This window comes from Chelonia mydas, chromosome 2 (genome assembly GCF_015237465.2).
Source record: "Chelonia mydas isolate rCheMyd1 chromosome 2, rCheMyd1.pri.v2, whole genome shotgun sequence".
NCBI lineage: Eukaryota > Metazoa > Chordata > Testudines > Cheloniidae > Chelonia > Chelonia mydas.
In genome coordinates, this window is record NC_057850.1 from 48175049 (window position 1) to 49328481 (window position 1153433).

Genomic DNA, 1153433 nt, shown 5'->3' on the forward strand with positions numbered 1-1153433 from the left:
AGACCTTGACTCCCCTTTCTCCCTCGCCTTCTTTCCACCTCACCCATTCCACTGTTACCACTGCTCAGATAATACAGAAGACAGGAGCCAAGGATAAGAGGTCATATGCAGGGATGTAGGAAAGTGCCACTCTTCTCATCAGTGTCTCTTCTGTCTTACCTGGATTAAATTTGAGTCAGCAGCTTCTTCATCTAGATGCTTATCTATCGCAGGAACTCTGGCATCTGGGAATTGCTGTTATTTGTGCCTGCTGAAAAGGAGATGTAAACTGGGTGTCATCAGTATATTGGTGGCACTGGAGCCCATGGCATCTCCTAACCTCTTCAAGAAGCCTCATATGTATATTGAAAAAAGAGAGGAGCCAGGATTGAGCCCCGCAGGATTCCCCATGATAGGGTTCTTGGTGTAGAGGAGTGGTGGCCCACCACAATTTTCTGGGTTCCATCTGAGAGGAATAACTGAAGCTAGTTTAATGCTTCCTCTCCAGTCCTGCCAGGTGGCGTACGCCATCAGCAGCACATTATGACTGATGTATGAAATTTCAGAGTGCTGGACAGAACAAAAAGAAAAGGAGTACTTGTGGCACCTTAAGACTTCATCTGATGAAGTGAGCTGTAGCTCACGAAAGCTTATGCTCAAATAAATTGGTTAGTCTCTAAGGTGCCACAAGTACTCCTTTTCTTTTTGCAAATACAGACTAACACGGCTGTTACTCTGAAACCGGACAGAACAAAATGGGTGCCATTTAAGGTTTTCACAACACACACCATCTTCCTAGAATGGTTAGACTGTGCCAAAACTGTGATTAGAATTATATTAGCTACAACTGCATTTAAACTATTGTTGGTACCAGGGATTTTAGCGTGGTTCCCCTGATTAATATGTAACCCTTTTGCCAGGTGGAGCCGGCAGTAACCAGGTCCAGGTTCAATATCTAGGGATTCCTTTTCAACAATACAACATAGAACCAGCTCAAACCCCCACCCGGTGGCCTGGGACAATTACACACCATCCCTGGGCGCCTCTGAGAGGCAATACTTCTCCACTCGCAAGCACAGAGTCCGAGTGTAGAAAAAAAAACTTTTAATGAAAGGAGAGAAGCAGGGCTGGCTCTAGGATTTTTGCCGCCCCAAGCAAAAAAATTTTTGGCGGCCCCCGCTTTTTTTTCTGCCCCAACTCCACCCCTTCCCAACCTTTTCCCCAAATCCCCAGCCCCGCCACCACTCAACTTCTCCTCCCTCCCAGGCTTGACGCACGAAATAGCTGTTTTGCAACAAGCCTGGGAGGGAGCGGGGAGAAGCAGAGCGGTTGCGGTGCGCTCAGGGGAACAGGTGGAGGCGGAGCAGAGGCGAGCTGGGGCACACTTCTAGGGGCCGCATGGTCGGCGCCGGAATGCTGCCCCTAGAAATGTGCCGCCCCAAGCACCTGCTTGTTTTGCTGGTGCCTAGAGCCGGCCCTGGAGAGAAGTCACCTGACATTAATTAGGGGAAATGCCACAAGCAGGATACATAAACCTAAAACTGTGAGTAGGACACCCACCCCAGAGAGTGTGGGGCAGTGTCTTCTGCCTCCTGGCCTTGAGTTCTACAACCAAAAGTTTCGTTACTGTGTCCCCCTCTGCTCCCTCACCATATCCCACACACAATGGTTGTCCTTGGTCAGTGAGGACCCAGGGTCCAGAGGTGCATCTGTGTGAGTTCACATCCCACCCAGGGAAGAAGGCACCTGGCTTGCTCCACCATCTGAGCACATGCTCTGCCTGGCTGCCTCGCCAGCCACTGTTCCTCGCTGGCTGGCCACCCTGCCAGCCAACGGCTCACCACTTTCACCGGCTGCTCCTGCCAGCCAACGGCTCGCCACTTGCGCCAGCCACTCCCACGGCTGCCCATCAGTCACCTTCTGCTGCCACCTGCTTCTCCACTGTGACCTCTGTAGGTCAGTCTCTTAGTGATTTTCTTAGCTCTCAGCAGGCTGGGCAGAAACACTGCCGCCACCACTAGTTATTTCAGCTCTTATTGAGTACTTAAAATAACAAAAGGCTCCTAATGAAGCCTCTTTAGCTCTATTTTTGAACAGTGGGTAGGAACAGGTTAAACCAGACCCGGGACCCTTAGGGAGAGTCCACACCTCCTTGCTGGGATATCTGTCCCCACCCCTCTTACTTTCACAGGGGTCTGGCTTTCGAGCCCCTGGCTTAACAAGGTCCTCTCAGCTGAGGGTGACCCCCTCATTTGGGACAGGCTAAGCACAGTTCTGTTCCCCTTTATTCATACAATAAAGACAACAACATTGATAACAACATTTCACTACCCCTGCATTCAGGAGTAAAGTGATTAGTAACCCAACACCAGCCAAAGTTGATCACTTTGAGCAACACCACTCTATCTGCTGGATATTTTGGCAGAATAGGTGCTTTCATGTAAATACAGTTTGCTCCTGAAGTCTCTCCCGCTCCCAGCTAGCTGTCAGGGGAAAACTCATTCAGACCCTGCTTACAAGTAGGGACAAGGATTTTTTTTCTGAGAGCCATGCTTTCCAAACCATCATATAGACCACATATTAGTTTACAGCACAGTCTTGTAATAGGGTTCTAACAAAGCTTTCAGCCAAAATTACTTGCTAGACTATGGTTTTAGCGAGCACAGTTCCGATGGTGATGGCTATTGCTTATCTGTCTCATCACAGTGCCTAGGAGCCCTGTCATAAATCAGGACTTCTCTGTGCTAGGTGCTGTACAAACACAGAACAAAAAGATTGTAAGATGTTTGGGGGCAGAGACAATCAAAGTATAAGGAAACAGACAACAGATGGCTACAGACAAACAGAGAATTACAAGGAAACAATGAGACAGTATTGGCCAGCGTGATAGCAGTGGTATCAGTGCACCAGTAGCCCAACTGTTGTCAATTTTTTTTTGTGGGGATCAGAGCAAAGGTGAGTTTTGAGGAACATTTTGAAGGGGGATAATGAGTTAGTTTCATGGATGTTTATGGCGAGCTCCTCCCACACATGTGGGCAGCATGGGAGAAAGCACAAAGGTGCTTGTTTGAAAATTAACAAGTAGACAACAGAGGCTAGTATTGAGCCAATTGGAGCAAATGAGAGATGATAGGCAGGGTGGGGATAGGCCATGAAAGGGCAGCTTATGTTTGATGAGCTGGAGAAGGGGAAGACAATGGAAGCATACAAAGGCAGGGCAAAGTGATGGCTAAGAACATGATCTTTGTAGCGGCATTGTGAATGGACATGAGTGGGGCACAATTGCATTTGTCAAGGCCAAAGAGAAGGATTATACCACAATAGAGACACAAGATGATCAGAGCTTGGATGAGTGTTTTAGCTGAGTGGATGGATAAGGAAGGCTATATCTTAGAGGTGTTATGCAGAAAGAATCAACAAGATTTAGACCTAGCCTGGAGGTGAGGATCCAGAGAGATGTCCAAGTTGAAGATGATGCTCAGGATATGGGCCTGATTTACAGGCAAGATGGTGGTGTTGTTTACAGTGACAGAGAAAGGAGACGTGGAGGAGGAGGTCGGGGGATGGACTGGGCTGCAGAGATTGCTGGGCCCTGGTGACAGACCCCATGGTATAGGAACAGTCCAACACCCAGGCACTGGCAGGAGGCAGCTCCCAGCCTGTGGGGCCCCAGTTAATGGAAAGCACAGAACCCCTGCCACGCATGAAGCCACCTGGGCTGGGACTGCTGATCCCCCTCACACAGGGGGCAGTGGGTTCCTTTTCACTGAACAGAATCAGAGTTTCCTCACCTTGGCCCCTAAAACTCCAGCCTGGCCCTGCCTCACACCTTGCCACGCCTTCCCCCCCCCCACTGCCAGTCCCCAGCCTCGCTTCCTGTATTCCACATCCCCAATCCCTCCCAGCCTGTACCACTCGCCCAGCCACCCTCACTCCACACCCCCACCTCCGCCTGTATCCTCCCACTAGTCCACACACACACACTCTGCACCCTCAGTGTGCACCCCTCACCCACAGCCCAGCCCACACCCCCACATTCCACATCTCCAGCCTGCACCCCCCACCTGGCACCCTCTGTAACCCCTGCACCTTTCTGAATGCACTCTTCACTATCGGACTCACAGTATTCCCAGTGGTAGCACCTTCAGAGCCTGGACATAGTGGAGTGAAGTGGCAGCCAGGGCTGACGTGGAGCTGGGTGGGTTGCTGCACTTGTGGCCAAAGCCCCTGCAGCACTCACAGTGCCACTAGGAGTAGCTCTGAGTTGCTGAGTGCTGAGTCATGGCCATGGCAGTGAACTTACCTGTGATGGGGGTGGGGAGTAGAGGCGCTTCCCTAGCACCCCGGGTGGGGGCTGATTCCTGCTCCTTGGAGCCCTGGGTGGTAGCTGCCCTCTCCTCCAGGCAGTTCCGCCAGCATCATCCCTTGCCACCGCCACTGCCACCCTGGGCAACTGCCTAGTCTGCCTTTAGCTAGAGCAGCCTTCACTCATCCCTCTGCCCCTTTCCCAAACTATGGTTCTATTTTAGAACTTCATCCTGCACTTTTCGTAGATTCACAGATTCCAAGGCCAGAAGGGACCATTCTGATCATCTAGCCTGTCCTTCTCTACAGCACAGGCCACGGAACTTCTCCAAAACAATTCCTAGAGCAGATCTATTAGAAAGACAGCTACTCTTGATTTAAAACTTGTCAATGATGGAGAATCCACCACACCCTTCATACATTATCCCATTGGTTAGTGCCTGCTTTTTCTGTGGGTAAAGGCTGCAGGATCTGACCCAGAGAAAGTGATCTCCTTGATCGGGCCATTTAGGCAGAGCCTCTTAAAGGGCTTTGGGAAGATGCATTGCCCCTAGAGGAGTACTGAGAAGCATTCTACTAGAGTGGGCATGCTCCTGGGCACAAAGAAGCTGCCATCTAATAGGCTACAGCTTACTTTCCCATATGTTCCTACGCAGCTGGGCAGCTCTACTGGCTGGTGCATTGTGCATGGAGCTGTGGCCATGCCTCCCTCCCATGCTCAGTGGGGCACCGTGCACGCAAGAGAATAAAAGGAAGCAGAACCTGTATTCCCATGAGCTCAGGGACTTGAATTCTGCATGGTCCATACAAAAGGAGAGAGAGACGTTGTGACTCGACCCTCTCCCTCCCCTCCGCACATTACAGAAAAGCAAGAGCCCTACAAAAACATGAGGCCAGATTCTGCCTGGCACCGTTGCAGCTGCAGAGCCAGAGGAAGGGAAGGTGCTAGGGGTCTTCACCACTTTGTGCAGCCCGCATAGGTACCAAGCCAAACTGCGGACCCTATGCTCCCCAGAGCCCAGGAACTGCTCCCCCACCTACCTTCCCTGCAGGAGCACAGTGCCCCAAAGGGGCTGGGAGGCAGTGGAGTTCCCCTGCCCCCCCATCAGCAAGCAGCAGAGCTGACTGGCTGCAAGATGGGTAATAGGACGCAACCCACAAAAGGGTGCGGTAGTGGCACAGTTGCGCTCCAAGTGCTATTTTACCATTCTGTTAAATAAAAACTGTGGGCTAGATTCTGGCCCCCGCTGTGCACCACCAGTGTGGTAAAGAGAGGTTAAAGGGGCTTTCAAGCCAGTTTAATCAGATTCTGGGGATTCCCTCCGTGTAACTGCTGAAGTTTTGGCCCAGCTAACTCCACATCAGCAGTCTCACAGGCCCCAACATGGAGGCACGTTAGGGGAAGGACTGGTGGAAAAGGAAGGTGGCTGGACTGCATTCTTGATCCAGTATCTCCAGCTGCTGGAACAACTCCTTGGAGGTTGGGGCAGCCAGGCACAAGTAACAACAGTCTTGAGGCTGCTCTAAATTGTGCTGGCGTTGGAACTGCCCTGAGAATCATAAAGTTCCACAGCCTCACTCAGGTCCTGGAGCCAAGGGTCTGTTTAATTCTGAAAATAAAAGTCTTGTGACAACCAGCCATCCAGCTACGCATCATTCCTGACAGCTCCAGTTCTCAGCAAATGCCCTTCATCTTTCGGCTGACTGCACATTTCATACTTCTCGGTATCAAGTCCCAAACACAGAAGGAGGCCAGCACAATCAATATATCGAACAAAGCCACTGCAGAGGAGGCAGAGGAGGTCTATGTTTTAGCACTGCCTGCTCAGTTGCAGTATGTCTCAGCAACTAATAGGGCACCACAATAGTTTAGATGCATTGTACTAAAATAAAGAGTGCCAACTATTGGATGACCTAAGATTGCCCAAGACATTTCACTTAGATCCTGTTAACAATATCTACTCCAGACTTCGTTTCAACTACTTTGTCTTCAGATCCATCACAAACTAGAGCTGAAAAGCAAATGCTGCATCTGAACCACAAGCTTGGCTGTGGGCATCTAGGCAAATCTGTAGACTGTCGGCAAACTCCAGTCTATTCAGTGGAAAGTACAAGACACGTTGACAACATCTGTTTTTATTTGATAAAATCCTTACAAATATCAAACCACTGTATCGACTCCACTATTTATTTTCAATGCAGGAAAAACAGCTAAAATTTTTTTATTTCTAATATGAACACACACAGCAGTAGCCTCATTATTCCTGTCCTCAGGCAAATCAGTTCTTTAGCGCCCTTTACACAATGTGTAAACTTCATTCATGACATTCTGCAGCTACTCGCACGACAGGGAAACAGACCAGATGCAACATCAGGTCAAAAAAGAAAGGGAAAAAACACACGCGCCAGCAATTATACTCTACACACATACTTGTCATTTGAACAAGACCACACTCACTTTTTTTATATCTACCTGGGTCCTCCTGCCTATCCTGGTTAGCGGGGACTGAAAAAAAAGTGCCTGCAGGTTTTACATTTGGCCATTCTTGTCCACAGCTCCTGTTGCTGCATTGCCTCTATTGCTTCTTCCATGGACAGTTTTCTTTTTCTCACTGCTCAAAATACTGTATTGCAATGAGAGGATCTGCAGTAACAGAAGCAACTTAAGCTCCCCCTGAGAAGAAGCACTCTACTGGAGTGGAGGAGAGGACAATAAGACTTACTTTATCTATCTATCTATCTATCTATCTATCTATCTATCTATCTATCTATCTATCTATCTATCATCTAAACTAAGCTAAACAATCTATTTACTTATAGAAGAATATGAGGGACTCGGGAATCTCTGCAAGGTTGGCCTTGCTTGTATGGTATCCCCTCAATTTTTCCCTCCTGGAGGATGGGTCACCGTACCAATGGAGAAGGCAAGAGGTGCAGCCTACAAAACCAACAGTCCTAGGCATCCTGGAGAAAGAAATACTCAGTTGCATGGAAGGGTGGCTTTCCCTCCATGTGGCTGCTCTGATACTTCCTCCCACTCCTGCACGAGTTGTGTGGCCACTAGCTGATTCTCCCTTGGCTTCACGGTTACAGCCCCAGAGAGAGTCAGGGGGAGTTACTACCACTTCATGTGGCATTAAATCCTGATTGGATTTTTGAGCAGAAATCCACAGGCTCAACAGGGAAGTTGCTGTAGAGAGTGGCTGGTCCTTTGCTCCACTCCCATCAACATCCAGCTCTGTTCTCAAAACAAGGCATGGCACCAGCTCCGCAGAAGACCAGTGGAGAAGTGCTGAAGGAAAAAGATTGAGAGGAAAGAGCTACTGAGATTTCAGTTCCCTTTGCTTGCAGAAGCAGAAGGGAGAGTTTGGGTCATAATTTTCATATTTTGAGGGCTACAGCTAGTTCATTAAAAAAAAAAGAAGAAAATTGGCTAACTCCATGAGTGCTCCAGGGCCACAACACCCATGGAAAATAATTAGTGGGTGCACTGCACCCACCAGCAGCCAGCTCCCTCCCTTCCCCCCAGTGCCTCCCATCTGCTGGTGTTCCACTGATCAACTCCAGGCCCTTCCTCCCAGCGCCTCCCACCTGCCGCAATCAGCTGTTCCACAGCATGCAGGAGGTGCTGGAGGAGCAGGGAAGAGCGGGGATGGGGCACAGTCAATGGAGGGGGCAGAACTGAGTGGGAAGAGGTGGAGCGGGGACGGGGAGAGGCAGGACAAGGCTTGGGGGAAGGGGTGAGGTGGGGGTGGGGAGGGCCCTGCAGGAAGTCGACGCCTGTGAATACATTTGTATACTTTATGGGTTAAATGTCATTAGTGGATACTATGTTTTTTGGTAAATCTATCATGGCGTCCCAGCTTAAACAGGATCCCTTTGCTTATGATCAGTAATGGAATCCTACCAGCTTTAAAATACTAAGTTCTCCTTGAAAATTAAAGGAAGAAGCCAGTCTAGTCCCTAAAGAAAGATTTATGGTGTTAAAAAAATGGGCTTAGCCCTTTAGGGGGCTATGTAGCCTCAACTGCAACTGACATGAAAGGGAGTTGCGGGTGCCCAGTACCTTGCAGGAGTTGCTCAGCGCTTTGCAGGATCAGACTCAATATAAATGATTGTATTCACGTGCACAGACTGAAACGAAGTTGTTCAGAAAGCTCTGCTGCAAACACTAACACCACAATGCACACGTACCAGTTGGGGCAAAACCCATTCAAACCAGTTAAAATCGGCCCAAGTGCTACAAGTCAGGACATCTTTGTCTTGATGAAATTACTGCATTGAAACTGAATAATAAAATAATACCTATTCGTTAGGCACAAAGCATATTATTATTAAAAAACTAATTCAGCCTCCTAAGTGGTCTCAGCAGTGGCTGATTCTTGCTTTACTCCTTAATTCCTTCTGACTTCCCGTCCCTTTAAAGGCTGTGGTGGCCGGTAGTTTCTCAGCATGCAGCAGGCTGCCTCTCCCTCAGCAGTACACAGAAGGCTGCGGAATTTGGCTAGCTGCAGATGAAAAGAGGTATATAGAGTTCAGCAGAGAATTGTCATGCTAAGGCTAAATGAAGAATTCTAAGTAATAAACATGAACATACTTGTCACCTTTATTTCACCAAGAAGTATGGGGATCGTATTTTCTAGAGCACACCTGGAATGGCCATTTGGCCATTTCAGCCCTTATTCCTGTTAGCTTTTATTTTTCATTTACATTTTGTGAGTGTTGTTTCAGACATTGTCTGGGTATAGTATGGTATTCACACTTGATCTTTCCTAACCTGAAGCCTAAAAAGAATTCTCTTTTAAGATTTCTGCACTCTATTTTGCAGTCCAAAGGCCAGCATAATTCCGACTAATTTTTTTGTCCCATACAGATTGCCTGGGAGCCAACATGAGCAAGCAAACAAAATCTGATTGTATGCCGTCATGGTGCAGAAGTATCACCATCAGTGAAGAATGATGGATGCTGTGCTACAAAACACTTCTCTACTTACCATTTTTACATCATCCACCTGGCACACAATACAAAGCAAATAATAATTACTAGAGATGAGCCCAAACTGAAATATCTGATCCAAACTTTCTCTCTCACACACACTGACAATTAGGAAATGTTTAAATCTTTATCCAAACTTCGCAATTTGGATTTATCTCAACAATAAGGCAAACTGGAATGCCCAGCACAAATAATTATGAACTGTGAGGGCATTTAGATCTGGATTTGATTCCAGATCTGAACCTTGCTAATCTGACCTATTGTGAAAAGTTATTAGTTTTATACACTAGCTTGCTTCAGACTGATTTCCTTTATTTAGTTAACATTAGTAGGGCAGCACAAAAGTCATGATTCTGATAGTGGATATATAGTACGTTATGGCAGGGTCACTGTCCCGGGGGGGAAAGGGAGGGGGGAACAAACTTCCTTCAGAAAACAAGCATCAAAAATAAAGTGGTTATTAAGATAGTTATCTGGGAGAGGCAGCAGAGGGTAGAAGATAGCTGATGACCAGATTCTCTCACTTCCTCACACTGAGTAGAACCTTACTCCTCAGGTACTCCCATTGATTTCAGTAGGTCACTGTCTTTTGCTTTGGGCTGTGCCACAGAAGTACTGTTTAGCCCTAAGAGAGTAGAGAATCAAGCCCACAGTTAGAGCCCAGAAGGCTTTAGGACTGGCCAGGAGAGTCCCATTCTTAGGGTATTTCTACACTTCAGAGACTATACCAGCATAGCCATGTTTTCAAAGCTATGTTGGCATAATCTCTTAGCGTAGACACAGCCTACACAAAACAAAGAGATTTTTCCATTGCTATAGGAACCCCACCTCCTCAAATGATGGGAGCAAGGTTGACTGAAATATTCTTCTGTCAACACAGATATGTCTACACTGTGGGGTAGGAGGGCGTAGCTAAGGTTTTATTTCCATACCCATGACTGCCATAGCTATGTCCATCTAACTTTTTAGTGTGGACCAGGTCTTATTGTCCCCTCTTAGGCTCCTGAGCTCCACGCTCCCAAGTAGGAAAGAGAGAGAGGCATGCTAGGCTCCTTCTCCATAGTTACAGTCTGGATTCTAAGCATAGAGAACCAGGTGCAGGTGCACCCTTACCACAGAGCTCCCTAGAATCAGGCTGCCTGTCTGTGAGCCTAGAAATATGGCTAGAACAGCAGCACTGGGAGGGGATATATAGAGTAAGGGTCACTCTACCCACAGCTTTAGGCACAGACTGGGCACAGACCATACTCTGGGGGGTGGGAGAAGCTCCAGATACAGGGGAGAATCAAAGGGGGTTACATCAGGGAAACTCAAAGTGGGGTTAGGGGCAGAAGGTGATCTTGGGAGGGGAAAGGAAGAGAAGTGGAGGAATTCAAGAGGGAAGCTAGCCCAGGAGGTGGAGGTGGGGATGGAAAGCTAGGGAAAACTTGAACCGAAGTAGATGGAAATGATGGATGGCAAGGGAGGGAAAAGTATGTAAATGGGGTGGTGATACTTATGTATTACTTATGCAAATCAGTAAAATTTGCATAATACATCCAGATTTCCAAACTCACAGCCTTATGATGTATGTCAGTGTCTCAGTCGACAGAATAAAAACAGAAACTACTGACTCATACTTCTTTAATCACGGTTTCATTGGCAGGACACTTCAAAACCCAAAATTAAGAACATGCACCACTATGTAAATTAAAGTATTTAAATAACTAATAACATGGCACGCTCAATTAAGAAAATGTATCTGAGAATAAATTAATTTTCATTAAGCAATTAATTAACAAAAAGTAAAAAATAAAACAACTCTCCCTTTGAAGTTACTATTCAAAAAATTAAGGCATTTTTTCCATAATGATGTTTCTGGTAAATCACTGGAAGCTTCAAACTGACATTTGTTTCTTTATTTTTAAAATATTTCCCAAGTGGAAAAGAATAAAATCAATAGAGGAAGAAACTGTATTTTAAGCTTCTAAGAAAAAAATATAAAAATGAAGAGTTAATAAGCAAATTGCAAAGTAGTACCAGTCAAGGCATGAACTGTGATTTCCTTTATGTTTGTACAGCACATGGCACGGTGGGCGCAACTGGAAACAAATAATATGTAATAACAAACCATTTTTTGTATTTAATTATAGAGCATATAAAATATCACACACTGAACAGGATAGATCGAATTTGAAATAATAGATAGTAAGAAATGAAGTAATGTTTTGCATCAGATACTGATACTTCATTCCCTAAAAATGGTATACACGTTCCCTGTTCCATGCAACACTGCACTTTTAAAGTATCTTAACTAGAGACTATGCCCAATCAAATTTGGGTTTGGGAAGTTCAGGGCTGGATGTAAACTTTGGACAGAAGTAATAATCATCGTATAGCACCTTTTCATCTTTAAGAGCTTTACCAAGCCCAGTAAGCATTATACCTATTTTACAGATGGGGAAGGTGAAACACTGAGTGGGTAAGTGACTTGTTCAAGGCCAGCTGCTCCCAGAGCTCAACGTCTCTTGATTCCCTCACAGGTGTCCTATCCACTGAAACATCTGGTTTGCATTTTGATCAAAGATTCAGGCCAGTTCTTATTTCTTCTGAACTGGTTCTTTCATTCTTAGTAAAATGCTACTCAAAGAAAATGCTACACATAAAAAGAAGGCTACTCTTCATGTGACCTTTAAACTTCCTAGCTCTTCTTTTGAGTATTTGAACTCTCTTGAGAGATAATGCTTCTAGGTTGAGATCCTGGCCCACTGAAGTCAATGGGAGTTTTCTTTCTGATTTCAGCAGGGCCAGGATTTCACCTCTAGAATCCGCCAGCAAAGAGATACCAGTAAAACCACACCATTTAAAACTTAGCAGCTACTGGGCCATGCCACATTCTACCAATCTTAATCACACTGAGTAGCATCGCTCAGTGGGACAATCTTATTCCTCTTAATTATAGTCCTGCTAGGGGATTAGTCTGAGCTACAGGATGGCTCAGCAAGGCTGTTCATTGGCAAATTTGGAAGTGGCATTATCTGGCACAGAACAATTAATGTTACTGAGTGAGTTATCTATAACACAGAACAGGTAAATACTGAGGTGTGATAAGCCACAAGTTTGTAATGTGCCAACTGGAGTAATGATACCCACCAACAGCAGCACTGGTTACCAATTCCTAATAGTAGAAACCCATACTCCCTTTAGCATCTTCACTGCATAAGAATATTAACCTCAGTAACCACTGGATGTCACTGTTGGTCTACAAATATACAGCTGGAAGGTCAATTTTACAGCTGCAAGTAACCTGAGAAATACAAAGGGCAGTTCCAAGTGGTGTGCTCATCCCTCTCCTACATTCATTTAGCCTGACTGTTAGGAACTAGTTATTAGTAGTAACCACAGTATTCAGATCAACCAAATTTCATACTCTTGGTATCTAGGAAAGGCTCTGTATTTATTTGGCCATTTGCTGAACTGGAATTCTATAATGAATGAGTTAAATACAAATAAATAAATGGATAGTGGCGTTTTGGAGACGGTAAAGTATACAAAATTAAACTCAAGTGGAGTTAAATACCCTCAAATGAAATTAACTATCAGTTTCTTTCTTGCATTTTTCCCAATTTGTAGCTCCCGAACAATTTTTTTAAATTTCAAAACATTTTAATAATAATACTTGATCATTCTGATGCCTAAAGGACATCAACAAAAATTCATGTTAATTTCAAATTTATCTAGAAACTCAAGACAAAAATGTAAAGCACAAAATTTGGTAGGGTAAGAAATGTCATAATTAATTAAATATCTAAAGCTATAAATAAAATAGTCTTGTGAGTATCACTTTAAACCATAATTCAGTTTAAAAAACATTATATTTGAAGGGTTGGGGGGATCAAAGTGTACCTGCTCAGAGGAAACACTTATAGGCTCTCTGAGAATTATCCAGATGACACTTTCAAGAAGAGGTGGAACAGTAAGAGAGCCAAGATAAGTCCAGTAGTCCAGAGAGTGAGGAAGCAAACAGGAAGGGTCAAAGTTTGTGAACAGTGCTTGTTTACCCTGGAAAAAGAAGCATGCACATTCTAACCCAGAACCACCACATTTAGCAACCACTTATTATGCAGTCTAGTTAATTTCTTTATGGTGTCATAACATTTTGTTTATTTAAAAGTGACAAGCAGGATCTCCCCCACTGGTCATGCCAAAGGAGAATTATGGAGAGAAAAACTGTAAGAGATTGTTCCATTGGTGGGGGCCAGGTTTGCATGGCTCTGGAGGATCACAGAGGTACATCTACACAGCTCACGGCAATGAGCCTCCCAACCGAGCTCCACAGACTTGGGCTTGCGCTACTGTGCTAAAAATAGCTGTGTAGATGTTGCATCTTAGGCTCTGAAACCTAGGGAGGGGAGTGGGCCAAAGCTACCCCTGTGGAGGTCCTGTGCCTCTACAGCAGATCTGCCCCTAGTGTTCCTTCTGGTGACAGCAGGGTTCCACTGAAGCCATGCTACCAGGCACCCCTGTGGACTATGAATAGCCTAGTGATGGGGGTCTGATGTAAAAGTAATACAACATCGGGATATATTATCCTTTGCTTGGAATGTCTGTAGAGCTGATGGGATGGCAATCTGTGTCTTCTGCAGTCTGACACCAGCCCATTCATGCCTCCCTGGCCCACCCATCCACGCCCTCCCTCCTCATGTGGATTTTTGGATTAAGAGAGAGGCTTCTGCAGGGTTTGATGTCACAGAGATAACTGCCCCCCTCCCAGTCACAAATGAAGGGCCAATTAATGCATGCAAGGCCACTCCATGTGCTGATCAAAGGGGACACGATCCTCTTCTCCCCCCATAAAACAAGTGAGAAAATATATCTCGACTCTCCATATTCTTGAAAAAAAAATCCCACAAAAATAAAATGTGCAGTTATCCAACATCAGGGATCTTGATGATAATGTTATTTGTCAGGGATTAAGTTGTTATAGCTAATTAATGATCTTCTCCCCTCCCCCCGCATTGTACAACAAAATAATTACAATGTGCTGGTTTGCGTCTGACTTTATCCAGCAAAAGTGCCCCTAAACTGCCCCAAATCAGAGCTAATCCTTGTTTACCGGCTGTAAATACCTAAGGAATGTGAATGTGAAGCATGGAAGAAAAAGAACAGCAGCAAGAAGTACTGGAGAATTTTAGGAGAATTACTTTACCTTGGCTCTAATGGTATCCAAACGGTCAGTAATTTTCTTCAGCTGAGAGTTACATTCACCAATCTGTAAGGCAAATAGCCAAAGATCAAACTCTCGAGGGAAGAATATGCATTCACTTTCCACTTATTAATGTTTAATTTTAAAGTTTTTCACACAGGGCCTGATCCTTCACCCAGTGAAGTTAATGGTAAAACTCTGATAAACATCAATGGATGCAGTATCAGGCCATTATTAATTAAAACAACCTGGAACAAATGCTGATTATTCAGAAAAAGGGATGTCGTTCACTTTGCTGAGGCTATTTTTTCATTAGCTATATCAGTCTGGGGAGTTGATTTTATTTTTAGTTCACTTTTTGTAGCAGTAGAATAAAAGCTGTTTTTCTTAATAGTGTTTTACAGAGGAACTGTAAGAACCTCAGGCTGTATACATGATGTGAATAAATTAGTCTATACCCTTTTTAAGCTTAAGTTTTTTAAAGCACACTGGAAAATTCACGAACATGACTCTTCTGTGTGACTCGTGCAAAATCAGGTTTCTCAGCAATGTGCATTGGGTCAGGAGGGTGTACACTGGGAAGGTGACAACACGTATAAAGGAGTGGCTCATGAAAAGAGTACTTTGTAATTAGTTGGCAAGAATGGGATAGGTTCAACATGAACAAGCAGCACAAACCATGTCAAGGATCCCTGATGACACTGATCTCTGCAGCATGACAGCTGTAATATAGTCACAGAGGTGAAATTCACCAGTCAGCACAGGGACAGAAGGCTCCAGATGAAGCAGAACCATTGCAGTTACACAGTATGGGAGGAAAGTGGGCAGAAGGCAGCTTTGCAGCAGCCCTCCATATCACTGATATCAAGCAAAGCTTGGTTTGCATTTGCTTTGCAAAGACAGGGTGTGTGCCTGTTGTGTAGCCAGGAGTCCTGCAATTATGTGGATGCAAAGGCCACAAAATCCTGTCGACAGCAAGGGTCATAAGCACTGCTCCAACCCAGGCCATTAGCATTTCCAAAGTGGCAGTGGCCATCACCGTATTAACCTGACACTGAAGTAGGGGCTACAGAGCTGCTCGGCACCCTGTCCTCTAATCACAGGTTAAGTTTTTTGTGTCCTTTCTGGGGTTCCTTGCACAAAGTCAGTGAGGCTGTGGGATGGGGTGATTTTTTTATCCTAGAATGAGCAGGTTATCAAGTGTATGAGGCACGATTTTGTTCAGAGATTTTAAGGAAACCCTCTAATGTTTGTTTTCCTCTTTAGACAGAAAAGAAGCAATTCACCATTGGAACAAATGGCTAAGGGAAGTGGTGAATTCTCCATCTCTTGATATCTTCAAATCAAGACTAGTGCTTTCTGGAAGATATGCTTTAGAAAAACACAAGTTATTGGGTCATACGGAAGTGCCTGGGTGAATTTAAATGGCCTACAATATACAGAAGGTCAGACTAGAGGATCTAATGGTCCCTTCTGGTCTTAAACTCTATGAATTATGGTGTCTTACAGGTGATGCAGCAATCTACTATTACAAACACATTAAAAATTAGGCATGTGTTTTCTGCCTTCATATTTTTGCTGCTGCAGAATTATGGGTAAAGAGATATTTGCTACAGAATAACAGTTTTGTTGTCTAAACTTATAACACAGATTTATTAAAAGGGATAAAGCAATCGTTGCTTACCTTTAGAAATACTGCCATGACAGCTAATCCATCCCGCTGCCGAGCAGCCTCAACAAAAGTGGAATATTTGTCCGAGTTCCAGTGAACCACATGAAGCTGAAAGGCAAAAGCACAAATACTGTCAATTCCCACAGAACTGGTGCAATTACAATTAACATTCAATTGTACTAGTGTTGAGGTTTCTACTTCACCTGTTTATATTCAGACGCATTCAATTTTCCAGCTGCAAATATTTATGTTTATTGAAATCTGGAAATATATAATCATACAAAGGGCAACAACAAGCACTGATGTGGCTGGATAGATATGAGAATGGCACAATTAACAGTATTTTTACATTTCAGGTACAGCAGTTACTATTAAAAGTCAAAATTTAGCAAGTTACCACCACCACAGTATCTATGGATACTCACTGTTCTAAATATGGGGAAACACTGCAATTTCGTAGGCCAAAATTTTCAAACATTGAAGGCTAAAGTTAGGCTCTTAAATCCACATTTAGTAGAGCTGGTAAAAATAAGTGGTAGAATAAAATCATGCAAATTTCATCAGCATTTTCCCCTCCCTGCCCCCATTTCCTCAGTCAAAATTTCAGCAAAACATTGATCAGCCTTACAGCTGGTCATGAAATGAGGAGGGGGATGGGAAAATGAAATTTTCACAAAAAAATCTCCCTCCCCCCTCTTTTTTCTCAAATTTAAATTTTGCATGAAAAATTTTCAAAGAAAACTTGAAGTTTGGAAAAAAAATTACCAGTTTTTGTATTTAGGCGTCTAAATAAAAGTGGCCTGATCTTCAGAGGTGCTGAGCACCTGCATTTCCAATTGATTTCTGAACTGGGAATGTTTTGTGGTAGATTTGTAATGAGCAACTCAACAACACCTCTCTTGTTTGATGTGTAATTGCTTGGAAGCTTCACGCAGACTGGTCCAAAATTCAGAAGATCCACTCTGGCTAGTCCTAGCATTGCCAGGATTTGGCGAGGTAAAAAGCAAAGTGATCTTTGCCCCAGTGTCCTCCAACCCCTCCCACCAAGCCATGCTCCCTAAAGTCATGTTCGTACTCCCCTGTCAGGAGCCTTCAAGTCTCTGCGGAAGGCACTAAGTCAGAGTCAGATGTCTCTCCTCCCTTGTGCAGAGTACTGCTGTTCTCTGCACTGCCATGCTGTTGAGTGTACGTAAGTGCTATATAAAAATTAATTTATTATTTTCCAAGTACTGTACAAACACTATCTAATAAATCTCATAAGACTTACTAACTCACCCAGAGTCTATCTTCTCTATTCTTCAGAGAAGGAAACTCAGAGTAGTTGAAGATCACATTTTTCAAAAGAGGCTTTTAATTTTGGGTCCATTTTTGGATTTTCAGAACCTGATTTGAGAGGTGCTGAGAATCTGTTGCTCCCAGTGACTTCACTTGGAAGACTTCACATGCTTGTTGAGCTCCAGACGGACACACAAAAACTGGGGACCCCAAAAGTAAAGGCTTCCTTAGAAAACATGGGTCTTAATGGCTTGCCTGAATGAACTGCATGGGAGGCTGTGTGGTCTTGTGGATAAAACAGGGATCTTGGAGATCTTGATTCTAGATCCTGCCTCAGACATGGACTTGGCCTTTGGCAAACTGCTTAATCTCTATGGCCTTAAGGTTTCCCTACCTGTAAAATGGGTAATACTTGGTGTTGTGAGGCATAATTAATGTTTGTTAAGCTCTTAGGCCCAAACCAACAAAGTACATAAGTATATGTTTACCTTTAAGCACATGAAAAGTCCCATTTAAGTCAATGGAAATACCCTCATGCTTACAGTTAAACACATGCTTAAGTGTGTCGCCGGATTGTGGCCTTACGACTTGTCTACATGGGGAAATAGCCCAGAATAGCTATCACAGAATAGCTCCTGTGTGGACAATCTTATTTCGCATGAAGGTGTCTGAGTGTGGTGTAGCTTAACACGTTTTGGAAGTGAAGCTAAATTGCACCCAGGTACTTTCTGTGCAGAGTAAGAGTGTCCAGTTGGGGAGTTAGTACAGAATAGCTATTACTCTTTAAATTCATACCCTAGCTTATTTAGCAATAGCTTCCCTACATAGACAAGCCCTGAGATATCCTTGCAGGAAAGCTACCACAGAAGTCCAAAGTAGTATTATTAAGACCAGAAATAGAATATAGGAATTCATACCTCACTTCTCAGTCCAATAGACCATTCTGTGTGCACATGTATACATGTTAGTATGCTGGAGCTTACAATGTCTCCATCGGATCATTCACGATTTTAGATTCACAAAAGCTAGATTGAATAACTTTTAAAATGTTACATTTTGCATACACAAACAGGAAACAGATACTTTCAGTCGGAATGACTTTTATTGTGAATTAAAAAACAACAAACAAGAAAGGACAAAAAGTAAAATCCCTACAGCTAAATAAACCACACTACTCCCTTTAATTTTTCAAAAAGACAAAAAACCAACAAAACAAACAAGAGCTGTGAAACATTTTGGGGTAGAGCCCCATTCTCAATGGCTTGTGACTTCTCTTTTAAGGTATGTATCCCATCTTACCACCGCTCCTGCACTGCAGCTTGTTGAAGAGAACTTGGTCTGGCCAATGCGATGCCACAACTCAACAGGACCGGGGAGCCCTCTTGTTTCCTGATGTCCTCTGACATGGGGCAAGCCACGTAGTCTTCTTTGCTTGTGAACTCTCTCTTTCTTCTAGCATGTGCCAATTTGGCAGAGGTGCTTTCTTGATTTGTTAGAGCATTTTCTTCAGGGAGTTCGGCACTGAAACTGCATTCTCATCTCCTGGGGTATTTCTTCTGCATGACCAGTGCTCAGCAGCCTCACTCTTTCTTCTGGTTTCCTTATCCCAAAACCAAAACGATGTCTAACGTGCTTCTTGGAGAAAGTTACCAAAATGACAAGCAGTGGGAAGCTTTTTAGACTGGCTAGAAATTCAGAGAGATTTTCTCCTTCCATTTGGTTTCTGAGATGGAACTTATTTTTTTTTCAGCTAGAAATTTGGTTTTGGTACATAATGTTTTTAAGCACCTCTATTAATTCTTTATACTCCATCTCACCTGGTTCCTGTGGAAAACATAAGCCTTTAAACACTGCAAATGTCACTTTTCCCACCAGTGGTAGAAAAATTGATTTTTTTTCTTACCACTGTCTTCTATAGCATTTCCAATAAAATACTGATCAGAACTTTGTACATATATTTCAAATTGTTCCTCTTTTGCATTATAGTGAAAATCTGCCATATTTCCATAAAAATTTATTTTTACCTTTTCTATTTTCCTTTTTTACCCAGGAAAACTCTCACTTTCTCTGAGCTATTTGTTGTTTGAGATCCCATTTTCCTCACTAAAATACTTGTTTTATTTTTCCCATACGCAAAGAGGAAACAGATACTTTCAGTCTGAATTACTTTTATTGTAGAATAATCAAAAGCAAGGAACAAGAAAGAGCATAAGTAAAGACTCCATGAGAGAGCACACTGTGCGTTTCTCCTCTGTGACATTCTGCACTAAATGGAACACTCACAATGGCTGCCTGTCTCTGTAGGCAGCATAGTCCTTAGAGATTTAAAGGTGCAGTACACAGAAAACAAAGGCATAACTGTCACATTGCTACATACACCACAAAAATAACCACCCAACTCTTCTGCAAATAGTAAAATGAACATATCCTCAGTAAGGCCGATTAAAAAAACAAATCTGCAGTTTCTATTTCAGGCTTATTTTGAGATATAAACGATTCCAAAGGAAAAGTTAAAAATTAAAAACAAAAAAGATTAAAACAACTCTCAAACAATAAAAATCCTCTAAATTTTCCACTTATAATATTTCATGTACTTCTTGTCTTATCCTTTGCCAAGGTCTCCAAATATATTCTCCTTTGGCAGAGGATCACACACGAAAAATTTTAGGCACATTGCTCATGTTTTGAAAAGTTACGGAGGCAAAATCTGTCTTATAATGGAACGCTAGTTCAACCTTAACTACAGAGAGACTATGGCCTCTATATAATTCAATACAATGCCTTACCTCCGCTGCATACTTCTTTCCATCCACTGCATGCTCAGAGCCAATGTCATCGCTGGCCCCCCAATGAAAGTGAATTTGGCGCAGCCTATAGCTTCCAGTGAGTGGTCCCCCTCTCAGCACTATAAACCAGATAATAAGAGATTTTTAGCCAAGGCAACACGCATTATAATAAAATCTTCTGACCTATACTTTCATGCATACAGCATTATTTCGGGATCCAGGCATCTCAAATAGATTCTCAAAGCATATGTATTAATAGGATACCACTACTGCACAACAACAATAGAAAGGAGAGAATATGCCCTTCAAAACTTAAGTTATATATGTAAATTAGCTAATTAATACTACTAGGGGATGAACTGAAATCACCCAATGTGTCTTACTATAGGCAGGAAGCAGTACTTGTTGGTTGTTTTTTTTAAATTCTTCTGAGAAATTGAATTATTATTATGCTATCTATTTGGCGGCTACATTCTTATCAACACATTTCAAAGTGACACTGACAACCAAATTAGGCCTAAAGATTATGCCATAAAAAGGTAGATTCTTTAATAAAATTGGAGGAAAATAGGTCAGTTGGTTTAAAATTTATTTCAACATTCCTTGGCATTGTTTGAAACCTAGATGAAACTGTACTGTACCAAAGCATGAAAACCAGGCAGTGAAAATGACTATAAACAAAGTGAAGCTAATAATGCATCTGTTTTGTCCAAGTTCAAAATTAGTGAATGTAAAATGTAAATAAATGGCACATTAACCACACATGTAAGGCGTGTGTGTGTTTTATTTGTGTAAATATGTCTCTCTTTAAAAAAACAAACAAACTAGAGATGGATCCAAACCAAAATTCAAGATCAGAACTGTAGATCCGATCTCACCTGCAGTCTCTCTCTGTAATTCCCTGACGCTGAATTCCCTGCCTCTTAAAAAAGCTTCATCTGATTTCAGCTCTTCCCTCCCCTACACACACACACCCGAAAAAAGTACTGTTGTGCTCTGGGGTTCTGGCTAGACCCATTATAGAGATATAGAAAAGGGGATCCAGTCGTCTAAGGCACAGGATGGTAGGGCGTACACCAACAACAAAAGTGGAGGGTGAAAAGGAGAAATAAATTGAAGCTATCAAGAACAAAAATCCACCAAAGGATGAGAAGAGAAGAATTTCTTTATTTGCCTATACACTAATGCTAGGAGTCTGGGTAACAAACAAGAGGATCTGAAACTGCACATTTATGAGCATGCATTCAACCTAGTTAGTATCGCTGAAATCTGGTGGGAACATTTGCATTATTAGAATGTTAAAATCATTGGGTATAACCTATTTAGGAAGGTTTGAGTAGACAAAGGAGGAGGGGGAGTGGCACTGTCAAAAATGGCATTACTTGTTTCTGAGTCACTGACAACTCAGAAGTAAATGACCTTGAATGCTTATGGATCAATGTTCTAACAGATAAAGTACACAATAGGATACAAGTTGGTGTAAGCTAAAAAACCCACACCAAATCAGAGTGGAGAACAGGATGACCGGCTCCTTAAATAGGAAAAAAATATAGATGACAATTTCTTAACTCAAGAAGCATTGCATCCAACATGGTGGAATTCTACATTAGACCTCATCTTGACATATAAAGAGGAACTGATCACAGAACAAAAAGTTACTTAGATACAATTTATCATGTTTTGATTACATTTCTGTTCAAAGAGAATAAAATCCCAGCCAATTACACACACGCTTGTGTGATCACATACACACACACACACACACACTGCTTTAAAAAAGCCAGTGTCACAAAGTTTAAAACAATAAATCATCACTGATAAATTTGCAGATGACACAAAGATTGGGGAAGGGTAAATAACGAAGAGGACCAGTCACTGATACAGAGCAATCTTGACTGCTTGGTAAGCTGGTTAAATCAAACAATATGCATTTCAATACAGTGAAATGTAAGGTCATACATCTAGAAACAGGGAATGTAAGCCATTCTTACGGAATGGGGGACTCTTTCCTGGAACACAGGAAAATTTTTTGGAGATCGTGATGATCAGCTGAACATGAGCTCCCAGTGAAACATGGCTAAAAGGGCTAATCCTTGGACACATAAACAGGAATGTCAAGTAGGAGTCATGAGGGTATATTACCTCTGCATTTGCCACTGGTGCGGCCACTACTGGAATGCTGCGTCCAGTTCTTGTGTCCACACTTCAAGAAGAATGTTGAAAAACTGGAAAGGGTTCAGAGAAGAGCCACAAGAATGACTGAAAGATTGGAAAACATGGCTGATAGTGAGAGAATTATGGAGCTCAATTATTTAGCTTAACAAAGAGAAGGTTAAGGGGTGATTTGATCACCGTCGGCAAGTACCTATTGGGGAATAGAAATTTGATAATAAAAGGCTCTTCAATCTAGCAGACAAAGACAAAGATCCAATGGCTGGAAGTTGAAGCTATTCAGACTAGAAAAAACAGATTAGACAAATTCAGACTAGAAATAAAGCACTTTTTTTTAAACAGTGAGGATAATTAACCATTGGAACAATTTACCAAGGGTTGTGCTAGATTCTCCGTTGCTGGAAATTTTTAAATCAAGTTTGGATTTTTTAAAAAAATATATGCTCTCGTTCAAGCACAACTATTGTGTTTGAATCAGGAATTAACTCAGGGAAGTTCTATGGCCTGTGTTATGCAGGAGATCTGACTAGATGATCACAATTGTATCATCTGGCCTTAAGATCTATGAATCTATGAATATGGGCCTTGATCCTCAGCTGTGCTGCATATATGTTGGGGTGGGGGGAGTCAAAGGAGAAGTCCCAAAGAAGCCATTTGCAGCTTCCAGACGCAGGGCTGTTTCTATGCCAGGTCAGTCTCTGACCTAATTTGAAATAGCCTCAGGGTTGATCTAAACTATGCCAAGTGGCTGTGGCCCCAAGTGGCTGGTATGCCAGGTGGAGGGGATCACCAACGCACAGTTGCACTTCAGCCATGCCTCTTTCTAATAGGCTATATCAGCTCCACTTCTAGGATTCCCACACTGAGGGGATTCCCAGCTGCTTGGATTAGCTGACTTGGATTGAGGCCACAATATAGGAGAAAACCTAGCCAATGAAGTCTGAATATAGGTTCAGATCTGAAGTTACAGTTGGGCCCATTTCTAACTTTTTGTCATGACACTGTCACTTTAAATATGAAACATATTATGTATATAAATAAATTGGGTCAAGAGAATCCAGCAGAAGTATTCCTTACAGAAGTATAGGCAACACCGAACATGTTGAGATATCATAGAATCACAGGACTGGAAGGGACTTGAGAGGTCATCTAGTCCAATCCTCTGCACTCATGGCAGGACCAAGTATTATCTAGACCAGTGGTTCTCAAAGCTGGTCTGCCGCTTGTTCAGCGAAAGCCCCTGGCGGGCTGGACCGGTTTGTTTACCTGACGCGTCCACAGGTTCGGCCGATCGCGGCTCCCACTGGCCGCGGTTTGCCACTCCAGGCCAATGGGGGCTGCGGGAAGGGTGGTCAGCATGTCCCTTGGCCTGCGCTGCTTCCCGCCTCCCCCATTGGCCTGGAGTGGCAAACCATGGCCAGTGGGAGCCGCAATCGGCCGAATCTGGGGATGCAGCAGGTAAACAAACTGGTCTGGCGTGCCAGGGGCTTTCTCTGAACAAGCGGCGGACCGGCTTTGAGAAGCACTGATCTAGACCATCCCTGACAGGTGTTTGTCTAACCTGCTCTTAAAAATCTCCAATGATGAAGATTCCAAAATTTCCCTAGGCAATTTATTCCAGTGCTTAACCACCCTGACAGTTAGGAATTTTTTCCTAATGTCCAACCTAAACCTCCTTTGCTGAAATTTAAGCACATTGCTTCTTAGCCTATCCTCAGAGGTTAAGAAGAACAACTTTTCTCCCTCCTCTTTGTAACAATCTTTTATGTACTTGAAAACTGTTATCATGTCCCCTCTCAGTCTTCTCTTTTCCAGACTAAACAAATCCAGTTTTTTCAATCTTCCCTCTTGGATCATGTTTTCTAGACCTTTAATAATTTTTGTTTGCTTTCTCTGGACTTTTTCCAATTTGTGCACATATTTCCTGAAATGTAGCACCCAGAACTGGACACAATACTCCAGCTGAGGCCTAAACAGCGAGAAGTAGAGCGGAAGAATTACTTCTCATGTCTTGCTTACAACACTCCTGTTAATACATCCCAAAATGATGTTCACTTTTTTTGCAACAGTGTTACACTGTTGACTCATATTTAGCTTGTGGTCCACTATGATCCCCAGATCCCTTTCCGCAGTACTTCTTCCTAGGCAGTCATTTCCCATTTTGTATGTGTGCAACTGATTGTTCCTTCCTAAGTGGAGTACTTTGCATTGGTACTTATTGAATTTCATCCTATTTATTTCAGACCATTTCTCCAGTTTGTCCAGATCATTTTGAATTATAATCCTATCCTCCAAAGCACTTGCAACCCCTCCCAGCTTGGTATCATCCACAAACTTTATAAGTGTACTCTCTATGCCATTATCTAAGTAATTGATGAAGATACTGAACAGAACCGGACCCAGAATTGATCCCTGTGGTACCCCACTCATTATGCCTTTCCAGCACGACTGTGAACCACTGATAATTACACTCTGGGAACGGTTTTCCAACCAGTTGTGCACCCACTTTCTAGTAGCTCCATCTAGGTTGTATTTCCCTAGTTTGGTTATGAGGTCATGCAAGACGTATCAAAAGCCATACTAAAGTCAAGATATACCACATCTACTGCTTCCCCCCTATCCACGAGGTTTGTTATCCTGTCAAAGAAAGCTATCAGGTTGATTTGACACAATTTGTTCTTGACAAATCTATGCTGACTGTTAATTATCACCTTATGATGTTCTAGATGTTTGCAAATTGGTTGCTTAATTATTTGCTCCATTATCTTTCTGGGTACAGAAGTTAAGCTGACTGATCTGTAATTCCCCTGGTTGTCCTTATTTCCCTTTTTATAGATGGGCACTATATTTGCCTATTCCAGTCCTCTGGAATTTCTCCCATCTTCCATGACTTTTCAATGATAATCACTAATGGCTCAAATATCTCCTCAGTCAGCTCCTTGAGTATTCTAGGATGCATTTCATCAGGCCCTGGTGACTTGAAGACATCTAACTTGACTAAGTAATTTTTAACTTGTTCTTTCCTTATTTTAGCCCCTGATCCTATCTCATTTTCACTGGCATTCACTATGTTAGAAATCCAATCTCCACCAACCTTCTTGGTGAAAACTGAAACAAAGAAATCATTAAGCACCTCTGCCATTTCCACATTTTCTGTTATTGTTTTCCCCCCTCATTGAGTAACAGGACTACCCTGTCCTTGGTCTTCCTCTTGCTTCTAATGCATTTGTAGAATGTTTTCTTGTTATCCTTTATGTCTCTAGCTTGTTTGATCTCATTTTGTGCCTTGGCCTTTCTAATTTTGTCCCTCATACTTGTGTTATTTGTTTATATTCATCCTTTGTAATTTGACTTAGTTTCCACTTTTTGTAGGACTCTTTTTTGACTTTTAGATCATTGAAGATCTCCTGGTTAAGCCAGGGTGGTCTCTTGCCCTACTTCCTGTCTTTCCTATGCAGTGGGATAGTTTGTTCTTGTGCCCTTCATAATTTCTCTTTGAAAAACTGCCAGTTGTCTTCAATTGTTTTCCCCCTTAGACTTGCTTCTCATGGGATCTTACCTACCAACTCCCTGAGTTTGCTAAGGTCTGCCTTCTGGAAATACATTGTCTTTATTTTGCTGTTCTCCCTCCTACCATTCCTTAGAATCATGAATTCTATCATTTCATCATCACTTTCACCCAAGCTGCCTCCCACTTTCAAATTCTTAACCAGTTCCTCCCTATTTTTCAAAATCAAACCTAGAACAGCCTCTCCCCGAGTAGCTTTCTCCACCTTCTGAAATAAAAAATTGTCTCCAATACATTCCAAGAACTTGTTGGATAATCTGTGCCCTGCTGTGTTATTTTCCCAACAGATGTCTGAGTAGTTGAAATCTTTTGCTTTGGATGATTTTTATATCTCTGAACACACACTTATTTGAATATTGTTTGAACACACACTTGTAAGCTACCAAAACACAGTATTTAAACCAAATAAGTAGGGTTGTCAAGTGATTTTAAAAAATAAAACGTGATTAATCGTGTGATTAAAAAAATTAATCGTGATTCATCGTGCATTTAATTGTGCTGTTAAACAGTAATAGAATACCATTTATTTAAATTTTTTGGATGTTTTCTACATTTTCAAATATATTGAAAGCAGACTACAAAGTTACAAAGCAGACTACAAAGCGTACAGTGCTCTCTTTATATTTCTTTTTTATTACAAATATTTGCAATGTAAAAATGATAAAAGAAATAGTATTTTTCAATTCCCCCATTACATGTACTGCAGTGCAACCTCTTTATCATGAAAGTTGAATTTACAAATGTAGAATTATGTACAAAAATAATTGCATTCAAAAACAAAACAATGTCAAACTGTAGAGCCTACAAGTCCACTCAGTCCTACTTCTTGTTCAGCTAATTGCTCAGACAAACAAGTGTGTTCGCATTTGTGGGAGATAATGCTGCCCACTTCTTGTTCATAGTGTCACCTGAAAGTCAGAACAGGTATTTGCATGTCACTGTTGTAGCCAGCGTCACAAGATATTTTCGTGCCAGGTGTGCCAAAGATTCATATATCCCTTCATGCTTCAACCACCATTCCAGAGGACATGTGTCCATGCTGATGATGGGTTCTGCTTGATAATGATCCAGAGCAGATCATTTTCATCTTCTGAGTCAGATGCCATCAGCAGACAGTTGATTTTCTTTTTTGGTGGTTCGGGTTCTGTAGTTTCTGCATCAGAGTGTTGCTCTTTTAAGACTTCTGAAAGCATACTCTACACCTTGTCCCTCTCAGATTTTGGAAGACACTTCAGATTCTTAAATCTTGGGTCCAGTGCTGTAGCTATTTTTAGAAATCTCACATTAGTAACTTCTTTGCATTTTGTCAAATCAGCAGCAAAAGTGTTCTTAAAATGAACAACATGCTCTGGGTCATCATCCGAGACTGCTATAACATGAAATATATGGCAGAATGCGGGTAAAACAGAGCAGGAGACATACAATTCTCCCCCAAGGAGTTCAGTCACAAATTTAATTAACACATTTTTTTAACGAGCATCATCAGCATGGAAGCATGTCCTCTGGAATGGTGGCCAAAGCATGAAGGGGCATACAAATGTTTAGCATATCTCACAAGTAAATACCTTGCAATGCCGGCTACAAAAGTACGTTTGTTCTCACTTTCAGGTAACATTTTAAATAAGAAGTGGGCAGCATTATCTCCCATAAATGTAAACAAATTTGTTTGTCTTAGTGATTGGTTGAACAAGAAGTAGGACTCAGTGGACTTGTAAGCTCTAAGTTTTACGTGGTTTTGTTTTTGAGTGCAGTTATGTAACAAGAAAAAATCAACATTTGTAAGTTGCACTTTCATGAGAAAGAGAATGCACTACAGTACTTGTATGAGGTGAATTGAAAAATACTATTTCTTTTATCATTTTTACAGTGCAAATATTTGTACTAAAAATAATATAAAGTGGGCATTGTACACTTTGTGTTCTATGTTGTAACTGAAATCAATATATTTGAAAATGTAGAAAAACATCCAAAAAGATTTAATAAATTTCATTTGGTATCTATTGTTTAACAGTGGGATTAAAGCTGGGATTAATCATGATTAATTTATTTTAGTTAGTCATGTGAGTTAACTGCAATTAATCGACGGCCCTACAAATAAGCAAACTGAAAAAAATGCTTTGTTCAAGGAAATATTCAATAATTCATCACAAAGTTCCCAATAAAATTATCTGTAACTCTTTTTCAGAACATATCACAGTTTCATTTTCTGTTTACAAACATTTCATTCAAAATAATGTCTGCTGTGCCAGAATCTTCATATGATTACAGCTTCTGCATTTGTAATGTGGCAATGTGGCATATACTGCCTTGCGAATATATTGCACAATAGGGTAAAGTGTAACAATGTTACAGGAAGTTTACAGAAGTTTAGAAGTTTCAACAATCTGGAAGATATAGTAAATGGAAGGAAAAGAAACTGTTGCCTAAAGCAGTTCCTCATTCCTCTGTAATGTGGGAAGGCAGGATTCTCGTGCTCAGCTTTCTTTGTAAATCTTATTTTGTCCATGCTCACTTTCCTAACTATCCTAAACTTGGTAAAACATACAAACAACCTTTGATCTTACAGCACCTGCTAATGAAACTGGATTAGTTACAAAGAAGGGTTTGAGAATATTTACGCATACATCCTGACATCCTGTAAATGTCAAACAGCAAACAGAAAAATCAAAACAGTTCCGTACTAATTTGGGTTTATTTTCTCACTTGCCTTTATAACAAAGGCTTCTCTTGCTAACCTTCTCCAAGTAGTGAGGCAGTATCTGAAATTAACAGATCAACCATAAGAGGCTTCTCTCGCTTGTGAAGGGCTTACACTTTTATTGTTTGAAAAAGAGCTTTCTGTAGATGCAAGCTTGCCTCTCTGCTATGCAAAGGAAGCATTCTGAAAACCCATACGAAGTCAGTAAATATAACAGAATGTTTTTTGGACAGGACAACCTCTGAGCCTCCATAGTTGTTTGCAAAAGGAGAGTCAATGGGTGTTAAAAAAAATGGGACAATGACATTTCTTAGAGAGAAAAAGGATCCTTTGACATATAATTTCTTTGTTCTTTATTGATCAACTCTTGGCATGAGTTCAGAGCAAGAACATAAATCATGCAATACCTGTATTTAAACACAGATAAGAGACTTGAGTGGACCTTATTCATTTGAATGGACCTGCAATGAGACACAAAGGCTCCATCTATGCTGTGGAGAGCAGTGTTTGAAAAATGTGTTATAAAACAATTCAAACTGGGGGTTGGACACCGTATGGATGATACTATACCATGTGGGGAAAAATTAACAGAATGTGAACCTGAGCATTTTCTGAGAAACTGTGATTTAGCATTTCTTTAAGAAATCATCTCAATATTGCAACAAACTGAACATCAGGAAAAAGTATTTCTTTTGGACTCAGAGAACTACAGGGTTGCTGTTCATATGCCATGATATAATCTCCAGTGCAACATACCCAGACTGTACTCCATTCAAGAGACAGGGAAAGAAAGAAAGTACAATTAAATATGAACAGAAACAAACCTGATTTATTTTCTGTGTCATCAAATTCTACACTGGTGGAGTGTCCATTGTTGAGGATGACTTTAGCAGAAGTTGGATCATAGTTGGGGCTAATAGGAGGTAGAGCAGGGTCATATTTGGTTTCTTCAGTTTTGATGTCAATGGGGGATTGACGGTCTCCATTAGCGACAGGGAAAACCTCTTTCCAGCGAGCAGGTCCTAAAATGTATTGGAAGGAAGTGGGGAAGAAGGTGTTTTTAATTAATTAAGTAAGTAAGTAATTTCACTGTGTTTGCTATTTTCATAGAAAAGAGGAATTGACAAATGAGAAAATGAATCACAAGAACTCACCTGGATTATTTTAATTAATTTTATTTATTTATTTTAAATTAAAAACAGAAAGATTCACCAAAGAATGGAATTCAATATATCATACGGCTGTCTTTTGCCAGGTCATCAGACAGCTCTCTGCTCTCAACACAGATCCTTCTCCAGTCTAATTGATCAAACACAAATTAGAACATTAGTTTGGCACTTTTTGCCTCTTCCCAGGTTCTTCTAGCCAATAGGAATGCAACAGGCACCTGTACATTCAGTAAGCTCAGAGATACTTAACTCTTCATCTGCGCAACACCAATATTTAACAAGTTTTCCTTCCAGTCCCGTATCCTGCCTTTAGCATACTGTGTGCCTCAACTGAATTTTCAGGCCTTCAAAGACCTTGCTTTAATCCAACAGTGTCTCATCTAGACCTCACTACATTATCTTTCCTCAAGGCCCCCCTCTTTAAGGGGTTCCTTCATGGTATCCCTGGAGGCAGAAGCTCTGACAGTGTGGGGATGCTGGGGTTTGTGCATAGACAAGTGAAGTACTTCCATTCTCATCCTGCAGGACCTCTCTTCAGCATTTGTTACCACTGATCAAATTCTCCTGTCCCACTAGCCGCAGGGGTGGATGGAGTTTCCTTGAAATGGCTCAAGTCATACTTCTGTGATCAGGGGCATTCTGGACAACTGTATCTCCATCTTCACAGCCCGCACCATTGGAGTTCCATAAGGATCAGTCCTTTTCCCCTTCTCCCCCACACCTCCATTTTATTCAGTGAGGAGCCAATGGATGAGATGGCGAGGGTAAATAGGTGGAGGTGTCAACAATATACAGATGACACCTAACTCTATATCTCCTTTATGACAAATGGAAACAGCACCATCTCTCGGCATTCTCAGTGTTTAGCCAAAATCCGCATATGGAAGGAGTGCAAATGGCTAAAAATGGATCCAGGCAAGACTAAGGTGATGCTACTGGGAGGAGGAAATAATTTTGAAGAACTTGTTTCCTCTATGACCTCCTCCTCCTCCCATTATTAAGGGCATCTGCTTTCAAAAGTGTTAAGTCCGTCTGTAGCTTGGGGTCCTTTAGGACTCCTCAGTGCTACCATAAACCCAAACAGAGATTGAGGGGTAGTCAGGGGGACAGGCAGGGGGAATGCACACAAACAAATAAGGACCAGAAGTTTATATCCCATCCTGTCACTCTCAGAATTAGGGCACAGTAATCCAGTCATTTATAACCTTTTGATTATTACAATTTGTTATACATAGGCTTGACAGAATTTCATGTTATATAATTTTGATGGATACTATCAATGTTTATTTTTAAGCTTTTTCCATTTTTATTTATTTAAATTTTCACTGTTGCATAAAACTATGGGGTGAGGAAGGGGTCAACATCACATGTAAAAATTTACAAAATAAACATCCTTACATCAAATAAATTCACAATTAGCATTTTTCGTACTGTGCCTATCTGTAAATTTTAATTATTATGGATGAATATATTTTTTCATCAGTTTGTGTGTGTGTGACATTTACTGACATTTAGCGATAAAAATATAATTCTTCCCAAACTAGTTACATATAGGAATAAAGCCACACACACTGAACAAGCTCTAGCTGGTTTAAAATGCAGCAGCCCACCTATTTAATAACACAGGTTATGATACGCTTTCTGCACTGGTTGCCTATTGAATACGGAGTCCAGTATGAGATCTCTGTCCCAATCAAGGTTCTCTTCAAGACTGGCCCTAGCTACTAGAAACACCCTCCTTCCTTCAGTCATCAAAACCTGCCACGACAGCAACATTCCATTAAGACAACAAAATGGTTTATCAGTAGGGACAGATTCATGCATGCAGGAGACAGTATGTTCCCAGGAGCTGGGTATGGACAGCGGAGTTTGTTCCTGTGTATAATAAAACTAACCATGGATCTCACAGCGTTCATAACTAAATGTCAAGCTCATCTTTTTGATTTGTCTTTTCTTTAATAACATCTTCACACATCCCAATAAAAAACAAACAAAACTATTTCTCTTACAGATTGGAAACAAATGCTGCTTTAAATGATTCTTCTAGCTCTTGTTGATCTGGTGGACTCAGATATGGGCATCTGACTTTTGATGTATTTAAACAAGTTCTACTGATTTGTCTCAATATCCTTGGCTGTCTGGTCTACATATTCCCTGGCTTCCCATACGAATAATAATAATCACAGCAATAATTTGTGCTTCCTTTGTAAGACTGAATGGATTTCCATTTTATTTTGTTCATACAAAGTTAGAAAATAATGCCAAGCAAAATAGAGAATTTTGCTATAAATCTGTGATAATCAGGAAACAACAATACAAGAGATATACTAAACTGCGTATAGGATTATCACTTTTAAGGAGACACAAAAGAGATATTCTTGGTATTGAGCAAAATGTATTGGTGACGAGTTAGCTATGTAGGGCCAGATTCTGATATTTTGTTTTTTGAGTAGCCCCATTAGTACTTAATATAAGTAAAAGTATCAGAATCTGGCTACATAGATTTCAGGGTATAAACTAAAAGCAGGAACAATATTAGAAGCAATGGTAAATCAGATGCTGAGTAGTGTCTCACTGTGCAAGTAGTCCCACTGAAATCAATGGGATTACTCAAGGAGTAAAGAAGTATGAGAATCTAGCCCATGGTAACTTGTGTTGGCACTGCCATTATCCTCTAATACAAGTGCAATTGATTTGTCTTCTCAGTACTAGAAATGTACTAGTATCACAGTGTTTGCCCACTATTGCACTGCTAAATGCATGCTGGGGATGCTATTAAATACTCTTGAAATGTCAGCTTCATTCACACCAAGCTTGCTTGTCTCCATCATTCAAACTAGTTGTGCCCTATCCTCATCCATTTTGGCTCCATCTTTCCCTAGCACATTCAGTGCTTTTAAACTAATGGCCTAAATCTGAGAGGTGTTGAGTACCTTTCACACTCATTGATTTTAAATGGAGTGCTTAGCACTCAGCACCTCACAGGCCCTAAAATAGCATCAATGTATCATGTCAGGGCTAGTCTACACTGGCAACACTAAAGCACTTTAACGTGCCTTGTGTGGTCGCGGCACAGTGACCCACCTCAACAAGGGGCGTAGCTCCCAGCGCTGGGGCACTGTTTACACTGGCGCTTTACAGCACTGAAACTTGTTGCACTTAGGGGGGTGTTTTTTCACACCCCCGAGGAAGAAAGTTGCAGTCCTGTTAATTGCCAGTGTAGGCAAGCCCTCAGTGTGTCGCAGAAAGCTTACATGAGTTTTAGGAAAGCAGGTCTCTTAGAAATCTCTTTCTCCTCTAATCACTTTCATAAAGAGAGTACAGCTCTCCTAAACAACAGAGGGAAAATGCACAGAATAGGTCTCAGAGAAGAGCAATTATTTGCATGTCAGAAAAAAGGCTGACTGCACGCAGCATAGAGGTAGAGGCTTTCGGTCTGGGATGTGTCTGAGGGTAATTTTTAGTCACTAAGATGGAAACTCAAAATCTATTAACTAAATAGCAGAATTTACAAAACACATCTTACTTGCTTGAAATGGCAGATCAAGAAGTCATCATAGCTTTTTACTTCAAACCCAACTGTTTTAAAAGTCATAAATTGACAGCCAAAAAACCGAACGTTACCAATCTAATGTTAACAATTTGTAACCATCACTAAATATTTTGTAATCGAATGCCTAAAACACAACAAAACCAGATTAATAATTTATTTTCAAATTCTTACTGGCAACTACTTCATCCTTAAGTGGGACAGAATTTTCTTGTGAATTACTGTAACAAAGACAATTTTAGCTTCTCTAGACTTGTGACAGAAAAAGTATGTGTAGGGAGGTCATATTACCTCTGTATTTGGCACTGTGCAATCACTTGTGGAAAACTGTGTCCAGCTCTGGTGTCCACAATTCAAGAACGATGTTGATAAATTGGAGAGGGTTCAGAGAAGAGCCATGAAATGTTTGAGAGATTGGAAAGCCAAGTCCTGTAGTGACAGGAGCTCAATCTATTTAGCTTAACAAAGAGAAGGTTCAGAGGTGACTAGTTCACAATCTGTAGGTACATTATGGGGAACAGAATTCTGATAATTGGCTCTTTAATCTAGCAGACAAATATAAAACAAAATCCAATAGCTGAAAGTTGAAGCTAGACAAATGGAGATTGGAAATAAGGCATAAATTTTTGGAACAACTCACCAAAGATTGTGGTGGACTCTCCATCACTGGCAATCAAGATTGGATGCTTGTCTAAAAGATAGGGTGTAGTTCAAAAAGTAATTATTTCAGGTAAATCCTATGGCCTGGACTATGCAGGAGGCCTGACTAGATGTCACAATGATCCCTTCAGGCTTCAGAATATATGAAAAGGCCTGATTCTGCAATTCTGGTTGGAAACTGTTTGGTACATAAAATAAATGTAACATTACAAGTCATTAGCTAGTTGTGCACCCAAAAGTTTACTTTGGTTTAAAAAAGAAATTGCAGAAATATGTAACAGAGATGAGCATCTGCTTTCCTACTTTTCATAAGTTAAGAGGGTCAGATTCACTTGTTTACTTCAGCTGCTTTGCACCACTCTAGTGACACAAAGCATCCATAAACTTTGGCTTTTCAGTAAATCTGGCCAGAAGGTCAAAATGTTTTAGTCTTTAACTTTTATTTATACAATTTTGTTAAAATATGGTTTACAATATACCACTATATTTAATCTGATACTGTTGCCACTCTGGGACCTCTGTTACATAACTGGTTATTATAGTTCACATACCAAGCACAGATATTGTGTCTGATTGGCTAAAACGGAATCATTCTAATTGGTGGAATATATACATTATGGCCAAATTCAGTGCTGACCTACACTCTGTGCAACCCTATTTAAAATCAATGGGATTTAATGAATTGTTAATCACTGCTGAATTTGATCTGTGACCTATATGCCTCCACTGAGCCAGGAAAATGTTGTTTGCTTCCCCCATTCTAATGTTGAATGCACTTACTTAAAGGAAAGTTGATACACACTTTCACAAAATGCCCACATGACTTGCCTAAGAAACTCAAAGCAATCTGTAACTGATATACTAATTTATTTTGTTACATTTCTGGTTATACTGAGAGAACTTTGCTCCAAAACCTGTTCTTTGGACACATGCCTTTTCTTTCTGGTGAAAGTTAGCAGGAAAATACTGTATCCTTTGCTGGTGGAGATTGTCTATACTTAAGGAAGGGCCAAATGTTGAGTGCTCTAAAGGAAAAATGTGTAACAGTGGCTCAAGAAACTATCACTTGACACTGACAGTCTAGCCAGATATTGCACAGTATCTAATTTTCCATTTTTGGTTAAGATTATGGATAAGGTTGTAATGAGACAATTCTCAGAGTACGCGAGGAGGACTCAGATTTCCTTGACTCTTGTCAATCTGACTTCAGACCTTGTTACGGTAATGGGACTGCACTACTAGCATTGATCACTGATCTCTTACCAATGTAAAAAATATGAGGTGATATCCTGTCTCTATTAAAGTAAGTGTCAACTCCCATTAACTTCACTGGGGCCAGAAATTCATCGCAGGTGTCATGATGATATTACTGGATCTATCAGATATGTTCAAAACCATGCAGCCCCGAGTGCAAGTAGATGGGACTACCTTGCAGTTATTTCATTCTTTTCTGAAGCTTGGGCATGGTCAACACAAGGAACTTATGTAGGTATAACTATGTTGCTCAGGGATGTGGAAAATCTGCACCCCGAGTGACGCAGTTATACTGACCTAATCCCCAGTGTAGACAGCGCTATGTCGACAGGTGGGCTTCTCCCATCGACATAGCTACTGCCTCTCAGGGAGGTGGATTAACTACGGCAATGGGAGAAGCTCTCATGTTGGCGTAGCTAGCATCTTCTCTAAGTGCTACAGCAGTGCAGCTGCACCAGTGCAGCACTGTAAGTGTAGACAAGCCCTGCCAGAGAGATCGGAGAAAGTATTTTGTTAAGAATCCCAGGGACAGTTAAATGATCATATAGCAACAGTGAGCAAAATATTTTTCCCTCCATCTGAAGATTGCATTCCTTTATCTTGGAGGCAGAGCTCACTATACGTCACTAATGTGTTTGTCACTTCAAGATTAGGCTATTGCAATCCATTCCACAGAGGGCTACACCCTGTATCAACTTGGAAACTGATTCTCGTGAAGAGAACAGCTTGTCATGATGAGCACATGATACCAGTCCTCCAAAATCTCCTCTGGCTGGCTGCTGATTTTCAGGTGGCATTAAAAGTAGTGGCTTTCACCTATAAAACCCTAAATAGCTTGGGATCTGACTATCAGAGATACCATATGCATTTGGGGGTCAGGGTTCAGGTGAGGGTGTAGATTTATATTTGTAGACATGAATTAGTGTTTTGCAGGAGCTGAGTTGAGGATATTCAGTTTGTGGACTGGCTTCTTTTATACGGAGTAAGGTTGTTGGTTTGTTGTTCGATTACATCTTTGATTATTTATAAAGAGCAACTATAGCATGGATTTTCCCACACAAAAAATTTAAATTGAAGTTAAGGTCACTAGCACATCACAGTGCTCTAAGAAAATATTATTTCACAAGAATGCTAGCGCTAAATAAAATAATCATTGGAAATGCAGAGTTCAGTGTGTACTTCTCAAACAAGACACTGAAATTAACCTACCTATGGGGGCAGAGGTATGCCCTGAGAAACTCCAACACTCTTATTACTTTATCCACAACAGTTTCATTTTTATCAGTGACCACAAAAACACTTTAATCCTAAAGTAGTTGCAACAGCTTTATAATTTCTTTACAGTCATACACAGTACACATACAAGCATTTTTCAAATTCCTTATTAGAGAAATAGCATACTAAAGGTAACCATTCCCCATTTGTCATTAAGGGCCCAATCCTGTCAAGTGCTGAGAGCACCCATCTCTTCATAGGAGGTGCTAAGCACCTTATAGGACTGAGCCCTATTCCACATAGCGGCCAATTCTCAAAGTGTCACTGCTGTGCCTCCCTATATCAGATGCCTATATCATGTGAAATAGGAGCACTTACAAGAACAAAACAAAGATTAGTGTGGTGACAAAGTAACACACTTAGTACTGGTGATATAAATGCATTGGACAATCTGCACTGATCATTTCATCCAGTTGGAACCAGTGAATATAGTGTATATCTGTAGCTATATAGCATACCAATGAGTATAGTGTATCTCTATATCTATCTATTTATACACAGGGACATACACACACAAATGTAGTGTAATGCTTTAAAAAATTCACTTGCTCTCTTACCAGTGACAAGCAGAAAGCAGAAAGCTTTCTCTGGCAGGTGGCACCTAAATCATCAATTTGTGCGGACATAAACTTTCATTAAAAAAAAAAAAGCTTTCATCTTTATGGTTGCAAAGATAACATTGAAAATGTGAACTGAATATAAAGTATTGCAGTTTTACCTTCCTGAATCTGCAGGGAGTCAGCTTTAGTATCTTTACTGCTCTTCAAGTAGCAGCTTTGCCAAGAGCAGCACACTGCTATTTGAAGAGCAGCAAAGACACTAAAGCTGTCTCTCTGCAGAATCAGAAAGACACAACTGCATTGGCAGAATGAAATTAAGACTAGTCCGTTTATAGAACATACTGGGAATCATGTAGAGCAGTGAAAGTGTCAAGAATCACATCAATTTCATACTTCTGCTGCTTGACAAAGCTCTGAGCAAGAGCAGAGACAGGCAATGGAGAATCATAAAAACATGAGGAACAAAAAAGAAATGTTGCTAGGGAGGAGTAGAGAGTAGATACCACCTCCACCGAGGCTGAATGGATTGACTAATGAAGATCTGCCTGTCTAGCAACAGCTGGGGGCTCTCAAGGGGGAGAAGAGAGAGAATATTGGTGGGATTAAGGGGTGTGTGGAGTTTCAAGTTTATCAGTCACCAAGCAGAGCCTGATATGAGAGATTGGGGCCTCCACAGGGTCCAGGGGCAGAAAACTGATAGAAATTCCAACACCCTCCCCTTTCCCAGAAACTGGGAGGGTGGAGAGGAAGGAGAGGGAGGGTATCTTATCTGGACCTGCAGGTGGGGCCCAGAATCCTTGTTTTTCAGGTGTTGTGCTCCACCAAAAAGGTGTCGTCATACATTATTCAATCTGGGGAGGGGAGAGGGACAGGATAGAGTATAATGTATAACAATAGAGAACAAATCTAATCATTTCAGCATTGCCACATTTCAACATCATCCAACCATTCTGAAAAGTATATCCTCACAAGTACAGTGAAAACAGAGAGGTAGAGAAAGAAGGCAGAGACTTGCATAGCTATTCCTCCTGACTCCCAATCTATAAAAGACGTAGTCACCATATAGCTACACGTTTACATTTCTCATTTAGCTACCTGTGTAGCAATGGAACAATTTCAGATTTTTTAAGTTTTATTTTATTAGGGCTGCCTCTCTTCATGAACCCATTGAAAATAAAATCTTGAATTCTCCTTTCACCTACACTTGTGTTAATCAGGAGTAACTCCACTGAAGTTGTTTGCCATTATAGATGAGAAGAAAATCATCCCCCAACACTAAGAACAAATAAATAATCCTGAGAGTTCAAAAAAGAATGAGAAGATTGAGGGAAATCTGAAAATGTTTGACAAAAATCACTTGCCCACTCACCAGTGGTGAGTAGAAATAGGTCAAATTCTGCTCTTACTTACAAAGGTGTAAATCCTGAGTAACTCTGACTTCAATGGAAGTATTTGGGATTTACATCTGTGTAACTGGGAGAGCAGAACTTAGCTGAAGTCAGTAAGAAATTCCTTAATACAATAGCTACCATTAACTCAACCATTTAAAAATACAGCTGATGTTGACTGTCCATATGCAAATTAAACAAGCATCATTCTAACAGGAATATGCTTGAATAGTTTTGTAGGAACAATTATATTACTTAGCCATTAACCAATACAACTTTCTCATGGATCACAGTGTACACTAAAACACAGCTCTCCAACTTTCAATGTTCTATAATTTATCTACAGATGCAGCTCAGTCTGCTGTATATTCCTTTGAGTTATACTCCCTCCAGCTAAACTGTCTTACAAACACAGCAGCTGCCAAAGTCATTTTCCAAGTTTAAAGTCCTCTAAAAGCACAAGTACATTTTCACTGTCCCTGTATCTACTTTTGACAACCAGCAGCCACCCACAATCTGGCAGTGCATCATCTGGGTAACTCTTCTTATATGAAAGAAATAGTTACTGTCACTGAATCACTGTACATGGTAGTTTTTTCTTTTTATAATGTAAGGCCATATTCTGCTATGCCTCCTCAAGTAGTCCCATTGATTATAGTGGAGATATTCAGAGAGTAAGGCATGGCTCAACTCCAGACAAGATGGCAGATTCTGGCTCTTAGAATTTTGGTGCTTTGATACCACGCTCATTACAAATATGATTGATTGACTGATTGATAGATGTAGAAGCAAAAACAGGCTGTGGGGAGCTAACATTTCTTTTACAAGCACTCGCTTAGCCGTGCTAAACAGAAGAAAACAAAAATTAACGCTGCAAAAATAAAAGGAGGGGGAATCAAATTCTTACAGAATAGTTATTAAATTGTTTACCATTTAGCTGATAAATATATACTTCCAAGTGCAAACACATTGCCATTAGCAAGAAGAACTATTCTAATTAAAGCCGGTTGGTATATTTCCACTAACAGCTATTACAGAGCTTGATAATAGGACAATATTTCTTATCCGGGGATAAAACCCTTATCTCCCAAGAGCAAAAATGTTCTAATGGGGAACTATTTGGCTGTGCTAAGAAAAAAATAACCTGCCTAAGTCCCACTTCAAAGCCTAATCTTTGACCCAAAGGTTCTGCTGCAGTGTTGACCCTGCCTGGCACTAGGATGCCCCCTCTGTGGAAATGGGCAGGGTCCACCTCACACACTTGGGGTGAAAGAGACTCTCCCAGGTTGAGTTGCCTCCTGCAGGGGCTCCCTAGCGTGACACCCGGTTTGCTCAGGTCGGTGCTAATAACCAGAAGAGTGAAGGACGCTAGGACCATTCCTGGGGCAGTACCAGCTCCAGCGGGGAAAAGCTGTTCAACCTGCTAACTCAGCTCGGGCGCCAAATCTCCCCTGCTCTCAACCGCAGCCTCGCCCCCTTCAGCTCCCAGCGCCCGCACTCCGCCTCCTGCACCCGGCGGGCAGCCCCCTCACTGGAGAGGGCGAAAAGTTGGAGCAAACTCTGGGGCAACCCTTGCTGCTGCTGAGCCAAGGTTGTGCTCCTCTCACCTGGGCTCGCCCCGCAGGAGCTGTCCCCACTCACCGTTGTGCTCGTCGTATCCCCAGTGCAGCATGGCCACCCACGTCCCCGCTTGCTGGCGAGAGGAGCAGAACGTCTGGCTGTCCGGAGCAAGGCACAGGGCGCTCTGAAGCGGGCAGGCGGCGCCCAGATGCGCAGGGGCTGATAAAGTCTGGTTGAGTCCCGGGGGCGGCCGGGCGCCGCTTGTAATTCCCGCCTTCCGCCAGCTGGGGGACCTGGCCCCCTCCAGCGCGGAGTCACCTAGAGCAGGTAACATTACTCGAGTAGCAACAGCCAAGACTGCGATCCCAACCCCGATGGGGTCATTTGTGTTCCTGTACATCAGAGATGGGCCTGAACCCAAACCCTGGACCTGAAAAAGGCCAAAATTGTGAAGAGTCCAGATCTGGATCCAAACTTTGCTGCTCCCATCGGCATAGTTTATTAATAGTGACATTTTTAACAGAGGATGTTTGCTTGTTGTCCAGTGTTGCATGGGGGTAAGTGGCATCTGAAGGTGCTCAGCATCCTGCCTGGGTCTTAACTATCTTTAGTCATTTTGTATCATCTGCAAATTTTGCCATCTCACTGTTTACCCCTTTTTCCAGATCATTTATGAATATGTTGAATAGGACTGGTCCCAGAACAGACCTCTGGGGGACACCACTATTTACTTCTTTCCATTCTGAAAACTGACCATTTATACCCACCCTTTGTTTCTTATTTTTTAACCAGTTACCAATCCATGAGAGCACCTTCTCTCTTATCTCCTGGCAGCTGACTTTACTTAAGAGCCTTTGGTGAGGTACTTTGTCAAAGGCTTTCTGAAAATTTAAGTACACTGTATCCACTGGATCCCCTTGGTCTGCATGCTTGTTGACCCCCTCAAAGAATTCTAGTAGATTGGTGAGGCATGATTTCCCTTTACTAAAACCATGTTGACTCTTCCTCAACAAATTCTGTACATCTATATGTCTGACAATATTGTTCTTTATTATAGTTTCAACCAGTTTGCCCAGTACTGAAGTCAGGCTTACAGGCCTGTAATTGCCGGGATCACCTCTGGAGCCCTTTTTAAAAATTGGCATCACATTCGCTATCCTCCAGCCATCTGGCACAGAAGCTGATTTAAATGATAGGTTACAGACGACAGTTAGTAGTTCTGCTATTTCGTTTCTGAGTTCCTTCAGAACTCTTGGGTGAATAGCATCTTGTCCTGGTGACTTATTACTGTTTAATTTATCAATTTGTTCCAATACCTCCTCTAACGATACCTCAATCTTCGACAGTTCCTCAGATCTGTCACCTAAAAAGGATGGCTCGGTTCAGTCTGCAGGGGATAGAAGTCTCCCTTCCCCCCACTGGCCATGACAGTGCAGAGCCACAGAACAGAGAGGGAAGGGCTCTTTGCTGGTGGAGATAAGTGGGACGGGGTGCTGCTAACACCAAGACCAGGCCTTGGCAGGAGGAAGATTAGCTCACACACTGCAGAGCACAGCTTCATGGTCAGCATAGGCATGCAGCCCTGCTCATGGGAGGGTCGGGTCAGGGCTCGCTCATGACAATGATCATAGCGGTAGGGACAGCCATATATGCTAACTTGATGGGTGACAATCCCATTCAAAAAGTAACAGCTCTAGCCACAGGCAGAGCCAGGGGCTAACCAAATCCCAGAGGCTGCAGAGATTAGGAACCAGCAGCCTGCCATACTCAGCCAAGACACAGGCTTTGGAGTCTACACTAGGTTTGTTAGGCAGGTCAATAGCCCAGCCGCTGCTCTGGAGAGGCTGTTAGGGACACAGCTGTGCAAACCCTAGATCCCTGTTAGCCCTCATAGGGGTCTGGTGGTAGCTGCTGCTGCCCTATTTATTAACGTCCCAAGTATTTAACAATAATCTCTCTTTCTTTCTTCCTTTCCAGGCCTGTAGTGGGGAAAAACTGATTGTTTTATAGTTGGGGTAAGGAAGTTCTTTGCTTATAACACATTATCTATTGTGTATGTGTGCATGGAGGGATACGTTTGAATCTGTGTCTGTCCTGGTATTGCCAAACAAAGGATTACAAATCATGAGTTAGGCTTAAATATAATGAAATTAGTTTAAAAGGCATGAGCTGTGGTTTTGTTTGTTTTTAAATAGGGGTTATTTTTCTTTGCTTTCTGAGGGTACACTTGGCTGTGCACACACATATGAGCACATAACTGTGGTAATGATATGCACAAATTACCAGTTCAGTGGCTAAATGTCATTTGCACAAACAGTTCCTGCAACAGTACATGTGCGATACTGAAAATCTGGCCCTAAAAGTAAGCATTTTTTATATTTTGTTTCCTGTCTTCATTGTAATAATTTTTAAAACGAAATACAATTATTGTCTAGACATCAAGTTTTATGGGAACATTTCACATATAGTACAAAAAATTAGAAAACAAATGAAGCCTAAACCTACTCCTGAAGATTAAATGACTTCTTTCCAATGTACAACAAAGTGCACATATTTTACTAACGACTCTGAGTTCTACATTTGCTCTATTTAGTTAATGAATTATGCATACTATTTATTTATATGCTACTCCATTTCTTTTCTCTTGCTGGTTTTGTTTACCTGATTTACTGCAGAAAGATCCCTTGAAGATGATCTTGTACTAGGATAAGTACTAAAGATGAATATTTTTAACTGGATTCAAGAAGGAATGTGGTTCCAAACAAGCAACCCAAAGGAAACCAAGAAAGTATTGTTATAAATTAGTATTAACCTTGTAGTTAAGCACATTACTTTCCATAGCTATCCATGATTCAAGTAGAAAGCTGAATTTTCCAATATTTATGTAAGTATAGACTGAAAAATAAGAGCCACAGATTATATACAATTTAAAAGAACCACTTGATTCTCTGATGTGTAGCATAATCAGAAAACCCTCAAGCTGATGTCCTGAGTAAACAAAGTGCTGCCAAATGCAAATGGGAGAAAATGTTTTGTGTTGCTTTTTTAAAATCTTTCAGTTATAGCAGCTCAAGGGATAACAACGATAGGTACAAAATTTTCAGATGGAAGTGAGATTTCCAAGTTGATGGCATCCCTTTAAGTTACTCATTGGGGCCTGTATCCTGCAAACAATTTCATGTGTGCTGCTAACCTTTACACACTGTGTGACCATATGACTGCTCACAGTGCACAAAGTTAAGCACGTGTGTCTTTGCAGGGTGCCTTGTGTTTGAAAAGCAACCTTCTACTTCTTTTTACGGTAGGAAAAGCTGTAGTTCTTCTCTAATGAACAAAGCGTTTGTGACACTGAAAAAGACTTGCTTTTTGTACCTATGGTGAGCAGAACAAAACAGTTTGATGATATTACACTCTTTTTTAAAATTGAATGCATCTATAATGCTATCTGTTTTTTTACCCTGCAAAATATTCGTTCATCATTTTCTTATTTGGTATTTCCAAATGACTTGTGATGTCTCTGTTGTTTTTCCACAGCGATGGAGAACAAATACATGCTCTCCAAGCTATATATACTATGAACACCAGCTATTCTCACATAAAATTCCCATTAATAGGAGTCAATAGGAGTATTGAGTGGGTGAGGATTGCAGAATCAAGCCCAGGACTATTAGCAGAGGCATTAGCTCAGGAGAGCTGGCTGTATTTCAAGGAATCCCTGTTGAGGTTACAGGGACAAACCATCCCGATGAGTCGAAAGAATAGTAAATATGGCAGGCGACCAGCTTGGCTTAACGGTGAAATCCTAGCGGATCTTAAACATAAAAAAGAAGCTTACAAGAAGTGGAAGGTTGGACATATGACCAGGGAAGAGTATAAAAATATTGCTCGGGCATGTAGGAATGAAATCAGGAGGGCCAAATCGCACCTGGAGCTGCAGCTAGCAAGAGATGTCAAGAGTAACAAGAAGGGTTTCTTCAGGTATGTGGGCAACAAGAAGAAAGCCAAGGAAAGTGTGGGCCCCTTACTGAATGAGGGAGGCAACCTAGTGACAGAGGATGTGGAAAAAGCTAATGTGCTCAATGCTTTTTTTGCCTCTGTCTTCACTAACAAGGACAGCTCCCAGACTGCTGCGCTGGGCATCACAACATGGGGAGTAGATGGCCAGCCCTCTGTGGAGAAAGAGGTGGTTAGGGACTATTTAGAAAAGCTGGACGTGCACAAGTCTATGGGGCCGGACGAGTTGCATCCGAGAGTGCTAAAGGAATTGGCGGATGTGATTGCAGAGCCATTGGCCATTATCTTTGAAAACTCGTGGCGAACGGGGGAAGTCCCAGATGACTGGAAAAAGACTAATGTAGTGCCAATCTTTAAAAAAGGGAAGAAGGAGGATCCTGGGAACTACAGGCCAGTCAGCCTCACCTCAGTCCCTGGAAAAATCATGGAGCAGGTCCTCAAGGAATCAATCCTGAAGCACTTACACGAGAGGAAAGTGATCAGGAACAGTCAGCATGGATTCACCAAGGGTAGGTCATGCCTGACTAATCTAATAGCCTTCTATGATGAGATTACTGATTCTGTGGATGAAGGGAAAGCAGTGGATGTATTGTTTCTTGACTTTAGCAAAGCTTTTGACACGGTCTCCCACAGTATTCTTGTCAGCAAGTTAAAGAAGTATGGGCTGGATGAATGCACTATAAGGTGGGTAGAAAGTTGGCTAGATTGTCGGGCTCAACGGGTAGTGATCAATGGCTCCATGTCTAGTTGGCAGCCGGTGTCAAGTGGAGTGCCCCAGGGGTCGGTCCTGGGGCCGGTTTTGTTCAATATCTTCATAAATGATCTGGAGGATGGTGTGGATTGCACTCTCAGCAAATTTGCAGATGATACTAAACTGGGAGGAGTGGTAGATACGCTGGAGGTCATGGATAGGATACAGAGGGACCTAGACAAATTGGAGGATTGGGCCAAAAGAAACCTGATGCGGTTCAACAAGGATAAGTGCAGGGTCCTGCACTTAGGACGGAAGAACCCAATGCACCGCTACAGACTAGGGACCGAATGGCTAGGCAGCAGTTCTGCGGAAAAGGACCTAGGGGTTACAGTGGACGAGAAGCTGGATATGAGTCAGCAGTGTGCCCTTGTTGCCAAGAAGGCCAATGGCATTTTGGGATGTATAAGTAGGGGCATAGCGAGCAGATCGAGGGACATGATCGTTCCCCTCTATTCGACATTGGTGAGGCCTCATCTGGAGTACTGTGTCCAGTTTTGGGCCCCACACTACAAGAAGGACATGGATAAATTGGAGAGAGTCCAGCGAAGGGCAACAAAAATGATTAGGGGTCTGGAACACATGACTTATGAGGAGAGGCTGAGGGAACTGGGATTGTTTAGTCTGCGGAAGAGAAGAATGAGGGGGGATTTGATAGCTGCTTTCAACTACCTGAGAGGTGGTTCCAGAGAGGATGGTTCTAGACTATTCTCAGTGGTAGAAGAGGACAGGACAAGGAGTAATGGTCTCAAGTTGCAGTGGGGGAGGTTTAGGTTGGATATTAGGAAAAACTTTTTCAATAAGAGGGTGGTGAAACACTGGAATGCGTTACCTAGGGAGGTGGTAGAATCTCCTTCCTTGGAAGTTTTTAAGGTCAGGCTTGACAAAGCCTTGGCTGGGATGATTTGATTGGGGATTGGTCCTGCTTTGAGCAGGGGGTTGGACTAGATGATCTCCTGAGGTCCCTTCCAACCCTGATATTCTATGATTCTATGATTCTATGATTAGCCTGAGCTCTGGCCCCATTATCCGCACAGTAGGACTACTATTATGATATGAAGACTGAGAGAGGCTTCACCAACAATGGTAGTGGACAGTCACCGTGGGTTGTAATAGCGTGGATGTGCCTGTGCTAAGCTGTTTTTTTCAGAGATCATCTGTTTTACAGCACCTAAAAGTGTGCTAGGAACTTTACAATAACATAAAAATTAGAAAAAAGAAAAGGAGGACTTGTGGCACCTTAGAGACTAACAAATTTATTTGAGCATAAGCTTTCGTGAGCTACAGCTCACTTCATCGGAATGCATCCGATGAAGTGAGGTGTAGCTCACGAAAGCTTATGCTCAAATAAATTTGTTAGTCTCTAAGGTGCCACAAGTCCTCCTTTTCTTTTTGCGGATACAGACTAACGCGGCTGCTACTCTGAAACCTATAAAAACTAGAAGATCTCAGGCCTGAAGAGCTTACATTACAACAGAAACCCTATTGTTGTATGGCACCTCTCTGCCAAATGCTGTCTGTTAAAGAGGTGGCACTCTGTGGAAGGAGTCATTGTAGAACATTCTGCTTCCTTTACCACAGACAAACTTTTTCAAGGGCCTGCTGGAGTAACTAACTGCTCAGTTGCTAAGCACAGCTACAGGTGGAGAATAAGGAGGGCAGAGCAGAGATATGCCCACTCTCTACCCAGGTCCTGCCATTTTCTAGCTTGTCCAACCCTCACCACTCCCTTTGTTAAGTGCGTATACATGTGGTTCTGCAGGCTACTACTGAATATAGAATTGCTTTTTACACCACACAACACAGCTGATTTGCTACTAGAAGCATTGCACATCATCTTCGCCTAGAGGTTTTACAGCCACCATAGCTGCATAAATGAGCTGAGATTAGGCCCAGAAATATGGCCCAATCCTGAGAGGTGATGTAAACACCCAACTTCTGTTGAGATCAATGAGAGCTGAGCGATGCTGGGTGCCAGGTAGTTCTCAGCACCCTGTAAAATTGGCCTTATGTTCACACTGCTGAAGTAAGATTAATATTTTAAGCAAGCGGAAAATTCCTGTTCATGCACTTAGTTGTACACATAGCTAGAACAGGTGATTAATACAGGATGGGAAATGGAAGCGGAGAACAAAATCAGATCACACATGACATGTGGGTATTGCTGATAATGTTTTTAACAGTCTTCAAGAGGAAGACATTTATTTTTGAAAAACATACACTGAAAATGAGGGCCTGAGCTTGCAAAACATCAAACACTGATTGCAGTGGGACTTGAGAGAGCTCAGCATCCCACAATCTCAGCGTCTTTTTTAGCCCTGTGTGAGGTTTCATTTCAAAACAGACATGTACCTTTGTAAAATTTTTCCTCATTTTGATTAATAACATTCTTAAATATAAAACATTTTATCTAGGAAGTAGCAAAAGGCATGAGACTTGAACCAATTAGGCAGGGAGGTGTCCTGCATTTCAATTCAAATATTTCTAAAAGCAAGCATGGTTGCAGAATGGGAAAGAAGGCAGATGGCACCATAGAAATAATATTTATCACCTGGATGCTGGATCAAGTCAATAGGCAAGCACTGTTTGTTACCGTGGGCTTGCTAATTGCTGGGCACAGCTGGGTGGCTGATTGATCTCAAGGGGTGCCTCTAGGTCAGCGTATCTCAAATGCGGCCACTGCGGCTGCGTGTGGCCACCAGGGGCTTTTCTTGCAGCCACAGCCACCTGGGCTGTGATGAGGAGCAGGGGGGCAAAGCAGTAGCTCCTCTCCTGGGGCTGCCTGCAGGGGTTGGTCCCTACCCCCTTCCGGAGCCACAAACACTGTAGGAGCAGGCAACCAGTGTGAGTTCCCCACCTTCCCAGGGGCGATATGGCTCGAGCTTCTGCCCTGAGGTGGTGGGTGGCAGGCTCTGGCCATGTGGCAGTGGGCTCTGTCCACCAGCCGCAGGGTTTGGAGCTCCATTCCTGGATTCACCCGCCACCATCACCATGACCCTACTGCCTCCTCCAAACCCCCCTTGCCCCTGGCTTCCCTGCCTCCTTATCCACCTTCTCATCCAGGGCTTAATTTGTCCCTCAACATAACAGGGCTGCGTAAGTCTGCTGTGAAAAGTGATACCACCAGTGATAGCACTGGTGATTTACTAACTAGCAATCTAAAAAAAAAAAATCAAAAAATGCAAAGCACCTTATTTTTGTTTCTATTCTGTTTAGGTCCAGTAAAGAACAGAGACCACAGTACATTATTTTTATTTCTGAGTCTTCAAAAAAAAAAAAACAAAAAAAAAAACCAACAACCACCCCTACATAAATACATTACAATGATCTGGACATGTATATGTGCATGTTTATTTGTTTTTCCTAAAGTTAATTAAGTATTTCAGGGAAAAAATTCTCAGAGTGGCCACTAGGAAGAGTTGGTGGCTGCACTCTGAGGTCACCAAAAATATGTTAAAAGAACAGGAGGACCTGTGGCACCTTAGAGACTAACAAATTTATTAGAGCATAAGCTTTCGGGAGCTACAGCTCACTTCGTCGGATGTATCCGATGTTGCAGCCCACGAAGTGAGCTGTAGCTCACAAAAGCTTAAGCTCTAATAAATGTGTTAGTCTCTAAGGTGCCACAAGTCCTCCTTTTCTTTTTACGGATCCAGACTAACACGGCTGCTACTCTGAAACTTGTCAGAACTATGCTGTGAGACCCCCCCCTGCCCAGCTGTTGGTGTGTAATTCAAGGAAGGTGTTAACAACAGCGGGGAGATAGCATCCCCAAGTTCAAACACAGGCGGGGGAACGGCGCCCCCTCGCGCTTGCTCCCGGTACGTCGGCTGGGAGCCTTGTTCATAATCTCGGGACTGGGCCCGAGCGAGCCACTGATTTCCTTCTGCCGCGTTGTCTAGCCTCCGAGCTCGTCCGCCCTCCCGCCCCACCGGCACGCGCGGCTTTGCGCCCGCTGGGCACCGGGCTCACGCCGGTGACAGAGCAGCCTCGCTGTTTCCTTTCCAACCTCCCAGCCCCCGCAGGGGAAGGAGCAGGGCCCCTGCCTGGCTGGTAAGGCCGCCCCGGGCACGTGGAAATGCGCAGCACGCAGCGGCGGAGTCCCCCCGTGAGCGCCTGGCTCGCCCCGGGCGGCCGGTCCCAGTCGTCCAGCCGCGGTCCGGGAACGCCGGGGCGGCTCCGGGGGCGGGGCCTCAGGATCGGGGTTTCCCGCCTCCGGGGCGGGGGAAATTCCCGGGAGCGCGCCTGTGATGACGCAGGGGCGCCCGCGCAGCCGCCCCCTGGGAGATCCGGCGGCCGCCGCTGCGGTGAGTGCGCTGGGGGTGCGGGGCCGGGGAGCCCCTCGTGCGCCGGCTGGGGCGCGGCCCGGAGCGGGGGGAGCGCGTGTCCCGGGGCCAGGGTGGGCGGCGGGGCCGGTTGGTCTTACTGAGGAAGCGGGGAGCTGCCATGTGGCAGCCCGGCTCTGGCTGAAGGCGAGTGTTTGCTCCGCGCGCGGCAGCGCATCTAGCTGCGGGGGGGATTCCGGCTCGACCCCGCCTGTTACTCGCGTCCGGGGGGAAACGAAGCCTCCTCCGCCGCCGCCCTTTCCCGAGAGTTACCGGCGGGCAGGACCTGCAGGGGGCTGGGCCCAGCGAGATGGCAGCCCGGCTCGCAGCGCCGCCCAGCTGCCGCCAGCCCGCACCCGGCCGATCGGCGTGGGGAGCCGCAGCCTCCTTTCGTCTGAGCTGCCCGTCCTCTGGGGCAAGGCTCCTGGGGGCCGGCCTGATTCAGTTTTAAACAAACAAACCGCCGCCAGTGCTCTTCCTCCCTGGGGTAGCAGGCTCAGAAACCGATTTTACCGGTGAAAAAGCTGGCACGTGCTCCGGCCCATACCGCCACATACTTACAAGGTGAACTTCGTTGTCTTACCCCCTTCTAGGCCATGGGCAAGAACAAAGCCAAAGGGTCAAAGCCGAAGAGCGTGTTCCACCTGGCCAACACCAAATCCCTGAAGGCCAAGAATAAAGCTAAACCTGTCACAACAAGTCTGAAGAAGGTTAGTGTGGCCACAGTAATCAACCTGTGCAAACATTTTTTTCTTCATATGTTCTTTTAGAAATCTCCACCAAGCAATGTTTAGTCAAAACAAAACAAAAAAACCAACCCGACCTATACCCTGGGTAGGGCCCTACCAAATTCACAGCCACAAAAAAATGCATCATGGACTGTGAAATCTGGTCTTTTGTGTGCTTTTACCCTGTATTATACAGATTTCATGGGCGAGATCAGCATTTCTCAAATTGGGGATCCTGACCCAAAAGGGAGTTGCAGGGGAATCTCGAGGTTATTTTAAGGATGTCATGGTATTGTCACCCTTACTTCTGCACTGCCTTCAGAGCTGGGTGGCCAGAAAGCGGCAGCTCCTGACTGAGGGCCCAGCTCTAAAGACAGCAGCACAGAACTAAGGGTGGCAATACCATACCATGCCATCCTTACTTCTGTGCTGCTGTTGGCGGCGACTTTGCCATCACAGCTGGGCTCCTGGCTAGCACCCACTGCTCTCCAGCTGCCCAGCTCTGAAGGCAGCGCCACTGCCAGCAGCAGTGCAGAAGCAAGCATAGCAGTACTGCTAACTCCCTACAATAACCTTGCAACATCCTCCCTGCACACACAACTCCTTGTTGGGTCAGGACCCCTACAATTACACCACCATGAAATTTCAGATTTAAATAGCTGAAATAATGAAATTTATGATTTTTAAAATCATATGACTGAAATTGACCAAAATGAACAGTGAATGTGTAGGGCAATCACCCACACAGCAGAGGCAAAAAGCCTTCAGTTGTCCTACTATATAAAACATTAATGAGCATGGAGAGAGATGACTAAATGCAAACACTATCCCTTTCCTGATTCATCAATCAGGCTAGAATAGAAGAGGCCAAGATTATATGTGGATATTCTGAATCAATACTGGTTAATAGGAACTCCATTGACAAAGCTGCTTAAAACAAACAAGAAGAAAATATCACAAGAAGTAGACATTTACACTAGAACAGTCAACTTGAAATCTAGGGTGGATTGTTGGTTTTTTAAGAACTTTGGGGACTACCCTTTGCCTCTAAGTCTTACTGCCCATTTTTGTGGTTTTACCATTTTTTCTTTAAAAAAACAAAGAACTAAAAAAACCCTTGCCTTTATTGCTGCAAGACCTAGAAAAACCAAAAGGCAGAAGAGTTACTGGGTAAACAGTAAAACTGATTACATACCAAGCACTGTTAAACAGAAAACCTGACAGAAATAATCTCTGTTACTGTAATCTTTGTTACTAGAGCTGGTTGGAAATTTATTTCAAAACAAGAAAATTTTTGTAGAAAGATTTTTTGAGAACCCTTTTTTTTACAACCAATTCTTGCTGTTGCTTGTTTCATTGGTAAGTACCAGAAGTTTCTAGGTGGGAGTATGATTTCTAAATGTAATGGTATTACCTTAATGAGTGCTGAAAGCTTGAAGGCTAGTCCACAAAACTGTTCTATATACACCCAATACAAGGCTTTCATACGGCTTATCTTGGAGATGGTTATTCTGAAAGTGGTTTTGCAGCATGCTATTGATTATTGGGGAACATGGCAATGAACAAGACTTAAGATGTAATCCCTGGTTTAATGAGATTTCATTCTAAAATTAGACAAAACTGTACTGTTCAGGTGATGCACTAGACTTGTTAGCCACCACATTACTTGGCTTTGTTTTCCCAAAACTTGTGTCAGTCCTGAACTGCATAATCTGCCACAGAATTAAACTGTTAAGAATCTAATAAAGAAACAAAGAAATTTTTCCAGTACGTATTTTCAAACTGTTGGAAAACGTATAGCTAAGCCAATTGTAATCACATTTTTTTTTTGAGGAGGGTGTTTAAGGAAAGACCTCTTAACTTTCCTGCTGAAAGTTACAGACAAAAGAGAACAAATCACTCAGTAGAAAGTTGGAATGTTACCAAAGCTATGGAAATAAACAGTGACTCAAAGGGAAAATGTTTTGTGTCACTGGCACCTGAGGATGTTATTCAGATACAAAGATAACGTTCAGTGAGAAACAACAGCAGTGAGTTTATACTCAGGAATATCTATAGGTGGAGCCAAATCTCCATTTTATATAGTATTTCGTATATAATAGTAAAACAGATTTGAGAATGCTGTTACAGAAAAGTGGCCCATTAGATCAAGTTAAGATGAGATGAGCAACTACAAATTACAGGTACCTGCTGATAGAAATAAGAAACCTGTCTGGACTGGGTGCCTCTTCTTATTGGCTAAAATAAACTGAAGGTGGGCTAGTTTGTCTGAACTATTTTTCTGTTACGTGTTCCATTTCCAGAAGGAAATCTTTCTTCCCCTTTTATCCCCAATATAAACAAGTTAGCTTTGACCTATTCATTAGATTTCTTTGCTAGTGACCCATTTATATGAAAGTTCTATTAAAAATTCACTATCTTTAATATTTACACATTCAACAGTAGTACAATTAAAATATAATTTAAAGAATGTGCCCCATTCCAAGCAATTTTTAAAAGGTAGAACCATTATAAATATATATAATAAATAGGCTATGAATAAGTCTTAGCATCATATTAAGATCTCTTTCTGCCTTTGACTAACTTGTGCATTTTTTCTCCTCTAAAGATAAACATTGTGAACGATGAAAAAGTTAGAACAGTAAATAAAGCATTTACTGAAGTACAGAAAGAAGTCAAACAACTATCAAAAGGCATTTCATCAAAATCTCAAAAGAGGCAGCGGGTAATAATTTTGAGTCCTATTTAATGCATCTTTGGTTGGGAGGGTTGCAGCAACCTCAGGTTAGAATGATTCCAAAGTTAAGGTTTAATTTTAATAAGTTTTTAGGTCTTGACTGAAGGAAAAAAAAATAGTTGTGACCCCATCATGAAGAGGTGTCAAGTCTGCAAGCAACCTTAGCAGTTCTTCTGAGGGGGCAAACTCCCTTTTTAGTCAGAAGAGAGGAAATAGTTGAGCATCACTAGATTGTTGCCAGAATAGATTTTTCATTTAATATCTGGATGTTTTAGTTGATTCTTTTACTGGTGAGCTTTAAAAATTAATAAAATAGATTTTCAACTGGAAACCTTGATTCATCGAGTTAACCCTTAACACGAATAGGCATAGAAAATAAAGGTGGTTGCTTTTGCAAGACATCCTGGATCTCCTGGCTGAACCATTTGATGACAGTGTCAATAGTAAAATATTAACTTTTTTTTTTGTAAAAACATCAGCCCAACCTCTGCTCCAATTGCAGCTTCCTCATCAAAATATTCTCTCTTTCTGGAGCTCTAGTAATAATTCAAGCCATCTCCCTGGAACAAGTTAGACAGCGTGGTAGTCTCTGTGCAGTAATAATCTCCTTCACAATTTTAGATTTTGTTGACTAGAGCATTCAAGCTTATCTCCATTTTGGCCATGTATGGTATGGGCACGGATTGTTTTGGCCTTCCTCTGAAGCATTAAGTATTGACCACTGGTCCATCTAGTCTAGCAAATCACATATTCCCATAAAGTGAATAAGGTATAAGAAATGTAGGATGTCTTGCAGTCCAGTACACCAAGCTAATCAATCTTTCAGACAGCAAGTATTTGTTAGCTTTATCTTCCATCAGTGAAGCTTTTTATACAACCTCAGCTCCTTTTTTATGTAAATTTTTTTTTTCCTTTCAATTTTCAGGTTTCCAAGCACCTGGAAGGTGAACCAGCTGATGTGGATGCAGCTGCAAGCTTATTATCTCAGTTGTAACGCATAATAAAATATCTGAGTTTCGAAAGCAAAATTTACTGACAAAAATCAATGGATGGCAGATACTGAATACTCTGTTTGTACAGTTTTATTAAAAAAATCTTGTTAATATACAAGAATTGGCACACTTTAATACAAACTACAAACAGACCTTTCCTATAATCTAGGAAAGTGGAATGTCAGAAGTTAAAATGTGAGAAACTTAAAGTGCTAAAACAGAAGGCACTTCACAAAATTGGTTCACTGAAACAATTTAACATAACCCATTTAATGTCCTTCACTTCAAAATTTGGCAGTGAACATTTTTTAAAAATTGTAGTGAAAGGTTAAAAACATACAGAAAGCTTCTTGGCAGTAAAGCTTCAGAAAGAAAATTCTGCTAAGTGACAAGCCTGGGTCTTTCTCTCTTTTTCTTTTAAGTGACCAGAAGACTGCAAGAAAAATGGGAGGGGAGAAGAGGAGAACTTGGGATCTCAAAGCTGAGTTACATTAATGTAACTTGTAAAAAAAATACCAGAGAACACTTTGATAAGAGCCCTTTCTTATGGTTTTGAATTTAAGGTGTTTTGTGAAGTAGGTAAGGAAGCAAAAGGAAATACACTCCCAGAGTCAGTGAACTAAGAGGTTATACATTCATTATTTAAAATACTTAGATTATGAAGAAGTCTAGAATGTTATAAAGTTAGAGGTAGATGAGACAGTCTGGTTGCCACTGAATCTAATAATTTAGTATCTGCACATCAAAAAGATCACAGACTCCTTCATTATCATCCAGGTTAAAGTTGTAGTCATCTCCAGGAGTAGGAGAGAGTCGTAAGAGAGGAAAAACTGTAAAACAAGAACAGTTTTGTTAATCATAGAATCACAGAAATCTATTATATTTGAAATTCTGCCTTGCAACATCCTATAAATTTCAAATCATTTCCAGCAGAAGGTAAATAAAAACTTTGTCCAGTGTCAGTAGTCCAAAATGTTACAACTTGCTTTGCTTTGGCAATAGTTGTCTGCAAGCACTGGACTGTGCATTGGGGATCCTGGTGCAACTCCACCAAAATAAGGTTTAAAATAATTTAAATGCACAGACGCAATTTATTAACTATGCTTTAAATGAATTTCCTTTGCCATCTTACCTGCGGCAAAGCCAGTGCAGTGTAACAGAGATTAGTCTCCTCTGCTGCAGCAAAGCAACACTTAAGCAGCCTTTGTGTTTCGTACCTAGCAGTGGGTCTATTATATTATATAGCCTCCATTATTGTAGTACCTGTGTGCCTCACCATCTTCAAATGTATTTTTCCTGTGAGATAGGGGCATGCTATTATCCCCCTTTACAGACTGGAAACTAAGGCATGAAGAGACTGAGGCCATGTCTACACTGCATGGAAGTCCATCTAAGCTACACAATTTGAGTTATGTTAATAGCGTAACTCAAGTTGATGTAGCTTAGATCTACTTACTGCAGGGTCCACACTACATGATGTCGACTGGAGACATTCTCCCATCGACTCCCCTTACTCTTCTCGATCCAGTGGAGTACAGGAGTCGACAGGAGAGCGATCAGCGGTCGATTATTGACCGCTGCAGTATCAATCCTCCGGTAAGTGTAGACAAGCCCTAGGTGACTTGCCCAAACTCACACAGGAAGCCTGCAGCAGAGCAGGAAATTAAACCCAGGTGTCTCCAGGCTAGTACCCTGACCACTGAGTCATTCTCTCTCTCACCAACTGGATACTCAATTAGGCCCTGAGCCTGCAAAAAATTGAACACTGGCATCATTTAATGCAAATGAGTAATATCACTGAATCTAAAGGTATTATACATGTATAACGTTACTCACACATGTAAGTGCTCGCAGGATTTGGGCCTTAATACCTTGACAGTGACGATCAGTTTGGAAGGGAAAACAGGTTAGTGATGGAAACTCGAATAAGGGTGTAAAGGGGGAGCTGCAGCAGGAAAGAAGTGGGAGTGAAATACATCATGGTTAAAATGGTGCTGGCAGCTCATAGGCGCTGACTCCGTGGGTGCCCCGGGGCTGGAGCACACATGGAAAAAAAAATAGTAGGTGCTCAGCACCCACTGACAGCCCTGCCAATCAGCTCCACCCCCACCCCAGCACCTCCTGCCCACCTTCAGCTCTGCCAATCAGCTCCTCCCACCCGCTGGGGATCAGCTGTTCAGCAGCATGCTGGAGACACTGGGGGCAAGGCACATTCAGGGAAGAGGACTTGCGGGAAGGGGTGGAGTGGGGGCAGAGCAGGGGTCGAGGACCCCTGGGGAAATGAGGAAGTGGGGCCTGTGTGGCAGCTGTTTTAATATCAGATATTTGTAATGAAGTTTGGAATCAGATTTGAACAAAGATCTAGGGAAGTGGTGAATTCAGATATGAATGACATTTGCCTGCAACAGCAGAGGACTAGACTCAATGAGTCAGGAGATCCCTTCCAGTCTTATGTTCCTTTGAATGAATCACATTCTTAAAATATAACTCTGCTTATTAAAAGATAGGAATGCTAAATGCTTACCATCTGAAGACATCAATTCGTCAATGATATCACTACTAATAGTTCCTGTTAAACACAAAAGCACTTGTTTGTGAAAGTCAGCCCAGGTTCTATGCATTAAACAGCTATTGAAATGGAGAGTGTTGGCTGCTACATTTATAACTTAATGCTTGCAAGAGCAGTAGAGATAGTCAACCAGACCAGTATCCTACTGGGCTAAAAATAATAAAACCCCTTAACTTTTCCTTCTGGACAGTTTCTGGTGCTATTCTTAGGTTGCACAAACACTTATAACTACAAAGGGAATGTAACCAATATACCAGAATGGAGCATCTTTATGCGGGATGCACTTTACCCCAAACCAGACAGAAACCACAGCCAAAATGGTGAAAAGAAAAGAGCTGCAGGAGGGAGAAGGGAAAGGCTGCAGACAAGACAAACTGCTGGCCTCTTCTCCCCTGGGAAATCTGCTTTTAGCTTTGTCAGGAAGGGTTAAACTAAAGAGTCTGCCTACCTGTGGGCTCATCCATCTTTGCTATATCAAATGAGTTTGGCTTGAGAATACAATTAACATCCAAGGGAAGCAAGGCCTGATAGTCATTTGAGCTAGCAGTAGTTTGTGTTGTATCTGTTGCAAGGCTTGTATACAGCAAGGAGTCCGGAAGGCTAGAGTAAGGAGTTGCTGAAGTTGTATTGTTCTCTTGCATGCTGTTGTCTACAATGGCAGAAAAGTACATATTACAAAGTTTGGTATGGTAAACTATATGCACACACCTGTATCTGGCTAAGTCTTACTGGTAGAACATGGCCGGTATTTGAGATGTCATCTCCTTTCAAAAACCAGGCACAGGTCTCAAGGCCCTTCAGAGATTTGGTTCACAATGTCTGTAGTATGTTGCTAAACAGCATTTGATTATCTATTAGTGATAAAAACAAGTTCAGGTAATCTCCCTCGCTGAGCCTGCTTTTCACATACAACTGCCTTTTGCAACAACAGCAGGGACTGTCCTAGTACAAGCTTGTCAAAGGTAAATGTTAAATGTTCAAGCTTTATGTTCTAGTAGAGGTTTGAAGCCTTTTTCAGACAGCACATGCAATCACCTTGAGGAACAGCCCAGACCCCTGTTGTGGGCTGGTTCCTGGATCACTTCTGAGGTGTTTCTGGTATAGGATGATAAATTGCAAGTGGAACAATCCATTTCAACAGAAGTCTGAACATAGAACAGGAAGAGGATAGTGACCTCCCCCTGCAACCTCCAGTCAGCTGATAGTAACTCCACTGGGGTCAGGTCTCAGGCTGGCAGCTGCTACATTATGCTAACAGTTGATTCCCTTTCTCTACCCGATCTCTAAACAAATCTCTTTTGGGGGTAGAGGGAACAAACCAGGGACTCACCTGATGGTGTATCTGTAACTGGGGTATGTGGTAAATGCTGCTCCTGGTTAATGTCATGCTGCTCTGATGGATTCTCAGTAGATGCAGTAGGTTTTGGGGGAGTCAGTGGAGTTGCAGGTTGAGATGGGGGCTGTGTAAGGTCATCAGATGGAGGAACTGGAAACACCACAGGCGTAGAGGAACTTGATTCTTTATTAATAAGCAGCACATGGATAGGTCCTGAACTACTCTTTAGACTGATCTGGTATTTCTTTTGTCCGTTTTGTCCCTTTAAAGGTGGCACATTGAAACAACAGTTATAATTCTTTGTGACTGACAATTAAGTCAAATAACTGCATGCAGCAATTGCCGTAGAAAGTAATGGAAATGCATAATTGCCTAGGTAGAAAACTTATTTAAAAATAAAATTCTCAAGGTGCTACTGCAAGGTGACACAATTTTCTAGTCATAAGACCATATTAAGACAGTTTTATGCAAAGTTAACTAACCTCACATATCACAGAAAAAGATTTAAAACCAACACACCCCATAATCGATAAGATTACAACCCTTCTACATTCTCACATAATTAACAACTGACACATGGCACTCAAGTACAGAATTCTGTGCCATGCTCATGTAATTGAATTCAAGCTTAGCTGTGAATAACAGCAGGATTCCCACTAAAAACTGACCACTGGGACATAGCCTCTTTAAAATAATTTTCTCATCTGCAAAATTGTCTTAATTAGAACTAACTGTCCCACCATAGCCAAATCCCTCTGATTCAGTGAACACAGGAAAATTAGTGTTAATGGGGACAATTTCCCTGCAGAATAGTCAACATAAAGCCTTCATGTTAAAGAGCTAGTTCTTGTGATTCAATCTGGCGTGTGCAGTGCTGCCACCATTGGCTAGTTAATGGGATTAAGTCATTATCTTTCTATTTTGGGAACAGGTGAGATATTTCAGTCATGGAGACAACTCTAATACAAGTTATCTGTGTCCACCAGTACAAAGGACAGTCTCACTAGATTAGCATTGCAGTTCACTCTGTGGTATTTTTTATAACCTCATTGTTTAGTTATGGCGCTTTTACTCATTCCTTGCTCAAATTAAAATATGAAACGCATCAAATAGAATCACTATCCTCCTACTACTGCACAAAAAATGTTTGCCACTCTTTCCCCACCTATGTAGGCAGCATGAAAAACTGAAAAGCACTGTATCACAGAAATTGAAGACAGCAGAAGGTAAAAAACATGAAGCCAAATAGATTGTCTTAATCCATTGTTCTTGGTCAAAGCAAGTTTGCTCTGTCTATTATTCTCTGATCCTCTATCTGTTTTTCTACCGCTTCCTCTGTTGTTCTATGTGGATCTGATTTGGGTTTCCAAATTCCTTGGCCCAGCAGGGGTTGGGAAGAGAGGAGCTTGCCACTGAAAGACCACCATTGACAGACTCTGAAGGAAGCACCACTGCTTTTTGCCTGGAGGGAAACAGCAGCTATTGGGCTTTTGCAAGCAGAAGAGAGAAGAAGGAAGGGGAAAACCGAAAGTATCTTGTTTTAACTGAAAGGTCCAATCACTTTTACTCTGCCTAGATGTGCAAAAATGCTGTTTACTCAGTATCAGTCCACATCCAATTAGGTGAATCCTATTTTTTTCCTCCCATACAGACGAAGAGACAAATCTTGCTAGCTGCAACACAGGCATCCTTACCCCTCCCTCACCACACATATGTAAGCAAACAGTTTGTACATACCATTTCAGGTATAGGTACTTCTAATTGTGTACCACAAGGTGCTTGAATTGCTAGAAGGGTGTCTCCTAGTGAAGTAGTAATTTAAGAAAATGTTAACCATATGTAATTTTACACACTCTTGGGTTGTGTACACTCAAATGGAATATAGTTCTTCTCTAATGCCACTTCAGCATTAGTCTGATACAATTTGGTGTTCTTCAGGAACAAATTATAACATGAATGAGAGCAAAGCTTGAAGAAAAGCTGTCCATCTTTGTATTCATAACCATGATATCCAAGGACTTAGCTTTAAATGTCCCCAGAACTCCAAACTCTGTAGACGTACAATTTGGGTGTAGTTACCTTGCACAGTGCACTTGGACACCACTGTTCTTTCTGTAGCTTACTGACTCTTTGAAATACCAGGGGAAAGTCACTTCACTTCTCTGTGCCTCAGTTTCCCACCTATGAAATTAGGATAATGCTTCTTTCTCTCACAGTGTATTGAGAGATAGAATGAGGTTTACAGTGAGAGAAGTGCTAAGTGTTTCCATATTTTATAATTAGTGAACTCTTGTAATAACCTTTTTTTTATTTTGGGGTTAAACTCTATAGTACATACAAGTACATGGTAACAGAGAACATTATCTTGAAGTTCTTCCTCAGGCAAAACTAGAGAAGTTAAAAAAATAAAAAGGCATTTTATGTAACCTAGAATTGTTTTCTAAACTTTGGACCACATTGTCCCCTCTTGTGGAAAAACCAGGAGGGGAACCTGGGAGGGAAATCTCTGCCAGAGATCTTTGCAGAGAGTCTCCCTCATCCTCCAGTGGGGGAGAGGTCCCAGTTTTTCACCACCCCCAAATTGCATGGAATCGGAGGAGTTCATGAAAAGAGTGGAGCCATCTGTGCAGATGTTATGTGCTTATTCCCCAGCTCTTGGCTTCACCTATCCCCAGTAGCATGGCTCCACTGGAACTGTACTGTCAGGGATTCCCTCTGGCTGCAGCTGTCCCCAGAAAATATATGGAAGCCTGGGCCTGAGTTGTCTTTTCTGGGGAACCTCTGGTGGGTCAGACCAACATGTCCTGCCCTGCCCCCTGCATCTCCTACCTCAGAACTTGGACAGGTCCTGCAGAGCCTGCATTAGGAAAAACAATGCCCTGGGGGCAACCAACCCCCACTTCCATGACTGCAGATGGAAAAGACACCTAATAGCTCATGTCGCTTCTGTCAAAGTATGTAGTTTCAAAGTATCAAGTAGCTATGTATTGTAAGTTCCATTTCTTATGAACATGATTACACTTGCAAACATTTTCTAAATTCAAAGTAACCATGGGAAAAAAAACAGGGATCTAATGTTACAGTGAGGTTTATGTAACAAAATAATAAATACAAATAATGATCCTCATGTTGTAAGAACTTTGTTCAATAGCAGGAATATGGAATCCCTGGTTCTAGATCTTCATTAAATAGCCATTTTGTATTGTAGGATATGTGGTTTTTTTTTGTGAGGGGCTGGGATGAGAGGTATTTGAAAAGATCCCATTTCTAGAGGTTTCAAACAGCAAACAGCTTTCTTTCAAGTCTGATGGTTAATGCATGAGAACATAAGAATGGCCATGCTGGGTCAGACCAGTGGTCCATCTAGCCCACTATATTGTCTTCCAACAGTGGCTGGCACCAGATGCTTGAGGAAATTAACAGAACAGCGCAATTATTGAGTGCTTCATCCCCTGTCGTCCAGTCCCAGCTTCTGGCAGTCGGAGGCATAGGGACACCCAGAGCATGGGGTTGCGCCTCTAATCATCTTGGCTAATAACAAATTGAGGGACTTATCCTACATGAGTTTACCTAATTCTTTTTTTAACCCAGTTATAATTTTTGCCTTCACAACATCCCCTGGCAATGAGTTCCAGAGGTTGTTTGTGCGTGGTGTAAAGAAGTACTTCCTTATGTTTCTTTCAAACATGCTGTCTATTAATTTCATTGGGAGACTTCTGATTCTTGTGTTACGTGAAGGAGTAAGCAACACTTTTCTTCACTTTTTCCACACCATTCATGATTTTATAGCCCTCTATCACATCACCCCCTTAGCTGTCGCTTTTCTAAGATGAACAGTCCCAGACTTTTTAATCTCTCCTCCTGTGGAAGCCGTTCCATACCCTTAATCGTTTTTGTTGTCCTTCTCTGTACTTTTTCCAATTCTAATATATCTTTTTTAGAGATAGGGCAACCAGAACTGCACACAATATTCACAGTGTGGGAATACCATGGATTTATATAGCAGCATTATGATATTTTCTATCCCTTTCCTAATATTCAGTCAGCTTTTATTGACTGCCACTGCACATTGAGTGGAGGTTTTCAGAGAACTACCCACAGTGACTCCAAGATCTTTTTCTTGTGTGGTAACAGCTAATTTACATCCTATCATTTTGTATGTATAGCTGGGATTATGTTTTCCAATGTGCATTACTTTGCATTTCATTTGCCATTTTGTTGCCCAGTCACCTACTTTTAGTGAGATCCCTTTGTAACATTTTGCAGTCAGCTTTGGACTTAACTATCTGAATATATATATATATTTATCATCTGCAAACTTTGCCACCTCACTGTTTACCCCTTTTTCCAGATCATTTATGAATATGTTGAACAGCGCTGGCCCAGGACAGATCCTGGAGACTGGGCTGTTTATCTTTCTTCACTGTGAAAACTGACTATTTATTCCTACTCTATCTGTTAACCATACTGATCCACAAAAGGACCTTCCCACTTATCCCATGGCTCCTTACTTTGCCTTTGGTGAAGGACCTTGTCAAAAGCTTTGTGAAAGTCCAAGTATGCTATATTCACTGGGTCACCCTTGTCCACATGCTTGTTGACCCCCTCAAAGAATTCTAATACATTGGTGAGGCATGATTTCCCTTTACAAAAACCATGTTCACTCTTCCCCAACATATCGTGTTCATCCTATGTGTCTGATAATTCTGTTCGTTATTATTGTTTCAACCAGTTTGCTGGGTACTGAAGTTAGGTTTACTGGCCTGTAATTGCCAGGATCACCTCTGGAGGCTTTTTTAAAAATTGGTGTTACATTAGATATCCACCAGTCATCTGGTACAGAAGTTGATTTAAGCGATAGTCTACATACCAGTTAGTAGTTCTGCAATTTCATTTCTGAGTTCCTTCAGAACTCTTGGGTGAATACCATCTGGTCCTGGTGACTTATTACTGCTTAATGTATCACTTTGTTCCAAAACCTCCTCTATTGACACCTCAATCTGGAACAGTTGCTCAGATCTGTCACCTAAAAACAATGGCTCAAATATCGGAATCTCCCTCACATCCTTTGCAGTGAAGACAAATGCAAAGAATTAATTTAGCTTCTCCACTATGGCCTTGTCTTCCCTGGTTAAACCACCTGCTCCAAACATCTTACAAAAATACAGTCTAGCAGAAACTTACCATTGAAGCAATTACAGATGTCTTCATGAGTGACATATGAAAATGTGATTTATGTCAAGGAAATTTTAAAGAAGTAAGAAGCTGAGATTTTTGCCTAAGGAATGTGAAGTTGATATTTAGTGCCATTTACAAAAGAAGTTTGTGTTCCTACAGTGTGTTGTTTAGGTGAGGTCTACACTTTACATTTTTACTGTTATAGCTAATGTTGGTCAAGAGTGGGATCTGTGACTGACATAACAGTGGCAAAAGCCCTTAAGGTGGATGCAGCCTTACAAATGCAGAATTTTGTCATTACCACCTATGTGCACATTATAAATGCTTTGCCAATATAGCATTCCAGTATAACTAGACCAGCAAAGCCTTTCCAGCATAGCTTTGGCCTTAGACTACTATTAGAAAGTTTCCAAAATGTTATTTAAATGTATTTCACACATACTATCACCATTTCCTTTTTACTGATAAGTCTGGTTAATATCATATCGCTACGATACAGGATGTCCAAAGCTATCGTGGATCAGCACGAATTCTGGTTGAATCCAGGATGAATTCTGCCAGTGACAACATACCCATCAAAAAACTAAATGCAGCCTACAGAATAGTCGAGGCAAGCGGCTTGGAAAAGAAACAACATCCTGTGTTTGTCCTGGATTTAACTCATAGTTATGGGAATTTCTCTATTAAAAATCCTTATGTTGAAGGTTTTACCTGTCAACCGTAAAAATACACAGGTCAGCACTGGAGCTTGGAAAAAGTATTGTTCACTTTACTGAAAAAAATAACTTTGGCTGCTGTAAGTATAGTTAAGAGAAGTCAACAGAACAGAAAGCTATGAGATCTTTTACTGTTTCTGTGTAAAAACTACAGCAAAACCAAGACATTGTCATTATCAAGAGAGAGAAAACTGGTTCCCAGATCCATGTTATGTAAGTTTTTCTTCTAAATAATTTAGAACCAAAATGATTTAGTTTTAATGATTTTGTCTGATGGAATTTGGTGCAGTCAAATGATAGTTGCTAACTCTGCCACCATTAACATACAAATTATTTTGTAACAAATGTAAGCCACTAAAATGTAATAGGAAATAGGAACCTGTTGATGTTGAGAAGCAGGACAGAGAGCTCTGAATATATCTTAATGCAAGGGCATGGCAGGGCTTCCAAAGGTGTAAAACAAGTTCTATTTTAAAAATTGTGTGTATACCCATATCCTCACACACTTACAACAACTTTGAAAGCACCTGCTTTCCCTTCCACTTTTAAATGGGTCCTAGTCAAAACTCCTCCTGGAAAATAACATTTTGGGTTTAATCCTGTAATCCCATCACATTCAACTAATAATTATTTCAAACTGAGTACTGCACATGGTGGTTTTTTAGGACTGGACTTCCCTGTGAGACCATTTGCAGCTAGAGAGACAGTGCCATAATTTATATAAACTGTTTTGAAGTTTCATGCAATACGTTTTTAGTCAATGTTTCAACTAGGTTATAACTAATCACTGTAGTTTTCATTTCAAATCTACCCTTTTTCAAATGTAAAAGCTGTTTTCTGAAAGTCATTTTATCTGTAGTGTTTAGAAGTAGAGGCCAGGCACTCCGGGTTTTGTTTTGCTTACTAGGTATTCAGCTTGCAGTATCACACAAGACAAAACTTAGCCTTACATTGCTTTAGATATTTAATTATATTCCAATTACTAAATTATTTTGTTAACGAGGTTTGGTACACTACTCACTATTAGACCTTCTCTGGTGGCTTGGGGTGCCCAATCCCACTCCATTCCCAGCACTCTCAGCAAACTGACTCCACTCAGAGCTTTGCAAAACTGGACCAAACTGTGCCTTCACAATCGATAAATCATTTAAAAATGGATAGTTGCACATGCTAGTCTACACTGGCAATGGTAAAGCGCTGCTGTGGGAAATTTAATTATTCCATGGGAAATTTAAAATTTCACTGCTCATTTGGGCCTCAATTCAGCATAGCACTTAAGCACATTTAATTGCTTTGCTGATTAGGGACCTTACCTGTTATGTTATCTGTATTGACTGGATTCACTTCAGAACAGCTGTAGTCTATCAGGTTAATGATCTGTCCATTTCAGCAGGCCCTGACGTGATAAAAATCACTGATTTGATTGGAGCGGTTTCTATTGAACAATCATAATACAGTGTTAAGTGCTTTAGAACTACTTATAGATAAGACAGGTTTCAGAGTAGCAGCTGTGTTAGTCTGTATCTGCAAAAAGAAAAGGAGGACTTGTGGCACTTTAGAGATTAACAAATTTATTTGAGCATAAGCATAAGCTTGCGTGAGCTACAGCTCACTTCACAAAAGCTTATGCTCAAATACATTTGCTAGTCTCTAAGGTGCCACAAGTACTCCTTTTCATTTTATAGATAAGAGTGCACTTTCCCCTCTCCAAAGTCTCTAATAACCTATTTTGTTCAATATCCTCTAAGGGCTTGTCTACACTGGCACTTTACAGCGCTGCAACTTTCTCCCTCAGGGGTGTGAAAAAACACACACACACACACACACACACACACCCCGCCCCGAGTACAGCAAGGTTCAGCACTGTAAAGCACCAGTGTAGACAGTGCACCAGTGCTGGTAGCCACACTCCCAACTCTGGTAGCTACGCCCCTCGCGGAGGCGGGCTTTTTTAGAGCGCTGAGAGAGCTCTCTCCCAGCACTCTGCCACGATTACACAAGCCATATTAAAGCACTGCCACGGCAGCACTTTACCACTGCCAGTGTAGACTAGCCCTAAAAATGCTAAATGTGGTTACAAAGTAATAAGTAAACATAGTTTAAACAATATACTTATTACCTGTTTACACACAGGATAATTTCAGTTCCAGTTTCAACAAGCCTGAGGAGTTTATCAACTCATGTATCTTTTCAAAAGATTTAGATAACCTATCCTATGAACGACCAAAGAAGAGTATCCAGGAGTATCCTAAATCTAACAAAATCACGAAAGCAATTAATTTCAGTTAAAGCTAAAAGTCTGGATTTTCTGCATTAAAAAATTACCACTGTGTAAATTTCTGGTGGATTATTTCCAGATTACCATTGATACAATCACAGAGGTTAAAACTTGAAAAGACCTATTAAACCAGTGATTTTCAACCTTTTTACATCTGTAGACCCCTAAAAAATTTTGAATGAAGGTGGGATCCCTTTGGAAATCTTAGACATAGTCTGTGGACCCCCAAGGATCCAGGGATCACAGGTTGAAAACCACTGTATTAGACCATCCAGTGCCTCTTTCTGCTAATACAAGATTGTTCCCTACAGTATATCTTCCAGCACTTTGTCTAGCTTGGTTTTAAAATGCCACAAGCAAAGTTTCTTCTACTCCTTTAGATCTCACTGTGTATTCCACAGCCTAATGGATCTCGCTATTGTCTCATAGCACTTGCTTCACAAGGCGAGTTAATTTCGCTACCAGTGCAAAAGAAAATTGAAATCATATTTTAACGGAAAAATGCTTGAGACCAATTCCATTTCTTCTAGAGTTAGTAAACCCCTCTTGGTCACCTAGTTCAAGTATCTTCTCACTTCTAGAGCAGGTCATATTATGTGACCAACCTTTTAATATATGACTGGTGCTTCTTTAATTCTGTTTCACAAATGCACACAATGTACGTCCCAAAGGATATTGGTTGTTTGTGGAGTCATCCATAACATTTTTGATGCTTTGCTGCAGCCACAATTTTTGCTGATCCAGCTCTTTTTCTTTTAGTTCCAAATCTTCAATTTCTGCTTCAAGATACCTCAGTCTGTCTATGACTTCTTTCGTATTGCAGCCAGCACCTACACCTCTTTTAAAAGGTACAATATTTTATGCAGTCACAATATGTGTAATGATAATGTAAAAAAACTACAGAGAGAGAGAGAGTTTGAAGCATGGGTATTGCTTTTTTTTTTTTTTTAAGCCCACCATATTAATTATATTATGAAATACTAAGAGGTAGTAAAATCCCTGCTTTTCTTTTTTAAGTAGAAAAATATTGAAAAATGTTTTAAATGTGGGGCCAACATTAGGATTCCCGTCACTGATTTCCATTTTCAAGGCAGGTGGTGTTTTCTGTGTCAGGACTGTGTACCCAGCTCAATTCCCCCTAGTTAGCTCCTCACACGAGCGATGGAAGAATGGAACATGTTTTCTTATAGGCCGAATCTTAGGCTAGCACACTGCCTGCCTGGTCCTTAGCACTGCTCTGTTCAACTCTACCACACGCATCAGAGGCACATCTCCAATCCCTGCCCAAACTCTTCTCGAAGTTCAAAGATTTATTTCTTTTGAGTAGCAAGTTATAAAGTTATGTTATATAAATTTTAGTGCCCATGAAAATGGCCAGATTCACTTTTCAGGATTGTCAATCTAGACACAGTACAATATGAAAAACAGCAATGCTAAATTGCCCCCCAAATATGCTGAAAACCTCAGACTTCACAGTTCAGAGTACTTCAATCTCTAGCACCATTCAGTTCTTGGCCTCTCTGAAAGCAAGGATGCCAACTGCAGTGAGGACACCTGGTCATTAGGAATTGGATTGAGACCACTGACATATTCTACATAGGCTACAACTGATTACAAAATGAATTTTAATTATTGTTGAATATAGCCAAGGAAAAAGGAATTAGGCTAACTTTTCCCCCCTTGAAAATGTGAAAACTTGCAGAATTGACACTTCTTACTTCCATTGGATGCTGTTTTTTGACTTTTTCTCAATTAAATCTATGCCTTCCAAAACATTGGTGATGTCATAGATTCTTCTTTTTTGTCTCACAGCAAGAGTATCAGCAGCCTGTTAAAAGAACAGAGATAAGTGTCAGCAATCTGCACACCAAGGCAAAAGGCTAGCCCATTAGGCTGCTCACCTGAAGCTCAGCAAGCTTCCTGGGTGCTACAGACTCTAGGTCCCTGGTTTCACAACCTACAGGTCACGACCTTAAACTGGGTCGCCAGAACACATCAAAGAGTTGCAGGGCTGGCTAGGCTTGGCTCCTTGCTCCCCGTGTTGTGACCCGGTACACAGGGTTGCAGTACCGCTTAGGTCTGGCCTAGCAACTCTTCCGTAATGACAGCGGTGGGCAAGCTGGGCACTACGACCCCATGAGCCAGGCCACAATGTCACTCACACAAATTCCCACTCCCACCCCCCAGCAGGGTGGCCATGCTAAACCTGAGCAGTACTTTGACACTGGTGTATGTAACACCCAGAGCAGGGAGCCAAGCCCAGCCACCTACAAGGACAGGAGCCAAGAGGGAACAGTTGATGTCGTGTTCTCCAATAAGTACTGGCCTCCCAAAGTGCATCCTGCTCTGCAACTGAGCAGCACCCCATCTTCCGCTCCTGTCCTCCCCACGAAGCTTGCCCCCACCCAATGTACCCCTCTCACTCAGCCAGGTGACTTCCCCTCTGTCATGCTACCTATACCCCAACTAATTCCTTCCTCCATTCTCCCCACTTTTCCGCCAGGACCTCAAATTCCCGCTACCCCTTGACCCTCTGCTGCCTATGGGTAATGCGTGAGGCTATGTTTTTGGGGGCACTATAGGCTCATCGCCCCTCCCCCACACTGCTTTGACCCCATATCCTCCCCCCCCCCCCAATACCCCACATCCCTCTGCCCCCTCCCACAAAATTCCTTCCCCAGTTCCCCTCCACCTCTGACATGGGCCATATGTGGGGACAGTGTGTTTTGGGGGGATTATCTTGGCTCACCCCGCCATCCCCAGTTGCTGGTTGGGGGGGGTTCCAGCTATTCACATCTGGCTGGAGCATCTGGAATCTTAGTTCTGAGCTCCTCTGTCCCCTCCGACATCCCCCTGGAGGGGGGTGGCCTCTGGGTTGCAACAAATCATCAAAGTTTACAAATGGTCCTGAACTCAAAAAGATTGAGAAACATTGCTCTAATCATAATTCTGAAGGGAAAGGGTTCACTATTCAACACTCACAGATGCCCAATTATACATTTTTAAGGCCCTTAGTTTTCAGTTTTTACCAACTTTTAATAAAAAACAATTCCCAGTTTTTACAAAAGCTATTATTCAGTTTTTACAGATATTAACCCAAATTTTGGACCACTTAAGTACATGAAAAGTACTGATTATGTTAAACACATCTACCTAATGGACTGGATTTTCTTATGTTAATAATAAAATAGTCTGACTGTAAATGCAAGGCTGTCTGTTAAAGTAAGTCAACGTAGTGGAAGATACGCACATGTACATGAATGCGTGTGTGTATGCACAGTTAATGTACAGCTAATGAAATGAACCAGCATTAAACTGCTTTTACTTTCAATACTATTATCTTTCTATTGGTTGCTTCTTCTTTCCTTCCATCCCACAATATTAACTGCTAATATTTACCTAAAAAACTGACTGATTTTTTTGTATCAGTTTTCACCCATTTTTTAAATTTTTGTAACAAACACTGATAAATTCGTGAGAAACATTAAACAAAATACAAACCACAAACAAAAGGCCTTGCACATTCTGCACCACTGACCTTCAAGATCAGAGTCCCTGGCTAAGTCCAGCCAAACTCCATACAAAAATGGCATGCAGGGCTCTACAATCCATGCTCAGAGAAACCGCCAGTTACCTCAACTTAGGGGCCAGTTATTCCATAGCCAGCTGGGTATATGCCACGCAGGAAAGAGTACAAAGGTGCTGTGCATGTCCCAAATATTAAATAACCAATCCCTCTCCTTCCCCCCACCCTCATAAAAAAGTCTGAAAATTTCTTTTTGGAAGGTGGAGAATGAGAATATGGAAGGAGGAGGGCAGTATCTCTCTGCAACAATAACCAAATAAACCCTCAGAGTAGAGGAGGCTAGAAAGAAGTCTACCTCCTCTGGTGACTCTGAAAAAGTAATCCAGTTCTATGCTGGATTAACTCATGTTCACCTTAGAACCACACATCACAGAGTAGTTAAAGCCTCAATAACCAGGGGTAGTCTAGCCAAAAGATTTTCAGTGTATCTTGTGTGATATAAAATGGAGCAGCTACCTTCTGTTAATATGTTTCTGGATCCCTCCATTGGACCTTCTCTCCAAATCATTGAGGAAACACTTATAGAGCAACAAAGCAGATTGATTCTTCATGTGTTCCATTAGAAATGTAGAAATCATAAGACATAACAGAGTGTAGCAACTTTATAATTAAGAATGCCTTTAATACAGACCCTTGTATTAAGAATGTAATACACAATTAGAATTGGGAGTAGAAGTGATTTTGCTTTTATATAGCGTGTTCCATACTAAAGCTATCTAAACACATAGAAAAAAATGAGACAGAAACATAGCACAGCAACTTAATGGACAAATGTGGAAGCCATTACACACTTAGCAATAGCTCATGGCTTTGGACAACTGAAATGTTTCACTAGAGAACAGAAATGTTGATTAAGTCTCCAGAATTATCTCCAACCTTTTTCAAAAGGCTTAGTAAGCTTAACTTCTACCTGGAAATCCAGCAAAGATAGGTAGAAAGAATCTCATTTTAAAAGGTGGGGCAGGGGCGGGGCCTCATGGAAGAGGTGGAGTGGGGGTGGGGCCAGGGGCAGCAGGGGTGTCAGTGATGCGGCCTTCGGGCCAATGTATTAGTCTTCATGTGGCCCTCCTGGTAACTTGTGTTTGAGATCCCTGCCCTAACCTAACTATGTCTGAGCTACTGAAGTCCTCAAATCGTGGTTTAAAGACTTCAAGGTGCAGAGAATGCTCCAGCAAGTGATCCGTGCCCAACGCTGCAGAGGAAGGCGAAAAACCCCCAGGACCTCTGCCAGTCTGCTCTGGAGGAAAATTTCCTCCCGACCCCAAACATGGCGATCAGCTAAACCCTGAGCATGTGGGCAAGACTCACCAGCCAGACACCCAGGAAAGAATTCTCTGTAGTAACTCAGATCCCACCCCATCTAACATCCCATCACAGGCCAACCCCATCTAACATCCCATCACAGGCCATTGGGCATATTTATGGCTAATAGTCAAAGATCAATTAATTGCCAAAATTAGGCTATCCCATCATACCATCCCCCTCCATAAATTTATCAAGCTTAGCCTTGAAGCCAGATATGTCTTTGCCCCCACTGCTCCCCTTGGAAGTCTGTTCCAAAACTTCACTCCTTTGATGGTTAAAAACCTTCGTCTAATTTCAACAATAAACTTCCCGATGGCCAGTTTATATCCATTTGTTCTTGTGTCCACATTGGTACGGATCTTAAATAATTCCTCTCCCTCCCTGGTATTTATCCCTCTGATATATTTATAGAGAGCAATCAATTCTCCCCTCAGCCTTCTTTTGGTTAGGATAAACAAGCCAAGCTCTTTGAGTCTCCTTTCATAAGACAGGTTTTCCATTCCTTGGATCATCCTAGTAGCCCTTCTCTGTACCTGTTTGTTTGAATTCATCCCTCTTAAACATGGGAGACCAGAACTGCACACAATATTCCAGATGAGGTCTCACTAGTGCCTTGTATAACGGTACTAACACCTCCTTATCTCTACTGGAAATACCTTGCCTGATGCATCCCAAGACCGCATTAGGTTTTTTCATGGCCATCCTTACTTAGATGATCACACACTATTTTTTCACAGGACCTCTGCCTCATTCAGTGCAGAGGATGGACTGTGCTCAAATAAATTGGTTAGTCTCTAAGGTGCCACAAGTACTCCTTTTCTTTGTGCTCACTTAATGAGCAGCTATTCAATATTCTGTTTTCTCCTTGTTGTTTAATGTGTGCCCTATGCCTTATTTACCACACAATATTCAAACCCTGCTCTAAAGCCAGAATTAATTTCCTCATAGGTTTTTCTATGGCATTCATCATTATAATATCTGACTGCTTCATAGATTCCAAGGCCAGAAGGGACCATTGTGACCATCTAGTTTGAACTCCTGTGTAACAGAGGCTACAGAACTTCCCCACAACATTCCTAGAGCAGATCTTTTAGAAAAACATCCACTCTTGATTTAAAAGTTGTCAGCGACAGAGGATCCACCACAACTCTTTGGTAAGTTGTCCCAATGGTTAACCATTCTCAACGTTAAAGATTTCAGACTTATTTCCAGTCTGAATTTGTTAAGCTTCAGCTTCCAGCCATTGGATCCTGTTACACCTTTCTCTGCTAAACTGAAGAGCCCATAATTAAATATGTTCCCCATGTAGGTACTTATAGACCGTAATTAAGTCACCCCTTAAGTTTCTCTCTCCGTTAAGCTAAACTGATTGAGCTCATTGAGCCTATCACTATAAAACACATTTTCTAATCCTTAAAGCATCTCACGGCTCTTCTCTGAACCCTTCCAATTTATCAATATTATTTAATTAATGTTTACAACTCCTTGTAAAGTGAGGGTGTTGGTGCATGGGCGAAGGGGGTATTATCTCTATTTACAGATGAGGACCTGAGGCACAGAAAGTATGTCTACACTACAATCAGTTAGTCTCTAAGGTGCCACAAGTACTCCTTTTCTTTTTACTACAATCAGGTGGTGTGATTGCAGCACCTGCAGACACACCAAAGCATAGGCAACTTCACCCACTAGCTCTGCCCAGCCAGGACCCTGGGTACATACTCTAGTGACCACTGCTGAGTCTCCGCTTCTATTATTACTCAAGCTAGCTTTGATGTAGCTAGATGAAAGTTAGCTCAGGTATGTACACATATGCTGCAATTATACCTCTCAAATTGCAGTGTAGACATACCTAATGAGATTAAGGTCAAAAGCAGCCACTAATTTTGGGTGCCAAATTTAACACATCTAAGACTGATTTTTCAGAGTGCTTAGCAGTATATAGCACTTTCTAGGTTCAAAGCACAGTTCCCATTGACTTCAGTTGCAGCTGTGTGTGCTCAGCTCTTCTGCAGATCAGACCCCAGGGTCTCATGTCAGGAAACCAGAAAATGAGGAACACACAATTAGCAACCACCTGTGAAAAGTATGGTTTAGGTGACTCAACTAGCATCACATATGAACTCAATGGCAGAGGGAGGACTAGAATCCAATTCTCCAAGGCAGTGTTCAGCTGCCTTAACCATGGGACCATCCTATCACTCCTGAAATCCCCTGCCTCATTCACAACACACCTTCCAACTTCCACACCAAATAAAGGAGGGGTCCTACAGACAACAGTTTCCTTCACTACACAACTCTGAGTGATCCCCAGAGGAGGTCCAGCCTGTGCACTGATGGAGGCAGAGATCCCTGTGGACAAAATGGTACATGATCATATAATCAAAGACTTTTCACTATTCATAGCCACAAGAAGGTGAGTTAAGGTTAAACAGGGAAACTTAATAATAGTCCTTTAATTTAGTTTTTTGGGTAATTTCCTAGGATTTTTAAATAAGCAAACTGAAAAAAACAAATTCTATCATGTGGCATCTTATGGAGACCCACATAGGTCATCAGCTGGGTTGGAACCTTTACACCTTTGTCACTTGAGCTGACAGAGTAACTGACAGAAGTAATAAGTTGTCACCTTCTAAGCTAGGGGGGAGGAGACACTTTGCCAATGGGTTTCACTCCTATTTGCTGACAGCAGAGGAATGGTGAACTCAGGAATCCTAGGTTTTGTTCCAGGCTCTGGAGGGGAGCGTGGGCACAGACTCTTTTGCCCATTCCTCCCAGCGTGTGAGCCCTTCTACTCTGTCCTCTTCAACCTATCCTTGTCCTAGTTCTATCTCTTCCCTACTCCAGGCTCCTTATCCCAGTCCCATTCTCCTAGCCTACCCAGAGTCAATCTCCATTTCTCAGGATTCTCATCCTAGTTCCAATCTCCTTGCCCAATCAGTCCTACTCTTACCCCTCTGTACTCTCCGTCCCAGTCTCTTTCTCCATCCAGTACCACTTCTACTCTGCACATCTTTTTAGCCAGTGTTTCTCTCCCTTCTCCTGGCTTCCAGTCACCAACACCCCACACCTACCCACGTTCCCTGTCCCCACTGGCTCCCAGTCCTACTATCATCCTCTTGGCTCCTTGCCCCAGTTTCTTTACCCAGCCAGTACCAGTTTTACCCTACACCCTGGCTCCTCATCAGATCTGTCTTTCTTCCCCCCAGGCCTTGATTCTTAATCCCTGTCTCTCACCACATACACCTACTGGCTCCCAGACCCAATCTCCTTGCCCAGCCAGTTCCAATGTCCTTCCTGCCCTTGCTCGCAGGTCCAGTTCCCCCCTCTATTTCCCAGCCTCCTTGTCCCAGTATACCCCGTCAAGCCCAGCTCTTCTTCCCTTTATGTTTGCATCACATAGATTCCTCCTGCTCACTGTCTGGGCAGGAGACTGATTTCCTACTTTTAGTTCCAGTGCCCAGACCTGGCCCAAAGCGGCCCAGATCTGTAACTGCAGGGAAAGTCCTATTCAGGCCCTGACTGGAGGATGCCTTGTGTGGACACAATCTTCAGGGAATTTAGCTGCTAAAATGTAAGATGTCTCTACTGGCCATACATGATCTACAATTTTTCAAAGGCTTATACCTTGGTCAAATGTGAGTGGATTTTCAGGGGGACATCAAAAGACATTCCTGATTTAAAGGCTACCCCCTGCCAAATTTCAAGTCCCTATTCCAAAGCATGGGGGGGGGAGGGGGGGGGCGGTGCTAGGGTATCAGAGTTCTATAACATGGACAAAATATATTTTTTCTAGCTTCGTTTTTGGAAATAGATGAACAGTTTTGGTTGAAATTTTCAAAAAGAAATTCAGCCTGAGCCAGACACTCAGTATGGAACATCTCAGCCCAAATGGTTAAAATTGTAAACAGGACCTTACAGTGGGAAGTGTTGGTCAACTTTAATAGTAGGCAATGCTATGAAAATCACACAGGGCATATTTTTTAATATAACAGCTGTGCTGGAACGGTCTATTCCAGATTTATATTTAATCATTTATATATTTATGCATCACAAAATTTCATTTTTATGTAACAAAGAATTCTTCTGCATAGCTGAATTAAAACCCATCCCCACACTTGCAGAAGAATGGAGTTAACGGTGGTCTTTATTACCACCTCTGGTTAAAAAAACTATCCATTTTATACTGTTAGTCGGATCTAGCAGACTGGTCTCAAATGCATTGCTCCATCCCCCATCCAAAAATACACCCTTCTAAAATAAAAGAGGTTTGAAAATTGTATATGGCAGATGATACAGAAAGAGCCCATCTACAAGAGGAAAGTGACCTATTTCTGACAAAATTTTTCAGCAATGGGTTTATACTGTCCCCATCATGTTCCAGCACACAAACTTGTGAAAACCCTTTAGTTGATACTACAGGCAGGACAAAACTGGTTTCAACACAATTACAGAACTCATGAAAAATGCCATGTTCCACTAAGTTTTAATAACAGGGAGGTAAAACTTTCAAAAGCACCTTAAGAGTCTAAGTCCTATTAACTTTCAGTAAGACTTAGGCTGTTAAACACCTAAGTCACTTTCAAAATTGGAACTTAGGTGTTTTTGAAAATTTTACCTAAGACGTCTCAACAATTCTCCCACTGTTGGTAGCACTGCCGCAGATACAACTCTTACTGGGAACCAGATGTGCCAAGGTGGCTCACAACAGGCCTGGTCTACAAGAAAAAAGGCCATTTCACTTTAGTTGGGATCAGCTCTCCTTTCTCCCCCACCAAATTTCTCATATTTGGAATTGCTCAATAAAATATCTTTAGTGGAAAATAGCTGCACAGTAGTCACTGTTTCTAGTAACTCCTCCCATTTTAAGTAAGTATAAACCCAGGCAAATATTACTTGACTTTCCCTTAAAAAGGTTTGTGACTGGCAGACAAATACACAGCATGATGCATAGATTCTGTGAATATTTAAACTGTGACCCATTTTATGCTTCCAGGGAAGTTTTAAAAAGTAGTTCATTGGTATTTGGTTGAAATTAGAATCCAGGCACATTTATCAAAGCAGGGGCAACATCAGCATACCACTAGTTAGGAGAAGTAAGGATTATGCTGCTTCCCCGCCCCTTAAAAAAAATATAAACCTTAGACAAGTCAGCTAAGCAATCTGCTCTTCTTGCTCGCCGTAGCACACGATGTGTGCACTTGCATTTCTGCAAGCATTGCTTTTTACCTGACTACTACGAGGCACCATTTCTGGTGTGATTAATTTAGTCTCTCTTTTCTTGTTTCTACTTTTCCAGTGGGATTTTTTGTTTTGGAGCCTCCTTTCCCTCCTCATCTTTCTGATTTCTTCCCTTCTCACTTCTTCACTGATAATTTTATATCATCTCCTTGACCAGGCTTGTCTACTCACACAGTTATTCCAAGATAACATCACAGATGGGGATGGACATTATTCTGGAATAAGAATGTCCACACATGAAACGACTGAAAAATAACTGTTGCATTTTAAATTCGCACCCTCCTTTAATCCAAATTAATTTTGAAGTGTAGACAAGCTCCCAGTTCTCCTCCCACAGTCCATCTACCTCTAAATGTTAACAAGGTATGCGCCTAATGCTAGAACTATTGCCAATGACAGACAGACAGATCCATCTAAAGAGAGAACTGCTCCTACTGACCACTTATGGGACAGTGCACCAGAACCTAATGGGGGTGGAAGAAGGAAAAAGAATGACAAGACAACAACTGTGCAGTATCACATGCCCAAATCATAATCCCACAGCCAGTTTAACAGTGATTTTCAAGCTTTATTCCATGGACCACAAGGGCACCTGCTAGTGGACTACAGGTAGATAGCCAGCTCCTCTTCCTCTTCATATTCTGCTGCTAAATCAGGAAGCTAAAAACACATTTATTTAATGCCTTCTAAGTATTATTTTTCATATAAACAATTGGTATAGTTGTCACAGAAGTGTTACAGAAATGGTAAATGATTTTGAATGGGAAGATAGGCGGTTCACAAGACAATGTCTCTCTAAGATGTGGAACCTCTGGCCTTATAAAGATACCTGCTACTGAACTAAAATTGATGAGCCACCTGCCTACAGAAATTCTGTAACTCCCTGAAAATGTAGCTATGGTATGCAACTTGGTTTCTACTTTTCTTAATAGAGACATGTGTAACTGCTTTACAGCAGATACTGGGCTAAACAGATGTTCAGTTTGATTGGTCATGAAAGTACTAAACATTTATTCAGTACAGACTGTGCTTTAATAAAGTTTACTACAATCTTCTACTCATACTTAACAACTTAGCAAACAAAATGTGTAAGAAAACAGTTTCTGACTTAAACCTAGAAAACCTGCCACAATGGAGTGAAAGTAGTAGTAAGATTTAAACCCGAGCCTTAATTTTCATTCTTCACTCAAATTTTCTTTGTTTTTTTGGGTAAAAACAGACAAAACTTTAAATATCAATCATCACTACTACTATACTACCATAACCCTGAAAGAGACAACATGAAAAAGTGGACAACAGACAGACAACTCAGGACTTGTCTACACATGGAGTTATTCAGGATATCTACTGTGGAAGAATTCTATGTGTGGACACAGCTATTCAGGAATAAGAGTTATGCACATGGAGTTATGCCAAAATAGTTATTCTGCTTTAAATTCATAATCTACCTTATTCCAGAATAACTTTAACATGTAGACAAACCCTTAGATACTATGGTGATGAGAGTCAGAAATACTAAATAAATTAACCCTAATACTTTTGGGGAGCCATTATGGACCATAATGTAAATATATTACAGTGTTCAAAACAAATCTCCATTTGCTCCATCATCTTTGGAACCATCATTACTGACTTTTATACTTTCCACTTCTCAAACTGTCTCAGAGGATATCAAAGTTCACGACAGATAATAAAGTAAACTTCACAGCAGCCCCTGAGGCAGGGATGTTCTATGCTTATTTTACAGACGAAAAAGTTAAAGCACAAAAAGGCTTACTGACTTGTCCAGTATCACATAGGAAGTCTGTGGTACAATCCGGGACAGTCCTAATATCTTCCGGCTACCCTCCAAGCTTCCTTTGAAAAGTTTCATTTTCAAGTCAGACCCAGCACTTTATTCATTAGCGTTTCTAATCTATACCAGTGCTGATGCACAATACTAAACACTAAGAAAAAGTACATTTTCTCCACCATAAAACTCCAAAAAGAACAGTTGATGTTTATTATTAATTATATGGGAGCATAAAATTTTCTAGCTAACCTCTACTGTATTTTGCACTAAAAATAGTACATGAGATCTCAGTCAATTGGCGAAAATTAATTTTCATTGTACATGTTATTTCCTAATTAGAGAAAAGGTGAGTAAGGTAATATTTTTTTATTGGACCAATTTCTGTTGGTGAAAGATCCTGAAGGAGAGTTCTGCATAGCTTGAAAGCTTGTCTCTTTCACCAACAGAAGTTGGTCCAATAAAAGATATTACTTCACTGACTCTCTGATATCCTGGAGCCAACATGGCTACAGCAACATAGCAAATAAATTATGTAATTAGGACAGTTTGGGCAAAATTATCCATCCTTTTTCAAGAGATTCATCTGTAGGTAATATGAATTTTCCATCTTCAATAGTTCTTGGGTGTCCACCTGGCTATAGGGATAAATCCTGCTTCCACTAAAATTCTGTTATTGACTTCAGTGGAATCAAGATTTGATGTCTGAACATCCTGCTTCTTCCTTCTGTGAAGATTTTCTTCAGTAAGTAGTCTCCAAGTCACTTCAAACTAGGGTGACAAGATGTCCTGATTTCATAGGGACAGTCCCGATTCTGGGGTCTTTTTCTTATATCAGCTTCTATTACCCCCCACCCCGAGTCCCGATTTTTCACACTTGCTGTCTGGTCACCTACTTCAAACACTAAACAGTTTAAAAGACCTCAGCAAATACAACCTCTTGACCAGCAAAGCATCACGCAACATACAACTTCTTTGTGGTACAGTTAAATCAAGGATCTCTGACAAACTCCAAATATGAGATCTCTGGCAATAGTTGGATACATCTGATTGGGTATCAAGAGAATTACTTTATGTCACACCATTTCAAAATCACTTCAATTTGGGCTGCTCATAATTTATAGCTTGAACAAGTGCTGAAATGAGTTAAAGGGATACTATCAACTTTGAAACTGAATATTTTTAAGTTTCTGATTGAGCTCCATTAAAATAGTATGTCCTGTAGTTTTGTTTTGTTTAAAAGTCCTTTCGTTCATTAAAATTACCTGCTCCCCTATTGACAAAAATTGTTCTGCTCCCCTATTGACATTTAAGGGCCTTTTCAACAATGGAAAAACTGTTTATATAGGGAGATAGTGAAAGTGACAATACACATTGTTATCAAATGCACAATGTGAAGCAAACCAGAAGGAAAAAATGTTCACTAAACTGTTTCAGTTAAGGTAATCTTGGATATTACTTTTAAAAAGTTAATACATTTTGAAATGAATTAGCTGGAAGTCATCTGATTTTCTTCTGTGCAAATGCAAAAACCAAAAGATAGTCATTTTCTATCAGCAAAATCAGAGTTTGCAAGTACAACATAACATTAAAATGTATCACACGACATTCCTGAATTTCCAATTGAGGATGTAATGTTCAGAATAGGATCTTCCTTTTACACAAAATTTTCTAGCATCTCTGTCAGTCATAGGTAGAAAACAGGCAAGGAAATTTTAGATGCCAATAACTGCTTTTCTGAGGTTTCTGTGAACATATGTGTAAGTCACACAAGTTCTGAATTCTATAATCTGCACTCGCTGACTAAATTTCAGCCATCCCACAAGTGCTTCCATTAAAATAACTCCAAAACAAATGAGATACACAAACTGCCTTTTTTCTAAAAATGGAAGTTAGAAGCACTAGTAATGCATAAACATAAATCCAGAGTGGCCACAGCTCTACAACACAACCCAAATTATGGAGACTAGAGATCCAGTTCATCATGATCTGGCAGGCGGCCTCACCATGCCCTCTTGAACTAAGTTGGGGCTACACCTTATGCAGAGATCTGTCTCCACGAGTGCTCACCCAAGGGTAAGGTGCCTACAATCTGTTCCATTCTGTACCTATTAAGAGAGACTTTTGGTCTCTTGGAAAGTTGAAACCTCTTGGCTCGTCAAAAAATGACCATCCAATCCCTGAAATAAACCGTGCATCAGAGAAAGCCTTACAAGTACAGACCAGCACAAGCCTTATACCAGTGGTCCCTAAACTGTGGGGCATGGCTGCACCCCTAGCAGGGCACTGAGGAATGTTCACGGGGGCGCGGGTTGGGTCCAGCCCCCACTGGGGTAAGGGAGGGAATACCACACTTCCAGCCCTGTCTGCCCCCAGACCACCTCCACCCCAGCCTCACTCCTCCCCCAACCCTGTTCAGCCCCAAGTCCTCTCTGCCTCCAGACACAAATACACTAATATAAGCGTTTTTACTCTCTGCTTGGTTCTCAGACAGAAAAGGTTCTCTTTTGCAACCTGGGCTGGCCTCTCGGTCACAACTGATTCATGCCACTGGTTGGGGCTCCACAGACCCTGGCAACTTACAACCCAGCCCCATTACACTGCAGGGGAACTGGAAAGGAAGAAAACACTTGCTCTGACAGGACTCCACTCTCCCTTGGGAGAGGATCCTGCTCGTGTTCCAGTCCCTGCCAACTGCAACCCTTTCGCACTTTGATTGAGAAAGGAGTCTTAATACAGCTTTTAGTTTCTCTCTGGAAAGTGAATGGGGGAAAGTTATAGTTTGTATAGAACTATGGGAAATAGCTCATGAGAAAGAAGCCTGTCTATTCAAACACACACACACACACCACTTTCAGTTCCAGAGCCCCCCATGCCTTTTCCCATATTCAACCCCCTACACAGAGACTAGCTCCAGACTCCCCATCCCAAAACACATTACACCCTCCAGTGATGCTCAGCTCCACATCCACCCCACCACTGGGCCACCTCCACTGCAAAGACCACCCAGATCCACCACACACAGGGAGACCCCTCTCACAAGCAGGGTCCTCCCCCAAAGATACTCCTCCTTACAGGTGGGCCCACCCAGGCAGGGACAAGCAACCGCTCCGTCAGAGTCACACACTCACTCCCCCGCACGCTACACAGGTCCGGACACCCCCTCCTCAGCCCCTTCACCACCCCGCCGCTCTCCTCAGGACCCCCGGGCAGCTCAGCCCCTCACATTCACATGGAGAACACCCGCCCCCCACTCACACTCACTCCCTCAGCCCCTTCCAGAGCCCAGCCTAGCCCAGGAACCCCCATGCAGACCGCAACCCCTCAGGGGCTTCCCTCCAGATCCGACCGCCCCCTGCCAGGCAGACCCGGCCCTGCCCCGCGCACCCACCGCTTTCAGGTCCAGCACGCCGTCCTTGGCCTCCTGCAGCAGCGACACGAACTTGGTGGTGAGGAGCCCCAGGCTCTTCTCGTGCCGGCTGCTGCTGCCGCCGCCTGCCGCCGGGCCCCCCGCGCTGCTGCTGCTGCTGCTCACCGCCTCGGCCAGAGCGGCCATGCTGCTGCCCGCACTCCAGCGAGCGGGGCGTCCCCGGCGGCAGCGGCGGCGGCGGCACCACGTGTCCCGGGAGGCCCCGGCCACAACAATCCGAGCCCTGCAGGAGCCCCAGGGCCGGGGGAGGGAGGCCGTGCGAGGAAGTGACGCTACCCACCGCTGTTGCTTGGAGACGGGCTGTTGGAGGCGGGGCTTCGGGCGCCCCACGGAAGGGCGGGGAGGGAAGGCAGCTCCCGGGAGCGCTCTGGCCGCGGAGCGTGAGTGAGCAGCCCCCGGCCCACCAGCGCGCAGGGATGGGGCCGCGGGGGTTGTCCCGCCGCCGCCACAGGCGGGCCTCCGGCGTAGGCAGGGGCAGGGCTCCCCGCGGGCGGGGCGTATCGCCGCGCTGACCGGGGCCGGGGCCGGAACAGTGTTTACAGGGCAGGTGCTGCCGATGGAAACCGTGTATGTGGTGTTTGTTAGTCTTTCTTCAAGCCGCACCGCTCCTCGCAGCACCGCTGGTGGGGAGCGAGAGCGTGAACGTCTCGTTTGGACTCACCCAGCAACGCCCCCCCGCCCCCGTCCCCTTCCTCCGCCTGGGGTTGTTCCTCAGCCCCGCCCAGCGTGGGGAGCCCGGGGGCCTGCACCCAGCGTTCCTCTGTTGGGTGTGATTTTTTCCATCGCAGTCAGCGAGTGAAAGCCCGGGTGTGGAAGCCGGGACACCAGCACCGTCCCCTCCCGCCAAGCCAAGGCAGAGCACTGGGAACCGCGGGAGGGCGCCGAGCCTGGGGGCGGAGCGTGGGCGGGGATGCTGGGCTGTTTGGGAAGGCGCCGCCTAGCCCTGCCTACGGTACCTGCCGCCCAAAACATTCAGATTTGGCTCCAGCCTAGGTAAGCGCGCAGTGAAACCACCTCCCCGAACGGCATGAAGCTGTGGCTGACCTCAGGTGCTACGAGTACTCCTTTTCTTTTTGTGGATACAGACTAACGCCACTGATACTCTGAAAACTGCAAATACTGTCCACCCTAACAGTCATCTAGCAGCTTACCCCTCTGGTCATAGTTGTGGACTGTGGTGCCCAGGGTCACGCAGACCAAAGCCATGCCTACCTCCCCCTTAAAAACACTCGTTTTTTTTTTTTTAAAAAAAAGGAGTACTTGTGGCACCTTAGAGACTAACCAAATTGGTTAGTCGCTAAGGTGCCACAAGTACTCCTTTTCTTTTTGCGAATAACACAGCTGTTACTCTGAAACCTCGTATTTTTAAATGCTTTTTTCTCTTTGTCCAGCTTTGCAAAAATGCTTAGCATCTCTCCCTCCTTGGTGTAATTGACCATGCCAGCTCCATCCAGGGAATGCACTCCTGCATGGAGTAGACAGGTGGTATTAGGTCTCCTGGCCCTGAGTGGAGAAGAGGCTGTGCACACACAACTATGGACCAGCCATAGAAATGTGGACATCTCAAACAGATTGTACAGGGCATGCAGGCAAAGGGTACAATGGGGCTGTGTAGCAGTGCCACGTGAAACAAAGGAACTGTGCCAGGCATACCATAATCAATCCAGTTCTGAGCCACTTCTTTATTCTTTCACAACACATATTGCAGAATGCATTGCAGTACTTAGATCACTCAAATGTACAGCACCACCCAACTCATAGGTTCAAGAAAACACCCAGTTGTATGTATAACAGTAAAGCAGACAACACACTGTGGCTGACCATTAAAGTGTTCTTTTCAAAGTGCCCCTCAACCACAAAGCTCCACATTAATATTTGTAATGACTTTTGTATCTGGCTTTTCAAAGTCAGCAGACAGCTGCTCCACCTCTGCCTTCCATCTTGGTAGCAGCTTTTCCCCCTTTGCCTCACAAGATAAGTCTACACTCAGGGCCACCCTTACCTGTACTCAAAGTACGCAGCTGTGTGCTGCTCTGCCTCTTCCCTATGGCCCCTGCTCCACCCCTTCTCCAAAGCCCCCACCCCTGCTCTGCCCCCGCTCTGCATTTTCCTGCCCCTGCTCTGCCCCAGCCCCGCCCCACTCCACCCCTTCTCCTGAGGACTGCAGCAGTGGTCAGGTGCCCTGCAGCCTGCTCCACGCCACCGGCTCCCAGCCGCCCCGCTGGTGAGTGCTGGGGGGTGGTTCCCCCTGCCCTCCAAGTCGCAAGGCTGGGAGCCAGGGGAGCAGAGTGGAGCGGGCTGTGGCCAGGTCGCTCCACTTCCTGCCGCCCCGTGAGTGCAGGATTGGGTCCACCCTGCACTCACCGGGCAGCAGGAAGTGGAGCGACCCAGCCCCATCGCCGCTCCACTCCGCCGGCTCGTGCTGGGGGGCCGTTCCCCCCTGCCCTCCAAGCCTGCTCCTACCCCCTCCACGGAGGCCTGGGGCTACACACACCCACCCTGTGGGGTGGCTGCATAGGGCACCAAAATGGCTAGGGCTGGCCTTGTCTACACTGCACACTTCTTTCTGCAGTGTGTCATGTACATGTCCCCCTTGCACAGTGTAGATGGTGAGGCAGGCACTGATTAGGTGAGTAAGGACATGCCTGAACCCTGTGGGTATCTACTCAGGTATATACCATACATGACTCTCTACTTGTCCAACAAGTGTTTCCCCTTTGTACACTGCTGTTTTTAGCAGGATAGTGTCCTGTTGCTGGTAGGGAGAGACTCTGGCAGGGGGTAAAGTCTCCAGCAGTTCCCTGCTGCCAGAGACTTTCCCCACCGCAGAAAACTGCTGGATACCTATTCATGGTGCACCGCATTTGCATCAACACAAGCACTCCTGGTGAATATGTGCAGTGCTGATGGAAGCAGCCATGTATGTATTCAAACGAGCAACATATTAATTTTGGTTGCTGTACACCAATCTAACTTGCATCAACCTAAGCTTGTAGTGTAGACATGGTCCTAGGGTAGACATGGGTAGGTCTATATGATGGAATCTTCCTCATCCCTTTCCTTAATGAGCAAGCTGATTTTAGGTCAGTAGATAGGTCAGGGGTCAGCTGATGGGTGATCAGATGTTAAAGAAAATTCTCCAAGAGAAGACAAAGTAAACTGGCCTTTCGCAGAAAATACTTAACCCGGAACTAGCCCCAGACGTCCAGAACCTTTTCTTCTAACCCAGGGTTTACCAAAACTTTGCCCAAACAAAGAGTAAATTAAGGGGAGGGAGGACATGGAAACCACAGCAAATTAGCTTTAAATGAAGCAGTTTTTATGTACAGCAGGTCCCATTTTTGAATGATATAGCCTCCACTAGGATCAAGATAAAGCATTGCTCATTGGGAATTGGAATCTTCACAGCTGCATCCCTGCATAAAAAATAAAGGCAGCCACAGACTGTGTTATAGAATGGTGTGGGTTTCACTTTGGCCGTCCCTTTTTCTGTCCACTTTTTTCTTAGGACCATCAATCCCGCCAGAACTTAAGCACATGTAACTTTACTCATGTGGATAGCCTCATTGAACACTATGCATGTTATTAAGTGTTTGCAGGATCTGGGTCAAAGTTTCCAATAGGCTAAGAAGCCAGATACAAAGACTAGTATTTAGCATTAATATAAAATATTGTGCCACAATATTTAAAAAAAAACAAAAAACCTACAAGGAAATACAGACTCCCTCTCAAGGTTGTTCACGGCAACCACTTTTCTTTCAGTTACAAAGTTTAAAGTCCAAATCAAAAGGAGGCGTGGACTATGTCTCCAACAAATCAGGTCACTGTTACCATGCTGTTAGTCCTCTGATCTGACCATTGCTGTTTTGCTTGGGAGAGAGTGTAACTTTTAAAAAAAAGTAGAGCTTTTCCTTGTGGATTTAAAAGTGATATGGAATACTTCTTAATCCGAGTCAAACTCTTTTAATTATCCTAAATCATTGCGAGTTAGAGTTTTTGAATTAAACCCTAAATATATTTATAGCAGTGTGAAAAATCAAATTCTCTTTAACTTACCTGCCAAGACTAAGTTCTGGGAGTGAAATTTGTGCTTTCTGTTCAACTTCTTCAATTGGCTCAGTGTAATTTGGTGATGATAGTGCTCACCCCCTTTTGTAAAGCACTGAGATCCTTGGATCAAAAATCCTAATTATTAGCCCACAGTTACTTACTGGTAAGATCAGAATTAAGGTTGTGCTTGAGTAACATTATGAGGAATTAGATAGGAAAATTGTGATGGGTTTGGGTCTGTCCCATACAGCACTTCTCCCTTTGTTAGCTCATCACACCAGGGAGCAATGCCTTGGGAGTGCAGTCAGAGGCTGGGTTCCCCGCTGCACTGCTGTCTGGTACGCTGTGGCAACAACACTGTAGAGAGCAGACCCATCATAATGTACATATCCAGTTCCTCTCAATTACAGTCTGGGGTCTCCCACCTCCCAGGTGGGTGCCCTGACAGGGGCGGCAGGTTTGCATAATTTTTGGTGGTGCCCAGAACGGGTCCAAGTCCCGCCCCCCCCCCACACACACACCTGCCTAGGGCTCTGGGTGGGAGTTTGATGTGCGGGCTCTGGGACGGAGTTTGGGTGCTGGGTGCAGGCTCTGGGCTGGGGCAGAGGATTGGGGTGCAGGGGGGGGTACAGGGTGTGGGCTCCGGGAGGGAGTTGGGGTGCAGGCTCTGGGAGGAATTTTGGGTGCTGGCTGCGGGCTCTGGGCTGGGATGGGGATTGGGATGCAGGAGGGGGTGCGGGGCATGGGGAGAGGCTGGGGATGAGGAATTTGGGGTGCAGCAGGCAGGCTGCCCCAGGGCTGGGGCTGGGGCCGGGGCCAGAGAGGAGGACTCTCCCTGCCAGCAGCAGCAAGCTTCGGGGGAGGTGGTGCCCTCCCCGGCCCCACTGGCACGACACTTACCCAAGTCCCCTCAGGCTGCTGCTCAGGAGGTCCAGCCTGGATAACCCCCTCCTCCCAAGTTGACTTGGAGTTGCCTGCCGGGGCGGGGCGGGGGGGGGACGACAAATGGGGGCTGCCATGCAAGCACCTCCTCCTCTCTTCCCTCTGTAGGCACAGCAGCTGCCTCAGCCTGCCCCGGTGCTGCTCCCTTGTAGCCAGCTGTGGCAGTGGCTGGCGAGGGAGCGCAGCACGGAGCTGCAGGGGGCAGCCGCCCCCTGCCCAGGGCAGGCAGGGACGCTCAGGGGAGGTGCACGGGGATGGTGGAGGGGCCGGGAGAGAGACCTGGCCTCAAACTTTGGTGAAGCTGGGCCCCCCGGGCCCTGAATTTGCTGTAGCCCAGGCACCATGGGCCCATACAACTAGCCACCACTAGCCCTGACCACTGGACTTCAGAATCATTCTCACACTCTGGCCCAGTGAGTAATATTTATCCATGATGGAATAGCTTTAACAGGAGAGATTGAGAAAGCCCCTACCACCACACATACATCAGAATATCCCATTGCTCAGTGGTTAGAACAGAGGTGGGCAAACTACGGCCCGCAGGAGTCTCCTGCCCAGCCCCTGAGCTCCTGGCCCGGGAGGCTCACCCCTGGCCCCTCCCCCGCTGTCCTCCTCCCGCACAGCCTCAGCTCACTGCGTCGCCGGCGCAATGCTCTGTGCAGCGGGGCTGTGAGCTCCCAGGGCAGAGCAGCTGCAGAGCCCGGTCTGACTCAGTGCTCTGTGCTGGGCGGTGTGTGGCTGGCTCCAGCCCGACGGCACGGCTGCTTGTCCTGGTGCAGCGCTGCCAGCCACTGGTGCTCCAAGCAGCGCGGTAAGGGGGCAGGGAGCAGGGGGGGTTGGATAGAGGGCAGGGGAGTTCAGGGGTGCTCAGGGGCCAGGGGTGTGGATAGGGGTTGGGATGGTCAGAGAACAGGGAACAGGGGAGTTGAATGGCGGCAGCGGTCCCGGGGGGCAGTCAGGAAGGAGAGGAGGGGTTGGATGGGGTGGCAGGGAGCAGTCAGGGGTGGGAGTTCCGGGGACGGTCAGGGGACAGGGAGAAGGGGTGGTTGCAAGGAGCAGGGGTACCGGGGGGGGCAGTCAGGAAGGAGAGGGGTTGGATGGTGTGGCGGGGAGCAGTTAGGGGTGGCGGGTTTGGGGGTGTTCAGGGAGAAGGGGTGGTTGGACTAGGGTAGGGCTCCTGGGGGGGGGCAGTCAGGAATGAGAGGAGGGCTTGGATGGGGTGGCGGGGGATCTGGGGGCAGTCAGGGGATAGAACAGGGGTGTGTGTGGATGGGGCAGGGGTCCCGGGAGGCAGTCAGGGAACAGGGGGAGTTAGATGGGGCAGGAGTCTGGGCGGGGGGGCCTGTCAGGAGGCGAGAAGTGTGTGTGTGGGGGGTTGGATAGTGGGGTGGGGGCCGTGCCATGCCTGGCTGTTTAGGGAGGCACAGCCTCCCCTAACTGGCCCTCCAATTTCAGAAACCCGATGCGGCCCTCAGGCCAAAAAGTTTGCTCGCCCCTGGGTTAGAACATGCTCCCAAGATGTGAGAGATCCCTGTTCACATAGGCGCCAACTTCCCCTCTGGCCCGCGGGTGCTTGACCCCTCTCCACCCCTGGCCCCACCCCAATTCCACCACTCCCCAGGTCCCCGCAATCACTTGTATGTATATGATTCCTTATCCATTCAATCTCTTCTTTTCTTTTATTAATAAAATCTTTAGTTAGTTTACTAAGGATTGGCTGACAGCATATTTGGGTAAGATCTGACATACATATTGACCTGGGGCAAGTGTCTGTCCTTTGGGATTAATAGAACCTCACATATGGTGAATTGAGTTTTCAGTAACCTCTCACTATATTAGACCTGTTTGTCTGGATGGGAGCTAAGGACTGGAATGCCTAAGGGGGACTGTGTTTGGCTTCTGGTTAACCAGTCCACTACTGCAGAAACTCTTTCGTTATTGGTTTGGTTAATCTAATTATAGACTAAACTACCAGTTCTGGTGGATTGCCTGCCCTGTTTCGTGCAGTCTGCTGTGAGTGTGGCATTCTCAGTGTGGTCCATCCCAGGGACCCAGTCACACCAGTAACCTTTGGTAGAAACTTACTGTGACATAGAGGCTCCTTGGCAAAGGGTCCCCTGTTCTTTGCAAACATCTCTCACTGCAGACCTGATAAACTCACTACACCAACATGGCTTACAGGCTATTTATCCATCAAGAGTAACCCATAAAGTATCTACAGCAAGCTTGTAATCTGTCATGATTCATAATCATTGCAAGATGTATGTATGGGTAATATTTAAGGAAGAATGTATTTATATTGAAAGTACACTTTATGGACTTGGAGTAGAAATTTGTCATCAAGGATAATGTGTCTTGGTGATGGCCCATTCGGGCAAGGGGGAGTTGTCACCCTGCCCTGTTTGGCCAGTGATGCAATGCAAGGCTCAATAGTGTAGCTTTAAGACTTTGAATGGGAAACTGTCAGAGGCACTGACAATCAATTAAAACCACTTAAAGATTAAAAAAAAAAAAACACTTTACAACAAGAGAGGGATTTGCCCAGTCTATGAATAGAAACAAAAGGTCATGGACACAAATCAGATGTCAAGAATTATAACATTCATAAACCAGTCGGAGAACACTTCAATCTCTCTGGTCACGCAATCAGAGACATGAAGGTCGCTATCTTACAACAAAAAAACTTCAAATCCAGAGTCCAGCGAGAAACTGCTGAATTGGAATTCATTTGCAAATTGGATACTATTAATTTAGGCTTAAATAGAGACTGGGAGTGGCTAAGTCATTATGCAAGGTAGCCTATTTCCCCTTGTTTTTTTCCTCCCGCCCCGACGTTCTGGTTAAACTTGGATTTATGCTGGAAGTGGCCCACCTTGATTGTCATGCACAGTGTGGGGAGAGTGGTCAGTTTGGATGAGCTATTGCCAGCAGGAGAGTGAGTTTGTGTGTGTATGGGGGTGGGGGAGTGAGAAAACCTGGATTTGTGCTGGAAATGGCCCACTCTGATTTTCATGCAGGTTGTAAGGAGAGTGGTCACCTTGGATAGGCTATTACCAGCAGGAGAGTGAGTTTGTGTGTGTGGTTTTTGGAGCGGGGTGAGGGGGTGAGAGAATCTGGATTTCTGCAGGAAATGGCCCACCTTGATTATCATACACATTGTGAAGACAGTAGTCACTTTGGATGGGCTATTACCAGCAAGAGAGTGAGTTTGTCTGTGGGGGGGGGGGGCGGAGGGTGAGAAAACCTGGATTTGTGCTGGAAATGGCCCAACTTGATGATCACTTTAGATAAGCTATTACCAGCAGGGGAGTGGGGTGGGAGGAGGTATTGTTTCATGGTGTCTGTGTATATAATGTCTTCTGCAATTTCCACAGTATGCATCCGATGAAGTGAACTGTAGCTCACGAAAGCTCATGCTCAAATAAATTGGTTAGTCTCTAAGGTGCCACAAGTCCTCCTTTTCTTTTTACAGAAGGAGAAGCACGCTGGGTCCGTTCACTGAGGAAACCCCTTGTGGCGCAAGGGTTCTTTCATGAACATTTGGATCCTGGTTATTGCGAAACTAGCCAGGTCTGCAACATACTAAACTTTGGGGGTAATTCTACTTTATAAGAATGACTCTCTCTTGCTGGAGGCATGGGGTAACAACGATCCTGGGTACCTTGAGAACAGTCACACTAGCTGGGCACTGTAAAATTTGGCACAATTGATAGGTTGTACTCAAAAGGGAAGACTGCCATGGAGAAGCAGTTACTGCGTATTACTGAGATGCAGTAGCAAGGCTGAATAAGAAGGCTTGTCCAACTAGAAGGTAGTTAGCTATTTGCAGTTTGAACACACAACAGATTTCTTTCCCTCCTTTTTCCTGTAGTCTGTAATCATAAGAAACAGGCATCTTACTACATACACCAATTACATTAATAAATTTGTGAAGTTATTTCTGGTACCTAGTGCTGTGGTATCTAAGGCAGGAATGGCAAAAGTAATTAAATTTTTTAAAAAATTGTATTAAAAATAGGCAAATATACAAAGGGGGGAAAAACAATACAAAAAACAGAAGAGCAGAGCCAGTTAAGTGGAACAATTTGTAGATTTCACAGGACAAGGTTGTTGGGCCAAAACCCAACAGTAACAAGGAAAATTGGTGAGAAAAATGGCAGTAAATACATACAATTGAAAGTTGGAAGGCAAGGGCAGAGTGGGAATTATGAAAGCACAGGGGCTCGAAGCCTGCCATGCAAATAAACTGAAGGCAGGGTGACACTGTTGAGTTGCTTAGTTCCCTTAATATGGTCCAAGGACTGAACTCTTGCGTCAAGTTTCCTTCCTCACTCTGAACTCTAGGGTACAGATGTGGGGACCTGCATGAAAGACCTTCTAACCTTATTCTTACCAGCTTAGGTTAAAAACTTCCTCAAGGTACAAACTTTGTTGCTGCCACCACCAAGCATGTTAAACAAAGAACAGGGAAAGAGCCCACTTGGAGACGTCTTCCCACAAAATATCCCCCCAAGCCCTACACCCCCTTTCCTGGGGAAGGCTTGATAAAAATCCTCACCAATTTGTACAGGTGAACACAGACCCAAACCCTTGGATCTTAAGAACAATGAAAAAACAATCAGGTTCTTAAAAGAAGAATTTTAATTAAAGAAAAGGTAAAAGAATCACCTCTGTAAAAATCAGGATGGTAAATACTTTACAGGGTAATCAGATTCAAAACATAGAGAATCCCTCTAGGTTAAACCTTAAGTTACAAAAAGACACAAAAACAGGAATATACATTCCATTCAGCACAACTTTTTTTATCAGGCATTTAAACAAAAGGAAATCTAACGCATTTCTAGCTAGATTATTTACTAACTTTTTACAGGAGTTCTGAGCTGCATTCCTGATCTGTTCCTGGCAAAAGCATCACACACACAGACAGACCCTTGGTTTCCCCGACTCCAGCTTTGAAAGTATCTTGTCTCCTCATTGGTCATTTTGGTCAGGTGCCAGTGAGGTTATCTTAGCTTCTTAACCCTTTACAGGTGAAAGGGTTTTGCCTCTGGCCAGGAGGGATTTTATAGCACTGTATATAGAAAGGTGGTTCATAGAATCATAGAATATCAGGGTTGGAAGGGACCTCAGGAGGTCATCTAGTCCAACCCTTTGCTCAAAGCAGGACCAATCCCCAACTAAATCATCCCAGCCAGGGCTTTGTCAAGCCTGACCTTAAAAATATCTAAGGAAGGAGATTCCACCACCTCCCTAGATAACGCATTCCAGTGTTTCACCACCCTCCTAGTGAAAAAGTTTTTCCTAATATCCAACCTAAACCTCCCCCACTGCAACATTACTCCTTGTTCTGTCATCAGCTACCACTGAGAACAGTCTAGAGCCATCCTCTTTGGAACCCCCTTTCAGGTAGTTGAAAGCAGCTATCAAATCCCCCCTCATTCTTCTCTTCCACAGACTAAACAATCCCAGTTTCCTCAGCTTCTCCTCATAAGTCATGTGTTCCAGTCTCCTAATCATTTTTGTTGCCCTCCGCTGGACTCTTTCCAATTTTTCCACATCCTTCCTGTAGTGTGGGGCCCAAAACTGGACACAGTACTCCAGATGAGGCCTCACCAATGTCGCATAGAGGGGAACGATCACGTCTCTCGATCTGCTGGCAATGCCCCTACGTATACATCCCAAAATGCCATTGGCCTTCTTGGCAACAAGGGCACACTGTTGACTCATATCCAGCTTCTCGTCCACTGTAACCTCTAGGTCCTTTTCTGCAGAACTGCTGCTGAGCCATTCGGTCCCTAGTCTGTAGCGGTGCATGGGATTCTTCTGTCCTAAGTGCAGGACTCCTCACTTGTCCTTGTTGAACCTCATCAGATTTCTTTGGGCCCAATCCTCTAATTTGTCTAGGTCCCTCTGTATCCTATCCCTACCCTCCAGCGTATCTACCTCTCCTCCCAGTTTAGTGTCATCTGCAAACTTGCTGAGGGTGCAATTCACACCATCCTCCAGATCATTTATGAAGATATTGAACAAAACTGGCCCCAGGACCGACCCTTGGGGCACTCCACTTGATACTGGCTGCCAACTAGACATGGAGCCATTGATCACTACCCGTTGAGCCCGACAATCTAGCCAACTTTCTATCCACCTTATAGTCCATTCATCCAGTCCATACTTCTTTAACTTGCTGGCAAGAATACTGTGGGAGACCGTGTCAAAAGCTTTGCTAAAGTCAAGGAACACGTCCACCGCTTTCCCCTCAGCCACAGAGCCAGTTATCTCATCATAGAAGGCAATTAGTCAAGCATGACTTGCCCTTGGTGAATCCATGCTGACTGTTCCTGATCACTTTCCTCTCCTCTAAGTGCTTCAGAATTGATTCCTTGAGGACCTGCTCCATGATTTTTCCAGGGACTGAGGTGAGTCCGACTGGCCTGTAGTTCCCAGGATCCTCCTTCTTCCCTTTTTTAAAGATGGGCACTACATTAGCCTTTTTCCAGTTGTCTGGGACTTCCCCCGATCGCCATGAGTTTTCAAAGATAGTGGCCAATGGCTCTGCAATCACATCCGCCAACTCCTGGTTACTCTTCCCTTTATTTTTATGACATCTTGAATTCACCAGGGCTGCTGTTGACTCAAATAAAGTGAAATGGAGATAAATAAGCAAGACTCTTCATTTCTGATTTTTACTGTTTAAAATTTCCCAGGAATTTATCAATGTTCATTACGAAAAATTAAAAATGGATGAAAAATTGGCGTAAAGAATGAACTTTGCAGTTTTCTGGCTGAATATTAGGGTTAATATTTGGGCTGGGAATACAGAAAGCAGCAGCTATTAAAGAAAAGTAAAAGTAGTTTAATGGTATGGTTTATTTCATGAACTGTATGTAACCCCTAAGGAGATTACATAGATTCCTGGGACGCTGTCTGCGGGCAGCTCAGGGAGAGGCTCACTGTCCCTGGTAGGGAGGAGGAGCCAAGGCAGACTCAGACTCCGCCCAGGAACCAATAGGGAGTGAGAGGCCCTCCTAGGGAGAAGCTATTTTGTAGTCAGTCTGGAGCCAGCGAGGGAAAGGGCAGGACTGGCTGTGTAGGGAGCTGGGGAGTCCCAGGCCTGCATGCAGGGTTCCCCCTGAGAACAGGCCTCTAGGGACCTGACAGCAGATCCCTCGGCTGGGTTTTTCCTTCCCCACTGATGATTCCCAATTTGTAGCGTTTGCTGGGAAACTTCCCAGCCAGGCTGAGTTCAGCCTCCAGCTCCCTAGGTGAGACCAGTCACCACATGGTCAGCTCTGCTTTGGCTGCTAGTCCAGGGAAGCTGCCTGCTGAGTGTGTGTCTGGAGGCTGGGCTAGGAAGCTACAGCTTGGATGTTAGTGTAGTTGTGTAACCTACACCTTGAGCCCTGCACCCCTTTGTGGTGAGGAGAAATCCTGGGACCGACGTAGCCTGATTCCTGCCTGAGGAGGCTCCCTGTCAGCAGAGAGCAGCCCCTCTGCAGTGACTGAGGAGTTCAGTCATCTTTGAACCTGAGGATCATTCATGGAGTTTGTGAGTGCACCATCTTTTAGTTAGTTAGTCAGTCAGGGAATTTGTTTTAGGGACCTCCTACTCCCTGAACTGTGTCCTCAAGCCAGGGAGTAAGGGTTTGACGATTTTATAACCTGCTGCATATTACATCTGTGGAGGGATTTACCACCTTCTCCCACTTGTGAGTCCTTTGGGCTGTACTGAACCCAGTCAGCCACTCTGCTAAACCACTTCAGAGAAGAATTTTGTGGTTATAGGTCATCAAGGGCCCCAGCTAAGTACGCACACCCATGGGACACTAATTTTACATTTGCTACATCAAGTCATGGGTATTTGCAGTGTGGGCACTGGTGACCCTAACAATAGTGTTTTACCCTGTTATGTTGTATTTGTCTCCTGTTTAATATAATTGTGTTGAATATATTTTTATGTGTTTGTGTTATTTCTTGGAAGTCTCCAACTGTCTGGCAAGTAAGTGGGGATTACTCTGTAGTTAGAATTTTCCGCCCAAGCTTACCTAATGACCCTGCCAGGAAGGAGCTGGGGGGGTGGAGGCACCGCCAAATAATTTCATAGGAAAAAAATAAAGAAGATACACCCTGCTGAGTGGGTGACGGGATCCAAAAGAACCCAGACCTGTCCATCAAAACCTGTAAGCGGATTGGCATTAAAGGAGGTAAGCAGGTGGAGAGCGGGTGCTACATGTACATTAACAGTACATAAATAAACACACATACATGTATCTTCCATTACATTGCTTAAAACAGACAACCTTGCATTTACACTTAGACTAACTTATTAACAAACTCATTTACCTCATGGAATGCATCAGATTTTCTTAACATGAGTATTTTCAGGTACTTGAGCGGTCCAAAGTTAAGGTAAAAAACGAGTCAGTAAAAAGTGAACAGTTTTTGTAAAATCCAAGATTTTTTCAGTTTAAAAAACCAGTAAAAACTGAAAATGAAATGCCTTAGAAATATGCCAAGAGAAATAGAATTGGCTAGAGATTTTAAATGCCAAATTTGGTGTGCATGTGTTATAGGGCTCAGAGTGCAATCCAGACCAATAAGGGATTGTGCCACCACTTTCCCTACAATCCTGGGTGCCTCACAATGCTTTGCTGCTGTAGCTTCTACCCTGGGACACTCAGAACCAGCCTACAAGCATGCAAGTCACATCCTGAGTGACTGTTTGCTAGATAGCTCTGGTTCAGCAGCTCTGACCCCAGCAGCCTGTCCAACTCAGCCCAACTCTGGCTTCCGCCAGCCTTGATTACTATTTGCAAGGTAAACCAACACATTCCCAATCCTGAATTTTCCCAAACCATGTGATCTGTAATATCCAGCCGTGTCTTGGACAGTTCAGAGAAATAAGGTTCATTTGTTCCTCTAAAAGACACAAAAGCACATCACAGCTTATCAATTTAACCGGGCTAAATACATCCTTCCATTTAAACACAGCATTGAGTTGGTTTATAATAAAACTAATTTATTAACAATAGGACTAGGTAAGTGATGCCAAGTAAAAGGAACAAAATTAGAAACGGTTACAAGCAAATAGAAGTGAAAACATGCATCTAAAAGTCTAAAACTTAATTTAGCAAGGTACAGCCTTTGATCAAGGTGGTTTCTCTCAGTCTTCTTACCACCCATGGCTGACTTCCCCTCATTCAGGACCTTCCACAGAAGTACAAGATGCTGTATTCCCTTGTCTTCCTAAGTGAAAGATCTTTGCCTAAGCAGGTTTCTCACCTATTTTCAGTTCCCAGAGCCTTAACTCCACCCCACACTTGGTTGAAGGACCCATCTTTCTCAGCTTGCAAGAGCTCTGCCTTGTGTGTTGTCTAGTGACAAATGCCAAAGATGGCTTCTCTCTCTGCTTTATCTTCCAAAGTTCAATGACTGTTTCAAGAGGTAGGATGACCTAATGCTACCAGTTCTTCCCTTCCTGTAGACTTCCCATTCCCTTGCTGATTTCTATGTAAATGGATCTTCTATTGTTTTTGGTCACACCTTGCTTAATGTCACTGGAGATAGGTAAATAGCTGCCTTTGCTCATGATAGATGGTAGATGTTTCTCCCTGTTTGGCCACAGACTTTAATGCATAATATCATTAACTATCCATATTTCTTCATATAGAGAGTTTTACATATTTCTCTGCAGAGTTACAATTCCTTTGCAAATTTAACACCATTAATTTGGGCTTGAATAGAGACTGGGAATGACTGGCTCACTACAAAAGCAATTTTCCCTCTCTTGGTATTGACACCTCCTCCTCAATTATTGGGAGTGGACCAAATCCCCCCTGACTGAATTGACCTTGTCAACACTTCTTCTCCACTTGTAAAGTAACTTCTCTTCACATCAGTATATTTATGCCTGCATCTGTAATTTTTCACTCCATGCATCTGAAGTGGGTTTTTTAATCCACGAAAGCTTATGCCCCCCAAAAATTGTTAGTCTTTAAGATGCCACTGGACTCCTCGTTATATTTCACAATGATATTAATCACCAGTATGTCATTAGCTTTTAGAAAAGAGCTCTCTATACACTTTTATAATACAGTAATACTGTATACAATCAGTTGATTCAATTGCTTATCACTTGAGGCTCAGAAGCCCTTGTCTTTAAGATCAGTAAACCTTTGCAATGTATTCTTTTGAAGGTTACTCTTCAAAGAGGTTTACTCAAGCTGTGAGGAAGGCAACAAGGAGTCTGATGGTGAAGGAAGCTCCAGGATGTTTTCCGCCCCCCCCACACACACTGGTATTGGCTAAAATACAAATTGTTCTGTTTCCTGCAGTCTCTCGATGATCATGTTTACTGCTTATATGTAAATTGAGGCAAACCCCCATTCCTTTGTTTAGGATTGAACTATTTAACACCTTTACCGAGGCAAGGCCATGTGGTCTTGAATATGTTCTAGTAACATACAGGGGGAATTCATAACTTTATATATAATGTTGCTACATATTTCACCAGGGTAGTGGTGACCTGCAAGTTACTAGTTTTTAAAGGATTTCTCACAAGGCATATTTGGTACAAAAATCACAATAGGGTGTGGGGTGCAAATATCTTGGTGCTTCAGGGCCCAGCATGCATGTGTGCTTAGTCACATTTTCAGAATGCTCAAGCTTTAAGTCAGTGTCACTAGTTTGCCTGAGAATTGAGAACTACAGAAAGTGTTTTCTAGAAAAGCGTTTCCTCAAACAGTAAGGCTCAAGCACTGTGGAGGAAATGAAAAGGTAAGGGTGGAAGAACACATGCATTCTTCGCTTATTAGGAGAGAGATGACAATGTCTGCAAAGTCCTCCATTAGGAGTACAGCTCCAACTCCAAATCTGCTGAATATTTTATTCATGTACATCATTTTATAGCACCGTACCATTCAGCATTGTAAGTAACTAAATGGAAGAAATGTAGCGATACACTAGAGATCCTAAAAACTCATCCTGGATAACTTCCATCTCCTTTTAAAATGGCTTTATTTCCATATAAAGATTTAAAGTCTGTCTAAAGTTGCCATTTCCTTCTCCAGGAAGCAGATTTAGAGGCCCTTTCAGCTAGAGAAATGGAATCATCTGAGCATGCAGGAATGGTAGTCAAGAAACAGATTTTACTAAAAGCTTGTACAGTGCCCAGAACACCAAACCCCCAGCTCTCACTGGGACTTTAGGGAGTAATTGCATAGCTATTAATAAAAAAATTAAAACATTGGATTTTTAAAGAAATGCAATAGTATAAATCAAGTCATCACTGAAGCATGTCATTCAGCATGAAGTAAGTTTTCAGTACCTCTTGTTTGTTAAGCCTCTGTGTAATTGACCTCACCTGTACATCAGTAAATTCCTGAGATCAGGAATTTTCTTATTTAGCACTTGATCCTGCAAGCTGTTCCATGAGGGTGGACCCCTGCATCCTTTGAAACGAACAGTGTAGCGTATGAAAGACATCAAGGAACAGCATCGGGTTTGAATGGTAATGTCTAGGAGAGATTATTGAACACATTCAGTGACTGCTGAAGTCAACAAGACCTCTTTTCTCTGGGATAACAGTATTAACTCTGAAAAGTCACTGAACGCTATCTCCAAACAGGGTTAACTCCAGATATACAAAACGGTCATGTATGATGTGTGCTATTAAAAAAAAAGTCCACCTCCATCTTCTCTTCCTTTACGGATAATCCTTAACCCATACAGTGCTTTTCATCTGTTGATTTGTTTTGACCTATTTCTTAGAGAGGTCAAAACACAAATATTACCAGACACATATCAGATAACTAGTATGAAAATACTGTACACAGTTTTAATACCTATTTGATTCTTGAACTCTCAAAATAATCACACACAAAAATTACTCTGGAAATAAGTGTTTTAAAAAGGAAAACTAAAAATCACAGCAACAAGTGTAACTAACAGAGATACTGTATATTTGTTTATATAGTTTATGTATATATTTTACACTACTTCTCTAACTCCTTTTATTAAAGGAGCAGCAGGATGGTCAGATTTAATGCATTACACATTTCGTCAGAGATCTTGCTGAATGTCACTTAATGCACTTGTAAGTCGTCTTATTTTCTCTTCCATGGCCTTTTTACTGTTTGCTGTTTCTTGCAGAAGCTGACGCATTTCTTTTTCAACCTGGTAAACCTGAAATTATAAAAAGATACATAAATTCAACCTGCTTGTTAGTATATTATAGGAAGAGTAATCTTGCTTACTTTTTATCACTGATTAAGAATCCCAGAGTAATTACACAATATATTGCTATTCTTATAAAGAGTACATTTGAGTACAAATTGCTTCATATGTTGTATGACAGATATGGCAACAGGAGTTTGCAGATGATACTAAACTGGGAGGAGTGGTAGATACGCTGGAGGGCAGGGATAGGATACAGAGGGACCTAGACAAATTGGAGGATTGGGCCAAAAGAAACCTGATGCGGTTCAATAAGGATAAGTGCAGGGTCCTGCACTTAGGACGGAAGAACCCAATGCACAGCTACAGACTAGGGACCGAATGGCTAGGCAGCAGTTCTGCGGAAAAGGACCTAGGGGTTACAGTGGACGAGAAGCTGGATATGAGTCAGCAGTGTGCCCTTGTTGCCAAGAAGGCCAATGGCATTTTGGGATGTATAAGTAGGGAGCAGATCGAGGGACGTGATCGTTCCCCTCTATTTGACATTGGTGAGGCCTCATCTGGAGTACTGTGTCCAGTTTTGGGCCCCACACTACAAGAAGGACATGGATAAATTGGAGAGAGTCCAGCGAAGGGCAACAAAAATGATTAGGGGTCTGGAACACACGATTTATGAGGAGAGGCTGAGGGAACTGGGATTGTTTAGTCTGCGGAAGAGAAGAATGAGGGGGGATTTGATAGCTGCTTTCAACTACCTGAGAGGTGGTTCCAGAGAGGATGGTTCTAGACTATTCTCAGTGGTAGAAGAGGACAGGACAAGGAGTAATGGTCTCAAGTTGCAGTGGGGGAGGTTTAGATTGGATATTAGGAAAAACTTTTTCACTAAGAGGGTGGTGAAACACTGGAATGCGTTACCTAGGGAGGTGGTAGAATCTCCTTCCTTGGAAGTTTTTAAGGTCAGGCTTGACAAAGCCTTGGCTGGGATGATTTGATTGGGGATTGGTCCTGCTTTGAGCAGGGGGTTGGACTAGATGACCTCCTGAGGTCCCTTCCAACCCTGATATTCTATGATTCTATGAGTAGTAGGAAGTAAAAACTTTCATGAAGAATTGTGCAATGTGAAAACAGGTGATAAAGGAAGACAGGATGGGATAAACAAAGTTGCTAGCAGAACAGCAAACTAGGAAGTCTTTCACATCAAATGTTTGTAAAAGGGACACACTAGATGTGTCAGTATTGGAGTCATAGGGTGACTGCTTCCTTAAAGGGAGATGAAGTCCCAGCCCAACTTGTGACACAGCCAACTCATCTCCCCAAGTGGGGAAAATGGGTTGTGTGATTCAATCTTTTACCTATCCCAGAGGCCTGAGAGATCGGGGCAGTGTGGAAAGGAGAGAGACTTCAGCAGAATCCTGGAGAAGACTGCTGAGGACTACAGAGAGGAGGAGGGCTCCTGCAGCAGACCCTGAGACACCAAAGGAGAAAACACCCCAGCTAGGAAGGGCTGGGCATGGCTTGCAAAAGAAGGGAAAGACTCCAGGCAAAAAAGCGTGGGAGAGCTGATTGGGAGGGAGCAAGTGAGCAACCCAAGGGGCTAATGGGAAAGGGTGAAATTCAAATTAGATTATAATTGCACAATAACAGCATTTTAAATTTTTTTATTACATAAAAAGGCAAAAGAGTGTCTAAGTTATTAAACACGGATGGGATGTGGCCCTTAAAGGAGGGGCTGGGTCCCGTTTGAAACTGGTATGTGAATTCTGTGTTTTTTCAGCTTGTATACTTGTGGACTTTTTTATTAACGGCTTAGCTGGAGGGCCAAGTCACTGAGGAGAAACTGAGGCAGGAATGCTGCATGGCTGCCCTGTGCAATATCTGGGAGGCAGGGACCCTGTTACAATCTGTAATAGCAGCAAGTTTTGCTAAATGATTCTATAGCTAGTTATTTAATTCTTTGGGGGAAAGAGGATTACAAAATTAAGAACAGTATTGATAGAAATCATGGTGTTTCTATAGCTCAAAAGCATATTGGTGGGAATTGTCACAGTTCCATGATTACCTGCACTTCTACCCCCCTCTGTAGTCTCCTCCAGCTATCACCCCTCTATGGGAGGGGACCTAGTGTCTCTCTCCCCCATCTCACACTGGGGATTTAGGCTTGCAGTCCCCCTGCAATTCAATGTGATTATCCCAGCAGGTCTGACCTTAGTCCAGCCCCTGTGGTTCACTCTTTCAGGGACAATGATAGGGTTACCAGTGACCAGCCAGCTTTCACAAAGCCCAACACATTTATTTTAGGACAAAAAGCATTAGAGAACATCAAAACAATACACAAACAATTCAGACACCCAGTAAGTCTAGGAGGTGTCACCCATGTTACACAAAGAGACCCAGGCAGGCTCTAGTCCGTCAAACTCTTACAGCTAGGTTCTGCCCTCTTAGTGACAATCTCATGTCAGTTTTTGGATGCAAATGAACCAGATGATTCAGTTCATCCTGACCCTTCATACCAAAAGCTCTTTCTATGTCTCCTGTTCCTCTTGAACCCTGTCTGAACCAGTATATGCAATTCACCCCAAGGGGTGGTATTTCTCTGGAGTTGTTCAACTGTCCCAGGATCTGGAGTAATTACTGCCAACCAGGGTGGATTTAAAACAAAAACCAAACCAAAAAAACCAAACAATTTTTTTTTTTAAATTAAATAATTTAAAAATAACTAATTTAGTATTAAATTTGAAATTAAAATCTATGTTAAACAATCTAGTAAATCTATTCACACATTATAATCTATTCAAATTTAAATTAAATACAAAAAAAAAATTGAGTATGTTTACTGCCAAGTTTTAAAAACAGTCAAACCACTGAACTGGTCAAAGTCACTGGATAAGTACTTGGACCCAGAGTTCACAGAGGTGCTAAATCAGCTTTTGACAAAAGTAGCCTCTTCTGAAGTACAAAGAATAGTTTCTTCGTTTCACTTTATTCAACTAGTTCAGTTCAATTACTAGTTCATTCAAAGTTACAGAACTAATTGGGAGTTGAAAAAGCACAAAAGCGTTTTTCCTTTTCCAATCTAGGAGATTTACTAGTTCTAAAAACTTTGAAGAACACCATGACCAGGAACAATAAGTTCAATTCATTAACTTCATATAATACTTCCTTTGTTTAGCAAATCAGTTAATTTTAAATGCAAATCATTTAAAATCTAAAGACGTTTGTGTACACAGTACTTTAAGGTAGTTTTATTTCATAAAAAAAATAAAGTGCTGTTTTTGTGCAGTTGTAATTGAATTTGGATTTCCATCCAAAATGCCACCTACATACCTCAATGGATGAGGGAAACATGATGCGGCTGGTGGCGAAAGGGGGACAGCCCCAGCAGTGAGGGAAGGAGACACTTGCTGAGGGACATCAGATAGCTTCTACCCCCTCTAATTCCCTCCCAGGAGTCTCTGGCATGCATTGGCCAGTTGGGGTTGTGGGAGGGGGAGAGGAGTGCAGACTGTTGAGCATTCCCTAGCTCCTAGGATTTAACCTGGTGCAGGTGCCAAAGAGAGGCTCCAAATGGCTTGACACAAATCACAAGTAAAAAAATTAATGATCTAGTAAGCATGTACTGCATTAGTTACCATTTTTAACATGAAAATGTAAATAAAGAATCTGAATATATGTAAGAAACTATAAAACTGCCTAAATGTGTATCTATATAGAGTATCATCCTCCTCCCCCCCTTTAGCAAAAAAGCACCAAATTTAGTGTAAAGGCTACATTTAGTTGCACGTTAACGTGTTTTAATGGTTACCAACCATGAGAATCAACCCATCTTTAGGAAAGTCACTAAAATGTAAAAATGCAAAACAAGAGGAAAATCAATCATTTACACCAAGATTTCCTGTTTCCTGATTTAAATCATTATCAAAGTCAGAGATTTAAATCAATCCATGCAATTCCCAAGTGACTTGTTCTTTGGGGAAGCTCAGTAACCCTCCACAATGGAGCCAGAATGCAGTCCTTATCTCACGATGATACATGTAACATTTGTAGAAAACAAAGTTTACAACTAATCCATTGGCACATCTCAATAGAATAGTCTTTTGAAGTTTGCATGCTTCTAAGGTCTCACATCTGTCACAGGAATTATAAAAGCTAAAAAAAAGTACAGCGTTACATAAAATACTTTAACACAATTTTTCTCGCCTCTCTAATAATTAAAGGATGTTCATGCACTGGCAAGTGATTGCATGTTCCTTGAACAAAGAATATTCAGAGTCTGCCTACTGTCTATGCACTTTTAGTGAATCTATTATTGGGCAAATATTAAAAATTCAGTGTCAACAATGCTTTCATTAATGGTGATTAGCCAACACAGACACCCAAAAAGACTACATATAACAATGCTGGGACTGAAAATACAGATTTTAAGGTCTGACATTTTATTAAAATACATTACCTTTTCATTTGCTGCTTCAATTTGTCTTTGTTTTTCATTTGCCAGCTGCAGTAATTCTGCCTGATGAGCTGCTAGCGTTGACTCAAGTTGTCTTCTAAAAGCATCATCCACTGAATGAAGTTTTTCCATTGCAACCCTAAAATAGGATGAAATATGTTAATCCTTAAGAAAGCCAGAAATAACTGACAGTCTTAAAAGGTAATGGTAATAGTGGTGGGCAACCTGTGGCCCATGGGCCGCATGCAGCCCCTCGCGGCCCCTCAGGGTAATCCACTGGTGGGCTGCCAGACAGTTTGTTTACATTTGCATGGCCGCCCGCAGCTCCCAGTGGCTGTGGTTTGTGGTTCCTGCACAGCTGGAGATTGCGATAGACTGGGAGATCCTCTAGGATTGACCAGTCAATTGCGATCGACCGGCTGGTGACCACTGAACTAGAAGATTCACACTTGCTCTTGTCAAGCGTGCTAACGACCCCTAAGGCTTTCAACCATCTACTTATTGTAGCAAAAGATATACATATTATTGTTCTTACTTAAATGGTCTAAGTATTATTTCCACCATTTCTTCGAAGCAGATTGGGCGAGTATGGGTCTATTACAAACACATTTTCTGAGAATTAAAAGGGTAAATCTTGTGGCAGATCCCTGCGGACTCAGGAGCGCCTGAGAGGATGTTTCAATATAAAACTAGAATTTGCAACTACACAGTAGAGCAACACTATGAATACTATTCAGACACTATGAATACACAGCCCTATGAAATTTCACATACAATGTTCTTTTTCTAGGATACATTTCAGCAGCACTGAGTTTCCAGCACTGCTCCCAGTGCTTAGCCCTATCAACTATTTCATTTTGTTCTGGAGAAACGAAATTTAGATCATTAAGATTATTCCGCTGACCAGATGACCATTATGTCCAACCTCTCTTAAAATAACGGAGGAAATCCTCACTAAAGGAAAAACAACATTTTACCAGTTTTAGTGGGGGATATGTAGACTAAGTCCTTAGCAGAAAGAGGTACTTCATCAGTAGTTATATTTTAGTGAGGCACACTAACAGAATAGTTGTAGCAATGAGCAGTCTTTTTCTCAAGGAAGTTTTGTGGAAAATCAAAATAATGTCTTTGACTACCTAATCTCATTAGTCATTGTTTCTTTTGCATCATTGGGTCTAGCATTACTTGCTATGTCTTTGCTTATTGCTGTTGTGTGTGTGGCCTAACTACCTATGCTTAAAGAGAAAGCAAACAGTGCTTAAAAAAATGGTTGCAGTAGCCACAGCATCGTTAACAATATAGTGGGAAGTCTTTGAAAAAAAAGTTTTCCTAGCATACACAAGGCTTATGAGACTACAGTTATACGGACACATCATCCAGTATTTATTTGGCTGACATGATAGGTAGTGCCACTTGTACATGTGTTTACTGGAAACTGCCTTCATCTTCACAATATGGCTACATGATTTTTTTTAAATGTGTCATTTCCTTAGGCTTTTTGTTTACTATCAACTCCTAATCCACTGTTAATTGCGTCAACTAACACTTCCACTGAAAGCACTGATGACAGAGAAATAAAGTCATATATTAAAACATACAATGGATCCAAATGTAAAAAAACCAAAACCAAAACAAAAAAACCACTCCAACTTTTCAGTAATAATGTGGGGGTGGGAGGAAGGAGAGGAGGGAGAAGGAAATTCAGACACTGTCTTACTTATTCTTTTCCCCTCAAATATACTAGGCATTAAAGGAAAACCTTAGCACTGGCAATTAATTATAACCACGTTTGGTGCTGTAGCAACACAAATGCTAAGTCACACGAACAGGAATACGCATTTAGCCTATCAATAAATTTACGCCAAACGGGCCTCCTATCTGTGGATTACAAATTTATGTTTTATATAAATTTTATTAATCCTTGTTTAATCTCAGTGTGGTCATAGAACTAGGATCTCCAATAGGTAGTAACTTCATCTGAGTACTAAACATTTGGGGGCAAAGAGCTGGGAATCTAAAAATCTTCAAGTACATTGAAAATGCAGTTAAAAACTGAGGGGAAGATCCTGAAGATACCTACTTTACAGAAGTAATCCTTACTCACAAGAAATACTTGTGTATATAAGAGTGTGTGGGATTGGACCCATAGAAAGTACTTGCAACTTCATTATGAACTCTAATATTGTGTACCAAGATTTCACCTGTCTTGCATGGTGGACTATGTACAAGACAACTATTATTAGTATTTTTGTTTTTACTTCTGAGTTTGAAGGCTTTGGTTTCTCTCTTCGATCAGCTTCTTTTCCTTGATATCAAAGTTTTCTTTCATTTGTTTAACTTGGGTCTCTAGGTGGCTTAGTAGTTCTCCTTTATCTTGCCACTTCTTATTCATTGCACTGAAAATAAAACACACATGTTCAGAGTCTATCATCTTTTAAAACTGCGGGGGGGGGCGGGGGGCGGGGAGGGAGTGATACTTCTACATTTCCCCATTTTCTAGTTCTAACCATCAAAAGTGAGGCTCTGGCCTACCCATGTACTCTTCTCCCAACCAATCTGAACACAAGATCTCACTTGAAATTTCAGTGTGGGTCATAACATTTCATTATGCTTACAATATTATACATCACCTGTATGCTTTCCTAATATCTTCCAGTTCTGCATCTTTTTCTTCTAACAGTTGTTTTAATTCCTCTTTTCTTAAATTTTGCCTTTCTAACTTTTCTATTAGCTCTTCCAATTGTGCAGTTTTTTCATCCAATTGCACCTGAAAAGTCTTTTGGATTTCAACATTTTCTTCACGCTGTTTTCTCATCTGCTCATCTCTCTCCTGTAAACCCTATAAAAAACACATTTGTTTTGGGATAAATGGGTAGTATAAACTGGCCATAAATAAATTTAGGCTGAAAATTAGATGAAAGTTTAAAGCCATCAGAGCAGTGAAGTTCTGGAACAGACTTCCTATACAACTCAACTCGTTTTAAGATGAAGCCTGATATGTTTATGAGCGGGATGCGACAGAGTTGCTCGTGACAGCAGGGTACTAGACTCAAGCACCCACAAGGTCCCTTCTAGTCCTATGTATGCTCCTCGTTTTTCTTAACATAAAACTTTCTTGCAATTATGTTAACTTACAGGATATATTGGTTGCAAAACAAAAACAAAGCAACAACTGATTAAGGAATCTAATTAGATTCTTTTAGGCAAAGGAACCTCAACTACTTTCAAGTCCAGCTTTCTATTTTGCTTTATTTACTGGAAGTATCCTTAAATAGAATAATACATTATATAATTTCTGATGGAAAAGTTGTAATAAAAGAACACTGAAGAGTTCAAACTCTGCTACTTTTAAAGATATACTCTATATAACTAGTGGATAATTTGTCTATATTAATCTACTTAGACAAAACTCCTCCAGAAATAACGCAGTTTTGCTATAATAAATGAGGCAAAGGTTTGAGCCCCACTGAAATTTATAATGCTAGTTTAACAGCAAGTATGTTACCCTATTGCTCCCTGAATGCAAAAAGAACAGAATATAAAATTTCAAGCAAATTCAACTGATTATTTTAATAAGTAAAACATTATCAATTAAGTGTGACTTGTCCTACATTTTTCTTCTACATTTCTGATAATGATTTTTATGTGGGCTATATTGGAGTAAGTCTGAACATAAATACAGAGATAAGTTATCATATCATTGCAACAATCATATATGGCCTTGTCCTGCACCCAATGAAGTCAATGGGAGTGCACTCTCATCAGACAGCGATGGCATTGCCTTTCTAATTTTATTCAAGTCACTGCCACAATTTTCACTCCAACTCTGTTTAATTTAAGCATGCTGTACATGCACACGCACACACGCACACACGCACACAGCACTTACTTCTTTTAATTTTCTAATTGTTTCTGTTTGATCTTCCACTATTTTGGTCTTAATTCTTAGAGCATCATTGTCACGTTCGTTTTGTTTTTTTAGAATCTCACTTTCATTGGTCAGAACCTCAATTTTTGCTTCTAGTTTTCCACGGTCTTGAGCAAGAGAAGCACCTGGATAAACACAACATTTAAACATTTAAACAGCACTGCAGATCTTGAAGGCATTTTCCAAGCAAATTTCAGGAAAGTGAACATTTTATGCAAGTGTGGACATACATATAACACCTGCATGGAGCAAACTGCTGTACTGGAACCTTAATTTATAACTACACAATTTTTTTGGAAAATGTTCAACAGTGGCTACTTAATGGTATTAAACACTTGCTGTTTAGACCTTTGGGCACTTCTATAACAAATGATCAGTAATAATGCTTACAGATCTAAGCTAAGCAATCTCAAAGAGACCACCAGATGGTGCTAAATCTGTACTGCTAGTTATGGTGCAGCAGAACAAGAAAGAGGATAAAAGCTACAACATCACTTATTGCTCCAACATTTAAATTGGTCTTCAAGGACATCTGCAATTTGATTCTCACTTTGGGGGATGAAGGTGGAAATGGGCATTCTGTGACACAGGTATCAATACCACTATGAAATACAGAGTAAGTAACGCTATTTAATACTGAGGGAATTCTCTCAAAACTTGAACCTCCCTGCAATACTTTATGTAGCATTTTATGTGCTATCCTCCTCCCTGAACAAGTAATAAGAGTCAATGAAAGTAGATGATTGCACATTTGTTCTCTATAATTTGGACTTAACAACCACACAAGGAGAGATGTATATTACTCAATACATTAGGAGTACTAGAGGACCAATTTTGGTCCACCTCACCTGTTCCACAACAATGCTTCTGGCCTTGTGCTTAAAACTCAATTAAATAAATTTTAAAAAGCCTCAATTTTAATATGGCAAGCATAATGTTTTGCCAAATATAAAAACACCTGAATGAAAAAGAAGTGAGAACAGGGTACGTACAGAACATTCTTTGAGATTACCACCTTTGAATATACTGTGATACTTCTATTTGTTTTATGAATAGCTTTAAACCATTTTTCTAGGCACTATTCAACTGTCGCTGTGACTCCAAGTAGTTGCTTGCACAAAGGAATGGCCACATCCAAGCAAATCATCTCCACCACTGGGTAAAACAAAGTGGAGTAGAATGTGACACTATTTCGTTTTTTCCTGTTGTAATTCATATCAATATGTATGGAAAAACTGTATAAAAGGGGATGAAAGCAAACAGCAGTGTCCCTCCAAACCAGTTATGTATAAGTAAAAACCAAAATAATCACAATGTCAGGTGTTCTGAAGTGTCCCTTATTGAGCCCACACACTAAGAAATATTTTCCTCCCATAAATAATCAAATGAAGTATAAAAAGAATATACTGAGTTAACAGAATACCACACAAAATTATAATTAGTAACAGTTTATCTTTTTATTCCTTATCTTTGGCTCTCTCACATTCTGATTAATTTTAACATTTAACTATGGTATCCTGATATAATAAGCGTATTTTTCACTTAATTAACAGATAAGCGACATTGTATTTAGTGAAAATTCTGAGCTCAAAAAGTTAAAAACTGTGTTTGGTTTTTCTACAAGATTTTTTTCCTTGGGATTTTATTACTCATTTTTGTAGATCTTCAACCTATCCTTAACAAAAATATAGTAAATATGTATTCCTTTATGACAAGATGACAATACCGTTTAAGTGGGGTTTGGACAGAAATATTTTAGCTTTCATGTGAGTTTCCATCCACTGGATAACTGCTCATTGACATGACTCTCAAAAATGTTGTGCTATGAAGAGGGTCATGTACCAGAACACTACTCTTTCCAACTACTTAAATGTATAGCAGGAAGTGCAGGCTAATCATTTTTAATAATGCCACTCCTATGAAAAGTAGCCCTTTCTGTGTCAAATAAAAAACTATGGTTGGAGATTATTTGTCTCAGGTGGTGCTACAGTGCCTTGTGGCAATACAACTGTTCAGGGAAGAAATGCAAGTGAAATATCTATTTAATTTATGGTATCATATTCTACCACAAAATTGCTGTATTTTTACCCTGTTGTGCCAACTCTTGTCCCCACATTTTTCTTTCCACTTTTAATCCATCAATTACAGATTCCTGGGCTGTCAGCTGAGAAATAAGTTTTGATTTTTCCTGTTTCAAGAGTTCAATTTGAATAGTCTTTTGTTTGTCCTCCTCAACCATAGTTTCAAGTGCTCTGATTCGACTCTGTATACATGAATGAATAGTAGGAAAAACACACAGTAAGATTCTGTAAGACAAATATTCAGGAATTCAATATAATTAACACCACTTTAACTATGACAGTTAATACTAACTAGCTATTTAAGCGGATATGCCGCTTACACACAAGGTTTTGTCTGAAAAAAATTGGCATCTTTTATCTGTAACAAAGCACTGGCATTTGTTTCATTAGTCAACACAGTTTATGCATTTTATTCACGGACAAACCTAATTTAATAGAGTTTGCTTGAAAATATATATGAATAAATTTAAGAGGAAATAACTTTGTAATTAAAAGAAGTGCAAAAAAAGTCTGAAAAGAGGAAATGGAGAATTTAGGTTGCACAGCAGAAGTTAATCCAAAGGAAACGGGGGCTGTATTGGGTGGGCTTCAACACCACAAGACGTATCTAACCCAAAACATGCAAAATTCATTTTTTCCATACCTTATAAATAGGCTTTTTTTAAAGAGGATATTTTATACTTTTAAAAATAGTTTCAAGGAATAATCAAAATTTCCAACAGTTATTCTCTGACAGAGATTCCATTTGGCATAATATATTGAACGTTAAGCTCTTGAAAATTTATTTTCTTTTTGAAAGCTGACTTGACATTAAAAAAGTAATTTGCAATCTCTAAAGCTACGCATACCTTTCCCCGGCCTCTTGGAAAAAGCTACAAGTCCATGATTGCTGGACTTTTATTTAACAGCTAGAAAATTTGTTAAATGTGATGATGTTCCTAATATTTTAATGGCTATTTGTGAATATTATAATATTGTAGATAATATCTTCGAAAGTGTGCTGCACAGCAGCTAATGCAAATTATAGGTAGTCACTATTATATCATTATCTAAATCACTGTAATAATGCTAATGATATAAATCCCAGTAACAGTACTTTGTACAGTACTTCCTAAGTACCGTAAGTTAATTAATTCATGTACAAATCATTTGAAAATAACTGTTCTGCAGTTAAATATTGTCATTTCTGAGTTTACAAAAGTTCACAGTATTAAATACTCTCTGAATCTCAGTTTCAAGTAGTTACTATCATGTACAACTTGCTATCACCACAAAACAGGAGTGCAATTGTGAGGAATTGTACGCGTGTGTATTTGACTATATTGTGCATCTGAGAAGTCTGAGTGAGTGTGAGTGATAAGACGTGAGAATTGAGATTACTGTCAATATTAACACTGTTTATTTCCTTATCCCATTTTTAGCCAATGTTAACTTTAAGCTGAAATATACTGAGTATTGTTAATGCTGCAACTTCTTGTCTAAAGTGCTGTATAATTTTAAAAAAAGGCTTCAAAACATTTACCTTTAGATTTGCTGTTGTTTCTTGTTTTGACTTCACTATCTCTGTAATTCTTACTTTCTGTTCTTTCACCATGGATGTTAGCTCTTGAATCAGAGCTGCTGACTGCTTTTCCTTTTGCTGAGATTGAAAAAGGGTACACTTATGTTCTGCTAACTCAGCAGTAACATTTTCAAAACCGTCCTTAACCTATACGATAAAAACAGGTTAATAAAAAGATTAGCTCTCCAAATGTGTGTGTGTGTAGGGTAGAGTGAAAATACAATCTGGTAATTTGAAATAATGGAAGTGAGATTAATTCCATCCATTCCAAAGGTATTTTATATCACCTGAAGTTGTTTGTTAAATTATGAATGCATAGAACTTATTCAGTCAAACCAAATGAAAAACGTTTCAAATAGTATCTCAAAAGATTAAATTGGATCTTAAAAAAAATTAAAATTAATTTAAAACCAACTGTTACTTTAACACTTAAAATTGCCATTTTTGATTAACGAACAAGGAGAGAAAAAAAAGTTTGGGGGTTTTTTTTTTTGGTTGTTTTTAAATACAAGCACAGAATTTGACAACCTCCTCGACTCCACACATTTTTCAAGATACTGTCTTAATCTTACCTCTTTAAACCTTTTGGCTTCAATAGTTAAAGCAATACGAAATTCATTTTCTAACTCCATATACTGCTGGTTTAACATACTAATTTTCTCCTGAAATTCTCTAACGCGTTCTTCATGCCGTTGTTGTTCTTTAGCAATTTCTTTTGACAAGGCATCTTGGAATTCAGATCCATTCAAAGCAACTCGGGTTTCAAGTTCTCTCCTGGAGTTACCAATCACATGTACATTAAATTCAGAATTGCAGTATCTTTCAATACTATATCACTAGGTTTATTTTTTAAAAAAAATTTAAAACAATATAATAAGAACAAGATAGGAACCATGTATTTACATCATTACTCTTCATGAGATACTTTTTTGAGGGTCAAGGAGAACAGTGGGTAGATAATCCATGTTTTACACTTCAGTATAACTATATAATTCCAACAAAGAAGGAAAACGAAAACTATTTAGCGACCATAACTGGTTTTTCACTAAAGGGAAACACCCATCAGAACCCTTAGCAGCAAGCATCAGTTCACATACCTTCATTCTCACACTACATATTCACTGACAGACATTCATCTAATTATAAATAAGTCCCACACCCCTCACATCTCCTACTTCTATAGTAACACAAAAACATACCGCAGACTCCTCACCATCGCATTAATGTGCAGAATCTTAACCCCGACCTTGTATTTTTTTGTGGGAAAACATCAAACCACAGATTTCACCAGTGCAAGAATGCCTACCAGATGTGCTTCTTGAGGTTGCTGGGGCCAGTGTTAAGGTTTTGCACTACGGTGCCGTGGCAAGGAATACATTATTATTATATAGTCTCTCTCCCTCACCTTCAAAGAGCATTATGTTGACATTGCTGAAAACCAACAGCCCTGTTTTGGTGTTATTTTCAGTTGAGTGGAAATCTAAGACTAATAGATTTAAGAAAATCTATTGTAGTTCAAATGAGGGGGATATTTACATACCTGAATTTAGAAACTGGTGGCTTCTACAGTTTTGTGCAAAAAAAGGGTCCAAAAATTTGGAAAGACTTACTTTGCAAAAAATTTCAGAAGACTGAGACTTTTGGTCACTGGCAAATAGATGGTCAAAATATCCTCAAAAATTCACAGACCTCTCATATTTACACCATTCTGTGGGTTGCTTTTCCCACTACAAACCCACACCCTCATCTGCAGTTACACAAATATAGTAACTCCTCGCTTAACGCTGTAGTTGTGGTCTTGAAAAATGCAACTTTAAGTGAAACGATGTTAAATTAATCCAGTTTCCTCATAAGAATTAATGTAAATGGGGGAGATTAGGTTCCAGGGAAATTTTTTTCACCAGACAAAAGACATTATATACATATGCAGTATATGTTTTAAATAATTTAAAACAAAATTTAATACTGTACTCAGCAATGATGATTGTGAAGCTTGGTTGAGGTAGTGGTGTCAGGGGGTAGATCTGGCTGCTCCTCTTGCTGTTCTTTCCAAAGTGCCGGGGGATGTTCAATCCCTGGCTCTGCCCAGGCCTGCCCTCACTCCACCCCTTCCCCTAAGGCCCCACCTCTTCCCACCCCTACTCCGCCCTCCCGAGCACACCACGTCCTCACTCCTCTTCCCTGCCTCCTGAACGTCGTGGAACAGCTGTTTCGCGGCATTCAGGAGGCTCTGGGAGGGTAGGGGAGAGGAGCAAAGATGCGGCACGCAGCCTCCCTGCTCCTCCCGCCTGCAGAAATCAGCTGTTTCAGGGCATTCAGGAGGCTCTGGAGGGGAGGGAAGAGGCTGCGTGCTGCATCCTTGCCCCTCCCCCTTCCCTCCTGGAGCCTCGTAAGCACCATGGAACAGCTGATTGCTAAGGGCAGAAAGCGTGGAAAGGACTGGGGGAGTTGCTCATCTGTGGGGCTGCTGGAGGTGCTGGGTGGTGGTGATGGAGGTGAGCTGATGGGGGAGGGGGGCTCCTGGCCCACCCTGGTTCCAAGCCCCCACGATCAAACAACATTATTAGAAAATATTGTGCAACTTTAAATTAGTATATTCTCTAATACATCAGCGATGTAACAACAAAACAACGTTAATGTCATCCAGGTTAAGTGAGGAGTTACTGTTTAAAAATGTACAGAACCTCTGAATTTGTCCTCGAATACCTATAATCCATAATTCTGTTAAAAAAATAGCAATAGAAAGGAGAAGAAAAAAGTGTGTGTAACGTATGCAATGGGGATGTAAATAAGACGTTTTTAGGAAGACACAAATTAGGAATATTAGTCCACTACTTTAATGTTCTTAAAATACGAAATGAAAATGTTCTTAGCCTTAGAAATTCTGCTAGGATAGAACAAATTGAAACTTTGATAGCATATGACAACATTAAACTCATTTCCACTGAGAGTCCTGCACTATATTGTTTGTATTTTACTGAAGTATGCTGGAATAAGATTGTATGACTGCTATCCCTCTGAAAGCCATTTTAAGACTATGCTATTCAGCAAGAGTTTAAACAAACACAAATCAAGACCAGTATAAAAATCAGAACTACTTGCACATAATTTGTCTTGTTTGCTGTACTGAGCTATCCAAACTGCACGTGTTAAAACCTGTTTTCCCGCAAGGTCAGCACAACTGCGATCACTGACAAAAGGACTAATCTGCTAGGATTTATCTTGAATAGATGCTGTAGGACTTGTCTATCTTTCATACTGTAAAACATTGAAAGTTAATGCAAAGAAATTTTGTATGAAAGCAATTTAAGTTTTGATATGCTTTTATCCAGGAACGAATATAAGGTATCTTTCATTCAAGTCTTTGACAGTTTTGAACAATGTAAGTCATTGATGAAAAACAAATCAAAGAAAGATTTGCGGAATACGTTTATCTGCATGGAAGTCTCAGATGAGGGACAGTTGCTGCCCAGTATTCCATTCTCTCATCAGCTCCGTAGTAGGTGCTGAGAAGGAAAGTAACCTCTTCTGCTATCCTCCCCAAAACCTCCAAATCTGCCATTTTAACAAAAGGGCAGACAAACAGGATAGGACTTCTCAAAACATATATTTTCAAATAAATTGGCTTAGATTCTAACCATAGCAGAACATCCCCAAACAAGCAAAGCTTTTCTAGGTTCTGCAGTATTAACATACCTTCTCTGGATTATGGTAAAGAAACAAACCTGTGCTCTTGCTCTTTTAACAGGAGAAGCTCATGTAGTTGTTGCACCTTCTCTTTCTGTTGTCGAAGAGATACTCGAAGTAACTGTACTTCTCTCTCAGTTGCTGAAGCTTTAAGTTCTGCCTCTTGAATCCGCTTCATCTGTATAAAATTTATAAAATCAGAGGAACAAGTCTTAAAACTGCTGCCTCTTCCTAAAGCTTTCAATTAGGATAAAAAACAACAACGGTCTTATTAAAGCAGTGTGTTTATCAGAGCTATTATTTCTGTGGCAAACACCATGACTGTTAAGGTATTTTCATAAAAGGCCACAGTTTTTGTCACCTTACCAGTCTAATATAGAACAAGACTTCTCCAAGAAATATTGAATATGCAGCCAAATTTGCAACAACGTAGTATACCCCATATCAAATGTAACAATGCTAACTGAAAATCTTCAAAGGGTTTTTGGCACTTTATAAAAGCCAAGGGATATTTACCAATTTACAGAGTAAGGATTCAGAAGGATTTTAAAAATATAAGTACCTTGAAAGACTTATTTATCTCAATTATAAAGTCACTATTTCAGACAGAACTCTGGTGAAGCAAAGCCACTTAATCTTTAGAATACTTGGTGCAGTCTATACTTTGGACCAATAAAGTCTGTAGATTACTGATTTTGAGTTAAAGTTATTGTCACCAAAAAGCAACTATATTTCACTGTGGATGAGTAAGTCAAGAGTCATTAGGCCAGAGAGAGAAAAAGCATGAGAATAACTGTACTGTAAAGCTGTTAATAGTTGATTAACAGACAAAGCACTTTCTCTGAGTATCATTCTAAAGAAACAATAATTAAAGCATTACTGATTTAAAGGGTAGAGATGGAAGGGAAACAAAAACAAGCTGTTTAGTTTCCTGGTCTCAGAAAAGCAAAATAGAGAGCAGTTTTCTCTGCAGTTATTTCACTAACTTCCCAATTGATATTGGATTATCATATCAAATCAGAAGGTCAAAGGACATCTGTGATATTGCAAGTAAGCAATTTGAGATGGTATAGTTTTGAGGGAGGTAATCTCAATACCTGATGCCCTGTGTCAATGTATAAAAGCCCTGCATTTTCAATGGGACATCATCTCCTACATGAACACTTGGGGGGAGGAGGGAAGGGAAAAAAAATAAGGTACAGAAGTATCTCAGTCAAGGTTTAATTTTCATTGGCAATGAGTTCTAAAGTTACCTAGGAGGGTGTCTAAAGACCAAGTCGTTCAGGCTAATCAAGTTCTGTGGATCTATTTATTCTCCACAATAAAAGCATTTTTTCTAGTTCTTCATTTTAGGACATGCTTCCCCATGAGTCATGTCTAACAATCTATTTATTCCCATTGTTACTGGGGATGAAATGGGGCACAATCAAGTTTTGTTGTTGATTTTTTAATGTTCATTAAACCTGGTGACTTTTCACAGAAAGCCTTGATAAAGACTCTACAATGGGGATATACACTTTGAGATGAAAATTAGCCATACAATGAAAGTACAAAAATTAGATTTACAATAGGTCACAAATATCTTGTGTTCATATTAATAGAACAAACAAATAACTATCACTGGTAAAGGTATTACTTTGGTATTAGTTCCTGAATAGTGAAGTTCTCAACCATCATGTTAAACCTCAAAAATCGAGCCAACTCTGCACTGCATTTAGGAAAAGAACTCGATAAATATTCTAGAAAATATCTATTATTTGAACTGAAAGACAAAGCACAGTAATAATACAGCTGAACTGTTGAGAAGAAAATTTAGTTTCGAAGTAATCCTATCTATTATCTGAAAATCTATAATATTCAACAATACAGGTCAATAAAACTCTAAAGACCCAAACAGTGGATAGGTATTCACCTAATAAACGATTCTTTTTGTAGGTAATAAGATGATGTCACTGCTACCAGATGGTAAGGGATTTATTCCAGGATCTTCCCCACCACTAAAGAAATCAGGGGCTTTATGCACCACTAAATAATTACCTTTCTAAAACAAGAACAACCTCCAAACCTGTACATTTGGAAGAGTATGACCGGATTTAGTTCTTTCCCTTCCTAAGTGAAAGGCAGGATACATGCTTTGGATTTGGAGGTCATTTCCAGACTCTCAGTAATCCTAGACTACTTGTAAAATAATTTGATGAACAATATGAGTCTAGTATCTGCTCTTTGTGCTGTATAAAAGCCAACAAAAAATCCAATGCCTCTTTTGGTCATAGTATCACCATGCTTTTTCACTTTAAGAATCAAAAAGCATCTAATACACTACTGCTTATTATTATTTTGTTCTGTATAAACTTACAGGCATACAATTAATTTCTTCAGTCAAACAGACACAAGATAATTGCAAAAAAAATTTAAGTTCTTTGATATGACTGTTAAGGCCTGTATTATCAATGTAAAGAATACATATTTTTAGGTTATTTACAAGCCTCTTTTCATTAATATATACTGGTTGAAAAAAAAACACTGAATCAAAAAGTGATTGACCCTTACCCATTTTTTTATAATATACATTTAATACTTTATTGCCTGCCCATTCTTTAAATTTGAAAGAACAGTAATTAAAAATGCATATTTAATCAAAGATTTATTTTCACAGTAAAAACTACAATTTAAAAACAGAAATTGAGGCTCTGACATTTTTTAGGGGCTCTTTAGTATTTTTATGTGCTTATTAGATGCCATCCCATTATTATAGGCAACCAATGCTAAATATATACCCCTGTTGCTTGTTCCTGTACTCTTTGTGTCTCCATCTTGGATAACGTTTCTTCTAAAGTTTGTAGAGCCTTTCGTTGATCTTCCTCTTTATTTCTTGCTTGATTTAACTCATTGGTAAGTCTTTCAGTTTCATCCTTCAATTGCTGGATATCAGCTTGCAGTCCTGTTTTTGTATTTCTCTCTCTCAAAATCAGTTCCTTTAACCTAAACGTTAGTGCAATAACGTAAGTACATTCCCCTCTTAATTATATTTACTAAAACAGTGGTCTCCAACCTTTTTTTATGGCCAAGATCACTTTTTGAATCTAAGGGCAACCCAGGATCTACCCCGCCCCTTCCCCAAAGCCCCGCCCCATTTCCCTCCACCCTCACTCACTTTCATGGGGCAGGGGTTTGGGAGCGGGTGTGGGCTCCAGGCTGAGCCTGGGGCAGAGGGTTGGGGTGCAGGAGTGGGTATGGGGTGCTGGCTCCTGGAGGGGGCACGTACCTCCAGTGGCTCCCTTTTGGTGGCAGGTGCAGCAAAGCTAAGGCAGGATCCCTGCCTAAGCTGGCCCTCACTGCTCCTGGAAGGGGCCAACACATGCCTGCGGCCCCTGGGGCTTTTTGATGAGATGACCTATGCTAGTCTAGATGTTAAGAACTGTTTACTTTGAAATGGCTGGGTGTTTTCTTTCATTCAGGACTGGCAGAAGGAGGAAAGAGAACTGAATGCATATAACTCATTAGATAGGCCACTTTGTCCATTTGGAGGACAGAAAAGACTGAGGAACACACTTTCAAAGAGGGGATTTCACTGTAAACCAAATCAACTGAAGTCCTGGTATTACTTCCCTATGTATATATATTATTTTGAAAATTTACTGCTTAACCCTTTCCTCATTTCTCTAAGCCACATAAGCAGTGTGCCTTGGATTAAGCATCTTTTTCCTTTACCTGTCTGTAGTGTACACAGCCATACTCTGAATATCCTTTTCTTCTTTTGATTGTTTCTGTAGTTCTTTGACATATTCTCCGAGTTTTTTTTCGGCTTGTTCAGCTTTCCACCTCTTCTCTTTCTCCTGATCCAGTTCTTGAACTAATGCCTGAACAAAAATATATTAAAAACCCACATTCTGAAACCTTCAAGTTTTATAAAATGGCTCTTCTGCTTAAATTAGGTTAATAGCTCTTATAAAATTGTTTGTACTTTTAGGAAACTGACGGAAGACCAGAGTAGGCAAAAGAATATTGGGTAAATAGAACACAGTAACCATCTAGTCCAGCCAGCCAGAGGAGTTGCATTCATCTGTTTGAGGTAGGAAAGCTTAACAGAATCACTGGCTCAGCCAACTGACTTATATACGAGGGTTATATCATTACAGCTTTGCTTTTTATTGTTTTCTACTTATTTGTAGAAGGATTTATGTTGGCAGAGCATAAATTTGTAGAAGACGTCTTTTCTGGCAGAGGTGACCATTAACAATTTATTACAACACAAAACACATAGTAATATGTTGTTAAAGTTCGTTTTAATTTTTTTATTATTAAAAGACTTCACTACTTTTACAAAACAGTTTAGCAAAATGATCCTACTCACAACTCATTTTAGAATTTTCCTTGGACAGCCTCTGTATTCACACTTGCTCTACTGCAGGTGAAGATTACATTTTTCTATTTACTTTATTAAAAGTAAAAACATACCCTGTAAGTAGATTCCTCTGCAGTACTTGAATTCAGGTCTTCTGTTTTTCTTATTTGACTCTTTGGTCTTCCCATCAATTTCTTGGCTGATTTTCCCACCACTTCCAAGTCTGGTGTTTCTGAAGCTGAATTTACACAAGAAGAGTTCTCTTTCATTTGAGAATGCAGACACTTCGGCTTTAAGAAATTCTGCTCCTCTCTCCTGCAGTAGTAGAAAAGATAATGTACTTAAAAAGTGTAGAAAGTTAAATGTCTCTTTACACACTAATGACATCAAGTGTCAGAAGCGCCTATATCACAAGACAACATCTGCCAATATTAGAAGCTGGAAGAGTCAACTATACTGAAATGCACATCTAAATTTAGGAGAACAAGTTGTAAACAGAATGGGAATTGACAATTATAATTAGAAGGTTAACTGTAAAAATATGCAGTACTCATGGATATGTTATTTTGAAAGCCATTTAATGGTTGTCTACAGACACTGTCAATCTAAATGTAGTAAGAGAATTTCAAAGGTTTGATTTTAAAGTCAGACCATTGGTATTAACTACATTCTAAATCTCACTTTTTATATCCCGCAGTTAGCATGTAAAGGACACTAAGGCATAATTAAAAAACCGGCAAGTACAGCCATCAGGTATCATGATCATCAGACACAAAAGTAGTTATTATCCAAGATGGCACAAACTCAGGGCAGCTGGGCCCTCCCGCTGCTCCTACTATATTCAACTTTTAGTATGCTAGCTCAATCAGAACTAGCATGAGTGAATCTCCTCAGGCTGAGAATTACACCCTGAGCTTGAGGTGTGGACATACTCTCAGACAGGTACTTCAATACAGCCACTAAAAGTGGAAAGAGCATTCACTCATGGTTGAAGATCGAACAACTGGGCAAAGACCAGTGTAGCAGCACAGTAGCCTTCCACTCCATAAAGGTGTGGAGGAGGATGTTTGGGTCAAATCCAGTTCAAGCAGCGGATACATGTATCTTTTGGGATTCACAGTGGTCCTGGTCCTAAATGCGGATGCTCAAGAGGCAAGGAAGAGAAAGACAAGTAATCAGCAAGGACAGAGACAGAAAAAGTGAATGGTGCCCTACATAAAAGGATTACATGAATGAGTCTAATCATTTGTTTCTTCATTCATAAAAATGAGGAGGTCAAGTTGGAAAAAAATTCACATTTTTAGTTTGTACAGTGATCCAAGGAAAGATTTTGACACAGCAGCATGTGGGTTTCTTTGATTTGTTTGAAAAACAAAAACAAAACATCTCCTTCCTTGGGCAGGAGAGAAAAAGCAACAACATAGGATTTAAATGTGTGATAAAGAAAAACTAAGGACCACAAAGTGTAAATAAATGTAAGTACACATATATTAAGGTATATAAGCAGTCTACCTGGATGCTCGGTACATAACTCAATTGCTGACATTTTATCTATTATAGAATATTGATTAGGTTCTCTGTGACCTTTTGAGGAGTCAAGATTCTGGAAACAGTTTTGAAATAATCTATTCCTGGGCTCCAAAATGAAAGTTTACTGATCCTTAGTGAAATCCAAAGAACAACTAACTGTGGAAGTTATATTATTCATAAGCCACAGATGAATCAATAACCAATTTCATTTCCAAGATGTGGGTATACAAATACCTTGACATAAGAAGAGAATACACTCTCTTTAAAAAAAAAAAAAGATGTATGAATGATAGGAAAGGGGTAAATACAAGAGAAACAAATACTAACAGCCAACTATTTCCATGTGAAGTCATAAACTTGTGCTATTTAATCTTTTACTGTAAGTGGAGTTATTATAGAAAATGGTTAACTGACCTGAACTTGCAGTCCTTAGCAAAGTCTCTGCTTTCCACAATAAAGTCCCAAAAGTTTGACCTACATTCTTTGTTTCCAAATGCAAGGTCATGCATTTGGCTAAGTTAAAACATGTTGTTCATATGAACCAGGCCATATAGGTTGCTCTGTATAACTAAATTAGTGAGTAGTAAATGATAAGGACCAATTTTTGCATCATCTGCAAATTTAACCAGCAATGATTTTATATTTTTTTTCATATAATTGAAAAAGATAATAAATCACACTGGACCAAGAAACAAATTTGTGGGGGACCTCGCTAGAAACACATCCACTGGATGATCTCCTCACCCAGTGATGAGCTGCCAAAATCTTAACAACCAGTTCCTTATAAAAAGTTCTGATATAAGGGATGTGCCAAGAGGTGGAGGGGGTGGGAGGGTATAGTGGCAGGGAAGAGATTGCACAGAGACAAAAGGGGCTTGTTGCAAGGGGTGCAGTGGCAGGGAGGGAGTGGCACAAGGGAGAAGTAGGCAGGAGGGGGTTGTTACAAGGGGCTGGCTGGCAGGCAAGGGTGTGTATGTGCCTGGGGTTGTTGCGGGGGGGGGGGGGGAGGGGGGAGGAAGGTGGCAGGGAGGGGTTTGCACAAGGGAGGAGTGGGCAGGAGGGAGATGGCAGGTGGGGGGTCCCCGAGGTTGATGCAGGGGTGAGGGGACCGTGGCTGGCTTGGGGGGGGGGGTTGCCGGGTGGAGGTTGCCCAGAGGCAAAAGTGGCAGGACAGGGTAGGTTGTTCAGGTGGTGGGTGCACAGGGGAGAAGGTAGCTGGTCAGTGGGTGTTGGAGGGGTGGAGCTGGCTGGGGGAGGGGTGCCCGGGTCGCTCCCACATACACCATTCCCCAGGCCAGGGACTGGACCTGCCCATCCCCCAGCGCTCCGCGGGCCCCTGCAGCTCCCTGTGGCCTGGCTAGGTACCTTTCAGGTGGAGTAGACACTCAGCTTCTCCGCCCGAAGAGTGGAGCGCAGCTGCGCCTTCTTCCCAGCGCCGTGGGCTGAGCTGGGCTCCCCACCGCCCCTGGAGCTTTCAGCAGTGGCTCAGGCAACCAGCCCCCCTGAGCCCAAGCTGGGCTCCCCGGGGCTCTCAGCAGCAGCGCAGGCAGCCAGCCCCTGCACACCCAAGCCGGGCTCCCCACTGCCCCCGGGGCTCTCAGCGGGGACGGCCGCTGTTGAGAGCCCCAGGGACAACGGGGAGCTCAGCTCGGCCCGCAGCACAGGGAAGAAGGCGCAACTGCTAGTGCTAGACCCTCCCCTTCCCTGCCCCACTGCTGGCTGCTCCCCCCGGTGGAGGGACTGGCTGCGCCACAGGCAGCTCCTCTGGAGCCAGGAGACGGGGAGCAGTGGCAGCCTTGTGCTCCGCTGTTTAAAAAAAATTTTTGGGGCACCGCTTTTTGGTGCTCCCAACCACTTGGTTCCCTAGGCGGCCGCCTAGTCGTTGCACCGGCCCTGCCCGACAGACCCCCCCCGGAACTCCCACACCTACCCAACCCCCCCGTCCCTTGACCGCTCCCCCCAGAACCACCACCCCCTACAACTGCTCTCTGCCCCTTATCCAACCTCCTCCCAGCCCCGGCCCGGCCCCCTTACCATGCTGCTCAGGGCAGCATGTATGGATGCCGCGCGGCCTGCTGGAGCTCACAGCGCCACCCCCTTACCATGCTACTCAAAGCGGCATGAGCTGCAGAGCTGCCCAGGAGCAGTCCAGAGCGCTGGCGGTGTGGCACGGCACACTGAGGCTCTGCGAGAGGGGGGACGGCAGAGGAGGGGCTGGGGGAGCCTCCCCGGCTGGGAGCTCAGGGAGCTGTAACAATTTTTACCAACCGGTTCTAAAACTGGTTCAAAATTTAACAACCGGTTCGTGTGAACCGGTGCGAACTGGCTCCAGCTCACCACTGCCCTCACCCTTAAACCGGATCTAGACTACTGCGGCAAATTGATCTAAGTTACACTACTTCAGTTACGTAAACAACACAACATAACTGAACTAGCTAGATCCACTTACCACGGTATCTATACTGTGCTGTGTCGATGGGAGACAGTCCTGCTGACCTACCTTAGTCTTTTAGGGGAGGGGGAGTACAAAAATTGATGGGAGAGTGCTCTCCAATCGATTTAGCGTGTCTTCACCAGATCTGCTAAATTGATGCCACGGCATCGACTGCAGCAGTGCTGATTTAGCTCCGTAGTGAAGACATGGCCTTAGTTTCTTTTTGAGCTTTCAATTAGGCCAGCTGTGCCAATTTCCACCCCACCACCCCCATCAGAATGTTGCACAATACTAAAATTAAATCTTTCACATAGTTTGTCAGCAGCTACCCTTATCAAGCTTGTAAACTTATCAAAAATGCTGTCAAATTAGACAAGACCTATTCTGCATAAGGCCATATCAACCAACATGATTTTTTTTTTTTTTTTAAACTGACTGCAACCTATACCAATCTTTCCCCCATTTTTTTGGGATCAGCATCAGACTAACAAACCTAAAGTTATCTGGGTCAACCCGTTTAACCTTTCTAAATATATGTACATTAGCTTTTTTCCAGTGCTTAAAACCAAGTAAAGTAAGAACATCCGTGTTGTTTGGTTCTTTGTCTACAAGCCTACTTCCAAGGAAATTAGGATCTTTAAGAGCAGCCTCAGTAAGCAGAACATTTTGACTAATTATGCCCATCTGCAGCTCCCCCTAGTTTCAACTAAATAAAATATTCTCATTTCCTGTGCTAAAATGGTTTTGTGAAATGTATTTTATCCCAGATGTGACAGCACTACAGTATTGTTTCATCCACGACTTGTGTCGAATTTACAACTGCATCTACATAGAGTCCCAGTCATTTCAATTTTCATTTCAAAACTGGTTAGTCTCTAAGGTGCCACAAGTACTCCTTTTCTTTTTAGTCATTTCAATGGGGCTCTGAGGACACAGCTGCAGGATTAGGACCTAGTTTGTAAAATGCTTTGGGATCCTTCGTTGAAATACACTATACACATGTAAGACCTATCACACTATTACAGTATTTGGGTAAATGAATATTTATGCTCTTGAACAGTGGTTCTCAACCTATTTACCATGGTGGGCCACATATACAGCTCTCTATGCGTAATGTGAGCAGCAATCACAAATATACACACACACACACACACACACACACACTACCTGTATGACCCTGATGATGTCACATGGACTGCAGCTGTGTGCTGATTGGGCCGCAAGTGACCTGCGAGCTGAGAACCACTGCTCTGTATCTGTTTAACAAACTTATCATATTTTCACTGTGATTTTCAAGTATCTTGAGAATGTCCTAGCATAGTTAGAAATTGCCCTCCTGTAAAAATCAAGTAGTTTCTAAAGTATGCTGTCTGACCTACGCTGACATTTTCTTACAAGCGTAACTGAAAGTTCTAATGATCAAAGGCAGCACTGAAAGGAAGGTTCTTTGCCTTCATGTGGGATCACTGTAGAAGTACTGATGAACCAAAATACTATAACATTTGTCATAACACATTAAGTACCACTCTGTCCACAGGGTTTTACTTTACAGGGAAGCTACCTGCATGTATTGAGGGAAAAACAGTTCAATACAATCTGTCATCACAGCCATCTACTAATGCAATACTTCCCACAGTATGGGACATGACCCTCTGTGGGAAGCACAAAGGACTATCCAGGGATGTATGGATAGATTACATTTGTTTCTTCAGAGTCTGAGCTTTCATTAAAAAAAGTCTTTAGTTGTCATGGTTATGGAGAGAACCTTCAAAAACATGAAAAGTACATCAGTGTAGCAATGTCTGCTTCAGTTTGCATGGAGTCTAAAGCAGCATGTGGCATGAACTGTCCTGTTCATTTAAATGGAGTTAACTCAGATGCCAGTGAGGATGTTTCAGATGTCAACTTTGTTAATTAACCATTCACTATGTAAAGGATGTAAGAAAAGAAAAAGTTAAATTAAAATCTGCACCAATCTACCCCATCATTTCTCAAAGTGGGAGGCATGAAAGGCTAATATTAGGAAAAAAAAAAAAGAAAAAAAAAAAGGCAGAATATGGAGTTAAAACAAAACAACTAAAGTAAAAAACAAAAAAAAAAAACCCCAACCATGATGGGATTACAGGAAGAACACCACAACTGGTTAATTGATTGTATTTTCCTGATGAGGAAAAGCTTTCAGAAGTTTAAGAAACATCGCACTAACCAATGAAGAGAACATGAATGAAATTTCTAAGAACTGGGAACTTCATTACTGCTATAAAAATCACCACCACAGGCATCATGCATCTTTATCACCTCAAATCCTGAATTCGTTCAGCTCTAACTTAAAATTTTGTAAGTACTCAACCTTTTTAAACCTTTTGGGTATTTTTGTGTCCGATCTGAATGTACCTGTCAGTTACGTTGCCTTTCAGATGATTAGCATGGTGCTTAGTAGACAAAGTAGATTTACGATAATTAGGGATCTTGCTTCTTTTAGCCAGCTTTCTGTTATTCTCTTTTCCACTTTCACACTCACTCTCAGAAGTCAGATCTGTGTCTCTCTTTGCTTTGAGAACTTTCAAAGGAGTGCCTGTTCTTGAACAATTAGACACCTAAGAACAAAAACAAGTAAAAAGTTGTTAGTCTAAAAAATATAAAAAATAAAAATTACTTAAGTAGTTTCTAAAGTGTTTTTTTCAAATCTACTTTGAGGGATTAGGGTTTTGATAGAAATAGATTTACTGTTTGAGGGAACTGGGATTATTTAGTCTGCAGAAGAGAAGAATGGGCGGGGGGAGGGATTTGATAGCTGCTTTCAACTACCTGAAAGGGGGTTCCAAAGAGGCTGGATCTAGACTGTTCTTAGTGATAGGAGATGACAGAACAAGGAGTAATGGTCTCAAGTTGCAGTGGGGGAGGTTTAGGTTGGATATTAGAAAAAACTTTTTCACTAGGAGGCTGGTGAAGCACTGGTATGGGTTACCTAGGGAGGTGGTGGAATCTCCTTCCTTTGAGGTTTTTAAGGTCAGGCTTGACAAAGCCCTGGCTGGGATGATTTAGTTGGGGATTGGTCCTGCTTTGAACAGGGGGTTGGACTAGATGACCTCCTGAGGTCCCTTCCAACCCTGATATTCATTAGTTCATAGAATCAATCATAGAATCACAGAAGATTCCACATACAGTAGCTACATTTCTCCCCCTTTGTCAGCCAACCATTTCAGCCTTTCCTCTCATGTTCGAAACCTAGCTATGCTGGCAGAACAGTGTGCCAGATCATGGGTAATTGCTTACTCATTACTCTTTGAAACTTCTGCAATTACCAAAGAAGGTTGTTAAAGTTGTTTCTCATAAGGAATAGTTAAAACTCTTAACTACTTTCAGTTCACATGAAAGGAAAAAAAAAAAAATTCCCCAGTATAAAGTTATCTGACAACAAGGTTATAAACAAACATGGGAATAAAGTATTCTAATAATTTGCTCCCTCATCAGGATGGAGGAACTACAAAATTGAAGACCCTCTATTTTAGTTCAGCCCATCTTCTAAGGATTAGGGCCCAGCATTGAACAAAGGTATGCGCCCCCAAATCATGCCCCCCTTCTACCCAGTGAAATTATACTGGTTCAACTCTACAGATGTAGGTGCCAGAGAGCACCTTATGTATTAATTTATCTTATCAAGTTTGTTCATAACTAGAGATCATAGAAATGTAAGGCTGGAAGGAACCTCAAGAGCTAATCTACTCCATCCCCTCCACACTGAGGCAGAATTAAATATACCTAGATAAACATTTTGTCTGGGATGGGCTAACTTATTCTTAAATACCACCAATGACAGCCTGTTCCATTGCTAAATTATACTTATAGTTAGGAACACTTTCCTAACATCTACTGGAAATCTCCCTTGCTGAAAATTAGTTCTAGTCCTACCCTTGGTGGACGTGGAAAACAACTGCATATATTGCTTGTGTGCATTTAGTCAAGCTCTTATAAATATGCCAGGGACACCATGTACTACCATTAAAAAAAAAACCCCAAAACAAACAAACAAAAAACCACCACCACTATACACTGGAAAATATCCCCTCCACCCCCAAAGGTAAATTCAGACTGATTGGGCCATTATTTTGTATCATTAACAACTTTCACAGTGCTAGGATTTTACCACTTTTCATATTTCTAACTGGTTTGTGGCATGTGTCAAAGGATTAAGAAAAATATTAACGTCATACCCATATCATACCCAGATAACAGACAGCACAATGAACTAAATGGACCACACATTTGACCCAGTATGCAAATTCCTATGATCTGTTGTAAGTATTGTCTATAGTTTTTCAAGTTTATGAATGTTCTTATATTGTCCCCTCATCACTTGTGGCACCTGATTACCTCCAAAATGAGTGCGCATACATTAATATACACATTTCTCTCCTCACTCTGCCACACCTATATCAGCCAGCAAGATGCACATCTGAAACATAAAAAAGGCCTTTATGTAAATGTGATGTACCTTAAGACTAGTAACCTTCTGCAAGAGCTGTGAAATTTGATCCTCTAGTTTTCTGATCCTCATCTCATTGTATAAGTCATTATCAATTTTAGCCCTTTCTGGTTCTGAAGAGGAGACTGGTTCTGAAGAAGAACTGAAGGTGCTTTGTGTTGGTATACTTGCACGTTGTCGAAACTGAGCTAACACCTTATCAATATGAGGGGTGATCACTCGCAAATTAACACAACTCTTAAATAAATAAATAAAAAAAGAGATTCAATAATCATATCCAACATAGCAATAATTAAATTAGTACACTTTTTACACTTGAAAATAGCAGTGAGAGCACCTGTTCTTCATGGCAGGGGACACTGGATGAAACCAAACAATCCAAGAGACCTTCTAAACACTGCAAATCTGATGAATTCTCTTCTGTCAAATTTACTGGTTCACCAAATACATTCCTTCCATCTAGGACTGTTAGCTGAGGCACAGTCTGAAGAATGATCTCTCTGTAACCTTTAGGGATGAATTATTCATAAATTTATTTCAATTTAAATATAAAAAAAGATACCTGCCAGATTCTAGGCACCCTACCTTCTATTAGAAGTAAAATATATAACATTAAAAGCAAGAAGAGCCACAAATGCCTTGCTCCAATATAAAGCGGCCAGTCAATAGGAAACATTACAGAACAAAATCCTCCAGGAAGTTGATAGGTGAAGCCTTACTACATTGGGCTTTTTTTGCACTATTGTAGCTACAGTGACATAACTGCACTGGGTAAACCCCAGTGTACAGATGCTACACCAATGTTTACATGAGGATTGAATAACAGTACCTTGTATTACCTGGATATGTAAGAAAAAATAGAAGACATGTTTTGATAAACCAACCGATTTATTAAGTAAAAGGAAATATTATCTGTTGTTAGGGAACTGAAGTGATGGTGACTAGAAGCAATCTCCTTTAAGATTTCAGGCCTAGTGAATCTCATCCTCTCACAGCTAGTTTTTATTCACAGATTGGAAGAGGAAAACAAGCTTTACTGCTTTTTTCAACTCCCAATAAATTTCTTAACTTTCAATAAACTGGTCATTGACTTGAACTAGTTAGATAAACTGAAATGAAGCAAATATTCTCTGTGTAACAGATACTGCAACCAGATATATTATCTTCGTATTAAGTTTATTACTATTTTGTGAATCACTGTGGGTTAGCAATTTTATTTCACTCCACAGGGGAACGTTACCACAGCTGTTCCAGGAACTAAAAACAGTGTGGGGTGATTACTGCAGTCCCTGGGATTCTACACAGCTCCAGAGAAGGATCACCCTTGGGGTGTTTGATATATACTGTTCAAACAGGTATCAAAGGCCCAAGAAAAAACAAAACCCAAAACGGTTTTTGGAGCAAAAAGACTTCATTTAACATGACAGAGGGACTTTCCTTTTGGATTCAACAAACAGGCATGATCTGTGGTCCAAGAGTAATCTAGCCCACCTGAAGAGTTGGAAGAATTAAACCTGCCATGGTCCCCATAAGACTGATGTGTGATATGTTTAGTATTCGTCTACATCTCTTATTGTTTTGTACATTTTCTCTGTATGCTTTTGTACTTAAATAAATGTACTCTGCTTTGAAAGAGCTGTTTTACCAGTAACCTGTCACTGTCATTGTCCAGGGGCTGGATGTTTGTCAAGCCTGTGTAGAATAAACATAGTGAAGTGAAAGTGCAGCCTAAAACCGCTGCTCAGAAAGGAGTGGGACGTGGGTCCCTGCCCAGAGAGAAGTGACAGAGAGAGGAACCTGAGGGGCATTCCTGGAGCAGACCACAAAAGGTTGAGTAACTCCTTGAAACTGACACTTACCACCTGCAAAAGAAGCTACTGCTGTCAAAAGTAGATGTAGCACTTCAACAAACTGGTTCCAGGTGCTTAGCCAGCAACTTCAGTGCTTAGCTAGAGACTTCAGCGACTCCACCAGTGGTTTCTTTACAACTTCAGCAACAAACATGTACTGCTTTAATATTAAATTTTTATTTCAATGGTTTTAACATAGCTTGTCTTAATTTCAAATGGTTTATAAAAAAAAGTAATTTAACTTAAAAAAAAACAAATTTTTTTCAATTTTTTTTGTTTTTAAATTGCTGATTGTGCAAAATCTGTTAAAAAACAAGCTTTCCAAAAATGTCATCTCTGTGCAGAAACCAAAACATGGGTCACTGTTTGGACTGAAGTTAAGATTTTGTACGGTATGAACCTGCAATTCCGGAAGTATACTACAGAAACTGTTTTTTCAGCATTAACTACAGTGTTCACTATTGGCAACTGCTATAAAACACCTTCGCGCTAAAGGTAACTGAAATGTAACTCACAATTCTCAGCATAATATTTATCCAAGGCATTCTTTCTTTAATAAGATTCAGTTTAAATGTGTCATCTTTAAAAATGCATTTTCCTAATCAGCATACTACATATTAAGTGTAATTATTTCCTTTAATTCACAATTTCAGTTCAGGCTCACCGTGTTCTGGAATGGTACCACTGAATACATTGGGACAAACTTAGAGCTTGGAGGATCAAAATTAATTCCCTATGAGATGTATGAACGACTGATAACTCAAGTATTATCACTCTTATCACCAGCATGCAGAACATAGTCATATTTTAGTTATACCATGACACTTCTCAACATGTTCAGAGAGCACCCCAATACAATTCTATGAAGGAGCTGAAGAAAAAAAATTTTCAGTTCCCAAATTTTGTCCAGTGTGGTCCACATTTTAATACAGACTGTTTCACAGAACTCCTCTATGCCCATTTGCAACTGACTAAAATCCCTGCTACAGCAATTAGTGTGTTTAGATGCCTTAATGCTATTTAGCAGCTGGAAACAAAAACAGGCAGCACCAGATGACCAGCCAGTTCTCAGCTGACCTTTGACAACTGTTGCTTTTGAAAATAAACAGTTTCTCTGATCAGGCCTTAATGTTTAAATGTAGCAAAAAATTTATATATATAAAAAGATGACTTTCAGCATGCATGGTACATTGTATAAGTAGAAAGGAAGAAAAACTTCAATGGTTTTGACAACATGAATCAGGGAGTAGAGAGATTTGATCACAAAGGTCACCACAGTATGACAGAATTTAGGTTTTTGATGGCTGGCCATGATTTATGAATCAAGCTACTAGTTGCAGAAACTAGATCACAGGATTATAAGACACAGAAGCCACTGATGTTTGGACAGTAACTAGAATTCAAAGTAATTATCTAGTATATTATTCATACCTGTTGTGTCACAGACTGGATTGCCCTTTCCATTTTTTTCTAAATTAAGACTGGTCAAGAAGTGCAGTCCCATCATACATTGAAGTAAATGGTTAATACTGCTTATGCAGTTGCTGTGGAGATCAATGTGACTAATTTTATGACTGGTTCCACAAAGGTCCAGAAATCCTGTAAAATTTAGAAAAATACAAAGCAGTGACTTCTATTACAAACAAGTATTTAAGAACAAACATTTCCTAAGTTGGTATAAGACATTTTACAGGAAAGCTAACAACAACAAAAATAAATTGAAATATTTTACGTCCTGAAATTATCCAACATTTTGCCCCACTTCCATCCTAAGGTTTATCCATTATAAGACAATACTGCATGAATGTTAATTTTGAGAAGTAACTTTTAAAAGGGATTACATTGTCAGTTTAAAAAAAATTAGTTGTTTAAAAAGAGAATATTCTGCCTGAAGATCTATTTTAGTAAATGCAAAATGCGTTACTAAGATCGCAGTTTACACTCTACTCAGCTTAGTCAGGGCCAGCCCTTAGAATAAAAGTGATATTTATTATATAAATGAATGCTTAAAGAGATGTAGGATTAAAAATGTGACCAAAAATAAGTCTAATCACACTTCTTATTTTGGAAATAGTTCACTGAAAAGGTTTTTATCTTAAAAAGTTTACTGTACTTCTATGGACATTGTAAATAATACAATAGAGCAGCTCCAGGGAGGCTACTTCAGTGGATGTAATCCTTCATGGGAATTTACACAGCAGTAGATCCCTCTATTCCAACCCAACCAACTCCTCCTCCTCCTCCTCTCCCCCACAGCACTATAACACAGGAAACTTACATAAAACAAGGCTCAATACCGTGAAAACAGTGCTCCCTCATGTCTAGTTCCTACTACCTCCAATTCTGCTGCACGTGTACTCTCTGCAGCCACTAAGGTGGGGAACTGGGAGCCGAAAGAGGTGGTGGGGGGGGAGAAAAGAGCCCACCAGGAGCCTATTGGGCAGCCAGGTTCCCGGGAGGGAGCTGCCAGCGAACTGAGACACCAGGCTCTCAGCTCCCCACACTGCCCCTTGTACGTCGGTGGAAGCGTTCCTGGTGAGGACATGCACCACTGACCCAACAAGGGAAGTACAGACATGCACCACCAGAATAATTACTGCGTGGTTGTAAATTAAGTTTTTAGTGTAGACATACCCTAAGAAGAAGTCTGTATTTGCCTCACAGTTGTGAAACTTAGGTCACGATCCTGCAAGGTGCTTGTAAAAGTAAGCCCTGTGTCAGCTGACTACATATTAATTCATGGCTCCATCACTGGATTATATATTTCAGTATTCATGGCCAAATTGTGAGGATTACAAATCTACAGATTTAATTAAAAAGAGACAGTAAAATTGACAAGAAGTTCATTAAAAGAATATTAAGCATCTGACAAAAGACCACAAAGCTATTTCTATAGTTATTTGCTATACGCCAGTAAATTTCACAATAATGTGAAATATTCTTCAGTGGGATATGTATTATGTTTGCAAATCTAAGTGAAGGTAGCTAATGAAGTAAGCAAACAAAATTTACATAAATGCAGTATTTTAGACTTTGGTTCTCAAGGTCTAAATACAGCCCATTAGTATGAGCACACATCACAGATAAGCAGCAACTATGCTTATGTTCCTGCCTAGTAATACCTCAGTTGCTGCTGGCCTGCTGAAAGAGGACAAAGTGATCCCTAGTTGACCTTACATAATTCATAGATGCCAAGGCCACAACAGACCATTGTGATCATCTAGTGAGTCCGACCTCCTGCGTAACACAAGCTATGGAACTTCCCCAAAATAATTCCCACAGCAGATCTTTTAGCTCTTGATTTAAAAATGGTCAGTGATGGAGCATCCACCAGGATTATTATTACTGAACATACATAAATCCTCTGATGAGACTCCATCACTTTTCTCTTTTCAGAGGTCCCAACAGCAACACATCCCCACCCCCAACTACCAGCCCTGATCTCCAATAATCCCATCACCCACAACCCATCTCCAAAAACTAGTGACAATCCCCTAATGAGATCAGCCACGTGACCCCAAGGAACAGCCCCCAGCCCCAAATCAAAATAGCCTCAAACGCCCCCCCGCACCAGCCCCAGCGCTGTCATCAAAACATTTTCCTCTCCCCAGACCGACCCTGCCCTTTTCCTCCCTGGCGGACTCCAGACAAATCCCAGACGGTGCCCAGCGGGGACTACCAGCACCTTTTCTGCAGATGTTGGACCAGCAGCTACTGGATCCTGAGTCCGATCTAGAGTCTGCCCCCCAGCGGTTCTATGCCCAGCTCGGCTCCTTCTCTTCTCTGCCCCACACCCCCATCCCAGCTCTGTTCCCCAGCAGTCCCATGCCTGGCTCTGCCACCCCCTGTCTCTTCCCAGCCAGCCCCAGCCCAGCTCCTGCCCCCCGAGCCACCCGCAGTCCAACTCTCCCCCCCAGCGGTCCTATCGAAAATCACTATGGTACTGTGATGGGAAGGCCAGTTCAATTGACAGGGCTGCAATGTCTGCAATTTCCATACACAATGGCATTGCATCAGCCTAGACTACATCACTGCAGACAAAATTAAGTGCAAAGATTTCATGATGTTGCTGTCACAATAGTAGTGGCAACACACATACCATGTGTAAATACATTTGTGTGTCGATGTTAGGCTTGGATGCTTTGTAGATGATAAATATTGCAAGCACCACTGGGAACATTTTCTCTATTTAGTGCCAAGACAGCTTGATATGACTATTAAATCATTGTGTATTACAGTTAATAGCACATACTTGGAATTTGCTGCCTACATGCTGTGACCAAAAGTAAGATATGATGACTACTCCAGGAAGCTAGCCTAAAAATTCATTTTCAGAGAGGCTGTTCTCTTCTGTGTTCAAAAAGTACCTACAATACAGAACATGTAGGACACCTACCTCACAGGGGTATTGTGAGGGCAAGTGATTAAAAAGAGTTATTTGGGAACCTCAGATGAAAGGTTTTACATAACAGAACTATTACAATAGTAATCTCCTGGTAATAATATTCTGTATCTGGATATCGCAATTCAGAGTATCTTGAAGTGCTTTATCAAGTTGGGAAGAATTTGCATTTTACACATGAAGTTACCACAACAAGACATTGGCAGAACTGAAAATAAAACCCAGGCCTCCTTCCTGCTGTACTATTTCTGAACTCTCCCTTGTTTAAAAAATGTTGGATTTGTTTTTTCTAAAAGTGAATATAGTGCTCACTGTACATGACAGATGTCCATCATCGTCACAGCACCAAGCAACTCAAGATTCCCACTCTGCTTCAGCAAAAGCATTTAAACATGTCTACAATCTTTGATCTCTCTGCTGATACTACCAACAAGAGGAACATAAGTCCATTGCAAATGATGGTTTAAGATTATTAATACATTTCACATTAGCCACTTAACTGTTTAATGGTAATTAATTTCAGCCAATTGTGACCTGGTCAGGATTTGAACCTATGATCTAAAGATTAAAAGCTTTATATTCCAATGGTAGTAAATTCCTGAGACATCCAATGTTCTGCATTTCTTATCTTTTAGTTCTTTGCAAATACATTTAGTCAGATATTTTATATTACGTGTGACAACATCACTGCCAGATCCACTTACCAGTAAGATCATGTATGCGGTTGTATGACAAATTCAATTTAGTTAAATTATGTAGCTTTTCCAGTCCTAAACAAAGTGGGGGAAAAAGTTAGTGCAAGAGCTTTAAAAAAAATACTCAGAGATAAACATGTCTGACTGGTAAAATAAGGAAGACCGTCAGACTTGACACTATAAATAACAAATATAAACTACGTTTATTATGATACAACACTATGGTTGATATTATTTAAAAGGAATGAAGATCAAAGTTTATTTTAAAACTTTTTAACTTGCTTTAAATAGTCAACTGGGAAATATTGCCATGATGTCCTTTAGAATGATCTGTGTATTATTTCTTCGATTTAATCCAATATGTAATATGGGATTTTGACTTCAATGGGGGTTAAGCACATGCTTAACTTCAATCACAGGCTTAAAATCTTTCTTGAATCAAACTTCAACAAAACTTTCAGAAAAGGCTCATAAAATGTTAAAGGGAAAGAAAACAAAAATATACTAACCCTCTACTTTTGTTATCAAATTACAGGATAAATTTAAAGTGCGAAGATTAGTCAGGGTACTTAGTCCTTCTATTTGATTTATTTGATTAGATGACAAGTCTAAATGCTGCAAATTCCAGATATGGCCAAGCCCTTCAATCTTGGAGATTTGGTTACAATGTAGGTTGATTGTGTGAAGTTCTGAACATAGAGTTATCTCCAACAAGCTATAAATGAAAATACCCAGTATTAATTAAGATGTCTTAAGATAATTAACTTATAAAACATTTCTAAATCTCAAATTAACCAACATTTTAAGGGGTGCAAATCACAAATTTTACACATCACTATTTACAAAAATAATATATTTTATTCAAGTAGAATAGTGTACTACAGCAAATCAAAATAATCTGCCTTACATTTAAGGTTCTCAATATTTAAACTTGAAAATAATCCACTATATTTACCAGTATCTTTAGCCCTCCTCCCCGCTAAAAGTTAGTAGATCTTTTTTGTATCTGAGGACTAGTCTACACCGGCAGCACTTTAACATGGCTTGTGTAGCCGTGGCGCAGCACTGGGAGAGAGGTCTCCCAGCGCTCTAAAAAAACCACCTCCACAAGGAATGTGGCTCCCAGCGCTGGTGCACTGTCTACACGGGCGCTTTACAGCACTGAAACTTGCTGCACTCTGGGGGTGTTATTCCCCTCGTGGAGGTGGATTACCAGGAGCACTGGGAGACCTGTCTCCCAGCGCTCAAGTCTGATCACACTCGGACTTCAAAGCGCTGCCGTAGGAGTGCTCCCGTAGCAGCGGTTTGAAGTTTCTAGTGTAGACGAAGCCTCAGATCACCTTAACTACTCTGCTATGGGGTGTGAATTTTTCACAACCTACTCTTGTAGTTAAATCAACCTAATTTTTTTTCATTTAGACCAAGCCTACTGCTCACACGTTCTCTCAAAAAACATGCTTAAAACAAAAATTCTGTTCTCGCCACCTACATTAACTACAGTGCTGTCATCTTAAATGTGGTGGACAATTAGGAAAAACCATATAGTTTAGTTAGGATACTAAAGAACTTGCTGTCTTGGTTTTGTCCTCAAAAAGCAAATTTCTGTCTCTGTTCAAAAGCATTTGACTACAGCCAGGTTATTGCCCATGTTCAGGTAAGTATAAGGACTTAGGTCTTTTTATACTGAGGGTTTATTTCTAAAAGTTTTTAAAAGACCATAAAGTCTGTGAAGCAAAGAAATGTGCTATTGTTTAGGCACTTTAATATTTAATATGCACTTAATACCCATCTTTGTAGGCAAAACGATTTAAGATTTGCTACTCTGCTTACTTTTAGAAGCTGATTTACCTGAACACCCCACTATAAAAGATTATGGAATAGCTCAAGTAACCTTGACAACAGTATCTAAGCGTGAGCACATTATTAGCTGAGCTAAAAAGTGTTAAACAGAAAGTGCAGCATTTCTAATACACTGCCTTAGTTTCTGGAGTCACACAATGAGTACTACGGAAAACCTCTTTAAAATACAGTCTAGGGAAATGGATCACATAATCGCTATACATGACAGACCACAGGTAGCTACAATAAATGGCAAGGGGACGTGAAATGGATGCATGAAGAACACAAGAGACTCTTCGCAGCTCTGCCCCTTCCTGCGACTCTGCCCCGAGGAACAGGCTCGTGGGGGAGCTCTGAAAGCGCAGTGTTCAGCGTAGCCCTGGTAACACCGGGTCCCAGAGGCCCCGCTCCTGGAGGGACACCAAAGCTGACGCTATCCAGCAGCAGCAGCCCGTCTCCCGCCCCCGTGCCCCACCGTTATCGAAATAGCGACATCATCGCTCCCTCTTCTCCTACACCCGCCGCCCCCCTCACTCGCGACGGCTGCCCTGACTCCCTCCGGCTAGGTCCCCGGGAGCCCCTCCCCACTGCTCCGCCCAGCCAGCGGGAGAAAGCCAACAACGGCCCCGGCGGGGCTCCCCGCGGCTCCCCCACCTCCCAATGCCTTTGTCCATGAGGCTGAGCTCCCCAGGCACGGCGCCAGCCCTCGCCATGTTGCCAGCGGCTCCACCGCGCTACGGGAGGCGGCCAAGGAGCCAGAAGTGGATTCTGGCGCCTTTCCCTTTAAAGCTCCCCGAATCCAACTGCATCGCCGGGAGTGGGCGGCGCCCGCCCGTTCCAAGCTTTACGGATGGGTCAGAGGTCGTTACGACATAGAGCCGTAAAGGAACTCCCCCAGCAGAAGCCGTCGCGCTTCCGCTTCCTCCCCTCCCAAAGAGAGACCGGTTGGGCCGCCTCAGGAACAAGTTCCCGAAGCCTTGTAGTTTGTGAGCATGCGCATTATCGAGTGGAACGTGGCTCCGTCCGCCCTTGTGTTGGTCGCGCAGCTGGGGCCGCTGACCTATGGCCTGCAGTATAACTGGGCGCCTTAACCCCGAGCGCCCCTAGTGTAGAGAGGGCCGCTGTAGCGCCTGGTCACGACCCTGTAATCACGGAGCCTGTGCATGGGCAGGCTGTGCTGCTCGAAGTGGAGAACCTCATCATTGCTAACCCTCAGTGTTCAATCCATCAGGACAGTCTCTACGTAAAAGAATAAATGGACACAAATCAGACATCAAGAATGATAACAGTCAAAAACCAGTCGGAGACCAGCTTCAGTTTCTCTGGTCATTCGATTACAGACCTAAAAGTCGCAATATTACAACAAAAAAACCCTTCAAAAACAGACTCCAACAAGAGACTGCTGAATTGGAATTAATTTGCAAACTGGACACCATTAAATTAGGCTTGAATAGAGACTGGGAGTGGATGTGTCATTACACAAAGTAAAACTATTTCCCCATGTTTATTCCTCTCCCTCCCACCCCCCACTGTTCCTCATACGCTCTTGTCAACTGTGGGAAATGGCCCCTCTTGATTATCACTACAAAAGGTTTTTTTTCTCTCCTACCAGTAATAGCTCACCTTAACTGATCACTTTCGTTATAGTGTGCATGGTTAACACCCATTGTTTCATGTTCTCTGTGTATATAAAATCATGCTACTGCATTTTCCACTGCATGCATCCGATGAAGTGGGCTTGTCATAAATATAAAGGGAAGGGTAAACCCCTTTAAAATCCCTCCTGGCCAGAGGAAAACTCTCACCTGTAAAGGGTTAAGAAGCTAAAGGTAATCTCGCTGGCACCTGACCAAAATGACCAATGAGGAGACAAGAGACTTTCAAAAGCTGGGAGGAGGGAGAGAAACAAAGGGTCTCTGTCTGTCTGTATGCTGCTTTTGCCGGGGATAGACCAGGAATGGAGTCTTAGAACTTTTAGTAAGTAATCTAGCTAGGAATGTGTTAGATTATGATTTCTTTAAATGGCTGAGAAAAGAATTGTGCTGAATAGAATAACTATTTCTGTCTGTGTATCTTTTTTGTAACTTAAGGTTTTGCCTAGAGGGATTCTCTATGTTTTGAATCTAATTACCCTGTAAGGTATCTACCATCCTGATTTTACAGAGGGGATTTCTTTACTTCTATTTACTCCTATTTCTATTAAAAGTCTTCTTGTAAGAAAACTGAATGCTTTTTCATTGTTCTCAGATCCAAGTTTTGGGTCTGTGGTCACCGAGGCAAATTGGTGAGGCTTTTTATCCAACATTTCCCAGGAAAGGGGGGGGGGGGTGTGCAAGTGTTGGGAGGATTGTTCATTGTTCTTAAGATCCAAGGGTCTGGGTCTGTAGTCACCTAGGCAAATTGGTGAGGCTTTTTACCAAACCTTGTCCAGGAAGTGGGGTGCAAGGTTTTGAGAAGTATTTGGGAGGAAAGACGTTTCCAAACAGCTCTTCCCCAGTAACCAGTATTTGTTTGGTGGTGGTAGCGGCCAATCCAAGGACAAAGGGTGGAATATTTTGTACCTTGGGGAAGTTTTGACCTAAGCTGGTAAAGATAAGCTTAGGAGGTTTTCATGCAGGTCCCCACATCTGTACCCTAGCATTCAGAGTGGGGGAGGAAGCTTGACAGGGCTGTAGCCCACAAAAGCTTATGCTCAAAAAAATTTGTTAGTCTCTAAGGTGCCGCAAATACTCCTGTTCTTTTTGCGGATACAAACTAACACGGCTGCTTCTCTGAAACCCATCAGGAGTCAGACTCCCAAACTCAGGAGATTTGTCATAGTGACGGGAATTTTTCATTTGCCTTCAGTATATGTAAAGTGTACCATGTTAATTCTCTAAAGCCCTTTCATTCCCGAGAAATTAAGGTTCTCCAGATTACAGCCCAGGAGAGAGACAACGCTGAGTGGCCTGAAGGAGTCTACTATGACGGGAAAAGCAACGGTGACGTGGAAGAGGTGAGCCTCTCCATGACCCTTGGGTGTAAGCATCGACAGCAAATCCAGAAGCTGTGCACCAGTTTCATGCCAATGTTTTCAGCAACCCCAGGATGGACAGGTAAAGCAAGAAGAGAACAGCTATCAAGAGCGATTTTACAGCTAACTGGCTAGCTGGGTGTCCATCAAAGGGAGCTCCCCCCTGACTTCATTCATCACACCTGCGCTGAGGGCACCTTGACCGTTCCGCTGAAGGGCCGCCCAGAGCAGAGCTGTTGGGGAAAGGGAGAGAGTCTTGGGTCAAGAGCCCGCTTTCCATAGGTGGCAGCGAGGCTGCTGCTCCGCTACGCACAAAACCTTGAGCCAGGTCGTCTACGAAGGCTTTAGAGCCAGCTTCCCCACGAACATGAGGTGCGCTCCGGGTGAGTGGCGGCTCCCTTCTGGCCATGTCTCTACTCTCAACAAGAACAACTGTTCCCCCAGTACAGTTCTTGTCAGTTCCAGCTCAGGTGGTCACTAGCAGTTTTCTCATGACTGCTGCCCTCTTTGTTCTGTTCCACCCGCTTTTATATCTTTGGCACAAGGCAGGAATCCTTTGTCTCTCTCTCGGTTTCCACCCTTCCTTCTAAATGGAAAAGCACCAGGTTTAAGATGGATTCCAGTATCATGTGACATGTTCACACGTCCTGTGAGACTTCATTATTCATTGGCTGGCACCCACATATCCAGGAAGGCTTACAAGTAAACAGAGCCATTGACAACCAATTGTCCTGGTCAATGGGAGCCATCAAGATTCTAAACCACCTTTAATGGCCCACACATTGCATAATTACAATAGGACTTCAGAATAATACTTCATATTTCTAGCTTCAGATACAAGAATGATACATTCATACAAATAGGATGAAAAGAGTAGATTATAAGCTTTGTAATGATACCTTAGAAGAGACCTTTTGCATAAAGCATATTTCAGTTACATTATATTCACAGTCATAAGCATATTTCCATAAACATATGGAGTGCAATGTCACACACCACACTACTGGGGGACAACAGGCCCAGCCAAAAACTGCTACCTAAGCCCCAGTGAGAGTTGAACTCACAACCCCTGGTTTACCAAGACCAATGTGCTAACCCCTGAGCTATGGAGCCAGATCCCATAGTGCCTCCCTCTCCGACCATGCCTACCTAAGTGATGCTGTGCCTGCCATGGTCATGCACTCATTGCAGCGGGCGCATTGACGGCGTCTGTCATAAATATAAAGGGAAGGCTAACCACCTTTAAATCCTTTCTGGCCAGAGGAAAAACCCTTTCACCTGTAAAGGGTTAAGAAGCTAGGATAACCTCGCTGGCACCTGACCAAAATGACCAATAAGGAGACAAGATACTTTCAAAGCTGGAGGGGGGGAAACAAAGGCTCTGTCTGTGTGATACTTTTGCCGGGACCAGAGCAGGAATGCAGGTCAGAACTCCTGTAAAGAGTTAGTAAGTAATCTAGTTAGATATGTGTTAGATTCTGTTTTGTTTAAATGGCTGATAAAATAAGTTGTGCTGAATGGAATGTATAGTCCTGCTTTTGTGTCTTTTTGTAACTTAAGGTTTTGCCTAGAGGGATTCTCTATGTTTTGAATCTGATTACCCTGTAAGGTATTTACCATCCTGATTTTACAGAGGTGATTCTTTTACTTTTTCTTTAATTAAAATACTTCGTTTAAGAACCTGATTGCTTTTTCATTGTTCTTAAGATCCAAGGGTTTGGGTCTGTGTTCACTTGTGCAAATTGGTGAGGATTTTTATGAAGCCTTCCCCTTGGGGGGGATATTTTGGGGGGGGGAGACATTTCCAAGTGGGCACTTCCCCTGTTCTTTGAGTAACACTTTCATGGTGGCAGCTCCTAACCTAAGCTGGTAAGAATAAGCTTAAGGGGTCTTTCAGGCAGGTCCCCACATCTGTACCCTAGAGTTCAGAGTGGGGAAGGAACCTTGACATGGTGGCAGAGCGGTGGGATTAATTTGAAATAATTTTGAGAATTTTTTTTTGAACCAGAAGCATAGAAGGATTTTGAAAGATTTTAAAGGGTTTTGTAAAAGGGGACAAAGCAACAAGCATAACAAAAGAGAGCTTGCTTTTGTGAGCTGGAGATTTCTCTACCTAAAGGCAGGGTAGTTAACCTCCTGTAAGGAAATTCACAAGTTCTTCACAGACCTGAAGAGGTGGTTTTTTTTTTTTTTTTTTTTTTAGCTAAGAGCAACTAGAGGGTTTTTCTGTCTATTTTCCTGGAGACAGAGGTGTTAGGTTTTTTTTAAAGGATTTTTCAGTAGGCTGACAATCACTATCAGAGAACGTAGGTACCGGTTACAGCACAATCTATTTTTTTTGACCAGCCAAGTTTTTTTTGTTTGTTTTATTTCTAACTCTCGGATGTAAAGTTAGTTAAAAACAGAGAGGCAAACATGATAGAAACCAAGGAAACAGCCAAAGAGGCTGCCCTCAGGAGAGCTATGGAGGCAAAGGAAAAAGAAATGGAGGAAAAGGAAAAAGAGAGGAAGCATGCTGAGGAGGAGAGGAAGTATGCTGAGGCGGAGAAGGAAAAAGAGAGGAACTGGAGATGGAGAAGGCAACGGCTCAGCAGAATATACCAACAAACCCTAGCAATCCTTTTCCAGGCACCACTTCCCATCCCAGAAAGTTTCCCACCTACAAGGCAGGCGATGATACCGAGGCCTTCTTACAAAACTTCGAAAGGGCCTGCCTTGGGTACAGCATCTCTACAGACCAATACATGGTAGAGCTGAGGCTGCAGCTCAGTGGACCCTTACCTGAGGTGGTGCCTGAAATGCCTAAAGAACACATGAACCAGTATGAACTGTTTAAATCCAAGGCGAGAGTCAGAATGGGGATAACATCCGAGCATTCCCATCGGCAGTTCAGAGCCCTAAGGTGGAAACCAGACGTGTCATTTATCCGACATGCCTACCACATTGTGAAACATTGGGATGCCTGGATATCAGGAGAAAGTGTTAAATCTCCAGAAGATTTGCCCTTCCTAATGCAAATGGAGCAGTTCTTAGAGGGTGTTCTTGAGGAAATAGAAAGATACATCCTGGATGGGAAGCCCAAAACTATAATCGAGGCGGGGGAGATTGGAGTCAAATGGGTGTAAGTGGCAGAAAAGAAAAAAACTGGTTGCGGTTGGAGCGGATACCAGAAGGGACAATCTCCGACCTCACCCTACTGCCGGGGGCAGCCCAAGGCCCCAACTACACCCCAAGGAACAGTCCAACCACCTTATCGTCCCAACACACCATTCTCCAGCAACCCACCTCGCCCCAGTGACCCGTCAGCTGGACGATGTTTTAAATGTAATGAACCAGGGCATGTAAAGGCCAACTGCGCCAAGAACCCCAACAGATTACAGTTCATTGCACCGGAATCACACCAGAGGTCCTCAGGCCCAGATACCTCCCAGATACCCTCGGAGCGGAGGGAAACTATGAGTGTGGGCGGGAAGAAGGTCACCGCATGGAGGCACCGGAGAGCAAGTGTTGGCTATCCATGCTTCCTTAGTGGACCCAAATTTAATCAACCCAGAGATCCAAGTGACAATTCAACCCTTCAAGTCCAACTCTTTCAATTTGCCTACAGCCAAGTTGCCTGTCCAGTACAAGGGCTGGTTAGGAATGTGGATTTTTGCAGTCTGTGATGATTATCCCATCCCCATGCTGCTGGGGGAATACTTGGCCAATCATGTGAAGCGGGCCAAGAGGGTGGGAATGGTCACACGCAGCCAGACTAAGCAAGCTGTCACGCCTAGCTCTGTTCCAGAAACTTCTACCAGGACCCGGTCAGAGGTAATGGAACTGGACCCCATGCCAACGTCAGCAACAGCAGTAGTGGATCCAGCCCCGGAACCAGTGGAACAACCAGCACCTGAACCACTGCCAGCACTGAATCCAGTACTTGCAACCACAACACCAGAGGGCCCCACCGAACCTGCACCAGCAGCAACAGATAAACCTACACAAAAGGCTCAGCCGTAGCCTGAACCCAAACATAGTGCCCCAGCGAAGAGCGGTTCACAGTCAACGGAAACAGCCCCGTCCCCTACATCGCTTCCAGAGGGACCAAGCCTAGGTCCACAATTCAGTGAGGAACTAGTGTCTCCAGCATCAAGGGAACAGTTCCAGGCCAAGCAGGAAGCAGATGAAAGCCTCCAGAGAGCTTGGACGGCGGCATGGAGCAACCCACCATGTCTCAGCTCTTCTAATCGATCCAGGTTTGTTGTAGAAAGAGGACTTTTATACAAGGAAACTCTTTCTGGTGGACACCAGGAAGACTGGCATCCTCAGAGACAGTTGGTAGTTCCAACTAAGTACCGGGTAAAGCTCTTGAGCTTAGCCCACGATCATCCTAGTGGCCATGCGGGGGTGAACAGGACCAAAGACTGTTTGGGGAGGTCATACTACTGGGAGGGAATGGGCAAGGATGTTTCTACCTATGTCCGGTCTTGTGAGGTATGCCAAAGAGTGGGAAAACCCCAAGAGCAGGTCAAAGCCCCTCTCCAGCCACTCCCCATCATTGAAGTTCCATTTCAGCGAGTAGCTGTGGATATTCTGGGTCCTTTTCCAAAAAAGACACCCAGAGGAAAGCAGTACATACTGACTTTCATGGATTTTGCCACCCGATGGCCGGAAGCAGTAGCTCTAACCAACCCCAGGGCTAAAAGTGTGTGCCAGGCACTAGCAGACATTTTTGCCAGGGTAGGTTGGCCCTCCGACATCCTCACAGATGCAGGAACTAACTTCCTGGCAGGAACTATGGAAAGCCTTGGGGAAGCTCATGGGGTAAATCACTTGGTTGCCACTCCTTACCATCATCAAACAAATGGCATGGTGGAGAAGTTTAATGGAACTTTGGGGGCCATGATACATAAATTCAGAAATGAGCACTCCAATGATTGGGACCTAGTGTTGCAGCAGTTGCTCTTTGCCTACAGAGCTGTACCCCATCCCAGTTTAGGGTTTTCCCCATTTGAACTTGTATATGGCCGTGAGGTTAAGGGGCCATTACAGTTGGTGAAGCAGCAATGGGAGGGGTTTACACCTTCTCCAGGAACTGACATTCTGGACTTTGTAACCAACCTACAAAACACTTTCTGAACCTCTTTAGCCCTTGCTAAAGAAAGCCTAAAGGATGCTCAAAAAGAGCAAAAAGCCTGGTACTATAAACATGCCAGAGAGCGTTCCTTCAAAGTAGGGTACCAGGTCATGGTCTTGAAGGCGCTCCAGGCCCATAAAATGGAAATGTCGTGGGAAGGGCCATTCACTGTCCAAGAGCACCTGGGAGTTGTTAATTATCTCATAGCATTCCCCACCTCCAACCAAAAGCCTGAGGTGTACCATATTAATTCTCTAAAGCCCTTTTATTCCAGAGAATTAAAGGGTTGTCAGTTTACAGCCGAGGGAGGAGATGTCGCTGAGTGGCCTGAAGGTGTCTACTATGAAGGGGAAAGTGCTGGTGGCGTGGAAGAGGTGAACCTCTCTATGACCCTTGGGCATATGCAGCGACAGCAGATCAAGGAGCTGTGCACTAGCTACATGCCGACGTTCTCAGCCACCCCAGGGCTGACCGACTGGGCATTCCACTCCATTGACAGAGGTAATGCTCACCCAATTAAAGCCCAACCTTAACGGGTGTCTCCTCAAGCTAAAACTGCTATAGAATGGGAGATCCAGGATATGCTACAGATGGGGGTAATCCACCCCTCTGGCAGTGCATGGGCATCTCCAGTGGTTCTAGTTCCCAAACCAGATGGGGAGATACATTTTTGCATGGACTACTGTAAGCTAAATGCTGTGACTCGCCCAGACAACTATCCAATGCCAAGCACAGATGAACTATTAGAGAAACTGGGACGGACCCAGTTTTCTCTACCTTGGACTTAACCAAGGGATACTGGCAGGTACCGCTAGGTGAATCCACCAAGGAAAGGTCAGCCTTCACCACACATGTCGGGCTGTATGAATTTAATGTACTCCCTTTCGGGTTGCGGAATGCACCTGCCACCTTCCAAAGACTTGTAGATGGTCTCCAAGCAGGATTGGGAAAATATGCAGTCACCTATCTTGACGATGAGGCCATATTTTCGGATTCCTGGGCAGAACACCTGGAACATCTACAAAAAGTCGTCCAGCGCATATGGGAGGGAGGACTAACTGTTAAGGCTAAGAAGTGTCAAATAGGCCTAAACAGAGTGACTTACCTTGGACACCAGGTGGGTCAAGGAACTATTAACCCCCTACAGGCCAAAGTGGATGCTATCCAAAAGTGGCCTGTCCCAAAGTCAAAGAAACAGGTCCAATCCTTCTTAGGCTTGACCGGATATTACAGGCGATTTGTACTGCAATACAGCCAAATCGCTGCCCCACTGACAGACCTAACCAAAAAGAAACAGCCAAATGACGTTCAGTGGACCGAAGAGTGTCAGAAGGCCTTTAACCAGCTTAAAGCAACACTCATGTCTGACCCTGTGCTAAGGGCCCCAGACTCTGACAAACCATTCCTAGTAACCGCAGATGCGTCCGAGCATGGTGTGGGAGCAGTTTTAATGCAGGAAGGACTGGATCAAGAATTCCATCCTGTAGTATTTCTTAGCAAGAAGCTGTCTGAGAGGGAAAGCATCTGGTCAGTCAGTGAAAAAGAATGTTACGCCCTTGTCCACTCTCTGGAAAAGCTATGCCCATATGTTTGGGGACAGCATTTCCACCTGCAAACCGACCATGCTGTGCTACAGTGGCTTCATACCGCCACGGGAAATAACAAAAAACTCATTTGGTGGAGTTTAGGTCTCCAAGATTTTGATTTCAACATACAACACATCTCAGGAGCTTCTTACAAAGCGGCTGATGCACTCTCCCGTGAAAGTTTCCCAGAATCAACTGGTTAAAATCGTCCTTGAGATGTGGAAAATATTGTTAGTCTTTATATACTTGGTAGTATATTTAGAGGTGCATGTGTCTTACTAACTCTGTTTTCTCCTAGAACTCCAGGAAGAAATCACAGCCAGTGTTCCACCCTATCTGTGATTTGGGGGGCGTGTCATAAATATAAAGGGAAGGCTAACCACCTTTAAATCCCTCCTGGCCAGAGGAAAAACCCTTTCACCTGTAAAGGGTTAAGAAGCTAAGATAACCTCTCTGGCACCTGACCAAAATGACCAATGAGGAGACAAGATACTTTCAAAGCTGGAGCAGGGGAAACAAAGGCTCTGTCTGTGTGATGTTTTTGCCGGGAACGCAGGTCAGAACTCCTGTAAAGAGTTAGTAAGCAATCTAGTTAGATATGCGTTAGATTCTGTTTTGTTTAAATGGCTGAGAAAATAAGTTGTGCTGAATGGAATGTATAGTCCTGTTTTTGTGTCTTTTTGTAACTTAAGGTTTTGCCTAGAGGGATTCTCTATGTTTTGAATCTGATTACCCTGTAAGGTATTTACCATCCTGTTTTTACAGAGGTGATTCTTTTACTTTTTCTTTAATTAAAATACTTCGTTTAAGAACCTGATTGCTTTTTCATTGTTCTTAAGATCCAAGGGTTTGGGTCTGTGTTCACTTGTGCAAATTGGTGAGGATTTTTATCAAGCCCTCCCCAGGAAAGGGGGTGTAGTGCTTGGGGGGATATTTTGGGGGGGGGAGATGTTTCCAAGTGGGCACTTCCCCTGTTCTTTGTGTAACACTTTGGTGGTGGCAGCTTTTAACCTAAGCTGGTAAGAATAAGCTTAGGGGGTCTTTCAGGCAGGTCCCCACATCTGTACCCTAGAGTTCAGAGTGGGGAAGGAACCTTGACAGTGTCCCAAGAAGTCCTTCTGCTGGGCCAGCCTTTGGGCGCTCACCAGAATGGCGAAGAGGTTAAGGCGTTGGACTTAAGTTCCAATGGACATGTTTCTGCATGGGTTTGAGCCCCACTTCTGGTAAGGTGCCACTCTCCCCACCTGGGACCTCTCAGCGGCTGCGTTTTAGCCCTTTGCTAAACTACTCCAACTACTCACCACTGGACAAGGCAAACGTCTGAAAATCTGCCCCTGCCGCAATGCTCCAGCAAGATTTAAACTCACCAACCCTGGTTCATGAGATGAGTGCGCTAAACCCTGAGCTACGGAGCCAGGCCCAAGTCCACCCACCTCGGTGAAACTGCTCCTGTCAGGATTGTCTGGGGATGGATGCCAGCCCAAACAGAGCTGGATCCTCGGAGACGTCCCAACATCTTCCTGTTTCCTTGCGAGAGCCTTCGGGGAGCCCCGGGATGTCCAAGCAGGGAAGGCGTTGGGCTCACGTTCCACTAGGCACGTGTCTGCGTGGCTCGGAATCTCACTGTGTCCAGTGTGCTGCTCTTCGAGCTCTAGCTGGGTGCCATTTTTCCTTTTGGCTCTCCCACCCCGCAGAAGTGCAAGCTCTCTGTCAGAAGCCTGTGGCATGACCTAATGCATCGGATGGTGGCCGCAGAGTCTGGGCCAATGTGGAATCGCCCAGAGCGAGAGGGCCGGAGGCCATCCAAGGCTTTTCTCCTGGAGTGGAGAAGCTTCTCCTCACTGCTGGCCAGGATGGCTGAGCGGTTAAGGTCTTGACCTCTAGAGACCTGGCTGTCTACCCATTTGAATCCTGCTTCTGGCTGGCCTTAGCTGCTTCCTTTTGACTAGTTGGTAGAAACCTTCAAGCAGCTGCTGCTTCCCTTTAACCTGCCCACCTGCTGCTTCTCCCCCCGCCTACCAAAACACCAAACCAAAAACCCACCATCACGCCCCTTAGAACTTGAGTCCAACACCTTAACCACTCAGCCATTTTGGTAGACAGATAACATTTACCAGCCGCTACACCCAAAAAGTCTTGGGTGTGCTCCGGCGCTCTTGCTTTGGATAACTACCCAGCTAATTGCATCTCAACAGGGTTCAGAAAATGCTGCACTTGCTTAGGAAGTTATCTCTCGGAGTGCGCTTGGCTAGCTGCAGAGTGCCTGGCCGGCAGCTTGGAGTCCAGGGGAGATGAAACTGGACCTGCTGGGTCAGAATTTGGGAAAACTCTCCTAATCCAAAGGAAAGGCTTAGAGTGCCGCTGGTCCCCTGGAAGAGTGCTCCTGTGCTCACAGCAGTGGTCTGGGCTTGGGGGACTGCCTATGCCCCCACTGGTTGGGAAGATGGGGTCCAGGGACCTGCATCTCCAAGGGCCACAAGTTAGCCTCCAGAGGCTGACTATCAAGCTTTTCTTGCTCTACCACAGCTCAACTATTAAGCCTTCCGCCAAAGCTTCTGCTGGCGGGGAATAGCATCCCCACTGGCATCTGCTTTGTGGGACAGCCCAAACATATAAATATCTAGTGCAGAAAGTCTGCAAGTCCTAACAGACTTGTGGACAGGTTCACAAGCCATCTGTTATGTGGATGGTACCGCAAGAAGGTGCCTCATTTTTCTACTGGCTTTACACAGTGTGGCATTGCAGGGAATATATGGGATGGCTCTTTTTTATAGCATTTCATGCAAATTTTCATCGATATTCTACATAATCTGAAGGGATATGCTTCAGAATGACAAACCACAGAGCTATCCTGTGGGATTGGCTGTGTTTGCCAGTGATGTTTGAAGTCTGTAGGATGCTGGGTTTGCAGACATTCTCTGATTTAACCATTAGCTAAGTACCTTGGTGTGATATTTCCTTAGCTTCAATAAGTATAGAATGAAACAGCTTGTATCTGCCTAGAAAAGTATAGGGTATGTCTACACTACGAAATTATGTTGATTTTATAGAAGTTGATTTTTAGAAATCAATTTTATACAGTCGATTGCATATATCCCCACTAAGCACATTAAGTTGGTGGAGTGCGTCCTCACTAGCGTGGCTAGCATTGACTTACGGAGCGGTGCACTGTGGGTAGCTATCCCACAGTCTCCGCCGCCCATTGGAATTCTAGGTTAAGCTCCAAATGCCTGATGGGGCAAAAACGTTGTCGTGGGTGGTTTTGGGTACATGTCATCAGTCGCCCCTCCCTCCGTGAAAGCAATGGCAGACAATCATTTCACACCTTTTTTCTGTGCAGACGCCATACCACGGGCAAGCATGGAGCCCGCTCAGCTCAGCTCACTGTCACTGCTGCTGTTGTGTCCTGGGTGCCGCTGTCAGCAGACGGTGTAGTAGGACTGCTAACTGTTGTCATCCACCACTTCCGCTGCAACTCTGCTCTCCTGCTCTCATGGTGCCATGAATCCACCTCGCAGGTCCTCTTGTTGTTCTGTATAAATATCTATTCTCATGGCATCCGTCATCATCCACCGCTTCTGCTGCAACTCTGCTCTACTGCTCTCCTGCAGACGCCATACCACAGCAATCATGGAGCCCGCTCAGCTCACCGCTGCTGTTGTGAGCATTGTAAACACCTTGTGCATTATCCTGCAGTATGTGCAGAACCTGTAAAAGCAGGTGAGGAGGCGACGACAGTGCAATCACGACAGTGATGAGGACATGGACACAGACTTCTGTCAAAGCACAGGCCCTGGCAATTTGGACATCATGGTGGTAATGGGGCAGGTTCCTGCCATGGAATGCCAATTCTGGGCCCGGGAAACAAGCACAGACTGGTGGGACCGCATAGTGTTGCAGATCTGGGATGATTCCCAGTGGCTGGGAAACTTTCGCATGTGTAATGGGACTTTCATGGAACTTTGTGACTTGCTTTCCCCTGTCCTGAAGTGCAAGAATACCAAGATGAGAGGAGGCCTCACAGTTGAGAAGCGAGTGGCGATAGCCCTCTGGAAGCTTGCAATGCCAGACAGCTACCGGTCAGTTGGGAATCAATTTGGAGTGGGTAAATCTACTGTGGGGGCTGCTGTGATCCAAGTAGCCAACGCAATCACTGAGCTGCTGCTATCAAGGGTAGTGACTCTGGGAAATGTGCAGGTCATAGTGGATGGCTTTGCTACAATGGGGTTCCCTAACTGTGGTGGGGTGATAGACGGAACACATATCCCTATCTTGTGACTGGACCACCTTGGCAGCCAGTACATAAACCGCAAGGGGTACTTTTCAATGGTGCTGCAAGCGCTGGTGGATCACAAGGGATGTTTCCCCGACATCAATGTGGGCTGGCCGGGAAAGGTGCATGATACTCGCATCTTCAGGAACTCTGGTCTGTTTGAACAGCTGCAGGAAGGAACTTACTTCCCAGACCAGAAAATTACCATTGGAGATGTTAAAATGCCAATAGTTATCCTTGGGGATCCAGGATACTCCTAAATGCCATGGCTCATGAAGCTGTACACAGGCACCCTGGACAGTAGTAAGGAGCAGGTCAACTGTAGGCTGAGCAAGTGCAGAATGGTGGTAGAATGTGCATTTGGACATTTAAAAGCTCACTGGCACAGTTTACTAACTAGGTTAGACGTCAGCGAAACCAATATTCCCATTGTTATTGATGCTTGCTGTGTGCTTCACAATATCTGTGAGAGTAAGTGGGGGACGGGGTGGGAGGTTGAGGCAAATCGCCTGGCGGCCGATTATGCACAGCCAGACACCAGGCGATTAGAAGAGCACAGCTGGGTGCCCTGCGCATCAGAGAAGATTTGAAAACCATTTTCATGACTGGCCAGGCTATAGTGTGACAGTTCTGTTTGTTTCTCCTTGATGAAAACCCGCCCCCTTTGTTGAGTCTACTTCCCTGTAAGCCAACTGACCTCCCCCCTTCGATCACCACTTTCAGAGGCAATAAAGTCATTATTGTTTCAAAATCATGCGTTCTTTATTAATTCATCACGCAAATAGGGGGAAAACTCGCAAGGTAGCCTGGGGGGGGTGGGTGGGTGAGGAGGGAAGCACAAGTGGGGTGGTGGATGAGGGGAGGAGGGAAGGACAAGGCCACACTACAGTTCAAAACTTATTGAATGCCAGCCTTCTGTTGCTTGGGCAATCCTCTGGGGTGGAGTGGCTGGGTGCCCATAGCCTCTCCCCTGCGTTCTTGGGCATCTGGGTGAGGAGGATATGGAACTTGGGGAGGAGGGCAGGTGGTTATACAGGGGCTGCAGTGGCGGTCTGTACTCCTGCTGCCTTTCCTGCAGCTCCACCAGATGCCTGAGCATGTCAGTTTGCTTCCCCCATTAGCCTCAGCATTGCATCCTGCCTCCTGTCATCGTGGTCCTCCCTCCTCTCATCACGTTCATTTAACACTTTCCTGAACTCTGCCATTGTTTGCCTCCATGCATTCTGCTGAGCTCTTTCAATGCTGGAGGACCGCACGAGCTCTGCGAACATGTCATTGTGAGTGCAGGTTTTTGTGCCTTCTAATCTGTGCTAGCCTCTGGGACAGAGATGATAGGGGGAGGGTAGAAATATGTGCAGATGTGGGAGGAAAAAAAGGGAGAGTAGTATTTAAAAATATACATTTTAGAGAACAAAGGGAAGACTATTTCTCACTGAATCAAGCGATTCACATTACATAGCACATGTACTTTTGGTACAACGTCGCATTTTGCCTCTTATATTGAGTGCTTGCCAGTTTGGTGTGAGACATTACACACGATCGGCTGGGCAACAGAATTCGGCTTGCAGGCAGCCACGGTAAGGCAAAGGGTTTCGGCTTCTTCAACCTTCACAACGTGTGGGCATGGTTTCAAACAGCAGCACCCTCCTTTCCCATACCAAGCAAAGCCTGTTGGGTTGGCCATTTAAAAGGAGGGGCTGCGGTTTTAGGGTAAATGTGCAGCACAGTCCAAACCCCCTCACACCCGATTCTCTGGGATGATCGCTTCACCCTTCCCCTCTCTGCGTGGCTAGTATCAGGGAAGATCTCTGTCAGCCAAACGCGAACAGCTCAGCATGAACGGGCCACCCCTCACTCCATGGCTAACAGCGGGGATGATTTCTTTTCAGCCAAAGGCAAACAGCCCAGCAGGAACGGGCACCTCTGAATGTCCCCTTAAACAAATTTCCTGTATTTCAACCAGGTGACCATGAATGATATCACTCTCCTGAGGCTAACACAGAGAGATAAAGAACGGATGTTGCTTGAATGCCACCAAAGCCCGGGCCCATTCGCTGCAATGCTTTGTTCTGCAATGATTCCAGACTACTTGTTACTGGCTTGGCGTGGTAAAGTGTCCTACCATGGAGGACGGAATAAGGCTGCCCTCCCCAGAAACCTTCTTCAAAGGCTTTTAGAGTACCTCCAGGAGAGCTTCATGGAGATGTCCCTGGAGGATTTCCGCTCCATCCCCAGACACGTTAATAGACTTTTCCAGTAGCTACACTGGCCGCGAATGCATCCTAAGTCTTCAGGGCAAATTAATCATTAAACATGCTTGCTTTTAAACCCTGTATTATATTTACAAAGGTACACTCACCAGAGGTGCCTTCTCCAGCTTCATGGTCCGGGAGCTCGCCTTGGGAGGGTTAGGAGGGTATTGGCTTCAGGGTGATGAACAATTCCTGGCTGCCAGGCAGAAGGGATTCTCCGCTTGCCTGCTGTGCACTATCCTCAACCTCCTCCTCATCATCATCTTCCTCTTCCACAAAATCCTCATCCCTGTTGCATGAGACTCCCCCCTTGCAGGTGTCCATGGACAGTGGTGGAGTAGTGGTAGGGGCCCCCCTAGAATTGCATGCAGCTCATCATAGAAGTGGCATGTATGGGGCTCTGACCCGGAGCGACCATTTGCCTCCTTTGTTTTTTGATAGGCTTGCCTGAGCTCCTTAATTTTCACACAGCACTGCTGTGTGTCCCTGTTGTAGCCTCTGTCCATCATGCCCTTGGAGATTTTGGCATATATATTGGCATTTCGTCTTTTGGAACGGAGTTCTGCCTGAACGGATTCTCCTCCCCATACAGCGATCAGATCCTGTACCTCCCGTTCGGTCCATGCTGGAGCTCTTCTGCGATTCTGGGACTTCATGGTCACCTGTGCTGATGAGCTCTGCATGGTCACCTGTGCTGATGAGCTCACCACGCTGGCCAAACAGGAAATTAAATTCAAAAGTTCCTGGGGCTTTTCCTGTCTACCTCGCCAGTGCATCTGAGTTGAGAGTGCTGTCAATAGCAGCGCACAATGGAGCACTCTGGGATAGCTCCCGGAGGCCAATACTGTCGAATTGCATCCACACTACCCTAAATTTGACCCAGTGAGGTCGATTTTAGCACTAAACCCCTCGTCGGGGAGGAGTACAGAAATCGATGTTAAGGGCCCTTTAAGTCGACAAAACAGGCTTGGTTGCGTGGACGGGTGCAGGGTTAAATCGACCTAACACTGCTAAATTCGACCTAAACTCATAGTGTAGACCAGGGCTTAGTAAAAAGGCAGATGTACAGTCATTTTGGCAGAGCTCCAGAAAAGAAGCAAATTGCCAAGGCAGTAGCTTAAATGACAATTGAATTTTTTAAATAAAACAGTTTTTAATACACCATGGAGCACAATGTGGGAGAGGCAAACTGACTTATTTACAGTGGGGACTTAAGGAAACCTTGGAAGTGCTGGTGAGCTCCTTTGAGGTCACTCACTCAATGAAAGGAGATTGTAAAGCTTTAGCACTGTATAGTACACATAAGAAATGAGTTGAAAAAGAGGGAAAATGGGAGGGCTATAAATATTTATTCCTTTCTGACAGGTTGCTAGAGAAAATTAACTGCCCATGACTTTGCATTGAAGACTGAACATTTTCTACTAGATATTCTCTTCAGCCCGTCCTCATTCCTTATGCTCTTTTATCCTCACTGAATTGCAACAGCAGCAAACTTCTTTAGAACCACTGCACAAAAAAAAATATTCATTACAGCTTTGGAGATGGATCCTGCACTGATTTACATCCCAGCCACTCCCAGTAAAATCAGTGGAATTGCTCAGGAGATAAGTTATCACAAAATTTGGCCCACAGTATAGTTTGCTGAAGGTGAATATATAGATTAAAGAGCATATATTCTGTACAGGCAACAACCTGTGTTTTCCAGATGCCTCTTCTATCTAACCACATTAAGCATAGGTTGGAACACAGGAATGTCCCATTCAATACATGCCAAAAATACTTATGAAAAGTTATAAAGTGGTAGAGAAAACTGTTGGTCAAGGTAGATTGGAACAAAGTACTTTAAAGTAGGGCATAGTACCTATCCTTCTCTTTGGGTGACAGAAATAGTCATTCCCCCCAAAATCTTTAAGACAGAGTAAGGTCTCTGTATTACATTAATTAAAACTATACTATTAGAAGAGTACAGTTATAACAAGAAGCTAGAATTTGATAGTGAAAAATTTGAAATTTAAGCTTAAAATATATTTGAAGGGCAGGAAATTAGAAGGTTGTAGTTCAAAAAACTTAAAAGCCAGGAAAACTGAAATTGCTCAGTTAAGTTTCCAACATAAATCTTAACTCTACTACAGAAAACTCCCATGACCTCATTTTACTGGCAGAAGCAGCTTACTAGGTGGCACTCAAAAATGTAGTTGTTCCCTGTTGAGTATAAAAATGGCAATAATCTGGCACTTGTTTCAATGATGATATAACCTTTCAGCCTACACAAAGTACTAGGGGATACTCAGGCTTGTCTTACAAACATGCACTAGGTTATTATAGTTATTTATCTTAGTCCTGTCTCTGGAGCGTGAAGTTTCTAGACAATGCTGGGAAGGTGAATGTGACAGAGCTGGGTACCCAGTGCATAGCTGGGTGGTGGACAGGATCTTGTGTGTATTGTCTGGGAAGGGTAACGTGAGACCTTGGGTTAATGTTACAGACATGTTTGGCAGTCAGGGTTATTTTCTCAGCCAGGACAAGATGTTGCATAATCACAACATGCTGTAGAAACTGGATTCTTGGCATAAATAACTACTCTCTTTAGTAGGTAATGACTCTGCTTTCATATACTGAGAAAAAGGCAATTTGGTTGCTTGATCCTTTTAAAAAGAATTTTATTTTATAATCAATTGTACACTCACTGAGCTCCACCAGTAGTTCTGGTTTGTGGCTTCTGAAGTCAACAGTTTCCAGAACTTTTATTTTCATGGATTTTGTAGACACATTTTCATTATTTTACCCGTACTCTACAACTCCTACTATGACAACACACGAAAGAAAAACACATACTTTCCATAAAACTTGGAAAAGTTTCATTAACAGTTTAGTAACAAGCATTTATCTGAGTTAAACAGAAAACAAACAAACAAACATATAACAAGATAATCTCAATGGGTTTTTTTGAAGCCTGTTAGGAGGATATGTTAAAAAATAAAATCTAAATTAGTTGGTTTCTCTGTAAATTTTAGAAATGCCAGTTCTGTACTAGAAATTAATATATTTTAAGATGAACAGCAAAGCAATCTCAGTAGTATCTGACTTTTAAGCTCCTATTTAGTTTTTTAATATTTTCTAATATTTCTTTGTATTTAAAACAATAAACCAAATACAGCAGGTACATGCCAAGACAAACCAAATAAAAATAATCATAAGGCCTGAGAGCAGCAAAGAGTAAATATTGTAAGAGAGAACTGTTCACAGAAAAAAATAACTAAAGTCAAATAGAACAATATACTTGTAGCCATTTTTAAAACACAATACATCTATGTGTGAACATCAATACACATTGAACATTGCTGAACATTGCTGATCTTAAACACAAAAAAGAAGCTTACAAGAAGTGGAAGATTGGACAAATGACCGGGGGGAGTATAAAAATATTGCTCAGGCATGCAGGAGTGAAATCAGGAAGGCCAAATCACACTTGGAGTTGCAGCTAGCAAGAGATGTTAAGAGTAACAAGAAGGGTTGCTAACAAGGTATGTTAGCAACAAGAAGAAAGTCAAGGAAAGTGTGGGCCCCTTACTGAATGAGGGAGGGAACCTAGTGACAGAGGATGTGGAAAAAGATAATGTACTCAATGCTTTTTTTGCCTCTGTCTTCACGAACAAGGTCAGCTCCCAGACAACTGCACTGGGCAGTACAGAATGGGGAGGATGTGACCAGCCCTCTGTGGAGAAAGAAGTGGTTCGGGACTATTTAGAAAAGCTGGAGAAGCACAAGTCCATGGGGCCGGATGCGCTGCATCCAAGAGTGCTACAGGATTTGGCGGATGTGATTGCAGAGCCATTGGCCATTATCTTTGAAAACTTATGGCGATCGGGGAAGGTCCCGGATGACTGGAAAAAGGCTAATGTAGTGCCCATCTTTAAAAAAGGGAAGGAGGAGGATCCAGGGAACTACAGGCCAGTCAGCGTCACCTCAGTCTCTGGAAAAATCATGGAGCAGGTCCTCAAGGAATCAATTCTGAAGCACTTAGAGGAGAGGAAAGTGATCAGGAACAGTCAGCATGGATTCACCAATGGCAAGTCATGCCTGACTAATTTTAATTGCCTTCTATGATGAAGATAACTGGCTCTGTGGATGAGGGGAAAGCAGTGGACGTGTTATTCCTTGACTTTAGCAAAACTTTTGATACAGTCTCCCACAGTATTCTCGCCAGCAAGTAAAAGAAGTATGGGCTGGATGAATGGACTATAAGGTGAATAGAAAGCTGGCTAGATCGTCGGGCTCAACGGGTAGTGATCAATGGCTCCATGTCTAGTTGGCAGCCAGTGGAGTGCCCAAAGGGTCTGTCCTGGGTCCAGTTTTGTTCAATATCTTCATAAATGATCTGGAGTATGGTGTGGATTGCACCCTCAGCAAGTTTGCAGATGACACTAAACTGGGAGGAGTGGTAGATATGCTGGAGGGTAGGGATAGGATACAGAGGGACCTAGACAAATTAGAGGATTGGGCCAAAAGAAATCTGATGAGGTTCAACAAGGACAAGTGCAGAGTCCTACACTTAGGATGGAAGAATCCCATGCACCACTACAGACTAGGGATCGAATGGCTCGGCAGCAGTCCTGCAGAAAAGGACCTAGGGGTTACAGTGGATGAGAAGCTGGATATGAGTCAACAGCATGCCCTTGTTGCCAAGAAGGCTAACAGCATTTTGGGCTCTATAAGTAGGGGCATTGCCAGGAGATCAAGGGATGTGACCATTCCCCTCTATTCGACATTGGTGAGGCCTCATCTGCAGTACTGAATCTAGTTTTGGGCCCCACACTACAAGAAAGTTGTGGAAAAATTGGAAAGTGTCCAGCGGAGGGCAACAAAAATGATTAGGGGACTGGAACACATGACTTATGAGAAGAGGCTGAGGGAACTGGGATTGTTTAGTCTGCAGAAGAGAAGAATGAGGGGGGATTTGATAGCTGCTTTCAACTACCTGAAAGGGGGCTCCAAAGAGGATGGATCTAGACTGTTCTCCGTTGTAGCTGATGACAGAACAAGGAGTAATGGTCTCAAGTTGCAGTGGGGGAGGTTTAGGTTGGATATTAGGAAAAACTTTTTCACTAGGAGGGTGGTGAATCACTGGAATGGGTTACCTAGGGAGGTGGTGGAATCTCCTTCCTTAGATATTTTTAAGGTCAGGCTTGACAAAGCCCTGGCTTGGATGATTTAGTTGGGGATTGGTCCTGCTTTGAGCAAAGGGTTGGACTAGATGACTTCCTGAGGTCCCTTTCAACCCTGATATTCTATGATTCTATTGTAATTCATAGGAAGAATAAATTAAATGATGAAGTATTCTAATACTAAATCTTAAAAATGCATGCAAAATATTATAAATAGAGGTCTGTTCAGGTTTGTAGCAGAAACTCAAGATGAGGAGAGAGAAAAATCATTACACTTTCTGCAGAGTAATAATTAGACAATTTTCAGTAAATACAGTAAAACAAATTAGATGATTTGAGAAATTTGAGATGGATTACAGCTATTCCTGGGAACGCGTGTGAGGGAAAGAAAGGCAGCAACAATCTCAGTCCTTAAGATTGCAGCATACTGTGACAGTGTCTAATGCTGACCCCTCTACTTGTTTATTAATAGCCTCCAAACAGCTCCCTATGTCCTGTCCACTCTTACTTCACTGACTACAGGCCTGGTTCTATTCCTGGAGCCTGGCTCTATCGTATTGTCACTAAAAGGCCACCACCATCTCCTGTTTGGTCTCTCAGTGTCTCCCATTTATGGATTACCTGGATTACCTGTCCTAACGTCTGCAATGTACTTTACTGGGAGTGGATCCTTCTGTCCATGCCCCTTTGGCCAACATTACAGTGGGGTGTTCGGGTTTTAGATGTAGTACTCTCTCTAAGAGGTTATCTGTGTGTTTTCTCCTCAGAGATGAGACTGGGTGAAATTTAGACACACACGGCACCCTTTCCCTAAAATGAGATTTACTAAAAACTAGACAGAAAATAATTTAACACTAAATAAATAGTTGCCTCAGCATACCCAGATTTATCCTTGTTGAGAGCTAAACTAGGTAAGGCCATATCTATACAGGGATACTCAGGCAAGCAAAGACAAATCAACAAAAGATGTGAAGTTAATGTGATTGACTAAGTTAAAGGTATTAAGCTACAGTGAACTAAGGCCCCTTTAGAATGAAAGCACAAGGTTTTAACGTGCTTTAAGATGTGAGTCTTTCTCAGCTTCCGTTACAGAAAAAAACATAAAAAGTTTATATGATCCAGACAGCAAGCTCTAGGTTGTGACCATCTTATCATCATTCTCATTCCCCCTCCTGGGATAACGACTATATATGGAGACCAGCTTGTCCCGCTGTCACGAGTATCTCAGATGTAAGTCTTAGGCCTTGTTTTCAAGAACAGCTATACCACAAACGATCCTAGTGTAGACACAGCCTATATCAGGGGAATCTTGAGTAGGAGAAAGTAGATCATATTATTTCTGTATTTGGCACTGGTGAGACTGCTGCTGGACTAGTGTGCAGTTTTGATGTCCACAATTCAAGAAGGATGTTGATAAATTGAAGAGAGTTCAGAGAAGAGCCACAAGAATGATGAAAGGATTGGAAAATATGCCTTCTAGTGTAAGACTCAAGGAGCGCAATCTATTCAGTCTAAAAAAGAGACTTGATCACAGTCTATAAGTATCTACATGGGCAACAAATAATTGATAATGGGCTCCGCAATCTAGAAGATCCAATAAGAAAAGCCAATGGCTGGAAATTGAAGCTAGACAATTCAGACTGGAAACAAGCCATCATTTCTTAGCAATCAGGGTGATTAACCATTGGAACAACTTAATAAGGGTTGCAGTGGATCCTCCACCACTGGCAATTTTTAAATCAAGATTGGCTGTTATTTTCAAAATATATACTCTAGTTCAAACAGGAATTATTTCCGGGGCCTGTGTTATGCAGGAGGTCAGTTTAGATGATTACAGTGGTCCCTTGGAATCTGTGTGTAACCCACACACCTCCTGGGTATGGTGTTCTGTCCCATCTTGTGGCACCGAGACCACTTAGAGAGAGATTAATGAGTTTGCTCTACAGCTTTAGCTAAGAGCCAGCACCGATAGACCCCAGTCGCCGGCAGGAGGGATCAAATCTGGGACCTCTGGAGCTCAGTGCATGAGACTCTACTGCCTGAGCTAAAAGCCACATGGCTCTTAGCTAAGGCTGTAGAACAAACTCATCTCTCTCTCTCTGCCACTAGACGGGACAGAATACCACACCCAGGAGGTGTGTATGTTACATTTGAAAAAATGTTTTTGCCAATATAGTTTATACTGGTTACCTAAATGAAATAAGCTATACCAGCACATTTTATGCTAGTATCTATTTTAGCGCTTTTGCCAGTATAAAATGTCATTAAAGAATTCACACCCCAAACTGATATTAGTGTACAAGCAAATATTTCGTAACATACTCACAAAGGATTTATCTGTCTGTGGATACATATCCCAAGTGGATAGCATCCTCCCCTAAACCAGTCGGTCCAGTTCCGTGGGCCTCACAACTGCAATTTCAAACATGGCTTGTAAAATTCAGGCTCAGCTGTGGATGTACTGGTTTTGATGGGGACTGGGCCATTATGTTTTAATGGCCCTATTCAGTGTGTTTGGGAAATGTGTTTACCCCATGGGGGCTAGTCTGTCTGGGTTTAGTTGCTTTCTAAAACAAACTTTCCTCCCTTAACTATCATTTTGGTGGGGCTGGCAGCACTACCGATTATAAAGGTTGCCTGACACTTCCCATTATAAGACCTCATAACTTTGTTAAATTTAAACTGTTTGTGTTGAAATTTTCCATGCTGGGTGTTTGCCCCATGCTGAATCTTTTGGGAAAATATCACCTAAGATGTTTCAGCCATTTCTGAGAACAAGGCTGGGGGAAAACATGTTGTTTTGTCCATGTTAAGATATTCTGGTAATCTTTTCTTTGCCAAGCTTTTGCACCTCCCCCTGCTTTGGAGCAGGGACTTGAAATTGTCAGAGGGGTGGCTTTTGCGTCAGGGATGAGTCTTTTTGAAATCCCCTTGAAAAATCAGCACAAATGTACCCAAATTATAAAAATTGAAGTTTGCACATCCTAAGTAGAGACAATGCACTAAATGACTTAGGGGTCCTGTGGGGGAAATAAGCAAGTGACGATGTAATTAAAGACTATCATAATGCATACACACAAGATGACTGAATTAAGGTTCCACAGGTACCATTAATTCTGGAACTTCCTAGCTTTTGAGTGCTTGACTTTGCAACCGTGATACTGATTTTTAAAGGTAGTTGATATATAATAGATTTTATAAATGATGGACAGACTTTCATATTCTGTCATAGAAACACTTTCACATTTGACATTGGGTAATTTATTTAACCCCGCTATGCTTCAGTTTTCCCATCTGTAAAAAACAGATATTTACCAACCACACAGGGTAGTTTTAGTAACTGTTAAATGTTTTGAGACCCTTTCAAGGAAGACACTATAGAAGTAGAAAGCATTTATTGTTAATGTATTATAATGACCGTTTCTTTAAAAAAACCTAATAATCTGTGAAGTACAGATTATACTGACATTTGATAACGAGTTGTTCTTGCAATACTTGGTTAATCATCTTCACACATTAAACATCAAAAAACCAAAGAAGGCTTTGTCTTCTGAATGACTAAGCCAATATTCCTGAAGCGTTTCACTAGCGAGTAAGGTCAGGTCAACTTCATAACAACACAGCAATGGAATAAGGGGCTTTTGAAGCCCCTACAATCATTGACCTTAGCTGAGAACAGATAGAGAAAATGGGAAAAGGAAGCATGACTATCTCAAAGAAGAAGTAAGAAGTAATGAAAATGTCAGGATGCAGCTCAAAAGAACAATAGGGTATTTTGATGGGGTAAATTTTATTATAGGCACCATAGTAGGTGCAGGGATCTTTGTGTCTCCCACAGGAGTGCTAAAATACTCCTTACTTAATGTGGGTGTTGCGCTAAGCATCTGGACTGCTTGTGGAGTAATATCACTGATGGGAGCCCTCTGTTATGCAGAGCTGGGGACTGCCTTACCATTATCTGGAGGAGAATACAGTCATATAAAAAGAGCGCTTGGATCCCTACCTGCTTTCATCTTTATCTGGACGGCGACCTTTACCAAACCAGCATCAAATGCTACTCGAGCCTTGTTGTTTGCCGAATATGCTACCCAACCTTTCTATGGTGTATGCCCTGCACCAGAGCTGCTAAAGAAATGCTTGGCTTTGACAGTTCTTTGGTCTCTGGGGATTCTGAATGGCCGAAGTCTCAAAATGGCTCCTTGGGTTCAAGCTGTTTTCACAGTACTGAAGATGATGGCACTATCTGTAATTGGCATAGGAGGCATTGTCCTGCTGGTTAGAGGAAGAAAGGAGAATTTAGGAAGGTTTGAGAATGCATTCAGCTCAGAGATTCCTGATGCCTCACAGATTGCAGAAGCTTTTTTCCAGGGATTATATGCATATGGCGGTTGGTGGTCCCTCAATTACATGGCAGGTATATCTCGTTTTTTACATTTAATGTTGTGGCCAACATTCTTACATTCTTCAGATAATGTTATTAGAGCTTGTCTCCCAGTGAGACCAATTTAGCCTGTAAAGACATTTATATTAAAACACTGGTTATAGTCAAGGTTTGTGTCTGGTTGTGTTGTAAAGGTGCATTGTCTTCTTTTATGCAGCTTGTTTGCATAATGTGCATTTACTGTCTCCAGAACCAGTGGCATATTTAAAGAAGAAATGTGGAAAACAAATGTGGAAAACAAAAAGTTTAGTTTAAATCCATATGCAAATAGAATTTGCAGACATAAAACAGTGATTTTCCCCTCTCCCAATGCTATTGCAATTATTTGCAAAAGGGTATGCAGAGCAGAGTGCAGATATCACGACTGAGTGCCTTCAGCCACCCAGGGCACATACCAGAAGCTTACTAATGCACACCCTTGAATTGCTTATTTTGACAAGTACATGAACTATTTCATTTTGCATTGCACTCAGAAACAATACTTTTAACAATATCAGTTTTGATTTTCATAAGAGGTCAATCATTTCGCTGGGAAAATAATTCTTAGTAGAGAATAAAGAAAAAGAGTAAAGAAAAAGAGTAAGGAAAATGTTATAAACATCTTTTCTGTGCCCTTTTTAATATATTCATTTTTAAATATTAAAGCCCTCCTAGTTTTTGGTTAGTCATTTGATTATTCCACTTTGCATGTGATATTTAATAATATGAACAATTATTGCAAGCTTTCATGATAGATGTTCATGATAACGTAGACGATCATGAACACTGGGACTACTCGTATGAATAAGGGTTTTGCAGAATCAAACCGTGTACTTCAGTTTTTGTCCTTTAGTCTTTAACATTCCCTTCCAGTTTTATCCTTTCCTGTATGTCAAACATTAAACAAACTAAAAATAACAAAGGCTAGTGGAAAGAAGAAGAACATGAAAAATGATTTAATGTTTTAAAAAATGACAGCGTAGAAACACTTATTTCTAGCTTGAGAATATGCTGTAGGCAAAAGCCTTTGTTTCTCCCCTTTTGGTAAAAAAAAAAAGTTAGTAGAATTTTTATTTTCAAATCACATTAGGACTTTTTTTAGCATTACATAAAACCATACTTTTTAACACAATAAAATTCAATTTCTTTCATACTCTACTAATTTGTCTGGATTCAATTACTACTACTGCAAAACAACATATTAGCCAACAGTTAGAAGCTGCAAATGCGGTGGACCAACATCTTAATACTTTTTGACACCGAATTCTCTTCTTTTTTAACAAAGATTTCTACTCCGTCTGCCGGGAGCCGATGAATTCAATCTAAGATGAATGCCAGGCCTGTCACTAGTGAAACAAAGTTGGGAGATAAAAATTAAAAGTGGGGGTTCTAGGCATCCTGCCCTTCAACAGTTTAAAATACCAAAGACAATTTACTACATTTTAGAAGATTTTAAACAACAGAGAAGATTTGAGGAAAATAAGAGACAGCTTACCCTTCTCCCGCCACTGTCAATAATAGGCCACCTCCACCTCTCTCACCCTGTTTGGTCCTTTAGAGTTGCCTGCTTATATGCTTTTTTTTGCAACTCACTTCATTGGGAGCGGACCCCTCTGTCCATGGCCTTTTGACAGATGAGAATGAGCTGTCTAGGTTTCAGTAAGTCTTTACCCTTTAAGCCCCTCTCAACAAGGATGCCTGTTTCAGAGATGGGACAGGGTGAAATTTGCACTCAGAGAGCAGGTCTTTCAATAAAACAAGATTTAATAAAATAAATGGTTGTCTCAGCATACCCAGATTTACACTTGGTTAGGGCTTGGTAAGGCTTTTCAGTTTGTTTACTTTGTGCATTAGACAGCACTTTGTATATACTGTATTTCTGACCAGCTCTATTTAAAAGTGGTTACAGGTGTCACCAAGTACCTCCGCCAATTTTCATGGTTTCACAGTCAATGTTTCTCTCTCTTCTGTTACCTTATGAAACATTGCCACAAATTTACTCCTTACTCCTATCAATTTTGTCAGGGAAGCACTTTTTCGAAAGCAATATTGTGAGTATATTTGTTTTATTAAATAATTTTCTAAATTATATTTTTTCAGAAGAGATGATAAATCCTAATAGAAATATCCCCTTGACTGTGATGACTGCAATTCCTGCAGTGACTTTGTTTTATTTACTGGTAAACATCTCGTACCTGACAGTTCTGACACCTAAGGAAATTGTCTCCTCAGGTAAGGATATAAGGCTGATAAATCAAAAGGAGAGGTAATCATTACAACTATTTATTGGTGTCCACCCTGTTGGGGTCACTTAGATCCAGATGAATTCCGGGTTTACATATAGAAAGGCACTGGACTTTGAGTCAGGACATCTGGCTTCTGTTCTGAGCCCTTAGGGTATGTCTACATGCAGCTGATGTGAGCCTTCAGCCTGGGCAGACAGACTTGTGCTAGTGGGGCTCAAGCTAGCATGCTAAAAATAGAAGTACAAATGTTGTGGCTTGGGCTCTCAAGCCTAGGGTCTTGGGTGGGCTTGAGAGCCTGAGCTCCAGCCTAAGCTGCAATGTCCATACTGCTATTTTTAGTGCACTAGCTCTAGTCACTCTAGTGTGAGTATATCTGCCTGGGCTGGGACACTTGCTTCCAGCTATTATGTAGACATACCTTAACAGAGACTTCCTATGGGGCTCTGAGGAAACGCCTTGGGGGCTTGTGTGTACATAGAAGTTGCCACAGTTTAATTTAAATCTGTTTAGTAAAATTGGAGTTGTTGTACCTATGTCAGTCCTAGGATATTAGAGAGTCAAGGTGGGAGAGATAATATCTCTTATTGGACCAACTTCTGGTGGTGAGAGAGAGAAGCTTTTGTGCTTACACAGAGCTCGTCTTCAGTAAGAAGACCAGGCCTTTGTCTCTCTGTGCTTTAGCTCACTACCTGTAATAGTAGGACTATACTCCCTACCTCACAGGTGTGTTATAAGGAAAAACTCATTAATGTTTGAGCAATGAGCACCATAGAAAAAGCCTACAAATAAATAAAACAAAAATGGTCTTATTACAGGCCTTTTTTAGGGGTTAATTTTCAGAACAAATGTCCTCGTTCTGTAGGCGGCTCTATACTAAAAGTGCCATGCACTTAGAGTCTCTCATCTTCCGTTGGATTGTAGCTGCTATAGAAAGTCCAGGAAGAATTGTATTCCTCTCTGTGATTGTCCTTTTTCTGTTCTAATCAGCTTCTTATACTGTGCACATCACTGTAGTATCTGAGTACCTTATGCCCTTTGGTTGTTGGCCCAGTAAATACCAGTCCCTTTGCACTAGCTTGGGCACTTGACTAGCAAATTTTCAAGAGGTGCTGGGAAGTAGCCCTTCACATTTCTTTGTGGAGTCCCACAATGGGACAGAGCAGGGGTTCTCAACCCTTTTCTTACTGAGGCCCCCCCAACATGCTGTAAAAATTCCACGACCCACCTGTGCCGTCACAACTGTTTTTCTGCATATAAAAGCCAGTGTTAGGAGGTAACAAGCAGGGCAACTACCTGGGGTCCTATGCCATAGGGGACCCTGCGAAGCTAAGTTGCTCAGGCTTCAGGTGACAGGTCTTGGAGCCCCAGGCTTCAGCACCGTGCCACATGGCTTTAGCTTTCTGCCTTGGGCCCCAGCAAGTCTAACATTGGCCCTGCAAGGCAGACCCCGCTGCAACCTGCTCGCGGCCCCCAAGGGGCACCCCAGACCCCTGGTTGAGAACTGCAGGGATAAAGGATTAGATTCTGTGCACTGATGAATCATCTGGCCTGTCCCTGCCCTATGCATACTGCCACACAGGAAACTCCCATTCAGTAGCAGTCCATGTCATAGGGGGTTAACACATTTGTTCTCCCCACCATGCCCTGATCCCATCTCCTACTTTTGCCTACTTGTAAATAGTGTGGTTTCACTATACACAGCCACAGAACCCTCTGTACCCCCTAGTTCTTACTCACAAACTGGTTCCACTGAGTTGTCATCAATTCAGTAAGACTGTTGGGACACCACACCCACGGTTTTAATGACATTTTGTTTCCTTGCAGTTGCTGTGGCAGTCACTTGGGCTGACAGAGTGATCCCCTCCGTTGCTTGGGTCATTCCTCTCTCTGTTGCTGCCTCAATATTTGGTGCCCTCAACAGCAGCATGTTTACATTAGCACGATTAAGTTATGCTGGAAGTCAGTCGGGACACCTGCCTGTTTTAATATCCATGCTTAATGTCCACTATTGGACTCCGGCACCGGCCATGATTTTTTCAACCATCATTGCATCCATTTTTATTATCCCTGCTGATCTAATTACTTTAACAAATTACTTTGGATTTTCTGTATGGCTAATGATTGGACTGACTTGTGCCAGCCTGGTTATACTCCGATACCGGGAACCTAATCTACAGCGACCATACAAGGTAAATGGAAAAAAGAGTTAAAAGGTGTAACATTTTATCTTGGGATAACATTGGGGAAAAAATTCCTGAACATCTAGTTTGTGAATAGCAATTGTAAATGGATGGTTCACAATTCATTTTTAGATTAAGCTTTGAGTTACTCTTTTTGCTGACATAACCCCAGGCAAAAGGGGTGGCGGGGCAATTAATTGTGCTTGCAATATGGCAAAGGTGCTTAGTTCTCTTGCGTTTAATGCATAAAATGACAAATATCTATTTTTGCTTCCTCTAACAGTTTGTTTCTTTTGCAGGTGTTTTTACCAGTTGCATTTGCGATGGTGGCAGTTTCTTTGTTCTTAGTTTTGGCTCCTATAATCTGGTCTCCCAAGGTCCAGTATAGCTATGCCCTTCTCTTTATGTTGGGGGGACTTCTGGTTTACCTGCCTTTTGTACATTTTAAATTACATTTTAATTTTGTTGATAAAATTACTTGTTACTTACAGCTACTGTTGGAAGTTTCTCCTGCTGATGTATCTTCTGATGGTAAATATGAGTAAGAGCAAATGTTTAAACCCTATATTGCTAGCAGCCAATAGAAGTTCTTTTTTAACTCAAGTGGTTGCAGTCATGGAGTTAAGCATGTGCTTAAGACTCTGATTCAGGAAAACACTGAGGACCCGATTTTTAAAGGTATTTGGGCAATGCTGACTGACTGTCAATGAGATTTAGGTTCCTAAGTGCCTAAATCCCTTTTGAAAATACTTTTTAGGGTTCGTCTACATGGTGCATTAGTTCACACTAGAGGGATGTAAATTCTAGTGAGCATTAGTGTGTTGTGCGCTAACTGGCCCGCGTGGACCTGCTAGCATGCATTAAAAGTTCCCTCGTGTTCGTTAACATAGTCTCCGCAGAAATGGCATTTACAGCTCTCTGCTGTGGGTTAACTCACAGTCTAGTCGAGCCCTTAGACTCCTAAATCAGGTTGGCGTAATTTGCAATGCTGAGTGCAGCAACACCTACCTGCCTTAAAAATCATGTACTTACACTGAAGACGGTGAAGAGTCCCATGGGGATTAAAAATTATCATCTCAGGCAATCTCATTGGACTTCTCATCGTCTTAAAGTTAAACATGTGCCTAAAGGCTTTGCTAGATTGGTGTCAGAGCATTCAGCACCTGGCGTGATAAAGCCCTTTATGTAGAGAGAATCTCTTTCAAAGTCGTAAAATCTGTAAAAGCAGGAAAAAGTGTTTGTGTTTGCACACTGTAACAGTCGCAGATATAAACTATACTATTAACTGAATACATGTCAATATGATCACATCTACTTTAGGGATCCAGTGTAGAGTAAATTGATGTTTTGATTATTTTTAATATTAAGTAGTTTGTAGTCTAGGGCTTCTGGATTTGAATACTTTGTAATATTTTTCATCTGTGCTGGCTTGAATTGATTAAAAACTTTGAAGAACCTAACCTTCTTGCCTGACACTATTTTTTTTTAATCCCAGAAAAAACCCACAGGGAGTGCTTGGCTTCTTTTAAAACTATACATACAAATGTACAAATGATATCTTATTAAATATCAGATAAGGCAATAAGAGAGTTGTTTGTACTGTTCAATGAATATGTTTTTAGTGTAACATACCAAGTCATATTTCATGGGGGAAAAAAGGAACAATTTTCCATGATTATTACTTAGGCCCCAAGCATAGGAGCCCATGAATTACTTTATTCTCATAAATCAGCTATGATGTACCACAGTCTCCCCTACTGAAGTGAGGTGCTTGCATCATGAGAGTCCCAGGCTCAGGGTGATGTGGATGCATCATCTTGGGTGATATAGTCCAGCTGGGGAACCTGGCCCATATGGGAGCATGGGGACATGAGGAAACCTAAATACAATTCCCATGAGTCACAGCAGGAGGATATCCAAATCAAAATATTTCAGGTTTTGGGAGTTTTGATGACGCTCCCCCCATCAATATTTTCCATCAAAAGCAGACCCTTCACAAAAACCAAATATTCTACTGAAAAACAGTTTTGACAGAAATTTTTCAACTAGTGCTATGCAAAATACACACCACAGCATCTGTAAAAACCCTGGTTTAACATATAAAAAAGAGGAAAAAATTCCAATAACATGATATAAAACAGCTTAAATATGAATGTAACTACCGAGAAAGCAATATGTGAAGAGACTATTGACCTTTGCTGAGTGGTAGCAGATTTGGGGGGCCTTGTCTGTCAGTTTCCCACTGGAGGAGAAATCAGTGGCACAGAATGAGGGTATTTTCTTAGTGTAGTGTGTTCATTTGCAGAATGTTCATACCTCCTCTTTCCTGGAACAGAGGTGTTCACAAAGGACACACAGGCAATGCCTTCTTGCAGAAATCTCAGCTCAGACACCACTGCCAATCACCAAGGAGCAGCTGCTTGGGGTTTCTGTCTCTCGTGGACTTTACTGGAATCTGATTGCTTAAATACACTGTTCCCCTTTCCTGCCTCAGCAGCTGGTTTTAAACCTGGGAAAACGCCCTAATCCAAGGCTCCTGACCTAGGGTCATGTGGCTACAAAACCTCCTTTTGTGCAGCGCCTCTGAATCATAGAATCATAGAATATCAGGGTTGGAATGGACCTCAGGAGGTCATCTAGTCCAACCCCCTGCTCAAAGCAGGACCAATCCCCAATTTTTGCCCCAGATCCCTAAATGGCCCCCTCAAGGATTGAACTCACAACCCTAGGTTTAGCAGGCTAATGCTCAAACCACTGAGCTGAAACAGAAGGGAACCTCAGAAGACATTTATTTGTCCATCCTGAGAGTGCTTTAAACCCACACAATCCCTATCATGACCATCTGGGTTTGATTACTGCATGAGGTTCCTTTAATTCTTTCTATGGAGAGTTGAATCCTGAGTGCTTATACATGAATGACTCATAACATGCATGACACTAGCACCTGTTGTCTCAATACTTTTCTTTCTTACCTTGAAAAGTCAATAAAAGTATTCCCATAGACTAGAGAAAGCAAAGTAAAATTTATCTTAATTATTCAAATTCAAGTCCCCACATTAAAGAGGCACCTTACAGCATTTTCTGAAAGAAGCTGAGATCACCATCTTCCTTGGGCCTTTCTGATACCTGATCTTACTAAGGATGTTCACTTTTTTCTAAGAGATAAAATGTGTGCCTAGAAAATCTAGAATATCAAATAAGAAGCACACAAACAAATATGAGCAGGGAAGAAAAAAGATCTACCCCATGAATATCTGAGAAACTGGGGAAAACAAAGTGTCATCACTTTCCTCAGATAGAGTTATCTGTTCTTCAAATCAAATGTAATCTTCTAAAATCAGGGAATAATGCTATATTTTCGACGTTTGGGAGGTTACTCCTAATGCCTGAGATTTACAGCAGCCATGTTGTCCTTGTCCATCACTTTTCACAAAGACACTGCCGCAGACCACTAGGCTTCAGATGATATTGCAGAGATGTCACATCTCCTGCTGAATGGTTTAGGTCCAGCAGCTCCTCTAAATGAACAGGCCCTGTACTTAGACACTTAATTATTACGTATTACTTCTACAGTATCACACACGTGCATGGAGTTTTATATCTATATAAGAGACATGATTCTTGCCTCATAGAAATAAGTGAGCTTACTTTTCCATTTAAGCAAAATTCCATATACTTGGATATGACAGGTCTGCTTGGACCTACTGCTGAAACAAACAGGGTCTCAATATCAACCTTTCTATTAGGAGGGCTCTCACTATGTTCCTGAATACTTCAGGTAATTATGGTTCCTGGATTTTTCTTGTGTGTGTCAAGATAATGACACAACTAATCAGGAAAAAGATCTTGGAGTCATCGTGGCTAGTTCTCTGAAGACGTCCACGCATTGTGCAGCGGCAGTCAAAAAAGCAAACGGGATGTTAGGAATAATTAAAAAAGGAATAGAGAATAAGACAGAGAATATCTTATTGACCTTATATAAATCCATAGTACGCCCACATCTTGAATACTGCATACAGATGTGGTCCCCTCATCTCAAAAAAGATACATTGGCATTAGAAAAAGTTCAGAAAAGGGCAACTAAAATGATTAGGGGTTTGGAACGGGTCCCATATGCGGAGAGATTAAAGAGGCTAGGACTTTTCAGCTCGGAAAAGAGGAGACTAAGGGGGGATATGATAGAGATATATAAAATCATGAGTGGTGTGGAGAAAGTGAATAAGGAAAAGTTATTTACTTGTTCCCACAATATAAGAACTAGGGGCCACCAAATGAAATTAATGGGCAGCAAGTTTAAAACAAATAAAAGGAAGTTCTTCTTTACACAGTGCACAGTCAACCTGTGGAACTCCTTGCCTGAGGAGGTTGTGAAGGCTAGGACTATAACAGCTTTTAAAAGAGAACTAGATAAATTCATGGAGGTTAAGTCCATTAATGGCTATTAGCCAGGATGGGTAAGGAATGGTGTCCCTAGCCTCTCTTTGTCAGAGGGTGGAGATGGATTGCAGGAGAGAGATCACTAGATCATTACCTGTTAGGTTCACTAACTCTGGGGCACCTGGCATTGGCCACTGTCAATAGACAGGATACTGGGCTGGATGGACCTTTGATCTGACCCAGTATGGCCATTCTTATGTTCTTATGGTACAATAGAGCATGATAAGAGTATATGATCTAAGTGAGTTTTGGTTCTTCCAGAATGGAGTGATTTGTATCTTTTAAGACAAAAGTTTTTGTCTTCAATTAATGGGTTAATTAAGAGACCCAATTCTGACACCCTCGTGGACCACTATAATGATAACAGCATATCAATTTAGTAGCTAAATCCACAGAAACACTGGGAACAAATGGGTGCTCAGTAGTTTTGAAAATCAGGACATTCTTTTAGGCACCCAAATATGGATTTAGAAGGCTAAACTTAGGTATACATTTAAAAAAAATCTTGGCCATACTTTTTAATAGTGGCAGTAAATTTACTGAATACTACATAGAAGCTAGATAATAAATTTACTCATTATTATAAACTTTGCCTTTGCAATGGCTTCCATTTTTCCTTGTTATAAAAAACAAAACAAAACAGGGAGTTTGACATGCGTAGTCAGAGTTCTTCTCCTAGTCAAACCAAAGACTTCTTTGGGAGTCTTTGCTGACTCATATGGCTGTAACTAACAACTCCTTTTGCAGTGTTCCTTACTTTGTGTCAGGTCACATCAGCTTTTGCAAAGGAAATACTGAATCCTGTACAGGGTCTGAATAGGGGGGAAAGGGTTATTTTCAACCATATTATACATGGTTTGTAATGAGCTATATTCAGTCCATACACATTCTAGTAATAATTTGGGATTTCAAAACTTTTTAAGAGCATTTCAGAACATATTTAAGTGAATAGATTTTGTGTGTGTGTGTGCGCACACAGTATAGCTCTGTCTTTAATAAATTTTTATTTTATTCTTTCCCTAGGTAGTGCTCACCAGTGCATCCACTAGATGGCTCCATGTTAACATATCTGTCATTACAGAAAGTGTTGGATTACAGAATGTTACATTACCTAAACTAAATAGTTTTACATACTATCCTATTACAAAATTTACACTGGTATAAGAAATTCAGTTCTCCAGCAGATAAAAATTTTTCAAGCTAGAATGAGATAGAATTGGCTGTGTGCAAAGCTACTTAAAATACAAGGAACAGTTTGCTCACTCCAGAAACCATTGTAAGTGTTTTCTGAATAATTTAACTCTATATTGAGAGAGGCCAAAAATGAAAATATACACAGAAAGGCCCCCACTGTTTCCTTATGTAAAGCCCAAAGTGTATGTAGGAAGGGGGCATGAGGCATGGGTAAAAGATTTTCAAACACTGTAGGAAGAAAAATCTCATGCAAATAAGGGGTGAGGTAAATCTGTCTGAGGATAAAGTGAAACTGCTTTTTAAATATAAGACAGGAACAAACAATTTAATTCAGTGGAGCCATCAGAAGTGTATTTGCTTTCTTATAAAGTAATAAGAAAATGTATTTCACAGACTCAGCTACACTTTAGTTGGGGTAATTTTTATTTTAAGTCTTGAACACTGGCGAGTATAAGGGAAAGCATGGATGGCCTTGTGGTCAAAGCACTGACTTGGCAGTTTAAAAAGTGTGGACTGGGTGCTTGGCTGAGCTACAGATGTCCAGTGTGTCTTTGTGCATGTCACTTATTTAACTCCGTGCCTCAATTCCCAATCTGTAAATTGGGTGTTGTAAGAGGAAAGAAAAAGAATGTTTATGAGGTGTTTTAAGGCTATGTCAATGGGAGCCATATAAGTACAAAAATAGAGGTTAAGGCCATGGTTCATCAAGATACTCAAGCAAATGTATAATTTTAAGCCTATAAACAGACCCTTCTTAGTCAATGGAAATATTCCTGTACTTAGAACTTATATACAGGAGTGAAAGTAACTTAAAGGACTTACCTGTGTGCTGGGTGCCAGGGGTCCAGGATCAGGTGGGGGGGGGGCAGACTCCCCCAGCCAGCCCTTCAGCGCCACCCGGCCCATGCTGCTCGGGGTTCTGGCAGTGATTTACATTGCTGGGCCCAGAGGCAGCTGCCCCTTTTGCTCCCCCATCAGTGGCCCTGCAAGTACAGTCGCCTGTATACCGGCGGCCACTTTCTCACCGGTACGCCGTACTGGACTGGACTGGTTTACTTTCACCTCCGTTTATATACATACTTAAGTACCGTAATGAACAGAGAACTAAGCAAGTAGATATGCTCTCCAATCCGTTTCTGGGTGACAATATCATGTATCAATTAGCATTACAAAGCATGAGCCTGGAGGCTGAATGATTTCAACCACCTAGAAGTACAACACTCATTCTGAAATGCTGTGCCTGCAGTTCATTGTTGCTAGTATGAAATAGAAAGCAGACATAAATATAAAGACTGCACCTTCCTGAGCATTCTCAATGTTATTTATTGATAGACCTGTGTGTGACACTCATCACTAACCTCACCATCCACATAACTGTATTTGTAGTCACTGCACACCAGGTCCTCCTAACCCAATCTTTGTGTTTGTTACCCTCCCTTATTCTGTATTGTCTTACATACTGACCTTGACACTGACTCTATGTAGGTGGATACCTATGACCCTAATGGGGTCTGTTTTAGTTGCAAGGTCAGAGCCTTAAACTGTAAATTCTTTCTGAGATGGATGTTGTATTTCATTTCTCTTTAGTGCACCATTCACATTTATGGTACTGTAATACTACTAAAAATAGATTTTCATTCACATATGTCTAATGGGACCAGTAATACTTCTCCTCATTAATGACAGGTTTCAGAGTAGCAGCCGTGTTAGTCTGTATTCGCAAAAAGAAAAGGAGTACTAGTGGCACCTAAGAGACTAACGAATTTATTTGAGCATAAGCTCACAAAAGCTTATGATCAAATAAATTGGTTAGTCTCTAAGGTGCCACTAGTACTCCTTTTCTTTCTCCTCATAAAGACTGCAGCAAACTGCAGCCAACTGATCTGTTCCTGAAGGGTCTAACCAGAGACCTAAGAAGAAGAGCTGAGAAGAATTCCTGAGAAGAAGAGCTGAATTTATCACTCACACCTTTGCCTCTTTCAGGATCTCCCATAAGGTTGCCCAGCACTTCCCATGATAAGATCCTGGTGTCAATTGCTTATACCTTTGCCAAACTTGAACTGTTTGGGCGAAAATTTTCCATGCCAGCTATCTGCCTCCGGCTGATTTTTTTTTTAATGCTTCAGCCAAAATGGTTCAGTTGTTTCCAAGGATGATGTAAGGGAAAAGTACATTGCTTTACACTGTTAAAAACTTTGAGTGCCCTTTTCTTTGAGATGCTCTAGCTTCCCCTTGTTTTGGAGCAGGGACTTGAAATTTGGCAGCTGGGTGTCCTTTGTGTCAAGAATGTGTCTAATGCTGTTTCTGTAAAAACCCATCCAAATTTGGCCAAGTTATAAGCCTTTGAATAATCTCAATTTGCACATGCTGAGTAGAGACATCTTTGAATTAATTAGCTAAAATCTCAGAAGTCTCTGCTCACTGCGCACGCTCCATCCCCTTACTACTGCTGACAAAAGCTGGGCAAAATTTTTCAGCTGAAACATTTGCTTTGTCAAAAAATGCAGATCCAGTGACACAAACATTTTGTGAATTCATGTCAGTTTTGCAGAATTGTTCATGTAAAAATTCAGAAAAAGTTGGAATATTTCATTTAGACATTTTTGAAATGTAACGTTTCAATTTTTCAGTTCAAAATGATTTCCCTCCCCGAAATTGCCTTCAATTTTATTTTCAAAGTTCAGAAACATGTAAAAACACAGCAACAACATCCCCTCAACTTTTTGGAATTGTGAGTGAACTGAAAAATCAATTATCTTCACAGCTCTAGTGTTGACCAGACTCCACATGAACCATCCCTGGGGTGGGACCAGGTACTAGAACTTAGAGCAGGAAGACAGTATCTCCTATGTTCTTTGTGTTTCCCCATACCTCAAATACAGATGGGGAAAGAGCTGGCTCAAGAAGAATACTCCTGCGCCACTGTGCAACAGAGAATTTTTGCAGAATTAATGTTTCATAGAATATCAGGATTGGAAGGGACCTCAGGAGGTCATCTAGTCCAACTCCCTGCTCAAAGCAGGACCAATCCCCAATTTTTGCCCCAGATCCCTAAATGGCCCCCCTCAAGGATTGAACTCACAACCCTGGGTTTAGCAGGCCAATGCTCAAACCACTGAGGAATGTTCTGCACATCATTTCATTTTTCCCCACAGAATTGGCTCTGCAGAGCTGCTGTCCACTGCTGGGGGCTGCTGGACCCATCAGACCCTGGCTCCCCAGCTCATAGTGCACCTGTGTGGGAGGCACGGGCTGGCTGCAGTTCCCGGAACGCCCTGAACAAAGGAGGTGGGGTGGACTGCTGCCCTGCCGTGAGCGGAGTGCCTGGCCTGGTGGGGATGGAATCACATGGCTCTGCATGCTCTGGCTGCCAGGCCTGACCCTCATCTGCCTTGGGATGAGGGTGGACCGGGGAGACCTGGCTTGTACAAAGTGTGAGGAAGAGTGGGGCTGCAGTGGCGATGCATGTGGGGGCATTTGGGGGTCACATGCCCCCCCCCAATTTCTGCCAGGGTTTGCCAGCCCTGCTCAGTCACATGGTGCTGTAAGGCCCCCTCCCTGCATGGCAGCTGTTGGAGCCCGTGAACTGCACCATGGAGGAGCAACAGCTGGGAGCTACAGGGAGGGACTGCTGCTTTCCAGGAAGGAGACTGAAGGTAAGGGCAGGGGCCTGCCGGGGGAGGCATGACTCAAACTGTTTCTGGGGTGACTGAACCCTTAAACTGTGCCCCACACTATCAACAGGTATGGCTCATCTCTGACTGGTGGGACAGTAACGAAGCTGCATGGAGCGGAGCCTGCGGCTGGGTTCTGGGAGGAAGTGGGCATGGGTGTCTGGGCTGTGGCGGGGAGCCTGCGCAACCCCCTCCAGCACTCCTGAAATACCTCCTCCCAGTACACACATGCCCCTCCAGCACCCCAAATACCCCCTTCCCAGTACACCCCCCTCAAACACTGCCCAACCCCCCCAGTAGACACCCCCCCCTCCAACTCCCTCCAAATACCCCCTCCCAGTACATGCACGCCCTCCAGCTTCCCCAAAATACTCCCTCTAGAACTTCCTAACTGTCCCCCCTCTCTCCTCCCAGCACTGGGAACTTGAAATATGGGAATCCTATAGGGTCAGGGTGAAAAAACAAGAATCCACTAAAAGACCAGAGGGGCAGAGTTTTCCCCCAAGATGTGTCCAGCTGGTACGTGTGTCACACCCAGACTGAGGCGCCTGACAAAAACATAACAGGAACAGGAACCAGGTTGTCATAGGGGTTTCTTTAATGCTCTACTCATTGGGGAATCTTTTTTGTTGTCTGTATTGTTACAAACATACTTGCTGACAGGTATTTTGAAATAACTTACTAAAATAATTGAAACCGGCGTGATTATATTGTGTTATTTTGACAAATAAAATATGCAGAATTTTAATTTTTTGGCACAGAAATTCCCCAGGAGTAGAGGAAGGAAAGGAGTCGATTGGGAAAAGGAGCCTTGTGAGCCTGGCACCAGACCAGTAGTGGTGGTGGGTGACCGTGACTCAGAGCCAGTGGTGGTGGGGAGAAGTTGAAACTCACTGAGAAAGGAGATTGGGACAGGAAACCAGTGGGAATGGAGGAGACTGAGACTGGATGAGAAGCCTGGGGACAGGACTAGGAGTCAGCTGATGGATATAGGTAATAGGGGTAGGGATGGACAACTGCAGAGGAAGAGAGAGACATATTGGACGAGGAGCTGGGAAGGAGGAACTGGAACTGGCTGGGCAAGGAGACTGAGGACATGGAGTCTGGGCAGGTGGAGAACATAGGAACTCTATGGCAGAGGGAGGGAGGGAATCCAATTCTCCAGGGCAGCATTCAATTCACTTAGCCATGAGACTATCCCAGAGGTGGTGCTAGCCCACTGTGGGCCCTCAGCAAAAATATTTTTGTCCACCCCCAACACCTACTAAAAAACAAATAGGAGCCCCCCTTGAGCTGCTCAGGGCACTAAGAAATTGCTTAGTCTGCTTATGCCTAGTGCCAGCTCTGGACTACCCTTTATTTTCCTGCAATCCCCTGCTTCATTCACTGTACACCTTTCACCTCCTCCAGCAAATGAAGCAGAGGTCCTATAGACTACAGTCTCCTTTATAACACAGCCCTGATTCATTCCCCAGAGCATTGTCCATCCTGTGTTCTGAACAAGGCAGGGACCCTGGGAGGAAAAATAGGGTGTGATCATGTAATTGAAGACTATCACACTGTATATGCACAAGGGAGTTGAATTACGGTTGCACAGACCGCCTTAGTTCTGGCATTTCCTAACTTTTGAGTGCGTGACTTTGCAACTTTAATAATGTTCTTTTCATGGAGCTTTTGTGAGTAATATATATATATATATAGTGTGTGGGTACACTATAGTAGTCTATTATGCTAAAATACAAGGAAACAAATACTGTAGAAGTCTTATTCTCCTAGGATTATTTTGTTTCCCAGTACACAATAAAAAGAATAGAATTAAAATTGATAACTTTTTATTAACTACTGTGGCTATGAAATATTTCCTCTTTTTATATGATAGCATTTGTTCAATGACATTAACTGGGCTCAGTGAATGCTTTCATACCTCAGTTTACTCTCCAGAAGTACAACGGGTTCAGCACTCTGGACACAGCCAGTCTAACATAGCAAAACAGCTACGTGTACTTCCTTTGTATCTGTTTACTTGTAGCCTGCACTGCGTATCTATGGGACGTAGCTTTGCAGTAATCGCCTTTGCAAGAGCTCTGGCCATGAACTTCCAGCATTCCATTGCAACAGTTGCTCCCACATCAAGAAAGCATGATTATCACCACGTAAGAGTCTGATTTGCTTATTTAATAAAATTCACACCTTTGTATTTAACTGTGTCTTGGCAAACATTCTGAAACCCGCACATGCTTCAGTAAAAAATCTTCAGCCCAATGGGCTTAAATGTTGGTGCTTGATTTCCAATCTTATATAAGGTCACTTTTTGCTTTTGCAATATGCAATTTCCCCCCTTGTATTTGTGGCTGCATTGCTTATTTTCTGCAAATGTCACCATTAGCAAATTAAGGCTAACAAAACTGTAAGCAAAGATTTTTTTTAAAAAAGAGAGTTGCATCACAATAGTACCCAATCTGTGCTAGGTGCTATCCAAATGATAACACACAACCTAAGCGGAAAAGCAAAAGAATCATAGGGTGAGGAAGACGGTTAAAACATACAACCAATTTGTCTTTAGATAAATATCAATTATCCCCCAACTAGCTGTCTACCTGGCTATTGTTAGTTGTGATGCCTTTAAGATGTTAACCAACTAATCAGATATTGCAGTGCAACTTTGCACTTTTAAGCAGGTGTGGGGATTTTTATTTGCATACATGAGTTTCCCTTGTATCCAGGGGAGGAAGTATAAGGCAGCAGCTTGTGGGTTAGTTATGGGACTGCATCCCAGAAAATCTGGTTTCTGTTCCTGGCTCTGATACGGACTCTGGGAAATCACCCAGTCTTTCTGTACTTATCTATATATCAGGGGTGGCCAAACATAGTGCCCTTCTGAGCCACATACGATAATCTTCAGAAATTCAAGAGCCAGGTGCGCCTGCTGGGGCTCAGAGCTTCAGCCCTGCAGCAGGGTGATGAGGCTAGGGGCTTCTGCCCTGCCCCGTGGGAGGCACCTGCTGGGGCTGGGGGCTTCAGCCCCACTCCTGCTGAAGCCCCCAGCCCCAGCAGGTGCCTCCCGTGGGGCTGAAGCCCCTAGACCCCTTCCCTGCTGGGCAGAAGCCCCTAGCCCCTCCACTGGGCAGAAGGCCTGAGCTCATACACACACATACCCTGCTTCCTGGCCCTGGCCCTGACCCAGATGTAATCAGAATTACTTGGTCTTTTTGTTCTAGATCTGTTCTTCTGAAAGCTAATTGAGATTATCCTCTATTTTAAAAAGTAGGAACATCTAATTCAATTTTGAGAGGTGCTGAGCCCATAGGCCCAGATCCTCAAAAGGTATTTAGGTGTCTTACTCTCATTGAAATCATTAGGAACTAGGTGGCTACAAACCTTTGAGAATCTGGGCCCCACAGTTTCCATTGCCTTCATTTGGAGTTGCAAGTGGCCCAGCATCTCTGAAAGTCAAGTCCGCTGTACATTTGGAGTAGGAAGATTTGAATTCTAGCCTTGCTTCCTCAGAACTTTAGAATGACCACAACATGCAGCATAAAGAAAAGTAGTACTTGTGGCACCTTAGAGACTAACGAATTTATTTGAACATAAGCTTTCGTGAGCTACAGCTCACTTCATCGGATGCATACTGTGGAAACTGCAAAAGACCTGTTTCCACAGTATGCATCCAATGAAGTGAGCTGTAGCTCAAGAAAGCTTATGCTCAAATAAATTGGTTAGTCTCTAAGGTGCCACAAGTCCTCCTTTTCTTTTTGCGAATACAGACTAACACGGCTGTTACTCTGAAACACATTGTAAGGAGAGCGGTCAGTTTGGATGAGCTATTACCAGCAGGAGAGTGAGTTTGTGTGTGTATGGGGGTAGGGGGATGAGAAAACCTGGATTTGTGCTGGAAATGGCCCACCTTGATTATCATGCACATTGTAGGGAGAGTGGTCACCTTGGATAAGCTATTACCAGCAGGAGAGTGAGTTTGTGTGTGTGTGTTTTGGGGGGGGGGGGGGGAGACCTGGATTTGTGCTGGAAATGGCCCACCTTGATTTTCATACACATTGTAAGGAGAGTGATCACTTTAGATAAGCTATTACCAGCAGGAGAGTGGGATGGGAGGAGGTATTGTTTCATGGTCTCTGTGTATATAATGTCTTCTGCAGTTTCCACAGTATGCATCTGATGAAGTGAGCTGTAGCTCACGAAAGCTTATGCTCAAATAAATTGGTTAGTCTCTAAGGTGCCACAAGTACTCCTTTTCTTTTTGCGAATACAGACTAACACGGCTGTTACTCTGAAACCTGTCAACATGCAGCATAGTAATTGACATGTCTTAGGTTGCTGTGCATTTATTTCAGTAATTACCCATCTCCTAGAGTGGTTGTGAGACTCAATGTATTAATGTTCTCAAGTTCTTCAAGATGCTTGGGGAAAAAGGCACTATATAAATGCAACATGATCTTCTCTGGGTTTGCAACTGCCCTCAGAAGGCCTGGGGTCACTCTTTGGACCTAATTGATTCAGTTTGTATGAAGATTTCAATTTTCCTCCTTCACAAAAGAGGCTGAAATTCTCCTGAATATTTAGTTCTTGTACAGCCATGAAAAAATTGTTAGAGAGGCTGAATTTCTGGTAGGTTATTTTGCTGGGCAAAACTTAAAAATTAATTGAACACCTTCATTTCAGCCTTTCTAATAAATATATTTTCCCCCTCCCTCCAAGGGAAGAATGCATAACTTCTATTCCTACCGCTATTGCTTCTGAATCCCTTTGTGTAGTAACAAAGCTGTGGTATTTTCCACATTCTAGCAGAATTTCCTGTAAAATTAATTCCTATCAGTGTCTCCAAATTTCCCTTCTAGCTCTTTTTGTGAGTTCTCCCTTTTCAAAATCATCTAATCATTTCACACAGTAGTCTTGAGCCCTCTCTAAGCCCCAAAGGGTTATGGGCTCATTCTGAATTTACTTCTGAAGATAAACAAGACATCTGCCAAAACAGGTCAGTTCAATTTTATCATATTTGTTCCATGCCTTGTAAATTCTGCTTTCCTGATCTGCAGTTTATCCTGGTTGCAATGTCAATGGTTGGATTAGTTTGGCAGAACAGCCTACACTAGTGCTTGTAAATATTCATGGAAAACAGTAACGTGCAAAGAGGCATCATCAAATTGGGGTCTTGGGCTTTTTCTCAGAGTTCCTTATTCCCAACGCCAGAAGTTTCCATATAACCTGTCGTCTGAAGCTGCATCTTGTGGTACGTACTAATTGTCACTCCCGTTTACTGCCGTGTTTTCCAATTTGCTACAGCTGTGCTGCACACCACAATTTAAATGGTTGCCTCCACTTCAGAGAATGGAGAGGCACCCAGGTTTAGCAGCTGGGCTGAGATGGTGCGGGCTGGCTCCCCCCGAAGTTCCACCATGGATGCTCTGTAGGGACCGGGCAGGGGAAAGCTGGGAGTGGGGCTGGAGTAGACCATTCTCAGAAGAATTAATTCCCTCCCTGTAGGTCCAAGAGCCATACTGATGGAAGTTAATGCCAACTGGGCTTTATTAACTTGTTCCAATCCCAGCACTGTACACATTGAAACAGCCCCAAAATGAAAGCTTCAGGACACAAGTAGGAAGGGACAACATGACATCTGCAGGAGACAGGCTGCTATGGAAACAGGAGGACAAAGGGGCCAGCATAGAGGCAAGTAACCATTGTGTATGTAGATCTGGTCTCCTACCTATTCTCTAAGATCTATACTGATCTTGGGAATCCATAGGTTGGTGGAGTCAAACCCTTTGACCCTATTATGCTCCCCAGTGGAATGTGGGAACTTGCTGAATTTTCATTTACCTGCTTGGATAATAACTATTGCAAGGAACAATTTGGCTTCATAGGGTTAGTGAGAGGGACTCTGCTTTCATTTGTTTTTCTAATATTATCCAGGTATTTCCATGCAGACTGACTTCTTTAGGACTTTTCTTATATCAAAGTTGCCCCTATTTGTTTTCAGTGAAGGAAAGATTAGATTTCTTCCGTTGCATAAGAGTACCTTTACCACAGCCTTTTAAATGCTTTGACATACAAACTGGAAGAAGATGATTTTTGTTAACAGTCGCCATGATTGTAATCTATCTTTGTTAGCACATGTACGATCAATTCATCCATCAATCCACAAAGATAAGATTGGCACTCTTTTAAAAAAGGTACCTAAAGCTAGGCTCTTAAGTCCATATTGCAGTGTCTCAGCCTGTGTGGCCTTATTTTCTAAAGTGGTGGGCACCCAGCAGCTCGTACTGAAGTCACTTCAGAAAGATCAGCTGTTTGGGTGTCTAAATGCCTACCTTACTGAGGTCAGAACATGTAGGGATAAAGTGAGAAAGGCTAAAAGTCAAGTAGAGTTGGACCTTGCAAAGGGAATTAAAACCAATAGTAAAAGGTTCTATAGCCACATAAACAAGAAGAAAACAAAGAAAGAAGAAGTGGGACCACTAAATACTGAGGATGGAGTGGAGGTTAAGGATAATCTAGGCATGGCCCAATATCTAAACAAATACTTTGCCTCAGTCTTTAATAAGGCTAATGAGGATCTTAGGGATAATGGTAGCATGAAAAATGGGAATGAGGATATGGAGGTAACTGTTACCATATCTGAGGTAGAAGCGAAACTCGAACATCTTAATGGGACCAAATCGGGGGGGCCCAGATAATCTTCATCCAGGAATATTAAAGGAATTGGCACATGAAATTGCAAGCCCATTGGCAAGAATTTGTAATGAATCTGTAAGCTCAGGGGTTGTACCGTATGACTGGAGAATTGCTACCATAGTTCCTATTTTTAAGAAAGGGAAAAAAGTGATCCGGGTAACTACAACCCTGTTAGTTTAACATCTTTAGTATGCAAGGTCTTGGAAAAAATATTGAAGGAGAAAGTAGTTAAGGACATTGAGGTCAATGGTAAATGGGACAAAATACAACATGGTTTTACAAAAGGTAGATCGTACCAAACCAACCTGATCTCTTTCTTTGAGAAAGTAACAGATTTTTTAGACAAAGGAAACGCAGTGGATCTAATTTACCTAGATTTCAGTAAGGCGTTTGATGCGGTGCCACACGGGGAATCATTAGTTAAATTGGAAAAGATGGGGATCAATATGAAAATTGAAAGGTGGATAAGGAATTGGTTAAAGGGGAGACTACAGCAAGTCATACTGAAAGGTGACCTGTCAGGCTGGAGGGAGGTTACTAGTGGTGTTCCTCAGGGATTGGTTTTGGGACCAATCTTATTTAATCTTTTTATTACTGACCTCGGCACAAAAAGTGGGAGTGGGCTAATAAAGTTTGCGGATGATACAAAGCTGGGAGGTATTGCCAATTTAGAGAAGGACCGGGATATCATACAGGAGGATCTGGATGACCCTGTAAACTGGAATAAGAGTAATAGGATGAAATTTAATAGTGAGAAGTGTAAGGTCATACATTTAGGGATTAACAACAAGAATTTTAGTTATAAGCTGGGGACACATCACTTAGAAGTAACGGAGGAAAAGAAGGACCTTGGAGTATTGCATCAGGTGAGGTATTTTCAGTAGAGATAAGGAGGTGTTAGTACCGTTATACAAGGCACTGGTGAGACTTCATCTCGAATACTGTGTGCACTTCTGGTCTCTCATGTTTAAGAAGGATGAATTCAAACTGGAACAGGTACAGAGAAGGGCTACTAGGATGATCCGAGGAATGGAAAACCTGTCTTATGAAAGGAGACTCAAGGAGCTTGGCTTGTTTAGCCTAACCAAAAGAAGGTTGAGGGGAGATATGATTGCTCTCTATAAATATATCAGAGGGATAAATACCAGAGAGGGAGAGGAATTATTTAAGCTCAGTACCAATGTGGACACAAGAACAAATGGATATAAACTAGCCATTGGGAAGTTTAGACTTGAAATTAGATGAAGGTTTCTAACCATCAGAGGAGTGAAGTTCTGGAATAGCCTTCCAAGGGAAGCAGTGGGGGCAAAAGACCTATCTGGCTTCAAGATTAAACTCGATAAATTCATGGAGGAGATGGTATGATGGGATAACATGATTCTGGCAATTAATTGATCTTTACCTATTCATGGTAAATAGGCCCAATGGCCTGTGATGGGATGTTAGATGGGGTGGGATCTGAATTACTGCAGAGAATTCTTTCCTGGGTATCTGGCTGGTGAATCTTGCCCACATGCTCAGGGTTCAGCTGATCACCATATTTGGGGTCGGGAAGGAATTTTCTTCCAGGGCAGATTGGAAGAGGCCCTGGAGGTTTTTCGCCTTCCTCTGTAGCATGGGGCATGGGTCACTTGCTGGAGGATTCTCTGCACCTTGAAGTCTGTAAACCATGATTTGAGGACTTCAGTAGCTCAGACATAGGTGAGAGGTATATTGCAGGAGTGGGTGGGTGAGATTCTGTGGCCTGCATTGTGCAGGAGGTCAGACTAGATGATCATAATGGTCCCTTCTGACCTTAATACTATGAGTCTATATGCACATAAGGACCTAATTTTAGGTATTATTTTTCTTGTTTGCTTGTTTTAAATCTTACTCTGTATGTATTATTGATAAACAAATTCACCCACTTCAACAATAATTTATTAGTAAACTATCAGCTTAGAGAATTTGCATACAAATAATTAGCCCCAACTTTAATTTCTTCAAGTGTGCAATAAATCAAGGAAGACAAAAATCAGACAGCGTAGGTTTCAAGATGATCCACATCCAGAAATAACTATTCAATGCCATCACGCATCGCTGGTGTCCTTTTCGGAACTTTCTATAAAAAGCATATTAAAACACAGACAAAAAAAACAACAACAACAACACGAAAACAATGAGAACTCCAAACACACACCTTCTTCCCTCCCCTCCACCCAACTTCTAACATAGCTAGGACATGAAGTCAAACAAAATAAAGTACCACTGCAAATATATTGCCCTACGGAAATCACAAAAGATTAGTCTGCAGAATAGTGCAGCTTAAAATACAATGTCACATGTTTGTATGTAATGTAGATCAGGGGTTCTCTACTTTTTCTTTGAATCCCCCCTCCCCCAAACATGCTATAAGAACACCAGGGCCCAGTGGGGGCGATAAGCCTTGGTGGCCTCGGGGCTTCAGCCATGGTGGGGCTCAGGGCTTTTGCCCTGCAGGGCTCTGGGGCTCCGGCCGCTGGGTGGGGCCCTTGAGCATAGGCGTAGTTATGGGCAGCATGTGAACTGTTGGCTCAGGGAGGCTAGACTCCAGCCCTGCCCCTTCTTTCCGAGACCCTGCCCCTCCTCTGCCAGAGCCCAGAGACCCCTCACTGTGGTCACCAGCCCCCTCACCCCAGCCCCGGGACGCCTGAGCACTGCCAGTCCTAGAATGCTGGATGGGTGGGCGTCACGGTCCCCAGCACCGGAGCACCAAGAGGGCAAGTGGTGTGGCCCCCGGTGTCCCTAGCCCCGGAGTGCTCGGCGGGTGGGAGGTGTGGCCACCAGCGCCGGGCAGCATGAGCACTGGCTGGAGTGAGCACTGGCCCCAGCTGTCCAAGTCCCTGGCTGCTCTTACCAGCTGTGTGCAGTCAAAGGGAGCTGGGAGCTGAGGAACAGCCACAGCCCCAGGCAACAGGAATAGGAGACATGGGAGCACCACAGCTGCCTGCTCCATGGCACCAGCCAGAGCAGAAGCTGCCCCGCACTGCCCAGCTCTGGCTTCCTGCCTCCAACCTGGCTGGGGGCAAGGCCTCAAGGAGGGAGAGGAGGAGGTGGAGGGGTGTTTGGTGCTGCCCCTGGGACTGCCATGCTCTGGCTAACACAGTGTAGTTTCGGGGGGTAATGCCCCCCAGTGCCACTCCCTACTCTACCCATGAGCTCGGGGCTTCTGATGTATACATAGCAGGATATCCTTGGCCAAAATTAATTGCAGAGCCACGTGGAGAGGAAGGTCTTTGGTTGAGGCAGTAAATTGGAACTCAAGTGATGTGTTCAGTTCCTGGCCTTGCCACAGACTTCCTGTGCAACACTGGTGAAGTCATCTAGGCCCTGATTCAGTAAAACCCTCAGGCATGTACTTAAAGTTGAGTGTGGTCTTAAATGTTTTGCTGAATTAAGCCCTCTCTCTCTAATGCCTCATTGTTTCAGTAATTTAAAAGTTGAGAGCCAGATTAAATGCAGCAGGCCCAGGGAGGTATAAGCAGCACCTCCCTCTGCTAGTCCAGTCTACTGCGATCTAAAGGGGATTGTCGTAAGGGAGGCAGGTGGCAATACTTCCATCTGCCCTTCCTTGGGATTTCTGCCAGCGGCAGGCAGCCTTACTCTCCACCAGGACTACAGAGCAGCCTTGTTAAGAGAGGCCCCAAGGGAGAGGCGTAAGGAACCAGCTGTCCAAGATAGCTGACCTCAGTTACCTGACCTTGTGCTCTGTTGGTTTATAATATTAAATGTAATGTTCCTAGCTGTGATCCAACACCAGCTGAGGCAGTCAGAAAGGTCAGAGACAAGGTAGGTGAGGTAATATCTTTTATTAGACCAACTTCTGTTGGTGAGAGACACAAGTTTTTGAGCTACACAGAGCTCTTCTGCAGGTCTGGGAAAGGTCTCAGAGTGCCTCAGCTAAATAGGAGGTTGAACAGATAGCTTAGCATAAAGTAATTAGCACATATTCTAAGCAACCATGCAAGGTGAAGTGGCCCATTAACACTCTTGTTGTCATAGGACAAAGAGGGGGGTCAGTGGGTTACAGATTGTTGTAATAAGGTATAAACCTAGGACTCGAGCACCCATGGAATTAAAAGGTGGGTTCTCAGCACCCACCGGCAGCCGCCCCAGTCAGCTCCTCTACCCAGCGCCTCCTGCCCACTACCATCAGCTGTTCTGTGGTGTGCAGGAGGCACTGAGGCATGGGGGTGGGGAGGAGTGAGGGTGGAACGGGGCAGAGCAATGCATGGCGGGGGTGGAGCCGTAGGGGAAGGGGGTGGAGTGGGGGTTGGGCCTGTAGCAGAACTGTGGGGCACACCCCCCAGCACATTAGAAAGTTGGGGCCTCTGAATCTAGTGTCTTTACTAAGTCCATGATTTTTAGTGTCTAGCAAAGTTATGAAGGTAAGCTCCCAGGCTTGTCTTTTGAAAGTGTCATGCAGGTTTTCTTTCAAGATGGGGACAGATGGGTGAGAAAAAGAGAGAGGTTGACAGATAAAGGGATAATTCCCTAGGAGACAGAAAGCTTTTTCCACTTTAAGCCAGAGTTGAGGAGCGGGTAGTTCAGTACTTGCTATCAGTACAAACTAGAGATCTCACAGATTTACAGGAGGAACAGGTGGAAATTAACTGCTGGTGATTGAAGTCTAATTATAATCAATTGGAAACTGTGAGGTGTTCTGAAACACATAAGTAATGAGTGGGAAACCAATGATGGGGGAGGAATTGTTTTTGTTTATAGGGTGTGGGGCACAATTTCTAGAAATATTTGTTTTTAAGTTTTAATCAGGGGCTTGAGTCAAACCCTGATGAAGTCAGTGAAATGACTCCCTTTGGGTTTATTTCAGGCCCTAATAACATTGACTTGAGTCATGCATAGGATGTATGGATACTATCTGAAATTGCACTTTGCAGATCTGCTAATGCACCACTGGCTACCCCTGCTGTATTCTACTTCTTGGTTGCCTCTTGGGTGTAGTTTTTGCAAGTTGTTAAAGCATATTCATTAAAATATAATCTCAAAAATAGACTGTTTCCTCATAAGAACACAAAGCAGCATTTTTACCTTTACACTACAATAATCCAACACCCTGATTTTCAGTATTTATTCCTTAAACTTTTCCTTCATAGGATATTTTTACTTCTCTTTGATACACTTGTTCCTGGAGTTTTATTCATGAGGCTTTTTCCTCTGCCTTTGTTACTATACTTGCTTGTCGCTTTTTTTTGTTTCAGTCCATTAATGCAGTGAAGAACCATGTTAACTGCTGCAGTACTTAGCATTCCATCACAGCTTTTGCATGTACTTACTGGCTCAGTGGCAGCTGCAGTCTTCTCTCTGGAGTAAATAATGAGAATTTTAGAACATTTTGCATTCATTTGAAAAACAACTGGACTGTATCAAAAATGTAAAATTCAGAAGGACAAACAGTTTAAATGGAAAGTCTGTGAGCAAACAGACAAACCAACATTCTGCATTAGAATGAGCATCTTTTCCTTATTACACACACTGGTGTGACCTCTGTTGCTTTTACAGAAGCTAGAGCAGGGGTTCTCAAACTGGGGATCGGGACCCCTCAGGGGTTCACGAGGTTATTACATGGGGGGTCGTGAGCTATCAGCCTCCACCCCAAACCCCGCTTTGCCTCCAGCATTTATAATGGTGTTAAATATGCAAAAAAGTGTTTTTAATTTATAAGGGCGAGGGGGTTGCACACAGAGGTTTGCTATGTGAAAGGGTTCACCAGTACAAAAGTTTGAGAACCACTGAGCTAGGGGTGCAGCTTCATCTTGGATTTCCTGTCTTATGTAGGCTTAAAGAACAGGAGACTAACCTTAGAGACTAACAAATTTATTTGAGCATAAGCTTTCTTGGGCTACAGCCTACTTCATCAGCTGCATAGAATAGAACATATAGTAAGAAGATATATATACATACAGAGAACATGAAAAGGTGGAAGTTACCATACCAACTCTAAGAGGCTAATTAATTAAGATGAGCTATTATCAGCAGGAGAAAAAAAAACACTTTTGTAGTCATAATCAAGATGGCTCATTTCAGACAGTTGACAAGAAGGTGTAAGGATACTTAACGTGGGGAAATAGATTCAATTTGTGTAATGACCCAGCCACTCCCAGTCTCTATTCAAGGCCAAGTTAATGGTATCTAGTTTGCAAATTAATTCCAGTTCAGCAGTTTCTTGTTGGAGTCTGTTTTTGAAGCTTTTCTGTTGCAAAATAGTTGTGGGTGAGGACAAAGTTCAGCCACCAGGTTTGCTGTGACATTATCAGGGATACTGTTCCTGATAGTTTGTAGGCCATCTTTGTGTGGAATGTTGGTGTAGAGGGCTTCTACATCCATAGTGGCCAGGATGGTGTTTTCAGGAAGATCACTGATGGATTGTTGTTTCCTCAGGAAGTCAGTGGTGTCTCAAAGATAGCTGGGAGTGCTAGTAGCGTAGAGCCTGAGGAGAGAGTCTACACAGCAAGACAATCCTGCTGTTAGGGTGCCAATGCCTGAGATGATGGGGCATCCAGGATTTCCAGGTTTATGGATATTGGGTAGCAAACAGAATACCCCTGGTTGGGGTTCTAAGCATGTGTCTGTACAGATCTGTTCCTGTGCTTTTTCAGAGAGTTTCTTGAGCAGATGGTGTAGTTTCTTTTGGTAATCCTCAGTGGGATCAGAGGATAATGTTCTGTAGAATGTGGAGTTAGAGAGCTGCCTAGAAGCCTCTTGTTCATATTCCAGCTTATTCATGATGACGACAGCACCTCCTTTGTCAGCCGTTTTGATTTTGATGTCAGAGTTGTTCCTGAGGCTGTTGATGGTGTTGTGTTCAGCACGGCTGAGGTCATGGGGGCAAGCGATGCTGCTTTTCCACAATTTCAGCCCGTGCACTTATGTAGGCTTGTGTCCCTTGAGCACAGACCCTAAGCCCCTGTTCCAGTTGCTTTGCACTATGTAATTCTGTAGAGTAGCTGGAAATTTGTCCTACAGAGGCAGCCAGCAAATCCAATAACTTGGGACTCTTCAGGTGTCATAAAATCAACATAAGTGGCATTGCACCTTCTGCTCCCAGCCTCCATGTAGAAAGTGCGTTGGGGAGAGTATGGAGCACAAAGTGCTCCAAACAGTTCTCAGTGCGGTCCCTATTAGAATGCTCTCCCTGCCATAACACAATTAGAGCAACCCTTAAGCTGCTATGAATTATAGTGGGGGCCATTTCTGCCTGCACTGCCCTGTGCCTGGGAAACTAGGAATGTGATTTAGAACTACCTTTCCCCCCATCTTCAGCCGCAGCAAGTGAAACATTATGGGTTTATAATCTACTTAACTGTTAAATGTTAACATTTGTTAACGACTTCCTGGAGTATTTGCACACATCAACAATTATTCATTGAGCCTAAGGTCAAAATGGGAGGTGGGTGAATACTGCAAAATATTTAATGTGAGTATTAATTTGAATTTTTAAATAATTTTGCTTTTACAGTGTTCACATCCCTTATGTGTTTCTACAAATGCCTCACAAGTGAATTTACTGGCTAGAATGGTTGCTGAAAGAGCTAGTATTTTTAAGCAAATATTGCAGATTGACAAGCTCAAAATTCACTTTTCAAGCAATGTGGGTATTCAAACGAGAGACCGAATTCTAAAGATTTTTCATAATCAAATCAGGGAATGGAAACATACTATGTGCCCAGCCAAAAAAAACCTTAAATGATCAACTATTTGCACTTCCTCAAGAACAAGCTATAGACCAAGAATTATTTGTTGAAATTTATTATCTGAAGAATAATGTTAATCTAAGAACTGATATAGTATGAATTATTCTCTTAGTTCTAGTAAAAAAATCTGTTAAAAGGAAAACAAATATACTGCTCAATATTGTAGACATTTCACTTGAACAGTGAATTCTGAATGTACAAGTAACCTTCATTTTCATCTCTATTTTCCCACCAATTCTTCACAAATGGTGAGTTTCCAGCATCCATCTGTGGACTTATCTACATTTTAAATGTGGCTTGAGGCTTGATCTAGCCACATTCATAGCCTATGTTTTTGGTGACAATTTGGACGACTAGACTCTTTTCACGTGAGTGTTTGGGGTGGCAATTTTACCTGCACGTGTGCACACATGGGTGTGCCCAAACATCCTGTGCACAAAACAAGTGGATTTACATTGTAAACGCTTTCCTAGCCTCTTGCTCCCTGTGTGTGTTGCGGGAGAGAGTGGTAGGAGTCAGGAAGAGAACAGAAGAGCAAGTTCCATGTTCTGAATGTGACAGATACAAAATAACGTAAAGATGGTGCACAGCCAAAAACCTGACTTAACGTTCTTTTTTCCTAAGTCAGGAAGGAACAGGCTATTTTAAAATTGCAGGATCATGAACAAAGCCAAATATAATGCTCACTCCTAATCAAGAGAAGACAGGAAACCATTTCCAAATGCCCCCAAAATTCCAAATGCCTTTTTCTCTTGCTCACCAACCTTTTCCTAAAAGATTCAAGAACCTCAGTGAATCCTTTAGACACTCCTCATGCTTATGAAGGTTAAGTCAGCCAATCAGGGCACAGAAATTTGGTGTGTGATTCTTTACTTTAATTACTTGGTATTGATTTAGCTGATCAATCACACAGATTGACTATTGAAGGCACACTCTCTTAAGAGTTCATGAAAACCCAAAGATCGCAGATATGTCCCTAACTGTTACATGAATCATTTTGACAAAGAACAAATCTGTTTAAAAAGAAAATTGATTGGACGGTTTCCACTCAGAAAAGAGGGCCATATCCTAAGAATAAATATGTCATAATCAGTAGCTGAATAAGCTGTATGGAACAGTACAAAGAGTCAAATCATTCACGTACACTCCCTCTAAGGCTATGTCTACACTATAGACCTTACAGTGGCACAGCTGTACGGGATCAGCTGCACCTCTGTAAGGTCTCCAATGTAGCTGCTCACCTGTCTGCATAATTAAACCACCCCCAATGAGTGGCAGTAGCTATGTTGGCAGGAGAGCGTCTCCAGCTGACATAGCCCTGTCCACCACGGCACTTTTGTCGGTGAAACTTTTGTCAGTCATGGGTGTGGTTTTGTTGTTTTTTTTTCACACCCCTGACTGACAAAAGTTTTACAGACAAAAGTGCTTATGCTCAAATAAATCTGTTAGTCTTTAAGGTGACACCGGACTCCTTGTTGTTGTTTTTGTAGTCTAGACATAGCCTACGTTACAAATAGATTTGTAGATGTTAAGGCCAGAAAGAACCATTAGATCATTTAGTCTGACCTCCTGTATAACACAGGCCAAATATTCCCAGTAACTTTGATACCAGTGCATATTGCTTGGGACACCATTAATTCAGGAAGCAGAAGACCCACAAATAGATCTTGTTGACTTTAAAATGTTAGGTAACAAAACTTGCAGGCACTGATGCACAAATCAGAGCCAGTTTCCTCCCACAGAACGGATGCTTTTTCCCCCTATTCAAATTTATCCCACCCAAAGACCATTGGAGTCAGTAGGAAGACTCCAATGGACTTGAATGGTCTTTGGATCTGATCCATTACCTGTTATGAACCAGCCCAATGGGGTCAAGCTAAGTGGAGGACAGGCATTTCAAAAGAGGACTGACTAGACTGCCATGCATGTATCATCATGCCCTTGCCCTATAACCACGAATAGGAAAGTAAAAGAGAAAGCTCACTAACTCTTTCTCCTGCATCACCAGTGTTGGTTCTGCATAGTCAGTGAAGATTTCCCTTCTGTGGCTGGACTTTCTGTTTGTGACCTGTATTTACCTACAGCTGAGACTTTAAAAGTGGTCCAACAGCCAGTGACAAAGGCCTTTCTCAGACCAGAGGAGTCTAGAAGGGATATTCCATTTCTGATACTGACAAACAGCATGAAAGCATTCTCTTTAAGATCAGTTAACATTTAATACTTTGCTTCAACCTTAGTCATCTTAATACTATTGAGATATTAGCCCTGTACTGTGACTGCTAGTGAGAAACAAGTATTCCTTTGATTTGCAATGAAAACTATTAAACACCAGTGCATGTGGATTGGAGCTTGGAGAACAAGTTTCCAGTTAGGAATTTTAGATATTATAACAAATATTGTGGTTTAATTTACTTAAACTTCTTAAGCATATTTTTAGAATATACCATTAAAAACAAATGAAAACCAGCATCTACACAGTCAGTTATCCATTTTCCCTTTCCATTTGACTTCCAAGGGCTTTGCATTAGGACTTTACACTTGATGGACCAGTTTAATCCTCACAGGAACAAGTAGGTGCAATTTCAACCCTCTTGCACAGTGGCAGTTCATGCATTCATGCATGATTCATGCATCCTGGCTTCTTCTGGAAGTGCTGCTACTATCCTCTCCAAGCATTTTGCCAAAGTGCGAAGCTTTAGTTTATGGGTGTGGCTCCATTAGGACCCTGACCAGGAGAGACTGCCCAGGGAAGGAGCTGAATCAATGGCCTAGCCAGTTTGGCTCTGTGCACTTTGGGGGCAGTACCAGCTGGCTCCAGGCCCCAGGCAGGGAAGGAGATGCAGATGGCTTGAACCATTGCATCTGTGTTCATAGTGGATTTCCTGTTGCCAAGGATCTCATGTCTGGGTTTCACCAATTTCTGGCAGTGGAATCTCTGAGGGCTTATAATTTTATTTTTACTTTCCTTCAGGAAGAATCATTCTTGAACACTCATTCACATGGTTTCCTGTCCTCTCTCTCGGTTCTTGCAGTTTTCCCATTTTTAAAGTGTCCCTCTTTTAGAGCCTTTAGACTAGTGGTACGCAAACATTTCCAGTCACCCCCTCCCCTTGCCATTAACGGAATCTGTCCACACCCCCCCTCCATTACTGCACAGCGAAGGCTTCCTCAGCAGCGGAGCTTGGGCTGAAGGAAGAACTGAGGAGGGGGGAAGAGCTAGGGCTAGAGGTGGGGCTGGTTGAGCAGAGGGCAGAGTGGAGCTGTAGCTGGGGGTGGAGTGGGGTTGGGGGGTGGAGCTGGGCATGGAGTCAGAGCTGGGCTGGAAGCATGGAGCTCCCTCTCCACCCCCATGGGGGCTGGCCTGGGCCTAGAGACAGAATGGGACTGGGGGCTGAATGGGGATGGGGGCAGAGCGAGGCTGAGGGGGGAGCTGGAGGCGTGGCATTCCCTGTCTGCCCCCGTGGGGGCTGGCCTGGGCCCCACTGTGCACCCCCCCAAACATTCCTCCATGCTCCCCTCGGGGGATGCACCACACAGTTTGGGAACCCTGCTTTAGGCCTTCAATAGCTGCAGTACATACCTTCCATTATAGCTTTCACATGTTCACCAGCTAACAGATCCTTTTTTAGTATTCTCCGAATCCCCACCCACTACGACTTCTATGCACACTGCACATGCTGTTTCCATGCAATAAAGATTTGAAACAGTATTAGATTTTTAGAAGATTAGGAGGATAGCAGCATATGCACAGCTATTGTAGGGGTAGGGTTGCCGTGTGTCCGGTTTTCAACTGGAAAGTCCGATCAAAAAGGGGACCTGACAGTGTCCGGTCAGATCTACTGATCCAACACCCAAAGTCTGGTTACTGCGGACAGGGAGGTGGGGAGAGGCTGGGTCATCACCTGTGCCAGCCCCTACTCAGCAGGTGCTGCCTCCTACCTGTGTCGGGTAGCTGCAGCTCCCAGCCCTGGCTCTGCAGGCGAGTCCCTCCTGACCCAGAGATGGGAAAGGGATGTGGGAGAGGGGAAAAGCAACAAGCAATGGGGGGGGGGGGAGGGGCGGAAAGAGGAGCAAATTGGGAGCTGGGCTTTGGAGGGAAGAGGCAGGGCAGGGACTTGGGGGTACGAGGTGGAGCAGGACCTCTGGGGGAAGAGGTGGGGCAGGGGTGAGGTCCAGGTGAAGAGGCAGGATGTGGAGGTTCCGGCACTCCTGCTGGAGTGTCCGATTTTTAAATATTACAAAGTTGGCAACCCTATTTAGGGATGGATATTTTGTTTGAGGATTGCAATTGTCTGTTCCCAGTACCTTATTTTTGTACTGTCAGTTAGCTACACCCTGTTTACTTTTTTAAAAAAAAGTTATTGGGTTTTATATTTTAGCAGTGAAAGATCCAATCTCATATAGAATCTCTGACCATATAAATCAGGAAGATCTGTGGTGTAATTGAACATAGTTTTATTTAATAACTATTAATATCTACATATTGTTCCTGGCTACATACTCTGTAATTCACTTTCAAAACCACTCTTCTAGTGCTTCATATCGTGGAGAAGGAGGAAAATATATTTTGGCTTTCTGTACATATTTGGCATAAGCCACAATTTAGTAACCCTTTAGTACAAATACACAGAACTGCAAATAATCCCCTCCCTCCTAACAGGAAGGTAAAACAATCTACAGCAAATTCTGTCATATTAGAAGCATAACAACAAAGCTGGCTTTGTATCCGTGCCACAGGGCACCTCTGTCACTATCCAGTGTGCTGCACCGCCTAGCTTGTTTCTTGATCTCATAACCACAAACACACACTAGGTTGTTATGCTTTCACCACATGTATTTATTCTTCACTTACATAGTATAACAGAATGCACTGCAGACTGACAGTCAGAGACTTCCATACAACTTTCTTTCCTCAGCCCAGGCTCACCCTCTGTGCATCCCTCCCCTCCACCCTGTTCCTCCCACTTATATCCTCCCAATTACTGAGCCAATTGCCCCTTTAACCCAGCAATTGCCAGCCCACTGTCAGTAATCCCCAATAGAAACTGATTATTTGGCTTCCGTTAAGCCTGCAGTCTTCCCAGTGCTGCGGCAATGTCAGTGACCAGGGTCCTACTAATAGTGCCCTGTCACAGTCTGGGAGAACCTTTATAAGAGATGCTAAAGGAAAGCAGAAAGCTCAAAAATATATTGAACTCATATTACTAGGTCCAATTAAAACACCTTTATACACTTTCAAATGTAAGTTTATAGGTCAGGTAGGATTAGAGCTTTTGGAATCTTGTGCAATCATTCCCCAGTTTCTGAGGAGGAAATCATGCCCTCCAGACCACATTTCTGCTGCACATGATGGTGGTGGGGTGAATGGGACCAAGCAATGGACGGCTTTTGCAGTGGAAAGCTACATGTCCCTGCATGTTGTAGAGCCCAGCTCTCTGCATCGGGGTGCTGGAGGAAGAGTGGGGAGAAGTGAAAGCTGTGGGTGGGCTGGAGGGAGGCTGAACTGTAGCTCAATCCATAATGTGGATCCATTGGCCCAGAGTGTACATAGGGGGGAGCAGCAAGTTATGTTCACTCTACTGCTCTCTCTAGCCTGTATTAGCAGACTCAGCCTGACTGTATGGTGGCTACTGCAAGGGTGAAACTAATGGATCTGTTCCTCAACCCTGCACTTGTTTGTCCGAGTTTACAGATAGCCTGTTTACTTGGCCCTGGCTCTCTTTCCTAGGATTAAGCCCATAGTATATCTGATTTAATTGGTTTCAGAGCAGCAGCCGTGTTAGTCTGCTAGTCACAAAAAGAAAAGGAGTACTTGTGGCACCTTAGAGACTAACCAATTTATTTGAGCATAAGCTTTCGTGAGCTACAGCTCACTCCTAGGATCTTTATTTTCAACCTCTCTTATACTTTTACCCTTCCCTAGCACCCTTGTTCAGTCGTACATTTCTGCAAAAAAATAATGTAACAAAGACCACAAAACTTAATGATGAATCTGGGGAGATGAAGGGGGGAATAAGAAGAATGAGCAGGAAGCCAGAATCCCTGTTTATCCCACTTAACAGTGAGGGGAAATAAAACTGACATCACTTATCAGCGTAATGCAAGTGTATTCAGAGGCCAGCCATTATAAAATGTAAACTTGTTTTTAATAATCAGACACAATTCCATCTTGAGAAGCATAAGACTGAATTCTGTTGCTACAATATTTTGCTTTCCCAACTTTTTTTTTTTTTTTTGAATGGGCAATTCTGCGGCGTGTCCCCAAATAGAAGGGGGCTATTCACATTTGTTAACATTGTTGGACACTCATAGCGTTGGAGAAGGAAAAGATATATTACGTCATCCAAGCTATCTGCCTACTTGTTCAGGAGCATACTCAAGACTTTATTTTCTGGTCTATCTTTACATTACATTGTGGTTTGTATTTCAACTTCAGTAAAAAGCTGTTGTATTTCAAGCTGGAGATTCCGTGAGATGCCTACAATTTCTTACGTAAAAAGGACATCCGTGCTAAAGAAGTGAACAGCAGGGGACATTCAATACAATTAAATGATGGATAATTCAAAACAGACACAAGGAAGGACTTTTTCATTTCCCCCATTTCCAGCTGACCCAAGCCACTAGGGACAATGATGCTAAAAGCTGCTTTAACTCCAAGAGCTGACTTTCTCACTATAAAGACATTCTGCACTCCAATGATCTATTTCACACTTAAGCAGTTCTAATCCCTTTTACAAGAATAATTGTAATTGCAGTGCTTTTCTTGACTGCTTCAGGAGCAGCTTTTTCCATGGAAGAAAGGCTGGTTAGATGTGCAGCAAATATTAAAGCTGAAACAGATTCTGAGGCTGGGTTGATGAACAGAATGAGTCCACATAAAAATGAAAGAAGGAACATAATCTTCTCTTTTAGGGAGTTGATTATTTCTTTCTTTTCATGAATAGGCCCAATCTCATTTACAACCATGCTAGATCATCATTTTCAATTTCCTGATTATAAATGAGCTCAGAATTTAGCCTAGTAGAATGAAACCTGAAAAAAGGAGATTTTTTAAAAAGTAGAAATGTAACAGGAGAAAGAAAAAGTACAGAGTGTTCAGCCTGAAACTCTCCAGAAATTCTACTGGCTAAAGGCAATTATATCTGGAGCATGTATTAGGCAAGCTAGGAGAGCAAAGATATTGGATTCTGTGAAGAGATCACTTAGTCAACAAAGTACTGTGCTTTACATTCACACACATACACATACATTTCCCTTTACTGATTTCATGCTGCAAGAAAACCCCTAAAAGTTAATAAAGCTGCAGCCTTCCCCTTTAAAAGCCATCCTCTGTCTGTTTCATTCTTCTGTGTATTATGTATGCAGCTTCAGTGTTAAATACACAATCTTTTGCCCCTCAAAACACAGGTTTCTCCCTTGTAAGCTGACAGTTGCTCAGAAAAGCAGTTTTGGGTTGCACACACCAGCTGAGAATAATTTTAATTTAAAACATTGCGAAGTAAAATTTGAAGATAATAAAAAACCCACAGATATTTAACCATCTTTATGCAAAACCACTACATTTGGTGCTCTAAACAGGTTGATAGCATCCTTTTAACTTATCCCTTATTTTTCTCTAGGTAGCAGGCCTATCTAAGTCTTCCTGTTATTTTATGTGAATCCAGTATTCTTTACTTGTGAAGCTACAAGAAGAGAGGCAATTCTTGATTTAGTCCTAAGTGGAGCACAGGAACTGGTCCAAGAGGTGAATATAGCTGAACCACTTGGTAATAGTGACCATAATATAATTAAATTTAACATCCCTGTTGGGGGGATAACACGAAAGAAGCCCACCACAGTAGCATTTAATTTCAGAAAGGGGGAACTACACAAAAATGAGGAAGTTAGTTAAACAGAAATTAAAAGGTACAGTCCCAAAAGGGAGATGCCTGAAAGCTGCATGCAACTTTTAAAAAACATAATAGAAGCTCAAATTAAATATAGACCCCAAATTAAAAAAACCATAGTAAGAGGACCAAAAAAGTGCCATCGTGGCTAAACAACAAAGTAAAAGCAGCAGTTAGAGGCAAAAAGTCCAAGTTGAAAAGTTGGAAGCTAAATCCTATTGAGGAAAATAGAAAGGAGCATAAACTGGCAAGTCAAGTGTAAAAGTGTAATTAGGGAGGCCCAAAAGAGAATCTGAACAGCAACTAGCCAAAGACTCAAAAACTAACAGCAATTTTTTTTAAGTACATCAGAACCTGGAAGCCTGTTAAACAATTGGTAGGGCTACTGGATGACCAAGGAGCACTCAAGGAAAATAAGACCATTGCAATGAAAGTAAATGAATTCTTTGCATCAGTTTTCACTGCAGAGGATCTGAGAGAGAAGCCCACACCTGAGCCATTCTTTTTAGGTGAAAAAACTTAGGAACTGTCCCAAGGTATGTCTAGACAAGAAATGTAAGTCGACCTATATTAGATCTACTTACAGTCACAGCAGTAATTACTGTGGTGGTGCATGTCCACACTACCCTGCTTGGGTTGGTGGTATGTGTCCTCACCAGGAGCGCTTCCACCAACCTAAGAGGGGCAGCGTGGGGAGCTGAGAGCCCAGTCTCTCAGCCCAGTCTCTCAACTCCACTGGCAGCTCCTTGATGGGAGCCCGGCTACCCCACAGTCTCCCAGGCTCCCAGTGGGCTGCCCCCCCAACATCCATTCCCTGTTAGCAGCTTCTTACAACAGGGAGCAGGGTCCAGGTGCCCCAGCTTCTCCCCCTCCCCACCACCCGCTCCACTCTGGGAGCAGAACAGCCTCTTCTACATCACAGCTCGGGAAGCCATGAAATTGACAAGGCTGCCAGCTCCCAGTGGGGAGCAGGCGGGGTGTTTTTGTGTGGCTGCCCGGGCTTCTCGCCCTGACTCCCAGCTGGGAGCAGGGTCCAGCCCCCCAGCTTTCGAGGGGAGCAGTGGCAGCTGGGCTCTAGCTGCCTGGCTTTCTTGGCTCCTGCCATGAAATTGACAAGACAGCGAACAGCTGATGTAATTAAGACAATGTTTACACAGACACTACCTCACCTTAACTACACCGACATAAACCCTACGCCTCTGGTGGAGCTGGAGTTATTAAGCTGGTGTAGTAGGGCACTTGCGTCGGTGGGAGCAAAGCTGTAGTGTAGACACAGACATAATTAGGTCAACGTAAACTGCCTTACATCAACCTAACTGTATAATATAGACCAGGCCCCAGATTGAGGCATTATTAGAGGAGGTTTTGGAATAAATTGATAAATTAAACAGTAATAGGTCACCTGGACCAGATGGTATTCACCCCAGAGTTCTGAAGGAACTCAAATATGAAATTGCAGAACTAACTGTGGCATGTAACGTATCATTTAAATCAGCTTCTGATTCCAGGCCAGCAAGCCTAACTTCAGTACCAAGCACATTCTTTGAAAGTATAGTAAAGAACAGAATTATCAGACACATAGGTGAACATGATTTGGTGGGGAAGAGTCAACACGGCTTTTGTAAAGGGAAATCATGCCTCACTAATCTATTAGAATTATCTGAGGGGATCAACAAACATGGGCAAGGGTAATCCAGTGGATATAGTGTACTTGAACTTTCAGAAAGCCTTTGACAAGGTTCCTCACCAAAGGCTCTTAAGCAAAATAAGCTATCATGAGGTAAAAGGGAAGGTTCTCTCATGGATCAGTAACTAGTTAAAATCAGGAAACAAATGGTAGGAATAAATGGTCAGCTTTTTAGAATGGAGAGTGGTAAATAGGGGTGTCCCCAAAGGATCAGAACTGGGACCAGTGCTTTCAACATATTCATAAGTGATCTGGAAAAAGGGGTAAACAGTGAGGTGGCCAAGTTTTCAGATGATACAAAATTACTCAAGATAGTTAAGTCCAAAGCAGACTGCGAAGAGTTACAAAGGGATCTCACAAAACTGTGGGACAGGGCAACAAAATGGCAAATGAAATTCAATGTTCATAAATGCAAAGCGATGCACATTGGAAAACATAATCCCAACTATACATACAGAATAATGGCGTCTAAATTAGCTGTTACCACTCAAGAAAGAGATCTTGGAGTCATTCTTTGAAAACATCTGCTCAACGTGCAGTGGCTGTCAAAAAAGCAAACAGAATGTTAGGAACCATTAGGAAAGGGATAGATAACAAGATAGAAAATATAATGCCTCTATACCAGTGGTTCTCAAACTTTAGCAACCCGAAGACCCCCATTTTGATATAAATTTTTTCACAGACCTCCAAGCTCCCCACTTACCCAAGGCCCCATCCTCACTCCACCCCTTCCTCCAAGGCCCCACCCCACCCCAACTTTTATTGTCCCCCCGGCTCCACCCCGCCCCTCCTCTTCCCACCCCCTCCCCGGAGCGCACTGCAACCCCGTTCCTCCCCCTCCCTCCCAGCACCTCCTGCATGCCAGGGAACAGGTGTTCCCCAGCATGCAGGAGGCGCTGGGAGGGAAAGGGAGGATTTGAAGAAGGGAGGGGGAAGAGTTGATCAGCGGGGCCTGCAGACCCCCTGGAATACCTGTGCAGAACCCCAGGAGTCTGCGGACCCCAGTTTGAGAAACACTGCTCTATATGAATCCATGATATGCCCACATCTTGAATACTGTATGCAGATCTGGACTCCCCATCTCAAAAAAAGATATATTGGAATTGGAAAAGGTACAGAGAAGGGCAACTAAAATGATTAGTGGTATGGAACAACTTCCCTATGAGGAGAGATTAAAAAGACTAAGATTTTTCAGCTTGGAAAAGAGATGACTAAGGGGAGATATGATAGAGGTCTATAAAATCTTGACTGGTGTGGAGAAAGTGAGTAAGGAAATGTTACTTACTCCACCTAACACAAGAACTAGGGGTCACCAAATGAAATTAATAGGCAGTTGGTTTAAAACAAAAGGAAGTACTTCTTCACACAACGCACAGTCAACCTGTGGAACTCTTTGTCAGAGGATGTTGTAAAGGCTAAAATTATAACAGGGTTTCAAAAAGAACTAGATATGTTCATGGAGGATAAGGTCCCTCAATGGCTATTAGGCAAGGATGGGCAGGGATGCAACACCATTCTCTGAGTGTCCCTAGCCTCTGTTCCCCAGAACTTGGCAGTGGATGACAGGGGATGGATTACTTGATGATTGCCTATTCTGTTCATTCCCTCTGAAGCACCTGGCACTGGCCTTTATCAAAAGATGGGATACTAGATGGACCATTGGTCTGACCCAGTATGGTAGGGGTGGGCAAACTAATCGAATCTGGCCCATCAGGGCTTTGGATCCAGCCCACAGGATTGCCCCTGTCATAAATATAAAGGGAAGGTGACAACCTTAGAATCATAGAATCATAGAATATCAGGGTTGGAAGGGACCCCAGAAGGTCATCTAGTCCAACCCCCTGCTCAAAGCAGGACCAAGTCCCAGTTAAATCATCCCAGCCAGGGCTTTGTCAAGCCTGACCTTAAAAACCTGTAAGGAAGGAGATTCTACCACCTCCCTAGGTAACGCATTCCAGTGTTTCACCACCCTCTTAGTGAAAAAGTTTTTCCTAATATCCAATCTAAACCTCCCCCATTGCAACTTGAGACCATTACTCCTCGTTCTGTCATCTGCTACCATTGAGAACAGTCTAGAGCCATCCTCTTTGGAACCCCCTTTCAGGTAGTTGAAAGCAGCTATCAAATCCCCCCTCATTCTTCTCTTCTGCAAACTAAACAATCCCAGCTCCCTCAGCCTCTCCTCATAAGTCATGTGCTCTAGACCCCTAATCATTTTTGTTGCCCTTCGCTGGACTCTTTCCAATTTATCCACATCCTTCTTGTAGTGTGGGGCCCAAAACTGGACACAGTACTCCAGATGAGGCCTCACCAGTGTCGAATAGAGGGGAACGATCACGTCCCTCGATCTGCTCGCTATGCCCCTACTTATACATCCCAAAATGCCATTGGCCTTCTTGGCAACAAGGGCACACTGCTGACTCATATCCAGCTTCTCGTCTACTGTCACCCCTAGGTCCTTTTCCGCAGAACTGCTGCCTAGCCATTCGGTCCCTAGTCTGTAGCGGTGCATTGGATTCTTCCATCCTAAGTGCAGGACCCTGCACTTATCCTTATTGAACCTCATCAGATTTCTTTTGGCCCAATCCTCCAATTTGTCTAGGTCCTTCTGTATCCTATCCCTCCCCTCCAGCATATCTACCACTCCTCCCAGTTTAGTATCATCTGCAAATTTGCTGAGAGTGCAATCCACACCATCCTCCAGATCATTTATGAAGATATTGAACAAAACGGGCCCCAGGACCGACCCCTGGGGCACTCCACTTGACACCGGCTGCCAACTAGACATGGAGCCATTGATCACTACCCGTTGAGCCCGACAATCTAGCCAGCTTTCTACCCACCTTATAGTGCATTCATCCAGCCCATACTTCCTTAACTTGCTGACAAGAATGCTGTGGGAGACCGTGTCAAAAGCTTTGCTAAAGTCAAGAAACAATACATCCACTGCTTTCCCTTCATCCACAGAACCAGTAATCTCATACAGAACCTTCCTGTATACAGTACTATAAAATCCCTCCTGGCCAGAGGCACAGTATCCTTTTATCTGTAAAGGGTTAAGAAGCTCAGGTAACCTGGTTGGCACCTGACCAAAAGGACCAATAAGGGGACAAGATACTTTCAAATCTGGGGGGAGGAGGGGAAGGCTTTTGTCTGTCTGTTCTGTGTGCTTGCTGGAGAGAGATCAAGAAAGGAAGCAATCCAACTCCATTAGAATTAGTAAGTACTAGCAAGGAAATGCATCAGTTTACTTTGTTTTGGCTTGTGATTTTTTCTGTGCTGAGAGGAAGGTGTAGTCCTGGTTTTCTTTTTGTAACTTTAAAGTTTTTGCCCAGAGCTCTGTGTTTTAAATCTGATTGCCCTGTGAGATTAGCTTCCCTTCAAATTTTACAGAGGTGCTTCTTTTACCTTTTTTCTTTCTAATAAAGTTCTGTTTCTTTTAAGAGCCTGACTGATTTCTCTATGGTCCTAAGACCTAGGGGTTTGGGTCTGTGATCACTTTGTAACCAGTTGGTTAGGATATTATCCTCAAGCCTCCACAGGAAAGGGGGTGTAAGGGCTTGGGGGGGATATTTGGGGGAATAGGAACTCCAAGTGGTTCTTTCCCTGATTCTTTGTTAAATCACTTGGTGGTGGCAGCATACCCTCCAAGGGCAAAGAGTTTGTGCCTTGGGGAAGTTTTACCCTAAGCTGGTAGAAATAAACTTAGGGGGTCTTTCATGTGGGTCCCCACATCTGTACCCTAGAGATCAGAGTGGGGAGGGAACCCTGACACCACCCCCCCACCCCCTGAGGTTCTGCAGGCCCCACACCACACTCAGAAGTGGCCAGCACCATGTCCCTGTAGCCCGGGGGGGAGGGAGAGAGGGGGGAGAAAGGGCTCCGTGCGTTGCCCTTGCCTCCAAGCATTGCCCCCTGCATCTGCCATTGGCCGGGAACGGGGAACCGCGGCCAATGGGAGCCTCGGGAGAGGTACCTGGAGGAGTGGCAAAGGCAGTGCGCAGATCCCTGTGCCCCTCCCGCCCTCAGGGGCTGCGAAGTTGTGCTCCCTCATAGCTGTGGCTGTATTTCACTGATGAGCAATATGACTACATATAATGAAGCATACAGTTTGTAGAAGCAGTTTGGGATCCCTCAGGATGAGAAGTGCTATGGTAAATATAATATATTAGTTACTATGTATAATAGTGTCTTTTCCATCTTGAACAGCTTCATGCTATAACTGTGTTTGAGACTTGTATAGTAGGATACACACTTGAGAATAGCAATGGCTGATGTGAGACTAGAGCACAAGCATATTTAAAATTAAAAACCTTAAAAACCAATCACCTTCAAAAAATTCAAAGAGGTGGGTGAGATTCTGGAGGCCGTTGAAACAGCTTTTACCTGACTTCACACCTCAGCGCTTAGAAAGATTCATCTTCCTGTTTTTGTCTGACTAATGTGGCCTTTTCTACATTCCGAAAGAAGAAGAGGAGGATTGGGAGTTCATATTTTATTGCTTCATCCTGGATTCCCATGTTTGAAAAGATTGATATCAGAAGGCAAAGAGCCAGCAATCCATTGCACTACAGAATGGCCTTTTCCTTTGCCAAAATGCTGATTAAATGAGTTCTGCCCTATTTTGCTTTTCATATCAGTGTGTTTTCACTGAAAAATGGAAATAGCCATAATTAACCTCAATGAAGCATGACTTCAAATAGGAATCAGATTTTTATAGAATACTGAGTTAAATATTCTTTTCACTATTTAAAATTCTGGTGCTGCAATGTGTTGTGTTGTATACCCCAGGCCTCAGAATGGAGGTTAGATTTAAAGAGATTTTTTTTTTCATGGAGAAAGCTGAGGCAAGTGGGAAAATATTTTACCCAGTAGCTCAAAGATGAATCTTTATGAACCAAATGTGTCAAGCAACGTAGGTTAACTTTTCTTGCACTGTTAGTCTAAAGGTACATTCAGTATGGCTGGGCTCATATTAAAACACCAGATCTGGCCACCTATCCGTTTTGGGGAGGTTGGAATCTGAACACACATCTGAATTTTGCAAATGCACCTTATCTTTATTATATAAAAAATCCTATACCACCTGAACATCACCAAACTGGATGTGGGGTATTACGATCCAGATCTGAATTTTGTGGCTTGGGCCCCATCTCTAGTATTTATGGTTGGCTGGTGAAAGCACCAGCTGGAGAAAATCAAATTAAAATAATTATGATTTGTTTTCTCTATTCTGTTGTTGGAGAACAAACAGCTTACTGTAGTAACTTGGGCAGCTGGTCTTTGTCAATATATTTTAGAGGAGCTGACAACTGGGAATGAGTGTATCAAATCAATTCCTGACACATACTGGTCTGCTTGGTGACCTTTCACAAGTCACTTCACTTCCCTGTGCCTCAGTTCCCCGTCTGTATAATAGGCATAATAATACTGACCTCCTTTGTAAAGTGATCTACAGATGAAAAGCGCTATATAAGAACTAGGTTTTATTAGTAACATGGAAAATGCAGAAAAGATGTAACTACTCAAGAGTGCATGTAAAATACTGGCTTTGTAAGATTTCAGTCTTTTGGAAAGGAATTCCTAAAATGAACCTGGGGACAAATGAACATGGAACAGTGTGAGATCTGGGCCAAAAAAAAGTGGGGATGAAAAGGCTGGGGAAAAGCAAGGTCAGGGGGTTGGGGGGAGGATCAACTCTCCCCCCTCCCCCACCCTATAGCAAGTGATGCCCCTGATGCCCAAGATTGGAATGCAATATAATGGCAAAGACAGCCAATAAGATCATTTGTGGCTGTATGTGCCCCCACATCATACACCTGAGAAGATGCATAAAAATGCTTCCTGTTAATTTTTGAAATCCTAAATACAAAGAAAATCTAGACTTAATGCAAAATACAAAAGTAGTTCCTTGTGCTTTTCAAAAAGGAAATGAAACTATCTCAAGTATTTATGGGTTGAAGTTTGTGGAAGGGGAGGGCTGAGCATTTTTGTTTGTTGGGCATGTACTTTTTTCCTCTGTAAAACAATGGACTAGGATGTTATGTTTTATTCAATGTCTGAAGAGGTTGGTAAGTCAGTTCTATAAATCTAAACATAAATTCATGTGGGTGAACTTCAGCCCCTGCTAATGGGGTATCCACACAACTGGCCACATAGAGGATGAGATATGAAAGAGTCATCTTTGAACAAAAACAAAATAATAGTACTCCTACCCCAAGACTCCAGGCATCAAGGAGAAGTCAGCACCCCAAGCCAGGTGCTGACTAGTGCCATTCTTCCCTCAAGTCCATTCTTAGGCCTCTCTGAGGGAAAGGGGAGGCCCAGCGAGTCTTTCCCATTCAGCAGGCTTGCAAACAGTTTGTGCAAAATTTGTTCTGCAAAGATGGCAAATTCATGTGGTACATGCTGGTTTCATAATCTTTCTCAAGAATGCTAAGCTTATTAATCATTTATAGCATTAAGCATTATTAAGCATTTATAGCAGAGTGTGGTTTCTCTCTACCTCAAAGAATCTGCTCAATCGCTGGTTAGGGCAATGCGGACCTGGTTAATTGTACACACAATCTAAAGAGCCCTCGCAGATTTTTATGGTTGAATCTCATGTGAAGTTACCAGCTCCTTCCCATTTGCCAGAACCTTTTGAGGCAGGAGAATTATCCTACCAGCTGCTGAACTTATTTACTCAGGGTAGACAAAAGCAGAATGTCAGAGGCTCTTTCCTTAAAAATGTTAAAGCCTATTTGTCTGTCTTTTGATTTTCTGTAGCACTCTTCACCATAGTATCCAATTACTTATGACTGGTGTGTTCATGTGACAGCATTTCCTAGTGCAGGGCTTATGGAATCATTAACTTTCCCTCTTAGATTGACATCTTCTACAGGAAACATTTTCTCTGTGGTTCCAATATTCAGGAATGCTGTTGGGGTGGTGTATTTTAGCTCCGGCCAACCTGCCAGTGCAAACGCCTTTAATAGCTGCATATTGCCATTGTTGATTTATAAAGACAGCCTTCTTGTTAAGGCCTGCTCATTTGCTATACCTGGTCATATGACTGCAGTAACAAGAAGTGTGCTGGTCAACTCATCTACACTTGGTGGCCTGTGATAAAGCAATCTCAGTTATAGGATAAGATCACCTGACTGAGCCTCTGACTATAATGGCTCCTGACATCCAACCCAGGGATTGGAAACTACATACAAAAGGAGCCATGTGTATGCTATGCTGTACGTATGGTTTATAGATTCATAGATACTAAGGTCAGAAGGGACCATTATGATCATCTAGTTTGACCTCCTGCACAATGTAGGCCACAAAATTTCACCCACCCACTCCTGCGAAAAACCTCTCACCTATGTCTGAGCTATTGAAGTCCTCAAATCATGGTTTAAAGACTTCAAGGAGCAGAGAATCCTCCAGCAAGTGACCCGTGCCCCATGCTACAGAGGAAGGCGAAAAACCTCCAGGGCCTCTTCCAATCTGTCCTGGAGGAAAATTCGTTCCCAACCCCAAATATGGCGATCAGCTAAACCCTGAGCATATGGGCAAGATTCACCAGCCAGATACTACAGAAAATTCTTTCCTGGGTAACTCAGATCCCACCCCATCTAATATCCCATCACAGGCCATTGGGCCTATTTACCGTGAATATTTAATTACCAAAACCATGTTATCCCATCATACTATCTCCTCCATAAACTTATCAAGTTTAATCTTAAAGCCAGATAGATCTTTTGCCCCCACTGCTTCCCTTGGAAGGCTATTCCAAAACTTCACTCCTCTGATGGTTAGAAACCTTCATCTAATTTCAAGTCTAAACTTCCTGGTGGCCAGTTTATATCCATTTGTTCTTGTGTCCACATTGGTACTGAGCTTAAATAATTCCTCTCCCTCTCTGGTATTTATCCCTCTGATATATTTATAGAGAGCAATCATATCTCCCCTCAACCTTCTTTCAGTTAGGCTAAACAAGCCAAGCTCCTTGAGTCTCCTTTCATAAGACAAGTTTTCCATCCTAGTAGCCCTTCTCTGTACCTGTTCCAGTTTGAATTCATCCTTCTTAAACATGGGAGACCAGAACTGCACACAGTATTCCAGGTGCTGTCTCACCAGTGCCTTGTATAACGGTACTAAAACCTTATCCCTACAGGAAATACCTCTCCTGATGTATCCCAAGATCACATTAGCTTTTTTCACAGCCATATCACATTGGCAGCTCATAGTCATCTTATGATCAACCTATACTCCAAGGTCCTTCTCCTCCTCTGTTACTTCTAATTGATGCGTCCCCAGCTTATAACTAAAATTCTTGTTATTAATCCCTAAATGCATGACCTTACACTTCTCACTATTAAATTTCATCCTATTACTATTACTCCAGTTTACAAGGTCATCCAGATCCTCCTGTATGATATTCCAGTCGTTCTCTAAATTGGCAATACCTCCCAGCTTTGTATCATCTGCAAACTTTATTAGCACACTCCCACTTTTTGTGCCGAGGTCAGTAATAAAAAGATTAAATAAGATTGGTCCCAAAACCGATCCTTGAGGAACTCCAGTGGTAACCTCCCTCCAGCCTGACAGTTCACCTTTCAGTAGGACCCGTTGTAGTCTCCCCTTTAACCAATTCCTTATTCACCTTTCAATTTTCATATTAATCCCCATCTTTTCCAGTTTAACTAATAGTTCCTCATGTGGCACGGTATCAAATGCCTTACTGAAATCTAGGTAAATTAGATCCACTGCGTTTCCTTTGTCTAAAAAATCTATTACTTTCTCAAAGAAGGAAATCAATTGGTTTGGCACGATCTACCTTTTGTTAAACCGTGTTGTATTTTGTCCCATTTACCATTGACTTCAATGTCCTTAACTACCTTCTCCTTCAAAATTTTTTCCAAGACCTTGCATACTACAGATGTTAAACTAACAGGATTGTAGTTACCTGGATCACCTTTTTTCCCTTTCTTAAAAATAGGAACTATGTTAGCAATTCTCCAGTCATACCGTACAACCCCTGAGTTTACAGATTCATTAAAAATTCTTGCTAATGGAATTGCAATTTCATGTGCCAATTCCTGGTTGTGATGGTTCTTGGGGTACCCAGGGTTGTGAGGCACCTTGTTAGTCCCTGCCTCCAGTGATAGGGAGAGTAGCTTGAGCTTAAGTGGGTGTCAGCTCCCTGACATCACCAGCCTGTTAGCTACCCAAAAAATCTCCCTTGGGCTCTTCCAGCCCTTACTTTGCCTTGCAGATTAACAATACATGTACCACAATCTGCAAGCTCTATTAAAGCATTTACCTGTAGTGTCTAGGCCCTTATCCACAGAAGACTCACAGAAATACAAGGTGTGCTGTCCCCAAGGGAACAGTATATACACCAGCTATGATTCAAGTCAGGATCAGCTCCTTGCTGAATACCCCAGCACTGAGATTTATTTATTGTGGAAACAACCATAAGTTTATTACCAAAGATTCAAGAGCTAGTGAGTAAATATAATGGAAGCAAAAGGGTCACATAGAAAACAAAATCATAACACACTTTCTAGAGACTAAACTTAATGTAACTGGCTAACCTCCTGACTAAAGAAGTCTTGTCTCATCCAGAGTCTTTTGGAGCATCTTCCACCAAGGTAGGCAGAGATCATGTTTTCATGAATATAAAGAAACTGTCCATTTACTCCCTAGGTGCAGGATAAAGGGGTATCTTCTTGCCTTCTCCTTATCTCACCTAAAGTTCATTGTCTCTATGCAGAGTCAGAATAACCCCCAGGGCTTATTCCCTGGTGTGTTGCCTCCCCGTTGATTTCACATTGTAGCCCATAGTGCCAGCTTGGCTTTATTATATTCACTGATTTTCATTATGTTCAGCAGTAATGAAAGGAACCTACAGTCCTGTATCCTGTAAGACTTTAGCTTCAGCAAGTTAGCATAAGGCTGAGGCCTATGAACTTTGAACAGATAAACAGCCCAACAGAAAACCCCAAGTATTGGGGAGCTGAAAATAGAGTGTTTAAGGGGAATTTCTGATGACAGGAACAGCCAACCACAAGAATGTCCAAGAGTCCAACCATAAAAATGTCATGGCAATGAATAGCCGTACGTAGCAGGTACATGAGCTATCTAACCACAAGAGGGCCATGCTTTGGGGATTGTCCGCTCCTTTCTTTGCAGTTCACCCTAATTGGGTGACCTCAGCTGGCCCCCACTGGGACCCTGGTCACAATATGATAAGTTGAAATAACTGATATATTAACCTATAGGAGAAGGAAACTCCAACATTAGTAAGGTGAGGATATAGAAAAAAAGGAAAAGGGGAAACACCCCTACTGCATATGCATCAAACATAGTGGCGTCAGCAGGGGCAGTAGGAGAAGGAGATGTAGTCCTTGAGAGGTGACAGAATGATGGCCACCGGTGATGAGGTAGAAGGTTATGGTGATGAGGAAGATCATGACTAACATTTCAGGTTGTTCTACAAGGGATGTTGTAAGTATATGGATGTGCAGATGTACATTCTCTAGTATCTCTATCTACCTTACTGAGCTGGGGTGTTTGTGACTGTGCTAAATGTATTAATAAACTATTTGTAAATTTAGAAGAGTTCCTATAGTGTGAGTGTTGCAACTGTGCACACTGGGGGTCCCAACTATATAATAATTTGAATAATATTGGGCCTGATCTTGGGACAAGAACCCGTCAACCCTCAAAGTGATAACTGGGGATTCTTAAATAATCAATATTATATATACACACACACAAAACATCCATTACTTCATATGTAAATAGGGCTTCCATTGTGTTGGCTTACAATGCTTACTTACATGTTGACAGAGAGACAGGTAAATAAACATCTTTTGTTTGGCAGAAAAACCTGTTTGTCCATTCTGCCTTGATACAGACTTTAGGAACATTTTTAGTATACATACATAACTCTCTACATCTGCACAATATTAATGACCAGTACAACCCTGTCTTTCACTGAAGACCTCACATGCTATTCTTTGGTGAACTAGAATGTATGTATTGGAATGAGGATATTCTTGTAAGCCTGAAGGGTTCATGAGTAACAATACTCTAATTGTACCCCTCTACTAAACTTGTCATGTGTCTAGGTTCTTCTAGCTATGTCTCACACACACATGAAAAATTAGTGCCAGTCAATTAGAAATCCCTTAACCCAATTGAGAGTAGCCTCTAATTATTGATGTTGCACTTATCCCTCCAGCTTCTGATCATCCAAAGTGAGCTATGTCACCCTTAGAATGAGGCAGCCATGCTCATATTGTGGGAGTGACAGAGAAGTATAGATGCCAAACTGTATTCCATTCTCTGGTTATGCAGACACATCACTTGATGTTGAGCCCCTGCAAATATTCATGTCAGACAAGAGTTTTCACTGTTGCCTGTGAGTTCCTCCTGGCTTTCCCTGTTTGGACGCAGCAGTTTATCTGACTCCAAGCTCACTCTGATACATATTGTGAGGCTTTCATCTCTCAAACTTGCTGCAAGAGAAAACTCTGGCCCTGGTCTTCCTTTCTTACTAATATCCTATGAATTAACTTTGTTAAACAAAAAAGAGTTGCAATAACACAAATGGTTTTTATAATGTGAAAACGTGCAAACATTTCCATAGCTTTCCCCACCTTCTGTTATATATAAAAAGCAACATTCATCAGATATTACATCTCATCTGATCTCTATCTACAGCTCTCTATTTAGAGAAAAAATGGGTTCTTTTCAATCTAAGATTTTGGAAACCAGCTAACCAATCTAAATTCAAATACGAACATTGCTAATTTCTAGATATTCAAATAAATAACCTTTTGACAAATAGTTAAACGTTAGCATATTTTGAATAGTTGATTTGCTGAACAAAAGCAGAAATGCCATGTGACTGTAGCAAAGGATAAGTCATCAACATCTTTTTAAAAAATGCCTCAGCAATCAAACAGAATCCATTGCCACAATTTAATTTGAATTAGCAGTTTAATTAGATTCTATACAATGACCTCCATTATTGTGTTCAACAAGCTCCTTTTAATTCCCAGCTGTAGAATTTCTCTATCCCTGCTAAAATACCAATTAAACACTTAACCTTGTTAACATTTAATCAATAAGATATATACATGATACTTCAAAATGGTTATTCAGTGCAGGGACTGTAGCACTGTATTGCTTCTGTGTACTGTGATGTTCCTTTTTGTTTATGAGGACTCAGGACTGAGTTCAGCTGCTCTCATTATAACATGAGAATTCTACAATACTAACTGGACACTTGTATTCTCTATTGGGCAGCTCGCTTGATAGTAGCTAAGGGTGAATCATTTTAACGAATTAAAATAATTACACAAATTTTGTGATTTTTTTTCAGATAAAATATTCACAGTTTTCCCTTGACTATTCCCCTATTTGCTCTATTTGCTAGGTATTTGTTCTTCACTGGGAGTGAGTGTGTCAAGTCTTCTGCTTCATTCTCTAAACTTAGTCAGCTAAAGTTTGGCCTTGATAAGACTGTTTTGAATTGTTCCATAATGTGGCTTTTCAGAATCAGGATTTTCATTTTAATTCTGCTTTGTCTTACTGTGTTTGTCAGCACAGGCTTAATATTCTCATTACCAGTTGCATAGTGTATAGTGAAAAGTAAATTCAGGCACACATACAGGAATATGATTTCACAGCTAAAATCCTTACTAATGCTATAGCCATAAACTTTCACTTTCCCCACAGAAAAAACAGTCTTCAGGATGTCAGGCTTACTTTTATGCTTCAGTCATTTAAATCAAGATGGCTTCCTTGCAAGACTACACAAACTGTATAAAGAAAAGGAGGACTTGTGGCACCTTAGAGACTAACAAATTTATTTGAGCATAAGCTTTCGTGAGCTACAGCTCACTTCATCGGATGCATTCAGTGGAAAATACAGTGGGGAGATTTATATACACAGAGAACATGAAACAATGGGTGTTACCATACACACTGTAACCAGAGTGATCACTTAAGGTGAGCTATTACCAGCAGGAGAGCGGGGGAGGGGCGAAGGAACCTTTTGTAGTGATAATCAAGGTGGGCCATTTCCAGCAGTTGACAAGAACGTCTGAGGAACAGCCGGGGGGCGGGGGAGGGGGGAATAAACATGGGGAAATAGTTTTACTTTGCGTAATGACCCATCCACTCCCAGTCTTTATTCAAGCCTAAGTTAATTGTATCCAGTTTGCAAATTAATTCCAATTCAGCAGTCTCTCGCTGGAGTCTGTTTTTGAAGTTTTTTTGTTGAAGAATTGCCACTTTTAGGTCTGTAATTGAGTGAGCAAAGAGATTGAAGTGTTCTCCGACTGGTTTTTGAAAGTTATAATTCTTGACATCTGATTTGTGTCCATTTATTCTTTTACGTAGAAACTGTCCAATTTGGCCAGTGTACATGGCAGAGGGACATTGCTGGCACATGATGGCATATATCACATTGGTAGATGTGCAGGTGAATGAGCCTCTGATAGTGTGGCTGATGTGATTAGGCCCTATGATGGTGTCCCCTGAATAGATATGTGGACACAGTTGGCAACGGGCTTTGTTGCAAGGATAGGTTCCTGGGTTAGTGGTTCTGTTGTGTGGTGTGTGGTTGCTGGTGAGTATTTGTTGGGGGGCTGTCTGTAAGCAAGGACTGGCCTGTCTCCCAAGATCTGTGAGAGTGATGGGTCGTCCTTCAGGATAGGTTGTAGATCCTTGATGATGCATTGGAGAGGTTTTAGTTGGGGGCTGAAGGTGATGGCTAGTGGCATTCTGTCATTTCTTTGTTGGGCCTGTCCTGTAGTAGGTAACTTCTGGGTACTCTTCTGGCTCTGTCAGTCTTTCTTCACTTCAGCAGGTGGGTATTGTAGTTGTAAGAACGCTTGATAGAGATCTTGGAGGTGTTTGTCTCTGTCTGAGGGATTGGAGCAAATGCCGTTGTATCATAGAGCTTGGCTGTAGACAATGGATCGTGTGGTGTGGTCTGGATGAAAGCTGGAGGTATGTAGGTAGGCATAGAGGTCAGTAGGTTTCCAGTATAGGGTTGTGTTTATGTGACCATCGCTTATTAGCACTGTAGTGTCCAGGAAGTGGATTTCTTGTGTGGACTGGTCCACGCTGAGGTTGATGGCGGGGTTAAAATCCTGCTGGTAATAGCTCACCTTACCTGATCACTCTCGTTACAGTGTGTATGGTAATACCCATTGTTTCATGTTCTCTGTGTATATAAATCTCCCCACTATATTTTCCACTGAATTCATCCGATGAAGTGAGCTGTAGCTCACGAAAGCTTATGCTCAAATAAATTTGTTAGTCTCTAAGGTGCCACAAGTCCTCCTTTTCTTTTTGCGGATACAGACTAACACAGCTGCTACTCTGAAACAAACTGTATAGTGATTGAATAATTTCTTCATCTGAGGCATCTCCACTAGAATGTTTGAGTCCAGAGCAGAGTTTGATTGGCCAGACCATGATTAATTCTCTCTTGAAAAGTATCTTGCAGAGAAAGAGAATTATTTCTTTGTCCTGGTTGTTTCTAGATTTTTTGGGGTTAGTCACAAATGTGAAGCATGTGGTAGTCAACCATTCTGTCAGTAGCCTAAATAAACTTTGTTCTTGAGCTTATTTTTTTTAATTACATTTTTTTAGTTGTGCCTCACAGACCCCTCGAATCTTTGTTAAAAATTTTGTAATTAGTTCATATTATGCCCCTTTGCTCTTTTTAAACTGAAAATAGTGATTGCATCATTCTGAGCTGATTGCTGAAAGCTACTGAAAAACAACTAAGATGTCTGCCAAGACTTATCACCTAAATACGGTCTCCCTAGTTCATAATTTGTAAAACCCTCTCTGTAGTCAGTAAGAGATGTATCAGCACAGTGGAACAGTTGTGTAGACCAGCTTCCATCAGTGCATGAAAATATTCACAGAAGTGTATCCGTGAGGTGGAGAAACCGCTATACTGTGAAATTGTGTCCTCGTGCTGCTGATCTCAATTCTTTGCTACTAATGCCTAAAGTGCTCTGAAATCTGGTAAGAGATTTGGCATTTTTTACAGTGGGCTGTCTCCATGTGTGACAAAGCTAGCTATAAGAAGGTAAGCTCCACGATATAGTTTAACAACAGGAACCTCCTTTGCACAAACTTCTGTAACCTCTTATTATTTTCTTCCTCATATGTTAGCAATGAAAACAGAGGGAAGATTACACTTATTATCTCTGACACTGGCCAAAGACTCTTCTGCACCTGTGCTTTTGGTACCCATGACCACTGTTCCCTCTTAGCTGTGCACGTGTGCGCGTGCGCACACAGATCCTAAACCCCGCGCACACATCGAAACACTGCCCACACAGAAATTTGCACAGAAGCACATACATTTTCACAGAAGAAATTTTTTGCACCCATGGCCTGTCAAAAATTAGAGGGAACGTTGCCCGTGACTCTTCCTGGGGATACCCAAAATTGTAATGCACTTATCATCTGCCCTTAGCATGGGGAAACCTTGTCTGTTCCTGCCAGGAGTCAGCTCCCGACTCCACCAGCCTCAGGCAACACAAGCATTCCCTTCTCAGACCACATGGGATCTGCTGTCTCTTGGGAAAGACTAGCAGAAGTCACAGTCCAACCCCCCAAGTCCTCCTGGCATTCCTCTGTGGTGTACAGCCTCTTATCCGCTGGACAGTCACAGAATTACCAGACCTGTTGTCCCCATAGGAACAGTACATGACAGCTTACTAGTTACACCTTAGACCCCAGCTCTGCTTAGCACACAGCACTTAGATTTGTTTATAAAGAAAGCAAATATAAGTTTATTTAACCAAGAACAGAGACTCAAATGCTAGCAAACAGAAATATTGGAAACAAAGGGTTACATATAAAAGAAATCATAACATGCATTCAAGTGCCTAAACTGAGTAACAAGATGCCCTGTTGGCTAATAAGGTACTGCTTACCCAAAGTCCTTTGCACAGTGTTTTGCAACTAAGATGGTTGAGACTCTCCTTTCATGAGACCAAACCCACTGGCAGCTTGTCTCCCCCAGATGAAGGATGTCAGGGTATCTTTCTGGAACCCTAGCTATATTTGACTGGTACTTTGTTCTTCACCTGTAAACAGGGTTGTCCCCTACTGATGACCTATTCCTGTTAATTTCCGCTTCTGAAGTTCCCACAATCTCTGCATTAGCATTTGACTCAGTATTCAAATAGCTTTCAGAGTAGAAGTCGTGTTAGTCTGTATTCGCAAAAAGAAAAGGAGTACTTGTGGCACCTTAGAGACTAACAAATTTATTTGAGCATAAGCTTTCATGAGCTACAGCTCACTTCATCGGATGCATTCAGTCTCACATTGTAGATACACAATGGTCAGCCAGGGAGATATGTATCTCCCACCTTCTGTCTAGTGGAACCTGTCTTAGGATATGCTACGTCTGTGTGACCTACCTTTAATTCATGGTTTTAAGAACATAATTTCCAGTATATACATACATACATACATATCTCCTTACAGATTGTCCACACATACATTTCACAATGATTATGATAACCAGTGTGACACAGGCTTTCATTAGAGACCTTACATGACACAACCTGTAAACTTAATGACCCCTGTGTCCTCTGCTAGTTGGCACCAAGAAGTCTTTGGGTCACAGTACCTGAAAACTTGTGATTTTCTTTGCATTACTAGGGCAGGCTGTCAATGAGTTTTGTGTTAGTAGCAGAAAGGTACTGCCAGATCATTTTGTAAATGGTAGATAATGAAGTCTAATCAGCTTTCACAATACGTGACAAAGATCCTGGTGACTGGCAGAATTTATATCCAGGTCTGTAATATTTTTCCATGAATTTATAGATTGCAAAAGCATCATACAGCCTCAGCTTTAAGCCTATTGGCGTGCAATGTCTCTAGCAAGGCAAGACGAGGCCTCTGGGCATCATTGTGTAATACAGTCAGCATTAGCTGTCCACTTCAGTGATTTAAATTACATGCCCCTTTTTCGGTGGAAGGCACAGCGGGGGTGGGGGAGAGGCAGAAGGAGAAATCAACCTCACAGCCACAAATATGCTGTTTTCTAGGTCTCCTCGTTGCCGAAGCTTGATCTGCTCGTTCACACTAAATAGCTACCTCTGCCAAGTAGAATTTGTGAGTTCTTCCAAAAATATACCATGTAAACTATGCCTTACTGGTGACCAGAAGCTGTTTATGCAATGTTTTTGTGTTATAACTGTACTTCTTACAGACATTGCATGAAACAAACTTGAAAGTTTTCCTCTTCAGTGTTTGCTTCTGCAATTAACTTGCATTGATTTTGATAGGACTGGACACTTGGTTAAATTGAGTTACCAAAAACTTCAGTGGTCTTTAGAGATACAGGAGCTAGATTCTCTGCTACACTGAGATTACCTGCCCAGCTCTGGTGCAGGTTAGATCAGCCGAAAGACTGCTGTAACCTGGCTACATCCGCTGACAATGGTGCCCAAAGGACTGTCAATCAGCTTAGCATAGCCAAAGCACAGTGCAATCTGACCACTCCTCCTCTTCTTCCTCTTATCTTCCTGCCCCCAAAGGGCCCCCGAGGCTTCAGACTGTAGGGAGAGTGATGTAGGAGCTGAATGCTCTGGTTCTACACTTGCCAGAGGAATCTCTAGTTAGGGTGATATGGCCATTCTCTGCTCCCTTTGCAATGCTTGAGTGTTGCAATGGAAGTGGAGTGGGGTGGAGTACAGAATCTGCCAGGGAGGGCGGCCAAATGTACCGGGGTGGGGGGAGCTGGGGCAGTGGGAGGACAGAGCACCTCCCCTGCAGGTAACATGGGGGACACATGGGGAGGTCACATGTCCTCTCCTTTAGCTGGTGCACCCCTAGTATGGGGAGGCGATGCATAAGGTGCGCATGGGGGTGGGGGTCAAGTGCCCCCACCAGATTGGCCTGCAAGGGGTGGGAAGGCTCTGTCCATCACTCCCTGTGCCTCCCCTGTGGCACGTTCAGTCACTGTCCCTGGCAGCTGGGCAAGGAACGGGATGGAGCTGCTTCTGCCTGAGAGAGCCTGGTTAGGAGGCAGTGGTGGCCTGCTCCCTGTCTGGGCTTGGCTGCAGGGACAGGGGCAGAGCATATGGTGATGGGGGGTAGGGGAGGGGGGCTCTGTCTCGTTTGGCCCCTGTCTCTGGCAGCCAAGCCAGGGCAGGGAGTGGGCCACCACTGCCTTCCAGCCAGGCTCTCTCACAGGGCCGCCCAGAGGGGCGGGCAACTGGGGCAATTTGCCCCAGGCCCCCAGGCCCCACAGAATACTATAGTATTGCAACTTTTTTTTATGGAAGAGGCCTCTGAAATTGCTTTGCTCCAGGCCCCTGAATCCTCTGGGTGGCACTGCTCTCTCAGGCAGAAGAGACTCCATCCCAATCCCCGCCCTGCTGCCAGGGAAAGTGGTCAAATGTGTGTAGGGCAAGCAAGGGAGAGAAGGAGAGAGCCCCTCTCCCCGCCCCAGGTAACATGGGGCGGGGAGAGTGCGGTGGCTCCAGGCTGGGAGTAGGTTCGGGAGGGTCACTGGGTAGAGGAGACAGGTGGGGCAGTCACATGTCCTTCCCTTTAAATTGTGCCCTCCCAGAATGGGGAGGCATGAGTCATCTGTGTTTAATGCTAAGTACTCTGAAAAATCAGATCCTAAGTGTCTCAAACTGGGCACTGAAATTTAGTGGACATTTTCAGAGGGGGCGTTGAGAGCACAAGAGAAACATGCTCTTTGCTCTGAGTCCCTGTGCCTGGCCCTGCCGTGTTCCACAGCAGGCGGAACAGCAATTGCAGGGAAAGTCCTGCTCAGTCCCTGCAGCCATGGGTGGAGAAGATTAATACAGACATAACCTCCAGAGAATTTAGCTTCCAAAGTCTAACAAACCTCTGCTAAGCATGTGCAAATGAAAATTTTTCAGAGGTTTATAACTTGGCCAAATTTGGGCAGCCTTTTTTTTTTTTTTTTTTTTTAACCAGAATAACAAATGGCACATCTGTGACCAAAAAAAGAGTGTCAAGTCCCTGCTCCAAAGCATAAAGATTCTAAATCTTCTCAATCAAATGGCTGCAGCGTTGGTTTTTTTAAAGCGTGGGAAAATGTATCTTCCCCTAATCTCATTCTTGGTAATATATGAACTATTTTTTACTGAAGCATTCCAGAAACAAATGTAGCTTGAGGCAGACACCTGGCATGGAAAAATTCAGCCCAAATGGTTAAAATTTGGCAAAGTCACAGCAACGGAAGAAAGGGTCTTGTAACCCCTATCCACCCACACTGTCACCGGGGCACATACTTGTGCTTGTGCCCCTCTCTCAGGATGTCTCTACTGCAAACCACGGTGGCTGGAAGGCAGGACTGGGTTGGGCAGGGAGTCGTAACTGCTCCACGGTGGTTGGCCTGATCTTGTGCACCGTGTCAGCTGCTCCAGCCCCTCCTCCATGACTGTGTCTCACTCTGGTTCCTCCACACTCCTGGTGTGTGCACAGAGGAAGGAACATACCTGGGTCCAGCTCTCATTTCTGTGAGGTACTGTGGGAATGGAAAATGTGGGCTGGAGGGAAGAAACATAGATCAGCCCCCCAATATTTCCATTGTGGAGGCACAACTTCCCATCCTCCCCAGTTCTGCTACCCCTGAATGTCAGGCAATTTTAACTACAGGTGTCACTACCAGCTCCACCTATAACATTTGCATACATTTGTCTGAGGTGGGGCTTACTGCTATTTCATTATTACAGGACTCATTTTCCTAAAGACCTTTCCGAACAAAAAGAAAAACAATGCAACAAAAAATAAAATAAATCACACGAGGAACTGGATGATGGGATGGGCATACATGTTGATACATTTTTATTCACATAAGCCCTCTGACCTCAATGGGAGTGTTTCTGTTAACTACAGTAGGCTTTGGATCAAGCCATTAGATCTGGGGGCTGGTCTCAGGCAAGAGCTTAGAGAAGTTAGTCTCTGGAAGTTAATCATTTGTGGGAAACAGAAGTTATCAGTAATAGACATTGACAGGTTATTTCACTGGGTTTCTGCCACAGCAATCTTTTAAAGGAGACAAATAAAATAACCATACCACAAGATAGCTGTCTTCAACATGCAGACTGTTATCTCACTCCAGTGGCTGTTTGAGCCTGTTGATTGATTGCTGACTAACTGACTGCAGTTCAAGCAGCTAAGGAGAATTTTGCTCTGTTTTAATTCTCGTTTCCATTAGAATTTCATAACTTTGAAAATATTCACCTATATTTTACTTTCCAGGGGTAAGTAACAGACGCAACAGAAGTGTAAGGCAGACAGTACCATAATTCAAATGTAAATACAAATGCTACACATGTTGACTTCTGAACAAGCCTTTTGTCAAATTACTATGGATTTGTACATTTATAATGATACAGAAGCATCTTGCCCTTGAAGTGAAGTATTTTAGGCATCCAAAAATGTCTGCCAGGTAAGCTATTAAAAGCACGCCAGTTGGTATCTGCAAACTTTTTAGCCAGCAGGAAGCTTTGTCTGAAAGAAAAATTCTCTATTCCTTTCTGAGGTCAAACAAACAATTGAGAACCTTTCCCCATGACAACCATCAAACTTCTGTGTGGTAAAGTAACTGATGGTGCTCAGCTCCCATCTCATCACACAAAGCTCCAAACAGGTGAACACTTGTTGAGCTACTCTTGATGAAGTTAACTGCGTGAACAGCTTCATCAAGAAATTGTTTGAGAAGGGGTGGCATATTTTTTTTGCAACTAGGGCTTGCCTGTGTATAATACAGGGAGTCCAAACTGCTTGTGGTGCAACAGCCTGCACTCAGGTGACTAGCCTGCTGTTTTTTCCAGTCATTGCACGCCCACTGTCACCACAAATTCCTACACAGCACTGCCATTCCAAGCGAGAATCAGAGGCAAAAGCATCCAAAAGTGTAACAAGCTGTTGCCCTGTTGCATATTGTGGTAATGGCAGGCAGAACAGAAATTCCTCTTGGAATTTTTCTTTGTTCTCAAATTTTGTATGTCAGCATCTGAACAGCACCCAACAAATCCATCATTTCATCAAGTTGAATGGAAAAAAAGGTACTTCGCTGGATTTTGGCAATCAGTTGTTCAGTCACATCATTTGCCATACTGTAAATATACCTAGCAATGGTGTTGTTAGACAGGGGAAACTAATCAAATTGAGTCACTGCACCTTGCCCCAACATAATCGACATTTTCTTGGCACATGGCAGAAAAAAGTTTTCCCAGTAGTGTGCGATTTCCCAGTTTTAGCCATCCAGTGTGACACAGCAAAAGATGCCTCAAGGTCTTTCCCATTTGCTATAGCTGCTGTTCTCAGTACTGTTTTCTGGCCCTTTAGTCTCCCAGCTTTCACTGAAAGAACTGAACGGTTTTATTTGAAGAGAGCAGTGCTATGCCTGCAAGTGACTCAACATTTTAGATGGTTTTAAGCTCTCCTTTGACAGAACTTTGACACAAACCATACACTGTGACCATGGGTCCTCCTGAAAACCAGTCCACATAAATCCATAATCCAAATATTTTGTATTTGCTGTTTTTTTGTTTTTTTACTAAGGGTGTTGATTAATTGCACTTAACTCACGCGATTAACTAAAAAAATTAACCGCAATTAAAAAAATTAATCATGATTAATCACAGTTTTAATTGCAATGTTAAACAATAGAATACCAATTGAAATTTATTAAATATTTTTGGCTGTGTTTTACATTTTCAAATATATTGATTACAATTGCAACACAGAATACAAAGTGCACAGTGCTCACTTTGTAATTATTTTTATTACAAATATTTGCACTGTAATAATGACAAAAAGAAATAGTATTTTTCAATTCACCTCATACAAGCACTGTAGTGCAATCTCTTTATCGTGAAAGTGCAACTTACAAATATAGATTTTTTTTTTTGTTCCATAGCTGCACTCAAAACCAAAACAATGTAAAGCTTTAAAGCCTACAAGTCCTCTCAGTCCAACTTCTTGTTCAGCTAATTGCTAAGACAGACAATTTTGTTCACATTTATGGGAGATAATGCTGCCCGCTTCTTATTTACAATGTCATCTGAAAGTGAGAAAAGGTGTTCACATGGCACTTTTGTAGTTGGCATTGCAAGGTATTTATGTGCCAGATATGCTAAAAAAATGTGTACCCCTCCATGCTTCGGCCACCATTCCAGAGGACATGCTTCCATGCTGATGATGCTCGTTAAAAAAAAATGGTGTGTTAATTAAATTTGTGACTGAACTCCTTGGTGGAGAATTATATGTCTCCTGCTCTGTTTTACCCGCATTCTGCCATATATTTCATATTATAGCAGTCTCGGATGATGACCCAGCACATATTGTTCGTTTTAAGAACACTTTTACTGCAGATTTGACAAAACACAAAGAAGATACTGATGTGAGATTTCTAAAGATAGCTACAGCACTCAACCCAAGGATTAAGAATCTGAAGTGCCTCCCAAAAATCTGAGAGGGACGAGGTGTGGAGCATGCTTTCAGAAGTCTTAGAAGAGCAACACTCTGATGTGGAAACTCCAGAACCCAAACCACCAAAAAATAAAATCAACCTTTTGCTGGTGGCATCTGACTCAGATGATAAAAATGAGCATGTGTTGGTCTGCACTACTTTAGATGGTTATCAAGCAGAATCTGTTATCAGCATTGGTGTGTGTCCACTGGAATGGTGGTTGAAGCATGAAGGGACATATGAATCTTTAGCGCATCTGGCATATAAATATATTGCAACGCTAGCTACAATAGTGTCATGCAAATGCCTGTTGACACTTTCAGGTGACATTGTAAACAAGAAGGAGGCAGCATTATCTTCTGCAAATGTAAACAAACTTATTTGTCTGAAAAAAGAAAAGGAGTACTTGTGGCACCTTAGAGACTAACCAATTTATTTGAGCATAAGCTTTCGTGAGCTACAGCTCACTTCATCGGATGCATACTGTGGAAAATACGAAGATGTTTTTATACACACAAACCATGAAAAAATGGGTGTTTATCACTACAAAAGGTTTCCCCCCCCCCCAAACCCACTCTCCTGCTGGTAATAGCTTATCTAAAGTGATCACTCTCCTTTCTCCCCACCCCCTCACAAACCCACTCTCCTGTTGGTAATAACCTGGATTTGTGCTGGAAATGGCCCACCTTGATTATCATACACATTGTAAGGAGAGTGATCACTTTAGATAAGCTGTTACCAACAGGAGAGTGGGTTTGTGGGGGGAGAGAAAACCTTTTGTAGTGATAAACACCCATTTTTTCATGGTTTGTGTGTATAAAAACATCTTCTGTATTTTCCACAGTATGCATCCGATGAAGTGAGCTGTAGCTCACGAAAGCTTATGCTCAAATAAATTGGTTAGTCGCTAAGGTGCCACAAGTACTCCTTTTCTTTTTGCGAATACAGACCAACACGGCTGTTACTCTGAAACCTGTCATTATTTGTCTGAGTGATTGGCTGAACAAGAAGTAGGACTGATGTCTAGTTGGCAGCCAGTATCAAACAGAGTGCCCCAGGAGTCGGTCCTAGGGTCGGTTTTGTTCAACATCTTTATCAATAATCTGGATGACGGGATTAATTGCACCCTCAGAAAGTTTACAGATGACACTAAGCTTGGGGGAGAGGTAGATACGCTGGAGGGTAGGGATAGGGTCCAGAGTGACCTAGACAATTGGAGGATTGGGTCAAAAGAAATCTGATGAGGTTCAACAAGTACAAGTGTAGAGTCCTGCACTTAGGAAGGAAGAATCCCATGCAATGCTACAGGCTGGGGACCTAGGGATTACAGTGGATGAGAAGCTGGATATGAGTCAGCAGTGTACCCTTGTTACCAAGAAGGCCAACAGCATTTTAGTTTGTATTAATATGAGCATTGCCAGCAGATTGAGGGACATGATTATTCCCCTCTATTCGGCACCGGTGAGGCCACACCTGGAGTACTGCGTCCAGTTTTGGTCCCCCCACTACAGAAAGGATGTGGACCAATTGGAGAGAGTCCAGCGGAGGGCAACAAAAATTATTAGGGGGCTGGGGCACATGATTTACGAGGAGAGGCTGAGGGAACTCGGGTTATTTAGTCTGCAGAAGAGAAGAGTGAGGGGGGATTTCATAGCAGCCTTCAACTACCTGAAGGGGGGTTCCAAAGAGGATGGAGCTAGGCTGTTCTCAGTGGTGGCAGATGACAGAACAAGAAGCAATCGTCTCAAGTTGCAGTGGGGGAGGTCTAGGTTACATATTAGGAAACACTCTTTCACTAGGAGGGTGGTGAAGCACTGGAATGGTTTACCTAGGGAGGTGGTGGAATCTCCATCCTTAGAAGTTTTTAAGGCCTGGCTTGACAAAGCCGTGGCTATGATGATTTAGTTGGTGTTTCATGATAAGTAGATTGCACTACAGTACTTGTATTAGGTGAATTGAAAAATACTTTTTTCTTTTGTTTTTTACACTGCAAATATTTGTAATAAAAATAAATATAAAGTGAGCACTGTACACTTTGTATTTTGTGTTGTAATTGAAATGAATATATGTGAAAATGTAGAAAACATCCAAAATATTTAAATAAATGGCGTTCTATTATTGTTGAACAGCACGATTAATTGTATGATTAGTTGTGATTAATTGTTTTGGTCGCTTGACAGCCCTATTTTTACTGCTGTTTGGATCCTGGTTGTTAGGCCTCCTTTTGCTGCAAGTGGCAATTGATTCCCCTTTATTGCCCCCTTCTCCTTCACTTTTCTTCAGAAAACGGTCCATTACTAAAATTATTTCTACAGCAACTTTTCAAACTGATTTCAACACAACATGCGGTGAGTAGGCTGGTAGGTAAACATGAGTAAGTGCATGAGTACAGGAAGTACATGAGTAGGAAGTGCCTCAGTACAGGAAGTGCACAGGGCCTGCAGGGCAATTGCAGGGGCCCCATGCCACAGGGGGCAACGCCAAGCTAACTTGCCCAGGCAGGATTCGGTCATCAGCCCCCTGCCACCGCTGGCGCTTCTGCCTGTGGGTTTCTGCCCTTGTGACCCCATCAAAATGGAGTCACAACGCACTTTGGGGTTGCAACCCACAGTTTGAGAACCACTGGCCTATATGTATTTAATAGAGAGGGATTCAGCTTGCTATCCCTTAAGTTCTCCACTATATTTGAGTTTCCGCTAAAGGCACTGATATTGGATGACCTCAAAATTTCACTCAGACATATTAATAGGTCATATGATAATGACTAGTGATTTTGTTGTAATGATGTAGGATATAAATCATTTGCCCTTTAATAAACTTGCTGCCTCTTACCAAAAACAGTAAGTGCTTCTTCAGTAAGTAGTGTGTCTTGTGACAGAGTTGCCAGTACTATAGTGAGCAATTAATGACATGTTTATTCTCTGTCTCTCCATATGTTATTAAGAACCATTTTATAAAAGAACAAATTTTGTTTATGGTGATTCTTGATCTTTTGCAGAGAAACCACTCCAGTGGAAACCAGAAAAGTGTAAGAAATCATTGTTACAAACTACAGTATACAACTTACAGGAGATAGTACATGAAATCCATTATTAAATAATGAAGCATGGTTTAAAAGCTGTCACGAGCTAGCAATATATTGTGGTATTTCTCTGTACATTTATCTTAAGTGCTGCCAACAGCTAACTTGATGGTCTTGGTGTCACTGTAGTGGAGCAAAGCATTTATTCCAGTCTCCAGCACTTAGGCTTTGACAGCTTTCATTACCTGATTTAAAAAAGATGATACTTTTTGAATTAACACCATTTTTATCTATTTTTATGCCTTTATGAATTTTTGGAAAGGGACTTTTCCCTTTAAAAATATGAAAGCTTCATCAGTCAGGCAAAGCATAGTATTTACAGTAAGACAAGAAGCAGAAACTTTATTAAGATGACAGGGTGCATCTTGTATTGGATAGAAGTGCTACATATTTTAGAAACTTGGTTTTCACTGCCAGCATCTTATATTTGCTGTGTATAGCAACTTTCCTGGGTGAAAATGCTTCTGGGAGGGGAGCAGCTAGATTGCCATCTGCCCCACAGCATATTGCATAGCAGTAAGAGGAACAAGACCATTGGTTAAGAGCACAAATCCCGACTCTTTTGAACAGTGCAAAGTGGACAATGGCTTTTAAGATCTCATCCAAAGGATCTATAGAGAGACCTTCATGGAACTCATTTGATCTGCCTCAGAACTAGTTAGAAGGGGAAGTTTTAAAGTCACAATGGACCTAGGATACCACATTTAGGGGCTGCCATGTCGCTCTAAGAAATGCCAAAATATGAAGAAGCCATCCAAGTCATAAGGCCACCTCCCATTCACCCAACTGTTCTAAGATCCAGAGCTGTAGGTTCTATCGCACAGATTAGAACAGCTGCCCAGACATCTCACTTTCTCAACCATGTCAATACAAACATAAGAATCGCTTTGCACAATGACCTACAGAACTCACAAAAGACAAGATTAAAATCCCACAATCCTCGGTGGAACCGCATAAAGACCTTTACATTCATCTTGGACGCTGAGGCTCAATAGAGAGGCACATGCAGCATTTTGACCGCTTAGAATAAACAGCTTGTCACTGACTCTGCCAAGGAACCACCGAGTTTTGATTTATGTCAGAAAGATTTGTGCAGATTGAATCTCATCAGGACATCTCCTGGGAGAGGTGGACAAACCTTCTTTAAATGGAGAAAGAGGCAAACACCTGTATGTGACAGTGATCATGAGGCACAAACGATGGAGCACATCATATCTGAGTTTTCCCTTCATTCTTTCGCTAGGGGCCTGAAAGACATTCACCAGCTCACTGCTGCAGCAATGTGCTGGCTATCAAATCTAGATAAAAATTTGTAGTCATTGCTACCTACCCAAGCCATACAAAAGAAGAAGAAGAAGTAGGCAGAATTTACAGGAGCAAGGACAAGATATTGAAGAAGGGTTGACACTTCTGATGTACAAAAAAACAGGACATCCGTGATGACCCTGAGCCCATAAAACTGGACAGCTGGCAGTGTGTACTAAGCACCCTTAAAGATTTCCTGGGGCAGCCACCTCAAAAAGGGGATGATCCTGGGAAAACCTGGTCAGATGGCACCCCTACGTGGAAGAGTTATCTTGGGTGCAACCTTCTCTTGTCACACATTCTACCTTCCTCTGTCCTCTATTGACTTGTGTTCCCTCTTCCCACCTTTAAGTGGTTCTCTCAGGATCTCCAGCCTTCACTGTTTTACCAAGGTTTGTGGGTTTTCCCCCCCTCATAATGAGCATTCTTAGTTTTCCATCTGTTATCATAGAAGATTAGGGTTGGAAGAGACCTCAGGAGGTCATCTAGCCCAACCCCCTGCTCAAAGCAGGACCAACCCCAGCTAAATCATCCCATCCAGGGATTTGTCTGTTCTTTAGTCTGTTTTTAAACCCAGGTGCTTTATTTTCCATTGTCACATATTTTGTCTTATGCCCCTGCGGTGACGTGAATGCGGCAGAGGGAGTCAGCAAGAAACGCTCACATAGTTCATGGGTGTGCCTTCCAGTTGCCGGGAAAAAAGAGAGACAGCAGCATCAAGCCCGTGGGGGGAGATGAGTTCTGGTTACAGACACAATGATGTATTCACAGAGGTTTCCCCTAAATGGCAGCCACTTTAGGTGAAGTCCTACACACATGGAAGTCAACGGAACTTGTTGCCATTGAAATCATTGCCAGAACTCCCATTGACATGAGTTGGTCCAAGATGTAACCCTTCTGTGTAACCTTCTTGTTTGTGCCATCACTGCTCAAGGCAAAGAAAGTGTGTGTACATGTGAATAAAGCAGAATAGAAATAGCTGGAGTCTTTGTTTCACTAACTTCTCTTCCAGAAAGAAACTGGCCCACTCCGAACTGCCATAACTCTACTGCTCAGCAAACAGGCAATAGAGGCAATGTAGTGATACAGGCCTTTGTCATTATTCACAACTGTTTTTCTTTTTCTTTTTAACCATTTTAACATAAATTATTTGTTCGCTGTTGCTAGCTTTTTATAGATTGGTTTATTATATTCCAGTTTTAATAGAGTTCATGTTTGTTTGAGCAACACTTTCAAAAGTCCTCATTAAAATATGTGAATGATGCTCTATCCAGAGCTAAATTATGGAGTAGAGAATGTCAATTAAACAGAATCACTTGACAGCTGACGGGCACTTTTGAAACTAATTGCTGAAACATAAACTATTCAAAACATGTTTCTAAGCCCTGAGCAGCAAACTTCACCATAGTTTTCATATGAGAAACCAGTCAAATATTTTTTAGAAACAAACAGAGATCATTCTTGCAGGGTCTTAATCTACCAGCTATGTTATGTGCTATAATTACAATTGAATATTGCAGTATTTGAGTCAGGAATACTGAAACAAATCTTTTGTCATATGTACCCCCAGTTATTATTCTATTATCTCTCTCATTCATTAAGTGTTGCCAACAATTGTGATTTTGTTGACTGTCTATTGTTTAATGTTTTACTGAAAGACCCAAGTTCTGGGTGGGATGGGGGGACGGGGAAGAGATTATGTGATAATCTCAGTTTGCTTTCTTTAAAGATAAGTTTCTAGCCCACAGAGGTGCAGAGAAAAGCATGAAAATGGGCCTGAGTGTACTCTCAAGGGTCAGGAAAAAGAAAACAAATACCACCACCCCACACAAAAAATATTATTTTAATTTTAATTTTCAAGCCAATCTTGGGGACCTGACTCATGATATCTGAACATCTGGGGCTGGCAATACTGTGCAGAGCTTGAATCACATCACTTCTCTTTGACTCCTTACACTGGGTCACCCTCACCTACCAGTGGTCCTTCTCTGGACGCAATTCTCCACAGGTCAATGAAATCAGAGTAAAAGATTATACCCAGTCCATTATGGATTACATACAGTTCTTCATTTGTTTGCTCTCTAACTTTCAAACTAAGTACAAAGAACTTTTCAGTTTGATAGGTATAGAGCACTCGATTTGTAGATACAAAACACTTAGCTTTATACCCATTAAGTATATTTGCATATACAGTTCTGTGGCAGGTCACCAAGTAAGCTACTGGGGCACTAGGTTTTGCTCCATAGGCTGCCTCAAAGACAGGGACCCTGTTAACCCTGGGATCTTAAGTTTTTTTTAAAAAGCAGAGTTACCATTGTGTACTGTTGAATCTGGCTCTCTGTTTTCCTCCTGTCTTGAAAAGACCTGTTCAAAAGATAGTGGAAGAAACTATGGGTGTAAAACAGCTGAGGAAAGGTGTGTGTTCTATGGGCTTAATAGGAACCTTTCTATTGACTTCAGCTAGCTTTGGCTCCAGCCACTCTGTCATTTCTCATTTAAGCCTTCAGTTTGCTGCTGCTTTGGGTGAACAGAAGAGCCACTAAGAATGTTATATAAACTCAAGCATAAATGCCATCTCATGATCAAACAGCCAATCCATTGTAATAGCCTCAAAGGTAAAACAATGAGGTAAATCATTTCAGTTGTAATAATGAAATAATGTCTTGGTTTTCAAAGGCAGAAAATAATCTCTCTCCTGAGTGCCACTCAACTGTAAATAAATACTTCTATAGTTTGTAGGAATTGTATCTAGAGCTTAATTATGATTGACCTGCTTTAGCATTAAAATGACTAGAAGAATTTTGCTTGGTGGAGAATTTTGCATACTCTTGTGTGATATGAGAAGTTCATTCTTTTATGGATTTGTGCATAGCAATTATTAAGATGTAATGATTAAAATGGAAGTTGTCAAAATCAGCTGATTCCACTCTGCTCAAATTTCCTATTGACCCTCTATGCTCAATCATTTTTAAGGACTTAGAAAACCAGTTCTTTCAGAAACAGAAGTCCAATGTGCGGAGGTCCATGACAATTGAAACAGATATCTTGTCGGTGAGGCAGGGCACCCATCTTGAGAGAAAAATCAATCTGCCAAACTGCAAGTGCTTAATCCATATTTACAACTTGCAAACATTTTGCAGCCTCTTTTTGTATTGCATTTCAATACAGTACTTTTATTAACAAGCAGAAGCAGCCTTGGTGTAAAATAGAAGGCAAGTTGTAACACACATGTCATGAATAATGATTGACTCAGGCATTGCAAAGAACTTTGGACACATTAGAACCTGAGGGCATATACAAGCTCCTGGGCAAGACTACTTTATAGCATTTTGCCATCCATAGGTTAGCTAGTTTGGACCCAGTAGTATAATTTCTCTGAATTGGACATGGATGAATTATCACACGGGGAATTAATGCTCAAATAAAATGCTTTCTTAAATGCCATCTCTTAGTTTTTACTTTGTTGTAACTATTTGAGCAAACAACTTCCTGTCAAATGAAGCGTTTTGAAATACTAAAAACAAACAAACCTGAATAATTATCAAGCATACTGAAGAAGATTTGAAGGTGGCCAATTGTATTAGGAAACAGGGGGTTCTACAGAGGACTGGGAGTCAGGACTCCAGGGTTCTATTGCCAGCTCTTTGACTGACTCATGGTACCATACAATGAAGTTATTTAAATTCTGCCTCCATTTACCCAGCTTTAGAATAGGAACAATATTTAACATCTGTGCCTCCCATGGTTGTTGATGCTTAATGTTTATAAAGTGCTTTCATGAAAGGTATGAAGAGTTCCAGCATGGTTTCTGGATTATGTTATTTTTAATTTATAGTAGGGCTGTCGATTAATTGCAGTTAACTCACACGATTAACTCAAAAAATTAAACATGATTAAAAAATTAATCATGATTAATTGCATTTTTAATCGCATGGTTAAACAATAGAATACCAACTGAAATTTATGGCTGTGTTTTACATTTTCAAATATATTAATTTCAATTACAACACAGAATACAAAGTGTATAGTGCTCACTTTATATTGTTTTTTATTATAAATATTTACACTGTAAAATTAATAAAGAAAAGAAATAGCAAATTTCAATTCACCTCATACAAGTACTGTAGTGCAACTTACAAAAGTAGATTTTTTTTTGTTACATAACTTCACTCAAAAACAAAACAATGCAAAACTTTAAAGCCCGACAAGTCCATTCAGTCCTACTTCTCATTCAGCCAATTGCTAAGATGAACAAGTTTGTTTACATTTATGGGAGCTAATGCTGTCCATTTCTTATTTACAATGTCACTAGAGAGTGAGAACAGGTGTTCGCATGGGACATTTGTAGCCGGCATTGCAAGGTATTTACATGCCACTTATGCTAAACATTCGGATGCCCCTTCATGCTACAGCCACCATTCCAGAGGACATGCTTCCATGCTGATGATGTTCATTAAAAATGCATTAATTAAATTTGTGATTTAACTCCTTGGGGGAGAATTGTATATCCCCTGTTCTGTTTTACCCACCTTCTGCCATATATTTCATGTTATGTCAGTCTTGGATGATGACCCAGAACATGTTGTTCATTTTAAGAACACTTTCACTGCAGATTTGACAAAACACAAAGAAGGTACCAATGTGAGATTTCTAAAGATAGCTACAGCACTCGTCCCAAGGTTTAAGAATCTGAAGTGCCTTCCAAAATCCAAGAGGAAAGAGGTGTGGAGTATGCTTTCAGAAGTGCAACAGTCTATGTGGAAACTACAGAACCCAAACCACCAAAAAATAAAATCAACCTTCTGCCGGTGGCATCTGACTCAGATGATTAAAATGAACATGTATTGGTCTGCACTGCTTTGGATTGTTATCGAGCAGAACCGGTCATCAGCATGGACACATGTTGTCTGGAATGGTGGTTGAAGCATGAAGGGACATATGAATCTTTAGCGCATCTGGCATGTAAATATCTTGCGACACTGGCTACAATAGTTCCATGTGAACACCTGTTCTCACTTTCAGGTGACATTGTGAACAAGAAGCAGGCAGCATTATCTTCTGCAAATGTTTGTACAAAGTTTTTCCTACAAACTTGTCTGTCTGAGCGATTAGCTGAACAAGAAATAAGAATGGGTGGACTTGTATGCTCTAAAGATTTACACTGTTGTATTTTTGAAATCTGTTTTTTGTACATAATTGTACATTTGTAAGTTCAACTTTCATGATAAAGAGATTGCACTACAGTACTTGTATTAGGTGAATTGAAAAATGCTATTTCTTTTGTTTTTTACAGTGTAAATATTTGCAATCAAAAATAAAGTGAGCACTGTACTCTTTGAATTCTATTTTGTAATTGAAATCAATATATTTGAAAATGTAAAAAAATCCAAAAATATTTAAATAAATGGTATTCTAGTATTGTTTAACAGTGCGATTGTGATTAATTTTTTTATCATGTGATTAATCATGATTAATTTTCTTAATTGCTTGACAGCCCTAATTTATAGTTATTTCATGATTTAAAGACAGCATACTGTATTAAGTAATGTCATAGGATGTGGGAAGTACTAAAATAAATAATAGGTAAAACGATAGGTATGTCCAAAAGAGGAAATCTATTTTTTAAAGTAAAATATATTTTAAAATCATATTTGTTATGAATAAGAGTTGTCAATACTCCTCATTCATCTGTTTTAAAAGTTTGTCTTCCAATCAGGAAGCTAGAAATAGTATCAGGTGATTTTGGTGATTCATCACACACCATAAATATTCAATTTAGATAGAGCACTAGCTTGCCATAACATTGTTTGTCCAAACTATTTGGCAAATACAAATAATTAATACTTTCACCAAGATCAACGTCTATTTATGTATGATACCTGAATAGAAAAAGGGTTATATTTGTCAGTTTACTCACAATTCATATTTAATTAATATTTAAACCAGCGCTATTGTATATTTCTTTATTTTACAACCTCCTTTACAACCAAGTGCAACACTCCGTTGGCTGAATATAATTTTGGATACTGCATGTTGGAAAAGGAAGAAGATGTCATCCACTATAATGGAAAATCAAGCGATCTGCTCCTTTGTCACTGTTTGGGAGAAGGCTTCAGATAAAGAGAACTCTTAAAAACTGTAATGGAGCAATTGTGAAATATGACTGAATATCAGTTTTGGAGACAAATCTTCTCTTGAGAAAAGAGCAAGTACAATAGCATGATGCTGCTTGAGGGTGTCCTCCTGATATGTGACACTATTTATATATATTTGGAAGGAATCACTTCTGTGGTTGAGAGGTTAATTCATTCTGTGTCCAGTCCTGGAAGGTCACAAGTCCCTTCAACTCCCTCTAATGGGAGGTGAGAATGCTCATCACATCACAGGATCAGGCCCTGAGAAAGTACTTCAGGATTGGATCCAAGTTACTGTGTATATTAAAATATACTGAGGCTTCAGGAAGTTGAAACAATTGCTAGATTAACAAACAAATTCCTTGACTCAAAATTCCTTAATATATAAATGATTTTCCTTTTACCCACGTGCCTCAAGTGCTTTATAATTAAACACTTGATTTTAGAAAAAAGGAATTACAAATGTATTATTAATTGTACAGCTCCAGTATTTTTAAACCAGTGATCAATGGATCTTTTTCAGTGTCCATATTGCAATATGGTCTCATAGAAAACAGTGGATAATCTGACAGCGGATAATCTGCCAGCATCAGTGAGTTTTGCAAATTTTTTTTGGCAGCATTCAATTAAAAGTGCAACTATTTTGCCATCATTTCTCAGTTCATCTCATACTCCTTGTTTGAATGATCTCATTTCACTGTGCTATATTGACAGCATTCTACAGAAAATAAATTGTCAACAAGGAGTCCATAACGCAGGAGGAAATCATTGTTCTCCAATTCATTTTTCTCCCCGTGCTTCACAGATGTATTACATTATTTGCAGAATATGAAACATGCCTTACAATTCTGTAGCATTGCTAACCACCTTCAGCAAAATACAATGGTCATCAAAAGGCAACAATTGACTTTTTTCCCCATTCAGATACAAAAATATCATCCATTTATAAATGTATTGGCTTGTTCCTTGTTATATTGAAAACATTCAATGTAAAAGATTTGAATTTCCAACTTTCCTGATTTTATATGAAACCCACCCAAGGGAGAATATATTCTAATATAATGTGAAATTCATTTTAATTTTTCTTATGTATCAAATGATATAATTTATCTCCAGGTTTTATGATACTGAACCTTGAGTGAGATTAAGTAAGGGTTAACCACTAAATGGGTTTTTTTATGTCAGTGTTTCTTTCCAGCCATTGACACACCTGGAAGAGCTAAAATAGACTGAAGGAAGAAGCTATAGTTTCACTAGAGTTATGTAAAAGTGTTATAGCAGTAGCAAGTTTAGTAGAAGATGAGACATGTATTTAGTAGGGAAAAAAGTCCAGCCTAATTTGTGTCTTTGCTTTGCTTTGAAAGGAAGCTATAAGCAACAAAACATATTTATTTTTCAGCATGGTTTTTATGAAGTTACATACATTTTGAAGACTGCTTCCAGGGGTAAGACAGGTGTGCAGGGAAGTGGTTAAAAGAGAAATATGAAGTACTGTGCATAAAAGAGAGCTGTGCACAATTCAGACAACTCCACAGCAGTTGCCCAAAAGTCCCTGTCCATGTGCTATTTTTAATCATATTATAGTTCCTGACCTAAGCCGGGACAGCGAGACATGAAGATTTAAAACTTGTCTCTCTTTTGATGCTGTTGTGTTGCTCAGTGATGGACATTCTATGTGCCTCTTCTGCCTTTCCAATGGACATATTCCTGATAAATGGTTAATCTGCAGTTTGTTTTCCAAAAGGATACAGAAAGGCAGGGAAGCCCATCTCAAACTCCTTCTGGATTGCTCAGTGAGAGCTTCAGAGCCTGAGGTTCAAAATCCTGCCAACATGGCTCAGTTACTTTCCACTAGCACTCCAGTGAGCCATGGCTCTACACTGGGCTCTTGAGTTTGTTCTTCACCAGAGACCAAAGTCTTCGACCAATGAATCAGGCGCAGCAGCCATCATCAGAAAGAGGTAGGAAGGAGTATTGTTCCTCGGGAGAGCTGTTCAAAGGTCCCCCTCCCCAGTGCCTAGTAAGATGAGACAGAAGTCCCATCGATCTCAGTACAGTACCAGCTCATGCCCTTCAGCCAAAAGACAGTTCATGGCCCAAATTGGGTCCCTCTGACACTTTGAAACTGACTGGTCACCAAATAGTCACGTTACCACCTGAAGCTGGTCTGCACTTCCCCTGGTACAGACTCCTCAGTACTGATGTCAGCACCAGCCCACTTTGTACTGATAACCTGGTGGCCAAGGTTGGCCTCCATGGTGCAGACGTTTCCAGCACCAACTTTCTCAGTGCCCAAGACATTCTTGATACCAACTGATCTCTGTGACTGCACAGTAACAGTCAACCTTACTTTCTTCATCTGCTTTCTAGGTGCTGCTGCCTTGGAACCAATTCTTAATACTAGTACCCATAATCTCACCTGTTAAGACTGTGAGAGGATTTTGGAAGTTCCCTAGGACACCTAACAGGGTACACCTCATTTACACCCTTCTAATACTTGTGCAACTTGAAAAATGGCAGCACTAACCAGAGAAAGAGCATGGTAGTACAGGTAATGTCTGGCTTGCCATTTCTTTGCCATATCAGAATAGACCAGTGGGTCTCAAACTTTTTTACTGGTGCCCCTTTCACATCGCAAGCCTCTGAGTGCGACCCCCCTAATAAGTTAAACACTGTTTAATATATTTAACACCATTATAAATGCTGGAGGCAAGCAGGGTTTGGGGTAGAGGTTGACAGCTCGCGACCCCCAGTTTGAGAACCCCTGGAATAGACATTACTGTAGCTAGAGACCTATCAACAGTTATTGCTAAGGCTGCCATAGGGTTTCCATTCACTCACAGCTCTCTGAAATTTTCACCTTTCAGGCTGAAATTTCCCCAAATTGGTCTTTGCCTGAATACTTTTTGTTTTGAAAGTTTAAGCAAAGATGTAGGATTATTCAGCCTATATTTATGTACTATATATGATACAATTCAATAGGTAGGCATGTGAACATACCTCAATGAATGCAATTAAGTCCAAGTAAAGCAGCATACCTCTCAATTAAAAGAATCTGAGTCATCTAGTCCTTTCCTCAGAAATAGATATACTTTGGCCTGGAGCTAATTGAATAATGAAGGTTATTCATGGATAATTATTGTATGAGAAATTGCCAGAGTTTGCAATAAATTTTATTCACAATGGATTATTTGACCAGCTCTGCTGTCTACTGCTGTGAATAAATGTTTCCAAGCAGTCAGATCACCTCATATATGAAACACACATCTCAATGCTATTAAATTAAATTAAGCATTTCTGCAATATTGTTCATAATTCACTGTAGCGAAAGAAATACTTTATTCTCTGAAGCAGCTTTTTATGGTGGTATAAAATATTTTGAACACCTTGAAAACTATCAGAGGGTTGCCTTGGGATTTGTCTGCCATTAAATCCTCTGATTTCTGCATCTCTATTTTCAGTGCTTGTGTTTTACGTCATCCAAGTGACAGTAGTTAATATACTCCTTTATCTATAAGTCATTTAGCTTGTATATTATTCCCTGATTGAATATCTTTTGGAATCAGGGTTTTTGTTTTACCTTAGACATATATGTAGCACATCTTTATTATTTACTAATATGTTCTATTTATTTAATATTATGTCCTTTCAGTCTGGAGGATCCCAAAGTACTCTAGAAATTGGGGAAGAGATTTAAGTCTATATAGTATAGTTCGGGCTTTTCAAAAGCACCTAAGTGACTTAAGAGTGCAAGTCCCATTGAAAGTCAATGAAACTGAATCTGAGGTAGAAAGTGGGTAATTTTAAGGACTAGATTAAGATAAACGTACTGATACCAAGTAGCTCCTTGCTCCGCAAAAGACCTCTTTAAGTCAATGGTACTAATCATGGAGTAGAGCAGGGTTCGGCAACCTTTGGCACGCAGCCCGTCAGGGAAAGTCGCTGGCGGGCCAGGACGGTTTGTTTACCTGCAGCGTCCGCAGGTTTGGCCGATCGCAGCTCCCACTGGCCATGCGTCACCGTTCCATGCCAATGGGGGCTGTGGGAAGTGGCGCAAGCCTGTTGTCAGCTCTCAAGCTGCCTCATCCACTGGGAGTGACACCTCCCTTCTCATCTGCGGAGACATAAGGTCTCCCTCTGCCAGGACAGGGCTGGAACTGCCCCCTTTGCTGTTTCTCTGTCTTCACAATTCCTTCCTGGAATCACACGGCAATATTCCTTTTTACTACAGGTTATATTAACAGCTTGAGACATAGTTAATACCCATGATAATTTCTCCTGGAACACAATCCAACACACCAACATGCAGCCTTCCCACTTCAAGAGCACTTTAGCCAAAGGCACAGTGGTTTTATATTTTCCCAATGCTAGGAGTTCTACATTTCCCCCAGGTAACATGTCAAGTTTCCCCGACCTTGCCCTTGCTGATCAGAGAGATCTGGATGCCAGTGTCCCTTCACCCTGGGCATTCTTTGCCATTGGCAACTTTAATAAATTCAGTAGCAAGCTCCAGTGGGTCAGACCTTACAAAATTCATCAAGAGCCCTTCACGCACCTCTGTTCCTGTGGTTAGGACAGCAACATTAAAATGGCCTGCTTGGGGTGTGAGCTTAGATTCCCTTTGTTTAGGGCAATTATCCCTCAGGTGCTAAGTGGAGTTACAGATGAAACACCTTTTGGAACCATAGTCCTGTGAAGGGAGTCTGCAAATGTGATTAACAGAAGGAAGTTGGTTCTGGGGAGGTGGGTGCCCAGGCTTCCAACTGCCTTCCCTTTTCCCAAGGGTAAAATGAGTTCCCTCCTTTACACTGGGCTTCTACCCTTCTCTTTGTGCCTTGCACTCACTGGACACTCTATTTTATACATAGGAATCAGGCAGATCTGCTGCTTCCTGTACAGAACCCAGGGATTTACCCCAAATGGCTTCTCTGAGGTCCTCAGAGCACACAGGCATGAAATGTTCCTAAGCAAAGAGGTCAAATAACTGGTCATAATTCTCTGCTCCCTTCGTCTTTGCCCATTTTCTCGTAAAAACACATTTTACGTACATAGTCTCTATGACTCATCTTATTCTTTTTGAGGTTTCTAAACCTTAGCCCACACACTTCAGGGGTAATTTTAAATTTGCCATATATCAAAGCTTGTTCAATTTCCAATTCATTAAATATATTTAATGCTTTAACTGAGAGCTTTGTAACCAGGGTGGAGCGGGGAACTCCCTGTCTTCTGGGATTTTATGCAGTCACAGAGTATTCCAAAAGTAGTAAAGTATTCTTCAGTACAATCTGTTTCCTTGTATGCAGGGCATAGCTTAACCCAACTGGGTGTCTTTTGAGAAGGATCAATTACTGCTGGAGGATTTTCTATTTTAATTCCCAGACCTTGAGTTCAAGGTGGCATTGCTTCTCTTTCTCTTCTTGTTATAGTTTGATCTGAAGGGTTTTCAGCTGCAGCTTCTCGTTCTGCAGCTGCATCTATTCTGGGCTCATCTTGAAGCAGGAGGTTTGTCTCCTCCTGTCACTGAAGCCTCTGGGACCTCAGATATACTCTGGGGAGCCAGCTGCACTCCATGGAGCCTGTCATGCTCCATGAGGAGAGTTTTCAACTCAACCATCTTTTTTTCCATCAAAGAATACGCAGCGCTCTGCGCACAACTCTTCTAACTGCTTTTTTTGTGTATTTAGCACGTTTCTTTGTTCATCCTACCCTTGCTGCTGTTCTCTTTACTTTATGGTTCATTGGTTCTCTTCTCTTTACCCAAAACAGGCAAACAGAAAACAACGAACTGTGACCTTTTCTGACTGTTCCCAGCCTTCTCACTCTGAATCACTTAAAAATCTAGTTTACCAGTGCTGGAAGTGTAAACCTCAGTCTGCTAGCCCACTGTGTGTAAATCCTGCCAACTACACCACTGTGATGCTCTCCACAGAGCAGCTCAGAACTGTATGCCGTTGTGTTACCCCTCTGCCTTAGCAAAAGTGCTTTGCTGGAGATTAGACTGTGCATCAGCTCCCGACCGCACCAGTCTGTCTCCTTCCTGTCACTTTAATATCCTGGAACCAACATGATTACAACACTGCATCTATGCAATTGTAGGAAGTTGTATTCACTCCATGCTGATTTTACATTTCATAAGTCTGATTAAGGTCTGGATTTGCATTAATGGTTATCCAAATTGGGAGACCTAACTATAGATGTTCTCTTACTTGATACCATATAATTGATAAACTCATCTTAGAATTGTATGCTTCTTACATTCAATGATTGTGGAATTTATTCCCTGACAGATTATTCTAATAGACTACTCCCATTTTATAACTTTGTGAGGTCATAGGCCATGATCTTGCAAACATGTATACACATGGTCTATGTTAGTACCTTGAGTAATCCTTTTGACATCAATGGGACTACTCAGGGTAGTAAAGCTGAGCATGTGTTAAGTGTTTGCAGGATTAGGGCCTTCGTAACTTTTCTTGTGGGTTGGGTTAAACCTTATTGTTATGGGTTGGGAGTAACTGTCGCTTTCATTCAGGACAAATGTAAAGTCATTGTAACTGGGTGACTAAAACAACAGCATTAGCACCCAAAGCAGAGGCACAATCTACTTGTATGCCTCCCTTAATGTGCTTTTTATAAAGAGCGGTAGTCTTTGCTAGTGGGTATAATACACAACAAAAATATTCTTTTTTTGGATCTGACTTGGTGTACTATCACATTTGTGGATGCTCTTGGTCTTAGGATATGTGCAAGCTCTATGATGAAGAGTTACTGTTTATTCCAAGATAAGAAGGAAAAGCATTGAAGCCTAAGAAATGGTAATACAAGTGTAACCCTTCTGCCAGGCCAAGTTGATAGCAGCAAGGGCCGGGTTCAGTACGCAGGGGTTCCCTCTCATCAAAGCAAATGCAAAACTGGCTCGAACCCCCACCCAGTGACCTGGGAAAATCTTACACACCCCCTGGGTGCCTCAAAGAGGCAATAGTTCCCCTCTCGCAAGCACAGAGTCTCGGTGTAGTAGAGAATCTTTAATAACATGAGGTAAACGACATCAGCATTAAATTGGGAAAACACCACAACTAGTGTTCATTAACCAAACCATGAGCAAAGACCCATCCCAGCAAATTGGGCCACATCCTTTCCCTCGGGTTCTTGAGTCCCAGAACCCAAACGTCTCTTGAGTCCAGCAATCCACAAATCACCCAAAGTCCAAAAAGTCAAGCCCCAGAGTTCAAAAGTTCATCTGCAGAGTGTTACTCCCCAGTCTGGCTAAAAATGTGCCTGTGTGTGGGGGGAAAGAGGTAAGGGGCACCTTACATGACCTGAAGCTGACTGCCCCACAGGGCTCCGCTCTGCACAGCTCTGCTCCGCCATCTCATGAACGCTCCACCAGCCTATCCACAAACAGCACCACTGCACTCTAGATCTTCCTGCTCCCCACTACTTGACACAGTGCTCAGTGATTTCAGCTCATAGTAGTGGGAGCCTTGGTGCTGGTGCACCATAAGGCCAAAGTGAATACAGCACAGTACCTGTAGCAAGACTCTTAATAGACCCAAAATTAGCTCTGACGTTCCACAGTGGAGAGAGACAGAGGTGCAATTGGTGTTTCAGGCCCTCACAAAGGGGCCCACACCACCAGGTACTAATACCTGTCTCAAACCTCTCTCAATTCACAGAGTTTTGGAACCCATGTCGCTTGCCTAGCGAGTGCTACTTAGTTGATGGTGAGTCCCTCCATCATAACAAAAGGCCAAGTACAGTTCCAAGCACAGTTCCCATAATCAGGGTAATAACAATTTATTCTTCCTGCCCCTATAACAGAGACACTGGGGATCCCACAACAGCCAAAGTGACCATTTGGGCAGCTGTGGCCTCATTCTAGGCGGGGTGGGTGTGCCTATGCAAATGATATCGGCCCCTGAAGTTCTTTTCCACAACTTGCCACACCTCACCACCAGATGTCAGGGTGGAGCTCATCCTGACTCTGCTTACACAAGAGCAGAAGATTACACACTATTTAAAACCTTCTTCTGCAGGACCATCAATTCCAATATAATCTGTTACTGTAGCTGGTGGACACCAATTTTTACCTCTACATATTACACTGTCCTTAGAGCATCCTTAAAATACCTGGGACCATCTGTAGTTGTCAGTCTCTCCCCAGTTTCTGTCATTTATTTCAGTCTTTTGCTGGTCTGTTCAGGCTTCTGAGTGTCATGTTGGTGGATTTGGCTTCTCTCTATTGTTCTACATGTTTTTCTAGGTTGCCCAGGTGGTGTCCATATTATCACTTAACGTAGAAGTTGTGTTGGTGGTATTCTTAAAACATGTCCTAAATATGTTCACTGTTGTCTTCTTATTACGTTTGATGCTTTAGGTTGGTTTGCTCTCTTTAGAATTGCTGACATTGCAAGGAACTCTTTCCAATAAACTCGAATGATCTTTCAAAGCCATTTACTTTGGAATGAGTTGATTTTCTTAACAATTTCTGTTGTGGATTTCCATCACTCTGTTCCATGAAAAAGAAGGGCAGACATGATGCCAGTGTTAAAAATTTATATTTTTTTCAGTGCCAGTGATGCACCTTTTCAAAATCTTCATGACTATGTAAGTTCCTATATTTTAATATTCATTGCTTAGCAGCTAGCATGGTATCACCATCACTGCCCATCTCACTCCCAAGGAAAGCAAAATGGCTTAATTCTGCTAATGCTTCTCCATCTACTCTGATGGTTGCTTTTGGGACATTGATAGCCATATATTTTGTCTTCTCATTCTTGATGAAAAACCCAACTTGTTTTGCTGAGTCTGCCAAAATCTGAGTCTTCCATTTGGTGTCCCTAGCTTCTGTTTGCCAGAAGCTGGGAATGGGTGACAGGGGATGGATCACTTGATGATTGATTACCTGTTCTGTTCATTCCCTCTGGGGCACCTGGCATGGCCAGTGTTGGAAGACAAGATACTGGGCTAGATGGACCTTTGGTCTGATCCAGTATGGCCGTTCTTATGTTCTTATATATTAAGTGGAGTGTTTAACTAAGCAGGCCAGTGTCGTCAGCAAAAACATGGCAATCCAATTGTGCTTTATCATTTCTCCATATAATTCCTTTATGTCTACACTGGCAAGTTTCTGCACAACAAGTTATACCACTTTTATTAGAGCGCTGGAATTAAACCGCTGTTGCGTGTCCACACTGTGTTCCTTGTGACAGTGGAGCACATCCACATAAGCAGCTCTTGCAACAGCCAAGAAAGCAGTGCATTGTGGTAGCTATCCCACTGTGCAACTGGCTGCAGGGTGCTTTGGGAAGGGTTTGCAGTGCCTTCTGGGGCAAGCACAGCTTCACATGATGCAGGTTTCCCAATCCCATTGTTCCATGGGCATCCTACTACATTGCCAGCTGCTTTTCAACTGAAGAGGGGTGGGGGCAGAGTGTGTGACAGGCAGTGTGTGCGTGTATGGAGGTGGGGGGGAGAGACAGTGTGTTTTGGGGGACAGAGTGTGTCAGCATGCTGTCTTCTAAGTTCAGACAGCAGTAGGAAGCAACCAATCCTGAGGCAGGGGGAAACTCTAACATCAGCCCCTGCCTCCCTCCTTAGCGTGCGCTCTCTCTCTCTCTCTCTCTCACACACACACACACACACACACACACACACACACGCGCGCGCGCGCACGTGCGCCCCTGCCTCTGTGTTCAACAGCATGATCATTCCACATTAATGGTTTGCTTTGTGCCCTGGAGCAGATTAGCACAGCACACAAGGGCTGTCAGAAATGGAGCTTTGAAAGGGAAGGGGCACATGTCTCCAGGGTAGCCGAGTTCAAAACAATGAGCAGAGCAGCCACTTTAGGGATTATGGGACACTTCCGGAGGCCAATTGATTGCTTTCTGCGCTGTAATGTGTTTACACTGCCAATACAGTGCTGGACTCTCCGCGCTGTAAGGCGTATGACTCTCATCAAGGTGTATTTTTGCAATGCTACAACTGCGGAGTTTCTGTGCACTAAGTGGCTTGGCAGAGAGTACACCTTGGAAGTTACACCCCAGAAAGCTGCTTTACTGCGCAGTAACTTGCCAGTGTAGACAAGGCCTTAGTTACCTTCTGTGGTTATTTTCCTCTTGACATATTAAATGACCAGTGCAAACAATAGTGGGGACATAATACACCCTTGCCTTACTCCAGTTGTCAGTGCAAGCCATTGGCTCAAGTTGTCACCATCTCTAACTGTACAATCAGTATTATTATATATATATATCTTTCATGATTCTGATTATTTTTGCTGATATTTTTGAAGTATGCCATAAATTTTCAGAAGATAGCCTTTGTGTACACTGTCAAAAGCCTTCTGGAAATTTATAAAATTTATCACAAGAAGTGCTTGCCACTCAACACTTTTGTAGCCCAGTGGGCCAGCTTACCTCTATTATATTCACTGCTTTTCATTATATTCTGCTTTATTATATTCAGCAGTAATGCAAAGAACCTACAGGCTTGTATCCTGTAAGACTTTGGCTTCAGCAGTTAGCATGAGGCTTGAGGCCTATGAACTTTGGCATAGATAAACTTAGGTAACTCATAAGTTTTGGGCAACTGGAAGTAGAGTGTAGGGGGGAATTTTGTCCATAATGACATCAGCGAACCACAGAACATGAACTGACACCAGCTTCTGGAAGGTTTTGGATGGAACATCTGACCGCAAGAGTGCCATGGCAACAAATTGATGTATATGATAATGGGATGAAATCATAAATACACTAACCTATAGAAAAAGGACACCTTAACATTGGTAAGGGGAGGAAATACAAATAAGGAAGAGGGGAGAAACCCCTATTGAATATGCATTAGACATGGTAACATCAACGTAACCTATTATAAAAGTGGCATCCCAGCCTGGGGGCAGTAGTAGAGAAAGATGTAGCCCCCGGGAGGGGCCAGAATGATGGCCACTTGTGAAGATGAGGAGGGTGACGGTGATGAGAAAGATACTGGCTAACATTTCAGGTTGTTCTGCAAGGGAAAGTGTGAGTATGAATGTTCAGATGTACATTCTGTATTATCGCTATGTACCTTACTGAGTTAGAGTGTGTGTGACTTTGCTAAATTTATTCATAAATTATTTATTTGTAAATATAAAAGAGCTCCTATAGTGTGAGTATTGCACCTGTGAACATTGGAGTTCCCAACTATATAATAATTTTAATAATACTGGGCCTGATATTGGGACAAGAACCTGTCAACCCTTAAATTGATAACTGGGAATTTTTAGTCATAATCTATAGATCAGGCTACTCTTTGTTCTAGAGTGCCTGAGAACAACAAAATTCTGTACGTTCTCTCAAGAGACTAAAACCTGCTTGTTCCTCTCGAAATTGGAGATTTGTTTCTTGATCTGTTCCAGGTTGATGCTGCACATGATTTTCCTAGGCACGGAGAGGAATGCGATTCTAGGTAACGCATTCCAGTGTTTCACCACCCTCCTTGTGAAAAAGTTTTTCCTAATATCCAACCTAAACCTCTCCCACTGCAACTTGAGACCATTACTCTTTGTTCTGTCATCTTTCAGGTAGTTGAAAGCAGCTATCAAATCCCGCCTCATTCTTCTCTTCCACAGACTAAACAATCCCAGTTCCCACAGCCTCTCCTCATAAGTCATGTGTTCCAATCCCCTAATCATTTTTGTTGCCCTCCGCTGGACTCATTCCAATTTTTCCACATCCTTCTTGTAGTGTGGCGCCCCAAACTGGACACAGTAGTCCAGATGAGGCCTCACCAATGTCGAATAGAGGGGAACGATCACGTCCCTCGATCTGCTGGCAATGCCCCTACTTATACATCCCCAAATGCCACTGGGCTTCTTGGCAACAAGGGCACACTGTTGACTCATATCCAGCTTCTCGTCCACTGTAACCCCTAGGTCCTTTTCTGCAGAACTGCTGCCTAGCCATTCGGTCCCTAGTCTGTGGCGGTGCATGGGATTCTTCCATCCTAAGTGCAGGACTCTGCACTTGTCCTTGTGAATCTCATCATTTCTTTTGCCCAATCCTCTAATTTGTCTAGGTCCCTCTGTATCCTATCCCTACCCTCCAGCGTATCTACCTCTCCTCCCAGTTTAGTGTCATCCGCAAACTTGCTGAAGGTGCAATCCACACCATCCTCCAGATCATTAATGAAGATATTGAACAAAACTGGCCCGAGGACCGACTCTTGGGGCACTCCACTTGATACCGGCTGCCAACTAGACATGGAGCCATTGATTACTACCCGTTGAGCCCGACAATCTAGCCAGCTTTCTATCCACCTTATAGTCCATTTATCCTGCCCATACTTCTTTAACTTGGTGGCAAGAATACTGTGGGAGACCGTGTCAAAAGCTTTGCTAAAGTCAAGGAACAACACGTCCACTGCTTTCCCTTCATCCACAGAGCCAGTTATCTCGTCACTGAGCATTGAGTACATTAGCTTTATCCACATCCTCTGTCACTAGGTTGCCTCCCTCATTCAGTAAGGGGCCCACACTTCCCTTGACTTTCTTCTTGTTGCTAACATACCTGAAGAAACCCTTCTTGTTACACTTAACATCTCTTGCTAGCTGCAACTCCAAGTGTGATTTGGCCTTCCTGATTTCACTCCTGCATGCCCGAGCAATATTTTTATACTCTTCCCTGGTCATTTGTCCAATCTTCCACTTCTTGTAAGCTTCTTTTTTGTGTTTAAGATCAGCAAGGATTTCACTGTTAAGCCAAGCTGGTCGCCTGCCATATTTACTATTCTTTCTACACATAGGGATGGTTTGTCCCTGTAACTTCAATAAAGATTCTTTAAAATACAGCCAGCTCTCCTGGATTCCTTTCCCCCTCATGTTATTCTCCCAGGGGATCCTGCCCATCAGTTCCCTGAGGTTGTCAAAGTCTGCTTTTCTGAAGTCCAGGGTCCGTATTCTGCTGCTCTCCTTTCTTCCCTGTGTCAGGATCCTGAACTCGACCATCTCATGGTCACTGCCTCCCAGGTTCCCATCCACTTTTGCTTCCCCTACTAATTCTTCCCAGTTTGTGAGCAGCAGGTCAAGAAGAGCTCTGCCCTTAGTTGGTTCCTCCAGCACTTGCACCAGGAAATAGTCCCCTACACTTTCCAGAAAACTTCCTGGATTGTCTGTGCACCGCTGTATTGCTCTCCCAGCTGATATCAGGGTAATTGAAGTCTCCCATAGGAACCAGGGCCTGCGATCTAATCACTTCAGTTAGTTGCTGGAAGAAAGCCTCGTCCACCTCATCCCCCTGGTCCTGTGGTCTATAGCAGACTCCCACCACGACATCACCCTTGTTGCTCACGCTTCTAAACTTAATCCAGAGACACTCAGGTTTTTCTGCAGTTTCATACCAGAGCTCTGAGCAGTCATACTGCTCTCTTACATACAATGCAACTCCCCCACCTTTTCTGCCCTGCCTGTCCTTCCTGGACAGTTTATATCCATCCATGACAGTACTCCAGTCATGTGAGTTATCCCACCAAGTCTCTGTTATTCCAATCACATCATAATTCCTTGACTGTGCCAGGACTTCCAGTTCTCCCTGCTTGTTTCCCAGGCTTCTTGCATTTGTGTATAGGCACTTGAGATAACTTGCTGTTTGTCCTGCTTTCTTAGCATGAGGCGGGAGCCCTCCCCTTTCGCACTCTCCTGCTCGTGCTTCCTCCCGGTATCCCACATCCCCACTTACCTCAGGGCTTTGGTCTCCTTTCCCTGGTGAACCTAGTTTAAAGCCCTCCTCACTAGGTTAGCCAGCCTGCTTGCGAAGATGCTCTTCCCTCTCTTCGTTCAGTGGAGCCCATCTCTGCCTAGCACTCCTCCTTCTTGGAACATCGTCCCATGGTCAAAGAATCCAAAGCCTTCTCTCTGACACCACCTGCATAGCCATTCATTGACTTCCACGATTTGGCGGTCTCTACCCAGGCCTTTTCCTTCCACAGGGAGGATGGACGAGAACACCACTTGCACTTCAAACTCCTTTATCCTTCTTCTCAGAGCCACATAGTCCGCAGTGATCCGGTCAAGGTCATTCTTGGCAGTATCATTGGTGGAGAAGCAGGAAGGGGTAGCGATCCGAGGGCTTGATGAGTCTCAGCAGTCTCTCTGTCACATCATGTATCCTAGCTCCTGGCTGGCAGCAGACTTCTCGGTTTTCCCCATCAGGGCGGCAGATAGATGACTCAGTCCCCTTGAGGAGAGAGTCCCCAACCACCACCACCCACCTCCTCCTCTTGGGAGTGGTGGTCGTGGAACCTCCATCCCTAGGACAGTGCATCTCATGCTTTCCAATTGGTGGAGTCTCCTTCTGTTCCCTTCCCTCAGATGTATCATCTAGTCCACTCTCCGCATTAATACCTGTGGAGAGAACGTGGAAACGGTTACTTACCTGTATCTGCCCTCCTGGTACATGGACGCTCCCCTTTCTTCTTCTGGAGGTCACATGCTGCCAAATTTCTTCACCGTCCTCCTGTCCTCGCTGCGCAGCCTGCTCTGAATCTTCAGAACATTTTGCCCTAGTAATGTTATCCTCTCCAGCTACATTCCCATTTTTAAGTTTTCTGATGACTTTTCTATCTTCTTCCACTGTAATATCTCCTAAATCAATATCAAGCCATGTATTTCTAGTAGTTTTCTTGGTCTTGGTCTATGTAAAAAACAGACTGAAAAGGTTATACCCATCTTTTCCTTTGTTTTTCTTCTGTACTAAGAGTCTTTCTATTTGCATCTTTAATAAGGCCCTCTAGAGTTCAAATTTCCTATTAGCTGTTTGATTGCCTTCTATAAGGTTATAAGCTCACATTTTTGGCTAGTATCTTCAGCCTCTTCTAACAATATATTCCCTTTTATCTTTTCTAGAATTCATTTTAACCTCTTAATGTAGAGCTCTGTATTCTTCTTGCCACTTGCTTGTCTCTTCATGTCTTGGCATTAATGAGATTTTGCTTTACAATTCTCTTTTCCACAGTTGCCCAACTAGCACTGCTAATCCATTATTCCCTCTTAGATTTCATTAGTATGACTGTCTTCTCACTTTCTAGTTAACATTCTGATGTTTTCCTACAGAGTGTTAATGTCTTGGTGTTCTTTGGTTGTCACCATCAGACCACTGAATCTCTTCTTCAATTCAAGCTGAAAAGGACTTTTTGTGTCTTGATCTTTTAATTGTGTGCTGTTGATGCACAGTCTATTTTTAACCTTATTCAGCCTCTTTAATTTGATCTTCAATTTCATGATAGAAAGGTTATGGCTACTGCCCATGTTTGCTCCCCCGTATATATGTATCTCTGCCAATGAGCTTTTAAGTCTCTTCTGAAATACAGAAGTGATCTAGCTAGTTCTTTGTAGTATCATCTGGGGAGTTCCATGTCACTTGCTGGATTTCTATAAGAGGGAATATTGTTCCACCTAGCACTAGATTGTTCACATTGCAAATTTCTACTAATTGTTCACCATGCTGATTCATGTTCAACCCCCTGCTGCACTTGCCCATAACTTTATCAAACCCATAGTTGTTACTTCTAACCACTGTGTTTAACTTCCCGACTGTCACTATGATATCATGTTTTGGGACCTTGGTTAGCACAGTTTGGAACAAACCATAAAAAGCATCTTTTTCCCCATCTGGCTTTTCATTGGGTAGTGCACAGAATGGTATGAGTGCTAGACTGAAGTATCTAGTCTGAAAGAGAGCTCTAATAATTCTTTCATTGATTGATTCCCAGTCAGTGTCTGCTCTGTGCCCTTTGACATTAGAAATGCTATGCCAGCTTCATGTCTATCATCCACATTCCCAGAATAGATGGTCTTATTTGTTTCTCTAAAGTGTAGCTTGTTCGAACCTGTCCATCCACACTCACTGTTTACACAAGAACCTCAAGATGGCCCATTTCTTTAATTTGAGAGGTTTTAGTGGTTTCATACATTGTTCTTACATTCCTAAATTCCAATTTTCATTACAGATCTGGCATTGAACAAGAGACTTTTTGGGACATGGACTTTCTGATGGGTTTGACCAATGCCCATCATATTCTTCACATGAAGTTGATCTCTTTTTCAAGCCTGCTGCACACCAATATGACCTCTGGTCTTTATTTCTAGAATCAGTTTGTTTTACATGATGGGGTTACCAGCCCTGTGCACAACTTTAGGTCCAAGGCTCCTTACTCATTATTTGCATATGTGGACATTCCCCCATTCACCACCTGGGAGACATGCTTGATAGAAACTCATTGCTTCAAATTAATTGGACACAATATAATAAGTTGCCCAGGTATGATCATGCTGCTTGGTTTATACACACTATTAATTAGAACTGGTTGGAAAATTTTGATGAAGTTCATTTTAATATCAAAAGAAAAGCTGGAAAGTTTTGAATTATTAGATTTAGCAACACTACTTTATTTCACACAAGACCTTATTTTATTCTACAATATTAGATTTCTATGCTCTAGCAAATTTCTGAGTTATGGAATTATCTGTAGTACGCAAGGATAAATTCACAATATCGTGTCAGCCATGCAGAAAAACATATAAATAACCCAAATATCGCCTCTATAAAATTAGACCCTGTAGTATAATTAGATCATTAATAGCTGTGCATTGGATATATTTACTGGGAGAAGGAACAACAGATTTTATCATTTCTCATAAAGTCCCCAAATGCAAATTTACAATGTAAGGAGTGGCTTTCAGCACGATGAAAGAAATTCACTGACATGCCTGTGAAACTTGGTCACCTTGATATGTTTCTTGTCACTTGGTTTCAAATCTCTTTCAGTTGGTCATAGCCATCAAATGTTTGTTTTACAAGAAAAAAAAATCAAGGTAGAATTATGTTTCAAATTTTTTCCTGACTATTTCTTTGTATTTTATTTTCTAACTTAACATATAGTACAAGCTTCTCAAGATAGTTCCACCACTGCACTTCAGTTCTTGCAATCTCTGCTGTTCCAACACTTAGCCTCTCTTGGACAGAGGTTGTCAAATGACCACAACTGACAACCTGTTGAAGGGGCATGTTTTGAGATAGACAAATATTTGGTTGAGGCCAAACAGATTTCACTTTTGAATTGAATATATACCATTAACTAACTCTGACCCCAAAATTAGCCACTTAGTTTCAGTACAATACAAACCATGACCAGCCATACGGTTAAGCATTATATCCAATCCACTGCACAACATATCCATCATTCATAGCAATTTGGGGTTGATGGTCCTCAAGAGTAGATTGTTTGCATAATGCATGGTTAACCTGGCTCAAAGAAAAGTAGATATCCTGACCAAATAACTCAAAAATGAATAAATTCATATATGCTTGAAAGTATGCTATAAATATCTCTTCCAGACAAGAACATGTACCTGCAGTGCCAAGAATTTTAATAAGAAAGTTTCATCCTTTTAAAAATAGTCAAATGCAATCCAGTACTAGCAAGGGGAATTGGATTACCTGAACTTTGCATCTTCTGAAGGTCAAAACTTATTTCTGTCATAACAACTTTGAAAATTAACTATCTTGTTTAGATAGGCTTGTTTCATTTTCCCCCTCTGCACTATGAATTTATTTAAAAACTAATTAGTCATATTATAGAAGAAGTTATTTACTGAGCTGAAGGACTCAGAATGTATTAGACTTTGATATACATTTTATTATGTATTTTATAGTCAGGCATTTATCTTTCCTGTGTATTCTGTTTGGAGTTTCATGAGCTGCAAGGAATGCAGCATTTTAAAGAAATTGGAAAAGGAAAACAAAACATAAAAAATCCCCAAACCTTTCCCCCCATAACACCTGACACAGAGGATTGGAGTTGCTATTTTAAATTTTTACGTTTCAGATTACAGCTGAGAGAATAATTATTTGGTTTGGGAGCCAAAACAAAAAATCTGGGGAAAAAATTGGTTCAGTTCAAGCCCATGCACTCCCCATACCCCACATTTCTTTAATTTAGTTTCATGTTGTTTTGGGGTATTTTTCACACTTCTGTATTTTTTTAAAGAAATATTTAGCTAAATTTCAAAATAAAGCACCATTTTGAAACGATGCATTTCAAAAAGGCCAAGACAAAACTGTTTTGACTTTTCCAATTTTTTTCTTCAATTTTTTCTTTTTGGCTGAAATTATTGACTGAATTCAGCCTGAACTTGCAAATAGCATCAGTGCCCCCCCCCAGAATGCATTTTTGATAACTTTACTATTTGCTGAGATTTTTTTCATCCAACTGCATCAGACATTGTTTACAATACATTTGTTACCATAAGTCACTGTGAAACTTTCAGGTACATTTGAATACTGTTTTATTATTTACCTCAAAGCTCCCAAATGTTCACCCTCAGATCTAGAGCTTTGTGGGAACATGGGTGTGGTGACTTCCCAAGACTGAGGCTGGCCAACAATACCAGCCTCAGAAGGCTTGGTGAGGTCAGTCTTCCCAGTCACTGAACTGGTTAATTGGATTGGAAAATGGTGATGTAGGAAGGGGTGAGGTGAGGTGACACAGCAGAGGTCGGGTAATGCAAAAACCCTGGTGGCTCCTTGAACCTTGAGCTGCATTGACATCAAAGTATGTGGTCTATAAATGATCCAGTTCTGATCTCTTGCACCAGACTCCTGCAGGGACCTAATGCACAGCAGAGAGAGCTGAAGAAACTCAGGGTCCACATAGTCTCCCAGCCCAATATGGGGCAGAAACTCCAAAGAGAAGAGGAGAGAGTTTGCATAAGCAGAAGGAGCCAGCCATCTGAGAGAGCTGTGGGGATCGTGTATACACAAAAAGGGGCAAAAATAATATCATTCACAGAACTAAAATAAGTTTACAAGTGAGTGTGAATAACTGAATAATGAACAAGTTGAAGGAAGTCTGCTCACAGGTATTCTCCAAGCAAAAGAGAAGGCTAAATTCCTTGGATAAATTATTCACGTTGGATTACTCAGCCTTAGCTCATCTACACATTGAACAGGAATGAGAAGACAGAAACATGAAGGAATTTGCATGTGGCAGAACGCAGAAAGGATGAGCAATCATCTATCTTAGCTCTTTAGAGTCTCTCTGAAAGGCACAACTGGAGATACAGGAAAGCAACCTTAGCCACCCATGACAAGTCCTACAGATGGATCAATAGCACCTCATGATTAACTATAAAGACTACTCAAATATCTGATTAAATCATTATGGGGAATTGACCATTATATCTTTGCCCACAACCAGCCCAACTAACCACTAAAGTGCAATCTCTACACACCTTCACCTGAAGCAGCGGGCACTAGCCACTATCAAAGACAGGATGCCAAATTAGAGGGACCACTGGTCTGATGTGGCATAGCAATTGCAACTTCCAGACTTTGCTGTGCCACAGATAGGTAAAGGATCACAGGTTCTTATTTTTTTCTGAACAGTTTCACTAATCTCAATTAAGATAAATCACACTAGTTTTAATAAAGCACTTTGGGAAATCTATTCTTAAAACTAATTGCATAAGAACAGAACCTTGGAAAAGTTCACTCCCTTAGATATAAAAACAGAATAAGGCTGTCTTAATATCTGCTCTTTACTATCCAGTAGGTTACAGGAGTATTTTAACTTCTTCTGAAGGTTCTCTAAAAGTTCAGTAATGGTGACATCACTCATCCAGCACAGGCACAAATACAGGGTGAGTCAGTTTCCACAATCTCTTTTGATTTTTCCTAGTTGAAGTTCAGTTTCTACAATTGATGCAGGTTGTGGAGGAGTAAGTATACCAAAGGAAAAGAACCCCTGGAGTGTCTGTCTGAATGGGATCTCTAGAGCAAATAGCTTGTGCAGCCATCTTACTGAGAAAGCTCCAAACCTTCTAAATTAACTCTTTACTGAAAGTGCTGGGACAGTCAATTTTGCACACCAAAAAGCCACACTTTTTTTTAGGTTTGTATTTATTCGACAAGCACTTACCACATAGGCTATGGAGAACGTACAGTGTTTAAAACAAGCCATAGCCTGTGCTCACGTTCATTGGTGCAGCTGCACTGAAACCTCTGGATTTGTATATATCTATACCATGAAAGAAATTGGCTCAGCAAATGTGGAAAATTGATCTGCTTCCCCTTTGAAGACTGGGTCACCATTGGCTTTTATTCCACAGCTACAATCTGCCCCATGAGGCAAAGACCTTATGTTGAACTCTGAAGGTCAACAGTCTAAGGCTGTGGCTACAGTACCCAGCTTACAGCAATGCAGCTGTGCTGCTGTAGCTGCTAGTGCAGACACTCTAAGCTGACAGGAAAGAGCTCTCTCATCAACTTAATTACTCCCGGCCCCACGAGAGGCAGTAGCTATGTCGGTGGGAGCACTTCTCCTGCCGACATAAAACTGTTTACACTGGCACTTAGGTTGTTGAAAATTATGTTCATAGAATCATAGAAGCAGGGGCCGTCCCTAACCATTCTGGGGCCCTACACAGCCCCCCTCCATGGAGGGGTAGGAGGCTGGCCCCAGGCCTCTGAGGGGGAGGAGGGCTGGCTAGGGGGGGAAGGGTGGAACCGCCGCCAGCACTCACCGGTGGCGTGGCTGGGGCCAGGTTGCTGCACTTCCCGCCGCCGGTGAGTGCAGGCCCGGCCCTGTTTCAGTCCTCAGGGGAGTGGGGGCAGGGCTGGGGCAGAGCAGGGGCGGGAAGAGGTGGGGCTGGGGCGGAGCAGGGGCTGGAGCAGCACGCAGCTGCGTAGGGCACCAGGGAATTTGGTGCCCCAAATTTCCTGGTGCCTTACGCAGCTGCATACTTTGCGTATGGGTAGGGATGGCCCTGCATAGAAGATTAGGGTTGGAAGAGATCTCAGGAGGTCATCTAGTTCAACCCCCTGCTCAAAATTGGACCAAACCCAACTAAATCATCCAGGTCAGTGCTTTGTCAAGCCGGGCCTTAAAAACCTTTAAAAATGGAGATTCCACTACCCCGCTAGGTAACCCACTCCAGTGCTTCAACACCCTCCTAGTGAAATAGTTTTTCCTAATATCCAACCTAGACCTCCCCCACTGCAACTTGAAACCATTGCTCCATGTTCTGTCATCTGCCACCACTGAGAACAGCCTAGCTCCATCCTCTGGAACCTCCCTTCAGGTACTTGAAGGCTGCTATCATATCCCCCCTCACTCTTCTCTTCTGCAGACTAATATATAAGCCCAGTTTCTTCAGCCTCTCCTCGTAAGTCATATGCCCCAGCTTATTCAAACCCCTGAGCGACATAACTTATACCAATGTAAGCTGTAATAGTACATAGCCTAAAGCGCTAATGGAATTTAAGAGGAAAAGTTCCAGAGCTGAGAGCTCTCCACTGAGAAAGGCCTGCCTCCAATTTATAGATGTTCAAACACACAGAACACTCACAAGCCGATCTCAGCTGCCATGGCAGCCCACAAGGAGGAAAGAAAAATCCATGCCCCTGATCAGCATAGTTAAGACAATCTAAATCGCTGTATAGACAACTCTAGGTCAACTGAAGAATTATTCTGTCTGCCTAGCTACTGCCTCTCGGGGAGAAGGATTACCTATCCCAGCTGGAGAACTTCTGTCGGCATATGCAGTGTCTATGCTGAAGCTACAGCGATGCAGCTGTGCCACTGTAGCATTTTAAGTGTAGACAAGGCCTGAGTCTAGAAATCACATAGGCATAGATACCTGTGTCAAATTCTAGATTTGAGAAAAATTTCCCCTTACCTGGTAAGGTGACACTAGTAAAGATACATTCAGACACGGATTCCTCCAGAGAATCCATGAACAACTGGAGATCCAAAAGCATGTCTGAGCTCTGAGCTCTTTTTTGGGGGTGTGTGGGGGGGAGGGGCAGGGAAAGGTGCATGAACAAAGCTATTCTAAGCTATTAGACAAAAAATAAAAAGAATAATGTCTCACTCTAAACCAGAAACTTTTGAGCAAAGGTTCTATTTTAGTAAAATTTTCCAGTTTTCCACTGTAACCAAAAATTTCAGGGTTTGTTTTTCATTGTTTCCTTCTCGTCATGGAGTAAGTGATATCTTCAGGTTTTTCCTTGCCACTTTTAAATTTTTCCTTTTGCCATTTTAGAACTGTAGGGCGATCGCGGCTCTCTCCCCATCCGTCAGGGAGAGAGGCCACACCCAGTCGTTGCAATGTCCCTAAAGCGATTCCGTTCCGGGGGGAATTAGCCAACAGTTAATAGGCCCAAGACTGCAGTCCAGGCCGGGCAGCAACTGGGTCTGTGAGCCCCAGCCCTCAGCCAGAATGGGGCAGCACATAGTTAATGGTTCTGGCCCACAGTCGGGCAGGAGAGCAGTAAGTCTATAGGCCCGGAGCCCTCAATCAGGGCAGGACCATAATCAGTTAATGGCTCCAGCTTGCAGTCCAGCAGAGCAGTAAGGAGTCTACATGTCTGAGGCCCTCAGTCAGGGCAGTGCAGCAACCAGTTAAGGACTCTGGCCTACAGTCAGGTAGAGCAACACAGCAGTCTAGGGGATCAGCTCTCTGGCAAGAGAACCAGCAAAACTGTCTGGCATCCTAGCTCGGGCAGGCTCCAGACCAGTGCAGGCCTCCTGGCCTAAAGAGGGGGAGGCTGCCACCCCCAGGGTGAGGTGGCAGGGGTGGGTAGGGGGTGCAGGCCCACCCGACTCCACTGTGTCCCAGCCCAGGGCCTTAACAGTGGTGGAGTGGTCTGCCACTGGGTCAGCAGGGAAATCCAGTCACAACACACTGGCTGGCTTGCAGTCAGTAACACAGCCGAACCGTATTTGGCTTCCCTGGGCTCCTTCCTACACTCCCAGTCAGGAGGTACCTGGGTTCCAGGGTTGTCGTTCGTCTCCCTGGGGTAAACAGCTAGTGGCAGCCCCAACAGCCTCTTGGTGTCCCTGGTGTCTGGCAGCTCCGGCAGTCCCGGCTGTAGTGGCCTGTTAGGGGGCTTATCCCTTCACCCACTCACTTCCCTGGTCCTTCTTGCATGAACAGAGAGCAACAATACCCAAAGTCCAAAGGTGCAAACAATTCAATGTTTATTGGGGTGAACTTCCAGCAAGCATGATTCCAGTTTCCTTCCTTAGTGTCCCCCATCCCAGCTCTGACACCACAGAGCCTTACCTGTGTCCCTATTCCCATTTCCCCCCCTTAGCAAAACATGATTCCAATTTCCCCATCCCCATTCCCTGTTCCCATTCCCCGCACCTTTACTTCCTGATTGACTGCAGACTATATAGTAAAACTTGAGTTCTGCTTAGCCTTAACCTTAACCAATCATTTTCCTGAAATTTAACTAACCAATCCTAACATATTGTAACATGATTATTTAACCAATTATATCCCACCACCTTAATTAGTTTATACCCAGCAAAATTAATTATACAGTAGACAGAAACAATCACAGAACCAGACAGAGATTACACAGACAAACAATATGGAAATGGGGACTACAATGATAGAACAACACAGAAATGAGGATTTCACATCCCAGCTATTGATAAGTGAATTCTTGCCAGACAGGATGCTATCAAACTAAGTTTCCTATTACATTTTCTAGGCACTTTCCTTTCTCTGGAGGTGATAGATCGAATCGCCTTTCCAACAGCCCCAGATTGCCTTATTTCAATGTGACTAGTTTGGAATGTGAGGATGTGACTGTTTGCTTCCCAGCTTATGGCTGCCTCTGCTGCTTAGTCAAAGGCCTTAGCCTAAGAACAGGGCCTCAGACTGTCACAGTAAGAGAAGGCCCTTAAGCTGGCAGACAGTGATTTTGATTCTTTCTTTTGTACCTCTATAACTAGCTAAGTGATAAGAATACCCCTAAATTCTTAGAGTATAGGCCTTCACAGACAGGCCTGAATATCTATATCCTAACATGGCCTCCGTCAGGTCTGGGCTTCAGCAGCGAGGGGGAGATGTCCTGCTCCTCTGGCAGATCTCTCTCTCTCTCTTCAGCAGCGAGGGGGATATAGAGGGACGGCCCTTTATATTTCTGGTTCCTGTCCCACCCTATGCTTCCAGCAGGGTGGCCATGGTTGTCCCGGTTCTGTCCACCAGGGGGTGGTCATGGCTCTCTCCCCATCCATCAGGAGACCATGCCCCCTCGCTACAAGAACCTTCAAATTTGTGGAAGCTGAGAAGTTATTGGGTGACAAATGGAGGGGGAAAAAGGCCAACCAACCCACCCAGCCTAACCTGGACATCACTTATTATATGCTGCAGTCAGTGGAAAAGAGAAAAGAACAGGCAACACCAGTTACAAAAGTGCCATGCGAATGCCTGTTCTCACTTTCAGGTGACATTGTAAATAAGAAGCAGTCAGCAGTATCTTCTGTAAATGTAAACAAACTTGTTTGTCTTAGCAATTGGCTGAACAAGAAGTAGGACTGAGTGGACTTGTAGGTTCTACAGTTTTACATTGTTTTGTTTTTGAGTGCAGTTATGTAACAAAAAAAAATCTCCATTTATAAGTTATACTTCCACATAAAGAGATTGCACTACAGTACTTGTATGAGGTGAATTGAAAAGTACTATTTCTTTTTTATCATTATTACAGTAGAAATATTTGTAATAAAAATAATTACAAAGTGAGTACTGTGCACTTCCTATTCTGTATTGCAACTGAAATCAATATATTTGAAAATGTAGAAAAACATCCAAAATATTTAATAAATTTCAATTGGTATTCTATTGTTTAACAGTGCGATTAATCACAATTCTTTTTTTTTTTTTTGAGTTAATCACATGAGTTAACTGTGATTAATCAACAGCCCTAATTTTGGCATGAAAGTGACAAAGTTCTCACAAAATATTTTTTCAAAATTATTTCCTTTTTTGACCAGCTCTGATTAATACCTTCAGTAATGGGAGAAGGCACCATGCTTGCCATGCTCTCTAAATGCTTTCTCAGCTCTTAAGTGTCAGTGCAATTTCACATCACCCAAGCCATAATATTGACTAGGCACAGGGAAAGCAAAGACAATACCAAGAGAGTTAGATTAGAAGGAAGGTGTCGCAGAACTGCATATCATCTGTACATGGATAGAAATGCAACCCAAACTGCCTCACTATCTCCTCCATCACTCTCACACACACATCGAATAGATGCCTGTGATGAACCTATGACAGAGTGATTCAGGGCATCTGCCACAGAATATAGGTTTGATGTGCTACCTAATAAATAGTGCTACTCAGTCAATACAATGACCCAGGGAAAAGCAAGAATATCTTACAGGTGGGGAAAAAAAAGGATTTTTTCCATGGTAGATGCAAAGGAAGACAGATTGATCCTGTCTCGTCTGCAGTGGATATGTCCTCAGCTGTATCAAAGCTATCAGTGTTGCACTTGAAGGGCAGAAGAAAAATGAATGTGCTGTGGAAGTGAGAGTGTTGCTACCTGAATATATCCAGGACATCTGCAGAGTATGAATGAGCAAGGATCCAACCTTTATAATATTGTCAGAGCCTTGAAGGAACTAGGTTCCACCAAGAGCACAGTGGCCATGAGATGCCACAAAGAAGAATGTAGTTAAAGAGAACTACAGGCCAGTTATGGTGGGCAATACCAGGTGTTACTCTGCCATTGGAGGACTCTGCAGTTTTAAAGTACTGGATTGTGTATTGGGACAGGGAGTATGGTATTTACTAAATATCCAGTGGGCCAGCAGACAACCATACAGCAATAATCATGAGAACCCACATGACTGGTGAAATATATGTCTTATGGGCTGGATGGGTTCATTATGGTGAGTCAAATGCCTTTTCTTAAACCTCATTGTACATGTGATGATTAGGGTGAAACAAAGATTTACAAACCAAATGGAACAGAGCCACCAGTAAATAAATGACCTTCTTTGGCAGATCAGATGAAGTGGTATCAATAAAATTCAACTGGGAACAATTCACCTTTGTGGTCATGCATTCCCTTTCCTTCAGTGACAGGGCGTGCCATGGATAGATGGGAAAAGGTTTCCATAGCAGCCTGTTGTGTGTGTGTGGGCTCTCCGAAATAAAGTTTCTTCCAAGTGTTCATTGAAACATGGAGGGAAATTAGGCCTTACGATGTAAAGTTGCTTAAAAGTTGTTCAGAATATATAAGACATGCAGCATTCATTAGAAATGCCAAAAGTGATTTTTTTATGGTTTTCACATCCTCCTACTTTGCCCAGTTAGATAGCTGGTTGCCAAATCCAGAAATTGATTGACAAAGCCCTAGCATTTGAAAACTCAGAATTTGCTGGCCAGTATTATCCTGATAAAATGTGCAGCAATGTCACAGGGCAAGTGTGCCCCATCCCGTCTTGGGGCTGGGCGGGGTAATTACTTCCCCACGGTCGCGTCCCCACGACTACCCCTTGTCTTGGGGTTGTGTGGACTAACGGTAAAAGTCAATATGGCTGTTCTCTCGCTCAAGGTTGTGTGGGCCAATGGCCACAGTCAGGGTGATGGCCCCTTCCCACAGGGCTGTGGCACCCAATGGCAAGTGCGCCCTGTCATAGGCAACAAGTTATAAGATTCCCCAGTATGGTGTTATTAACAGAAATTCCAAATCCCACTGCCTTGCCCAAACAGAAGTGGACAAACAAGTCTGTCCTAAACAAAGGAATGTATGCTCTACGTAATTTTCATTTAAGCAGTAAATAGAGTCATCATTCAGGGAGGGAAACAAAGGAAGCCCAAACAGGTGAGAAAAATCCAGCAGGGAACATCTTTTCACATAGACTCTGTCTCCTTGTGCCCAGCTCCAGGAACCCATCTCTCCCCACTGCCCATCCCATTCACTGCATTTTCAGAGACAAAAGAATCATAGAATCATAGAATATCAGGGTTGGAAGGGACCCCAGAAGGTCATCTAGTCCAACCCCCTGCTCGAAGCAGGACCAAGTCCCAGTTAAATCATCCCAGCCAGGGCTTTGTCAAGCCTGACCTTAAAAACCTCTAAGGAAGGAGATTCTACCACCTCCCTAGGTAACGCATTTCAGTGTTTCACCACCCTCTTAGTGAAAAAGTTTTTCCTAATATCCAATCTAAACCTCCCCCATTGCAACTTGAGACCATTACTCCTCGTTCTGTCATCTGCTACCATTGAGAACAGTCTAGAGCCATCCTCTTTGGAACCCCCTTTCAGGTAGTTGAAAGCAGCTATCAAATCCCCCCTCATTCTTCTCTTCTGCAGACTAAACAATCCCAGCTCCCTCAGCCTCTCCTCATAAGTCATGTGCTCTAGACCCCTAATCATTTTTGTTGCCCTTCGCTGGGCAATTTATCCACATCCTTCTTGTAGTGTGGGGCCCAAAACTGGACACAGTACTCCAGATGAGGCCTCACCAGTGTCGAATAGAGGGGAACGATCACGTCCCTCGATCTGCTCGCTATGCCCCTACTTATACATCCCAAAATGCCATTGGCCTTCTTGGCAACAAGGGCACACTGCTGACTCATATCCAGCTTCTCGTCCACTGTCACCCCTAGGTCCTTTTCCGCAGAACTGCTGCCTAGCCATTCGGTCCCTAGTCTGTAGCGGTGCATTGGATTCTTCCATCCTAAGTGCAGGACCCTGCACTTATCCTTATTGAACCTCATCAGATTTCTTTTGGCCCAATCCTCCAATTTGTCTAGGTCCTTCTGTATCCTATCCCTCCCCTCCAGCGTATCTACCACTCCTCCCAGTTTAGTATCATCCGCAAATTTGCTGAGAGTGCAATCCACACCATCCTCCAGATCATTTATGAAGATATTGAACAAAACCGGCCCCAGGACTGACCCCTGGGGCACTCCACTTGACACCGGCTGCCAACTAGACATGGAGCCATTGATCACTACCCGTTGAGCCCGACAATCTAGCCAGCTTTCTACCCACCTTATAGTGCATTCATCCAGCCCATACTTCCTTAACTTGCTGACAAGAATACTGTGGGAGACCGTGTCAAAAGCTTTGCTAAAGTCAAGAAACAATACATCCACTGCTTTCCCTTCATCCACAGAACCAGTAATCTCATCATAAAAGGCGATTAGATTAGTCAGGCATGACCTTCCCTTGGTGAATCCATGCTGACTGTTCCTGATCACTTTCCTCTCATGTAAGTGCTTCAGGATTGATTCTTTGAGGACCTGCTCCATGATTTTTCCAGGGACTGAGGTGAGGTGAATCATTTGTTGGACTCTGGGGAAGGGATCCTGACCTGAGAGTTTGGTTAGTAGTTTGCTGGAGCATGTGATGAGAAACTTTGCTTGAACCTAATATACTTTGTTAAGTTAGTCATTAATAAATGTCTTACCTTTATTTGTAACTATTTCTGACTTTCATGCCTCGTTATATGTACTCACTTAAAATCTCTCTTTTAGCTAATAAACTTGTTTACTACATTAGCTAATCCAGTGTGTTTAAATTATATTTGAGATTATAGATTGGCCGATTATTCCCTTAAAGGGATAACAGACAAAATATTTCTACTGTCTAGAGAGTGCTGGGCAGTACAGGACATACATTTCTGGGGGAAATCTGGGACCAGAGGTATGTTGGAGTCATCTGTATAGCCAAGGCTGATGAGAGCCAGAGAGTGTAACCCAAGTGGGGCTGGCAGGCTGCAGTTACACAGAGACACTCAGAGTGGAAAGCTGTTTGTGAGCAGCCTAGGTAGGAGCTACTTCAACACGGCATTATAAGGCACCCAAGATTGCAGGAGAGGGGTGACACAGCCCATCACTAGTCTGGACTGTACCCCTGGTATGTGACAGTTATCTATTGCTTCTGCTCTGATGTGAGGATGGAGCACCAGTGCCATAATACATGTACAGGCCCCCCCAGGCAAGTCTGAACTAATTCATGGAACAAGCCATTAGACCCACAAGCAATCTGGAATCAACAGATCCATTACGTGGGGACTGGCTAAACTGCATATTTCTGCTGCCTGCACTACATGGAGAATTTACTTCAGGAAAATTAATTAGACACATACCCACTTCCCACAGGTCAGGCATAATATTTTGAAACCAGGTCTGTATATGGTGGTTGGGAGGCATTGCCTAGTTATATTACTAAAAACAATGTTAAGAACCATTAGTTTAAGGGGAAAAAAAACCCCAATTTGCCACAGTATGGCAGCCAGAAAAAAGGGGTGAACTTGGTTTGTTACTTCATAATAGCCACTGTGATGATTTGGGGGGGTTGTCTGTACCACTTCTGAATTGTGGATGACTTTATGAAATTGCATATGAAGTTACTGTGTCATGGAAAGCCTCTATGTATGTGGGACCACCATAATTTAGCAACATCGTAGAGCAAGACGGTGGGTGAGGTAAATAGCTTTTATTGGACCATTTATTGTTGGTGAGAGACACAAGCTTTTCAGCTTACACAGAGCTCTTCTTCAGGTCTGGGAAACATACTCAGAGGGTCACAGCCAAAAACAAGGTGGATCAGCTTGTATAGCATAAGGAGTTAACACATATTTCAAAGGACCATTCAAAGTGAAGGGTTGTGTCATGTCTCTGCCAGGCCACAGACAATGGTGAGTGATCAGCACTATTCAAAGGAAAACATCTTGGGACAATGAATTCTAGTTGGGGGAAGACACTTCCTCCTCTTGCCTGAAGGGAGGTGGATTTGGAGGTAATGGAGAACAGAAGAAGTAGGTGACCCGAGCAGCCATCTATAAAGGGACTGGCGATGGAGGGGGAAACTCGGGACAGAGACTGTTAGGCTGAGAAATTAGTATTTGGGTATTAGTAATTTTCTTTTAATTGGGAGTCCTACAGTGCAAGGATAGGAGAACCTGGGATGTATTTTGATATAGCCTGCTGCAGATATCACTGTTGCAATAATTGAGTCTAAGCGTGACTAAAGAATAGGCCATCTAATGGCAATAATAGGTGCCAAAGTCTGATTTTTTTCTTAGGTGATAAAAAAATAATTTAGCACATGCTATATGTATTTTTCATATCACTAGGTAACATTAGATCAGACCTTCAAAAGCTCTATTAGCAAGTTCCCATTTTTGTTCACTGTTAGAGGACTCTCTGAGCTTAGATTCCTGTTGTTGCTAACTTATTTTCAAACCTGCTTTGTCTCAATCTGCTTTTTCCAGTTTGCCATGAATTTCTTTAGGAAAGTGCTCAGTTACTGAGTCAGACTGTAGGAATTACCTAGCTAAAGCCTCATGCTACATTTTGAAAATTTAAGCCCTGGAATAAGGGTTTATCCTTGTGCGTTCCTACCCTGTCATATGGTCCATTATTATGGTTACCATGCCAAAAGGGTTAAAGCCAAAACTTTCACAAGTCTCCACTAATTTTATTATCTCCATTTTTGATGCGTAGCTTGAGACACCTACAATCTGATGTTCAGAGGTGTTAAGCACCTTCAGGTTCCTTTGATTTCAGCTGGACTTGTGGGTGCTTAGCACCTCTGCAAACCAGGCCCTGAATGTCTAAACTGAACATCATACTGAAACACTGCAAGATTGTGGACACTTGATAATTTGTGCCTGATTGTGTAGCTAAAATTACCACAGATTTTATGCATCAAATCTAACGTGTTTATGAGTAAATTATGCTTCTAAGAGACTGCTCAGCAAGGAACAGGGAAGGTGCATTTGTGCCAAGAGGCATTTTACACCCAGGATTAGGGACAATATCAATGTCAACATGCATTTCTTCTAGAGCACCATCCTGGACCCATTGACTTCAGTGGGGTCAAGATTTGGTTCTTACAGAAAACTTAACACTTCCATTATTAATGATTATGGATATGGATTATGATTAAATTAAGCAAAATTCACAGAACAGTCATGGTAAAATGCACAAAATCAGGATATGGTCATGGTGGGGCTGAAGCCAAAATCCGAGCCCCACTGCCTGAGGCTGAAACCGTCCCCCGCCACCTGGGGCCAAAGCCCTAGCCAAAGAAATTGCAGGCATCTGTTAAAGCAGTGGTGGGCAACCTGCAGCCCGCAGGCCGTACTCAGCCCACCCGGATAATCTGATTGTGGGCTGCGAGACATTTTGCTGATGTTGACAGTCCGCAGGCATGGCCTCCTGCAGCTCCTAGTGGCCGCGGTTCGCCGTTCCTGGCCAATAGGAGCTGTGGGAAGCAGCAGCCAGCACCTCCCTGTGGCCCGCTGCTTCCCATAGTTCCCATTGGCCAGGAACAGCAAACCACGGCCACTGGGAGCTGCTGCAAAATGTCTCGTGGTCCGTACCATTGTGTTAAAATCATGGAATCCATAATCTTCATGACCAAATCATATACTTATTAATGATGTCTTCTTACTTCAAACAAATGCAGTAAGATTCTCATATACCCTGCACTTCTATATATGTAGATATGCACTCATATATTCCACCATGGCTTACTTCCTTCTGTGTACATCCTATTATTAGTCCTCTGGCTCTGCTTTCTGTACCATTCGTTCCCTCAAAGGGGATATGCTGCAAGGATGGATATAATTGCATACCCTATAATTGTATAGGGTATGCAATTATATCCATCATAAGTCATAAACTAAGTGTCCATCATAAGTCATAAACTTATTTTCACATAGTGTTAAAATGTTGTGATGGCATGAGCTATACTTGGATTCTTCCCTAGCGTACAGGGGTATTGTAAAGATACATTTTTTAATGTTTATGAGAAGGTCAGAAATTAGAGGCATGTTCTGAATGAAGCAGGGATCGCGTGATTATGTAATTGAAGACTGCGTCACAGTGCATATGCACTAGGGGACAAATCAAGGTTGTACAAGTTACCTTAATTCTGTCATTTCCTAACTTTTCAGGGGTTGTGAGATAGAGCGCACTCACCTCTTATGAGCACCTCCTGTCGGCTGAGTGTGGCAATGCAATTTTTCTTTTCCACCTGTCACCTCCTGTAGGTTGTTGACCTCATCCTGTGGCTCTTCATTGGCTCAGTCCCCAGCTAAGAAACATAGTCAATAATGGATGAACCCCTTCCAGGGTAGCAAAGGTCCAACGGGGCCTATCATTGTGCCCTTGTTAGTGTCTTTAGCCCTGTCTCTGGTCTCAGTTCCCAGCCCCTTCTGTGCTAGCCTTAAGTCCATCCCTGCCTTGTTATAGAGCAGTGCTCCCTTGAGATTTTGTCTTCATCTGTTCTCACTGCCCCAGCTCTCCAGCCAGGTCATCCCTTAAGTTCACTCCCTTTCCAGAGTAGAATAGTTCAACAAATGGTTGGCCCTCTCCACGGTCTTCAGCCTGGGCCTGGAGATCTCTGGGCCTGTTTAAACTCCAGCCCCTTTCTAAGGCTTTTAGTAAAGAGTCTTATCTTCTTCTTGGGGCTTAGGCCACTTCCCCAGTGGCCAGTGTGGGGACCCAGGCCCACCCATTACTCCGGGTACCAACCCAACTCTGTAAACAGCAATCACGTACTGCTTCTCTTAATAGTTGCTGCAACTATTCTCTGGGCTGCTTCTCACATAGTCCCATCTCCCTCACCTGTTACCAGTCCTTGGGTTCTCTCCATCTGCTCCCAAGCCTCCTGACTTAGAGAGTTTCTCTGCCCTACCCCTGTTTTAGCAGGGTCTCTGCCAGACCTCTTTGCGCGGAGAGTTTCCCAATATTCCAGCCCATCCGCACCCTTCTGGGTCCCAGCCAGAAACTGACCTAGTCAACCCCTATGTTACCCAGGGTTTTCAGAACCCACAGCAGTGGTAACTTAGCAATTTCACTCCACAGGCGGTCTCAGGAATAAATCAATGGGAACACAGCAATTCCAGCTATAAAAGATTAATGCAAGTAAGCATGCTCTATCTAAAACTGCAGTTTATTAGATTTAAGCACACAGAGACATAAGCAACAGGATTAGAACATCCCACATATTTACCTAAAATCTGGAACTGTATTGAGTAATTAATAGTGGGTATGCAGTGACCAGTTGCTCACCTGCTGGGGAGAAAAGGTGTCAGAAAAATGTCTCTCAGGATGGCTTCAGAGACTGGCCAAAATAAACTGTATTAGCTAGTCTTTTATAACTAACTTCTATAAAACACATAGGTCATAATGACCCGCACTAAATCATCACTTTTCTTAACTTTCAATTAACTACTTATCAACAAACATTCTTAATTATAATACTTCTATATCAAAAGCGCCCAAATTCAAGTTTCTTGTCAACCAAGATTTTCAGTCTCAGTTGTTGACATTTCTTTCCCCTCCTCCAATTCTGATTAGCAGAAACTACCAGCTAGTTTTGACCTTGCCTCTAAAATCCTGCTTTCAAATTAACCCTATCCTATGTGGTGTTTTATTTTATTAATTCATGGTGGCTGAATGCACACAATATGGTTGCAATTAGCTTGATCATGTTTTGGTGTACGCACACCCCTTAAATCCAGGGCAACACCTGCAGTTCCTTTTAATTGAGCCTACCCCAGAAGCTCTGATTGCTTCCCGAAGCTTTTCTAGGCAGATCTGGAGGAGTTACCCTCATTGCTCCTGTTCTGGGACAGGTGTGATAGGACCAGAAAGCCTCCAGCATGGAGCCTCAGAGGGCCTGGTATGCTTGTCACAATTTGACTTTGAAACATTAACATTCTTTTCATATCGATTTTTGGATGTAGGTGCACTGTTATACTGCATAACACTTAGGGCCGTATCCTGTAGCCCTTACTCACACAAGAAGCCATACTGGAGTCAGTGCAATTGCTCCATTTAGTAAAAGGAGAGTTGGATCAGGCTTAAAGTAAGTATTTCTCAAACCTAAATAATTTTGAAACACCCATATTGCTTAGTTTGCACTAAACACATTCTCCAAGAATTCATTAAAAAACAAAATAAAGACTGTTGAGATTACAGCTTGGCAGTATAGTATATAAAAGATATTTTATTATAAAAATAATCTTAACATTCTATAACAAGAGGGTACAATAATTCCCTTCATTACAGGAATTAGTAGGTGAAATTCTATGTCCTGTGTTATGCAGAAGGTCAGATTAAATTATCATAGTGTGATTTTCTGGCCTTAGAATCTCTGATGTAAATTGTTGTATTTTTTAAAATAAAAAATAAAACAATTTCATCTGGGTTCCAGGATAACAACTTGTTTTCCAAGTTTTTGCCCCTGTATGAGTTGGCTTATATAATTTATAAACATATATACCAGTGGTGACTAGAATAGTGAATATAATAGCGAAATATTTTTTAATACTGATAGAGTGGTGGTTGTATTTTTTGTATGCATCATGTTGCAAAAAACAAAAATGACATTGGCATTTCTTCACTGAGGTTACCTGCAGTATAGTAGCTGATTCTTATTAAATTATAGCTATATGATTTACAAGCACTATGCCCTATTCTTTTCAGTACTAAACAAATATTTACTTCGCTGGTCTTAGGTTTTCTGAAAATCAAGCCTCAGTGGGATACATTTATAAATAATGTATGTTATATGTTTGCTCTTGGATGCCTTTGTGACTTTAAAATTTTATCTACCTCTCTGCAGAGATCATTAAAATTTGATTTTGGTTGGCAAGGTTGCTATTGTATATTATCACTCTCACTTTGGGGGATTAAATTATTTTGCTATTGTAAACCACATTGGATCAAAACCTGGCAACAATTTGTCAGCCTGAAACCCAGATGAAACTGTTTTATTCCAATGAGAAGTTTTGCTTAAAAAAAAGAATAATAAAAAAAAATCAGTGGTGCAAAAAAAGGAGACTACCTGTGTGTGTGTGTGTGTGTGTGGGATTTATACCCAACAAAATGGCGGAATATATGACGTGCACATATGTCCATTAGAGATTAACTCTTTCCTGGCCTAAATCACTAGCCTTACATCAGCTGGAGTCAAATGGGAGTTTTGCTCAGTTCCAACAGACAGTTACTTTGCTTCTCTGGGCCTCAGGTTCTCCATCTATAAACAAAGGATAATGATATTCTCCTTTCTAAAGTACTTTGAGATCTACAGATGACAGCGCTGTATAAAAGCTAAGTATTCATTATTATTATTATTATTCAGAAGGAGTTAGTATTAACCCAAATTCAGCTCTGGTGCAACCCAACTGAAATCAATGAAGGTTCACCCTCAAGATCTGAATTTGGCCCTTGTAAAAAGAGTAAAAGGCTCTATACCCTGGTACCAGCAGTTTGAGAAATACATTTTCTTAATAGGAAATTTTACTGTATTTCTGTGCTCTGAAAAAGCTCACACTTAACAGATGAGACAAACCACCAACCAAATGGGGATTGTGATTAATATAAACAAAAGTATTGTCAAGATTAAAATGGACAAAGGTATTGTCAATGTATTGTCAAAGGCCTCAAACTTCCGGAAGCCTCAGAAAGCAAGCTTTGCAGAATTAAACTGAAACTTGTGGTCAGGATGCGCTGCAACCAGATAACACTTTAGACAGACTCATATGAATTGAGATAATCTATTAGTTATAAATTGGTTAGTCTCTAAGGTGCCACAAGTACTTCTTTTCTTTTTGCGAATACAGACTAACACGGCTGTTACTCTAAAACCTGAGATAATCTATGTGCTCGTAATTGGATTATTGACACACATTGACTACATTTGAGATAATTGGCTACATGGAGATAAACTGTGCACCCACACACAGCTTATAAAATCAAAGCAACCACACTAACCACACTAAGAATTTGGCCCACCCTGATTGGTTGGTCTGTTTTAAAACACAGCCGACAGATAAGATAAAAAGTATGAAGGCACAGGACTAAAGGTGTGTGTTTTGGTCATAACGGGACCCCTCTTCGATCGGGAAACCTGACCCACACCCCCTGAACCGAAGGGACGTGCACTTCTCGACTGTCTGTACCTGGCCAGTGCGGAAAACAGCCGACTGAAGGGTAACGTATTTTCAGACAAATGCAGGGTAAGATTATGGAGTGAAGAAGTCTGGTTGCTCGAGCTGAATTGATCTCAAGTTTGTATCAATACTATAGTGTTAAGAATAGTAGTAAGTAGTTAATACACGTACTTGTGCTTGTCTTCAGTATAACTTGCCATTTATATTAATCCTTATTCAGTGCTGGTCTTTAATCTTTCTTTTCTTATTTTGTCTGTGTTGCCTTTATAGCCGGAAGTCATTAAAAACCTTTTTTGAGGAATATTTTGTAGTTTTAATTCCTCTTATACGGGCACTACTCAACCTCATTACATCTGTGTTGGGTGGTGGGAAGTAGCAATCACCCAGGGCACAATTAGGGCCTTGATGTGTGTCCTCATCTTCCTTCATCTCCGCAGGGATGAAGATGAAAAAAATAGGGTTAGTTTGTCCCCTATGAACAAAACATCTTTGAAAAGTACTTTCTGAGAAAGCAGCTGGAAATCTTACATCTATTCAAGCTCTTTGTTCCACTTAGAAGCCAGGAGAAGTATTCTTCTTCGGTTCATACACTGTGTTTTTTCACAGCAGTGCTGCACTTAAATTCTATATTTTCTAGAGCAGTCAGCATTGTGATTTGCCTACATGGCTGCCCACATATAATTACATGGATAGTGATTTTTAACATATTTCTTCTTGCTATTATTGATTGTCCTTCTCATCATGTTACATTGTGACATCTCTGAAACCAACTTTGAGCAAATTGTTCAGAATGAGCATCATTTTAACTGGCAGCAATGCTGGATTATTGTTTTTCCACCTTGTCAGTCTAGCACAAAAAAGCACCAAGAATGCACAATTCACTTACAAATGATCTTCAAGTAAATGGAAAGGTAACCAAATCTAAAAGCCCAGTCATCCTTGAAATTGCCACAATTGATTTTATGTAGCTTTCTGTCAAAAACTGCTTTTGTGTTCCCAAGACATGATCTGATACAGTTGCTCTCTGAAGCCTTGTCTGTTAAATAACAGTGCTTGATTAAATAGATATGTAAAACAGCATTGCATAAAATGATTGATATTACATTACTTAAAATCAATATAATCTGGCATTAGAAGTGAACCAAAGAACAGAGACTTCAATTATGATTTCCTAACAAACGCAACCGATGCTGTCATACACAGGACCAAGGAGACTGTAGAGTTTGAGGATACATTTGCCTTGTCTGTCTGATATCACAGGCTATAGGATTTCAATCTCTTGTGTGTTAAGAGAATACTGATGAAGAACAGAATGGAAGATTTTATTGTAACATGTCATACTGTCACATATGCATATTATAACTGTTGGTGAAAAAATTCCACACTTCCTTTCAGACACATACTGTTATCTATGTTTTATGTAGTCATTTAGTCTATCTATTACAGAAGTCAGAGCTTTTACTGTCTGAGCCCATCCCCTGAATGGGGGGAGCATAACTCTTAAAATTCGGTTTTCAAGTGAATATTTGTCTTCAGGAGTTAAAAATTTTCTTTCTCTAAATACTCCCCAAATATTTATTTGCTTAAAACTCACTTTTTTTTTGTGCCAGTTTAACCCATTTGTGAGAGGAAAAGTGGACATAGATGAGATGCAAGCACAATCAGTTTGTTTTCAAGTCAAAAGTATGTTTACAGAGAAATGTTTACAGTATTCCCACCCCGCTTTCCCAGTCAATGACAGAGAACACATTAGGCCTCTAGAGGAAAGAGTACAATAATTTATGCTTCTGTATAACAATGGAGCACATTCTTTGCTGGTCTAAACTGATATCCCTCCACTGACTTCAATGGAGTTTCATTCATTTACACAACCAGAAATTTTGGTCCTGGAATTTTAAACAGTAAGTGACTTTAACTGAGATACATAGGCTCGGCAGAATTTGATATTTTAAAAAAAATATTTTGATGTATAAAATCAGTGTTTATTTTAAAACATTTTTTCATTTTCATTGATTTAAATGTTCACAGCTGTGCAAAATTATGGGTTTTAATAATTTTTTATCAATTTAAATGTTCACAGTTGTGCAAAATTATGGAGGAGGGGTTAGACAATAATTATTTAATGGCAGACGGTGAGATTCAAAAAATTAAAGCTTTATAACCATTAAAACATATCACAGGCCAAAATATACAAAGTAAATATTCTTAAATCAAACACTAATAGGTTATCAAGCATCATTGTTCATTCTTGACCATCTGTACATTTAGATTATTATTGATGGAAATAATTTCTCATCGGTTTGTTTGTGTGTGTGGTGAAAACGACGTTTGCTGACGTTTACTGATAAAAATCTAATTTTTCCAAGCTTAGATATATATTTTGCTCATTGTGCTTCTTTTACCTAATAATAATTTTAAAAACTTCCTAGGAAAAATAAAATAAACTCAGGAAATTAGTCAATACCTACCTAGTGAGAGCCCACTGGTTAGGGCCTTAGCCTAGGACTTAGAAGACCCAGAGTCAGTTCCCTAGTCTGTCACAGACTTCTTGTGTGGCCTTGAGCAAGTCACTTAAGGTACATTTATGCTGCACACTCCCTATGGGTATAAAACAGCAGTGTAGACAGAGAGGCACTCCTTAAGCAATTAAAAACATGCTTGAACCTTTAGGGTATATATCCTGCACATCTCTCTACATGCCCAAACAGTACTACACTGCTATTTTTAGTGTATTGTAGTGTCCTGCTGCCCCCTGCTGCTGAAGTCTTTCCCTGCTGCAGGGGTGTTGTGAGTAGGGTGACCAGATAGAAAGTGTGAAAAATCGGGACGGGGTGTGTGTGTGTGTGGGTGTATAAGAAAAAGCCCTGAATATCGGCCCTGTCCCTATAAAATCAGAACATTTGTTTAGCCTGGTTGTGAGGATAAATATGTTAAAGATTGTGAGGAAATTAGACACTATGGCATTGGGGGCCATAATAGTTACTTAAGGTAGAGACCAAAGTAATAAAAAAAATAAACATGAAGGTCCACCAAGGTCTGGTCATGGAGGTGACGCTTATGTGCTGATGCAGGGGCATCAGCTATCTCCTTTTTCTCAGGACCCCAAAGAGAACCACTCTGCAGAGCTGGAATTTGTACGTGGGAAGGGGATTGGGAGGGATGTGAGTAGCCTCATACTGAGTGGAGAAAACATACATCATCCCCCCACTGGCCTCATGAACTTTGTGAGGCAAAGAGAATACATCATTAGTCATTTTCTATGGCTTGTTTCTGCAATAGAGATTTCCCTGTAAGGGAGTCTGAGAAGGGAAGGTAGTCACAGCCAGTGGATCCTTGCCAGCATAGGTCCACATCATTGGGAAGGAGTGCCAGGGGTCTGGCATATCCCAGCTAATCCACAGGGTTTCTGAGTTGGCCTGGCCAGCTATTCAGAGAGAAAAGTACCTCGTCCCTGTATGGAACAACTGGGGAAGAACTCACTCTTTTGGGGATCACTTTGGAGCTTCCCTTCTTGTGGGTTTCTCAGATGTTTGAGTACAAGGACATGACCTAGAAACAGAAGCATAATAAACTGATGTGCACAGATATTATCTTCACATACAGTAGTGATAATTGCTGGCTAATATAGAAAACATTTGGAATTAAATATTAAGGCCAACATTTTGAAGGGTCCACTCATTTTGAGAGCTGAACTTGTGATGCATTGGGCCTGATTTTCAGAGATGTTGAGTACATCCCCAAAGCATCTCTTATCTCACTCTAATACATCTCTTATCACACATAGGCAGCAAGACAGTCACCCTCCTCCCCAATGCAGGAAGACAACCAGATCAGCTGCTGTTTCTGGTGCATGGAGTTGGTAGTTATGGCTGCTGTGGGTAAGCAGGGGACATTGCTGGGCCTCTCCTATGGACAAGTCCCATAGAATTCAGCAGGGATGAAACCAATAAGGTTCTATAGAAACTTAATCATATCAGAAATGACTTTAAAATGCCATAGAATTTAAGAGAGACTGAAATCCTTTCAATACTTTTTTTGGGGCAACTTCATAGAATTCTACAGCCAGGTTTAATGCTTCTATGACATTCTGTAGGAGAGCTCAGAAAGATTACCATTTTCTATCAACTGCTATAGGAACCTTTCCACAAAGACCAGGGATCCAAAATGTTTCTTTTCCCAAGCACATCACAAAAGATTGGACTTTAAAGCTTGGTCTTCATTTTTTAAATGATGTCTTCAACATTTTTGTTATTAAATGTTCATTAATAAAAATTCAATCATTTCACACATCTTAAAGTTAATATTGAGCTGCAATGGTCCCTTGCTTTCAGTGGGAGTCTGTACACAGTGTCAGTCTGTATTCAATATAGTGTACAATGATATCACAGTATGATCCTTGGTCATCCATGCAGCATAAGAACACGATAGAGAAAATTAAATGACTTTATTATCCTGTCCTCCCACTCCCCACCCCACAGTCTATTTTCTCCGTTTAATTTCAGTAGACCATTGTAAGTTCTCTTGAACATGGAAACAGGAAATTTTTGTGGGGTGAAATTCTGACCTCATTGATGTCAACAAGAGTTTTTAAATTTAAGGGCTATTATTTAACCTATGTTATTTGTAGGAGAATGGGACTCAAAGAGCCTTTTTGACTTTGGTGGGGGTGGGAATGAAAGTATAGATACAAATATTAACATTTTTGTACACTTTGTGAAACTACTTGGAAATTTTACATGGTTATAAGAACAACAATTTTGAAAATAATAGTAAATTGGATGTCCCAAACAAACAACAATCATTCTGATTATGTTCTTGCTTCCTATCTTGTCCTCCCTATCTCTTTCCCCTAAATTCCACTATAATTTTAACAATATTCTCACAGACTCCTGGGACCAAACTTTCATCGTGCCCTCATGGAAATGTCCTAAAAATAGAATAAGGCCCTCTGAATAGAAAAATATCTTTGAATATTGAATAGAAAAAAGTAACTTTTCTTATCAGTATTTTTGGACCACCATTCTATAGAATTTATAGTAAACTATATCCTTGCTATTATAATAAATAATATTAATAATATGTAGTTCTTATACAATGCTTAAAAATCTATAACATGATGAAAAATTTGAAAGGTATTTCCTATTGAAGTTATTAGATTTTTTCAGCCATTTCTGTACAAACCTATTGCTTTCATCCCCATAAATTTGGTGGGACTTTACATAACCAGGCTTCTCATTTTTGGTGATGCAAATAATGGCAGGTAGGACTATTAAGGCTATGTCTACACATATTTAGTGAATAGCGATGCTGGGGTCAATGTAGCTTAGGTCTATTTACTGTTGTGTCTACACCACACTGGGTCGACTGGAGACACTCTTCCGTTGACTTACCTTACTCTTCTCATTCTGGGTGGGTACTGGGGTTGACCAGAGAGTGCTCTGCTGTCGATTTCGTGGATCTTCACTAGACCCGCTAAATTGATCCCTGGTGCATCAATCACCGGGACGTCAATCTGGCAGTAGTGTAGACATAGCCCAAACCACAGAGGGATCAGATGGCTTGAATAAGATAGTGACTTTTTTCATGATCCCTTTTCAGCATAGAACTGCACTTTAAACTACTGAAGCAGAGATGTGATGTAAAGGAATTGGGTGTGGTTAGCACTAGTCTTCTGTCTCCAGTTTATCTATTAACTATAATCCTTCTTACTGTTGATGTTTGTGCCTATTTCTAGAAAATTGAAAACATAGCACTATTACACAAAATTATATGGTGTTTCCCTTTAAGAAATAAAATATATTAATTGTATCTATAAATGTTTTTTTCTAGACCTACAATTTAGCAGCAGAAATTATAAAACTGAATTAGTGAATAAATCAAAGAAAATATTTATTTACAGACATGTAGAGATATGTTACAGCATTATTTTAAAAAAGGGTTACGAACCATTACACAGGTGTAAATGGGCAAAATGTTGAACACTTTTAACTTTAGTTACCTTTCAGTACTGTCTATTAAAAATACCACTGCTTGGTTGGAGCTATCTACATAGTTTTAGTACGATTATTTTTTCAGAACCAAGTAATATACTATGATTCTACACAAAAAAACCCCAGCAATGGTACTTAATACAAGAATTTACAAGAGTAAAAATCTTTTCCTCCAGATCAAGCTGTAAAACTAACATTCAGCAAATCTTTTCCATTCATGCAACTGCACAGATTGAAATAGCAATCTTAGACAAATTGAGGGTGGGAGCCTATGTAGAAAATGATTTTAATATCCTAATCTAGGATGGTGTATAAATAAATTGAGAAAGCTGAATATTCACTAGCCAAACTGATTTTGACTCACAATGTTATACAACAAAAGTAGGTACTGCGACTTCACTCACCCCAGGTCCCAAAAATGATCACTGGATGTAACTGTGGCTCTAGAGAATTACAACTCAAATGTCTCTATGGCTATAATATCATTTTAAATGTTCAAAAATGATGGTTTCTGGTACTCAGTTCATTCCCAGGGTAAAGTGATGCTGAGGTTCAATATTATAGCTCTGATTCTAATTTACACTGAGGTCCCTGGGCAGCTGACAGTGTAAAGGTTCCTTAAAATGTTTGTAAATTACATTTACACTGCCAGAGTGGTGTAAAGGGGCATTAGTGTAAATGGGAATTAGGTCCTAAACACTTACTGGTTTAAACACTTACTGTGCTGCAAAGAATACGTAACACAAAAAAGCTAGTAAGCCAAGTGTATGTGACAATGGCAAGCAACTGTATACTGTATGTGTGACAGCCAATAAAGCATCAAGGCTTATTTAAAATACCAGCATCTCTTCAATGATTTGAATCTAATGTGCCATTAAGAAAACTAGGAGAATACATTATACAGTACAGCAAACCCATAGCTTTCAAATGTAATAGTATCAATAGACCTCATCTTAGATGTTATTGTGCCAGAAAAAGTATACTTTCAGGAATAACATCGCTGTGTTGAACAGTGTTGTCTGGTGAGACTGCGAAATCACTCCTGTAAACACCAAAAACAGATGATGGCACATTAAGGAATAATGTAAAAACCTGGTGTGGTATTTTACAGTTCAGAGTACCCACTTAATCATGGCTTTGTTGGTGCTGACCAGGTTCAGGGATTGCTCATTCAAACCATCTGTAATACAGCATTACAAATTATTTTAACTACTAGCCACAGTTCCCATAATTGATCTACTAAGAGGACATTCTCCATGATTTCAAAAAGTCATCAGCTCATATCTTTTAAGCCCTTACTCACTCCTTACTGAGGCAAAACTCCCACTGAATAGATAGGATTTGGATTTATTATTTATTTTTACTGTAAATCAAATAAGAACCGTGGGCATTGTTATTAATTTTTGCCGCTATAAAATGGGCATAAGATGGAATAGTTCTCTCCAGTTTTTAGTAAGTTTAGAGAATAACAACAAAAAGGACAATTATATCTTTAAAATACTTCCCTGAGGTATTTCAGTGATTACCAGACTATTGGTGTTATTTGGGTTAATATTAGTGATTGTAACATTTTGTTTGGGTTTGCTGTGATTGTAATATAAAATGGGCCCTAGTCTGCATCCCTGATGTTGAGCAATAGTTACTCATAGTATTGTTCTCATTAAAGTAAATAGGCAAAACTCTGCTTTCAGTTAAACTGGTATAACTCCACTGATTTCAGTGGAATTATCCTGAATTTACACCAGTGTAATTGAGAGCCAAAATGTCTTGTTTTCTCTATTCTCCTATTGACTTAAGTTCTCCACACAGTCAAGTGGAGCCTGGTGCACACTCTCCCTCACATATATTTAAAGGGTATCTCTCCTTTTTTATAACTGGCCCTTACCTAAAGCCAGTCTGGATACAGTCTTTGGGTCTTCTCCCATTTTCTTCATTGTGAGGTCACCATCAATTACTCTCCACCTCTCCATCACATGCAGCCAGTATCATCAGGTCTAGTCCAAAGCTCATTGAACTATAATGGGAGTCTTTCCATTGACTTCAGCATGCTTTGGATCAGGTCCCATGGAGAATGGTTGAAAGGACAGGACATAAAGTCATCTTTAGAAATGCTGTCAGTTTTGTTCAATGAAACATCAAGTACTGCAGGACAAACATGGTAGTGCAAGTCACATCTCTGTAGTTCAGTATCTTGAAACATACTGCAGTAGAGCTCCACTTACATGGATGAGATCTCTCTCCTGGCAACATGTTCTAAATGTGGCTACTTCTAAGCAATCCAGCCAGTAAGACTTTCCTTCTTAACTCTAGATATGCCTCATGACTCAACCTCAAGACCTGCCTCTCTCTTGCATAAAATGTTTTCTATCTGAGTGTATCTCATATAAAGATGTGGATACTTCTTCCCTGTTATGAGTGTCTTCTGAACTGGTTCTCTGGAACCGTGAACAGTCCTATCATGAGAACTGAGATACACTGAGAACAAATTGGCACTTTCTTTCAAGAAGAAGCAGTTACACCAGTGGCTAATATAGCTTAAGTGTATTAAAACACATTTGAGTATCACATAAGAGAAATAATGAATCAATTTTGTTTGAAAAGAAACATGATTTATTAAGAAATTATATATTGAATTCCCCTACAGCCTCTGTGAGAATGGATTATTCCAACTTCAAGCATGTGCAGAATGCTTGAGAGATTGAGGAACGGAACGATCCTATTGACTGAAAGTGAAACAAAACAATTGATAATCTACTGTAAGGTTTCAAATATTGGCAATATATAAAACATTCACCTGTCTGGAATACAGTTTGGATAGGACATTCACTGGCATGTAAACTGTTCCATAAGGTAACAACAAACTGCTTTGAGACAGTAACAGATACAGATGAAATAACTGTGCTAATCTATGGCATCACAGAGAGTGCTTGTTTGAAAAAAAGGGATTAATAAGTGGGTCTAATTTATAGTTTATCAATTGATCTGATATTTGACATATTTGCACTTTTTAGCAATTACAGTGAAATAGTGCATGAACAAAGCAGAACTATTACTTTGCCTTTCAATATTATCCCTACTAGTAAACATAATTATTTTAAACTATGAATATAATGAAAAGTAATGAAAAATACCACACAACATGACTGATCATACGTCTTTGATCATAACATGACTGTGTTTGAATTAAGCTATAAACATAGAAATGCAATATCAACTGACTTTAAATATGCTAAACAGTGAAACATGCTAATCATAAAAATAGCTTTTACAAATATACATTTGTATACAGTGTCTCTCACGCCTGTTAAATATGTCCTTCATATTATTATCATACAGTACCTTGGCCTTTAAGACATCAAAATTAAAAACAAATAATACCAATAATTAGCCAGAGAAAAACACATTTACAATCTAAACCATAAAAATCTGACAGTTGTACAGCTTAGAACATATAAGAAATGAAATTTCTAAGGTTTGAACAATAATGTCCATTTTAATAAGTAAAGTGAGTTTTCATACAAATTGAATCAAAGGTGTTGCTAGCCAGTAAGAAACCGCAGTTCACATTTCTGTGGGGGACTGGAAAGGGGAAGTCACAGTTTCTCTTCTCAGCCTCCAAGGGGCTCACACATGACACCTCATCACTTGATCTGTAGAAACTGAAAAATGAAACGTTTGCTTTAGTATGAAAACATGGGCTTTGTTTCAGCAGCACATGAAAAAGGCATCAGGATAAACTGCAGGGGAAAGGGAACAGGGCAGCTTTATTTCGTCAAATCAGCTTTATTTATTTATTTACATGGTCAAATCACTCAGTGCAAGCATCTGACATTGACACTAAATTAATTACGTTTTTAAGCTAAAAGGAATGTCATGTAACTGCTACAATGGACAGCCGATACCATAAATACCCCTAAATTAGAATGCATTGCCCAGAATTAACTACACTGATTCAAGTCACAACCCAGCTCTTTGGTGAAGTACACCTCTCTTCAGTAGTTTATATTTGTAACAACAGGGAAAGGAAGAATGTATCTCAGCTACTTCGTGAGATAATGTAGAATACGTTGACCTGCATAATTACATGTATTCTAAATACACTGCATATGGCTCTCTATATTTTGCGTTTCATGACACTATTCTCCTACCTTTTTCCAAACTACTACATGCCACAAGGGGCCACAGCAATGGTTCCCTCAACCCACCCAGCAATATTGTTAACCTATCCAACTATACTCTTAGCCCAGCAGAAGCAGCTGTCCTATCTCGGGGCCTCTCCTTCTGCCCCTCCACCCCCACGAACATGATACAGTTCTGTGGTGACCTAGAATCCTATTTTCGACGTCTCCGACTCAAGGAATATTTCCAACACACCTCTGAACAACATACTAATCCACAGAGACCTCCCTACCAACACTACAAAAAGAAGGATTCTTGGTGGACTCCTCCTGAAGGTCGAGACAGCAAACTGGACTTCTACATAGAGTGCTTCCGCCGACGTGCACGGGCTGAAATTGTGGAAAAGCAGCATCACTTGCCCCACAACCTCAGCCATGCAGAACACAATGCCATCCACAGCCTCAGAAACAACTCTGACATCATAATCAAAAAGGCTGACAAAGGAGGTGCTGTGTCATCATGAATAGGTTGGAATATGAACAAGAGGCTGCTCGGCAGCTCACCAACACCACTTTCTACAAGCCATTACCCTCTGATCCCACTGAGAGCTACCAAAAGAAACTACAGCATTTGCTCAAGAAACTCCCTGAAAAAGCACAAGATCAAATCCGCACAGACACACCACTAGAACCCCGACCTGGGATATTCTATCTACCACCCAAGATCCATAAACCTGGAAATCCTGGGCGTGCCATCATCTCAGGCATTGGCACCCTGACAGCAGGATTGTCTGGCTATGTAGACTCCCTCCTCAGGCCCTACGCTACCAGCACTCCCAGTTACCTTCGAGACACCACTGACTTCTTGAGGAAACTACAATCCACCGGTGATCTTCCTGATAACACCATCCTGGCCACTATGGATGTAGAAGCCCTCTACACCAACATTCCACACAAAGATGGACTACAAGCCGTCAAGAACACTATCTCCGATAATGTCACGGCTAACCTGGTGGCTGAACTTTGTGACTTTGTCCTTACCCATAACTATTTTACATTTGGGGACAATGTATACCTTCATATCAGTGGCACTGCTATGGGTACCCGCATGGCCCCACAGTATGCCAACATTTTTATGGCTGACTTAGAACAACGCTTCCTCAGCTCTCGTCCCCTAACGCCCCTACTCTACTTGCGCTATATTGATGACATCTTCATCATCTGGACCCATGGAAAAGAAGCTCTTGAGGAATTCCACCATGATTTCAACAATTTCCATCCCACCATCAACCTCAGCCTGGTCCAGTCCACACAAGAGATCCACTTCCTGGACACTACAGTGCTAATCAACGATGGTCACATAAACACCACCCTATACCAGAAACCTACTGACCGCTATTCCTATCTACACGCCTCCAGCTTTCACCCTGACCGCACCACACGATCCATCGTCTACAGCCAAGCTCTGCGATACAACCGCATTTGCTCCAACCCCTCAGACAGAGACAAACACCTACAAGATCTCTATCAAGCATTCTTACAACTACAGTACCCACCTGCGGAAGTGAAGAAACAGATTAATAGAGCCAGAAGAGTTCCCAGAAGTCACCTACTACAGGACAGGCCTAACAAGGAAAATAACAGAACGCCACTAGCCGTCACCTTCAGCCCCCCAACTAAAATCCATCCAACGCATTATTAAGGATCTACAACCTATCCTGAAGGATGACCCAACACTCCCACAAATCTTGGGAGACAGGCCAGTCCTTGCCTACAGACAGCCCCCCAACCTGAAGCAAATACTCACCAGCAACCACATACCACACAACAGAACCACTAATCCAGGAACCTATCCTTGCAACAAAGCCCGTTGCCAAATGTGCCCACATATCTATTCAGGGGACACCATCACAGGGCCTAATAACATCAGCCACACTATCAGAGGCTCGTTCACCTGCACATCCACCAATGTGATATATGCCATCATGTGCCAGCAATGCCCCTCTGCCATGTACATTGGTCAAACTGGACAGTCTCTACGTAAAAGAATAAATGGACACAAATCAGATGTCAAGAATTATAACATTCATAAACCAGTCGGAGAACACTTCAATCTCTCTGGTCACGCGATTACAGACATGAAAGTTGCGATATTACAACAGAAAAACTTGAAAACCAGACTCCAGCGAGAGACTGTTGAATTGGAATTCATTTGCAAATTGGATACAATTAACTTAGGCTTGAATAGAGACTGGGAGTGGCTAAGTCATTATGCAAGGTAACCTATTTCCCCTTGTTTTTTCCTACTCCCCCCCCAGACGTTCTTGTTAAACCCTGGATTTGTGCTGGAAATGGCCCACCTTGATTATCATACACATTGTAAGGAGAGTGATCACTTTAGATAAGCTATTACCAACAGGAGAGTGGGTTTGTGTGTGTGTGTGTGGGGGGGGGGGGGTTGGGGGGAAAACCTGGATTTGTTCTGGAAATGGGCCAACTTGATTATCATACACATTGTAAGGAGAGTGATCACTTTAGATAAGCTATTACCAGCAGGAGAGTGGGGTGGGGGGAAAGAAAACCTTTTGTAGTGGTAAACACCCATTTTTTCATGGTTTGTGTGTATAAAAAGATCTTATGTACTTTCCACAGTATGCATCCGATGAAGTGAGCTGTAGCTCACGAAAGCTTATGCTCAAATAAATTGGTTAGTCTCTAAGGTGCCACAAGTACTCCTTTTCTTTTTGCGAATACAGACTAACATGGCTGTTACTCTGAAACATGCCATTTATGTTGATCACATGCTTTAACACTGGGGGGCCGAGGAGAGTTCCTGTTATCTGGTTCATGAGTCTTTTCCCAGTTGCTTTCTAATAGTTTTAATATTATTATTGTGTGCATGCATTAGGCCTGTCCTGTTTATTAAGGATTAGATCTTATTTGTTTTAGTTAAATACCATCACTTTTTGGCTTCTATTGTGGCTTTTTCAGCAATATTGTTTTAGAGTGGGAATGTAGTGGAACTTCCTAAAGGCATTATGCCTGCAGATACCTGCCTCTGCAGACACTAGGGTCTTGGGATAAATACCCACTGAAGGTCATGAGAAGCTTTTCATTGACTTCAGATGGGCATTGGATCAGGCCCTGTGGGAGCACTGAGCCACTAAACAGCTGCAACACCCATTAGAAGTGCACAGCAAGAGCTCCCATCTACAAGGGTTGGAAGACAGAAGTCTCCTCAACTGTGCAGAAAGTTTTGATTAAAACCAAGAATTTTCCATTTTTGTTGAAATTTTCAGCAGAAATTTTTAAGTATTCATTGAAAAACCAAAAAATCTTTTAAACTTTTTAAACTTTTTGACAAATAAAATTGAAACCTTTTGACCAAAACCTGAAAAATTTCAGACAAAAACTGAATATTTTTCAGCCAACTCTGGTTTACAGTGGAAAAGTTTCAGGTTTTTGGGTTTTCTATTGAAAAATCAAAAGTTTTAAAGAAAAGTAGATGCTTCCTGCAAACATTTATGTTGTATTGAAAAAAACACAATTTTCTGTTGAAAAGATCAGATGGAATTTTTTTTGACCAGTTCCATTCCCAACAGCACTGGCCCAAGTCTTCTTAGAGCTGTGTAGCACTCCGGAGACATTATGCATTTTCACTCCCTCCTTATCCCAAGGGAGCATCAGCATTCTGGCTGTACCCAGCACAGGTAGACAGGGCTGTGGTGGAGGGTCCCCATGCCCTCCCATCCTTGTACAAAAGCACCTACCATCTGCCGCTCTGTTTTAAGTGAAAATGATATTTAAAAATATTATTCTCCACACGCATAGAGAAGTTTTTCATATCGCCCTATTTTTAGCACTGTATCCTTAGACAGACTTAACTACATGAAAAGGATTTTCAATCCTCCCCTTAAGTCAGAGAGAGGCCTGATGGTTGTTAAGTAGCTATTCATCTTGTGAGAGGAAGAAAGCCTGCGGTTCCACTGTGCACCCCATTAGCTCCAGAGACAGTTCTCCTTTTCTAGCCTTTTGTAGCCTCACTGCTACATTATATATGCAAAAGACAATAATTATCCAAGGAAGAAGAGAGACAGATTTTCAAATTATTTATTGAAGCTTTTTCCTTGCCATAAACCTTCCAGGCATTTACCTATCGCTAGTAATAAAAAGCTTCATTAGATTACTATTATGAAGCAGTGCTGCTCACCATCTGGATCCAAACTGTGAATGTTGCTTTGCTGTCATTTAGAAACAATGGTAAAAATTTACCAGTCCCACAAGCAAAAAAATCTTGTGTTTTCTTTCAGTACATGGGCTTGTTATTTGTCTCTTTTTCTTAAAGGCTCGGAAGAAAGGTTAAAATGTTAGATATTCAAGCTTCTATTTTCTCCAGAATGACAGTCACCCAGGGCTATGATTAATCTAGTGTAATATAATACTAATTTTATTCTACTTCTTTCTGCTGAATAGTGTGTAATTTATCTACTGGCTTTATGGTAGCTCTGATGATATTAAAAACAGTCATGATGATTAATGTTTTTTTTTAATCTTTTCATTTCCTTCCACTTATGTATAAAAAAAACCACCCTGACACAATAGTGAGGAAAATGAATTACATTCAAGCAAGCAATATGGCTTTCATTTGGTGTGGTTATAAGGGAACATATCAACCTCAAAAGCAAGATTCAAACATATTGCATTAAAAATTGGATAACATATAGCAGCTGCAGTCATAAATAATATCAGACAAACAGTAAATACTGTCCTACTTGTGATAACATCCCTTGGGAAAATGAAAAGTTGTTATGGACTATTTATTCATTCATTTTCCTCCTGAAATAATTTGCCTTTGCAATTCTTTTTCTATATGGTTGACTTGTTGAGCATAGGATACTGGAGGAACTCTGGTCAGTCATGTACTGTATCTTAGTTTTACAGAATTATTGTTGCTCCTACAGTTCCAATGCATAATGACAGGTTTCAGAGTAACAGCCGTGTTAGTCTGTATTCGCAAAAAGAAAAGGAGTACCATCATGTGGCAGCTTAGAGACTAACCAATTTATTTGAGCATAAGCTTTCGTGAGCTACAGCTCACTTCATCGGATGCATACTGTGGAAAGTACAGAAGACCTTTTTATACACACAAACCATGAAAAAATGGGTGTTTACCACTACAAAAGGTTTTCTTTCCCCCCATACCCCACTCTCCTGCTGTAATAGCTTATCTAAAGTGATCACTCTCCTTACAATGTGTATGATAATCAAGGTGGGCCATTTCCAGCACAAATCCAGGGTTTAACAAGAACGTCGGGGGGGGGGGGTAGGAAAAAACAAGGGGAAATAGGTTACCTTGCATAATGACTTAGCCACTCCCAGTCTCTATTCAAGCCTAAGTTAACTGTATCCAATTTGCAAATGAATTCCAATTCAACAGTCTCTCGCTGGAGTCTGGTTTTCAAGTTTTTCTGTTGTAATATCGCAACTTTCATGTCTGTAATCGCGTGACCAGAGAGATTGAAGTGTTCTCCGACTGGTTTATGAATGTTATAATTCTTGACATCTGATTTGCGTCCATTTATTCTTTTACGTAGAGACTGTCCAGTTTGACCAATGTACATGGCAGAGGGGCATTGCTGGCACATGATGGCATATATCACATTGGTGGATGTGCAGGTGAACGAGCCTCTGATAGTGTGGCTGATGTTATTAGGCTCTGTGATGGTGTCCCCTGAATAGATATGTGGGCACAGTTGGCAACGGGCTTTGTTGCAAGGATAGGTTCCTGGGTTAGTGGTTCTGTTGTGTGGTATGTGGTTGCTGGTGAGTATTTGCTTCAGGTTGGGGGCGGTCTGTAGGCAAGGACTGGCCTGTCTCCCAAGATTTGTGAGAGTGTTGGGTCATCCTTCAGGATAGGTTGTAGATCTTTGATAATGCGTTGGCGGGGTTTTAGTTGGGGGCTGAAGGTGACGGCTAGTGGCGTTCTGTTATTTTCTTTGTTAGGCCTGTCCTGTAGTAGGTGACTTCTGGGAACTCTTCTGGCTCTATTAATCTGTTTCTTCACTTCCGCAGGTGGGTACTGTAGTTGTAAGAATGCTTGATAGAGATCTTGTAGGTGTTTGTCTCTGTCTGAGGGGTTGGAGCAAATGCGGTTGTATCACAGAGCTTGGCTGTAGACGATGGATCGTGTGGTGTGGTCAGGGTGAAAGCTGGAGGCGTGTAGGTAGGAATAGCGGTCAGTAGGTTTCCGGTATAGGGTGGTGTTATGTGACCATAGTTTATTAGCACTGTAGTGTCCAGGAAGTGGATCTGTTGTGTGGACTGGACCAGGCTGAGGTTGATGGTGGGATGGAAATTGTTGAAATCATGGTGGAATTCCTCAAGGGCTTCTTTTCCATGGGTCCAGATGATGAAGATGTCATCAATATAGCGCAAGTAGAGTAGGGGCGTTAGCGGACGAGAGCTGAGGAAGCGTTGTTCTAAGTCAGCCATAAAAATGTTGGCATACTGTGGGGCCATGCAGGTACCCATAGCAGTGCCGCTGATATGAAGGTATACATTGTCCCCAAATGTAAAATAGTTATGGGTAAGGACAAAATCACAAAGTTCAGCCACCAGGTTAGCCGTGACATTATCAGGGATAGTGTTCTTGACGGCTTGTAGTCCATCTTTGTGTGGAATGTTGGTGTATACGGCTTCTACATCCATAGTGGCCAGGATGGTGTTATCAGGAAGATCACCGATGGATTGTAGTTTCCTCAGGAAGTCAGTGGTGTACACTGCACATCCACCAATGTGATATATGCCATCATGTGCCAGCAATGCCCCTCTGCCATGTACATTGGTAGACCTGGACAGTCTCTACGTAAAAGAATAAATGGACACAAATCAGATGTCAAGAATTATAACATTCATAAACCAGTCGGAGAACACTTCAATCTCTCTGGTCACGCGATTACAGACATGAAAGTTGCGATATTACAACAGAAAAACTTGAAAACCAGACTCCAGCGAGAGACTGTTGAATTGGAATTCATTTGCAAATTGGATACAATTAACTTAGGCTTGAATAGAGACTGGGAGTGGCTAAGTCATTATGCAAGGTAACCTATTTCCCCTTGTTTTTTCCTACCCCGCCCCCCTCCTCAGACGTTCTTGTTAAACCCTGGATTTGTGCTGGAAATGGCCCACCTTGATTATCATACACATTGTAAGGAGAGTGATCACTTTAGATAAGCTATTACCAACAGGAGAGTGGGTTTGTGTGTGTGTGTGTGGGGGGGGGGGGGGAGAAAACCTGGATTTGTGCTGGAAATGGCCCAACTTGATTATCATACACATTGTAAGGAGAGTGATCACTTTAGATAAGCTATTACCAGCAGGAGAGTGGGGTATGGGGGGAGAGAAAACCTTTTGTAGTGGTAAACACCCATTTTTTCATGGTTTGTGTGTATAAAAAGATCTTATGTACTTTCCACAGTATGCATCCGATGATGTGAGCTGTAGCTCACGAAAGCTTATGCTCAGATAAATTGGTTAGTCTCTAAGGTGCCACAAGTACTCCTTTTCTTTTTACAGTTCCAATATGAGCCCTCTGGCTTTTGTACATGACCTATCCAGTGATGAGCTGCCAAAATCTTAACAACCGGTTCCCTCCTCACCCCACAAGGGGGTCATGGCCCGCCCCCCGGGACTCCTGCCCCATCCAGCCCCCTGTGTTCCTTGTTGCCCCCCCAGGACTCCTGCCCCATCCACGCCCCTCCCCTGTCCCCTGACTGCTCCCAGAACTGGGCAGGAGGGTCTCGTGGACCACCGTAGTGGTGCCCACCGCGTCCTGCCCCTAAGAGCCAGAGGGACCTGCCGTGGGGAGAGTTGGGGAGTCCCGGAGGTGCTTACCTGGGGCGGATCCCAGGAAGCATTCGGCAGGTCCCTCTGGCTCCTAGGGGTGGGGTAGCATAGCTGGGGGGGAGCTGGGGGAGCGGCCACTCCGCCCACTGATCACATCAAAAGTGGCGCCTTAGGCACCAACTCCATAGGCGCCCTGGGGCTGGAGGGCACCCATGGGGAAAATTTGGTGAGTGCAGAGCTCCCACCGGCAGCTCCCCGCCCTGTGCCCGGCCCCAGCTCACCTCCGCCTCCTCCCCTGAATGCGCCATCCTGCTCTGCTTCTCCCCCCCCCGCAGCTTCCCGCGAATCAGCTGACCGCACGGGAAGCCTGGGAGGGATGAGAAGCAGGCGGCAGCTTCGTGCTCAGGCCCAGGGAGGCAGAGGTGAGCTGGGGCGGGGAGCGGTTCCCCTGCACGCCCGCCGGGTTACCTGCTCCAGCCCGGGAGGCCCTCCTCGTGCCCCCCGCCCCCCCCCAGCTCACCTCCTCTCCACCTCCCTGGGCCTGAGCACGAAGCCTCCGCTTGTTTCTCAGGCTGCCCAGGCTTCCTGCGTGAACAGCTGATTAGCGGGAAACCTGGGGGGGGGGGCCCCGCGGAGAAGCAGAGCGGGGCGGTGCGTTCAGGGGAAGAGGCGGAGTGGAGGTGAGGTGAGCTGGGGCTGGGCGGGGAGCTGCCGGTGGGTGCTCTGCACCCACCAAATTTTCCCTGGGGGTTCTCCAGCGCTGGAGCACCCACAGAGTCAGCGCCTAAGGTGCCACTTTTGGCCGGTTGTTAAATTTAGAAGCCCTCATCACTCATCACCTATCCCAAACCATATCCAATTAATTTAAACTTTACATTGCTGTAATACCATGTACAGATTTGCAGACCTAAATTAAATGTTAAAGCAAAAATCCATGTGAGAGCCTATTTGCATGGCAGGATTTACTGGCTCCAAAGTTTCCCAAACTATACTCAGCTAAAAACTATGGAATCAATCATGGGGAGTTGAGACTCCATGAGATTCACTCTGATTCTTCCACGGGAATAGTATTTAGTAGGTTTGCCCCTGGCCTTCCAGAAAAGAGATAGATTCCACTCCATAAATCCATGGATCTCTGTGAATCTGTCAGAGGCTAGACACATTTGTGTGGCACTTCTTTGCCTTCACACTGTCACTTGTCCTCCTTCTGCTCCTGGTTCTCTGCTACCCTTGAACATCAAGAGCTATGCTGCAAAACTTTCTTCCTGCAGTTTGCACTACTGCATTATCCGAGGGGCTTTTTTGGGAGCAGGCAGCATTAAAATATGATTTATAGCAGCACTGATTGCAGAGCCTGTCCAAGAGCTGCACTGAATCAGTGAATCTTTTGGGTGTAGTGGGCACCCCCATCTCCAGCACAATTTGGGGCTGTACTGGTCATTTCTTTGTTTCTGTAGCAGAGCAGGTGTTTGTAGTCACTTTGCACTGCTTTACCTCCTGCTCCCCCCAGCTCCTTTTTGGTTAGACTTTCTGCTGATTGAGTCTTGGTTTCTGCTGGCAGAACTGTGAACAAACCCTGCACTCTTTCTGCACTAACTTACTGTGTTGTATCCCACAGGCTTGGGGGCCGGAGAACATAGTGGAGAGAGACCAGTCAGCATGACCTCCCCAGTTCCCTCCAAAAGTGTGGAGTTCCTCTCTGGTGGGGCTCCCACAGGCTTGAGGGAAAGGCATGCTGCAGAAGCTGCACTCCCTCTTCTGTGCCCAGCCTAGAGCTGTAAGTGCAAGCTTCTCTGTGAATGCATAATTGCTGAGCATATGCCTTTGTTTAGAGAGTGTTAGAAGTGTGACATGAAAAAAAGATTGCAAAGATGTTCACAATTAAGATAATATGGGACATGTCTTCCACCACCTAGTCAGGCATAATGGGCGCATTCAGAAAGTGAATAGAGGGTAGGGTTGCCAGGTGTCCAGTTTCTGGTCAAAAAGGGCACATGACAGTGTTGGCTCAGAAACACTGACCAGATGCCAAAAGTCTGGTTATCACCTCAGGGGTGCTGGAACAGTGGGGGCCAAGCAGGTGCCACCCACCGCAGTGCAGCTTCCTGGCTGCGGTGGGTGGCGCCTGCTTGGCCCCCACTTGGTTGCTGAGGAAGCCAGGGGGCAGAGTGCTGTGATCATCTCCCAGCCTGGCTTTGCAGGCAGCAGGTGAGTTCTGGGGCAGAGGAGGAGAAGGGGCAGGCCAGCTCAGCTCAGCTACCTGCCTCTCTCTCGTGTTTTCGGACTAGAGAATGCATAGGTTAGGGGTGGGTGGACATTACCTTAGATTTCTCTTCTACAAATAAATCATTATGGAGCCCAGTCTGCAAACACATCTATTCTTGTGAATAACTTTGGAGCCATTCCAATCTATTAATAAAGTACATATTATAAGCTTTTAAAAAGTTATATACTCTTCAGCGGATGGAATTGGTACAGTTCTTTTGATTTCTTTCCACAGTAATAATTTTGGGCCCAATCCTGCACATTTACTTACAAGAATAATCTTTGCTCATGGAACTAATCCTATTGACTTTAAATTGACTTCAATGGGATTGCTGATGTGATTAAGGAGTAGTCAGATGGAATTTGTTGGCATCCTTTCATCTATGAGAGACAGTGGTAATTGCAGCCTATGATGTAAATGGTTTGCAGTGTCTCATGTGACTGAATAGTCCAATCTGAGATTTGCATGATCTTTGGCAGTTATTGCAAATGTATGTATCTTGGTTGGGAGCAGCTTGCTTCCTACAGGCTCTTTTCTCTTCAAGCTGTAGTAGCCAGCTCCTGTCATGGACTTGGATACCCCGATGGAGACGATGGCACCACTTGTTACGATCACTTGCCAAGATTTCCCATTGGTCAGGATCAATTCCAAATTCCCTCATATTTTGCTTGCATGTGTCTTTATAGCAAAGCTTGGGATGTCCTGTTATTCTTGTTCCCTCTGATAGCTCCCCACGTAGCATGTCCTTGGGTATGTGTCCATCTTCCAACCTACTCAGATGGCCCAGACAGCGCAGTCGTCTTTGCTTGAGCAGGGCTGTGACACATGGTAAATTTGCCCTCTGAAGAACCTAAGTAGCTGAACTTTTGGAATTCTAGCTGGTTTGCATTTAAGGTGATTGAAGGATCTTTTGGAACCCCCTGTCCTAATACAACCATTTTCTCGTTGCTGATGGTGAGAGCAAATGCCTGACAGGTACTTGAAATGCAGACCATGAGTTCTTGTAGATCTTCATTGTGGGCTATGTGGGCAGCAGCATCAGCGAATAGAAGTTCCCTGAGTAGTACCTTTTTGACTTTGGTCTTTTGACTTAAGTTGTGACAGGTTGAAGAGTTTCCCATCTGATCTTGTATGGAGATAGACTCCATCTTCTATGTCCTTAAACACATAGTTCAAGAGTACCAAGAAAAAGATTCCAAAGAGTGTAGGGGCATGAAATAGGGTTTTCAGGATCAGGTCCTTGAACATGTCTCTGTCAGTTTCAACTTCTTCTTTTCAAAATGTTCAAAACTATTACAGCTTGTTTAGTAACAATAAAATGCCAGTTTTAGTTTTAAAGGGGAGAGAGCAGCGAGCCACGAAGGGAGAATGGCAGAGGAGTGAGTGGAGGGTGGGGCCTTAGGGGAGGTGGCAGAGCAGTGGTGTCCGGTTTTTAGAAATTGGAAAATTCGCAACCCGAGTAGAGGGATATTGTGTAGTGTGCAGATGTTGGAAAATGTATTGTATGTTCGCCCCTAAATCACTGCCTGAGATAAATGTTTCTAACAAGCACGAGCACAGAGTTCACCTGCTGAAATACTACATCATTTTTTTGAGCATTATCATGGTGATATATGTTTAGAAATACATAGCATAGGCAGATAAATGGATAAACTACTCCTGAATACCTCACACGTATAAGACAAAAATGAGGTGCAAATCCTCAAGTGTCAGGGCCTTCCAAGTATCCTTGCTTAATTCCTAATCTTACTCTTTCTCTATCATTTCCTTCTGACCTCACAATATTACCATTCTCAAAGCTGGACTCCTGGCTGTAATGGGTTTTGTGGAGCTGGCAGCAGCCCTAGCAAATGCTGGTTAATATCTCAGAGCAGGCAGGCCTGATCCCCTGCCCTTATGTTTCTGGTCCCATCTCCTGGGCATTAGACTAGATGGTCCTTGCGGCCCCTGTGGTTCCTTGTAGGCAGTGCCTGACTCCTTCCCCAGTGGCTGCTGCTGCCACTGGCTAAGTGTTGCCTGTGATGAACGGGACCCTCACCTGCTGCCTCCTTCCACTTTCCCCTGCTCCCCCACAAAAGTCACAATAATGGTATGCTTTTTGGGTTGTTCCTCCTCAGATTGCAGTCAGAGGAAAATCAGCTGTGAGGTGCATCCCCTTCTGCAACTCTCTCCTGTTTTGTTCTCTAGCCTGTGGGGAAGGACCCCTGAGAATGCTGGGTCTACATCCTCAGACTCCATTGTTCTCCCTTCCAGCAAAACATAGCCTATTTCTTTTTTTCCTTCTTAAATAGATGTTACTGATTATGAAATGTGTTGTATTAACAGCCCTGGAATCTGAAGACCTAGGCCTATCTAGAGAACACATACATCATCAATTTAACCCTAGTCTATCCATGAATGGTCCAGAAACTCCTCTCCCACGGCCCCTAAAACAGAAAAAATCAGGGCACAAGCGTTGTACAATGAAGTGAGCTGCCACTCTATTTATTTGGAGGGTCTCACACTTCAGTGCAAGACTGTAGGTAGACAAAATGGACAATCCTTCTCTCACCACCAGCACGTTTGCCTCACAAACACTTTGTAGGTAGAGACCATGTGCCTTTTTTTGCTAAAGTTACTTTTAAAAATGGGAAAATGCCAATTCCTAATAGAACAAACATCTCAAACATATCTCACTCTATTAATAGTTTTCAATCTATAATTTTCTTCAAAATTAAAGTGAATTTGAAATTAAGCAAAACACATTTGGACATTACTAATTATCATTGTTTATGATTAAGGCTACTTTTTAGTCATGGGTATTTTTAGTAAAAGTCACGGACAGGTCATGGGAAGTAAACAAAAATTCACGGCCTGTGACCTGTCCATGACTTTTACTATATACCCCAACTAAAACTTGGGGTGGGGAGGTGGGGGACTGCCCAGGGGTGCCGCGGGTGCTGGGGGGGGAGGGGGCGTCCCGGGTTCTGGGAAGGAGGGGCGGGTGGCAGTGCACGGCCCGGGACCCCCGCTGGTGCAGGGGGGAGGAGGCTTGGAGGGGCCGGCACACTCTGTAACTCTTCGCAGTCTGCTTTGGACTTAATTATCTTGAGTAATTTTGTATCATCTGAAAACTTGGCCACCTCACTGTTTACTCCTTTTTCCAGATCACTTACGAATATGTTGAAAGCACTAGTCCCAGTTCTGATCCTTTGGGGACACCGCTATTTACCACTCTCCATTCTAAAAAGCTGACCATTTATTCCTATCATTTGATTTTTGATTTTTAACTAGTTACTGATCCATGAGAGAACCTTCCCTTTTATCTCATGATAGCTTACTTTGCTTAAGGTGAGGAACCTTGTAAAAGGCTTTCTGAAAGTCCAAGTACACTATATCCACTAGATCACCCTTGCCCATGTTTGTTGATCCCCTCTGAGAATTCTAATAAATTGGTGAGGCATGATTTCCCTTCACAAAATCCGTGTTGACTCTTCCCCACCAAATCGTGTTCATCTATGTGTCTGATAATTCTGTTCTTTACTATACTTTCAAAGAATGTGCTTGGTACTGAAGTTAGGTTTACTGGCCAGGAATTGCCAGGATAGCTCTTGGAGCCTTGTTTAAAAAAATGACATTTTGTTAGCTATCCTCTTGGCATCTAGTTTAGCGATGGATTATTTTGCATCCATTTGCACACAGAAATATTTTAGCAAATGATATCTTAACATCTTTGTTGAAAAGAGTCCTATGAAAACTTCCACACTTATAAAATCCTAAGCAGTAGCTTGGTGATCTAAACCTCAGGTTCTAAATAGCGTAACCAGTTCCCTGGGATGACAGATTCAGATCCTGACACGGTCAGCTCAGTCCTTCATCTTTCCCAGCTATCTACCATGAAATTTACTGCCTGTGGCTCTTTTGCATAATACCTTAATAATTGAGGCTTGGTCTGCTTTGTACAGATCCTGTGGCTCTTTATATCGATATAGGGGTTTGAACCATTGTTTCTGGCCAGTTTTTCTGGGATCTAGTAAATATCTTTGGCAATACACATGACTATATAGGCCTGCATTTCATTTAGTTATGATGTCTACATAGTTTCTATAGTTATTTTTGAGTCACCTCTCTCTTTATGTCTGAATGCAATAATTATGGGCCAGATCCTTGGCTAGTATAAATTGACATATCTCTGTTGACTTCAGAGTATCTATCAGCTGAGGATCTGGCCCACAGTCTAGAAAACATGGGTTTGTGTTTTACTGCTTGTGATATATCAATATAATGTACATAAATTACTACATTTTTGCTCTCCTTTTTTTTATTCATAGTTTTTTTTTCCTTGAGAAGAGTGAAGTCAAGAAGCGGGAGACATAAGAGTTTGTCTGGCACAGACCAAAATCAGTGAAATATCGGCTCAATTCTGCAATGTGCTACGTGCCCTCAATCCCACTGAAACAAGCTGAAGTGAAGAAAGCTCTGCACATGCCAGGATCCAGCTCTATGGAGCAGTAACTGTGCAGATGCCCCTGTGTTTCCTGAACCCCAAACATGAGCAAATATCGTGCCAAATGCTGAGAGGTGCTGCAACTTGCGCTGAAGGCAATGATAATCCCATTTTAGCACCTCTCAGGATCTGGCCCATTCGAGTGGCATGAGATGTAAGTCAGTCTTTCTACTGGCATGCCAGCCAGCTCACTTTTAAGCATGAGCCCTGATAATGCTAATGGTGCAGATGAGGTGTTTTTGGGATTCAGAGTGCTGTCAAAAAGTTGTAAAAGAAAATTTTAGCTGCTTTAATCTCTGCTTGATATGAGGAGTGGGGATTCCCCAGTGTGAACCGGTAATCCAATCAGCATTAATGCTAAAGGTAAGAATTCCTGCCCTACCAGTGCCAAGGGAGCAGGACTGAATGGAGGGTTTAAACTTTAAAGAATTGCTGAAAATCCTACTCTAAGGCCACTCAACATGACTAAGCTTTTAATTTTATTTTTTAATGTTTCACTAATGTGTGTTTTAGGAAAGTGAAAGACTGAGAGAACTCATTTTAATTAAGGAAACATCTGTTAAACTTGCCCAGTTTTGTCTAATATTGAGGAAGGAATTGGAGAGGGGAAAAAATGTAGACATTGTAGGTAATGTAAAGAGCAAGGCAAAACAAAATGGTGGGAGAAGAAAAGGGATGTTAATGGGAACAGGTAGTTGAAAGAGTCTGGAATGATGTTAGAGAGTCCACAATAGGCCCAGGGGAAAGGAGAAGGAATGAATGGAGAGGAAGAGGGACGGGACAGTAACAGTAATGAGTAATAGGAAGGTATTGCAGGTGGTGGAGAAACGGTCCTGAATGAAGGCAATCAAAAAAAAAAAAAAGAAAAGAAAAAGAAAGAGGGAGGTAGATTGTTTTGACACTTGCCTTGGAAAAGGGTGGGTTTGAGAGTGTGATCCTGGTGGACAGAGAAGAGAAGTAATGGCATGAAAGAGCAAGCAAGATTTACCAGAACATTTGGAAATGAGAAGAGAAGCAGGACATAAATTTAATAGTATATTTTAAATAGCTTCTCTTAGGCTCTTTCCCCATTAATACTTATTTTACCTATACATGACAGTGCATAATAGCATCTATCAATTTTATTCTATGAGATTTTCAAGAGTTTTTTCTATTAAACTTAAATGACAAAAACTGAAATGCTGGATTAAAGATTGCATTGTGCTATGTAAATGTAGAACCACTGGGTGCACTCACTTAACTCTCTGTTGTCACCTTCTTCAGCTCTGCCCCTCACAGTCTGTGTGCCTCCATTCCTCTTCCCTTATTGCAAATGCAGCCTCCTTCTTCCTCTTCTACTCAGTTTTCAGCTTTTGTATCTTATTAATGATAATTTGATTAGCTCTGGCAGTGTGCTAGATATTTTTCAGAACTTAGAATAAAACTTGATCTTTGTAACAGTAGCTACTGGAGTCAGTGTATACTGACCTTTGTCATGTGACATGGATGTTGACTTTATTATCCTGAACCAGATCATTACCCACCCAAACATCCTTATACTCTAAGAACCCAAACTTGCTCTCATTGAAGTTAATGGTTAAAAAATCCAATTGAATTCAATGGGAGCACGGTTAGGTTCTAAAATAAGTTTATACTGCCTTCAGTACTTGGAATAGTCTTCCATTTGTTGTCTGACAATCCCTCTCTCCTTCAAACATACGTCTTCCAGGAACTGACCCATCTTTCCCTTATAACGAATAATTTCTATAGAGAACTTTACTGGCGAGACCAAGGCATTCTATCTATGGAGGCAGAATGACTCAGCAGGGCACTAGGATTATACTTCCTTAGTGGGAGGAGGAGCAGAATTTGGATTTTATATTTTATGCTCGTTGGAGTAAGGAGTATGTCTTACTCTATGTTTGAAAAGTGCTGTGAAAATTTAATGTATGTAATGGTCAATAGCAACATAACTGGAGACTGCTGCTGTACATCCAAACAGAGTAGACTAGGTTAAAATGGAATTTAATCGACGTCCAAAACCTTGTTATCTGGAAAGTTGAGCCAGTAATTTTGTTTCTAACAGGTTAGTTGGTTTGTATTTAAAGGAATTAGATTGCTACCATTTTAATAATTATTTCCCTTTTCTGAGGTCCATAAATGGCCGCACACTGATAAATTCAAACTGACTTTCACATTATGGTGTTAAGAACAGGAGTACTTGTGGCACCTTAGAGACTAACCCATTTATTTAGTAGTATTAAATTTGTTAGTGTCTAAGGTGCCACAAGTACTCCTGTTCTTTTTGCGGATACCGACTAACATGGTTGCTACTCTGAAACCTGTCATTATGGTGTTAGCCAGTCATAAAAACATTTAAATAATATTTATATTTTCTCAGAAAATAAGACCTTTTGGTAACAATGGGTCACTAACTACAGTGTCTTTGGGACTGCTGTAGAAAGGAATAAAATAATGTTTATAATTTTTGTCAATTTATTCAGAAAAAAGAACAGCTACCTTTTGACTTTTCAGCATTGCCCCACTTTACTTCCACAAAGATGCTCTTTGATTTACAGACATGGTTTGAAGGAAAATATTCCCTCTGATGGTTTTATTATTGACCGTTCTTGAATCTGAAGCATTTTGATAAGGACTGTGAAATGAATGTTTTCCAGGGGAACTAAAGCTATGTACTTTCAAAGTCTGGCACACCAGGAAAAATGTATGATATATGGTGACTGCTCAACTACAGTTAAATCAAAGAATTGCAGGATTGAGTGGATAGGTTTAATCCTTAGTTCAATGCACAGCCCAAGCGGCGTGGCTGTGTCCTTAGGAACTTCTCAGTGTGAGGTAGAAACTTCTACTGAGACTGCAGAGCAATAGCATGGTCCCCTGACACTGCTTCTCCGGTGTCCGGGCTGGAGATACTTTTGTAGGCAGTGGAAATATTCAAAAACATCTTGGGGTCTGATCCAATGCCTAATGAAGTCAACTGAAATACTTACACTGATGTAAATCAAGAATAACTCCACTGAAATCAAAGAAGTTATACCAGTGTTAACTTAGTGAGTACAGAACTTACTCTATTTAAAGTAATTTTGTCCTAATATTAGCAAATTATTTAAAATTTCTGTAATCTTCCTGAGTTAAAGTTACAAATTCAGAACCTATTTTTCATGAGCACACAAAAATCTAGTTTGGAATTTATGTTGGATTTTTGCAGTTAAAAAGTGTTAACTGCCTAGTTCTGTACAACACTTAGACAGGGTTTGATTCTGCTCTCATTAGTTGCACACTGCTGTATTTCCACTGACTTGTATGAAGTTACTCCCGATTTACATCAGGAGAAGAATCAGCAAAATCAGGCTAGTAGTATCAGACATTAAAGTCAAGTTATATCAGAAATGTATTTTGCCTATTCACTGTAGTATTTTGTGTGTGTCCATCCGAGAAAAATATTTGACCTGACATGAAAGTTGGTCTATGCTATGAAAGAGACAATGTGGGTGAGACAATATCTTTTATTGGACCAACTTCTGTTGGTGAGAGAGACAAGCTTTAAAGAAGTTGATCCAATAAAAAGATTATCTCACCCACCTTGTCTCTCTTATATCCTGGGACCAACATGGGTACAACTATACAGCCTGCAATAGTTGGCCTATGTCATGAGACTATTGTGTGTCTGAATCGATCTGACACAGTAACAATTGTGGGTGTAATAGTAAGAGATGATTTTTTTTAAATCATGCTTTTGGTAGTTTTAAAAATGGGCAATTAAAATAAATATTTTCATGTCTTAAAATACTGAATACCATGAGAGGTGAGAAACCATTTGTTATTTTTTAAAAGCTTAAGGTAACAATAGAGACCTACCAAAAAGCCAAAACAAAACAAAAATTGATCCAAGAATCCGAACAAACTTACTCAGTGATGATGAATCTGCTGGTGACTACCTGGCAAGCTAACAAACAGCGCAAAAAGATAACAGCTATCCTTTTCAATCACAATCCAAGAGCAAAGAAAGAGCGAGGCATAAGCTATTTAGACAACTCAGCACAGTACAGCAGTAGTCAGAAATGCTTTTACATTTCAAATATATTGACAAAATATCATCCATGCTAATGTTTCAAAAAAGGCTCATAGCTAAAACACTGTCAGGCTAGAGTTCCTGTTAACATTTGGTATACAAGAGTTTTCCCCAAAGCAGGCTTTATTTATTGACAGTATATCTAGTAATTAAGAGTATTTTTATTTTGGATTGCCATAGCATGGTATTGGGTTTTAGCAGTTTATTCATACTTTTCAGAAATAGTCTAAATACTTGTAGGTTGTACTAAGTTCTTTTATTACTTTTCTCTAGAAAAACACTAATTCAACCTTAACTGTAAATGTCTTTTCTCAGAATTGGTGTCTCTGATTTAACCACTGCAGAACACACATGACTTCTGTGATTTCAATGGGACTCGAATCTTGCAGTAGGAGAACAGGGTCCAGTATGTCTCCAGGGTCCAGTATGTCTCCAGAGTCATAAATACATCTGTTACACGTGGGTGGACTCTTCACTGGAAGCCACTAGTGGAGATTACAGCTGTTAGCTCTACTGGGCGTTACAGGACGCATCCAGCAATTTCACTTCAGAGGAACATACTTCAAAAAGAGGCTAGATGCTAAAGGGTCCAACTTTTTCCTCATTGAACTTCTGGCATTAATTTTATAAACTCAGGGCCTGATGCTGCACTGGTGTAAATCAGCATAGCTCCAATCACTTCAACAGATTACATGGCTTGACTGCTGAGAATCTAGCCCACACAGATTTAAAACAGGATAACTTCAGTGATGTCAAGAGAAATATAAGTGAGTGGCGAATCAGGTTCTGAGAACTCAGATTAGCTCATACCTAATTATCTATATGTCTTTGCAGACCATGCTATAAAGGTAAATGATTGTTGAAAATTCAGGAGGCCCAGGATTGTTGGGTATAGTATTTCTGAGAAAATAAATTAATTTTTTTCTGTCTTGTTGAAGGGTATACCTGTTAGTTCCATGGGTAAAGACTTCTTACATTTTTTCCCCTCCAACCCAGAAAGATTTAGTTTGAAGACATCTTGGGGTTTCCTCCTGACAAAGTTTGTAATTATCCTGCATACACTACTTGGTAAAGATGTATTTTTCATATTGCATGCAGAAAGCAAGTATACACATGCACAGTTTTGCTTGTGCACCAGTGGAGACTAAGAACTAAAAATAATATTCACCACACATTGAACAGCAGCACAGTTGGGAATACAATCCAACAGAATCCTGACTAGAACTGAGTGAATAATTGATTTTTGTTTGGTGGCTCAACTGAAAAATCCCCAAAAATTTGTTTCAGGATGATCCAAAATAGAATTCTTCAGTTTTTCTCATTGAAAGGAAAACAAAAACAAAAAAACAACCCCAAACTGGTCTGGGTCAAACTAAATGCATCATTCAACCTGGAATTAATTTTTTTGGTTTTGCTTCATTTTTGTGTTTTTTACCCTTAAAACAATAAATCTAGCAAAATTTCTAAGTAAATCCTTGTTTTGAAATGAGAAGTTGAACAGTTTTGACTTTGACTTGAAACACAACATTTTGACTTTTCAAAATCATTTTTTATTTCATTTTTTTCCTGGCCAAAACTATTTGCTGAGTTTGACCCAAATTTTTGGATAATTTTGGTCAACCCAAAATCACATTTCAGCTAATATATTATTCATCTGAAAAGTTTTGCCCACTTCTATTCCTGACTCCCAGGTTCCTGCTCAAATCACTGGATCTGAACAACAGAATAGCCCACACTCATATACGCAACCTTTTAAGTCTCTAGAAGCCTGTAGTTTAGCCATATAAGTTATGCATATTGTTTTAAAAATTGATGTTGTGAAAGAGTTTTGTTGTTGGATACTACATAGAAAAGTAGGTAAAGAGGGGGAGGGATAGCTCAGTGGTTTGAGCATTGGCCTGCTAAATCAAGGGTTGTGAGTTCAATCCTTGAGGGGGCATCTAGGGATCTGGGGCAAAAATTGGGGATTGGTCCTGCTTTGAGCAGGGAGTTGGACTAGATAACCTCCTGAGGTCCCTTCCAACCCTGATATTCTATGTGAAAGATGATGGGCAAGTTCTTCTGCCTGTTTAGTATTTTTTCAAGTGTGCAATTTTAGGTATCCAGAAAAATAACTGAATTGCTAAAGGGTTTAATAGACATGAAGTGAGTGATGGAAATCTTGTTGGACAAATTCCTAAAGCTATAGTGGATTTAGATGAAAAAAAAAATCAAGTTACAACCAGTGAGAGTAACATGCTCAAAATCCTGTACTATGCTTAGGAAGTCTACCTCGGAGTAGCTGCCAGAAAAATGTGGTATGGCAAGGTCTTTCCAATGACTCATTTATACAACAGTGTGAACAATAAATGAGTCTATTGTGATACTGCATATATTAAATATAAAAAAGGGCATGTCAGAAAGTTTCTTGCAATTTTCTGATTTCTGATGACATGCTTTTATTACTTTTTCCATTTTTTCAGTCACAGGTTATTAGATTCACGGCAGCTTTAGAAGGTGCAACACCTTAGTATCTGTCAGGTATGCTTCTGCTAATGACTTTCTTAGCTTGCTCAAATATAAGTATCGTGCACTGATATTCATCAAGTGAACACAACCTTTTACCTATTCATTTGTCTTAGGAATGAAGAACTCCATGATTTCAGTGCTATTGAGAAAAAGCTCACTGAAGTCCAAAGTGTTCAGTACACCAGGGAAATTGTCCAACTGTATTTCTGTTGACATTAAAACATTCAGACTAATCAAAACAAGATTCTGGCCCAGCATCACTTCAGCAGATACAATAGTTGAACCTTCTACTTGATGGTATAGTTTCTTCTGTGGAAACTAGTACAATGGAAGAATGTGCAATGTAGAAAACATGTTGCAAGCTACTAAATCTTGGAGAGCCACATCCAGTTAACTCTATTGATTAGAGTGGAATCACTCTGGCTTATGTTGATGCAACTCAGAGCAGAATCTGGCTCATAATCTTTAAAGCAAATCTGGTATTAGAAATCAAACTTAGATGACTGGAATGTGAAATACACTAGATAAAATCCATCATGCTTTGCTTGAGATATGTAAATACAGGACTTGGCTACAGTAGTACTTGCTTGTGTAAGATGTGTATGGTTCAGTAGAATGATTCTTTTATTTCTTTTCAGTACAGTTTATTTTACTACCTAAACATAAGAACATAAAAAAGCCATACTAGGTTAGACCAAAGATCCATCTAGCCCAGTAGCCTTTCTTCTGGGCCAATGCCAGGTGCCCCAGAGGGAATAAACAGAACGGGTAATCATCAAGTGATCCATCTCCTGTTGCCCATTTCCAGCTTCTGGCAAACAGAGGCTAGGGACGCCATCTCTGCCCATCCTGGCTAATAGCCATTGATGGACCTATCCTCTATGAACTTATCTAGTTCTTCTTGAACACTGTTATAGTCTTGTCCTTCACACCATCCTCTGGCAAGGAGTTCCACAGGTTGACTGTGCGTTGTGTGAAAAAATACTTCCTTTTCTTTGTTTTAAACCTACTGCCTATTAATTTCATTTGGTGACTCCTAGTCCTTGCGTTATGAGGAGTAAATAACACTTTCTTATTTACTTTCTCCACACCAGTCATGATTTTATAGACCTCTGTCATATCCCCACTTAGCTGTCTCTTTTCCAAGCTGAAAAGTCCTAATCTTATTAATCTCTCCTTATATGGAAGCTGTTCAATACCCCTAATCATTTTTGTTGCCCTTCTCTGTACCTTTTCCAAATCCAATATATCTTTTTTGAGATGGGGCGACCAAATCTGCATGCAGTATTCAAGATGTGGGCGCACCATGGATTTATATAGAGGCAATATGATATTTTCTGTCTTATTATCTATCCCTTTCTTAATGATTCCCAACATTCTGTTTTCTGTTTTGACTCCCTCTGCACACTGAGTAGATGTTTTTAGAGAACTATCCACGACTCCAAGCTCTCTTTCTTGAGTGGTAACAGCTAATTTAGACCCTATCATTTTATATGTATAGTTGGGATCATGTTTTTCAATGTGCATAACTTTGCATTTGTTGAATATTGGCATTCTTGTAAAAAAAATGCAAGAAAATTTAAATTTTCTTGTTCCACGCAGGTTTGCTATTTTACCAAAAAAGTAATTCCTTGTTACTTATTAGTAGGGACAAAAATTATCACAATGGGCCTGATCCAAAGTTAACTGCAGTCATTCTATACGCTTTGCATCAGGCTCTATAGTGCTAGGAAATGTTTGGAATATGTACTTTGTAGATACTTTGTAGATACTAAAGGGAATTTGTATTTATAGATACTAATTTGTCAGAAAGTTGAAATTCAGTGGTCGAAATATGGTCTTGTCTGTATAGTCCAAGGTATGTGGTGAGTTCCAGTGTGCTGTGATGAAGATAGAGAAGATATGTTGATATTATCAAATCATATGGCAGTGATTTAATTTTTGCATGATAAAACTGAATGCAGCAAGAAAACTAACCCTGAGCTCTGTATGTTTCAGTTACTGGTGTGCTTTATTTCTGACACATGATTCTTCATCTAAAGTCAGTAAAAGCATGAAAAATGCGAAGAAAATAGACTAGGCTGGATACATACACTACAGAGGGCTATAAAACAGACAATGAAATATCTCTGTGAGGCAAATGTAACAGAAATGTAGTTAATAGATAGGGAATAAATTCTGATCTCAGCTGCACCAGTATACATGGGGAATAACTACATTGAATCTATGCCGGGGTCGGCAACCTTCGGCATGTGGCCCATCAGGGTAATCTGATTGTGGGCCGCCAGACATTTTGCTGACATTGACTATCCGCAGGCACGGTCCCCTGTAGCTCCCAGTGGTCGTGGTTCACCGTTCCTGGCCAACGGGAGCTGCAGAAAGAAGTGCGGACTGCAGGGATGTGCCGCTTCCTGCAGCTCCCATTGGCTGGCAACGGTGAGCCGTGCCTGCGGATGGTCAATGTAAACAAAATTGAGATCACAATCTGGTCTAGTGACTGCATAACTACTGAACCATCATTGCATTATTAGTAACTATTGTAGTTTGTTATGATTATTTATTATGAATGGCATCCAACTTGATGGATGCTATTCTTCTCGGACAATATAATATAGATGGGTTTAAATGCTTTGCTGATTTGAGGTCTAAATCTGTACGACAAGAAGTAATGGGTTTAAGATTCAGCAAGGGAGATTTAGGTTATATATTAAGCAAAAGTTTCTAACTATAAGGGTAGTTAAGCTCTGGAATAGACTTCCAAAGGAGGTTGTGGAATCCTCATCATTGGACCAGGTTGGACAAATACCTGTCAAGGATGGTCTAGGTATACTTGGTTCTGCCTCAGCATGGCGAGATGGACTTGCTGATCTCATGAAGTCTTTTCCAGCCTTAAATTTCTGTGATTCTATAATCTAAACTTAATCTGCATTGATTTCGCTCTCTAACATTGCTTTTCAAAAGGTGTGTATTGTAAATAAATTAGACTAGGATAAATCATCAATTGTTTGATTTTTCTTATTCTCTCTCCACAAGGAAATAACCGAACCAATTCACCTTTACAAATATTTTTGCATATGCTCTCAGTTATTCTGATATATGTGCTGCAGTAGAAAAGACACTTTCCCCATCTTGATTCTAAATCCCTATTTTTAGGAGATTATAAATTTCAGAAAATGTGCCCTGAAATTTTTCATATTTGTTCCTAGCCCCAGGATAAATTTTTGTATGTGGAAAGTTTGGTGAAATCATGTTTGTGTGAAACTTCTTTTATTATATTAAAAACTGGCTAGATTATTCTCTTAAGGGGAACAATCACTGTCTTTTGCTTGAGCAGCAGTCAATTGATATGTGAATCAGTTTGAGTCTGGGAGCTAGAGAATGAGTGTGCAAATGAACAAGAAGCAACTTGAATTAGCAAGCCCCACATAACTAAATTATACCAGGAAAAAAAAGATAAGGAACAAATACATAGACAAACACACTGAGGACCCACATTTGCAAGATGCAAATTGACTTTTCAGTGATTGAAGTATCATTGACTTAAGTGGGAGTAGAGAAGGTGCTCAAGACTTCTTTAGACTTGACCATAATATTTATATATCTCATCTTCTATTAAATTTATGTCAATTTCTGAAGGCACCTTAACAAAATTAAATATATAATAGAATAGGTGAAATTCACAAAATACATAATGAACTGCCCGTATCATATCATAATAACTTTTGCCCAAGGAGCTGAGTATCAGAATGAGAGCTGCTGAAGAAAGACACATAGGTCAATTATACCAAAACAGCCACCCTAAGAGAACTGCCCATTGCTTAGATATGCTCTCAAGCAATATTTCATAGCAATTCCTTCTCCCTCACTTCTTTCTAATTGTGTGGCTCTTTCACTTCCACACATAGCTAAAGTCAGTAATGCTTTAAGTTACCACTGGACAAGGAACTAATGAAGAAGGAAAACAACATGCGGCCAATAGGAAGGCAAAGAGCACCAGAAGAGGAATCTACTCTACCAATCACCTGAATCCTCAGATCTAATAGTGAATTTAAGGGCACTCATTTATCATTGGTGGGGAAGCAGTAAATAAAGAAAACTAATGCTTTCATAACTTGAAGTCGAACTGTTCTTGCAAACCAAAAGTGGTCTCACTGACTGCAACACAGTCACCAGTTTTCCAGCATTTTCCCAGGAAGCTCTAAAAATACTTCTAAATACGTTAAATGAACACAGGTGTGCACTGTTTATACAGTATGAATAGGAGATGAACTAAACCATGGAGGCAGTGTCTTTAGTGGGCTTTTCATGGTCTCTCTGCCTCACAACCTAAACTACACTATACCAAGCAATCTGTTTGCCTTGTGGAGATGGCTGAATTGCTTTATACTTTCAGAGTAACAGCCATGTTAGTCTGTATTCGCAAAAAGAAAAGGAGGACTTGTGGCACCTTAGAGACTAACCAATTTATTTGAGCATGAGCTTTCGTGAGCTACAGCTCACTTCATCGGATGCATACTGTGGAAATTGCAGAAGACATTATATACACAGACACCATGAAACAATACCTCCTCCCACCCCACTCTCCTGCTGGTAATAGCTTATCTAAAGTGATCATCAAGTTGGGCCATTTCCTGCAGAAATCCAGGTTCTCTCACCCCCTCACCCCCCTCCAAAAACCACACACACAAACTCACTCTCCTGCTGGTAATAGCCTATCCAAAGTGACCACTCTCCTTACAACCTGCATGAAAATCATTTGTGTGTGTGGTTTTTGGAGGGGGGTGAGGGGATGAGAGAAACTGGATTTCTGCAGGAAATGGCCCACCTTGATTATCATACACATTGTGAAGACAGTGGTCACTTTGGATGGGCTATTACCAGCAAGAGAGTGAGTTTGTCTGTGGGGGGGCGGAGGGTGAGAAAACCTGGATTTGTGCTGGAAATGGCCCAACTTGATGATCACTTTAGATAAGCTATTACCAGCAGGAGAGTGGGGTGGGAGGAGGTATTGTTTCATGGTGTCTGTGTATATAATGTCTTCTGCAATTTCCACAGTATGCATCCGATGAAGTGAGCTGTAGCTCACGAAAGCTCATGCTCAAATAAATTGGTTAGTCTCTAAGGTGCCACAAGTCCTCCTTTTCTTTTTGCTTTATACTTGTATATCACATATTGTAGAGGGGAAATAAAGAGAGAGAGGTAAAGTCACCAAATGCAAAGGTATCCATAGCGAATTACAGTGTATCCAGTAGGTAAAATATATCCTACTACTACTTAGAACTTGTATAGCAACTTTACATCCATGGATCTCACAACATTTTACAAAAGAGAACAAGTATCATTATTCCCATATAACAGATGGGAAAACAGAGGCTCAGAGAAGGGAAGAGTCTTGCTCCAAATAATGATGTAATTAACAAGCAGGCATGAAAATACAAGGATTTCATAACCACAGCAAACATTGGCTCTGGTTTCCAAGATGTACAACACTCAGTCATTCAGGCCATGTCTACATTAGGGAACCTGAAACCTGGTTTAATCAATACAGTGGTAAAAACACCAGAAACCACCACTTTTGTCTACAAAATGGCTCCCACTGGTATTAAAACCAATTCCCTTGAACAGGTATTAGCACTAGAGCTGGTCAGCAATTTTCCAATGAAACAGGTTTTCATCAGAAAATTCAGTTTAGTCGAAACCAAAATGTTCTGCAGAAATGTTTTGGTTTTGATGAACTTTCACCAAGCTTGCTTGGTGGGCTGCAGAGGAGCCTGGGTTTCCCAGGTCTGCAGCTCTGGTGCAGCCCTGCCATGCAGAGCTGGGAGCCTGGAGAGACATGGCTGGAAACGGGGCTCTTAGGGCTTCTAGGTTCCTCACTCTGGCAGTGAGGGTCTTCCCAGGCTCCCAGGGACTCAGGGGAAGCCTGGGGAGTCCCTCAGAGGTGGAGGCAGCATCAAAGTGTCATTATTAACATTTTTGTTAATCCTGATCCTAAAAAAATTATTATTGGACTTCCATGGTTATTCATAATAACTGTATACATAGCCATGGCATGTTAATTTCTTACCAGCTCATTGCTGCAATCCTCATCAAAATCCTCCTCTATTCCATCAGTCATCTCTTCTCCATCCCCATCTGCATCTGGCCCTACTTCAATAGGCTCTTCTGTAGAGTTATCTGCATTCTCTGATATGCATTCCTCTTGGATCAACTCAGCATTATCTTCCATTTGCTTCTTTTGAGCTTCTGTAAGGAAAGCATACCCTGTAGAAATTCAGTAACCTTTTCTGTTGCTTGGAATGAACAGTGCTCTCAGGCAGACTTCATACCTCCATTCTCCAGATGGAGCTAGGTTTATGAAATATGGTATGTTAATATCCACCAGATAATTATCATCAAATTACCTTACTCCTAAAGTTACTGAGTAAATCATCTGCAACACCGGCGCACTCAGCCAATCAAAGTGAAGGGACCGAGTACAGTCAGTGGTGCAAAAATACACAGTTTTGCCCCAGTCATGCAATTCTCTGGACTCTGCTGTGTTGTGGGAACCCAGTTTGCATAATCGTTGTGCAGTTAAATCCCTGTGCTCTCACTGGCTGACAGATGATAATGGCCAATAAGTGTGCAGGGATTTGCATAATCATTGTGTGATTATTTCTCAATAAGTATACAGTTAATAAATCCTACTAGTCAAACTGGTCCCATTACTAAGGGCTGGAGTAGCAGTTGCAGCACCTCCTCATTCTCTCTGTTTGCACAGTGTGCTGGGACAACTGGATCCATTTATGGCCCCTACCCTTGGCTCAAATGCATTGCTGCTTTCCATTCCTGCCAAAGTGGGGTCAACATAAAGACTATTTTCAAGGCACGCAGAGCTCATGGAAGCTCCCCTGCATGGTCCACCCTGCTCAACTCCAGTGTGGGACTTAAGTGATGCAGATGGCCTTGCATTTGTCCTCCATACCTTGAAGAATTTCACTCAGGCAGCAGAAGTCCACAGGAGGGATGGGAGAGGACTGACAGATTGTCTTATAGAGTAGTTGGAGGAGCAGCAGAGCAGGGGGCTTGGAGGGACCAAAGACTCACTCCTATTCACTTTAGGATGAAAGGATGAAAACCTTTATGCACTCAAAATGACAGCAGGTTAGGGGACTATTTGCCTGTAGCTGGGTTAGCAATGTTATTTCAGTCTGAAAGTGACAATACCTATCAGGGATGGAACTTACAAAACAAAAGAAACATTTCTGTCTTTTCTAAACTGACTGTTTTATATTACCAGCAAGCTCATCTCATTTCTTGTTACACAGTGAATGAATCTGAAATTGGCTGTGAAGTTATATATCTTTCAGCTTTATGAATACAATATGGTTTCTACTTTAAATTATTACATGCCATACCTAGTACTCAAAACGCCTGACACTGTTATGTATCACATAATCTTAAGCAAAGACAGCACTAGTTTCTCCCTCTGTATATACACATTTGTTTTAATCTCTTCAGTCTTGTTAGCCTTTGACCCCACTCCCTCTCAAATTGTGCTTGCTAAAGCTTCAGAATAAATAAGGCTTTGTTTCCTTAGACCTAACATCTTTACAGAAAGAATCTTGAACTCAAAGAATTAAGGAACATCATAGGTATCCTCTTTGAAATCAATGTGGTTGTACAGATTTTTAGTGCAAAAACCAGCCCATGGAGCCTTATAAAATATTCAATGTTTACCAGTATAACAGCTTCATAGTTATAACTAGTGATGTTAGCATAAGCTATAGTATCAGCCAAATTTCTGCTATGGCATTTGATTCAACAGTTTTTTGGTACACACTTGTAGTGCTATCAACAAATGGTAACCACCTAAAACCTTTTTAATTTGCTTAAGCATTGCTTCTGCTCTTCCTCATTTCAAGATCTGTGCTAAGGAGGAGAATGTCTTGAAAGGCTGGAAATTTCAGAAGACAAACTTTATGCATAAGATATTAAACAGCATGAACAGGCACTGTGAGCTCCTGCTCAGAATGAATAATGGAAATCGTAAAGACAAACAGCAGATAAGAAGCAGTGGAAATTTTAATCCTTTTTATATGCAGCACTGCATTTTGTCTCACTGCCTTTATGAAAGTCATATTGAACTTTTTCCCTGCTTACTTAATTTAGTGTCTTAAAATTATAAACAGCAAATATAAGGTGAGGGAAATATGATAAAAATATTCTTAAACCTAACAAAATCTATTGGATATGTATGTAAAAGAAGGACAGGACATTATAAAATAAGGAGTTGAACGACAGCATATACATAATAAAAGAGACAGGAAAACCACACTTTGGTCAAGACTTTCAAAAATGGGTGCTAGCGTTATGTTCCTGATATATTTTGATGAGAGTTGTTGGGAGCTTAGCACTTTTTGAAAATCAGGCCACTTTTTAAAGTGTCTAAGTAAGAACTTAGGGATAGGATTTTCAAAGATGCCTAAGAATTTCAGTGTCCAACTCCCATTATACTGGATACTTAAAACTTTTAGGATATTTTGAAAATCCACACCTCAGACCCTAACTTTAGGCACTCATTGTTGAAAATCTTGGTCTTTGTATAGACAGAAAAAAATACTCTCCTGCTGCCATCTTACTGAATCAGAGCAGCCAGCCACTGCTCTGTTGTGGCTTCCTTCTCCTAATTTCCACCAACAAATGAGACACACTAAACATTCAGTTTTTCTCTCTATAAACTCTAGCTATTGAGCTTGCAGAGTTATTTGCTCTACCAAATAGATCCAGCTTTATAGAAGCTTCCAAATAAGTATTAGTTATTAGGGACACAATTTGCAGCAATCCACAGTATTAAAACACAACATTTATCACTTGTAGAGTTTGAGTTTCCAACCTGAGCCCATAGCTGAGATTGACAAGCGTGACATCGATTCTTGGTTGAAAGACTAAAGTAAAAACACCTCCGTCTCTCTTATACTATTTGTATTTAAAGTGAATCTAAAGAACTTATGCAAAAGGGAATGTAAACTGTGCACAACCATTGGGATATAAAACCACAAGGCAATCTTTTACCCTCAATTTCTCTTTTCTGTTTTCAAATATTAAAAATTTCAGGATATTGGTAACAATAAAGAAAAGAACACTAGCAAAATTTGCAAGGTGAATTTATCCCCTGAGCTTTTACTGGTTAGTCAGTGAATAAGTTCAGTAAAAACACTGAATTCAGATTCTAACATGTATCATTCCTCAAAAGGAATAACTTCAAGTCCTTAGAATATCCTTCTGAATGGCAATGTAAGTTCATGAAAAAAAATTAAAATTAAAAAATTGCAACCGAACGTACATGCGCTCTCTCTTTTCTTAATAACAAAGTTATGCCCCAATCCTCATCCCAGCATGGAGCCAAGAGACACCATCTTTGTACTGGACAGTTCTGCACTGGATACACACTTTTTGAAGTGCTTGGAGGAGAGGAAGGTGATCAGGAACAGTCAGCATGGATTCACCAAGGGCAAGTCATGCCTGACCAACCTGATTGCCTTCTATGATGAGATAACTGGCTCTGTGGATATGGGGAAAGCAGTGGACGTGATATATCTGGACGTTAGCAACGCTTTTGATATGATCTCCCACAGTATTCTTGCCAGCAAGTTAAAAAACTATGGATTGGATGAATGGACTATAAAGTGGATAGAAAGCTGGCTAGATTGTCAGGCTCAGTGGGTAGTGATCAATGGCTCGATGTCTAGTTGGAAGCTGGTATCAAGCGGAGTGCCCCAGGGGTCGATCTTGGGGCCGGTTTTGTTCAATATCTTTATTAAGGATCTGCATGATGGGATGGATTGCACCCTCAGCAAGTTTGCAGATGACACTAAGCTCGGGGAAGAGGTAGATATGCTGGAGGGTAGGGATAGGGTCCAGAGTGACCTAGACAAATTAGAGAATTGGGCCAAAAGAAATCTGATGAGGTTCAACAAGGATAAGTGCAGAGTCCTGCACTGAGGGTGGAAGAATCCCATGCACCGCTACAGGCTGGGGACTGACTGACTACACAGCAGTTCTGCAGAAAAGGACCTGGAGATTACAGTGGATGAGAAGCTGGATATGAGTCAGCAGTGTGCCCTTGTTACCAAGAAGGCTAACAGCTTATTGGGCTGCGTTGGTAGGAGCACTGCCATCGAGGGAAGTGATTATTCCCCTCTATTTGGCACTGGTGAGGCCACATCTGGAGTATTGTGTCCAGTTTTGGGTCCCCCACTACAGAAAGGATGTGGACAAACTGGAGAGAGTCCAGCAGAGGGCAACAAAAATGATCAGGGGGCTGAGGCACATGACTTACGAGTAGAGGCTGAGGGAACTGGGCTTGTTTAGTCTGCAGAAGAGAGAGTGAGGAGGGATTTGATAGAAGCCTTCAACTATCTGAAGGGGGGGTTCCAAAGAGGATGGAGCTCAGCTGTTCTCAGTGGTGGCAGATGACAGAACAAGGAGCAATGGTCTCAAGTTGCAGTGGGGAAGGTCTAGGTTGGATATTAGGAAACACTGGTTCACTAGGAGGATGATGAAGCACTGGAATGGGTTACCTAGGGAAGTGGTGGAGTCTCCATCCTTAGAGGTTTTTAAGGCCTGGCTTGACAAAGCCCTGGCTGGGATGATTTAGTTGGTATTGGTCCCGCTTTGAGCAGGGGATTGGACTAGGTGACCTCCTGAGGTCTCTTCCAGTCCTAATCTTCTATGATTCTATGAAGAAAAGGAATTCTCTCATCAGACCACAGAACAGCAATGGAAGCATTCTGCAGATCCCTTGTGTAGACTCCAAGAATCTTTCTCCCCTCCCACCTTCCTGGTGGAAGGAATGGAGAGCCAGGGGACAGGCTCTGCACCTTAGTGTTTTAAAACATTTAAAAATTATTGGACCAGATTGTAGTATTAGTTATATCCATGTAAATCCAGAATAATTCCACTGAATTTAATGGAAAATCTGGATCACTGTATCTATTTCCTACCCACTTATCAAGAGAGCTCTGTGAAGGGTATTCATTGCAGTACTTTGGGAGATATAATAGTATGATTCAATATGAATCAACATTTTCTCTTTCAGCTGATTTATATTTAAATGAGTACATTACAATCCTTTTTGCAAAAGTGCAAAGTGGTTCTCAAAGTCCAGTGACATGTGGCTTGTTTTGCATAGTAATGTGTTTTATATAAAAGCTCCCTGAAGTGGGGATATGCCATCTCAACTCATTTCCTTAGACCAGTGATTCATTTGGGTGCTATACAACTACATATTCTCTGAATATATCACCAACTTTTATCTAATTTGCTTAAAATTTTAATGAGACAAAGTGGGTGAGTTAATATCTTTTATTGGATCAGTTTCTGTTGGTGAGAGACAGACAAGCTTTTGAGCTTACACAGAGCTCTTTATCAGGTCTGGAAAATGAACTCAGAATGTCACAGCTAAATACAAGGTGGAACAGATTGTTTAGTATAAGTAGTTAACTTATATTTCAAGGTACCATTCAAGGTGAAGTCGTATGTTAACACCTCTCCAGTCATGGAGTGTGGGATGGGGAATGTTCTAGAGAGAGTTTCATGGATGTGTGGTGGTTGTTGACTCCATGCACGGTATCATCCAACAATTACAATCCATACTAGATGGAGACAACATCCTGAAAGAAATCTTTCCTGAACCCCCTCTTCTGGCCTTCAACTAATCCCTCAACCTCTCCAAGCTCATCATCAGAAGCAAGCTCCCCACAAACCAGGGCATACCAACTCAAAGCGGCACCAGACACTGCCAGAACAACAGATGCAAAACCTGTAGACATATCTCCACTGTTACAATGATCAACATCCCCATGACACACCTTTCAAGATCAAGATCCATGATTCCTACACATGTGAGGTACCTCATCCAGAGCATTAAATGCCCCAATTATAAGTATGTAGGTGAAATGAGACAATCACTATGCTCTTGAATGAACTCACGGAGAAAAATGATAAAAGACAAAAACCATATCACCTTTGGGTGAACACTTCTGACAAAATGATGACTCTATATCTGACCTCTCAGACCTCATTCTCAAAGGAAACCCGTGCAACACCTTCAAAAGACGACCCTGGGAGCATAAATTCATAACTTTGTTAGATACTAAAAATCATGGACTGAATAGAGACACTAGATTTATGGCTTATTAAAACAATATATAACCCACTTAAGACCCCCCTCTCCAAACTTCCTTCCATCCCCTTATTCCTATATGACTGAAGAGGGGATAACCAGCCATTTCACTTGAATGTTTCCTGGAAATATGTGTTATTTACTTATGCTAAATAATCTTTTCTACTTTGTATTTAATACCATGACACTCTGAGTACATTCCCAGAACTGAAGAAGAGCTTTGAAAGCTTGTCTCTCTCACCCAAAGAAGTAGGTCCAATAAAAGATATTACCTCACCCACCTTGTCTCTCTACTGTCCTGGGACCAACATGGCTACAGCACCACTGCATACTTTAAATTTTAATGTAAACCATAATTAATACATGTTGTACACACTTCTCCTATAAAGATATATCAAGCTCTGTATTTACTATCTGTCATAGATTTGAAAAAGAACCTAATTTTTATGGGCCAAATTATGGATCTACACCAGCTAAGGAACTAACCCTATATGTAGGGTTGTTTGTGATTGATTATAACTAGCTTCTAATTAATAAAGACTGTGATGTACACACAATATACAGCTGGTTGGTGTGACGTGTAAGGAATTAGCTAAGAAAGTACCATTGGCGTTGATAGGAATTATTTGGCTAATTTTCAGTGCAGCATCATGAAAATATGACTAACTTCCTAATGACATTTCATTACTGCACTAACAGTGTAATACATAGATCATTAAACTGCAAGCTTCTGTAAATCTAAAGGCTTGTCTCAAACTGGGGGTAAGCTGATTCAGAACTAGAACATTCCCTGCTTTACACTGGTGCAGCAGGTCTATATTGAGGATTTGCATGGCGTAACTACCTCAGTGTAGCTGTATTGAGGCAATATTTTCTAACATAGACAATAGGTAAATTACTTTTGCATGTTCAAGAATGTATTTGTCACTCTAAAAATTCTTTTCTATAATGCATCTTTGGTTCCTGAAGAGCTAGTTGGAAAACCGTTTTTTTTTTTTTTTTGCTACTATACTATAGAACACATTCTTGAAATTATTTTGGTGAAAGATATTAAAATCTTATTCCATCAGTCCAAATTGTGGTTTAATTTACCTTCATTCTGACTCTACATTATGTAGCAAAATGTCTGTAAAGCTTTTATTTTCTCTCTGTTTTGTCAGTTTGAGTGATAACTATGCCCTGGTTTAATTAATCTCTTAATAAGCTCTCTGTGGCTAAAAATCATTTTCACCTACCTGCTTCAGCCTTCTGCTGTTTTTCAATCTTCTCCAGTCTCCCTAGCAAGGAGTCAATTTTTGTTTTGATTTGGGTTAATTCCTTCTTGATTGTTTGCAACTCATCTGATTTTACTGAGGAAGGAAAACAAAAAAGGCAGAAAACATGAAAGAAACAACAATTTCACCCCAAAGACGCATCTGAATATATTCTGTCCCATTCCCTGGTAAACATAGCTCAAAGTATGCTTCCTAATATCACTACACTCTGATTTCTTTCAGTTCTTTTGGTGAATGAGTGTTTAAAACCAATTTTGTCAGTTACAAATGTGGAATCCTAGTAGAATGCATGGTACTAAATCTTGAGTGACAGCAGATCATGTAGGGGGTGTAGCTCAGTAATAAATGTTTGCGACAAAACAGTTAAGGCTAGATCAGATTCAGTCTTGGCAAATGCAAGTCATATTCAGTGACAATAAACCTATGATGTGACGTAGATTCAAATGCAGGGAATGATTCAAACATGACAGGCAATTTACAATTTAGTAATGGTATTTTGCAGTGCAATTTTCTAATAATAAATAATAATAATAAAGAGTCCCTCCACTGCAGTAGGTATTTTTCAACAAGACTAAATAGTAACAAATGCTGGAGCAGCCAAGGACATAATGTTTTGTCCCAGTCAACGGCTTTATCGCAAAAGGTGGTGTTGAGTATTATTGCTTGTTAAAACTTTCAATTCGTAGTAACTTCTTGTATTTTTCCCCGCTGCAGATAAAATACAAAAATACTATTTTTGTGATCATGTCTAGGGACTGGCAAGTCAATTCCAATAAATTAAGACTCAAGTGACATTCCAAAGTGTTTGCAGTAATTTATTTTTCATTTATGTGCACCCTTGCATGCCCTGCTTCCAGCTGGGCTTGTAAGAAGAAGTACTGATCTAACAGGAAGGACTGTTCATGGAGGTATTCTGGCTTCATCAGAAACAGGAAGTATTGGAGACCTCATAAACAAATCTATTCCCATGGAATTTCTAGCCCAGTTTCGTAGACTGAGGAGAAGCTCCAAACTATGGGTTCAGTTGTCTTCCTCCTGTCGGAAGAAATTATATGGGATCTCTACAAAGGTCTCATTCTTCCATGCCACCCTTAGATCTCTGGTGACCTATCCCCACCTTTGCCACATAGCTCCAAAGGAGTCATATTGTTAAGGCTTCTGAAGGCAAAAGGGGGTCCTTATCCCAAAGAGTGAGGGGGTGGTAGTTCAGAGCAGTTCTAGTCGTAATATTGTTATAATTGGGCTTTTTAACCCTTCCACCCTTAACTCCATGGGACTGGAGGGAATATGATGTGCATCTGTCTGACCCTGCCACAGATAGATTCTGGACCCTGGAAAGCTTGTTGTGGGTCTGGGTATTGGGTACTTATCTGATCTAAACTTCTGAGCCTTCTGAGCTTTGTTCAGTTAAATCCCGATAACAAGGATAGAATATAGCATATTACTATTATTATAGAGGCTTCAGCAGCCTCTGTGGCCTTGTTTTAATCTAGGGGTTTTCAGGCTATGCTATTCAGCCAGCTGAAAATACAGCAGTTACCCCAAAAGTGGTCCTTCCTATTACTCTGCAGCATTTTTCACAGGGCTTAAAACATTCCCCCCCCAGCAAAATGGGTCTTGGGTTTGCCCAATACCCAAATGTTGTAACAAAATGTTAAGGTTCTGACAACTTGTATGAGCAAATGCTATTGCTTCCCTTGAGGGAGAAGGGACATGTTTCTATTAATAGTGGATTGAAGAAGCAGTATGTATTCCAAGCTGATATGGTGTGAATTTTCCCAACAGGGAATGCTGTGTGTTTGCTGCAGCCAGCTGGAGATGGACCTAACATGGCCAAGCAGCAGTTTTGAAGTGCTCCCTCATTGGGGAGTGGCAGGCTTGACAAACCTAAGAATGAAAAAGTCAGAATAGACATCACAAGAAACCCATGATATTTAGTTCCAACCTAAAAGACGCACCTAATCTGTCCCCATTGTGCAGTGGGGAGGTTGGTGCAGGATGACAGGGCATGCACGTGGGGCCACCACTCTACCCATGCCACAGAACTCAGCTCCACAGAGGATCCCTGTGTACTGCCAGGTTTGGGAGGAAGAATGTGGTGGGAGGCGGGCCCGGACAACTCTGTGAATCTAGCAGTAAAACACTGAAGTTGCAATAGCAGCCATGGATGAACCCTACTGCTATTTGTTGCCTGCAGTGGGAGAAGTCCTTCCCCTCAGCCTTACAGGACTCCCTGGTGCCAAACCCATTTTCTCAAACTTTACCTGAGGCAATGGGGCTGAATCTAAATGTTCCATTACCACAGCACTCATTTCAGGTCAATATTAAACAAAAAAGGACAAGATAATAGAAAAAGACAAAGGCCACATTTTTCAAATGCGCAACAAAAGCAACCTTTGCCATACAACCACTTGTGCGTGTGTGGGTAGGGGAAAAGGGAGACAGGTGTTTGATTTGCATGGACTTCTGATTTGCAGGGATTAGTGCAGGCCTTTGATTCTCTGACCCTGGTGATTAAATTCTGCTCTCAGTTACATTTCACTAGTGTCTACCTGGAATAATTCCCTAGAAACTGATGGAATTACAGTGTTATAAAAACTGGTGTGAGAGAAGAACAGGCCTAGTGTTCATATATAGAAGAAAATGTAACGCATTAAAGCATTACAATTAAGATTTGTGTGTTACAGCGGACATAGACGGCTAGCCCCTACTTTTTTTAAACTCTCGAATAAAAGTCCCATCCTTCTGATTTTTTTCTAATAGGTCTCATCCAAGCAACAAAGTTTTTTACAGACATAAGATACTGTGGTTACAATTACATATTTTCAAACATATTTATCTGCTTTCAAATACGAGGATAAAAAATAATGGAATAGCTTATTTGGTTTTTATATTAGTTTGTGCTTGTGCAAAACACTATTAAAACAATTCCTTTCCTCTGCAATGAGGAAAAGTTCTTTTCCGGTATTTATTTTTCCTCATAAAAATGTGGAGGTATAAGTGACAGCCTGCACTCAGCTCAAAACAGAGGATTAAGGTGGATGTCAATTACGTATTTAGAAATGGAAGTGCTATTGTTGAATTGCCCAATATTTGGAAAACATTGCCTACCATAAGTACAAATTGATTCACCTGCAAACTATGATTCAGATTTCTTTATATAGAAATATGTCATATATTTTTATATAACCCCCCTCCAGGTTAGTATAAAACATTTTATCTATTTACAGTACTTTAGACTTCAGTGCAAAAATGGGTTAGCTGATGAAGCCAAACGTAAACTATATAGTCCAAATGAATTCACCCATTTAAAGGTATAGCTTGATATATGAGGTCTCTTCTTAAATACCTACTATCCATTCATAAACGCAGTAGAGAGAAATCGGTTTAGTATTTTCTGCCTGTTTGGCATTTTAGAAAAAAGAAATACCATACTTGAAAAGCTTCTGAATCTATTTTTCCATCAGAAAAAAAAGTTTGCCATTTAGCATCAATAGAACAATTTCCATCTGCTTCTTCATACTGTTAACATACATGTAACACTACCAGTTATGTGGTCCATTTTATAAGCACCTTCTTGCTAATATGGAACAATTTTAAATCAAAAGGCTAGAAAAAGAAAAGAGAAAAATATGGTCAATTAAATTTAGGTCAAATATATTCAGAAAAGGATGCAAATTCACCAAGCTTATTTTGTGTTGGAAGAGCAATCTGGGAGCTCAGACTTCTAATACTTGCTAGAGAAGAATTCACTGCAGTTATAATGGCTTGTTTCCATTATTTTTGCACATACAGTGACTAATGGGCAAGGCTGCCCCTTGTGGGGAGTATAGGAATTTGTGTTTATGACAATTACATCATTTATTTATAATGTTACTACTGCATTCCATGAGTCCACAATAAGATTCTCTATAGGGTTCACTGTATTCAGAACCAGCCCCAAACCAGACCTAATCCAAACCTCTCTAAATTCCAGAGAGGGGTTCTTTGAAGCCTTGATGTAAAGCCATGCCGACTGTTATTGGTATGGACCTGTGTGATGCAGCGTATAAGCCACACATTGGAACCGAAAGGGTTAAGGAGCAGTTCTGGGTGCAGGTGACTCCACACCCCGGCACCTGAAGAGCCTGCTCTAGCTGGAGGAGGAGCTTCAAAGGGAGCCAGACAGCTCAGAAGGGGACAGGCAGGGAAGGAGGACAGGCCTATCCTGACAGTACCTGCACAGGAGTACTGCAGAAGCCTTCACTGTCAGGAAGAGGGTACCAGCTGAAGGCTCAGTCATTTTCTTTTGCTTTCTTATGTTAGCCTTTGAGACTTTGTTGGGAGGGAAACGGGAATCAGGGAACCAGGGAATCAGCCTTGAGACTTTCCAGGGTGCTTGATACTGTTGCCTCTCATGGGGCCTTGATTGGGAGAGCATAGGCTCCTCTACCACCCACTGACGGTACATTAACCACCCTTCCACAATGCCCTCTCAGGAGTAAGGAGATGGGTTGAGACCCTGAAAGCCCTGAGGCGAGGACAAGCTACATAGAGGGATCAGGAGATGAACTTAAGACTCTCATTGTTGGGAGGATGTGGGACTCTAAACGTTTTTTTGATCTCTGTTACCCTGGAAGAGGACATTCTGAATTGGTGACCTGGCTGGAAGGCTGAGTCACTGCCTACCAAGATGCAGGCCATCACAGTGTTGGAGTGGTTGCTGGCAAGAGGCACTGGAGTCAAGGGAAAGTAGAAGCCCAGTGGCCTAACTGCTAGATTATACTACCAGTAAGCCCAGCCCCTGAAAGAGCCTATTTTTTGGTTCCAGTTCTAGTATGGATGAAATCTTGCAGGAATTGTTTTTCCGGTGAGATTTCTGCCCAATATGGTAAAAGTCGATTAGGGCAGCTGATTTCATGAGATTTCTGCTATTACGTGATGAACCCTCACAAGAACAGCCAACATGATTTTGACATAACTGATTCTGCACCTTATCCCTGACTTGACTTTGAATTAAAAAAAAAAAATCAAGCAAAAAAATGATGTTGCTCACTGGTAGAGAGACTTGCCACTTAAATAATAATAAAATAAATATATATTACAATTAGAAATAATAACTAATTAATTCAAGAAGTGTGGATTAAATGACAAGAACTAATAGCAATAAAGCAATGAATTTCTTTATCCTACATGTCAATCTAACACAATCTAACACAATTTTCCTCCTGTACAGAGGAAAAGAAGCAACAGAACAAACACATTCTCTGCTTTCAAACTTGAAGCCCCTGAGGGAACTGCCTGGATATTTTCCTGATAAACACCTTAGAATAAGCTGATTACATTTCTGTCCAAGTCAACAAAATAATGTCTCACCTTTATGGATGTGCTGGTTGGACCTGTAAAAAAGGGAAGTAATTCTAAGGGAAAATCAAGCGTCAAAGTCTATATACTGTACACCTGTCTCTTTTTAAAAAACTTTTGATTTCCCCTGTTTATTTTCATGTGTGCTGCACACAAAAAGAATATTTTTCTGTAATTTATTCAAGCATGTGAAAGAGATTTTGCAACTGTAATTCATATGCAACTGTGAGAGAGTTTGAAAATCTAATGCATGGTTGCAAAAATGTGGCCTTAATACTTTTAATAAAGCAGCCTACTGGTCTCTTCAAGATTAAGAGCCCAATCCAAAGCTCATTAAAATCACAAGGAGTCCTTTTACTGACTTTTGTGGGAGTTCGATCATGGCCTAATGCACAAGTATAGGCCTCTGAAGGCCACTTGAATCAAGATAGAGCACGGCATGTTGGGATCTAGAGTCCTTGAGCTGCACCTCTGTATTAAAAATATAGGGGTACTGCAATTTGCTCCATTTTATACACATGTGGCATGGCCCTCGGGCTCATAGCAAGTTGCCAATGTGGCCCATAATTGGACAAAGTTTAGGTGCCCTGATCTATAGTGGGAGCTATTAAAATCTTGATTTTTGCCACAATGCACTATTTCCTGGAATGGAATTTCTTGGAATAGGGAATACGGCAATGTTGTGGTGTAGGAAAAAACCCTCAACTAAAATAATTTATCCTCCTGAGGCAAAGCAAACCCAAGAAGCCAATTCATATTAGACTATCAGTGCAGACAAGTAAGGAATTGCATGTTCCTATACTAACTTCTCATAACTACACTACACTACACTTCCTACACTACAGCAATGAAAAATGAGGGCAATACTAGAGGAGATCTATCTGCATTTTGATTCCTTACAGAATATCCTTATAGATTCAAGGGCTGCAAAAGAGACTACAAAACAAACAAAACCCAATCACGCTTAATTGGGAGCTTCCCTCCTCTGCTCAATCTTAATAAATACATAGATTCTAAACAATGCTGAAGTGAAAAAGAAGATCATGAGGCATGTGCTGTTTTTCAAAAATGATACTAGGAGTCTTGGTACATTATTGAGATGACTGAGCAAATAAAAATAGAATGGTCAGGGAGTGGGGGAATATTTAAAGGAGGATACACAAGTGAACAAAACATGCAGCCCTGTTTGTGTCCATCTTCAGGGGAATACAGAGACGAAGAGGGACACCTCCAGAGATACACTCAGAAAACACTTCATGCCTGTGATAGAATCATAGAAATGTAGGCCTGGACAGGACCTCAAGAAGTCATCAAGTCCACCTCTCTGTGCAGAGGCAGGTCTAAGTAAATCTAGACTACCCCTGACATGTGTTTGTCCAACCTGTTTTTAAAAACTTCCAATGATGAGGACTTAAAAAGTTTCTCCTAATATCTAATCTAAATCTCCCTTGCTGAACTTTAAGCTCATTAATTCTTGTCCTACCTTCTGTGCACGTAGAGAACAATTGATCACCATCCTCTTTAGAACAGCCCTTAGCATATTTGAAGACTTATCAGATCCCCCCTCAGTCTTCTTTTCTCAAGATTAAACATTCCCAGTTTTTTTACTTTCCTCATAGATCAGGTTTTCTAAACCTTTTTTTTCATTTTTGTTGCTCTCCTCAGGACTCACTCCAGTTTGTCCACATCTTTTTCTCCAGTTTTCATTCAGAACTAAACACAGTACACCAGCAGAGGCCTCACCAGTGCCGAGTAGAGTGGGACAATTTCCTCCCACGTCTTACATACCAACACTCCTGTTAATATACCCCAGAATGATATTAGCCTTTTTTGCAGCTGCATCACTTGTTGACTCAAATTCAATTTGTGATCCATGATAACCTCCAAACCCTTTCCAGCAGTACTATCACCTAGCCATTTATTTCCTATTTTGTAGTTGTGCACGTGATTTTTCCCTTCCTAAGTGAAATACTTTGCATTTGTTGTTATTGAATCTCATTTTGTTGACGTCAGACCAATTTTCCAATTTGTCAAGGGTTTTTCGAATTCTTATCCTGTTTTCTAAAGTGTTGCAATTTCTCCCAGATTGGGGTCATCTGGAAATTTTATAAGTATCCTCCCCACTCCATTATCCAAATCATTACTGAAAATATTGAATAGTACCACACCCAGAACTCTCCTCTGTGGGACCCCATTAGATATACTCTCCCAGTTTGACAGCGAACCATTGATAACTACTTTTTCAGTATGGTCTTTCAACCAGCTGAGCACCCACCTTATTGTAATTTCATAACAAACCACAGTTTGCTTATGAGAATGTCATGTGGGACTGTGTCAAAAGCCTTACTAAAATCAAGATGAAACAAATCCACTGCTTCCCCACATCCTCTAGGCCAGTAATCCTGTCAAAGAAGGAAACGAGTTTGGTTTGGCATGATTTGTTCTTCACAAATCCATGTTGGCTGTTCCTTATAACCTTATTATCCTCCAGGTGCTTACAAATTGATTAACAATTTGTTCCAATATCTTTCCAGGTATCAAAGTTAGGCTGACTGGTCTATAATTCCCCTTGTCCTCTATGTTCCCCCTTTTAAAATATCAATACTATCTTTTTCCTTCTCCATTCTTCTGGGACCTCCTCTGACCTCCATGAGTTTTTAAAGATAATTGTTAATAGTTCCAAGATTGCTTCAGCATCTTCCTTAAGTACCCTAGCATGAATTTTATCAGGCCTTGCCACTTGAATACATCTAACTTATCTAAATGTTCTTTAACCTGTTCTTTCCCTACTTTGGCTTGCATTCTTTCCCCCTTGTTTTTAATATTAACTAGGTTGAGTATCTGGTCACCATCAAACTTTTAACTGAAGACTGAAACAAAATGGGCATCACACACCTCAGCTTTCTTGGTATCATTAGTTATTAGCTCTCCTTCCCCACTAAGTGGAGGACCTACATGTTTCTTCATCTTTCTCTTGCTTCTGACGTATTTAAAGAATCTCTTCTTATTGCCTTTTATGTCCCTTGCTAGGTGTATCTCATTTTGTGCCTTAGCCTCTCTGGTTTTGTCCCTACGTGAAGCTAGAAGCTATTCTTCTATACTCCTCCTTAGCCATTTGTCCATGTTTCCACTTCTTGTAGGATTCCTTTTTGATTTTCAGGTCATTAAAGAACGCCTGATGGAGCCATATTGGTGTCTTACTGTTCTTCCTATGTTTCCTTCACATTAGGATACTTTGCAGTTGTGCCTTTAATATTGTCCTTGAGAAACTGCTAATGCTCCTGAACTCCTTTTCCCCATAGATTTTCTTCCATGGGACCTTACTTACCAGTTCTCTAAATTTGTGAAAGTCTGTTTTTTTATAGTTCATTGTGACTATTCTGCTCACTCCTCCTTTTCTTTAGAATAATGAAATATATCATTTCAAGATCACTTTAACCCAAATTGCCTTCCACCTTCAGATTCACTACCAATTCCTCCCTGTTGTTCAGAGTCAAATCTAAAATGGCTGCCCATCTGGTGACTTCTTCAACTTTCTGGAACAAACTGATGTCCCCAGTGCATTCCAAAAACTTACTGGACATTTTTGTGTTTCTGACAGATGTCTCGGTAGTTAAAGTCCCCCAGTAGAATCAGATCTTGTGTTTGGATATTTCTTTTATTTGTTCTAGAAATGGCTCATTTACATCCTCTTCCTGGTTTGGTGGTTTATAGTAGATCCATATTATAATATCACCCCTATTTTTTTTACCCTATTCACCTTTACCCAGAGACTTTCAACCTGTCTGCCTCCCACCTCCTTCTGGATCTCAGTGGGGGAAGTGGAGGCCCAACAACTTAATGACTAGGAGATGCCACTAGCCTCACCCCCCTCACAATGCCTGATACACGAGGTTCTATACAGGAACTGTTCTGGACATTGTAGTGGGAGTGGGGAGTAGAATGCAAGGAAGGAGCAGAAGGAGGGCAGTCTCACAGTGGGTGACATGGATCGGTCATGGTATTTGAGCAATCAAGGATGAACAGTTTGGAGACAGAAATTGAGAAGTTCTGCTCTTCCTATCCACCACCTCATGCTGTCCTTGCATAATCACTCCAATTACTCTGCATGCCCATCTCAGGCTGGGGCAATGCCTGTGGCTTGTTGTTGTTCCCCAGCATTGCCCAGCACTGCTCTCTGGTTTTATTACACAAGGCCCAGAATCTGTAGAACATACTTTTCCTGTTAACATTACTGGTTTCTCCCATTACCTGTCTCCAATGGTTCTGTCTGTACAAGGAACTACACCTATTCTGTGAGAGACAGTGAGTGTGCTGTGCCCTGCCCTGTCCTGTTGATGCTTTCACACACAAGGACACCATGGCGGTAAGACAGGTATTTATTTGTAAGCCTCTGTGTCTAGCACCCGGGGATGTATTTTGGCAAACACATTGGGATGGGGCAGTTCAAGCAGGGAAAACTCACTATGTTATCTCATTATTATGTCATGTTTGTAATCATTTTCCTATTTTACTTTCCAGTCATGTGTACTGTTGCTGAATTCATGTTTTTTCCCCGCTAGGTGCGCTTTTGTTAAGTGATGTCCAGATCTGTTAAGAGGATCTTTCTCTAGGCCCCTCCATGCTGCCTAGTGTCTGACTCCCATCCCCCTTTTCCTCTTCTTCCAGTGAAGATCCAGGGGGCTTTATCACTCCACAGGAGTGGTAGGGAAGAGATAAATGGATGCTGAAGAGACATGGGGAGGTAAGTGAATTTCCCAGGGCATGTTTTGGGAGGTGATGATGAGGGAAGTGGGTCAAGTCTATTTTTCTTAGTTAAGTCCCTGATCTGAGTGCAACTGACAGACTACTTTGATTATTCTCTGAATGCCCAGCCCTGCTTTGTGCACCCTCTTGAACAACAACAAGACACTTTTGCCTGCACTTCTCCTTCTTCTGCCCTCCCCCGAAGTCAACAGCAAACAAAATCCTAATGATATCAATGAGAACAGGACTGGGCCCATAATTCCCACTGAAATCCGTGGGAGACAGATTGGGCCTCAAACTGTCGACAACAAAATACTTCATAATGTTGCTTAATTACAGCCTATTTCTTTCATGTATAGCAAGTGCATGAGCTTCCTGTCAATGGAGGTTTTTAAGAACAGGCTAGACAAACACTTCTCAGGGATGGTCTAGGCATATTTAATCCTGCCTCAGTTTGGGGTGACCTCTTGAGGTCTTTTCCAGCCACTGCATTTCTATGATTCTATGAGATGCCAAGGAGATCTCATGGCATTGAAAGTTTGAGCAAGCCACTTTTGACATAGAGGAAGATGAACATTAGACAAGAGTCAACATTACAAATCAGGGTAATTTTTAAATGATCTGTAACTGAAATGCCATTAAATAGATTTCCTCCAAACTTTGCAGAAATGTTTTTCTTTGCTTTCAGAGTAAGTCTGGCAATTCTCAAAGCCAAACCAATTTTCCAAGACAAAGTAATAAAGGGACTAAAACAAAGGGTTGCAATGGAAGATGGTAACAACCTTAACCAGAGTAACCATCAGGATAAGAGTTACAAAGCGTTTCCCCTTATTAAAGCCAGTTCCAAGAAAAGCTAACTGATATAAGCAACTTACATTTGGATCCTGAAGAAGACGCCCCACTAGATGTTGATCGTGATCCCCCTTTCATGGAAAAAACCCCTTTCCCTCTACGAGTTGCTGTCATGGTCACACGAGGGCGCTTCAATGGTATCACTGCACGAGGTGGTGGTGGGACACGACCGTGGTAATCAAACAATCTGAGAAAAAAGAGAATAGTTTTACAAATCCTGAGATGTGGTTTCATGTCCTGGTGATCCTGTCAATTATATTTTCATGTTATTTTAGAGGAAATTTCTCTTTCAAATCAATCACTTCATATCACAGTCAAATTAGATTTCAAGGACCTCTGCACATGAAGTGCCATATTTGGATTTCAGTCACAGCCCAGTGTGCATAGCTCTCAGATTTTGTGTAATTAAATGAGGGATGCTTTATGGAGCGCTGTTATTTGCATCATGGAAAATCCATCTCCTGCTCTCTGCAGATCCACTACATTTCATTGAGCACAAATAACTGCTACACACTTTGTCGTGATGACATTTTGGCTCCTTTATTACATGCATGGTTTGGATTTTAGTTTTCCAGCTCCAGACTGCACACACATTAAACGGGATGGACAGTCCTGAGACCAAACATTAAAGAAAATAGTGCAACAGTGTCATGCTGCCAAATGATGGATTTAACCACCTGTGCAATTGTGTAAGGGACATTTCACTGAGAGAGGTGTGCGTCTGTCAGAGAAAGGCATTAAAAGAGTGGAACCTGTCCAAGACAGAGTGACATGTATTCTTTTAAATAAAAGATGGAACACTTTGAAACCACCAAAACTCCTGGGACTACTTTAATGAATGACCCTAGTGTGGGCCCTCTGCATTATGGCAACTATGAATTCAAAAAATTCCCATTCAAGTGAATGAAAATACTCCCTAAGTCCCCACAATGGAGTGTTCCCCAATTAAATTCCTTGAATCCTAAACACAGTGGATCAATACCAGTTCACTAATCTGTGCACAAGTTAGGGGACAAGGGGAGAGAGATAAAAAGCTGACAGAAAGCCTAGGAAACACATTTAGAACATAAAAGCTGTGGGCTAGGGAGGGGATAAAAAACTAGAGGATCTGGGCAGGGGGATTTCACCATCTCATTGATATTAACTTACCCCTTCTTGCAAGTCCCCTTGCAGCTCTATGGTGATTGGTTTCTGTGGTTGTGAAGGGGCAGCAAGGGGTGGTGATGAGGGATGGGAAGGGGCAGCAAAAGATGGTGGACACCAAACCATGGAAGGTCTGAGGTTTCCTGAATGCTGTAATGCCCCCTAGGCAGGGTTTGGGGGCTAGCTGCTGCTGCTAGGGGAGCCAGGCTGCCAAGGGCTCAGAGGGAGATAAAGGGAGTGGTCAGGAGGTGGAATGGAGACATAAAGTTACAAACAGTCCTGGTCTCTGGTGGATCTCAGCATATATGTAGGTTCTGTGCGCTGAACTTCCTTCCTGTTCCTCAGGGAGGTGAACACCAAATCCGATGGAACATTGAGGAGGAAAATCTGCTAATGAAAACTCAGTTTCCAGTCCTCTGTGCAGAAATAGCAGGGAAAGACATTTACTCTCTGTGTGCAGTGCTGTTATATAGTCCCTTGAAACTTTAGTAATAGCTAATAATAATAATATTTATATAGTGCTTCATTTTCAGAGCAACCATGACACATCTCCTGTGACTGAGTTAGGTAAATATGTGGAAAGAGACACACAGAAAGAGTAAGGACTTGCTCAGGGTCAAATATCAAATCAGAACCAGACCCAGAATTAGAACTCAGGTCTCCTAATGTATGTTTTGCCTGATACATGCCTAATCCACTAGACCAGAGTGCCTTTACTTATCTGTGCCTTAATTCCACAGTCATTTAATCCTGCTGTGTCATATTCTCTTATTATAACCCTGTGCCACATGCATTACAAAGTCCTTCAACTTAAGGTGAACATTCAATTCTCAACACAGTTAACTAACTGTGTATTCAGTTCATCACTGAAAAGTTAACACTGTTTTTAGTGTACATATGGTATGCTTTATTATCAATATGGCCTTACCAAATTAAGGGTCCATTTTGATCAGTTTCACGGCCAGAGGGTTTTAAGATTGGTCAATTTCATGTTTTCAGCTAAGCTGTTTACATCTGAAATTTCATGGTGTTATAACTGTGGGGGTCCCAACCCAAAAGATACCCAGAAGTGGGTTTGATCTCCCCACGTTGCACTCCCCTAGAACCGCTATGCAAGGGAAGGATAAGTCCTGTTTCTCCTCAGCCCAGCAGGAACTGGCAGCTAGAAACCCCCTGGTTGGGATGCTCCCAGCAGCAGGGGGATATCGGACCCACTTCCACAAACCTCCTCCAGCTGCAGGAACCTCTGGGGCTGGAGCTTCCTGCAGCAGAGGGAGGCACTCTGAGATGGGTCTGATCTCCCCCTGAAAGTGAGAGCAGCCGTGCAGGGGGAGGGCAAGTCCTCTCCCTCCCCAGCCCAGCCAGGACTTGCAGCCAGCAGCCCCCTGGCTCGGGCACTCCCAGCAGCAAGGGAGAGATCAGATTTCATGGGGAAGGGCTTATTTCATGGTCCGTGACACGTTTTTTACCGCTGTGAAATTGGTAGGGACCTAATTATAAATCATATGAACCAACCAGTGCGTCACTATCCTGAGAGGTGGTGACCAGTACACAAAGTTTCAACGGAGGTGTAAGATATCCTGTAGTGGACCATCCTGTACCCAATGACTGGAAGATAGCTAATGTAACGCCAATATTTAAAAAGGGCTCTAGAGGTGATTCCGGCAATTACAGACTGGTAAGTCTAACATTAGTACCGGGAAAATTAGTTGAAACACTAGTAAAGAATAAAATTGTCAGACACATAGAACAACATAAATTGTTGGGCAAAAGTCAACATGGTTTCTGTAAAGGGAAATCATGTCTTACTAATCTATTAGAATTCTTGGAAGAGGTCAACAAACATGTGGACAAGAGGGATCCAAGGGACATAGTGTACTTAGATTTCCAGAAAGCCTTTGACAAGGTCCCACACCAAAGGCTCTTACATAAATTAAGTTGTCATGGGATAAGAGGGAAGATCGTTTTATGGATTGAGAACTGGTTAAAAGACAGGGAATGAAGGGTAGGAATAGATGGTAAATTTTCAGAATGGAGAGGGGTAACTAGTGGTGTTCCCCAATGATCAGTCCTAGGACCAATCCTATCCAACTTATTCATAAATGATCTGGAGAAAGGGGTAAACAGTGAGGTGGCAAAGTTTGCAGATGATACTAAACTGCTCAAGATAGTTAAGACCAAAGCAGGCTGTGAAGAACTTCATAAAGATCTCAAAAAACTAAGTGATTGGGCAACAAAATGGCAAATGAAATTTAATGTGGATAAATGTAAAGTAATGCACATTGGAAAAAATAACCCCAACTATACATACAATATGATGGGGGCTAATTTAGCTACAACTAAGCAGGAAAGAGATCTTGGAGTCATTTTGGATAGTTCTCTGAAGACGTCCACGCAGTGTGCAGCGGCAGTCAAAAAAGCAAACGGGATGTTAGGAATCATTAAAAAAGGGGATAGAGAATAAGACGGAGACTATCTTATTGCCCTTATATAAATCCATGGTATGCCCACATCTTGAATACTGCGTACAGATATGGTCTCCTCATCTCAAAAAAGATATAGTGGCATTAGAAAAGGTTCAGAGAAGGGCAACTAAAATGATTAGGGATTTGGAACAGGTCCCATATGAGGAGAGATTAAAGAGACTAGAACTTTTCAGCTTGGAAAAGAGGAGACTAAGGGGGATGTGATAGAGGTATATAAAATCATGAGTGTTGTGGAGAAAGTGAATAAGGAAAAGTTATTTACTTGTTCCCATAATATAAGAATTAGGGGCCACCAAATTAAATTAATGGGTAGCAGGTTTAAAACAAATAAAAGGAAGTTCTTCTTCACACAGCGCACAGTCAACCTGTGGAACTCCTTGCCTGAGGAGATTCTAAGGCTAGGACTATAAGAGGGTTTAAAAGAGAACTAGATAAATTCATGGTGGTTAAGTCCATTAATGGCTATTAGCCAGGATCGGTAAGGAATGGTGTTCCTAGCCTCTCTTTGTCAGAGGTTGGAGATGGATGGCAGGACAGAGATCACTTGATCATTACCTGTTAGGTTCACTCCCTCTGGGGCACCTGGCATTGGTCACTGTCGGCAGACAGGATACTGGGCTGGATGGACCTTTGGTCTGACCCAGTATGGCCATTCTTATGTTCTTATGTTCTTAGAATTAACTGTCCACACTGGAATTTTCTACCTAACCTCCCACAGTTAGTATTTGAGTGCGACACAGAGGCTCTTTGGCAAAGGATACCCCCATTCTTTGCAAACAACTCTCACTTCAGACCTGACAAACTCACTACATCAAACATGTCTTGCAGGACATTTATCCATAAAGAATAAGGTCTACAGAAAGCTAACTTGTCAAGATTCATAATCATTGTGAGATGTATGTATGGGTAATATTTAAGGAAGAATGTAATTATATTGCAAATATGCTTTATGGACTTGTGGAGTAAAAGTTAGTCACCAGATCATATGCCTAGGTGATGGCCCATTCAAGCAGGAGGGAGTTGTCGCTCTGCCCTGGTTAGCCGGTAGTGTAATGTAAGGCTCAGTTGCCTAACCTTGCTCCATCCCAAGACTAGGAATGAAAAACCATCAGAGACAACCACAAACATCTGAAACCCCCTGAAGGTAAAAAAAAGGAACATTACAACAGACAATCACCCTGTCTATGAATAAAGATAAAAGATTCTTTTGGTTTCACATAGGGTGGGGAAACCCTGTACCCTGTCACTGAGGAAACATCTTGGGGAGCAGAGATGTTCTCATGAAAAACTGGCTCCTGTGAAGCTGGCCAGCTCTGTAACAGACTGAAATTTGGAGTGGAAAACCTATTATTAGATAAGAAAGGTAACTCTTAATAAGAGTAGACCCAGCTTTGCTTTTTATGATTTTGTTTTGGATCATAACCATTTGTTTCCACCACTCTCTCTTGTTTCTAATTAACTCTCCATTCTTTCTTAAATAAGCCTTTTTATTAAAAGTGAAAAGAAAAGGAGGACTTGTGGCACCTTAGAGACTAACAAATTAATTTGAGCATAAGCTTTCGTGAGCTACAGCTCACTTCATCGGATGCTCAGATAAATTTGTTAGTCTCTAAGGTGCCACAAGTTCTCCTTTTCTTTTTGCGGATACAGACTAACAAGGCTGCTACTCTGAAACCTTTATTAAAGTGGTGATTGTTATACAGGATTGGGGTTTAAGTTTAAATTGGAGTACACTGCTCCTCTGGGGGGGAAAGATCTGGGATTTCTGTGAGTAACCATTGTCAGGGACTGGATACCACCTGAATCAAAGGGACTTGAGTACACCTGTTGTTAACCTGCAAGGCAAAGACAGGGTTGGAATAGCCCAGAGGAGAGCACTTTAGTGATTAATAGCCTAGTTGTGTTAGGAAGCTAACTAAGCAAGAACATAGAATGTCTTCTTGCTCTTGTATTAAGAGAAATAGTAAATAGGAGTGCCCAATTCTACACCATGCTTTCTCTCTCTACTACTCCCTATTTTGTACACCTCTATCACCTCCCCTCTCGATCATCTTTTCTCTAAATTACACACTCCCAAACTTTTCAATCTGTCTTCATATGTAATTTATTTCTTACCTCTAATCATTCTTGTTGCCTGTGTATTACACCTAGATTACTGAATCCTAAGGTAGGCTGTAGGGTTGCAGAACTCACATAGCTTTCATGCTTGGGGACAATCAGTCACAAAAAAGTACTTTGTGAAATGCTTGTACCATCATAGCAACTCCGATGAAGAAATTCAGAGAAAGTGAAGGTGAAAACCCCACAAATGAACCTCTCTTAGGATGAGGTCACTATATTATTACCAGGGTCTGATAAAGTGGGAGCATGATGAGGTGCTGGCTCACAGTTCCAGGTGTCTACCATCTTCATTGCTGCCTGAGGTGTTAGGGTCATTGAGTAAGGGATGCAAAACAAATGGCCACAAAGGAACCTGCATAGGTGGCCTACTGGATGAAAATTTCTTTGTTTCTAAAATGCTTCAAAATATAGATTTACAGGACACATTACCACTTCATTTGTTTTCTCCCTAAAATTTCAGGCCCCGTTCTGTCCCTGCTATGGTCCCTTTGCCCTGAATAAAGGGGTTCACCTGCTGGCGTAGTGCTGGCAGAGCAGCCCCACACGACTCTCCTCTGCCGCCCCTAGTGTAGGTGTGTGCTGGAGGCAGGCTTATAAATAGGAGGGAAGAGGTATGGTAAAAGAGCACTGTGCTCTGGCTGTTGTGGGCCCCAGAGTGTCCAACAGGCAGCTATGGTAGGTAGTACTTGGAGTAACACTTGGTGCCGCTCTGACTCACACCAAGAGATGGGATCAAGAAAGAATTTGGATCAAGAAAGAATTTGGACGGCACAAAGGTGGCATTAAGTCCGCCCCACTCACTGTTGGTCTGTTCTTCCTGCAAGGTGCTGTAAAAAAATGGCCCTCCTCTGTTCTGCATACCCTATCTGAATCTATACCTCTGCAGTTGCCGCAGAATAGTATAGGCAAATGATTACATGATGGGAGATCTCTTCAGCTTTCTAAAGAGAGGCCTGAAAGAACACATTTCTCAGGAGACATTTCACAAATATAAACATCAAGATAAACACTTTCTCAAACCCTCATACTTAAAGAACTTCCACATCTGCAATGTATCCCAGTGAAATCATACTGGGGAAGAACTCTGCAGGGATAAGAAACCACAGACTTTTCCTTTTGTATCCTTTAATTTTTCAGTAAAGGAAAAGCTCAAAAAAGAGCTTTCAGACAGTCAGGACACCAACAGAACTGCTTAACGTGAAGAAATGGGAGGACCCGGGGAGTGGGGGGGATGAATCTTCAAGGTTTTCTGTAAATCTTATCCTATATTGAGGTCTATTCCTAGAGAGTTTTTTCCCCAAAATGCAATAAAGATAATGAATATTGTGTAAAATTAAAACCAAAACCCTCTCTAAGTAAATTATGTGACAGCATTATAAATAAATAGTGAAAACTGTGTAGGATCTGTAGAAATAAAATCACACATACCGATTGTAGAAATCATCCCTGTAGTAATCATAATCAAAGACATAACCTCTGTGGAAAGAACACAAAAAGCAATAATGAACTGGCATATAGAAAAATTACTTTCATTAAAATATTTGTGGTATTATTGTAATACTAATTTATTTTCACAGTCAAAAACATTTGAAGACTGTTTCCAGTCCCCCAAATTTCTATAATTGTTAATGTATGAAAAGGATTAGCAAAGTTATTTCTAAATCTGATATGATGCCATTTTGCATACTACTAGTCTTTGGTACATTTGGGAATGTGAATTATTATTAACAGCCCCTACACATAGCAATGAAAGAAGCTGGCAGCACATATGGAAAGAAATTAATACAGCATAACAGCTCATGATTAGATGACTATTAGTATAATTCTTAGGGCTCAAATGAGGCAAGGACTCCAAATCTGCGGCCTTCCTCTTCCCTCTTTCTGTGTTCATCTAGGTTACCCCTTGGGAGGGTCAAAAAGGCCTGTAATTAAGAACAACAGGCAGGGGATGAAAACATTTGACCCATGAGAACATGAGGTGGTAGGACTCTTGCTGCCTGAGCCTTCTAACTGAAAAAACCCTAAAATGTACAAGGAGAAAGAGAAGCGATTCTAGAAAAACAGAGGATGTATCTTACAAACAGTAACATATCCCTGATGTCTGTTTCCATGCCGTTCCTTTAGGTTTTGAAAGGGAAATGCATGCCACTTTGAGAGAGATGGGAAGAAACTGTCTGGAGGCATACTGAGTAACTAGACATCAAGGCAAATAAATGCAGGTGGGAACTGGAAAGGCCTAGAGAACAACCATGTTTGATATGGGAAGTGCAAAGTCAATTTAGCATGGTCATTCCTGAGTATCCCAGTCACAATAATCACCTCTTGCCACTGTAGCGAGTGTCAGTAATGAAGCCTATCACAGTGGCCAAAAAAAAAAAAAAAGAAGAAGATTGAAGAGCTGGTAAAAGGTCTGCACACAACAAAATGAGCTGCAGGGGATTTTTTACTCTCCCAGCTACTGCAGGTACTCGGTCAAGGTCAGGGAAGACAAAACACACATTGCTTCAGCTGCCTGAGAGGATAAACTATTACAAGTAAGTGAGGGTGAAACTCATTAGGAAATGAGCCAGGAGCACAGGAATAAAAGGGAAGAAGATACAGAAATTATCAAAGGAAAAATTAGAAGATTTAGACAAGAAACTAGAAAAGAAAAAGGAGAGAGGGCCGGATTTAGAAAGGATGAAGAAATAGAAGAAAATGTGTGCAGAAAAAAACAACAATGGAAACACACAACAGTAAGTGTCTTATCAGGGATGGCTTTTCCCAATGGTAGGATAGTATGTTTTGGACAATCCTTGTTTGCAGAGCTGATCAGGAGGAAAAACAAACAAACAAAAAAACCCAGATTTTTTCCTTCAACATTTAATTTTGAAGTTTTTGCAAATAACCTGTTTTTTAAAATATTTCTCTGTGTGTGCAATTTAACTGAAAATGTTTGGCTTTTCCTTCCGATGCCCCACCTCTTTCTTTCTTTTTTTTAATTTTTGTAAGGCCCAGAGCTAGGAAGGTGAAAGGGAAAAGAAACTGTCTTGTAGGAGAAAGGGGAAAAACGCTAGCTCTGACAGGTGTAATTTAGATCGATTATAATGTCACCCCAATGCAGTTCTGTACCAACATTTTGTTATATTGTTTGGGGGACTGTTTGTGTGCTGGTTTGGGGAAATATATTAAATGATGAATGCAACTGTATTTATGAAAGGGGGCAGAAATCATAAAAGATATACCCTGGAGAAGGCGCATCACCCTGAGCGAACACGCTGTGAACTTAGGTTGGGTAGTAAGCCCCAAATAGCTCAAAAGGAGTAGGTGTTCTGTCTTAGAAAGGGTCTTGTCTGCTTAGAAGTCTTGTTTTGCTCTGGGTTTCCCACCCAGGGACTCAGGGCCCTGTGTGAAGCTGACTTTGTACCAGCAGCCATGCAGGTGTTGCAGATTTCACTGAACCAGACCTTGGAAGTAGCAGGCCTGACTGAGCTAACTGTGGATCCAGACCTGGCAAGCACTGGTTGGAGTGGGACCAGATGTCATGGGACTGAAGCAGACAGGCTGAACAGAAACACCACCTGGCACCCATCTGACATCTCCTGAGTCTAATCGCGAGTGAGTTTAGGTGGGTGAGGGTTGTGTTGTGAATAAAGAATTCTGAGCCCCAACAAATTGGTTAATTAATAAGGGAGACTTGGGGGTTGCCCATGCTCCTCACACTGTTTAGGTTTTATAATTTCATTTTATTATATAAATAGATGTTTATCTTGTTTTCCCCAAATAAAAAGTATCTGAGGTTTCATATTCCTAAATCCTCCTGGTGAGTGCTTGTGAATGGGGAAGAAACACCTATAAAGGTTATGGATGTACATGTGAGTGTGTGTCACATTTTATATTCCTAAAACCTGAGAGTGGATAAGTTTTTAAGATGGGGGCTCCATCCAAACATTTTAGATAGGATCCTCAGACATATGTTTGTACCTGGTCCTTGTTGCTGCTAATGACACCTAACAAAGGGCTAGACTCCATCCTCCCCTCCTCCCTCTTCTTCCATTTTGCCACTGAAAAGGGGGATAATGGTAGGAGAAGGAGGAAACAAAGGGGGTGATATAAAGTGAAAAGCCTGAAACAATGAAAACTGAAACCCAAAACATGCCAGGAGCTCATGCCATGAATTATTCACTCAACCCTAAGGAAAGCCCATACACGAGGACTCCACAGTTCCCTTGTGCAACACAGGGCCAAGTTCCAAGGAGTCTCTCTCTGTGACGCAGCTACAGGTGAGGGGAAAAAGGGTGTGTGGTAAAGACAGAGATCCCATGAGCAGAAATTGCGGGCTGGCCAAAAACCCTATAAAAAGGAGAGCTCAGCAAGCCATAGCAGTGGCCATAATCTAACTGTAAAAGCGCCCCACAACCTGAATATGGGTTGAGGGTAGATTTCCTTCTCCGTGATGGATGGCCTTCTGTGGAAATTTATTCAGGCTTTGTACAGAGACCTAGGCCCCACCTTTTACCCATTGTTAGGCAAACCAGCAGCTGTTGGTTTTGCTACTGAACGCCAACAGATGTCATCATTATTTACCATACAGCTAATGCTTATCATTTTAATATGTTTTACGAGTACTTTGCTGTGGGTAGGGATCACACTGTTTAAGCTCTCGTTTGCAATTAAAGCAAACTACCCTGTAAGGCAGGGATCGGCAACCTTTGGCTCGCGGCCCGTCAGGGAAATCTGCTAGAGGGCTGGGATGGTTTGTTTACCTGCAGCGTCCGCAGATTCGGTCGATCGCAGCTCCCACTGCCTGTGGTTTGCCATTCCAGGCCAATGGAGGCTGCGGGAATCGGCGCGGGCCGAGGGATTAAATTGCTAATTTTTGTTGGTTATTGCCAGAGCTCTTAGTTTTGCTGTTTTTTTTAAAAAAAAACCTGTTTAATTATATCAAAAGATTTTTATACTGTCACGCTCTGGTCTTACTGCCCAAAATACCACGTTGGTTGTAATTATCTTTTATTGGGTCCAAAATTTCAACAACTGCAGTAAAATCAGACAGAAAGGAGAAGTACAATTTTTCCTCTGGTTTTAATCTTCATCCTGAGAAACACCAGCAGTTGACTTAAAAAATAGAGGCGTTCTCCAAAATCTCTCTAAAATGGGGTAGATAAATGCATTTGGAAAGATATCCGTTACTGACAATAGTTTCTTTAAGGCTCAGTCCTGCTGAGGTGCCTGCCCTGCATTCTTACAAGTTACCAAGTGTCTTCAATTCCTCCTGAAGTAAGAGTGAGGTAAGAAGGAAGCCCTGCCTCTTGCAGGATCGACTCCCCTGTACATTCCATTTGATAGGCTACCCAAGGTTACCTATTTCCATGTCAAGACTGTTTTGTGTATTGTGAGTGAAATAGAAGGCTCATTCAAGGCCCTTCATGCTAACTAAATCCTACGGCACTGGTGTGTGGAGAAGGGCACAAGTGCAGCATCCGTACAGGAAGTCTCTGCATACCCTGCATGTTGTGAAGGAGGCTCTACTCTGGTAGCAGAGAGATAAGCAGAGGAGGGCCATTGGGATGGAGCAAAGGAGGCCATTTGATCTACACATCTGGCAACTGCGTAGCTGCAATCACTGGCATACCAGGTACAGGCAACTGCAGCTGCTATTTCACTCCCTAGGCTGGATCAGTAGAGATGGAGAGGCTACAATGCAGCTCTTTGGTCAATCCCCAGAAGGAGGGATTGAATTGTGTTTTCCACCCCTCCCTTCCCCCCCCCCCCAACCTGTGATTAGTTTCCTGGAGAAAGCTTGTTTAACTGAGGCTTTGTACAGGGAGCTATGAGTGCCATATTATTAAATCCCATATATTAAAATGTATAGTAGTACAGTTACCCAAAAAAGTCTCTGGCACTTTAGGCGCGACATCTGTGTGCTGTCATCCTCTATTCTTTGTGGGACATTTCTGTGCACAGACTTAGTCTGCTATCCCATCTCAGAAATGGGGCTCCTCAGCCCACCTGCCCTTAGCCCAAGGACTAGCGCTGACCCCCCAAGATATTCAGTTACTTAAACACACCCCTATCACAGAACTCTGCCAAAGATGTGAAGCTTCTGGTATACAGTGTAAAGCTACTCTCAAGGGCATACAGAAACTGTGAAGCATAAAACACATACTTTGTCCAGAGTCTAACATATGAATGCTCTTTTCCTTAATCACATAGAGCTCAGGAGAGTACAGATCAGACAAAACAATACATGTCTTAAACTGCTATGTTCTCACTAGCTTGCCCTTCCTTTGTGAGTCCTTGGGGACCATCTGGGTGCAAAGAAAGCAGGCAGGCAGGCAAGGTGTCCTCAACTCATGCAGAGTGTTACATGTGGGGTGACCTCTCTCCCTCATGAAGTCCCTTCCCCAGTTTGAGACCTTGCTCTCTCCTGCCCCATGTTTGCTCTTTCTGTCTGGCTTCCTCCATTCCTGCGTATCTTGCTACTTAAACTCCTCCTGGCCACCTTTGTTCTGTCTTTTGGATAATTTTCCACAGCGCCTTCCTTCCTCCATCACTTCAGAGGAGTTAGCTACACTGGTTTTCTAACGATGCCGCTCACCATCCTTTAGGTATTTGCCCTGAATAGGGTCCTTGAGACTGAAGCACCACCCCATTGTATCTCTGCCTGGTGTGCTCCTGCTACTGCATGTGAGTGATGATAGATCCACATACATATAGGCACTCATTATACAGAAGTTTTTCATAATACCACTTCACACTATTAATCAGAATTCATAAGTTGTACTGACATAGCCCCAGATCATCACCGTAAGTTTTTAGCCCTCGTGGTTGTTGATAAGAGACTGAAAATATGAACCATCTGTACCTGAAAAGGCTCAAAAATAAAGAATCCAAAATGTGTCATTTAAACAACCTCATGATTTTCAAGTCAATGTGATGATTTTGGGGGGAGCTGATTCATGATTTTTCAATGCTTGACAATACTGTAATAATGAGGTGACACTGTAAAAGACCAATATATTCTCCCCAGCTACAGCCTTAATTGCTCACACTTTTCCAAGCCAACAGTCAGTCACAATGATTTAGTCACTGCTACACTGCAGAACATGAAGCTGCAAATTAGCAGATGATCATTGGCTCAGAGATCAAGGTGACTGCAGGGCTCTTAACCTCTTGAGAGTTATTCCCTAGCAACCAATCTGTGTTACAGATGCTGCAGGAAATCTACTTGTACTGTCTAGCTTACCAAATATACAGCAAGCTGGAAACAGAGAGAGGTTTAAACAATCCTGTGGACTAGTTGAATCAGCAGTTTCATAATGGCATTGAAAACTGGCTAATAACCTACCCACAAACATACGCCATCTCTTCAACATTAACAACAGCACTGTGTGCGTGAAGCTGCTAACAAAATGAAAGACACAGTAAGACACCCTGTAATGCTCACTCTGAGCCCAAAGAAAACTCATCAATGAAAAAGTAAGATGGATTCCTGTTAAGCTCAACATCACTAAAAAAAAAAAAAAAAATCCTGCTGGAATTGGTTGCGTGCTGCTGGAGATGCTGTATTTTTTAACCACAGTTCACTTTAAATTCTGTAGTCTTTAAGAATAAAGGATTCCCGAAGATTTTCACAGGTATAATTTTGAACACGGGCACATGAAAGTTGAGTATCAGGAGTTCTATGTGTTTCAGTCAAGAAATGCAAAATTGTGCTTTTCTATGTACCTTTGAAATAAAATTAAATTTATTAATTATTAAGCTCTTATTTATGTTAAGACATTGGTTTTTTTGTGATCAACATTCTGTGGCAGCAAAACATTTTATAAACTTTTATAAACCAAGGATCAAATTCTGCTCTCATTTACTTTAAAACTTAGACAACTCAATTGACTTCAGTGGAGTAATGGAGAGCAGAATTTGTTTTCAGTATTTTTATTGCAGTAAGAGATTGAATCTTGCATGTGATTTACCCTGTAGCTAATATCTCTTTTGCTTTCTTCAGTACAGATTCAGATTTATTTGTAAATTGTAAATGTTTATAAACCAGGCACGATGCGTCTTAATAGAATTGACAGCACTATCACCACTAACAACATCCATTGCTCCTTTGTTGTCAACGCTTGATAAAAATATTCAATACTAAAGCAATATTCTTTCAATCCAACTCTCTTTAGGAAGTACTTGTCAACACAATGATTTAAACTAGTGATCCAGTCATTTGTAAAATCATTTCTCCTCTCACAAAGAACGACTGCAAAAAATGTATCCTTTCAATACAAACGGGATTGAGCCTAAGTTAAACTGATATCTAAATATTAAAAATTGCAGTCAAAAATTTAAAGTTGGGGAACTGTGTGACCTATGTAGGGAATTAACAATGGGATATGGAGCCTTTCACCTCTAAACTGTCAGGTTGAATCCATCTTTGAGGCTGGTGGTTACTAAAAGCCAGTGTCACCTGATTGATTTTCTGTGGTCTATTTGAAAAAAATTGGAGATCTCAGTCCAGTTCTCAGTGGACAGGAGTCCACATCCCACAAAAACAACACTACAGGTGGCACTAATTAGCATATTAATTGACAAGCTCACCACTGAGGCCAAAGACGGAAGGAGCAGGGGGACTCAACTACCGTCTCTATAATAGAGATGCTCCCATTTAGGTCAGGGTTGAGACACATTGGGAGAAACTTATTTTGCAGCCCATGCTACATCTGCTCTGGGGATAAACAGAAAACAGTCTTTAGAGTCTGATTTTGGCTGACATACTTACTGTCAAGGGACAAATGTCATTAGTGATTTCTCAGACTAACATGTTCTGGAGGGTTTCTCGGAAACCAGAAAGTGCCAGAGGATAAAAAGGAATTATAGAAAATGTAAGTTTTAACTTATTTCTGTGGCGTAGTTCACCTTTTCAAGTAGGCAAGGTTCCCCACCCCGTTTTTCCCCCAGTCAAAATGCTTGAAGATGGTAAAGTTTCAAATTAGCTGATTACCTGGAAATTTCAATTATTGGTCAATTTTAACTGTGTTTGTGCACATTTAGGCAAATCAAAGGGTCCAACATGTAAATACTGATCTGTGTGTATAAAATTAAGGCAGGAAAGACCCATGTCATCATTTCAAAGGTTCTAAGATTTCTCTGTAGGTCTGGATTAGGAAAAGAAGGAAGGGAATATTTAGAAGGACTGGAAGGCAAAGTCTTACAAAGGAAATTGACAAGATCAGCATGGTTTGTTTGGAGATCACAAAGGAACACACTTTCTTGAGATACAGTCATTTACATAGACTATTTCTGATTTCTGTGGAAAAATCAAAAGGATTTCTTGAAAGTCCAACACACAGGAACTGCACCTTGTCTGTAATAATAAAGCTAGTTTCTCTCTTGCCTCCATATTTGTAGGCACAATTCAGTCAATTCTACCTTTTCAATAAACAGCTGCTATAGCAAGCCATGTATACATTTAATAAGGGCCCGATTCCGGCACTCAGAAAAGTGAAAGGGATTTTCCTCATTAACTTCATGGGAGCTGGTTTGGATCCATAGGTTGTATGTACTGTTAGGAAATATTTGTACTCCATATTCAAAAACACATTCACAAGATGAAAGTAGTTTGCCACTAAAATGTGATTGGGAAAATCCTGAGTCTGGTGACCAGCATGAATAGTGAACAAGCCACTTAGGCCCCATTTTCCAAAGTGGAGTATGCGACATTAGGCCCTTCCCTGGGATTTGTGAGGATTAGTCTAAGCTTGTAAAGCACATTGAGGGACAGATTCTCCCCAGCAGAGGAACTCCACTCGGGGCAACAGGGGATATCAAGGACATCAGGGATAAGGCTCTCTGATTCTAAGAAACAACTGGCCCCGTTGTCAGAGCAGCATAGGGTGCATGAGAGCTGCAAAAGGGCTGGATCTCTAATGGAAATGTAGCCCAAAGAATGTCACATGCTGCATCAGTGCTAAGTATTATTATTGTTCCTGCTCAAAAATCGCTGTTGTGCGTGTGTGCACAATGCATTCGACTGTGGCTGGTTCAGTGCTTTTAGAAACCAAATGCTGCATCATTACTTTTCTAGTTCAAGAATCCTAAATAAATCTACTTACTGTTTCCATGTATTTCTACCCCCGGTAAATTTTTTTTGGTCATCTGATGTAATGTCCAATTTCTTACATTTTCCCCAGGAGAACTTTAGACCAAAGAATGAAAAAGTTTTTTACCTTACCATTTCCCAAGGTGTCCTTTAATTGTATAGAGCAAGTGAGGCCAGCCTTGATGCCACTACAGTATTTTTTTAGCTCAAGAGTAATGAGCTTCTGCCCCTTAAAAATCTGTTCCGAATTCAATGTATTCAGGATACTCCTGTCAAAATGTACATATACATGATTGATTATCCAATTTATTGGTAATATTGTACATGTCACAGGAGTGCCATTTAACTCAGTTTGACAAGTGCAGGAGAGTGTCATCAACAAGTATAGGGATAAATGACAGGTTTAAGCTTTTCAAATGTTGCTACAGCATTTCACTGAATGGCGGATTGATAAATTAAAATTACAGTTGCAGCATCAGACCTGAAAGAATAACCACTTTAGATTACAAAAATAGAGCTCTGGAAACTTTATATACTCTCAAGAGAGGTAGCCTGAGGAGCAATGAATGCAACAACAAGAAAAGCACAGTATATAAAGGATTCATTAATTACAAGGTGACAATTTCAGAGTTATAAAAACAAAACAAAAACAACAAATTCAAGGGCTGGCTCTTTCTCCCTTTACGCAGTCATAAAATACTGGCGCTAACCCAGTGAAATTAAGTGGGCTTGATTTTGATCTGATAGACAGTATTTACACCAGTGTAAATCTGTTGACTTTGATGGAGTGACTTCTGATTTAAACCAACATAATGGAGAGTGGAAACAGGCCTATTATTGCTGGACAATCAAAAGACAATTTGGTTGCCCAGTATTTTATCCTATTCTACATCACTTGTTTTTTCAAAAGTGTAGTTGGCAAGCAGCATACAAAATATCAATATTTATCAACAGATAACTCTGGGCGATAATTGAAATACTATATCTATGTCCTACTCTAAGTATAAGGAAACACTATTTTATCTCTGACTCACTGTATAGTAACTGTTGGAAAATGCTGACATTTTAATGGCAACCACTGTACCTGTTAACTTCTCATAAAGCCAAATTGGTATAGGAAGTGGGAGAAGAGTCTCCTCTATAAAAGAATGCTTCCATATTCTGGAGAAGGATGTGCTGCTTCACTTTTTTCACAAAAAAGAAAACAAGAAGTGGTAGGAGAGAAAGAAGACAGGAGGCAAATAGAAGAAAACAAAAAGGAAAAAAAGAGGGAAATTACTTACTTTTACCCCCGGCTCAGTAGCCTTTCTTCTTTTCCATTCCCAGCATGCATTCTTTGTCCAACTACCTTATATTCTTGAGCACTCTCACTGTTTTGTACAGATAAGTTATCTGCTCACCACTTGCATTGGGTAATTGATATAGTTGACATTTTCTACCTGGTATGGTTGTACAGATAGGGCTTGAGACTCCAATGTACTGAGCGCTTTATTTCCATTCTTCAAATCATTTAAGCACGTCATGAGTTATCCCTTCTACAAAGAGATCAGTTAAAAGGTGGGCATGGATAAAGAAAGAGAAGCCAACATGGATTGCCCACGCTGTGTCTATGAGTGAGTGAAGATGATCATTCACGGTAGTTGTGTCAGACATAAAAAGAAAGCATCCGTAAAAATGCTCTCTCTCCAACCCTATTGATAAGTCTGTCATCCAGGCCTCCATCAATCTCCTGTCCTGATTATTGTAACAACCTTCTTTCAGGCCTCTCTGACATACAAGTTGCCCCAAGCTTGCCCATACAAAATGCGGCTGCCAAGATCTTCCTTAGGACCAACTTCTATTGGTGAGAGAGACAAACTTTCAAACTTACACAGAGCTCTTCTTCAGGTCTGGGAAATATACTCAGAGTGTCAAAGCTAAATACAAGGTGGAACAGAATGTTTAGCTTAAGTAGTTAAGAAATATTTCAAGGGACCATTCAAGGTTAAGTGGCAAGTTAACACCTCTCCAGTCAGAGAGAGAAAGGGGAAAAAAAGCTGGGATGGGGGTTAGCGGGTTGTAGATTGCTGTAATAAACCATAAATCGAGGCTCTCTGTTCAGCCCATGTTTTTTAGTATCTAGCATAATTATTAATTTAAGTTCCCAGACTTAAAAAGCCCAGGGCTGCAGGGAGCCCCGGGCCCTTTAAAGTGCCAGCCTGGGGAAGCCGTCCAGTCCGGCATGGTGTACTGGCTCTTGCCGGTACGCCGTACCAGACCGGACCGGCTTACTTTCACCTCTGCCTGAGATATATCAATTATAATTTCATCGTCCATACAGATGACCTAAACTCCCTCATAGATTTCCACTACAACTTCAACAACCACCAGCCACCCTTTAAACTCTCTCTAGAACATTCCTACACTAGCACGAACTTCCTGGACACCATGATCAGCCTCAGAAATGGAACCCTGCAGACAACTATACACAAAAAACCTAAAGATCACCACACCTATCTTCAAAGCTCCAGTAATCAGCCTAAACACTAAGAAATCTGTTATCTATAGCCAGATACCACAGAATATGCTCCAAGGAGAAGGTCTGGGTGTAGTGGGGCAACTTCCCCACTCCTGGGAAACAAGGATTAAAAGCAGCCCTGGACAGGGCTGCGGCTCTGAAAGGCTAGGCTGATTGGGGAAGCAGCCACAGATGGGGCCATGCCCCAATCAGGCCACAGCTGGCCCTACAAAAGGGCTATGAGCCAGGAGCTGAATGAGTCTCACTCTAGCCCTGGAGTGGGAAGGGCTAGCTACCTGGGAGCGAGAGTGACAGCAACTCCAGCCTGGTAAACCCTCAGGCTGCAGGCCTTGTTGAAGGCCTACAAAAGGTACTGGGGCTGCAGAGGGGCAGCCCGGGGATAGGCAAAGGCAGCAGGTCCTACTCCCTTGCCAATGATGAGTGGCCATTATAGACTGCAGTCTGCCCCAGTGATCACTGGCAGTAGCCACTGAGGCAAGGTGGGCTTAGAGGCTTAGGGGTTCCCCTGGGAGGGGAGACCCAGAGTGTGGGGGGTACTGCTGGGGCAGAACCCTGAGGAAAAGGGCACCAGTGTCTGGGAGGGACATGGGGGCCTGAGGCATGTGAGACACAGGCCAGCAGAGGGTGCTCCGAGGCTGGAAAAGAGCTAATTCCCAGATGACCAGCAGGAGGCACCACGCCGGTGAGGCTTTGCTTTGCTACACTGGGATATACACCTTTTTAAATAGCCTTCACCAAACAAGGACACCCCAGCAGAGAAGTAGCTGCATGAGAGAATGGGCCACAAAATACCCTGAGAGAACCTGCTTCAATACAGAAATAAACTCCCTTCCAATTAGCACACCTCTAGTTGTCAAATACCATGTCACACTGGAACCCATACAGGGTATTATCAAACAATTACAACCACTGCTCGATGGAGACTACATCCTGAAAGAAATCTTTCTTGAACCCCCTCTTCTGGCCTTGGCTACACCCCAAGTCCTCAAAGCTCATCATCAGAAACAAGCTCCACACAGACCAGGATGCACCAACTCAAAGCAACACCAGACCCTGCAAGAACAGATGTAAAACCTATCGACATATCTCCACTGCTACAATGATTAACACCCCCCACACATTTCAAGATCCATGGGTCCTGCACATGCCTATCACAACATGTGATGTTCCTCATCTAGTGCACTACATGCTCGAATCACAACTACGTGGGTGAAAAAATACAGTCACTACACTCTCGAATGATCTCACACAGAAAAATGATAAAAGACAAAAACACCATATCACCTGTAGGTGAACACTTTTCACAAAGTGATAACTCTATACCTGACTTCTCAGTCCTCATCCTCAAAGGAAACCTGCACAACACCTTCAAAAGTTGAGTGCTGGAGCTTAAATTCATAACTTTGCTAGATACTAAAAATCATGGACTGAATAGGAAGGACACTGGATCTATGGCTTATTATAACAATCTATAACCACTTACATCCCTCTCCCCAGTCCTTTTTTCCCCTTTCCCCTCTATGACTGGAGAAGTGTTAGCAGGCCACTTCACCTTGAATGATCCCTTGGAATATGTATGCAGTGTTGTTGTAGCCGTGCTAGTCCCAGGATATTACAGGTGGGTGAGGTAATATCTTTCATTGGACTAAATTCTGTTGGTGAGAGAGACAAGCTTCTGCGCTTACAATAAACTTGTCCCGTGTTAACTACTGACACTAAACAATCTGTTCCACCTTGTATTTAGCTGTGACGCTACCTTTCACAGACCTGAAGAAGAGCTCTGTGCACATTTGAAAGTTTGTCTCCCTCGGCAACAGAAGTTGGTCCAATAAAAATATTGCCTCACCCACCTTGTCTTTCTAATATCCTGGGACCAACATGGCTACATCACCACTGCATATGAGATCTTCCTTGTCTATCAGAGTTACAGTGTCATCCCTCCCTCTGAAAACGTCCACTGGCTCCCCCTCTTCTATCCCATCAAACCTTCTTGTTACTGCATTCAAATTCCTGCATTAAGCTTCCCCTATATACTTATCTGTCCTTATTTTTTTTCAGATGAATAATCTTTGTGTTGTCCTCCAATATATTGTAAATCTATATTGTCTAATTCCCATGTAAACTGCTTGTGGTAGGCACTAAACATATATATGATTTGTACAACAATGAAGTAATTGATGGTGCTTAATAGGTAATAAATAATAAATAATAGTAGCCACGTTCCATTCCCAGCTACCTCTTTGTAAATGCAGAATAACTTGTTGAAGTCAATGGCCCAGATCCTGTTATTTATCTGAATGTAAATTGGCATTATCTCCAATTCCTTCAATGAATTTACTCCAATTCTACACTGGTATAACTGAGAGCAGATTTTGGCCCAATATTCTCAGCTGGAGGTGACATGTGGCACTAGAATGCAACAACATTCTGTGAAATGAAACATTCCATTGGGATACTGGCCTTTTTGCTAGTCTGTACATACACCAGCAGATATATGTGGAAGCACTGCTAAGCAACATACCCAGTACATTAAGCTCCAATGAAGCAGTAAAACAGACACACCTGTTGTTTAGCAAAATACTCATGGGGGGAAATATTTAATTATATTTTCTTATACTTCTTATTCCTTAAGAACATAATACTAATGCACTTTTATAACGTGCTTTATTCAACAGCTTTTATATCTAGTAATATTTTAATAAATATTTTATTCTATTTTAATATAGAATTCATAAATGGTATCCAAGTATACAGTGTTATCTGCTCCAGAAACAGTGAAGATATGTCCATGATTGTTAAATGCTAATAAATTCAATCCCACAATTGGAAAGACACATTTGTAATTGTTGTTAACTGAGATACATTAATCATCATGTTTCTAAGACAATCAGCCCTTCGTTGCCTGAGAAATATAAAATTACATTACATTTATAACACTGCAAACTATTGCTTGAGAAAAATAATGTACTAATATGAATATGACACCATAAGTAAATATTTAGAGAAGTTTTCATTTACAATGTTTATATCACTACAGGTAAACCACACTTTACTTCAGCAGTACAAAAATATCTTAGAGTAAATTTGCTTTTGTATAGTGTATTAATTAAGCTATTATAATAATTTACTTCTCAGTTTTGCCTATAGCATACTGTCCTATAATCCACAAGACTCCGTGAAGGAATTGAAACTCTTAAAGTCTCTCTCTCTCTCTCTCTTTGCATATGCTTGCTGATCTTACCTCTAGTATTTTCTGTTTTCTCCCCAGAAAAACACATTACCATTACTCATCAATATTGGATTTACATGGTTGTGAAGTTATTTTTCTATGAATGCTTTACACAGCAGGACAGTTTTATAGCCTATAAAGTATCAGACAGAACATGAAATATGTCTACCTATTGATGCCTAGATAAGGTCTGGTTGAAACCAAATGGCATTTGAGCACAGATATAAAGTATGATTATGTTTAATATTTTCTATTGACTATACAGGAGAGCTTCATTTTGCAAGTAAACAAAGCTTTACACAATACCCAGCAACTACTTCTATCAGTACAGTAGAGACGGGAACAGTTTGACTCAGTATGATGCAAAGGATCTGTGTTAATGAAGTCTAATTCTTTCTGCTGCATTGACTTCAGCATCCCAAAAGCTGCAGTTTCATTTCTCCTTCTCTAGATCATCCAGTAACACAAAGTTCAATAGCACTGGCTAAATTATTAGTTTCAAATAAATTATCCAACTAATTTAGCCCTTTTTTCTGTCTATGATTCCATTCTGGTTTCTGTGAAGGTATTTACTATTCCTAGATATTTGACAAATAGTTCATGTGAACACATTTCAGTCTCTAGGTTGTTTGTGCACTTCTGATTGTTTTGTATTTGTTAGTCATAGGGTGTCTGTGGTTTGGAAATCTAACTGTGGTTTTTGCTCCCTGATTAGATGATAGGAGAATAATGAAGAGCAACTGGCACGACTCCAGTAGGAAGACTTTGACAAATAATTACTTATTCTAAAACTCATGAAAATGTTGGGATTCACCAACACTTTCAGAAATTAGCTGGTATTAGTCTGAATAATATGATGCCATGAGTAGCCTTGGAATGAACTTGCCCCATTTAGTTCTTAAAATATCTTCACCTCTTTTTAGAATGATTCAACCAATTCTAAAACCCAGCTTCACTAGAACTAGGACTTGGCTAACTTTAACTTTAAATTTAAATAATGTAATGAATGAGGATGGGCTTAATGGTCTGTAGTCACTAAACAGTATCTGCTGGTGATACCAGAGATAAAAGGCAGAGGTGTCCGGAAAAAATGATCTGTTTTCTGCATTCTGCCTGTCCCCTAGAGGATTGATCCTGCATCCCTTAATTACCCATGTGAGTAAGGGATGTAGGATCCCTGTGATGAAGCTGAGAAACCTAACACCACCAAAAAATGGGTAAAAGAGAGCCACCCATCTGTACCTACAGCCAATGCCAGGACTGGAGGGAGAAGAAAAGGAAAGAACCTGGCTCAGTTCTGGGCTGACTGGCCAAAAGGTAGAAGTTAGCTGCCTTCCTATATGAAGAGACCATCACTAGGAGCCTGATGGCTGGGGACAGCCTCCAGAGAAGAAGCACTGAATCCCTAACCAAGGGAAACTGCTACGGAGATGGAGGTGCACCCAGGATCTGAGTGAACTGTGTGACTGAGATACTGTGGGGTTAGGCCCCATCAATCTTACTGCTGCCCTTACTGCCCGGAGGGACCTGAAGCATGTCAGAACACTGCAAAAAATCCACAAGTGGCCACTACTTGAACTGAGCCATTATAGTCCAAACAGACTGTAGAGGCCACGCCCCAAACAGAATGACAGAGGTCGGAGGTAGCCCCGGGCAATGGACTTAGACTCTCTACTGGGAGGTCCCTGTTTGGGCATTGATTCACAGAGGGCCCTGGTGGGGAGGGAGGGAGAAAGGGAGGGAGGGTCCAGGTCCACCTACCACAACTAAGGTACCTCTGCCAGAGAAGCAAGGGGCGGGAAGTCAGGTGTGCCAGCCACTAGACAATCTGACCCTCAGAGCACCCTCTTTATTTAAAGAGTTTAAAATTATTTGTAACTATCTGGCATTGCTGTTGAAGCATGGGTGTCAGTGAACCTGAAAAGCTAAAAGGATATTTGTACTGTCCACACACATGGTAGCTGCTGCCTAGATGGATGATGATGGTAATAACAACACAATTTGTAATTCAATATTAATGATCAGAAAATATATTATAAATTTTAATACAGTACTCGATACTGACAAAATGAAAATACAAATGAAACTTTAAATGTGTATTTACTGTGTTCAAACCTGGAAGAGCAGCATTGGTTTCTGTCTCACAGGGCTGGGTCCAGTTCCCCACTCAAGGTGAACGCGGTCACAGCACCACTCAGGTCTGGCCTCGTGGTCCCTCTGTTGTGACCGAAGGGTTGCCGGACCTATTTTCAGTGAGTGGCGCTGTGACCTCACGTGCCAGCTTGCAACACCACTTGGTTTGGGACCCCTCTCAAATGGAAGCCTGGGGCAAACTGCCCTGGCCCCCAACTGTTACCCTTGCCACAGTTGCCAACTTTCACGGGGTAAATAAGCACCCCGATTTTCATAATAAGCCAAAAATCAAGCTAATCCCATTTCAAAACAAGGCCAAAACAAGCCAATCCCTAAGAACTCCAACGCTCTATGTAACTAGATCCTTCCGGCGTGCAGTCTGGGACTGTGATGGGCCCGCTGTGCACCCCTGACTCTCTCCCACCCTTTGCCCCTGCTTGCCCCCCTTGCCTCTGCTTGCCGGGAGCCAATAAAAAAAAAAAGGCAACAAGCTACAACAAGCAACAAGCTACAAGCCAAAAACTTAAGCCAACAAGCAACTCACAAGCCAGTTATGCCAAAAACAAACCGCGGGGTTTTTTGTGGGTTTGGCATGTCTGCACTGCATGTGTGTGGCTGAGAGTGCCACAGTGCTCCGGAGTTCTCTCCTCCCATGAGTTTTCCTTCAGGAACTCCTGATACATTGCAGTTTCCTCTCTCCAGAGTTCTTTCCCTGCCTCAGCTCCCCGGTCCCACCACTGGCACTCATCTTATGGTATATGTTTAGGAATTAGTAATAGACACTCCCAAGAATAGGTCTCTGTATCCTGTGCAACTGTATTTCCTCAGCTACTGCATTTATGGTATCTGTCTATATGTACATCTGGTGAACCCTGTGTAAGGGAGTGTTTGCCAATTCTGTATCATGTATGTTGAAAGGAAACCGCTACCAAAACAGCAGAGAACCCTGAAGAAAATAGTGTCTTCAACACCACACTTCAGGTCCCAAGCTACAACCTGTTTTTGTTTTTAATTGAGTAAGCCCTCTTTTTGCAACATACCACTACTTGCTCTGCTTTGCCATCCAGTTGCTGCTATAGGAAGGAATTATCCGCTCTAGCATTGCCTGTTACTGTACTCAGGAGAGGCTCTGGATGGGGAAGCCAAAAAGGTGTCAGAGCCCTGAAAACACTCTACTTCTTGTGAAGCCCAAGAAGCTTTATAAGTAGCAGGAGAAATTCAACATGTTTTCCTATGACCGCAACAAAATAGGCTTTTTGTCAAGGACAGTGAGCAGCAAAGCTGGAGCAAGAGGCCCTGTTGTATAGATGGCACCAGGATCCTTATCTGCAGAGGGTTACTGCTACTGATTTGATATTAACCCAGAGCATAAAAATACTACTTACATACTGCTTCCAGAGAAACAGTAATGGAAAGGTAGTCTTGGGTAACAGAAGTGAAGGAGACAGAGAAAAAGAGAAGGGCAAATGGAATAACCAAGAGAGGGAAAAGTGATCTCATGCTCTATTGCCTCTCTCAATTATGAAGTGCAACATAACTAATGATTTTAAGGTCAGAGAGCTGAAGAGGGATTTCTTAGGGTGTTCATTCAGTCAGTTTGTCGCTAATCAAAGTTAATGGAATTAGAAAAAGCTTTCCTTGCCCAAAATATTAGTACGTGTTTGTGTGTGTGTAATGGAAATAATCAGGGAAACATTGGGGCAATACTACTGTTATTTAAACTGCAGCTGAGTGTAACAATAAATAAGCTGGAATCTCTACGCAGACAGAGACAAGATGAGACTACCAGCACACTGAGAGAGGCAGTAATTGGAAACGGAGCTGCACCCTTTCTATCCAACTCTCAGTAATCTCAGATTTTCAGGAAGATCCTCAAGCAAAGAGCTCTGTATGAACCAGTATGAGAGTCAGTGCTGTGGGTGGATGAGGTGATTATTTAAGAATCTTAATTAGCCTGATAGGAAACAGAGAATATTAAATCTTAAATCTTGTGGAAAGCTACTGGGAAAATTGTGTATCCAGTAAAGCTCTTTTAAAGTATAGCACAGTGGTTTGCAAACTTTTCCATACGAGGACCCTCATTCTGTATTAGCCTCCTGCCCAGTTATCTGGGATCTAGCTACACCTCCTTCCCATTTAGCAATAAGTGAAATACAGGGCCATTGTGAACCCCTTGACATCCGAATGTGACAACCCCCCCGCCCACACACACACACGTTGCTGCTATACAAAATGGAAAACTCAATCTCTTCCACTTTTTTTAGGCTTGCCCTGTATTTAAGGTAACTGTTGTCTCCTGGGCAGAATAAATTCCAAGCACAGAGCCTGAAGTGATTTTCAGCCAAAGATACGGTTGCTACCTTGCAAAGAGGGAGCTCTATATAGGTTAGAATTATTATATTCAAGTGTGTATTCCCTCCTCTCACCATCCACGTGGTCCTGAGAACATTACTCACGCTGAGCAGCTGGCCCACATGTAAGAATGCGACGAAGGGCTGCAGAATTTGCTAAGTTTTTAACAATTAATTTTAAAAGCTGCCCTCTCCCTCACTCTGGTTATCCTCCACTTTTCTCAAGGAAAGTATTTTCCCCATTGACAGCTAAAAGCTGAAGTGGAGCATCAGGGATAGTGGACTCCCCCTTCCCATCAGCCAGTCAGGGGTTAAGGTTTTGTGCCATTGTTATCAAAATAATCTTGCTGTGCTGCCATGGCGTTCTTATTCTGCTTCATGCTGTGTGTATTAAACCTTGTTCAAGGAATTAATGAACTCGAACGAAAGAACCTCTACTGAGCACCTTAGAAAACAGAAATATCTGGTTCGAATATTAATCAAAGGAAATAGCTAATTCATATAGGGCCTGATTGCTCCTTCTGATCGGAATTAAAAATCTGCAAAACTTCCTCTGGAAGTGTTTTCTCCACATAGTTCTGAGGGGTGAAATTTGCACTGCCCTCCAACCTTGAAATCAACCGGAGGCTTTTTCCCCAGAACTCGAAAATCCATGGGGCACCTAGATGATCTACAGGAGACCCTGTACCTCAGAACTGGCTTTGGGACCCTCCCTTTTTAGCTCTTAGGTAAAATGTCTCCATTTGGCCTGCAATGCAGCCAGGGCTTCCTCGGCTGGTGGTCCATAACATAGAGGCAAGCAGCAGAAAGTTAACATAGACAGGCTCAGACTGCATTAATTCTTATCTGAATTCCCAGTGGGACTCAAATGGGGTGCGGGTCTGAGAAGGTGAGGATAATTCACATATTCCCCCAGCCTTCCCTTTTCCTGTTCCCTGCCCAGGTGTAGTTCCCTGGACTCCTAGAGCTTCCTCTGTGGGCTCTTGGACAGGAAGGAATGGTACAGGAGAGAAAACTAAATCCCTGAACCATGAAGCCAGGAGTAGATCTGCACCAAAATACTAGAGAGACATTCCCTACTTTTTTTTTTTATTAGCAGTCATGAGGGATATTTGCAAAAGTCATTGGAGAAGGGAATGCAAAATTAAAATAAAGATTATTTAGGAGGATGGACCGTTCATACAGTAAATGAATAAACAGGTTACATTTAGCCAACACTAAACATGATACTTAAGTTTCAGCACAGATTATTATATATCCCTCTAAGGCAAATGAGATGGAGGTATAATTCCATTTCTGAGCTGTGTCCTATATCTAAACTACAGTCTGGGGATGAAATACCTGTGTCTTAGAAATGTGCAAAAATTGCAAAGGTTTGGTTAAAATTATGCTATGTATGCAAGATTTTGTTGTGTGTTTATTTAATCCAGAAGTTTGCATTATAAATAATGTTGAAAGATTTTATATTAAGCAAGCATCAATTAAAATTTATAGAAATAGCTTTGCCAGTAGCGAGAATAAGGATTTTATGTAGTTTGACAGTACTGTAAGGAAATATAGATATGTAAGGAGGGAAATTTACAGCAGGACTTGGCATTGCTTTTTTAAAAGTATCTGAAAATAATTCCAATTTTGTAGCATGAAATTTTTCCAGAATTTAGTCACATACACTGGGGGACAGCACTGCGAGCTTCATCATCCCATTTAATCAAAGGGACCTCTCCTGGACCATGATTCAAGAAAGCACGTCTTTTCAGGACAACACCTAACTATGTGCTTTCCTGAATTGGGATCCTACTGAGGATAGGGTAGCTCATTCAGGTGATGGGGTCTCTGCTAAGATTGTCAAAAAATGTGTCAATTAGTGCCAATTTTGTTTGTGATTTTTCATAAGAGGACAATTATACACTGTGTAAATTCTCATCTGCACATGGAGTTTAACTTTCCAGAATAAATTTCAAAGGAGATAATGCTAAAGTGGAACAAGGCCCTCTTTTTCTGGAATACGAATGTCCAGACACGGAGTTATTTAGGAATAACTATTGTGCATTAAACTCAGACACATATCTTAATCCAAATTAACTTTCATGTGTAGACAACCCCTAATAAACTCTGACCACCAACTCATTTCACATTCCAGCCCATCCCACCCCTAGCCCACTTTCCCCATCTCCAGATCATCCCTCTTCCACATGTGTAACGTTTACCACAAATGACTAAGCTTGAAAAAAGATCTGAAAAATTAGCACTTTGGATTTGACTTTTTTAAAAATCTACACAAAAGGAGGAGAAATAGCTTGACTCTCAGCTGACAAGATGTTTAAAGCGAATGGATTTTCAATCACTGTGGAAAGCTACTGCCTGCTTATTAAGTAAACCTATTCTGTGCAGCTGGCAGAGGCTGAAAGACATAAAAAGAATCAGCTGTATTTCTCTCTCTTCCTGTCATGACCCTTCTGAATGGAACCCAAATGTGACATATTAAATGGCAGCAAATAAGGCACACATTTTAAGCAGTGAGGGTAATTAATCATTGTAACAATTTACCCAGGGTTGTGGTGGAAATTTTTTAATCAAGACTGGATGTTTTTCTAAAAATAATATGCTCTAGTTCAAGCAGGAATTAATTCTGGGAAGTTCTGTGGCCTGTGTAATAAAGGAGGTCTGGCTAGATGATCACAGTGGTCCCTTCTGGTGGGGGATAATCACATCTTCTTTGTTCAGGAGATGTAGGGACTATGACCCACATGTACTCCAGGTGTGCAAATTGCCCCAGGAGGGTGGTGAGGGGCAAAGAAGAAATGGGCATCATTCTCCTCTACCTTTGCCTGTGGAAATGGCCACCCTTGGAAAGGAGAATAAACACCACACCATTCTAAGGACTTGTCTGCATGGAGACACTCAGGAAAGTTCATCCAAATTAATTTTCAAAGCGGGTTAAGGTAAACAGAATAAAGGCTTTGTCTACATGATGTGATAATGTGCACTACAGGTGTATGATTTCTAAAGCACACTAATGTATTGTGCGCTAATTGGTCCACATGGATCCTGCTGGCACACACAAAAAGTTCTCTAGTGCTTGAAACAGTGGTGTGAAAGTCCACCAGTGAACTTCTACTGCACACCAGCAAGGTCTACACAGACCAATTAGTGCACAACACATTAGCATGTTTTAGAAGTCGCACCCTGTAGTGCACATTGCTGCACTATGTAACAAGTCCCATGGCTACTGTTATTCTGAATAAGGCCTGGTCTACACTAGGAAATTAGGTCAGAATAACTACTTCACTCAGGGGGTGAACAATCCACACCCCTTAATGATACAGTTAAACCAACCGAACCCCTGGTGTAGACAGCACTAGGTTGATGGAAGAATTCCCCCGTTGACATAGCTACCTCCTCTCGGGGAGGTGGATTACCAATGTTGATGGGAGAAGCCCTCCTGTCAGTGTAGGAAGTGTCTTCACTGAAACACTAAAACAGCACAGCTGCAGCGTTTTAACTGTAGACAAGCCCAAAGAGTGTCCTCAGAGGGGCTTACGGTGCTTTAACTACACGTCTTTAAATTTACACCTTTAGTTAATTCAGATTAATTTTCTGAGTGTCCCTGTGTTGACAATCCGTGAGTCTCTGTCTATGCTCACCGTAGCTCCCACTGGGGCAGTACAGCTCCTCATCATTTCTACACACGTCTAATTAGCCTTTGGCATTTAGGTTGCTACATTTAATATTGCTTTGCATAGCATGCACACATACAAACGCACAAAATCAATCATGAAGATCCCTATTGGTCATTAGCCTAGACACTGCAATAATAATAATAAAAAAGTATAATTATCATTCGCTAGCAGTAAAATGAGAAGGTGCAAGCAAGTCTCCACTGCACAGTGGAGATAAACTAAAAGCTCACCTGCAGAAGCAAATCATCTGTAAGTAACCAAAATTAATTTAGACAGCTGCTTTGGCCTACTCTAAATGTAAGGGACATTACAGGGTACACGTGCTATTCTAATTAAGGTTGAGTCAGCAGCTCTATTACAAGCACTTAATGTAGTTTCAGGAGTCTATGGCTTCAACTGTCATTCTGGGCTGAAATTTGAAATCCAATATCTCAGCATGGGAGCAAAGCCTCTGAACAAGTTAAAACAAAAATCAGTTTGCAATTAGGTGGAGTAAATCCCTGACACAGCACTAAGAAGGAAACCTGTTTGCTCAGGCCTGTGACTCAGCAAGTCTGTTTCTTCTTCCTGGCTACATAGGAATGGCAAAAGGCAAGTATATAGGCAAGGAAGTTACAGATGAGGGAAGTTTTTGCATTTTGACATATGATAATTATAACTGAGGAAAACAAGGATGTGCCCCAGACAAACCTCTGCACAGTTCTGCATAGAGCCTGGGTTTCATTGTTCAGATTATCCTTCCTGGGAAGCAGCTAGTTTGAGCAGCGAAATCACAGAGTTGTTATGCTGTGTTGGGGGTAAATTGACTCTACAGAGTGGTAGCTAAAAACAAATGCAGTATTGTCAACCCCAAACATTCAAAAATCATGAGATAGTCCCCCCAAATCATGTGATTATAAATGATTAATTATGAGATTTTTTCTTTATCTGCCTTCTGGTTTTTGAGCCTCTATAGTACACCTATGCCAAGTTTCAATTTTTTTCTACAACCACAAGGAATATAAACTTTTTTTTTTTTTAATGAAAACAGAGATTTTCATCTAATCACCTGATTTCAGAAGCTGGCGCTTGAGAAAAACACCAAATATCATGGTAATTGAAAAATTGTGAGAATTAGCAACACAAATTGGTGAAATAATAATTCATTTGGTCATTTCCAGTGCAAAAGCAAGAACAAATTTAAAAAAGCATTTTATTCACTTTAGACATTTCTGAGTGCCTAAGGAAAAAAACAAATTAAATTATACGTCAAAAGTAAAAAAAGAGAAAAAAGTATGCAATTAATTCAAGATACGACCAAACAAATCTTAGTTACTTTATATGGCAGAAATGAAGAAAGATTAGGCATAATCTGGCATATGTTGATGCGTGTAATTTTATTCATGCAACAGTCCCATTTTCATCATTGAGACAACTCATATGAGTTCAGTTATTTGTGGACAGAAATGTTTGAGGAATCTGGTCCCTATTTTCACTACATTTTTGACTCCATAACTCACATGTTTCTCTGGTTTGCTTTTATTTTATATATACCAGTTATGGAGCATTTCTTGACTCCTTGGTTTTATACTATGGTTTGGAAGTTACGGATCATTTATGTGCTCAGATTAGCTCTTACCTGACTACTTTGCATCAGGACCCTTTGCCTGTTGTATATATTCTTAGCAGTATACAATACTACAGTTTTGAGGACTCAGAACCAAGGAGAAAGCATGAGGGAATGAGAAGAGACCAAGAAGACAGAATTGGATAGAAAAAAACAAGGAGAGTGAAGTGGAAAGAAGAAAGAGAGAAAACAGTGTGTTAGAGCAGATTTAGAGAAAAGTGATACTGATACAGGGAAGACAGACTAAGAAGAGTGCAGCTGTGACTCAAAAATACAATACTAATACTTACCTTTATGATATACAAACAAAGGTGCATTTACCAAGTGAGTACTGTTTTCCAGAATACAACATATTTAAAAATAATGTTTTAAACAGATGAAGAATTGCTTGAATTAACAAAGTATGAAAATTGGTGACAGTGCATGTGAGGTTACAAGTTTAATAACTGTTTTAACACACATACCAATATACATATGGTTCATAAGCTTGAAAAAGATCTGATTTTATATTTTACAAATTTGAATGAAAAACAGCAATATTTACAAACAGTTTTATCAACTTAATTTTTGCACTAGTAGTGACATTTTAAAAACAGCATGTTAATTGTATTAAAAATACTGTCAAAATTCATACTAGATTAATATATTTGGTAACATGAAATTATATTAACTGATAGAACAACATCAAGACAACTAATACAACAGTTGTCTACAAGAGCATCATCTAACATATATGTAAAATCTCCTCTGTTCATTTCAGTTAATCAGCAAAGACAAAACATTTTTTGTCATGTTTGGGTGGAAGGAGAAATCAATGACTGCTGACATTTATTGACTAAAATCTATGCTTTCCAACCTTAGGTATAGTAATGAATGACTGTTTAAATGAGAGAATTTAACATTTCAACATTTTATATTTGATTGGTCTAATGGGGTCAACAATATTGTATAATGGTTAAAAATATATAGATATATATACATATATAAACATACTCACCCAACAGACAGGAAAGGTTCCTTTGAATCAAGTCTGTTAAGTAAATAACAGATATTTTAAAAATATATATATATACACATATTATATTGTATAGCATTTAAATTATGGACTTAAAAGGCTCTAATGGATCTATTGCACTTTATATGGTGATAATGCACAATCTGGCAGCAATAGCAGAGCATCAAGGTTCTGATCCAACTCCCATTGAAATCAGTTACAAGACTCCCAATGACTTCAACTGGCAGAATGTTTACAAAGCAGCAAACCAGAGGCCTGATCCAAACTAAACCCACTTCAGGGTGCATTTCACAGGAAGGCCACTTGACTTGATAAGCAGTGTAACAGGATCATTTTCATCCCACTCATATGTTCATATGTTCCCCCTCCATGCTGCCTACTTCCATGTGAATTCTTTTTCTCCTATGCTCCAGTTCAGGAAGATACTTTACTACTAAAAACTGAGTCTTGCATGGACATGTGAGTTGCCCTTGTGACTCCAAAACTCCATCTTGGAGCTAGACTTTGCATAGGAGAGAGGAGGGGGTCTCCACCCACAAGAGAAAGTCTATTTAAACCCGTGGGAGACCCCTCCATTTTGTCTTCAGCTGCCTCTCCGCCCCCAAGGATGCCTGAAAGAAACTGGAACAAAGGACAGTAACTACAGGGGGTGTAAGTAATTGCTGGACCCAGACTAGAAGGAGACTAGTCTGTAAAAGGAAGCTTATTGGAATTCCTCTGAGGGTGAGGTTTTATCTGTATTCCGTTTTCTTAAACATAGACTTGCGTGTTCTGTTTTATTTTGCTTGGTAATTCACTTTGTTCTGTCTGTTACTACCTGGAACCACTTAAATCCTACTTTATGTATTTAATAAAATCACTTTTTACTTATTAATTAACCCAGAGTATGTTTTAATACCTGGGGTGGGGGTGGGGGGCAAACAGCGGTGCATACCTCTCTATCAGTGTTATAGAGGGCGAACAATTTATGAGTTTACCTGTATAAGCTTTATACAAGGTAAAACAGATTTATTTGGGGTTTGAACCCCATTGGGAGTTGGGCATCTGAGTGTTAAAGACAGGAACACTTCTTAAGCTGCTTTCAGTTTAAGCCTACAGCTGTTAGGGGACGTGGTTCAGATCTGGGTCTGGGTTTGGAGCAGGCTGGCGGGTCTGGCTCAAACCAGGCAGGGCACTGGTCTGGTTTTGTGAGTGGATGTATATCATACCCCATAAGTCCCCAGCTGGGAGGGCAGGGAAAGCAGAGGTGGAAGTAGTCATGGCACATCAGGTGGCAGCCCCAAGGGGGTTTCTGTGATCCAACCTGTCACACATGCTATTTCCCTTGCCTTGTTATGCCACGTATCATCCATTTTGTAGAATGTCATCACCCTTTTAGCTCAGGCACTTCTGGCAGATGTGTCATGATAGTTTTGGTGTCCATAACATTAACTGGGTGTGAACGTGAGTGAAGGGCCTTGTGAAGAGGGGTTAAAAGAAAAACTCTACAGACCTATTTTGAGAACTTAGGTGATATATAAGTGGTATATAGAGTACATGTAGGCCCTCTGTACAAGGGTGAATTTCATTTGAAAGAGAGTACTACAAGGAATAAAAGATAAAAAGCAAAACAAACTCTATAAAACATTTGTCAGCGTCTTTTTAATAATGATGATAGCCAAAGAGAAATGGTGGCATGTCTCTGGAATTGAACACCTTAACTACTACAAAACCCCACAAAAATCCAACCACACTAAACAAAAATACTACAAAATAATGTATTTCTCAAAATCTACTCTCTCCCCACTCCACAATTTTATTAGGTACATGATATAGTAAAGATTTAGTCAAAAGAAAATTAGGTTTAGTACAAACGCTTATAATAATCTAGCCAGAAGTTTGTTTTCAAACATGTATTCATCTTAGCACATTCTAAAGACAGTCAACTTCAAGTATTACGTTTACTTTTAATAATGTTCATCAACTTTTGCAAAGCATTTAATTATCAGGAAGAGGTTTCTAAGATTACTGGTGGGAACGCTTAAGCACCTGTCTTGCTCTTGACTGTTGGATGCAATATACTTGAAATATAGTTTCCTGGGACTGAAACCTGAGTTTTTAATACAACTTTCACACATGTGCTTTAAGTAAGGGTTGCGTAGATGTCAGAAACCCACCACAATGTATTTTCTGTGCATGTTTCTCCCTCCTCTCTAGCACTTAAGAATAGAGTCATCTGTCTCCACGGCAGCGTCTGCCCTTTTCAAGGGACTGGGTTGCCCTGTGTTGATGTATTTGTGAGTGGATATATATCATACCCCAGGAAAGATACTACAGTGTAAGACTGCATTACCTTTACTGCAGAACTCCCTGGACAGTCACTAGTGCCTGTCAAGTTCTATGCCAAGCTGACAGGAAGCAGGATGGTCAGTGGGGGCCTCCATATAGATGGCCGTGGCTTCCTCCCAGAGGATCCATATTTTGGGGGTGTGCCCTGTGGCTCCATCTGTAAGGTGCAAGTCCTGTTCCCATTATGAATAAAACAGGTAGAAACTCTGTGATGATCCTTACAGAGTTTCCTTTTCCCTTATCATCCCTCCAGTGGGTTTTTCCACGCAAGGGGGTGATCCAGCCCTCATAAGAATCTCATAAGATTTGGCCTCTGATATTTTCTTCATAACAGTAAAGATGAAAGAGAACTGAAACCACATCTGTGTTTTTGTGCAGTCTTACAGCAACAATTTTGTCATGAGGAGAGCTCTGGGACATCAGTGTTCTGATGAAGGACATAATCTGGTGGGTATAATACACAAAGGAAATGTTTGAGGTAATGTTCTCTGGATAAAATACTGCAATTAAAAATCTATTTGAAATTCATTCTCAAGATGGAATTCCATTTGCTTTAACTGTGCTGGCCTAAGTTTGACCCCCCTCTATATATTTGACTAAATGCTTTTAGATAATATGCAGCATTATTTTAAATTAGTTCAAGTGTTCCAGGTAATAAGAGAATACAATCATCCATTGGCCTTTTATTTTAACAGGTAATTCAGTGCATACAAATTAATATAAAGGCTCTAAAACTGCAATTCAATGTAAAAGAATATACTACATCTCCTTTAGTGGCAGTATTTATCTATCCATGTTATCAATTATTACTTCCTTCCCAGCGACTCAGAACCCAAAATTCCTCAGAGTTTTAAAGTATTTTATATAGCTAAGAGTGACACATCCTAAAAGGTAATCCTAGGTTGCTGCAGAAGAAGTTGAGATATTTCTTCAGCAGACCAACTATTAGAAGAGGAATGTTTGCTCTTAAGAAGAAAAAAAAGGATCAAACCCTAAAAGAAAGCAGGAATACTGAAATAAATAAATACATAAATACAATAATATTTTAAAATAATGCAGTAACAGTAATGACACAATGAAATGATATATTTTATAACCTATGATTTGTTGCTATCTCTAAAATCTGGGTGCTAGAACCTTTCTGATTTGCAATGTTTTTATCGCCCATAACCTGCAGTGCTCATGGGGGAAAAATGTCTAATGAAAGGGAATCTCAATAGCACATATACACTTTTTTTAACACATTGCATGATTCTTGGCCTATTTTCAGTGGGCCTATTGGCACAACTAACTTGGTACCATGTGCATCCAATGATACCTTTGTCATGCAGTAGATGTACTACTTTTCCAAAGTTTCTAAAAAAAAATCATACACATTGTACTATAAAAACTAGAATAATGCAATACATGTCAACAGTCTCTGCAACAACTATCTCTGCAATATGTCAACAAATCACATATAGGAGACTGGAAAAACCTGAGGTAAACTCTAAACCTTTAACCTTAGCATAATTGTTCTAGTTAAGATTACAGGCAAGATGCCTTTTTATATCTGGGACACAACTCAACATACATAAATCAATTTCATTTCAGGCTAAACCATCTCCTCTCTCCTTCCCAAAATCTATTTACAGGAAATTTGGATACATCATTGACAACATCATTGTTGTAGATAGGCAAACAGAATTCGGCTAAATGGTCCTCTAAGATAACTCATTTGGAATCAATATATGCTTAGTGCTGATGATTCATCATTCATAGCTAAGGTGTGGACAAAAACCACTCATGTTGTATTTCTGTTTGCTACCTTATTCTGCTACCTCAAGTGTGACAAAACAGTCTACTCTGGACCAAACAAAGCAAAGTTCAGAAACTAAGACCAAGACTTCCAAAAATGACTCCCGATTTTGTACATCAAACTTGAGAACAAATTTCAGAGGGTAGGTAACTCAGCACTTTCTGAAAATAAGGCCCCTTTAAGGTGTACTGTCTCAGGAAATGGAGTTTGACTCTATTGTTGATGTCAGCTTGTCTGGATTTACAGCCTGAAAATACTGATTCCATTATACCTAGCGCCAGCAGCCACATTGCAGTTGGCATGCATAGCTTTCTGCTGCTTTAGTTGAGTCTGTTATGTCCTTGAGGTGGCGAAAAGGCTTCTGAAAGTCTTTTCATGGTACTTCTATAGAACATCTAGCAATACAGGAAGTAGTAATGCACCAAAGAGAACATAAAACTATACAAGAGCTTCTTCCAAAACCATAGAGGATACTCTAAAATACATCATTCAGTGGAGCATACTTACACTTACATCATGTTCCAACCAGGACCCTGACTTTGCAAATAACGATATGCAAATTGGCCAAGAGAAGGCTAAAAATGTATGTCACTTGCTGATAGGGTGGCTGTTGATGTGCAGAACCAGGCAAATGGCTCTTAGGTCTGTGATACGCAATATAGGGTTTAAACTTAGTTCTTCCTCCTCCTCTTCCTTTTGCTTTAGGGCAACTGCAACAGTACTGTGATCTGGAGGATTTGAACAGTTAATTCCTCTGATAGGAATCTAACAGTTCAATTTTATATGCTATTAATGTCAGAAAGTTTTGCTAGTCAAAAAGCATTTTGAACTTCAGTCACTTCATGGATTGGCTGTGTAGTTTTATGGTATATTTCTTGATTGATTTGGTTGACTTATTTACGTGTCAAACAGATCTGTCCTTGTGCATCCTGTCTGTTTTAGAAGTAGAGATTTAACAAAAATAGATGTTAAATCACAGAAAATTGAGCTTTGCAACTATTGTTGTTTGCTCATCGATGATCCTTTAAGTTGATGGTTGATGGACAAGGACAAGTTACCACAAGCACAGGCTGGAAATTTTTCATCTAAACTTTTTTTTTTAATGCAATTTTTGTAAAAATCAACACATTTAGAAAAACATATTGACTTTGATTAAAATTTCCAAGACCAAAAGATTTTTTGAAGCAAAAATATTTTTGTTTTGGAAAATTTTCATAAGAACATAAGAATGGCCATATTGGGTCAGACCAAAGGTCCATCTAAGCCCAGTATCCTGTCTTCTGACAGTGGCCAATGCCAGGTGCCCCAGAGGGGATGAACAGAACAGGTAATCATTTCAATTTGAATTTTATTTTATTTGGGGGATTTTCATTTTTAGACTATTTTTATTATTTTACATTATTTCATGTGGATATTGCACTACTAGTAGTGACATGCCATCATATAAAATAATATAAAAAGATTTTAAAAACAGAAATTAAATTTCAAACTAAAAAACTAAAATTCTAAACTGAAATTCTGAAATTTTCCAAAAAGAAAATTTTCTGAAATGGATTTTTTTCAGGAATTCAGTTTCATGGGACATTTTGAAAACAGTATTTTTTTTCTTTCACCTTATTTCTATTTGGAACAAAAAAAAAATTCAAAAAGTCAATATTTCCCAAAAAATGGAAATTTCAATTTTTGACCAGCTCTAGTTACTACTCAAATGACCATTCAGAATATTTTTTGAATTAGTGCACCATTCATGGTTACTGGATCCTGGACCTGAGAAATCTTCATAATGAAAGTTTTGTGAAATCTGATGTTTTTCTTCAAAAAATTTTATTTTTGACAAATCAGCATTTTCTGATAAAAACTTAACTAAAAAATTCCTGACCAGCCCTATTCTGGAAGGTTTTACATTCTCCTGTGGTTCCCATAAACAGCATTATAATGTTTGCAATTTGTATTACAGAGTATTTTCATATTCCTTGAAGCATTAACTACTGGTCTGTATCATAAGCAGAATACTGGACTAACTGCATTCAAGGTGTGATCTAGTATGGCTATTTAAATTTTCAGGATGAAGATGAAGGGGATACACGGAATGTTTGGCAGTCACAACATTTTCTACCAACATGTTAAATAATTTTAAAATCTTTCCCTTAGTGCTATGGGTAAAACTCTTGAAGCATTAAATAAGTGCAGCATTTCATCTCTGTTAATTTTTCTCTGTGCTTTGTGCCATTAGGGTGAAATTTAAGATGGTGACAGCTGTTTTAAAACAACAAAGAAATGAAGCATAATATTCTTTTCCCCATTAGCATAATAGAACAAATATTTTATTTGAATTTACACGAATCAAACATAAAAAAGCACCTTTGCCGTACATTGAAAATACAAATACTAACACAAACTAAAGAAAGCCAAACAGCTTCTCTAAAACGCAAAAGAAAACAGAAACCAATACACTCCAGCCCCCAAATACCACCCCTTAATGCAACTCCTCCTTCTCCAAATGAGAATTAAACATTGGATAAAAGTAGCCCTGTGTATGCTAAATATATATGTTTGCCTTTGCTGAATACATGTAGGTTTGGAAGGATTACGTTTTTAATCACTAAATGTTGGTAAACATCTATTTGCAGGTATGGCAGGGCAGGGCAAATCAGGCCTACAGCTGCTCCTTAATCATAGAATCATAGAATATCAGGTTGGAAGGGACCTCAGGAGGTTATCTAGTCCAACCCCCTGCTCAAAGCAGGACCAATTCCCAACTGAATCATCCCAGCCAGGGCTTTGTCAAGCCTGACCTTAAAAACCTCTAAGGAAGGAGATTCTACCACCTCCCTAGGTAACCCATTCCAGTACTTCACCACCCTCCTAGTGAAATTTTTTTTCCTAATATCCAACCAAAACCTCCCTCACTGCAACTTCAGACCATTACTCGTTGTTCGTGTTGGATAGAAGGATGGGCTTTTGGTATAACAAAAGGAAGGCATTTTCTATAAAGGAAGAAGGGGATTAGCTAACCCTTGCCTCTCCTTGCCCCCACTTCACTAAAGGTGTGACCTGAATATTTGGCATGTAGAAAGGCTAAAAACAAAAAAGATCTGGGTCATATAAAGTTCATTTAACAATGTAACATTTTTGGTTAAGTAGAACAAAACATAACTTATGCTCAAAGAGTTACCTAGCTTTCTGTACTATTAGACTAGGGGAGAATATTTTGTACCTAGACTTTAATGTTATTTACTTTATATACCTATACATTATCAGTAACATTTGCTTTTATTTAAGACAACCTGCACTGGGAGCTGGATTCTATTTGACGAAGATGAGGATTGACAAGTGCCTCAGAGAAAAACAGCTCTACACTCAGGGAAGGCAAGCTCAGATTTTATGGGTGATGGTCTGGTTGCATGGGCATGGCTGAAGGAGGATTGCCAGCCATCCACCCTAAACTGACAGAAAGGAGTATTAATAAAGTCCGTGTGACTGGGGAGACACAAAGAGCCTAAATTGAATTTGCTCTGCATACCACAAATGTATAATATTCTGCTCCACCCATCGCAAAACATGTCCCAAGCTCTATTACAAAACACATTAATTATCTCTAAGGGCATTCTTTTCTTTCAGAAGATGACACCCTCAACTTCAATTCCAATCACCTTTCTGTAAATAGAAAATTTGCTCATTTCAGTGTTCTCATTCTTCTAGCGAAAGGAAGCAAACTCTAGAGGAAAAAAGGCAACCCCATACCACTGCTATCATTTTAAATCTGCTTATCTTGTTTGCTAATAGTTGCTAAATCCTGCAAAAAAATTGCTTCCCATCAACAGTAACAGTGTGGGAGTAAATATACTCAGCCATCTTTCTTAGGATTCTGTCTCTTGACTACTTCAATCATTTTTTGAAGAAAGTGGACATCAATTGACCACCTCCTACACTGAATCAGAGTATAACAAAGTCAACAAGCACTTGTCTAAAAATATTTGGAATGAGTTCATCAGAGTAGGCTGAAGAAAATAGTGGTAACTGAGCTAATGCAAACGATCAGTACTACTTTGTTGCATGCCTGTTTATAGTCACGGATTGATGAAGGTTAATGCCTACATGCCTTCTGAGATTCCCCAGGGTAGAGGGTTAATCTTCCTTTCCCTCAGTGACACTCTGACAGGTGTTATGGACCCATGGAATATTTTTTATCCATTTTATAAATTGTATATGTATCCTTATGGGTTAGTGGCTGTATTCCTGATTCAGTGGGGGTTTAGGGGATACAGGATTTCCTGCTGGAACTAAAATCACTGGAGGGTAATCATTGCAAATCCCAAGGCAGCTAACAAGTATGGAGAAGTCTCATAACCTGGAGGAAATGGCATCTACTGTTTTGGTCTGACTGAAAAGCCCCAGCAAATAAAGAATTGAAAATTGTATATATACTGACCGTTGTGATGTCTGGAGAGAGATCACGCTCCCCTGATCCGAAAACTCTCATGGAACTATTACCAAGAGAGTTAGACTTTATGGATAGGGCCTTCAGTACTTGAGAACCTGCCAAGGTTCCACGTGGAAGATGGGTCACTCCTGGTAAGCTAGACACATGTATGAGCCATTGATTGTTTTCAAGACATGCTTTCTCTGTAATGCTTTTGTTCTGAATAAGTGGTATATTGTGTCATGTGAGCTGGTTGGTCACTAGTTAACCTTGTCATTGCTCCTGAGAGAACAGGACTGCCTCTGCTGAACTAAAGTAAAACCTGCTGAGATAAACACAATGAATTACAGCAGGGGTGGGCAAACTATGGTCCGCGGGCCATATCTGGCCTGGGAGCTGTTTTAAGCCGGCCCGTGAGGTCCCGCTGGGGCACCGGGTCGGGGCCGCAGCATGCGTCTCGGCCCCACTCCGGCCAGGGAGTTGGGTCGGAGGCCACACCATGTGGCTCGGCCCCGCTGTGGTGCTCCAGCTGGAGCATGGGACAGGGGCCGCCCCACGCGTAGAAGCTGGAGAAGGGACATGCCACTGCTTCTGGGAGCCGCTTGAGGTAAGCGCCGCTCTGAGCCTGCGCCCTTGAGCCTCTCCCCATGCCCCAACCCCCTGCCCCAGCCCTGTTCCCCCTCCCACCCTCTGAACCCCTTGATCCCAGCACGGAGCATCCTCCTGCACCCCAGACTCCTCATCCCCAGCCCCAACCCAGAACTCGCACCCCCAACCAGAGCCCCCTCCGAAACCCCAATTTTGTGAGCATTCATGGCCCGCTATACAATTTCTATTTCCTGATGTGGCCCTCAGGCCAAAAAGCTTGCCCACCCCTGAATTACAGGCATCTGTGGCCTAAATTCCTGTTCTGCAGGGAGAGGATTTCAGGATCCTGCCCCTAGAAAGGTGATGGCTAGAGGCCTGAAGCCTAAGTGGGGTGCCCTCAAGCAGGCCATGAAGGGGTCAGAAGGTGTAGTTACCTCAGCAACTGTGACAGACAGTACCAATAAAATAACTGGTGACATGCTGCACTGTCAAAATATGATTCATGTTTTCATGCTATGCCCTTGAATAATCTCACTTTGTAGGACTGGATTAAATAATACACACATTTTGACACCAGTAGATATTTTTAAACTGTTCATTTCCCAGAAGCCCTATAACCACATCACTCATCTTTATGAATCCATTTCTTACATCTGTTAGTAAATATTAATCTTTTATGATTCTTTTTATATTAACCTCTCATGATTTCTTGAACAGACATCCCTGAGTCTTTTCTGTGTTAGCCAGAGATGCTGGCTAAACTCTAATGTTAAAGAGGGTTTTACTCTGGAGAAATGAATGTCTTTGCCCTCGTAGGCCTATACTTATCTACCCTGTTTTACTCTGAACTTTAGCTGAACCAAGTGTGTTATCAATAATCTGAATTTTAGTTGGACTGTAGTATGTTATTAAACAATGGATTGTGTGTCCTTTTGTGATCGAATGAACCCCTACACACTGTTGTAATAATCTTTCTACAAAATGTGCCTTGTGAGATATCATTTGAAAACTAATAACTACTAGTCAATAATATCATGGTGAAATGTGTGTAGCAACATTATATGTAAAGATATAAACATTAATTGAAATTAGGTCTGAAATATGTTTACTAGACAAGTCTGGGTAAACTAGTTTCTCAAAGGCAAAGGACAAGCTGACAACTCTAGCCAGGTGTCATCACAGATGATGGACAATAACCTATCAAATGGCCATTCTTTGGCAAGGGAGGGGGGTGGAAACAAAGAGATCTGCATCTTAGCAAACAATAGCATGAAAGCTCTTTCACCATGAGACTCCATGACTCCACTCTCAGAGCGGGAATGAACTTTATCTAGGGCAGTGGCTCTCAGCCTTTCTAGACTACTGTACTCCTTGCAGGAGTCTGATTTGTCTTGCATACCGCCAAGTTTCACCTCACTTAAAAACTACTTGCTTACAAAATCAGACCTAAAAATACAAACGTGTAACAGCACACCATTACTGAAAAATTGCTAACTTTCTCATTTTTACCATATAAATTATAAAATAAATTGATTGGAATATAAATATTGTACTTACATTTCAGTGTATAGTAGTATATAGAGTCAATCAAGAAGCTGCTATAATCAATTAAGGCTGGCTAATCAGGGCACCTGGGTTTAAAAAAGGAGCTCACTTCAGTTTGTGGTGCGCGTGTAAGGAGCTGGGAGCAAGAGACGCTAGGAGCTGAGAATAGAACGCGGACTGTTGGAGGACTGAGGAGTACAAGCATTATCAGACACCAGGAGGAAGATCCTATGGTGAGGATAAGGAAGGTGTTGGGAGGAGGCCATGGGGAAGTAGCCCAGGGAGTTGTAGCTGTCATGCAGCTGTTACAGGAGCTACTGTTAGACAGCTGCATTCCACAGGGCCCTGGGCTGGAACCCGGAGTAGAGGGCGGGCCCGGGTTCCCCCCAAACCTCCCAACTCCTGGTCAGACAGAGTAGGAGTTGACCTGGACTGTGGGTTCACGAAAACGGCCAAACTGAGGGCTGCCGTGAAGTTCCAAGGCGAGCAAATCCGCCAATAAGCGCAAGACCCACCAAGGTAGAGGAGGAACTTTGTCACAGTACCCAAGGGGTACATGTACCCTGGTTGAGAACCACTGATCTAGGGGGTAACCTTCAGGAAAATGCAGTTCCAAAAGGGGACTGGACTATAAAGTGAGGGGCAAAAACACCCCCATTCACGTCTCGCTCTTTCAACTAAGATGACAAAGGAAACCAGCCCATTTGACTTTGGGAGTGATCCTGGCCTGAAATTTGGTCAGCCCTGGTCCTGGGAGCATGTAGTAAGAATTTTATCTTGAAACACATCTAGTTGCTAAATTTAGGACCAGAAAATGTTTTCTCTTTATTTCTCTTGTAACTATTTCTAACTTTAATGCCTTATACTTGTACTCACTTAAAATCTTTCTCTTTGTAGTTAAATAAACTTGTATTCTTTAATCAAAACTAATCCAGTGTTGTGGCTAAACTATACTGTGTGGCTAACACCATTTAGGGTAGCCAGCTGTTGTATATTGATCCACTAACATATCTGGATTGTCCAGGAGAGAACTGGAGAGTGAAGAACACACATTTTGGGGGAAAATTTGGGACTGAGAGTGTCTTGGGGTCACCCTGCAAGTGTAACCAAGGCTGGTGGAAGCCAGAGTGTGAATGATGTGTAGCTGGCAGGCTGCAGCTATACAAAGACACTCAGGGTGTGAACTGCATACTGAAAGACTATTTGTGAGCAGCCCAGGTCAGAGCTACGGCAGCAAAGCATTGGAGGCACCCCAGTTTGCAGGGTCGTTGTGACACAGGCCCTCACTGGTCTGGATTGCACCCCGGAATGTCATACCTTTTTACTCTAAACTCTTGACCTTTAGGGAGATGTCCAGAAAGGGCCCACTTGTAGCCTATATGGGGAAGATGTTTTCTGTAATTAATAAAATAAACTCTGAAGAATGCCTTTAGTTTATCAGTAATTAATCCAACCAGTTATTTCTATCATAATGACTTGGTTTTAGATATCCTTGAATTGATAAAATTGTGGATGGTTGAACAGATGTCTTCAGTTTATCAGTTATGTAAACCAGACACCAGGAAAAGAAGTCTGTATAAAACATTCAATTTGTGAACACCTGGAGGATGAAGGCGTATTCACTAGCAGTCAGCATGGATTTACCAAGAACAAATCATGCCAAACCACCTTGATTTCCTTCTTTGGCAGGGTAACTGATTTGGTGGACAGGGGGACTGCAGTGGACATAATATAGCTGGACTTCAGCATGGCCTTTGACACAGTCCCATATGACATTCTGATAAGTAAACTGGAGAAATGCAGGCTCTACAGAACTACCGTAAAGTGGACACATAATTGGTTAAATAACCACAAACAAAGAATAATTATTAACGGAATGATATCGGATTGGAGGAAGGTCTCAAGTGAGGTTCCACAGGGATCTGTTCGGGGTCCGGTGTGTCATATTTATTAATGACCTGGATGTAGGTATAAAGAGAATACTGATCAAGTTTGCAGATGACACAAAGCTGGGAGGGGGATGCCAATACTTGAGAAGATAAAGCTAAAAATTTAGAGGGATCTTGATAAATTGGAGAACTGTGTTATAGACAACAAAATGAAATTCAACAAAGAAAAATGTCGGGTGCTACACACTTAGGGAATTAAAGTCAAATGCACAAATACAGAATGGGGAAAACTGGCTTGGCAGCAGAACTGCTGAGAAGGATCTGGGAGTTGTGGCTCACAACCTCAATATGAATCAGCAATGTAATGCTATTGCAAAAAAAGCAAATGCAATTTAGGTTGCATTAACAGAGGGATAGCATGCAAGTCACAGGAGGTGATAGCACCTTGTCTCATTTTTCCAGTCTCAGATCTGGTACATAACTTTCCTTTTCTGTACAGTGCTGTATTAAGTATTGCTTTGTTGTCTTACTTAAATAAAATTTCAGTGGTGTTAGTTATTTGACATCATGACTTCTTAAATCTGAATACACAACATGCAAAAAAGCCACTTCTCAACCAAAAGTTTTGGCAAGGCCAACTGCTTGAAATATATCTCTGGACATTTGGAGAACTTGCTACAGTTTTGACTGGACTTACATTGTCACTCTATGCCTGCTCCTCTTATCCCCTTGTCCCCTGTACTATACCCCTCATTCCCTTCCCTTCCCTATTCTTTCAGTAAACTTTCACTGTGTTCCCTCCCCTCACTCACCGAAAGAAATTGTGGCACTAACATGATATTTGCTATATCCCACTGTTCACTCTGTGTGGTATGCCCTTTCCCTGGCCCTGTGTCTATTCAGGTCGTAAGCTCTTCAGGGCAGGGACTGTCTACTTCCTCTATGTGTGTACAGTGCCTAGCACAATGGGGCTCCATTCTTGGTTGACCCTTAGGCAATACCATAAAAACATAATTAATAAAACAACCTAAAGTATTTATTGAATAAACTATCATCAGTACTGAATCATATCTGGATAGTTAGTGCATGTGAGAATGGTCCAGACAGTATCCAAAAACATTCATTAGATAATACACTTACAGGAGTATTTCACAACTAATACTGATTTGTGAATAGTCTTTTTTATATGTCCTCCTGCATCAGTCTCTCCTTCTAAACATCTATTTTCAATCATATTCTATAGCCCATTTTCTCTTTAACTCTGTGTACGCTAAATCTTCTCCTCAGGTATCATTCATCAGATTATAAAATATACTATCCGACTGCTGGTTGAAAAGTAGCAATCTCATGCTTTTTCAGCCTCTCCATTTTTTTAACCTTTGTTTGGTCACAAAATACCAAAGCTATAATCCAATCTCATACTTCTGCTGCCTTTTGCAGTCCCCTTGAATGATGTGCCCTTACAGTGCCACATCAGCAACTCCAAGGCTGAATTACAGCCTGGCATACAATTAGGGAAGGTTATTGTTATCGGGGATCCAGTGCCTAATTATGGACCCCAAATCTATGCTCAGAAGCACAGCACTCCCTGGCATCCCTGATTGCCTGTTTAACAGCACCACTGAAGGCCTCATAAATGTTAACTTTTCTAATTTTAAGACAAGGAGTCAGTGTGTATTTCATATTAGCACAAGCATCCATTGTTTTGTTCCAAAGGCCTACTGTATGCCCCCCCTTTTTAAGGTTCCTACAACACGAGTATTACTAATCTACTGTAAATACAGTTTCTAGCAGTGCAACCTTGCTATGACTCTAATCTGAATGCATGACAGAAAGACAAGTACCTGCTTCTAATTTTGCTTTATAGATATATGTTGTAGATTCTACTCTTTCATTTAACCTAGTAAAAGCATGGGTGAAGAACTACAGAACGAGTCAACTTTACTGCTAGGATTTGATGAGTAAGTTCCAGTTTCTCTTTTTTATTTTATGTTTTATTTCTTGAGAGGGTAGTGAGAAATCAGGACGTAAAGATAACTGGCATTTTTATTGGCATTTTACTCTCTCATACTCCTCCTTCTCTAATATCACTAAATGAGATCGTTCATATAAAATACTAGCTCAATTTTGGGCCCCGATTCTGGAAAAAATTCACATGCAGAACTCCCATTGTAATCAATGGAAATTCCATGTATATGAGACTTATAGCATTGGGCTCTCTTACTGTCTTGGAAGGAAAAGATTGTTTGCCTGTCCAGCTATATGCCTACTGTATATGGGTGGAAATCTAAGGACATCAGTTATGTGTAACTCACTTCTCCAAGTACTTCAGACCTTTCCAGAATTTTTGGATTAGAAGCCAAAGAAGACTCCTTGGAGACTTCCTTCATTCTCATTATTAGCACAAATTTGAAAAAGAAGGGAGCCAGATGTTATTTCAATGGAATCAGAAGGTATTTTTTTTCTGTCCCATTTAGATACAAACAAACAGAGATATCAAAAAGTCATTAGTTGTAATTTGTCAGCTGTTTTTAAACAGATGCTGTATTCTGCTTTAGAATCTGCAGGAGATAAAAAAGGGCGAACTATTAGATTATAAATTAGAGAAAGCAGCTGAGAAGGAAAGATTATAAGCAAACAGGATGTATGCTTTCACAAAACATGCTTATAAAGTACCTAATCTCTCAGCATATCTGTGACATGGAGTCCAGGCTCTAGGATCTTGTGGGAGAAATATTCTCAATCATGCAATACCACAAGCCTTCTTCTACAAGGGGAAAAAAGCATCAACAGCTGCGTGGAGGAGCAGAGCTATTCTGCTAACTCAGGTAGGAGTGTCTCATTAGCTCTCATTCAGCAGAACTAAAAGGCGGAGACTTTCCCCACCAGGAAGGTGAAAAATAGAGTGGGACAAGATTCTGCAAGCTTTAAAGAATAAGTAGTTCAGAAACACTGAGGGGAACTATGTCTAAGTCTAGTCCTGTTTCGAAGTGTTGTGGAATAAGTTGCTTTTGAAGTTCAATAAATGCAAACACTAAAAACGGGGGTGGAGGGGGAGCTGTGTAAGAACATAAGTTGTACACAGTGAGTTGTAAAGAAGTGCAGAACAACATCTTATAAAGGATGTTATTTAATTCTTAATTTAATTAATTTAAAATAGTGAAATACAAGAAGATTGCATCAGCAACTACTGTCAAGGATACTAGGAACCAATATATTATTTTAGCTGCTACATTACAGATTGGAAACAACAGGACTGGGTGAATAATTCAGGGTGAAGAATGTATTTGACAAATTTAGACCTTTCTTCTGTTTGTGAATATTCTATAGCCACATTCTGGATAATTGCTGATGTAAATTGGCACAGCTCCACTGAAATCCATGTCAATTAATGTGAATCTATTTCCATCAGCACAGAATTTGGTCCTTTGATTTTTATGAACTAATTTGTTATTTGACAGGCATTTCACAAGGGGCTGTGCCTTAAAAGCCAAATAGAGCTAACAGCAAATAGTTATTATTGAAGAATGGTTTATATGTGAACATTTTCTAACTCAATATGCCATAGACCTGGTCTCCATGACATCTTCATGGCTGTACCATTTTTGTCACTGTGGAGACAGCACTTCCTGATACAGGCAAAACTCCCATTGCATCCAATGTGAATTTTGCCTGCATAACAATTGCAAGATTGATGGCAATTTTTGAGTGCAAGGTTCAACAATTCCCATTAATGCTCATTGAAAAGAAGGGCTTAAATCCCTGCTCACCGCACTTACAATATGCCCTGTCTAAACATTTTTAAGAATGTTGTTTTCTGACCACTTTCAACGTGACAATAGATTTCTCATCACAATGAGATTATAAAAGCAGTGTCCTTCTTAGAGTAACATCAATAATGTTGGAAATCAAATAGCTCATTTCATGGTGAAACATAATCAAAGGCACCAACAGAATATGTTTCTGTAAAATGGAATATGTTAGTCTGAGTCAGGAGGAGGATCATGCTGCCTGGGTGTGCTGGGGTGTAGCAACCCTGCACTAGGCCTGCAAGGGTTAACGTGAGCCCGTGGACACAATCAGCCTCATCCTGCTACGGCTGCAGTAAGCATCAAACCTGAAGGAAGGAGTTAAAAGGGCTGAACCTGACTCACTTAAGGCTTAACCAAGAGCAGATCTCCGCTGGTCATTCAGCGAGACAAGCCAGGCTGGAGTCAGGTAGTTGAGTGGGACTGCTGGTAGATAGGAAGGTAGACCTGCAACAGGGAGCCTACAGCAGTTAAGAAGGAGAGTCAAAAAGGAAGTCCATCCAAGACTCTTGTGGGGAGGGGTTGTAGGGAGGAGGACTGCCCTGTGAAAGGAGTGGAGCAAACTCTTCGTCAGAACCAGCTGGAGAGCAGAAATGGCTAAGAAGCTCTGCAGTGAGCCAGTGGAAGAGCAGAAGTGGAGTTGATATACTGGGAGCCCAGGAAGAGGCTGAGCCAAAGGTGCAAGACAGGAGAAGGCAGGATGTGGTACATGGAAGCAGCATGGAAATGGTGTAGTCATGTCTTGGCTGCCTATTCAAGGGTCCCTGGACTGGAACCTACTGAGAGGGAGGACCTGGGTTCCTCTATCAGCCCACCAAGGAAAGTGGAGCAGAGCCCCCTCCTGACAAGGTGTAAGAACTACTAAAACCCCACTGATACCAGGGTTAATGAGCCCAGACTTGGACTGAGGGTCCAACATGAAGGTGAAAGGACTAGTTGTTGGACTGTTAGTTTACCCCAGAAGGGGTGGGCCTAAATGTGACTCCACCAGACAGCCAAGTCGCAAGAAGCAGTAGACCACTGTAGGGCTGGAACCTTTGTCAGCAGGGGCTGCTGAAGGAGAAGAACTTAACTATGCCACACCCAGTCACCAGAGGTGCACTGGCTGGTGAGTCACATGCTTACAGTGAGCTTAAAATAATATATCATAGTCTTTGATAAGAAAATGTTCAAAGGACTAAATGGAAAAAAAAATCAACTCTGTATATGAATGGGAAGAATATGACACTTTCTAGTGTTTTTTGTAAAGTCATGGTTATTTAAGATATTTGGGGAAAGTGAGCAAACAGATTTAATTTATATTTTGCTAAGTTAATATCTAGAGTCTCTTGTAATTTAATTTATATTTTGCTAAGTTTATATCTAGAGTCTCTTGTAGATCAACAACAAAAAGAAAAACACATGTATAATTGGAAAAAAGAGGAATAAAAAGAGAAGAAAGTACTCAGATATTTTGAGATATTCAACTGAGTGAGACAAACCTAAAATTCTAATTCTTATTCTTCTCCTTTTCCCCGGCTAACTGGGGTTGAGTTGCCAAATCAGTCTTTTCCAGGCTTGTCAGTCCAACACTGTCTCCACATCCGCTCCATCCTCCAATACACAGTCCATCCACTATTTTCTTGGCCATTCTCTTGTTTTCTGCCCACTAACTCTCATCTGCAATTGCTTTCTAACAGGATTCCCTTCACTCATCCTTCGTCCATGTCCATAGCACCTCAGTCCCCTCTCTTACAGCTTCTCTCTGATACTGCAGACCCTAATCTCACTCCCCGAAGACATCATTCTGCATGTGGACCAGCATTGTCACCCCTCTCATTGCCTCAAACATTTCATGTCAATGGCTTCAGTTCTTCTCAAGTTCTCTCTAGTTACTTTGTTGAATGCTTTCTCCAAATTGAGGAAAGTCAAAACATGCTCATTGTTTTCCTCAAGCTTCTTTTCCACAGTCATCCTTTTTCCTTTTATAAGACTAAACTGCTTCTTTCCTAAAATGGGCTTTACTACTTGGTGAAATGCAACTATCTATGATTCTAACAGTCTCATGCAGTGGGACAGCAGCTTAATTCCTCAGTCATTGAACTGTCATGTATGTCACCTTTTTATTTGTATATTGGTACTAATATGGACTTCTCCATTCTCCTGGGGTTTTCTTTGTTTTCCAAACTGTGCACAGGACTCATTTAAGCCAGTGCACACAACCTATCTCAAGGCTTTGATCATTTCTGCTGTGACTTTGTCCAGACATGCTACTTTTCTAGGTGCCATCTTCATCAGTGTTGCCTTGAAGTCTGCCTCTGACAGGTCATTGACATCTGTAATTATTGGTTCACACAATGGTAGCATAGCATATAAAGGTTTTTTCTCATTAAATAGACTCTCAGAGTAGTCTCACCATTGGCTATATACCGTCACAAGCAGATTGCCCCCAGCATCCTGTAAAAATGGTGTGCTGACTTTGTCTGCTTTCCTTCTTTTAATTTTTCTGCACAATTGCATATATATATATATATATATACATATATATATATATATATATGGCATGTTGAGGGTAGTTGTTCAGCTCATGATACAGCTCATCTAAGACTAGGATTCTTGCCTTTCTGACTTCTTTTGCTGGCCACTTGGAGACTCTATAGGTGGTAGCTACTTCTTTCAAAGGCTTATTTTTCCATCACCTTTCTGGCTTCTCTCATTTCATATGGTTTTCTGCACTTCTTGTTCCACCACCATTCTTTATGAGATTGTGGTCTATCCAGCTTAAAGCATCCACATAGCACCTCAGCTTTTTGGATGAATACATTCTTGAAGATATACCACTCCTCTTCTGCTGTTCTAATCTGCGTATCTCTCAGCTCAAAACTTGTGACTGTCTCCCTAAACTTGTCTGCATTCACACTGTGCACTCTCCACATCATGATGCATGTCTTGTTAGAGAAAAGCTCATACCAGATCCATTTGCCAGTCATAAGAACGGCCATACTGGGTCCATCTAGTCCAGTTGCCAGGTGCCCCAGGGGGAATAAATAGAACAGGTAATCATCAAGTGATCCATCCCCTGTCGCCTATTCTCAGCTTCTGGGATCAGTCACGGTCGTTACCTCCAATGGCTTGTGTTGGGGTGCGACTGCTTCACTTGGGATAACCTTACAATCCTTAACCATCTTCCTCTAGTTTACTAGGGTTAGCAAGAAATCTATTTTTGTTGTTACTATGCTACTTCAGTATGTGTACAATGACTTTCTCTTTTCTTAAAGCAAGTGTTGGCAATCACCTTGTCAAGACTACAGACCTAGTGGTCACAACAGGAATCAGGCTGAGTCAGGTACCAGGAGGTAAGAATCAGAGATGGGCCAGAGGACAAACAGAGAGTCAGGCTTCAGGCAGGGTCAGGTTACCTGTAGGTCAGAGTGTGAGACAGGCCAGAGGGTGAACTGAGAGTCAGGCATCAGGAGACAGGTAGGATCAGATTACCAGGAGGCTAGGGTCAGGCACCATGCTACAGACAGCAATTGAATAGTGAAGTCGAGGATGGTATGTACATGGTATTCCTTGTGACCCTGGATTTCAACTTGTGGAGGCAGCATCATGGTTCAGTCAGGGAAGGGGTTTTCACTGTAGCGCTTTAGAAGGGAAACATGTAAAACTGGGTGTATTTTGAGAGACTGGGGAAGCATGCTCCTGAACAATGCAAGCTCATTAATAGACTGTAATTTCATTAAAAGAAATGATTATGTACCAGCCTTTGTTAACCTGAGTAGAGATTCCCCAAACACATCAACCAAAACCACACTGGTTTAAATAAAACAATAAACTAGAGAGGGATAGATCTGTAGTGATTATAAGTGATAAGGCATAAAAGTCAGAACTGGTTACCAAAGAAATAAAAAGATAAAACTGCAACCTCATTCCTAAACTTTACCAACCTAAATAAAATCTGAAGCAAATAGCTTTCTCACCCCCACTAGATGGTATGACAGGTCTCAGTTCACAGGCTGGATTTCCTTTCAGCCTGGGATCACTCCCCTTAGTTCAGTGTTCTTCAGGTACTCATTCATGTTATGAGCAGACCGATATAAGGTGGAGAAGAGAGGAAAAGTGGTCAGAGGTCTTGCCCCCCTTCTTATATCCTGACCCTTTTTATTAAAAAAGTCCTTGATAGGTCATAGGTTCAGGCAGTTACATGGCAAATGTGAGCTGCCAACTGTTCTTCAGGTGAATTGTAAATTTCTTGTTTACAACTCCCCTCCTGGTGAAACTCTGATTTAATAGGTAATGGCCTTTTAGCACCTAGCCAGTGTGCCTTTGTCTTTGGAAAAAATGGTCTGAAGGCATTACCCAGAACTACAGTATATTTCAGTAACAGTTATAAGTAAAATTTCATAGCTCTATATACAATGCCGTTACACACATTTTAACAGGACAATGATATTCAGTAGACTATGAGTTTTTAAATGATACCTCACAAATCATTCTTAATACAAAATATAGCCATATAAAAAGTGGTGAACATGGGGTACAGGGTGTCACATAGGGTACTGGTCCATCCAGTTAGGTATATGCAGCTTTTGCTTGTCTCTCCAGAGTTGCCCAGTACTCTAAGTTTTCTCCCTCCTCAAAAGGGTTTAATCTGGAATTTTCCTTCTCCTGTGTGAGCTCCCTACCACTGCTGGAGGTCCCCACCTGGCCTGAAATTATTTTCAGTAAATGCCAGCAGGGTTATAGCATACTGTTAATATACAGCCAATGATACACTAAAGAAGGAATTATCTTGAATGCTGCAACTTTCAAATGGAATAGAAATGCTAGTTTTGAGTTGACCTGGTGGAGTGACTTCAAGAACCCTTTTTTTTAACAGTAAAAGAAATGATCGCTATGCTTTCCATGCTCTCTCTTGAAATGAACAAGAATCCCCAGACTGCTCAGAACAACAATGGATGGCTCTGACAATTGGAAGACAAAACACTACAAAACAAACTCCATGACAGCTATCTAAAAATAAATCTGGGGAGCAGACGGGAAGTACAGAAAGAGCGTAAGCAGTGGTTTAAGCCTGATCTATAGTATAAAGCTACAGAACCAAAAGGAAACATGATGGGAAACCTAATTCAATCAACCTTGGGATGGAGATTATAAAAATAAAAGATACTGAGATCAACAAAGTTTTTTGTCAAAGAAAAATAAATAAAACTTCAATATAAATATATAACCATGTGAGAGAACATCTCTACACAGTATAATAAAGGACACCCCACCAGTAACATAGCTAAATGTGCACATTTGAAAGAGACTGATTTAATCTTGTTCTTGAGAATATCTGTTTAACACTTATGGGTTTTAATACATTGTAATGCACTTGCTATTTAATGTGAATAATTGATAGCATGATAAATCAAGTGTCCTAAATATGCCTCACTACACAAATCAATTGGATTACTTAGAAAAGCTATTGTATATTTAGGAAGTTGGTGGGAAGTTGCTATGGAATCTCATGATAGTCAAATGGTGCAGATATGTAGATTTGCAAGTTTTAAAAATATCTTGGAGAGTGGAAAAACTGATAGTCTGTCTCTGAGAGGAACCTTTGATATGAGTGCAGTCTTTTATTACACCAGTCCAGACAGGCACTGCTGTAAGTACCATAATAGTGTGGTGTGGCAGTCAGGCCAGCTAAGAAGATAGAGCAAGCTTATGACCTCACAGTGATGGATCTTACTAAAGTCCCATTTCCTCATAATCTAGTCAGTTTGTTATTTGCCTCACTCTAAATCCCAGTCTCTCATTCTCAGCATGACAAAGGTTAGATACAATATGTTGGCATCATGTGAGCCACTGAGTGGAAAGAGTAGGAGAAGTATGGGCTGCACAACTCAGCTTTAGGCAATTAAGGAGTGACAGTGAAGTAACTCCATCCTTGCTACCTTGGCATCATGAGGAGCTCTGAAGGTAAGTTAGAATGTAAAATGGTGAGCTCCTCTGAGTTCTGCCAAGGATGAAGGAAAATACATGTGGGAGAACATGTAATATGCAATATGCCTCTCATTAAATCCTTGTTTGACACTTATTTTAAAGGCCAATGAATAGTAATGTGTATAGCAAGGCATGGCAACAAGCAACTTGCAGAATTCAAAATAACACCGCTGAAAACCTGGCCTTATTTGGTCTTTAAAAAAAAACGACATAAAATGTCCACAGTTGATGGGAACCTTTTAGTTCTTCGATTCACTGCCTACTTTAGCAAGTTCCAGGAAATTGGAAAGGACAGTGCATACTATTAAAACATTTCTTTATAATCAACAGAAACCAGATTGCAACCCCATCAACATTTGTTGGGGTTGATTCTACTTTCTTATGCCAGTGCATGTTGCTGATATCAACGTAATTCACAAATGCATTTTCACATGCTTCTGAGCAGTTGATTTAATGAGATACAAACTGAAATACTGGTAGACTGAAAATACAGCACGCGACTATTTTGCCAAGCCAGTGCTCCCAAAAGCAGCATTCGTATAGTCGTGTCAGCACTTCTATTCTGTACCTTGTAGTTCAAAGATCTGCAAGTTAGTCATTAAACTTAAGATTTGCTTCAGGCTGGAGCCAGGTAAAAAGCTATTTAAAATAGATTTGTCTAATTTTGTATTCTGCAGATGTACTGTACTAAAATATGGAAGTTTACACCAATTTTGGACACTCTGGGATTTATGTTCCCCCCTCTCACTGAACACCTATGTCACTGGCTCCAGTACTTACACTAGGCATAAACCTCGAGTCACCAAGGTACTTAAGCACATGCTTAGTTTTAAGCAAAAGCGCTTCTAGCATATGGGACTACTTACATGTTTAAAATTAGGTATGTTTTTAATATCTTCCTAAATCAAGGCCTAAGCCCTCTATTGTTCTCACAATGGTTTTAGAGCCCAAGCAACACAAGGAAGTTCTTTCAACAGGGAGTTCCACGCTTGCAGGGCTGTGATCAGGCACTTAGTTTGGAATAAGATATTAGGAAAGTGATTAGTCACTAATGCAGATTTTGGACCTTTAAGAGTTAAACGTCTCTGTTTTTCACACCTTGTAGAAAAGTATTTAGTTGGCCAGTAATAAAATGCATTTTCATATGAATGTTTTCCACTCATCTTCTACAATTCAGGACCTGACCCTGGGCCATGTTGAGCACCTAAATCCCTACTCTTATCAATGGGCATGGAGAACGCTCAGCACCTCATGGGATTGGACTCTAAATTAGGGATAGAATTAAGCAGAGCCCATACTAAGGAGAGGTGTATACCTACCCCACGTAGGAGGAACCTGTGCAGCCGTTCTTTTCTCAGGACAGTAGAATGCCTCCTGGAGCTAAGGCAGCCACTCCTAGGTAAGGTGAAATTTACTTCCCCATGCACAACTGGAGTGTGTGGAGTCATGAGCTCACCTCCCTCATTGCTGTGTGCCCCTTTGAAAAGGGATGAAGCAAAAAGGCTACAGTTCTGTCTGTTTTCTATATTGACTGTGCAAGGAGCATGGGGAGACTCCCTCCTCCAGCAAGCGGGCAGGATCTGGTCCTTAGAAACTAAGGGCTAATTTCTGCTCCCATTAAAGTACATGGCAAAACTCCCATTAACTCCAGTGGCTGCAGGACCAGGTCCAATATAGTGTGGGAAGCTGAGATTTATTAGAGTTTATTTATTTGTGTGTGTTCTACATTGAACAGCAACATACAGTATTTATCAACTCGTCTCTGTTCTTTAGATATACTGTGAATTCCTAAGTTGTAACTGGTATCAAGAGCCACAGTGCAGAACTAAAGGAAACAGCAGAAGAGAGAATATATAACTCACTGTGAAAGTGCTCTTCATAAAAGCCACAGGACATGCTCTGTCTGTTATTTGCATTCATCACTTGTCCTTCACCAAGCCAACGTGTGAGATTTTAATTGTCAGCATATTTTGACGAGACACATTGGAAGCGAGCAGCATAGCGTCTATATCACTCAGACGTCTAGTTCCAGAGTTCAAAGCTGATTGAGCAAATGCCTTTCTAAGTGGGCAGTCTGTCCGTCCCTTGCAACTTACTCAGAACAAATGGAAACAGCACTTCTCAAAATACCAACAAGAGCTGCTGCATATATATGTAGAGGGGTGTCATAAAATGGAAACTTTTGATAAGTTATTACACATTACATGTAAAGAGGATTGAGAAAGAAAAAGAGGTAGTAAAAAATAAATAAGGTACTGGGAGCAGCAGAAGCAGAGAAGAGAGAAATAGGAAATGAGCTAGCGGTTCAACAGTGCTAAATAATATCCTGAGCTAGCAGTAGTTAGAACCATTGAAGAGACTGGTTTCAGAGTAGCAGCCGTGTTAGTCTGTATCCGCAAAAAGAAAAGGAGTACTTGTGGCACCTGAGAGACTAAATAAATTTGTTAGTCTCTAAGGTGCCACAAATACTCCTTTTCTTATTGAAGAGACTGTATCTCAGCTCTTAGAGGAACGCAGTTCATGTTACTTAAAAATATTTGCTGGCTGATCAGAGCTCAGTTATTGCTGTTTCTGAAGATGGATGAACAGTTAAGCTCCTCAATCAGCCATCCTGTAAGGAAGCATGCTTACAGAGAAGGAAAATAAAGTATTCTTGAAGAGAGAGGATGAAATAGTGGCCCCACTGAAGTCAATGGCAAAACTCCTATTGTCTTCAGTGGGGCCAGGATTTCACCGAGGGCCCCTAAACTTTGGCCTCCTCAGACAATAGTTCCAGATAGTTAGTGTGTAAAAATAGACAACTCAATGCAGCAGATGTGTGGCGAAATATAGAAATACAGACGTGAGTGTGCATGTGAGAGAAGATGATCACATACCCATTTCTAGGAACCTTCCATTTAGTTATTTCCTTGACTGGGAAGAGTTTATGATCACTATTAAGTAGGGCTGTCAACTAATCGCAGTGAACTCACATGATTAACTCAAAAAATTAATCACGATTAATTGCAGTTAAACAATAGAATACCAATTGAAATTTATTAAATATTTTGGATGTTTTTCTACATTTTCATATATATTGCATTCTACGTTGCAACTGAAATCAAAGTGTATATTATTTTATTACAAATATTTGCACTGTAAAAATGATAAAAGAAATAGCATTTTTCAATTCACTTAATACAAGTACTGACAATCTCTTTGTCGAGAAAATGCAACTTACAAATGTAGATTTTTTTTGTTACATAACTGCACTCAAAAACAAAACAATGTAAAACTTCAGAGCCTACAAGTCCACTCAGTCCTACTTCTTGTTCAGCCAATCGCTAAGACAAACAAGTTTGTTTACATTTACAGGAGAGAATGATGCCCTCTTCTTATTTACAACATCACCAGAAAGTGAGAACAGGCATTTGCATGGCACTTTTGTAGCCGGCATTGCAAGGTATTTACCTGCCAGATATGCTAAACATTCATATGCCCCTTCATGCTTCAGCCATCATTCCAGAGGACATGCTTCCATGCTGATGATGCTCGTTAAAAAAATAATATGTTAATCAAATTTGTGCCTGAACTCCTTGTGGGAGAATTGTATGTCCCCTGCTCTGTTTTACCCACTTCTGCCATATATTTCATGTTTTAGCAGTTGCGGATGATGACCCAGCACATGTTGTTCATTTTAAGAACACTTTCACTGCAGATTTGACAAAATGCAAAGAAGATGTGAGATGTGAGATTTCTAAAGATAGCTACAGCACTTTATTTAGGGTTTAAGAATATGAAGTGCCTTCCAAAATCTGAGAGAGACGAGGTGTGGAGCATGATTTCAGAAGTCTTAAAACAGCAACACTCCAATGCAGAAACTACAGAACTCGAACCATCAAAACATAAAATCAACCTTCTGCTGGTGGCATCTAACTCAGATAATGAACATGAACATGCGTCGATGAGCACTGCTTTGGACTGTTATCATGCAGAACCCATCATCAGCACGGACTTGTGTCCTCTGGAATGGTGGTTGAAGCATGAAGGGACATATGAATCTTTAGGGCATCTGGCATGCAAATATCTTGCAATACAGGCTAGAACAGTGCCATTAGAATACCTGTTCTCACTTTCAGGTGACATTGTAAACAAGAAGTGGGCAGCATTATCTCCTGCAAATGGTTTGTCTCAGCGATTGGCTGAACAAGAAGTGGGACTTGCAAGCTCTAAAATTTCACATTGTTTTATTTTTGAATGCAGGTTTTTTGTACATAATTCTACATTTGTAAGTTCAACTTTCATGATAAATAGATTGCACTACAGTACTTGTATTAGGTGAACTGAAAAATACTATTTCTTTTGGATTTTTTACAGTGCAAATACTTGTAATCAAAAATAAATTTGAAGTGAGCACAGTACACTTTGTATACTGTGTTGTAATTGAAATCAATATATTTGAAAATGTAGAAAACATCCAAAAATATTTAAATAAATGGTGTTCCATTATTAACAGTGCGATTAATTGCGATTAATTTTTTTAATCACTTGACTGGCCTACTATTGTGGTTGCTGGTTATTATCTCCTGTCTCAATTACCTGAAGTGAATTAAGTGGAAAATATGTCTGAAAGTGAATAACAGCTTGTTAGAGAAAAAATTAAAATACGTACAGTACAATTACAGAAACATCTACATACAGTTTGCTTTTTATGTACTGGTTTCTCAAACTTTGCATATGAATACTTCTTGAGTGGAAAAAATAAAGCCAATGAGATACCATTGTCCATATACACAATATATCATCATAATAGTTTGATAAAATGATGGCCACCATTACAAATGTTTCATAATGCATTCAAAATAGTGGTTGTCATGTCAGTGAAAAGTTCACTTTAACCTTTTAAACACAACAGATATACACTCCAAAGTAAAGGTCTTAGCCTTCAGAATAAAATTCTAGAAGCCAGAATGCCTTGTTGCATTTAGATACACAGGTTCTTCAGGTTAGCCACTTTTTGAAACAGTAACACAAAGATATAACAATTCCATGGCTACACAGGAGTATACCACCAAACCATAGTTTCAGAACTCAGTTGTCAGTAGTGATTAAAAACTGAAAACCTTCTGCTCTAAACATAGAATCCTCCACCACTTGACCTAAAGGAGAATTTATAATGCTTAGCACTTAAACTGGGTGATACTTTTTATGTTCACAAGGCCCTAACATTAGTAGTCACAATAATTCAGAGCATATTCATAGAATGGAGCATAAAGTTTTGAAATTAAAGCAGCAGCCAAACTTTTCAAAATAACTACTGACTTTGGTTGCCTCAGTTGTTGGGTGTCCAACTTGAAACACATTAAAGCAGCCTGGTTTTGGAGGAAAGTGCTCTGCATTTTCTGAAAGTCTCACCCCTTGAAGGTGCCTTCAAATTGAGCATTCCGAAATGGAAGCATCCAAAATCAATAGTCTATTTTGAACATGTTGGCCAGCATGTTTATTAAGCTATCAATATATAATTTTATCTTTCTCACGCACATGCACACACACAATTTTGTTAAATAATGTGTTTTAAAATGTTTAAAATGATTTTCTGTCAAGCACTGCCATTTCCATTACTGCTAATACTACCCCAAAATGCCCCAACCAAACAAAATACCCCCACCCACTCAAAATAAAACACCTCTTACCAAATACATTAAATGTAAGGATCTGGTTTAAATGTATTAAAAGTAAAGCAATCTAGAGGGAAAGGTCAAATTCCAGACTGAGGATCTGAATCTCACGTCACTTACACTGGAATACACTAAGTACACATGTATACAGCAACCGGGAGTGTGCTTCCCAGCGTGGGTAGACAGACACATGCTAGCTCTGCTCCAGATAGTATGTTAAAAATAGCAGTGTAATTGGGGGTACCATGGCTGGTGGCTCAGGCTAGCCACTCAAGTACATACCCAGGGGGTCAGGGCAGGTTTGACACTGACAAATGACTTGTTAAATAGCTTGTTAATATTTTAATGCTGTCTGGGTATGTAATGCATTCATACAAATTTGAAGATAATTTTATTTCCTCTGCAGATGTTTTTCCTGTTCTACTTGGCACACAAAAGATATGGGCTGTGAGTTCTAGAAGAGGCAATGGGTGACATCCTAGCCCCAGTGAAATCAATGATAGTTTTCCCATTGACATCAGTGGGACCAGGATTTCATCCAATATGCTGATTTTTGGTTTTTTATTTCTTTTCTGTATCTGCGCAAAATCATCACTGATGATCTGAAAAGGCATTTGAACACCTCCTGGGATTATTTATTAGAAAAGCCATTTGGTTTTTGTTGTCCTATCAAATCTGGGTATTATTTGTACTTTTTTTGCCAGTGCATGTAAGGCAGGAATTCTGCTTTTTCACCTGCTTCTTGTGTCTGTGTCAATGAAGTGCTCAGTAAAGACACTAAATGGGCAGCTTTAACCTATGAAGTCAAAGGTAATTGTTCTGGAGTGAATCTATTAAGAAGTATAAAATCTAACAGCACAGTTTTCACCCTTTTCTCATGTTCTAAAAGTTTTGGTTCCCACAAGACTTTACATTTCTGCCACTCAACATCCCCTTGATGTAATGTGGCACCAAACACTCTAGTTACCCAGTGAAAAATACCTACTTCATTTAACTCATATGGGCTATATCCTGGCACCTAGTTAGAAATATTCTTAAAATAAGAACAAGGCCTTCAGGTTGGTATAATTTTCCCAATAAAAATGCAACTAATTCCCAGCTATTGTAATAAACAACCTACCTGTAAAGGGCTGAAAGTGGCCGCTTGTTTCCAGGTTTTGGTCTGTATGGTTTTGGTTCTCCTGCCATGTTGATATCTGAAAGCAAACATTCGGTATACATAAGCCAAAGCTTAGCAGCTAAGAGTGAGTCTGCACACACACAAGATGCTGTGAAAATAAATAATAAAAGATAGAACAGGAAAATAGACCTAACACTCTGATCAAGTTTTAACTGCTTTTAAGCTGATGCTATAAAAGTGTCCTTTTAAAAAAAATCTTGCTACCTTGCCTATGGGTTTAAGCAACACACCAGTCAAGGATAATATATAGAATTCATATTTTTTGATAATTTAATGGTGTGGTTTATGGAGATATTGTTAAGTTTAGGCTAATAACGTATCTCTGGTCTGGAAATGATCTGAATAGAGATTAGACAAAGAGACAGACAGTGCTTTTGAGTCACTTCACCATTGTTCAGAAAAGTAGCTGTCACATGCTGCTGTGAGAGCCCACGGTGACTCAGGGAGAATTCCTCCTTGAGATCAAGCCAACGTTTGAAGGAGTACAGCATCAGCAGCTCCCACCGTATACCAGCCACCACAGCTCTCAGCATTTAAATATGGCAATGGGTCCATGTCCCCCACCTCCTGGTGTCCCTTTTAGAGTTAAACAAATACGTTTGTGGTGCTAGCTTGAAATGGATCTTTTACTCAGGGAACACAAGGTGTGTGATTCTGACTAGTCCCTATGCACCACAATCTGGTCCACAGATTGCCATCATCTCTGCCTTCCTCAAAAAATAAATTGAACTGCAATGTAAAACTACTTTTCCCAAACACAACCCTTTAGAGGAAGTAGAGAAAGTTCTGAGGGCAAGTTACCTTCATAAAATGTACTTTATTGTTTTAAATGTGTGTAATTGACAAAGGAGGAAATACATTGTAATTTCCATATATAATTTTATCCTAAACAGTTACTTTCTCAGACTGTGCATTTCAGTGAAATGCTAGAAGCCTTGTATACTTCATAGTGTATCTCCATTCCCTTACCCAAAGAGTGTACAGTGATCCTGAAAATATTCTAACGTCTGACATGTGAGAAGTCATTACCCACCCTGGATCTATTTACTGTACTCTCTTTGCCCTTCCTGGGAGTCGTAAACAAGGACAGAGCTAATCTGATGAGGGCACAATAGAAAATGTTCAAAAATCCATTTTTAGTTCTAGTGACAGTTACCAATGAAGGAAAAATCACAGCCTATTCTGTTGGGAATGCTCTGACTAAAATGGTTATACCCATACTTACACAATAGCTGTGGAAAAAGAGGGCTCCTGCAATTTCATGCACAGAGCCTTTAACTCTGCTTTAAACAGAAAGCAGTTTGGGCTATCTTATAGAAATAAGGTATTTTTCCAGGAAATTGGACATCATAGTGTCTATACCGTGGAAGCCATGTGGAGAAGTAACCCTTTCACCTCAGCAAAGAAATTTTGTGACACCGTTATACATACTGGACTAATTCACCTGGTATTTATGCCAATATAAATCAGGAATAATGCCAACAAAGTCAGTGGAGTTACAGCAGTTTTACACTGAAGTGACAAAGTGACAAATTCTTCAACAAAAAATCTTCAAAAACAGACTCCAACTAGAGACTGCTGAATTGGAATTAATTTGCAAACTGGATACAATTAACATAGGCTTGAATAAAGACTGGGAGTGGATGGGTCATTACACAAAGTAAAACTATTTCCCCATGTTTCCACCCCGCCTCCCCCACCCCACCCCGGCTGTTCCTCAGACATTCTTGTCAACTGCTGGAAATGGCCCACCTTGATTATCACTACGAAAGGTTTCTCCCCTCTCCCCCCTCCCTGCTCTCCTGCTGGTAATAGCTCACCTTACCTGATCACTCTCCTTACAGTGTGTATGGTAACACCCATTGTTTCATGTTCTCTGTGTATATAAGTCTCCCCACTATATTTTCCACTGGATGCATCCGATGAAGTGAGCTGTAGCTCACGAAAGCTTATGCTCAAATAAATTTGTTAGTCGCTAATGTGCCAAAAGTCCTCCTTTTCTTTTTGCGGATACAGACTAACATGGCTGCTACTCTGAAAGCTTTCAAGGACTCACATTGATTTTTTAGTCTCTAAGGTGCCACAAATACTCCTTTTCTTATTGTCCTGATAAGGACTTTGCTTCAGATTAGAGGACAGCAGAGTGGAAAGCAGTAGTGTGGGAAGACCACCTGTAGAGAGAGCAGACTTGGTCTCTGGCACATAGCCCAGAAAGTCTTAGGCATCAAACTTTCCTTGGTAAATTCAAAAGTTATAATAAAACTCTTTATATCTTTGACTTGCTTCCCACACAGAAATTTGTTTAGTTTCAGAGTAAGCTGCTCAGAAAACTAAATTGTGAATAAAAAATCTTTATTTTAAAATTTTTAGTTGAAAAATATTGGATTTCCCACTGGATGTTTCATACCATTTCAATAATTTCTTATCAAAATGAATATTTTTAATAAATTTTTACTTTAAATACTGTTTCATTATAAAATATTGATTTAAAATGAAAATTTTCATTTCAAAATCTGCAATAGAAAAACTAATATTTTTTTGTCTGGAACTGACAGTTTCCCAGAAAGGGGAAAAAAAATCATTTCGGCTGGAAAAAATTTCCACATGAAAAATTTCAGCCTGATCTAGTTTCAAGTAACGTTGCTGTGTTGGAATTGGCATTACACAAAATCAGTGGTTCTCGTACTTATTTGATCGGGCCCCTCTTCTTTGTGTCAGCAGTCACTTATGTGCACCGTCTCCCCCACAAGTACATATACTGCCACTCAGCTCTGCAGGCAGCACCACGCCAGCAGCAGCACAGGAGGGAGGCAATGTGAAAAGGGATATTTGTCATCACTTTTCATAGCAGCCTTAGCACCCCATTGCCACTCTTACTTCTGTGCTGTTGCTGCCACCCTGGGGCTGACAGCAGGAGACCTGCCACCTCAGGATGAGGGATTGGGTGGGAGGGAGAAGAATCATAGAATCATAGAATATCAGGGTTGGAAGGGACCTCAGGAGGTCATCTAGTCCAACCCCCTGCTCAAAGCAGGACCAATCCCCAATCAAATCATCCCAGCCAAGGCTTTGTCAAGCCTGACCTTAAAAACTTCCAAGGAAGGAGATTCTACCACCTCCCTAGGTAACGCATTCCAGTGTTTCACCACCCTCTTAGTGAAAAAGTTTTTCCTAATATCCAACCTAAACCTCCCCACTGCAACTTGAGACCATTACTACTTGTCCTGTCCTCTTCTACCACTGAGAACAGTCTAGAACCATCCTCTCTGGAACCACCTCTCAGGTAGTTGAAAGCAGCTATCAAATCCCCCCTCATTCTTCTCTTCTGCAGACTAAACAATCCCAGTTCCCTCAGCCTCTCCTCATAAGTCATGTGTTCCAGACCCCTAATCATTTTTGTTGCCCTTCGCTGGACTCTCTCCAATTTATCCACGTCCTTCTTGTAGTGTGGGGCCCAAAACTGGACACAGTACTCCAGATGAGGCCTCACCAATGTCGAATAGAGGGGAACGATCACGTCCCTCGATCTGCTCGCTATGCCCCTACTTATACATCCCAAAATGCTATTGGCCTTCTTGGCAACAAGGGCACACTGCTGACTCATATCCAGCTTCTCGTCCACTGTAACCCCTAGGTCCTTTTCCGCAGAACTGCTGCCTAGCCATTCGGTCCCTAGTCTGTAGCTGTGCATTGGGTTCTTCCGTCCTAAGTGCAGGACCCTGCACTTATCCTTATTGAACCGCATCAGGTTTCTTTTGGCCCAATCCTCCAATTTGTCTAGGTCCCTCTGTATCCTATCCCTGCCCTCCAGCGTATCTACCACTCCTCCCAGTTTAGTATCATCTGCAAATTTGCTGAGAGTGCAATCCACACCATCCTCCAGATCATTAATGAAGATATTGAACAAAACCGGCCCCAAGAGCCTGAGTCCGGGGTGCTTCCTGGTGAAGCATTGGGAGGGGAGAAGCAGAACCAAAGCTTGTGTGGCCAGGCTCCAGCTGTCCCCTTTATCCCCACCTCCTGGATGCGCATGGCCCTTTTGCAGGAAGTGATTGAGAACCATTGTTACCTGGGTTGGACTTCCATTTACCTTCTGGAAAACTGAGTATTAGAATTGGAATGGAAATTTCATCCTATGACCTTTACTATAATTAAATCCTTCCATGCTATTTTAATATGACAGCTTTAGGTCATTGACTTTGCTGACTTTCACCATCTCTTCCTAAAACTCAGTCAAATTTTGGGGAAAAAATGCAATGTTTATAATCTGCTTTTGAAAAACATCTAAGGTCGCAGCATTAATTTCCATATATTTTTCATGTCTATCATCCACTTTTCTTTATTGGTTTATGTATTTATTTTTCCAGAATTTTGACCAAGGTCACTTTGAACACTAAAGAATTCTCAGATCTTTTTTCCATACCCTTTGGGTACAGAGCAGTGTTATCTTTGTGATTTAATTGTGGACCTACATTCATAAAGTTGTACAAATTCATCCAATACAGATGAATGTTTTTGTTTTAACCAAATACTGTCAGAAAAATAACATTATCAGAAAACACAGCAGGAAAGCTGCTCAGACTCAGTTAAGATACCATCAGGTGCAAATAAATCCCTAAAGGCACTACCTGGAAAAACTGAATTGCATTATGGTATCAATATCAATAGTGAGAATTGCTTTTTAATACAGGGAATATTTTGAAGAAAAGGCACATCCATGGGGCTTTTCCATTTATTATTTCTGTTATCGGTTTTCTTTTCAATCAGTTTAACTGTCTGCCTTAAATGTCCCTTGAAATGTGTGTTAACTCCTTATGCTAAACAACCTGTTCCACCCTGTATTTAGCTGTGACACTGAGTATATTTCCCTGACCTGAAGAAAAACTCTGTGTCAGCTTGAAAGATTGCCTCTCTCACCAAACAGAAGATGATCCAACCAAAGATATCACCTTGTGTCTCAAAAGAAAATTGACAATTGAAATTCACTAACTGTTGTCACATATTCTTATTTTTATTAAGATAGTGCCTAAAAGCCTCAGTCATGGACCAGGACCCTATTGTGTTAGGTGCTGTACAAACACAGAACAAAACAATGCTATCTGCCCCACAGAGTTGACAATCTAAATAAATAATATATATACATATGCACATCTATATATTAGTATTCTCAGCTAATGTCAGTTTAAAAAGAACATTTTTATTGAAAATTGTAAGGGCAGGTCACATGCAAGGGACAGTAAAATCTATGAAACATCTTGAATTCGATGAAATACAAATATGCCATCATTACACATATGATCGACTGACTGGTGTCTACAAGACCGCAACTGAAAAAACTGCTGACCTGACAGGATGCCTGAGAAGTGTGCTGTCTACCTGAAGCCTGCAGCTGAGACATTACAAAAAGGTTGCTGAGGAGCATCCATCCCTCTGACCACTAGGCCCATGCTTCACATCCGTGTGGGCACTAATGATACCGAGGTATGACTCTCAGCAGATCAGCAGTGACTACAGGATTCTGGAAGCAGGGAAGGAGAAGTAAGGGGCCAAGGTTGTGTTATTGTCCATCCTCCAAGCTGAGGACAATGGCCCAGGCAGGGTGACATGTATCCTGGAGGTGAGTGCATGGATGCACAGATAGTGTCGATGGGAGGGATTTGGCTTCCTCAACCATGGGATGCTGTTCTGGGAAGAGAGTCTGATGGGGAGAGATGAGGTCCACCTGGTCAAGAAGGGGAAGAGCATAGAATCATAGAATCATAGAATATCAGGGTTGGAAGGGACCTCAGGAGGTCATCTAGTCCAACCCCCTGCTCAAAGCAGGACCAATCCCCTACTAAATCATCCCAGCCAGGGCTTTGTCAAGCCTGACCTTAAAAACTTCTAAGGAAGGAGATTCCATCACCTCCCTAGGTAACACATTCCAGTGTTTCACCACCCTCCGAGCAAAAAAGTTTTTCCTAATATCCAACCTAAACCTCTCCACTGCAACTTGAGACTATTAGTCCTCGTTCTGTCATCTGCTACCACTGAGAACAGTCTAGATCCATCCTCTTTGGAACCCCCTTTCAGGTAGTTGAAAGCAGCTATCAAATCCCCCCTCATTCTTCTCTTCTGCAGACTAAATAATCCCAGTTCCCTCAGCCTCTCCTCATAAGTCATGTGTTCCAGTCCCCGAATCATTTTTGTTGCTCTCCGCTGGACTCATTCCAATTTTTCCACATCCTTCTTGTAGTGTGGGCCCCAAAACTGGATGCAGTACTCCAGATGAGGCCTCACCAATGTCGAATAGAGGGAAATGATCACGTCCCTCAATCTGCTGGCAATGCCCGTACTTATACATCCCAAAATGCCATTGGCCTTCTTGGCAACAAGGGCACACTGTTGACTCATATCCAACTTCTCGTCCACTGTAACCCCTAGGTCCTTTTCTGCAGAACTGCTGCCGAGCCATTCGGCCCCTAGTCTGTAGCGGTGCATGGGATTCTTCCGTCCTAAGTGCAGGACTCTGCACTTGTCCTTGTTGAATCTCATCAGATTTCTTTTGGCCCAATCCTCTAATTTGTCTAGGGCCCTCTGTATCCTATCCCTACCCTCCAGCGTATCTACCTCTCCTCCCAGTTTAGTGTCATCTGCAAACTTGCTGAGGGTGCAATCCACACCATCCTCCAGATCATTAATGAAGATATTGAACAAAACCGGCCCGAGAACTGACCCTTCGACGGCCAGAACATCCCTCAGCCCTCGCTTTTCCCGCAGCCCCCATTGACTTGGAGCAGTGAACCGTGGCCAGTGGGAGCCGTGATCGGCCAAAACTGCGGATGCAGCAGGTAAACAATCCGGCCCGGCGCGTCAGGGGCTTTCCCTGAAGAAGCGGTGGACCACAGTTGAGAACCACTGGTATTGAGGGATATCACTTGTTCAGGACAGGCAGGATAAAAGGGGAAGAGAAGTTGCATTATACATCAAGAACAGATATACTTGTTCTGAAATCCAGAAGGAGGTGAAAGGCAGACCAGTTGAAAGACTCTGGGTTAAGATAAAAGAGGTAAAAAATAAGGATGATGTCATGCTAGGGGTCTATTATAGACCACCCGATCAGGAAATGGAGGTGGATGAGGCATTTGTAGAACATATAAAAGAAACATCCAAAACACAAGGCCTGGTAGTAATGGGGAATTTTAACTACCCAGACATCTGCTGGAAAAGTAAACAGCAAAACACAAATTTTCAAATAAGTTCTTGAAAGATATCAGGGCAATTTTTTGTTTAAGAAAGTGGAGGAAATATTGAGGGGGACAGCCATTTTAGTATCAATTCTGACTAACAGGGAGGAACTGGTAGTGAATCTGAAGTGGAAAGCAATTCGGGTTAAAATGGAAGTGACAGATTTCATGATTCTAAGGAAAGGAAAGAGTGCGAGCAGCAGAAGGGCAATGAACTTCAAAAAAGCAGACTTTAACAGACTAAGAATGGTAGGTAAGGTCTCATGGGAAGAAAAACTAAGAGAAAAAGGAGATCTGGAGAGCTGGCAGTTTCTCAAGAATACAATATTAAAGGCACAACTGCACACTATCCTGATGTGAAGCTAAGATAGGAAGATGAGTAAGAGGCCATTAGCTCCATCAGGAGCTCTTCAATGACCTGAAAATCAAAAGGGAATCCTATAAAAAGTGGAAACGTGGACAAATTGCTGGGGAGGAGTACAATAGAATAGCAGAAACATGTAGGGACAAAATGAGAAGCTAAGGCACAAAATGAGTTACACTTAGCCAGGGACATAAAAAGCATTAAGAAGACATTCTTAAAATACATTAGGAACAAAAGAAAGGAAAGTGTAGGTTCTCTACTTAGGGGGGAAGAAGGGCTAGTAATTGATGAAAACAAGAAAGTTGAGATGTTTAATGCTTGTTCTGCTTCAATCTTCACTACGAAAGTTAAGATGAGCAGATACTTAACACAATATTTCAGCAAGGGGGAAGGAAACAAGCCAAAATATGGAAAGGACAGGTTTAAGTATACTTAGATAAGTTAGGGAAATTCAAGTCGTCGGGGCCTGGTGAAATTCAGCCTAGGGTACTTAAGGAGCTAGCTGAAGCAGCTTCAGAACCATTAGCAATTATCTTTGAGAACTCTTGGAGGATGGGAGGCAGGAGAAGGGCAAGCATAGTATTTATCTTTAAATAGGGGAACAGAGAGGACCCAGGGACTGGTCAGCCTAACTTTGACAGCTGAAATAATACTGAAGCAAATTATTAAACAATCAAATTGTAAGCATGTAGAAGATAATAGGGATACAACAAACAGCCAGCATGGCTTTGTCATGAACATACTAGGCCAAACCGAGCTAATTTCCTTTGTTGACAGGATAACTGACTTAGTGGATGGGGGGAACCAGTAAATGTGTTATATCTTGATTTTAGTAAGGCTTTTGACAGTCCCACATAATATTCTCATAAGCAAATTAGAGAAATGTAGTCTAAATAAAATTACTATAAGGTGGGTGCACAACTGCTTGAAAGACTGCAGTCAAATAGTAGTTATCAATGGCTTGCTGTCAAACTGGGAGGGTATATCTACTGGGGTCCTGCAGGGGTCAGTCCTGGTACTAGTCAATAGTCTCATTAATGACTAGGATAATGGAGTGGAGAGTATGTTTATAACATTTTCAGATGACACTAAGCTTTGGAGGATAGGATTATAATTGAAAATGATCTTAACAAATTGGAGAATTGATCTGAAATCAACAAGATGAATTCAATAAAGATAAATGCAAAGTACTACACTTAGAAAGAAAAAATCAAATGCACAACTACAAAATGGGGAATAACTGACTAGGTGATAGTACTGCTGAAAAGGACGTGGTGGTTATAATGGATCACAAACTGAATAAGTCAACAATGTGATGCAGTTGTGAAAAAGGCTAATATAATTATTTGTTGTATTAATAGGACTGTTGTACTTATTGTCCCACTCTCCTTGGCACGGGTGAGGCCTCAGCTGGAATGCTATGTCCAGTTCTGGGCATCACACTTTAGGAAGGATGTGGACAAACTGGAAAGAATCCAGAGAAGGGCAACAAAAATGATAAGAGGTTTATAAAACAAGACCTTATGAGGAAAAGTTTAAAAACACTGGTAATGTTAAGTCTTCAGAAAAGAAGACTGAAAGAGGACCCAATAACAGTCTTCAAATATGTTAAGAGCTGTTATAAAGAGAACTGTGATTGTTTGCCACGTCCACTGAAGATAGGAAAGTAATGGTCTTAATTTGCAGCAAGGGAGAGTTAGGTTAGATATTAGGAAAGTCTTTCTAACTGTAAGAGTAATTAAGCTTTGCAATAGGTTACCAAGGGATGCTGTGGAATCTCCATCACAGGAAGTTTTTAAGAACAGGTTAGACAAACATCTGTCAGGGATGGTCTAATTTTACTTGGTCCTTCATCAGCACAGGGGGCTGGACTTCATGACCTCGAGGTCCCTTGCAGGCCTACATTTCTAGCATTCTATGGTTTCCATCACTGCTCAGCAGCACATGAATAACTAAGCAGGTTAGCATTGCTTTTTCACATCCCATTATTTTCCAGTTCTGTGTGCTTTGACTTCCAGTTCTGTCTAAGATTAGCAGTGAATTTGTCAACATTTCTCAGGAAAGATGATTTCATGCTGTTTCTAGACCAAATAGAAATCTTGTGAGATAACACGGTTCATCCATCATTAGATTCACAGGAGACATTTACATTTATTAAGTCATAAACTTTGTGTAAAATAAAGCTGTTGGCAACAGTATGAAGATGTACCTGCTGTTAATGATTCTCCCCTCAGGAATGCAAATGAATAGAGGCCTTGAAATCTGCAGATATCCGTGGACCATGTGTGCAGATTGTGGGTCGGATGTGGACACACATTTTGTATCCACGCAGGTCTCTACAGATAAACATCACTGCTTACACTGTAAAATTAACGGATACATTTGCAATTTGACAAGAGACACAGTGATGCATGTTTGCTTCTCTGAGGGAATGATCAAGCCCATAGGCTCCTGAATTGTTATGACTCATCATGTAGTATATAGTAGTAGCAGTAGTATTTAACATTATCACCACAATATTATTAAGGTACTACTATATTTAGAAAAATGACTATGCAAAAAGGCACATTATTACTCAACAAAATCTCTGTGTATTCAAAGTCATATTTGATTGCTTTTCTGAATAAAATAGTTGTTTACTACTTTGTATACTTAGAACAGCGGAGCCAATAAAGCTATGAGACAAGGACCTAGATTATTTTCTGTCTTATGCACCATCAGCAGAATTGATAACTAATTTTGAATATGGAATCTTTGTTGCTAATAATGTTGTCCAGATCCCTGAGGTTTCAGGGCTAGCAAATTACACATAAACTAAGTAAATTTGATATGTAAATCATTGAGACACAACATACGTGGAACTCCACAATGATATCTGCACAGCATGTCCACTTCAAAACAATATTTAATTACAGTTCTTGAAATCAATGATGTGTCATAAAAACCAGAATGCGCCACATGTGGGGAACTTCAAACAATGCATATACTATATCAAAGGGAATTGTAACCAAGTCATGTTATACTTAGTAGTTATCTACCTTACAAAATTTAGACAGTATATCATAAGAACATAAGAATGGCCACACTGGGTCAGACCAAAGGTCCATCCAGCCCAGTATCCTGTCTACTGACAGTGGCCAATGCCAGGTGCCCCAGAGGGAGTGAACCTAACAAGTAATGATCAAATGATGTCTTGATCATCAACTTCTTGTCTCCCTTAGTAATAAGAGTAAACCATTTATGTGGCTTGAGTAAGAAAGCAATTAAGTTATTTTAAATTGTGGGAAATGCCAACTGCCATAAGTGGGTCTAGGCTTTGTTCTATGCTACCAAATTTTTGGAGCTGTGAAGGAAGAAACTTCCCAGAAAATTAATTACAAACTCAAATAAACATTGTTCGTAAAATATTAAATGAAGGTGTGTTACATGCTACTCACCTATAGTGCTAAAAATAATTTGCTCACATGTATCCGCTGCATTTGCATGCAAGTAGCTGGAAATTTTCTTTATACTAACTAAGATGACAGCTATTGTAAATGCTTCAACCAGAAAGAGCTGCCTTTTTGAATAGTGTAAGAAAGTGCTTTGTTCAACTATCTCTTCTTAACACCATTGATTAACTAAAGTGGCAGGCATGCTGTTGTTTGAAACTCTTCCCTCACCCCACACTCCCCAAAACCTTATTCAGTTCTACAGAAAATCCTGACCCTTCTAAACAAACTTAGAAAACAGATCTTGCACCAAGTTGGCTCTCTGGGGATGCAGAAGGGAAATGGAATTCTCTACTTAGGTTGCAGAGGAAGAGCAGAGCTTTGTGGCAGATACTGCAGCCTTGGGGCTTCTATAGTTTTCATATCCCCTGTGCTACCCTTTACCTGTGTAGAAGCACATTCCCTGTCCATGTCTTAGGTGACTCTCCTGAAATGCTCCACGTAGTGGGGCTCAGATAGCCACTGTGCAACAATTATCTGCAGTGTACAGAGGCGGAGACCTCCTTCCTCTCACCCCAAAAGGGAAGTGCACTGGTTCATTGCCTTTGAGGCTCTTATCCTTCCACACGATTTGGTCCAGGGTAAAGAACTTCTACAGTTACCAACGGCTGCACCTCAACTGGCCAAACTACAGTATGGGGCAAGTATAATCGCCTGCCCTCTAGTGGGCGCCTTTGCATTTGAAGATGTGTTGGAATTGTCCCTCCCTGGCATGGTATGAGCCCAACCAAGTTCTCTGCACAGCAGCGCTCAGGGATAGTAGAAGCCAGGGCATAGAAAAGCTAGGGCTGGAAGATCCACTACTACATGGATCTGTCACCCAGGGATCTGCAATTGGGCTGGAGTAGCCTTTGGTGCAGCAATTCTGGAGCTGCTCCATCACTGAGAGAGCAGGGTTTCCATCCCACATGCATCTGTGTAGGGCCTAGCCTGCCTACTCCTAAATATAGATGTATATAAAGTCTAAAAGGACAACAGAGGTGGGGGGGGGAGGAATGTCACATGACATTTATTTATTTTTGCCTTTTGGAGAGCAACAAAACTGCCTTGGATGTCAGGATAGCCAGTCCTAAAAAAGTTCACGTGGGGATTGTCACATAATATTATTGTACCCTTTGCATTATTACTTTACACTGCTATTATGAATAGGAAGCATGTAGTTGGTTTTAGTGAGGTAGCACCAGTCCACAAGTGAGTGATGTGCCACAACAGTGGTGACATGGTCTGTCTTAAACAAGGAGTTTGTGTAATAGCTGTGGGCATTATCTTCTATCTCACAGAAGATGCAAGCCAAGCTTGCAGCTTTTTCATATAGTGAGGAGCTGAGTGAACTCCTTTATTCCTTTGCCTTCTCTTGACAGCAATAAAGATGCTGTTTACAAAAAGAAGATAGAGCGCCTGTGTTTCAGATCAAGAATAATTGCTACAGGGCAGCAGCTACCAAATTATTTGGTGTTCCTCTTCAGTAACCAAAGATAGTTATTTTCACAAGCTTCTGGTAAATCTTAATGTTGAGTAGATGTTTAAGTGCCTCAGCACTGCACTTAGCCTGAAGCAGTGACTTTCAACATTGCAGCTGGGATGCAGTAAGAGACTCTCATATTAACTCCTTCAGACCTGCCAATGTTCTGTTGGAGGAGAAGGTATTTGTACTTGGTTTTGTATTTGTATTATTTGTATGTGTAGAGGCTTGTAGGGGCTTTGTGCTGGGAGAGAAGCTGAGCCCTGATTAGGGGGCAGGGCTTCTTTGACTAGGGGTCCTATAAAGGTAGCCAGCCAGCCAGGCAGTGGCACAGGAGCCAGCAAACAGAGCTGTAAACAGGGGAGTTTGAGGGGGAGTTTGTCTTGTGGTGCTTGTTGGGGGTTTGTTTTTGCTGTGGGTGATGGTGTTTTGGTGTGGTTTGTGTTTCCCAGATTAACAGGATTTAGGTGGGAAGACTATGACAGATACAGAGGCAGCAGCGGGAGTGACCCATGTAGCGGAAGACACAATGAAGATGACTCGATGTGGAAGCTGCGGTATGTACATGATCCTGGAGGGGGTACCTGGTAAGAGTTTTGTCTGCATGAAATGCCGTCTGATAGAGCTGATGGAGGAAAAGATCCAAAGATTGGAGATGCAGGTGGAAAGTCTGGTTGAGTTTAGAAGGGGGTTTGAGTGGATTATGGAGCAAAGACATGAGGCAGCTGAAGGGAAAAGCTCAGATTTGCAGATGGAAGTAGGACTGAAGAATTCTGAGCGGAGACTGCTGGGTGAGGAAAGTGGACAGTGGAAGCATCTGACTAAGAGAGCCAGGCAGAGGAAAAGATGGGTTAGTGAAGGAGAAATAGAGCTCAAGAATAGGCTTGCAGAGTTGGAAAATGAAGAAGGGGCTCAGCAGGTGGTCTTTGAAGGTGGAAGGGCAAGAAAGAAGAGAAGAGCAGCTAGTCCTATAGGAAAAGAGGAAAAGTCAATGGAGACTACACCAAATATGAGCCCCAGGAGAATACAGGATGGATTGAAGAGGATTACAAGGGAGAATAGGAATGGAAAAAACTTGCAGCCAGAGGGAACAGGGGATAGACTGGAGAATAGCACCGTCACCAGGAAAAGGCAGGTCTACGTGATCGGGGACTCCTTACTGAGAAGAATAGACAGGCCTGTAAGCAGAGCTGATCCAGAGAATAGCAGGGTGTGCTGTCTTCCAGGTGCTAAGATACGGGATGTAGACCTGAGGTTGAAAAGGATCCTAAAGGGAGCGGAAAATTATCCTTCATGTGGGAACAAATGATACTGGTAGATTCTCGCTGGAACGTATCAAGGGAGACTATGCCAGGCTGGGGAAGACGCTTAAGGAAATCGAGGCTCAGGTGATCTTCAGTGGGATTCTGCCTGTTCCTAGAGAAGGGCAACAAAGGTGTGACAAGATTATGACTATCAACAGATGACTCAGGCAGTGGTGCTATAAGGAGAGCTTTGGGATGTATGGCCACTGGGAGGCATTAATGGACAGAGGACAGTTCTCTCGGGTTGGACTTCATCTGAGTAGGGAAGGAAATAGACTTCGAGGATGGAGGCTGGCACAACAGATTAAGAGAGCTTTAAACTAGGAATTTGGGGGAAATGGTTGGGAGATGTCCAGATAATTTCCAAGCCGGATTGTAGCATTGAGAGGGAAGAAAACAAAGTAAGAAAGGACACAGCCATGGGTAGGAGAATGGACATAAGGAGGAATGGCAGTGTGGATACCAGTCTAATTGGTCATACTGGCTGTAGAATGACCATGCCTAATTGGGTAAAGAATGTGAGCAAAGCCAAACAGCAAAAATTAAGATGTTTGTACACCAGTGCGAGGAGCCTAGGTAACAAAATGGAGGAACTAGAGCTACTGGTGCAGGAAGTGAAATTAGATATTATAGGGATAACAGAAACATGGTGGAATAGTAGTCATGACTGGATTACAGCTATTGAAGGGTATGTGCTGTTTAGGAAAGGCAGAAATAAAGGTAAAGGTGGTGGAGTAGCATTGTATATCAATGATGAGGTAGACTGTAAAGAAATAAGAAGCGATGGAATGGATAAGACAGAGTCTGTCTGGGCAAAAATCACATTGGGGAAGAAAACTACTAGAGCCTCCCCTGTGATAGTGTTTGGGGTGTGCTATAGACCACCGGGATCTAATTTGGATATGGATAAAGCCCTCTTTAATGTTTTTAATGAAGTAAATACTAATGGAAACTGCGTGATCATGGGAGACTTTAACTTCCCAGATATAGACTGGAGGACGAGTGCTAGTAATAATAATAGGGCTCAGATTTTCCTAGATGCGATAGCTGATGGATTCCTTCATCAAGTAGTTGCTGAACCGACTAGAGGGGAATACCATTTTAGATTTGGTTTTGGTGAGTAGTGAGGGCCTCACAGAAGAAATGGTGGTAGGGGACAACCTTGGTTCAAGTGATCATGAGCTAATTCAGTTCAAACTGAATGGAAGGATAAATAAAAATAAACCTGCGACTAGGGTTTTTGATTTCAAAAGGCCTGACTTTCAAAAATTAAGGAAATTAGTTAGGGAAGTGGATTGGACTGAACAATTTATGGATCTAAAGGCAGAGGAGGCCTGGGATTATTTTAAGTCAAAGCTGCAGAAGCTATCGGAAGCCTGCATCCCAAGAAAGGGGAAAAAATTCATAGATGGGAGTTGTAGACCAAGCTGCATGAGCAAGCACCTCAGAGAGGTGATTAAGAAAAAGCAGAAAGCATAGAGGGAGTGGAAGATGGGAGGGATCAGCAAGGAAAGCTACCTTATTGAGGCCAGAACATGTAGGGATAAAGTGAGACAGGCTAAAAGTCAAGTAGAGTTGGACCTTGCAAAGGGAATTAAAACCAATAGTAAAAGGTTGTATAGCCGTAATAAATAAGAAGAAAACAAAGAAAGAAGAAGTGGGACTGCTAAACACTGAGGATGGAGTGGAGGTTAAGGATAATCTAGGCATGGCCCAATATCTAAACAAATACTTTGCCTCAGTCTTTAATAAGGCTAATGAGGATCTTAGGGATAATGGTAGCATGACAAATGTGAATGAGGATATGGAGGTAGATATTACCATATCTGAGGTAGAAGCGAAACTCGAACAGCTTAATGGGACTAAATTGGGGAGCCCAGATAATCTTCATCCAAGAATATTAAAGGAATTGGCACATGAAATTGCAAGCCCAGTAGCAAGAATTTTTAATGAATCTGTAAACTCAGGGGTTGTACCGTATGACTGGAGAATTGCAGCATAGTTCCTATTTTTAAGAAAGGGAAAAAAGAGTGATCCGGGTAACTACAGGCCTGTTAGTTTGACATCTGTAGTATGCAAGGTCTTGGAAAAAATATTGAAGGAGAAAGTAGTTAAGGACATTGAGGTCAATGGTAAATGGGACAAAATATAACATGGTTTTACAAAAGGTAGATCGTGCCAAACCAACCTGATCTCCTTCTTTGAGAAAGTAACAGATTTTTTAGACAAAGGAAACGCAGTGGATCTAATTTACCTAGATTTCAGTAAGGCGTTTGATACGGTGCCGCATGGGGAATTATTAGTTAAATTGGAAAAGATGGGGATCAATATGAAAATTGAAAGGTGGATAAGGAATTGGTTAAAGAGGAGACTACAGCGGGTCATACTGAAAGGTGAACTGTCAGGCTGGAAGGAGGTTACTAGTGGAGTTCCTCAGGGATCATTTTTGGGACCAATCTTATTTAATCTTTTTATTACTGACTTTGGCACAAAAAGTGGGACTGGGCTAATAAAGTTTGCGAATGATACAAAGCTGGGAGGTATTGCCAATTTAGAGAAGGACCGGGATATCATACAGGAGGATCTGGATGACCTTGTAAACTGGAGTGATAGTAATAGGACGAAATTTAATAGTGAGAAGTGTAAGGGTTTAGGGATTAACATAAGGGTTTAGGGATGCATTTAGGGATTAACAACAAGAATTTTAGTTATAAGCTGGGAATGCATCAATTAGAAGTAACGGAGGAGGAGAAGAACCCTGGCATATTGGTTGACCACAGGATGACTATGAGCAGCCAATGTGATATGGCTGTGAAAAAAGCTAATGCGGTCTTGCGACGCATCAGGTGGGGTATTTCCAGTAGAGATAAGGAGGTGTTAGTACCGTTATACAAGGCACTGGTGAGACCTCACCTGGAATACTGTGTGCAGTTCTGGTCACCCATGTTTAAGAAGGGATGTATTCAAACTGGAACAGGTATAGAGAAGGGCTACTAGGATGATCCAAGGAATGGAAAACCTGTCTTATGAAGGGAGACTCAAAGAGCTTGGCTTGTTTAGCCTAACCAAAAGAAGGTTGAGGGGAGATATGATTGCTCTCTATAAATATATCAGAGGGATAAATACCAGAGAGGGAGAGGAATGATTTAAGTTCCGTACCAATGTGGACACAAGAACAAATGGATATAAACTGGCCATCGGGAAGTTTAGACTTGAAAATAGACTAAGGTTTCTAACCATCAGAGGAGTGAAGTTCTGGAATAGCCTTCCAAGCGAAGCAGTGGGGGCAAAAGACCTACCCGGCTTCAAGATTAAACTCGATAAGTTTATGAAGGAGATGGTATGATGGGATAACATGATTCTGGCAATTAATTGATCTTTAACTATTCATGGTAAATAGGCCCAATGGCCTGTGATGGGATGTTAGATGAGGTGGGATCTGAGTTACTACAGAGAATTCTTTCCTGGGTATCTGGCTGGTGAATCTTGTCCATATGCTCAGGGTTCAGCTGATCACCATATCTGGGGTCGGGAAGGAATTTTCCTCCAGGGCAGATTGGAAGAGGCCCTGGGGTTTTTTCGCCTTCCTCTGTAGCATGGGGCATGGGTCACTTGCTGGAGGATTCTCTGCACCTTGAAGTCTTTAAACCATAATTTGAGGACTTCAATAGCTCAGACATAGGTGAGAGGTTTATCGCAGGAGTGGGTGGGTCAGATTCTGTGGCCTGCATTGTGCAAGAGGTCAGACTGGATGATCATAATGGTCCCTTCTGACCTTAATATCTATGAATCTATGACACATTTTAAACAACATGGCTACGAACTTCAGCCATTTTTTCCTATTCTTCCAAAATATTTTTCTCTCTTTTCAACACTGATCTAGATGGCTTGTCTGCCCCACATCATGTCCTTTAACTCCATATTCTGTGAGGCTTAACTCTCCATGCCAAGCTCCAGTTCTGAGACTTGATGCAAGGGGGTTCTGTGGAGTCTTAGGGTTTCCTTGCTTCATGCTGTCCCACGCATCTGGCCTGGCATTTCTTGTTATTATTAAAGATAGTCAACATTATTCATGCAAAAAGTTCTTCACAACACAAGTTGCAAAAAAAACCCTGTTGACATTCTTGCCTTTCCCATTTTTTTGCAAACTGTTCCTGTGACATTTGAAATTGATATTTCAATCAAAATTGTAATCTAAATTTCCAACATTATTGAAATTTTTCATTTTCTGTACTATCTTACTGAAAACTAGGTTTTTGATTTAAAAAGTCTCAGATCATTTCATAAAACAAAAGACAAACAAACAAAAAGGGTCTGTTTTGAACCCTGCATAACAGAAATGACTTCAATTGCTTTCACAAAATTGTTTTCCCAATTTTCAACAAATAATTTGTATTTCAGTAGCACTTATGGATGGCACATTCAGTTGTGGTCCTATTGTTCTTGATGCTGTACAAACACCTAGTAAGAGAATCCCTGCCTCTAGGAGCTTCCTGCTTAACTGGACAGCCAATAGAGACAAAGGAATTGTCATCCTGATTTTGTAGACGGGAAACCAAGGACTACAGTGCATTGATCATGCAGGAAGCCTGCGGCAGGGAACTGAACCCAGATCCCTATTCTAGTGTCTTAACCACAAGACCATTATTCTCAGCCAGATTGCTCTTATTTTGGATCAATCATTCTCACTCTCAGCTATCAAATTCCTCCTTGAAAATCACTTATTTTGCCTGGTTCTTATGTTCTAGTTATCCACCATTGCCTAGAGTGAGCTACTCCTCCATTTTGATCCCACCTTATTTCCTTTAAAAAAAATTAAAATAAGAAAAACCAGAATGTGTAATATTTATTCACCACACATAGGATTAATGTTATTTCCCTTCTTGTAATAAGAAAAGGAGTACTTGTGGCACCTTAGAGACTAACAAATTTATTTGAGCATAAGCCTTTGTGAGCTACAGCTCACTTCATCTTGTAATGTAACCCATCTTACTCCTTCCTGTATCACTTCCCTTTGCTTGTTATCATCATATCGTAGATATATCAATTTTAGATTATATATGTATATGTATATATCAAGTAAGCACACACAATGGACAGTGATACTATAATAGTGTATACATATTAAAGTATATAATAATATTTGCCATACAATGCTATATGAGATCCAGGAATTATTTCCTATTTCAAGTATATGGAAATATTACACTATTCCAGATACAATATGGTAGCTGCTGTGGAAATTTTATCTGTAATGTGATTGCTGTAAAATATTTATGAAGCACTGTCACAGTATTAGAGGGGCCCATATTTTTTACATAAAATTTTAAAATACCCATTTTCTCTAGCATATTTAAGTATTTCAGAGTATCCCATGGCATTCACTGACCTGTTTGCCATTTTCTTGAACACTTCAAGGTTGAACAAAATGACAGCACAGGGAGGCATAATTCCGCCAAAGAATGACACAAGGGAGACAGCATTATTCAGGAGCTAATTTTCAAATAAACAACATGCCAAATTTCAGTACAATTAACAGTTACGTTAATTGCCAGTTACTAATTCTCTCTCACTTCCAATGCACACACTTCCCTGAGTGGATTCAATTCATACTGATACCTAAACCATAACTATGCAGCTTGCTACAAGCAGGAGCTACAGTACACTGAAAGTACAGGCAAGCTTCAGAATAAATGACACAGAGTGGGTCTGTTCTGTTTAGCAATAAACATAATTTGTGTTTCCCCAGAGGAAGGTGTAAATGGATGATGGTAGGAACATAAGAATTGCCAGACTGGCTCAGATTTGTGGTCCATCTAGTCCAGTATCCAGCATCAGATACTTCAGAGGAAGATGCAAGAGCCCTACAATAGATAGATGTCGGAAAATATTCCCCTATGAAGATCTCATCCTAATAATTAATAGTTAATGATTGTGGTAATCCCCGAAGCATGAGTTTTTATCTTTTTTCCAATAATCATTTTGTTAGCATCAACTAACATAACTCTAGATATTCCGATTATCTATATAAACAACGCATCTCACTTTGCTTCTTATTCCCTCTCATTCTACTCCCACTGAAGTCAAGTGAACTCTGGATACTGACTTCAAAAGATTCAGGTTTCACCTTGTGTGCAGAGATTCTTCATGTGCACTTTATAACCTATTCTTCACAAGTTCTCTGTTGAGCAGCTTGAAGTGTATTCTGTGTTATTAGCAGTATTTTGAATCTAAAATAGCAAATGTTATGCAAAAATCAGTTTATAAAATAAACTAACTGTTTTAAACCTGATTTAAACTCAATTTAAAAATCAAATATATTAGAAAAATTGAGACCATAAATATAGTTTGTCAAATTTAATTAAAAAAAAATCAAAGCAGTTTTAATAAACAAATGTAAAAAATCATCAACCCTGCAAACCCTTTCTATATGGTTGTCTTGTAATTTAAAACAAAAGTACTATACACTTCTGGGGGGAAAAGTGTATAATGTGCATAGGTTTTAATTAATTTAACTCCAGGTTTAGTAGGCTGGTGTTTAGGACATCGTTAATTCAAGATTGCTCAGTGTTTGTAGTATAAATCTGTATTTTCAAAAGATTAGGAGTCAGAAGTAAAAATTAATTCCGGGCCGTGGCAAAAATGTGTTTTGTTGTTGTTTTAAAATTAAATATTTTATTTATTTTTATATATATGCGCACACACATACACACTTTTCTGTATGTAATATATATAAAATATACACACAGTATATATAAAATTCACACACTATATATAAGAATGTGTGTGTGTGTGTGTATGTGTGTGTGTAATCATAGACTGGAACCATTTTTGCCAAATCCTGGAACTAATTTTTACTACTGACTCCTAATCATCTGAAAATACAGATTTATAACGCAAACACTGAGAAATCTTGAATTAGAGATGTCCTATACACCAATCTCTAAACCTGGAGTTAAATTAATATTATTGAAATTGATGTAGGAATGAATTGCTTGAATATACAGCAAATAAAACATTCATAAACCATGGAAATTTTCTTTCTGAAAACTGTTATTTATCATCATTTTTAAAGGGACCAGTGGTGACATAAATCTTATCTGGAACTTCCACCTGCAGCTTTCAGAACTGTCAGATTTTCTGCAGTGCAATGAAAACCTCCCAGTGGCTGACCAAATGAAACAGTTCCCTGAGCTCACCTGGAAACATTAATCTTTTGGACACACTGAATCAACTGCTAATTTCATGTCTGTCATTTTTACGGAAAAGAAAAGTTTTAAAGCCTTCAAGTTCTATTATTTTAAAATATGTTTTTAGTTAAAAAAAAAGATTGTCTGTTTTTATAATGTTTGTATTTATTACAGTCAGTTTTAAGTTTTAGGACTGAGTAGTCCCATTAAATATAAGGGGATAAAACTCTGACAATGTCAGAACAGCATGTTTCCTCCTAATGTGTGGACAGTTAATGTATAGATCCCTGTTTGGCAACATTTTAACGTCAGGAAACATTTTATACTCTTAAGTGTGTTCTTGGATATTGCTAAATGCTAAATATATTTATTCTGGACTGACAGCCATAGTATTATTAGCGTGAATCTTAAAAGCTCAATGCCCACACTTATATTCTGTTGTGACATAAAATTATAATCCTTTTCTTTAATAGGCCATACTGCTGCTTTACCAAACTCTCTCTATATAATCCTGTGAATAGAAATATTTGTGCTGTTGTTTCATTAGCAATTACTCGTCGGTGGCAAAAGTAGCGGTTGTTGTTTTCTGATGAAGAATTCTGAGAGTGACATTTTCAGAAGTTCCCAATATGAGCATAACTCTGCTCTCACTGAAGTCATCAACAAAACTGACTTCAGTGAGAGCAGATTTAGGTCAGTGCTGATGGCTTTGGAAAGTCCCATTTACGCTTATATCACACAGTATGATAAATTTCATCTGGTTTAAACATCTTGAATAAGAGGTTGCAGACAAAGGTCTTAACTTTTTTGGAAAGAGCTGAGATAAAATTTGGGAACATACAATAAGTAGCTAAAATAGGTGCAGCCCTGCATACTTCTGCCTACCTCAATCATCACTTCATGGTCACTGTCAACTTGAGCATGCCAGCTTTCCTTAAGAAAAAGGAATAAACAATGGATGCAAATGAGCCCACCATCCCTGAGTGGTTTTGTTCCTGGTTATATAGCTGCCATTGCTTATTATAAAGAAGATACATATAAGCCCCTGCAAAAGTGATCCAAATAATAATGAGAAATTACAACTGGGTTTGCATGTTCTCAGCTGTGCATATTCATAGAACATGTGATATATAGAGCATGGCCCTTTATTTTAGTGTGTAGTGTGTGTATTTATTTTAGTGTGTAGCGCTGCTGAATATGTGCAGGTCTCTAAATCCCGTATTGTCCAGTATGAGAAACAGCTTGAGAAGTTCAGAACCATGATTCCATTTGATCAGATGACATTTGAGGACTTGAATGAGGTCTTCTCTGAAACCAAATTGGACAAGGAAAAGTATCCATACTGGCCACACAAACCTATTGAAGACCTGTAAATCTGTCCAAAAGCAGTTTCTGGTGACTGTCAAATTCTCTAGAATCTTTTAAATAATGTAATTGTACAGGGCTTCAAAAAAAAATGGGGGAGGGATAGCTCAGTGGTTTGACCATTGGCCTGCTAAACCCAGGGTTGTGAGTTCAATCCTTGAGGGGGCCATTTAGGGATCTGGGGCAAAAATTGGGGATTGGTCCTGCTTTGAGCAGGGGGTTGGACTAGATGACCTCCTGAGGTCCCTTCCAACCCTGATATTCTATGATTCTGTGTAGCTGAACTGGGTATTGACCCAGATCTCCTGACTGCAAGTCCAGTGCCTTACTGTGACACATGGCCAGAAAGGGTTAAGCATCCTGCAAGATAAATAATCCAAATACAACCTCTAGAGACATATTATTAGATAATGTTTGTGGTTTTTTGTGTTTACGTATATATTTTTAGAGGTTAACAATGTAACCAAAGAGTTCCTGTCTATGCTGTATTCTGTTAATTCAGAAATCAAAAGGAGATCTTGACATTTAAACGAAATGTAAAAATAGTAACATCACTGTATTCATCTCTCTTTGAAATGTATAGCAAATCACTTGTGAATGGTGGAAAACAGGCAATTGCTTTATGTTAATCCCTGTAGCTAATTACCGGTGATACTTAGGAAACAGGTCAACTTCAAAGTCTCCATGATTGCCTACTGTTCGCCTAAGGACTCCGAGCTGTCAAGAAAAGACCTGGAATTGTATAAAGGTGTCTTGGGTCCTGATCCTTTTTATCTCAGATCTGCTTGATGCTTTATCTAGGGAAGCTTGAGTCGTAAGACTGAGATCTCCAGTCCCATCTGGATCACCCTCAATATGAACATTGGACTATAACCTATGGACTCATTCTGAAAGAACTCTTTGCAACTGCAAAGCTCACTATCTCTACTATGAAACTGATCTCAGACCTGTACTCATTTCTGTATGTATGCTGATCTTTTAACCAATACTTTCTTTTCTTTATCAATACATTTTAGTTTAGTTAATAAGAATTGGCTGTAAGCGAGTATTTGGGTAAGATCTGAAATATTTATTAACCTGGGAGGTAATATGTCCATCCTTTGGGATTGGTAGAACTTTATTATATGATAAGATTTTCATTTTCATTATCCTCATCATATTTGACTTGGGTGTCTGGGTGGAGGTCTGAGGCTGGGTTGCTTTAAAGGAACTGTGTTGTTGGCTTCTGGGTAACGAGTAAGGTATTATGTGCTGGCTTGGTAAATCTAAGTATTGGAATATCCACCAGCTTTGGGGATTCTCTCCCCATTCTTTACAGTTTACCCTAATTGAGTAACCTCAGTGTGGCTCTCCTGGGACTCCGGTCACACTTAGGGCTTGTGTACACTGGCACTTTACAGTGCTGCAACTTTCTCGCCCTGCGGTGTGAACAAACACACCCCTGAATGCTGCAAGTTTCAGGGCTGTAACATACCAGTATAGACAGTGCACGCTCCTCATGGAGGTGGTTTTTTTAGAAAGCTGGGAGAGCTCTCTCCCAGAGCTGTGCCGCAATTACGCAAGCCCAGTTAAAGTGCTGCCGTGCCCTTACTCACTGCCCTAACTCACTGGACTACATTGCTTCACATACTGTATTTGTTGTAAGAAACTTTCCATTGCCACTGCATTCAGTGTTCCACAAAGGACTAAAAATAAGACTACAGTTACACCAAACAGTAGATATTAGTAAACATATTCATTCACTTTATCTTCTTATTCCATGTAGAGTCATGAGCAGCAACCTCTGTAAATACTACAGGATCAACAATAGCAATTAACTTCTCATTTTGTGCCTTTTCCTCTGCCTTTCTTTTTTGTTGCTCCTTAGAAGCTTTTGTTTAACAGTATAAAGTGTTCCAAAGCCTGAGGTTAATAAAGAGAGATCATAAACTGCACCACACAAACATTTTCTCATAGTCAAGTTGACAAAAATGGCCAATTGCCAAGACCAAACATCAGTAAACTAGAAGAAACAAATGTTTACTGCAGAATATTTACAAGCTGTAATCTTGGAGGAATCAGTTGCTACATTTTGAGGGTTTTTGTTTTGTTTCCATTATTTATCTAGGTATTTTGTCGGGCAAAAATTAGATACTAACTCTAATCCCGTATGTGGCATGTAGCCCAGATGGCTCCATCTCTGTTTTATGCTTATATTCAGATGACAAATGAATTTGTCTGAAAACGTATCCTAAATGGAAATGTTAATCTAACCTTCTGCCCTTACATGACATGAAAATATCTCAACCAACCCTGTGTGAATATTGAAAAGTGTGTAAATCGTTTTTTAAAATGAACACACACAGAGTATACTCTGAGGAATTATTATTTGGCTTTATACATACATTGTACAAGTTATTCGTTCATAAACAAATTCCTGTAGTAAATGTATCCAAGAATACCTTTCTGCCAGCTTTTGTTAGTACAGATTGCTAGCTATTATTTTCTAGATTAAAACAAATACATTTTCCTTTTATGAGATATCTGTGCAAAGGCCAGACTACAATTATAGAAAAGCAGACAATATAGTGTAATATAAACCATTCCCAGAATGGAAACAGAACCTACTTAAAGATAGTGGGTTAGATACAGTCTTTGTTTATAACAGCTTCTGCTGGAGTAACCCAGAACATAAGACCTCCGGTGGTAAAAGGTGCCCACTACCTCCTCTCCTCCAGGATCCTGCAACCAGCAGGTCTCTAGTTACAGCTTAAAGTAGGGATGGGGAAACTACTGCCCCCAGGCCAAATACGAGATGTTTTAAGCTGGCCTGCGAGGTCCCACTGGGGGGCAGGGCCTGGGGCTTGCACTGCACCGGCACTCCGGCCGGGGCTCTGGATTGGGGGCCACATCACAAAGCTTCCGGAATCCACGGCATGGCCCTGCTCTGGCTCCTACATGCTCCAATGGCTCCCTGCGGCGCTCCAATGGGAGATGCAGGTGCGGTGCTGCGGATGGGGCAGCGTGCAGAGCCACCTGGCCGCGCCTCCACGTAGGAGCTGGAGAAGGGACATGCCACTGCTTCCGGGAGCTGCTTGAGGTAAGTGCCACCGGGAGCCTGCACCCAGGGCCTCTCCCCATGCTCCAACTCCCTGCCCCAGCCCTGATCCCCCTCCTGCTCTCCAAACCGCTCGATCCCAGCCTGGAGCACCCTCCTGCACCCCAAACCTCTCATTCCCAGCCACGCCCCAGAGCCTGCACCCCCAGCGGGAACCTGCACCCCTGCCCCAGCCCTGATCCCCGTCCCGCCCTCCAAACCCTCAGTCCCAGCCCAGAGCACCCTCCTACACCCCAAACTCCTCATCCCCAGAGCCCACACCCCCAACCAGAGCCCTCACCCTCACGCTCTCTTGAACCCCAACCCCAATTTTGTGAGCATTCATGGCGCATCATAGAATTTCTATTCCCTGATGTGGCAGGCCAAAGATTTTGCCCACCCCTGGACTAGATGATCTGGTAATTCCTTCGAGCCTTAATCTCTTTGATTCTAACATTTAACTGTGACACTAAGGACTTACATCATGGCACCATATCATACCATGGAGCAGCCAAGTGAAGTAGAACCCTGTTATCCAAGAGTTTAGAAAGATCACAGAGATAGGTTTCTCCTATATGAACTGAGCATTGGCTTAAAGGCACAGGATATTGTTCTGTAGTAAAAGTAGCATTTTTCTTATAGATCAGTTACAGTCACTGATTTCTTTTGCTGAAACGGCCATACCTGCATTATAATTAGCCTATTCCTGAGTTACAGTAAGGAGAGTGGGAATGAACTGAATGAACTGTTACAATTAAATACTATATCATAGCTCTCTCTCTCTCCACAACAAGACAGTCATAAACCTGCCTGATAAAAATAATTTTGCTGGTGCACACTTTCTAAATGCAGACAATAATTATGGCTTCATTCACAGAGCAATCAAAAATAAGCATATTTTTCTTAAGCACAATTGAAGTTACCTCTGAAATAATTAGATCTGATAAAAGAACACCTATCACTCACTTCTGCTTTATGGCTTGATGTGAAGCAGGAATAATAAACCATGACAAAAGACAACTGCAGAAATTTAAAGAATAAAAATAAAAATAAAGTCAATTGTGCAGAACCATAATCCTCCCTCATGCTAGAATTATTTTAAGTGATAGAAGGCAAATAGAAGTATAGTAGTCACTAACAGACAGTTGGAAATTTTTTGGCTTCACACCAGTGGTCTGCCTTCGCCATGTTTACAAGTGAACCAGAATGAAGCTTGCAAGACTAATTCTTGCACAATAAAACAAAGGAAATGAAAACGATGAAGGACAACTTCTTACTGAATGTAAAAATGCAAGTGCATTTGCTGCTGTTTCTAATCGTTATTATTGAGCTCTGTTATGAAATCTTTGCCCTATGTACGTCCTTTGTATTGCTGTCCGTATTGTTAGAGTCCCAGCAATAATTATAAAAACAGAGTGACAATGTCTAATTCTTATATAGAGACAGTAAATTGAAAAATATTTCCCTTGATTTTTTTTTAATGTATTTAATTTTCCACACTCAGACACAAATTTAGATTTGTGAGTTTCTCTTCTTATCGGACCAGAAATAAAGATAATCAGTAACCAGATTTCCCTTCCTTTTACCCTGGCATCACTTGAAGAAGAGAGATTGCAACAACTCCTTGAATTTCTTTGGGATTATGATTGAACCAGAAGTGGATTTAAGAATAAAAGTCTAGAAGGTAAACAGAATATGGGAGCCCAGTGATGAAACATTAATCAGATAATTAATTTTATAAATTTTATGAAAGGTATAAAATAATTTTCTGTTATTCACCTAGTTCTAGTAAGGGTCTTGAGTGAGAGACCCTCCATCAGGTAAGGGACTGACAAAGACTCTCCTCAAAGAGGGCCCAGTTGGGCCCAGAATTTCACCTTCATGATTTTAAAACTCCGAGGCAGATCCAGAAATAGACCTGCATTAGAAACAAAACCAAAGGCAGAGGGCTTTCCAGGAATGGAATAAAGATGTACAAATACAGTTAAAATGACTGGCCTGAGCAGACACGCCCAAAGCATAGTGGATCTGATTTATCAACGTTGCACTGACTTGCTCTCGAGTCTAGTCATAGAAGTTTTATTGCTGAGATATTTTTACTCTCTTGATTACAATGGTCTCTACTTTGCATTTTCACTTTACATGTAATACTAGATAACTGTAGCTAGAACTGTTGGTGGGTGGTAGTTTCTGAAACTGCTTACTAAGCACAAGAGGAGTCACAAATTATAGTTGTCAATCTGAAAAATCTAAGTATTAGTACAATATTAACTAAGGGGGAAAATACATTTAAGATTGGAAGCCTGTATTCTGGGTTGGAATTCAGTTGGATTAAAGGCATAGGAAGAACATGTCCATGCCTAGCCTACCCATTGTATCTAAAGTGTCAGTATTTATAAAACAGAGATTCTACCACTGGGAAGCTTGCTGTTGCTTTAGTTAATAAGATCTAGACATTTGCATTTGTTCCTGTTTTAATGATACCAGTACTTTAGTTTAAAACAACTTGTGACATGCATGACAACTTGTGGTGACACCACTGTGCTATATAACTGACATATAACTAAGAATTCCACTGTTGTATGCAGTGTTGCTGTAGCTGGGTTGCTCCCAGGATATGAAAGACAAGGTGGGTGATATAATATCTTTTATGGGACCAACTTCTACTGGTGAAAGAGACAAGCTTTCGAACTCCACTCTCCACAAAGAGCTTGTCTCTTTCACCAGCAGAAGTTGATACAATAAAAGATATTACCTCATCCACCTTCTCTCACTCACGTGACCAAGAATGAAGTTGTCTTGAGCATCAAGGAAAAAGCTGACTGATCCAGGATTCAAAATCTGCAATGAAGCAGACACATCTACACTACTGAATGCCCAAGAAAATAAATATGACGGCAAGAATCACTTTGATAAATGTTACTCAAAAATCACAGTTTATAGCTTTACACAATTTTAAGATGCATCTTCCATACATTTTGCTTAATGGACAGCAAAATGTCATGCAGATGAAAATAGTGGTGCTTATAATTCTTTGAATTCCCCATAAATGGAATATTTGTTGTCCTGTCATACATTGTTCTTTTCAGAGCAATTGATTACATTAAGTAGATTACAAATGCAGCCAATAAAAATGGTATAAGATTATAACAAGATTTCTTTGTAAGGAAGATGAAATGGTTGGGACTGCAAGGTTCCACAGTAGGAGAGACATATGGGGAAAATGGGTCATGGTTCAGGTAAATTCTGATTATTACAAATTACATATCAGTAAATTCTAGGATTTAAATCTGATTATTGAAGTCTAGTTGCTTATTCACAAAAGTATGCAAGGGATGCTTAATCCTTTAACAAACAGCTGAATTTTTAAAATTGTATTTGCATGAGGCATTTTTCAGGTTACACTTTCCGTACTCATTTTCAGCCCATTACCCTTAGTTATGCAACCATGCAATACCTTACACAAGTCCCCTCTCATTTTTCTATTATCAGTACTGTTTATTATTTGTATTATGTCACCTGTGCTAAGCTCTGTACCAAATACATAGTAAGAAACAATCCTGGCCCCACAGAGTTTTTAATCTGAGGCCCCAGTTTTGGAAACCACTTCAGCAAGTCCATCCTGATTCGGAATTTAAGCACATTCTGAATAGAGATGGACTTGCTTTAGTGGTTTCCTGAATAGGGATGCGTTCCTAAGGCAGACCTTAAATAGATAATGTAGACAAAGGGTAAGAGAAAGGAAGTAGCATTGTCCCCATTTTGCAGATGGAGAACTGAGGCACCGAGAGATGAAATGAATCACCCAAGATCACTCAGGAAATCTGTGATAGAACTAGAATAGAATACAGTTTTCCTGAGTCCCAGCCTCTTGCCTTAACACCACAGCACTAACCTTTCTTCCTAGTAACACTCAAATCTAGAATCACTGTGCTCTGACACAGTGGGTCCTACCTGGAGGGGCATAGCCCTCAGGTGGATCATGATGGGGCAGTTGGAAAGTCACCTGAATGGCTGAGAAAACAATTGGAAGAATCTCCTGGTCACTGACACTCAGCAGAAATCAGGAGAGGGCAAGGAATTAGTGATGCCAACTTTTGTGATTTTATTGAGAATTTCACAATATTTGGAAGTTTTTTGATTCAAGCCACAGCTCTTGGAGCCATGTGTGTAAATGTGAATTTCAGCTATCATTACTATCCATTGTATATGTAAAAAAAGCTTGAAAATGTGAACCCAAAGACTCAAACACCAGAAGTCAAATAAAAAGAGCCCACAAAAAAAAAAGTCTGTTTTTAAAAATCTCATGATCTCTTGGGACTGGACTAATGATTACTGAATGCTTGAAACTGGCCATACTGGATCAATTACTCTGTCCCTCTTCCACTCTCTTTTGTTCCTGAACTCGGTAACAGTAATTCCTGTGATGTTGCACTCCATATGCTTTATGGCAATATGCTTATGAATGCAAATATGATGTAACTGGAATATGCTTTATGCAAAAGGTCTCTTGTAAGGTATCATTACAAAGCTTATAATCTACTAAGTGTGTTCATCCTATTTGTTTGCATGTATTATTTCTATGTCTGGAGTTAGGAGAATAAGATAAGCATTCAGGGTGCTTCAGAATCAATGAACTGTAAATGGCTCTGTTTACTTGCAAACCTTCCTGTGTACGTGTAGGCCAGCCCAGGAAGAATGGAGGCTGGCGTCTCATAGGACATGTGACCATGTCACATGATACTGGAATCCATCTTTAATCTGGAACTTTTCTATTTAGAAGGAGGGGTGGGGACCCAGAGAGACAAAAGATTCCTGCCTTGGGCCAAAGCTACAAAAGGGGGTGGAGCAGGACAAAGGAGGCTGGCAGTCATGAGAAAACCCCTGCTTACCACCTGAGATCTCTGCTGGAACTAACAAAGACTGTATCGGGGAAAGGATTGGGCCCAGACTAGGAAGGCATCTAGTCTGTGAAAGAAGCTTATTGGAACATCTCTGAGGGTGAGATAATACCTGTAATCAGTTTCTTAATGTATTAGGCTTAGACTTGGTGTTTTTGCTTTATTTTGCTTGGTGACTTACTTTGTTCTGTCTGTTATTACTTGAAACCACTTAAATCCTACTTTTTATACTTAATACAATCACTTTTGTTTGTTAATGAACCCAGAGTAAGTGATTAATACCTGGGGGAGCAAACAGCTGTGCATATCTCTCTATCGGTGTTATAGAGGGCAGACAATTTATGAGTTTACCCTATATAAGCTTTATACAGAGTAAAACAGACTTCTTTGGGGTTTGGAGCCCATTGGGAACTTGGTGTCTGGGTGCTGGAGAGGTAACCTGCTGAGCTGTTTTTGGTTAAAGTCTGCAATTTTGGGGCCGTGGCCCAGACCCTGAGTCTGTGTTGCAGCAGGCTTGCGTGTCTGGCTCAACAAGGCAAGATTCTGGAGTCCCAAGCTGGCAGGGAAAACAGGTTCAGAGGTAATTTCAGCATGTCAGGTGACAGTCCCCAGGGGGTCTCTGTGACTGAACCCATCACAATTTCCTCCTGCCCAAGCCCACACTGTGCTCAGTTCTGGGGAGCCAGCATCGCCATCTCTTGAAGCAGCACAATGCTAGAGCTGAGTACCATGTCTGTGGCAGTCCAGGTGGTGGTGTAAGGGAAGAGAAGCATCCCCAGAAGCCAACATTAGCCACCAAAGCAGGTTTGGATTTGATAGTGATGAAATTTTGTGAACCATTTTTGCAAAATGTTTGCACCAAATAGGAAAACTTCACAAGATTTTGCAAGAAGTCACTGCTGCCATGGTGGATTGCATCTGAACTGGATCTGGAAAATAGGCTTGTTCCAGATCTAACATAAAACCTTTTAATCCTTCCTCCCAACTCCCTCCTACAAAAAGTATGTATTCAAATTTGTGTTTCTGACTCATGCCTTCCTCTAGCTGCAAAGTGCGAGGGGACAGGAAATGAGGAGAGGTTGATACTACACACTGATGCCCTAATTATCTGTGTCTTTAGGGCATATTCCCCAGGCTCTCTGCAGTTCATAGGCCACACCTATAGATGCCTTATATGCCTTTATTCCTGTCCCAAATAATCGAGTATGTGGTACATTTCCATTTTCTGAAACCAATATGTTTTGAATGTTAACTTTTTCCTCAGAAGAGATGAACACAGAACTAAGTATTACTGGGCAAACAATGAGGTAAATCTGTAATTGCTCCTAAGTACCATAGTGACTATATGCTTCAAAAATGCAGATATTTCGTGTAATGGAGGAAGATGATCTTTGTCTCAGGAGAAAAACAGAAGACAGTGGTTATAATTTGTTGTGGAAGCCCCCATAACTTGCTAGGTGCTATCCAGCAAACAGGAAAAAAGTGCAAAAAATTGAAGATAACAAGCAACTTACAAAAAGTGAGTGGGGGGAGGGGGATATGATCAAAATACGTACCATTTTTATTAAATATACAAACTATATCCTCAACTGTCCCTCAACCTTTGAATTATTAGTTTGCCAATTTGTTGGAGACCAAATGGAAGCTGGGGGTGTTGAGGAGATTGTTGAATAAGATGAAGGTAAATTCAGAGAGCACAGAAAAAGACACAAAGAAGTTGTGTAAGAAACAGGTAATACTTCTCCATTCTTCTTTGTGATGTGATAGAGAATCTCTGTCATAGCTCATTTCAAACTCCGTCCATACGAGCCTTTGGGGTACTCACTGAAGAAAATGGATACTATTAATCCTGCAGTTGGATTAATCCAAGATTAGGACAGTCAGGCTAAAATTCTGAATTGTCAAATGAGCTAAGAAATAATAGAATTATGCAATTATATATGATTGCAATTACTATACAAAAACCTGTAATACATCTAATTAGCACAGTAACGATCTGAGGCACAACAAAAGAAAAGAAAGACAGTCTTTTTGTAAATAGAAAATGTTTTGCCTTCCAACACAGTTTCTGTTTCATAACCATATCATCTTAGGGGATGATAATACCTAAAGAATCAACTTTTTCTCATAGCTACTCATTGCATTTTTCACCAAGTCACCGGTACCTCTAAATGATGCACAGCTATTTCTTCTCTAAATGAATGGGCAGAGGCTTGACTTAGACAAGTATTTAAAAAAATACTTTAGGGTGCCTTGGAAAATCCAGTCATTTATCTAACAGATTAGCTACCGCACATTCCCTGACAACATGCCTCAAACCTTGAGCACTAGGAACCACCTTCAGGGATTACTGGATAATTCACTGTCCAGATGCAATCAGTGTATTACAACTGTCAAACAGGGTTCCAACTAGAGTCATTTATGATGATGACACCTGTCCACTGGACCAAGACCATGAACTAAATTCTTATAGACCATGAAATGATGACTCTAAATTCCTCTTGACTCGGACCAGAATTGTCTTAGTGAGCAATGATGAAAGATTCTGCACCTTATAAAGAATTCCCCATGCTATCCAGTCTGTCTTACATCCTAAATTTTTATTATTTAATTGATGATATTTAAATTCAAAGTGTAAAAATGCATTAACAGTGCTCTCCCGAGCTCCATGCAATTGGAATCCTGAAAGGGAGAATCCCCACAGGGATGCTGTGTAGCATCTACTTGGTATCTCATCTCTAATCTCTCTTTTGGGAACAGAGTCCATTACTCTGACCCCCTTCTACGCCTCTGGGCCTCTCCCACTGCCGTGTGTGTGTCTGTGTGTGCACATGCATGTGTGTGCACGTGTGATGGAGCCTATAGGAGTAAGGTTCAGAAATAAGTAGAAATTAGGTTTTGTGCCTAAATTAGCCTAAGTGTCGAGGAGTATTGGAATTTGAAGTAGTTAATATGAGGAAAATTAGCTATAAATTGGAAATAGAGAGTGACGGGAAAGTAGGAGTTAGCAAGGACATGACCCAGGACTATGTTACCGCGATGTTTTGGTTATAATTGGTTTAAGCAAGGTTTTTAATGAGTGTTTTTGGGAATTGTGAATGCTTTATTAAAGTGCTATCTATACCGATAGTATGGGAAAAACATTGGTGTAGATGTTAATTGAAATGTGTAATGTAAAAAGCCAATAAGGAGATGGCAGAAATATAATCATGGTACGGGCAATTTAATGTTAATTAGTATTATACTGGAATATAAAAGGAGTAATTTTGCTGATTTGGGGAGCGCTCCAATTAACCTCTAAAGGGTACTGTTAGGTTCCAGGATTATAAGGCTGTATGTAGTGCTGTCCATGTGACACACTATTTCATCTTTGAGTGTAAGTATAGTTGTATTATTGTGTAAGTGGTAATTGCATCCTGTTTGCTTAACGAATCATTTCTCTTTTGAATAAAGTTTGGTTTTATCATTCTAAATGTTTCCTAGTGGTCCTCTACTAAATAGATTTTCTGTAACTGACCTAGAGACTGGAACCTGAAAAGTAAGTTGGGTTTTATTGCGCCCTTATCTTTAACAACTTTAATATTAATTGGGGACATTTCAACATAAAGGTTATAAAAGGGGACACGTGATCCACAAAGTAGTTTAACCTAGTGATTCTGGCTGAGCTATACTTTGTGGAGGGCCCAGATTGGTGGCAGCGGGGAGAAAAACTTTGAACTGCTTTCCTGCCACACCTCACTCTGGAGCCTCAATGCTGCTGTCAGCCATACCCTCTCTTCCCTTGACATAACCCCTACGCCAAGGGGAGGCAGGAGAGAGTGGCACGGAGCCAGATATGTGACCCTACCCTTCTGTGATAAACTCCTCAGGTAGCTGGATAATCTAATTTGTAGCCCCTTTGCAATACCAATGCAAAGCAGTCCTAGGAAGGCCCTGGAGCTGATCCTGTATACATACATATGTATTCTCTAGCTGTTGCTAAAATAGCTGTTATTTTATATAATAAAAGCAGAGTGACTGCAAAAATCTTTCATTTGTAAACAAGTATTCTTCATATGCAAGTCAATAATATAGAGCTCGGTGAACAATTTAAAACAAATAATACATACACCGATGTCACCTTTTTCTGTTTGGGAACTGTCCATACCTGGGCACTGTCTCTGCCCTTGTCATGGTCACTTCCACCAGTGCCCAGTTCACAGGTTTGCTCTCGTTGCCTTGCTCTGCACACATTCCTCTTCACTACACAGAAACCTCTCTGTGTGCAAATGATAGGTGCTGAACTCAAGTGTTTTCACTATCTATTCTTTTTTCAGCATCCTTCAGGACTGAGCCACAAAATAAATACAAATTATGTTCTCATGAATGAGATTTCACTCAATTTTCTATTGGCCAGTAATATTCTAATAGTAAATTAATAATTAGTTACTTCACTCTTGCATGTATTGCCATTGACGTTAGTAAGAAACTCAATATAGCTGCATAAACATGCAAAGTAATTACATATTTTACTAGACACATAATGATTACGGCATATTTCAGACCTGTCTGTATCAACTGTTTTCTGCAATTGTTTCATGTTCGTGCATTTTCATAATTTTGCTTGAAGAATCTCTACAGGTTAAATTTCTCACAGCTAGTGACAATAGTATGTGTGAATGTTCCATTAAGCATTAGTGACACAGAGTGTCTATTCATCTGTCATTTTTAAATATAGAGTAGAATAAAGAGAAGAGGGAACTGTAAGAAAATCATTGATCCAGTCTCTTTAAAATACTGGTTTAAAATAGGTTTCCAGCCAGCACCATTAAAATGCTAAAACATGGTCATTAGCACAGAAGAAAAGAGCAGAACTCAATTGGAGTGGGGGATGGTATTTGTAAATAAGATACTAAGATCCAGGCAAGACCAAAGTGGAATTTGAAATGCTAGGTTCTGAGCAAGGAAATAGGCAAATAACTCCAGAGCAGGATGGTCTTCAGGGGGATGTCAGCAGACGTAGAGGACAACTGCCATTTTATGAAAGACAAGAGACTATTCACCTGATCAAATATTAAATAGTTGAAAGGCTGATATAACCTTGACCTGTGGGTCTGATATGATAATCAATTCTGTCACATGTTCAACACCCAAAATGGCACAAACTATAAAGGAATAATGGACTAGGATCTGAAAGATAAAATTGAAAAGGAAGATGACTTGAAACATCTGAGACTAGGGGCAATGTCCTTGACATGCTGCCTAGTAAGAGAGCGAGAGAGGAAAAATGATTCACTTTAGAGAAAGGTAGACATTAATTATTTTCCCTAATGACACAAATGGGATCTATCAAGCTTAGACTAGATATGTCATCCAAAATATGTGGTTTGTTTTAACCTGATTGTCTCTCTATTCTTAGAAAATTCGGCCTCTGTGGTTTTGAACTGTTTGGGAATTTCATGCATACCATCCTGATGAGGTGAGGAGCCGACTTTATCTTTCAAGAAAAATAGCAAATGGACAGTGTCTGAACTGTTCCAGATTATCAATGCAAGGCCATCAACTAATGAGCTCTCCTATAAGGTGTGTTGCTTGCAGGATTGCATCCTCCAGATGCACAGGAAACAACTAATGACCGTGACTACACATCAAGTTTAAAAGGACCAAAATGACAATTATTGCTATAGTTTAAAAAGACAAAATGGCACAGCTTACAGCATATTTCACCATCAATGGTGGAAGCTGTAGCATCATACAATGATAAAACACCTGTCTTGTCTACACTACAGCTATTGCTGTAGCTACTACTAGTGGTGTTGCATTGGTATATAGCCAAGGCCTATAGTATGAAAAGAAATCTGGTCCTAACAATATACCCTTTAATTATGTTTACATATTAAAAACATATAACATTTCTGAAAAATATACAAGCTACTTATTGCTGAGCTTGAATTTCAGACATAGTGGTTAATTATAAAAATTGTATCTTACTACTATGTACATAAAATTACTATTCTGAAATAGACCGATAATCCACCTAATCCAGTATCCTGATTGCAGAAGTGGCTATTGCATGATATATCAAATGAAGGTATAAATTCTCATGAGTCCAAAATTTGTAATACTATGCCATGGGACAGTGATATGCTGGAAACTCCCAGAAGTCTCTTTTTAAAATTCTGCCATCAAACTAAATGAAGGGCGTGGAATATTTTTTTGTGTGTGCCTCTACTGAAGAACATCTCTTCCTTGCCTAAATTCATGCCTGTTGCAGAGAACATATCCCTAGAGTTCATAAAAATCTTCTAAAGGGCACATTTGTTGTTTTTGGAATGAAAAAGACTACAACAAAAAGCAAGTATCTTAAAAGAAATTGCCTGGGAGAATCCTCAAGGTGCCAGCCTCCCCCGTTTACAAAGCCTTCACTTCTAATTACGCAGGTGGAACACTTTGCTATGCCACATATGTAGTATATAGTTTCAGGAATAATGTCTCAAGATTTCCAGTCAATGCACTTAACGTAGATGTTTGTCAGATGAAGTTGCCTCATGTCTTTGTAAATACAGCCACCTTCTCACAAACACCTTCTCATAAACATAACCAAGGGAAATAAAACAATCCCCAATCCCTCTGGCTGACAAATATTTTGTACCAGAGAGGTAAGAAAGAAATTTTATGGTAGCCACTTTTGAAGATACTGGCAACACAGGACTTGTGTGATGGAGATATCTTTCTGCCCCTCCAGTTAGTGATCATCTTTTATCCTAGTACTGGAGGATTTTATATCAGCTGCTGTAACTATAGATGACACTAATTTAGGTAACTTTATAAATCAGCCATTAAACATTGATTTTTTAATATATTCACAGTTCAGTTCATTTGAAGATATAAAAAACAAACAAAACACAGCATATTTTCTTTTGTGTTAACCAACAAGCAGGTCTGTTGGTTTTAAAGTATAACTTAAAAAGAAAAGTTTCAGAGTAACAGCCGTGTTAGTCTGTATTCGCAAAAAGAAAAGGAGTACTTGTGTGTGGGGGGGAGAAAACCTGGATTTGTGCTGGAAATGGCCCAACTTGATTATCATACACATTGTAAGGAGAGTGATCACTTTAGATAAGCTATTACCAGCAGGAGAGTGGGGTTGGGGAAGAGAAAACCTTTTGTAGTGGTAAACACCCATTTTTTCATGCTTTGTGTGTATAAAAAGATCTTCTATACTTTCCACAGTATGCATCCGATGAAGTGAGCTGTAGCTCCCGAAAGCTTATGCTCAAATAATCTGGTTAGTCTCTAAGGTCCCACAAGTACTCCTTTTCTTTTTGAAAAGAGAGACTATGCCACAAGTACTCCTTTTCTTTTTGCGAATACAGACTAACATGGCTGTTACTCTGAAAAGTATAACTTGAAATTTGATTTTGGCTGTTTTAAGATACATGAAATGATTTAGAAGTTAGAACAAAGAATTCCTTCAGCAACCTCAAGAGGTTTTAGACATTTATCTCAGTTGTTTTTAGTCATCCAGGTGTCAGTTCATTGAAGAGCATAATTTAGTGTGAACCAATTATTTTAAGCACTGAATAGAGATTTCAGAACTCTCTTCCAATTTACACTGAGCTGCAGCAATGTCATGCCTTTGTTGTTAAAGTTTAAGAATGTTACCTATGATCATTTTTACAACCAGGAAAGGCTTAAATAGTGTTTATGTGGGCTGTTTATCAAGCAGATTAGGCTTTTCCTCACAGTTAATGTTTATAGGCCCAACACACAAGCTTCAGCAACATTCGTTATGAGTTTCACGTATCCAGGGTCTGACAGTTTTACGATCCTTCACAGTGACTTGCATTCCTAAATCTAGGGGGCTCAGAGTTATATTTCAGTGAGAACTGAACGGCCACACTTATCAGGATTATGATAAGCATCAAAATTACTCTTCTTAGAGGAGTTTGAAATTAAAACTGTTGCAGCAACATATTTCTTTTGTGCATGAGCAGAAGTAATATCTGGCAAAGGCCACATGCATACAGCTTTGATTAAAACATGCATCAAACTAATTGCTCTTTCACACAGACACATTCCAACTTTATCAACATCCTTGTTTAACACTCTCCATTTTCCTTGGTGAACTGACTAGGCTGAGAAGATTAATTGATCAAAATAATTAACTGGCATTGTTGCAAATCAAATTTGCACAGATGTGGAAATGAAACAGGTGTAACCTGCATGCATTCTTGGTTGGTCTTTTGTCAAGAGATTGCAGTCTCAGTTTTAATGTAAGGACCTTGCCAGTAGTTATACATCACAAAACAAAGCTAAACTATGCATGCCAAATGCAGGGGGGGAATGATGCCTGTGATGCATCACACCTGAACAGCAGCAGCACACAGACAATGAAAGGAAAGTGCCAGAAGGAATCGCTGGTGTGCAGTGATGAAATCAGGAGTGTTAATTAGACAGACACTATTTAAGACTATGTAGCAGCCTAACATGCCATAAAATTAAAGGACTGCTACACAGCAGGTTTACTGCACATCAGGAAACACTGACAAAGTTATGCTCCATAATCAATGGATGCCTTCAGAATACAACATTCTTAGGGTTTACAATATCACCCGAATTACTGAAATAGCTTTGAAATGGTTCCATTGGGGAAATTAATGAAACGCAACGAAATACGCTGAGGAGCTATGCTATATCCAATATTTTTGGCCTCATGGTAACATGTTGAGCTTCCAGCTGCTTGAGAACTGAATTTCAGTTCAGACAGAATTTCTGGTCCTTGCCGGTAAAGTTATGATGCCAAAAAGAAAGGATCCATTTGTTTTAGCATCTTTCATTAAGTAATCTATCAGGTTGTTCTGGTATAAATTTTGGAAAGACCCAGAACTGTTTTTCTCCACAGAATTAATAGAATGGGACAATATCTTTTAAATTGCTTTTAAACAAGGGATGAAATGAGTTGCTCCAAAATCCCCAGACAGGTGAAATTTAGATGGCTCTGAGAGTGAGAGAGTTCTTTCAAAATAAGGTTATAATTACTGGCTCATTCTCATTCTGAATTTTTACATCCTGATCACGTGAAGAAGAGGAATGTTTGGTATTCCTAAAGGAGGTCCAAAACAAGACACCACATGGAAATGCTTTAAGTGTAGTCTATGAATGAACAGAACACCATTCCCACGCATCATTTTTGTCTACATTCTCCTTTTACCTAGGGCTGTGTCCTATTTATTGTAAAACAAACAACAACAAAATGTAAAGTCAGCAATACAAGTCAAAGCAGAATTTAACTATGCAGAATAATTTCTGAAAAAATGTGAGGGACATAGGAGATGTGTGGCTAAAATAATACAATCAAGATAGGTTATTCTAAAAGAAAGTATGCCTGTGAGATTATGAAATTTTTCACACTAGTGTTATGGAAATGCTGAGAATAATTCAATTCAAATACCATAGTACCATGTTTCCTCTGATGATTTTTAATTAATTCTTGTACTATCATCATCCATGACAAAAAAGAGGAATAAATCCAAGCTCAGAGATCACAAGATAGTACCTCCTTGTGGTTATCTGGAAAATCAAACTGAAAGTTAATAATCTAAGGATACTCATAGAACAGCTTACTTTTAACTGGTTAATAAAACACAGGATGAGAACCCTATAACACCTAAAATTTCCACTAATACTTCACAGATGCTTCAGTACATCATACAAACTCAAAGATGAAAGCACACCATGGAATACAAAGTCATTATCACAATTTGAATCTAGAAGTCCCAATAAAAGGCTACTAAATCTTCCTTTAAAAACCCCGAATCTTGATATGATTGTAACAAACCTTTTGGTCTTTCTCAACACAGACAAGCTCATCAGAGAACTCTTAACCTTGCTGTCATGTGTTTCCCAGAGGGTGCAGCAGCACATTCACACCAGCAGGTCATATGAAGTGTTAAATTATATTCATGTTCCAGAGGTTTTGAATTATTTAAATTTGGAAGATTATACTAACACTGAGCAGTATGAGTATATTCAAGACTGGTGATGGCTTCACTTACAAACTCCTGTTACTGCAGGAATTATAAATTGGCTGCTTAATTTGCATTTGGTTGAAGCATGGCCAAATACGTGGTTCGTCAAAAAGCATTTATTTTACAAAATGTAATTTAAATTGGTCTGGCTGATGGTTTTGTTCTGATCACAGAGAATTAGAAACAGAATAAAAGATGTTTGTTGCTTTTTAATGCTCCTCTAATAAAGGACATGCAGTAGGGACTTGCCAGTTTTGCCTTACATCAATAGAGAAGGCAGGGCGGCAGATTGTCAGACACAAATAGTAGTTAGGTGCCTAGCTGCCTTTTAAAAAATCTCCCAGTTGTCAGTAGTATCCGATTTTCCTTATCCTTACTAGAGGGAATACCTAAAATACTACAAACCATGAGATAAAGTTATTTGATTACCTATGGAATTGTCCAAGGCAACTGGCAAGTTTTTAAGGGTGATCATTGTAAGACCCAACCTTGTACCTGCTGAAGTCAGCAGCAAAACAGCTATTGACTTCAACGGGACTACATTCAAGTACACAGTATTTTTTTAAAAAACAACAACGATATACTGAAGAAGTGTTAATGTGTAATATGGAGTCAGCACTTCTGGGAGTAGCATAAAGCAAAATGAAAGTAGACAACATGTGGGACATAGACTTGCGTTCCAAGTAACAATCAGCTCAAAAGAGTCGTCCTCCATTGGGGTCCCTTTTAGGGCCAATGCTACAAACTCTAGCTCTGGGGCCAGTTCTCAATATGCTGCATTTCAATATCGAGGAGATATTGGGGGCAAAAAGGGATATCCTCCTCCAGCTAGCTACACATCTTGAAGCACATGCAGTTGTGCTCCAGGGGACACACTCCATCACTGAAGTGCAACTTTCAGTTACAGTCTATGCTGTCGTGGCTCACCACCATCACAAGGTGTGGTGACATCTTATGTTAAGCAAGAGCTGTCTGCTGTCACTATATTGACATCTGGTCCAAATGACATTCTAGAATTGGGAGGCAATAAAGCTGAATGAGGTTACTCTGATCAGTTTTTAGCAAGCCTCCATCCATAGGGTGACCAGATGTCCCGATTTTATAGGGACAGTCCCAATATTTGGAGCTTTTTCTTATATAGGTGCCAATTACCCCACACCCCCTGTCCAGATTTTTCACATTTACTATCTGGTCACTCTATCCATCCAACACTTCCTGTATCTTATTTTTCCACTTGAAAAGGCACAAAGTGGGGAAATGAGATCATCCAAAGTCATTTTCCTTAGATTGCTGATGCAAACCCAAGCCAATAATGACTGAAAAGTTTTACTGCCTAATGGCTGTTTGGTAGGCCCATATGAAATAAGTTTAGTGTTCGCCATTAAGTTCCCTCACAAATGTCTGACACCCTTTATGACAGTGTCAGACAAACAGAATGGTCTGGTCACCTCATGGTTAAGGCACACTATCAAGGCAGTAGGGGATAGCTTACACTGCTGTTTTCACTGCATCTGATGTGTGGGCTGCAAGATAGTAAGTCTTTCCTGAGCATTAAGGGCTTGATTCTGTGCCATTTAAGTCAATGTGAGTTTTGCCATTAATTTTATGGCCTAGTGCAGAGGTGGGCAAACTACGGCCCGCGGGATCGTCCGGCCCAGCCACTGAGCTCCTGTCCCAGCAGGCTAGCCCCTGCTCCTCCCCTGCTGCCTCCCCTCCCTCACAGCCACACCGCCATGTGGGCAGCACTCTGGGCAGCGGAGCTGTGCACTCATGCAGGGCAGCGCGGCAGCGTGTCTGGCTCCGGCCGGACGGTCTGGCTCCCAGACATATTGCTCTGAGCGGCATGGTAAGGGGACTGGGGCTGGTGGGTTGGATAAGGGGCAGGGTGTCCTGGGGGGAGTCAGAGAGCAGTGGGCGATTGGATAGGGGGTTTGGTCCCAGGGGGGCATGGTTTGGTGCGGGGAGTCCCGAGAGGGGGCAGTCAGGTGACGGGGAACAGGGGGCGGTTGGATAGGGCAGAGGTTCGGGGGGGGCAGTCAGGGGACGGGGAGCAGGGGGATTGGATGGGTGGGGAATTCTGAGGGGGGCAGTCAAGGGGCGGGAAGTGGGAGGGGGCGGATAGAGGGTGGGGGCCAGGTTGTTTAGGGTGGCACAGCCTTCCCCACCTGGCCCTCGATACAGTTTCGCACCCTGATGTGGCCCTCGGGCCAAAAAGTTTGCCCATCCCTGGCCTAGTGTCATGACCCAAGCATGTCAAACCTGGGTCTGCAGGATTTATAGGAGCACCCGTGCTCCAACCCTCCATCTGACAAGCGTGTTGATGCTTTCCTAAGACCCATGAAGCCCAGCCCCAGTTTGAGGCTCTGCCCCTGCAGTCCTATTCACAGAGTCCCAGAGCAGCTGATTGGCTGGCTGGCCCTACTTAAGCCAATAGCTGGAACAGGAAGCTGTCTGAATAACTGGACTCCAGTGGACTCTGGACCATGTGCCTTGTGCTTCCTGCTCCCGCTCCCGCTCCAGCAGCTTGGTGTCCTGGTATCCTGACCCTGCATGACTCCTAGAATCTGATTCATGGTTCTGACCTTCAGTTTGTCTCCTGACTCTGACACTCTGGTATACTGACTTGGCCTGACTCTGGTTCCTAACTTGTGGTTCTGATCTCCAGTTTGTTTCCTGCTTCTGACCTCCTGGCATCCTGACCCAGCTGACTCTTGTCTTGTGACTGTGGATTCTAGCTCTCTCTACTAGGTCTGGCTGCCCACGACCCAGCCATGACACCTAGGTGCATGATCAAGCACTAGATTCCAATAACATTAATTAATAAAACAAAAAGGGCAGTACGGGGGCGAGGGGCGGGAGATGACATTCAAAGGCACAAATTGTAATTAGGAGCCTAACTCCCATTAAAAGTGCCTTTCATTTGGGCTTTTGAAACCCCAACTCCCCTTAACTATACACATACACAAGATTGAATGTTCTCAAGTGCATATTACTTGCATATAATTAAATATATGCATGAAAACCCATTGGTTTCAATTGCTTTGTGTGTGCCAAGAATCAAATGATAATGGGAAAAATTATATATTAACCACTTCCTAGGGATTTTAAATACTCACAGTAAAACAGATGGCTTTTGTGTACCTAAGGTGCAAATTCCTGGCAGGAGGAATATTATGTGATGGAAATGGGAACTACTGTGATGCTACTGAAGGAACTTTCAGCCCTCCTATAAGGTGTATTACAGTATTTTTCCTTTTCCTTCCAATTGTGTTTCTGTTTACATACCTGTGTCCCCATTTGACCATTAGAGAATATCTAGCAACGTTTAGATGCTAGCACACCCAACTTTCAAATCGAGCTACCATGTGTTTTGGACACTAGTTGGCCAGATGGCTGAATATAGATAAATCCTTGGTGGATCTCTCTATTTGTCTGAATACATACTGTACAGCCTACAGGAATATGCCTCAAATGCTGATGCCACTTTATTTTTCAACTGTAATAAAGGTTTTTTTCTGTATAAATATTTTTTACTAAATACTACATGCAATTCTGAGCTTGGACAACAATGTGAATGTATTTTGAGTGGAACTCAGGGAAATATTCATAGCAAATTAACTGTTTAAAGGGTTGGACCCTCATCCCTTTTTCCCCTCTTCACAATAGTTTAAACAGACTGAGTTTATATGAATTTGTTTGTTGTTCAAAATTGGTCAATAAACACTTTTCAGCCTATTCACTCTTACTATGCTTATTAGACTTGTGTCTTCAACTATTAGTGACTATTCACCTAAGTTATTTATCTATTTTCTTCCCTGAATGGATGACAAACTTTTATACACAAGAGGAGAGAAATCAAAGATTTCGAGATGGACATAGGAACATTTCTAACATAGAAGTTCACATCTAGTATTTATAGACATATAGTCACACTAGTATTCATGAGATGATGCTCTTTCCTCAGTCTCTTAAAATAAACCTCAAAACCCTCTAACAAAAAACATTGCTAACAACTTAAATCATTTGCATAAATAGTCTCAGAAAACAAATATAAGATTGTGAATGTCATCGGGGTAAGCAGTCTTTACGCCAGTGAATATTTGTGAAATCTTAATCGCATTATTAGCCAAGTATTAATTTTGAGGAAGGAAGTTGTAATTAAACTAACAGGGTTTATTTGTAACATCTCTCTGAAAAAGATTACAGTACACTACGAAGACAGCTAATTTTCTTGTGCCCAGTTTTTCCTCCAGATTCTCACTTCTGCATACCAGGAGGAAATCTGTAGGTCAGATATAGGCAAAATATTTATATGATTATCAATAAAATATTCCATTTATGTTCAAAGTAGAGTATAGCTGACTTGAGCTGCTCCCTAGAAATTTAACTCCAAAATAAGCATTAATATGCTCATTATAAAAATCACAAATTCACAGCTGTTCATCTGTGATAATCAAGATAAAAAATAAATGTGAAATATTTACAGTATATATTGTATTTCTTTTTGCAATCATTGCATTCTTCAGCTCAGAATATCAGGAAAAAGCTTAAAATGGCAGATTTTTTTCATAAGTGCACATCACTGCCCATGCATGCCTTTATATGAGAGATGATCATGTAGAGAATTGTTTGTTGTGCACTTCTACTTCATCGTACAAGTTAAGTAAGTCCCTTTTCAGAAAAGGAGAGAGGTTTCTGTCCAGACAGTTTTATCTGCAATAACTGTTCAAGGTCAAGTGTGCAGCATATATCAAATAGCTTGGATGTCCAGGGGGAGGTTACTGAGGAGTCTTTGAACAATCTGTCCTTTCTAAAGAGTTGATGATTGGGACCAGTGGGAGTATGATGTTTAGATATTATGATGATGGTGCGTGACAAAATATGAACCTCAACAGACAGACCTACTAATTCAGTGATATGAATTTATGGAAAAACATGCTCTTAATGCTTAAAAGCAATCTGAATTCCAGGAAAAGACTAAAAAGAGGTGTCTACCACAGAGCTAGGTGAAATTTTTCAGACAAACATTTGATCCACTAAAAATGCAATTTTGGTCTACCCAAAGCTATTTACAAATCTGTCACAAATTATTTTTCTGGAACTTAGGTGGTGACCCTGCTGTCACTTTATACTAGTGGTTAGGGCACTTATCTAGGGGTCAATTCCTCCCTTTGTGTGATGTGGGGAAGAGACTTGAACCTGGGTCTCCTACTTCTCAGGAGAATGCCCTGTATGTGGAGATGCGTGTCTCTCACTCTCTCATGTAGAAGCAGTTCCACTGTGTATAAATAATTAAACAGTAATTGGAGCAGGGGGACTGGAACCTGGGTTTCCCACGTCTTGGGTGAGTGCTCTAATCACTAGGCAAAAGGTTATCAGGGAAGTACCACCTCCTCCTCCAGCTATTTTGTGAATCTAGCTTAGGTTGAAGAAAATGTTTAATTTGTCTGAAATTAAATACGTTGACTTTTTCAATTTGCCAATAGTTTTTTCAGAATTTTCAGTTTTTGTTCAACCCAATCAACTTTTTTAAACTGCAGCAAACTGAGAAGTCAAGTTATTTGCCCAGCACTGCTTTAGCTCCAGTCAGAGCCGGATTTAGGGTCAGGTGACCCAGGCAAATGCCTAGGGTGCCGGGCTAGGGGGGAGTGGGACTTGGGGAGCTGTTTTTGTTGTTAGTGACAAAAGGGAAAATAGAATGTTTGCAATAATGTTTCAGATATCCCATATGTGGATTCATTTCTCACTAACCTCCTAGAATATTCTGGACCTTTGTAGAATCTTGTCGAACATTCCAGACTTTCTGAGAAGTACATTTTCCTCAAACCTCCTAGAATGTTGTCAGCCATGGGTATACAAGGGGCAGGGTGTCACCAGTCAGAGACAAATAAGAACAAACTGAAATGACACGAGAACCCAACTGAGATATTGTGCACCTTGTTTTATTGTGTAATTGTGAAAGTGTACTTGTGTTTTAAGACTTGAAGAGTGTAAGTAGTAACTGATAAAGAACATATTTAACGAGATGCCGGAGATATCTCCTATCTACGCAACAATACTTTTATTTCTTTTGCTATGCTTAACGTTTAATGTGATGTTTTCAGCATCAACTACCAGGTGGAAAATCCTTATGTATAATGTTACAAATCTGACCATGAAGCTGTTAAGTGACATGCGCTGGGAGAGCTACATTGACAGTGTAAGGCCAGTGAGGTACTAAGTGACTGAGGTTTATGATGCCCTTATGGAACTGGCGCAGTTAAGCAAAGCCAAGGCTGAAATCCGACATGAGGCACAAAGCCTGGCAAACCAGATCACGGACTTCAAATTTCTGGTCTCCATGTGGTTTAGCACGATATTCCGTTCCAAGTAAACATTGCAAACAAGGCATCACAAACTCAGTCAATGGACATCGCGACCGCTACTACTTTGATGAGAAGCTACCTTGACTTAGCTGTGGCCTGTGAGCCAGGAGCTCAGAGAGTCTCTCTCTACTAGTGGAGAGAGAAGGACCTGGCTGCCTGGGAGAGCAGGGTACCTGGAGTGGAGCAGGGCTGGAGAACGGCTAGAGGAGCTGGGAGCTCCAGCCTGGAAAACCCCCAGGCTGCAGGCCTTGCTAAAGGCCAGGAAAGGTACTGGGGCTACAGAGGTGTAGCCTGGGAATAAGCAGAGGCAGCTGGTCCAACCCCCTGGCCGATGATGAGTGCTTTACAGATTGCAGTCTGCCCCAGTGAGTGGGGGCTACATGGTGACTGGCAGTTGCCACTGAGGCAAGGTGGGGATAGAGGGTTGGGGGTTCCCCTGGGTGGGGAGACCCAGATTGTGGGCTACTGCTGGGAGCAGAACCCTGATGTAGAGGGGCACTGGGGTCCGGGAGGGACACGGGGGCCAGCAGCAGGAGAGACACCAGCCTGCAGAGGGCACTCCGGAGGCTGGAGAGTTAATTCCCAGGACAACCAGCAGGAGGCACCGCACCTGTGAGTCATTGCCTCACTACAGGCATGAATAAATACAGATTTACAGATCTTATATGACAGGGATAAATCATGCATGCAAATCATGAAATGGGCTACAAATGCCATAAAAATAAGTTATTCAGAAGTTTAACAAATGGGGGATGGGGGCATAGATGCTCCTCGCCTGGGGCGCCATTTGGTCTAAGGCCAGCCCTGGCTCCAGTCTTTATTGTGAATGAATCTGTGGCCACTTTATCAAGACTCAGTACAGAGGAAGAACAGCGAACATAAAATGACCTCCACTAGGAAGGCTTATCGGGGCAACATCACTGGAGTTTCAGTGTCTGTCTGCTGCATGGGGCAGAGGTCACATTTTACTAGCACGCAATGCTAATATGCTGCTATTTTCTTATGATCTTAGTCCAATCATGGAGGCCAAATGAAGACAGATTCTTCTCTCCTCCTCCTGCCCTTTCAGGCTGTTTTTGATAATGGATGAAAAGTGTTTATGCTTTTTCCCCTGAAAAATAAAGAATAGCACATAAAATGAAGAAAAGCTGCTTTTAGAGAATCAAGCAGGATTGCTGTTTGTAAGAGGACTGCTACAGAGGCTCCAGTTTTGTCCTGAAATAACACATTGCCCTCCAATAGCACAACAAAACAAAACGTTTTTAAAAATAAGTAAGCAAAATCTTAAGGAATGGAAGTGATTACCAAGAAAATATAATCCAAGCACAAAATATCATCCAAGCAGCAAGGCACACACAGACCTAGCTATATCATGGAACCAGAAGTGATTCCACAGTTAGCAATACAATTGCCTTTGAAACTGATTAATAAGACAGCTGCCCAGGAAATCGAAGAACGTGTATTTTGTTTAAAGAATTATGTGTGGGTGTTTTTCTAAGGCAGTTTCTAACTCACCAGGGGTCAAAACAAACCTTACAATACAATATGAATTTATAAAGTGCTTCATGTGATAAGCAAACCTAGGCACTCTCTCTAGAAAATGAAGACAAACACAAAATAAAGAATAGTTTGCAGAGATCACTTGAGGCTTGGAGAAAAAATAGACATCTTCTTAGTGTTAAGCAAGGGCAGAAAATTCTGTGACCTTGAGCCACAATTAACATAAGCAAACAATTTATGAGAGTGCTTAATATATTAATAATTACAGGGATTGAGATGGAACAGAAGGAAGCAGAAGTTTAGGTGAATAATAGGATCAAAAACATGCAAGATTTCAAAAGTAAAACATGAAATAGGAAAAACGATTTTAGTGACTGAAGCTAAGAGCAAAATGTTGACAATTTGTTTCATAATTATAGTTGCCAAAAATGAGGTTCTCTTAGGGCCAGATCCTGCTCTTACACAGTCCTTCAGTAGGAGTTTTGCCTGGAAATGACTGAGAAATAATTTCTGGATTCTGCTCTCAAAGAATAAGACAGAATTACACCTTTGCAGTACAGGAACACTGGCTTCATTTTATGTAGCATTTGGATCATGGCTGATGCTTTAAAAGCAGTAAACGCGTATTTAATTGTTTATCAGATTTTAGATAAGACTCAGATTTGGAATGTATTTTTGAACTCTTTATGATTCCTTTTTTATAAAGTTGTCAGTGTGCAAGGACTGTACATAGTCCTCTCTTTAGTTATGGCTTGATACAGGTCATATTTATGGGATTTATCAGACCATGTCTTTAATATTGCCTTTTTTATATGTTTAATTTCCCAATGACAACTTTTAATGCTGTATTAAGAAAGGATTGCCTGGGTAGTGCCAGGAAGAGAGCAGGGATTTCAGTTTTCCAATATCTTTCTGATTGTGGCAAGTGTTAGAAAAACAGAAAATACCCTCATTTGGTTATAACAAGTTTATAGGTCAAATGTTACATGCATAAAGGAGCATGCAACTCCCACGGACTTTACTGGGACTTGTATGAAAGTAATGTAATCAAGGTCAGACTTAATCTTAGATTTTAACCTGGGGGTTTAACTGCTGGAGTTTTTACAAACACCTTTCCTTTTGTCCAGGTGTCAGTATGATGACACCTCCAAACATCCACAAGTACTGCCTTAACCTGGAACTACATAAGTTTAAATGTTTTAACACTTGTTTAAAGAAAATTCAGTATTGTAAGAAGCTAAACTGGTTGCAGATGGGAGATGTAGTGAATAGGACTACAAATCTGTCCTAGACAGAGGATAAGATAGAGGAAAAGGTAGGACCTTGTAGTAGTCAACCAGGCAACTAGGAGCCTTAAAAGAATAAAGTAGACCATGGGAGAAGTTCATAGATTTAGAGATCTTAAGGCCAGAAATCTGACCTCCTGCATAACACAGGTCATAGAATTTCAAACTAGGATTTTTTTTCTTTTTTAGAAAGACATCCAATCTCCATGTAAAGATTCCAAATGTTGGAAAATCTACCACATTCCTAGGTAAATTGTTCCAATGGTTAATTACCCTCACTATTAAAAATTTGCACTTTATCTCTATCCTGAATTTATCTAACTTCAGCTTCCAGCCACTGGGTCTTTTTATGCTTTTGTCTTCTTCATTAAAGAGAATCAGAAATCTACTATCAAAAATTTTGTCCCGTGTAGGTACTGTTAGACTGTGATTAAATCACCTGAAGCTTCTTTTGGATGAACTAAGTAGATTGAGTTTTCTAAGTCTTTTACTATAAGGCAGGTTTTCCAAACCTCAACTCATTCTTGACGTTTTAGTGTGCTTTAGTCCTAGGATTTGTAAACTTGAAGCCTGTCTAGCTTTTCTGTGTTTTCGCATACCCTGAGAGTCATGCATTTTTTGATACAGACCTCTTTTCTTTTCCAAACTCTTTGCATTTGTGTATATACATAAAAGGGGCTCTGATCCCTGACTACTCACCTTTGTATTTTTGTTAGACTGCATACCCAGTATCTTTTCCTGTCCCCTCACTCCTAATATACAGACACAAAGACGACCCTGCAATCAATCTGCAGCTCATGAACTAAGTACAAGCTGTATGCTTTGGCAACACTACTTAATTTGACATCAGTCATGAAATTTGTAATAAGTAGGTAGGTTTGTGCCTGGCAAACAAACATCTGTACTGGTGCAACTACTCAGTTTACCTGAATTTCCAAATGGCTTTGTTCTTCACCTCTGCTGTATTTAGGGATTAAAAAAAAAAAAAAGGTCACTTTTGGTACCACTTAGTGAACCACTGGGTTGTTTCTTTCTTTTCTGATATCTGATGCTCATGAAATGAAAATGTGGCATCAGAAAGATCTAGTTTATTATCCCTCTGCATTTCTTTGAGGAACATACGTTTCAAGTTTTATTACCAGTGACAGAGAGAAAAGAGTAATTTGTAAGAAGTACTTACGTGGAGCCTTCTCAGGTCAAAATATGAATTCCTACGTTCCGTCCCCTCCAAGTTGTGCCAAGAGTACATTCTACTTCAGAAGCATAATCCCCTGCACTGAGTAGTATTTATATTCTTTGAATAATATCATCTATGTGATGTGAATATTCAATAGCCTTTGTTCTCATATAGGTGATCGATGTCTTTTTGCTCACCCTCATTACTGAACCACTTAATTGCACAGAACTCCATTTCCTGAAAAGGTGTTCAGGGATTGGAAATATTGTGGAGTGATCTTCCACCTAAGGCAGTTTTACATAAAGAGCGCTGTCTCTGTATCCTGCCAAAGATATATTCTTATTCTTCAGGTCTCTGATATTCTATGGAATGGGACAGAGGTTTCTGATATATATCTGGGTTAGTGACTACAGTTGTTTCCCCCTATCAGTTAGTTGTCAAGTTATCAGACACTTGAATTCCTTAGCATATCCTGTGTTATAGCCTTTCTTTGAGGGGAGTTTCCTGTCTATTTATAGCTGGGTGCTGCAATCACCCTGAGAGACAAAGAAGAGATGGAAGTAGCCAAGATCTGATCACGCTAAGGTATAATAAGGCATAGTTGGTACCAGGTTGGTTGACAGAAGAGACCATGCTATCCTTAAAAGTGTATAAATGGGGGAAGCAGCTGATTTGGGGTGAACAAGAGGAGCAGCAGGATAGCAGCACATGAATACAGAGGATGACATGCTACAGGACAAAGTATTGGTAGTATTGGTACACACTGTGCATTCGAACTGGAAGTTTACGTAACCTGTCAGCATGTGTTATCAGCATGAGAGTTTCTTCTCTCCCCAGCAAGACAAGGATACTTGACAGTGGATAGCAAATACACATATTAGTTAGCACATGCTACCAACACACCTTTAAATCATAACCTAGACTAAGCCATAAATATGATGGTCTTTTGTTACTTCAGCATTTTATATTGCAGCAGGTAATGAGGTAATATACTAGATAATTTGTATTACTCAAAACTCTGCAGTAAGCGTACTTCCCCTGCATGGATGGAATTCCACAACTGGACAATGGAACCTGGGGCCCAAAGGCAAAGTCAGACAAAATGAATTTGACAGGTATCATGAAAGAGGTAGAGCATGTGCCCTGAGGCCAGAACAAACAGAAGAACAGAGAGAAATCTAAGTTTTTTTTTTCTTCCTCATAAGGTTCAATTACAAACAAAAGTCTGTAGGCGTTAAACAAATCAGAACCTTCCAAAAAATCAGTCCTAATTAGTAGGGCTGTCAAGTGATTAAAAAAATTAATAGTGATTAATTGTGTGATTAAAAACATCACAATTAATCACGCTGTTAAACAATAATAGAATACCATTAAATATTTTTGGGTGTTTTGTTCATTTTCAAATATGTTGCTTTCAATTACAACACAGAATACAAAGTGTATGGTGCTCAGTTTATATTTTTATTACAAATATTTTCAATGTAAAAATAGTATTTTTCAATTCGCCTAATAAAAGTACTGCAGTGTAATCTCTTTATCATGAAAGTTGAACTTACAAATATAGAATCATGTACAAAAAAACCTGCATTCAAAAATCAATGTAAAACTAGAGCCTATAAGTCCACTCCGTCCTACTTCCTGTTCAGCCAATCACTCAGACAAACAAGTTTTTTTTTAAAATATGTATTTATATATTTTTGCAGGAAATAATGCTGCCCGCTTCCTGTTTACAATGTCACCTGAAAGTGAGAACAGGTGTTCTCCTGGCATTATTGTAGCTGTCATCACAAGATATTTATGTGCCAAATGTGCTAAAGATTCATGTCTCTTCATGCTTCAGCCACCATTCCAGAGGACATGCATCCACCCATCCAGAGGACAGATTCTGCTTGATAATAATCCAAAGCAGTGTGGACCGAAGCATGTTCATTTTCATCATGTGACTCTGATTCCACCAAAAGAAGGCTGATTTTCTTTTTTGGTGGTTCAGGTTCTATAGTTTCCACATCAGAGTGTTGCTCTTTTAAGGCTTCTGAAAATATGCTCCACACCTCATCCCTCTCAGATTTTGGAATGCACTTCAGATTCTTAAACCTTGGGTCGAGTGCTGTAGCTATCGGATATTGGAACCTTCTTTGTGTTTTGTCAAATCTGCAGTGAAAGTGTTCTTAAAATGAACAACATGTGCTGGGTCATCATCTGTCATAAACATACAGCTAAGGGTAGCATAAAATCCCTCCTGAGTAGCTGTACTGAATCTTTACCTGTAAGGGGTTAAGAAACTCAAATACCCTGGTTGGCACCTGACCAAAATGACCAATAAGGAAAGAAGATACTTTCAAATCTGCGGGGGGAGGGGGGGAGGTTATTTGTGCTCTCTTTGTTTGTGCCCTCACTGGATGGAGAGAGACCAGGCAGGTAACATATCTCCTGAAAATATACCTGAAATGATCCATCTAAAATTACAGCAATTGTAAGTAAGGGCAAGGAAATGCATTAGATTATCTTTTGTTTTAGCTTGTGAATTTTCCCTATTCTAAGAGGTAATTTCATTCCTGTTTTGGGGAAGCCGAGTCAGAGGGAAATCCTCTGTTTTAAGTCTTTTTATTTACCCTGTAAAGTTACCTTTCATCCTGATTTTCCAGGTGTGATTCTTTTACTTTTTTCTTTATAGAGTTTTTAAGAACCTGATTGATTTTCAGTGTCCTAAAGATAAAGGATCTGGTATGTACTTATATTAAAGGCAATTGGTTGGTATATTATTCTCAAGCCTCCTCAGGAAAGGGGGTGAAGAGGCTTGGGGGATATTTTGGGGGGATAGGGCTCCAAGTGACCCTTCCCTGAATTTGTCTCAATCACTTAGTGGTGGCAGCAATACCGTCCAAGGACAAGGAAGGGAATTTGTGCCTTGGGGAAGTTTTTAACCTAAGCTGCTAGAAATAAGATTAGGGGGTCTTTCATGCAGGTCCCCACATCTGTACCCTAGACTTTAGAGTCGGGAGGAAACCCTGACATCATCCGAGACTGCTATAACATGAAATGGCAGAATGTGGGTAAAACCATAGAGCAGGAGACATACAATTCTCCTCCAAGGAGTTCAGCCACAAATTTAATATTTTTTAACAAGAATCATCAGCATGGAGGCATGTCCTCTGGAATGGTGGCCGAAGCATAAAGAGGCATATGAATCTCTAGTGCATCTGGCACATAAATACCTTTCAATGCTGGCTACAAAAGTGCCATGCGAATACCTGTTCTTACTTTCTAAATAAGAAGTGGGCCACATTATCTCCCGTAAATATGAACAAATTTGTTTGTCTTAGCGATTGGCTGAACAAGAAGTAGGACTGAGTAGACTTGAAAGCTTTAAAGTTTTGCATTGTTTTGTTATGGAGTGCAGTTATGTAACACAATCTACATTTGTAAGTTGCACTTTCATGATAAAGAGATTGTCCTACAGTATTAGTATGAGGTGAATTGAAAAATACTATTTCTTTTGTCATTTTTACAGTGCAAATATTTGTAACCAAATATAAGGTGAGTAGTATACATTTTGTATTCTGTGCTGTAGTTGAAATCAATATATTTGAAAATGTAGAAAAACATCCAACTATTTAATACATTTCAGTTGGTATTCTATTGTTTAACGGTGCGATTAAAACTGTGATTAATTACAATTTTTTTTAGTTAATCGCGTGAGTTAACTGCGATTAATCGACAGCCCTACTAATCAGGTATGACACATAAGACAGATAATCTTTTCTTTGCCTGTCACTTGTTCAATTATTCCACTACAGGATCAGGCCACCTGGAAAGGCCTTCAGTTAAAATGGAGACATGCATAAGGTTGGACACTGTTTGTTTTTCCCAATAAAGTCAACTGGTATCATGGGTATTTCCTGTCAGCCCCTCAGCAATCTTCTCACATCAGCAATTCATCTGTAGGCTCAGCTTCATCATTCTGATTTTACCATTATGGATGACAGTCCATACAGTACGTAGATAATATCCAGGAAGGGAAGACCTCTCACTCTGCAACTGTCAAAGAACAAGGACCTTGAACAAAGACAAGAGAGTCTGGGAAATTGTTTGAATCTTGTACAAAGCTTTAGGCACTAACAGGTGATATGTACAGTGACCTCATGAAAACACAACACAGATTATATTAGTATTAATCATGAATATTAATTACTGCTTATCACATAACTCTAATTATAACAATAACAGGTCTGCTGGCAAAAGGTATTAGTTCAGTTGGGACCCAATTCCAAGCTCATTTAAATCAGTCAGATGATTCTTACTGACTTTGAGCTTTTGTCATTCATCCCCTGAAACTGCTTGGTATCCAAGGTTGCTGTTATGAATCGAATAAGTGGATATATTTCTAATATTTCAAACCAACTTTTTGGACTTTGCCTGTGTCACGGGGTCATTCACTGGCGCCTCCTGCTGGGCATTTCAGGAATTAGCTCAACCACATTGAGTGAGCCCTCGGGTGGTGATATCTCTCCCATCCTTGCCTCTGCCTGCAGACCCGTTATGGCTCCTTCCTCTCGGCATCAGCTTCATGGCACAGCCCTCCAGCCATATCACCATCCGGTTTCCTCCCCTTCTGGGAGACTTCTCCAACACTCCTCACAGCGAGTCCACATGAACTGAGACCTGCATGAAAGACCCCCTAAGCTTGGCAGTCCACAGCTGGGCCGCTCCTTCAGCGACTAGTGGGGGCGGCCCAGACCCATCCACTACTCCGGACCCCAGCCCAGGGACCCTGCAAACAGCAGCTGCCTGCTGCCTCATCCTTCCAGCTCACTGTCTCTATTCTCTGGGCCACTTCCATGCAGGCTCAGTTCCTTCTGCTCCTGCCTCTGGCTCCAGCTCCTTTGCCCTCTTCCCTGGGCCTCAAACCTGTAAGTCCTGGCAGCACACCAGGAGCCCTCTCGGAAGCCAGTCTTCTCCCTAGGGCTCCCTGCAGCAGACTTACTTGCTCTTGTCTGCAGCTTCCTTTTATATGGGCCAGCTGGGCCCTGATTGGCTGATCCAGCGGCCGCCCTAACTGTCTGCAGCCACTACCCTAATTGGCTGTTTCCCCTGCAGCCACTCCTTTGGCTGCCTGCTGCTCAGCCTCCCTAGGCTGGTTTTTACCCTACCAGCGCCAGTGCCTGGCATGCGGCCCGTCACAGCCTGCTATAGACTCTCACCTTGACATTGTCATTTGTGATGGACATTCCAAGGACAAAGAAAATAAAACTGAAGAAGGCAACAGATAAGTACCTGACCTCAAACTGCACAATCCTTAAAGTTTGGGTAGGTTATAACTAAGGTATATTTTAACTCCCGATTAACAGCACTGTCTAAGGAGATAGCCGTCTTTATCCCTGCAACAGTCAATCTGACAACTGTCCACAGACTCCGAGCATCAGAGTCTTCAAGAAGAAATCCTGCATCTCCCCAAGCAATATGAGAGTAGGTCCATAAAGACCATTCCCATCATTAACAGCAGCTTCAGAGGAGGCTAGTCTAAGATTTAAACTCTGTCCCCCAAAGCACTTATCTTAGATGGAGAAATGGTTACCAACATTTCAGTGTTTATAGTTACTCCTGGGGGCATTCTGCACCAAAAAATTAAATTCTGTGTATAATATTTTAAAATTCTGCAAATTTTATTTGTCAAAATAACTCTACATAGTCACACCAGTTTCAATTATTTTGGTAGTTTATTTCAAAATAGCAGTTAGCTGGTATGTCTGTAACAATACAGACAAACATAAAAATGCCCCTGGGAGTAGAGTTAAAGAAACCCCTATGACAACCCAGTTCTTGTTTCTCTGCCCCCTCCCTCCAGAGGCCAGCCGGGGGCCAGACACCTACAACCCCTCTCCCCTAGAGCCCACATGTGTACCCCCCCAAGCCAATACACCCAAACCCCCACATCCCTGAGCCCAACTGCGGGCCACCCCACCAGCCAGATACCTGCAGCATGTCTTCCCCCCCGACCAAGCCCAGCCATGGGGCCCTCCTGGCCCAGATACCCACAACCCCTCCTCCTCAAGGCCCAGCTGCGGGGCACCCTTGGCCCAGAAAGCTGCATGCTCTCCCCCCCACCCCCGAGCCCAGGGATCCAGAGGAAGAAACAGTCTTGAATGGAGTTTCCTGTGCACCACCCTCTCCTTCCCTCAGGGCATGCTGGGAACTGCGGCTGCCAGGAACCCTCTAGCTCCCTCTCCCTCCCCGCAGCAGTGTCTTCTATGTGTGAGCTGGGCTCTGCAGAGTCCAGTGGCCCCTAGTGGCAGCTACCACCACTGCAGCCCATTTCTGTGTGGGAAAGGAAATTCCGCATGCACGTTAATTCCTGCATTAAATTCTGCATTGTGCAGTGGCACAGAATTCCCGCAGGAGTATGTAGTATAATGGGTCAGATACATCAATATATTCAGTCACCGAGGCAACACAAGTGAGAAAGTGTGAATCTAACCCAGTAGTTATTCAGTATCCTTAGAGTGGTGCGGATAATGCACACTAAACATGTATACATATATATCATACATGCACATATTACCAAATTTTGATATTTAGTGAAATTATGTTACTAGTTTACAGTAGTATTTTGTCTAATTCCCATTAGTTGTAATCTACTTGTGAAATGAACAGAATGTGTAATTCACAAAATTATAAATAAACAGTTTCATTCTGTTATGCTGTGTCTCAGACATTCACTCTTACAATTGCATAAACTATGTCATTTTATGCAGTCAGAGTAAAATCCAGAATTAAGATAATATACCGTGATTTTTCATTTGATCTCAACAGGGTTGTTTCCAAAAGTCTGATGTAACAAAATTCAACAACAAAAGCTACCCTAATACAGAATGTCATACTGTTGGGTGGATTAGAATTAAGTAAACAAATGCTGCATCCAAAATGAAGTACAAATAAGCTTAAAAGTAGAGTTATATACAAGTGCCAGAGGTAAAACAGCTGCACCTTGCAAATGGCTCCATTTTTCTGTCTCCCTTTCTGAATAAGAGTGCTCTCAAATTGTTTGTAGCAAACAATTTTTGTATGATTGCACTCTTTTTCGTACTTTCAGAAGCTTTTGACAAAGCAATGCTGAAAATTATGTGCACCATTTAGCAGACAGAGAAGCCGGAATTAATGAATAAGAAAGCCCCAAAGCTCACTTGCCTTTTGTGCCAGATGTTCAAAACATTTTCATAAGAAAATGCCAACAGTTTTTTCTAATTTATGCTCAGAATAGACTCTCTAATACATCTCATTATTGTCTTTTTAGTGCTACCAAAATTGACTTCAAGAATAACATCTGTGTTTTGCTTGCTTGAAAGTGTTCTCCAAGAAAAACTGATAGGAGAAGTCAAGGATTAAATGTCCTATGTAACCTAGTTAGTACTGATATCCCTCTGTGATATTTCAAAACAATTATTTATATGCATTGTAACCTTCAAATAGCTTTTGAGTTGTAAGATTAGGGAAAGTATCAGAAAATCTCCCAAATTACACACACACACACACACAATCTCTGCTAAGATATTTATATTGACATTTTGCAGATTCTAATTAAATATAAGGTATTAAAAATTGCCTGCTATAATACAGCAGATGTTTGGCATAATGGAAACGGTTATAACAGCAGTTTATTAGCATTTATTAAAATTACAAACCAACTATTACTTTAGTTTTTCAGCAAAATCATTCCAACAGCCATTGTTGTAATTATACTTCTGATTCCTCTCATTTGCAATTCAAAATTTCCTCCTATTGGTAAATCAGACTTTCCTTCATCAAAAAGAAATCTGACTACACTTCATAAAAATATCCTTTCTTGGGTCTCATACAATGTTTCCATGAATACCTTGGAATATTTTCCTCCCCGTCCCTAAACTACCTCCTTATTTTTGACTGTGCCCATAGAAAAATGAAAACCTGGCCACCCACACAGACACATTCACATGTGCACTGAAATTAAACAGGAGCACAAGGGAACACAAGACGATAACTTTGGCAACAGAAGGACTTCTAAGCTGTTACTGTTGGAGTTCGTACCAGTCTTTACATAATAACTAAACTGAAACCATCATTGCTGTTCCACAGCAAAAATTAAACAATGTCAAAGAAAAGAGATTTGTCAAAGACACTCATTCTGTTCCTTGCATCCACTACTTTTCTTCCTTTAATATAATCATCTACTTTTTTAAAATTTGTCATAAAATATATACCTGTTCAAGCTACGAAGAAGGGAGAGGTGAATGAATGAAAAGATTCATTTTGTTAAAAAATAATCCTATGTTGCCATTCGTACAGTGTTGTAAAATGCCAAGGTTCATCTGACATATTTGGAGGCTTTGCATTTGCATGAAAGTGCTTCTGATCTTGTGATAAACATATTTGTGTTTAAATGGCACACTAAATAAGAGAGAAAAGAATCCGGAAACTATGTTATTGTTGCAGTAAACCAAATTCAGTTATACACAGTGGGTTATCTATTTTGTTGCTTGTGAAGTTACCAGGACAAAGTTTAAGGTGGGTCTTTTCCTGTGAATGTGAAAAGGGGGAGATGGATCTCTATGTCAGAGGTTTTAGAAGCCACAGACAGGTGTCTCACTGAAACTTTTTTTACAGGCAGTGTATCACTTTGGCTATGGGATACAAGAAAAACTACGCAAGACCCATACAGAGCTTCATCTCTGAGAGCCAAAAACTGGCATTCAGTGGAAAAACTGGAAAGAGCCCTAAACGCTTAAGAGTAACAGTGCTCCTGTTAGAACAGCCTCCATATTTGCTTTAATTTTGGTTGCTGCTTTTCCCACACTCCCTCCACACAGGTTTTCTAAATGGAATATCTCCCTCCCAAGCCCCAAACTACCTCCCCAACTATTTTTTTGTCTCACTTTACTTGCACTTTCAGTAGTACATACTTTACAGCCTGACCCATGACATTACATTTTGATTTGGCTCGACTCCTCCAGAACATTATGCAAAGGTGTCTAATATTGTTACTAAAATTGCTTAGCTAATGCCATATTTTAAGACACCAAACAGGCTCTTGGAAGTGGAAAATTTGGCCTTTAGCATGCTGATGAGAATTCAGGATATTTTTACTTTTAAACATATTACTTATGATGCCCCCAATAGTATGTGTTGTTTAAAGTACAGTAGCTTCTTCCCACAGAACAAACTGTAATTGTGGAAAATGACCACTTTTGAAGTTTAGCACCTCTAACCTCCCAAATCTACAAAAAGAATTTTCACAAGGTGAGAATGTGCTAACCCTGTCAAGGTGAAGGATATAACTATCAAATCATTGTGCCCTGAATAAAGGACACTGGGGCTAGACTCAACTTACATTTAATCTCTCTTTGTTGATTTTATAAAGCAGTCACTTACTGAGGGTTTCCATAGTAACAAGAGAGCTAATTTTTAATTTTTAAGATCCTTCATCCACTTAACAAATAGATACTGTAGCCTAAAGAGTAGCAAATACCACTCTTGCTGTTCTGGTGTTATTTAACTACTGTGGGGAAAAGTAATATATAGTTTTCAATAACATTGGAGGGTTTTCTCCTCTCCCCTCAATGGTCTGATATATATATATATATATATAAAAAGAGTTCAGGTTTTACTTACATCTTTGGTTTCTGCGTTTGCTCTTGTACATAGTCATTGTGAAGAAATTCCACCCTCTAAGAAGTAACTGCCTTGAACACAGACACAAAAGAAAGGAGATTGTGCTTCTGCTTTGCAGTGAGACAGTTGCTCACTGACAGAAGGTAACCAGCAATGTCTCAGTGAAAGCCAGGGTAATACCATTTTTGTAAAATCCAGGGGAGATGCTACTGGCTCTAACTATTTTCTCTAACATGAACCCTAGGGAGCAAATGAATTTCTTCCTTTATTTTCCCTAACATTAGGGAACCTCAAATACAATCCATACAGGATAAGGAGTCATACTAAGCCATGCTGCATTAAGAATGCAGTAATTTATGATTTAATAGTTTGACAAGAAAGATTCCGTGAAATAGGAAAGGTACATGGAAAATATCTTGCATAAGTACCTGTATGCATAATTAAAAACTAACTTTTCATTGAGAGGCTGCAAAATATGCATGTAAAGGCATTAGAAATATTATACACCCAAACTTCAATTGCTGACTCAGCAAAACTACCATTAGGCTAAATTAACAGAATTTTTGCTTTAGGAATATGGACTACAAAATTGTGGGAAGTGTGGTCTAGATGAAATTCCTATAAGATGGGTGCACAACTGGTTGAAAAAACATAGTAATTTTCTGTCAAAACCAAACATGGACAAGGGGGATCTAGTGGACATAATGCACTTAGATTTCCAGAAAGCCTTTGACAAAGTCCCTCACCAAAGACTCTTATGTGAATTAAGTTGTCATGGGATAAGAGGGAAGATCCTTTCATGGATTGAGAACTGGTTAGAAAAAAGGGAACAAAGGGTAGGAATAGATGGTAAATTTTCAGAATGGAGAGGAATAACTAGTGGTGTTCCCCAAGGATCAGTCCTAGGACCAATCCTATTCAACTTATTCATAACTTATGTGGAGAAAGGGTAAACAGGGAGGTGGCAAAGTTTGCAGATGATACTAAACTGCTCAAGATAGTTAAGACCAAAGCAGACTGTGAAGAACTTCAAAAAAGATCTCACCAAATTAAGTGACTGGGCAACAAAATGGCAAATGAAATTTAATGTGGATAAATGTAAAGTAATGCACTTTGGAAAAAATTACCCCAACTATAAATACAATATGATGGGGGCTAAGTTAGCTACAACTAATCAGGAGAGAGATATTAGAGTCATTGTGGATAGTTCTCTGAAGACATCCTCGCAGTGTGCAGCGCAGTCAAAAAAGCGAACAAGATGTTAGGAATCATTTAAAAAAGACAGAGAATAAGACGGAGAACATCTTATTGCCCTTAGATAAATCCATGGTACGCCCACATCTTGAATACTGTGTACAGATGTGGTCCCCTCATCTAAAAAAAGATATAGTGGCATTAGAAAAGGGCAACTAAAATGATTAGGGGTTTGGAACAGGTCCCATATGAGGAGAGATTAAAGGGACTAGGACTTTTCAGCTTGGAAAAGAGGAGACTAAAGGGGGATATGACAGAGGTATATAAAATCACGAGTGGTGTGGAGAAAGTGAATAAGGAAAAGTTATTTACTTGTTCCCATAATATAAGAACTAGGGGCCACCAAATGAAATGGGCAGCAGGTTTAAAACAAATAAAAGGAAGTTCTTCTTCACTCAGCACACAGTCAACCTGTGGAACTCCTTGTCTGAGGAGGTTGTGAAGGCTAGGACTATAAAAGGGTTTAAAAGAGAACTGGATAAATTCATGGAGGTTAAGTCCATTAATGGCTATTAGCCAGGATGGGTAAGGAATGGTGTCTCTAGCCTCTGTTTGTCAGAGGGTGGAGATGGATGGCAGGAGAGAGATCATTTATCTTATGTAATACACCTATAACTGCTGGCTGAGTTATTGATTTAACGACTTCAAGTTACAGACCACCATTTACTTTCGCTTAAACCGGCAAGTGACCTGTGCCCTTTGCTGCAGAGGAAGATGAAAACCCCACAGGGTCTCTGTCAATCTGACCTGCAGGAAAATTCCTGGTGAACAGTTGGACCCTGAGCATGTCGACAAGAGCCACCAGTCAGACACCTGGAAAAGAATTCTCTGTCATGACCCAGAGCCCTCCCTATCTGTGCCCCATCTCCAGCCAATGGAAATATTTGCTGCTAGCACTCAGATTGGCTACATGCCATTGTAGGCAGTTTCATCATACCATCCCCGATATAAACTTATCCAGGTTTTTTGCCCCCAACTGCTTCCCTTGGAAGGCTGTTCCAGAACTTCACTCCTCTCTGATGGTTAGAAACCTACATCTAATTTCAAGTCTAAATGTGTTAATGGCCAGTTTATAGCCATTTGTTCTTGTCTCAGCATTGGTTAACTTAAATAACTCCTCTCCTTCCCTGGTGTTTATCCCTATGATGTATTTCTAGAGAACAATCATATTTCACCTCAGCTTTCATTTGGTTAGGCTAAACAAGCCAAGCTCCTTGAGTCCCCTCTAGTAAGGTAGGTTTTCCATTCCTCTGACCATCCTAGTAGCCTTTCTCTGCAGCTGCTTCAGTTTGAATTCATCTTTCGTAAACATGGGAGACCAGAACTGCACACAGTATTCTAGATGAGGCTGCACCAGTGCCTTGTATAATGATACTAACACTTCAGTATCTCTACTGGAAATAACTTGCCTGATGCATCCCAGGATTGCATTAGCCTTTTCACAGCCACCTCACATTGGCAGCTCATAGTCATTGTGTGATCCACCAATATACACAGGTCTTTCTCCTCCTCTGTTGCTTCCAACTGATATGTCCCCAGCTTATAACAAAAATTCTTGTTGTTAGTCCTTAAGTGGATGACCTTGCACTTTGCACTATTAAATTTAATCCCATTTCTATTATTCCAGATTTCAAGGTCCTCCAGATCTTCTTGTATGATATTCCAGTCCTCTTCTGTATTGGCAATACCTCCCAATATTGTGTCATCATCTGCACATTTTATTAGCATACACTCACTTTTTGAGCCAAGGTAATGTATGAAAATATTAAATAGGACTGGTCCCAAGACTGATCTCTGAGGAACTCCACCAGTAACCTCCCTCCAGCCTGACAGTTCACCTTTCAGTATGACCCACTGTAGTCTCCCCTTTAACCAGTCCCTTACCCACCTTTCGATTCTCATATTTATCCCCAACTTCTCCAATTTAACTAATAATTAGATCTACTGCATTTACTTTGTCTAAAAAAATCAGTTATCTTCTCAAAGGAAGTGATCAGATTGGTCAGGCATGATCTACCTTTTCTAAAACTATTTTGTATTTTATCCCACTTGCCATTTACCTCTATGTCCTTAACTACTACTACTTTCAAAATTTGTCCACAACCTTGCATACAATTGAGGTCAAACTAATGGGCCTTTAGTTTCCTGGATCACTTTTTTCCCTTTTGTAAAGTATGTATCTTATTAGCAATTCTCTAGTCATATGGTACAACCCCCAAATTTACAGATTCATTAAAAATCCTTGCTATTGGGCTTAATTTCATGTGCAAGTTTCTTTAATATTATTGGATGGAGATTATCCGGGTCCCCAGGATTTGGTTCCATTGAACTGTCTGAGTTTGACTTCCACCTCAGATGTGGCAATTTCTACTTCCATATCCTCATTTCCATCAACCATCCTACCACTACCCCAAAGCGCCTCATTACCCTTATTAAAAACTGAGGACAAGAATTTGTTAGGTGTTGGGCAATGTCTAGATTATCTTTAAACTCTACTCCATCCTCAGTGCTTAGTGGTCCCACTTCTTTCCTTTTTTTCTTTTTATTTATATAGTGATAGAACCTTTTACTACTGGTTTTAATTTCCTTTGCAAGGTCCAACTCTGCTTGGCTTTTGGCAGTTTTCAATTTTTCCCTATGCTGTTTGACCTCCAAGAGGTTGATCCTTCCCATCTTCCATTCCTTATAGGACTTCTGCTTTCTCTTAGTAGCCTGTTTGAGATGCTTGCTCATCCAGTTTGTTCTGCACCTCTTCCCCATGATTTTTTCCCCCTTGCTTGGGATGCAGGCTTCAAATTGCTTGTCAACTTGGACTAAAAATAATTCGAAGGCTCCTCCACATTCAGATCCTTGAGTTCTTCAGTCCAGTCCACTTCCATAACTAATTCTCCTAATTTTTTAAAATTTGCCCTTTTGAAATCAAGGACCCTAGTTACAGACCTAGCTTTGTTTATCCTTCCATTTCGTTTAAACTAAATTAGCTCATGATCACTCAAACCATGTCCTCTACAACCAGTTCTTCTATCAGGTTCTAACTACTCACCAATACTCAATCTTAAATGGTATCGCCTCTTGTTGGTTCAGTGACTATTTGGTGAAGAAATCTGTCAGCTATCCCATCCCAGAATATCTGGATCCCACATTATTAGTAGCACTTGCCCTCCAATCTATATCTGGGAAATTAAAGTCTCCCATAATCACACAATTCCCAGTAGTATTTATTTCATTAAAATATTAGTGAAATCAAACATCCAAATCAGATCCTTGGGGGGTCTGTAGCAAACCCCAAGTGCTATCCCAGTAGAGTCTCTGCTACCTTTCTTACCTAAAGAGATTTTGACCCAAACCAGGTTCTGTTTTATCCATTCCCTCACTTCTTATTTATTTACAGTCTACCTCATCATTAATATACAATACAATGCCACTACCACTCAAACTCCCCTGTTTTCTCCTCTGTTTGGTGGCTCCTGTGCTGCTGGTTGGCTGCTTTCAAAGATATCTATTTGGAAAAAGCTCTTTAAGTAGATAGTCACATAGACCTCCATTTTTAATAAGATGCTTTGTCTTAATTTCTTCACTATCTTCTAACATGATAATCATATGGAGCTAGGGAAGGGAGGAAGAAGCACTATATGTTATTTTAAATGTATGGTATATTTGCCAAAAGTTCAGGCATTTTCCTAATAGGAGAACTTGGCTTCAAAAAATCATACTTTTCCAGACAGATGAGACATGATCATTGCTGCCAGAGAGGCAACACAATGGGAGTGATTATGTGCTTTGGAAGTAGACATGCATTCTGCTTTGGAGTTCACACATAAGTAATCCTTTCTTCAGCATAATCCTTGACTTCAACGGGATTACTCACATGAGTAAGGGGTTCCAGGATCAAGCCCTTGATGGTTTGAGACAATGATCCTAATATCACAAATGAAAAGACATCAAGGAGTTGAAGATAGAGAATGCTATCAGGAAAAATGATGTGCTGTCACGAGACACAGAGGGCCTAAGACAGTTTACAAAACTCCAAGCATACCACTACAGCCTTCACAAATGTTGTTAAAAACAAATGATTTTAGCCAAATGAATCAACAGTAGATCTCTGAACTATTCAAAGAAATCCAAATCCAACTTAAAATATCATAGTCAAATTTTCAAACAAAAGTACCTAAAGTTTATCCTTATTTTGGTAAATAAACATGGCTTCCAAAAGTGGTGACCATAACTAACATCCATTGTCTAAAAATATTGGCCTATAATATTTTATTTTCTTATTTTCTGCTCAATGAAAACAAAAATACTTAAAATATAAACCCACCTATGTGAAACTATATTGATGCCTATAATTTTACTTTCCTTATTACTTTCCATTACACTCAATGTTTTGTTTATATCTCCAATAAAAACATTTTAGAGTTTCTTGTGGTATTCTGCTAACATTTTTCTTTTCCCATTCTTTTCTTTAATATTTCACTAATCACAATGTGAGAGAACTCTATCGATTGAGGACATTCTGGCTCCGCTGAATTCATTGTCAAAACGTCCATTGACTTCCTCTCGTCTATGCCTAAAAACATTGCACAAGAGAATTGCTAAGCTTGTTAGTCATGTCCTAGGCCTGTTAATTTTGACCCAGACAGTCTGGCTTTTGATTCTTCTATTTTCTTCTCTGTTGGGACCTGACCAAAAGTGTACTTTAGATTTTAGCTTTCAGTGTTGGACTAAGATACATCTTACTACAGGAGGTGAGATAGGAGGATTCTGGGAGAGCTTCTTGACAGAGCTGCAAAGCAAAATAGCAGAAAGCAGGTAATGCATGTACTTACTGGCATCTGATAACTTGGCATCATTAAGGAAGTAAAGGGAATTAAAGAGAAATCTACATACCCTCATCCCCACACACACCCTGTTGTTCTGAATTTGCACCAGTGTGACTGAGGATAAAATTTGGCCCCAATAAAAGAAAATGAAAGCAACGAATAATAATCTCTCATGTTTATGTAGCAGCTTTCATCTGTGGGGATCTCAAAGTGCTCCACAAAGTGCATATGGTACAACTGAAGTGCAGTCATATCTGTTGTGATGGTTAGCAGCAAGGTGGAAAACTGTCAAGCACCATAATAAAAACTCAAAGTGGAAAGTTCAGCTAAGGAAATTGGCACAAATTATAATAATGCCACAGGAAATTTATCGCTTACACAGAGTAAAAAGGCACTGAGGGCCAGACACTCAACGGGTCTATATCAGCTAACTTCCACTAATTTAATAAAGCAAGGAGTTCATGTTCTGTTCTCTCTCTCTGTTTGGCCAATTTTGTTTGATTCCCAATTCCAAAATGATTGATTAATATGCCTACAAATTCCAAAATGATTGATTAATATGCCTACAAATGGCTGATAGCCCTTCCTGCCTGCTTCTAATGAGCTGCTGTGCACAATAAGTGCTGCTCCTTTTAGACTGGCAGCAATATAGAGTACTTTCTATTCCACAGTGTAGTTGTTCATTTAGCCATTATTTTAAATAAGGGATAATAAACTTCTATCAGTCATTTCCTCTCAACAATGGCTGATCAACCAAATCAAGTGTCTCAGGTTCTTATCTTGTCTTAGACACTTGATGGTAGAGTCTATGATGGAATGAATATTGTAACTTTTGCTTTGGCAGGTAGAAAGCTCTGTAAATTGTAAATCAGTCGCAAATGACTTATTCCTAACTCTTTCGTTTGCTTTCAGTGTTCCAAAAACTTTGTGTTTATTCTTTCTAATCTTAGATCTGTCTCTTCGCTAAGCCTACTAAGTTCTTGGTAAGTTTGTTCTTGACAGAGGAAAGGTAGATGAGGTAATTGGACCAACTTCTGTTGGTGAAAGGGACGAGCTTTTGACCTTCGCAGAGCTACTCAGGTCTGGAGAAAGTAACCAGTGCTGCATATAGATGATATGCTTGTGGGGAACTAGGTCATATAGCAGCTCACTATCATAACACTGAGGAGTGCATATAGTTTAATCTGGGTAATAGCGAGTGTCTATGTGGCATAATCAACCTCATAGAGGTTGCTATGACTCCACATAGATATACACGGGCAGTTAAAATGTATGGTATAGAGACCATTGCTTTAGTAGACTCAGGAAGTGCAATCATGCTGGTGTCTGTGAAACTACTGGGGTGGAACCAGTCATTTCAAGCCAAATGTACAGGAGTAACCTGCATATATGAGACAGTTAATTACTACTCGGCCATTTCCGAAAAAAATAGAGGTTCAGGGAAGCACCACAAGGGTGACAGTGGGAGTAATTCCTAAACTTCTGTTCCCCATGCTCATAGATGAGACTTCCAGGGTTTGGAAATCTACTCCTGGTGAAAGAATTGGTGGAAAACCAGTAATCTGGGGACCAATATCCTGGCTCTAGTAAATAGCACTCCTCTAATTCTCTCTGAACTAGCTCAACAACTGGTAAATCTCAGAAAACTAAATGAGAAAGAGGGCAGACAAAAGATTGGGGACCAAAATCTTGGCCCAGAATCAAAAGTTGTGTGGGTGGTCTCATCCAGCAGGCAGTGAGGCAAACCTGAGGTGGAGCACAGTTCCACATAGAAAAATCCTGGGGGTAAAACTGAAATAAATCTCCTCGAGTTTGGATATATTGGACCCTCCTAAGAATTTTATGCAAGACCAGACCATTGATTCTCCATACCAAAATATTAGAAGAGTAGTAGTCAAGATAAATGAGATCCCAGTAGAGGGGAAAACCAAAGCTCCAGGGCTTTACTTTGTTATAAAAAAAAGGACCTCTTACATAGATTGATCCAGCTCAGGAGCAAGAACTGAAGCAGCTTCTAGTACTCCATGGACATAGAAAGGCAGCATTAGATCTGGCCCATAGTCATTTGTTTGGGGGACGTTTGGGGGTCCACAAAACACTAGATAGATTCTTATGAAGGTTCTTTTGGCTGGCAAAATGTATGGAGACTGGATTCTATTGCATCTCCTGCTCTGACTGCCAATTGCACAGTCCACAACCTCAGTTAAGGATCCCTTTAATAGCCATTATCAGAGAGCCATTTGACAAGACAGAAATGGACCTGATAGGAGAAGTCAGTCCGAGGTCAACAGTGTGCTTTTTGTTCTAAATTATTCTACCTGGTGTCGGGAAGCCATATCCCTGTGAAAGTGTCCAAGACTATAGCGAAGGAAATACTCCAGATTTTCCCTTAGGTACAAATACCCAAGGAGACTGACAAGATCAGGGGCTCCATTTTGTCAAAGATGATGAAAGACCTCTGTATGATGCTTTGAATATGGGTCCTATGCATCTCAGGTTACTGCCCACAGACAGGTGGCCTGGTTGAATGCTTCAACAGAATGCTGAAGAGCATGATAGAGAAAGCAGTGAATCAAGATGGGAAAAAATGGGATCCCTTACTGCTCTGCCTGATGTTCGCTAATATCGGGAAAAATCCAGGCTTCCCTGGGGTTTTCCTCCTTTCAACTGTTATATGGTCACCACTCCTGGCATATTAGACATTGCTAAGGAAGACTGGGGGTGAACAGCCTAATCAAGGAATGAACGTCATTGAACATGTGTTGCAGATGCGGGACAGAATATCCCAAGTTATTCCAATAGTGCATGAACACATGGAAAAAGCACAAAAGGCCTTACAAGCCTATTATAATCCACAAGCAAGTGTTTGGAAATTCCAGGCTGGTGATCAGGCAATAGCGTTGGTGCCCACAGCAGAAATCAAGCTCTTGGTCAGATGGCAGGGGCAATACAAAGTACATAAGAATGGCCGTAAGGTCAGACCAAAGATCCATCTAGCCCAGTATCCTGTCTTCCAACAATGGCCCATGTCAGGTGCTCCAAAGGGAATGAACAGAATAGGTAATCATCAAGTGATCGATCCAGCCCCTGTTGCCCATTCCCAGCTTCTGGCAAACAGAGGCTAGGGACACCATCCCTGCCCATCCTGGCTAATAGCCATTAATACCCATCCTCCATGAATATATCTAGTTCTTTTTTGAACCCTGTTATAGTCTTGGCTTTAACAACATCTTGACTCTGCATTGTATAAAAACATACTTCCTTTTGTTTGTTTAAAATCTGCTGCCTATTAATTTTATTTGGTGGCCTCTAGCCTCGTGTTATGAGAAGGAGTAAATAACACCTCCTTATTTACTTTCTGCTCATCATTCATGATTTTATAGACCTCTATCACATTCCCACTTATTAGTCTCTTTTCCAAGCTGAAAAGTCCCAGTCTTATTAATCTCTCCTTACACAGCAGCCGTTCTATACCCCTAATCATTTTTATTGCCCTTTTCTGAACCTTTGTCAAGTCCAATATATCTTTTTTTGAGATGCAGCCACCACATCTGCACAGAGTATTCAAGATGTGGGTGTACCGTGGATTTATACAGAGTCAATATGATATTTTATGTCTTATTATCTATCCCTTTCTTAATGATTCCCAATATTTTGTTTGCTTTTTTGACTGCCGCTGTACATTGAATGGATGTTTTCAGAGAACTATCCACAATGACTCCAAGATCTCTTTCTTGAGTGGTAACAGCTAATTTAGACAACATTGTTTTATATGTATAGTTGGGATTATATTTTCCAATGTTCGTTATTTGCATTTATCAACATTGAATTTCATCTGCCATTTTGTTGCCCAGTCACCCAGTTTTAAGAGATTCTTTTGTAGCTCTTCGCAGTCTGCCTGGGAATTTAACTATCTTGAGTAGTTTTGTATCGTCTGCAAATTTTGCCACCTCACTGTTTACCCCTTTTTTCAGATCATTTATGAATATATTAAATAGGACTGGTCCCGGTACAGACCCTGGGGGACACTACTATTTACTTCTCTCCATTCTGAAAACTGATCATTTATTCCTACCCTTTGTTTCCTATCTTTTAACCAGTTACCAATCCATGAGAGGACCTTCCCTCTTATCCCATGACTGCTTACTTTGCTTAAGAGCCTTTGGTGAGGGACCTTGTCAAAGGCTTTCTGAAAATCTAAATACACTATATCCACTGGATCCCCCTTGTCCACACGCTTGTTGACCACCTCAAAGAATTCTAGTAGATTCATGAGGCATGATTTCCCTTTACAAAAACCATGTTGACTCTTCCCCAACAAATTATGTTCATCTAGGTGTCTGACAATTTTGTTTTTTTACTATAGTTTCAACCAGTTTGCCCAGTACTGAAGTCAGGCTTACTGGCCTCTAATTGCCTGAGTCACCTCTGGAGCCCTTTTTAAAAATTGGTGTCACATTAGCTATCCTCCAGTCATTTGGTACAGAAGCTGATTTAAATGATAGTCACAGATGACAGTTAGTAGTTCTACAATTTCACATTTGAGTTCCTTCAGAACTCTTGCGTGAATACCATCTGGTCCTGGTGACTTATTACTCTTTAGTTAATCAATTTGTTCCAAAACCTCCTCTAAGTGCAGCCTAGCATTGGAATCAGACATGGCAGCACTGGTCTATCAAGGTACACCATTTCTCAACCCAAGTAGCCCAACCCCATACAATTGAAAGGGAGTGGAGGGGAAAGGGATAAATGACAAAGTCACACCTGACAGTTCTGGAAGGATGGCTGAAGGCAGGTATATCAGTCTTAGAATAGTTAAAGCCATTTTTCTTAAGAACTGAAAGAAGTTACCTCAGGTTATTTATGCACAGTAATTATGGACACCTGAGCTTAAGTAATGACAGCATATGATCTTTAAGAAACCTCTTCCAATGAGAGAGAGAGACAGAATAAAAAAGCAAGCTGCAGAAGGGTTGTGTGCAGTGAAGGAAAAGGCTTCTCCTCGGTAAAGAGATGTTTTTCTCTACAAGGGAAATCTCGTATTTATTTCTTATTTGGGGAAAGGGCCTTGGTTCCCAGCATAGCCAGGCCCAGAGTCAGTTAGGGAGAGTGGCTGCAGATTGGTAGCCAGCATAAGACAAGGCAGTATTCAGTGGGAGTTAGGAAATGTACTTTGTTTTTGTTTAAAGAAGCCCCTCAGGCCAACCTAGGGCCTAACCTGTAAAACAACAAAAAAAACAAAAACGAATGTGAATAACTAAACCTCTGGAGTAGGGACTGATTTACCCCAAGACCTCCCTCCTCTCTTAAATGCCAGAGGGAGAAACGCTGAGCCCTGATGTGACAAAAGAGGTGCATTGTCACAATTTGAAAAGCTCCCTTTGTCAGATTCTAATTAGAAATGGGATACAGCCAGATCTTTTCTTTGAAATCTGACTTCTATACTGAACTTTGGTGGTGCAGACTGAATAGGTCCCAGATTCAAACCAGGAAAAACCCTGTCTCCTGCAGAACTTTTAAAACCAGAAACATGGTTGGTTTATTTTATAGACATAGCCAAAACCTTGTGCCAGAAGCTGCCTGAACATTCACAATTATGATAGAAAAGAACTCAGATCCAAAGCAACCCACATTTCCTTTTGCAAAACCAGATAAGCACTGTTTTACAAAACCAAAATCCAGCCTCCTCTCCCCATGTCAAATTAAAATAAACTAGATAAGTCTTTGGAATGTTTGCTTTACTGTGAAAATTCTGAGACTGAAGCATGAAGAATTAGGAAAATCCAATGTTGCTCAAAAGTTTGTGCTTGGAAAATACTTAGCAGATGTCAAAGGAATCAGTTTGCTGATTTTAATAGGGCACATGAATGAACAGTGTCATGCACGGCAAGAATGACATTGGTTCTGTTGTCTGTAGCCACAAATCCACAGGAAGGGGAAGAACAGGTGAGCCTCTCCTCTTTGATGGCATCATGTCAGCTGCTGGTGCAGTTCTGATCATCCTTCTTCCCCAGAGCTGACCCACTGGGAACTCATATATATAATTTTTCACTGGTTTGACATTTGTTCTCTACTCTGTGTTGATTATGTTGAGGTGATTTATGTTTCCCACACAAATGAGAATACCAGTAACTGAAATGCCAGCATTTCTGACAGATGAATAGCTCTCCTGAGTTAAATAAGATGGCTGCAGGGTGGATATGCTGGAGTTTAGATAGAAAGGCGAGCAGCAATGCCACCACTCTGCAGAAAACAGCTGTAGTAGCCTCAAGAGATGGGATGGTAAATGCATACATCCATGCACAGAACACCTGCAGCAGCACATTTAACTCAAGCCTTGATCACACTCCTGATCCTGCTAATATTAATTGCACATTAACTGAATTTGACCTGTGCAGTGTAAAGCCAGAGGATGGAAGATGAGGATGCCTCCCTCTCCATGCTTTGATTCACTGGTGTCACGACATCAGTGATTCAAATGAACTAGCAGGAAATGTAGAGTTACAGCTTCTGCTGCTACCAGTGGTTGTCCTTTCCTTGCTTATTATTGTCTCACTGTGATCATGGATACAGCCCCTGCTTTGCTTTCCGAGCAAAGGGAGCACTTGCCCTGACTCAGTGCACTGGAATGAGGTGGGTTTTCATCAGTCCTCATCACTAACATTTGTTCACTGCCACTCATCAGTAACCTCCTGCCTTATGCCCTCCCTGTTTTCATCAGTGGGGGGATGCAGGGGTCAGCTCTTTTTGGGAGTGACACATCAGAAGAATTCTCCATTTTAAATCTAGCCTCAGCCCCTGCCTCTCTGGGGTGACATGTACTGTAATTCCTATGGAGAAAATGAACTCATTTTAAAGGAACCTTTCCTCTGCTCAAGCAGGGGAGAATGGAAACCTGACCCTTACTTTCTAGAAAACCCTGTGGGGCTCTGATACTGTTATCAGTTATCACTGGTAATCCAGAGATTTGAGCAAGTGAGGTTTGGCTAATCAAGGTTCTTCTGTATTTAGAATTTCAATTCCAGGAAAAATAAACACAAAAAGGTGGTTTTTCTTCCATGACTGACTCAGAGACTCCGGGTCTCATTCTGCTCTCACACTGGTTTTACACTTTCATTCTGACTTTAATGGATTTACCTCAGATTTACACAGGGCTAAGTGAGAGCAAAATCAATCCCTCAGACTTTCCCCACTGAGTTAATGAGACAAAATGAGTCTCTGTTGATCTACCTGGGTACATGGAAGCAGAGAACGAGAAGAAATGCCAGGCAGTTTCAACCATGTGATAAAATCCAATTGACCCAGCTTGAAACTCAAACAGTGAAAGGTGGCATTCAAATTAGTGATTTCCAGTAAAAGAAAAATAAAACTGTGTGCTAATTTGTAAAGCCCTGCAAATCTGCGGATATCAGCTTCATATCTGTGAACTATTTTTGCAGATCACAGATTGGATGCAGATACAAATTTTGAATCTGCGCAGGGCTCTGCTAATTTGAGGAGGTGAAAATTGTTATAGTAATTTTGCATTTTCACTGAAATGCCCTGAAAATATGAAGGGGCAAATCTGAAGTACTTCTAATTCTGAATCAATTTTTGGCACAACTTTAGTCATAAACATACAGCCATACAGATTAAGGCCAGAAGGGACTACCAGATCATCTAGTCTGACCTCCTGTACACCACAGGCCACCACCACCACCCAGGACCCTCACAGTAAATCCACCAACTGAAATTAGACCTAAGTATTACAGCCCACAGTAGACTATTATGTGCCACAAGCCAACCTCTCTGGCCATTCAGTAAAAGACTTAAGGGTGGCAATTCTGCAACAGAAAATCTTCAAAAACAGACTCCAGTGAGAAACTGCTGAGCTTGAATTAATATGCAAACTAGATACCATTAACTTGGGTTTGAATAGAGACTGGGAGTGGCTGGGTCATTACACATATTGAATCTATTTCCCCATGTTAAGTATCCTCAAACCTTCTTGTCAACTGTCTAAATGGGACATCTTGATTATCACTGCAAAAGTTTTTTTTCTCCTGCTGATAATAGCTCATCTTAATTAATTAGCGTCTCACAGTTTGTATGGCAACTTCCACCTTCTCTGTATATATATCTTCTTACTATATGTTCCATTCTATGCATCCGATGAAGTGGGCTGTAGCCCATGAAAGTTTATGCTCTAATACATTTGTTAGTCTCTAAGGTGCCACAAGTACTCCTGTTCTTTTTGCGGATACAGACTAACATGGCTGCTACTCTGAAACAAGCCAAGAATAGGAGGGATCAAGGTGCAACAGTGCTCAAGATACCTGCAACGGCAGGAAAATGATTAGGTGAGCTATACCAAGATAACCCTGGCAGTGACCCATACTCACACGCTGCAGAGGAAGATGAAAAGGACATTGTCAATCCAACTTGGGGGGAAATTAATTCCCTGCCCTACATACAGCAATCAGTTAAACCCTGAGCTTGTGAGCAAGAACCAGCCAGCCAAGCATCTGAGAGAGAATGCTTGGTACCACCTCAGAGCCCTGGCCCATCCTACCCATGGCCATCACTGATGCTTCAAAGAAAGAAGATAAAAACAAAAAACAAAAACAAACACCACAGAATACTTTGAGGAAAAATCTCTTCCTGACCCCTTCAGGTGGCCAGCAGGAACCCTGAGGTCTGAGTTAAGAATATAAGACAAACTGGAAGTCCAGGTCTGCTGAGCCCTGCCCTCTGCTATCACAAGCAACCCCGTCATATAATCATCTCCATTTTTTCAGAATAAAAATCAAAATTCTAATATATGTACTCAACTAGGAAAATCAAGAAACTATCTTCTCATCAGAGTCCAATGTGGAAATGTGATGTTATCAACTGGACTTTATAATTTAGATAAGCTTTCTTCTATGAAGGCACAGTACCACTTGCAGAACAATGCTACAACACTATCATGAGTGCTTCGAGAATTCAAGTTCCTTATAGTGATACAATATTTAATATGAATCTTAACTTACAGTATATTAGGAGGATATGGCCTATTGAACATCCCTCTATCAGACCAGGAAATTACAATCAATTTGTTTTTCTAAATATTAACCAAAATATTGCTTATAACAATTTGTTTAAATAAATTTTTAAAATACCCAAGTTCAAGGGAAAGAGGATCAATTTTGTTTTTGTTTTTTCCTTCTTTCTTATTAACTGATACATGGAAAAAATATCTTGACATCCAGGAACCTAACTGTTACATTGGTCATGGCTTCTGAGGTTAAGAAAATACAGGGCCAGATTTTCAGCTGTATAAATCAGCATAAATCCATGGAAATTCAGTGGAACTATTCTAATTTGAACCAGTTGAATATTTGGCCCTCAATTTCTAACTTTTCAGATTAGAAGATGTCTTTAGTTCAGAGATTAAGTTAAGATAGACAATTCTGATCTGGAGATGGTACCACTGGTTAAATACATGATTCATAGATACTAAGGTCAGAAGAGACAATTATGATCATCTAGTCCGACCTCCTGCACAACGCAGGCCACAGAATCTCACCCACCCATTCCTGAGAAAAACCTCTCACCTATGTCTGAGCTACTGAAGTCCTCAAATCGTGGTTTAAAGACTTCAAGGAGCAGAGAATCCTCCAGCAAGTGACCCGTGCCCCATGCTACAGAGGAAGGTGAAAACCTCCAGGGCCTCTTCCAATCTGCCCTGGAGGAAAATTCCTTCCCGATCCCAAATATGGCAATCAGCTAAACCCTGAGCATATGGGCAAGATTCACCAGCCAGACACCCAGGAAAGAATTTTCTGTAGTAACTCAGATCCCACCCCATCTAACATCCCGTCACAGGTCATTAGGCCTATTTACCATGAATATTTAAAGATCAATTAATTACCAAAATCATGTTATCCCATCATGATCTCTGACTATCTACTACCCAATCATTTTCTTGAGTAGCGATTGTCACTATGTTGGCAATAGCCATTCCTGAAAACATATATGACATCAGTACTTCCAAGAATGACTGTACTGGATGATGATCAATTGGCACCACTCCTGAAAGTAATGCCCTACATTGATCCATAGGGGGTTCATATGCCCAAGTAGGTAAAGCTTGTGTGAATCCCCTTAGTTACTGTAACTACAAGACAGATGTCCTTAAGATAGAGGTGGACAGTGGATTGAGATACTTGCAATGTTGACCATTATGGAGCATCATTAGTTAAACAAGAGAAAAATATGAAAAATACTTTAAAATATTCACAAGGGAAGTGGAATTAGTTCAGAGATTTATAACACCTTTGAAAATGCAAACACACTCTGATTTTGTAAAATTATAGATAATTTAAAATAAAAGAAGGATTTTTAGCGTTTTAGAGGAAATAATGCCAATTGAAACATCAGCATTATAGCTCTTATTGTGTATTAGACTGTTTCATTTGACCTAAACTATCTCTTTGCATTTTAATGTCTCACCACTCTAAAAGCTTCTACGATTTCATTATAATCCCATTTTAAGATACAGCGATTTAAAACAAATATCTAAATTAGCCTACAAAGATGCTATACAAAAAAACAGATATAGTTGTATTCAGCTTCTGGACAGTAAAGGCTAAATCTTAGTAATTTAAACAAATGAAACTTCACCAGTTAAGAATATTCTCTATTTTTATATACATTATCAGAGTAGAGTCCGAATTACATGCTATCCAATAACAAAAATAATCTGTTACCTCTCAGTGGACCTGATTCTGATCTTGGCTTCCCAAGTATAAATCCAGCCTAACTCCGATTTCAGTGGGCTGCACAGGGAGTAATTCTATGCAGAATCTGGCCAATAACTTTTACCAATAAGGAGACAATTATTCATAGACAGAGCATAACATGGAATGATCCCACCTCAGCACTGACTGCCCTAATCCTCCGGTTGAGAAAGTTAAGTCCCATGATGGGAAAGAGCCAAGGGGAGATGGAGGGATAAACTCCCTTAGTTGAGGTAGGATTCAAAAAAGGATTAGACATTTATATATGAATAATAAGAACAGTCACAACTATAGTAGATAGGATTTTTTAAAAAGAAGGAATATGAACCTCATGCTTCAGAAGATTACAGCTATGATGCCAATTAACTCCAATCTGGCATTCCTCCTGTTCAATTTAAAGTTTTTTTCTTTTGGCAGATTGCAGATCATTACACCTTTTGCATCCAATTCAGTAGAGAAGTTATACACCTGTTTAATCATCTGCATTTGCAGGCTGCACTTCAATCCTAGTACACAAGGGACTTCCCGTTCCATTATTTCAGACTCTCATTAATATCCATCACACTGACATGCCAATATGGGTTAGCGACATGAGTTCATTTGCGCCCACTACATGAAACAATTTTACTTTCTGCTTTTAATGTTGGGCAGTCACTGATCTTTTTGTAGGGTTGCAGGATTAGGTTTTACTCAGCTCTAATAAAGATTTTTAAATTCACTTTTTGTTCATTTATTTCTAATATTAAAAACCAGATTTGTTGCAGAATCTTGTTTTGTAAATGTATAAAGAAACCCAAACAAACTGCTTCTACATTTTCAAGAACTTGTTCACCAGCTGGATATTCTGAAGTACATTTAGCTTTTGTGTTTCTCTGCAATTTGTATTACAAGTGACATTTCTGCAAAATGATCGCATGCTTTTATTATTATATAAAGGATGATGCATTCTTTGTGCTAGGCACCTTCGTGCCATAGTGCTATTGTCATATTTATTGCAACCACATCTGGTGTCTTCCATTTGTTTACTGTAGTATTCTATCACTATGCTTTAAACTGTATTTCACGTCTTATTAACACTTTCATATAGGAAGCAGCTGTTAGTAGCCCTGCAAATATAAACTGTCAAGTTCATTTCTCACAATAAACTTATTTGGACCTAATTATGAGTTATGCCAAAAACAATTCAGTCTCTAATCAATCCATCTGTTAATTAATCAAATTCACATGACTTAGCTTTGTTACGTAATAGTCAATAGTCTTATATGGCAGCTACTTGTTTAGAAAGCATGTGTGCCTTTCCCAAGCATCAAACTTGAATGGATCAAAGTATTCTAGAAGTTTTAAAATGACTGCCTTATGCTTCCACTGGAATGTAATATAGACCTCCAGTGTCTCTGCGCTGGTTACTGATAGCAGCATGAAAGATTTTGCCTTCTTACTTCCAGGAAAACATGGACACAATTTAGTAATCACTTCTGCAGTTCTCTTCCAGGCCTCCTTCCAAATGGAAGGATTCAGATGTCTTCATTTGGATACTTTTTGCAATAGACTTACTTTAATTCTAACTGCACATAAAAAAGATGCAGTACACTTGAGTGCTGGCTGGAGAATGGTTATTACTTCTGAGTTCCAAGCACTTGATGTAGAATAGGGGGATTAGCCTATTATAAATCTATTATACGACAGCAGTCTAGTCACGGGCTACCAGTACATTGAATTTCACGTATGACAAAATAATAAAATAAAATGATCATAGAACTGTATCAGTTATATCTATAATGGCCCTGATCTAATATCACAGAGACAGATTTCATGTTAGGTGGGATGACTTGATGTGGTTAGCGGAATATCCACATTCATCGTTAAAAACATTACAAGAAACAACACCTGTTCTATTTTTCTTCCAGATAAAACAGAAAAGAATCTATTTCTATGAACATAGCCTATAATTGAACAGTTGTTATGTCTAAAGCATCATATGTTGTGACAGCTCTCTCTCTATTGCCACCTACTGACAGCACTGCTTCAATTTCAAAGCCACGTATGAAACTAAAGAAATAAGGGTCTTTAGTTTCTGATGACAAGGCAGTCCTCTTGAGCTCTGTACCTGTAGCTGATGATTTCACCAAAACCTCTCAGTGGAATACTATCCTGGTTACTGTATCTATAAATTTCTCTTTCTGATTCTCTGTGCGCAGCATTTCACTGGAATTGCTTAAGTTATATTGCCTTTTTCACACCTTATCAAAGAGTTTGTGTTTCTTTATATATTTATAGTTCTCTCATTTCACTCAGTGTATTTGAACTGGAAAACAAATGAAGAGACAAGCTATGTTAAATAAAAAGTTCAAATGTTTCTACACACACATGCTGGAGTTAAGTTATAGAAGTAAAACCCAGCAGCTATATTTACTGTAAGGGCATCATATTAAAAAGCTCCATTCGTACAATAGTCAGCTATGGATTCAAAGTTAGCAGTTTTAGCTAACTGATAGCTGAACTGGCTGAGTTCAGCAGCACTGGAGGGAGGTAGTAATGTTTTCCTAGTCCTGCTAGCCACTGGGGTGAGGAACTTCCTGTTTGCCTGAACACCTTTTGCTGCTAGGGAGCTGTGGGTCTTCCTCATAACAAATGGCAGTCTGAAACGGAAAGATACAATGGACAATCATCCAGTTCCTTCTGAAGAACAAGATGGAAGCCACCAAGGCCCAGGAGGGAGCAAGTGTGTGGTGGGAGGAACAAATGTAGGCAGTAAGTGCCCTTTTGACAACCTTTCTACATACATATTTATATTCACAGATCAAAGAGAGATTTAGAGGAAATGTATTGTGCAAAGTGCAGTGCTCATGTAAAGGCCTCTCACAAAACTTCCTAGGATACTCCTAAGAATAATTACCACTCTCCTGTCCCAGACCAATAAGTACTTACATAGTATGTTTTCAGTAAGATTTAAAGCTAACAGCGTTTTCAAAATCCTGTGCACCAAGGTCTCCAATATTGATTTCAATGGAAATTGCACAGGAACAACTGATGGTAGAATCAAACCCTTGGCCCCAGAATTCAGCCAAACTTCTTAGTAAAAACAGTGAGACAGTTATCAGTATAACCAGGAATGGATCCACCCCAAAGCCCTGTTCTCTCACCCCAGGACACATGTAATTCCCATTGAACCTAATGGATGGAGAATATGGCCCTAGGAGAGCTGCTACCTAAGCATAGGACCCACTCTTGCCTCCCCAAATCGTTTACCACTAGCAAGTATGGTAAAAGCTAATGTCAATTCAGTAAAAAAAATATGTTGTAATTTCTCTTACTCTTTTGTCATTTCTGATTAGGTAGCTATGATGAGGAGCACAAGTTTATTTTCCCATGTCCAAAAATCCATCTGGTTCCTAATAGTTGATCTTGTTTGTCAAAACTTTATCATAGAAAACACACATTTCAGCTGTATACATAGCCCTGACTGCAAGGAAATATCCTCTGACAATACAAATGATAAGAAAGTACAATATTCCAAGAATGAGTCCATAGAGCTCTAAAGTATGATGAGGCTATTATAAACCAGAAGAATGGCACATCAGCAATGAACTTAGAAATTAAGGCATTTAAAATCTAAATCTAAATACCAAAGTCCTTGAAGTGTGTGGTCTAAAATAACTGTAGTTAACTTGGTCCACCTCAAACATTTGTGAAACTACTTGTTTAAATGTGTTCACTATGAATGAAAAATGTGATATGTTTCACAACGAACCATGCAAAAACCAGTATTCTTGAAATAGTTTCTTCTTTGTCAGTTACTTGTTCAAGGCTGTATCTATATTGTATTTTTTGTTGTCAAGCTTGTTAATAGAAAATTGGTCCCCAACTTATCCACTTAATGCAAACAGCCCCATAATATTTTATTTGTATTTATTTTTGCCCAGAGCGTGCTACAAATCAGCTCTTTGTCAAACCTTTACAAGAAATAACTTCTTGTGTGATACAGCCATTGACAGAGCCTTGCTATTATTGACCCTTAGTCAGCAAAGCACTTCCACATCTGCATGAGTAAGCATGTAACTATTCTCATTGACTTGTTAGTAATTGTAATAAGAAAAGGTTTTGATTTTGGTCATTACACCATATTGTCACTATAACAATTCAATGCCAGAGAAGTATGTGCGCTATTTTGGATTTTTTGCCCCCTTTATTGCCTGTTTGCCTCCTGTACAGAGGACCCAGTTATAATTTACCTTTAATTCTTTAAACTGGATTTTGTTTGCTGATATGCAAGGCACATTGGTGAGTAAAGTGTCCCAAGTAAGCAAAAGTTTTGTAAATGTATTTAAATAAGTTGTCAACGTCCTATGGTTTTGTTATAAACAAATGAAATGTTACTGCTAAGCATGGACAATCCTGGCACTTCTTTAAGAACACTAAGTCTTGGAATATTGCACACTGCCGCTGATTTTTAAAGATACCTACTGCAGTACTGGCTCACAGAAAAAAAGGATCTCCAGTTGAACAGAAAATGTATTTTTTTTTTTGAGTTTTGAAAAGTTGAAAAAAAAAATCATTCTGGGTCAAATGAAATGTTTTGTTTCAACAAATCAAAATATTTAATTTCAATTTTGAATATTTTAAAACATTTTTGATTAATACAATAAAATCAAAGGAAATTTTGAAATGAAAATTCATTTCAACCCAAAACCCCCAAAACATTTCTTATGAAAATGTCAAAGTGAAGTGTTTCAACTTTTTCCTGAATTTTTGGGGGGACCAAAGCAATTTGGTAAAACTGACACAAGTTTGCAAAACCTTTTGGTGTCACTGAATGTGGCTAAAAAATGCTTCAGCTGGAAAAATTAATCAAGCTATCTTTGGGAACAGTCAGGGATCACAGTAAACCAGGGGCGTGCCTGATTTAGGTAATAGCTTTCTCCCAGGGATACTGCCTTGGTGGCTACAGGAGAGCACATAACAAAGAAGACTTAAGTTAACTTAAAACTCTAAGGCAGAGGTGGCCAACCTGTGGCTCCGGAGCCATATGCGGCTCTTCAGAAGTTAATATGCGGCTCCTTGTATAGGCACCGACTCCGGGGCTGGAGCTACAGGCGCCAACTTTCCAATGTGCCAGGGGGTGCTCACTGCTCAACCCCTGGCTCTGCCACAGGCCCTCCCCCCTCGACTCCACCCCTTCCCACCCCTCCCCATAGCCTGCCATGCCCTCACTCCTCCCCCACCCCTCCAGAGCCTCCTGCGCACCACGAAACAGCTGATCAGCAGGGATGGAGAGGGAGGCTCTGATTGGGCAGGAGGCACTGGGAGTGGGGAGGGAGCTGATAGGGGGCTGCTGATGTATTACTTTGGCAATGTACACTGGTAAATTCTGGCTCCTTCTCGGGCTCAGGTTGGCCACCCCCGCTCTAAGGGGATAGAACACCAGCTTTATGGACTACAGTTCAAATCCAGAGCCCACTCAAATTAGTGGGAATCTTTCCATCAACTTCAGTGCGCTGTGAAAGAAGCCCAATACCAATGGATTTAAATTAAATCTTTAAGGGATGGACAAGTGTGCAATAGGATTTGAAAAATGGAAATCAATAAAGATAATATATTATGGGGACATAATGGAATTCTTATTGAAAGAACTCTGAAAAGTAATGCATGGCAAAATAGGGAAGGATGTTTGAATGCACAACAGCAGCACAAATGGGGCTGTAATAACCACTTGCCAGACCCTCTGCTGCAAAGTAAATCACACAATAGAGAATGAGTTTAAAGATATTTTTCCAATGTACCATCCTTCAGACAGCTAAGTTTTTTTTTTAATTGGAATGAAAACAGTTAATCAATAGGTTGCGCAGAGAACAGACAAGAGGTGGTAAGAGCCTACGAGGATGAGAGACATTGGAGAAGTAAAGCATTAGAATCAACAGTGAAACGCAAGAGAGGAACAACATTTTTATTTAACTGAAGACTGCCCGTCAAGACAGACTCTAGTATGGAAGTTTGGGATAGAAAGTAACAATAATAGTGTGAAGAATGAGCTGTAGCTCACGAAAGCTTATGCTCAAATAAATTGGTTAATCTCTAAGGTGCCACAAGTCCTCCTTTTCTTTTTGCGAATACAGACTAACACGGCTGTTACTCTGAAACCGATCATGACAGGGAATGTTCACAACATCAGACTAGTTTTTATCCAATTAGACGTTTTCATGTATATTTATACACACACGACTATTGTTCACTGTTCTCTTTATGAAACTCACATCAAATTCCTTTTTATGACAATAAGATTTCTTCATTTCCTTTTGACTTTCTTTGTAAGAAAATTGGCTTAGAAGTGGATGCATTTTGTGCATGCATTTAAACCTGGCATAAATAAATAACAGATGAAATTCATATTTCATGAGTTTACAATTGATTCTGCAGCATATGATTCTGGTGCAGATCTGTAACAGAGGCTTGATAATGTATTTCTTTCTCTGATTAGTTCTGCAAACACTGGATTATCTGTTTTCATGAAAATCAAGAGGACTCCTGCTACTGAGATGCAATATATTACAAGGAGGACACTAAAATATACTGTGCCCCAAACAATTTGTTATTGTTTGTCTTAACATCTCTTTACCTAGGAACTCGTTACATTTTTATAAATGTTCATCACCTGTTAAGAATAGTAAAAGATTAGTGCTCCCTCATGATTTAATCACAATTGCTTAGCGAGTAAATATATTTTACTTATAACAGATTGGGGACATTTAATTATGTAAATTTATTTTGTTCATTTCCATATACTCACTGATGAGTGAGACTGGAAGCCAAGGTGTAAGAGAAATTTCAGAATCTCTTTTGTAAATATCTTCCCTTCTTTAATTCTCTCTGTTTCTACATGGTTGGATCTTCTTTTTCCCTAACATAAGTCTCATTTGATTCCAATGTGAAGAAACCCCACCATCTTGTGGTCAGATGCAGGCATGACACTGAAAGACAGAAGTCTGGTTAAGTAGAATGTCTGCATCACAGAAATTGCAGATAAACACTGCTGTTGGAGATGTAGCTCAGATGATATTAAGAAAAATAAATATACAAAAATGTTTATTTTTTGGTTGAGTATTAACATTTGAAAACTTGTTTTTTTACCTTAGATTACATTTTCTCAAGATCTGTAATTTCTCTGTGTTTATTAAAATAAATATACGGAATACTGCAAAGAAGAAGATAATTATTTAGAAAATTTCCCAATTTTGAAGGGTGATAATTGTATGATTTAAGGGTATTCTTATAGTTATTTCAAAACCAAGCCAGACCTCCTCCTTCCAAATTTGGACCAATACAAGCTGAGATAAACCAGTTAAGTTTGCTATGCAACAACAATGTATTTACTTGTCACATCATTTGCAATCCCAAACACTTACAAGCAAACAAATGAAGAGTTAAGGCCACCACAAATCTTACAATGCCCAAATAAGAATAGATAGGGAACACTTCAAATTTTATATTTGCATATTGTATACACACACACACACAATTTAATAAGATTTTTGATACTATCTCATATGACCGTCTCATAAATGAACTTAAAAAAATATAACCTAGACAAACCTACTACAAGATGGATGCACAACTGGTTGGAAAACAGTACTCAGAGAGTAGTTATCAATGGTTCACATTCAAGATGGAAGGGCACATGAAATGGGATCCCGCAGGGATCTGTCCTGGGTCTGGTTCTATTCACTATCTTTATAAATGATTCAGATAATGGCAGAGAGAGCACACTTAGAAAGTTTGCGGACAATACCAAGCTGGGGGATTGCAAACATTTTAAAGGACAGGATTAGAATTCAATATGATCTTGACAAATGGAGAAATGGTCTGAAATAAATAGGATGAAATTCAATAAGGACAAATTCAAAGTACTACACTTGGGAAGGAATAATGAATTTCACAAATGCATGAAAGGAAATGACGGTCTAGGAAGGAGCACTGCCGAAAGGATCTGGGAGTTACAGTGGAGCACAAGCTAAATAGGAGTCAGCAATGTAATTCTTCCACTTTCCTCAGCACTGTGATAAGGCCTCAACCGGAGTACACGTCTAAGCACCACACTTTGGGAAAGATGTGGACAAATTGGAGAAAGTCCTGTGGAGTGCAACAAAAATGATTAATGGTCTACAAAACATGACCTACAAGGAAAGATTGAAAAAATGGGTTTACTTAGTCTGGAAAAGAGAAGACTGAGTGGGAACATGATAACCTTCTTCAAGTACGTAAAAGGTTGTTATGTAGAGTAGGGTGATAAACTGTTCTTATCCACTAAGGACAGGACAAGAAGTAATGGGCTTAAATTCCAGCAAGGGAGATTTCAGGTTAAACATTAGGAAAAAATTCCTAACTGTAAGGGTAGTTAAGCACTGGAACAAATTACCTAGGCAGGTTGTGGAATCTCTGTCACTGGAGGTTTTTAAAGAACAAGTTAGACAAACAACTGACAAGGATGGTCTAGATAATACTTAGTCCTGCCTCAGTGGAGGGAATTGGACTAGATAACCTTTCTGTCCTACATTTCTGTGACTGTATGTGTATTCGCAAAAAGAAAAGGAGTACTTGTGGCACCTTAGAGACTAACCAATTTATTTGAGTATGAGCTTTCGTGAGCTACAGCTCACTTCATCGGATGCATACTGTGGAAACTGTTTCCACAGTATGCATCCGATGAAGTGAGCTGTAGCTCACGAAAGCTCATGCTCAAATAAATTGGTTAGTCTCTAAGGTGCCACAAGTACTCCTTTTCTTTTTGCGAATACAGACTAACACGGCTGTTACTCTGAAACCTGTATGTGTATTGAGGTCTTTGTGGGTCACATTCTGGTCGCTGCTACAACTGTTTTGCAAGCTGACCTCTGGCTACTGGAGAAGGGGGGATGTAAATTCACTTTTGCATTGTTCAATTATTATAAGTTATTTTCTTTACTGCACGGGTGTGACATCACAATTGGCTACTATCTGTACTGACAATCTCAGATAGTAGGCCAAAGGCTGAAAGGGTATGGAGATTGAACAACTGTCTCGTGTAGAGGTGCTCAAGTCAGGTCATGGTTGCAAGGTGCAATGTGAGGGAATTATTATTAATTCTTCCTTTTCACGAAGAGAAGATTTAGTCTCCAGTTCTGTCATTCTGGCACTTTTTTGAGCCCTGAAACAGAGTTACATTTTTAAAGCATGCTATTTCCATTGCTTATTTGTTTTCTGTATACTATTACTTTGCTGTTTTTAATCTGTCCTACCAAAAGAAGATAATCTGCTCAAGGAAATTTCAGAGTAATTGTCATGCATTTTTCTTACAACAGTCGTGCAACTGACAGGCTCTCATCTAAACCCTTAGAAGTAACAATTCTTATGGAATTCTCTGGGAGCTGCTGGGCAAATAATTTTTCAGTTTAACCAGCAAACTTGGAGAACCTTTGAAAAATCCAGACACATATTTAGGTGCTGAAAGATGAATTTAGAAGCCTAACTTTGAAAATCTTGGCCTGGGTTCTTATCTTTAGGCATTCAGGTATGAACATTAATGTGAAAAAAGGCATTATGACTATTACAGATAGGGGAAAAGATACAATCAGCTGGATTCTCTGGCCCACCAAGTTCACTTTGCACCATGGCACCTGCTGCTTCCTCCAACCTGGCATAAAGGGGGGAAGGCAGGGTGTGTCAGGGTGGATTGAGAGCCTGTCATAGGTGGGGACTAGAAGAGGGGTGCTGCAGCTGGACTCCACCATGCCTGATCCTCTGCTGGCATGATGGAGCTTACACCGGTGGTATTAGAATAGCCCACTTGCTGCTCCAATTTCTGCCAGGTATAAGCAGCTGAGGACCAGGAAACAGTAGTCTGTGGCTGCACTCTCTGTATCTGAGCTGTGCTCAGTCTCAGTGGAGAATCAGGGCCAATACATATAGTAAGTAATCTTAATACACAGCCTTCTCACATTGTAAATGATAGGAAAGATGATGCACTGGTAAAAAACATTCAGATCTTTACAAATGAAAACAAGATGTTCTAGTCTACGTGAAGGCAGTGACATTCAACAAAGTTCGGTAGACTTATTTCTCTGCAGTGCCCATAATTCATGTAAAGCAATGACAAATAGAAAGTGCATCCACTTTTCTAAGAACTCATTGCAATGCTGTAGAGGCTGAAGTGTAGCCAATAATTCTATCACGAATCAAAGGCAAAAACAGTTACAATGCATATGCTATACGCATAAGAAGAATGCTTTTTTGGTCTCTGTACTGTACATCTAATTTAATTTCTACCCTAACATTCATCTTATTTATGAGAGTATTAAATACAAGTAGATGGTCTCAACTCTCTGTGTCAGCAACTCTTGTTAGGCCTGACATGCTCATTTCACCCAATACACTATTGCCATACCCAAAAAGTGGCATATATCATATCCTTGGAAAACTAATGCCTCACTGATCATTAATATTATTGAGCAATGTATGTATGGATTCTGTACAAAGTGTTATGGATATGTACTAGAATTATGTCCTTAAGATGCGTTATGGAAGGAATGCATAAGCCCAGTCTGCCTTAGACAAAGGAACATGTATTTGTATGTCTGACCAGCCTGGTCATCAGGCAGAAATGACGAAGGTATATTTACATAAAAGGTAAACAAAGCCATCAAGCTAATAAGGGGAGGAGGAACTGACTAAACTATTTCCGCGGGGGGAGGAGGAACCAGCATGAAGTCTTCATGAGACCTCATGGCGTCTCTCCCCCTGCAGTAGTAAAGGAACTTTATTTAAGAATACATTTCAAAGGTTTACTGGGTTATAAAGACTGAACCCCAAAGAATATGCAATTGAGTCAACTGATTGTATATAATATTACTGGATTATAAAAGTGTATTGAGTAATGTATTTTATGAAAGCCTATAATACACTGGTGATTAATATCTTTGTGAAATGTACATATTAACGCTACATAAGAAAGTGTGGGATACTTATTATATTATGCTTTAAACCCTGTGATCAAACAAAGGGAGAAACAGGTTTTCTTTCAGAACGAGGAAAGGTAGCACGGTAGAATCAAAACAATGGAAGCCCCATTTACATATGGATCAGCAGGGGTAAGGGAAGTCCACAGAAAGGAAAGAAGGTCATCCTGCCTCTTGAAGCAGGGTCAATGAACTCAGAGATATAAGGGGAAAGATCCATTTTTGCATCTTTCAGCTAGGAAGACGAAAGGCACCAGCACCTTGTACTTTTGTGGAAGATACGGCCTGGGAGAAAGTCATAAGAACATAAGAATGGCCACACTGGGTTAGACCAAAGGTCCCCTAGCCCAGTATCCTGTCTTCCGACAGTGGCCATTGCCAGGTACTGCAGAGGGAATGAACAGAATGGGTAATCATCAAGTGATCCATCCCCTGTGGCAAACAGAGGCTAAGGACACCATCCCTACCCATCCTGCCTAGTAGCGGTCAATGGACCATCCTCCATGAATGTAGCTAGTTCTTTAACTACTTCCTTATTTACTTTCTCTAGATCAGACATGACTATATCATATCCCCCCTTAGTCATCTCTTTTTCAAGATGAAAAGTCCCAATCTTATTAATCTCTCCTCATATGGAATCTGTTTTGTTTCCCTTTTCTGAATCTTGTCCAATTCCAATATATCTTTTTAGAGATGGGGTGACCAGATCTGCATGCAGTATTCAAGATGTGGGTGTACCACAGATTTATAGAAAGGCAATATGATATTTTATGTCTTATTATCTGTCACTTTCTTAATTATTCCCAATATTCTGTTTGCTTTTTTTGACTGCCAATGCACACTGAGTGGATGTTTTCAGAGAACTATCCAAAAATACCACTCCGAGATCTCTTGAGTGGTAACAGCTAATTTAGATCCCATCATTTTATATGTATAGTTGGGATTATGTTTTCCAATATACATTACTTTGCATTTATCAACATTGAATTTCATCTGCCATTTTGTTGCCCAGTCACCCAGTTCATAGAATCATAAAATATCAGGGTTGGAAGGGACTTCAAAGCAGGGCCAATCCCCAAATAAATAATCCCAGCCAGAGCTTTGTCAAGCCTGACCTTAAAAACCTCTAAGGAAGGAGATTCCACCACCTTCCTAGGTAACCCATTCCAGTGTTTCACCACCCTCCTAGTCAAAAAGTTATTCCTATATCCAACCTAAACCTCACCCACTGCAACTTGAGATCATTACTCCACGTTCTGTTATCTGCTACCATGGAGAACAGTCTAGATCCATCCTCTCTGGAACCCCCTTTCAGGTAGTTGAAAGCAGCTATCAAATCCCCCCTCATCCTTCTCTTCTGCAGACTAAATAATCCCAGTTCCCGCAGCCTCTCCTCATAAGTCATGTGTTCCAGTCCCCTAATCATTTTTGTTGCCCTTTGCTGGACTCTTTCCAATTTTTCCACGTCCTTGTAGTGTGGGGCCCAAAACTGGACACAGTACTCCAGATGAGGCCCAATGCCCAATAGAGAGGAATGATCACGTCCCTCGATCTGCTGGCAATGCTCCTACTTATATAGCCCAAAATGCCATTAGCCTTCTTGGCAACAACGGCACATTGTTGACTCATATCCAGCTTCTCGTCCACTGTAACCCCTAGGTCCTTTTCCGCAGAACTGCTGCCTAGCCACTTGGTCCCTAGTCTGTAGCAGTGCATGGGATTCTTCCATCCTAAGTGCAGGACTCTGCATTTGTCCTTGTTGAACCTCATCAGATTTCCTTTGGCCCAATCCTCTGATTTGTCTAGGTCCCTCTGTATCCTATCCCTACCCTCCAGCGTATCTACCACTTCTCCCAGTTTAGTGTCATCTCCAAATTTGCTGAGGGTGCAGTCCATGCCATCCTCCAGATCATTAATGAAGATATTGAACAAAACCAGCCCCAGGACCAACCCTTGGGGCACTCCACTTGATACTGGCTGCCAACTAGACATGGAGCCATTGATGATATAGCCAGTCCAATGATATAGCCCTTTGAGCCCGATGATATAGCCAGCTTTCTATCCACCTTATAGTCCATTCATCCAGCCCTTTAACTTGGTGGCAAGAATACTATGGGTGACTGTATGAAAAGCTTTGCTAAAGTCAAGGAATAACATGTCCGCTGCTTTCCCCTCATCCACAGAACCAGTTATCTCGTCATAGAAGGCAATTAGGTTAGTCAGGCATGACTTGCCCTTGGTGAATCCATGCTGGCTGTTCCTGATCACTTTCCTCTCCTCTAAGTGCTTCAAAATTGATTCCTTGAGGACCTGCTCCATGATTTTTCCAGGGACTGAGATGAGGCTGACTTGCCTGTAGTTCCCCGGATCCTCCTCCTTCCCTTTTTTAAAGATGGACACTACATTATCCTTTTTCCAGTCATCCAGGACCTCCCCCGATTGCCATGAGTTTTCAAAGATAATAGCCAATGGCTCTGCAATCACATCCGACAACTCCTTTAGCACCCTTGGATGTAGTGCGTCCGGCCCCATGGTCTTGTGCATGTCCAGCTTTTCTAAATAAATAGTCCTGAACCACTTCTTTCTCCACAGAGGGCTGGTCACCTGCTCCCCCTACTGTGCTGCCCAGTGCAGTAGTCTGGGAGCTGACCTTGTTTGTGAAGATAGAGGCAAAAAAAGCATTGAGTACATTAGCTTTTTCCACATCCTCTGTCACTAGGTTGCCTCCCCCATTCAGTAAGGGGCCCACCCTTTCCCCGACCTACTTCTTGTTGCTAACATACCTGCAGAAATTCTTCTTGTTACTGTTAACATCTCTTGCTAGCTGCAACTCCAATTGTGATTTGGCCTTCCCGATTTCACTCCTGCATGCCTGAGCCATATTTTTATACTCCTCCCTGATCATTTGTCCAAGCTTCCACTTCTTGTAAGCTTCTTTTTTGTGTGTAAGATCAGCAAGGATCTCACTGTTAAGCCAAGCTGGTTGCCTGCCATATTTACTATTCTTTCTACACATTGGGATGGTTTGTTCCTGTGCCCTCAATAAGGATTCTTTAAAATACAGCCAGCTCTCCTGGACTCCTTTCCCCCTCATGTTATGATCTCCTAGGGGATCCTGCCCATCCGTTCCCTGAGGGAGTCAAAGTCTGATTTTATGAAGTCCAGGATCCATATTCTGCTGCTCTCCAGTTTTGAGAGATTCTTTTGTAGCTCTTGGCATTCTGCCTGGGACTTAATTATCTTCAGTACTTTTGTATCGTCTGCAAATTTTTCCACCTCACTGTTTACACCTTTTTCCAGATCATTGATGAATATGTTGAATAGGACTGGTCCCAGTACAGAACCCTGGGGGACATCACTATTTACCTCTCTCTATTCTGAAAACTGACCATTTATTCCTACCCTTTGTTTCCTATCTTTTAACCAGTTACCAATCCATGAGAGGACCTTCCCTCTTATCCCATGACCTTCCTTCTTATCCCATGCTTAAGAGCTTTTGGTGAGGGACCTTGTCAAAGGGTTTTTGAAAATCTAAGTACACTTGGTACCCTGGATCTCGCTTGTCCACATGCTTGTTGACTCCCTTGAAGAATTCTAGTAGATTGGTGAGGCATAATTTCCCTTTTCAAAAACCATGTTGACTCTTCCACAACAAATTATGTTTATCTATGTTTCTGACAATTTTGTTCTTTACTATAGTTTCAATCAGTTTGCCCAGTACTGAAGTTGTTGCCCTGGATTTGAGGGGTGTATATAACCCAGAATGTGATCAAGCTAATTGCAACCATATTATGTGCATTCAGCCACCCTGATGTAATGAAATAGAACACCACATAGTTAAGGGTTAATTTGGAGACAGGTATTCAGAAGTAAGGTCAAAACTAGCTACAGTTTCTGCTAATCAGAATGGGAGGAGAGGACAAACAAGTAAACAATTGAGACTAAAAACCTTAGTGGTTGGAAAACCTTGAGTCTAGATGCCTCTGATATTAAAAGTTTACTGAAAGTTACAAAAGTGATGATATAGTAGGATCATTATGACCTATGTGTTTTGTAGAAGTTAGTTGTAAAAGATTAGCTAATAGAGTGTACTTTGGAGCAGTCCTTTGAAGCCATCTTGAGAGACATTTTTCCTGACACCCTTTCTCCCCAGTGAGTGAGCAACTGGCCACTGCAAATCTGCTGTTAATTACTCAATACCATTCCAAACATTAGGTAAATATCTGGGATATTCTAAACCTATTGCTTATGTTTGTGTGTGCTTAAATCTAAGAAACTGCAGTTTTAGATAAGATTCATGCAAGTAAGAGTGCTTTATGAGACGGAAGTGCTGTGTTCCTGTTGATTTATTCCTTATATCGCCTGGAGTGAAATAGTTAAGTTGCCCCTGTTGGGGGTTCTGAAAACCTTGGGTAACAAAGTCAGGCTTGCGGGCCTATAATTGCCAGGATCACTTCTGGAGCCCTTTTTAAAAATTGGTATCACATTAGCTATCCTCCGGTCACCTGGTACAGAAGATTTAAATGATAGGTTACAAACCACACAGTTAGTAGTCCTGCAATTTCACATTTGAATTCCTTCAGAACTCTTGGGTGAATACCATCTGGTCCTGGTGACTTACTGCTGTTTAGTTTATCAGTTTGTTCCAAAATCTCTTCTAATGACACCTCAATCTGGGACAGTTCCTCAGATTTGATTTATTTACAAGAATACTTCCAGTTAAGTTCACTTTATTAATTTTGATATACTGCTGCTTATGTATATAGTCATCTGGTAGAATATATATTTTGCTATTACTGCATCCTGCAGGCCAATCTGTGGCTCACATAATATGGCAGCATAGAAACTACCTGCACCAGAGGTAACAGTGAGCAAGAAGAAGAAGTTTCCACAAAGTTGCTACTACTCCCCTACTCCTACTAAAAGGAAAAACGGGCCAGGGTCTGTGCAGAGCCTGATTCTGACCTGCTCCCTCACCTTGCCAGGCAGCCTAGCTGCACTGGTGCATCTGGCAGCACACACTGCAGCTGGTGTATACCCAGTTCAGTTGATTCCCTCCCCAGAGCAATTATAATCTTCCTCCGAGGCTGCTGCAAGTGCTGACCTTTTACTCAGAGTACATTACTATTTCACAATTTAGCCTGATCTGTAATCTAAAGACACTCACTGTACCACTGTATTTTTTTGAACAATTACTCCCATACATTGGTGTTGATCCTGCAGGACTTACAACAAAATACCCAATTTCAGTTAGCGTCAGCTGCGTAAAGACAACAAGATCAGCCTGCACATCATTAAGCCCATTTGAATATCTCTGGTTCCATAGACCTTTTTTGGCATGATGGATTGCCAAGTATTTACAAACTGTTACTTTTTCCAGAAGTGCCTGGGAAATAACCATTTTGCTGTGGATAAATCAGCATGTGCACACAGAAGTTTTACAAAACTTTTAACCATCAAAAATATATATATGATCACAGCCACCCTTATTTCTCCAGGATCTGTTTTAAAACAGATTGAGCAGATCTCAAAAGGAAAATAGTAAAATAATTTACTATTACTAAGATAAATTTGTAAATTCATATTTCCATAAGTTAGGAAAGTCATTACACATCCAGAAGTTATCAGCCAGGATAACTATTTTTAGTTATTACTGAAATTCTTTGGACTGAATTCTTGATTAAAATCTAAAGGAAAAAATATTTTTGTTGGTTTCATACTTTTGTTTCTTTCCAAACAAACTAACCGACTGGCCACTGGAGCTAAAACATATCAGGAATCAAGTCGTTTCTTTTTGCTGAAGCCTTCTGCTATATTGGAAATAATGTCTTTTGATATACCAAAGGAGAGACTTTCAAAAGGCACAAAAAGGAGTTGGGTTCCCAACACCAGTAAACTTTTTCAGGAATTTCAGGGCCTACCTGCCTTTTCTGCTTTGAAAGTCTTGCTGAAATTCAGTATTTTATACTAAATAAAGAGTTCAACTCTCTGGATCTTAATGGCGGAACAGTCTTGTATGGGATTTTCTATATACTCCAAATATTGGTTTTGGAGGGTCAGGATTTGTGATTCTGTTTTCTCTGTTAATCTGTTTCACATTCTATACATTTCCATTAAGATTGTACCTTGATTCTCATTTCTTCCTATAGAATTTCTGGTCTTTTTCATGTTTAGACCATGACTTGTTTAATGTGTTTTATCTTTATTTCACTTTCCTTTAAATCTTTCTTCTTATTTCATCCCACTCACTCCCTGAGTCATTGTTTTGGCTACTTATCCTAGGGCAAGCTCCAGTGCTATGTTTTGCTAGTTAAACAAATGTATCTATTGATCATATTAAGAAAATGGTGCTAATATGGTGATGTGTTTTGAAGATCACAGCTGCTTACTTTTTTAGAAGGCAAGAGAGACAATGATGAAAATTGTCCAGTTTTCAGAGAAAGCTTTCTGGGTTCTGCTCTTTGCTGTATTGCACCTTTAATATTTATTTTTGTTCTTTACCACATTTGGCATTAACTATACAGACGCCCTGACCTACGCAATTGTTCCATTCCGGAAAGCCTTGTGTAACTCGAATTTTGCATAAGTCGGAAACGTAGACCCTGTACATTAAGCAAAAATTTCTGCAACTCAAAATTCGTATTTCTGGCTTATGGAACTTTTTCCGTAAGTGCGAATTTGCATAAGTCAGGTCTTGCATAACCCGGGGAGTGTCTGTACTTACAATGCCCAATTTACATCCTGCAGGCTTGTGGGTGCTTCTCCCATCACACCACTCTTCCCCAACTTTTCCACTAGTGGAGGCCAGTGGGCCCCTCACTTGTGGAGTTCCACAAAGACCAGTTTTCTCTCCCATCCTTTTTAACATCTACATCCAACCACTACATGAGGTGGTCACACAACAGGGACTCAAGTGCCAGCAACATGTCGATGATATACAGATCTATCTTCACTACATACTGACACCACTACCAGTCAGATGGCCCAGTGATTGGATGATGAAATGATATCAGCTCATGGAAGAAGAACAGTTAGCTGAAGCCAAGCAAGATAGAGGTGATACTGGCGGGCAAAGGAAAGTATTTTGAAGAGCTTGCAGCTACAGTGCAGACTCCATTGGTTGAAGATACACACACACACACACACACACACACACACAAAAACACACACATATAATTGGTCAATTCAGTCACAGTCCAGGAATATTCTTAGATTTCTCACTGATGCTGATTTCTCACATAGCAGCATCCACAAATAATGAGTTGAGAGGCGATGGGTTGCTCCGTGCCTCGGTCCAAGCTCTCTGGAGGCTTTCTTTGCTTCCTGTTCGGTCTGGAACTGTTCCCTTGATGCTGGAGGCATCAGTTCCTCATTGGATTGTGGACCTAGGCTTGGTCCCTCTGGAAGCGATGCAGGTGATGGGGCTGTTTCCGTTGACTGTGAACCGCTCTCCGCTGGTGCACTATGTTGGGGTTCAGGCTCCGGCTGAGCCTTTTGTGTAGGGTTATCTGCTGCTGCCAGTGCAGGTTCAGTGGGGCCCTCTGGTGTTGGGATTGAAAGCACTGGATTCAGTGCTGGCACTGGTTCTGGTGCTGGTTGTTCCGCCAGTTTAGGTTCTGGGACTGGCTCTGTCTGGGTCTCTAGGACTGGATCCACTACTGCTGCTGCTGCTGACGTTGGCATGGGGTTTGGTTCCATCACTTCTGACTGGGTCGTGGTAGAAGTTTCCAGAATAGAGCTAGGTGTAACAGCTTGCTTAGCCTGGCTGTGGGTGACCATTCCCACCCTCTTGGCTAGCTTCACATGATTGGCCAAGTCTTTCCTTAACAGCATGGGGATGGGATAATCATCATAGACTGCAAAAGTCCACGTTCCTGACCAGCCCTTGTACTAGAGTGGCAACTTGGCTGTAGGCAAGTCAAAAGAGTTTGACTTGAAGGGTTGAATAGTCACTTGGATCTCTGGGTCGATTAATCTGGGGTCCACTAAGGAAGCATGGATAGCCGACACTTGTGCTCCAGTGTTCCTCCACGCGGTGACCTTCTTCCTGCCCACACTCACAGTTTCCCTCCGCCCTGAGGGTATCTGGGCCTGAGGACCTCTGGTGTGATTCCGGTGCAATGAACTGTAATCTGTTGGGGTTCTTGGAGCAGTTGGCCTTTACATGCCCCGGCTCATTACATTTAAAACATTGTCCAGCTGACGGGTCACTGGGGCAAGGTGGGTTGCTGGAGAATGGTGTGGCGGGACGATAAGGTGGCTGGAGGGTTCCTTGGGCGGTAGTCAGGGCCTTGGGCTGCCCCCGGTAGTAGGGTGTGGTCTGAGGTTCCCCTTTCTGGTATCCGCTCCAACTGCCCAGTTTTTTTCTTTTCTGCCACCTCCACCCATTTGGCTCCAATCTCCCCTGCCTCGATTACAGTTTTGGGCTTCCCATCTAGGATGTATCTTTCTATTGCCTCAGGAACACCCTCTAAGAACTGCTCCATTTGCATTAGGAAGGGTAAATCTTCTGGAGATTTTAACACTTGCTCCTGATATCCAGACATCCCAATGTTTCACAATGTGGTAGTCATGTCGGGTAAATGACACGTCTGGTTTCCACCTTAGGGCTCTGAACCGCCGACGGGAATGCTCGGGTGTTAGCCCCATTCTGACTCTCGCCTTGGTTTTAAACAGTTCATACTTGTTCATGTGTTCCTTAGGCATTTCAGCCACCACCTCAGCTAAGGGTCCACTGAGCTGCGGCCTCAGCTCTACCATGTATTGGCCTGTAGAGATGCTGTACCCAAGGCAGGCCCTTTCGAAGTTTTCTAAGAAGACCTCGGTATCATCGCCTGCCTTGTAGGTGGGGAAGTTTCTGGGATGGGAAGTGGTACCTGGAGAAGGATTGCTAGGGTTTGTTGAGCCTTTGCCTTCTCCATCACCAGTGCATGCTTCCTCTCTTTTTACTTCTCCTCCAGTTCTTTGTCCCTTGCCTCCATTTCTTTTTCCCTTGCCTCCATAGCTCTTCTGTGGGCAGTCTCTTGGGCTTTTTCTGCCTCTTTCGCTGCCTCCAGTCTGGTTAACTCCAGTTTGTGTTGTGCCTTGGTTTCTGTCATCTTAGCCTCTGTTTTTAACTAACTTTATACCCAAGAGTTAGAAAGAAAACCACAAAAAACCTGGCTTGTAAAATTTTGCTGTGCTGTAATGTGATACCTATGTTCTCTGATAGCTGTTCTCAATCTACAGAAAAATCCTTTTAAATATACATTCCATTCAGCACAGCTATTTTACCAGCCATTAAACAAAAGGAAATAACACATTTCTAGCTAGATTATTTACTAACTTTTTACAGGAGTTCTAACCTGCATTCCTGATCTGTTCCTGGCAAAAGCATCACAGACAGACAGACCTTTTGTTCCCCCCCTACCCCTCCAGCTTTGAAAGTATCTTGTCTCCTCATTGGTCATTTTGGTCAGGTGCCAGCAAGGTTATCTTAGCTTCTTAACCCTTTACAGGTGAAAGGGTTTTGCCTCTGGCCAGGAGGGATTTTATAGCACTGTGGACAGAAAGGTGGTTACCCTTCCCTTTATATTTATGACAGCCCCAAAAAGGGGACCAGGCTCATTGGGTAGCCTAAGCAAGGGATGAATTTAAAGGGCCCAGAGACGGGGCCAAAGACCCTGGAGAAGGCTGATACATGGTTTGTTGAACACTTTGCTACCTTGGAAGGGGTTTATTCCGAGTGTATGACTTGGCTGGAGGGCTGAGCCACTAAAGACCCACCATGTGAAGTCGACAACCTACAGGGGGCACCAAGGGCAGGAAAAGGCCTGCAGTACCAGACACAGCCGTAGGAGGCGAGTGTCCCACGTCACAGGTCCTCAAATTTGGGTTCTGCTGGCTCACTGTCAGGACCCCGCTATTGAACTCAAGCCTGCCAAGTCTTTAGTTGGCATCCTTAATTGCTGCAACACTGAGCTGCACTGAACCAGCTCCCCAACCAACAACAGTGTTAAAAACCTACAGGCCTGCAGCAACAACACTCCAGCCCCCTGACTAGATGGACATTAGCATTCTCATTGGATACCTGGACTATATAAAGGCCCCAACAGGAAGAGGAAGCTGTCTGAGCAATAAACCATTGCCTGCTGATTGCTCCTTAAATCACCTTGACTTGCTGCCTCCCTGATCCTGCCTTTTTGCCCTGCTGGCTCACTTGACCCTGGCTTACCTTCCTAAATCACTGACCTGACTCCTTGGGTTGGATCTTCTGGGTACTGACCCCTGTAAGAATTCAGACCATTGTCCCCAGCTGCCTCTGATATGGATTAACCTGCCAGCTACCCACACATACTTGACTACTGCTCTGTACTGTCCCCAAGCCTGCCTCGGCCACTAGACATTACGCTCACCTATGGCCCATGGTCAGTATTTGTTTCAGTACTAAGATGCTTTTAGCTCTTTAGTTCTGTCATGTTCACCTTGTACACAGTAGATTGCAGGTCAGGCTCTTGTACCGGATATGGACTGGCTACAGAGCTTTCTTTGGGGACAGAGATACCCCAGATGTATTCACTATAAGATCCTATAATGCACTGCCCAGAATGGCTGTTATGAGCTTAAGTAAGGTATGTTACACATGACATCACCTTGTGGCTGAACCATATTATACAGTTTAGAATTCCATTATGTCTCCTCCTTTACGTTTTACTTTCTTTCAATTTATAAAGTTTACATTATCACACTCTTTCAAGCTAGTACATATCTGTCTGTTAAGTATGTGAATCATACTGGTTTTCTAATTCCACAAGCTGAACGTATAACAACTTCATCCTCTGACTGTCCATGGTTTGCAATGACTGGCTGTGCTTGGTTTGGAATCTTTGAATCTTCTTTCTGTACTGCATCTTCTATCTGTTCTTGCTATTGCTGGTGCTTTCTAAGGAACAAACTGTAGATATTGATGGTTTCTGTTAAACTCTCCACTGTTGGTCTCGATTACATATGGTCTGGGTGATAAATTCCTTTTCTTTATGACAGTTGGAGTTGTCCATCCTTTTTCTCCATCCAGTTTGACACTAATATGGTCATCAGGTTTTAGACATGGAAGTTCTCTACCTGAGTGACATCTGTAATACAAGTGTTCATAAGCTTTTTTTGCCTTCTTATCCAATTCTGCTACTCTCTTTATGTCTGGCCACTTTAGAGATAGATTCTTTTCTAAAATTGGAGCAGTAGTTCTGAGTTGTCTTCCCGGACTATATCCAATAGCAGTTCTAGATGTTGGACTATATCCAGTAGCTGGACTATAACCAGGAGCAGTTATAGATGTTGATCTGTAGCTCAGAAGAGCAGGGGATGGATCTTCTTGCTGTAGGATTTTCTTGGCTGCCTGTACAGCTCTCTCAGCATCTCCATTCATTTGTGAGTAATGTGGGCTGCTGGTAATGTAATCAAAATCATATTTCATTTGGAATGACAAATTCTGCTGCAGTGAATTGCAGTCTGTTGTGTGTCAATAGTTGTTCAGGAATACTAAAACGAACAAAAGTGCATTTCAGTTTCTCAGTAACACTGCCTCATGTTATCTTTCAAGTACATTATTTCAATATCCCTGGAAAAACAGTCCATGGTAATCGGGTAATGGCATCCTCTGAATCTACATAAAACTGCAGCTCGTGTCTTCCAAGGTCTGTCTGGTAGAGTGTTTGTACAGTATACCGTTCAACATTGTCTCAAGGTTATTAGTACTGGGCCTCCTTTCAAATAATTTAGTATCACCAAATTCTCAAGTTCTTCCACCTGTCTCACTAACCCTGCATCGTGGCTGCCACGCTGCAGCTGAGAAAGCTGTTGGTCCCTTGATTATATATGAAGACAAAAGCTTTGCATTCAGAGTGTAAGTTGTTTCTGTCGTGGACTGGTCCATGGAGTTCAGAATACTCTTCGGGCCAAATCAGGCTTTATCAGATAATTTCATCTCAGGGAGGGGTTGAAGGTGATTGTAAGTCCCTGGTGAGACAATGATCACATCTGCTACTGAGTCACATTTTAAAGTCAATAATCTTTCCATGAATATTCAGTTTCATTCTCCAGACAGGGTCTGTGTTATCACATGTGAAAGATCCCAGAAACCATGGCTCTGATTGTAATATTAGTCAACTCCCTGATTGTTTTGGTATGGCAAATAGCTACCAAATATCCATATTCTGTGCATTCATTACACTTTGTGTTTTTGGCTGGAGATACACCTGTTGTACTATAATTTTGCCACATCTTGTTCAATTATCCTGAAAGTCTTTACAGTTTGCATGGAATGTGTCACTTTTAGCTTCAGGGCTTTTAAGGTAATGACTTTTAGCACTGAAGCTGTCCCCCTTTACAGCTTCTAAGCTAGTTTCTGGTTTTTCAGGTTTGTTCCAGTATTTCACAAGTTCAGACTGCTTTGCTATTTGCATAGAGGTGGCTAGGATTAAATTTGTCTTTAATTGGAGCTGTTGTGAAAGGCCCAAAACCCTGCCTGTCACTGATATTTTCACGTTTCGCAGTTCCCCAAAATGATAGGTTTCAGCCAATGGATGCGGAGCTCTTATAAAGAAGTCAACACTTTCTCCTGGTTCATGAGTTCTCTGTTGAAAACATGCTCTTTCATATACCACATTTCTCTGAGGTGTAAAGTATGCATATAACATAGCCAGATCCCTGTTACAGTCATCTTTTCTACTGGCTTCAGTATGGTCAAAGGATTTAAAGATATAATCTGCCCACTTTCTCATAGCACAAATTAAAGAAGAAATCTGGGTATCTCCAGTTTCCTGGTGGAGTTTTGTAGAAATGGGAAATCTTGCCAACTATGCTTCCATTCTGTCAATTCAAAGCTGAAGTTCTTTTGGGCATTGAAGAGTGGCATGTTGTTGAGATCCTGCAACCTTTGTAGCTGTTTTTCTTCTGTTTCTGTTCTTCTCTGGCACTAGTTTACTTCTGACATGCTGTAGGTCAGGCTCTTGTACCGAATATGAACTGGCTACCGAGCTTCCTTTTCCTTATCCACAATAAGATCCTAAAATGCACTGCCCAGAATGGCTGTGAGAGTTTAAGGCATATTACACATCATGCCACCCAGTGGCTTTACAGTATGATATAGTTTAGCATGCCTTTACAAGTTCTGAAGATATTGGTCCATGATGTCCATCTGTATGTTAAGGTAGCTGAGCTGCAGCATTTGAATTGCCTTGCTGCTGAAAGATAAAATTGTCTAAATCCAGAGAATTTTCTGGATTCTTTCGAAAGTTTTCGTAACTGTTACACACACTAAAGTTTCAAAGAGAAACTGCTGAGCTTCAGTTCATTTGCAAATTTGACACTATCAGCTCAGGATTAAACAAAGACTGTGAATGGCTAGCCAACTACAAAAACAGTTTCTCCTCCCTTGGTGTTCACACCTCAACTGCTAGAAGAGGGCCTCATCCTCCCGGATTGAACTAACCTCGTTATCCCTAGCCTGATTCTTGCTTGCATATTTATACCTGCCTCTGGAAATTTCCACTACATGCATCCGACGAAGTGGGCATTCACCCACGAAAGCTCATGCTCCAATACGTCTGTTAGTCTATAAGGTGCCACAGGACTCTTTGCCGCTTTTACACACTAAAGTTGATTCAGCAAAGGCTTGGGTTAAAAGCTGAACTCCAGATTATTTGAGAAGTTGAAAGTACTATACACGCTGATTACTATTAAACATATCTAGGAGATTTCATCATTGGTTCTGATCCAGTGTATGCTGTAGACCAGTCGTGGAATCTTAATTAGCCTTTTTAACTTGCTGTCTTGTAGCAAGCCAAGAAAATTGAACATAAGAATGGCCTTAATGGGTAAGATTAATGGCCTTAATGGGTAAGATACCATCTAGCCCGGTATCCCATCTTCCAACAGTGGACGGTGCCAAACAGTTCAGAGAAATTGAACAGAACAGGGCAATTATCAAGTGATCTATCCCCTGTCATCCAGTCCTAGCTTCTAGCAGCTAGAGATTTAGGCACACCCAGAGCGTGGGGTTGCATCCTTGACTATCTATGCTAACAGCCGTTGATGGATCTATCTTCCATGAACTTATCTAATACTTTTTTGAACTGTTATGCTTTTTGCCCTCACATCATCCCCTGATAATGAATTCCACAGCTTGACTGCACTGTGTGAAGAACTACTTCTTTATGTTTGTTTTAATTTCCTTGGGTAACCTCTTGCATTATGTGAAGGGGTAAATAACACTTCCCTTTTAACTTTCTCCACACCATCCATGATTTTACAAACATCTACCTTATATCCCCTTAGCTGCCTCTTTTCTAAGATGAACAGTCCCAATCTTTTTAATCTAACCTCATATACACGAGCTCCTCCTGAATTATACAAGGATTTAGACCAGAGGTCAGCAACCTTTCAGAAGTGGTGTGCCGAGTCTTCATTTATTCACCCTAATTTAATGTTTCACATGCCAGTAATACATTTTATTATTTTTATAAGGTCTCTTTCTATAAGTCTATAATATATAAATAAACTGTTGTTGTACATAAAGTAAATAAGGTCTTTTAAAACTAAATTAAAATGCAGAGCCCCCCAGACCAGTGGCCAGAACCCCAACAGTGAGTGTGCCACTGAAAATCAGCGTGCCATAGGTTGTCTACCCCTGATTTAGACCATGTATGTCTCATCATCAGATATACAGAATATGATGCCATTATCAAACCATTAGATTACAGAACACAAATCAATCAGTTAAGACATAATCATACAAGCTAAAATATAGTTGTCTGCTCCATGACTAGCCAGTCAATGGACCAAAGAATTTCTGACTAAGCTAGCCATTAACTCTCCAAGGTTACACAAGCGTTTCCCAGCCACATGGATTGTGTTTGTCCATTTTAAATGAGGGACCATTCCATTCTTTACGCATTGGTTTTAACATATGCCTTATCCTCGCCAACTTAGTCCTTTAGGATGCCCATTAATTCCCCTCCCCCCCCCCCATGTTCAGTACATGTATTTCAGGGTCAGATATGCTATGTCCCCAGAATCTTCTCTGGGACCTGCACTACAATGCTTCAAAGAAAACACCCTGTGTATTGATTATAATTATTTGTTTATGGTAGTGTGCACTATGTGATCGGTGCTCCCCAGACATTTAAGAGATGGTCCCTGCCCTGAGGAGCTCACGGTTTAAGGAAATACAGACAAGTAGACAGAAATTATGGAAGGGAAAACTAAAATTGAGGATTTTTATACAAAATCCTAGAATCACTGCTGGCAGTACAGTACACAGAGATGCAAACATGGGCAGGGTAGGTATTATAGGAGGGCTCAGGGATGGTTATCACAGTATATCAAAGGAGATAGCACAGTCACCAACACAAAAAGTCATCAAACAGGTTTAATCCCCTAAGTACCAGTAGATGTCATTTGAATTTGTCATTTGCATTTCTCAAGAACAAAATTGTGTCAAATCAACCTAATAGCTTTCTTTTACAGGGTAACAAGCCTTGCGGTTAGGGGAGAAGTGGTAGATGTGGTATATCTTGACTTTAGTAAGGCTTTTGATCCGTCTCACATGTCCTTCTCATAAACAAACTACGGACATTCATAGAATCATAGAATCATAGAATATCAGGGTTGGAAGGGACCCCAGAAGGTCATCTAGTCCAACCCCCTGCTCAAAGCAGGACCAAGTCCCAGTTAAATCATCCCAGCCAGGGCTTTGTCAAGCCTGACCTTAAAAACCTGTAAGGAAGGAGATTCTACCACCTCCCTAGGTAACGCATTCCAGTGTTTCACCACCCTCTTAGTGAAAAAGTTTTTCCTAATATCCAATCTAAACCTCCCCCATTGCAACTTGAGACCATTACTCCTCGTTCTGTCATCTGCTACCATTGAGAACAGTCTAGAGCCATCCTCTTTGGAACCCCCTTTCAGGTAGTTGAAAGCAGCTATCAAATCCCCCCTCATTCTTCTCTTCTGCAGACTAAACAATCCCAGCTCCCTCAGCCTCTCCTCATAAGTCATGTGCTCTAGACCCCTAATCATTTTTGTTGCCCTTCGCTGGACTCTTTCCAATTTATCCACATCCTTCTTGTAGTGTGGGGCCCAAAACTGGACAACGTAGATGGAGCTACTATAAGGTGGGTGCACAATGGGCTGGAAAACCGTTCGCAGAAAGTAGTTATCAGCGGTTTGCAGTCAAGCTGGATGGGCATATCAAGTGGATCAGTTCTGGATCTGGTTCTGTTCAATATCCTCGTGAATTATTTAGATAATGGCAGACAGTACACTTATAAAGTTTGTGGATGATCACAAGCTAAATATGAGTCAACAGTGTAACACTGTTGCAAAAAAAGCAAACATCATTCTGATATGTGTTAGCAGGAGTGTGGTAAGTAAGAAACAAGAAGTAATTCTTCCGCTGATTAGGCCTCATCTGGAGTATTGTGCCAAGTTCTGGGTGCCACATTTCAAGAAAGATGTAGACAAACTGGAGAGAATCCAGAGAAGAGCAACAAAAATGATTAAAGGTCTAGAAAACATTACCTATGAACCTATGAGGGAAGACTGAAAAAATTGGGCTGGTTTAGTCTGGACAAGAGAAGACCGAGAGGGGACATAACAGTTTTCAAGTACATAAAAGGTTATTACAAGGAGGAGGCAGAAAAATTGTTCTCCTTAACCTCTGAGGATAGGCTTAAATTACATCAAGAGCTGTTTAGGTTGAACATTAGGAAAAACTTCCTGTCAGGGTAGTTAAGCACTGGAATAAATTGCCTAAGGAGGTTGTGGAATCTCCATCATTGGCCATTTAAGAGCAGGTTAGAGAAACACCTGTCAGGGTTGGTCTAGATAATACTTAGTCCTGCCTGAGTGCAGGGGACTGGACTAGATCACCTCTTGAGGTCCCTTCCAGTCCTATGATTCTATGTGTGGCTTCCCCCGGGGTGCCTCTCTCTGAAGGGTCCCTCATTCTCAAATGTGCTTCCCACTGTCAGGTAGAATCAAGTCTGTTAACCCTCAGGACAAAGTAAGCAACCAATCTATTTTTGAAGACTTTGTAAGAGTGTGTGTGAAAGTATTAAGAGTAGAGAAAATGTCATCAAATTCTGTCTGGGAGGGCGGGTGGAAATGACATAGGAATTTTGTGACTAATACCGTCCCACTGGAAGGTATTATTTGTATTAAATCATTTATTCCCTCTCATAGGTGATGCAATAGGTACGCTTTATAACTTTAAAGGAATAAAAAAAAATAATCTCAGCACAAAATGCATTGGCTGGCTGAGGCTAGTCTGACTCAGTAAATCCACCACAAGGGAGTGATAGGTAAAAGATGAAGGAAAGACAGAAGGCCAAACTAATCATAGAATGGAGAGACAAGAGGGATATTTCATGTTAAATTGTATGTCAGAAGCAATTGATGAGAAGAAAAAACAGATGAGTTCAGCAAAATGGCAGTTGGCCTGGGGGGCCTAAAATAGCACATTGACCTTTTAGTTCTCAGGACAAAGACTTTAGATTATGGAGGGTTTGGATGTTTTTTAGTTGTATCTGTGACTGTCCCTATTGTGACTGTAATTTCTGGTTCTTGTTTTGAAGTTTTTATTTAATAAACATGAACAGCAGGGGAAAGGATTGTTGATAGGGGTTGGAGAGAGAATTGATGAGGAAAAGGTTAATTTTTTCTCTTCTCCATTTGTTGATGGACAGAGCCGTCCCTTGGGTAGGGTGGATCAGGGCGACCACCCTGGGCCCCGCACTTTGGGGAGCTCCGTGCTTCGATATAATCGGGACTGTCCCAATATTTAGCCCTTTTTCCTGCATCCTGACTGATGTACAATGGGGATATCATTTGTCCTGATATTGAGATGAGGATGCGGGTGAGGAGGTGAGGAAGGAGGTGGGTGGGTGAGCAGGGTGAGGAGGCAAATGGGGAAGTGAGCGGCAGGGGGGTGAGGAGGCAGGCGGTCGGGAGTGGCGCACCAGGCGTACGGCGAGGAAACTAGCAGGGAGGCGAGTGGCAGGCAAGGAGGCGAGCGGCAGGAGGGCAGACGGGATGGGGGTGAGGAGGCAGGGGGACAGCGAGGAAGAGAGCAGTGGTTGGGCGGAGTGCGGGGTCGTGCTGGATGGACAGCCAGGAGACTAGCAGGGAGATGAGCAGAGGGCAGGCAGGTGAGGAGGCGAGCGGCAGGTGGGCGGATGGACAGTGAGGAGGAGAGCGGTGGCTGGGCAGGTGGGTGTGCCGGGCTGACAGCGAGGAAACTAGCAGGGATGCTGATTTGTCCCGGGCCCTCCACCCCCTGAGGGATGGCCTTGCCTATGGACCTTCCACAGAATTCACCATTTGCCACAGAACTGAGTTCTAGAATCTCATTTTATTAAAAAAAGAAAAAAATAAGTTTCTAGTATTATAGTTGTAAAGAAAAATCTTGAAAGTGTGAACTGAGTCTAATTGATGCCCACCTGAGTCTGCAAGGAGCTTGAAACAATGGTTCTGAGAGACATGAATTGCCTCAGTCACCTTACACAACGCACCATGGATCCCAGCATTCTGCAGCTTTGGGGTTTGGTATTTTTCCAAGATAACACATAATTCATTATTTTGCTGCAGCCTGGCGCCCAACATTCCCTGCTGGAATCTGTCTGCAGCTGCTGCATGCTCTGCACAAGGGGCAAGTCATTGAATTATAGTTTACTCTTGAGGGAATTCTGCACCAGAAAATTAAAGGCCTGCATATTTTATTTGTCAAAATAACACAGTAACATAATAGCAATATAATCACGCCATTTTCAATTATTTGCGGCCAAGTATTTTGAAATAATTTACCAAAATTGAAAATGGTGTGATTATATTGCTATTATATTACTGTGTTATTCTGACAAATAAAATATGCAGGCCTTTAATTTTTTGGTGCAGAATTCCCTCAAGAGTACCAGTGGTACAATCTGGGTGCAGTTAGCTCAGTGGGAGGTTCAGGTGCAGGGATCGGGGGAAGAATCTGGATGCACAGGGGCTCTGTGTGGGGTTCTGGGTGCAGGGGGAATGGGATTTTGCAGGGAAGTCCAGGTGAAGGTGGGTTAGGGCTCAGTGGCATGGAGTGGGGCTCGGTGGGGTGTGAGGGGAGTCAGGGTGCAGCTGATTGGGGCTCAGTGGGGTGGGGATCCGGGGGTGGGAGGCTCCTGACGCAGGTGGTGAGGGTCAGGGAATGGGGGCTTGGGTTCGGGGCGCTTGGTGGAGGTTTCTGGGTACAGGCGGCTCCCAATGTAGAGGAAGGCTCAAGGGGGGGGGTTCCAGGTGCGTGGGTGGGGGAGGGATCACTGTACGGGGAGCTGCTCCCCGTCCGCCCAACCCCGTGCATCTGGACCCTCCTGCACTGAGCCTCACCCCCCTGCACCTGGAACCCCCACCCCACTGAGTCACACTGCCCCGCACCCAGACCCCGCCTCCAAGCCTTCCCCCCACAGTGCAGAGCTTCCTGCAGCCAGGGGGAGTTTCTGGGGGTTGATCTGACCCATCCCGGGCTGCTCTGTGAAGGAAAGGAAAGAGGGAGTGGAGGGGGGAACTGTCTCCATCCTCATCCTCCTCCTTCCCACTCCCCGTGCGCCCCGCCAAGCCAGGACTAAAGTCCCTAGGTGGCCAGGGCAGTCATATAGAATCATAGAAGGTTAGAGTTGGAAGAGACCTCAGGAAGTCATCTAGTCCAATCCCCTGCTCAAAGCAGGATGAACCCCAACTAAATCTTCCCAGCCAGGGCTTTGTCAAGCTGGGCCTTAAAAACCTCTAAGGATAGAGATTCCACCACCTATCTAGGTAACCCATTCTAGTGCTTCACCACTCTTCTAGTGAAATAGTTTTTTTTAATATCCAGCCTACACCTCCCCCACTGCAACTTGAGACCATTGCTCCTTGTTCTGTCTTTTGCCACCACTGAGAACAGCCTAGCTCCATCCTCTTTGGAACCCCCCCTTCAGGTAGTTGAAGGTCAGACCTCCCTCCCCTCAGTGATTTACCTCTCCTCCAGCTGCCCGAACAGACGCACCTGAGCTGCCCATGAGGGGTGAATGAGCATCGGTACAGCTTCTCTTTGATTCCCCACAGAAACCATTTTCTGCAGAAACTAAAGAGACTCTGCAGGGGTACGGGAGCATTTTTCTGCTGCACTGCAGTGGTGCAGAATTCCCCCAGGAGTAACAGTTCACTCTCCCTTCACTCTTCTATAGAACCAGGCAAAAGTGTGCTGGCAGGGAGCAAGAGCTAGGATCCAGCTTACAACCAAATAGCAGGAGGAGCCAGAAGTGCAGGCTAGGCAGCTAGGCTGCCAGCAGCCAAGGCTTGGGGAGCTGAGAAAATAAACTCCTGAAGATGACTATACTTTCTCTCTTCTCTGGGATGCACAAATAGGATTGTTAGCTGTCCAGTTTTCAACCAGAACACCTGGTTGAAAAGGGACCATGGCAGCTCTGGTCAGCACTGCTTACCAGGCCACTAAAAGTCTGGTTGGTGGTGCAATGGGGCTAAGGCAGGCTCCCTGCCTGCCGTGGCTCTGCGCAGCTCCCAGAAACAGTGGCATATTCCCCCTCTGGCTCCTACACATAGGGTCAGCCAGGGGGCTCCGAATGCTGCACCCATCCCAAGAGTCAGCTCCGCGGCTCCCATTGGCCAGGAACCACGGCCAATGGGAACTGTGGGGGTGGTGCCTGCGGACAAGGCAGTGTGTAGAGCCGCCTTGTCGCACCTCTGCATAGGAGCCAGGGGGAGACATGCCTCTGCTTCTGGGAACTGCTTGAGGTAAACGCCGCCCAGAACCTGCACCCCGACCCCCTCCCATGCCCCAACCCCCTGCCCCAGCCCTGATCCCCCTCCCACCCTCCAAACCCCTTGGTCCCAGCCTGGACCAGCCTCCTACACACCAAACCCATCATCCCCTTCCCCAGCTTGGAGCCCCCTCCCAAACCCTGAACCCCTCATTTCTGGCTCCACTATGAAACCTGCACCCCAGCCCAAAGCCTGTACCCCCTCCCACATCCCAACCCCTGCCTCAGCCCAGAGCCCCCTCCCATACTCCAAACCCATTGGCTCCACCCCGCCAGCCCAGAGCCTCCTCCTGTACCCCAAACCCGTCATCCCTGGCCCCAACCCAGAGACCACATCCCCCAGCTCTCACCCTCTCCTGCATCCCAACCCACCGCCAGCCCAGAGTCCCCTCCTGCATCCTGAACTCCTCATTTCTGGGCCCATCTTGGAGCCCGTGTCCCCAGCTGGAGCCCTCATACCCTCTCGCTCCCTAACCCCCTGAGCCAGCCCAGTGAAAATGAGTGAGTGAGTGAGGATAGGGAGAGAGAGCAACGGGGGTGGGGGGAATGGAGTGAGTAGGGCATGGGGCCTCTGAGAAGGGGCGGGGCAGGGGACAGGGGGGTGTTCGGTTTTCTGTGAGTAGAAAGTTGGCAACCCTCTGCATGAAGTACGGGAAGGCAATGCTGTGGGCTACACAGGATCCTGGTTGTAATAGAATATACACTTACTGGAATTTTTACATTTACGGAGAAAACTATTGCCATTTGAACTGAAAAAGTAACCTTTGGTGGGCAACAATGCTACCCACTATGGGTATTACAATCCACTGTTTTACACAACCCACAGGGCAACAATATAGTCAGCAGCTGCTACTAATACATACACATCAAGCTAATTCCCAGCTTTGAAAACTGGAATTCTGGGTAAAATCAAAACTAAGGTGAGATTTTCAAAAGTACTCAGTGTTCTCACTGACTTAAATGAGAACAGAGTTAGCCATATTTTCCATAACTGGAGTTAGACACATCACTGAAACACAAACTTCACGATTTTACAAAAAGAAAAGGAGTACTTATGGCACTTTAGAGACTAACAAATTTATTTGAGCATTGGGATTGAGCATTCACTGGGATGAAGTGAGCTGTAGCTCATGAAAGCTTATGCTCAAATAAATTTGTTAGTCTCTAAAGTGCCACAAGTACTCCTTTTCTTTTTGCGAATATAGACTAATGTGGCTGCTACTCTGAAACCTGTCTTCACGATTTTAGTGTATCAAAGCTTAGTCAGGCTCCTAAATCCATATTTAGATACATAAATAAGTGCTAAGCACTCAACTGTTCCCAGTAACCTCAATGTGAGCTCTTAGGTGCTCAGTAATTTTGAGAAGTATTTAGTATCCAATATGTGTAGGAGTCTACTTTAAGCTCTTACTTTTGAATGTCGCAGCCTATAGCCTTAATCTGAGTGCTGGATTTTTTTAGAATGAGTTTCACACAAGATCTCAAATGCAAAGCAATAATACAGGCCTACACTTGTCCGGGTAAACTGAAGTGTGAGCAAATGTACTTTGAGCTTGTACCACGTGGCGGCAGCAAAGGCTCTGTCAGAGCTCTTGCATTCCACAACCTCCACACAGTATGTTTGCTGCTCACAGTGTTTCCCTTTAGAGCAGCAAATACGATCAGAACAAAATGCAGTGTAATGTTTACTCCTAAAGGAGAAAATTGTAAGCACGAGGTTTACAAGTTGTTTCTGGCCAAAGGTGCTGAAAATGGATGGACCCTTCATAACATGGTCAAAATAAATGTTGAAAAAACCCAACCTGAAAAAAAAAATCATGAATAAAGGACATCAGAAATCCAATGATACCTCTCTTTGATGTGTTTGCCAAAGAATTATATATCAAGTGAACACACTATACCAAACAGGAGGGGCGTGCCTCCCGAGAAAAGCACCTTCACCAGTGTGCTGTGCCCGTCCAACAATTGCAGCGAGTTATTTGTTGTTGGTTCAAGCTGGCTGAGTTTATAGCAGTGCAAACCTAACAAGAGCACTAGCAGAGAGGCCTGATGTGTATTACAGGGTGTCAATCAGCCACACTCTTTTCATTCATGGCTGACTCTTGCCCTCAGTGCTGAAGCTCCTGTGTCTCTATATGCTGTTTTAGAGTCATTGAAGTTGCTGTTGTAAAGGGAAAAAAACAGGGAGAATGGAAATATGAGGCTTGATTGACACAGGAAGATATGGGTCTCTCTCAATGCCCTTGTCAGGTTTCCACCGCAACTTAGAAATTGAGAACTTGTAAGGCATGGAAGATTTTCATTATTCGTAAGTTTGCCTTCAGATTTTAAAAGGTTGAAGATGGACTGCCGCATACAATAGCATTGTTCTTCATTGTGGTATAGCTCTATTAGCATAACCTGAATAATTAAAGATGAGAAAATTCACTTCCTGATTTCAAACCTACCAGAACACTATGGGTTGAAATGTTGAACTCAGAATGTATTTGGGTCACATTCCACTTCTGACAAACTGGGGAAAAACAAAAACACAGGAAGGATGAGAAAAAGAAATCTATAGAGGCAAGAAAGGGTAGAAAGAGAAAAGGGCACACAGACAACGAAAAGGGGGAAGAAAATGGGGGATAGAAAAAGAGTTAAATGGGAAAATAAACAAACAGACTATATATATGATAGTGCACGCCACTTGTGCAAAACTAGGTTTGAGTTGTGTTTTCCCAATTGCTAACACAGATCACTGGTTTCCCTGTAGCTGAAAAAATAATCTGTTTTTCATTGACTCTCCTTTGGGGGTGTGGGTGAAACCTGGGTTTAAACTTCAGAGGAAAAGGTTTGTAAAGTCAAAGCTTGAAAACTTCTTGCCCGTGGGTCAACAGATGCGCCAGCATGAAGCCCTGCTGAATTCAGTGAGACATTGTGTGGGTGCAGCAATCTGCCTGCACACAAGAAGTTGCAGGATAAAGACTTACCATGCCACAAAGTCCACTGTTTATATTCATCCCTCCTAGTTCCTATGTAGTGAGTCAAATTCTGCTCTCATTTATACTAGAACAGGGGTGGGCAAACTTTTTGGCCCGAGGGCCACATCTGGGTATGGAAATTGTATGGTGGCCCATAAATGCTCATGAAATTGTAGGTTGGGGTGCAGGAAGGGTGAGGGCTCCGGCTGGGGGTGCAGGCTCTGGGGTGGGGCTGAGGGGTTGGGGGTGTAGGAGGGTGCTCCAGGCTGGGACTCAGGGGTTTGGAGGGCAGGAGAGGGGATCAGGTCTGGGGCAGGGGGTTGGGGCATGGGATGGAGTTGAGGTGCAGGCTCCGGGCAGTGTTTGCCTCAAGCAGCTCTTAGAAGCAGCGGCATGTCCCCCCTCCGGCTCCTACATGGAGGCTCTGCCAAGCGGCTCTGTGTGCTGCCCTGTCCGCAGACACCGCCCCACAGCTCCCATTGGCTGCAGTTTCTCGCCAACAGGAGTTGTGGGGCAGCGCTTGGGGCAGGGGCAATGTGAGGAGCTCCCCGGCTGCCCCTACGTGTCGGAGCCAGAGGCGGGACATGCCTCTGCTTCCGGGAGCCACGCAGGCCAGATTAAAACATCTGTAGGGCTGGATGCGGCCCCAGGGCCATAGTTTGCCCACCCCTGTACTAGAGAGTCACCCACTCTGTTGCTTCTTTTGGCTGAGCACATTGCAGACCCCAGTGGCTCCTTGCATCCATTCACCCCACCTCACCCCAATATCCCTGTGTGTCACTCTCTCATCCCCTTCTACTTCAGGGGCTCCTTGCAAACCCCCAACCTCTTCCCTCAAGCCAGGTCCTCTGGGAGCCCCAATACACCAGTGTCCTCTATTCTCCCCATGATGCAGGGGCTCTGTGTGCCATCCTGTTATGCCCTGCCTCACTGCTCCTTCTCCCCAAGTTAGGGACTCTTTATGCAACCCCATCCCCCTCTCCATCACACATCAGGGGCTCAGTGTGCCCCTTCATTCTACCCTTCCCCCAATGCCAGTGTCCTCCATTAGGCCTCCCTGTGCCCGGGTTTCTGCGCACCTGCCTAATTCCCTTCTTACCTTCACTATTCATATTTGTTTTTCTTTCTTGTTCACCCAGGGTGTCAACACTTAACATTGTGTATATAAAATCTCCCCACTGTATTTTTCACTGTATGCATCCGATGAAGTGAGCTGCAGCTAATGAAAGCTTATGCTCAAATAAATTTTTTAGTCTCTAAGGTGCCACAAGTCTTCCTTTTCATTTTGCAGGTACAGAATAACACGGCTGCTACTCTGAAACCAACACTTAACATTGTATTGGGAGGATGGGCAGAGCTGAAGGGACGGGTGGGGGGACTGTTATCCTAGAAGATGTTAATGGTTTCTGTTAACTGCTTCTTTGATCTCTAGACAGTTACAGAGGTGCTTGAAGATGCTGGGTCTGCTAACCAGATGCAAGACATTCTGCGTACCTGCCTCCACCTTTTCCCTTTCCAATTTACTGATTTTCACCACAAATCAATAGGGTTCTGGTAAATGAGGCCTAGAACATTCCCTGAAGATTTGAAATTGAGCAGATGAGATGTTCAAAAATTACCGCACGACTTCCAAACGGAGACATGCCATTGAGTGGAGCGTAGGACCTTGTTTCATTTGGCCAGTGACACAACCCTAGCGTGTGTGCGTTTATATATATATATATATATATATATATATATACACACACACACACACACACATATATATATATAACTGAAGAAGGTCAGATTCCATCACTATCTTACTCCATTACTTTGGGCTGGATTAGCACCACACAATGCATCCCAAGTAATGGGGCAGTGTGTAGTTGTGGTACCCAAGAACAGAGCACTTCTTCATTGGGTAGTAGGCTGTACAAGCCCTTTTTCCTGATGTAGGTTATTAACTTCTCCACAATGACTCGGCTGCACTGGCCAGTGGTTGGAGACAGGCCCCATCCACTTCCCTTCCCCTCTTCACCCACTTGCCCAGGTCGAGTAGCAGCAACCTGGTGGCAGCTGCTCTCTCCATGTATTGTGCAGGGGCCGGCTCATAACCAAACATTTGTGAGCAGTCCCGTTGAAATCAATAGACCTGAGTTCAGAGTGGGCAAGAGTGGTGGAATCAGGGCCATGGTGATGTGATGGGGCAGCTCTTCCAATATTACAATGATACATATGTTTGAGTGCGACTTTTTAAAAATAAACTTCTAATCTACAGATTTAACCAAGGTTCTTGAGCTGTTAACTTATGAAACCAAGGAAACACAAAGTAATGGCTGATATTTTGTTTTTAAACTCAGTTGAAAGCAATGAAAGGACAGAATCCAGAACATCTTTCACTGTGAATGCTGGGCTTGGTAGTTTGTGTTAGAAACCATGCAGTATTTGCCTATTTACTCCATATAATGCAAAAGCAAAGTTCAAATTCACTATATGGGGCTAAAGCGAATCTTCATAGCAATAATATCTAAAAAATCATCTAAATCAGACAAAAAGACGCAACAGCATGTAATACAGAGAAACCAAAAATGGAAGGGGGGAGGGGTCACACCCCAGCTCAGAGAGAAAAGAACCAGAGTGATGCAGATGGCTACAGCTGAAGTACTTCACATTCTCAGAAGAAATCCCCAGAACACAGCCACAGTTAATGGGGCCCAATGATGCAATTTCACATGGTTCAGAAAAAATGTCACCTTTAAGGATCTCTGAAGTCTCTCGCTTGCACTAGAGGAGGCCACATGACCCATTACTATACTAGCATTTGTATTTATAATAGAGGGAAAATGACGTTTTGAAGGTAATAGAAATCTAAATATAGAGCTAATCTAGAGTCTTTAAATTAGGCCATATGGCTTTAGAAATAATTAGGTCAAATGGTGTCATAAACCACCATAGGAAACCGACAAATCTCTGTGTGTCACTAAGAATTCTCAACAGAAATTGGCAAAGATTTGCAAGGCAATAATTAAATTCCAACCTGAGAATGACCTGCAAATCACTAAACTCTACAACACTGCCGGCTGCTGAAAGCCTTTGAAAGTGGTGACTGATGGGGGCGGGGGGGGGGGAGAACAACTCTGCAAAAATCTATGATTCTTTCAAGCAGCACATGACGAGAGAGAGGAACAAAGGAACAACTTCATTTCTTGAGTGCTCTTATGGTCTCAGGAAACAACTTTTTTTCTGGGGTCTGAATGAGCCTTATTTCTAAGGTCTACTGAACATTAGTGCCAAGTCAATACAAAAATAGTTTTCTTCACATAAAGTAAAAAGATTTATTTGCTCTGGGGAAAGTCCAAGCATTCAGTGGTGTCTCATGAATAAAACCTGGTCACCCCACTGCAGAAGGTTCAATATTGACTGTTGTCATAGGTCCACGGCAGATTTCCCACCGGCATATACGGGATACGCTTACATGGCTCTTAAATGTTACCTACCAAATCCTGCCCAGGGCTCCCAGGCCATATGATTTTATCCACATCTTCTATTATGAGTGACACAATATTAACGTATGCAAGGTAGTAGGATTCATATACTCAGTTGTATCTATGCCTTCAAAAATAATACCACCCAGCTCTTATTTAACACTTATCAGTAGATCTCAAAGAACTTTTCAAAGGAAGTCAGGATCATTGGGCAGAATGATTAAAATCTGGTGCAGTAAGATACTTGTCTAGTGCTCTTTGCTGAGGGGATTAAATGAGTGTACATTACTCTCCTCAGCGTCTTCACCTCTATCTTTGCCCCACCACCTTCCACTTTACAAAACCACTCCTTTTTAAACATCCTACCCTCTCCTTTGCCTCCTACCAGTTCCTGTAACTCATAGAATCATAGAAGATTAGGGTTGGAAGAGACCTCAGGAGGTCATCTAGTCCTACCTCCTGCTCAAAGCAGGATCATCCCAGCCAGGGCTTTGTCAAACCGGGCCTTAAAAACCTCTAAGGATAGAGATTCCACCACCTCCCTAGGTAACTCATTCCAGTGCTTCACCACGCTTCTAGTGAAATAGTTTTTCCTAATATGCAACCTAGACCTCCCCCATTGCAACTTGAGACCATTGCTCCTTGTTCTGTCATCTGCCACCACTGAGAACAGCTTACCTCCATCCTCTTTGGAACCCCCACTCAGGTAGTTGAAGGCTGCTATCAAATCCCCCCTCACTCTCCTCTTCTGCAGACTAAATAAACCCAGTTCCCTCAGCCTCTCCTCATAAGTCATGTGCCCTAGCCCCCTAATCATTTTCGTAGCCCTCCACTGGACTCTCTCCAATTTGTCCACATCCTTTCTGTAGTGGGGGGCCCAAAACTGGACACAATACTCCAGATGTGGCCTCACCAGTGCTGAATAGAGGGGAATAATCACTTCCCTCAATCTGATGGCAATGCTCCTACTAATGCAGCCCAATATGCCATTAGTTTTCTTGGCAACAAGGGCAACACTAGTTAAGCTTGACTAGTAAATCCAAGAATTATGAAAAATGTCAGTGAGCGCAGACAAATGCTGTATCCAAAGTCAGTCTTTCCTATGTTTCATTTAACATAATTTACTTATAATCAGACTGTGATTGACCTATGAGACTGTACGCAGTGTTGTTTTAGCTGTATTAGTCCCAGGATATTAGAGAGACAAGATGAGTGGCTTGTCTCTCTCACCAACAGAAGTTGGTCCAATAAAAAAAAAAATTACCTTACCACCCAGCTTGGTTCTCTTTATGAGAATGGACAGGATGGTCCACACAGGGCCCGTGCAGAGGTCTGTCAAAACTGCAATCCTGCCACTCCCTATACAGAGCAAGAAGAATGCTTGGTCAGGGCCCCTCCCAAAGAGTAGGTCAGCTACACTCAGGGAGAAGGATATTCCATCCAAAGGATGGTATAGTGAGTGCAGAACCCTGCCCACCAGGCTGATATGGGAGAAACCATGCTTCTCTTGGAAAGAGGAAGCTTGGTGCAGTGCTTAGGACAGTAACTTAGTTTTCAGAGTCCCTGCTCCAGAGATTTCTTGTACGACCTTGGGCAAGTGTCAAGGTTCCTCCCCCACTCTGAACTCTAGGGTACAGATGTGGGGACCTGCATGAAAAACCTCCTAAGCTTATCTTTACCAGCTTAGGCCAAAACTTCCCCAAGGTACAAAATATTCCACCCTTTGTCCTTGGATTGGCCGCTACCACCACCAAACTAATACTGGTTACTGGGGAAGAGCTGTTTGGACACGTCTTTCCCCCCAAAATACTTCCCAAAACCTTGCACCCCACTTCCTGGACAAGGTTTGGTAAAAAGCCTCACCAATTTGCCTAGGTGACTACAGACCCAGACCCTTGGATCTTAAGAACAATGAACAATCCTCCCAACACTTGCACCCCCCCTTTCCTGGGAAATGTTGGATAAAAAGCCTCACCAATTTGCATAGGTGACCACAGACCCAAACCCTTGGATCTGAGAACAATGAAAAAGCATTCAGTTTTCTTACAAGAAGACTTTTAATAAAAATAGAAGTAAATAGAAATAAAGAAATCCCCCCTGTAAAATCAGGATGGTAGATACCTTACAGGGTAATTAGATTCAAAACACAGAGAACCCCTCTAGGCAAAACCTTACGTTACAAAAAAGATACATAGACAGAAATAGTTATTCTATTCAGCACAGTTCTTTTCTCAGCCATTTAAAGAAATCATAATCTAACACGTACCTAGCTAGATTACTTACTAAAAGTTCTAAGACTCCATTCCTGGTCTATCCCCGGCAAAGACAGAATATAGACAGACACACAGACCCTTTGTTTCTCTCCCTCCTCCCCGCTTTTGAAAGTATCTTGTCTCCTCATTGGTCATTTTGGTCAGGTGCCAGCGAGGTTACCTTTAGCTTCTTAACCCTTTACAGGTGAGAGGAGCTTTCCCCTGGCCAGGAGGGATTTCAAAGGGGTTTACCCTTCCCTTTATATTTATGACAGCAAGTAACCTAATCTCTCAGTTTCCCCATTTGTAAAATGAGGATAATAGTATTTACCTATTTTACAGGATTGTTCTGATGCTAAATATATTATAGATTGTGAGGCCCTCAGATATTTAAGAAATGGGGGCCATACAAGTTCCTTAGATAGAAAGGAGGAGGGAAACAGCTTGCTCCAAGGACGTTTGGCAATATACATATATATTGACATTTCAATGGGAAAGTACTTGGGAAAGGAACAATCATTAATACAATGTTCTGCCTGAGACAGGCGACTAAGTTAGAGTTGATCCTGCTCCTACTAAAGTCAATGGAAACATGCCCATTGTTTCAATAGTACATCATCTCAACACGATCCTTACAAAAATCTGAAATAATAAATTCTTATAATTGAAAAAGGTATATATATATATATATACACATATAGCTTGATGCTTTGCATAGCCCCCTCTGTGAATTGCATTAATGTGAATTGCACTGCTAATTCTCTGCTCAGGGAGTTAGAATAATCACAAACATATTTCCTTACTTTCTCCATTTGGAATCAGTTATTGGGTCTATCAGTACTTTCTAGGACATTGGTAAAACAGCTCACTACATCAAATGGATTTTATTCCGTGTGTGTGTGTGTGTGTGTGTGTGTGTGTGTGTGTGTGTGTGTGTGTGTGTGTGTTTATATAATCACTATGCAGTACCAGGTACATCCACAGACTGCACACACACATGTACAGACTGATATGAAACACAAGGACATGTTATTGGTACAGAATCAGTAAATTTCACTGTATTCATCCACAGATTTATAAGGTCCCCATCACCATGGTATCTAGGTGAAAGTGTAAGGACAGGATTTTATAATTGTACTATAAAAATTGATGTAAACTTTGAATTAATTCTGCCAGCCACCCTTTTTGAATAACAGAAAGGAATGACTGTCTGAGACTGGGATCTGGTTTCCTATATGCATTATAAACTTCCCTCTAGTCATTTCTTTCGTTTAAGGTTTAGTGAGTAAAAGACAGGATCTTGTATTGGGTCTACGTTAATTAGATTAAAGGAATGTTAAAGGCCTGAGCCACAATGTAAACTGTTTTGACCACAAGATTTAGTGAAGTTTAATTTACAATGTATTCTGCTGAATATAAAATATTGCTGTCTTCTCTGTGAGAGATTGTTTGTGTGAATGAGGAATGCATGCATCAGAAAAAGATAAGGTGTGAAAGCCATCACAAATGTCCAGATGGTCAAGAGAAAGTGAGAGACTTGGAAACACCAGGAGACAATCAGAAAACATCCATTGTATCTGATGCTAAACATGTTGGCAGCACTGACGGCCTCAGAGGTGAGGCAACCACCCCCCAAAAGCAAGACAACACACAGGAGATAATGATGGGAAGCCCAACAATAACCATCAAATGATAACAGCGGAAAATCCCAAGATTACCACCACTTAAGGACTAATGATTACAGAATGACATTGCAAAATGCATGGACTCAAATGGGAATTTACAAGTATAAAGCTGGGGTGTTTTGCCATGAAACTCTGGGTTCAGTCCTGCCAAAACCTTGGAGCATCGGATCATGACTGACAGAACCCAGCTCCTCACTCGTGTTCAATCTAACTGGCCATTAGATTGACTCAAGCTACAACTATAAAAACATCAACTGGCAGGACTGTGTGCATGATGTGTGTGTGTGTGTGTGTGTGACTGAAAAGCATATGCTAACTGTTGTATTTTCAATAAATATGGCATATTTGCCTTCTCTCTTATAAAAGATCTCGTGTGCTTTGTATAGCAAAACAACAGTCTTGTAAATCTGTTTTCTTTTAGACATTAAACACATGCATGAGAAAGGTCACAGCTCCTCCAGTCTCCAAGACAGTGTTAATCACAATTTTTAAACCTCTCTCGGATTATAAGAGCAAAAGGCATTGCATTGTTTTTAAAAAGAACTATGTGCTACTTTGTACTGGTACAAAGAAACTAAGCTATGCCAGGTTTCAGAGTAGCAGCTGTGTTAGTCTGTATCCGCAAAAAGAAAAGGAGTACTTGTGGCACCTTAGAGACTAACCAATTTATTTGAGCATGAGCTTTCGTGAGCTACATCGCATGACGTGAGTTGTAGCTCACGAAAGCTTATGCTCAAATAAATTGGTTAGTCTCTAAGGTGCCACAAGTACTCCTTTTCTTTTTGCGGATACAGACTAACACAGCTGCTACTCTGAAATTTATTCTGTGAACTGTTACTCATCGTTTTCTTTATACATACAGTATTTGAACTTGTTTGTGTGTGAACATAGTGTCCCTCTTTCTACCTTGTGAGCATCCAGCCCATATACAGGGGTTCACAATAGATCAGGGACAAAGGGAGCCTCTCACAAGACACTAATGCTTGGCACAATTAGTCTTTGCACTACCTGAGTGTAAGAACCGCATGATACTAAGAACATTAGCTACTCCAAAGGGGCATGTAGGTTTGTGGGGGAGAGATGGCTGGTCACAGAGGACAGTGCAATATGCTTATCCTCCTTAAAAGGGGCAGCATATCCCCACGTACCAGGGAGATTCCTCAGACACAATTCCTCCCGGAACTCCTGTTGAGTTGGTGTGGCTCTGCACTGCCTGAAATGCAAGTCCATGGCTGTAAGTCATAATAGAAGCCTACATTAATAATAACAATTAATAATGAAAGAGGTCATCCTGATATAAAGTGACAAAGTGTTTCATCAGAGTGAGTTAGCTAAAATATACTGTTGTGAATTTATCAGGCTGTGGTTCTATTTTTGGCACCATTAGCTGGGTTAAGAATATTGCCAATATTCTAATTAATTAAACGTCACCACTGTAGCTGTTATCCTTGTGGAGAAGAGAGTGGGCAGAAAAAGTGAGATTATTTTTGAGATTGCTTAATAGAAAGCATCACCATGGTTCTTCCGAAAGGATGCAACTCTCTCTGGGCCAACCACCATAAACTTTTTGCAACTCTGACAAATGCCAATCCTTCGATGGCCAATAAGAAGGGTTAACAGTAGATACAATTGAAAAATGAACCTCCCTTGTTGCATGGCACACATGGAATAAAGGAAATTTGCCTTATAATACATTGTTCCATGCAGTTACTCGATTCAAAATCTACAGAACACATCAAGCTCTTTAGCAGTCACCACTAAAAGATAACATTGGAAAACAGCTTTTCTCTGAGAAGTTGAATTTTTCACTCCTAAACTACTCATAGTGGAAGGCACTAATCACATTGCATTTGTGGGGGAGTATACCATAATTCTTTTGGAGTGAGAAACCTATTGAAGCACATTTGAAACCAAACCCAATTTTGTGCCTTTAAAAATGATATATGAAGTTAATTCTTTTGAATGAGTTTGAACATCAATGCTTTTTCAAAATTTTTAAAGACTACCCTCTCAAACTCCTGAACACAGTGACCTGGCTCTGTTCCATTCCACTACAACCCTCAACTCTTCTGGAAACCTAATCTGGATCCCACAGCTCCTTTCCTGGTCTGCAACCCTCACAATAAGCCCCCAAATCTTCCCCCTCTCTCTACCACCTCTCCAAAGTCAACACAGCTTTCAGCAATTGCAAGTTGAACAGCATCATGTCTTGCAGCAGCTCTGCTGGCCCCTCGGTAATTCTATATTCACATTTCCTGTACTCTGGGGCACCTGTAAGAAGCCCTAAAGAGCAATGTGTGCCACAGAAGACATGTTTGGAATGTAGTAGGTTTAGCAGTGAAAATATCAGACCTAATGGACTCCATGATCAGTTCCTCAAAGATACAGGGACATATTGGGGTTGTGAGGAGGCACAGAAGAAACCAAGTGTTGTATGGAGGTACCACAGCAGGGTCCTTCTTACTGGGCAACACAGAAGGAATGGTCTCAGTCTTTATCTTCAAGGCCCCAATGGCATGGGCCCACGATTTATAAAACATTGCCTAAAATGCCAGATTCACAGTTTATAACTCTGCTCTTTTCAGGCACAATGGAATGTTCAACCAGAAGAGTAAAGTTTGCATGCACAAAAAACAGAGCTCTCTCAGTGGCCAATCCAAGACAAAAAATTGGCCACAGGAACTAAGGCCGGTCACAAACTTCCCCACTTTCCACTACACCCTTGCCTTCTATAACATAAACCCACAGCAACATGTATAAAACTAAACAACTCTGCTCCCTCCCAAGAACTCTCTACTACACACAAATTCTGTCTCTGGGGAGATGATGAGAGAAATCTATTATGCATGGCTTGTTCTATTAGTCACATCACTTAACTCACTACTGGAATGTGGTGAGATACTGCAGTCCTGAAGGCAATATAAGAGCCTCTAGAACAGAATTATCCAAATCTTTAAAGTGACACACATCGACAACTCCCAATTCCCATCAGTTTCAATCAGAGTTGTAGATACTCAGCACTTTTAAGGATTGGACTTCATTTAGTTAAATGGGGAAGCCAAGTTTGGAGGATGGTTCTTATTTTGAAAGAAATTGCCCACCCGAATAGGAACCTGAACCTCAAAGCCAAATCACTGACAAAATAACGACACCCTTGATACATTGGACTCTGGAATCTACAAGAACAATTTAGGAAAATTGTGAGGTTTGTTTCATATACTAGTTAACACAACCTCATCATCAATATGCTATTGCCTTGAGCACAACAGAACTGCATTTGACTGGTTTTGACCCTGGAAGAAAATTAAAATTGTCTTGTTATTTATTTACCCTCCAAATCACTGTGAAGTTGTAAGTGAACATTATTTCAATTATTTTGTTCTTCAGAAACCATGTTCTCTGTTTGTATTCATTTTAGTCTAGTGCTTTTCAAACACACAGAGGCTGATCAAATATTCACAACTTCTTTCCCATTGCTAAACTTACAATCATACAAGAAGCTGATATCATAAAGATGCCACTCAATATTCTAGTTGTACAACTGTCCTCCATCTGTGAACATCAAGGGCAATAAAAAGAAGTGTGCATGAAGGCTGACTTTTCCAAACCAGAGAGGGTTTGTTCGATTTGAAAGGCTAGTTTTATGATTCAGCTGGCTCACATTTCAATGAACTACATATCAGTTTCAGTCCAAAGTTTTGGATTTGGAGTCAAATAGGCTGGAAACCTTCATATAAAAAGGTTACAGGAGCAACCAATAAAGCCAGATAGTTAATTCTTCAGTGTGACCTGGAAGCTCTATTGGTGTCACGGTCCCTTGATTAAACTGATATCTATGACAGGCCTTGAGATGTGTGGTTTCGGTGACAGTGTTATCTTCACTTTCAAACTCTTCTCCCATTGACAGATTGGTTTTGGCTGCTAACTTATAGAGCCATACACTTTAAAGACAGACAAGTAGAATGTGCACTTCAATATTAAATGTAAAAAGTACATTCACATGAAGTCAGGGTTTCATATTGAGAGTTAAGGCTGAATGTGAAACCTTAGCCATCCAGCTATGTCATTTTTAAAATGCCTATAATCTCATTTAGTCTGCCTATACATATTATGCAAGTACATAGCATTTCTCAAACACAAGCCACTATTATATAATACAATTATTTCCTACAAGCTTAGACATGCAGCTACAGCAAAAGGACCATGAGCATAGATTGAAAGTCTGCATCCTAAAGCATACTCCCAAAGAAGCAGAATAAAACTTACGTATTTTACCTTAATATTAGGTGTAAGGATTTTTGAGCATTGACTGTGTGATGTCTACATTGCATTATTGTATTTTTGGCATTTAATTTCCTAGGTTTTTAAAATGAAAAGAAGTTCCCTATTGTGTAACTAACAGGTAAAATAACTAGACAAAGCCAAATGGTTGTGATCAAGTGGCCATATCCTGCCATTTTTTGTTTTAAATCAGAACTCCTGTTATGCCCTAATGCCATTAGTAAACTGTGAAGATTTTAAAAAGGTATCATCCAGCCCAGAGAAGCCTATTCTGGGTTAGTATTGCAGGCAGAACATGTATGCATGTGCTGAGAGGGCACCATTCAAAAATTCTCAGTAATTTCAATGGGAGCAGGATGAGAACTCTAAATAGCCAGGGTAAACTTTCAATGAGACAAACTATTTTAAGTGTGCCTACATCTCACAGAGGATGTTTCACTTCAGTCCCAAATAGCGTGCACACATGATGTGATGGAAATTTTTTAAAAAATATTATTTTATAAGTCAATGGTGGAAATACTAAGTTCAGAAATTCAAGGACCATTCAGCCAGTGCTATTGTGATGGTAGGGTATGACCCACAGAGTGACTGTTGGGTGACACAATGCCTTTATTATTAGCCTAGATTAAAGAGAGAGAGAGAGAAAAAAAAGTGTCATCTTTGATTTCTCCTCCCACACCAGCATATTTTTCACTTGTTTTCAGGACTCTTGTCCCCCTCCCCTAACCTCCTTATCTCTCTCTCGATTTTAATCACACAGTTCCACATCTTTCCTGACTCAGGCAACACAGGCCAGATTCTATCCCCTGTGCTGATGCTCTGCAAACAAAAAGTCTTTAAAGGGAAGAGCAGGTTTTCTTCCTTCCCCCATCTCCCTTGAAGGCAAAGTACATCATTATACACCTGGCTTCCCCATAAAACTTGTATCAGCTAAAAACAATCTCTGCTTTTAAATGTGAAAAGTAATAGATCAAATCAACTTCTCAGTGTGGAGATGTCATGCTATTTTAATGTGCATTCTATTGCAATAAATAGGATCCTTCATGACCAGCAATGTTTGCTTCTTTAATTAAGAAAGCTATACAGTTGTGCTCTCCCCTTTATAGCATGCTGTCTTGATCTCCTGTTTGACCTTCATACAAATACCCCATACCTGAAAATGTATGTTCTTCTAAAACAAGCATCATATCACAGTTAACCACCAACTAAATCCTACTATAAAATTTCTACACTTGCAGACACTTAACACTTTAAATTCTTAAACTTGCATTCGCTAATGAAAACCTTGAACCAATGGGCCTTAAATAAATAGGATACAAAAATCTATTTAGGAGTATGAAAATCAGAAATAAGTGGGCATATTTTGGACAAAACATTGCTGGTGGGAAAAAATACTGTGGATATGCTGCAGCATCTTATGTCTATTGAAAGTAACACATCAGCAATACATCAATGTACTAATAAATGTTTCATGGCTGCAATGTTACAACAGAAGAGGGAAGAAATATATCAGCAAGACATGGATGAATGGGATGCCTCTGTATCACTACAGATATTCCTTTTAGCCATATATGGATCCAACTTCCCTATTCTGAAACTTTCCGTATCATCTGCAGAGTTTATTATGGAAAGCTACGGTAGTGGCACTATAGTTAATATTGTAAGTGTGTCACTGCCCCTCAACCCCCCCCCACCCCACACACACACACCCAACCGCCTAAAAAAAATTTTCACCCGAAATTTTTGCTGCATGTTTTCTGGCCAGATAATATTTTGCCTTTTTTCCCCTCCCTCCCTCCCTCAGCAAAAGTTGTTGGCTAGTCAGACAAGGTGTCTTGGAGACGAGAGTATGAAAAATGAGAGTTTTATTTCTTTTTGGAAAGGTCTTCCCCCGCCGCCCCACCAATGTCATCACTCAAAAATGTCTTGGTCTAGAAACTTCACATTTTTAACATTCTATTGTCTTCTAGGAGAATCAATGACTTAAAAAAAAATCTAAGGAAAGTCGGGTGATTAACTACCATTTTATTCAGATGCTAGAGTTATGAATGTGGTATAAGAACCCATATAGAATATCATTGAACCTTTGAAAATTCTGTAAGGCACCGGTAAATCTATAAAGTTCAAATGGTTAATAACTGATGATACTACTAATCTAAATTGCCATTTAACTGGGGGTCTGGTATGAAAAAGAGCCTTGAAATTATAAACAAACTGCCAGGATTGAAAATTTGTCATAGTAAGTTTTCTTAAAATTCTACTGAAGAGCAGCTGGCCAGCAATGCCTCTACTTCAGTTTCCTGTTAGTGGCTCCTACACCTCTATATATGTAAACATATAGCACTCCCACTACAAGGCACAGTGATGTGAGAAGCTTCACCCACCCCCTCCACACACCACCCTGAGATTGCTGCTCTTCTTCAGGGGATGTGATTGGGCTCTGTGTCCTGTTCAACTAAATGGGGGAGCAAATCCTGCCTCCTTGACAAAACAATTATTAGAAACAAAACGCAGTGAGAAACACCTTGTGTTGTACAGGCAACCTTATTTCTGGAATTTCCCAACTTTTAAGTGCTTGACTTTGCAACCTTAACTTTCTTTTAACAATTTTTTTAGATGTAATTTCCTAGTTTTATTTTTGGAATATATTCGTTTTAGAGAACAAGGGAAAAAACAAATTCCATTCTATGCAACTGTAACAAATCCCTTAACATGCATCATCCTCAATGGAATCTGAAACCTGAAACCTTCAGCACTGCTGCACAGACTGCTACCACTTGCACACAGTAGCTGGCAGCAGGAAAAGGCTATTATCCTGGGGGCGGGAGGGGGGGGAAGTGGACCTCTGGGTATAGCTGTGGGTCCTGGGGAGGTTGTGTGGAGCCTAGGCACTAACCCTCCCTCCCCTTTATGCCTTTGGGAGCAATTGGCCAGTGGGTCCAGGCACTGTTTCCAGGTGTTGTTTATAGAGATGAGAGAGGGCAACCCAGTCTCTGCCCTTTGTGGTGCCCCCAGAGCATGGCATGGGCTGCTGTGGCCAAGTACCATGTCCAGAGCTGAGGGAGATACATTTGCACAGATGAGACCATAATGAAGACTATTCCCCTTCCAGCTCCCTACATGCCACACATCTTCTTTACACTTTTCTCCCCTCCCAGTTTCACTTCTTCTCTGCTTGAAACTGCCTCCCCTCTCAACATTAACACACACTTCCAATAGGATTTTTGAACATAGGGTAATTTATAAAACAAAACCAAACTCAGCACTGGATCAAGACTGTATCTTCCACTCAAGCTTTCAGTGCCTGAATTGTTCTATCTGATTTTAGATTTTAAAACATTCAGGACAGAGACGACATTTTCCTCTGTGTTTGTTCAGCATGTGGTCAACTGGCAATGATCAATCAATAACCAAACCCTGCAGTCTTTTCCCAGGCATAGCTCCTAATGACCTCCACTATGGGCAGCAAGAATTTCCCCAGTTAGAACACGCTGAAGCATAGATATTTGATTGAATTCACAAAGCCAATGCTGCAGAATCTCACCAGTCCAGTCTATGCTGAAACACACATTCCTCCTGCGCAGAAAACTAGTGGCTCCTTTTCAGCTGTAAGTAAAGATTTAATAGTAGATTCTCTAGTATGGCCTTGCATTGCTAAGATGTATTTTATTTTCACAAAACGTACCTAGGTACATGTAATACTGTACTACGGAAAATAGTCACAAATTACTACAACTCAACTACCATCGGAAAAATAAAAGAACAAAGTACATTTTATGATGCATTATCCGTGCTTTTTATTGTTTGCTTGCTTGTGACTGCTGCTTATTATACTAACGATTGTTTCACTGCTATGTTCTCTTCCTCCCCTGTCTTGTTTTGGTCTGGTATCTACCTGTTTTGTCTCATCAGAGATGTAGATCTTTCAGACAGCTCTTTTTATTCCATGTGTGTACAGTACCTAATAGTATCGAGCTGTGATCCCTGTCCGGGCCTCTAGGCAAGTAATGCATAACCACTTACAATATGTTTTGTGACTGCAGCTATAATCCACCCCAAAATATTAATACATGTATTTTTCTGACAGGCTTCATATATTCTACCTTTTTAACTTTTTCCTGGTTTTGCTGCCATTTTGCTACGGATGAGAAATTAGTGACCTGACCTTTTCCCAAAGCTATGAATGTAGAAAGGCATGTGTACAAATGAACAGTGGAGCAGAGATTTTAAAGGCACACAGAGCTGTATATTATTGATGATAACGTATAGCTGCTGGAGCTGAAGCATTTGTACTGTGTGCCCTCTTCATTTCTGCACGTGATTAGATTCTCTCATTAGAATGAAACCCATTTATCATCCTCACCGTACAGATAATATGATGATTGATGGTTTTGCAACCAGCTGCATAATATGCAAATATATGACTTTAATATTTTTACAAAACAGCATGCCCGTGTGCCTGTTTTAATCCCCTTAACACTCATATTATAAGTATGTCATGTAATACAAACACAGCAGGACCACTGGACCCTCTCATTAGAATGGACACAATTTAAATAGCAATCAGGCTTGCAGCTTTGTGGTATTATCATAGTACACATGGGTATCAGGTTTTGAAATGCAGTCATTTCTCTTCTCCAACACTATCTGATGCAAGACATTGTCTTTACTAAGAGCTGACTCATTAAAATGTCCCATGTTATTAGCACTCTACATATTTACATTTCCTAGATATTAGTAAAATTGTCTTACCAGCTAATGAGGGACACATATTTCCTCCTTAGGGGCTTGATCCTGTCTATATGTACTACTGACTTCATTGGGCTGACTCACAGCAGTAAGCCCTATGCCTACTGGTAAGTGTTTACAAGACTGGGCCACATGGGCAGTGTATTTCTCAGTTGGGCGCATAATATTAGAGTAATGAAATGTACTTTTGGAAAGTAAAGGAAATGCCTCAGATATCTTTCATCTTATATGAGCTGATAGAAATCCAATATGTCAATAGACTGAAGTCATTTGTAGACTGATTGCTTGTTATGTCAGAGATGGCTCAGCCAAAAACATATGCCTTTGCAGTCCATAAAACATCTGCGCTACTCAGATCCTTCATTTCTCAACCCTTCTCTAGGCACAAGATTGCACAAATATTTCAAGAACAAAATTCAATAAAGATGAAAATAGTAAAAGGACAGGCTAATTTATATTGACACAAGTGAACATGGCAGCTGATGGATAAACTAAATTATTTCAAATCAAATTGGACAGAGTTTGACCAATGGAGTATTTTCATGTGGATTTCAAATATGGGAATGGCAATTTCCTTTTCTGAGAATGGCAAAATGATCCAGACTGATTTTACTTGCGTGATTTTCTACACGCCTCACAGAGCGCTATGGATTCCCTATCCAGTTCTAGTTCTTATAGCACACCCAATCCTTGCCAGCATAGGAAACCAATAGATTGGCAATTAGAAGAGAATAGAGGAAGCCAGGATGGAGTCTTCTGCATGACAGAACATTGCCATCAGGCCCACTGACCTAGGCCAAACAATGTACATGTGAAAGGATATTCTTCCATAATCATTTCCACAAATGTACATAATGCCCAAGCGTTTCAATTCCTTCAACGCAGTGTAAATATGATTTTCAAAACACTGCCGATTACAGCTACAGAAATGGAACAGCCGCCATATGCTCTGTGGTGCTGCTGCCATAACATGCACTAGTGATACAGGAAAAGGATACACTTTAGATAGTCTCATTCCTAGATATGGTTAATCAGACCCCTTCACTCTCTTGTTCTACCCAGTGTCTCGCCAGCTATGTCCATACACATCACGTCAGCTGACAGTGCCCTGGTAGGCAGAATTCTCTCAGTGGAGGATCTGTGGGTGTGGAAATGGCTTCCCCAGAGGCTGGACTGAGACCAATCTTATCACCTTTTAAGCACAGCAAGATGCATATCTTCATGCAAGCATTTTCCTGATGGCTAGAAAGCCTTAATGTTGAAGAAATGCCTATTCATACCTTGCAGAGATTGTTCAAGAACTGTGAGTATGTGTGTGTGAAATCATTAATCAGCCTTTTCTCCCTGCCCCTGGTGTCATAGTCCCTCCCTAATTTGAATCATGGAGAGGAGGAAAGACGGAGGAAAAAGAAGAAAGGATGGAAAAAAGGAAGGGTAGAAGGGAGAAAAAAATATAAAGGGAGGAATACAAAAAATCCAATCTGAACTGTAAATATCAGAGCCAGAGATATCAAAGAAGTGCTTTTCTCCTTCTGCGCCCACTGTTTAATGGCACAGAGATATAAACCTAAGACATGCTATCTGAAAGAGAATTAGCCCTCTATTTCAATATTTTTATAGAAGTACAGGTGTTATAAAACGCAGGCAGAAGTTTTAAAGGCCTGATAATATTCTATTAGTTCTAAAAACTAATGATTTGACCAATGTGGATAAGCGCTCTCTCAACCTCAGAATGATTATGCACAGTCAGGACCAAGAAAACAATATAATTCATGCATATAATTTGATTGCATACAAGGCAAAAACATTTACTATTTTACCCCTTCCCTCTAGGCATTTGGCTTACCCTTTTGTTGTCAGTATACCTCAGTTTCCCTTCACTGGCTGCGATTACCCTTCAGTGGTAAGTAATGACAGCTTTTGCTTTCAAGGTAGGTATTACTCTTCTTGGGGGGTGGTTTAGCTTTGCATTCAAATATAACAGTCCACCCCTGCTGGAATAATTAAAAGTCCTAACAAAGAAAATAGTCCTTTACCACTCCAGGCCAAACAGTCTTTTGTCCTAGGTCCACCTTGATCTTTTCTCTTGATGTATGAGTGAAGGGAATCTTTCTCCCACCCTCTTTGGAAGATTCAGTCTGGGAGCGCTAAACGAGAGCAAGTGCACGTACCATGTCTCAAACCCACACTTCTTCTCTAATGAAGGCTGTGTTCTTTTGTTTCTACTATGGGTCTAAATCTTCACTCATCAGCACAAGGCTCACAATTATCTAATGCACTGAACATGGTTCCTTCTTGTGCCTCTTTGGCTCTCCTTCTCCATGGTTCTTCACAGGCCTCTTCCTAGCCCTCTTCAACTGGGTGAATTACTTCAGGTCTTACATTTTCCCTAGTCATTCCTCCCCACAACCATTCTAGCCTCTCTCCACGCTGCGGAAAGACAATTCCTTACAATTCCTTGGCACTCCTTCCCAACATGGCTTTAACCTGGCTTTATCCTACAGTTCTCAGAATCTCACTCGAACCTACATCTCCTGGAATTCCCTTGTTCCTTACTAAATGGGGACCAGACCCATATTTAGTCTACAACCTCCACTGAAAGTGTCGGCATCTTGTTACACTCCCCTTTAAATTAACTGGGCCCCAACCATGTTCCTGCCTTAATGGTAGTCATTTATAATGTGAACAATAAAAGATTTGGTGTTTTACTTAAAGCTATAGCTTCTTGAGTCAAGTGATTTTGTGAGAACAATATTTTTCTTTTTCTCTTTAAAGTGAGTTTCCAGCTCTCATAATTGAGGGGAAATGTTATCTCACAGCATCCTGAAAACTCTAAATATCTGAAGGCAGATATTAAAAATGAAAAAAAGGAAATCCCATTCAATTTTTTTAAGAATATATCTTGATTTTTAGCGTCTGACTTATAGTTTTTTAATGTTTGTGGTTGGTAACACCATAATTAGGGCCCTACCAAATTCGTGGTCCATTTTGGTCAATTTCACTGTCATGGGATTTTAAAAATCCTAAATTTAATGATTTTAAGCTATTTTAATCTGAAATGTCATAGTATTGTAATTGGAGGGGTCCTGACGCAAAAAGGATTTGTGGGGGGGGGTTCCTATTTTGTAGGGAGGTTAGCACTACTGCTACCCTTACTTCTGCACAGCTGCTGGTGGCGGCATTGTCTTCAGGGCTGGGCAGCTGGAGAGTGGCGGCTGCTGGCTGGGTGCCCACCTCTGAAGGCAGAGCCAGCAGCAGCAGTGCAGAAGTAAGGATGGTATGGTATTGCCGCCCTTACTTCTGCGCTGCTGCTTACAGAGCTGGGCCCTCAGTCAGCAGCTGCTGCTCTCCAGTCACCAAGGTCAGAAGGCAGCGCAGAAGTAAGGGTGTCAATACTGTGCCCCCCTAAAATAACCTTGTGACCCCCCGGCAACTCCCTTTTGAGTCAGGACCCCCATTTGAGAAACACTGGTCTCTCCCATGAGATCTGTATAGTATAGAGTAAAAGCACACAAGACCAGATTTCATGGGGGGAGTTTAGATTTCATGGTCCATGACGCATTTTTCATGGCCGTGAATTTGGTATGGCCCTAAACATAATAGTATGTTGTGACAGGATGCAGTGGTATTTCCCTGACCCCCATCTGAAGTGTTAAAAACTGCAGTTTACATGGTAACGGAGGTCATTCTGCCTAATTGATAGAGTGCTGGACTAGGACTCAATAAACTTGGGTCCTATTCTTGGTTTTGCTGCTGGCCTGCTAGGTGTCTTTGGGCCTATCATGTAACCTCTCTTTGCCTTGGTTTCCTCATCTATAAAATGGGAATTATGACACTGCCCTCCTTGGTAAAATGTTTTGAGATCTACTGAGGATCTCCATATAAATACCACTATAATACAACACTTATTCCCATCACAACAATCCTCAGTTGACGGGAAGAGATAGAACCAGAGTACATTGTTGTTGTAGTACATTGTTGTGTTGGTCTCAGAATAATAGTGAGACAAAGTGGGTGAGGTAATGTCTTGAAAGCTTGTCTCTTTCACCAACAGAAGTTGGTCCAATAAAGATAGTACCTCTCCCAACTTCTCTCTAATAGAGCTAGAGTACATTTTACAAGAAAAAAAGACATTATATTTACCTCTCAGAGTCTGTAAATATTATGCATTAACTGGCATAACAATGAAAAAAGCCACCAACCATGTATATGTAGAAATATCATGATTATGGTAAAGGTGCAAGCATAATATAGGTTTTATGAATTATTGATAAAAGTATGTTACAGGGTTAAATATAGAGAACCTTGCCTAAAGGACACTGCAAAGACTGTGTTCGAACAAATCACACCCAGACAGTTGTTAAAGTGATTGTGGGGGTTAAGTGCTCCCTTATGTCTGGATGCAGACTTGCTGAGAAAAGTGCTTCAGTGGACATTGTTCTGAACCTGTCTGAGGAGTTCCTTTGTGTTGCAGAACAGGTGAACATAACTGGTCGGAGAAGGGTGGATTAACACCTAAACCCATTTGAATAAGCTACTGGTCAGCGTTCAGACCAATCTTTTCCATGCAGTCCTGCTGCATGTGATTTAGGACCAAAGACTTTCCCTGGTGACAACAGAGAAGTGAGATAGGACACCTGAATGGACAGTGTGCTGAGAGCTTGTGACAAAAACATCTAAGGTCAGAGAGGGAGCCAGTTTTTGGCTACAGAGATAGACAAAACACTATTGTAGCTGGGGTATCTGCATGTGCAACTATGTGTATGTAAGTCTTGCTACTGTAAAACAATCAGATAGAAAATATCCTAAATTTGTCATAAACTTTGATTCCAACAACAACAAAAACCTGACCCACTTCAACCCCTCAAAGTGTTACTGATTGACAAAGAGGCAACTCTATAATTTAATACGGTCTCATTAAAATTTAACTAAATTAAAATGTATGGCATATTTCTGAGACCATAACCATTTTAAATCAGGTAAAATTAATCTGATTTTCTGAACCAAGAAGGATGGTTTCTGATCTTCTAAATCATTTAGATTACGAACTAATTCATAAGAATTTTTTTTTTACTTGATCATAACTACTTACAGGTAACCTTTAGTTTTGCCAGGTAGAATATATGCGCAGCAATCTCAGTAAATTCTGATTTTAAAATGTTTATTTTGGTCTATAAACCTAGATAAGCTAAAATCAAAAAAATATACATTCTATGACTCAGATGAAATATTTGCTTTTCTAACATTTGTATTAAAAAAGTCTCAGTTGATAGTGGAGAAGTAACATTAAAGAATTACATATTTCACCTGTAGCCAGTGTCTGAGATAAAACTAATGTGTGCACTAGTCAATATACATCAGCTACCTTCAGAAACGGATACTTTTTCAATTCCAAGATGGTTGCAATATATCTAAGTGATTATCACAGGACAGCCCTGACTGGAGCAACCTCTGCCAGTAGTTCTCAGCATAACTGGTGCAACTGCCTCAGTTTCTCCTTCCAGAGTTCACCAACAGAGTCCAAACAGTAGTGCAAATGGCACTTGTGAAGTTAAATACAGAAGAAAACCCCATGAGCATCACAAATCCCAACACCATAATCCAGGCAATATACCAAATACTGCCCTGTAGGGAGCCAGGGTGGCTTCCCTCCGAACCAGAGGGTAAAGAGCCACACTCAGCCTGCGTGGGCGGGGCCAGACCAAGCTTACACCAACCCCCGGAAAGGGAGGGGTGGAACAGGAAGTACAAAGGGCAGGGCCCTTAGACCAGTCAGGGCAACACCAGGGAGGGAGACAGACACAGGCTGTTCCCGCCAGACCCTGCTGCTGAGCCAGGGGAGGCCCTGCACTAGGAGAAACCTGACCTGGAGGAAGGACTGAGGATACCAGGACTGCCAGCCGCCAAGTACTGGAGGAGCCAGGCTGTAACCCGGGCCAGCGTGAGCCTGACGTGGAGGGGGAGCTGGAGCTGGAGCTGCCAGCAGTGGAATACCCTGACGAGCTGGGGGGACCAGAGGGACCCGCTGGAGGACTGGGTAGGAAGTAGCCCAGGGGCAGAACTGCACAGTGCGGTGGGTCTATTTGGTCAGCGTGTTGCAGATGGCTCTCTGCTGACCCAGTGGCGGGACCCTCTCCTCCCGCCACTGTCAGGGCCCTGGGCTGGAACACAGTGGAGTTGGGTGGGCCTGCGTTCCCCTACCCCGGCCAACCCGCCTCAGGTAGCAGAATCCCAACAACGCCACTGCCTGAGGGGCGTGCCACTGAGTCTGGCCAGCACACCTCCCTCCGCTAATTCCCTCGTGACAGAAAGGTGTGACCAAGGCCTGCTGGTGAGGCAGTAGCTCCCCACTGCCCCCCAGCAGCTCGGTGGACCAACTAAACCCTGTCACATGCCCCAATGTCCTTCACCTTGCCCCAGCCCTCCAGCACTGCTCTGGTGTCCCTTACCCTGCCTGCACATCTCACATGCCCTGGCTCTCCAGCCTAGACCTCTCTGGCCCTCTGGATTCAGCTCTTAGAGGTGTTCAACCTATTCATAAATGATTTGGAAAAAGGGGCAAAATCTGATACAAAATTACTCAAGATAGTTAAGCCCAAAGAGACTGTGAGGCATTACGAAGGCCTCTCACAAAACTGGGTGACTGGGTAACAAAATGACAGATGAAATGTCATGTCAATAAATGCAAAATAAGGCACATTGGAAAACATAATCCCAAATATACATACAAAATGATGGGGTGTAAATTAACTGTTACCACTCAGGAAAGATCTTGGAGTCATTGTGGATAGTTCTCTGAAAACATCCACTCAATGTGCAGTGGCAGTCAAAAAAGCTAACAGAATATTAGAAACTGTTAGGAAAGAGATTGATAACACTGCAAATATCATAATGCCACTATATAAATCCCATGATATGCCCACACCTTGAATACTGCGTGCAGCTCTGGTCGCCCCATCTCAAAAAATACATTAGAATTGGAAAAAGTACAGAGAAAGGCAACAAAAGGGATTAGGGGCATAGAACAGCTTCCATATGAGGAAATACTATGACTTTTCAGCTTGGAAATGAGACGACTAAGGGGAGATATGATAGAAGTCTATAAAATCATGAATGGTGTGAAAAGAAATGAATAAGGTAGTGTTATTTACTCCTTTATATAACACAAGAACCAGGAGTTACCCAATGAAATTAATAGGCAGCAGGTTTAACACACACAAAAGGAAGTACTTCTTCATACAACACACTGTGGAACTCATTCCCAGGAGATGGTTTGAAGGCCAAAAGTATAACTGGATTCAAAAAAGAATTAGACAAGTTCCTGGAGAATAAGTCCATCAATAGCTATTAACCAAGATATTCAGAGATGCAACCCCATGCTGTAGGTATGACTAAGTCTCTAACTGTCAGAAGCTGGGAGTTACAGTGACCAGATAGCAACTGTGAAAAAACGGGACAGGGGGTGGGGAGTAACAGAAGCCTATATAAGAAAAAGTCCCAAAAAATGGGACATCTGGTTACCCTACTGGGAGTGGATGACAGGGGATGGATATTTGCCTGTTTCTGTACATTCCCTCTGAAGCACCTGGCATTGGCCACTGTTGGGAGACACGATACTGGGCTAGATGGACCATTGGTCTCACCCAGTATGGCTGTTCTTACTTTCTCACCCACTGGCTCTCAGAGCTGGAATCTCCTCCTTCTGCTGCTCTCAGGCTTCAGCTCTCCAGTCTTGGCTGTTTGGTTCAGGAAGGTCAGCAGCCTAACCCCTCCATTGGCTTCCTAGCTTCCAGCGCTGGCTTTGGCTTTTGAAAGTCAACACACTAACCTCTCCACTGGCTTCCTGACAATCCTTCCCTCTTTCCAGAGAGGTCCTGCAGAGAGCTTCCTGCTCTCCACAACTTTCCCCAGAGACCTCCTCAGTTTCCTTACTTTTTCTGGCTGTCACTAGGACTCTCCCCCTCTCAGCTTCTCCTCGTCCTACATAGCCCCCTAGGTGGTGTCCCACCCTCTTAATGGACCAAATTAGGAACAGCTGTCCTGGCATAGGGGAGCTGGACATACTTTTTTCACAGGGGCCAATCACCCTGTGATACATTTGTTACATCTACTCCAGAAATTTGATTTTTATTACCTAATATCCTGAACTTTTCATTTCTTGACTGATTCTCTAACTGCTCAATAATACAATATAATGTAACATTATCTCCAATTAGAACTCCACATTTATTATCTGATGATTGATGAGATTCCTCTAATTCAGCTATCTTCCTCTCTAAACGCTTTTAGTATGGATATCAGAAGTTTCTGGTTCTTCCTCCCAGTGGTTTCTGGTTCTTCCTCCCTTTCATTTCATTCGTAATGAAAGAGGTACAAGCAATTTTTTTTTAAAACACACTTTCATAACTGATGCAGCAAGCCCGGAGATGCCGGGGCTCTGAATTGCTAAGCCTAGAGGTACCAGGGCTCAGAACTTGGCAAGCCCTGGCACAAATTAAGTCCTGCTTACTTCTCCTTTTTTCATGTGATGAAGCTATTGTCTGCAAAATGGTGAATTATGAAGAACCTCTCCTTAGTGGATTGAGGAGCTATAGAAGAAAAGGATTGCAGTGGATAAATGCTTCTACGTAGTCTGCTCTGTGTAGAAACTCCAGATGTCAAGCAGATGTGTAATTGTCTGAGGCTTATCTGTTAACGTGTGTGTTTGTGTTTTCTCTCCATACCAGCTTGGAGTATATGAGAGAAATCTAAAACCACAACAGCCTGGAAAAGAGAAGACCAACTCCAGATGGGAAAAAAAAATGAAACAGACACCATCTTTTAGTGTATATTCCCTCTTCATTCCAGAATTCGTGTCCAAACTCTACCATAGAGAAACAAACCAAAGGGAACAAGGACCTACGTTTAACTTTTTCACAATACAATTACTCTAACTTGTTGACATTAGACGTTCAGGGAAAGAGGAAAAAATAGAAAAATAATACTATAGAACAAACCACAAATAAGCAATATTGGCAGCGCAATAGCACCCCTTTCTCCAAGGTAAATGAAATAATTCAGGAATCAATAACTGGTTTTCAGTCCTTGAATATTTTCAAACAAACAGGAGTGCTGATGGAGCAAGGAGATTTGGAAAAAAGCAGAGGGCTTGATGTTCCAGTGTTTTGCATCATTTGAATCTTTCATTTTTTTTTTAACCGATGTGCAAAACTGGGTTTAAAATGTTGTGTACACATCAATGTGAGCGACAAGTTCTGAACTGGTTGTGTTTCACACCCAGGTTAAACAGATGTAAATAACTACACAAGATCAAAGGCAGCACAAATCAGCATCAAGCTCTCAGAGAAAATTTTAATCTCCTCCTTCAATCATATCAGCCCACTGATGTGCCATAGAATGGGTCTAGGAAAGAGGTTTTCAGTCTGTGTTGAACATTTAAATTACTTTTAGCAATATATTTTTAGCTGAAGTTTGTATTAAATTTCATGCCCCAACATTAATCAAGAAATCAAAAGAGAATACTACCATACAGCATCTCTAATAAGTTGAAGATATGAGGTATAAATCATAACACTTTATTTTAATTGTAACTTTTAGGGTCAAATTCAGCAGTATGTTCTGAGAAGGGAATGGAGTAGAGCTTCCATATCTATAGTCTTATCTCTCTGACACCATTGATGCTAACCAAGCTCCAGGGAAAAGTGTTCGCCTTTCCCTGCAGGACTGCTGTTCCAATGAATTTAAGTCCATCAAAACAGGACTCCCCTCTGACAAAACAGGAGCTATTCAGTCATCATGGAAACTGTAAAGAGCAGTGACAGTGAGGGTCACATCATCTACCAAAAATAATTTTTGACCTGATATAGCCTCCAATGACTGGACAACCAATATAACCGTAGCATGCAAAACTAGCTTGGGAAGGAGAGTCATGATTGGTTGAATTCTCTCTGATGACATAATAGTACCACTTAAGAATGACCTGAACTATTGACCTAGTCCTATTTTTAGGCTATGATCATAACACTTAGATACAGCATATGCTATATAGCATGTAGCACATGCATGAGGTTTCAATGAGTTTTAACTACATGAAAAAGTTAAAAGAGTTTGAGTTAATTCATTGTTAAGATCATTTGGGATGATATGTCTGGGAACAAGTCTAAATTTTCTTAAAGAATCCATGTTAAAATTAATTTGAACTCAGATTAATTATCAGATATAACTATGTTCTCAGAACTTTCATTCTGTACTCAGAGTAAATACAATGTGTATGGGGAGTATATGCTGTCAAATCCCTGCTCTTCAGCGCAAAACTCAGCTCAGATGTAACTATGAAGTCATGAAAAGTGCCTCCATAATGTTGGGTATTCTAATTTCTACTCTTCACCCCTGTTTTAAATTGTACATCTGAAATCCCACTTACATCTTTACAGTGAATTATTCCTCTTCGGGCTGTCTCTGTTATCTCAAGTTAAGGAAATATACAGTCTCTCCTAGACTGAGATGCTGCAACCCTTACTTACATGAGCTATCATAGCTGAATTCACTAAAGTCAATGAGATTACTGACATGAGTAGGGATTACTGTTGCAAGGAAGGGTTGCAAAATCAGCCCCCTAAATTGTTGCATCAGAGATAATCAAATTACTACTGTCGTTTCAACCCCACACAGTTACACTAATGTTTTATGTATGATATACACAGTACTTTCAAGATTGGGTCACTAAAACATATGCAAATCTTTTAAAGTCACAGCACAATAGCAGCAGGAATGAGCATGGAAACAAACAAGACAAACTGGAATCAAGGATAATGCATATACTTGGCCTAATTTCCAGAGGTGCTGAGCACTCAGAATTGTCAGTGATGTCAAAAGGAGCTCTGGGTGCTCAGAAACATTGAAAACCAAATGGCTTACATTATCACCATTAGAACTCATTGGATAAAACACTGCGGTCTCTTAAAAACAAATATGTATATTTAATATACTGAAATTCATGCCTATTATGAACCACCTAGGGAAAAATCTCTTGCTTTCTAATTCTGACAAATGCAATCCAATTTATCATCCTATAAAAAACAGATACTGCTTCCAAAGTTGATCATGTCAACGAGAAAAATCAATGTAATGTGGCTGACAGTTTTCTTCTTACAACTGAGAATTTGACAGGACATCTTTTCTTCCAATACATGCTTCACAGCAGGACAGGATGCTGAGGGATGTGTAGTGCACTCTAGGCAAATTCCTAGACACCTGCTGTTCAACAGTAAAAACCTGCATGAAATGTGTGCTCTGCACTAGAAAGGAGTACATCGTTCAACAGCTCCTCTTTTCACTTCTCCAACTTTCTCCCATTTGGAAAAATCAAAGCCCTAGGCTTCTGTTTGTCTAGTGGTTTTTGCACCTCAGAATGCAGTCACCTTCTGCTAGTGCAATTTGAATCTCCTGTTTAAAAAAAAAGTGTTTAGACAGCAGTGACCCTGTCCCTCTAGAAATAGCAACAAGTTCTAAAAACTTAAGTCTTGTTTGTTTTAGGGGAGATAATACAACACAGAAGCATTTCCTTTACTTTTTTTAAAGGACTTGTTCTGTTCTCCTATTTAGAGTATTTTCTTGTTTTACTTTTCTTGCCTGTGTACTACTATCAATTGGCTTGAATATCTTTCTTCCTTTCATTTTAATTCTTTTAATGCTACTCTCCATCTTCATTAGTTTTCCTAGGGTCAGTTCTGAAAACGTTGTCATGCTTTTCTTCTGACCAGTTTCCTGATACTGCAGAGACGGTCACTGAAACTAATCTTCCTGCTTCAAACTCTGAGAGAGAAACTTCAGTGGGAGAAGATAACAAACAAGAACAGATTATACAGATCCCGCTGTCTGCAACAATGCACCATTCCTTACACAGCACACAGTTTTCATTTTAAATGTTCAACAGTTCAAACTGGTAAAAGTGGTTATTCTAATAAAGAGTTCAGTATTTTTGGCTTTTCAGTGTTGAGATAATTGTGCTCTTTGATATCAATATTAAAAAGCTTAAAAAATAACCCACACCACAGAACCATTGTTTAAGAACTAACACAATTCCTCTCTTTACTACCTGCCATTTTTCTGTCACTCTTCGTTCTACACTTCACTCCACCTGCCAGGCTGTTAGAAAGCTGCCACAAGTTTAGTGTTAAAAGCCTGACATTTAGCCTTTTCTCCTTAGCTTTAGTCAATCAACAGTATTATTCCCTGTCTGAACTTTCTGAATGCACTTTGCTAAATAGTTGGACAGTGTCAGGCAGACTGAAACTGTGAGATTGACTGTTTCTTTCCCTTCAGGAAATGTGCAATTGTGCCAAGTGCAACTGTTTGCCTGCTTGTCTGATAGCCTAGCTATCATTTGCTTGGTATGGGGAGACCTGAAAACTGTCAGATAATGGCTGAGCGAGGGAGTTTGTATCACCTCTGGGAAAACACCTGTCAGCTACTATGTACAGCCCCAATTCAATAGGAAGAAGACAACTAAGGCAGTAGAATCAAGGGAAGGAAACTAGTATGTGGCTGCCGGAAAGCTGATTGGCCAGAAATCATCACTATATATGCCAATCAGTGTCTCAATTGGCAGTTGTTTGGTGTTTGGATTGTTCAGATGAATGTTGTTGATAGACTGGGATATGTTTTGCAGCTAGATTGACTTCAATCATTTCTACTACTGAACAGTCATTTGCAGAAATACTGTTTCCTAAGGTGGCATGTTGAGAAATGACAATTCACTGCTGGACAATTTGGAAATACTGATGAGCAGATGGGTGTTTTATCTGCCCATCTGAGTGCTCAGTCTGTTTGCAAAAGTGAGGAGACAATACCTTGGACTAGAATATATGGCATGATTATTTTTTCTAAACAATACAGGCTTTTTATTCACAGTACTCAAAAGGCACCAGAGAATATTGTTTTCTGGAAAGAAAATCCCACACTGCATTTATAGATGGTTCCTTTCAAATATCCTCTTCCATAGTTTAAGAAAAAGTAGAGATGGGCCCAAAGCAACAGTCTGGAACTGAATACCCACAAACTCTGGGAAAGTTTGGATCTGGGACAAACTTTCTGGCTTTGGCACGGCTATATAGAAGACTCTGTATTTTCCAGCCTCTTTTTACACTAACATTCTACTGGGGGGTACACCAGAACTGTTAGGGCTTGTCCACATTACCCGCTGGATCAACGGGCTGCAATTGATCCAGCAGGGGTTGATTTATCGCATCTAGTCTAGACACGATAAATCGACCGCCAAGTGCTCTCCCGTCGACTCCGGCACTCCACCGGAGCAAGAAGCGAAAGTGGAGTCGACAGGGGAGCATCAGCCGTTGACTTACCACAGTGAAGACACAGCGGTAAGTAGATCTAAGCACGTCAACTTCAGCTACGTTATTCACGTAGCTGAAGTTGCTTAACTTAGATCAATCTCCCCCACCCCCACTAGTGTAGACCAGGCCATAGTCACTGTTACTCTCTGCCTCGGCTAGAGTGAGCTTTGCTGGAGATTAGACTGTGTGTCAACTCCCTGCTGCACCAGTCTCTCTTCCTCACCAGACAACTCCTCCAGGATCTCCCAGCCCAAACCATGCCTAACAAGTGAACTCCAGCCCTCAAGCACCTCAGAGTCTCTCTGCAGTGCAGTGAGCTGTAGCTCACGAAAGCTTATGCTCAAATAAATTTGTTAGTCTCTAAGGTGCCACAAGTCCTCCTTTTCTTTTTGCGGATACAAACTAACAGGGCTGCTACTCTGAAACCCCATGACTGTACACTTACAGAAGATATTAAGTTCCCTGCTCTTTAAAAGAGTCATTACATTACAGCTTATTAACTTAACTGTGGTAAACACACCTCCATTCAGACACAGCACTGAGCTGCTTTATAGTAAAAATAACAGTTTAGGTAATACCAAGCAGAAGGAATAAAGAGCAACGATTACAAACAAATACAAGTAAAAATATGAGTTCTCATGGCTAAGACCTAACTTAACAAATTACACACTTTTTTCAAGGTAGTTTCTTCACCAGTCTTCCCTTTCCAGCAATAGCTGACTAGCTCTTAGCCAGGATCCCCACAGAGTCCTAGGTGATTATTTTCCTTGTCTCCTCAGGTGAAGGAGAATCCAAAGTCTCTCTGTGTGTCCTTATATCTCACAGTTTTCCTTTGTGTCAAGGGTCAAATTGACTCCCTGAGGTTCAGTCTCCTGCTTCCCCCAGGGGGCCAACTCCATGTTGATTAAGGTATCCCTTGGTATATTCCAATGCAATGCCTCCTGCTGCAGTTTTAGAATGTAAATGTTCTCTTCCTACAACCTCCGATACAAATGAATAACCCATCAAATTTGGCCACACCTGGTTTGTGGTGTTGGCCTCTTTCCTTTGTCTTGAGAAAACCTGTTTATCAACTCCTCCTGATGTGACTGGTTTAAACACTTTTATCACAGACTTTAAAGCATAATATCAGTGAGCGCCCATAATTCCATAGACAGAACTGTCACATAAATTTCACGATAGTATTGACCAGTGTGTTATTAGTTTCATATGACACCTCACACTGCATATTTTGTACAGATATCATTGCAGTACTGTGCCGAGTGTGTAAACAGGGGTCTGTTGGGTCACACAATTTTAATTGTTCTCTCATGGGCTCCATCCTGGTATGTGTGTGAAGGCTACACATGGAGGAACCAAACCTTCCAGTTCACTGCAAATCTAGGACCTCACACTACAAAACTACTTTCTCTCTCTTTTCTTAATTGGCCTAAGTTTGAAACTATGTCACCGATTAATTTTTTTTATTATTAATATTGCAGCTGTGTCTAGAGACCACAATTGAGCTAGGCAAGAAATCATGCTAGACACCATACAAACAGTGTGAGGTGGTCCCTGCACTGTAGATCTTACAATCTAGATCAGGTGTGGGCAAACTTTTTGGCCTGAGGGCCTCACTGGGTTTCCAAAATTGTATAACCAATTTATTTGAGCATAAGCTTCTGTGAGCTACAGCTCACTTCATCGAATGCATCCGATGAAGTGAGCTGTAGCTAACGAAAGCTTATGCTCAAATAAATTGGTTAGTCTCTAAGGTGCCACAAGTCCTCCTTTTCTTTTTGCGAATACAGACTAACACGGCTGCTACTCTGAAACTTGTCAAAATTGTATAGAGTGCCGGTTAGGGGAGGCTGTGTCTCCCCAAACAGCCAGCCATGGCCCGGCCCCTGCCTCCTATCCGACCCCACCCCCACTTCTCGTCCCCTGACGGCCCCCCCCGGGACTCCTGCCCATCCACCACCCCCTGCTCCCTGATGGCCCCCCCGGGACTCCCACCCCTGATTGCCCTATCCACCACCCCCCACACCATTCCTGACTGTCTCCCTGGGATCCCTGCCCCATCCAACTCCCCTGTTCCCTGCCCTCTGACTGCCCCGACCCCTATCCACACCCCTGACCATACCTCCGAACTCCCCTTCCCTCTATCCAACCCCCCTTGCCCTATTACTGCACTGCCTGGAGCACCGGTGGCTGGCGGTGCTACTGCGGCGCCACCCAGAGCACTGGGTCAGGCCATGGCTCTGCAACTGAGCTGCCCGACCACCCAGAGCGTTGTGCTGGCGGCACGGCACACTGAGGCTGCGAGGGAGGGGGAACAGCAGGGAAGGGGCTGGGCAGGAGGGTCCTGCGGGCCGGATGTGGCCGTGGGCTGTAGTTTCCCCACCTCTGATCTAGAGTGGAAGAGGAAACAGAGGCAGAGAGAAGTGAAGTGAAGTGACTGCCCAAACTCACCCAGCAGATTAGAGGCAGAGCAAAGATTAAAACTCAGATAATCGGATTCCCAGGCCAAAGCCCGATCCCAATTGACCACAATGCCCCCCTAAAAGATCCACTGCTTTGAAGCAGAACACTTATGGCTTGATCTTACAGGAAAGTGGATGACGGTTGTGAGAGTAGTGATGAGCTGCTAATAGGGCAGCTGAGTATGGCAAGCCCGTAAGGGGAAGAAAACTGAAAGGAGCAAGTCCTATAGCTTGGTTGTGTGCAATATCAGTCAAGAGGTACTAAGTAGCTCTCTGTTAGCAATCCTTGTATAATTTTTTTAAATACTTGGATACCAAAAACAAAACAAAAAACGTATAAGTCACCAATATCCAGAAATATGAGATCAGAGATTTACTCTTGTTTTAAATCTTTTGCAGTGCCTACATATTTCAGTGAAGGGTGTTTATACACAGAAACAGAGTGTGGCATTTGTGATCCCCAGGAAAGGTGTTTTTAAGTAAGTTTGCCATATTCTTAGGGATCAGACTAGAAGTAGAACATATTGGAGTCCAATTATCCCACCCATTTGGGGCTAGGGGACACATTTCCATAACACTACATAGAGATTTAGTTGACAAAAAAACAGTACCTCCCACACATATTTTGGATCATTTTAAAGACATAGTAGAATGGCTACAATCATTTGTATAAATATTATATTTGAGGTTTTAAAACACAGGTTAGGGGTCTTGGAATTTAGGCACTTTAACCATGTGTATAGATGAACGATGAATTTATCTATCCCTGTGATCAGCTTTCTGTGAATGGCTTTGATTTGTTTTGCCCAGCAGCAATGCGTATAAAACAGCTTGCACCAAAAGGCAAAAAAAATACATCTTCCATGCCCAAGATTATTTTGTGCTGGGCAGCTTCCTGTCTCTACCGAGAGAGAGCTTATTCTTATGAAAAACTAGTACAGATGAAATTCTTAGTGGAAATCTTTGGCATATCTGTAGATGAGGAGAGTGGGAAAGCAACCAATTGTCTCAATCAAATGCTTGATTTCTGGTTAGCTTATGCCCAGGAATTCATACAATGATATCGTGTTCATCCCCTTACAAAACCGTTTTTTTTTCAGATACACCAAGCAATCCTTTACATTGTGTGTTCAATGGAATCGGCTCAGTGCTTTAAGAGATGTTTCTGGCATCGAAGAAGGCCCATTTATAAGTGGCTGTGGAAACCCATATCATCATGAGAGTGGAGACAAAGAAGTAGAATAAACTTTTGACCCGGTCTTCCCCCAGAAAACTGCTGACACCCCCTTTAGGGTATGCCTCAGAGCAAGGAGTGCTGTCAAATTTACCAAGTGGCATTCAAACAGAGTAGCTCCTTTTCCCTTGTCCATTCAAGAACTCAGTATTTTCTCAGCCTGAGAGTGCGCGCGCTAGCATATTTCAGGCTGCAGAGCTCATTTTTCCTTTCCTCAAATGTAAACCTGTGGACAGTCTTGTCACAAATTTCCCTGTCAATTCCCGAGCCTGATTAATGGGAAGGAGCAGATGTCCAAGTCTTTATCTATCATGCCAGACAGTTCTTTGTGATTTACTTATGTGTCAAGAATGACCCTTCCTTGTACTGAAGAGACCAGCACTAGAAAGGATAGCCTTTTATTGACTGAGCTGTCCACCTCCATCTGGGTATTGAAAGCACACATTCAGTGCTGCAGTCGTGATGGAGTGACTAATTACAGACTAGCACAAGTGTCTGAAAATGCACAGAGCAACTGCCATCGTCATGATAAAGGGCAAGAGGTTTCAGTTGTTCTCTAGGAAGAGATTTAAGTATTGTTGAAAATGAAGAGAAACAATAAATCTAGTGCATGCAAGCATGTTTCAATGTAAAACAGGCTGTAATCAGTGTGTGCCTGCACTTCGTTTCCTGTCTATTAAATAATACGTAGTTGGAAATTTATGGCAAATTGGGGAGAAGAGTGGAAATAGGTGAGCGAGGAGAGGGGCAGACAGAAGTAGCCAAGTAAAAGGGGGAGGGGAAGCAAAAAGAAAATGAAGAGAGTGGGAGCAAGTGAAAGGAGAAGTAGCCCTGACTCTACGCCCTGCAACATCACTGTGAGCAGGAATAGGCTAGTCCATTGCCTTTTACTTCTTTATTGCTCTGTGCCAGTGGAATCCAAGAGATATTAAAGGCCAGATACTCCTGGCATAGCTCCCCTTGTCGGACAAGCAATGGTCAGAGAATAATTACATTTTTCTGTTTGTTCCAACAGTAAAATATATCTGCAGTGATTTTGTTTTTAAGAAGGTTAGTTTTACATTACCCAAATAATGTAAATTGATTTCCACCAGTACGAAAACAGGTGAACCATGAGAGGTAACTACCCCCTCCCTCTCACAGAAGCCCCCAGAACTGCTTTAGCATCTGCTGTCTAGTGGCACATGAGGCTACCCATTTTCTTTCCCACTACTGTCTGGTTGGCTCCATCATAAGTCGTCACTATGATGGAAGCATCCTTTTTGATCATCATGTGATACGTCATTCTTTGTCCTCCATGCCTTCTCTTTCCTCCAGGTGGGATCCAGTCTAAAACATACCTTGTGCTTCTGCCATGGGGTAGCCTGGTGGCAGGCCAAACTACCATAATCCTCTCTGTCTACAGACTGAGGCAGCAGACTGCTGACTCATACAGCACAAGACTTCCACATTGGTTACATGATTTTACCAGTGAATTCCCAAGATGCTTCTTAACCAATGCTGAGGGAGTGCATTCAGCTTCCTGTTTTGTACTTCCCTCATTGGCCACATTTCTGAGACATACAGTTGTGCTGGAAGATCAACAGAGTTGAATAATCTCCTTGCCTCTTTCAGAGTTTGACAAATGGAAAAACAATCCACTGACTTTGCTAATGTTTGCTTTCACTTGCTTAATGAGCAGGCCATTAGCAGATATTGGACTTCCAAGACAGACAGACAAAATGATTACCTCTTGCATATTCTTCACCATCAATCACACATCCACCAGTGCTGACAGCATGCTCTCCTATCTCCATTATCTTGGTCTTCTGCTTACTAATATGAAGTCCCACTTTGGCAGTTTCCCCTTTTATGCTCATACAGCAGGGGCAGGCAAACTTTTTGGCCTGAGGGCCTCATCGGGTTTCCAAAATTGTATGGAGGGCCGATTAGGGGAGGCTGTCTCCCCCCAAACAGCCAGGCGTGGGCCCTGCCTCCTATCCGACCCCCCTGCTTCTCTCCCCCTGACAACTCCCCCAGGACTCCTGCCCCATCCGCACCCCCTGCTCCCTGTCCCCTGACCACCCCCCGGACTCTCCACCCCTGACTGCCCTCTGCCACCCAATCCAACCCCCTCCCCCATTCCTGACTGCCCCCTGGAATCCCTGCCCCATCCAAACCCCCTGTTCCCCGCCCTCTGACCACCCCAACCCCTATCCACACTCCCGACCCCACCCCGAACTCTCCTGCTCTCTATCCAACACCCCCTGCTCCCTTACCGCCAGCACAGAGCACTGGCGGCTGGTGGTGCTACAGCCGTGCTGCCCAGAGCACCAGGTCAGGCCACAGCTCTGCAACTGAGCTGCCCGGCTGCCCAGAGCATTGCGCCGGCGGCTTGGCACACTGAGGTTGCAGGGCAGGGGGAATAGCAGGGGAGGGGCTGGGGGCTAGCCTCCCGGGCCAGGAGCTCAGGGGCCGGGCAGGAGGGTCCCATGGGCTGGATGTGGCCCATGGGCTGTAGTTTGCCCACCTCTCTCATACAGGGTCTTTTTTATTCCATCCAAGTTGGTATCCAGTATGACTATATCATCTACAAAATGCAAGTCTCTCAGCTTATTTCTTGCCCAAAACTATACAAGTGTCCTCGGCAGCCGCCATCACTCATTTCATCACAAAGTCCATGCCAATGCAGAAAAGAAGTGGCATAGTACGCAACCTTGCCTTACACCAGTAACAACCTGCATATATAATTCACCATCACTTCCTTCCCAGATTTTAACATTCCAGCATCTATTTTATCATAGCTTGGTGCATTACCACTCTTCAGTTGCCTTCTCGCCTTAGTTTCCTCCTCAAATGTGATTTCTAGTGATGTAGTAAATCTGCTATTTCTTCACATCTCTCAGTATCCGTTAGCGGTTCTGGCTGGTTAAGCACAGCCTGGGAATGTTCCATCCAATGGTATCTCTCTCCATCCTTCCTTTGTGGTTCAAGCTGAGCCTTCACAATATTATAACAGTTTGAAAACTGTCATATCGCTTGCTTAGATACTGGAAAAAGCTTTTTAGAAACCCCTCTCTTATACTCCTCCTCAGCTTCTCATGTTTTATTTTCTATCCATTAACTCTTCTTACCTCTCCTGCTAATCTTTTAACTTCATTGTCGTCGTCTGCATATTCTTGTTGAAGAATAGCTCTTCAACTGCTGTCTTGCTCTTGTTAAATGCTCTTCTTTAATTCTTTTCACTCTTCAAGAAGCCTCAATGTACTAGATTGGAGCCATTTTTCTTTCTTATATCCTCATCCCCACTATAATCCTGGTTTCATCCACACTTGCTTCTTGAAAAACTGCCATTGTCCTTCTATGTCATATAGCAGTGTCTAACTCTTCAAATCTATTGCTAAGTTGCAGCTTGAAAGGTGCCTTCACTTCTGAATCTAACTTTCTAGTATCAGACATACATTTTTCTTTGCATAGTGTTACCCTCTTTTGTTTAATTTTGATGGTCTCCAAAATAAGATGGTCATTTCTGACATCAGCACTTGCCTGCACTGAGGTGTCCTTCAGTGATCTTCTCCAGTGCTTACTAATGGCAACACAATCAAGCTGTTTCTAGGTGAAGCAATCATTTGATCTCCATGTCAGTTTTTCCTTTTGTGGAAATAATGTATCCCCAACGCAAAGACTGCATAGGTCACAGAGTTCAGCAAAATGTTCTCCTTTGTCAGTCTATCCTGGGATCCCAAGTCTGCCCAGAGTGTGTTTGTATCTAGCACTATCATGACCAACTCATGCATTAGGTCTCTCATAAGAAAAAATGTGATTTACTGACTTTGCTAAGGATGCTCTGCAATCTTTCATAGAGACAGTCTTTGACCTATTCATTGCAATCATTTGTTGGCACATAACACTGAAAACTGAGACTTTAGCATGGTTTGTCACAAAGTGAGGAGTTAATATTCTTGAGTTTACAGGTTCCATATCTTCAGTGCTTTAGTAGTTTCCTTACTCAACAATAAGCCTACTCCTTCCTGGGGTTTGCCATCCTCTTCCAGAATATAAAACAATCACACCTTCCAACAATAATTTACCCCATCCAGTCCTCCTCATCTCACTCAAAGTCTACTAAGGCCAAAGATTTTCATTTCTCTGATAACTTGTATAAGTCTACCTATGCTTCAAAGTTATCTAACATTCCAACATCCAATTCTTGTCTTAACCTTAGTTGTGAAGATACCCTCTTTCAAATGCAGAATTTCCTTGTGGCTTTGATTCTTCATCACTGTGTCAGCCTGGATTTACTGGCTGGCCAGTACTATCTTGTCTTACGTCTAGCAGATCATGGTTCTCCACAGCTGATGTCTGTATTTGCAAATCTTTGACAGTCGTCTGGTCTTTGGGTTGTTTCCATAACATAAAGCATTTTTACATGGACTGGTTGTTAGCCTGACTCACAACCCTCTGCCAGGACCACCGGTGTACTGCCTTTAGTCTGGCGCCTATCATTTGACCTGTCTGGTTATGTGAGCCTACCAGCAGTTATACAACTGTCAGCACAGTTCTCAGAGTTCCACTACCACCTTCTTCCCCATTTAAAAAAAAAAAAGATGATAAAATAATCATGGTGGGGTGCATTTTTGTGATGGCTGGAACTACTCGGAGTATCATGAGGTCTAAACAGTTTCGATTAAAGGAAATTGTCAAAATCTCTTGTTTTATCAAAGCCACTTGAGTTTTTGACAGACTTAAACTAAAAGATTTTTGGTTCGAAGCTCTACTCCTGCCCCCAAAAGCAAGTTGGTGAATAGCTTGGTGGTTAGGGTATTAGCCTGGAATGTGAGAGACCCAGGTTTAAGTCCTTGCTCTATTTAATTTGAAGCAATCTGGGATGAAAAACTGAATCAATTAATCAGTGTGGGGACTTCCTGGATATCCCACATAACAAGTGAGTGCCCTAACTGCCATGCTATAGAATGAACACACAAATACTTGTTTTTGTTCCAATGCAGAAGGAAATTTTTTTTTTAAATATCAAAAGTTGCCGCGAAACAGTATTGTCATCCTCCCGTCAGCTCTAGTATTATGTTCACTATTTAGATTTAGAAACTATTGTGGGTAATGTTTACATCTAGGTTCCCAAATATGTATTTAATTTAGAATAATAAATGCTAGAGGTGCACTGAAAATATGAGGTGTAACAACTGTCTAATATGCATATTTAGAACTGTTACTATTACTATATAAGTCAAAGTAGTGAAATTTTTTTAATCATCAATTATACTTCATAGCAGTTAACAATGACAGTTTTTACTAGAACTACTTTAAAATTACTTTATTGTAATATATTACTAATGACATTTTGCATTTATAAATGTTTTTAATTGAGAACCTATTTTGTGTGTGTGTTTTTTACAACATCCATTCTGTAAGTATTCTAACATTACAAACCTGGTATGATGGATGTGGTATGATTATTTATTCTTGGGCTTAGGATGGAGAAGATTGGTTGGCTCATAAGCAAGCTGCTACTGAAACTATCCATTCTTCTGGCTAAAGTAGCATCAGCAGCATGACTGATGTTTGTCAATACTGCTGTGTGAACTTGCTGAGTTTTATATAATTTAGCTCTGTCTGTGAAAACGAATAGTTTGAGTATGCACAACCCACTCCTAATATAGGCCAATACATTCCTGGTCCTTAGACAGGTGGGGGGGGGGTGTGTGTGGGAGGGAGGGTGGGAGGGAGGGAGCAATGCTGGCAGAACATCTGCTTCCCTACTGCTGATAATGTTGTTGGTTAATCCAGAAGTGAAAGGAAACAATTTTGCATACGTTTGGCAGCTTCTCGGTTATTTTCAAACTGGTGAGTTTTACAGCATTGTTAGCTGGCAGAGCTGTGAGCATGAAAAGCAGCATTCACCCCCTGGTTATCACCTGAGGATATGTCTCTGCAGTCTCTTTTGAATCCAAGAAATAGCAGTCCCAGGATTAATCAACAACTGTTCTTTACATTCTTGCCTCTTCACAGATTATGGCCTGAATTCATGCTTGACAGTGGTAAATGGTCAAAGAGAAAAGAACTTGTAGAAAAGAGATCAGTTCTTGCTGCTGCAATTTGAATACATGAGGTGTAGAAAACACTATCTATTCAGATTTTCTGTTTGCCGATTACGGCTGGTTATCATTTTTTTTTGATCATATAGTAAAAGAAGAGTTGGCTAGTCACATTTATAGTTCCTAAGACGGAACCCTCTCTGACACTGGTAGGTAAAATAAATCTCAAAAGAATTCTGAAAAACTATGCATTTTTAAAATCATAGGTTTGAGTTCTGCATACTTATTCTTTGAAGTCTGATTATATTTAGTTCTTACATGAGCATGTAATTTTTCCATCCCTACTAAAACCCAGTGAGATAGACCCAATCTTTGGTGCATTCTGTAGATATTGTAAGATTCTCCTGTGCAGTGGCCAAGAACCTGTTTAAACCAGTGGAGAGAGGACCATTCTAGTGTCAATGGGATCCTTCACTGGACACATAGTGACGCAAGGGCTCTTACTCTACTCACCCCCCATCCAGTGCTGATATGGTAGTAGGGGAAAGAGAGCATAGTCAGAAAGGAAAGGGGTGTCACCAGGAGACCCCTGTGCTACAGTGATCCTTGGCTGCATTTTTGGGCACGAGGCCACTGCAGTCTGGCATAGCTCTAACATGATGTAGGGGGTCCAGCCTGCACAAAGCCCTTCAGCCAGAGATGTTCAGCAGTGAACTTTGCACTCTGTGCGACGTAGCCCCACTCCAGGATCTGGTTTACATTATCCAAGTTAAATGCGATCATTTGCTTAAGAGTTCAAACACCACTAATCACCTCCAAAACAATAGGCCCATGATACCTGGAAAGTCCCTACCAACGGTAGATGGCTTATTTCTTTTTTCTAATTATGGAATGTACATGACTACACCAATTTAATCCATAAATTAATTCTTAATGTGTTTGGGGATGGGTTTTCAAACTATCAATTTCACCAGAATGGTTTCTTCAAAATCTTAATTAAGGTCAAGCCAAGACTTGGCTTGCTAATGTTCAAAATGTCAATACTACTTGTTCCCCCTTACTGCCCAAAAAAGCTATTCCTATTCCCAAATTGGCTGAGTGCGAGCAACAATATGGTGGAAACTCACCATTCATGTGTTATGCAGATGCCAGAAGTGAAATACACCCTTCTCCAGTGTTGAAAAGTACTCTTCCTTTTATTCCACTACAGTATTTGTAGAATAGCTTACACTACATGCTCTGTCTGTGCTACAGTTAAGGGAACAGAGCAGTGATTACAAGAAGCACTTCAGGAGAAGACTCAGTGGCATTAGAACACCCTGAAGAATATCCTCAGCACAGAAAGAGTAAGGGGATTTGGATTAGGTCTCCTCCCTCCCCCTTCAGGGTAAAAAGGAGTCATTCCAGTCCCACGATGCCAACACTATGTAACATATACAATACAATCATATTTATCGGACACCTCTGCTACTACATTAAGTTGTTGACAGATCCTGAAAGCAAAATGGCTGAACTCTTTAAAGTGACCTTTCTCAATTAATTGATTTGCTGTTCATTGATCACATACAGATATTTAATTCAATTAGTTTTCAATTGTTTGCTAATGTGTCTATGCCCCGTTAGAAGTTCCAGTGTAATTCAGAATTAGATAACAGGCACTTAAGTGTTAGCTTAGTTTGGAAACACTAAAATAAGTGGCCAGTCCTCATTAATTCATGTGGCTGTCACTAACATTAATCATGATGAATTAATTCACTTTCAGTTAGGTGGATGTGATATGTAATTTAATCTACAAGAATTGCTAAGTAATTTTGCAATTAAAGTACTATTACCTTAAAATGTTACCTACCATCTACTTTCTAGAGTTTTTATGCCTTGTTTATTACATTTTTAGCATAAGTTAGAGAGATCAGCAAAATTCTTAGTAGAAAAACACCACGTAAGCAGAAGTACTGGTACAATGGAATGCTAATCAAGTCCCCAGAGCAGCTGCCAAAGAAACAGGCACCCTGGTAAAGGGGCTTCAGTATAAATGCAAGTATAAGAGCATTTAAAGGAAATTACTCCATCACTACCTCTCACTAGTGCATGCTTGTACATTGCAGACCTCTGTTAGGAGGAAAAAAGAATACAATCCAGACTGTACCAAAATGTTTCTTGCAAAATATTTCAACTAAGATTCCAGACCTCATCCAACACCTATTGAAGTCAGTGAAAGTGATTCCCTTGACTTCAGATCAGATCCATAGTCACCTTTCTACAAAATCCTTTATCTTAATAAAATGAGTATAATAAGAACAGTAAAATGTAATAATAGTCCAAGTTAGTCCTGGGTTTACCCTGAATAGTATCAGCATTTGGTGTGTACATTCTTACTGCCTCCCCTACTGCATATATTCTATGCATCTCAACTGTAGCAAAGTAACACAACATGAAAACAAGAAAAAGAAAAAGAATTAGAACACAATTTCATGTCCTATATGTATATATTTGTTTGTATGTGTATTTTACCTATCTACATATGTAGAGATTATGATTCTGTGCATGCATGAAGATTTACAAAGTGACACAAGACTGAATACTAACATAATCAGCTTCAAGGACGAATCAACAGAGAGACATTCTCCCTCTGACTCAAAAAAGAGCAATTCTGTTCAAGTCTTTAAAGAAAAAAAGTTCTTTTCAACTGAAGCAATGTACTCCCACATAAAGCAACAAAGGAAACACACCAAACAATTGTTGTTCATTGTATGAAGGGAATAAAGTGCAGACTAATGTGAAACAAATAGAGAAACCTACATTGTTCTGAGACTGACAGCTCTTGTCATCATTGTCACGAACATCAGAAAGATCATCATCTTTTATCATGGCTGTGAAGAAAATGGTTAAAGTCTACCGAAAGGCAAAATTGTGTGTGTATATACGTAGAAAATGGAAAGAAGTGATTTCTTACTCATCTTTACACTTAATATTGAGCACTGAGAAGGCTCGATGCTATAGGTTGCTCTGCATACATAAATTCCTGTGTGTTCTTCCTGGTAAGTGAAATCCTCTCTTGGGTAGAGGGCTCATACAAGCCTTATGCATCATCTGGGTCCTATTTAAGCTATCACTTTACATAGGCTTGTACTGGCCCTGTACACAGGGCCATCCCTAAGGGAGTGTGGAGCAGAAGTGACGTATGTGTCACTTCCTGGACCGACCCATCGCTTCCAGGACCGACCATGCTGGCCAATTGCCTCAGCCTGTGGGGCTCCCCCAAAGCACAGGGCCCGGAGCAGTTGCCCCAATTCGCCGTACCCAAGGGATGGCTCTGCCTCTACACAAAGGTGAATTTCACTCACTTAGTATTAACAGAATTAAGCCCAGAATATCAGGTTAAAAAAAAAAGCCGCTGGGGAAAAATAGCTTCTAACAGCTTAATTCTCCCTTCATTCAAAGAAACAAATCTTTGAAACCCGAAAGTAACCCACAAACACATACAAAACAAAACAACCCCACCAAAGGACATGAAGTCCAGAGACAACATTTTCACATATGAGTGGCTACCTTTAGGCACATAAGTCCATAACAAGGCACCAGCCAGTCTCTGATTCAGTGAGTTATTTAAGCACATGCTTGAGTCCATTCCCATTCAGAAAGGCACTTAAGTAAGTTCTCAAGTCTCCATAAGGTAAATCAGACTTAAACATGTACTCTCATCCTAAGCAGCAATGGACTGGTGAATTGGTGCCTTGTTGAGCCCTTTTTTAGAGGCCCTGAACACTTCCAAATTCCATCGCACCTGCATTTGAAATATTTGACTTAGTGCTGTACAAACTATTTTAAAGTATCCAAGTGGCATCATCTGACCTGTTTTTTCCACCCCCCAGACACATACTCCAATTCAGCAGTGAGCCTAGAAGCCACTAGGCCCCTCAATAACCAGAGGGTTCCAGAAAAATAATCCCCTAACTCTTAGGGCATGTCTACACTACAAAGTTAAATCAACGTAAGATAGCTTACCCCGACCTAACTATGGAGTGTACATACTGCAAGTCTCCTCCCTCCACTTAAACATGCCTGCTACACTGACCTAATAAAACCACCTGGATGAGAGCCATAGTGCTTTTTGCTATGTAGTTAGAGTGACACAGTGTCAGTGTAGATCAGGGGTTGGCAACTTTTGGCAAGCGGCTCATCAGGGTAATCCGCTGGTGGGCCACGAAACATTTTGTTTATGTTGACTGTCTGCAGGCACAGCCCCCCGCAGCTCCCAGTGGCTGCGGTCTGCTGTTCCTGGCCAATGGGACCTGCAGGAAGGGATGCAGGCCACCATGACTGCTCTGGTCACTGCTTTCAACTCTGCTGCCCTGCAGCCAGGTACACAGGTGAACGCCCCTCCCCATTTAAAATTGCTCTTCCTGTTTGGTCAGCCTGGAGAGCAACAGCCCAGCTGACCATGCCGGCTCCATGCAGCAAACGTGTTTCTGCCTGGAGTACATGGGAGGTGGTGAATCTTCTGGGTCTGTGGGGAGGAGGTGGCTGTGCAGTCACAGCTCCGCTCCAGCTGCAGGAACTTTGATATCTATGGCAAGATCACTTGAAGCATGGTGGAGAAGGGCTATGACAGGGGCATGCTGAAGTGCTGCGTAAAAATCAAGTAGTGGAGGCAGGTGTACCAGAAAGCAAGGAAGCCAAATAGACTCTCTGGGGTGGAGCTGCAGACATGTTGCTTCTACAGGGAGTGGCATGCCATCCACTGCCAAGAGCCCATGAAATACTTCAGGGATGCTGGAGTCAGTGGCCACTGGAGTGAACCTAGAGGATGATGTGCTGGTTGAGGAAGCGGAGGTGGAGAAGCACGGTAGACAAGCAAGAGGATGATCCACTGGCACGGCGAGCCAGGATCTCTTTCTGACTCCTGATCAGTGTAGCCAGTCCCAGCAGTTCTGCTCTGGTGAGCTGATGCAAGGGAGGGAGCCTCTGATAAGTACTCAACCCCTCCCCGCAGGCTGGGGCTGGGGCTACCAGTGCACTGTGTGAGTGCCAAGGGGAAGTGAGAAAGATGTGTGTGTTACTTATTTGGATCCAGGGTGTAAGTGCACTGACAATACCACCTCTGTCTATTGTTTCTTTAGCAGCTGCAGATGTGCCCTTGATGGTCTCCTGTACAGAGGCTGAGTGCCTCTCTCAGATAAAGTAAAGAAACTAAGGAGTAAAGCAGACACATTTAAGGAGATGCTGCAGTTGTCTGGTGCTTCGGATCGCGAGCAGAGAGCATGGAGGGAAGCAATCAGTGAGAAATTATGGCGGGATAGTCAGAATAGGAAATGGGCAGGAACAGGTAACAACCCTGCTCAGGGAGCAAACACACATGTTGCAGTCCCTGATTGAATATCAGGCTGAACACATCCATGCAGCCTCCCCCTGCAGCCTATACAGAACTGCCTTCCTGTATCTCCCACACTCCTCACCCCACACTGTCCTTGTGTCCTCAAGGGCCTCAGCAGAATCGCAGGCACTCCAGCCCATGGGACAGAATGACAGCAGAATGTCATTGCAGAATGACAGCAGACCATACACCCAACTCAGAGTCTCAGACAAATGTGTTTGTGGATTTCCTGTTCCTTTCCCTTTAAAGGTACCTTTCCCTGTATGTATGATGTTTAGGTTACCAATACATAAATATGTTTGCATGGCTGTGGAATAAAACTGAACCTTTGGAAAGTGAGGGAATCTTTATTATTCTCCAACCTATGGTGACTACTGCTAACATTCAGTGACGGTAGCAATAGGTTCATGTGCAGTATTCTAGTAGCACACACACACAGTACAGTAGAACTGCAGAGTTATAAACACTTCAGGAGGTTGTTCGTAATTCTGAACTAAACATTATGGTTGTTCTTTCAAAAGTTTAAAACTGAACATTGACTTGCAGCTTTGAAACTTTACTAGGCAGAACAAAAATGTTGCTTTCACTTTTTTTTTTTAGTTAGTAGTTTATAATTAACACAGTAGGGTACTGTATTTTCTCTTTTTCTTGTCTCTGCTTCTGCACTTCTGGTTCTAAATGAGGTATGTATTTGACTAGTTAGTTTGTAACTCTAGTGTTCGTAACTCTGAGATTCTACTCTATCATTACAAGGTTCATACCATGGTGGGGGGGGGGGGGGGAAATGGCTAACACACATTACTGTGGCCCACTGTGAAAATCTCCTTCAAAGCCTCCCTGATCTGAAAAGCTCACCACTGAGTCCCTCTTACAGCCCTGGTATCTGCCTACTCAAAAGCAGCAAACAGCTGTTTCACCTCCATGCTCCACTCCTGGGAAACTTCTCCCCCTTTTATTCACATATATTATGAAGGGCACAGCAAGCAACTATAACCATGCAGATATTTTCCTCACTGAGGTCTAACTTGCTGAGGAGACAGCACCAGAGCCCCTTTAAGTGGCCAAAGGCACATTCAGCAGTCATTCTGCACCTGCTGAGCCTCTTGTTGAAGTGCTCCTTGCTGCGGTCAAGGTGGTCAGTATAAGGCTTCACGAACCTTGGGAGCAAGGGGTAGGTTGCGTCTCCCAGGAGCACTGTTGGCATTTCCACATCCCCCATAGTAATCCGCTGGTCTGGAAAGAAAGGTCCTGCTTGCAGCATTCTGTACAGGCCTGTGTTCCTAAAGATGCATGCATCGTGCACATTCCCTAACCAGCCTGCATGGATGTTGGTGAAACAACCCCAGTGATCCACTAGTGCTTGCAAAACCATAGAAAAGTAGCCCTTTCTGTTGATATACTCTGTCACAAGGTGGTCTGGGACCAAAATGGGGATATGCGTGCCATCTATTGCCCCACCACAGTTAGGGAATCCCGTTGCTGCAAAACTATCCACTATTTCATGCACATTGCCCAGAGTCAGTCCTTCATTGCAGGAGGCGATTAATGGCCCTGAACACTTGCATCATTGCAACACCCACGGTGGATTTCCCGACTGCAAACTGATTTGCAACTGATCAGTAGCGGTCTGGCATTGTCATCTTCCACATGATTGCCACTTGCTTCTCCCACATTAGTGCTGCACTTATTTTGGAGTCCCTGCACCAGAGGAAAAGGGAAAGCTCCACAAACAGTTCCAGGGAGGTGGCTTTGCACATCCGAAAGTTCTACAGCCATTGCTAGTCATTCCAGACCTCCATAACAATGCTATCCCACCACCCAGTCCTTTTGTCTCAAGCCCAGAACTGATAGTCCACCATATGCAACTGCTCCATGAATAGCAACAGCAATCTTGAATAGTTTCTCTCGATGGCACACAGCTTGGAAGACACCACAGTTTCATCATCATCAGATTCGCAGCTCATGAAATACTGCAGCATCAGGCCCATTGTGTTCATAACACTTACAACAATACTGGAGAGCAGTGCAGGATCCATGCTTTCTGACAGAGATGGTGGGCAGGCAGTTTACAGGGGCTGTTGAAAAGTGGCACGAAACGTACTAGGAAGCCCATGGAATGATGGGACAGAGAAAGCTGCATCATGGGACACCGAGCCTGCTCCCAGGAGGCATTGCAAACCCTTTCCAGAACATTGTGAGGCAGACAGTGGCCTGTTGCACAGTGGCATAGCTACCTACAGCCCACTGCTCTCGGTGTTGATGCAAGAGCTGCTAATGTGGACATGCTCCACCAATACAAGGAGCATAGTGTGGTCATGCACCAGCAGTTTAATTACAGCTCTGGATATACATCGGTGTAAGTTAAGTTGACTTAAGTTTGTAGTGTAGACATGCCCTTACATTATCTGACCCATCTTTTACATCAGTATGTGATGCTTTGTCATGACAATGTATTATAGTGAAAATAAACAAGAGCACACACACATCACTGTCCACCATGCAAAAATAGACATAAATCCAGACACATGAGAACCCAAAGGATCAGAAATCAGGCCAATGAATTCAATTACAAGATTCCATTGACTCCACTGACAGTTGAATCAGACCTTTGACAAAGTGACCCTCCCAGAATGGTACAGCATGACTCCTCTGCTTAAAGTACTTGCTCTCTCCTGCTGGAGAGAATTGGTGCTAAGCAAGAGGTTGTCAGTAGGCCCCACTTCCTTCTATGACATCTTCAGTGATTGGACAACAGGTTTGCTCCCCTTCTAGCTTGCGTATGGCACACTTCCCTTTTCATTCAATGTGAAGTAAATAAATAAAGCAAATGAACATAGCAGACAAAGGTAAAACCATATCCAATGGCTGATAGTTGAAGCTAGACAAATTCAGACTAAAAATAAGGTGCAAATTCAGACTAAAAACAACAATGAAGGCAGACAGTCCAATTATATCAGCATGTCAGGGAGAGTCCTGTTTGCAACCAAAAAACACCAACTCTCAATTTAATAATGTTATCTCCTGCATAAAAATGGCTAGTGCCAGTGCTAGCCCATTGGGGGCCCTACAACACATAGTAATAAGGAAATAGGGGACCCCCTTGAGCTACTTGGGTTCTAAGCAATTGCTTAGTCTGCTTATGCCTTGTGCCAGCTCTGACAAGGATATTCCCAAGAATGATGTGTGTCAGCCATGTGTGTGCATGTGTGGATAACGTGATTAACCTCTGCTCTGCTCTTGCCAATGGGGGTGCAGGAGGGGCAGGGTCAGTGGCAATCAATGGTAGGGTACAGTATAAATGTGAAGCTTGGGGCTATGGTGGTGGTGCTGAGGTTGGGTAGCGCGAGATGGAGGCAGGTACTGGAACAGTCAGTATATCAGGTGCAAATTCATGTCAGGTCACACCCCATTCTTCCCCAGGCCATAGCTGCAGCAAGGAGGGACCAGATGGTAGGTTCAGAAAGGCAGGAAGCAACCCCACTCAATGCAGCAGCAGAGGTCCAGGGATCGGGGGGGGTGGGGGTGGGGGTGGGGTCGGTCATGCCCCATTCCCTCCCCAAGGGCCTTTAGGTGCAGCAAGAGGGGGATCAGGGAGGAGGTAAGGCCCCCTCCCAGGACCTGATGCAGCAGGCAAGGGCAGGCCCATGTGGTTCTGCTCTGCTGCAAATACCCTGCTGAGAGCAAATATATGGTATCTGCTTCCCCGAGAGCAACCGCAGCCCTGCCTCCCTGACCACCACCTACGACTCAGCTTGTTATAGCCCTGCCAAGGCATAGCCCCGCAAGGTGTGCCCGGGGGGCAAGAGGAACTGCAACTCCACTAACCTTGCTGTGTGTTTTACAGAGTACAAAGGACTGGTGGAGGCTGCAAGGAGACTGAACAAGGGTATTAGTGGGCAGGGCAAGCAGATGGCATTAAGGGTATTAGAAAGGGAGCATTGGTGGGACTAGGGGTCCCTGAAAATCTCCCCACTGTATATTCCACTGCATGCACCCGATGAAGTGAGCTGTAGCTCACGAAAGCTTATGCTCAAATAAATTTGTTAGTCTATAAGGTGCCACAAGTACTCCTTTTCTTTTTGAAAATAATTTGAAAATGTTGGTCAGTATGCGTGAGGATAATTAACCATTGGAACAACTTTCCAAGAGTTTTGGTGGATTCTCAATCACTGGAGATTTTTAAAGAAAGATTGGATTTTTTTTAAAAATATGATTTAGCTGAACTATGACTATTGGTCTTGCAGAAGGAGTTAATCCAGGGAAGGCCTAGGATGTGTGTTTTGCAGCTGACCAGACTCTACAATCCAGTTGTTGCTTCTGGCCTTAAAAATGTATTCATCTATGAATCTAAAAAAAAAAAAAAAAAAAACCATGGAATTCATCTTCTCAGTTGTTAATAGATTATCAGTTTGGTTCTGTAATTTCTTCTTTCAGCAGAACTCAAAACTCTCCAGGAAATTACAGTAACTCACTCAGATTTAGCAACTATTTTCATCATTTATATGCAAGATAACAATGGGCTGCAAAACTCTACAGGAAATAGGCACCCCCCAAAAACTGCTGAGTATCTCACTGTACATCTGTAGCTCAATTAGCTATGCAACAAAAATATTTTTGCACCTATGATTACTCATTAAAATATTAGAGGATACATTTTTCATCAAACAGAGTTATTCCCAACACATAATTTATTCAAACAATTGAATCACTTTTTCTGCTTGTGGAATATTCATGGACAGACTGTGTTTTTAGATAACCGATAACGGTTTTGAAATTGTTCACAGTATGGATTACAAACATTTAAAATTCAAGAATGGTGGTTATTTTTTGGCCATATAAATCACACAGTTTGTTTATGTTCACCAGGGAGGAAATTCACCCTTATCCAGAAGGTCAATTCAAGGTCTTATGGACCACTGAAGTCTCACTTCAGCTCTAGTTTGATGGCTAATAGGCACTATTTATATATTAATGGCCCAATGCTGCTGTAATCAATGTCAATGACAAAACTCTAATTTATTGCAAAGGAGGTCAAGATATCAGTAAATTTCCCAAGTTTATACAGAGCTGAAAAAAGAACCCAGACCTCTTGACTCAGGTTCTAACCACAAGATTGTCTTCCCCCACTTATAATCTGTATTGTAGGAGAATGTGTTGTTGCTTAAATTTAATTGATCTTCAGCCACACCCAGTAGTCCTTACTTAGGCCTCTTTCAGGCAAAATTCTTATTGATGCCTAAAAAAATATTGAATGTGGCCCTGTGCAGGAGCAGACTCCTTGCCGGAGTTCCTGCTGGTTGCTGGGTGTGGCATAGCAGGCTCTCTCCTCTCTAATGCCTGCCCTTGGTTATTCTAGGTTGATGGATGCCTGCCTCTTCTTGTGACTCAGTCCTCCGTTCAGGTCATGATTTAGTTCCACCCCTTCCAAGGTAACAAAAGTTAAAGACCAAAAACGTCCCAACACAAAAGATTCTTCTACTCTCTCTCGGGCTATTCATATGCCCATCAATGAGGCTTTATCTTCAGCCTCAGCCTGAAATAATCAGTCCTTATGCTGGGCTTGTACCTTTGCCTCCTCCCCGCACCTCACTGTGGCTGGTAGGAGAACCCAGGCCCACCCTACGCTCTGGATTCTGGTCCAGGTGGTATTACACTTCTAAGTCTACTCCTTCAGCCATGCTTCTATTTGCCTATCCCATTTCCTACCACCTCCAAGCCTGGTGTGCTGCTACCCTATGGTTAACCTAGCCCCCTCCTCTGGTTCCCAGGACACTGGCTTCTTCCTAGGTCTTGCCAGCTCATTCTCTCTCTGTTGAAATACTGACCCTTCCTGACTGCCTCTCTGTGCCTTACCCGCTTTCCAGGGCACAAAATAGAGATTAATTTTATCGCTATGGCCCTTTTCAGTCTGCCTTCCTAAAGTGTATGAACACTCTACCTCCTCTCTCCCAGGGTTTGCTATTTTGGGTTCCTCTCCTGGACTCTCCCCTAGGTTTCACTGCCCAGCTGGGTTTGTTAAGAAATCAAGCCTCAGACCCTCTCCAGGTGCACCAAGGTGGATTAACTGAGTTTTCTGACTCCTGTTAACTTTGTTCACCTGTGTGGAGTAGACACTCTGTCACAGGTCCCTATTAAATAACCCTAAATACTGTAATTAGCCTGCAACTCTGTTTTCTCTTGTGTGTAGGTCTGTCCATTTCTGTTAGTATTTTGGTTTTATCTTTCCATCTTCTGTCTCATTTGTCGTCATTTAAATACCTAAATAAAACTAAATTTAAAAGGGAAATGTATTTAGCTGATTAGCATAGGAAGGACTCTTACTTCAGCTATATTTAAAATCCTCTTTTCTATCTTAAATCCCTAATAACTACTATTTTTGAAAGTCACTGACTGATTAGAGTTAAAATAAGTCTCTCTCTCCTCATAGGAAACAAAACATAAAACTACAACACACTAAAAATGTTTTATTGAAAAGTTCCTGACCCAGCAATGCCCCTCTGCCATGTACATTGCCCAAACTGGACAGCCTCTACACAAAAGAATAAATGGATACAAATCAGACATCAAGAATTGTAACATTCAAAAACCAGTAGGAGAGCACTTCGATCTCCCTGGACACTCAATAACAGACTTAAAAGTGGTCATTCTTTAACAAAAACACAGACTTCAACGAGAAATTGCAGAACTGGAATTATTTTGCAAACTTGACACTATCAAATTAGGGCTGAATAAAGACTTGGAGTGGCTGGGTCACTACAAAAAATAATTTTCCCTCTGTTGATACTCACAACTTCTTGTCAACTGTTGGAAATGGTCCACATCCACCATGTTTGAATTGGCCTCATTAGCACTGACCCCCCACTTGGTAAGGCAACTCCCATCTTTTCACGTGCTGTACATTTATACCTGCCTACTTTTTTTTCCCCCACATACTCCATACATCTGATGAAGTGGGTTATAGCCCATGAAAACTTATGCCCAAATAAATTTGTTAGTTTCTAAGGTGCCACAAGGACTCCTCGTTGTGTTAGCTGATACAGACTAACACAGCTACCCCTCTGAAACCTGACCCACTCTAGTTGCAACTTCTGCCTTGGGAGGTGGCAGATGCTTCCAATAGCATTGTAACTACAACCTAACCCCTGGGCTAATGGCTATTAGAAGTAAACAAGTAAATGCTAAAAGAAATGAGAAAAGAGACTTTGCTCTATAACACACGCTGAGCATTTGCAGCCCTTCTCCTCTAATTATTTTTGCTTGAGATCATCAGCCACTGTTCCTGCACATTTAAAAAACACTTATGGTAAATATAGGTCAGTCCAAAAATAGATAAGGAACAAGCAACTGCTAGTTGATTTAGAGATCAAATCTTTTAATATTTAAACAACAAAAGTTTAGGTCCAGAGAAAGAGAAGTCCACCTTGAAAGTTCTCTCTTTTCTAGACCTATCAACTTGTGAACAACTTGATTACTACAATATTTGGCAATTTCCCAATCAACTGCTACAATAAAAAAAACCCAATAAGTAGTCTAACTGGCAACCGATTTTCCCTGCATCCTAGCAAATAGCTGCTTAGCACCTGTCAGGGTTCCTTCCCCACTCTGAACTCTGAGGTACAGATGTGGGGACCTGCATGCAAGACCCCCTAAGCGTATTTTTACCAGTTTAGGTTAAAAACTTTCCCCAAGGCACAAATTCCACCTTGTCCTTGAACAGTATGCTGCCACCACCAAGTGGTTTAGACAAAGAATTAGGGAAAGGACCACTTGGAGTTCCTGTTCCCCCACAATATCTCCCCCAAGCCCATACACCCCCTTTCCTGGGGAGGCTTGAGAATAATATCCTAACCAATTGGTTACAAAGTGAACACAGACCCAAATCCCTGGATCTTTGGACACTGAAAAAAAAATCAGTTCTTAAAAGAAGAATTTTATTAAAAAAAAAAAAAAGGTAAAAATCCCCTCTGTAAAATCAGGTTCGAAGATAACTTTACAGGGTAACAGAAGATGCACAAAACATAGAGGAACCTCCTCTAGCCTTAGTTTCAAAGTTACAACAAAACAGGGATAAACCTCCCTCCAGCAAAGGGAAAATTCACAAGTTGAGAAAAGAAAGAAAAACTAATATGCCTTGCCTGGCTGTACTTACAATTTCTGTAATACGAGAGACTGGTTCAGAATTGTTTGGAGGACATGGATTGATGTCTGGCCCCCTCTTAGTCCCAAGAGTGAACGAACACCAAAACAAAGAACCAAAAACAAAGCCTCCCCCGCCCCCAGATTTGAAAGTAACTTTTGTCCCCACTGGTTCCTTTGGTCAGGTGCCAACCAGGTTATTTGAACTTCTTAACCCCCTACAGGTAAGGGGGAATTTTAGACTACCCTTATGGTTATGGCAGCACCCTTTAAATATGAGCCGTGCAGAGTAGTGGCTTTTATTATGGAAGGAAAATGCTGAGCAGCAGCCGTCAATTTCAGACTAAACGAGACATAAAGGTCATGAGGAATGAAAAATGTAAAGCTGCTTTTATCTAAAGAAAGATCTGAATCAATTGTAATCAAATGACATATTGTTCAGCCGTGTAGATGCATTAGGCTGTTTCTCAACGCATTACTTTAGCAAGTATTTGCTTTAACTCTAAAGATGGTCATTATTTTGGCCTAATCATGTCCAAAAAAAACCTCAAGTCTGTAACTCCATTTAACTGTAACAACATATTGAAAACTAGCTTTTACTCAGTTGTGGCATCATTTTGTAGACCACACACTAAGAAATGACCAGGCTGTGCATAATAATTGAACTACTAACTGTTGGCTGAAGAAATTGTGTAGCTGAAACTTAAGAAATATATTTCTGTGTTAATATTGTTAATGCTTACTTTAAGAAACAGTTAGCCTATAAGGTACTGTGACAAAGTTCCTCCTCTGCCCTGGTGGGTCCTGCGCTTATTGGCGGATTTGCTCTCCTCAGAGATTCACGGCAGCCCTCGGTTTGGCCACTTTTGTTAGTGGCTCAAACCTGCCTTTCACTCAGCTAACCTTATCACTGGCCAGCATGGGGAAAGGGAGGAGAACAATCCCTGCAGTCTCTGCTGACCCACCTAGTGGGTCGGGGGATAGGCCAGGGACCTTCCTTTCTGGTAGGAACCACAGTCCAGGTCACATCTTCTTGTCTCAAATAGGGAGTTGAGGGGGATGGGAGGAACCCAGGCCCACCCTCTACTCCATGTTCCAGCCCAGGGCCCTGTGGATTGCAACTGTCTACAATGTCTCTTGTAACAGCTGTGACAGAGCTACAACTCCCTGGGCTACTTCCCCATGGCCTCCTCCCAACACCTTCTTTATCCTCACCAAAGGACCTTCCTCCTGATGTCTGGTAACGCTTGTACTCCAGCAGTACACCTACTCACTCTCAGCTTCTTGCGCCTCTTGTTCCCAGCTCCTCACACGTGCCTCACTAACTGAAGTGAGGTCCTTTTTAAAACCAGATGCCCTGATTAGCCTGCCTGTCCTAATTGATTCTGGTAGCTTCTTAATTGGTTCCAGCAACTTCCTGATTGTTCTGGAACAGCCCATTATCTTATTCAGGGAAAGGGACCTGCTTAATCTGGGGCTAATATATCTATCTTCTATCACTCTCCTGTAACCATCTGGCCTGACCCTGTCACAGTACATACATTTGTCTTTTTGGTTTAGAAGCATAACAGTTATTGTTATTGTGTGATTTTAAACCTTTTTCTCCCCTACCCCCAACTGATCATTGGTTAAAGCATCTGCTTAAATGCTTTGCTGAATCAGGTCTGTCCTTGCACCCACTGAAGTCAACTAGAGTTTTGCCTCAGACTTCAGGTTCATAGTCCTAGAAGTATCCATGGCATTTTGCAAGCATATGAGATGATACGAGAGACTGATCCAGTAAACCCTTACTCATGAGAGTAACTCTTACTCTCTGTCATCAGTGGAACTCAAGTGAGTATGAGTTGCATGAATAAGATTTTTGTAGCTTTAGACCCTAAATTAAAATATAGACATTAATTTTAATAATTATTTGTAGCCATATTTGCAAAACCAAAAGTGGTTCTCTGTTACCTTTTTGCCTTCCTCTTATAACATATCTGGTACTTGTAACTGGGCAGCAGGTAGTAAAATGCTGGTGCAAAGCCCCTCATCTTGTTTCTTGTACCTGGTACTTCCAACGAGAGTTAGAGGTGCATTAACTTTAGTCTATTTGTGCAGGCTGCAAAAACATCTAGAAAATATATTTCATGTTATTTTCTACACTATTTCCCATCACTTCAATAGCAGAAAAGGAGATTGCAATACCTGTATGCAGGTTGTCTGATGGGGCTTACGAATCTCACAAAGATAACACTGATAAATGGACTATTGAAAAGTTTCAAAACATCAGGAAATCAATTCCCAACCTGCCCGATCCAATTTTTCAAGAATGAGAAAAAAAATTCCCACCCAACTCAGTAAGAAATTGGAATCAATCCAAACCATAGTTTCTAAAAAGACATTGTTGAGTATGTCAATATGGGTTTTACAATGGATTTTAAAACCATAATTAAACTGCAACTACAGTAATAGATAAGACAAAAGACATTTAAATGGTATCCAAAATAAGCATTTTAATTTTTTTCTATTCGACTAACCAGGGGCCTCGAGAAAAAAAAAAACATTTTCTTCTAGGTGTAGTGCTTACCATCAATAGCTTCAATAAACATCTTCACCAGAGTAACCAGTGTGGGTCCAATGCAGTACTCACTGAAGTACACTGAAATCAGAACTGATGCTCAATAGTAAGTATATGGAATGAAATTTTGCACTGTCTTTCTACCAGTTGCAGCACAGAGGGAGGGGGTGGCAGCCTTGAGCTGTTCTTGGGGGCTGGAGAGGTCCCAGAGTTACTTAGTCTCACCAGGCCGCCCTATGTACTACACACCCAACATGACCTCTATGCCAGAATTTCTGAGGAGGGGCCATCAGAAGGATAGCCTTGAGCTGTCTTCAGCAATGCCTGCACTGGGGCATCTTCCTCCAGCCAGTACCAGGGCTTTTAGAGTAAATGTGGGACATATGGGCTCATTAATCACATCTTACTTAAAACTGTTATGCATAAACAAAAAACTCAAAACACAGGCCAAAGATCAGTATATCAAAATTCCAAATGAGAAAATAAAAAAGTAATTAAAGGCTGTAGCAAAATTTTGTAGCAGAGCCACATTTTAAAATATTGTTCCAATATCACAGCTATCATAACCACATACTTGTCCAGTGTAGAATTAGCTCATTCCTTTATCTAACATTCTGGCTGAGCTACACAGACTCTGTGTTATGACATTAGTACTCAAATATATAAGAAAAGCTTTTCAGACTAGTTACTATAGACCCCAGTGGAAGAAGAAAAGCTTATTTAATATGATATCACTATTTAAAACAATAGATTAATGTCAGGACAAGATCAATTTCAACAAGATTCACAGATGTGTACAGACTAGGAGTATTATCCCACTGAATGAACATTAGTACAGTAGAAGAACTAACTCTTGAGTCAAAATTCCTTAACAATGGGCTTAGGCTATTTAGGCACATACATGCACTGTTAGTTTTTATTGGTGTTATGTTTCATTTGCATAAAGGAGAAGCTAACGCGATCCATTGGAGTCAGTGGAAACTGATCTCTGCCATGAGATAGAACTATCTTAATTATTAATATATTATTATTCTTCTATTAACTGGGACATGCTGGCAACACTAATGTGGAAGGTAGGAAAAATGTTTCAGAGGAAACAGGAGGAGCTGAGTTTTTGTTGACTTCTGTTTGACTACCAGTGGGACACTGTAGCCAGGCGCAGACTCACAGGCTGCGCCTCCTGCTGGTTGTCTCAGGGAATTAGCGTTCCAGCCTCCGGAGCGCCCTCTTCAGGCTGGTGTCTCGCCTTGCTGCTGGCTCCTGTGTCCCTCCCAGGACCCCGGTGCCCCTTTCACTGCGTGCTGCCCCTTGGCAGGGCCCCACACTTCTGGGTCTCCCCTTCCCAGGGGAATCCCCCCACCCACTATCCCTACCTCACCTCAGTCATAGGCTCCTGCCAGTCACTAGCTAGCCCCCGCGCCCTGGGGCAGACTGCAGTATGAGCCACTCATCACAGGCAAGGTTGGGTTTGGACCTGCTGCCTCTGCCTACCTGTGGCTGCCCCTGCAACCCCTATACCTAATAGACCTTACCAGGCCCACAGCCTGGGGCTTTCCTAGGCCACAGCTCCCAGGCTCCCTTAGCCTATCCCCAGCCCGGTCCCCTCCAGACACTTGGTTAAGCCCCTGCAGCCAGGCCCTTCTCTCTCTCAAGGCAGAGAGAGACTCTCTCTGGGCCTCTGGCTCACAGCCTTTATAGAGCCAGCTGGGCCCTGATTGGGGCGTGGCCCCCAGCTGAGGCTACTTCCCCAATCAGCCCCGCTGCCTTTCTTCTGCAACAGCCCTCTCCCAGGGCTGTTTTAAACCCCTCTGGGCCCAAGTGGGTATCCACCCCGCTACAGACACCCATAGTATGTCAAAAAGACAGTTGGACATGGTAGACTGGATAACAGGAAAGGGATCAGCAGTTGATTTATGACAATGGAAATGTTACAAGCAGATGATGGGTATGGTGTTTGACCATTGGGGGGGGGGCGGGGGAGAAGAGAGAAGATCACTGAAAACAGATTCTGAAGAGACACCAACATAGAGAGGAAACAATCCAAGGAAATGCTGAAGGAATGGTCAGGGAGCAAAGGAATGAAGCCAGGATAATATGAGGTTACCAAAATTTAAAGCACACTGGGTTGCAGACCTAGGCAGATATTTAGGGTCCTCTGATGGGGGTTTGTGCTGGTTCAGTTTCTGGGGAAGGTACATTTAAGTGTAACCCAGCTAATGATAAAAGTTTTGTTACAAGCTGGTTAGCTAAGACTTAAGAGGAAATGATGTAGTGCAGTGGCTCTTAACCAGGGGTCTGGGGCCCCCTGTGGGGACGCAAGCAGATTTCAGGGGGTCACCCAAGCAGGACCAGTGTTAGAATCGCTGGGGCCCAGGGAAGAAAGCCTTGTACAGAATGTGGCATGTAAGATGTCTATGAAAAGTTTATGATTTGCTGGTTATGATTATGCTATCTGTATGCATGTATCGTTTTTGTATTAGAAATTATGAATATTGGCTCTATACCTGGATTTCAAATGTTTGCTACTGGGTAACGCCCACTAGGTAGTTAGCAAGCACATCTTGGAAGGACTATTCAAATTGAGTGGCCCATCAAAAGGACACAACTCACAATGGACCACGGGAGATGCCTATTTATAGATAATGGACTTTCCTGCTGTGACTAAGCAAAATTATGCAAGGACATGTGACTTGCCCATGGGACTCCAAGTTCCCATCTTTTACCTGTAATTTTCCACTAGCCATGCTGAGGGATTTGTTTGAAACAATGGGTTTCCCTCCACATGGCAGAAACTATAAAAAGCCCTGGAAACACCTCAATTTTGCCTCTTTCCTGCCCAAACCTCTGGACTATGGACTTATGCTAATGGGAGCATTCTAACCAATGGACTGAGGACCTTCCAATGATTTGAAAGCAACCAGAGACGTAACTTAAGCCAGCAGTTTATTCCATCACTGCTACAAGCCTGAACCAAGAACTTCACATTTATTGTATGTACTTGATTCCTTTAACCAATTTTAACTCTCACCTTTCTTTCTTTTTATAAATAAACCTTTAGATTTTAGATACTAAAGGATTTGCAACAGCATGATTTTTGGGTAAGATCTGACTCATATTGACCTGGACATGTGGCTGGGTCCTTTGGGATCAGAAGAACTTTACGTTTGATGAACCTGGTTTTAAAGAACTCATCTTTAAATCCAGTGTTTTTGGTGGTGATACAAGGACTGGAATATCTAAGGAAACTGCTTACCTGACTTCTTGTTAGCCAGTGTGGTGAGACAGACAGTTTACAGTTTGTAAACAGACAGTTTACTTTTGTTGCTGGTTTGGTATATCTTATGGAATAATAACCACCAGTTTGCGGGTGTGTCTGCCCTATTTCTCAGCAGTTTGTCCTGTATTTGGTATTCTCAGTTGTGACTTACTGAGGCATGGCTACAACTAGGTTCCAGCCCCAGAACTCTATAACCAGCAATCCATCCCTATTGCTCTTTCCCTGGGCTTGTAAGGAGGAAATTTTGTTAACCCAGTTACATGCTTAAACCACTGCCTGCAGCTGGAAACCAATTGTTATGCTTATTGCTGAAAGCAGCTAGAAAGGCCTTTCTGAAACCTTACTACAACTAAGAGACTTGAAGGGGTGGGGGCGGGGGAATGAGTGACCACAAGAAGTAAACATGACACTGTGCTCTCCTGACTTAAGATTTTTGCTGAAGCATGCAGTTTTCCATGATGGAAAGCCTGACAACAGTTAACTATTGCTATGTGAAATACAGCTGGTTAACTGATGGAAAACTCCACACTGAACTTAGCTTCTGCTCAGCCATTTTTTTGACAAACAAGCTATATAACACTAACTATAAAAAGAGAAAGAAATCAAGACTCGCTGGACACCTCTCAAGCTCCCCTGCAGATGGAAGGCTGACCACTGGACATCCACAGTTATTCGCTCAAGACCTCCTCAAGACCCTGGGTAAATATGAATCTGGGGATAATTTGGGGGTGCTCTACAAACCTGTTGCGGACATTTGTAAGTGCTGGAGATTAAATAAGGTAGAAGTTTTGAGTGAAAACACTTATGCTTGCCTGCTTGCATCAGTTATCTAGTGGCCAGACAGCTGTGTCTCCATTAATTCATTTCCTGCCACTACCTCGCAAAGAGTAAAAAGTTGCCAAGAGTTTTGGGTTCAGCAAAACCCTGGGTAACAGTCTTTTTCAACTATCAACCCTCCCTCCTACTGTTTCCTGGTTTTCAGTTTACCACTGGAGCTCACTCTACTTTTCCGTGGCTACTTCACCCCTTCTAACCTCTTGGCAGACTCCTCACTCCAGGGCAATCCAAGGGCTTATTTTCCCACTGGACTTCCCCCTTGTCTTAGCAGTCTCCCTCCTCAGGAAGTGATGGCAGACTTCTGCCCCTGTAGACCCTTTTTGTATTCAGCTTCTTGGCTTTATAGTATGGCCCAGCCCTTCCCCATCTGGTCTTCACTCTCAATTAACCCTACCCCTCCTCCTCTCAGATAACATTAGGTCACCCTATTGGCCTCTCAAGCCCCCGTTAACCCTACCATACTCCTTAACTTTTTCTTTTTGAGCTCAACAGATTAAGCTTTTTGAATCTACCATTATAAGGCATGTTTTCTAATCCTTTAATCATTCTCATAGCTCTTCTCTGAACCTCTCCAATTTATCAACATTCTTCTTGAATTCTGGACATCAGAACTGGACACAGTATTCCAGCAGCAGTTGCACCAGTGCCAAATGAGGTAAATAACTTCTCTATTTCTATTTAAGATTTCCCTGTTTTTCCATCCAAGGATATCCACCCTTTTGGTCATAGCATTGCACTGGGAGCTCATGTTCCGCTGATTGCTGAAAGCAGTGGATGTATTGTTTCTTGACTTTAGCAAAGCTTTTGACACGGTCTCCCACAGTATTCTTGTCAGCAAGTTAAGGAAGTATGGGCTGGATGAATGCACTATAAGGTGGGTAGAAAGCTGGCTAGATTGTTGGGCTCAACGGGTAGTGATCAATGGCTCCATGTCTAGTTGGCAGCCGGTGTCAAGTGGAGTGCCCCAGGGGTCGGTCCTGGGGCCGGTTTTGTTCAATATCTTCATAAATGATATGGAGGATGGTGTGGATTGCACTCTCAGCAAATTTGCGGATGATACTAAACTGGGAGGAGTGGTAGATACGCTGGAGGGGAGGGATAGGATACAGAAGGACCTAGACAAATTGGAGGATTGGGCCAAAAGAAATCTGATGAGGTTCAATAAGGATAAGTGCAGGGTCCTGCACTTAGGGTGGAAGAATCCAATGCACCGCTACAGACTAGGGACCGAATGGCTAGGCAGCAGTTCTGCGGAAAAGGACCTAGGGGTGACAGTGGACGAGAAGCTGGATATGAGTCAGCAGTGTGCCCTTGTTGCCAAGAAGGCCAATGGCATTTTGGGATGTATAAGTAGGGGCATAGCGAGCAGATCGAGGGACGTGATCGTTCCCCTCTATTCGACACTGGTGAGGCCTCATCTGGAGTACTGTGTCCAGTTTTGGGCCCCACACTACAAGAAGGATGTGGATAAATTGGAGAGAGTCCAGCGAAGGGCAACAAAAATGATTAGGGGTCTAGAGCACATGACTTATGAGGAGAGGCTGAGGGAGCTGGGATTGTTTAGTCTGCAGAAGAGAAGAATGAGGGGGGATTTGATAGCTGCTTTCAACTACCTGAAAGGGGGTTCCAAAGAGGATGGCTCTAGACTGTTCTCAATGGTAGCAGATGACAGAACGAGGAGTAATGGTCTCAAGTTGCAATGGGGGAGGTTTAGATTGGATATTAGGAAAAACTTTTTCACTAAGAGGGTGGTGAAACACTGGAATGCGTTACCTAGGGAGGTGGTGGAATCTCCTTCCTTAGAGGTTTTTAAGGTCAGGCTTGACAAAGCCCTGGCTGGGATGATTTAACTGGGAATTGGTCCTGCTTCGAGCAGGGGGTTGGACTAGATGACCTTCTGGGGTCCCTTCCAACCCTGATATTCTATGATTCTATGATTCTATGATTGTCCACCATGGCTCAAAAACCTTTTTCAGTTACTGCTTCCCAGGATAGAGTTCCCCATCCTGTCAGTATGGCCTACATTCTTTGTTTCTAGATATATATGTTTGCATTTAGCCATATTACAATGTGTATTGTTTACTTGTGCCCAGCTTACCAAGTGATCCAGATCACTGTCTATCAGTGACCTGTCCTCTTCATTATTTACCACACCCCCAATTTTTGAGTCATCTGCAAACTTTATCAGTCATGATTTTATGTTTTCTTCAGTAGTGTAGCCAGGGGGGAAGCGGGGCCAGTGGTCGCTCCCGCTTTGAGCACAAGTGGCGCATTTTTAATTTATAGGCGCATTTTTTTAATTTTTACTCACCCGGCGACGCCCCAGGTCTTCAGCGGCGGTGGCCTTCACACGCTCCAGCTCCTCGGCGGCAGCTTGGCGGCAGGAGCCTTCACGTGCTCTGGCTTGAAGGGGGCCTTCACTTGCTCCAGAGCCTCGGCGGCATTTCAGCAGCGGGGGCCTTCAGTGCCGCCAAGGACCCGGAGCACCGCTGGGTGAGTACAAGTGGGTGGCACCTTTTTTTATGTCTGCTGCCCCTGTTCGCTCCATCTAGCTACACCACTGGTTTTCTTACAGGTCATTTATAAAAATGTTAAATAGCCACAGGGCCAAGAACAGCTCCCTGTGGGACCTGACTAGAAACACACATTCAGTGATGATTCCCCATTCAGCATTATATTTTGAGACCTATCTGTTAGCCAGCTTTTAATCCATTTAACGTGTGCCATGTTAATTTTATATCATGCTAGGTTTTTTAAATCGAAATGTTGTGCAATAGTAAGTCAAATGCCTTACAAAAGTCTATTACATCAACAGTATTACCTTTATCAAACTTGTAATTGCAAAAAAAAAAAGATATCAAGTTAGTTTGATAGGATTTATTTTCCATAAACCCATGCTGATTGCCATTAATTAAATTACTCTCCTTTAATTCTTTATTAATCAAGTCCCATATCAACTGCTCCATTATCTCATCTCGGATCGAAGTCAGACTGATAGGCCCATGATTATCCAGGTCGTCCCACTTACCCTTTTGAAATATTGGCACAACATTAGCTTTCACAGTCTTCTGGCAATTCCCTGATGCTCCAAGACTTACTTAAAGGACAAGCAAGTTCCTCAGCCATCTCTTTTAAAAATCTTGGATGCAAGGCTGGCTGATTTAGAAATGTCTAACTTTAGTAGCTGCTGTTTAACATCCTCCTAAGATACTAGGGGAATGGAAAGTGTGTTATCATATGACTATATCATCTATTTTTCCCAAATATAGAACAGAGATATTTACTTAACACTGCTGCACTTTCTGCATTACTATTGATAATTCTACCCTTTCCATCAAGTAATAAACAAATACAATTGTTAGGATTCCTTTTGCTCCTAATATATGAAAAAATACTTCTTATTGTCCTTCACACTGCTGACCATATATTTTTCATTGTGTCCCTTTGCTTCCCTTATTAATTTTCTACAATTTCTAGCTTCTGGTTCATATTCATTATCATCAATTTCCCCTTTCTTCTATTTGTTTTATTATATATTTATATTTATAGCTTCCTCCAATTCCCTTGCCAACCAAGTTTGAACCAATATGGGCTTCTTCCTCAAATGTGGCTTTTGAGGCATCTAGTAAAGTGTTCTTAAAAAATCTCAATTATTCAAATTTTTCTCATTAAATTCTTCCACCCTCCGGATCTGGCTCATAACTGTTTTCAGATTTGTGAAATTGGGCCTTTTAAAGCACCGTGTGTGTGTGTGTGTATATATATATATATATATATATATATATATATATATGTATATATATATATATATATATATATATCACTGGTTTGTACTTTATTTTGCTTGCACATTAAAAGTGTGCTCAAGTCATTATCACTTGTACCTAAGTTACCATGAATTTTTAGTTCTTTGATTCATTCCTCTTTATTTGTTAAGGTGAGGTCTAATGTAGAATTCCACCATGTTGTATGCAACTCTTTGAGTTAGGAAATTATCATCTATAATATTTAGAAATTCCAAGAATCTACTTTTTGTAAAGGCAGCAGGAGATCTCCAGTATATATGTGTCGCAAATTGAAGTTCCCCATGATCACGAAGCTATTTTTTTCCCAACACACTGCAGATAGGTGCATAAAGAGACAGTCACTCTGTTCCCTAGTGTGATTTTGTGGTCTGTAGCAGACACCAACTGAACCCCATTTTGTGCTTTATCTGTTAGTACATTGATTCATAAGCACTCAAGATCATTGTTTTCTGAGTTATCAGTGACTCAGAAAAGGTAATGTCATTTTTGACAGAGCGTCACTCCCCCCGCACCCACTTTTGCCCACTTGATCCTTCCTAAATAGGTTATAACCATTGATTTTAACATTCCAATAATGGGAATCATCCCACCAGATCTCAGTTATACCAACTAGATGGGATTTACATTCATAAGTGAGCAATTCCAATTACTCTTGTTTGTTACTCAGGCTCCTAGTTTTTGTATATAAGCAATTAAGGAATTTCTTTTCTTCACGTCCTTTGGTTCCTTGATTTATTTTATTCTCAACATCCCTCTTTTTAACCCTCCTCTCCTGTTATTAGTCTAATACCCTCCTGACTTCTCTAGCCAGCCTGTCCCTCAGAAGATTGGTCTCCCTTCTACTGAGATGGAGGCCATCCAACTATAGTCCCGTCTCCCTTGAGAAAGTGGACCAATGTCCACAAAACCAAAACCCTACACTATTTACCTAGACCTATTTCTGGTTCACTTCCAGAATCTTTTGCCTTCTGTCTTCCTTTGCTTGTGGAACAGGAAGAACTCATAGAAGATTGCGTCTTCTTCAGCAGTTCCCTTTAGTCATCTATTAGCTGTGAGGTATCCAATGAGCTGTGTCTCTACTGATGATATGAACCATTATCGATGGATACTTACCAATTGACTTCAAACACCTATCTGATCTTAGAGTGTTGTCTTGTGTCTTAGCTCCAGAAAGGCTGCCTGTCGTGTGCCTGTCCCTTAAAGAATGTTCTTTTAATTCTTCTGAGTATTGAATCCCAGCAAGTATCACCTGTCTTTGGATGATTGGAAAACTCTTTGTGGACAAGCTTAATTCTTACAGGTTGGGCTGAGCTGCCCTCCACAGATGGCAGCAGGTTTAAAACAATCATTTTTCAAACAACACACAGTTAACCTGTGGAACGCATTGCCAGGGAATGTTGTGGAAGCCAAAAGTATAACTAGGTTCAAAAAAGAATTATATAAATTCATGGAGGATAGGTGCATCAAATGACTATTAGCCAAGATGGTCAGGGATGAAACCTCATGTTTTGGTTGTTCTGCAACCTGTGACTACCAGAAGCTAGGACTGGATTACAGGGGATAGATAAGTTGATAATCGTCCTGTTCTGTTTATTCCCTCTGAATCATCTGGCACTGACCACTGTTGGAAGACAGGATAGTGGGATAGATGGACCACTGATCTGACCGAATATGGCTGTTCTTATGTGTCCCATACAACCCTCTGTTCCCTTGGACCATCTAGATAATGAGAGATGTCTTCCACAATTTCCACATTGAGCACCTGGTATCGATTGGAAATTTCTAACTGATGAATTCTTCCTGGTCCTCTTCTCTCTAGTGGGCACAGTCTGTCTATCCTCATCTAGCTATAGCCATGTAGAATGCCATTGTGACCTCTTGCATTTGGTGGTTATGAACTGCCTGATCTCCCCTCTGACTTTCTCTCTCTACATCTCCTTGGCAGCTAGCTCCTTTCTTTCTTGAAGCTAGAGGACTGATGTTTCCTGAACCTGGCAGTCTAGAAACACCTCAGTTTCTCTGATTCTCAGTAGCATCTCTACTTGCTCATCTAATCCAACAATCTTCTCCATCAGCACAGCCATCAACTTGCACTTCATGCACAGGAGATGCCTTCTGGTTTCACACAGGAAAGAAAACATGGCATATCCACTGCAGGCCACCATCACTATTCCATCACTGGCCATCTTGAAATGACCCATAGAGCTGAAGCTGGAAGGAAAGTCGCTCACACTCCCTGTCTAAACTCCCTCTAAGACTCTCCTATTAGCTGCCTCTGTTCATAGCTTTTGAGCTCACCTAGCAAGTGATTTTCTATACTGAGTCTTTCTGCTTTGCTCAGCTCAGCTCTGCCCTCACCATCAGGGAGTGATTAACGAATGAGAGACTTCAAACAGACAAAGAACAAAATGTTGACTTTCACTGACTTTCAACAGAAAGCAAGTGGAGGGAGCAGAGCAGTGCTGTGCCCTTGGTGTTCTCTCTTGTTCAAAAGATGTCCTCCTGTGTTTTGAATCAGCTGGAACATATATTTTAGTGTGGTCGTTTCATTCTTAGGTGCAGTACTTTATAATAATTGTGCCTGCAGGTCAAAAATGTGTGGATCACTGTGGACAAGTATAAATCTGATATATTGGGGCAGTGTCTTTCCAAACACAGTTAGAAATAAGTGGTTTTAAGAGTCCTTATTATTTGAGTCCTTATATTATTATATATCAGAAACAGCAGGGAGATCAGCAGAACAGCAAGACTGGATCGTCTTTATGTTGTGAGGGCAAATGATGTCAGTGGAGAATCAAATTATAGAGGTGATGATTTTTTCCCCCAAGAGTCTTCTCTCCCTGCCAATCTCACCTCTGTCTTTCCTATATTCAGGCCCAGAAAGTTTCTCTTCATCCAGTTGCTGATCTTGGCCTCGAATCATTGAAATATGATTCTGTTTGCATTTGACTGAGTGCTGTTAAGTGTGTAGCTGACATTTTAATCCATCCTGTCTCAGAATTTCCCTTAGAATTTTCACACAGATTTTGAGTGGCGTGGTGGCAGGGGTGGGTGGGTAATAGGACATATCCACATTCAAAAAAAGCTAAGTGAGGATTTGGAAGGCAAACAGATGCCCATCATAGATCTTTTGGTGCAGTGGAAGAGGACTGGTTGAAGGAATCTCAGGGCTTGTCTTCACTACAGGGGTAAGTCGACCTAAGTTATGCTACTCCAGTTATGTGAATAACATAGCTGGAGTCAACGTAGCTTAGGTTGACTTTCCCCGGTGTCTTCACTGTACTGTGTCGATGGGAGACACTCTCCGGTCAACTTCCTTACTCTTCAGAGAGAGCTGGAGGACTGGGGTCAGAGCACTCTGCCATTGATTTAGAGATCCTAGACCCACTAGATCAATCCCTGCTGTATCGATTGAAGCAGCGTTGATCTCCCTGTAGTGAAGACCAGCCCTCAGCAATCTCACTATATACTGGTACATTCTTCAGGAGGGACAGCAGTTTTCCTGGTACAAAAGGATCAAATGATGTAGACGTGTCCAAGTGTGGATATGGGGTCAATAAGACATCATCGTTTGATGACTCCAGTGCTTGACCCTTCACTTGCCTGAAACCCAGCAGAGAAGGGACAAGGATAACAGCACTATCTAGATACAGTTAGAGGTAACTCCTGGAAAGCTTTTCAATTAGTTTTGAGGTTACATACCAGGTAGTAGTTAGGCAGGTCAGTTACATCAGATGCTTTAAGTACTGGCTGTTGATTATCTGCTAGCAGGTGACCCAGATGCTTGTGAATCTTTTCCCCAGTTCACAGGGCAGATGGTAGTTTGACAGGATTTGTGAAGCTAAGATTCACATCACTGAATCCCACCTTTTTTTTATTGTAACTACTGCCATAAAGCATCAATTACAGAAAACACTTTTAAGTCAAAGTATCTGTTGATACTCAGTTTACAAAAAGAAATCTGAGGAACAGCTTACATGTTTGAGGCTGTAAGGGCATCTGAAATCTCCTGAGTGATTTTCTCCCCTTAAAATAAGAAACCATTACCAATGAGGATGAGGAAGGAAAGATTCTTTATAATGGCTCTTGATGAATGATATCCAGAAGCAAAATCATAAAATACTACTTCATGAATTGCAAGAGAGGGACAAGTTTTCTTTTCCCTTCTTTATTATTATTGATTTTCTGTGAAAAGTACATTTTTCGCAAACTCAGTTGCTGCACTGAAAATATTCATATTTACATGTCATTGTATGTTATGCCTTTTAGCTGTGTGTTGTACAAATTGTTATACCAGGAAGTAAGTAGGGATGAAGAAGAGGTGAAGAGACAGATTGAGGTAGAACAATCTCTATTTTTCAAGGCTTTACTGGGCTACAATTTTTAATATGTTCTTTTATCCCTCTTCAAAATAACTGTTTCTCTCATCTGTCCCAGCAGTGCATGCTACAACCACACACAGCCCTGTTTCTGCTGTGCTGCATCAGTGCCCATGGAGGAAATAGGTCTTTTCTCTCTGGTTGATTGAGGAGTGCTTTGAAGGTGCTGATTCAGCCATGGAGACATAAGGGCACTGCAATGATGATAGGTGATGGCTAATAAAAATATGGCTAAACCAGATTAGATTTGAAAAAAAAAATCAGAGCAAGTTTATAGTCATAAGGGGACCATCATATGTTAGAACAAACATAAATGAGCAATACAGGAGATACTGAACATTAAGTAGTATGGCAAAGAGATCTGCTGAATATGCTTTGCACAGCAGAGATCCAAAAACCCCAAAACTACACGTATTCCCCCAATGAACACTTACAATCAATGACTACTTTTTACCATGTATATTTTACATTTAATGAAGAGGTCCGAAGGATGATGTACTGTATACCTAAAGGCGACATAAGTGCCATTTGTGTAAAGTGTTGGAAGGATTTAAGATATTCAAGAAGGTAAGTAAAGAGGGAATCTTAAACATTAAATCGGGTCAGATTTTTCCCCCTAGTTTGCTGACCCCACTTTGCAGGTTGGTGTGAATGGGATGGCACAATAGTCTTTCACCTCTCTTCTTAATTTTTTCCACAGAGACAGAATGCTCCCTTCTCACCCAGGCTGCTAATGTACTTGGCCCTCATGTAAGCTGTACAGGAAAGGGGAGGATCTTTGCATACTCCATCTTCCCTGCATGCCTGCTCCAGGGCTGATCTGTATCTCCACAAATTTCTAATGCAGACAAATGATAGTGGGCAGGGCTTTGAGTTGTAACAGAGAATTTTTTCCCAGGTGTCTGGCTAGTGGATCTTACACACATGCTCAGAGTCTAACTGATCACCATATTTGGGGTCAGGAAGGAATTTTACCTCCGGTCAGATCAGGGCCGGCTCTAGGTCTTTTGCCGCTCCGAGCAAAAAAAGTTTTGGCCGCCCCCCCCCCCATTTTTTTGGCTTTTACACATGTACCTGCCTGTACCTGAATCGGGGTCCTGCCGAAGAAACTAACAGTACAGTATTGGGGTTCACCACGGCTTCCAGCAGCAGCTGCACCCTCTGCACGTCCCCTTGAGCAGCGGTGTTAGCCAGCAGGTCCCTCTCGCCGCCTGCAGCTACAGCCCCCACCTGCATGCCTGAGGGCGCCAAATAGCCAGCTTGCTCCGAGCTCCCCCACTCCGCTGCGTTAACTAGTGGCAATTCTGGAGCCACCCAGCATGATAGATTTGCACTGCCTTCTTTTTCCTTACAGTCCCACCCTTCCCAACCCTGATCCTTCAGGGGCACCTGCGTGCAGGGCTCCCCCCGAGCCAGCCATGGGTGACGCTGCAGCCCCCAACCGTGGGAACGATCCCAGGAGTAACTTGGCTGTCGTCTCCCTTCTCTCTCCCACACTGCTCGCCTGCTGCACACACGCTCCCCATGCAGAGAGAGACCGCAGGGAAGCCCTGCCATTGCACAGGGAGGTGGCGGGGGCAGCTGCAGCGGCCAGAATTGGAAAGCAATCCCTGCCCATCACAGGCACCCTGCCGAGAGCTGTCCCCTCCCTCGCTAGTGCTGCACGCCCTCGTAGCTTTCCTCTGCCCTGATGCCTCACTCCTTGCACAGCCGCTCTCCTCTCCTCCCAGCTACAGTGTGTCCCCCCACCTCGCTCAGTCACCCCCGCATACGTGCATCCCCCCATGTGACCCCCTCCACACTGAGCCTTGAGTGCTCGCTCTCTTCCTACAAAGAGGGGCGCCCTGTGGCTCAGCTGACGGCCAGCTAAGCACTGTCTCCTCTACCTTGACTGTTACTTTGCTGCTTGACAGCGAATCTGGACCCAAGGCGGTCTCAGCCGGTCAAAATCTCTCTCTCTGATCTCGACGGAGAGACCCACGCGGTGGATTTTTCCAGAAAAAAAAAGGATGGCTGGAATGCTGCCCCTGGAAATGTGCCACCCCAAGCACGTGCTTGCTTTGCTGGTGCCTAGAGCCAGTCCTGGGTCAGACTGGCAGAGAGCCTGGGTTTTTTTTGCCTTCCTCTGCAGCATGGGGCACAGGTCACTTGCAGGTTTAAACTAGTATAAATGGTGAATTCTCTGTAACTTGAAGTCTTTAAATCATGATCTGAGGACTTCAATAACTCAGCCAGAGGTAAGGGGTCTATTACAGGAATGGGTGGTGAGGTTCTTTGACCTGCAATGTGCAGGAGGTCAGACTAGATAATCATGATGGTCCCTTTTGATCTTAAAATCTATGAGTCTAAGAGAATGTGTCTGAGATGCACATCTGTTTCCACCAGGTTCCATTTAATTGAAACAGAGGGTACAGTTTCACGTAACTCAAGAAATGCATTCTATTTAGACACAATCAGCTCTTAATAGGGTCCTATTGGTCTCTACCACATGTACCAACTGCAGTGTCTCATGAATATTTTTCCATTTTATTTCCTTTCTTTACATAAACTGATATATTATCTCTGTTCATTAACCAAAAGGGAGAAAAACATTAGACTGTTTGGACCACTTGAGCCATGCTTGGAATATTTGATCATTTGGGAGCTGATAGTGGAACCCTTAGTCTCATACGTGAGTAAGCAATCCACGTAACCAGACCCCTGGAATACAAAAACGGACAAGACAAGACCGTGCTAAATCCAAGTCATGATAAAGTCAATGGGACTAGTCATAACACAGATTAGTCCTCAAGGTGAGTCAGGGTGGCCCTAAGGTTTAGTGCATAATTTAGCCCATTATCAAAAGGCTGACCTGCTGGAAATCCATCTCAGAGCAGGCACATCCTGATTCTGAGAATACCTTCTAGAGAATACCTGATATAAATCACTTGCAGATCTGCACAGCTGTACCAGCTACAGGTTTTCAAATGCTCCTGTGTGTCTGTAGGGAACAGGAAGGAGGGAGCAGAAAGAGCCCAGAAGTTCAGGGAGGATCTGTTATCTCCTCTATCACTGGTTCAGCTCCTCTCTACCCTCTCCTCCTAGCAACTTAAGGCCTGTGAAGGGGGGAGAGGGTGGGAAAGGTGAAAACCCATGGAGCTGCCCACTGACAGAGACAACCTAAAAACCTCCACAGCTGTAGGACAAGCACAGATATGCCAAGGGCGAGATGTGGGGCTGGGATGGGTGCAGAGTGGATGTGGGGGCAGGGGCAGATATCGAACTGGGGGAAGCAGAAAATAATGGTTTGGAGTTGTGGGTGCAGAACGGATTTGAGACGGGTGCAGCGTTGATGTGTGAGCAGGAGGAAAGTGAATTGATCTGGGGCTGATAGGGCCAGCATGAATTGACATGAGGCTGGTAGGTGCATAATTAATTAGTGTTGGGAAATTAAAGGTGCATAATAAATTGATGGGGGAGGGCTGGAAAACAGACAGCTATGGTGCGAGAGGGGTACAGCATTAATTAACTGGGGTTTGGGGAGAGCCTGGAGTCTTTAATACCATCAGGCAATACTTAATGCAAATTTGTGTAGTGTTATGCATATTCAAAGTCTAAAGGGATTTTTTTGGTCACAAGATATTGGCAGGTATGTGCTTCTTCTGAAAAACAAATTCCCCTCCCTGCTATATCCTGACTAGAACTGGGTCAATAATGAAAAAATTTGTGCATCTTAAAATGCTATTTACCTAGCTTTATAAACTGGGAAAATCATTTAGATAGACTGAGAGAATACACATTAAAGAATTGGTTGAAAAATATAGTGAAATTTGTCAAATAAATTATTTGATTAACATTGTTTAACTAAACTCCCATTCTGATATTCTGGGATGTCCATTGCATGTGAAAAGAAATTACAGGGTGCCCAGGTGGGAAATAGCGTATCAAGGTAACATGAGAAGGACCATAATGGCTACACTCTGATATAAGAGAAAGAATCCTGGCTGCAACTACTAAATATGAGGGTAATAAAATCCTAATATTTTCTAACATGACCTGACCTAAGTCCAGACACACAGTGAAGAACTGGTGGGAATTAAACAATCATTTATACAAGCAATTGGAGAGCAACTCTTCTTTAATCTGGCATGTTGTGCAGGCTTTTGTAAAGGCAATACATTTCGATGAAAACTGGATGTGGAACCTTCTACTAACATACTCAGAAAACTTAAAGTAGAGAACAGTTACAGAAGTGGCTATGTGAGACACCAGTAAACAGTGATCTGAACTAGAACACTGGATTTTCTACAAAGAAATTCATTCTGGCCCTTTGCACCAGGATGTGCATAAAAAGAGATAAAAGAGTATAGCATTAAAGAGAAATCATGGGCGGAAATGATTGGGTGAGATTCTTTTGTCTGTTATGCAGGTCATCAAACTAGATGATCATAATGGTCCCTTCAGATCTTAAGAAAAAAATCTATGAAAAAACATACCAGAGCAAGAGAGCGATTTAACTGACATTTTTGCCTGACTTCAAATTCTTATAAATCTTGTTAATATTTATGTGAATCTTTCCTGGTGAACTGAAATCACAGCCAAAAGGGGGTTTACTATTATGAGCTGTAAGAAGCCAGTATATTTGCTTCTGCATCCCCACTCTTTCACTTCACTCTAAATTCCACTGAAGCAACATGTACAGTAGAGGGCTGAGTTAGGCCAGGTTTGCTCCCATGTGGACATTGCTAATATAATTTTAAAAGGTGCTGACATAAAACATTTGTATAAAATTTGCAGATTTAATTGTTAACAATATAATGCTGAAGTCACTTAATGGGATTAATGGCCTTTATTTTGTTCTTAATTTGTTATATTGCTTCTGCAACAATTTAGTGAAAAGAAACCAATCAGGACTTTATAAAAAAGCCAATTTTCTATAACACCATACACGGGTCATTTCATGTTCTGATACTTCCTCTTAATGCTCATGACCTTATTATAAAAAGAAATTAAATATCTGTCACAAAAGTAATATTAATTTGTTAGATTATATCTTTTAAAAACAGTACAGCTGTGCACAGAATGATGTGAACATTCTCAAATACACTGATTGAGCACCTCCACTGATTTTAATGGAGTTACCTTGGATTTATCTTGGTGAACTGGAAGCAGAATTTAGTTATCTGGATACATCATGAAGTATCAGCAAAAAAACCCCAGTATCTACTGTGTTAGCATATTTATCTATCAAGTAAGCAAACTCAAATACTACCAACAGCTTAAGAAAAAAGGGAAAATGAATTCCTATTTCACAGGCCCATTCTGCAGTTGGGTCCATACGGCAGATTCCTGTGCTTGTCTCATTGACGGAGATTGGAGTTTGAAACTGGTGGCAAAGCACTGACACATGCTCAAAGTAAACTCACAGTTTTCAAGATCAGACTTTTTCCCCCATTGTGCTTGTATTACTTTGGCTACATCAGTAAAATATAAATCTTTTTTATTCTTCTGTGATGATTTTGTAGGGGAGGGATAGCTCAGTGGTTTGAGCATTGGCCTGCTAAACCCCGGGTTGTGAGTTCAATCTTTGAGGGGGCCATTTAGGGATCTGGGGCAAAAATTGGAGATTGGTCCTGCTTTGAGCAGGGGGTTGAACTAGATGACCTCCTGAGGTCCCTTCCAACCATGATATTCTATGATTCTATGATCTGTCTGTACAATAGACCCACTTAGCATCCGGGTCCACCCAAATCTGAGCAGGGGTGTAGTGCTGCCACAGCGGCCTGGAGCGTCACTCCATTCAGGCACCTGAAATCCAGGACGGAGCTATGCGCCCGCGCTTCAGAAAGCTATGATCCGGCAGCTCTGCTTTGCCATTTTCTGAGCCGCCTCGTATGCGTTCCCAGCTTGGCAGGTGAAGCCCTGTGTCTGGAGGCACCAGGGCTAGGAAGAGGGTGTGGCATCAGGGGAGAAGCTGAGCTAGCACAGTCTGTCATTGCCTGTCCACCCAAAAATTGGGGCCCACCCAAATTTCCACTCCTAGCTACGCCACGCTTAACTTAGCTTTCTTTTTTTATATAGCAAGTATCAGTGTAGCATCTAGACAAAGTTAAACAAGGACAAAAGGATATTTTGCTCGTTCCAGTGCCTCTAGTGCACACATTCTGCAGGAAGGTTTTATCCAAGTGAATATACCATGATCTGCACACCTTATTGGACTCTGTCTGGTCCATTTCACATTTGTCTTGCTCCCCTTTCCTCTCTCATCTAATTTTAAATGTGCTAAGGATGGTGCCAAACTACCGTTAATCAACAGTAGCCAAATCCCTGAAATGTTGACTGAGAAGGAAGCTAGGGTAACCAGCTTTCACTCTTTTAGGCACTGAAAACAGAACATAAAAAAGTACATTATGAAATAGGTGGTAGCCATAATTTTATTTTGTCTGAGATTTTTACTATCTCAGCTGATGAATTTTGGAAGCTCTTATAAATTTTTAAGGCAATTCGACACTTTTTGCTAATATCGCACAGTACAGTGGTTTCCAATGACTGCCAATGAACTTTTATTGGACTAAATGTATTAATAGTGTATAGTGGTGTTGTAAGTTCCCTATCAAGATAACTCAGGATGGATATATTCTGTGTCATCAAGATTCATAGTGGGTTGCTTGGAGTACTCTTGGTAGTTGTACACAGCCACATAAAGTGATGACATTCCCTAATGATTAATATCACTGGCCTCTCCTTTCACAGAATTCATGGTGAACAACTGTCTGGTCCTGCAAACACTTCAGCATGCATAACTTTACTTTTGTGACCACTGACATCAAAGAGACTTTGTGCAACAAAGCTATAAACAGACTCCCACTGGCTTCTAATGGGCTTTGCATCAGGCCCCGAATATGTCTCTTTCTATTTGTATTCTTTCCCACATGGTGTACAATTTCAGAGGGAACAACCATGAAATTACAATAAATTATGACGTTTCAAATGTCTGAACTGTGCACTATGCCAATTAACTGAACGTGAATCATTGCTGAGATGTATCCTTCATAGTTAAGCTTCTAACAAAACATCCCTGCCTGCAAGCGTATCAGGTTTTAGTCTACTTCCCACACCATCCTGCAGTGATTCATTGATTTAACATTTTATCATGAGACTACAGCACTTATTATACAGTTTCTAAAAATACTCCAAGAAATTTTCAATTAATTTTTCTTTTGTCATATTTGAGGGGAATATTGGGGCCAGTGAACATAAGGGACTGCAAGGCCTTATTCTGCATGCCTGATTCACTTAGGGTGACCACCACTGATGGATGGAAATAAGGGAAATCCATATAAAAATGAGGGATAATGCTTTCTTTTAAGTGACATTTTAGGGAAACGCCATTTCCCTTAGCATAACATGTATTTTTTCTCTAAAGTGTACATTTCTACTGCCCTCAAGCATACAATCCAATTATCATAAACTTCAATTTAATGTTCAAATGGTACTTATTATCAGTGTTAATACATTTTAAAATAAGGGACAGGTGGCCACCTTAAGGTAAAAAATCAATGAAATAAGGGATGGTCCCTTAAAATAAAGGATGGGTGGTCACTGTAGTCTCATAGCAGATAGTGCAAGGGGAGCCTAGATCAGAGCTCCAGCACCACACTATGCCTGAGATCAAGCAGGCAGTCCCCATCCCTCCCTGCAGTGTGGGGCAGCAGCAACCTCTCTGTCACAGACCTGGTCAGGCTGCCCCTGCTGGCAGCTCACCAGACTGCTGTGAGGGGATGCAGATCTTGCATCCTCCATGTACTCTAAACTTCCCTGAGTCTCAGCAGCCGGCAGCGTGGTCTTCTTCTGTAGCTTCTCTGGAACATTTCCTGGGCACTCAGATTCTCAGTCTGTTATCCCCTTCATGGAAATGGAGACCTGCAGACTTCCAGGTCCAGCACTGATCCTCAAGATTCCCCAGTATCTTAAAACATCCTCTCCCTGAACACCACCCAAAGGTGTGAGCCTTCTTGTTCCCCTCTTCTCACACTGTGAATGAATCGGGGCAAGTGACACTGATTAATACATTTCATCTTTAGTTAACAGGTTATCAAAATGCTAGAATACACACCTCCACATTTCCAAAATAATGCATGTGGTCCCTAACTCTGTGGTTCCCGTTAAAAATCAACAGGAGTCGCTTATCTAAAAATGCACAGAGTTCTTCAAAAATATGCCCCCAAAAGTCAGGCTTTTAAAAAAAGTACTCTGTTTTGATTACAAGAGTTTTAATCAATTTCTTCTGAGCAATTTCGCATATGAATATTTAGCCATACAGTGTATCCTCCTCCACTAGGACCTTCTTCTCAGGTCTCATGCTTTTGCATCACAATGTAACCCTCAGCATTACATGCTCCAGGCCTGACTACATACACTCTCTCAATGTTAGCATTTAAGGTTGACTCCTCTCTATCTAGTCACTCACTCTGTCTCTCTAGTTGTGGCTTCTCCTGAGCCCTGACTCTTCATCTTTAGAGTTCCACAGAGTGGAATTTTCAGTCCCCTCCTTATTTAACCCTAGTTCACAACATAAATTCCAATCTTTTGAACAATACCGCATCATCACTTTTCCTCCTCTTTGTGTTTTACCCACACAAATGCATGGCTTTATCTCAGCTTCGTTCAGTTGAATGTTTCCCTTGTAAAAAGAACAGGAGTACTTGTGGCACCTTAGAGACTAATAAATTTATTAGAACATAAGCTTTTGTGGGCTACAGCCCACTTCATCGGATGCATAGAATGGAACATATAGTAAGATATATATATATATATACATACAGAGAAGGTGAAAGTTGCCATACAAACTGTGAGAGGCTAATTAATTAAGATGAGCTATTATCAGCAGGAGAAAAATTGAAAGAGGTGCATCTCTTAATACAGTTGCTTCTCTATTTCTTTCCTCATCTTATCCCCTTCATTTGCCTCCAGTTGTGTGTGTGTGTGTGTGTGTTTTTTAAACACCTTTGGCATCATCTTTGGCCATGAATGTCTCTCCTCATTCTATACTGTCATAAATATAAAGGGAAGGGTAAACACCTTTAAATTCCTCCTGGCCAGAGGAAAAACCCTTTCACCTGTAAAGTGTTAAGAAGCTAGGATAACCTCTCTGGCACCTGACAAAAATGACCAGTGAGGAGACAAGATACTTTCAAAAGCTGGGGGGAGGGAGAAAACAAATCTCTGTCTGTCTATCTGTGTGATGCTTTTGCCGGGACCAGAGCAGGAATGCAGGTAAGAACTCCTGTAAAGGGCTAATAAGCAATCTAGTTAGATATGCGTTAGCGTCTGTTTTGTTTAAATTACTGATAAAATAATTTGTGCTGAATGGAATGTATATTCCTGTTTTTGTGTCTTTTTGTAACTTAAGGTTTTGCCTAGAGGGATTCTCTATGTTTTGAATCTGATTACCCTGTAAGGTATTTACCATCCTGATTTTACAGAGGTGATACTTTTACTTTTTCTTCAATTAAAATTCTTCTTTTAAGAACCTGATTGCTTTTTCATTGTTCTTAAGATCCAAGGGTTTGGGTCTGTGTTCACCTATGCAAATTGGTGAAGATTTTTATCAAGCCTTCCCCAGGAAAGGGGGTTTAGGGTTTGGGAGGATTTTTGGGGGGAAAGACGTTTCCAAGCAGGCTCTTTCCCTGTTATATATTTGTTAGAAGTTTGGTGGTGGCAGCAATAAAGTCCAGGGACAAAAGGTAAAATAGTTTGTGCCTTGGGGACGTTTTAACCTAAGCTGGTAAAAATAAGCTTAGGGGGTTTTTCATGCAGGTCCCCACATCTGTACCCTAGAGTTCAGAGTGGGGAAGGAACCCCGACATATACCTACAAATCTGCTTATCAATATTTTCTGTATACATCATTGTGTTGATTCTACTTCTGATGAATGTCTCATCCATTCCCCCTTGATTGGACTATTGTAGTTTCCTTTTATACAACTTCCCCAGATCTCCAGAGTCTTGCCTGCTCAGAATGCTGATACTCACCTTTTGATAAGACAACAAATCATTCCCATCTTCAAAAAATACCATTCTAGCAACTCATTCACTTTAGGACCCATTTAAAAAAATTGCCCTTATGTTTAAAACCATGGCCCTTGAATCTTTGCCAACCTTCATTTTCATATTCAGGAACAGGCAAATAATTGCATGTACTCTAGGCATGGAATAATTTGATATGTACTTCTTATCACTTTATCTGCACATTTAGCTAACGAGGTGTGCTATCTATCTAGCTATGTGCCAACACAAACAGATAATTTCCATGTGCCCAGCAAGTATTTGAGTAAGTTGGGCATGTTATTTGCTAATTAAAAGCTTTAAAAAGCTGCCCCATAATGGACTTTCACTTTAAGTGAGATCAGCATTTTTAATACTAAAGGAATTTTCAAACAATTTCTGAGATCATTAATAGGATGAGAAAGGTTAATCCCATCCCATTATCTTGCATAGCTCTGGAATAGACCCTTTGATTGTTGGCTTCATTTAACAGAATCATAGAATATCAGGGTTGGAAGGGACCTCAGGAGGTCATCTAGTCCAACCCCCTGTTCAAAGCAGGACCAATCCCCAACTAAATCATCCCAGCCAGGGCTTTGTCAAGCCTGACCTTAAAAACCTCAAAGGAAGGAGATTCCACCACCTCCCTAGGTAACCCATTCCAGTCCTTCACCACCCTCCTAGTGAAAAAGTTTTTCCTAATATCCAAACTAAACCTCCCCCACTGCAACTTGAGACCATTACTCCTTGTTCTGTCATCTGCTACCATTGAGAACAGTCTAGAGCCATCCTCTTTGGAACCCCCTTTCAGGTAGTTGAAAGCAGCTATCAAATCCCCCCTCATTCTTCTCTTCCATAGACTAAACAATCCCAGTTACCTCGGCCTCTCCTCATAAGTCATGTGTTCCAGTCCCCTAATCATTTTTGTTGCTCTCCGCTGGATGTTTTCCAATTTTTCCACATCCTTCTTGTAGTGTGGGGCCCAAAACTGGACACAGTACTCCAGATGAGGCCTCACCAATGTCGAATAGAGGAGAATGATCATGTCCCTCAATCTGCTGGCAAATGCCCCTACTTATATAGCCCAAAATGGTGTTAGCCTTCTTGGCAACAAGGGCACACTGTTGACTCATATCCAGCTTCTCGTCCATTGTAACCCCTCGGTCCTTTTCTGCAGAACTGCTGCCTACCCAGTCGGTCCCTAGTCTGTAGCGGTGCATGGGATTCTTCCATCCTAAGTGCAAGACTCTCTACTTATACCTGTTGAAACTCATCAGATTTCTTTTGCCCCAGTCCTCTAATTTGTCTAGGTCCCTCTGTATCCTATCCCTACCCTCCAGCATATCTACCACTCCTCCCAGTTTAGTGTCATCTGCAAACTTGCTGAGGGTGCAGTCCACGCCATCCTCCAGATCATTAATGAAAATATTGGGGGGAGGGATAGCTCAGTGGTTTGAGCATTGGCCTGCTAAACACAGAGTTGTGAGTTCAATCCATGAGGGGGCCATTTGGGATCTGGGGTAAAAATTGGGGATTGGTCCTGCTTTGAGCAGGGGGTTGGACTAGATGACCTCCTGAGGTCCCTTCCAACCCTGGTATTCTATGATTCTATGATATTGAACAAAATCAGCCCCAGGTCCAAGCCTTGGGGCACTCTGATTGATATCGGCTGCCAACTAGACATGGAGCCATTGATCACTATCCATTGAGCCCGACAATCTAGCCAGCTTTCTCTCCACCTTATAGTCCATTTGTGGCTCTTTACCTCCAATACTATAAATTAGTTTCATGGGCTATTGGAACACATTCCAGAAATAAGAAAGACAGAAAAATATAGCAAAAAACTCCATAAATGCTTTGAAAAGTCTCTTTAAATATACATCAGAAGTTCAACCTCCTGGTACCCTTTCTCCTCAAACAGAAGACCTGATTCTGCTCTCATACCTATTTTACATCAGTTTAATTCCATGTACATAAGAATGGACATAAGGAGGAATGGCAGTGTGGATACCAGTCTAATACGTCATACTGGCTGTAGAATGACCATGCCTAATCGGGTAAAGAATGTGAGCGAAGCCAAACAGCATTTTGAGACGTTTGTACACCAATGCGAGGAGCCTAGGTAACAAAATGGAGGAACTAGAACTACTGGTGCAGGAAGTGAAACCAGATATTATAGGGATAACAGAAACATGGTAGAATAGTAGTCATGACTGGACTACAGCTATTGAAGGGTATGTGCTGTTTAGGAAAGACAGAAATAAAGGTAAAGGTGGTGGAGTAGCATTGTATATCAATGATGAGGTAGACTGTAAAGAAATAAGAAGCGATGGAATGGATAAGACAGAGTCCGTCTGGGCAAAAATCACATTGGGGAAGAAAACTACTAGAGCCTCCCCTGTGATAGTGTTTGGGGTGTGCTATAGACCACTGGGATCTAATTTGGATATGGATAGAGCCCTCTTTAATGTTTTTAATGAAGTAAATACTAATGGAAACTGCGTGATCATGGGAGTTCCACAGATATAGACTGGAGGATGAGTGCTAGTAAGAATAATAGGGCTCAGATTTTCCTAGATGAGATAGCTGATGGATTCCTTCATCAAGTAGTTGCTGAACCGACTAGAGGGGAATACCACTTGAGATTTGGTTTTGGTGAGTAGTGAGGACCTCATAGAAGAAATGGTGGTAGGGGACAGCCTTGGTTCAAGTGATCATAAGCTAATTCAGTTCAAACTGAATGGAAGGATAAATAAAAATAAATCTGCGACTAGGGTTTTTGATTTCAAAAGGCCTGACTTTCAAAAATTAAGGAAATTAGTTAGGGAAGTTGATTGGACTGAAGAACTTATGGATCTAAAGACAGAGGAGGCCTGGAATTACTTTAAGTCAAAGCTGCAGAAGCTATCGGAAGCCTGCATCCCAAGAAAGGGGAAAAAATTCATAGACAGGAGTTGTAGACCAAGCTGCATGAGCAAGCACCTCAGAGAGGTGATTAAGAAAAAGCAGAAAGCATACAGGGAGTGGAAGATGGGAGGGATCAGCAAGGAAAGCTACCTTATTGGGGCCAGAACATGTAGGGATAAAGTGAGACAGGCTAAAAGTCAAGTAGAGTTGGACCTTGCAAAGGGAATTAAAACCAATAGTAAAAGGTTGTATAGCCATAATAAATAAGAAGAAAACAAAGAAAGAAGAAGTGGGACTGCTAAACACTGAGGATGGAGTGGAGGTTAAGGATAATCTTGGCATGGCCCATTATCTAAACAAATATTTTGCCTCAGTCTTTAATAAGGCTAATGAGGATCTTAGGGATAATGGTAGCATGACAAATGCGAATGAGGATATGGAGGTAGATATTACCATATCTGAGGTAGAAGTGAAACTCGAACAGCTTAATGGGAGTAAATCGGGGGGCCCAGATAATCTTCATCCAAGAATATTAAAGGAATTGGCATGAGGAATATTAAAAGAATTGAAATTGCAAGCCCAGTAGCAAGAATTTTTAATGAATCTGTAAACTCAGGGGTTGTACCATATGACCTGAGAATTGCTCACATAGTTCCTATTTTTAAGAAAGGGGAAAAAAAATGATCCGGGTAACTACCTGTTACTTCGACATCTGTAGTATGCAAGGTCTTGGAAAAAATTTTGAAGGAGAAAGTAGTTAAGGACATTGAGGTCAATGGTAAATGGGACAAAATACAACATGGTTTTAGAAAAGGTAGATCGTGCCAAACCAACCTGATCTCCTTCTTTGAGAAAGTAACAGATTTTTTAGACAAAGGAAACGCAGTGGATCTAATTTACCTAGATTTCAGTAAGACGTTTGATACGGTGCCACATGGGGAATTATTAGTTAAATTGGAAAAGATGGGGATCAATATGAAAATTGAAAGGTGGATAAGGAATTGGTTAAAGGGGAGACTACAGCGGGTCATACTGAAAGGTGAACTGTCAGGCTGGAAGGAGGTTACTAGTGGAGTTCCTCAGGGATCGGTTTTGGGACCAATTTATTTAATCTTTTTATTACTGACCTCGGCACAAAAAGTGGGAGTGGGCTAATAAAGTTTGCGGATGATACAAAGCTGGGAGGTATTGCAAATTTAGAGAAGGACCAGGATATCATACTGGAGGATCTGGATGACCTTGTAAACTGGAGTAATAGGATGAAATTTAATAGTGAGAAGTGTAAGGTCATGCATTTAGGGATTAATAAGAAGAATTTTAGTTATAAGCTGGGAATGCATCAATTAGAAGTAACGGAGGAGGAGAAGGACCTTGGAGTATTGGTTGACCACAGGATGACTCTGAGCCGCCAATGTGATATGGCCGTGAAAAAAGCTAATGCAGTCTTGGGATGCATCAGGCAAGGTATTTCCAGTAGAGATAAGGAGGTGTTAGTACCATTATACAAGGCACTGGTGAGACCTCATCTGGAATACTGTGTGCAGTTCTGGTCTCCCATGTTTAAGAAGGATGAATTCAAACTGGAACAGGTACAGAGAAGGGCTACTAGGATGATCCGAGGAATGGAAAACCTGTCTTATGAAAGGAGACTCAAGGAGCTTGGCTTGTTTAACCAAAAGAAGGTTGAGGGGAGATATGATTGCTCTCTATAAATATATCAGAGGGATAAATACCGGAGAGGGAGAGAAATTATTTAAGCTCAGTACCAATGTGGACACAAGAACAAATGGATATAAACTGGCCATCAGGAAGTTTAGACTTGAAATTAGACGAAGGTGTCTGGCCATCAGAGGAGTGAAGTTCTGAAAGCAGCGGGGGCAAAAGACCTATCTAGCTTCAAGATTAAATTCAATACATTTATGGAGGAGATGGTATGATGGGATAACATGATTTTGGCAATTAATTGATCTTTGGGCCTATTTACCATGAATAGTTAATGACCTGTGATGGGATGTTAGATGGGGTGGGATCTGAGTTACTACAGAGAATTCTTTCCTGGGTATCTGGCTGGTGAATCTTGCCCACATGCTCAGGGTTCAGCTGATCGCCATATTTGGGGTCAGGAAGGAATTTTCGTCCAGGGCAGATTGGAAGAGGCCCTGGGGGTTTTTTGCCTTCCTCTGTAGCCTGGGGCACGGGTCACTTGCTGGAGGATTCTCTGCAACTTGAAGTCTTTGAACCATGATTTGAGGACTTCAGTAGCTCAGACATAGGTGAGAGGTTTATTGCAAGAGTGGGTGGGTGAGATTCTGTGGCCTGCATTGTGCAGGAGGTCAGACTAGATGATCATAATGGTCCCTTCTGACCTTAATATCTATGAGTCTATGAGACACCAATGAATTTACTCCTGACTTAAACCAGTGTAAGTGAGAGAAGAATCAGGCCCACAGATTTTAAAACACCACATAAACTCCAAAGAACCACATCATCCCTGATCCCTAAAAGGTGGGCAGGAGAGGGAAGGAGCTAAAGGCACAAAAAGCCCTCAACATTTGCACTCTAAAGACAATCACAGTCCTTGCTATATTCTTGGAAATATGTTTCCAAGTCTCACCCTACTAAATTATTGTAGTTCATCACTATCTCAATGAGCTCTGTTTACTATGTTGATTTTATGGACCAGATCCTCAACTGGTGTAAAATGATGTGTCCAAGTTATACTTAAAGATTTTGGGAGAGAGGGGGACTTCCATTACTGCTGAATCCATTCCAATCTCCCTATTTCCTATTAAAAGGCATGTTGAATTCCCAAAACAGAAAACCCATAACCATTGTTTTATGCAGAAAATATACCAAAATTGTACATTTTTCATTTCAGAGAAAATTTCACTTTCCATAAATATTTTCCCACAAACTACAATGTAATTCCTTCAGCCAAGAGTTACTGCTTTTGGAATACAATGGGCCGCTTCCTTCAGTCCAATTCCTCACTTGCTAAGCTTTATGATCAGGAAAAGTAACATTCCATTTAATACAACTCGAGTGTGAAGAAGAACATTTATTTCTTCTATATTTTGAGTGCTAAAAGTGCTGCTCCTTGAAACGCAGAACAGACCCCTTGACTGAAATTTAAAGCAAGACAATTAAGGCTTTAAAAAACATGAACAAACAAAATTGCCTCCGTCTATTGAATTCTAAGGTCTTGAAAGCTCCAGCATTATAGCCTCTGATGGCATTCCCGTCTCAACAGGTTCTGCCTGTCACCTCACACATGTTCACCCCTGTTGGTGGGAGAATCTTTGCCATGACAGCTCCCATCCGCAACAGTTTCCTGTGTCCCTCCACTTCATCAACTCTCCACCATTCACTTTTTCATCATTTACATTACTTCCTCTTCAAAAAAGCCTTTCTACATAAGAATGATGTGTCAGTTCATGGGGTATCAGCTCACAACACTGACACCATACCCACTTCTTCCCCCCAAATCCTGCCAACCAAAAAAAAGGGGCGGGGGGGAATAAACCCTAAAATTAAGGTTCAAAATAAAAAAAAAATAGCACCTCTAATCCAAACAGAACTGTGTCCTAAAAGAAGAAGATGTTCCAGAGACTCCTTGAAGTCCACTAAGGACTTTGCTATTGATTTTACATGGAAGGCACCTAGCTACTATGGTGATGGCAGCAGTATAAAACACATGAGATTTAAAAACAAAGACAAACCAATAACCATTTCTAGAAATATATTTTCATCCTTCCCTATGCCTTTTAATTTCTCTTCTGCTATGATGTTATTTAACTCTTTAAACTATTCAATAATTACAGTGTTTTGAGATGCAATTTGTATGAAATTTGCAGTTGTATTGGATACTCTCCCTTCAGGGGATAAAGGCCATCAAATAGAAAACACACATGGAGCTGGCTAGAAGGTAGTAAGGTAAATCCTGTTTATGTTTTTCTTTTTAAAAAGATCATGTGTTTTTCCAAGTTTCTGTATTGGTATTTTGAGAGAGAGACAGAGAGAGAGAGAGAATGCATACTATATCAAATAAAGTTTCTGTAAGCCAGTTGCTAGGTAACTGCTAATACTAGCAACAACAACAAATTGGGCTTGATTCAGGAAATTTTCAACAAAGTAGCTAGCCACACAAATGAGTCAATATCCCTGACATCTCACAGTTCTTGTGGTTTATGTGGTACAGCAAGCTAGAGACAATTCTGGTGTTTCAGGCCCTTAAGCATTGGCGGTTTTACTTAGTAGTTGAACTGTGATGATGCTGACTCGCAGTTTTAAAAAGCTGTTTGGCTGGGGGCAGTGGATGAAGTTCAGCAATTCTCCCCCCCCCCCCCCACACACACACACAAATGGAGGCAGGAACCTGTGCTGGAATATGTGGAAATTAAATAGTTTATTAATATGCCCCATTTAAATATATATTGAAATTCTAAAATGTTCCCAGATATTCATTAGACACAAGCAATCTCTGAGGTTTCACTGAGGCTGTCACTCTCCATAGTTTAGATTGATTTTATCATGCCCCCCCCTCCCCCAAAAAAGGCATCACTGATTTAAACTGAACCAAAATGTGAGAAAATATCTTCTAGTTACTGCCTTTCTCCCAAGTTACTACCAGTATTTATAACATGATCATGCAGATTTCCTAATTTAGGGCCCAATCTTGTACACCCACAAAACTATTACTGAATTAAATGGTAGATAGATGGGTTAGAGCTGGAGGATCAGGACCACAGTAGGATCATAAGCTCTGGTTCTGAATTTGATAGTGCACATGCAAACTGCCTCGCTGACATGCTATCAGTTGCAGGACTGAGGACAAAGGTAGGACATTGATTGACCAGTGCTGGATTTCCTTTCTGAGTCTACCACTGAGCTAAATGCCTTTCTGATTTAAAAAAAAAAAAAAAAAAAAAAAGCTTTATCTACTGCATTACTTACCTCTAGGTTTCTAAGGGCATGCAACCCATTTTGCATAAAGGAGAGTTAATGTCTCTGCTGCAGAAGTGGAGAAGTAACTTTTATAAACACTTGTGACATTACACAGGCAGCAGTAAATAATTGATTCACTTGGAAGATTACTGGCTCTAGGAGCATGGTTAAGAGTCTCTCACTTTTGTGAGGTATTAAAAAACACAAGATACCAAAGATCTATTTTGTGCAGAGACACAAGAAGAGAACGGATAAACAGTTCTATTGTCACATCAATTCAATTTACACAAAGGTGTATGTCAAAGGCTCTCTAAAGGTACTCTTTATTATCTGCTCTACTCTTTGGATGTTTTCTACTGTGTTGCCATGATTTAGAAAGCCCCTGAAGGGCTTCTGTACTTCTGAAGAGGGTGTGCAATACAGTGTGTTGTCTAAAATAATTATCTGTAACCACCACCTTACCTGAGGCTATATGTCAGTCTGTGCTCACTAGGTACTCAGAGACTGCATCTAATTTGGACCTAAAGGCAGCTGCACGTGAATAATACTTACAGAAATGAAACAGGATTGAAGCCATAATGGAACTAATTTATTAGTTAAAAAGGAAATAAACCAAAGAAGCTGTAGCTCTTACTCTTAACAAATATAAACTTTTCGTATCATATATCTTAGCAATTTTTTTGTTGTAGCATCCAGTAATGAATGTTCACAAAGACATTTGAAAAACATTATTTTAGTCATATATAAGCTTGGAAATTATTAGAAATTTATTGGGAAATGTTGGTAAACATTGATTTCACTGTACACACACAAACCAACAAAAATATATATTTCCAGCAAAAATGAAAATGTACAGATAGGCAAAGAAAGCAAAAGGCTGGTTGAGAACTTAAGGAGTCCAAATGCAGTGATTTAGATTTTTGAATATGGCTTGTTACAAATGGACTAATAGTAAAAACAGGTATGATTTGTTGATTTAAGGATATTTACCTTGTATATTTTGACGTGATGTTAAAAATGTGTGTTAACAGCTTATTAAGCTTTTTGAATCTCCACATTGACTGTCATTACATAATTGTCTGACAGCTCCCCGCCCGCAATTTCCTGCCACTGTGAAAATTTAAATCAATAAAAAAGCTTGAACATTAATATAGATATTATCTGTCAAAACTATAAAAACTGAACTCTGCCAAGCCCGGTCATGTATGTGACATGTTTTCTCTCCATATCAATAAGGAGGTGTTCTCGGAGGCTAATCTTGTAAATCAGGAGTAACTAATGGCAGAGTTACATCAGTGTAGGAATAATGTGATGCAGTGAAAAATCAGACCTTATCATTCAAACCTCCTCCCACCACCCCCAAAATACACTAAGATGTAGGAACTGCCATGATAACTCTATCTGCCTTAAAAAGGAAATTTACCCCTCCACACACCCCATTTAAGACCTGATTGTGGGGCTGAAGTGGCCTTTACATGAGGTAGCAGGCTTTGCACTGGCCCTCTGCACTGGGATGAATATATCACCAGCTAAAAGACAGAGGAACAGATTGCCTCCGCCCTTGCATGGGTGTGCAAGTGTGGGAGAAAGAAGTAAGGAAAGAATTGGAATCAGCACACAGCTGTGGCCGATGTGACATCCTCAGGTAGTTTTGGATGCAGCCCACATAACACATATGCGACCCACAATGCTAAATAGGTTGAGAACCACTGCCCTAGCACATAGGGAGAGCTCACATGTCAGGGCAGCGTGCTCCTCATTCTTGAGCCCACCCCCTCTGCGCAATGGCATGGAGGAAAGCCAGGTACATGCTCCAACTCCTTCACATTCCCTGTGGAGCAAATGGAGGAGCTCCTGTACTGTCCCATGTGCAAGGATGTGTGATTGTCCCTAGCCCTTCTGCGAAGCACACCGAAGGGAGAGAGATGGCACTTGTTGCAATACAGTGCCTCTCCAAACTCTTCCTGGCCTAAATGCCAAAGAGATGAGTACACTCTGGTACCCAAAGATGCAACTGGATGGACAAAAATGGAGCTGAGATACTCTGATAGTGTGGGGGTCTCTGGCTATGTTTCTGCTATGTTTACTGGCTTTTGAGTTTTTGCCCTAGGCAAATTGGGACATTTCCTATATTCCCAGCCTACAGTTATATACACATTAAGCACCACAAAAACATATTGCTATGCCTGGTATTTTGCTGCCCTATGGCCTATTTTGCCTGTCCAGTAGAGCTGGTCCTTCCTGGGAAATATTAGAATAGCATTTAAAAGAATCTGTACGGAAACTTGATGGCAGTGATAACACTTCTGTTCTCCTACTGTTCACTCTCATTTATTTAGACTGTAAGCTCTTTGGATCAGGGACTGTCTCTTACTATGCACTTTTACAGGTGCTTAAAGCACTGCGACCCTGATCTCAGTTGGAGTCTGTGCGTGCTACCACAACACACATACATAAATAACATGGTAACACCATTAATAACGCTCATATTTCTTAAATATTTTCAGATAATTATGTAAACACCTCATACCTGCTTGTAAAGTTAATTACATTAATGTAGTTCCAGTAATGCCATTGATTTCAATTATGCTGCTGTAAATGAGAGTAGAATTGAGCACAAAGTGTACAAGGAAATCCATAAAGTCAGGAGCTGGCATAAATTGTCAATCTGTTTAGAACATAAATAATCCAATGGGATTTATGAATACAGGACAACATAATTTTAAAAGTATTGCTTACTAGTCGCATAGTTCCATACACACACCTTTAAATCCACCCAGTTCTCATCCCTCCTCAAATATGACTTTGTTTAGTTAGTCTTCCCCCACTGACCTCCATCCAGCCTTCATTCCATTGTTCACGTATTTTAATTTTGTTTAAAAAGAACAAATTAACAATGGGTAACCTGATGTGGACATCACAGTACATATCGCTCACAATCTGTCCCTTCACCACATCTTCTTTCTTGGTATAAAATACTGCGGTGTGTTTAATTTCAATTGTAAGATCCTCATGACAGGGACCTGTAATTTTTTTTTTTTGTCTGTAAAGCATCATATACCTCTTCATGGTGCTAACTATTGCACATTAACTTTCTTCCCTTCAAATGCACAATTTACAACCAGCTGCTCCAAGAAGCAGTCATTTAAGGTGTCAAGAAACTTTATCACTGCATCCCGCCCTGAGGTGACATGTACCCAGTCAATATGGGGATCACTGAAATCCCCCATTATTATTATTGAGTTTTTTACTTTAATAGCCTCTCTAATCTCCCTGAGCATTTCACAGTCACTATCACCATCCTGGTCAGATGATCAGTAATATATCCCTACTGCTATATTCTTATTATTAGAGCATGGAACTTCTATCCATAGAGATTCTATGGTACAGTTTGATTTATTTACGATTTTTACTTCCTTTGATTCTATGCTTTCTTTCACATATAATGCCACTCCCCCATCAGCCCAACCTTCCGATATATTTTGTACCCTGGTATTACTGTATCCCATTGATTATCCTCATTCCACCAAGTTTCTGTGATGCCTATGATATTAATATCCTCATTTAATACAAGGTACTGTAGTTCACCCATTTTATTATTTAGACTTCTAGCACTGGTATATAAACACTTAAAAAACTTGTCTCCTTTTAGCTGTGTGCCATTACACGATGTAATTGAATGGGACTTTTTTTTATTTGATTGTTTCTGATCAGACTCTGCCTGTATTTTACGATTTTCCATCCTCTCATCCTCACTAGGACATAGAGATTCTTGATTAATAGATCCTCCCCAAGGGATGTCTGTCCATACCACGTGCTCCTCCGCACCTGTTGGCTTTCCCCCAGCCCTTTTTAAACTGCTCTACGACCTTTTTAATTTTAAGTGCCAGCAATCTGGTTCCATTTAGGTTTAGGTGGAGCCCATCCTTCCTGTATAGGCTCCCCCTTTCCCAAAAGTTTCCCAGTTCCTAATAAATCTAAACCCCTCCTCCCTACACCATTGTCTCATCCACGCATTGAGACTCTGCAATTCTGCCTGACTAACTGGCCCTGCACGTAGAACTGGAAGCATCTCAGAGAATGCTACCATGGAGGTCTTGGACTTCAATCTCTTATCTAGCAGCCTAAATTTGGCCTCCAGGACCTCTCTCCTATCCTTCCTTATGTCACTGGTACCTACATGTACCACAACCATTGGCTCCTCCCCAGCACTGCACATAAGTCTATCTAGATGTCTCGAGAGATCCGCAACGTTGGCACCAGGAAGGCAAGTTACCATGCAGTTCTCCTGGTCATCGCAAACCCAGCTATCTATATTTCTAATGATCAAATCGTCCATTACTAATACCTGTCTCTTTCTAATAGCTGGAGTTCCGTCCCCACTTCATAATGAATGAAGAGGACAGGTCACTGATTTAGAGTGATATGGATTGCTTGGTAAAATGGGTACAAGCAAACAATGTGTGTTTTAATATGTCTAAATGTAAATGTATACATCTAAAAAGAAAGCCATAGTTGTAGGATGGGGGGCTATCCCAGGAATCAGAGACTCTGAAAAAGATTTCGTGGTTGTGGTGGATAATCAGCTGACCGTGAGCTCCAAATATGATGCTGTGGCCAAAAGAGCTACTGCGATCCTGGGATGCATAAATAGGGGTATCTTGAGTAGGAGCAGAGAGGTTATTTTTTACATTTGGCACTGGTGCGACTGCTGCTGGAATACTCTGGTCAGTTCTGGTGCCCGCGATTCAAGAAAAATGTTGATAAATTAGAGACGGTTCAGAAAAGAGCCACAAGAATGATTAGAAAACCTGCCTTATAGTGACAGAGGCAAGAAGCTCAATCTTTTTAGCTTAACAAAAAGAAGGCTAAGGGGTGACTTGATTGCAGGCTATAAGTATCTACATGGGGAACAAATATTTAATAACGGGTCTTCAATCTAGCAGAGAAAGGTATAACATGATCCAGTGGCTAGAAATTGAAGCTAGACAAATTCAGATTGGAAATAAGTTGTACCATTTTTGACAGTGAGGGTAATTAACCATTGGAACAATTTACCAAGAGTTATGGTGGATTCTCCATCACTGGAAATTTTTAAATTGAGATTGGATGTTTTTATATAAAATATGCTCTATGAATTATACTGGTGAAGTTCTATGGCCTGTGTTATATAGGTGGCCAGACTAGATGGCCACAATGATCCCTTCTGGCCTTGGAATCTATACATCAATGAATCCTTTTTCTTCCCATCTTATCCACCTTGGCTTTCCTGATAACATCTTCCTTTTTCTCCTGCTACCCTTCTGGATGCTTATACAGCATCTCTTTGGGTGGATCCTCCTCCTCTGAATTCAAATCCTGTGCTTCTTCCTGTAAAGATTTTCTGGGTAGTATGAGTTTCTTTCCACCCTGCTAGTAATTTCATTTCGGCCACTATCTCTAATCTTGATTATTGTAACCCTCTCTTTGCCACCAATTTTCTTCCCTCCAGTCAATGAAAAATATTGTCCCCCCAAAATCCACTTTCTCTATCATATCAAATTTAAGCTTCATGTGATGGCCTAGAAAACCATACATATCTTTGCCCTGCTCAAACTCATATCTTAGCCAAACTCATATCTTACATTCTCACCCTGTTCCTGTCCCCTCCACTCCACCAATGATGTCAACATTGTTGCTCTGCTTATCCACTTGCCCCACAAACATTTCCGCACAATCTTGCATGTTGAGGAACATGATTAAGTGATTGGGTTTCCTGCTATTGCAGGAAGCTGGACTCAATGATTCAAAAGGTCCTTTCCACTCCTATAACCTATGGCACCTCCTATTCATGGAATCTCCTTCCTGACATGGTCCTCAAGGCTACTACTGCCTCTATATTCATATGGCTCCAAGAGACCCACTTCTAATGACACATACAAGAAATTAACTGTCAAATTATGGTTAGATTGTGATGACTGAAATTACCTACAATCTAAAAACCCCATCATGCGATTAATACATTTTATTATATAGAATGGAGCTTGGCCAATATATTTTTTCTACATCCCTTTCACCTGCCCTTTGTCCATCTTCCAGACTCTGCTCTCTTCAGCACAGGAAACTTACCTTCTTATGAGAGTGCCCAGCACAGAAGGGACATTACCAGAAACAGACAAAAAACAGAAGCAGCAATGATGGCAGTGATATTAGACCATTGACTAGGTACCATTTCAAAAAAAAATCTCTGTGTATGGGTAGATAGGTAAGGAGCTGCATGCAATGCACTGATTGCATTCCTTACGTACTGCACAAATATTACAGATTCAAGATCCAGACTCTAAAGCTGCCACCCCACTGTATCCCAAAGAGGTTTCGTAGCTAAGCACCCATGGCAACAAACTTCTGCTCACTACAAACCCATGGCTTTTTCTCATGCTTTATTTGCATACAACCACCTGACTCTCTTTCTTCTCTGCTTTTCTCTCATCTTTTTCATATAAAATAAACAAAAAAATCAAATTGGATTTTATATCAGCTGTTTCCCCTACTTCTTTTGGAGACTACATATAAAGTTGCTGCAAACCAGTTCCTCTATACAGTAGCTACCAATAATCACATCATAAAAGGTCAGTTCTACAAATATTCAGCAAACTAGCTACCAAAGGCTTAAGACATTTGTGATGAATTAGTCATCCTGACAACTAACCATTCTCCACAGTATCTTACAACTACTCCAAGCTTATGTGTTGCAGCAGGCTACAGATAATTTCTGCTGAATCGGGCCATTGGTGGTTTCATTTACTTGGGTGTTATTTAATTGTCACTCTTTTAACGTAGTTTTTAGCTTTTAAAACATCTTTCAAGTGCTAAGAGAAATGTCTTATGTTTTGTGTCAACAGCTAAGAAGCACTGAGATTTCACACCAAATTAGCAGGAATGCACAAAGGATATATGCAAAAAGAAAAGGAGTACTTGTGGCACCTTAGAGACTAACAGATTTATTTGAGCATAAGCTTTCGTGAGCCAAAGCTCACTTCGTAGACTACTAAAAGTAGGCAAAGTTAAGTCAAAGTTAGCCAATAATCACTGTAGCTAACCTTGACATTTTTCCTAGCCTAGATATACTCACTGTGGATTCAGCAAAACTATGAAGTTCTAACCAAAATATCCTGTCATATTATCCAGTTTTCCCAGACTTCTCACAAACTGCATGGCTGAGTGCTATAAGTGATTTTTATTGAGAGGCATTTTACCTAAAAGCAGTTAACTTTGACATATGGAGAACAGCTTCCATGAGAAAAATCAAGACTCTATATAAGAATATGTAAAAACACAAGCAAATAAAAATCTGTTTCTGTTTAGATTCAGTTCAAAGGGGCCAAATTCTTTTTTTAATTCCAGATAAGCAAGTGCAATACCAACTGATGCTACGTGGAATTGCGCACCTCTGCATAAGGTGCCTAAATTTTCAATATAACGTCCCTCTAGACACGTGACTTGGCACCATTTAAACAATTAACCTAGCTCATCCTCTTGCTTCTGCTATCTAAGATCTGATTTGCTACCGAAGTATGAACTGCGCACAGCTTTAGAATCAGTCTGATAAATGCAGTTTCTGTGCATGTGTGACGACTTAGTTGTGAAAGTCAAATATCAAAACCATTTCTTGATATTTAACAGCCCAAAATGTATCCTGTGTGGCTGTTGCCAGCCTAGAAGCAGCAAATATACACAGATGGTATGATTCTGGTCCTGGGATTCAGTGCAGCATGTTCCCAACCTGGTTCCTGGAAAAAAGGAAGACCTTCCACAGATATAATGCATGGGTGGGGCTCCTGGCAATTTCAAGAGGCATAGCCATGTGAAAAGTTGGGAGGGACAGCTGGGGAAAAGTTCCTCTGTACGGCATGCTTCCCTAGGAAGTCTCACCTTCTTTCATGCAGCATTAAGTTCTGACCTGTGAAACCTATTGTTTTGGGGCTTGGCTGCAGGAAAAGCGTGCACAGCCACTATGCTGTCCATCCATGGAGGGGTGAGAGTGAGCTGGAAATCATTTCAAAGGGCCCTTATGGAGGAATTGGTTGTCCAGGCAGATACACTGGACCTGCTGGATTGGGTACAGGATATCCCACTGGTCCACTTGTATACGTGCTCACACACTGCATCCCCTACACACACATTGTTCTGCAAATTATAATACTGTATAAAATGTTATATTTACGAATCTTGGGCCTGATCCTGAAAACATGTGTAATTTTGCTTGCATGCATAATCCTACAGACTTCAACAGGATGACTGGGTTTCAAGTTAAGCATGTGCATAACTGTGGCAAGATTGGGACCTTTTTCATTATTTAGTTATTAATTGGAATGTAACAACTATAAATATTGAGGAAAAAAAGTATTTAACCACACAGTACTTAATAGCATTCAACAGCCATGTCATTAAACCTAGCTGACATTTAAAAAACACTTTCCCCAGTTCAGTTTCCTAGAGCTATGACTGAAACAAACAAAGAAACAACCAAAACCAACATTCAGCACCGAAGATAGTTAATAAACAGGGGAAAGAGAAGAGAAATTAATACAACCAAACAATTTCTGCCATTAAAAATAGCCTATAAACACTTACCGAGTGGTTGTCCTGCAATGATCCTGGCATTCTCTCCTGCCACTGCAGCCCTTGCGTGCCTCTCACTCATATACTGTACAAATGCATAACCTTTGTGCACTGAGCAGCCAACTATTTTTCCGTACTTTGCAAAGATTGCCTCTATGTCACCTTTTTTGACAATGGCTGTGTTCAGATTGCCAATGAAGACTCTGGAGTTGATTGACTTAGGGTCATTCTTATTGGTGACATTGCTGGTCTGTGTTTTGCCGGTCATGGTTGGCTCACTTAGCTTTAACCCTTAAACAAAGAAGAGAAAGAAAACAGTTACCACTGGCTTCAGAGAGTTTCTCAGTGATAATAACTCACTTAGGCTAAATCCAAATTCATCAGTATTCTATTTTCTAAAAATGAGTAGCAATAAAACTGGCACTGTGAGTTTTTAAATATTATCAAGAAGTCAATTTTAAATCTTTCATTTTTATGGATTCAAATATATCCATAAATCTGGTAATCTAATGTTCTGATGTTCATCAGTGGGCTCTACTGCAGACAGTTGTGGATTTGGGCTTTGAAATTCAGCATTGACTTGTTAAATACCTAACTATCTAGAGCTGCAAAGAAAGAGAATGAAGCATTATCTTGTGTTAATGAAATGAACATTCAAGGCTAGGTAGAGAACAAACTCTAACAATGAAAGACTTCTCTGCCTTTGTTTGGTAAGTGTCAGCCAGTCACCATTAAATACCCCATTGAATACCACTGACCACTGTGAGGAGCACAGAGCAGGCTATTTACAGTTCATACAGTTTCTTACCATAATCTATATGTTTTATTAGAAACTAACAATTTTCTCCCATTAGAAATATCACAGGACAAAAAAAAATGCAGAGAAAGTACAAATGGCTAATTCACCTAGAATGACAAAGTATGAAAATAGACCATCTTTATGAAATAAAAACAGTGTTGTTGTTTTTTTCTGAAGAGGCAATAAACCAAATTCAGCCTTGGTATAATGTTACTGGAATCAGTAGAGTTACACTAGGGAAAGATTTGGCTTCAGATTGTAGATTTATGCCCTTATTTTTACAAATCACATAGCTTGGTGGAGCAGCATCAATATATTGCATGCTCTGTCTACTCCCATGAAAACAGCAGCTGCAACTTCCTGTGCTCATGCAGCCCTATGCTTATAAATAAGATCCACCTAACTTTGATAGGTTTCAGAGTAGCAGCCGTGTTAGTCTGTATCCGCAAAAAGAACAGGAGGACTTGTGGCACCTTGGAGACTAACCAATTTATTTGAGCATAAGCTTTCGTGAGCTATAGCTCACTTCATCGGATGCATTCAGTGGAAAATACAGTGAGGAGATTTATATACACACAGAACATGAAAAAATGGGTGTTACCATACACACTGTAAGGAGAGTGATCACTTAAGATGAGCTATTACCAGCAGGAGAGCAGGTCGGGGGGGGGGGGGGGACCTTTTGTAGTGATAATCAAGGACAGGCCCAACAAAGAAAATAACAGCACGCCACTAGCCATCACCTTCAGCCCCCAACTAAAACCTCTCCAACGCATCATCAAGGATCTACAACCTATCCTGAAGGACGACCCATCACTCTCACAAATCTTGGGAGACAGGCCAGTCCTTGCCTACAGACAGCCCCCTAAAGCAAATACTCACCAGCCACCACATACCACACAACAGAACCACTAACCCAGGAACCTATCCTTGCAACAAAGCCCGTTGCCAACTGTGTCCACATATCTATTCAGGGGACGCCATCATAGGGCCTAATCACATCAGCCACCCTATCAGAGGCTCGTTCACCTATACATCTACCAATGTGATATATGTCATCATGTGCCAGCAATGCCCCTCTGCCATGTACGTTGGTCAAACTGGACAGTCTCTATTTAAAAGAATAAATGGACACAAATCAGATGTCAAGAATTATAACATTCATAAACCAGTCGGAGAACACTTCAATCTCTCTGGTCACTCAATTACAGACCTAAAAGTCACAATATTACAACAAAAAGACTTCAGAAACAGACTCCAACGAGAGACTGCTGAACTGGAATTAATTTGCAAACTGGATATAAATTAACTTAGGCTTGAATAGAGCCTGGGAGTGGATGGGTCATTACACAAAGTAAAACTATTTCCCCATGTTTATTTCCCCCACCCCCCACTGTTCCTCAGACGTTCCTGTTAACTGCTGGAAATGGCCCACCTTGATTATCACTACAAAAGGTTTTCTCCCCCCCCCCCCATCCCCCCGCTCTCCTGCTGGTAATAGCTCATCTTAAGTGATCACTCTCCTTACGGTGTGTATGATAACACCCATTTTTTCATGTTCTGTGTGTATATAAATCTCCTCACTGTATTTTCCACTGAATGTATCCGATGAAGTGAGCTGTAGCTCACGAAAGTTTATGCTCAAATAAATTGGTTAGTCTCTAAGGTGCCACAAATACTCCTTTTCTTTTTGCTAACTTTGATAATATTTCATAACCAAGAAGCTAATAAGTATAATATGCAAATCATACATGCCTGAAGCTTCCTTTCCTTGCATTTATACCTGCTATCACTTAAGTGGAGGTAGAATGAGTATTCCATATGGCTGCTGGCATTTCTCCAGCTACACTAAGCAATAAATGGTCAAAAACATCCATATACATTAAACAACAATTTTAATAAATATGAGGTCATTCATATAGTAATTAAGTATATACCATCTCTTACAAGTACTTTGTTATTGCTCTGTTTTAATTTAGTCATATTTTAGTTGAGATCATATCACAATAGCAGCTCAAGCAAGGCATAATGGGAGAAGGTAGTCCAATTAAAAACTGCTTACAGTTAAAGCACTGGTTTCAGAGTAGCAGCCATGTTAGTCTGTATTTGCAAAAAGAAAAGGCGTACATGTGACACCTTAGAGACTAACAAATTTATTTGAGCATAAGCTTTCGTGAGCTACACGAAAGCTTATGCTCAAATAAATTTGTTAGTCTCTAAGATGCCACAAGCACTCCTTTTCTTTTTAGTTAAAGCACGGTTCGTTTCTCAAGACCTCCATTCTGGACTCCTAAAGACTGACAGTAACTAGCACAAGTATAATTTTTTTAAATCAATAGCTACCACATATTAAGAGCTAGAAGAAAGGAAACCATTGTTATTGAACTCAGTACAATTCCTAGGGCACAAAAATGTCCTCATCAAAAGAACCATTACCACGACTAGCACTATTTTTGGCACTCTTAGAAGAAACTGATTCAGTCCCACATACCAGATGTTGGCTTCAAGGGCCAGAAGGCACCATTCCAAGGCCAGAAGGGACCATTGTGATTATCTAGTCTGACATCTTGCATTACAGATGCCATAGAATTCCCTGCCCCCTTCCAAAATAATCCCTAGAGCATATCTTTTAGAAGAACATCCAATCTTGATTTAAAAATTACCACTCATGGAGAATCTACCACAACCCTTGGTGAATTGTTCCAAAGGTTAATTACCTTCATGGTGCGATCATGGTTGAGGCATGCTAGCAAGCTTGAGCTTTCAAAGCCAAGGAAAACCAAGTACTTGATTTATCAAAAGAACACACACACACAATATAGGCAATCAGTCAGGCAACTTTCACCAGCAATAAACTTACTTAATAATACAACATTCAAAGAATTTATAATTAGACAAAAGACTATTATTTATTATAACCACATCAATTCCAAATGGATCCTTGCCTGAAGGCACACAAACAGAACACACAACATTCAGCCTACAAAAGCCAATGAAGTAGCCTTCACCAAAGAAGCCTCCGCTTCATTGTATGGCAAGATTCGCACCAAAGTAACCACCCTTCCCTCCACATTGCAGCATCCAAACCCAGCAATCCAAGTTGGAGTGGTGGTATGGAATGGCGGCTAGGTAGGATCAGCTAAGAGATCTGTGATAACCCCATAAGTTTGCAGTAACTAACTACAATGGTTTTAGTAAAGCCACTTGGAGGCAGTATGGCCCAATGGACAGGGTAATGGCCTGCCTCCTGTCCTAATTTACTGTGTGAACTTCGACAGTCACTTCATCTCTCTATGACTCTGGTTTCCCTTTCATACTTTTTCTGTTTAGATTATAAGCTTTTCAGAGCAGGACCTGTTTCTCATTATGTTTATACAGCACATAGTACAGTGGTGTATGATCTGGGTTGAGGTCTCTAGGCACTTCCATCACATAAATAAATAATAAACTGGCAGTAAAAAGGATAAAAATTAAAAAGAAAACAGAAGTTAAATTATGGCTATAGCCATTAAAAATATATTATGTTCTAACTCCCCCATATTGTTTCACCATTTGACATGGGAGTTTTGGAGCATTCATTTGTTATTTGATTTTAAAAAAATCCTTTTTCATTTTTACACCCAATTTTGCTCTGCAATAGTTTAAATAGAGTTTGAATAGGACATTGTATCTTTCTGTCCTGTAACCAGAATTTGCATTGCAAAGTATATGATTTTGTGTCAAAAAGAAAAGTGTTTGTCTGGTGGGTTCTCTCATATTCAAACAAACAGTAAGGAAAATGTGTTACTGAAATTCAAAGAGTAAGAATAATATTAACAGTTGTGTAATTGAGACTGGATTGCCTTGCTGGGCTATGTATAATAAAACTGTGCATACTTCACAAAATCAAAGACACACAGGATTCTCCATTACAATGATAAAGAACTTACGATAAGTTTTGCATCCTGCTAACAATATCCATTTGTGAACAATGAATTGTACTCAGCATATCTGTATTCTTATCTACAGAATTGTAAATATGATATGCCTAAGCTCTGACAACTGAAGGAAAAAGAAAACCATTTACTTTTTGCAATTATTGCAGAACCTAACGTAGTATTTGAATTGATCTAATTTCCTTGCAGCTTTTAATAAGATATAACTCAATCATCTTGTTAATTTCTTACCATATCAGTTTTACAAATATCTTCTGTGCATACCAGCTGTGGTTATAAATATGTCTGGCATATAAGAGATATATATTCAAAAAGACTATTTCACAATAAGTATGCAACTTTTTATGAAATGCATTGATTTGTTTTGTTATGTTGAAACTGACTCAGAATTTCACCAGTAATAATAAACCCCTACACTGTCTTACTTGACTTAAGAACTAAAATCATTCCTCACCATGCAGATTACTAATGCTTTGGTATATTGAAATCACAACCCTCTCTAATTTAGTAATTTTCAACCTTGCTTCTAAAAGACCACCAGAATTTTATTTTTATGTAGATATGAATGCAACCTCCTTTGTTTTTAGAACAGTATGTTTGAATAATATATATATATATATATATATATATATATATATATATATATATATATATGCTATTATTTATACAGGGAGAACAGGTATGCATGGCAAATGAAACCCTGGCCCCACTGAAATCAGTGGAAGTTTGCCATTGCTTTTAGTGGGGTCAGGATTTTACCCACTGTCTTTGACCCAAAGACATTACAATATAAGGCTCCAATCCTGGAACGACTTACTTACATGCTTAACCTTGAGCATATGAGCTACTCAGCTGTTCAAAATTAAGCATGTAAGTAAGTCTTTGAAGGACCAGGTCCTAAAATGGGGTGAAAAATTCACACCCTTGAGAGATGTAGCTCCTGAGGTGAACAGTGCTAGGTCAAAGGAAGAATTCTTCCCTCAACCTAGCTACTGCCTCTTGAGGAGGTGGATTAATTACAGCACTGGGAGAACCATTCCCGTTGCTGTCGTGCATCTACACTGAAGCACTACAGCTGCACAGCTACAGTGCCGCAACTGTGTTGCTGTGGTGTTTTAAGTGTGGACGTAGCCTCAGCAAAACAAACTGACTATCCCAACAGGCTTCAAACAGGAGATGTGGTCAATAAGGTTTGTGAGTTTTCCAAACATCTCTTTCCTGTTTGGTTCACGCCATCAGGTTTTTCAGACATGACATTTCATGGCTTATTCAATGCACAAAAAACATAGGAATAAAGTTACCTATGTACATAATTTCTGGTTGCCAATTTCATTAAAACGTTGACTACTGCACAGTATTAAAAATACTAAAAACCACAATCACTGAAAATTTACTTTTTTAGGACTTGTGCGGGTTTCCATAGCATGGGAACTAGACAACATTTTTGTGACCTCTTGTCCTATCCATCCGTAAATGGGCAAAATGTAGCACTTCCCTACATGTTCTTACTTTCCAAACATAAATCATTAGAATGAGGACATCTTTATCTGAATATTCTCCAGAATCTATTCTGCTTTCAAGACTGAAATTCATGGTCCCATAAATCCTACCACACTAGCATTTTGCTAATAGTTGGTCAATGTTTTGTCATGATTCATAGCATGCATCCATTGTCACAAGGGTTAAGAGTCTGTAAAAGGTAAGAATACATGTTTATCACTGAAAAGCAAAAACATGTAGCAAAACATGTATTAGTTCTTTTTATTCTATATGAAATTCCGCTCCTTTCTAAATGTCTGAAGATGTGTATTTAAGCAGTAACAATAATGACGTTAACATACATTTCTTAGTGATTCAAACTGCAATCTAAATATTTTAAGTGTCCTTTGTTAGGCTGAAATGTCCTATAGCATGGATTTATCATACAATGGCAATCACATTTTATGAGCAAAATTCAGTGTTCATGTTAATTCCCTTTAATTGGCCATTAAAATAGTTTTATCTCAGCTAAAGTTAATCAACGATAAAACAATATAACATTTTATACACCTGCTGAAAGAAAGAATTTTAGATTTATTTGGACAAAAAGAAAAAAAATCTGTCATACTTGGGAAAAACTACATACCTGTAGCTTGGGAAAGCCTTGCTTCTTGGTTTAAGGTCATTTAAAATAAGCTACTGTATCTATGGTAAGCAAACAAAGAGTAATCAGTTACTGAGAAGAGGGCACCTGTTGTTAAATCACTAACTGTATGTCTACACAGGGAAGAAAGACATGGGCTTGGTCACATAGCCTGCGCTCCAGCACAAGCTCAGAAATCTACCCAGCAATGAAACAGCCCCGCAGCCTGGGTCCTGCAAGCCTCAGTTGGCTGGCACAAGGCCCGCTGCGGGTTATTCTTTGCTGTGCAGACATACCCTTAGTGTCAAAACATTTTGGGTCTGATATAATGCTTATTAAAATCAGTGAAAAGCCTCCCAATGAGTTCAATGATCTTTGGATCAGACCTTTTTAGTACAGTTTGTTTGTTTTGGTTTTACAGCTTTTTCTTTCAATTATTTTTAAGAAGTGCTTGACACATTGTGTCTGTAACATGGACAAAGCTCCCTTCATGCTGACAGTTCTGAGAATCATACCAATAAAAATATATCAATTCTTTCCAAGCCTGGAAGAAAATGAAGGGGTTTAAAAGACTTAGTAGATTGCACTTCTTGGTCTGCTGCTGCTGCTGTTCTTCTCAAGGAGATAAGCAGTTTATCATTCCCTGGATAAGGTGAATAAAAACATCCATTCTAATAAATCTGGGTTTTATGTAATACATACTGATTTGCCATAGCGCACAGAAAAATATTCTAGGCTATTTCTGTGAATACATTTATTTTAAAATAATTTAAACGCTCCAAAAAATGAAGGAGGACAATGAAAGAGTCAGTCCCTCAGGGCCAGAGAGTACATCAAGCAGAAATATGGGGCTGCAAAGGGCCAGCAGGATAGGGGGAAGTACCTTCCTGCTCCACCTATCGCTGGGCCCAGATATCAGCAGGCTCCTCTTTCCCTAGCCACATGGGCTGGGGAGAAAGAGAGGCACTTTTGTAGGGGCAGCCACTATATTTGTAGCCAGTTATCTTGTCTCCTCTTAGTTATCATTTAGTAAGATGATGTCTAGTTTGCTATTTTAATACTTCCTCATCACTCATTCCTTCTATCCTCTTTATCACTTTTGCTGCATTTCTCTGAATTTCCTCCAATGTAATAAAATCTTTGTTACTGAGGTGCTTAAAACTGAATGCAGTTTCTGGCTGTAGGTGCAATGATACCAGAAAGTATAGGAGGGGGGGGACAACTGCATCTCTCCCTTTTTAGCAACTTGTTTCTTCTATAAATTGCAAACAATATGTCATTAGCTTTTTTGTTGTCATACCACGTGGCAAATTCATGGCGAATTTGCTGTTCCAATTTTTGGTCTCTTTTGACATTACTGCTTTCCCTTTAGTTAAATATCTGTGTATAGTGTTAATTGTCCTCATATATGTCAGCTTGAATAGGTCAAGGCTCAATCTCATTCTGTTTTCTTATTTTAACTTTCAAAGACCTTTTACATGATTTCTCTGCTCTCAAAGACGTTTGTAACTACTAAGTTTAATACCATATGCAAATTTAACTCTTCCAAATCATTAAAGGTTTCAGAGTAGCAGCCGTGTTAGTCTGTATTCACAAAAAGAAAAGGAGTACTTGTGGCACCTTAGAGACTAACCAATTTATTTGAGCATAAGCTTTCGTGAGCTACTGCTCACTTCATCGGATGCATAAAGTGGAAAGTACAGTGAGGAGATTTTATAGATACACACAGACCATGAAAAAATATACATTGCAAGGAGAGTGATCACTTAAGATGAGCTAGTACCAGCAGGAAAGTATACTAAGTGAAACTATTTCCCCTTGTTTATTCCTTCTCCCCCTCCCCCCCGCCACTGTTCCTCAGACGTTGTTAACTCCTGGAAATGTGCTGGAAATGGCCCACCTTGATTATCACTTCAAAAGGTTTTCTCTCCCCCCACCTCACTCTCCTGCTGGTAATAGCTCATCTTAAGTGATCACTCTCCTTACAATGTATATTTTTTCATGGTCTGTGTGTATGTATAAAATCTCCTTACTGTACTTTCCACTTTATGCATCCGATGAAGTGAGCTGTAGCTCATGAAAGCTTATGCTCAGATAAATTGGTTAGTCTCTAAGGTGCCACAAGTACTCCTTTTCTTTTTGCAAATAATTAAAGATATTAAATAAAAACAGATCTAATGATGATCCCCGTAGCATCCTACTAGACAACTCTCCCACAACTCAATAACTTGTCATTCCTCATTGCTTTCATTTGTCATGTCCTACAGCTAGTTGTCAGTCTATGTGACAGTGTTCATACCCAAGCCAATTTGAATTTATTCTTCAACTAACATTTTCTAAGACATAGCATCAAATGCTTCATTGAAATCACAATTTGTGTCTTATAAGAACCTGTTTGTTTTTTTAATTGCTCATGGCTCAGTTATCTATTAGCTGTTTACAGAGCATCTAATTAGACCAATTTCATCCCACTGAAGTCAACGGCAAAACTTCCAGTAACTATAATTGAGGTAGAATTTGGCCCTTAATATTTGCTATGTTATTTTACTAGGGATTGAAGTTAGATTTGAGAGTCATCATGGTCAATGGTGCCAAGCAGGAAGTTAGAAGCTTCCGAGTTCTATCAGCATTGACTAGTTGTATGGCCTTGGACAGCTCATTTAATATCGCTACCTCAGCCTCTCCATCTGTAAAGTGGGAGTAATAATACTTACAATCACTTACCTAACAAGGTTATTGTGAACATTAACTAGTTGCCTATAAAGTAAAATGCTCTGGCACTAGTAGTTGATGGAAAATGAATAGCCAGGGTTCCTTTTTGAAGCTTAGCATAAGCATGCAGGGACTGGATCCCATGCCTGGGAAACCTGATGTTCCCACGGTGCCACCAGAAGGCCATGCAAAGCCACAGCCAGGGAGCACCGTGGAGAATAGGTGCTGCAGGGATAGGCCTGGGACCTAAGAACCCAGGGACCCAGAGTAACAGTATCCTGCAGCCCTTTGACTGGCCAACCACCCTATTTAGCCCTAAAGGATGCCCCAGGAAGTTGTCTGGGCAACAACACAGATTTGGGGCTTGCTGCAACTCCAGACCTCAACTCATCTCTTGATCTCTGGTCTCTGATCCCAGCCTGACCCTGATTCCTGCCTCCGGATTCCAGCCTGGTACTACCTCTGGTTTCCACTCTCTGACCCCAACTCTTGTTTATTGAACCCGACTCTAGTGATTCCTCTGATCCCGGCGCACCAACTACCATCCCGGATGTGTGGACCCCAGCCCAGCTGTAACTGCTAGGCCAGTACACTTGCTTCTGGTCCCTTATACTTAGTGCTATATTTACTTTCCTCTTATCCATTCTTATCTTCAGTTCTTCACAACTCTTCAGAAATAATTGTCATTAACTCCTTTAATATATTAGCATGCATATCAGCTACCCACCCCAGGATTTATGTATGTACAATTGTTCCAAGTATTTTACATGCTTTGTAAATCCTGGATTTACAAAGTCTTCCTCATAGCTTCATTGTCCCAACTTTTTATTTTACTGTTCATGTTAAATACAGATACTTAAAAGTACTTCAGTATCATAGACAGTTCAGAATCAACAGTAACATGATCCCCCTCCTTGTTTACCCTCTTTCCCTTGGTCCTACTTTCTCTCCAGTATTTTGTTTTTCCTGATATATTTGGAACTGTTCTTGGTTCCCTCAATCCCTTTGGCTAATAACTACTAGACACAAGATATAGTCTAAAAGACAAAACACAGTGCTGGGAGCCAAGCTTGTCTGATTTCTAATCCCAGCTCTATCACCTATTTACTGCTTAATTTTGGAAAAGTTGCTAAATGCGGGATTGTGTCATTGTTTTACTTAGCTGAGCTGAGGAGTAAGCCCTCTCCACCAACTCCTTATTAAACCTACCTGGATCTTGGGTCTATGGTATATTGGAAACAGGTTAAAAATGACAAGCTATCACTTTAAATGTGAGGGATTTTCTGGTTGTGTTTGTAGGCTAGGAGGCTCTGAGGGAAGCCATGTGATCTGGGTTGTCTCACCAGTCTGGAGACAGCTTGAAGCAAACTAGGATGATCTGTGCTTCTCTGCCATAGGAGCAGACTGTTTTCTCTCTGTGTGTTTTGAGGTTCTTGTGTGTTATCGTTCTGAATTCTAAGGAAAATTAAAGTATTGTTACACTGCAACCTTCCAGCAACAGTATTTGTTTTCCATCTAATGTATGCATGCTGTGAACACAACAGGGTACAGGTCTCATGTGGACTGCAGTCCTTTACACTTTGGAACATCCTTTGTGAGCAACTGGTTAGGAATGGCCACAAAGAGGCAGAGTTTGGCTCCACCCCCTCCTAACTGGTCAGTGTAGACAGCCAGATATGAGGAGGAAAGCACGTTACATCCTTTTGAGAGCTGAGGTAACTTACTTCCACCCCAGAGCAAGAAGGGAGAAAAAAGAGTATCAATTGCAAAATTTAGCTCCTGTTCTATTCAGCATCTTACACCACATCCCTGTGGTATCTGAGTGTTTGAGACTACAACCCAGTTCAACTGCTGCTGAAGGAATAAGTAAATTCTTCACCAAAATTTTCTTTGAATGGCATTTCCTCACCAATAATTATATACAGTAGCCATCTGCAATTAGTCACCTGCAGAAACTACTGCAAATTCCACATACCTTACCCATTCATAGAGAATTTGCTGCTTGGTCGTATTGATCTGACAGGAGTCTAAAAGAACGAAATGGACTTCATCAAACTGAAATCCAGTGAATGTTAGAGAGGAAGGATGATCTAGTGGTAGGGTTCTAGCATGAACTTCAGAAGAACTGACTTCATGTTTCTGCACCCTCACAGATTTCCTATGTGATTTTAGTAACAGATTTTTAAAGGTATTTTGGTGCTTAAAGATTCAGATAGGCAATTTTGAAAATCCCAGTAGGCCCTTATGTGCCTAACTCCCATTGATTTCAAAGCAGTTAGGTGCTTTTGAAAATCCCACTAGGCACTTATCTGCATCAATAGGCATCTAAATGCCTTTTGCAAACCTGGCCCTTAATCTCTCAATTTCCCACCTGTAAAATGGAGATAATAGCACTTCCCTACCTCACAGGGATGTTGAGAGGATAAATACATTAAAAACTGTGAGAGATTCAGAATTTACGGGAATAGAGGCCATATAAGGACCCAAGAGAACTAGGTTAACTTAAAACAAGCTGTTAAAAGCCGTTTCAAATATTACGTATGCCCTAAGCCCCCTGAAATATGTATGGTTTTATAATCATTTTCCTGTTTTTAAAAAATGTTTCTCTCCCCTGTTGCCTTGTGCAAGAAAGACCTACACAAACAAAAACAATCTAGACAGATAAGAGTGAAAACTGACCATAGATAAAGTGCTGTTGCCAAATACAAAAAGCAAGCAAACTGAAAAAGATTTATTTTGCACACATTTTATTTCAGTCTCCATAGTCTTAGCTATTACTTCTACCTATAGCAGGTAATTTTTTTTCCATACAGGTGTTATTTTTAATTTAAGAGTATGCCTTTATGAAAAATCTATTATGAGGTTCAATGAAGCTGGAATTTCACACAGATTTTAGATTCTCCTAACTATATGGTCCATCTCTCATGCTACAGCATAATAATTGAAGTCACTTCTCTAATTATATGCGTTAGTAATCATTTCAACTACTTGTCAGAAACAAAGCAGCTAGAAACTGACTTTCCTAAGGCTATTCAGTTATGGTAGAATATCCAAGTGAATAAACACAGCATTACTTATAAACATTAACAAAAACCTTTGGTTGAGATTTTATTGAAACAGTGTTGTCAGGGTTTTTTGTCTGAATCCATATTTAATGCAGATAGAACATCCTGGACAAAAAGGAGAAAGATCCAGCATCTCACATTCTACTTTTGAAAGAGATACACATTTTTCCAGACGAATATTAAAGATCCTGATCTTGCAGTTCTAATGCATGCAAAATATCTATTAAAATAGGGGGGGAAATGTCTGTACAGAAGTTAATGGATAAGGTTCGAAGTGGGTACTAATTCCATTAGAAGTGCATCTAGGCATCTAAGAGCACAGTTGTCTCTGAGGACAAGATTCTACTCATCTTACACAGACAAGCAGCCCCATTGAAGTGGTAGTGATCAATTCCGCCAAGTAAGGCCAGGTCTACATGCAGACTTCTGCCAGCAGAATGTTATGCTGGTCAGGAGTGTGAAGTGAAGAAGTGCGCTGAGCTGTACTGGCAGAAGTAGATGCATCTATATCGGTACAATTGCACTTTTACTGGTATAGTTTGATTTGCTTGAGGGGCACAGTTTTATTATACCAGTGCAAAGTGCAGCTTTGCCCATATTGCTGTGTCTACATTCGGGCCACTTTGCTAGTGTAGTACAGTGTACCAGGTTTCAGAGTAGCAGCCGTGTTAGTCTGTATCCGCAAAAAGAAAAGGAGTACTTGTGGCACCTGAGAGACTAAACAACAATAAATTTGTTAGTCTCTAAGGTGCCACAAGTACTCCTTTTCTTTTTACAGTATACCAGTGTAACAAAGCGGCCTCTGGTGGGACACTACTGAGAGTATCAATTCAGGATAAATTGCTTAGAGCAGGGCAGTTACAGTCCAAAGCTGGAGTTCCTTTACTATTTAGGCACGCCAAACCAGCCAAACAGAGAGGATTTTGGTTTTACCCCACTGGCTAACCAGAAGCCATACAAGCAATTCCCTTAAACACTCCAGTTTCCCAGTATCATCACCAGCAGCCACTCCTTATGGGGATGAATGGTTATGAAAACCAATACCCCAAAGGACCAAGCCCCAGACCCAGGTCAATATACTAGTCAGATCTTACCCACAAATCACACTGTTTCCAATCCTTTAGAATTTAAAATCTAAAGGTTTTTTCATAAAAAGAAAGAAATATAGATGAGAGCTAAAACTGGTTAAATGGAATCAATAACATACAGTAATGGCAGGTTCAGGCTTGAAGCGGTGATGGAATAAACTGCAGGTTCAAATCAAGTCTCTGGAGTACATCCACAGATTTGGATGTGTCATTCAGTCCGTTGTTCAGTACTTCAGTTTGTAGCAAAGTTCCTTCAGAGGAAAGAAGCAGGATTGAAGACAAAATGGAGGGGTTTCCAGGCCCTTTTATATCCTCTGCCATGTGGAAGGACACCCCTTTGTTCTTACTGTGGAAAATCACAGCAGCGAGATGGAGTTTGGAGTCAGATGGGCAAGTCACAATTCCATGCATGACTCCATTCTTTACAGGGAGAGCAGCCATTGCTCACATGCTACTTCGAAGGTTCCCAGGAAGACTTCTCATGTGGATTGGAGTCTCCCAGGGTCCATAGTCAGTTAAGTGTTTCTTGATTGGGCACTTAATCTGAAGAATCTCTTCTCAGTAAGCTGGCCAAATGCTTCACTGGTGCTACTTAGAATCAAACACATTGACATACAAGTACATAGCCAATATTTATAGCTTCAAATACAAAAATGATACATGCAAACAGATATCATAATCATAACCAGCAAATCATAACCTTTTCATAGACGCCTCACTCGACAACCTTTGTACAATATTGCTGCAAATATATAACAGTGTTTGCAACAATGATCTATACGGTTACAGTTCATGTCAATAACATCACAACCAGTATTCCCATACCAGTAACATGGTCCTAGTGTAGACATGGCCTAAGTCTAAGCAGTATTTAGTCCCTCAATTGTAACTCCCACTAATGTTAATAAGCTGTGACATGATGGTCATACTCTCGCCTGTGCTAAATGTCTGTTTCGCCTAGCCCCTCAGAACTACTTTTCACCTCAGCCACCTGATCTTCATCCCTCCTCCTTCATTGCCTCCCTCTTCTCCACTGCCCTGTTTCCTTCTATTCTGTGTCTCCTCTGTCTTTTGCCTGGTTAGCTAATCCTCTCCTAACTATGCTCAATCCCCCTCCCCCCCACACACACCCAAAAATCTGTGGCACTAACATGAGGTTTGCTGTCATTCCACTGTTCACTCTGCTTGTATGTTTTGCCCCTACCCAGTATCTGCCTTGACTATTTAGACTAAACTCTTTGGGTCATAGATGTTTATTACTCTGTGTCTGTGCAGGCCATAACATAATGATCCCATTCTTGGGTGGTCTCTTGCCACTACCACACTAGGCATAATAAATAATGACATTAATGAGGTGCTCTGCTTAAGAATCAAAGTCAATAGGGAATTCTGTTAAAAAAACAGATAGCACAATCTGGATTGTTTTATTTAGAGTCTGATCCTTCTCCCAGTGAAGTCAATTGGGGTGGAGTCCTGGCCCCATCTAAATAAATGGGGCAAAAGTCCCATTGAATTCATAGCATCAGAATTTCACTCTTGGAGGTTTTCTCTCTCCCCCAGTGCATTTGCTTCAGTGGGAATGGGATTGGGCCCTTATGTTGTATTATATTTTTAAAACTTGGAAAATAAGTTGAACCTCTAATACTGATGTAGCCTGTGCAACACTCCACCCCTCCTCCCCTGAATAACAATGTTTTTAAAAAGTGTTTCCACTGCAATTCTGAAGTACAAAGTGGATTTTGATTTATTCTGAAGGGAAAAAAATATACCCAGAAATAAAGCTTTGTCGGCAAGATTTTACAAGCAGCAATAGAAAACAAAACATTAAAATCCAGCATATTTTACATGCACCCGTCAAGGTTTCTGAAGCTAAAATTATGTATTAGATATTGAAAAATGGCACTATGGTCCTCATAGGTTAATGCATTTAGAAGATACTTATTCTTCTGATCTCTCTGTGCTGTAGTAGCTCTGACAATTCTGACAGTCAAGAAAACCCCCAATGAATTTTATTTTTATATAATTCACTTCATTGATTACTCTGAATCTTCTACATCACAGTGAAGGGACATTAAATGTCTAAAAAAAGTGCAGTAGAAACTGCAAACAGCAAATAATTTGCAATGAATAATTTATCCCATTAATTTCTATTTATTTAATTTTTTTCTATAGCGCCCATAATAATATCTAAGCTCTGATTTAGTGGGTGGGATATCTGAAAGGGTCCACTATTGGCCTAAATCTGCTCTCACTGAAGTCCATAATAAGACTGATTGATTTCAGTGGGGCCACTATTATGTAATCCCTTTCAAAAATCCCAGCCATCTTCTTTTTCTGTTTGCGGACGATACAACAGAAGACTGTGATTTCCTCAGTGTTTATTATTTGAAACTATTCAGTGAGCATTTGAGAATTTTTGCCAATACGACTCAATCATGAAAACCTTCCTTATTCACTCTTCAGGAGCTTGTTTACTTGTACCTAGTGAGGTGTCAGCAAAGAAGGTTTTGGAACAAACTGATAAATTAAACAGTAATAAGTCAGCAGTACCAGATGGTATTCACCCAAGAGTTCTGAAGTAACTCAAATATGAAACTGCAGAACTACTAACTGTGATATGTAACCTATCACTTAAATCAGCTTCTGTATCAGATGACTAAGGTGATGCCAATTTTTAGAAAAGGCTCCAGAGATGATTCTGGAAATTGTAGCTCAATAAGCCTTACTTCAGTAGCAGGCAAATTGATTGAAACTATCGTAATGAACAGAATTATCAGATATCTAGATGAGCACGATATATTGGGGAAGAGTAAATATGGCTTTTGTAAAGGAAAATCATGCCTCACCAATCTATTAGAATTCTTTGAGGGGGTCAACAAACATATGGACAAGAATGATCCAGTGGATATAGTGTACTTGGACTTTCAGAAGGCCTTTGACAAATCCCTCACCAAAGGCTCTTAGGTAAAGTAAGCAGTCATGGGATAAGAGGGAAGGTCCTCTCATAGATCAGTAACTGGTTAAGATGGGGGGAAGGGTAGGAATAAATGGTCAGTTTTCAGAATGGAGAGTGATAAATAATGTGGTCTACCAAGGCTATGTCCTGAGACCAGTGCTGTTCAACATATTCATAAATGATCTGGGGAAAAAGGGGTAGACAATGAGGTTGCAAGGTTTGCAGATAATACAAAATTACCCAAGATAGTTATGTCCAAAGCAGACTGCGAAGAGTTACAAAGGGATTTCACAAAACTGGGTGCTGGGCAACAAAATGGCAGATGAAATTCAAGGCCGATAAAGGCAAAGTAATGCATATTTGAAAATATAATCCTAACTATACACACAAAATGAGGGGGCCAAAATGAGCTGTTACCACTCATGAAAGATCTTGGAGTCATTGTGGATAGTTCTCTGAAAACATCCACTCAATGTGCAGCGGCAGTCAAAAAATCTAACAGAATGTTAGGAACAATTAGGAAAGGGATAGATAATAAAACAGAAAATATCATAATGCCTCTATATAAATCCATGGTATGCCCATACCTTGAATATTGGAGGCAGTTCTGGTAACCCCGTCTCAAAAAAAGTTATATTACAAATGGAAAAGATATGGAGAAGGTGGAAAAAATGATTAAGGGTATTGAACAGTTTCCATATGAGGAGAGATTAAAAAGATTGGGACTTTTCAGCTTGAAAAAGAGATGACTGTGGCGGGATGTGATAGAAGTCTAAAAAATCATGAATGGTGTGGAGAAGGTGAATAAGGAAGCATTCTTTACCCCTTCATATAGCACAAGGACCAGGGGTCACCCAATGAAATTAAATTGGGTTAAAAAAAGAATTAAATAAGTTCATGGAGGATAGGTCCATCAATGGCTATAAGACAAATTGGTCACAGCTGCAACCCCATGCTCTCGGTGTCCCTAAGCCTCTGCCTGCCAGATGCTGGGAATGGATGACAGGGGATGGGTCGCTTGATAATTGCCTTGTTCTGTTCATTCCCTTTGAAACATGTGGCATTGGCCACTGTCAGAAGACAAGATACTTGGCTGGATGGACCATTGATCTGAGCCAGAACAGCCATTCTTATGTTCTTATGATGTTGTACGTCACATATTATTATTCATTCCCTCACTGGATGAGTATGCAACTGCTTTAAAATTCTGTGAATATTCCTTCATGTATTTTTGAAGTTTAGTTTCCAGAAACATTTATGCCAGTAAAACTTGGATCCTCACAGACAGCAAACATAAAAGGGTGTCAGATACAGAAACATGGAGGGTCAGGCCAAGTGCCATGGTGGCAGCAGGCCAGGAACCGGAGTCAGAAGTCAGATCTGGAATCCAAAGTGGATCTGGAAGTGTGTTTGGAATAAAACAAGAGTAGGGCTAGGAGCTAGGCTGGAGCAAGGGCACAGCTGGAACAGGACTGGGAACAAGGCTGGAGCGGGAGCTGGAGGAGGGTTGGATTAGACTGAGGTCTATGGAGGCTGTCAACATCATCAGGAAGAGAACATTTCCAAGCAGACTGAGCTGCCATTTCTCCTGTGAGGCCTATATTCCTGCCCTGAGAATCATCAGACCAGCTCCTGGCTTGTGGACTGACTGGAGCCTAGCACAGGAATGACTCATCACTGAATGTGGTTTACATAAGAGTGGCCATACTGAGTCAGACCAAAGGTCCATCTATCCCAGTATCCTGTCTTCCAACAGTGGCCAATGCCAGTTGCCCCGGAGGTAATCAGAACAAGTAATCGTGAAGCGGTCCATCCCCTGAATCTAGTTCAGGGATGAATCTTTATCTCAAAAAGTTCACAAACAAGGCCAAAGCTAATTCCTTTACAAGTCTGTATAAATATTCATGAAAAAAGAAGTTTGCATTATTCACGCAGCCCATCTCATAAACTATGGCACTCTGAATTGATTATTTTAGTTTCATATAATCATATCATCTCAACTAATTATAATACAGGCGTGATGTTGTATGCTCTCAACTTGGCCTTGTCAATAAAAATTAATTATCTGACAGAACTAATTATTTCAAGACTTCTGAACGTACACAGCAGGGATCAACATTGCCCTTTTAACATGCAAGTCTCAGTTCCCCAACCACATCGCATGCAACATACAATATTTTATTTCCATTAGTACCACCAGGTACTGCTCTAATGTGATTACATTCTTGCTAAATCTCCCCTTTGAAAAAAATATTTTCCTTTCCATTTAAAGTATTTCTATCTTTCTAAAAATTATATCTGCTATATTACTAATAAAAAGAGCACATTCTGCTTATGCCAGTAATGCCACTGATTTCAACAGGATTCTTGGGTGCGTAATATGAGCAAGATATGGCCAATTCATGTTAAGAGAAAGTATTGTTGCAATGATTTTTAATTCTAAGACTAACACAGATGCAGGGTTGTAACTTCAGAATGCTAATATCAGCACCATTAAGTGGCAGTACTTAAAATAGTGCTGGTAAATATTTTTTGCCCGGGAAATGCAAAAAGCATGTCTGAATATTTCCATCGAATTTGATTACATGCTGATTGCAGATGTTCTTGTAAGTTATTCAGCTCTTGATTATCAGGAAAGTTTACCAGATGTCATGCAGTAAGAAACTAGAATGGTAGTTCCAAATGTACATGCTGTAGCACTAAGAGAAACTGAAATGCACCCACTTATGAATTTTATAAATTAGATCTTTTAAGTTATCAGCATTTCAATTTATGGAAGAGGCTGCATCTCAAATTATCCGCATATCTATAGCAAAAAGATACTTTGGTTGCTTTCTATTTTTATAAGCTAGTTTCAAAGTACAAAGTGCCATGTCCCTGTGAAATACAGGACAAAGTGACCTAAGGAAGTGACTATTAGTATCCCATTTCTTCTAGTTTTAGCACTATTCAGTAGCAGCTAAGGTTGAAATTTACTCCTATTTTGAGGACTTAAAATGGTGCATAGGCCTTGTACTGGTCCCTTGTGTAGAGGGGTGAATTTCATCCCAAGAACACTGAAAGTACAAATGGCAGTGGCTCAAACACAGAACACAGACGGGTGTTAAAGACAAAATGAAATTTTCACACTGCCATTACACTAGTACTCTCAATGTTGCTACGGCAGTAGGAATGCCTCCTGCCTCTGTAATACTGTTATTGAGGACTGGTGTGACAGAGATGTTTCTTTCCCTGCGTGTCATCTTTGCTGAAGGGTAGAATTAAAAATTAGTGTAAAGTCACCAGCAGCAGGGGGTAGGAGTATGCCAGCATGTTAAAAGGTGGGAGTGTTAATGCAGACCTCTTGTTGGCATTTAACCCTGTCATGCAACCCTGCTCGGAACAGATCTAGATGACACGGGAGTTAAAGTGCCACTGACAATTTTTCTATACTAGTGCTCCCACTTTTGATACTACTAGAGGAGCCACGGTGGTGTTAGCAGAGGTGGGGATTTTTTAAAGATATGCCAAGTATAAAAAGGTGTAAATTTTTAATAGTGAGAGTGATTGACCATTGGAAGTGTCACAACTGACCACTGGAACTGACCACTGGAAGTGTCACAATACTGGGCAATTCCACTTGTATTCTGCCTCATGGTCCCTCGAGGCTAGTCACTCCAGGGTCCTGAGCCATCACCTCCTAAGCCATCACTCTGGGCTCCAGAGCCATCACCTGGGCAGAGACCCATGTCTCTCTCCCTCCTGTCTAGAGGTTTTCAAAGCTGTCCAATTCACTACCTATTCTGTGATAACCCCAGCAAGCCAGACCATCTAAAAGGACAGCACCTGCACTTTGCTTTCTCTCCAGAGGTTATGAATAGTTTAATTGTCAGCAGTCACAAGTTACCACAGAGCTCTCTAGAAGCAAGCATATTTGTTCTGTGAAAGCATCACAGAAAATGTATTAAAAACAATATAAGAATCTACACATGTTACAAAGCTTACCATAGGTCACCACAATTCCAAACTTGAGCTCTGGGAGGTGTCAGTCTTTCAAAACATGCAGCTAGGTGACCCCTGTGGTTGCAAGCTCATAGCTGTCTCAGATTCACAACCAGAACGACCATGAACTGTTCAGTCTTTCCTTTATATAGCTCGGGCCTTAGATTTGTCCGCATGGAACAGGTGAGCAGCAGAAAATGGCTCACTCCCCTGGGCATAACTTCAAAAAGCTGGGTTTTTGCATATCCAGAGGTGGGGAATTTGCATTTGCCTCCCCCTAGATATTTCCCAGGAAAACCACTTTACAATTTTTGTTCCAAAAGTTCATTCTTGTCTGGCACATTGTTCAATACAGTCCTTTCAACAAACAGGTCTCAAAATATATACCCCATTCATTTAATACAATGGGCCCAAATGATACTTAAACTTAACTCATTAAAGTCTCCCAAGGATATGGCAGGAAATTGCCATATCTGTCACAGGAACAATTTACTAAGGGTTATGGTGGACTCCTCATTACTGGCAATTTTTTCTAAAAGCTGCACTCTAATTCAAACAGGAATTATTTCAGGGCAGTTCTACGGCCTGTGTTATGAAGGTCTGACTAGCTGATCACAGTGGTTCCTTCTGCCTTATGATCTATAAAAAGGAGTGTTTACTGCTTGATGTGTTTTCCTCACTTTTGAGCCCTTAGGAAATGCTTTAAGCACAACACACAAATTTAAAGTGCCGAGGACTCCTTCACGGGGTGCACCTCTTGGGGAACTGTTGCCCTGGGTGCGCCTCTTGGGGAACTGTTGCCCTATAGACTTGTGAGGGAGTGCAGAGTTCGGTTGCAAGTCAGAATCATTCTACAAGAAGGCTCCAGCCCCGCACCAATTCTTTCTTCCTTCTGCCACATTGCAGCAGTACCTCAGACACAGAACTGTGAAATGCTGACTGATATTACTGAAAGCAGAATGCAGACTGCAGAATCTGAAGAGTAAAAATGTCTGAGAGCATGAAAAAACTTTGTTCTCCCTTTGGTTATTACTGTCTGACCAATAAATCGTCATGTGTGCATCATATAAGTTTGGGCTGGTGGATGTGAACATATAGGGATGCAATTAATCTGCACAGAGCTTGAGTAATACAGACGGTCTAGTTACAATAGCTAAAACAGGAATTTGAAATAATTGCTTTCCAAGGCATAAACATTTAGCAGTGTTCCTGAACAGTTCAATCTCACAGACGGTGCTGATAGTCACCCCTACAAGAGAAGTCCTGCCACAAGAATATAGCTAATGTATATATAATGTAACAATGTTAATATATTACTATCTCTGACTGTGTTGAATTCTCTCCAGACAAGATTATGCTTGGGCCGGAGATATAGGGTGGTGGGGGAAGGTTTATTTTATTCTTTAGAGGACATACCATAATGCACTTTACTCAGCATGGTCATGGAATATTGTCTTACCCTCTACAATAATCTGCTGAAAAATATGTTCTCATGTTGGCATGATGCAAAAGGCACTTTGAGTAAATGCTGTGGTTCATAAAGAAGTCTTTATGACACTCACTGAAAACGTATGAAAATTTAATATGATTTCTAGTTCTGTTTTCCCACCCACCTACCTTCCGAATATTCTTGTCTCCTCAGCCAGGAGGAGCTGAGAGCTGCAGATAAAGTGCACTCAGCCACTGGTAGTTAGGGAGTGCTAGATAATCCTCAACAATGACTGCTGTGGTTTAGTAGGAAGTGGGGCACCGACAGACTCAGAAGGGACTGCTATCAAGTCCTCCTTGTTTCAGAGTATGATGATTGCAACAGGGGACCTCAAGACTTAAATATTACAGGACTAATTAAAAAGGTGTTACTCTCAACCCTGGTATTTCATCATATTCATTATATTGTCACTAGTGCCGTTTGTAATTTGTGTGTGTGTTTGTATTATTTATGCAACTTGAGCATAGGATAGGTACAGTTTTCGAATAAAAAATATAAACGTTGTTTTAAAAGTTAGCATTTGCCTCTAAGGGCAACATCACTTCAGTAATAATACGTGAGTGAAAAGGCATAGACTACAAAGCAAGATGTTATAGTATTACTATGTAAAGCACCTCTTAGATCAAATCTGACAGACTATGTCCAGTGCTGGTTACTATACTAGAACGAGGATACTGTCTCACCGGAGAGGGTGAGGCCTACAGCAAGACAGATATTGGGTTTCAAGTATTCAAGTTATGGAGGACAGTTCTGGTAATTCAGTATATTTTCATTTGAGAAGAGGAGACTTCAAAGTCATTCATTTTATGCTGCCAGTGGTTCAAAAACCAGAAGATATAGTTTTGAAATTAAGGAGTGTTGATATTAAAGGGGAAAAAAATCAGGTAGAACTACTTTATGCTAAGTTTAAAAAACTATTGAATAAGTGACTGGAAAATTGACTGAAGCAAGGAGAATGGGTGTGTAGCAAAATTACATTGTGTCTGTAAAATTAAAGGTACAAGGATATAACAAAAATGAAGGAAAATGAGATAAAGATCAGCCAGAAACAGGCAGGATCTATGGGCTTCTTGCTTTAAAAATATATTTTAATATACATTTCATTGTAATACAATGACATCTGCCTACTGAAGCTTTCTATCAAATAAAGCCCCAATCAGATTTGTCATATTATTAATAAGGAAGACGTATTTACAAATTAATCTGTTCAATGATTATTAGAAAGTTGTTTTGAATAAAACCTGGCATTAAAAATTGAAGTAGCAAGTGGGAGCCATTCTACTTTTTCCTTAAATGCTTCAAGAAACAGAGAAGGAAAAATATATTCTTAATCCTGGAAGGGTTGTGGACCCTAACTGTGTGTTTTTAAAAGAACCAGGTCTATGATTTAAAGTCCAGAAAGTGTTTTGGTTTCTGTGTAATGTCAGAATGAATTTTCAACCTGAAATATGTGCAAGCACACACACACACAGTAGTAATCTATATTAATTAGAAAGTCCAAAGTGTAAAATGATTTGGGGGAAAAAACATTATTTTCTTCTTGGTTTTGGGAAGAGGCGAGACATTTCAGAAGCCTTCACGTTGGATATATATGATCTTAGATAATTTAAATCATCTACTGCCTCTCCAGCTTGGCCATTAAGGCTGATGTTCACTTGTGTCTTGTTCTGTGTTAGTTGTGTCACCGCACATACATTTTGTTTTTGCTGCACTCAGAAACAATCCATGTTCCTCCCGGTTTTTTACGGACTCCAACATTTGTTGCAGTGCACTGTTGGTTTTAGCAAAGAGCATCATGTCGTCAGAACATCTGAGGTCAGTTAAGAGGTGTCTACCAACGGAAATCCCAGCTGCTTCCACTTTGTCAAAACCTTCCAAGGTTTGTCTCATAATAAATTCTGTGAAAATGTTAAAGAGGGTTGGGAACAAAATACACACTTGTCTCACACCCTACCCAGTAGAAAACAATTCACTGTGGGCTTCTACTGTTCAGACTGCGGTCTGTTGATGGTGGTAGAAACTTGCAATGAGTTCAGTGAGATGCTTTGGAATCCCCATGTCTGCCAGTGTCCTCCAAAGACTGCCATATCAGATGGTATCAAATGCTTCTGAGTCGTCAATGATGCATATGATCAGTGGATGATTGTACTCTCTGCCTTTGTCAATGGTGTGATGGATATTTGCAATTTGGTTGTATGTGCCTCAGTGCTCTCTAAAATCAGCTCTCTAAAATCAGCTCAATTACCAGTGCTGGTAGTTCTGCTTCTATCCTTCATTTCATGTGATCCTAGATTATGCAGAATAGGACTTTCATCTTGTATGATATCAGGCAGATGGTGTGATATTTACTACAACCTTATCTCTCTTTTTTTGGTAAGGATAGAAAAATTCCCTTCATCCTCGGGCCAATTTCTAGGCATTCACATATCATTACAAATTTTCCACATGTGATGAGTACAGCATTTGCCAATTCCTTTTGACTATTCTACAGGCATGTTATCTACCCCTAGTGCTTTCCCAAACATAATTTTCATAACAACATGCACCACTTTCTCTTGCAGAATTGATGGCTCTGGCTCCATGCTTTCTTTCTTTCTTTTTTTTTTTTTTGGCCCTGTATCACGTGTCTCTCTGGCGGGGCATACAGATTGATACATTAATCTCTTAGTGAGGACTTCACTATCACAATATTTTATTATGTTTGATTGTGGAGAAAACCTTTTGGTAAGAAGTCTGACCACTGTGAACATACCTTTTATATTATTAGTCCTTTATAATTTTCAAGTTCCATACATTTTGTCCCTATGTATTTGCTCATCTCATCTAGTCTGCCTTTAAATCTGTCTGCTCAGTTCCTTAAAATTCTTCTGTCTCCAACCCGTTCTCTTTTATTGTGTTGTTTTTCTGCTCGCTCAAACACCCTCTCGGTTATCTGTGGTGTGGTCTGACGCTGACTTTTCACAATGCGTGCTTTAGCCGTTCCTAGCAGAATAGTATTCATCTGATCCTTAAATTTGCTGGAATTGTTCGGCTCTTTCACCTAACTCATGCCTCAAACTCATTTTGGACAGAAGTTATATACTCTCCATTGATTCTGGACAAGTCTAAATGCAGTGGGCCTGCTGAACGCTGTATCTTTTTATGTTTGAGGCTAACCGTTCAACTAGCTTGATAAAAAGCAGGCTGATGCATGAAACAATGTATATAATGCAAGATGAGAGTTACTATGAAGACTTCAGGGTCCATTTAACCAAAGTTTATGAAACATTTTATAGAATTCAAAGGGAGTCTTTTAAAATGTACATTTATTACAAACGGTAGGAAAATTAAATTCCATTATACTGTTACCTTTTTACCACTGATTTTTTGTACAAGCCAGAAACACACCGTAGGTATTCCTCAGAAGTATTTTGTATTAATTCCAGATGTGCAGATACCAACATTTATTCCTTGAATTTATGAACCATCATTGCACATCTTCTACCGATGAATTCTTGACTCTTGACGTGCAGCTGACCTGGGTTATCACACTGTTGGTCATTGTTAACACACACACATAAAACTCTAATTTTCCTTTAAGGTAAAGGTTGCTAAATTAACACTAAATTGAGAAATATCTTAATTATAATATTCCTAATATACCTAACTAAATAGATAAAAGCATAGAAATGAACAATTAAGGGATGGTACATGAACAATCTATTTAAAACACGTGTGTGTGTAAGATATCACATCACACATTCCAAAAAACAACTAACTCTGCCCCAACACTTCTGCATAGCTCTGGTTTACAGTCCACAAAAATTCCAACACATATGCACCCACTCTGTATCATAAACATTTTAAATAGGAACTTCAGACTCTTACAAACTACCATCACTGACCCAGCCACACACTGTCTTCCTCCCAAATACTCTCTTAGATGGGGATTTGCCTTTAACCTACACTTTACGAAGCAAGACTGTACTCTCATGTAGTTCTCCATAATTGCACTTGCAACCTTTGTCCAAAGATGGCTTACTCCCAGGATGTCTCCCTGAAGGCATGAACTCCTTCTACCTGTCACCTCAGAAAGCCACTCAGCCTTTTCCTTGCCATTTTTTTTTCCCTGATGAGACTAATGCAGCTATCAGGGCAAATCAGCAGAAGAGCTCTATGCCTCAACATGGGATCCTAAAAGCCTGGCATCCTCTCACACTCTCAGATTATAATGGTTATAAAACAACTGTTAACAGTTTACTCAATTACAATCTAATTTCAAATATAGTTTATGCACATCTTTTAAAGGAGATTTAACTATACGGAAAGTTTAAAGGGAATGTAACAAGCTGTTTTTCAACAGAACAAACCAAAAGAAACATTAGGCTCTATGACAGATTTCAAATCTGTCTAACTTTTTAAAGGAACTGTAACTATACATCAAGCGGTTGATCCCAGGAGGTGCTGTGTACCCATAGCAACCATTAAAGTCAAAGGCCTGAGATGTGTCTAAGGCCCTCCTCAACACAGTACATAAATGCTTCACAAACAATACTGAATTTGCCCTCAAATCCCCTTTGAGTGTGAGAAGTACTATGTACTTCAGTTTAATCATGGAGAACTGAGGGACTTGCTCAAGATCACACATGAAGTCTGTGCCAGAGCCAGGAACTAACCTGGGATTATTCTGCATCCCAATCCGGTCCCTTCAATACAAGTCTATCTTGAAAAATAATTCAATGAATTTTCTTCAGACTTTGCAAGACAATAAATGGTCTTTGGGGTAAGTACGACAATTTGCAGTTAAACAGTTATACTAACAATAGAGCCACAGGGTAGCTAAAAATTAGACTTACAATGGAGCAAGGTGGCTACTTCAACTATGGAGCAATGGCCGTTGTTACATTAGGTTTTCCTAGTGCAACACTTTTAGTGTATTTTGTTTTTATTTCATTCCACTTTTAAATTAATAATCCACAACATTTCTTCTTCATTTCACTTTTCCTCTCACTTTAAGGCAGAGATTTAGTTGAGCATGTCAGTTTTAAAAAAACAAAAACAAAAAGAGTGTGTGTGGGCGTATGACATTACTTTAAAAAGACGCACCACGATGTCGTCCACCTTATTCCATTTTACTCTTGCCTCTTAAGCATGGTTCAACAAATAAACTATTTTATAGCAACGTCAATTCTATCCTCCCTACCATTTATATAGTTTATAGCTGCACAATATGCACTGTGGGTATTTTCAGACATTTTGACATTATACAATATTTCACAATAAACAGCTAGACTACAGGATCCATACCTAGTGGAAGCTTACAGATGGCTGATTGTGAAAGCCCATTAGAAAGTCTGAGTACATGTGGCCGCAGCTTCATACTGCAATAGTGCAATGAATTGTATCTACTGCTTCCTATTTCATTTTCATAAAATCTTATTTATGTTTTTTTTTTCTTATGACGGTATTCAGTACAGCAAACAATTCAACAATTGTAAGAAAGACTAGAGGAAAAAAATCACACAGCATGTATTTTATTTCTATATGTTGAGCCTAATGCTGAGTTCTAAATTTAATTATTTACAAGTCAATCTCCCTGCTAATGCTTTCAGTGAATATTTACTTGCAACTTACAGTAGCATCAGTGATAACAGAGTGAAGTGTAGGCCATGAAAAATATGGAAAATGACAGTGAAAGTGAGTCGAATGGAAAGTATATTTAAAGGGAATTTACAAGGAAGAGGCAGCAAAATTCTACGATCAAAGCTCACCACGGAAATCTGCTTTCTCTCTCTCTACTTCCATGCAGTGTACTCTCATTTTATGTCAGTGGGAGTTCTTCATGTTTCTAGAAGAGCAAAATATCAGTCAAGATCAGCTACGAGCAGCTGAAAAGATAAGTTCACCCTTTGAGAGCCTGATCTGGCATTCCTTTTACACCCAAAACTCCTAATGATTTCCATGAGAGTTTGGGGCCTACAAGGATTCCAGGATACTTGATTCTAAGTGTCTAAATGTAAAAGAGTGAACACATGTAGAAATCATATGTTAAATATTTGACTCTAGAAGATTCTCAGAAGTGATGTTTTCGAAAGAAACATTTCAATTTTTAAATCAGCCATTTATTCTCACAACCCTCTTGCCCCATCCTTTGCAATACCTTTTACATTAGATTAGATTATAAAGATGATGGCATTTTTCCCTAGCTTTCTACCCTGAGAGCTTCTAATATCAGCATCTCCACTGTTATATACATTTAACTCTGCAATTGACTATCATTCCAGCAGCCAATGAAATCATGTAGTGAGCAAGAGGGGGAGCAACATCTACAGGAATTTACTGGAGCCCAATGGTTGTTTTTACTAAATAGCACAAACTTGAACTGCTGCCTATGAAAGCTGTGCAAGACTCACTAGGTCTATCAGCAACTTCACCGGTTGCCATGTTATGAATGCCAGCAGTAATAATGGGGCACCTCAAGCAAATCACTGCAAAAACATAATACACTGAGTACAAGCTTTGAAACATGAAGAGTCTAACTTTCAAAGGGAAAAAAATTACCATGCATAGAGTATTAGAACAATGAAAGAGCACAGTAAAAAAAATAGTAGAATGCAGGAGAAAATCTTCATGGACAGTGATAACTGTGATCTCAAGAATGAGAGGGAAGACTATGAAATGTCACATCTGGCGTTTAATATTTGGAGCTCCCTCTGTTACGGTAACAAAGTTTTTTGCCTTTTTTTAAAGTGTGGCTTATTTAAAATTTATAATGGAAAATCCAAACAGTCTATATACATATTACACACAAGAAAATACACTGTATTTTCCACTGAATGCACCCGATGAAGTGAGCTGTAGCTCACGAAAGCTTATGCTCAAATAAATTTGTTAGTCTCTAAGGTGCCACAGGTACTCCTTTTCTTTTTGCGAATACAGACTAACATGGCTGCTACTCTGAAACCTAAAATAGGTTTGTATCACTAAATGAACAGAATGGGACCAATATCCACTGCAGCAAGCTCCTCTGCAAGAAACTAGTTCTGCACCATTGCAGTCAAATGAAATATTACCATCAACTTCAGTGGTGCAGGATTAGTCATCTAGTCCTCATTCAGACAAAATAGAGCAGTGCCATGAACACCAAGAGCCCAGAAATCTTGAGTATGCCTTGAAAAAATCATGACATTTTAAAAATAATACATTTGTATTTGCCTTCAGGATTCTGAGTCTTTAGGGTTCATGTTTCAAGCTTTTCTCCATAACCAAGACAGCTAGAGACTTAGTTTTATTTTTAAAGAATGTGAAAGCGGAGATTATCATACAATCACATGACTCTAGAAGGTGGTGATTTCAGAAAAAATACTGAAATTTCTGCAATAAAATTGTAAGAGTTGGCAACAGTGATTTTACTCTACTCACAGTCTGCCTAGTCACTGTGTTGGTGCAGTTACTGCAGCTCTATGGAGTCTCGAGGATAAAGCCCACAGAGAATTATTTCACTCTTTCTATGGAAAGGTTAGTACTGACTACTTATATATCAATAATTCACAATATGCATTTCCTTAGCATCTTTCATACAACAATAACACAAAGTAGAGGGACTGATCATGAAACTTCTAATGAAATACAAAGTTTTTTACCTCTAGAAAAATGGATCAAATCTGGTCTAGGTCAAAAGGGACCAAAAGTGTTTAGCAGCTTAACAGGAGCTGTAGATTTCATTTATTTTCCTAATGCATAACTTACCACATTAGAAAAAACAATACACCATAGCTCTCCCACAAAATGGCAGTTTTAGCCAAGGTTAATGTAAGCAGGGGAATAGTCCCGCTATTGTGGGGAACTTTCCTGGCTTCTGCACTACCCCGGTGAAGTGGGCTAGCGAAAGGATCTGAGTCTTCGCTCCCAATTCCTTTACCCAGAGTCTTCGCTCCCAATTCCTTTACCCAGTGCCCTCCCTGCCCTTGAGGACTTCTCTTCCACTCTCCTGTCTGGCAGAGTCCTCATAACCCCAGCAAGTCTGGGCCCAGGATTCCTGAGGAGCTCGAAACGCCAACCCTGCTGTGGTCACCTAGAACAGGGGCTAAGGTGTCCCCACTCCGGGGTACTCTCTCTGCACTGGACTCTTCTCTGACCCACTGACCATTACATACAATTTAAAGCAAATGCAAGTTATTTAATCAACAATTAATTTTAAAAAGAATGAGGAAAAATGGGAAAGGTTAAAGGAAACACGTCAACCCGCTCTGTGGCAGGGAACATCACAAACAGTGTCTCTGGAATGTCAGGGCAGTTCACAGTCTGTTCCTTGTAAGTCCCAGGCCTTCCTCTCAGGCCCTGGCTGTGCTGCAGGGATGCTGTGGGTTGGACACTTGCTCTGGTGGTGGCCTCACGCTCTCAGGCTCTAAGTGGTAGGATCCTTCTTCCCAGTGTCGCCCCCGCCCTGTCAGGGTTACGATCCAAGCCTGGCCTGCAGAGCCTCTTGGCTGAGGCGTCTCCCTGTGCTAGGCCCACTGCCCAGGGTCCCCCTCGCTCTCCCCAGCTGCTCACCGCACCCAGCTCCAGACTGCTCCACCCCCAGCTGCACCACTCTGTCTCTGCACTGCTGCTGCTGCTCTGCCTCCAGCTCCCTGGCTGCTTCTTTGGCCCCTCTGGCTCTGGTTGCTGCAGCTCTGCTCCCAGGACAGGTCTGCTCTGCAGGCTGCTTCTGTGACTCTGCTCTCAGCACTGACCTGCTTCCTGGGCTGCTTTTCTGGCCCCTCTGGCTCTGGCTGCTGCAGCTTTCTTCCCAGGGCAAGTCTGCTCTCTCTCGGCTGTGCCTCTGGCTTTGAGGCTGCAGCTCTGCTCTCAGGACAGGGTCTGCTCTCTCTGGGCTGCTTTTCTGGTCCCTCTGGATCTGGCACAGCTCTGCTCCCCAGCTTAGCTTGGGCCCGTGCTTTCTCCTTAGCTCGGCCCCCACTCTGTCTGACACAGGCAAATCCAGCTCACATGGAGGACGGGACCTCCCTGGCCTCCTGACTCTCTGATTAGCCAGCCTGCCCGCCCTGTCATTCAGACTGACCTGGAGCATTGGTCTCTCCCCACTGTTCCTGGGGACTATCAGTCTCAGGGCCCTGATTCCCCATCGACCCTTCCCCCTTTTTAGTACTGGGAGCTAGCAACTAAAACACCCCTCCCTGAATGTTAGTAAGGGGGCAACAGTCCCCTTACATTAAGTATTGATTGATTCATGGAGAATGAACCTTCCAGATCAAAGTTTAGTCACATTGGTGAAGAAATTTGCACTCTTATCTAAGCTCTGTTTGGTGGATATACAGAGAACTTTAGTTCTAGGCTTGTCAATCTGGCATCTTTCATGAGCACTACAATTATTTGCAAAGTGCTTTAGAACAACAAATATCTATTCCTTAATATTAATTTTCACTAAAATGCAAACAAGATGAACAGCAGTCAAAATATTGAGTTTGGAAACCCAGTTTCTATAGTAAAAATTAGCTTTAACTTTCATCTAAATTGAACCCAAACCTTTTTGTAGGTTTGAAAAAAAACATTGGTTTTGCTTTTCTTTTCTTTTTTAATCTTTATTTTTCACATTTCATTGTTCCATCAGGAAATAATGCAGTTCTGACATAAGCAACTTTTAGAAATCTGACCTGCACTTCCAAATCAGAACCACCTGGATAAAATCTGTTTATTGGATAACATCCAATCTTATTTCTTCACTGGAGTCTCTTCCAATTTTCACCACAGCAGAATCTGGCCCATATCACAGTGACGGGCATTACTTGGAATAATTTTCTTAAAATGAATTGTATCAAGTGACATAAATAAATTAAAATTAAATATTTTAATAAATTAAAATATTTCACAAAAGATTTCTCAAAATCATTTTCCCCTAAAAGTGAGTGGAATTTTGTTAAGAGATTATTGTGTATACTCCCCAAAGTAATAGAAATACCTACTACCTGGAGTTCTGATATTTTTACTGAGGAGCCCTCAATATGGAATATGTGTTCTAGAATCTAAAGCACCATAGAAGATTCATTTTCATGGATCTATCACTCTCTGCACTGGGCACTTCTCTGACCAACTGACCATTACATACAATTTGAAAGAGCTACAGTTTGAACATAACAGTTCAACAACAGTAACAGTTTGGAATAGTCCATAGAAATGGGATTAGAGTATATTTATTTAATTCAGGGTTTTATTATTTTCTGAGCAGAGCATTACTCTAGGCTGCCCTATTGGTAGAACTGCCAGCAGTAGTCAATTATAGTTATTGAGGTAATAATAATGCCTTTCACCAACATCCATACCAGTTTGTGTTAAACAGCACAAATCTGAAACGTAGAGCAAAACCAAAAACAAAAGAATGTACCATGCTGAAATGTGTGTTAATAAATCAGGCCGGGGGGTGGCAGATTCTGAAACCTTTCTCTGAAAGTAGTCCCACTGACATCAAAATGACTACTCATTGAGTAAGCTGCCCACCTTAATTTCAAAATACTATGAAAAAGAATGCCACTTAATAGCAGAAGTTTTTAAAGAGCAAAGTTTAGGTGGGGTAGTGACTGCTTTGATATTTTGCCCAAACAATTGGGTTTAGATCAGAGTGTGGCTTTTTGGAAGACTACACCTTCTAAATTGATGATTTGGATAATTCTTTTCAGAGTTCAGACCCCATTTTTGTTTGCGTTTTTAATTTTAGCAAAATGGAAAATAAGATATTGCATTTGAGGCCCTGTTCTGCAACCCTTACTCATGCCATGTAGCACTTACTCAAGTGATTAATTCTAGATGACTTCAAAAGGTGATGATCAACATGATTCAGAGTTGCAAAATCAGATCCAAAATTAGTATCCAATTTGGAATTCAGACACAAACATGTTTTGTTTTCTTAATGTATTTCTCATTTGTTACAAAACTCAATCTTTTTTAAATTATGCAGTTCCACTTCCCAGGCTTGCTTCTCTCTTGCCTGGAAGCTTATTCTGTATGCTGTTAAAATTAATAAAATACAATGTTAGTTTTAGAACAGAACAACACGTGAGCACTGCAGGGCACTACTTATTATGGACCTGCATTTCTAGTGTGGGCATTTGAACAAATTCTACTTATTATTCCTATAATACTTGTGCCTTTGTGTTTAAATTATGCAAAGCTCATATTTATTTAGCTTGATGATCAAATAAAAATTACCTAGGCACTTTCAAGCATCAAAACACATGTTGTTCCCTACCATCACTGTGAGGGTTTTTGCATTGCATTGGTCCTAAGCTCACATTCAAAAGGGGCTACAGAGTAAAATATTTTTCCATTATTTATATGGATAAATATTGGAAATGGCCATACAAAAACAGTTCGCTTTTAAATGAATGTGTTAAAACATTTAGTACATTCACACACACACACACAGAGGTAATACAGAGAGGTGCCTGTGGACGTTATTCTGATTCATCACAATGGATCCTTGCAATTCTTGCAGAGTTATCAAAGTACTGAAAATAAATGGCATAATAACTCAGTAATACAGTTACAGACATGGGACAAGAGTTGGTTAGAAAACAAAAGTCTATGACTCACCTATACTACCTGAAATTTTATTTTGATGAAGTTTTCCAGTCAGCTTTGTTTGGAATGGAAGCTTCCTTAAGTGAGTATTACCAGGTAATAATATATGACAGTCACTAACCCCGCTGCTCCCAGACCAAAATGCCACTCATTCACTTGGTTTAGCTGGGCTTTCCCACAAGAACTATGGGTTCAGTTCCACCACCCTTACTCACATTGAATTTTACCTTGCTCCACAAGTAATTGCTGTTATTTCAAGGGGATGGTTGTGGAATATGATGACACTACTTAACATGAGGAAGGGCAGCAGAATCTGACTATAGGTTATTTTAAAACCCAAACAACGGGGGCAGGTGGTGGGAGGGTGAAGAGGAAAAGAATTACAAAAAAATCCAATTATATCATTCACCTATAAGATGCTCTGATACCATGGTAAAGAATATGATATACAGTATGGAAGTTAGAGAGATGGATATACACAACACCACAACAGAACAAAGTTCAAAGGAATAAATTATGTCTAGTGGTTAATGAAGTCTACCAAAATTAAGTTGCAAACATTTGTTTTAATAATAAACATAAGGATTCACTACTCTGTTTATTTGCTTTTCATGAAATTTATGAGAGCAAGTTTTGTTTGGCAATGATAATCATGGAAAGAGACAGGTTTCAGAGTGGTAGCCATATTAGTCTGTATCAGCAAAAACAACAGGGAGTCCTTGTGGCACCTTAGCAACAAACACATTTATTTGGGCATGAGCTTTTCATAGAATATCAGGGTTAGACAGGACCTCAGGAGGTCATCTAGTCCAACCTCCTGCAAAGCACAACCAATCCCCAATTTTTGCCCCAGATCCCTAAGTGGTCCCCTCAAGGATTGAGCTCACAACCTTGGGTTTAGCAGGCTAATGCTCAAACCACTGAGCTATCCTACTTCTTAATATAGTTTCATGAAATATATGTATGAATGTGAATTAGGAAGAGTATCTGTGCTGGAAATGCACAGCAGCCATCCTGAAAGCCATTCATGGGTTTGAGGGTCATTTACTCAGGAGCAAAAATAATTTGTGTGGAGAACATGGAAATTTCTGTATTTTATGAAAACTGTACTCCAACCCACTTGGTAAAGGGGTTAATCTCTTTGCAGAAAAAAGTAGTAAGTAATAAATTGAGAGTGTGGGGGCCACCTAAATGAATCTGAGTTGGCATTAATGGATTATCATTGATCATTATTAATATAATTTTTATTTTATTTTTAAATCAACCTTGAAGATACAGTGGAGACCAGGCAATTACTGTTTAATAACTTCCGGCCAAATGGACCTGTTGGATGTGCATGGGCAATTACCTGTTTGATCACAACCCCTCCCCTATCTGGGCAGTACACATCAAAACTGTGTGACTGGGCCTTGAGACGAAGGACTAAGACGTTAGGAGAGAAGGGTAAGTATCTTCCTTTCCCAATGGATTGGGTAAGTCCATCCAGAACAGCTAGGCAAGGCCAGGGAAGTTTGCTGCAAGTATGCTGTCTGCCATCCAGACTGGGGCAAAAAGAGACCTGCCTAATTAAATAAGGAGAGCTGGCAAATTAAATGAGAGACATGTGTTTAGGCTTTGTGTTACCATTTTAATCCAATATCGCTTACCACTGTAGTCCAGCTGAGTACTAAATGATTACTTGTTTTGAAAAGACTATCCTACTGCAAACTTCTGCTGGTTGCATAGCTCCCAGAAAGGTAAGTTTCCAACAGGGCTCCAAGCTCATTTGGACCTGTTGAAGAAGCCACAGTGAGAAACAGGTGCGGAAGCCAGGGACCTAGTCTCTGACTAGCGGAATTGCAGGGCTCCACCTTGAGCAAAGCGGAGGCCCTCGGCCTGTCAGTAAGAAGGGTACACTCTCTCCCAGAGAGACTGCATAAAGATCAGAGGCGTAGCACCTCCTGTGAACTGTGACAATGTAACTCAGGTGACCAATACACAGAGGCCATCGTGAATTAAAAATAATCAACACTTGAAGCAACAGTAACAGCAAACAGTTCAGAAGCAATCCCTGGGCTGAAACGTGTTCACAAACACCATTAATCAAATAACGTATTTTCGGAAAATAATTTGCCCAGCTCTAATTATGTCATATGTTACCATAAATCACTGGAATCCACACACTGATCCTATCGTGAAACTGCTGTATTTATTCAAGTTACTTTTTGGAGCTACTAGCAGCCAATTTATAGAAAAATAAAAGACTTCAAATTGGATCGAAGCTGTACGTGGTAGTGAGCTCTATCACTTAAGAACACTTACGCTCTGTAGGAACCCACTGAATGATCTAGCATCCCTAAATCTCTGTGGAGAAACCTCTTCCTGATAAGATTGCTGGGCTCTGCTAGCTCCTGGGAGCCATTCAGCTAGACGACAGTAGTGTCATCACCATCTCTGGGAACGGGAACGCTGGTCACACATGTAGGCACCCACCTCAATCCAAATGAGAGAGCTTTACAAGGTATCTAGTTAACACACAGCTCTGAAAAGAGTTGCCAATTGAGCATGTGTGCAGGTTCTGCCCTGCTTAACAGAAGTTCACTGAGTTTCATTACAAGATTCTGATTTCTGTACAAGTTACTACATATAACAACTCTGAATAACATATTCTAAACTCGATCACTACGCATAATGCTGACACAAGTGGTTTTTATGTCATATATTACAATATATATTGACACAGTAAACAGTGATTTCATTGAGCTTCTGTTTGACAAAATTTTTCACTAGGACCACAATGACATTCATGGCATCACATGTTCTCTTCAACCCACAAAGAGACCTTAACCCAAACCCAGCTTTCAATAACCACAAATGGGTGAAAAGTTAGAGGAACAGGACTAATCTATTTTACAAGGGCCAATCTATGCTACATGGAATGTGCTGATAGGCACATGGTAATGGGCAGCAATACAAAACCAAAATCCAGTACAACAGATTTCAGAGTAACAGCCGTGTTAGTCTGTATTCGCAAAAAGAAAAGGAGTACTTGTGGCACCTTAGAGACTAACCAATTTATTTGAGCATAAGCTTTCGTGAGCTACAGCTACAGCTCACATCCGATGAAGTGAGCTGTAGCTCACGAAAGCTTATGCTCAAATAAATTGGTTAGTCTCTAAGGTGCCACAAGTACTCTTTTTCTCAGTACAACAGAGTTTCTAAACTACCTACAAGATATGTGGAGGGAACTGGGAAGTAGAAATGGTCTGCAAATTTTCTTCAAAACAGTTTTCCATCAGAAAATGGTGTTTAATTAAATAGACATTTTCATGAAATTGTTAAGATTTCAATGAAATTTCATTTTAAAAAATGGTTTGAAAATGTTGAAACATTCCATTTTAACATTTTCAGAACAGAATGTTTTTATTTTACAGTCTGAAACAATTTTGTTTTGAAATTTCCTTTACGCTCTATAAAAAAATTAAAAAGAGTTGAAACCAAATCAAAACATTTCAATCAATCTGAAACAATTTCTTTGGAGTTTAGTTTTGTGAAAAATTTCAAAATGTTAGCTTTTCATCTTGATTCAGGATAGAAAAAAGTCAGAATCTGAATTTTTCACTGAACAAAAAAACCTATTTTTCCAGCCTGCTCTACTTAGAAGTTAATTTTGCCATTGCTGGATTATAAAGTTAAAGATAAATATGTAGAAGTATATATAGGATCCAAATAAATTTTATGTTATAATATGACATATAACAAGATATTATGACAAGTCACCTAGCAACTTCAGTAAGTAAAAATAGAGTATGTGGCTTGTCATATTGTCTTAATACTTAGCACTTACTTAGCACTTTACATCTTTGATGAACTGTTCAAACATCAAGAGCTAGAATGTGACTAGCTCTGCATTTTTTTTCAAGGAGAAATAGTGGTATAAGACAACACAAGGGGCGTGGGGCAACCTCCGTTGCTCTGAACCCCCTTACTTACTGTCCAACTTAATAGGGCCAGTGCAGGAGAGCACTTCTTCAAAGACTGTCACAATGCAAAGACTTGCTCTGATGCATGGTCCTCCCTGCACTCCTGGAGGTAGTTTGGCTAAATTACCCAGAATGTCTTTTTGGGACAACTGCTTGCAAATAGCACCTGTACCCTCCCTCCTAATGTGGAAGCTGGCTATAAAAGACAGAACAGAGTCCTAAGCAATTAATCCTGTGAGGGAAGTTTACAGATGAGGATTGACACTTATAAAAGAGTCCCACAGGATTAATAGAAATGAAGCCAGTACGTACCTTAAATTTAATAGAATTCTATAGAAGTCACTCTTAAAAAAATTGATAGAGATATAATAGATGATACCATTTCTGTATTTTTAAGTCTTCCTATAGCATTCTATAGCAGGGATATAATTCTCTAGGCATATTTAGACTGGAAATAACATGCACAGTTTTAACAGTGAGGGTAATTAACAATTTACCAAGAATCATGGTGGATTCTCTGGCAATTTTAAAATCCAGATTGGATGTTTTTCTTAAAGATCTGCTCTAGGAATTATTTTGGGGAAGTTCTATGGACTGTCTTACACAGGAGGTCAGACTAGACGATCACAATGGTCCCGTCTGGCCTTGGAATCCATGAAAGCTTCTATAATAATTTAAAAAGAACCTAGAGAAAGATAAACCTTTCCTATCAAGTTCTATATGACTCTTCCATAAAAGAAAACTGAGATAAAGTAAAGCAACTTGTCCAGAATCCCTCTGTGACTCAATAACAAATCCCAGGTTTCAGAGTAACAGCCGTGTTAGTCTGTATTTGCAAAAAGAAAAGGAGTACTTGTGGCACCTTAGAGACTAACAAATCCAGGATTCTTGTTTGTTTCCAGCCCCAAGAATATTCATACAGATTGCACTGCTTGCAAAGGAAATTCAGAACACACATGCAGATACGCTGTATATGAAAAAAGAACAGGAGTATTTGTGGCACCTTAGAGACTAACATTTATTAGAGCATATGTACATTGGCCAAACTGGACTGTCTCTACGCAAAAGAATAAATGGACACAAATCTGACATCAGGAATCATAACATTCAAAAACCGGTAGAAGAACACTTCAACCTCTCTGGCCACTCAGTAAAACATTTAAGGGTGGCAATTTTGCAACAGGAAAGCTTCAAAAACAGACTGCAAGGAGAAACTGCTGAGCTTGAATTAATATGCAAACTAGATACCATTAACTTGGGTTTGAATAGAGACTGGGAGTGGCTGGGTCATTACACATACTGAATCTATTTCCTTAAGTTAAGTATCCTCACACCTTCTTGTCAACTGTCTAAATGGGCCATCTTGATGATCACTACAAAAGTTTTTTTCTCCTGCTGATAATAGCTCATCTTAACTGATTAGCCTCTCACAGTTTGTATGGTAACTTCCAACTTATCTGTATGTGTATATATATCTTACTATATGTTCCATTCTATGCATCCAATGAAGTGAGCTGTAGCCCATGAAAGTTTATGCTCTAATACATTTGTTAGTCTCTAAGGTGCCACAAGTACTCCTGTTCTTTTTGTGGATACAGACTAACATGGCTGCTACTCTGAAAACTGTATATGAAAGTACATTTTAGTTTTATACAGAATATTAACTCCAAGAGTTGCCAGGACACCCATCAGAGACTAACACTGTATAGCTTCATATAACTTGGCATTCTTTGTACAAAAGTATTTTGTTGATTTTGTACTTTCATGTTGGTATGAGATGGAACATGTATTATTACTATATTATTATTAATTATTATACATGTGTTTTATTCTGTGGATGCTCTCTCTCACCAAGAGGCCCCATTTAAGTTAACACTTTCTTTCAATATCTGCTCTGATTTTTCTGGGTAAGGACCATGGCTCCCTATTCATACCTTCACTCCCAAAAGCAGGTCTGCTTGCTAGCCTGACATAATGTTTATTCCCCTGTCATTAAAGATTACTTTATTATTACAATAAAACAAAACACCCCCCCCTCCGCTTCTAAAAATAATTCAAGATATTATTCTTGAGGCTAGGGCTGCTAACATAGCTATATTTCAGTTTGGTGCACCAGTCTCTGATCTGTATTTCAGGATCCATCATAAGAATGAGAAAAAATAGTTGAAACACAGCATCTGAAAACTTACATTTATCCAACAATTGCAGGAAAATAGTATATGCCAAAAATTCAGATCATCATTATGATCTTGACATCTTCTCTAATGTTGCCCAGTTTCCTCTCTCCACACTTCAAATAATCCTGATTTTGAACACAGTCAAACTGAGAAGCTTGTGGGTTGTGGCTACAGGCATTCCTTTCACTAAGAGCTATTTCTGCTTTCTAATTATATCATCATTAGAAAATAACCAGTAGCATATCTTCTGGAGGGGTATCCATTCATTAATGCAGACAGATAAGACTCCATTCCATTGAAAGTAATGAAGTGGAAACATCTACATTAGTTCCAAAACTCTTCAGACCATGCCCACAACATCCTCCATAGTAACAAAGCACGGATGGCCATCTTTTACCCTAAGCATGTGCCATGTAAGTGAAACAATTATCTGCACAGTTTGCGACCATTTGGTTTTATTAGTTAGGAAAGTAAACTTTCAGTTGTGTTATCTTCTATCTTTAAAACATCTAAACTACTTTCCTCCACCCCCATTAAGAGATCACTGTCTCCTCAATCTCTATGTAGATTTATTATTTTGTGTATTACAACAGCACTTAGTGCCTCCAATAAAATAGATACCCTATTGTGTTAATAGCTGTACAAACTTAAGACATAGACCCTACTCTAAAGAGTTTACAATCTAATTTAAGACAAGATACCAGTGAGTGTAACTACTGAAAAGAATGGAGGTGGGTACATGAGGGTCATAGCAACAGGACTGTGTGTTTACAGTTGGTTATTTTTGAAGCAAAATTATGTGTGTGTTTTTTGTTTTTGTTTTTTTAATGTGATAAACAGTCTTTGCTGGTCACCTAACTAGCTATCATCATCTTTCATAAAACCTTCCAAAAATAATGGCCCAATCCTGCAAACCCTTCTTACTTTCAGAAATAATCCTATTAACCTGAAGTGACGATATGACTCCTCACATGAGTAATGGTTTGCAGGATCAGTCACTATGTTATTAGCATAACATGTCCCATATATAGTTCCTCGTTTCAAAATGGACTTGGATACCTCCTGAAAAATAAACATCTCCTCTGAATGAACATTCCTAGTAATTCAATTTCTAGTGCTTTTAAAGTTTTCTGAGAGAAAGGGCACTTTTCTTTCACAGACCATGATGAATTTAAAGTCATGAATGGTGCATTTTGTTACAACGATTTCACATATTTTTATTTAGTAACAGTCTGCTGGAATTCAAGGTTGCTGCAATGTAATTGCTCCCTTATAACATTACAGATGTAAACTTCCTATTGAGCTTCCACATGTTTGAGTGCAAAATTACAAGTACACGTGGCTGATTTCAGACTAAAACAAAGGGAGGCTGGCCTTTGAGAATTTTGCTGTAATGCCTTCTACTAGCTAAAAATGCACATACCAAAATGTAATTTGGTAGCAATATTTTACTTATTTACCAGAAAACTACAGTTTGTAACAAATTTAAGCATTTTAATAAGTTACAATTATTATTTCTTTATTCCCTTCCCCCAAAATAAAATACCAAGTATCAAGATGGAAAAGGCTTTCTTTATAGATATTATGGAAGCACAAGGATTTTGACCATTTGCAGCAGACAATAAAATGACCTTTTACAATCAGTAGCATGACACTGTTGAGGTAGGAAAGCTACATGTACTGTTAATATTCAGTTCCCAGCTGAGCTAGAATTTCCCCACTGAAATTCTCTTTAGCTAAAAGCTCATTTCACTACATAACCAGCATTTTTTTTTTTCAGCTCCAGCTCTATTACTGAACCTTGTGGTTACACTGGTAGAGTGGACAATAATCCAATTAGCCAGGAACCAAGTAAAGTCATTCTTCATTCTGCTTAAGTCACTCACAATAAAGCATATTTTACTGATACACCCCTTGATGTATCAGAACATTTAATTGCCTGAAATAGGTTAGTCACCTATAATGACAGCAACAAGAATTTCTTGTGTCAAGATCCAATTCTGTTTCATTCTACCTGACATCAGACCTTTGCATTAATCTTTTTTGCTTAATATATTTTTAAAAAGCCCACAAAGTTTCCTGGGGAATGGACTGGTTTGCATAATATGCAGATTATTTCAGCTGCTTGATCACTGTAATAAATGCCAGAGAAGACAAACAAGCATTGCTTGCAAATGAAGCACTGCATGCAAATTTTATTTTTATTGGAATGACATTTGGTGACCTCCTCTGGAATTGATGAGATTTCCCTAAATAGACATGCTTTGCAATATTCGGTTAATGAACACCCAAAAGACATGATTTTTGTTTTAAAACAAACACATATATAAGAAACCTTATTAAAAATGTAGGATGGAAAATCTCTTATTGAAAATGCTGGAACAGACAGCGGCCATTGCAAAGCACAGGAGAGCAACATTTCATGAATAAAACAGAAGGTACTAAGATTAAACAAACATGTAAAGTTTGAAAATTAATCTAAAGGAGGTCGATTAACGAAAGCAACAAATTAATTTAATTTGCATGTGAACATTTCACATTATACTTGCTGCCGTTTGCATAAATTCAATTTCAAAGCGTTTGATTGTATAAACCCATATTGTTAAAAGGTCAGAAAATAGTCCAGAACTTTAATTCCCCGATAGTGAGGATTAAGCAGGTTATAGAATGATATGTGCCTTTGATACTTGTTAGCAGTAAAATGCTAGAATTACAGATGTTTAATTCAGAGGGAGAAAATTTCTCCTATTCCCAGACAAAGGAAAATGTGATCAACAAAACTGCCAGATTACAATGAGAGAAAGAAAATGCCTTCTCATACATGGTTAGAGAGGCTTTTGTGCCTAACACTAGCTACACCTTTCCCAGACCTACTTGTGATGATGGTACCAATTTGAGGTTCAAATTGAGGCTTACCCTGGCATTGGGAGCAGTGTGGAAATGCACCAACTAAGGGAAGCATCAGAAGCCATTTCACTGTTATGGGGTACAGCATACTACTTCCTTGATCCAGTCCTACCTTGGCTACCCTTTCCCTTCCCCCCAGGATTCTGAGCATCCTCAGAGAAGTATGGAGAGCACAGCCTTCGTGCTTTGGGAAGCACATAGAGTGCAGATGGGCCAGACCCTTACACTCTCCTCCAAATGCACGGTCTTGAAAGGCCAGGTGCAATTTGGTCCCTAATTAACAACACCCTCTTGAGAATTGTGTTACATTTTTAAAAACATTAATTCATCCTGTCACAACATCTTGTGCATAAGGCAAGCAAGCATTTTTATCTCCATTTTACAGATGGGAAAGCCATGGCACAGAGACTAAGCAACCTGTCTAAGGCCACAGAGCAAATCAGTGACATGGCCAGGATGTTTTTGCTCATGCCACTACTGAACTACATGGCCTCTCAAAAGATCCCTCTTCCTTTTCACCGTAACAATTCATCCTTTCTACATTCACACAGTTTATATCCTTGCCACAATATGCTTTTGAAGTAAGGCAGGATGTTCTGAAGTGGATCGTAGTGCTGTATCATGTATTTCATCATTCTTATTAAACATCCTTGCTTAATGGCTTGACACTGATGCTATGATTTGTTCTAGTGCTTGATGTACAGTAGCTGGGTTTTATTTAGGTCAGTAGCATTGAAAAAGACAACAGGCAGCTACTTATTTTATGGCATACTGAAACTCACCAGACCTTAGCATTCTCAAAGGTCCTGTATCTCAGCATGAGGATGTGGGACCTTTTCAAACTCTCATTATCAATCAAGCTTGAAAAAGGCTTTGTAGAGTCAAATATGCACATAGCTGTAACATACTTTTTTAGTGATCTTAATCAATGTAAACAGGAAGTGGTCTCAATTGTTCTTCTGTAAATTATTTCTTTTTTGTCTGGAGTGAGTGGTTATACTCTTTTCATTTCCAGTGAAAAAATATGCATTTTTATTTGAATGAGATACTACAGCTGTACATTATTCCTATGTTTACCCTAAGTGTCTGAGAGGCAATCACACCCAACAAGATATTATTGAGTGTTACAGAAGTGAAGCAGTACTGAAAAACATAACAGCAAAGCCCTCTTTGGGATACAGCAACAGTGTCTTATCTGGGTAGCTCTAAATGATAACAACGTGCCATCTGTGTTTTAGTGAGGGTTAGTTACTATTTAAATGATTGTGATTAACAACCAGAGCTTTATACACTAACAAGCCAAGTTTGATTGTAATTCTTTGGAGTGTAATCGTGTCTCTACCCTGCAATTATACACAATGAATGTTGAATTAGAAGCAAAGAAAAAGTGTGTGAAATAACTTTCAGAGTTGGAGAAGCAGGCTATTGAACACAAGCAAAAGGTGAGTTGATTGGTGAGAAATGTAATAGGTTGGAATACTGCTGGTATTCCATAAGAGACCAAAGAAAATGATAATTTGAAGAGTCACTGGGAAAAATAAGCAGCATTCACCACTAATGTGCCTCACATAAGGCAGGCAGGCTATAATATCAGTGAAACATCGAACATTTGATGTTGCCAAAGAAAAATTAACCATGTTATTATTTGAATTTCAGATCATTTTTGTTGTTACTTTTGCTGAGAGGAGATAACCACAAAACCAATACCTCTGCCCTTTCTCCCAATGGCTTTGCTGGAGATGACCTCCTGCCTTTGCTTTCAATTTGGTCAGAAATTACAATATAGTCCAGGGTTTAATTTCTGGAATTTTGCAAGAGTACGTTACATATCAGTCCACAGGAAACTTAAATAAAAAGGGGCTATGGCTATAATATGGGGTGATGCATGATAATTTACAAAAGTACTGATAAACTAAGTCATAGTTTGTGCATAAACAATCCTTAAAAATGAGCAAATTGAACTATAACCGAAATAGCTGTTATTAATTCATTGTCTTCTGAGAGAAAACTTGAATTAAGGACAAAACATGTAGAATTATGGATAAATCCGTCACAAAACAAAAATTATGCAAACATCATGTAGGGGTGACATGGCTTCAGAAACACATAGTAAGAATAATACTTTGTACTCACATAGCACATTCCATTAAAGGATTTTGAAGCACTTTTCAAACAATGGACTAAAAGTCTCAACACTCACATGAGGTAGGGACAAAGTGGATTGCTGAGTATTGGAGTGGAACTTGTTTCTTTGGTGTCCCGAGTTCTCTAACATTCACTAAATATGGACACTTCACATTTGTAAGGGAATAAATCATGCTTTTGTGTGTGTGTTGTTTTGGCTTCCCATCCTCCAAGCCATCTACTCTCTACTTTCCATGTTCCCTTTTTTTCCTCTTTCCTTTCTCAGTGTTCTCAGATTCTCTTTCCCTGATTTACTTTGATGGTGCACACTAAGTCCTGTGATATATGCACCCTACTCATCTCCAGATACACACTGCACTATAGTTAGTCACAGCCTGCTTGTTCTTCAATTCAATAGGAGGGGAGCAAGAGAACTAGTCACTCATGTGCCTCTTCTCATCCCTGTTCCAACCTTCTCCGGCAAAATAAGCAGCACCTGCCTAAGTCCCCATTCATCCTTTTCTCCTCCCTGAATCTTCAGCTTCTGCTCCTACCAGTGTCATGCTTCTCCCAAGCTCCCACTCCCACAATATCTCTGCTCCTCTCTTCTGCTCCTCCAGCAGCCTGTGGGGGAAGGAAGGGACTTTCATTGTTCTGTGCCAACAAGAGAAAAGTAGGCCTGTGGTTCACCCACCTGTTCAAATTCTCCATTCCTCCTGTGTGAGGAGGATAATGAAGCTCGGAACATGTCTCCAAAAAACAAACCACTGTTTCACAACATGCCCACAAAAAGTCCTGCAACTTGCCCCGTTGATGTCCAGGATGTACCCTGGTATGTATTCATTCTTCCATCGCCACGTGCCCCTTGATAGAGAAGGCCCTGAACACTCCTCCTTTCAAGTTTCTGATGTGGGATAGCCAGCCATTCCAATTCTGCCAATTGTAATTGCTGTGACAGGACAGAGGGCAACAGATGATCCCACAGTCAGACAGAATGGTCCTATATTAAAGACATGCTGAAACATACTGGTGTTTGGGGCCTATTTCACTCACACAATAGTTTACACGTAGTAACAAGATTTTTTAAAAAGTGCCAAAGCCTACTGAGATGCAAAGTCAATAAAAGGGCTGTCTGCCAAGAAGGTGATTTTTATATATCTGTCAGCGAACTCAGAAATTCGTATGCAGAATCCAGTACCTGGCTTTGTGAATATGTATGCACATTCATATCCTGAACACATTGGGCCAGGGCACTCCACTGTAGCTACACTGCAAGGGAAGCCTCTGTCTACTGCTGCCCCTTAATACCACTCAAAGGGGTTGGAGGGTTTCACTACATGAAGAGTGTTGACAAGGCAATGAGGCAGCAGAACATGTATAGTGCTCCCACTGCCATCCACCTCTAGCTAATGCTCTCCCCTCACCGGTACCTCATACCCCCCTGGAGAGTCCCTTTCATGTGTACATCTGAGAGGCACCACTGGGGTTCATCATTATTCACCTTTGATAGATCTATCAGAGATAGAAAGAACAACTAATCTAAGCAACTGAATACAAGTCATTGCTATACTTTGAAACTATTCATCTCATTTAACTGTTTCAGAACATTATGTGCAGGAGAAAACAACTGAATGGAAATGTGACTGCAGCTTTTAGTGACGGGTACTTTCAGTTCTACACTTATGTGGCTCTGACAGTAGAATGGAGCCCTGCATCCCGCTGCTCTGTTGTATTTTCCTCACAATATCTAGGGTCACTGTCAACAATGAACATTTGGAATTTTTTAGGACCAGCCACAATACCTAAAGGAGAAACTGACAGCAATGGAGACCAGTCAGGAAATTAAGGAGCTTACCCAAGTCTTTTAAAACCAGCTACTGAAAACTACATGTGTTTTTAGTAAGCTTTTACTCTATTATTTATTTATATTACTATAATGTCTAGAAGCCCCATTCATAGTCCAGGACCCCATGGTGCTAGGAGCTGTACAAAAACAGAACAAGCAGACGGACCCTATCCCAAGGAGCTTACTATCTAAGAATAAGACAAAAGACAAGAGATGGATGGGGGAGTATAAGGAAACAATGAGACAATATTGGTCAACGTGATATGCAGAGGTACCAGAGCACCAGCATCCTAACGGTTAAGTTGTTTTTGTAGGCACGACAGCTAGACTAATAGAAATATTTGCAACAGTGTTTGCAAAATATTTGTCAATGTTGTTTGTGTTATTGTTTTTTATTTCATTTAGCAAAGATAAGATTGTGATGAATCTGTTAAGCAGGGAACTACAACTGCCATCAGTCTCCACCCCCTGCACTTCCCTTTCCCCTGGCCAGTGGCCAGGCAGAAAAAAGAACCCTGAAGAAGAAGCAGCTGGGCTTTTTTAGGGAAGCAGCTGCTCCATGGCAAGCCTGAAGCTGCAGAGATGTGAGATGTAGAGAGGAAACCCCAACACCGTAAAGAAAGCTACATGTGGAACAAGCTCTGACTGCCAGATGTTACAGGTGGATGCAGATCTGTCTGAGACTTAGGGGGGGATCAACAGTAGCCAGTGCAGAGGAGCCCCAGTGAGAGACATACTACTAAGTGATCCTGGCCTGGAAATCTGCAAGCTCCTCTTTACTTTAATAGAGGCTGGACTGGAGAGGCACCAGACCTGAAGAGCCCTAACCCTCAACTAGACTGCCTCAGTGGCCCGAACAGGAACTATTGTTGCTCACTCTGAAATGGAACTGTTTGAGCTCCTGTACCTGTATTAGCAACCTTTCCCTTTCCTGCTTGTCCAAGTAAAATACCCTTTCATTTACCCATGTGTCTTACTCGTTATGGGAACTCACCAGGACTAGCTTCAGAAGCACCCATGCATGTCTCTGGGTTGTGGTACCCCAGGCACGTTACTGGCACCTTAGTGTTTGTTATACTGCAGCACTGAGCAGCTGTCATAACTACAAGATCTTTCTCACTTAACTTTTTCTCCTCAAGAAAGAGGATTTTCTGAGGCACTATAAAAATAGAGGCTTCAGATAAGCAAAGCGCTTGCACCTCTCTCTATTCAAGAAAGTACTTAATTTTAAGTACATGCTTAAGTTCCATTGTAGTAAATAGGACTTAAGAACAAACTTACACATTTTCCTAGGGAAAGAAGCTTTTCTGAATCACTTACATTTGAGGATAGATTCATCCCATATCTCCAATGTGGTGGTGTCTCTTTTCTAAAGCAAATTCACTTCATCCCAACCCATCTGTTATAAAATATAATTTATGAATTAGGGATGGGGATTCAAATTCTCAGTCACAAATCCTATTAAATGTCTATAGAACCCCTACTGGCTTCATTATTATTGAATTCTCCAGGGACATCATTTTGATTTATAGCACAAGCTAGAGGATCTGAGATCTATGACCCAGTGAACACATTAGTGTAGACAAAATATAGGATTTTCATCTACAACATAGTTCATCTATAAAGTTAGAGAAGGTGGTGACCTATTTAAACTACAGTTTAAGGTCTGAGTTTGAGGCTGTAGTAAATTTAGTTTTGAATATTAATAGCATGGAAATCTCACTAGAACTCAAAATGGTGTGTGGTCATGCAATCAGCTGCTCCCATGGAATTCTGGGCACCCAAACCAGAGCAGAAGATAATAAGCCCTCTTCCCATGAGGGTTCAGATCCAACGATTGAAAGCCAGTCCAGTTCCCTGAAATTTTCAAGTATTTGAACTTGAGTTTCTGATTAGGGCTAAACTAAGAAAAAGGAAGGCAGGATTTAAAAGTCCAAAATAGAAAAAGGATTTGTAGGTAGGAATAGACTGTGAAATGAATTTGAAAATAAAGATTATGATAGCAATTGGCATTCAAAACTATTTTCAAATACAATATATTTCATCGTCTTTTTGTACTAAGGAGCACGGCTGTTCTTTTTAACTTTCAGGTTATTAAGGTGTGTAAAATGGGCACACTTTTCCTTTAACTGTTTCAGAATGACGGGTGTGCAGGAAGCCATCAGAACAAAATGTTTCAAAATCTGGGGGGCGGGGGGGAATAAAGTATTTTATAGCGTATATACTTGGATTACGAATCTCTGGAAATAGATACACAAAAAATTTGATTGAAAGACTGCCATTGATTTCAAAAGGCTTTGGATCACCCCCTTACACTAATTCGATAAATTATGGAATGTTAAATAAGAAAAAAATGAAGGTGGGAAAATAGAGGGGAATAAAATAAAAGGATATGAAGTACAAGGCAGCACTGTTTTCTTCTTAAGGTTTTTTTTCTTTGATATCCGTCCCCATCGTCTCTGAGCCACTAGCACAAACATTAGGGAATTGCAGTTAGCCTTTGATACACTTTACCTCTCACTTCCTTTAGAGGCATACCACAAAAAAGTCAGATTACAATGAGAACAATTTAGGTCATGTACAGATTATAAAAAAGTCACATTACAAAAGACTTAACTATTTAAAGGGTCAAATTAAACAAGGGACAACTCTCCACTCCAAGCTCAAGTAAAACAGCTTTGTGCAGGGGACCAGAGCAGGGAGGGGAGAATAATTCCCAATCCCAATGGCAGGGCATCAGGTACCTGTGTACCAAAGCTATGACTACAAACTGCAATCCATGGGTAACAGTAGTGATCACAAGCCTCTGGAATCTGTGGCGCCAACTCTGTGATTTCCTGGGGGGTGCTTGACCCCCGCTCTGCCCCAGCCCTACCTGCACTCCACCCCTTCCTTCAACCCCCACCCCACCTCTTCCCACCCCTGCTCTGCCCCCTCCCCTGACCTCTCCCAACCCTTGCTCCTCTCCCTCCTCCCCCAGTACCTCCTGCACGCCTCTGAACAGCTGATCACTGGCGGGTGGGAGGCACTGGGGGGGGAGGGAGAAGAGCTGATCGCCAGGGCGGCTGGTGGGTGCTGAGCACCCACTATTTATTTTCTGTGGGTGCTCCCACCCCAGAGCACCCATGGAGTCCGCGCCTACGTCTGGAACTCTCCACACGCTTTCCACACAGGGCTAACTAGCTGTTCATTCAACATGCTTAGCATGAACAGTGTATCTGTATCTAAGCAGACATTAGACATTAAAAATTTGCTACTGGGTATGTCCATAAAGCAATTTTCAAAGTGTTATCTTTGTTCAGTCAACAGTTTCAAGTTCAGCAAAGACACTAGTCTTTAATGAGAAAGATTTACGCCAAGTGTCATAAATATAAAGGGAAGGGTAACCACCTTTCTGTATACAGTGCTATAAAATTCCTCCTGGCCAGAGGCAACATCCTGTTACCTGTAGAGGGTTAAGAAGCTCAGCTAACCTGGCTGGCACCTGATCCAAAGGACCAACTTTCAAATCTCGGGGGAGAGGGGGAGGCTTTTGTTTGTGCTCTTTGTTTACGTGTTTGTTCTCTCTTGGGACTGAGAGTGACCAGATAGAAATCCATCTTCTCCAACACATCCTAATCCAAGTCTCCAATATTGCAACCAGTATAGGTAAACCAGGCAAGGCGGATTAGTTTATCTTTTGTTTTATGTGAATTTTCCATGTGTTAAGAGGGAGGTTTATTCCTGTTTTCTGTAACTTTAAGGTTTTGCCCAGAGGGGGATCCTCTGTATTTTGAATCTGAATACGCTGTAAAGTATTTTCCATCCTGATTTTCCAGAGGTGATTCTTTTACCTTTTCTTTAATTAAAATTCTTCTTTTAAGAACCTGATTGATTTTTCATTTTTCTTAAGATTGCAAGGTTTTGGGTCTGTGTTCACCTGTACAGATTGGTGAGGATTATTATCAAGCCTTCCCCAGAAAAGGGGGTGTAGGGCTTGGGGGGATATTTTGGGGGAAGATGTCTCCAAGTGGTCTCTTTCCCTGTTCTCTGTTTAACACGCTTGGTGGTGGCAGCATAGGGTTCAAGGACAAGGCAAAGTTTGTACCTTGGGGAAGTTTTAACCTAAACTGGTAAGAATAAGCTTAGGGGGTCTTTCATACAGGTCCCCACATCTGTACCCTAGAGTTCAGAGTGGGGAAGGAACTCTGACACCAAGCTTCACACTTCAGCCATTTTTGCTATAGCTCTGCCTAAAAGCAATGTGGCTTGAACAGTATTATCACTGACAAGTGTTCAAAAATCATGAGTCAAAACACACGGAAATCACAAGTTTGGCTTAAAAATCATGAGATTTTAAAAAAGGTGTTTGGATTATTTACCTAGCTTTCTAACCTTTTGAGTGCACTCAGGTCACATTTTCAAGCTTTTCTCTGCAACTCTGAAGACAAGAAACTGCCTTTTTAAAAAAAACAGCTGAAATCCTCATGTCTTCACATGACTCCAATAGTTGGGGTTTTATGAAACACACCAAATGTGAGATTTAAATCATGAGAGTTGGCAAGACTACTAGAATTTTATTAACTGGAAATGTCACCCTTACATCAACACTGATGAACTCCTTTGTGCTAGATGATATTTTGTTCTAACTTTTTTAGTAAGTTAACCTTTAAGCAGTAAATAAGCACAGAAAAAATCCTGCCCCAAACCTGAACATTTTGGAAAGTTATGATAATGTGGAAACAAAAGGTCTATAATTAAACTGTATTGGAGGCTTATCATCAGTGGGTACTCTCAAATACTGGCAATAGTACTGACAAAGACCAATTAATATTTGCTTCCGTGGGTGGACAATCTATTTAACGTATAATCGTTGCCCTTAAAAACTTGAGAATTAGATTCAAGAAACACTTTTCCAATTTGTATCTAAAATTTATACCATTACTATTGGCTTGGGAGCTGACAATTAATATTCAGTAATCAATGTTCAACTTACAATGTAGCCTTCTCGCTATAAATCAGCTATGTCTTCCTTTTTCAATTTTTGATTTTTCCATAGCAATAATTCAGCATAAGCACACTGCATTATATTTTTTTAAATCAGAAAGCAGTCTTTGTATCTTTGCTCTGGGGATTTATTCGCAAAAAATAAACTTTACCCTTTTGTATGCTTCATCAGTAAAATAGACACAAAATTGCATCTACACAAGCAAAGCCATGCATTCCTGTACACAGGCATTTGGCAAACAAGTTGATGTGTTTCAAATGCAACCTTTGAACGGGATAGCAAAACTCACCGAGACTTGAAATTGATATGTTTTCTGCTAATGCAATTCCAATTTTTTTCAAGCTGTAAACAGGAAGACTTAGTGTTAAAAAAAAAATCCCCAAAGATTGTCAATGACATATGGAGCCATTTTCCTTCAGGTTGTTAACTGGAATGTGGCCCAGATCAGTAGCTCCCAAGCTCATTGCAATCTGAAAGGTGTTAAGAGATATACTCTATGTGAAATGAGTTTGTGGTCTCAGTCCAATGCCCAGTTGACAGATTTCCACATCAGAATTTGCATTAATGGACACCCTGGTAGGAGCCTCAGCAGAGAGGCCAAGGACTGATCAGATAAGCAAGTCACAATGAATTGTGGTCTTGTCAGATGTCATAAGCCAAAAGGGTTTTGGACGGCTAATACTTGGGTAGGAGACTTCCAATAAAACCGCAGGATGCTATTGTAAGTGGCGCTGGTGATTCAGTTGGTTGACCCTGTGCTCCTCTGATGACAGTGCATGGGGACAGGGTACTGCTTCGAGCAGCATTAATGCTCATACAGATTTCATCCTAGAAATCCACTAGGTTTGGAGGGGAGCATGCTGAGCTCTGGCTTTGCTGGGTCTGGCCTGGCACCCTCCCCAAACCTGATGACCCTTAACTCTGTAGTTTTTGCCCACAGGCTTCTGGGATGGGGTAGAATTATGTCCCAGGGAGCTTCTCCTTCCCTCTGACACTGCTTTTGTGATCTTCCTTATTTCCCCCACCCCCTCATTTTTGCTGCTTTCTGTGTGGTATATAGAATAAAAGTAAACAGTGCTAATTAATCCACACCATCAAATGTCAGATCAAGACGTGCGTCTAGTTGAACTCACTCATCCAGTAAATAATTCCTATTAATTTTAAATAGTTCTATTTTTCATTTCAAACAGATTTTGGGTCGTTCTGTTTTTTTCTAGCAAAGCTCCTTTAACAAAATATCACTACACTATAGCTTGTCTGTCTGTCTGTCTGTTTGTCTCTCTCTCTCTCTTACACACACACACACACATTCTCTCTCTCTCTCTCTATTACTGGCCATAAACTGTACAGTAAAGATGTAATAAAGATAAATGTAAAATCCTCTCCCCACTATACCTTTCATTTTTCTAAAGGCTGGTCTGCTGACAGACTGACTTGGTAAGAGATTTTATGTGACATCATAAATAACTTGTATTCACTGATCTAAATTAAATGAATATTGTACAGATAGTGCTACACGTAAAATATAATGAAGACTAATGTAAGGTGAACAAAAGCAGGTCTGAAATATTCATGGCATAAAAAGAATGATCATTTCATTTTATATTCTCAGTGTAATTGACATTGAAAAACAAATGCCCTTAAGAGTTGTGCTTAGTGAATGAAATCTTTGGATCATTCTTAAAAGTACCCCTGTTGTAACTGTTCAGGGATTACATAATAGGCAGAAAGTGTATTATGTTTTGGCTGTAACAAAAGCATCAATTAATTTCACATATTTCTTTATTGTGGTATTGCATTGCTCTGACACAGACTCAACTGAATTTGCATGATTCCGAGGTCAGTGGAAATAATAAGAATTGAAAAGGATAGGGTAAAGGGATGGAAAAGTCTATTACCCACTGGTAAATCTAACCATCCTTTGCAACCCTTAATCTCAGAAGCCTTTTTTGTCATCAGTCATTTTCCCCCTATTTTCAGCATATTGTAGAACAAAGGTTCTGTAAATAGGCTATGTCCTTCAGGCCCCACAGAGAATTAGTTCTTTGAACAAAGAAAGAAACATGCATTAATTCAGCACTGAAGAGATGTAAGAAAGGGTCTTTTTATATGGGCTTTTGATGCTGAAGGGTCCATGTTTTTGGAATTAGGCCATATATCCATTTTCTCTTATACCTATTTTTTAAACTTTATTTCCTAACTTCTCTCTCCTCAGGCCCTGATCTTTTTCTAGTCCAACAATTGGCCTGCTGCTTTTAGTGATCAGGTAGTGGGTTGATAGGCTCTAGAGATGTACTGAGCAGGGCCATTAAAGGAGCTGTAGCTCAGGTCACTGTATGCTGATAAGCACTTACGTGGCCTAGGAAAGGGAAATAAAACTCCAAGCATTAGTCCTTTTAAAGCTCTTTTCTCTGACTTTGTGTATTATCTACAAAACAGTCCCAAAACAAAAGAAAGTCAACTGAAAAACACAAGGCAATTATCCCCACAAGGCTTTCCCAGCTTTAATCAGACAGGAAGAAGAGAACATACTTTTCCCCTTTGACCCAGCTTCCCCTTCCTTTTATACTTGGACCTGAGCAGCCCCATGACCAAGCAGGACCTATTAACCCTTTACAGACTGTAGCATATTTACCTTGCCATATATACATCTTAAATTGTCTGCTTTAAAGACTGGAACACAGTCTATTTTCTGGTTTTGCAGTCTCCCACAGCACTTAGCTGCTATGGTGATTAGGTGAAGAGAGGTCAGCATGTTCCTAGCTCTAGGTATGAGTCTCTGCGTCACAATTAAGAATAATCAGGTCTGGGTAAAGTATTTCTCCAAGATAACCGTTTAAAACATTTTCAACATATTTATTCAGCATGGACAAGCTAACTTATCAGGACAATCTATATTAAACCTTTCAATATTTATCTGGCTGTCCTTTTTCCCACATGGTAAGAAGCCAGTCTAAAAATGAAACACTATATTCACCCAATTTGGCTTCCTTAAAAAACAAAATGTTTTATTCCATCTCCTACCCTAAACAAACCAACAACAGGTAAAAAATAAAGTGATTTTTTAAATCTATGTGTACTCCATTATTCTGTACTCCAGTTCATGCTATTTCATTAGTGAAATTTGTATATTATACGCAGGCACCAGTTTAGGGCATTGTGGCTTTATGAAAAATAGAAAGTAACAAAAAGACCTCAAAACACACTTATCTATATTAATACATTACAGACTGGAGGCTTAAAAGTTAGTAGGCCTACATTTTGACCTACTTTTTCCTTATATGTTTGCAAAGTTCATATTGTCATTTTAGAATCCGTGTTTGTTTTTTCCAAAACAAATGCTTCAGTGTTATTTTTTTTTGGCATCTGTGTGTGTGTTTTTTCATAAGAAAAGTAATGCCACACTCCTACGCTCATCTGCAATTCTCAATTAACAAACAGTGTGCATAGGAGGGAATAGAGAACAAGGGAAATGAAATAAATTTCACTTTCTAGCCGTGAGAAGGTTCGCGTAAGTGACGGTGATCAAAACTTAAGTTTACAAAGGAGAAAAAAACACATTGTCTGGCTATACTGAAAGGAGAACAGGAGACACTTGACAGGGTTTTAATCAGGCCACAACTTTATAATTAGATGTTTGTGACTACCCGGCAGATAAAAGTGTACAGTGCAGGTAATTCCATGTTCAGTAAATATCTACCCGAGGAGCTTCCACCAATGCCCCTCTTCTTCCATGCAGGTCCCCTAACTAACCCCATTGCTGGGTCCTTACTTCTCCTCCCTTGAATGAGAGTTAAGGTGGACTATAAGAAGGCAGGGATTGGCTCCCTGCTGCATCAGTCACAGTAGCCCTGAACTCCACCCTATTCCACTCCTTTAAGAAACACCTCCTTTTTAAATCTTTTACCAAGTTATTTATCTGGTCACTGTATCCTGGAGGGGGGGAGCCTTTTTTCTATCACGGGCCACTGACCCACAGAAAAAATCAATCGCGGGCCACACACAAGTAAAAAGCAACTTAATTTAGGGTGGTTATTTTTTAGAGAGAAATATGAAATGTTCAACTCGCCTGCCTGGGCTGGGCACGGAGGCTTGGGGCTTCCCCCTGCAGCGGGGCGAGCCAATGCTCATGGCTCTAGCCCTGGGGGGGCGGGGCGGGGGGGGGTGCCATGACTCATGTCTTCCCCACATGGTGGGGCAAGCTGACGCTCATGGCTCCAGCCCCGCCGGGGGTGCTGAAACTTGCCGAGGCCTTAATGAAATTAAGCAACGGTCTGAATCCGGCCCACGGGCCGTAGGTTCCCCAGCCCTGCTCTATCCCTTCCCTATGGAGTACCTGCACTGGACATCTGCCCCACACTTGCATAATGAATTGCGACATCATAGTCTAACTTCTTTTCCTACTCACCATAACAAAGCCCCTCCCTGAACCCACTGTGGGGAAGGCACACCCCCTCCCCCCACTCCCTGCACACACACACACTCCGCACCAAGGCTATTCCGGTGGTGATGAAAAAAATTCCTTTCCATCCCCCCTAGAAAGGAGCGGCTACTGCAATGCCCACAGCAGGTCCTAATCACACTTGGTATTTTGCCATCTGAAGGGGAGGGAGGATGGGTGCTGCTCTGCCTGGTTTGTGGAAAATGGGCTCCTCCCTCCAGGCATCGCCCTTTTCAGCTTCCCAGCCCTTCCAGTCTCTGGGGATGAGTCAGAGTCACTACACTGACCCACTCCCCCTTTTGAACACACACACACACGCTTAAAGGTGCAGTGAGGTCATTCTCAGTGTTCCTTTCAGGAAACAGCTGGACATATTAGATTTCTATACTTTCAGAACTATTAGTAGAGAAAGTCCTATTACAAATCTGGGTAATTGTTAGACTTTCAGAGTAATTTATATGACAATTTTAGCCAGTGGTGGGCAACCTGCGGCCCGTCAGGGTAATATATTGGTAGGCCGCTGGAAAGTTTGTTTACATTTGCACAGCTGCCCACAGCTCCCAGTGGCCGTGGTTTGCCGTTCCTGGCCAATGGGAACTGCGGGAAGCAGCGCAGGCTGCTGGGACGTGCTGACCGCCACTTTCCGCAGCTCCCATTGGCCAGGAATTGGCCACTGGGAGCCGCAGGTGGCTGTGCAAATGTAAACAAACTGCCTGGCAGCCTGCCAGCAGATTACCCTGACAGGCTGCATGAGGCCTGCAGGTCACAAGTTGACCACCATTGATTTTAGCTCTTTTAATGTTATTGAATTGCCCATGAAGAGACTTTGATTTTTGCTAATTATTCCTTTTTCATTTTTTCAATAGTTTAACAATTGTCAGCTCATAGGCTACTTGAGAACTGCTACCATTGCTACTTGTAATATGTTATCATTTCAATTCCATGGCTGGATGACCTTACCTTTTGTAATCAGAAGAAAAAGAAATGAACTTCTGGTACAAATTTTCAGACACAAAATCTTGTGCCAAATAAATGTGACTTTCAAGATTTTTCACAGGAGAATTTTCAGGAGAACACAGACTGTTCAGCTGCAGAAAGATCCCAGAGATTCAGGTCAACAAAATGTTTACCATAAGTGGCAACACTTTCAGATGACTCACCAAGAATTTGTGAATGTCCACAAACGATGGACATTTTATATTGGTTGATTCAGTATTTTTATTATTCAGCATGGTACACTATACTCCTTGGAGAATTCTGCACCACCACATTAAAATTCTTCATATAGTATTTTAAAATTCTGCATATTTTATTTTTCAAAATAATAACACAATATAATCATACCAGTTGCAAATATTTTGGTAATTTATTTCAAAATATCTGTCAGCAAGTATGTCTGGAACAATACAGACAACAAACAAGATTCAGGAAATTTTTTTTGATAAATAGATTCCTTACTAAGCATATTAATACAGAACTTTGAGTAATTCATTTAAACTACACTACCGAAACATATTTCCTGCACCCCTCAGAAGCAGTGCAAAGGCTTGAGGGAGTCAGGGAGAACTAAGGAGCTGAGGGAGAGGGAAGGAGCCTGGGAGTGAACCTGGAGGGTTGTTGGATGTGGGTGGGTAGTGGATTGTTAGAGAGTTGGGGAGCCTCCCCCATGCAGACCCTGGCTGACCCCTAGCCTCTCCCAATCAGTCAGGCACATCTTCCCCTGTCTCCATGTGGCCCTGCACCCGCCGCACCCATCCCCATGTGGCCCTGCAGTCTCCCCATGGCCTGCAGCGCCACTCCCATTCAGCCCTTGGCTCGATGCTGTCATCCCCCTAGCTCCTGAGCCCTGTCGCAGTCAGTCCGCTCACTAGCCCTTTTAAACCCCAGTCTGTGACCCCCCAGTAGCCACATATGCACGGCTCTGTCCATCCCATACCTCCTCACCCGTCCCCACTGTGAGGAATGCAGTCTCCCAATCCCTCTCTGCCCACTGGCTGGCCTTTCTTCTGGTGCCACAGCTGCCCCTGGTGGGCAAAAGATGTAACTGCAGTGCCTTGCCAGCAGAATCTATATTCTGCAGAGAAAAAAACTGCAGGGGGGCATGAATTCCCCCATGAGTAGTACTGAAAACATACTGGCCAGATCTTTGGATACAGCCAAGGATCATGATGGTGGCTTTACAAACACTCCTAACATTCCCCTACCTTGGGCTTGTTGTGCACTAGTCTGGTCCCCTAGTAGAATTTAGAGCATCCAGAAGGCTGCAAGTCCCACGAAATGCAAATGGTCCCTAAGTGATTGTTACAGCACCTGAGGATTGCAAGGGCACAAGGAAAACACAAGCATACACACTTTTCCCAGACCATGTCCCCCTACAACATGAACAGGGAGTGGGGGCTAGCAAGCTTGCTACTATGCCATCTTTGGGGCCCTGGAAGATCCCCTGCTCTGGAGTGATTCTTCTGTGGCTGGATACACTAGCTTTGGGATTGTTTTTTGTTCTGGCAGCACAGTGCAGAGCAGCCCAAATATAGGAGAGAATCTGGGCCACTTGTGTATTGTGTATGTTTATTCTTCTATAGTATTTATTGCTAGTAGCAAAACTCATATTAACGGGGGGAGGGGGAATGGCCAGCTGGGTGGTTACAGGTTCAGAAATATAAACCTCTGCCAGCAATCCAGTTAGCAGGTAAAAAACACCCAAACCTGTCACTCTGAACAAAGTTGGAAAGGTCGAGATGATGCTTCGCTATCCTGTCTTATGGGGACCAGTGTGTTTTTGCGTGTCTGTGTAGTAAAGGAGAAGTGTCACTGCGTCCAACCTGTAGGGAAACATTTATTAAATGGGTCAGAGAACACATATTTCAAGCAAGACTGTTGGCTATAAAGGACATAGTTTCATTCTGTAATAAACACAAGCGTGATGTTCACAGAAATAACACTGTCAGGTTTGCCCTTTAGAACATTGATCCAGGGTTAGTAAATATTGGGTAAGAGGACAGTACAGCTTGCTGCAAGCACAAACCATGGACATTATGTTATTGGATTGCAGTGAAAACAAAACAACAAGAATAAAGCAAGCTTGATAACCTCATAATACCAAATATTTTTCACAATAATACAGTACCTCCAAACAATCTGCACTGTTGCCCATAAGGAAAAACTCATTTTGATAATCTAAATATTTGCCTGCTAGTCCCAACTGATTTGTAAGCAACAGCGTTAATGTGGTAGGAATGGTAATGCAAAGATTTTGAGAGCTCTTGTTCTTACGTTGATATTCCAAGCATCTCTGTTGCTGTCCCCGAACAAGAAAATTACATAATTACTTCTGCAAAGTAATTGTCATAATCCAATGTTCAGTGCAGACCTCTTTTTTCGTTGGACTATAAAATCTGAAATGCTAAATGCTATAGAAGATAGCCAAAGAAATAAACAATGTATTTTTAAGCAAAAATTGTTTCATGCTTTCAGTGTCTTAGGCTTTTAAAATGGGTCTTTTGGGATGATAAATTGTAAATATGAGTACAAGAGAATACCATCTTCCTACAGACTCACCGCTACTTGTTCATTTACATAAGTCACCCAAGGTCTGAAAGTGTTTTGTCTCTTATCAAGAACAGCAGTACTTGTGGCACCTTAGAGACTAACAAATTTATTAGAGCATAAGCTTTCGTGAGCTACAGCTCACTTCATCGGATGCACAGAATGGAACATATAGTAAGATATATATATATATATATCGGGCTTTGTTGCAAGGATAGGTTCCTGGGTTAATGTTTTTGTTGTGTGGTGTGTGGTTGCTGGTGAGTATTTGCTTCATATTTATTCAAGTGACACCATCACAGGACCTAATCACATTAGCCACGCCATCAGGGGCTCATTCAGCTGCACATTTACCAATGTGATATATGCCATCATGAATGCCCCTCTGCCATGTACATTGGCCGAACCGGACAGTCTCTACGCAAAAGAATAAATGGACACAAATCTGACAAAAGGAATCATAACATTCAAAAACCAGTAGGAGAACACTTCAGCCTCTGTGGCCACTCAGTAAAAGATCTAAGGGTGGCAATTTTGCAACAGAAAAGCTTCAAAAACAGACTGCAAGAAGAAACTGCTGAGCTTGAATTAATATGCAAACTAGATACCATTAACTTGGGTTTGAATAGAGACTGGGAGTGGCTGGGTCATTACACATATTGAATCTATTTCCTTAAGTATCCTCACACCTTCTTGTCAACTGTCTAAATGGGACATCTTGATTATCACTATAAAAGTTTTTTTCTCCTGCTGATAATAGCTTATCTTAACTAATTAGCCTCTCACAGTTTGTATGGTAACTTCTAACATATCTGTATATATATATATATGTATGTATATGTTCCATTCTATGCATCCGATGAAGTGAGCTGTAGCTCACGAAAGCTTATGCTCTAATAAATTTGTTAGTCTCTAACGTGCCACAAGTCCTCCTGTTCTTTTTGCAGATACAGACTAACATGGCTGTTACTCTGAAACTTGTCGTTTATCAGTGTTCCTTGCAATCCGCACTGCTCAATTCTTGAACATCTGTTTTCACTATTGGTTTTTTTTTTTTTTTCAGAATTCTCAGCCTGACAAGGCCCAAATATTGTGCAGGGATGAGTGACCTTGCCATTGTAGAAGAGATAAAAAAGGAGAGAGACACACAAAAAGGGAAAACAGCAGAGGAGGAAGCTTGAAATAATGTGGGGTGAATTCGTTTATCTCACATTCTTCTCATGATTTAACAATTTGCTCTAAGAAAAGCTGAGGCAGTGGAGAAAGTGGGGGTGAAAAGCTAAGGTGTGCAAAACAGAAGTTAGGTTTCCCACTCACTTTTTCCTTTTCCCTTTTGAAAGGGAAGGTATGGATCTAACCTTTCCACTTACCCCATGCCATCACAGGATGCAGGTAAATGAAGAACTGGAGACTGAAGTGAAGGTCATTTCTCATACTGACTCAGAGGGACAGGTATGTGTTAAAACACATGGGACTGAAGAAAATCCACATTTACATAAAAAGAAAAGGAGTACTTGTGGCACCTTAGAGACTAACCAATTTATTGGTTAGTCTCTAAGGTGCCACAAGTACTCCTTTTCTTTTTGCGAATACAGACTAACACGGCTGTTACTCTGAAACCACATTTACATGTAATAGAAAAATGTATTGGTAAATCCGTCTAGGAAAGTTTTCATTTTGGCAAATTTACTCATATGTGTGGATGTCTGGGTGAGGGCCCGAGCTGGTTCAGTTTTGTAATGTTAAGAAGAACCCCTAGCTATGGAACCTGGCCCTTGTTGCTGTCGTCACCACCTTGCAGAAGGGTTACAATAGTTTAATTACACAGATTACTTCAAACTATTCTATAGCTTGTAAGACTATCCACTTGAAATAATAGCTGTCATGATACTTCTGTGTGCCTATACACTGCTTTCAATCCAATGATCTTCAAACACTTTACAAACATTGGTGATTAAATCTCACAGTACATCCTGTGTAGGTTCTTATATTGCACCCATCTCCATGGTGGACAACCACCTAAGTACTGGCCATATTCATTTAATGCAGTGAAGCCTCCAGTACTGACTCCATATTAGTAAGTGTGTTGCCATCCATTATATATTTCCTCTCTCTTCCATATCACGTGCATGTACACACTCCGGAGATTTAGCTAGTTTGGATAAGGTTCAATACACCTCCAGACTTTTTCATGCTTGTACAAACAGAACCAAATATTAAATTCCTTTGAGGTTCACTCACCACTAATTCAGAATATCATACAAAATTGGCAAGGCAGATGCATTGTTCAGATTGCCCAAATTACCAGGCTGCAACTTTATTACAGAAGAATATGGCTCTCAAATTACTGGATATACATCTCTGAATAACTTGTAAAATTATCTAACGCTTAGCTCACTCCAGCCTGGTAGCTGATTTTCTAACAAATAAAAGGGCTGATCCAGAGAAGTGCTGGATCCCACTGACCAGTACCTTCGAAAAGGCATGCAAGTACCCACAATATTGTGTTCATCGTTAAAGACTCCTATATGTGAGCAGGATCAATCTCTGCATATGGAATTGTAGTATCAGTGAGTACTTTTGAAGTGATAAACACCCATTTTTTCATGGTCTGTGTGTATAAAAACATCCTCACTGCATTTTCCACTTTTATGCATCCGATGAAGTGAGCTGTAGCTCACGAAAGCTTATGGTCAAATAAATTGGTTAGTCTCTAAGGTGCCACAAGTACTCCTTTTCTTTTTGCGAATACAGACTAACACGGCTGCTACTCTGAAACCAGAGAAATAACTATGCAAATATACAAATAAACCCCGCCCCCCCCCACCAAACTATTAATTTGCTGCAATGGTTCAATCTGGAAACACATACATGACTAACTTTATTCAAGTGACTAGTCTCAGTACAGGCAATGTGAATACTCACTGGAGTAAAATTACTCATGTGAGTAAAGGTTTGCAGGCTCAGGTCTCAGCTCTCTAAAGTAACCATAGTAAAAGTGGCACATAAAGACGTTTGCTACCTTTGTATACTTTAGGTTTGAATAAAATTCCATAAAAGTGCATAATTTAACATTAAAGCCACAATAGAAAATGGAAAGAATTGCTGGTTTTTTCCATAGGCTATCAAAAAAGCAATTTAAAATTGAATAAAAAAGGGAGGTATTATCTGAACTGTAGGTGTTGTGAAGATTGTGCAGTGAAAATTAAAATACTAGTTTGTGCTGCAGCCATAAATTACTAAACTAATTATCTAGTAGCAAGCATAACTGAATCATTCAAAGGGGTAATTAGCAATCAAACATAATGAGTACTGCTACTATTTCTTGTCATACTGTATTTAGCTTCCGTGCAGCCTAGAGGAACTGAATGATTTCCTATTCTTCTCGGAGGGCATTACTGCTATATTGAGTGCATCAGCCCATATTATTACTCCCAGTAGTTTAATTCTTCACTGGACTGCACACTTCTGATTTCTCCTGTCAAAGTTTCCCCAGATCTCCTGGGCCCTTTTAAACAGACATCTTCTTAACAGTCTTCTTTCAGTGTAAATGTAAACTGCAGCATAATCAAATTACGTAGCCCTTTTATTAATTTTATTGTATTTCTGGCCATTAACATATGCTGTATGTTATAGACAGTTTATGCTTTTGTTAACACTTTTGATATTATATACACTGTGAAAATTTGTGCCTGCGATACCTCACTACCAGGAATCCTAGTTTTCTGTGATAAAAAACCCAAAATTCTCTGTGAAAAATAAAAAATAAAAATCCACTTTTTTCCGCAATTAAAATTTAATTTTGAACTTCCGTTTCCCTAGCCACAGTAGGAAGGCCTGCCACTCGGGGCTGACAGGCTGAGGTCCCACTGCCCACTCCCAGTTTGGTTAATAAGAAGAGCCGGATAATGGAGGCTCGGATAAACAGGGTTCTACTGTATATGTATGGGGTCTTGTTTTTTTGCAAAATGTAAAAACCAAAGATTCTCTGTTAACATGCAAATTCTGCGTTTTTCCATGGTAAGCAGATTTCTAAGATACCTCCTCACTACAGCCTTTAGATGTAGAGGAGTTACACCATTTACACTGAGCTCTTACTAATGTGCAAAACCGAAACTGTTTGTTGCTCAGGTGCAACTCAGATAAAAACGCAGGGTCAGATTCTTCTGAAGAGCTCAGCATCCAACAGCTGCTACTGAAAATGGGTGTGGCACGCTTTTGAAAACTTTTTGAAAGCGATGGTCACATAAACACCACCCTATACCGGTAACCTACTGACCGCTATTCCTACCTACATGCCTCCAGCTTTCACCCAGACCACACCACACGGTCCATTGTCTACAGCCAAGCTCTACGATACAACCGCATTTGCTCCAACCCCTCAGACAGAGACAAACACCTACAAGATCTCTATCAAGCATTCTTACAACTACAATACCCACCTGCTGAAGTGAAGAAACACATTGACAGAGCCAGAAGAGTACCCAGAAGTCACCTACTACAGGACAGGCCTAACAAGGAAAATAACAGAATGCCACTAGCCGTCACCTTCAGCCCCAACTAAAACCTCTCCAATGTATTATCAAGAATCTACAACCTATCCTGAAGGATGACCCATCACTCTCACAAATCTTGGGAGACAGGCCAGTCCTTGCCTACAGACAGCCCCCCAACCTGAAGCAAATACTCACCAGCAACTACATACCACACAACAGAACCACTAACCCAGGAACCTATCCTTGCAACAAAGCCCGTTGCCAACTGTGTCCACATATCTATTCAGGGGACACCATCGCAGGGCCTAATAACATCAGCCACACTATCAGAGGCTCGTTCACCTGCACATCTACCAATGTGATATATGCCATCATGTGACAGCAATGCCCCTCTGCCATGTACATTGGTCAAACTGGACAGTCTCTACATAAAAGAATAAATGGACACAAATCAGATGTCTAGAATTATAACATTCATAAACCAGTCAGAGAACACTTCAATCTCTCTGGTCACACGATTACAGACATGAAAGTTGCGATATTACAAAAGAAAAACTTCAAAACCAGAGTCCAGAGAGAGACTGCTGAATTGGAATTCATTTGCAAATTGGATACAATTAATTTAGGCTTGAATAGAGACTGGGAGTGGCTAAGTCATTATGCAAGGTAACCTATTTCCCTTTGTTTTTTCCTACCCCCTTCCCCCCCCTTCATTATGCATCCGATGAAGTGAGCTGTAGCTCACGAAAGCTTATGCTCAAATAAATTGGTTAGTCTCTAAGGTGCCACAAGTACTCCTTTTCTTTTTGCGAATACAGACTAACACGGCTGCTACTCTGAAACCTTTTGAAAACTTGGCTTCCAGGATTTGGGTTATTGGTTTCACAGGTCACCGTTCTGGTCTGTTTTAATACAGGCTTGTGATAAAAGCAAATCTTTTCTCCACTACCACTTTTCTTAAAGATTGCTGTGATTTCTGATTACTGATGACCACCGTACTCTTCATTCTGTTCTATATTCCTTATTTTTATCATGGAGTTCAACAAAATATATATTTTTAAAGGGCCAGGTATCATGAATACCTTTGTACTTTTGTGATGAAATACAATAAGTAATCAAATCTGATGCTCCAGGTCAAAAAATGATCACCTACAAGGATCAGGAAGACTATCGACAAAAGCAGAATTCCTCATTTGAGGGAGCAATGTGATGATCCAGTATAAAAAGAATCCTATGCTCTCATTTCATAATAAATAAACTGAGTCATTATAATGTCACTAATGCTGAATGACAAGGTGGATGAGGTAATACCTTTTATTATTCATCTTTATCTAGTTAGGGGAAAAGTCTATCCCATTCTCAGTGGCTGCAAACAGGGCTCTGAATGTTTCCCTTTATGGACAAAGTTTTAAGTGACACTGACCTCTTTCCTTTTTAAAAAAGGATAGGGAGTTGAGCTAATGCTAAACTAGTGAGATGGAGCAGTATCTTGCAGCAATATGTCACCACACAGCAGTGGTACAAAGATTGTCAATGTGGATGGTCTCTCCCGAAAAGAGGGCTAAATAACATATAGCATGACCACATGGGCATTATGGAAAGAATAAAGGATGTGTGAAATTGCATGAGCAGATGCCACGGAATGTTAAACTGGTTGCATGCTGATAGGAAAGAAATTTGCAAGGGAGTTGGCAGGGTGTGGGGGAAGGGACAGGGGAAAATGCAAGTATGCAGGTCTGCTAAACATTCCCCCTGCGGAATGAAGACATTCCAGCACATAGATTAGTTACCTGGCTTTGTGGAGGAGCAAGGGTCAGGATTTGAAACATAATTTGTTCCATTGTCTCAGAAACAGATTAACATAATTTAGCACCAAATTAGCATGCATGGTTGACCAAATAACACTGACTGACATACCTGGTCTAATCACTTTCAAATGAAAAAATGTGAGATGGACTTTAAGCTTCACATCTTTATTTCTCAGATAATATTCAACTGCTCATAGTGGTCTCTTTCTGGGCATATTAGCATACTAGCCAGTGATAATTAATGTAAAGAACAGAGTTCAAATGTGAGACCATGCTGTTTCATCACTTTTCAGGGGCTACTCATAGTCTCTTCATTTATGTGTAGGTTATACTTCAAAGAAAAGAGACCCAACACTGTCTAGCTGTGAGTATAACATAAGAATGGCCATACTGGTCCCAGTATCCTGTCTTCTGGTGGTGACCAATGCCAGATGCTTCAGAAGGAATGAACAAAACAGGGCAATTATCAAGTAATTCATCCCCTGTCATACAAGCCCAGCAGCTGAGAGTCAGAGGCTTAGGGAAACCCACAGCATGGGGTTGCATCACTAACCATCCTGGCTAATAGCCATTAGTGTACCTATCCTCCATGAACTTATCTAATTCTTTTTTGAACCCAGTTATACTTTTGGCCTTCACAACATCCCCTGACAATGAATTCCACAGGTTGACTGTGTGTTGGGTGAAGAAGTACTTCCTTTTATTTCTTTTAAACCTGCTCCCTATCAATTTCATCAGGTGGCCCCTAGTTCTTGTGTTATAAATAACACTTCCCTATTCACTTCCTCCACATCATTCATAGCTTTATAGACTTCTACCTTTCCCTCCCTTTAGTTGTCTTTTTTTAGCTGAACAATCCCAATCTTTTTAATCTCTCCACATACGAAAGCTGTTCCATACCCTTCATCGTTTTCGTTGTCCTTCTCTGTGCCTTTTCCAATTCTAACGTATCTTTTTTGAGATGGAGCGACCAGAATTGAATGCAGTATTCAAGGGGTGGCCGTACCATGGATTTATACAGTGGTGTCATGATATTTTCTGTCTTATCATCTACCACTTTCCTAACGGTTCCTAACACTGTTAGCTTTTCTGACTGCCACTGCACATTGAACAGATGTTTTCAGAGAACTGTCCACAATGACTCTAAGATCTCTTTCTTGAGTGGTAACAGCTAATTCAGAGCCCATCATTTTTTGTATGTGTGGTTGGGATTATGATTTACAATAAACATTACCATGTATCAGCATTGAATTTCACATGCCATTTTGCTGCCCAGTCACCCAGTTTTGTGAGATCCCTTTGTCACTCCCAGGACAGATCCCGGGGAGACCCAGCTATTTACCTTTCTCCACTGTGAAAACTGACCATTTATTCCTTCCCTTTGTTTCATATCTTTTAACCAGTTACTGATCCATGAGAGGACCTTCCCTCTTTTGTGCATATAGTTGGTCTATATTACAAGAGTTCTTATTGTAATTTTCCTCCTCCTCCCTACCTCCTCCTTTCTCTTGTTGCTGTAATGCCAGTTACATCGTGTTTTAAGGTAGGTCCTCATCTTGCAAGTTACTCTCCAGAAGCTCCTGTATCTATGCAGTACAACCTGCAGTATCAGGGCTTTAGACTATAAATTCTTTGGCATAGGAATTGTGTCATTCTATGCTTATACAGCACCTAGCACAATGAGGCCCTGATACCTTAGAGTCTCAAGGGCTAAAGTAAAACTATAACAAATAATAAATATATTTAGAGATTCTGAAGACATTACTACTTATCTTCCTGGCTGATCAATCACAGTCTATGGATTTTACAAAGCGGTTAGATTTAATAGTTGGTTTAAATGGATTCTCATTAGTGACTGAACACTGTCTCACTTGGAATTCCAATTATTTTCTTTAGCATCACTCAGCAAGGGTACCAATATGTAGTCTTCAGCAAATTAATGAGATGACACTTCACTTGTCTATAAGAGGTTGCATTAGTAAATTATACCTTTGGCTGTATATTTAACCTTACACAGTACTACTATCATAAGTGCCACCTTCATTTAGAATAATATTTTTATTCATTGTGATAAATGCCATGCAGTTCTTTAGTGGGCAGTAAGAGTCTGATTTTTAAATCTAACAAGTCTTCTGATGATTGAATTTTCCCAAACATCCAAATCCTGCTCAACCATATGAAAGAACATTAACAAGGTAGAATTAGTAATTGGTGGATTAAAGATGGATTTATTTCTAAATATGATATTCCTCTTATACTCATTATCCACATTGACTACATCTGTATTAACAACTGGTTTCTTAGTGTCCAGAATATTTGCAAAGAAAAGCTTCAAATTAAGTTTTTGATTACACTTGTAAAACTTTACATGATATTTTGCTGGATTTTCTAGATAGCTAAAAAAGTCAAGCCTTTATTCATAACTGCAATTTCATCTTTAGATAATTCTCCCATGGAAGATTTATAGCATTCATCCTTGATGTTAAATGGTCACGATACAGTATCTTCTTTCAAGGAATATGAAACTCCCTGCTTTCCTCTTCCTTCACCCCCTACCATTGCATTTTCCTTTTGTTGTGATAAAGGGAATTAAAATATGCTGGTTCCTAACAAGCACATACAAGACTTGAGGTTAAAGCATTTCTCCTTTAATCTCCTGAAGATCTCTTGAATCTCCTGATAAAAAAGAAATCCTTCCAGAGATTCCAATCCTGCAGCCATCTCTCTGGTAAGCAGTATCCCTGAAGTCTATGAGACTCTTTACATAAGGGCAACTCATGTAAGTAAATCTTGCAAAACTGGGCCTTGTATAAGTGGAAGAAGAGGGTTGCCTTTAATTTACGCCAGCCATATATTTCTCGGCTAAGCAGTCAATGATTTCTTGTCTTTGTTATTTCTATACCTTTTGACACTTAATCTATTCATTTTATACTTAATGGCTGTATGTTTCCACATTCAGTGTCTAACGTTTTCCATGATTGAGGCTTTGTATTTGATCACTTTCTACCTGTTGTATTTTTATATTTTGGTCTATTCAACACAGAACCCATCAATAGTTTATTTAGCATGCTTTTCCATACATGATTTTTTTCCCATGTCAAATGCTTGTGGCTTTCGTGGCCTGAAGCTGCTTTGGAATTTGTTTCTCCATGCAATAGTCAGACCTTTTTTGGGCGGTAGCCCCTATGAAGCACTGGGCACTTTCTAGATACTTAGGAAGGACCAGTCCCTACCTGAAAGAGTTCATAGTCTATATCCACACAGATGGACAGACACTGATAGGGCAGGGAAGGAGGTGTTATATATTGGCCTTATATATATCAACAGGATTCACTAATAAGCAGCATGACAAAAGCAGACTTAAGAGAGAATTTAAGAGACTTTAAGAGAGACTTCACAATTTTGCCAGTCTTGTCTAGCACAAAATTGTTCAGCAAATATTCCAGAATATTAAACATGTAACGTGTTCTAGTTCTGGTAGCCATTACATGATTCCAGTGGAGTTTTATGGGGGGTGTAAGACAAGACCATATGCTGCTGCCAACCAGAGGCCTGCCTGGCCCCAGGTGCAAGTTACTGCAGCTTCAGGGCTACTCTAATTTATACACACTGCTTTCCCTGGCTCCCTGTTAACCCTGGGAAGCACACAATTGTTTCAGCATGCACACTGAACACATCTCCAGCAGTCCCCTTGCTGAATGCTGGGAACCAAGACATTGTACAGCTATTACACCAGCTCTACCCAAGCCAGAGAAGGCCTCTGCAGAGGAATATTCTGAGGGGACCATTTCTACCCACTTCAAGGCAGTAATCAATGCATAAGTGTTTGAGGGGATCACACTTGATGATACTTAAACAAGGCATCTTACATACTCAGCTTCTTGGACAGTTATGCATGACATGATCATTTGCCATAAATCTTCTACCTCAAGCCATCATCATTGGTCCAACATTGGTCATCAGCTGCTGTAACCAAAGAGTCTGGTAAACTGTAACACCTGTGCTAATATTAGGGTGACCAGAGGGCAAGTGTGAAAAATTGGGATGGGGCTGGAGGGTAATAGGTGTCTATATAAGAAAAAGCCCCCAAAATCGGGACTGTCCCTATAAAATCGGGACATCTGGTCACCCTAGCTAATATTCGGGGCAGTCACTATATGCGCCCTTGACTAGAGTTGGTTCAAAGCTGGAAATTCTGTTCCTTGGAAAATCCCAAATTTCTGGAAATAAACTCTTCCATTTTGTGGGGGAAAACAGAAATTTAGAAATGTCCCATGGAAGAGAAAAAATGTTTCAAAATAATCGAAATGTCCAACCTCCCAGCTCAACTAGAGCTCCCAGGGCTTTCAGGGTTCCCAGCAGCCTGCCAGGTGAGCAGCCAGGAAACCAAGCAAGATTCAGATAGACCCCTGCCTGAGTTTCATTGGAAGTTTTCTGAAACCAATACATTTCTGTGAAATATCTCTATTTCAACAAACTGGCATTTTCTGATGAAAACCTGTTTTGTCAGAAAATACCTGACACTCTATCCCCGAGCAATTTTTTTTCCAAACGTATCTGTTTGGGATCCAATTGTGTGTTGCCAACTGACCTGCTGCTTAGGGAAGCTTTAGTATATGTATGCTACTTTACTTCTGTTAATTTGTACCATTTTCTTTTGGTGTAATGATAATTAACTGTTTCCTCCCCTAACCCTTTGCACTTCCAACTTTTGGACTGAGCACAGTCTCTAAAATATACAGCATAAATATTAACATCAAATCAGTGGCACTGTGGTTCCTAATTCTCACTGAGAATTTCTAACTCCGAGATCTGTCTTCAATCCACTTTACCAGGCTGCATATCTGTGATATTAGGCTCATCCTCCATAGCATCGGAATAATTATTTTCACTGTAGGTTTCTTGGTATGGTATCAGAGTATGTATACTCCCTTTCCCTTCAATGATTTTTCATGCCTCTTGTGGTTAGTACATCTACAACACAAATACTCATTGCTGGTGTGACAGAAATATTGCAGATACGTAATAAGGTTCTAGTGCTGTATGGATTTCTATAAACTAATATATGAATACTGAGATGCAATCACGGTATGAACATCATATATAACCAGGTCAGTGAGGGGAAGTTATTATATATTGGATTATTAGACTTTCTTGCATGAGTATATTGATCAAACACATATTGGTGTTAGTGGAATGTCTATTAGACACCTACGATGCTTGAAGTCAATGGTAAACAGTATGGGAAGGCAACACAATGGCTTTCAACATAACAACTACTACTTAGGTACACACTAGAAAGTCAATGGGGACCCAGAGTTAGCTTCAAAGATCCTGTAACTTGTGACACAGATATGCCCTGGCAGATATATCTGTGTCCAATCATCATCTTGATATTTCACCGAGTGTCATGTTTGGTCTCTACCAAAAGCTAAAAACGAGCTGGTTATCACAGCTATTGCAAGATGTTTGTCAAGGAAACATTTTTAGAGTTATGCAGCATGTGGAATATTGGTTTTAAAAATTGGTGGAGTTGACACAGGTCACCAGAGGTTGGGTGGGTCTCAGAGCTGGCACAAGTATCACTGAGATCAATCAACATCCATTGACTCAGTCCAACCCTGTGTATACAATCTGGTGCAGATGCAGACTTGAATATTAACAACAACAAAAGGTCTGGGACTGTATAAGAGCAGAAAAGATGGCACAAATGTTATCCATTACAGAAGCAATATTCTGTCAAGAGGAGTGTCTTGTGAAAAGTGGATTCTAGCCCTCTGGATTGGACAAGCACTATAAGGACTGACTAGTGGGTGAGAAATACCGTTTTAGTCAGGAAAGTACCTTGTTAGTAAGTACAGACTATAGAATGTGTTTTATATTTTTCTTTTACCCATAACCTCATGTTTCCAAATCCTTTTACTTGCTTTTATGTGAATCTTTAACTGAAGTTGTGTTAAATAAACTTCAATTTGGTTGTACTATAGGTATGTCTAAATGCTCTGTGCTATGGTGATGTTGAACTGAGGTAAAGCCAGTAACCTGGGGTGCACTGCTTCAACAGAGGTGTATGCTGTGGGTGTCCAGAAGAGAAGGGCCTGGGAACTTGAGTGCCAGCAGAGCTGGAAGGATTTATCCCAGTAGGCACAGACAAGGCTGTCTCACACTGTAAGCAGGTGGTAGTGATTTATCGTGGACACCACAGGTAACCTTGAAGAGAATTACACTTGTCTCTGACACTCTAAACCTTGTTTTGCCAGGATGTGAACTAGAGATCAAAAGAAGACTAAAGAGTTAAAAAGCCTCTCTGAGGGGCTGTGAACAGCTGTCCAGGCAGACAGGCTGGCATAGACAAGCCCTGGGGAGGAGTCTAAAGGAAATGGGCCTTCCAGATCCAAGCAGTGGTAAGCCTTAGGGAAGAACGAGATATGAATGCAGAATTCTTTACTGCTTTTAACATGCGTTTTCTCTGACATGTCTTTTGTTCTAAATAAATAGTTTGGTCGCTAATTATCACTGTCATTGCCCCACAGGGGACAGAACTTCAGGGTGTGAGTCCAACTCAGGCCCGTAGAGGTGATCACGGTGGAAACCTAGCACCTGGTCTGAGAGTGTGAGAAACACACGTTTCCACTGCAAGAAAGAGATGACAGCCTGAGGCGCAGAGGGAGTGTGCTCAGAGGGTATGTCCACACAGCCTGCAGCAGCGAGCCTTTCAGCCCGGGTTGACAGACTTGGGCTAGTGTGGCTTGCTCTAGCGCTCTAAAAATAGCTGTGTAAATAGTGCCTTGAAGTTGCGGCTCAGGCTGGAGCTCAGGTTCTGAATTCCAGGCCTCTCCGGAAGCTTCAGAGCCTGAGCCAGAAGGTCTGCACAGCTATATTTAGAGTGGTAGCATGAGCCCCCTTCGCCCAAGTCTGTCAATTTGGACTGGGAGGCTTGCTTCTGTGGGCTGTGTAGACATACCCAGAGAGCCAGGAGATGTGAGAGGTGCACTTAGCCCAGTAACTCTGATACCGTTTACAATCTCCAACATACACTTACACAGACTCCCTCATTTTACTTAACCCCAATCACAATATCTCTACATCAGCAAATACGAATCAAAAACGTAAGTATCCCAACATAGCCCTTCCTCCATTATGCAGCTCCCCCAGCCTCCCACCTCTTCATAATTGCATCTTCTTAAAGCGCCACACATTGCACAGCAACGTACTCTATGAACATCTGCCAAGGTCATGGAAACTAATGGCCCAAACCATGTGTAGCAGGCAAGCATAGCAGAAATAAATGTGAAGAAATGTTGGATTTTCCTAAGTTTGGGCTTACCACTTTGTATACATTTATTTAAAATAGCCATAACCTCTGCCCAAACTTTGAATTGACTTTTTTTTCCCAATACTCACGTAAGTTTGAACTCTATATCCTCTCCTTAGGTTTCATTTTCTGCGCTTCTTGGTTCTGGCCAGGCCTGGAAGTAGAAGTGCTGAAGTTTCATGAAAAAACTTGAGATTTCTATTCCAAAAGTTCTCTGTTCTTCATATCAAGTTTTGGATGCTCATTTGCATCTAACCCACTGAACCTCCAGACCTCTAGAGGTTCACCCATTTTCATTTTTACCCACTTCAAAGTCCTTTAAATACTCTGAGTATGGGCAACCTGTACTCCACTGCCTTAGGAGCAATACTAGGAAGGCACAGACAGCCTGTGAAACACATTTGTGGCTGAGATCCCTTTTTCTGGTTGGAGAATACAGAGCTGGCAGTCCTTTACAAGATGCAACATACCTCTGCTTCCTGAATCCAGCAAGATCTGCTTTCTGGCATATGTTGGTGACAAAAAAAAAAAAAAAGAAGAAGAAGAAATGAAGCCATAACATCACCCACTCCCCAACCAACAGTGGGGGGTGGAGCACTATTGGAGACAGAACCTAGTTTTCCTCTACCCATGAACAGATTCAAGTCCAGAAAGATCCTACATAGCAGCAAAAGGAAGTGGAGGAAGGGGCCTCACTCTCATGAATGTGCCCTGGAGCTATGCAGGAAAATAAGAACCAGTTGTCAAATTTTTTTAAAGAAAAAAATTGACAAAATGCTGTCTTTTAAAACTAAAATTATTGCAAAAAAAAGTTCACTTTGCTTAACTTTTTTGTTTTTTGAATACGATTTCCAAATATGCCTTGCAAAATTTCCTAAATATTTTGTGGAAAATATTTGCCATTTGTAATTTTCTAAATCTAGCCCTGGGTCTGTTACTGGTATATGTCATGTCTAGTTGTTAATAAAGCATAATGAAACAGACAATGAAAGCAACATAAATGTACTTTAAACAGAAAACAAAACACATGTGACTGCCTGCTAAAAGCATCTGAAATCCTAAAGTCCTTCTGCAAGTTACTCTTCTCTTAGTTACACCACTGTAACTGAAAGCACAATTCCTCTCTCTCTTTTTAAATTTATAGTTGCAATGACAAACGCATAAAGCCAAACTATGTCCTCAGGTGCATTCATGCATCTGGCACCCTGTGCCAGTATTTGAGCACAGAATTTGCCCCTTAGAAATAAATGAAGGACTTTTCATACTCTGTGAACATGGGACCAATTCAGACTTGGTGTAAGGGGGGAATAATTCTACTGAAGACAAGAGAGCTGCTCCTTCATACGCTAGATTCAAATCTTGCTCATTAAAGGACCATTAAGGCTAAACATGTATCCATAGTGTATGCAAACAGCAAAGACAAAGTACCTGATTTTCTCAAATTCTCTAGAACAATCAGTGCCATTTTAACATAACCACCTCAGGAGGGAGAAAAAATTGCATTTGTATTGTCATACTGTACTGTTGTGTATTTCTATGAGCCTTTGCAGAGGTACAAAGATGAAAACGAGATGTGTGATATCTCAACAGCTGAACATTAGTGCTGATCATTGTTCTCTATGTGATGCTTATTTTATAAGCACTGAAACAGCATGTTACAATGCATTCCTTCACCAATTCTTTTCTGCTGTGATTTGCTTTTGAATGATTTAAGCAGCCTATTCTCAAAAGGAAATTCCAAGAAATCCAATTACTACTACACTAGCATGCTTTTGAATCCCTAACAGTAGAGTACAATAAACTGTATGCTAAGAGTCTGAAGATTCTATACGTTTTTCATACAAGCACCATTTCCCTATATGTTATGGCATTGTGAGCATGCCCCCTTTTAGGCCAGTGTTAAAATAAATCAGCTGTTGCTGCTTACTCCAATAATATTTGCATTAGAAATAGATTCACACACACACAAATAAATAATAAGAAACCTCTATGTTTAATTTTAAGTGCTAAGGCAAGAAAGACCAATTTGACTTGTAGAACTTCTACCTATAGTTTAATTTACAGAAGACAACTATGCAAAATTGTAAGCTTCTCTATGAGTAGGTTAAATTTGAATTACTACATTAGATGAATGATTTCTCCACTGTTTTGCACCTTATGCATTCATTTACACATGTGCATAGTGGATAGAAGACATTATCATTACCTTGTTTGGTAACATTTTATACTCACTTTGTACTGCACTATACAAGGTGCCATACAAGCTAATCAGACGCATAACATATACACTATAATGTCACTTTATCATAGACACATTACTGTATCCACTTTAGAACTAATCTGAATCTAACCCTAAATTATAGCAATATTTTCACAATAAATGTTCAGATTAAAGCACTGTTTGAGAGATTACTAAATGTTCAAAGGGCGTCAATGTTTGCATGTAATTCATTTGCCCAGGCGGGTATTTGCATTGATAAAATAAAGTAGTTCTGTGTGCAATTAGCTAGTTTGTCCACTAAAGAAGTTATGTATGTATATAAACAGGTACATACACTTATTGTGAACACACACAAAAACAGGCCTTGAAATGTAAGCCTTCTCTATCTTCTGACTTCGGAATGTCTTTTGACATGTCATGATGGCATTTGTCGCTTGTGCTCTTTGTTTTTCAGTTGACATAGTTTGAAGTTTTTAAAAATAGAAATCCAGTATTTAGATCCCTAAGGTATACAAGGTCAGGTGTTTATAGGATTCTTTGTAGGTTTCCTATGGGACTAAATATACATGAAGACAAGCTGTGTGTAAACTCAAAAGCTTGTCTCTTTCACCAACAGAAATTGGTCCAACAACAGATATTACCTCATCCACCTTGCCTCTTTAATACCCTGGGACCAACATGGTTACAACACCACAAGTAAACATACCATGGGTATTTTGCAGAGTTTGCAGTGCAAGCACACACGCTTAGTCTAATTTTGCCAAGTGTCTCAGTACTGAATACATATTTATAAAATTATTATTCTTTATTATTTATATTACAGTAGTGCCTGGGGCCCACCACACTAGAAAAATGCTGGCTTCAAGTTTTCATTATACCATTCTGGCTACTTTTCAATATACTTTGTAAAGCAAGAATGAATTCCAGTTAAATTCTGACTCACTGGAAAGGTTGGGTTGTAAATGGGGCAGCGCATGCTTCAAAAGTAAGAATCCTCTTAGTTCTAAAACTAAAGATAAAGGGTGAAATCCTGGCTCTATTGAAGTGAATAAGAATTTTTCCATTGCCTTTTTTAGTGCCTGCATTTCATGCAAGGCTTCCTACAAGATAGGAGGGAGAAGCCAGAAGTAATACCAGAATAGTCTTAAAAAAGTTCTGAGCCATGGAAATCCTGCAAATCTCATATTCCTACAATGCCTAAGTAACTACATGATGGAACATGACTAACATTTGATACACTGGCGATATATTTATCATGCTTCTGCACTGCTGTCTTTCATCAACCATCTGAGATTCGGGGCCCCCTTGGAGCCAGCTGGCAGAGGACATGGGTGGTGTGGGGGTGGGAATGCTGGGTCAGATATATGCATAATAGTTCAGCAAAGGGTGGCACTTGAGGTCTCTACTGAGAGCCCATAATCTTTGCATATATATGTACAGAGAATATTTAAGAAGTTATGAATATATACAGAAAATTATGTTCTTAAGGTTTTGGAGTAAAGTCACCAAAATGTGAGATGCCTCAGATGCATTCCTTCAAGGCAGGAGGTAACAGATACATACCTCCCTGTCGCTAGTTATGTATTTTAGGTGTCACAATGTATGTGTATTTGCATAGTGAGCAGAGGGAGGGAGGGGCTAAATAAGAAATAGCAAAATCTACCAGAAAGAAAATCTTCAGGAATAAATAAACAACAGGAGATGTCCTGTTTTTAAATAAAGACAAAGGATTGTTCCAGTATATCTTGGGGGACAAAGAAACACACTGAATCCTTCACCTGGGAGACAAGGTGAGGGCATACTTGTCTCATGAAAGGAGGATCACACCCAGCCTGGCTATAAAGCACTATGAGGATCTGAGGGCAGCAATACTCCACAAGACATGAAAGTAGTTTGTAACTTAAATCTAGGCTCTAGAATGCATGGTAGGATTTTGCAACCACTTGTTTCCAATACTCCTACTTGCTACTCTTTGAATCTCAATGCATCGTTAAATAAACTTTTATTAGATGTGTCTATAGTGAAAGCAAAGTGCTGTGTATCAAGCAGAACAGTGATCTGAGGTGGAACTGGTAAGCTGGTGCACTGGATTAAAGGCTGGACACTCCAGGGCAACGCTCAGCGGGCTCATGGATTGGAGTGTGGCTGTCACACAAGGCTTCCTCATGCTTAGAGCGGGTGGTAACGAGGTGCTTCATAACTCTGGACACCCCCATCCACTTCCACAGGATCTGTGATTTATACTATATTACATTTGGTGGTTTAGGAAAATTTGAAGGCTCTTAAACAAACTTAATTATACCCACTGTCCCTCTTGAGAAGCACCCCTCCATATTGCTTCCCTCTCACAGTGCCAGTGGCAACCCCAGCAGTACCATTTGCACAGGCAAACTAGTTCCAGAAATGCCAATAGGACTTTGAGCAGGGGGTTGGACTAGATGACCTCCTGGGGTCCCTTCCAACCCTGATATTCTATGATCCTATGATTCTATAATCAAGACACAAGATGCACAGGGTAATAGCCTTCCTGACAAGGACAACAATCTCTTCTTATATCTGGTATAGAATAGAAAATACTTTTCTATTTGGAGTATTGACCAACCACATGATATTTGGTGTTTTTCTTCAAGCCCCAGCTCCTGGAGACAAGCAATTGTGAAAATCTCAGTTTTCATTAAAAAATAGCCTTCCTGGTTGCAGTGACCAAAGTGCACCATGAAGGCTCAGAAAGCAGAATGCAAAGAAAAAAGAAATCCACATTTATGGGATTTGGGGCTCCTTCCTGCCAACAACAAATACACCCCTACTAGCTGTTGAGATATAAACACGTGTCTAAAAAGGTCAATATAGCACAAATCATCCTTTGACTCTGCTCAGAGTAGCTGAGATCAAAGACAAGTTGAAGGTAACAGTAAAATACTTCAGAGTAGCAGCCGTGTTAGTCTGTATTCGCAAAAAGAAAAGGAGTACTTGTGGCACCTTAGAGACTAACAAATTTATTTGAGCACAAGCTTTCGTGAGTTACAGCTCACTTCATCGGATGCATTCGATGACGTGAGCTGTAGCTCACGAAAGCTTATGCTCAAATAAATTTGTTAGTCTCTAAGGTGCCACAAGTCCTCCTTTTCTTTTTGTAAAATACTTATGAATAGAGAGTAAAATACCTTTATGGCTCTCAAATGTGTCAGGTTGGTAAGAAAGTGAAAATTAGCAAACCTTCTCTCTCCACCTCCCCTACCAAGAGACCATATTGCAAGCCCCCAACTGCTAAGGTCAAAAGCATTCAGGTCACTTTCCCTAGCCCAAGGAGAAAAAAAGTTCATATTCAACACTTTGCCTCCCACAAGCCCTGGGGATGTTACATCTCCCTCTCCAGATGTTTGAAATCTGCAGTCCTGCTTATGTTTGAAGGTTGCATAAGCCATAACAAATGACTGTTACTGTAGAGCTAGTGGTCATCTATGTGGGTTTTTTATTGTAGCTTCAGCTTAACCTTCCAGAAAGTTGATGTATTAGGTTCAATAAATCAAAGAAAGTTGATGTATTAAACTCAATTAGCTGGATCTTACAGTGCTTTTGGAGGCAAGATTCCCAAATGGCATCAATAAGAGTATAGCCTACAAAGGGATTGAAGGACTAGATATAGTAACTGCATGTGTTTCAATAGCTGCTGTTACAGAATCAGGAATGAGCATGAGTTACTATAGGGGCTACATAAAAAATAGCTTGAAAATAAGTATTGAAAATTTAATGTTGCAGAATTTTCAAAGTTACAGTTCAAGCTGCAAAAAGGGTTTATAGTATTGCCAGTGTCTAGAGATGAAAAATCATGAGTTCAACCCCACACAATTTTTAGTCAGTCTTTTGACTTTTCAACTATCCTCGAATCCTCTTCCAGTGTCTGCGTGTGACACTTCCAGGTAAAAAATCAACCTAAACTACACAAATATGCATGCCTCTCCTTGGCTGGTCAGATGGAAACTTCACTTACCCTCTCCTCACCCCTAAGATAGGGAAACTGCCATTTAATTCCCATTACTGTCTTGACCCACCAGCAGCACTTCTTTGCCTGGGACCAGTGGCACCACTTCCCCAATTCCCCGGCCTCCTGCTGCCCCAGGATCCTTTCTTTGCTAGAGGGCCATTCATGAAGGCAGTGCAGGTCTGCTTCCTTAGTTCCCAGGCTCTCACAGAGCTCTGCCCACATGCATAGCCCTGAAGACCATGGGATCAGAGTAGCTTCTTGCATCATCACAATGGCTTCTCCCACAGACACCAAAAATCCCATGGCACACTATTAATTTGTGACAGTTGGCAACACTGCTTTCCTCTGGCTGCTTGGAGGGGACTTTCCCCAGCCCACAAGCTAAGGAAGCTGCCATTTTATTCTCCATCTCCCACCCCAACACTGTCCTCTCCACCCCATCAGACTCCTGTACCCTGCAGCCTCCCTCCTGATTGCACATCCCCTTGCATCAAACAACCCCTTGCACCCCTTAAATCTGACGCCTGCTCCTCCTCATTCTCTCCATCCACCCTTCTCAGTGTCTCTGCTGCTGCTCACACTGAAAACAGTGGGAGGCAGCCACCAACTTTATTAAAGACAGCCTCACTTCTACATGCAGATAGATTATAGGGAAATTGCAGCCATCTTCTTGCTTCCGTCCGATTGACAGTAATATGAAATGATGGCCATTTTGAATAAGGGAAAATTCACAAATTGGCACCTTTCATCAGGTTTTCACAGGATATGTAAAAAAAAACCCACCCCCAAATTAATATAATCATGATTAAAAAAACCCACAAGAGTTGGCAACACTGGTTTTAATATACTCATAACTTCCTAGAAAACTAGTTTTTTCTAATGAATCTTTCTATTTTTGGTCTCTAAGTCAATTCCGCTTGTTTGAATCAAGTGGGGGTAAAATATTTGCATAACTCCTTTTCTCAATTTAAAGGAAGTGTTCTAACCAAAATTTTATTCATGTATTATTTCAAACAAAGTCTTCTAAAAATGGCTCAAAATTTACTTGTAGCCTCAAAATGTCTCTAAATATCAGATATGTTTTTAACATGAACATTAATGGAAGACGTAGCTTAGTTAAGTTTTATTAGTTTTAAAAATTGTTATAGTTTTCCTCCTTATCTCAGTGCTACACAGTTGCAGTTTTGTCAAAACTTAATTTTATTGTGGGTCTCACAATATTTGGTTTTTTCTTAAAGTCCCAGCTCTTGGAGTCATGTGATTATATGAAATCTTTTTCTGGTCCCTGTCATTACACTGGAAAAAAAATGAAAATATGAACCCTAAAGGTTCAAACACCAGAAGAAAAATAAGAATTTCAAACTGATCATTAAAAAAAAAAAACCTCATGTTTTTAGTCTTGATTCAATTTTTGAATGTGTGGTGTTGGCAAAATTGCAGTTAGGCTCTCTATACTATAGGCAAATCTTTCTAGAGAGATCAGTCTGAACAATAGCACCAGTGTATTTTTACCAAAATACTATGTTCCTAAAATAGGTTTGTGCAAAATATATGAGATCTATACAACATATGATGTTGCCAGGTGTTAACGGTTTTATTGACTCACACAGCTTATTTGTTACTCCAACATTACGAAGAATGCAGCCATCACAAACCTTTATATTATGTCACATCATGTGTGTGTACTATTGAACTAACACACATGCACAAACACTATGCTGAAGCAATCTTAAGTTTGCAAAATAAAATTTGTTTAATGGGTATATTTGTATTGCTATTTTATTTCTTCTTACTGGAGGATTTATCTATTTCTCTATAAATGGAAAAAATCCATCTTTTTTATTTTAATCTATGAAGTGCAATCTGCACCCATTTCAGTGCATAATTCATATGGTGTTTGTGAATTTTGTACTGAACTGTACTTTGATTAATATTAGTGGGTACTGCATCTAGAAATTGGATATTCCAAGTAGGAGGTGAAACATAATTGATAGCCTGTGGCTGGGGTAAATGAAAAGGAAATGTACAAACAACTTCAGCAGCTGAATCTGATCATTACAATATTGTTTAATGAGGAAGCCTTCTCTAGTAATCATAATTATAAAAGGAAACAGTTATAGAGGCCAATTCAAATATTTACATCTTATTTTAATCACTATGATGTCTCTTAGTTCAGGGTTAAAAAAAATTTCTGGCAGTCATCAAATCTAATTTTTTTCAAAATATATTTCAGCATCATGGCAAGAAGAGAAACCCATGATCTTGAGACAGGCCTAAATACTCATCCTATTTCCAAAGGAACTCTGACACTACATGCTGAAAAATATATTTTATGTATTTCATTGAAGAGATGGTATGGATTTGGTCATGATTCATTGAGTCATATATGTGTATGTGGGCTTTCTACACTGCTCTCAACAGAATATATGCACACTAAATATAAACCAAACTAACCCCCTTCCACAGGCATGGCTTTATTGATAACTCAAACCATTTTATTTTCAAATACAAGATCTATGTTCACACCCAGGACTTACTTTGCCAGAAACAACGGACCAAATTGTGCCCTCATTATCCCACTGAAGTGAATGGGATTGCACAAGTATCACAGAACAGAATTTGACCCTTTATACCTGTTTTTTTATAACTGTTGATTTTGAGCAGATATGGGAAGAAACACTCAGGACTAGGTGTGGAAATATAGATAATAAAAAGACAGTTCTTATAAACACCAGACTTAGAAATACTGTATGTCACGGGATTTCAGCTCATTCAGCTGTTGGCTTCCCTTTGGCCTGACAATAGATGGCACCACAAAGGCAGAGGACAAGGTCCTCAGCTGGTAGAAATCAGCACAGTTCATTAAATGGAGCTACATGGATTTACATAGCTGAGGATCTGGCTCAGAACTTATTTGCTCATATGTGAAGTCCCTTTCTAATCAATGGAACAACTTGGGTCAACTTAACTGGAGATATAGTCTGGCCCTTATAGAATCTGTGCATTGATATCAGGGAGTATGTAATCAGAAGACCCTTCAATTTGGGAGTCTGTTCCCCCAGTAAGACTGCATAGCCTCTATATTTGTATTAACATTAATATAAATTATACATGAACATCAAGGAGAGACTGGGCTTGTTATTCAAGTAGAGTTGAGTAAATAATTTGGACCCCCATTTAGTTAGTTTAGTATCTTTCTTATCAATAGAGAGACAAGATAGGTGAGATAATATCTTTTATTGGACCAAACTTCTGTTGGTGGGGAGAGACATTTTTGAGCTTACACAGAGCTCTTCTTCAGGTCTGGGAAACTAATGCAAAGTGTCACCACTAAAAATCTGATTCTGGCATAGGTTGAAGCAGATTTCAAATTTCCTAGAATTTTTTAATGTATGTGATGAATTAATTCTGGATGCTCAGAGCTGATGTGCTGCAATGTTGCTTAGTTGTGATCAGTCAGTCTGTATTCTTGCTGGAGCAGCACAAAAGCACTTCTGGAGGAAATATGCATACAGTTGCGAAATTTGTTTTCTGTAAATATTTGATCACTTTAATGTTCATAGAAAGTGAACACAAAAACAGCACAATTATGGCCAAAGAAAGCAGAGTAAGCTATTCGGGTGAACATTCATACAGATTTTTTTTTGCGGGCAGGGGGGAGAGGGGATTATTCACCCACCTCTATATTAAAGAGATAAAAACCAGTGAAGATATGTTATGAAAGAGCCACTTTCCTTTGAGATTCAACACAAAGACCTCTGCCACAGTGGAAATGAACATTTTATAAAGGACTAACCACTGTCAGTCATAACAGAGCCGGAATCTTAATTATTAGAAGCCTTTCACTTAGATTCTGATGAATAACATTTTTCAGACTACATGTTTCTAGCATAGGACTGGATCCCGATCTCATTTGCACTGCTGTAAATCAGAAGTAGCTCCACTAAAGTCACAGTTAACCTATGTAAAAGCTATAAAAGTGATATCAGAATTAGACTCTCAGAGCATTAGAAAGGTTTTTTTTGTTGTTAATTTAAAAAAAAAATCTCAAACCTTTTAAAAACAGAACAAAAACAACCCATGTGCAGATGAATTGTCTTTCACTTAGGGGGTCCAATGATTTATTTAAGAGAAAAGAAAACTACCAACCCTTCCAAAGAAGAGCATCTAGAGGCAGAAGCTTTTCCTTGTCCAAACAAAATGTTTGCTTGGAAAACATAAACCTGAAAATGTCAAAAACAACAACCTGGAAAAAGACTACAGGATGCAAATTATCAAAGTCAAGTCATACAAGCCTCTCCTAATGAAAAACAAAACTTTGGGATTATTTATGACTCTGAAACTCAGCCAGGGTCACTGAAAAATTTGCTGAGATTCACAAACCTTTTGGGCAAACCTGGACTAACTGTCATGGAGTTCCCTGTCCCCCAAAGATGCCAAAAGGAGACTTTTTGACCAAATGACATGAAATTTTTCAGAATGTAGGAGAAATTCTATGTTTTGGGCTGAGTTCAACTGAGTTTTCTGGAGGGGCAAGAATCCCCATGACCTGAGACAAATAAGAAAGTTTTCTGAACCACATGGGAAAGTAAACTATTAAGTTTACACAGCTCTACACAGAAGTAAGTGGAGGATCCAGGATCCAGTCTAGAAAGTAGTGCTGTCAAGTGATTAAAACAATTACTTGTGATTAATCACACAATTAATCACACTGTTAAATAATAGAATACCATTTATTTAAATGTTTTTGGATGCTTTCTACATTTTCAAATATATTGATTTCAATTACAATACAGAATACAAAGTTTACAGTGCTCACTTTATGTTTATTTTTGATTAGAAGTATTTGCACTGTAAAAAAATACAAAAGAAATAGTATTTTTCAGTTCACCTAAGTACTGTAGTGCAATATCTTTATCATGAAAGTTGAACTTAAAAATGTAGAATTATTTAAAAAAAAAAAAACCCTGTATTCAAAAATGAAACAATGTAAAATTTTAGAGTCTGCAAGTCCACTCAATCCTACTTCTTGTTCAGCCAGTCGCTCAGACAAAAAAGTTTGTTTACATTTGCAGGAGATAATGCTGCCTGCTTCTGGTTTACAATGTTACCTGAAAGTGAGAACAGGTGTTCTCATGGTACTGTTGTAGCCAGTGTCACAAGATATTTATATGCCAGATGTGCTAAAGATTGATATGTCCCTTCATGCTTCAACCGCCATTCAAGCAGACATGCGTCCATGCTGATGATGGGTTCTGCTAGATAACAATCCAAAGCAGTACAGACCAACATATGTTCATTTTCATTATCTGAGTCAGTTGCCACCAGCAGAAGGTTGATTTTCTTTTTGGTGGTTCGGGTTCTGTAGTTTCCTCATTGGAGTGTTGCTCTTTTAAGACTTCTGAAAGCATGCTCCACACCTCATCCCTCTCAGATTTTGGAAGGCATTTCAGATACTTAAACCTTGGGTTGAGTGCTGTAGCTATCTTTAGAAATCTCACACCTTTGCGTTTTGTCAAATCTGCAGTGAAAGTGTTCTTAAAATGGACAACGTGCTGGGTTATCATCGAAGACTACTATATGGCATATAGCATATGGAAATATATGGCATAAAGTGGGTAAAACAGAGCAGGGGACACACAATTCTCCCCCAAGGAGTTCAATCACAAAGTTAATTAACACATTTTTTTAACAAGCGTCATCAGCATGGAAGCATGTCCTCTGGAATGGTGGCCGAAGCATGAAGGGGCATCCGAATGTTTAGTGTATGTGGCATGTAAATACCTTCCAATGCCGGTTACAAAAGTTCCATGCAAATGCCTGTTCTCACTTTCTGGTGACGTTGTAAATAAGAAGAGGGCAGCATTCTCTCCTGTAAATGTAAACAAACTTGTCTTAGTGATTGGCTGATCAAGAAGTAGGACTGAGTGGACTTGTAGGCTCTGAAGTTTTACATTGTTTTGTTTTTGAGTGCAGTTATGTAACAAAAAAAATCTACATTTGTAAATTGCACTTTCACTATAAAGAGATTGCACTGCAGTACTTGTATGAGGTGAGCTGAAAATACTATTTCTTTAATTTATCATTTTTATAGTGCAAATATTTGTAATAAAAATAATATACACTTTGATTTCAATTACAACATAGAGTACTATATATGAAAATGTAGATAAATATCCAAAATATTTAATAAATTTCAACTGGTATTCTATTGTTTACAGTGCAATTAAAACTGCGATTAATCGCAATTAATTTTTTTAATTGCGATTACTTTTTTTGAGCTAATATTGTGAGTTAACTGTGATCAATCGACAGTCCTACTAGAAAGTACTGTAAGAAGCACAATTCTGTAGAGATTATTTGCAATACAGAACGGCGGCTTACATAAAATAATAGCCTTGAAATTAAAATGTAACCTGAACAAGTTGTATGCTCAAGAAAATACGTGCATATTGTACAGAGATCAGGAATAGGATCCTCAGATCCAACATGTGGTAGCAGATAGAAAAAAATTATGAATTTTTTCAATGTTTCATAATACAATTTCCCTATAGAAAATAGTCTACTGAGCTCTGGTACCTGGCAGGCAGTTAGACTTTAGCTGCAGCTGCTGAGTATTGAATGAAAGACAAAGTAAGTAGAAAAAAAGGTCGGCTTCTACAGATGGTGCTATTGGCTACCTCCTCTGCCATCTCTGCATTCCAGTATAGGGTTGCCAACTTTCTAACTGCACAAAACGGAACACCCCTGCCCTGCCCCCTGCCCCTGTCCTGCCCCTTCTCAGAGGCCCCACCCCCACTCACTCCATTCCCTCCTCCCTCCGTCGCTCGCTCTCCCCCACCCGTGCTGACTTTCATTAAGCTGGGACAGGGGATTGGGGTATGGGGGGTATGGGCTCTGGGTGGGGCCAGAAAGGAGGGGTTGGGGGTGTGGGAGAGGGCTCCGGGCTAGGATACAGGGTTGGGGTGTAGGGGAGTGAGGGCTCTGGGATGGGGCCTGGGATGAGGTGTTTGGGGTGCAGGGGGGGCTCCAGGCTGGGTCCGAGGGGTTCAGAGTGCAGGAGGGGGTGCAAGATCTGGCTGGGGTGTGGGTATTGGGGTGGGGCTGGGGATGAGGGGTTTGGGGCATAAGAGGGGGCTCAGGGCTGAAGTAGGGGATTGGGGTCTGGGGTGCATGCTCCAGGAGGGAATTTGAGTGTGGGAGGGGACTCCAGGCTGGGGCAGGGTGGTGGTGTGCAGGATGAGGTGCAGGGTTCCAGCGGCACTTACTGTGGCTCCCAGGAAGTGGCCACCAGGCATGGGTGGCCAGGGAGGTTCCGCACGCTGTCCTCGCGCATGAAGCCTCAGCTCCCACTGGCAGTGATTCCCAGGAGCCGTGCAGAGCCAGGGCAGGTAGGGAACCTGCCTTAGCCCCGGGCCCCCGCTGCACCATCAACTGGATTTTTAACAGTCCCTTTTAGACCAGGTGTTCCCGTTGAAAACCGGATGCCTGGCAACCCTATTCCAGTATGGAGAACCAATATGAAGCTAGCTTCATACTGTGCAGGGATTAGGGAGGTAGAAGCAATAGCAGTGTTTGTGCTGTATTTTGTGTAATCTGAAGCTATACAAGGCTGCTCAGGAGATGACCCATAATGCATTCCACGATGTGATTAGTGTTCCATTGCCCCCACTGCAATACCAGTCTCATTCTTCTCCATAATGGAGATTGGGGCTGACCTTACAGGTGGGCAATGTAGGTGACCACTCAGGACGCAGTGGCTAGGGGAGATGTCATGGCCAATAGGCTACAGAATGGTCGTGCCCACCCAGGAGGAGGAGATCAAGGGGGCTAGAGGGCGAGAGCCACGTGCTCACATGTGTCCCCTCTCCACCCTCCTGGCAGCATGATGCTTGCAGTGCCACCGCTGCTCCACATGCTGCTGCTCTACCTGCTAAGCAGCTGCCTGCTGCTCGGGGAGCAGTACTTAAAGGACGCCACAGGAAGTTCGCCCAGGGCACCATTTCCTCCAAGGCCAGCCCTGACAGAGATGCAATTAAAATGTTCACAGTGAATCAGGTAATGTAGATGGAGCAGGTCAAAGACGTAGTGAATATCTATTGGAGAACTCTTCTAGAACAAGCAGATGTTAGTATTGAGAGAGAATTTAAACAACAGAATAGAGGCAGGATTTCAGAAAGGCTTCTGTGCAGCCTCTACTTATGAATGTAGAGCAAAACGTACCTATGTACTGTGCAGTTGTAAACATCTGCCACAAATTTCAACCCTTGCTCCCTTCCTTAAAAAGGCTAACACTAATGTAAAAGTGCTAGCATTTGTCTCCACAAAACCACTAACACGTAGGCACATGCAGCTGTGAGACTACAGGGTCCCGAATTGTGACCCAGGGACTACTGACAGTCTGTAGAGTACTTGCTAATATTCTGGAGAACTGGTTGGTCAGAGGGCCTAAGGAGAAGAATTAAAAATAAAATAGGAATAATACCATCTAGATTATATAACCAGATTGCCACTAAAAAGAAAAGGAGTACTTGTGGCACCTTAGAGACTAACAAATTCACTCACAAGGAATTTGAGTATTACTGTGCAACACGAGAAATGCTGCATCACAAAGGCATTTTCAAAATCACATTTAAAGACAAAATTCCATAATCAACCAAATGAAACAATTCTACTCATAACAAATAAATACATGCTGGTGAATTGTTCTATTATCTTCCAGATCATCATAATTTAGGAACCTGCCAAGAAGGTAGTACAATATTCTAAAGATTTTAGCAACCCTTTAGCTGCTGGTATATTAAAGGGCTGATTATTCTATCCATTGATTTTCTCTAGTGGGTATTTAAGAAAAAATTAATTGACCCAATTTAAATGATGTCTATACATTTATTGCTAAAATAAAATTGCCCCCTACAATTCTCCACTGCAGCTGAAGGACAGCTGACCTTCAGACCTGGTCTCCACATGCTAAAGTTAGCTAACACACTGTTTATAATTTCAGCAGATGATTATAGGCTTACTATGCACATGTGAACTTTATAGAATATATCCTTCTGTCATAAATATAAAGGGAAGGGTAAACACCTTTAAATCCCTCCTGGCCAGAGGAAAAACCCTTTCACCTGTAAAGGGTTAAGAAACTAAGACAACCTCGCTGGCACCTGACCAAAATGACCAATGAGGAGACAAGATACTTTCAAAGCTGGAGGGGGGCGGGAACAAAGGGTTCTCCCTGTCGTTGTTGTTTTTGCCGGGACCAGAGCAGGAATGCAGGTCAGAACTCCTGTAAAAAGTCAGTAAGCAATCTAGTTAGATATGCGTTAGATTCTGTTTTGTTTAAATGGCTGAGAAAATAGCTGTGCTGAATAGAATGTATATTCCTGGTTTTGTGTCTTTTTGTAACTTAAAGTTTTGCCTAGAGGGATTCTCTATGTTTTGAATCTGATTACCCTGTAAGTTATTTACCATCCTGATTTTACAGAGATGATTCTTTTACTTTTTCTTTAATTAAAATTCTTCTTTTAAGAACCTGATTGTTTTGCGTTGTTCTTAAGATGCAAGGGTTTCGGTCTGTGTTCACCTATGCAAATTGGTGAGGATTTTTGTCAAGCCTTCCCCAGGAAAGGGGGTGTAGGGCTTGGGGGGATTTGAGGGGGAAAGACATTTCCAAGTGGGCTCTTTCCCTGTTATATTTGTTAGATGCTTGGTGGTGGCAGCAAAAAAGTCCAGGGACAAAAGGTAAAATAGTTTGTACCTTGGCGAAGTTTTAACCTAAGCTGGTAAAAATAAGCTTAGGGGTTTTTTCATGCAGGTCCCCACATCTGTACCCTAGAGTTCAGAGTGGGGAAGGAAACTTGATACCTTCTTATTCAGAAGAGAGCGGGAAATGTATCAAGGTAATTGGAAACCCTCCTTTCTCACTCTTCAACTTGAATGGGGAAAAACACTTGGCATGGTATTCCAGAGTCTTCCTGTAGCTAGCATAGATACAGCACTGCATCCAGCTAGTCGCAAGTGCTAGTTGTAAACCACACTCAATCCAGTTTATAGCAGATTCTCTACACTGGTTTAAATTCCCTCTCATTTGTCTATTGCATTTGAGGCTATTTTCTCTCCTCCCATGACAGCTAGTTTCTAAGTTTTATCATGAAAATTGAATAATATATAATGATTATCTTTGCTGCAGGGCCACTATTATCAATAACTGTTCCCCTCCCTTCCAGTCAATAAAGGATTCATTTGATCTAGGACATATAAACACCAAATGCAGCTCACATCTCACCTCCTCACATCTCAGGCTTATGTGGTTTACTTTCTTTAAAAGAAAAATATTTTAAAAGAGGTATTATTTCTCCCTACCCCCAGACAGGATAGCTTTTCCAATAATTTCTTTTCTTTTTTAAAATTATTTATTTTGTTCACTAACTTTTCCCAGTCATGGAGATGTTAGAATATGAACCTGTGAAAATACTAATGAATACAAATCACTCATTATACCAGATAATGAGCATTGTACTGACTACTGCACTATGCCTCGTCATTGCATTGAATGATTAAGTTACCCACTTACTGTCAGTGTTAATGTTTCTTGATTTTCTCTTCCATTTCAAACCTATGTTAAACAGATTCGAGCCTATACATGATTCCACCCACCAACCAGTTTAGGAAACTAAAGACAAGTTGACGCAGGTGATTTTCTCAAATATCCTTTCATGCCAAGTGCAAACAAAGACAAGAAAAGACTGATAGTGCACTGATGTGCAATGATGTAGGCAAAACAGAGGTAGATTCATGAAGAAACACAGAAATTGTCACGGTGGATTAACCCATGGTATATCAAGTCTGGTTATCCTCTCCTCCACAGCAGCTAGTATTAGGTGCTTCAAGGCTAATTTAAAGCATCCATATTAGAAAATTTCATAATCATTCACCTATTAAAGAAGTGTGTTTCTAATCCCAGACAGCTATCACATGCCCAGAAGTAAGGGAGCAGATATTCCTTTCAATTTTTTAATCCTATTTAGGGTAGTTGATTTCAACTTCTTAAGGAATGAGTTAAAGAAAACAGCAGTACATGGGCATTATTTTGTTAACAAAGAACATTTTGGGAATATAAAAACCTAGAGCGTGTGGTGAAATAGGAGGAAGTGTTAAATCCCTGTGTGTGGAAGGCATGGAATCCTAAAAAGGACACCATAATTAAAGCATAACAGACTACAGTCCGACTGAACAAGAAAAATGCAAGTCACAAGAAGTGACTAATGCGGCTTCACAGGGAGCTGTTCACAGTTCTGAAGATAAAAAGTACCTTAACAGAAATGAAGGGAGGAAAGAGGGAGGAATCCATAAGAATAACCAGTCACCTAAGACTTGCATGTGAAAATAAAGGCAGAAAAAAATCAGAGATAGAATGAATAAGTTTAAAGGGCTTGTACAAATATACTAGGTAGTAGAGAAATAAGGGACAAGACAGACTCACTGATAAATCAGTAAGAATAGAGTATCCACAAAGTCCTGCTCTCAACTCAATCACTGGTGGAGAGCCAAGTTAACACTGGCTGCCCCAACTCACTTTTCTACTTAGTGCAGCAACGTGCACAACAGGAGTTTGATTTCTGAAGCGCACTGACAAGTTATGCACTAATTGGTCCACGTAGACTTTGCTGAAGTGTATTAAAAATTCCCTAGTGTGCTTTAGCATAGTTCTCTTTCAAACTAGTACATAATATGGCTTCCTGCTCATTAAACAGTACACCGTGCAGAGAGCATATCACACCAGTGTGCCATGCTCTGCCTTGGCTGCCAGTAAGTTTCAGGTGGACTTTGAAGTGTTCATTTTAATCTGCAAAGCCCTAATTTGTTTTGGCATCCAGTCACTTAAGAGATTTCTCTCTCAATTTGTGTGATATTGTCATAGTTGAGATAACAAAGGTGCTAGAGCTAAATGTCCTCAACTTAAAAGTGGGAAGGTGTTCATGGCAGGGCAGTCTCCATGGAGTTCCCTTGACTTTTTAACTGGCTCCCCACCTGGTTCACCAGAACCTTTGTTTCTTAACCTTCACTGGCATGCTGCAAAGCCAATTTCTGTTTTGTGGATTATGGGAAGATGATGAGTGATAGGTTGATGAAGTGGACGTTGGACTGTTCAGTTAAAGTGTCTTGTTAGCAGCTTTGTAGCAGACACTGTTTTCTTGCAATTGTGAATTGCCAAGAGTTTGAAGTTGAGATGATAAAAACGAATTACATAAAAATGAAACAACATGGATGTTGTGCTGAAATGATAGGTACTGAGAAGAGTTCCCTTCCCCACCCTGGAACTGATCCCAATATATACCCAGCTCTGGGTATTGAGGGCTTTTGGGGAGGGTTAAATTTAGTATTATTTTGATACATGAGGGTTATTTTTCCCCCTAGACCATCATAAGGTGCAAAATCTTTACAGTTTCTGCTGCTGCCTTTTGAAGAGGTCATTCACACAACTGAGGCACTTTTAACTGGGCAGGATTTTAGGTACATGAGGAACTTCCATTTTTAACAAGACAAAGTTTTCCTATCCCATAAACAGCTATATCTGAAGAAACAAATTTCTTATTTACTAGGTCTGGAGAAGCAGAGAATATTTAGGTCATTTTTATGACAAACTGCCTGTGAGAGGGCTACTGTGCTATACTGCCTGTCACTAATAGCTGCAATTCTCAGTGTAGATTATGAAAAGCATTGGGTGCTGTAGCTGTGTAACATTTTGTAGCCTCTATTTTCCTTTTTCCATGAAGTCTAGCATCCTAAAACTCTACTGACAGGCCATTAAATATGTTTATGGATGTTTGGCACCAAAATACTATGCACAAACTCAAAGCCAGCAATATGGCAGATTTATTGAAAAAAATCTCTTGACAGCTGCTGGCTTCCTCTCTATATAATATTGTTTAATAAACAAGTGGACCAGATGTGCATAACTCCCCCCTCCTCCCCGAATAGTTAGTTTACACTATTCTCTGACTTATGGGGAAGACAACTCTATCTCTGTGAGGATTTAAACATGAGAAATCTCTTATACCTATGACAACAACCAGCATAACTCAGTATGATGTTATTCATCCCATATTTTCTTTGTTCTTTCATTTTGTATATATGGCATAAGATGGGAATTCAAGCAGAAAACTACTTTACAATCTTTTTCTAGCCTTTATTTTACACTTACCAACACATTCATCTATGTTTTTCTCTAAAGCCTTAAATGAAACGTTTAAGTGATGTTCTATAATGGCATGGTACAAGAAGGAAAGTCAAAAAGCTATAATGAAGAGGCGTTTGTTTTAGGTGACAAGAAACAACAGTTCAATAAATAAGTCTGTTATCTTTCAGCTTGTTTTGAAAGATTATCTAGAAGGTGAGAGATTCTACCATTATGTACAATTGAAGATGGATTTTTTTTTCTGATTTGGAAAGATTGTCCCAGAAAAAAACCCAAACATACACACGTTAAAAAAAGATAGTGGGGGGGGACAAACATTAAAAATAATTACTGCTGATGCCATTATGATCAGTTACAGCAACCGTGGCTTAGATGAGAGACAGATTTTAAACAAGACCAGGCAAGGAAAAGAGAACCCTCCTGGCAAATGATGGCATGATGGCAAATACAATGATGGCATGGTATGATGACAAATACAGTAAAATAGAATTGCTGCTTTTCAATGAAAAGTGTCTCCTGGCTTTGGAAAGGGTGGTGGGGAAAACAAAACTGATACAGTACTATATTAAAGTGTAGGGGCAAGGTTGCGGAAGATTGGCGAGGAGTTAAGTGGTAGACTGAGTATGTGACTGGATGTAAGCGGAGGATGCAGGCAGTTTCAATGAACTTTGTCCGACAGACCCTGCCAAAAGACATTGTAGCACAGCTCAGCATATTTTTGCCTGTAAACAAGTCAGTTTATGTAATAAGCATAAATTATATATATAAGAATGTAACCACCTGTTGACCCCACGTAACCCCGAGATAAGCACGGAGAATATAGCACCGCAGAGGACTTCCCCCCGGCAGAGTCCTGCCTGGTCAGCTGTCCCGAATGGCCAGAGTCCCCTGCAGCCCCTCTGCGCATCCTAGGGGCTCCCCACGCAGATTGGAGCGTAAGTTCTTCCTTCCTTCAATAAAGCATGGTTTACTATTCTTAGGCCTGAGTGTCCTCCTTTCGCTGGTATCTCCCCCCCAGCCCTTGCGGGCACATAAAGTCAAAGAGTAACAAAATTACCAACTAGTTTGTTATCAGGACAAGCTTACTAACATAACAGTCAAACTCTGAAAATATTAGTGGATTAATCAAAACTCACAAAAATAAAGGTGAAGCAAGGAGGGTTGGTTCCCTCCCCCCGCATCTTCCAAGAAAGCAATACATTGAGTTCAAGTAAGACAAATCAAGCAATGCTCTAGCAGGGCCTAATATGGCATGTCTACATAGCCCACACCAGCGAGCCTCTGAGCCCAGGTTGGCGGGCTTGTGCTAAAAATAGCTGTGTAGATGTGGAGGCTTGGGCTGTAGCTCAGGCTCTGAAGACTAGGGAGCCTGGGCTACAACTCAAAAGTGCTGTCCACGTAACTATTTTAGTTTGGTAGTGTGAGCCCAAGTCTGTCAACTAAGGCTCAGGGGTTTGCTGCCAGGGCCTGCCACGGGCTGTGTAGACATACTCAGACAGAAATTGCTGTACTGGATTGGACCACTGGTTCACCTATTCCAATCTCCTGTTTCTGAGTGGGGTTGGTACCAGATGCTTCAGAAGCAGGTGCAAAACGCCTTACAGTGGACGATTACGAACTAACCATCTTAATCCTGACGGGTTAGTGGCTGGCTCGTAGTCTGAACATCCCTTCTCAATAAATGTTATCTATTCTAATTATGGATATTTTCAATATCTCTATATAGCATCTACTTTTTTTTTACTAATTGATTTATTTTAAATCCTTAAAAGGCTCCTGAATTGAATGCACTCTTGTGACAGTGAATTACACAGCTTAATTTTGTACAATGTAAACCAGTAATTCCTTTTAGGAGTCCCTTAATTCACTGTCTTTCAATTAAAGATGAATGTGAATCTCCCCTTATTATGACAGATGGTAAATAAAAAGACTTGATTTATCTTTGTTGTGCTAGTTATTTTCTAGTTCTCTATCACTTCTCCTATCTATCTTCTCTGAAAAAACCAACAGTCCCAGAATTTTCCGTCTCTTTCCATGCTTCTAGTAATTTCCATAGCTCATCTCGGGACCCAATCCATTTCTGCTATATCTTTCTGAGACAGGATGACATAACCTGAGCATGATACTATAAATGAGGGCATACCACGAGGTGATATAAATATCCTTATATTAATTTCAGTATTTTCGACCCCATTTTTTTTTATTTCATTTGCTTTTATTGTCAATCACTATGCATTCAGCAGAGTTTGTCATTGAAACATCAACAATAGTGCCCAGACCTTTTTTGTGCATGGTTACAGTTAACGTATAATAATGTGTACAAGCAGTCCAAATAATTCTTTTGACTTGCACTAATCAGCCTAGATATTTGCATTTGCCACAGCGCTGTTCTAGCTTGAGTCATAGAATCATAGAAGACGAGGGTTGGAAGAGACCTCAGGAGGTCATCTAGTCCAACCCTCTGTTCAAAGCAGGACCAACACCAACTAAATCATCCCAGCCAGGGCTTTGTCAAGTCCGGCCTTAAAAGCCTCTAAGGATGGAGATTTCAGCACCTCCCTAGGTAACCCATTCCAGTGCTTCACCACCCTCCTAGTGAAATAGTGTTTCTTAATATCCGACCTAGACCTCCCCCACTGCAACTTGAGACCATTGCTCCATGTTCTGTCATCTGCCACTGCTGAGAACAGCCGAGCTCCATTCTTTTTGGAACCCCCCTTCAGGTAGTTGAAGGCTGCTATCAAATCCCCCCTCACTCATCTCTTCTCTAGACTAAACAGGCCCAGTTCCCTCAGCCTCTCCTCATAAGTCAAGTGCCCCAGCCCCCTGACCATTTTCATTGCCCTCCGCTGGACTCTCTCCAATTTGCCCACATCCTTTCTGTAGTGGGGGGCCCAAAACTGGACGCAATACTCCAGATGTAGCCTCACCAGTGCCAAATAGAGGGGAATAATCACATCCCTCAATCTGCTGGCAATGCTCCTACTAATGCAGCCCAATATGCCTTTGGGAAGAGGAGCTACACGCAACCAGACATGTTCAGATTGAAATTCTTTAAAGCAAATTACTAAATTTAGGAAGGAAAATTCAAATACACAAATACAAAATGGGGGAAATAACTGGCTAGTTAGTACTACTGCTGTAAAGGATCTGGGAGTTATACAAAATGGGGGAATAACTGGCTAGGCAGAAGTACCGCTGTAAAGGATCTGGGGGTTATACTAGATCACAAATTGAGTACCAGCCAACAGTGTGACAATGCAGTTGCAAAAAAAAAAAAAAGGCTAATATTCTAGGATGTACTAACATGAATGCTGTATGTAAGAGATGAGAGGTTACACACTGGGCATGTTTAGACTTCAGAAAAGATGACGGAATCTCCAAATATGTTAAGGGCTGTTATAAAGAAGACTATGTTCAGTTGTTCTCCATTTCCACTGAAGGTAGGACAAAAAGTAATGGGCTTAATCTGCAGTAAAAGAGATTTAGGTTAGATTTTAGGAATAAATTTTGGAAGAGACTTCTAAGGGCAGTTGTGGAATTCCCATGAGTGGAGGCTTTTAAGAACAGGTTGGACAAATGCCTGTTCATTTGGTCCCGCCTCAGCTCATGGGGCTGGATTTGATACTCTCTTAGGGTCCTTTCCTGCCCTACATTTCTAAGCTTCTGTGTTGCTCTTGCCCGGTGCATGCTTCTGCACAGAAGGCAGGCTCTTCAGCATCCAGTTCTGCCCCCATCATTCATACAATGGGTGACCAATTCAATTATGCACAGATCTTTTGCAGCAGTGGAGGAGATGGATTTGCTACTCTGTATTTGTATTTTAGCCTTACTACACAGAGAGGACATCTCTCTCTCTCTCTCTCTCTCTCTCTCTCTCTCACACACACACACACACACACACGATTACTGCTTTTGATTAATTTAATAATATATAAAGGTCTGAAATTCTTAGAAGAAAAAAATGAGAGTTAATACTAGAGCTGATCAAAAATTCTGACAGAACATTTTTCTGCTGGAAAACGCTGATTAACAAAATGTAAATATTGTGGGAACAGTGATTTTATCAAAATTTTAATGGGAAATAATCAAAAGTTTTCCTTTGACTTTTATATTAATATAATACTCAAAATGAAACATTTTGATCTTACTGAAATGAAATCTTTTCAAAATATTTAGTTTCATAAAAAATTCCACAATTTTGACTTTTCATTCCAATTTGAGATTAAACCAGATTTTGAAATTTCAACCACCTTCAGTTAGTATTGAGCTTTTTTGTACATAATTCCTTTCTGGCAAACATCTGCAGTCAGATCCATACAGAACATTTTAGCTACAACATTCTACAGTCCTTGCTCAGGCAAGTCATCTTGCTCATCACTAAAGGATACCAGTTCTTGTGTCATTGCCATTGCACATCCTTGCAACAGGAAGAGGAAATGAAAAAGGGAGAAAAACAGGAGAAAAGCAAAAAGGAGAACACTGAGCTGGTGGGTGGGGGGAGTTTGACAATGCAATTGCAAATTGCCTCCTACTGAAAATTCCTGAACATGTTTTCTGCAACAGGGTAATGGATCAGATTGAAAATTTAAATATAGCTTGAGTGATTACCCCTTATATGAAGGGGGAAGGTGAGGGAGCAAGTAATATTACATACAAGTGCCTCACCTTGCCAAGTAGTTATAAACTACATAATAAAAACCTGAGATTTTTGTATTTGTGAATTTGATCCATGATGGGGCATTATTATTTCTGCCAACAAATGTAGCTTCTTGCTAATCTTCAGTTTTTCTGTATAATCCATTGCTCTAATAAACAAATGTTTCCAAGGTAAGTTAGATCAGCCTAGTGAGATCCCTATGAAATTGTCTGTTTTTCTGTCTTCCTTGGTTATAGGGCAATAGGCACCTTGCTGAACTGGAGTCTAAGTCCTTACATTTAAGGACATGAACAGTCCAAGAGAAGTCAATAAAACCTACTCACTTTTGTCAGATTAAGCACATGCTTAAGAACTTTTCCATACTGAGCCTGAGGCATTTCACAATGATCATGAAACTATTTTTTCTTTCCAGTTTAATCTATACAAAATGTCAACATTTTTAGAGAGAATCTGCGTATTTAAGGCTAAGTGGTAGTTTGCAAAAGTGGGAAATTTTTCATTGCTATTAGTTGCAGGATAGCTCAGTGGTTTGAGCATTGGCCTGCTAAACCCAGGGTTGTCAGTTCAATCCTTGAGGGGGCCATTTAGGGAAATGGAGCAAAAATTGGGGATTGGTCCTGCTTTGAGCAGGGGGTTGGACTAGATGACCTCCTGAGGTTCCTTCCAACTCTAATATTCTATGAATCTTCTAGGTACCTAACAAAGGTGTTGGCTTCCATTGGTACTTTTTACTGTTTCTAAAGTATAAAATTCATCTATCAGCACCACTGCTGCATGTACATTAGATAAGCTTTTATTAAGATCGACATTGAAGCGTCAAACATGGGAAAATGAAATTCTCTGCATCAGAAAAGGCAAATCCCTCTCAATCTTCCCAATTCAGCAAAAGCCTGGGCATACAGGCTTTTTAGCATGCTTTAAAGGTCAACAGGTATTACTCAGTGATAAACACGAAAATACCTATCCATACATAAATAAATAAATCCTATTGTACCCCTGGGGAAAATAAATTCCAGTATCAAGAGTCTCCCAATTGGACTGACCAAACAACCAGCCCCATGATGTATACATCTAGGGATTATTAATTCAATTTCCCATCTGATCTCAATTTCTGAACTTTCACGTGAAAAAAGGTGTGACTAACATAGCAATGACCCAAACCACACCAGGCTTTATATATTAAGCCCAAGTATTTTGATTTGTACACAGAAATTAAGGGGAAAATAGTGCAGTCTATACAATAGGAGAGTAATGAAATAGCACTATATAAGTGGGCACACTGCCTATGGCTCTATTTAAATTTCATAGAGGTCTTTCAGTGTAGCCCTATGTAGAGTACATTATAGTCTGGAAGTTACAAAGTAATGTCATATGTGAAAGGAAACAATTTTCTCAGAACACACACACACACACACACACACACACACACACACACACACACACACACACACACACACACACACACACACACACACACACACACACACACACACACACACACACACACCCTTCCTTCTCAGTTACTGCTACTTACTGGGATCCCAGGAGCAGTGTACATTCTTATATGCCTCCCAGGTTTCAAATATGAACAGAGGGCAGGTAGAAAACCTGGATTTGTGCTGGAAATGGCCCAACTTGATGATCACTTTAGATAAGCTATTACCAGCAGGAGAGTGGGGTGGGAGGAGGTATTGTTTCATGGTGTCTGTGTATATAATGTCTTCTGCGATTTCCACAGTATGCATCTGATGAAGTGAGCTGTAGCTCACGAAAGCTCATGCTCAAATAAATTGGTTAGTCTCTAAGGTGCCACAAGTCCTCCTTTTCTTTTTGTGAATCGTAATAGGTGCCAATATCAGTAGACCAAAATTGGTGGATAGGCAGGCGAGTAGTGGTTAGGATGGGAGAGTTCTACTTTAGGCTCTGACACTGTCTGAGCTGCAGGAAGATTACTACACTTCTCAGCACCAGAGTTTATCCTGTAAAATGGCTATATGATTATTGAAGCTGCCTGCCTCAGAGGTGTCCTGTGAAGTTTCATATTTGCAATATTATTTTATTATAAAAAATCAACATTTAAAAAAAAAATTGGTTTCACCCATGACAGTCTATCACCCTGCCCCCTCATCCCCACCACCACTCTAATTACAACCACCAAGTAATATTGTGAGATGGGTTCTGGGGGAACTTAACCAATAATTCAGAGTGGAACTTGCCTTATAGTGACTACAGTGTATTTTTGAAAGTAAAGTGAATCATTGGATGAAATCCTTGTTCATCACAGCTTTTTGGGCTCAGTATTACTTTCTGAATACAAGTCAAACCTCTGTTATATACTACAATTCCATGGCTGTATAGACATAATAGTCATGAACTATTCTGCAATTTATAGAAAGCTATAAAAATAATATATATGTATAACATTAAAAAAATAAAGTTAGCTTAAATTTGGTTAAGAAATAGATATATGTTGTAAAGAAAGGCCCTGACTAGCAAGTAGAAGGAAATAATGAGTTATAAGGCCAAAAGGAATGAAGTGGGGAGGATGTCTGTTCAAAGAAGAACTAATGAGATAAGGGGAAGTTTCTAAAAAGGCCTCTGACCCATAGGGGTGATTGCAGATGGTTTTAAATCAAACAAAGAGAATCTGTCTTAAAATGAGCCAACATAGCCCTTCCTCAACCCACACACCAGTGTTAAAGCCTAAGAGAACCCAGGTGCAATGTGAAAACTGTTGAACAGCAAGAAGGAAGAGAGGAAACGAGATTATAAATCTTATCTGGATTAAAACTAGAAAATATGGTGAACTGTCTCAAATTGTTTTTTAGTTGAAGTCAATAATTGGCAATGACAACTGTTTGCTAAAAAGCATAAAAACTAAACTCTTAAAGGGTCTATTGCAAACACCTGCCTGACCATGCTGGAGCTGACCAGTATGGGTCACCCATGGTTTTAGCCCATTTGTAAGTATCTTCATCAAATGCTTCTAAATGTTTTGTTACTATTTGGGTGTAGTAAACTGCTTATTAGTTAGGCTTTTTAGACATGTCTAGAGTAAATGCATGAAGTACCATTTGGCCTTTGTATTTAATAAAGAAATTTATGGTTAAATTGGTGTTTGGTGATTTTAGCATTAATGATTTCAAATGTTTTTAATATTTCCAACAATAAAGAAATAAATATATAAAGAAAACTGGAAGAATGGGGACATTGATAGAAATAAATATAAATCAGTATCTAGGCACTGTAGGAAATTGATAAGTGAAGCAAAGGAACACAAGAAAAAAATCTAAGGTCAGCAAACTTAAAAACAATAAGAAGGAGTTTAAGTATACTAGGAATAAAAAATATTCTAACAATGCTATTGGTCCACTACTAGATGGAAATGGCACAATTATTAATGCAGAAAACAAAAGTGTTCAATACGTTTTGGGGTTCTGTGTTTGGAGAAGAAAACAAAATGTGTAGTCACGTCAAAGGATAATACTCTTTCCATTCCACTAGTATCTCTGGAGGATGTTAAACAGCAGCTACTAATGTTAGACATTTTTAAATCAGCAAAAAGAAAAGGAGTACTTGTGGCACCTTAGAGACTAACCAATTTATTTGAGCATAAGTTTTCGTGAGCTACAGCTCACTTCATCGGATGCATCCGATGAAGTGAGCTGTGGCTCCCGAAAGCTTATGCTCAAATAAATTGGTTAGTCTCTAAGGTGCCACAAGTACTCCTTTTCTTTTTGCGAATACAGACTAACACGGCTGTTACTCTGAAACCCATTTTTAAATCAGGAGATCTGGATAATTTGCTTTCAAATGTTTTAATCGACCTGGCTGTGGAGCTTGCTAGACCATTAATGGTGATTTACAATAAGTTTTGGACTATTGGGGAAGTTCCAGAAGACTGGAAGAAAGTTAATATTGAACTAATATGTAAAAGGGTCCAGGGGATGACCAGGGAAATTATGGGCCTGTCAGTCTGACATTCTTCCCAAGTAAGACAATGGAGCGGCTGATATGGGATTGAATTAATAAATAATTAAAGGAGGATAATATAATTAATGCCAATCAACATGAGTTCATGGAAAGTAGATCCTACCAAACTAACTTGATATCTTTTTTTGATGAGATTATAAGATTGGTTGATACAGGTAATAGTGTTGATGTAATATACTTAGACTTTGCAAGGCATTTCACTTGGTACCACATGGCATTTGATTAAAAAAACTAGAAAGATATAAAATTAACTGGGGCAGATTAAATTCATTAAAAGCTGACTATCAAAGGTCTCAAAATGTAATTCTAAATGGGGAATCATAAATAAAGAGGTGTGTTTCTATTCCTGCAGTGACAGGTTTTTGGCCCTTAGCTATTTAACATTTTTATCAATGACCTGGAAGAAAACATAAAATCATCAGTGATGAAGCTTGCAGATGACAAAAAATTAAGGGAGTGGAAAATAATGAAGAGGACAGGACACTGACAGAGTAATATTGATCTGTTGGTGTGCTGGGTGCAAGCAAACAATATGTATTAAATGTGAATGTATACTTCTAGGAACTAAGTATGTAGGCCATACTTACAGGACGGTGACTGTATCCTGGTAAGCAGTGACTTTGAAAAATATTTGAGTATCATGGTGGATAATCAGCTGAACATGAGCTCCCAGTACAACACTGTGGCCAAAACAGCTAATGCGATCCTTGGATGCACAAACAGGGGAATCTTAAGTAGGAGTCGAGTGGTTACTTTACCTCTGTATTTGGCACAGGTGCCAGTGCCGCTGGAATACTGTGTCCAGTTCTGGTGCCCACAATTCAAGAAGGATATAGATAAATTGGAGAAGGTTCAGAGAAGAGCTAAGAGAATGATCAAAGGATTAGAAAACCTGCCTTATAGTGACAGACTCCAGGAGCTCAAACTATTTATCTTAACAAATAGAAGGTTAAGGGGTGACTTGATTATAGTCTATAAGTACATATGGGGGAACAAGTATTTAATAATGGGTTCTTTAAGAAGAGAAAGATATAACATGAGCCAATGGCCAGAAGTGGAAGCTAGACAAATTTATACTGGAAATAAGGTGCAAATTTTTACAGTGAGGGTAATTAGCCATTGGAGCATGTTTATGCATTATACAGCACATTCATACCTTATGTATTATTCATACATTTGTATTATTGTAGAGCCTAGGAGCCCTGGTCATAAACCAGGATCCCACTGTATTAGATGCTGTACAAACAGAACAAAAAAACAGACCCAAAAATACATGCATGCACGCGTACATACACACACACACACACGTTAATGCACCATACACGCTAATTTAAAAAGGAAAATCTGACTTGCATTTGAAAAAAAATAAAACACCATCTTTTACTAAGATGTGTGGTTTGAATTCCATTAATTAATTTCATAGTTCTATCAAAAGAAACTACTGAAAAGTAAATAAGTCACTTTGGGGTAACACTGATGTCTATTTTTTAACATGACAATGCTGTAGTTTCTTATGAACAACATGATACACTATAATTCAACTAGACAGAAAACACAAATGATAAAAAAACCAATTACTAGCTGTTGGGTACGATAAAAATATGTAAATATTCCCTTCATACTGACAGTCCATAAAACTGCATTACAGCTAAGCCCCAAGAGGAAGCTTAGGTCTCAGACATCAGAAGAATTTTAGAAACTTTCTTGTCATGTAGTGAGGCTGAGCCTGCTAATGCTTTCTCCAAGGCTGCAGCCTTTACACCTGACATGTCATTGTTCTCGATTCACATTAAACGGTAGCAAATTTCTTCCAGCAGAGCAGTAAATAAAGCAAATAAACAAACACTGCTAGAGGCACGCAACAGTACACATACCTCATGTTCATTTGTTATCATATGTACTGGGCTTAATTGTGCCGATAGCAGAGCTGTCCAACCACAGGGGAAGCACATATAAGCAGTTTCCCCAGCCCCCATGCCTCCCACCTGTTGGGTGTAAGAGCCAAGCAGTAGTGCTAACTCTCTGTTCATGGGAGTGTAAAAACTGTGTTCACAGTGTCCCAAAAGGGGCAGGAAGTAGGCAATGCTTGACTCAGCTCCCTACATAGTCACAAGCCAACTGCCCCCACAGGGTGGAGGAAGTAAACTGTGTCTAATAAAGAGGTGTAGTAATAGGCACCCTGACTCTTCAAGCAAGACTTAATCCTTTGAATGGGGACGGAGAATTTCATGGGGCTAAGAAAAGTGTCCTTCAGAGGAGTAAATGAATGCATTGGGCCAGATTCTTACTCCTTTGTGAGGCCAGAAACTGGCTACAGATCACCAGTACAGAATTACGCAGAATAGAGAAGCTTCCTTCTGGATCTGGGCCTTGTTCTTATTACCCCTTCCCTTCATGTGCATACCTACCTTTTTGGGTGTCAGAACAGGGAAGGTGCATGGCAGAGGCAAAGGCATATGGTCCATGAAGGTCACTAAGCCAGTGGCAGAACTTAGACCTTAGAATTTAGCTGCTGTCAGTCAGTTCTCAGGGGCATCCAGGGTGATGCTGGCCCTGAGAATAAGAGAGCCAAAAGTGGTTCCCTGACACAGCTCTGACACAGGGCAGAAACTTCCTCATTATTTCTTATCACAATGAAAAACTTACTTCCAATCCTACAAAAGAGTCTGCATGGCACAAGGGTCTCCCTGTGTGCAATCACTTGCAAGACTTGGGCCTTTGCTGGGTCACCTTTGCTAGGGCAAAAAAGTTATTGGGTTCAAATTGAGTAACAGCTGAGCAGAGAAATACTTGCAGGATAAATAATCTGGCTAAAAAAACCCTTCCCCCGCCAACAACAACTATAAAAGTAAATGGTACAAATAAAGTGTCAGATCCCTATCCATGCTCATTAGTCTTGGGCAATGGGGACTTTCCATCAGGGAAAGTTACAGAGAGTTCTGAGAAGTGATATTGAGCAGTGAGAGATTTGTGCTTGTGTTTAAGCAAGGAGGGGAGCATCCATTAGCTCATTTTAAACAGAAAGTAGAAGAATTTTTTTCTAATATAGGAAACTATCGTTATTGCACAAGATATTAAACTTGTGTCAATCACACACTTAAGGAAATGAAAAAAAAATTAACATTTAAATCCAATTACAGTATATGAAAGGACCCATTCCCAGACCTAAATGACTCAAAATAGAGGGTAAAGAAGGTTATACGATTACACAGGGAAAATTCTAAGCAAACCACTAAAACCTGCAAGTGTACCATGCATACAGTTCCCACGGACATCTGTAGGAGTTGCATACACAGTGTTAAAAAGGGATTTTCCCCTTAGCTTGGATTAATGTTATGAGAGGTAAGAAACTGATTTGGATCCTATTTATACAGATTGTACGTTGATGTAACTTCCACTGATTCAAATGGTGTTATTCTTGAATCAGACATCTTAAGCGCCAGTTTCTATGGTGTGCTCCAGATTCTTGATCCACTGTTTCAGATACTCTGTTGAGCTGAATGAGCTTCAATAATGTAGCAGTTGTGTTGTCCTCTCCTTTTCCTCATTCTCCCATCAATAAGCAGAGGCCTCTAAAGGAGGCACCTGAACAGCCCAGGAATCTTTGTTTGTTTACGAAGGGAGGAAAGAGAGAGGGGAAGGTGCCTGGTGTGAAGGTTGCGGATCCCTTAAGACATCTAGATAGACTTTTGTGTAGTGCTCGGGAGGACCCAGTGGTTTGTGGTACATGTAGGTACCAATGACATAAGGAAGGATAGGAGAGAGGTCCTGGAGGCCAAATTTAGGCTGCTAGGTAAGACATTGAAGTCCAGGACCTCAATGGTAGCATTCTCTGAGATGCTTCCAGTTCCACGCGCAGGGCCAGTTAGACAGACAGAACTGCAGAGTTTCAATGCGTGGATGAGACAAGGGTGGAGGGGGGAGGAGGGGTTTAGATTTATTAGCAACTGGGGAAACTTTTGGGAAAGATGGAGCACGAAGGATGGGCTCCACCTAAATCAAAATGGAACAAGACTGCCGGCACTTAACATTAAAAATGTCGTAGAGCAGTTTTTAAACTAAGGGCTGGGGGAAAGCCGACAGGTGCGGAGGAGAGCATGGTTTGGACATCTCTTAAGGGAGGATCTATTAATAGAGAATCTCTATGTCCTAGTGAGGACGAGAGGATGGAAAATGATAAAATACAAACAGGGTCTGATCAGAAACAGTCAAATAAAAAAGAGTCCCATTCAATTACATCGTGTAATGGCAGACAGCTAAAAGGAGACAAGTTTTTTAAGTGCTTATATACCAATGCTAGAAGTCTAAATAATAAAATGGGTGAACTAGAGTGCCTCGTATTAAATGAGGATATGGATATAATAGACATCACAGAAACTTGGTGGAATGAGGATAATCAATGGGATACAGTAATACCAGGATACAAAATATATCGGAAGGACAGAACAGGTCGTGCTGGTGGGGGAGTGGCATTATATGTGAAAGAAAGCGTAGAATCAAATGAAGTAAAAATTGTAAATGAATCAAACTGTACCATAGAATCTCTATGGATAGAAATTCTGTGCTCTAATAATAAGAATATAGCGGTAAGGATCTATTACCAACTACCTGACCAGGATGGCGATAGTGACTGTGAAATGCTCAGGGAGATTAGAGAGGCTATTAAAATAAAGAACTCAATAATAATAATGGGGGATTTCAATTATCCCCATACAGTATTGACTGTGTATATGTCACCTCAGGACGGGATACAGAGAAAAAGTTTCTTTTCACTTTAAATGACTGCTTCTTGGAGCAGCTGGTCCTGGAACCCACCAGAGGAGAGGCAATTCCTGATTTAGTCCTAAGTAGAGCACAGGATCTGGTCCAAGAAGTGAATATAGCTGGACCTCTTGGTAATAGTGACCATAATATAATTAAATTTAAATATCCCTGTGGCAGGAAAAACACCACAGCGGCCCAACACTGTGCCATTTAATTTCAGAAAGGGGAACTACACAAAAATGAGGAGGTTAGTTATTAAAAAAAATTTAAGGGTACAGTGCCAAAAGTGAAATCTCTGCAAGCTGCATGGAAACTTTTTAAAGACACCATAATAGAGACTCAACTTAAATGTATTCCCCAATTTAAAAAACATAGTAAGAGAACCAACAAAGAGCCACCGTGGCTAAACAAGAAAGTAAAAGAAGCAGTGAGAAGCCAAAAGGCATCCTTTAAAAAGCAGAAGTTAAATCCTAGTGAGGAAAATAGAAAGGAGCATAAACACTGGCAAATGAAGTGTAAAAATACAATTAGGAAGGCCAAAAAAGAATTTGAGGAACAGTTAGCCAAAGACTCAAAAGGTAATAGCAAACTTATTTTTTAAGTACATCAGAAGCAGGAAGCCTGCTAAACAACCAGTGGGGCCACTGGACAATCGAGGTGCTAAAGTAGCACTCAAGAACTATAAGGCTATTGCGGAGAAACTAAATGAATTCTTTGCATCGGTATTCATGGCTGAGGATGTGAGGGAGATTCCCAAGCCTGAGCCATTCTTTTTAGGTGACAGATCTGAGGAACTGTCCCAGGTTAAGGTATCATTAGACGAGGTTTTGGAACAAATTGATAAATTAAACAACAATAAGTCACCAGGACCAGATGCTATTCACCCAAGAGTTCTGAAGGAACTCAAATGTGAAATTGCAGAACTACTAACTGTAGTCTGTAACCTACCATTTAAATCAGCTTCTGTACCAGATGACTGGAGGATAGCTAATGTGACGCCAATTTTTAAAAAGGGCTCCAGAGGTGATCCCGGCAATTACAGGCCCTTAAGCCTGACTTCATTACTGGGCAAATTGGTTGAAACTATGATAAAGAACAATATTGTCAGACTTATAGATGAACATAATTTGTTGGGGAAGAGTATACATGGTTTTAGTGAAGGGAAATCATGCCTCATAATCTATTAGAATTCTTTGAGAGGGTCAACAAGCATGTAGACCAAGGGGATCCAGAGGATATAGTGTACTTAGATTTTCAGAAAGCCTTTGACAAGGTCCCGCACCAAAGGCTCTTACCTAAAGTAAGCAGCCACGGGATAAGAGGGAAGGAAGGTGCTCTCATGGACTGGTAACTGGTTAAAAGATAGGAAACAAAAGGTAAGTAGGAATGGTCAGTTTTCAGAATGGAGAGAGGTAAATAGTGGTGTCCCCCAGGGGTCTGTTCTGGGACCAGTCCTATTCAACATATTCATAAATGATCTGAAAAAAGGGGTAAACTGTGAGGTGGCAAAATGTGCAGATGATACAAAATTACTAAAGATAGTTAATACCCAGGCAGACTACGAAGAGCTACAAAAGGATCTCTCAAAACTGGGTGACTGGGCAACAAAATGGCAGATGAAATTTAATGTTGATAAATGCAAAGTAATGCACATTGGAAAGCATAATCCCAAGTATACATATAAAATGATGGGGTCTAAATTAGCTCTTACCACTCAAGAAAGAGATCTTGGAGTCATTGTGGATAGTTCTCTGAAATCATCCACTCAATGTGCAGCGGCAGTCAAAAAAGTGAACAGAATGCTAGGAATAATTAAGAAAGGGATAGATAATAGGACAGAAAATATCATGTTGCCTCTATATGAATCCATGGTTTGCCCACATATTGAAGACTGTGTGCAGATGTGGTAGCCCCATCTCAAAAAAGACATATTGGAATTGGAAAAGGTTCAGAAAAGAAACAACAATTATTAGGGGTATGAAATGGCTTCCGTATGAGGAGAGATTAATAAGGCTGGCACTTTTTAGCTTGGAAAAGAGACGGCTAAGGCGAGATATGATTGAGGTCTATAAAATCATGACTGGTGTAGAGAAAGTAGATAAGGAAGTGTTGTTTACTACTTCTCATAGCACAAGAACTGGGGGTCACCAAATGAAATTAATAGGCAGCAGGTTTAAAACAAATAAAAGGAAGTATTTTTTCCACACAACACACAGTCAACCTGTGGAACTCCTTGCCAGAGGATGTTGTGAAGGCCAAGACCATAACAGGGTTCAAAAAGGAACTAGACAAATTCATGGAGGTAGGTCCATCAATGGCTATTAGCCAGGATGGGCAGGAATGGTGTCCCTAGCCTCTGTTTGCCAGACGCTGGGAATGAGCAACTGGGGATGGATCACTTAATGATTACCTGTTCTGTTCATTCCTTCTGGGGCACCTGGCACTGGCCACTATCGAAAGACAGGATACTGGGCTAGATGGACCTTTGGTCTGACCCAGTAGGGCTGTTCTTATGTTCTTAAGGAGGAGGGGGCAGCTGGAGCCACTGTACTTTCCTCAGAGGGTGCAGTGGAAGCTCTTTACAACCGGTCTTTTCATAGGCTGGCATTCAGGAGGCATTGTCTCTACAGTATTAAGTGAGGCCTTAATCCTGCATTAAGAACCACATGGGAAACCCAGCAATGAGCCCTGACTTAAATTGAGGGGGCTTAGCAAACTGGTAGGCCCACATTTCTTAGTATAGGCTTGGCGCCTGCACTGGTATGTGTAGTGCCTATGCAAAACAAGTTTTTCATTGTACTGACCACATTTCATTGCAGAACAAAATCAGTTCAGTTGCAAAACTATTCAGTGCAAATGTATTTGTTTTTCAGCCTTTATAAATGTCTCCTGAAAAAGGAGAGTCAACTTAATCCTTTTATTCAAAACCTTACCAGCATTTTAAAATGGAAAAAGTCATTACAATTTTGTAGCATTTTCAAAGAAACTATTTTCAAAGATTTTAAGCAAACAAAGCCACTTAAATCCATTTTTGTGTTGTTAAAACTAGCTAATCTCATTTAAGAAGTAGGAGCTCAACAAACAACAATATTCTGGTAGGTTGCAGACTGTTAAGCACTCAAAAATGCAGTGCTGTAGCAACTCCTCTGGCAGCTTCCAAATTTACACATGGTTAGTCCTGAATAGGATGTTGTTTTGTAGCAGCAAAAAGAAGAAAATCTGTGGGCATTACTTCTAGAAATAAAAAGAACATTGACAATCAAGACCTGCTTCTCATTTGGTATATTTATAGTCTACAACTTCTGAAAAAAAATAGCATCACAGAGAGAATATACAGCATGTGTGTCAAAGCACAGTTCAACTTAAAGCTCTCTGGCTGAGGAATCTTCTTAGATGGAGCTGCTACTTAGAACAGATAATATCCACACAAACAAGCAGACACGGGGATCTGATTCTTCACTGCTCTGCACTTTGTGTAGACATGTGCACTTGCACAAAGCATGTGAATAAACACTAACACTGAATTAGCATGTATGGCAGCAGAGAATTACGATATCAAAAACATTGCAATTGCATGACTGGGTAATTATTTTTTTCATATTTTTCACAGCTTTCAGTAGTGATCATGACCAACATGAGTCTTATTTGTTCTAAACATCTCTAACAAATCATCACCTCCAAGAGATCTCTAAACTTAAGGCAATTATCGCTCTATTGCCATAATACAGATTAAAAAGTATAACTTAAAGTGCACTTCTCTGAAAAGTAAGTAGGTAAAAATGGCTATATTTACTCAACAGATCTGTTCCCTGTGTGTATTCAGAGTTCTAGATACTGAGAAAATAAACTTTTGCTGCTTTTTACTCCTTTTAGCAGGTAAGGAGGAATGAGCTGGATTGTATTCCTTCTCATGCATTGTAGAAGAATTATCTACACAGTTACATCTGTGAAAACCCAGCAAAGAAAGTGGAGGTTACCTAGCTGTCATTGAAGGCATCATCTGATGAAAATGGGGTTGCAGATGTAACTGAGAGCCTAATTTTTCCTACATAAGAACTGATCATGATGTTTAAGAAGAAAACCATCCATCTTGGCTCTCAGAACCAGGATGAGTTTGCTGGAGCTGTCATTTAGAAAAGACATATTTCCCTTGTTTATTAAATACACTCAGTTTACAAGAGTCTTTGAGACACAAGCCACTTTTAAGAAGAGAATTGCCCTTCTAAAGTCTCCCAGGAAATATCCATTATTGAGCTCTCTCCATGAGTTAATCAAAGTATGTTATATTATAGAATACTAATAACCCTGAAAAAAAACCTCTGTGCACATTCAGAAATTCAGGGCTGTCAAGGATACCAGAACAACAGCCCTAAGGAACAAAGTCCTCTGTTTGGCCAAACAAGTACAGCATGGGCACTGTAAATACAAGCTTCCAACATGTGTCTGCAATAATTCATCTCACTACGTGGGAAGATAATTTGGGGAATACCCGTTCAGCCTCCATTAATGACCATACATACATTGGTCTTTCTGCTGTCAGCCAACTAGTAACAACTGTTGTAGTTGCACGTATCTGAAAAAGATTTAAGAGTCATTGTTGATAACCACTGAACATGAACTCCCAGTGTGATGGTGTGGCAAAAAGGGCTAACATGATCCTTTGATGTATAAACAGGATAATATCAAGTAGCAGTAAGCAGGCAATATTACTTTTGTATGCAGCATTGGTGAGATTCCTCCAGTGATACTGTGTCTGATTTAGGTCTCCATACTTTAAAAAGGATGTTGAAAAACTGGACAGGAATCAAAGAAGAGTGATAAGAATGATCTGTCATCTGGGAAACATGTCTTACAATGACAGATTAAAATAATTCATTTTATTTAACTGAAGAGAAGTTTCAGAGGTCCATAGAGTATCTAAAGATGGAAGAGATATCTGATGCTAGAGGGTTCTTTAAACTAGCAGACAAAGGCACAATACAATCCAGTGGCTGGAAGTTTAACTTAGCAAAGTTCAAAATTGACATGTGACATAAATGTTTAATCAGTGAGGGTTACAGGACACAAGTCAGTTCTCCATCAATTGGAGATTTAAAGTCAGGATAAGTTTTAAAGTCAAGATAGGATGTCTTTTTACAAAAATTCAGCTTCATGCAGAAATCACTGGGGAAATTATATGTTCTGTTTGATAGAGAAGGACACTGTAGTATTAGCTTAATGATCTCATCTGGCCCTAAAAATGTAAAGCACAGTCAAATAAGTGCAAAATGGGGCACAACCGGCTCCTCTTCCACAACCAAAGTGGAGAGTGCAGTTCTGCTGTACAAAGAATGAGAGTGTGTTGCTGTGTGCGGAGGGGAGGAGGGAAGAGGGAGATACGAGGAGGAGAAGAGAGCACACATTGAGAGTTCACAATCTTCACAGCATGGAGCATGAAAGCAAACAGAGTGGAAACTGGCTGGACGATCCACTGTTACACAGAACCCCCATCCCCTTCCCCCACTACAGAGGGACAAGTTACTGCCTCAGGGATGCAGCTGCTGAATATCCTGGTAATTATGATTTCTTTCCTCCAGTTCCCTCAAGGAGCTACTCAATTCACAGCCCAGTATTTGATTAGGTTACATTGATTCAGGTTATAATTAAACATAAGTAACTATGTAATGTTATCATTGAAACCCATTTTCTTCCCCTCCTCCCATACACTCACTTGGTTAATCTTCATTGCAATGCATCTAAAGTAAATTGACAGGTTTCAGAGTAGCAGCTGTGTTAATCTGTATTCGCAAAAAGAAAAGGAGTACTTGTGGCACCTTAGAGACTAACCAATTTATTTGAGCATAAGCTTTCGTGAGCTACATCCGATGAAGTGAGCTGTAGCTCACGAAAGCTTATGCTCAAATAAATTGGTTAGTCTCTAAGGTGCCACAAGTACTCCTTTTCTTTTTGCTAAAATAAATTGTAAGTCTTTAAAGTGCCTAGCACTTTAGTTTAATGTAAATAACCAATGGCAACAAAAAATAAAATTAAATAGATCTCAACACTTCAGGAGATTATGATTTCAATTCCATTGTATTATAAAGTTGAAGTATCCAATGAAAGTTAGTAAAACATTATACACGCCCTATGCAGGTTCAAACATTTAATCAATGGGTGCATTGCAAGAACAGAGACCAGTTGGATTCAATGAACTGATGCACTCTCCACACACACACACACAGAGTAACACACACACACACACAGTAACTGGGTTGGCCCTTTCTACTTGGTCAGGGTTCTGGGATATCTACCCAGCTGATAGAAGGTAAGAATTTAAAAGTGTTTGTTATGCTGCACTGAGCCAGTATTGGCTTCTGGACCACAGGACAACCCTAATGACAGTCATGGGAAATTGCTACTCTCTCACATTCTACTTTTTCTAGTAGACACCACCACAAGGAAGACACACACAAATAAAATCCAAACGGGCACACAAACAATCCTACTTCAGATTGTTCAAATAATGCCTGTCCAACTGGCCAAGCTGGTAGAAAAAGGCTGGATTTTACTGAACTTTTTTAGTACAGGGATAATAAAAAAAAGAATAAATACTTGGACAGAAACTATTTCCAGTGGAAGATAAAAACTAAAGCTTGTATCTCAGGCAGTGGCACCACAGCTTTGAAGTAAGCACTAAGAATTTTATTTGATTGAGATGCATAAAAATCCAAAAAATAATAATGATTAATTATACAATGACAGGGTTAAATAGAAAAGGGAACTTAAAAGCTTGTAAAACCAAAAATGTTCTGTTAACTCAGAAGTGGATTAGAATGTTCAAAGTGCTTCGGGACTCGACACCATGTAAAGACTGATTTATACTCCAGGCATCATAATGCCTACCTACTTCAGAATGACAAATAGCACTGAGCTGAAATCTCAATGGCAGCCCCAGAGCACTAACAGCAAATGTCTTCCATCTTAATAGCTGGGCCTCTGCAATTCTATTCACTTAAAATTCTGAGCATTTAACACTTCTTGTTGCATCTAAATCCAGATACAAAAACCTTCAAATCAAACTATTTACCTCAAGTGAAATCTGCCTTGAATAATTCATAAGCAGCAAGGAAGCTAAAAGAGAAAAAGCTGAAGAGGGTTTTAATGAAGTCTAGAGTTTCAAAAATAGTGGTATAAAAGCTATTATGGATCTTTTCTAACCCTATGAAAAGGAATATCAGTCTCTGTAACAATGAAAGATCCAAGTTTCTTCTTGTCAGTGACTGATGCTGCTAACAGAATCACGCAGATTATTGCAGAGAAAGGGGCTCTATTTGAAGATGTAATACCTGATGAAGGATCTGAAGTGTTCAAATTGATTTTTATTCTTCCTGGCTCTGTGAAGAAGTATTGATCCTTAAAATTGCTATACTAAGCTGCAATTCAATTAGAATAAAATATGAAAGTCAAGTAAGCTCAAGACTAGCATTATAGCACCTATCTGGCAAAGCTACTACAACTTGCAGAGGCTTAGAGTGGAATATTAGACACAATCAGGTATTGTATATCATAAATAGCCATTCCACCAAGAGTAGGCAGGTTCTGTACTTTGATGTTTCAAACAAATCATCTCTGCTCAGCAGTTATTTGGTTGATTTCTCTAGGATTTCTATGGAGCTATTGTGCCAGTGACAATGGAAGAGTAGTAGATTTTGCATGATGAAAACAACGTGCCATCGGCTGAACTACAATTCAAAATGGAAAGAAAAGAGTTCTGAAGTATTTACATCAGAAATGTGAAAAGGGGGGTGAAGTCAGAAATTGAGACAAAAGTACTAGCTTTTTGAAATTTAAGTCAACAAAAATTTTTCCTTTCAAATTTATCTTAAAGTATTCATATTGGTATTATTAATACACCATATAAAACCAGTCTATGTGTGATCTGATTTCCCTAAGCCCACAGAAGCCATCTAACCAAAATACTTTTTTATGTCACTTAAGATCATATACATAAGGAAAATTACTTCACATGTAATCTTAAGTAAGACCTTCTTGACTTCCACTCATAAAACACTTCGGGCTGTACAGTTAAAATCCACCTCTAGTTTAATAATTAGAGTATCCGTCTGGCTTTTGCAAATGGTGAAAGATACTGTTACAAATACTGATTCTCCCAGACAGTGTTAATGAAACACAGAAATATAGCACTATTAAAGAGGCTCCTGGGTGAGGGAGAGGAGATTATTTTTTTCAAATTCTAAAACAGTCTAAATTAGCCTACTTTTCTTTGCTGCTGAGTCCAATACAAAATAAATTATCAGGAAAAAAATTCTGTAACCTTTTACAGTGTTATGGTTAAATTTGGAAGCCTCTCTTTGTGCTGATTTCTGTCATAGCTTCTTTAAAGTTTATTCAAAGTTTAAGTGTAGTATGATAATCTGACACATTCCACTTTACACACTGGAGAGGAAGGACATTCCAGTGGATAGAGCACTTGCCTAGGGCTCAGGAGACCTGAATTAATTCCCTGCTCTGTCAAGGTCTTCCTGAGTTACCTCAGGCAAGTTTACTTATTCTCTCCATGCCTTATTTTCATCCCCATCTCTAAGATTTGGAAGGTCTGTACTTCCTTACTTCACAAGAGTGTTGTAAGGACAAATACATTCAAAATTGTGAGGCTCTCATACTAAAGTAGTGTGTGTGTGGGGGGGGGGGATACCTATGATATCCAGACAGACACACGCTGGAAATTTCCATGGAGAAGTGTACAAGGCATTCTGAATGAGAGAAGTCCCAGAATGCACAGCTTTCCAATACGAATCCTGGGGCAAGCTGCCAGACCTGCTCAAGGCTCCACACCTTGCAACATGAACATCAGAAAATATAATGTATTGTACAGAGATCCCGACTAAATTAACCACACGGTGCAGCGGTAGAGAAATTAGGGTAAGGAAGGGAAACTGCAAATAGGGAAAGAGTTGTCCGAATATTACTAACCCTTTTTAAAAAAGCTTAAATATTTTCTCAAGTGAACTAATCCTAAAGTGCTGAGGTTTTGTCTTATTTTGTTTCTCTCTTCAGGGAAAGGTAGATCACAGGACTACTGTACATGTCTGTAAATTTGTGCCCAGGGAATAATCAGGACTAAAATAGCAAAGGTGCTGCTGCTGATGGTCAAGAATACTTGTAATTGGCAGAACATAGCTAGTAAATTTCTTCCATGGCAATAATTGCTACTGAGAGATAAAACTCAAGTGCCTAAGACTCAAGTAGCAATAATTGGTACTGAGAGATACGACTCAAGAGATAAGCACCAAATTTGTTTGTGGTTTTAAAGAGAAATAAAGAAATGGAAATGGGCTTCTCCTAAAGCTTCTCTTCTTGCCTACTTTAGTTCCTGCAGCATATTATGCACAGAGAGGAAACAATAGAATAGGAGCTCTCTGAATATGGGAATGTCCACCAGTCTACAGAAGGAGATTGTATTCCTTTTGCATCTTACTTGTTATAGGGGTTTTGGAGCAGAACAATTTTAAAGTGATCCCAAGTAGAATCATTGATGAACTAGTGTATCAAGCCTGAACAGTGAAATCACAGCATTCGACGTTAGTTTTAAACTGTGGGGCAATCACAGTGGAATGACATACCTGGGTTGTAACTCAAAGGATATTTTTTGATTTGTTTTTAATATGGAGATGCTCAGCTCTAGGGAGATAGTCTCATCTTTTTAAAAATTTTAGAGGAATTCAGAGGTCTGGCAGGCCCCTGCATTGTAAGGATTGGTAATTTGAAGAAATGTCTTTCTCACATTCCCTTTCAGAAGTTGGAGTAGAAAGTGTTTGTATAACCAATGTAACAAAGGGGAGATTTAGACAATATCTTCTTAGGGGTTTGGACTGTTTTGTGGCCCCAAGTTTCCAACTCTAATTTATTGTCACTGGTTCAGTATTTAATGAGTCTGCCAAGGTTTTGCACATTTCACTGTAGTGAGATAATCCCATTTACTCCTTTGGCTATAAGGTGTCTCAGACAAAGAGCTATACCAGACACACCTAATAGCCAAAGGATTAAACCTACCAGCCACCAAAGTCCAATGAGGAAGATGGGTGGCCCCCCACTGAGTAGGGGCATATGCCCAGATGAAGAGCTATTGTTTCCCAAACGTAGGGAAAGGAAAGGTGCTGAGGTCTCTACCAGGGTGATATCCCTGGACCCTTCTTGGGGGGTTCAGTTTTTCATATCAGCTTTCAGCTAATAGAAATCTGATGAGTTTCAACATGTCCCTCAACCTCAAAAAAAAAAAAAAAAAAAAAGGCAGGGGAGAGGGGGGGATGGAGAAACAGAGAGAGAAATAACCACACAGCCTTATGCTGGACATAGTGCCAAGCTGCACTGCTTAAGAAAACACAAGGAGATATTGCACCTCTTGGATCTACCTGGCACTCAGGTGGAGCACATTCACTGATACATCCTTTAAGGGGTGCACACTCTCCTCCCTGCATGTTGGGGTACTCTGAAGGTCAGTTGAGAACAAGGCAGTAGGGATATGGACGTAACTCCTCTTACTCCTTTCTTGCCCTCTTTGTGATGCCAGCATCCCTGAGAAAGTAAAGTGGGATGAGTCCCTGTGCTTCCCTGAGCACAGGAACCACACATTTCCACAATGAACAGAAAGAGGCTCCTTGCAGTCTCACCCCCATCCCCAGCCACCACAATAGACATCAAGGACCAAGCATAGCCAAGTCCCTGAATAACCAAGTATTAAAGGTCACAGACTGCAAAATTCCCTGCAACAATTCATTGCATGAATTTACTAAAAGATATTTTATGATAGTTAAGACTAAAATACATGGAGAAAAAGCTAGAGTGAAGTGAGGCAAACTAGAGGGAAAAATCAAGTTGTGAGGGGATGAGAGTTGCTAATGCCAGCACTTTCTTGATTATGCTCTACTTTGTCTCTTTGTAAGTGGTTGCATGCTGATGAAATTTTCAACTCTTTCACTAACAACCTATTTGCAAAGCAGGAGTCCCTTCTTTCACTGAGTAACTAAGTACAATTGTCTATAAACCCTGCTGGAATAATTTTGTTGACTGTTAGTACTTACCATTTTCCACTCCTTAGTAGCATTGCTTTTATTGTACATGCAAAGTTAAAGGTTGCATGGTAGTCAAACTGTCACTCCTTAGTACAGGTGTAGAAAAGAACTATTGAAATGTACTTTTGTGACATTGGCTAATTTAGACCTTAATAAACTGCCTTCTTAACTTGGCACTAATAATGAAAAAAACCTGAAGAAAATGGTATTTTAAACAGAACTTTATAGCCTTTTCATCAAGTGACCTTTGTAGGAAGATAAGTTTCTTTAATATCTTATATAATTAAAGCAAAAATAAAACCATATTGACACACATCCCACATAGGTAGTATTAATATCCAGGACTACTTCACCTGCACTGTGACCACTAATCTGTCTTCCAAAGAACTACTACAAGAATACCAAGGGCCTAGTCTTAGAATCCTTATGTCAAATAATCCTTCCTCATCCATGTGACCGATTCCCAAACCTTTGAGAAGCTTCAAGGAGCACAATTTTATACACAAGTGCTTAAATGCTTTGAGACATACTTGGTACCAACTACTTAGTGGCAGAGCTAATAGCAGAGTAGGGGGGCAACTACCCCTGCAGTAGCCCTTAGATGTACATATGACACCTTTTCAAGCATATTATGCAGTTGACAAAAGGAGGTGTACAACATGAATTTTCATATGGGGCTGAAGAGTAAGTCTGCCCCACACATGCCCAGCAGCATAGGTTCCTATTCTGCAGGGCTTGTACCAACTTCCTGTTCCAGGCATTCAACATGGTGCGCAGGGTCACATGCTGCTGTGTCCCTGTGCCCCATGTTGCATCTCCACTTTCTCAAATTTGGCTTGGCCAAAGGATGGGCCAAATCTGAATGGCGCTGCAACCCTGGGCTCCAAATTTCAATGCCTGGGGTGGAAGCCAGGCCCAGCCCCACTAGCAGGAGCTGCCACTGCCAAATGAGTGCAGAGTGAGTTCACTCTCCAGCCCACCACTGGTGACCCATTGCCCCCTGCCCCTGGCTGCAAAACCTAGCTCTACCTGTGGAGCTATTGACTGCAGTTGAATATCCATTTAACAGCAGCACAGAAATTAGACCCCAGGGCCCGAGCAGAGACTTAAAATTGTAAGGTTTCAGAGTAACAGCCGTGTTAGTCTGTATTCGTAAAAAGAAAAGGAGTACTTGTGGCACCTTAGAGACTAACCAGTTTATTTGAGCATGAGCTTTCGTGAGCTACAGCTCACTTCATCGGATGCATAGCATATCGTGGAAACTGCAGAAGACATTATATACACACAGAGACCATGAAACAAAACTTCCTCCCACCTCACTCCCCCGCTGGCAACAGCTTATCTAAAGTGATCATCAAGTAGAGCCATTTCCAGCACAAATCCAGGTTTTCTCACCCTCCCCCCCCCCCCCCCCCACACACATACAAGCTCACTCTCCTGCTGGCAACAGCCCATCCCCCTTTGAAACCCCTCTTTATAATGCGCATGATAATCAAGGTGGGTCACCTCCAGCACTAATCCAGGTTTTCTCACCCCCCCCCACACCCCCCCCCTTTTTCAAAAACCACACACACAAACTCATTCTCCTGCTGGCAACAGCTCATCTTACAATGTGCACAGCAATAATCCAAGTTTAACCAGAACGTCTTGGGGGGGGGGTTTGCTGTGCACATTGTAAGATGAGCTGTTGCCAGCAGGAGAATGAGTTTGTGTGTGTGGTTTTTGAAAAAAGGGGGGGGGGTGTGTGGGGGGGTGAGAAAACCTGGATTAGTGCTGGAGGTGACCCACCTTGATTATCATGCGCATTATAAAGAGGGGTTTCAAAGGGGGATGGGCTGTTGCCAGCAGGAGAGTGAGCTTGTATGTGTGTGTGTGGGGGGGGGGGAAGGGTGAGAAAACCTGGATTTGTGCTGGAAATGGCTCTACTTGATGATCACTTTAGATAAGCTGTTGCCAGCGGGGGAGTGAGGTGGGAGGAAGTTTTGTTTCATGGTCTCTGTGTGTATATAATGTCTTCTGCAGTTTCCACGATATGCTATGCATCCGATGAAGTGAGCTGTAGCTCACGAAAGCTCATGCTCAAATAAACTGGTTAGTCTCTAAGATGCCACAAGTACTCCTTTTCTTTTTAAAATTGTAAAAGCCAACAAAATGGCTAAAAAGCAAGACTACAGAAATCCTACCTCAATTCTGATAAAAGTTATGTGAGGTTACTCTAAGGAAGGTAAATATCAATACCTGGAAAGACAAGACAATGTACCAGATAAAAATTACCCCATTTTAAAACAAAATGTTCTGTAATAATACTGCATCATCTATTTATAAAAATGCACCTATCTTGGTATTGGTTTATATACAGTGCTTATTTCCAATAAAGGACCCCCAAAGGACTTTACAGTCACTGAATAAAGTTTCATTATCACATACATTTTACAGATGAGTAAACTGAGGCTCTGACATTTAAGTGATTTCCTGTGTAGTAATATGGCAGATTGGGGATTAGAAGCCAGCAGTCCTAAATCCCATGCCACACAAGCTGCAATTATAAAATAAATAAATAAATAAATAGATCACCAGTATAATCTACACTGCATCCAAGTCCAGCAGCCTACAGAGAACACAACAAATGTTAAAGAAAATTACAACTCAACCAATCTCTTAAATACCAGGAAAAATGCCAAATAAATAAGGCATTACTTACACTTTATTAAAAGGGAAAAGAAAAATGCCTTGAAATAAAACATTGCAAATATAAACAAAATACTAGGATGTCACAATAGAGTACGGTAAATCCAGACAATGTTCCCCTTTTTTGTCCTGTATTCATCGTCTCTTACCTAGGAAACATTGCAAATATGTGGTTATTGTTTTTAATATTAAATTCCATACATGTTTGATGGTTTAGCATCATTTTGAAGTAGAGATGCATGTATGTATAAAGTAAACATTGGATAGTTAGTTGTCCTGGTTTTGACTCATTATCTAAAACTTTAATCTGTTCACATTTTATTGGCTATTTGAGCCTAGAATCCAGTAAATGTCCATAGGTTTTGAAGTAAAAATGAAATGACAATTCACCTGATAAATACTTAAAATTGTATTTAGGTTAATTTTACCCCAGCTTTTAGTTATTCACTATGGGCACAAAAACTATGCAAATTCTGAATCATTCTTCAAATTTGTTCACAGAGATATTGAATTTAACTTGCAAATGTTGATAATTCAATCCATCTCAGAGTAATCTGCCTAATTAATGCATTTTTGTTGTGCATCAGTATATATTACATATGGAGTTTTGCAAATTGAAAACTTCTTTTGAAGTGCTAAATTTTGAAATAGCAGAGAATCCTTTGAATCTTGCAAACAGAGCTTTGTAAGATATTTTCAGTCTCTGAAACTCTTCAACTCCATCTCATTTTTCCTTAATACTCATTTGCTATTGATAACAATTTATGGCTAATTTAAGCAGGAAAAAATTAGATAATTAAGCTGTTATTTTGTGCACTGCATGACATTATTACAAATGAGAATCTAATCTCCCAAAGAGAATAAAAAGAATGTAGGAGCCCAATTATTTGTGATAAAGCCTTTGATTTCACCAATCATATTATTTGGTTATATTTTGGACCAGAAAGATAGCATACGGCCCTACTGTGTCTACGTCTAGTGATAATATTTTGGGAAGATTTTTCCTCCTTCTAAATGCTGTTTTAACTCCTTAAAGTGTGTTCATGATGGCAGATTCTATGGCTGCCTTTGATGGTTAATGTATGCCACAGACTAACATTTATAGTAGGAAATATCTCCTAAAATCTCTTAAGACTTGATCCAAAGCCCATTGAAGTCAATGGGAGTTTTTCCTTTGACTTCAGATAATTTTGAATCAGGACTGTAAGACCAGATTTTCAAAAGGACTCAGCACCCAACTGCTTGCTGAGCAAAACGAATGTTCAAAAAAGTGCCAATCGCCAACCCTCAGAAAATTAGTAGCCTCCACTAAGGTATCCAAAACTTTACAATTAGTCACTTTTGAAAATCTTTGCTATTAAACACTATATCTATATATCTATCTATATTCCATAATTAAAGAAATATATATATATATATAAACACAATTAAGATTGCATAGTTAAGAACTGAACAGTAAGGGAATCCTGGAGCTTATTTTTGCCTCCTTGTATGTATATGTTATAATCAGAGTTAGCTGAAATTTTTCATTCAAGAAGCTGGTTAAAAAGCTGGCTGATATTTTTGGGGGTGGGGGGTTGGTTAAAGAGGACTTTTAAAGTTTATTTATTTTAATTTTTTTGCCATGCATCCCCATCTCTCTCACCTTACTCACCACCTCCCTTTTCCTATGGCGAAAGAAAGAGGCAGGCGGTGGGGGAGAAAAGTTTGTCAGAACCCCCCTATACTATCATTTTCTTGACAACCATTGGTACAACCTTTGTTTGGTGCAATTCAGGGGACTGCAATGTAGCCAGCATCCTCCATTCCATGTCCACTTAGTCCATGCTATGACATAAGTAAACCATATGTGGCAACATTAAGGAGCAGAGGTTGCGAGAGTCAGGGAAAACTACTTGGGCTCTCTCACTCTGGTGACCTCAAGAAAGAATCTTTGCATACCCCTAATAATCAATGACTTGTCTCTTTTCTAACACAAGATACATATGGGATGAGACGCTTAACTACAAAGCTAACATAGCTGAAAACTTAAGTGGTCTATTTCACTGTTAGTCTGTACTACTTAGGCCATAATATGTTTTGTATGTTTGATTTACTATGTACTTTTCACATATATGGACCCAATGGGTGAAATAGTAGCTGAGTGAATAATTGATTTTTTTCAGTTCACTGGCAGTCTCAAAATGTTGGTTTACAAAGAAACAAAAAACAAAATCTCATTTTAGGATAAACAAAAAGGCGTGTTTGACCTGACAGAAAACATATTAGGTATATTTTTTTAAAAAGCAAAAGAAATTTGGAAGTAAATGGCTAGATTAGAGTCACAAATGCAGGAAGAAGAGGGCACCACTACCTCCTGCTTATGCCTAATAGTCTAGTGGTCAGGCACTCACTGGGATATTGGAGACCTGGGTACAAGTCTGGAACAAAGACACTAAGGCCAGGCTCCGACTCAGGTTTGAGTCCAAGCCCCCTTTCCATCCACACACAAATCAGTTTGACTCAGGTCAGCAAACACATAGGGATTGGGTCCTAGGATGCTAGTGGAGGGTGGGTCAGAGCTCAAGTCCCACTGTGACTTGGGTTTAAGCCCTGTCATTTTGCAGTGCGGATGCAGATCAAGCTGCAGACCCAAGTCAGAAGGTCTGCGTAGTGCAGTATGGACATGTTAGCATGGCTGCCAGACCCAGTTCTAGCAACTGTAAGCCCAGGTTTACAATGGAGTGCAGATGCTCAAGCATGGCCTTGGAAACATGTTTAGTGTGTAGTGTAGACATATCCTTGGAGTCTTACACTTTGTGACTAACTCCCTGCTCCAGATATTCCTTGAGCCAGAGAGTGAGAATGACTCTATAGTCCCATGGGTAGGGCACTCGCTTGAGGGCGAGAAGGTATCCTGCTCCCATTTCCTGTCCAAGAACTAATTATTTATGCAAAGTAGAACAGCATTAACAGGAGAGAATGAGACTAACCTATGCTGGGTCTCCTACATCCCAGGTGAGTGCCCTAATCACTGGGCTATAGCGTATAAGTGGGCCACCACCATCTCCTCCTCCTTCTCCTCCTCCATTTTGTGAATGGCACCTAAGTTGTCTCGTGAATAAAAAAATTGAAACGTTTCATTCTGAAAATGTGGAAATAAACTGTTTCAACATTTCTGATTTTTATTAGTTTCTAACAAAAGAGTTGGCCAACATGGGCAGTGTGAGAGCCCCTGCCCCTTCAGGGAGGCTAGCCATGTTCCCCCCCCCCTTACACTTGAGGCCCCTCGTCTGTCGGAGCCCCAAGCCTCCCTTCCCTTCCTGCCCCTCCCCCACAGCCAGAGGAGCCCCAGCTGAGCCCCAGCTGAACCACCCCGGGCCAGCCGCTGGGCCACCTACTGGCCTCAGCGCTGGGCTACCCACTGGCCCCAGCCATCCGCTGGCCTCCAGCCAAAGTTGAGCCCCTGCTGGCTTCGGGGGAGAGGGTGGAGCCTGGGTGGGACGAGGGCCTGGGTTAGGGGAGGCATAGTCTCCCTTGGCCTATTATGCCCACTACCCATGTTGCCCAATATGGACACAAGTTAGCAAAATGTTTTGGTTGAACTGAATTTGCATTTTCAACAGATACATGATTCAACACCTCAAAACTCAAATCAAAGCTAAGTTCCTCCAGATCTAGGTCATACACCCTTCCTCACAAAAGACTATTTTTGCCAAGCTATTTCAGTTGTTTAAAAAACAACAAAAAAGACACAATTTTTACTAATTAAAGAGTATGTGTAATTTTCATACTCTCCTTGCTATCTAAGAACAGCTCAGCTGTGTTTATCCAAGCTTTCCAAAAAATCAGTTTCAGGCAGAGATTAACCATTTCAGCCCCAAAGGTAGAAATGTAAGAGTTATGGCTGAGTAAAAACAAGAGGAGGAATGAAAAGAATTACACATCCTTAACTACAGTGATTCATGACCAACCCCTTGATATGCTACACTACATAAAACATGTATTAAGTTAACGTCTTTAGTTTAGGCACAGATTAACTGTTTCACGCATAGTACATAGCAGCCCACACCTTTCTCCGTCCTTATGAATGAAGCCAGAAAGGACCAGTGTCCAGCTAAGTAATGGTTTGGATAATCTACCCTTCCAGCCTGCAACAATCACCACTTTCTCCTTCAGGTTGTAAATTGTCTTGAGAACGCCACTCCCTGCCTGGCTGAGAACATCTGGATTAAGAAGTGACAGAACAAAGTAGGGAACAACTGGAGCTTGTCAGGTAGAAGATTTATCAGAGTGAGGGAGAACACATTATTCAAGTACTGAGGGACAAGTAACATCAAAAGGTTTCAATGTTTAGAATAAAATTTTCCCCAACTTTTGGATGTCTAGCTAAAATGCAATGAACCATAAGTTCACATCCCTCTGTATTTTTGTTGTACAAAACCATAAAACTAGTTTTATATCAGAATCCCAGGATTCTGACCTCATTCTCTGTTAGTTATATGTTCCTCAGACACTAATCAAACATTTTGGCTCAAAGTGGAAAAACCAACTGAATTACATTAGCCTTTTTTGTAACTCATCTTTGTGCAAAACTCTAAAAGGCTACACCCCTAGCAAGAATGCTTCAGATTTGGTTGGTATATTCTACACTCAGCATGAATGATTTTAACGGGCTAACTTTATTGTGGAATATCTTTTGTCTCCTTTTGAAAAGCTACAGTTTCTTTTAATAGGAGAGAAAATACAGACACATTATCATCATATACTTTTGTGAATTCCTTTCATTTTATTTTTTCCCATCAGATAGAATCTCTGTAGTAGCAGATTACACATAGTGTCAAAGGAGACATGACAAAAGATAAATCCTTCCTTCCTATATCATAGTAGAGAGATAATGCAGTAGATACAATTTGTAAAGGGAGAATCATTCAGATAAGTTTTTGAGTTATGAGAAAAAATATTTTCCCCTTAATACATATTCTCCTTCAGTCAAAACTTTCTGTTACTTGTTATCAACTGTTCTGTAAGAGAGTTAAAGGTTACAATACCATAACACATATGTGGTAACTGACTAGCCCCATTTAAACATGTTACTGGAATCAATCTACAACATGTAGATGAAACCTGAGATTTAAATGATTGTCAACTGAATTGTTTCCACATTTTTGTTGTTACGAAATCGGTCCAGGAAGATTGTTAAGTTAAAAGTGATTTTGACATGTGGTCAAAACTACGAAGTCCATAAAGTCAACACCCGTATGGGGAAAAGGCAATACCTGGCTCGCCATAGTTAAAGCTGATGCTGGGTTTTCATGATAAACCTGATTTTGACCACCAGCCCCAAGCCTAACTTTGTTAATAATAAATACTAAATACTAAACCAAGGTCAGGCTTGACAACGCGCTGGCTGGGATGATTTAGCTGGGGATTGGTCCTGCTTTGAGCAGGGGGTTGGACTAGATGACCTCCTGAGGTCCCTTCCAACCCTGATATTCTATGATTCAATCAACCTGAAATTGCACATGTAAAGTCTTATATAAAGACTTTTTCTGCTAAGTTGAGTGAAGCCAGGCTAGTACTGGGGAGGAGGCTTAAGAAATTAGGTCGCCTCACCTCAAAGATTTTATGGTCTGCCAAAATGCAGGAACTTCCTGAATGAGAAACTCCAGAATTACACGTTGGCCTTGGTAAGGACTATCACCTTTCAATAATCAGGTTTTATTTTATTTTTGGAGGAGATGTGTTTAATGACAGAATTTAGTTTAAAAGATTTTTGTATGCATGGGGGGGACAGAAAGGTACAGTTTGCTATAAGAATGATTCATTGTGACTCAAAAGTAGTTGTGAAACACACGGACAGTTTAGTGAAAAGACTATTTTTTCATTGCACATAAATATGTTCTAATGGTTACCAGCCAGTGAGAATGAATGTGTCTTTAAGGAAGGTTATTAAAAAGTATAAATGCAAAACAAGCTTAAAACCAAGTATTTAAACCAAGCTTTCTTGCTTTCCAATTTCAATTATGATTAATATGGTGATTTAAATCAATCCACCTTGCATGGGTGGCTTAGGAGAGAGTGGTCAATGTAAATGGCAAATAGTCGTATCTCAGACTCATAGCCCCAGCAGAGGTTTAAGAACAGTGAAGGCTTGGCTCTGCACTTTCTCAGCCACCCCAGACACAGAAGCAGCAGCAGGAGGAACCATCCACTAGCTGAGCAGACAAACAAGAACAGAGTGTCAACGTCCCATTTTGTGATCTTAAGAACGGGGGGCGGGGAGGACCATGTTGTTTCCCCATTGTCCTGATAACTTCTAGACATGCCCCAACCATGGTGCTCAGTCTCCAAATCTTTCAGATTCTACAGTAGAAAAAACCAGAAATCTTAAGCACTGTTGCTTATTCATTTCAAGTTTATACAAGCAATATTCAATGAAACCTGAGAAACGTCAATTTTTTTTGAGAGAGAGAGAAACAAAACTCTCTTTGCGTGGCAAAATAGCACAGGACACTAAAATCTCCATGCTTCTGTTTTTATGTTCTTGTTTTTTTTAAGTTTCAGTTTCGTGTATCACTGTTGGATTTCATGTGTCCTTATGCTAGAGTTAGAATGAGGAGAGGCTAAACACGAACGCATGCTGAAATTCCAAGTATGATGAATGCTCAGGATAGAAATGAGCCTTTGTAATCCTTCTGTTTGAAATTGTGCCATAAGAATAATGTTCTATTTTCTATCCATTATTTTAATTTTATTGAATGCTGATATTGTGTTCTTCAGGAGGAGAAGGATCCATAGGGATTTATTTTTCATGAATTGCTTTGGGTAAAGACACCGTAATGTGAGCGTACTTATCTATATGTACTTAAAGAAGAAGCCCTACTTAAAGCAGATTATTTTGTCCTCATCACTGACATACTATACAGCCTGATTGTCCCCTTCCACAGGACAGCCTCTGGGAGGGGACTTGGAAGAAATCTCCAGGGTCCCCTCAAAGAGATGTCCCCAGTTTGTTAGATGAGCTAGTGGTCTCTTCTACGATTCAACTTTATAATTATGCTCTATCTGGGGAGACTATGCCACAGAAACAAAGGTAAGATTTCCTCCCCCACAGAATAAACAACTGTTCCCTCTTCAAGATCTTACATATCCTCAAAGGGTCAGGGCCTACGTCAGGTTGCTATCAGGTTCTCAATCATGGGAGGGATCTTTTCTCATATTAGCAGTATCACCAGAGTTATCTCTGGTAAAAGAAAAAAAATCTTGCATGAGCGATGGTCGCAGAATTGTGTTTGCAGTTGTTCAAGATATTCATAAAACTCCCAGAAAAAAAATCTAGGGGAGATAAAATTAATCAATTGATCTTTTCCAAGACTGAGGAGTAATCACATTTTGTAAAGAGATCATCTTTGTCTCATGCATTGTTGGCACTTAACCCATATATTTAACCTGTTTTGATTTAAAAAAAAAACAATTTAGTCTTACTATAATCAAAGTTATTTTTGGACCACAAATATATTTTTGACCATCAAAACATTCTCATCTCTGGAGGGGAAGAGTGCTGCAATGCCTATACAAAGAAAGAAGAGTCCATTTTTCAGGGCAATAAATTTGTTCCTACATGCTTGCATCACCCAGGCTAACTCAGGGAAAATATAAATGTTCCTTTCTTATTGGGAAAACAGAACTTTTATACTCTCTTTTTGTGTGGGGATAGGAAATATATACAATCAATATCTTAGGTCCCATGGGTATTTAATTTTACTCATGCAAGTCATGCTATAATTCAGCCAAAATACTCAGATAAGCCAATTTATGCACATGCTTAAGTATTTGCAGGAATGGGGACATAATCCTTTCTTCCAGGTTAGGTTTTAAAACTTATTAGGAACTCCAACCGTATTGGAGATGCCCCATCCGTTGTTATCAAAGTCTCATATTCAGTGTCAGGGACTGATTATGTGGTTCTGTAGCTGGGTGGTCACCCACTCCAGTCTTAAAGGACTTAAAACAGCCCAGGAGAGGGCTGTCGCTGGGAGCAAGCAGTTCCAAGGCTGACTGGGGGAAGCAGGCTCAGCTGTGGCCACACCCCAATCAAGGCTCAGCTGCCCTTATAAGACGGCAGTGGGCTGGGAGCAGAGAGTGTTTCCTCTAGCTGTGGAGGGAGATGACTCTGATTGCTGGGGAGCTTGAGAAGGTACCTGGAGTGGAGCAGGGCTGGGGGAAGGCCAGAGGAGCGCTGGCCTGAAAACCCCCCAGGCTGAAGGCCAAGTGGAAGGCCAGAAAGGGTACTGGAGTTGCAGGGGGCAGCCCACAGGTAGGCACAGGCAGCAGGTCCAAATCCCCCTTGCCTGTGATGATTGGCTTATACACTGCAGTCTGCCCCTGGGTGTGGGGGCTCAGTGGTGACTGGCAGTAGCCAAAGACTGAGGTGAGGTGGGGATAGTGTGTGGGGGTGCCCTGGGGAGGGGAGACCCAGAGACTGTGGGGGTACTGCCAGGGGGCAGCACCCTGGGTAAAAGGGGCACTGGGGTCTGGGAGGGACACAGTGGCAAGCGGGACACTGGCCTGCAGAGAGTGTTCTGGAGGCCGGAAGAGCTAATTCTGTGAGAGACCAGCAGGAGGTGCTGCAGGGGTGAGTCTTGCCTCGTGACAGGCTCTCTTTGGGAAAATAAGGTTAAGGAGCTACTATTTTTGTAGAGACTTTATTAAGTTTTAACGGTGAGATAGTGGTGCATTATGCACTTACCTATGATGAGGTTAGTGTGGAGAGGTGCTCTAGGAAGGACTTGGCCTACCTGAGGCACCTCCCCAGGTTCTCACTGTGCAGTACAGGGGTGCATGCTACATCATCCTTCTTGATAGTGAAGCATGCACCCTGCTGCATGTCTAGCCAGCACATGGGCCAGTAGACGTTTGGGAACGGGGCAAAATCCTGACTCCACCCTGTTCCCTTTGTGATGATTTGGGGTGACAGGATTTTAGGAGAGAGCAGTCGATACTCTCTCCTGTGCTGAAATTGCTATTTTTTTCTGGCCTTGCACAGTGGTATAAACTCCTTACTCCCTCCTTTGCTTGTACACCCACACTAAGACCTGCCACTATCTAGCCCTGAATCTATGTAGCAGCTCACTATCGCTAATTAGAATCACTGGCAAAATCTCTGCAGTAGCAGTCTCTGATTGACAAGCATTAGATTCATCTGATACATTTTTCATTTCTCTTCAAGTGCATCTAATCTATGTTCAAGAGAATCTACTGCAGAATCAAGTATAACTTCTAAATCTTTAATAGCTTGAAGCAAAGTATTGTGTCAAATCTCGATTAAACTGCTGTTCAGAATGGTATCTAAAGTATCAGAAGCTCCTCCTACTGAACTAATGTTTGTGATGCAAAGATATTCAATCCTTCCTTAAGTCCCCTTTCTTTCCATGATCACTACATCTTTTTTTTCTCCCTGAGAAATAAAATAAATTCCTGTTCAAGCCATTCTTTAGAAAGGCCTCTATCCTTTTCATTTTTAGGAGCCATAAAAATTACATATGAATGTTATATACATACACATATAATGGGTTCCAGTTCATGACCAAGGCTCCGAGGGACTATGGTAATACAAATAAAATAATGAACATATGCACATAGACATAACATATACATGTTACAGAGCAATAAATGAAACCATTTACCTGTCTGGTTCAAACAGCAGGATTAAGCCCAATCCACTCAGAACTCAATAAAATCAGTGTAGCAAGAGAATTCCCTGTGGTCTCTAAATTCAGTATGCATTCTCAGTTATACTGTATAGCATATCAGTGAAGCCTACCCACACCATAGTTAAAGGCCAAAACCACACAAAAATCACTGATCTTCTTACACTCAACTGAATGTATCCTTAAACAAACACTCACATTATATAGAAAAACAATATTGATGCCAATGAAACTACTCACGTGAGATTGGGTGTCTGAAAGAAGCACCCTATTAAAATCAATCACAAAAAAAGCATCTACTACAGTAATAGCTCAACATAAAGTTTTGACTGTTCTAACAAAGAAGCCAAAGTATATTATACTCTGTATTCCACTAAAAGCAGATCCAGAGGAGTCTGGGGAACTAAGTAATTAACAAAACAAAAACCACGAGGAAAAGAAATGTCCAGGGAACACAATACAGAAGAACCCAGTAGAAGTTGTAATGTTAAAGTTCTTCAGAGCAACATCATCAGAGGCCAGGGCCTAAGCTTTTGTAAGTTCATAACTCTACTATAGTCAATGGCACCTTGATTACACCAGCTGAGGATCCGCACCAGGGTCTGGATCTTATACTTGAGAGAATGCCATCAGTAAGGTGGCATTCAGAAGGCTCAAACTGAGTTTTATGAAAAATTGCTATATCCCACATACGCAGATCAACTGGAGCAGTGACACTCAGCCCTCAGTGGTTCAGGTGCCAAATTATTGACCATCATTACCCAAAAGAGCCACAGTAGTGTGAATTCATTGTTTCATTTACTACATATTCATATTTAAACAGTATGACAAGGGAAATATCTAACTATATCAATATGTTTTCTCACAGAAAAATTACCATTATTATTTTATCAAATACAATTGGTTAATAACATAGTAAAAGCATCCTGATTGGTTAATAATTAAATCACACAGTGTTTTAATATCATGTGCTCCAAAGAGTAGCAGAAGACACTTTAAGAGCCACTTGCAGCTCACGAGTCTCAGTCTGTGTATCACTGAACTGGAGGCTGTTCAGAGACCAAAACCACCCTAGGAACTAAAAACCAGCCTTCAGCCGATACCCCAAATGCTATCCTGTATATTTTAGGGCTGGCTATCACAGAACCTTTAGGAACAGCAGCCTAGGGAATGATGAAAATGTCTTTCATTTAAATGATAAGAGTTGTTATTTATCCCTTTAGACTGGCTGCTAACAATGCCTTTGGAAACTTAAAGCTGAGTTCTATTTTCATATCACATTTTTCTCCACTTGTGCATCCTTCCTCCAATTCCATCTCCCACTGGGCTAGGAGATCTTTGGAACAGTTGCCTAGCCTGTTTCTCCCTTCAGGCAATATGGATTTACATCCCCACTAAACTGGGACCATACACTCCGTACAGTATATAATGTTCTGCCTTATGAATATACAGATATTTTATGTAAGCATGAGCCTATCGGCCTCTAGTATTTTGGTTCACTTGTGATTTTTTAATTGTTACAGTTAGTTAATCATTTAGGTAAATGTTTGGGTCTGTCAACACTAATGTGTGTCTAAAAGTAGATTCAGTCAACTATACACCTAAACAATATATTTTCTGATAAGCTAAGGAACAGTGTCTACTCTATAGATACATAGTACACTTATGCTTTTCAGCCTGATCCACAGATCATGTAAGTCAATTTAAAGACTTCCATTGATTTAAGTTGGACTTTGTATCAGGCCCTTTAAATAGAGAACTTCTTGTGAGTGATTTTGTCTTCTACTTACTTGTTAGAACAATCAAAACTTTTTGTTGGGTCATTACTGTTGTAGACACTTTTTATATTTGTGACTGTTTTTAATAGGGTAAAGTTCCCTTATAAGTGGAAGTGGTTCTGTCTACTGCATCACTCATATGCATTGAGATGACTATCACTGAAAATATATCTGAGTGGGAATTAATATAGCTACTGTATGCTTTGGATTTTACAATAACTATTGCTGGAGATTATTTGTAAGAAACAGAAAAATACTGGTTAAGTATTTTTCTTTTTTAACCCAATGAAATTTAAATTTGCCCCCTTACCGGAAAATGTGCATAGCTAGTCTTTTCTCTCCCAAGAAGAATATGTTTTATTGCTTGAGGGGAAGAAAAAAAAACAACTTTTCATAGCTGAGATTTCTTCCACCTTCCTCTTCCATAGCCAGTATGTCAAGAAAAGTTAAGATCAATGGATGTCATAGAAGAACAGAGAAATAAATAACTGGCAGATATTTGTAAGTTGAGTACATATATAATACTAACAATGTCTTGGCAGCACATCACTCACATCCCTATAAATGTGCCCCACAGCAAATGTTTTTTTCTTTTAATTTAAAATTCACTTATAAAAAAATACCCTAGAGAATAAAAAAGAATATTTTACAAAAATAAGTGCTAAAACATACAGTTATGAACTGGGGAAATCTATGTGAACTAATTTAACTACAGTGACAAAACATGAGAAAGTAATTGTGTTTACAGAAGTGATCTCCAACAGGACTGTGAGCTATAGACTACTCACTGAATTCAGTCTTTCCTTCAAAATTGTGTCCAAGGTCCACTTGCACTAAAGGGGCTGCCCATCCCTCCCTGCCTGCCTTCCCCTCTATTTGGCACTGGTAAGGTCACATATGTAGTATTGTGTCCAGTTTTGCCCCCCCCCCCCGCCCACTACAGAAAGGTTGTGGACAAATTGGAGAGTGTCCAGCGTAGGGAACAAAAATGATTAGGGGACTGGGGCACATGATTTATGAGGAGAGGCTGGGGGAGCTGGGCTAATTTACTCTGCAGAAGAAAAGAATGAGTGGGGATTTGATAGCAGCCTTCAACTACCTGAAGGGGGGTTCCAAAGAGGATGGAACGAGGCTGTTCTCAGTGGTAGCAGTTGACAGAACAAGGAGTAATGGTCTCAAGTTGCAGTGGGGGAGGTCTAGGTTGGATATTAGGAAAAACTATTTCACTAGGAGGGTGGTGAAGCACTGGGATGGTTACCTACGGAGGTGGTGGAATCTCCATCCTTAGAGGTTTTTAAGGCCTGGCTTGACAAAGCCCTGGCTGGGATGATTTAGTTGGGGTTGATTCTGCTTTGAGCAGGGGGTTGGACTAGATGACCTCCTGAGGTCTCTTCCAACCCTGATATTCTATGATTCTATAACATGCATTTAAGAGAATTCCTCACAGTTACTGTACCTATACCTGAATTTGAGGGACTGCTCATCATTGCAACTTGATAAGTACATACCTGACCTTTTGAAACTTACAAAAAACAACATTTGTAGTAAGATTGAGTGATTTCTTTTCTTTTTAATTCTGTAAATAGTTATTAGGGAAAATGCCACGGGCTGTGTTCAGGGGTTATTAGTCTTCCCTCTCTTGTTGTCAAGGAGTGAATTGAAATCTCTGCCTGCTTTATATTGGCGGAGGGGGTGGGGGATTAAGAACACACTGCAATCCGTCTCAGGCTGTGCCATTTTAAAAAAACTATGGATTAAAAACAGTGTTAAGCTTTAAGGAGCTATTACTTTGTTCCTTTCCTTCTTTAGAAAAGGTCTCCTAGGTAATTGAAGGCCAAGGAACAAAGAAATTCATCAGTGGAATCAGCACTTTCTGTGAATAGTCTAATACAATGTAGCACTGGCAAGAATAGCCTTTCCCTTTTTAAATTCTTTCCTTCCACACTTCCCTTTTGCAACCACTGCAAGAAAGGCCATTCGTGATGATAATCAATGGGCATGCGTAAGCAGGTCCTATTTTCACCCAACCCACTCTAAACAAGACCCCAGACACTAAGCCCAACTGATGTCACCCCTTCTGGGATCGGCTTTGTTCACACAAAACTCCATTCTCAAAGCTAGCCAGCTCTCTTTGGTTCTGGTCTGTTGACCCAGATAACTTCCCACATGCATAGTCATTCCTCATCAGAGGTTATGGTCGCTGTTTATATTATACACATACACGCCCCTACCAGAAACCTATTTTGCATGCACATACACACACACACACACACAAACACACCCCTACCAGAAACCTTTCATCCACTGGTCCTGTTGAGGGTTCTGGTGACCAGACTAGTCTATTGCAGACTGCCAGTCCTGCCTCCTCAGACCTGACTGCTCAGGCCCCAGCTGGATCCTGGAGGTCCATTTCATTTCCTTTATATTAGGTGGCTTAAGTCAGCTGCAGCAATGAGTCAACAGTGGTTTAGTTCCCCTTTCTTATCCAGCTTCAAAGTTGCTGCTAACTGGGTAGATATGTTAGGAAGTGCTGCCAGCCTATTACAGCTTTCAGAGTAGCAGCCGTGTTAGTCTGTATTCGCAAAAAGAAAAGGAGGACTTGTGGCACCTTAGAGACTAACAAATTTATTCGAGCATAAGCTTTCGTGAGCTACAGCTCACTTCATCCGATGAAGTGAGCTGTAGCTCACGAAACCTTATGCTCAAATAAATTTGTCAGCCTATTACAGCATCCCTACATCAAGGTTCCTTAAAGCTCTAAGTCATATTGATTATAGGGCTAAACTAAGGCAACTCAGGGCCCTTGGCTTACAACAAGGATTTTCCCCACTTGAAGTGGAAGCAGAAGGGTGCTTTCCTCCCCACTCCCACCCACCTGCAGGAATAACAGAAACCTCCCCCCCCCACACACATGCACAACCTCAGGAGCATCAGGGATGGGAGCAGTCCCCCAGCACTTAACCCAATAGCAGATGTGCATCAGTTTGTGGGTAGGCCAGGATCCCCGCACTCTTCTCCTCCCACCACACACAGTCCTCAGTTAGGATGGTGTTGGCAAGGCCACCTAGATCAGAGGTTTTGGAGTTACTCCACCATTGAGAGAGACGCGGGAGTTCCCGCACATCTAAGAACTACTGTTTTATGCTCTCCGCAGACTCCGGGCGACGTCCCTTTATCAGTTACACCTGGCATACATTTTCAAGTTTTCTATGCAACCATTAACAGGAATGAAAGCTGTGATGCTGACATAAATGTCTTGGGCAAAGGCACTATAGGCCAATGCCTTAAGTGAGCACTGTGACATTATCTTGGCTTTGTTAATTCTCTGTGATTCAATTAAATCTAGGTCTCATTCCAAAATACTGAATTTTGTTAAAAAGAGACAGAATTTACTGGTGAACACACAAACAATTTGGAAAATAGTAGTGCAGAACCTCAGACACAGAATATAGCTTAACGACCTTACCTGCTGTTATCACTAAGGATAATGCTTCCTTTGATAAAGCTGAGCAACTGGCAAATAATGCCAAAGTATGTTACATTCATGTTTTAGGATTACCTGAAGATCTGGAAATACAGTCTTCTGATCCATTATTATTTGTTTTTATTAATAGACACAGTACATTAATTCCTCCTTACCGGATTCCTAAGTATTTCAAAATCCAGCTGAAGAACAGGTTGCTGATTGCCATGCCTGTTTTATATGAAGTAGAATTTAATTGTGATTTTTATCCTCATTACTGACAAAGATAAAGTTATGTAGGTAGCATGGAAGAACAAAAGTATTCTGAAGGCAGTGTATGTGCAGGGGGGATTGGAGGGGTGGGGGTCTTATCTTAGCAGACCTGAGGCCAAAGATATTCAATCATACCAGCAAATTTAAACTATTTGTGACTCTTTTGTCAGAGTTTATTTTTCCCACTGGACATTAAAGCTTCAGTTCTTTTCCCAGCAAATTCCATGTTAAAGACAATATATATATTTTTCCCTATGAAAATACTGACTGTGTTTTTTGTAGAAAATGAAGGGGTAATACGAGCCTCAATGCTTCAGATGATGCTTTCAGAACATGAATAGTTTAATGTCTAGAAGAGCAGTAGTGGGAATCCAAAAGCCCATTGAAGTCAATAGAAATGGTCGTATTGACTTCACTGATCTTTGGATTGGGCCCTATGTCACTATTTCTACATGCATTTTATTTTTTGTTTTTGCAATTATTTGAAAATGATTCTACAGCTTGGTTATGAGGAAGAAATATTGTTGATTTTGTGCCAATGCCATGACCACCAAAATGTTTTCTGCAAGCCGAGTGTGGATTTTCTCATAGCAGTCTTTAATATTAACAGCTTTCAAAATGAAAGTGTTGTTTTTTTTTTTTATAAAGTACATCCTCTTCCAGTCTCTCTGCTACCATTTGTTGTTAACTTGTATCAGGCAACCAATGCAACTTCTTCCATTGCAAAAAGTGATCTGTAGACCAGAGGGCAGTATACATTAATAGAGCAATTCCTAAGGAAACAATACACAGCACTATTAAGTCTATGTTCGCCTCTGTTTTACATATTATGCTACAAATGCCTGGATCATTTTTGTCTACTTGCCTCATCTTTGAAATACAGCATCCACACATGACTTAATACAATTAATAGAGTTTTCGTTAAATATAGAATTAAATAGTAATAATAATTTGTGCTTAAAAGATTACTCTGAGCTGAAAATTCTTCATCTAAACTGAAGAAAATGATGAGAGAAATCAAACTTGTCCTAAAGGAATCAAAAGGGAGATGAATACAGGGTAGAAGATGCTGATCGCCAGTTGTCGGAAATGTAAGCAGCAATGAAAACGCTGACCAAAAAAAAAAACAGAATTTGCAGGATTGTATCCATTACAATTTGTTCCACTATGAATGCCCTTGCTGCAAACCACAATTAGAATGGTATATTTTTCTTGTTGTGGCCTGAAAGACACTTGCTACATTGTCATCACATAGTGGCATGGGAGTATAACATCACTGGAACTAAGCTAACTTGAGGTATTGACAAGGTAAGATGCTACATTGATATATATGATGTCAAATTATGTAACAATGAGTGAAAGGATGGATGGAAGTTAAAACAGTAAAGAAGAATGAGCAATTGAAGGAAATGCTCTTCATGCAGTATTATATTGTCGTGGCACAAGTTATTTACTAAGCTACTCTGAAACACCAACTAACATAAAATAATTAATAGCAGCAACAGTATCCTTTCTTTTGTAAAACCTATGTAGCTAATCCACTGGACACAATGCTCATGATCAAGCATTGTGTTAATAGTACCACATCTTCCTGCATCCACATTACAGATTGTTCTCATAGCTTCTCTCTCATGTTATGTCATTAGTCATGGAGTGCAATTTAGTTACGGGTAAATCTAGAAAGTTTTGCACTAATTGTACACAACTGAAAATCATAGAAGAGAGACATCAGTCATACCAGCAATGCTAACCAAGTATTACAGCTGGTTAATACAAAAACCAATTGGAGGAGCAGAACCAGCCCTCTTTCACTGACCAATACTATAATAAACTTTAGCATATTGCTAGAGAAACAAGAGCTGCTCATCTTTCAGAAGAAAAGCATTTAGATAAAGGGCCAAATCTGCCACTGACTTAAGCAGGCACAGATCCACTGAAATCAGTAGAGTAGCACCTATTTATGCCAACAGTAAAATTTTCCCTTGTTACCTAATGAAGAATATGACAAACAAATTACTATAAAAGGAGAAAGCAAAACTGTTTCTGTATCTACATAGACACATCCCAACGCACATGGGATACTTATCTAAACATACACATTTCACTACTTGTAATTTTGATCAGATACGTCCTAATAGCAAGAGCAATGACAGAGATCTCTCTCACACACACACACACACACACACACACACACACACACACACACACACACACACAAAAGAAAGTTTTTGAGAAAGTTACAAGATAAAGAAACAGGAGTTTTGAATTGAATGATTATTTCAGCCTATACTTACAGTACTGGTGATAGTACACACTCTGGCTCAAAAATACCTTAAAAAACCAAATATTTGCACATCAGACTCCTGTGTCTGAGGAAATATAGGATTGTTTCTCAAAGTTTTGTTAAAATTTAGAATCGTCTCCCAAAGTTTTGTCAAAAACAAAAAACACATTTTTTCCCTTTTAGAATCATATGAATAGGTTTTTAATAAAAACACCATGGATGAAAATTATTATTAACATGGCTTTGCACAATGAGATCATCATTATGAAACACCAAAGCCACAGGAAAGCCACTCAGTGCAGTAACACTCTCAAACAAAAGCTTTACAAATAAAAACCAATAAACAGCGCTATTTACAATACATGTTGTTTTTACTGCTGCCATAACATCACTTGATTACATCCAGGCTTTGGGATAGTGGTGAAACTGATGTGGCTTGCCAGTCAGTCATCACTACAAAAGACTTTAGCTTTCCATTCCTTGAGCTCTTCCATCACAATGATGCAATAAATACCAACAATCAGGTTTCTTAACTGTAGGTTAATATTAGTGAATATTAAGGAGCAAAATAAAGGAGGCTGTTATGATTTGATAGATTTTGATTGGAGTTTTTACCATGCCTGCTTGTGCCAATCATGCTAACCAATATTGCCTCACGGTTTCCTTGTACTTCCCAGTCTGTCGGCCTGCAACCACCTGTTGTTTCTCATCTTATACTTAGATTGTAAGCTCCTCAGGGCAGGGACTGTCTTTTTGTTCTGTGTTTGTACAGTGCCTAGCAACAATGGGGTCCTGGTCCATGACTAGGGCTCCTGGGCACAATGGTAATGTAAATTATAATAATGTGGGCTGGGGGAGAACTCTCAGCCCAAATCCTCAAATCCATCAGCCTCCTTTAAGTCACTCCTTAAAAAACTCACCTCAGCCTAGAGCTGGTTGAGAAATAGGAAGAAGACTTTGCACACAATTTCAAAGTTCTTTCCATTTTGTATAGTCCATTTTCCATTATATTTTTACTACAGTGTTTCTTCAAATTTTATTATTTGTTATCATAATAGTCATGTTTTCTTATTGAAAACCAACGTTTTGGTAAATTAAAAATATTTCTATGAGGATTTTGAAAATTTCAGCCAACATTTTTTCTAAACCAAGCATCCTCTTATCTTTGTTACCTTGTGCCCCTGCCCATCTGCCTCTTTGTTTTCTCAGCCAATTATGTCTGATTTTTTAGAGTGTAAACTATTCGGAGCAGGCATTGTCATTTACTCCATAAGTGTATAGGACAATGGGCCCCGTCCCACCCTGGTTAAAGCCTTTAGGTGCTACTGAAATATAGCTGATTAACAACTATAGATAATAAAATAACCAAGCACCAAGGCAGAGCCATATGTTTTAGACTAAACTCATGGAAGTGTTAGGAAGAAACTTCCCTGTAGGGTGCTTATTCCATAATTGCCTTCTGCAGGGTTTCTTGCTCATTCTTTTGAAGGAGCTGGTACTGTTAGAGATGGGATATTGAATGAGCTGGGCCACTGATCGGATCCAGTAAGTCACCTCCTCTATTCCAAATATTCGGAGAACATAGGAGTTGATAAAGTTGATGGAGGACGGCAATGTTTGCTGTTAGCAGGCTATTTTGACTATAGAGCCAACTGTAAATGCTTGTACTTGGATGGAGTTGTGACTCTGCATCTACATCTCCTAAATACTGCTATTAGTCTATCTTCCACACTTTTGAACTTGCCTTGCCTCTCTCTCAATTCACATACACTTGTAGTCAGGACCACAGCATCTCACTCCCCCACATAGAAAACCCCCATGGCAAAGCAATTACAGAGGAGAACAACACTGGAAGAATCCCCCAATGAAATTTCTTCCCTATCTTTCCAGAGGAGGGGCAGGGATTACTGGTCCAAGCCCCTGGTGGCTCCCTCCTCCTATTTCCCACAGCATAGTTCCAAAGGAGCTACATCATTAAAGAATAACTCTAGCTTCTACTGTCCCCAGGATACCTATTCTGGAGAGGGTTCTGCAGAAAAAAGTTCTTCCTTAGGCCATATTACCTTTCCTAGGTAATCTCTGTGGAACTGGTGAAGGATGAGTTGCTTCCCCTGCCTTGACACACCATGAGGTTGCCTAGGCTGCCCAGTGCCTGCCTCGTCCCTCCTCATGGAGTTTCCCTCACATGGTCTGGAAGGGGGGCATTGCAAGCAGGATGTAAATGTGTGCACTGGGAGGAGGGGAAGAGCTGCATGTGTAGAGTCCCCTACATAAGTGGATCTTGGGCTCATACTTGGGCCTTCTGCTTTTAACCAGAGGCAAGGAAAATATTCAAACATCAAGCTATAACAAAGTCTGGTGGTTCATCTGATAAAAATACATCTCTAAGTATTCAACTACAAACAGTGGATAGTATTTTAAGGCCCCCTGCTCCGTCTTTTCAGCAATATACTGATCTTGGTTTCTAAAAGCTAGTGGAAAATAACCTATTGTAGAACAATGCACCACTGAAGCTCTTCTTTTATTTAATGAACCACAGCGTTACAATCTATTTATTGCATCTGAGAAAGCCAATGTGCAGCAAACTTTGTCTATTGCACTGACCTGTCGCTGTGAAAATCTTCCACTTGGAACATAACAAAATAATATTTAAGAACAAAAGAATGGCCATACTGGGTCAGACCAAAGGTCTATCTAGCCCAGTATCCTGTCTTCTGAAAGTGGCCAATGCCAGGTGCCCCAGAGGGAATAAACAGAACAGGTAATCATTAAGTGATCCATCCCCTGTCGCCCATTCCCAGCTTCTGGCAAACAGAGGCTAGGGACACCATCCCTGCCCATCCAGCCATTGATGGACGTATTCTCCATGAATTTATCTAGTTTTTTTTTAACCCTGTTATAGTCTTGGCCTTCACAACACTTTTATGCTTGAGCCGGTCAACATTCTATATGTTAAAAAAACCACTAGGAGGATAAGAAGTACAATACAGTTTGTAACAGCCTATGGCATATTGTTTTAGGATCACAGTAGAGAGCTATTCGGGGCCCAGTTCTGACATCAAACACCAGTTCAAATCAGGAGCAACTGGTTACCAGTAAGTCAGTGGAGTTACCAGTGTAAGCGTGCTCGGAATGCTGCTTGCTATGCACCATCACAAACATTCATGCTATGAAATCTCTAAGTAATTTAAAAAAAACACATTACAGAGTTCAGACTGATGATAGGTTGGGACATGCACAAGGACATAAAGAACTAAATGGAAGTTGTCAAAATTAAGGCTGACACCTAATTCATCCTATTGATATCCACATGACAGGTCTTACGGTCTGCCTCAGCATCCAATATTCTGCAGCTCCCTGATTGAGGATCATAGTAATTGCAAAGCAGAGGCACAACTAAGTCACTTCAAATCATCTATGTGAGAGAAGAGCTCACCTATGTTGCACAAATGACTACATACATGTTCTGTTCTGCAGAAATATCATACAAGGCAATTAGGTTAACTTCATAAGTGAACAGAAACCCAATTGTGATTATAAAGGCCCATAAATTCTGCAACGTCTGACTAAAAGGAATGAGGTAATCTCCAGGCAGAGTTAACTACATTAAGAATTTATAAGCCTCTGATCCACATTTCAGACCAGTGTTTTATGTTATTATAATCAGAATAAATGGGTTCACACTTCCCTTCAGTACAGGGCACTTTTAAATTTATGCATAAATCTTTCCAAAAGAGGACAGCTAACACTTCATTTGTCCACTATATTAGGTTCACAAGAATGTAAGATTGATATAATGCCTAGTTTTTATGCTGATGCAGAAGATGCCTGCAAGAAAGTAGCATAAGATTATGGAAATTCTGTAGCAGAGTTTGTTTTCAACAACTTCTTATAGGAATTCAAGCACCTCTTATCTACCACTTATCTCGAGGGAAAATCCTCACCTCAGAAGAAAATAGCTCTTGAGAAAATTAGTAAAAATAATGGAAATGGTAAGTTCTGTTGTGAACTGACTCATAAAGCCAAAATAGATCTCCCCTTTCCCTCCCCCATATATAATTCTGCATACAAAATTTTACAACAGAACAATGTTAAAGCTGCGTACAACACTGAAGAGTGTGAAAATGGTAATGTTAGTTTTCAGAGTAGCAGCTGTTAGTCTGTATTCGCAAAAAGAAAAGGAGGATTTGTGGCACCTTAGAGACTAACGAATTTATTTGAGCATAAGCTTTCGTGAACTACAGCTCACTATTACCAGCAGGAGAGCGCGGGGGGGCGGGGGGGGGAGGAGACTCCTGAATTGGAATTAATTGCAAACTGGATACAATTAACTTAGACTTGAATAGAGACTGGGAGTGGATGGGTCATTACACAAAGTAAAACTATTTCCCCATGTTTATTCCCCCCATCCAGCCCCCACTGTTCCTCAGACGTTCTTGTCAACTGCTGGAAATGGCCCACCTTGATTATCACTTCAAAAGGTTCCCCCCCCCCACCCCGTTCTCCTGCTGGTAATAGCTCACCTTACCTGATCACTCTGGTTACAGTGTGTATGGTAACACTCATTGTTTCATGTTCTCTGTGTATATAAATCTCCCCACTGTATTTTCCACTGAATGCATCCGATGAAGTGAGCTGTAGCTCACGGAAGCTCATGCTCAAATAAATTTGTTAGTCTCTAAGGTGCCACAAGTACTCATTTGCTTTTTGGTAATGATAATGTTAGCCAAAACACCTTAACCCTGCCCTCTGTGCATTTGAATTCAGCCTTTATTCACATACTATTTTTATAATTCTCCTGGGACTTCTCCTGCATTCTGTGAACAGGTTGGAAAGAGCTCAGTGAGTGAGGCACCTATTCAATATTTATATTTTATCCTCACTGTTCAATGTGAGCGTCATTAGCTGCCTCTTATCCAGTCCTTATGGGAAATAAAGCAGGAGTTTTCTAGAGTCCTACCTCACTAAAATACCCAGATTTAACACAGCTAAACCATGAATTAACTCCACTCTCACTCCACCCTTCCTCTGCAGATCCCGTCCATTCTGCCTCTCGAGCTAGCATGACAGGGGCTGCTGTCTGTAATTGCCCCCATAGAGCTACCTACACTAAGGAGACAGATGGGTCCCTGGGAACCAGGGACCCCAGAAATGAATCTCCTCCTCTAAAAAGGAAAATAGCTGTAAGTCAGGAGGAGGAGACAAGAAAGTTGAGACCTCTGATCCTTAGGTTTTCTGTTTCCTTAGTGTAGATAACTCCATGGAGCAGAGGAAGGGATAAGGAATATATCAGAGATGCTCAGCTGTATCTACCCCGAATTGTTCTTGAGGGGCTGATGGTCATAGTGTCTTATGGCCCATTGGACACCTGTTCAGCCAGCTGCTGTGTCTCCAGGATAGTGGACCATTTGGCCTCCTCCGTGTTTCCTTGATAGAGCTCTGTCAGCTTGTGAGACCCGCACTTAGGGGCATCAAGGAGGTAACCTCCACCCCACCTCTTTCCACCATATATGCATCCAGTCTGGATGGCCGTCAAGAAGCTCAGGACCAACACAGTTCCTCAGGAATGAAGCCCAGAATGGCTCTAGAACTCAGGCTGAGCTTGTGGGTCAGGATTTTGCTCAGTGTAGTTTTATAAAAGTGTATTTACGGTAACACAGTAAAGGGAAGAATGCCTTTAAGTGTTTAGTTATGTAACAGTGAGTTAAATATGAAAGAAATAGGTTTACTAATCTAAGCAATGCTAATCTATGGTAATAAATACACAACAAACAGAGCAGGAAACCGAACTACAAGAGTCCATGTTAGAGCAATGACCAGTCATGGAACAACAGAATGTCACTGGAAATACACTATAAGGAGAAAATACATCTGTGAATAAACAGGGCCATATCCTCAGATGTGGTGGGACCACTTTGTGCATCACCGGTAGCAGAATCTGGATGTGGAGACTTCTCTAACCAAGGGCTGGAGCGGCACAGTACCAGCCCGGTATAAAGGGAGTGCAAAGGTGAACATGATCCCATTTTTGCAATCCCCCCATCTCTTTCCCACAGGACCCATGCTGTTTGGCCCTTACTCAGCCAGAGACATGACCCACTGTGTTTACTTCTTCAAAAATACACTTCTCCACAATCATCAAAATGGTTCAATTAGGTTGAAAGATTTGTTGAAAAGCTGGCCTGGAGAATAGATAGTATGACTGGCACTTTAGTAGTAACTGAGATAGACTGATACATGGGCTAAGGGAAGCTCTCTCAATGGCAGCAGCTAAGCGTGCAAATGCACTAAACCAAACCATACCATTGCAATCGCCATGGCAGCTAAGAGTTTTAATGCACTGGCACTAGATTACCTACCATCACTTCTGTATGCCCAGGAAAGGCGAGAACAAAACTGCAAGGACAAAACTGATTTGTTTCCTTTGCATTTACATGTAGATGTTTACACTACAGACTTAAGTTACTTATACAGTGTGAATACACACAAAATCTTTCTCTATTTGCCCCGGGACATTTTTCTCATTTCTCTTCGAGATTCACTTTCTTTCTGCTGCCTGCTCATAGCCTTCTATAGTGATTCACCAATAACTAGGTGATTTATAATTTAATGAAAAAGCAAAGTTGTCTGAATTTATTATCTTTAAGCATGAAGTCTAGAAGTTGAACATAGCCCAGCAATGGGAAGAGGCTGGCTGAGGAAGTGAATTCTGAGCCTAAGGCTCTCCAATGAGAGAGTACTGTCTGCATCTCTTAAGATGCCTATTCTCAGCCAGTGTAAATTGTTATAGCTCTAATGAAATCAATGAAGCTATGACAAATTTACACCAGCTGCAGAATGGGATATGCCCATTCATGTTTAAATCTAGGAACTGGTCCCATCTGGTCTCAATTTCCCTAACAGATCGCAAGGAAAAAGGCAGTCTCATATATAAATAGGAACTATGCCATTTAAAGTTTTCTAGAGCAAGGCCACTGTTGTTGTGACTCTAAGGCCCATCACATCAATAGACTGAATATTGTACATAAGAAATAAAAGAAAAATAAGAATCACTGCGTATTTTATTTCAGTACATACACCTGATACAGCATATACCATAATCAGAAGCTGCATGTCTCCATCTGTTCACCTGTTATCTTTACTGACAGTGAAACACATTGTATGTGTTTCTAAATATCTATGGTGGTGCATTTATTAAACAAGCGTTGCAAATACTGAACATTTCTTAGAGAAATCTCAAAAGAGTCCTGCTAGCTCAAAATGTAAAGGTCACTCCAGCTGTAAATTCTGACAGTGGAAGTTTCCAGATGGCAGTAGCCAATTTCCAATAAATTTTAATTGGTTTAATTGACTTTCTTGTTTACTAATTGATAGGGTGATGTAGTTCATTTAAATTAACCCCAGTTACTGCCATAATTAAGCAAAGTTAAGCAACCCAAGGAAAATTTTAAAGAAAGGGGGGTGGGAGGAATGTTTCGCATTTGACATGCTAGACCTGCTTGTCTCTGGCACTTTAGGGGGACATTTTAATTTCTGTTCACTCAAAGCAGAAACAAAAGGTATCCTTGTTGACTAGGTTTAGGAGTGGAAAGAAGATGATACATACACACGGTATCATTTCATTACTGTACCGTGTTAGAAGCACCAAGAATGGGGTGTGGGATGGTAAAAAGGATGACAGAGATAGAAAGAAGGGGCTGACCCCAGTTTGCAGGGCTTCCCAGTTCTCTTAAATAGGGAGGATTGGGGGAGGGAGGCTCAGACAGGGCAGTCCCAATACTACATATCCTGAGGTTCTAACGAGGAAGAGAATCCACAGCTTTAAGGGTCAGCCTTTCAGTACCGAGGGCCCAGTACTCTGCTATAGCCATCCTTGGGGAGTACAATAAAGCCACAAAAGAACTATCAGTGGCTGCCCAATCCTGGGGGACAGGCAGCAGTAATGGGGCTGCCAAAGTCCTGACCCTGTGTCTGCTCTAAATTATGCCTCTGTTGTAATGGCCTCCAGAAACGATCATCTGTCAGTTGCTATGCTTCAACCATGTGTCCTCTTCCACTGAGGCCATTCCTGACATGCCCCTACACTAGGGGCTGGGAGAGGGGTGGCACAGAGCCGGCTACATCCTCTGGCTGTTTAAATCAGTCAGCAATAATAGTTAGATCAGTTGCACCACTAAAGGATCCAGGATTGAGCCAAATTTTCCCAATACTGCCAACCCCAAGCTTTCATCAATCACACACTGAGACCCTCAAAATTATAATACTGGTTTAAAAACCATAGGATTTTTCAAAAATGCTGGGGTTTTGAGCCTTTAGGGTGCCCCCTCATCCCATTTTCAAGCTTTACTCTGAAACCAGGAGGGTTTTTTTTTAAACAAATACCAAGGTCCTCAGGAACATGCCTCAAAAAGATGGGCTTTAAGAGAAAAACACTAAATATGGTAAGATTTATGACCAAAAAAAAAAATCACAAAAGTTGGCAATATTATATATTCTGGAAGATCCATGTTATGATTGGCCTCACCTCCCATCTACACAAAACCTCTCAACGTAATCTAACTGAGAACTCTGTATAATGCACCTATCAACATTGTATCTGGGCACTTATTAAATGGGGTTTGATACACTCCCACACCAGCATGCTGCTTCCAACTGGAGCATTTAATTGACATGTTGGCAAGAAACACACACACTACTTACAAAAACCAACTGGCGAGGCACCTTCCAGAAGCACCAGACTTGGATATGGCCACACTCTGCTCACCAGGGCTGTGCTCTTTTAACCTTCCATCAGAGTTTCAAACCTTAAAGAGAAAGAGCACTGAAAAAAATATAGCCTTGGCATCCCATCGAGTTTTGTGTAAACTAGAGACTTTACGCCCCACAAAAAGGGCTATGCTTACATTACCGTATACATTATAATTTCTACAGTGCTACAAGTTTGACTGCAGAAATGCTAATAAGCGAATTCATTCAAGATTCTGCCTGGTACTGAACATCTCCAGGGTGGGAGGGGGGAAGGAAGAGGGAGGGTTGTGACTTTGTGTTTCCTCAACCCTCTTCACATGACTGGTCTCCAGCATAACTGTAACCAGACTAGAGGTCTCAGGAACTGTTTTTTAGTGTCCTGTAAAATGGGAGATACAGCCTATGTCAAGGCCCAGTTTAAAATACTTACCTTGTTTATAGGTAACAGTTTTTCAAATATAGACTTTTACTCTTTATACAGTTCTGTTTTCTTATTTTCAACTAATGTCCCTGTAGCAAAAAATCATAGCTAATATTTAATGTCCTAACTGCCAAGCTATAAGGCAGGGAAAGGACTTTTGGAGTGCATTAATTCCCTGTTGAGGGAGAAATGATTGGATACAGCCTAAGGATATCCTTCCTCAGTCTCTCTGTATTTACAACAATGCACAGATTTCCTATCTTTTGAACAAACATTGACAAGACAGCAAAAACAGCAATGAAAAATACACAGCAAAGACTAACACTTTTAGAGCAACAGTCAGACAGCTGTCTGAAACACACACTTGTCCCCATCTCTTGCACATAACCCGTGTGCCTCAACTGCACTCCAAACACATTGCAGTTCTTTTTGCTGTTGCTCAAAGGAGTATGTCTCCCTCAAAAACACCTGCGACATGGAATTGCTATGTCTGTACATCTGGTTAACATATACTATAGCCAGTTTAATCATATTATTTTGAAAAGAACTTTTGCATCAAAAAATGAGCCAGTGCGGTAACTTGTTTAATACTCCACTATACCATAGACTGCAATGAGACACACATTTCAGCCTCAATCATTCAGTGATGATAATACTTTAGTACATCTTTTTTCAATGCATTATTTTCTCAATTTCTTCACTTTTGTTATATAACAGTATCATGGGAGAACCTATTATTTAAGGAACATGCTACAACATAATGCTATCTTGCTTGTCTTGCAGAAAAGTGTCCATCATATGATTGATCTGTGACCAAGAATAATATTGTTGGTACTAGTACAAGAAACTAGTACACCTGATGTGTCACCAAGCAAAACGATTTATTGTAGCTTCTGAACGGTTTTACTATTTGATCCAAAGTTATGTAAGTGGAAAACATGTCTCAGCATTCAAGTAGATTTTTATCCAATGTCTTCTATTTAGACTTAGATGCAAGAGTGAAGAAAGAATTCCATCTGGTTCTACCATGATAGATGCTCAAGTCATATCATTCATTGACAGGATCACCTTTAACATTTCATTTACCTGAATTCCACTAACCGTTTGTATGGAGGAACATCAAAGGACAAAATTGTCAAAGATGACTTAGGATATTGAGTGCCTCAATTTTTGGGTGCCCAACTTGAGATACCTTAACAGGGCCTAAAATGTGCTCAGCACTTTTTCAAATTAAGACTCTTTTAAAGTATTTAATGTTGGGCACTCTTAAAATTGAGCCACCCAGAATCTTGAAAGTCATGGTCAGTTTTGTGTGTAAATGTAACTGCTATCCCACTGCTTTCTAACCGCCAACAACTATGTTTTATGCCTGCCATGTTTGTTCCCCTAGAGACTATGTTTAATTTACTCTTTACACTTGTAATCCCGCCCCCTCCTTGTATGTTGTCTTCTCACTCTGTTCCTCTATTCTGTCATCTTATTCTGAAGTCTCACACCCCCAGGAGCAGTATTTCCATTTTATTATTATGTATTTGTTAAGAAATGGCATTGTACATGACATGAAGACAAACACAGACCCAAATAAGTCACCACCTGTCTGACCCACAGATTGCCTGAATGCAAGTGTCTCAAAAAGTCTTGATGATGCCTACAGCGGTAGCTCTCCTTTTCTCACTTCTCCCCAGACTCCTCTGTTCTTCATCATTTTGATACTATCTGCTCCTGCTCCTTCCTCATCCTTCAGCTCCCCTCCGTGTTCAATTCCCTTTCACAATCATTTTTTTAAACCTCCTGAACTCTCACACCTCAAACCTTTCCCCGGTCTGCTCTGCTCCTTTTCTCTCCTTATCCTTTTCTACCACTTCTTTCTTTCCTCAGCTCAACCCTTGTTTTCTTATTCTCAATACCTCTCTTTGGCAACTAGGATTGCCACAATTCCTTCCAATTCCCTGTCACCCCTTCTTGTCTTTCCAAGCCCTTCCCTTGCTAAGGATAGAAGTGGGAACACAAATCATTGTTTTTACATTCATCCTTGCCCTCCCTACCCAACAAAGTTTTGCAATACCTCTATCATTCCTCAGCCATCCAGCACCCTATCCATATACATCTCCCATCCTCCTATTATGTTCTGTTATGCTCCCCTTTATTTTAGCCACTAGTGATTGATTTTCTATGCTAAAACCTCTCCTCTTTGGAGTTCCTTAAGGTTAATTCCTTCACCCTCTATTCTTTTCTACTGACTTCTTACTTGACATCTTGGGTGAAATCCTGGCCTAAGTGAAGTCAATGGCAAAACTCCCATTAATTTCAATGGGGCCAGGATTTCATCCCTTGAGCCAAGACCTTGCTTATGCCAGTATGAATTTGGTCCTTTAACTTGAACCTCAGCTACCTATGGTCTTGAACATCATCATTTTAGGACGATGATGCAAATACAATCCATGACATTATACCTGGTACCAAAATGTTCCTCCTATGAGAAGGCTGTGAGATAACATTCATGAACACAAATATCCAGTTTCCACCTTATTCTTCATCATTTACTCTCATTTACTTCCTTAAACTAGAATGATAATACTAATAATGATTAAGTCAATACTAATTTTATTGATACAGAACCCACCAGGGACATAAGTGCTTGACAAGACACAGGCTCTGTTCCTGCTCCCATTAATTTTAATGGAAGCAGGACAGACTATTAAAAGTAAAATTCTGTTCAGATCTCCAAGACAGATAATCTTCAGTTTCCTGCACAATTCAGTTGAAGAATTTACTCTAATGTATTAAACCTGAGTGTCCCTGTAAATGGCTTGCTGAATTGTTTTCATAGAGGAGCTCAAGGTTATTAGCTATCAGTTCAAAGGAAACCCCTGCATCAATCACAAAGCAGGAACACAGACAACTTCTTTACTTGGGGAGCGGGAGCAGAGTTAAAAAATAAAACAGCTATTCAATATCATTTCAAGGAGTAGTTTTGTACCATAATTAAATTTGTCCACTCTTTATAAAGTGAGATAAATGAGCTTCTGTTCCAAACTCAGTATTTCCTTTAGTTATTAATGCAATCTCTATTTTAGGGGAGTGGAGCATACAGCCTTCACCCCCCCAAAAAACCAGTTTTCTATACCCACACAAGATTTCACTGAATCTTCTTGAAAGAGGAGCTACAAAGTAGCCCTATAACTATATTTATACTTTTTCAGACACTTATTTCATAAGTAAATTTACATCTATCTTGTTGCGTGCTGAGTGAAATCTTGTTGTGGGCCAAGTTAAAACCACAGTGAGGTTGATGGGCGTGAAGGCACCTTTTCCATTAACATAACTTTAAGGATAAATTAATCACCACCCAATTTAAGACAAAAGGATCATGCAAACCCAACCAGGAGTTTTAGACCTGGTTGGGCAGAGGGACGTTTACTGAGTATCATTACGTGCGTGGGTAGCATAGAGACAGACTCAGAGGCAGGCAGAAAAGCCAAGCCGCAGCCTGTAAGCCCAGTGTGACCCCGAAGGAGCCTGGGTCACAAGACTGCATCAGAGAACATACCAAATCATCATCAATTTCTACTCCTAACTGGAACATCCCAAGCGCCCCAAACTTTGACTAGTTGCTCAGGTCAAAAAGGGATAATGGCATTTTTCAAGCACAGTTACATTAATTCTTATTATTATGTATATTGCAGTAGCACCTAGAGGCTTTAATCAGGTTGGGACAGCATTGTGTTAGATAGTGCACAAACATATAGTAAATACCATTCCCTGCCTCCAAAAGCTGATAGTCTAAAAAAAGAAGACTTGGACATAACAGGTGAATGAAGCAAACAAGTGGGTGAAGAGGGAAGGGGGTAGAGAAGAATGCTGGTGTAAACAAAACTAGAAAACTTCAGTCTGGACTGACTAACTGTGTGCACAATTCACATCATTCTTCAATCATCTTCCATAAAGTATGCTATGGCTGATCTTTTAGGACCTAATCTGAAGCACATCAAAGTCTATGGGAGACTTTCAATTTACTTCAATGGACTTTGGATCAGGCCTTTAATCATTTCTCATTAATGCAAAGTAATTATGCACAAGGAATAAAATGGTTCTTCTCTGGGTAGTCAAAGCACTAGGACTGCAATTAAAGTTTGGAATTTCTCTTTACAGCTGTAGGATGTGGATGTTCCAAATGTAATGAATACACAATGTGTTATACATGCAAGTGCATATGTGAATATAAACCTATCACAAAATTTAAAATGTTTGTTAGCATAGGGCATGTATTGCTACGTAAATAGAAATTGGAGCATATGGTTAATTAAAAAAATGTGCTTCAAAAATGATAAGCATGCGTATGTCTTTGCTTTATCCATACACTCCTAGAAGTGTTCCGCTCCTACTAGAAAAGCCATAGCTTTACACTGACAACACCAGCCTCATACAATGTTGACTACCTGCCTCTGAATTCTAGCGTTCTGTTATGGCACACTGAAGTTTTTCAAGTATTTCTGGTTTTGAACATTGTTTTCAACATGAAGAAAAGGAGTACTTGTGGCACCTTAGAGACTAACCAATTTATTTGAGCAGAAGCTTTCGTGAGCTACAGCTCACTTCATCGGATGAAGTGAGCTGTAGCTCACGAAAGCTTCTGCTCAAATAAATTGGTTAGTCTCTAAGGTGCCACAAGTACTCCTTTTCTTTTTGCGAATACAGACTAACACGGCTGCTACTCTGAAACCTGTTTTCAACATGGAGACCAACCCTGACACATGAATATGCTTCTGAATATTCCTTCCAGCGTTCCTTCTAGATGTTTTTCATCTTTGTCCCCAGTAAGACTTACATAAATTGGCAGAAACAGGAGGGTGCCTGGTAACTTGGGGAAACAGAGTATTTTCCTGTCCTGTCTGAAATTTACAACCAGCCAAACTGCTAAGCTTTAACATATTTTATTCTGCTATGTGGAAAAAGACATTTTTCTTTTAAAAGTTGGGGTGATGGAGGTGCTGGTATAACCTAAGGAACAAAATACACTGAACCACACCTCCTCTTTAATTACTTTCATTATTTAAACTCTATGAGGTCAGGATCATGACATTTTGAAGTTTTACTATGGAAAAAGAAGAAAAATAAATGGCATCAGCATATATTTTTGCAGTTAAGAGACAATACTCCAAAAGCTCCAAGGCCAGCATCTTTACCCACTGAAAGGCAAGGCAAAGGTTTATCTGTCATTGCAAGATTTTTGTCTAACACACACTACAGTATTATTCCTGGAGGACCTTAGTAAAAAATCTGTTCTCTCACAAACAACAATTGCTGGCATGGATCGAAAATTAGGCCAGCTAGTCTCACAAATGAATAATCTGGAGGCATAAGAGGTAGTGGTGAATAGAGTGTGATGGAGATGGGGATAAAATTAGAAGCCTATAACAGCAAACGATAATCACGTATCATATTCCTCAGACAATTCTGAAGAAAAGAGAACTCTATAATTAAAGACACAGTCTAAAACATAAACCACATTCTCTCATGCTCACAGTATTATAATCGTGGCTCTGCCAACCAGTAAAGAAGGCAGGGACCCTGTCTTTTAAGCTAATGAGTGGTGAAAATATTGCAATTAGAAAGTAGATAGTTTTCCTGTGTCTAAGAAATGTGTGTCTAGACCTGCACTTTATGCTTGCCACAAAAACAGGTCTCTTGGATAGCCGTTCAGTGCACTAGCAGTAGACCATTTGGTAGGAAAACCCTGAGGAGAATCTACTTTTCCATAGAGAAAACAAGCAGGAATTAATTCAAGAAACTGGAGGCAAAAACAACGTAGTGATTTTTCATTTTTAAAGAAGTGATATAAAAATGGTAAATGGGAAAATAAAGGAACTGTATTTCAGTTCTAGCTACCCTCTCAACATATGACCCCATTTGAAAAATATCCAATCTAGCCTAAAACTGAACTGGTGTCCAAAAATTGTCCGTGGAAAAATATATGAAAAATATCCTGGTGTAATATTTTTGGGGGAGTACATCAGCAGAATGATGGCTGGATTGGAGCAAGCAACCTACATATTAGGATATGGCAGATTCTGATTCCGACCTTCCTATAGCTCTTTAAGGATGAGTAGTTCCATATTTATCATACTTACTGATTTTATTAAAGTTACTGAGTCTTTCTTGTTTTGTTTATTTATTTATTGTATAATCATTGCATCTTCTTGGACCCGTAAATTTCAGATTTAGTACGTTTAGAATGGGAATGCCATTTGCTGATTTCTTTGATGAGATTTCCAGATGAAGAGGTTCCTTGATAAAATATAAACATCTCAAATTATTATTTCTGTCAAACTCTAGGATTCGTGTTTCACTTCTGCACATCAAGAGGACAGAACATATAATACGAGGGTATTGTTTGGCTTACAGTTTTTATTATTATTTTTCTCTATGTATGGCTCTGAAATTTGATCTGATTCGCTCTTTAAACTTAAAGAAACACAGGAGGAGATAAGATAAAAGGGTGATTTAACATTGAATGAGGGACTTTAAGTAACATCTCTGGGAATTATATTAGGTGTTCATGTGGAGTTTGGTTCTGCAAGATGCCAAATACTTACAGCTACAGAAACCCTGGCAGGATTGGGTTCACACAGTCTCTTTCAAGAACTGATACCATTTCCCAACTAAACAGTTCACAGTTTCTATGATGTTCACTAAGCATATTAAGAAAGGTAATCTTCTATGTACTTTGAAATACCACATCTTTCAATACACATAAATGGCTTCAAATGTCACTGATTTATGTTTGTAAAAAAGCTAGACAATTACAGAAACTGAACACAATTATAAACAATGCATGTAGGGAAATAGAACCCTTGTCCTATGCATACAGCAAAATACCCCTAACAAGAGATAAATTTTAAAGAAAGACCCACTTACTGATAAAGCCCTTAATTAAATATGAATGTATGCAATGTTATGACTGTATGCAAGGAACCAGAAGAAATCTTCTCTGTATACATAAAATTAAGTTAACATACTTTTGATCCTTTTAACAATAAATTTTAGATTTATTTATTAAGGATTGGCTGACAGCATGATATTTGGGTAAGATCTGAGATTCATAGACCTGGGGATAACTGTCCTGTCTTTTGGGATTGGTGAACCTCACATATGGTGAATCAGGTTTTCAGTAACCCCTCACTATAGTAGACTTTGTTGTCTAGATGGAAGCCAAGGGCCCATAGGAGAGAGTGTTTGGCTTCTTGTTAACCAGTGTGGTAGTACAGAAGCTCTTTGTTACTGGCTTGGTAAATATAATTATAGAATAAACCAGCAGTTTGGGGGATTATCTTACCTATTACTTGCAGTCTGCCCTGAGTGTGGCATTCTTAGTGTGGCCCATCCAGGTACCTGGTCACAAGCCCTATCAGTTAGTTTTAATCAATGTAGTCAGTCTTCTTTTAATTCATATAGTTTGTAATACACTCTTTGAAAATATTTCTCTATTACTAATTTTGACCTTTCCTTAGAATATTAATTGTTTCTTTGTTTTGCTAGTTGAAGTGAAATCAGTGGGTTTATCATCACTTCCTTGTTTGTGCAGAAGTTAAATGTGATAGTACAGCACAGTTGCAAAATTAACAAGAGTGATGAAGCGAAAGACAAAACACTTAACCACTGTGGGCCATACACCAATGTTATAAAATAAAACTATTCCTGAATTATGTAGTGTTGACAACTCTCGTAATTTTATTGGGACTTTCATGACATTTGGTGTTCTTCTTAAAACCCCAGCTCTTATGGTCAGCAAATTGAAGGATAATCTGGTTTTTTTTTAAGGTAAGTTTCTAGCCATTGTGGATGCAGAGAAAACTTGAAACCATGGGTGCACCCTAAAGACTCAGAAACCAGACCTCCTGTCTCTGCTACTTCTGAACACATCCGTGCCTGGGAATTGTCTGCACTACTTATTCATCTGGTGTTGTACTTTGTCTGTAATTGTGTAACAAAGTGACTGACTGTCCATCCCCTAAATATCTGTCTGATGGGACCTTTCCTCTGGGTGGACATGAGCTCTGTTCAACCAGTCTGCTTTGGACATGAAGTGCTCTCAGCGACCTGCTGGGATTTTATTCAGACCAAACACAACAGAACAGATGCGTCTTTCGGAAAGGACAGGATTCTTTTGGTGGCCTCCCTCCCACAGTTCACATGCTACTTCCGGTGGGTTGTTGGCTTTGATTTGGGCATGGAGATGTAGGCAAGACTTCTGTAGGGGTAAGACTGTTAGGTGGGTTAGATTAGATGCCTTCTCTTTGACTGAGACTGGAGACTGCATGCACCCATTCTCCACATGAGTTGCAGGCACTCCTAAGGAAAGCACAATTTTTAGATTATTTAAAACATGTTCATAAACCTGTGTTATACAGGTTTCATAAGAGGGTGAATCACAGTTATTCACGAGGGGCCAGATTGTGCTTTGTTCTCACACTGGTGTACGAGCAAGGAACTTCCTTAGCTCTCAAGGGATTTGGATTTTCCCCTGCATGGCCACTTCATAACTGCTCACCTCCACCCAAACAGCAGAACTCTTCAGCTGCACAGTGGCCCTTCCACAGCCACAGAAACCTAAGATGACAATTCAGCAAAGCTCATAAGTATGTGTTTAACTTTAAACAGCTGAATAATCCCACTGAAATCAAGGGGACTAAACAAAGGCTTAAAGTCATGAATGTGCTTACATTCCTTGCTAAATTGTTTCCTTTATGAATTTCACCCTAAATTATTAAAATAATTAGCACAATTAGATGTTAATGTATTCCATTTAATAGTTTAGATAAAGAAAAGAATTCACTAAGCCATCAGTAAAACAATTGAACAGTACTTTTTTTTTAGTCTGACACTGTCTCAGAAGCATGATGGTTCAGTAATATATTTAGTTTATCAATTCCAATTAAGTTATTATCAGAAAGAAAGAAAGAAAGAAAGAAAAATTTGAACCTACAGATCTGTCTACATAAGCTCCAGGGAAACCAGTTCAAGTCCATCATAATTGTTTTAATAGGTTCAATTTCAGAATGCCTATTTATAACAAGCCTAACAGTTTTCCTTTGTACAGTCTCTAACTTATTAATTAGCATCAACTTCACAGGTTCCCAAATGGAAAGATTGTTTTATTATAATATGAAAGATTAAAATGTCAGATTTTTAACCATTTTATAAGCAAATTTCCAATCTTATTTTAATCCAAGGAAGCCTTCTGAGAATTGTTTTAGGAATGCTGATGCTGACTGTTCTAAATCAACTATCAGTAGGATCAAATACTTATAGTCCCAATTTGTACTGCCTCTTCCATTTAAATCTTTACAGCTTTACTTTTTGCCCAATTAACCTTTCTGAGACTGATATTCAGGAATTTCCTGTGTCATAGAGCATGTCTACACTGGCAAGTTTCTGTGCAACAAGTTATACCACTTTTATTAAAGCACTGGAATTAAACCGCTGTTGTGTATCCACATTGTGCTCCTTGTGATTGTGGAGCACATCCACATTAGCAGCTCTTGAACAGCAAAGAGAGCAGTGCATTATGGTAGCTATCTCACTGTGCAACTGGCCCCAGGGTGCTTTGGGAAGGGTTTGCAATGCCTCATGGGGCAGGCACAGCATCACATGATGCAGGTTTCCCAATCCTATGGGCATCCTCCTACATGGTGAGCTGCTTTTCAAATGAAGTGGGGGACGGCAGAGTGTGTGACAGGGAGTGTGTGTGTGTGTGTGTGTTGGGGGACAGAGTGTGTGTCAGCATGCTGTCTTGTAAGTCCAGACAGCAACAGGAAGCAACCAGTCCTGAGGCAGGGTGAGGGGGAAACCCCAACATCAGCCCCTGCCTCCCTCCCCAGCTCTCTGGACAGCAATCTCTCTCTCACACACACACACACACACACACACACACAGACACACACACCCTGCTTCTGTGTTCAACAGCATGAGCATTCCAGATTAATGGTTTGCTTTGTGTCCCGGAGCAGATCAGCATAGCACACAAGAGCTGTCAGAAATGGAGCTTTGAAAGGGGAGGGGCTCAAGCCTTCAGGGCAGCCAGCCGAGTTCAAAACAATGAGCAGAGCGGCCACTTGAGCGATTATGGGATACTTCCAGAGGCCAACTGATTGCTTTCTGTGCTGTAATGTGTTTACACTGCCAGTACAGAATTGGAGCCTCTGCACTATAAGGCTTACAACTCTAGTTGAGATGGGTTTTTTGCAACGCTGCAACTCAGGAGTTTCTGCACACAAAGTGGCTTGGCACCGTCTACACCTCGGGAGTTACAACGCAGAAAGCTGCTTTACTGTGCAGAAACTTGCCAGTGTAGATAAGACCTTAGTTTGAGGCATAAACAAACAATTACTTGCATTCATCAACACTTGTAAAAGTCGTAGAGTCAATCAGTGTTAGACAACAATGATGGACTTAAGTCAGGGCCTCATGTGGTGGCATTGTAACTTGCCTTGGCTCTAACTATGCTGATTAATTTAGGACATATTGAAAGGCGCCTGTGTTTTGTGCAGTGGCCCTGTTCCATATACACCATCCACCTCCCACTTGCACAGACATTTAGAACAGGGCAAAGTCTCTCCCTAAAGCCAACTACAATTATGCTGCACTCCCATTAAGGCAATCTAGTTTTTCAAAAAGATGGAGACAAAAATTTGCAAATAGAAAATAAGGAGCTATGTTCATCTTACAGCTGGGTTGTTGAACTTTCTTATTATTCAAACATTATCCTGTATTTTATTTTAGAATTTCTGCGGATTCGTTATAGACAATCCTGCATTTTATTGTTCTTGAAAAAAAATGAGTGAGGACAAACACTACTTTTCATACATACAGATATATTACTATCAGGTTTGAATAATATATTTGCTTGCTAAAGTGAGACAAAATAACTGATCCTGGTGAAAATAACGCTTATTTATCTGCATTACTGAGGATCTGAAAAAAATTATGTATTTTTTTCCTCAAAAAATCAATCTGATTTTGTTTCTGCATCAGAAAGGAACATTTCAAAACCTCAGTTTTTCTGCAGAATGGCATTACTGTTTTTTGGCTAGCCCTAGGACTAACCCTCTGAAACCTTTCCAGTTTCAGACAGCTGGAAGGGGAAAGTTCATACACCTTCCCTTTAGTAGCAATTCTTGGCAACTGTAGACACACCCACAGTAGGGCTTTCCTGCTCCTGGGGGTCTCATGTCTGCTGCCCCTGAAGCAGGTTCATAAAGCAGGCTTCTGGGAGGTGTGACAGGGTCAGGCCAGATGGCTACAGAAGCGTGACAGAAGGCAGATATATTAGCTCCAGGTTAAGTAGGCCCCTTTTCCCTGGGTAGGGTAACCGGGAAGGTTCCAGAACAATCAGGAACTTTCTGGAAACAATTAAGGCAAACAGGCTGATTAGAACACCTGCAGCCAATCAAGAAGCTGCTAGAATCAATTAAAACAGGCAGACTAATCAGAGCACCTGGGGTTTAAAAAGGAGCTCATTTCAGTTTGTGGTGTGTGTGCAAGGAGCTGGGAGCAAGAGGCACAAGAAGCGGAGAGTGAGAAGACATACTACTGGAAGACTGAAAAGTACAAGCATTATCAGACATCAGGAGGAAGGTCCTGTGGTGAGAATAAAGAAGGTGTTGGGAGGAGGCCATGGGGAAGTAGCCCAGGCAGTTGTAGGTGTCACGCAGCTGTTACAGGAGCCACTGTAGACAGCCGCAATCCACAGGGCCCTCGGCTGAACCTGGAGTAGAGGGCAGGCCCGGGTTCCCCCTATCCCTCCATCCCCCCAAGTCCCTACTTGATACCAGAGGAGTTGACCTGGACTGTGGGTTCCACCAGAGGGGAAGGTCTCTGGCCTGTTCCCCGATCCACTAGGTGGATCAGCAGAGACTGCGGGGATTGTTCTTCTTCCTTTTCCCCATGCTTGCCAGTGATGAGGTTAACTGAGTGAATGGCAGGTTTGAGCCACGGAAGTGGCCAAACTGAGGCCTGCCGTGAACTTCTGAGGCGAGCAAATCCGCCAATAAGCACAGGACCCACCAAGGCAGAGGAGGAACTTTGTCACAGAGGTCAAATGCTTGCTCCAGCTCATATGCCTGTGACTAAAGCTTGAGGTTTCAAAGTGCCCAAAGGGTCAAAGATGCGTACAAGCACCTCAAGGCCTATGAACTACCAAACAACCTCATACTCAATACATCACATTTATATTGTAGGTGAAACATTGGACAACAGAAAAAAATGTGCAAGGGGAAATTGCAATCAAAGGCCCCAACCACTTTTGTAGCTGCCTTGTAGTAGTCACTTTGAGCCAATGAAAGTACTCATGAGTCTATAGTTAGTCTTAGTCATGATCAGGGCCTAATTTTTCAATGACAAAAAGGATAAGAAAATTATAAAATAAATAGTGTCACAAACAAGTTTATAATAAGTCTCAGTCATTAATCAAAGGTGAATAGTGAGGACTTTGCTTTCTAAGTTATTTTGAATGGGTGCAAAGATGCTTTTCAATTTTTCTTTTTTTTTTTTTTTTTTTTGAGGGCTTTTTATACTTCAGTTCTACATATCTGTTCAAAGTTTGTATTCATTGTTAATGTTGAATATGTGTCTCCAGTTTGTTTCTTTGTTTACCCTTTTATTTGTGTGCTCAGTTTCTCAATTCAAAGCCCTTGTTATTGTTGGGTAGTGAAACTAAGAAATTGTTCTTGTCTTTACAGGTAAGTGTATCCATTAACAAGTACTCTGAAAAATGTACCATGTGCTCATCAAAAAAAAGTAACTGTCAATTTGATGAAGTACAACTCACATCTCATTAGTGTTGAGCACAGAAGCAATATTCCACATCAAAAATGACTGCTAAAATATTCACAATTACCAGCTGTTCAGAATCCATTTTATATAGATAAGAAACATGTCAAATTTAATTTATCAGATGCTTTCTGCTGTCATACTTTTCTTTCATTCAATGTACTGAAAAGTTATAAAACAACCTCAATGTTATTCTAGACATGTATCGTATGGGCAAAAAGAATAACAAAATCTATTGTGCACCAAGATATAATGAAAACTATATGGATGAATAATCTTCTGTAGGTTCTCTCACTCTGAAGGCTGAATAAATTATCCATTTCAGGGACTTAGTCTTCCAATATGTTTAGATATACTTTTGCACATTTTTGATGCTATCATAATATAAATAAGTAGTCATTTAAATGTATCTGAATATACAATATTTGGCATCTTTATTATAAAAACTTTCATATCCGGATATCCCTAAATAAGAATATTACCCTTTTGTCAGTGTGGTAGTTGTGTTGGTCCCAGGATATTACAACAACAATGTGAGTGAGGTAATATCTTTTATTGACCAACTTCTTTTGGTGGGAGAGACCAGACAGACTTGTCTCTCTCACCAAATGAAGTTGGTCCTCACCCCACTTGTATCTTGAATACCCTTATGTCAATCATCACTTCAAAACAAAATTAAAAATATAATTCAATATTAATTCACATTTACAAAATACACTCAAATGCTTAGGAAGATTTAAAAAATAACCAGATATTAAACAACAGAAAACAACAGTGGGATTAGCAGTAATAAGTATTGGAGAAAGTATAGGCTGTAAAAGTCAAATTAATGGGTTAGTTTTAGATTCTGTGCAACTGATAAATGAGGTCAGGTGGGTTTCAGAAATTTCTGAGACAGGCTTTGCTTATTCCACCACCACTTTGCCTGACCAGGAGCAAGTGTGGGGAACTTTGGACTTTAGACAGAGTTTTAGGAATGAGGTTGGAGTCCTCTATACACTGGGATGGGGAACACTATTTTGAACTGTAGATCAATATTGCAAAGCTGTAACACAACCTGGGGAAAAAAAGAGATCACTCTTATCCATAGATCAATTGACAGCATTTAGATATGGTTTAATTAGAAACAATTAACTCTTATATAGAAATCTGTTAAATAGTTCTAACCCACACACCTTCCGGGTGCTCTATCCCATCTAGTGGCACCGAGACCACTTAGAGAGAGCTAGATTAATGAGTCTGCTCTACAGCCTTAGCTAAGAGGCATATGGCTTTTAGCTCAGGCAGTAGAGGCTCATACATTCAGCTACAGAGGTCCCAGGTTTGATCCTGCCTGCCGACAACCAGCATGTTGGTGTTACAAATGGGGGCTTGTCTGGGATTTCAATTGGAAAGTCTCTGAAGCTCTGGACGCACTTCCTCAGCTAGGGAAAGTACGTAACACACACACTTTCCAGGTGTGGTGTTCTTTCCCATCTAGTGGCAGAGACCACCTAGAGAGAGAGATTAATTAGTCTGCTCTATAGCCTTAGCTAAGATCCATATGGCTTTTAGCTCATGCATTCAGCTACAGAGGTCCCAGGCTTGATCCCGCCTGCTGACGACTGGAGTCTGTCAGTGTTACATAGTTATGGGACAATAACTATCTAAGTTATGGGACAATAAATATTTAAATTATTCTCATAAAATGTATACCCACACACATACTTTTGCAAGGGGAAATTGCAAAGGCCCCAATTCTGCAACCATTTCTGTACACACACACACGTTTCCTTGGTTAACTACTGTATAATATAAACTGTTGCTACATACTTTTGTAAAATCATTTTTAACTACCCCATAGACATCAGTGTAAAACTAGAGTAATACTTATATTCAGAGATTATTATAGGAGAAGGATGGGAATACATAGGGATCTGACCAGCATATTAGGTTCCTAAAACTAATTAAGGAGGTACCTGGAACCTCACCTCTTTATCCTGTGTATTTTATACAAGATAAATGAAAGGTTGGAGGCAGCTAAAAATATATAGTAAACTGCCAGTTTGTTCCTAGTTGGATGTTTCAGGCATCTACATGAAAGAGCTGGCTGAGAAACAGCTTCTTTGCTATCTAGTGTCTTGAGTTGTAGCTGATCAGATTTGGGGGCAGGAACAGAAGAATTGTGGGCTTGTGATAAAACCATGAAGATTTCCACAGTCTTGGGACATGACCTAAAAGATTTTCAGATATGAGGCCATCACTAACTGATGCCATGTTGCCTGTGGCAGCAATTTTAACAACACTGTCATAATCTGCAAATGTTGTTGTTTTACTGTTGTGATATATTCTTGGTTTGCTTCAACATGACTTTAAAATTGGTCACATTTTGTACTACTTTTGATTGTCAACATGGTCTTGGCTGAAGTTAATCACATTTCTCTTTTTTTCTTTCAGATGCTACTTTGGTTGTGTGAAAGCTGTTGGTGATTGGGTAATATTAACTGTACAGAGTAACAAAAGATGTGAGATTACTATTGGCTATTACTAGTGCTTCAAACATGTCAGAAAGATATAAGCTTGTTGAGGGACCTGGATCTCAGAGACATTCCATTCCACTACTGACTAGGGCATCTCTGTGCTTTGTCAGAAAGACACAGGTACAGAGTTGATTAACCCAGCAGAACCAAAAGGAAAGCATGTTCAATATAGCTATCGAACTCTTGCAGAAAGTATCAGATGTTTCCATAATCTGAATGCACTTCCTTTGTCCACAGATAAACGTAGATTATATGATGTTGATGGTATTGAGAAAGACTTTCAACAAGAACAATGGACATTGGCACAAATTCTGCTACATCAGCTTTAATAGGACCAAATTTAAAAGGGCTGAGAATAAAAACCCATCACCAGAATGCCGTGGATCACTCTGGCATGCTGCAGAGGAATAAGTGACCCACACAAAAACCTCCAGAAAAAGAGGCATGCTCTATTTCATCAGAAGACCTCCATGAAGCTTCTAATGTCAGCCTGGGTAGTCGAGTCCGCAAACATGCACTTTAGCTGCTAGACTACCACTTGCTTGCAAACCTAAGTGCAGGGGACTTAATGGCCCAAGAGAAAAAGTACCATGCAAGATGTCTGATGTCTCTCTACAACGAAGTCAGAGAAGAAAACTGAGAAAAGCAAAACAGATGATGTTGCACGGGATTGCCTTTGCTGAACTCATAGCATACATTGAGCAGACAAGACAATGAAGGCATGGCTCCAGTCTTTAAACCAGCAGACCTCACAAGGTTCCATACAGCTTGGGATGACACTGGCTCGGGGCATTTAGCACTAAACTAAAAACCTGTTTCTTTCCATATCTCCAACCACATAAATAAGGACATGATGTACTCCTTGCCTTCAACCAGGATATTGGACATGCTCTCCAAAATCATGTGAGGAAGCCTGGGATAGGTGAAGTGCTTCTTTGTCACACACACTAAAACTTATCCGAAGGGAACTGTTTCAAATGAAAACAGTTTACTATAGTGCAAGCCAAATCTTTGCTTGTGTCACTATGGGCACTGATATCCAGGATATAGAATGGTCCAAATGTTAAAAGTGAGTCTGAACAAGTTTCCATTCATCCAGCTGGCTTTACTTTGGTACAACTGTTTCAGTACAAAAGCAATATCAGTCACCATGAAGAAACAGTAAGTTTGTACCACAACGAAGCTCGAGAATCACCTTTACCAATCTACATTGCTTTGACGCTTCATGCAAACATGAAAAAGTGAGCGAGTAGTTACTTTCTTAAAACTTAATTTGTCCATCACCTGTGACAGAGTGCTGGTCATCTCTCCCAGCATGGCAAACAGTGCATGCCAACACTTGAAGGATGAGAATATAGCTTATCCTCTAAAGCTCTATGGTGGTCTGTTCACTACTGAGGCTACACACAACATAGACCGCAATCCCAGCTCCACCACAGCAACAGACTCCTTCTTCAGCATCCCAGTATTCAAGTGAGAGAGCTGTCTGTGGAATTCCCATCCCAGACTGTGGAACTGCACATTAGAAAATAAGAACAGCCATACTGGAGTCAGATCAATGGTCTATCTAGCCCAGTATCCTGTCTTCCAACAGTGGCCCATGCCAGGTGCTTCAGAGGGAATGAGCAGAACAGGTAATCATCAAGTTATCCATCCCCTGTCACCCATTCCCAGCTTCTGGCAAACAGAGACTAGGGACATTTCAGAGGATGGTTTTGCATCCCTGCCCATCCTGACTAATAGCCATTGTTGGACCTATCCTCCATGAACTTATGTAGTTCTTTTTTTGAACCCTGGTATAGTCTTGGCTGTCACAACATCCTCTGACAAAGAGTTCCACAGGTTGTACGTTGTGTGAAGAAACACTTCCTTTTGTTTGTTTTAAACCTGCTGCCTATTCATTTCATTGGGTGACCCTGAGTTCTTGTGTTTATGAGTAAATAACCCTTCCTTATTTACTTTCTCCACCCCAGTCATGATTTTATAGACCTCAACCATATCCCCTCTTAGTTATTTATTTTCCAGGCTGAAAAGTCCCAGTCTTTTTCATCTCCTCAAATGGAAGCAGTTCCATACCCCTAATCATTTTTGTTGCCTTTTTCTGAACCTTTTCCAATTTCAGTATATCTTTTTTGAGATGGGACGACCCCATCTGCATGCACTATTCAAGATGTGGGCATACCATGGATTTATATAGAGGCATTGTGATATTTACTGTCTTATTATCTATCCCTTTCCTAATGATTCCCAACATTCAATTAGCATTTTTGACTGCCGCTGCATATTGAGTGGATGTTTTCAGTTTTCAGATACGCATTGAAGAAAACTGTATCATCACTTCTTGAGTCTTGGAAAATTGTCCTCCCATTGAACTTAAAGAAAACCAATGCTCCCATGCCAGCTGCAAATGGTGAAATTAAGGCTAACTGCCAATTGATTACCCAAGTCCTATAAGACATATGCAGGTAGCTTGAACAAGTAAGGCAAGCCATGTGTCTGAATACCTTCAATGGAAATCATGATGTTTCCTGGACAGCTTACCATGCTTGTGTCATAGGACCTCCAGAGAAGCCCCAAGGTTGACAATATCACAAGGATAGACTCATAGAATAATATCATTGTAGGACTGGACGGGACCTTGAGAGGTTATCTAGTCCAGTCACCTGTACTCATGGCAGGACTAAGTATTATCTAGACCATCCCCGAGAGGTGTTTGTCTAACCTGCTCTTAAAAATCGCCAATGATTCCACAATCCCCCTAGGCAATTTATTCCAGTGCTTAACTACCCTGACAGTTAGGAATCTCCTTTGCTGCAATTTAAGCCCATTTCTTCTTATCCTATCCTCAGAGGTTAAGGGGAAATATTTTTTCTCCCTCCTCCTTGGATCTTCTCTAGGGATCCTCTGGCACAAGTATTTGATTCAATATATTGCTTTCCTTACAGAAGCTGATTTTGTGAAAAATCTGTCTGCCCCTTTCAAATTTATAAAACCCCTCTCTTACACTATAATTACCATTATTATTTAGTCAGTATCAATAGTTGCTATGTGCCTTGCAGCATGAGAAAGAGTTCATGACCCACAGAGATTACAATCTAAACTATAAAACTGGTTGAATTATTCATTGCAAAAAATTAACTGACAATGTAACCCTTTTATTCTGACAATAAAACATTAAACATGTCCCAGATTCCGTGTATATTATTTGTCATTAGCAGCACTGAGTGAATAATGTGGACAAATTTCAATCTAGGGGCTTCTTGGATGTTGTTGAATTCTGCTATTTGCTATTCATTTTTTGTGCTTTGTGATTGGTTTCTTTGGTCACATAGTATTGTTTTTGCCCTCATTAGATGATTAAAAATTTTGAAAGAATAGAACAACAAATTATGAATAGTGAAGAATGAATGGTAAATATTTTGGCTTAAGCATGTATATATGTTTGCATGCACAATAGGGTATTAATACAAATAGCCATTCCCCAGAAGGGTGTACAAGCCAAATGCAATTTGTATGAATAGCATGGGGAATGAACTTAACAGACGTTTGGCATTCAAATGAATGTTCACCAACATTGTTTTAGCAATATGTAACCTACAACTAAATGTTATGAGCTTTGAAAAAAATCATTCCCCCCCTTAGTAAAAATAATCTAATTGTTTACACATAGTAGAACCTTGGCTCCAAACTCACTCTTGTAATTGGGCCTATCCACCTTATCCTGACACTCAAGAAGCTACACTGGGCCCCTCCTTCCATACAGTGATATTCCCCTATTCCCAAGAGACTAAAAAGGAAGTATACATAGGAATAGCACGAGAGTGTAGGGATAGAATCAGGAAAGCTAAGGCAAAGAACTAGTTACAGTTGGCAAGAAATGAGACAATAAGAAGGGGTTCTTCAAATATGTCAGACAAAAAAGAAAGAGGACATTTGGGTGTGCTGCTCAATGGAGAAGGTGAGCTGGTAATGGAAGGTGATAGGAAGGCAGAGATGCTGAATTCCTACTTTGCTTCAGACTTCTCACAAATATAACGTGACTGGACAACTAGTGAAGTTACCATAGACAATAAAGGGGAAGGTATGCGGATCTGGATAAATAAAGATGACTTCAGAAACCTTCTGACCAATTTGAATGAATTCAGAGCAGTGGGGCCAGATGCTTTTGCCCGAGAGTACTGAAGGAATCAGCTGAAGAAATCTCTGAGCCACTGGCAATAATATTTACAAACTCATGGATGATAGGAGAAGCTACTACAACAATGTATAAAACAATCAATTTGCAAATACCTGGATGATGAAGAGATCACCACTAGCAGCCGGCATGGATTTACCAAGAACAAATCATGCCAAAGCAGGTTGATTTCCTTCTTTGACAGAGTAACTGATTTGGTGCATGAGGGAATGTGGTGGACATAATATACTTGGACTTCAGCAAGACTTTTGACAGTCTCACATGAAATTCTGATAAGTAAACTGGAGAAATGCAGTCTCAACAGAACTACCATTAAGTGGCTACATAATTGGTTAAACAACCGCAAACAAAGAGTATTTATTAATGGAATGACGTTGGTATCTTTATTAGTGACTTGGATGCAGGTACAGAGAGCGCACTGATCAAGTTTGCAGATGACACAAAGCTGTGGGGGATGGGGGAGGGAGGTTTGCTAATACTTCGGAGGACAGAGCTAAAATTCAAAGGAGATCTTGATAAACTGGAGAACTGAGCTATAGACAATAATATGAAATTCAACAAAGAAAAATGTAAGGTGCTACACTTAGGGAATTAAAGCCAAATGCACAATACAGAATGGGGGAAAACTGCCTTGGCAACAGCACTGCTGAGAAGGATGTGGGGGTTGTGGTGGATCACAACCTCAACATGAGTCAGCAATGTGATGATGTTGCAAAAAAAGCAAATGCAATTTTAGGTTGCATTAACAGAGGGATAGCATGCAAGTTACTGGAGGTGATAGCACCACTCTGCTCAGAGCTGGTTAGGCCTCAGCTGGTGTCCAATTTTGGTCACCAATGTATAGAAAGGATGTAGAGAAACTGCAAAGGATCCAGAGGTGAGCGACAAAGATGATCAATGGGATGGAATGCAAGCCATATGAGCAAAGGCTGAAGGAACTGGGTATGTTTAGTTTGGGGAAAAAAGGAGATGGGGGGTGGGGAGATATGATAGCGGTTCTCAGATATTTGAAATGCTGCTATAAAAAAGATGGAGAAAAGTTGTTCTCTTTTGCCACAGAGGGCAGGACAAGAAGCAATTGGTTCAAACTACAGTATAGCAGATTCAGATTAAATCTCAGGAAAAACTTCCCAATGTAAGACCAGTAGGACAATGGAACTGACTGCCTTGGGAGGTTGTGGAAGCTTCTTCACTGGAGGTTCTCAAAAGAAGGCTGGATAGCCATCTGTCTTGGATGGTTTAGACACAACAAATCCTACATCTTGGCAGAGGGTTAGACTAAATGCCTCTTGTGGTCCGTTCTAACCCTCTGATTCTAATTCTAAAAACTTAAAGTAAACCTGCATTGAAACCATAGACCTTACCATTTATTTTCTAACCCTTGCTCGCTTTCAGACTCAATCAGTTCTCTTTGTGGACCATAGCACACAAGTGTGCTGTACCTACTCACACTGTGGTTTTGGGGAAAACACAGAAGTGGGTTAGTAGCCACAATGACAGGGAACTGGAAGTGTGGAGAAATGGAGTTTCTATCAAGGCGGCTCTAGAGGATCCTTATGCATGGATCTCATAAATTGGGTGGATCACAGGTCATTTTCCTGGAACAAGGCAACCTGTGTGTATTTTTTAGAATTTAGTCTGCAAGGGCTTTCCCCCACATAAAAGGACCATCTGGCTCTTCATTTCTTTGGCACCCACTAAAGGCAGAAATATTACATTAGAAAATATCAGTTCTTTAGATTCAAGATGATTGTCCTGAAAAGTTTTGTTGCCAGCTAAACTCCTACTGATGACAGATGTAGCCTTGAAAACATCATCATTTACAGCCCCCTTCCACTCCCAACAAAAAAATTCTGCATCAAGTTTAAGATTAATAAACATAACAGATGATAATTTTCCAGTTGCATAAATGTACCCTTACACGTTTAAAACCAGATTCAGAAAAAAACATAGCTGACAGAAACAGATTATTCAGAACTGGCATGTTGGGGAACCATGCCATATTTTCAGTTCTTGTCCTTACACTTACAAGTAAAACTAAGCTTCATTCATTATACTCTTTCTGAAAATGCTCAGGTCATAAACATTCTTACTAAACATTTTATCAAAGATGTTACTGTCTAGACAGATTTGATATAAGTACTTCATACCATCAGGCACAAAATAATCAACGATTCTGGCACAGAAGTATAAAGTTGGCTGCAACAAAATCAATAATGGCATGAATCATCGTGTCCTAGTTACGCTAATTATGCTTCTAACTCTAACTGTTAATATTATCTGAATAAAATACAAGATAAAAATATATTCTCTACAGCTGCCATTAGTTAAGTGCTGACAACTAATTATCAACCTTTTTAAAAAGTACTAGATGTTTTATTAATGCACTGCATCAGTGGATGATTTGGGTACATAAAAGTAATTTTTTATTTAAGAATTCCCCCATAACTTTAAAACCTAAGAAGATCTTAACCTGAGATTTTATACATTCATAAATTATAAACAGATATACATTAATTATATAAAATGTTACCATTCATTTTACTTTAATCGATATTCTGTCCTTTGGTATTTTGTAGGTTGAATTGGGATATTTCAACAGTTTAAATAAAAGTTGAGAAGTGGCTCAAATATGCTTTTTCATTTGCTCAGACTATGCCACTGGCAGGTTTCAGACAGATGTGAATAAGCAGGTAGGTTCTGTTCCCCAGTGCACAGTTAATATTTTAATCAAACAGGCTAGGAAAAAGCTTATTCTCTGGCAGCCGTAGTAAAAAAATAAAGGTCCACACAAATGAAGTTTAATTGACCAATTAACACATCAGTCCACATCCAACATGAGGCTCAAATGGTAATTGATATGGTCTCTGACCAAGACTTAGGAAAAAACAAAGAAGAAACCTTCTCCCCTGACCTGGAGGGTATTCAGTGCTTCAGACTGAGGCCAGTGTATGCAGGAAAAGAACTTTAGAATTTTAGTTAGTATCATAAAATTCCAGTTATGTACCTCAACATATGAGGTCTTAGAGCTTTTATTAAAGAACCTCCCAGCAATCTATGACAACACTTCCCTTTGCAGTATTCTTTTAAAACTGCTAAGTAGCAGTTGCATATTCTCCTGTATTTTAAGATGCAAATGGCTGAGCTGAACAAGAGGAGAAGATTAGGGGGCTGGTGCAGAAAACTGGTCCAATTTTTTTCCCAACTGAAGTGGGAAGCCTGTTTTCATTTTCAGCCTCAGGTCAGCTACGCCACTCAAAATTTTTAAGTGCGAGTCATACTGATAGCTTCTCCTTAATAGAAGGACATATAACCAATCGATTTTAAAAAAAAATCATAACCAAATTTGTAATCCAGGATGCTCCGGACTAAGTCATCTTAAAAAACCAACAAAACACACAAGAAAACCCAACAGAAGGCCAAGAACCCATAAAATACAAGCTGAAGATATTGTTTACCTCCTCTGAACCATTTGGCTGGCATTGGAAATGCTTCTGTAAATTGTTGCAGATTAGACAAATTGAACTTAATCTAATGGGAAAGTAATAGAATTCAACAAAATTCATGCCATGTATGAAACCCATTGGGTAATATTCAGACACAGTAGACAAAAATTGTGCTAAACATCTAAAAAGTTTGTGTAATGTTTATCCCTAAATATTAACAAACATATGCATGTTAATTATTGCAAAAATCAGGAATCCTTTAGCTAGGGGCACAAAACTTGAACAGGGCATTCCATTTTATTAATGTATTTAAGCCTAAGGGACCCCACTACAAACTATACTCAAGCTTGTGAAGCAAATAAAACTAATAGTATGAAGACATTATCTTTCAAGTACATATTTGCTAAGAGTAACCTTTTTCCATACCTGCAATTATCTTACTCTAAACTGATTGTAGTTGACATATGTAATTAATGCTTACAAAAGGACAAACCAGGAATTAAGGCAGGCAGCAATTATTTGAAGTGTAATGTCTGCCAGATTAGTGTTGGCACAATGAATGCTCATTGTGTATTAACAGTTTATGAGAACTACAATAAGAGCTCTTGAAAGGCTGGTTTAAAAGAAAATGTAACAGAAAACAGTTTTTAATAGAAAACTGACAAGTTCATTGGGGTCAAGATGCTGGACCATCCTGAGAGCCCTCAGGTTTATTTTTAGTTCTGTTGTAAGGGTTAATGAGCCTCTGAATTACTCAAGATACCCTTCTGCTGGCATGTTTTCCTTCAAACTGGTTTTCTTGTGCTGCATCAGGACATGATCCACACCTACTGAAGTCAACGGAAAGACTCGTTGACTTCAATGAGCATTGGTTCAGGCTCTTAGTATTTTACTGCTAGTCCCATATAAAGTTATGGCCTTGCCTCGATTAGCTCATCTTTCTTGTTTGATTTTATGTGCACCCTGCCTTTCGTGGCGAGTTCTCTTTTCTCTTCTAGGATTTTGTGAAGTTCAGAGAGGCTGCTTCAGGAAGACCCTCAAAGATTTAACAACTCACCCATTCACACACCATTCTTTTATTTAAAGAGAAATGTACTTCAAAATCAAAAGGTCAAAAGTACAGGGCATTTTTCTTAATTATAGAACCACAGTAGGACTCCCACAATAGCCAGGGAAAGAGTGCAGCCTTACAGCATGTGAAGCCACTATATAGTGTATACATTCAGGTTGGGAATTTCAGAAGAACATACTAAAGGATAATTATATTGCTGCTGTAGCAAAACTATAGTTTCTGCAAAAGCTTTCTGGTAATTCACCCTAGTGATTAAATCATAATAGTTACTGTGACATGAGTCATAACCTAGCATATTTGTCTTGTGGTGAGTTGCAAATGCAACAGTGAAAATTATATTTTATTATGCATGATTAAAATCACTGTCCTGAGATTTAAATTTCCCGTTGTAATTAATGTCAAGCTCTTTAGGTTGGAAGTGACTAACATTTCTATTCAAGTGGCTCACTGGAGGCCATAGGCACAGGCGAGATAAGCCAACTATTATTTTTTTTTATATATATATATATTTTTTTATATAATTGATAGAGTGTCAACAATGTGCCTGGCTCTGTTTACGATAAAAATGGGGATGACCCCTGTACTGAGAAGTTGAGAGGGCAAGCTGTAGAGGATACAAAAATATTTATGTATCATGTGCAATGCCTGGCCACCTCCTCCCTGTCCCACTCCCACCTGTCCATTATGTTTCTTTTCACAGAGCTGTTGGGTGCAGTGGGGCCTCCTTTGGCCAGATGGCACTGCTGCTTCTCTGTCCCTACCACCTCTCTAGGGTACAACTCAGAACAAAAATGGTTGGTTTGTTGCCAGCTCCTGGTCTTCAGTTTGTGAATCGCACATGGTTCAAAATCTACAGGGATTAAGCACCTCTACCCAAGGCATACTCCAGGTCAAGTTCTGCCACAAGGAGACTGCAAAATCCCATATCTCATTACAAACATCTATTTCCAACATTCTCCAGCACTACCCTAGTACAACATTACTCAATACAGCCGGGGTAATCAATTATTTTTTGTCAAGGTCCCAATTTCTTGGTCAAGGTATAGTCAAGGTCCAGACTCCAGAGAAAATACAAAAATAATAATGATAATAAGTAAATAAAAAGATTTCACAGACCTTACAAAAGCATCTGGACATCCAGCTTTGGCCCACGGTCTGCCTATTGACTACCCCTGCATTACAGGAAATACTTATCAGTTGTGACACAATATAGTTAACTATAATCTTACAAGATCTACATATATTCATACAAACCTGATATAAAGTTTACACTTAAACAGATATAAACCTGAAGCTTCATATGCTCAAGATATTATATAATATCAAACAGATTAAGCAATCAGAAAATATTTTTTAGTCCTCCAACATATTAAATTCTGACATATTTAATGGAGCCAGGGATGCTATTCCTTTCCAAATATTTGCTAAACACAAACAGTGTGTAAATATACAGTCAACATATTTTCATGACAGAACAAAACAAATGGCAAAGTTAAGGTTGTTGAGGGGTCCAAATCAAGAGGGGTGATTGAGAGTGATGAAGGATTATATTTATGGATGTATCTATTTGGATTTATACAAGTGTTGTGACAGGGCACCTATCCATACCCTTTAGGTCCTTGAACATAATTAAAAATATCTTAAAATAATACTAAAACTGAAGTACAGTGCAGCAGTCCAATTCAATACACCCCATCACCAGATAACTTAGAGTCTAAAATCATTCTCTCCTCAACTGCTCATCACTCTTTTAATTCTCCACCATTTTCAAATGCCCGGGGAAGATACATACACTTTGCAGCATGTTGTGTAGAGCACCAGGTTCAGACTATTTCAGGCTAATGCTGGAAGTGAATTTCAAATCTGTAGGACATCAGTGAATGGCCTAACAGTGGCCCCTTCTCATTTATACCAATGGTGTTTCAGCTCAAGTATCTACTCTGACCTCAGCTGGTAGCATGGTACAGGAGAGAGGTGGTCTCTCAGACAAGAAGGTACTAAGCCATTAAGGGCTTTATAAGTTGAAACCAAAAATGCCCACAAGCAGCCATTGCACATCAAGGCTGCTCACAGGAAGATACTCCACTTACCAAGAAGGCCACCATATTCTGTACCATTTTCAGTTTTGGGGTGGTTTTAAGGTGTTGCTCGAAGCAGCTGTCTCATCTTGAGGCAATGGGAATCTGACTTGATCCCTTATCTGTTTCCAGAAACTATATTTTATCAAGTTGTAGAAAAATTGTGAAGATGTTATCTTTGGGTGTTAGCTGGACTCCACTGAAAAATGATCTTTCAACCGTAACTCTTTTAAATGACGTTTTTTGTGTGTATACCTCCTCTTCTATTAAACCGAGTACTGTTCGCTCTAGAAAGATATAACTGAATGAAAAGCATGTTTGTAGGAGACAGCTTACAGCTTAACAGCCCAATCTTCAAACGGCATACACAGGAATAGTCCAATGGGACCAATTTACTGAATTGACATTAAAAAACAATGAGAGAAAGAGATACAGAAAATAAGAGAACAGTAAATGTTTGCCTGACAAGAATGCTATCTGTATATTTGCTTAATATAGAACAGGACCAAATCCTCTGGCTGTTACTCAGTCTTTACATGCGAGGAAACACCCACTTAGTCAATGTAAACTTGCGTAATTAAGGACCCCTGGATGCAAAATATAATATGCTAAAAATACAGCAGCAAGAAGTAGACTCTGATAGACACTAGAAATCACTGAGACTAGTGGAAGGTGCTGTTAAGTCACTCAAGCTGAGGATGGGAATTTTGATTGGTTCCAGGATGGCCAAAGGAAGAGTGCAGATTGGACACACACACACACAAAAAATTAGAGATGGTGAAAACTTTTAGTCCAGCAACTTCCCCTTTTCTTTTTCAACTATATTCATTAGCCAAGAGAGAGTTTCACAGAAATCAGTAGACAAGAAAAGTGAATATCAAAAAGCAGAAAAAAAAATCCAGCTAGATCCATATTTACAGTTTTTCAGCTATATTTACATTCTGTAAATAGATACAAATGAGTAATATTGCTGAATCCTGCCAAACAAATAATACATCTCCCTTTGAAATATTTATACATTTGTTTAGTATTATCTGTACTCTCTGGATGTACCTTTTAGTTAGTCAGTCTCACTCCAAGCTCCTTTCCTATGAGTGGTTGTCGCACTGACTCCACTGGAATCAGGATTGAGCCCATTACATCAGCATGTGCAATAGCAGCCGCCTCTTCTGGGTGAAAGGCTTCCATGTTTATTTTTAAGAATGTCAGTCATTTCAGATGCGCTCATCTGTTTGTAACAACATTCCCAGCTGCATTACAAGCACTCTTTTAATGAATACCGGGGGGAGGGGGGAGCTTAAGTAAACTGTAGTTATAGCAAGGCAGAACCTATATTTCCATTTCAGAAACCAGCATTCACAGGTCCGTCTATTTCCACATAATGCTACTGTTGTTTTGTAAATTAACTAGGCTTTTACCTACACTCTAAGTAGCCCAACCAAAGCCTAACAGTGGCAACCTGTGAGAAAGCTCAGGGCTACACTAAATGTGCCTAAAATGGAAGTGGTATGACGCTATAGTGTGATACACGTAGGTTAAGGTCCCACGGCTCGTGTTCTATTCTGGTCCAAATAATTTCTCCTTCCAAAGCTGATATGATTATTTCATAAATTGCCACTGTTCAAAATCAGAAGACATTCCACGCCTACCTACTGTATACATTTCTCTCTCTCTAAATGAATGTGTTTCACTAGGTATTCCAACCTTTCTGACAAACAAAAAAGTGTTCCATTGAGTGTGCATTGCCCAGTGCCATCTGATGTTGTGCATGGGTTATTAACAACTCTGTGCTTCTCTGGCTGGAGTCATGGATTACATGATTTAAACAGTTATACTCATGCTCTATACAGGTGAGTGTTTTATGGAGGACCTCAGGAGCTGCTAAGCTAAACTTGTTTCCATAGTGGAGGGTAGCAGAGAGCAGGCATTCAACAAAGCCCTTTTGGTAACAGAAATGACCACACTAAGCACTCCCTGAGAATTAATTGAATTCCAGTGAGATATTTCTCCCTTTACCAAGGTATTTAAAAAAACAAAACCCTAAAAATTAAACTCCTATAATAAACAAATACATGCAACATTAAATTGTACTTGAGAGGGCCAGCTTTGGAACAGCGAAACTTCCAATGTTAGCAAAACCAAACTACAGTTTCCGTTACCTGCACATTATAGGAAAGTTAAGATTATTTGGAGCATCAGACAATGCTCATGCCTTCTTAGGGGGCTATAATTTCCTTATTTGCCCTTGTCAACCTGATCTCCCTCCCCCCCACTTTTTCCTTAAAACAATGCTCAGAAAGCAAAAGCTTGAATTGCAAATGGATATGTTTATCTTGTGGCTCTCTAAGACTTGCATTCAGCAAAGCATTTGAGCAAGTGCTTGAAGTTCAGCATGTGCTTATGTATTTTGCTGAAGACGGCTGGGATTATTCATGTACTTAAAGTAAAGCACATACTTAAATACTGTGCTGAATCAGAACTAATGATTTTTGAGAGATATTGCTTTTACTGAATTATTTCTACTATATGTAGAACACGGCATGTGTGTCCTGGTGGCTAATAAATTAATAATAAATAAAAATAATACCACCATGCTGAGAAAAGCTAAGCATCAGTAAATTCAGTATGTAAAAGAAGGTACTGATATGAATTAGGCATCTTACACCACACATCACCAATGTACCCATCGTCCTGGACAGAATAATAGGGAAGACCTGAAATGAGGTCTGTAAAGCTTACAGATTTTCATTTGTGAAGGGGTTTGGAAATTAAACCCTGCAGCTTGGTTCTCCTGGACTGGAAATGGAGTAACTTCTGGAGTTGCACCGGAAGTTTTAATTTGAAGGGATTTGAAACTGTTGAAACTTTTCCCTACTGGCACAGTCTGCCCTCTTAGCAAGCAAAGAGATTGCCATTATTTTGGGGGCTCTGGTGATTGTACTTTCTTATTAATTAATAAGCACCTGTCAATGTAGCATCTGAATGCTTATTGGGTGGAGCTGGAAAGACTAGCAAGGGAATGGCAGTTTACTGCCTTCCCAGATGTCTTGATCTCTTTAGCCAAGATTGTATAAAAATCTTTGTATGCTGGAGGACACACTGAACATCATGCCAGTCTCAGACTGAGCATGTTTGGGCTGTAAATGCAAATAACTGCTTGAATTTTACTCAAAATGTAACCCAGAGATTTGTTAATTTTAGTCTGGGTTTTTCAAAGGACTGCAAGGGAGTTAGGTGTGCCATTGACTTTCATTGGATTTGGGCATTGAGCTCATTTAGGCACCACTGACAAAACCAGCTTCAGTGTTCAACGTTCTAAGGAGAATTTTAACAACACGATAAGGAGAAGCTAGCTCTCATCTTGTTTACACAGAGGCAAGTCACCTCTCCATACACCTCTTAGTTTGTGATCTTCATTACCCTCAGAGAGTAAGCACAGAGCAGTTTATTTTTTAAAATCATTGCAATGACTAAGAGGCTTGCTTTCTGGAACATAGTCACTGAGCCGTGCCGATAACATGATCAACTGTTTGTCCACATCCCAATTGTTATTTTGAGCATGTCTATGCTACCTTTGTCTCAAGAGTTGATGATGGTGCTGACTACAAAAATGTATGTAAATTGATATATTAATCCTTTGGAACCAGTGGACTCTGGAGATCCTAATGCTAATATAAAATGTGTTAGTGCAAAGTGAAAAGAAAGACTTGGTTCCAATGGTAAACAATGATTTCACAATGGAAATACTTTGAGCTTCAGAGACAGTGACCAGCTACCACAAGTCAGATTTTTTACTTCTCCAGGGGTGTGCTATTAGGCAGAACAATTATAGTGGCACCTCGCTGTCCTTTCTATGGTATCTCTCAAAGTAAACTCCATGATATGGGTGTGTACCTGATGCAGACATAGTCAAACAGCTATGGTATCTTCCCAAGCCTCCTGGTAAGCTTCATAGTCCAATAATTTGTATTCTTCTTGTACAGCCACCATGTTTCCTGTGGTGCCCTCCACTCTGCTATAATCATTTTGTAATAGCTCACAGCCAGATTTTGAGAAGTCACACACTTTAGGTTCCCTTAAGGTACATCCACACTGTTGTCAGAGGTATGGATTACAGTTTGTGTAGGCACACCCAAAATAGCTTAAATCTTAATCTACCTAGCATGGCTCAAAAGAGCAGTGCAGCACAAATGCTGGTGTAGGCTAGGATATAAAGACATATCTAGCATAGGCTTGTACAGCCCATGCCCATGCATTGTCTTCACTGCTATTTTCAGCTGTGCTTGCCAAACTGGAGTGAGTGCAGGAATGCCTACACAAGCTGCTAGCACACTTCCAACTGCAGTGTAGATGTGCCCTTACAGACACTATAAGGGGCTGAATTATGAGAAGCTCTAAGAGCCTGTGGATTCAACAGAGACACCCAAAGCGAGTAGCCACTTTTGAAAATTTAGAGCTTAAACTGAACTGAAAAATAACCTGTTTGGCTTTGGGCTCCATTTTAACAGACAGTGTTCTTCTGTTCTAACTGGACATTTCAGTGTGAAACAGTCACGATTGCCTTTTGTCTGGAACTGTTCCCTTAGTGGAGATTTCAGCTGCCCATGATCAGACTTCTCGTATCTAGTTCGCTGGGGTGGAAAACCCTCCATTCCTCATTTAGATAAATAACTTGACAACCTCATCCTAATCCTAGTTGTCTGGCTGAAGGTGAATCTACTCCTCTCTGTTTATGCTCAACTAAAAGAGAAAAATAGGGCATGGCCTTTTAAAAGCTGAATACAAGAATTGCTAAATCTTGGAATGAGCATCATGAAAAAGGATGGTCCAGCTGCTAGGGAAATAGCCTAAGAATAGGAAGACCTAGATTCAACTCTCTGCTCTACCACAGACTTCCTGCATGACCTTGGCCAAGTCACAGTCTGTCTGGGGCTCAGCTTCCCAGCTGTAAAATAGGGATTCTTAATGCTTGAGAACAAATGCATTACTGACTGTGAAACACTCAGCTACTACAGTGCTCAGGGCTATTCAAGTGCATTAGAGAGAGAACACATGTTCTAGGAAGCATGATTATGGGGAGCTTAGGCATCATTTGATATTCCTGAATGATTCCATCAAACCTTTCAAAGGAGAGGCTAACTTTCCTCTTGTTGTTCTTCAGCCACATGCCAATCACAATCACATATGGTTGGTACAGCCATATAGCACTACCAAACCTGCAAAGTTATACATTTCCTGGCTTTTATTAAGTAAGATCTCCTAGACTTATCCGGGTTCCTGTGAATCAGAGAAAAGTTCCAAATTATTCTGAATTTATAAAATGAGATCTGCCCACAAAAATATTTAGAAATAGATGGAAGAAAATGTGGAGAAGTACTCAATGGAAATGTCTTGATGTAATTAAAAGGTGAATGGAAATGGGCCATATCTTTGTTCTAAACAATACATCTATTCCAATAGATGGTCTTAGATTTAGTTTCAAATTCAAAGACTAGTTATCTCCTAGGATTTCTAAAAACTATCTAGTTGTGGCAGTTACCGCACATTGGCTGCCCCTGTAAAATACTTTAATGAAAAAGTAACAAAGGAGAATTAAATTACCTCGTGGTAGCAACAGCAGATGCAGCAAGAGGCAAATGAAACCACAAGGAACAAAACATTGTGAGCCATGCACAGAAGCCTTTCGTTGCCTTAGTTATTTGGATTTGAACTTGCCATTGGTTCGTAGTCGTATGCCATCTATAAGTGATGAATCAGTGGCAGGTGTAGGCTCTTCCAGAAGATAAATTAATGTATACTATTTTAACCATATCTGAAAAAATAACTGTCTGTGGCAATGGCAACAAACAAGTCCATTTTGAATGAGAGACTACAAGAAAGTCATTTGCTGATCACAAAAATGCCTAGTGTTATAGCAAAATTAAATGCATATGAATCAGTGTAAGTACACAACATGCTGGAATATTTGTTAAAATTTTTAGGTTATGATATATTGCCTTTTTGACAGTGGTGCGAATGTTCCTAATTTTTAAGTCTTTTAGCCAGAGGAATCATTTTAAATAAAGGTTTTTTAAAAATACAAAATTGTTTCTTGCTGCTTTAATTTTTCACTTTTTGTCTCCACTGACTTCTGTTAAGCTCTCTTGGCTCATGTACTTTGCATTTAAAAAGTATTTTACTACCTTCCATGCCTCCAGTCAGGACAGCAAGCTTACAGACAGGTGGCCCAGGTCACTGAAAGGTTAAACAGCTGTAATAGCATGCTATAGTAGTATCTCAGGTCACTGAGAAACTCTAGCACTGGAGTACTCAGCTCACATGATGAAGGGGCTAGAAAAGACAAACTAAACCCCTCAGCTTCAGGCTGACCTAGACAGATTGCTGTGGTTCGCTGATCCCCACCTTATGGTCAAAGCACTGACAATAGCACAAGTGTGATGTGATAAAGAGGCTGAGCTTACTGTGAAAGATACTGATAATTCTTTCAAAGCTAATGAAAAAGTCTATATTCCTTCTGAATGCTGATCCTACCTAACGCAGTGCCGTGTGTGTGTGTGTGTAAAAATAAAAATGTCTAATGCATTTTTTGAAATCTGCTAATAATTATTCTTGAGAGCTCTGTTAGATGAATACTATCCCATTTTACAGATAAGGAAACTAAAGAAGAGACTTCTAGTGATTTGCTCATGCACACAGAGTCAGTAACAGTCAGGATTATAGATCAGGGATGCCTTGCTCTCATTTCTGCACCGAGACTGCTGGACTACACCCTTCATAATGAAGTACTGTGAGTGATGTACCTGTGATGTTGCACTCCATAATGTTTTATGGAGATAGGCTTAGGAGTGTAAATATGATGTAACTGGAATATGCTTTATACAAAAGGTCTCTTGTAAGGTATCATTACAAAGCTTATGATCTACTGAGTGTGTTCATCCTTTTTGTTTGCATGTATTAGTTCTATGTCTCGAGTTAGGAAAATAAGATATAAACTTGTATTACTGATGTAAACATATTAAGTGGAAGCCATTAACAGTGCTTCAGAATCAATGACCTGTAAATGGGTTTGTTTACCTACAAGCCTTCCTGTGCACGTGTCGGCCAGCTCCTAGGTAATGAAGGAGGTCTTACAGTGACATGATTATGTCACCTGAACTGGAATCCATCTATTAAACCTGGTGCTTTTCCATTTAGAAGGAAGGCTGAGGACCCAGAGAGACATAAGATTCTCATCTTATGCCAAAGCTATAAAAGGGGTGTAACAGAACAAAGGGGGTCCCAGTCATGTGAAATCCCCTGCTTTTCTCCTAAGATGTCTGCTGGAACTAACAAAGACTGTACGAGGGGAAAGGATTGGGCCCAGACAAGGAAGGAGTCTAGTCTGTGAAAGAAGCTTATTGGAACATCTCTGAGGGTGAGATATTACCTGAAATCAGTTTCTTAATGGATTAGGCTTAGACTTGTGTGTTTTTGCTTTATTTTGATTGGTAACTTACTTTGTTCTGTCTGTTACTACTGGGAACCACTTAAATCCTACTTTTTATATCTAATAAAATCACATTTGTTTATTAGTGAACCCAGAGTAAGTGATTAATACCTGGGGAGCAAACAGCTGTGCATATCTCTCTATGAGTGTTATAGTGGGTGGACAATTTATGAGTTTACCCTATATAAACTTTATACAGAGTAAAACATTATTATTTGGGGTTTGGATCCCATTGGGAGTGGAGTGTCTGGGTGCTGGAGATAGGTAACCTGCTGAGCAGTTTTGGGTTAAAGTCTGCAGCTCTGGGTCAGTGTTGCAGCAGAGTAGCATGTCTGGTTCAACAAGACAGGGTTCTGGAGTCCCAAGCTGGCAGTGGAAAACAGGCTCAGAGGTAATCTCAGCACATCAGGTGTCAGTCCCAAGGGGGTCTCTGTGACCGAACCCATCACAGTACCAGGTTCTAAATGTACAATGTTTACATGTATTTGATTATTTTTCAAAAGGCTAAAGTGGCAGAAAAAAACCCCATAGATATTGGTAGGGAATGGGTTGTCAAACAAGCAGCTTTTTGTACTGTCTACTCTAGGCACTCAGTCAAGCCTCAGTAGGGAAAACCATACAGAAGAGCAGTTGCCCTATCTTTTGGAAAAGAAAAAGTCCTTTGTTCCAGAAAGCCACAGGATGAGTCAGAATGCTAATTTCTCACTATATTCTTTATAGCCATGATATAATGAATGCACTCCTGCACCAACATTGTACCCTTAGCATGATTCATGCCAATGGAGTACATTAAAATTCATTTTATTTGTATAGGTCTCACCCCAGCTCCAAAATTTTGAGCTTTGAGTAGTTTAGGTGTCACAAGTCTACACTTATTTGTCCCTGATTAGCTATTTTAGAAAGTAATTAAGCAAATCAATAAACAGAATGAGCATGAGTCAATAGAAGCTCTGATAAGCATGCATGATCTTCAACCTACAACTACACAGTAGTCAGCAATTACAAGGCAGCTATACCATCTCAAGGTTTTTTAGGATATACTTGTATAGCTATTAAATGTCCAACTACTAATAATTTTTGTTCTGCTCATACAACAGTTTTTCAGGTCTGATTTTACATGTGTACACAGGGTAACTTCCACTTAATTTTCGGTAAATATCTGATGTACTTAAACACCATTTAAATTTACAGAATAAGCAAAAGAAACTATTTCATATTCTTATTTTGTCAGAAACTCTGCAATGTGTCCATTTATTTGGAATTTTAACAATAACATAACTTTAATAAAAGGTAGATATTACAGAAATACTGAATCTCTTTCAGTTATCCAAACTATGGCTTGGAACATGTGGGACCTATGCAGGTAGACCTCTGTCTGTACAAAGCCCCTCTGGCTTCAAGGGGATTTGCAGGGTACGAGATTCCAAACATGGATTTGATTGCAGGATTAGAGCCTATTTCAGTTTATTTGAAAAAAATACAGTGCTTATTTGTTTCATGCTAACAAAAGTTGCAGAATTTATCATGCCATTTAACTCAAATCTTATCAAAGATGTTATACTCAATTAGAAGGTGCCATAAGGAGTAAAACAATCCCTTCCTAATTGGATCCCTATTACTAAAGTAATGATAATGATCTTACATTTATACTGTGCCTTTCAACCTGAAGGATACCACAGTGCTTGACAAACAATTGTAGCAGTTGCCTTGTAGTGCCTGCTATAGTTAATGTTACATTACAATCCCCGCTTTCACATGCTCATTGTATTTTTCTCTGAAATTGCTGCAAATACTTACAAATATAGGTGACTTTATTCACCCTGATAGTCAAGTTGGCTTAAATGGGACTATTGAAATTGATAAAGGTAGTTACATGGGTAAGTGTTTACAGGATCAGAGTCTAATATTAGACATGACACATTGACTGGGAATAAAAAATGGGAGTGGGTGGGTGAGTTGAATTAAAGTTACAAAATTGAGATCCCATAGTTACTCAGTTCACATATGTGCACAACTTGGTGGAGCTATTATTTTAATAAACATAAAAGGACATGTTTTGACTGGTTTTTTTAAGAATGTACATTTTTAATACTGTATCTATCTGAACTCTTCTGAGTTTACTCTCCTTCTGTAATCTATTTGTGTTTGTCCACCTAAGAGTGGCATTGTATGTTGTCAGTTTTGGAACTAAGTGCTCAGTCTTGAGAGATGATAAACACTCTGGCCTTGATCCTACAGAGCTTTCAAGCACATGCTTAACTTTAAGCGCATGAGTAATCCTATTAAACACATGCTTTAGATCCTGATTTTTTCCCCGAACAGAGGTCGACTTAATTATACACACACATAACTTAATGCGAAGCACATGCTTTACACCCTTCTTTGAATTGGGGCCCAAGGGTTTTGTGAGATATGGGTCAGAGTATAAGCATCTTGCAGGATCAAGCTCTAAAGGCCTTATTTTACAGCTCTTATTGAAAAACTGACTAAGGGTCTGATCCAAAACTCATTGAAATCAATGGAAAGACTCAACTTTAAACTGGCACCTAAATCCCATTGGGACTTAAGTACATGATGATCTTAATAAAGATTAGCATGTACTTAAGACTAAAAGGCATACTCCAGTGAATTTAGATCAGGCCCTGAATGAGCAAAGCCCTTAAGTCAATGAGGAATTTAGGCTAAGTAGTAGAGGGACTGCAAGTCCAGGGTTCTAGCCTCAATCTGATAAAGAATGTTCTAGTTAAAAAATAATCTTAAGCATTTTAAAAAAGGAAATAAAAATCTGAATTAAAGCAGATATTCAAATATGGACACAGTTTAAACAGTTTTAAATAAATATGACATTACATAGTCTAAACACAAGACCCCATATAGCCACCAATATACACCCAGAAAAAATAGGCTTCCATTCTAAACACAACTTTCATTTTTTAGAATTATAGAACGTACTCAAATTTCATTTTTAAACATGTTGACAATACATCTCCTATGTAACGTCCTAGCCTGATTTGAAGAATGGGTAATCTGAAATTTATAACCTATACTGGTATACATACAATGGATTAGATTAAGGAGCATCTGGATTATAAGACCTCTGAGTCAAAATTACTGACATTCTCTTGTGGAGTAGAGTAGAGCTGGTTAGAAAATTTTCACCCACATGAAGTTTCAGCAAAATATATTCTTTTGTCATAGCCAAAACATTTTAGAGACATATCAGTCTCCACATTTTTTTAATTAAAAAGATTGATTGGGTCAGAGAGAGAGTAAGCAAGCAAGTGAAACTCTACAGCTAGTACTGCTGGGGAAATTCTGCACCATAAATTAAAAATTCTGCAAAATTCTGCATATTGTATTTGTCAAAACAACACAATATAATCACACCAGTTTCAATTATTTTGGTAATTTATTTCAAAATACCTGTCAGCAAGTATGTATGAAATACAGACCAAAAAAAAAAAAAAGATATAGGGAATTATTTTTTGACAAATAGATTCCTTACTGGGCATATTAACACATAACTTGAAGGGTTCTTGGGTATGAATGTGAAAATTATGGAGCAAGTTTTTTGAGAGGGCAGGGAGGGGTTGTTAGGGAGCATCCTCTATGAAGACGCTGGCTCACTCCTAGCCTCCCCCATTGTGTCAGGCACATCTGCCCCTGTCTCCATGTGTCCCCGCACTTCCATGTGTCCTTGTACCTCATGTGTCCCTTCACCCCCACTCAGACACCCATTATCCCCATCCCCCATGTGGCACTGCAACCCCTCCCCCTGTCCCGATGTGTCTCTGTGCCCCCACTCAGCCATCCGATCCTCATGTGGCCCTACACTCCTCCCCCATTTCCCCATATGTCCCTTCACCCCCACAGCCAGCCCTCTCCCCTCATCTCCATATGTCCCTGCATCCCCAGTCCCCATGTGTCTCTGTGCCCCCACTCAGCCATCTCCCTCCAGCTCTGCACTTCCTCCCCCTCTGCCCATGTGGTCCTGCATCTTCCTTCCCCTGTGGCCCTGCACCTCCACCCCCCATTCATCCCCTGCCCTGATCTGTCCTCCCTCACTAGCCCCTATGAGCCCATCTGACCACGCAGCAGCCCACACTGTGACTCCCCATAGCCCCAGTCTCCTGATCTGGCCCGACAGCCACTGTGAAGAAGGCAGGCTCTCTCTCTTCCCTAGCTGGCTGGGAGCTGCTGCTCTGTTCTAGTGCCACAGCACCCTCTGGTGGGCAAAAGGCAGGATCGCAGCAACTTTTCAGACGAAGCTATTTTCTGCCAAAAAAATTTGAAATATGTGCATGCACAGTGACACAGAATTCCCCTAGGAGTAAGCTTGGTGATTAAAGTATTGGCCTGGTATATGCAAGACGAAGGTTCAAGGTCCCACTCTGCCTGATTTGGAGTAGTCTGAGATTAATACACTCAAAAAAGTTTTGTTTTTATTTCAGTGTTGAACAAAAACAAAATTTCAAAACTATGAAAGTTGCCACAAATGAAAATGGTCATCTTCCAGACAGCTCTAGTGTGGAGGACTAGCACAAGACCCTCTGCACCACCCAATCCTGATACGGTAGCTGTAACTGAAAATGTCCAAAAGTTTAGCTTTGCTTAAACAAGGTACTTCTCTTTCTTTTTTCCCCTGTTTGCTCTTGCCAGGATACTGCCAGCTAAAGTAAAAAAGCTTTTTATTTACCTGGATGTCCTTATATGCGGGAAAAGGATTAGCAGCAGCTGAGATTTTTGTTTTGCTAATTTTACTTTACTTTGAACTAAACTCATAGCACGCTGAGAAATGTAGGTTGATGGCTGCCATCTTTGATGTAGGCTATTTCTGCTGATGTAGTTAGAAATATTGTTCTATTTTTCCTTAAATAATGTTACTTTGCTGATCAGGGTGCCAAAGTAATTATAAAAAAAACATTTTTCTGTATTCTAAATCTATTTGAGGCTTTACATACACAAATAGGGCTGAATAGCCGGTGTTGTTTTTCTCCTATGGCATTTATGGAATTGAGATTCATTAAATTTGGATTAAAAGAGAATTGCTAGTTCCTGAAAATGGAATAGTGTGGGTAAATCTTGGGCATAAAGAGAAGTCTGAGATTTAATAAAGAAGGGTCTCTCTCATTTAGGAGCCAGTATGAAGAATATGTTGATTCTAGCAGTCAGCACTATTCAATAAAAGCCAGTACACAATTAAGTAGCTTTGTAAAAGGGCTTCTCAAGAACAAGTTTAAATCTAAACTCACATATTTATGAGGCAAGTATGTCTCATTTTTACAGCTTTGAAAATTGTATTTGTATGAAATGAAGCAATAATTCACATATTAAGCATAAATTACATTCAATAACAGAAGGATAAGAGAGTGATACCGTAAAAATCAATAATAATAAAGACTTTGAACATGCTAAATGCTGTGTGTGGACATTAGCTAATTAATTATACAATACCCCTAGGCAGTAGCTAATTAAGGGTCATTATCCTCACTTTAAAATAGGGGAACTGAGGCAGAGAGGTGACATGACTCCTCAAGGGTTTAATGCATCAGCGGGGCAGTTTAGGATTAGGCCCTAACCCCTCCTCCCCCCCTCCGGCCCTTTTTCTGCATATTTCAGAAAGCTCCCTACAGCTTATACTACACATTATCCTATTATCATAGTAGACACCAATATTGTGCATAGCTGCCACCCCTTATTATTTGAGGATACTCAATCAAATCTCCAATCAAATTAAATTCTGCTTGCTGTGGCTTCAGTGCTGATGCTGTGGCATGCTTTCCAATGAGACACCAAGAGGAATTTTGTTGGAGTTAGCTAAAATTTCTCCTGGGAATTTCTCCTGCTGGAACATGACTTCTCTGAAGACTCCTTCCAGTGTGCCTCTGCTGGTAAACAGCTAGAATCCACCCTTAAATAGATACTAATCCACTTATTCTATTCATCATATCACAATCAAAAATATTTTGTATCCAGAAAGATTTTTTGACATAAAATAGCAATAAAAACAACCCACAATACTTAACATGGAAAAAAACATGCAGTTTGTGGGAAAGAGTCTCCTGTTTGAGAACTCTTCCTTCAAGCATCAACCTTTCAACATCTTTGGGTAGGTCATGCAAAAAATCAAGGAACATATCCACTCTTTGTTCAAGAAGGAAGACCTTTTTCTGTCTTATTATTTGTGACCTTTATATCCGGCACAAAGGTAGTTGTGAACATAAAATCCTTTATTTTTTAGTCTTTAGATCCAATTGAATTTCTACCTATGTCAGGACCAGTAGATGAACCTTCAATCCTGAATCCCTTCTCCATAAGGACAAGTAGATTGAATATAGTGTAATACAGGTTCATATTCAAAATTTCTCACAACAGAAAGAATACACACAGATGGAACTTGTATAGTTCCATCTTTAATATCTAGGGATATGAAGAGCCATAGCCATATCTGTTTTTCAACATGATTTTTTTAGTACTTCAATTTTTCAGATAAAACAAGATTCTCTTTAATTGGGATAGATGAAACAACTTTCATGGATTCAACTTCAGTCTTTAATCCTTCATTTAAATAATTCTACTTGTAAATGTTTTTTAAATCAATCAAATTGGGCATCTCTCAGAAATTCTTGGCTCCTAATTATTTTCTGTAAATACTGCTCTCTGGCTGTCACACCTTTAATTACTTTAGTTATATCAGCTGATCCCAACAAAAAATAAATTCACATCAAGTCCTGTAGAGTCAATGCAGTGATTACTTTTGTATAAGAGGTAAGTTGCACTACAACAGTGCATTAAAAGATCCTTATACTTGTTTGTATATCACATAGTTTGTAGAACTCCTTCGGATCCACCTAGATAAAGGGTTTTTTTTTAATTTTTCTGGAATGAGTAAGCACTGTTTAACTGATAAAAATGTTATTAATTGCCTTCTACCCGAAACACGCCTTTGTTCATAACAATGAGTCTGTGCTGTACGAAGTTACTCTTACCATGACTAATAATCTTACCGCTGGAGATCTACTTCAAATGAAATTCCATATTTTTAAAATATACCATGATATACAATTATCATAAATAATATGAGTCCCAGTCTTTTATGTAATAAGACTGGGACTCATATTCAAGTGAAGATTAAGATATTGAGGTTGGTACTTCATTTTAAATCCTAATGAAATCCACAAAAGTTATCTGAATTCTTTAGTCAATTAGCCAAATAAAATAAAGTCATTGACTTTCCCTTAAACTGGAGAAAATATCCCTTTGTAAATGTGGAGAGCAGCTTACTACTTCAGAAGCGTGTTTTGTCTTGTTTTGATTCATTAAAATTGTGCATTGTCATCCTCTGATGTAAAAAACCAAAAAACAAGAAACACCCTATACAAAAATTCTAACTTGTAACTTCCTGACATTTATACTTCCTGACTGACTAACTACACACCCACACCCTCTTCTACCATGGACTTCTACACCTGGCATTTTTTCCCTCCTCTTAAAAGATGGAATGCATACCTAGGCAGAGGGCTAGCACAAGATACCTGAACCAATTCAGTTCCTCTTATTTCCTCAAAATAAGCTTTTAGTGCTGTATAGGTCTTGTTCTGGCTGTCTGCAAATTTAATCTAAATGAAGGAATAAAAGTGATGCTTATAATGTTTATCATATAAGCTGGACAAATAGGGCTTTACCTATGATATGTTATCACATAACAATATATTTCCTTCCTCTCATATTATACATAATGTCCATGGAAAAAACACACTTATAATATTCTGTCCTTAGTCTCAGTTTTTCAATATTTACTTTAACAACTGGTGGGACAAAGGAACATGTTCCAGAGCCTTGTCCAGTCCTTCTCTCATTGAAGACCATGGGAGCAGGTTCACGCCCCAATACCTCAAACTGAAGACTCTGGGAACTTTGGGTGCTCAACTTTGAGGCCAGGAAGCAGGGCAAGCCAAAAGTTCCAGTTGTTGTGCAGAAGCCAATGTCATGAGAACCATGACTACAACATCTAAATACAGGAGAGGGCAACACAGTGGTTTTGGGCTATGAATCTAAAAACAAAAACCATAAATAGGGGCAGAGTTTGCTTTTTGCTATCATACCCAAACAACGGAGGTTGCAGAAAAACACCAACCACCTCAGCACATCCTGTTTAAAGTGAACTGGTACATTTCAAAGGCCCAGTCCTACTCCCAAATAAGTCAGGGGACAACATTTCCTTTGACTTTAAAGGAAGCAGAATCAGGCCTAAAACCCTGCTAGAGACTAAACATTGCTGCAGCTTGTATAACACTCAGAGTTTCAATTCCAGCTGTCCTGACTTTGTATCCTTCACTTCGCTCTTGTGGACCCAATCCTGAGAAAACATGACCATTCATGCAAGCAACCAACTTCTGAATAGTACGCAACTTATGGAACACCCTTTGCCCCCCTCTCATGTCTCCCCATACAAAACAGATCTTAATTTACAGTTCTTTAATGGCTGTTTCACCTTGTGAAGTTCTGGGGTGCAAACCAGACCAGTGAGGGGGTGTGTTACCACCTGCCCCACAACCCTGAGTGCTTCACAATGCTTTTGCTGTTGTAGCTCCCAATCTGAGCCTCTCACAAATAGCCTAAAAGCATACAGTTCACACCTGAGCATCTGTGTATAGCTACAGCCCTGGTCCAGAAGCTCTGACCCCAGCAGCCTGTCAGCAAATGATTGCTCCTGTCTCCAGTCATGCTCTGATTTCCACCAGCTTGCGTTACTACTTGCAGGGTGACCACAACACACTCCCAGTCCCAGATTTTCTAAACAAACAAACAAACAAACAAACAAACAAACAAAATGTGTGTTCTGCACTGTTCAGCCCTCTCCTGGACAGTTCAGATACTGAAGTTCCATTGCCCTGTAAAAGAGTTAATATTCAACATTTTACTACTTTAACAGGAGTTACTGAACAGTTCTTTCAAAACATGGCACTGGCTTCATTTAAATTAAAAATAAAACTAGTTTATTTAATTACAAAGAGATAGATACAAAGTACAAGGTATTAAAGACAGAACTGGTTATAAAAGAAATAAAGAAAATGCTTTCTAGTAGATAAAACTTATAACAAGCTAGACTTGGTTCAAGATAAAATCCTTACCCCCATGTTCCCAGCAACATAGATGACCAAATTCTCAGGTCAGGATTTCTCCCCAAAATAAAAGGGCTGGCTCCTTTGTTTTCTTAGATGAAACACAGAGAGAGAGAAGCTGCGATGTTTCTGCCCCTCGTTTTTATAGTCCAATCACCCTTTGAAATGCATTTTTTGAAGGTTACCTCTCGGTAAACTTCATTCCAGCTGTGCAGAAGGAGACATGGAGTCTCATGGTGAAAGACGTTTCATGTTGTTGTTTGCTAAAATGCAGATCCATCTGCTCCTGCCCTGCCACTTGACTAGTAATTGCCAGTTTGATAACACCTAGTTAGAGGCATCAGCTTGCCCTTTGTCAATGAGAAACCAGTTTACCCACTCCCCAGACTTGTCTGATAAACACATTGTAGTCATAATTTCAGGTTTTGTTCATAACTCTTAATACTCATTATGTACATACATTACACAAGAATACTGACAATCCGTGTTCTATTAGTTTTTAAATGATAACCTCAAAAGACATATTTTGCACAGAAATTATCACAATGTATAGGGTGTGAACACAAGCGTGTTTTCGATCACAGACCTCTACATTTTCCCACATCAGAAAGATACCAGTGGAATCAGAGCAACTGGAGTTTAATCTGTTGATGTCATGAAAGCCAACATGTTTTTTAGGCTTCTGCAATGCCTTACTGTACTTAGATTAATTTTAAAATAATATTTTTAAAGTGTGAAATTACAGAGAGCTTTCCTTATACTATTATTCTCTTGCCTTTTTAATGGTGGATGTGAGAGTCTTGTGGCTAAAGATTTTACCCATGATTTGGTTTGATAATATCATCACCATGGTCTGCTTTCATCATAAAATGTCCAGTGTCCATCTCTGCTAACTGTAATAACGTAAAGAGTGTTAGCTGGTGTTCTTCAAATGCAATGCATATGAAATTCTCAGTAGATGCCGTCAGTGCTATACTTCAAGATTCAATTTATAGGATAGCAAACAAAAGAAAATTAGAGTTCTTAAAACTGGTCCCTCAATATCACTTCAGAGATGTTTCCTAATCTGAACAGTTCATTTATTTTGTTCATTTTTGTTATTTTTAAATGCAGGGTTGTTTTACCAAATGCCAGGGTCAACATTATGATAATAAGAAGAAATGAGTTTATAGCTTCTAAAACCATCTACTTCCCCAGTACTGCAGATAATGATGTTATGAGCTTAAAAAATGTCTCGTTCAAAACAGAAATATTCTACTTTAATGCTTGACTTTCTGTGAATGAGTAACCTTTAACACAGTGAAAAATCTTGTGGCAAATTGTCTCACTAAATAAAGAAATTTTATATTTTATAATACATATAAATACATATCATGCTCCAAAGTGAGATACATGTCCTGCAAAGTTTTACCATTGCAAAAAAACAAATCTGATATTTGTTACTGTAGTTCATTACTCCCACTTATTTGAGACTGTATTATCATATCCCCCTTTATAAAGATCAACAATGCCCCCAAATCTGATGTTAATTCATGTATAACACAGAGAGATAAACTGGTAAGGCCAAGAACCATTAAAAAAATCAGTCAATGATAAAAAAATGACATGTGTGCACGTAATAAAAATGTAAGCACAGTACCCTAAGTGTCTTAAACCTTCAAATGTTCTTATAGGTATTATGTCTTTGGCACTTTACAGCTTCAATTAAATGGCAAGGAATAAATCTCAAGAAAGAATGTATTTTTTTTCCTGCAGAGTACATTTCAATTTCTACAAAACCTCAAATAGCTCCAAATTGTGAATTCCTAATAATCGAATACAATATTTTTCAACCATAAGCATAAATGGGAATTCAGATTTTTGGCAATGGCTATAATACATTGTGTTGCAGGGAACACATTCATAACAGGAAAGGTCCATTCATGCTCTAGGTCTGAATTGTAATATAATTATTTCAGAGGAAACATGTTCATTAGCATAATAGTTAGTTTTCTCTTCCCGTTTATACACTGGATTGTATGATGGATGCAGGGTTACCAGATCTATCCTTCTAGAAGCTAAAAAGTGTTAATTGCTAACCAAATTAGTCAAGTATTCTATAAAATTCAGTTTTCCTATATTCGGATTTGCTGTAAACTTAACAGGTTACCCCATACTCATCACAGAAGCAAGCTAAAATTGGAAAAGAGGAAGAGGCACAAAATAGCAGTGACATTTTTATTATTGCTTTATGTAGCCATAAAATTATAATATTACTTCCCTATTAATATACTTTGCAGTAAATAGCTTCCACAAATGTGCTGAGTAAGAGCAAGGACCGTATGCAACAGCTATTAACACCTAAATGTAGAGAAATATACTTTAACAATTATACACCAGATTTATAATAGAAAATAAGAATTTTCTCTGGTGAAATTCCTTGTAGAATCAGATCGGTGATGTATGACAGTTAATTTCAGATAAGCATATTATAAACAATATGCCTCACTTTGTTCTTAGGTAAAGGTTTGATCAAGCCTTTCTATGCAAACTCACAGAAATAAACAAGCTGCAGTAAATAATGCATCTCTGTAAACTTTCCAAATGGCACACAAAGTGTCACCTGGGTGGGAGTCTAATTATTTAAATTAATGTATACTATCACTTTTTGACATCAGTAAAAGTAGGACTGGATCTATATAGCTTTTAAGACACAGTCCTGTACAGATTTATTCATATGCTTAACTTTAAACTATAATGGACTACTCAGAGGCTGTGAAGTCAATGCACTTAAAGTTAAGCACCTGTGTAAATCTTTGTAGAAATGTGAACTAAATTTTGCAGGATTGGGAGCTTATTTGCTTAATGCTTCAGCAGCTAGAAAGCCTTGAAATAACAGTGTGAAACCAGCGTCAGAATTTATTGTATATTAAAAAAAGTCTTTTGTTTTGACTATAATACCCTCCTTAGCATAATTTTTTAATGAATATAATTTGACTTTATTAGAACAAAAAGTGTCTCCACTGCAGTCATGTGTTTAAATTACTTTGTTAAAGATCATCAATAACTGTATGGAAGTGAACAAAAAACATGTATTAGTAGACAGTTGACCGTCTCCATTTTTTTTTCAAATAAAGTTATAAAGATGCAAACTGGTGAAGAACAGGTATTGCTAATAGAAATAGCTTTCTTAAAAAAATAAGTAGATGGTTTGGTAACATTAAATAGATTAAAAAAGTCACTTTGATGATGTTCATCCACTGCTAATCAGTCTCTGCTATTAATTAAAACTTAATGACCTGGATCTTTGTCATTGACAACATGTGGTTTATAATTACAAAGGAATTTAAATTAACGTGGCTATAGTAATATGGAAAGGGCAGAAACTCAAGAGAAAGTATGTTTATTCAGAGACTAATTAAATAAGATTTCATAGCACAGCATGTCTTTTTAATAAATAAGTAAACTTCTCCTTAGCTTAATGTGCATTGATCAACACTGCTGCATTCCATAGGTTTGTCAATCTGTCCAGCCGCAAACACTTCTGTTGATTTTTTAAGTGTATAGAATGCTGATGCTACTAAAGCATTTAAAAATGTCTTGGCATTAAAAAAAAAGTGGCCACCAGTTCATGAATACCAAATTAATTAGCTTTTTCATCTAGAAATAGTCAATGCTGCTGCTCTAGTCTTAATAAGCAATAGAAAAACTATTTCCCATATCAATTACATTATTTCTATTGGGTCAGAACAGGAGATACTGTCCTTGAAAATGGTGTCACAGTGAGAGAGATTAAAAATTCTGTAATAATAAAGGACTTCCTAAAAATCAGTAATAGCAGCAGTTCCTAACCATAATCCTAAGCAATTGTCTTAAATTGCAGCGAGGGCGGTTTAGGTAGGACATTAGGAAAAACTTCCTGTCAGGGTGGTTAAGCACTGGAATAAATACTGGAAGGGACCTTGAGAATTAATCTAGTCCAGTCCCTTGCACTCATAGCAGGACTAAGCATTATCTAGACCATCCCTGACAGGTGTTCGTCTAACCTGCTCTTTAAAATCGCCAATGACAGAGATTCCACAGCCTCCCTTGGCAATTTATTCCAGTGCTTAACCACCCTGACAGTTAGGAAGTTTTTCCTAATGTCCAACCTAAACCTCCCTTGCTGGAATTTAAGCCCACTGCTTCTTGTCCTATCCTCAGTGGCTAGGAAAAAATAATTTTGCTCCCTCCTCCTTGTAACAAACTTTTACGTACTTGAAAACTTATCATATCCCCTCTCAATCTTCTCTTTTCCAAACTAACCAAACCCAATTTTTTTTCAAATCTTCCCTCATAGGTCATGTTTTCTAGACCTGTAATCATTTTTGTTGCTCTTCTCTGGATTTTCTCCAGTTTGTCTACATCTCTCCTGAAATGTGGCACTTAGAACTGGACACAATGCTCCAGATGAGGCCTAATCAGCGTGGAGTAGAGCAGAAGAATTACATCTCGGGTCTTGCTTATAACACTCCTCCTACTACATCCCAGAATGATGTTAGCTTTTTTTTGCAACAGTGTTACACTGTTGACTCATATTTAGCTTGTGGTCAACTACGACCCTCCAGATCCCTTTCCGCAGTACTCCTTCCTAGGCAGTCATTTCCCATTTTGTATATGTGCAACTGTTTTTTCCTTCCTAAGTGGAGTACTTTGCATTTGTCCTTATTGAATTCCATCCTATTTACTTCAGACTATTTCTCCAGTTTGTCCAGATCAGTTTGAATTTTAATCCTATCCTCCAAAGCACTTGCAACCCCTCCGAGCTTGGTATCGTCCACAGACTTTATAAGTATTTTCTCTATGCCATTATCTAAATCACTGATGAAGATATTGAACAGAACCGGACCCAGAACTGTTCCCCGCGGGACCCCAGTCATTATGGCCTTCCAGCATGACTGTGAACCACTGATAACCATTCTCTGGGAATGGTTTTCCAACCACTTATGCAGCCACCTTATAGTAACTCCATCTAGGGTGCATTTCCCTAGTTTGTTTATGAGAAGGTCATGCGAGACAGTATCAGAAGCTTTACTAACGTCAAGATATACCATGTCTACCACCTCCCCCCTAACCACAAGGCCTGTTACCCTGTCAAAGAAAGCTATCAGGTTGGTTTGACATGATTTGTTCTTCACAAATCTATGCTATTACTTATCACCTTATTATCTTCTAAAATTTTTCAAATGGATTGCTTAATTATTTGTTCCATTATCTTTCCAGGTACAGGAGTTAAGCTGACTGGTCTGTAATTCCCTGGGAATTACTCAATGCTCAGCAGCTTGCAGGATCAGGAGCTATGTGATATTTGCAGGATAAAGTATTCATTTTAAGGAAAAAAGTCCAGGTATTGAAGCAGTGGAGCTGATAATTCAATTTGTGTCATGCTTTTCAACCAGTATAGTATCACAGAGGACTGTTACTAGGGGTTGCATCTTTCAGATGAGATGTCAAGTCAAGGCCCTGAGCACTCTATTACTGATACCTTGGCACTCAAAGTGATTTTGCAAATATCTACATTTTCATAGTCATTAATGATCCTTTGGCACATATTTTCCATAGTTCCCCAGAGCACAGGAAGCCTTTTGAAGTCACCAGAATGCATAGCTGCTGATAACTCTAGGGTAGACAAGCAGGAGCTCTGCTGCTGGATCAATATGGTAGAGCACTTATGTGATTGCAAGGCAGAACTTTGTATGGACACAATCAATCTTTAAGCCACAAATGAGCCAAAACAAACACTGCAACTCTATTGAAAAGAAAGCCTTCAAAGCATTAGCTCTACTCCCCTTCCAAATTACCAATGGAGTAATGATATTGTGCCTACATAAATTTTCACTGCAGTTTCAATTGGATATGAAATTTTTCTTCTGTTCCTCTACCTATTCTCAACTGTTTGGGAGTTTATAAGTGTTGCTGTGCATTATGGGTACTGCATTCTATTGCAGCATTGGCTGCACTTCTGTGATTGATGAAATGATTCTTCTCTAGGTTGCAAGCAGCTTGTAAAGCAGTATGCAAATGCAAAATACTGTTATTGGGCCAGGTTCTTTTTGCAATCCTGTCCCTTTGTGTGGACCGGTCCACAGGATCAGTGAGCTGTAACTGGGGAGAATCCAGCCTATTATTTATTTTTTTTAAATGGGAGTCAAAATCAGATGAGAATACCGCCAGTATTTCTGCTGCTTCAACAGAAGGAACGAAAAACAAGAAGCAATACTAGACAATGAATGAGAAACCCAACTCACAAATTTAAAGGCAGGAAAGAAAATCCTCCTAGGAAACAAAGCAATAACTAATAACAGGTAACAGTACTCTGGCAAAAAATAATACAAAGCAATATAAGAATCAAACTTTTCCTAGCAGATGCTAGAAAGTCTCAGCTGTAGAAATGTTATAAGTTAATTTTGGTCAAGTCTTAGTGCTTTTCTTCATGTTAGTTAATTCTAAAGATGCTCAGCTAAATAAGCATTTTTCCCCACTTTTTATTATAAACATCACAATAACCAAAAAATGAAGTTATAAATTTAAATTACCATCTGTAAACACAGCATAGAATTAACATTCTTATGGAAAAAACAAGTTTTTAAATATTAAAGCTATAAAATCCAATACATCAATACTTCATTACTAATGAAGGGGCAACAAGCAGAATGCAGGGAAATGAAGTTTGAAAGCAGCGGGCAAGTGAAGGGAGGGAAAGAATCCAGGAGGATGGAGGAAGGAATTCTGGCTTGGCTACTGGATTTTGGGTGCTCCTTAGTCGATGTTTCTAAAAATGGAGCCCACATTTCTTCAAAACTCATGTACTCAATCCAGAACTTGAGACCCTTTCTTTGGCCACTAGGTGAGAATACCACTGTTGTATTCTGTGCATTGATTTACTTTTCCACCTCTGTAAATTCATTTGTTTCATGATCATGGCTGCTCTCAGAGACCAAGATGGCTGAGCTGATGGAAGGCTGAAATTCATGTGTAAAATATGCTAATGTTTGATTGCAAAAGCCCCAAATCATTCTAATTCCAGTGTCAACTTCTTTCCACAAATGTTTAATTGGAGGACATTCCAAAAGGATGTGCAAGCATGTGCTCTTATATTTACCACAGCACCTGCATGTATCCAAAGGAAGAGCTTTAGAACCATGTTTTACACTGAGTAATACAGCGGACCACTGTGGAGCCTTTAAAAGATGCTCCAGGCTTTAGTCATAACTTCAAGACTCAGGGAGTCTTTTTTCATCAAAAAAGCATACCTGGATGACGTGGGCCTGAGGAGAGATTTTAAGATGGGTTTTAAACATAGATAGGAAAGTTTCAGGGCATTGGTGCTTGTGGAAACCCTATGGGGCACAGGGACAGGGGCGCCCAGATGTCTAATGCTGATAGTTTGATTACCTTGCAGAAAGTACAACAGAGGCAAGACCGCCAGGGAGCTGGAGTACATGGAAAGGGAAAGATGAGGCACTGACAGGGATGCACCTTCACCTCACTTGTTGGGACCACGTAGTGCCAGCAAGACCAATGCACTCTAAGTTATGAAGGTCAGGAGGAAGAAGGGGAGAGAAAGAATGATGGGGTGGGTGACAAAAGGGAATCAAATAGAGCGTAACAAAAGAAAACACAAAATAAAGTTATAAGTAGAGCAATATACTAACATGTACGTACTTGGCAACAGCCAGAACTGTTGTCATCCATTACTGGGGTTGAAAAGAACAGCTAAATGTAGAAGACACATCCACAACACAGGGGGTGTGCAAAGTTTGAGTTCATATTTCATGCTATAACAAGAGTCCTTCAGGTGGTTACATCAGTCTCTGAGACAGTATAGGTTGCATGGGTTTACAGCGTTCCAGAGTAGGAACTTTGTGTTTTATGATTATGCATGTAGGTCCCTGTCAGAGTTCCCATGTGGGGTAATTTTCACACACCCCCATCCTTCAAATAATTAACAATTAATCCAAAAACTATTACCTCACCCTGTAAGTACATGGGCATATAGCAGCACCCTAGAGATACGATTTGTGAGCTAAACGTGTTTGATGGTCGCACTATGGCCCTACAGCAAAATGATGAGGTTTGCAAAAACAATCATGGGTAGCTTATTTCTTTCTCTAGGGCAGTGCCATAGGCATCCACCAATGATAGTATGGCACAGTCTACGTCAGAAGGGATTCTCTTCTGTTTGGTTCCCAAGGATGCCCAGTTGACTTGCTGCTACTGACTGGAGTCTGTATGTGCATCTTTATGTTACTGAGCTGGTTCCTACTGCAGCAGGAAAGTATTGCCAGCAGGGCTACCTTAAGTCAAGTCAGCATCCTGTACACAGAACCACCTAGTAATGGCTAGGAAGTGGTTCAGATTGGAATTGTGTTGCTCACTGGTACAGGGTTTGGTTGTGGGAGTTGTGTGCCTCTACTCCCTCAGTATCAGGCTGTGTATAAGGCAATAAAAGCCACAGCAAGTCAGCATGGAAGGGCATGACACTGAATATTCAGTAGTGAGACGGTCCATGCATATCCATGGTATATTGTTGTTGCTGCCATTCCAGACTTTTGTGCAGAGAACACAGCAGCCCAGTATATTCATGGACTTCCTCTTCACTATACATAGCCAAGACCCAGATGGACAGTGGACCAAATGTAATGAGGGCCAGCCAGATCCACATGGTAAAGGCAAACAAAATGCCAGTGGTCAAAGTAATCAGGAACAGCACACATCAAAAATAGTTTTATAGAATGTTTAATGATGTTCTTGCCCTCTGATGGCTCTTGGAATGAATGGGTTACTTCTCCAGATATTACATGAAGCATTGCAGGAAACAGCAGGTAATATTTGAGCTCCCTTGGTTTGCCAGTGCCCCGGCCCTGCCAAAAGCCACCCTTTGCTTCATAACCTCCTTTGCAAAGTCATGAAAAGACTCTTTAATTGGGAAATTGCCCTACTGAACCTCTTTTTCCCCCATTGCCTGTTGTACAATTGTTTCTTCAGCTACAAACTTGAGAAATTTGATTATTGAGGATCTGGATTTAGCTCAGGGGACAAGCATTGGAGTCAGGGACCTGTGGCTCTTTCAATATCAAATACAGGGTCCTCAGGCAGATCGAGTATTTCTATTAAAAGTGTGGGGATAAATTCTACATAATTTTCTTGCTCTGTCCCCTCAGGGACTCCTACGATTATAAGATTGTTTCTGTGTGATCTGCCTTCCAGATTGACCAATTTAGATTTAATTGATTTTAGATCCCTAGGGTGTTTCTTAGTTTGGGCAGCCATGCCCTGCATTTGCTCCTTTTCTGAAGAAACACAACCCTCTAATTCTAACATGTTGCCTAATAGCAGCTGCAACAATTCAATACTAGACACTGTTTGGAAAGGGTTGCTTTATGTAAAGAACATAGGCCACATTTGGATTCAGGCCTGAGTAACACTGGTTGGAAAAATGTTTAAGTTAGTGTTGCTGAGAGATTCTTAAAGCAGCTTTCTGGTACATAGGCAAAAAGGCTATTAAGGATAAGGTCACTCACTTGCCCTACACCCTGCCTTTACCTTCTTAAACTACTTTTCCAGTGTCATAATTAACTTATTGTCAAGAGAATGTGTGGAAATGATCTGGTGCATAATGCTGACTAGCCATGAATTATATTTCAACAATCATGACACTTATGTCTGGGGCCTAATGGAAGTTTGCCTACCAGATCCTTATCACGTGGCACCTTCTTGCATCCTGTTGTTGAGAGACATCTATTTTCAGTTAGCAATGACTTGGTTTCTCTTTCACCTGTGACTGTGTGACTCCAGGATCAAGGTTCCAGGTCACTACTCCGCAATGAGTTACAGCCAACATGCTGGAACCCCTAATTGGACACGAACATCTCCTGAGATGAAGTAGAAGAGTCACTGATCCCTACAAAAGATGCCAACCATGTGGAGTAAATGGGAGCCCCCCTCTCAGATCAGCACAACACTTGAAGTTGTATCCTGCTCTTTTCCTCCTTGGACTGGCCCGCCAAAGGAAGAGAGGCAAAAGATTCTGACCACTGGCTGAGCCAAGCCTGAACAACGAAGAGTTAAAAAGACCACCTGTCTTTCTCACCTGTGAAATTAAATTACATCTTATCAACAAAGATGCCAGTAAATAGCAGTTTAGATCCAAGTTAAGACCAATCATGTGAACTGAAGACTTCAGAAAGCTGCAAAAATTCTTCCATAGATTATTCTGCATCTGTGCTAACCTGCCAGAAAGATGCAGGCACTGTGTTAGAGTGGGGAGGGAAATACATTTAAACAAACCGAGCTTAATGTATTCTTTGCAGACGGGGAGAAAAAGTAGCTCCCCCCCCCCAAAAAAACCAATCTACCAAGAAATTATTTTGAGAGCTTCACTTACTTAAAATTAAGGCATGTTGGAGCCTCTGCCTTTGCTAAATGCTTAACTAAATGACTTAAATTAAAAATGCAATGGATTCCCCCACTCACCTTCCTGTAAGATCTTAAAACCTGTTTTTCTTAACTTACTCATCATAATTAATTGCTAATGGGAAAGCTAAATAAACTGAACCATTGACTTATTGATTATATTTCAGTTGTAACCTCAATTTGACCACTGCATTATACCTTTGTAAATTAAGGTAGGAATACTATAAGTTAACCCTAGCCAGTGACATTGCACTTAAACACATTTGTTTTCATAGCTGCTTGGTTAATCTTTTAAAAAAATTATATATATAAGAATTACGCTGAACTGGTTTATTTCCCAAAACTTCAACATAGACAAAGTATCCTATGCAGGAGAAAAAGATACAATCATTCCTGAGCCCATCCCATATTTTCATTACTTAAACTAATATGCTATTATTCCTACATTTAGTCGTGTGGGTGCCTGTAATTACATATTTGAGTGGAGTCAGCAAACTCTCACTGTTGTCAGCAGAGGCATCTTGGCTTTGTGTGTCTGTCTCTCCTCATCTTTCCCGCTCCTTCTCTCAGATTTGCTGGTTGAAGAGAAGATCTCCATTCCTGTTGAACCTCCAGTCTATGTCAGCATAATTTCAGGTGTGAGCTTTTTGGAATAGGGGGTAAAAGGGAGGGGGCAGCAGGATGCTGGTAGATGGCCTCAAACCCCTCAGGAGTCCACTCTACCAATGTTCTGTGGCCCCTTCTGGTCCTCTTGCAGGATAATCTCACTGGCTTTTACCGTCATATTTGAAACTTTCTTGTGTTTGTGCTAATACTAACACTTGGAGATTTAAAAATCAATATTGACATTGGTAAGTCTACATTAATTTTCAGATTTCAAAGAGCTTTGTGAATCTCATTGGTGTCTCTTCATAGCAAGCATTTCATTCTCTTTGATTCTCCATGGGTTTGCATCATACAAACATAGCTGGAAAATTTCAGTGAAACCCAAAGCCAGGTGCGTTTCACAGGGCTTGGGGTTTTCAATTCAAACAGTTAGGCAGTTCTAGGTTTTTTAAGAATTTGTACCACAAAAAGGTAGAGGACATAAGTTACCAATGACAATTTCATGCGATAAGCAAGTATTATAGTTGGCTAACTCTCGCCAGAGCATTTTAACAGTAGCTCACACCACTCTCACAGCATGCAACAAACAGGAAGCATGGCCACAGATTTATCGATATTATGTAGATTTCTCCATATCTCATTTTAACCCACAAGATAAAAAAATACAGCGTCTATGTCCCATGTTTTATACAATCCTGCTAGCGAAGCCACACATTTTGATTATTTTAAATATAAGTAGTAGAGGTATCATGAGATGTTGATCTTGGAATGTTAGCATTTACCAAGACATTGATGAGATTATTCAAGGTGAATACTAATACTAATTCACAAAAATAAGACAAAAAAAGTTTCTGGCTAAAGCAGTTGCTAAATCTAAAATGTTGCTTGCTTGGATAATTGTTTCAAAGTAACAGCCGTGTTAGTCTGTATTCGCAAAAAGAAAAGGAGTACTTGTGGCACCTTAGAGACTAACCAATTTATTTGAGCATAAGCTTTTGTGAGCTACAGCTCAATGAAATGAGCTGTAGCTCATGAAAGCTTATGCTCAAATAAATTGGTTAGTCTCTAAGGTGCCACAAGTACTCCTTTTCTTTTTGGACAATTGTGTCATCTGAAAAGGTCTCATCTTAAGAACTGCCAACATGCTTTTTTCAACCAATCCTTGCTGCATTAAGGAATTAGAAAAAGAAAACAAATGTCTATCTCAGATGCAACTTACTGAACAAACTTGTGTTCTCAATCCACATCTCTTAAATGTCTTTTTTCAAATACCTATTAGACCGAGATACAGTACACAGTGCGTTCTTCAGCCTGAAGCAGTCCAGACAGGATACTGTATATGTGATGTAGAGCTCTAAGTACACTACAGGTCTCAATATTACACTGGGGCTCAATCAGGATCTTATTCTGCTAGACATTGTGCAAACATATATTATTTAATTTGTAGGGATCATGTTTGTGGGAGCTCTATATTTTAGTCAGAACATAGCTGAAAACCTAGGATGAAATTCTAGTCCCACTGACGTCAAGGGGAGTTTTGGCAGTGAGTTCAAAGGGCCAGGATTTTACCATCAGTTTTAAAAATTAGAGCTCAGAAAAAAAACCAGAATGCTAATCACAGATGGCACATAAAAATCAGCTGCACCAGAGATTCCCTGGCTAGGAACGTGTTGGTCCCAGTACCTGGCACAGAAGTTGTTCACATTTTCATTTTCAATGCCCTTCCCATCAGAGTGTAATGGAACTGTCAATTAGATACTCCATTGCATGACAGTACATCTCTTCTAGCAAAAAGGTGTGGAAATATTCTAGTCACAAGCACTGACTGGCAGGACATCACCAGGTACTTCACAACGTTTACCTGTTCAGGAGTCAAATTTTCTCAAGGGTCAGCCCAAGAGTGTGGAATGAACTCCTGCAGGAACTAAGGGCCATCACAAACCTCACCACTTTCTTCTCCAAGTTCAAGATGCACTTCTTCTACCTAGCCTTCTCTTACATAAACACATAGCAATGTATACTTTAAAAACAAACCAAAATAGTCCTACCAAAAGAAAACACTCCATTGTACACACGCATGTGCACGCGCACACACAGAGAGAGAACAAACCACATATGACCAATGTTAGGCATGTTGCTCAGCGTATTGCTGGAAGGTACTCAGATGTTACCAGGATAAAGACAGTATAAGAAACTGTAGAGCACAGAATTCATGATACACAATAACATGCCATCACACCAGTCCTTTCCGTGACTTCAATTAGGTTAATGAAATATTAATCATTTCTACAGTATTACATTAAGATGGCATACAATAATGTTTAACTCTCCTTTGTTCGAAATAATGCCCTTTAATATCTTTGTAAAATAAAACACAAACAGGATCACCTACAGCATTTCCCTGCTACTGAGAAGCAGAGGAAAGTAACAGATTTTTTTTCAAAAAAAGTTTCCCATGCCAAATAATGACAAACAATATTGTACTCAATCAACAACATTTATCAAAACTCATTAAGCAACAAGGTAAGCATGTAATTGTAGCTTCAAACAGGTTTGAGTGATGTCTAGCCTTCCTGACTGCTTACACGAAAATCAACTTCATAAAATCCAGTGTAAAGTCTTATGTACTCTACAAGCAAAGGGCTAGTCTGTCCCTAGTCTAAAGTGGGTGGTGTGAAAGGGAAAGGACACAAGGAGCCTTCTCCTCTAACCCCAGAACTCCCCATGCCAGGGCCAGGGATGAATGCTAACGGTGTACTTTGAAAAAAAAAAAGTCAGCATGTCAGCATTTATTCAAGACTGCATCATAATGCGTAATCCATTATAATGTGGGTGGTGCATGAATTAAAGTTGCACAGGCAACCTCGGTTCACACATTTCATGACGACTTTTGAGTGACTGGCTTTTCAGCCTTAACATTCTTTTAACATAAGAAATGACATCCCCTCACAACGAAGTTTAAAAAAAAAAATTGAAAAAAAAAAAAAAGATTTAATCCTGTGGGACCCCATTGACTCCCAACATGGATCAACAGTATGGCTGGGATCTATAGGTCCTCAGCACAATGCTCTCTACCATTTGAGCTAAGGGAGTAACTGGTAGCAATAGAAGGCTACTGTCTTCTTTGGACCAGCTGCTAGAGTAGCTACCTCAGCTTTTGAAATGGCTGAACATTTTTAACCAAATCTTTCAAAAGAAAAAAAAAATCATCCTGTGGCAGACAACTGGCCTGCAAAATTTCAGCAGCAGTGGTTTACATCTGGTAAAGTTATCTGCAACTGAAAGAGAGCCTTATAACGGAAGCGTGGGGCAACTTTAACTATTGTCATCAGTACTTGCACAACCTATAACACACACACTATTTTGCAGTTTCCATTAATTAAATTACTTAATCTTTAATCAACACAATACATTTTTATATCTATTTAAAAATAGCCCTCAAAGTACTTCTTTTAATTGTTGTGCATAAATTCTAGTTTAATAAGGGAATGCTGCTGCATTTTCATCAATAAAATAAATGTCAGTGGAAACTTTGTATGTGGTACATATTGAAAATATCCAGCAGGAAACAGAAAAATTAGATATTGTTTAATCAGACAGATAAACCACATGTAATTTGATGAAGCTTTACAAAATGAGGAGGACGTCTATATTATAAATGCAAAGTAAAAAAAAAGTATCATTATACCATAGACAATAACAGCTTTAATGCAGATTCCTTTGACAACTACTTTGACATGTACAAATGTTAAAAGAAATGCTTAAAGCTGAGTCTGAATCTCCTCTCATTTACACCAATGTAAATCAGTAGTGATGCCAATTAAGTCAGTGGAGATTCACTTCTACCAGGGTAAAGTTGGTGTAAGAATAATCTGACCCTACGCATTTAAATATATGACAATATTTTGGGCACAGTCCTGCAGTTTTTGTGAAGGAACAGCTCCCAGTATGAAAGCTCACCATGTGTTAGGATTACAAAATTGGTCCTTGAGTAGGTTATCAAAATGGCAATGTAGATCTTGACTCTAAAGGTCACACTTGTACAAGTAAATTCAGAGTAAATTATATTACAAAACAAACAAAACAAAAACAAAAACAAAACAAAGGAGGATGTTCTGTTAAAGTCTTCTAAAGCCCTGTACTAATGCCTGTATAAAACAGTTGCACTCTTTTTTTGGACAGCATTAAGAGTTTGGTGGCTGTTGAACACTCCAGGACACAGCCACATAACAAACCCGCTCTGTTAACTTAATGTACCTAGTATGTCCAAATGTGTCACTGATTTAAGAGACTATTAGTGGATCACAGAAACTATTAGTGGATCATAGAGGGTAGACTAACAGCAAAAAGGTTAAATATATACAGACTTGCAGTAAAGTTCCTGGCTCTTGTCATTTCTGTTAAGAGTAAGATTGTTCAGTATAAAATGCTTTTTCCTTTGCTTGCTTATCAAAAGCATCAATACATGTTTGAAGATCTTACAGACTGAACTCAACTGAAAGATGACCATTATACTGACAACATATAATATAAAGCCATTGTATTGTTCCGTTTTTCCCAGAAATTATTTTCTCCCCAAACTTACAGATGTGTCAATATAGAATGACCTTGGACTTTACAGGTCTTCAGTTAAAGATTATAAATCAACTGAAATGCTAAAAGGTGTAAGGAAGGATTAGTGAGAATAATCATTTTCAAAAATGTGTCTTCAAGTGCTTACTTTTCCATATCCAAAAGGTGATAACTGGAATTGCTTGCATAGTATTCAGTGTATGGCTATGCCTACGTGGCAGTGCAGGGCAGACTCCAGAGGTATGAACTGCAGTGTACAATAAAATGTTGTGCGGTAACTTCCCTGTGTGGACTCCGATGGCACAAACTACAAGGTAACTAGTTTGTGTAAACAGTGTTCACACAGGACAGTTCCAGCACCGCATTTTGGCACATGTTGCAATCCACACTCTGGTAGTCCACACTCTGGGGCCATGCAGACAAACTCTAAACTGTGTTTGAAAATTAACAGGTATATCTGCAAGGTCAGGAAGTAACTATCATGCCCCACACTTGTCCATCAGACAAATGAATAGAAATTCCATTGTTTTGTGACCTTTCACCAACCATTTGTTCCGTCTTAACTCCATACCCAGGCCATGTTCTGACTCTGTTGTGAAAGTTTGCAAGCAGGGATGGCACAAGCCTTTGTGATGCTCTGCGTGAAACAACAAATATGCTTCACTCCACACTTCTGGCTTTGTCCTCCTAGCTAGATTGTGCACAGCCCTGAGTGCAGGACAGTGGATAGGGACTGGATAAATCTGTGTCTCAGGCAATCCCCATCCTACGTGTTAGCCACCAGACTATCCTTCCTCTCTAAAGTCTTCCTTTCATGATATCCTCTGCTTCCCCTAACCCATCTGCCAAGTAGTCTGGTTTAAAAGGGGGACTAGAGGGGCAGTCCCCAAGTATGAAAAGAAGGGTTTCCCTGGTAGACGCTCTGGATACTTACACCTAAATCAGGGTATAATAATTATAAATATATATTTAATCTACCTTTGCAATTATCCTTTCCTTGTTTTTCTTATCCTATCCATCATGAGAGCCAAGTTACCCAGAATTTGTAATAATTACAGATGGCATTAGTGAAAAAGAATATCTTTAGTGTAAGTACATTGCAGAGAATTAAAAATACCCTCTATTTTTTACAGAAAATCATTAACAAAAACAGTATCTTACCACTTTACACTTACGTTCATTTTAAATAGTTTTGCAGTTATCCCCGTTTGACAGTTTTACTGCTTACAAATGATTTTTTAAAAATTCCCAGCTTTTTCTTTTCCTAAAGTAATCATTTGACACATTGTAATGAATATATATCTAGTTTGACAACTCACATAAGAGTGCTGCTGCAAGCTCTCTGTCAAACACACCTAACATTAGCAATTATTTCTACTAATGAGCCAGCTAAATGATACCAATATGCTATTTTTATATCATATCCTCCACTCCTATACTGCTCTAGAAAAAGCAGTTAATATAATTAACACAAATCCCCTTATATTAAAATAAAGCAAAGGTTGTGATGACAAACCCACAGAAGCAATGGGAAATGAGCTAAGGGCGGAATTTCAACCTTACTATGATTTTCCTTGCTCTGAATATTTATAGCGTATTGGTGAATCTGGTGCAATGAAGGCCTGACTTTGCACACTACACTGTACATCCCCTCACCACTAATTTTCAAATAAAGTCTCCCCACTAAAATTTTGGAGTTTTCCCCACCACATTTACAAAGTTAGTGAGGAGATTCCTTCTCTGATTAGACAATAACATCTGAATTAAATCCCTTTAGGTGTGGTCAGTGTCTCCTGATTGAGAGCTTTTATCATCAGTCTGTTCAATTACCTATGTAAAGTGCTAGCAGTGTCCTTTCAGTTGCTAATATAATCCCTGCAACCTCACGGCCAGATTGGCCTGGGCAGGATACAACCCCTCCCCCTCCCCCCCCCACACACACAGACAGACACACCCATTCCCCCCACAGCAGCTCCAGTTAGGACCCAGCTAGGTAGAATCAAGAGGTACCAGTCAAGCTGTTGATAGTCAACTGATTGCAGATATCCAGTGCACGTACTCCTTTCATAGGGATGTGTGGTTCCCTGATAAACCAGAGTTGGAACTGGACTCGGAGGAAGGCATCCCCTGAAGAAGTTGAGGATCAGGTCTAGGGTTACTAATATCTTGTACAATGAGGAGAAAACCCCCTTTCCCAAGCCCCTCTAACTTCATATGAGGGGACAGAGGTGGAGTCCCAGAAGCTGGCTGAGGGACCAAGTGTGGAGGGGCAGGAGACTGACAGCAGCCCTCCACCAGATGGAAACAATTAAGAAAGGAATGCTGACCTGCACTGTAAGACTTATTGCTGGTTAGTTCCCAGATAAATTAATAAAGTTGTGGCCTAATTAAACCACATCCTTTGCATCTAGTCTTTCTTCCTGTATGTCTGAGACAATGGTATCTGTCTGTATCAGAGGAACACACAACACAATTGACATCTTTGCTGGTAGACTCAGGAGGAAAAATCAAGGATTTACTGGTATTGTGAACGAAACTAAAAGTGCTATCTCCAAAATGACCACACCTTTGATGGGGGTGGGGGAGGCAAGTTGTGCAGCTAGCTGGGGGAAGGGGAATAGTGGTTTATGGGTGGGAGGAAGGGCTCAGAAGCTGCTGCAAAAGGGGAATGGGTCAGCATGGTGATGCTGACTCATCCCCCAGGGACTGGAAGGGCTGGGGAGTTGAAAAAAAGACAGGCCAAGGGTGGGAGACAGCAGGAGGGATCAGAGGACTCCAGCACATGAGTCTGCATGGCACCACAGGGATGCAGGACAGTGAGGATCATTGAGCTGGTACCTGGGTCCTGTAGGGAATCTACAGGAAGAGCTCTGGAACTGTGGGATTTACACTGGCAGGGGCAAGCAGCGATACTAAACTTTTGAAGGTCAAAGACTGATCCACGAGGCTGGGTGAATCCGTTATCCCATGGGACAGTGGTGAGTCCGGGGTCTGCCCCGTGGAGGCTTTGAGGGCATACATGTCAATACAACTGGGGAAGGATGGGCCCCTCTTTATAAACAGTGATGGATGTCCTCTCACAACATGCCAGTTCGTTATGATGTTGAGATGAGGACTGATGAGGTTGGGGCTGCCAGGCCTGGAATTTGATTCCCACGCATTCAGGATCGGGGTAGCTACAGCAGCAGCACTGCTGGGCATTGGGGCAGAGGCAATTCAGGCAATCAGGAGTTGTCATTCAGAAGTATACAGAACATATGTGAGACCCCAGCTGGTGAGTGAGCATTAATTTGTTGTATTTTTATTCTAGATGTGGACAGACTAGCCATGTAGATGGTGGTGTGGATCTGTGGGCATAGTGTTGTTTATTGGGCACCTACGTGGGCTTCCCAGTTGCCCAAGGGTTCACAGCTGGGGTTCGGTGATGAAGCAATCCTCAATTGGCATAGAGGGAATGGCGTGTTATAGCACCAGCTGATGCCATTACTGTACTCTGGGGGTGGGGGTGGGGGGCATCAGCCCCCACCAGATATAATGGTGGTACACATTTTCCCCAATGATTTGGGAATGTGTAAATGGGTGGACTTACTGCTTGGAGTGAAGATGGACTTGAGACAGATCCTGGAAATTTTTCCAGGAGTAAAAATTGTGTGGTTGGACATGGGGTCTGGCAGGGAAATGTGAAGCCCCCTGGGTGGACAAAGCGAGAAGGTATGTGAACAGGGAGGTGGCCAAATTCCTGGGGGCCATAGGAAGGGCAGTAATTTCATATCCTGGCATAGCATAAGGGGTACCAGCATTATTGGGAAGATGGGGTTTACCTGTCAGACTTGGGCACAGGTACATTATTGGCAGATATAAAAAGGGGGTGTTAGGAGATGTCTGGGAACCCAACTGAGCTTTTGGGAGGCAGCCAAGCTAATTGCTAGTCCTTCCTCATGGCAGATGTCAGTGCAGGTACTCCACAGTCAGTTTCCAGATGAATGGCTTGGTAAAGTACTTAACATGGAGGTGTTTTTTAAAGTAGTGGGGGGTGGGGAGAAGGAGTGAGGTTCAGGGCTCGTATGACTGGCACAACAGGGATCCAACCTTCCTTCCTTATAGTCCCACCTTAACCCTCATTCGAGAAGGGGATATTAAGGTCCCTGGAATGGGTTGGCTGGCGACCTGGATGAAAAAAAAAGGGGGAGGGGGGCTTGTAGAAGCCCCCCTTCCCCCCAGTAGATATTGAATGATCATGGAGTTACCTGCACTGTATTTTATCTGCCAGGTAGTCCCAAACATCTAATAATAAAGTTGCGGCTGATTAAAACCATATCAAGTGTCTCCTGTTCTCCTTTTGGTATAGCCGGATGACAGGTTATCAGGGCAATATAGAGAAGGCTGCAGTAGCACTGCATGTACTGCGGTTTTTCTGTAGGTAAAAGAAGACTTCAGTTTTCAGTGTTGTCGTCACTCTGACTTGTCACAAGCACTAAATTAGCTCAGAACAAAACCTTCAAAAGAAAATAAAGCCACAGTGACCTTGTTTGACAAGTTTCAGCTTGAAACGATATTTTATAGCTGAAGATGGCAAAGGCATATACTGGTTCAGAGAACACAATACAATATCAACTGTAAGCAGAAAACAATTGTCTCAACGTTTCAAAACCATTTAATTAACTTTTTAAAAAATGGCAACACTCAACATAGAATAGAGAGTTGCACAATCCACAAGAAAAGAAAATCTAATCCCCATGTAATTCTATGTAATATAGTCCCACAACTTTTCTAAACAAACCTACACAGATATCCTCTTTCAGAGGCTCACTCATAAAACTGCCAGGATACAAGCCAGGATGGGATCCTCCTCAATTTGTCATTGATAAGTTGTTTCATTGTGATTCATTTAAAAATGAATCTGACAGTTCCTGTTTGCAACTGGGAAGTCTAAAATCCAAGGTTACAGGGGCAAAATGTTCCACAATGAAATATCCCAACAAAAGGTTTTTGCTCATTACAGATTAGACTGGTTTCAGAGTAGCAGCCGTGTTAGTCTGTATTCGCAAAAAGGAAAGGAGTATTTGTGGCACCTTAGCGACTAACCAATTTATTTAAATTGGTTAGTCGCTAAGGTGCCACAAGTACTCCTTTTCTTTTTACAGATTAGACTATGACCCTATTAGATAGCTGTAGTATCACCTAACTGTATATGAATCTTCCTTATAACAAGCAGAGCATCAAGGAAACCTGATAGTCAACACATAGGAATAAAGACAAGTGTAGCAATTAAGTGTAGATACAATAGATAAGAACAAGTGTCAGAGTACAGTTAAGCAGGCCAAAAAAGAGCAACCGGCCAAAAACACAAAAAACAGCAGCAATTTTTTTAAAGTACATCAGAAGCAGGAAGCCTGCCAAATAATCAGTGGGGCCATGGAACAATCAAGGTGCTAAAGGAGCACTCAGGTAAGACAAGTCCATTGTGGAGAAGCTAAGTGAATTCTTTGAATTGGTCTTTACCGCAGAGGATGTGAGGGAGAGTCCCACATCCAAACCATTCTTTTTAAGTGACAAATCTGAGGAACTGTCCACAATAGAGGTGGAATTGGAACAAGTGGATACAGATTGGAACAAACAGTAATAAATCACCAGGACTAGATGATATTCACCCAGTAATTTTGAAGGAACTCAAATATGAAATTGTAGAGCTACTAACTTTAGAAAAATTGTTTCAACACCACTGTACTAGTGAGGGTGATGAAGGCAGGAACCCTGTATTTGGATTTTTATTACTACTTCAAGTCAGGGGGTGCACCAGCACCCCTAGTTCCAGCACCTATGCTTTGGTGTGTAGCCTATCACATAAATCAGCCTGTGTACCAGATAACCAGCAGATAGCTAATGTAATGCCAATTTTTAAAATAGGTCCCAGAGGTGATCCTGACAATCACAGGTGGTAAGTCTAACTTCAGTACCAGGCAAATTGGTTGAAACTACAGTAAAGAACAGAATCATCAGACACATGGATGAAGATAATTTGTTGGGGAAGAGTCAACTGTAAAGGGAAATCATGCTTCACAAATCTATTAGAATTCTTTGAGGGAGTCACCAAGCATGTGGACAAGAGTGATCCAGTGGATATAGCGCACCTGGACTTTCAGAAAGCCTTTGACGAGGTCTCTCACCAAAAGGCTCTTAAGCAAAATAAGCAGTCATGGCGTAAGAGGGGAGATCCCCTCATGGATCAGTAACTGGTTAAAAGACAGGAAACAAAGGATAGGAATAAATGGTCAGTTTTCACAATGGAAAGAGGTAAACAGAGGGGTCCCCCAGGGATCTGTACTAGGACCAGTGATGTTCAACATATTCAAAAATGATCTGGAAAGGGGGGTAAACAGTAAGGTGGCAAAGTTTGTAGAGGATACAAAATTACTCAAGTTAAGTCTAAAGTTGACTACAAAGAGCTACAAAAGGATTTCACAAAAGTGAATGACTGGCCAACAAAATGGCAGATGAAATTCAATGTCGATAAATGCAAAGTAATGAACAGTGGAAAACATAATCCCAATTATACATACAAAATGATGCGTTCTATATTAGCTGTTACCACTCAAGAAAGATCTTGGAGTCACTGGGGATAGTTCTCTGAAAACATCTGTTCAATGCACAGCTGCAGTCAAAAAAGTTAACAAAATGTTAAGTCCCATTAGGAAAGGGATAGATAAGACAAAAATATCATAATGCCACTGTCATAAATATAAAGGGAAGGGTAAACCCCTTTAAAATCCCTCCTGGCCAGAGGAAAACTCCTCTCACCTGTAAAGGGTTAAGAAGCTAAAGGTAACCTCGCTGGCACCTGACCAAAATGACCAATGAGGAGACAAGATACTTTCAAAAGCTGGGAGGAGGGAGAGAAACAAAGGGTCTGTGTGTCTGTCTTTATGCTGCTTTTGTCGGGGATAGACCAGGAATGGAGTCTTAGAACTTTTAGTAAGTAATCTAGCTAGGTATATGTTAGATTATGATTTCTTTAAATGGCTGAGAAAAGAATTGTGCTGAATAGAATAACTATTTCTGTCTGTGCATCTTTTTTGTAACTTAAGGTTTTGCCTAGAGGGATTCTCTATGTTTTGAATCTAATTACCCTGTAAGGTATCTACCATCCTGATTTTACAGAGGGGATTTCTTTACTTCTATTTACTCCTATTTCTATTAAAAGTCTTCTTGTAGGAAAACTGAATGCTTTTTCATTGTTCTCAGATCCAAGGGTTTGGGTCTGTGGTCACCTATGCAAATTGGTGAGGCTTTTTATCCAACATTTCCCAGGAAAGGGGGGATGCAAGTGTTGGGAGGATTGTTCATTGTTCTTAAGATCCAAGGGTCTGGGTCTGTAGTCACCTAGGCAAATTGGTGAGGCTTTTTACCAAAACTTGTCCAGGAAGTGGGGTGCAAGGTTTTGGGAAGTATTTGGGGGAAAAGACATTTCCAAACAGCTCTTCCCCAGTAACCAGTATTTGTTTGGTGGTGGTAGCGGCCAATCCAAGGACAAAGGGTGGAATATTTTGTACCTTGGGGAAGCTTTGACCTAAGCTGGTAAAGATAAGCTTAGGAGGTTTTCATGCAGGTCCCCACATCTGTACCCTAGCGTTCAGAGTGGGGAAGGAACCTTGACAGCCACTATATAAATCCATAGTACCCCCACACCTTGAACGTTGCATGTAATTCTCATCACCCCATCTCAAAAAAAGAGATATGCCAGAACTGGAAAAGGTACAAAGAAGGGCAGCAAAAATTATTAGGGGTATGGAACAGCTTCCATCTGAGGAGACACTAAAAAGACAGACTGATCAGCTCGGAAAACAGAACTAAGGGGGGATATTATAGAGGTCTATCGAATCACAAATGGTGTGGAGAAAGTGAATAAGGAAGCATCGTTTACCCCTTCATATAACAAGAGCCAGGGGTAACCCAATTAAATTAATAGGCAGCATGTTTAAAAACAAAGAAATACTTTTTCCACACAACACATGGCCAACCTGTGGAACTTGTTGCCACGGGATATTGTGAAAGCCAAAAAGTATAACTGGGTTCAAAAAAGAATTACATACATTCATGGAGCATAGATCCATCAGTGGGTACTAGCCAAGATGGTCAGGGATGCAACCCCATGCTCTGGGTATCCCTAAACCTCTGCCTGCCAGACGTGGGGCTGGGCAACAGGGGATGGATTGCTTGACAAATTTCCCTGTTCTGTTCATTCCCTCTGAAGCATCTGGCACTAGCCACTGTCAGACCCAACATGACCATTCTTATGTTCTTATGACAGTTTAAAGAAAACAAAAGGCAGCGGAATTTTATGACTAAACCTAAAAAGGGAACATAGCTAATCAGTCAGAGGCACAATATATTTACTGTAATGAGAGGGAGAAAAATACATCAGGTTTGGGATTAACATAGTTTCCACACAACAGGGATGCTGGGTTCTTCTGTTGATGCACCCTCATGGTAGGTACTGATACTCAACAGAGAGATGGTAATTCCTAAATACTCAGTGGGTTTGTCTTGAGTAGGACAAAATGGTGCCTTTTTCTAAAATGTGTTAGCTAGCACAATTTAAGAGTCCAGTGATGACATTAACATGTGCTAACTGCTAGACTTCAGCGTGACTAGCTAGCATGTGTACAAGTACGAAGTGCTTTGTTCACACTAGCATTTCAGAAGTGCTTGTTAGAACGTGCTAGCTAATATTATGTCAAGACTGGGTTTAAATATCAATTGTGGCAGGTGACTCATTAACTCCATCCTGAACATAAGTAAGTTTGGAATATCTGTCTGCAGGAAGAGAGATCAGATCTGGAAAAGAAAGATCCAATAAAAAAAAACCTAGAGATAGCCAAGCCAGGGGGAGGAAGGACTGGGCTAGCATTTCTAGTAGCATTTCTACTATTGTTTATGTTACTAAAGCCAGACTCAAGGGGGGTATGGGTTTGGTCTACATATGGAATGTGTGAACTTTTTTCAGATCTAGGTGAGAATGCTGCCTACTTCCATTGCTGTGATACAATTTGGGATAAATTAGTCCTTTCACTGGAGAACTAGCAGGACAAAAGACAATCACTGAAGAGTGACCCTCTTAAAAGTTTTCCATCACTAAAACTATTTCATCAAGCAAAGTATTACTAAAAGACACACAGATTTTCAGCATCTCCTCTTGTCATCATGGGACAATTCAGAAATACTCTCATAAAACGACACAAAGAAACAAAGTGTTCACAAAACAGAGAGCAACATCACAGCATCAGAGGATTCTATTTTGGAGAATTCCACATTTTAACTAAGCTCAGATTGCTTGCTATCTGTGAGAGATTAAGCCTCCAGAGAGCTCCTGGATCTGCTGTTTGGCAGGCAGACATTTTCTTCAATTTTATCCAAGAGTGTGATAGTCAGGATAAATCACCACCACAAATCACTGAAATAGTCTACTTTGCCACATGTTCTTCACTGTTTCAAAATCTTGTTGTGTTTTGCTTGAGGAATCTTGCATATGCCAAGGACTGTATAAGGAGTAGGTAGTTGGGCCTCTTTCTTAGAAGGTCTCCTACTTGGGCCATTGTGTAAATGAGCAAATTTCCATTGAAATTAGTGGAACTATAGTGATTTACATCAGCTGAGAATCTGGTTCCTTACCTTTATAAATCCAAAAGATAAATGTAGGGGTCAGGGGAAAAAAAAATCTAGATTTAGTTTCATTTTTTATGACCTTCTGATATTATATTTATTCCTTATTTTTCAGGTTATCTATGTTATTGGAAGAACTCTTGTTTTTTATTTATTTTAGACCAAACTATGAGTGCTAGTAGCCCAAAGTATGGAGTCTACGATGGGTGACAAAACACTTCCAATATCCTGGGACCTGATTATTCCATCAGTTTTGCATATTCAGCTTCCACTAAAATCAGTGGCAGTTGTACATGCACAAATGCCAAAGAAGCAGCACCCTGGATCATATATAGCTAGGCCTGGAAGGATTAGATTTTTATTGGTAAATGTCAATTTCACTATACACACAAACCAATGAAAAGTATTTCTATCAATAATAACTGAAACTTACAGCTAGACAAAGTAAGGAAAAAGCAGCTTGAGAACTGTTTGATTTAAGGCTAAAATTTTGATATATGATGTTGACAATTTATGTTTTAATTGTTATAAAGTTTTAACTTGTTAAATCTCTATGTCTATGGTTGTTAAATTATTATTTTCTGACCCACACACACAATTTCCAAAGCAAGTGTGAAAATTTAATTCAATAAAAATGTTTAATATCAATATTATCTGTCAAAATTATACAAAAATCAAATTCTGCCAAGCCTAAGTATAGTAATACCACTGGTATCAACAAACAGGTCACACCACCCAAATTCACCAACTGTAAGAACTCCGTGAATAAACTGTCTTTTGAAGAAAAAGGGTTACTTCCAGGCATAGTAATTATCACCTTAGTTCAAGGATAAAATTTAAAGATAAATTTGTAGCTAGCATTGGGCAAAGAAATGATGGAAGAACAATTAAATGAAAGTCATGCAGTTTTCTTGAATCTATATGTATCATATACCCCGACCTCCTAAATATACCCCATAAACTAACTGGTAACAAAACTATCACGTTAAAGACTTTAAAAAGAATCTCATCCTTCCTGTTAGAAGGAAGGGAGACAAAGGTAAAAAGTTAAAAGAGTGAGAGTACACGCACAGGACTCTGCACAATCTAAGTACTTATACCTATGTAAATTGCCTGACTTCACCGCTACAGCACAGACTTCCTGTGTGATTTAAACCCAGGTCTTTCTCCCAAGTCTGAGACTGTGTGTTATGATCAGTTCATATTTGTATTCATATTTTGTCACTGAACAGTCAAGTTTTATTCTTCTGTTACCTTAAGCTACTCTCTATGAGAGAAATACATCACATTGTAGAGGGCCAGCAAAAGGCCTGGTTGTGACACACTGTACCTAAAAATAGCACCCTGTAACCCTCATAGTCATCATTTATATACAGTTGTGACATTTCATACAAAGCATGCCACGTAAGATATCTTATGAAAGGTAATGATCTGCTGAAACCCATTGTTCTTTCCAAATATGTATATCATTAGTGTGTATGAAGTTATGAGATTTTGCTGTATGGTTGTTACTGAAATATGTTTTAAGTTTGAGAGTCTCTACTGCTCATCACTTTCACCATTAATCACCAGGGGAGTTGTAACTAAAGGATTTACAGTTCAATGACAGTTGCACAAGCATCACATAATGGTGACTGCTCAACTCTATGGCTCAGTTGCACGAGACCACCACAGGGATTGCTCAGGAAAGCCCACCAGAACATGTCTGGGCAAATGTTTTCTAGGCACATAAACTAAGGATATAAAATTGGGAACAGTGGCGCATCATACCTTCGCCTCTCTCCTTCCCCACCCACAGTGGAAGCAATAAGAACGCTGAGAAGGCAAAAACTTCAAATGAACAGGCTTCTAAACAGGGCAAGATGGTACAGCTCTGGAGGTGCAAGGCTGTGAAGCTGGGGAGAATTGGCTGTTGCCTTTCACGAGTGGCTCTGGGCGCATTCACTCAATCTAGCTGGATGTGGGGCTCCGCAAGCTGTTGTGCTGAGTGACAACAGCGTCTGGAGTGGTTTGCTGCTTGTCACTAGCAAAGCATTGAGAGAGACAGCCCAGGCTGGAGAGTTAAGGGGGCACAGCGGTACCCCAGTTCCAGGTCATACCCTGGGAATCCCATCACACCACTAAATAACTTTAATTCTCCACTTCAATCCTTAACACAGGATTTAAGTGGAGCATTATCAATCCAAAGGGATGTACAGAAGTCCTTTGACTGGGATAAGTTTCACCATATGTAAATTTCAGCTTTTTAATTTGATCAGTTATTCAGTATTATAAGACACTATTGATGTCAAGCTTAACGGCTACAAAGCGAATCCCAGGTAAATATATGAACCTGTAAGACATTATTGTGTTCAAAAACAAAAGAAAGTTACTTATTGTACTTTGATTCCCATGTACAAATCTCCAACTACAAATTCTACATATAAGTATGTTCAGGCAAGTATTAAAGCCTTTTTTATTGGCTAGCTCCCAAAAGACATTCTGATTCACTATGCTATACGAATAATTACGATGTCATAATGCTTCTATTAAACAATTAAATATAGTATCAAAAACAGTATTAATAAATTGGGTGCATCTTGTCACTTCAGAAACAATTTAATCAAATAGGCTCTAGAATCATGCTTTAGTTTTCTTTTATCTAATATGAATAGGTCTTACTTCCCATCATTAGATGGGCTAACATCATTTGACATTTCAGCTAGTAAATCAGAGACACGTTTCTATGACCCTGCTTCTATTGCCATCTGTGAACTCAAAAGTCTTGCATCAACACAAACTTCTTTCCCATACCAGCATTAAGGATTTGATCCCAATCCCATAAGAATCAGTGGAGTCTTTGGACTTCAATGGATTTTTGGTTCAGGCCATTACTACAGTATGTTAACAGAAAATATGAGAAAGAGAGGAAGCAGTATGGATCTGTTGCTATGCAGATCCTCAGGTTCTATAAACCTTGCTAAGGGAGCACATTAGGGCTCTGGAGATAATTGCGACCCTAAAGATGCAGGTTTCAGAGTAACAGCCGTGTTAGTCTGTATTCACAAAAAGAAAAGGAGTACTTGTGGCACCTTAGAGACTAACCAAATAAATTGGTTAGTCTCTAAGGTGCCACAAGTACTCCTTTTCTTTTTCCTAAAGATGCAGTGGCAACTACTGAGCAGTTGGCTGCTCCACATCCTGAGAAGTAGATATTATTTAAGATATATAATTATATATATATATATAATATATAAAAGATATTATTTTAGATATATAATTATATCCCCTCCTTCCACTACTCTGTAGTGCTGATTTCACTCTGAGTGCAGTTATGCTACCATTGCTAAGTACTGTGTGCATCCATCTGCATAATCCAGAAGCCTCAGCACATACTGGAATAGAAGAGCACTGCCATTTTTGCTTTCCACACTTCTTTTAAGAGTGCTTGTTGACTGATACAGTTCTGGCCTTGCACTCATTACACTGTATACTGGCTCCCAGTTTGTGCCATGCAGTGCTTTCCCATCTACTTTATTTGTGAGTGAGAGTCATTCTAATCTGCGTTGATATGCACTGTATTGATCCCATATAATTCTGTGAAGAGCACATGGTACAGGGGATCTGCCTGTCTCTTTGCAGGACTAAACTCACACATTGCACTTGTGTAACTAGAAAACAGTTTCTGCAAATATAATTTAATTTTCTTGTTTTTTTAAATACTGGAGTCAGCCTTATACTGTGTAATTTAGTAAAAAATACTGTGTACAATTCTATTTATTCTAAGGTCTGCATGGGACAGAACTCAACACAGCAGATTTGTATAAGAAAAAAAATATCATTAAGGAAAACTCCCCTCCCTCCCATTTTACAATCTGAATTGCTTTACCCAGATCAATGAAATATTAGGATTTACATCAAAGCCACAGAGAGGTTTTGCAATATATTACAAAGCTCAGGGGTTTAATAAGACAATCTGCATTAAAAAGCCTTGAGAATTCTACTTAATTAATGTAATTAATAAAGTTTTATGCAGACTTTTAGGCAGTACATGCACTCTATTTAATTTACTACATAGATTAGTTGCCATTCTGCATTCTGCACCTTAGCCACAAGTACTCCTTTTCTTTTTATGGATACAGACTAACACGGTTGCTACTCTGAAAAATGTCAGAAAGGGAATACCTGTTGTAACATTTACTTTTCCTCCATTTTGGCCAGTCTGGAATTACTAAAATGACTACACAATCCTTGGCTCTAGCCTGGGGAGTCTACTCAAGGAGGAGAATAACTTCCACATTATAGGTTTCACGTAACAGAATTACAATTACACCATTACATTAAATATTCATATTTGATAAGTGATTATTAAAATAGCTAGTTAAATTTAACAGTAATCAACATGTCATATACTGTAAATGCAGTTAGTATATGAAATGGATACCAATAAGTAGAAATACTTGTACGTATTATTAAAGTAAGTGTTTTACAGTTCTGATACTAAGAGCAGACAAGTTTAATTCTAAATATCTGACATTGATACCTTTATTTGGGGGGGAGGGGGTGTCTTAATTTAGACTATAAAATTTAAAATTAAGTAAACTCAGAACCCAATCCTACCTCCCATTAAGCTCAGTGGGGCTTTGGCTACTCAATGAAAGCAGGATTGGGCTTCCCAGAAGCACATAGACTCATAGACTATCAGAGTTGGAAGGGACCTCAGGAGATCATCTAGTCCAACCCCGTGCTCAAAGCAGGCACAATCCCCAATTTATTTTTTGCCCCAGATCCCTAAATGGCCTCCTCAAGGATTGAACTCACAACCCTGGGTTTAGCAGGCCAATGCTCAAACCACTGAGCTATCCCTCCCCCCCAACATGAAAAAGTTTCATATAACATGAAAAAGTTTATTTGCATTGTACACGCTACTACAAACATTTAAATTAGAACACTATAAGCTGGGAATCTAAAAAGTTAGAGCTCACTTGAAGCTCTAACGATCTCTTAGGCTCTGTCTTTCATGTGTATATTAAACTATACTTCCATTTAAATATTTACACATGACAAAAAAAAAATCCTCTCCTGCTGAGGAGGATACACTGCAGAAAGATTCCTCTTTTACACATTTCTGAAGGGTCACTACAATCAGCAAAGACTAAGCGTAAGGCTACAAAAAAGTATGACTTTTTAAAATTAGTGTATCTTAGATATATACATATAAAATTACCTTTTGTTACACAATTTCCAGTATTACATGTATTTTAATATAAAATGTATGATATATTCCCTACAAGATTAATTTATGAAACCATATTGTGGTTGATGATTGCGGCAGAACCCCTCAATGAAATTAATTAAGGGATAATCTCCATTCCTTTGGAGTATTCAAACCAATAAATGGCTGCTGAGATTATAGTCTAAGTAAAGCTAAAGTGTTTAATGAATTTCAAACCCTGTTTATTACACATACATTACAAAGCAAGAGAGATTTACACAACAAACCACAACATGAAAAAAGAAAAACAAGGAAAACAATCTCTTTGCCTTGTGAGCATCTGAAAGTGCTGCCTCTTTGTTTGACATTTCTGTGGCACACACATGAACTTGGCCAACATGAAAAACCAAGCAGGGATAAAACTAAAAACGTGTGATAACTGTTCTGACTGTGGGTTTAAAAATAATACAGGAGTCTAAGGTGACTGTATTACAAGGAGTGTTGTGGATGGACAGATATGCATGATTCACATTTTCAAAAGCAGATATGTTGGCAAAACCTCATGTTTTCATGCTCAAATCAGCATTTACAAGTGCAAATCACGGAGCTGAAAGCCTTACTGGATGTTTAAGAATACCTGACTTGAAAGTGGCTGCTAGCGTAGGGTCCTGTGGGTGAAATCACCCCTGTATCTTCACTGCACCACTTAAATAGGTGTAACTGAAATTTAAGTGATGGATAGGTCTTGTGCTGACCCTTGTGGGAACAACAGGCACATGTGCAGGCTCAGCCACTGTGCTCTGCTTTGAAAGTTTGCCCATCTGACAATTAGAGCGTTTCAGTACCATCTCAAGAAGATGGACAATTCTTCTGTGGCTGAGATTCTCTTGTAAAATTCCATTAAACTCACTGAAGCTAATTTGTTCTGATTTATAATATATAAATCCAAGACTGTTTTTAGGTGTCACAACACATGCTTGGATCCTGCATTCCTAGGGATGCCAGGTGTCCGTTTTTTGACTGGAACACCCAGTTGAAAAGGGACCTTGGCAACTTCAGTTGGCACCACTGACCGGGCTGCTAAAAGTACGGTTGGCGGCGCACTGGGGGGCTGGGGCTAAGACAGGTTTCCTACCTGCCTTAGCTCTGCGCAGCCCTGGAAGCAGCCACCAGGTGTCTGTGGCCCCTAGGCCCTGGGAGGCTCCGTCTGCTGCCCCCACCCCAGTGCCGGTTCCGCAGTTCCCATTGGTTGGGAAAGAATGGGAGCTGTGGGGGGCAGTGCCTGCAGGTGTGAAGGCAACACATGGAGCATCCCTGGCTGCCCATGGCCTAGAGGCTACAGGGACCTGGTGTCCGCTTCCTTGGTACCCGACACCCCTCCCACCCTGCCGCATTCCAACCCCTTGCCCCAGCCCAGAGTCCCCTTCGGTGCCCCAAACCCCTCATCCCTGGCCCCACACTCAGCCAGAGCCCTTCCCCCCTCCTGCACCCCAACCCCCTGGCCCAGCCCAGAACCCCCTCCTGCACCCCAAACCCCTCATCCCCAGACCCACCCCAGGCTGAACCCTCACCTCCCCTGCACCCCAACCCCCTGCCCCACCCAGAGTCCTCTCCCACACCCCAAATGCTTCATCCGCGGCTCCATCCCAGAGCCCAAACCCCCCGCTGGAGTCCACACCCTCTCCCGCACATGGAACCCCTTGGCCCCAACCTGGAGCCCCTTCCTGCACCCCAAACCTCTCATCCCCAGCCTCACCCCAGAGCCCATACCCCCTCCCGCACCCAAACTCCCTGCCCCAGCCAGGTGAAAGTGAGTGAGAGTGGGGAAAAGCTAGCAAAGGAGGGAGGGGGATGGAGGAGCAGGGGTGGGGCATAGGGCCGGACGGGGTGTTCAGTTTTGTGTGATTAGAAAGTTGGCAACCCTACTTGCACACCCAACACGCCTCTATGCTAAAAATTAGGTAATTAATTAAATGGTCACTGCAAGCACAATGAATAGAAGAGTTAAAATAAAAGTATCCTTTTGAAAATCAGACCGAGCATAAAAATCTCCTACCAACTTCCATCTTCATATGAAAGGGGATTTTTTCCACTTGACTTTCTTACAATTTGATTTTGATGAAGTTTGAAATTAATGGCATTCCTTGTCTGTGCCCCTTTGTCATTGATATCTCAGTTTTTTTGGAAAATCGCTTATAAAGTGAAGGTGAGGATAGAGTTATTTCAGGAAAACAAATATATTTAAGAGAAAGGAAAAAAAAACAAAGGAAATTTATCACTGTCTGCTACTCTAGTATCTGGTCTGGCTTCACGTCTGGTCTGCCTAATGAACCTGCTTCATGGCTGTCTCAGGAACTCTTCTCTTTCTCTCCCCGCCCACCCATCTGTGAGAGAGAGTGAGGGGTATAATCTGACAGGATGTGTGGCCACTTTACAGTTTCTGCTGAGCTTCTCTCTTTATAGAACAATATGACTCCACCATTCTGGTGAAGAAGAAACAATCTGAAATACAAAGGCCCTGATTCTCCTCTCATTTATACCAGTAAAATAAATCAGAGGTAACTTATTGAAGTCAAGAAGTTACACTTGTGTTACTGAGAGAAGAATTAGTCCCAAAAACCCAGATCCACAAAAAGACTTAGTTGCCTAAGTCCAAAATTTAAGCACCACTGAGATCCTCAAAATCCTTGCTCAGTTACTGGCTAATCCTGTAGGTGCCTAAAATCCCTCAGTGCCTAAATTTTCACCACACAAGTCCCCTAGGTGCCTAAGTTTCTGACCCTGGACATGCCTAAAGTGAGGTGGTATGTGCATCTGGACACCAATTTCATGCCAAAGCCCCAGCAGAATCCTCAAACGAGGTGGAGATAGGCATTGTCCCACCCATCTTACTTGCAGCGTCCAATCAGATAGGCATGCTTTAAGCTGAGCATTCCAACGCCTAAGTCTTTTTGCAGATTTAGGCCAAAGTTACTAGAATGGCTTCAACATGAATGGGCTACTGCTCAGTCAAAATGACTGCTGAATTTGCCTAAATACAGTAAAAACTGTGTTATCTGGCACTTTACCAACTGGAAAGCTCTAGAAACCGGCATTTCTGATATCCATTAAAAGTCGGATTGGCGCAGGGCCGGCAGGTTGCCTACCTGGCTCCGTGTGGCTCTCCAGAAGCGGTGAAGTATCCCTGCTCCTGCTCCGTGGAGAAACAGCCACAGGGGCTCTATGCGCTGCCCCAAGCGCTGGCTCCACACATCCCATGGGCTGGGAACCATGACCAATGGAAGCTGTGGGGGCAGGGCCAGCGGGCGAAGGCCACGTGCAGAGCTGCCTGACTGCGCCTCCGCCTAGGAGCAGCAGGGACATGTCACCACTTGTGGGAACCACCCAAGGTGAGCGCCACCCAGATCCAGCACCCCAAAACCCCTCCCGCACCCCAACTTTCTGCCCCGAGCCCCCTCCCACACCCAAACTTCCTCCCAGAGTCCGCGCACCACACCCCTTCCTGTACCCCAACCCCCAGCCCTGAGCCCCCTCCCGCACCCAGACTCCATCCCTCCATTGGTAAGTATAACTCCTAGTTAACCGGAATTTTTGACTAACCGGCACCCCCCATTCCCCCAACATGCCGGATAACAAAGCTTTTACTGTATCCTTTTAGCTCCCAGCACCAACTTCAGAGGTGAATTTAGATGCTTCCAGTTCAGTCTACACCCAATTACATGAGTAAATCACCTACATGTCTGCTACATGACGTTACAGTCCCTCAGATTCTCTTTGACTCAGACCTACTCGCTAACCTTCATGATTTGTAAGACCGTCTCATGATTTTGGGGGCACTGACTCAATTTTTAACACCTGGGGTTGGCAATACTCTGAAGTCTGAAGGGAATAAATTAAAGTCAGTCATTTTCATTTTAAATTATACCTTACTCTGGCTTTTTCCATGAAAGCATCAGATACCTTGGCACTCACTTAGGGATCATTCTTGTTGGGTGTTGAGCACCCTCAGCTTCATTGGCTTTTTAACACCTCACAGGATTGGGGCCTCTATGCTTACTAATATCCCATTAGATTCCCTTACTGTCCCTTCACACATATCCATTGGCCAATGTGTAATTTACACCATCTCACACTTCAGCTCTGAATTGCATTCCCAGCAGTAACTCATTGCTTCGTAAGACATTTTTGGATAGCAAAGTTGAAGTATTTAAGATACTATATGGTACCACATTCCTTCTATATGTAGAGGTATTTTATTTTAATTATCCCTTAAGGCTGTGTATGTAAGCGATATCATTTGAACCAAAACTCCAGGATGTCCATGTGACTGATATCAAAACAGCCCTAATCCATTTCTAATGTCTGATCAGTAGATAGTAAAATTGTGGTGCAAGAACAGCTGTGTATAGTTTACTATAAAATTGTTATCAACATCCTTTATATGTATTACAGTCTTAATATGGGAGAGGACATGGCTGCGAAGTTCCCACTATTATAATACAGCTTACTTGCATGTGCAGTTGTGAGATGCTGGTGAACTTGGTAGCCAGGTGTGACAGTGGGACTTTGCTTGAATGCAGCATTTCTATCTGAAGTCCCAATGCCCAACCCTATGTTGTGCAGTGTTCCAGAGGTAACTCAGATTCATTCTACTTTTATTATTAGTTTAAAAAGAACCTTTATCTTTGCTTAATTAAACCCACACTTGGAAAAGCCCAATTCTCTGTGGGGAGCTATTGAACATGGCAGCTAGAAGATGCTATACAGGAAGAGAAAGAACTGAACAGTCAAAATAAAATTCCACAAGATGAACTTGCTGCCTGAGGGCCCGTTCCAGTTAAAATTTAAGAGGTCTTCAGGTGGGCACCACAGCCAGATGGCCATGTAAGCAAGCAGCACGTGGGTTGACCTATTCAGAGGGAGTTAATGACAGGGAAAAATAAATCCATTCCACATTTGGAATTTGTTTGACTGAAGACAGGAAGCTGATGAGGCAGCACACATCACTACAGACAAACATTCTCACATCCCTCATTTCCATCCCTCTAGACTACGGATACACAATTGAGTACAGCTTCACAGAGCCTGCACTATATCTGACTCCAGTAGAAGACAGGAGTCAACCAAGGATCCTAGCAAACACGAACCTTCAAGTGAGTTGTTGATACTCTCCTATCCCAAATATGGTAGAAAGGCCCTGACCGCAATTGCTAATTTGGAGGTCTCTCCCCTCCTTCACTGTTGTGGGATTCTCCCTTTTCCCATAATTCACCTTCAACCTATTGCCTCTTCTACCTCTCTGACAGTTTCATAGGCTATTATATATAGCAAACAACTTACTTTACCAATTGGATGAGATGAAGTTGCAGGCTCTACTCCAAGAGTGGAAAAAAATATACAATTTTATCAAAAAATTGATTTTTGTATTTAAATTGAATTTTCTTTTCTAATTAAATTAAAGAAAGTTTATTTTTTAAAAATAAGCCTATTTATCATTTGAAATTGTCAACTCATGTTAAGGCCTAAATTTATAATAATCTATTAAAATAATTTAAATTAAATACAAAAAATATTAAGCAGTATATGTTTGCTGCCAAGTTTTAATGAAAATTAAAGCACTGAACTGGTAGAAGTCACTGGCTAAGCACTTGCAGCCAGAGTTTGTTGAAGTGTTGAACCAGCTTTTGACAGCAGTAGGCTCTTCTGTAGGGGCAGAAAGAATGTTTTCTTTTCTATTTAACTAGTTCAGTTCAATGACTTACTCATTCAAAGTTAAGAAACCAACTGGGAGGTGAAAAAGCAGGAAAGCTTGTTTTTCCTCTTCCAATCTATGAATAAAAACTAGTTGTGAGAGACTGAGAACTACTAGTTCTACAACCTTGAGGGACATGGTGACCAGAAACAATCAGCTCAGTTCACTAACTACAGACAACACTTGTTTAATAAACAATTTTTAAAAGCAAAAAAGATATTTGGTAAACATTTTTCTTCTGTATCCAGTACATTTAAAGTAGTATTAAGTACTAAACAAATAAAATGCTGATTTTGTGCATTTTTAATTGAACTTGAATTTCCATCCAAATTGAGCTGGATTCAAATCACCAGTAAGAAATCAATCTAGTACATAAGAAATGCATCATTCACCATTTTCTAGCACAAAATGTAATCATTAAAAAACAGAATAAATGTAAATTAAGCTATATAATTGCTTAAATAAATGTTTATAGATATACTGTACCCTCTTGGTTAGGATAAAGCAGCACCAAAATTAGCATCAAGACTGTATTTAATTCCTCTTTAGGAAAATAACTAAACAATACAAATACAAAACATCATTAAAATCAAAAATTTAAGTCAAAGATTTCTTGTGATTTAAATTGTTTTATTTTAGGTCAATCCATCCTGTCTGCCCCAAAGTACTGAATTTTTATTGGGAAGCCTCATAAAGCTAAATGACGTTTCTAAAGTTACCTATGAGCAGGAAGTATCTTTCCAAAATAATCCCTGCCAAAAGGCTCACAGAGGCAATTTCTCAACAGAGCTCCAACAGTCAGACAAACTCATAAAAAATAATGGTAAAAATATACTTTAAATATGTTTTTGCATTTTCTATTTTTTCAGCACTCTCATTTACATCCTAGTTGTATTAATACCTAGGGCAAATTTCTGATAAGCACTGCAAATCTCTGAAGCATAAAATGCACTTATTCCATACAAAACTATCTGTGGCCAATAAGAAAACAACAACAAAGGTTTGCACTTTAAAAGCACCTTTCATCTGAAAATCTCCAAGGTACTGCATACTCACTTTTGCAAGATTATCTCCATTGTACAGATAGGGAAACCAAAGCCCAGACAGAATGTGTGACTTATGCAAGGTCATACAGTGAGCCACTGGAAAAATGAGAAATAAACATCAGGTCTCCTGAATTCCAGTCCCTTGCTCTAAGAACTAGACCAGGCTAACATGGGAATTCTGGACACAGAATAAATGGAATGTGTGAAATAGAAACCATCAGTGCAAATCAGAGAAATTTGCCCCTCATATGTGAATCTGATTTCACTAGGGTGCTGATATGAAACACACCAAAAAGTGCTCACTGCCTCACAGAAATAAGGGCAGATGTGGTTGTTACCCAGAACAGCATACAGTCTAAGGTATCAATCTTGCCTGTTGCTCCATGCAGTCAGATGCTTGTTAAATTAATAAATTTATACATTAAAATATATGGTATAATCCCATATTTTTCATATGGGGATAATAAATATAGACATTTAATTTTTAAAATTACCAGTTTTGTGTTTGGGAAACTATGATGTTTCTTATTTAGTATTTTAAAGAAAATGACCTAAAACACAGCAGATTTTGGAAATTACAGGTGCACAATAAACTGGGATGCAAAATAAACCTCCTGGGCAAAATTATTCACAGGAAAACAAGGAAACACTGAATGGATCATAGTTTTAGAAAGAGGAAGAATCTCACAGCAGGTCAGATTTGCGTCCTAATGATATAAAAACAATTGCTCAGGCTCAGAGGCTAATCTGTCTTCAGCAATAAGCAGGCATCTGTTTTAAAAGAGTCTAACCCCGTTTTTTAAGCTTTGACTGTTGGTATTGCAACAGCTAAGGTATTTCAGTACTTCCATTGAATGGTTTTGGTTTCAGGGTTAGCAATTCAGCAATTGCTTTTTCCCATGCCTAAAGTAACCCATCTAGAAGTGATTTTCTTGTAAAAACTATTTAACTGTTTTTCACTTGCACTGCAGGAGGGGGGAAAAATACCTACAGGGTATATGATTTACAAAATCAATAATAATCTAACTAATTTATGTGAGCATAAAAACTTTCCCAGACCAGTCAGCAGATGTTTATATGGACTTCTGACACTTAAAACAACAACTTTAAATATTTGAAAGTCATTAATTCCTACATTTTCAAAAATATTCACTAACTTGTGGTATTGTGATGCTTCCCAGGTCTAGAGTTGCCAACTATCTAATCACACAAAACCGAAGACCCCTGCCCCACCCCTTCTCCGAGGCTCACCCATGCTCCGCTAGCTCCATCCCCCTCCTTCCCTTGCTCTCTCTTCCCCACCTTCTCTCACTTTCACTGGGCTGGGGCAGGGGGCTGGGGTGTGGGAGGGGATATGGACTCTGGGCTGGGGATGCAGACTCTGGGGTGGGGCCAGGGATGAGGGGTTTGGGGTGCAGGAGGGGGCTCCAGGCTGGGCCAAGGGGTTCAGAGAGCAAGAGGGGGTGTGGGCTCTGGAGTGGGGCTGGGGATGAAGGGTTTGGGGTGCAGGAGGGGGCTCCAGGCTGGGGTTCAGGGGGCTGAGGGCTTGGGGGTAGGGCTGGGGTGCAGCAGAGGGCTCCGGGCTGGGGAGGGGTTGCGGGAAAGGATGAGGGCTCCGGCCGGAGGTGTGGGCTTGAGGCTGGGGCCAGGGATGAGGGTTTTGGGGTGCAGGAGGGGACTCCAGGCAGCGGGTTAGGGTGCAGAAGGGGGTGTGGGTGGTGCTTACCGCGGCTCCAAGGAAGCAGCTGCCAGGGCCCTGCAGCCTCTGTGCGCATGGGCGACTGTGCGCGCTGCCTTCGCGCCCACAGGCGCCTCCCCTCGCAGCTCCCATTGGTCGCAGTTCCCGGCCAATGGGAGCTGTGGAAATGGCATTCAGGGCAGGGGCAGCCTGCAGAGCCTCCTAGTCCCTAGGTGCCCCAGCGCCTAGGGCCACAGGGACCCAGCAGCTGCTTCCAGGAGCTGTACAGAGCCATGGCAGGCAGGGAGCTTGCCTCAGCCTCCGGGCCGCCGCTGAGCCTCCAACCAGACTTTTAACGGCCCAGTCGGCGATGCCGACCTGGGCCACCAGGGTCCCCTTTCAACCGATCAAAAACCGGACGCCTGGCAACCCTACCCAGGAGTACCTAGAATTGTGAGGCATGTCACTGCCACCACCATCTGCCCTTACAATAAGTCTTGTCTGCGCCTGCACTGGATCAGCTCCCTGAAAACATCAGCCTCTGCCTTCCAAGCCCCCACAGGACTTACTCTCTCTGTGCAGATTAGCAATAGACCCACACCAACCCCTCAAGTCCCCCTCTGGAGTGTTTAGCTCCTCATTCCACTGAACACTCACAGAAATCTTAGATCCGCTATTCTCAAATGAATAGTACACACAAACTTGCAAGAGTCAACTTAGGATCACGACTTTGCTTAACACACAGCATTATTTTAGACATAATGGAAATAATAAGTTTATTATCAAATAACAGCTTCAACTGATTCAGAGTGAGACTATTGGAAAGAATGGTTACCTAAAAAACAAAATCATTACACTTAACCAACAAGGCAGTCCCCAATATGGGATAGCTTACCCCAAGTTATTTCCCCAGCATTTTCAATCAGTTTGACTGAAACCCTTTCTCCTAAGATCAAGCCTGCTGGCAGCTTGTCCTCACACCTTGAAGGAATACTAGGTGTTCTTCTGTTCCCCAGATATCGTTTCAAACTTTCACTGTCTTACTCCTTAACAGGATAACTGCTGCTGTTTTTTTCTTTTCTTCTCCAGCCCCTCAAATCTACTGACTAGTATTTGCTCAGGCTTTAATGAACATTCACTGTGAACCATAGAATACCCAATTTGTATATGGCCAGCCAGAATGAGATAAGCATCTCTTCCCTCCTGCCTGCCAGGAGTATGTGGATCATCTTTTGATGACGTGTCAACTCTCAGATCTAGAGATTTTTTGTAGATATACATAAATTCTTCACATTTTCTGTACATACATCTCACAATGATTATGACAACCAGTGTGACACAGGATTTCATTAGAGACCTTACATGACATTCTTTTGGTGAAACTATAGGATCCCTGTACCCCTATGTACACTTGTGCCTCTGGCAGTTGGCATCAAGAGGTCCTTGTGTTACAGGTGTCTCAGTTTTTGGATGCCTAACTTGATAGACCTAAGTCTTAAACTGGGGACTCAAAAATGGAGACCCCCAAACCTTTGAGGACACTATTGAAAACCTGCACTCAAACCCATAAGAAAAAATATTCTTACATATTTAAAAAAGTGAAAGATCAGAAGCTCAAGCACTTGCTTCTTTTCCTGATCATTTTTACTATGTGCTATATGGAACTATGTTCTACAAGAATGCATTACTGCTTTCATGCCTTCCCTTTCTAGAGCTCAGCTTAGCGTCTTGTAAAAATACAAGTAATCCCTTCCAAGATACAGCACACAGGCCTTTTCACTATTTTTACTTAGAATAAAAGTTTTCATCAAATCACACACAAGATCCATCAGAAACATAGTTTTGGTCAATTGCGAACAGTTGCAGCTGAATCCTGCATGCTTTACTCAACATCACAGTCAGCCTCCAAGCAAAGTCTAAGTAAAACAGTCCATGCACAAGGAATCATAAGGGGATTGGTGGAAACAAAATGCTCTCCCTGGCTATAGAAAAGCAGTGCACCTGCACCAAACCTACTACAATCCCATAGGCTGTATGTAATATTAGCTTTTGTCCTTACTCTCCTGTGATGGGGGATTTTTTTTAGCAAGTGGAAACAGGCTAATCATGATCCCATACCACTTATCCCCTGACCAACCCCCAAACCACTATGCAAAAGTGATTCGTGACTGAAAATTCCTCTGTGCGACTTGCCCTCTGTCCTCACATAGCAGTTTCACATCTCCATTTAAGATATTTTGGTCCTCTGTCAAGACTCCTTTGAAGTTAATGGGAGTTCTGCTTGGATAAGGACTTGATGTTAAAGACCTTATCCTGTACTGAAATATAAGCTGTATTATCATGATTGTGTTAGTTACTTTAAGTAATTACAACAGTAATAATGCTATGATTCAGAGAAGCACATCTATGAGCAATTATATATATTACAATATTAAACATAATGTCAATTAATTCTGCACAGCGGGCTAATCCCCCTTCGTGCAAAACCATATGCTGCAATAAAGCAGTGAAGGCTGCTAGCAGTCCATGGGCTTGAGGGAGAATCCCATCCAAGGAGCTCTGCAGAGAAGCCTTACATAAAGCCTGTGGACTTTGGCTTTTCACAAGGAAGAATATTTTGGCCAACAGTTCTATCATTGCACGGAGCCTATGAAAGTGGGGTCAGAGAGAAAGCAGCTTCATTGTGGAGGATCACTGTTAACTACTCTAGGCAAAATCCTGGACAATTGAAGTTAATGGGAGTTTTGCCTCTGATTTCAATGCAACCATGATTTCACCCTCTCTCAAATTTTAATGTTACTGCCTCTGCAAGATATCTTCTTAAAACTGTGAATAAATATTCACATACATTAGAGATATAGGCCCCAATCCTCACCTGCATCCTAGCTGCTTTGTACTTCACCACCGTCACAAAACAGCCCCTCAAACCAAAGTACCAGGCTTAATTCACTGCAGTGTAGCAAGACCCTGCAAAACTGGCAAAGCAGACTACATCAGTCTCCCTCCTTACAGCTAGCACCAGCACTGTGGCCAGGGGAAATGGGATGTGACACAGACTTCCCAGCAAACCTGCAATCTCTGAATGTGGGAACAGCCCCATGGCAATTGGGAGCTGGTGTACTTTCTTGCAGTCTTTAGCACACAGCTGGTTCATCTTCAGGGAGTACCTTTACAACAAAATATACACTGGCTGTATACTCCTCAGCAACAGCCAAAGAGCCATGGAGTTATTTCCTTATCCAAAGGATAATGTTTCCTCATATATTACCTGACTGTCCCTTGACTGACCCAAGTTTCACTTTAAAGAGCTTTTCCAGTAAATCAGCAATTGATTGCAGAAACCTGTCTTAATTAAATGAAAATTTGCATTTGTTCCCCCTTTAGTACATGTTGATATATTTCCACAACCTTAAGATATCATTAGGGAAATAATATCTATTCATGCATATATTAATTTATTTTATAATACTGTAATGGTGTTGGAATGAATAACTAAATCCCATTTTTATCACTGTCATTGACCTTTCAGACCACAGAGCTGCATCATTTTAATCTCCACCCAATTTCTCCTCCAAGTGCACAGTGGCTTAGCACTGCCTCTTGGTCTGATTTCATTGACACAGTCCTTTGGGTGTAGGTGTAATGTTGATTGGTGCTGTCTTTATGCTGAATACAAACTATCAACAATCATGATATTTTACAGAACAGTGAAAATCTAAAGACGTAGTAGGAAAAACAACCAGACACAAATCAATCAAATACACATGTTAAAAAATACAATTAAAATCTAGAGCAATATTGTCTAATTGACTTTTAAACAGAAGTCACTCTATCTTTTCATGAATAGGAGAATAAGGAAATTCACCCTACTAATAATTATTTTTAATTTAATTATGCATTTGGATGAAGTCTGATCCAAGGGTTAATCACAATGCCTAATCCATCCACTAAATTTTTCTAAATTCAAGAAAGGACTGTACCTAGGCAGAATATTCTTTATATTACCCACAGAAATCTTTCTCAAAAATATAAATGAATTTTGGCAAAATGTATCTGACTATAGGACACTTTATATGTTAAGTATAGGAAGGCATATTGATTACTGGTATACAAACTGTAGCTGATCATGATTCAAAGTTGATTTGTATGCTGCATAAATTACCTTTTTTATCTTTTTCACCCAAGGGTAAAAACTGCTGTATGACCTCATCTGGTATACTCTGCACAGTAATTGGTGGAGGTATTGGATACAAGTTGTAGCAATTGATAATAAATGAGGTGTCACAGATAGAGTAGAGCAAATTAGCGAAAGACAAAGCAAAGTACAGAAGTGTTAACTGTTTAAAGAGAGAAATAAAAAAGTATATCATTCAAGAAGCAACAATAGTCAGGTTATTTACCTAAGAAGAGAAAGATGCACTAATTGAGAGTACAATCCTGCACTTCTTACTCAAGCAAAATTGTCATTTGCTTCAGGGTGTTTTCCCTGAATAAGGACTGCAGGATCAGACTTAAACATGACGGCTACAATTTCATATTCATTAAGGCAGGAACTGAGGAAGTCGAGATACTCACAATAACATTAACTTGATAGTATAATGTAAAATATTTTAATTACCCATTTGCAAATCAGAACACAATACTCCGAACTGCTGAGCATCCTCCGCTTCAGTTGAAGTTAAGAGAAGATGCAAGTACTCAGCATGTCTGAAAATACAACTCTTCATGTATGCTGGAGAACCGAATCCACATGGACCATAGGGCCCCCTTGTGCAAACTTGAGCACTTACACAAACAAGTAATTCCACTAATGATAATGAAACTACTTGTATGAGTAAATCCTATGCATATTGAGTAACGTTTGGAGAAATGCCTCCAATAATTACCATACCCAATATAGTGATCTCCCCTCATTAGCAAAGTTTTAGTAGCAGAGCCCTGCACTGATGTCTAATACTTCTAAGACTTCTGTACTTTTACAAAATATTCTTCAGAACATTTACCTATATCAAGTGCTATCATAAATCATTACAACTGAATGACACATATTAAATCAATGCATAAAGTATATTTGGGAAACTATGTTGTAGCTTTAGTTCTTTTTAAGTGATTGTGTGTAGACTCACTAATTCACTAAGGCCTACCCTAGGAAATTAGGTCAGTATAACTACGTCGCTGCAGCATTTCAAGTGTAGACAAGCCCAAAGAGTCACTCAGTAAAGAATTCACTGTACACATGGTCCACTATGAAGGTTTCAGAAAATATTCAGCAAAATATATAACTATATGATTGAAACTGTATTAAATGTAGTTTCATAGTTTATCAATGAATGTATTGGGCCAGATCTACAGCAGGTGTAAACCAGTGTAACTCAATTGAAGCCCATGGATCTATGCCAATTTTCTCCACTCAGGATCTGGCCTATTATGTCTCCCTGAAATAATTTTTTTAAAAATTATTAAGCAAAGTACAGTACATATAAGGTATTGATTTTTATCATTGATTTTGTGCTGGCATTTGGAGTCATGCCTCAAAAAACTTGAACACTTTATGTATTTACAGCTGTCTGCTGGTAAAGGGTTATTCATTAACTGAAAATAAAACATGCTTCTGAAGCTTATAAAAAGCAGCATTTGTGTAGTCTAGATTCAAAGCCACCTTCTTAGAATAAAGAGAAAACATATTTTTAAATCACCCACATTAAAAGAGAATTGTGTTTTCTAAAATATGCTTTCTTTAACTCATCACACTAATAAGACAGAAACAGATTATGCTTTTCTCCCAGAACAACTGTTCCATAGACAGAGAGCAAAGATCAATGATGAGTCATCATCTCATAAAGAACTATCTCCAGTGACAAAATACAGTGTAATGTTTGTTTAGCAGTTCAGCTTAATTATGTATCTAGGAAAATTTTGATTGCCTGCAATTTTCTGTTCTCTAATCAACCAAATCCATCAATCCTTTCATGATGGTAGCATCTGACTGGAGGGTGATCAGAACCAATCTCAGTCACAGGTCCAGTAGCAGACAAATCCACCCTCTGACATTCTTAGTAGAATGATTCATTCCAAACAGTACACTGAATTAAAAACTTCATTCAGAAATAGTACATTCCAATGTAATAATAAATCATTGGCCCTTCTCGTAAACATTATCCTCTGTCTAAAAAGTCAAAATCACTACACACGCTTACATAAACTAATCAGCCTAACCTAGGTCCAGATTGGGGTGTATGTTTAGGGTGACCATATTTCCCTATGCTGAATACGGGATACCTGGTAAAATTACTCATATTCAAGCAAGTTCAACGGCAATCAATTGTACAAACGTTCAAATCTGACTGAGCCCCTGTTAAAAAGAAATACTGCATAGTTGGATTATTTTTTATTTATTTATCTTATCTTTAAGGCTTTAGGATTCACATGGGGAAGGGTGACACACATACCCCTACCCCACCACACACACTGGGAGGGGTGACACACACACACACACACTCCCGCATACCTCTCTCACATGCAGGGGTGACCAAGCAACCTGACCCTACCTGCCCAGTGCTCTCCGCCTTCCATGCCTGGCTGGCCCTGGTGGACAGACCTGCCTCTCCTGGTACCTGGCACCACATCCTCCTGAGATAACACATGGAGAGGGTGTGCAGGGTTACAAGGTCCCCCAGATTTCTGCAAGGGTTCACACCAGAACGTGGCCAGTAGCAGCCTTTTGCCACTGTGCGGGAGGGAAGGGATGGGAGCTGCTTCCAGCCACAAGGGAGGAGGGTGGAGGGAAGGGATGATTTGGCCTGTGTCTTTGCAGAGCTCATCTCTTCCCCAGTCCCGCACTGCTCCCATGTGGCTGGAAGCAGCTTGTCCCTTCCTGCTCACACAGTGTCAAAAGGCAGCTAACACCTCCAGGCTGCTGCTGGCTACTGACATAACCCAGCCACCTCCTGTCCTCCAGCTACAGAGCGGGCAGGAAGGGGTTAAGCCCTAAGGATACATTGTGCACCAGGACCCAGGGAACCTGACTGCAGGGGCTTCAGCAAACCCGGCTCAGCAGAGGAGGATGCCTACAGGATGGAGCAGCCTCACGCTCCCTGGTGGCAGGACCCCGAGTGGGGTGCGGGGGAGGGCTGAAGAGGGCGCTAAGCCCCTACCCTGGGGGACTACTGTGGAGCTTGCAGGTTTGGGGTGTGAACAGGCTGGAAATCGCTTTCCCCCCAACACTCCAGAGCTTAGCTGAGGGGCAGAGAGGCTTTCCTGTGCCAGCACTGTCGTTGATGCCAACATGTGGAACAATACAGCTATCTCTGAGTACTTTGCTGAAAGGAAGGAAGATTGAGAGGATAAGGAAAAAAACAAAGTTATCCCTCATCCTCAGAGCATATATTTTCCTCTTCCACTGCCTAGAGTCCCCTTCAGCTGAATGCAGCAAGCAAAACAGGTTGTAGATATATTTTGTAACGTTTAGTGCATACTAGATTCGGTGGCCACCTTCTAGGTCTTTTGTTCTGAGATGAGTGGCAATGGATAAAGCCACAGCTGCTGCAGCAAGTTTGCTCTTAAGCCCTGAGGAGGTGGAAGATAATTAAATATACAAATCATCATCTTAACTACTCTGCAAATATGAATTGTGAGGATGAATATCTTTATTCCCATTTCACAGTTGTGAAAACTGAGGCCCCGAGAATGCAGCGTAAGTTAATCAGAAGAACCAGAAAGGTTAATAAACCTGTTCCGAGTTTCAAACTGGGTCAATCTATAGTTTCACAGTTAAACCTAACAAAATTTAGGAGATGTGAATGAAGTGCGCTTTGAATTTTGGGGGTTTATTGGAATCCAACATTCAAACTGAAATTCTGAGGCTATGAACCTCTTCAAATTAGGCCTGAAGAAAATACTTGTAGGAACTCTTACAAACAAAGAATACCAAGTTTTAGGTTACTCTTTCCAGCACTGCTTTTCTTTTGAATCAATGTAACAGTCACCACTGGAGCTATTTATGTCAGGGACATTTTGTGCATTGTGCATCCCACAAGGCTGTTCATGAATAACAGGGAATGTTTAAACTATACTTTTGTGACAAACAGGTTTTATTAATCCCATACTCACAGTATTAGATAGCAGTTCAAAAGGTTTTCTTTGAATTAAAAATAGTTAATATTTGGCACACAGATCATTTCTGAGTCAAGCTTGAGACATTATTTCTATACTATTTTAACATATTTGTCTTCCAATTTTAGAAATATTTGAGGAAGGTTATTCGGAGCCAGCCCTTTTGCACCACTCAGGCAATGCAAAGAGGTCTGATGAGGTTCAATAAGGACAAGTGCAGAGTCCTGCACTTAGGACGGAAGAATCCAATGCACCACTACAGACTAGGGACCGAATGGCTAGGCAGCAGTTCTGTAGAGAAGGACCTAGGGGTGACAGTGGACGAGAAGCTGGATATGAGTCAACAGTGTGCCCTTGTTGCCAAGAAGGCCAATGGCGTTTTGGGGTGTATAAGTAGGGGCATTGCCAGCAGATCGAGAGACGTGATCGTTCCCCTCTATTCGACATTAGTGAGGCCTCATCTGGAGTACTGTGTCCACTTTGGGGCCCCACACTACAAGAAGGATGTGGAGAAATTGGAGAGAGTCCAGCGAAGGGCAACAAAAATGATTAGGGGTCTGGAACACATGAGTTATGAGGAGAGGCTGAGGGAACTGGGATTGTTTAGTCTACGGAAGAGAAGAATGAGGGGGGATTTGATAGCTGCTTTTAACTACCTGAAAGGTGGATCCAAAGAGGATGGATCTAGACTATTCTCAGTGATAGCAGATGACAGGACAAGGAGTAATGGTCTCAAGTTGCAGTGGGGGAGGTTTAGGTTGGATATTAGGAAAAACTTTTTCACTAGGAGGGTGGTGAAACACTGGAATGCGTTACCTAGAGAGGTGGTGGAATCCCCTTCCTTAGAAGTTTTTAAGGTCAGGCTTGACAAAGCCCTGGCTGGGATGATTTAGTTGGGATTGGTCCTGCTCTGGGCAGGGGGTTGGACTAGATGGCCTCCAGAGGTCCCTTCCAACTCTGTTATTCTATGATTCTATGGTTCTAGGACAGAAAGATGCCCTAACCCTTTGAGGATTCCTCCAGCATAGCAGAATTTCTGGCTGACATATCTTGTTCTATACCACCATCTCTGGCATAGGCACACCAGGGGCAGGAGGAGGTGTGTCCGGAGTGCGCAGCACTTTGCCAATTCCCAGCTAATGTAAATTGGCTCTTTGGGGCTTTTATAAGCTGACACAAGCTGTAGAAGCTTCCAGTAGCCCTGAGAAATCAGGGGAGTGCAAAGCTGGCATACAGACACCTTTGTCTCCACACACACACACCACAACCTCTTGGGCCTTGAAATAACTAGAGGTCATCTGGCTCTGAGGACATTTCAATGCTTCTTAATCGAGTTGGATGAAACACTCATAGTGAATGCTTCTTAATACAATTTGCCTATTTTTCAAGTTCACTGAGTTTCCATTAAACAGGAGCAATTTTATCAGATTTCACACATTTCTTTCACTGTCTGGATGTTTTCAAAAATACGGAAAAGCTGTTTTTTGCTTGAACAGTCACATTTATGAATTTTGAAAAAGTTGCCAGAAAAGAAGGTGTTTCCTAAAGAAGTATGAATACAGGGCTAGGAGGCACGTAGGTTGAGCAGTTTTCACAATTATCCCTTGGTATTAAAAATTCTTTACACACGTATAAAACATTATAAATAGTATTGATTATATTGCCCTAATCCAAGAAGAAAGTGCCATTATTCCCATTATACAGTTGAATGCACACAGGCTCAGAAAGGCTAAGTTACTTGCCTAGACTGACACAACCAATAGCACAGCCAAGGTCTTCTTACCCCCTTGTCCCACACTTCATCCACTAGATCAGAATTCTCCTCTTCCTCTAAATAACATACTTTACCTTGCTGTGCCACACATCTTGAATATATTTTCAATTTTTATCCATGGTAGGTAATTTACTCCATTTTACATAATGGAAAGCTGATAGTCAAAGAAGTTAAGCACAATGGCATACATTTCACCCAGCTCGTTACACGTGGTAACCGAACAGAAATACTAGCTTTAAAACATAGAACAGAAAAAATGTGCTGTTATAATATTATTTCTACTCTATAATTATCTTTTTAAACTTAATATGTGTTATATTCAATACTCACTTTTAGGTAGTTTTCTGTTTGTCATCATGGAAAGAACCCAAGTTTTCTTAATATCAGTAAAATTTAGTGTCCTCTAGCTGGGGATATTACTATATCGGGCTTGATCCTTCAGCCCATACACAGAGAAGTTGTTTGTTGGCTTCAAGGTTTACTCATTGTGTGTGCCCTAAGTGTAATCCTTGGGGCAAAGCAGAATGGATAAAAAGATCATTTACAGTTGGATCTCTGGGAATTGGCTACCTTTGTTCCTTGTGTTATTTAACCCATCCTAAAGATTAACATTATAAACTGTGATACTGAAAAATTATTCTAAAATTAAACTGTCAAGTGACTGAATAAAACATTTTTCTTTTGTGAAGAAAACAAGTCACACAAGTCTTCTGTTTGTCTATAGCTGGCCTAATCACATGCCAACAATCTCTAGAATCCATTAATATACTCTCTTTGTCAATGAAACTCCTGCTAGGGAGGGTAAACCTTAGTCTACGTAAAATGTGTTATTGATTTTAATCAATACACCGCTCGAGTCTGAAGATGGATTTTTCTGCAATGAAATGTAACAGAATGGACGTAAAAAATGTGCAAGTTGGTGCCCTCTACCCTTTTCAGAAGCAACTGATATTTTGACCATTCTATCACCATGAATAATGCATTCTCCTGAAACCATTTTCAAACCGCACAAGGTAGGCAGTGGAGCTGGATGGATTTCATTGCAAAAATGGCTCCCTAGAACCTGTATTCGTGGTCACCATATTAATCTCTCTCTCTCACTCATTCACAAAGACACATGTTTCTATATAGCAGCAGTAGTCACTCCATAGTTAAGATTGAAACTAGCTCCCCATTATAAGTCCACACAACCCACCTCCCCCCACTCCCAAAAAAAGCAACCCCCATTAAATTTCATGCGCATAAGTTATGAAGGTGGATCCTTGGCTTCTGTAAATCAGTGTAGCAACAATGAAATGAACAGAGATACGCTGATTGACACCAGCTCAGAATCTCACAATAGTGTTTAAAAATGTCTCATAGCCTTGACTTTTGAACATTTTCCTAATATAGGTTTACCTTAACTCCAAAATGGGTTGGTCAACAAATGTATAAACATTTTGTTGGCCTTGTTAAAGAGAAGTGCCTTTTAGTATTTGTTGTTGTTGTTTTGTTTTGCAGAGGTAATGGAAGAATTACACAGATACCTAAATAATTATATAAAAGGGGCATATGGAGATGTCACAAGGTGGCCGAGAAAGGCAGAGAGTCCTTTATTCGTGTTAAACTTTAGATACTTAAATTTTGCTAAATATAAAACTTTTAAACATTCAGGGCCTGTTTCTCCACTGTGTAGCACAGGTATAAAACTGGAGTAACTCCACTGATTTCAACCTCAGTGATTTCTGTGGAATTACACTGGCATAAAACTAATAACAGTGATGAATCAGACCCTAAACGTTTTCATTGTGCACAAAAGTTTCTCTCTTACAACTTCCATTCACCCCACTGTCCCCTGCCTCTGTAACCCACACAAATATTACTCCACTACACACAACACTCCTATGGACTTGCTCGGGTCTTTTAATAGCCGACAGATCAGACTGGACTTTCTGCCACCAAAGACCACAAACTGGATTCCCCCAGTAGAAATGAACTGGGCCCATATCTTGTTTCACTCTAGAAGTTGTTCACTGTAATACTATGTAGAAGAGGTTATCAGCAGTGCATGGCCAAGTTACAATAATGAAACACAACTGTCAATTTCCTGATTTTGTGTTAAAAGAATCTCAAATTTGTTGCAGCAACATAGTATTCCATGTACATCCCTTGTTTTGCTTTTTAAGTAAAGATAAAAATGGGTGTCAATCTTTGCTTGAAAGTGCAATCACTATCACTTTGAGCCAAAGTGCTTGAAGGAAATAGACTCATAAGAGCCACCACCAATGCATGAATGAAGAAACAAATGTTGCTGCAACAGATTTCCTGCAGTAAGCCAGCGGATGACACCTAAGTGCAAGCACCCAAGCCCTGGTGGATCAAGGGCCTAGAGGGGCAAGAAGGTAGAAGATTTCATGATAATTGGGAGGAGCTAAGCTGACCAAATAGCAAGTGTGAAAAATTGGGATGGGGGTGGGTAATAGGTGTCTGTATAAGAAAAGGCCCCAAATATCAGGACTGTCCCTATAAAATCAGGACATCTGCTCACCGTAGAAAGGAGCTGGAGGGTGGGCATTATCTTGCCTGCAGTGTGTGTGGTGGGGCTCTATGGAAGGAAGGGCTGTGTTCTGTGGGAGTGGATGTGCATGAGCAAGGGGAAAGGACTGTGGGGGTGAGCACTTTGAAGTGAGACTCACGTGTCCCAAGGGTGAAGGCTGAGTAGCTGAGGAGCAGTAACTCCACCAGACTGGGGGTCCAGACTGAGCAGCAAACAGAGGCACAGCTACCTTACCAGCCAAGCACATCTCAGCTCTGTGTGTATCAACAATGGGATCAGAGGCCTGGGCGGATAGGTAGGGGTGTGATGTTGCACTCCATATGTTTACGGAAATATGTTTATAAGTGTAAATTTGACATAACTGGAATATGCTTTATGCAAAAGGTCTTGTAAGATATCATTACAAAGCGTATAATCTACTGAGTGTGTTCATCCTATTTATATGAATGTATCATTCTTGTATCTGAAATTAGGAATATGAAATATAATTCTGAGGTCCTATTGTAGTTATGCAAAGTATGGGCCATTAATGGTAGTTTGGAATCTTGATGGTCCCCATTAACTAGGACAATTGGTTGTAAATGGCTCTGTTTACTTGTAAGCCTTCCTGTAGACATGTGTGCCAGTAAGTAGGTAACGAAGTCTCACAGGACATGTGAACATGTCACATGATACTGGAATCCATCTTTAACCTTGTGCTTTCCCATTCAGAAGGAGGGGGGGAACCCAGCAGTTTGATCCTAAGAAGAAAGCTAAGAGAGAAAGCTTTTGGGCAGAGTGCTGGCTGAAAAGAAGCTTAGAACTGTGAACAAAGAAACTCTCTCCCATTGTTTGATTTCTACTGTATTCAGGGAAACAAGACTTTGTGTGAATTGTTTGTAAATAATTAGGATTGTATCAATACAATACCTGACTCCAGCATCAATTTCTCTTCCTAACAGAAACAACCTGCAAAACTCCAAATATTGGCTAATTGCTTGGTTCAAAAGGGTAAAAATAACTTTATTGCACTTTACAATAGCTTAATTTTTAAAGCATTCTTTCAGTGACTTTTCCATTCCATTATATATACACAACATCACTATGATCAAGACTATTCAAATGTATGTTTGGGTTTCAACAATAAGATAGGGAATAAATTTTGTGAAGGGGTGTAGCACACGATCACACAAGCTTTTCACATTAGTAAAAAGTTCAGTGAAGGCATCATTATTTTGATTTTATTATTGTTTCTCTTAAATAAAATACCTAATACAACATTTTGTTTGATTTGGTTTTGCAGCACGGCTTTATTTTAAAATGCAGTCTGGATTCTGGGAAATACTAACTATTCCTGCCAAACAAATTTGCATAGAAGTATAGGTTGCCAGGTGGCTATATATACCAGCCAATTCTGACTATAATCTCAAAAGATCTCATCAGCAATTCAAGGTTTACCTTGATTAGAAATTGGATGAGTTGGGTTGGTCTACAAGAAGTAGTTTTATGTTGATTGAGTAGAGGTCACTCTTTCTTCTGAATAACTACCAGAGCCATTCTTCAATACAAAGTTAGAGAGCATGCCATTGTTGGAGAAACTAACTTTCAGAGGAGTTTTAAAACTACTGATATTATTCAGGTGGATAGTTATTCTTCACTTCTTTCCCTCAAGTGTTGTGTAGTTCTATGATCTGCTAAATAGTAACCACGTTCCATCCTAGAAAGAGTGGTGGTTTGTGAGATTTGTGTGATCTTTAATTATATGATCAAATACTACACATGCTTACTATAGTCACATCTTAGAAAATCTGCAGTAGGGAGCACCTCTCCTGTGCATTTTAGGAGGTTTGCAGGAGAGATCTCCACATCTAGGAACTTAAATTTGTTCATAGCTGAGGACAGTATTTTTGTGTCTTTCCAACAGCAGAATTTCTAAGGTACACAGGCACAGGGCTCCCTTCATTACACTTTACAAAGTCTGTAAGAGCCCTTCCCCACTCTCTTTCCAATTTATGAGATATTAAGGAGTTCTCATTATATTCCCAGGTATCCTGACCAATTTGCAGCTTGACTGGACTTCACTATGCAGCTAAAGTCATGCATGAACAGGAAATTGCACGGGGCGGCAGCCAAGACCCTGGGCACGCAGGGTGGCAGCAGAGTTTAATCGTTATCTGAAACCATTAAGCATCAAGCTTATCAGTTAATCGGTTAAACTTTTACAGCCCTATTCACCTTATGAACACTGGGGAACAATGCAAACTGTTATGCAGTCTTATCTATAGCTATCACTCTAGCACTCCCTACATATGCAAGCCTTATATATTGTAGGTATGGTGACCAGATGTCCTGATTTTATAGGGACAGTCCCAACATTTGGGGCTTTTTGTTATATAGGCCCTTATTAACTCCTACCCCCATCCCGATTTTTCACACTTGATATCTGGTCACCCTATTTGTAGGGAGTGCTATAGTGCTATACATAGGATTCCAAAGCACTTTGGGATCCTCTGCAGGGAAAGTAAGATATATAAATGAAAGATATTTTTAAGCCAGAAATAAAAATGTATATAATGCCTTTCTGTGAATTCATATTTCACAAGAACACCTATATAACAAATGGTTGTGCTTTAATTCTCAAGCACAAGCAATTTATTATAGGTACGGTACACGTATCAACTGAAATTTGAGTACATATAATTTTCCTTTTAGATTTGTCTCAGAAAGCCACAACATTTGCTGCTAATGATGATTTTAGCCCATCCAGGATAACAAAATCTTTACTTATATTTCTCAGCTCCTCCAGTAGCTTCTGCTAGCTGTTCTATTACTGTATGTATGATAACTACTTCCACTCAAAATCGGCTCATTATTTAAAAATCTAAATTAGTTACATGTCTACTTAAACCTTTACCTACAAAATTTCTGTATGATTTTTCTGCAGACTTCACTCTGGTAATTTCACGATTTGTTAACTTGTCTTTGATGTCTGTTTCTGGTCCATCTGCTTTGAAATCTGGTGTTATTATTCTATTAATAAAGAAGCCACTTTTTTTAAAGGTTGAACTGAGCTCAAAGGTATTAGAGAATGCAGTAGCATGTTTAAAGATGTTTTTCAGTATTACTCTGGTGTTATTCATATCTCCACATACAATGGTTTCTCAACATTTTTATTAGAAGTTTACTATTTGGCTGTAAAATTATATTTTGGGTTGAATCTTCACATTTGAGCCCTAGAAGCTTTTTTTCCATAGTTTTTTATAAAAATCTGCTTGGAGTTTTTTATAAAAATCTGCTTTTTTAATTGAATTTGGTTTTGATTCAAATCTCAGTGATTTTTGGACTGCAGAAAATTATTGGAGACTCTGATACGTGACACTGATCTCAATAACTTGGGTAACATTGTTTCTATTTGGTAGCAGTAGAATATCATTTTTTTATATCCCTCTCAGAATTCCTGAGTCTGTCCAGCACCACTTTCGTATACAGCAAAGCAACCTGGAGACCTGCTATCATATCCTGACTTACAAGAACTTACATGCTTAAGATTTTCTCAAGAACTCAAAAAAATAGAGAAGGGTTCTTCTCCTGCAGAGTTACAGGTCCTTTCTTGATGTTTGTCACCCTGGGACAGATACACTGTTGTAGAATTATCAGATACTTTGCTACATCGCATAGTATTGACAGGGAGATAGAGGAAAATATGACTCTGCTCACTCATGCGGATCTTCTTAGAGTAGGCGCAATGTGCCTCAGGTGGCACTTGACCAAAATAAGGATGTAATAAATGTGCATTAAGAAGGCCATGACCATGAGATTTCATAGGAAGTCTTGAAAAAGTGAAAATTACAGAACACATTTTTGTCATAATTGCACCTACAAAAACAGTGCACCTGCGCATGCACAGAGGTAACTGTGTATACAAAACCTGCATTGCATGCAAAATAGTCAATTGCACAAGGAAAATAATATCTGCACACATAAGTAAGAAATAGTCATCATTATGCCATGTGAATATATGATACTCTAGCATTCTTAACACTTATAGTAGACTGTAAGCTCTTTGAAGCTGTTCTGTTACATATTTGTATGGCACCTAGCACAGTGGAGCTCCGATCCATCACTGGGGCTCCTAGGTGCTACTGCAATAAAATTAAATAAAAATAATAATTGATACTTAAAAGCCTGTGGTGTCATGAAGCTTAATTATTGTTTGCAAAGAATTTGAAATTCTTAGATAAAAGGGGCTGTGCACAGTAGGCACCTATACAAACTTAGCATTTGCTACTCTACAGTTAGTACAGTATCATGGCATATCCTATTCTAAGTACAGGCTAAGATACCTTAGCAGGTGAATGCTGAGTGTTTAACAAAATTATATTATTAACTGTAATCATATAATGATTTATATTTAAAAGTGCTACAGTGCTGTCCAAAGATTAACTCATGTCTGCACATTTGTGAGGTAGGCAAAGATATATTGCCTCTATTAACATATGGGGAAGCTGAGATACAGAGCAGTTAAGGTACTTCCAAATTCATGCAGTGATAAATAAAATCAGTATTGAAACACAGGCATTCCTGGCTTTCAATTGTCTACTCTGTCCACTAACTCATGCTGCCTCCCAATGACATTACATTTTTATGATATAATCGTGATATAAAGTTGTCTTTTCACATATGGAAATACATTTAAGATAATATTTACAATAATTATGGAATACATAAGGAATTGTATTTTAAAATGGCAAGTAGTTTATTTGATAAAAACCCATGTAAAAATAACATTAGGGATCTGTAACAACCTTGCAAATGTTAGGAAACTTATCATTATATATTCAAATTTCATATCGTTAAGAAACATAAGACTTCACATTCAGCCCACCTCAAAGTACCTAGAGAATGCCTCAAGAATTTACCATTAATACTGCATTTTTCTCCTTTTGTGAATTTGTCTTCAATGTTTAAAGTAACACTACCGACACCAAAATCAAGCAGTCATAAAATTTTCTTTGCATATTTTGCAAATACAAACACAAAATAATTTGACTACTCATAATTATTGCACTGCACAACAGAAGAGTCCAATTATGCACTCCATACTCAGATCACACCCCAATGGGATTTTCGCATGATGCCTCGCTCCAGGCTTCAAGTAAAATGTCAAATACTTTGAGACTCGTGATAAAATTGGAAGAGTTGGCAACACTGCGTTATCTTCCTACCCTATAGTGGATTGTTCCCTTATACTGTAACTCACACGTCTCTGATCTATATAACAAAATTTGGTCAGTGAATGGCCTATAAAAGTGGTTCTCAAACTTATTTGATCCCCTCCCCTTCTTTGTGTCTGTAGAAGTTTACTCCCGTCTATTGACGCCTAGCCAACACCCGCCCCTCTACAGCCGCCCAGTTCTGAAAACATCGCCACCACCCGCAGCATCACAGAAGTAAGGTGTCAGTGCCATATCACCCTGACTTCTCCACTGCTGCTGGCAGCGATGCTGCCTTCAGAGCTGGGTGACTGGCTAGCAGCCACTGCTCTCTGGCCACCCAGCTCCAACTGTGCACAGTAAGTTTTTTCCCCTAACGCTTCTCATGCTCCCTCCCCCCAAACACATTCCATGCCCCACCAAGGGGATGCATCTCCCCGTTTGAGAACCTCTGATTTATAGTTTGATTGCTACTGAAATTAATAAATTTAACTTTGAAAAGTAGCTGTTGCACATGCTCACTAACTGCTTTTCACAAAGACTTTATAACTTCAGGTTCATAATCTCTCTCTGAAAACTGGCAAGGTAAATAAGAGTAAATATTCATAATCTTAGAAATTATCTATGACATACCAAAAACAGACCTATCCTCCAGTCAACTCATACTTTTATAGGATTTAGTACATTTTTCCTAATATTTTAGACTTCAATTCATAAAAAAGTTATATTTTTCAAAGGGAAAAATTCTATGCTCTTTTATACCAATTTATACCACGTAATCTCATTGAAATCAGAGGTATAGCATGGAGTACAAACTCACCCAGAAATTAGAGCTAGCCTAGTGCTGTATACTCCCTGTGTGAAACCATGGCCCCCCTGAAATCAGGGGAAAACTCCTATTGACTTCAGTGGGGCTAGGTCTTTGGACAAGTCATATGTTAATCTTTTGTTCCTCGTTTTTCTCTCTGTTAAATGCAGATGATAACATTCTCTACCTCTCAGAGGGATTGTGATTACTGTTTGTTAGGAACTCAAAAACTATAGTAAAGCATTCCATAAAAGTTTATAAATAAATCCAATTTTATAATGTTTGATTATATATCATATCTCACAGTTTGTTGTAAAGTTTGCGGTATATATGGTCAGTATAGATACATATATGATTGATATATACAGAAATATGTTAAAAGGACATTATTAAGATTGCAAAGTCAAGCACTCAAAAGTTATCAAATGCCAGTGCAAACTTAATTGCTCTCCTTGTGCATATGCATTACAATAGTCTTCATTTACATGATCACATGAGAAGAATTAGTTGGGGACTGGTCCTGCTTTGAGCAGGGGGTTGGACTAGATGACCTCCTGAGGTCCCTTCCAACGCTGATATTCTATGATTCTAAGAATGGTGAGATGCAGGAATCCTAGCTTTCATTCCAGGTTCTGGAGGGAAATGTGTTTTAGTGGTCACAGACTCTTCTGCCTGTTCCCCCAAAGCTTGATCCTTTCAGCCCTGTCCTCTCCGACTTGTCCCTGTCTCAGTCTTGTCGCTCCCTCACCATGGCTCCTCATCCCAGTCCTATTCTCCTAATCTAGCCAGTCACACTCTCCACTCCTCGGGTTTCTTACCCAGTTCCAGTCTCCTTGCCCAGCCAGTTCCAGTTCTCCTTTTCCTGGCTTCTTGTGAAATCTGTCTTTCTTCTCAGCGTCCAGTTATCGCCCCCATTCTGCCTCTATTCCTCATCCCAGTCAACTCCTTGGGGTCCTTGTCCAATTTCATTCCCTTCCTCTGCAAGTTTCTTGTCCCAGTCTCTTTTCCCAACAGTCCAAATTCTTCCCCCCACACCATTGTCACTCTCTGCTCCCCTCCACCTCTTCCCATCTGCCATACTGGTTCCAAGTCTCAGTCTCTTGGCCCAGCCAGTCCCAGTCTCTGTCTCCCCCCCGCCACCCTCCACCAACTCCCAGTATAAGTTTCCCTCTCTCTCAGCCAGGGACCAACCCCAGTCCCCCCTGCTCAGGACCTTTATCCCAATCTACTCCCCCCCACACACACACACTAATGAAGGTCTGGCTCTTGCCCCCTCAGCATTCAAACGTGGCAGCTTCCTACTGCTGACTGGACCCAGCATGTGGACATTGAGAACACGGAAGAGAGAGGCTCCCTGCTCTGAGTTCCAGTGCCTGGCTTTAGCCTTGTCTCCAGTAGTGCAAAGCTGCCATTGCAGCACAATTCTGCTGAGCATTGGGCTGGAGCATGCTCAGTAAAAATGGAATCTTCCTTGGTTTTAGCTGAGAAGCTCGAGCAGGTCTCTCTTTAGCATGTGAAAACTGATATTTTTTCAAAATCTTGTAATTTGGCTAAGTTTAGGTACATTTTCATGGGAATAGCAAAACACATCCCTGTCAGAAAAAGACATCCCCTTGCCAAATTTCAAGTCCTTTCTCCAAAGAATGGAGATACTAGAGTTTCTCACACACAAAAAAGTCACCAGAATTTTTTTAAAATGGGCAAAACAGTATATTTTTCACTAGCCTCATTCTTGGAAATTCACCATTTCCATTTTGGCTGAAATGTTCCAAAACATTTCAGCCTGAGCCAGACACCTGGTAGTCCAAATGGTTAAAGGTTTGCAAAGTTCTAAGGAAATGAAAATGTTTCACAGCATACTAAGACATTGTATGGTAAATTACTTTCTATGGTATTAATCATTATGATTTTAAGTAGATATTACTCAATGTTTCATAAAACTCTGTGCTTTGTCCCAATATGTATCTTACTGAACAAAGAATTGATCTCATAATATTAAACTACACCGGACTAACCATTCTTGAACCATCATCCTTTACTCTGCAAATAGCACCCTACTCATACTGTACTTTTAGCATATTGGACAAAATTTGCACCATATCATTAACTGGAAGCAACAGCAGTACACATTTTTAGTTAAATCTCATTTCTATTTTTCCACCTAGGGAACTACTGAGTCATCCAATATCAAATTGTCTATTCTACTGAATACCATACCATATTTGTATCCGAACCACATCCTACCATATTGGAAAACTGATGCCTGATCTTATTCCCAGTGCAATCAATAACAAAATTCTCATAGACTTCACTGGAAATAGGTATCATCTGCTTGGATACTGTTATTTATACACATGTACCATGTTGTCTTTGTGCTACAACAAAACAATGCACCATGCTGGGGTAAGACTGACTGTTATGAGAAGGTATAATGGACATATTTTATTTCTTTATTTATTATATTTTGACATTTACAGTATGTAAGACCATATTGAGAAATGACTGACAGCAAGCCATACTTGGTAGTGACTTCAGGACAAATTCTGTTCTCAGTGTAAACCAACCGAGGCCAATTCATTGATGTCGAAGTGTCGCACAACTATAAATAAGAGCAGCATCTGGCCCCTAAAGTCGATGTAATGGCAAGAGAATCACACACACTAAAATGAAATTTTACCAATTCTATAAGTTTCAAATGCAGAGTACACTAGGATCTTTTGGGTCTAGTCTAACTCCCAATTCAAGTCAATGGAAAGAATGTAATTGTCCTCAGTGGGAGAGGTTATATTGCTAAAGAAAAAATATATTAAAACATTTTCAAACTGGAATTATTAAAATCAGGCATCTGAATCCATAATAAATAGAACTGGTTAGAAAAAATCAACTTTTGAGAAAATTGAAAGTTTTCAGAAAAAAATATTTCTGATTAGCTCCAACACTTAAGCATCTAAATATAAATAATTGGATTTTATTTAGAGGTGCAGACCACTGATAGTTCCCACTGAGATCAGTCTGAGCTGTGGGTGATTAACACCTCTGAAAATCGAGCTGCTTTTATGTAAGTGCCTAATTATGGATTTACAGTAGATGTATGGCTTTAGGCACCCTTGTAAAAAAAAAATTGGCCCAAGCTTATTGATACAGGTTTGTTAATGTTACTTCTTTAAACATGTTATAGTTACATTTGAGGCCATCTAACATGTTTCAGTTACAAATTCCAATGTCAATAATAGCTCTTGATTTGAAATAAGTATAAATTTAACACCCCCCAAAATGCACTGCCCTGTCAGAAGTTGTGGCCTTTCAAAGTTTTAATCAAAAGTCCGTATCTTCAAGGTGCCAATACCATTCCCCCAAAGCTATAAAACTTCTTTTCCAATGGCTCTGAAGGTAGTATAATATTATACCAAGCATTTGGTCATAAAAATAACTGATGATTATGGCTGAAGGCTACATTTTAAAATGAAATGGCAACTACTGTATTTAGCAATTTCACTGCATTTTGAAATAAAAGTTGAAAGTTACAAAACAAGGCACAAAGTTATAGAATAACTTGTAATGTGTTATTCTACAACACTGCTGATACTGCAGGGGGACATCAGGAATAAGGGCCTGACCCAAGGCCTACTGGAAGTCAGTGGGAGTTTCTCCACTGACTTCAAAGGGCTTTGGATTGGGCCCTATGGATCAAATCTGTCTCTATCTTACTTACACAGGCAGTCACATAGATTTCAATAAGATCACTGACTTCAAAACAACTACTTGTATGTATAAAGCAGGCAGGATTTTGCCAATTCTATGTACCATACTGAATTATTGTCAATTAGATTGAGTAGTATAACATGCCATTTAGGAAACAATTCAGCACTAAGACCAGTACACTATGGAGCATTTATTACTAATGAATATTATAAATATAGAGTAATGAATGAGACAACAGTCCATGTTTACACTGTAAGTGGAGAGAAATTATAAAATGAAAATGTTTATAAAATAATAATATTTTAACAAATTCAGCAAGTTACTATTCTCTCAAACTTTTATTTAACGAGCGTGTGTGTGTGCGTGCACATTATTATTAAAAAAGATTGTTTGCTTAGGTCAAGAACATTCCTTTTAGGCTTTCAGACCTGACCATTCTGCTCTGGACCTGTTCCACCAGCACCTGTTGGGCTAGATGTGAAAAACAAAAAAACTTCACTAACAACCATGTTCAATTTTTATTTGAAATACAACATCAGGAATTTGTTACCACTTCCAGTATAAAGATTTAAGCCTACAAACTTGATATGGTAGGCTGCCTTTGTACCCATTCAATGGCTGCCCTATGGCCCCTTTATGCTCATCTTGTACAAAGGTGCAATAGGACAGATGTAAATCCCCTTTCCCCCCACTCAGGAAATACCCATTTTAGGAGTCCTCTAGGCTGAGTACTGTCTCTACCAATATTGTGATCCCTCCTGCAACAGCCCTACTATGCAGGAGGCATTCCAGATAGGGGTGGGCCTGAAGAGGAAGGGGCACATCAGCATGGGAGGAGACATGGCTGTGGAATCCTTTCAGCCCAGCAGTTCTGCACCCCTGCAATGGCAAATAAGGGGCCATTGCAACAGTGATGCAACTTAGGACTGCCTAACTGCAAATCTGGTCCCAGCGTAACTCACAGAAATAGACCTTAATCATGCCAGTACTCCTACTGAGTTGCATACTTAACAATGTAACCATATTTCATCTAAAAAACAAAAATAAAAACCCCACCATCCTGGAAATTAGGTCTGTAAGCAGGGTGCTGCATTCTGGGATTTTTTGTTTGTTTTGTTCTTGATAATAAAAAGCAAAAGTTAAAAGTGAGTCTGCTGTGGCTGAAGTGCTGATGAAAGGCCCCCATAGCTAAGGTGACAGAGCGGGAGAGGGTAATGACCCAGAAGGAAAGGTCAGTAGGAGGGGATCTTATAAACAATCCATTGTTTAAGCCTTAACTGAACCGCTGTTGAATTTTTCTCCATTTCAATTGCTGCCCTCCTCCTCCTCCTTTTACTCCTCTCCCCTCTTCCATCCCTCTCCTATTGCTTCTTTTTCTTTCATCCTTCTGAGCTCTGCCGACGCCAGGGGAGAGGTCCAGAGCAGGAGGGAAGGTCCAGCAAGTCTGAAATAAAAAAAAATTACAAAGAAAAGATAAAATGGGTTCAGAAATGCAGTTAAATAAAACAACGTTTAATGCATTTTTCCCCTTCTGATAAATGGCACTTTTCAGGCAGTGAAAATAGTTCCTGCTGTAACTCTGTGGTTATGGTTAGTGTTGCAAGATTCATTATTATCTTGACCAAGTAGCAGGAATTTCTGAACCCATTTTAAAATTTCTGCTGTGGTATGCCATACCATCCTGCTTATTGTCTTAGGCCCCAATTCAAGACAACATCCCATTTCAGGACAGCACTTAAGCTTTTTGCTCTAACTGCTGTCCTGAATCAGAGCATTAGCACTTTTCTGCAAGCTTCTCTGCATAGGCAAACCCTTGCATCCACTTGGAGCCCTATTGATTATCTACTCACACAGAGGCAGCTTGCAGAATGGGGACCTTATGACATGTGATGGCAGAATTTGGTTCATATGTCATACTATTACCTAGTAGCTCAGTCAGCAGTTGTATACTTTCATATACTGAAAATGCATTATGCCACATGCTCCTTATATTCCAATGACAAACATTCTGTTTGTAACTAATGTATGATATTAGATGTGTTAGCAATAGATATATTCGCATGGTGTCCAGCCATGGTGTCTTAGGTACATAACACAAAAAAGGGAGACAAGCCAGAGACTCCATGAATTCCACCAAGGACTTCATTATTACCAGGCTATTTTATGTAAGAGGTGCTCAGATACTACAGTTTCAATAGGCAGTACAAAACCTTACAGTAGATATATAGATACACTTTGAAGAATAAATATGAAGGCCAACTGCCTCCTCGTCTGGTGAAGTGTGTACACGATATTGTAACTATACACTCTATTGCCCTTAGGAAATGGTTATTTGAATGTTTTACACTGTGAGCTCCAACCTATGTCTCTTGAGTCTTATTAATCAATCAGATTTCTGACTTAATGCATACCATTTTAACATGGCAGTTATAGTACCCTGGATGTGCCTTATTTTAGAATATGAATAACACTATGCTATTTTGGGAATTAACTCAGGACATGCCATGTTTTGCACTTATTCATATCAGATTGAACTATATACTTTACTAGCTTGATTCAGGTTTCCTCTTATAGTACTTTGGACTATACAGTATAATTTAAATTACATAATTACATAATGGTGAAGACAGCTGAAAAGTGTGGCCAACTCAGGCTCCTTACAGGAATTTGCATTGCGGAATTCACAAAGCTCTCCATAAATCCCAATCTATTTACATAGTGTTATCACTCTTCTAAAATCCTACAAAAAATGTTGCAGACACTCATACAGCAATAGCGAAATCCTTGCAATCAAACAGGACTCCATATTATTTATGAGCTATAATAGCTAGTTGTTTTTCGTCACACTTCATCTTACTGCTAATGGGATCTCACCACTATCTCTAATTGGACTCAATTCACATTGTACTGCAATAGATTATGACATCATACTATACTAGTTAGTGATATTCATAGCAAGGCCATTGAACCATGACAGTAGACAAGCTCTACAGTTCCGCCATTGGATACTGATCTAAATCCTCCACTTACCAATGGACTTTGAAAGACCATTTGTCAGTAATATTCTAGGAATTCATTTAAATGAGCAATTAATGATAACTAAGTCGAGAGGGTGAGGGGGATTTTTGCCACTTACTTTATCTACTCATAAATTTTTAAAATTGTAACTGTGTATCAGTATATCCAAACTGTGTATATTTGATTGTATTCCTCTCCCCACACCCTTTGTACTTTGCCTCTTTTCTCAGGCACCATGAGCTCCCTACAGGTGGACCCTTTGTATCCATTATATGAAGTAAATGGATTTTTGTGCAGGCTCATGCGTGGTGGAACTTACTGCAATATCAGGGCCTTAGGTTATAAGCTCTTCTGGGAAGGAATAATGAATGAAATCCTGACTTCCCTGGGACTAATGGGAGTTTAGCCATTGGCTAGAGCTGGTCTGATTCCCCCCCAACCCCCCCGTGGAAATTTCCTTTTTTCCTCAAAATTTTCCACTCCATTTTTTAAATTTTCACCAAAAACTCAAAACCCACAATCATTCCAGTTTTTGGCCAAAATCTTTTGACAAAAACTGAAATTTTCCACAGAAAGAAGACAATTTTTGCAAAAGATTTTGTTTAGTCAAAATTTCAGTTTTCAAAAGAGGGCTTTTCCAGGACTGCACAGGGTATAAATACCACCTCCTCTTCCAATCAGTAGGAAGGGTAGTGCCCCCTCCAGCACCACCACCTTGTTCCAACTGCTTCTTGCTCTTCCTTGCTCCATGCCTGTACACTTTCCCTCTCCTTCCCCTCTACTATCCAGTTGTAAGAGGATTCTTTAAAGGGGCAGTAATTCCTTTTCTTCTAGCCAGTTGGACAAGGAACCACCACACAGAGCTTCAGTGAATACAGTTTATACGGAAATTTTTTAGCTTTCCTTACCACTGACTTAAATAGGGCTAGGATTTCATGCAATGTCTTTGTATTTATTTGTAAAGCACTCTGGTGTACCAATCCTGATGATAAGGGCCACTGTGTGTTATAATAATAACAATAATAAATAACAGCAGCTGCTACATTGAAGAATTATCCCCCATGGCAAAAGAGACAGTAACACCAAAACTTAAGAGTAAATTTTCTTTTCAAAGGGCATAACTTTCATTAATTGTTTATAAGATTTACGTGTATACATCTGGAGGAGCCAGTCTTGCAGTTGTTCCATGTAGAACCCCCATTTTAATCAATGGAAGCTTTGCATGCAGAAGGAAAACAGAATCAATAGTGAGGAAAATGATTCCACTCTCCCACTCCAGCATTTTAAAAGACTGACCTGAATTTATCCAATTTAGAGAATGGCGAAAACTGACCTCACTAGCTGCGTTCCTAATTTAAGGTCTGAGGCTACTCACAGTTAAATCAATGGGAATTTCAAGAGCAGAATTGGACCCAAAAGGTTGACACTTACAACATGATATAATCAAGACCTTTCATAGGCATCTGACTGTAAGTGTTTTGTTTTTAATTGTACCTACAAGGTAACCACATAGTATTATACAGCACGTACAGTGACTGTTTGCACAGAGCATTTTTTCAGTGTTAAACAGCTTCCATCCTTTTAAATATGTAAGTAAAAAGGCTCTTTCAGTATTATAATTGGGCAGGAATTTCCTTCTTTTTTGTCATAAGGAGCTTTCTATTTTACAGTCTGGGTACTGGACAGCATTAGAAACATGATGCTCCACTTACTATATACCATGGGATTCAGCTATAACTCCCACCAAGTTCACTGAGAGCTGCAGGTGCTCACCACCTCTTTGGATGAGGCCTTGTGTGATTGTTCAGGTATTTATAAAAAGCTTTGTCAAACTCATGAATTACTTTTTTCTAGATTTAATTAATCACTATTGCTGAAATAAAATGAATGCTTAGTATGAGGAAAACATTTTAATATTTTAAATACTAAACAACTCTAATACCAAACAGCACAGTTAAAACAAATCAAAATGGGTTCCACGAAATTGGATTTATAAATTCAAAACACTTGAAAGAAAATAAAAACTGCCATGTACACAGGATGTCCTCAAAACATAATACCACCATTCTGAGTTTACAAGTTCTCTGTTTCACTTGACATGTCAGCCACTGAATATCTATGTGAAGCTCTTAGTTGAGAGCAAGATATCTTTGGCTTTAAGTGTCATCAATATGATATGCTGCTTTACAGACCAAATTGAGACTTGTTATAATCATGTAAAAATCCCACTAATATTTCACTTTGGCCAATTATCTCCTTTTTCTTGACCTTCCACCTGAGCCTAAGACACAATGTCCATACTACACTTTTAGCACTGTAGCTCAAGCCCTGCCAGTGTGATTCTGCGTGGCCTACCTCTAGAAGCCTGGGGCCTGCTTTTCACCAAACTGGTTAATAGTATCAAGGTTCTGTTAGATCCATGTTGCTTCTTGATCCTCAGGTATGTTCTGTACTGCCTTTATAATCTGTGGTTTGTCAAGAGGCTGTGACCATTTTTTCCCTGAGGAGCTCATTCTTGCTGAAGCAAAGTATCCCCTGTGCTCATATTGCTGCACTGATTCACTGGGGTACAATTTAATGGAGGTAGTAATAATTGGCGGTAGCCTAAATGACATCAGTTCTCCCATCATTTGGTAAAGTCCCTCTATGCAAACCTCATTTAACCAGGACTCCACAGAGTTTGGGTAAACAGCTCATGACTGGGCAGTGAGAGGAAAGAGCCCAAAGAGCACCATTCTATCCAGTATCATTCTCATGAAGAGGACTCTGTCAGAATTAATTTCCATGGGTCCCTGTAAATGCTTCAGAGGCTAGATTTGTGGCCAAATGGTTATTTATAGCACAGCAGCCCCTAGAAATCTCAAATAGGTCAGGTCCCCTTGTGCTAGACATTGACATAGCAGAATGGCTCTAAAAGGTCCTCCTCTGATAACAGGGAGGACCAAGGGGCTACAATACCATCCATAGCGATTGATGTAAAATGAAAATTAGACAGACTGACAGATAGATAGAGAACACCATAGAGGGTCTGGCTTTCTGGCTGAATAACCTGATCCACAGTGGAAATCTTGAGGTCTATAATATAACCCAAACAGATTTTAGTATATCCCAAGGTTGGAGACCTCAGCCCTTGTCCCTGCTGCAATCTGTACAAAACTCTCCAACCAGTGGAAACCACGTGGACTACAGGTTGCAGAGTTTTCTACTTAACTTCAGCCATCAATCAGCATTTCACACTGGAGTGTGTGAACTGGGAGTAGGTAACCATACAGATACTATTCCTCTAAAAAGAAAAATGTTGGCATAATAACTATGTAAGCACTAAGGGTTAATTGATTAGTTAAATATTTTACTAACTCTGTATCAGGCTGAAATTACCGTAATTATATACACATGTTTTAAATACATTCCAGGCTTTTACAGTGATAAAACAAATTAATTGTATTAGTGCCTAGCAACCTGAAATTTGCTTAGTAATTTGAAAGGGCAATTTGATTATTTGTTTTAATTGCTGGTGCATGACTCATCGAGTCAGAAAATCACACTCAATTGTGCAAAAATAATGCTTCCCAGAAAAGTGATCCAAAATCAAAGTCCAAGTGCTTCTAAAAGATTAAATTAATTATTGAAATTAAAACTGCATTTCTAAATGGCAAGAAAGTAATCATGAGTTAAAATGATGCAATCTATTCAGCTGCATCAAAAAGATCAACAAAGAGGTGGAGGAGTTTGAAATACTACCTCAACCTTTTTTAGACTAACAAATAATGAGATTTGTTTAAATGTTACTGTACAGCATATCAGCTGAAAAATAACTGAATTTATGCAGTGTTCAACAAAAGAACAAGTAACATCAGTGGTCACTAAAACCAAAAATCAAAACAAAGCAAAATCCACAACTTGAGCAACAGTATTTTGAGTCTATATCTGTGAAATAACAAATCTATACAGCTGTCTAACTTCTCATACTATAATGCTGAGTTTTGCATCACCTCTAATGTACAGTGTTCTCTTTTCTGGATCCTGATCTTGCAAACATTCACACATGTGAATAACTTCATGCACACAAGTAGTGCGATTGACTACTCACCCCTGTAATATTATTCCAGTGTGTTTGCAGGATTAGGGCTATAATGTTCTGAATAATTAGTTGTTTACAGATACACTAAGCAATAAAAAGGCATGGTAATCCTTTATTTAAGATATCTCTTACACATTCTATTGAGTTTTTATATTTATTTTATATTTTATAGATTATAACCAAAAAGTTATGGTCTATAAAATCTCTTTCTCCAAACTTTCCTCACTTTTTTTCACTACTCAACATCCTCGCTCTTTCCCTTTCTTCCTCATCTCTTTGTGTTCTTTTTCAAGTTCTCACTGATTTTAATATGTTCCTGTTGTGAATGCTACTTCTGCCATAAGTCTTTTCATGCTCAGTTCTGCACGGTTGGACTTTCTTAAAGGAAAACTGAGCCTATTTTGCTCTGCCTCATCCATAAGGACGTTTGTAGAGAAATAAACACTTGCCCCCATGAATACATTCTGAAAAGTATTTTAAGGGTTATAGATGACATTTCTGAATCTAGTGCTGGACATTGCTTGGAAAGGCATGGTATTTAAGTTACCTACAGTGATGAAGCCTAAAAGAATAATTTGAAAACTAGCTAAATAGAGTGATTGTTCAAAAATCATAAAAGAATTTCAGCAGATAAACAAATTGGTGTCATAATGTGTATGTCCATTTATTTAGATATGGTTTTGTTTTCTTACGATAGACCTATATTGAAGAAGGCTATACACTGGGTTACAATCTATTCCATTGGGGTCCCACATTCACAGACACAGATAACTCTGTTTTTCATTAGCAAACAGGCCACTTTCAACCTGGGTTCACAAAATCCAACTGTAATTAAAAATAAGGACTCATCTATGTCCTTGGGCAGTGTGAGTGCCAATGAGGTCAGTGGGAATTATACATGCATATATGAGGGCAGAATCAGGCCCTTAAATATCTTGCACCTTTTATACATAGTGTTATGTTGTTTATCTTGTGAACTTTTTGATGGTTGGCCTGAGTTAAATGGGAGAAAAATTGCTATAAGACAGAACTAGCCTGTTAATGGCTGATAGGAAGTACTGCTTTTAGGATAATGACTACGAACAGAGTCTAGGAAATAAGTACCTTGAGAAGAAACTGTAATTAGAAACATTGTTTTAAAAAGTAACTAGCAAACTTTCATTTTCATGCGAAACAAAAGGAGCCTATTATGGTAAGGCATACTGGCCAATACATTATCCAAAGGACCTTGGTGGTATGAATAGAAAGAAAGGGAGAATGGAAAATTCCTAGATACTGGAAATTAAAGAGTTGTGTGAAAAAACATCCCCAGTGTTGGGATATGGGGAAAGGATTATTTGCTTCTATCATCCAGCCCTGGGATGGCTAATATCCTCTGTATTGCTTATTTATGACTCAGTGCTCATCCGATGTTGAGGGCACCCAGAACCCTGTGAAATCAGGCTGTTCACTAGTCAGATTTTCATTCAGCAGGTACTGCAAATTTATTATTTGGGTGAAAAACATAACAAGAATTGCTTTCCAATGTTTTCAGTTCACAAATTTCTGGAAGGGCAAATTAACTCGCTCACCTCCCTTTAAATATCAGAAGAGAGATTTAAAATATAAAGAGATAATATTCAAGTCTGGACATGTTCCATTTGCAGAAGTTAAAATTACTATAGTAGTAGCAGTATTTCCCATTATAAATGTAGGGAATGCAGCAAATATTATAGCAAAGGTAATAACAGAGTTAATCAGATGTCCATTTTCAAATTTTCTAGTTTATTTATAAAATTTGATATCTTGAAAATAACTGAACAGTTACTAGTCTTGTACAGTATTTATATTGGTGGCTTTCCAAACATGAATGCAAATTAACACACAAAGTCCTGTTTTCAATAACATTACATTATGACATAAAGTATGGAAATTTCAAGGTGAGCCTGATATAGCATTCTCAATTAAGTTGTACAGTGCATAGATGTTGCAACATATACAGAGCCAAACACCGTTCTCCTTACAAAAGTAAGCCCCTTGGCCCATGTTATTAAAAGTGCATATGCTGTTTTGTGCATACCCAAGTTGTACATGTAAAATATTCAATACAACCTCAACTTGTGCACATGAAAGGTATGTGTGCACATCAATTCCTGACTTGTGCACATGCAATGGGTATTTTATACACTCCATTTGAGTGTCCATAGTAGTGCACTTCTAAACTTTTTATCATGGATTTCAAGGAAAGATTAAGTGACCAGGATTTTACTCATAGTCAGCAACTATCTGTACAAATTACTGATATATCACTGCCCATAAAAACAGACAAGTTATGGGCCAAAGGAATGTCGGTCCAGAAATTACTTGCCTGATTTATTTGTTTAAACAACTTACCAATACTAAGAATTCTGGGTTTATTGTCCATTCTCCTCAACTTTATGAAAAACTGAAAAAAATAATAATTTAAAACTAGGCGGGAAAATAGTGCATAGCATGCTGATCACTATTTTGTACTCACAGATTTTTTTCAATCTGAATTATGAAAATAGAAATAGGCTAAGCAGAATTAAAATGTTAATATAACTCCAATAAATAATACCATTATTTATTTTTAGATTTTTAAAATTTTTATTAATTTACATTTTTACAGTTGCAGAAAATTATGGGAGGGCCAAACAATGGAGAGCTCAGGCAATAATTATTTAATGACAGTAAAGTTAAAGCTTTATAACTATTAGAACACAAATTGTCAAAATCACATTTCAAAATATAAACAGTGAATATCCTTAAATCAAACTCTAAAAATTTCTCAAGCAGTATTTTTCTTACATTACATAGCTGCAGATTTAGATTATCATCAATGGAAATATTTTTTCATCAGTTTGTGGGTGTGTGGTGAAATAGACATTTACCAACAGTTACTGATAAAAATCTAATCCTTCCAAGAATAAATAAAAGTAGGGGTCTGGGACTTCTTAAAATGTGGATGATTGACCCAGTGGATTGTAACTACTCCAAACAAAAGAGCAAAGTATTTGCGAGTTCCAAGAATGTAAATATGTGTCTGAAGTTTCTAACTTCCAAATGCATTTGTATTCCTATAAATGAAAAATAGAGAAAAAGTTTCTCTTTACATCGGGAAAGAAAAAAAAAAAGGATTCCCTAAAAGACACTTTCTTTTCAATGCTTAAATGCAGAGCAAATTTTTATGACCCAAGTTATAAAATCCCTGAAATCTTTTCATAGAGAATACACTAAACAGCACCATCACAATAAAGCAAACCATGCAGAACACTGCAGATCCAAGTATTCCACACCTCAACTTTGATAAAATACTCAGCTCTATCTCTTTCTGGAAAAACTGCCAGTTGGAAAAATCTTTCAAAATATTTCAGTGCACCAATATCCTGTCTCTAAATCAGGAACAGTTTAGGTGCTGTTAAAGCAAAGTAACAGTTGCTTCCCTAATCTTGAACTCTCAGTGACCGTCACGGAAAGTAACTGTTTCCTATTCCCTGGCAGACAGTAGCATTAATAATCACCAAAACAAAAGGAAACACCTCAAAATATGCATCTGCTCATAATTAATCGCCATCCCAATGAGCTAAACCTCACAGACGACCTGCTTGTTGCCTTGATTATTCCTTGTTAATAGGAGGCGTAGGAATTGGAAATAAGGGGGTTTGTTATCCCTATGGATTTGGAATATGTGTCAAGCTCATATGGCAGTGAGCCAGCCCCTCTGAGAGATTGCTGCTACTGTTTTCTCTCACAGCCACCCAAGATTTTCTAATAGGCATTTTTTAAACACACACACACACACACACACACACCCCTTCTTACTCACAATCCAGTTCCGTTATTTTTAAGCCCTAGAAGCGTCCCTGCTCATAACTTGCATCTCACGGTTCCATTCAGGTTTGTCAGCTGGCTACCCGCATGTCTAGGATAGTACATAAACTATCACACGCAGTTTAACCGACCTAGGCTCAATTAGCGCAGTATTTTGGACACATCCGAGCGATCAAGAGGCAGATAATTTAGTTTCGTCTTCATTTCATTGAGGACACATATTTAGCGAGGGATTGAGATATTTTTATTATTAATCATAATCATTATTATTCCCACAATGTAATTTACAAAGAGTGGAAACGCCTACAAGGAGATGAAGTACCTGCACTGGGGAGATGTTCAGTTGTTCACTTCATCTTCCGTTGACAAGGAAACCAAACCGCACTTCATTCTCCAGGAAAACCTTCCACTGCCATCATTTTAAAATGTATTTATTTGTATATATGTGCATATCTATCATCATCATCCTGATAATCATCATAATAAAATTATCTCGGTAAAAGAATAAAAAAGTCAAATGTGCAAAAGTAACGATCATTGCTTTGGCTTTTTTTTTTTTTGGCTTTTTTTTTTTTAAGGAGAAAAAAGTATTTAAAAATGATCAACTCTAACAAGCTGCAAGAAAAGTTTCACGTTATAAACGGGCATCAAAGAAAAAGAAGAAAAAAACTGCTGACTGCACCGAGTGTCAAAAAAGGAAACAACAACCAAAAATAATAAAATTAACATCTTGCTCAGTGGCCTGCACCAGTATTGCAAGATCACAAACTCTTTGTAAACACTGCTGTAAAATGCATTTGCAATTCACATCTATATACCAAAAATTAAAAATTAAAAAAAGCATCAAAACAACATCTGGAAAAATCCTCTGCAAAAGAGTTAGAAACATGCCTTTTTTCCTCATCTTTTAAAAAACGCATATTTCACATTGCTTTCTTTTCTCGTGCCATAACAAAACCAGTTGCATATCTAGATCTAGAGATAGTAAATTTATCTATGTTGTTGCTGGACTGGTAAGTCTTAATTTTATTGCATTGCTCAATTCCCAGTGACTCCCAGCCCCAGCAGCACCTTTTGCTCACAGTTTAGTAACCATCGCATGCTAAGAAGAAGAAAAAAACAAAACAAAAAACAAAAACAAAAAACTTGTCATCAGAAAAAGGATCAAATCCATTGAAACAATAATCAAAGAGGAAGAAAAAAAGAAGAAAAATAAAAAAAGGAAGAAAAAAACAGGACAAAAAAAGGAGGACAAGAATGTCAGCGGAAAGGTACTCACCGAGCGGGAGTAAAAGAGAGGAATAAAAATGAGTTACTATAAAATACAGTATGGCGGTGGAAGAAGGAATGAGGCGCTTCCCCCCCCTCCCCTCCTCTCTAGTCTCTGCCTCAGGCAGCGGACACGTGATTCGTAGCCAGGCTGACTCGCAGGCAGGGGGAAGGGGTTAGCCCCGCTGGAGCAGCCCAACTCACTCACTCACACGGCGGCGGCGGCGGCAGCGAGCGGGAGGCGGGAGCCCGCAGCCAGGGGCAGGAGCTGGAGCCTGGGCAGCCGGCGCGGCGGCGGCGGCGGCGGCGCGAGCCGAGCAGGTGCCTCCCGCCCCAGCGCCACGCGCCGCGCACACACACACACACACGCGCGCCGAAGACACAGGCAGGGGCGCGGGCGGGAGGCAGAGGGGAGTTGAAAGCCGATGCCGTGCGAGCGGGAGCAGCTGCTGCGCGCGCGCGTGTGTGTGTGTGTCGGTGCTGCCACAACTTGCTGCCTCCTCACTTCAAAGTTATCGCGCGGCTGCTTCCAATGCTGCCAAATTAAGGGTTTTACCTTCTCCATAAATAGTCCCCTGCTCGGGGTTGCCGATGGGGCTGGCTAGCCTGGGTGGCAAGTGGCGGTGCAAGCCAGCGCTGCTCCAGCGTCCCCTGCCAAGGCACGGGGGCCGGGGCTGAGTGCTCTGGAGCTATACTTTCTGCTGGGGCTGGATCTGCTCCGTCCAAGTGCAAACCCGAAGCAAGGCTTGTCCAGAGCGCGCTGGGCAGCACATGCTCTCGGTTGCAGCTGGACTGAAACTAGAAAGTGCCGAGAGACACGTTCAGTATTTCGCTACTTTGTTTTGCTTTCCTGGCCTCTGCTCTGTTGTTGGTGCGGTGGGGCTGTTGTTTTTAATAACAAAGTTATTGGCAGAGGCTTAAGTCAAACAAGTGACTCCCGAAAGGCTGCTCTTGGGAGAGCGCTTTGCAGGCGGGGTGTGCTAGCCAGAGAAGCAGCAATGCATCGTCACGCAGGACCGCTAGTTCCTCGGCAGGTTAACTCTTTCAGCCGGATGGTAGGTGAGCCTGTTGTTCGCCACCAGCCGTCCTTGCCCACGTTTAACGGTAGCATGTGTTACCTAAAAAGGGCATTTGCAATCATCAGGGACCCCACTTTGCATCCCTCACTCGCCTGAGGTTTTGTCTGAGTGAAGGGGGCCCCAAATCAGTCAAGAGCAACTTACACATGGTGTTCTGGACCGAACAGCCCCATTATAAACAAAGAAAGAAGTATCCCAGGCATCACTCACCATTATTACTGTGTGAGAGCTGCCCTAGGTTTTTTTGTTTTGTTTGTTTTAGATGGGCCAGAACGGGCCATCATGATAATCTAGTCTGATCTTGTGCACATCGCAGGTCACAAAACCTCACCCACACACACCAGTAATACACTCATAACCTGTGGCTGAAGTCCTCAGATCTTGATTTAAAGACTTCAAGTTACAGAAAATCCACCGGTTTCAGAGTAGTAGCCGTGTTAGTCTGTATCCACAGAAAGAAAAGGAGTACTTGTGGCACCTTAGAAACTAACAAATTTATTTATTTAGTTCAAACCAGCAAGTGGTCTGTGCTCCATGCTGCAGCGGAAGGAGAAAACCCGTCTCTGTCAACCTGACCTAGGGGAAAATTCCTTCCCAACCCCAAATATGGTGATCAGTTAGACCCTGTACATGTGGGCAAGACCCACCAGCCAGATGCCTGGGAAAGAATTCCCTGTAGTAACTCAGAACTGTCCCCATCTAGTGTCCTGTCTCTGGCTTTTGCAGATATTTACTAATAGTAGTCATGAATGGACCATGTGCCATTGTAGGCAGTGTAATGAGTCTCATCATACTGTCCCCTGCATAAACTTATCAAGCTCAGTCTTAGAACAAGTTAGGTTTTTTTGCCTACACTGCTCCCTTTGGAAGGCTGTTGCAAAACTTCACTCTTCTGATAGTTAGAAACTGACATCTAATTTTAATTTGCCTTTAACTTAAATAACTCCTCTACCTCCCTGGTGTTCATCCCTTTGATATATTTGTAGAGAGCAATCATATTTCCCCTCAGCCTTCATTTGGTTAGGCTAAACAAGCCAACCTCCGTAAGTCTCTTCTCATAAGGTAGGTTCTCCATTCCTCTGATCATCCTAGTAGCCCTTCTCTGAATTGTTCTAGTTTGAATTCATCTTTCTTAAATAAGAGAGACCAGAACTGCACACAGTATTCCAGATGAGGTCTCATCAGTGCCTTGTACAATGCAATGTGTCCATGAAAACGCTAACACAATTTTAGGGTGCATCAGGCAAAGTATTTCTAGTAGAGATAGGGAGTTACTAGCATTTTTTAATAATCCAACTCAGTTTTAATTCCCCCACCCTTATTAACAAACATTGCAGTTGCACATAGAAGTCTGCTGGAACTAGGAGTAGCTTTTTCTGGAACTACAGTTAGAAATATGACCTTCTCGGAACAGGATTGTCAAGCCCGCATCACTATACAGCTAAACCATCTCATTAGCAAATTCTGTGTCCTAAATATTCTGGCTCAAATTTACTGGGCCAGAAAATATTTGTAATTTCATAAACAATGAAAAAATATTTAAAACTAATAATAATATTACTGAATATTTACCTAATGAGATTGAGGCCTTATTGTTTACACAGAGAGGAGAAATAATGAGATATTTGTGTGAAATAAATTCATTTTAGACTATAAATACCTCCATTAACAAGGAACGTAAGTGGACTTTCCCCCTCTTTTACTTCCTTGCTCCTTTTCCAAACCCTCATTCTCCCACTGCCTACCCTTTGGTATTTCCCACCTGTAGTCAGTTAAAGACAGGGCTGTCATATTTGTCAACTATTTTTTTTTCTGGTAAATAGAAGAAAGGACTGAAAAACACATCTCCCCTCACAACCTTTCTTTGCTGTTGTGTGGGATCCATTCAGTGAGAGGAACTGCCACAATTGTACCATTAGCAGAGAAGCAATTCTGCCCTTCCCACTATTCTGTGTGGATTTAATTTGAGCAGCTGACATTCCATGAAGAACTTTCGAAAACATTCTGTTTAGTCATTTAGCCATACTACACATAGTCAAACCTCTTAGCAAATCAGGACGCAGAAGCTACAGTGAGCGTATTACACAATAAAATTATATATCCTGCACAGTAACATGCCGTCCTGCTAAATAAAAGATTGATGACATCATCCCACCTTCCTCTCCTCTTTCCCCCAGTTTCTCCTATTCATGTGTAAATCACTCCAATTTCTTTCCTTCCATCCTTGTACCTGTCCCCTAGACTTCTTGGCAAACAAATAAACTTTCCCTTTCTATTTCTTCCCTTCTCTTGACTTGTTTTAAAATTCCAGCTCTCCATAAGAAACGAGAAGAAAGAATACAGGCTAGAGGTTAAAAAATGTCAAATAAAAGACTTGTTACTTGTTGTTGCTTTATTTTTATATTCTGCGTTGGATTTGTTCTGTCTTTTCACACTGCTTCCAGCAACTCTTTACAGCTGAATTTGGCTCTCAGCAGCAGGGCTGTGCATCTCAGAATTCATAGGTAGTTATAAAATGGAAAAAATATTAAGGGATCCTTATGGATATAGAAAACCTCTAGGAAACATACACTGGTTTATATTGTAACTAACACATCAGCTATGGTTGTGGTACAAACTCCCAAAAGCCTAGAGATTCAGCATGTATGAGATTTTTTTTTTTTTTTGGATGCAAACACTAATTTCTCATTAGTATTAGACACTGCATGAAGGACTATGACTGAACAAATTAAGGACTAAGGTCCCAATCCTGCATATTTATGCAGTGTTGAATTTCAAGTATGTGTGTATAGGCCCACTGACTTCCTGTTTGCAGGATCAAGGCCTAAATTAGAATGCCCCTCTTTCCCCCATTTCCACCATTGTTTCTTAAACAGACATTTGAATATATATTTATTCCTGTACAAAGAAGAAGAAAATAAATTATTTCATGTAAGAGTATATATTAATTGTCCAAGAAATCATTATAGAACTCACTGGTAAATCTGGATCACAAACACATATTTAGGAATTTGTTTAGAGTATATAATTTTTAGAATACACATTTTATGTATTGTCGTACACATTATTTATCAGAGGATTACAACATTTTGGATATCAGGTGAGTATGTATTTTGTGCCCTATCTTCATTTTGAAATGGCATATTTATTTGGTACACTGTAACTGAGCCAAAAAGTCATTATGATACATTGTGTAGGATCTGCACTTGAGCACTTTAAAAAATGTTATTGTTAAGGGATGATTTAATGGCCTATGGACAGTGTTGTGCATTCTTCTATGGGAGAGCAAGCTCAGAAATTATAGCAAAACTTTCACTTCTCAGTTTGGCCAAAGTTGTGAGCACTGAGAAAATGAACTTTCAAGTCTCTAAAGGTTTGACCCTGCAGCAGTTTAGAGGAGAGTTAGGAGACAGTGGCACTGATCTACCAAAATGATGGTGCTTTTCTATTCATAATCCAATAAGGTGAAGTAAGCTGTAGGGAGTGAATTCTACAGGTGGTCTGGTTAGAACACTGTGCCCAGCATGAGGCATTGAGCAACAGGTTGGTAGGGATACTGTTTTCTTGAAACTTTAGGAAACATTTCTGTGTCAGAGACTGGTCCTCCTTGCTGCCCCACTATCAGTTTCTCCTAAGAGCATTCTTAAGCGTACTCATGTAAGCCATTACTTCTGGACCAACAGGATACTGAGTGCTACTGAAAAGTGCAGAGCAGAGCTCAGTGCTCAGCATCTGTGCAGAGATTTACAATTTGGTATGGAGAAATGAGTATAGCGCTCAACAATGTGAGCAAGTCTCTACACCTGCAGTGAACACCCAGTTTGAAGAGAAGGATTAGAGTCATTACTGAAGTCATGGCCAGGGCATAGGTATCTAAATACAATTCACTGCAAGCAAATGTTGCGTCTAGTGGCCACTTCTAAGATTTTCATTGACTTCTCTGAACCAGCCATAGAGCCTCACTGAAGTATGATAAAAGCTGCACATAAAAGTAACTAAGAGTAGGGGCATGCATAAGCACTTACACACACATGCTTTGGCCACTGACACAGAAATATTCTGAAGGTTCCCATGAAACACTATTTCTCACAATCAGCTGCTCAGTGCTTTCTAAGAAATGTTTTTGTAAACCACCTCAACTATACTATGCTCAGTAGTCCTAATATTGACTCAGTACAATCACTTACAATCTTTATATGTACCCCCACAGGATCAAGCCCCCCATTTGGGTATAGAAATAAGTGAATTTAAAGATTGCCACTAAGCCCATGGTATTCAATGGATTGCATTTAAGACTCTGTGCTCTACCTGTGGTCTACTGTGTATCCACTCTGCCGGAACAACTCTCCCCCCTTCCTGCTGATGCTACTATGAGTGAGTGGCTAGAGGTTTACTCAGATTGCTGAGCACTGTGCACATTAGTTTTAAATATGCAGTAGCTTCTCTGCACAGGTGCGGAGCACCCAGCCAACACTAGCAATTTGGTTTTCAACATTTTCATAGAATCATAGAATATCAGGGTTGGAAGGGACCTCAGGAGGTCATCTAGTCCAACCCCCTGCTCAAAGCAGGACCAATCCGCAACTAAATCATCCCAGCCAGGGCTTTGTCAAGCCTGACCTTAAAAACTTCTAAGGAAGGCGATTCCATGACCTCTCTAGGTGAGCATGACTCAGCATCTTGCAGGACTGAGCCCTAGATGGCCAAACATTGTCTAGCACCCCTTGTATGCAGGCAGGGTTTACAAATTATAAAATATATATCTCTTTTCAGACACAGATTTTAGGCCTGATCCTGTCTTAATTGGTAACTTGTCATATGCAAGGACTATATGACCAGTCAGCATAGCTAGAGCACTGCAAGATCAGCCAGTATGACTTTCACAGCTGCAGTAAAGATTGGGGATTGAGAATTGACGAAATTGACAATAAATAAAAACAAAAAAGGAATTACCTAAGTGAAACTTTTATAATTGAACTTGTGAGCCAACCTTTGAAGGACAAGAAATAACATAGGCTTCTCAGAAATCTGCAAAATATAATTTTGAAAACCATGAATACATCTCTGAGTTATGTGAGTGTAAGATCATTACAAACATAATCTATTTTGTTTTTGTGTTTTGTTTGTTTTTGTTTCATTGCTGTAGCTTAGAGACAGCCAAACAGATATATTTCACATTTTAAATAACGTTCATTCTGACTGGAAGACTACCGTGCTTCCTGAGACATTACTAAAGCCTAAAAAACTAAACGTGTTCGGCATCTTCTTGACTTTTTCACTCTCCTCTTTTACCACTACCTTTTTTTATATTAGTCTCCTTTTCTAAGATTTTCATTCTGTTTTTCTCCATTTTCCAGTTCTCTTTATGTTCACAGAATTTTTAGCACTCTTTCCCCTCCTACTTTGTTTCCAATGCTTTTTAAAGATGCTATATTTTGTATATAGTGAGAATAACTCACTTCTATCACCTCCCTTTCAACTGAAACTTCCAAGAGCACAATGTAAATTAAAAAAATCCAATAATAAGTGACAGAAGGAGTAAAAGCAAAAGGTAACTCTACTGTAAAGTAGGGCAAATTAAATATATGAATGCTGCACCTACAATATGAGTAAACTGAATAAAAACATTTTAATAAAATCTTCAGTACCCCTTTTTCACTTTTAACTCATGTTGTTGAGGGGACTGGGGGGAGGGGAGGGAAGTGTTATGTCCTGAATGCTTTTTGCTTTCATTCTTTTCACTACTTGAATATCGTGACCTTCAAGGTAATCACATTACAATCAAAGTACATAGTGTACAACATGCTTTATTAGAATTGTATATTGTACATGTCCCCACATTTGACTTCATACTGTATATAATCTTATAACAAACCAAATGTGACAAGTGACATCTATATTTTAAAAAATAAAAAAATAAATCAACTCTTTTTAAGCCCCAAGAAAAGAGCATATACCCCTGTAGTTTATTAATATTGTTGCAAGTGTCCTCCTGTCTTCAAAACAGTTGTTTTTTGTTGTTTTAAATTGTTCTCTACATGGAAGAGTTAATTAACAAATAAAACTAATAAAGGAGGCATTTTTGGGGGGGGGGGGGGAGAGTTTGGCAATAAATAAGTCTATGCACAGTGTGAGATATAGGTGCAAGTGACAAAATTCACTGGTCTGCACCATCTGCTATTATGCAATAATTTCCTACATGACAATTTCTCTATGTAAAGACAGTTCAAAACATGCTTTTTTTTCTTTTTTTTTTTGAAGCAAGAGGTATCTGATGGCTTGATGACTGGAGCTGTAAAAACATGAAAACATCAAGAGAGACATATTAAAGCATTCAAAGGGACCCAGAGAGAGACAGTAGAGCATTCAAAGGGCCAGTCAGGCATAGAACCTGAGAGTGCATGTGACAGGCCAGGGACTAGATCAAGAGAGAGCACATCTGTGAGTCCACAAGACCAGAAAGAATAAAAGCTCAACTGAAGATTTTTTTTTTCTAAAATATATTCTCTAGTTCAAACAAGAATTAATTCACGGAAGTCCTATGGTCTGTGTTATCCAGGTGGTCAGGCTAGATGATCACAATGGTACCTTCTGGCGTTGCAATCTATGAATCTGTAAGGAGTCTGGAGACATAAGTGAAAGGACTCAGAGAGAGAGAGAGAGAATGTACTCAGCCCTCTGAAAATCAGATCCCAGGGTTTCAAGATGGACACCCATAAAATGAGGAACACACAAATTATGACCACCTGTGAAAAGTTTTGTTTAAATGACTGCCTAACAACACAAAGGACACCAGAGTCAGAGACCTCCTGGACTATGACCGGGGAGACTGGCTGGATCCCCTGACGGTCGCTCAGCATATGGGGCTCTCCCAGCCTTGTACTCCCCGGTGTGTAATTCAGGAGGTGAGGGCTGCTTTGCCTCCCGCTGCTCAGGTTTACCTCGACCGGGTCCTGAGAGAGGGCATGCCCCACCCACCCTCCACCCCAGGACCTCTGGACCTTTTCATCGGGCCCCCGCCCCGTGGACCCAATCGGCCCACCCACCCCTTCACCATGAGCTGGCTGCATGATCTGCAGCCAGTCCACTTCCAGACCGCACCAAGGAAACATCTATACACACTCGTGCTCCATACCCTTCATCTCCTCAGCCTCGCGTTCCGCGCCTACACAAAGTGGCGGGACCTCCTGACATCTCTAGAGGGTGAGGAGCCTCGGTGGGCCAGCCTTTACTCCATCTTGGTCCCGAGGCCCGCTGGGGATATCCGTTGGCGGCTCCTTCATGGGGCAGTGAGCATGGGCGTGTACGTGGTGTGGTTCCCCCCTATCCCAGACACCTGCCGCTTTTGCGGCGTGAGGGAAACCCAGGTGCACATTTACTTGGAGTGCGCCAGGCTGCAGCCCCTCCTCTTAGACATTTTGTTAAGATTTTGGTTGCACTTTTCCCCTCACCTTTTTATTTATGCACTCCCTATCTGTGGCCCCACAAAGTCGTGGGACTTCCTGGTCAACCTCCTCCTGGCCCTGGCTAAAATGGCCATCTATAAAACCAGGGTGAGGAGGTTGGCTGATGGAGTCTCCTGTGACTGTGGGGCCTACTTCCGATCCTCCGTCCGTTCACGCATCCAGGCAGAGTTCCTCTGGGCAGCAACCACTGATGCCTTCGAGGAGCAGTGGGCGCTCTCCGGAGTTCTCTGCTCGGTGGTCCCGTCTGGTTCCCTTCGTTTGACCCTTTGACCGCACTCCCGTCCCTGTTATTTCATTAGTTGTCCCCCAGAATTAATTGGTTTCCAGGTCCTGTGGATCCCCCTCTTAGGCTGAGGGGGGGATCCTTTAGCAGTGGGCAGGCTTCCGCCCGCCCACTTCCTGGATCCCAATAGGATCACATAGGAACGCTGTGGCAGAGGCAGGGACAGAATCTAATTCTCCAGCACAGCATTCAACTGACTTCCTTTCATTTCCTGCAGTTCCCTGCCTCATTCACTACACATCTTTCAACTTCTCTAACAAATGAAACAGGAGTCCTTCATGCAGCAGCCTCCTTCTCTACACATCCTTCGTTCATCCGCAGAGCACTGTGCATTCTGTGCACTGAATGAGCCAGGGATCCTATGGGGAAAAAAATAGCATGAGATCAAATAATTAAAGACTGTCTCATAATGCATAGGAACAAGGAGCCTAAATTAAAGTTGCACAGGTAACCTGAATTCTGGCATTTCCTAACTTTTGAAAGCTTGAGTTTGCAACCCTAATGCTCTTTTAACATAGGTTTGTGTGTGTGTCTGAATTATGTACAGTCATCCATACACATGTACAGATACCTTGTATATAAACACAGATTTTTTTTCTGCTATCTCTCCATTCTAAATGTTGACAAGTATCTATCTTGCTTAAGTTTATGAGATCTGACATGATCACAGCCTATGGCAGTGTGGCTGAATGGAGTGGATTTTTTAATATGTTGTTTAATTCATCTGAAGCCCTGGAGAGAAATGGGAACACACAGAACAAGGCAAAGCACCAAGTCTAGACCACTGGGCAAAACAAAGAAACAGAAAGTCTTTCAAAGTAAAATCATATTATTGTGTAATTTAACATAATTATACAATTTTATTTTTTATTCATGGAAAATATAATTTGTAATTGGCAGATTGAAAAGATAGACAGATGTTTGGGTCTGACCACAGCTTCCTCAGAATAAATCCCAAAGTATTTCCACTAACATGAGAGGAGTTACTCTATAATTATACTAGTTCAGATCAGAACCTACCTCCAGTACTTTAGGACTGATCCCTGGGGCATGCGGCTTCATACTGGCTGCCAATTAGACATCGAGCCGTTGATCACTACCTGTTGAGCCTGACAATCTAGCCAGCCCTCTACCCACCTTATAGACCACTCATTCAATCCATACATCTTTAACTTGCTGGCAAGAATACTGTGGGAGACTGTATCAAGAGCTTTCCTAAAGTCAAGATATATCACATCCACCACTTTCCCCATATCCACAGAGCCAGTTATCTCATCATAGAAGGCAATCAGGTTGGTCAGGCATGACTTGCCCTTGGTGAATCCATGCTGACTGTTCATGATCACCTCCCTTTCCGCCAAGTGCTTCAAAATGGATTCCTTGAGGACCTGCTCCATGATTTTGCCAGGGACTGAAGTGAGGCTGATTAGTCTGTAGTTCCCTGGGTTCTCTTCCTTCCCTTTTTTAAATATGGGCACTATATTTGCCTTTTTCCAATCGTCCAGGACCTCCCCCAATCACCACGAATTTTCAGAGATAATGGCCAATGGCTCTGCAATCACATCAGTCAACTCCCTCAGCACCCTTGGATGCATTAGATCTGGACCCATGGACTTGTGCATGTCCAGCTTTTCTAAATAGTCCTTAACCTGTTCTTTCACCACTGAGGGCTGCTCACCTCCTCCCCATACTGTGTTGCCCAGTGCAGCAGTCTGGGAGCTGACCTTGTCTGTGAAGACCGAGGCAAAAAAAGCATTGAGTACTTCAGCTTTTTCCATACCATCTGTCACTATGTTGCCTCCCCCATTTAGTAAGGGTCCCACACTTTTCCTGACCTTCTTGTTGCTAACATACCTGTAGAAACCCTTCTAGTTACCCTTCACATCCCTTGCAAGCTGCAACTCCAGTCGTGCCTTGGCCTTCCTGATTACACCCCTGCATGCTCTAGCAATATTTTTATACTCCTCCTTACTCATCTGCCCATATTTTGCTACTCTCCTTTCTTCCTTTTGTCAGGATCCTGAACTCAACCATCTCATGGTCACTGCTGCCTAGATTGCCACCCACTTCTACTTCCCCTACCAATTCTTCCCTGTTTGTAAGCAGCAGGTCAAGAGGAGCATGGCCCCTAGTTGGTTCCTCCAGCCCTTGTACCAGGAAGTTTCCCAACACTCTCCAAAAACTTCCTGGATTGTCTGTGCACTGCTGTATTGCTCTCCTAGCAGATATCAGGGTTATTGAAGTCCCCCATTAGAACCAGGGCCTGTGATCTGGAAACTTCAGTTAGTTCTCTGAAGAAAGCCTCATCTACCCTCATCCTTCTGATCCAGTGGTCTATAGCACACGCCCACCACAATATCACCTTTGTTGCTCTCTCCTCTAAACTTAACCCAAAAGACTCTCAACAGGCTTTTCTCCAGTTTCATACTGGCACTCTGAACAATCATACCATCCTCTTACATACAATGCAACTCCTCCACCTTTCCTCCCATACCTGTCCTTCCTGAACAGTTTTTACCCACCCATGACAGTGCTCCGGTCATGTGAACTGCCCCACCAAGTTTCTGTTATTCCGATCACATCATAGTTCCTTGACTGTGCCAGGACTTCCAATTCTTCCTGCTTGTTTCCCAGGCTTCTTGTGTTTGTGTACATGCACCTAAGATAACTAGCCGATTGCCCTACTTTTTCAGTATGATTCCGGAGGCTTCCCATCTTGTACCCTCCTCCTTGTGTTTCCTCCCAGTATCCCACTTCCCCACTTACCTCTGGGCTTAGGTTTCTGGGCTCATTTCCCTCCCCAATACCAAGTCTTCTGGAATCCCACACAATTATGAGAATGACCAATCTAGAAAAAACAATAAAGGGCTAGATTTCCCCCTTTCTCAGGTGCAGTCCCACTACGGCTAACCTGATCTTGGGTTTGGATCCTTAGCAGAGCAAGGCCTCTGCACTGTTGTTGATGCTCCCCCTTGTGAGCAAGCAGAAGTTCCTTGCAGTTTGTAGATGACTAATGCAACACACTTCCCTCCATCCAGTAAAAAAAAAAGAGAAAAGCTGGAGGAATCATGCCTTAGAGGTGTTCTCCGCGGTTAACTCACATACTACTCCGTATAGGGCACAATCAAACCGTAAGGAATCTAAATACATATCAGCATGAATTATAAAAATACATGCTTAGCTCTATGGAAGCTAAATGCATACTCAGCATTATTTACAATCTGGCGGTTTCAAAACCAAAACTATTTCAAACGTAGCCTTCAGATCTTTACAGACTTTTTCTCCTTTTGGTAGATACCATTGACTTCCAACCACAAGTTATTATGCTTGATGCAGGAATTCCTGGGTGAAATTCTGACCTCCTGATTAGCTCAGGTCATAGACTAGATCACAATGGTTCCTTATGAATTGCCAGCTCATATCTATACCTATCCTGCAAAAGATCCACCCTTCCATGGTAGTACAAGAGAACAGGCACATAATAGTCCACCAGTTGTGTTTAGCTTGAAATCAATACATTTACTTTGGTACCCACCAGCAAATCAGATTCATATAAGTGCACAACACTCATGTCTAGAAATGCATGCTATCTCTTTGGAATCTGCATTAGAGGCAGCAGCAGGTCCGACCTCATTTAGGTCCTACCTGTGTTCAAATTCTGAGTGAGAAGGTTTGCCTAGGATCAGTTAAAACATACATTCCACATAATAGCAATGAAGCAAAGTTGGCCACTGTGTCCCCAGTGCACACTAAAGTGGAGACAGTCTGAGTGCTACCTGCTAGTGGTGAGCATCTCACAAGTAGTGACACCTGATACTGCTGCTCACATTGTTTCTGCCAGCTAAGAACAGGTTCTATATCATGGGGAAGTTCCCAAAGCAGCTAATAGTTATGTGGCATGGTGGTGGGTCAGTGCCTTATTATTGCAGTAACTGGCACTCTATGAATAAAAAGAGAAGGAGAGAAACAGAAAGCCATTCCATCTTGTACAGAATGACACATACATTTCCATTGCCAAGACAGAGCATGCATGTTCTCTAAAGAATTGTTATAACCCGATGACCAAGCCTTTACTAGTTATTCAATCGTCAAAATCTCAAATGAAGTTTCATGCAGACTGTCACATTTGTAGACGACCTACCAGCAACATTCCTGGCATGTCAGGTGCATCAGTTCTTCTGGCACATCTCTTATATAGAAGGCCAAGAAAAAAATATAATGGGAAATGCAGTCTGAGCAAGGAATCTCTCCATGCTAGAGATGTCTGTCTTCCGTGGGATGTTCAGGAACTCTCTTAGCAATGCAAGTGACAAGGTGAAACTCAAGGCTCCTGGGAGATGTAAATTATCTCTGGCCCCTTGGTTTAGGCAGTAAAGTGGAAACAATATGGCAATATTAAGTGAATAGAAAATCCTTAGATAATTTTTAGTTCTATTGAAAATCACCACAAAGTGTGATTAGGGGAAGAAGAAAGAAGATAGGTGTTCACAGGAAGGAAGACTGTGCCCAGCCAGGGGCTTTGGGAGGGGTGAGTATTAATGACCCTGAATACAGGAGTTTATGAAAGGAATGATGGTAGGTCTCAGTGATAGCTTTGTGTACACAAAGCTATAATAAAAATCTAAACTTTAATTTATTTGGTTCTATTTTGCACTATTAATGTAAAACTAAAATAAAAAAATTCTAAACACATAACATTTAGGTTAGGCTTAAGTAGTTTTTTAACATGTATTTCCACAAGTTAATGTTAGCTCTTAGCTAATACAGGCGAAAGGAAGTGAGTCACTCCCAGTGATATTAACAATGCTAACAGTACAGCAGTCCCTCTGTGCTAAATTAAATCAATATTAAGGAAATAGTAGTCAGATTACAGGAAGGTTAAAAAGAAAGTAATTTAGTGGTTGATTGTGAGGGATGTTAACAACTATGCTTTGATAGCAATGATATTTATGAGATCAGACAAAGGATTTTTTCTGTTGACATTAGCCTCATATTTTCTCCCTCTGTATTCCACAGGACGATTGCAAGTTGTGGCAAAATGCATTTATAGTCATATATTCTTTTCATTTCTACATCCTATTTATGCATCTGTTCAAAAAGCAGTGTATACTTTTTAGTTTATAATGATAGTGGTGGTCAGCAGCATTGCAGCACAGAAGGAATAATATAAAACCAGCTGGAATCAGTGGGTTCCAGTGATCATGTCTCTAAATGAGGATGACAAAAATAAAAGAAAAAAAATGAACTAGTCTGAGCATTGCCAAATTGGGTATTAATGGTAGTTTAAACATGAAGCTAGAAACCCAAATTATTGGTGGTTTCTAAGACTGTAATTAGAACATAACCATTCACATAATTTGTGGCACCAAATAAATCTGTACACTGTAAATATGATGCTCATTTGTCACAACAGAATAACATTTCCACCCCCTCTCAACACACTGTAATTGTCAGCCTATATGGAGCATACTATGGATATTAGCTGATATGAAAAGATTTTCCACAATAAAAAAAATCACATACCTTTATTATATGTAAGATATTGCAAGATAAATTTTATTTTACTGCATCAAATAAAAAGAGGATTTTAAAAAAGATAAGTGAACTTTTACATTTCCACTCTTTTATTTTGTACCTTTAAAAATAGTGATCATATACACAAAAGAACATTTATATTGATCAAATCTGCATGAGTGAAAAATTCCTAGTAGTAAAACAACCTGGGGTGTGGGGGCGCTAATCCTAAAAATACTCATACAAATAGTGTTTACGCAAGAGTGGTTAAGCACTGGAATAAACTGCCTAGGTAGATTATGGAATCTCTGTCATTTGAGATTTTTAAGAGCATGTTAGACAACCACCTGTCATCAATGGTCTAGATAATACTTAGTCCTGCCTTGAGTGCAGAGGACTGGATTAGAAGACCTCTTGAGGTCCTTTCCAATTCTATGACTGTATAAGTAGTACCATTAATTTCTAATGGGATACACTTGTGAGTGAGTATTACTCACAGGAGTAAGAGTTTGCTGGCACAGGTTCTAGACTTGGCAAAGGTCATCTTTAACTCCACAGCCACATCAGCTGTGGGAGGATTTTTTTATATGGATTATTATTTCTATAGAGCCAAAAGTGCATTGACTGGTTCATCAATATGGAAGATGACAAGTTCCCTGCCTTGAAATGAGAGTAGTTTCAACAGAAAAATACCAATGATGGAAAGAGGATAGGTCAACATAAAAACTGTGAAGGAGCCACTGTGATAGGCACACCTCATTCATTCCACATTTTAAAAAAACTGACTTGTTTCTTTGAAAGGGAGAACTAAGGTTTATGGGCATATGGAAATAGTAAATTCAAGAAGGGATCTGAAGGAAAAGGAGTGGATGCGTGGCAGAGCTGCTAAGGAAAAAAAATGTATGCAGTGTAGTTGTAGCCATGTCTGTCCCAGGATATTAGAGCGACAAGGTGGGTGAGGTAAGCTTGTTGGTCCAATAAAAAATATTATCTCTCTTACCAATAAAAACTGGTTCAATAAAAGATATTACCTCACCCACCTTGTCTCAGGAAAAGAATGGCAGGCATGGGGAGCAGAATGTAAAAATGCATGGGGGCAGCAGCTGGAAAGAAAGATGATTAGGCATGAAGTTTGGGTGGAGTGAAAAAAAAACAAAGTGGGAAGAAAAAAGACAAGGTGATAGCAGTAGGTAAGCTATAAATTGTGAATGGCACTGGAGGTGAGAGCAAGGAGCTTGAGTTTGATGTGGAAGGCAAGCAGCAGCTAGCGAAGTGACTTGAAATAGAAATGTGAACAGGGTCAGAGCAGTAGGCAAGGTATATTTTTGCAACCACACTCTGGATGTATTTGAGAGGACAGAATGAGCCAAGTAACGGAGGTCAGGGAAGAGGATGAAGAGGAGAGCCTCAAGGGACACAGATGGAGAGTGAGATCAAGGAGGAGGCGTCACCAATGCAAATACTGAAGGAGCAGTTGCAGCAGTACAATGAGAACCAAGAAAGCAGAAAGTCTTAGAATCTTGGGAAGGAAAATGTCTCTAGTGGGAGAGAGTGGGAGCAGACAGATCTCGTAAGGTGAGAATGAAAAGAAGGCTTTGTGTCCCAACTTGCAATCACAAAGTTGGGAGGCAAGAGAATCAGTGTGAAAATGTACAAGACTCAAAACTGCACTGCAGGGTACATCAACTGAATAGTAAACAGCTAGGGGATAGCTTCCACAGCAGTGATGCCTTTGCTTGATTTGCTTGTCCCAGGAAGAGGTCACTGGTGACTTTAGAAAGGGCAGTTTCTGTGCTGTGCAAGGCATGGAAGTAGAATGGATAACTGGGTGGAAGAGTCCACAGGTAAAAGGAAGTTAATTCTATCTATTTAATCTATATGCTTTGTCTATCAATATCTATCTATAACTCTCATTCCCATGGCATCTGAATGCCTTAAAATATTACTTTGATTCAGTTTTATGATACATACATACACCAGCATTTTCCCTTCTCTCCCCCTTTCCAAGGGCAGATAGTATTCATATACTTTATACAGTGCCTTTCAAGTAGAGCTGTAGCTCCCAGAATTTGAGCCTGCACAAATGATAATAAAAAAGGCTTCTGCAATCTGGTTGAATTCTCCCTGAATCAGTTGGTGAAACGTGAAGCTAACATGCATGGGAAATGTACCATTCTTTCGCTGGTTTCTCTGTGGGGGTGGAGTTTTGGCTTGCACCTCTGTTGGCTTCACAAGTAATTTTAGCTATTTATGCACAGATGAATACATCTTTGCAGAGCAGGAGAAATGTACAGTTCCCCTATCTGCAGTGCGTTTCCCATTTGTGTGAATAAATTCAATGGATGCCTTTGGTAAATGTGTAATTCTTTAAGATTCTGTGTACTGTACCAAATGTTAGGCAACTCTTCCATGCATAGAAGGCTGTGTAATATGTTTCTATACCCTTTCAGTCTATTCTGCCAAATGTTAGGAGGTGCAGAAGCCTGTTTGGGCTCCAGTATTTCCCTCCATCTCCACAATCAATCTTCCTTACTCAAATGAGCCAAAAATATCACCTGTGATAGCTATGACTATTGGTTAAAATTTATCCAGCCAAGAGCAGTCACATATTCAGTGTTTTCTTGATCCTCTATGTGTGGAGCAGCGGCAGTGTAAAATACAGTTTTAACAGGAAAAAGTTAGAAATATCTTTGTAGTGTAGTGGTTCTGCATATAGTGCAATTGAAATATACACTAACAGGAAACAGTGGATACACAGAGTTCAGGAGACTGCACTCCCCTTTAACCATAAGCATGTTTCTTTGCCTTTATGTTTGTTTGTATGTGAGATTCTTGCTTATACCATTCATGCTTGAGGTATGTAGTGTACATGGTGCTCTTTCATCAGGATATGGATGAACATGTGAAGTGTAAATAGTAATGTCTGTGCTTTCTCTTCAATTGAAAATTACTCCTATAGAGAGGTTAGCTGGGGCTCATCTCTCTCTGGGGCAGCAGGGAACCACACTGCCTCACTAAATTGGGGAATAGGTCTTGCAGGGAATTAGTCCAGCTGCAGGAGTTGTCCTCTGTGGCTTTTGTGAAGGTAGAAATAACAAAATAAGCCCAGGCCTTAGGGCAGGGCAATGGTGAGTCAGGCGCTCAGGCCCTCGGGCACAAGCTGAGCAACAGCAGTATATTGACAGTAGGTCCAGGCCCTAGGTTCCAAAGAGCCTGGGAGAGGGGGAGACTGCCACCCGTGAGTTGGGTGACGGGGGGACGCAGGCCCTCCCACTCTACTGCATCCCAGCCCGGGGCCCTAGTAGTGGCAGAAGACCCTGACATGGGTTCCGGCACTACTGCAGCCAGACTAGGGTTGGCTGCCCCTGGGCTACTTCCAGACTTCCCCTCTTGAGGTACCTGGGTCAAGGTGGTGTCCCCGGGGGGGGGGGGGTGGTGGTCCCACACCATGGGTTCCTTGGGATAGCTGGCAAGGGGTAGACTCGGCAACTCCTCCAGGTAGCTGGCGTGGGGCAGGTCGGGCCAGTTCTTGTGTTTACCGCAGGCTACTGGGGTTTCCCAATAGCAAGCTAGGCTGGAGGCGTCTGGTCTCCCCAGTGACTGCTCTCCCAGTGAGCCCTGAGGTCAGGCCTTTATACTTCCGGGACAATGCCTGACCCTCTGTGGGGTGGGCTCAGAGCTCCCTGGCTCCACCCACTCTAGTGTCCGGAGGGACTCATCTCTCTCCAGGGCGGCGGGGAACAACACTGCCTCACTACATTTCCCCTAGAAAAAGCAATGCCATATTACTTTTTGTTTACCAAAAAAGTGAAGGAAGACACAAATTTCATAGGAACTTCAACTTGCAGTTAAGGTTGGGCAACAGTAAGCGTCTTCGGAATCTCCTAAGACCGTAAATAGAGATATTTATCTGTGGAAGCCCTTTCTACACAGACACCACCAAACCAACACTTTTTTGATTTCTTTCATTGAGGAACAGAGTAATTCAAAGAGTATGAACTCTTACCCACCTAAGCAGGTCCCTGCAGTTTACTGGCACAATCAATGTAAGGTGCAGTCATTTATCTGTCTTGTTGACATAAATCCTGTAAGGTGCACAGCCCCTCCTGGAAAGTACTGTGTGTCCTCAAGTAAGATCCTCAAGGAGCTTTGTGTGATGAAAAAGACTTTTCATCCAGCCCCCAAAAATCTGAGTCCTGTAATTCTCATTGAATTATATTAAGTGTTGTTTATAGAACTATATAGTTAGACCACCAGTTGTATAGTACTGTGTACTTACAGCTCTGCTTTAGTCACTGTCAAGGTTCCTTCCACACTCTGAACTCTAGGGTACAGATGTGGGGACCTGCATGGAAACGTCCTAAGCTTACTTTTACCAACTTAGGTTAAAACTTCCCCAAAGTACAAACTATTTTACCCTTTGCCCTTGGACTTCCACTGCCACCACCAAACGTTTATCTGGGTTTATTTTTATTAGGAAAGAGTTGTTTGGAAATGCCTTTCCCCCCAAAATCCTCCCAACCCTTGCACCCCACTTCCTGGGGAAGGTTTGGTAAAAATCCTCACCAATTTGCATAGGTGACCACAGACCCAAACCCTTGGATCTTAAGAACAATGAAAAAGCATTCAGTTTCTGAAAAGAAGGATTTTAATAGAAGTAAAAAGTAAAAAAGAATCACCTCTGTAAAATCAGGATGGTAAATACCTTACAGGGTAATTAGATTCAAAACATAGAGAATCCCTCTAGGCAAAACCTTAAGTTACAAAAAGACACACAGACAGGAATATCCATTCTATTCAGCACAGCTTAATTTTCAGCCATTTAAAGAAATCATAATCTAACGCATACCTAGCTAGGTTACTTACTAAATTCTAAGACTCCATTCCTGTTCTGTCCCCGGCAAAAGCATCACACAGACAGACACAGACCCTTTGTTTCTCTCCCTCCTCCCAGCTTTTGAAAGTATCTTGTCTCCTCATTGGTCATTTTGGTCAGGTGCCAGCAAGGTTATCCTAGCTTCTTAACCCTTTACAGGTGAAAGGATTTTTCCTCTGGCCAGGAGGGATTTTAAAGGTGTTTACCCTTCCCTTTATATTTATGACAGTCACATTAATGTTTCTCCTTTACTTTGGATAAGTTGCAGGGATGTCTATGTTTGAGAGCCCTCCCTCTACAAGTTAACCCTACAAATCTTCTTTATATGAACATGTTCATTTGGGCCAACATAATGACATCTTTTGTGTAAGGGCAGGGGGAAGGTGTCACATCTGACTTCACTAGTCCAAAGGTGCTGTCAAGATTTGGAATTTAAGCTCTTGAGATTAGTGTTAAAAAACCTACAGCTCCAGAATCAGGATTTAGGCTCTGCAGCAGTCAAGCTGTATAATTATTTGAAAGCACAATGGTCAAAATAATAAAACTCTGACTTCAGCTCAACCCAGCCTTCAATGATGTTGGCTTACCATACCTATTTATGCACACCAAAATAAAAATTCAGTATTTTAAAATTATAGTTAAAATTTATCATGTATATTTCTCCTTATAAAGTTAGCTGATACATCAGTTAAATACATTAGCATGGCATTAAAAACCTCTGAAAGATGGTATTCATGAGGCAACTACTTAGCCTTTATGTACAGATTACTACTGTGTCATGGAAAAGTGATCAAAGAAAACTCTGATATGTCTAGATCAATGCTTGAAATTCGAGGCTCTGGTAAATAGTTCCTGTCTGAGAGGACGCACAGCACAGGAAAACAATTTAGTTTAGGCACATTTGTCTACAGGCATATTTGTTTACATTTATTTTTTGTTAAAATCTGATCTGAGCGTGTTTTTATTCAGGTTTCTTTTTAAATAAACAACCACCTTTATTAAGAGTGTGGCTCAGAAATGTACAAACATTTCTTCTGAAAAAAAGCAATCCATACTTCTTTGATGATTGGAGCATTTTTTAAACAGGAGATGCCAAAATAAGGGTTTTCTGGGTTTTATTAAAATAGTTTCAGTGAGCATTTACAAATGATTTTTTGACAATCTCTAGCGCAGGGGAAAATGATAATATGAAAAGCTAAAAGTCTGAAACTGCAATCATCCGCTGGCTAATGTGTATATATACATGAACAATGCTCTCTCCTGGTGGATTCAGACCTACTGTACGGTACCTTTGTTTGGAATATGCATGGGGTGACTGGATGCATTCTGAATAAGTGCTGTGGTTGAATCCCATTAAGATCAATGTAACCTAAGATTTTGAAAAAAAAATTCAAATAATTATCAACCAGAAGAAATCATTTGAACTTTCTCTCAAGAAATTTACTTTGACCAAGTTTTGCGTGCATTTGGCTACCCTGAAATCTGAGATGTCCGTCAGGAAAAATGTGTACTTCTGTTTTACAGATAAATTTACCTGATTATCATTTCTTTATTTTATCAGCTGCTATAAAGTAACTGCTGATTCATAAATGCCATGTCTGTAAATTTGGCCTTTGAATTACTCCTGAGGGCATTCTGAGCCAAAAAAAAAAAATTAAAAATTCTGCACACAAGATTCTAAACTTCTGCAAATTTCATTTGTCAAAATAACACTACATAATCATGCCAGTTTCAATTATTTTGGTAATTTATTTAAAAATACCTGTCAGCAAGTATGTCTGTAACAATACAGACACACACAGAAATTCCCCCAGGAGTAGAGAGGAGTAAAGAAACCCCATAGGACACCCCAGTTCCTGTTTCTCTGCCCCTTCCCTGCTTCCGCCCCACTGTCCAGCCAGGGGCCAGACATTCACAAGCCCTTCCCTGCCAGAGCCCAGCTGTTCCCCCGCCCCTTGCCCAGACAAATGCCCTCCCCATCCCCAGACCCCTGGGAACCAGAGGGAGAAACAGCCTGATGCTTGGTCCCAGGCTTGCATGGAGTTTCCTGTGCGCAGCCCTCTCCTTCCCTCAGGGCATGCTGGGAACTGCAGCTGCCAGGAACCCTCTAGCTCCCTCTCGCTCACCCCAGCAGCGTCTTCTATGTGCCAGGTCCAGCGGCCAATAGTGGCAGCTAGCAGCACTTCAGCCTATTTCTGTGAGGGGAAGGAAATTCTGTGTGCACAACGTTAATTTCTGAAAATTCTGCATTGCACAGTGGCACAGACCTCCCTCAGAAGTAAATTACCGATTTTATCACTGATTCTTCAAATGTGATGCCAAGCATTCTTTTATGCTGCACCAGAATTTAACTTAGAAATAGAACAGAAAAAGCTATATGTCACAAAGGAACAAAATGGAGTTACTCTGGATTTATATTAGTGTAAATGAGAGCAGCGTTTGGTTATTGCAGCCAAACAAATGTCTTATACATGATCTATTAAATATATACCTGATCTACTAAACCTATGCAAAGTATTTACTGTCATCTATACAGAGTTCACTTCACATCTTAATAATTACTTACATACCACTAATTAGAGCTTGGCATTCATGGTGACATTACTGGATACAGAGGGGAAAATATTGGGAGAGAAGGAGATCAGTCATAAGATTTTCAGTTTGTAGAACAGTCTCTGTTTTTGATGTATTTAGATATCTGAATCTGGGCCAAGATTTTCAAAAATAGGGACCTAATGTTAAGCTCCTTAAGTACATATTTAGGTGCTTGAATAAGTGGTCTGATTTACAGAATTGCTGATTACCCAGTTGGTCCCACTGAATTCAGTTATTTCAATGGAAGCAGGATTGAGCCGATAGCTATTATTAATACTCTACATTCAGCTGCAAAACTAATCCCTCCTGTAGGTTGCACTCAGTCTTCATTACTCTCACTATCTACAACAGGGGCGGGCAAATGTTTTGGCCTAAGGGCCACGTCAAGTTTCCAAAATTGTATGGAGGGCCAGTTAGGGGAGGCTGTGTCTCCCCAAACAGCCAGGCGTGGCCCAGCCCCCGCCTCCTATCTGACCCCCCCTCTTCTCGTCCCCTGACGGCTCCCCTGGGACTCCTGCCCCATCCACCACCCCCGCTCCCTGTCCCCGACCACCCCCAGACCCCTCACCCCTGATTGCCTTCTGCCGCCCCATCCAACCCCCCATCCCCATTCCTGACTGCCCCTCCGGGACCCCTGCCCCATCCAACTCCCCTGTTCCCTGCCCTCTGACTGCCGCAACCCCTATTCACACCCCCGACCCCTGGCCATACCCCTGAACTCCCCTGCCCTGTATCCAACCTCCCTTGCCCCCTTACCCCACTGCCTGGAGCACCGGTAGCTGGCGGTGCTACAAAAGCCGCACCACCCAGAGCATTGGGTCAGGCCACGGCTCTGCAACTGCACTGTCGGTTGCCCAGAGCGTTGCGCTGAGGTTGCTGGGAAGGGGGAACAGCAGGGGAGGGGCTGAGGGCTAGCCTCCCAGGCCAGGAGCTCAGGGGCCGGATGTGACCTGCGGGCTGTAGTTTGCCCACCTCTGAGCTACAAAATAACAATCATTTGACATTTTCCTATTATGTGCTGTTAAAATATAAGAAAATTCTTATCTTTACCATTCTCACTCTTCTATTGAAGACATAAACCACAATACTGTAAATTAAACCTTGTTTGCATGAGCAAGCTTCATTTGAACTCTGTAACCTGTGGCATTCCTTATAATACTCAATGTTTCTGTAGTTAATTTAATGTCTGTAAAGTCTGTTTTGGTTACAATCAATGAGTGTGGCCTATTGGAATTTTGTGCAGCTGAGGTTTTATTCCTCATAATTTTGATAATAGATTTCTTATACATATAGACACTCAGTACACAGGAGAGAGGGTATAAGAAAAATAGGACAAAGAAAAGGTGCCAGAATGCAAGTAATACTTAGAAAGGCTTCTCTGTGACTCAAGTTAAAACATAGAAGACATCCAGTACTTGTGTCACACAAGGCATGCTAGCGTACAGCCCGGCCCTCTTCCCATGATGAGTTTTGCCCAAGAATGAAGTGTCCTTGAATAATGGGAATTATAAAATATTGTGTAAAAAGAAAAGGAGTACTTGTGGCACCTTAGAGACTAACCAATTTATTTGAGCATAAGCTTTTGTGACTACAACTCACTTCATCGGATGCATACTATGGAAAGTACAGAAGATCTTTTTATACACACAAACCATGAAAAAATGGGTGTTTACCACTACAAAAGGTTTTCTCTCCTCCCACCCCACTCTCCTGCTGGTAATGGAAAACCAGCCTTTTACAACAAACAACCTGATCTCTTAATCCTTGCTGGACTTTTGTTTTGCCATCCTGCTTTGGAAGGCTAAAGTAGTCTCTAATAATGAAGACTATGGGACATATAGATAAGAGAGATGGAGAAGCTGGAAATCAAGATTTCTTATAATTCCAAGATAAATGCTGCCATGATGACCCAGTCCTAGAACCTTCTTGAAGACTCAGTACTGGACCATGCCCACAGTTAAATAGATGACATAGCAGAAGGGTACTCAGCTAAGTGAAACCAGGCAAACAATCTATACTGGCTGATACATATTGTGGGCGAATCAACTACCTCCTAAGTCACTGTGAGGAGAGTGGTGCTCAAACACACTTTTATCAGGGAACTCTTATAATTTCTGTTCTACAAATCAGTATTCTTATTTTATTTCATTAGGTACAGTGTACATTTCTAAAGTGCCCATCCCGGTAGCATCTGATGGCTTTCCTAATATAGATAACTTGAGATTCATATGCTACAGGAAGGGACTATGACGTTTGAATCTACCATAAGGAATTACAATTACAATTCCTTACGGTACTAAATACTGAATATTCGACATTGCCTAGAGTGGCACCTGTAATTTATCAATAGCACAACTCTACCAGTGATAGCAAAGGTGAAGCTGAAGTGTAGACAGTGTTCAGGCATTATAACCATTATAATGTCAACCCTGCTCAAGGTTAGAAGACATGGTGGTAAAAATGCCTGAACCCACTTGATCCCTGTCCATGCTACAGCTTCTGCTGTTGCAACAGGTATGGATCTGGAAAGATAGTGAAATATGGTTCCCATTTTTTGAATGTTTAGATGCAGCCTTCCTGACAAACAAATAAAAAGATGTACATTCAAACAAGCCACAAGTCCTTTTTTCCCCCCACGTACAAAAACTTCACATTTCTTAAAATAAATTTTAATATGCATGATACTACCACAGTAATTGAAATAGAACATCTAATTATTTTGATCAAATATAAAGAAATTATGGCCTCAGTGAAGTCAGTGGGCATTGTACCTTTGATTTCAGTGGGATTTCATCCTAAATATATTCATCTCTTGCTTTATAGAATATGAAATACCATTGGTCTTTAGAACATGTTAAATCAATGGACAGCATTCAGACATAATATTATTACTGACCATCAGTAATTGTTTATATATAAAATTTTATATATAAAATGTAATTTATTTAATGCAAAATTCACACAGGTCCTGTTTCCTGAAACAGGTCACAACTAACCTCACAACAAGGTGGTCACAACTCCCATTGACTTTGATGGGTGCAGAAACGGGGCCACAGGCAAATCTCTCTTGTAGAAGCCTCAGCTAAAGTGCCTCTGTTCTTTCCTGAAGAAATAGCTGTCTTGGTACCTGTCCTTCTTGGGCTCTCTCTCCAATCTAACTGCTTAAAACACAATTCCCTCATCCTGCCCAAGCCTAGAGTTGTCATCTTGAAAACTCTCCTTGTTCAAAACTCCTCACCTGGAACCATATGTCCTTGAAAGTTGAGTCTGGACATCAATCCTCCTCTGTGCAGCTGCTTTACAACACGAAAAGAACGTCTGTGGTTTAACTTCCAGTGAAGGGAGAGTGCTTATACATTTGCTTACTGAAGACCTGCATGCTTATACATCAATGACCCCTAATGTGCAAGCCAATGCTACCTTAAAGCCTACTTTTTAAGTTGTTTTTTCAGACCTATGATAAATACCATACCGTAGGTGATAGAAGAAATAATATGGGGCGGGGAGGGGGGGCAAACAGTACAAACCTTGGTTCATAGCCATTACTCCAACTTGATAAAAATCCAAGTCAACGGGAACCATGCTGTGACGGTTCGCGGGGTACCCAGGACTGGGAGTCACCTTGTTACCCCCCTGCCACTAGCGAAAGGGAGTCTTGCTTGTGTTCAGTTGGGTGTTAGTTTCCTATCACCAGGCTATCAGCCACTCAAGCACTCTCCTCTGAGCTATGCCAGCCCTTACTTTGCCTTGCAGGTTAACCACAGGTGCACCCCAGCCCCTGAGTCCCTTTGAAGCCCCTTTGTTGTGTCCATCCCCTTATCTACTGAACACTCACAGAAGTACCAGTCTGCTGCCCCCAAAGGAATGGTGTACACACCGGCTTGTAAGATTCAGGTCCGGATCAGCACTTTAACATCACAGCACTGAGCTATACTGTATTTATACTGAAAAGAAGAAGTTTATTATCAAAGACTCAAGATTCAAGTGATAGTGCGTAAGAATATTGGAAACAAATGATTACACAGAACACCAAATCATAACATGCTTTCTAGAGACTAACCTTAACTAACAGGTTACCTTCTGTCAAAAGCAGTTTATCTCACACAATGTCCTCTAAAGCCTTTACAACCAAGGTTGGCTCAGATCCCATTTTCATGAATGGAAACGTGCTGTCCATTTACTTCCTAGGTGCAGGATGAGTGGATGTTTTTTTTGCCTTTTACCTATACTCCCAGATGTTATTGTCTGTTCTCAGAGACAGGATAACGCCATGTGGCTTGTCTACCTGCGTGCTGCTTCCCTGTTGATCCCACATCTCTTCATTAGCATTTGACTTCATATGTAAATGGGCATCCATTGTGTTAGTTGACAATGCTTAATTCACATCCCAATAAAAGTTTGGGGACCACTGCTTTGAGGTTCACACCCCCTTAGCATTACTGGTGCCCCCCACCCCTCCCGGGAGCCAGGCCGCGGTGGGAGCTGGCATCCAGGCCCATGGCCGGGTGCAGTTCTGCTCCTGGCCCCATCCCAGTCTCGGCCCTGGACCAGAATGGAGCTGCAGCTGTAGGCTAGGGACAGGGACAGGCATGGGGCCGGGAGTGAAGGAAGTGCATCTAGAGGCAGGGCTGGAACAGAGCTGGGGGCGGGGTAGAGTGAGGCTGGGTGGTGCTTCCTCCTCTCCCTCCTTGAGGACTGGCTTGGCCTGCTGCATCCCGCAGAACATTCCTCTGTGCCTCCCTAGGGCGGCACACCCCACAATTTGGGGACTTCTGTGATAAAAGAGAGAAACATTTCTTACCTCTGGTCTGGAGGAAAACCTGGTTTTTCATCTCCGCTAGTGACGGATGTCTTGAACAGATGTAAAGTATATTTTCAGTATTTATACATAACTTTACATAGTTATGTATGGATGCTGTTCCAGGAAGGAGGACTGCTAAGCAGAGATGGGGTCCTCCTACTGAAGAAGGTGAAGAGCATATTTGGATGCAGACTGGCTAACCTAGTGAGGTGGGCTTTAAACTAGATTTGAAGGGGGCAGGTGACCAAAGCCCACAGGTAAATAAAAAACATGGATACCTGGGAGAAGGTTTGGAATTCGTGGGGAGCATGCGCTGTTATAGCAGCGATAAAGGAGACACAAGTCAGAACTGGGGGTGCAAAATCAAATCAGTATCTTAGATGTTTGTATACTAAAGTCAGAAGTATGGGGAATAAGCAGGAAGAACTCGAAATGCTAGTAAATAAAAACAACTATGACATAGTGGGCTTCACAGATACCTGGTGGGATAATACCCATGACTGGAATATTGGTATAGAAGGGTACAGCTTGCTCAGGAAGGACCAGCAGGGAAAAAAGGGAGGAGGTGTTGCCTTATATGTTAAAAATGTATACACTTGGACTGAGGTTGAGATGGAAATAGGAGACAGACTCGTTGAAAGTCTCTGGGTAAGGATAAAAGGGGTAAAAACCCAAGGGTGATGTCATGGTAGGGGTCTACTACTGACCACCTAACCAGGAAGAAGAGCAGACATACGTTGGGGAAATAACACAGCAGGGCACAGATTATCCAATAAGTTCTTGGAATGTATTGGAGACAATTTTTTTTTATTTCAGAAGGTTGCGACAGCTACCAGGGGAGAGGCTGTTCTAGATTTGATTTTGACAAATAGGGAGGAACTGGTTGAGAATTTGAAAGTGGAAGGCAGCTTGTGTGAAAGTGATGATGAAATAATAGAGTTCATGATTGTAAGGAATGGTAGGAGGGAGAACAGCAAAATAAAGACAATGGATTTCAAGAAGGCAGACTTTAGCAAACTCAGGGAGTTGGTAGGTGAGATCCCATGGGAAGCAAGTCCAAGGGGAAAAACAACAGAAGACAGTTGACAGTTTTTCAAAGAGACATTATTAAGGGCACAAGAGCAAACTATTCCACTGCGTAAGAAAGATAGGAAGCATGGCAAGAGACCACTCTGGCTTAACCAGGAGATCTTCAATAATCTTAAAAAAAAAAAAAGAGTCCTACGAAAAGTGGAAACTAGGTCAAATTACAAAGGATGAATATAAACAAACAACACAAGTATGTAGGGACAAAATTAGAAAGGCCAAGGCACTAAACAAGATCAAACTAGCTAGAGACATAAAGGGTAACAAGAAAACATTCTACAAAGTCTCTGGATTAAGTTTAGAAGCGTGAGCAACAAGGGTGATATCGTGGTGGGAGTCTGCTATAGACCACTGGACCAGGGGGATGAGGCTTTCTTCCGGCAACTCGCAGAAGCTACTAGATTGCACGCCCTGGTTCTCATGGGCAACTTCAATCATCCTGATATCTGCTGGGAGAGCAATACAGCGGTGCACAGACAATCCAGGAAGTTTCTGGAAACTGTAGGGGACCATTTCCTGGTGCAAGTGCTGGAGGAAACAACTAGGGGCGGAGCTCTTCTTGACCTGCTGCTCACAAACTGGGAAGAATTACTAGGGGAAGCAAAAGTGGATGGGAACCTGGGAGGCAGTGACCATGAGATGGTAGAGTTCAGGATCCTGACACAAGGAAGAAAGGAAAGCAGCAGAATACGGACCCTGGACTTCAGAAAAGCAGACTTTGACTCCCTCCGGGAACTGATGGGCAGGATCCCCTGGGAGAATAACATGAGGGGGAAAGGAGTCCAGAAGAGCTGGCTGTATTTTAAAGAATCCTTATTGTGGTTACAGGGACAAATCATCCCGATGTGTAGAAAGAACAGTAAATATGGCAGGCGACCAGCTTGGCTTAACAGTGAAATCCTTAATGATCTTAAACACAAAAAAGAGGCTTACAAGAAGTGGAAGATTGGACAAACGACCAGGGATGAGTATATAAATATTGCTTGGGCATGTAGGAATGAAATCAGGAAGGCTAAATCACACCTGGAGTTGCAGCTAGCGAGGGATGTTAAGAGTAACAAGAAGAGTTTCTTCAGGTATGTTGGCAACAAGAAGAAAGCCAAGGAAAGCGTGGGCCCCTTACTGAATGAGGGAGGCAACCTAGTGACAGAGGATGTGGAAAAAGCTAATGTACTCAATGCTTTTTTTGCCTCTGTCTTCACGAACAAGGTCAGCTCCCAGACTACTGCAATGGGCAGCACAGCATGGGGAGGAGGTGACCAGCCCTCTGTGAAGGAAGAAGTGGTTCGGGACTATTTAAAAAAACTGGACGTGCACATGGGGCCAGATGCGTTGCATCCGAGAGTGCTAAAGGAATTGGTGGATGTGATTGCAGAGCCATTGGCCATTATCTTTGAAAACTCATGGCGACCGGGGGAAGTCCCGGAAGACTGGAAAAAGGCTAATGTAGTGCCAATCTTTAAAAAAGGGAAGAAGGAGGACACTGGGAACTACTGGCCGGTCAGCCTCACCTCAGTCCCCGGAAAAATCATGGAGCATGTCCTCAAGGAATCAATTCTGAAGCACTTACATGAGAGGAACGTGATCAGGAACAGTCAGCATGGATTCACTAAGGGCAAGTCATGCCTGACTAATCTAATTGCCTTCTATGATGAGATAACTGGTTCTGTGGATGAAGGGAAAGCAGTGGACGTGTTATTCCTCGACTTTAGCAAAGCTTTTGGCACGGTCTCCCACAGTATTCTTGTCAGCAAGTTAAAGAAGTATGGGCTGGATGGATGCACTACAAGGTGGGTAGAAAGTTGGCTAGATTGTTGGGCTCAACGGGTAGTGATCAATGGCTCCATGTCTAGTTGGCAGCCGCTATCTAGCAGAGTGCCCCAAGGGTCGGTCCTGGGGCCGGTTTTGTTCAATATCTTCATTAATGATCTGGAGGATGGTGTGGATTGCACCCTCAGCAAGTTTGCAGATGACACTAAACTGGGAGGAGTGGTAGATACACTGGAGGGTAGGGATAGGATACAGAGGGACCTAGACAAACTGGAGGATTGGGCCAAAAGAAATCTGATGAGTTTCAACAAGGACAAGTGCAGAGTCCTGCACTTAGGACGGATCCAATCCAATCCAATGCACTGCTACAGACTAGGGACCGAATAGCTAGGCAGCAGTTCTGCAGAGAAGGACCTAGGGGTGACAGTGGACGAGAAGCTGGATATGAGTCAACAGTGTGCCCTTGTTGCCAAGAAGACTAATGGCATTTTGGGGTGTATAAGTAGGGGCATTGCCAGCAGATCGAGGGACGTGATCGTTCCCCTCTATTCGACATTGGTGAGGCCTCATCTGGAGTACTGTGTCTAGTTTTGGGCCCCACACTACAAGAAGGATGTGGAGAAATTGGAGAGAGTCCAGCGAAGGGCAACAAAAATGATTAGGGGTCTGGAACACATGACTTATGAGGAGAGGCTGAGGAGAGGCTGAGGGAACTGGGATTGTTTAGTCTATGGAAGAGAAGAACGAGGGGGGATTTGATAGCTGCTTTTAACTACCTGAAAGGTGGATCCAAAGAGGATGGATCTAGACTATTCTCAGTGATAGCAGATGACAGAACAAGGAGTAATGGTCTCAAGTTGCAGTGGGGGATGTTTAGGTTGGATATTAGGAAAAACTTTTTCACTGGGAGGGTGGTGAAACACTGGAATGTGTTACCTAGAGAGGTGGTGGAATCCCCTTCCTTAGAAGTTTTTAAGGTCAGGCTTGACAAAGCCCTGGCTGGGATGATTTAGTTGGGATTTGTCCTCCTCTGGGCAGGGAGTTGGACTAGATGGCCTCCAGAGGTCCCTTCCAACTCTGATATTCTATGATTCTATGATTCTATGATTAAATACTTTAGAAGCAAGAGGAATACCAAGGACAGGGTAGGCTCATTACTCAATGGGGGTGGTGGGGGGGAATAACAACAGAAAATGTGGAAATGGCAGAAGTGCTTAATGACTTCTTTGTTTCGGTTTTCACCAAGACGGTTCGTGGTGATTGGACGTCTAACATAGTGAATGCCAGTGAAAATGAGGTAGGATTAGAAGAGGCTAAAATAGGGAAAGAACAAGTTAAAAATTACTTGGACAAATCAGATGTCTTCAAGTCACCAGGACCTGATGAAATGCATCCTAGAATACTCAAGGAGCTGACTGAAGAGATATCTGAGCCATTAGCGATTATCTTTGAGAAGTCATAGAAGATGAGAGAGATTCCTGAAGACTGGAAAAGGGCAAATATGGTGCCCAACTATAAAAAGGGAAATAAGAAAAAACCCAGGGAATTACAGACCAGTCAGCTTAACTTCTGTACCCGGAAAGACAATGGAGTAAATAATTAAGCAATCAATTTGCAAACATCTAGAAGATAATAAGATGATAAGTAACAGTTGCACGGATTTGTCAAAAACAAATCATGTCAAACCAACCTGATAGCTTTCTTTGACAGGGTAACAAGCCTTGTGGATGGGGGGGAAGCGGCATACGTGGTATATCTTGATTTTAGTAAAGCTTTTGATATTGTCCCATATGACCTTCTCATAAATAACAAGGGAAATGCAACCTAGATGGAGCTACTATAAAGGTGGGTCCAAAACTGGTTGGAAAACCATTCCCAAAGAGTAGTTATCAGTGGTTCACAGTCATGCTGGAAGGGCATTACAAGTGGGTCCCGCAGGGATCAGTTCTGGGTCTGCTTCTGTTCAATATCTTTATCAGTGATTTAGATAATGGTATAGAGAGTACACTTATAAAGTTTGCGGACGATACCAAGTTGGGAGGGGTTGCAAGTGCTTTAGAGGACAGGATTAAAATTCAAAATGATCTGGACAAACTGGAGAAATGGTCTGAAGTAAATAGGATGAAATTCAATAAGGACAAATGCAAAGTACTCCACTGAGGAAGGAAAAATCAGTTGCACACATCCAAAATGGGAAATGACTGCCGAGGAAGGAGTACTGCGGAAAGGGATCTTGGGGGGGTGGGGTCATAGTGGACCACAAGCTAAATATGAGTCAACAGTGTAACGCTGTTGCAAAAAAAGCTGACATCATTCTGGGATGTAGTAGCAGAAGTGTTCTAAGTAAGACACAAGAAGTAATTCTTCCACTCTACTCTGCTCTGATTAGGCCTCAACTGGAGTATGGTGTCAAGTTCTGGGCACCACATTTCAGGAAAGATGTGGACAAATTGAAGAGAGTCCAGAGAAGAGTAACAAAAACTATTAAAGGTCTAGAAAACATGACCTATGAGGGAAGATTGATAAAATTGGGTTTGTTTAGTCTGGAAGAGAGAAGATTGAGAGGGGATATGATAACAGTTTTCAAATATGTAAAAGTTTGTTTCAAGGAGGAGGAAGAAAAATTGTTCTTCTTAATCTCTGAGGATAGGACAAGAAGCAATGGGCTTAAATTGCAGCAAGGGAGGTTTAGGTTGGACATTAGGAAAAACGTCCTAACTGTCAGGGTGGATAAGCACTGGAATAAATTGCCTAAGGAGTTGTGGAATCTCCATCATTGGAGATTTTTAAGAGCAGGTTAGACAAACACCTGTCAGGAATGGTCTAGATAACAAATCCTGCCACAAGTGCAGGGGACTGGACTAGATGACCTCTCGAGGTCCCTTCCAGTCCTACGATTCTTTGATAGTGTCCGTAAATACATTTTCATGACAATATTAATGACCAGAGTAACCATAGCTTTCATTTAAGAACTCAGATAGGATTCTTTGGTGAACCAGAATGTCTGTACCAGAATCAAGATGGGAGGTAATTCCCCAGCCAGAGCCTGTGATAATTTCTCTCTCAGACTGAGGTGATTCATACTTCAGGTGTGCTGCAGTAGCCAATGAGCCATGACCCATTCAGATGACACCTGGGGGCAGCTCTTTAATCCCACAGGAAGAGCAGCAACCCAGTCTCAACTATTCCTTTGCCTCATGGTGTTACAGACTGCCCCTGCATTCCATCTTACTTCTGCCCCTGTTCTTGTCTCAGGCCTTCAGCTTGTTCCTCCCCCTATCCCTGTCTCATGCATACAGCCTTCTTTTCCCAGCTAGCCCTATACCAGCACCTGCACCTCCCTAAACTGGCTCCACCCCTGCCTTGATGAGTCGCCCAGTGACCCCCTGACACAAGCTATTCCTGTAACCCCCTTGCCAGTTGGCAGTAAGGGATTCTTGGGTCACACATGCGCTCTCACACACACATTGGAAAGCAGGGTTTGGATCTTAATGCATAGATGAATTTTCAGCAAATGATTGTAAATGCACGGCAAACATTGAAGTTAATTTGATGTCATAACATCCAGGATAAACAGATGTTGTGGTATAACCAGGAAATGCTATGGAGGGAGAAAAGCTGAAAATTAATTCCAACATGCCTAATGAACCAAAGAAGCTTAGAAGGAATTCCCCACCCCTCACCCCCATTCTATTCAGTCAGAATAAGAACAAAAAACCTCACAATTATGATTACCAGATATGTTGGTTTAGTTTTGTATGTGTTTGTTTGTTGTGGTGTGTTACCAAAACAAAAATTAACTGCTGTATTTTAAGATTTAACCCTCCCAGAACAAAGCCTGAGTAATATCTCTGCACACCACCCTTTCCAGCTTGTTCATTATTTTGACCATCACCTTCTAGAGCACTAGGAAAGGGGTTACTGGAAATGCATCGCTCTACTGCAGTCTTCCACGGGAACCTTTGTGAAATATTGCCGAGTTCTGTGATTCTGAGAGCTAGCAAAGAGATCCAGCTCTGTAATAGCACACTGGGAAAACCATTATAGTAAAACCTCTAGGTTCTGGAAGGTTTCTTCCCAATAGCGCTAGTCATAAGTGGGGCTAGTGCAGGAAGCCTATCTACCTAATGAAATATGGCCAAGTAGTCTGTGACAGCTTCCCAGTTAGATACTTATTACCTTGCAGTCAATGCTCCAACCCGTGTCCTAGAAGCCCTTGAATCTGCCTATATGAAAATGTTTGTTAGGTATTCATTTTTTGTGGGAATTAGAACGTAATCCGCAATGGACCTGAGGCAGAAATGGAATTTGTCTCCTTCTCCACTCTCTTCAAGATGCTCATGCAGCTCATAGTACCTCTAAGACTTGAGGATCTCAGCATTCTATGATTTCCTTCTCCAGAGACCGAGAATTATCGCTATCTAAATTTTTAATATCTTGTTGCTGTCACCTGGCTCAACATTGGAGTTATGTTATGAAAGCTACAGCATGCTTGTGAAGTGGTGTATGTCACTATGAGCACACTATACCAGTGCTTCAGGATCTGCTAGGTTCTGGGTGGAGCCTAAATCACTTATAAATCCCCAAGTGAGATCTCCTCTCTCTGGATGTGATAGTGGCCCATTTGTGATCATGGAGATATCTGAGTGAGCGCCCCTTTCATTTAAAACAAGGCATGTAATTCTGAGGCCCTCACTGAAATTTACTTCACACATTGGTGCAAAAGAGCTCAAATCTGTGGACTTCCGAGGCACTCTGCACAGACTGTTCATTCTCCAGGCTGTTGGGAAGAGGGAGAATGGTCTTCCTTGGTTATCTCTGCTGTGGGGGTTGAAGTGAAATAGCTGGATTTATAATTAATAATGGATTGTATATAAAGTATATAGCAAGGACGCCTAGAGTTTGTGATAAGTGCCTTTTAATAATTGAACAAATGGAAAGAAAACAAACAAATCAAATTCAACATCTCTGAGAATGGACAGACTTCTTGCATAAGACTGGAAGCAAAATGCAGCTTTAGCTCTTCTGACAGTCACTTCAAGATGATGAGAAATTTATTTTTTTCTACTCTTGCGTACCACATTAGCATTCCAGATGTGGCCTCAGAACCAACACCAGCCCTTAGCATATTTTTTCACCTAGCACTGAAGTTAATAGCAGCTGCAGCTGCTTACAACAAGGCTAACTTTGGGCCAGACACAGATTCAAGACTTTTGTTGATGACCTTAGGGGATTACCCCTAAAGGTCTAAATGTTTTGGAGTCACTAAATCAAATTGTTTGCCTTTGCCACCAGCAGAGAAGAGTGAGTCAGTGAGGCCCTTGAATCAAGCACTGGGCAGGGACTCAGGAGACCTGGCTCTATTCCCAGCCTGCTGGGGATGTTAGTCTCTGGGTAAGGATAAAGTCATGTAACCTTTTTGCCTCAGTTTCCCCATCTGTAAAATAAGACTAATAATGATTGCAAAGTTCTTTGACCGCTATGGATGAAAACTGAGCCAGGTGTTGTTGTCTGTGCCTGAGCTGAAGTTGTGGAACTGATGGGTATTTTTGGCATGAGGAGCAGAGGACCTTTCTGTTGGAAACCTGTGTTAGGTTTATTTAGGCCACCTATTTCCTTTACCTACTCAAGGTAGAACTGTAAGCAGGATGTCTGCCTTCTATACTCCCTCTCGTGTCCGGGGTTGACTCTGCAACACCTTGCTTTAGTTTTCCCTCTCTGAGGCAGGTCAGCACCTGCTTTATGGCTTGCACCCTGACCCTCTCTTGGCACAAGCACATCTTACAGTCCTTTTAGCTGGTCCCTTTCCAGGAGTGCCTTCTACAGCTCCCTTTGGTGCCTTGCCATCACAGAAACTAGGTTCTTCACAGCCACACTCTTCAATACTGCATAGGCTTCTCTGTTCAGTCTTGGCAGTATGGGATTTGGTGAAGAGTCTGTTGTTTCTACTGCCTCTGTGTTCACTCCTTTATCAGCACAGTTTTTCCTGTCTTCATGGCTCTGAACTTTTTTTCCTACAGCCATCACCTGTTAATAAAGAACAGAAATCTGGTTCTCCAGATTCCTTCTTATCTCCTCCTCTGCCACAGCTCTTCACATACTGGTCAGTCTTGGAGATTTGCCTTAACCTTTTGGCCAAGTCACAAAACAAGAAGTCCCAACAAAAAAGGTTTTTCTGCCCTTTTGGGAAGTCTCTTCAGCCCACCCCGTAGGGCTGTTCCAAGCCCCTTTCTGGTCTAACCCTGAGAGCCTTTCCCCATTTTTTTTTCCAGGATGGGAAGCAGCTAATTAATGATTGCACAGCTGCAGCTGGCCCCATCTCTCCTTAAAGGGGACTTATCACACTGTGACAGACATCAGAAAAGTGTGAATATTACAAGTTAGGGGACTTAAAAGCCTAAGCGGAGATTTATCCTTTCTGGCCAGCTGTGGGAACTATGTGCCCAGAGAAATAGGTCACCCACTCTAGACAGTGATCAGATGGTTTTGCTCTAATATCAGACAGCTTAAGAATACTGGTGGTCTACTTCCACTATTACAGGTGCTGTACAGACCATCGGGTCTCTGGGGGCTCCTAAAGCTTCAACCACGAAAGGCTGCTTGACATGCTCGTGAAGGCCAACCACCTGGCTACCTAAAAAGCAGAAATGGGAAAGGAATTGATGGTAAGTGGAACAGATTTAGGAGCAGACACATCCATACCAGGCAAGGAAGGAAGGAAGGAAGGAAGGAAGGAAGGGGAATTCTGGGGTGCCTATGGTAATGTGGTGCCTCCCGGAAGTCTCCTACTCTAGTCTTGAGATAGGAGTGGGAGCCTCAATGGGTGGCAATATGTCGAGTAGGAAAGAAACTCTGCTCATTACACTAGTTAAAGGGTTGAGGTGATGATTCCTAACCTCATGTGAAACAGAACATGGGTTTATTTGCTGATTGATAACCCAAGTTTACTATTAAACTAGTGTGTCAGTTAAAAATAGCAGTAAAAACTCCCCAACAAGTTCATAGGTTAAGTGCAGTAGTGATCACAAAGATCATGAGTTATGAAAGAAATAACATTGCATGAACATGCCGTGTACACTGAGCTTTACACAGCCAGAACTCCCATGCTTTCATGTTTTTAATACAGAATCTGTACTTTGCCTGAAGTAGCTTTGCCATAGCTGTTGATAATAGATTTCAGTAATTTCTGAGTGGTTATTCTCCCAACAGACATATACAGAAAATGGTTTGTGTATTATCATTAGGCATCTTTGAACTGTTCTTTATCTCATATCTTTATGGCCTAATTTACAAATTCTTAGAACACATTAAATTGTATATTTTTATCCAGAGTAAAATGTTAACACAGATATATATTAATTCCTGGAAAAAATCATGGCTGTTTCAGAGATCCCAATTCCTTTCACTTTATCCTCATATTTTTGGTTCCACTTTGCTTAGCTATATTAAGATGAGAAGCAATCACTGTAGTGTGGAAACTGTTGAAATATTTCTATAAATAGTAATTTGGAAATCCTTCCCTACAACTTTCTTTATTAATTGCAGGGGCCTAAGTTCACTTTGTCGTCCATTACCTGGTGTTTTAAAGTTGGGGCAGTGCCTCCATATTGTCATTGTAAATCTATCGATAATATGGTATAAAATAAATGTTCTGAGTATACAAGGGAAGACCATGCTATGGTATCCAAGTAGGTTGGCAAATCAGTTTCCATAGAAGTCTGCAGCTACTTCGTGACAATGTCAGAATGATCTCACTGCAGCTACATGGAGGCTTCATTACAATGGATTACTACAATGACAAAATGATGTAAATGTAAATTTATGGAGACTTCATTGCAGTGAAAGATTACAAAAGAAAATAATGTCACTTGACATCTATGAAAACATCATAACAAGGGCAAATCAATTTTGATATAAATATAGCAAGAACGTATTATAATCACAAAAATGATTTCAGAATGAGATTTGGAGCCAGTGACATTTTTCAATTCAATGTAAATAGAGTGGCAGTACTGGTCTCAGGGGATCCTTATATCATGTAATCGTAACAGAAACAAACACTGAAACTTATAGCTTTCAAAAATTACATTGGTTTACAAGTAGTCAGACAAACTTGAACCCAGAAGGGATTATTTCCTAGTTATGAGAGAAATAATTTAATGTAGGCACAAGATGCTATACTATGGTCAAATTTACTTAGAAATATGTACACATTTGAATAAGGCTATTAGATGGCCAGAGGAAAGAAAGGTTGTAAAACACTGGACCCTCAACAAAAAGCTTGGTCCTGCTTCCCAGCCAGACCAATAGGTATTGCAACAATGAACAGCTTCACAATGCCTAACTTCTAGGCACCTAGTTAAAAAAAAAAACCACCACAGGAACCACTCTATGATCCACAAAGCCAGAGACAGGTGCCTTAGGATGTGATCCACAAAAGCCAAGAGGCTAGGCAGAGAACTGCCTAAGCTAGCCAATGGAAAATGTTGACCAGATAGGCGTATCCTAATCCAGTGAGAGATATGAGGCTAAATCTGGGCTGGAGAGAGGCACCTTGGGCTAGAGAGAGGTGAGTGACTGTAGCCCAGTGGTTACAGCACCCATCTGAGAGGTGGGAAACCCTAGGTCCTCACCTCCTGTTCCCAGTGACTATTTATCTAAAGTAGAACAGCTTTAACAGGAGGGATTGAGGGACCCCACCTAGCTCAGTGCTTAGAGCTGTTTCGTGTTTCCCTTGTCAAGGCTGAATCCCCACCTCTGGCACTTTAAGTGTAGAAGGTGGGGGCCCGCAAGGATTCTAAATTAATACTGGCCACTCCAGGCTGGTATTAAACTCCCAAGGTTACAGCTTGTTTCTGACCTTGGTTTGGTAAACGCTGCCACCACCCAAATGCAAACCCCTTTTTGGAATCCAGGAAGACGCACTTGGGAGTTCCTTCCTGTGTGGTAACCTCAAGCCCTTTCACCTCCTACACCCCTCCCTGCCCCCGGGGAAGAGCTGAGAAAGAAAACAAAGGAAATTAGCTGTTGCCACCAGCTAATAAAAGAGCATATGCACAAACCCCTTAAGACACAAAAATTCCAATCCTGTTCTTAAAAAAGGTAAATTTGATTAAAAACAAAAAAGAAAATACATCTGGAACTTAGGCTTTTGCTAGACTTTATAAGAGCAATTCCAAAAATTAAGCACCCAAAATAGCTTATGTGGGGGTTTAGCTTAAAGGTTATAAGCAAACAAAAGCAACTGGTGTTAGCACAGAGGAGATCCACAAGCCAATAAGAAATAAAAGAAATAACCCTAATTGTGTCTTTCTGAAGATTTCTGATATACTTACACATTTGGATTTTCAGATAAGTAGGGCTGAGGTATGATTTGATGTTTTTTCATACCTGGTTTTAAAGCTGCTTACAGCATTGCTGCTCTGTCTCTCCGCTCTTTCCAGGAGAGCCACAACACAGACAGAGGGAAGGTTAACCGCCCCCCAGCATTTTAAAAAGTTCTAGCCCTCCCATTGGCTCTTTTGGTCAGGTGCCAGTCCCTTTCTTTTACCTGTAGGCTTGTTAACCCTTTACAGGTAAAGCAAGTAGAGAACAGCTACTAAGGAATTTTATAGCTAACTGGCTGGCTGGGTGTCCATAAAAGGGAGCTACCCCCTCTTCAAATCATTTCTCCTGCTCAGCCAGAGGTGGGGGGACTCGAACCCATGTCTGCAACATCCCAGGTGAGTGCACTAACCACTGGGCTCAAAGTTATGAGGTCATTGTCTCTTCCTAAGGCCAGACTTTAAATGGGAGCTGGTAGGTGACCTCTGAATTTACCTGCTGGAGAGAGATGTGCTCCTCCACCTACCTTCCCCTCATTCATGGATTACTCTGGGGCTTAGATGGGATATAGGCATCTGGACACCTAGAGTGAGGCAGCAGGGCACATACCCAGAGGCAGAAACATAGATGCTTAGGGAACTTTTACTGCAAAAAACATAGGCACTAGTAAGTTTAGGCACCTACAGGGTTAGGCAGGAGCTGAGTGAGAGTTCTGTGGATCACAGTGGAACCTAAAACTGGGTCTTAAGTGCCTAAGTACCTTTGTGGATCTAGGCCTTAGTCTCTGGACTTCTCTCCAAATTGTTCCAGCTACTCACTAAGAGGCTTGATCCAAAGTCAATAGGAAAAACACTCACTCATGTTAATGAACTTTGGGATATGCCATCATTAGCAATGCTCCTAGTCCTAAAGCCAAAGAATCTCATAGCATCGCATGACCTTTTAACTTCATTACATATTATTCTGTACAACAAAAGAATGTCCACCTCAATTTAAGTACTAACTTCCCACTTTCTAAACTGGAGGGACTTGATTATGCTTCAAGGGAAGCAAAGACAAGGTAGGACAGGTGAGAAGTGGTACCTAAGTGGCATCATGTCTGGGAAAGACTTAATGCCTCTTGAGCACTTGGGGAAGCACAGCAAAGGATACCTTGTCCTAAAAATTTAACAAGGTGTTGTCATCCCCAGTGAGGGCCCAGCACTTGTGTTCCACCAATACACACCTCTTTGGAGACTGGCTAGTGTGTCATGCTCTCAGTGTTCTCCGAGGCCTATAGACATTAAGGCTACCCCGTGAGCAAGTAGAGTAGGTACATGAAGTTGTTGAAATAACTGAATCCTCTCCCCCCACTAAGACACACTGGTTAAGCCATAATTTGGCCCAAGGCCTCAACTCTTTTGTGTTAATGAGTCATTAACTTAAACAACCAACAATAGAGTGTTCAGGGATGCTGAGCACCATACTCTCACTTGAAGTTAGTGACAGAGCTGGAGGTGCCCAATGACTGAGTAGATTCATAGATTTTCATAGATTCATAGATTTTCAGGCATAACGGGATCGTTATCATCTAATCTGACCATCTGCATACACATGTCATAGAATCATAGAATAACAGAGTTGGAAGGGACCTCTGGAGGCCATCTAGTCCAACCCCCTGCCCAGAGCAGGACCAATCCCAACTAAATCATCCCAGCAAGGGCTTTGTCAAGCCTGACCTTAAAAACTTCTAAGGAAGGGGATTCCACCACCTCCCTAGGTAACATATTCCAGTGTTTCACCACCCTCCTAGTGAAAAAGTTTTTCCTAATATCCAACCTAAACCTCCCTCACTGCAACTTGAGACCATTACTCCTTGTCCTGTCATCTGCTATCACTGAGACTAGTCTAGATCCATCCTCTTTGGATCCACCTTTCAGGTAGTTAAAAGCACCTATCAAATCCCCCCTCATTCTTCTCTTCCGTAGACTAAACAATCCCAGTTCCCTCAGCCTCTCCTCATAACTCATGTGTTCCAGTCCCCTAATCATTTTTGTTGCCCTTCGCTGGACTCTCTCCAATTTCTCCACATCCTTCTTGTAGTGTGGGGCCCAAAACTAGACACAGTACTCCAGATGCGGCCTCACCAATGTCGAATAGAGGGCAACGATCACGTCCCTCGATCTGCTGGCAATGCCCCTACTTATACACCCCAAAATGCCATTGGCCTTCTTGGCAACAAGGGCATACTGTTGACTCATATCCAGCTTCCCGTCCACTGTAACGCCTAGGTCCCTTTCTGCAGAACTGCTGCCGAGCCATTCGGTCCCTAGTCTGTAGCGGTGCATTGGATTCTTCCGTCCTAAGTGCAGGACTCTGCACTTGTCCTTGTTGAACCTCATCAGATTTCTTTTGGCCCAATCCTCCAATTTGTCTAGGTCTCTCTGTTGTAGAAACTCACCCAATAACTTCTGTTTGAGCTATAACATACCTTTAAAAAGACATCTTGTGTTGCCTTAAAGACTTCAAGCAATGTTCTAATTGTTAAATACCCCATAAGTTTTCACCCTTATTGCTAGTCTAAGTTTGTCTAGCTTCAGCTTCCAACCACTGAAGTTGTTCAGTATTGAGCAAAAGATTCTGTTAACCCTTAGCCAGGTGGGCTCCCATATAAAATATTTAATATCTTTACCCTTTCCCCCTGTGTGTGCTTACTGTTATTTAGACATTTGACCACTTACCCATAGGAAATGGCACACTGCAATGAGGTTCTTACACATTCTCATAAAGAAGGACAGCTCAAGTACCAGATATGTATTATATACAATGCCAGCTTCAGAACCATGTGTGAGCTTTGAGCCTTGTAGACGTCTGTTGGTTTAGCATGTGCTCCAAGTGCTTTGCCATTTCACAGCAGGTCAAATCACTCAGTTTCAGTCAGTGTTGGATCAGCAAGAGATACGCTGATATCAATCTGGGGCAGTTGATCAGTTTCCTCCTCTCTAATAAATGATCACTGATGGAGGATGTTTTCGAAGTATTCTGCCCACTTTGCAGTATCTTTTCTTTGTCAGTGAGCAGTGTGGTACCATCAGCATGCAGTATTGGAGGTATTCCTGATGACTGTGGCCCATAGATTGTGTTATTCCTATCTGTTTTTTTTGCTCAGCCATGAGTTTTGCATTTCTCTAAGTTTGTGTTATACAAAGTCCTCATGATGTTGTCAAAAGCTGCCTTCTTAGATGTTGAAGTACTGTCTTCTAAACAGGCCTTATGGAGATGTTTCTTGTTTAAATAGTCTCTCTATTCAGTATTGTTTTCATCAAACCAATCTTGATGTTTACATGTGATGGAACAGAGGGTATTGGATGCAGCGGAGTATGGATTATTTCTCTTCAGCTTGTGACTACTTTGGTCTCACAATCAACATCAAGAGGACAGAAGAGATGCACCAGGAAAGCCTTACATAGAGCCCACTATCACAGTGAATCGCCAAACCCTTCAGGCAGTGGACAAGTTTCCCTACCTTGGCAATACACTGTCATGTGAAGTTCACATTGATTATGAAATCAACACCAGAATTGCCAAAGTAATTGTGGCCTTTGGCAGACTACGTGTAAACATGTGGGAGTGTAGAGGTATCAGTCCAACAAACAAAACTGAAGGTCTACAAAGCCATCATGTTGCCAACTGTGATGTATTCATGTGAAACCTGGATGGTGTTCAGATGCCATGCTATGAAGCTGAATCAGTTTCACATGGGCTCTCTGGGGAAACTGATGATGATAAGATGGCAAGTCAAAGTTCCAGATATTGAGGTTCCCATATGGGCAGGCTCTTTCAGCTTCCATACTCTGATGATGAAATCACAGATGAGATGAGCAGGCCATGTCACCAGAATGTAAGATGAGTGACTGTCAAAGATCTTTTACAGCGAGCTAAAGGAGGAAAATCACTCTGAGGGAGGCCAAAATAAATGTTTCAAGGACTCTTAAGTTATCCTTGGGGAATTTCAACCTTGACCCAGACTTTTCTACCTCGTGAAGCCTCATCCATACGGAAGCTGCAGTCTGAGCAGAGGAGAACTAAGGCAGAGCAGAAGCGCCAGCAGCATAAGTCTCGCAACAGAAGCATGTCCGCTGTTAATCAAGCAACCCAATGACATCTCTTGTTCAGCGTGCCACAGAGAGTTCAAAGCTCAAACTGGCCTGATCAGCCACTCGTGTTCACAGAAACCAAACCAACCAGTGATATCATGGTCATCTTTGAACCTGAAGGATGGAAAACAAAACAAAAAAAACCAATACATAAAGTACACACTTTTCAAATTTATTAGTCATTGTGTCCTTTACTGTGTGATCTCACATTGTCACTGTTAAGAGGACTTGGCATGAGATGTCCTAAAAACCTCCACTAATACTTAGATTTTTCCAGTACAAACCTCCAGTTTGCTTTTAAAGGCTTTATGTTTGTCAGACACATTAGCCCTTACTCCAATGTCTCAGGATACCTCTTATTGTCTGAGTATAATAGATCAGTGTCTCAATATCTGGTCTTTTGACTTATGTAATAGAGAAGCACAGCAATAAAGGAAACATTTATGACCAAAATGTTCAAGACTGGTGGCAAATATTCTAAAGTGTTTGTCTGAAAATGTTGATTTGTCAAAGCTAAAAAGAGTGTTAATGGGAAAGTTGGTTTTGACTAATATCACCGTTTTAAACATTATTGAAAAACAATGCTTCAAAATTGTTGAAATAGACTGCTTCAACACTTTTGAAATGAAAAGTTTCATTTTCTAGTTCAACATGACTCTTTGAATTTTTAGTTAATATATGGTAAGAAATTGAAATCAAAACAATGCTTCAAAATTACTGAAATGTTTAATTTGACTTGATCCATTTTTGTCCCCAATTATTAATTTGTGAAATTTTTCAAGATTTTGAATGTCCTCATTCAGCACAAGACCTTTTTTGAAATCTTAAAAACTCTTGGAGGCTGAGAACCAACCAGGTCTACTAAATACAAGTGATGCGATTCCCTCCCTCCCCACTCCCCCCCCACCCCAAGGGTGCTGAAACCCATGGTGTCTACTGCCTAAAAACAGGAAAAGTATTTAAACTGGAGATTAAAAAAACCTAAATTTTGGTGATCAGTATCATCATTTCATATTCTGTGAAATCCCTCAGACAGACGCTACAGAAGAAAATAACTTTATGGGGAAGTCTTCCTGAATGCTCGTATGACTTGAGAACTTCTGTATCAGATTAGAGGAGGACATATTTGGCTTTCTGAAGAAAATAATGAATGTTTCATGATTATGTGATATCACAAAAATCTTTGTAATTCTGGAACATTCTTTTCTCACATTAAATTTCCCAACTGACATCATGTACAGCACAGCTGCCACATGGTAGTTAAAAAGAAATAATGGAAAATAAAATGGATTAATGCTACAACTTCTGTATCTTTTTGGTATTTGAATCAATGATAAGACGGTAATATCTCAGCTTTTACATTTCTTCTAAACTAAACTAAAATGCCAGATCTGAACAACTTTCAACTGTTGAAAAATTAGGATCCGAACTTTGTGACTGGCTCCCAATATTAGAACAGGCCAAACCAACACTATGAACCTGGCTGTGTGCATCTTTTTCAGCTCCTACCAGCCATGCTATGGTATTAAAATAGCTCACAAAATTATTAATTGTGCATATACAGATATTTCCATCTCCAGGGACTAGACTTCTTTTTTAGGTTGGTTTTGCTATTATGGGAACAATTCAAATAAGAGAGTTTGTATTTTGTTCTGATAACACTTTGGCTCATAATCATTCTCATCACTACTGGACGCGAGTTCCAGATTCATGGGCACATCCTTGAAAAAGCTCTGTCCTGTACATCTAAGCCTGCTTCTTGTGTTTTACAGGTTCATTGTTCAAAAAAGAGGTGTTGTGGGATGGCAGGATCATTAAGGATAGGGCAGTCCTTGAAACTGTGTTCCAGCTGTATACAGGGCTTTGATAGGAAAGCCTGAACTCTTGAATTTAAAACTGCTTTTCAACGGATGGCCTGTAAGGAGTGGAGCTCTGAGCTGGTGTGGTTTCTAATGCTGAGTGGGCAGGCTGTTGTATTAAACCAACAAGCAGCTCTTTTAGAGAGTCACTTGATCAAGACTGTAGTCACAGTGATCCATGCATTTTTTTAACTTAATGCCAACTCAAATGGGTGATGGCACAGTCTACTTGCCAGCCATAGATGGAGAATGACTTTTTTTGTGTGGTTATGACCATGTGGCTATCCAGAAGCAGTGAGAAGTAGAGAAAAAAATAGAGCTTCTTAAGGGTCCATAGACAGATGTTATTGAAGTGGAGAGTTCTTTGAGGTGCTCCCTCTCCCCAAGAACATCTTCTCAACCTTTCCAGGATTAATCTTCAGCCAGCAGCTCCTCTTAAAATTGCTAATTCAGCCTCCTTTAGCTGGGAGATGGTGCTGTTTGCTTATGATTTGAAGGTGATGTAGAACTAGGTGCGGGCTGCATAATGTTGACACTTCTGTCTGTGCTGTTTCACAGCCTCATTTTATGGCTTTATATAGAGGTTTTACAATATGTGAAAAATAATGGATCCTTGTTGAACCACGCAGGTGAGTGCACTGAATGCTGAAGAGCGTGTACTCATGACTCAGTGCTATCAGAGAGGAATAACTGAAGCAGTCTCAGATTAATCCTGCCTATCCTGCTATATCTGAGGAAAGACAGCAGAATCCCATGGTTAAACACCTTTTTCTCTGGCCTAGAGGAGACTCTTTCAGTGCCACCAGCATAATCTCCATGTCTTAGCCTGAAGCCTGATTGGGAGAGGAGTCCAGAAAACTGACAGTAACTAAACTGAATTGGAAGAAATCTTTGGTAACTTTGTCAGTTAACTAGCTCAGGAATGGAAGGGTAGATACACAATTCTTTCAAGGGCAAATAAAGGAATGGATCAGAGCCCTGAGTGATGACTCAGGTTTTCTGCATTGCCTGAAGAGCTTTGAATGGGATCAGTTCAGAAGAAAGACAGAATGTTACTGGACTTGTCACCAGTTCATGTGTCTGGTTTCCTAGAAGCCATCTTGGATGTGGGTGAATTTCTTTGAGAAGCAAGCTGATTGTTTTTCACTCAACTCCATAAGTCAGCATTTCCCATTGTGAAGACATCTGTCATAAATAAAGATTCATGGTCCAGAAAAGTTTAGATGGGTATCAGTTAGCTGCTGACAGTGAAGGAGAGGTGGGGTTTATTTGATGCTTCTATGACTAGTGCATAAACTCTCAAGAATTTCTCACCCCGGAGCCTGAGTCTACTCTTGTTTTCCACTACCAATGCTCAGTTTGTCTTGCTTCCCACTTCTCTCAGAAGGAATCAGAGAACATCAAAGATGTTTTAGTACTAGACTGTCAAAAGTTATTGTTACAAAGGTCTTAATGACTCACTTTATATTTTAATTCCATGGCCTTCTGGTGAGCTGGTGCTACTTAACAGGATGTTTTGGAATTTAAATAACTCCATGAACTTCCAGGTGTGAGCCATTCTGATTGCTTCTAGCCTGGAAACAAGGAGGGTTATGATCTCAGGTCGGAAGGAGGTGATTAGTCCAGGAGAGAGGTGGTGTTGGTATTCCCTATATGTATAGTGATTGGTCATGTGTTCAGGTCTATCACTTATGGGAAACCGAGGATGTTAAAGTGCAGAAAGGAGATTTGGGGCCATTTTATCAAAGGCATTGTCAACATGGATGTTGAAGCCTCCTAGGGCAATAAAACTTGGGAAGTTCAGAGACAAGTTTCACAGCATCTCAACTGCTTTAGGAAATCTTTGCTTTTAGGACATCAAAATAAGCCAGTGGAGTGTGTATTTTATAAAGAATCTTCCATACCAGGATTTCAGATAGGATCAAAACATCAGCAAGTATTGGGAATATGCAGCTCCAGATCTGAGCATTGTGGTTCAGGCCCATCCTGTATTATAACCCTTCTTTCCCATTTTCTACAATTCTAGTATATTAAGAAAAAACCCTCAATCCTTTTCCCTACATAAATAATTTTTGGATCTCATTCTGTAGCCTCTATCTTCACAATAGTCCCACTGAATTTACAGTAACTGCCTGTGTGAATAAGGACTAATATATTTTGACTCTGATATATTATTCTTTTGCTGCTTCTTCTGATAGGATTTTTTAATTCCATTTGTGGTCATCTGTTTAACCTTGTCATTACACACTGTATAAATCATCCATTAGCAGTTGCAGAATTCATAGTTAGTTATCTTGTCCTTGAAAGTGTCATTTTTCTATAATATTTCTATGATAGATGTCTCAGCTATTTCTTCTGCTCATAAATATTTTTCAACCTCTAAAGTATGACATACTCGTTTATATTTATTTATTTCAATACATTAAAAGCCACTGTCTTAAAGATTATGTAAATGCTACTGTAAGTAATCAGTCATAATCATTACAAAACAGTCCTATAACACTTTTCACAACCTCATTCAATGTACCCTTTTTGATTTCTGGCAATATACTGAACTGCACTGACTGATCAGATCATACTTTTATGTTCTTTCAGATGATTTTTCTCCAGATCTATACAGAATTTCAACTTCCTCTTAGAATCATACAGGTGCATGTTTAAACCTCATTCTAAGATGGCAGGACTTCTCTCCAGCTTCCAAACGTAAACCTACTTAAGAAGACTGGGTGTGGCACTGTACTGTCCAAACACAAACAAATAGAAAGCAAACAAACAGTCCCTCAACTTACTCTCTGTCATAAGGTTTCACGTCCTCCACTCCAGGGGTCTCTGGTAATCCTGCCTCTTTCAGCTTTCCAGTCCCAACCGTATGGCTTCTCAGACATTTCTCAGTCTCCTCTGGTGGAACAACAGCTCCAAAGGCAATCTTCCTCGGCACCTGGTGCCTTCCTTCAGGCACTCACCATATGAGTTAGCTCCACTCTTCTGTAGTTTCTTTCTCCAGCCACAACCTATCCTAATAACGCCTCTTTTTCCTGTTCTCTGCCAAGTCTTTATAGCCCCAGGCACAACCTAGCCCTCTGATTGGCTTCACTGGCCACAGCTACTCTGATACAGGGAGGTGGACCAACTCTGCTTGCAGGAGTCAGCTACCCTGTGATATACCTCCCCTCTTTCAAAAAAACAACAACCCTGCCTCTGTCACAGGTATGTTTCCCCCACCACCGACCTCTATTGACCTTGGAGGCTCAACCTGGGTTATTTCCAGCCTCCTAAACCAAAAAACACAATCATTCCCCACAACCATTTTACACAAAACATTCACTGTAAATTCACACATACCACAAAAGGATTCCTCAACTCCCCCTCTCCCCCGCTTACAGTCCTTAAAGACAGTCCTTAAGGGGACAAGTCCCTAGTCCATGCCACCCTGGTTTCTACGTACTGTGGCTTCCAATTCCCCATCATGGCACAGCCAATACAGAGCTTCATCTTCTCTTGGACTTTGACATTCCTTCACACAGAGGCGACCAGGTCTCTGTGCCCAGAGTCTTTAATTCATTCTCAAGTTCACTGCCTGAGGAATCGATGGTGTCTCATCAGTTGTTCTCTCTCTCACCTGAGAGTCTGTAACTCATGTTCTGCTGCCTCTAATTGTCCTGCAGGCTCTCTAGCCACCAGGGTGAGAACCATAAAACAGGTGTTCTGTCTCCACCCTTGCAATGGACCCCATGCTTCTTATCTGGACTTTGGCTTATTGCTGAGCTCCCTTCAGCGTCTGACTCATCCTCCTCCTCCTCTCGAGGCCCCACCCACGATCCGCTCCCACTCTGCCCCAGGTCCCGCTCGGCTCCTCTCCCCCAAGGGACCCTCATGCCTCTTTGCCCCCATTCCGTCAGGGCCTCCCCCACCCACATTCTCTCCTACCCCTCTCCCTTGAGGGGCCCCCCTGCCCACACCTCCCTGCCTCTCAGGGGGTGAAGAGGCATGAGCAGCTGGTGGGGGTGGGCTGTGAGGGAAGTGGCGAAGAAGCACAAGTGGTGGGTGGAGGAGGTCGCAGGGGAAGAGGCAGACCAGGGGCAGGAAGAGGAGCAGTGTGAGCACTCAAAGGCAAGAGCCAGGAAAGGGGGCCACACATGGTAGACCTCAGGTAACAGTAAGCAAGGGAATATTATTTGCTCACCCTACCCTGGCCCCGGAGTCTCTGCCCCCTCTTCTGAAGGGCCATGGGAGAAGAGCTGGATGCTCGGAGTGGGGCCATGGCCCAGGAGTCCTTTTGGTGGCAGGCTAGTGGCGCACCTCCAAAGGAAGATATGTCACATCCTGTTTGGGGAGGCTTAGCATTCTCTGGCCTATTATACCCACTGCCCATGCCCAGAATCATCAGCAAGGGCACCTTAACCACCTTTATGTGCAGCTGAGCTCTCCAGGCCTGGTTTTCAAGCTCAACTTCTGCTATGGGATAGACACAGGTCTCATCATGTATATTTTATGCATCCACCAGAAGATGCTGGTCTAACTTGTCTACCCTCTCCACATATTGCTTCTCCCAGTCTAACTTGTGCCATGCATGGCTGAGATCCCACATCATTCTGCGTGGACTCCCAACTCAGCTGTAGTAGCTGCCTGGATAATCACACTCCATGACAGACATTCTTATCTAATATGCTCAAGCTTACCACACTTGAAGCATACAACAGGGCCCCCTCAGTCATCCTCATGAGTGTTTCCAGTAGACTGTGGGACTACCTGAGCTCATTATAGATTGTGTATCCCTCAGTTTTTGTTCATTCAAGGTCTTTTCCCCGGCACCTTCCTTGGGCACTCATTGAGTTTACCAGGTCACTCAGGCTGTTTGTCTCCCTCAGTCTCAAAAAAGGCCTCTACCTTCCCTTACTGAGGAAGTCTCAAAGCACCTTAACCAGCTCTGGGCTCTCATGGATAGAATGTTTTGGAACTGCTCCAGGACAATTTGGTCCATGATTCTCTATCGAGCTGGCCTTGGGGCAAAGCCTTTGAGACACAAGGTCTTGTACATTCTGAGCCACCCATCCATGGTAAAGCTCTTTGTGGAAAGTGTTCTACTGGAAATAGATGTCTATATGGCTCTGGAGTCAGCCCAACTGTTCCAGGATGGCAGGCTTCACCGCTGAAGAGGAGCTCACCTGTTTGCTGCTTGGTAAGCTTCTTGAACCTTGCCTACAAAGAAGAGTGCTACACAGGCCACCCAGGTCGATTCTTCCCATCTCACAGCACTCACCAGTCTCACAAACATCCAGAGAAAAGCCTTGTCTTTTGGTCCCAGCTTTGCCAGGCCTGGGGACAACCAGCCCAAGCTCCCATCACCAGCAGAGTTACCCAGCGTCCCAACTGCTTTTGTAGCCATTCTTGTTGGAATGGGGCTCTTGCAAGCACTGGATTGTGGCTCCTACTGTTTCTGAAGGATCTCTATGCATTGTGCCCCATAGCCTAGGTCTGCTTCTGTTCCTTTTGCAACATAGCTGTCTGCTGCTGCTACCTCGTTACCAAAAGGTGGACCACCTCCTCCATTTTTCCCTTTAATCACCTAAACGATATAAGTCAGTTAATATTATGAGTTCATCTTTATTTTCTCTGGACCCCTGGGATCCAGATCACTCCCCCCTAGTGTCAGAGACTGATTAGAATTCATTCTCCACCAAGTGTGACAGCTTCCAAGCACACACTGCCACCCCCAGTCTCCCTTTAAATAGATTTATGATCCAAACAAGCAAATTAAAGAAAAATCAGTCCTTCAGCTCACCTTTTGTCCCAGGGTTTCACAGCTTCCCCTTCCAGGGGTAATCCTGCTTCTTGCAGCTTCCCTGTCCCAACCAGCTCCTTTCTCAGCCAGTCCTCATTCAGCCAGCTCTGTTACTCTTCTGGAACTGCTGCTCCAGGGCAATCTTCCTAGGCAATCTTCCTAGGCACCTTGCTCCAGGGACCTATCGCAGGAGACCTATCCACTTCTCCCCAGCCATAGCCTGTCCCAGCAACTCCTCCTCTTCTTGTCCTCCGACAAGCCTTTATAGCCACATACGTAGCACCTTCCTCCCTCCCTTGAATGGCTTAACTGGCAACAGCTGCTCTGACACAAAGACGCTGGACCAACTTTGCTTACAAGGTTCAGCTACCGTGTGACACTCACCTCTCTCTTTTTAAAAGTTAGATATAAAATCAGATTAAAACAAATGTCTGTATCTGTCATTATGCAGCTGAAAGCTAGATAAATACAGCTAAGCAGCTGAACTAATTTGACATTTTAAGGAACATTGAATATTACACATTTTCACATTGGATCAGTACAAAGCTACTGTGTATAATTCATCTCTGAAACATGACTGGGAAAATTCAGTGTCTAACACTGGCGAGATCTCAAAATATGGTATTTTTGCAATATTAAATGTGTAGCAAAGATGGGTGGCTCAAAACTTGCTAGTTTCTATTTTTGTCTAAACACTGTTTGGTCTTCTTGGTTTTTCTGTTTAAGCAACAATAATGGGGAATCATCCTTTAGGGATTAGAAACACTGTTCTAGAAACATAGAGTCATGTGAGGATCTGTTCTTGTCCCACTGCTATTTAATGATTTGTATCAATATTTTGAAAGGAAATGCAAAATCATTGCTGATAAAATTTGCTGATGACAAAAAATTGGAGTGGTTTATAATGTTGGGCACAGCTCAATTATACAAACTGATCTGAATTGCTTGGTAAAGTGGACTCATTTGAACGACATGCAATTTAATGAAGCCAAATGCAAGGTCATACATCTAGAAGCAAAGAATGTAGGTCACACTTATAAGATGGGAGACATAAGAACGGTCAGACCAGGTCAGACCAATGGTCCATCAAGCCAGTATCTTGTCTTCTGACAGTGGCCAATGCCAGGTGCTTAAGAGGGAATGAATAGAACAGGCAATTGTTGAGTGATCCATCCCATTGTCTACTCCCAGCTTCTGGCACTCAAAGACTAGGGACACGCAGAGCATGGGGTTGCATCCCTGACCATCTTGGCTAATAGCTATTGATGGACCTATCCTCCAGGAACTTATCTAGCTCTTTTTTGAACTCCAACAAGTGAACACGATCCTTGGATATATGAGAAGAGGAATACCAAGGAGGAATAGGAAGGTGGCATTGCCTCTGTACATAGCATTAGTGAGACCAGTCTGGAATACAATGTCCAACTCTAGTGTCTGCATTTCAAAAAGGATCTTAGAAATTGGGAATAGTTAAAAAAAGTTACAATAAGGATTCAAGATTTGGAAAACATGCCTTTAGATACTTAAGATCAATCTATGTAGTTTATTGAAGAGAAGGTTTGGAGAGGACTTCATCATAGTCTACAGTACTTTTGTGAGAAAGATTTCTAATAGTAGAATTACTCTTTAATCCAGCAGAAAAAGGCATAATGAGATCCAGTGCCTGGAAGCTGAAACTTGACAAATTCAGAGTAGAAGTAAAATAAAACTTTTAACAGGGAGGGTAATTAATCACTGAAACAACTTATTTAGAGACATGATGAATTCTACATCACTGGAAGTCTTTAAGTCAAGAATGGATACCTCTCTAAAAGATATGAGATAGCTCAAATAGAATTTATGGGATTGCCATGAAATTTACTGGGTGAGGTTCTATGGTCTGTGTTATGTAGGAAGTCAGACATATGATTATGGTCTCTTCTGGCCTTAAAATCTATGGAAAAAGTAGACTGTAAAGGGTAGGGATGATGCCTTTTAAAATGTGGCTGTAAAGTTGTCTAGAATGCTTTTTGTACTGCATAAATTATAATAAATCACTTTTAATCAGGCCTTTTCCATCAAAAGTCTGTCAGATGTAATCAAATACTCCTTGTTTTTCAGTTGCACAGTCATATCTTCATATCAGCAACATATATGCCTTCATAATCCTAAAACTTTATTATAATCTTACAATCTTGGGTGGGAACCTCTGTTCCTTGCAGCTTTTTCACACTAAAGCAGCATGTTTGTTTACCACCAGTTTGAGCAACCATGATCATGCTACTTCTGCGCTGTTTCTTCATACAGAGTTTCAAATTAATATATTTTAGAGTGGTAGCTGTGTTAGTCTGTATCAGCAAAAACAATGAGGAGGCAAATAAATTTGTTAGTCTCTAAGGTGCCACAAGGACTCCTCGTTTTTGCTAAACATATATATGTTGCCACAATTGAGTTTTAAAGCCTGCAGGGTGTATGACCTGTTGATATTGGAGACTTACTTAGGGGTAAATCAGAGATACTATGTACATAACAGCCATACTGTATCAGAGAAATGGTCCCTCTATTCCAATATCCTGTCTGAGAGTGGCCAATGCCAGGTGCTTAAGAGGGAACAAACAGAAGAGGCAATCCTCGAGTCCATTCCCTCTTGTCCACTCTCAGCTTCTGGCACTCAAAGACTAGGGACACCCAGAGCATGGCGTTGCATCCCTGACCATCTTGGCTAATAGCCAGTGTAAGGGACTGTGGAAGACTGTTACAGCCTAGCTAGGGAACTTCCGCTTTCTTGGAGCCGACGGGTCACTGTAGGACATGGAAAACCAGCTATAACCAGCTTTAGGCCGGTTCTGTCTGCCCTGCATGGCCCTTTGCCAGTTAGCGGAAAGCACGTTTAGGAAAGCACCTAATTATATATTCATGAGCTGTTTTTGTGTAGTGCTTATTATGGCTCACTGTTTACCCCTTCGTCGGACTCCGTCCCAGGCAGAGCTCCGGTGCGCTGGGTTCCCCGCCTCCGTGACAGCAACGCTTGGAGTCCCCGTTGCGGGTGTGTCACTTACCTTCAATAAAGCCAGTAACTCACTGCTTTGCTGCGTGTAGGCCTTGTTCTTTCGGAGCACTCCTGATAGGCCTGCGGCCTAGCACAGAACGGCCATTTATGGCCCTATCCTCCGGGAACTTATCTAATTCTTTTTTGAACCCAGTTATACTTTTGGCCTTCACAACATCCCCTAGCAACAAGTTCCATAGGTTGACTGTGTGTTGTGTGAAGAAATATTTCCTTTTGTTTGTTTTAATCCTGCTGCCTATTAATTTCATTGTGACACACTGGTTCTTGTGTTATGTGAAGGAGTAAATAACACTTATTCACATTCTCCAAACCATTCATGATTTTATAGACCTCTAGCATATCCCACCCTTAGCCATCTCTTTTCCAAGCACAAAAGTCCCAGTCTTTGAAATATCGCATCATGATGGACAGTACATAGCTATGGTGTCCTAGAAGCAAAACAGGCATCAAACTGTGACTCTCAAAAATCACACTTTGCTTCCTGATTCCTTCTTGCTTTGGGGAGGAAGTAAATTCTGCCAGCCCTATATCTGCTATATCTTACTTCCCTGGATGCTACCTTAGCTGTGACAGCTGGCATACTGTGATAGGAGAATGAAGGCTCCACCAACTCCTGGATCTCAAAATGCCCAGATAGGTGGAAGGGGAGTGGTGGCCGTTCTCCTCACTACACTGTGACCAGCAATGTGGGTAATCAGTGCAGGAGAGCAGTGTGGGCCTGTGAAGTGTGTCACACTTTGGTCCTCAAAGAACTCTAACCTGATCAGTGCCTGTGCTTTGATACCACCACTGACTATTTTGGGGGGTGGGATAGCTCAGCGGTTTGAGCATTGGCCTGTTAAACCCCGGGTTGTGAGTTGAATCCTTGAGGGGGCCATTTAGGGATCTGGGGCAAAAATTGGGAATTGGTCCTGCTTTGAGCAGGGGGTTGGACTAGATGATCTCCTGTGGTCCCTTCCAACCCTGATATTCTATTGTGTTTTAAGATTGGCAGGAGATAGCACTTTTGTTATAGTAGGCTTTAGAATGTGCAACTTGCTCTCCCTCAACATCTCACTCCACTACTAAAAAGGCACAGCAAGCCTTTTCATATCTGGTTTAGATTTTAACCACTACTGGCCCTATATTTACCTTTTCTCTCCTCCTATTCTCTCCTTTGCCCATTGCATACCTTTAGCTGTTCAGGGGCAGCATGGTACAGAGGACAATACATAAAGTTGAGAGTAATGAGCTGAAGACCTAAGTCTAGTTCTGCCATTGACTCAAATGGAGGCCTTTGGTAAGTCACTTCAATTCTCCCTGCCTCAGTTTCCTTATCTAAGGAAAAGGAGTATTGATTACTAGTAAGTGATATCTGTCTCAGAGCAGTGTAGAAGAAACCATAGAACAAACAAGTAAGAAGAAACTATTCATAAATATTATTAGCTTCCAGTTCCTTAGTAGGCTGCAATGCCACAGGAATCTATTTGGAATAGAGTTCTTAACATGTTTATACAGTACTATCCCAAGATTTATTTCCTATAAACAGGCACAACCATTTCAGTTTCACAATTGCTTTAATTACTATTCAGAATGACAACTTAGAATTATCCCATTAATTTTGTTATTGCAGCATTTATAGCCTTTGTAGTATAGAGCCATTTGGATACTATCATCATATAACATCATCCAAGGCAAAGTGTGAAAGGAGATAAATGCACAGGTTTTAGTTTTTTGTATAAAAATATCCTTTTACATCTTACAAATGCCGATATATGTAGGTAAATTTTTAATAAATTTTACTAGTTGTTTAGAGAACATAGTACTATCTATATGTATCTCTGGAGGTATTAGTATGGTACCATTAACTAGAAAATGATACCTCTTTATTGCCAAAATAATGTTAAATCTTTATTTTTCAGCTGAATAGAATTGTTTGTTAAATTCAAAATAAAGCCAGTGAGATATTTTCCTATTAATTCCCCTTGACAAAACTTATGCAACTATCTCCTCAGCTTTGCTTCGGTATCAAAGCACAATGTCACAAGGAAACAAGAATACATTGGACTTCTGAGACATTTTGATAAGATGTAAGGTAACAATGTAAAAAAATGACAGCCTCAGACAGATCCCTGAAGCAAATGTATTTCAGTAGCATCTTTAACTATTGTTTGGTGCCTGTGCTTACAGGAAATGATTGGAATTACAGGATAAGAATTTATATTCACAAGAACCCTTTTAAACTGTGGCCAACAGAGGAAATCCCCCTACAGAAAAGGCTAGAATTGGCTGAACTATTAATTGCAAAATTTATAAGAGTTGGCTCCTCCCCCCCCCCAGGTTTGTTGGCTACTGAGATTTGTTTGGTGAATGATATTTGGCATTTTTTCCCCCACTAAAAATTGATTGCAAGTACTCTTCAGAGTAGTCAATGCGTTTTCTTCTCTTTCCTCATATTGTGTGTTGAATGTTGCAGGGAGAAGGTGGGAGCACTTTAAGGAGAGATGCAAAGGAGATAGGTTGGCCTAGGAAATTTTACAACTTTCCCTGTTTCTCTTTTGCTCATGAAAAAGCATTCTATTTGGCTTCATACATGGTGCCCAGATTTAAAGCATAGCTAGGTTTCTTCTGATTAAGGAAGATAAAGCTCTAAACAAAATTAGCTATCTAGCCAACTTTATATTTAAATTTCTCTTGCCACATTTCCACTGTGTAACTGTTTTTGTGTGTAATATATGCATTTGTGCAATGTTAAAAGAATATTAAGGTTGCAAATTAAGTACTCAGAAATTAAAAAGTGCTAGAATTAAAGTTGCCTGTGCAACTTTAATTCGCCTCTTTGTACACTGTTATCTGAATTCCCCTCTATCTGAAAATTCTAGTTAACTGAATCCACAGGGTCCCTCATGTAGCTCTTACAAATCACAAGAAATACATTCACAAGAACAGAATATAGCAGTGATATCCTTCCCCAGCATGTCTAATTCATGCTACACCAGTGCAACAATGGATCCACTCACAATGCGGTTCCACGACTGCAGAATTGTGTCCAGTTCAAAGTACAGCTTGTGTAACTAGTTGTGTCCATAGCAGCATCTTCAATCAAAACACCTCTCCCATCAGAGTTAGGCAGGCCCTGACACGGCCACTCCCAGTGACCAGAGAAGCAAGGATCTCACCAATATAAAAACCTTCACTGACTGGTCACATCCAGCCACAGCCTGGGACAGGCATCATAAATCCCAGGACAACCACAGGGAAGATGGGGCAGGGACTGACACCCAAAGTACTGCTATCTCATAGCCTAGAATGAGAAGAACAGCAGTCAACCAGGTAAAGAAATGCCTTTGAGTGACTCCAGCACACCACTCCAGCTGTACCTGGACATTTGCTGTCTTCTAGCTGGTAGCTGGAACACAGCTCAAAATAGCACTTCTATTTTTCTGAATGCTTGGTAATTGGAAAGTTTTGGTGTCTTCCAGGCCATTTTGCACTGGATACATTTCTCCAAAGTTTCCCAGTCCCCTTTATCAGCCGCTCCTAGTTTCTCCTCCCTCCATCCTTACTGGGTCCTTTTCTCCCCAGCTCCTAGTCTCTACCTGACTCCCCAGGCTCCCAGTCCCAGTTCCCCACCCCCACACCTACCCAATCCCACACCCCATTGTCTCATTGTTCTAACCTCCACCCTGATCCCCCAGTCTCCTTTTCTCAGTCTATTCCCCTGCCCCCAGGTCTGACTCTTGCCTCTTCTACATTCAAGTAAGGTGGCTTTCTCTTACACGCTACTTGGTTGCCAGCAGGGGAGCATTGAGAGCACAGGAGACAGTCTTCTTGCTCTTTGTTCTGGTGAGGATGAAGCAATTGCAGGGAAAATCCCTTTTTGGCCCCTGCAGCCCTGGGGAACAGCATGTTTAGTGCAACTACCACATTCAGAGAATTTAGCTGCAAAGTTCTAACAAGCCTCTACTGCGCATGTGCAAGCTGATTTCCTCCCCCCTTCCCCCCCAAAAGGCTCATAACTGACAAATTTAGCAGATTTTTGTGGGGCCAGGACAAAGCACATCTGATATAAGAACAACCTCCCTACCAAGGTCAAGACTCTGCTCTAAAATAGCTAGAGCTTCTCAAAGAAAAAAAAGTTTCCAGAGTTGTTGTTGCTGTTTTAAACATGAGCAAAATATTCCCCCCCTCTGCCCTCAATAGCTGAATTTTTTTAGTCGAAATTTAAAAATAATGTTTTGAAGCAGACCCCTAGCAAGGAAAATTTCAGCCTAATAGTTTTTGGCAAAGCTATAATCAGCTGAAAATAGAGACTTATGTGAAATATCAGACAGCCTTAATTATCAGTGACACTACCAGCTCCTGCTATAATATACAGATGCACAAATATGCTCTTTATGTGTGTAAGCACATCTAATACAAAACACTCTTCATTTCCACAAAAATGCCTGTATTCACGGGAATAAAAGATCCTCTTCAAACATTCAAGCAGACAGCAATTGGTCTCTGACAATGGAAAAGCAAATTTTAAAAGAAAGCGTCTGAGCAAGAGCAGATCAAATCATGATTACATTTTCCCCCCACAGTTCACCTGGCTTGAGGCAAGACAATGTTTTATGCAAAAATGGTACATACACATGCAGCCAGAAGAAAATCAATGACTTTTGGTTAGAGAACTCTATACAAGTAACACACACAACCTCCCCGCCCCACCACCAAAAATTAATTAAAATACAAGAAGTTATTTTCAATCCAGACCTCCATTTTCATGAGTGCAATTAACTACTGGAAAAGAACAGGAATGAGTTTTGAGTACACTTAATTGCAGGCACAAAAACATGCCTGCAAAAATCAAGGCTCTATTTGAAAATCTGGTGTGCACATATTGAATTGTTTATTGAGGCAAATTCTGCTCCTATTTACATCAGAGTAAAGCTGAAGTAACTGATATTAATTTATTGAAGCTACTAGCGAAAAGAAAAGTAGAATGTGGACACATGGGTAAGAATTAGATGGCATCAAATTAAGAATAAATTAGCTAGCTGGTTTAGGTCTGATTTTGCAGTGATTTACAAATCTAGGGCCAAATCCTGCAGACATTACATAGGACCAATTGATTTCAATGGGCATTTCTGTGAAAGGACTATAGGAATGGGCCCCTAGAAAACTATAAGACCCTCTGAAATTTAATGTTGTCTTTTTATCATAATGTATAGCTACAGAACAAGCTCTGTACATGTTTCATAGAACATAATCCATTTATCAAATTCTAGGAAGTAATGAATCAGTGATTTCACTATTCTGCACACACACCCCTAGAACCCCAACCAGAGGTATTCTATCTGCTACCCAAGATCCATAAACCTGGAAATCCTGGATGCCCCATCATCTCAGGCATTGGCTCCCTGACAGCAGGATTGTCTGGTTATGTAGACTCTCTCCACAGGCCCTACACTACCAGCACTCCCAGCTATCTTTAAGACACAACTGACTTCCTGAGGAAACTACAATCCATTGGTGATCTTCCAGAAAACACCATCCTGGCCACTATGGATATAGAAGCCCTCTACACCAACATTCCACACAAAGATGGACAAGCCATCAGGAACAGTATCCCCGATAATGTCATAGCAAATCTGGTGGCTGAACTTTGTCCTCACCCACAACTATTTCAGATTTGGGGACAATGTATACCTTCAAGTCAGCGGTACTGCTATGGGTACCTGCACAGCCCCACAGTATGCTGACATTTTTATGGCTGATTTAGAACAATGCTTCCTCAGCTCTTGTCCCCTAACGCCCCTACTCTACTTGCACTACATTGATATCTTCATCATCTAGACCCATGGAAAAGAAGCCCTTGAGGAATTCCACAATGATTTCAACAATTTCCATCCCACCGTCAACCTCAGCCTGGACCAGTCCACACAAGAGATCCACTTCCTGGACACTACAGTGCTAATAAGCAATGGTCACATAACCACCACCCTATACTGGAAACCTACTGACCACTATACTTACCTACATGCCTCCAGCTTTCACCAAGACCACACCACATGATCCATTGTCTACAGCCAAGCTCTACGATACAACCGCATTTGCTCCAACCCCTCAGACAGAGACAAACACCTACAAGATCTCTATCAAGCATTGTTACAACTACAATACCCACCTGCTGAAGAGAAGAAACAGATTGACAGAGCCAGAAGAGTACCCAGAAGTCACCTACTACAGGACAGGCCCAACAAAGAAAGTAACAGAACGCCACTAGCTGTCACCTTCAGTCCCCAACTAAAACCTCTCCAGCGCATCAAGGATCTATAATCTATTCTGAAGGACTATCCCTCACAGATCTTGGGAGACAGGCCAGTCCTTTCTTACAGATAGCCCCCTCAACTTGAAGCAAATACTCACCAGCAATCACACACCAAAAACACTAACCCAGGAACCTATTGTTGCAACAAAGCCTGTTGCCAACTCTGTCCACATCTATTCAAGGGACACCGTCATAGGACCTAATCACCTCAGCCACACTATTGGAGGCTTGTTCACCTGCACATCTACTAATGTGATATATGCCATCATGTGCCTGCAATGCCCCTCTGCCATGTACATTGGCCAAACCGGACAATCTCTATGCAAAAGAATAAATAGACACAAATCAGATGTCTAGAATTATAACATTCAAAAACCAGTTGGAGAACACTTCAACCTCCCTGGACACTCAGTTACAGACCTAAAAGTCACAATTATTCAACCAAAAAATTCAAAAAACAAACAGACTCCAGTGAGAAACAGCAGAACTGGAATTAATCTGCAGACTGGACACCATTAAATTAGGCTTGAATAAAGACTGGGAGTGGATGAGTCATTACACAAAGTAAAACTATTTCCCCATGCTTATTTCCCCTCCCCCTACTGTTACTCACACCTTCTTGTGAACTGTTTGAAATGGGCCATCCTAATTATCACTTGGAAAGTTCTCCTGCTGATAATAGCCCACCTTAATCGATTGGTCCCGTATAGAGTTGGTATGGCAACCCCCATTTTTTCATGTTCTCTGTATATCTATCTATATATCCCTACTGTATTTTCCACTGCATACATCTGATGAAGTGGGCTTTAGCCCACAAAAGCTTATGCTCAAATAAATTCGTTAGTCTAAGGTGCCACAAGTACTCCTCATTCCTTCTGCTGATACAGACTAACATGGCTACCACTCTGAAACCTGTCACCATTTTATTGGTGCCTCACACAGTGATGAACATGTTAGGCTATGATAATCATTCTGGCCCTGATTCAGCAAAACACTCAAGGACATGCTTAACTTTAAGCAGATCCTTAAATGCTTCGCTGAACAGGGATGGATCTAAGCACTGCTTAAATATATTGTTGAATTAAGGCCTCCTCTTAGAAATAAAGGTGTGATTTCAGATGTTGCGCTATGGAACTAAATATTCCCCATTATTAATGTCTACAGTAAACTTTGTGATGTACTACAATGGACCATTATAATATACAACATGAGATTTTGACAGCAGGTAAGCAAAATGTGTTTATTGTATTTATGGTTGAGTGTATGTTGATATAAACAAGACAGTCAGAAATGCAAACATGTTCCGGGATTTTCCTAAGCAGGTACATCTTGCATTATCATACACAGACATTGCTTGTTGTTTTATGTAGAGTGTATAAATGTTAAGTTACTCCATTCACTGCATGAGACAGTATAAAAGCCAATATAGCTCAAAAGAGCTGGGCACGAGTGGACCAGAGGCTTGTGAATGTATCAGCTTGCATGGAATTTGGAGTGAGGAGCATAGGTTGTAGAAGGGAACCACTTGGAAGGGCACCACCAAGTCAGTCTGTGGGTGCCCATGGCTAGAATGCTAGCTGCAGTTGCACTGAGTCCTTTCATTTAATTGCCAAGCATGTGGGCTAGAAATCTGGTGGCTTGGGGGTTCTATTCCCATGTTTGTCACCACAGCAACACTTCTAGTGTGCTAGCTCAGAGTTAGTAAAGAATGCAAATACTTGAGCCAGCGTGCAATTTAAGGATGTGCCTAATCAGGATCTTAACCTCTACGTACATCAATTTCTCTTTGTGAAACAGAGCTAAGAACTTATGCCAAACCTTTTTGTAAAATATTAAGCTATCTGGATGAAAACTCAAGTATAATTACAAGAGGCATTTGATATCTTTTTTTCAGTCACAGAAAAGGAATTTCAAGGTGGAATTACAGCCATGTACATATCAGCCATTTAAGGGTAAGAAAATATTACTGCAATGTATAGCTGTCAAAAACAGCCATGAGAATCCTAAGAAATTCAGGGAGCAAGTTTGTATGAGGGCTAAATGGATAATACAAGTTACTTGTACTAAAAATCATTAAATGAATCTCAAGGAGAACTGGAGAAATAGAGCCTGGTTGCACTGAGTCTACAGGATTGCTTTCTCCTTTCTTCCTCCTAGTTGGCCTTATCTTGAAATAAGAGTTGGGCATTTTTACCTCTGAGCAGTGTGTTAGTGAAGTCTTCCTGGAGTTAAGAGAGGCTGCACTGTGTGCTACTAGCTGTGTGAGCCTCCATTTTGGGTTGATTGGTCACAACATATTGTGGTGGGGTTAAAGAACTATAAAGCCTACCCCAACTCTGAGGGATTTACTTTAGTTTGAGATCTTAGTCTAGTTAGGAATCGGCTCTAACCCTGAGAAACTTATTTTAGCTTGGGCAGTTGGAGGGGAGAAATCTAGGCAAAACTCCCATTGATTTCAATGGTACCAAGATTTCCCTCTGAAATTTTGATATAGTTCAGGAATTCACTTCAACCTAGGTGTGTGGCACAGCCCAGAAGCTCACTCTATTTCAGTAGTTTATTTCAGCCTGGGAACCTCATTCAGCTCAGGGCACTTGCTCTAACTTGGGGAACTTATTTTAGTCTGACTGCCAGGAGATTTAAGTTAGAAACCTCTTTGCCCTTAACAGAAGGGATTCATAAAGGAATATTACTTTCTTATGAAGTTGTATAGGAATTTTGCAAGTTAAATGAAAATGCTTTCTGTGGGATCTTAAATTAAAATCAATCATTTATTGTATTAGATTTTTAATGGACTCCTGACTTTTGCTGCTCTTTCCTTTCACTGTATTTATAAATCTATGACTCATAGGTTAAAATCATAGTAGAAAAAAAATGCAAACATTTCAAATGAGATGCATACATAAGACACTCAAACAACGTCAACTCCAATAGCAATATCACTCCTCCATCTTTCCTTCTGTTCTTCTCCTACCTGCTTTGGGAGATTACTTTTTTGAGAAAAGTTTTTAGAAAAAAATTCTAAATTTGGAAAAGTTTCTGTACAAACAGAATGAGAGTTCTACCACCTGGCCCTTGTGTTGTGCATGTGTGCGTGCAAGCACCCACAGTAAATGGGCGTATTTGTAAAGATTCTGCCACTTACCTCCAAGGGTCAGTGCAAAGATTCTGCTTCCACTTGTGTTGGCTATGCAGGGCAAGTAATACCACAACACAGCCCCTGAGGGTGAGGGATTGGTGACTCCTCCAATGGAGGAAGAATAGAGCAGTATTCATCTCCAAATCTCCCTAAGGTTAGCCCTTTTGATACATGGCTACTTCCAGGAGGAGGAGGAGGAAGCAGGGTTCCTCAAATTCTGAGGAATGGAAGTAGAGGAGGAGTAGTTCTTTTTCTTTTCAAATGTGGTTTGAAGAGGAGGCTCGTTTCCTGGATTAGTTCTGATGATCAGAAATGCCTTGAGGAAGCATTCCTTTCAGGAATACTATTTCCTCAGCAAAGGGTAGGCTACTCTGAGTTTCTGCAGGTAGCTGGGAGGTGGTATGGAGAGTTTCCCTTGGTGGCACAGCTACTGATGCCAAGAGTGGCTACGATAGAGGGTTGCACAGGAAATGTATAGTATAATTTCCCCTTTAACAGGGCAAGGAAAGAATATGCCAACAGTAGGTAACAGAGTAGCTCTGGTGATTGTAGGGCAGGACAGGTGGGATGAAGTGTGGGGACGTGCTGAGATTCCCCCCTTCCATTTAGTTATGGGTGGAAAAAAAACAACCACTTCCAGCATAACAAATGTCCCTAGCAATTAAATCATAATTTGAAACCTGTCTTTGCCAGGACACAAAATTTGTTTTAAATGAAAGCTTTGGTAACCACTGGTCATTCTGCACCATGTTAAAGTCTGAGCTCAGCTGACCATTCTGATATCCCTAATTCAGCAGTGAATAACTTCCCAAAGTGACTCACTTGTTCTCAAAATTATTCAAGATTTCCAATAAAACTCATTTAAGTCCCCAAGCCTTTAAGACATTACACACATTTTTTTCTGGGTAGTGTACCTCAAAAAAGGCTTTCCTCAGTCTCCTCTAATTGTAGGGGGGCAGGGAGGGAGGAATTCTGGCCACCACCTAAAATTCAAAATTTTGAGTGCAGTAGAAATTAATTCTGATGATTTCAAGCAATAGGAGATGTTTATATTGGGGAAAGAAAAACCAACTTTTAACCATGGCTACTCTGTACAGACTGTCTTTAAATGATCTTCAGACTCCTAAACACCCAGGACATGCTTGGTTGCTAATACACTAGACCATACTAATTTGTACATCACTAATCCTCATAGCCCCTAATTCGCACATGAAAACCATTGGTCTCTTCCCCACTTCTGAGTGAAGATTTTATAGCAGAGTGCTGTCGTGGGGTTTTGTAGTAGTAAGACTATTTTACAAACTATCCTATGTTACATTTACTAGTAATGTATGAAGTACTATCATGAATAATTAAAACAAAACATTTGCTAAAAGTAAAAGAAAAATATGTTTTATGATATATTATTCTTGCTTTTTATTGCTTATTCCCAGGTTTTCTAATCTGAAGAATTTATAGTACAGTGGTTACACTCAGTTCATTTCATTTTCAAGGGTATTAGTTGCAGAGATTTTCATTTTGGCTACATAGGATGTCTCTCAAACAGGCAAACTCTTTCCAACCAAAATGGATTGCTATATACACCGTAATTGTTTGCAGTGTTGGTCTCAGGATATGAGAGACAAGGTGGATGAGGTAATATCTTTCATTGGACCAACTTCTGCTGCCTCTTTCACCAAGAGAACTTGGTCTGATAAAAGATACTGCCTCACCCATCCTCTCTCTCTCTGACTAATTGTTACAATGGGCTTCATACCAGGGTGGATCAGCAAAATGGCTATCCTTTTCATGACCACGCTGTTGGACATTCATTGCTCACTTTACAGTGATAACATTTTTAAAGCTCTATCATTCCGACAGATGTTGCTTGTTTGTGAGAGATTCTCTATAATTAAAATAGGCAATACTCTGGTAATACTGGAACAGAGCATTTAGGTTTAACCACTATATGTTTGTAAAATACTTAGTCATTGCTTTATTTTCCAAAACACACACGTTTTAGGTTGGGATGCGTGTACCTACATTTCTTAAAAGGAGATTTGTTATTCTGTTTCCTATGTTGCGCACTTTTAAATGTAGGGGTGTTTATACTCCTGCTGCTGGGACTTTTACCATTTGGTGATTCAGTTCAGAAGCAGAATGTTAGAGTAACAGATTGAGTGTTCATATGTGCGCACTCTCTCATGGAGGCATATTGGTACAGTACATATTTGGCTCTTTGTGCATGCAAAACCTAAGACTGAGGAAAATTACTTACCTACCCTCATCTATAACGAGGCTTGGAAGGATTAGATATTTATTGGTTAATGACAGTAAATGATGTGTCAGTACACCCACAAACTAATGAAAAATATTTCCATTAATAATAATCAAAATTTAGAGACAGGCGAAGAAACAAACATCTTAGAGTTTGATTTAAGGATATTTACTTGTGAAATGGACAATTTGTGTTCTATAAAGCTTTAGATTTTTGAACCTCAAATACCTGCTGCCGTTAACTAATCTGATCCCCCTATTGTCTCACCCCTGCAACTGTAAAAATTAAATTGATTAAAAAAATAAAAAGTGCTTAAAACCAAATGTCAATATCTGTTGAAATATTGAAAAATAAAAACCAAATTAATGACAAGCCTATCTATAACTATTTGTAGCTAACTCTACTGGCAGAAGTCTTTGGCTTACAAGTGTCTTTTCACAAATGAGTCAATGATCTGATGGATCTTATCCTGAATTTGAAACCGATTACAGCATGGATTGTGGCATCTTATTACCAGACATCTACTCATTATATATTTGTCAGTTGCAGTGCTTTGGGAATAGCCCTGTGATATGACAATATAGGCACTGTGGTAATACAAATAACCATATAAACTCAGGCCAATATTTTTCTCCTTGAATCAACTGGACACTGTGCACAAATACAGCTGTTTTGCCCCCCTACTCTCCCTAAACCACAAAAATCATTACATGTCCTCTGAAGGGTGGCTAAATAGAGGATTAAATGACTTTTTAAATAAATCATTAACAGTGCATTTATTTCTGCATTGATGCAATCCCTAAAACTCATACTATTAGCATGATTTTCAGCAACTGAACTGGTGCGAATTGTTAGTAAATCAGGCCTGTAATCTTCAAACATATTCCCTAGGCTTTGAATCTAAAACCATCTGGACACTGTGACAGTGTTCTATTTATTACATACAAATGATTGGATACTGCCGATGCATAAACAGTAATTAAGCACACAAGCCAACCATGCATGCCAGATTTGCTAGAACTATCCTTTGAGTATCTTAGAGTTTCCATGCCAGTGAGTTTATTGAGGCATTGGCTGGTGATTAAACATCAATGATTTATAGTGCAGGCAGGGTTCATTTACCACTTACTGAAATATGTTTGACAGCATCTTTGTGATTTCCCAAGAATTAATACTTCATAGGTAATTTTTTTCAGAGTCATTTTCTAAATTACTTTCAGTAAAAATATGCTGTAGCAACTAATACAATAATCTCATACATGTGAGTAATGTTTTTGTTCACTGATCAGAGTCATGCGGGGGAGTGGGGGTGGACACAAACAACTCTTAACAATGGATAAGTTAAATAGTGAGTGTAAAAGTAATTTTGGCTCCTGCAAAGAAATACTGTTCTGTGTAAATTTCAGAGAAGAGACTAAACTCAAAATTTAAGGGCAAAAACTATCAGACTGAGGGCTGATCCACCTCCTACTGAAGTCAATGTGAGTTATCCATTGATTTCAGTGGAAGTTGGGTCAGGCCAGTAGTGTTTGTGAATAGTTCTGATTTGGGCCTCAATACATTAAACTGTTACGTACTGTGACAGGGTCGGGCCAGATGGCTACAGAAGAGAGCGATCCTGTTGGGATCCAGGAAGTGCTAAAGGATCCCTTCCCCAGCCTAAGAGGGGGAACCACAGGACCTGGATACCAAATGAATATGGGGGACAACTAAACCTGGATTTGTGCTGGAAATGGCCCAACTTGATTATCATACACATTGTAAAGAGAGTGGTCACTTTGGATGGGCTATTACCAGCAGGAGAGTGAGTTTGTGTGTGGGGGGGGCGGAGGGTGAGAAAATCTGGATTTGTGCTGGAAATGGCCCAACTGAATTATCATACACATTGTAAGGAGAGTGATCACTTTAGATAAGCTATTACCAGCAGGAGAGTGGGGTGGGAGGAGGTATTGTTTCATGGTCTCTGTGTATATAATGTCTTCTGCAGTTTCCACAGTATGCATCCGATGAAGTGAGCTGTAGCTCACGAAAGCTTATGCTCAAATAAATTGGTTAGTCTCTAAGGTGCCACAAGTACTCCTTTTCTTTTTAGGGAAAGGAGTGTGGTCAAAGGGTCAAATGAAGGGAACCGGACGGGGACACTGGGCAGCGAACCTCGGACAGCACCCACTGCTCCTCAAGGGCATCAAGGGAGCCAGTGGAGGCCGCCCTGAGGAACTCTGCCCAGAGACGTGAATGGACGGAGGATCAGAAATAGGCCCCACAGTCACAGGAGACTCCATCAGCCAACCTCCTCACTCTGGTTTTATAGATGGCCATTTTAGCTAGGGCCAGGAGGAGGCTGACCAGGAGATCCCATGACTTTGTGAGACCATGGATAGGGAATGCATAAATAAGAGGGTGAGGGGAACAGTGCAACCAAAACCATAAACAAAATATTGGTGAGGAGCCGGAGTGGGGGCTGCAGCCTAGCACACTCCAAGTATGTGTGCGCCAGGGTTTCCCTCACGCTTCAAAAGGGGCAGGTGTCTGGGATAGGGGAGAACCATGCCAAGTACACGCCCATGCTCATGGCTCCATGAAGGAGCTGTCAACTGATATCCCCGGCAGGCCTCAGGACCAAGGTGGAGTATAGGCTGGCCCACTGGGGCTTCTCACCCTCCAGAGGCGGCAGAAAGTCCTGCCATTTTGTCTTGGGGCGGGATGTGAGGGTGAGGACGTGAAGGGTGTGGAGCATGAGCATGTATAGATGTTTCCTTGGTGCAGTCTGGAAGCAGACCGGCTGCAGCTCGTGCAGCTGGCTCATGGTAAAGGGGTGGGGGGGTGGGGGAGGAAGGGGTCAGTTGGGTCCATGTGGCAGGGACCTGATGAAAAGGTCCAGTGGGCCTGGGGTGGAGGGTGGTGGGATGCATCCTCGTGCAGGACCCGGTTGAGGTAAACCCGAGCAGCAGGCAGCAAAGCAGCCCTTACCTCCTGAGGTACGTGCCGGGGAGTATGAGGTCTGGAGAGCCCCATGCACTGAGCGAGCGTCAGGGGATCCAGCCAGTCTCTCTGGTCCTAGTCCAGGAGGTCTCCGACTCATGTGACTTCTGCCAGGACCAACCTCTGGCACACTGAGGGGGACTTGGCCACCTGCACGCAAAGCTGGGGGTTGTGTAGCAGGGGCTCCGTTAGGAGGTCTGCCCCTTCGGTGGCCACCACGGACCTGGTCGTTGAAAGTAGTTTCCAGGTCTGGAGGAGGTCCTGGTAGAAGACTGGCAGCCCGGAGAGGTCTTGCGGAATATCTCCATCCGAGAGGTCAAGGAGCTGCCGGTCATATCTGAGCCCTAGGAAGCGGCGCAGGAAGGCGTGTGCCAGTATGCTCCACGCCGGACTACCTGCACCATAAAGGAGCCTCTGCAGGGCCTGGAGGTGGAAGACATGGACCTGAGTGTGCAGACACTTCAGGCCCTGCCCTCCCTCCTTCAGGGATAGATGGAGAACCCCTGCAGGGACCCAATGCAGTCCTGACCAAAAGAACTCCAGAATCGATGTCCGGAGGTTGGCCAGGAAACCCGGGGCCGGGACCAGGGTGTTGAGCCGGTACCAGAGCATGGACAGGACTAGTTGATTAAGCACCAGCGCTCTCCCTCAAAGGGAGAGGCACCGGAGTAGTCCTGTCCATTTCCAGAGCCGCTCTATCACCCCGCCCTCTAAATCATGCCAGTTCTCCGGCGGAGAGGGATGCGTGGCAGAAAGGTCAACGCTGAGAGCGCAGCGGACCCGCGCTCCGCCAGATGGACTGAAGCGCGGGTGGGAGGGAGCTCACCTGCCAGCCGTCCCCGACCACCAGGCCAGAGCTCTTGACCCAGTTGACCCGGGCGGAGGAGGCTGCTGAGTAGAGGGCCTGGCAAGCCTCCACCCGCGCCAAGTCACCCGGGTCCTGGACCACGAGGAGCACGTCGTCGGCGTACACAGACAGGACCAGCCACAACTCCGGCTCCCGCAGCACCAACCCTGTCAACCTCCTGCGGAGGAGACAGAGGAAGGGATCGATCACCAGAGTGTACAGCTGGCCCAAGAGGGGGCATCCCTGCCGTACTCCTCACCCGAAGCTGACCGGTTCAGTAAGGGTCCAGTTAAGCCTGACCAGACACTCTGCGGAGGCATACAGCACCCGGAGAAAATCCACAAACTGGGGTTCGAAGCCAAACGCTTGCAGAGTGCTCAGGAGATACCCATGGTCCACTTTGTCGAACGCCTTCTCCTGATCCAAGGACAGGAGGGCGAATGACAGACCATCCCTACACCTGAGATCCAAAAGGTTCTGGACCAGATATAGGTTGTCAAAGATGCTGCGGCCCGGGACGGTGTAGGTCTTGTGTGGTCGGACCATGTCTGCCAGCATGGACCCTAGCCGCAGCGAGATTGCTTTTGCTACGACTTTGTAGTCCATGCTGAGGAGCGAGACGGGACGCCAATTTCGTAAATCGTGGAGGTCCCCCTTCTTCGGCAATAAGGCGAGCACGGCTCACCTGCACGAAAGAGGGAGGACCCCGCTCTGCAAAGACTCGGCCCAGATGGTGACTAGGTCTGGGCCGAGGACGTCCCAAAACACGCGGTAGAACTCCATGGTCAGCCCGTCCATGCCCGGAGATTTATTGGTGGGCATGCGACGGAGGGCTTCTGAGAACTAAGCCAGAGGGAGAGGAAGCTCTAGCCAGTCTCGGTTGTCCACGCTGACCATAGGAAGCTCTTTCCAGAGCACTGTGCAAGCGTTAGGATCGGTTGGATCTGGGGAGAAAAGGCTTGTGTAGAAGGCTCTCACCCTCCCACACATCTCCACTCGATCCGTGAGGGGGTGCTGTCTTCTGCCAGAAGGCAGGTGACATGTTTCTTGGCCCCCCTCCTTTTCTCCAGGGCATAGAAGAAGCAGGAGCAGTGATCCATCTTCTGAAGGAGACGGATGCAGGATTGAACAAAGGCACCCCGGGCCCAATGATCTTCCAGGGCCCAGAGCTCCTCCCGCTTCTCCCGGCACGCTTCGCAGAGGGGCAGATCCTCGGGGCTGGCAGCCAGACACCTCTCCAGCTCTAAGACCTCCCGTTCCAACTACTCTATTGCCACATCCCTCCGTCAGCTGGTGCCCCGGGTGTAGTCACGGCAGAAGAGCTGGGCGTGCACCTTCCCCAGGTCCCACCACCGCCGTGCTGAGGGAAAGGCATGCAGCTGCCCTCACCAGGCCAGCCAGAACTCCCAGAAGGACGCCACGAAGCCCACATCCTCCAATAAGCTGTTGTTGAAATGCCAATAGGCCGGTCCTGGCCTCTCCGTGCAGAGGGAGGCCGTCATGATGGCTAAATGATGGTCAGAGAATGGGCTGGCCGGATGCTGGAGGAGTGGGCTCGTGAAAGGTGGAAACGTGATAAATAAATGCAGTCCAACTGGGAGTGGCGCAACCGATGGGCCTCCACCCGGACAAAGGTGAATGTTGAAATGTCGTCCGGGTGGTGGTTGTGCTAGACGTCCACCAGGTAGTGATGTTCCACTATCTCCTGGAGGACGTCCGCGGTGGCCGGGCACTGCTCCTCAAGGGTGGTGTTGAAGTTCCTGCCCAGGACCAGGCACTCGTGAGGATCCAAGGTGCTGAGGAAGGCGGATGCCTGCTGATAGAATCACAGCCGCTCTGGGCCTGATGTCGGGGCATAGACATTAATGAGGTTGACTACGAGTCCCTCCATATGGCCCCGGAGGTGCAGCAGGCGGCTCGGCACAGCCTCGGCGACCCCCAGCACCTCAGGTCATAGGTCAGAGGAGAACACGTACTCCAGCCGTACGAACTGTGAGATGGCTAAAGTAGACCCTGTCCCCCCAGCCCAGCAGACAGCTGTCTTTGGCGGCTGGATCCATATGGGTCTCCTGCAGAAAAACCACAGAATACCCCCCACCCCCCAAAGGAAGAAGAGCACCTGGGACCTGTGGAAACCCATCCTACAGCCCCGCGTGTTCAATGTTGCGATGATGAGCGGTGCCATGAGGAGGGCTGGGGGGGATCCTCGCCGGCAGGGATGCTTGCAGCCCCCATTGGGCCATGCAGCAAACTGTGACCTACCCCGTAGGTGAGCAACGAGTCACGGAAGCCGTGGACCCGCTGGTAGGCTGCGGTGGCCTGCTTCCCAGTCCTTTTACCCTCCCCCATAAGGGCCCTTGTGGCCCAGAGAATCTGATGCAAGTCTCCCCCATCACTGGAGAGCAAGCTGCACCTTGTTGCGGGAGCTACGGACGTCTAAAAACTTCAGCAGCTCCTATCACAGTGCATGTGGGGGGGTGGGATCACTGACTCCTGACCATCCTCTGGCGGGGCCCCTGACACAGCCCCGTGGCCCACCGAGATGGGCAGGCAAAGTGTGGACTCCCAATGGGGAGCCCAGTGGTCTGGCGCCACGCGGCCTGTCTCGAACCCTGGGGCAATAGGGGGCAGTGGAGGGAAGATAGCCCCTAGTGGGTCGGGACAGGGAAACACAAAGGCCTCTCCCTGGGGGTAATTTTCTGGAAAAGGGAATGAGACAGCCCCAGGGGCGGCAATAACATCGCAGGAGGTGGAGGGGATAGGGACAGGGTCGGCATCAGAGGCACGGCCGGGGTCAGGGACAGGGGTAGGGGCAGAGGCAAGATTCTGAGCTCCAGGAGCTGAGCAACTGGGCGGTGGCACTTCTCAGTCAGGCTCAAGGGTTCAGGGTGTGGGGAGGGGGGAGTGATAGAAGGCAGATATATTAGCCCCAGGTTAAGTAGGTCCCTTTTCCCTGGGTAAGGTAACCGGGAAGGTTCCAGATCAATCAGGAACTTTCTGGAAACAATTAAGGTAGACTGGCTGATTAGAACACTTGCAGCCAACCAAGAAGCTGCTAGAATCAATTAAGGCAGGCTAATCAGGGCACCTGGGTTTAAAAAGGAGCTCACTTCAGTTTGTGGTGTGTGTGAAGAGCTGGGAGCAAGAAGCGGAGAGTGAGAAGGTGTACTACTGGAAGACTGAGAAGTACAAGCATTATCAGACAACAGGAGGAAGATCTTGTGGTGAGAATAAAGACGGTGTTGGGAGAAGGCCATGGGGAAGTAGCCCAGGGAGTTGTAGCTGTCACACAACTGTTACAGGAGCCACTGTAGACAGCTGCAATCCACAGGGCCCTGGGCTGGAACCTGGAATAGAGGGCAGGCCCGGGTTCCCTCCAACTCCCTACTTGATACCAGAGGAGTTTAACTGGACTGTGGGTTCCACCAGAGGGGAAGGTATCTGGCCTGTTCCCCGATTCACTAGGTGGATCAGCAGAGACTGTGGGGATTGTTCTTCCTTTCCCCATGCTGGCCAGTGGTGAGGCTAACTGAGTGAACAGCAGATTTGAGCCATGAAAGTGGCCAAACTGAGGGCTGCCGTGAACCTCTGAGGTGAGAAAAATCCACCAATAAGTGCAGGACCCACCAAGACAGAGGAGGAGCTTTGTCACAGTATATAAATTTTGTAGTTTACCCAGTTTTGTAGTTTCATTTATAAATGAAAGAAGTCTGAGGTAGTCAGTCTGATGGTCAATTGGCCAAAAAGAAAAATACTGTGTTCTCACAAGGTAGACAATGAGGAATCTATTTCCCATTGCTTAATCACTTATTAGGAGTGCAAAACCTATAGCATAACACATTTCATGTCTATACACACACAGATTTCTATTGGAATGTCAGATCGTATGAAAGCAGAAGGGTCTCAGTGAGCATGATACTGAGTTTAGAATTACACCTCAGACATTTGGCAAGAAATCGTCAGCTAGACTAGAGAACCATTATTGTAGAGGTTCAGTGTGATACCAGCTGATAATTGCTCATGTGTGTTGGCTTCGTTCTGATCTTACATCCTTCCCTCAGCAAGGAGAGTCCCAAATTATCCTTATAGCATCAGAGAAACTAATTTTTCACTGAACATTAATCATGGAAGCAAGCTGTGATTCACTGGACTGACTGGAAGTAGAGTGCAAGCCAGGGATTCTCCAGTTTTAAATTCTAGCTGTAGCACCAAAACCATCTGTAGCCTACCAAGTCACAAACTCCTCATCTGTAAAAACTGACATATTATTTAGGTTTTCACTTACGACTGAGGATGTTTGGAGGAGTCCTTAATGCATGCTTACTTAGTTTCAATGGTTGTCTTGAGGAATTGCCTGTTGCTTTAATACCAACTCCTATTGATTCATTGGTATCCTATTTCAGTATCACTGTTGCATCTCTCTTTTGAGCTAAGCATCATAAATGTGAAGTTCTTAGTATTACATAAAATTACAGAATGTGGTGGGTACATCCAGCTTTCTCTTCCAGAAACCCCTGATTTTCCATTCAGACCCAGGGCAGAGACTGAAATCCATACCTGCTGTGTCTCCAAACAGGTCATTAGAAGACATGAAGCCTCAAAAGGTTAGGTACGGGAGATAGTTGCAGGCAGAATAAGATCAATGGGATATCTAGTCTACACACAGATAAGAGGACTTAGTCATAAGGGAGTCTGAGCTGAATAGGGACCTGCCCAAGATGTTGCAAATAGGGTTGGCCTCAGGTTTCATGGGGACCTAAGTGCGACCAGTTAACTGGTGCTGACAAAATAGGACCATCCAAATGGCCATCTGAACAGATTAGGAAATGGTTTTCAGGTATCCTCTATTCCCTACTGATAATGTAGGTGCTTTGGATAATTCTGCTGTTGGAACCATCCTCATTTTTCAGGAACCATCTTGTGATATTGATCATGGATTAGCCTCCTGCCTTTACTTCTCATTCACTTGAGTATTTTCAAAAAATGCATACGCTATTTGAGGCAAGCCTATAATACAGCCAGTCATGCAGTCATTATTTAAAAATGATATCTGCTTTTGAATCATGTTGAATTGACCGTCATGCAGACTGAAGTCTGTTTAACAACAGAACATGTATAGCACTGATAGCAACAGTACAGGCTTCCCCACAACATTTTGCCACTGTGCCATCTTGTTCCTAATTTGGTGAGAGCATCTTTTGGTTAGGAGGATAGCTCAGTCTCTGTACACATCCAATCTTGGGCCTTTTTGTCAAGACAGCACATGCAGGTGACACATGGAGAGGTGGTTCTGTGGTGCAAATGCCTAACCACCAGAAATTGGACTGGGATCACCAGCTTAATTTCACATAAGCCTTCAAATAACCTCCAGCAGTGATGGTTTTGGGTCACTATGTGCCTGGGATTGACTTACCCTCTGTCTTAGCAGATTTGAAGCACAGTTCCTCTAGAAGTATGTTGTAATTTTCCATCTACACTTTTAGACACTAAAGTTTTCCCTTTGGAGTATCTACAGAGATTAGCAGAATTTATGAAACTCATCTGTGTACAGCAGAGAGATGCAAGACCACTGTTAACTAAATTAATAAATTATTTTGTTTCCCCTTTAACATAATTCCTTCTTCTCTGCTCACCCCTTCCTTCCCTAGCAGGCCTTCCAGTAAATTTTTTTTTGCAAGTCTGTAAATCCTAATAAGTCATTCTAAAACAGCCAACGATTCAGGGATAATGGTACAGTGGGACAGTACACTAGTCTTTCATACCTACCAGAGCATTGTTAAAATCTTAGCTCAGAATCTAAGTGATAAGGAGTTTAGTAGCCTCATTCTATTATCTGTTTGGTATAGACCTGGCCTTAGTAATATGAACAGAGACTTAAATCGGTATAACTACATCACTCAAGGGAATCCACATTCCTGAATGACATTATTATACTGATCTAACCCCCGGTATAGACAGCACTAATGTCGACTGGAGAGCTTCTCCTGTCAACATAACTACTGCCTCTCGGGGAGATGTATTAACTACGCTGACAGGAGAAACAGTCCTGTTGGCATAGTAGCGTCTTCACTAAAGTGGTGCAGCTGCGCCACTGCAGCATTGTACATGAAGACAAGACCTAAGCCATCATAATATTTGTCACAACTGGCAGAATAGAAGTGGTGCAGGTCTGGCAAAGCAATGTGGAGAGTTTGAAGAGAACCTGTGCATGCATCTAACTAAATCCCTCTGTTTAATAAGCATAATAGCACAGAATTCATTCACAGATATCATAGAATCAGAGAATATCAGGGTTGGAAGGGACCTCAGGAGGTCATCTAGTCCAACCCCCTGCTCAAAGCAGGACCAATCCCCAATTTTTGCCCCAGATCCCTAAATGGCCCCCTCAAGGACTGAACTCACAACCCTGGGTTTAGCAGACCAATGCTCAAACCACTGAGCTCTCCCTCCCTCCCCGAATCCCAAATAGGCAGAGATCATTTTCTAAGATAAAAGGTTTTGTTAATTTTTAACCTGGATACTTCAAAAATACAGATTTTGAACACCCACAGCATGGAGTTGGTGGTGATGGCTACTGGTTAGTAGAGCTTTAGTTCTGTAATCATTAGGGATTATTTCCCTATGATCATTGGTTCTTCCCCTTACCATGTAACCTTACCAAACATGCATTGCTTCCTCTATCCAAGCAGTCATCAACCTTTTATTGATAAGGGCTAGATGTCCTTGAGATTTAATGCTTTACAGAAGCTTCATAGCCAAACTGATCTCCAGCATTTTACATTAGTAAAATGGGTGATAGATATGAATCAACATGTCTTGTTAAAATACATTTATAGAGAGGTAGCAACCATTGTGCTAGTCCTTGTACAAAGTCATAATAAGATACAATCTGCTCCACAGGGCTTACAACCTAAGGTCCACATCCTGCTAGCTGTTCTGTGCTAGAGGACCCTGAAGGCTGGTCCAGGATTGGTGTCTAAAATGACAAAACCCAGACAATTGAGGGAATGGGGGGAGGTACATCACACGTGCAGTGTGGTCAAGGTAAGTGGTGCATGTCTTATTTGTCACTTTTTTTGGTGTTTGTTTTAGGTTGGTTTCTTAATGTTCATAATTGTTCTTGCTCATTTGTTATTTTTGCCATTCTATACATCATGAATGCATATTCAATTCATATTCATTTTGTTCATCTTCACTTGTTTTAAAATATTATTCTTGCTAATGATATTGTTTTTCAATTTTATTTTTTGATCAGCCATGTGTCTTCACACGCACAGGGTGTATTAAAAACCAAAGCCCTCTCCCCTCATTGACTATTCAAAATGGGGTAGGATGAGTAAGTACAAATATTCAGCTAAGCGATAGTGATATTAGATACTGAATGATTTTACAATAGAAGAAAAACTCAGTTAGGACATTCCCATTCTTCCTTCAGACTAGTAGACTATTACTCCATGGATAGTGCCACTTCTGTCACTTATGCTATTTGAGAAGTAAATTACTGCTCAGCAGGGATAAACATAGCAGAATCTGCCCCTTGCTGATTTATATTTTAAGCCCACTTGAAAATCATTTGACATAATATAAAAATCTGCATAAATATGAGTAAAGACACAAAAAAGAACAGAAATCATTGTTAAAGATAGAGAGCTTCCAAATCTAAAAAGTCACTACGTAAAAACCATCAATTATCTTTACTTGGCAAATGAAAGGCAATAACAGTAAAATGTGTATCAGTACCAACTGTGATGTGAAATTTAAAGCTCTAAAACTTCATTAAAATCAGACTTGTAATGATGTACCATATGCACTGGTCTGCATTTGCCTCAGGATATCCAACTTGTGGTTCATTTTCTTTCACCACACCCTCTCTTTAACAAGGATGACTCAGACCATTTTAGTGAAGTGCTCAGAGGCGAACATTTAGGGTAGGCATCATAGAAAATATTTGTTTCACTATACCCTGGTGGATTACTGTAATTTGCTATTTCTAGGACAAACTAAGTTCTTTCTAAAATTAACTGCAAACATGAAACAAGGCTGTTAGAATACATATTCAAGAACGATGCTTTCAAAACTGTAAACTATGCAGTCTGAAAAGGTAAGTGCTTTTAAAAAAATGGAGGATGAGAATTCTTATAACAGCTTTTTTTACAGAAATGGCTGATAATGTATTTGGGAAGTATGCTTTAAGGGGATTACAGAGATGCATTAACTAGATTAGGTAGCTGATTAGACATGATAGGTGAGAGGCTGCATATCTCATTACTATCCCTTGAGCCATACAGAACCCATAGACTTGTTTTAGTCTGATACTTTAGTCATTTGTTTGTTGTTCCCCCTTATAAATTATTCAGGATCCATTCTTCTTTCGGTATATGCATTAATGCCAATGGAAGTTATGGCTATACATGGAAAGTCAAATAAGCACTTGTGTGTATCTGCAGTTTATTAAATGTAAAAATAAATAAATAAAAGCCAATGTTAACACCATGAAGGTAATCAGGTTTAAATTTAAAAAGTCAGGAACCACAAAAAGTGAAGGACTACCAAAGCAACATTGACTAAACCTCATTGCACCTACATGGTACATTCTAGCCCTCCTTTTCTCAGGAAATAGGAAGCTTACTGTACCAAACTATTAAGGATGTACAGCATGGCTGAGTTAATATTGCTCTAACATTTCCTGATTTTTTTTCCCCCCTAAATTTTATTTTAACTATGCAACTTATCACTGCATTAACACAGGATGGACCATAGCTGTACACTGTGAGGGAAAACATTAAACTGAGTTGCCCATGAAGCACAGAAGAAGACAGGGTGTCTTCATTAACACTGAGGTAAGTGTGCTGCAGAACAGTCTTTACACCTCATTTTTGGAGATGCAGTATTTGTTCCACCATATTTCAGGTACAGATTCTCAATAGAGTAGAAAGGGATGACATTGTAATCCCATACCCACTGTGTCCTCTGTAGTGTCTAGTACCACTGGTGGACCTATGACTCTATAATGTACTAGACTGGGGTAGGATAAGGAACCCATTGCAACTACCAGCTAAGAGATATTTTCAGCTCAAGCGGTAAAGGTTGAAGAACTAGGATGCTAATCCCAACTATGCACAAAATCAACATATAGGATTGTAAGGGACCTCTGTAGATCTAGTACAGTCCCCTGCACTGAGACAGGGCTAAATATTATCTAGACCATCCTTGATAGGGCCTTTGTCTAACCTAGTCTTCAAATCTTCAATGATGGAGATTCCACAACTTCCCTAGGTAATTTGTTCCAATGCTTAACCACCCTTACAGTTTGGAAGTTTTTTTCCTAATGTTTAACCTAAACTGCCCTTGCTGCCATTTAAGCTCATTATCCACTGAGGACAGGACAAAAAGCAAAGAGAAAAATTTACCATCTTCTTTATAACAACCATTTCTGTATTTGAAGACTTATGTCCCCCTTCAGTCTCCTCTTCTCCAGAAGAACCCCAGTTTTTTCATTCTTTCCTCATTGGTCATGTTTTCCAGACAAGTGGCTCAATCTTTCCAGACTACTATACCCCTTTCAGGAGTCTGGTTTGTCTTGTGGACCCCCAAGTTGCACCTCACTTAGAACTATTTTCTTACAAAATCAGACATAAAAATATAGAAGTGTCATAGCACACTATTACTGAAAAATTGCTTACTTTCTCATTATAAAATAAATAATTTGTGTAACCCTTCTGCCAGGCCAAGTTGATAGCAGCAAGGGCCGGGTTCAGTACACAGGGGTTCCCTCTCATCAAAGCAAATGCAAAACTGGCTCGAGCCCCCACCCAGTGACCTGGGAAAATCTTACACACCCCCTGGGTGCCTCAAAGAGGCAATACTTCCCCTCTCGCAAGCACAGAGTCTCGGTGTAGCAGAGAATCTTTAATAACATGAGGTAAACGACATCAGCATTAAATTGGGGAAACACCACAACTAGTGTTCATTAACCAAACCATGAGCAAAGACCCACCCCAGCAAATTGGGCCACATCCTTTCCCTCGGGTTCTTGAGTCCAGCAATCCACAAATCACCCAAAGTTCAAAAAGTCCAGCCCCAGAGTTCAAAAGTTCATCTGCAGAGTGTTGCTCCCCAGTCTGGCTAAAATGTGCCTGTGTGTGTGCCTGAAGCTGACTGCCCCACAGGGCTCTGCTCTGCTGTCTCACGGACGGCTCCGCTCCACCATGACCGGCTCCGCTCTGCACAGCTCGCCGTCTCACGAACACTTCACTCCACCGTCTCACGAACAGCTCTGCTCAGCTCGCCTCGCCGTCTCACGAACACTCCGCTGTCTCACGAATGGCTCCCCTCTGCACAGCTCGCCTCGCCATCTCACAAACACTCTGCCAGCCTATCCACGAACAGCACCACTGCACTCTAGTTCTTCCGGCTCCCCACTACTTGACACAGTGCTCAGTGATTCCAGCGCTCAGTGATTTCAGCTCATAGTAGTGGGAGCCTTAGTGCTGGTGCACCATAAGGCCAAAGTGAATTCAGCACAGTACCTATAGCAAGACTCTTAATACACCCAAAATTAGCTCTGACATTCCACAGTGGAGAGAGACAGAGGTGCAATTGGTGTTTCAGGCCCTCACAAAGGCCACAAACCACACCACCAGGTACAAATACCTGTCTCAAGCCTCTCTCAATTCACAGAGTTTTGGAACCCGTGTCCCTTGCCTAGCGAGTGCTACTTAGTTGATGGTGAGTCCCTCCATCATAACAAAAGGCCAAGTACAGTTCCAAGCACAGTTCCCATAATCAGGGTAACAACAATTTATTCTTCCCGCCCCAATAACAGAGACACTGGGGATCCCACAACAGCCAAAGTGACCATTTGGGCAGTTATGGCCTCATTCTAGGCAGGGTGGGTGTGCCTATGCAAATGAGATCAGCCCCTAAAGTTCTTTTCCACAACTTACCACACCTCACCACCAGATGTCAGGGTGGAGCTCATCCTCACTCTGCTTACATCTGGAATATAAATATTGCACTTACATTTCAGTGTATAGCATATAGAGCAATATGAACAAGTCATTATCTGTATGAAATTTTAGTTTGTACTGACTTCGCTAGTGTTTATGTAGACTTTATAAAGCTAGGCAAATATCTAAATGAGTTGATGTGCTGGAAGACCTATGTGTATCCCCAGGGGTACATGTACCCCTGGTTGAGAATCACTGTTCTAGACCTTCAATCATTTTTGTTGCTGTAATGGGTTTCAGTCACCACTCCAGTGCCTCCTCGTGGCCAACAGGGGAATTAGCTCTGGTAGCCAGTGTGCCCTGCTCTGGTGGTGATCCACCCATCACCTCTTCTGCTGCTGGACCCATGTCCCTCCAAGGACCATGGTGTCCTCTTCATTGACACAGCCCTCCAGCCACACCACACTCTGTGCTCCCCCATTCCAGGGGACATCTCTACAGTCCCTGTCCAGCCACTTCTTTCAGTGGCAACTGCAGTCTGTCTAGCCACTTCCCCTCTGGTGAGGGGGGGGGTGCAGGGGGGGAGAGAAGATGAATCCTGTAAAAAGTTGCTGCTTGCTGCACTCCCTCTGACTCCTCAGTAGATTTCCCTGGCCCCTTCCCCACAGCCCTAGCACCCTCTTTGCCCTTGTCTCAGGGCCTCAGCCTGCAGATCCCCACAGCCCACCAGGAGCTGCCTGTAGGTCTTCGCATCTCTACCTGCAGCACAAATCTGTCCAGGGTGCTATCTGCCTTCAGCCTGCAAATCAGTCAGTCCTTCTCCCTCTTCAAGCTCCAGAGAGTGACTGAAGCTGCTCTGCCCTGCAGCTCTTCTTATAGTGGCCTGTCAGGCCCTGAGTGGCTGTTCCCCTTGGCCCTTCTCTGATTGGCTGCCTCCTGCACAGCCTTTCTAGGGCTCTATTAACCTCTTAGAGCCCAGTGAGGGGCAGGCATCCCATCACAGTTGCTCTCCTCTGGACTTTCTCCAATTTTTTTCACATCTTTTCTGAACTGTAATGGAATAATATGGGCAACAGAGTCCAATGTGTGCATGCAAAAATCAGTGTGCTGTGTTAATAATACTTCACTTATGTGAAAGTATCTAGTATGCTGCATGTAAATGACACCACACCTTAAAACCTGACATTCTCGCCCTCAGTTTCTCCACACATTTCTCATAAGCTTAGCAAAATAGCAAATACCACTTAAACAAGCAGAAAAATCATTTACACTCCATTTATTCTGGGAAAAATTGCTTATCTCTTCTTTCAAAACACAAAAGATGTTATATTCAGTTAACAAATTCAATGAACATACTGTTATAGCTAGAAAAATTACCTTTTTTGTGTTTTTCAACACAAATTGAATTATTCTCTCCTTTGCAACCATTATTAACAGTTCTATATTTGTCTCCAATGTGTTTCTATCCAACTGTATTTTGCAATACCAACAACTTTGATTCAATTGACCATTTCCCTCTGAATTGTGCCTAAGACAGCACAGAGAATTAAAACTTTATACCCACATATTTAAACATCATTTAAATCAATACCCATCCCATCTCTTGGGTGGGTTCATATAACGATTAAATTTCACAGTATTAAGTTTTCTGAATATCACATATTGAACTATCAGTTCACAGACACAAGCCAGAAAAATTTAAAATATAATCTTCCCCCAATCCTCAAACCCCTTCCCGTCCTCGACGGGTTGGAGAAAAGACATGGGGTGAGATTCTGTGCAGTGCCAGCTGTGGAAGTTGAAGTGGAGGGGAATTCTCAGCTGGTGGAACCAGTTACCGGTGCACTACACCCATAGCACAGGGGGCACGTCAGGGGAAAGGAAAGGGTAAATCAGAGACAGGGAAGAGCTCTGTGGCAGCATTCCTTAGCTAGCATAAGTCCCCTCGGCTGCTCTAACTCATGCTGGTCCTAGGGAGAAGGCAAAGGCTAGAGACAGTGCAGACTGGCCCACAAAATCAGGGAACTGTAACCCGTTCCCTGAGGGTCACTTCATTCTCCTGCACTGATGAGAGAATCTACCACACAAATTAAACCTAGAGAAGTCAAGACAACATTAATTTCTTGTAACACACAAGTAGGTAAATTCTGGGTGGGTGTTTTGTGTCCATCAAATGAATTAATTATCTGGAATGCAGATGTTTAGTATAGTTTATTCCATTCCAACGATACGAACAGCCCCGACGTTCCCACAACACAACAAATGTCAGGTTAGCTTTTAATTCTTAGATCGCTGGTGAAGGGGCTGTTTTATAAGCAGCATTATGAAGTTTATTAGAATCAATCTTAAGAAATAAAAATAATTATAGGAGGTGCTGTAAGGAATTGATGGAAAGGATATTTTTCAATAGCCTGTGCTTTTATGTAGATAAGACGAAAGGTTAGTAATTTGAAGACACATGGTGAAAACAAAGTATTTTGACACCAAAGCATTCTTTAAACTATGGATTACACAACAGATCAGACTTCCAGTCCCCAGAGCAAGTTCTCTCTTCCTCTTCTGGCATATGGGACACAGACATAAACTGAGCCTTTTAGTGACAAGTGAATAGGGGACAGCAATTTACAAAGAGATATTCCTAAGGAAGTGGCTGCTTGTAAGTGTTGCTTACCAGTATTATATAACCCAGGGACAGGAAAGTAAGGTTGTTCTCTCATAAGTCTGTTGAGAGGCAGTAGAGTTTCCCTTCTTTTTCCCTCCACCCCAGTCTCCCGGGAAACAGGCAAGGAGCTTCTCCTCCTAAACTTGTGGATAATGGGACAACCACAAAAAGCAAGCGCTTTCACACAGCTTCAGAGGACACCATCACAAGCCATGCACAAATGAAAAACCTGTTTGAAACAGCTCCCAACCTCCCCTTTTAGGAACTTCATTCAGCAGAGGGGGTAGGGTGACCAGATGTCCTGATTTTATAGGGACAGTCCTGATATTTGGGGCTTTGTCTTATATAGGCACCCATTACCCCCTACTCTCTGTCCTGATTTTTCACACTTGCTTTCTGGTCACCCTAAGAGGGGCCATCACCTAAAATAATGCTAAGAGGGATCAGATTATGTCAGGGAATCCCCACAGATTTTCAGATGGATGATGTGGTGAAGAGCACCCATGACCAAGCTTTGTCTCTCAGAACTTTGGATGCCCACCCCCAGATATGCACCAGTAAAGGTGTGTGCAGAGGGAGCTGTTCAGGACCTGTGGCAAGTTTTGAAGTTCTCAGCACTAAGCTTCCTTTAAAATATATGGCAAAGTTTATTCAATGGTGATAAAAAAAATGGCCTAAAATAGGTGAAAAGGGGGCTTCATGAACCACACAAAGCCCTGTGAAAATAAACAAACCATCAGGCCTACATAGGGATTTCTGACCCTGGAATCCTTCATGTCACTACCAGATTCATTTATCAGGAAACATAGTAACATTTATTTGGTGTTGAGTTGATGTTATGGTCATTGTAGCCTATGCATAATCTCCAATGCAGAAAAATACAATATGAAGTGAGGACATAATTTTCCGTAGTTATTCATCATGTAAATGCCCCAGACTGTAGCCACATAGCCATCCTCTCCCCAAACACATTGTGAGGAGACTCACTTAACTTTAAGAAAGTGGGTAGTAATAGGGATCCCAGTCCCCAAAACATCTTCATGTAGAAATTTCTGCAGGATCACAGTTGTATGTTGTCTTTACATGCAAGTAGAACAGTCATTGGTTTAATTTGGTTAGGAAAAGTGGAATTTTACCAGAACAAACAAAATATCTTGTCATGTGCTCAACTTTTCCAATGTTATGTTGTCACATGAAACTGAAAATTAAACATAACCTAAAACCAGCTGAAAATGCTCTAAAGGAACAAGCAAAATTGGTATTAGAATCTTGGCAGAGCATAGGTGGGCAGGAATAATTCAGAAAGAGTTATTCCAGGTTATTACTGAAACAAGTAATTAGATTAAAACCAGAATAGACTAGCATCTGCAGTCACTAGGTAGGATACAGTTATTAGGGTTATCAAATCTAATGATACAGGGAATAAACTGATAACCAGCTAGGATCAGGTAGGAATCTCAGCCCCCACAGTATAATACTGAGCAGTGCATAAGAAAGGCATCATGTTTCATCCCACTCACTCACCTTAGACTCATAGAATTTCAGGGTTGGAAGGGACCTCAAGAGGTCATCTAGTCCAACCCACTGCTCAAAGCAGGACCAATCCCCAATTTTTGCCCCAGATCCCTAAATGGCCCCCTCAAGGATTGAACTCACAACCTTGGGTTTAGGAGGTCAATGCTCAAACCACTGAGCTATCCCTCCCCCTAACTTGCTCTGAAGAATCTAATATAGGCTTCTCTTGAAGACAGAGCACTATGCTAGAAGGCCCATTGAATATTCTATGCTCCCATATTTCAATAGTTAAGTTCCTGGTAGAACATAATGGTGTCTCACTCTATTTTATTCAGAAATGTTGGATAAGAGTTGCTGCAGGCATGAGATTTAACAGGCTGTTCATAATGACTGACAAGTTCCAGCTGGGATTCAGGGAAAGGGTAATGGAGCACAAATATAATAAACCTTAAGTAAATGAATAACTTCCCTTTATAAAGACTGAAGTGTGTGAGGTGGCTAGTATTTTGGAGATAAATGAAAGGGACACAGGTTCTACCTGAACTTTTACATTTCATAACTAGAATATCTGGATAAAATGGAATGAAAAAATAAATTTACAAGTCTATTACTAGGTCTTTAGATACCCTTAACAGAGTCAGGGTTTTGTAAGTTCTATTGTTGTTAGTCCTTTCAGACAATCTTTTGCATCCTTTTCTCAAACATTTAACAGAGCTTTATTTCAATGACGGTTTTTGGTGATAGATCATTATACTCACAATTTTTTTTTTTTTTGCAAGGGCGTTTTCAACTCTTGAGAACTGAAAATTTCTTTTATCCCTTTCATCCAGATTTCGCTGAAAGAAGAAGTTAATGGAAATCATCAGGATGCCCTGCAGAACTGGAGAGCCCCTTTGTCAGTGAATGGAGTTGCAGAAAGAATTACAGTGAGATGTCCAGTTGGATTATGGCACTATGTCATCACGTGAGCAGCATATATTAATTGCAGCACTATGACACAAACATCCTAACACATGACATTACAATGTACTATCTTTGTATTACAATGGTGCTTAGAGGTAACAAGGTGTGGCAGGGCCCCCTTGGCTTCTGCCTCTGCTACATTCACAAAAGTCACTCAGAGACCCTGGATTTAGTAACCACTGGTGCATTTTATTCTCCAGCTTGTTCGCACCACTGTTTTACCATGAACAAGTAACCCTTCTCTGTCTGCAGGCAGGAGGGAAGGGAGAGCTACCTCCCTAGTTCCATTCCCTGCCTTTTCCCTTTCCTCCTGTTCTCCCCTGGCTTCCTTCCCCTTAGGCTTTTAGGCAGCCCCAGGCTAATTAGGTAGCAGCTGTCTTCATCTCCCCAATTAGGGCCAGGTTATCTCCAGCCCGCTCTAATTTGCTCCCCTAATGAGGAGCAGGCATGACAGAGGGCTGAATCTCAAATCCTTTGCCCAGCACCCTGTCACAGTCCCATTGTGCTAGGCGCTGTACAAACATATAGCAAAGACAATGCTTGCCCTGAATAACTTCCAATCTAAGGTAGCAATCCTGCAAGTGTAACGCTGGGTGGGACTGAACCTGGGACTTCTGGAGCTTAGTGCATGAGCCTCTATTGCATGAGCTAAAAGCAGACTCATAATCTCTAAGTGGTCTCAGTACCACTAGGTGGGACAGAACACCACACTCAGGAGGTATGTGGTATACACAAGCACTTATGCACAAGCTTAACTTTATTATCAAGGAGTAGCCCCACTGAAGCATTTGGGACTACTGAAGTTAAGCACATGTGTAAGTGTTCGCAAGACTGGGGCCTAAGTCTAAGATAAGAAGGAACAGGCAGCGACAGATGGACATATGGGGAATGCAAGGAAATGAGATGATATGGCTCAGCATTAAGTAGTGATCACAAGACACTAGCTGGTAATCATTGTCGATATTTTTGTAGGCGTCAGTGGAGAACAGGTTTAATGAAGGATTTAAAAGACAAGAAGGAGGTGTTTTGGTGGCTATTTACAGGGAGTTCTGCCTAGGCGTAAGGGGAAGGATGTGAGAAAGCGGGAGGATGCATCTTGGAAAAAACATAAGAAATAGGAAATTCAAGATGGGCATCATTGTCAGAGAAGAGGCACCGGCTGCTTTCTCGACGATGTATGATATGTCACAGGTAGGACGGGGATAAGCTGTGAAGGGCCTTCACAGTGAAGACAAGTAGTTTAAATTTGAAGTGATAGAGAAAGGGGTGTCAATGGAGAAGAGAGGGGGTTTTCATGGTCAAAGCAATGACTCAGAAAAGTGATCTTTGCAGCAGCATTTTGAAGGTATACAGGTGGGGGAACAAGTGATTCATCAGAATGCAGCAGTAATCAAGACAAGATTCCTTTGTGTGTGTCTGTAATTCTGACTGATGGTACTTCCTCTCTTTTCAAATCCTCCCATTCCCTGTACTTTGACCTCCTAAACACTTACAAAGACTCCTGGCTTTTGGGATGGTTTTTCTATCGTTTCCCCTTTCTGTCAGCTTGGAAAGACAAGGAGGGATCCTGATGTCTCCATTCTGTTGATTCAGAATCCCCTGTGCAGCTTAGGGTTTATCAGTTGCTATACCACAATCATTGTGTAGAGGGCAGCACAGTCACATTGTCCCAGAAGCAGAGCAGGAATCTGGCTGACACCACGAAGTTCCCGGCTCTCCCCTTGCTGAGTGTGGAAGGAGGGAGAGAAGGCAGCAGGGGTGATCTGTCAGCTCTGTATCTAGCACAGGGGTACTGCCTTAAAGAGCTGGTTTAGCCTACTCCCTACCCTTCTCTGCCCATTCCTCATCACCTGTGTTCCACATGCAAGCACTACAGTTGGTCGGAAAATACTTTGTGAATAGTTTGTCCCTTCTCTCAAAGAATTTTGAAACTCAGTTTTTTCAGCCAGTTCTGCAAGAGGCACTTCTTCAACCTTGCCTTCACTAGTACAAACTCACAACAGAACGAACACACAAGTTATACCAAAAAACCTGCCCACACAATTCTCCCCTGGGGTGAAGGGACTAATTCCTGTCACATGTAGTCCATCTTATCAGTTAATGCATTACTGGAAGTCATTCAGACCAGAATGAAAAATGCAGTGTAAAAGAAGATCATGCCTGAAAAGAACAAAACAGCATACCCACAGAGGTGGGTCTCCACAATATGGGTAACCAGCACAGGGGAGTAAAGGCGACTCTTTATCTTTCTACTAAGCATAAGTGCATTAACTGGATCCCAATCAGGCCCTCAGAGTGTTTTGGGCACCAGTGGTAATATTCTTATAAAGAAGCACTCTGCTGGCTCTGACAATCCCAAATCATCTCTGAGATACGGACACATGCTGTGCCCCAGATATGCAGCCTCAAAGCAACAGGTTGAGAACAAGTTCTTTACCATCAAGATAATTTGCAGAGAAACACAGGAATCATGTTATGGGACAATCCCTCTACTTGGCTCTGGAAATGCTGCATTCAGTTCTAGGCACCTCAGTATGAGGGGAAAAAAAGACACTGGAGGAAATTCAGAGAAGAGCAAACATGATTAAGGGATTGGAATGAGTAACTAGAAGGAAAGAGTAAGAGAACTGAGGATGTCTGCCTTGGTTAAATAATGTCACCATGGAGGAACTTAATAATTGCTTTTGTGTTTGAAGGGTGTAAACACCACAGAGAAGAAAGAATTTCCTAAAGTATTAAAGGACTGATACAGTAACAAGGGTTAATGAAATGGAAATAAGAGAAGGAAAATGTAGGCCAAATATGAAGAAAAACTTATTTAAGATTGTGGAATAATCTCCCTAAGGAAGTCATGGAAGCACATTAGTCATTTAGAACTGGACTATACAAAGCAATGAAAATATCATCAGGAAAAAATGGAACTGGCAAGGAGCTAGACAAGATCCCTAGGGCAATCTCTACTATCTATGATTAACTGGGATTGAGGAGGAAAAAAATCCCAGAAAACTACATATATCTGAAAGAATGTTTTTGCAAAGCTCCAAAGACAAAGGCTGAAAAACTCATGCTAATGCTGCTTCTGTAGTTTTTTTTTTTTAAAACCACACTTGATCTTTTAAATCATCTTGTTGTATAAATTTCTAAATATGGTTAGGAAGGAAGGAGTCTAACACTGAAATGTTTGTTTGTTCCTTATGGTCATACCTATCCTCCTAACGGTCGAACAGTTGCAGGTGCCTGAGTGTGCAATGCACCATCTGAGCCCACTAGTCTCATGGATGCTGACAGAAGTCTGGCATTATCACACTGGCTAGGTCTAGACTATTAGTTTCATCTCAACAGTTTTGATTTGTCTGACATTTTTCGGTCTTGTTTTACTACATGGGCAATTTGAAGCTCAAAAGTAATCTCAAAGAAAATACAATCAGACAGACAAAAATGCAAGTTAAGGGTCCAGTCTCGCAGAACACGTCCCGGTGTAACTTCACTCACATCTGCGGGACTGGACCCTGGCAGGATGGATAATGGTCACACATCTTGTGGAGTGGAGAGTGTCAACCACATATATGGCACCATCCCTCTTCCTTAAGACTCCACCAGACAGTGTACATTTGGGACAAACTGATATACTTTCCCCTTCAGTTGCTCAGGACAGGATCATGGATGTGATCATGAAGAATAAAATAGAGAACTACTACCACATAGCATACTGCGGAAAGTAGATCAGGAGCAATACTCCCGCTTCTTACCAGGGCATTAGATACTGACAAACTTTTCAAAAAACATGAAGAGACTCCTCCAACACCAACAGCAGCTCATGTCATCATCGTCTTAATTTAAAAATACTAGCCAATCTTCTGCAGTACCAGGAAAAGAAATACATCAAGGGGAAGCATCACAGAGAAAGAAAAGTAAAGGATGAAATTCTGACTCCACTGAAGTTAATGAGTGTTTTGCCATTGACTTCAGTGAAGCCACGATTTCACCTAGAGGGTATAGGGTGATGAGTCCTTTGCATGCAATGCTTTAGACTGACTTAGCCAATATGATCTTTAGTAGCTATAGTGCTTACCCACCTGCTTATATGTTTAAAGGCCTAATTTTGGTCCCACTGAAGTCAGTGATAAAATGCCTGTTGAATTCAGTGGGAGAAGGATTGGGGCCTGATTTTTAGTCTCACTTGCACTGGTTTTACACAGCTGTGATTCCATTGATTTCAGTAGAGTTACCTCTGAATTACACTGGGGTTAGTGAGATCAGAATCAGACCCTTATGTCTGAATAAAATGTTGGTGTATTCTGTATTCCTTGTGTATGAGAGACTTATTGACAAGGTGAACACATTTTTCCTCACACTGTAAATCCACTCAGAACAGAAGGGATTTGTTTCTTTGCTGGGAAGACTTGAAAAGTTTAAGATCAGGAATAGCTATTCTTTAACTTACAAAGATAGTGGGATATAAGGGGACTAGGTGTCTCTTAAAATTTTGATAATCCTCATTTTTAAATAGTGCAAAGTCACCAGAGAGATTTAATCAGGATTCAGATATTGATCATTTTGGTTATAGGGTTAAGACATGAATATACTAATTAGTGTGTTCTATAATTATCTTGTAGTGTTTCTGTGAACTACAAATATCTAAGAAATTCTAATGTGAAATGGTGGATAATTTTATTATTCTCTATTGTGGTTAACTGAGTTACGGAGATATGTATGCTAATTATTTCTCCCCCGCTTTCCTGTTAACTTATTTTGTAAATTTACTTATGAACATTAGGCTGAAATGGATAAGTATTTCAAGCTGTTTCTAAATCTTCTACACGTTTCTTTCTTGTTTCAAAGACAAATACCTTGTTCTGGCAAATACAAGTTAACAAAGAAATATATGTTGTTTCAGAACTTCAGTTTATTTAAAGCTAAATAAGAGGTGTTTACCTTTAAGTACTTGAGGAAGAGATTTTTTTTCATTAAGTTTGTGTTTCCTGTAGAACATGCTCTTTCTTTCTTTGCTTCTGTGGTCCCTAATCCAAAGGTCACTGAGGACAATGAAAAGATTCACATTCACAATGTGAAGTCACAATGACTTCAGTTTGACCTAGAACAGGCCTTTAAATGAAAGCTATTTAGTGTCAAATTCACTTAAATGGTGTACAATTGTAACAAATAACTTTATAAGAGTTTTCTGATCAGACGTTAGTCTAGAAAGACACTTGAAATCCCATACCTTCAAAAGAACCAGCTCTTAACATTCTAAGCACATTACTGAACTGCAAAAAAACCCAACCCACCAGTGACTCAAGTTTGAATATGTTGCCTCTTTCTTGACTATTATATAGCTTCCCCCTCTCCCCACCCCACCCTACTGAACAGCTGCATCAGATTAACTCTATTTATTTATTTTTATTTATCCATCCTAAAACAGGCCAAGAAATCATTCTGCTCCTGAATTCTCTTATTGGCTATTATCTTTTTGATATAAGAAAACTATTGGACAAATTCACCACAGGCAAGAAGAGGCACAAGTCCACTGAACTCAGTAGAATTGGCTGTGCTTGCAGCTAAGCTGAATTTGGTAGTTTGCCCACACAAGGGCACTAAGTTTCTCTAGAACAGCAAGGGAGTTTAATTTCATTTGATTCACCACAGTTAGCGTACTCCATTTGCAAGTGCAACTTTCATCTTTTGAGGACAGATTAAAATCCTACCTTTCCGAGGTGGTTTATCACTGGAGATAAGGCTGTTGATTATTTATGTCCTTTACAGTCATTTGAAGAGCAATGTGAAAACTGCTATCACATTTTGACTGTATTGTGCCAGCTCATGCACAGAGCTATGGCGAGGGTTTCATTAGGATTCTTTTTGATGTCTGTTTCCAAAAAGTTCTCTGTTAGGAGGGGGGGAGGGGAAGAGTCACTATCCCCTGAACATTGTTACAAAATATTTAGCTTCTCCCTGCAAATGGATTTCTTTGCATTTTATATATGTGGCATTTAAACATGAAATGTATTGGATTAAGGCTTTCTTGCATCTGGAAAATTCTGAAGATGAACTCCCACTCCCCAGTTTAGAGAAAGAAATTTGGCAGTCTCATCATTATGCAATGTCAAAATGAAAAAAAAAAAAAAGGTGTGTGAAGATGAAACTGAGGCTTCAAATACCTAATCTTGTTATTTGTGTGTAACTTTACCAAAAGTTTCCAAAGGATAGTTTTCATGTAGACATAATAGCAGAATGGTTAATACGACAGAGAATGTATTGGATGAGGCACCCACTCGTTGTAATAGTTAAACAGAGAACGGGGAGATAAGGCACTTGGAACCCAGTCTATCTCCCCCTGAAGTTCACAGCCAAAGTTCTGTTGATTTCAAATGAAGGCAGGATCAGAACCTTAGGGATAAATCTTGTTCTAGTGCCTGGCATAAATAGCCAACTAGAACACTAGGAACGTTTACTGGGGAAAAGGGGAAGGAATCCTGCAGTGGCTATGTAGCTGCTTTACAGAAGCTATTTCAGGTTGGCCCTAATCTCAGGGGAATAAGTAGTAGAGGATCAGGGGATCCTAGCCCAGCCCACTGTGCCCCCAAACTCCTGTGGAGCCTCAACAGAGCGAGGCTCAATATCACACACATCCTGCACAAGCCCTGCTAAGCCATGCCCTTTTCCCATAGTGCAACTCAGCCAAGAGTCCCTCTGCAGCCAGAAAGGTGAGGATAGGATTTGGCCCTTACAGAGCAAATATAAAATATAAATTAATAGTGTGACATTGGGTGGTTTAAGTCATTCGGAGATATGTTGAGAATGGAAGTGAGGAGAGATTTATCAAAGAAAAGTGTAGAACTATCTTGCAGCAGCTGGGGGGCAAACTAATTGGATTTGTAGCACAAAGACAGACTACAGGAATAAACAGCCACATCAGGAGATTAAGACCCCTTAAAGCATACATTGCTGTGTAAAATGGACACAGTACTAGTTAGACAGGTGGTAGAGAAAAGGAAAACTTTTTTAAAAAAAAGACATGATACTGGAAGCCCCAAAACTAACATCACTAACATTTAATACATATTTTAGAAAGCCACATTAGTGAAAGGAGGGCAAATGAAATAACTGAAATGCAGAAAGGAACTGTATAGGAAATGGAAGAGAGGAAAGATTGGAAGGAATAGATGTAAGCTAGCTGTCAAGGAATACACATATAAAATAAGGAATGCAAAAAAGTAAGATTAAATTATGCCAGATAATGGAGTCAAAGGAAATAAGAAAGGGTTGTATTCAGAAAAAAAGAACAACATTATGGAAAGATAGAACAGCTAGAAAAATGTGAAAGGTGAATAGGTAAGTAATGACTCCAAAATGGCTGAAATTTAAATAACTATGCTCAGTTTTCTATTTGAAAACATGATAACAAAAAAATGAGCATGTTATGCAAGAAGCGGAAAAAAAAGATTGACAATAATAGCTGAAGAGACTGAGAGCAAAGGATAAACAAAGAGAATATCGATCACACACTGTGAACAGTGAATAATTCATCGAACACAGTTAAGGCCCCACAGCTTTCACATTTGTTGTAGAATCCTTCCCTTGCAGTAGGAGTATGCAGCAATCTCTAATTTTTTAGATCCAAATTTTCAGTTTTCTTGGTTTTGAAGAAAAGCATGGAAGGTGGGAACAGAGGGTAAAATCAGGCAAGCTTGTCTTTCTGAGTCTATAAGCAATCAGAAACAGTGGGTCTCAGAGGTGTCAACTGCCTCATTCATCTGAGTGGATTGTTAACTCTAACAGAATACTTTAAAAGCCAACATAGAACTATATTCTTACAATTTATTTCTACAAAAATATCCAATTAATGTATTTACAATCTCCATCCACCTCCCTACATTTCATGAAGTGCCATACATTCCCCAGTGACCCCTACCCAGCTGCTGAAAGATCCAGCTTCCTCTATTAAAAAACACAGGGAAATAATTATGTATGGCAGACCTGCATGAAAGAGACTGAGGCTATGTTTATAGTGCTTTACCATTATAGGTATGTTATACCAGCAAAGCCCTCCAAGCATGGACACAGCTATAGCAGTAAAACTGCTCTTTGTAACAATATAGTAAATCTGCCCCACCTGAGCAAAACAAGCTATTCTGGCAAAAGCACAGTTTTGCTGGTAAAACTGCATCCACACAAGGGACTTCTGCTGGTAAAGCTACATTGGTCAACCATGTGAAGAGGTGTGATCCCTCAGCATCAATGCTGTGTCAGCAGGAGTCTGTAGCATAGATGCAGCTAAACTGGCAAACTGTGTAAAGTAGTGCACTCATCACCCATAGGACCCTCTTGTGTCAGGGTGCGATGCTGAAAGGGATTCTCATCTCCAGCACCATCTATTGGCCATTTGCCTCTCCCTTCTCTGCTGAACTAATAAATCTTCCACCCCTCTCAGGCTCCACTGAAGTACTTTTATTGACCTTATCTCCCCACACAGCAGTCTAACCAGCTTCCTGTGGATCTCCCCATCAGGTTTCTTGCCTGGTTAATCCCTATTGCAGGGCATCCCCCATGACTCTGACCTATTCCCTGTAAGTTTCTCTCTACAGGAGAATCTTATGTCCTGTGTAGACTCTTTCCCTATTGAGTTCCCTCCAGTTCCTTATAAGACGTAGGTGCTAAGCTCCCCGCCCCCAGCCTGTAGGCAATCAGTCACAGGTGCAATAATTACGAGGAGTCTGGTGGCACCTTAAAGACTAACAGATTTATTTGGGCATACACTTTAATGGGTAAAAAACCCACTTCTTCAGATGCAAAGTGGGGTTTTTTACCCACGAAAGCTTATGCCCAAATAAATCTGTTAGTCTTTAGGGTGCCACCGGACTCCTCGTTGTTTTTGTGGATACAGACTAACACAGCTACCCCTCTAATACTTGAGGTGCAATAATTGGCTCTTCCACCTCTTGTCTAAAAGGTCATGGAAGTAAGCCCTATCAAACTATGTTTTTACTGTATCATTGTTTCACTGGGGGTGTTACTATACCTGCACAAAGCCAAGCTTTGTCAGTTTTGCTGTGCACACCAGGGGTCTTTTGCCAGAATAGTATACGGTTATATTTATATGCCAAAGCATTCCTTGTGAGGAGATGGCTTATGCTGTTGCATATGCTATGGAGCAATGTAATGTACAACAGAATAGTGTTGTACCAGAATTCTGTAAACATTCATGAAAGTCTCCAAAAAAACAAATCTCATCTGCCAATAAGATGTATATCAGAGGGACGTCACTCGTGTTTTCTCAGTGGTTGAATGGGAAGGGAAAGGTGAAGTATTTCTGAATATGGCCCAGCAGGACAAGTGTTGATTGCACCACTTCTAGCACCTCTAATTAACCAGTTAATGGAGAAGCATTCATTCTTGTCTTATCCTTTTCTATCATAGAGATTTCTAGAAAGCCCATCACCACGGTATCTAAACGATAAGGAGACAGGAGGCACATCTTTGCCCACAGTTGCATTGGATCTACTCATCTATGGAAAAAAATACAATGTTAAATAAATGCAGAGTATTGGAAATTAATAGTGAATAAAAACAACTACTATACAACACAGTGGATGATCAACATTTAATCTGATCTCATTTTAAATAATTCATATAGATTAGTGTCTATGACTTTCATTCACAACTTGCCCTTATGCCTGTCATTATAAAAATAGCTTGCAGCTTGTCACTCTGCCTAACTAATGAATTCTCATCAGTTCGCTATTCCTTTGGGAGCTGTTTCAGTTATTTTGAAATGCAATCTGTTATGGGAAATATACGTTCCTGATTAAAACACCCACATACAAAACATTGTGAATTCTCAAAGTGTGGTATCAGTTATTAGATTCAAGTTCTGCAAAACTTCCACTGCCACCTGTGACTAGTGACAGAAACTCACATCCCACCCCATTGGACTCAGACCTGGACACAGTGCACCACACATTCATGACATCTGTTGACTTTTGCAGTGCATTTTATCTAGGACTAAAGACACAGATATGGAAAAGTTCCAGCTGATATAAAACCAGCTGCCTGTCTGCTTAGCAACACAGGTTGCTGAGAGCACATCATTCTAATGCTCCATTCTCCAGGATAGTTCCTTACTGAGGACACAGTCTAATTCAAAGATCTTTTCTAGTATTCAAGGCCCCCACTGGATTGGATCCAGATATCCCAGGGCCTGCTGACACTTCAAGACAACTGACACTACAGCACATGATATTTATCAAACTGAAAACTAGCATAAATGAGGGCATGATTGTTTAGTAGGTTGTACATTTAACTATGAACTGCTGATGCAATTGTGTCATTGTCTTCATTAGAATTTTTAATTGTGTTAGTCAACAATTGTTAATTCAAGAGTAGTCAAGTACTGAGAGAGAGCATCTCCCACCAGAAGGAAGAGAAGCAGCTGCAGGCAGCCCAGTGCCAAGTATTCCAGCAGCCTACAGTGGTCAGGGCAGACCACTGCTTCGGATGAGACAAATTGCAGCCAGCCACTGGGAGGCCAGTGGGGAGATCTCAGGGTTGCAACCCTGAGCACTAGAACCCTTTGGTTGAACAGCAAAGCTGGGGGGCTCAGTCAGACTTTACTAGTTAGAACTACGCTGTTTACAACTGCTGAAAATAGGGAAGCCCAGAGATCAAGCTGGTGTCCAGCCAAAATAAAGACCAATTTAAGCAGTGTTCCATATTTGTAATGTTTAACAACTTGATTTAGATTCAAGAGGTCAAAAATTCTACTAATTAAGAGTGCTATGAACTGAAGATGCTGAGGTTATTAAGAGCTGCCTCTTCACATTATAATCCAGAATCACAGGAGTATTGGCTATAAAACCGAGCTTAACCTCTCTTTCTCTTTGATCATTTTAATGCTGCTCATTTTTATTTTGTGTTGTCTGATTCTAGCCTTCCATTTTCATTATCAATCCACGCCCTGTTCTCCCTCTATATCAGTCACTGTTTCATATCACACAAAGAGCGAGTGATATACAGAGAATGTGGGGGAAGATTCTCAGCTGGTGTAAATCAATATACATCCACTGAAGACAGTGGAACTATGCCAATTTGCACCAGCTGAGAGTCTAGCTCTGTATTCAGGTGACACTAACTATATACTGATTTATGAAATTACTTTAGAAGTGTGGGCATAAACGGGATATTAGTGACAACCATCAATGTTCTCTTTATGAGATAAAGCCCCTATTCTGTCTAAATTCCTGGGATCTGGCTCTATCATGTCCAGTACACATACTCTCTTCTTTACATTTGGATGTAAATTTAATAAAACCAAGATGGCATTCCAGGCAATGCATTTCATAGTGATTATTTCACTTCCTGGGTGGTTAAATTTACTTGGCTTTCAGCCTTATATTTACTATGTATAATTCTGCTAAAATTGTCAGGAATCATACTGCCTTTTCTAACAGAATACAAGATATATTTGCAGAGGGTAAAGGCTATAAGGATCAACTGGCTTCCTCCCTTTTGCTTTATCTTAATCTCATCTTTCTGGATTTTTACCATGCCTCCAAGATTTTCCTCCTTCAAAAGCAAAGCCAGGTGTCACTCCCATAATCATGTAAGCACCATTTCATTCATGCTTTAATCCTGTTCAGAGTTCTGCAGATGGGGCTTCAACAAGTGCCATACATAGTAACAGAATATATTGCCTTCTTAATTTAGTATTCAGTCCCTCTGTTAATGCAAGCCAGTTGCATCCTTTCCCCACTCATCGTCATGCCTTCCTCCAGCCTACCCTCTAAACCTCAAATTGCCTCTCATTTCTGAGTCAAATTACCTTCCTCTCTTTACTCCTTCACAGTGGGATCTTGGATCTTAGACCAGGAGATGAGATGAGCAGCCCTGAGCTGGGAACCATAGAAGCAGACAAATCTAGGGAGGAGTCTTGGACTAAATGTTATGTTGTTCCTTTGCCTATTAATCATGTCAAACTCCAGGAAGTGGGGAGTTTTGTCCTATAAAACATGTGTTGAGTGTGTTTTGAAGCCAGTCGGAAAGTTACCTGCTCACAGGCCTGATCTTAGTCATCAATGCACATAATCTACTGAGAACCGTTGCACCAGACAGAATAACAATGGGATGATGGCATCATATTAGGCATCATAGAGCGAAGTTTCCAGATCTGGCTCAATTCTCTGAATCCACAAATCTCTGAGGCACCCCACGGGTGACACCAGGTAGAGTCAAGGTATGCACCCCTGTGCACATCAATGGAAAGTTTAAGAGCATGATGTGGTGGGGTGTTTTTGTCCATCATGGTGACATGGCTGAAGAGCATGCAATGCTGCTTTTGAATGTAGTGAGTGATTGGAGGATGACGAGATCTCTGTGAGATGATGGCATTTTGCACAAAGTTGTCTCAGAGCAGAGTTGTTTTTGTGGCCATAAGCGAGACATGGACTCATGCAGAAGGCAGCAAGACCTAGTCATCAGAGGATATATAGTTTGCTGCAACCATATGGACTCTGCTTGCAGCTTATGTAGATGAACTTGTTAATGCTTTCCATGATGCTTGACCCCAACTACATCAGGGGTTCTGCCAGTCATTGCTGAAGTTCTGGACCCTGCTCTTCTGGCATAAGATGTTCAACCCCATAGTTTGGGCAATATCTTGCAAACCTTGAAGAGCAGGGCTGAAATTCTCTGGCTTCTCCACAAGCAAAGCAATGTCAATCAGCATAGTCTTGGTCGGTGAACACTACCTGACCAACCTCCAACAGGCCTAATGAATTAGTAATATTATGTGAAAACAATTGATTCTGCTGTATAAAATTACCCTCATAATACTGCCAATACTGGTCTGTGTGGCCAGTCTGCTATACATATGATAGTCATTTCTTTTTGGCGTTGCAGATGCTCAAGATGTGCCAGTGAAATGTTCCTTTGCATGGTGAATATGTTGTGTTGGTAAATACCATTTCTATAGGAGAGTTGGATGGCAGGATTTTTCTTTTTACTGTAGCCAACATTAAAATTGAATTTAAACAAGGCATGACGTCCTGGAGTATAAAAAGGGATGCTTCTGTACGTTACTGTACCTATCAGATAAGGGAGTGACAGCATCAACATTTTAAAAGGAAATTATCAGAGCCAGAGAAAATTAAGTCAAGGATGTTGATTTGAGAATGTGGGACTAGCTGGTGTTTTTGTAAAGAGTCCCTGGATCTAGCATTTACATTTTTTGCCTTCATTTAATCAATTAGAATGGCATAGGCAGACAGATATATGGATTAAATACTTCATATAGTTGTCTTATGTGTTATGCAATTCTATATTTTGCCAAAAAATAAGAGGCTATTAATGGATTCAATTTGGTTTCTGTTTCTTGGGCCAAGTATCTGAGACATGATTTAAAATAAAAACCTTCTATAAATGCTTCTTAAAGGAGCAAAAGAAAATGGCTGGAAGTTGATCTAAGACACATTCAGACTGGAAATAGGCATAATTTTTTAAGTGAGGGTAATTTACCACGGGTTGCAGTGGATTATCCATCGTTGAAAATTATTAAATCAATATTGGATATTTTTGTTACTAGATCTGCTCTAGCAATTATTCTGGGGAAGTTCTGTGGTCTACGTTGTACAGGGAGGTCAGACTAGATGATCACAGTGGTCCCGTCCGGCCTTTGAATCTATGAAAAAACAATTTAATTCATGAAACAAAACAAATGAAAACAACAATTATTGCCAAATTCAATTTTATATACTTTCTTTCAATAAAAAAATTGGACCACACGGACACAAAAGAAAAAAATAGGCACTGACCAATGTTCTTGTTTACTTCCAAGAAAAATGTTATTTCGGCTTCTAAACAGAAGGGGGCAAAATTAGGAATGTATAAATTTACTGTTGCTGAAAACAGTGCTGAACAAAATTTTAGGGCCAAATTACATCCACTGTGTATGTGTGTGCTAGTGTGGACTGAGGGAAGAAAATGAGAAGGTATCTATCCTTATTCCCTCAACCCCTGTTTAAAGAAGCAGCCATATTGTTGCGGCTTGTGCTCTTTCAGTATATACAGAAGGATGACTAGTACTGCTGGATGCATTTAATGCCCCAAGATGGTAAGGAAGGTATCCAGGGTCCTTCCAGCCATCCCTGCATATGATCATGTCCGCTGGTCAGAATGGGGGGAGCACTCACATTGCACCATTTTAAAGCTGCTGCAAGTGCTGCTTCCAGGCACACAAGCATTATTTTCCTGACTCTACCCCATTGATGCATAATACGTCCAGTCTCTTTGCCATTACACTGTTATCCCTTGCACCCCAGTGTGCTTGTACTACACAAGCCACAATATCACTCTTAGGATTGCAAAAAATACTATTTAAATGATTGTGTCTAGATCCCTACTGTATTTACAAAACTATTGCTACGTTATCTGAAACAAATCCATGTACAGAAATTTGAGTGTAATCCACACAACATGTGCAGCAAATGGTCAGTATAAATTAAACCAGGTGAATGACCTCATACAACAACAAACACACTTACTAACCGAGCCAGGAAAACTATTCCATTCTATTATCATTTGGTTCTTACTAGCCAAGGGCCCTTCCTCAGTGCATTCCATCCTTCAATTAAACTGCTGTGCAAGATGATTTAAGAGGGACTGATGAAAACTAAATAGATATTAAGGCATGCTGCCATAACAGGATTAGTTTTATTTTCCAATCACAAAACTGGAAAAAAACCCACAAACAAGAAATAAAGTAGATTTCATTCTGAATTTAAAATGGGAGATTAGCTCTGCAGGTGGAAGAAGGTTTTTCTGAAGAAGCCATTAGCTTCACACATTGGATTTCTATTGCCTAAGAGAGTGAAGTCTAAATGAGAAATACATATGGATAAACTGAGGGTTTGATATCTTTATTTCATAAAGAAACAGGTGGACAGACATATACGCTAATTCAAGAGCTTTCGAGAAGCAATTCTTTATTTTGCTGTTTTTGTGGCTGCTGTCAACAGCCATAGCTAAGCAATCTGGATGATACTGATTGTATTAAAACATTTCAGGAACACATTGCAAATAAATGCAGGGTGAAACACACCCAACATTTCAGAAACTGAGTTTGGGAATGCCTACATCACACAGATTAAATCTACACAAAAGCTGAATTAAATAACACAGTCCCGCAAAGCATTGAACACTCTGGTCTAGATCAAGCAAACCACTTAACGCATGTACTTAACTTTGAAGACCTGTATAGTCCCACTGAAGCCAATGGGACTATGCCCAGGCTGGAAGTTAAGCATGTGCTTTAAGGGGTTTGACCAGTCAAGAGCAGACTGCCCAGCACTTAGCACAATTGTGCTCATGGAGCCCAATAACTTGAGATGTTGAGTCTCTCCTTGAGGTCCTGATTGTTCTCAACTCCTTCTAATTGAATATTTTTGAGCAGCATGTAATGGAATACAAAGTAAGTAAAGCATAAAGGGCCAGAAAACAGATTTAGACTCCGATTTCCTCAAACTGACCTTTGATTATGCTTTCACATTTTCTGCACCTACATCAAACTGAGGGCCCATTTCATAACACATGGGTAAGCTTGGCAGGATTAGATTTTTATTGGTAAATGTCAGTAAACATCGATTTTACCATACACACACAAACCAACAGAAAAATATTTCTATTGATAATAATAGAAATTTTCAGATAGGCAACATAAGAAAAAGTTTTCTGCTTGAAAACTTATCAGAGTTTTATTTAAAGATATTTACTTTATATATTTTGACAAGTGATGTTGACAATCTGTGTTTTAATAAAGCTTTAACTTTTTGAATCTCAAAGTCTACTGTCACTAAATAATCATTGTCTGAGCCCCTAATTCCCGCCTCTTCTTCCTGCAACTGTGAACATTAAAATAGCTAAAAAAATTAAAAATGCTTACACCCCATAATTTTGCACAATTATGAAAATTTAGATTGATAAAAATAGAAAAAATGCTTACAAATGAATGTAGGTTAGGGCTGTTGATTAATCGCAGTTAACTCATGAGATTAACTCAAAAAAATTTAGCATGATGAAAAGTAATGACGATTTAAAAATTAATAGTGATTACTTGCAAATTTAATCACACTGTTAAACAATAGAAAAAGAATTGAAATTGATTACATATTTTGGATGTTTTTCTCCATTTTCATATATATTGCATTCTGTGTTGTAACTGAAATCAAAGTGTATGTTATTTTTATGACAAATATTTGCACTGTAAAAATGACAAACAAAAGAAATAGTATTTTTCAATTCAACTCATACAAGTACTGTAGTGCAACCTCTTTGTCATGAAAGTGCAATTTACAAATGTAGATTTTTTTTTTGTTACATAACTGCACTCAAAAACAAAACTATGTAAAACTTCAGCACCTACAAGTCCACTCAGTCCTACTTCTTGTTCAGCCAATCACTAAGACAAACAAGTTTGTTTACATTTACAGGAGATAATGCTTCCTTCTTCTTATTTACAATGTCACCAGAAATTGAGAACAGGCATTTGCATGACACTTTTATAGCCGGCATTGCAACGTATTTACATGACAGGTATGCTAAACATTTGTATGCCCCTTCATGCTTTGGCCACCATTCTAGAGGACATGCTTCCATGCTGATGATGCTCGTTTAAAAAAATAATGCGTTAAATAAATTTGTGACTGAACTCCTTGGGGGAGAATTGTATGTGATCTATTTTACCCACATTCTGCCGTATATTTCATGTTATAGCAGTCTCAGATGATGGCCCAGCACACGTTGTTCATTTTAAGAACACTTTCACTGCAGAGTTCACAAAACGCAAAGAAGTACCAATGTGAGATTTCTAAAGATAGCGACAGCACTTGACTCAAGGTTTAAGAATCTGAAGTGCCTTCTAAAATCTGAGAGGGCTGAGGTGTGGAGCATGCTTTCAGAAGTCTTAAAAGAGCAACACTCCGATGAAGAAACTACAGAACCTGAACCACCAAAAAAGAAAATCAACCTTCTGCTGGTGGCATCTGAGTCAGATAATGAAAATGAACATGCATCAGTCCTCACTGCTTTGGATTGTTATCGAGCAGAACCTGTCATCAGCATGGACACATGCCACCTGGAATGGTGGCTGAAGCATGAAGAGACATATGAATCTTCAGTGCATCTGGCACGTAATCATCTTGTGACATCGGCTACAACAGTGCCACAAGAACACCTGTTCTCACTTTCAGGTGACATTGTAAACAAGAAGCAGGCAACATTATCTCCTGCAAATATAAACAAACTTGTTTGTCTGAGCAATTGGCTGAGTAGAACTGAGTGGACTTGTAAGCTCTAAAATTTTACATTTTTTTATTTTTGAATGCAGTTTTTTTGGTACATAATTCTACATTTGTAAGTACAACATTCATGATAAAGAGATTGCACTACAGTTTTTGTATTAGGTGAACTGAAAAATACTATTTTTTTGTTTTTTTACAGTGCAAATACTTGCAATCAAAAATAAATGCAAAGTTGAAAAGGTAGAAAACATCCACAAATATTTCAATAAATGGTATTCTATTATTGTTTAACAGTGCGATTAATCAGTTGATTAATCACAATTTTTTTAATTGCACAATTAATCATGATTAATTTTTTTAATCGCTTGACAGCCCTAATATAGATATTATCTGTCAAAATTATAAAAAAATAAATATTGAATTCTGCCAAGCTTACACATGGGTATATAATTACTTGTTTTGTGGATGCGGCCAGGCACATACATACTTAAGTACTATAAAATGCACAGCAATTTTTTGTATGCAGAAAATTGGGTGCCATTTCTGCAAATCCGTCTTTTTATGCACACATTTGCTGTGAGATGCACTTACTTTTCAATGTGCAAGTGCTATTCAAACACCACAAACATGGCATTTTATTTTAAAAGCCCCTCAGCCACATTCCTTTTTATAAATATTGCACATAACCTGTTTGAAAGTACCAAAAATACTGTTAAGAGTGTAGCAAATAACATACCAACTGATTTCTTCTGCAGGGAGGTATGTGTCAAACTCAGTTTGTGAAGAGCGCTAAAGTATATTAAAAATTATGTTTTAAACATGGTTCAGACATGTTTGGGTTGAGTCCACAAAGTAAAAGTCCATTCTACTGTCCTTGACTGACAGTGGTTGTTGACCCATTGATAACAAAGAGAGGTTTGATCAGAGACAGAGAGCAGGATGTATGATCCTTCCTTGTGAGCTGCTGCTTGACATGGTGGGACGGCTTGTGTATTGCAATGACCATGAAACTATGCCAATAGGAGTTTTAAATCCTGGTAGGGTCAATTGAACTGGAAAGATAACACAAAAAGCAGCTCACTGGCCCTCCAGGTTGGGGGTTGAGTGATAGGTCAACCAATCCTGGTGAGAAAAACAGAAACAAGGAATGGAACAGCCTTCTTGTGCTCTAAGAGATGGTTGATGGCACAGGATTCAGATTCAGGATGTGATCATTAGGTAAAATATTTCCCTTGTGTCATAACTACACTTTAAGTGCTAGATTGGGATACCAGAATATAGCCAACAGTAAGGGATGATGAGTTGCTGCATTGCCCTAGGCGCATCCCAGAGAAGGAGTGGTGCTCAACAAGCCACAGTTCCTGTTCTATTCCTCCATTGTTCTAAGATGGTAGTAATAGGGTGACCAGATGTCCTGATTTTATAGGGAAAGTCCCGATTTTGCGGTCTTTTTCTTATATAGGCTCCTATTACCCCCCCACCCCCTGTCCTGATTTTTCACACTTGCTATCTGGTCACCCTAGGTAGTAATTTTCTGCTGACATATGTCTGTACCCCCAAGTAATAGAATGCTAAACTGTATTATACTGTTCAGCCATTAGGCGGCACTATGTATAAAATATTTAAGCAAACATGGGCCATACCTGGGAGAGCATTAATGGATCTTATGATGAACACATTTGGTGTGTATAAGTAAGCTCTGAAGCCAGTCCATATCTGGTACAGAAGGACATGATACAGTGTCAGGAGTAAACTAAGAATAGAAACAGTTGAAAAACAGCAACAAAAGTTGCAAACAGAAGGAAAACAGCAACAAAAATTGTAGGATCTCATCACCATGTCACTCTTCAATGCCCCAGTGGACTTCAGCTTTGACAAACCTTCACAATGGACAGACTGGAATCAGTATGTAGCAAGATTTTGAATTGCAAACAAACTCCACAAAGAAACTGGGGATATACAGGTATCTTTTAAAATTTATGCTATGGAGAAGTAAACAGAGCATTTCTTTAAATCTTTTGACTTACTGTAGATGGTCAGAAAGCTGGCAATGACAGGGTTCTGGCTATGTCTGAGGCACACTTTATGCATTAGAGAAATGTGGTTTATGAAAAAGCATGTCTTCAGCAGGGAATTCAAGAACCAGGGGAAAATGTTGAATGTTTTATAAGGGCTCTGCATACGTTGGCTGTATTCTGGGAATGCAGAAAAACATGAAAATATCACAGATCGGCTGGCTATTGGGTTAGCAGATAAAAAACCTTCCACAGGAGCTTCAACTGAAGAGAGATTTAACCCTAGCCACAGCTATTCAAATAGAATAATGGTCTGAACTGATGAGACAGCAAAATCTAGAGAAATTTGACAGTGTTGAAAAATCTGAAACTAGCCTAGAAACAGCATACATTATTGGAGTGTTAAAATTGATTATCATAAAACCCTGTAAGCAAGGAGAGTGAATTCCCAGGCTAAGAGGGACAAATTCCATACTACATGCACAAGGTGTAGAAAAAGTCATAGCCTAAGAAATGATGCATGTCCAGTTGCAGGCATATGGTGTAATAAATGCATGAAATATGGACATTTTGTGGCTGTTTGCTGCACCAAAGCACTCAGGGAGTTGACTCATATTACAGATAATCAACAGTGATTGATTCTGGGATAAATTGGTTAGTCTCTAAGGTGCCACAAGTACTCCTTTTCTTTTTGCGAATACAGACTAACACGGCTGTTACTCTGAAACCTTCTGGGATCTATCACTTCTGATGATGCAGAGCCTGCATGAAACTGAATATTCATGGCAAGACTACTGACTTTAAAATTGACTCAGGAGCTGACATCTCCAGACATCTCAGAAGGGATTTACAATCACCTTTAACCCCTCCAAAAGCTGAAGTCATCTGACACAGCTCTGACAAGCCCCAGAGGCATTCTGAACTGCATGCAACATGTGATGAAGCAGAGAAACCATCTGCCAGCATGGAAAGGGTTAAAGAGAGCCTTGGGGGCTCAGCTAGCCCTGTCCTGTTATGTCTGCAGCCAATGCCAGGCCTGGAGGGAAAGGAAAAGGACAGAACCTTGCTCAATTCAGGGCTGATTGGTGATGAGGCAGGAGCTAGCCTGTCAGCCAAGTCATCCACCAGGAAATAAGCACCATTTTTTTGGCTAAAGGTAACAGCCTACTCAGCCATAGCTCACTGAGGGGTCCAGTGAGAAATGTTGAAGAACTTGGTGGAATATTTGGTGATACTAGACTTTTGAAAGGAGATCCAGTACAAATAACCTAAAGAGACAATGCTGAAACATATACAGTACATACACGTTGCAGGATTCCTATCCCATTACTTTGTAACGTGTAAACTGAATTAAAGAGAATGGAGCGGATTGGCATAATCAAGAAAATTGCTGAGCCAACAGCATGTTGTGCTCCAATGGTACCAATTATAAAGAAAAATGGAAAAAATATGAACCTGAGTGGATCTTAAAAGACTTAATGAAGTAGTTGTGAGAGAAAAATATATCCTCCCAACACCGGATGACATCCTCCCGGAAGTGAAAGGAGCTACATTATTCTCCAAGTTGGATACCTAGAGTGGATTCTGGCAAATTCCTTAAGTCAAAGAAAGTGCTAAATTGACTACATTTATCACACCTTTTGGAAGATTTTGCCTCTGAAGACTACTTTTTTTGATTAACAGTGCATCTGAAACTTTCCAGAGAATGATGGCAGAACAGAAATGGAGTTGTAGTTTTCATGGACGATATTATCGTATATGTATCTTTCATGGAAGAACACAACAAAATGCTCAATGAAGTCCTAAGTCTAATCAGTCAGTCAGGACTGAGGCTAAACAAGGAAAAGTGCATTTTCTGCCTACCCTAAATCAAGTTTTTGGAACAGACAGTAAGCAAAGAGAAAATAAAAGCAATTTAAGAATTGAATGCAGCAACTAATGTGCCAGAACTAAAATGTATATTGTTGTCAATACCTACAAGACCTTTCTACAGTGACAAAACCAATGCATGAACTGTGGAAATCCAACACATCTTGGCTACGGAGGCCAAATCAAGAAAGTGCTTCAGAAAGGTAAAATAAATTATCTCAACTGCTCCAGTTCTCAGGTTCTACAGTGTGATCAAACCCACAATGGTCAGTGTGGATGCAAGCAGCTATGGCCTAGGTGGTGTATTGTTGCAGCAATATGGGTCTGAGTGGAAGCCAGTTGCATTTTGCTCTCGCACACTCACAGAAGCAGAAAAATGATGTGCAGAGATTGAAAGTGAGTGCCTGGCAAGCATATGGGCATATGAGAACTTTTACAGATATCTGTGTTAGCTGTATTTGTTTATACTGATAACAGACCACTAATCGCTTGAAATCCTCATCAGTGGGAAAGACCTGAATTAAGCACAATTGAGATGCCAATATCTATAGCTAAATTTAATTTGATTTAACCCAACTACTAAATATGTTCCTGAGAAAAATCTGGTCGTGCTCTGTCATGGACCCCAGCATTGCACTCAACTACCCATGAGCTCCAGGATGAGGTAAAGGCATATATGGATGCTGTGAACACATATAGACCAGTGTCAGAAAACACTACAGCAGCTACAAAAAGCAACCTAGACAGACACACAACTTCAGGAAGTTCTAAGTTACACTAGGAGAAGCTGGTCCAAGTATCTGAAGTACACTAAGGAAGTGAAAAGAGACTACTTTGTGGTGTGTGGACAATTAAGCAAGTCAAGTGGACTCATGATTAAAAGCAATTGAATCATAATTCCAAATGAAATGAGAGGAAAAATCCTAAATTGCATCCATGATTAACTAAATGCCATGAATGGGCCACCCAGTCAGTGTGATAGCTGGGCATCAACAAGGACATAAAGAATAAAGTATCTGCATGTGAACATCACAGAACTAGCAGACTAACACAACACATAGAACCTTTAATAACAACACCTCTACCAATCAAGAAACTAGATATAGATTTATGCGAATTCAGAGGACATTATTACCTGGCTGTCATGGACTATTTTTCCAGCTATCTAGAAATAATGTAGTTGAAAAACATAATATGTTTCAGTTTATTGAGAAATTGAAGTGCACTCTTGCTTACTCTGGTATTCGAGAAGACCTAGTGATGGACAACAGACCACAATTCATGTTGGCAGAATATGCAGTCATATTCTGAATGGAATATGATTTTGATCATATTACTAACAGCCCACATTACCCACAAGAGAATGGAGAAGCTGAGAGAGATGTACAGACAACCAAGAAAATCCTACAGTAGGAAGATCAATTCCTCACTCTTCTGAGTTACAGATCAAAACCAGTAGTGGCTAAGATATAGTCCAGCAGAACTCCTGATCATCAGCATATGCACAATGTGTCCAACCATTTAATGGCATCATCATCAGCCAGATGAGGAGCTGGTAGCCCACCATCGAAATAAGTCAGTGGGCACTCGACAATAATATGCAACATAATCTGAAGTTGACTGAAGCTGCATCATGGGTCATTAGTAAAACTCCATTTAAAGAGATTGGCCACACCGTTACTCTGCCCTGTTTGAAACTGGTTCAGAGATGTCCAGAGGTGTCTTGGCAGACCAAAACCTGGTGGACTGATGGTTGGGTCAGTGACGAGAGAGTGATAAACAACTATCATCGTTGACTACTCGTTGTGCCAAGCAGATTCCACCGTCATGTCCTGTGGTGGCATAAATGACCATAAAGAGTGTCTAGTAGAAAGGAGAGCTGATCGGTGGTTGAAGAGGTCTGCATATAATGGCAGGTCACTACTTTCACAGATCTTAGCCAGGAGCGTGACAGAGGCCTTTGCACAGCGAATATCTGGCAGTGCTATGTTGCTAACTATCAGTAGCCATGGCAACGAAGTTGCCCATAAAATCCCGGTAGCAATACTCATAGCTTTGTTAAACTGTACATCGACCAGCCTCATGTGAGACGAGCAGCACCAGACAGGAGCACAGTACTCTGTTGTTGAATAGCAGAGGACAAGGGCTGATGATCTAAGCATCCAGGCTCTCACACCCCAGGTTGAACTGGCCAATTTTCTGAGCAGGATGTTCTGAGTGCTGACACATAAACACACTGACAGCAAGGGTACTGGACAACTCAAAATTTGTAGGGGTCCTTGCCCGGTTTAAGAATGGCTATAATCTTTGCTTGATGTCAAGTGCATGGTAACTTCTTCTCATTGATGATCCATACGTAGAAGTTAATAAGCCACTGTGATGCCTTTGGTCCAAAGCACTTGAGGAATTCCAGCAAGATGTTATCCTAGCCCACTGCTGTGCCTAGCTTGATGGAGTTAAGGGCTTTATCTAGCTCATCGACCATAAATGGGTCTGGTTGACTCCTACCTATATTCTGATGTCAAAGTTGGCGCCATTCATCATATATATTGCATTTGAATTGCTTCTCCAGGAGGACCTTTGCTACCCACAGGATGGCTTGCAAGCTTGCTGAGCTTAACCAGAGGGCAATTTTGACCTGAAAGTTGTTGAGCAGTGCCCAGCCAGTGGATCAAGTTTTAGCACTTCCGGCTGGAATAGGTGAAGTTAAGCTTCTCCATTGAGTGAGCCTGGCGGCATCCAGAGACTTAATCAGGTGGTCAGCAATGTCCAAGTCGCCAGATAATTTGAATTTCCTGAGCTAGGCTTGACATTCAGCCTCAGGCAGGGAGTGTAAATTGGATGACAGCCCCATGGTATAGCTAAGCATGCAGCTTTATAAATGTTTGGGAAGACAACTCAGAACTACTGTTCAAACTTTGGAAAATAATCTCTCTTCAAAGTGACCAGACATAAAGAGAGCAGTCAAGTCAGATAAAAAAAAAAACTTATGAAAACTTTTACAACAAATGTCACTCAGACAACGGTCAGGTCTATAACCTGGTGACCATGTTCACATCAAATTGGATGGAGAAAAAGGATTGACAACCCCAGCTGTTGTAAAGAAAAATAATTTAATGCCCAGACCACATGTGATTGAGACTGACAGTGGATAGTTCAGCTGAAACCATTAACATCTACAATTTATTCCTCAGAAATAACAGTCAACAGAGTAAACTCTATAGATGGCAGATGTAGAACAAGAAGAAGAAGACTGAAGGATTCCAAATTGCCCGCAACCAGTCTTCGCAACTAATGGACATCCAGATGACCACATTGTTACATATTCTGGTCATGTAATTAGAAAACCAGTACAATTCAGAGACACTTAACAGACTGATATGTACTGAACTTCAAAGACAAAAGTAACAGTGTAAATATTGTAAATGGTAGGAATGTAGAACTTAAAGGTGGAGATGTAATGAAATTCTAAATTGTGCTAGTTCAGCCCCTAGTGGGCACTGTGTGTAAAATACCGTATTTAAATGAACCTCAACGACACTTGGGCTGAGAGCACTAAAGAATCTCATGATGAAAGGTGTGTGTAAGCAAGCTCTCTACTCAGTCCATATCTTGTACAGAAGTACACGATACCCATGTATTGGATCTGCCCTTTCCCACCTGCTCTGTGGGTAGAGGAGGAATAGTAGGAAATCTTCTGACAATCTCTTTACACCTGGGACTCAGGATTCAAGTACACCATACAAGTGTGATGCGTACTCCTCTTGAGCCTCTGTGTGGGTGCATATCGACTCAATAGTTAGTAAAATAAAATACTTTTCTAGTCAGCATCACTCAGAGGGGAAATAGGATGCAGGTCACTTTAAAGCCCACTATCATGTCTGTCCTTTGTTGGACATTTATGCACATAGTTATCTAATTTGTATACACTGTTGCCAGAAATCTCCAGCTATCTTCCTATTTACTAACCAGATCAAGTCAAGTCGTTCCGTACTGTGAAATTTTCTGCAGAGTAGCAGGTATGTAGGAAAGGTAGGGTTAAATTTAGAATGAGTGATTGTGATTCAAAAATTGGGCATCTCATGTACTCTTTTTTCTGGTGATTTCAAGCAACATTTCCTTGGTTTGTTTCCCCCCACCCTGTTCTCTTTTTGGTAATGGATCTCTGTGCAGGCTAACCTTTCTGTGAATAGGTTGGCTTCCTGCACAGCTAGTTTGTGATCTTTTGTGGATTCTGGGTAGCACACAGAAAACTTGGGGAAACAATCAACATATTTTATTCTTAGACTGCTTAAATATTTAACAACATCTTTATATGAATATATACAAGGTACTTCAGCCAGAAATACCACAAGTAGAATATGAAGCACTGAAGGATATTTGTTAACTGCAAATATAAACAAGAAGAATCTAGAAAATCTTGACTAAAGTGTAAATAAAATGAAGTTGCACAGGTATATGTAACTATTTGCTTTATCAATGCAGAGTTTAGAGACATTATTCTTTCTTTATTTGGCACCAAGGCTATTTGAACTTTTTCTACCACTATTAATCATGCTCTTTCTCATCTTCAACTACTACAGAGGTTTGACAAGGACTTACTTTCACCTTGAAACACACTGGTAAAAATTCAACTTGAGCTTTACTGTTCTAGTATGCCATAAATGAGAATGGCTGCTAAAATATATTTTCTTGTTCTCCAGAGACCAGTTTTACAGGAGAAAAGGATTGTATGTATGATTTTTTCCTGTAACTATGAATACTTTTTACTTATTTTTATACATCAGGCCTTATGCAAAAGAACCCTAACACATGGCATGAGTCATAGTGCAGTGTTAATGATTTTCACTCAAACTAACCTTGAAAGGCCTTTGACTGACAGAAGAGCAGGGAGCGCCTGGGGAAAACTGATCTGGTGAGCAAGTGCTTTAGGACTGCTGGGCTCAGGAGCCAAAGGATAATTTAGTAAGAATAAGCTGTTCTTTCTTTAAACAGGCCTATACCCATTTTTGTGCTACTGCTAGAGGCTCCCAAGGTGGATATGAACACACTGGCAGGTGCTCTTTTGTGTTACCATCAACATATTTCTTCCCATGGGACGTGTCCATTCAGTGGGTGGTGTTAACAGCAGTTTCTTTGTTGCATTCTAGGGTACATCTACACTGAACACTCCTTTTGGCAGTGTGTACTGTACATAAACACACAGCCCTCCTAGCATAGGTATAAATAGAAGTGTAGATGGTGAGTAAAGGCTCAGGGAAAGGTTCCAGCAGTGGGGAAAGGCTTTGGCAGGGGGAGACTGTGGGGAAAGTGTCCTGCAGCTCTCATTCTGGTCCCCTACCAGAGCCTTTCACTGTGGCATGTAGCTACACACCACAGTGTGGACATAGCCTGCTTTTCACTGAGGCACACATACCCTGCATGCTGCTGCCAGTGTCTAGGTTTGTTTACCAAGGTGCAATTATTTTGGAATATATGATTAGTGCATGAAATTCTTAGCACAAGAGTATGAGCTTTTAAAAGCTAATAACATTTCTTTTGAAATCTTTCATGTAACACACCCTTCCTTAAAAGGTTTAGCGAAAGCCTGATTTTTGATTCCTGAACTTAGTGAAATAGAGAATATAGCAAAATATACAATATTTTAGACATAACAATCAACAAACAATATAAATGTAAATGTTGGATAAATGCAACATTCAACTTGGCTCAACGTGAAAGCAAAACCCAAGTGGATATATACAAATGGAAAACCTCTTATAAACACTCAAAGCAAAGTGAAAAAGACATAGCAGATCAGCAGATAAAAAGGCTTAGAGAACAAATACAAATATAAGTCATTTTAAATAACAGGTAGGATTTCAGGAGTCCTCTCTGAGTTGGCCTTACTCTGCTCCCATGAAGTCAATGATAAAATATCCATTGATTTCAAAGGGAGCAGAATTAAGCCAACAATGAGCACTTTGGAGGGAAAAAATAATGCCATTCTCTGAGTATGAGCTAAGCTTGAACTAGTACCTGACACTCTTGTCATGTTATTCTCTGAAAAAACCAATAAGGTCAGAGATTATTTTAAAGTACATGTAATGCACAAAGAAGCAATTAAATCTATGTTCAAGTCAGTATAATAGCATATTTTCCTCATATGCTTTTGACCCAGCAGTGACGCAAAGAGTGACTTTGACAGCATGTGGAATGCTACTGCTAAGAATGATTTAAATTAACCAATGTGGATGGGGTTCAGTCCATTGACTATACCATCTTCTATCGTTCTAGACACTGGTGGCAGAAATTCTGTCCTGGTGGTTATGGGCAGGACATCGAAATAAAAAATAGATTGTATACGGAGTTAGAATGCACCTCCTTAACTTAGATAATGAGGAACTATAAGATGCTTATCATTTGGAAAGGTATCTTACCTGGATTTGTAATAAGAGATAATATCATAAGCGAAATCCTGATGCCTAACGTTATTAATGATCACCACAAGCTACTGTACAGGAAAAACATTGCATGTCCTCTTGCAGATTTGCTAGAACTTATTGTTTACAACAGGGAACTCAAATTACTTAAAGAAACAAACAAATGAAAAAGATCCCTATCATTTCTACAACATATACCCATTTCTTGGACAGATATTCCACTAGTAAAGAAAGAGTTTGCAAAATGAAAATAAATGCTTTGTAGATCAATAAAGAGCAAAAACACAAGAAAAAATGGTTATGGAGAAACACCAATAACAAAATTGTGCCTTCTATCCTAACCTGGGTTGTCACTGGACACACCAGTGAAAATGTTGCCTGATGTGCATCAACGGTCCAACAAGCAAACAACATTAGAGGATTGTATGAAGGATGGTAATGTGAATAATGTTGAAAATATTATGACTACTGTAATGGGGTGTACTGGCTGTTTAAGAAAAAATAGGTGTTGGATCAGGAGCCCTGTAGAATAGGTTGGGGCAGTAGAAGGAGCTTTCTAGAGGAGGGCAGTATAGAGAGACTACCACTGTCTCAGAACAAGGGAAACACTGAAAGAGAAGGAAGGGAGGGCCAAGGGGCTGAGCTCTAGCCAGAAAGTGTTGGCACTTGCAGCGTTGGGGGAGCAGACCAACAGAGGAAGCGCTTTGGGTGTGTCCAAAGAACTGGAGCTAAAAATGAACAATTGAATTGTGGTTATGGGCTTTATGTTGGGGGCTCATTGAGGATTGTTTGGATTATTTTGTCCATTGAGGATTCTGAGGACTATGTGAACTTTATTTGATATTAAACCAACCCTGGAAAGGGGTGTTGTAAGCCATAATGGAGACTCTCTGAAGTGCTCAAGGTGCAAGGTACTTGCAGAGTGACAAGGTGCTCAGTAAGCAGCAACCCTGCTACAATAACGTTAAGGCATAGATAGTATATTCTTCACCTTGAACTCTGTACAGTATGCTCACCCCATGTCATAAAGAAAGAGAAAGGATCTAAGGAACCTGATCTGACTGACACCAATGGGAATCTTTCCACTGACTTTTGTGGATTTTATTTCAGATCCTAAATGATTAGAGGCATATAGAATGACTTCCCTAGGAGGAGATACTGTAAATATTGGGAACATTTAGAATGGAGATTAATAAGAGGTGACAGGACAGAGGTATATACATAATGAATACTTTAGAGCAGGCAAATTTGAAAATTCAGTTTTCCCCTCTCATAGCAAAAGAATAGGACAGTCAATGTAATTGAAAAGCAAATTCTTTATTTATATGATACATAACTGGAATGCAGAACTCATTGCCACAGGACACTACCCAATCCAAAGCTTCGCAAAATTAACAAGAATAGACAGTTATATGGGTAATATGAACAGCCGGAGGAAAAGTATAAAAAAGTCTAAGGGTTAACAACCCTCTTGCTTCAAGGTCAAAATCAAGCACTGCTGGGGATTAGGAGGAAACATACCCTCGTAGACAATTTACTACTCCATAGTTGCCCATTACTGAAATTCTTGTATCTTCCTCTAAATCGTATTGTACTGCCCACTGTCTTAGGTAGGGCACTGCACTGGATAGATCTTTGGCCTCTTCCATTATAATAATTACTATGCTCCTAAAGATGGAGATGGAATAAGGAATTACACTGCTTCCTCCCATACACATACACCCAAAAGCCTCTACAAGCACTCAGCATGAAACTGGACACTGCCATGAATGGCACATCAAAGACGACATCAAAGTGGTCTTTTGGTCTGGAGGGCTAATCAGGATTCTGGGCCCCCTTGAGTCTATGCTGGGCTCAGTACCAAGCAGTAAAGGTATAAGCTGTTTCTTGCAGAATTCAATTTCACTACAAAGCGTGCCTCCTTGAGCCACCCTGACATTTAAGAGTAGATTGCAAAGCACCAGTCTGAAGCCAGGACCTTCTTTCCACCTCCAGTTTGGCACTGTAATAAGCATAGGACTTCACCCCAAATATCTGATGTATTGAAGGATACTGAAAATAATAAATACTGGTATATTCTAAGGGGAATAAATTCTATAATTAACCAGATCAGGAATGCCTCCACTAACAACGCTTTTGATACATACAAATGAAAATAACAATGACAATTGAGAGTTAGTGAATGGAAATTACTGAACAGTTGGAAAGTTATGTTGCTTGTTTCTTTCACATGAAATGGGTGGACATTTGTCTAAATAAGACAACAAATAAATAAAAGTAGATGTAGAAGCTAAAGAAACAGGTGTACAAATAACACCCTACATGACAATTAAAAATTCTTAGTGCGCTAGATCAGTGAACATACATTTGAGAATGCTGAAGTAATAGGGATACAAACTAGATGTAAACTACTAGATAGTTGTAAACAAAACTTACTAAATTCAAGGCAGACTTTGCATAGCTTTTCCCTAGGTAGAAGCATGTATTTGCCTGTGCTGGAGGTGGAATGGGATGGAGGACAGGCTGATTGGCTCACTTTGCCATATTGCAAATTTGACAGGCTCATTTTGCCTTGTCGCAAATTTATGTGTTGGGTGAGCAAATTATGCTGTGGAAGTCTGCCTGAAATGGTGAAATTGAACCCTCAAATATTTTTTTAAATTACAGAAATTTGGATCCACCATTTTCCAATGGAAATAATCAGAAGTTACACTCTAAGCTCTTGGAAGTAAAAACCTTGTCTTATATTTGTTGCTTAACTGGAATCATCCTGTAAATTATGATAAACAAGAACTGTAATATGAGTCGTTTACAGGCGCTACTTCATTAGATAAACCTTTAATGGAGCAGTAGAATTCTCCAACATGTTGACACTTTTTAAATTGAAAGAAATGTATTACAGTTTGTTTTTTTCTAGACAGGAAAGGGACAAGCACTTAGAACTATTGCAAATAACCACATATAAGGGCCTCAACACATTTGTTAAGCTTTCCCACGGACAAAGAGCAAAACATGTACTTTCTGTCTTAATGACATTTGCTTAAGATTAATAGAAACAGCAAAGAAAAAATATATAGTCTCTTGGAGAGAGCACAGCATGTGCAGCTCACTTTGCAACAGCAGCCATCTTGAAGCAATTCACAAGTACCCAGGACACAAGCTAGGGGGCCCATTTTACTTTTAAAGGTAGCAGTGCAGATAATTCTTTACAATTACATAGCTACATTCACTGTCCACAGCTTTCATCATGTGGCTTCTGTTCCTGAATTCCATCATATTTTATATGCACACAGAATAAAGGATTGAGTCTTTGAGGTACAGACAAGAGAAATGGTGAGAGCAAACCAAAATACATTAATAAATAAAATAAAAATGGTCTTACAGAGCATGAGACACAGATAAGAATATTGCTTTTCCTCATCCCAAACCAAAGATTAACTTCTTAATGATCTTTTTCATAATACCTTACTTCATCCACTAAGAACAAACTTTATCATACACCTCTTTTCTTAAAAGTCTGGGTAAATATGTGAATTAGCCCAAAGAGTCTCCTAGGGGAAACTGGGTCATGCTTTGAAACTGAGCATTCTGACTCCAATTCTGACTTTAACTACACCAGGAGAAATCAGGTATAACCCCACTGACTCGTAACTGAGATCAGAATCTGGCCCACTGACTGTATGATCTCATTGAGTTTTATGCTCAATAAAGCAGCTCTTTTACTAAAATTAATCAGGGTTTTTTTTTTGTTTGTATATCTGTGTGGTGCTGAAAACATACCACAAACAGCACATATAGTGACACTGATCCTTTGTTTTTTGCATTTTTAATTTCTATGATACTGTGATCAGAATTCATCTGTGCAATTAACATCCATGTCTGCAGTAACAAAAAAGAAATAATAAACATAAGCTACAAAAAATGTATCATGCATTTTTATCTGGTTATAGATTAGAGTTCTTGAATAACAAATGTCCATAGTTAAGGCTGACCTTTACCTTCTGAAAGCAAGTGAGTACCCGGCTTTGGATTTTTTTTTAAAGTGGATTTTTACTTTCACTTTATACATATTTTAGCAGGTTTGAGGGAGCATTAAAATGTTAATTTTTCTGTTCAAAAAGTATTCGACTCTCCAAATGTACAGAAAACATTTACAGTTCTACTGAAATCCTATGGCTAGAGAGAAGATTACATGCTAAAAGCCAGTTATGATAGTAATACAGTATAAAAGTATAAAAAGTTTGGTTATTATTAAAGAAAAATTGACACTGAATTGCTTTTGAATATGCTCTAGTAAAGAATCCATAAATACATCACTGCTATGCACTTTAACTAGTGTACACACTTGTTATGTCTTTCTGTAAAAACTCAGAATAAGAACCAAAATTAAAAAGACAGCTCGACATTTAAACACATGAATAAATCATGTTCTTCTTTTACTAAATGGTTTAGTTTCAATGACAGTATGAAAGCTTTGGTTGGTTGCTCAGAAAGACTAACTCCTTGCTTTACTATTTTTATAGTAGCCACTGAACTCTGAAGGCAACAATGGAAGCATGCAGCAACATAAAAAAACTAGTTACTACCCTTGAACAGTCTGATTCACTTGCCTGATATCATTGAATTTGCAAGATTACATAGCTTAACCATGAGTAAATTAAAGGTATAGTCTCCTTTCAATGCACCTGTGTGATTTCCTTTCATTCAAACTGCAGTTACATGTGCATAGCAAGAGAACATCCAACTAAATCTTATACCACAAGATATGAAATCAATAAACTGTTACATCTGAGTAAATCTGCATTTACACCATTTTGTGGCAAGCCTGGAATATTTCATTACATTTTGTCAACTGTAAAAATGTACACAGTAAGTAATTTTCATAGATTATGAGCCCAGAATGACCTCTGTGATCATTTAGTCTTCCCTCCTGTATAATACAGCCACAGGACTTCCCTGAATTAATTCCTGTGAACTAAAGAAGAAAGAATCCATAATCCTAGACCAACAAGCCACTTCCAGATGACAAGTTTTGGCCGGTTTCACTGAATTTCATGAAGCTGATATTATATATAGCACTGACAAAAATCATCAGACAGTTATGTTTGAGGACATATTACCCTTTAAAACATTAAGCAGGCATTATAATTTTAAATACAAACCTATAATATTTGATGTATATCCTACTAAAGAGGATAAGAAAGAAGTCAGTATAGTACATATAGCTGCTAGTGAGGAACTGTCAAACATAAAAGAGTGTCATTTAAATATAACCCATGAAGGCAAGCAACTGAATACTGACAAAATGTACAACTACTTGTATACAAATACTAGGTCTAAATACTCAGATGCGTGAACTAGGGTGTCTGGCATTAAATGATGATATTGACATAATAAACACCATGGAAACTTGGGGAAATGAGGATAATCAATGGGACATGGAAATACCAGAGTACAATATATAGGAATGACAGAGTAGGTCACACGGGTGGGGGAGTGGCACTATATGTGAAAGAACATAGAATCAAATAAAGTAAAAAACCTTGAATAAAAAAAAATACAGATTAGAATCTCCCTGGACTGAAATTCCATGCTTGAACAATAAGAGTATAGCAGTAGAAATATACTACTGACCATATGAGCAGGAAGGTGATGGTAATTGTGAAATGCTCAAGGAGATGAGAGTCACTACAAAGGCAGACAATGCAATAATAATGGGGGACGTCAACTATCCTTGTATTGACTGGGTGTATGTGACCTTAGGATGGGATGCAGAGATAAAACTTACGGACACCACAAATGACTGCTTCTTGGAGCAGTTTGTCCACAAGGGGAGAGACAATTGTTGATTAAGTACTAAGTGGGGCACCGTATCTGGTCCAAGAGGTGAATATAGCTGAACCGCTCAGTATAAGTGACCATAATGTAATTAAATTTAATATCCTTGTAGAGTGAAAATGCCAAAGAAACCCACCAAAGTAGAATTTAACTTCAAAAAGGGGAAAGATAAACAAAAATGAGGAAGCTAATTAAATGAAAATTAGAAGTGCCTGCAAACTACATGGAGACTATTTTAAAACACCACAATATAAGCTCAAAGTAAAAGTATGCCCCAAATAAGAAAAAGAAAGAAAGAAAGAGTAAGAGAATTTTAAAAAATGCAACCAGAGCTACACAGCAGAGTAAAATAGGTGGTTAGAGGCAACCTTTAAAAATTGGAAGTAGAATCCTAGTGAGAAAATTAAAAAGGAGCATAAACTCTGGCAAGTCAAGTGTACAAGTATAATAAGGCAGGATAAGAAAGAATTTGAAGAACAACTACTTAAAGAAACAAAAACTAACAGCAAAAATATTTTAAGTACACTAGAAGCAGGAAGCCTGCCAAACAGTCAGTGGGGCCACTGGATTTTCGAAGTATTGAAGGACCAGTCAAGGAAGACAAGGCCATTGTGGAGTGGCTAAATGAATTATTTGCAACAGTCTTCAATGGAGGATGAAGGGGAGATCCCCAGACCCAAGCCATTCTTTTTAGGAACTGTCACAGATGGAGGTATCCATAGAGAAGGTTTTGGAACAAATTGATAAATTAAACAGTAATAAGTCACCAGGACCAGACGGTATTCACCCCCAAGTTCTAAAAGAACTCAAGTAGGAAACTGCAGAACTACTACCTGTGATATGTAACCTAACCTATCACTTAAATCAGCCTCTGTATCAGATGTTTGTAGAGTAGCTAATGTAACGCCAATATTTTAAAAAGGCTTCAGAGGCAATCCTAACAATTACAGCCCAGTAAGACTAATTTCAACCAGGTTGCCTGGTTGAAACTACAGTAAAGAACCTAACTGTCAGACACATAGATCAAGATGATATTTTGGGGGAAAGTCAACATAGCTTATTTTGTAAAGGAAAATCATGCCTCACCAATCTGTTAGAATTCTTTGAGGGTGTCAACAAGCATGTGGACAAGGGTGATCTAGTCAATATAGTGTACCTGGACTTTCAGAAAGCCTTTGACAAGGTCCCTCACCAAAGGTTCTTAAGCAAACTGAGCAGTCATAGGATAACACGAGAAGCCCTCTCATGGATCAATAACTGGTTAAAAGATGGGAAAGAAAAGGTAGGAATAAATGGTCAGTTTTCATAATGTAGAGAGGTAAATAGCGAGGTCCCCCAAGGGTCTGTACTGTTCAACATATTCATAAATGATCTGGAAAAAGGGCTGAACAGTGAGGTGGCAGAGTTTGTAGATGATACAAAATTACTCAGGATAGTTAAGTCCAAAGCTGACTGCGAAGAGTTATAAAGAGATCTCACTTAAGTGGGTGACTGGACAACAAAAAGGCAAATGAAATTCAATGTTGATAAATTCAGACTAATTTACATTGAGAAAAATAATCCCAACTACACATACAAAATGATGAGGTCTAAATTAGCTGTTACCACTCAAGAAAGAGATCTTAGAATCGTTATGGATAGTTCTCTCAAACCATCCACTCAATGTGCAGCAGTTAAAAAAGCTAACAATGTTAGGCTCCATTAGGAAAGGGATACATAATAAAATAGAAAATATCATAATGTCACTATGTAATTCCATGGTATGACCACACCTTGAATACTGCATGCAGTTTTGGTTGCCTGATCTTAAAAATGACATATATAGAATTCGAAAAGATACAGAAAAGGACAACAAAAGTGATCGGGGGGATGGACAGGCTTCCATATGAGTGGGACTGTTCATTTTAGAAAAGAGATGGCTAAAGTCAGACGATGGCAGTCTATAAAATCATGAATGGTATGGAGAAAATGAACTGCGAAATGTTATTTATCTCTTTACATAACAGAAGAAGAAATTTGCCTGATGAAATTAATAGGCAGCAATTAAAAAAAAAACACAAAGGAAGTACTTCTTCACACAATGCACAGTCAAGCTGTGGAACTTGTTGCTATGGGATATTGTGAAGGCCAACAGTATAAATGGAATTCAAAAAAGAGTTGGGTAATTTCATGGACGATAGGTCCAATGGCTGCTATTAGCCAAGACAGTCAGGGATGCAACCTCATGCTCCCCAAACCTACACCTGCCAGAAGCTGGAACTGGATGACAGGGGATGGATTACTTGAAATTAACCTGTTCTGTCCATTCCCTCTGAAGCATCTGAATCTGGCCACTGTCATAGGACAGGATGCTGGGCTAGATGGACCACTGTTCTGACCCAGTGTGGCCATTTTTATGTTCTTATGACATTCAGAATATTTGCAATTAAGTCTCCAGTACACTTAACTCTGCCATCCTTCCACCTGTGAGTTGGAGTTCTCAGTAACTACTGCACACAAGATTTAAAATGGCAATGGTGTATTCACAAATTTAATAGTATGGTCTTTAGTTGTGTGATCCTACAGCCCACTCAAACCAGTCCAGACTTATATTTAGTACAGGGAGTTTATGCTATATATCAGGAAGCTTTCTTGGCAAATTACAGGCAATTGATATATTCTTGCTAGATGGAGCCCATGTTTGAAAGAGCCCACAAATATATTTCAGCAGGCAGTGCCTGGCTGATTGATGATAACCAGTGCTTAGTGTGGACTCACACCAAATCGTCAGAGGAAAAGGAAAATACATATCCAGAGCTACTTCACAACATTACATGGTCAGCTGCACTGGGGTGTGACCGGTGACATGCCCTGTCATGCACCCAATAGAATCTGGCCGCAGGTATTAGGGGGACTGTAAGATGGACCTTTCATTACTATATTTAAAGGGCCATTACACAGTGTTCTACATTCCATGGGACTTATGTCTACTCTGTCCTGCCTTACAGCACCTCTATTTGCTCACTTGCATTTTCAAGTCCTAAGGCTCCTCACAGAGCATAAGCCAAAATCTGGCACTCATTGCACACAGACAATAACCTGAGGAAACAAAATATACAGTATTTCAAATATATGCATTTGCTTCTATGCCTTAATACTAGATTCTGCTTTATGTGGCTGCCAGAGCCATAGTATGTGAGCAGCTCCCAAATGTTTAAAAATCAGAACTGGTGTTTAATATATATTGGTACAACATTGCTAAGAACAGATTGGTATTTTAGTGATATGAAATTGATTAACAGAAGTACCTGGAGACAACAAAGAAATTACAAGTCAGGTAGTTTAACATCACTCAGATGGAAACTTTTAAAAACTTCAGGATCAAAGAGGAAGAGATGCATAAGGAAAACAGTCTGATTAAGGGTTGTCAGTCTGGTTCATGACAGGGTCATGCCTGACTAGCTTGATGATATTCTTTGAGACAATTACCACCAGAGCAGACAAGGTGACACAGGGGGAGTTTTCAGAAAACACTCTGCAGCCGCTTCCTTGGTATCATATTAAACATATTCATCTTAAAATTGCTGCCCAGACATACAAATAAAGCCATGGAGAAAATGTGAAAAACACTACAGAAAATTGCACGAAATGTTGGCAGAACATTGTGCTAGCAATTCACACAGGGCTTGATGCTGAGATTTACTACGCTCCTTCCACTATCATTGATCGGGTCCTTATTTAGCAATTGATTGTTATATGGAAGCAAGACGAACATAGCACCTAATACTCTACTACCTAGCCAGCACCGACCTTCACAAACTAAATGCTGCTGAGATTTTACCTTTAAAGTGGGTTGTTTTCAGTAGATTAACCATTGCAAAAAGTTTCTGAGAAGCAAAAAGCTTCGGACAGATAGCTCAGCGGAGTGAGGAATAGCTCAGTGGTTTGCGCATTGGCCTGCTAAACCCAGGGTTGTCAGTTTAATCCTTGAGGGGGCCATGTAGAGATCTGGGGCAAAAATTGGGGATTGGTCCTGCTTTGAGCAGAGAGTTGGACTAGATAACCTCCTGAGGTCCCTTCCAACCCTGAGATTCTATGATTCTATTTAAATGATTTACTTTCTCTGTGTGTGTTCCTTCTATTCTTGATTGCAATTTGAAGTCAGATTGTTATAGAGATCCTTTAAGTCTTTTTTACTCTCTGGTTTTGGCATTCATCGAAGTGAGAAATTCAAGATATTTTTGAAAGTTTATACCAAATTTTCAGAGATGGACATGTTGCTAGCATCCAGTGCCGAGAGGCAAAACAACAGCAGGGGTTGGTTCGCTACCCGGTATGCTTCACCCAATAATCACAACGGGGTGGAGAAGCAGAAAAGTTTATTTGCAGCTGCAAAAGGGTACAGGGAGAATAGAATCTCAAATCCTGCACCCAGAGCAGGAAGTTACACAGGCTTTTATACATCCTTTCTTCAGCATACTTACCCAATAGCAAGCTGCCCTAAGTATCCATATAGCCAGCCAATCCAGTTACCAGCTAGTTCCCTTGTTTTTTGTATCATTTGTTAAACCATACATAAAGCTGCTTTATTCAGCATTGTTCTTCCATATCTGCCCTGTTTGGCCTTGTTTAGTTTCAGGCAGTCTGACTCTGCAACATATTGTTGCAGATCCTCAGCGTAACTGCTGCGAGTGCCTCCAGGTGGGGGGGCCAAGGACACATGGGCCTAATACGCATAGCTGCTGCGAGTGCCTCCAGGCGGGGGGAGGAGGCGGCCAAGGACACTTGGGCCTAGTGCGAGGGGGCTTCATCGACACTCGTGGTCTTCCATCCCCTCGAGTTACCTAGTGGCCATGCCCCAGTGTCCCCAACAGACAGTTAGGTTGATCTATCCCATTCAAATTTGTGCATGCAGCCATTGTGCTTTCAAAATTTGTTTGTGCACACTCAATTACTCATGTGCATGCATCCTCTGAGTGTCTGTTCAAGTAGTTTGGGAAGTCTCAACATTCACCCCCACTCTTTCTTCCCCCAGATAGTCCCAGACAACATGCAACAGCATAGGACTCCAACGTTGCCAAGGAAATTTTCATGCCGTTTGCAATCTTTCAGACTAGTTCACTAACCAGCAAGTCAGATCACACATTTCCAGACTGAAAGGGACTCAGTTCTGTATATTTCTCTGTTCAGCTCAAAATTGATCCTTAACTATTCATGGTAAATAGGCCCAATGACCTGTGATGGGATGTTAGTTGGGGTGGGATCTGAGTTACTACAGAGAATTCTTTCCTGGGTATCTGGCTGGTGAATCTTACCCACATGCTTAGCTGATCGCCATATTTGGGGTCGGGAAGGAATTTTCCTCCAGGACAGATTGGAAGAGGCCCTGGGTTTTTTTCGCCTTCCTCTGCAGCATGGGGCACGGGTCACTTGCTGGAGGATTCTCTGCACCTTGAAGTCTTTAAACCATGATTTGAGGACTTCAATAGCTCAGACATAGGTGAGAGGTTTATGGCAGGAATGGGTGGGTGAGATTCTGTGGCCTGCATTGTGCAGGAGGTCAGACTAGATGATCATAATGGTCCCTTCTGACCTTAATGTCTATGAGTCTAAAACTGAACCTGGAGCAGTTGCCACTTCTAAAAAGGACAAACAACCCACATGTTGGTTCCCTTTAATATGTTGTTAGAGCCTTTCCAGTTTCAAAGAAGAGGACTCGTATGCTATATCACAGCACACATACAAATGTGTGTTTGTGCACACAGACTAGAGAACTATAGTTGGTACATGCACATCTGTCACAAGTCAATGCTTAAAGTGGTCTGAAGTGGGGTGTCTGTCTTCACCCACACATCTGCCCCTCCCCTGCCCAGCAATTAATTCTGCCCGAATCCCCAAATGAATCCTGTCCTCTGACTCCTCACATCAATTTTGCCCCCACATCTGGTCTGCCCCTTTCAACCCCCACATCAATTCTGCCACATGTGTTTTGTCTCCCCAGCCTCACCTCTGCTCCTCCTGCAGTTCCTGGAGCTCTTCACACACTCTCCCAGACCTGGGGGAGCTGCAGCAGTGTCCTCTTATCACTCTTCCCTGGCCACGTGTTCCAGGGAGGGAAAAGGTAGAGGTGAGGAGGGAGGAGCAGGGGAGCCATCCCATTGCTCGGAGGCAGGGAAGAGGGAGTAAAATAACCCTGAGGTGCTGAGCTGTTGCTAGACTTCTGTTGCTGCTTCTCCCCTCCTGGAATACAGATATTGGATCCTGAGGCCAGGGGAGAAGAGAGCAAACTGCCTGCTGCTTGCACCTTGCAGCAGCTCTGATTAGCTGCTGTCACCCATAGGTAGGGCAGTGGAGACGGAAGCCAATCAGATGGGGATTTCCCCCATGCCAAAACCTGTTGTCCTCTCAGCAACCTACCTAGCTTGCTTTGTAGAAATTCTGTTTCCGGGGTCTGTGATGTGACACACTTTCAGCACTGTCACCAGTACAACTGAGTCACTTGGCTTTGGAAATTTGGCACCTAGTTATTTTTTAAATGATTCTTCTCTGAACTTTCAATTGTCTTTCACTTGTAATTTTAACTTTGGACATTGCAATGCACCCTGTGATGTTTGTATAGATGACATTACAGAAAGGCAGGAAATGTTTGTATTGCTTCTTGAGGAAGTGTACAAGATAGATAACATAAGATTGCATCTTTCCTAGATATGTGGAACTCTATTGTGCTGCATATACAATTTTTATGAATATGCAAGAAAAACTTGGGCTTGTGATGTGATTTAGTGGTTACTGTAGATCTCAAGCTCAGAGCATCTGAAATGCTGGCCCAGGGGAGTGCTGCAGGCAGCAGGCTGATGGAAGATTATCTAAACTCAAGGGCTTTCAGGACATTTTCTTAAATGAAAAATAGACTTGAAATTGAGAATTTGCTTGCTCCTTTGATGCACCTGTATTTCAGCCTATAGCCAACATATTTTGGTTTACCGAAAAAATTATTTGCATGTAATATCACAGAGATTCTGTTATATTTACCTTTTTAAAACTCACAGCAATTATATATTTGTACAGTCAGATAGTAATTTCTGAGATGACTACAAATCTGCTTCTTAAGTAGGTTTGTTAACTATGTGGGTCCAATGGCTCAACATTCAAAATCGCTTGGCTCCTCCAACTGATTGTCATTTGTGAGCTAAGTGTTACAGAACAAATTTCTACTATTAGGCAATTTGGATTACAAAGATGTGTTTTATTTTCCCTGCTGCTTTAAAACTGCCATGCAATTGCTTTGGCAGCTCACTATTCATCAAGGAAAGTAAAATTCATATGATAGGGCAATGTGTATCTGGTTCAGGTTTGGTCAGCTATATCTTTCAGATGTTAAGAAGTAGGAACCCTACTTTCTAGTGGAATGTAAGGGAACTGCTAAGGTCTCATATCAGATATGTGTTCTGCATTCCTTACTCAAAAGAATTGTAGGGTCAGATTCACCTTCATTAGTAATACCTGCATCTCTGCACCAGCAAGGGTGACTGTGTCTCAGTGCATGAAGAATTTTCCCATAGTGGACAACAGGGAATGTTGCACCACTAGGGATTTGCAGAGGGAGGCAGCTTTAAGTTCTGTAGGAAACTCCATAGAAATCCCATCAATAGAGACATCTCCTTCTCGCCATAGCCACACCTAACCTTGATTAGCACCACTCACTTTTGGGACTGTGAAGGGCCTCATAGTGGATAGGAGGTTGCAAGTGACTCTCCAGCTTCCCTCCCAGTCTCTCCTTCCCTCGCTTTACCCATTGTCAGAACTCTCTCAGTTCCCTCTCCTTCTTTTCCCCTCAGTTACCTAAGAGTAGACCTAATAAAGTGCTGAATCATCAATTCTCAGCCTTTACAAAAAGAGTTCGTCTCACCACTTAATTTCCCAGTTTAGATTTTTCCTCCTGGTATTTTCCTTTGTAGCTGAAGGCCGAAGTTCAGTGGAGCTGGAAGGCTCTTAGAGCCTCATTCATACATTTGACTTCCTTTTTTCCTCCCACTGTGATACAGAGTCTTGTTTCTGCTTCTTTTGACTCTTCTTTTTTGGACATTTTTGAGCCTTTTTCTACCCCCCTCAACATTTCTTATTTTTAAAAATATATATATTCTCATTCTGAACACAACCAGTTGGCACATACAAATACAGGAATAATTTATCCAACATAAATGTTAATACAGATTTTCTATTGTCTTCGGAGGGTACTTTTAGCAAATATCTTTGTCCTATCTCTGTCCAGATCAGTATATTTCTTGTTCTTGTAGGGAGTAACAAAGGTCTCCTCCTATCAAGCCCATAGCAAATTCACTTCGTCTTAACACAGCTAGAAGTTACATTAACCCCTATATTATCAGTTTAAAACATACATACCCATATGGATATAAAAGTCAGATATTTTCAATAGTCTGACAAGCCAGTAGTTGTTGTATGAAATATAGTGAGTTTAATATCATGTTCCAGATGTTAAGAAATGGCCTTTTTGTGTTTGCAACTTTGCATGCACAAATAATTGAGCCTGAATTATTGCATGCATAATTAATTACATGTGAAAATATTCTTCAGATAGATAGATAACTGCCTATATTGTGCCCACTATTTGTTTTAGGCACACAAATGTGGGTGCAATTATTTGCATGTACAAAATTGCATCCTCAAAAACAGAAGGGAGGGTGAGGCTTATAAATCAGGACCTGTGTCTCAATAAGATTATGCTGATTGCTAGACTGTCAGGGCTCAATCCTGCAAGGTGCTAAGCATTCTTAGAACTGTTGAGCACCTGCAACTCAGTTGCAGGCACTGGGAGGTGGAGAGTACTCAGTCCCTTAAGGGATTTCCTAGGAGCTAGTTTTGAAAACAGACTTCACGCTAAGGACCCTGTTCAGGAAGGCACTTAAGCATACTCTAAGACACATGTAGTACAACTAAACTCAGTGGGTCCACTTATGTACTTAGTTAACCATGTGCTTAAGTACCTTGCTGAATCAGGGCCTAAATAAGTGGTTAACTAAGACCCTTCCAGAGTGGACAAAGTCTATGAACATCCTAAGAGACTCTTCCAAAGAGGAGATATTTGCCCAGAAACCATTTAAGGACTGGGTTACACTGATAACTTACATTGGCATGTGAAAAATCCATACTCCTGAGAGACATAGCTATGCCAGCCTAACCCCCAGTGTAGACAGTGCTAGGTTGGTGGGAGAATTTTTTGCCCCTCGAGGAGGTGGATTAACTACAGTGATGGGAGAACCTCTTCTGTCACTGTAGTAGTGACTGGGTACACTGACGTACTACAGTGATGCTACTGTGCCACTGTAGTGTTTTAAGTGTAGACGTACCCTAAGAGTATGGACATCTTTTGTAAATTACCAAGATATTAGCAATATTCTCACTTAAACATTCTTCTGTTCTGAAAAATTCTACTGGAGTGAGATATTCCCTATAATTGAAATATTGCTGGGACTGGTAATATGGGAGAAACTTTTAAAATGTGACCACTGTTGGATGAATTTCTTTAGTTACATATTCACCAACCTCTTACAGAAGATCAAAAGAAATCTCTGTAATAAGCAATAACCTTTGAAATGCCCAGTAAACTCAAAATGCAAATTGGGATAAATTTGTGGATCAGGAACTTAATTAAAATATTGTAACTGATAATTTTATAAGGATGTGTGAATTAGAAGACTTTCATGATGTCGCTCATCCTAATGACGGGTTTTTGCGTATGAACCGAGTCTCCTATAAAGAGTATAAATTAAAGTTCTACAATTACCCAGAGTAGACTAACAGACACTCACTGACCCTAGAGACATGCTGAGACAGTGTAGTACTGGTAAGAAAAATACTGACCTTTCTGCCATGTAAGCTTTTATTCCTGCTTAATAAATTTCTGCTAAGAGATATTTTTATGCTGAATATGGGATATCTATGTTTGTATGTTTTGTAGGCTTCTTTCCTTCTTTCTCTAATAAACTGAGTTTTAATTATTGTATAACAGGCTGAATTTGTAATTGCTGGGGGTTGTTGTTGTTTTTGGAAGCGCTCACTCTCCGATACTTCTGAATATAAGAAGTCTAACCTTGTTCTCACTTTTGCCGGTATAAATCAGGAGTCATTTAACTGAAGTCAGTGGAATAACATCAGTATAAAAACTGGTGTGAGTGAGATGAATAGGAAGGCATAATAACTTCTGACTTCCAAGGAGGCAGGAGTGGGTTAGGCTCTCAGACCCAGATCATAGCTATTTGGGGTCCTAAATCCATCTATTTAAAAAAAAGTTTCAATGAAAAATTTCTGACCAACTCTTCTGGTCAGGAACTTTTCAACATGTTTTCTTGTCAGAACATGCTAATTTCTGAAATTAGCTAATTTCTGAAAATTTCTGATATTTTTGTGGGAATGTATCAGTTTTCAGCAAAATTTTCCCATAAACTGGAATTTCTCTCTCATTAAAATGAGAGAGCAAGACAGCATGTGTGCCAAGGTTCAAGTCCCTTCTCTGTCTACATCATATCGGATTTGAACCTGGGTCCCCCCTCATCCCATGTGAGTATTGTAAGACTATCATACCTGCCTCTCTGTTCCCTAGCCTAGCCAGCCCCCTACAGGGTACTCTGGCACACTTGGGGTTCTAGGTGTCACAGCTCCAGCCAGGCAGCTCCTCTTGGCCACTCACCACACTGATGTGAAGCGATCCAGCTTTTGAATCTCCAATTGTTTTAAGCACCAAAATCTGAATGGAGCCCAGGCACTGTCCCTATCTTAGTGCCTCTGAGCACACACTCTTGGGGTGCAGCTCTTCTATTTGGCATCCCCTCCTAAGAGTTTAGTCCATACAGCCCCCAGAACCAGTGCTACACTCTCCCCTTTGCTTAAACAAAGCCTCTTATATGTTTCATTCTCAAAGAGTGAAACTGAATGCAGGTTAAGTTGAATAAGTGGAACTTCAATAAACCCTGTGTGCTGCTCTAATCCATGTGGCTAAGTTGCTTCCAGCTTAGCTCTCCATGTTCCCTGATCCATTAATAGATCCTCAACAAAAATCTCTCCAGAGAATATGGACTCTGACTCCTGTTCCACTGATTATGATACATCCCAGAACTCCACCCATAGGTGTGAGCTTTCTGGTTTACCTGTTCAGAGGGACACATGACAAAGATGTTCTATGAAAGTGCATATGCTCAACACACCCACCCACACCTACTTTGCCCAAGATTATAAACACCATTGTTTTTTCTGTAATACCACAAGAAACATGGTTGTCAGTTCCGTGGGTGCTCCGGAGCTGGAGCACCCACAGGAAAAAAATGATGGAATAACAACGGCTCCTCTCCCTCCCAATCAGCTCCTCTCCCTTCCCCCAGTGCCTCCCGCCACCAGTGACCCAGTGACCCCGCTGATCAGCGCATCCCCCTCCCTCCCAGCACATCCCACCCACCGTGATCAGCTGTTCTGTGGCATGCAGGAGGCACTGGGAGGTGAGGAGCAAGGGCGGGGCACGCTTGGGGAAGTGGGCGGAATGGGGCAGGAAGAGGTGGAGTTGGGGCGGAGTGGGGGTGGAAAAAGGCAGAGTGGGGCACAGCCTTGGGGGAAGGGATGGAGTGGGGGCGGGCCTGCGCCAGAGCCGGTGGTCAAGCATCCCCCGGCACATTACAAAGTCAGTGCCTCTGACAAGAAATACCCAAACACATAAAGCCTACATGCATTTCCCTGCCTCACCACTCCAGAGCATTTTGTGGGCTGGAGTCAGGGTCTTCCTGGGTCATCAAGGGTTCCACTGTTGCAGTGTGGGGGTTGAGTTTTGAAATATGGAGCCTTCTCCACTCAGCTTACCTCCTCTGATCTTGGCTGGCCTGTCTCCTTCCTTCCTTCTGACAAAACTTCCTGTGCAACTCTCTCAGTCTTTCCCCTGTGAGTCCTTTTATAAGCTTTCAGTCCCTCAGTCAGGTGATTCCTAGATCACTGCTTAAGGTAATCCCAGACCTTTACTAGCTGAATTTGTTGCTAGGCAATTTCCCCCCAACAAACCAGTTGTCCTGGTGGCGAGCCAGTCTATTGTCTAGGATTATAATAGAGGATCATCCTGAGTTAATGAGCCTGTATTGTCAGCCTTGTATCACTACCCATTGGAATTTCAGTCCAACATGGAGATAGAGAGGCAACAAAGAAGGTAGCTATCCTCCACAATTAAAATGGAGTTCACATCTTGGTAAAGACACATACAGAGAATTCATAATTGTTCACAGAATTCATAAATAGTACAGATTTATTCCCCAAATTGTCTCACTAGCGCTCTAAGTTTTTTAAGTAATTCTTATGGAATCCTATTGGTTTCATCCCTATTCAATTCTAAAGGACTTCTCCATGAAGGTATTTTTGGAGAGGTGGGGTAAATGTGGGAGCCCTCTTCACTCTCTCATAGCTGGGAAAATACAGATAATTTGAAGGTTCTGAAGGGTATAACTTGCTCCTATAAATGGGAACAGTTCATCTGACTATAGATCTCTGTTTTGCACTGTGTCTAAGGGACACTTGTACACAATGTAGCTGAATCTATACCCTGAGGGATGTGGTGGCGTATAAGCATTGATGCAAAGGGAAAACAACCATGGCAAACCACAAAACCATAATATATGCTTATGTCCGATGCATTTATTTTACAGGAGTAAAATCTATAGAAATATGAGTGCAAACAATGCATAACTAAGCTTACACTATTACTCGCTTAATATTTTTAAAGTGCCTATTGCCATGACATTTTGGTGATATTTATAATAATTTGTTTTATCCATTTTATTGATTTACTGAGTGCCCATCAGTGCAGCAGTTTAATTAAGAAACATAAACTATAGCAATCTGCCCACAACAGATATCATGAATAAAGCTAGAGCCAGCACATGGCATATTACAGCCAAATATATATGAAATAAATAACAAAAAAAATCAAACAAGGCTAATATTACAAGTAAGGAATCGTACACTAGCATGTGGCAATCACTTTGCTCCATCTGTTATCCTCATATTCTTTATTTATAAAAAACATTATACACATGTACTCTATTAAAGTTCAGTAATAAACCCACAACACAAGGTAATTCTGAATTTAGGCTGACCCTTATTTGAGCCTTTGTGTTCTTTAGACAACAACACATATCAAAATCCTACTTTTGATGGTAATTATGGGAGAAGAGTTAGGACACTTTTGAAAATCCCATCTTCTAATCTGCTGAAAAACAGCACTACATGATGACACCAGGAAGTGTTACCATAAACATGTCAAAGCAGGAACATGAATTCAAGGGAAGGAGAGCAACATAGCCCTTAGTTGGCCAGCAGTTTCAATCCAGTGACTTCAGTTGGACAGTTCACACAAGAAAGCCACACAAGATTTAACCCTTAGCTTTTCTATTTCTATATTCAACGCTAACTACAGCAAACACTTCTGGGTGTGTCATAGAACCAATCTCTAATAAATTTAAAGTCACTCACACATTGGAAGTTAAGAGCCCAATCCAGCAGCCTTTATGTATGTGAGCAACTCATATTCATGAAAGTAATCCCATTAAAGACAATAGGATTACTGTGTAAATAGGAAATACAGGCCAGATTTGTAAAGGTATTTAGGTGCTTTAATAGGCATCTACTGGGATTTTTCAAAAGCAGTTAGGCATCTAATTCCCATTGATTTCAATGGAAATTAGCCACATGAGCACTTTTGAAAATCACACTAAGCAGCTATCTGCTTTCTGTTGACATTTGGATACACTAGAAAATCTGTCTCTACAGCCATAAGTAAAGATTGCAGCATCCAGTTTGGCAATACAAAAATCATAGAGTTGCACCATTTACTTTCAAGTCATATAGGTTTGTGCCTCCTTTGTTTTGGTAGCTATTTTCAGAAAGGTACCATGTTATTTTCGACATCCCTATGGATTGGCATTGGAATGCCATCTGATGATCTTCTACAAAGCATTGTGATTGCCTATTCCTGATCTCTTATCTGAAAGAATGTCAGAGTGTGAATTATATATTCCAATTTGTTTTAATAGCTGGAAGAGGCTGAATGAAGGTAGGCTTTGTACTATTTTTATGAGTAATGTAGGAAACTGCTCAAGGTGAGTTCTGAAAATTTAGAATGACTTTGATAGTTTTGGTGCTTAATCATGTCAAATAATGTTAATGTGACAGACAGGTGCATTACAAATTCTTTTGTTAAGGAGACAGTCCTTTTTTCTTTTTAAATTATATTTGAAAGTTTGAGTCTAAAACAAAAATCTTTGCTCAAAATTCACTCCATTTAGTTTTCAAAGGATATATTTTCATTTCATTTCTACATTTTGTAAACAGTAACTTTATAATTATTCAGTATGATCCAGTACTAGTGAATATCAGCACCAAGATGGGATTGAACTAATTTTGATTTTGATTTAATTTGACATGTCAGGAGCCTTGTCTCAACATGTGTTACTTTGTAATCTATTAACTTGTGTCAGTAGAATGTAAAAAGCAATTTTATACCTCTAGTAAAACCTTGACTACGTAATAGAACTTAAACACTGGTGCAATTATTTCATTTTTGTTTGAGTGACAAATTAAAACTGACAAAGGAGAAAGAAAATTAACAAACTTTGAAATGGAAACATGTACAGGGGAATGGATTAATCTCTATATCCACTTGCCATCATTCTGTTTCTCAGATAATCAGGGAGAAAAAACATAATAAAGTAGGATGAACCCAAAAACTTCCACAGGACATGATTACACTGCTGTTGTAATTAAGGTTCTGTCTTTCCCATATAATCTCATTTATAAAGGTTTATAATTCAGCCACAAATATTCAGTGTGGGCTGAAAGGTGATGCACAAGTAATCAAACCAGGGTAACTTTTTAAAGATTCCTCAACTGGAAATGGCTTCTGTTGGATGAACTGCAACTATAGTAGGTACATGACATTGTTTTGGGATCACTGCTAGTACTTGCAAAGTTTATTAGATTTTTAGTTATTATTTATGTCAGTGTGTATGATGCCCCTTATGGTTAGTGCACAGTTTGGTCTCTCATGTTGACATTCACTATCCTTAAACATTTTTTGGGATGGAGTGCCATCTTTTGAAATTCTTACTTTTTGGGGAAAATATGTTACTTTTTGCTCTCTCATCCAACTCCAGGTCTCATTCCTAATTGTCCCTATGGGCAGAGATTTATTGCTCTCATTTGTTGCTAACACTTGTTTCTGTGACTCGGGAAAACTGTTCCATACTTTAGGAAAGCCACTTGATTTTTGCTTTTCCATTTATTCTACATTTTACTGATCCATTCACCTTTCACCCATCGTTTTCACTTTCATCATATGGAGGATGGTTCATGCTTTACGGTCAATTCCCTTTCCTGCAGTAGGACTATTTCACTATTTACTTCACATATAGATGGGGGGACAGGCCTCCATTTGTTTAAGGAAAAATTAACAGTGGCCAGCAGGGGTAAATACCAAAGTGGCTAGTTTTCTAGCCTCCTCCCTAGGACTCGAAGCCTCATCTCCATCATACACTCAGGTCCCAAGGGCCTCAGGCAGCCTACGCACAGCTTTGCTTGGCTGTGTGCTGCTCTAACGTTCAGTCACAGGGCTGTTCTCTGACTAACATGATTTTAACATTTGTTTTTATGGTTTAATTACCTTCCAGACAGTGTGCTGCCTCACTAGCTATAATCATGCAGATTACAGTCTAGATGATTTAGGGTTTACCTTTCCAAACAGATTTAGAAAAAAATAACGGCATGTTCAATGAAGGAGTAACAAAGAGGACAGGTTTCAAAACAGGAAGGAAATCACTCGGCAAAAGTTATAAACTGTGGGTTGTCTGATGAATTTTAACAGACTATTAAGTGACTAGTAACCTTAAGCTTCCACATAATTAAATGTGCACCTAAATTTGAGTTTCTGCATTTTGGTCAGCTAGATTATACTTACATATCTATACAGACATAATTTAATGCTCCGTTGTTACTATACTGCGGCATCTAGTGAGTGGTTGATTACTGTTTCAATCAGTTTACCATTTAAGAGTAATTTTATTGGTATCCCCGAAACTTGTGTTGTATTTTCAATGCACTCTGATTGGCTGGTATTTTTCTCTCTAGGACAGTATGCTCTTTGGTTAAAAAAATTGAAGTTTAACAAAAATCCAGGTCATTTGTTATTGCCAAGGCCTGTTAAAATTTGTTTTGTTTTGATTCTTGATTACACTAAGTATATGATTCAAAATTCATTGTCTGATAATGGTAACAGTTGATAGTTTTTCATTTAAAACAACAGCATTTTGCCTTAGAGCAAGCTGCACATTTTAATTACGTATCATTCTGCCAACTGAAAACATGAACAACAAAAATAAATCACTCTGCTGCTTAGGCAAGACACTGTCATTTCTTGTAAAAATGCACAAGTTAGTTATCTCTGGGTTTGAAATAAAGGAGAAATAATTATGTCAAGCATAATAACCAACTCTCGGGGTATTCTGAATTTCTTAATACCGTATTTGTGTGGCTAAGCTTAGAGATCACATGAATATATTCAATTTTAAGTAGACACATACTTCTGACCAAGGAGCACAGATATTGTAGATCTGATGTTTTCCTTGTTTGACCTACTTCCAAAATGGTAGGTGATCCCATCTTGTTTGTTGTTAACCCAGGAAGTTCCACCTCAGAAATGGGTTCTTCCTTGAATTAAGTTATGAGGTAAGTGGAAATAATATTTTCTAGAGACAGTAATTCTGGGGGATAATACGATAACACATTAGGTTCCAACTGATTTGGAGCATTCACAGGCATTTAAGAACTTGTCAGAGGTGGCAAGATGTCAATAATTCTGCCCATTGCAATTCCAGATAGATCGTTATGACTTTCAATCCTTTATAGAGACTGAAAATACCAAGATCATTAATGTAATAGTCCTTTTCATCATCACCACTTTTCTATCATCTGTGTAGTCAGCAATAAGATGGTGGCAAGACTGTCTCAAGTGCCAATTCAGAATGGTCCACTAGTACCGCAATGAAGAAGTCACATTTCTAGAGTGGCTGCCGACTGCTTGGCTTCAGAAATTGAAGTCCTACTGGAGATGCATGAGTCTCTTTGTGAAATTGTACAAAGTAAAAAGAAACTCTCAACATAAGCTTGTTCATTTTAAAAAATAAGAGAAGTTAGCTCTCTTAAAGAGTGTTGGATTTATAGCCCAGTACCCTTAATTAAGTAGCCACAGAATAGATATGGCAAGGGCAGCAGCGCAAGTTCTCTTGACCTGCCCACAAAGGTGCTCCAACCTAAAGGTGCTGACTTTTGTTTTTGACGGTGGGTGCTTTTGAAGAGGTGTGTGTGTGTTCAGGGGGAGGAAGGGCACTCTGCCAGTTTTGGGGAGAGGCTATTTTCAGCATATTTATACACTTCTTTAATATTCTAGTTATTGAGTGTGTCTATAATTGGTATCTTTACTAGTTTAATAATGATTAAATTGTTATGAACTACGTAATTACATTATCATGAATTACAGTATATTAAAATCATTGCAATCACCCACAAGCTGTCTTCACTAACGTTCCAGTTTAAATACATTATGTCTCACTGTAGCTTTCTGGATGAAACCATCAGCAATCTTATTTATATCTAGTTACCTGGTAGGGTCTTGATGCACGTTAAGGACAGCTACATTATTCAGTTGCATCTGTCTCACTGATTACTCGAGATAATTTTTAAGTCTTCTGAAGCTGAAGAATGAGCATTCCACAATTCAGGATGATACAGACACAATGGAAGGATTCTTATAAAGTTGCAGTACTCTGGAAACATGGCCAGACAACTGAAAATGACTCCAAGATCTCTTTCCTGATAGGTAACAGCTAAATTTAGGGATACAATGTTCAAAAGTACTTAAATAACTTGGGAGCCTAAGAGAAGTCTGGCAAGAAAACGAGAAGTTTGTTTCAGGAAAAGATTTTTGTTCTGCATTGGAATGAAACCAAGATCTTTGAAAAAAAGGGAGAGAGAGAGAAAGAGAAAATATTTGGAATTGGCTATCCTAGAGGTAGGTCTCGTGCTCTCAGATTTTGATCAGAAATTCCATCCTGGGCCCAAGAAATGTTTCCCAATGAACATTTTGTTGAAAATCGATGTGGTGCCCAGAAAAGTTTTGGTTTCTACTAATCAAGACTAATTCAAACAAAGATCTATTTAGTTTAAAGATTCCTGACCAGTGCTACCTAAGGCCATTTTTAATTTTGCCCTAGCCCATTATGGTTAGATTCATAAGGGAGACTTAGGTGCCTACATGGAAAGTTTAGATTATAAAAAACCCTGCTCAGCCATGGCCTAACCTTGTTGGTTTCAATCCCTGAGGTACCTCAATTTCCGTTGGTGGGCATGTGCACAGCCACCTCAGTCCTGACATCATGGAACATCCCAGCTCCTTACTTTCATCTAAGCCTTGATGGGATTCACATATTAGGATCCTATCTTGTCTACAGGGTCTAATCTTGTATGAGTGCTCAAAGCATGCCTTAGAGCATGGCTGCTGGATTAGGTCCTGCATAAACCACAAGTGTTGGTGGTCCTGGTCCCCTCACGCCTAATAGCCCAATGGTTAATGCCGTCATCCATGATGTTTGTTTTCAATCTGGATCTCCCACATCATGCTAATGTGGAGCAGGGACTTTAAAGTCTCCCAGATATCAAGTGAGTGCCCTAACCACTGGGGTTTAGGGTATTCTGGGATGGGCATCTCTAATCTCTCCTATTGAAGTTTATTCCAGTTTGTATAAAATACTTAAATAGTCATTGGAACAGAGGCTTGATTACGGGTCTCCCATATCCCATGGTGGAGTGTCCTAAGCCCTAGACTATAGTCAATCTCTCTCAGGTCCAATGAATATTTAATAACTTCACTATTCTAACCATCTCTAAATACATATATAGTGCTTTAGTCGTATCACTGAGCTGTCTATGTATCCCTTGACATACTTATCTCTTTTCCAGGTAACTGTTACATCTGTTTTATTACCTATTTTAATGATATCTGCAGCAATGTTAGAACTAAGAGGATGACATTCTTTCTTGTATAGGAGAGGTCATCAAAAGTTTAGATAGTGGTTAACAATCAACATGTTTCTGTCTATAAAGAGATAGGAGGAAAATGTTCAAGACAGCATTTCCCTCATCAGATTGAGTTCATATATTTTAGAAGCAGAAGTCTTTAAAAGAATCATGGACAATTTTAATGGGGTTAAGGGTCTCATTGCTTTTAAAGGTTCTCAGCAGCTTTACAGACAACTTAATGTCATTTTTCATTTGTGATGTATTATGTTCTCTTAGGAAAATGGAAGTTAACACTAAGGACTTTGGAAAGACATTTAATTTCACTCTGAGGAAAGACATTTCTTCCCTATATAGTGCCATTTGTTTTAATTTTGAACATATATTTATTGGTTTCTCATAAATTACTTCTGTATAGGATGGTCTCCTTTTAAGACTATTAACACATTTTGTTTGGAAGTTTAGTTTTGTACTTCTACCCACCCACCCCCATCAAGGCCCCCCCAGAAGCTCTCTGCAGTTTTTAGAGTTTCTCTACATTAAATAATGAAGTTATTATTTTAAACTATTAAGACCGTCTCAGGGACTAATCCTTAAAACCTTTTTTTTAAAAACACAAACCCTGGTTGTCGTTTAATTTTGAATTCTATGTAACCATAGGATAATAGTCTAATTCAATGAAAAAAAATGGGAAAGGAATGAAAAATCATAATTTCTGTTATTTATTTTTGCTCAGTAATTCCATTGCTCCTCCATAGACGCTAGAAATACGAAGTGTGTCCGACATATATTTATTTTCTGCAATACTGAATTGGCACTTCGGAAAGCAACAGACTTCAGATACTATTTACTATAATAAATACTATTATAAATAGTATAAATAATATACTATTTAGCAAAAAACTTCACTGATGTGGCATTTAGGATGTAAATGTTAAACAGTGATTTGTACCGATGCCTTTCCAGAACATGAGAAGTTAATTCACAAAACTCAAATGTTCCAATACCAGGAAATACAGAGTTAAAGGGACACTTCCTCCATGATCTTAACTCTGCCCTATCTGATCCTTGCCTTAAGGAATCCCTGAGGGAGACTGCAACATCTTACCACTCCCTCAGACTTTTTGCCCTGGCCAATCAGCAACAACTCCCAGATCAATAAGGGACACACTGAGAGCCCTTTGCATACAAATGGGAGTCCTGATTTGGAGCTGAGATGAGAACATGGAGAAAATCACTTCTTGCTAGGGCGACCCCCATCACCTCGGGCCATAGGTCAGGGGAGAACATGGTGGCCACCCCAGCCGAATGAGCACTAAGGTGACTAAAGTATACCCTGTCGCCCCCACTCCAGCTGCCAGCTAGCCTCGGTGGCCAGAGCTGTGTGGGTCGCCTGCAGGAAAATCACAGAGTACCCCCCTCCCAGAGGAAGGAGAGCACCTGACTCCTGCGGAGACCCTTCCCTACAGCCTTGGGTGTTCAAGGTAGCCAAGATGGTCGGTCTCATAGTGAGAGCTGGGGAGGATCCTCATGGACAGGGGTGTTGGCGGCTCCCAGTGGCCTTGCAACAATCCGTGACCAATCCTGAAAGCCAGCAGGAAAGTTGTGGGCCCGCCGGTAAGCCATGATGTCTTGCCTCTCGGTTCCCCTCCCCTTCTGCAAAACGGCCCTCACAGCCTGGAGGATGAGATGGAAGTCCCCCCACTGCTGGAGAGCGAGCTGCACCTTACCGTTGAAGCCATGGGTTTCCAACAGGAAGCGACACTGCTCATCCCGTAGCACAGTGGCGGGAAGGCTCACGGACCTGCTGCCATCCTCTGGCTGGGCCCCTGTGGCTGTCCTGTGGTCCATGGAGACAGGCAAACATGGGGTGTACCCCTGGCTTGGTGCCTGTAGTTGTGGCACTGCACAACCCATCTCCATCTCTGGTAGAGGAAGGGATGGCAGAGGGAAGAAAGCAGACCCTAAAGGGTTGGACATAGGAGACATGAAAACGGCCCCCTGAAGGTTGTCCGAGGACAGGGGAAATGAAACAATCCGGAGGCAGCAACGATATGGGGGGTGGAGGGGAAGGAGGCAGGCAATACGTCACCAGGGGCAGGAGTGGGGCTGGGGTTTGGGCCTGGAACGGAGGCGGGAGAAGGGACATGGGCAAAAGTGGGAGCGGGATCCCTGGCAGTTATGTCACCAGGGTGCGGCACCTCTCCACCAGATTCAGGGGCCAGGGGGGCAGGGATGGGAATGGGGCCCCTACCGACGATGGGCCTGGGCGCTTCAACAAGCTCGGTGCGCACAACCACGGCGTCGGGCATGGTGGCATCAGGGGCAAGTCCCCCAACCGGGAGGAGAGGCGGCCGCCCTGCCTCAGAAAGGGGCACACCTAAGTGGGGCCTGGCCACTCAGCACCAGCTGTCACCACCAGAGGCTTGGCAGCCATGAGCAGGGTTCCGTCTGTGGCCGGGCAGATGAACGAACCCAGGGGCGCCCCAATGTCAAGAGCGGGGGCAGCAGCCTGGGGCAAGGGGGAAAGAGGAGGAGAGGGAAGCGTGACCAAGCCACCACCCAGATTGAGGCCCGCTGGCAAAGGGTCATCCTCCCCCCTGGGTGATCGAGGTCAGACCCAGGACTGCGATTTCCTCAAAGATGGAGGTGAAGTCTCCCCCCACTGCCCCAGAGTCCTCCCCACTAGCAACCGAGGCAGCAATTGTCTCATTGCCGACGGGGTGTGTGGGGGGCCCCACAGGTAACAAAAGGGCCCGAGCGGAACCAATGCAGAAGGAGGAAGGGCAACTATGGGAGCCGGGCCACCAGGATCGATGGTGATAGCAGGGCCAGCACCCTCCCGGGTCTTGGGTTTCCCATGCACCCCTCTGTACCGGGCCAGAGAGAAGACCTTCCAGATGTGCCCTGTCACCCGGCAGAGGTAACACCAGGCCTCCCCCGAGGAGTAGTGAACCCGGTAGTGGGCCCCCTGGAAGGGCACTAAAAAGGACCTCTTGAGCCCTACCCTGTCACATGCCGCCAGTGGCAGTTGAAGTTGGACCTGCCGGCGGAAGGACAGGACTTGACAGAGGGTGGGGTCCTTGCAGCCCAGTGGGAGAGGGCTGATATTGGAAATGGGCTTTCCCAGGGTGGAGAGGAAGGGATAAAAGGGCAGCGTTGGCAGGAAGGGCAGGATGGAGGTAAAAACCACTCATACACCCAAGTCCTCAAGGGGCTCAATGGGAACATATATGCCACCTACTGCCTGGCCCTTCTCCACTGTCTCCTGGGCAGTGGCCTCCAATGCCAGGAAGAAGATGATCTTTCCATACATCTTGGAGGCCACCACCACGGTTGTGGGCCCCACCACCTGCGCCAGCAACCGCATGTAGGTCTCCACATGGGGCGAAGCAGGTACCAGGAGGCAACGGATGCTGTGCTTCCTGGTCAGGGTGGGGAAGAGACCCTGGCCACCAGAGATGGAGCTGGAGGTGATGGTTGGGGCAAATGACATGGCGGCACGTGGAGGGGCTGTGGCCACCTGGGCTTATGGTCTGGGAGCCATGGATGGAACACCCCCAAAGCTGGAGGAGGGAACAGTGGGGTGGGGGGCATGGCAGACGATGGGGCTGCAGTGGGGTGGGCAGCCCCAACCACGGGGGCCTGTGCCTTCTGGGTGGGGTCCTTGCCATTTTTATTCACTTGGTCCTTTTTACCTTCCGGGGGGTCTCCCCCAAACCGGAGGGGATAGTGGCCATGGCAGCGGCAGAGTCCAGACCAGTGGTCAAGAGGTTGGCTGCTGGGAGAGATGGCAGACTTAGCGGGGAGGGGCCCACAGAGTCAGTGGGAGGGGCTACACCCACAGTTACCCCTGCCATTATATCAAGGGCGGGAGGCAACACCGGAGGGAGCGGGGGAAGGGAAACATAGGGGAAAGGCCTACCAGTCCTCCCCGCTAGGCTGCAAGCTGGGAAGGAGGGTGCCAATGGAGTGGAAGCATAGGCGTCGACTTCCCCCCTTTCCCATGGGTGCTTGACCCCCACCTCTGCCCCTGGCCCCACCCCCACTCCACCCCTTCCATGAGGTCCCGCCCCTGCCCTGCCTCTTCCCCGCCCCCATTCTAACCCCTTCCCCAAAGTCCCTGCCCCAACTCTGCCCCCTCCTTGCCAATATTTCAACTCCTTCCCCAAAAGCCCACCCCAGCCCCGCCTCCTCCCCTGAGCGTGCCACGTTACCGCTTCTCCCCCTCCCTCCGGGAGCGTGCTAACGCTGCCAAACAGCTGTTTGTTGGTGGCCAGGCGGGAAGCACTGGGAGGTAGGTGGAGGAGCGGGGATGCAGCGTGCTCAGGGGAGAGGAGGAGGTGGGGTGGGGGGAGCTTGGCTGCCTGTGGGTGCAGAGCACCCACTAATTTTTTCCCATGGGTACTCCAGCCCCAGAGCACCCACAGAGTCGGCACCTATGAGTGCTGGGGAGGGGCAAGAGAGGAAGGGAAAGGGAGGCGCAAGCACTGGCCCAGGTGGGGATACCAGCTCCTCTGGCTGCACTGGGAAGGGGGAGGACTACAGTATCATCTGGGTGGAGCGAACAGTGTGGGGGGGCAACGTAAAGGGGGCACAAGCACTTAGGGAGGGGGCATGGGTGCACAAATGAGATGGGCTGAGCTGGGGAGAGCAACGGAAGGTAAGGGAGTAGGTTGACAATGGGGCAGAGGTGGGGCAGGAAAATCACAGGGGGGAGCTGCAAGAGTGAGGGCAGGGCAGGCAACCAAACTAACACCCAGAGTTTGGGGTGGCACAGGCAAGGTAACAAACACTGAGGGGCCAGGATGGGGCAGGCAAACTAACGAACACTGAGTTAGGATAGGCAAACTAACAGAAAAAATAAACCCTCCCAAAGGGCTAAGGCAGGAGGGGGTGGAGGACAAACGGGCAACAAGGGGTGGGCGGGGCAGGCAGCAAGAGGGAAGGGGCAAACTGTGGCAGGGAGACTGGTGGGCACAGCAGTGGGGGTGGGGAGGACCAGCCAAACGTAGCTGAAAAAGGGAGGGCAAGTCCAAAAGGGGGGGGAGAAGAGGGGCACGTGCACCCATGGGCGCTTCTGATTTCTCAGTCTTTTGCTTGCTGCTGCAAACAGTCCCAGATGGTAAGCAGGGGTGAAGCAAACAGCCACGTCGAGGGGCGAAGAGGAGGTCCCAATGGTAAGTGCAGTGGTGGAGGGGGCATCAGATGGATGAGGGGGAGGGCTCCATGCCTCTCCCCCTTGTTCCCCAGCAAGGGAACTTGCCGCTACCCCAGGAGCAAAGATGTTAAAAGTCACTCAGTTCAAGAACAAACCCTCTCCACAATGTCCCCTCTTCCTCCTCCTCGATGAAAGCAGCAGGCTCCAGTGCAGCAGCCGCCCGCCAGCCAGGGGAGACCCAGGGAAGGTGGGGGTGGTGTCAGTCGCTCCACTCCACAGGGCGGGCAGGCCAACAGGGCCCCCTGCACAGCAGCAGCCAGGGAGAGAGCTCCAGCCAGCAGGACAGCTAGAGCAGAGTGGCTGGGCGCTGAAGTGGCGTGGAGGGAACTCCCATTGAGCCAGAGGGGGAGGAACCCCTCACTGAGCCCTAGAGGAGGGAGCCGGGCTGTCCTCATCCCTCCCGCCGGAAGTCAGTGGGTGGGACAGGAAGTAGAAAAGAAGGTCTGGAATCTCAGGTGGGCAGCAGCTGTCAGAGGAGCCAGATGCTTGCTGCTGAGCTTGGGGACCGCTGCAGGGGCGCTGAGGACTGGTCAGGGCCACTGGAGCCATATGCTGACCAGCCCACGGAAGAGTTTCCAGGACTGCTGCAGGCCTTCTATCCTGGCAATTTGGAGAGCCCTCTATAGACACAGGTACAACCCCAGGGAGAGTTAAGAAGTCCCCAGGGGCAGCTGACTCTAGTCTGGCTGCAGCACCGCCTGAGCTTAGGTCAACGTGTTGCAGTCAGGATCCCTGCTGACCCTGTGGCAGACCCTCTGTGACTGTCAGGGCTCTGGTCTGGGATGCAGTAGAGTGAGTGGCTTGCGTCCCTCCCTGCCACCCTAGCCCCCTGGGGTGGTAGTCTCCCCCTCTCAGCCAAGAGGCTACCATTTGTCAGCCATCCGCTGGAGCTAGGATGCCCAAACCTTTTGTTGCTCGGCCCTGACCAGAGGCCTGATCCATAGATCTTGATTGTCCCGCCCTGACTAAGGGCCTGGGGCTACCTAGCTGCATTTGATGCTCAGCCCTGACCACAGGCCTGAGCTATAGACTCATTATCCCACCCTGAATAAGGGCCAGGGCTACCTGACTATGTCTGTTGCTCACCCCCTGAACACAGACCGAAGTGATAGATTCTTGTTGCCCCACTAATTCCTCAGTAGGAGTCACAGTAGGTGACTCGCTGAGACGTAGTGAGGCGGAGTGGGCTCCCACGAACCCAGAAGGGGAAGAACCCTGCTGCTAAGACACTACAGGCATTGAACTCAGAAATGGTTACAAGAGAAATAAAGAGAAAACATTTTCTAGTGATAAACTTAACAAACTAGACTCAGTTAAAGGTAAAATTTTTACCACATGTTCCCAGCAACAGGGCTGACCAAAGTCCATAGGCTGTTTCTTTTATCTTCTTAGACAGAGAAGAAAGATGAATAGGGAGTGAGAATTTGGAATAGTTTTGCCCTTCACTTTTATAGTGCAAGCACCCTTTGTAATGCATTTTTCTGAGAGTTACCCCTACAAAAAGTTCATTCCCACTGTGAGCAGAGAGACAAGGATTCTGGTGGTGAAAGAGGTTACATGCTGTTTGCTAAAAAGCAGCTCTGCCTTGTCTCCTTGCTGTCTCAAGTACCTTATTTACTATTTATACGTAACTGATGTAAACACACTTTCCTTTGTTTAAGATAGGCCTGCTTGACCATTTCTGCCTACTCAGGGCTCTTGGGGTTTGAACTTGTTCCACCAACATCATTTGGAGGGATTCATAACTGCTGCTACACACATTTTACCATGATGTTATTAACCAGCAAGTTATTTGTTTTCAAATGATACCTCACAAGGCACATTTTGTACAAAGCTTATTACAATGGTGTATAGAGTGTAAATACAGAGGTGCATTCAGTCACAGGCAGATTTAGGTTAGATATTAGGAAAACTTTTCTAATCATAAGGGTTGTTGTAGAATCCCAGTAATTGGAGGTTTTTAAGAACAGGTTGGACAAACACCCGGCAAAGGATCATCTAGGTTTATTTGGTCCTGCCTCAGTGATGGGGACTGGATGATTTCTCAAGGTCCTTTCCAGTCATACATTTCTATGATTTTACTAAATCTGTTTTCCCTCTCCCCTCCATGTTATTTCCACTTTGTCCTCAGTAGAGGAAGAATCTGTTTGTCCTAAGCAAAAAAGAAAAAAAGTTTAATTTCCCCCCCCACTCCATTGCAATTTCCATTCCTTAAATGCCCATTGTAATTTATCTTCATTCTTCTCTTAGAACTAAAACATTTAAATCTGTCCATAGAACTACATAATTGATTTTCTTGACATTTTTCTGCTCCAAAAATTACAACCAGCGCTTTCTCATAGGATACTCTATATACCAAGTTCCATCCAAGTAGGAACATCCATGCCAAAACTGCAACTCCTTGGCCATATATGCTTAAAGTAAAAATGCTGAGAAACCCTTTTTTCATGGAGAGACAGATTCTGGCTGCCCTTCAGCTGGGAACCTGTCTAGAGTCTCTCTCCTCCCTGCTTGTGCAGGACCAAAGAGAATTGCAGATCCTCTCCCCACCACTGCCTCACTTACTTCTTTTATTAGCCGATGTGTGAGATCAGCATACAGAGAGGGGTATGCGGCATCTGATGGAGTGTAGTAGTGTCAGAGTCCTCTGTGCACCAAGGAAATATTCTGATTTCTATTGATTCCTCTGTGACAGCACTGCCTGGCATTAGGCCCTAGAAATGTCCCTGCAAAGCTCTATCTGTTTTAGAGATCACCAGTCACCCATCACCAGTACTATCTGAGCACCTTCCATTGAAAATAAAGAGCATTAATGAAGTCCCTAGTGGACTCCATGGAGGTAATGGCTCTTCTTCCTTTTTGAGATAAAAGTTCTGCATGGGGCTGGTTTTTCTAATTTTATTGATCCCTTTTATTGGGTTCCTGAGGTTTTTTTAAAGCTGATTTGTTTTAGGTTTTGGTTGCTTGGGATTTTGAGGTAGAAGGGTTATCAGTCTTGTGAGTAATTTTTTATTGAGCTGTGTAGTCTGTTGCGGGGGGGATGGCTCCCCCCCTCCAGGTCTGTGGACAGCCAATCCGCCTCACTATGTCTCTGGGAGGTCACCTGGCATGAGGAATCAGCGGGGCAACGGGAGACATGAGTGCAGGTCTGTGATCAGTTACAAAGCCCAGCCCCTGGTCAGGGCAGGGCAGCAAAGAGTCTCTGACTCAGGCTGAGCAGCAAAACAGTTGAGTCTCCTAACTCTAGCGGAGGGCCAACAAGCGCAGGGTTCTTGCCAAAGAGAGGGGGAGCAGGCCCACCCACTCCACTGCATCCAGGCCCAGGGCCCTAGCAGCGGCAGAGCAGTCTGCCATTGGGTCAGCAGGGATCCTGACAGCAACATGTCACTTGCCTGCCTTGCCCCAAACTCTCGGTGTTAGTTTGGTTGCCTCCCCTGCTTCTGCCTGCCCACTTCCCAGGATTTCAAGTAGGGCCTCACTAAAATGCCTTCTACTTGTGCTCACTTAAAATCTCTTTGCAGTTAAATAAACTTGTTTTATTCTTTAATTAAAACTAACTCAGTGTTGTCTTTAAACTGAACAGTGTGGGTAACTGCATTTACAGTAGCAAACTATTGTATGTTGATCCCCTTATAGTGGCTGTAGCAAAGCAAAGACTCACCAGTGTGGCTCCTCCTGCCAGTTGTCTCGGAAATTAGCTCTCCAGCATAAAGAGCGCCTCTTACTGGCCCTGTCTCGCCTGTGGCTGGCCCCGTGTCCCTCCCAGACCCCAGTGCAGTTTACCTTGGGGTTCTGCCCCAGCAGTACCCCCACCATGCTCTGGGTCTCCCCTCCCAGGGGAACTCCCAACCCTCTAAACCCACCTTGCTTCAGTGGCTACTGCTAGTCATCATCTAGCCCCTGCTCACTGGGGCAAACTGCAGTCTGTCATGGCCACTCATCATTGGCAAGGAGGTTAGACCAGCTGCCTCTGCCTAATCCTGGGTGGCACCTCTACAACCCAATTACCTGTTTTAGCCTTTAGCAAGGCCTGCAGCCTGGAGATTTGCCAGGCTGGAGCTCCCCAGCTCCTCTGGCCTTTCCCCAACCCTGCTCTACTCCTGGTACCCTGATGTCCCAGGGAGCCAGGTCCTTCTCTCTCCACAGCAAGAGAGAGATTAGCCCAGCTCCTCCCTGAGCCCTTATAACAGGGCCAGGTTTGACCTGATTGGGGCATGGCCCCAGCTATGGCTGCTTCCCCAATCAGCGTAGCCTTTTCTCTCAGGAGCAGGGTAACTGCCCTGCTACACAGGCAACAGACCTAATATACCCGGATTGTCCAGGCAAGAGCTGGACAGTGCAGAACACATGTTTGGGGGGTTAGGGGAATCCAGGACTGGGAGTGCATTGGGGTCACCCTGAAAATGGTAACCAAGGCTGGTGAAAGCCAGAATGGGACTGACGCGTAGCAGGCAAGCTGCAGCAATATAAAGACACTCAGGGTGTTACCTGCATGCTGGAAGGCTGTTTGTGAGTGGCTCAGGTGGGAGCTATAGCAACAAAGCAATGTGTGGCACTGAGCTTTTAGGGTAAGGGTGACAGCCCCTTACTGGTCTGGATTGCACCCCAGAATGTCATACTCCTTTGCTGTAGATTAACCCAATTGCTACTTGTTTTCCATGTCCATTCAAGGCATGACAATTGATCATCATGCACTTTATAACAACCCTTAACATATCTGAAGACTGTTAGCATGTCCCCACTCAGTCTTCTTTTCTCAAGACTAAACATGCCCAGATTTTTTTTAAACTTTTCCTCATAGGTCAGGTTTTATCCTTTTTGTTGCTTTATCCATATGATTAGAGTATATTTCTGCGCTGAACTATTAAAAATATTGAATGCAGTTCCCCTTCCCCACCCAACTCAGTCGCAGTCTGCTTTGTAATTCTCTTCCACTCCAATGGCAGCTTTTAGGTCAATGCAGTTGTGCTGGCCAGTACGGGGGATGAACCAAAGACCTGCCTGTTCTACATTCACCTGTGCAGACAGGGGAGTAATAGCCTGTAGATGCTGCGCTCTCTCTCTCTCTCCTCTTCATGATGGGGTGGGCCAATGCAGGGAGTTCACAATGTGCTTCTTACTTGCCTGCATGGGAGTGTTAAGCAGGCCACAATATAGTCTTAAATGATGAATTTAACATAAACAAAATCAACAAAGTTGGAGTGGAGGGACAGCTCAGTGGTTTGAGCATTGGCCTGCGAAACCCAGAGTTTTGAGTTCAATCCTTGAGGGGGCCATTTAGGGATCTGGGGCAAAATTGGGGATTGGTCCTGCTTTGAGCAGGGGGTTACTCTAGATGACCTCCTGAGGTCCCTTCAAACCCTGATATTCTATGAACACTGACATTAACTGCAAACAGGAAGTGGCAGACCCCTTCCAAAAAGGAAGTAGAAACAAAGCCTCCATGGACAAATGTTAATCCTGAAAATAGAGCTCAACCCTTATGTACATTGTCACAAGGGAGTGCTGTATTTAACACTACCCTATTATGCCTCCATTCTGGAGGTGTTGACCTCCATTATGTTTTTAGTTTATTTAAGGCAAGCACATCTATCCAAAGACTTATTATACCAGTTGTGTTTCCCCCCCTCTCCCCGGCTGGTAAATTCTGCTCTATTTACTCATATGAGAAAGCTCGGTAAGTCTATAGTTTGCAAAATATTGTAGTAATATGGCCCAGATCCTGCAATTGGATCTGTGACCCTATGCCCAGATTGAACTGACAGAGGGTTTTGTCCATGCAGATCAAACTGCAGGATCAGAATTTCAGTCTGCCACAATTAATGTGAAGTGTCAACTGGCTACCTGGGATGAAGATCCCTTGCTTAAAATTTAGACTAAGATTCACAATCCTTCATCCTTGTTATTGGTTTCTGCAGAAGGAGCTAAACTAAAGTTCTGCATGCTTATCGATAAAAACAACACTGCAGGCTTGATATATCATTTTGGTTCTTAATGCCCAGTTAGTACACAATCCTCCTCTGCTCACAACAAAATTCACATCAACTCAATAACCTCGCTTAAAGAACAAGGACTACGGATTGTGCTGCCAGGTGGATAAGACTTGCAAACAGATTACAATTGAGGTCATGAAATTAATTTCAACACAGCTTACTCTAGCAGTCTGAGGAGAGTAATTTTTGGGTATTCTTATTAGTGCTGGATATAAACCTTAGCCCCAACAGTGAAAGATAAGAGATTAATTTATGTAGGCACCTAATTCCCTTTCCTATTAATGAATTCAGAGTTAGATGTAATGCAGTGTTTAGCATTATATCTGATTTGTAAACACATAGTCCAGCTAAGTGTGCACAAAGTTTTAAAATTTTTAATAAAGTGCTCTATAAATGTCATTATTAATATGCAAGTTGGACAGACAATTAAGGAGCAAATGCATCCACTATATAGGTCACAATCTAAACAATTTATAACAGTTACAAATATTTTATATCAAGGTATATGTAGGCTTTGAGAGATTGGATTTATCAATAAATGATGATAAACATTGATTTCACCAAGCACACACAATCCAGCAAAAAAAATATTTCCATCTATAGTAACTGAAATTTACAGATAAGCTAACAAAGAAAAATGCTGCTTGGGAACTTATTAGAGTCAATATCCAGTGATTTAGACTTTTGAATTAAGCTTATTATAAATGAACTAGTGATTGAATAGTAAAAAAAAAAAGGATGATTTGTTGATTTAGGGATATATAGAAGGGTTTATAAAGCCCTTTAAGGTTTTAAGGAAGAGAGGAAGTCCTCCAGAAGTGTAGGGAGCCCACACTTTCTGTCCCCTCTAGATGCAGTGTTTGGTTCCCTGTGATTAACTTCCTCCTGTGAGAAACAAAAAAAGTCCAGTACTGGACAGTCACAGCCCACACCTACAGAGGACATCGCTAGCTCATAGCTGCACATAGTTTGTTAATAATTAAAGGTTTATCTTGATACAAGGGTGTCAGAGTCTTCCCAAAAGTGGGGCCTCCGCCCCCTGTGACCTCACCCTCCTTTTCCCCGCAAGGCCCTGCCCCCAGCCAAGATGGAAGCCGGAGCGGGGCTGGGTAGTCCGTGCCCCTCCCTGCCCAGGGTGGTTGGGGCCAAAAGCAATACTCTGCCCATGTCCCTGCCCCCAAGGCCCTCTGCCTAGGGCAGGTGGATGGATCCGCTCCCCACAGCTGCCCGCGCAGCCCTCCTCGATTGGTTGGAGGAGGGGCATCTTGGAGCCACAGTTTGGCCATGATAAGAGCTGTGCAGGGCCAGGCAGCTGTGGGGAGGTCTGAAAATGGGAGGTCCCTGGCCCCCTGCCCCTTCCCATCCCGCTTCCGGTACAATTGTCTTGATACGGCTCTGCTCATTAGTAAGATATTGCCTGTTACCAGGAGTGGAATACACTGCCATTGGCAGACCTAGTGAGAGAGGTGACAGTGAAATGGCTGCTAAGGAGCCTGTGCAACTTCATGGAACTCTCCCACCAGCCCTGAATATCAGGGGGAATGCTGAAAGTGCCTGGAAAAGGTTCAGACAGCATTTTCAGCTTTATATAAAAAGCTACAGGGTCAAATAAACTGGAGGATGAGCAAAAGATTGCTCTGCTCTTAATACTGTCATGCACAGGAGCCCCAGGTGTACATAATTCATTCCATGAAGACGGTGGCAGGGAAAGAGGAAAGCATTACAGAAATAACGGAACTGTGAAGATCATTGCCACTTCCTGATCAGTGACTGGATGGACCCTAAGGAGTTAAACAAGCCCTAAGGAGCCCTTAACAAGTGAACTATTGTCTGATATGGCAGGAGCCAAATTCTTCAGCAAGTTCGATTCATCTTTAGGATTTTAGCAGATCCTCTTGGACACAGAGAGCTCCATCTTTCAACACACACTGATAAATATTGCTTCTTAAGACTACCTTTCATGATATGTTCTGCTCCAGAAATATTTCACCCTGCAGTTAGCCAGATGCCAAAAGTCTAACAGATATGAAAGTAAAAAGAAAAGGAGGACTTGTGGCACCTTAGAGATTAACAAATTTATTTGAGCATAAGCTTTTGTGAGCTACAGCTCACAGTGTGCATTGATGACATAAGAATTTGGGGCAGCTGTCACTGAACCTCAGGAACAATTGACGAGGGTGCTGTAAATTGCAAGAGCTAATATCCTTTAACAGAATAAAGCCAAATCTCAATTTCAAACAACAGAAATAACGTACATGGGAGAGAAGACTGACCTCAAAAGGATTCTTGCCTGATGAATGAAAGATTCAGGCAATAACGAACATACTGAGCCTGAAGATAAAAAGGGAATTCAAAGGCTGCTAGGAATGTTGAATTATGTCAGCAAATTCATACCTAGCTATATAGCTCTCACAACTAACCAAAGAGATCTCCTTCAGAAGGTCACTGAATAGCCATGGATGCCAGAGCATAAAAAAAAAAAAGAGTTCAGTGATTTAAAGCACATTCTGACATCTGCTCCAGTGCTGCAGGTTTGTTTGATTTTTTTGACCCACTGCAAGATGCCAGATTCTCCACAGATGCCTCAAAAGGAGGGCTGGGAGCAGTACTGTTACAGTGTAATGGAAAGGATTGGTTGCCAGTCTCATAAGCATACAGGGCTATGGACAGCATTAGAAAAGTCATACATACAAGCTGTGAAAAAGAGACTAAATTTGGTGTATGAAAGTACAAGATTTCACAATTTTCTCTATGGCCAAAGCTTCAAAGCAGAAACTGATCTCAAACTCAGCTGAACAGAGTAGTAGGAAGTTTTATTACCTTAACTGTATGTGGTTTCTGTTCATAATATAGGGTTTATTTTGATGCTAGTCTTGCTTGTCAGGAAGAGACTACATATATTATATTCACTAGTACATGATTTACTTTGTCGCCTCTCTAGTGCTCTGTGTTCATTGTTTCTTAGCGACTGCTACATCAGATTTGCTTAGATCACAAAGAAAGGATTCTGGGCAAACTCAATCTAGACTCTGAAACTGTATTTTATGCCATCACTAGCAATAAGAATGTGACAAAAATAGAACCCAATTCTCTCTCCCCTAGCTGTGTTGGCTCTGCAATGCTAACAAGGATAAGTAGCAGTACAAGCTTATTTTTGTTACAAAACTGAGCAAATAAGTGTCAGTGACTGGGATGTGGACAGGAGTCAGGAATTGGGGCTCAGAGTCAGAGGCCAGAGCCAAATGCCAGGAGTCAGGAATCAGAGTTGATGGTCTGGATAGGATTACCTGAAATGGGGCAGGGGCAGGGGCAGGGGCATCAGGAGCTATGATAGCCATGAGCAAATGTTTTGAGCAGCAACCGAACTGCTGCTGTTGGACTTAAGAGCTGGTCTGCTGACTCTTCCAGCCAATCAGGAGGTGTAGCCGATCAGGCAGCCTACTACAGGCCAGCTGTGTGCATTAGGTTGCCCTGGCTCTGCTGCAGGTCCTGATTCGTGACACTAATATTGAATAAACTCCGGAGATAAAATCCTGGCCCCATTAACGTCAATAGGAGTTTTGTCCTCAATTTCAGTAAAACTAGAATTTCACCCAGGAATCAGACCTGTTGAGTAAACAGATGCTGTTTCTATATAGTTACTTTTCTTATGATAGTCACATTTTAAGTCTAAAGGAGCAAGATGATGTGTAGTTTTTCTTCTAGCTGTGATTAGTACTATAGACAAACCAAAGAAAATGCCTGCTTCCATTGCCTTTAACATTGTCCAAACTATCTGCATCATTCTTTCTTGCATAACATTTGATTATGCATACCCCAGACTTCAGTTTATCACATATATTCCCCATTGATTTGGAAAATCTCTAACCTCTCAACTTGTAAATGATACGTGGTTAATAGCCATTCCTATTAGTCATCTAGTGACAACACTAGAAACTTATTTATTATTATCTGGGTAATTCTGTCTCCATCCCCCCCACCTCTTCTTTTTTTTTTTTTTAAAGAGTTCATGGTATTTAGAGAAATAGTCAACTGTTACAGAAAGACTCCCCTTAAAAATTAAAAGATGATTGTACCTATTTTTTTGCCACCTCAGATACTGAATCTTTAGTGGCCTAAACACTTTCTGTGGTTACAAGTTTTACATGTTTCTGCAATAATTTGAATGTCACTCATAGGACACACCATGCCAATACGTGACTGCTCACACCCTAACTGTTCTCCTCCAGACATTCCAATTGCTCTTGTGCAGATGTTTTAATATTTATTCCCTAGCTTCTCATGGGACAAACACTAAGCTATCTCTAGTAATCCCTCGCAGCCCAAAACGATCATAGTGTCTGATCTACCTGTTTGTTTCTATGATGTTAGTCACTTCTTAGCATCTGCATAAAGAAATGCACTACATCACCTTTTTCCAGTTTCCTTCCTCAGAGTTTCTCTGAACGTAAGTGTCAAGTGTTTGTAACCTGCACTAAGACAGTTTGGCTCTGTCTTGATCATGCATAGAAGTTCCAACCAGGGACCATTTCACATCTCCATTGTACTTACCAAATAAACGACTCTTTCCTCAATCATTGTCTCTAGTACCTGATCAGGAGAATCTACAACTTCTCTGGATAAAGCATTACCTACAGGCAATTCTCTAGCCAGAGTAAATGTTATTAATCAGTCATAGTTTCATTAGTGCAACAACATTTTTGCAATCTGTCAGGTGCTTCAAAAACATATCGATTAAACATTTCAGTAATGTAAACCATTGCCTAAAACTACTTTCTCTTTTTGTGCATATTTCTGTTCAGGAGACTTACAGCTCTAGGTGCATATTGAGCATCAAATTTAAACAAGGCAGTCCCTTGATCATTACTGGAAGATATGGGTTAAAATACCACTGAACTGGTAAATATATCCAGTCGCAGTACCTTGCTGCTGCCATCACAGGTACCCCATAGCGTCTGTAAACACGTGTAGTGATACCATCCTCATTGAGAATGAATTGTTGGATTAGACACTTGATCATATCTAGCATTCACAGTGGAGCCTTTTTATATGCAGGAGCCAACATTTGAGTTATAGTTCTAACCTTCCGTTTATCAGGTCCAGTCTCTTGTGAAGTCAATACACCAGCCATGTTCTTTCCTTCAGCTACTTTGTTCTGTGTATCCTTTATATTCAATTTAATGCTTTTTTCTTGTTCTCTGCATGACATTTATTAGTGGGCCACCATGCTTAGTCTCATAAGATGCAGCAGCAACCATGTAATCAGCAATTGTACATATTCAAGGAACATCATCATGTTTCATTTGTCTTTTATGGGTATAGAACACTAGCATATTTATTCCCAAATGATAATCTGTTGGATTGCTAGCAACCCTGTTTGGTATTCTATGTACATAACAAGGAGGAGTCTTTAACGAGTTTCATTTGTCAGTATTCTTCTTCCGTGCCTAGAATAATAAAAATGTCTCCCTGCCAGTGCTGAAGACCAATGCTGCTTGTGAATGGATTTAGCTCTCTGGTGCCCCATTTTCTGTGTTAGAACCAAATTACTGACCTATTCAGTGGGAACATTCACTTTCTTAAAGGTGACCAGTGGGGGAAAAAAAAATAAATTGGAGTGATCTCCTTTTCCACTTCTTTATAATTATATGGAGAGAAGGCCTGAAAAGTTTAAATAATGTAAAGGGGAAAGTAGTTGCTCTTGGGGTTTTGAGCTTAAAAATATCAAGAAAATCTAATCTTGGTTTTCCTGCTTTTGTTAGAGATCTCAGCCATTTTGTCACAGTTTGGGAGCTTTCTAGCCTTTAGCTGAAGGAGCTAGGGTAATGAATTGTTCACAAGAACTTTCCTTCCAGTTGTTTGTTAGGTGTCATCAAAAATGAACAGGTTTAAAAAAAGTCTGAGTAAAAATTGTTTCCTTTTTTCAGATTAATCAGGTTTTACTTGCTTGGTGCCACCTAACAACTCTCCAGTTGTCTATAGAGCAGTGATGGGCAACCTGAGGGTAACATTGGCTGGGAACGGTGAACCGCAACCCATGGGAGCTGCAGGTGGCCGTGCAAATGTAAACAAACAGTCTGGCAACCCACCAGTGGATTATCCTGATGGGCCGCATGCAACCTGTGGGCTGCAGGTTGCCCACCACTGCTATAGGGGTTGCTAAGAAACTGGGACTGGACAGTCAGAGGCTACCGCTCTATCTTTCTCCTCTGGATGCCTTTCACATGAATCATGACCATAAGAAAGATTCTGAATTCTGCATAACCGTAGTCTGGCTGCACCATCCATCATAACCATAAGCTTTATTCAATATATGTTGGTAGAGTGCCAAGTATTTTGGCATGCTGCCTTCTTCTTAGATCAGGAGCACCTTCTGTGCATGTACAGACCTATAAAGGTCACCCAACAAACACTGATTGACAGCCTGAGGCTGCATTTACTCTGCTAGCCACATCCTGTTATTGTGCTGTTAGTGCAGCCTACTTTTCCACTTCTTTTCTTTTCCTTCCCAATGACTGGGCCTGTTTTAGGTTGCCTCTATCTGTCCAGGATTTTACTCGTCGTTGGCTCACCAGTCCTCCAGGGAGGATATTCCTTAGGTTATGATTCATTCCAGGTCCAGGAGATGGTATGATGGGATAAATCAATTAATTGCCAAAATCATGTTAACTATTCATGGTAAATAGGCCCAATGGCCTGTGATGGGATGTTAGATGGGGTGTGTTACTGAGTTACTGCAGAGAATTCTTTCCTGGGTATCTGGCTGGTGAATCTTGCCCACATGCTCAGGGTTCAGCTGATCAACATATTTGGGGGTTTTTCACTTTCCTCTGTAGCATGGGGCTCGGGTCACTTGCTGGAGGATTCTTTACACCTTGAAGTCTTTAAACCATGGTTTGAGGACTTCAATAGCTCTGACATAGGTGAGAGGTTTATTGCAGGAGTGGGTGGGTGAGATTCTGTGGCCTGCATTGTGCAGGAGGTCAGACTAGATGATCATAATGGTCTCTTCTGACCTGAATATCTATGAATCTATTTATAATTTGTTTACCTAACTTATAAGTTATTTAAGAAGTTCATTGAAATTTTCATTTTCTCTTGAACCTTTCACAAGCTAAAATACGTTCGTTTGAGCCAACATATTGAAAGCCTAATAAAAATATTACAATATACAAATGTGTATACTACATAATACTATAGTTTGTAACAATACATTCAAAATTCCCATTGTGTTAGGTGACCATCCCAAAACTGATTCCCACCAACTCTGCTGTCCAACATTTTCAGTGATTTCAACTTGTTTTACAATTTTTCCATTAACAATATTGATTTTACCTTAATATTTCCTACCTTATGTTCTAATTCTGCATTAAGTCATGTAATATATGTCATGTTTTCCAAATGAGCTAGGACTTGGTCAGACAATCCCATGCCCGCTCCTTCAAGATGCTCTGAAATTGTAATGCCATTTCTTGACTCTGTAATGCAATGATAAGTACAGTATATTTTTGGTCTCCTACTTGTATTTCTTGAATACTTTGGATAGTACATAGTTCCCACAAAAGTAGCATTTTGAGTTTGTTTCAAAATTAGCAGGCTCTCTAACATAACAAATTTTGCCTTCTCCCAAATAGTAGAAGTGTTTATCTGTGCCTGATGCAACAAACAATTCACAATCCCCTTGCTGATTATTACATTTGAGTTGATGAGTGTCCCATTTCCCCATTTGGACAAATTCATCCATTTTGGAGGTGATAGCATCAATACATCCACCCACCCGCCCACATAACAGAGAAATTATCCCTTTTAATGTCCCAATGCTAATCTTTAACAGAATACTATAATCTAGAACTCTATTCCCAACCTATATTAACAACTGGATATATCTGTACCTTGTGTAGGACTTTATATATCAATGGTACATTTTTATGTAATGCATTTTTGTGCAATGCATATTAATATACCAGCATTGCTAATAATTAGTTTCTGGATCCAAATTATTTGCCACACAGTTTCATAGCAGCTCTGGCCATCAGGCATCTTCTGGATGAGTACTATTTCATTTGTATTATCTACGATAGACTGTTTTGCTTGTTGACAAGGCAAAGCCCATGCTACCTTTTGTGTAATTTTGTCCTTGGTTTGTGCGATCAACTGAATTTTACTTGCCCAAAAGTTATTGGAATTTACTACAGCTTGACTCAATATGAGTCCTAACTTATTGTTTGGAGTGTTAGCCCCAATCTGTTGTTTAAAAACAGTGCTGGTGGCATCTGAAATCACTGCTAATTTATTTTGTAATGTCTCTGCTTCCAATCCAGTAAGTATTCCCACTCCTATGCCAAATGCTTCTAATACGATACTTGTATGTTGTTTCTTTTTATGACTACCTGCTGTAGTTGTCCTGTGCCCACCGTACCTGGAGCAAGTGACACTATTTTTTTTTTTTATGAAAGGGGTATAATTGGGATAAAAAGCAATGACTGAGGCATTAATAAAAGTGAGCATCACTGTGGTTAGGGAAAGAGCAGCATCCAGAGCCAGATGTTTTTGGTCCACTTTGATCTGGAAAGTTCCTGTTTTTACTAAAGGGAGGTCTCAATTATTTAGTTGTTTAGGTGTCAGGAGACCAGGTCGTAGTCAGTCATGCCTAATGTTCAGAGTGGGAGTCAGGCCTAGTGATGGGAGTCTGAATGCCAGAGATATGGCCAGAACCAGGAAGCAGGGCCAAAGGTCAGAACTGGAGTCAGTCATAATGCTAGAGGCAAGGGTGGAAACAGATTTGGAGTCAGAAATCAGAGCTGAGGGTCAGAACTGGATTACCAGGAGTCAGGAAAGGCAGAAGCAGGGCTGGTTCTGAGGCAGGAACAAGGCTGGGCCAGGATGGGAATAAGGCTGGGTGTAGGGCTGAATCTCGACTGGAGCTGTGGATGAACAGAGAGGAGCAGGGCTTGGCAAGAGATGAACGTAGTCCTAGGGGAGACTGTGGGCATGTGCATTGAGCAGCCAGTGAGCTGCTGCTGCTGCTGCTGCTGAGCTTAAGAACTGGCCTGCTGATTTCCTCAGCCAGTCAGGCAGGTTGGTCCGTTGGACAACCTAGCTGGCTCACTAGGGTATCAGGAGTACTGAGCAGGCACAGCTGCAGGGCCTTACTCCGGACATTAGGTAATTCAGGAGTGGGACTGGGAAAGGTAATGGCGGTAGGTGTTGTAGTTTGAGGCACAAACACTAATTGTCTAACAAGTGGGGCACAATAAACTTTATTAGGCACCTCTTGACATTTCCATGTACTGGACCCACAGCACGAGAAACTTACATCTTGAATAAAGGTAATGTTAACCCAACAAATAAGGATGGAACTTGCATCATCAAATGCAGTAGATTTTACTGTCAGGATATGTGCAATGGGTGCATGCCAAAGGCAAACACCTGCCCTGGTGACCCAGCAGCCTAATACCAATAAGATATTATTATGCCAGGATGCATTTTGCAAGGATTTCCCCCGCCCCCCATGTTATAGCCAAGGGTTTAATGAAGGTAACATGCCCCACAATTGTCACCAGAGTCATAGTTACATCACTAAGGGACCCTCCATGTTCTGTTGGCCTTCCAAAGACTCTCTGAACTAATAGTCCATGGCTCGCGCATGGCCAATTTGCTGCCAAGGGTTGACTAATTGCCCTTCTTACCTGATTATAAGGAGATGCCATTGTCAGACATTCAGACTGCAGAATCTTTTAACATCAGTAACTAGAGTTGTGGTTTGATCCCCATATTGAATTGTACAGCGATAAAGTCTCACAAGTTTACATTCTCATTGAATCCATTGGCAATAGTCCTTCCCAAAGATTGTTATGGGTGACAGTTCAGTCCAGTCCCAATGAGGGATCGACTGGGTACACTCGCCTGGTTTTACATACATCACCATGGCAGGGATCATTTGAAGAATATTCCAAGCATGAGAGGGTTTTCTTTTGAATTCCCACATCAGTTGAAAGTCTTAAGGGACAAGAAATTGATTTAACACAGGATAAATTTACCAAACTATTTGAGAGCAGAGATTTGGTCACAGACAGGCCATTTTGTGCCCTCACCAGCCACCATAGGATTCCAAAAGTTACCAACTTCCACATTCTAGAAGAAAAACAGTTATTCTTCATTCATTAATGGAATGCTTACAATACCATTTTACTTATCTGGCATGGTACCATTTATGACCTTGAGCTCAAAGGTCCACTAAATACAGGGAGGGACCCAGCCTGTCAGAGATTATATAAGGACCTAATCACTTGGTTTTAGGAAAAGGAGGACAATAGTCTCTCTTTCTAACCATAATCTGAGTTCCAACTAACTGTTCAGTAATACTTCCTTTAGCATCAAATCATTTTTTGGTCTGATTTCCAGGTCAGCCACCATCCCATGTATTGCAGTTTTTCAGTAGCTTCTTTTAGTTTTGAGTGGCCACCAGCCTTAGAACCACTATTCCAGTTTAATAAAATCTTTACTGCTACCTCTTGGTACTATCCAAATGAGGTTGGAACCAACTAGGGCACAAATTATGTCCCTTTGCATGACCAGGGTAGCCTCTTCCCATTTCAGTTGTCCCTCCTTGGCTTTTTGACACAATGGTCCCAATTCTGTCATGCATTTGGGTTGCCTGGATTCTTTGGGATTTCACCTTAGACACCACCACCGAATTATGAGTTACTACAGATAGAGTGGCAGTTACCCATGCCATGCCAGGTCAGGTGGGTGCTGATACAGCAGCCTCCTTTGAAACGTCAGCTAGATTATTGCCTCCCCCTCCCCCATTAAAATGTTCTCTCTTTTCCCATGGGCCTTTACTTTAACTACATCAACTCTGTCTAACTGAGATGATAAATCCTCAGTCCACTGCCAGACATGGATAAATTTAATGTAACTACCACCAGTAGCCTGATATTTATTTCAGACCCACCATGCTAGGAGCAACAACAGTCCCTGAAACACATAATCAGAATCCAAGACCTTGTTAGCTGGGCATATGGCTGGTGGGCAGGTTAGTAATCAGTAAATATAGAAATAGATGTCCGTTACAGGTGCTATTGCCTCCCTGGGCACTAGATACCCTGGTTGTGGAGGAGGTTCTCACCCTTCCAGGAAAATTTTAATACTCATGTATCCACTGTGCAATTTGTTGCTAGTCCACACATGGGAACATAAGGACCATTTCTTTCACCCTTTCTTGATCAACTGAAGGAGCTGTACTTTTAACAGTTCCTGTTATGACTCCCATGGCAATAAATCCTCCCTCTCCTGTCTGAGTTTGTCATTGCAGACTTAGCTAATGGCCTTCTGTGAGACCCAGGCCATTACTTTCTAATGTTCCTCCACACCGCCCAAGTATTTACTATTAGCTGTTAGAGCATGTAATTTATACACTTCCTTCTGCTCAATATTATCTGCTAACTGCACTTTCAATTTATCATATCATAAGGGCATTATTTTCCTGAGCCACGGCCTGAATTCCCAACACTAGGCCTTGCAGAAGGACTCATGTAACCCTGTTCTTTTTTTTGTTTTTTATCCTCCACGTTCTGTTATTGAAAGTTTTCTTAATCACACCAATCCAACATGGAGTGTTGAGGAAACCCAAAAGAGTCTCTTTTCTGTTATATCCACACTTCTAGGGCCCCTACCATTCTCAGAGTTTTTAAACCCTTCCATCATTCTCTACCAGAATGGAAAGTATGCTTATTTGGATCAGTAGACAGCACCCCAGGTTTCATGCACTGAGAAATGTTGGAGGTTTCCACTCTATCTTTCCCCTCTGCGTGGTTAGAATCCTCTTGGGCTACCTCCTACTACCCACCAGGTCTGAGAGAACTGACTCTGGAACTTTGGTAAGTACTTATCAATGTTTTATTAAGGACGCAAGATTACAAGACACTGAAGCTCTGCTAAGCAGCAGAGTCAGTGAGGTAACCTGACCAGCAGATAACTCCAACAAAGTGCTAACAACATACAACATATATTTTGACAATCAACCAATAAACACAGAACCATGCAGCTATCACATGAGCTGTTATTAAGTAAGTAGGTGGCTTTCACATGAATCAGAACCATAAGAAAGATTCCAAATTCTGTGTAACTATAGTCTGGCTGAACTATCTGTCGTAACCACATGATTTACTAGTGCCAGATATTTTGGTGCACTGTCTTCTCCAAGTCAGTTAATCCAGGTTCTAAGACTTGCTGCTGTGAGGTTTTTATTTGCAGTGTAGATGTACTCTGAGTGGCCAGGGATTATGGTGAGTGGATTCAGAGATTTTTAAGACCAGAAGGAATCTGTGACAGGGTACTCTTAGCAGCATCAAACTGGGATCTATGGAAGCCAGCCCCTTGGTCACTTAGAACACCCAGGGCACTGAGTATGGTTAATGTAGAAGGGAGCACTTACACCTGCTGGTAGCCGGAGGAATTAATGAGGTAATTAGCTCACCAGCTGGAGACTCTAGGAAGGAAAGCAAGCAGTATTAAAAAAAAACTAACCCATGGAGCAGGAAATGGTTCCTCATAACTGCTGCTATATGGTTGTATTGTGCCTGGAGTTTCAGAAGGAGACAAACAACAAACACATGTGGTGAAGGTACCTCCATAGACCTGTGTGCTGGTTAATTCACCAAGAAGGTTTACCAGCCAGGGTTTCCTGGAGAGGAAGGGGGAGCCTGTTTACAGATCACTGTGTTCATCTACTCTGACTTCCCGCATAACACAGGCAATAGAATTTCCCTGTTACAGGATAACTTTATGGAGTTTTCTCCAAATTCCTTCATAGGGGATGGGACTTGTCCGCACGTGTGTACACACACTCAGACAAAGGTATTCAACTCTCCAGATCTTAGGATTCTGGTCTGATCAGGGCCACTCAAATGTAAGCTGAGTGACTTTGTGCTGCCTCCAAGTCCCCTGCATTTCTCCTGGCACAGGCTGCCCATGGAACTCACCTTAAATTTTGTGTGTGTGTGTGTGTGTGTGTTTAAGAAGGTGCCCTACCATGTGACAGAGCCTGTCTTTTACTCCTTAGCACATTCCCCAAATGGCTGAGATTTAATTTGAGGTTCAGTGTCTCTCCTGACCTCACCTCTGTCCACCTGCTCCTCACTTCTGTATCTCTAGCCCTGTGGAGAGCCCTTAATGGGGCCCAGAAGGAGTATAAAGTGTCTGTTTATGCCTTTTAGGTCTGTTGGAGTGATTCTAGGTGGTACCTTTTGACTGGATCCATTACATTTTCTGACCATGTGGATTATGTGTAGACTGTAAACTCAAACTTTAAGTTCTACTTTTACATAAATGTGTAGTTTGGCTGGGGAAGTTGGAGAATTATGGCTTGATATTTTATTGCCAATTATTGATCCTGGCTGTAGAATTTATAGTACTGCATCCTCCAAATTATATAGAAATTGATTTGTTATTTCAGCATCATTACTCATTATATGGCAAACTTAATTGGTTTTCTCCTGAATTAAAATATATAATTTCATTCTTTTAATATGGAAGCCTAAAAAATTAACACTAATTTGATGTGAAAACAACTTGAAATAAAACACAAATGCTATCCTGCCATGGAGCAGAATAGTAAGACTCAATTCAGTAATGTTTGTTAGGTTAAATTTCACAGATGCTTTGTGTACATTATTTTTCATGTGAGGAGAGAGACACTCCTGTACTGAGGGACAAATCAAGGTCTAGGCACCACTTAATTGCAATTGGAGCCCTCAAAATGGGGCTTATGTGGATCTTAAGTTGTATGTAGGGCTTGTGCTGGGCCTCTACATGAGGGTGAATTTTAGCTTCTACGTAGTAAAATGTTGTCTCTTGACAGAACAGTGAAGCGAACCTCAGTAGTTCTCATCTGTGTCTATGATCATGATGATGACACTCAAATATAAAAAGCAGGTTCTGCGGAACTTATTCTATTTATTAGGGAGCCCTGTGACAATAGTCAGGAATAGACTTTGGAAGTTACTGGGCAGAAATTAGGCTCTTTTGATACCCTCAAGGGATTTACCATGCTCATTTGGATATCAGCAATCACCAGGATGAGGGAACATTGCCTTTAGTAAGGAATTATATTTGAAAGTAACTCGGTGCTTTAATGAGATTGGCCTTATGTTCCAATAGCTTATAGTCAGAAATAGAAACTTCCTGGATATGATATGTTCTTGTACTCTGGTGTTGGTGGCTGCATGGCCCCTATTAGCAGAGGTGATGCCCTTTGTACTAGCAAGTTCTTATTATATGTGAAAATCCTGATGCCAGTATTCAAGGAGATAAGGACAATTTAAGAGATTGCTGCCTCTACACACATTCAAGGTTTCAAGCAGTCCTAGTAAATGCCTATTATTGACACCTATTCTATTGTATGTAGGTTCTCATCCCGTGGTCATCACTGTAGTAGCTGAGTACCTTCCAGCAGTGCATTATGTGGCATGACTAATACCTGTCATGTATGTGTCCTCTCATCATCTGCTCAGGGGCAGAAATGTGTACAGTGGAGTGTTTTTGTCTTGGCAGCGTTTTTTATTATATAAAATAATTCATATGAAATAAAACACACATTGTTTTATGTTGGTTAGAGAAGGCAAGGTCAAAGCAATGCACCTGGCACCTAAAGCGGAAGAGGGTGAAGCTTGTAATGGTCCTTAGTTCCTGTGGGAGTTCATTCCACAGTGTTGGACTGGCCCCCAAGAAAACTATGTCGTGCTTAGATGAGCTTTATCCTTTTCATAGAAAGTTTCATTGAGCCAGAGGAGCAACATTGTCAACCACAGTTTTCATCTCAGAACTTTAGACGATTTTTTATATATCCAGGCCCCACATCATTGAATGATCTGAAGATAAGGACTGAGATCTGGAACTTGACTTACTAGTCTACAGAAAGCGAATGTAGAGAAAAGGACAGATTTAATGTGCTTGCAGTAGCCTGTATTGCTGAGATATACTGCAGCGTTCTATACGATTTGGAGATTCCTAAGGGCTGATGGATTCATGTATGGTATAGTGCATTGTTGTAGTCCAGCAGAGATATGACAGAGGTGAGTAAGTGATGAAGATGTGAATACTTAGCATGAATCACCTTAAAAGGAGATGCTGGGCCTGGTCAACCTTATGTAGACATCTAAATGTGGGTAAAGTGAGTGAAGAGTGAGTGCAAAATACTTCTAAATCAGCCTAGTAGTATTTTATGTGTACTCCTCACTCTATTTGCATAGGAATAAATAAATAGCCAACATGCAAGGTGATAGACAATCTCACAGTACAAAAATCTAATAGAGTCATCATATTAAAATACTTGTCCTAGAAAAAAAAAACCCTTCACCATAAAATGAGGGTTCTTCTACCTGGGTTTTTGTTTCCAGAGGGAGTCCAGACAAATATAACCACAAGTGGCAGCTCAAAGTAATCACGAACATCACAACCATAGACAGCATTAGAAGGGTCGGAGGATGTTTTTGAGGCATACTTAGTGTAGGGGTAAGGTTGCGGAAGATTGGCGAGGAGCTAAGTGGTGGACTGAGTATGTGACTGGATGTAAGCGGAGGATGCAGGTAGTTTCAATGAACTTTGTCCAACAGACTCTGCCAAAAGATATTGTAGCATAGCTCAGCATATTTTTGCCTGTAAATAAGTCAGTTTATGTAATAAGCATAAATTTTATATATATGTATGACTGTAACCAGCTGCTGACCCCATGTAACCCCGAGATAAGCGTGGAGAATATAGCGCCGCAGAGGACTCCCCTCCCCAAGGTAGAGTCCTGCCTGGTCAGCTGTCCCGAACAGCCAGAGTCCCCTGCAGTCCCTCCGCGTGACCTAGAGGCTCCCCGCGCAGATTGGAGCTAAGTTCTTCCTTCCTTCAATAAAGCATAGTTTACTATTCTTAGGCCTGAGTGTCCTCCTTTCGCTGGTGTCTCCCCCCCCAGCCCTTGCGGTCAAATTGGCATCACGAATAGGATACCAGCGGAGGGATGCCTCTTTGGGGAAGGAAGGATGGATAAGGGGGAGGGAGAGAGCCGCATCCCCGGGTGGCCCTCCACAGGACGGTGGGCACCGGTGGCTCGCAAGCTGGTGGAGTTGGCTGCCCCCACCAGATGGCCAGAGCTAGAGCAGGAGCCGGGGGTTACCCAGTTAGGCTGGAGGAACTGATATCCAAGCTCCGGCTGGAAAAAAGCATTTTCGTGGAGCGAAAAGCGGCGGGGGACTGGGATGGGTCTTCCTGACCGCACTCTGCGCAGTGGACGAGGCACTGCTGGTTCAGCACCAGAGGATGGGAAGATTAGCGGCTGATTTGCAGCAAGCAAACGAGGCCTGTTCACTAACCCAAGAAGTCATCACTAGTGCAGCCGGACGGATCGATCGGTTAGAGCACCGATGCGCGGTTATGGTGGCTCGCATTGCGAACCGCCGGCGGTGAAAGGGAGGACGGCAAGACATGCGTCCCCTTGCCGTACGCGCACTGGTACGCAAAAGCGATTGGGATCCAGAGACCTGGGATGGGGACATTTGGGAGATGAGCGAGGACGAATCCCCCGGGGAGGGGGACGGCGGGACTGTACCCACAACTGCAGCCCATTGTCGAGACATGATACGAGGGACTGCACGGGGAGAACAATCAAATGGTAGGAAGGGATTTTATCCGGGAGTATAAATCCTCCGAGATACAGGATTTCATGCAGCGTTTCAAGCAGTGTCCCAAGGAGTCGCTGCTGGCCTTGCTGCTACGGTTGTGGGACGATGGAGCAGATGCAATTACCCTTACCCCCGCTGAGCTAGCAGGATGGGCTTGCTCACCACTGACCCCCCCTCCTTTGTAGGAGTTTCAAGATAGGGGCCAACTCAGAGGCGAATTATGGGTATCCCTCCCTCATGGCATGGTTGACCATGGCTGTCAAAACCGTCTGGAGCTCACCCGCAAACAGGGATGATGGGTTGGAACAGTGGGCCTCCATCCCAGAGGTGGTTAGCCAGCTCCGGCAGCTGGGCATGCTCACCGGCATCTTTGCTGAGCATTCCGAAGGGCCTGACGTCGTGGAGCTGACCCGTACCATCCGCACCCGGCTTCTGCGGAATGTCCTCCCTCCACCTCAAGGCGATGATCCTGCCGATGGTTGGGGGGTCTGTAGGGTTGGTGGGGAATGTGGCGCAGCTCATGATGCAATTAACGGAAATTGACGGTGTGATGAAAACCACAAAGCCATAGCAGGTGAATGTGAAGCAAAAGGAGAGGGTTAGCCACAATACTATGTTTAAAGACCTACTGAAAGCAGGGATTCCCCCTGGGGGAAGTGGATGGGAAAACCAATGCTGAGCTGTTAAAACGCTGGTTGCAGCTTAAGCCGGAACAGCGTACCAAGGAGAGGGTAGGGGCCCTGATTACAGGGGGGCCCCAAAACAAAGTAGATGGCACCTCTCAGTGGCCCCAACCGTCTGCCCCACTGGCAGACTATATTGAATGGAAGCTGCTCGCCCAGTATTGATGGGGTGGTGGGTCCCCCTTGCCTCCCGCCCTGGAGGTAAGGCGCTATGTAGTGGGGGACCACCACCCTTATGTCCCAGTAGAGATCTACTGGCCTAGTGGGGGCAACGAGTAATGGCCCTTGTGGACACAGGAGCAGAGGTGACTATATGGCATGGCACCCTGCCCCATCGGGGCTGGTCGGTAACGGTGAGCGGCCTCAGAGGGGCAGACGTTCAGCCCGTGCCGATGCAGTTACGGCTGGCTATCGGGAAGGCCTCCCCCCATACGAGTCACCGTTTTAATCGCCCCCATTCATGAATATATATTGGGTATAGACCTCCTCCGAGGGCAGACCATAGATATCCAATGGGGATCCTTTTCCTTTGGGCGCCTGCTGTATGTCCGAGCGGTTGTAACCATGCTGCGGGGGCATCCGCGGTGGGACCCCATGGTGCTTCCAACCCCCACCACAGTGGTCAACACCAAACAGTATCGGATACCTGGTGGGCACGAGGAAATAACCGCTACCGTTAAAGGTCTGCTCCAGGCAGACATCATTCGCCCCGCCATGAGCGCATTTAACAGCCCAATCTGGCCAGTCCGTAAAAAGGATGGAACCTGGCGCATGACAATAGATTACCGCAACCTGAATAGGGTCACCCCAATCCTGACAGCGGCAGTTCCTGACATGGTCTCCATAATGGAGCGCCTCACGACGCGGGTAGGGCAGTGGCATGTTATGGTGGAGTTGACAAATGCCTTCTTCCCATTGCCATTGCCCCACAGAGCCAGGATCAATTTGCCTTTACATGGGAGGATCAGCAGTATACATTCACTGTGCTGCCTCAGGGCTACAAGCAAAGCCCTACCATCTGCCACCGGTTGGTCAGTCGAGACCTGGAGCAGGTGACTCTTCCAGAGGGAGTGGTACTAGAGCACTATATTGATGATGTCCTGCTGAGCGGGCCCCATGAGGCGGCACTCTCCGAGGCCAAGAACAACGTGTTGCAGGCTCTGGCAGCCAGGGGATGGGCTGTCAACCCTAGTAAAATCCAGGGGCCCAGCCAGGAGGTGATCTTCTTGGGAATACTTTGGCCGGGGCCTCAACATAAGATCCCACAAAAAACCATCGGTCGGTAGTTTTAAAAAAAAAGCCATTGGTCAGTAGTATATCCCTACTGCTATATTCTTATTATTCAAGCATGGTATTTCTGTCCATAGAGATTCATTTAAGATTTTTACTACATTTGACTCTATGCTTTCTTTCACATATAGTGCCATTCCCTCACTAGTATGATTTTTTTGTTTTTGTTTTTTGCTTTTTGCCTTCCTCTGCAGCATGGGGCCTAGGTCACTTGCAGGTTTAAGATAGAGTAAATGGTGGATTCTCTGTAACTTGAAGTCTTTAAATTATTATCTGAGGACTTCAATCACTCAGCCAGAGGTTATGGACTGTTACAGCATTGGGTGGGCGAGGTTCTGTGGCCTGCAATGTGCAGGAGGTCAGATTAGATGATCATGATGGTTCCTTCTGGCCTTAAAGTCTATGAGTAGGGAATTCCTGATAATCCATGAGTGAAGGAAAGTGGTCTTAGTATAAAAAGTTGAATAAATGAGTCTCCATAATGCTCTCTAGGTTCCCTGACTCTTTCACAGGGAGGGAAAGGATATGAAAATATGTCATGATACAATTCCACATAGAGTTCAGATCTGAGACATTTTCTAAGGGTGACAACAATGACTTGGATAAGTGAAAAGCTAATAGAGATCAGACATATTTCTCTGGGGGACCAGTAAGGTTACTAGGGTGTAGGGTCTCCAGAGAGGTTTGCATAGTCATAGGGTTTAGCCTTATAAGGTTTTTTTCGTTCTCAGAGAAAGAGGAACCAATCTAACCACTTTACATTTCTTTCCTTTATCTTTAAGTACTGAGGATAATGTATCCAGTGCTACATGAGGGACCCTCTGATCCAAATGAAGATCTGAATGGGGTATTCCAAAGGCTCAGGGAGATGAACCTGAACCTCCATGGTATTGTGCATCCAGTATGAACAAATAACTCTGAGGAAGCATCAGGAGCCTTTTCAGTCATGGAACCAATAGCCTCAGATCCAGGCCAAGGTGTGGATTTATACCATGGTTTGGCCCTCAATAGCGCCCTTTGCTGTGGCTCTGACTTCCACGTCCAAGGCTTTATGAGTATGTATTTGCAGTTCAGTGTGTGGAACGGGAAGTACCAGATTCTCAGGATTATGGTCTCTAGGACTGGCTCTTTCAACTGAGGCAGAGACATGCGAGGCCAGGTGTTTATCAGTCTGTCAGATCTGATCTTTGCCTGTTCAAAGTGACCGGTACATTAGGTTTGCCCCCAGTCAAAGACTTTGCCAGCTTTTTAACCCCCCTCAGGAGTTGTAGCTAAGGCTTGTCTCCCAACACTTATGGCTCCTGTGTTATGGAGCTAGAAGGTTTAGCTGCTAATGTTTCTGGCAATAACATAGCTAGGAGGTGATCCTGATGAACCTTTCTGGCCCTGTGGATGAAGGTGCGGCATCTAAATATAGATAGAGCAATAAAAGGCCAAATGACTTTCGCCCAAGCAGGCCAAATAATGCACATATGCATACAAAGCAGGAAAAATAGCAGGACAAGAGGCTTACTTCTTGAAACTGTGTTTCTTTGTCTTCTTTGTTCCCACACAGCAGAACCAAGGACCTCTGTCAGGGCACTAAGATCTTTAGTCAAAAAAACAAGAAAGAAAAAAGAACTCACTTCACTAAGAAGGCAGAAGCACCGGATATGGTCCATTCTGACAAATCAGGGTCCAAGGACCTGGGGAGGTTTCTGCTACAGTGGTTGGAAGAAAATGAAGTGGTTGGTGTATCATGCCTCCTTTTCGAGCCTCCTTCTCCGAATATGCTGCAAAGAGAGAAGCTGAGGGCATGACAGCACTCCAATTGACCCTGCTATTAGAAGGTTCTACCAGTCCAAGCTGAACTGTCAATTCATCCAAAGAACATGAATGTGCAGAGGCCACTTGAAGAAATAGGAGTTATACATCTTCATTATACATATTGCTGGATGTCTTTCTAAAAGATATGTTCTAGTTCCAACAGGAGTTATTTCAGGGAAATTCTATGGCCTGTGTTATGTAGAGAACCAGACTAGATGATCATACTGGTCCCTTCTAGCCTTATACAATATGTATCATTAGTTTATGGTGGAATAAAGCTTTTGAATGCAGAATCAATGAGAGAAGAGCATGATGACCACATACGTAACTACCTTAATTATAAAGACAACTGGAAAGTATGAAAAAACAAAAACCCCAACTTGTTTTTTTTAAATAAATGGAAAACTGAACTTTTCTAAATGACCAAGTAAATCACTAAATGAGAAGTGTGCTTTTTTATGAGCGATGAATATTCCAAATAAAAAACACTTGATAGAATTTAAACTCTGCCAATTCTCAGAGAACTTGGCTATAGAACATTTTATAGGAAAGAAGAACAAAATTAGAATTCATAAATGTAAAGCACTCAAGAAAGTAAAAGTGCTTATTAGTTTGAAACCTAAAGGGTACAATAAATGTGAGTAAAATATAGCTACCTCTCTTTTTGTGTCTATGAGATTGGCTCACATATAATCTTGTGGATATACCACATTTTTCTGTCAGACTCATTCTATCATTTTATTTCAGGGCCACAATAATACAGACCATATCCATTTTGTAATTTGATATCAAATCAAATATTGTGATAGCAGAAACACTAAATAAGTACCTGATGCTACCAAAATTAAGCCTGAAACTAGATGCCTACTCTCTGCCACCCCTCTGTTTATAATGCAAATTGGAGTAATGGAAAAAAAGGCCTAGATTTTCTTCTACAGTATTTCTGGGTAGCAGTGTTAACAGTCCTTCTGGATAATAGCCCAAAAAGCAATAACTGTTGCAATATATAGAAAGGCTTTCACTTAGAATATCAAACCACATTCTAAGGCATAACTGGTTTGAAAGTTTTAAATTCACACTGTAAAAGGTAGAGATATAAATTAACAAAGTCATTCTATCCACCACTTAGAAAGTTTGACCGAAGACACCATTAAGATAAAACAGAGACAGCAGAATAACAGTAGCAATAGCAATTGAAGACCCTGATCCTGTAATTTAATGGTGCTCCATGTGTGCAGCAGGTTGGGGCATTAATGGATGGTTCAATACACTTACTTCCAGGTGAATGTATATGTAGAAATTTAGCACAGCTTGAGTATAGCACAAGGCTGATGCCATATAAAATTAAATCAGATTGAAACTAATTAAATCAGATTGAAATTGCTACTTGAACAATTTCATTTTTTAAAATCTTTCCATATTTGAAACGAAACAAAAAAAATGTAAAAATTTTGTCCTGTCTGCTTTTGTTTGTTTAAGCTAGTGCTACTGCTGAGCCATAGAGTGGTAGGTGGTGATAGGTCATAACAGGATACTCTGCAGTCAGTTCAGATCTTCTGGTCCATGATCCTAACATCCTCAGATCAAAAACTCATAGATGGCACATTGGTATAAAGGTGTACAGATTTGCATAACTATTCATATATAAAGCTGAAAGGCGGCAGAGCATTTAACTGTAATACCACTCACCAAGCATCACTTTAGGCCTCCCCCTCAAAGCTCTCCAGCATTTCATTTTTAAAATCCTTCTCCTCCCTTTAAGAAGTCCAGGGTGGTGGGAGTTCTTTGCCACACTCCCACCATTCCCCTGCCCCCAGGAGCAGCAGGTTCCTCATGCCCACTCTTCCAGGACTGGGAAAGGGGCATCAGAAAAATCTTCATTCAGCTCCCAGATATGTGATAGCAATAATAGTAATGGAATCCTAAGCTCATCCTTCCAGGACTGGGAAAGAGGAAACAGCAGAAGGATCTTCACCCTAATTCTAGATTTGCAAGACTGACAATAGCAGCAAGATCTTCTCCCATCTCACCTGCCTAGAGGAGCAGCAACAACAGTAGGATTCTTATCCCCTCTTCAAGAACTAACAGAGGGACTGAGTGCTGCAGGTGAACTTCAGGCCTATGTTTGTAGGGGAAATGGGAAAGGGCTTTCTCTGCTGCACATGGTGACGGCATTGTTGCCAATACCAAGCATTCAAAAGTCATGAGTCGAGATTGGCAAAAGCTTTCTGACGAGATAGTTTTCTGTCAGAAAATGCTGATTCAATGAACATTTAGAGTTCAATACAATTTTTGCAGGAAATTATCAGAATGTTTAGTATTTACTTTCTTATACTGGAAAGGATAAAGTCAATACAAAATGTTTCAACCATATCAAACTGAAGTGTTTTGAGTTTATTGAAACCAAACATTTCCGTGAGGTGGAAGTGCAATTTCTGGAATATTTTGTTTCATGGAACATTCTGAAATTTCATCTTTCTTTTGATTTGGACTTAAACTAATTTTGAAATCTCAGAATTTCCTATGGATGAAATTTTGTTTTTAGACCTGCTCTAATCATGACTCAGGGCCCTCAAAATCATGAATTTGGGTTAAAAATCATGAGAATTTTAAAAGTAAACAAATGTGCATTCTTCTTATTTAGCTTTGGTATTTTGAGCCTGCAATGTTCATGTTATCAAGGTTTTCTCAAAAACCAAGAAGACTAGAAACTTACTGTGTTTCTCCTTTTTTCATGAAAGCTGAGATTCTCACAGAATCACATGGCTCCAGAAGCTGGGATTTCAATTATAAACACCAAATATTGTGAGACTCACTGAATCGTTAGAGTTGGTAATACTGGGGAACCAGGCTGTCCTTCAGCACAGTCAGCAGCTCCACTTGGCTGCCATTCCCTAGGAGGTAGGTGAATGGGGAAAGGCAGGAAGAAGAGGATTTTTCCATAGTACAGGAGTTTTCCCCACAGACCTACCGTCCACACAAAAAGGTATAGAGTTGACAGATCTGGGAACTGAACCCCTAAATTTTCAAACTGTCTATTAATTTCAACTAAAATTTTCCCAGAATAAGGAGTAAGAGTTTAAGTATTGTCCCCAGTTGTGTAAACAACTAGGCTGCTCAATTTTGTGTGTAACTACTGTGAAGTTCACATAAATCAATCAAATGAACATCCAAATGGATATTTAGGCACCTAAATAAGGCCCCAATAAAATAATAAATAATAGTAACAACAATGCAGCCAAAGCTGTAGGTTTTTCTCCATTTGTCTAGGCTGGTCTTAAGGAACAACTAAAAACCCTACCATAGTGGAAGTGAAGGGATGAGAAGAGATCTCTGTAATACAGTAAACATCTCTAAGTAAATATTTTTCTTTGCATTCAAAGTATATTCCATCTGTTGACATTTTTTCTCTCACATCTCTCCACTGCAGAGCACATATGTCTGAATTTATGCCTGTTTTTGTTTTTGTTTTTGGTAGCTACTAAAAAGGGGTTTTAGATAACAAGAGGTCAAAAAGTACTCTCAGCCTGCAGGTGTAATTCATAGTTTTGCTGAGAGCAGTCAGGCCTTTTAAATATTACCGTAAGCATTTGGGCCAGATTTTTAAGAGCACATCATCCACAATTGGGGCTGTATTTTCAAGACAGAGAAGCTTTGCCATATGCACCAAAATAAGAGGCAAGATTTTCAAAAGTGCTCAGCAGGTTGGGTGCTGTGCTCTGTCACAAACCTGTGTCAAATGAGAGCAGAAACTGGGTGCTGAAACTTGAGTCCTTAATTTCTGTGCCTAGATTGGAACAGGGCTCTTTTTGAAATCTGACCCAGTTGTGGGGGCTGAACATTTGAAAATCTAGTCATGATCCCTTTGAAAAATCTGCCTCTCCATGGTTTACATGCTAAATTGAACTCTTTCAATAAATACATTCCTTGAATGCATTCCTTTGGTCATTTATTTGTGTCTATGTCTGATGAATTTTCTAGAGGCATGCAAATTTCACACTATCTGACCTTTCTACCCAAACAATGCTTGTCTTTTTCAATTGTGCGAAAAAGAATTGTTTAGATCTGGGGGTGGGGGGACTCAGCAAACACCTTCACAGAACCAAGATCTATCCATTAAGATCCAACACCTTAGTTTAACATCACCTACCAGACTTCATGGAGTTTCTTCAGTCAGCAGCTGGTTGCATGTAGCTTTAATCTGATAGAAGATGGTGGCCAAAGCTCTTATAGTAATTGCTATTTCAGTATTATTACAAACCTTGAAACAGTTTTACTGAAAGGTTGGATGAAGTTTGCAATTCTTTCAGTGAGCCACTGCTGAAATTCAAGCAAACTTGGGCTGATATTTAATTTCCACTGCAAATTAGGCAAAACTCATCAGTTCTAGTTGAGTTTCACTTTTAAATTTTGGGTATGAAAGAACTCAATGCAAAGCAAAACTCAGGGCATGTGAACTTATTGGAACTGAGCTGAAAATAAAGATTCATGCTCTGAGAACCAAAGCTATTTGGTTTTTCGCTAGTTTGCTTTTTCTGCTATTATTTTGGCAGAACCAGTCCAATTATGGAAGAGCAAGTAGAAGTATCTAGAAGTACTGAGATGACATAAACACCTCATAAAGAATAAGAGCAATTATTTCAGAGTAATACGGTGAAACTGAGCAAAGAAATTTAGACTGAATATTTATTTACTAATAAATATATAGCGGAAGATGAGAAAAATTCCTAACAGTAATATCTATTGGACACTTTTTATAGACTACCAAAGGGATTGGTTGCAGAACAGTCATTTCAGTCATTTAAAACGTAACTGGATAAAGCACTAGACAAAATACACTGTAAGGGAAAAATCTGCATTGGCAATGGAATGGAGTGGATGACCTAACATAGGTTTATTTCCATTTATAATTTCTATGATTAAGTTCTTTCTACCAAAGTAGCATGGGATTAATGCTAGCCTGCTATCAGACTTCATATAAATCAGAATTAAATAGTGCTTCATTTTTTTGCATTCTGATGTGTGATGCAGCAACTGAAACTAATATACTGTTGCAAATATTTTATGATGGTGGAAACACTAGCCAAGCCTGTTGTTCAATCCTGTAGCATTTAGGCAAGACTTGCACTTAAACCAAAAGGGGAATGCAGAATCAAGCTCTGTATTAAAAATCAGCTAATGCCTCCAACAGTGCTTGATCTGTTTGTGTGTGTCTGCACGTGTGCATGTATCTGGTGAACTGTTACACTCCACTGTCCTTGCGATATATCAACTGCTTAAGGCTGCTGTCTGGGGAAAGAACAAATAACAGGAATAAAAGTTAGTGAACAATATCAATTTGGGAAAGGTATGCTATCATTCTTTTGGGGAGATACCATTATGATTCCCCCTACTCCACTGCTCAAAAGTGATATGTTGTAGCACTCAAAAAAGGTTGTAAAGTATTAAAAAGGTCTTGTAGGCTTCACTGGAGCCCTACGTATGAAATGTAATACACAACTTATTTGTATCTATGTACTGTGTAAAAGGAGAGTGGAAGGAGGGCATCTTTGTACTGACTTAAGGGACAGCATCATGTTATGTTGATTGAGCTGGTCCTTTGTTGTGAGCATACATGTGTTAGTTCACCTGTAGCTTCCATGGGGCACTAGTACCATGCTTCAGCAACAATAAGTCTGGCAGAGCACCTTGCACACTGAACCGAGCCTGTGGTCTTTCTGTATGAGTAACATTGAGGTCCGCTAAATCAACACCCGGCGCTCTGTGCTAGAGCAGCTAACATCAGCGCTCCCAGAACTGCAGCACTAGCAACACGAACGACAGGTCTCGTCAGGAAAAGAGCCTACTAAATTGGAAACGTGGTTTTTGTCTCAAATAACTAAGTGCGCAACATGCTTCCAAGCAAAGAAATAGTTAAGCAAAAAGACATTTTGTCAAGTGACTTTCTAGCTTAAGCCCCCTTGTCAAAAGTCTCCTCGGTGCCTAATCCTTGTGATTTAGGCTCCTCCGATGCAGATTTTTAAAAGGTATTTAGGCACCTAACTTCCATCAAGATCAATGGGAGTTAGGCACCGACATACCTGGCCTTCGGTGCCTAAGAGACTTTTGAAAATGGGACTTGGGATATAAAGTCACTTAGGCCCTTCTGATTTCCACCCCCAAAATGACTCCTGGGATGAACATGAACCCTCTGTTTTTTGTAAGAAATGCAAAGGTCCTTGCCTGGTATAGATATCAATCAGAAAGAAAGTGTAGGTATGCTGAAGGTTTTAGACTCCTTAAGTGCCCAGGTGCAGGAATGATAAATATAGTTCAAATATGATATAAGTTCAATAATCCTGTTCTCATTGCATTTTGAGTCTAAAATGTATCTGTTTTGTAGAAAGATACTTCAGAATACTTATTAGGAAAGGGATTAGGGAGCTATTATAGAAAAATCCATAAAGCTTTCCACCTAATATTCAGCTGTAGAGAAGAAAGCAAACAGGATGCTAAATTTTATTGGTAGAGGAATACAAGTATAAATCAAAGAAGAGAATACTACTCCACTGGTTATATCTCATGTCAAATACTATGTAAAATATATTTCAAAATACTTTATGAAGGTTGAAAGAAGTGCAGCACCCAAAACATTAGGTTTCAAATATGTAAGTTATGTGAAAAGATTATTGGGAAAACAAGGGTTGGAAAAGAGAAGAATTCAGAGAGACCTAACAGACACCGTAAGAGATAAAAAACAGGGGATTCATCCTGCATTCCTTGAACAAAAACTCTCACTGAAATTAAAGGAATAAGAAATGCAAAACGTTTTAAATAAATTCTTTGTGGGGTAATTTTTTAGACCAGGTCTTCAGTACGTGCATGCTCAACATTGCATATTTAAACAGTGTATATTTTGCAACAGCACATGGAGCAGGGGAGGAGGAAAAAACCTAATGTGTCTGTAATAATCAATTGAATCTAACCTGGCATCAAAGAACACTGAAATGCAGTTATTGCACGGTGCCACTACAATGAAGGGTTATGGGTGTTTGGGTGCCTTACATATGTATTTCCATACCTCATTTGGAATTTGTTTTAGTGTAACCTCAACTCTGAATTTCCAGAGTTTGAAATGCTTGTTCTGAGGATAAATATTTCACCTCGGAATGTATTTTACTCTATATTACAGATCATAATCTCAAACTTACCTCCATTTTAAAGTAGTTTGGGGATATTGAAAATGTATGAGCAAATCTCAGAACAATTACAACGGGGATCCATGTCCAGGCATGCACAGCTTTGTTTATCAAAGGGAGTCTCAGTAGAGGTTTTTCTGAAAATGTATCCATGCACCAATAAAGGTATACCACAAATTACAGCTCTGATCCTGCACACTTAAGCAAATATATTATTTATGTGAGCAGTGCCATTGCACATTATGGGGCTATTCAGCTGTGCAATGTTATGTACACTCTTATGTGTTTGAAGAATCGAGACCTATTTAGTATTTAAACGTTAGAACTTCAGCTAGGAAGTGGGGAAGTTCAGGGCAGCGGATTATATGGAATTTATTTCACAGAATTTTTTTTTTAAATAGCATATTAGATTATACACCGTACCCAGAGAGTCCATGACTGCAAAGTGTATTCATGAGGTAGAGTGAGAAAAAGAAAATGATGTAGATGAATCCCTAACCAAAAAGACTAAACAAAGGCAGAGGGAGAAAAATGAACAGATGAAACAGCGAAAAAAAGAATGAGAGGTCTGGCAGCATATTTTCTTTTTAATTCCATAATTTTAAATTTTGATTGACTTTTGATTGGTTTAGAGCTATTACATTTTATTAAGATTCTATTTCAGATTCATTATGTAACTAGACTCCTGAAAGATGAAGAGAACAGATGTGTATCTAGACGGATATACATAGATAGAGGATACTGATATATCCTTATTGGTAGAAGGAACTGATTTTGAATGAGAAAACAAAGGAATACTTTAAGTATGAGTTAATGATATTTTTAGAGAGGAGGCTGAAAGAGGAAAAGAGTGATCCACGTGGATCTGAGGCACGTTTTTCACACTGGAAGTCAATAGTTTAACCTTTTTTTCATCTAATCACAAAGGATGAGATTTTTCCATTGGTCCTATGTGGTTGCATACGGGAGTAATGTCCTCCACATTCAAACCTCCACCCCTCCCCAGTGCAGCTGTCTAAGATCTAACCAGATCTCGGGACCAGACCAGATGCAGGGGTGGGGAGGAAAATGGGGCTATACACTATGCCCAATACTTCCTCTCCTCCTAGCAGCAAGTGGGTAGGTGGGTGACAGAGAGTAGGTGGAGCAATGGTTCTAATCCAGGGGAGCTGTTTCTTGTAAAGGGCTGATGCAGAATACTTTCTCCACATTCACTCTCTGGAGGAATTGTATCTCAGAATGGTGTCTTGGAGGTACAAATATTTATGGTATTATTTTTGGACAGTGCAGTGACACACCACTCTAAAATCAGGATTGACCCTAAAGGCTCAGTCTCAACCTGATAGTAGTAATATGCCTGTTAACAAAACAATTCTTAGTTTGTTTGGGTTTTTTGCTAATGATGATCAGCTTTAACATTTTTTAAAAAGTATTTTGTTTTTAAAAGTTTTTATCTGAGTTAGTTTTTTGCCAATGATGCTGCTTTCTTGTGCTAATGATGTCAGTTTTGTTACTGAAAATATTAGAAAGTAGTAATGTCCCTGTGAGCTTGGGTATCATGACCAAACTCACACATGCAACACAGTACATCAGTCAGTTGGCTCAGATCAAAGAATGTACAGTTGCCAACTAACTAAACAATGTTTGATTTTGATTTTGTAACAGGCAGAATTTATATTATTTGATTTAGAAGCTAAGAGCTTATTTACAATTTTGTCCTAAATTTCACAATTTTCTATAAGCTCTTGCTGTTGTTCGGAAGCTGCAAAATACAAATCATCTCATTTAATTTATATATTGAGAAGAAATGATGTAGCCTTGTTTTTAGTTAAAATATCAACTTCAGTCTATATTAATGCAAAATCGTAGGCCAATATACACTGGACCACAATCATGTGGCATTTTATATAAGGGCCATAAGCTGTTGTGGAACAGGTCTTTCAGTCTGCTTAATGAGCTCTTAAATAAAGAAAATATTGACTTTCCTCAAACCTCTAGCTGCTTGGTCTGTGACATGAGGAATATAGGGCATAGTGGTGAGCAGATAGACCTCTACACATTTGAAGAGAAAGGTGGTGCAGAAATTCATCTATTTTCAATAATTCTATTTATCAAATTTTAATTAGGTCCTTTGCAGCTACATGTTCTTTGATCTGAGCTAATTGATCAGTGCATTGTGTTTTTAATAGGTTTCATAATAATAATACTTGGCACTAATGTAGCGATTTACAATTTTCAAAGTGCTGTACAAACGTGAGCTAATTAATCCACATAACACCTCTGTGAAGCAGGAACAGTAAGTATTATTATGCGTATTTTATACAAGGAGAATATGAGGTACAGAGAGGCTAAGTGATTTGTCCAAGACCAGCAAATGAGTGAGTGGAAGAGCCCCAGACCGAACAGAGTTGCCAACTCCATTTCAAATCCACTAGACCATGATTCCTCTCGAAAAAGAGAACGTTTGCTGGAATTTGAGAACAATCTAGGGACCTTTCGATTTTGTAGTGTGTTTGCTCTTGCTAAACTGTTTGCTTCTTCTCTGATTTTTTTAAAATAACTTCAGCAGACCACAAAATGTACAGAAGTCTGAATCCCAGATACTGGTCTTGACAAGAGCCATGAAAATCAAGCATCATGTCTATCATGATGATTTATCAGTAGTTGCTGTTTGTCACTGTAAGAATAGAAGGACTGACGGTATTATTTTACAGTCCCTAATATCTGCTTGACTTGATTAGCTAGTTAATGTTTCTTACCCTATGTCACATCTTCTATCATACAGTAGAACCTACTGGTGCAGAATAATGTATAGTATACCCCTTCAGACCTAACTGTAAATATTTGATCTCCAATAACCTATATTTTAAAATAACTACTCTGCTTTTTAGGAGTTTCAGTAGTTTATCTTCAGTTCATGAAGAAGAACTGAAGACTTCATGAATTCCACTAGGGACCTCATTTAAAATTTTATGTGGAAGTTGCTCAGATAGTGTGATGATGGGTGACAGTACAAAACAGTAAAGAAGACAGATGTATGCCCCGGAGCAAGAAGGGTGTAAGGGAAAATGAGCTTTTTGCTCCCCCTATAGGAGACAAAACTAAATCTTTATTTACATACTTTATCATAACTTCATTATCAGAACATAAGTTCTGTACAGTGTTTTAAATAGTGTGGAGTTTATTTGTTTGCTATTTTCTGGAAATATTAAATGGTGCATGTAACTGTATTTAAAGGGTGTATGTGATATTATGAGGGTTATAATCTGGGAAAAGTGGGTCTCCCTGATCTGACAGGTGGTGGGGTCTGATTGGTACTGAGCCCAAATGAAATAAGGCAATCAAGGACTTTGTTGGAAAAAGCAGAGATTGTTCAGAGATCTTGCTTCATTCTGAGTTTCCTGCCAAGAGATTCTGAAACCTGCCTGGATATGACTTTCCATGACTGGACCCAGCAGCAGCCAAGCTGGTGGAGCAGACCTGGAAGCAGTGGGTTAGCGGGTGGAGCTGATTTCTCTGAACCAGGACTGGCAGCAGAAAACCTTCTTGAAATAACCTGGGAGCCACAGGCCTGAGTGGTGCCTGATAGGGTATACGTCACAGAACAAGAACAGGCAGGCTGAGGAGAGACATCTCCTGGTGCCAACTCACTATTTCTGAGTCCAGTTGGACTAATGAGTGGGGGGAGAGGGGGATTGTTTTGTGAATATGAGCCCATGAAAAATAGGCAATCATCTGTGACTTTTGGGTCATGCATATCCATTATATACTGTTTAGATTTTGCCAGTTTCATTTTATACTATAAATAGACATTTATCTTGTTCATCCCAAGTACTGTAATACGTATTTGTGGTTTCATATCCCAAGGTCTCCTGGGCGAGGGGAGAAATGCCTATAAAGCTTTTATTTAAATTTAAAGTTCCTGGAAGTGGATGAGATTTTAAGTGGGGTCTTGGAACACACAGGATATGTTCACATTGCAACTGAGAGTGAGCCCTGCAGCTCAGGTGGACAGATTCACTCTAGCTCTGCTGAAGCCAGAGTGCTAAATATAGCAGTGTGGACATTGCAGCATGGGTGGAAGCTCAGACGAGTTGCCTAGATATAAGGCCTCCTGACCCCCTGGGGCTGAGCTCAGGTGAGTTTCCACCCATGCCACAACATCCACGCTGCTATTTTTAGCATGCTAGCACAAGTGGGAAGCTAGTGTGAGTCTGTCTACCTGGACTCCCAGCAGCAGGATAGAGATACCCATAGTTACAATCTGAACCATCCTAGCCCTTACTACTGCTAATGACACCTGAGAAAAAGGTTACATTTTTAGATATTATGCAATAGGTGCTCAAGTTGGTGAAATTCACCACTGTGTAGGGGGCCAGCACAAGATCTATGTCCCACTTACATCCTTAATGGACATTCACTTTCTGCTTTACCATAGCACTGATAGAAAATATTAAACTACCTTTTAAATATTGATATTTATTTTGCTGTTGATTCTGAAGTCTGTAAAACACATTTTATTAATAAAAATATTTACACATTTCGTATCTGTTTCTACCATAATCCTTCATCATTGGAAAGAAATAGAATCACTGAATCAGCTTTGTTTCGTCTTCCTAGTGGCCAACATATGATTTCTGATTACACATCATCTGTTGTTGTGTTTGTCTTTATATTTGACTTCAGGCATCCTATAATTAAAGGGAGAAAATCTGTTGGCATTTTAGCCCGAAGCTTGGTAAAATGCTGCAAGACACTTTAAAGACAAATCACCAAGAAGTGCAAGGATCAACTAGTGGGAAGAAAATGGCTTATCTTGCACTTTATCGCAGATCCCTTCATTAAGCATGCTGTGAGAATGCTGGTAGGTCATGAAAGATCAGCAGGCTGTATCACATCAAGCTGCATCGTAATGCTGATTACTGCTGCAGTTACAGTTATTATCCACTAGGTAACGTATATAAAGAAATACAGCACAGGGTCATGCATGCCTTACTTATCTGGAACAAAACAAGACTTCATATTCAAGTGTGGTGTTTTAGGCCACCCTCACTAAAATCAGCCAGCAGCTCAGAACGGAACAATGTAAGTAAATGATACACTTCACATCAGTGTATGGGGTAAACAAAGCTTTTTATATGTAAAATAGTATCTTAGCGTAACAGGAAGGTCAGAAAGTCCTGAACTGTGCAACTTTCAATTCAATTTTGTGTCACCAGTAGCAGTCTAATAGAGGTAAGGTTTCATTTAACAAACAGGAAGGATGGAACTACTTCCAGTAATATAAGTGCATCCCATTATTCCTACATTAAAAAGCACATTTGATGATAGTGCAAGGTGTTACAGAAAATCAAAAATGTTGGGATTATTTCTTACTAATTCTATAAAAAATAAATTCAATACACTTGCCTTTTTCCACAGTTCATACTTTGCTCATGGACACCTTAAATTCTAAATATTTCTAAATGTAAGGAATTGGGTGTGTGTGTGGGGGTGGGTGGGTGGGAAATCAGTGGGTTGCTTGGTGGGTTTTAGTGGACTCATAGCTAAGAAAATTTAAAAAGGGTGATGCAGATGGGGGAACAGAGGTACCAGTGGATAGAAATGGATGAGTGGGTGAGGGAACAAAAGCAAATGAGATCAGAGGAACCAGAATGACTACAAACAAGTTGCAATTGCTTGCAGTAGCTAGCTGGTGGGGACAGGGTAGGTCATGGGAAGAGGAGAAGAGACAGGCTGGAGGCAGAAGCCAACTCTGTTCAGAGAGAAGTGTATCAGCTGTGAGGTAAATAAATGTATTCATGAAATGAATACCTGATGAGAAACTACTAGCAGAAGGGGAAAACAACAGAGAGCCTCCCAGTGTTCAGTATCTCCAAGATACTAAAGCAAAGGCTTCTACATAGCCAGAGCAGAAGTTGGAGCCTTTGTATAAGGAAGATGATCACTGAATTCAACTAAGTTTCCTGCTGGTCAAAAGGAAAATACCCAGATCCACCTGGGCAAGTCATGCTCCGCTTGGAGAACAAATGAAATCACATGGTTTAGGATTGAGAGGGATGGGGATTATTGTTGAGCAGAAATAATGGGTCTGATTCTCCTTTCAATTTCACTGGTGTAAATTAGGAGTAACTTCATTAAAGTTAATGGAATTACACTGGTGTGAAGCTGATGTAAGTGAGAGGAGAATTAGGGGTTGTCTGCACACAAATTTGCACTGGTTAAAACCCCAGAGTGGTTTCTCTGATTTAAGAGTGATTTATTTTGGTTTAATTTCATAATTCTGGTTTAGTGTGGAATAAAATTGTCCACACAGGCTTTTCACCGGTTTCTCTAAATGAGTTTAAAACAATCACAGTTTTAGTTAAACCCCAGGCCTAATGTGTAAGTAAGCCTTCAGGTTCCATTGTTTGCTCTGGAACCAAACAGATGAACAGTTTTGCCTGGAGATGTGAATAAAGAGCTCTGTATAGCTTGTTATGTCTACTATCTTTGTTCAGGAATAAGACTAAATATCTGGAAATCAACTAGGCTAAGAACATAGGATTCTGGGACTGTGTCCACTCATGTTCTTTCAACAAAGAATACATGCTTCATTCTCCCTTGAAGTAGCAAGTTCTTCCTGGTTAGCATGGCTAACTGGCTGAATATTTACAATGAAGGAAGTGTGATAAACCCCATCAAGTGCACAGTTTATTAGTGCTCAGTCACCATCTGTAGACCCAGACTAAAGTAATGAATAAAAAATACATTTATATAGCAACAGGGCACTGAGATACCATGATGATATCTCCCTTCTTCCTTTCACCTCCAAACTCAGTTGTGCTGCCTAAAAAAAATTATTTCCACTCCATCCTGGATCCTCTTCAGTCTGATTTTTTTGATCCTCATTACTCCATTGACACAGTTCTTTCCATGGTCTCTAACAACTTCTTCCTGGCCATATCTCTGGGCCTGTACTCCATCCTTATTATTCTTGATCTTTCAGCTGCTTTTTACACATTTGATAATGCCCTCTTGCTTAACAGCTTGTACGTCTTTGGCTTTCAGCACCCTGCTCTTGTTTGGCTTATCTCCTGCCACTTCTGTTTCCTCAAGTCTTTTGGTGGATCCTTCTCTCATTTTACACTTTCAGTTCGGATACCAGAGAGCTCTGTCCTAGATCTCCCTTTCTTCTATACTCCTTCTTTCTACCCTCAGTCTGTGGATGGTATCATCCACCTGAAAGGTGGCTTTCAACTACCATCTCAGCAATGAGGACTCACAAGTCCGAGGACTCCACACCTGACTCCTTCTACCTAATCTTGCATTGGCCTCTTGGATGTCTCATCATCAGTTTAAACGTAGTGTGCCCAAAACTGGGCTCCTTATCTTTCCTCCACAATGCTCTTACCTCCTCTTTTGCTGCCATCATCCTTGCAGTCACTCAGGCCCATAATGTGGGGATTATCTTCAGTGTCCCCTCCTCTTTGTTCCACAAATTCAGGCATTGGCCCAGTTTTTCAGTTTCTTTTACTCAATTTTATGAAGATAAAATCTTCTATCTCTGTATGTACAGCTAAAATTATTATCCAGGCCCTCATCCCCATCTCGATTACTGTAATCTCCTCTTCACTGGCCATCCTGCCACCCACAATACCAGTCCATATGAAACGCAGTCATTAGAATTATTTTCCTTGCTTCTCTCTGTATATGTCATCCTACCCCCAATTTAAATGGACTCCTCCCTGGCTGTGTGTGTCTGGAATGGGCTGACACAGCATATTCTCCCTCCCAGCACAGTACAGGGCATAAGGGTGAATTGTGGTTTAGAAGGGTGCTTCTGAGTCACATAGAGGTCCATAGAGCACCTTCTGAGGTAGCACAGCCTCTGCCACACTATACTCGGGGCTACAAATAAAGTTTCAGTCTTGCCATAGATGACAGTAAATAATAAATCAATTAATAGAATTTCACGAAGCGAAACTAAGGGCGGAACAGTTATTATGAATAGCTTTAAATATGCAATGGACATTTTAAGATAAGCAATTAAATGCTTTTTAGTAAAGCATATCTACTAACTCAACATTAATAGGTAAAAAGAAAACTGGTGGACTAACTAATAAAACATTCCTGTAAAAACGGATAAATTACTACTGGGGAAAACAAAGTAACAACTAGCGACTAGATCGTGCAAATGGATCAGTGCAGGAAGATTTCTATGCAAGCCCCATTAACTTGATGGAGTCTTCACCACTTGAAGTCTTTAAATCAAGACTGGACATCTTTCTAAAAAGATATGCCATAGCTGAAACAGAAGTTATGGGCTTGAAGCAGAAATTATTAGAGTGTGTGGCTGTGTTATGCAGGAAGTCAGATTAGAAGATCACAATAGTCCCCTTTGGCTTTAATATTTATGAATCCATTTGTACAATCCAGCCACAATTTTCTAGTAGTATAACAATCTGTGTATATTATAGGGCCTAATCCAATGTCCATTGAAGCCAATGGATAGGTTCCCACTAACGTGAATGGGCATTGGATAGGGCCCATACTTTCTAAAATTCAGAGATGTTTGTTAGCCCACTTGGAAAAACATACTACTTTATTGTGAGTCCCTAAGAAGGCTTCTTGATTAAATTTAAAATTATTTGCAAAAATGAAGATATAAAATCCAGCTTCTTTTATAAATATGTTAAAGGAGTACAAGCTAAGCAGTTCTAAATGGGTGACTGCATTGGATGTGTTACATTTTCCTATTAATGTTCCTCATGATGAATGTGTGAATGAATAGGGGTTTTTTTCTCCAAAAATATGCTAATCCATTTAGGAGACTCTAGGGAAAAAATTGATAATCACTTATATATAGACAAAAATTTGAAATCTTTTATTAACAATACTGTATTTTAAATTCATCCCAAACAGTGATCCTATTTCAATCAATTTGGGGAAATGTGAACATTATAAACAATTTTAGTAATACAACTGTCAAGGCTGATTCCCCACTTTGGCACTTTGGGTGCAGAAGGTGGGGGCCCGCAAGGATTCTAAAAATTAATACTGGCCACTCCAGGATTGTATTAAACTCCCAGGGTTACAGCTTTTCTCTGACCTTGGCTTGGTTAATGCTGCCACAACCCAAGTGAAAAACTGCCTCTTGCAAATCCTGAAAAAACTCACTCGGGAAGTTTTCCCTGAGGCCCCTCGGCTTTTCCACCTCTCCCTCGGGGCAGACGAAAATGAGAAAGAAAACAAACAAAAGGGAAACCCAGTTGTTGCCACCAGCTAATTGAAAAACATGTGCACAGACCTTTTAAGACATAAAACCAATCACGTTTTTAAAAAAAGGTAAATTGTATTAAAAAAAGAAGAAAGGAAACACATCTGGAAAATCAGGCTATTGCTAGATGTTATAGAGCAACTGAAAAGGGGTTAAACACCAGGAATGGCTCCCTGGGGTCCAGCTTAATGTTACAAAAGAAAACAAAAATACTTGAGCTTAGCACAGAGGAAATCCACAAGCCAAAATAAAGAAATAAACCTGATTGTGTCTATCTAAACATTCCCTGTCCCAATGAATCCTTCTAGGTATGAAAGATAATTTTTCATACCTGGTTCAAATTTTACATAGCATTCCTGCTCCCCTGTCTCTTCAGCCAAAAGAGAACAACCAAGAGATAAAGGGAAAGCTTTTTTTCCCCATTTTTAAAAAGTTCTAGCCTTCCCATTGGCTCTTTTGGTCAGGTGCCCACTCCCTTGACTTTGTTAACCCTTTACAGGTAAAGCAAGCAGAGAACAGCCACCAAGAGAGACTTTGTAGATAACTGGATGGCTGGTTGTCCATATAAGGGAGCTCCCCGCCCCCCGCCTTCATTTATCACAACAGCGTAGAAAATCTCAGTGATATAAATATAATATTGGATTTATTCAAAAAACATCTAGTTAAAAATTGCCCTAAGGGGCATTGTATAGATTGCTCTAATTTAACTGACTTTGAAATTCAATCAAAGGAAGTGTTTGATAGATTTACAGCATGAGGATATAAGAAGGATATAATCAATATTGTATTTAATAAAGCAACATGAGAAAAAAACAGTTGGCATTTCAGCCTGCAGCCTTGTAAAATGCTACAATTCACAGTGAAGACAAATCACCTGGAAGTACAAAGATCAATTGATGGTAACGAAACATCTTATATTCCACATTACCACAGGCCCCTTCATTACACATACTGTGAGAACGTGCCAAGTCCTGATAGATTATTGTGCTGGACCACATCAAGTTGCACAGTAAATCTGAGTGCTGCACAGACTGCAGACCACTAGGCACCATCTAGCTAGTGGAACATGTGCCATTATATAACTCCACTAAACCAAGGCCCACATCTCCTATTTACAAATGTACTCTCATTTAATTCAGTGTGATTAGTCACATGATTAAAAATATCTACATGAGTAAAAGTTGCATGATCAGGCTCTAAGACCCCATAGTAGTTCCTGCTATGCAAATCTCGGGGAATGCATTTTACTTTATCTAGCAGTAAGTACTAGAATTCACACAATTCCTGTATTTTCTTCTGATCAGAAGGTGTGGGAGTGATGAGAAAGCAGCTGTTGCACTGTTTATTTTATTTAAATTAATTATTTTATTCCATTATTCTGTTGTTGTGGTGGTGGTATGCGTGCGTGTGTGTGTGAAAGAGAGAAAGAGAGTGGGTTTTTTTAATGTGTGACCCTATTGTCTTGACATGCTTACATATATTTACATATTTATACTTACGTACTTACCTGGCAAACTTACTGCTGCCCAATTGTAACACATACTTCAGTGAATGGAAAATTATAGCACAAAATTATAGCGTGCTTTTACACAAAATAAAATGATCAAAACAAATCCTTTTGTATCATTAATACAACAACATGGAGATTTTTATTGCAAACTGGAATATCAGTTTTACAGTGTGCCAACAAGAGAATTTAGTCGGTTCCTGAATTCATTATAACTGGGATTACATGATCAACATTCACATTCCAGTATATTGAACTGAATAACAGCTCTGGCCAGCTTCAGGATAGGGTTGATAGTCTGATTTCCATGATGTGTGTGTGTAATGTTCCAGTAGAAAACTCAGATTGGTGTCACCAGTTCCCCTTTATGGTGGTGCTTTTTTTCAAGGCAAATGTCTCACAGAGTTTCAGTTCATCCTTGGCAGCCATCCTGGCATTAGTTACATAGTTCACGTTAAAAAAATAAAATAAAAAAAAGACAAAAACAGTGTGTCATTCTCTGGTTGTTTTGCACCAGTCAGGCAGTACAATGCAGCATAAAGCTTGTGCATCTGGCCACCAGAGGAACGGAAGGAGAGTCTGACTATAAAATAAAGTGAAATTGACCAGTGTAGGTTCAGTGTCCAGGATAGATGAAATGCTAAAAGTAAAGAAAAAATAATAGAAACAATAAAAATAAAGTAGATGTTTAAAAATGTCTTTGTTTTACTGATCTATGTGATTAGTAATATAGTTAAGGGATTGTTAAATACATGGTTTCTGTCTTGACTGTTTCAGAGTAACAGCCGTGTTAGTCTGTATTCGCAAAAAGAAAAGGAGTACTTGTGGCACCTTAGAGACTAACCAATTTATCTGAGCATAAGCTTTCGTGAGCTACAGCTCACTTCATTGGATGCATACTGTGGAAAATACAGAAGATGTTTTTATACCTCGATTATCATACACATTGTAAGGAGAGTGATCACTTTAGATAAGCTATTACCAGCAGGAGAGTGGGGTGGGGGGAGAGAAAACCTTTTGTAGTGATAAACACCCATTTTTTCATGGTTTGTGTGTATAAAAACATCCTCTGTATTTTCCACAGTATGCATCTGATGAAGTGAGCTGTAGCTCACGAAAGCTTATGCTCAAATAAATTGGTTAGTCTCTAAGGTGCCACAAGTACTCCTTTTCTTTTTGTCTTGACTGTGTCCTTTTAGATTAACAGTACTGCAGTTGGTGTCAGAGGAAAAATGATAGCTGAACAGGACTGCCAGAGATGAAACAGAGCTCTAAATCCAAGAAGAATTAATTGCCCATGGTGAAAATGTATTTTTCATCTGAGACACTTGTTGGAAATGCCATTCAAAATTCAATTGAAGAGAAGATGTTTTCCTTCAGAAAAAGATACACCTATATTTCTTAATTGACAAAAAATATATTCCACATGCCTAGAGAAAAAATAAGTACCAAATATATTCAGCAAAAGAGAATAAAAAATCAGCAGACTGACAATCATTGCAAGTAAAACCTTCTTCATAGTCATTCCAATCTAATGCTTTCCTTCCCCAACCCCCTTCTACCTCAACAGTCAGTTTGAAAATTTAAGATGATGCTTCTATGGCCCAAGGTTTTATAACTTGGTTCTCTGTGAGAATGCATCCTGCTAAGGATTTTGGCAGCAAGTGACAGGAGTCCATTTAAAAGATGACTGTCTAAGATCAGATGCAAAATTGTTGGGCTGCCCATATAGCTGCAACTGTCCAGCACTGAACCCAGTAGCTCACCTAATTTAGTGAGAGAAGAGTGGACTTTTAATAAAGTAGTCATCATCAGTCATAAAATCTGAGAGATAAGGTCCTCTCATAGTTCAGTAACCAGTTAAAAGATAGGAAACAAAGATAGTTAAATCTAAAGCAGACGGCGAAGAGTTACAAAGGGATCTTATTGAAATGGGCGAATGGGTGATGAAATTCAGTGTTGATAAATGCAAAGTAATGCACTTTGGAAATGAAAGCCCAACTATACATACAAAATGATGGGGTCTACATTAGCTGTTACCACTCAAGAAAGAGATCTTGGAGTCATTGTGGATAGTTCTCGGAAAACATCCCCTCAACGTGCAGTGGCAGTCAAAAAAGCTAACAGAATGTTAGGAACCATTAGGAAAGGGATAGATAATATGACAGAAAATATCATAATGCCACTATATAAATCCTTGGTACACTCACACCTTGAACACTGTGTGTAGTTCTGGTCACCCCATCTGAAAACAGATATTTTAGAATTGGAAAAAGTACAGAGAAGGGCAACAAAAATGATTAGGGGCATTGAACAATTTCCATATGAGGAGAGATGAAAAAGACTGGGACTGTTCACCTTAGAAAAGAGATGATTGAGTGGGGATATGATGGAAGTCTATAAAATCATGAATGGTGTGGAGAAGAGGAATAGGGAAGTGTTATTTACCCCTTCACATAAGAACCAGGAGTCAACCAATAAAATTAATAAGCAGCAGATTTAAAACAAACAAAAGGAAGTACTCCTTCACACAATGCACAGTTAACCTGTGGAACTCATTGCCAGGGGATGTTGTGAAGACCAAAAGTATAACTAGGTTCAAAAAATTAGATAAGTCCATGGAGGACAGGGCCATCAATGGCTATTAGCCAAGACAGTCAGGGATGCAACCCCATGTTCTGGGTGTCCCTAAGCCTCTGACTGCCAGAAGCTGGGACTGGATGACAGGGGATAGACCACTTGACAATTGCCCTGTTCTGTTCATTGCCTCTGAAGCCTCGGCACTGGCCACTGTCAAAAGACAGGATACTGGGCTGGATGGACCATTGGTCTGACCCAGTATGGCCATTCTTATGTTCTAAACGAAAACTTTTCTTACTGACATTTGGTTAGACATTCTTTTTCTTTCATAGTTTTATTGCTGTGACTTTTAAAAGAAATAGCATGGTCCAAGTTCCTTAGAACTGGAGAGCCAGAAAATGGTAAACAAGCTGTCTCTTATACTAAAACTGTCTCCAAGCTCAGAAGTCTCCCAGAAAGCTTAAGCTGCTCGGGTTGATGTTCTGATTATCACATCACTGCAGCCCAAACTTAGTGTGTCCTTCTCTGGGAGTGGCAGATCTGCTACAGAGGGTGTAGAATGGCAAATCCTCAAATTGCCACAAGGGGACAGCCAGTCAGAAAACTACTGTTCTTCACAAATTCAGTTCCTTTCCCAATTCGGTGTTTAAGAAGAGAATTATCTTTCTCACTGTGCCCTGCCAGCTGCAGAAACGATAATCCCAGCTTTTGTCAGTCACATACACAATACAGAAATGGGAGCAATCCAGTTGTGCTGAGTGCAATTGACCATTCTCATTGGGCCGTCTCAAGTGAGGGCTGCCCTTGCTAGACTCCCACCCTTGCCTGGGGGTGGACACCCCTCCCAGTGCTTGTGTCTGCACTGTTGCTGCGTCACCTGTTCCTTTCACTTCCTGAGAGACCTTGCCACAGGAAATTGATGCAGGGTTTCCTGCCAACTCTCTGCCCAGCTCCTGATGACTCATTCTCCTGCCAATCAGAGCTTGAGAGCCAGGGCCAGCTTTCACAGTGATGCCGCTGTTTTGGTGAAGTGACTCACTGTCACTCCACACCTCCACAGCACCCAGAAGTGAGTTGAGGAGTTCTCGACTAGAAATTGTGCTTCTGCTTTAAGGTTTATTTAATATGCCTTAAATAAAAATATGTCATTCACCTTCTAGGCTGTTCTGTGTAAAAGTCTACAAGTGCACAGTCGTAAGTTAAAGGAAATGGAGCATGCACTCTAGAAGAGACGAGTCTGATGCTAATTAAGAGGCCTACTCTGTAATTTGGAAACTGTTCATCCATATTGAACTTTTAGCGTTGCACACTTTATTTCCATGCAGTTCTCCTACGGTTAGATGATTATGTGCAAGCTACCATCTGGGCTAACATCAGCCTGAGCCAGAGCTCTCCAGAGCTGAAAGCATACATCTCAACAGTTAGAGCTAAAGAACCAAGATCCGGAGCTGGGGGCTATAAAATAATCTCATCCTGTGTGGATTGGGCACAGAAAGGGTTACAAGTACATTAGACATAACTGGGGATTCTAGTCCCAGCTCTGCCACTGACTATCTGGATGACTTTGGGAAATTCATTTAACTTCTTTGTGACTCGGTTTACTCCACCTGTAAAGTAGATATAATGCTTAACATGCCTTACTGATAGACTTTATTAGTGAATACTTAAAAGTACTCTGAAATACTTGGATGAGAGGTATCGTGGAAGGGCAATGTTTTAATTTGTTTAATATTATTACTATAAGCAAACCATCAAAAGGCTCCTAAATACCCCTTTCCGTGACGAATACACAGTTTCCTAACAATTATTTACACTACTCCCTTTATCCAGAATGATCTTGAAGTGCTTTAGAAACAGTAAAAATTGATTGAACTATATTTATAGGACTTAATTCATCCAAACACTGAAATGCAGCCACCTCTGGAGTGAAACATGGTAATTGCTTAATGAGGCACACCAGTACTACAGGGTAGTTTAAGTTGGAAAATAAGTGAACACTGCCTTAATCAAAGTCTAATACATTTGGTATCTAAATTACGCTGGGTGAGATGATTCTACTAAAGTTAATGGGCCTTTGCTCCTGATTTCAATGGAACCAAGATCTGGTCCTATAAGGATAACTCGCTATAAGCAAATTAATTAGAATTAGGATTGGACTGGTCCCCAGCCAAGCACAGCTTTAAAAACATCACCATGGTTGGAAATGAGAATCCTGTCCCTTTAAAATTGTGAGAAAAACAAACAAGCAAAACCCAAAAATAAAAACAGGTCTAGTCAGGAGAGTGTCTTGCAATGTCCTCTTCATTTGGCTGCCTCTCTTGGAGCCCTCCAGAACACATTGTGGGTGCCAGCACCAGGAAAGGGAGGCTAGGAGCAGCAGCCCACTTCACTAGGTCTACTCCAATGTGGGGAAAAGTGTCCTCAAGCAAGGTAGCCAGGCTCTTCTAACATGCTATCACGCTCCACAGCATTCAGCAATCAATAGCTTGATTCCATGTAACAAGCATGACAGGAGGAAGCAGGAGCAGGAGAAGGCACCATTACAGACCATACTTTTGGTCCCAAAGTGCAGACAGAGCTGTAAACAGCAAGTCTTCACTTCCAGTGCTGAAGCAAGGGAGCAACAACTCTTTGATATCTACACTCCCATTCCTCCCAACCTGAAAATATAACTTAGGATAAAGTAGGAACTGAATTGAACATTCACAGGAAACTTGACTCCTGCTTAAATCTCTGCACTGTGCAGAGATTTGGTAAACAGGCTTTGCCCAGGGGAGCTCTCTGTGGGTAGGGGGAAGGGACTTCTCTTTCATAGGCCACAGAGTGACAACAAAATTGGTCCTCTGCAGGCTACAGTAGTACCCATGCCTCTCCTGTACAGAGGTTTGGGCTGTTGGAGCCCACGGACTCTGCAATCCTAATCTGAATTGAGAGGGAAGGAACAGACTGGTCTAGTATAAGGAACTGTGGTGTACAGGAAGCTCATGCATTCTCCTCTCCATTATCCCCTCCATAAGACTAAGACCCTTCTGTGGACCTGAGGTGATGAATCTTGGGAAGGGAGTTTCCAAACTCATATACATCTTCAAATAATTTTGTTTGGGCTGGGTTCTAGGAAAGGGCAAAGGTCTTGTCTAGTCCCGGTTTTATTTAAGCTACACCTGGTCAGCAATTCTGAGCTGGAACGGTTTTCTGTTAGAAAATAGCAATTCAATGGATTGGAAACAGTTTTTGGTAACATTTTGATTCCCTCAAAACTTTCAGTGGAAACCTGCTGGTTTCCTGCTAGCTTGCCAATCTGCCTTCCCACCTTCTGGATCCCCAACTCCTTGGCAGTCTCCCTGGTCTTCCCAGACAGCTGGTTCCCCAGCCAGCTGCCTTTCCAAACTCCTGGGCAGCCTGGGGAATGGGACAGCTGGGGAGCTGGCCAGTTTGCCAGGTCAGCTCCTAGCGAAATGAAAAATTCTGTTTCCATTCTCTTAAAATGCAATTTTTCTTGATATCCCTTCACACACACACATACACACGCTAAAAATGTGTTTCACACACATACACACACACGTATGTTAAAAATGTGTTTGACTTTTTGTCCCAATTCTGGATATTTTTTTCAAAAACTCACAAAAAATTTGTGGGAAGGGATTTCCATTTTCTAGACAGCTCTAATCTGACCTAATTCATTCAGCTGACTGATATTCATGGGCATGAGTCTGATGTGCTCTAGGGGTACTTCACCCTAACCAGGTAGTAAAAAGGCACCTCCGCATAAACAATGATATAACAAGGCTTATGCACCATCAGCCATTCAAGGAAATGAAGGCTTCTATCCAGCTCAGTGCTTATGTGGCCTCCATCACCTCAGTACTTGAGGAGCTCACAAACATTAATTTATTCTCACATTGCCCCTGTGTGATAGGGAAGTATGATTATCCCTGTTTAAAGTGGCACAACTAAGGCACAGAGGGTTTGATCCAAATCCTACTAAAGTCTCCCAATGATTTCACTGGGCTTTTGATCATGCCCAGAGAGATTAAGTAATTTGTCCAAGGACAGACAGGAATTCTGTAACAGAGCCAGAAATTGGAACCTAGATCTCATCAGTCCCAGCCCAGTGTTTTACCATATCATTGTCCTTCTAGTATAACAATTCTTAGGTGGCCTGAACCAGTAAATCTTATTCAGGTGAAATTTCTCTTTAAAAGCCATTGGGAAATTTTGCCTGAGTAAGAAGTCCATGATTTGTCCCAATGTGTGTTAGTACTCATACATGTTTTATCCTACAACTGGCTAATAAGTCCGGATTCACATTATTATACTGGATATCAGCACAGTCTGAGCAACCACCAGTCAATCACATTTAAAGCCTGTTTTAATCAGGTATATAAATATACTGATTTTAAAATGGTCAAACTGTGGAGTAATAAACTAGTAGCAATTTTTCATCAGAGCTTGGATAGCTTATATAAGCAAATAAAGCCCTATATGTCTGTCACTCTGCTAAAGAGCCAAGTGAATATGAAAGACTACCCAACCAATTATAGGTGTAAAACATCTTTGCCTATTGAAAATGATAATAGCTAAGATTCATTACAACAGACCTGCTGTTTATGACTTGGCTATACAGCTACATTTTTTTAATAATGCATTTACCTCATCCAATCATGTGACAGTACAATGGCTGAAGGATGTATTTTATCATCACTTAATCATGACACTAAATACAATGCTACTTTGGTTTACTTTAAAAGTGGGCCACAAAACAAATGCAGGGGCCAAATGATAAATGACAGAATATACATCCGATAGACATTTGTGAAATTTTTCATCTGCACAAACTCCAAATCATACTCATTAGTTTGCTATTGCCTTCTTTATTTCTGCTTGAAGATTTATTCCAAGTCATCCTTAGCCACTATACCACTGATATGGTATGTATTAAAGCTTAGAGGACAATTTTCACTTTGAAAATCCTGAGCTGATAATTATTTTTTAAATGATCAGTGTTTATCATTTTTGTGTTATTGTTTTGGAGTTCGTACGCTGACTGTCCTATGGTGCAAGCAAATATTTTGTGCCATTAATTGGCTAGTTGAGTTGCAGAGTGTATTGGAACAAAGTCAGTCCAGTGATGTACACACTTACACAAAGGGTGGATTTAGCCTCATTTTTTATTTATAAATTACTAGGGGACAAAAATCCCAAAGTTGCAGCTTAAGCCTGCATAGATTTTCTTAAAGTTCAGTTCAATACAGTTGTATTTTTAGCACACCATTCTGGGGGTTGAGAAGCAATTCAACTGCTTCCCAACTTGGGATATTGCCTAGAGTTGAGGATAGGAGAAGGCCTTTCTTCTCTAATGCATTCAATTGAGTTTAGTCATTAGGAGCAGGCAGGCATATCCCACAAACTGTCCTAGGGCTGGAAAGGGCAGAAATTAGTAGATTTTAGTCTATATATTCCATGTTTCAAATGTTATCTTTTATGCCTGATATGTTTTCTAGTACATTCCTTACACATTTGCAGTTACAGATGGGTAAAGTCTGTATGCAAAGCCCCTGTGTCCAGACAGAGAACCCATCTATGGCAGCCTCTACCAAGGACCTAGTGTGGATTTGCAGAGACTGGATTTCCCCCATCACAGAAAGCCAGGCTGGGGAGACCATCCACTGTGAGAGGTGCCTAGCTGTAGAGTCTCTCAGGAAGCAGGTGGGAGGGCTACAGCAGGTGGTGGCTAGGCTGAGGAGCATCTGTGCACTGGATGAATGCATATGCAGACCCTCAAGTCTGAGGAAGCAATCCAGCTGGAAAGGAATGCTGTAACACAACTAGAGTAGGAGAAAATGGCTCCTTCACAGGTCGCTGGTTACTTTTGGCAAAAGGCAGTGCTCCAGCACTGCTCCCTACCCACTGTCCACAGAGATAAAAAATGATACTCTGCCCTGACAATGTGCGATGAGGAATCTCCCACAAAGGTATAGAAGGAGAGTACCCCCAAGGCTGGGATGATTGTGGCCACCTCTGTCAAGAGAAAACAAACCTGGTTGCACAGGCACCTGGCTTCCTCCAGGACCTAGGGGTGCTCAATCCCCCACTCTGCCCCAGGACCTGCCCCCACCCCCACGCCCACCCCCCTTTCCCTGAAGCCTCCACCATGCCCTGCCTCTTCCCATCCCGTGCTCGGTCCCCATCCTGCCTCTTCTTGCCCAGTTCAGCCCCCTCCCCAGTGCAGCCCCCTCCCCAGTGCATGCTTCATCCCTGCTCCTCCCCCCCAGCACCTCCTGCATGCTGCAGAACAGCTGATCGTGGCAGGAGAGAGGGAGTGGGAGGGAGTGGGAGGAGTTGATCGGTGCAGCCGCCAGCGGACGGAAGGCACTGGGTGGGAGGTGGGGTGCTGGCTGCCGGTGGGTGCTAAGCAGGCACTCATGTTTTCTGTGGATGCTCAAGCCTTGGAACACCCACAGAATCAGTGCCTGTGGGTGGTGGTGCTCAGTGACTTCCTTCTGAGGGAGACAGAGGCATCTGAAGGACTGACCGGGCACCTGGGAAGTGTGCTGCCTTCCAGGGGCCTATATCCGAGACATTATGGAAGGATTACCAGGAATCATCTGGCTCTCTGACTACTATCCCATGCTTCTCATCCACGTGGGCACTAAGGCTACTACAAAATATGACCCTGATCAAATCAGAAGTGACTACAGGGCTCTGTGAATGAGGGTGAAGGAATTGAGGGCACAGTGGTGTTTTCATCAATCTTTCTGGTCAAGAGTAAGGGCCAATGCAGAGATGGACACCTCCTGGAGGTAAATACATGGCTGCGCAGATGGTGTCACCAGGAGGGCTCTGGCTTCCTTGACCATGGGATTTATTTCAGGAAGAAGGACTCTTGAGGAGAGATGGGATCCATCTATCAAGGAAGGGGTAGGGTACCTTCAGATATACACTAGCTAACCTAGTGAGGTGAGCTTTAAACTAGATTTGACGGGACAGGACACAAAAGCCCACAGGCAAATCCAAAAGACCTGAGTGAAGGGTCAAAATCTGGAGTGAACATGGGCAATCATAGAATGGACAAAGGAGAGACACGAGGGAATATAGAAAGGAAATATAATAAACATCTTAGATGTCTGTATACAAATGCAAGGAGTATGTGGAATAAAAACAGGAAGAACTAGAAATATTAGTGAATAACTACAATTATGACACAATTGGCATCAAAGAGACTTGGTGGGGGTGAGTCACATGGCTGGAATATTGGTATAGAAGGGTGTAGCTTGTTCAAGAAGGACAGGCAGGGGAAAAGGGGAGGATGTATTGCCTTGTATATTGAAGATCTAGACTTTTTCACTGAGATTGCGATAGAAGTGGGAGGCAGACCTGTTGAAAGTCTCCAATTACAGATGAAAGGGGTAAAAACAAGCATAATGGCATGGCAGGTATCTACTCTAGACCACCTAATGAGGAAGAAGAGGTGGAGGAGGCTTTTTTAAACAACTAACAAAATCATCCAGAACAAAGGCCTTGCTGATGATGGGGGACTTAAACTAACCAGACATCAGTTGGGAAAACAATACAGCAAGACACAGATTATACAACAAGTTTCTCAGATGTACTGGAGGTAACTGTTGATTAGAGAAGGTGGAGAAAGCAAGTAGAAGAGAGGCTTTTTGGATTTGATTCTGACAAACAGGGAGGAGCTAGTTGAGAATCTGAAGATGGAAGGCAGCTTGGGTGAAAGTGATCATGAAATGATAGAGTTCATGATTCTAAGGAATGGTAATAGAGAAAACATGAGAATAAAAACAACAGACTTCAAGAAAACAGAGTTTAGCAAACTCAGAGAATTGGTCGGTAAGATCCTGTGGGAAGTAAGTCTAAGGGAAAGCAGAGTTCAGGAGGGTTGGCAGTTTTTGAAGAAACATTACTAATGGCAGAAGAGAAAACTATCCCAAGCAAGACAGAAGAAGAAATTCTTCCATTCTGTTCAGCACTGATAAGTCCCCATCTGAAGTACTGTGCACAGTTTTGGCAAACACACTCTGAGAATTATGTGGACCAATTGGAGGAAGTTCAGAGGAGAGCAACAAAATTGATTAAAGGTCTAGAAAACATGACCTTCTAGAAAATATTGAAAAAATTGGGTTTGTTTAGTCTGGAGAAGAGAAGACTGATGGGGAACATGATAACAGTCTTCAAGTACATAAAAAGTTGTTATAAAGAGGAAGGTGATAAATTGTTCTCCTTGTCCACTGAGGACAGGACAAGAAGTAACGGGCTTAAATTGTAGTAAGGGAGATTTATGTTAGACATTACGAAAAACTTCCTTAATTAAGGGCAGTGAATCACTTGAACAAATTACTTAGGGAGGTTGTGGAATCTCTGTCACTGGAGGTTTTTTAAGAACAGGTTAGACAAACACCTGTCAGGGATGATCTAGATAATACTTAGTTCTGCCTTAGTACAAAGGACTGGACTAGATGACCTAATGAAGTTTCTCATTGCTATGATTCTATGAATTTCATTAATGTAAGTGATGCAATGCAAATCCATAGCTGAGGGCTAAGCTCTTATAAATATTCTACTATGTTCTGCTCTCAACATCTATTGAGGATTCAAGGTAAGGAGGACTGACAGTATCATACAGTCAAGTTCTCATCTTGCTCCCTAGTCATTCTTGTTCACAACACATTTTATGAGCTATTGACACTTGTTCACGTCATTATTCTCTTCTAAATTTTAACCTGGGTTGACCCTGAGGTTGGCAAGCTAAAGAATGTCATTTAAACTACATCCTAGTGAAGATGTTGCAGAAGGGCAAATGATGCACAGTTCACATAGGAGCAGAAGCAAAATCCATCACATTTTACTACCTCTTTTAAAACATACTGAGGTATTTAGAGCACTCCACTTGGCTTGGAGCATGGCCAAAAATTAAGTAAAAGGAAAAATAATAATTTTGGTCATTCTCCAAGTCAGATTACATTAATAGAGTGCTGTTAATACTGCAGTGTGCTTTAAAAGAGGTAGTTAAAATGTGAAGGCTTTATCTTGTGCTCCTCTCTGAGCTATGCACCCTCTGCCCTTCTGTAACATCATGGTTAGGATGTACTGTAACTGCTCACTTTTGGCCTGCCAACCTCAGCTCAAGTTATAGTTCAGACGAGAATAAGGAAATTCCAGCAAGTGTTAAGAGGTCATAAAATGTGTTGTTAAAAAATGAGCTAGGAACAACATGGCTTAATTATATAGGTCAGTCGTCTTGTATGAATTCTCTATAACAGTACTTTTCAACCAGGAGGGTGCAACCAGAAATGGATTGTGACGGGTATCTCTACAGGTGGAGAAATAAAACAAGAGCTTCTGACTACTAGAACCCACCAGAAACTGGAGAGGGGTGGGACAAAGCAAATTTATCCCTCCTCATATTACTGCTGCCCTCTGCTCCATTCCAGCCATAACTCAGTCCTTGTGGAGATACTCAGCCCTCCTGACCTGTGCTCTACATAGGGTGGGAAGAGGGGAAAGAGCTCAGGTCAGGTGAAGGAGAATTCAAGATGCTGACTTTGATCAGTAAAGCCTTTTACAATTTGGGTCCTTTATATTTTAGAGACCACGGGCCTCATCCAGCTCCCCAGCGAAATCTGTGGTGAAACGCCTATTACCTTAAGTGGGACAGCATCAGGTTCTACCTCTGTATGGTTTAGCTTGTCAGTTGAAAGGAACCAGGATGCTTGAGGTGATGGTCCCTGGACTCATTCCCCTAAGAGTGAGGCAGGGCATTCTTAGGGGAGGGCTCTCAGCTCCCGGTTTGTTGAACTTCAGAACATGTAAGGCCTATCAATTTATGCATACTTTTCCTTTGGGCTGTTTTCAGTGGGTGGTTTGTGATTGAGAGTTGTTTATTATTTCTTAACATTGTATCAGTTGATTAACGTATACATGTAGATTTTATATCCCTCTCTACTTATACCTACAGAGATGTGCATTTTTATACATTGGAAAAATAAAATGGATATCTATACAATTTGTTCACGAAGCATACTAATATTGGTTTATTCTCATTATTGTGAACATGGATGATTTCTTATAATGATTTTATGTATTCAGCTTTGTTAAGTTTAGTAAAATGTCTAATGTGCATGGGTCGGGATGAATCTGAAAATTAATGTTTCCATGCTACAGTTTGAGCTTATATTAAAATATTAGAAAAGATGCAAACCTTTGACATAAGGATTTCTTTACTTCATCTCTAAAAATGTGTTCAGTATACAGTAGTTTTGAGTTTAATAAAAATGTGCTTAGATTTATGGAAATTGTCCAGGCTAGTATTAAAATACGGTCTACTCCAAAGTAAAAATATTGGATTATATACAATTTGAATGTGATTTGAAATACAAATGCCATTACTCTTTTATGAAATACTTCATACACAAAAGAAAACTAATATCTAGATAGGGCTTTCTACACTTTAAAATGTGATAATGTTTGACTTCAGACTTTATAACACTTATCAAGTGGTGGCAGAAAACACATCTGTAGCTATAAATTAGTATTCATATGTAGGCTGCATTTTCTCCCAACTCTGTCAGGTACCAAAATCAATGGTTGCTCACAGCACTCGGCATCTCACAGGAGGAGGTAAGTATTTCTACCTATCCAGGGTTTTCATATTCAGTCATCAGACTATATACAGGATTAGGCCTACTGTGGGGGGGAAAAAAGCAAGATGTCTCCACAGCATATAAATGCACACCAGGGCTGATGGGAGTACGTTTGTTATTGTTATTGGATGAAATCCTGGCTCAGTTGAGGTCAATGGCAACACTCAATGGAGCAAGGATTTCACCTATTATTTTAGAACCAGTAGAAACGGAAACTGACTATTTTGAATATAAACAATCACACTTAAAGGAGTGTGTGGACCCTTGTTCCAATAGAAAATACCAGTAAGCATGTATTTGTATTACACAGATCTATGCCCTCCCCACCTAATAATGGGGGAGAAGCATCCCAGCTCTTACTAAGATGGGGAATAGAAGGAGGTGACCTGCTAGGCAGTGGATCCTGGTCTTTGAGGGAGGAGCAATGGAGTGGGAGGGAGCTTATGACAGGTTTTCTTGCATGTGTCAGCCCTGAGCCCTGGGGAGATTCTTTTCTTTCTACCGATATCTCCATCCACTATTTCTGCTCCTGACTAACCCTTACCCCCAATAGATACCTTAGGGTGAGGGCACAACTTTCCTTGCAGTTTGCAGGCTTGATGTTGCTGTTGGTGTTACCCAGGGTATTCAGAACCCAAAGCAGTGCTAACTTACCTATTTCTCTCCAGGCGGCATCAGGAATAAAACCAATGGGGGGCACAGCTCCTCCATCTGATAAATTATTGGCACAAACAAGAGTACTTTCACCTAAAACTACTTTTCTATTAGATCTCAAGTGCACACACAGACACACACACACACACACTCACTGTTGCAATAGGTTTAGAGCATTCCATTCATTTATAGTCACCCAAAATGTCTGAAATGGTTCCGAAGGATTAGTGGCCAGGCTTCAGAGGGGCCACTAGTCATAACAGCAATAAAATTTACATGTCAAAGGTGTCAGAGGCGCTCAAGAGCAAAGTCGTTAATCCAAACGTTCCTTCTATTCTCACAATTCAATACATTCATTTCTTATCCCACCTCCCATTCTGATAGCAAGGCTGCAAACATGCAAACATGCAGCTACGTGGCCTTACCTCTCAGTTTACTCCAGTTGAGGAGCTGGTCCATATTATGTTTCTGTGAGTGTGTGCATGCACACACGCACATAGCAGATGAGCTCACAGTCTGCCTCTTTTTCAAAAATCTCTGAAAGAAATTAATCGGAAAGCAACAGGACAGCATCAGCATGGATTGTGATCTAATACTACCTTAAACCATCTTCCACCCAGAAAATTAGTGTGTCTCAATGAAATATTAATAACATTTCCTTGTTCTTTTTAGAATGTGACCTATATATAGCAAGTATTTCCTCTGGATTTGTACTAAGGACAAGAAAGAGTTACAAAGAAACCAAAAAATAAAATAAAATATAAAAAGCCCTCAGACAATGCAAGCAGGAGTGATAGTGATTAGTTACTTGTCATCAGTGAGAACCTGCGTTGTTTTGATTAGACTGTTATACAGAATAAAGTAGGGCAATGACATACAATAAATTATGAAAAATGTACATATAATGTATATATTTAAAGTCTAGTATAGCCTTAGTGTGGTGTGGTTTTATTTTAGTTTTCTCTTTTGGATTCAACATGTTGAAGCTGGTATCTTTTCTTTCTCTAGCAAAAATATGTTTGTAATCTCTACATATATTTTTTACTGTGTTATACATGTAAGCACGCTATAGAAAGCAGTATATATAATTAAGATAAATTATACAGTATGACAATTCTGAGCAACCAGTGTTTTTCTTAAATTTTCATTAAACAAGATTCAGTCTTTTGATTTTAAGAACTCTGTCCGTAGCTAAAACAAAACAATGGATTCAATAATTCAGTGGAAAATAATTAAAATGACTGGCATTTATAGGCTGCCTTTTCTTCAAAGATCAGTGTTCATTTGTTCTTTGTTTTTTCTGCTCTGCTAGTGGAAGGGAGCACCCAAATACAGGCTCTGGTAGAGCTGGGCACAGTCCTTCTGTGTTAGGAGCCTGCTACAATGCCCATTGCAACGAATGGAAAGATCCCTACTGATTTTCACCGGATGCTGGACCAAGCCCTGATATTGACTATTTGGAATTGACATTGTTCTATTATATAATTGTATATGGACACCCTTCTTGTCTTGGGGAATCAAGCCAAATATGAATATTTTTGGGAAACCTATGTACTAGATTTCAATCTCTATGTCTAAGTTTTGTTTCATGGTCTCTGTGTGTATATAATGTCTTCTGCAGTTTCCACGATATGCTATGCATCCGATGAAGTGAGCTGTAGCTCACGAAAGCTCATGCTCAAATAAACTGGTTAGTCTCTAAGGTGCCACAAGTACTCCTTTTCTTTTTACGAATACAGACTAACACGGCTGTTACTCTGAAATCTCTATGTCTGTTTTTCGAGCTGAACTATCTTCCCAGATAAGCAAGGGGGTCCCTGCTCCAGACACAGTGAGACATTTTTATTAGGTAGGCAATGACCCTTCAAATTGTTCCATCATTTTGGAGACTTTCTTCCCCATAAGATTTCTTTCCTAGGTGGTCTTCCATGTTTAGACTTCAGACAAGCCATCTTTAAATTGTGTCTGTTCCCTTGTCACAGGGAAGCAAGGAGAAATTCTTTCACAGTTAAGTCACTCTGACGATTGCAGTCTAAGGGCCAGATCCTCAGCTGGTATATGTCATCTGAAGGCAATAGAGTTATGCGGATTACACTACCCGAGGCCCTAGCCCAGCAATGGCCCTTATTGCTAGAATCCATTCTGAACTGTGAAGATACATTTCAGGCTTTCCCCTTCGAAGCACCTCCTCCCTCTAGGTAAATAGATATATATTTTACAGACTCACAGTGCTCTGTGAGACACTAACAAAGACATATTGGTTATGTTGATAGTCAGCAGTCTTGCTTTGTATTATTCTATCTGAATTATTTTCGACTTTTTCCTCATTAGTTTAAACATTGTAACGCTAATAAAATGTACAATATATGTAACTAAAGTGCTATAAATATTAACAATAATTATTTATCACATACCATACCTGCTGATCAGATGAATGGCATAATTGCACATTATCCTTCCCATAAATAGAGTGTTTCACTATTCCTTAGCTTTCCGACAAGGAGAGTTGAAGTCAGCAGGTTAGATGCCATAAAATATCAACATTAGTAACGATCTCACAGCAGCTGAAAATTTGTAGCATGCACAGATAACGATTCCAGCTAATCAGAAAAACAAAGACAGCCCTTTTCTGTCAGGCTCAGGAACAAGGATCTCTTGTCTGTGCACCTAGAAGCAACCCTTTCCTCACCTTTTGTAAATAACCCAACAACAACAAAAGAGCTACCTCCTGCTAACTCTTCTTAACATTTCTTTTAAATTGACAATAAACATGAGAAAAAAGTGTCTATCATGATTCAAAGCCATTACATAGGTACATTAGGAAACTCCAGGGAATAAGCTATTTAAAAAAGTTAAAAAACAGACCCCTCTGTAAAATGCTTACCTTTTAGTTCCACTTTTAGTGCATTTTTATCTCCATGGTGACAGATAACTTTCAAAAAAGATTCCTTGTTGCTAATAGCTCAGGTATGCTTCTGAAGTCAAAAGTCAAAACAGACAACCTGCTAGGATAAAGTTTCAGTGATCTAACAACATGTACATGTGAAAATGCCTGGAGGCACACACTTACCTGGCCTGTGGTATGCTTAAGCCTATGAAAATTAGGCCCAACACAAATGAAACCAAGATCTGGGCATGCACATATTTTGGTCTTATAAAATTTTCAAGAAATATGTGCTACTTAGCCATACACACAGGGAAGGATGGCTATGCTCCAAATGTGACAGTAACATATACAAATGAACCACTAACTTATGCTAATGACTGCTGCACACCCAGCATTAGTCAGTTCAAAAATATTCCAGAAGAAGGATGACTCCAGTAGTGTTCTCAATGGTCCTCCCTTCTTTTGCCCCAGTTCTCAAGCCTGCCTCATTTCTCGGATCCACATCAGGCCAAATAGATATTACTTCTTGTTCCTTGCCACCTCCTCCCAGACCCATATTTCACCCTATTCTTCTGCCACAACGCTGTGTGACACCATGACCCAACCAGCAAGGACTCAGTCTTCAACTGCTCCAGTATCCTGCTCAACCCAGTTAAGGGAAGAAGAGGCAAAGTTTGACATCTTTCCCTCTCACCTAATCCTGAGTCTAGTTGAGGCCAAATTGGTGCAAATTAAGACAAAGTGTTTTAAATATAGGCTTAATGTGATTCTTTTGCCATAGTGGAAGCATAAAGAAACCTTAGTAGTAGCGCGGCTCTAGTCACAAAGCTTGTAGTTTCCCCAGACAATCACAAATGAAGTCTCAGCTGGTGTGTTTTTTGAGTAGGGGTGGCTGACTGATGCAGAAGGCAGTGCAGCAGTGACTGGAAACTTTCTTTCCCTGTGCCTCTGGCTCACACCTGCCAAACTACTCTTAAATCACAGTCATCAAAAAAAAACCTGAATGCACTGTGCTCTGTTCTGAAAATAGATGTGTCCATAAAGACACACCTTCCATTTGCAAGCAACAATACTATGGTATAAACATGTCCAGCCCCGCCCTTTGGAAAACATATGTGCATGTACCATCTGCTTATGCCGCAGGATGTACACATAAAGGAGTTTGGTCTTATACATATATAAACAAATCTTATCTTGGAAAACACCCTGTCTACAACAATAATACCATTTACATTCTTTGATAACAGAAATTTTAAATTGATACCAAATTTCAATAACATATTATAGAAGGATCAGAGGATAACAACAGGCTTCCTCTCTACCCCCACCCCCCAAAGTAACAAACAACCTCCCCCCCAAAAAAAAACCTGCCAAAAATTTTAAAATATACATGGATCCATTTCCTCTGAAAGGCTGTTGTGCCAGCTAAGTCTGCCTCCTGTTTCATCTGTATCCTTTCCCCCTCATTGATATTATACATTCCTCTTTTTCCAGTGAAAACTTTAGGCGAAGCTAGGATGTCAGGTTTCAGAGCAACATGAGGAATGGAGTGAATTCAACTACAAGAAATAGTCAGCCAGCCAGAAGACGTGTGCACTGCAGGAGCTCATCCCTGGAGTTTGACTTAACTAGTCATAGATGATATGTATTGTGGGAGTCAACACCAGGGGAAGGTCAGACAGAAGGGTCTGTGCTTGAAGGGGTGAAATCCTGTTGAAGTCAATGGTAAAATTTCCACTGACTTCAGTAGGGCCAGGAGTTCACCTCAAGACTCCACTGTCAGGAACATCATCTGTAGACAGAGGGTGAGTAATGGAAAAGCTCCTTGTTTCAGCAGAGGGAAAGGAAAGAGAGGTGGGAAGCCCAGTGAAAAGGGGATAGTGTGCAATAAAAGAGAAGGAAGAAAGGAAATGGGAATAAAGGGGAGTTCATCTTTTCCCACTTAGTGTGAGCTCCACAACTATTTGTATGAGGCCAGTGCTTATGGTACTGCTTACCTCTTCTACCCTGCCAAGTGCTTTTCATGTTTTAAGTCTTTTCTTAAAAAAAAAAGTTTCACAAAGCTTTTCGGCTGTTTAAATCTTCAGTTGCATCTTTGATGTTTGCACCTATATGTTTTAATTGATTTACGGTGTACTGTATGTTGCTGAATTATTTGTAGGACATCTTGTCTTCTAATGTGCGTATAATATCTGGTAATCTTAACGGAACTCCTAAAATGTATTAATAATGATGTTGAATACCCCACTGACCTGATAGAAAGTTAGGGACCTACAAAATACACAAGATTGAACTCAGATGAGTGACATAATGCCATTCGGGAACAGAGATGAGATTCTCCCAGGAAAATGTGTAGTCTGGGATTTTAGCCTCAGGTCCAATTATCTGAGTTTTGTGTAGCTTGTGTGAAGGTGATGAAATAGTAATAAATAAACCCGAGAAAGGTATCTCCATGAAATTTCAACATACTGCATTCTCAAAAGACATCACAATTATTTAAAGCTTCTTATCTATCCATTAGGCAACCTGATGTGTTTTAATATATAAAAGGCAACTTAAGTTTCCAGTGGAATAAATAAACACTTCAGGCAAGGGAACAACTGTGGCGTACAAATATTGCTATTTCGGATGCTGAAGAGTTCAGGCAGACTAACAAAGTGCTAAATCTCTAGTCAAAACATGCTCCTTCAAAGGATGGAATTTTTCTAAACACAGAACCCTAGCTGAGAGTAATATAACCACTCATTTGACAAAGATGAATCATTTTGACCACCAGCAATAAGGATTTTGTATTTCACACAAATATCTGTTATGTGAATTTGATACCATGCCCACCAAACACTACAGACATTAGAATAAAGCGTAGGTATCTTTAACATCATTAACTTCTAGAGCACTTATGTGGGGCAAATCCTCAGCTGCTTATGTTTGGTACGGGTAAGGAGATAGCACAGAGGTAAAGTGGGTTCATGTTACCTTTCTTATCCTCCCCATTCTGAAGTTGGATGGGGGCCCTCATGAACTCCAGAATAATTTAGAGACACCTAAATAGTGAACTTGAAAACCCAGTTGAGAATAGTGTGTGTTTGAAATTAGGTAAAATGAGTTTGCCCAGCTCTAATCCTAACTGTTAACTAGACAGAACTACAACCATGTAAAACTCGGGTATAGAGGGGAGGAGGCGAGAGAGAACAATTTATAGTAAAATTTGTGACTTTATAGTCCTATAACTTATTCAAGATTCTCTATTACCAAATTTTTGAATTGACTAGTGATGAGCACAAAAAGCGCAAACCAAGAGAATATGGACTTACCCGTGATATATTCTTAAATGTTGGAGCAATGGTACAGAGACAGATTGCCTTTTTCTTTTCTTTTCTTTTCTTTTCATTTTTACAATAGGCCAGAAGAATACGGTGTGATCAAGTCAGGACACTGCAATACTGATATTAATCAAAAAGAAAGGAGACATGAATTATCTCAAGGCCTTTTGCCAACGTTACACATGGTTTTTACAAAAGTGCTGCTGACCAGACTGCAGGGACCTCTGGACTTCGATGGAGCAGGCAGGATTCATAACTAATTTCTCAAAAGTGGATCAACTGCAGTCAGTGAATAATATACTGCTAAAAATAATAAGGAAGAGAAGAACAACATGGATAAGAGAGGAAACTGTGGTGAATTAGCTTGAAGAATGTGAAGAAATTGAAGTGGCAAGTGTCTGCCTATATCCCAAAATAAGGTTAAAAAAAAGTATAGGGCTAGAGAAATCTATTCTTGAAACTCAAGTATTGAAGGCTCATCTGAAGGGGAGGATTATCTTGTGAAAAGTGATGAGGATCCAGATGAACAAAAAAAATAGGGCAAGGCTACACCCAGCCCCAGAATTATAATGATCGAAAGCCTTAATTTGAACGTACCATATGAGAACAATTTTACTTCTACTGGAGCCATTGTGATTGGCCAATAGCCTGAGCCTGACATTTGCTACGTGTTGACATAGGTGTTCTGGCTGCTCAGTAGCGCTCAGGAGCAGTATATCTACCACTAATGAAAAGAAGCCAACATTCTTAAAAAATGAACATTGAATTATACATACTGCATCTTACTAAAGGTCTGGGCAGCCCTTTCTCATACAATTAAGGGCTACTCAACATTAGAAGCGCTAAATCAGCACAGCTACACTAATGCAGCTGTGCTGCTGTAGTGCGTCTGGTGAAGATGCTCTATGTCGACAGTAGAGAGCTTTCCCATCGGTATAATTACTCCACTTCTGCAAGAGGCAGAAGCTATATCGACGGTTAGGTCGTTGTAACTTGTGTCGCTCGGGGGGGTAGCTTTTCACACCCCCGAGTTACATATGTTATATCAACATAAGCGGTAGTGTAGACCTGCCCTATGTCTCATGGACACAACACCACTGTGAGTATCACTTACAGAATCAGGCTAGTCACCAGTTCAAGTTCTAGAACTTGAAACATACTGGTCAAGACTTTCAAAAATAAGGGACAGATTCTCTTGGTGTAGTCTTTCTTGTCCTCAGTGGGACTGCTCCAGTTCACACCAGCAGGGAATTTCCCTCTAGTAGTCTAAAGTTATCCTAAATCCATAACTAGTCACCTAAATAAGTGATCTGATTTTCCAAAGGACCAATGAGGTCAGCACTTTTAAAAGTCAAACTGCGTACAGTAACTCCTCGCTTAACGTTGTAGTTATGTTTCTGAAAAATGCGACTTTAAGCAAAATGATGTTAAGTGAATCCAATTTCCCCATAAGAATTAACGTAAATAGGGGGGTTAGGTTCCAGGGAAATTTTTTAGTCTTCTGTCTGGTGAAAAAAAATTATATTTACACACACACACAGAGTATAAGTTTTAAACAAACAATTTAATACTGGTACACAGTGATGATGATTGTGAAGCTTGGTTGAGGTGGTGAAGTCAGAGGGTGGGATATTTTCCAGGGAATGCCTTACTGCTAAATGATGAACTAGCAATTGGCTGAGCCCTCAAGGGTTAACTCATTGTTAATGTAGCCTCACACTCTACAAGGCAGCATGAATGGAGGGAGGAGAGACAACATGGGAGACAGAGACACATGCCTGGTGTGTGAGAGAGAGATGCACATTGCTCCTTTAAGTACACTGACTCCACTCTAAGTACACTACCTTTTTAAGTTAATCAGATGGCAGCTGCTGCTAGGAAGCTCCCTCCGTCCTGAGCCCTGTCGTATGTCCCCCCTGCTCTATGGAAGATGGGGTAAGAGAGGTGCAGGGGAGAGCAGGACACCCTGACATTATCCCCCCTTTTCTCTCCCCCCCCCACACAGCAAGCAGGAGGCTCTGGGGAGCAGCTCCAAGGCAGAGGGCAGGAGCAGCACACGGCAGTGGGGGGAGGGACAGCTGAACTGCTGGCAATTGGTAGCCCGCTGGGCGGCTGCCGCACAGGGAACTTGGGGGAATGGGGAGCTGATGGGGGGCTGCCGATCCGCCCTGGTTCCAAGCCCCCACCAGCTAGCTGCAACGGGCTGCTCTTCCTGCAAGCAGTGGACAAAGCAGGTGGCTGCCAAACAACGTTATAAGGGAGCATTGTGCAACTTTAAACGAGCATGTTCCCTAATTGATCAGCAACGTAACAAGGAAACAACGTTAACCGGGACTACTTTAAGTGAGGAGTTACTGTATTTAAATGACTAAACATGGGTTTAGGACACCTACTTTAGGCTTCTATTTTTGAAAATCTTGGCCTATTTGTTGCTTTCTACAAATACTGGTTTTAGAGGTGTTAATGGTTGTTTTCAATATTGATTGAATGCGGACAACGCATGTGAGTAAAGGCTCACCAGGACAAGGAAAGTTTGCACCATCAGGCCAAAAAGAAAATAATAAGAGAGACAAATGCAGCTGTAGGTTTCAGAGTAGACTTAGCGGAAAACCTGAAAAAAGAGAAGGGAGAAATGATACGTAAAGGGAAGCTGGTTTTGAAGATGTTTTAGTAATAAGTGATTCAGTTTGAGTCAATACATTTTGGCTTGCTATTAAATTTATTATATTTGCATTATGTGATCTATTATTTTATCTGGAGTCAGCCTTACCTAGTTTCATATTCATAATGTAACCACCCCAGAAACACGAGAACCAGTTCAGACTTTTTCGCCCCAGACTCAAATCAAACCTGAATAAATGCTTTTATTCTGCACTTAAAAGACTATTACCTATTCTCATAGTTACTGGGCCGTGCTTTCGGCCCCTTTTTTGTCCCTCTCAAGTGCACCCCTCTGGTGAAAAGGCCTGGCTTCCTGCACCTTACTCTGGCTGAACAGATCCCCCTCTCTTGTTGGAAGAAGCACACTCTCCTACTTGCATTATATCTACACTGCAGCTGGGAGCGAACCTCCCAGCTCAGGTAGACAGACTTGCACTAGTGGGGCTCGCGCCAGTGCACTAAAAATAGCTGTGTGGATGTTGCGGCAGTGGTGGTGGCTCGGCTTAGCTACCCAGGCTCCAACCAAGGGGGTAGGAGGGGCTTGAGCTCAGGTGACTAGCCTGAGCCTCCGCCTGTGCCACAGCATCCACGCTGCTCTTTTTAGCGAGCTAGCTTGTGCCTAGCTGCATTGTAGACATATCTTTGTGTCTGCTTGCATGCCTGTTGGCTTTCACTTCCTGGGCAGTTCTCACTCCTTCTTGAGGACTTCATCTTTAAAATTTAGAATCATCTTTTATCCTAGGCTTAGCCTTAGAAAGAGTTAACAATTCTTACCCTGGCTGGAGCCAGGCAGGGCCTGTTCCCTAATAATCACCTTCCCCATTGTCTTCTCAAGACTCTTCTGTGTCAAGGTTTTGCCTTTCCTGGGGGTTCTTTTAACAACTGCTTTGATATAACTTTATTCATTCAGGCAGAATAATGTTACACAGATAACCTGAGAGGCATATTGTAATTGTAAAGAGTAGTACATATAACTCCCTCATTCTGCAGACCAATACATTTTGTTTTTTAAAAAAAATCTGTTTTTTCAGGTTCATCCTTAGCTGGAAAGTGTTAATTTTCTTCTTATGAGAGAGGCTAGTTCTGTGAGATTTGCAAATCCAGTTTTGCATAGCCAAGAGATTTAGATTCATCAGATAAAATTTGAATGCGTCTTACAGTTGGGGGGTGTTACCCACACCAAATCAGTCTTCTAAGCTTTTTTGAGGTCCGCACATTACCATTTATTTTAAAATTCACTTAGTTAGGAGTACGTGCTGCAATCAGTCTTTTCCTGTTAGCTAAAATACACATAATTAGAAAGTGAAAGATATTTGCCAGCTGCCAGATGTGCTATTTGCCTTATACAATATATACAGCTTCCACTGAAGTGAGGAGGATAGGACAATTTTTTTCTTTTCTGAATATTCATTCTTTAGAGTTTTGAAAACAGTTGTCTTCATCATGATGATCATCTCAGGGGTTGCAAGAACATACAGTCCTTTGTCCCCTTACTCATCGCATTGTTATGCTGGAAGAGCTATTCAAAATCTTCTTTGTTGTTGTTGCCAAAGCAGTTGCATAAAGGATTGCTCCTGTGAAGGATTACCAGTGGCGGGCTGTGAAAAATTGCATTGCTTTGCATGCTGCCCATACCAAGGAAAAGCACATTTGGTCGGATGTTCTGTCCAAAACCTTCCAGAAGCTCGTACCAGTTCATGGTCTGTGGTTGGCTGATGTCATTATGGACAAAATTCCCTCCTACACTCTACTTCCTGTTCCCCCAAACTTATGAGTTACCTAAGTTTATCTATGCTGAAGTTGCTAACTGCTGAAGCCAGTGTCTTACAGGATACAAGCCTGTAGGTTCCTTGCATTACTGCTAAATATAATAAAGCAGAATATAATGCAAAGCAGTGAATACAATAGAGGTAAGCTGGCCCACTGGGCTACAAGAGAGACCCAGAACTTGCTTTCCAGATGTTTTTCTTATTTAGGTAAAATTTTCATTAAACTTCAGATGAAGTTTTGCCTGAATCACATGTGAAAGATGGCGTCCATAATTAGTCTTTTAAGGTCTCGGCTCAGCAAAGAATTTAACCTGAAGTCTTTTAGTATTCAAAGCTCTAAAGCACATACTTAACTTTAACCACATGCTTAAATCCTGCAAATGCATAAAGATAAGCAAAAGCTTATGTGTTTTGTTGAATAAGGATAGACTGCTGAATCAGGGCCTTAACTACTTTCTGGCTTGAGATACCATGTACAATTAATAAGTTTTGAGGGTACACAGCCTTGCAGTGTGGTTTAGTTAACATTTCAAATAAGGGTGGGCTTTAATATAAACAGTTTTGTTTAATTAGATATTACTTGAGAAGTTTCTACCAGAAGGCTTTAGCTAGAAGTAATTTCAGTACATGTAGATGCTTTAAAGTAAAGGGGTGAAAAGTATATGCTTTGGTGACATGACAATGAGGTTTTAAAATTTAAATATTGAAATTCCACACAGGCTATGACTATATTATCTTAGCCTGGGGGATTAATGCATTAAAGTATTTACATTTAGAGCCATAACATAAATGGATTTCCTAGTAAAAAACATTATGGAAAGTGATAGATGAATATATGCAGCTTTTTTATTTTTGAAAATATTCATTTTGTCTGATTGCCCCATGTCATAAAATGATTTTGCTTTCTCAATACATTAAAAGAATACGATTGTCATTTATTGAAGTGCTTAGTCTTAGTAAATCAAGATTTTATCCCAAATCAAAATTGTAAAAAAATGATCTTATGTTCACATTTCTTCCTAACATGCCTGTGCTGAACATACTGTTGTGATAAATATAACAGGGAACATAGGACAAATAAATGTGTTGTGTGTGTGCAGTTCAAAGAAGAAACCAAAGCCCTGATCCTACAGAAACTTATGATGCACATGCTTGACTTTATGCATTGTGAGTAGCCCCAGGGAAGTCAATGGAACTACCCACAGGATGTAAAATGAAGCATATGCATAAATCTTTGTAGGATCTGGGCTCATTTTTCTATCAGTCCTGGAATATCAAATTAACAGGTAATATTTCAAGTTCGTTTTAAAGATATATTTTTGAAGAGAGGGCTAGAAAACGTTAGTTAAAATGTAGTTTCATTTTTTTAAGCAGTTTTAATGTCTCGTCCCAACAGGTAAGAAAAAAAATATCAATTAAAGAGTGTAGCGTCTATGAAACAAGAATGTTCATAGCCCCATGCAGGGATTGAAGAGGGGGAAAATAAAGATCAGAATTCCTCTCTCTGCTGACTACTATCCCACTTTATCCATTGCTAGTGGCTTGCTTGGAGTTCTGGTCTGCAACTGGAGTTGTGGGAGGAAATTAAAAAAAGAGAAATATCTGGCCGGGAAAAAAGATCAGGAAACTTGTTCATAATGGTGGGAAAATTCCTAATAAGCTGTGGAATAGTACAGAAAGGAGTGGTAACCTCAGGTCATATCAAAATTGACTACATGCCCTGGAGGAAATACTCTGGGGCAGCGGTGTCCAATAGAAATTCGATGCTAGCCACACTGCTAGCCACACTTGTGATTTTGAATTTTTCTTATTAGCCACATTATAAAAAAGCCACATACGTTAGCCACAATTCAATAGCCTATTAGCCACATGTGGCTAGTGGCGAACGTATTGGACGCTGCTGCTCTAGGGAGTAACCATGCACGGCAACAAATGGATTATATGACCTAACAAGTATTTTTCCTCTTTAACACCTATGATATCCATTAGCTTGATTATTCTACTGAAATGATCAACTGCTACAGACAAAGAGGATTGTCACATGCACACAAATTCAGAAGTTTATGAGGCCACCAGAGGAGTGCTGGAATGGCCTTTCAGCTCACTTCCCCCTCTGTCCCTAGCACATAGCAGGAAAAGAAACAGAATAATCTTGTACTTTTTACTTCAATGCAAAGTGAGGCTGTTCTCCTGTTTTCATTGCAGCCTGTTTCGTTGCTGGTTTCATCTAATATTCACTTTTTTTGATGCTTTTCATAGAGTTCCTCTTGTGTCCACATCTGTATCTTACCTAAACAGTTGCCACATACCCCTTACGCACGAGAAGATACATTTTTTCATAAGACTTTGGGATCAGACTACATAGGTAGTCTTCTCTTATCCACATTAACCAGTTATCAAACCTCCTGCTCTGTTACAGAAGATCCACTGTGTTTTCTCCTAGAAGGTTAAATACTACAGATATTCTTAGCTGTAGTATTCTCAACATTCAGTGCAGGCAAACAGCTTTAAATATGTCAACAGAGGCTTACAGATAGGTTGACCTAACTGGTCCTGTAGCATTGGTAGTTTCAAAATAAACAAAATGCTCTTGTTGCCAACAACAGTTGTTATGGCAAAATGCTTTGGTGAGAGCACAAAATTTGTTGTTTCCAAATTGGTTTTATTCATCCATACTGACATTAGATTTTAAATTCTGTAAAATTATTAAATTAACTTGTGTTGATCCTATTTATAAAAAGATTTACTGCACATAAAAGTGAGATCAAATGGAGTTTATTGGAGGGAATCTCAATAGTCATTAGTGAAATGTATAAGTAAATAGAATTGCATTGCCATAATCCTGATTTCTCGAATTGTATAGAATTGTATTCTATAATTGTATTTCAAAACCAATACAATCTGGGCATACTAGAGCAGTCTCTGCTTTCAGGGGAAACTTTACAATTTGGATTACTGTATTGGAGTGAAACATGCTTAGGTTATATAGTGTCAACAATGGATTCAAAATATAGTACAGTGTGTTATGAAACTGCCAAAGCATCCTTGTGTGTATTCTCTGGGATCCAAAAGGACTTGTTTTAGATAAGAAGTTTCTTTTCTCCACCATTGTTTATTTAAATTAATCCTAATGAAAGTTACAACAAATAAACCAGCCCTTACTGTCCTTAAAGATTTGGACCCCTGGCTTCTTCTGAATGTATTTCAAAGCCCGTACACCAAGGGTAAAATTTTCAAAAGCACCTAAGTCCCAGTGAAAATCAATTGGGTTTAGGTTCCTAAATTGCTTACGTACTTTTGAAAATTTTACCAATAACCTTAAAGACTTCAGTCCTGCAATATGATCAGCGAGCATGGACCACTGTTTACCCTTACAAAGGAAAATTATGATTTCACCAAAGTTTCTCTACTTTCCATTGTGATAATCAGAACAATATATTTTGTTTTGTGTTGGTTAGACTCAAACCAAAATATTTTGATTGTTGAACTGATCCAAAATGGGGCTTTTTTGAATTAGTTCTACATTAAACCACACTTTCCTATTGTGGCACATTGCCATATGGGAGTTGTAGTTTAGGAGTTGTAGCCTCCATTCTCTCCTATAGGCTGGGATCCATGGCCAGACTATATCTCCCATGATGCATTGCAGACTTCTCTCTGACTGGTGCATCATGGGAGTCACATGGCTGCAGGCAGCAGGTGTAGTCTAGCCCAGGGGCCTGGTGAATATGGGAGAATGGTGGCTTCAGGGAACCTGAATGACAGCTCCCATGAGGTTGTCAGATAAACATATAAATGGAATTTGATGCAATTTAATGTTAACTTGAGTAAAAAAAAAAAAAAGTGTTTCATGTGAGTTCAACAATCCTAAATGAAACGTTTCATTCCAGGAATGTTGAAGCAGTGTTGCCACCTCTCATGACTTTGTCATGTGTCTCATGATAATTCTTGTCTTCCTTAAAGCCCCAGCTCCTGGTGTCAAGTGGATATATGGATTTCAGCCTTCATTCTTAAAGGAAAAGTACGTTTCTAGCCCTCGTGGCTATGGAGAAAGCTTCAAAATGTGACCCCAGTGCACCCTAAAGGCTCAGAAAGCAGAAAGCAAATAAAAAGAACCCCAAATCTATTCGTTTTAGATAATCTCATGATTTAAAAGCCAATCTCATGATTTTTGGTGAGCCTGACTCAGGATTTTTTTAACATTTGGGGTTGGCAATGTTGAAGTGTTTAATTCTTATTGAAAAATACTGAAAAGAATTGTTTTACTATTTCTTAATAAAATTTTTCAGAACTTTTTGTTCTGGGAAAAAAACCCTACTTTTTTCCCCATTTTGGGATGAAATCAAATACTGATGTCTCAGAATTTCCTGCAGGATGGGCATTCCAATTTTTGCTGAGTTTTACCAGAGACCCATTTAAGTCTCCCACTCTTGGGTTAAAGCTATTAAGTTAACAGTTACATTAACATTAATTTATCAACCCATACAAATGGTAAGTAGATTGTATGATATGCACATAGGCCCTATAGAACTTTGGGAAAGTCTCAAAGTCTGACATCAATCCCAGGCAAGATTATGAAGTGGCGCATACCACACTGGATTGATAAAAATTGAAGGAAGGTAATATAATTAATACCCATCAACATGGGTTTATAGAAAATAGATCTTATCAAACTAACTTGATATCTTTTTTCTATGAGATTACACGTTTGATTGAAAAAGGTAATAGTGTTGATGTAATATACTTAGACTTCTGCAAGGCATTTGGCATGGTAGTACATGGCATTTTGATTTAAAAGTAATAAAAAGATGAAATTGACATGGCATACACTAAATGGATTAAAATCTGGCTAGGACTCAAAATATAATAAATGGGGGATCATAATAAGGGTATGTTTCTAATGGGGTTTCACAGGGACTGTTTCTTGACTCTGTGCTATTTAATATTTTTATCAATGATCTGGAAGAAAACATAAAATTATCACTGACAAAGTTGGCAGATGATACAAAAATTGAAGGAGTGGTAAATAATGAAGAGGACAAGTCAATGATACAGATTGATCTGGATTGCTTGGTAAATTGGGTGCAAGCAAATAATATGTTTAAATAAGGCTAAACGTAAATATATGAAACAAAGAATGGAGGCCATAATTTACAGGATGGCAGACTTTTTCCTGGGTGATTCTGAAAAGGATTTGGGAGTCATGGTGGATAATCAGTTGACCATGAGCTCCCAGCATGATGCTGTGGCCAGAAGAGCTAATGCAATAGACGGGGGATGCATAAACAGGGGAATCTCAAGCAGGTGTTGAGAGGTTATTTTATCTTCGTTTTTTTACTCTGGCATGATCTCTACTGGAATACTGTGTCCAAGTCTGGTGTTTGAAATTCAAAAAGGATATTGATATATTGGAGAGAATTCACAGAAGAGCCACGAGAATGATTAATGGATGAAAAAACCTGCCTTATAGTGATAGACTCAAGGAGCTCAATCTTTTTAGCTTAACAAAGAGAAGGTTCAGGGGTGACTTGATTACAGCCTAAAAGAACCTACCTGGGAACAAATATTTGATAATGGGTTCTTCAATCTAACATAGAGAGATATAACCCAATCCAGTGACTGGGAGTTGAAGCTAGACAAATTCAGACCGGAAATAAGGCATACATTTTTAACAGTGAAAATAGTTAACTATTTGAACAAGTTATCAAGGGTCATGGTGCATTCTCAATCAATGACAATTTTCAATCAAGATTGGATATTTTTTCTAAAAGATATGCTATAGGAATTATTTTGGGGGAAGTTCTATGGCCTGTGGTTCACGAGAGGTCAGACTAGACAATCACAATGGTCCCTTCTGGCCTTAAAATCTTTGAATAAACATAGGTCAATCAGCTGTTCAAGCTTAATTATTTACTTTACAGAAGTGCCTACAGGCTCCAAATTAAAATTGGACTCCACTCTGCTAGATATATATATATCCATATAGGTAGAGACAGTCCCTGTCTCAAGAGTTCTTCTGATCTAAAAAGGTAAGACAGACAAAGTGAGAAAGGAGGTATTGTTATCTCCATTTTATAGCTGGGGAACTGAGTTACAGAGGGTAAAATTTTTAAATAAAACACCTAAGTGACTTAAGAGTCTTAGTCCCACTTTCAAATAGTGCCTTAGACCAAGATCCTCAAAAGCTATTTAGGTGCCTAGCTCCCATGGGACTGAGGCACCTAAATACCACTGAGGATCTGGTTCTACTGTAGTGTCCTTCAGAACAAACATCAAAACAAAAAAAACACACTAACAAATGGTTAAAAACACCTTAATTTAAAAGCACTTTAAAATAAATTGCTGGCAAAACATTCTAGTCCAGCTAGTAAACATTTCTGAACCCTTCAGAGTTCTTCCTTGGCCCGAGCTAGATGGGAATGAAATAAATTCACATAAATATATAAACTCTTACAGACCTGAAATCATTTGAACAGCTCCTTCAACAATGCAACCTTCAAAATTGAGATTTTCATAGAGCTCTTCAATTTTAACAGAAATACAGTGATCTATGTCCAAGTGTGAAAACAAATTGCAAAGACTCTAAAAAGTAGGCGGAGCTAAAGGGCAAAATGCTATTATCTATGCAGCTCTAAACAGTACAGAAATAGGCTAGTCACAGAACAAAAAATAAAAATAAGAAACAGAATTTCAGAGAATGATAGAAGATGACTCCTAGGCAGATATCTCCCACAATGCACATACCCTCACACCATTTCCACCAGGGAGCAATTTCCTGTGGAACATAATCACATGTTTTTATATGTCTAGTAATCACCAGAACACAACCTAGTTCAACAACAGCTGTAGTGAGGGTGGGCAAATAGTTCACCACAAACATCATTTGCTGGTGTTAGTTATACTTCCAACATGTTGGTCACACAAACATATAAGTTTACGGGAAAACTTTGAAATACATTTAGAACAAATTGATAAACTAAACAGTAATAAGTCATCAAGACCAGATAGTATTCACCCAAGAGTTCTCAAAGAACGCAGATATGAAATTGCAGAACTACTTATTATAGTATGTAACCTATCACTGTAACCAGCCTCTGTACCAGATAACTGGAAGGTAGCTAATGAAACACCAATTTTTAAAAAGGGCTCCAGAGCAGATCCTGGCAATTACAGGCCAGTATGCCTAACTTCACTACCAGGCAAATTAGTAGAAACTATAGTAAGGAACAGAATTATCAAATACATACATAAACATGATTAGTTGAGGGAAGAGTCAACACAATTTCTGTAAAAGGAAGTCATGCCTCACCAATCTATTAGAATTCTTTGAGGGAGTCAACAGGCATGCAGATAAAGGTGATCTATTCGATATAGCGTACTTGGATTTCAGAAAGCTTTTGACAAGGTTCCTCACCAAAGGCTGTTAAAGAAACTAAGGGCTTGTCTACACTGCCACTTACAGCGCTGAAACTGTCCTTGCTCGGGGTGTAAAAAACCACCCCCTTGAGCGATGCAGCACTGTAAAGTGGCAGTGTAGATAGTGCTACAGCGCTGGGAACCATCCTCCCAGTGCTGGGAGCTATTCCCCTCATGGAGATGGTTTTTTTACAGCGCTGGGAGAGCTCTCTCCAGGTGCTGGAGCTGCGACTACACAGCTTTAACATCGGCTGTGTAGACATACCCCAAATAGCCATGGGATAAGAGGAAAGGTCCTCTCATGGATCAGCAACGGTTGAAAAACAGAAAACAAAGGGTAGGGATAAATGGTCAATTTTCACAGTAGAGAGGTGAGCAACAGGGTCTCCCAAAGATCTGTACTGGGACCTGCACTGTTCAACATATTCATTAATGACCTGGAAAATGGATAAACAGTGAGGTGGCAAAGTTTTCAGATGATACAAAATTACTCAGGATAGTTAAGTCCAAAGCAGACTGTGAGGAATTACAGAGAGCGCTCACAAAACTGGGTGACTGGGCAACAAAATGACAGGTGAAATTCAGTGTTGATAAATTCAAAGTAGTGTGCATTCTATATGTACAGCTGGGATTCTTTTTTTTTTTTTTTTTTTTTTTTTCGAATGATGGGTTCTAAATGAGTTATTACCACCAGGAAAGATCTTGGAGTCACCGTGGACAGTTCTCTGACAACTTCCACTCAATGCACAGCAGTGGCCAAAAAGGCTAACAGTATGTTAGGAACTATTAGGAATGGGAGGGAAAACAACACAGAAAATATCATAATGCCACTATATAAATCCACGATACACCCACACCTTAAATACTGTGTCCAGTTCTGGTCACTCCACCTGAAAAAAGAAATAGTGGAACTTCAAAAGGTTCAGAGATAGGCAAAAAAGATTATCAAGAGTATGGCATGGCTTCTACACAAGAAAAGACTAAAAAGATTAGAACAGTTCAGCTTAGAAAAGAGATGACTATTGCGGGATATGATAGAGGTCTATAAAATCATGAATGCTGTGGAAAAAGTGAATAGTTAAGTGTTATTCACCTTTTCACCCAATACAAAATCCAGGGATCACCCAATGAAATTAATAGTAAGCAGGTTTAATACAAACAAGAGGAGGTACTTTTCCCACAATGCACAACTGACCCATGGAACTCATTGCCATTTGCTATTGTGATGGCCAAAAATATAATTGGTTCAAAAGAACTGGATAAGTTCATGGAGGATAGGTTCATCAATGGCTATCAGCAATCCCATGCTCTGAGTGACCCTATATCTCTGACTCCCAGAAGCTGAGAGTGGAAGAGAGCAGTGGATCACTCCATATTTGCCCTGTTCTGTACACTCATTCTGAAGTTCTGGTATGGGCCACTGTTGGAGACAGGATACTAGGCAAGATGGACCGTGGTCTCACCCAGTATGGCAAATCTTATGTTCTTAGAATAAATACCCAGCCTATTATGTTCAGAGAGATTTTTCCCTCTTAAACCTCCACTAAAACAAATGTATAAATATTTTGTTCTACGTTAGTAATAGCAGAAGGGAGAAAAAGCATCAGAAAATTATACAATGTGGCTAAAAAAAAAAAAACAGTGTAAGAGAGCAAGAGATGGGATAGATCACATTTTTGATTAGACAGCCCCAAACATGGTTGAAGCATATTGAGCAAAGACAAAGAATGACCTCAAGCTTAAACTACACCATACTATACATAGTATAGTAGTACATCTAGTAAGATGTCAGTCTTTGAAAAAATAACTTGCAAATTTATGAGTATAATAATTCTGTTCCAAAACTACAGAACAAAACTACTTATGGTCTGGATCATCCCTTGGTGATCTGTGCACACAGGTGATGCTCTGAAAGTGGATTTTCCTCTCCCTCTTGGAAGTACCCCATTCTCACTCCCTAGCATCCTACAAAAAAGTTGATGTAGTGTGGGATTTACTTATGTGGAAGGCACTTTACAAGGTTTTGGAAGTGGGATTAGAGGCAAGGGAGTACAGGTATTATGTTGTGCATCCCCATATCCTGCTAGATGGCCACAGATCTATGCTATTCATTACATTCATTTTTCAATTTGCCAGAGGTTCCAATACCAGGTGCCAAAACAAGGACCATTTCAAATGTCATATTAGAGAGACATTAGCTGTCCCCTTCTTTTTAATAATAATAAACACAGGAATGCTGATAAGTTGCTGCTTGTGGGTCAGATAATGATTTCAATATTAAATTCAGATGCAGATTTATTACTGAAGCTGAGTAAAGTCTCAGAGATCATTCAGATTCCAAAAAAAGGTGTGGTTCAGTTTTCCGTGACAGATTCAATACCATATCCTAGATAGGAAATTCTCTCTGTGAAAATCCTGTTGCCTACAACACCCAAACCTCCTGAAATGCCACAACTGTTGAATTGTGAAAATCCTCAAATCTTTTGCTCAAGTCAGATGTGTAGTATATTTATATCTTTCCCAGACATGGATCTGACAGCTTCTTTATACTCAAGTCAAAGACTTATTAAATCTAAAGCAAGCAAAACCCTTACATCAGACTTTCCTACTGTTATTATAAAAAAGTGTGGGTCAGCTCTAGCTTCTCATTTAATTAAAAACAAGAATTCATTTAGATTTTGAGAGCAATTTTATTAAAACTTTGGATACTGCAGACATACATGCAACATCCTAAACAGATTTATTTTTCAGTCATTCTAGAAAATGACAGTGTGGTAAAGATTAGTAAAGCTTGCATGTCCTAGTACGATACTCCCATTATGGGATTTAACTGTTGCATTAGATTAGCTGGAAAAGACTGGCAATGATAATTGTTCCTTAAGGGTTTGTACTTAAAAATTAGTTAGATTGCTGCAACCAGATAATGATACTTCAAATACAGATTAGCATGTACCCATATGGTTAAAAATATCCAATCTTGGATGCAAGACAAATATAAAACACAGTTAAACAGAGAGTCAGACTGAGTTTGTTCGCCTTTCAACAGATTTTTGAAAAATACCACCATTTACTAATTTGTCCAAAAACGTTCTTGGTCCAAACTGGAACCTCGGACATTAGAAAAGACAAAGTACTAAGCAACTTTGTAACTATTATAGGTCCATTAAAACCTATACAAAACAATATTTTAGAATTCAGTTTTCTAATTTTAAAATTGTGTTCACTGACAGTTGTTTCGGTTACCAAATCCTTTTTCTAAAGGATTAGGTCTCAGTTCCTAATTTCTGAAGCCTAATGTCTGCGTCAAAACATTTTTCACATACTTTCTGAGCCTTGTTAAGAGGAAAGTGTCAAATTGGCTTCCTTTCAGCCTGATGCTAACAATTGTTTCAGTATTTCTTAAAGTATCAAAGTTCTTTTTAGGAAGGTCCAATGTATGACTCCCATTGACTTTGATGGGCTTTAGATCTGGTCTAAAAATGGGCCATATCTACAAAGAAGGAATGTGGATTTATTTACTTATATTAAAAATATTAATGATGCAGACATCTAAAATTACCAACTTATTGTAGATAGGCCACCAATCATTTGACCCAGCTACAAACTGTTTTAAGATTTTCCAGCTTTTAAAAGAGTCACCTAAAAATAAAGATGACAAATCATATACAGTACATGAACCAAATCATCTATCAACACTAGCACTTTCTTGATGGCCGTGTATACAAAGAAGCCAAAGACTGAAAGAGATGAGTATTGAACTCTCCTCTATCCCTTGTAAGTAATCCCTCCAAATCAGGCGTACGGTAAATCTCACTAGGAGGACAGTGTGGGGAAATAATTATTATGCATGCTCACGTTCGGCCAATTCTATGTACTTCATTTCCCAGGACTGCCACCAGCACATTTCACATGCATTAAATTCACTTAAAAAAACTGAATAAATGGGGACCTCCTAGGTGCTACATAATACTAATAAATAGAGAAACATTTATGAAAAGCTCATTCTATTTAACTGAGCCACTAATGAAACTACATCCCTATTGCTAAATATTCCAATATATACACAATAGGAAAATAAGTCCAATGCAAAGTTAATATTGCATGCTACTTTATGCTAACTGTGTGGGAAACTTGATGGCAAAAAGTGAAAACTGTACTGCAAAGTGAAAAAACTGTGGAAAAGCTGTGGGAAGAAAAAATGATTATGTGGGACTTTTCCCTTCTTCATAGATATCTCCAGTCCCGCAACAGCCAGCTGCTGGAATGATGGGCTGCTTGGTAATAGTAACCATAATATAATTAAATTTAACATCCAAGTGGTGGGGAAAACACCACAGCAGCCTAACACTGTAGTATTTAATTTCAGAAAGGGGAACTACACAAAAATGAGGAGATTAGTTAAACAGAAATTAAAAGGTACAGCACCAAAAATAAAATCGCTGCAAGCCACATGGAAACTTTTTAAAGGCACCATAATAGAGGCTCAACTTAAATGTATACCCCGAATTAAAAAACATAGTAAGAAAACCAAAAAAGAGCCACCATGGCTAAACAACAAAGTAAAAGAAGCAGTGAGAGGCAAAAAGGCATCCTTTAAAAAGTGGAAGTTAAATCCTAATGGGGAAAATAGAAAGGAGCATAAACTCTGGCAAATGAAGTGTAAAAATATAATTAGGAAGGCCAAAAAAGAATTTGAAGAACAGCTAGCCAAAGACTCAAAAAGTAATAGCAAAAAAAATTTTAAGTACATCAGAAGCAGGAAGCCTGCTAAACAACTAGTGGGGCCACTGGACGATCGAGATACCAAAGGAGCACTCAAGGACGATAAGGCCATTGCAGAGAAACTAAATGAATTCTTTGCATCGGTCTTCACGGTTGAGGATGGGAGGAAGATTCCCAAACCTGAGCCATTCTTTTTAGGTGACATATCTGAGGAACTGTCCTAGATTGAAATGTCATTAGAGGAGGTTTTGGAACAAATTAATAAATTAAACAGCAATAAGTCACCAGGACCAGATGGTATTCACCCAAGAGTTCTGAAGGAACTCAAATGTGAAATTGAAGGTCTACTAACTGTCATATGTAACCTATCATTTAAATCAGCTTCTGTATCAAATGACTGGAGGATAGCTAATGTGAGGCCAATTTTTAAAAAGGGCTCCAGAAGTGACCCCAGCAATTACAGGCCAGTAAGCCTGACTTCAGTACCTGGCAAACTGGTTGAAACTATAATAAAGAACAAAATTGTCAGACACATAGATAAACAATTTGTTGGGTAATAGTCAACATAGTTTTTGTAAAGGGAAATCATGCCTCACCAATCTACTAGAATTCTTTGAGGGGGTCAACAACCATGTGGACAAGGGGGATCCAAGATAGTGTATTTAGATTTTCAGAAAGCCTTTGACAAGGTCTCTCACCAAAGGCTCATGAGCAAAGTAAGCAGTCATGGAAAAAGAGGGAAGGTTCTCACATGGATTGGTAACTGGTTAAAAGATAGGAAACAAAGGGTAGGAATAAATGGTCAGTTTTCAGAATGGAGAGGGGTAAATAGTGGTGCCCCCAGGGGTCTGTACTGGGCCCAGTCCTATTGAACATATTGATAAATGATCTGAAAAAAGGGGTAAACAATGAGATGGCAAAATTTGCAGATGATACAAAACTACTCAAGATAGTTAAGTCCCAGGCAGACTGAAGAGCTACAAAAGGATTTCTCAAAACTGGGTGACTGGGCAACAAAATGGCAGGGGAAATTCAGTGTTGATAAATGCACAGTAATGCACATTGGAAAACATAATCCCAACTATTCATATAAAATGATGGGGTCTAAATTAGCTGTTACCACTCAAGAAAGAGATCTTGGCATCATTGTGGATAGTTCTCTGAAAACATCCACTCAATGTACAGCAGCAGTCAAAAAAGTGAACAGAATGTTGGGAATCATTAGGAAAGGGATAGATAAGACAAAATATCATATTGCCTGTATATAAATCCATGGTACGCCCACATCTTGAATACTTTGTGGAGATGTGGTCTCACCTCTCTCTCTCAAAAAAAAGATACATTGGACTTGGAAAAGGTTCAGAAAAGTGCAACAAAAATTATTAGGGTATGGAATGGCTACCGTATGAGGAGAGATTAATAAGACGGGCACTTTTCAGCTTGGAAAAGAGACGACTAAGGGGGGGATATGATAGAGGTCTATAAAATCATGACTGGTATGCAGAAAATAAATAAGGAAGTGTTATTTATTCCTTCTCATAACACAAGAGCTAGGGACCACCAAATGAAATTAATATGCAGCAGGTTTAAAACAAACAAAAGGAAGTATTTTTCACACAACGCACAGTCAGTCTGTGGAACTTCTTGCCAGAGGATGTTGTTAAGGCCAAGACTATAACAGGGTTCAAAAAAGAACTCGATAAATTAATGGAGGATAGGTCCATCAATGGCTATCAGCCAGGATGGGCAGGGATGGTGTCCCTAGCCTGTTTGCTAGAAGCTGGGAATGGGCAACAGGGGATGGATCACTTGATGATTACCTGTTCTGTTCATTCCGTCTGGGGCACTTGGCGTTGGTCACTGTTGGAAGACAGGATACTGGGCTAGATGGACCTTTGGTCTGACCCAGTATGGCCTTTATGTTTTCATACCTAAGGGATTTAGATCAACAGTTCCCATATATTTTAATGGTAATATTGTATTTAAATCCCATCATCAGCTTGGAAAATATATACATGCACAATGCCCAAATGTTACATTTAACTGGGACCACACTTATATTTTAGAAGTCTCATGCTCTATTCTTCCGAATATAACTGGTTCTATTATTATTAGGGAATTAAAAATGTAATTCCCAAAGCTTTTTTTTCCTAAATACATTTCTTGCAAATAATCAATGATTATTTAGAATATACATCCCTCCAGGCTTGCAAATCATGGATGTCAATATGCATATTAAATATGCTTAGCTTTACATCAATCTGGGCACCAGATGGTGAATATCCATTTTGTAAAACAAATACAGATTCATTTCAGTGACAGAGGGAAACAGACTGACTCCTTAATAAACTCTAGGAAATTTTTGCTATTCATGAACATAATAAAAAAATAGGACAGAAAATATTCAAGATTTGTATAATAAATTATGTGACCAGTTACTGTATCTGGCTGACATTGGGTTTCTGGTAATTATCACAACTTAAAGTCTTGTTGACATAATTGTTTTTGTTACAACCTTGAGAATATTTGCTAAGACTTAACTTCTATGAGTTTGGAAGGATAGACTTCAAAATTGGATACACTTTGCTTTTGGTTTCACCGGCTTTAATGGAGAACACAATTTGGTCCCTTAAGCAGGAAAAAAAAAAAAGAAGGGACAATTCTTTGAAACAAATTGGATCTTCTCTCTGCAAAATGTATATACAAGTGAGAGTGAGAATACATGGTGCAGTGGCATGATATAAAGAATTTATTGAGATGATTTTTGGATCATCAGAAGTTATGGATAGTGAAGCCAGCAGTGAATTAAGCAAGTCATCCTATATGAAAGCCAATAAATAGTACTGGAGAATGACAATTCCATTTAGCAACAACTTTTGCAGTTTTGAAGTTTTGTTTTCTTTCTGCAAAATGGAATCCAACAAAATGGAATTGTGTGAAAAACATTGTTTTCAGATTGAAAAATCTGGTTTTCTGATTTGGATTTGTGTGTGTGTGTGTGTGTGTCTCTCTCTCTCTCTCTGTCCAGAATCCAGCCTGGACTCCAGACAATTTCTTGTTGACAATGTTGTTGAAATTGATACATCTCCCCAAAACACTTTGGCTACAATGGAATAGAATATTATGATGAAAAAATGGTTAGTCAAAAATGTTCCAACCACCTATATCAATAAAGCTTCATACCATTCCACTCCATCATGTGTTTTGCTTTTGCACATATTTAGGAAAGTGCCATATATTTTTTAGACCTCTCTCTAAAATCAGGATGGGGTAACCTTGACAAAACATGAAAGAAAAGAGAAATGCTACTGTGAATATGAAATATGTTTAAATACTGTGTGTGATTTCCTGGCTTCATGGAATAATGGGAATTTTGCCTTTGACTTCAAGGCAGTCAAGATTTCATCCAGGGTTTTGTTTTTTAATTTATATCGCAGCATCAGAATCACCCTGTGCCAAGGTTTCTCTATTTGAAGATAGAGATTCAAGTGAATTGCTCACAGCCATTAACTATCAGTCAATAGTTTAAAAAACTAACCACTGACCACATAAGATGGTAGTATTACAAAAGAATTTCAGGTCACAAGAATATGTGAGAAACTGTTAATGTTTTGTTTGTTTTTATGTAACAAATAGCAGTCACAGTACATATACATGCTTATGCCTCCATGGGAAACGCTCGTGCTCCAACCCACTCATACCGAGGGTGTGGCTTACAGCCTAAATTGAGTCCACTATACATTCAATATGAATTTATCATATGCACTCACCCATATCTGTTATGTGTATTATAACAAGAACACACAGAGGACCAAACTGTGCCTCTGTACACTTACATATAGCCCAGATTCACTTCAGTGGTAGCCATACATACATCTAAGATATTCGTTCATCTGTTCCTCAACTATTTGCACACACTTCTCAAAAATTTAACCCTTAATGTAAACCCGGGGTGGTTAAATCTAAGAAATTCAGAAATCTATGGTTCAGTTGTATTTAGCACAGCATTAGTTCTGTTAGTATATGTATAAAATACTTTTGCTTCTATGTTTCTTATTTGTAGCACTGCATGCCACACAGCAGCAAACTAAAATTTAAAATGGTCTTTTTGTTTTATTGAACCACACAATGAAACAGCAGCACACAATATGACTGCTCAGGAATAGTGCTCTGATTCAGAAACAAGCAAATCAGAAGTGAATATAGCTTGAGCTCAGCTTCCACTGTGTTCATTTTCAGTGGATCTGTGAGGCACTGCGAGCTGACAGAGAGAATCATTTGCCTCATAGATCACTGACGGAGCTACAGTAAGATGGATTGTATGCAAAACAGCAGGCATAAAATAAAAATCAACAATACACAATATACTGAAAAATGAGAACTCAGCGGTACTTCATGAGTATGAGAGTCATGGGAAATTTAAAAAGGGCAGTTCCAATGCAGATGTACAAGAGAAATTTGTGATAAATTAAGCTTAGATGACAATTAAATAAATTAACTCTGTGATGCTTGGATAGGAGAGAGTTTTGCTCATCACTTATAGCATAAATGAAAACAACTGTTAATACCAAAAGGTCAATGGTAGCTAAAGGTGTTCCTTTCAAAACATTTGCACTGTGTCATTTAGGTTCATAGCCATTTAAAACCTTGTTTGACATACATTGAGCAAAATTTTCCAATGTCCATCTACAGAAGATGGACATAAGGGAGGGGGAAATTGTTGAAATCTGAAACACCCACAGCTCTATTAGCAAAGTTCAGAATAAAATACTGGACCCTGATCCAGCAAGGGACTTAAACATGTGTTGTGTTTCAATGGGACTACTCACATCCTTTCAGTTAGTAGTAGTAGTAGTACTAATAGTAAATACTCATATTACAGTGGTATCCAAAGGCTCCGGTCAGGATTGGGCACCCAGTGGATGGTGGCACTATAAAGAAAGAGTAAAAAGACAATCCCTGAATACAATCTAAAGTTAAGCATAGGTGTCATTGTTTTGCTGGGCTGGGACATGAGCCAACTACTTATTGCTAAGTAGAAGGGCTGATGGGGATAGTTGACAGTCCTATATAGTTTGATTCTCTATATTCCTGCTGCAGGTTTTACAATTGTGTATCTTTGCATGCTCCAAGAACATTTGTTGGTCATACTTCTATGAATATGTAGGCCTACATATTCTGAAGAGATTGCACTCATAGCAACTGTGCATCATTTGAATGCGTGCAACAGATCATGTGATGTCAGACGGGTTGCACAAGTGCACGTGTCTAAAATCTAACTTTCTTGTAAGAAAAATCAAGCGCATACACATTTCAAAATTTGGCCCATGATTTAGTGTTCCGTCTCCATATAAATTAAAGTGGATTGGGATGGGAGTTGGGTGAAACCTTGCTGAAACAGGTGGGCATAACAGACTCATTTTGATTCTTTCATATACTAAATTCTTCTCTGTTTCTCACTTCCATGGGAGATATTTACTACTTTATGGCCTGATTCTCCTTTCAAGATTATTTCTGTAAATGAGGCATACTTCATGGAAGTCAGCGGACCTACTGCAGTCTGAGATTAGACTTCTGTCTTAGTTCTGAAATCTTCTGACTCACTGTAAAGGAGTTAACACCTTTTTCCCTTCATAATTTCAATTTAGATTAAGTCCCCCAGCGGGACGATCCAAATTATGCTGTAGCACTGCAAGAAGGTTAAAATCTCAATTTTCAGTAATAACCTATGAGTTAGAAGGCTTAAAACTTATTTTTCTAAAGAAATCAGTTAGGACAAAGCTTCCAAGCTATTTTAGATTAAAGGTAGACTCTGGAAGCATTAAACATGGAGATAAAGAGAACATGAAATTGCAGGTGTCTTACCTTGAAGGTTGTACAGAACATCACTCATATTGCTAAAGTGGATGGTTAAGGTCATTATTTTCTGTCCAAAAGTCCTCATGAAATCATTATTCTGTATTATATTTAAATTGGTTAAACACATTTCTAAAAGCGAAGTAATTCAGAATGGACAGTTTGAAAGACTTAAAAATAATTCTCTGTCAAGGAGATTTTATGGTAGAAATAGACCTGAGCTATGTTTTTTTAAGTATATCGATAAATTATTTGTATCAGAAGTTTCACTGGGAAATCACTTTCATGAAAAATAATGTAATGATATTTGGCCTCTCAACTATCCCAAGGACATTTAGAGAAATATATCATCACCATGGATCTGCTCATTCAATTTTCATGGAGATCAATGGGGTTCAAACACAGGTATAAAGGGCTGTATATTCCCTTTGGATGATCACAGGCTAGCAGTGGTATTTATGGCAAGGTAAATGCATTATGTTTAAATAAGAGATTGTCTTTCATGTTACAGAACACACAGTATTCTTTTAATTCTGGGTTTTGTAATAAATACATGTCTATTGCATTAGACTCAATGGAATTTTGCAAATCTAAAAGGAATATCTGAACCTGAATCATCCCTGTGCCATCGGATGTTTTTTAGGACCCGAACAAGACTCTGCCATTACTGGCTATCACACTATTTGCCAGAGTGGCTACCTTATTGTGTTTCTATAACATAATTTTTTATGAGGATAGGTAGTTGGCCTATTGCTCAACCCCCACCCTGGAGGGCCAGTTGACTGCTTCTTGTCTGGTCCCTACACTTTGAGTGGTCTGGGGTGGGTGGCCCTACCAGGAGTTAAAACTCCCGCTGGCCTAGCTCTCATAGTAATTGGAACAAACAAGCCACCCCACCATGTCAAGATGCAGTTCACAGGGAAGGGAGACTTGCCTATAGTCTATTTTAAATATAAAGGGTTAAGTTCAACATCCTTCTCTCCACCTGGTGATGACTGCAAACTGAAACACCAGCACACCCATTGCCAGTAGGAATTGGAATCATCCCCAACCATTTCTGACCCCACACATTTTTTGGGCTACGCTGATGTTTCGTAGTGGGGAGATAGGTGGCTTCATGGAAAGAAAGTGCATCCCTGAAAGCCACTTCTCCCTTTATATGGCCTTATCTCAGCTTTGCCCTCCTCTGAACTGCACAGCCAGGGAGTATGTGGGCTGACATTATACAGGAAATTCTTCATCCACTGCTCAAATTCAGCAGCAATATAACATCACAAAGAAACACTACACAACATATAAGAGGAATGCAGTGGATTACCCTGTGCATTTGAAACTACAGAGGGAAATAAGGTCAAATGAATCCAATAACTGACGTCCAATAATTCAAAATTGCTACTCGTGTAATAAGTGCCATATAACCATTAGTAATGCAATTGAATAGCTAGATCCATCCCGTCAGACCTGAACTGTGGGGACACTAGATCTCCTTATCTTCCCCAATCCCAAGGGCCATGTGATATAAAAACTATAGCAGCAGCATGTCACAAACCCAGTGGCCTGGTGACATCATCAGAAGTCATCTGCACATAAGAATATAAGAATGGACATATTGTGTCAGACCAATGGTCCATCTAGTCCAGTATGCTATTTTCTGACAGTGGCCAGTCCCAGATTCTTCAGAGGGAATGAAAAAAACAAGGTAATTTTGAATGATACATCCCCTGTTCTCCTGCCCCAGCTTCTGGAATTAGGAGATTTAGGACATTTGCAGCATAGGCTGCATCCCTGATCATCTTGGCTAATAGCCATTGATGGAGCTATCCTCCATGGCACACAATAAAGTAGCCATTCTGGCAAATACCACGGTAGCAAGTAATGCCAGAGTCTTGTTCATGCTCTTAGAAACAACCAATGACAAGGGAACAATCCAATGACATGGGAACAATTCAGATATAACACTTTTTTTGAACCTGTTTATAATTTTGGTATTCACAACGTCCCCTGGCACTGAGTTCTACAGGCTGACTGAGCATTGTGTGAAGAAGTAATTCCTTTTGCTTGTTTTAAATTGCTGCCTATTAGATTCATCTGGTGACCCCTAGTTCTTCTGTTATGTGAAGGGGCAAACAACACTTCCCTATTCACATTCTTCTTACCATTCATGATTTTATAGTCTCCATCTGAATCCTTCTCCCCCAGTCATCTCTTTTCTATGCTGAGCAATCACAGTCCTTTTAAGTTTTCCTCATGTGGAAGCTGTTCCATAACCCTAATTATTTTTGTTGCCTTTCTAACATATCTTTTCTGAGATATGGTGACCAGAACTGCACACAGTATTCAAGGTGTGGGAATGCCATAGATTTATATAGTGGTATTATGATATTTTCTGTCCAATTATCTATTCCTTTCTGAATGGTTCATAACATTCTGTTAGCTTTTATAACTGCCATGGCACATTGAGCAGATGTTTTCAGAGAACTGTCCACAAAGACCCTAAGATCTTTCTTGAGTGGTAGCATCTAATTTAAATCCCATAATTTTGAATACTTTTTCTAATGTGTATTATTTTGCACTTAACATAGTATTTCATCTGCCATTTTGTCACCCAGTCTAGTGAGATCCCTTTGTAACTCTTTTGCTGTCAACTTTGAACTTAACTATCTTGAGTAATTTTGTATTGTATGCAAATTTTTCCATCTCCCTGTTCATCCCCCTTTCCAGATCCTTTATGAATATTTGGAAAAGCACTGTCCCAGAACAGACCCTTAAGGTACCTCACTATTTACCTCTCTCCATTGTGAGAAGTGACCATTTATTCCTACCCTTTGTTTCCTATCTTTAACCAGTTATTGATCCATGAGAGGACCTTCTCTCTCATCCCATGACTGCTGACTTTGCTTAAGAGCCTTTGGTGAGGGGCCTTCTTAATGGTTTTTCTGAAAATCTAAATATACACTTTTGATTCAATGACTGTTGGGAGGAAATAAGTAGGGCACAGACATGGTTGTGTCCTTTCCTCAGTTTTCCCTTCCAGGGATCAAGAAGTTCAGTTAGGCTTGTTTATAGTGGACAGTGCCACTTCAAGGGTCGAGCAATTTAATAAAAGGCCAAATGGGGCATGCAAATCAGCCTTCACTCCAGCATCATAGCTAGGGAGGAGGGGAAGAGTTAATTTTAATCAGTCTACCTGCATCCAAGTCCCTCCTTCTCCTCCTCCAGGCTCTTCATTAGAAAGGCCCTCTAGATCCAGGACCCTCTTCTGGAGTTGGGCCTCATGCCATCACCTGGATAAAGGTACCTGTGACCTAACAGCATCCCAGTGCAAGAGGGCAAGGAGCTCACTTTTATCTCATAGTGAGTTTCAGCTGGACTGACTGTTTCAGGGTACCCAACTCACTAATGTCATAACCTAGATATAAAAGGTGTCATGTAAGATGTCAGTGAAAAGCTAATAACATACTAATCATTATTATTGCATGATGTACATACAGAGGACAAATGAAAGATTACAAACATATAAGTAATTATGTTCTTAAAGTGTACCTATCAGGCAAGACTGAAATTATCCTACCCTAGACAAAGGAATGTGGTTCCTCCACCTTGAAGGTACTTCCAAAGTATGTTAAGAGACCATGGGAACTCATTTACATGAAAGGTAAACAAAACCATCAAGCTATCACTTCCCTCCAGAACCTGAACTTGAATCCCGGAGTAGAAAAGTTCTATTAAACTGAATTAGCAACTCCACTTCCTGCAGGACCAAAGTTCTCTCTGGCTCCTAGGTTGTACATTCACTGCACACTAAGTAATGGTGTAGGTTAGTGTTCCCTCATCACTCCCTGCTCTCTTCTTCCTATCCTCCGAAAAAGGTTGTCTCCATTTCTGCTTAATTACATGCAGCAATTAGTGGAGAGTAGATGACTAGACTCATTGCAGGCCAGGAATGATCCTTTATACAGAAATGCTAGAAAATTTAATAGGAAGGAAACCAACAGGGTCCTATAGAAATGTAAGAGGGTTTTATAGAAATTACTGTAAAAAAACCTATATAATAATCAACCTCCTTTCTTAAGTTTTTTGAACCAACAGAATTTTATAGCATATATACAATTGTTTGATAAATGCTATACAATGGTTCTAAAAGTCCTATAGACTGGGACATTCTATGAAATTCTACAGAACTTTTCTAGAAGGGATCATTTGGAATTACCCTGTCGGAGAGTGACCATGACATGTCCTACAGTTGGTTGGGTACTCCCTCAAGGGCAACAGCATGTGTGACGAAGTGTATGCCAAACGTATGCCAAGAGTGGACGGGCACAAGGAGCCTTCCATGAACAAAGGCCAGGCACAACAGCAGTCCCTATATTTAAGTGAGTAGAGAGAAGGGGTGAGGTTATGTCCCTTTCCATGCTGCCATACCAGCTGAGGAACAATCTGTATCAATCAAAATAATATGGGCATTCCCTCTATGAGTGACCACGCTGCCTACCTACTATATACCTAAGGATGTTTCTGCCTGGAGGTACATCATCCAGTTGTTAACCAGGCCAATTCCTTAGCTTGTGAGAACATCATTCTCCAACATTTCTATCACCAACAATTAAGAGCTAATATGTTTCACAATCACTTACACTTTGGTCTTGTCTCAACTATCATTTTTCTGAAAATGTCTCTAAATTGCCCTACCACTGGCTCATCTCCACCTCTTGTGGCAACAGTGAGATCACTAATGTTGACAGACTGGCAGTAGCTGGTGTTTTAACCACTATGTGAGCTAGACCTCCTCAGAGTAGAGTTAGAGACCATGCTTGTTCAAATGATGGTGTCTGATCTATACCCAGTACTCCAACCATTGCGACTACTGGTAGAATTGCACTGATGCTAGTGCTGCAGTGGGACATATTAAGAAAAATGCTAGTGTATATAAAGCCTTTGTGACTGGTTAAGTGCAAAAAGCAAGGTGCCTGGACACATCTCAGGTGAGTGCCTCAAAGTATCATAGTATTAATGAGCTTAGCACAGTCTGCCCTCTTTAAGACCCCTACTCTACCCCATCAGTCCAGCTTCCTCCTATACCATACAATGTTAGCTGTATCGCAGACACTCAGCTTTTGCCAGTCATTAATAGCTAGGAATGCCCTGTAACAGTCATCATTGCTTAATTAAATACAAAGAGATATCTTTAAATAATATTAAAGATTTGACACAAACCAATAAAAAGCAGGAAATTTGAAGTTAAAGTAAGTTAAGGGCATAGTGTCACTCTTATGATGAAAAAAACCTATAACTGCATGAGTTAAAGTGACAACTTTAAAGTTCTTTCCCTCCAGTTTAAATGCTTTATTTCCTCAGGCTTTTGCCAAGTAAAATATGTTTTCATGGGAAGGTATAAAAATATACATTACTTAGCCATAAAAATGGCAGATTTGGCCCCTTATAATTTTTAACATTGGAAATCAGGATTTTTTATTTTTTTTAGTTAATTATGGCTGAATAGAAGATCCCTGCACAAGTAAGTACTCCAAAACAAGAGGTTAATTTAAAAAGGAAAATGTGGTTTTTAAAAAAAAGAGAAAAAATATTGTATATTTGATTAAGAATCCTTATACAAGTCACTTTTCTCTAGTTGCATATATTCATTCCTTTAGTGAGAGAACATGGGCATTCTTTAAGGCAAGACAATGAAAACTGATAAACCAATTCACACCTCAGTGTAAACCCTGGATTAAATCAATATGAATGATACCAAATTCTCTTCTTAAAATACAGTCCGCTAGAATAATTTGTGTCTGCATACTGTGACTGACCTGTAAATGAACATAGATCCTATTGGATGAGTGGGTGGCTTATGGATTTGATAATGGGATTTGAAACCATTTCCATTGACTTCAATGAGTTTTGGATTAGGACTGTGGACACTCTTGCATCTACATAAAACCATACCACTTTAAAGTAGATCTTCAATTGGAGATGATTCAAATTATCACAGAGAGCTGGTAATTATTATTATTAGTAATAATATAACAGTTGTTCTGGGAAGATGCAACTGAGATTGTGGCCCAGTTCTGCAAGGCACGGTACAAACACACACAAGGTCAGTGGAAAGACGTGAAATGGAACCCAGGTCTCCTCTCCTGTGTCCTATCCACTCTACCACTCGGTATAATTGCCCCTGTGAAATATAGTAAATCCCAGTCCACCCATACGAGTGTCCACACTGCTAAACTGGCATTAACAGCCTTAGCAGAATGGCCAAGAGCTGAATGAATATGGAAACTCCAGATGGCTAGAGTAGGTTGGTACTTGTGTCAGTGAAAAAAGCTCCTCATGGTAAAATTATTTGGTGGATAAATGGGAGATATTTAAAGTCTTGAGGGTTGCTGTTTCCTGAACTCTAAAATTCAGGGGGAAAATGTAAGAAAACTAAAAAATACTCACCACTGACTTTGTTTTGGCTTAACAATTGTTTAGAAATGTTTCTCCTTCCCTCTGTCGTTGTTCACATGAGGATTAATTGCAGTTGACTCTTTGCTCTTTCATTAAATTTACACTATGAGCAAACTTGGCCTTCATCATTATAATTCAATTATTTAAAGCCATTTCTTCTAGGCAACAAGTCTAGGTTGCATATTAATTGAAAAATTGTACAAGATACTGGAGTCAAGCTTGACCCACATGACTCAGACCTCAAAGAACATTACAAATTCATTGTCTGTCTATAGCACGAGAAAAACCATGAAAACACTAAATAATATTTTCGTTGTTGGAGTAGCATGAAAGTAGAAAGAAAAGGAGTACTTGTGGCACCTTAGAGACTAACCAATTTATTTGAGCATAAGCTTTCGTGAGCTACAGCTCACTGCATCGGATGCATACTGTGGAAAATGTAGAAGATCTTTTTATACACACAAAGCATGAAAAATACCTCCTCCCACCCCACTCTCCTGCTGGTAATAGCTTATCTAAAGTGATCACTCTCCTTACAATTGGATCACTTTAGATAAGCTATTACCAGCAGGAGAGTGGGATGGGAGGAGGTATTTTTCATGCTTTGTGTGTATAAAAAGATCTTCTACATTTTCCACAGTATGCATCCGATGCAGTGAGCTGTAGCTCACGAAAGCTTATGCTCAAATAAATTGGTTAGTCTCTAAGGTGCCACAAGTACTCCTTTTCTTTTTGCAAATACAGACTAACACGGCTGTTACTCTGAAACCTGTCATGAAAGTAGAGTGAACATAACAATGCATGCACACTAGCTTACAGGAGAACATCCTTGTACTATACATCAGTTAAACCTTATGCTAGATAAACATGCCATGTGTAAATTCCACAGTCAGAAGAGGCTCATCTCTATTTATCATAAAGTTGTTAAAATAGAAGTAAAGTATACTGTCTTTATGACTAGAATTCAATGAAATAAAATGATCTAAGAGTGTGATAAGTAATGTGAGACACACCATTGTCAGTTAATCTGCATCACTGGAGATTAGAGTTGAAGTCATTTTGAATTCTAAATGTCTTCAAAATGTTTCCTTTTTAGCTGTTTAACATTTTAAAACTTTTAAAAAAATGTTTCTTTTTTCCCATGGGAAATTGTTCAGAATACCAAAAAGATATTTTGTAGTTAAATAGATTTGTTTTCTCCTTGTGGTTCTAAATACATAACTAAAATAGGAAAGTCAGACTGAGTTTTCTAAGAGAGAATTCCATAAATATTCCATTAAACATTCGCTTGAATTTTGTTATTTGTGTATATACTATTTCTATCTGGTATGTATATTTACATGTGGTTTATTTTGTTGTGTTTATATTTTATATAAAAACAATACAAATAAAGTTTAAAAAAGATGCACTTTGGCTTTTGCAGTCTAGTTTTAGCCTTGGCTATTGTGAAACAAAACCACTGCTATGCTATTCTCTCTTAGACACATATGCATACATACTCACTCATACATTCAAAGATCTACACTTATTGTTAGTTACCACATTGCAGTAATCAAAAACCACCACCTTATTCCTGTTCTAAGTGGTATGTTGTGGTATCTCAGCTATCACATTGTGTTAATAAAATATTAGTCTGTATCAGCAAAAACAACAAGGAGTCCTTGTGGCAACTTAGAGACTAAAATTTATTTGGGCAAAAATTTTCATGGGCTAGAACCCACTTCATCAGATGCATGGAGTGGAAAATACAGGAGCAGGTATAAATACATGAAAATACATGTTATTGAGTGACCAGGGAGAATGAAGTGTTCTACTGGTTTTTGAATGTTATGATTTCTGATGTCAGATTTGTGTCCATTTATTCTTTTGCATAGAGACTGTCCAGTTTGGCCAATGTACATAGAATATAGGGTTGGAAGGGACTTCAGGAGGTCATCTAGTCCAACCCCCTGCTCAAAGCAGGACCAGTCCCCAACTAAATCATCCCAGCCAGGGCTTTGTCGAGCCTGACCTTAAAAACCTCAAAGAAAGGGAGATTATACCACCTCCCTAGGTAACGCATTCCAGTGCTTCACCACCCTCCTAGTGAAAAAGTTTTTCCTAATATCCAACCTAAACCTCCCCCACTGCAACTTGAGACCATTACTCCTTGTTCTGTCATCTGCTACCACTGAGAACAGCCTAGATCCATCCTCTTAGGAACCCCCTTTCAGGTAGTTGAAAGCCACTATCAAATCCCCCCTCATTCTTCTCTTCTGCAGACTAAATAATCCCTGTTCCCTCAGCCTCTCCTCATAATTCATGTGTTCCAGTCCCCTTATCATTTTTGTTGCCTTCCGCTGGACGCTTTCCAATTTTTCTACATCCTTCTTGTAGTGTGGGGTCCAAAACTGGACACAGTACTTCAGATGAGGCCTCACCAATGTCAAATAGAGGGGAACGATCACGTCCCTCGATCTGCTGGCAATGCCCCTACTTATACAGCCCAAAATGCCATTAGCCTTCTTGGTAAGAAGGGCACACTGTTGACTCATATCCAGCTTCTCGTCCACTGTAACTCCTCAGTCCTTTTCTGCAGAACTGCTGCCTAGCCATTCGGTCCCTAGTCTGTAGGTGTGCATGGGATTCGTCCACCCTAAGTGCAGGACCCTGCACTTGTCTTTGTTGAACCTCATCAGATTTCTTTTGGCCCAATCCTCTAATTTGTCTAGGTCCCTCTGTATTCTATCCCTACCCTTCAGCATATCTACCTCTCCTCCCAGTTTAGTGTCATCTGCAAACTTGCTGAGACTGCAGTCCATGCCATCCTCCAGATCATTAATGAAGATATTGAACAAAACCAGCCCCAGGACCGACCCTCAGGGCACTCCACTTGATACCAACTGCCAACTAGACATGGACCCATTAATCACTACCGGTGAGGGGCATTGCTGGCACATGATGGCATATCACATTGGTAGATGTGCAGGTGAACGAGCCCCTGATGGTGTGACTGATGTGGTTAGTCCTGTGATGGTGTCCCTTGAATAGATATGTGGACAGTGTAGGCACCGGGGTTTGTTGCAGTGTTTGGTTCCTGGGTTGGTGTTTTTGTTGTGTGGTGTGTAGTTGCTGATGAAACAGACCTAAAAGAGGCAATTCTTCAACAAAAAAGCTTCAGAAACAGACTCCAACGTGAAACTGCAGAACTGGAATTAATTTGCAAACTGGAAACCATCAGATTAGGCCTGAATAAAGACTGGGAGTGGTTGGGTCATTACAAAACCTAAACCTAATTTCCCCAATACTAATTTCTCCCTACTGTTACCTTCTTGTCACACCTTCTTGTCAACTGTCTGAAATGAGCCACTCTCATTACCACTTCAAAAGTTGCCACAAGGACTCGTTGTTTTTACTTATAACAATACTTAGTGAAAGAGGAAGAAAAAAAAATGTCATAGCCAAATGAAAGGAGTAGACTTATTGCATGATTTAGAATTGGCCCCGACACCGGGATTAGTGCTCCTAGCCCTTTGAAAAATGTTGTGGGATTCTGATGATCACACATGATCAAGACTTTGGTTTTATATCTCAGACAAAAGACAGTGAGTGAGATTCTGATCTAAGGTACAGCAGCATAAATGTGGAGTGTCCCCAATGAAGTCAGGGCCATTACCACAGATTTACATTAAAATCGGAATTTGCATTGTAATCTCCAGGAGTACAAATCTGGAGAATTTGTATACTAGAAACTCTGGAAGAAGTGAGCTAATTTCTTCACCAACTCCACCATTTCCTATTGGTAGATCATTTATCCAAATGGTGACCTGGTTAAATCTTTTCTTAGCGTGTGTGATCTGACAGGATTGCATGCAAGGTTGTATGGCTGCAGGAATTATGGATAATTCTGAGATCTGAATTTAGGTTCTGTTCATGTGAGTTTTGCCTTCAATCATATTGCAATAGCATCAGGCCTCATGCAAGTATTAGTTGCTCCTGGGTCTCTTGTCTGAAATAGATATTCAAAAAGATGAGAATAGAAAGGCAAGAAAATTGCTACATATAGTAAGTAATTCTCACAGACAGTCTTATTTTATGCGGGATCCAAAGTCCCTGCTGTAGTAACCCTAGTCCTTCCACAAGCAGACAATTACAAGGATATTGACAAAAAATGTATAGCATTAAAAATGGATGAGTAAACCTATGTTTTTAGGCCACTATGTTTTAAAACAACCAACATTGCAATGTTATATAGGAAATATATAAATAATATTTGTTCTATGTAATTTACTGTTTAAGAATCAATTGAAATGATTCAGAATTTATCATAATTTAGAGCTATATTAAAACAGGCCAAGAATGTGTTCTCAACATGACCATATTTAATGCTCATGTATAATTCACTCATTTATACTCTTCCCAGTCAAGGGAATATTTATTCTTAAACAGGACTTTGTTTAATTTGTATCATACATAGAATTTTAGGCCCAGAATATGTATTAAAAGTCACAGACTTAGCAGAACTCAACCATGTAAGGAATTTGTTTTTCTTCAAACACAGCCCTTAAAATTAGAGTTCACTGATTAATTTTCATGTTTATGAATTATTCATAATTTATCCATTAACAACCACATACAGACAATATTGAATCTAGACCAATGTTATTGAACCCATTAACTGATCCAGCAGTGCACAGCAAATTCAAAGCTAGATGTTCTATGTAACAGAACTAGCAGTGTCCTTGTTTTTATCTGGGTTTCTTATTTTGCTGATACATTTGAATAATCAAAATAAACAGAAAAGTTATATTGGTTTTTATTTCAATAATGTAAGCTACATTTCAAATTTCATGTTTCAGACTTCAGTGGACACAGTTACTGAATTGATTCCAAGATAGTATTTATTACTTTCATTTCTATTTTTGTATATCTTTCATTATCTTTCTTTTTTTCCCCACTCTGTCCCCTTTTCTCTTCTTTTCATTAAAAGTGGTGTTATTTAGACAGGAAACAGTGGTTGTGATATAGATCTACTTAACACCAATAGTTTCATGGAAGGTATTCAGAACTCTGATTATAGCCTTAAATCAATACAAGGAATATGCTATTTGATGAGGAAAATGACTGGATCTGCTATAAGTGGATTTTCAGGAAAGTGCAGAGGGATTTACAGTAGCCATGGAAGGTCTACTAACTGCAATGGGAGTTATGTAGTTAACCCACAATTCATTGCATTGACAGTTTAGTGCCCAGTTCAACTGCACATATACCTGTAATATCACATGATGAGGCTATTAATTACTGTCTTATTTTATAGGCTAGCTCAAGTAGAAGATGATTTTTCTGGAAATTTCTAAAGGTAGTGGCTGTATCTGAGCACTCAAACTGGGAGTGGTAGGGGCATTTTTGGAACAACAGGTGACCAAATTCTACTTTCAGAATAACATTGGGAGACACACAGGCAGTTCTCAGATTTTCCATCAGTGTGGATTGCATTTGGTAGTCTTCTCATAACAACTTTTGGGAAATCAATAACTTCATCATATCATAACTATATTTTAAGCTCATTAAAATGTAGCATCAATATGGTGCATTGTTAGTTAATACACAGTACAGTTCAAAACATATCACGGTCCCTCCTTTGGCCCATCGGGGACAATTATGGGTCATCCAAGGAAAAACATGATTTTAATGGTTACACACAAGACACAAAATGAAGACAAGTCCTCCCCAAGAGCACCGATAATCTAAGGTAATGAGATCCTGCAAACATGTAAGCACTTGCAAAAAAATCTATGGTTATGAGTAGTCCCATTAGTCCATGGAATACTTGAATTCATGCTTTGTGAATGTAGGATCAGGACCTAAAAAGATGAAATGGAGAAGACAGGATGCACTGGGAAGCTCAGAGGAAGGATTAACTTTGAAGATTTACTTATAATTACTACTTGTGTGAATTAATTTGCAGCTCCTGTAGACAGGTTAAAGTGTGGGTCTTACTCTGAAAAGTCATTGTGTAAAAATAAAACCTATTTACTGGTCAGATTGGATCCCTCTGTGTATTCAGGGTCAGATTTGCTTGCTTTGGTGACAAACTGTAGATATGTTTTTACTACTTGTTACTCCTGTTAACACTTCAGAGCAAACACAGCTCTGGGAGAGGCAGATCATCTATCAGGTACCTCAAGCTTTGTAGCCTGTTACCCTTTGTGACACCCTGGCACCCCAATATTCACCACTATCATGTAATTAGGATATGTTTTGTACAAAGTATGCCTTGTGAGGTATCATTCTAAAAGTTCAGATCTGCTAGACAGTAATATCTCATTGGATTGTATATGCTATTGTTGTATGTGAAGTTTGGCTATGTATGTGTTACTGAAACTTGCTGTGAGGTTGAAAACACCCACAAGCAGCCTTTCAGGTACAACAGTACAAAGGCCAAACGATGTTAATGGCTTATTGAGGAAGTGCACCCAAGCACAAGGATTACCCCAGGAACTGTGTACAATAGAAACCTCTCAGAGTTAGCACTACACAATGGGAACTGTTTGACCCAGGTCACAGAAAAGAGCTTTCCAGCATGTGGGAAGAAGATAAAAAAGGGGGAAAATGACCTCATGATGTTTCCTCACTGTTCCTACAACAACACATCTGGAAACATCTGAGGAACAAGGACTGAACTGTGGGAAGTGATGGTCCCAGGCTAGAGGGATTTCTAGCCTGTGTATGAAAACCTGGAAAACCCAAGCTGCAGAGCCAAGGCAGCTTGTGCCTTAAGAATCTGCCAGCCTGTTTATCATTCAGGGTGAGGATTTGCTAATTCATATCCTACCTATCTAGTGTGTTAATTTCAGTTTGCAGTTTTGTTTATTTACTAGGTAATCAGCTTTGATCTATTTGCGATCACTTATAATAATTTAAAATCCATTCTTTTGTAGTTAATAAACTTATTTTATGTTTTAATCTAAACCAGTGAGCTTTGACTGGAGTGCTTGGGGGAAATCTCTGCTTGGTTACCACAAGTGTGCATTGTTCTCTTCACATTGAGGGAGAGGCGGACCGGGTATTAAACCTATATACTGGCCAGATTTGACCAGGGCAGGATGGTACTGCTCTGAAGTCCCAGGCTGGGAGGCTGGTGGTTAGAGAGCCTGCATGTGACTGCAGCTAGGTGTGTCCCTACCCATGTGAATGCTGGTGAAAGTGCAGGCTGGAGGGCTTTGCAGCTTGCCACAGCAGCACATTGTGAGAGGGAGCCCAGGCTGGAGGGTCAAAAGGCTCAGTGGTACTCCAGTTCCAGGTGACACCCCAGGGGGAACCTGTCACACCCTTAAAATCAAGCTATATGTTTTTCTTTAACATCTGTTTGCTTTGTCTATTAAATCCTTATGCAATACTCAGGTTTTTAGGTCCCTCTCCCTGTGGATATTTTGATCCCAGGATCTGGAAAATTCATCATTGTTGACTTCTGAAGATCTTGAAGATTTGGTCTTCACTACAGATTCTGTCTCTGGTTTCTGTATAGTAGAAGTGGAACTGCCCTTTCCTCTCAGTAATTCAGTTATGCTATGAATTGATGAGTACCATTCTTTTAGAGAGTTGGTATCATTTATGGACAGATACAGTACACATTTAACCACAGTACATGTATCTGTCCATAAATGACACCAACTCTCTATAGGCACATGCTTTGTCATCAGATTGTATATCAGAATAAACAGAAGTAGTTTAACATCTCCTTTGCTCCTGGTTAGCGCCAGCTATTTATCAGTGGTTATGGCTAGTTGTAGTCAAATATTTAAAGTAATTGTATCAGGCTCAACTGGAAAGTGTTGGAAAAGCAGAAATCTTTTGCAGTTGGAAAAGAGTTTAAAAAGGGGGGGGGGATTATTTTCCCCTCTCACTTTCTCAAACATATCATCTCTCCACATTTTCTAGTGGAAAAAGGAGAGTGGAATAAAAAAAGAAAAAGAAAAAAAAGCCCTAGAACATCCAAACAATGGAAAACTGAAATGATTTCCCAAAACAAACCATTTCCAGTAGAAAAAGTATGTTTGTTTCGTTTCAAAATATCAATTCAAAACAAATTTCCTTTTTATTTTCCAAAAGGAAAATTGAGAAAAATTCATAAAAATATAACCCTTTTCCTGGTAAAATGTCAATTTTGATTAATCTACATTTTTCCACGGGAATGGTTTCTGTCAAAAAATGTTGACTGTCTCTGGTTCTTGTTCAGGAGCATGATAGGAATGCCACCTCCATGCACGTGGTGTCTAGAGCACAGAGGGCTGGAGGAATGTGAGAGGCCCTGAAATAGATGACAGAATAGAGATATCAGCAGAGTCCAGGAACAGCAGCAGGAAGCCCAGACTGCACTAAATTCTGATAGATAGCAACTGCAACAACAGAACTCAGCAGCTGCTTTAAAGGGTCATTAGGGGGGAGGGATAGCTCAGTGGTTTGAGCATTGGCCTGCTAAACCCAGGGTTGTGAGTTCAATCCTTGAGGGGGCCGTTTAGGGATCTGGGGCAAAAATTGGGGATTGGTCCTGCTTCAAGCATGGGGTTGGACTAGATGACCTCCTGAGGTCCCTTCCAACCCTAACCTTCTATGATTCTATGAACCTAGCTGCTACCTAGACTCCCAGTAAGCACCAGCCCTTCCATCTCCAAACTGGAAATACTAAAGCATCAGTTAATCTGGGAGAATATGGCATATCAGTGTGGGAGGGACAAGTTCACTCTCAGTTGCTTTATTTTGTTGCTTCAAATCAGCCCATGTGTGATGACTGATGCATTATTCATAGGCAGTGTACCCATAGGTGTGTGCCACTCAGTGGGTTATGTTATTTATTTTTTAACACCACAGCTAACTATGCATTCCGATTACTCCTTGGCTTTGAAGCACAATGGGAGTGATATTCCCCTGAGTGTGAGGACAGTAAGAATTTGCTTAATCTTTCAATTTAATATAGTGTTGAATGGGGAAACATGATTGAAGCCTATTCTGCCCAAAGCATTGGTATAGATTTCTTCCAGGTGGCACACCAGCCCCATTACTAGACCAGAGTTTAACAGGTGTTCATTTGTTTTCCCCTGATAGCAGATCATTTGGATTAGTAGTTAATAGATTTGTATTTAGTTTTGCCTGCACACTGAGCTCTGCAGTTGTTTCCCCTGCTGAACTGTGTAAGATCAAGGAAGAGCATTCTGACTTCAATACACAGACCACACTTGCAAGAGCTCTTATGTAAATTTAAAGTGTGATTTCACTATCATTGATATTTAACTTTACCTCCCATGGCTCACTAGAATCATGTGGGCAGGCAACTGACCCACACATGAATGATACACTGTCATTTTCTTGTGCCAGGATTTTTCCCTTATATATACAAATAATATGGTCTATGTTCCTACATTTGCAGGATTTGCCTGTTTGGGGTGCACAGTTAGGACTCTGTCCATGTACCCTGTTAAAGAGCACTATTTAGGACCTTGTTTCAAATGTGGTGTTGTAACAGAGTCAGCACCCACCTCTCACAAGCATCCCCCTCTGGCTGATACTTGCCTGCAGTCACTCCATTTTGAACAGGGCAGCATCCACCTCTCACAGGTGTCCCCTTTCTGGTCAAATATGAGCCTGGTTTTCTTTCAGTTCTTACAACAGGGTGGCACCTGCCTCTTGCGAGCACCCCCCTGGTGATGTTTGGTCAGCAGGTCTTCAGCAACTCAGCCCTCCAGCTGAGTCACACATACACTGTCCCCACTTCTGGGGTATACAGTTACTAGTTCTTACTCATGGCCCTGGCATGGGACTGTAGCAACAAGCCTTCCTCCCTGGAGGCACTGCCTTCTTTGACAGCCAACAGAGGGCATCTCAGTACCCTGGGTTGGTGTCCTTTCAGCAGCCCATACCTGGGCTCCATCTTCAACCAAGCCAGCAGGGCCCATCACAGTACCCTTGCCTGGTCTGGCTAGATTCTGGGCTCAGTCCCCTGGGCTCAGCCTGCCCACACTGACCTGTCCATGTTCCTGATGCTCTTTCTGCCAGACAGCCAGGCTCCCAGTCTTTAGCAGTTTTCCCTGGGCTCAGTTCTGCCTGCAATGTTCTGTCTGTAGTCCTACTGTTCTTCCAGGCACCCAGTCCTCCCCCATCAAGCTCCAAGCATCAACTGACTAGTCTGCCATAGCTGCTTCCTTTTATACGGCCCTTCTGGCCCATGATTGGATGCTTAAGCCGCCACTCTGATGTGCTGTTCCCTTGCAGTCTCTTCTTTTTTCTAGGGTGGGGTGAGGCAGGGCTGTGAGGCCTCCAGCAGGGGGCCTCTGGACCTAGTCCACCCCGTCACAGATATGCTGCATTTTGTGCATTTACTTCAAAGGATCAAGGTTTCAGCACCATCTGATCTACTCTTTCATAAATCCTGATAACTTACTTTTAATGAATTCAGAATTATGTGTGGATGATTCCTTTCTCAAAAATCAGGTCAGATTCTAACAGCAATTTCTTAGATGGCACTTTATCTAGGAGCTCAATAAGAAGTTTGTTGATGATGCAGTCCTATATACTATCTACCGACTCACAATAGTCTGCTAATACATACAAAGTTGTATTCCCCTGCTACAGGGTAGGGCTGAAGGAGATGAGCTTGATTTGGTCGCAGTGCTTAACACAGGTCAGGATCACAAGAAGGCTGAATGAGGGAATTGGGAAAGTATAATTATTCCCCCTTTATAAAGAGGCAGAACAATATTTAATTCCATATTTCAAAGTGATTATTAAATGATAATGGAAAAGTTTGGTGTGTATTTTATCTTTAGAGACTAAGAAAAAAGTAACTGCAATGAGAGATACTTGTATCCTGTGTTGGGTGATTAGGGCTCCTGGATGGCTACAATCAAAATCCTCCAGTGGGCTAAATTATGGAATCCATTTACAGTCAAATGCACAATCTCTCTCTCTCTCTCTTTCTCCCCTTATTATGCAGTGTTTCTCTTTATGCCATGAAGTATAAAAAACAGGGTATGTGACTGAAGTCAACTTTATTTAACAATCAAGAGATGACTGCTTACAAAGAAGCAAAAACTTATCTGTTTCTGTTTTTAACACAACTTCCCTACAATTCACAGAAAATACTTTTGCAGTAGCATCTAAGAGCCTTTGTGATAGACGAAGCCACTGTGCAAAGCCCTGTACAAATACAGAACAAAGACAGTTCAACCCAAAAGAATAAACTATCTTACTATATGACAAGAGACAACACATAGATAAAGACAGACGGAGCGGGGAGCATAAGGAAACAGTGTTGGTCAACATGATAGGCAGTGGTATCAGCATCTAACTCTTGTCCAGGTTTTTCGGTAGGTTTAGGCATCATGGCAAAGAAGACATTTAAGAATGGATTAGGAAGTAGGACAATGAGATGGCTTCATGGGTGATTACAGGGATTTCCTCACATGTGTGAGAGGGGTATGGACAAAAGCTTGAGGATGCTTGAAAATGTACGAGTGGGCAATGAAGGATGGCATCACTGAAAGAGCAGAGGCAGGTGTATACCTCTTAATAACACATGAGAGATAATCAGTTAGGGATAGACCATCAATGGCCTTGAAAGTGAAGACAAATAGCTTGTGTTTGACGTAATGAAGAAGAGGGATCTAGTGAAGGGATGCAAAAAGAGGGCTGATATGGTCAAAGTGATGAGTTAGGAAAATGACTTTATTACCTTTACATTTCCTGTAATGTTACTCGATATCATTACAAGGTATTTCCTTATTAATATAATTTTGGAAACACCAGTTTTCCTGGTTTATGGCTTGACATTTATTGCAAGTTGAATTAATTCATGTTAAAGTGAGTTGCATCCACAAACAATTTTTTGTCGATGTGAATCATCTGGCATTTTTAATGCATGTTATTAACCCTCTGTGTCAGGGTGGACTAGGTCCAGAGTTTCCCTGCTGGAGGTCTCGCAGACCTGCCTCAACTCACCCCAGAAAAGAGCAGAAAAGTCCTCCAGGTGGCCTAGAGTGGCTGCAAGGGAAGCATCCAAGCAGAGGGACTGCTGGAGTGGAGAATCAGCGGACAGAAGGACCATATAAAAGAGAGTAGCAGAGGCAGAGCAGTTGGTTGCTTCTTGGAGCTGGAAGAGGGAACAGTTGGTCCTGGCTGGCTGGAAGAGCATCAGGACTATGGACAGCTAATTTCAGGCAGGACTGAGCTCAGGAAGGTCTGCTTGCAGGGACTGGGGGAGCAAGAGGTGCTCCTGGCTGGCTACAAGAGCTAAGGCAGATAGCTGCTGACAGGAATGGGGGAAGTGAGGAAATAGCTTCTGGCTGGCTACTAGGACACAACTAAGATGAGCTAGGGGGAAGTGGCCCAGGGAAATACTGGCAGTTAAAGGGACATAGACCATGGCTACTACAAGAGGGTCCCTGGGCTGGGACCTGGAGTAGTGGGTGGGCCCAGGTCCTCCCCTACCCCGCAAACAGCCACTGGGGAAGTAGCTGTGCCCTGGAAGAAGGGAATTTAGACAGGTTCAGGGAAGGGATTGTATGTAGACCTGTTACCACTCCTCCCCCCGGAATAGGGGTGAACTAAGACAAATCCAGCTGGAGGTCAGATGACTAAAGGGCAGGTGAAAAGCCTCCAGGGATGAAGTCCTGGGGCTGCTGCTCCATCTCAGAGCAGGACCCTTTGCACATAAGCTGGCCAACTAGGATACTGAGACAGGCCCTGTTGGCCAGACTGAGGACCAGAGCCCGGGGAGATCTAAAGAGATGTTGCCAACAGAGGGGTACGATGATGGGCCTGGTTGTACTGTTTAAAGGACTGAGCCTGGGGATGGTTGCAGGACATTTTGAATTTATATCTCAGAAGGGGTTTGTTTGTTTGCACATGGGCTGTATGGGACTCGGCTGGAGGGCTGAGTCATCAAAGACCCACCTGACAAGCACAGCAGCCGACAGGGGGCACCGTGAGCTGAGAAATTGAGAAAACTGCAGACATGCATACACTCGGTCCTGGGATGCTCATGAGACGTGCATGCCACCCCATTACACCCTCTTTGAAGGCATAAGGAAACTAAGCCACTATATGCTGTTGCGCCAAAAGTGTTACATAAAGAAGTCTGAGGAAAGTATCATAATGATGTAGAAATTGCAAGCTCCTGTTTCTGATCATAAAATCGTTCTCAATTATTCTAATTTTTTTCCACATTTGCCACCATGATATTTGAATACCTTGCCAAAACCAAAGTACAACATATTTCTACCACCTATTGCTGATAATAATGGAAATGACTTGCTAATCTGCATAACTCAAAGCCAGGGTAGAACGGAAGACTATAACAGGTAGTTATTGGTTTGCTGTTTGTTTTAAGTAGGGTGAAATATTGTTGGCCAAAACTCTTTCTCCAGCCAAAATGGATGATTTGAATCAACAAACATTTTGTAAATTCATGTCTATTTCACCAAATTCTCCGGGAGGGCGGAGGGGGAGGGCTTAAAAATTTTGTAAAAAGTCAAACACATTTCATTTTGGCATTTTCAAACTGAAATGTCTCAATTTTTCAGCTTGAAATGACTTTCTGTTTTGAAATTACCTTCAACTATTTTTAAGTTTAAAAAAATCTCAAAATGGAAATGAAATGGGGTGAGGGTCTTTTGGGGGAAAACAATATTATCAGAACAAAAACAATTATTTTAGAGTTTTTGATTCACTGAAAATAATATATATATTGTGTGTATGTCTCTCTCTCTCTCTCTCTCTCTCTCTCTCTCTCTCTCTCTCTCTCTCTGTGTATAAAGGCTTGACCTAAAACAAATCCCCTCCTTGAGTTTCCAGAACTGCCAATGAACAAAAAAATCAGTAATTTGCACAACTATAGTTTTGAGCATTTCAAGTTTAAACATTTAGAAACATTGTAAGTGGCATTTTTATGGACTTTTCATTGAGGCTATTTTGATTCAATTAGTTCACTTAAAATTAGTCACCATAACCCATAAAGTCCTGTTTTGTTTACCAGCAGGAATATGACTGTGGAATTGGCTATATTAGCCGAGATACAGAGTGGATTGTGATGCTGGCACTAGGTATGTTACTGAGAGGCACTAAAGAAACTTTAGATTTTTAGATATCTGACTGCATAGATTTGCTTGATATTCAACTCATAGGCTACAGAACCTCACCCACCCATTCCTGTAATAGTCCATAACCTCTGCCTGAGTGATTAAGTCCTCAAATAATAATTTAAAGATGTCAAGGTACAGAGAATCCACCATTTACACTAATTTAAACCTGCAAGTGACCTGTGCCCCCAATCCCATCATACCATCCCCTCCATAAATTTATCAAGCTCAGTCATAAAGCCAGTTAGGTTTTTTGCCCCCACTACTCCCCTTGGAAGGCAGTTCCAACTGTTTGTATCTCTTTTAGTTTGAGGATTTTTTGTGGTCCACATTTTAAAAACAATAAACAAACTATATCTGCCTGAGACTACTTGGGAAACATGGATTCACACACAAGATGTGTTCCACTTATAATGATTCCCTGTATCAGGTTAACTGGAGCCTTTGGATGTAAAATCATGAACCTGTTTGGACCAGGTCCATTAGCTAAGAGGCAGCTATAACTGGTCAAGCCACATTGATCTAGAGACATTACTGTGTTTGTACAGTTATATGTTCTTTTGTTCTTGTATGGGATGGGCTGAAACTTCACCGTTTAGTCTATATGAGCCAACCATGAACTTTTAAAAAAACAGTTTACCTTACTAAACAAATACAGTAAGAAAGGATCCATCCGTCTTCTTCACACACCTGTCCTTCCTAATCCTGTATGCGCTTTCTCCTCCACTCTAAATACAGAAGACCGCTCCTCTTTTAACGTCTTCTAAAAACAATGCCTGTGTAGAGATCAAAGTCCTGTATTTAATTTCAGCTTCTATACAGCTTCATGTAGTTTTACTCCTGGACTGTGGGCTATTTTCCCCTCACCTTTCTCAATAGCCTTGTTAAAGATATGTGCAGAGTTGCTAAATAATAGATATTCTGATCCATTTACTAATAACCAAATAAATCTGCTTTCTTTGTCTTTTATATATTTAGTAATTTCCTCATATAACTTTAAAATATCAAGAGTCTCTATCACTGTCTAATGTCAATTTTTAAGAAGGATGAAGGAACATGGTTTGAAGTAACAGGAGCTATATGAATTTGTGAAGGAGCAGAGAAAATGCTGCCTGGCATAGCAGGGGTTAAAGAAAACCTATGTGCCCAGCTAGACATGCCCCACTATACCTGCAGCCAATCCCAGGCCTGGAGGGGGGAGAAAAGGAGGTGAGCCTGGCTCAGTTGGGGGCTGACTGGTGAGGAGGCAGGAGCTCTCTGTTTTCCAGCCTGAAGGGATGGATCAGCGACCTGCCAGCCAGTGCAGCCATTGAAGGCAAGTAAGCCTTCCCCAGCTAAGGAGAGCCTGAAGTTAAGCCCCATCTGTGAGGTAACTGAACTAGTGGGGCCATACCCCAGATTAAAGAGACTTTAATGGGAAGTAGCCCAGGGAAATGGGTCTTGATCCCCTGCTCCCCAGCAGAGAGGCAGATCCATCAACCACAGTTTAGGGGTCAAACTACACAGGGTCGTGGGGAGGATCCAGGTCCCACTCCAAACTCTCTGACTATTGACCTAGCCACTAGGCTGCCTGGCCACCGAGGGCTCTATCATGAGATTCTGGGATTGCGGCTTACAACTTGAAAATCTATACACTGTTGTTCCTGTGCTCAGAAGGAGAGTTATTCCCTCATTTTCTCTGCCCAGATATTAAATCTGTTGCTGAGACGTTCCTCTGCAAGTGATATGTGGAAGGTAGAGGTGATGGATGGTGCCACAAATAATCTGGGGCTCTTTCATTCACTTGCTGAAATCATTTCAACAAAGAGTCAGGAGAAACTTGCTGAAATGGCAACTAAAACATAATTTGAAAGAAGTCCATGGGCTGTACCATAGGACAGAGTGTTATGGATAACATTTCTTTGGAACTCCTATGAGTAGATGCTCATGAAATACTGCTGAACCCAGCTGAAAAAAATCCTCAAGGCAGACTGATGAGAAACATTCACAGTAGCCAGTTTTCATTAAAAGACATACAGCAACTCATTCTTTCCTCAAGGGGGGAAGACAACGAAGCAATCTCATTCCATCTACATGAAAAGGTTGTGAAATTTGTATTAAAATGATACAGATTGAATGACATCTAAAACATTGTAAGGTAAACTTGAACAGATCTGAGTATAAACGCATTAATGAATATGTTTGACTCCCTGATACTCTAACTCTGTTTAATTTATTTTAAGTTAATTTACCATGGTATGGTACTTCTAACTTAAGTGAGACATAAAACTACCATTAAACAAGCAGAAAAACAGCAAGAGGGCTTAACTCAATGAGGGAAATAAAGGATTAGACTCACATTATGAGACAGGGATACAGCCAACTTGTTACTACATTGCTCTGTCTGGTGGCAGAGTTTCTTGCTTCAATAAACAACCCTCATCATTGGAGGCCCAGTGCTATAACTCTTACTCACATGAATAGTTCTATTGAGAACAAAGGGCCAGATCTTACCCCTATGCTATAATACTTAGGTGGAAAGCAGGTCTGTCTGCAGACTGCCCTGAGACTGGCAGACAGCCCTCTCTGGTCTAGAGTAAGTGAGGTTACTGCTACAGATGCATCTTACTCCACTTTCCATGTGGAGAGGAAGGTGGAGCATCTCTGTTCCATGTGGGGAACAAAAGGGCACCTTGTGTGCCAATGTAGTTAAAAGACTCAAACCCTGCACTTGCTGAGTGGAAATGTCCATTGCTGTAAATACCAGGCTTATATGAATGGATTTTTCCGAGGTATACCAATTACTCATATACTCTGGATAAGAGACATCTTGCATATATTAACTGTTGGTGGGCTTGATTCCAAAGTCTGCACCCAGGTTTTAGCTTTTGAGGCTCTTTCTCCACTGAGTCTTATGGAACAATTATTTGTTATGATGGTTAAACAATTCTTGTCTTCTTGAGAATCATGCCTGGCAACAATCCTTCTTTAGGCAGGACAGTGGGTAGAAGGGCCACAATGGAATCTAGCCCCATCACCTTAAATCACTAGAAAAAGTAAAAATATTACTTGGTAGTTCCATCTAGTGCTGGTCAGAGGTGGATATTAGAAGCAAGCTTCCAAGTTGTCACCATATCCCCGCCACAGTAGAACTGAGATGATGGTAAGTGTGAGTGATGATGATGGAATGTGCCATGTTCTGTCAGGAACTTGTGTTGGTTCTTGGCTTTTTCTGTTTGTTTGTAGTGAATTTAGTGCTTGTGAAAGGTAGTACCTGTTTCTCATTCAGTGCTTCATCTTCATGCCACTTTAAATAAATAACAAATCAGTCCAGTATAATGTTTTTGGTCTTTGTGGGCATTTACACCTCTGCCAATTTCAGACTGAAAGCATTTTACACTCACTTCGCACAGCCGTAAGTGACCACACAAGGCAGTACAAACATCAGGTTGTCCTTTCTTCCTGCCCTTTGCAAATCATATTAATCTATTGTTTTGCTATCACTATTGGTCTTTTCTTCATTATCTTTTTCATTGGATTTTGTTTCTCTTCTCCCCTACCATTAAATGCCACTGACACTGAGCTAATTGAAAGCTGGTTGTTTCATTGTACATGGGTTTTTTTGAGCTCAGCAGATAACTCAGACTTGGCTTCCATCAACCTGTATCCCAAGAGAAAACCTTGAAGCCAAATATCAGGAGAAAAGTGTCAGTGCTATTTAGCAGTTTCCACCTCTAGGATCCAACGGTGGTTTGTAAAGGTACAAATGACTCTGAGGAGGGGAAATTCCATTATGGAAAATGATTTTTCATAAAAAGAATGGAAACATGGTGGAGCTTATTCTGTTCTCACCTAAATTATTTGTGTACCAGGGTAACTCCATTGATTTCAGTGGAGTTACTCCAGATTTACACCAGTAAATCTAAAATCTGAAAACTAAATCAGTTTAGATCTCAAAATGATACTGTGAAAGGGAAGAAAGAAAATTAAGGTGATTATTGGAAGAATGTTCCAGTGCTTAGTACACTAGCCTGGGACTTCAAAAACCCACATTCAATTCTCAGCTGTGCCACAGATTTCCTGTGTGACCTTGGTCAAGGGCCTTAGTGTCTGTATCTCAGTTCCCCATCTGTAAGTGAGGGATAAAAGTATTTCCCTACCTCACAGGAGAGAAATACATTAAAAGAGTGTGGGGCACTCAGATATGATGCTAATGGGAACAATCTAGGTACCTAAAATAGCTAATTGCAATTCTTTGAGAGTTGTCTGTGTATAGTCATGCTTGTGGGCTGCGTCTCCTCGTACTACTAAGCTATGGGAATCTTGTAGACAAGGAGTGTCTATTGGGATTATCCAAGAAGCACCAAGCATATGAGGTTATAAGAATGGTCAGATCCACAACTGACTCAGGTCTGTTCTCTAAACCCTAGGGTCTCATGAGAGTAAAACTCCAAGAGGAGGGGAAAGTGGGCAGGAAGTGTGAATTCTCCTGTGTAATAGAGAATGCAATGGAGTTAATTCTAGTGATACATTTGGTCCATAGTTTTTAAGCTCAAAACTTAGTCTTGGTATATTAAAATGAAAAAGTAGGGCATTTTTTAAAAATAACACTGAACACAAATAAAAAAAGGGTGTTCATGATTTTCATGTTTTTACATTTCAATATAAATAGTTTCTTAGGGATGTGAAGTCCTATATTGCATTTTTTAAGTTCCTGTATGCTTAAATATACACAATAAGGGGTAGTCCCTTGGTTTCAATGGAATGACTAACAAGCTCCAGTTCTGGAAAACACTTAAGTACATGCTTAAATCCATCCCTCTTTTGGACAGCACTTAAGCACATTCTTAAGTACTTTCTTGAGTAGGGATCTCTTCCTGAACTGGGGCCACAGTGCAAAAAATTAAGCAAGTACTTGCAAGGTTCAGGCGTTAGGCCTTAAGACTATAGCAAGGTCTGTGCAGACATCCCCCACCCCCAAAGCTATTCAAAACCACACTGACTACAAAGGGTTTCTGTGGAGGTGTAAAAGTCAGCCTGGGAACCAATGGCAAGGGCAGTCCTAGTGAGTAAAGTAACAAGTAAAATAAAATAGTATAAATGGTGAAAGGCAAATTACATCTTCTCTATACTTTCAATTTTAACTATTAGGAATAAATATTATTATATTATCTATTATTATCTATATCTCTAAATCTTATCTATATTATTAGGAACAAAGATAATAATACACATTTGGATACAGTATATATCAGTCTTAGCAGAATGACTTTGGAGTTCTAATTTGTCTAATTTGTTTTAATTGACTAATTTGTGTTTAATCAACATTGCAAGCTAATTTAAGGGCCTGAGGAAATGCACTTCATAAACCTGGAACCTGTTATGGCAACTGTAAGTTAATAACAAAGTTTGACATTTATATTAACAAAAGAAAAACTCATGTTCAGCTGTAATTTATAGCTTCATCGTGGTTGCAAGCTGTCATCTTGCAAAGTCCTTCTGTCATAGGGTCTAAAATAATGTGCAGTGATGCATATTTGTGCAATGAAATTTTTAAAAGAGTATTGACTTTTTAAGAGTATGCACAATGAATATTAAACAAGCCTCTGATGTTCCTACGGCTATGGCCCAGAATTACCACTTCATTTCTTCATTTATATAGATTTCCCAGGCACTGCCTTTATTTTCCTGTTGCAGAGACTAAATTAGTGCAATTCCCAGGACATTGCCACTAATTGCGATCCACTCCCTCCATCAACTCACCCCATGCTGTACAGCCCAGCAACATGTAGTTAGATTATATGGTCATGGTAACTGTGTATACTTTCCTATCTGTTTTTTTTCTGCAGGTATCCCCTTTTCAATGGAATGTTTCCTCATCCTGAAGAGTAATTTGCAGGACATGAATGGGCCTAAACACTACAGAGACCTGCATATTGTAACATTCACCAAACTTTATCATGGTGTGTTGCATTCATCATAATTCAGTCAGATATTATTGATTCCTGAGGTAGTAGTCTTCATGTCACAACATCATGACATTGCCTCGTGATATAACAACCTAAGGACCTGATGTTTTGGTTTAAATGTTAGGATGTCGTGGTGGATGAATTATCCTTCCAAGCAAACAATTTAAGGTAGCTCTCCTAAAATCTAAAAGATGCAGCATGATAGTTTTATAGGCTGCTGATTTGAAACAAGGATGGGAACAGGTCTTTAAAAATTAACTTAAACTGAGTTAAAACAAATTGGAATCGAGGGCTAGATCTCCAAAGAGAGGTGAACACATATCAGCCACTGAAAGTGCATAAATCCAAAATTTAGATCCTCAAAACCCCTCCTCAGAAACTCACTAATTCTGTAGGTGCCTAAATTCCCATGGCACTTAAGTTTATGCTAATAAAGTCCCATTGGCATCTACATTTCTGCCCGTGAGCCTGTGCAAAGCTGCTTCAGTCTTGATGCCCTGCTCCAAGCTCACCCCAGTGGGATACACAGCTAGGCATTTCCCCACGTATCTTGTGGGACCCAATCTGATGGGTGTGCTCAGATATGGGGTCAGGATCCACAGAAAACAGAGAAAGTGGTGATCCTTTACCCCAGGGGTCTCAAACTCAATTTACCTTAGGGCCAGTGCCAGTCTTCAAATCCTCCCAGTAGGTCAATAATGTCACTCTGCCTGGCGACTAGTGATGCTGCCTCCATGGCTTACTCTGCCTGGCAACTAATATGCTACCTCCATGACTGACTCTGCCCGGCGACTAGTGATGATGCACTGTCCCTCTCCCTCAGCCAATGGGTGCTGCGAGGGGCAATGCCTGCAGCAGACAGAGCCGGCGGCGAGCCTGCATGGGACTCTCCTGCCTGCTCCCCTCCTGCCCCTGCCCTCGGCTGGCAGCCACAAGGGCCAGATGAAAGAACTTTTTAAAAAGTTGCCGTGGGCCGCACTGGGGAGGTTCTTGGGCCGCAGATGGCCCACGAACCAGGACTTTGAGACCCCTGCTTTACCCAATAGTCCACTCGTTAGGGCACTCTCTGGGAGGGTAGGAGACCTGGATTTAAATCCCTGCTCCATAACAAGCAGAGTGGGGATTTGAACCTGCCGCTCTCACATCTCACATGAGTGCTCAAGCTATTGGGTACAATGCCCGCACATGTCATTTTTTTTCTTAATGAAAAAGTGAGGCACATAACTCCAGAAGCAGCTTCACCACTGTGGAGCCCAACTGGAGGGAGGCATCTCCTGTTAAGCGTCTAACTCCATTTGAGGGGAAAGTCTAGGGCTTCAACTCTCCCCTTAGCATTTTCTTATTGGCTGGTTTAGGCAGCTCCCCTGCTCTGCTTGTGATCCCATTCTTAGGTGCCTAGCTCTTTCTGTGCATTGTACAGGGAAGCCAGGGTACCTAACTTAGGGGTTCTGGATTCCACTCAGTAGCAGGACAACTAAAAGTTATGGGTTGCAATGTGGATCTAAGAACCCTTTCTGTATCTAGCCCTGCATAACCAGACCTCTTAGAATTATCTGAAAATCTTAGCCTTTATGTTTCAATGGAAAAAAACCGACAGAGTTAAATTTGGGGTTTGATAAAAGAAACCACAGAAGGAATGACCAGGAGATTGGAACCACAATAGAAAAAATACATCAAATTTTGAATAAATCTTTATAGTTTCCCTATAGTTTGTTAACACTGACAAAGTATTACACTAGGATATATATTTTTACTGTTTTTCTTTAGGCATCCTGATACATACATACTACATACATTCTCTCAAAGGACAAAGCACCACAGAGTCACATCACCTCCTGAATTCTACTTTTTCTGAATTTAGGAATCAGCACACCATTACTGACCCTATACAAAAATACCAGAAGCTGAAGTTACCATAGTTTTCTAATATAATCCATTTTTTGTTCAAGTCTTCTGGATGAGTGACACTGAGTAGGTACTGCTGAACAACCCTCAAATCTACAGCAAAAACTACCTTTCCACAAAGGACAGGATCAATAGGGCAAGCGTCCCCCGGGATGTGCTAAGAAATGTAGTGACACAGGGTACAGTTATTACCACTGATGCGTCTTTCTATGCTTTAGCAACACTATCTGCCAGAAGATCTACAGGAAAGGTAGTCTGACTTTGAAAATCTGGTTGTTTACTAAAATAGCAGGATTTTTTTTAAATCTTCTATTTAGTTTGTGTAGTTTTTCCCCTGAAGAAGTGGCCAGAAGTTCATCTACCCAAACTAGAAAATCATCACAGATCCATGGAGGCCCCACACTAGGTCCCACATTTCCACAAGCTTCTCTGTTGTCCCCTACCCTCCCTGTCAGCTGCTTCCTCCAAGCTCTACAGCCCACGTGAGGACCTGATCCAAAGTCCAGTGAAGTTGATGGAAAGACTCAATTGACTTCAGTGGGTATTGGATCAAGCTCTACGGACCCAGCCCTGTGAGGTATTGAGCACCCACAGCTACCAATGAAATCAGTCCTTCTGAGGATTGCGCCCTACCTTACCTTCCAGAGTTCGGTGGGGAAAAAAAAAAACAAAAACAGTGTCGCCACTTCCAAAGCCATAGATCCTGAACCCTCACGGAGGGGTTTTCCATCTGAAAGTCAATGAATTAGTCCAGATTTACAATGGTGTAATGGGAGGCACAATTAGGCCCAATACACATATAGGTATTTGGGAAATGTGCACATATTTATGTAAAGTAAGTGCATGCTTTAAAAATGTCATTGATATATCATAAGCCAGACCCTAAAGCTCTGGGTAATGGGTTGTAATTTATAATATGTTTGTAATAGGTGGCAAAACTTTTTCATCCAAATCCTTTTGGATTAAAAATGGTTTTTGACCCAAAATGTTTCATTTTAGCTGAAAGCTTCCAGTCTTCCAACAAACAAAATGGAAACCAAAACCTTTTCACTATTATTTGTCCAATTTAAAAAAATCATTTTTGATTTTCAATAAGGGCAAAACACATTTTTTTTTACCCAAACCAAAAATTAATACTGACATTTTACTATAAGTTTTCAGTTATAGTTTTTAATTGAAAAAAAAATTCATTAGACATTTGAAAAAACATTTTCTAAAGAGTTCCCTCTGAAAAAAGTAATTGGCACTTTTATACCATCTCAGTGCCTATCATAATAGAGCCTAAATGCAATTATAAATGCAGTTAAAAAAAAACAACCATAGGAAAGAAATTATGTCAATTAATGCAAATATTAGTAAAGCATAAGTCAAATGAAACTGTTTGGCTCAGCAGAACATTTCACATGGTAAGAAGCCCTTGAATAAACTAGGAAATATATTTTTATAAAGTCATTAATATCACATGGTCTTTCACAGCCCAGCCTCCTGCTGTGGACAGCCATCTTGCTCAAAAGTTATGTCTGGAGCTGGTTGGAAAACAGGAAAAAATGGTAAAGTTTGTTAATTCTTTCAAAAACGTTCAAAATTTGATATTTGGACTTAAGTGTTCATCAAAATTTGGATTAATTTTTAACCAGCACTAGTTATGCAATTTGTGACATTGTGGCAGGAGAACCTTTTGGAAGGAACTGGGTTTTTTTCAATCTCTAACTTGCTTGAATATTAAAAGGACACTTTCAACTTGACAACTATTCAATTTTAAGAAGTAGTTTTAGGTATTCCAGCTGCCTCCCAGTTCTCTTGCTAATTTCTACAGTTTTCAGTTACATTTTCCTATTATTTCAACCATTACTTCGTCTCTGTTACTGTGGGGAAAAATATGCACAAATGAGATTTGAGATCCTGAGTACCTGAAGGTATTTAAAGGTATTTAGTTACCTAAAGGTGCTTTTGAAAGTCTCATTAGTTGCCTATCTTCATCTTTAGCGCCTAAAAAACTTTTAAAAATCTGGCCCTATATCACTATTGTAAGTGGGATTTAGGACCTTAAGTCACTTTGAGTATCTCTACTCTGAATCTGGAACATGTAACTTGATGACCTAGTGTCTCTAGAGGATCTTGCACCAGTGTCACCAGAGGGCTAAAAAGGGAGGTAGCAATAATCTAATTTTCTGGTTTAGCTACAGCTTTAAGGTTTTATGTCTTTTAGCTCATGCCAAAATAACATTAAAAGAATTTATAAACAGACAACAGGCACAGAACATTTTGAATAATGCCAATAATAAATCCAAAAGGAATGTTATAATTGGTCTCACATGTACCTCAGTTAGAAGGAAAGAAAAACCCAACTTTTATGCAAGTCAAACAGGGCAAATTCCTGATTCATCCCCCCACCCCTTTTATTCTTTTAGGTAAGTTTAAAGTAGAAAAAGACAAAGCAAAAGGCTACATGGCTGTGCCATGGGTGTGTCTTTCCATTAATGCTGCACAATACAATGACAAAATACACCCGCGCGCACACACACCCATACACAGTTATTTATTTATGCATGTTGCATAGTGATTTTTGTCTTATGCATTCCAATCAGACCCTGTTTTCAGCAGCTCGTATTTCAAAGAATGTCTGAGTGAGAAGATTTGTTTACATTCGAGACATGGTATATGTTAAGTGATGACCCTTCTTTTCCTCAAAACATGCATAAACCTGGTGCAAAGCAGAGCTGGAGGCACCATTTGCACTTCACAGTGGTGGTTCTCACCTATGGTAAGATGGGCTTTGCAGGATATACTAAAAGTGTGCATTCTCCATTTCCATTCTTTTTACCCAAGATCTTTAAATACGGTTTTAAACTGCTCTTGTGCATTGTTTATCCATCTGCTCTCAGATGATACTAAAGCTGTTTTAGGATTGCAAATCAAAACAAGTATTTTTAATGTATTCAATTTTAAATAAAAGGGCCTGGATCCCTGATATAGAGACTCCTGGAATTCCACTAGGGCCTTCCTTTTGCTAATGATTTTACAGGCAGGTGTTCAGATACTATGGTGTTGAGCATCCATATAAACACTTGAGTGGTCCCACTGATTTTGCTGGATTGGGGCTTGTATAAGAAAGTTTCTCTTCTGATTTTTAAATCATTTTTAATTAGGTTAGAAACTGAATTTACAATCTTTTAGTCACTGACCAGTATCACAGATGGCATTGCAGTTGAAAAAGAAAACTGCATGTAGCCGCAGGATCAGAAATCCACCTGCAAATCAAATATACATGTGACAGTTTATTTATACCGAACTTGATTCAAATAAGAAAAATGTGGACCCTCCAAAAAGTTCAGGTCACTTTTGTTGCATTCATCATTTTCATGCCTCTGTGTGGGTCAGGACGAACTCTTAATACAAGCTTACCAGTCTGCCAAAATTAGGAAATAGAAAGTTTGTGAGGAAAAGCTAAAGTGACAAAATTTCTTGACTAACGAGGTCTGCATATGAATCTGACCTTTTGGATAGTTCTATGACTCCAACATGGAAAACTTTGGAGATTTGTCAATCCTTATGTTTCTTATATGCCTTATTCTTCAAAACTGGTAGGTTAAACACATATGTCCTCATCCTTCCCAATAACAGATTATTTCTAGAGTTTGTCAGAAAAGTTCTGACAGAACATTTTTTTTTAATTGGAATTTGCCGGTTTGTCAAAATCAAACCTTTCATGGGAATGGTTCAATTTGGACACACTTCCAGTGGACCCCAAGTAAGGTTCTGACCGAAACCTGCTTCCCAGGTAGGATTCCATCAGAAACTTGCCTGGCTTCATACCAGTTCACCTGCTTGTTCTTTAGTAGTTTGCTGGGTCAGGAACCTCAGAGCTTGGGAGCTGGCACTTCCAGGTCTTCCAGACTTCTTACTCCCTTTCAGCCTACCAGATAGGCAACCGGGAACCTGCGGGTTCCAGGCTTCCTGCATCCTTTGCAGCCTGCCAGGTGGGCTGCCATGAAGCCAGGGACCATGGAAGTCATGGCAGCTGCTGGCTTAAATTTACATATTCTTAACAGTTTCATTGATCCCCACCACTGACTCACAGTGGGAAACTAACCAGACTCTTGTTAACTGGACACCACATGAAGTACTGTAAGAGTTCAGTTCCACAAACATTTTCAACTTTGCTTTTTTCGTCCCAAATTGGAATGCGATTTTTTTTTTAATCTCAAAAATGTCTCCAGGATGGGAAACAAAGTTTCATGCCCAGATCTAGTTATTTCTACTGTGTGGGGTGGAAACATCCCAAGTTTCAACTCATGGAGCATTCCTGGAATTCATTCATTGGGATATAGGTTTTTCCTCCCTTCACTGCCATACGAGAGGATGAAGATTCAGCACCCTAAAATGTGCACATCTCAGGAGCTCTACCAGAGGTAGATAGGCCACCAGTGCAGAAGTGTCTTTTGCTTGTGGAGTGTTTCCAATTCCCCTGAATGCTTGCTGTCCCTGGAACTACCCACAACAGGAAGGCATTTGATAGAATATAGTGTGAAGCTGCACATATTACTGAGGCCTCAGCTAGAGGTTTTGCATACCTTAGTCCCCACCTATGCATTTATCATGTACACTGGAAGTTGAGCCCAGAATGGTTGTCTATATTTCATAATTCCTTAAACATATTAATCCATCAAAAAAACCTCAGAACAATTAGTGCCCAAATTCCACTCTCACCCTGATGTAAATATAAAATAATTTCATTCATGCTAGTTGATTTATTCCAGATTAATGCTAATGAAAGTGAGAGCAGAATTTGGCCCTATATTTTGAACAAGGATGTAGGAAATAGAAATTGCTGGATCAGAACTGTGGGCCATTTAGTCCAGTATCCTGTTCTGAGATTGGCCGGCGGGAAGGTGAAAGAACCACCCAGAATGGACACTTATGGAATTAACCTGCCCACAGGGGAAGTTTCTTCCTCATCCCCTCCAACATTCCCATTTTTATTATCCTATCCAACGTCACTGTGAATATTCTCATTACTCATATGTGTCCAATTAAAAAAAATCTTCTTACAGTCCAGGCCTCAATGATATGTTAGTAAATTCCACAGGCTAACTGTGCAGTATGTGAAAAAGTGTCTCCTTCCATCAGTGTTCAGTTTGCTACCTTTTATTGAATGAGCTCTTTTATTATGGTTAAGGGTAAATAAAAGCACCCAATTGATTTTTCTCTATATCATTCATTGTATATACCTTTATTTTGTCCCCCATTGTTCTTCATCATTTGTATTACTGTAGCATTTACACCTCTACCAATGTCAGGCTCCATTGCATAAGATGCTATGAAAACATATAAGAGACAGTCCCTGAAGAAGTTATGACCAACTATGGAAGACAAACAAAGGGTCAGAAAAAAGGAGGATTCTTTATCCTCTTTTTACATTTGAGCAACTGAAGTACAGAGAGATTAAAATAAATTGATCAAGATCATGCAGAAAGTCTGTGGCACAGCCAGCAGCTGAACCCAGATTTCCTGAGTCCGCAAGACCATTCTTCCATGATTATTCCTCTCCTCTGTAAACTAAGCAAACCCGATCCATTCAATTTATCCTCATATGGAAGTTTTCCCATGCTTGTAATCATTTTCTAATGATCATTGCCTGCCTTTGAGCCCTCTCTACTTCCTCTCTCATTTGAGTACATTCTGCACTCTGAAGTTAAGTAGTCAATAAGTGCAATAATTACAATGACCTGTTTTGTGCAAACACCTGAATGTTTAACACATGTAAATCAGTCGCATGTTTGTGGGTAGTTCACATTTCTGACACCTTTGCAATGCGTTGGTAGCAATGGGTGAGCAAATATATATAAGCTTCAAATGATCCATAAAAAGGAAGGGAGGAGAACAGTAATGAAAAACATTATTGAATCATTCATTCATTCTAAATTTTAGTCATGTTTAATCAGCAACACACATTGAAAACAAATAATTCAGATCTCCTTTGGGGATGATAGTAGCCTTGTTATTGGACAGGAATATTTATTGAATAACATACAATTGACCAATCTGTATTATTGTAGTGATGTAGAGATACTTAAGACCTACATTTAAAAATCATAATCAGCACGAGTAAGATCAGAAAATACACGTATTTTTACAACAGTCATTTTTTCTTTCAATATCCCTTTGTTTAACATTGATGCCTAGAACATTAGTTTTATATAAGTCATTCAGTGCTGCTGTTTAGTCCTGTTGATGCCTAATTAGTGTGGGTGTTGCATAACTGACATCACATAGCAACAATATTCAACAGCACATTAATGCGGCAGCCCAAGTCTAAAACTGAAAGTGTTTCATCATGTATTAGTGTTTTGGTATTTCGAACTGAACAATTCAGAGAGTTAATGGAAAAAATGCACACACGTCTTGAAAATGAATAGCGAAATCCTGGCAACAGACTTCCCATTAAAATTACAGCAGCAAAGCAGCAAAATGCTGCCTGTATTTTGAAAAGCTGTCGAGTGGTCCCACAGGGTGGGAGGTGTTTTTGAAAATCAGTGTGTTCCTTCAGCCTGTGCTCATACGGAAAACAAAGAATCAATCCATGAAGTTGAGGATTTTGGTTTACAGGGATTTGTAATAACCATTCTTCAGTTCTAGTTCATGTGGCTTTGAGTTTTGCTTTGCATTTGTGGACTTGTTTGAACTCAGAATTTGCTGTCAGCCAAACCCACCAAATTATGCCTTTTTGTGGATGTTAAGACCATTACATTATTTCATGTTCACTCTGAACTAGTTCCAGATTTACTAACAGGTTTTCAATTCTCTGTGAACATGACCTGAGTGTTGGGTTGTATTAGAATTTTTCACCAACTTGATTCATAACTAATGCTGAGATTTTCAAAAGTGACTAGTAAATATCGGGCACCTCAGTTAGTGGGGGTACAAACTAAGACACCTTAAAGGGGTCTGATTTTTCTGAAGTGTTGAGCACACATTATCTCAAAATCAGATCCCTTTAATATGTCTCAAGACAGGCACCCATAAATGGAGGCACTCAATTCTTTTGAAAATTCATAGGCTAACATGTTTGTGGGTTGGACATCTAGAAAGCATCAGATATCAAAGTTAGTAGAACATTGATGTGAGTGAAATCTTTTTATATATGTCAAGCAGATGTCCATTATTTAGTGGGCAGTCTTCAAAAAGTCTCCCTTAGTCAATAAAAGCTTGATCATATTTAACAGATTGGTGGACAATGACTCTGATCTTGCTTCTACTGAACTTAATCGCAAAATTCCCCTTGACTCCAGTGGTGCAGTGTTGGGCATCTTGAATATGATACCACCACTGCCACTGAACTTTATAACAAATTCCTTTTAATTTAACAGAAGAAGAATCTGGTCCATTGCCAAGGAATAAGAAGGCTGCAGAAAGCAAGGAGAAAGCGACAACTCAAAATTCTCCTTCAACAAGAGTTACTCTATATAGATCTCTGTAAGTGAAGCTGGCTGAAGAAAAGGCAGCCAACTCTAGATTTGGACACTAAAGAAAAGCATGTAGAACACACACACACAAGTATTAAAATATAGATTAAAAGAGAATTTTAAAAATAATCAAATTCGGTGTCAAGCTAGCTGGGTAAATCAACAAAAGTACATAAAATGAATAGTGTGCAGATTCATAATCCAAATCTTGCATGAAGGAAAATGCTTAGATATTATGATAAGCAGAAAGAGACAGACCATTTTGCCAGCTGTAAACAGTAGTAAGAGAACAAATAAGTAATCTGCTTCCTCAAGAAAGTGGGTGACTTAGAAAATAGATCACAGAAGAATAATCTCAACTGGGTGGGACTCCTGGAAGGGTTTGAAAAAAAGCAAAATAGAAGATTGTTTTGAACACCTACTGTCAGCTCTTTTCCAAGAGAAAATAAAGGGCAATACAGTGAGAGAGCTCACCATATGCCTCCTCCAGGCCTACCACATGGCACTTTGCCAAGGACTTTGATGTTTAGATATCTGACGTAGAGAGAGAAAGAAAGGTGGGTTGGGACATATTCGGGCTGGCTAGAAAGCAGCTAGATCTGCATTATAATTCAGCTACAGCATCCTTCTTCCCTGATTACACTTTAGGCATACCAAGGAAAAGAGAATTCATGGAAGTAAAGAATACAATATGATATTGACCTAGACCTATTGACCTAGACCTAGACCAATATGATATGACCTAGACAAATTGGAGGATTGGGCCAAAAGAAATCTGATGAGGTTCAATAAGGATAAGTGCAGGGTCCTGCACTTAGGATGGAAGAATCCAATGCACCGCTACAGACTAGGGACCGAATGGCTAGGCAGCAGTTCTCCGGAAAAGGACCTAGGGGTGACAGTAGACGAGAAGCTGGATATGAGTCAGCAGTGTGCCCTTGTTGCCAAGAAGGCCAATGGCATTTTGGGATGTATAAGTAGGGGCATAGCGAGCAGATCGAGGGACATGATCGTTCCCCTCTATTCGACACTGGTGAGGCCTCATCTGGAGTACTGTGTCCAGTTTTGGGCCCCACACTACAAGAAGGATGTGGATAAATTGGAAAGAGTCCAGCGAAGGGCAACAAAAATGATTAGGGGTCTAGAGCACATGACTTATGAGGAGAGGCTGAGGGAGCTGGGATTGTTTAGTCTGCAGAAGAGAAGAATGAGGGGGGATTTGATAGCTGCTTTCAACTACCTGAAAGGGGGTTCCAAAGAGGATGGCTCTAGACTGTTCTCAATGGTAGCAGATGACAGAACGAGGAGTAATGGTCTCAAGTTGCAATGGGGGAGGTTTAGATTGGATATTAGGAAAAACTTTTTCACTAAGAGGGTGGTGAAACACTGGAATGCGTTACCTAGGGAGGTGGTAGAATCTCCTTCCTTAGAGGTTTTTAAGGTCAGGCTTGACAAAGCCCTGGCTGGGATGATTTAACTGGGACTTGGTCCTGCTTTGAGCAGGGGGTTGGACTAGATGACCTTCTGGCGTCCCTTCCAACCCTGATATTCTATGATTCTATGATTCTATGATATGGGAATATAACATGAAGTAGGCTATGGGGTTTCCATGAAAAATTGGGATTGAATTAGGTATAAAGGAAAAATCTTTACCTGTCCTGAGGAAGGATAAACTTTGTTCAAAACCTCGGGAGCAAAAAAACATTTTGATTATTCCATATGGCTTCCCTGTCCCTTTCTGACTATAGAAACAGACAACCCCAAATAGTAAAAAAGCTACCTATAATTATCTAAGTGTCATTTATGTAGCTTAAATTATGCAATACAATAATGAAGATACCATCCCTGCCACAAGGAGCTTAGTATTCAAGAAACAAAGATCAAACAGAAACACACTGGACAATTCTGAGGACAGAAATAAAGCAAAACAGTCTGGATTCTCTGGTCCAGCTGAACTGGGCTAAGCATGGGAGTAGAAGTCAAAGTTAAGGTGACTTTCTGTCCTCTCTGTGACTCCCTGATCCTGGGCCCAGCCAGAAGGTGGTTTGGCTTATGGGAAAACCAAAAGGACCCTCCGGGCTGCTCTAAGCTGAACCTAAATATCTATGTGATGGGGTGTAATCCCCACACTGGTCCCGAGAGGGTAAATTAGGGCCAATTAACTACCCAGCCTACACCTACAGGAGGAATCATAGAATATCAGGGTTGGAAGGGACCTCAGGAGGTCATCTAGTCCAACCCCTGCTCAAAGCAGGACCAATTCCCAACTAAATCATCCCAGCCAGGGCTTTGTCAAGCCTGATCTTAAAAACTTCAAAGGAAGGAGATTCCACTACCTCCCTAGGTAACGCATTCCAGTGTTTCACGACCCTCTGAGCGAAAAAGTTTTTCCTAATATCCAACCTAAACCTCCCCCGCTGCAACTTGAGACCATTACTCCTCGTTCTGTCATCTGCCACCACTGAGAACAGTCTTGATCCATCCTCTTTGGAACCCAATTCAGGTAGTTGAAGGCTGTTATCAAATCCCCCCTCATTCTTCTTTTCCACAGACTAAACAGTCCCAGTTCCCTCTGCCTCTCCTCATAAATCATGTGTTCCAGTCCCCTAATCATTTTTTGTTGAATGGGAACAGGGATTGATTAATTAGACACAAGGCTCAGCTGGGCAGGGACAGGTGGGGCCAATATAAGTCAGGAAGCTGGCAACAGGAAGGCAGACTGCAGTCGTTCCCTTGGAGGAGGGAGGTGTGTTGGGACTATAGAGTATAGTCCACAATTGCTCCCTGGGAGAAGGGAGTTGGGAGGCTGGCAAACCCAAAGATGGGGGAAGACAGGAGAAGGCTCAGGGGAATAGCAGCAAAAGGAATAGCAGTGTAGGCCTTGACTGCTAACCCCTGAGCTGGAACCAGGAGTAGAGGTCAAGCTTTACCCTCCAGCCACTGGGGATATGGAAATACCAGGTAGAGGACAGTGGACTGCCTGGGATGATTTGGTCCAGGAGAGACTTTGTTATGCTCCTCCATGGAAGGGGAGCCATGTAGCAACCTGGCCAGAGGAGTGAGTCATGAAGAGGAGGCTGCTGTTCCTGGAGCTAGAGGGGTCCACAGAATGAGAGGAGGACAGGAGAGACACCACCAGAGCGTGCAATGCCTGCCTGGAGTTAATCCTCAGGAAGGCCAGGAGGAGGTGTCACTAACGGTGAGTGCACTCTTTCACAGGCTCCCAAGGATCATTCAAGCTGACAAAGATTGGTTGGGTCAGGAAAAGAGTTGTTGGCCACTTCTGACTATACACCATCATGGGTTTCCACCTATGTAGATGAAACCCTGAGGAAGTCATGGAGCAGAGAGACCATATTGGTCCAAGAATCTAGGCCAAAACGCTTTTTGGAAAAAAAAAATTTGGGGGGGGGACGACAGTAAAAGAGCAGAGCTAAGAGATATGGCAAATTGAAGTAGGTTAGCACATATGGGCCTATAATGCTTCAGTTTATCTAAATTCACAAGGAAAAAAATCATTAAATATAATAAGGAAAAGCAACTCAGAAATAATATATTCACACCATGTTTTCCTCCTTAGGAGAGTTCAGGCAAGGCGAGGTTCGAGAAACAACACAACACATTGTCTTAAAATTAAGTCAAAATAAATCCTCTAATATTTGACTTAAATGTCTTGCCCATTCAAAAAATCACAAATGTAGAACTGTGGTAGGATAAATCTAAATCCTCCAAGGCAAGAGTCTAGTCTCAGTTACACTGAAATCAATAGAGCTGCTCTGATTTTACACCAGTATAACTGTGATTCGATGCTTCCTGTTGTACATATTGTATAATATCTCAAATACAATGAAACTAATCAGAATAACTAGGTGACTGGTAACTAAAGCAATGATTAAAAATAATTTAATCATTTGCTGAAAGAGTGATCCTCTGATAGAAAAATGTAATATCTTGGAGTTCCACCTGCTGATCCCTCTGAAGTCAATGGAAATTTTGAATTCTATTGCCAGAATTAGACCTCTAGTATCAAACAGCAAAGATGTGTCTCTCTCCGAATCTTTGAGACAGAAAATATATTTGGATGAAGCAAAGTTAGAACTGTTATTTCTTGAAAATATAGATCTAGGTGAGTTTTGAAGAGGGCAAAATGATATGGATAAGGGTGGCGGTGGCAAGAAGGACAAAAGTGTTCATTTATTGGCTTGAATGACTATGCTGGAATCAGTAGGAAGTACAGATAGACAACTCAGATCTGTGTGACCTAGTCTCTTTGGATCAGCTCTCACATGCCCCTCAGAAAAACCATAGGAACCAAAAGCTCCTTCTTCAACACAACAGGATATATTGTTGTCATGGGCGGTTTAACTTACATCTTTACCACTGGGGTTTCTTGAGCTCCCTTTCCTAGCCCTGTGGAACTCAAGGTTATGGACTGTTCTGTTTGTCTTCTTGATGGTGGATGGATGGACTTAACATCTGTGGATGCTGCTCCTGTGAGAGACTGGCTACATCACTTACGTCTAATTCATTGTCTGTGCCACCATAATCTATATGCCAGAAGGAGTGAAAAGCATAAACAGAAATAGAACTTGCGGATGGTTCCTTCAAAACAGATGATAGATTTATGCAGTATATTACCCTTTATCAGACTAACATATCCCATGACCTAAAAAGATTAGTAATTATCTGGTGAAATTGGACATTTCTAGACTTAATGAAGAAATAGGAGAATGGCTAGAAGCAGGCATAATTGGTGAAGCACGGTAGGAGGTAATATCCTCACCGCTGAATATGAGAGACTCAGCCTGGACAGATATCCCAATAACATCTTCAAATTATTTGTAAATGATATTCACAGGCTGATGACAGAAAAATCTACTTAACTATTCCTTCATTTCAGTATCCCTCCTGCCAGGACTTGATGTTTCCCAAGTATCCTTGTTTTGCAGATGAGGCAAGTATGCCTCTGACTGCAAATTACAGAGAAAACAATTCTCTCAAATTCTTGTTAGAGGGACTGAAAGAATAACATCTCCAATCATGCACCCTGATCAGTTTGCAAAGAGACAGACACATCTCATACATGGCAGTAGTACACCATTTAGTACAGTTTGGGTGGCACAGCCTGGCCAGAGGAAGAAAGTTAGCCATATCGGTACATCTAGTTAAAAAAATAGTTCTGTTGAATAATCCTATGGCTTTACTTGTATTGAAAAAAATAGGAATGAGCTGTAAATATCTGGGTTAGCTGCAACTACTTTATCAAAAGCCCTCACATTTTACAAATGAAATACAGTGAACACAGTGTTAAAGGAATTTCAAAGAAAATATAAATTGTGTCTATCTAGCAATTTATATGGTTCCCTTCACAATAGTGTCTGAGCATCAGCCACACATTTAATCTCTCATTTCCTTCTCAGATTGATGACCTGATTTACCCCTCCAGATCTAAAGGAGTCCTATACAAATGCTCAGCAAACTCAGGGCATGCCCCTGTGCCTCTGAAGTCAATGGGATTATTTGCATGCTTAAAGTTAAAGTACCTTCCACAACTGAAGCCAAAATCATCTATGAATGCATTTGCTTAGTTAAATGGCTAGAGCTGAAAACACAGATACAAACACCCACATACAGGCTCAAAACGATTATATGTACACACCATTGGACACATCAAGTGAATGACATAACTCCTGCGAATGCCATTAGGAGCAGGAGCAGGCTCAACATTTTTTCTGTGGTTGGACTCAGAGAACTACCCATGCAAACAAATCCATCAGATGATGGCAAGGGATATACGTCCCAGGGCCATTTTACATATGCAACCTAAAATTCGATGCCCACACACACATAATAAAAAATATTGAATGAGATTTAGGAGCTGGAGGATATAGCACAGGGAAATTCCATCTAGCTATCATATGACTGCATTCAGACATAGCCACCAGCTCTTTAACCTGTAATATTTAAAACATGGGGTGGGGGAGGAATTCAACTCTTTAATAAAGATTTATTCATAGAAAAATGTAGAACTTTTCAGCAGTGCAAAAATTAACTATAGCACAAGCAGTTATAACTATAGACAAATTCAGGATAGGGGATTGGATTCCCAGCTGCATTAGCCCAGTTTTACAACAGTGCAACTTCCCTGTAGTCAATGGAAACACATCAACATAAACACAGGTTTAATGATGAGAAGTGAGTGCTATGTCCATGGTATCCATCACAATAGGGATTTAGAAGGCTCCACTAAAAGCTAGACTTTCAAAAAGAGCTTTTTGTGTCCCCATATATTATAAGAAAACAATAGCCTTTATTTACAGATTTTTTAATTCAAAACACACAACGGACAAATTATAGGCAACATGCAACGCAAAGTTGGGAGTCAAATTGAATATAAATCAAGGGGGAAATTCTTTAAAACACTCAAAAGTAATATCAAATGTAAACACGGGCAAATATACTAGGCAATGGATTGCCTGTCTTTGCACAGCATCTTTGTCTATTAGGGCACTTACTGGGCTGAAACGTAGTCCTCTTTCTGGAAAGGACTACTTCTTTAAGTACATTATCTCCTTAAAGAGGACTACTTCTCAGCCCAGGAAGTGCCTAATAGACAAAGATGCTGTTCAAAGACAGGTGATCCATTGCAGCTTCTCTGGAAGTCCAAAATGGATATCTGGAATGTGAGCATTTCTTTAACTTTTTGAATTATTTTTGAAAATAAAATTAAAGGTAATTTTGAAACAGTCATTTTGAATAAAAACAGTGTTTCGTTTAAAAAATGTAGAAATAAAATATTTTGACTTTTTTCAAAATCTTTTACACCCCCACCCCTAGTAGAAACAACTTGGTGAAATTGAGCATGAATTTACAAAATGTTTTGGTGTCATCGAATCTGCATTTTTTGCTGAGAAAGAGTTTTGGTCAAAAAATTTCCTCCAGCTCTACTCATAATGTCTGGTACAGAGAGGAGAAAACCCCTTTCCTCAGCCCCTTAACCCTCATGTGAGGATAGGCCAATAGGGTCCAACCAACAGGCTAGGACAAAGTTTAGAGAGTTAAGTGGCAGACTTCCCCAAATAGCATGGAGATCCGTGAGAAAAGAATTGTCACCTGCACTGTATGAGTTATTTCCAGATAGTTCCCAGATGAGTTAAGTTGTGGTCTAATTATATCACACCCCTTGCATCTTGTCATGCTTCCTGCATATCTGGGACAATTTGCTTTGAATACCTGAAACTTAGTCAGGAAGAGCAATTGAAAATACATAAAAATATTCAGAAACCCTTTTTACTAGCAAAGCAATTCTTTCATCTAAAAGGAAATGAACAATATTATTAAACTGTGGTGTTTCATTATGAAACTCCATGGTAATTTGGCTTTCTTGCAGTATAGGATTAATATTTTTGAGACTAAAGCTCAATTTAAAAAAGAGACAAGATTGTAAGTGAAAGTTAATCAAAGCATTCTTAGCAGGGTATTTCTGTTCTGCCACTCACAAACATATTGGTATAGTTTACTCCATCCATCAAGTTGCACTGCAGAGAATAAGAACAATACATTATATACCTTAAAAAGCAATGAAGAGATAAAGCAAAGAGTTTTTCATACAAATACAAGTTATGGATGATCAAAATTCTACTTGGCTTGCAGATAAGGATGTTTGGGGTTGCAGGGGGTTATTCAGAGAACATGATGGTATTGTATAGAATTTACCTTGCAAGACAGAAAATCACATTCATGACAGCTGGCATTTTTAGGCTGCAGGACAGTAGTATTGTCAAAAAGTAGATTATTATAATGTGACTATTTTTATAAATAGGTGGAAAAATATGGACTTGGTCCTAATATGTGGTTAAAACCCTACGCACAGGACAGGAAATGATGCAGGGAGTTAGAATGGGGTATGCTTCCTCCTGTGGAAGAATTCAAAGGTTTGATTCCCAAATACTGGAGATCCAGGATCTGCTTGAGTTCATGGCTGTCAGGGGAGACTCTGTGCTTCTGCAATAATTCAGGTTCCCTCCCTTCTTAGAATCATAGAATATTAGGGTTGGAAGGGACCTCAGGAGGTCATCTAGTCCAACCCCCTGCTCAAAGCAGGACCAATCCCCAATTTTTGCCCCAGATCCCTAAATGGTCCTCTCAAGGATTGAACTCACAACCCTGGGTTTAGCAGGCCAATGCTCAAACCACTGAGCTATCCCTCCCCCAAACCTTCTTCTTCAGCTCGTTAACTCTGCTGCTGGCTCCTACTCATGAAACTCCCCTAGACCACTGATGGTCTGCATAAACATAAGAACATAAGAATGGCCATACTGGGTCAGACCAAAGCTCCATCCAGCCCAGTATCCTGTCTACTGACAGTGGCCAATGCCAGGTGCCGCAGAGGAAGTGAACCTAACAGGTAATGATCAAGTGATCTCTCTCCTGCCATCCATCTCCACCCTCTGACAAACAGAGGCTAGGGACACCATTCCTTACCCATCCTGGCTAATAGCCATTAATGGACTTAACCTCCATGAACTTATCCAGTTCTCTTTTAAACCCTCTTATAGTCCTAGCCTTCACAACCTCCTCAGGCAAGGAGTTCCACAGGTTGACTGTGTGCTGAGTGAAGAAAACTTCCTTTTATTTGTCTTAAACCTGCTGCCCATTAATTTCATTTGGTGGCCCCGAGTTCTTATATTATAGGAACAAGTAAATAACTTTTCCTTATTCACTTTCTCCACACCACTCATGATTTTATATACCTCTATCATATCCCCCCTTAGTCTCCTCTTTTCCAAGTGGAAAATCCTAACCTTTTTAATCTCTCCTCAGATGGGACCCGTTCCAAACCCCTAATCATTTTAGTTGCCCTTCTCTGAACCTTTTTAAATGCCACTATATCTTTTTTGAGATGAGGAGACCACATCTGTATGCAGTATTCAAAATGTGGGCATACCATGGATTTATATAAGGGCAATAAGATATTTTCCGTCTTATTCTCTATCTCTTTTTTAATGATTCCTAACATCCCGTTTGCTTTTGACTGCCACTGCACACTGCGTGGACGTCTTCAGAGAACTATCCACAATGACTCCAAGATCTCTTTCCTGATTAGTTGCGGCTAAATTAGCCCCCATCATATCTTATGTATAGTTGGGGTTATTTTTTCCAATGTGCATTACTTTACATTTATCCACATTAAATTTCATTTGCCATTTTGTTGCCCAATCACTTAGTTTTGTGAGATCTTTTTGAAGTTCTTCACAGTCTGCTTTGGTCTTAACTATCTTGAGCAGTTTAGTATCATCTGCAAACTTTGCCACCTCACTGTTTACCCCTTTCTCAAGATCATTTATGAATAAGTTGAATAGGATTGGTCCTAGGACTGACCCTTGGGGAACACTACTAGTTACCCCTCTCCATTCTGAAAATTTACCATTTATTCCTATCCTTTGTTCCCTGTCTTCTAACCAGTTCTCAATCCATGAAAGGATCTTCCCTCTTATCCCATGACAAGTTAATTTACGTAAGAGCCTTTGGTGAGGGACCTTGTCAAAAGCTTTCTGGAAATCTAAGTACACTATACCCACTGGATCCCGTTTATCCATGTTTGTTGACCCCTTCAAAGAACTCTAATAGGTTAGTAAGACATGATTTCCCTTCACAGAAACCATGTTGACTTTTGCCCAACAATTTATGTTCTTCTATGTGTCCGACAATTTTGTTCTTTACTATTGTTTCAACTACTTTGCCCAGTACTGACTTTAGACTTACCAGTCTGTAATTGCCAGGATCACCTCTAGAGCCCTTTTTAAATATTGGCGTTACATTAGCTATCTTCCAGTCATTGGGTAGCTGATTTAAAGGACAGTTACAAACCATAGTTAATAGTTCCGCAATTTCACATTTGAGTTCTTTCAGAACTCTTGGGTGAATGCCATCTGGTCCCGGTGAGTTGTTACTGTTAAGTTTCTCAATTAATTCCAAAACCTCCTCTAGTGACACTTCAATCTGTGACAATTCCTCAGATTTGTCACCTACAAAAGACGGCTCAGGTTTGGGAATCTCCCTAACATCCACAGCCATGAAGACTGAAGCAAAGAATTCATTTAATTTCTCCTCAGTGACTTTATCGTCTTTAAGTGCTCCTTTTGTACCTCCATCGTCCAGGGGCATGCAAATGTTAACACTGACTTTTCCAATGCTAACTTTTGTTGGGATCCCATGTGGACCTGGTGGGGGACAATGTGCATTTCCCAGTCCTGACCCTCATTCTATGACCAGGTCCCTGGCTCCAAGCCTTCTAGTCTGGAATTCACTGGGTTTTCATCCTGTTTTCCTGTGGAGCTACAGTAGACAATCTGGGCTATGAAAATTCAAGCAGTTCATTTTCTCTACCTGAAGTTGCATTATATAAACCTCACACAAGGTTATATTTTTCGTAAATATAACGACAGGAGATTATTCACACATTGAGCCAACTCTTTTTAATATGTTCCATAAGTAGAATACTGTTTTCTTCATTACAGTCCAATCCCTGGCTGATTATCTTTTGCCTGTTCTCTGTGCTTTGTTTTTAGTTTGACCAAGAGTGATAGAAAACATCTTTCTTCAATTAGGCACGCTCACAATCTTTCAATAATGGCTTTTGGTTTTGTTCCTTTGCTTTGTTTGTTGTTTAGTGAGCCTGTTTTGTTTTAAAGTTATTTGTGTTTCTTTTTATGTAAGTAACAAATCAGTTTTATGCAAAGTATAACTATGGCTTTTGATGCTGTTCCTGCCATATTGGTACCCTATGCATTCTGTGACAGAGTCCCAGTATTTCAGCGAGAGTGATGCTGAATTCTGCGGCAAATTGGAAATTTGATGGGAGTGTGAGATGCCGAGGAAAACATTTAGAACACTAGGCTTTTTTATTGAATTGCCTATTGCAGCATAAATTGTTGTTCATTTTAATAAAATTTTCCTTTTATGATTTTCTCCTGTGCATTTCAGAATGCTATATATTTTCCAGATTGATGAAAAATACAGGATGGGTGTGGCACAAAAAATCAATGACTTAGCTGCAGAATTTAGAGTCATTATGATTTAGGAGACAGACCAAGGGGGCAAGGGGAATGATTGTTATTTGTCTTGTATTTAGTGACAAACTTTCAAAATAACTCAGATTCCATTAGGAAATCTAAATGAAGTGGCCTGACTTTCAGAAGTGTTCAGCAACTGGTAGCTCCTAATATTCTTAATGGGAGCTGCTGGTTGCTCAGCTCTTTTGAAAGCCAGTCCCCAGTTGTGGGTGTTGAGCCATGTTGAAAATGCTGTCCTTAGAGGCCACATGGGATCAATGCCCACTGCACTGGTTGCTGTGCACTCATGGTTTTTCTTTTTCTTTTAAATGCAGTCCCTGACCCAGAAAGCTTCCAGTCTTGGCATATGATAAACAATTGATGCAACAAACAAATGGGTAGAGGGAATTACGATAAATTGACAATGAAATGACCTTATTTAGTACAATAAGCAGCAAACACAGGACCCCCATTGGCACAACGGATACTGGTGGAAAGTGGCAACCAGGTGGGTCTGATAAGGCAGGTAGCAGATGGAACACGAAAGATGACATTACATTAACATGGAACTCCCACTTAGCCTGTGAAATTTTCACCTGTAACCATCTGTACTGCAGTGCATTTACTTGCAGAGAGAAGGCTTCATTATGCAGCTTCTTCCTCCTTTATTATTATTTTCATTTATCCAGTACCTAAAATTATGCTGTGTTTTACACAAGACAGAAAAAGACATGTCCTCTTCCCTAAAGAATTTACAATCTAAGGACCAAACTGTGGGCTGACTGGTGCAGTGGCATAGGGGCATAAAAGGGCACATCATAGGTAGCAGCACAGGAAATGAAGCAGGCTCTGCAGAGCCCCCATGTCCTCATCTCATACAATTGGGAGGGATGACATGGGACTGGGTGAGCACTGGAGGAACCTTGGCTCTGCCCCACAATATGACAGTCAGCATAACCGTATCAGTGCACCAGGGAACGGGCACCACACTATGTATAGCTTGAGTCACATTTTCCTTCCCAGGCTGGTTCTAGAGTGACCCAACTATGCCATATCTCTTTTTCTGGGCTCCTGAGAAAGCCATGATTGAGCTCTAAACAGACATGACAGACCAAGACTTTTGTTGAGAAATATCTGTACAAGGTTGCTTTAATTGTGCAAATGTTTTATGAACTCGAGAACATGTGGACTTCCTCTCAGAACAGCTTTCATGGAAAATATTCACCCTACTCTTATATAATCTACATGTTTCCTCTAGATACTGACCTTCTACAGGTTTCAGAGTAACAGCCGTGTTAGTCTGTATTCGTAAAAAGAAAAGGAGTACTTGTGGCACCTTAGAGACTAACCAGTTTATTTGAGCATGAGCTTTCGTGAGCTACAGCTATGCATCCGATGAAGTGAGCTGTAGCTCACGAAAGCTCATGCTCAAATAAACTGGTCAGTCTCTAAGGTGCCACAAGTACTCCTTTTCTTTTGACCTTCTACAAGTTGTCATTCTATAAGTGTCATAAAAATATAGCTTCCTTCCTGGGTTTAAAATGTTAGTGAGCTACCAGGTTTGGTAATATCACTGGGCCACCTCAAACTCTAGGTTTCTCCACAGTTCTGCTCCATGTTACTTCAAATATTTTGGGCCTGATTCTGCCACACTTAGTCATGTTCACAGGTACCATACTCCACAAGTAGTCCTACCAATTTCAACATGACTATTCGTAGAGTAAGATACTACTAAATGTGAATATGGGCAGAATCAGATCATTACAGAATTTGCTTTTTTTTAATTTAATTTCCAAAATATCTTGTGTCCAGTGTTTATATTTCCATTCTTAATAACTTTCCTGATATATCAATGTTTGTTTTTCAATTACAGTGACATAGAATGTTCATTTCATTTACAATGACAGGAGTTGTGGAATGCAAGCTAAGAACTCTGTCTGTAGGTGCAACATTTTGCCATGTAACTATTACATTCTGTAAAGATAGTGAGCTGATGATTTACAGTAAAGCTGTTGCCATTGTATACTAAGTATCGGAGAAGCACTCTAACTTTTTAAAAATTTGCTTGTCAGGTAAATCAGTGATGGATCTCACTGCACAGAACTTTAGGGAAAAGAGATATAATAATCAATGCATTTCAGTTCTCATTACCTTTTTCCTTTCCTTAGGGTTCTTGCAACAAAAATTGGCAGTACAAGCAGGCAATTGGCAGTACATCAGTCATGTTGCCAGAGACAAGGGATTAAGTCCAAGGATTTAAATGGAGAAAACATAGTTAACTATTAAACATTTCCATATGGAAGGTATTTAGCATCAAGAGATGCTAAATTTGTTCCCTCACAAAAAGGACAGGATAGCAGTATTAGTTTACTCCATAAACAATGACAAATTACAAGAAATTGATTTTTTAATTTCCTTTTAAAGAATTTGACTGCAGTTTTTCAGCTGACTTTGCTCCTGTATCTGAAATAGCATTGCTTTCAAACAGACTTTTGAAAGGAAATTAATGCTTTTAGCTGTGTGCTTTTAGATGAGTCAGTACAAATAGTGCTGAGCTGATGACACCCGCTATACCTAGAAATCCAGCACTTAATGAAATCTTCCCTATTCTCTTGGCAAGTGAGAAGATAGATAGTTAGGATCATAGAAACAGAGGGGAAATACCTATTATCATAGCACCTTGTTCATTCAGATATAGTTAAAAGTTTTGTTATTACCTCCCACTCCCCAGAGTTTATAATCCAACTGTAGACATTTGCTCTAGGCTGAAAGTTGGCATGAAAGTTTTCAACCAATCTCCAGGACATATTGTGCTGCTTTTGAATGATTGAGTACAGAAGAAGAAGTTGTGTTTACTACCTAGAGGTGTTTCCCCAACTCATATTGCTCAAATGACTTAGCTGAATTAAAAATAAAAAAGTGCAACAAGAATTTGGTTCAGATAGTAGTCTTTTAAATATTTTTTGGGAAAAGTGTCACATTTAAAATCATTAAGTGAAAATTTGAAAAATGGAAATCATGTTTGCACAGTGATTTTCAAATATGTCTCTTTCAAATAAATTCATACACTGGAGAATAATTCTACTATATTTCTTTTACAGTGACTATTTACTTTCACTTTTAAAATGTCCAGAGCAGTCTAAGAGATCCTGGATAAAATTTTCAAAAGTAACTAAGTGACTTGGGGACCTAAATGCCATTTTCAAAAGTAACATAGACACTTAGGCCACCAAGGCTCACTGAAAGTCAAGAGCATTTAGGCTCCTCAATGCTCAAACAAGTTTGAAAATGAAATTTATGTACTTTTGAAAATTTTACCCCTTGTCTGGTTTTGAGCTACAGGGGTCTTAATTCCAATGAGAAACTATTTTCTTCAGCTGATTTACGTGACCACTGTAACTATGAATTTATGCAAATACTCTAGTCTCTGCTGTTACCAACCTTCTACTTCCTATCTGGCTGTTAACGTACTTGTGGCATATTGTCTAACTCCCAGACTGTGAGTCCTCTTGAGCAAGGACCATCATTGTGCTATTTGTTTGTAGAGTGCTTAGGATTGTGGGGACCTGCTTAGATACTAGTACAATAGAAATACTCCATATTAATAAAATAATAGCACTCAGCTATTTGTAAGAGTTCCTCCTCCCCCCAGACATGATCTCTGTAGTGGCATCGCCTATCAGTGCCACCAACCTCACAAGATTTCTGTTTGTCATAAAGTGTTTGCCTTCACGTTTGTCCCTGACTCTTCTACAATATAGCTGTCAGCTGAATTCTCAGCTGTGACAGAAGAACTTTCACAGACAAACAGAGAGTGCCTCAATGCTGCCAGACCTGGTGTCTTCCCAGTCACCACCTACCATCTCAGGATCACAGGAGAAGCTGAACCACAGGAGAGGACTCTCACTATAATGATTAGGCAGCTTCTTAAACTAAAAGTTTTGTTTATTCTTATACATCATGCCTCCATTGCGGCTGGGCGTACGCTTCCCAGCTCGGGTAAACAGATGCACGCTGGCTCTACTCGAGCGATTTTGCTAAAAATAGCAATGTAGCTGCACACCGCACAGATTGCGGCTCAGGTTAACCACCCAATCATGTACCCTGAGGGCCGGGCTGGTTGGTACTCAGGCAGCTAGCCCAAGCTGCTGCGCAACATACCCCCTGTTATTTTTTAGCATGCTATCTCAAGAAGAACTAGCATGTGTCTGTCTACTCGAACTTGGAAGCACACTTCTAGTGGCAGTGTATACATGCCCATAGGGGGAACAAAGCATTTAAAGAAACAACCGGCAAACATTCTATACACGTCTCTCTCTTACCTAAAGGCTTGCCATCACCTGATGGTATCCCAGGCAGACCTATCTTCTTCAGTAAGTCAGGGTTACCAGATCAGCTCCCCATCAACTACCTCCACTCTGGGGGAAGAGTCCTTTTAACCCACTAAGAATGTAAATCTTCCAGATACAGCATTTATTTGAAAAATGTATGACCAATTCTTTAAAAATAAAATAGACTCTATTTATTTTAAAATATGTATATTTGAACTTAGGAGAAAAGATTCTTAGGAGAACCTAATTTTAAAAGGATTTTGCCATTATATTTTCCTCCTCTCTGTTCTTCCACCCATGTCTAAATTTTCATATGAGCAGCAGGTAGCAGGCATTTTAATACTTCCACATCCCTGCAACTAAGATTGGTTCTTGCAGAGTTTCACCTACAAAAGAGGTAAAAATAACAATGTAGTAGAAACAGTATTTGCTATCACCCTTACATGCTTGCACTGTTGGAGTAGTATTAAGCAATGCACTATTTTTCAAAAGTGATTTGCAAAGGAAATACTGAAATGAAGACAAGTTTAAATCATTTAATTGAATGTTTAAATCAGACCCAACTGCTGGTACAAATTTTTAAAAAAAACAACAACTAACCACATAGATTTAATTTAAGTCAAGATGGGGACATAATACGGTATTATGCAACAGGAAAAGAAGCTATATTCTCATCGTGCTCCATCATCATTTTTAAAAGAAGGCACTGCATGAGGGAGAACTGGATTGCTCGTCTGAGAAGAAATCAGGGAGTTAGGGATTCTCAAATTCTTATCAGGGCTCTGGACCTGACTCATTCTGTGACCTTTGGCAAGTCACCTAACCCCTCTATCCAGGTTCCCCATTTGTAAATTGGGAGTTCTAACATTTCCTTTATAGGAGCTGCTGATAAGGTAACTAACTGTGGTTTGTCGAGACTTGAAAAATGACATTATAATGTTTACAGTGTTATTTTCTATCTATCCTATAACATTGTTTTGTTTCTGAACCTCTGCCGATCATTGAGCGGAGGTTTTTATTGAGGTGTCCACAATGACATGCAGGTTATTCTCCTATCTTTTTTCCCCCTCATGTTGTTCTAGCATCTGATTTCCAAAGATGATGGGCAAGAGTCCTTCATTACCCATTCCTTCATTACCCAGTACTGTCATGCTGTGCCAATGATTGGTGTTTCCTTTGCTGAAGTAAGTCTCATTTGAAGGAGATCCTATGCAATCAAAAAAGACAGCTTTTGGATTTCATTTTCCCAGTGAGGTTAGGTGTAGGGGAGGTCTCTGCCACTCACCATTTAGTAGGGTGTACAAAGGTGGCAGTATTTGGTGAAGAATCCTTCAGGTTTCTCCAGGAGAGGCTCAAGGACTATGGTCTGAGCATCCCGGGGAGACTCTGCTTTGTGTCATGGCCTAGCAGGATAGATGAGGAGAAACACTTAAATAGTCAGGAAGTCAATATTTCTGATCTTTAGATCCCAGTCATACCATGAATAGAAATCTCCCAGAGAAGGCTGGATTCATTCCAGGATACAGCTGTGTGAATAATGGATTTTTTTGGTACAGCTGTGAAAATAATGGATTTTTTGGTTGTTGGCAATTTTTAAAAATTGGTGGGGGAGAGATATAATTAACTAGTCACAGCCACTCAAAGTAGGAGTGCCACGTTGGAGGTACAAAAGAAGAGGAGACGGGGGAGGGCAATCAGAACCAGCAGGGTGAGAGTGGGGCTCAGTGCAGCTCTCTCCCTCCATGCCCTGCACACTGAGAAGCATGAGGAGAGAGTCCCAAGCCATCTGTAGGCCACTCATATCAAGGCTTTTCCCCACTTCCCTTCTGCAAAGCCTTCAATGGGCCTGTATCCCCTCCTCTCTGGCCCAAGAAAAATGCCCAGGTCTTCTCAGCCCTGGCCTCACCTGCAGGCAGTGCCAAACCTAACCTGCTCCAAGGTGGGTCCTGCTTCCTGCCACCCCGAGGCAGAGACTCAGCAAGGCACGAAACCAAGGGCAGCCCCTTTTATGGAGAGGAAACCCAGAGAGAAAAGCGGGCTGAGGAACAGGAGGTGACAAAAACTGGGATTTTTAATGTCCCGGGAAGACTTACAGATTTTCCAGAGCATCTACCTCAAAAAAGAGACAATTGTGGAAAACCTGGCCACATGGTCACTCTATTCCCTCGGTGCCTGAACTCAGCTGGACCTGCTGGGTAAGCACACTTTAAACACATGGTACTGTGACCCAGGGCCTTGTCTAAGAGTGGGAGAATTGTGGAATCCCACTGCATGAGACCTGTGGGGATGCACTCAGAGACAGAAAAGGGACAGAAGTGCTGCTAGCTGTGACAGCATGCATGGGAGTAACTTTTTAACATTTTGAATAGTCCCACTGAAATCAATGGAACTACTCACAGTGTGTAAGATTAATGCATTTGTGCAAGGTGGGGCTTAGTTTGTAAAAATAATGTTAAAAGTTCTTGATTAGTAACTGTACATTTTTTATTAAAAATTTACCATATGAATCCAAATGGAGTCATTCCAGGAATGACATCTTTATTAATACCAGTCAGAATTTTTTGCCAACATTTTTAAAACAATCTAGCGGAAAAAATGTCTCAATTCACCATCACTTTGCCCCATCCCCAAAACAGCTTTAATGTTTTAGAGGATATGCTGAATACTTTATGGCCTAGATTTTCACACACTTGCACATGTGATTTCCATGCACAATCATATTAGCTGAGTGTACAAATGAGCATCCACATGTATTTATTCTGAAAATGTAGGTCATATATAAGTTTTGAATAGAGAGAACTTCTATTTGTAATACTCCAGGGCTGAAATTTTGGTTCTATTGAAGTGAACAGCAAAACTTCATTGACTTGTTAATTATATACCTTGGTTCAGAGGACTCTCAGAATAGCCAGGGAGGAAGAACCTGTGGGTCAGATGTATCATCTTGTCTAGTTTCTTCTATGAATTGTTTGACTCACCAGCTGAGATTGTGTTCTTGCGTGGTGTGCAGTTGCATTCATGTGTACAGGATATATTGTTGCCAAAAGACAAACAATCTAAACAACTTTGAGGTGGCTGAACTATTATCAATGCTAAGATTTTTATTGAGACTACACTCTTCAGCTTTCCATTCCTAGCTACCAAGAGTCACACAAAGAGTGTGCCCCACCCCCACAAACTGCTCTAAATCTGTCAGCGTTCTCCTTCAATTCTGCTGGATCTTGCTTCCCAGCTGAGAAACAGGTATTCATACACAGACAGAGAAACAAGGCTAAATGCTGCTATCAATTACTGTTGTCAGCAATTGGCATAGGAAGTTAAAAGGGAAGTTGGAACTGAATTTGGTCCACAGGCTGACTCCTCCTTCTGCAACAGTAACCAACAAGGAAGAGTCTCCCAAGGAGAGGGGTAATGGTGGATTACACTTCCTGTCTGTTTAACTGTACCAAGCAAACTGCTAATAGTGAAACACATATTAAATGCAAATGAATGCAGTGCAAATCCTAGGGCATCTATAAAGCTTTTCTCATTCCTCTGCACTCCTGTGAAGCCGGGTGAGTTGAACTACAAATGTCTGACTGGGAACTGTAACAGCAGGGACAGTGACTCCATAGGCCTACTGCTCAGAGTGAAGATGGGGGCATATTTTCGTGAAGTGTCCTGACAGTATCAAATGTATGTTGATTTTTGGTATCTAGGCAGCCTAATAGCAAGGGTTTGTTCTTGACATCTGGGAGATAATTGCAATTAACTGGATCAACATACAAAATAATTTGTAGGAGATGGTACTGGCTTACCGCAGAGGAGCTAAAACACAGATGAAGTGTAGGTGTGAATGTCAGCATTAGAATATGTGAATTGTTTATTCAGTGAATTTCTACCCTTCTGTACATGTGATATCATGGACCAGACTCTCAGCTCACAGAAATTAACCTCTCTCTATTGATTTCAATGAAACACAAATTTACATGAGCTGAAAATCTGGCCCCAGGATTTTTTCCAAGCACATTTGTTATTCTAAATTATTGAAGGTTTAATTGAGTGTTTGCTGAATGCTGTCAGTGTAAGTGATACATAGCTGTGATGTTCTGGGCAGAGCTTGAGGAATATATTAGCACAGAGAAAAGGGAGGGGACAGGGAAAGATGAGACAAGGGTTAAAATGACTTTAAAATGTGAGTGACATAGTACTAAAATTATATAAGCTCTGATATTTTAAGAAGCAACTGAGGCGTATCAAGAGGGGAGCAGTAAGAGCATTGGCTTCAATGGACCTAAATATGTGTGACAGGCCTTGAAGGGCTGGTACCATATTTTCAAAGCTAAAGGTGACCAGGAGGTGTCTATTTAAGTAGCGGGAAATTGTTGGTTAGTTTGGGATTAAAGACTACAAGACAATAGATGTGTATGGTCCGTCCAATTTTCCATACCCACCCAAAAAAGCCATTTTGTTATGTCTCCTACTCCAGTCTCTCCACAGCTGTGTCCTTTGTAATATCAGAAAAGAAAAATCTTGGGAAAATTAGATCAATCTAGATTTCATGCCAATGACCTTCTTAATGTGAATTTAAAAGTTATGGGGGAAAAAAAAGCTTACGGTTGTGACCAGCTGTTCTCATGAATATATCATTGCCCTTGCAAACATAAAGGGACACCACTTTTTAAATACATATTCACTAATTTCAGAAGAGTCATGTTTCTGATAGCCCACACTTTAAATTTCATACACAGATTTTCTAAAAAAATCCTTTTTGAACTTTTTATTGAGGTGTTTCTTCTCCCTGCTGATGTTTTTGAGAGTCTATCGGGGGGCGGGCAGGGAGTGGTTAAGTCTGTTAGCAACAACAGCAAACATCTTTGGACCTATCCCTTCTCCTTTTTCATTCTCACTGAGCATACGTATGTCTGCTTATTGCCTGCTGCCTTTTCAGTTTCATTTCTGCTGCTTCAGTTACAGATAAACATCTTCTAGGGTTGGGCGATGAAAGTGCATGTGTACTCTTCTCAGAATTGTGTCTGAGTGCAACATTATCATAATGATACCATAGAGAAAAAGTGCTAGTAGCCATTACCATTATTCATATTACAGCACAAAGATCCCACCCAGGATTAGGCCTCAATTTTGTTGGGCAATGCACTAATACCTAGATAGCTCTTGTCACCAAAGAACATAGGTTCTATTTGCATCAACAAAAACCGTGAAACTGACCATATATAAAGTAGTATTAAATGCACAAAGAAAACAAACTGAAAAACAGAGACTTTTTTTCTCTCTCTGGCTTGTAATTCATAGTCATCTGAAGTATTATTTGTAATGGCAAGTACAAAATTTGTAGATGGAAATGTGAGTGAAATTATGAGTTTACCTAAACCCTATGCAGCCTTGTACAAGTCAAGAGAATTGCACTAGGTGTAAGGCAGTGCAAAATTTGGCATATATTTTTCAAGATGACTATGTCTTTTTACAGGGGGAACATAATTTAGCTACTATCTCCAATTTTTTGTAATAGTAGCTCAGGGAATTTTGAGTGTAAGCAGAGTCAGGATGAGCTCCACCCTGACATCTGATGGTGAGTTGTGGCAAGTTGTGGAAAACAACTTCAGGGGCTGATCTCATTTGCATAGGCACACGCACCCCGCCTTGCGTGAGCCCATAGCTGCCCAAATGGTCACTTTGGCTGCCGTGGGATCCCCAGTTTCTCTGTTATTGGGGCAGGAAGAATAAATTATTATCCTGATTATGTGAATCAAGGGCAGTGGAACTGTACTTGGTCTTTTGTTATGATGGAGGGACTCGCCATCAACTAAGTAGCACTTGCTAGGCAAGGGACATGGGTTCCAAAACTCAGTGAATTGAGAGAAGCTGGGGATAGGTATTAATATCTGGTGGTGAGGGCCCTACATGTCAATTGTTCCTCCCCATCCTCCTGTAGACTATCAGAGCTAATTTTGATTCCATTAGGAGTCTAGTTGTAGACTGCTGAGCTGAATTCACTTTGGACTAATGGTGTACCAGCACTGAGGCTCCCCTACAAGCTGAAATCACAAAAGAGCTAAAATTACTAAGAGCTGAAATCAGTGAGTGTTCTGTTAAGTAGGGGCGGGGGAATGAAGATATATTGTGGAGCAGTTTGCAGGACATCTGGAGTGGCTCATGGGACAGCTGGCAGAGCAGAGTGGCTGGTGGAGCGGAGCAGCTCGCGGGGTGGCTGGTAGAGCAGAGCCCCGTGGAGAGGTGGGGCAATCGGATTCGGACCATGTAAGGTGCCCCTTAACCCCCAATCACCACCCAGGTTGGGAGGGAAAACTCTGTAGATAAACTTTCGAACTCTGGGGCTGCACTGACCAGGGACAGAGACTTTTGGGTTGCTGGACTCAAGAACCAAAGGGAAAGGACACGGTCCAATTTGCTTGGGGTGGGTTTTTGCTCATGGGTTATGTTATGAATCCTGTTGGTGGTGTTTCCCCAACATAATGCCACATTGTTTCTCTCTGTTATTAAAAGGCTTTTGCTACACTCAGACTCTGTGCTTGCGAGAGGGGAAGTATTGCCTCTTAGAGGCCACCCGGGGTGGTGATATATATTTGTCCCAGGTCACTGGGTGGGGGCTCGAGTTGGTTTTGCATTGTGTTATTGGAATGGAACCTCTAGATACTGAACCCGACCCTTGTTGCTGCCAACTCTGACGGGCAGAAGGGTTAAATGAGTCTAAAAATATGTTGCATTTGTCCAACAACTGTACATTGTTCTGGAACTTTTATCAACTTACTGAAAAAGCTGAGGGTCCAATCCAACTCCCATTGAAATTAATAGAAAACATGTTTTACACCCTGTAATTTTATGGAAACTCAATTCAAGACAATTTAGTTTACTTGGCATACAATATAAATTATGCAAAATCTCAGACTCTGATCAATGCTGGATGAACTGTGGGGAATGTTACATCATGTCCTGTGGTCATGCCTACCAATTATTACTTGCCAGAAAGACATGATACTACTGAAAATAAAAATAATGTCAAAGCAAACTATGTACTGCTGGAGGCTGCACTAGACTCAAACCTCTAAAACCTTTATTTAAACTAATATTAGCTCTCCTACTAGGTGAGCAATATCCCCACATCTGACCTCCTGTGTAACACAGGCCATAGAATTTCCCCCAAAATAATTCCTAGAGAAGATCTTTCAGAAAAACATCCATTTTTGATTTAAAAATGGTCAGTGACAGAGAATCCACCAGAACCCTTGGTAAATTGTTCCAATGGTTAATTCCTCTCTCAGTTAAAAATTTACACCTTATTTCCAGTCTGAATTTGTCTAGCTTCAACATCCAGCCATTGGATCATGTTATATATTTTTCTGGTAAATGGAAGAGACCTTTAGGAAATATATGTTCCCCATGTAGGTATGTAGTGGGGTGGTCACCTGCTTCTGCCTTAAAAGGCTTAAAACAGCCCAGGGAGAGGGCTGTGACAGGGAAGAAAAAGCGGGGCTGATTCGGAGAAGCAGCCTCAGCTGGGGGCCATGCCCCAATCAGGCCATGGCTTGGCTTAATCAGGGCCCAGTTGGCCCTTATAAGAGAACAGTGGGCCAGGAGGACAGAACTCTCTCTCTAGCCTGTTGAGAGGGAGGGACTTGGCTGCTGGGAGCATACCAAGGTACCTGAGGTGGAGCAGGGCCGGGGGAAAGCCAGAGGAGCTGGGGAGCTCTGGCCTAGAAACCCCCCAGGCTGCAGGCCTAGTGGAACGCCAAATAGGTACTGGGGTTGCAGAGGGCAGCCCGAGGGTAGGCGGAAGCAGGTCCAAACCCCCCTTGCCTATGATGGCTGGCTTATACAAACTGCAGTCAGTCCCAGTGAAAGGGGGCTAGATGGTGACTGGCAGTAGCCCATAGGCTGAGGCAAGGTGGGGATGGAGGGTGGGGGGTTCCATGGGAAGGGGAGACCCAGATCTGTGGGGTATTGCCTGGAGAGGCAGCACCCCAGGTAGAAGGGCACCGGGGTCCGAGAGGGACACGGGGATCAGCGACAACGAGACACCAGCAGAGGGCGCTCTGGAGCTGGTAACGAGCTAATTCCCAGACAGCCAGCAGGAGGTGCCGCAGGGGTGAGTCATGCCCCATTACAAGGTACTTACGGACTGTAATCAAGTCACCCTTAATCATCTTTTTTGCCAAGCTAAATGGACTCCAAGAGTTCAATCTATTGCTTTAAAGCAGGTTTTCTAATCCTTTAATCATTCTTGAGGCTATTCTCTGAACCCTCTCCAATATATCAACTTCCTTCTTGAATTGTGGGCATGAGAACTGGACACAGTATTCCAGCAGAGTTGCACCAGTACCAAATACAGAGGTAAAATAACCTCTATTACTTGAGATTCTCCTGTTTTATGCACCCCAGGATTGCATTAGCTTTTTTGATCACAGCAGCACACTGGGAGCTCATGTTCAACTGTTTATCCATCATCATGGGCGGTGGGTATAATAGGCCAAGGAAGGCTCAGCCATCCCTGGTGGTGGTGCTGCTGCTGCTGGATCCTGAGTTGCGGGTTTTGGCGATTTCCATGTCTGGGCTTCCGCTGGAGGCAGTTTTTATTATGCACCATGGAGGTTCTGGAGAGGCTCAGAAGGTGGTATGTGCTACTCAGCTTCCCGGGTTCATCAATGGATTCCAGGGAGATACCACCTCCTCATCCACCCAGGAACCTACATATAAAAGCTCAGAGGCAGCTCCAACTGGCCCGCCGCTGCCTGGCTGCTCCTCTCCTCCTCCTTGGCCCCCTGGCTGCCAATCCCTCCTCCCTTCTCCTCAGGATCTAGACTCCTTTCTATACAGGTACAATTGCCCCTGTTTACCATGCCCCGTTAATGCAGGGAGAAGCTGCTCCACTTCCCAAGGGACATGGAGCGGCAGAGTCCAGGGCAGGGGGGCTGCAGTGCAATGGAATTGGCCCCTTGCTAGGACCCAGGAGGAGCTGGCTGGGAAGAATGGCTGGACTCCTGCATCCCAGCAGCGGCAGGAAGTGAATTGCACTTCCTCTGCTTCTTGCAAGGTCTCCAAGTCCAGGGGCTGCTGCTGGGGAGCCTGGAGCACTGGCTGCAGCCGGGAGAGGCGAAACTTGAGCAGTATAATCTTTTCTAACACAGTTTTACTGCCCCTCCCCTCCATTTTCTATTAGGAGAGTGGCTTTATTGGGTTTTCTAATTGAAGAGATTTTCCTTCCCATGCCTAGGTATCAGAATTTTGCTAACCAGCCTTTAATTTCCTCCACCAACCCCCCTTGCTCTGAAGTTAAACAAAAAGTGGCTGCTGCTTTTGAAAGTGGTATTCTTGACAGTCGCCATTTATGGGGCTTATATTGCACTCTGTGTGCTCTGAAACAGGGTAGTCCAGTGTACCTCTTGCAGGGACAAGCCACATATCAGCTGTTTGGGGGTGCGGGCAAGAGGGGATTGAAGGGGAAACAGGTATGTGTGAGTGGGCAGGAGGCGGATGAAGGGAGATGCAGGGGCAGGATGGGATGGGGAGCAGGGGCAGTGGGTGCGCTGCTTGAAGGCTGGGGCAATGCAGGGAATTAGGGGGCAGGGAAGAGAATCATGGTGCTCTGGTGGGAGGAGAGATGGGGAAAGGAGAGGAGGGACACAGTGAGTGAAGAGGGGGCAGGGCGGGGGTGGAGTGTGGGCGGGGCTGCGGCCGGAAGAGGCAGATGGGGAGTTAGTTTCCCTGAGGGGAAGCATCACCCGCTGCCCATGTCCATCGTGACCCCCAAATCCTTACAGAGTCACTGCTTCTTAGGATACAGCCCCCCCATCATGTGAATATGGCCTACATTCTTTGTTCCTAGATGTATACATTTACATTTAGACCTTTTAAAAATGCATTGTTTGCTTGGACCAAGTTCCCCAAGCTGTCCAGATCACTCTGAATCAGTGACCTGTCCTCTTCATTATTTGTCACTCCCCCAATTTGTCACCTCCAAACTTTATCAGTGATGATTTTGTTTTCTTCCAGATCAATGTTAAAAATACTGTTGTTTAGGGCCAAGAAACAATCCCTGTGGGGCCATCTTGGAAACACGCCTGCTTGATGACAATTGCCAATTCTCCGATAATGGAGAACAATATGACCAACTTTGTGATATTTTGTTGAAAAAATGTCTATTTTTGGTGAATGTTGAGTTATCAGTTTTTTTGCTCTGAATCTTGTACAGGATAGTTACTCAGAGTAACAAAGGCACCTCGACATACCAGTGGAGGGACAAAAAATAGTCCCAAAAACATTTGAGTGAGATTCTTAAAGAAGTGTTGGTATTCTTCCTTGCTCCATCCACTAATTAACTTCACCCACATGACACCACTGAAAGAAGAGTGTGCAGATTTTCAAAATATGGTCTTTGGGCTCAGGCTCCCGCTCATTGTGGTCCAAATGCAACTATGGGTTCCTTGTGCTTGGCTTCCATTCAATGGGGCATGCATGTGTAACACTGACAGACTCCAGTCGTCAGCGAGCAGGATCAAACCTGGGGCCTCTGGAGCTTGGTGCATGAACCTCTACTGCATGAGCTAAAAGTCAAGTGCCTGTTGCTAAGGCTATAGAGCAGACTATTTTATCTCTCTTGAAGTGGTCTTGGTGCCACTAGATGGGACAGAACACCACACCCAAGAGGTGTGTGGGTTACACATGCTCCATGCTGGCTTCCCATTGGAGGTGCTCAGATGCCTATTGGGTTCTGCTAGGATCCTTGATCAACGCATAGGAAAAAAGAGTGGCAGCATCTCTTAAATTGCACTGTCACTCCCAACAGATTGGGCAGATCTTCATACTATGATTTCCCCTTTCCTTTCTTACATTCTTAGATGACAGTGAAATAGCTAATACACTAAATAGCTAATACACTAAATTACAATATTGTTATCACTGGGCATCAGAGTTAGCACATATTGAGATGAACTGGGCACTTCACACCTTTCAGAACTACGGTCACTATCTGTTAGCCTCAAAAATATGAGCTGAGTATATCTGCTTTACAACATAACAGCTAGAGCTGTACTTAATCTTTTAAATGAAACAGATGCCAGTTTAATGCCCTTCTGAGGACTGTTTGAATCCAAGCCTAGGTAAAATAGATCATTTATAAAGTACACAGAATATACAGAGTACATTATGGTATGGGATTACTTTTTTGTACTGCCTGTATAATTTACAGTTGTCTTTGTCACTATTGCATAATCTGGTCCCCTCCAAAGTCCAGCAGATGATGTCTTTAAACCATACTATCATGTACCATGTGAGAATATGAGAAAATAGTGGTACGATTTAGTAAAAATAAAGATATAATTGGCATATTAGCCACATGCCAAGTCAGAGCATAAATTATATGTATCACAAATATTCCACAGATTAATATGAAGTTTAATAATAAAGTACATGATTGCAGAATTATTTAATTTAAATTGCCATCTTTGATTTTAAAAAGTGCGTTGTTTTTAAAGTTATCACTCTATTAACACATTAAGCTTCTAATGGATATGTACAACCATTGGGATGTAAGTGTGATAGAGTGTTTGGGTGAGCTCACTCATCTGAGGAAAAAGACAGAGGACCAGACTGCTGGCAAGGATGTGTTTGAGGGCAAAGGGGAGGGAGTTGATCACATGCTGCAACCACAGCAGAACAAGCTGACGATATAATGCCTGTCAAATCTTTTATGTTTTTATGTTAGTCTTTTGATTGTGAACTCTTTTGAGAAGGAAACTGTCATGGGGTGCGCAGCCGGCCCCTCTTCTTCTGGGCCCAGTTGCCTTCCCAATAAGTTCAGGGAGACTTCAGCTTTGTGCAACACCCATGTCCTTTATTTTTTTAAGCATTTCCCACCAACTATATGCAGTCCTTACCGGTTTCTCGCCTACCACAGGCTGGGTAAGTAACCAGCTAGAGGGCTTCCACCTCTCTCTCTAGCTGACCTGCTCTTTCCCAGCCTTTGTAGCTCCTGGCCTATCAGACTGGCAGGTGGACATAAAGCTTTTCAACCAACCCCAATCTATCCCCCTTGTTTGGGGCTGGCGTGGCAGGGGCTGATTAGGTTTATCTGCAGCAGCACCCTGCCACAGGAACATATATACAAGCTGAAGAGTGCTGAGCATTGCTCAACAAATCAATAATAAAATATCACCCCTTTTGACTGGGGTGGTTAACCAGTGTTTGAGCTCTTTTGGGAGATTTCAGTTAGGAGCTGAAACTGAGACAGATATTTCTTTGTGTACATGCTTTGTAAATACACAAGATAGCATCAAAGTCCCGTTTCCCTGAACACAGTAGGAACCAGACAGGAGACTCTTCCCTTGCTTAATATCCCAAGTCTCTTTTCCCAGAGACACAACTCTAGCTGAAAGCTCTCTCTCTCTCTCTCTCTCTCTCTCTCTCTCTCTTTAAGCATTCTTTCAGGGTCATGCTACTAGTGCTTTTCTCTGTCATATACACATACAGCTCCATCAAACAATCCCCAATCCCCTACGTTTATATTCAGCCTAAAGTGAAACCCCTCTTCCCAGATTCCTGACCAGGCATTTCACAGCTTGTGTTTTGGGTGATGGTGGCTCCTGTTGATTCTGCTATCTTATTTCATAAAGGTGCTCGTTTTTTAATATATTTATCCTGAACGAAGGATGGCTCTCATGCCTATCAGCTTCAACAAGGTTTCGCCGAGAGAGTTTATTCCAACCCCCAGCTTCCAGTGCAATGCAGTGACCAAAGGGTTAATGTGATTCATGGATATATAACCATGGAAATGTCAAGTAGGAATAGGGAGGTTATATTACTCTATATCTGGCAGTGGTGCAACAGCTGCTGGAATACTGTGTCCAGTTCTGGTGTCCACAATTGGAAGAAGTTCAGTGAAGAGCCACAAGAAGAATTAAAGGATTGGAAAACATACCTTCTAGTGATAGACTCATGGAGGTCAATCTGTTTAGTTGAACAAAGAGAAGGGAAAGAGGTGGCTCCATCACAGTCTGTAAGCATCCTCAAGGGGAACAGAAATATAGTAAGAGGGCACTGATTTAGCAGACAAATACACAACAAGGTCCAATGACTGCAAGTTGAAGCCAGACAAATTCAGTCTAGAAATCGGATTAAATTTTTAACAGTGAGGGTAATTAACTCTTGGTAAATTGTATCAAGGGTTGTGGTGGACTTTTCATCATTGGAAATTTTTTAAATCAAGATTGCATGTTATTCTAGAGGTTATGCTCTAGTTCAAGTAGAACTTAATTAAGGGAAATCTTATGGCCTGTGTTATATAGGAGGTCAGACTAGAGGACCACAGTAGTGGTAATACCTTCTGGTATTATCTATGAACAACAATAATTACTAATAGAGCTCTTCTAAAACTTAAAGTGATAAAGAAGCACAGGCTCCAGAGAAGATAGGCAAGGAGAAATTATCTAGTTCTGTAATTCTTTAAAGAACATTTTATACTGTCCCACTCACTGTCACTACCCTATTGTAATCCTCATTGTTGCCATTGGATTAGCACTAGTTCTGTGTATCCCTGCAGTCAATTGATTGCATTCTCTGTTGCTATCTCACACAGTTATTCCTTTAATCACAAACTGAATGTATTAATCCCAAATGTACTTCCCAGCTATATTCTATTAGGTTTGCTTTTGTTTAATTTATCAGTCTACGATAAAAAGCATTGAGGATTCCCACTGAGGAGAACATGCAAAGTGAAGCAGGGTTATTGTTATGAGCATGACAACAATGGGAGAAGCATGTTAGCACTGGGAAACAGAACTAAACTGAACACGTGGAGCAGAGCATATCTCTTGTCATACAATCACAAGGTATGTCTATGCTAGACTTTGATTGCCAGTTATAAGCATTAAGTAGCTTGAGTTGAAGGCTTGTTGGACACTCCTCCCATCTTTGTTCCAGGATAAAAATGTTTGTTCTTTTTTCTAGGCTGATCTTTAGGGTTCAGAATAAATGCCTGTAGACTTGATCAAATGTGTGGACTTTATAAAACATTAAATACCTTGAGTTAAACTCAAGATTTAAAAAAAAAAAGTCTGGAGATGAGCCCACGCTCAGATTCAGATCAAACTGTTTTACTTTCAGCATAGAAGCATAGAATATCAGAGTTGGAAGGGACCTCAGGAGGTCCTCTAGTCCAACCCCCTGCTCAAAGCAGGACCAATCCCCAAGTAAATCATCCCAGCCAGGGCTTTGTCAAGCCTGACCTTAAAAACTTCTAAAGAAGGAGATTCCACCACCTCCCTAGGTAACGTATTCCAGTGTTTCACCACCCTCCCAGTGAAAAAGTTTTTCCTGATATCCAACCTAAACCTCCCCCACTGCAACTTGAGACCATTACTCCTTGTTCTGTCATCTGCTACCATGACAACAGTCTAGATCCATCCTCTTTGGAACCCCCTTTCAGGTAGTTGAGAGCAGCTATCAAATCCCCCCTCATTCTTCTCTTCCGCAGACTAAACAATCCCAGTTCCCTCACCCTCTCCTCATAAGTCATGTGTTCCAGTCTCCTAATAATTTTTGTTGCCCTCCGCTGGACGTTTTCCAATTTTTCCACATCCTTCTTGTAGTGTGGGGCCCAAAACTGGACACAGTACTCCAGATGAGGCCTCACCAATGTCGAATAGAGGGGAACGATCAGGTCCCTTGATCTGCTGGCAATGCCCCTACTTATACATCCCAAAATGGCCTTCTTGGCAACAAGGGCACACTGTTGACTCATATCCAGCTTCTCGTCCACTGTAACCCCTCGGTCCTTTTCTGCAGAACTGCTGCCTAGCCATTCGGTCCCTAGTCTGTAGCGGTGCATAGGATTCTTCCGTCCTAAGTGCAGGACTCTGCACTTGTCCTTGTTGAACCTCATCAGATTTCTTTTGGCCCAATCCTCTCAATTTGTCTAGGTCCCTCTGTATCCTATCCCTACCCTCCAGCGTATCTACCTCTCCTCCCAATTTAGTGTCATCTGCAAACTTGCTGAGGGTGCAATCCACACCATCCTCCAGATCATTTATGAAGATATTGAACAAAACCAGCCTGAGGACCGACCCTTGGGGCACTCCACTTGATACCGGCTGCCAACTAGACATGGAGCCATTGATCACTACCCGTTGACCCCGACAATCTAGCCAACTTTCTATCCACCTTATAGTCCATTCATCCAGCCCCTACTTCTTTAACTTGCTGGCAAGAATACTGTGGGAGACCGTGTCAAAAGCTTTGCTAAAGTCAAGGAACAACACGTCCACTGCTTTCCCCTCATCCACAGAGCCAGTTATCTCGTCATAGAAGGCAATTAGATTAGTCAGGCATGACTTGCCCTTGGTGAATCCATGCTGACTGTTCCTGATCACTTTCCTCTCCTCTAGGTGCTTCAGAATTGATTCCTTGAGGACCTGCTCCATGATTTTTCCAGGGACTAAAGTGAGGCTGACTGGCCTGTAGTTTCCAGGATCATCCTCCTTCCTTTTTTTAAAGATGGGCACTACATTAGCCTTTTTCCAGTCGTCCAAGACTTCCCCCAATCGCCATGAATTTTCAAAGACAATGGCCAATGGCTCTGCAATCACATCTGCCAACTCCTTTAGCACGCTAGGATGCAGTGCATCCAGCCCCATGGACTTGTGCTTGTCCAACTTCTCTAAATAGTCCTGAACCACTTCTTTCTCCACAGAGGGCTGGTCACCTCCTCCCCATGCTGTGCTGCCCAGTGCAGCAGTCTGGGAGCTGACCTTGTTCGTGAAGACAGAGGCAAAAAAAGCATTGAGCAGGTTAGCTTTTTCCACATCCTCTGTCACTAAGTTGCCTCCCTCATTGAGTAAGGGGCCCACACTTTCCTTGACTTTCTTCTTGTTGCGAACATACCTGAAGAAACCCTTCTTGTTACTCTTAACATCTCTTGCTAGCCGCAACTCCAGGTGTGATTTGGCCTTCCTGATTTCACTCTTGCATGCCCGAGCAATAAGTTTATACTCTTCCCTGGTCATTTGTCCAATATTCCACTTCTTGTAAGCTTCTTTTTTATGTTTAAGATCAGCAAGGATTTCACTGTTAAGCCAAGCTGGTCGCCTGCCATATTTACTATTCTTTCTGCACATCGGGATGGTTTGTCCCTGTAATCTCAATAAGGATTCTTTAAAATACAGCCAGCTCTCCTGGACTCCTTTCCCCCTCATATTATTCTCCCAGGGGATCCTGCCCATTAGTTCCCTGAGGGAGGCAAAGTCTGCTTTTCTGAAGTCCAGGGTCCGTATTCTGCTGCTCTCCTTTCTTCCCTGTGTCAGGATCCTGAAATCGACCATCTCATGGTCACTGCCTCCCAGGTTCCCATCCACTTTTGCTTCCCCTACTAATTCTTCCTGGTTTGTGAGCAGCAGGTCAAGAAGAGCTCTGCCCCTAGTTGGTTCCTCCAGCACTTGCACCAGGAAATTGTCCCCTACACTTTCCAAAAACTTCCTGGATTGTCTGTGCACCCCTGTATTGCTCTCCCAGCAGATATCACGGTGATTGAAGTCTCCCATGAGAACCAGGGCCTGCGATCTAGTAACTTCTGTGAGTTGCCGGAAGAAAGCCTCGTCCACCTCATCCCCCTGGTCCTGTGGTCTATAGCAGACTCCCACCACGACATCACCCTTGTTGCTCACACTTCTAAACTTAATCCAGAGACTCTCAGGTTTTTCTGCAGTTTCATACTTGAGCACTGAGCAGTCATACTGCTCCCTTACATACAATGCAACTCCCCCATCTTTTCTGCCCTGCCTGTCCTTCCTGAACAGTTTATATCCATCCATGACAGTACTCCAGTCATGTGAGTTATCCCACCAAGTCTCTGTTATTCCAATCACATCATAATTCCTTGACTATGCCAGGACTTCCAGTTCTCCCTGCTTGTTTCCCAGGCTTCTTGCATTTGTGTATAGGCACTTGAGATAACTCGCTGATCGTCCCTCTTTCTCAGTATGAGGCAGGAGCCCTGCCCTCTCGCGCGCTGCTGTTCGTGCTTCCTCCCGGTATTCCACTTCCCCACTTACCTCAGGGCTTTGGTCTCCTTCCCCCGGTGAACCTAGTTTAAAGCCCTCGTCACTAGGTTAGCCAGCCTGCTTGCAAAGATGCTCTTCCCTCTCTTCGTTTGGTGGAGCCCGTCTCTGCCTAGCACTCCTTCTTCTTGGAACACCGTCCCATGGTCAAAGAATCCAAAGCCTTCTCTCTGACACCACCTGCGTAACCATTCGTTGACTTCCACGATTCGACGGTCTCTACCCAGGCCTTTTCCTTCCACAGGGAGGATGGACGAGAACACCACTTGTACCTCCAACTCCTTTATCCTTCTTCCCAGAGCCACATAGTCTGCAGTGATCCGGTCAAGGTCATTCTTGGCAGTATCATTGGTGGAGAAGCAGGAAGGGGTAGCGATCCGAGGGTTTGATGTGTCCCGGCAGTCTCTCCGTCACATCGTGAATCCTAGCTCCTGGCAGGCAGCAGACTTCTCGGTTTTCCCGATTGGGGTGGCAGAGAGATGACTGCATTTGTGAAAGGTTCAAGAAAAGTGAAGTTCTCTAATGAGCCAAACAGTTCTGGCTTGGCCTTCAGCTTCCATGCACTGACTTTCCAAATGTGTTTGAACTCTTATCTCCGAAAGCATAGTTCAAACTTGGAGGTCAATCATTTTTTTGCCTCTTGGCTTCAGCTAATAAATGTGCTAGGGTGACCATATTTCTCAAAGAGAAAATGAGACAGAGCATATGGCTATCCCAAAGCCCTCCTCCCCCGACATGGCTGGTCTGAGCCACTTGCCTGAGCCCCCTGACTCCCGCACGAGGCTGAGGCTGGCGTTGATGCTCTTCTGAGCCCTGCCTAATCCTCCTCCTGAGCCCTGTGTGGGGCTGGGATCAGTGCTCGCTCACCCCTGCATGTTCCTCCACATCGCATCCCACTTTAAAAAAAAAAAAAAAAGTAGGCAACTGATCAAGGTGGCAAGAGCAAATGGGACAAATGCCCACTTTGCCCCCCAAAAATAAATAAATCAGGACGGCTGGGACAAGGCTTAAAAAAGGGACTGTCCCGGCCAAAATGGGACACATGGTCACCCTAGAATGTGCCAACTCATGGTTGGATTCTGAGAGATGCTGGATATTCACAACTCTCAGTTTTGTTAGTGCTGTTGCAAGTATTCAGAACCTTTCAGGATCAGGCCCTGAAGTTTTTTTGTGCTAAATGAACTGTTCCACTATGAATTCAACTGAGAAACTCATTTTCCATTGGACTGAGACAAACTCATTTCCAGGTGGACGCTGAATAGCTGTCATACAGGCACAAAAGGTTTACTTAAAAGAATAATTGGAC

The 1153433-nt window shown here is 41.1% G+C and overlaps 6 protein-coding genes and 2 long non-coding RNA genes across 32 annotated transcripts; 4 read left to right on the plus strand and 4 right to left on the minus strand.

Annotated features, from left to right (window-relative positions):
- Positions 1-6404: 6404 nt before the first annotated feature.
- Positions 6405-49410, minus strand: LOC102941909 (carbonic anhydrase 13). 5 transcript variants are annotated; one of them, XM_037892350.1, is made up of 9 exons: positions 49243-49410; positions 40133-40481; positions 33995-34045; positions 29460-29657; positions 20198-20316; positions 16149-16244; positions 14468-14530; positions 13165-13320; positions 6405-8792 (listed from the first exon to the last, which is right to left on the minus strand). In XM_037892350.1, exons 2-9 carry the CDS (start codon positions 40449-40451, stop codon positions 8679-8681), a joined length of 1116 nt encoding a protein of 371 aa, XP_037748278.1. In that variant the 5' UTR covers positions 40452-40481; positions 49243-49410; the 3' UTR covers positions 6405-8678. The 5 variants fall into 5 exon arrangements, with proteins under 5 accessions (XP_037748278.1, XP_007052983.3, XP_037748276.2 ...); XM_007052921.4 differs by lacking the exons at positions 33995-34045; positions 49243-49410 and having other exon boundaries at positions 40133-40466; XM_037892348.2 differs by lacking the exons at positions 13165-13320; positions 49243-49410 and having other exon boundaries at positions 40133-40466.
- RBIS (ribosomal biogenesis factor) lies at positions 48691-53716 on the plus strand. Of its 4 annotated transcripts, none has more exons than XM_037892355.2 (4): positions 48691-48869; positions 49735-49851; positions 52478-52594; positions 53532-53716. In XM_037892355.2, the coding sequence occupies exons 2-4, from the start codon at positions 49738-49740 to the stop codon at positions 53598-53600; spliced, it is 300 nt and encodes a 99-aa protein (XP_037748283.1). In that variant the 5' UTR covers positions 48691-48869; positions 49735-49737; the 3' UTR covers positions 53601-53716. The 4 variants fall into 4 exon arrangements, with proteins under 4 accessions (XP_037748283.1, XP_043395341.1, XP_037748280.1 ...); XM_043539406.1 differs by lacking the exon at positions 48691-48869 and adding an exon at positions 48900-49111; XM_037892352.2 differs by lacking the exon at positions 48691-48869 and adding an exon at positions 48903-49123.
- A 281-nt stretch (positions 53717-53997) lies between these two features.
- Positions 53998-81282, minus strand: E2F5 (E2F transcription factor 5). Of its 2 annotated transcripts, none has more exons than XM_027818511.3 (9): positions 80985-81282; positions 67394-67503; positions 66352-66513; positions 62688-62731; positions 59241-59305; positions 57498-57765; positions 56616-56816; positions 56123-56167; positions 53998-54428 (listed from the first exon to the last, which is right to left on the minus strand). In XM_027818511.3, exons 1-9 carry the CDS (start codon positions 81147-81149, stop codon positions 54319-54321), a joined length of 1170 nt encoding a protein of 389 aa, XP_027674312.2. In that variant the 5' UTR covers positions 81150-81282; the 3' UTR covers positions 53998-54318. The 2 variants fall into 2 exon arrangements, with proteins under 2 accessions (XP_027674312.2, XP_043395338.1); XM_043539403.1 differs by lacking the exon at positions 80985-81282 and adding an exon at positions 68425-68558.
- A 15857-nt stretch (positions 81283-97139) lies between these two features.
- On the minus strand, positions 97140-136467 carry LRRCC1 (leucine rich repeat and coiled-coil centrosomal protein 1). 5 transcript variants are annotated; one of them, XM_037892356.2, is made up of 19 exons: positions 136126-136467; positions 134142-134347; positions 133642-133707; positions 129967-130134; positions 127023-127192; positions 126695-126922; positions 124594-124796; positions 118349-118550; positions 117602-117750; positions 116668-116872; positions 113929-114068; positions 110776-110977; positions 110165-110350; positions 108650-108824; positions 106523-106686; positions 105264-105472; positions 104892-105029; positions 102637-102772; positions 97140-98195 (listed from the first exon to the last, which is right to left on the minus strand). In XM_037892356.2, exons 1-19 carry the CDS (start codon positions 136182-136184, stop codon positions 98073-98075), a joined length of 3129 nt encoding a protein of 1042 aa, XP_037748284.1. In that variant the 5' UTR covers positions 136185-136467; the 3' UTR covers positions 97140-98072. The 5 variants fall into 5 exon arrangements, 4 of the variants coding, with proteins under 4 accessions (XP_037748284.1, XP_037748286.1, XP_037748285.1 ...); XM_037892358.2 differs by lacking the exon at positions 136126-136467 and adding an exon at positions 131170-131335 and having other exon boundaries at positions 134142-134157; XM_037892357.2 differs by lacking the exon at positions 126695-126922 and having other exon boundaries at positions 136126-136401.
- Positions 136468-142663: 6196 nt separating this feature from the next.
- On the plus strand, positions 142664-143911 carry LOC122464436. Its single transcript, XR_006288455.1, has 2 exons — positions 142664-142722; positions 143878-143911. It is a non-coding gene; the product is annotated as an uncharacterized LOC122464436 (long non-coding RNA).
- Positions 143912-160503: 16592 nt separating this feature from the next.
- SLC7A13 (solute carrier family 7 member 13) lies at positions 160504-167174 on the plus strand. Its single transcript, XM_007052924.3, has 4 exons — positions 160504-161293; positions 163400-163531; positions 165370-165734; positions 166025-167174. Exons 1-4 carry the CDS (start codon positions 160627-160629, stop codon positions 166268-166270), a joined length of 1410 nt encoding a protein of 469 aa, XP_007052986.2. The 5' UTR covers positions 160504-160626; the 3' UTR covers positions 166271-167174.
- A 109428-nt stretch (positions 167175-276602) lies between these two features.
- Positions 276603-854242, minus strand: RALYL (RALY RNA binding protein like). 13 transcript variants are annotated; one of them, XM_043539409.1, is made up of 10 exons: positions 852967-854236; positions 737428-737531; positions 591357-591635; positions 384962-385037; positions 355817-355849; positions 330656-330703; positions 323501-323664; positions 312498-312611; positions 305161-305357; positions 276603-277454 (listed from the first exon to the last, which is right to left on the minus strand). In XM_043539409.1, exons 3-10 carry the CDS (start codon positions 591610-591612, stop codon positions 277437-277439), a joined length of 906 nt encoding a protein of 301 aa, XP_043395344.1. In that variant the 5' UTR covers positions 591613-591635; positions 737428-737531; positions 852967-854236; the 3' UTR covers positions 276603-277436. The 13 variants fall into 13 exon arrangements, with proteins under 13 accessions (XP_043395344.1, XP_037748290.1, XP_043395346.1 ...); XM_037892362.2 differs by lacking the exon at positions 737428-737531 and having other exon boundaries at positions 852967-853053; positions 853924-854235; XM_043539411.1 differs by lacking the exon at positions 852967-854236 and adding an exon at positions 763076-763092.
- Positions 390381-407397, plus strand: LOC122464437. The gene is made up of 3 exons (XR_006288456.1): positions 390381-390391; positions 397595-397600; positions 407264-407397. It is a non-coding gene; the product is annotated as an uncharacterized LOC122464437 (long non-coding RNA).
- Positions 854243-1153433: the final 299191 nt, after the last annotated feature.

What these genes read in the sequence shown, in the direction of transcription:
- LRRCC1 (XM_037892356.2), bottom strand. Translation starts at nt 136,184, where the DNA reads ATGGCGAGGGCTGGCGCCGTGCCTGGGGAGCTCAGCCTCATGGACAAA. An exon ending in TCCCCTGCCATGAAGAACAG is followed by an intron (nt 126,923 to 127,022) that starts GTGCTCTCACTG and finishes TATTTATTTAAG; the next exon opens with AGTTGTGTTAATTTGCGAGT. An exon ending in AAACAACAGCAAATCTAAAG is followed by an intron (nt 108,825 to 110,164) that starts GTAAATGTTTTG and finishes TCATGTATACAG; the next exon opens with AGTCGAATCAGAGCACTTGA.
- SLC7A13 (XM_007052924.3), top strand. Translation starts at nt 160,627, where the DNA reads ATGCAGCTCAAAAGAACAATAGGGTATTTTGATGGGGTAAATTTTATT. An exon ending in GTCCCTCAATTACATGGCAG is followed by an intron (nt 161,294 to 163,399) that starts GTATATCTCGTT and finishes ATATTTTTTCAG; the next exon opens with AAGAGATGATAAATCCTAAT. An exon ending in TAAGGAAATTGTCTCCTCAG is followed by an intron (nt 163,532 to 165,369) that starts GTAAGGATATAA and finishes GTTTCCTTGCAG; the next exon opens with TTGCTGTGGCAGTCACTTGG.
- E2F5 (XM_027818511.3), bottom strand. Translation starts at nt 81,149, where the DNA reads ATGGCCGCTCTGGCCGAGGCGGTGAGCAGCAGCAGCAGCAGCGCGGGG. An exon ending in AAGTACCTATACCTGAAATG is followed by an intron (nt 57,766 to 59,240) that starts GTATGTACAAAC and finishes CCACCTTTAAAG; the next exon opens with GGACAAAACGGACAAAAGAA. An exon ending in AAAGATGGATGAGCCCACAG is followed by an intron (nt 56,168 to 56,615) that starts GTAGGCAGACTC and finishes TGTGTTTAACAG; the next exon opens with GAACTATTAGTAGTGATATC.
- RALYL (XM_043539410.1), bottom strand. Translation starts at nt 591,612, where the DNA reads ATGACCGGCAAAACACAGACCAGCAATGTCACCAATAAGAATGACCCT. An exon ending in CATTGCAGGACAACCACTCG is followed by an intron (nt 385,038 to 591,356) that starts GTAAGTGTTTAT and finishes GTTTGCTTTCAG; the next exon opens with ATATCAACATGGCAGGAGAA. An exon ending in CCACTTTCAGCCCTTTACAG is followed by an intron (nt 355,850 to 384,961) that starts GTAGGTTGTTTA and finishes TTTACTTAACAG; the next exon opens with ACTTGATTCAAAGGAACCTT.
- LOC102941909 (XM_037892350.1), bottom strand. Translation starts at nt 40,451, where the DNA reads ATGTACAGGAACACAAATGACCCCATCGGGGTTGGGATCGCAGTCTTG. An exon ending in AGAGTCCACCACAATCTTTG is followed by an intron (nt 29,658 to 33,994) that starts GTGAGTTGTTCC and finishes AATACATTTTAG; the next exon opens with GACCTGCTCGCTGGAAAGAG. An exon ending in TAAGTGTTTCCTCTGAGCAG is followed by an intron (nt 8,793 to 13,164) that starts GTACACTTTGAT and finishes TTTCATCTGCAG; the next exon opens with CTAGCCAAATTCCGCAGCCT.
- RBIS (XM_037892352.2), top strand. Translation starts at nt 49,067, where the DNA reads ATGACGCAGGGGCGCCCGCGCAGCCGCCCCCTGGGAGATCCGGCGGCC. An exon ending in ATCCGGCGGCCGCCGCTGCG is followed by an intron (nt 49,124 to 49,734) that starts GTGAGTGCGCTG and finishes ACCCCCTTCTAG; the next exon opens with GCCATGGGCAAGAACAAAGC. An exon ending in AATCTCAAAAGAGGCAGCGG is followed by an intron (nt 52,595 to 53,531) that starts GTAATAATTTTG and finishes TTCAATTTTCAG; the next exon opens with GTTTCCAAGCACCTGGAAGG.